This window comes from Solenopsis invicta, chromosome 1 (assembly GCF_016802725.1).
Source record: "Solenopsis invicta isolate M01_SB chromosome 1, UNIL_Sinv_3.0, whole genome shotgun sequence".
In the NCBI taxonomy this organism is placed as follows: Eukaryota; Metazoa; Arthropoda; class Insecta; order Hymenoptera; family Formicidae; genus Solenopsis; species Solenopsis invicta.
This window is the reverse complement of record NC_052664.1, coordinates 28,736,873-29,844,518: the sequence shown is the minus strand read 5'-3', so window position 1 is coordinate 29,844,518 and position 1,107,646 is coordinate 28,736,873. Positions and strand designations below refer to the sequence as shown.

Below are 1,107,646 nucleotides of genomic sequence, written 5' to 3'. Positions count from 1 at the left end.
GAGAGGACAACGCGTTCGTTGAAGCATCGAAGAAACCGATCGCAGGCAGACGAACGGGCGGAACATCATCCGATGTTCTAGCGAGCGCAGAATTTACCAGAGCAGAAGTAACGGCTGGCGTGGTTGTGACAGCAACCCTCTATCTCTTGGTTTAACCCCCTCGCCGCCTCCCTTCTCTTCTTTCCCGCGAATACCCCCTTTGCTTCGACCTAACGTTTTCACCGCAATTCACCCCCTCATTGCTGCTCAAACGTCTTAAGCGCTCCGCTGTACCTGACATTTGCAATCTTCTTGAACTCTCAGAAAATTATAATACGGAGAATCCTACTACATCGATCACGATTAGACGAGGTTTTTTTCTTTCTTTTTCGCAAAACAAAATCTCAGCGAGTTTAGACAAAGCTCTTGTTACAAGTTTATATTTAAATTATCAAAATGATTTCCTTTTAATAGTATTCATATATTAACACGCTGTGGAAAACAAATTAAGATTATGATATTAAGAAAATAAATATAATATCGTAACTTACTGACTGTAAGTTTAATACATATGCGCAGTCTCGTAACCGATAAGAGAATTTTGGTGGGCGGTACTTTATGATATCTGGTTATGAATGGAGCAACCATGGAGTGTGTTATTGGTCCGTTGAATCGAACCAACCCATAGCCTGGGGTTATCATATCTGTTGGATGATACGCCCTCGCTGTACGCTCCACCCCGAACAACAATAATTTAAGAGCACGAGGGGTAGCCTGCGCCGTTGTACGTCGAAAAAAGCAAAAAAATGAAGGGACGCGATTTTAACCGAGGAAATGGTTGAAGATATTTTTGAATGTTTTTGACGTATTTTTGAGGCATTTTTCATGATTCAATCTCTACTCACGATAGTAAAATAATGGATTAATTTTGATAAGACTTAATCGAAATTGATAACATTTCACTTTTTTAAGCTATTTATATTACTAAATATTATTAATTGCAGTTGTTCTTGTTAAACATTTTATCTCGAGAATCTGCATTATATACATTGTCCACGAAAATTACGTAAAAGCTCAAGAATACTATTGGTGTATTGTTAAAGAATCTCTCAATCATATAACGTCATACATGTTTTTTGCGAATTATTATAAATTTGTCATGCTTAAGAAAAACTAGATTCAGTATAAACATGTGCGTCGAGATTGAACGAAGACTCGTGGAAGATCAGAATCTTGACGTCACCAGAGAGAAATCTTTGGAAGTCTTGGAGGCCGCTAGGAATGCCAACCCTCCAGCCTCATTAACATCTTGCGTTTCCATCACCCTCAACCTTGTCCTCCTAAGACCATCTTCATCGTTACAACCGGCTTTAATATTCCAACGTAATGTAGTTTTGTTTCCTTTGTTAGTTTTTACATTAAAATATCGAAATATTATCATCGAACACAATTCTGTCAATAATGATGAATTGTGATACTCTTGGAAGTCAAACGTTAAGCAAAAATGTTATACATTAGCAACTTAGTATGTTAACTGCAAGAGATTTTGATAAGAAGTTCTTATTGTGCCAGTTAAAATAAGAGTGGCAACAGATGAGTCTTCAATCGGAGGACTCGTTATCAAATTCAGAGAAAGGACTTGAACATTTAAATTAGCTAAAAGACTGACGGATATTGAGGCAAAAGGAACATGAATTTTAATTACGCAAAGAGATCCGTATGAACAAATAAAATTGTAATTTAATATGAATTTTTATGATTATTAATTTATGTATTTATTCACGAAAGAGAAATTTATGTATTGTGATAATTACAATTTTATTGGAAAAAAATAATTTTTATACATAAATATTGAAATATTATCCGTATATTGAAAAATTAATAATGATTTAAAAAACATGTTGCTGAAGCAAAAATTGAAATTTTGATTAATTATCGATCGTCACTGAGATAAACGCATTAAATGCAGTTTTACGCGTGCTCTTTGATGGACGCGCAAAGCAAAGCTCATTCCGTGGGATTGAAAGAGTGTGGATGGGTAGGCCGAATCGAGTGGAATGGAGCGAGGTGAGTGGAGTGGTGTGCTGGAACCAGAGCCGGGATGTTTACGTTGGGGAAATCTTACTAAAGAATGGTGGTGCGGGGTGGAAAACAGTTGGGCAAGAAACCAGCTCGCATCTCATAACGAGGGACGTCTTCGTCTTCTTCTATTTTCCGGGGGCGTTATCGAGGAGCATGAAACGAGAGGGTGGCGGGGGTGGAAGAGGACGGTCGCGGGGAGTTGGAGGGGTGACGGTGGCCCGGGTGGCAATTATGCTACCGCTGTCTCCGGATAATATAAAGTGTCCCTCCCCGACCCGTGCTGCCTTCTTTGTAATCTTGCATAATTTATTTCTCGCTATTGTTCCCGCCATCGAATTTTTGCTCCGCCTTGTCGAGGGAGAAGAGGGTAGAGCAACGCGGCGCGGCGCAGCGGCGGCGACTCGCGGACCGCGTGATTCTGCTCTTCGTTGAAGAAAATTCCAATTGCGGAATTTCGTAGCCTCCTTGTTCTCGGCAATCCTCGAATTTATTGTGCGATGCTTTCCGGAATTTCACTGCACACTACTCGTTCTTTCTTTTAAAAGCGTACCTACGGCAGATTGCTTTCGTTCGTACATATTTATCTACGTTATACAAGTCGCAATTGAAAAATATTACCATTGGTTTTGATTTCAAAAATTATTTCGTGTCATACATACGTAATAATATATAACAGTAAGTCTACATAATAATAAATTATATTCTACTGTTTACGTAAAATTCTTTTTTATGCATAGAATCGTATTCTTTTTATATGTATCTTCAATATCAAATGATAATTTTTCAAGAAAATATGTTACGTCGATAGGAAAGAGTTAATTGGATTTCCACTCTGATACGTATCGATTACATTCGTATAATAAAATGATAAATATTTTTAGTAACGTCTTCATGTGAAGGCGTAAAAGTTGTATCGAGATCGGCTTCACTATCGGCGACGGTTAACCCGGACTCGATCAGCCAGGCGAAAAATATCGAAAAGCGGTCGGTTTATACAGAGCAGTAGAGTAGACAATGCACACGAGGCGAGCGACCGGTCGCTATCCGCCTATTTGATGTTAGTACAACAGCGGCGCCGTGTTTGCGTTGAGGCCCATATTGATTGCCACCCCTGTCGCCACCCTCTCGGTGGTACAGCCACACCATATCGTGCGATACCACCCCCGAAGCGTACACCATAGGAGAGTACGTAGCGGCAGGCTGCATACTCCACACGTACGCTCCCAGACTGTGTCGACGCAATGCAGTTTGGCCGGCAGGTATACTGGCAACTAGTTACTACTACGTCACCGGGCGATATTAACAGCGACAGCATCGTTGTCAGCCGCAGCGCCGCTAGCCGAGATTAACATAAAGCTAACGTTGGTCCCTGCCTCTTACACTGCGGCACGCTAAACCGATTCTCGTCAACGGTCCAATGACCGCTCGCTCTTATCATCCCTGTATGTACATACACACGTTTTATCTAACTACCGTCACGTAGATCTCGTACATTTCGTCTTTTGCTGCGATTCTTTAATCGAATAATAACATGATCTACATGGGAATAGTGAAATATAAATTACTTAATATAATTAATATGAAAATCGTAGAATTTAAAGTTTCCAGCTTTCCTTCCTTCTTTTTGCCTTTTATCTTTTTATAATCGATTTTTTTACTTGTAAAAAGAAAAATTTGTGTAACAATTAATATAACGCTGCTTTGGAAATAAATTCATTTATTTCTATCGCTCAGATATATAAACATAGACATATAAACGACTATTTTTAGCTTTTTTTCCTTCCACGTTTTAAGTAGAACGTATGTTATTAATAAAAGTGAAATACAATGCAAGAATACTTTTTTGCTGATGTGAAGCGGAAATAATGATAACGATCTAATGAAGGTACATAATACAGTTGACAGCTGAAGGGAATTGAGGCTCGGCGGTAATGGTAGTAATGTTCACGGCGGCGCGGAGGTGGAACGCAACCCCCTCTTCTCTCGTATCTTTTAATTATTTAGCTAAGCGGGATACGAGTTACGTTAGTTATAAATGCGTTTTCCTCTGCATGCTCGGGCAAGGTTTATGACCCTAAACCAGCTAAGTTGGGAACACCAGCGTTCGTCGTATAAACTGTAAAGGGATTTAACTTTCCTTTCAGAGCGAGCCCCGTTACCGGACTGGCATTTTCCCTCTGCCTGCCTGCAAAATTCTAGACCCTCCTAACGCACTAATCCTTCCGTGTTAAATTACCTGTTATTTTCTCTATGCTAATATCGCATTAGTAATTTTGTTTTTCGTATTCTGAGCGAGAGGCTTTGTTGCTAAAAAAAAAAAAAAAAAAAAAAATAGCGATTAAAGCCAAATCGAAGCGTAAGGCGAGTTGATTTAGCTACGTTAACAAAAAGTTTCGAAATATTTTTAATTATTTACTTGATCAATTATAAAATGTGTTTTACTTTCTTTTAAATATTGTAAATATCGTTATCATTATTGAATTGAATACGAAGCTTTTATTAAAATTCATAGATATGGAACATATACGAAGCTAGAATAAACTTTCGACGATTTGTTCGAGTGTTGCAAATAAAATAACATATAAATACAATTATTATATTTAATTGTGCAACGATATCAATGATAAATTGCGCAAAATCACACTGAAGTAAAATTAAACGTTTTACCACTAATGGAACGGCCACAAGGTTTGAACGCTCTCTACAGTAAGCTTCGAGAAATCCACCCTCCTTCGAAGAAAATGATGCGTGGGTGACAAATCAGTCGATTGAGCCGCGATACCCTCAGCCGGACCGGGCAGCGGCGGTTGTAGCGTTGTCGAGCTGGCGTATGGTGGAGAGGAACCAAGGGGACAAAGAGGGAAGGCGGCAGGGGGAGGCGGAATGGCTGGATGGGTAGCATCGGATTCTATCTTCACGTATTGATCAACGCCTCGCCACCCTCCTACGGCCGAGGGGGGAAAGCCCCGATCGCCACCCCCGCAGCTGCCGGCCGCAGCTACGGCCACTGGACCGACTACTGGACTTGCTTGCGCGTGTGCGTGCCTATATAAATGTGCCTCATCTCCAACGTTTCGGACTATAACCGTCAGCACACGATGTTCATCCATTCGTCTGAATACAGGATGAACGTTGTACATACAGCATTTGGGCACCTGTTATTTCGCGGCGTACATTGTGCAGGATTGATTGTTCTTTACGTATTACTGTTTACAACGAATCTTGCCTAATAATAGCTCGACTCTTAAAAGTTTTAGATGAGCCGATCTTTATTGGACATTTGATTATGTATTTTTAGACATCAGAAGATACATAATCTTGTGCAATATTGCTATATTATTATTTAAAGATTTTCTAAGTTTGATTTTCAGAATAAATATTACGACTAAATATACTTTTTGAAGTACTATCGAAACGTATATTAAATTATACGTGTGTGTAATGAAAATCAAGTTCATTTATTTTGTATTTTGTGGATAGATTGTTAATAGAAAAAGATCGAAAGAATATTTGATTATTCAATTTTCCTTGACACTATTTCTTCTTTATTTCAATTAATTATTACTTCCCCGATTCTATAGATTATTTTCCGTTTTAATTTGACTAATTATTGAAGATTACTTTGTCTGTTTAATATCATATTATATGTAGATTAGATTTAGTTTTAAAATAAATTTTTGTCACAGACTTAATAAAGTCTCATGATCATCAAAAAGAAGGTGCATAATATATAGTAAAATAAAAATATAATTAATTATAATAATAGATTTTTCAGTGAATAACACAGATAGATATTCGTAAGTTACATCACTAAATGTCATTAAATGTTTATTTTTTGCATTTCTTCAAAGAATTAGACACATCGTAATTACAAAGTTTATAACAAGATCGCTCTATGGATAAATTGAAAGAAAAAAATTTGTTAAATGTTATGTAAAATACTTGGTATTTTTACATTCATCATCTGTCGAAAGAGAATAAGGATACGAGGAATAGACAGACGAATGCATCCCCTTCCATTTCTTAATTCCTCCGTGTCCTCAATAACTTGGCTGGTTATGGCGGCGTCGAAGGTGGGAGTCCGAGGAGGCCAGTGGCCGGTGCGGGTTATTGGATGGCCGCCTCGCACTTGTCACGAGCGTGTGGCCGTCAGAGGAGATGGGGTCGGGTCCAGAGAGAAACAGAGATAGAGAGGGTGACTCGGGGAATCGGGGTGCTGGAGAGTGCTTGGAAGTTGAGGATGCACGGGCGTGCGGCGGGACGGAAGGGATGTCGGAGGAGCATTTTGGAGGGGTTGCGAGAAAGCATCATAGGCATTCCGTAAGACATACAGCCTTCTCCATGGACGCCCGAACGGAATAGAGGGGTGCTGGTCAGTGAGGGTTCTCTAGTTCTGCTAGTGACCACCGCGTCAATACATGGGGTCGCCGGAAAAAGGGGTTGCGCTTGCGCGAAGCCATATACATTCTGGCATACTTGCTGACCGGACAGTTTCACAAATCATCGGCGTGTTACTGACTGTATCTCTTTGTCAGACTGACCATAGGAGGAGAAACGCCGATCGATCTAACGGATGGAAACGCGACAGATGTCAGGAAGGTTTTAATGAATGCGAGAGAGAAAGATGGGACCGTTGAATGATCATAGCAACACCGTACACTGCCATGCATACGACAATATCACAGCATGACATTAGAAGCGATACGATGCGGAATATTTCACATTTCTCTATGATTTATTTCTATTTCAGATTTTTTGAATTACAAATAGACAAATAAACAATGAGACAATTACAAGTAAAAAGACAATTACAAGAAAATGCTTACGATGCTCTCTTAGAGTTTCGTTAAATACTATTACTTGTAATATACACGATTGTATTATCCGTATCGTATTTTGTTAATTGCATTAACGTACACTGCATATATATACTATATACTGTATGTATTATATTTGGTACATAAAATGTAATATTCTTAACTAATTCTTAAAACTATATTGCACTTATTTTCAAAATAATGACAAAATTATTCTATATTGCATTTGAAAGTACTTCAAAAAATTTGGCGGCGATTTTATACTTGAATACTTGGATCCAACATTAATAAAAAGTAGAAATGTGCTCAAATAGAAATTTAATTAAAAAATTTGGATTTTTTTATACAAGTACTTTAAGTATTCAAAATACGATTTATATAAAGTTTCATAGCGATGCAGAGGTTAGATATTCTATAAATAGATAAAATTTATTTATTTATTTGCAGAACAATTGAACTTGGAATCGCAATAAAACTTTGCATAAATTACTTAAAGTATTTGTAACAAAAACGAGCTCTTTATAATTATTTTTTAAAATAATTTAATTTATAATAACGATTGAAGTAAACTATAAAGATGTGATGGTAAATATAATAAAAATATTATGTTATTCACACAACTTTTATGTGTATATAGTTTATTCAAAGTATAAAATTAACACATTTGCAATTTCAATTTACTTCGCAGGGTTGTATGTGTGATATATTTTTAATACATACGTAATGTAAATATTTTAAAAAGTTTTTAATATGTTAATGTTAAAGTCGGTACGCGCGTTAACCCATTTGTTCGGATCGATCGATCCTTTTTATCTCCTCATCCATAAATGCAAGACAGTGTAGTGAATAAGGACGCAATATTGCCGAGGTAATGTTTCTTCATTAGCGCCAAGCAATTTTCTTTATGGCAACAAATCTTGCGCCTTTGGCGACGTTGTCTTTTTTTTTATATCTTGTCCACGATAGCCATCTTGTCCTTGGAATGAATGATTCGTCTATTGCTTACGCTCCTTCAGTCTTTTTCTCCCGTGTTTGCAATAGTATATGTTGCGAACGAACCAGTGTTTCCCTTCGTGCAAACATCTCCATTTTTCATCAAAACCCTCTCTATTTCTTACGGGCTGCTTTGGATCATTATCGCCCATGAAATTCTGTTGTCGTTAACGAGAGCATTGTATTATTTGTTAGGTGATTTTATTTATTTCATTGTTCTTTTTCAACAAATAAATTAACATTAAAAATATTTGAATTAAAAATATTCTCTCAATAATTGATAAAGTGCAATAATTCAAATAATTGTTAGTTTAAAAATATATTATATTATTATATATATGAATGGAAATTCATTTTAAGGCATAACTTTGTCTTTTCTCTTTTTAACAAATCTTTTTCTTTATTTTATTCATATTAATATTTTCACTTTTCTATTTTTATATCTATTTTTATATCTATACTTTTGTCAAATTAGTTCTATGTAGAATTAAGCACTTTTTTGTTATATTATATATTTTATTTATGTAATGTAGCTAACTGTATAAATTAAATTATATTTTATTAGGTTAAACTACGTTACACGAAGAATATATTTATAGTTTATCTCCGAATAAAATCATCAATGAATTAAAATTCATGATGTATCTATTTTCTTTCTATTCATCTTACAAATATTTTAAAAATTTTATCTTAAAATTATCTTAAAAATGTGTTAAATTTATTATCTTAAAACTTTCTGCTTAACTCTCTTAATTTGACAGACGAAGTTGTTACGCTTAATATTAATGCAAACAAGTGAGCATTACAAGGTAATGAACATAATGAGTAACAAAATGAAAGTTCATGGAACTTCTTTCTGCAACCTGCGCGCGTCCGCCACCTTTTCTTCTTTCAACCTTCGCCTAAGGTTAAGGTCTAATCGAATTATAGGTAGTAGCACATCTAATCTTGCTCGAGCGATCATTAACTATTGATCTGCGGCGATTCAATACGGGTATTCGTATCGACAATAATTGCTATTAATTTTTAATTGACACTGATTACAGTTTTTAACAAACTCGGAATTTTTTTTTTCATGTAAGGATAATTAACCGAAGAAATTGTATTCGAAGAAATCGAGCCAGATGCCAAATATGAGCAGCAACTACGTTCATTTTCGGGGTGTGGCTGGTGAACATAATTCGAGAGGGTAGCACCCTGACTAATATCCTGTCCCCTTATGTCTAATATTAACTACATTTATACGCGTTGTCTCAGATTAATTCAGTACTCTTTCTTTCATTCATTTTGTTCGCACCCCTAGCTCAGTTACTGTTTTAACAAAGATTGTCACTTCACGTCTACTGCGTATTACTACTATAATAAAATAAAATGTTAAATTTACTAAGTATAGAAACAGATCAAGGTGCAGTATAAGATTTTATTATTTGTAATAAAACTTCAAGTTGAGTAGCACAATGTTATTAAAAATTGCAAAGGTACAATATTAAAATTTAACAGCAGTATGCCATTATCTGTACAAAATTATTTAGACAATTATTTAGATAAAGAAGTAACTTTTTTTTATTATCATTTTTATCTTAAATAAAAGAAGTGTTATTGATTAACGATTTATTAATTTCTCGATGATAAAGATTGCAATAGATTTTATTATCAGTTGACAAATTTGAAAGTTTCTCCCTTTTGAAATAGATATCGTTTATTTCTGAAAAAAAATCGCTGGTCGTAAGTTGGCGAACTTCTTTACGTGACGTTGCTTCGCATTCTGCTGTCCTGACGTATATCGACCATGGTATTCGTGCCGAGGAGACAGAAGCGAGAAGCGCCTTCCTGTCGAGCTAATGTATTCAAATCGTATGCCTCCAGCCACTGCGCACCGTCGATATATTAAATGGAAAGATTGCAAATTTCCCGACATAAAGTGCCCGGCATAAGACTAATGGTGCGGAGGGCCGAGGGTGCCGCGGAAGGGAGGGCAAGGGTGCGTAGTCGCCGGCGCTATCCGCGCTGCCGCTGCGCGCGGCGGGTGCGGTTGCGCAGCATAAAGGAGCGCGCGGGGTGGAGGGAGGTGGATAACCGAGTAAAAAGGATCGTCTCGTGAGTGATTAGAGCCCCGCATGGTGCGGAGCGCGCATGGAAAGCGAGAGTGTAACGGGGATGGCTCGTGGGGTCAATCTGAGGCTAATCAAATCATGCAGGTTCCGACCGAGTCCGTAGTAGTCGGTAGTCGTCGTCGCCACGGGGGATTCTCCACCACGTTGATTCCGGGGTCTCCGGCTCCCCACTTTTCTATATACCGCCGCCGCCAACGCGCCGCTGGTATCCCCATCGTCGTCCAGCCTGGTGTGTACGAGCAGATTGCCCGGCCGCGCTTTATTAATTCCATCGACGGTGGGGTGTCAAATTGTGCCCGATCGCCGGCCAAGTGACTAATAGGACGCGTCTGCCGTCTGGCGACTGAATGAACGAGCGCGCGCCAGCAATCACGGCTGATACGCGCCGCGCTGCGCCGCACCCCGCCGCACCGCGCCGCCACTAATAGCTTCCGCTAATCGCAACTTTAACTCCTTAAGCTCGTTTCGTGTGATTTATAATTCACAATAGATTTTTATCGGAGAGCTTATTAAGCTCTCAGCAGCTTTCTAATTTTGATGAAAGAGCCTATACGAAGTTTATGTCAGATCATGTTACGTTTCTTTCACGAGTTAAACTCTGTCTTTCCATCGATTTTATGCACGGACGGATAAATGTTTATTTTTGACATGCAAACACATTTAGAGGAACATTTAGACGCGAAAAAAAGTTACTCGTTCGAATTGTACGCGATATGAATAGTTCAATATACTGCTATTAGCGACGTGTCGACTACCGATGGTAGATCTTATTAATTATATGTAATAGTTTTACCAATATTTAAAAGATCAAATAATTAATGATATTTAATCATCCATTTGTCATTTAATCATGTATTCGCAATAACTATCTCGACATTTTATTTAAAGCGTGATTTCAAGCATTTTGTTATTGAAAATCAATGTTGGAATCCGGTATATAAATCCAGTATATTATGTCTCGTGTATTCACTCGTGTGCTGTATCCTTCTTAATCGCATTAAAAATTTCCGTTTTAAGCTAACCGTATTAAAATTTAAAAAAAATTCAGCTATCAAACACGTTGTTCTTGATCGATCACATTAAACTTTCATGGAATTAGTGAATCTCAGAGTTGCATATTTCAAAGACGCGCTTGTCCGTCGTGCATCGAATTTACTCTATCGCCGTCCACGCTAATGGACTTGTCACCGTATTTAACCAACCAGTCGATCTCGTTTATCGCAGTGCGCAACGCTAATATCGAAACTGAGAGAGACGGTTCTAATGGGTTCTAATCGGTTCTGATCGGTCTCGTCATCGTATCGATCCACCCCGCGGACCATTATCGTCGCGAGATGCGGCATGAATCGAAAAAGATATTCGCGCGCGGGTCGGTCGGCGAATATATTCGCGTGGGTTAGAGAACTGCGGAAGATAAGCAAAGCGCGGTGTGGTGTTGCATATTGATTGACGCGCCTGCTGCCGGGATCAGGAGGCGAGGGCGGAGAAGAAGAAGAGGACGAGACGGAGAACCGAGGCGGAGACTGAGCAGGCGACAGGGCCGCGGGGGGGTGGGAAGGTGTAATGAAGCACCGTGCAGACACACCGCCATGAATATTCATAATCTAATACCTGAACTGAACTGAACTGAGGCGGGACGAAGTCTCATCATCTAGGCCTTCTGCTATATTAGACATTATTGGCGAGGCGAAGTCTCTTACTGCCGGAGGGAATGAGAGAAAGAGAGAGAGAGAAGACGATGCGCGTCTCTGAAGTATTCTTATGCCGAATTCGATTGCATTCACCCTTTTGTCAAACCGCACTTTGACGTGATATCTTAATATCCCATACAGGGTTTTTTTCAATTAAGGTCTGAAAGGATTTGGCATAGTTTGCCAAAGAAATTTTGATAATTTATATGCAGGCCCTTTTTTAAATATCCTAATCTTAATGTTAAACAGCACTTTTAATTCTTTCGCTCGTTTTTAATGGAAAGTATCACAGATATGACGATTGCAGAATACTAAAACTCGCAACAAATAACACTCATTCGGATTTTTTTCTAAGAAATAGAATTAATTTTCTTATTTTCTAAAACTACATACATGTATATATTTTCTCTCCTTTTCTATCTAAACTTCAAGAGGCGCGCGGTCGTTATAATTACACGAATGAAATATTACACATTTGCTGCCGATGATTATTATGATTACGATTGCGTAATGTTTTTGTTTCTTCTTATTTTCTTCACGTCACAGTAATAAAGCGAATAATGGAAGACACAGGATTCATCTGAAAAGTCCACATAGTTTTCAAAATTCCGATTTATTTCCCTCAGTTATTTGCATATGAAAAAGTTGTGAGCCACGTTCTAGATTACTTCTTAAGCTCAGTTCGACGGTAAGCAGCGGACGGCGTAGCGGGCGCGCTCCTCTGTCGAGTCAATATCCGCGCGATATTGCCGTTTTATGATAATGTTATCAGCGCCCGGCTCCCGATGAGCTAGCGCGATACCAACACCGACTTAGGTGCGTGCGTGTACGCGTAACCGTCGCGCGGTGACATACGTGTATGTACGCTTCCAGCCCAGAGTTTCATCAAACCCGGGATTTAGTAATCTATCGAGATTTATGAACGACGGTTCATCCCTCTCCGTTCGCTTGTGCCACCCGCCGCCCCCTCGCCGTTCCTACTGATTGTACCCATTTCCCCTTTCCACGCCCCGCGCGTCTCTTGCTCTTCCCTATGAAATGAACCTGCAGCTTTCTATCCTTTTGGATTTTTATCGTCCGCACACAGGGATTGAACCGCATCTCACCAAAGAGGTCGATTGAGCTGGCTCTAAGTCGATCTGATTAGAATCTTTCGCTGATCGACACGTGTTTTCCATTAGTCGAAGATAGAATTTTACCGATTTGCAAATTTTAACATTGACGTTTATTATCATCGGATATATTACGCGCATGTAAAGAACTCGAAGATTGCTGGATATTTTTTTTGACGATAGATATTACAATATATAGTCACCACTGAAGAAAGGCGACTATTTTAATGTCAAAACATTGTTTTACAATAACGAATTTAGTATTAGAGATTGAAAAAATGTTGACTAAATTTTTAAAGAAATAAATAAAGTTTTATTCGATTTATTTCACAAAGAAGATATCAGAAATTAAATCTGAAGTTTATCAAGATAGAATTAATGTTGAAAAATATTTGACAAAATTATAAGGAACGATCCGTGTATAACGTATGCAACGCAACACCCGTTGCTACTGCAGCATCCGTATCTTTTATTTCGGGGTCATAATTCGTTCAGTATGAGCTTGATTTAAAAAAACAAGAAACTTTTCGAAGGGGGAAGACTGTGCTTTTTTTTGCAGCGACTAAACATAAATAAAGAATAAAGTTTGAGCGGCATCGGGTCGCATCTTCTGGCTTATAAAGTATTCGTAAAGGAGTGAATCGCGGAACGATGGGGTTGAGCGCGGGACCGAACGGGGCGGTTTTCGTAGGTCGCGGAGTACGGGGAGCGCCGAGGGTTACTGAGGCGACGAGACGCGACAGGTCCTCGAAGAGGATGCCAAGCTACGGCGGCAGAAGGCGCGACGAAGTGGCGCGCTCTCGATGGGGATTTTAGTTTGTTCAAGTAAATTATATTCAGGATGGTAGACGTATATACATCCGTCTGCGTCCCACGCGCCCGCAACTTTTCTCACTGTCTCGCTTTTGCGCATTACTCGTGACGCAAATTACAAGCTTCCGCGACGACCGCCTCGCTGCATCCTCCCGACCAGGCGCTCCCTCCCAGCCCGATTCGCTCGCTCGCTCACTATCCGCCTGGCAAATTCTCCTTGCCTATCATGAATTATTAATTAATTGTTTCAATTAACGGCGCAATTTATTATTCAACTCGCGACGACATCCGCATCGCGGTCGGCGCGTTGATTCCGAGTGCGCGCCATCGTGGACGAACAATCGCGCGCGCGGGTCGAGTGCAAATGCAAATTGGAAATACGTTTATTTGTCTGTCGGAATATAACGTATATCTCTGTAGCCGGCGCCAGTTTAATATATTACGCGTGGAACAATTTTGTGTCTCGTAAATCACATATTTGTTTTTATTACAAAATCAATCCTTAACAAACGGACAGATCATTCTTTCGTGTATAACTTTTTTGAAATGTATTCTCTACAATTGTTTTGTTGAAGTATATAATTCTCTAAATCTTTTATACTAATATATAAATGGAAATTTAAAAATTAAAATAATATTATTATGATACTTATGTTAATACTATAGTAATTTTCCTTTGAATGTGAAAATAAGGAAAAATTTATTCAGATTCTAGTAATAAGTGCTTTTTTTTTTTAATAATAACATAGAAACGAAGAACGTCTACGTTTTTAAGAAAAAAGAAAGATTACCTGGCGTCAATTCCATCGTGAAATGAATATTTACTTTCGCCACCCTAATTCAACGAGTCAGCTATCTCTTGCTCGCTTATTAATGGGGATATCCCACCCCATCCGTCTATACCTCTTCCTCCCTTTTCGCCTATTTACCGCTCAGCTCGGCAGACACGCAAACCGCAAACTTTGATAACCAAGCGGCCAATTTCCGGTTGCGGTTCGGCGATTGGTAGAGTACTCGACTCAACGGCGTGTTAAGTCTGATCCAGATTGACGTACGCTAATTCGCATGGCGGAAGACGTGTTTCTCGTCATCGTGAATGCTGATTGATTGAATACATACATTGACTGCGACTTCAGAGAATTGCTGTTACTGTATCGTGCACACGTTATATATAGTATATGTATATCTTTACCTTTATACAAGCAAATACCAAAATTTTCAGAACATAGGAAAGAATTACACGTTTAATCTTATTTATTATGCTTTTAAAAATTATTAGTGATAATTATTCAGTTATTTTAATAACGGAATAATTATTACTAATATATATATATATATATAACTTTGTAGATCAATAAATAAGCAAGATATATTGTTTTTTTATACTAATGATTTTATTAATTTATTTTGCATTTCGTGGATAAATTTAAAATACGGAAGCAGATTTGGTCTTACACATTTATACTTTTATAGCTTTAATATGAAATCTTTTGAATATATTAGGACGCAAGTTGAGGCAAAAGATGGGTTCGCGTGACGGCCACCATCGGGTCGCTGATTGTTTGAACTAAGCAGTATGATGAGCGCCAACCTCGGTGTTACTGCTTGACGTGACGCCAACCATTACGTTGGGAACCACTTAATTATAATATCGCTCAGAATTAAACTCTATCCGGTGCGAGCACGTACTTGTACCGCAATTATTGCCTGTCTCTTATTATTACACGTAAAAACGAGCGTGAGATTAGCTTCTCCAATCGTTACTTTCTTAGCATTTCTGCAAATGGCATAATTTCACTTGGCAATATTGTTTTCAATAATTAAGAGCAAAGATCTAAAGAGATGTCTTATTGATTGATTTATTTTATATACAAAAAGTATATCTTAGCTCAATATATGTAATTATATGAATGCGATATATGCTACGAATTTTAAATTAATATTTAATTTTTTTCCTTTACAGGGTGTACAGTGTGGCCCCACTACTGATGGTGCTGTCGAGAGGACAATGAAAAGGCGACGGATCGAAGGGTAAGTCACAACAATCACAATTTTTAAAAATATGAACAGGAACGTAGAATAAAATGTTTTTATACGAGATTGCGTGTCTAAGAAAATTAATTCTAAAAATTGGTAAATGATACATCTTCCGTCATTCATGAACTCGAATAGCTTTTAATTGCATTGTGATGATATAGTTCGTTCGACATATGTGTCACTGCAGTGGATTTGAATTGATGATTTTGAGATCGCGTCATTGCTTATCAGTCTCATATTTATTTCGATGAGAATAGCTGAAATCCCACATTTTTTATGGGATATCGGTGTGTTGTGGCTCGGATGGAAGCCGGATCATCCACAGATAACAGGGTGACAGTGGGCATGAGAAAAATTAGCGATGTACGTGCGCTTGTAATCCCATTGAATGGCAGTAGAACGTATCAAATGGCCGATCCACGTGACAGGAAACGTGTCGAGAATTATGGTACATCCCCGCTGCATTTCGACAATAGATCATTAAGTTGTATTAAAGATATATTATGACAAGACAGCCGTTAGAAGGGATAAGCAGATAGCTCTTCTCACATTTGCGTGGCGGATTGCTCGTTTTTCTGCGTCGTTACACCATTGGAAACGTTCAGAATAAAGATTCTGAGGTACAATTAACTGTCGTGTATGTATTGTTCTTTTACATTTTATATTCTGGATAGATATATCGCTTAATTACCTTAATTATAGACGGAGCCAAAAGTTTCGGTCTTTTCATAAGAAAATCTAAACGGTTTGCGTGAAATAAATTTCACATATTTTTCAAAATAAAAATTCTCTCTGCAAGAGAAATAATTTTTTATCTCTCTACGATGAATCGTCATGTTCGATTGACCATTTGAGCGCTCTAAGGGGGGTGCATAGTCATCGGGGGATAACTGGCCACGCGTAAGGAAAAGGCGTATTATGTATATTAGGGGTGTCGAGGATCAGATAGCCAGGGCATTTAATAATGCTGTTCCTGTCAAAACATACAGTGAAACCAACTGAGGGTATAATGTAGATAAATTGCTCCATAGAGAGCGAATGAGGAAGAGAGAGAGATAGAAAGGGTGAAAAAGAGCGCGAACAGAAGAAAGAGAGGGTATCGGGTGTGAGCACAATCCCTCCCTTCGACCCTCGTCTCGGGTGTTACTTGTTACCGTCCCGATTGCATAGGGGTTGTTGTAATATGAAATCGATGTCTAGAACGAAGTTTTATGCGTAACTATATAAACAGTGTGTAATCTCTTTCGATATCATAAAATTGCTAGGTATGTTTACTAGCTCGGATTATAAAATTCAGGAAAATAATGTTGGCTCGTGAATTGACTTTTAATGGATAATTATGTTATAACATTTATACTTTGTAATTTCAAATTTATAAATATTTTCTACAAATATTTTGTATGTTATACTTAGAAACATTTCTGATTGTTCTAATAAAATTACAATTTTTGACTTGGCAAATTTTTTCTCTAAATCTTTCAATATTTTGTAAAATTGGAAAAGAAGAAAAAAAGAGAGCGAAAAGGGAGATAGAACAGAGAGAGAAAGAGACCACTCTATTGCCATTCACATGGCAAAGTTTGAGTCGACAGATAATGGCAAGCGCATTACTTCTTGAAATGCAGTCGTGACAAATATTAGAGAATATCTAATACCTCAGAATTATAACAAGAAACGATTATTAACTCGTTTATTAATTTATAAAATATTTGGTTTATATATAGTAATTATAGTAATTTACGTATTGTAATTATGCATCATAATGCATTATAATATTGTGTAATTCATGATACGACGAGATTAGTTAGATGATTAACAGTGAATTATTTCTTCACGTATTTAAGTTTTTTTTGGCGTAACGCAACGTGGTTTACACAAAGTCGCGTAACCATTTGTGCAAGACTGGAGCTGGCAGGTAGTGGCGAGAACCGCTTTGTGTGTCGCCACATTACCCATCAAGACGCAATCGCGTCAAGTATCAGATTGAATTTGATTATTTCCTACGAACAATTACTTATCGGTATGCGCGATTAATTAACTTTTGTGATAACGATTGTAATTGTACTAGTTATGAATTGCAGCAAATATTTCACTCGATTTATTAATTTTTAAAAATTAAAGCAATGGGAAATCCTAAATATAAATTGTTTTAGAAACAATAATTATATGCACGCAAATGATACATTAATAATTTTTTTAACGATATTTTGATTTAAATGTATCTCGCATTGCATCTTAAAATTTTCCCTGATTTAAACATTTTGCCCGACACTTTCGAATTAATTTGTAAGATTTGCAAGTCGCAAACGGGTATCATAGAAATTTATTTTTTTTTGCATTATTCTTTTATCACAATGTACAATAAGCATTGATTGATATTGGAAGTGCCATGTAAAATACCATGCAATTATCTTATTTTGATGATTGGTACGCGCTATCATAATTAATCTTGTTTTCGCGAATTGTGTTGCAAATGCCTGGAACAAATCTGAGAGAAGGAGGCGAAAGGCGTAGGCTTGGAAGGCATTGGACGATGTCGTTCTGGAGTGAGTAAATACAGCATTTCATAGAGACCTATTACCTAGCAATGAATGAACTAAAACAAATTAGCGCAAATATTTAATCTTGGAATTGGTACGAATTATAGTAGAGTCATTAATCGATTGACCATTTTATGTACAACTTGTCACTTTTCAAGACAATTGTTCAGATAATTAGTGAAATCAGGAAATAGGAAAGAGAGGGAAAAATGTGATGAATGAAGATGTAAATAATAAAACTATAACAAATAGAATACTGACATTTTTTAAATACATAATTTTTGCTTAAATTTCTTTATAAAATATATCTCGTGATAAAAATTGGAGAACGAGATATTTATATACAGGAAAAAATTATTGAGTGTTATTTTATTTTCCTAAAACTCCTTTTTTTAATATAATTTGATCTTGGTCTTTTTATATGGTTTCAAGATTAAATTAATTATGTAAGTTGGTACAAAAATGAGAAATTTTAAAGATCTTTTTTGCTATTTTAAAATGTGAAGAAATGATTTACAGTTTAATAGCATACTTTACTAAAATTATTTAATGAACATATGTATTAACAAATAATAATTAATTATTCTTATAAATAAATCAAAGATTTTATATTTTTAGCTTATTTATCCTTATTTTTGATTTTATAATTATTCAATATTTTAATATCATTTTTTATGAGAATAATTTTTCCACTTTTTACAATCAATCGAGTACTTTTAATTGATATCTAATAAAAATAGAACTATTGTTTATGTTTTTTAAGATATAAAACTTTATTATAAATATTTTATCTAATACTTTTTGATACGACAGTTATGTAACAAATATAAATACAGGTCTAAACTTCAAACGTTTTCAATTAATCAATCAATAACGTTCGGCAATTGTCATTTAAATTTTCAAAAGAATTGGATAGAGTTTGTTTGAATCTGACTATAGGAAATTGTTATTCGCTCTATTACCTATCTACAATATACGATAAAACAAAAAAGAGTTAGTAAATTACACAGCGCTGTCATTGTCACATGGCGATTCAATTCTTTCCAAGTTTTTCGAAATAGCAGCGAAACATTGTATCGATTCGAGCTAGTGTGGCGTGACGTTAGTTTTGACCAAATATTTGTCGATGGAAATGGAACCAGCTCGTATAGTCGGTGCTATTGATTGATTTTTTATTTCGTGCTAAAATCTAATCGTTCGATGTTCCTTTTTAAAATGTGCCGTTTTTTAGTCTTTTCTCTTGTAACATTACTAGACGAACTACGTCAGGACTTTTATCGTCACTGTAAAACTGTGAACTTTAGGAAATTTATTTATAAATAACTCTTACATTTTTTTTACCAGAAACAGAATAAGAGATTTATTTTATAAAAAATCTATTTTAAAATCATTTTGTTTGCTACTTTTATTTATCAGTTGTATTTCTTTATTTAATAAAATACAAGTAGAGATTAAAGAGTTTAGTAATGCTATTTAGCTACTTTTGGAATGTTATTATCATTTAGCTTTATAAAAGAAATTAAAATATTAATATTTATTTATATACATATGCGCGCATACATTTGAGATATAATCTAATTTAACAAAATTATTTATTAAAAAGCACGTACTTCTGTTCTTGACCTTCTGTGTCATTTATTAAATAATTTAAATCCTAAAAGATTTGGACAAAATTTTGTCAAGTCAAAATTTATATTATTATTAGAGAAATTAAATAGAAATTTATAAAGAATGATATAAATACATACATAAATGTTTTATATAAAATATTTAGTTTTAATAACATCTTTGTAAGATGTAAGAATTATTTGTGCCAACTCAGAAGGTATACACTTAACTTGTAAGGAATTGTAAAGCTTTATACGTTTCGTAGCTCTGTAAGTCCGGGATAGCCGAGCCGAATGTGTAATCAGGTCGCACAGCGTTAGTACAACTAATTAGTCGGGTACAATGCTTGGATAATATTATATTACTGCGGAGTAGCGAAGAATGGATGTAGCTACTGCGCTGGTTGAAGGCCGAACCGGATCTCGCTGGCGCTGGATGAGCAGAATTGAGCTACTAAGTTATTCACGTCGCACTCCAGTCATGCTCGACGCGCCCGACCAGACAGTTTCGCGAGAAAGCTTGCGCTATGGTTAACGCCAGATTGGCGGATAAGAGCGAATTGTCGAGTCGTTAAAGCTAGTTTCTTTGCAGACATTCTTCATTTCTTTTCAACTGCGATTACGTGTCTCTTCGCTAAACCTATTTTTATCGCTCGATGCATTTCTACTTGATTCTTGAATTTATTTATGATCATCTCGATTTTTATTCGCTTAAAATAGATTTTATTTTTTATGCATTTGTTATCTAATATTATCCCAATATTTGACTCTCTAAAATTACTTTGATCATTTGGGAAAAATAATACTAATCAAATAACTTTTATCATATAATCGCGATAAGAATTCATTATTTTTTTTGCATTTTAGAAAAATATGTAATTTATAGAATATAATTACATTTGATTTTTTTACATTATTAAATAATTAGAAAGTAAAGGAACAGAAGTATTTCGTGTTGACATATCATTACTGAGAAATTTATTTTTATATCTGTTGATATTTTTTCGGGTTTATACATATATCGTTCGCGTCGAATCGAACGTATTTCTCCGTCTTTTCCAATTTCGTTCTTAGAAATGGAGTTTCGATGGAGTTGATGAGGTTTCCTCTAGAAAATACACACTCGACGTGGGTACGCTGGATGGCGGGGTTGCCAGGGGTAAGGGGAGGACCAGTCTCAAAGTTTCTTTTTTTTTTCTTCGCGGGGGAATGTATCTCGGGGGCAAGAGTGGTACGAGTCAAGGGGTTTGGTCAGCAGCAGAGATGGACCACGCGATTCTATTGGTCAGATGTGATGCGCATGAGCCGTGGGGGGTGAATGAGAAACGACGGCAACCTGCAATATAACCTGAAGAAAGACTCGATCGGAGTCAGGTCACGTAATGTTCCTCCACCTCTTCGGGCTCTACTTTATAACTTCTATTAATCCTTTCGCATCGGGGCTTAGGTTGTCCTAATGAAAAATCCCTTTCTCACGACTAAATACGACTATTGTTTTGTCTTTTTGTATGTACGCGAGAGGATGAAAGCTCCAGTAGTCGCTTTACAAAGATTTATATCTAATAAATCGCGGTACGTGACGATTTTCCGAGTTGTCGTGAGTTGTCGAAACTGAAATTAGCTACCCGGCTGCTCGAACCATCTGAAAGGCTAATTAGTTTCGCTGATTAATAGCAATAATACCGCGGGATTACGTTTCTTCAAAGAGTTATCTTGTAGGATATTGTAGAGGTGGGTGGATTAATTGGGTCAACGATTGCTTAATGCTAGGAACTGAAAATCCGGGTAGTAGGAGGTAGGGCCGACGACCCCTTCTCGAGCCATTCTCGTGGAAAATGAACAGAGAAGTTGTAGCATGAACCATCGCCGCGACATCTGCGCTAATTTCACACCAAGCTGACTGCGTCCAGCGAGCTACCCACCTACCCGAATAGTCCGCTATCCTGATTGACTGCTTGCTTCGCCACGGTAGTAGCACTAATAATTAGGCAAGAGATCCGCTGCACGCAATGTCCATCTGGATTGGAAACCTTTGTTTCAAATTATTGACTTTACCGCAACGTTATTACGATTCTCGTTAAAACGATCGTCGAGACATGCTTTATTCCGCTAATTATATTCATCGTATTATCTTATATTAACAGATGATTTACTTGCGTTGCGTAATATTTATCGTGAAAAATTTAATTTGCATATGTCATCTCATATTCTCGTCGTTATTTGATTGTCACATAATTTCACGCAAAAATAAAACTTTCCGTATTTTTATTACTTCTAATTTTAATAAATTTCAATAGGAACCACAGATAAAAGATAAAAATATTCATTCTAATCATAATCATTAAAAATATTCATTCTAATCATAATCATAATTCATTAAATCATAATTCATTAAATATAAAATTATCGCTTTATATAGCTTTATAACAGTTTTTAATTTCAATGTGTAATCATAATATAACGTGGATTATTTGTAAATTGATTACGTAACAAGTATTTTTTATATATAAATTATTAGACAATTAAAATATATTTTTCTTTAATGTTTTTTTATATCTTTTCTCTCTCTCTCTCTCTCTCTCATTAAAGTATCTAACACAAATATTAGGCTTTGGTATTGCAAGATTACGACCTTACTTAATTCAAGTGAGATGACAAGTAATAATAATAATAATAATAATAATAATAAAGTAAAGATAAAATGTTATCGTATCAAGATTCTTCCTGATATCATGGACTATTATTTTGTGCAGCATCGATTCTTGTGTCTGATTGCGGGAAGTCGTTTTTTGTCGTAAACGAATCCGAGGTGGAGGATACGTTTCTTTCGTTATTGAAGAAAACACTGACAGCGCTATAAGTTACCGGCAAATATAAGAAAAGGACGAGGGGGAGGGAGTAAGGTGGCGGCGGAGTGGGACGTGCATCAAGGAGTTTGGGTCCTGACATATAATACAGAATCGACAGTCGATGGGTTCGTGAGTCTGACAAGGGGGAGCAAGAGCGCGGTCGGCGGGAGACGGGGGGGAAGGGGGGTAACAGGAGGATACGACGAGATGGCGCGGCGTAGAATCCGGCGGGGTGATGGTGAGGGGGGCGGGCGGGGGATCCTGGCCGGAGGTAGAGGAGGAGAGGGTGGTGGAACAGGAAGCCACCCCCTCGAGGTTCGCTCGTGCCGCGCAGCACAATATCGCGGCAACATAACTCTTCTCCCCTCGTTCATTCCCCGCAACCCAGCGGAACGGCAGAAACATCAACCCTCATCCTCCTCGCCGGGTCGCTTCCCCCTGCTCCCTCGTTCCACCCGCACGACCCCCTGCTCGCTCGCTCCCCCTGTCCTCACTCCTCCCTCACCCTTGCCGGAGAGCGCCCGACCGCCTCTCTTGTCCTCTTCCTGCCCCAACTTCATCCCTCGGTCCCCTCCTCACACGCGCGCGCCAGGCTTCATCCAGCTACACCTCCGTCCCGCCCGCTTTGTTTCAATAATACTGTTTATATTGGAACGCGAAGCATTGATCTGTTTGCGCGGCGACCGCCTCGTGTCCGTCGCGCTCGAAGATGGACATATCGTACGTATGGTCAGGGGGGTGGTTTTGTACTTTCGATATTTTCGGTACGGGCCGATACGACTGAGCAGGCCACAATAAAAATAGATATGTTCAATGACAGTTACCCTCCTGAACTTTACAGTAAGATATTAAATACAGTAAGATAAAAGTATTGATATGATCGGTACAAAAAAAGCTTAGAACATGATACGTAGACGTTTATGAAAAGTATGTATTTATTACGTGTTTTTATATAAACATAAGCTTTTCAAGAATGGCAATGTCATAAATAAACGATTAAGCAGTACACATTAGAATATTAAAAAAAATTGTTTTGTTTTACAGTTCAATATTGTGAACCTTTTGAAGATTACGAATAAAAGTGAGTGGAATTAATTTATCAATTTATCTATTGCAAATTTGAATTTAAATATGATAAAGTACTTTGCTGTTATTCGCGTTACAGTAAATTGAGTAAAATGATTACAACGTTAATATTGCATTTTTTTCTGCTTTGCAAAAAAATATTTTTAAAAAATAAGAAATACATTTTTTCTATGTGATGTTGCGAAGTAATTCGTACGTATACTTTACCAATAAGCATGGTTTGATAAAATAAATCTTGATAATGCCGGAAAGTGCTACATGGGGTGTCTCTGATTCATCGCTTTTCCTTTTAATGGGGATGCTAGAAGTTAAATTAAGAAGAATGGTGATTACTGTAATGTGAAGATACCCGCGATCTTCGAATTACAAATAATTGCATAACCAAGACTTTAATGACTAGTATTTCAAGAGCATCGACATATAAAAAACCTACGTCCTTAAATCAAATTATCTTTAATTAAAACATACTGTATTTAAAATATTTATTTAAGTAAAAAGTAAAATAATAAACGACAAAGAAAGTGAAAAATAAGAAACTAATTTTAGCGAAAATAGAAAAAGAAGTATAAATATGAAATTAACAAAGAATTTAAGTAAAATTTATGTCTTTCAAGTCTTTTAATGATGCAGCTATATTTTTCTTAATAACAAATGGTAGTCTGGCAAAGGAAGGAACTTTGTCCGCCATTGCGCAAAAAGTCATCTGCTTTTGAGCGGGCGATATCATTTTTCTTGATCATGTCTGTTAGGGTACCTTGCCGAAGGGTGAGTTGGAGGGATACTGAGGGTCCGACCCTCGATGCTGAGTCTTACATCTTCCCGACTCCGCCTTGGTTCCCGCTTTGATCAGCCCACAATCCCAAACACCCACTATTATGGACGATCAATCCAAAAAATGGACCTAGTAATTCATCCTAGGAAGCGATTACCGCAGCATGATTATCGAGCTCTTCCTTGCACACAATCTAGCGTCGCTGTTTCCCTTTTGAAGTAGCCTCGCTCATTCCTTGTGTAAATATTTTAGTATAAAATAAATCACAATGAAAGTATAGTTTATAAATTAATTCCTTTCGACCACGTAATTTTGCTGTGTCTAAAAGAATTCTTATTACATTTTTTATTAAATATTATTTTAGCACAGAATGTTGCTCCTTAATCTCGAGTCTTATTTCTTTGTGATTGCATTAACAAATAATAATATCTGCAAATGCCATTTGAATTTCATTGTTGTCAATGCTTGGGAAAGCTTGATAAGGTATTCACATTTTTTTTCGATAACTTTCATTGCTGAAGCGAAGCGAACTGTAACATGACAGTCTAAAGAGGGACTGTAACGAGGATGACCGCATTATTCAGGACGCGTTTGGAACAACATGGCAGCGGAGACCTAGGGGATGCTGTGGGTGGGGTAAGAAGGGGGAAAGCAGCAATCTTCTTGGCGCGTCTCTCCCGTGCAGCCAACAATCCGCGTCGATAAATAAAGGATTGGCTGCTCCTCGGTCAATATTGATTTTTAAATTGACCGCCGAGCGAATCCGCGCCTTCCCGTTCCCTCTCGCGGTAGGCAGAAAGAGAGAGAGAGAGAGAGAGAGGGGGGGGGAGAAAGAGAAAAAGCGAAAGAGTGAGGTGGAAGAATCCACCCTCGAACTCGCGCGCATTTATCTATGTATCCGTTCACCCGTATATGCATGCATACACGAGAGTGGAACGGGTGTGCGCGTGCGTGTGTATGTCGCCGTGCCTGCGCTCGCGCTTACCTCCTCGCGGAGTGTGTACACATTCGGATAGAAATTCAGACCGCCACCGCACCGGCTGCCGGTATACATGGAATTTGATTATAAATAAATGCGAGCGGGGGTGAAGCCCGGAGCCAGCCCAACCAACCATCTCGCGTGCTGCACACGGGGATGGAAAGAGGGTAGAGAGGACCGGAAAGAGAAGGCAAGCGAGGGGGAGGGGGCGGGAGATCAGGGGGAGAGGGGGTGCAGCTAGGGTGGCGGTCCACTCCGTTGCATCCATAATGCAGAGACACGGTGTGTTTGCGTTCCCCTAAACATCCCTTGTGTGTTTTCGGATACTCTTGATGCCCGGTTTGTCTGCCCGGAGTTTCTACTACGAAATTCCGTTATCGCTCTTATGTATGTATATCCGCGTCGTCCACGGAGATTTGCTTTTGAATTTTCGAGGGCAGCTATTCCGGCATGCGCTTTCGCACTCGTAGTCGGCGTGCGATCGTGCCGCGAATGTCACAAGTTGAAAATTGCACGAAGGCGAATAGATATTCAGCCAAATGTTCAGATTTTAACTAGAAATTACAGATTAAAGACTAGAACTGTCACAAAGGTAACTACATATGCGTTTGTCTCTTATCTGTATCTCATCTTGTCAACAAATCATAAAAAAGCTATAATTACATGAACGTAAAGATTTCTTGCTGCACGTGTATAAATATAAGAAAATCTGAAAAAATTGTAGATAAAACTAATATATTTTATAAAAGCTACCTATATTTTATAAAAACATTTATTGCATAAAAGTGAATGTGCGTTTAACATGCCCATTATGGCAATTGATGAAATGTATAATTTACTTACTCTAGGTATGTATAGCCTGACGGAGGGCAACCAGCTTATCGAGGATATTCACCGAGAGACGGCGCAAAGGGGATCGCACGCAGAACGATTAAAGATTCTTTGATGTTCTCCTAAAATGTTCCCGCTGAAAGGCTAACGTGTCCCGAGCAATTTCTGCAGGTGAGGAGGTTCTAGATTCTCGCACGCAGGGGGTCGTACGCTTCATTTAATTGTGGGAATTCGAACTTTACGGGGAAACTTCTGAACCCGCTTAATAACTTAAGGAATCCTTATGTATGCCTTAATGTCGAGGTAAATTGAAATCACGGTACCACGAACTAGGTGAAATTATCGTGAAAATTATTATATACATTTTTTTTATTGCTTGAAGAAATTCGTTTGCTAAGGAAAAAAAAAATATTTTGATAAGGTGACGACGAAGTAAAAATAAAATACAAAAACTTTTGTTTCTTTTATCAAAACAAAGTATAGTAGAATTTTTTTAAAAACATATTTAAGGATACGTACAATTGCTAATTAATGTTATAGTTATCAAATCTTGTAAAGTTGATTACTTAGGTTAGGTAATATTTCAACATACTCTTTATTATATATTTCTATCACTTATCACGACACGGTCAATTAAGCAGTACGTGCTCAGCTTTAGCCGAAAAAGAAATATTTGAGTGAACTAAAGAGAGGATAAGATCGTTGATCCGAATTCACAAGATTTGGAAGTGTCTCGTGTGGCGAATTCGAAAGATAGATAACCTTGCATTGTTACTGGTTTTGGTACGGGTCAGCTATGGAAAGACAAAGACAAAGGCAGAGGTGGAAACGGTAGATGTAAGAGCAGATAGAATAGAAGGAGCGGAGTGGAGCGGAGCGGAGCCCTCCTCCTCCCCTGCGTGCGAGACGAAAGGAGAGGACGATCGCGCGTGTGTGCATCAGGGAGGAGGAATGGCAGAGTAGAGAGTAAAACGGGGAGCGCGAGAATGGCACGGGTATATACACGCGCGCACACACAGAGAAATTCATCCCTGAGAATCGAGGCTGTGTGTCCACTAGTATGGCGGCTGGCCGCTCAATGCACTCTCCACCCCCCGAGCTGACCGACGCCGGGCGTCGCGGCGGCCAGCCCCTACACGCCCGTTGCCATAGAAACGCGCTGTCATTAAAGCATCGCCTTATCATAACCGACGCGCGTCCTTTCTCTCTCTCTCCCTCCTCGGCCGCCATCTTTACACCCCCCTTGGGCTATCCCGTTGGGGAACCAGAGGCTGCTACTACAACCCACTCTCCGTTTCTCACCGCGTTTTCCTCCCTTCCTCTCGCCTTCGCTCTCTCGCTCCCTGTCTCTTCCTCACGCTTCCCTACGCTTCCCTACGCTTTCCCGGCAGCGGGCACGCTGTCCACGTTTCTCGTTCTGTCTTACTTGCTTGCGGGTAGCGGTCGCGTGCGTGATGACGGAGATGGTGGGGACGCGCGGAGGGTGGAAGTTGGACGACGCGACGGCGGCGGCAACGGCGCGGCGGATCCTTTCGTCCTTCGGGCGACGTTCTCGCGCTCCAACTATCGCCGGACCGCGAGTTGCATGACTAGTTGGGTATATCCTAAATTGCGTCGAGAACACAATACGTACAACTTGCCAGAGAAACGCGCGCAATCTTTCTATTTTCATAGTATAGCTTTTACGCGTATATACTTTTGCGCATAGCTCGTTACAGCCAATATCAGTCTTTTAGAATACAAATGTAGGAAATTAATATGTATATATAATTTATTGATTACTATCATAAATCGATAACTACATATAAACAAGCAGGGCAATGCGTTAAAATGATAAGTCAAGTGATAAGGCCTATGAATAAAAGAGGAAAACGATTAAAATTTTAGTTTACAATAAATGATAAAATGCTCGAGACTAAAATGAAATAGGAATAAGACGATTAAAACAAAGATATTCTTTAATTCTTCGCAAATAGAGACGATTTTTTCCACTTGAAAATACATTTTTGATAAAGCACTTACAATAAAGACTAGAAGATTTTTCTAATGAAAAATAACGAAAAATATTGAAATAAATTAATAGATTTTGACGTTATGCTTTATAACATCGTACACTCATTGCAAAGATTAACATGTAATTAATGTTTATTAATTCTTTGAATTTATCTTACCAAAGCAAATTTTTATGGTAATTATATTTCTGTATGATCTGTAGACAGTTTGAAAGGTGTATTTATTTAATTTTGTTCCGAATCACGATCGCACACGTATGTAATTGGGAGTGTCTAATTCAGACTTGGAGCATTGAGCGATATGTACAGGTCTGGGTCTAAGGGAGAGCGTTCTGTTGGAACTACGAGATCGCGCGCGCCGCGCTGAGCCGGAACTGGAGTGTATTTCTGTGTATCTCATTAATTTTATTCCATATAATACGGCATTCAGAGTGCGGCCGCCCTTGACACGGCGGTACCGCTGATTAATGAAGTCGGCTTGCCATTTCAAAAGTGTATCCCTCCCGCGGAATTCGGGTTTGACGCGCAGCTTTTCTCAGAGAATCTTTGATTTATCGTTCCAATAACACGCGAATAATCGAAACCGGCGCGAGGCGCCGCGAACTTTGTGGAGGCATTAGGAATAATTAATTGTCGCTGAAGCCCTTAACGCGACGGTGCGGTGAGTCGAAACACGGAAGCGAGCGAGTTGGCGGGAAGCTTTTTAATACCAACGGTATATAATCCGTCTTATAAGATTTAATATTTACTTGGAGATAGATTGATGTCTTAATGATGTCGCATATAAGCAAATTGCATGTACTTCCACACGCTCTTTTTTATTCAAATTTTTATTAAATTACATATACCTTTTTTTATTATAAAATATTTATTAGTAATATATCTTTTTGGTTAAATCTTGATTAATTTTATAATCTTGTTTGATATAATGTATAACAAGAAACTTAAAATTCATTAATATTTTTTGCACATTCTTTTATGATAAATCAATCGTAATGATAATATTCAGTCAGTTTCTTGAAATCTTGAAAGCTTTTCAAAATAATGGGAATTTATATCGACGGAATTGTAGTGGACTTAAACCGAGAATTGATCGCGACGAAATTCTAAATTCTACGATTACGCCAGAAAATATTTCCGACGCGCACGCGATTTACACGCGCACGCGTGTGTCGCCGACGTGTCGGAACATATTTGTCCACGTGGCGGTCTTACCCTTTATTCCCTATTCTCATCCTTCGCCGTCGTGACCCTGCCGCCGGGTGACCCATCCCTCTTAACTCTCCTCTCGCCTACGACAGAGACTCCGGAGTGGGTCGCGAGTCACGGCCCTCCACGGAATAACGAGTCTCATTAATCCAATTAACCAGTAAATAATGGGATAGCATTTTCGTATTTACGAGAGAATACTTGGCCGGCCCTAATGGAGTTTTGAGCTGACTATCAATATATTCCTGCTGGCGCGGCGCGAGGGAACAAAGTACGGGTCACTCTCTCACTTAGTTAACCGGGCTTCGGAGCAGGGGAAGGTTAGCGTCCCCGGACTGGCTGGAGGACATCGATCTCGGTTCCTTCTTAGTTGAGGGAATCTGATTTTCAGAAACACGTTCTATTATTTTTTCCGTCGTCTCACTGCATTACTGCACACTTTAGCAGGAACGAATTAATAGAATTGTCACTGCAGTTTTATTGCGCTTTGAAAAATTTTTCTTACTTTTATTTGTTTTCAAATTTTATTCTGCTTTAGAAAAAGGAGGAATCGGTCGACGCGTCGTAATTTGTACGTAAGATAGAATAAGTTTTACAACTAGATTTGAAAACTGTGGATACTTGTTTCGCTGCTCCGTTTGCAGATATTTAGTAGCACTACGTATAGCGACGTTCTGTATGTGTTGAGGTACGCTTTCTACAACTTTTGCAATCGATCTCGCCACCCGCGAGAGTCGATACGTAAATACTAGACTACTCTTCGTAGACATGAAACTTCTCGTAACTGTAATTTGGAAAATTTCCGAATTTATCACGCCTTTAATGCAGTTCTGATTAATATTCGTAACTTAAGAGCATTTATATTTTTCTGTATATTCACTTGTCTAATCTTATTTAATTTTATTTAGTTTATATCTTGCATTTAATATCTAACAAAATAAATTTTAGACGACTTGTATTACGTGACGACTTGTATTACGTCATAGGATCTGAGGGAACATGATCATATTTATAATTTTATATGGATACACGATAGAAATATAACAGAGAGGAAATATTTTTCTCTTGCATTAGACTGCATCGTTCGTCAATATGAAAGAGAAATTCACTTCGAGCAACATACGAGCAGCGTAGAGTGTAAATTTTTTAACTTTGGCGCGCGCAGTCGATTTAGCTTGAAGTTTACTGATAAAGTCGAACAGCGCGTTGCGAATAGTGAGTACGCGATGCCGGCTTAATGAAAATTGTTTACACCCTTAATGGTAATCTTTGAGCAGAATTGCTTTCGCTCTTTCCCCGCCGCGTCCGCGGAAATTCTGGTACGTAGCTGATAGCGAGCGGTAGTGAGGGAAGTTGGATCGCGGAGCACATTCGGCGCACGTTTCTCCTTTAGATCTGGGGAGCGTTAAGGATATCTATTTGTGTCGCCCGCTAGGTGGAAGCAATAGAAATTACAGCGGACCACGTTCTGGGTTGGCTCATGATTTGCATATTCGTTTGAAACAATATCCTCGGGTGAGCGCGGCGGTAGGTCGTTTTAACGCGGCAGGGGCGCCAGCGGAGTGGAGGGAGAGTTTGTCGCCTTCTATATGGCACTGAGGGGCACGGGGGGTAAGGAAAACAGAGAAAGAGACATGGCAGGGGGCAAGGTGGTGGCGGTGTTCGACTGTTTCAATTAAAATAAGCATACGCCGCTAGCGAGCCAATACCGACCACTGTTTCTTTCTTTCAGCCACCCATCAGCGTTCTCTCTCTCTCTCTCTCTCTCTCGCTCTTAGGACGATCGAAAAAAAGTTATCCCTCCGTCTGGGTATATTACTCAGTGTCGTCGAGATCTGAATGCGAAAGCAGCCGTTGAAGCTTGATGACATTAATACACGTTTCTTTGCGATCGATAACACGATTTATTGAAAGACACGGAGCGATCGTCGTTTATCTCTTTCCCTTTTCTTGAAAATCAAGGAAATATATCGAGGCAAAATATTAATTCTGAATAAATTTCTATTAATATGTATTATTATATTATTATATATATTTTTTTTATTTAAAGTAATGCTATCGTTTTGAAATTTATGCGGGTAGCTGGGATGTCAGTAAAATAACGGCGAATAGGCTAATATTTTCAGACATCCGTTTCTCCTCCGTCTATTCTCGATGCTTCTGCGCATCCTTCCCCGAGAGAACGTGTACATATAAGATACTTTAAATGGGAAATCGAAACGCTTCGCAGATAACTCTCCTCGGGTGAGAATGTATTCAAAATGGCTGCCACAGGCGGGCGGGAGCGTTATGGATAGGAAGGAGACAGCGCTAAATCCCCTATGATGATACGAAACATATTCTACCTCTAAAGAACCCAACTCCCCTACATCAGCTATAAAATAAAGTTCATCGTTTTTATCCCTCCCCAGTTCTCTGGAATTTAATCGAAGATGGCGGATGCAGATGTGCACGTTAAGAAGATTTTCTATTACTGCTCTTGAAGTGTGACTAAGAGTCAATTTATATATTTTTTGCTGTAAATGATATTAAAATTTGAAAAACTTGTGTCAATAAGACATCGTACTGTATTTTTATAAAAAAAAAGAATTAGTTCACTAAATGACATTAAATAAACCTAGGCATATTTTATATTAAGAACTATTATAACAACAATATTAAAATGTCCGTTGTGAACATAAAAATAACAATCATGATAATTTTGTTTGTTACAGGTAAGTCTATGCCAATCGTATATTTGTTTATTCAAGTCTGCATCATCTTACCTTCACTATCGACATCTCGCAAAGCGTATGAAGTATCATCATGCGCCAGTGCGATCACGCGTGGATACATTTGCGGGTTTGTTTAAGATACCAATAAAAAGCGACGAGACAACATAAGGGTGTGAAATAGCAAGTTCACAGTCGGGATATTGACAGTAGGTGACATCCCCTTTTTCTCTTTTTTTACATTATACTGATGTTTATACCCTCCTGATTTACCGGATTGACTTAAATGTGCCTAATATCGCGCAACATTTTCAACATATTTGAAGGGGATCTGTAAAGTTGGTACCAACTTTGATAACAATTTAATACAATATATTATAACAAAAAAAAAAAAAATATATATATATACACGATATACCTACACATTGAAAAAATATGGTTTCAAACGTTAAAATGTCTAAAAATTTAGCTAGATACAGATCTGAAAATAATTATGTTAGACGCTCAAGCCGATTGCTAAAATGTTAAAATTTTTTGCAGCACTGCTCATCGTACTTGAATATCCTTTATAATTATTTTAATGAATCAACGAAATTATTTTTAGATTTGTTTTAAACTAAATTTTTAGATACTTTAGCAAATATTCTTTTTGTGTGAATGATATGTGTAATTCTGGGATTGATGGACTTTAATTTTTTTATTATAAGCTTTATATTAATGGTTTTCTAAAATTTTATTCTGCAGGACAAACAAACTTGATTGTTTATTGTAAATCTATAAAATTACGAAATAAAATATACGGCTGGAAAAACATTTATCTATCATATCATGGGTTATTTTACACATATGTATACAAAATATTTATAATTCTGTAAATAGAATAATATTAGATAGAAAATAGGAGAGACAAAAGAGATATTTTTATTTTCTATATTTTGATTTACAGCGTTACAGCAAAATGAAAACGACCCTTCAAATCTGTGAAGTAGGCACGACGTTCTATTATATAATATATTTATATAACATTTAAAAAATACATAGAGTTTCAATGGCATTTTTTATAATTCCGGAGTTTCTTATAAAAATAACGAAGAGTTCTGCAATTTTTATCCTAAAAAAACAAAAATGAAAAAATGTGCTAACTTTGCGAATCTAGCACGACACCTTTTCTAAAGTACAAGAAAATAATAAATATTGGTACATTTAACAAGTTCCAGTTAGTACTATTAGAGTTTGACCGATGATTGTATTGTAATTTAAAAAATATTCACACGATTAATATTTTTCTGCACTAAAACATTAAACATACCACGACACTTGGATAAAAAGGTCGTGCTATTTATCGCAGTTCCAGCGATAGTTTTCGTCAGTTCTGGCAGAGTTCTGTGCTACACAATCATTTTTAAAAATAATTCTGGCGATTGCATTTTTAAAAATAATTTTTTAACATACGAACTAGCACGACACTTGGACAAAAAGTATCGTGCTGTTTATTTATTGCAGTTCCAGCGACAGTTCTCGCCAGTTCTGGCAGAATTCTGCGCTATACAATTATTTTTAAAAATAGTTTTGTCGATTACATTTTTAAAAATACTTTTTTTAATATACGAATCGCCATACTTGGACACTGTGATAAATAGGCAGCACGACACTTTTTATCGAACTGTACCACTGGGAAAATAGGTATACACCGGACTACAAGACTTTAAGACTTCTGACTTCAAGGCTTCTTGCTTCAAAACTTCCGGCTCAAGACCTTCAACTTTAAGACTTCCGGCTTCAAGACTTTCGGTTTCAAGACTTCCGGCTTCAAGACTTGGTTTGAAGATTTCCGACTTTAGGATTTCCGGCTTTAGGACTTCCGGCTTTAAGCCTTCTAGCTTTGAGATTTCCGACTTTAGGACTTTCGATTTTAGACCTTCCGGCTTTAGGACTTCCAGCTTCAGGACTTCCGGCTTCAGGACTTCCGGTTTTAGGACTTCCGGCTTCAGGACTTTCGACTTTAGGACTTCCGGTTTTAGGATTTCCTACTTCAAGATTTCCGGCTTCAGGATTTCTGGCTTCAAGACTTTTGGTTTTAGGACTTCCGGTCTCAGGACTTCCGGTTTCAGGACTTCCGGTTTCAGGACTTCCGGCTTCAAGACTTCCGGTTTCAGGACTTTCGACTTTAGGACTTTCGGCTTCAGAATTTATGCCTTTAGAACTTCCGGTTTTAAGACTTCCGGCTTTAGGTCTTCCGACTTCAGGATTTTTTCAGGCTAAACTTTCCAGCATTTTTACTTTTCAGCATTTTTATTTTCCAGCATTTTGTTTGTAAGAAACTTTTAACATTTAATTTGATGGGATAACCACTCAAGAAATAGGTGTACACCGGAATTCTGATTTCAAGACTTCATCGCACTCCACAGATTATCATGGACTTCGTCGGACTTCATTGGATTTCATCGGATTTCACAGATTTCATGGACTACGCTAGACTTTATCGGACTATGTTGGACTTCATCAAACTTCATCAGATTTCACCGAAATTTACGGACTTTATGAACCACGCTGGACTTTATCGGATTTCACCAGACTTTATCGAATTTTGTCGCCTTCACGGACTGTCATTGGACTTTACTAGATTATAACTGTTATAAATTTTATTGGACTACGTTGGACTTCATGAATTACGCTGGATTTTATCAAATTTCACCGAACTTTATGGACCACGCTGAATTTGATCAAACTTTGTGGCTTTCACGGATTGTCATCTAACTTCACTAGATTACACGAACTATTATAAACTTGATCGAACTTCACCGGATTTCACAGACTTCATGGACTACGCTGGAGCTCATTAAATTTCACCGAATTTTACCGGATTTTATTGAACTTCATGGGCTTCATGGATTTCACGGATTGTCATCGGACTACGCCTTTTCACTGGATTTCAACGATGTATGCCGTTCAATATTTTAATATTGAATTATAATGGTAAATGTTTTCATATTAGGCAGCTTGACACTTGAACAGAAAGTGTCGTGCTGCCTAATATGAGATAATATGCTGGTTCGTATTAAAAAATTATTTTAAAATATGCAATTGCCAGAACTATTTTTAAAAATAATTGTGTAGCATAGATCTCTATTAGAACTGGCAAGAACTGTTGCTGGAACTGCGGTAAGTAGAAAAAAAAAATGTTAATCGTGTGAATTTTGTTTTGTGATTGCCATCAGCGATAGAATTCTTATAGTACTAACTAGAACTCTTGTTAAATATACTAATATTTATTGTTTTTTTTATTTTAAAGAAGGAAGTGTCGTACTAGATTCACGAAATTAGCACATTTTTATTTTTAATTTTTTGGGGGGTAAAAACTGCAGAACTTTTTGTCATTTTTAAAAGGAACTTCAGAATTATAAGAAATGGAACTCTATGTATTCTTTTCATATTAACCAAATGTCGTGTCAACTTCATAGATCCATATGAAAGGCCGTTTTCGTTTTGTTGTATCGAATGTCGCAGAATATCTTTTTTGTCTTTCTTATTAACTATCTAATATTATTTTATTTGCGGAATTATTGATAAATATTTTGTATGCATATGTGTAAAATAACTTATGATAGAGAAATGTTTTCCAAGTTGTATATTTATTATTTTATAGATACAAGGTAAACAGTCAAGTTTGTTTGTCCTGCAGAATAAGATTTAAAAAAATTGTTAATAAAGCTTATAATAAAGTAATTAAAGTCCATCAATCACAGAAATATCATTCATACAAAAGGAAGAATGGTTTTACTAAAGTATTTAAAAATGTATTTTGATTTGATACAGATTTGAAAATAATTTTGTTGAATTATTAAAATAATTGTGAAAGATTTTCGAGTACGATAAGCAGCTAGCTGCAAAAAGGTTTAAGCAATCGATTTAAGCGTCCAACATAATTATTTTCAGATCTGTATCTTGCAAAACTTTTAGACATTTTAATGTCTGAAACCATATTTTTTCACTGAATATATCGTATACATTACTATATTATATTGAATTTTTATCAGGGTTGGGTAAGTTAATTGCTTATGAAATTAATTTACATTTAAAGTTATATAAACAAAACAACTAACGCACTTGGAAGTTACATTAAAATTAAATTAAGTTAAATAAAAAGTTAATTTTGAAAAAATATTTAAATTAAATTAGAAAGCCAACATTTTTTAAAGTTACATTATTCAAAACAATTAATATAAATCATTAAATAAATTTAATATTTTATTTGTACATTAAGTTTACAAAATAACAAAGAAAAACTGTTTTTTATATGAAAATGTATTTTTTTATAATTGTTATCTTTATAATTTTTTTCTTTTTTATATAAATAATTTTTTAACTTTAAAAAATAAATTAATACGTTGAAGTTTTTTTTTAAAATAACGTATTTAAAAATTAAATTATTAAAAATTAACCAAGTTAAGTTAAAAGTTGTTAGTTTTTTAACTTTTATATTTAACTTTTAATTTTTTAATTAATTACTACCCAACTTTGACTATTATAACTATTATATTTCATCGGTGAGAGAACATTCAATTACTTAATATTTTTATGATACTTGCTAATGTAATTGTAGTATATAATATCTATAAAAGCAACGTATTTATTAGAAGTTTGGTACCGCGCATATAAAGATAACGCGCGTACCTTTTCACTCGTGTACGGTACGAATGTCTTTTTTCTTCACTCTCCTCGTTCGCTTTTAGCGCTTCGCAGTAACGGCATCGTTGAGCCGCGTAAAGGATAATCCTCGATAACGATGTCGTACATTCCGAAAACGGCGTCAGAGGGTGGATCGATATGTATTTTACCTAAGGGTGACCATTCGTTTCATATTTGCTTTTGTTAGAAACGTCGCGTTAACGCGTCGACGTACGTGCGAACTAATGCAAACGTCGTCGCGCACGTGTTAAGCGGATATCGACGCCGGACCGGAGATGTATCCGTCTATCCAGAAAATAATCCAGAGATAGCATCTTCTCGCGTAGCCGCATCCATAAACGACGAGGTAGCGTCATTTTAGGGTTGACAAGAACGGGGGGGTGCGCGCTTCACGGCGCGTTCGGAGATTAAAGATTATTTACGAGATGACGATAACGTTTTTAACGATAACATCTAACGATCGGTCTTCAAAGGGGAGAAACCCACCAACCGTTTTCACGACAGACTAAGCGGGAAATGCCGCTCGTCACGATGCATTCATTTGTCTATTGGCTGGTGCCTCTGACAGCCGTTCAACTCCGATGCTAGCGAAACGTTGCAACTACCCGACGGAGATAGTTATTAATTGTCACAACTACGGCGTATGCTGTAAGAAACGTATCCCTCCATGTCTGGTACCATCAGCAACTACTTTGACCGTAATTCAATTTATCTTGTACCTTTTACTTTGATTCTGCTTTCGGAAAGAGATAAAGAATCGTTTAAACTACGATTAAAGTTCACAAAGAGTCTTCAGTAATTTTATCGGCACTGCAAATTGCAAAATTTTTAATGATAGTTTTGAAAACAGGATGACTCTATTAATTAGAAACGTCGATAATGCATTCGTACTAACATGATGTAACGCCATTCGGGTAAGATTCCTTTACGCGACGAAGCGTTACAGGCTCGGCCGAGAGTACGAAAGGGGTTGATGCGTCACGAGACAAGGGAGGCGCGAAAAGGGATGATACATAGAGAGATGGTCGCAGGCCTTTTCTCCACAATGGTGGAGAAGAGAGAAGAGAGAAGAGAGGGTGGGTGTTGTTATTTACGGTATTTAGATAACCGGCTTACGTAGGGCTCTCACACCCTCTCCCTTCCCTCCCCCATTGGCCATGATCCCGCGCCCGAGATAGCGCCGGCACAGTGTCACCGGCAACCTGCAAGAGAGTGTGTAGCGAGGTTCCGTGCGCATTCGACTTGTAGATTATTATAACGAGCATCGCGTTGCATTAGCATACGTATCTGTTCTCCCGGGAAACCCACGGCGGGCGGCTGCGCCGCCGCTGTTGCTGTTGCCGCTGCTACTGCTGCTGACGCAGTATTATACCGGAGAATTACTTCTCTCCTATTCACTACCCTAACTGCATCTCCGACCGCGATGCACTCTTCCGCTCGTTCATGCCGCGTTCGTTTCTGTCTATTCATTCATTCGATCTGTCGCATATACTGCGATTTTCCAAATTAGCACATGGACTAGGGAATCTAATTACACAAGGTCATAAATTATTTAAATACAGTTTGATTGCCTTGAGAAATAAATGTACATTGTATGATTAATGAAACGATTTAATTGTTCCGTAAAGTTGTACAAATATTTTATCCTCGCTGAAATATTAAAGTTTACAATTTAACAATGTGTTGATAGATCGATTTTTACTTTCGTTTGCTTGATTCATTATAGATTTAGTATTGTTTAGTATTGGCCGATGAAATGTTAACCATTGCTTGAAATTTATAAATTTAATCAAATTATTTGACCAAACAATGTTGCGTTAACAATTGAGATGCTCGTTAAGATTACTTTTACTCAAATGTTGAAATATATGAAAGTCACATAAATTTTTAAGAAAAAATTTATTTACGAATACTATTCATTGGAGCTCTGCAAATAAGAGTTAAAATTCTATTAGCACCATGATATATCACGAAGTACAGCGCGTTCTACATATTCTATTTTTCTTCTGTGAGGATAAAAAAATAATGTTACAGTTGCACATTGTTTTAGTTTGTTTTGTAATTATTGCGTAGCCGTGTGCAAGCACGACTGAGAATAATGCTAAGCTTAACGATAACAAGCGGAAGTCAGTGTGAGAGTTGGATTTCGGGAAACGGCAGATTTTGCTTGATATTATCTAATTGAGCTAACAGAGAAAGGATGCGTCGTTCTGCTCTAACTTCATGGTCGGTCGCGCGTATCTTCCGGGAAGAGTAGATCCAATCTTCGTTATTTCTCGCGTGTTTGAAATAGATTTTGGAAAGTGAGTTTTGATGCTATCTAACGTTGCCAAGAAACTTGGAAACTTCCAAGTCGAAGATGTGTCGTCGAATAAATAAATAGTAACTTTTATCGTTACCATTGTTACGAGTGATAGATATTTAAAGTAAAAGACTATAATTTTGTAATATAAATATCTGAAAAGAGCAAAAGAAAGAAGAAAGAGAAATAAAAGGAAACCAGAGTAATTGATTTGGCACAGTTATAGAGAAAGGCAGGCTTAATAAACCTCAATAAAAGGTACAATCGACGGATGAAAGAATCCGTGTATAAATCCGCCTTTGAGTGCATAGCGAAACCATCGGGAGGAAAACGCTGTAGACACATACATACCGCTCTTTGTTTCCCTCGCGTGTTACTCTTTTGTTCATCCGTTAGCCCCGATAGCGATGTCGAACGAAGCGAACGATCTCTCGAGCCGCTCCGGCATGGTCGGCGGAGCGACTCGTTGTGATCCGATAAACGGATAGATATCCGTCCGCCTGCCTAACCGGTACCACTATAATTAACGCTGACCTCCTGGCGACCCACCGGCAATTTTAGTAAGCGAACGATACGAAACACGGACAATCATAATAATCGCGGGCAAATCTTTCGACTTGTCAATCAGCCGACTGACACACGATGGTGGGTTGTTACCCACCACGAGGCCTGGCCCCGGGTTTGCGTGTCTCGAAACGCGGTGTTGCACGCTAACTTTGCGAATGCTCGACCATTAGCCGTGCTTTTCTTACTTCCTCGTTCGAGCTCCTCCGTGTACATCCTTCTCGTTGCATCCTTTCGGCTTGTGTAGTCTGTGGTCTTGGTATTTACGGTAACACCGACAAGTACACCATTCTAACGTTGTCCGGGCACAATCCAGCGATAGCAGGTGGTTATGCGTTCGCGTCTAGTTTGATCTGCGCACTGCTGAGTTTGAATCTCGGAGAGAAGTAAAGTTTGCAAAAGTCACAGATAAACTGACTACTAGGTTTCTTTTTCTAATTATTCTTCTCTCCGTCTTCCTCTTTCCTTTGCTCTCTGTCTTTGGTATCAAATGTTGAAAAGTTTAGATATATGTACACACAGGAAATGCCCTGTGCATGATTCAGAGGCAGAAAATATTGCTTCGCTTTCGTTACGGTCCTTTGGTGATTCGTCGAAATGGTTCGTGGGTGAAATCACAATTATTGGATCGTGGCACGACACGGATTCACATACGACTACAATGGGATACTCGAGTGGGATACAATGTGTATGAGCTTTATTGTCCCCTTGAAAGCATCGGTCAGTTCGGTCCATCTGCTGACCCAGCGATAGTTGCTATACTGTACTACTGTAGTCGTCAATTGCATCGGTTGCAACAAATTTCTAGTGTGCCCGATACGCTATTCATGTCCAAAACTTTTATACTTTTACATAAACTTATTTCTATTATGACTCGCGATACATCCATCTTTTCCTATAAATTTATTTTCCATCTCCGATTTTTAAATCCGATATATTTTTCACAAAGATTATTTAAAGCAAATATTATAAGATTATTAATATAATTATAAAATCTGCCATTATGGCACAGCGTATTAGCAATTTACGTTAGTGACAATATAATAAAATCTGAATTCGCGCGCGAGCGATAGTAATCGAGACTATGCGCGAGAAATCTGTCTCCATGATTACAGAAGTCAATCAGCCTCTAGGGAGGATCATTAAATTGCAAATGCAAATGGTGAACGGAGAAGTTCAACGAGGGTGCACCAAGTGGGCGCTAATATGCGCCAGATCCATTAATCATAACCCGGGGGATTCTGCGAGCGAGCTCATTCGAATGTGTACGAGAATAGACACGCTGCGCTACGTACGCGTGCGAGCGTACGCAGCCTAAAACTGAAACAGGTTAACGTTAGACACTCCCCGTTGCACGTTGGGGGACATTCAGCATTGTTCGTGGCGCCGAGCTACCCTAAATATTAACAATGAGCGAACAGGGGTCAGTACAACCCTCGAAAACTTTCTCTAATTCCTCACCCCCGAACCCCATCTCCTTCTTGCCTCTTACCTCCCGCATTCCCCTTCGTATCCTTTAGTCTACAACCTTAACTGTTCGCTATAGCGTACGCGCATCGTCAAGTTGTATAATATCCGCACATGGGCCAGAAGATTACACGAGAACAGCGCTCGTATTTTAATATTTTTTGATATTATTTTATTACATACATGAAATTAATTGTTGACTGATTAATATATTCAGTAGTAACAATCCATGATATTATTTAATAGAAAAGTAATCATTGCATCGTGATTATGATTAAGGCCGATACACACAATTTCTCTAATGTGTCCTGCTCAAGGATTAATTATGATACTGATATTAATGTTGACGATTTATGTGATACAGTGACAATACAGATATAACATAAAATATTTAAAAGTATCAATGAAAAATAAATATTTTTTAATTATATCGAATTATAACAACTGATTGGAAAATTATTGCTGCACATATTGCAGCGAACGTGTGATTCTTAGTAGAACGGTCCAAATCACTTGGCTAAAGTGAGCAACCGGGCAGCCATCGTTAGGTGAGTGCTTAAACCGTGGCAATATGAAAGGCGACATCCCTAAATGGACCAGTTGTGAAGGCAATATGTACCGCTCACGTGGCACGCGATTGCGCTCACAATGCGTTCCCATATACGGTGGCATACATGTGTTCTGGCCCCAGTAGTTCTTCTCCTTCCGTTCCGTACTACCTTTTCCGGCTGTCGTGGATACTGCATTCCTTATCCGATCAGCCTCTGTTCACGTAGACGAGTCTTACCTGTCCAACGAAGAGAAATGTACATTGACGATAAAGTATCACCTATCTTTCGCGTATTTATTGCAACAGTAGTAGTTGCCGGTAACAATAACGGTTCTACGGTCTTACGTGAATTATTTCGATGCAAGAGAGGCCGATTGTCTAAAAGGCTTGGACTAAATTACACTGATTGATAATTTCTCTCTCCAAATATTATACATACACATAAAATAATATGAATAACGTATTGTTAAGGTACAATTTTCTAACGTTTTAAATATAAAATTTTTTAAAATATTTGTTGAAACGTATTGTATATTGAAAGAATAATGACTCACAGAATGTTTGACCGTAACTGAAACGTCTTGTACAATATTTGTCGTGTGACCAGACATACATTTATTCACCGCCTATGAATATACGTGATATTTACATTATAATACTGCTATTGTACGATACAATGTACCGGTCGTACAGTTTTTACACGCATTGCGATCAATTACGCAGATATTTCGTTTCCTGATCAGCCAAACGTAGAAAACATTATGTAAACATTATGGACATTTCGGTCGATAATATTAATGAAACAATTTTCTTCTTCCGCCGTCCCCATTATATACATGGGATTTCAAAAGTCACGATTTCAATTTCAACAATAGACTTTTAGAGTCAAACTTAAAGCGAGAAAATAAAAAAAAATTCATTGTGTAACACGTTTAAGTCTTAAACAATTAGTAATCAATTCCATTTTAATTAAAATAAAAGGCTTGTTATTATCCTGATAAATTTGACATAAATATTGTTCAAATTGCTCCATTTTTAATATTACTCCATAAAATAATATACTATTCAATAACGAGAAATCATATCTGTTCGAGGCGCAATTACACGATCACTTGGCACTGCTTTTTATTGCGCGATAGAACGGGAGCGACGATCGTTGAGCGTGCAGCAGCTGTCGGCGCGACGAAATAATCGTAATAGAATTGTCAAAATGTAGTCGCGCGTTGTTTTATGAGTGTGAATCGATGTGAATCGCGCCGGGAGATGGGGGAGGACTTCTTTAGCGAGAGGCGCAACGGATCCGTGGAGAATCGTTTCCCCGGAGAATTACCGGGGTATTATATCGAGCTGGCAGGGATAGGGGTCTGGTGCAAATGGAGTAGCCCGGCGGAATATGCTAGTGTCACGAGGATGCTTACTAATACCTCGGATTATACAGATATCTCGACGGTATATCTTATTCGCGCGATCGCTACGGTACACACGTATGCCGCGTCTTTGGGAAATTACCATATCGCGATAAAAGTCAGCAGCGCGAGGGTTATCGTTATTTCTCGCGTAAGAAAATTACTGGTACTCGTTATAGATACCAGTCACAGATACCAAGCAATGCCGCATGAATTCATAAAATCGCTGGGCTAGAAGAATTTGTGATTTCTTGTACTGTTGTCTTGGATATCGGTAAAATCAAGAACTGTTTTATTACTTTAAATTTTATACGGTACTCTATTTCAAAGAGAATACCATTGCTTCTTCCGTTTGCACGTTTTTATAAATTTAGAAAGTTGACTTGTTCTTTTGACCGGATTGCTACATATATAAATCTCGAGAAATTGCCCAAAATATTAAAATAAAATTTCGGTGGTTGAAAATAGGAAATTTCACTTGACGAAATGAATTATGTTGATTCGTACGATGAAAGAAATCGACTGTTCCCCGTACGTTTTATTCGCAAGGTGGGTCTCAAGATGAAAGTGGGGTTCATTACTCTATTACGCGGACCAATCTAAAAGGCGTCGCGTTATTTTCTCGATTCGATTCGATCGGATCGGTCGATTCGCTCGGACACGAATGTACATCACATCGTGCAGTGCGATGCTGGGGACACGGAGAGGTCGGATTGTAGACGTAGATGGGGTTACAGGGTTGCCAGATCGCGTAATGAAATATGCGTGACGAGAGGTCCCATGAGCCCCGGACTCGCTCTACTATTACTCAGTTCAGCTCAGCCCGGCGCGGTTCAGTTCTGCTCACGAAGGGTGGCACGTTATATTATTCAATTATGTCATTCGAGTTATACGCACGGGCCCGCGAAGGTGCGACGAGAACGGAGGGCAAATAGATCGAACGAACGGGGGAAAAGAGACAGGAAGAGACGGCGTCCCCCTTTCTCTTCCTCCTACGACCTGGCAACGCCGTATTTGTGAGTAAGTGTGGCTCTGTCTCCTGCTTTAAGGGCGCAGCCATTATGAAATTGTAGTTACTCGATTAATTTCACCCCGGGCGCGAATTATCATAAGATAATAGGCTCTCCCCCAAGTTCGTTCGTTCGCGCGCGGGGCCAAGTTAGCGGTTCAATGAAATGTTTTATTGCCAATTACGGTGCGCCATTGGCGTTCTACGCTGAAAGCACTTTGCTAATTATTCCGCATGGACAAGCCTTCCTTTAACTTATGTAAAAGATTTTAATTGCAATTAAAACGAGTGCCCCGGCGTGTCCTCAAGTTCCGATAATGTACGGAGCTGTAAAATTATAATTATAAATGCGCGCGCCGCAGAGTATCCATTTTCTTTCGCTGTTGCTGTGAAATTATTGCAAGACTTCCTGGAAAGAGAACATTCGTCCATAAATTATATCGCGACTATGACAACTTGTAGAAATTATTATTAACATTATTATCGAAAGAAATTTCGCCGTGTGGATCGCGCGAATACTTTACAATGAGGTGCGATCGGCCGAGAAAAGACGGGGCGGCCAATGGCAAAGATAATAAATCAGCGCGCAAGATTTCCCGTGCCGATGACAAACACAATAAGTCCCAATTTCGGTCATTTATATACGCTACGCCCGGGATAATATGACGGAGGATCCTTTGTGCACACACGAGGGGCACCACGCCGGGAGTACGGCGGACGCACACGAGTGACGTCACTTACAAGGACATAAATCAAAGCGACGGACGAAAGTCCCGGATACGGCAGCGATGTTCCCCGGGGAAACCGTCTAGCTCGAGTCCTCTTTTGACTCATTCAAGGCGAATTCGTGCGCGTTCGCTTCGTCCGACGTGCGCCAATTTCAAACCTACAACAATACGTATACGGAGTCCAAACCGCGCGGCGTGTTATGTGCGGACAAAGTTTCCGGGAGGGGGTTGACTGTCGGTTATTCCGCGATAAATTTCTCGCGAACTCGCAGACGGGCGAGAGAATCTCGTCGTAACAATGCCACGTTGAAGAGTGGCTGCGCCATATAACGATCGCAGCATTATTATACGACGTGGGAAATGAATTTTAATGATAAACGTGCGGATTCAGCTAAATGTCCACGAAAGGAAAGTCGGCAGGGGCTGTAGCGGTAGATCGTTCCGATTAGTTGGCACGAATCACGACTGCATTCGACTCCCCCAATGCACGCGTTGTTACGTTTCCGGTATAGACGCGGATATTATGATGCTGAGCTGTACTGGCTGTTTCCGGATAACGTCAACTTCTGGACCATTGATTCCACCAATCGTTTTTCACCCTGAGCATGGCTTCACGTTCGTTCGTTCGTTCGTTCATGTGATCTTTATTCAGTATTTTTTTTTAGAAATACACAACTGTTTTTCATGCGGTCAAAAATAGATAAATTTAAACGTATTTACTCATTAATAATATAAAATGATTAATATTATGCAAATTAGTTCAATTCGATGGAAAATTGCTTAAAGTAAAATATTTTTATATGAACGAAACATTTAGCGCATTTTTATTAAATTTCTTTTAACATTAAAGTTTCTAAACGCTCGTATCATTTCGTACAATTTGCGAAACGATAGGCACGTCACTCAATCTCGTTATTAAACCTATCTTGCCTATCCTCTGTCGAGCCACGCGCTCAAGAATTGAAATGGTTTGTTATGAAGATGCAGATGCGGTTATCATCGCGACGATCGTCCGACGAGGTGGGGATTAGCCTTTAAGTGAATCGTCAAATCGTTTCTGCCGCCCTTGGACTCAGTGCATGAACACATGTATCGCATGCTGTGCAAACAGATCGCGGGTGCACACCCTCTCTTCTCTCGGTAGCGTAAGCTGCATCTCCTTCTTTTCCTGTGGGACCCCTTTTTATTTCTTCCCCCTCCCCCGTCGCCCTTTCACTCCCCCGCGTGCTTTTTGTCCTTTCGATCTCTCTTTTCGATTCGCCGCTTCACCTTCGTCACTCGTCCGGGGGAGAGAAATAGTACCGTCGCGCTCTGTTTATCCAGCTGCCGTATTTAAATGTCGCTCTAACGCGCCGTAAAATTATATGCAAAAATCCCCATAAAATATGTAAGTCCCCTCTAATGCACCGGGAAATTGTCGCGTTATATCGTCGCGCCTACGGGACTGTTATATCGCCCGGCGTTTTCGTCTTCCACCATCGACCGCTGGTAGCGAAAAAGGGTGTATGCTTTTGGTCCCGCTTGAAATTTAATGCATCATTTTTCTTGATCTTATTCTCCATTAACTTCTTTATTTTTTATCGCACTTTGTTATCATTTTTCTTTTCCTATTACAACTTTTTCTTTCAATGGGAGAAAAAAGTAAAAATTATATGTATTATATAGCATAATATGTATATGATTATACACTGAAAAAAAAATATTTTAAAACAAAATTTTACGTAACACAAAAAAATATTTACTTGCAGTCAGCTAAAAATTTTTTAATTGAAATATTTATACAAATAAAATGAAGAAATAATTTTTAATCAAGTAATCTTTTCTTGCACTTTTAGAAAATATTTATTGTTAGAATAGTTTTATGTATATTTGAGATAATTAGATTTTTTAATCTAAGAAAACAATTTAATTAAGTTTAATAATAAGTATTATTAGCTTATTTATAAAATTATTTAAAAAATGTAAAAGATAAATAAATAAAAATTATATACGAGGTAATATGTCTACTTAAAAGTTAACATTTTTAATTAAACAAATGCTTGCATCCAAGTATAATATTTTTAAAAATTAAATTTTTTTATTTAAGAAAATTTTTCTCTTTATATATGTACATATTATGCTATATAATATACATGCAATGATTAAATAAACATATTTTTTAATTTACAATTTAATAATTGCAGCTTCTATTGCTATACAATCGTATCGTAAATATAATAATGCGTGTAAATATTCGACAAAAAATCGCACAGGCAGTGAGAACATGATAAATAGGCAATGGAAAGTGATAAGAATCTATTTAAGGTAAGAAGGTGGATAATTCGCCCATGGTAGCTAGCAAGTTGAATGGGATGCAAAGCAATTTGTTGGCAGCAGCTAACAGGTTGTCAGGTGTCGATGGGGGGCCTAATGTCAGCGGGGGTTCCGCTGCCTAGCGGTAGTAAGACCAGCAGCGCTTATTCGCCGGCTCCCCGTAACTCTACGTGTTATCCTTTTTTCGCTCCTTCCTTTTACCTTCTTTCGTTTCCCATTTAAATCAAAAATACATTAGTATCAGCTTTTATCTTCTTCCGCTTTGTATAATGTTTTATCGCAATTTTCTATATACAGATATTTATAAATTACTCCGCTCGTGTTATACATTTCATTTACTCTTTAAAAGTAAATAGATGCGTACCTTGCGCGACCGAGAAATCGAATACAAAACTAATAAATTGCATTGAGGAAAACATATTGTTATTCAAACTCGCTATGATTATGTAAATATGTAAATATCAGAAAGAGAATAAAGTACTGTATTAAAAAGAAAGATAATACGCGCGACCGCGAAAGAAATGGATTGTTAACGAATCCAAGTTGTTCGCTTTTTTAATTCCATTGTAATTTTATATATATATATATATATATATATATATATATATATATATAAAAGAACGATGTCGCATTATATATTTATCACCAAACACCGGATGCAGATCAATATTCATAAGGCAGTTTGGTAGGAGTCGCGTCACGCTCATTGACTATGGCGGCCCGGCATTATTATTTTAATCAGTTGGTATAATGTCTCTGCAAATTACATAGTAGATTGGATTTAATGACCGGAAGAACTAACGCGGTGTGTCAGCAACGGATGAGAAATCACTATGAAACTGAAAAGAGGTCTTCTTATATGTATAACCTTTATGCGCGTAATGCATAATTGGAGTGTAAATGTTCTTTTTATTTATTATCATGCTTTAGTAGATTTTTCTGGAGCACACTGTACATCCATTACTGTCTGCAATCATATATTTTATTGTACTTTATTCAAATGGATTTAAATTTTATTTAAAAATAAAATATCTAACACTTGATATTACCGTGTTGAACGTATACGAAAAAAGAGTAAATAATTGTCACACTTAATACGATTAAACGTAAAGATTGCGAGGACTTTTCTCAGTAATTGACATAATATTGTCAATAAACCGCTGTCATTTTTCACCATTTAAGTTAACGTAAGCCTCGAACGTCTCGGGCGACGATTTATATTCTTATCAACTTTCGCACACAAAAGCGGCGTTTAATTATCGACATATCACTGTCCGACTTAAGGCGACGCCAGGAATACCAACGCGAAACAAGGATCCCCTGCCCCTTGTTATTGATTGTTTCCTTGTTTATTGTATATATTAGATTTAATTCGAAGTTCCGGTAGATCAAGTCAGAGGGGTAGCTTGGATGTAGTGGTGTGCGTCGGCGAGGCTGCAATAACTGTCAAACGGTTTCCTCGTTTTTAAATCCCTCTTGTAAAGTAAAATGAGACAAGCCCAACGGCTTCTGTCTCTCTCTTTTTCCCTTCCTCCCTTTCTCTGTCTCGTTCTTCGTCTCTCCCTTTCTCTTTCCGCTTCTCCGTCCTTCGTTTCGCGGAGGTCGGTAAAGCCAATCCCGTGCTGAGGGTTGCACAACGTAGAATCATGGTGTACGAGGGTAAGCGAGCGGGGAACAGGAGGGAGTCATCCACCCCGATTCTCTCCCGGCGTTCTCTATCTCTGATAACTCACGTCAATACAACGCTACAACCTTCCAAGAGCCGGAGGTGCTCTCTCTCCTGAAGATTTACCGTTTGACAGTTTTATTGGCCGATGTCGATTGGATTTCGAAATCATGTCGTACCTCGCGATCTCTGGGCGATGAGGATTCTTCCGCTGGAATTAATATCAAATTTATTTAGATTCTTGCTTCATAAGCAAAAAGGAATATCAAGAATGATAAATTTAAGATTAATAAGACTAAGAAAACATCCTATAAATCACGATTATTCTTAAACAGGATGTATACGTTATTTTTAATAATTAATTTAAAAAATAAGGAACTGGGTTATGCTTTGAGGTTTCTGATCTTTAGCGACTTGTTTCGTATATTTCATAATGTGTCCGTATCAGAGATGAGAAGTAACGAGTTATAATAAATGACGTTTGTTACTTGTTACTTTTTTTAGACTTTGATAATTTTTATCATGATAATGATAACACCAGGGATGAAGAACAGTCACTTTTGACAAGCAACTCGTTGTCATTACTGATTGAAAAAAGTAACTCGTTAACTCGTTACGTAATAAGCAAAAATAACGCGTTGCGTAACGAGTAAATTTACAAGTTAATATTTTTCAATGAGTAACGCATAATGGAAACGAGTTAATTGTCGAAAGTGACTATTCCAATCCTAGTCTTACTATTATTATTTTGGAAAATTGTAACGTCATTATCAAATCATTATTATAAAAAAAAAAATAAATAAATAAAAAGTAATGACCTTTCATCTTTAGTCCATATGAAACACATTCAATATATTTCCACTGCGCCTTTACTAGGTTTCCAATAATTTTTTTTCAGCACACCTCCAGTTAACAACGTGATTATACGATAAATATGCAGAGGCACGCAGATGTGTATCCATAAAAGAAAGCCACATATCGTTCTCTCATTTCTTAAAGTAGTATGATATTTTTGTCCCGCTAATGATTATTCGGTTTTGAGCAATTATCAGTGCACTTTGATCTCGAAACTCGTTATTGATGATTCGATTTGCGATTACAAGTATAACGAATGATAAGTAATTGACGTATGTCGCGAAGTACACGCACATATACATACACACACGCACGTGCATACAATGTGCAACTCGTGCAAATATGTGATACACACATATACCGTATATATATATAGACTTATTTAATAATTTATATTATGCGCATGCACATAAATCGATGGATCGGTAAAGAAAGGCATGATATATGGGCTAATTTGACGTATCGCGAGCCTACCGATCGTCCATGTACGGCCGAATGACCGACTGTAAATTACTGGCACGTCGGTGTAAAAACATCGAGGGATCTGACTCCCTTGACGGACGTGAACGTTCATCGTCGTCGAAGCTTCATCGACGCTCGAATCCCCATTAGCTCTCATTCAATATAAACGTCTTTTCGAATCGTGCATACTCTTTATAAGCCCAAGAAAACCAAGAAACATCTTGGTTTATGCCTCTGCAAAATTTCATGTGTCGCACTGATCCACCTCATCAAATATATCTTATTGAACATTTCTGACGGAAAAATAAAAAAAAAAAATCGATAAATATGAAGAGATAAATGCTAATGGAAAATAATAATACGATTTTTCGGTTGATGTTAAATTTCTTTATTTACTGTAAAAATTAAAATTCGAATCTGCGACATACATATGTCATGCAAATTTGCATTTGATTAAAATAATGGAATTACGTTGTTTAAATTAACGGCAGTTATTTAATCCGATAGGAAAGAGTAAAAATTGGTATTGTTCATTATCAGATAAATATATTGTCTTGTGTTTTCGAAGATGTATATTATGGGCTACACGTTCTCTCTACCATAATAATGTTTTTGCTCCTCCATCGGGTGGACCACCGCGGAGATGAAGTCGTCCTTCCTCGTTCAACCTAGCATCTCTTGTGCGCGCTTCTGATCTCGACAGCAGCGATTTGTTTAGTCTCTTTCGTGCAATTCTAACGCGCGCTTTCAGCAGAATTCAGGCTGTTGCAGAAAGAAACTGTGTTGACGACGAGGCTGTCATCAAAAAACCAAATCTGGAATCATCTGAATTATAGGAATTGCAATAAAATTGATATAGTGACCAAATAAGAGATACCAGAATGAAGTTTTACTCAACGGCAGTTGTTATCGCAAAAAATTTATCGAGCTTCTAAGAACATTAATTTATGTAGTTAACGCAGTTCAAGCATCGTGTCGTCATACGCTAAACATTGAACTTAATATTACGTAAATATAAAGTAAATATTAAAAAATATAAAAAAAACACGTAACAATTAAAAACGAAAATTACACTAAATGTTAAATTGTATTTGTACGTAATAATGATTCATACGAGAAGAATCGTGATGTTTTTGCCATTTTATTATGCATGCCGATTGATTCATAATTGAATCGCATGCAACATTTTAGCAGTAAAGTTTATGTCACGCTCTAGATGGCGGCGCGATAAAAACTTTAGGGCCTCGTAGATTACGTCTTTCAACAATGAGCGCTCGCAAGGGCTCCCAGCTGTTCGAACACCCGAGCAGGAAAACGATGTGATTTCCACTTTGCCGGCTTGAACGCGCGCTTGAACGGCACGACGCGAACTGAAAGAACCACCCACGGAGCGGTGGTAGAACGGGTGAGGATTTCTCTTGATCATTTTGATCGCGCCGGCTCGCCTTTATGTGCATATTATGTATTTATTATGGCTGCCTACCAGGAATCGCGCGACAAAACCACAGGAGCCTCGAGAACTCCTCCTTTTGCTCCTCCGCGGGGCTCTCTTTGGAGACCGTTCCACATAACGTTCGAGGATCCTGGGCCCGGGTAGGGGGCTCATTAATTGACACCGTGATACTTGCCCCGCCGGTCTTGGTGGTCCGCTTGCCTTTAACGATACGCGCCAATCTCATCGATTTCGATCGTTGTCGTCGATGATCGCGATCGCTCATCTAACAAAAGCAAAAAAAGAAGCTCTCGCGTGATTGATCGAGATGATAATGAAGCGTAATTTCGTAGTTTATAATTTCACTTATGCGTTATATTAAACTTCGTGTCTGAGAATAAATAGCGTTTGTAATAATTATTAAATGTTTTATATATTTGCAATAATGGATTCGTATAATAGTTAAATTATAGAAAACGTCACAGATAAATCAAAACTTTTATTTTTTTTTCTAAAAATAATTTAAGATTATACTTCATTTAACACTAACATTTTAGATTTCTGTTTTATTTCATATTTCAAGTTTTTTCTCTATATATAATATTCTCACGTTATTAATTTAAAGTCAATATCTTCTGGACTTTTACTTGTTGCCATGCAAAGGTTTCCGGTTAAGTTATATATTTGGTACATTAACACGCGGCTCACGTGCTTGTTATATCTTCAATTTTGTACAAGCAAACAGTTGGCACATTTAGGAATGTTTGGATTGATTTTTTGAATTTTTATTGTCACGTATGAGTCTTTCTCCACAAAATTCGACTTGTCTGCACGTCACGTACGCATCTATAGTTCGTATCATGCGTTTTCTGGGACTACCATTCATTTATAGGGCAATCTGTAAGCCACAGGCGGACGCGTTGACGAATGCTTCGTGACACTGTAGAACTGGGCCGGTACTCATAACGCATTTACATTCCTTTCAATGTCGTGCCACGTTCAGTAGAGGCCACCTCACGAATTGATATTCCTCACTCGCGAGTTCTTCGATTTATCGACCGACCCTATAACAGCCATAAGTCTCATGTACAGAATAGTAGAGCGGATGTCGAACCTGGCTAAATATCTGTCTCAATTAACGAAGCATTATCACACATTATCAATTTTTTGGAAAATGTTAAAAAGTTTTACTGTTTAAGATTCATAAACAGCATAATTATTAGGTACCTCTTAATTTAATTTAAAAAAAAATCATTACTATTGCATTTTGATATTTATACATAAATTTGAAATGTTAATATTAAAGCACTTTGAAATGTACGTACATATTAATCGCGTATTTTGAAAATCGTTGTGGTGGATATTTAATAATTAATAATAAAGTAAAGATAATTATTATTGTAAATCTCTGAACTTTTCCTATCGAATTAACATTGATAAATTCGGACTGCACATAAATAAATTATAATTACAAATACTGTAATGCATGTACACTTGCTATTAATATTCCAAAGTTTCTTAATTTGCTATCTTAATTGCCTCAAAAATAATTCATATTATTTATAAAAAATACAAATGCTCTCTTTATTAGTTGTATGTTAACACGCGCGCGAAAGAACATGGGCATTTAAAGAGCAGCAAATTTTTTTTGTCTCTCGAAAAGAAAACTTCCATAATTAAATTTTGTCAGAGGGATGAAAAAAAACTTGACGATGACCGACGTACCGGATAACGAGTAGAGCGCGTAAGTATTCAAAGATCGATCGGGACTCGACCTGGTTCGTGAAGGAGTAAAGCGCGTGTATCAGCGATTACGCTTGTTATTCCGCGCGTATTCGTAGTAATAATAAATTATAATTCTCTTTTGAAATAGGCGGACGGCATGTAGATACCTCACGCGGGCAAGTGCGGCCCCATATTTACGATTATAATGTCCGCATAGCATTATTTCGATCTGGGAAACGCGAACATGACGGAATGCCGAAGAGGTCTCTATCATGCCGTCGCATAATAATACTTACATGCTCGTCAGTATGGTGATATTTATACAATACGTACGGTCAGATTGTGAATTGCTATTCGGATCAGATATGAATATGATTATAGCGCACGCACAATGCGAATGGCGCGGGAAAGGTTTTCGCGGCGTGCTCCGACGATGAAGATATAAAGTGATGTTAGACGCTGGCTGTCCCATCGGAATACTTGACTTTTAATGACGGGAATAAAATCGGCTCTTTACGATTATTACGTTTCGTATATTTGTGTTTATTACATTACAATATTATGATCATTGCGATAAGTGTTCTCTGTACGTACGAAATAGCTGAACTTTATACTAGACCGAACGCACTGACAACATAATGTTTCATAAATTTCAAAATTTCATGAAGTAAGAGAAAATACATTTCTAAATTATGATGTGGAATATAGACGTTATAATAGAAAAGAAAAGAATACTTTTTTAATAATATTTTCTTGGCAAACAAGTAAATTTCCAATCTCTCGAAATGATATAATTCACACTGCTTCGAAGAGCAAAATTAAGCTTTCACAGCGGTCGTTAAGATTGCGTTATAAGTAGCCTTGTTCGCCGTCTAATTGTTATTTCCGAAGAAACGTACGATGCATTAGAACATGATCACGTATGTGATACGTCACTTTGATGCGTGGTGTTCCGCATCGTGCGTGGGAACTGTCCAGGTCACGCGTCTACGCACCGCGTGCGGAATTATTAAGTGGCCTGAGGAAACATTAGTTTGCTTCGAACGATAGTACTCACGCAGAATTGCAAGGTCTATGATTTTGAGAACTACCGTATATAACTTGCAAACTAGATAATTACGGAAAGAGGGAGTTGCTTGGGCTTGAAGAAGAAAAAAAAGTAGTTAAATATTTGGAAAATGCATTTGAAAAAGTCGTACGCGTTAAATAGTTTTTAGCAAATAATTAGGACGAAATAAAATAAAAATGTTTTGTAGAGAAAGTGCATGAAAGAACTAGGAAAAACATTGGAAAGCTGCAAGTGTCTATGATTGTAAAACGCTCACGACTTTCTTCACGTTGCATAACTTCATGATTAACTTATTACGTGGTTTGGGGATGATCCTGGTATGCATGGAATTTTGTTGGGTTACAGATCTTTGCTTGTGCAAAGATCTTGATGGGCAACAAGCTTATTTCTCCAGCCGTATAATTCTATATAATTTCTCAATATGTACAAATTGTTACAAACCGTATCAACGGTAGATGTAGTGAAATTCCACCAATAATCCTAGTCTTTTTGTTTATATCAGTTTTTCAATTTTTTACTAATATACTTAGACATTAGATTTTATTCTACTAGATAATCATATGTTTGTATAGTAATATATTTATATGTATAACAAATTTTTTGTTATAAACAAAAATGGTATTAAAATCGAAAATTTTAACACCTTATTAAATTTTAAAATCTTACTCTCTAAAATTTTTGGAGTGGAATTTCATCTAAAAGAGTAAAATTCCACTTTAAAAGTGTGAAAATCCTGCCACTTTTTATCAAGACTGGCAGGATTTTCACACTTTTAGAGTGAGATTCCACTCCAAAGAATTTAGAGAGTAAGTTAATTTTAAGAAAAAGACAAAATTAAATTAGAAGCTGCGATGCAATAATTTTTTTGAGACAGATATTTCTTATTTTGCCATGCTCGAAGTATTTATTGCAAGTGCAATCTTTTGGGCATGCCCGTCCACATCAAGCGATATATCAGCGAACGATTTCGCGAATGATTTTGATATTGAACGTCATATCAAAATTATGATTGTTGCCCTGAGGATCATACAGATCTTCCGTTAAGAGTAAGTTTATTCTTGTGTCCTGAGGGATCGTTTTCTAACATCACCGTCACTGGGACGAAGAGAGGGCGGTGCGCGGGAGTTTTACACATAAATCTGGTCTACGTACGGGAGCGACTCCTCATGGGAGTTAGACCAGGATAGGATGGGAAAGGACTCGTGGAACTCTTCTCTTTAAAAGACCGTCGAGAATGTGAGAACCGACCGTCGTCCTTTTTAGTTTGCAAGGGAGCTTTACCTCTTTCTTGCGCGCGATTCTTTGAATTGAAACGATAGCGGTTGAATTATATGAATGAATCGCACGTTATATAATCCATATCACGTAGTTTCAAGAAATACGCTTACAATCGGCTTATGTTTATTAATCATATTTACTAATTACAAATGTATTACATATCAAAATTATATATTTCATTAATTTCAATCTCTCATATTTCATTATCTTCAATTTTGGTTCAGATAAAAATGCAATAATTTGATTTTTAATTCCGCTGTCTAATAATAAATTGATGTGTAATAAATATTAGCAAAGTGGACATGAATTAATTTTTTACATTTTCTATATGTATGGTTGTTAGTTAAAAAGATAGTTGAAAAGAAGCATAGTTTTTATTTTCAAATTAAGTTATTTTTACGCTAATATAAATTATTTATTTATTATACATAAAACGAGTGTGCTTGGAAAAGCGTTGAATTAAATTAGAATCAAACTAACGAGGGTAAACGAGAGTTTCATTTGAACTATTAAATAAAGCTCATCAGTTTTAAGAAATGCATAATTTGAAAATCGCGAAAGTATGTCACTTATCAGCCCGCGTTTCTCTGGTTATAAGTTGCATTCAATTGACGAGATTGCATTGACGACTTAGAGAAAACTTTTGCAATTCCCAAAGCGCCTTTTTTTGTACGAAATACGTAAAATCGTCAAAGAAGTCCTAAAACTCTCCGAGAGATGGCAGAGCATAGGCATTCCTCGTGAGATTCGCGAGATCCCGCCGGGATGACTGATCCGCACAGTTATTTGGATTTAGCGAATCTACGAATTCGAATTTGATACATTGGAGACACTTGTTTACACTTACACATTGCACATCCATCTGCTTAACTCGCACTTTTGTAAGCAATAGTGCAAGCATTTGCAGAAAATTGAAAGCAAGATACGATACGATTTAGGAATAATAAGAAGAATAAGAATGAAAAACTGAATTCACATGTTCTTGAGCATATAAATGAAACAAAATAGGGAAAGTTAAAAGTAATTTCTAATTTTTTTATTTATATCCTTTAATTAGGAAAAGATTAATTCCATAAAAGTCTCAGCAGGAACATCTATTATATTTCTATTATATTTCTAATCAGTTTTCGTTAATTCGGTTATTCGCTTTAATTGTGCAAATTCTGAAGAAAATACGGAATATATAAGCGAACTCGAAAGTCAAACTCAATTTCATGAAATGAAATTGATAAAGTTATAAATGCATTGATTAAAGAAAATCGATGAAGTCATAAGGTAATCATTTGCTCTGACGCTAAAATTAAGAAATTTGAATCTAAAAAATTATAAAAATTTCAGTGGAATTGATCAGTTAAACTTTTCCTGTATTCTCGTATATTTGTATTTAGACGACGGTTAGGCATGATCTTGGGAATTTATGTAATTAAACTGTTAGCTCATGTATCACGGTATAACTCGACATTTAAATCGTTTCGCAATACGATTAAATCTAGCATCCACTAATTGATCCATTGTCTTTTTTAATTTTAATTGATTATCTTTCGCGGTATTTAACGATAAATTTTTAATCAGCGTTATTCTGTGAGCTTACAAGCGAAGTATCATTTATGTAATGTAATTATCGTTTGAGTACTTGTGCACTTCCTTGATATTATCCGCCGGAAGATGGGTCATCTTTTGCGATTACACGGAATGAGGCAGTGAGCAGGACTAACGCTGATTTATGCACGCACGATAAATGACAGCGACGTAGTCAACATAGCGAACGACTTAAAATACGTGCTTTACTTGCTTATCTATGTAAGAAGTTACTTGTATCTTTGCCTCTCTTTCTCCCTCGGTTCACGTACGTGCATTGACTCACACGTTTGTTCTCCCATCTTCCTATTCCGTTCGCGCATTCGTGCGCCAGACGAATTAGCCGGATTAATTGAAGCACTACGAACAGTACGGATCGAAAAAGAATTTTTGAATGCGAGCAATAAATAATTTTGGAGCCTCCACTGATATATTGTTTAGCGAGGCTGAGAGTGACGAATCAGTTACTAGTTTTAATTGAAATGCCTAAAGCACGTTGAAATGCCTAGACAGGCCGAGAACGCGTTAGAACGAAGGAATTTCATCTTGACTGTGTAGTTGTGCGCTCAGCTCGTAATCGCAATGTGACGATAAATGGGGGGAAGTGCGTCTTCCGAAGTGTACGGACTACAGGAATATTCGTGAGTTATAATGCAGAGGACAGGGGAAAGTGGGGGGGGGGGGGGGACGAGAGTACGCCCTTATAAATGCTCGTGGTAGTTACGCAGATGACGCGCTCTAATAATTATAGCTTTGCACGGTACAGGCCAGAGCGACTGATCCGACTGATGCGGAGTTGAATGGCGGACGAGACAGCCTAACGATTATCGATAATCGCACCGACATGCGGTTCGCGAAACGGGGAAACACGTCGAAATAATAGCACATCTATAGTTTTCCCAGACGCGCTCGATACAAAAAGAAGAAGGAAGCGCGAAGGGGAAAGGGAAGAAAAAAATGGAATGCTTCCTCTTCGAGCGAAGGCTGTGAATGACCAGATAAAAATAATACGGATCCGCGAACGTTCTGCCAGGAGGAAATAGATGGAACGTAGCGAGGTATTTGGCACGATCAGCATGCATAAGATTTGGCAGACCATGGGATGAAATACGGCAGTAAGAAAGTAGAAATTTGATCGGTCCGCTATGGGCTTCCTATACTTTCTTAATTCACATTCCCTAACATGTAATATGATTCTTTTATCGGTGCGCGCAATTGGCGTTTGCGACTTTTTTTTAAAAATGCTCTAATTAGCTCTAATACGTGATACTTGCATTATATTTAATGTCGTCAATTTAATAAAAAAATGCGCGTGTCTTATAATATACATGTATGTGTAATACAGCCATCTAAATTTCTAAAATGTACATTTTGCTTTTGATACGTTCGATTGAAAGATGGTTAGTAATTTCATATTCAGATCAAGTATAGTATAACTGAGAAACATGTATCGTATAACAAAGCTGTAACATACATACTCAAAGTGAGAAAAAAGTCAATGGGATTACATCGTGAAGAGCATTATTTAGTTTATATACAATTTCTTAGGATATACAAAATACAGATATTTGTATAGAAATTTGATTAAAGGAGTGTAAAAAGAAAAAAAGTAAAGCGCGACGTTTGTTGGGCGAGAATTGATAGTCAGAATGGTTAAAAAAGCCTAAAAGGGGTGCGTATAAAACGCGCAACGTTATCTCGCAAATTCTATCCATGTTTGGTTTGGTTCAAAAGCTGCGAAAAACGGGTAGGCTTTCCGCGGCGTATATCGCGAGCTCCGATTGGCTAATTGGGAAACCCAATAGTTCTAAATTAATCGGTATCATTAATAGCACACACGCAGGGACAGACCCGAAAAGAGAGAGGGTGCCAGCTAGAAAGAGTAAGGGATCGAAGCCCGAGAGAAGAAACATTTAAAAAGTCGACCCGGCATACCGGCAGCCAGTCGCGCAGCTCTCTCTCTCTTTTTCTCTCGCTCTCTTTCTCTCTCTCTCTCTCTCTCTCTCTCTCTCTCACTTCGTCTGCCAGCTAAATTTATCCTAAACGATGGATGAACAATGGTTACATAAATAGAACAATATGCGTAGCAGCCGAGAAAAGAGAGAGAGAGAGAGAAAGAGAAAGAGACAGAGTGGAACTCGTTCAAAAGTCACAATCGCGTCTCTCGCTCCTTCCTGTCTTATTTCACGATGCTCCGAAGGCACCATCTCACTTTCTTGTCTTTCAACGCCTCTTCTCGTCGTCGCGCGCCGTCGAAAAGGGGAACCCTAAAACCGCTGCTTTGCTGCTTTCGGGAGAGAGAGACCCGCGTTCCGATAGACATTGCAATTCTACATTCAGCAACGCTTCTGTTTCATCGAAACTTTACTTACGAATACTTGCGTTCGAATATAAAGGCCATTCACTTTTTGTGTTTTCACTTTGGCACAACGTGCAATTAGAGTGTCAGCTTTTAATTATTAACTTCGATCGGCATCATCTGTAATGCAGATATGGCGTCGTGGATGAATGTATAATTACGTTGCGTCGATATAAATTACAGAAAAGGTACATTTTTGGAATGCTATACGGTTGTGAACCTGAGAGGTGAAACTAAGAAGGGAGCAAGACATACGATCATTGTCTGTTAATTAGGTATTCTAACTATTAATTAAGAAGCGAAGTTTAGCAGTGTTGCTAATGATGCAGAAATTTATTGAGTATTAATTAACAGACGAGCTTTGGTTTATTATACGTTTGCGTTTTAAGTTTTAACGCAGCGCTCGTTTTCACTAAGTGTAATGAAGTACAGAGCTCAAAGCGCCCATTAAATCCATTTTGGTGTTTGATGTTTTGCGTTGCCCTTGAATGCGGACAGTTTATTTTAGCTGAGATTTACGCTCGTTTGAGATAAATGGTTTTGGCGTAAAGTGTATTGAATACTAAGAAATTTTTAAGTAGATTCCAGACGGAAAACTAAAGCGGAGATACTTGGAAAAAAAGAAAACATGTAGAAAGACACATTTCACTAGATAGCAACATGGAGATAACGTTGGAACTGGTTGATCTCAAGTTTCCTCTACAAATGGAAAATTAAATGAATTAATTAAATGAATTTTTTCGTATTGATATAAATACAAATTCATTCTCTTTATTTCATTCTTTAAAATATTAAAATAAAATTTCGTATTTAATTAAATATTCTACACAACTATTTCATTTCAATAAAATAATTTATTCTCATATTTGTATGTTACAAACACTCATTTCAAGTGCGAATGAAAAACGTATCCAGTATTGTGGGAGTTAAAGTAAGTCAAGCCGCGCGTGGGCAGATACTCGCGGGATCAATAACTAGTTTCCCTTATTGTTATAGTTCCGACATAGACAGGGAGTCCTTTCTAGCAGCAAAAATGCACAGTCGGTCTCGGTACATAGGTACGTCGACAGACTGACGAGCGAGCGAGATGGGGCACCGATGATCGCATAAATTCGCGGCACGGTGATAGAGCTCGTTTAGGATGCGAGTGAAAGAGAAAGAGAAAGAGAGGGAGAGAGATAAAAGACGTATAAATACGTACCCGGGCGTGTTGTGATATTAATACAATCACGGATCATTCCCGAGTTAGCCGGCAGCCGTGCGCAGACACTAGATTGTCTGAATCGGGGTGAACGACTTTATATAGCTTAGCGGAGGTAGAGACCGAGAGAAAGAGGGTTCGTTCTTACTTCTCGCCTTGTTCGGGTTCGCTTGTTCGGATAGTTCGGAATCAAAAGATCTCTAGGGGCACGCGTTTGCGGATATATGCGTGTGTGAACGTCGCGTGTGTGAACGCGGCAGGATTCAGAGCGCAGCGAGGAATCGATGATGCGCGAAGAACGGAAGCGTTACCGCTGACACTTTTGGCACGGTATTTTTCTTCGCTAATTTCTTTTTCGTTTGTAATAAAGATCTCCTTTAACGTCCTTTCGCATAGCTTCTTCTTTCAAGTATCGCCTACACTTTTTCCTCGACTACGTATAACATCATAAATACCAGTATGATGAATCTGTTATTATATTTTTCATTGAAAATTCAGTTCAATGACGTACGATGTGTCTCCGTGAAACTATTAACGAAGGGATCGTAGGACCAGACGTACTACACAGTATTCTAGTATGCTCTGTGGAGCGGAAGTGATCTTCACTGTCTCCTTCCTACCAGTTTAGCGTGTCCCTTTTCTCCTACGTACCGGTTCCTGCCGTGCAATCGTGACCCTCTCCTCCTTGCCTCACCAACGCTCCCCTCCTCCCCCCCCCCCTCTTGGTAATCGGCAATCCGATCAACCGGAACCTCTCCAATCCACCGAGCCAGACCACAAGTATCTCGCTCGAGACCGCTCCTTCGACTACCAATCATGCATTTACTCAAACGTCCCTAATCCCTCGAGGACTCTTCTTCAAGATTGTCACGTCGTTATTATTCGGAAAACTCCGACTGACCGCACATATTTGCCGAATATACTCTAACAATCGGCCGTCGGTGTGTTTGCTTTCATCTAGAATGGATATTCTTGCAGAAAGAGCTGTAAGGTGCGAGAGAGTACGAGAAACGACAGTGTTACTAAAAGGATTCTTAAATACCGCGCGATTTATTATACGGAATAATATTTCAAGGTCTGGTAAAGAGTTGTTATATAAGAAAACTTTTTGTCAAAATTTAGCAAGTACGAGCCAAACCTAGAAAAAGCGTAGATAATTTGCCTAGGCAATTGGTAGATCAAGTTTCATCATATCGAGATGTTTCGTATTAAACAAGATCGCTCGTCAACATCCTGCGATATTTTACCGTCCGCAAAAAAGCGTATCAAAAACCTTTTGCACCGTGCAAATTCGACCTTTGAATAGTAAACTCGGCACACAGAAGTCGCGATATTAGTGCAGTAGCTTCTCTCGCGTTTGTTGTAACCGGAGCTTTAACCAGAGAGTGCGTGAAGTGTAATAAAGCGTAAAAACGAAGAAAAAAAGAGAGGCAGAGAGACAAAGAGAGCCGGCATGGCCGCAGTCGCGCGTTCACGCATCGCAATATTCCAGATTTATATATCCACTCTCCGAGCGCGCGCGCAAAGTGTTATGCGCGCGAGAACAATGGGATACAATCTAGATGCCATCTGGTACACGACGCAGCCCGTCGACGCAGTAGTGATGCGTATCGTTACCAAATTAGCATTATAATGGCGACGGTTGGTGTCGGCAGCAGGTAGCCGTCATTATTAAAATATTATGAACTTCTGATGCGTTGCGAGGATGAAGCCCACTTACATCATACCGGAGCGGTTTGGGTGACCAGCGGGCGAACCGGGGGAGGAGAGGGACCGGAAGTGACAGCGTGGGTATCATGGCGCGAGGCGACAGGCTTCGTCGCACTTGTTCAATGCTACACGATTCAATAACGCCGCGCTACCTAATACATTTGTATATCTATGGAAACCACGCGCTACCTCAATATTGTTATGCCAGTCGTGGGACTCTATTCACAAACCGCTTTGGCTTCGGTATTGAATTTAATAATTAAAAGCGTGCGTTTTAAATTTAATTGAAAGCATGAAAACACAATTTTTTTTTTCTTTATTTAGACTTCAAAACGCACATCAATTTATATCTTGAATTATCTTTTCTTTAAATTTAAGCGATATATTTAAATAGATTTTTAATCAGCCCATCTAAATATTCGTGTATTTAAATACTTATTTTTACATATAAATTTTAATAATCATATTTTAAAACAAACAATTTGCATACTCGGCCGTATTGAACTACCGTATCGACTCACTCAGCCGGATTGATTTCGAAAGAGAAATCGAAGTAATATTCAAATCTTAAATTGCACGCCATCGTTCAAGAGTTCTACTTTCTGGATAATATAACTGAACGAACGTTCACCGGACCATCAATGGCCGGCGGTGTGTGTCTAATCGGTTTTGGAACCGTCTTAACGGCCTGGCGCGGACAGCGCAGAACCGGATTGCAATGTGGTAAGGAAACAGAGTAGTGGAAGAAAGGGAAGAAGAAGATGAAGAAGAAACGCGACGAAGGGAGAATCAACGCTCGATGAGGAATCGATGATGACTATGCGCATATCCGTTGTTCGGCGTCCTTGAAAAGGACCATTCCCACCTCCAGGTGTTGGTCACGGGTAATCCAACCTACTGGCTCGATGTAACAAGCGGATCGAAATCGCAAAAGAAACCTATATTCGTGTCAAAACAACCACCGAAGTACGAACCTGACTCGTTTCTCCTTATCTTCCAACAGCTTTACTCAGCCTTCGTTAACATCTATCCATGACGCAATGACGTACTTATAAAAAATAAACAGGTAGAAGAGGCAATCTTGTCGAGCAATTTAGAATTACGTTGATATTTATGTACATATTTATAATTAAAATTGAGAGAGCGTGCAATAGATCAATTTTTAGTAATATTAAATGATATTGGAATCAAAAAAAAAGAAACGATTTATACCGTTAATTAACGTAATATATTGCATCGATGTATTGTAAATTTGCTTATATCGAGAAATTATACGTATATCGGTCTGTTGAATTTGAGAACCACTGCAGTTACAAGTAGCTCATATAAGTGTTTCTACTAAATTAAATCCTATTTCGATGATGGAGAGAGTCATGTGGGTATGTTAGTGTACAACGACGTTGAATGGACCGACCAGCATCAGGGACGGTGGAGGATGCGCCGAGGTGTTGAGATTCCGGGAGCAAGAAATACAAGAATAACTGCGGAGAATGCTAAACGTACCGTGACTTATTGGAGGAGTGGAAAATGAGATTTGGACATTGAGAGTGTGAACGATGATCTCATTTCTGAGAATACAATGCACGTCCATCTCGTCGGATCTTTGAAGGAAGGTGGTCGCTCATCGCTCTCACGCGAGCGTAAATCGTTATTTTTAAAAATTATCTATAACGCTGTTAGACGCCTAATTACTTACTATTTTAAACGGCTGCCTGTCGATGAGAAGGGATACACAATTTATTTAAGATCATTGCGAACGATGAAATTATTTTCTTGTCAAGAAAATGTAGTTCTGATGTTGCGTAAAATTAAAATATAAAAGGTCCTAATAACGAGTAATTTTAAATTGGCTTTCTATTAGAATTAATTTCTATTAGAAAGAAACTTTTTTTTTACTGATATAAGTTTTTTTTTATATTTTGAGAAATTTTGAAATATAATATAAGTTTTTGGCTGCATTGTAAATATTGTTTCTTATATTAAATTATAAGATTTCTTTGTAATGAGCAATATCATTTTGAATGCTAGGTCTTATTCATCGTATAGCTTCGAAATCGTCAGAAATAGACGCGTCACATAGGGAAAATGCAAAGCAAAGGTAGATCGAGGCAATGTAGATCCGCGTAAAGAGCCTAAACAAACATGCTCGCCTTTATTACTACACCTCTTTGCTTCCTACCATTCTACTACGTTTCGTACATTTGACATTTTGTCTCATCTGCATATAAAATTTTGTCTCGTCTACGCGTTGGCACATCGAGTATTCAGTCGCCAAAATAAAGCGCGCAAACTGACTTTTTCTCGAGAAGGCTGGTATTGCTTGTGAAAGAGTGAGGAATTACTTACTTGTGCACTACACAGAAAAAACAGTATCAAACAGTACATATTCTATTTAACAATCATTATTTTATACGTAAGCAAGAATATAATTTCTTGTTTATATATGAAGCAATGATATCTTGCTTATATAATTTAATATTTTTTTTTTTTAAGAATTTGCTAATCTTAAATTTCATCAAAATACTTCTATTTCAATATTATAATAATTATCTAACAAATACAATATTTTTGTTTTGATAACGAGTATTGAAAAATTCTTGAAGATATTGTTATTTTCTATTCGACATTTTTTTTGCTCTCAACTCGTGAAAATTATTTTTGAATAATGAGAATATATTTTTTTGTGTATATAGAAACGACATATATTCAAGCAAAACAACGAGTCACAATAATATCAAAATGACATTAAAGTGAATCGTGATTCGAAAAGTGACTTTTAATAGTCATTTTGATATCGTGATGACTCTTGTTCTGCCTGGATATATGACATTATTGAGATTGTTGTACTCTAAAGTTTTGAAAATAAATAGCAAAAATGTAAAACAGAAGTACATGTGCCTGTGTAGAATTTTACAGTAAATTTCAGTCTCTATTTGATGAAACTCGATCGAAGCCCATAGAGAACTGTCGATTCCTCATATAACCGTTGGGCGATTTTGAGAACAGACGTATGTACGCGAACGATTATTTCGAGGGCTGATCATCCCGTTAAATCCTGATTCGCAGTTGCCCAGAAGCACCGGGAAGTAATCAGAGCGATAGGGCAGTTAAATAGCATCGTAACCGCGACCGAATTGTTAACACGTGGAACACGCAACGTACATGTTGCTACGGGGCACAAAATCCGTTTGGTCGAATCTCCAAATCTGTATTACGCGCGTTTTCGAGATCGGTTGTGTTAGCAGCGCAAGAGTATAATTCAAATACCAGAAAATAACGATTTTCCACCTTAGAAAATTAACGCGTATATAAATCGCGTTAATTAAAGCGATTGACACTTGCATAAGAATAACAAATATTACATTGCATGTCTTGAAAAGAATATAACAATAAAAATCGTTAAAATGTTAAATTAATTTCATATTTAATATATTTTTAGTTATATATCGTTCATTACATATGACAGAGTATCCTGTACGAATATCCTGTACATGTAAACGTTTCTATATTACACGTGAAAAACGTGAGTGCGAAATGTTTTTTATCGAAGCGCGAAGTAAACGAACAATAGGAAGTTGCGTAGCTGTCGTTCCGTTTGGACGACTTCGCCGATGCAAACATAATTAGTTTGATTATTGCTGTTTGGACGTCGTGAAATACAGAAAGCTATATACGCTTCTTGTTTGTACTTGGCTAAATGTATTCCACTGCATCTGCAACTGCGTTCAACACAGGGAAATAGAGACGTGGTTAAAGGGGACGAGTGAGAGAGAACGCGCAATGTGCAAGCATGCGCTTGCAAGCTTTGTAAACGATAGCGAGATGCGCGGACGATCAATCGGTATCGGCGAATTGTAATAGCCGACTCTGATTAGATCTCCCATTGTTGACGTTATTCGATACTACGGACTTGCTCGGCTGCATCTAATTATTCTCGTATTCGGGTGAATTCCGGTTAACCAATCATTTTTGACGTGTAATTAAACCGTTCTCTGGTTTCGCAGTATTTTACAACAAATGCATTTTGTCCATCTCATTCACAAAACACTAATTGATTTTTCACACAATCGCAAAGAATTTTACACATTTCCTTTCATAAAGCGAATAAGCATCCATTATGATTCTTACTTTAATGAATATTATTATCATTTGTTTCCTTAATTCCTAGAAGCTACATTCTATTTCCGATCTTTTTTCGCTTGCATATATCTTGTAGGCGCACGTAGGTTTTCGCAAGAAGTTTCCCTCCGGAAATCGCTAATCAATTACATTCTTTCTGGAAAAGTGGGTAACGTCAATCAGCAAGTACGCTACGAGGGTAGCGTTCTTCTACTTCATTCGAGTGTCTAATAGTGCTTTATTGTACCAAAACGCCAAGATGACTGACAGGAACGATTAGCGATACGTTAGGGATACAATGATCAATCTTCGAATATACGAATCTAACTAGGGGAAACCATATAGTTGTTGGCCACTTGGGCTTATGGGGTTTCAATCAGGATGCAATCACAACGGTACATTTATGCCAATTTTTGTTTTATTTTTAATAGATAACAGATTCTAATTACTTCTCTAAAAAGAAATGATAATGGCTTTATTTACGTAATATTTTCACATAAGCAGCTAATAACGGGACACTGCCATTCTTATTTGACGAAGATTTTAATTCGTTTAATTATACTATTAACTAAATGGTTTACTACATGATTTATTTAAATCCTTTTTTTAGCATATCTGTGTCTATCTCTAAACAAATTGTTTTAGCAGACTAGTCATTCTTTTAAAACTTTCAAGCTTTGAATAATAACTATGGTTTTCTTATCAATTAGTATCAATTAGTACAAGAGAGTTACAATAAAGTGGAAAAGAAGAGTAAAAAGAAAAACATTATTTTAGGACAATGTGTACTAATGTAACAATTTTCAATATACAATTATAAAATTTCAATTATTTTAAATAAGATGCGTGCATATATAATATTATTTGAAAAATAATTTTTACTGTCGAAGTTGTAGCATTTGTTATGTACAATTTAATTTTCTCCATATATATATATGTGTGTGTGTGTGCGTGTGTGAGTGTGTGATCAGACGTTAAAATGCAGCGTAATCGTTTACGTTTTAAGTACCGCGCGAGCCCTTTTCCCGGTATCATGTCTTTTTCAGCTTTTATAGAAACGCGAAGGCACACGGCCATGCGCCAGGCGTAGCGAGAAAGGTGTAAAGCAAGCGAAGGTAGACAGATCTCGGCACTTATCGGTCTGCGAGATAGCCATTAACGAAACTAAAAGCCTCCCCATATATCTCACTCCGGCAACCCTCTCTTTCCTCTCACCACCAAACGTTCCAACCCTTCGCCTACGTCGTCGTCTCCCTCCCCGCTACACCCTCTCATTTCCCTTGCCGCCTCCATCCTTGAGGTAGACACATCACCGTTCGTTGTTTGTCCGAGGCTTTTGTTTTACTTGCTGATATATATTAGCCCTCTTCCCGACCGCCGCGGCGGAAAAAGAGAGTGAAGGAGGCAGACCCGTCCCCTCTTTTTCACATCTCCCTTTTCACTTCGAAGCGGTACAAGTCACGCCGAACTTTTCTCATCACTCGTTGTGATTATGAATTACCCCTTCTTCCTTCTTTTTCGTCTTATTTAATTAGTATTACATTTATCAGTTAATAATTTGCTGGCCGTTAATCTCAACGAAACGATGTTTGGTGACATATTTTGTGATGACATATTTTAACATTTTTAACATCTGATTTAAAACAAGTTGAAAAAACAGCACTGCTGTTTATATGTCGATTAATGTATTCGGCGCACGTTCTCGGGAAGTCTTTGACGTACCCGGGCGTGTGAGAAAAGAAAATCCACTGATTTTCATTCTTCGAAAAATAACGTACCGTCGAAGCGTTTCGGATGTTTCGATGAGCTTCACGAAAGGAAAACAAATATCGAAAACCAATAAACGATAAGCTGCTAATTGGAAGTCGAGACGGCGTCGGACGTACCGATGTGGCCGCACCCAGCGGCGACCCATCGATTCGACGCTCGCCATAAACCTCATGTAATAATTTAACAATCTGTGAAGAATTGACGCCCTTCCTTCGGTCAGTGATGTAAGCAGGTAGACGACCGGGTTATTTCTGTTCTTCGACACCTACCTTCGGCACACCGCGCGTGCCTGTTTATTCGACACTTCTATCCTATCCTATCTATGTTGACTCTTAGCACGTATTTTTCACATTTTTCTATGCTAGATACATTTCAGGCGAAACACGAGATGCTTTTTAAAAAGATTGTAGTGACGATATCGACATCTTTAATGTGCTTCTAAGTCAACATCTGTTGAGCTTTTTTAGAAAAATGTTACATTTACATCCAATTTTGTAATTAAAAATAGAAAATGTCTTAAAAAAAATAATAAACGTGAAAATTATACACAAACATTATTTACAGTTTCATATATGCACATTGTCACATGAATTTATGGCTTACATAGTGGTTTAACTTGGGATCTTAATCTGCTAAAAGTTTCAATTCTTTCCTCGAAACTTAGAAACTTAGAGTAAGCGATTGATTTTGTGCAGAAGACTGTAACAAAAATAAGTTTGCTGGCAAAGACGTGGAGTAGAATAGTTTCTCTTTTCAAATTATATTGTATTACGAAATACATTTTGCATCGCAAAATAGTAATATTGTGGAAATTGCTTTAAATAATTTTAAATGCCGAGTATTTGATACACTTGTTATTGAATACCGTTGAATTGAACTTTGTTTTAAAAATAATATTTATCTAAAATATTTCATATTTATTCTCCCGCGATATACAAGATGATAAAACTTCGAATACTTTTTAAGAGTGATTTTTTATATCAATTTAGACAAAAACTTCATATGACAATATGTCTAACAAACGACTTAGTTTCTAAGTTACAGGTCAAAGTTGAATAAAAAATTTTATTTATTTTTTTTCAAAATGTATGGCCCCGAAAGATGAGCCTTTATCTCTTTCAAACGTACACAAAATTTCATCAAAGTAGTGGTTTCCGAAATTTTTTGAAAAAATAAAATTTTTTTCTACAACTTTGGTACTCTATATCTTTAAAACTTGTAAACTATTTTGGATATATGATCATGTGAATGTTTTATCTTGAATTATTGTAAAAAATTATCCCTTAAAATATTTTAGAATACTTAACAATCATCCTGTATATTCTTGAGATTTTTACATAAACTTCAATAAAACAAATTTTGAAAAAAAAAAAATACAGAAACAATTCACGTTAAATATATAAAATTATGAAATTTTAATAAATCTAAATTTTAATAAAAATTCGAAGCAAAATAAATTTTTTCTTCAATGAATGCATCATTTATTTAATAATTGCTATTAATGTGAATCGAATTAAGAGACATGTTCGATAATAACGTGAAAACGATGTTCATCAATTGAAACACTCATGTTCATATGACAACGCGATATCGTAAGCGGATGTTCTTGGGTCAACAGTGATGGGTGGATACTGCAAGAACGCAAACTCGTAACAGCGATACACGACCGGACAGTGGGAGCGTGCGGCGTAACCCCGCTGATAACATCTCTAATCACACCGAGGCCGAACCAATCAGCACTAATCCTGGCCTCGGTACTCATCCAGGAAGGTTCTATAGCTCGAAGCTCCGGGATAACCACCCTCGCAACTCCCGCCCCCCTCCTCCCAACCCTCAGGAATCTCGTGAGCCTTGCGTATACAACATCACGTACAATTCACCATCGTACGCTATAGAACTCGATGCCTGCAGCTGTAGCATCATACACTGCCACGCCACCGATACCACTGATCGAAATTACATGTGTTCATGTGTATTGCTGACACGATACGCGCATTTCTCTTCCATTTATGTTTGATGGAAAGCGAATCGTTCCGATTAATCGAGGACCGATTAAACTGTTAATTTTCGAAAATGTACAAAAGAGAATACTGGTAGACGTGCATTATATCAAGTGCATAAATGGATATTAAGCGCTACACAAAGACATCACATTATAGCTGGACAACGGACAAAATAGCATACTCTGATAAGAATCGTAGTCCGTCCCTCGTTCATAACGTCATGCCGCCACGCTTGACTGTGTTGATAGATCGAGTACCATTTCAATCATTCGCTTTGAAAACGATTCTCGAGTACCTCTTCACGAGATAAAATTTCACGAAGGTACATACTTTACAGGCTAGCTGTCACATCGAACCGGCGCGGGCGCGACGACGTATAAAAGACGTAAAACTTAATGAAATGTAGGCTGGAACTCGATTATATCAGCATTCTTTGCAAGGAGAGCGCACAATCTCGAATCTGAATCTTTTTAATTTCACAGCACTGAATAATAGCAAAACCAATCTGATGCAATTAACGAAATTGATTTTCTGTCTTTCTCGAACCTAGAGTATCCTACATATTTTGCAGGGATAATCAGGGATCCGCACTGATTCCTCGTATCAATTTAGCGTTTCTAGCATTTCGAGTAGCTGCCGAAGTGCCATCGCCGACTGTGTAAATTCCCTCGTCTGTGCAACTGTGCCGTATTTACGACGTTATGTCCGAATTGATTTGTCAGAGGGACGGGTGGGACTGAAGAGTGGCACCTAGGCAAGAGAGTGTGTCGAAGGGTCGTCTATACGGTTAAATCTCCTATACGATAGGAGTTCCAAAGGGAGTTGGCGGTGGCGCACGGTCTGCGACTCCGAGAGGACTTCAAAATCGAGCAGCTTCCCGCGGGAGTTTGGCCCTCAGCCCCTCCATGTCCTCTCCTCTACACGTCGCTCACCCCTGCTGCGGGGTTTAGGCGGACGAGCGTGTACGCGAACATGTGGACTCATCATCATCAGCGTGATGCGATATTTCGAATGTACCGACCATCATACGCGGACCCCACACAGCCGCCATCCTTCCTTTTTGCTTTCATCAGGCTCTCGTTCCTCGATAGCTCAGCCGCCAATCATTTTCGTTCGTACCCTGGCCCGGCTGCCTCCACTAACTGAGTGTAGCCTAATTACGAATGTCCGGAGGGTTCGATTCATCTTTGATGGAGCGAAGGCAGCTACCCATCTTACCCTTTCCTTGTGCTATTATGTTACGATAAATACTTACATGAAACACGTTCCGGAATTCTGAATCATCTTTCGAAAACAATCGTTCGAGAACATTGCATTACACTCCAAAAATATAATATTTGTAATCTGACTCTTTAAATTAATTTATTTGTATGTATACAAATTATTGTATTTCTAGAAGAGGGAATAATGAATATCTGTATTTCCTACAATCTTATTTATTTATTCTTTGGCGATAAATGACTATAGAGATGTACAATATTTGTATATCGAAATTGAAAATCATAACTTTATAATTATAAGCAAGATATGGTACAGTTAAATGGGAAAACAGTAATAAAAAAAAATTGTGCACAAATGAGATACTCAATTCATCTAACGAGATATCTGAAAACTAATTATCTCTCGCGTCTCTAAGAAATCGAAACGAAGGCAAGGCATGCGCGTATATCGTTTTATTCCCTAAACATATCGTCGTCGTTTGGCAGCGGAAGGCCATCTGGCGATTCTCTAACACCCACGAGCGGCTCATCGAAACCCTCACGGGGTCTAATGATGTATAACGTGGCATTCGTTCACACTGACCATAGTTACATTTACTCGCTATATTCGTAAGCTGGGGTCAAGCGTACGGTATCGTTGACCCCGCGTATAGCAGAGCTCATTCGAACCCCGAAAATCGCCGACCCTCGCCCTTGATAATGCAATTATCGTTAGCGTTGGACTTTAGAGCATCACATATGTGCGTTTAATGATATTTTACCGTATTTGTCGCATTTTCTCAATAGCAGAAACGCTGCTTTTTCGGGAAAGGTTTGCGACATGCAGTATGGCTGTTCTACGTTTTATTTATAGGGTACAACTGTTATTAACAAAAAAGCAATTTTATAAAAACCAATATAATTCATATATATATTTAAATAATAAATCCAGAATATATATTCGTAAATTAATTTGTTTGTACTTATATAAAATTTAGATGCATTACATTTTTGTATGTGACACGATAAGTGGTGTTTAGGCGATAAATGTACGAAACAATTAACAATTTTTTCTTTGAATTTTAGAAATTCCGAAAAAAATATATAAAATTTCTCAATTCTTTATGCGAAAGCATTTAAAATCGATTTCTATAATATTGACGCTTACCAAAATAACTGTTTCTAAACGGTATTAATCTATCGTTTCCGAGTTTATATTTTTCCACAGGAAGAGTATTGTAAGCATTTTAAAGACGTTAAAATATTTATAAACGCGCTTCCCACTTATGTAGAACGATTCACATAGTAAAGTTACGTATCTACTTCTGTCTAACGTTTGGTTTTCTTTGTAAATCGCTTAGCCGCGATTTCAAGCTTCAACGAGTTAAGTCACGTGGAATTCATGTCATTAAAAACAACGATAGTACTCTTAGATTGGATTCATGGGAGTTGGCAATATGGAGTCGCGACAGAGATTCGTGGAATAAAACGGCGAGATGAGAGAGAAGCTTCAGTGTGTAACTCGGCCACGTGTTTTTAATAATTGATAATCTACGTAGACGTTTGTGAGAACTTGATGTAGGTCCTGGAACTGTGGCATAATCGTTCCATTCTTTTTCATGGCCGCGTTAAAACATTACGTCGAATCGGTACGTAATCTGAACTAATGTTGTATCAATATAATAATCTCAAATTAATGAAAAAAGAAATATGTTAATCTCTATGATCTGTAATAAATTTAGCCAGCAAACTACATTCTTTAATAATAATTAGAAAAATACATCAAAACATTTTAAAAATATATATCAAAATAGATTGTTAGACAGATATTTATATGAATTCTAGATGAAAATATAACAAAGCACATTTATTTTTAAATAAATGTAAATATTTTAAAAATATATAAGTACATTTGATTATATTTTTAAAAATTAGAAAAATTGTATAGATTTCGAAAGAAGAGAAGTTATGAGAAAAGAATTATAACAATAAAATTTTAAAGACTAAAATATAAAGAGTTATAAGAATAAAAGTTATTTATTGTAAAATATTTTAAAGACGCGAAAAAATTTTTATTTATCGCTAGGAATGAACTAAAATCGAAGGATTATGTAATTCGAAAAAAATTTATCCGCGGACAGTTAATGCGAAAAGTGAATAATCTTGTTTTTTGTAAACAGACATAAATCCTGTCGGATTAGCGTTACTCTTGAATTAGACAGCAACGGTGATCGGGTAAAAGTTACTGGACAGTACAATTGCGGTGACGGTGAGCTTAAGCTCTTTCCAGGACTGCTCGGTTGTCGTTAGTAATCGTTTTAATAGATGGACCATCGAGAGAGTTAAAACTGACTTCGCGGAAAGTGGTCGCCGTTAATCTCTTTTTCGAGCTTCTGTCATGGAATGAGATTTGTATCGATGAGCTAAGAGCTCGGGCGCAAAGTGGAACGCTAGTAGGTATGAGCATGGATCCATACATGCGTACACGCGTACGGAGTCACGTGTGCGTAGATACGAACTAACATACGCGCATCGATGACGTATAGCAGATATCGGTGTGCAGTTTATATGTGTCCATGCGAGTCGACGGTAGAGAGGTAGATTTAGGGTGGTAGACGGAACTTCTCCGCAGCCATTAGCCGCACACTCGCAAAGCCTCTATAACACGATTCATACATTTTCCTGGAGAATGAAAAACAGTATAGGTTTCGAAACACTAAATCCAATCCTGAAACAATGACGGCAGCGGCTGTCTGCTAAGTCACCAATCCTCTTACGTTTCTACCGGTAGAGACTTCCTTTTATGCTTTCGTGCTGTTTTATTGATAATATTTGTTATAATCTATTTAATTATATCAATTTCGATTAATTCGTCTTTTCGGAGTTTTTTTTTTTTTTAATTTGTACTCGCGTTGATTAAAAATACAATTAAATCGCATAGAGAAACTTCTGGTACCATTAGGTATCGAAAGTTTGCACATATTCAATATACTTTGCCGTAGAAAGTAATAATCCATATATCAAAGTTATAACTGTATCAAAAATACATATCACCCGGATCGCGTCGACGCGACGTTCCGCTAGAGATCAAGGCAGCATATTAAAAAAGTTTTTCCCATGCTGCAGACTGGCTGATGTCTCCATGCAACACGCTCGCAACGATAATTCGCACGTTCGTGTAACGGTAAGCGTACATACAGTAAGCGAGTGCGGTAGTACGGGGAACTAATTCCAAGAGTTTATCTGTCTGCCGCAGCTCCAAACATCCGAATCGCGAGCGTGCAGCAGCCCTTTGTAGGGATAGATTGTAGTAGCAACAGCGGCACAAGCTGTAACTGCACAACGGCTGTAACTCAACGAGGCGCACACGAAGATTTCAGGCCACTTTGCGTTCTTTCGCACACAGCTTCCGTCCTTTTCTGATGGTGGAGACATAGGAGGAGACTTCGGTTAACGGCCGTGCGGAGCAACGGAGAAAGCACGGAGTGTGAGAAATCGATGAATGCGATCGAGAGGTAGCCGCGAGAGGTAAAACAAAATCGCAGACAATTCCTTGGCCGTCTGTGTTGCGTTTCTCTCGCTCTCGCCATTTCTTCCTTTCGTTCTTTCTTTCCTTGGTCTCTCCCTCCCTCTCTCTCTCTCTCTCTCTTTCCTCTCGGCAGCTCCATCGAGTAATGGAGGTGGATAAGACTGTAGGAGAAAACGCGAGAGGAATTCTCTCGCCTTCACTCTCTCTTTCATTCTCTTACTCCTGCTCTCACATATACATGCTTATATATAGCTATAAGGACCTATACATAGAGATATTCGTATCCTTGCGCATCGCGAATCCCTCCATCTCCGCGCCTTCCCACTCGTACTCCCTCGCAAATCTCCCCCCTCCCCCCTCCTCCCTCCCCTAGCGTCCCTTTACGGATCCTGCCTTCGTTGGCTCCTAATTAAACATCCAGCTCGCTCGAATCCCAAGTCGACTGGGCCGTCGATGTTCCGATATTAGTGCCCCGCCGTCGTTTGCCCTCTCCTTCCACCGTCATGCATCTACCCGCGTTTACTTTTATCTCGCACCTTTCTCCACGTCCCTCGTCGTTTCTGAAACCCTTCCCCTCCACAAAATCCCTATCCGCGTGCAGCGTAAGCCACGCTGTGCGCCTTATAAACAGATTTCGACAAAGAAAAAGGAACAAATCGAGAATCGATAGCCGCTACCGACTCATATCGTTCGAAAGGATTCCAAAGTTCACCCGGGTTCATTGTGAAACGAAACTATAAAAAGGATAATACAGTCTTTATTGAAGGAAACCCTAATTTTTACATTTCTAAATTTTACGATCAAATAATTGTTGAAAAGTTTTATTTGCTTTACAAGAATAATAACAAATCGCACGATTGTGTTTGTGCGTTATATATTTTCACGTATAGTAATTACGTTTCTCTCTCTCTCTCTCTCTCTCTCTTTCTCTCTCTCTCTTTTTTACACAACAGATACGATAATGTAAACAAAATTAAACCAACTAAATTATTTTCAAGTCAGATTGGTTAGTCGTGAAAAATGTGAATTATCAAGGGACATTATCGTCATGTTTGCTAAATTTGTACTCATTTGCTGGCTCGTTAGTCCGCGTTATAACTCCGTCGACAAAACGAAACTTTCAGTTTTCTTCGTAAAGTCAAATACAAGCGTAGTTACCATGGTGCATACGTAAGATTCCTTACCGTCCCCCGTTCATTGCTGACTGCGCGCTACGCGGACGAAACATTCGGTGCATTATCAACGGTGCGAGGTAAGGATATATACGCGTGACAATACAACGGCGCGTACTCTGTAGCATTCGGTGTACGTATACACGATAATGTAAGGTATATCTCTGGGATACCTTGCTCGAAACTGTCCAGAGTCCGAATCCACACGCTATCCGGGGTTACCAGCAACAACGACCGCCAGCGATGGCAGCAATGGCAACAGCCACAGCAGCAGCAGCAGCAGCACCACGCCGAGCATCTCAAACACGATCTTGTATTCCAAGCTGGTCGCACTGCTGGCAGCGCCTACGAGCGAGAGAATAGTCATTAACTAAATAACAGCCTGATCTCTAGCATCCATGTTCTCTCTCCTCTCTCTTTCTCTCTCTCTCTCTCTCTTTCCTCTCTGTCTCCCCCGTCCCCACCCCATAGCCTTATTCTCATACCCATGCCATCCCTCTGATCTCGCGGAGGAGAAAGGAAAGGAAAGGAAAGGAAAGGAAAGGAAAGGAGAAACGCGATCCACCTAGTCAGCCAACCAGACAGGAAACCACCCACCACCGCCAACACCACCACCATCACCGCCGCCGCCACCACCACCTCCGCCGCCACCGACGGTCGTCCGTTCGCGAACCATCGGCTGGATGTTATCACCCGCCAAACGTTTTACAGCCAATACGGCGCTTTTGCAGTTCTCAAATGACTTTTTTATTGAGCTCAAATCGATATACCCGGCATTCTTCGTTTCGCCGCGCCATCGGGCATGGCAGTTGTAACGACAATTTCGCGATCACGATCATCACACGTATGTTAGTCGTATCTAATGTTTCTTCATCGTGTTCAAAGTCCCCGTGTTATCTTAATACGATCCCACGGGTAGCCAAGTACGAATTGGAGGATTGTATAATACCAAATTACTGTCGCATTTAATTTGATATGACGTTATTTTAGTACAGATATAAAACTTTAAAGCTAATTCAGTAGTATAAATCCAAAAGGAAACATTTTCAAAGTCCATGGCGTATTCGAAACGCATTTATAAATTCTTTATTAATCTTTTTTTAAAACAAAGTTTTGTTTTAAGTCGATAATAAATTTTTGTATTTTTAACAAATTTAATACATATAAACTTATTTTAGTGAGCCGTACTTCCGTTTTGTCAGAAAAAAAACTTGTAAATGTAGTTGTTATTCGTAAAACAGATAAGTATCGACTATAACGACGTCTCATAGGAAAATGGCAATGCATGACAAGCTCGCGTTTAAGTGCAACATCATATATGGCAATAGCTGGCTGAGTACTGCTCAGCATTATACCTTTACGTGTCGTATGTCTACGAGCGCTAAGCCCTCCGGAGTAACGTGAGAAGTAGCGTTGGACGTTGTCGAATGAGGTGGAGACGCAAAGAAAAAGTGCTAGAAGATATGGCCGGAGAAGAAAATACTAGCAGTCCGGCATGGTACAATGGCGGAGTTGCGCACGTTGACAATAAACACGTGCCAGTCATGTTTTTCTTCCATTTGCCTCCTCATAAATCCGACATAAAAGCCGGTAGATAAACAGAGTCAAAGTCTAGGCGCGCGCGGTGATCCCTCTTCCTTAATGCTGCAAAGTACGAATTTCAGGGCCGAAAATGGTCACTTTCGAAAATATAGTAAGAAATCTTTTCGCAATTTAAATGGCTTTTGTTTATTTTCTGACTGATTTCCATCGTTCTTAGACTAGGTTGTTATCAATTATACTTATCAATTATAAATGTATTGACGATTACATGTGTTCGACAGAAAGCTGGGACAAAAAGTGAAGCTAGTCTTACGCTATCAGTTAGCTGATAGCAAGCGTAATCCTTCGTGGTCACATCGAAGCAAAGTGACTCCAGCGCATTTAACCGGTTTCTGCAGTCACTGTTTTTGTTCTTTGAAATAAAAAAAAATACTGAATATACTTTAAACATTGTAGAATATATAGCGTCTTTATACAGATTTCAATTGTAACATATTTTTTAAAAAATTGCGAAAGTAAAAATTTTTGAGGAATGATTTTTTACTCACAAAATAATAAGTCCTTTATTTATAATTTTTTTTTAATAGCAATTTATAATAGCAAGTTATACTCTACAAATTTGACACTTAAAAAAAAATAGTGCAATAGTTTGTGTTCCAAAAAAAGTTATATAGTACAAAAATATTATTATAATATTTCTGGAATTTTTATTATAATTATGAAATAATATATAAACAAAAAAAATGAAATTTAAATGCAGTAGAACTTTAAACTTTTTTTGGAGTTCAGTGAGTTCTAGGTGATTGTGAAGGGTTAAGTTGTTGACTTATCTCTTACTTTGACTCCATTTCAAAGATTACATTTGTTACAAAAATATAATATAATTACATTTTATAATGACGTGCGTATCGAAGAGTTTGTCCCCAAAAAGCAGAATGCGATGAAACAAATAGCTTGCTGTTGAAAATGGGAGGTAAATCGAACAATTTCACGGCGGATAATCCAGGATGGATTCTCCCGGTTCAAATACACGTATCCCCGAGTGCACAAACGCGTACACAGACGCAAGTGCCGGGACGAGTCATTTGGGTGATGTAGGCAGATCGAATGTTCTTCAACTAGTCAGACTTCGAAAGAGCAGGAGAAGGAAGGAAGAGAGAAAAGCGAAAGAGAGAGATCGGACGGAGGGGGAAAGTGCGAGTGAAGAAGAAGCGGGCCGCGTGGGGTAGACAAGAGCCAGGGGATTCGCGGGGGTATTCCCGCAGTACGAATTCACGGAGCGTTATGATTTGTGCTCGCTTAGACTTCCGCCAATAATTTTACGGCAAATTTAATTCTAAACTTTCCGCCAGCGTGTTTCACCCCTCCTACTTACGTTGCTTCTTTACCTCCCCCGCTGTGCAACCCCGATAATTCTCCATGGACGGTCCTCAGCACTCGCGCGCCACGCAAAAACTTTCGATTCATCTGCTCCCCCTCGTCGCGTTTCCCCGCATGTTTATTCGTTCGGATAACTGAAATGTGATTGCTTCTAAGAATCTTGACAACTGTCGAGCTTCATGCCCGATTAATTACTATATACTTTTGTCGGCGCTTGTGAAATTGTTGACAATTAATAAGAAAATACATTTTGTATATAAAAAATGATATATTAAAGTACGTTGCGGTCTGCTCTATCTGGAAACAACTTTTAAATGGAATACTGTGTAAATATATGTTTGAAAGTGACATTTCGAGAAATGTTTTTCAATGCTATAAACATTTCAAAGGTTGACGTAGCGTACATCGCGAATATAGTTCGTGGACATGGTGATTTATAAAGACCGCGCTGAATGTTGTATTAAATATTTTCACGGAGCTATCGGATTATCGAGAGGCATTATTGATGCCTCTGCCAACAAACTTATCAATAGCATTAATTTATCTGAGCATTTATTGGAATGTCGTATGTAAAATCAAACATTAACAAATGGATAGTTGAAAATAACATAGGAAGAGTAATTTGCACGCTGAAAAGTCAAGTCTCTGTTAATAATTGATAACACACATAGTACCCCGATCTCGAAAACTAAAAATTCTAAAAATTCTCAAATGTGTTTACAGTCACATGGAAATAACTCGCATAAATTGTATAATAATGAAACATCACAATGTGTATATTAATTGAGTGAGAATTAATCATGCTTTATATAAAACATGTTTTTTTTACGTGGAAGGAACGATTTTGCTGAGATACAGATCTGAAAATAATTATATGTTGAAAAAAAATTATATTGAGTGTTTAAGAAAACGTTCTAGAGCGCGAAAAAGTTTACTTAATTGAGGAAACTTTTTTAAAGAAATCCGCTATGCACATATTCTTTTACTCTTTTACATATCTATTTATACATATTTAGTGAAAATTTACAAATTTTAGTATAATTAAATATTTATTAGTTTCTACGTTACATAAACTTAAAAACAAATACATTTTTCAAGTTGGTTAACAAGATTTCTCAAAAACTACTGAAGCTATTGACTTCTTTTGCGTATATGTCAAATTCGAACGAGGATTATTGCAATATCTATAAATTAACAATTTTTTCATGTATGTTAAATTCAATGAATGCGATTAAAAAGTCGATTTTTAAAAATTGTGCTATTTCAATATTTTTCATTATACATGAAGTGTTTCATAATTATATATTTTGATGGTCCAACACAAAATTGTTTTCTTATCTGTATTTAGCTAAATTTTTAGATACTACAGTAAAATTGTTTTTACCAGTATACAAATAATTCATAGATTAAGATAGTCATAGATAAAAAAAAACTGATACATCGAAATTCATTGTTAGAACTGGAAACATTAAAGGCATAGTTGTCTAGTGAGAAAACACAGGAGAGAAGAAAGATGTGCAACGACCGAGAGAAAAACGGAAAAGACAATACAGATGAAGAAATGGACCGACGACAGGAGAAGCGAGCGTTTATCGCGCGCTGACTGCGCTTACGCCGATCGTGCTTCGTCGCTATAGATAGACGCGTGCAACGCCGGCACGCATCACGTACGAGAACGATGAAGAACGGTGACAATCCAGTTATAGTCGTTTTCGGCATCGCGACGCGGATAGTGATAGCGCAATTACGCGCGTTGATCCCGAATCTCGAATTTATACCATTTGTCATAAGAAAAAGAAGATAAACGCGGTGAAAAAGGGCAGGAGAAAGAAGAAAAGCGGCAAGCACGAGCGAAATCGGGAACGAGTCGGCAGTGAACACGAGACTGCGACACGACGAAGGCACGGCAGGACGGGGAGGGAGCAGTGACACTTAACTCTGTCTGAATCCGGCCACGTGCATTGTTCGCCGCTAATTTTAGTGCTCGCTGTCGCTTTGTCCAACGCTTCTATAGGCGGATCGAGGAGATTCGAATGCTCTCTCTATATTTCCCTCTCCGTCTTCTTTACCTTCGCGGCTTTACTCTTTCCGCTTTCATCGAGACGCAATGAGGAAAAAAGTCTCTTGACGAGATCGAAAGGATCTCGTAGTGGAAGTTTCATCGACGAAGACATTGTGATTTACACGCAAACCACTTCTAGTTACTATTCTAATTACCACTTGTAACAATAATGCCTTTCTTCTCTAATGCAATACGTATTCTGTACACAAAACATTGTTTTCCGTGCGATGTATTATATTATTGATTCTGACAATGTCCACGATGCAAAGTTTAATACGACTTTTTACTACTTGCATTAATCACTGAGGATATAGCTCGTTCACCTTTGTTGGTCTATTTATCGCTAATTGTAAGTACTTGTCATCTTATGTTGACATTGGACACAGTCTTCATGTTAAGTAAATGTAGTTTAGACACTCTCATTTCATTCTCTGCGTGATACAAGAAATAGACTGAGCGTTTGACAGATGGAAACTATTAATTTCATTGCTAATTAGGAAAATACACAGGCTTAACTAAATTGTCAACGCGGACAAAGTGTGCAAAAAAAAAAATATATAAAAGGAGGATGTTGCTACTTTTAATAACATATTCGTGATCAGCGATTTTTAAAAACCTTTAAGTACCAATTATCATGAGAAACTCTTGCGATACATTCGATTCACGATAAGTTTTAACGTAGTGTACGAATATTCTCGATTTACAAAAAGAGACATGATATAACGTACATGATATAAAAAATCTACTTTCTCCGTATTTCTGGGATTTAAAACTATTTTCATTATTTCATATGAGTCACAAACAACAACTTTTTGTGGTTCCGCAGGGAGGCCAAAAATTGGACTTTAACATTCTCCTTTGATGAATTGTCTGACATATATTGAATTACATTGCATTCGGCATGCATTTGAGATTTGTTGAATAGTATCCAACATACCTTATATATCTCAGACATTAAGTACGAAGAGAATCCGCTAGAATTACATCAAACGGTCAAGGAAGATAGAGAAGAATCACCCTTATACCCATCGATCTTTCCCCTCTGGCCTCTTTACACTTCTGTTGCACATTGTTTTTCATCGACTCGATAGGCAATCACATAAATAAGTCAACGGCGAATGGGGCACCGGTGAGGCGACCGGGCAATTTCGTATTCACGGTCTGCAGGGAAAACGGAGAACGGAGAAACACACAGAGGCCGATTGCGCGGTGGCCCTATCAAACCATATTCAAACCCTCCCGGACAACGGAAATCTCCGCTGTCCGAGAATTCGAACGATAAAAAAGTCCCCCTCTCCTCCCCGGTTAGCTCGATTGCGGGGGAGAGAGAGAGAGAGAGAGAGAGAGAGAGAGAGAGAGAGAGAGAGTATTCGAGTGGAGAAATAACCAGCAACGTGAATTATCGGTCTTCGTTACATATTCCTTTTTATGTGTCCTTTGCCATAAACGGGGAAAAGGTGACGGTGGACGGTAGCTGGGCTAGGGGTCACCTAGGCGAAGAGCGGAGGGAGTCGGCCGCGACGTTTTTGCATGGGCCAGGGGGCTCCCCCGAGGGTCATCACTCGCACTTCAGGGACAGTCAGTGTCCAGTTGTCCCGGCAGCCCCGTGTCCACCCCATCGCCTCCGCCATTCGATCCGTTCGAGTCAGCCTGACAACTGATATTGCGTGATCTATGGCCTCGAGCATTGCACGCCTGGGACAAAACTGACCTGTTCTCGCGCTTTCTCCCTCCAGTACATCAGTTTATCCGAGCTACCTCTCCTTCTCTCTCCTTCGATCTCTCCTGCTCCCTCCTCCCTCCTCCACCTCCACCTTTCTTCCAGCGCGCGAATTCTCTCTCTTCGTCGTTCTTACTCTCTCCGTCCTTCCTCTATCCAAGTTTCTACCCTTCGCGAAGAAGGGTCGCGAAGCGGGGCCGGGCATGTGTGAGCGTGTGAGCGCGCTCATGTATTTGAGGTGTGCAGCGGCGAAAAAAGCAAGTAACAAAGTAATAGATGTCCTCGGACCCTTTGCGAGACCACAGTGTCCACTTCGTCAATAAAAAATCACGGTATAATAGAAAAAGAACTCGCGCAAACACCCTCGTCGTTGTAGGCCCCATGAGATACGTCGGCGACTCCCCTGGAATCTGCGTGCGCTTGTAAAATATTTATAAGATTATTCTGATGCAGCAAGAAAGCCGCGTTTGTAGCTTAGAAGCTTTGATTGAAGAATTGAATTTCTTTCATACCGTCTTTCATCCGTTAACCTTATATGCAGCAATTCGCTCTCGTTCTAGTAAAACATTCTTTAACAATCCATCAACGGTCATAAATATTATTTTCTTCACATTCTTCCGCGTGCAGATATTAAACAATAATTTATAATTTAAAAAGAGTATAATTTCATAAAGATCTCTTTAATTCAAAAGATTTATATTTTCTTTATTACAAGTTTAGGAAATTATTTTATACACGTTAAAAAATAAAATATTGAGCAAATTAAGCATTCAGGAAATTAAAACTTTAATAGATGAAATGGTAAATACATTAATAACTTTCATAAATTATCTTGTTATATATCTTCTATTTAATTCTTTTAATTATATATTCTCATCGTTCTATCTTTATTACGCAAAGATTATCTCTTGAAATCTAGAGATATAAATGTAATTTTTAGAAAAGTATGGAAAAAATGAAAATAAAAAGGAGAAACACGTTTTCTTTAAGAGTAGAAATGCGATAGTCGAGTTTGGCTTACAGTCGAAGAGTCGAGAAGATATGTGAACGGTCAGTATGCCGTAGGGAGCCACAGACTACGATATATCTTATAATATTACGTACGATAGGTCAGCAATGAAAATTAAGTGCATATGAGAATCCATGGGGTTATAAGATTGTGAAAGACGGCGGCGGCAAAAACTAGTTTCGCGTATTTGCGAAATCGAAAACGTAAAGTAAATGTCACGTGATCACAAAATCTCAATTTGCTCCAGTTTCACTTTTTATAAAAATAAGAAATAAAACTTTTTTAAAACAGGAATAGATGGAAAAAAAATTTGGATGGACAGAAAAGCGACAGTATGGAATGTATATTCGAAGGTCTTTCAAATGACGTTAGTCCATAAATTAATTAATGAGTGTCATTAGGAAAGTTGCAGGACCTGTTCCGCGGGACAGATGAAACGTTGAATTTTTCATGCACGATAAGATCTCGGGAGGTGCACTCTCATAAATGTCCTCAAGAATTTATGGTATTGGTAGAAGGGTGCGTAACACATATGCTTTTACGCATCAACAAAATGTCATCGCCTTATGGCTACGTCGCGATAAATATATAGATACCAAAATGCTCTTTCACTTTTATGGAAATTTTGTGTTGTACCATTGAAGTCGCAAAGTACCCTATATACATAATATCAGACAAATCGAAGGATATGGGCGGAACGAAAGAGAGATGCGTAAATTATATTAGCACATTCCGGAATTCAATCTTAATTGACTTTGACTCATGAATTTTTAATTTCATTTGCAGACCCTAGAGTTATTTCTAAATTGTTTTTTTTTTTTTTTTCAGATTACCTTAGTTATCGTATTTTTGCTTAAATATATACATCTATTACATCTTTGTATAAGTGCACATAATTAAACGATTATTATTTGATAAATATATATTTAAATTTTAATAAATTAAAAATAGAATAATGATTTCCGTTTTTGAAAAATTTTTTTAATGATTTTACGTGTATTAAATTTAAAATATTAGCTTTTTTGGTATCTTATGATATAAGATATAATTATCATAGAACTCGACGAGTATCTTTTGTACGACGGATTCGTGTTCGATTAAACCGGAAGCAATATTGTTCCGTAGTGTGGAATAGCAAAAAGATTTCCGACTGCAGAGAGGTAAAGGATCAAGGCGATAGCAGATGAGTAGGGGTGGCGGGGGTTAATTGAAGTATTTCTTATCTAAAAACTGGTGATCCCATACAGCCGCGAGCTGGAAGACCTTTGATCCGTTAAGGTCTGCCCGGGCGTGATTGCAGGGCTCTTGTCTTCTCTTATAATTGATATTGGCTCAGCGATGGTGGTGTAGTGGCGGTTGGCCCGTCCAAGAGCCACCCTGGACTATAGGATTCAGAAGTAAGGGATCGAGGATGGGGGAGCGAGGGGAAGGTGATTTCGATGGTCATGGAAAGGCGTACTTGGCGGAAGGGACGACGGGACCAGCCACCAGCAGCTCTAATCCCCGATGGCCCCGTCTTCGAGAATAGTTGGTAATCCTATGGGATAGTTGGAGATCACCGAGTTACACTGGACACACTTGAGCGTCGGGGGAGTCTGCTAGACCCTTTATTGGCAGACGCCGCTAAGGTGGATATCTAAAGAGAATTCGAACTTGAGGAACTCGATAGTTACACATCGAAGGAGTCGAACGCGAATTTCGAGTAAAGATGGATAAGAGAGGAGTGCAAGGCGAGGAGTACACCAGTTCGACGAAGGTGGAAACCGCTTAATGTTCCAAGTTCAAGCCGAATCTGACCCAAGACTTACAATCGTACGCTTAATGTGGGGAGCCTAAGGAATTAAGGGGAATGATAGTATTACAAGAGCCTGTATGGCTTAATACAGATTACTGTGATATACGGCTACATTGATTATTACTTAATTATTTTAATTATATATAATATTTAAATATATTGATATATAAAGATTTGTATAGGAATTTCACGTTTTCCTCGATCACACTCTCTTGAAAAATCAATAATTTTAACAATAGACAAATAAAAATAATAAATGACTTTAATATACATTGGACTTGATTAAAAAGTGCAACTAAATAATACATGCCTTAAATGTTAATTTACCTTTCAAACTTAATTTTCGTTTTAAAGGTTTTGTTAAAATTTATCTAAAATTTATGAATATAAAAGAAACAATAGTATTTATCCTCACTTTTGAGAGGTCTAATATTAAAATCTCTTTTATTATTATCATTATTTATTAAATCTCTTTTTTAATTATTATTATTATCAAAGTATTATTTTATTAACTCAAAGTATTTAATTTTTAAAATTAAGAAATCAGAATAGAACAATAGAATAGAACAATTGCATGTTTCTTCAAGTAATTAATTTCTCCAACGTCACGTACGAACCGATAAGATATTAACAGTATTTACAAATACGTGTCAACTTTTGTATCCTATTTACGTGATAGATTGTGTATTGTAAATATATTAAGCGTCTTTGTCAAGATTTACTAGCTTTCTTAGGATTTAGCTTTGTTAGGATTTACTAGCTTTGTTTCCTTGGTTGTACGCCAAACCACATTTCAGGTGCGGGCTATTTAAAAGTCACAGTAAATAACTTGGCATTCTATGTACAATGGAACGCTTAAGTATTGGTCTTAGAGCAATGGAACAGGGAACTTTTCATGGTACTGCATGCCAGGAAGCGGAATACTAAGTGCACCATGCGTGTCAGATATTGAACTCAAGCAACAAGCATTCCCTTTTTTCATTTAACATCAACATATCCGGTGAGCAGCTTGAAAACAGTTAGTCGTTTGTCTAAAGTATATAGTCGTCTATCTTTAAAGCGGCGAGGAGAGAAAGAGAGAAAAGCGTAGGTAATTTATTCACACTCCGAAGTATGTGTTTCCTGAAAAACACATGGAAAAAACGCAAGAACAAAAACTTAATGGATAAATGCCGATTACGAGCTGTAATAGTATTATCAAAGTTAGTATTAGCGCGTGTTTGGTATGTGACTTTAATATATTTAGCAAAGGAAGAACAAGAGAGGGAAGGGGGCGGGGGAAAAGGTAGAGGAAGAGACGCGCACAAGAGCGGTCGAGGGAGTCCTGTATCGAAGGTAGAAACTTGGTTAATGCGTCGTATATTACGGTAATGGTGACTCTAAGTAGGGATTACATATGCAACGCACTCGTCGCGTACCTTCACGTCACTGTAAACGGCATATTTTAGGCCGCAGACTCGGGCTAAGCTCATCGTTTCTACGTGCCTCGCTCCCAGATAGTATAACAAATAGAGCACTGTCACCGATAATTGAGGAATTTGGAATTCAATATTCACCGATCGGCTGTGCCGTGGCGGTGACGCGTGTCCTGGGTAGTCAATTCACAGGCTGCCATTTGCATTGTGATTCGTTAAGCCTTCACTATCGGCTATTGAGTGACCATCGACGCCGTGAGAGTATGACGAGTACCCGGTCTCGTATTGCAACCTCTCGTTTATTCTCACTGCAGACGAATCAATGTGACCAAAGGCGTCAACTACGGGCTCGTTCGAAAGCCCTGATAACCAATGAAATTTCTCTGCGGTGGGCTCACCTCCTGCTGGAATTTCAAATACTATTGATCTATTAATAACATTTCTGCACGCCTGAAAAAAACGTTTTATCGCCGCTGCACGTAATCTTAACATTTTCGCGCAACATTTATTTAGCCCCGTACATTTCTAGACTCATCCTTTACTAAAAATTCATATAAATAATTGATCAAATTAGATATATCAGTGTTCTATTTCTTTGAGAATTTTTTTTAATATAGATATGATTCGCAAACGCGTAACATTTTTAGAACGATTAATTTTCAGTGATTTTCGTTAGACTATTTTTGAAAGAGGACAGCTTTTTCGTTACTGAAATATTTATCCAATCCGTAATGATTACTCCCGAACACGCAGAAACGGCGTCATTTCCGGCTCCACGGTTCGTAAAGTTATGCCCAAAGGGGGAAGGGCTTTTCAATCGGCGTCCATAGCGCGCCAATCGACATGAATTTTGAAGCGTATCTGATAGCAGCACGGTGCTATGTAAATATTTAATGAAACATCCTGGCCGCAATATGGGTCCCCGCACTCCACCAGAGGCACCGCGAATCCCCGAATTCGGCGGCGGTAGCTATACCGATGGACCGCCATTACGTTGATACATAAGCTCGCATCTCTCTCTTCATATATTGATAGTGCGCGTGCATTATTGATGAGTCCGTTATATTTATGGCCCGTTTTAAAACTCGCCAATCATTTCTCGTGGCGGACGCTTCACGGGGCGATCGATCGAGCATTGAACTGGCGTGTATAAAACTTTGAACGTCGGCGCAAGATTTTAAAACAAGTACGTTTGAACTGATCGTCATATAAATTGTAAGCATTATTTATTCAGGGAAATGCTCCATGTCTCGTAAGACTAATTTACGATTTTGTTTGCTTAAAAATTTTTATATTTAATTGATGAAGGTTGTATTAACTCTGGAGTGCTATTCATATTTTTCTTGCATTAACACTCTGGATGAAAATTTACACGCATAATTAAAAATTTTTTTATATTTTTTTCTATCTCATAAGTTGTAAGTTATCAAAACAACAGAATTATTTTAACGTTAATATAAACAAAATCTTATTAAATGTTATTTTAAATTATCAAAATTTTAATAACGAAAGCTGTATTAAACTTAAATTAGAACTTGAAAATTCATCCACAGTAGCACTCCCAGAGTTAAATACGGTAACACTACAAGGTTAACATCATATTTTTATAAACATGGAATATTTTTCAAAAAACAATTATGAAAAATACCGAAGAGATATCGTTTCGAGAATACTATACGAAGGCAACAAATACGTTGGTACGAACTCGCGCGCACAATCCCCTCCGGCATGTCCGGACAAAGCTGATTTTTATGTTCGAATATCGAATCCTCTAGACGTAGATGGGGTACGTGGAGGTTGAAGGGACATGGCATAAAAAGGGTGTGGAAATAGGAACGATGTAAACGATACATTGCCCATGGAAATATACTCAAGAGATTCAAAAAATCGCAGCGCCAAATATCTACGTTATATCTCGCGGATGCTTAACAATGATAATATCATAAATTTTTGTCGCGCAAATTTTGCATAATAATTTCACGTGCACGATGAACGTCAATGCTATTCAACCTACGAATTATTTAACCAGTCATCGTTTTATTCTCTCTAACCGATCAATCGAATGTAAACGCGAGACTCATGCGGGCATTCGGAAAGTATATTAAAAATATCCTTATATAATCAAAGTAGCGTGTATATTTTTATAACAATGTATGAAAATATTTTGTAGTAATATTTCCTTCTACGGTTTGCTACGCACTCGTCAATTCTGAGAGGGAAACCTTGTATTCAGCACTTCCATGGACCAGTGACATCATATTACGATCTGTCTGCTTCGCGTATCCCCCATACAGAGTTATACCATAACTGTCTGATATGCCTTCTTTTCCTCCTTTACGCGCTACCCCCATAAAGTTATGGACGAGTATCGACGTTGTCGTCATCGATCGATCAAATTTCAAATGTTAACAGGTGTCATGAAGTCCGCCTTCTGACAAGAACAAGTTTTTCTACTTTACCATTTTTCGCTTCCTTTGCAATCGAGCATCTTATCGATCATCCGTAATAAAAAAAAACTCACAAAAATGCTGCACACTATTGAAGTTGGTACATCCGTCATATAAATTTCTTTGAATTTTTATGGCCATGTTGGACAACCTATATAAATATTGAAGCACTTGAGCGTTGAATTTTTTACACGACATCGCTAGTAGTCTCGATTCACTACACTTTTATTCGTTGTATACACGTTGACATACGTTCGTTCAATTTAGATATTTATTTTCAAAGAAATGTTGAAAAATATTCAAATACAATATTCAGTATTGTAATCTTTCTGCTCTCGCGCGTCGTTTGTCATACAGTCTCCTGTAAAGGGCAATTTTATATGCCGAGATACAATAATTCTTACAATAGTCACGCCATTCAATGCCAACGCTGCAACAGGACAAAACACCCTCGTGGCATGGTATTATTTTCCCTCAAATCTTGGCTGACAGCGACAAAGGAGACTTTCGCGTTCTTATCCAACGCTATCCAAGAGCTACGTCACCCTTACTGGCATACCGATTCTTTCAAATATAAGGAAAACAAGTCGCGACAAGATGAGATATATCTCTGTGGGTTACCCTCCAATAAGCGTGTCAAATTTTGAAACCAGTGTAACTTTATTATTAAAATTAGACTTGTAATTTTCGTTATAGAAATAAATGTCAATATTTTTATGAATTTAATATAAAATGTAGTATTTATTAAAAGTTTGTATTTTTCTCGTCAAGTTAAATAGCACATATATCGAACCAATGTCTCATACGTTTATGAAGTTGCGTCGTAAGTTTCGAATTCATATTGAATCCCCTCGTGTTGCGCGTATACTTGGAAACAAGCATGATGGCATGTGAGCATATGTAACAATTGCATCGTGCATCGACTGGATTAGAATCTAAATTCGCCGTAATTCCTTGATTCTTCGATTGGCGAAGAATCGCAATGACTTTAGGCGTATTTTTCACCTCCAGCCACAAACGGTATACTCATACATTATGCATCTTACGATTCGAATTCGTGGTTAAAAGTGCAATTAAAGACAGCGGACTCTTTGGTTGAATAACGACTAGCTAATTGTAGTATATAACAATCATACTATTTTTCTTGCGAAACGCTGCTCCTTTGCAAACTGTCACGTTTGAAAGATCGCATGCATTTTTGTCTTCCGATCGAAACTGCTGATTTCTTTTATCAGTTCTTTTTTTTTCGTTACTCTCACGCCGAATAACTTCGTTACAGTAATATTAACTTGCAATTTTTGCAAGTGAAGAAAATCATTTATTTCATATGTGCCAAATATTCCGTGTTGTGACGCAAGTATGGCTGACTTTAATGACCGCGCTTAGGGGATGAGATGTACGGACGGGTCATTCCGCGAGGACATTTATAAATGACAAGCCGGCGGGAGCAACACTATAACCGGTCGACTATACCCTGACTTGGCCGCCACACTGTTCCGGCTAAAGAGGATGTAGGGGGCCTCCAAAGGGGGTGCTACAAGAACGGGAGGGTTGGCGTGGGTTGGATCTCGATCGGAGAGGGAAACTCTGAGGATAGTGGTTTTAGACGCGCACACACACGTACACGTACACGCGCATATATGCACACAAACGTACGCGCATTCGCATATACTCATACATAGTTGCAATACATGGAGGGTCATGCACATTCAGAGGTTGCTTGGTAATGGCTTCGGTTTATTAATGACCGGTCAGCTGAGTTAGCAGCCAACGTGTATTCCACGCGAGGCGCTACTCTAAATACACACATACACGTACACCATACGTAGATATATTCGACGTACACATACTATCAACCGCACAAAAGGTATACCCGGAACAACATCTACTTCTTGATATGCTCTACTCGCGACGAAAAACTGCTTAAATCTGGAGTGTGAAAATACCCGGCTGTCTTTCTCCCTAACGACCTTCTTGAGTAAGATGTCAAGTATCATCAATTACGTACAAGTTATGTGTTAAGAACAATTATGATAAGTTAAGCAATTTTATTGTTACTGTTTATTTCATATAACTTTTCTCAACTTTTATATTAAAATTTCCTTTAAAAACGAGTCAGTCTACTTACGTTATCAAATTCTATATTTATTACACGGTTACTGTGAAACAGGACCAAACAGTTTTTTGTTTGTTTTATGCGTTTTCTGCGTAAAAACTTTTTGACTATGTAATTTTTATTAAATAATTTAATTTTTAAAAAATATAGAATCTTATAGACAAGGAGAGGTCTTAAGTACGCGCTCTGCGCGCAAAACAAAAAAAATTTGCTTCAAAGCCACCCTGTTTTACGGTATATACATAAATGTAGAGTAAATACTTTCTATACTTATTCCGGTAAAATTACATTTTTACGTTGCTGAAATTCAACTCGGCAGCACATGTATTTTGAAAGATGTGCACCGTATTCTACAAACGTTTTGCGGAGCAGTATCACCGTTATTTGACCATGAATAATAATATGCGCATTGCGCGCGATTCCAAAAACGAATGGTTGCAAGGGGAAACAGCTCTGCTTTTATTTAAGATTTTTTAAAATATGAAACACGTGAATTTTTCCTCACGTGAAAAGCATTTATTGCAATATATATATATTTCGATAAATAAATAAATAAAATTAGAGTAGAGATACATAATAGAGAATCCAATATTATTTTTCTAATTATTTTTGTTGTCACATCGAGTATGCAGACAGCTCTCGTATTTCAACATGTCCGTCTCGGACATTCGTCCGTAACGTGTCACTTAAACGCACGGGAGGTACTTAACGAGATTACTGGCATCAGGATGCGAGTAATGTTGGTGAAAGGTTTTACAAAGAAAATTGTCTGCGTGGATAAGCGACGAGATATGGCAACTTGATCAGCTTATGTATCGCGCATATTCATGGGACACGTCTTTCTAATGAAGCTGAAACACTCTCTTGAAAAAGGGGAGATTTCTATCGAACGATAGGATTGATGTCGCCGTAAGAATTTAAGATGAATAACCTTGCATTGTGGCGGCACAATGACACCACCGATCGTTTGCGAGCGGAGCCTTACCGTTATGCTGCTCCTGCGCGTCCTGCATAGCAATTCCATCTTCGCATACGAGCGCACTCTCATCAACGATTTGTGCGAGCCGTCTTGGTCGCGTATGCTATTCCGAAATTTAAATCACTAACTGCTTTACATAATGCCATTGTATACCGTTCGCACGCAAGTCCGTGGATTTTTTCCTTCATTTTCGCAGAAGTATTTGGAAACCGACAGGTTTCCCTCTATTTAATGCAATTGATGCGATTAATGATCAGCGATTGCAATTTGATTGACATAATTTTATTAATTTTGTCGATTTTATTTCTCAATACACTGAGAAATAATTAAAATAAAAATATCCATTTGCATAAATCGCAGTGAAGAAAATTTCGAAGCGTTATCATATGTTATAATTAATCTGAAATATCAAATTTTTGTTAAATTCTTTACGAAACATTAGAGATAGACGAGACAACATAATATCATTAGCACCCAGGGGAATAAGCTCGTTTATCTCACTTTGTTCTCGTGACTCGGGGCGTCGGGATTAATTTTCGAGTTATTAAGCGTGACCGCAAAGTGGCATGTGTAAATGTGCACGACGCACGTTCGTCAGTTAAGATTCGCGTTTTAATTCGAACACGGTCGGACGCAGGGCATGGGTTGGAATGAAAAGCGGAAGGAGCGTCAGACTGGGTATGCCGGAGACGCGCTGCCGTTCTATTCGTCTGTCCGTTGAATCACGTAGATATCTCTCTTTCTCGGTATCCATCGTAAATATAGAAGTGGCGCCAGATACAGTAAATTTCGCAGCGCCGCGTCAGTATTGTTGAGGCTTAAAATGGAACGCGGGTGCGCGTCGAAAAAGATACGTCTCCGACCTGACAAAGCGACAGGGTCTAAATGTTTGTTAACACGCGACGTTTATCTACTAGGCACTCGCGAGCCTCATAAACGTTAAGCATATGGCAAAATAAAATTCAAAAATCACGCGTTTATTTCGTACGCTTTGCGATAAACGCGAAATCAGTGCAAACGTACAAAATTCACCAGATTACAATACGTACATATTATAACTATCGTTATAGGGTCACTGCACCAGTCAATGAACAAATAAACAATTGAACTAGTCAATGAACATATAAATGAAACTTTAATGTAATTACATTTTTAAATAAAAAATGATATTTTAATAAAATGTTTATGAAAATTAGATCATAAAAAATACAATTGATTGGCAATTTATTATTTCAAAGTCTTATTATTTTAATACTTTTCTAAACATAGTCATTTACTGGTGACTGTTCAGTGACTGGTGCAGTGACCCTGTATACTGATAATTCATTAATGCTAGAATACAAAATTATTCTAGCATTTTTATTGTAAAAAATTTATACAAAGCGAAATTAATTTTATCTGACTTGAAATGTGTTCTTTAAAGGATCGATTACTCGCGAAATATCCGTCACACGCACAGTGAATGCATCCGTGTATGAATTAACATAAACGTACGCGTTTTTGTGCGATTAATTCCAAAACTGGTTGGAGCCAACGTGCGCGGAGAACGTCAGACGAGACATAAATAAAGCGAAATTTAAGGGCTACGGAGGCAGGCGGGGAAGACAGGTACAATGCGGGACCGGGGCTGGATGGAGTGTATAATTACCGTTGTGCAAGTTAGCGTAGTTCTGTTCAGTTTGGTTCCAGTCTGCGAGCTTGAATTATAAGTTGCGAAGGAAGACACGAATTAGGCTCGAGAACCGTGCGTCGTCGTAGACACCCGGCGCGTCGCGTCGCCTCGCGTCGCCTCGCGTCGCCTCGTGTCGGGCGAATATAAACGTTCCTGGATAATCTCCGGATTAATTTCACCTGTCGTGTTAGAGTTCATGACCCTGACCATAAGTTATTATCTAATTATCTCATCCAGATAAATTTTTCCGTCCACCGCAGTGAGATCACCTCGTTGTTATTTACTGCTATTATCAATGTAAATAAGTACAAACAAGAGCTTTCGAGCAAAATAGATTATGCGCAAAATATTTTTTTTTAGCCAATTAAAATCGATTTTTTTTCTTGATAAAAGTATCTGCTAATAGACAATCAATAATTTTCGATTAATAAATTATTATAAAAACGATTATCCGCGAAATAAACTTCAGGAAATTAAGTGTGGATATTAAAATTAACTCTGTAAAGCTAAATTCAAGTGGATTTTAAAATTCTAATTGAATATTCAATTATAAAGACACGTAGAAAGCTAAAGAAATTGGAAAATTGCAATAAATGATGATCTCTTGATATTTTTGTAAACAAAAATTAGCTCTACAGTGTTTGGAAAAAAAAGTGATATTAAATATGATCTTTTAAATTTTGTATATGTTATTCTTCTTTTATAATAAAAAAAATTATATATCAGTTTTATATCTGTAATTTATTTATTGGCTCTACAAAAATTAGCTTTACACTGTTTGAAGAATTGTTATTAAATAATATCTGATTTTTTTAAATTATTTTGTAAATTTAGACATTATTCTTCTATAATTAAAAAGGAAAGACAATTTTATCTGTAACCTATTTGTTCGCACGAAAACTATTTTTCCTTTTTAATATATTTTTCATAATTTTCCATAGTATTTAAAAATGTAGACTCTTTCTATCGATCTCAACCAGTGGGACCTTATCAAAGCATATCCGATTGTGAGAATTCTGCGAAAAATTTTAGGACCGTGCTAAAGAGGCCCGAGAGCTCTAAGTGACTAATTAATCGGTGATAGCCTTTCACCGCAGTGTTATTAATGTCTCTGAAACTAATACACGCGCGTGGTAGACCATTAAAACGCCACAGGTGAATTTACAAGTCGCGACGCACGATGTTTACGACGTTGTGCCCATGACGATACGCTAGGCTGGTGGTTCGAGACGTCCGGCCAGTCAGTCTGGGGCGTTGGCAACGATCCTGGTTACTTGTCGCACGTTCGTATGGTTGACACATTCGACCTGGGCCTGGAAGACAAGGTCGCAGTTCTAGCTTCCCTTTCCACACACTTTTCCCCGCTGGATGAGAATTCACTTGCGTTGACCCGTTTTTTATTTAACGACATGGACGTTGGTATCACGATACGCGCGTCCACTGATGATTTGATGAAGTATCATACACATTAATTATATATACCTATAATGTTATATATGAATTAAAATAAGAATGCGTGTAGGATAATGAGACGTCTCGTCAAATTTATTAAAAAAATATTTATTGAACAATTACGTAAATAAAGTATTTATTTCAAAGATGGCATAAGTTTAATTGTAAAATATAAGTTGCAATGAAATACGTCAATTGTGGAATTTCATAGACATTTAGAGAATAAAACTTGGAAAATACTCGAAATAAACGCTTATAATTAACGTGACGACGAGAATTGAAGGCGATTTAGCGATCCGAAAAGGTGAAGGGTTGTATATATTAAATATTTTGTTTAATGAATTGCGCAAGGTGGCTTTGGCCTATTGTTCGCCTGGGGAAATCTTATCTTACGTTAAAGGAAGTTTGATCCGGTCGTGGGTCGTGTACAGCCACGGGGAATTACCTAGCCGGTAACAGAGAGCGACATGTTAAACACATCGCGGCCAACTGGACATAAGCCATGTAAGTATGCACGCTACGTGGCTAAGAGCTAGAATGCTCGCACGCTCTAAGGAGATGATAGAAGTTTCAAGTAGGAAACAACAAAGAAAGAAGGACAAAGAGAGAAGGAAACAAAAATAGGATTAGAAAACTGTAATAGAGAAATGTCTGTAAAACAACAGAATATATTAAACAGAAAAAGTCGCCGAAAAAGGATAAAATTATAATTTTTAATCAAATAAAATTGTAATTTATAATACAATTTTGTTGATATGTTTTTTACACATGTGTATGTTGTTATATCATAATTTTTTTTTTAACTGATCAATAATTAAGTTATTACTGAAAATTGTTACGTGAAATTATTATAAACCAGTATAATAATTATATATACCTTTAAACGATCATACCTTTTGATTTTAAACACGAATCAGAATAATAGTCAGACGTGTCTTAAAATCTTACAGCGTGCGATCAATCGAACTGCCTGGATTACTCTCGTTCGACTGTCCACGTGAAAAAGTACGAATGACAAGAGGCGAATGCCTGGAAGACGGCACTCTCGACACACCTCGTACGATAGCCATAGAACCATGCAGCCACGGCGGGTCTTTCTGCCGGTCCGTGATGCATGATAGGTCTGCTGAGAATTTATGCCTGCGTCGTGCGCGCGGCAACGATCCATTTATTCGATATCAGAATATGGAAATATTACTCCGCTGATGTCTCGGGTTACTTCGTGAGACCTCTACTCACCTTGAATCCGTAATACTCCCATGGGTAAAGCCCGCATATCCACTCGTCGTTTCGTCCCTCCTCTCGCATCCTTCATCTTCCTTCTTCGCGCTCCCCATCTCCCACCCCGCCCCGTCCAAGCCCGGATATGTGTGTGCACCTCGTAATATTCGCTCTATCAACCGCGAACAAGTTTACGTTTCCAAACGGGAAGTGTCACTTTATAGTCCACCGTAGAAACAACCTCTCAAAGTTTTCCCCAAAAGACATCAATAAGAAAGCCGGTAGCTCAGCCGGTTCGGCTAACTCGCCTACCTATGCCTGCCGGATTTAGGAGGGGTAGCCGAATACGATACGAAACTGATTTTGGGTAAGCCGAGACGGGGTGCTCAATCGACGATGGTTCGGTAAGCGAAAACCGAGAAATATCGAAAGTGTGCAGAATGTAGAATGAGCCCAATGGGGCTCCGACATTACAAACGATTTGACCTAATCGAGCCGAGTGGAAACGTACACGGAAGTTCGCGCTCGCCATATTTCCTTGTCGCCTCGCGGATATGCTGCCCTATGTGCGCTATGCACGTCACCCAGCGAGAGCGTCGATCGCTCCCGACTTCGATTTAACGAGCAGTCGACTCGATTTAAGCGGAGCGTGCTGAAGTGGCGAGGTTCTGTCATCTAGCTCTTCAAAAGTGAAAGGTTGATACAGATTTCTTCTCAATTTCGATTTTTCCTTACGAACGCATTCTGGAATTATGATGTTATACCGCATTTTTCTATAATTTATTTATGTAAAGAGAAATGATCTCTCTCTCTCTCTCTTTCTTTCTCTTTCTGTTTCATTTTCCTTCCATTGACATGAAGAATCTTTAGGCCGAGAAAAAATTTCTTGAAAAACTAAAATATTTAGTCTGATGCGATTAAACATTGGGTTGATTCAACAATTATTTAGTACAAAGAAGGTATAGTTCATTCATGTCAATCATTCAAATTTTTTAATCAAGAATTAATTAAACGAACTCAATATTTAATTGAACGTATAATCGGGCTAAATATTTTAATTTTTCGACAATTTTTTTTTCCAGTGTAGAAACATGAAATATTAAATCTCTAAGTAATTATTACATGGACTTATCAAAATAATTAATAATTTTGTGTTACGTATAAGAGATTTTCTCTAACTTGACTTCCTCGTCGATGTTATTTATTCTTGTGTTATTACACAATACATCCGTGAAGTCTCTTGAAAAATATGACGAATCGTGGTAAGATTTGCGCACGCTTAGATGGCAAATAGGAAATCGCATATGGTACGTGAGCGCCTCTGGCGAAACAACCCGTCGTGGATGTAGCTTCCAAACTCGCACGTTCTATCCGGCACGGATCATGGCGCGGAGAAAGAACGCGATGCACACTCGGTGTGTGTCTGTGTGTGTCTCACGTGTGCCACGCACGTATGGAATCGGTGTTGGTGATAGTAGGTTGGGAGAATATGGCACGTGAAATATCGGATTCTGGGTTTATGCGCGCCAGTTCTCGAGGCGAGCGGAGAATATCAATTTTGACGTTTCTCCGTTCATGCGCGAGAAAGGGGCGGAGGGTAGGGGCAGCATTTCGTGCGACGACGATGGAATTTCTATAAAAGTCGATATGTTCCTATTTAAGTCGATACGAGGCTGAATGTACGATAAAATCACACGGAATACCGATCGATATCGAGTGGGTATTTGGGCCGCATGATTTACGCCGTCACTCGTCTCGCGATTTCTTGGATCACGATCTCGCTACGCTCGATCGTGAAGAAACGTAATATCATAAATTAAATTGCTAGTCAATTTAATAATTTTGATGCCTACAAGCATCTCTACAATTTCCCCTATTATTATTATTTTTTTTAATTAGTATACACTATGTGTTATAATAAATATTTTAGATTTATATGAATTCAAATATATGTATGTGTAAAAGGGGAAAAAAGGAAGAAAGAAGGAAAACATTATCCAAATATTGTATTAATAATTGGCCTATTATTTTAAAGCGTCATTTACTTTTAAAAGCAAAAGTTATGATCTGTAACAAAATCTATGAAACTATCTATAATAATTGGATAGTTCATTTTTAAAGCTACATGTATGTAGATTGAGATATAGATAGGTTTGGACGGACAAATCACCACAAAATATATGATTGAGATTCGAAATCCCCATAAAAATATAGAAGTTGGAAGGCGAAATCCCCCTTTGACGTCCGGGCCATAAATGAAATAAAATGATATTTCTTCGATAAGAAGCGTGCACGGGGAGAAGAAAGCCGCTCTATTCGGGGGCGAGCAAGTACGGCGGACGGTGGTCAGGCGGTGGTTCGGACGGGTTCTCGAGCGTTGAATCTAAGCGAATCTCCCCAAGTACTCCATCAAGTCTAGGGTGATATTGGCGTAGAGCCTACCATATGTCACTTCTCTGCGTCTCTCTAACTCATATCTTGCGAAAGATGTATCCGTGAGAAATGCAAGAGACAAAATATGTATTATTTCATAGTTATACTGGAACATTGAGTTTTATTTCGCATAACATCGCGGTTATTGAAAAGATTACTTTTTTTATATATTTGCGCACAAAGTTAACTGATAATTCTTTTCATTAGTTGAGTGATAAATTTAACTCGTTAACTAATTTGTTTAAAAAGTACTTACTATTATTATGAAGCAGACTCAATATTGCCAATTTTGTTATATCACCCTACATTTCCAAATAATCTGCAATTACAGCTCAGGCTTTGTTTCTTCATTTAATTATTATGTATATTAATCATTATGTAAATTGTGTGTCGTTATCAAATTTCTAGGGGCATATCCATTTTAATTTTCGCATCTGTCTTTTTTTTCTTACAACATAATGATATAAGTTATAGATAATTCCCGTATGCGCGCATTATTTTTAATTAATTATGCATCAAAAGAAACGAGTATAAACTAATCTTTCGGTGTCATCATGATGTTTTAAAATAAAAATCGTATGTATTAGTAGAACTGTCGCCGTGTCGCTTCAATTTAAAAATATTTGTGACTCATTTTTAGAGTACCGCTTTTAATTGGTTACCGCGATAGTGTTGATTCTTAATGCAAATATGTCTCCACTCAGACAATAATTATCATGCTGCCGTAAATACCGTCATGTTTAAAACAACAGATGCTCTCCTATTGCTTTTAAATGGATATGCTATTTATACTGTTTGTATAATTAAGGTAATTTTGAGCATGTTATATTATGAGATTACTAGATAAGAGCCACATATATATAAACTTTAATAAATAAAATTTAAGAAATGCAAATTTAATTATATTTAAAATGTATGTGTATAATATTTTTTTACGAAAACATATTATAAAACACATTATAAAATACATAATTAAATAAAACTGGATATCCCTGCTTTCATATTAATAAAAAATTCAGCAATATTTTCTTCGTATTAGTGAAGATCGATGCCGCTTCTGTTGTTTATCCAGCGGCGATAAAAATCTTTATTGCACCGACCGATCCTTCAATTTCGCAAACTCGCTAAGGTCGTACATTCTCGCGGCTCGGACGGTCCATTGGATTATTATTATCGTCATCCCCGCAAACTTCTCGCGGGAGTACCGGATATCATATTATCCACGCGGCGTGACCTATCCCCATCCATTATTCTTTATCTCGCAGAGATATAAAAGAAATGCATTACTTATATCAAGATTGCTGGCCATTCCTCGTACGCGATTCTTTTTACTGTTCTCCTTTTCGCGTGACCAATATCGGATGATACGTACGAAGTACTTTGTCAATTCCGGTCGTCCATACGCGTTTCATGCTCCCGCTCCCGTATACAGAGAAAACTGTCTTATTTATGGTTTTAATATCGCAGTAATATCATGTGTCATGCATCGCGGCAAGTCGACGCGTTGACCAAAAAACAAGAGCGATCGTCATCTCTCTTCATATAAAAATGTGACGTCTTCCGTTAAGACATAAACAATTTTTTTAACACATGCTTTCTTTTAATAAAATTTCAATATTTTCGAACAATATCTTCATATTTATAAATTAGCAATTTTAACGCTGTCATAAATTTTATCGCAAAGGAAAAAATGTAGATACAGGCGATTGGTGTTTATTGCAATATAATTGACATAGATACAAGATGATATCGATGCAGGTAGAATATTTCGATGTTGACTGCTCGATTTCACTTCCATAACTCGTTATTTATCAGAGAATAACGATTGAGTCGATGTTCTTCAAAGGAAACGGAACCGTTTCCGGTCCGTCTTATTGTCGTTAATGAAGAACATGTGGATCTAATGCATAAACCGTGTCGCAGTCATTGTACCTTTACCACTTGACTTTTTTAATGCGATGTTTCCTATGCCCCATCTATACTCTTTTATAGGACCGTACATCCGCGACACACCGGACATTCCGGACAAATCGAACACTATGAAGATTTATTTCAATAACGTCACGATCGAATTCTACGCTGTTCACATACGTTACGATTTTTCTCATCATAATTTGCTCCTTAATACTTGCTTTTTAGTATTTTCAAAGGCTATCAGAATACATTATGTCACAGTTAAGATGAAGACCTTTTATCCTTTCCTGAATATTCAATTGATTTTTTGTGTAGGTCGTATGTAAGGATTTCTTGATCCTAAGTAGTACATTTTCGTTTCCGACACGTACGCATTAGTACCGGTATGCAAACAACCTAAGGGTCACTTCCTGTTTAGCGCGTACAACTTCACCTGTCCGACCGTAAAGTTCTCTACGAGTCCGCTGCAAAATTCTCAAACAACTAAATTGTCGGCATAACCGTCGAGGTTATGCGCAGGAAGAAGTAAACAATGAACGAGGACAGGTTGAATAAGTGGCAATCGGTGTTCGAGGTATTCCGCATGATTATTAATTAGCCGGACATTTTTAACGTATTTCGAAAGTCAACAGCGTGAAATGCGACACGTCCGGAAATGGGAGTAGGCCGCTCTTCGCGTGCATCCGCATGTGTGTGTGTGTGTGTGTGTGTGTGTGAAGCGAATCTCTAAAATGCGATTTGTACTCGCCTATTAACCGCGCAGTGAGTTACTTCCGCGTATGCGGGGAAAGGGATTTTTCTGCAATCGTAAAAAACGCGAAATAAAGTTAATCTGCGGCATCATAATTGAACGGTGGTGGTGTTACACAACAAACAGCTGACACATCAGATAAATGCGCGTGAATTAAAACCGACCAATTATGCGCTTTAAAATGAGGCTCGCTTACCTTTACCCGGCAATTATTTGAAAAGAGATAGGGCATAACATTGCGAATTCTGCATTTCCCCCTTAAGCAACGTCGACAAATTTATTCCGAGCAAACGTCTGACGAATGCCGTAGGCCTTTGTTTCGATGCAGCTTTGCTGATCTCGTGTCACGATGATTGCAAGATTAATATCTACATTTGAGTTTCTACGTTTGAATTTTTTTTCGGCACATATTATACTATTGCTATCTTCTTAATTTATCCTAATTAACATTATGCTACAAAATGCGCCTTCTGTGGCCTGTGGGCTCTAAATTGTGATAATTTCTTGAAGGAAAGATGCGCAGCGAGTACGACAATTTTTGTTCCGTGTTGATCACGTAGACAGAAACACGTGTCTGCGGTAAGACACTGTCCGAATGTAGAGTCAAACCATCTGTACAGCACACTCGAATGACAACGGTATTAATAATATTCAAGGAGAAATTAGCGGCTCGCCTATAAACCCGAGGCAAAGGGCACGTGCCCCCGTGAAAAGAAAGAACCACGGCGGCGCAGGTGATGACCGCGGTGGCGCGGAGTCAGGGAGAGACCACTTGCCCGCGGGGGTGTTAAATGAGATCCGCAGGAGAATAAGAGGTCAGTCAGGTGCAGGAATATGAATTAGAGAGAGGATCGTGGCTCGATTTGTGCGAGCACGTGCAGTCTCGAATTTTATCGCGGCTCAAACGTTGCTCGCTGCCCTCGGTGCCCCAGAGGCGGCCCAGCTGCTTATTCGACTTTGGGCAACGTTTGTTACGTCTTTTCACGGCCCTTACTTAAATCCATTGAATTTCTTATCGCGCGGGAACAAGTAACAAGCAAATAACTGTTAGTGTCATGCCGATATGCACATTTATGTGTATTACGTTGTTATAACGTCTGTTTCCGCCATTTATATGTGAACACTTGGGGAATATACTACTCACTTTATTGATAAAATGCTGGCATCAATTGTCTTTACAGATTTTATCCTTATTTGAAAGAAGATCCTATAATGCTTAAGTAATCACCAGTACAATGTTCATATCATTCTTCTAGCAGAATATCTTTTAAGAGTTATTGCAGGATGCTTAAGCTTGTATTGACTATAGATAAAAATAGTGATAAGTTAATGAAATAAAATTTATTTCGGCGATACATTTTAGATATACGAATATACAATATATATTTATTTCTAAAACAATTTAGAAGTTTCTTTAAAAATTTTAAACGATTTTTTATGAATATTTGCGGAAATCCGCGGTATATGTATTAATATGTACCAAACTTAATCGCTAAAAAATGATTTAAAAAAATTATTACAAAGATGATAACTAAAAGCTAAACTGATGTAAAGTTCCAGGAATAGATAAGCATTGAAACATGCGGTAATCATTGAAACATCGCAAGTTAGCTGTCTAATTGTAATTTTTAATGGCGAAACTAAGAACGTGCACAAATAGTATGTTCAATTTTATTAACGGTTGTCGAAAACACTTCATTAGTTTAACTTTATGCAGTCAAAATCAATAATGAGTCTCGTGGAATCCAAATACGTATTAAAATTGCAAAAATTATGTTATATTCTCAATAATATAAGTTACATTTTGCTGAGATTATATATCCAATACATCCTCAAAAGATAACCGAGGAAAAAATCTGTTTATGATTCTGCCTTTCAAAACTGCTCACAATGATATTCGATGATATTTAAAGAGGTATTTTTCTGTATCGTGCTATATTTCTAGAAATCAATTTTTAGACATTTTTTTATACTTTCTAGGTGTCCACATTATTTTGTCCATCCCCTGTACTATTATCTGCGACAACTTAACGATACTCCATGATAGATAATTCTATATTAGTTATCGCAAGGAAATATTAAACTTGCACAGTGCGTCTCCATTGTAACGTATTTACGTTTGACTCGTCGAGAGGAAACATTTCGAGAGGAAACAGTTTTACGTGCTGCAGTCGGAGGATTAATCACTAACGTATGTAAATCGATTTGAAAATTGAGTTGCATGTCAGGTACACGTACAGCGACTAGATACGTAAAGGTGCAGCAGGTTCATAAACGTCGGCCCCACCTTATCCGCTGACCTGTCGCCTGTCCAAAGACTAAGCGGAAGCGAGCGATTTGACCGCTTTTACAGAATGTTTGCTTCGGCCTCGCTGCGCCATATAATACGTTCATGTGAGCGCATCGGGGAAGAACATTATTTTCACAATTACAAGATCTTATAGCGTTGTGTCCACGGCATTAACCATAATCATTATTCATATCACAGCGTGATCGATATCTCAGAGTACATAAAGTACAATAAAAAGAGGCAAAGGGTAATTTCAGCCGTAGTGAAATATTTTATTTATGTGCAACACATTTACAACGCTACTTAACAGCGTGAGCAAGAGCAAGAAAATCGTTCTCCGTCTTTAGCTTTCTTAAAGACTCGGTTAAACAAAATTTAGAATATCTTTTTTCTTTCTTTTTCCTTTTTAAGTAATCTTTATGAAATTAATACGTGATGATTATGATAGTCATAAAACTCACACGGAGATGTATGAATGCATTGTTTCTATGCTTCAACAGTCGGAGGCTATAACGCTAACAGCGCGTCAGCGAGCGGCGGCTATAATAAAATCGCGACACGTATCGTGCGTGCCTGCAAAAACATATTTTTCATCGCGTTCCAGGAAGTTCGCTTATTAAGGACTCGGTTCTCTCAGAGAAGCGCGATCGCCAGACGCCTCTCGAGCGTAACCGTCAAGTAAAACGTGCGACGAATGACCGACCCGATAAATGAGGCAATAAATTCTCTCGGATATAACCGAAAGTTATCGAGACCCTCATCTTCTTATCTGTATATTTCAATGCAATGAAATTTGGTTGTGCTGAAATTTTACGGGAAAGTACAACGTGGTGCTCGACTTATTCGTGCAAATAAGGGCAAAGCAAAAATCGATTAATAAAATTAACGCGACGCCATCCCACCTTCCCGGTGTGAAAAACCACTGATCAGATATCTTTATTAAAATGCGCACTGCAAATGAAGATAATTAAATAAGCATTGTAAATCACGCACGGTCTTTCGACGTTCTTTATCTCGCGCGAGCTTCTATCTCTTCTTTCGGGCATGAACTAGAAGTAATGCTCGCGCTTACGCGTATTAGCATAACGCTTCTAAATAATATATCACTGAGGTGCCTAGCATCGAGTAAAGTCGAGATAAGTAACTTCCTGCGCGCATACACGCGTCCTTAACCGCAACGCAACCGCGGCGTTAATAGCGTACGTGCTCTACGTATAGCCGCGCCGCCGCTGCGCCGATCGCATCAGGAACAGAATAAGACTGGACATAAGGCGGCGCTTGTTCCACCTCGAACACTCCACCTCCGCGACGATCGAGCAGCTTAGGATGCCGAACCACATCTTAAATTAATATATATATTTTTTTTAAGTGGAAATTTTGTGTTCGTACAAGACCGCAGAGGAAGCTAATAGGCTTCACGGGTTATAGTATAAATTTTATGACATATAAATTCTTTTCTTCGTAATTAGCGAAACGGAGTGAAAATCGAGAAGCTCGAGACGCACTTTGTCTCGCCAAATTTATCTGCGGGCCCCAACAATAATATTTTGATGTGTTTTATGCATTCACGTAAAACGCAGTAGTACTGCCGTATCTCGGCCTGACTGTCTGGTAACCAGAGCTGACCAATCAACTTGAGGATGCCGTAGATGACGCACTATAAACACAAGATCTATGTTCCGAGTGTCTCGGTATTATGATAGCTGCGGTGTGGACCCCTTTCCTGTCACGTCCTACCTCGGCGTTCCCATCAGAATATCAGTTTTATGAGAACGGGAAGAAGAATATCGTGTGTCCGACCGTGTTCAAACCGATATGCGTCATTTTCGCCGTAGATCCGCATCAGCTTTATGAATTATGAATCTTTCGTAATTCGAAATAAATCTTTTAGAAACGTATACGTAAACTCTTCACTCGACGGTGAATTTAGTTAGGCATTTCAGATTTCGTAATGCGTCATTTAACGCTTGTCGAGCACGTAGAAGTCTGGAAATGTTTAATTTTTCATTGAAGCTAATCTCTAAACGAGTGCGTCATCGCACGTGCGCGTCGTTCATCGCGTCTAATCTTTCCGCTTTCCTCAAAATCGGCAAACTTACGATGCTTATCTCGTTCGATTCGATTTGTACAGCGCGATTACCGCTACCGGACCGGCTTATGATAAAGCAACGCCTGAAACACTCATCCATTCGCATTACCATTCGCAGGCGAGTTGTTCGCTTCCGCGTGGCTTTCACCTTTTGCAACGGGCAGAGTGTATACGTGTGTGTGTAAGCAGGTTGTCGTAATGGCACCTGGAACAACAATGCCTCGGTTTGGCGCCATAGAGTTGTTCTGGCCGCGGGGATCTGCATGCGTTAGGTACAGTGAGAACTACCTAACTCAAGAGGTGGATGAGAGAGGATCGCTTTCGATGCTATCGGGCCGCGCCACCCGTGGCTTCTTTTCCGTTCTAGCCACGATCAGGCTTAAACCGACTCCTCTCCCCTCTGACGCAATATGTTCCATCGCCGTCGGCTAAATTGGCGCGGCTCGATGTTAATTGGCAAACAATTAAAAAAGAAGATAAATATCTAGAAAAATGCACAACGTTTACGAAAAGAAGGCGTGAATTAATTTACGTTTATTTTATTATAATTAAACTAATATTTCACACGCAAAATTAATTAAAAAATAATATCTTTTCACTTGCTTGCATTCTTGAAGCTTAATTTGCAAAATGTACTGTCTTTTACACTTTTTACGCCATGTATTGTGTACAACTAAAGCTGCTTCAGGCTTTCCCACGGCCTATCCTAACGAATGTAACTCACCTATTAACTTGCAATTAGCAAATATCCTAATTGCTTAAACCAATAAATTATTTACTGGCTTCTATCTGTAATCGCTACCATTAAAGTATCTCTATTCACCATTAATAACACTTACTGTCCGATAATGCGCTTAATAAAGTTTACGCTTCGTTGCACGCTCGTTCAATTATCTGTGGCCATCATAAGATAAGTTGGTTACGTTCGCTATTAAACTGCAGAACGAGGATTGACACATGCCGTACATGTGCAATGAGTATCAACAATTCTCCTGCAAGATTTTTCGAGAGATGCTCCGTATAATACTGACATTTATAACAGTGCGTATCTACCCTTGCGGTGTAACTACCGTAAGCTCTTATCGTATCACGAATGTATAATAAGCAGTAAGACGGCGTCAAGCCACACAAGGTGTGCGTTTAGGTGTTTGATCTATGATCTTCCGGCGATCTTATCGTTCCAGTGGACGTAAAGGATAGAGAACGGCAACGAAAATGCGAGACGAGCATCTCCAACTCCTTTATTCGATAGTTGGGCTTTTATCTAAACGTTATTAATAATAAATAGCCATGTATATTACTTATTTTGATAAAATATATCGAAATAACTAATGTGTATAGATATTTATTATTTAGGCATTTCTCGAGACTTTAACAACGATAAATACATATACAATACTAGAAACGTATATTACACAAAAATATTACGTGATACGTTAGAGAACAATTTTTTAATCAATTTGATGCTTTCCATCTAATTACGTCAAGTAAATGAGTTGTTGTTTTTTTTTTTTTTTTAATACGAGAAGCGTATTGCTTCTTATTCATTCTGATCGTAACAATGATATAATTGGTATTGCACAAACCCGCGCGCTTTCGTTTGTTTTCTTTTTCAAACGCGCAACACATAAAGATTATCTCCAATGCAGATTTAGAGCTAATTATAAATTGAGTTCCGACTTATCTGGCTTCCTTCATATGTTATTTTTCGAGCATTATAATTTACCGTTTTGCGTAAGCTACTTCATGATGGATAACCGGATATATGTATATGCTTAATTCTATATTTAACTAATCAAGGACGAAATGAAGTCCAACTCGCCTGGGTTTATTGCTCCAAGCAAATTTATTAAGTTAATAACGATCGTTTACTCAAGGTACGCCACCGTATGGCCGCGATTAATCAGATTTTACATCGTTTATAGAATGTCATAACATGACATGCTTGACAGATTAATGATCGCATTATCCGTTCCTTCCATTTCACGCAGACCACACACTACTGCGTTCACTATGAATGAAGATACGAATCTGTTGCGTATCATCACCTATTAAATTCGGGTTCTGAATTTCAATTTCTACGTGAAGATTCGGTTATATATTATTTACAACACTAGTTTAAAATAGATAATGAATTAATTATTTTATTAAAACTAGAAATCCGTATCGCGACTTAACAATTTTTCCAACATTTTTTTGTTATTAAGATTCATATCTTTTAATTTTTAATTTCCAAATTGTAATAACTAAAGTTTATAATAATTGAATTGATAATTGTGATATATATTTAATATAATTACACACTAAATGTGCAAAGATTAAGATAATTTTGATTTAGTTGAGAAACACTTTTTTTTATACATATGAAACGCATGATAGTTTTAATATTCACCGCTTTGTCTGTTATTCGCTGCAGCAGACAAGGTTCGGTCTGATCGGTATAACTATGGGTTATGAATCGCCAGATTGCTGACTATTGGACAAACCGATCGAACGTTCCCATTTTCATTTCATTTTAATATTCTAATTGCGGGCCTGTCCGTCCGATTGATCCGCAATTCATATAATGTTCTCGTCATTATATCTCGACAGCTTTAATTCCACGCTGTTACACGACACGTCGAGAGACGAGATTGCTTCTCTATTAATCGCTGGCAATTATGGCGAGAGTTGTTGCTGTTATTATGTAGTTTCTTTCATGTTCGAATGCTTTAACAAGCTCGAATTTTCGATAAATATGTCCAAAAAATAATTGGATCAAATTATCCGTTCTGCGTATAAACACGATATATTTCTATCATTTAAAATTATTAACAACGCCGCAACACGCACAAACACAAATTTTAATGTTAATCATAATAAATAATAACGCATAATTTTTTTTATTTGATTATTACAATATTTGATTATTCTTATATTTCTATATTACAATTAACTATTATAATTTTGAAAGAAGCTTTTAAAGTAAAGTCTTGTGTAAAAAAAGATTTACATTTTCCACTTTGTTTTTTATTGGAAATTATTCTATTTTTTCGATTGTATCATGAGTTTACGTAGACGATCTATATATTTAGAATCAATATTTTAATTTTCATAAAACTGCGTTGAGTTTGCGATCCCGTGATCTCAAAACAGTGTTGGTAAGCTTAAAATTACCACAGCAACGAAGTAACATTGCAAACACGCCACTTCGAGTTCTAGAATACAAAACGTCTCTTGCACGCGTTTGTGACGAGATACACGTTTTTCCTAAAAATACCTCGCACGCGCTCACGTATTTCTGTCCGGGTGTGTAGACGTCAGCTCAGAAGAAACCATACATGAGGACCGGTCAACCGGTAGGGTCAAAAGTGCACGAGGGTGGCTAGTCGTCCGAATGCGAAAGGGCGACGATGTCTCGCAGAGGAGCCGTCGGGAGATGGAAGAAAGTGGCGAAAGGTGGACGCGACGGCGGCGCGGGAGAGAAAGAGGAGGGCATCTGCCTTCTTACAATTAAACGAAGCCTCAGAAGCCCTCGAAAGCGAGCGGCCGTCGAGCAGTCAACAGCTGCGCATCTGAATACTAATTTGAAATGTTTACACACCCGCGTGCACTTACCGTGTGCTCTTCCACCCAGGCACCCACGCTCTTCGGCTCTAGTGACTCTCCAGTGTCGGTAACGGCAAAAAATCGCTGCGGAGACTTTTGACGCCTTTGGCCGCTCTAGCTTTTCGAGCGGGTAAAAGGATACTTTAGTAGTTTAGTAGATGCGACGCGCCATCAAACTAAAATCGAGAGAACAAAAAAATTATACGGATTATACATATTTTTTTATAATTAATTAATAATTGATTTATAATTAGTTTTAATGCGATTATTTCAATCAATAACCATTCATAAGCAGGCTAATTTATACATAGTAGAAAATATAGTAGAAAAAAAGTATCTATAAATAGAAAGACACTTTAAATATTTCCGTATATAAAGTTGACTACATATATCAGATTAATTCTGGAGCCATCGAATCAAAGTAATTTACATTTATAAATAGTAGCGGATGTCGGGGAGCTAATGAAATTTAAGTATCACAACCCAGAATGCTCAGAATGCCAACGGGAATTCTTTAGTAGATATATGCCGACACATATCGTTCTTTAAATTGTATTCTCAGTATACATTTCCTTGACTTTAAACTATAATATATATCATTTGTTAACTTTAATTTAAGTAAATTTTATGTTGAATATTCTTTGCGTCTGCTGGTGTGCGCACTCTATTATAATTATTCTTGAGGTAAATCTTTTAAATAGATATAATTATTAATAAATAATCAATAATAATAACGATAAATATCCATGTACAATTGTAAACCAAATTTTTTTACTGGCAGAATCATTCGGAAATATCAAATTGCAAATTTAGCATGAGCTTTTCTCTTTTTTTTTTCTGCGGAGCACTGAAATCTTAAAGTAGATCGCGCGATATATTATATCCACAGTTTGATTATCCAAAACTATCAAGACTATCATTGACTGCACGAACGATAGGAACGATGAAATATTTAGTAAACGAAATGTGTTCACGATTTGAAGCCCAATCTCTGCGTTTTTAAATTTTAATTCGCGCGGAGCAAATCTGTTCGAAATCTCTTGAATCCCCTCCTCCCCTCTGCTCGCTGATTTCCATACTGATCTGCCGACAGTCGCGGGCCTCCAATAAAACGAACGGTCAAATATTTATGAAGATGTAACCATTATTTTGATAAGAGGCTTCGAAGTTATACCGGTACCCTTTTCGAAACCCGTTTTAGAGTAGCAAGGGTGCTCGAGAGAGTGCGAATATAAACGCGTCCACGCTGTCCCCCGGGGCCCGCGCTAAGATCCGACTCCTGTTTCAATATTGGGGTAAGTATAGAGGGGCCGAGAGTGAGCGGATGGATGAAATATGTTCGGGGGCGTCTCGCTTACAGCCGCGATAAGGTATTCCAAATAAACTTATCGCACAATACTCATTTTTCATGAACGCTTTAGCCACACGATTCCACGCTGATACTAACTCTTTCGCTCGTGTTGTGAGACTATATAATACGCGATATTTTTATACTTAGTACGTTTTTTGATACGTGTATATCATTACCAGTAATATTGAATATTTTTATCAGAAAAGTAATTTAATTTATATCGCTATTTTTAAAAAGAGATATTTAATAAAAACATCTGTCGGTATCATGACGTGAATAATTGCAAATATACATAAAGATTTACTATTTATTTGTAAATATTTTACAAAATATTTTTTAAAATAAATCAACATGAATAATTTTAATATTCCGCAACACAAATATAAAATTTAAATTTATTTAAAAATTAGAATATTGAATAAATGTAGAATATTTAATAATATTTGAAAAATACTTGTATACTCTTAAAAAATATAACAGCAATTAATGGTTCACAATAATCTCAGTAATACATATATCCATCAATAACCAAATCTTTTTATACATTTCTTGCATCAATGATATTAGGCACACACGATTTCTCGCAATGAATTAAACGATAATTCTAATTTGAAAATAAATTTAAAACTTCATATTTGTATTCATATTTTTTCATGGAACACGCTCATAAAGCGAGATAAAGCGGCTAGAGAGAAAAGGGGTGTCAGAGACTTGGAAAAATTACGTGCATTTTCATAAATTTTCAACAGCTTAATACTTTATGCATGCAGGATCGCGGATTTGTCTCGGTAAGCTGAGAATGTCCACGTGCGAAGGCCCGTTATATGTATAGAGCAGTCCTCTGCATAGGATCGTGCGGGGGGCACCCTTTTCGAACCGCCCCTTCTGCTAAAGCTGCCCCCGCTCTGCCTTCACAGCCATCGTACCCGTCAGTGAAATAGAAATGGCACGCGTGGGGTAGCGGGCACGTGTACGCGTAGGGTGAGCCACCCTTGCATTCAAGCTCGTGTGCAAGGTGCCTTTACGGTTATTGTGCAGCGACATTCGCCACGGCATTTTATTAAAACCCATCGAAGCTCGGACGCGACCTCGCGACTTCGCTGGTATTCCGACGTTCTACGTGCAATATGATCTTAAATTTGTCGCGCTCGATACGTGAGCGGAGTCTCAATTAAAGGGGAGACTCGATAAGACTCGGCGTACTTACGATCATTTGCTTAAGTAACTGGGCGGAAAGTAATGGATATTCTCGGTCGTTTATCTAAATTTTAGGAATATTGATGTTCGCTTCAGCGCCGTTTACTAAACAACGAAGTACACAATTGTATAAATCTATCTACTTATATTTTGTGATATAAGATCATCGAAACAAAGTTACGCGGACAATTCTTCTGTGCGCATCGGGGAATATCTTCTGCATAAACCATAACACTCTCACCGCGCCCGCGTTCGACCAATCCACTTAACTCAACTTTTCTTTCATGTTGTCCATATGAGCTCTCAATGGTCCAGTGAAGCGCGGCATCTTTTTATCGTGGGCGTTATCGGTGATTGAAACGATATGGTCTATCGATGCTTTTTGCGAGACTCGCTTTGACGTGCCTCTACACGATACGTATTTTATGAATTCCACCCAGATATCGATGCGAGCAGCGCGAACGTGCAAGGGCACTCGCATTGAAAAATCTGACGTTTGAATTCTCAACCAGCGAACGCTGTATTTCATCGTACCGTAAACCGAAGTGCCGAATTCAGATCTGGAATTATACGTATATCTGAAAATCAAACAGCCGATAGCTGCTCGTAGTGAAACGTTCAAATTTACATCCGTTTGTGGCTGCACCTCTGTTAGCTTGGTCGAGAGAAGATATATTCCAAAAAAAAAGAGCAGTACTCATTTACTTCGTGTACATCTATGTACATGTACAAGAACAAAATTGCGATTTCAAAAATTGCGTAATCTAAGAAATAATGTTAAAATTGCCAAATCGCTACAGTATATCGAGATATTTATTAAAATATAATATTATATTTTAATATTTGTTATAATATTGTATTGATACTTGTTATTCTCTAAAATCATCCCTTCGTTTAATACGTATAAATAGTTGCCCTCAGTAATTAGATCACCTCTGCGTAACTTAAAAAGATCATCTTAAAACTTGAATAAAATTGTCAAAAATAACTAAAATGAATAATTCGTGTACAATGGCAGTATATTCCATTCATTTTCATAGCGCACTGTACGTACTCCGTATTAACTTCTACATATCTTACGCAACATCTCGCAATTGTCCGATTTCTCCATTTCGCTCTGCTCATGTAAACAGTTAATCTATATCCCGTGCAAGAGAGAGAGAAAGCAGCGATGTAATGTTATGCGGCTCACAAGTCTCATTATACTTGTAAACCGTCCGAGCTTCGACACGACTTAACATGCGTGTGTGCGGCGTGCGCCTAGGTGCACACGAAAACGTGCGAGCGGAGGTTCATTCGACAGCGCCCAAGTAGACATAGACGGAGAATTGTCGCTCATCGGTATTGGTGCTAATTGCGGAAAACAGACGTATCCCTCTCCACAGGATTGTTGCGCTATTTTCGCCGTTCCCGTCGCGCGAGTGCCCGGAGTGCCAATCGTGCGGCGAGTGCGCGCGTGGGCATCTGCGCGTGTCTTAGTCTCCACATATGCATTTGAATTTTTTACGGTACGTTTACATTTCCACGCCGTTTCCTCTTCCCTCCCATCTCTTCCCCCCCGTCGCTCCACGTAGCCGAGAACAATGCCCGAGATCCGACGCCGATAAATTGATTTTTACGCGACATATGTAACTTTCTTGCCGCTCGTCTTTCTCCGTGATCCTTTATCGCCCACTTCATATGCGCGCGGCCACCTCTTTCTCGCCGTAGCGCCGAGGCGCGAAACCACGGATGAAGTTATGTTACATTTACATCGGAATTAGCAAAGCTAATTCGGCCGTTCTTTAAGCGTACGAACAATGTAGCGAGCGTGTGATATAAAGTGTGCTCGAGGAAAACTGTCAGTTTAAAGAAAACAAATGACATGTAGCAATCTCGAGAGATTTGTTTAAAAAAAAAACTGGTATATCGAGAAGAAAGAAATTTTTTTTTTAATCTGAATGCCTATTTTCTCGTATCTTTGCAGAAAAGATAATTTTTAACACGTTTGCATAATCTATTTGATAGAAGTTCAGTGGTAAATTTATGAAAATGTATGGAAAAAATGTTAATTATGCATTTATATTTTACAATAGTACCGTCTAAGTAAATAATCATTCGAGTTTTCAATTTCAATAATAAATTGAATATTAGAATGTATGAATAGTACGAGAAATAAGAAGTGCCATTTTTCGATCAAAGCGGATCTTGGTGATTAATAAATTATTTATTAGTTTATAGAACTGAAAAATGTATTTAATAAACGAAGATTAAGTACCAAGACTTTTCGGTTTGGCCGAAAAATTCCGGCATTTCTTATTTTTCGTGTTTTTCAATTTCAGTTTCAAGTGTGAGCATTAATCAAAGTATAATTAAATGTAATGAAATAGCTATCGATAGCTTCGGACAGTGACGTAACTAAATTACAATGTAAACCATTGCGATATTGTTGCGCGTCGGGTCAAAATACATTATTTCAAAATCACATTTTATGCTAACCGAAATCGGCTACATCGCTCATGATTAGACCATTTATATTTATAAGATCTCTACGTCGCGCAGGATATCAGGTCTAACACCGATTTACTCTTTGACCTACGTGAATATATAATGCATCCGTTCAAAACTTATACGTTCTATTTTCATCATAGATAATATCGCAGTGTTTATAAAAACGAGTGACGATTCGAATGTATAATGCCTCGTGACGAGAGCGGAATGCAAAATATAAACGTCTCATGCTTATTAATAGGTTGTTATGCACAAGATAGATTCCTCTTTTCGAGAATGACGAATGAAAATCTTTTAAAATATTTATTGCAACAATTCAGCCGCCATTAAAATAACTGTTGCGACATTTGCAATCTCATTCGAATTTACATGAGATTAGCGAGCACTTAATAATCCCCCCGATTACCAATGAAATGGATATAAAATCTGATTCTACCTCACTCTGTTACGTGAGCAAGCATTACATACCTATCCCTAAAAAAGAAAAAGGATGGAAGCTGTTGACGTAGCTGGTCGGCTTTCAATCTCTTTTTTTACATCGGAGTCCGCCTTGTCGACATTCACATATTGCGATATTATGGATTCAACGCAATGCATATGGTTGTCACTCGCCCGCATCTTCTCATGGGGATGTATAATATCTACTCCTGAATACATACATACACGAATAGGCGGATACACATGCATTTGAATGCGTTAATATACAAGCACGTCAACGTACACGTGCGCATGTTTATGGGTACGTGAGCACTTATATAGGGGTCAGTATATATATTTTTACGTTTCCATCGACATGTGTGGGAGACACATTCAGCATTTTAATTCGCTGTAAATTTCGTTTTATTGGTTGCGAAATGATACAAAAATGGACAATATGATGCGGCGCGTCATACTAAAAATTAAATAATGATTGCATCATTTTTATCATTGTTCATTTATCATTTAATATTACGATGTTGCCTTTCTCGTTCAACTTTGAACTGTGTTTTAAGATCGAAAATTGATTCAGTGCGCAATTTGATGAAATATCTACTTGCAAGATCCAGATATAACCGAACGAGGCTCCCCTTCTTAAATATCTTTTGTTGTGTCGTTTCACGTATCAGTCTATGTTCTCTTCTTATGAATCTCAATTTATATACTTCTGGATAATAATTCTTATAATATACATGATACATTTACATATATCATTATTTATAATTAGACTGGTATGATTTATGAGACGAAATTGTCTAGGAATATGAATGCACAACTTCGTAAAAAATATTGTACCCATTTAAATATATCGTGGACGATTCTATCAATATTCCGACTCTTCTCTTCAGTCTGTCCTTCATGACTGAAGATCGTGGATCTCCATAAATATTCTATCTAGTTTCGAAATAATCATTCCAATGCATAATTAAATCTCGCCCGACTGCTTTTCCTTCGCGATGTCGAGTTAGTATCCTTTCAAAATTGTTAACTATCAGTATCCGCGTATTTGTCAGTCTCGCAGCCGCAGAAAGAATGTGCGAAATGCGTGAAAGAATGCCGACTAACTTCTAATGCCTCTCTAATACCTCGCAATGTCGTTGTCGTTGTCGTCGTCGTCTTCGGTAAACCAGATGTGAATTGTAAGTCAACGTCGCCCATCGCGTAACAGCTGTTGGCGTACCGCCGTTTCCACAGGACACTCGATATATTTCATGGACGACACGAATTAGGAAGCGGCGCACTAACGTGACCATCAATTACTATTAGCATTACGTATTTTTGGAAAGTCACATATGGTCGACAGAGGGTGACATCATCTTTTTTTTTCCTAACTCGCCCGCCGCTGTATTCTAATACACTTTTGCATCAAAGCAGATATGCCACGTATAATGCGAAGTATCGTTACGTTATTAGTCACGATACCCGTATCGTATTGCGATAATACTTCTCGACATACGTATGCACCGGCCGCTAACGCGTTGAAGTTTGTATATATCTATTTTTTAATTAACGTACAGATGTCACAACATATTTTATGCAGTTTATACACATTTATTTGATATAAATGCTAAACGGTTAAATAAGTTAAGTTTATTATCTTTGGTTCTGTTATTAACGGCGCAGTGCGCGCATATGTATTTACATTATTAGATGCATTACTAGACCTAGTTATTATGTGTTAATATTTTTAAATATTTTTCTCTCTCTTTTTATTATTTCCTTCTTTGTTTTTGTTTTCTTCCTCTCTTTATTTTATTTTTCCCAGTTGTAGGGTAAACTCGGGTAAGATGGCCATAGTTTTTCAAAATGCAAAAAACGCATTTTTATTTTTGTTATTTTTTTAATAATGTTTGACATATCACTTCACTGAATCTTAAAGTTAATAATACTATTGAATTTAAAGAGAAAACACTTATTAGAATTCAAATATTAACAAAATATTATAACATATGCATTGGCCATCTTGTCAAAATTTTAAGGAAAAAATGGCCATAGTATTATGAGACAGTTGGCTATATACGTTTCATGTTAAAAATGAATGTAATATTTTCTAAAGTGATAAAACTTATAATTTTATATATTTAGTATAAACACATATGTATATATCTTTTATATATAATTATATATATAATTATATGACTTAGTTATAATTATAATATTGCGATAGTAACATGAAAATTTTAAAATTTGATATTGCAATAATAACATAACAATTATAATTCTTTTAAAGTAAGGAAAAAAACAGATTTCTATAATTTAAAGAAAAACAGTGTATGAAAAAACAAAGTGGGCCATCTTGGCCGAATTGTAAGAAAAAGATGATCATAGTGCATTTAAATAAATAGTGAAAATAAAAGCACAAATTATAAGTCATGTTACAATTTAGGTTCCTTTATTATATACGTAACGTTGATTGTGATAGCTTAACAGTAATTTATTCGACGTTATAGCAACTTTTAGAGGACACATGCAAAACTTTGCAGGTAGTTAAAAGTAAAAGTATTATATAATATTAAAAATAAGATTGTTTCGAACAGTGTTTCGAACAATGTATATAAAATACTGTAAATATTATCTTTTAGAATGATTATAAAAATGCATTATTTAGCAATTACTGGAGAAATTACAGACTATGACCATCTTTTCCGTATGGCCATAATATCTCAATTTATCCTATTATTTTCTTATTATTATTTGATCTATATTTTTTTGTATTTTTTCTTAGAAAACTTGCCTTAGAATTGCAATAAATCAATCTCTCTCTCTCTCTCCCTCTCTCTCTCTTCGTTTCATCTTTCTTTTACAAGCATTTAAAAGTTCATAAAAGTTATTATCTAATTTAATTACTTTGTCATCTCTGTAATTTTGTTTCGGAATATATTGTAATAAAATCTTACACGTAAAATATTTATTCACATTGGGGCAATTTCTATTCCTTTAAATGCGGGACAGCAGACGACACCAAGACGGCGGCGATGCCGAAAGTTAGAGGCAGAGAGGAGAAGATTCAAATATCGCCCTGGCCAAGTTCACGACAATTATCGTCCCTCGCTCACGTGCCTGCGCGATAAATCTCTTCGGAAGTTGGCGCTTCCGTGCCGAAGGCGGAAACGTCGTGTCGACGTGCTGTCAAAATACGGAGGCAGCCCCGCCACGTGCAACCCCCCGACCTTCGCGCCCTTTCCTGCATTCATAACTGCACTCCACGGGCAGACCCACGTTGTGCCTTTATATACCACGCGTGCCACGATCATGCGAATGTTATACGGAGGACGATAATAGAAGGATCGTTCGAGCAAAGATATATTGTTTCTCTTACGCCGTGGTCTCAAAATTTTGCGTGATGAATTACCGACGTTCTCCGTAAGCAATTAAATTAATTGCGTGGCGCGACAATACGTCAGATCTTTTTGTCTTATCGATGACTAAATTTTTATCGTCAATTTCTTTGACAACATTTAGGAACTCGATCGTTCCGCTTTCGCAATTTTCTCTTCGGCAGCGGTGCGTGCACGTTGCAACTCAATAAGTTCTATTCTCATCGTCGATTCGTTTGGCACGGGTTCGTTTCTCTCGCAGGAAGTATTAGTGACATCCGCGACTAACGCTGCTCCCGGTTACTTTTTTCTTAATACGGCGTAAATCGCAGTTGACATCTGGGAACCTTTCCCTTAATTACCTCTTCGATCCGCGCACGGTCTGGTGAACCTGTCGGATCGATCTGAAAAATGTTCGATACTGCGTTTCGCGCTTTAATGGAGGTAAAAAACGGTCGCGCAGCGAAAAAAAAAAAGGAAAAATACACCGGGTGCGTGTACGTTCAGCCGCGGCGCCGCGCCGCGCAGCGTCGGGGCGGCGTAAATTCAATCCCGGAAAATTTCACGCTGCTAACTACGACAAAATGATCCAACAGTGACATCTGTGTCAATAAGGCGAATCCTCCCGGGGATTGCGCAAGGCCGGAGAATTCGAGGGTCCGCGAACGCGATTATCCTCATTCAATCATCGATTTTATTTGGTTAATAAAACGATTATCCCGCTTCCCGCACTCTACGAGTCTATCTCTCGCTGAAACCGTTGCATGGCGTACCCTCCGGGAGCGTTCGACCAAAAATGTAATTTACATCCCTTTATGTCGCGAGATTGAAATATTTGCGAATTAATCCGCGCGACAGGATTATCGCCGGCCATTATACGCGACCCCGCTCTTTGTCTCTCCAGTTGACGCTCGCCATATCTTTATCTCTATCCCCCCCCCCTCTTTCTCTCTCTCTCTCTCTCTCTCTCTCCCGCCTTTCGTTCCCTTCGCTCTCCAACGCCTTTTTTTCCTCTTTCTCTTCTTCCGCGAATCTTCCAGAGTTGCCGTCCGCCTTTCTCTTCCTCTCAACCTGCCGCCCGAGGCAGGCTTCTCATCCTAATGATTCCCCTTTATTCAATTCAAAAATATCAGTGCTACCCCATTTTACGGAAGATTGGATTCAATTATGACTGTCAAGCGCGGGTAGACCCTTTTACCGTTGCCCCAGCTTCTTCTTGTTCCCTTACATCGGTGACATAACGTACCAACATAAGTGCATCTAAATGATGATTATTCTGAAATTTATCAGGATATAAGGATTTATCATAGTATCCATAAATTCTCGGAGTATGTAAAATATTTCCATTATTCTCTTCGCCATAATCGGTTTTATCTTACACATAAATGATCAACGTTTTTCGAGACAGTTTTTATGACAAATATATCCACCCACTGCGACAAGAAGTTTAGTTCACACATAAATTTAATCCAGCGATTAGAATTAAATCCACGACGCGGCGAGATAGTTAAACGATCGCGGACCGGAACCTTCAGGAGGGGCGGGAGGGTGACAGTCCGAAAGAGGGATGACGATGACGATATAACTCCAAGGGTTGCTCAAGAAGAGCCGGGACATAATGTCGAGCCCCGGGCTGTTAAACCGGCATACAATAATCTGCGCAGCGCCAATCCCGACGGCAGCATTCAATTAATTCTCCGGCAAAATTTGTCGCTCGTATTAAATCTAGCTGGATTAAAGGCAATCTCGCTTCCGCCTTCTCTTCCTCGTCTCTCGCTCCCGCTTCGTCCTGTCTCCTTCATCCGGAATCTCTCCATCTCTCACCAGTCGATTCCGTCTTACGGAGTCGTCTCTCCTTCGCTCATACTTCTACCCATCATCCAGCCCCGTCCTATCTTGCAGAGTTTACGATATCTTTAAGGTCTCGCGTAGCCAGGATAGATTGTAGTTTCAATTAAGAAACTGGCGTCATTGGCTTTGTTTTTCCCGGAGTATTGGCGAGCGTGATAATAATTGGTGACTAAAATTCTTGCAGATACAACGTAAAAATCAAACAGTTTGTCTACAATGCTATCAAATATCAAAATATCAATTTTTAAAAATTTATTCTAGTTTTCTTATAAAAAAAAAAAGAAAATTTACACTAATCGATTTCATACTAATCTTTATTTGCTTTTCACATTCTTCAAAATTTTAATAAAAATTCAGAGCACAATAAACACACGAGCGATTACCAAAATTTCATCTTATAATAAAAAGTCGAAGGAAATTCATAAATAATTTTAGATATTTTGGAAATGTAAATTCGAGTGAAACGAAATCCATGCGCACTACAAATTTTGTAGAGGCGAACTGACATGTTCACTTATGGCGCGGGGTACGTTTAGTCAGCGATACGGGTGAGTGTAAATAAGGTAACTCGTGGTCGAGGGTTCATTACTCCACGCTGAACACGTCAGGGTCGCGACCCTGGGTTACTGGGGATCGACTGGTGGTACAAAGTACAGACACGGCGTAAGGGTGAGAGGTTTCGATGATAGTGAAAGATAGTTTATAACCCAGCGCGGAGAGATTCTAGTCAAATGACAGACAACTATTAATAATAATTTTGTGAGAGGGATACATCACGCTAATATAGTTTCTCAATCATTTTTATTGTTTACGTAGTGTAAACATTTAAAAGGAATATGAAAAATTTGTTATAAAATGTTTCTAACCGATGAAATGTAATGTATCGAAATTCGCGCTATAACGCAAATTTATTAGTTTTAATAAAATCAAACGAGTCATGCGAATATTCTTAGAGATGGACGGACGAAGAATTCAGGGGGAACGCACAGTCCATTAGCGAGATTGCTTGTACCGTATCCTCGTAGATGGTGCACGAATAATATCTTATGCCGGAGATTCCTGAAGAATGGATTTCATTTGGGGAAGAAATTAAATTTTAATTTATACGATAGAAGAGAGAGAGAGAGAGAGAGAGGGTGCCTGCCTCCCATTATTTTATCACTTTTTGCCATCTAATGTGTGTAGAGTACGCTCGAAGTAATTAATTAGAGTATAATTCAATATAATTTTTAACACCACCATTTCTTGTATATGTCACGAGCAAATGTGTGTTACAGAACATTTTGAATTTTGATAATATATAGATAAAATAAACATGCTTTTTTTATTGCAAATAATTAGCACTTTCTATGTTTTATTATATTATTATTCAATCATATCTTTTTTTGTATATCATCTCTAATGAAATGAGGTGGAAATGAAATACTCCATCAATTTCTTGTTAGTTTGAGAACCAAGGACCATCATTACGTAAATACAACAATGTGGGGCTTCAATGGAAGGTGATAATTAGACGGAGTAACAGGATGCTTTGATATTCGTCAAGAGAGTAATCTTATATCCCCAAAAACTAATAACAGGCTGCCCTACCACGTTTGTAGCTGTGGATCAATAACACATCGCAGTTTCTAAAATCACAGTTTTCATTCTAGTATTTAATGATTTATAAATAAATTATTATTTAAATGAACATCAGCTGGAAGAAAATGGCTGTACTTATTGTGCAAATAAATAAACACGCGAACATTTTAAATGAACAGATTTGACTTTGTTACCAAATTAATTAACTAACGAGCTAAGCAAATTTTATTAAGAATGCAAGTCATTCTTCTTTGTTACGCATCTACATACGTATGCACGTTTGCGTACAGTGCGTAACATAAGGCATCCACTTCCGTACTTACTTCGGAGTGGTTTCAAGATTGCATCGAGGGTTCGCATCTTATTACTCCCGTCATTTCCAATGTACACACACAGGTTATTGCCGGAGTATCGGATGAATGGAATTGCGATATCCTTTGCGCGGATTGGAGAGAGCCTAGGCACGAATCTAATTGGCAGGAGGATTACCGATCGATGTCGGTATCTCTCCTGAAATTGTATTCGGATCACCTGCATGTTTCAATGCTGCGTGCAGAGAAGATTGAGGGAGCTATTTGGAAGGGGAATTCTATGTACCGCAACACGGCGCTTTCGATATAGTTTTCTTCTCTCTCTCTCTCTCTCTCTCTTTTCCTTCAACCAGTGTGATTACAAGTTATTTTATTTCTCATCAAGTTGTCTCTTATAAATGACAAAACTGTTAAATTCGTAGTGTCGAATTGCGCCCAATTTGAGTTATTTTTAATCATTCCTACCGGTCGCCATTGTTCGTACTTAATATGTCGTCAATGTAACCAAAACAAGGAAGTTAAATAATTTTACTATTAAAAAAATGTTAAATTTGATTCAAATTTAATTTATCATTTACTAAATGCATACGTTAATACGGACGTTATTTCGAACATAATACATACGTGAAATTCCCTCCTAAAGTGTTCAGTAGGGTTTAGAAAATGATATATTTGTTCAATTGTAACTATTAAACTATTTCCACGTAATTACTTTCGATGTACGCCTCGTTAAGTGTTTTATTCCAGTAGTGCTCACAATATCGGTATTTAGTTACGTTTTAATTACGACGCCGTAATTTAAATTCACGTAGCAACGCGTTTGGTGTGAATTGGCGTAAATATTAATTTCACGGGCGGGTATAAATAAGTGCAAATCGTTTTTGCTCGCAGAAGTTATCGCAATAAACGTCGCGGGCCGAGCGCACAATGTGTAAAGTGTTGGGTGTAAAGTTAGCCTTGGCCGTGTCCATCCGTGAGGGGCACGCTGCAAAGTCCAGGAAGGTTATAACGGCGCCATAACCGTATACATTCGACGACAATAATCGTTTTATGGTGGTCGGCAATATCGGCGGGTCGCACTGCCGCGGAAATTGATATCCTCCACCTACAACAGTCGCCAAAGTTATAGCGAGTGCCAACCGGCGTGGCGCGGCGCAACGTGGCCGGAACCCAGTGTGTCCGATTGAAAAAAAGTTCAATTTGCTGCGTGCCTCCGCAACACGACTGAACGTACGGGATTTTTCCTTTGACGCGCTCAAATAATCATAATCCTAGACTCAGAATATAAAACGCGCCGGTTTAAACTTGCGTTTTATGCTATCTATTAAATTCTAACGTAAAATAATTTATATATATGCGTGTAAAAAATATATATATGATTTTACGTGTTTTCTTTTTATTTCTCTTTTTTTCTTTTTGGAAAATTGAATTATCATTTCTCCTCTTTATTTTTAATAATTTATCTTATCGAATAAAAAAAAAAAAAAAAAACACGAGCAGTCAATCGTTCACATCCATCAGGATATAATCGTTTTTATATTAAAGGAAAAGAGCAAGAGCAGAGAACTGTAGCAGAGTTTCACCCTGTTAAAATAACAACGAGTAAATCGCGATGGCAGAAGGCGGCAAGAACGCGGAAACGCAGGAACGCGGGAACGCTGATGGGAGGAAAGAAAGCAAACGGGTGCAGCTAGGCCGCGCGCACCTCATCGGAATTGGCCGTCCCTCTCCTATTAATTCTTAAACAATGCATCATCGGCAGCGTAGTCGCGATTGTGTCGAGCCCGGGGGTGGCGCGGCGCGCCGCGACCGCTCAGCACACCGGGCCGAAGCTTCGCCACCCCCGCCGTTGGTCCACCACCCTCGTCATTGCCCATTCAGTCCCACCCGGGGAAGCAGCCGCAACCCGCACTGGAAGGTCGAAATTGGAAATAAAACGGCAGCAATAGGGCGGCGGCGACCGCGTGGACGAATGCCCAATTCTATCCGCCAGAGCCGCTCTCTGTACCTCGTCACACAGGAACGCATATAGACCCGATGGACGATGTGTACGATTTTCCATCACGACCTGTGCGTCCGGTGGCTGGCAGAACTGAAGGTGAAGAGAGAGGTGAAGGGAGAGGAGTGCTGCGCGCGTGAAGGGGTTGAGAAGGGGAGGTGTGAGGAGGGGAGAGGGAGAGGGAGCATGTGGAGCGCGACTCGGCTGGCAGGCGAGAAACGAGCAAGTCACGAGGTCCACGCGTTCGAGTCTGACTGGGATTCGGACTGTGTGGACTGGTTACGCATAGCCTATTCGGCGGGGGGACGCGAAGCGAACGCGAGCGGTAGCGCGCGCGAGAGCGCGGCGGCCGAGGGGGTCGACCCCGGTTGTGTCGATGGATGCCGAAAAGAGTGCGAGAGCGAAGGGGGAGAGAGGGTGGTTTTTTTCCAATCAAGCAACCTGCTGAATTTGTTTTTTCCCCGAAACGTCGCTGCCGTTTCAAAGTTATTGATTGCCATCGGGAAGGTGGAACCGATGGGATGGGAGGGGAGGGGAGCCGGGGAGCCGAATTGAGCGGGGGAGGGAGGGAGGCTTGAAAGGGGACAGGCGGGTGGTACGAAGCGGCGGTGGTGTGAGGGGGCAGGACGTTTCGGTATATAGAGAAGATAGGTACGAGCAGCACTGTCGCTCGTTTCGTTCCGTTTCGTTTCGTTTCGCCTCGTCCCCGTTTCGGTACGTTACGTTACGTTTGCTCGGCCGTGCATCTCCTCGCGCAATATAGGGGCGGAATAATAATTACGAGAGGGAAAGAGAGAAAGAGAGGGAGATGGTGGCGGCCCAGTGTCAATGATTGCCGATGGTTTCGACCAGCGAAAGAATAAAACGTCGCTGGTATGGATGAAAGGGTGTGCCAGAATTGCAACGACAAATCAAATGTGACGATCGAAAGTTGAGCAAGTCGACCGATCTGGAAATAATTATTCCGTCGATTTATTTCAAAAATACATCAACCATTCGTTTTTTACAACATTACTTTCTCTTTTCCTTTCGTTCGCCAATTTGGAATTAGATATTTCTTCAACTATGTTACGAACGTCACAAATGTCATAACATTAGAATTTTATTCAATAAGATTTATTCATCTTCCTCTTTTACCACCTTTGTACAATACTGAATGATCGTTTTCTCGCGGAAGGTTCGTGTGCAAGCATGAATGCCGATCTCTCGTTCCGAAGGTGAGACAGTTTTTCTACGGGTTCTGTGCAAGGAAACAATTGAAAATTATCGACAGCCCCCTTTGCATCCATAACGAGAGCAGCCTCCTCATAAGGAGCCCAACATTAACGATCGTCGCCGTATGAGGTGCACGCGCTCTCTACCTGAGAAGAGAAGCTACCCGCTCTATAAATTTATCGCCATTCAACCATTTTTGTCATCCTCATTTATCGAGTCTTTACGAGATTCTTGACTTTTTAACAACAATATAATCCGACTACGCGCGCAACAATTATTTTATAGCAAAACGTGATACCCATCTGAGATCGTTCGAAAGACAAATGCAGTCCTCCGTGCAAACGGAGCAGCTCCAAAATGTCAAGTTAATACCATGAAAGCTTATGACCTTCCCGAAATTAACCAATTTGTACAAACTACTCGTTTCCCCATGATCGAACGCTGAATTCGAGATGAAGTGGACCATTCGGAACGCTTTGGATAATTAACTGTGTGTCACAGGTATATTTATGAGTTCGCAACATATACCCCATTTAAATTATAAACTGGGAATAATTTTCAATTTTAAATAAATGTTACGTCGATAAGAAAAAGATATACACGGTTGCCGCTGAATAAATTCGTATATTAATGACTTCCTTCTGGTTTCATCATAATTCGTAACGAATAACGGATTTAGGGAAAATGTGTAAAATTTTCAAGTTGTCGACGAGGCAAAGTTCTACGGGTCATTAACTTCCGTCGAAACTCCCCGAGGTCTGGCGATTTCAAGGTCAAATTCGCATCAGAGACCAACCAGAGGCAAAGAGGATACGTGGCATTCTTCTAGCGCGTTACGTTGCGACGTAATATACAGTCAGTCGGCTTTCTTCAACAAAGGCTCACCGGGAACTGACAAAGGCATATAGAGCGACCGACATATTAGAACGGTATGCCGAGCTCTCGGTGGCTCTCCCGTTCTTCTCGTATATAATAATGCAACAGAGCCGCAAAGGCGAACCTGAGCCCCCGGCTCAACCGGGTCCCTTCAGCCCTTGCGTCACCAGATGTCATCACGGGGACCCACGCTGATTTACATCGTACGGGCCCCGCGTAGGAATCTGCAAGCGGGAGCCCCACCGCTGCGACTTTATACATAAAATATACGGCCGTCATATCGTTATGCCTTCTCCTCAACGGCATAACTATGGCTATTTGTGCAGCACGTGAAACTTGACAAAGGAAGCCGCGAAACTTTGCTTTTTAGTTTTTCTTTTTTTTTTTTTCGTTACCGGATTGGTCCATCCTCTCTCCTCTTTGACATAGCGAACGTGAAAACTGCGAGTTAGGAGATAGAATTTGCGACCGACATGTCACAGATACAATAACACGTTTTTTTATTTTGTAACTTGCAGATGTGATAACAGAATATTTTTCCGTTTTTTTTTTTTTTAAGTACATAGTGAATGAGTAATCGTCTTAAATAATTTTACGAGAAATATTGGATTCATGATATAAAAAAAGCATGTTTATTTAAAACAATTATTTTGATTGACTAGATATTATTTATAAAGATTTGTACATTAGCTCGTACGACTTTCGATAAGAGAACTTGATTAGAAGACAGTCTCGATTGACGTTCCACTCGATGAGAATTCCATCGGTAATCGGTTTTTATTGGACCGAATTAATTTATTACGGTCTAATCGGCCAAGGTTACGGGTACAACGAACGCGGCGAGTTTCCAGCAATCGAGATAAACAATTGATTTATCGGTGAAAAAAGACAGGCGCTTGCACGCTACGTAATACCACGGAACACAATTTTGTTTTCCGTCGGCGCAAATAAAACTGTCATGGCGCGAGTGCTATGGCGATAAAGACACCTTCGTAATACTGAAAACCACTAATATCCTTTGTCGCGCTCGGCAGCCGCGTTATTTCACAGAGCGTTTCGATTTAACGCACAAATGGCTCTCTGTACGGCCACAGTGTGCCTACAGAGCCAGTCGGATCCGGTATCCCGGTCCTTTGATATCCATCGATGAAACGATTTATCTCTGTCCGCGCGTACTTTCAATCCGAGCGGGACACCTCTCCATCGGGACATCCAGGATGCGGGGTACACCTAACCATGAAGGGGAACCACTACCATGAGGCACTCGACATTTCTGCATCTAACCGAGCGTCGCGACTCGTTTTACGAATTGCTCGTTTCCGTTGATCAGTGGAATCGTTTCTGCCGAACTTGCACCGCCGAGTTTATCAATAATTCTTCCAACTTTCTGACATCAATTTTGTGCGTGCACTTTTTAGACAGCGAAGCTGTATATGTGCGCTGCAAATCTTTTTATAACTCTCCTTAAATTTTATATAATCCTATAATCCTTATCGATGGCTAATTAGCTATAATTTTAACAAACGGAAATTTTTCGAGTCACTACGAGCTGAGCGGAGATGCTCGTAAGATATTAAATAATCATTGTTATATAGTTGTTTCAAGATATTTATTAACGTTTTTGTGTATTCTTTTAAATATAGATTGCAATCCTTCCATGATTTTATTCAAAGATATTCTTTAAAAAAAAAAACGATCCAGATTGTTTCAATCAAAAACTCAAAGATCCCCTTTTTTTAATCTAAAGACTTTCGAGCTAAAAGAAAAAGAATGTAATGTAAATTTTTATTTGTGTATTCAAACACTTTTCCTCGCATAACAACCATCCTAAATTTTTGATGCACAAACGTTCGCCATTTAATTACGATACGGCGTTTCCTCCGATCACTGACGAGAGAACGTCAAAAGTTGCACATCAGAAGTCAATTTCTCGGTACAGCCTGCTTGTTATGGCGCTATATGCTCACAACAGAACCGGAGTGCCACGGTTGGCACGAGAAACAACATGCCATATTGGAGACACCTGTTACTGCTACAACGAGCCAACCTACTCAACCTATAAATGTATCACAACCTTATGAATTGAAAAGAGAAGGGGTCGATAGAGAGGAGGCAAGAGAGCTGCACACCGGGAATTAAAAGCGCGTTGTCATATTATAATCGTATTATGGCGAGCTCGAGCCAGCCGCCCCGGCGGTGACAAAAACGAGTGCCGTCATGCTATCTTCCACGTTGCATGAAGATCGCTTGCTGATGTGTACGGCGGAATAACGCAAGTATACGTGAACATCTATGTGATCCGTGTATACGAGAAAACGAATTTATTCGACTTTGGAATTTCAACTTCAACGAATTCAACATAAAATTGTGTGTGTAACGAATCTCTATGTTCATCTTTTAATCATACTTGTCTCTATTTTGTAAATCATAAATGTTTTCAAACTCTTCTGCAATTAAAAATCTTTTTCACGAAAATAAATAAAATTTATTAAATGGAAGATCTAATGAACAAACTTGAAAAAAAAAACGTAATGGAAAACTTTGCGAGATAAATGTTTATTGTTTAGGAAAAGATTTTTCTTCCGTTAAAAAGTAATCTGTTTTAAAAAGTAATCTGTTCCTAGGTTTCGAATCCTAGGTATTTAAATTTTTTTTGTCTACAATGATACGCTCCTGCTCTGTAGCTTGTTGTTGAGTCGCGCGCAGTGTAGAGTTCGAGACCAGATCGACAGGGTTTTCGATCACGTTGTAGAACGCATCGATTCGCTGTGCAATTAAGTCAGATTCATCATAAAATACAAAGTTTATTTTTAATCGTGAAGACTGAAGTGAGTGATGCAATTCCACTGCACCCGCAATTATCTTTCTTGTTAAATTTTATTATACAAATTTTTCCTTTTCTTACACAAATAATTCTGATCTGATGTCGAGATAATTTCTTAAGTAATGTTTGTAGCCGTCCGTAGATTCTTTAAAGAAATTATAAACTTATCGTAAGCGCATTATCAAATATTAAGCATTTACTAAATAAGTAATGCACGTAAAGATTTCGAATTGAGCATAAATGATAAGTAATAAAGTCCTTTAGCGAAATGCCGATAACAGCGACGTTCAGGCAGTAAGAAGAGAGAGAGAGAGGGAGAGAAACAGAGAAAAGACGCGTATCGATAGGACGAATGACGACAGTCCGAGAGCGCCTCGTAGATAATGAGGCTGACAAGGAAAGGTATAAGGGCGAATGAGATAGCGCGGAGAAGAGCGAAGAAGACACGATCGCGAGGACGGATTCCTAACTTGCGACAGAAGGAGGTACCAACGGCATCGCAGGCCGGGGATAGACGTCGTCGCGAAGTGCAAAGTGTAACAAATCCAGCTTTCACCCGAGGCAGACAGGGAGACAATTTATGTGGCTCGTGTTTCGTTTTGTTCTAAGGCCGATCTCGGGATGCTACTGCAACGAAGAGTCAGCCTGCTTGCCCGTGCCTATTCCTTGCCTGCTTATTTCTATGGAAGTGAAATCCCATACGGTGGCAATACGGTGAATATTCATCTCTCTCCTATGTACATATGGCCGCCGTACGTCATGAATAAAGGAAAACCAAATGATTTATGATAAGCCAAAATGATCTATGCATCGATTCATTCATTTTTCATACGTTATATGAAAGTAAAATAAGAAGAAGAAGGAGAGAACGTCTTCTCTTTCTTTCAAGAGAAACACTTGTGTATATTATAATAAGCATGTACTATGTCGTTAAAAGAAAAATGAATTATAATTTCTATTATTTTATATCTAGTGAACATATTTACGTCACACACGTATTCAGTATACAAGTATACAAATGACCTTAAATGATTCAAAATCGATTGAATTTTTAAAAAAGTTTGCAAGCAAAAACTGCTTGTCGGAAGACGAGCGAGTATTTTGAAAAATTGTAATAATGATAAAAATTCCATCAAAGCAATAATATTGTTACGGACGGAGGTAGCCGTCAACAAAGACGGATGCAGGCAGCGCAAACAGGTTTTCACGACGCGGTAATAGCGTCGTCGCCCCGTTAATTGGTATTTATTATAATTGGTGCTCATACTTGCTCGTAGCGTAAGATAAGACGGCAGGGATAGACAACGCCGAAGCCATCGACTTTGAGACAGAGACTTCGTTGATAATATTATAACGAGTTAGGGGGGTCTCCCATTAACATAGTAAATGCCCGGTCCTTGAAAGCGATGTCCAGTCGTGGGAACTCTTAAAGAAGCCCGGGAAAAAGATCTCAGGACGATTCTTCACGCCCAGGTAGACACCAACCCTCCGCGGAGGCTTAGCAAGGCGGTTGTCTTGGGATCTGAACTATGGCGCGGAAGGGCGTGATTTGACATTCTAGTCGAGGGTGCTATAACTCACTACGTTAACACGCCTAGAAAATCGACCGAAGCGCTAATAAGGGCGTCTAATATTCTATTTAAAATCATTAACTTGTTAACTGATGACCAGTTATTTTTTTCGATCCATTGCGTATTTTTTTTTATACACGAGCTATTTCGTTGTATTATATGACTGCATCGCTTAACATGTAAGGACAATTTGTGAAAAAAAGAGACAGCGAGAAAATTCTTTTACAATTACATTAGTACGTTCAATTACGAATCATAGAATTGGAAATAATAATTTTCCTTTCTTATGTTCTGACAAAACTGTTATGCACAAGTACTTTTTAATGTATAATTCATATTTTTATATATTAAGTCAATTTGCAGCGTATTGCAAAATATAAAATAAAATTGCAAGTACGTAATATGAATTAAAGAACTCTAAAAAAAATGAATTGAAAAAAGAGAAAGGGAGGAAATAGAGTAGAGAGAAAGGAGAAAGGAAAAGATATAGAAGAGACAAAAAAAGAGGAAAGAGAGAAAAAATAAAGAAAGAGAAGAAAAAAGATGGGAAACAATAAAAAATGAAAAAAATTAAAATTATAATGAATAAAGCAACTATTATCCTTTAGTTATTTATGAACTATTTTTGTCATATAGACGATATATGTATAAATTGGTTGTCAAAAGGATACGAAGAAAATTATCCAGCTGAGAAGAGAAAGTTCGTTTTTACTGAAAGATACTTATTTTGAAATATTGTATAGTATTTACGTACAAAAATAAATATTAATTACAATTTTTACCTTGACAAATTACAATATTGGCGACAAACAATAAATATAAATTAATTTTATCAATTACCGACTTATAATTCTGTTTGTAGACTCATACAACATTTTTTACTTATTTTTTTAATATAGAGGTTTATTTTCTAAAAAAAATATATATATATATATTTTTTGCTTTATATTTACATTTATGTTCAATTTGAAATAAAACGTACAATTTCATAAATTTTATCAATTAAAAGAATCATTGAAGAAAATTGTATAAAAAAAGATGAATATATTTGATATGACAGGTCAGTCGCGAATGGATTAAAATTGATAATTTTCGTGCAAGATGAAAATGAAGGTTTCAGTATGAAGAACGGCAGATAAATTAAAAAGTCTAGACGTTTACCGTGGTATTTGCAAGGAAATGCATGCTACTATGTAGCAGCATACTTTATTCAAAAGTACTCTCAGAGAAGAGCGGAGCACGAACTCTCGCAGCCGCTCGCCCATTCCACGGTCGGTGCGCGCCGAGCGCCGAGTCTTTTTCAATGAATACCGAAACTTTGCCTGAATATTCACCGCCACCGCTGTGTGATATTAGTTATACTTAATTCAGGCTACCGTGCCGATGTGAGAATCTCGAGGCGGAGGAGTATACCCGAGCCGGGCGGTAAATCAGCGAGAAATATATCTCTTCAAAAGAGGGTTCTCTCTCTCTCCCTCTCTCTCTCTCTCTCTCTCTCTCTCTCTCTCTCTCTCTCGGGTCCGGTGGCCGGCTTTGGCCAAACGGCGGCCTGACGGCGTGGCGGCTCACGATCCCACCGCACCGCGTTCGCGCAGCTTTTATTTGGAATCCATCGCGCGCGCAACTTATATTTTCATTAGGCTTTCAGGTTGGATGAGCCCTGTAAAACAGTTTCAGCTGTGCCTCGAGGCTCTCTTTACTTACCCGCGTTCTTCTCACGTTTTAACGCCCACGCGCGTGCAGCTGCTTCGCAGGTTCGCGTAACGATGTTGCACGTGCGAGCGAGCGAGCGAGCGAGCGAGTGAACATGCATGTGCCTACGAATTTTTTTATTCCGATTTGCACCTTTCTAAAGTCCGCGCGCTTCTGCACGCGATTAAGTGAAATACGTGCAACGCGAAAGCGAGAAAGAACCGACCCGATTTTCGCCGGATGGACTCGGTGGTTCATGACGCGTAAATCTAATTTGTAAGTGCACGCTTTGTGATCGCCAGGTATCCCCCTTTGAATCTGCCTCTTTCGATCTGACGGGTAGATATAGAGTAGCGCGGTTTGACGTAATATAATGCCGTGGCCTGCCATGTAATCGCCGCCCTGCGAATGTGTTGTGAAGGTTGCGGGAGGCTTGAGAGAGTTTCGTATAGATCACTGAACCAAGTTATAAACAGGTAAACGTTCAAGTTTGTGATACAATTGCACACACAAAATTGATAGATGATATTTTTAAAACTCCAATTAAGTATTGTGCTTTTTTAGGTTTTTTTTTTTTTTTTTAATTAAAATATAAGATATGATTTTCGAAATTAATGTACATTTGAAGGTATCGTGAACAGATTAAAATTAAATGTAGAGAAATTAATATTTTAATAATAACAATGGTACGTGTTCAAGAAGCCACAGATGGCAGGTGTTTTAATCGGTAGAAGTGATTTTTCTCATAACGTAAAACAAAATCATTTCCATAAAATACGTCTTACGTAACGTTTACATGATAACGCGAAGAGGTGATAAATGTAACGATAACGAGATAGAATAATCTTCACTGCGCTCTAATAATAGGATAGAAACTGGGCATGAGATCCGCATCAAGATAAATGATAATGCATGGTTTATACGGAAGTACAAACGCATGCATACGTATAGAGACTGTATAGAGTATGCATCTCCGCTTGTGTGTTATAAACTAACACCGAAGTTAAATGAATTCGAAATGATCGATAAACTTTATCATTGATCAATTAAACTTTGTACCGTGTGAGTGACGGGCGTTGAGATAGACGCAAGAGGGTGGTAGGTGGATGTGGAAGGGGTGGTTTATTTAATGAACGCTAAATGCGGTGTCCCTGCCAGTCGACGTCGTCGTTCCATAAGATGGCGACGCGACGACGACAAGAAGGTGTAGCACGTCTCGTGTGTCATCGTTTTTCTCCTGTCTCCGCATCTGTAAAGTTTAAACTACCGCGTGATTTGTATCCCGCGATTTGTATGCTCCACGTCACATGTTGAAGCGCCTAGGTGAATCCAATTATTGTAGCGAAACAAATTTGGGCTGTAATAAAAATGCACCTTGGTTTGTTCGACAATTTTCGAAAATTTTAAGAAAATTTGCGAAACATTCGAAACACCTTTATTGTGCAATGCAACACCCACGTGCTGTAATGAGCGTATAATTAAACGTGTGATCATGTTCTCGATCATTCTCCAGGTAACTAAACCAGCTATTCAATATACTCGCATGACAAGTCCCTCATTTACATCAACTACTGACGAAACACAATCGAAACGTTTCACAAACCTATAATAACATTTGGTTGGAATTTGATCAACGAGTGAGAATTTGCCTAATGGTTTTAATAGATTCGTAAGTCATACAAGTGCACGCAACTCGAAACAGCTAACGATAATACTACGAGTTCAAATTGTATTTACGTGAATGTGTATCAAAATGTACGATACGTATTTGTGAAATTATTTAATTATATTTCTCATCGATAATATTCAACATCGCTCTCTTTTAAAGGATTACTTTTTGCACATCTTATTGAGATGAAAATCATTATCATTGCCGTTGTATATTTTGAAGCACGTTTGTTAAATAGAAAGCAGTGTGATCGATACATCATTGTACATTGTATTAATACGCTTTACATGTATCAATCGTTTACGCTTTACGATATAGAACCGCAAACGCGGAAACACACCATTAAGAACATCAATTTGAGTTAGAAACGCTGCATATGCGATACACCTGCATAAATGTTCGCTAAACACGCGTGGATAGGCTGGGCAAATTCGCCACTTGTTTACTCGGGGCTGTCGTGGTAGGTCTTGGTAGGCCTCGATAGAGATGTAAACTCGAATTAGGCCTGACTACCAACGTGCGAGCTTTTCCCTCGCGTGCGCTCAAGCGATATTCCATGCCCTATCCAAACTTGCGGCGAAACCGCGCTTAACACGCGCACGTATCTCCTCTCTCTCTCTCTCTCTCTCTCTCTCTCTCTCTCTCTCTCTCTCTCTCTCTCTGCTGCTATCCTTTTACTTACATGCGTACGAGCGTAATGACAGTAACGATAATTTTAAATGAAAAGCGAGAGCCTATCGTGCCGTTAACAGAAAAATCGAAAATATTTTAAAGATGAAAGACGAACGTTGTTCTGCTTAATGTCAATATACAGGATGTCCGGAAAGATTGGGAGCAAACTTTTATAAGGTGTGAAATTACGATAATCTGCTCTCGAAACCTAAAAATTTTATTTTGCCTTTAACGATTGTAATATAATAAAATTTCTATAAAAAGTAACCGTTAAAAAATGTTGCTTCTTAAATCCAAGTCTGTACTGCTGTACTCGAACAATACTTAGAAGAGAATAGGGGAATAGAGAGAGAAACATTCATAAAAATGCAAATTTATGACGAAATCCCTTAAAGTTTTCATCGTACTCGGAGTTTATCGCAACAACCATTTCGCTTATTTACATGCTTCATTTATGTATGCAAATGCAAATATCGCGATCTGGGCTTACTAGCAATTTATGTCGCGGATAATAAATGGGAGTATACACGCGCCGAGAAAGGAAAACGCGAGGCCGGAGAAAAGGGATTTCTAATTGTCACACGACCGTCGAGCATTTTCGCGCCGCCCCCTTCGTACCCCGAAAATAAATGTCGACTGGATCGTATCTCCGCGACCGTACGATATTATTCCTGGCGTTTGAACGCATCCGCGCAATTATATGCATTTTATTGGAGGCGTTGGGGAGCACTTCGGTGCGCGTAATCGTTCGATCTGCTTCGCCACTCGGTCCGTCCGCGCGCCACGACCGCTTTGCATTCGCTGCAGAAAGAGAGAAAGAGAAAGAGGAGATAGGGGATCGCAGGGGAGAGAGCGTGACGAATAAATGAAACAGCACGAACACTGGAAAAATAGCGAACGAGTTGTAAATTCTGAAAAAACGAGGTAAAACTCTGGTAATCTAACGATCTGACGATGGACTGCAGGTAACGGTAGATCATGTCGTGAATAAAATCCCTTTCGCTTGCTATAATTGTTCATTAATTAAAGACACACCTCATTCTTCGAGATAAACGTTTTAAAATCCCAATTAACGGAGCTGCAGGCGAAATTTATTATCATAAACACCTCTTGTACATTTAAAACAATTTTAACAGCGATTATAAACGATAATATATTTTACAGAATTTATTCGAAATTATCATTATTATGCGCTTGGTTTTGTTTTAATCGCAAAGTCGTCTGTATGATTGCGTTTCTCAGCACGAAATAATTATATAAACTTCATGTTAACGCTATTATGTATCCACTTTGTTGTAAAGTTTTCATCAGTTCTCTGTCAGTATAATAAAAATAATAATAACTTTTAATAAAAGATTATAATAAAAACTATTGATCATTAAATACAACCGAGTAACATGTAGATATAAAATATATAGGGTGATACTGAAATAAGTGATATTGATAACGGTATGTCAGTGGTCGAGAGCGACCAAAAAACAAATTACCTTATTACACATAATTGCAGATTGATATTATAGGCAAAAATGTAGTTTTCAATATTTTGTAATATTTATAACAACATAAAACGCTCAAAATATTCAAACAAAAGACTAAATATCTAATTCTTTTCGCGAAATTAATGTAGACCACTGTGCGTCGTCCGTTTCAAGCTTATCGGAGAGACGTTTATATTTTCACAATTACACATCCGGATGTTCTCGCTAGCGGAATTCTGCGATCTCGAGGGGTGTTGAGTGGAGAGAGAGAGAGAGAGAGAGAGAGAAAGAGGGAGAAGAGTGAAGAGGACCATGGCACCTGTACAGGTGTGCGAGACCGCGTTTCCTCGGCTCGGTTCCGTGTGCACGTGCACGTGTAACAGCCACGGATGCGTGTCTGCGTGCGAACGGGGCCTCGTATAATATCCGAGGCGTTAGAGCGTCCGGTGGTACCAGTGCCGGTATGTCGCCCGGGCGTGGGCGTGCGTTTTATATTCATCGCGAAGGTATCATTTTCACGGGAAGTTTGAAAAAAACGCGCAAGCGCGCGCGTGCACACAGACGAATAAATAATGTCGCGGCGTTAAACTCTTATCCGAGGTCGCCGGCCGGTGCACATAAATAAGACTTGCGTGTAGGTACACTGTCTTTTCCCATTCTCCTTGTCTCCTCACGTTCGCCGGATTGATTCTCTCTGTCGCTCCGTCCGGCTCGCCTTCGTCTCGCCTTCGTATACCACCGCGTAGTCCACACCATGTAAAGATAGCTATTTGGAAGGTGTAAACAAAAAAATCATCGCTTCACGGCTCCCAAGTTGTAATAATACGCGAAGAATAAATATTCAGACAGCTACAAGATCTATACGAATCGAATCATAAGACACTTCGCAAAAATAATCTTGAAAACGTTTTACGTGCGTGATTTTGGATTTTTTGTGTCGTTTGGGCAGGTTCGGGTATTCACAAAATTCCGAAAAGTTCTAACAATCCAAAAAACTTTATAATAAAGAAACAATAACTCTTTTTTGCTTTTGTTTTTTTTTTCGTTACATTGAAGTTAAAATTGTTTTTTTTGCATCATTTTCAGTAGAATATAATTGGAAAAAGAAATTCCTCTCTATAAATTCTATATAAATACGTATAGTTTCCTTTCCTCTGCTCCTCTCGTTTGTATCCTTATCATATATATTTTACGGAAACTGGAAACTCGCATATGCTATAATTGGCATCTATTTCTGGTTCGAATGTCGGAGAAAATAATCTCCCGGAGAAATTATCCACCTTTCCGAATAAATATGCCAGAGCGAAAAGCCTCCTGGATCATCCATTGGACGAATACCTAACTCCTTACGGCTAAAATGCCAGGAGAATGTGTCCCTGTTTTTAGAGTGCAAGTCGGGTTTTCACTAGGGATATCCAGATTTATGACGGCCTACTCTCCCAACCTCGCCTTATTTTTAACCTTTCGCCCACTAACGAACCTTATCTCTCGGCTGCATTTCTCTGAGCAGTCGTGATAGACAAAAGAAAAACGTCTTGTTCGTAGACCCCATAACTTAAGGATCTGCCTGATCCCCGGCCGACCATTATGTCTGAAATTTTTACATTTTGTGTTATCTTTGCATGATACCGAAGAAAGTATGGCGTAAAAAAATAATAAAGAACATCGTTTCGTGTTGAATGATTAATTTCACCAGAGAACTCGTATAATTGACTTTTGCTTGAAAAATAAGTTGTATAAGATTAATTATGAGGTTGTTGTCGTAGGGAATGCAATTAAAATATGTAATAAATTTATATAACACATATAATATAATATAAAATAATATTAACTAAAGTAATTATGAAAAAGGTAAATTTGAAGCGTAACATACGTAGTACGCAAAAGTTAAGATACAAAATGTGACGTTGAAAATATATCTATAAATCTTATAAATAAATAAATAAAAAAGATTGAAAGTAGAAAGTACATTTGGTGGAAACTTAGAAATAATATAATTAATCATTGTAAAGTGATTCAAAATGATTGAATTTTTCATAAACATTTTTTTGGCTTTTTTTCTCATTATTTTATTTAAATATTAATAAAGCTTCCTCATGCATGCTGTTTCTCATGACGTTTTATATTTTTATATTTCAATTCTCGTGAGCAGGTACAATCATGTTTCTTTCATCTCTATCTTTTACATTTAAACTAACACTGACAATTTTTTCTTTTCTTTGTCCTCATTAGATCAATGCAATTTAAGACAAAAGGAATCAAACAAGAGCATGTACCGTGGGTTTATACGTACTATGAAAATTTGATAGTCAAATAGATACGACACACGTGGATAATTCAATAATAATACAATAGGGCAACTCAAAAGTTTATGTTAAAATATTCTATTTGTTCGATTTTGTTATTACTCGTCGATGCCGGACTGTATTGGTTAATGTATGTATCAACGTTAAGACATTCCAATAGAAGGGAAGCACCTCGGGATGTTGACATGTATAATGCAATTAGGAGACCGCGGTCTTGAGCACAGCCCTAAAGCTAAGGGAAGACGTTGTTTGAATTAGGATAAGGAGAAATCGATCGTACCCTCATTAGCCAATAATCGTAATTAGTAATCTACGCCATTATACGCTTCGGGCAGTCGGTTTCCTCTCGCCCGCATCATGATCACTCGATGGGAACTCTCTCTTTAAGACTTGGACAGAAATATTCTTCCGATATAATTCGGAGTCACCCAACGTCAGCATTATCAACGAAATAAACGTTCACTAAGGAATGAGATACAAATATACGCATAAATCATCGTAGGATTCATGTTATTAATTATAATATTTTGTGGATAATGCAAAAGAGAGACAGCTGAAAACTGAAAATCAGACATAAAAAATCTATTTTTAGTTTATTTTTAGATTATATACGAAGAGCTCACATACATTAATTAAATAAAAATATTAATTCTTTTATTTACAGTTAAAGAAAAATAAAGAACTAGGAGAAAAAAAAATTATACAGGATGCCTGTTCCCGCATTCTATATTTTTGAAACTGTTCAAAATTCGATACGAATTGCGAATTGTTCTATCTTCCCAAATCTCTTAAATAAACAATCCTTCGAACTGATGAAACATATATTTAACAGTTTTTCATAATTTTGAACCGTTTCCGAAATACAGGAGATGGGGATAGACTTTATATGCGCTCTGTATAATTTAACAGAAAAAAATTAACGTAATAATTATCATATAAGAATATCATTTAGGAATTTACCAAGCAGAAGAAAGATGGAGAAGGAGCTCTCTATATTTTATACGCGAGACATTTAGAATCTTTCTCGAGGGTCTGAAAATTTAAACTGGAATCCGCTCAGGAAAGTAAGATAATAACGTTGATATTAATATTAACCTTAAAAATATTTTAAGACTACAGCTATTTCACTTTTAATACGTAATACAATAAAACACTGTGTTCTCAATTTTTTTTTATCCGGTTTTATCTAGAAATTATAGCCGGATGGAACCGCTACGTATAAAAGATCGATTCATCGGAGCGGAACAATTTTAAGACAGTTATGCGTCCCCGAAACTAGTGTACCGTTACGAAAATTAATTATAAATTTACGGCAATAATGAAAGTTCTTTTCGCTATATATGCCACGTCATAGTACCTACTTTATGCTTCACTGCCGATGGGTACGAGAGATATGTCGATAATTAACACATCATAATAAAAATATTTTATAAATTATTCTTTCAAGATCTTGTGGAAGTATATAGACAAATCTGTGCTTTTGAGAATGTCGACAAATGCAAAATAATAGTACTAAAGTTATTTCATAGCTATTGATTGAACATCGGTATCAGTTTTATTGCTCAACGTATTGCGACAAGAACGTCGCAGTTTTCCACTCAGCCCACGTTTCCATCGTACCAATCTTCAACCCCCAACTTGCAAGGAAAACCCGCCATTCTCCACTCATCCTCGGAAACAAATGTTTAAATTCAAGAGAAGTTAATTAAAACTAAGCGTAATTATAGCGGCGCCGCTATGTAAACTGACGAGGTGGACGGGGAAGAATGACGATGAGGAGGGACCAGGAGGAGACGATTGCCCTCCACCAGCCGGAGATGAAAAGCTATTTTGCTGTGCTCTTGGATATCGTGTCCTTGTGAAAGACTCTATTGTAATAATGAGCGGGAAAGGAGCACGGGAAAAAAACTTCCCCGGAGGAAATTCATTCGTTCCTTAAAAATTGATTGTCATCGAGTCGCCATCAAACGTTCCATGTGTTCACGCAAAGTTGCAGGCCCGCCTTCGATGATAGTTTTATAATTTCCTGTTGTTCAAATCGTTGAACCTATTCAAATATCGATTTGAGAGAGAGAGAGAGAGAGAGAGAGAGAGAGAGAGAGAGAGAATTCTTCTACTATACAGAAAGAAAATATCATAAAGAAATCATTTAATAATTATTATGAGACAAATAATAATGCAATATAAAGAGATATAATTAAGATAATTAGTATAAGAATAAATTTTCAATAGAAGGATCTAAAGCATTACTCCCTTTGACAGCGGAAGGATTATTTTTGGCATTCGTTCTTGCACCAAATCGGCCATCCATATATTATGAGCATGCAAACAAAGGAATTGCAGAATGATATATAAGTTCATAGACAGAAATAATCACGATGAGTCAGGAACGTCGTAGTCCGAGAATACAATTCGCTTGGAAAAATCGTTCAACTAGTTATTATTGGTGTCCCTTGTATCTGGATTCAGCCGTTAATTTCCATCAAGTGACAACTTCTCTACCATTTAATCCGGGAGTTAACTCCGTCTAATTGCGAGCGTGTTATTAATATTCTTGGCACGTGCGTTCCGTGTGTCCGCAACGTCGTCTAATTATTCTCCGAAATTATCGTTCGCGCGCGAGCGCTCAGTGTCCAGTCATGACAAATTCGAGGCCGTCTCCATCCTGTAAGTCCGACGGTGTGCCATTATTTCGAAACCAACTAACTCGTCTGGCGTGGACTTAAATGGGCTCGGACAATCGGCGGACCATTAGGTTAGAGCCCGCGCCATTAAAATCAGACACCCTCGGACTGTAGCGGCCGTCCAGACCGAGCCAGACGTAATGCTAAACTCGTTACCAAAATTTTGGGAGCTAACACGTTCACCCACCCATGAGGAAGAAGTGCACTTACGTGCGAAGGGGACGTATGTTCGAATGTCAAGAAGAAAATCTGGCGATCGTTACAATTTCCCAGGGTAACATTTTTCAATAATATTTTCATAATTTCAAACAATAATATTGAAGAATAATAATAAACTGGAAAAAGAAACCATAAATATCTTTAGTTTTAAAATAAACAATTATTGTCTGTCTATCTGTGCAATGTCGTTTCAAACTTCGTATGAAAAAATTTGAGATAAAAATTCAAATCTTTTTTTTTTCTGTATATGTATATTGCATGTATGTTAAGCATGTGCAAATTTATTAGTGTATCGCCTTTTTCTATATGAATAAGCTGTTTAAGCTTTTAAATATTCACGAATAAATTATCATTGTTTCACGATGATAAGATTTTCTTCGTGCATACGTCCTCTTTGCTTTTCGAGTAATATTTGCACCGAACTACATCTAAGTTATCCGGAAAACCAACGTTTTACGTAGACGTTCGAGATGCGAGAGAAGTAACGCCGCAACTCGTAGCAACCGTAGAAAGAGACGTGAAAATACCGACAGCGCAAAGCTGGAAAGGAATAGCATAAGGGTGGGAGAGTGTATAGTGAGTATAGGAGCATTACAGACATTAGATTGGGACACGAGCGCAATAAACCTATCTGTATAATCTGCCCTGCAGGAATTAACAGCCCTCTGAAGGTAGCCACTAACGAAGTAATTCACTGGATGAACGTAGGGGTTGAAGGGGAGAAAGAGAGGAAGAAGAAGAAAGGGAGAGAAAAGCGTTCAAGAGCGAAAGAGAGAGAGAGAGAGACAGACGGGGTATAAGGACCGACCTCTACATATATAGGATGCTCCAAAATTGAGATTTAGATCGAATCACGGTAAGGCAGCTACCTTTGCGTTGCTGGAGCTGACAATGAACATATAAATAATTACCGAGGAGAAGAAAGAAGACACGACGAACGACACAAACGACTACGCATTGTCGAGCCATTCTTGTGTATAATTATTTATCATCAGAAATATGATATCAGATTTCTTGATCGAAAAATAACAAAATTGTTTCGATTGCATGTTCTTTTATACGTAATGTTTTTCATATGCACATATGAAGAAAAAAAAATAAAAACATGTAAATAGATATAAGACGACAATAGCGAAAACTGACTAATTATGTATTATAACATATCCATCTTTCCTATCAGAAAGATGAAAAAAAATTGATGTAATGGCTTTAAGTTCTAAAATCGCTATGTATGGATAAAATTTGCATAAATGTTGATACATACGTGTATATCTATAGTACATATTAACATAGTAGTGCAGGCTTCATACAATGTTTAAATATAATATTTGAAACACAGTGTATTATGTTGTCTATGTTGTAACAGGAGAGCGAGAACGTGGAAATAATAGCGGTGGGATGGTGGAAACGTGGATAATTGCTGACTTAGGGCCTGCCATTTCCCTCATAGACTTACATCCAAATCGATGCCTTGCCAGGCCCCCAGTGAGCCACAATTTATTTATGTCGATAGTTTCTTGATTTGTCGACTCCTGCCGCTCATTTATATCCTCGTAGGGCACTCGCAGATATTTCTCTACGCGGAACATGCGCTACACGAGCTATAGAGGGACTCGAACTTTCTTAGAGAAGTTGGGACAGCAAAGACAATGCGTCTTTTCCCCTTCTGTCTTTACCTTGGAAACATAATTTATACAAAAGACAAACTCTGAAGTATTAGCTGCTGATTGCGTGTCTAAAAATATTATTATAAGTCGACAGACTTTTTTCGTCAACTCCTAATTCCTAAATTATGATTATAGCGCGCATATATGATTAGGGTTACAACGCGCCTTTCAGTTTAATACTTTGTAAGCTTTTTACGACGCAATTAAACTGCATCTGATATTGAGCAACTGATTAATCTCGATATAATTTAGTAGAAAGGTACTGGTCTCTCTTAAAAAAGAATTAGATATAAGTTTTTTTTTTATTTCTCTCATTAAAACGGAATTTTTCGGAATAGGGCTTGGTGTGCTGCAACGAATACATATTTGTGAAAAGAGAAAGTCCTATAAAGTTGCCCTAAAGATAAGCAGTTAGGTTGTGAGTGTCAGTTATCTTCTCACGCGAGTATCCATCATCTTACACCGGCGTGAGCTGCGTGAGACCAAAAATAAATACAAGCGTGACAACGGAAGCTATAACAGTCAGTCAAGCATACTAACAACGATCAGCTGTAAGCTACATGATGAACAAGATGTATCAACACAAAATCGTAATTGATTATTATGACAGAACCAAGCCGAGGATTTTTAGCTTCACAGCCGTTAATAATCTTATCGAAGATGACATAACTGTCGACCAAATCACGCGTGGCATTAAAATTTTAAAAATATATATTTGCAGTCACATGTACCCACATTTGTTATTATTGTTGATTGCAGTATTAGCTGCTCTGAAAATTTAGATTAGATATTGACTTTTTTTTCGCTTCAGTTTTGTAATATATGAATCGTGTTTTCAAGATAAATGCTCGTGAAACAATTTTATCTGAAAAGTGTAATAATATCATTATTACATTATCATTATTCTATTCTGATAATTAATCTACTCAATCAGTCTATTGGCTCATTTGTCATATTAATTTGTCATATTAAGTTTTACTCGTTTAATGGTTCTTATCCTTATCTAATATTTATTTTCAAGCTTATCATGAAATATTGATCTAAATATAAGCATGCACCGCGTATCTCGAGCGATATAAACAAAGGGAACATGATACGATTTTGATCGTAGCGATAAAAGACACAGCTATGCGCTTCCAATTTAAATTTCATTGAGTTTACGGCCAGTTTCGTTTAGTTTTATTTACTATAATTAATTTTTCAATCGGGGAACGAAGCGGCCTTTTACGATGCCGTGGATTAGCGCCTCATCCGCGTTACGTCATTGCGAGGAGCATCGTGCAGCCAATAGAAAGAGGCTCAATGTCTGGGGCTACGTTAAAGGTTCGCATGAGTTTACGACCGACGCGACTTTGCTCTTATTGCCGGACCCTTCTCTGTACGCTCCTCGTAACACTTCAACTTTACAAATCGCGATAAAGGCGGACGTTACGCCTCGGTAATGTAAAGATCGGGTTTACGGACTTTGGTGATGCTTTACGGCCTCGCGGAATTGCGTGAAAAAGTATATATAGCGATATGAAAATATTACGTGCGTGGTGGCAGTGCCGTGATGGAAGTATCATAAAATCAGTGAAATATTCATAAATTTATTTACGAAGGTATTCCGTTGATGACCGAAGAAAACAAATATGGATAAAATGATTAAAATAAAAGAAACAGGATCTGCGCCTGCGCCAAGCGCTTTCGCAAACAACTAATTTGCTTCTTAACACTTTGGATTTTAATTCGAACTCTTCTTTTATTCTCCAAATGAGAAGTGATACGAAATAATAAGCGACGTTCAAAACAAGTTTCGAATATTTTAATAATAATATATGCATGATATTCATCATGCATGATATTGCATCATTATTATGGCATACATACATAAAAATTTGTGTAATATTTGCAGTATTAATATTAATATGTTATTTAATGTCAAATTAATTAATTATATTAATTAATAAATACGTATATGAGATATGGAAAAATAACAAGACATTGAAATAAAAAATTGAAATAAATAATTTAATTTTTTAGGAACTTTTTCCTTTCTTTCTTTTTCTTGAATACATCTTTATAAAATGTATTCATAATTCTGATGCTATTCTAATGTGTGTGTGTATGTGCGTGCGTGCGTGCGTCCGTGCGCGTGTGCGCGCGCGCGCGCGCGCGCGTGTGTGTGTGTAAGATAAAAATTCATATAACTACCTTATTAAAGCAATTAATTTTAAAATGTAATAAACAAATCGTTTATATAGTGGCAGCAGCAGAAGCAAACGATCATTGTATATCATCTCAAAGGACATAGCACTTCAACTTAAGAAACTTTAGAAAGATTACATTGTATGGATACGCATATAAGTTATAATTTATAAGAATATTATTTGCCGGCAAGGTGGTGGACTATAACATCCGGGTTTACGATCTAGAACTGAATGTAATTTATGACAGCTATATGCTTGTTTTTTACGCAACACACTTCCCGCCAGCACAATTTTTTTTAAAAGCGAGAGAAGAGAAACCATAATATTTCCTCTCTTCAAAATATAGACGTCCTAAAAGCTAATCGATTTGCTGGATGTTTGCAAGGTCGATTCTTATTTTTTTTTACTACGGGATACTTTCCTTAAAACCGGAAAGAGAGACTCGCCGAGAACTATAGTGGCAAGATGCAATAAAAAAATTTCACGTTTACACTTTCGAATCTGTAGTAATCTCTATGTTTCTTGTGATTAGTCGCTGACCTGCATGAGTTTCGTCACAAATAAGAAATCCCATCAACTTTCAAATTTAATTTTATCATAAATTTGTATAAAAAGCCACTATCGAATTGATTTAAAACTTTATAAACATATATTTATTGCTTGTTGCAATAAACATTCTATCAATCTCAACGATCTTTCTTTATATTAATTAGCTAAACGATTTGAAAATTCTAAACGTTCTCATGCACAACATTCTAATGATTTAAGATACTTAGATAAGAAACATTTGAATTTTAATATTGCAATCCTTAAATTGATTACTTCATAATTTTGCAATCGAAATCTACATTACATAATACATATCTTTGATCTACACATCTTCAAGAGAGAACGTTCGAATAAGAGAATATCATCTTTCTATTTATCTCAATTTTTATATAGAGTAACTGTCCCAATTACTATCACTTTAAGAACAATTGATATACATATTTGTTTTGTAGAGTTTTTCAAAATGTACAATAATAAACATTCTTTTTTATCATTATTCAAATAAAATATACACAAAATAAAAGTAACAAGTTTGAAAACCAATTATTTAAATATAATAATCTATTAACATCAATCTTGTCAGTCAATGTCGTGAACATTAACGTCCCCCCTTTTTCCCGCGATTACTACGATTACGTATCTAATATTTCCTAACGTTCTAGGATCTGTATAATCAAAGAGATGCCATTTCCTAATCAAGAGAGTCTACAGTAGAATCTACTGAAGACATAACGGCGCTTTCGACATATCGATTATGAAATGACGCCTCTTTGATTATCCACCAGGTGATGAAGTAAAGAAACAATATATGGCGCTATGATCGCCTAATTGATTAGAATGTTTAATGATGCGGCGTTTCTGATTATCTAGGACTTTAATATTGCCTCCCTATTTATAGTTTAAAATTAAACCATTTTTAATACACAATGCTCTCCATGCCTTTTATTCTAATACTACAATTGACAAAAGCGGCAGTAATTGAAGCAATTGTCCTAAAACAAAAGTGCCTACACTGTTTCACTTTCTCCGTAATGACATCCTCCCCGGCATTTCAAGGTGCTGAGGCGATGTTAGAAATGGAGGTACTATCGATCACTCGTTGCAGCTGAAAGACTTCATTGCACGTGCGACAGTTTCTTAGCGACCGGCCGCGTTTAATTAGAGAGAATATACATTTATTTACATAAAGTATATGCATCAGACCGTTGTCCCTACGGAAGATATAGCTAAAGTAGAGATATACAGTGGACAGCTATAATATAGGAACGGTTCGGCGGTATAGGGAGGTAGATGGAAAGATGTGAGGGGGGGGGAGGGGTACCATCGAGCGAACGAGAGAGAGGAAGAGGAAGAAAGATGGAGACAGATTCATCTTGAAATTGTATCGGCATCTGTATGGCCATTAGCATACTGGAACTGACGTATCTCCAAATGTTCTCATTAGCCGAAATTCATGGGCGGCTTCATCGCCCGGAGGCCGTGAGAGGTCTTTCCACATACTTACCGACCTACAGGCTTGTTCAAGACTGACCCGAACAGTTTTGTAAGGTTAACCTGGTAACTAACCTGACTTAACTCGGCGGGACAGGAATGTTAATAGCATTCGAGTTATTGACGAACCTACGCTGACCGAACTATCACGCTCGTCGCAATTATGTAAAGCCGGGTTACGGGCTCACGTAATATCGAAAGATCTCGACCGTCTGATACGGCGCAATAATTATCATAGATTTGTGAATGATTTCGTAAATTATATATTTTGTATGCTCGAAGCTTAAATTTAACTTTTATCATTAAATGCAACGAAGATCCTTATTAAATTTATTTAAAACTGTCAAACCGCTTGAAATTGAAAACACGCTGTATGTATCAACAATTTATTACAACTCATCGTACACCGGAAAAAAAAGATTTAGAAATTATTATCAGCTAAACTGAGAAAAAAGTCGAAATATTATCAATATAATTTTACTTCTGACTGTTTCTTTGACATTTACTTGTTATGAAAACATTTGATTTACATTTAAATATTTATTTTTGTGAAATACATCTCATTTTTATTTTGTTTATTTATTAGGAATAAGATTTTATTTCGTCGTATTTGAATAAAGATTTATTTCAATGAAATGAATTTTTAATAAATATTTTATTATATGAACCAAACATTTAATTTAAATGATTTCACCAATACCTAATTATTATTGTCGAACTCTTTTTTTTCAGTGTGGTATGAGTGACGATTGTGCTATCGAACGAAAAGATAGGACAGCGGTTATTTTTAATGTAAAATAGCCATAAATTAGATTCCATTAAAATTTTAGATATTCGTATCTTGCAACGCTCTAGCACGTATAACGCAATAAACAATACGGTGATATGAAAATTATACCGCTTGAAACCCGTTGATTTATTTTTCAAAGATATCATGTTTCCAGAAAGACCCTTATGCACACGTAAATACCTCATATGAATTGTTAGCGAGGTAAACATTATGAATTACGAGACAGAAAGATAATATATTCTCTGTTGTTTGTACCCACTTATTATTTATGCGACTGGCGTTATCTGTAGTCCGACTCGAACTACGCGCGACGAGAAGTCGTATCATAAATATGTAGCGTAGCATGTACATATCACAATATGATTTTTATAGAGACCTTTATATAAATCTTTACATGCGCTACGTAGAGAAAGAAAAAAAAAAAATTAAAGAGGACATTAATGTGTAGCAAATGCCTGTAGTCAAAGAATCGATAGAAAGTTATATTCCATGCGCATCGGCAAATCGTGACCGCCAGAATATTGGCAGGCTCTATCAACAAGGACTTACAGTTACGCGATTACGACGACCGCGAGAGTTCGTAAAGCGAAGGAATGCCTTTATATGCAAATAAGTGAAGCGGAGAAGGCTGCTGAAGATTGGATTCGCGGTGGACAAGAGTTTTAGGATTCGACTCCCAGATATGAACACTGCCGATTGTTACCCACTGCTACTGACAGTCCCGCTACTATTATTACGACAGCTACTGAGGATGATAATGACAGATGAATTATTAATGATCAGCAGGAAAGTCTAGAGAAAGATCCATCAATGACAGCTACCGATAAATAGGTGCTAGTCGCTAGCTAAGCGATATCGATGATGATGACGTGATGCAAAGTGTTATATCGCTGATGGTGCTATTGAGATGTCTGAAATTTAAATCGCCTGCGAACATTTGACACGCGACACGTGTTGTACACAATCATTTTTTTTTTAATTTCTGAAATTAACATTCTTTATTAATTCTTTTACCTTTCTGCACTGAAATTATAAAGTTTGAATTTATATATCATTGATAGTTTCTCCTCGATATTATATATTGAAAAAAGGAGTTTTAGTAATAATAGGTCTAAACAATAGTTACTCATTGTCAGCTTTTTTTCATGAAATAGTTTCCATTAAATATTCAATTAATATAACCAGATATTTAATAATATTTAATAATCGTTTGATAATCATTTAGTAAACCAATAATCGTTTGGTTATTTAATTATTATATGTTCCGTTACTATTAATACAATTACTAAATGTTACTAGATATTCCATTATATTAATCAAACATTTAATTAAGATTTGAAATTATTTCACCAAAGCTCGATTATTATTTCCAAACTCTTTTTACAGTATATAATTCTTTAATATAAATTTTATGTACGTTTAATTAATATCAAAAAATATAATCTTTCTTCAGTATAGTTCTTTAATAATTTGAGGAAAGTATAGGATTGTAACAGATTTATATCAAGATTTTCTATTCTACTCTACTAGAGAAAAAATTTTCATAATTCTCTAAAAAAATAAGTACCATACAAACTGCTTTTATTCTTCAAGCATAGATTCATTTGATACGGTTATCAACAAGCTGCTTTTAGCGCTAAATCCACTCATTTAAATAATAACGCTCCAGTTTTAAATTAACTTTAACGGCTGTGCGTGACAAGAAAACGATTCCATTTGAGTGCGAGCAGGAAGAGCGGGCATGTAAAAAGAGTTGAGAGAAAAAAAGAAGCGTGGAAGCCCTCAGGGCCTTAGGCATAAATGCAGAGAACGAGCTCGCGCGTGATCTCACGCACGTATAAGAGCCGTAGAGAGACTCGGAGTCACTCTGACTTAGGGCAGATCGGTGAGATGACTGCGAAACGACAACGGACTCGAGCCAGCAATGTGAGCGTGAAAGAGCATTCGTGCTCTCTGCACTATGAGGTGAAGTACGCATCAAGTGCGTTTGTCCGTCTCCTGCATTTGTTGCAGAATTTCGTACATAGTTTTTCTTGACCAACGGACGAAATCTCTCTCTCTCTCTCTCTCTCTCTCTCTCTCTCTCTCCCTCCAAAGAGTAGAATAAATTAAAGGAAATAATGATTGCATTTGTTCGATTTAAATGTAGATTTTTTTACTTCATTTTTTTTAATAGTCTGACAGGACGAACAGATTACCGAAAAAGAAGAATAGGTATCCAGAGATACGAAATGATACATTGTACTACACAAAAAATGCTGTCATCGTTCTCCTACTGTTAAATTTGTACTAGAAAAAGTCGCGTTCTTCCTCCGGTCGTCGCATGTCACGCATCATCAAGGATTCACTCCGCGCGATTTGATACGCATTAATGACGAGGCGCGGAGAAAGGAAGACCGGGCGGAGAAAAGGAAATCGAAGTTGAAGCAAGAGCGATGATGGCGAGGTTGCTGAACGGAAGGGCAGTCTGTCGATAGTCTACGTTGCTCCCTAATATTCCGCGTCTTTTGTAGGGTCTCATTGTTGTCCCTATAGCAATCCAACCTGACCCTTTCCGCCTAATCCGCGCGCGGCCAATCCGAATGGCAATCGCCGTGGAGAGATTGACAGTTTAAAATATGTATAATGGATCGGCGTATGGAAACCTCCCATACCCCATACAGGGGGCTGTGGACTCCCGTACGGAAGGCAGACGAGGGGCCCGCGATAACTACGATGCTTTTCCATCGGCCTTCCTCGTCGTCGATCGGGAGAACGGATTAAATTGGACGCCGTGAATTAATCGGCTTCTGTTTGAGTGAAATTGGGCGAGTGTTGTTAGGAAACGTGAGCGCGCCCATGCCTTCATTGTCCGCGTCATTTCGACCTATGGATCTCTTGAGATGTATGTGTATGTGCGTACGTGTGACTGCGTCAACCCCTGCGACCTGCATGTACGAATGTATTCATCGGTAATCGGCCGTACACAATATTGAGATAAAGAGTAAATTAAAAGTGTATGCCCACGACGAGTGCCATGTATAATCATTACAAAAAGGCACAACGATAAAAAAGCAATTTATTCTTATAACAAAATAAAGTACAAAAAGTTTTTGACCTCATACAAATATTTCTTGACTTTCTAATATAGACTAAAATTAAGATCCACCTAAATAAATTTTTGAATACATTTAAACATATTTAGAATATCTTTCTTCGAAATCAATGAAGGAAACGCATTTTACAGTCCGTTGAGGGATTTTATTAGAATCATTTATTCTCATCAGTTTAAAGTGTTTAACTCTGAGTATTTTTAGGACGTGTACAATCGTGTTGATCTCGAAAGAATTATCCATAGTCGAGCTAACCGCGCGCGGTTCTTAGGAACTGAAATGTTCACATATACATTGGCTACAGTCGACGGCCGATTATGCCCATAATCCCGCGCACGCCGTTCGTATTATATTCTCTTCACGTTCCCGTTGTCTCTCGCGGACGTGGTAACGGTCAAACGGTGAAGCGTCCATTGGGTTTTTTCGATTTCAGGAACGTGGGTGTCGTGCTACTATCTTACGGCCGCTGGAGATCGAAGATACATTCCTAATGTTTATGCAATGCCGTTGGCAGTAGCATAGCATACGCGTAGCAGGCGAATTTTTTCGTCAGGAATAGGTATGCGATATCCAATCGCATTCGCAGACAGATGCAGGGGGGAGGGAGGTTGTGAGCAATAACGCATAACTCTGACAATCATCAGATACGAATTCGCGAATGTCCACGATTACGAAAGAAATTTCATAACGTTATCTTAGCGAGGCGTACAAAGCCACTGCGAGCCTCAAAAATAGCTCCTGACGTGTGTTACACAAATAATATTCATGTTTTTCCAGTTTATGATAATATTCTTATGAGGCGCAAAATGTTAAAAGCAAATGTCAAACTTTTCTGTTTTTTTTTTTTTTTTTTTTTTTACCAGAAATACATTATTAAAATGTCCGTGTAATAAAGATAAGGCTTTAAGATAGTTCGGAGTAATGTCACACTTATAGAAACATAAATGTAGAGAAGGTTCGATGTAATTATTATAAGATTTTTTTTTCGTCTTAGGAAAGTATATTCAGTATTCGATATTTTTTCTAAATACCTGCATATTTTTATGCCTTTGGCGATAACTGACATTTACATATATGCATATATGAACTACATGTGAAAGTGTATTATAAAAATTTAATCGTTGAGTCCTAATTTACAAATACATACGGACGTACACATACGTACATGTATCTTCGCTCGCGGACAGCGTATAAATTATACGGCAGCGCGTCGTAACCGAAAATTGAATTCATACATATTTTAAGATAGGAAAAGTTAATGCCTAACGCGCTGAAAATGCCAAGCCAACGAAAATCCCGTGTAAATGTAAATGTAAATTCACGATTAAGAATACAGCGCGCCTTAAATTCGATCGGCGCGGCGCGGCGCGGCGCGGCGGACGGACACGCGTGGGTGGCAGCCTTATGTAAACTGCGCTGACAACATATCTAGTTTGCAGAACATTTTATAACCCCGGCGATCCCTTACATATCTACAAACACGCGCGTGTGGTGCCCGCGTGTACGTGTCGCAGTCAAATTCGACCCGCGGTATCCCTCGTATACAGGAGGGTGGAAATTTTATGATTGCCGCTCGTCCAATAACCTAGCGCTCTCTGCCAATCTCTCTTTCTCTCCATTTCTCGCTTATTCGACATTCCATTTTCGATCTCTTTCTCTCTCCTTCTCACTCTCTCTATTCCGCACCGCCCGCCCGATGAAACTGCATACGTTGTACCGTTTTTACGTCTCCTCTGGGTTTTCTGTTCCCGTACGGTGTCATTACACACCTCATAAAGCAGAACACTATCGACCAGCAATATTTTCACCAGAAACTCGATATCATTGACCACGCAAATCAATACCGTTCGAATCCGGCATCTCGCGCCCCTCGAGCCATCAGAGGTCCAGAGGGCGAAATGTTGCTCCACGATATTCTAACGCAATTTAAAAGTTCACTATACCAGATCAATTATTTACATAACAATTCTGTTACTCAACGATTATTCCGTAAATAAAAACATTCTAAAGGTTTTATAATATTGGATATACAATCAGTGCAGTTTGTACGTACCAAAAACAGATAAGCTGAATTCATATACAAACATATTAAATGTGGTTTTAAAAGAAATGGGATAAAGGCTAGTAATATATGAAATACCCTTTAAATTACTTCAATAGATGTATATAATTTATGCAAAATTCTTAGGAAATCTGTGTTAACCATAACGTTTAATTAATAAAAATTTTCGAAAATTTACATCCAACTTCAGTATTAACGATAATAAAGTAAAGGAAAAGTAAAGAGATCTAAAAAATAGGATACAATATGGAATATAAGTCGAATTTCACGTACAGTAATAAGTAACATACAAACTTATTTATTATATAAACTGAAGAAAGCGGTTGTCGCATAAAGTTCGTTGTTCGTTATAGCATGTTTTGCAACAATTGCAACAATTTCCAGCGTTTGCCACTTGCAGTGTTTCCTTTAAAAACAATTATTCCCTATTCCATAATAACCTATTTTCCATATTACCTGCCTTTACCCTATAACTTTTAAAATATAGCGCGATGAGTGAAAAAATTGTATGCTTGATAATTGTATATATTCGGTAGATATCTTCATCACAGTCACGCGCAAAGGGCAGGTGATTATAAGGTCTTCATTGCTAATATTACGTCGGTCGTGCACAACGCATTCTCCGCCAGTGGTTCTCCCCTTATAAATTTGTTAATTGTCATTTACAGTAAACCTACTGTACATTAATTTGTAAGTATTTAATCTAAAAATTAAAAATGCCAAACAAGAAATAAAACAGCAATGTGATAATTAAAGTAAACTACATTTCATAAGAATGCATTGACACTATGTGTTAAACGTAACAAAATATTTCATTATGTGAACAAAAAAGTTTTTTATGATTTACGGTATACATTTCTACATTTTATTACGCATCTCATTTTTCGAAGATTCACGCGCATATATTTAAAAAATTTAATTTTTATTGCAGAAAGTTTTCTAACATATTTATATGCTTTGTTTCGTACATCCATTGGTTTTAATATTAGCAAAGAGATGGAAACCAAAAGATTCAATCATTATACTTGAGAAAATGATCTGACACAATAAGTTAAGGCAGTCCCACAAAATGGGCTTTAATAGACGCATTTGTTGAAGCAGTCACTTTGACTAAAGTCAAAGTTAATCGAACGAAAGTCGAAGTTCATTTAAGGAGCTCGTATCCGCACGTGAGAACCAGTGGCGGAGAACCGTAACGACGTATGCACGTGTAGCGCAGATAGTTCTGCTCGTTAGAGGTCAGGTGGGGGTGAGTTAGCGGATTAATAACGCCTGGCACGAGCCTAATCAGCTGGTGTAGAGTTCACAGCACGGTTGGTGCTAGGTACCTGGTACCTCTCTCATTCTCTCGTTTTACCTCGACTTGTTCCTTCTCTCTGTCTCACTCATTCTCTCTCTCTCTCTTCCTCTTTCATGCCCGTGGCAGTGCGGACCCCCATAGACCCTGCAGACCCCATAACAATATCATATTCGCCAGTTGCACACGGGGCGGCCAACCTCCCCTGAGTTATTAACCTCTAAGGTTACCACAGCCACCCTCGTAGCGCCGACATAAGCCGCACTTAATTACCAGAAAAGCTTAACCACCGCTTCTTAAGCCGCTTTCACACTGAGAGCAACGGAGGGGCATAACTGCGATCGCGAAAATTGCAGAAATTTCTTTTAAAGCGGCAATCAATATATACAATTGTAGGAAATGAGTATTTGTACGGTAATAACCCCCCAATGCCATTGCTGAGAGTAGGAACTGAAATATTTTTCGATAAATAAATGAAGAATAACTTTCCTTACTAACAATTGATAGACTTGGCAGTATTTTCTATGCCATTAGCTTAGAAGTTAATTAATACCCATGGCACCGAAAGGTCACCGCAGGTTTACGTATACAGTAATGACGTTCGATAAAGCTTTGTGAGAAAGGGTCGAAAAGAAAAATGGTGATAGGACGTGTGTTTACACAAACACGAATTCCATGTACGGGTTTAGCGGGTATAGTGTTAGAGTATCCTGAGTGCGGCGGGGAGGTTCGCAACGTTGTTGAGTGCAATAAAGATACCCGTTTGGTCTGCAGCAGCATGAAAGTCAGGGCCGGCGAAAACTTTAAATTGGAAAAGTTTCGGCTCTCTCGGGCGTCTCCGTCCGATGTTTGACTCGAATAAAGGTGCAGAATGTTAAAAAATAACCGCGCCCATTCCTGACCGCCTGGCGAAATATCCGGGGAAACGCGGATGAAGATTTACGAATTTTTATAATTCCATCAAAGGGCTTAGTGGTTTAACAGTTTTCTTGTCATGCGAAAATAAGATATTAATTATGAACAATAAATCCCAAAGTTTTAAAACAATTTTTCTCAAAATTTTTGATTCTTTAGAATTTATGTCAATTCACAATTTAATATACTTTAGTTGTTTAATTATTGGTAAATTAAATTGACATAAAAATATACCAAATTACACTTATCTCTCGATTTACGCAGACAGATCAGTTTCCAACGTGTAAAATACTCTCATGCTGACTTGTGATACCAAATTAAGAAAATATAGTGAACAATTAAAATTAAACATATTAATATATTATATTAAAGCCATTAATTTACAAATGATGACTAAAAATAGAGTCACTATGAAAGATAGATCATCGTCTAAACTTTTATATTAAAAAATCTAAAACAAAAACTCTAAAGTAGCAATATATACTATATTGTCTTCTGATTATATGTTTTTAATATAAGCTGACAATAATTTATCGTGTAGAGAAATAAAAAATCCTTCCAGGAAATTCGCGGTGCACGTTTCTGAGTGGTATCTTATACGAAGATCTTGCTTTAGAGTTCTTACACTAAAGGCTAAGCCATGATAATCAACATTTATTTTTTATTATCTTCTCTTTTTTTAGACATCAATTTTCCTCAAATTATCGAATGATAAATAATTCTGAACAAGGCATGTTCCGGTAATATATTTCGACAAGTAATGTTCGTTCGCGAATACAGTTGTGCAAAGTAGGTACTGCAAAAATTTCTCAGACCTTTCATTTACAACGACGATTCCATTGTTGTATCATGACACGATATAATAATAAATAATTAGAGAACAATACAATCAATGAAGAGTATAGTGGAAAGATGAAAGGCACAAGTAGCACGGCTTCGTCTACCGATACGAGCTGCAGTAGTTTCGTAACAGTTTCAATACAAGCACGCGCAGTCTTGAACTATCGGTATATCGGGTAGGTGAAAGTAATAAACGTAATTCATACGCTGAACGATCATAAATATTCGATATTAACGTTGAGACATAGAAATTAGCATAACCGTTCACATGCTACCAGTTAACGTCTGACCGGGAGCCGCGGTATCCGCTTGCCGCGGCGAGGCAGATCGTTTATATCATTTTCTTGCATCGATCGTGCGGCGTGTATGTATGACTTCATGATTCTATAGGGGTTCGCAAATCAATCGTTGTATCACCGATACAAGTCACGGACTTTAAAGTTGGATTCACATCGCCTGAATTTCTACATGTATATTCCATTTAGTCGCGACAACGGCGCGAATGTCTAGCGTCACAATTATATTTATGTATATTAATAATAACAATATATAAGGGAGACATTTATGAAATATCTATAAAAAAAATAGAAGTGTGTACGACTTTAATTACCTCAAACATTTACGCAAACGTTTTATTGCTATCGTAGTTAAATAAATAATTAATATCGTTAGTCAATATCGTAATTATCTCTTTCGAATGCTGATGAAACAATTAACATCTTTAAGACGAGTTAAATATAAATATTCCTGATCGCTCTACTTGCAATTGCGTTTCCATCCTTCCTTCTTAATCGTTTCACACAAAAACTAATACAAGAAACGCACAATAAATATTAATTGTCAAAAAGAAAATCTAATTTCGAGGTCACTCGCATACGAGTCTAATACTGAGAATATTGCGAGCTTATAACAGATCATGTCTTTATTGGGTGTCTGCATCGACGACGCTAAATACAGCTTAATGAGACCGGCTTGATCTACGATTAGAAAAAAGAAGGCGCGCGCGCTCGTGTAACGTTACCTTCTCAACACAACATTATGAAATCAACGATACGATGATAAATGTGTTTTGCGTTAGTAGGATCGAAGTTTATGAAGGTGATAAACGTCCCGATGCTGATGGTACATGAATTGCAAATAGACAAAGGCCGTTAACAAACGCCGTATAAATCACTCCCGCGTACTGGCTGCCTATAAGGCAGTATATTAAAAATCGTAGTCTTTCCATAAACTGCGGAGCACGGTGAAGGAAATTGATATAAAACATCGGCGACGATTATTTTGATGGCATCGATAATACTGAATAATGTATAACGATCAACGAAGATTTATTTGTTTATGATTAATGAATCAATATAAATTAATTACAGTTATACATTTATTTATCATTTAATTATAACTCAATTCGCTCCATTAGTGTCGTAATAATTTCTTACCGCTTCGGTAATAATTAATTTCGCGTTACGTGAGTATCTCTACGAGGGACTTGCAATCTCGAATGATCAGTAGGAGCATCTATATTCATCGTAATCGTGAACATCGAAATCCACAAATCACGGCAGCATCGTATTTTCACATAAATTATGGAAATACCATGGGCGATGTTGTAAATCAAAGCGTGCGGTCGCATTAAAAATTACAATGCATACGAGAACGTGCGTGTATACGTGTAAATCAAAGTAGCATGCATTGCGGCTCCTCTTGCGGATGCCATTTATATAATTGATCTTTTACCAAGACCGAACGAAGATAGTGTTTTCTAAGGTCATCCTGAAAGCTTTCATTTCCGCAGCACAAGATTTAGGTCAGAGATACATTTATGTGATAAAAATGCAGAGATTATTCCTATACATTGCAGCGTGCAGCTGTATATTGAACACCTAAATCCTTTATTTAATCATTGAATGAGACTCGAAAGAAAACGTGAATTTTTTATCATTAGTATATTGTGTTTGCGATGCAAGGTCTTTGTAACATGCATTGTATACTCATATAAACTGTTACTATTCAAGTGGTCAAAATATATTCAAGATCAGATCTGATGCAATGTACCCTGCAGTCTGGATGAGGGTATTGTAAGAGGGAAGTTAGTCCTTAATTTATTCGTCTACTCTCGTCGTCCAATGGACCGATGCAACGGCAATGCAATTATTATTAGCTTATTATTATATAATTGAACAGACTGCAGTTAATGAGGCCTCTTGAGACAACTCACCGTGCAGGCAGTTGCATTCGAGAATCATCCATTTATTTGTCGAAGGTATAATTGACTAGAATTAACCGAGATTGGAGGTTCAGAATGCGATCTATGATGCACTCGTGATATAACTAATGGAGTTACGCGCCCCTTGCTGTAATATTTCTAATGAACGGAATTGAGAAATGTGAACTTGATACGATACGAATTAAAAAAAAAAAAAAAAAGAAAATTGCATGCATAAATATTATACTAATTCCATTTGATTGCTGTCGAATGAACTTACACTTATTTGCACGTACTTGGAAATCGACGTGCTTTTGTTAATAAAAGTGCAATTTATTTTAAGGAAAAAGAAATGCAATAGCGTATTTTCTCAAGTGGCGCGCATTGCGAAGAATGCACATTAGTTACTAACAAAAGAGCCGCCTGCAGGAAAATTTTTTTGCAGGTATAATAAAAACGGTCAGAGATTCCGTTTCTAAGGTCCAATTACTCGTGTCATTACACTTCTGGATTCCAGAGACAAGCGCGAGGTAAGAGTTGGTACGACCAATGTTTTTCACGAGGCGAGGCCTCTGCTTATGTAGAAGCGGTTTCAAATCTGGTTAGGCTTCGTTGCGAGATTTTGTAATCCATAAACGTCTCTCATATGGCGCGTGCTCCAGTTCCATTTATGGCGAAAAACTGCAACTGTCCTTGCAAGTGATATGTGCGCGAGCGCGTTGCGACAGGCGCGAGCACGAACGTTTCTCTCATATCTGTTATAAAGGACATATCAAGCGCGACCACTTAGAAAATGTAAAAATATCCGATCAGGTATTTTATCGGTAAGCATTATCGCACATTCTTATTACTGTAAAGGCTGCTCTTTCTTGCAGGAGATAATGGAATATTTCGAATGTGATGCGTTATTAAAATTATACGAAAGAAAAATGTAATGATTCATGCGAGTGCGCTCTTTGATGTCTATTTTGTTAGGTCCCAAAAAAGGGGCGTGTTTTCAAGAACTTTTTATAGAAAAATATTAAAGTAATTAAGATGCGACGTTTGTGGAAATATTTATTTTGATTTTTGTAGATTATGATGGAACTTTTTTATTATCGCAATTTATTCATTAAGTAAATATGTAGATGACGTTAAACTGGGGACTGTTTAAGATTATTTTAAATATTTTCATCTTATTTTAATCTTTAAAAGCCTATCAATTTTCAATTATTCATATTGATTCTAGTCGGTGCTTATATAAATGAAGATTTTTTTGCTTTCATGTTTCACAGATTAATAAATCACTTTCAATCATTTCCATAAAGGAACTTTACAGTTCCCAATTTAATGCCATTTACAATTTACGGTAATAAAAAATATCATCATAATCTACAAAAATCATTAAATATTTCTATAAAAATTGCATTTTAATCGCTCCAATACTTTTCTATAAAAAAAATTCTTAAAAACAAGACAGCTTTTAAATCCAAAAAAACTAGAATATCTTTTTATACATCGTGTACCACGTTACCAATTAATAAGCAATTTTTGTATGTATAAAGTGTTACCAAAATATTTGAAGGTAATTTATGAAAGAGTTATAAATCAAGGTGGTGAATGCAAGATAGATGTGATTTAGAATGTACTTGTGCACAGTCACGAGTAATCGTGTATAATCGTGACTCAATAGAAGACATGAAACATAAAGCGTGAAAATTCCGGTATGCTTAAGGCGAGGGAAGCCAACCTCGGATGGCGAAAGTATTTAGTTTGCGGGTAGAAAGGGTTAATGAGCATGGAGGCAGCAAAGATACACGTACGGTCGTTGGCAGATCCTTCCTCTCGTGTTCCCCTCGTGGGAGAGTGAGAGTCACGTGGAACGAAAAGGGGAAGAGGCTAGGTATATTGCTGAATTGAGGAAGGCGGTGTTACAAAGCGCCCCGTAAATCCGCGCCAGGTTCGACATCCGAACATTCTCTCCATTTTATTTCTCCTTTCCATCCCTTCTCTCTCGCTCTTTCGCTCTTTCGCTCTTTTCTTCCACCTTTCTTCTACCTCTTTCTTTCTCTCTCCAGGTACAACAATTCACGGTATACGTTAAAGCATTAAAAATAATAGGAGGCACACAACGAACAACTTCAGCTCCCGAGTTTGGGAAGGAAGATTTGGCCGGTGGACCGTTCGGGAAGGTTCGGAGTCGCGAAATTCCACGGAATCCTTCATGTTACGACGTCCTATGGTGAGCTATTATTTTAGAATCAAACAATATCCGCTTGCATCGGGCGGCTTCGAATAAAGAAGAAAGGGAATTCCATCGCGGCATCCGCGTGCTAGCCAGTTCAAAGCAATCTGCTAAGATGCACTGGATGATCGTGGGTAAAATCAGATTTATATGTATACCAATAGTAGATGTATATATTTATTATTTCGAACGAATTAATTCTTAAGAGTAGGAAGATTCTTAAGACATGGCCGATATTGCACGACAACGATTAAAAATTATTAGTACGAAATAAATTAAAACAAGTTTGCGCGAGTTCTTTAAAGCCACTATCCGTTTCTCCGTTCGGAACAATTTCTCCTTTTGTCATCGTTAAAGCCGTGGATATAAAGCCCGAGTGCTGCCGTTATGTACAAATTCGTCAAGACGCGATGTCGCGAACAATGGGCCGTTTAGGGCCGCGACATATACATAATACGTCATAGTATACCGTTCCTTTGCCCGACTGAGAAGAAGAAAAAGAGGAAGACAATATATCGGGGACAGGAGAATTATAACTGCTCGAATGCACTGAAATTTACGATCGTCACTGATACTAACGGTGCGCACAGTAAATGTCGTGGCTGCGCGACATGCAGGCATGCGGTACATCATCTTCCCGTTGCTTGCACTGGAAGGAACGGATTAACCTTCGCGCAACTAATCCATTTATTTATACGCACATTGAGAGCTTCGTTCTTGTGTATTCCTGTGTCTCGTTGTAATGGCTTACTTTCGACGGTTCGAACAAGCACGATTCATCATGTTGTAAAAAGTATGATAATATAATTTTAATGTGCGACTTTTTTATATTATGAATAAAGGTACGCAAAAGAGAAACATACTTATGTTGAGTTTTTGCCCGATAGTTTTTTTGCCCATTCTTCAGTTGATTAATTATTGGCCAGACAAGAGAAGCAGAATTTTATCTTTTAAATAAATGACGCTGGTAGAGAAAAATTTCGTAATTAATAGCCAAATTACGAAACAATAAATTAATAATGTATTTAAAAAAAAACAAGATATTTCACTTATTACTTTTGACTAAGAATCATAAACTAGAATATATTGTTAATTGTGTTTAGCAATGTCATTAATAATTTGCTTTCATCGATTATTTTAAGTGCTTGATCATCGATTAACTTCTAATTTATCATCGCGATTTCGAAGCACAACGAATCGCTTAGTTTCGACTCTCGCTGTGTATGAGAATTATAATATAGAGAAAACATCGTAAAAAAATTGTCGCGGTGGCTGGCGGTAGCCAACAGCTAATATGTCATCTCTTTAGCTGTTTCCCGCTGCTCGATGTCGGAAAGAACAACCCTCGGCCGCTTTAGCGGCACTGCGCGGACGGCGGACAGTGATAGCGAGTGCGGAGACAGAAAGCGCGGCAGAAAAGAAGAAGGAGGAGGAGGAGGAGGAGGAGAGATGAGGCAAAAGAAAGGTGTGAGAGCGACGGGGAGAAAGGAGGCAAAGAGAAGCGCGATAGAGCGAGAACGGATAAACTGGGCTGTCGTTGGATTGGCCGGGCGGCGAATCGGGGATACAAATGGGCAAAACACCGCTCTGTACGGATGCCGCGGAGCCGGTTGCAGGTGGCGCGGCCGCCGATAAATATGTCAGCCGGCAACACCACGGCGTGGCACACCGCGCCGCATCGCACCGAGCCGAGCCGCGCTGCGCCGCGCCGCGCCGCGCCGAGACCCGCAGGCCGGCGCAGGCCGGTACCCGCGTATGGCCTCGACGAAGAGCCACGGCATACCACGTCTGTACCGCACCGCACCTCCCAATTCCTCTTCGCCACTTCGTACCCCGATTCCCCCCCCCTCTCTCTCTCTCTCTCTCTCTCTCTCTCTCTCATTCTCTCTTCTGCTTGTTCTTTCACTTTTAAAGCTCTCTACTCATTTCTTCCTTTCCCTTGTCTTCTCTTTCGCGCTCTCCGTCGTCCTCTCCCTTTCTTCTTTCTTTCTGTTCCTACTGTCTTCTTCCTCCCTCTCTGTCTCTTCCTTTCCCTCTCTTCCTCCTTCCCTCCGTATGCCTCTGTCCTCGTCGTATCGACGAATCTCTTTTCTTCAGTAGGCGCTGTCTCTACCTTTTTCATTCTCCAACGGCTTCGGTCCCGCGCGCTTTTATACATTTGAATATTATGGAAATGTCGACGTTCGTGGACGCGGAATCGTATTGCCGCTGCTGCCTCCCTGCCATCTGACCGGTAGTCCCGCGAGAAGTCGCCGGGAGGAAGGAGCGCCGAGAAGGACCGTCCGCGCCGAACGGAGTTCGGACTGGAAATGGAAGGAGATGGTCCTCCTCCTTCCTCCCCGTTCTTCCGAGCCATTCCTCTCCGACGAATATATATTGTAGGAGGCATGCGGCTACTATCTGCCGCCGCATCTATCATATCCCCTAATGAGGACGCGCACCGGCATCCGAGAGCGTATCCAGAAGCGCGTTATTATATGCCACTCAGTCGGAGTCCGTGCCATTTTCGGCCGTCGGAATCGCTGCCGCCGCCACCGCACCGTGTCGACGTGCTGCTTTCTAGGGATCGCTACCTGGACTATTCGTGCAACAGGTGAAACACATCTCGGGCTTCTTAGCAGGCGGCAAACGGCACCAGAAAGACGTCACGACGAATTCTGGATGAATAAGAAAGATTCGCGTCTCAACATTTTCTAGAAATTTATATTTTCCTGTTGACTCATTCTCGAAATTTAAAATTCTTCACGACAAGAATTTTTGCTGTGTTATAAAAAATTTCTTATAACCGTCGTTTACCTTTGACAGTTCTCCTATACGTAGTTTCATAGATGCATCGTGAAGCTATTTGCGAAACAAAAATCAAATTATTTTTAGTTGGATTTTTAAGTAAGCAGATAGTTGGGTTTTTCAGAATACAAGATAGTCTAGCGACTATCACATTCCGAATTTCATATCACTCGTGCAAGATAGTAATGCTCGATCTAACGCGATTGGTCCATCGCCCTCGGCGAACACAAACGCGAAATAACATTGAGCTCGAAAAACCGCGGCGAATCGAATAATACGAGAGAGAGACGTCAAAATGCAAGCGAGGTGAGACTCGGATCGGTGTTGAATTCACGTAGCGATCCCGGCGCTATCTCGAGCTACGAAAACCTCGCCAGGGAGCACGGTTACATGATCGTTTGGTCCGTTGGTATAGCCTTTGGTTCCCGGTGGGTCGTTGTTTTCACTCTGTTATGCAGCAACTGAAGCACCGTTGCACCATAGTATGTAGTTGGTTTATACACTAGACACATCCCCGCCGCCCTCCGCGTTATATGCCCACACGCCAATCGGGGGATAGGTCCACGCAGGTTGGACCTGGCAGGACCGGCGCGATTCGACGTGGAGATGATTGTAGTTGCAAATGGGCAGTTTGCATCAAGAAGCGGTCTTCCCCCTAGTCGACAGAACATGCACGGCCAATGCAAACAAAGTTGACCCGAACGTCCCGCTACCGACGGCCCGTACCCACCCATCCTCCTCCCCTGGGTCTATAGAACTCGACTCACCAGCCACGGCAAGTACACACGGGCTAAAGTATACAAATACCCATCTTTGACGTACCGGAATCAGCGCACCCCTCGCCCGTACGGCGTTGCCCGTAGTAATTGTCGCTTGGCTATGGCCGGTTGCTCTGGAGGGGGTTTAACAAAAATTCGATTAAACGCGCGCTCGAATTAGTTGCGTGGCTGCCACTCTGCTTCTCTTCATCTTGTTTCAAAATTTCTTTCGACATTTTATAGCTTCGGAATAATTTGCATTAAAAGTATTTTTATTTTCTTTTTTTTTTTAAGTCAAGCCGACAAGGAAAAAAATATTTTAACTCGATTCTATAATAAATATGTAACTATTCAGTTTTATTCGATTCTACATTTGATGGTATAAAATCGAGTACCGTTATTGTAGATACGATATTTATCTGACAAATGGGCGATAACGCGTGTGAAAGCGAGACAGAGAATAAAGAGGAGAGAGAGAGAGAGAGAGACAGTTCTCTCTCTCTCTCTCTCTCTCTCTCTCTCTCTCTCTCTCTACCTTCGACGAGAACGAAGTTCAGCGAGCTCGATATTTACTCGGTAGATCGCCAGTAACTACCTCGGTTGCCCAACCTGGTTGGAACCATAGCGGTCGCTGCCGAATTGAAGTACGACGTATAAATAAAACGAACCTCGGCACGATACCAATGCACTCGCCTTCGACAGACGAAATTCCCCCCTGTCTGCTGCCTTTCGGCGGCGAGTGTACGCTCCGTACCGTGGAGAGGAGGGAACAAGGCCGGACGATACAGAGCTTTGGTCAGTTAAACATGCGCATATTGCATGAAACTGGTAGTAGGCGACTCCCAGAGATCGACCTCTGTATTAACACCTCTGCCGCGGCGTGGCGAGGCTGTCCGCTGTTCTCCTTGTTCCGCGCCGCCGTTTCTCCCCTTTACTTTCCCTCTCGCGGTGCCTCTGTCCTATCGAATAGTTAAACCATTATTTTCAGTCCGGACAGCCGGACAAAAGGAATCGAGCTGTTTGCGGTTGCTCGAGTGTGTCGTGCCCCGTCGACTCTCATGACTATGTTATCCAACTCGGACGCGGCTACAATTACGGTTACTCCGATGCTTTCAAAAGCCCAAAGCCGAAACACAAAAGACGTTTATGGAAAATTCTTTCACCGTCGTTCCATCTAGCATTTTTCAAAGCTGCAATCTTAAAGCATGCATACGCATGGAGGCCCGCGTATTATTTTACGCGATATCGCGTGAAATACAATATTCATATGACATCTTTGATATTTTAATGTCATACCAGTTATTTAAAAATTATGTCAACTGTATAAGAATTACGTCATCTCTTCTAAGAATGAGTATGACAGCTAACGCGACAGCTAGTGCAAACAATTTATTTTGATAGTAAGCTAGCATCTCTGCAATGTTGGCACATGCACGTAGAGAAATAATATTCCGTGTGTATACTTTTCTCTCTCACATACATCTTGGACGCGCTTTTGTTCACACTATTTTCACTCCATTTATACGTACGTTCTAAGGCTACAATATTAAAAGATTAGCGATGACTGCCAAATATATATTAATATTCTCTATTTCATTCCAATGGCACTGCAGTGGTGCAGACTATTAATAAGCACAGAGAAACGTTTTGTTTTATTTATATAAAATCATTTAATCGATCGGTGAAGAGGTCTGCAAGTGTAGCAAGCAAATTTGTACCCGTAATTCTTTTCCCGCTGAATACACGAACGGTATAGATTCGTATACATTTAAGCGTGGATACTCGGCGAGTGTACTCGACGCGTACTCCGGCCAACGTATATATTCGTGCATACCTACAAACACAGCGTTAGCTCATACCAATTGCGGGGACATGCCGCATCATTACGTCCCGCTAATTAATTGTGATTTATCGACTTTAAAATGCCCGATCAGGGGTACATCTAGATAATACAATGCTGGAGCCTACAACGACGCTAATAACACGTCTTATATGTCTTTTATGCATCTGATATAAACATTCCGCGAAACTTGCTTCGTCCTTCCGCTGTTTTGCAAAAATAATAAACAGCGGTTGATAAAAGATATGCAACATTTATGGTTGCACATTGCATTGTTTATTCGTCAATTTTATATAAAAACATTTACACTTGCTGTATTCTCTTTTTCATTTTGCGTGATTTTAATATCAATTTCAATATCGTGCACTCGTCACGTTGTTACAATCTCATTTAAAAGTATTAAAATCAGGGCTCTTTTGAGGTCAGAAAAATGAACGTATCGCAGGTAGTGCTTCGTCTACTTAAGATAATTTGTAGGAGAGTGTCCTCAATAAGAGGAGCACAATTCAATGAAGATGATCCCGTGTCGAAAGTAGTCCAGAACGACCGGATTTAGTTCTTTCAAGTGCAAGCTTTGACAAACGCGACAAATATTATGAGCGGTTCGCCGAACCGTGAATAAATGGTTTAAAGAACTTCGGGTTTTAGTGTGCCCGGGCGGTTCCCTGTGCCCCGCAATCTACCTCCGCGGTCTGCGCGCTAGACCCCGCGTGCTAAAGCGCAGCTTTGTGATGAGAGTTGCCGCGAGCGGGCAACTTGTTGCACGACAAAAATTCATGCCTGACGAAATTCGACGAATGACAAGCACGAAGATGTCCCGCATAATTGTCGTGGCCGTTGTCGCAACGGATCATCCGCAGCTGCCACGGGATAATAAGGACGCCTCTGTGATATTCCGCAAAATAATCCCTGGGCGAGACTCGGGGTGGCCCCTCCGACGTTCGCCTCCATGTTTCACGCTTCGAGGTTCACTTTCAGAAATAAATGCCAAAGAATTGGAATATGTCGCTCGCCCTGCCGCACCAAATGCACAATTTTCTATATGCTATTTAATATCGTCTTTTATGAAAAATAAAAACCGGATATGCGCGAGCTTAACCCTCGCATTTTTGTTCGTTTCAAGATCGATCCGGCGAGAGACGTTTTTATCTTGCTGAAGACTACTTGTCACTGGTTTGCAAACCAACTGGTGCCTTCGAATTCTGTTCGAGTTCTTCAGCGTCCGCTTCGCTGCACGCGTGCAAAGTACAAATATACCTTATCTACGAAAAGAAATTTACTGCACGGCACTGTATTTACTGTATTTTCTCCGTATCTGTATTTACTGTGATTCGCGTTACTTTCTATTTTTATCCCATAGAAGATTTAGAATGTAAATCCATACAACTCTATTGTTATGTTATCGTGATAAATATTCTGCTCTACACTTGATACATTTCTGTAATTCCGTGCTAAAATTTCCGAACAGTAGTGTAGATATATCCGTCCGACTTTTTCTTATCCCGTTACAATTATCAGAGCTACAGTCAATTCCCATTCTCTGGTAAATCGATATCCCTGAGCCGGCGCGCCTTATTTCTCGACGGAATGATTGTTATTGGTATTAATGGCCCGACTCGAGATTTAATGCGCACACACCCACAACGCAATGTATTAGGCGAGATAGTAAATTTTATTATAAAGCTAGACAGTATTAACAAACATATCGTTATAAAATTATTACAAGCATAAATATTCTTAAACATACACGGAAAGGCTAATTTTGCTGAAATACAGAGCTGAAAAAATAATTATATTGAACCATTAAAAAATTTATATTGGACGTTTAAGTTGGTTGTTGAAACGTCGAAACTTTTTGCAGCAATATCATCTTGCTTGAACGTCTTACACAATTATTTTCATAGTCCAACGTGAAATTATTTTCTGATCTGTATCTAGCTAAATTTTTAGATACTAAAATTGTCCTTTTCGGGTACAAATTGAGATTTTGTGACTCACGGCTGTTGCAAAATGATTTTATATTGAACTTTGCTACATTGCTCGTGTAAATTAAAAAGTCCTCGTTCAATAATTCATTCTTGTCATCGCGCGAGTGTTTGAAGGCGTCGCTCTTGGCAAGGCTAAGCCGATGCAATCAATCCTTCGCTTTAAAGAGTACGACGACGTCTAAACCCGCGAAATATGCGTTCCTCGCTATATAATCCAGAATACGCGTCGCGCGCGTGTATATATGTCGATCGTGCCAAGCATGTGTGCCTGAGCGGAACCAACATAGTCGCGGCCATCGAGTGGACTTGGCCGTTCGCCAAGATTCCCTAAACGGCGTTTGGATTTCTTCTGAAAAATCGTCACGAAGACTGAACTCGCGAACGGCCGTTGAATGGAGAGCTCCCGCGAAAGAACGGAACGGTGACGAGGCGAAAGAGAGAAAGAGAAAGCGAGAAAGACGGAAAGAGAAAGAGAGCAAAGGGGCAGAAAAGGGGAGAATGAGGGACGAGAGACGGTACGGCTCGAGCATAAGCGACGCTTCGCTTTTTGCGCTACCTCACCTTGTTCATCGGCATATATAACGTTATGGCAAGAGGATGAAGAGACGGAAAAAGGATAGAAGACGCCGAGGAAGAAATACGAGAGAGAAAGAGAGGCAAAGTGAGCGTCGTGCAAAAGGGGGCGAAAACGCCGCAGGTTGCCGTGAACTAAGCCGATCCAGACCCCATAGAGGAAAGCATTCCGCCAGTTTCTTTCCCTCTGTTTCCATCGAAAAGATTTTTCTACACTCTGTCTAGGGAAGAAACGGATATTCCCGATCGGCGACACGTGCGCGCGGTCAACGTTCGTGGTAAAATACGTTGCACCCGCGACGAGCGATTCTTTGAAGATCATCCAATCGGCCGGATAGATCTTGATTAGGAAAGTCATAAAAATCTAAAGATTCACATCTTTCTTTCAATTTTATTATTTCATTAAAAAAAAAAATAAAGAAACAAATTCATTGATCCATATAGAAATGAGGATACATATAAATTTTAATTATCGTAATAAATTGATGCGACATTTAATTTGTGAGAAACGTCGTCGAAGATTTAGAAACGTCCTTGCAATCTCGCAAACGTGGCTGAAAATGTTCACATTTGCAGAGAACTAATCTCACGAGATCTCGCCAACAACGTCCGGCGAAATCGATCGACGCCCGACGTCGAAGCCAAATTTGCGCGCGTTCGTACAATAGGCGATTGTGCAAGGGCGAGCAGCGAGGAAGCGAGGAAGCGACTCGTTCAGCCGAAGCCTGCCAGCGTTCTCCGACAATTCCAAATATTATGACGTGCAAAACGCACCAGACACGAGCGGCAGGCAGATACGCCACCGCGGCACGTAATATGCCTCCGATGTATCTTGTCTTATAACCGTCGGTCACTGCTTCCACGACCACGACGAAAACGAGCATCTTCCGGGCACGTATACTTGCCGATCGTTTGTCTGTTTGAACAACGCCCGGCGTATACACACGCACCGGTCCTTTTTACGTGTTATCTTTCAGGGAAGCGAGACGAGTTACGACAGAACGTCGCCGACGTTAATTCTCCGCCGTGCGAACGAGGCACAGATAATCCGTAATTCCGCGGTCCCTTCCCGATAAGATCGGTTAATATCGGCTCTCTCTCTCTCTCTCTCTCTCTCTCTCTCTCTCTCTCTCTCTCACGTTGCGGCGAATCAACTGCGCCTGACGCTTTTAATTGGTCAGCTGATATATGATCAATGATAGGCATTAGAGATTGACGTGGAGATATATATTTTCAAGTTATTATAGAGAGCGAGCTCAGAAATTAGAGAGAAACTTGATAGTGGACGTGGCGCGGACGTTGGGGTATTTTATGCTCGACAACGTGTAAATGCCTTAGATATCAAATTGCATTTTCCAGATATGTGCGAACAGATCGCTCCCGTGTTTAAACAGCTACGCGCAAGAATCACTGGATGCACTCGCGCAAATGCTCTCTGTTTATTATCTTTCGCTGGAAGGAATCTCCCAGTGATGACAGAGAATGGTTTACTGTCGAACTTAATGAATAATCTGCGGTTTCACGATCTTGTGTGTGCCTCATGGTAGCAACAATCTTTTAGTCTCTAAATGTTATCTTGGAAAGTTCATAATGTGACTTTATATTGCCTTATAACGAGCTATGTGGTAAAATATCCTCATTTTTTCTAGTCTTTCTTACTGCCCGTGCATTTTCTATATGTAAAAGAGGATCTTATATGTAAATAAAATATATAATATATTCATATCATTTAAATGACAAAATATCGACTTTTATACATTAAACTTTTCAAATCAAGTAATACGTGTGTGCCCAATGTATACGCAGTAAAAATTTTTCTATTACATTTTTAACGTGTCCAAATGTTAATTTAATGTAATGTGATTATGTTAAATAATATAAATATTTTGTGTATTAAATTGATATTCAACATTTCTTAGTCAAAATAATACAATTTATAGGTAAATTAGTAAATAATATAAAGATAACGTAATTTGGAAACGTTACTTCTAAGATAAATGAATAAAACGTACGTGCCCATATTATAAATGTTAATTTTACTAAAGAAATATGCTTTTACGATTTGTTTTCAAATTGCATCAAAGTGTTGTAATTTTGTACCCAATATTTGTACTATTTTCTAGCATATTTATCTTATGTTAAATTAACATGAAAATTTGAGTGTGAACCGTTTGGGATATCCGATGTATGTTAAACTTAACACAAATTTTCCAACTGTGTAGATAAAACAGGAAATGAAGATACGCGTAAAAATGTATGCTAACTAGCGCCGCTTGAAATTTTTCGAATTTTCATACTTACAAACTGGTTCATCATTGTCACGACTATAAAAGCCCATGAGCAATGTAGCAGGACCGGGGTCCATGACACCCTTTATGCTCTCGAACCTTTATCTTTATCGTTATGCGTCGTTGTTTCAAGCTCTTTATGCCTGACACGGGGTTCCCATTAACGTTTGATTTACAACTTTCTACAAATCTATAAAGGTGCCTTCACCTCCGCCGAGGTATAGATTTCCTTCTCGAGCGGATACGGCGCGACGCGTATATTGGTTCGTGAGTGACGCACACGCACACGCACACGCACACGCACGTACAACGCGCCTCGGTATTTTGCGTGCGTTTGTACCCGCCCGATCGTGCAAGTTTGAATGCGTTCGCTATACGCACACGCGAATCCCGCAGGCGTGCGGGAAGTCCGCATCCCCGTGCTCTCATCGTCGCCACCCCACCGTCTTATAAGGGAGAGAGAGAGAGAGAGAGAGAGAGACTCCGCCGTGCCCACGATGGGACAATTTTTGGCTCGGCGACGCGCGGCCAGATCGGCAGGCACGATAAAATTATACACTAGGCCCATAAACGGCCCCGAAACTCGGCCGTTAAAATTAAAATCTGCCGCGAGACGTTGTCCGCCGATGAATTACGATCGAGGCACGCCGAGTGCACCTTACGCGACGATCCCACTGCGACCGGGGGACCACCTCTGGTTTTCTTACTTCGTCACTTTATATACCACTCTGTGGTGGCTATATGTGCGGTTTAATATTAGCCGTTTGATGCTGCTTGCACCGGTAATTTCCCAGTCGTTCGCGGTCACAATGTAAAGACGCGGCGAGAGAATCGACCGGGCGTGTCCCGCCTGTTTGCACTGTCGTTAAAATACTTAAAATCGGATTATTATATGTAGATGCGTGTTTTCTTCGTTTGTATCTTCCTATTCAAATATGTACGCACAATTTGCCTAATTAACTTATATATAAACATAATTATTTATGTAAATAAATTTTAATAGCTATACTCTCTTTATTTTATAGCTTACTATATTTTATAGCTTATTATGCGTGCTGATTCGCCGACCACTACTTAGTTATGATACTCTGATTTTAAATTGATATAACATATATAATAAATATTCATAAGAAATAGCAAGCATGTTGGAAAATAATTTTGCAATTTTATGAATTATTTTTAATTTGCACAGGAATTGCATATTACGTAATGAGATAAATATGCATATTTCATAATATGATTTTACGATAAAGTTTTTGATTAAAATATTTTTATTTACTTGATTACTACATATCGCATTTAAATGTTCGCAATTTTAAACAATTTTAAACAAATAAGCAGGCAATTATCAAGTGTGAAGCTTGTGAGTATTTGCCGCATTTTATGTAACTGAAAACAAGTCAGCAAATATATGTGTGACTATACAAGAAATGATCCGCTACGTGGTAAATTCTACAATAATACTAGAAAAGCGCGCGAAAAACGATATTATACTTTTCCGTAACTATATATAGCTGTTAACCGATAGCCATGCTTCTTCGGAGATCGGGGATATCTGCGCACGTACATTGCATCGCTTATTTATTTCAGCAATAAATAATTCACTCTTTCTGAGAGATCCAATCTTGCACTACAAAGTAGTGGCGAGTGTAACAGCCCACTTTATCATGAAATACCGCTGAGGAAACGCCGCATACTATAAATGATAAACTTGACTCTATCTTATTTTTAACTCGCTATATTCTTTATCGGCCATAAAGCCGTAGAAAATGTCGGGCAGAGAGACGACGTTACGAATAAAGGCTTCATGTCTCAAGCCCATAAAATCAGCGCGGATGTATTGTAGCCTCGCTTGCATATAATATGGCAGCATGTAATAAACTCCCTGTGGCGTGTCTGCAAGACGATTGGGTATTACTTTTCGTTTTATTATCACTTTATTATTACCGCGCGTTGCCTTTATGGCCATATTAAGACGGCGGGGAAGATGTGCGGTCGCCGCGCGTACGTGTGCGTGCATAGAGAGTGATTCACCTCCGAGGGAGTTCTCCTCTCTTTGCCATTTTACCACTCTATCAATTATGAGTCGGGAGGATGGACTCGGGCGCATTTTCGAAGAACGGGAGTAATGGGACGGTAGCGTTTCCTACATTATAAAGTCGATTGTCGCAACTCGCGACCGGTATATACACCGGAATTCTAATAAAGGCTCGTTACGCCTGGCGAAAATTTTACGATCGGATATTAAACTAATCTTGAAATAGCTAGTTGCGCTAAACTTAATAACGTGATATCTTTAGAGCTGGGTATATACGCTGGCTTAATGATGTTTATAGCATACAAACTGTTTGATACCTGCATTATCTCTTAGTTATGAACATCGTGTTGTTATAAAACCATGCAAGCGCGAATATAGAATTATTACCTACGAATGAAAATACTTATCAAAAATTTATAAACATCGTTTGAAATCGGCCATCCTATTCTCGTTCTTTTTGCTATTTTACATTATTTAAACAAACACATTTATTAAAACTTTATATATGTAATTATTATTGCATTCATATATATTTCATACAAGTGATAATAAATAATTAAAAACATGAACATTATTAAGAATTTTAAAGAAAATAAAAACATTTTTTGTACTTCTTCCCAAAGTAAAAAATACAAAAAAAAACGCGCGAAAATATTAACAAAGATGAACGAAAGACAACGTAACAACGACAACGTAGGACTAACAGAAGAAGAACGAAGGGCTGGCAGAAGGGCAGGCGAAAGAAAAGAAGAGGAAGAACATGAGACTAAAGGGTCAAAGGTGAAACCCAGCCTCTCGCCCTTGCTGGGCGGAGAGATCCAATCGGAATCCTTGCTATACTCGGACTCCTTCATCCACCAACTCGACTCGCATCATGCCCTCATTATACTCCTATCGTGAAGTGCGATTAGAGGTGCAAATTTGTTGGAATCGTTGCTCGAGAGTTCAACAATGTGAATCTCGTTCCTTCTTACTTCCCAACGCTTAGCATGGCTTTCAAATTAGAAATCCTCTTATTCTAATATCTTGCCAAAAATTGAACTAAATGTATAAAAGTCACAACTAGCCAAGATGCAATAATTCAATAAAATTAATCAAAAAATTGATATCATAAATTGACAACATCCGATGTTATATATGTAAAAAAAGAATATTTGCGTTTAAAATAATAAAAATACATCTAATAGATACATTTTGAAAGAGCAATTTATTTAAAACGACGTGAAATTTGATATAGTTACTTATTATTGTATTTAATACATGGAAGATATGGAAAAAAGAGCATGTACCGATGAAAATGCAAGGACTCAAAAATATCTCGGCGACATTCTTTCAGAAAACTTTCCGAAACTACCTACAAGTGGTTGCTTATCGTCATCGAACTTTCGGGGTTTCAGGAAAAATAACCGATCGGATAAAGATCTTTATGTGAAACGGAGAGTTGAAATATTATACCCGTTAGAATTCAAATTGGGTTCTTTTAAAACGCCCTGCAAGCCGCAGGTATTTATAATTTCAGCCTGGTTTTGATGTACTGAATTTACATAGCGACTGTCCCCGTGTTCCTGTCGCTGGCGAACCGTACTTATAAATACTCTATTTTATTCCACGGACGAGATACGATTTTACGGACACCATGAATTTTTACAGATTCTAAAATGTGATAATTTAACCATATACTTAATGCTTCTTATTATATGCCATACCGATTCTAATGTGCATAAAAAAAACCCTAATGTTTTGTGCCACAATATGTATTCAATCAGAGATTTTTATATCACACGTATCTTTTAACAAAAATGAGAATTGTATAATATCACGGAGATATAGAGGAGATATGATCGCACGATACTATCTTGCCAAAAAGAACTCATATGCACCAACGAGCTTCGTTTTAACTCTGTATTACTGCGATTTGATTTAAGACAGATATATTACATGTCTGTATGCGCAATTGAAATAAAAACATTCTATATAATTATATTTAAAATAAAAATAAATAAATGAGAATACGACCCATATTTCAAATGTTACAACTAAGCAATTTTTTATACACTGAGAAAAAGAATTGTTAACTAAGTTGTTCAACTTGATTACATTTCTTCAATTCAAACATTTACATATTTAATTTAAATACAAAAATACTTGAATTGAAGAAATTTAATCAAGTTGAACAATTATATCAATTTAACAAATTTTTTTTTTCAATGTAAAAAACTTAACGCGCAATATAAAACCAACATGCTGTTAAAATAGGAAAATGCTAATATTTAATAAATATAATAGGACGCCGACATTAGCACGTGTTTATTACTGTCCGAGATTTTGCCCTCGAATCCATATTTCACTCCCCAGAATTGCTCTTTGTGGCGAAACATTTGAAAGTATTGTTCCGGTAGTCTTATCGATCGTTCAACAATAACGATCGATAGTCATCGTTGAAATACGGTCGAAACTTCCTAGGCTGGAGCAACCGCGGTCAACCCACAGGACCACCAGCATCGACGACGTCCACGAGCCAGTTGCATACGTTAAAGGGACGGGTGGACGGCTGTTGTTGTTTTTAATTATGTTTATAATCAACGCGTGGCGTGTCTATGGTAATCGGTACCCGCCTATTCGGTCGGCCAGGCGAGATTTACAGCCCAGTTAGTCTCGCTTGCAATGACTCTCAAATCACACCCAACGGATCGACATTAAGCGGGGACGAACCCGTTCGAAGATGTACGTTTACAAAATTATTAATAAATTTATCTATATCTTAATCTTTACGTGCATACGAGATAGGATTTTAGAAAATATATTATTAACAATTAATTATTGATAACAAATTATAATTTATAACATAATGTGTGATTCCATTATTTTTTAAACCAGAACTAAATTATTTTTTACATTTGTGCCAGTACTTTCTTCGAATTAAAATAGTATTTGTTTAAACTAAATAATTTGAACAAATAATTTATTTACATTGAAAAAGGCTAATAACGTTATTTCTTGAAATCAAATAAGTTTTTATTTTTCTCAAAGGTATTTTCACTTAAACTTAAAAAAATCAAATTAAAGAAATGATTTCATCAATTTATTTTTAATTGTAAAAGAAGTAACTTTTCATATTGCGTTCTAATATCACAGACAAATATCAAATGATATAACAGCTTAGGTAAAAAAAGTAAAATTTATCAAATAACATTTTATGATAGAATAACCCGTCTTCGTCTCAATATATAACGAGTTCACCCTACAAGCTATCGACGTTAATACGAACAAGAATAGAGAGTAGACGTAAATTGGAGGACGTCAGTTACACGACGAGGAGGGAGCCTTCGAAAAAAATGCATCATGCCCCGAGGTGACCCGGCACCTAAAGTGAGATTTGCTAAAGAGTCTTGATCATGCGAGGCTACATACACACTTGTATATACCAAACACAACACACAACTGCGCCTGCTAATGACGCGGAGAGATAGCGCCGATATCTCTAATTAATTCCTCCTATCTTCTCGATATACAAATGCTCGTTGGCCCACTGTAATACCGAGACTGTCGTATAGCGAGCGGCGTTCTTTCGGCGCCATTGAAAAAGATTTACTGAGCGTTCCGCACGACAGCGGAGAGTAGTTAGTAAAACCGTAAGAAAGGAAGTACACTATTGTCCGTAAAAGATCAATTACATTGCTAAAACGATAGCATGCCGAGGACACTGCTCGGTGTAGTACAAATAAAACTGATTGCAGCGTCGAATTGTCCGCTACTAAGGAGACTCAACGCTCGATTTACGCGGCACGGTTTTTTCTTTAGTTAGTCTTTGTAAGAGAAAAAAATCTGCAAAAATAAACGGAGGAATATATTTTGATTGCAAAGTCGACTCCGCAGGTGACGACTGATAAACTCAAGTACTCGTACAATTATTGCGATGCTACATTATAAACTGCGAGTGAATTCGCCTCCCAAAAAGCGAAAGCTTACAAGCTCGCATTGGACGTTAAAGGCAGAATACGACGTTATATAATATAATACAAAACGCGAGTGTTATAGCCCATTCGCGCGCATAACATTGAGCGACCGTAGCTGGTTTGATTGGTCTGAGGCATACCGAATGATATCCGCGTGTTCCAGCCGAGGGCTCGTCCGGACGCGCAAGCGACAACGTGTGCGGACATTAAAGCATAAAGTATCGCGGGACGGCCGTGTAAACGAGACATCGCTTTGATGCCCGTGACGAAGGGGGGGGGGAAGGGGGACAGAGACGCGTGGTGAAGGGACGCGTGAGAGAGCGAGAGACGGATGAACGAAGGGTGGAGGAAGGACGTACGACAACCTATGGAGCCAGCGATCCTCAACCGGTGGCTACCGCCGTGCGCCGAGGTAGGCACGGTCACGCTTTTGTCGGCACCGGCGGACAATTTAATCACGACGTTATTGGAGGGTGGGCGTGAACCGTTTGTTTGGCCGTCTATTAGGCAATAATAACCGGGGTGCGCCCGCTCGGCGGAGAGCCCACGAGATAATTTATTCCCAACGGAGGCGCCCTGCGGCCTTGCCACGCCCAGATACGCCACCAGCGCGCTCGCCACCGCTTTCGACGGTGTCGACTCGGGCCGGGGCTCGTGCCGTTGCCGCCGCCACCACCGCCGTCGTCGTCGTCGTCATCGTCGTCGACGTCGTTGTCGTCATCACCACCGCCGTCCGTCGCCGTGCGTCGCGAAGCTTCTTTATAATGTAACGTCTGCAAACAAGCACGTCATAAACACACCCCTAACGGTAAATACGGCCGTTTATTTTCGCGTCTCGCTCGACGGCCCGTTGCCAGCGGGCTGTGTTTATTAGTGCTCGGCTATGACCGGCTCCGATAACCACCAGCCGCGAGCGCGGACAGCATTCGTTAGACAATTTTTGTGTTAGTGCGTTGACTGGTTGCGACGAGCGCGGAGGGGGTTGGTCGTCGCGATGGACGCACGAATAGAATCACGACTCTAGCTTTGAGAATTAAGCGGCGTTGACGCTGATGAAGCATAAAGTGCTAAGTGTTTAATAACTGAACTTTGTCTCATTATAGAATAAAATTGTGAATTGATTAATATCCTTACAATATACATATGATATCATAGGAATATACGTACAGTATTACGATATTATACGAATATTCGTGCGATATCCTAGAATATTCGTACGATATCTTGTGCTGCTAGGGTATATAAAAGTACTAAATAGAAACCAATTGATATGTGGAATGCATTATACATTGGAAATGCAATGAGCTTGTTTCGCACCTATCAGTGCGCTGTAAGAGATCACGCGCGGGCACGACAGTCCGCGTCAAGAGAGCAGAAGATAATGCGCGCGCGGAGCCTGACTCGTTCGTATCCGGCGCGAAGGGAAATCTCCCGAGGGTAGGTTTATAAAAGAAGGAGGCTCGAAGAAGAGACGGGTGCCTCGTGAGGACTGACTCGGGTGCTTTGATTCGGCTTCGCCTCGGCAGCAATGCATCCAAGGCCGCCTCGAATCTGGACGCATAAACATGCCAGGATCGTGGGACGTCACTCCCCACATAATAACAATAAGAATCCGTCGGCTCGCCTCCGTCCCGCCGCGCGTCACATCATGTCCTCTCGCTCCCTCGGGAGAGACAGCGCCACGAGATCCCACGTGATTACAGCCGCGGGAGCGTCTTCACAAATCACTCGGCCGCTGCGGACTCCTCGGAGAGGAGTTGCGCGCTCCTTCCGCTCTCCTCCCCCTCGTCCTCGACGTCCATCGACCTTCCCTTCTTCTCCCTACCCTCCATCATTGGCTGTCTGCCTCATCCCTCCGCCGATATTCCCCCCGCGTTTCCACTCTACCGCGTTGGCCCCGCGTTGGCCCCACGTACCTCAACGTGCCCCCTTCCCAGGGGCGCACGTACTCGCCAGGTATACCGTTTGCGGTAGACTTCGATAGCCTTCCCGCATGTGTTCAACTTGCTAATAAGTTACATCCGGTAGTCTCCTTTCGCGTACACCGAAACGCGCAGCGCACCGGGACGTGTCGAAAACCGTGGGACCCCGTCCCGTTCACCAGTTCTCGCGGACGATAGCCACGACCGATGTTTTAAGCATCTTTCGAGTCAAGTACTTATCACCTATTACGAAAGCCGTTATATTCTTCTGTCAATTTTTAAATACAGGAAACATCGCTAAGCAGTTTCGTGGTGATTTTTTAGACCATAGCCATATAGAATGGTTATAATAAAAAGGTCGCACATTTGAGGTCTATATTTGCTGTGTAAATCTACAGCAAATATAGACCTCAATGGTGCGACTATCGATAACTGAGAAAAAATCTGATGTAAAATTAAGCGAGCTTATTGCGAATGCTAATATTTATAAATAAATTTATAATATATAATATACAATTTGATAAAGAAAATTATTAGACTGTCGAATGTTACATTGCGCAGTTGCCTCAATTACATCAGCAATAATAACGATTTTTCAGTGCGGCTCATAATCATTGAAATCCGTTAAATCCGCCCCTGCCCCTCCCCTCCCCTCGCAGCTCCTTCGCTTTAGCCGTCTTCGATCTTCAGCTCCATCAGACTCTTACACTCTCGTTCAGCGGTGAGGTAGCCCAACGCTCAACTATCCGTAACATAAATCTATATTATACCCGATAGTCCCTACATTCACCGCACGCACATAACGACGAGCATACTGACAATAAGTTGGCAATAAAAGAGAAATAAACTTAATAAAATTAGTTTTTCTTCCATTTTTTTTTGGTGATATATTCAAATATAATTGAAAAAGTATCAGGTACACATGGATAAAATAAAACTGAAAAGATGCCCTATAAATAAGACAGTGGAAAGAATGAATAAAAGAACGGTAAAAATAAATTTAAACTGAAAACAACATGGCAGAGAAACTTATCAATTGTACAATTTGACAGATTCGCGTCCAATTATTTTATCACAATACTTGCACTTTTTATACGTAATTAGACATCTTTTTTAATATAATATTCACAAATAATAAATATCTTTGTGAAAACACTACATAATTAATCTTGTTGACTGCTACATCTTACAATTAGTCAAATCGTTCGGCTAGAAATTTTTATAAGCTAGAAATTAGAATAAGCTTGAATAAAATATACGCGACTGACGTTTAACTATATAATATTCTATCGATAAGAATCTCACTTGATCAGAATCAAAATATTCTAAAAGCGTAATGACCTTCTATAAATCTATAGACTGCGTCAATCTATTTATGCGTTAAACTGCTAGACCGAGAATGTGTTGGTGCGTAATAACGAGTCCTTCACTCGCTCGACGCTCGCCTTGTCCTCCTCGAGGATCTTGGCCGGGGAGACTTTCTTCCGTGCACCACCAAGATCGCTCCCGCATAACACAGCGGCAGCGTTCGCCGGCGAGCAGAGCCAATTAAATAAATATTCGTTGACATCACGGTCGCGTCACTTCTACAAACTGCCCCCCTTGACATTCGGCCGAACGGCGGTAGTCACCCCCTACCTCCGTAGGAACGATTCTCCTCTTACCTTCTCCTCTTGCCTTCTCCTCATGGCCTGGCTGCCGCGGCCTGGAGAACGCAAGATGTACGATTTGGAATTTGCCACTGTTCACCGCAAGTGAACCGCGAGTAAACTGCGCGCGTTGCTCTTTCAATGCCAGAGCGCGGCGAAATGTGTATTACGCAATTACGTTGTCCTATTATATTCATGCATCTAATTTGAACATGATTGATCAATTGAAGAAAGCTCGCTGTAATTTATACAAACGTTACATCTTATGCAATATGTGTTGTTATAATAATAACGCAACAAAATTCATATTGAACGACCTAGACAGCACGCTCGTCCAAAATCGGGACGTGAGACGTCTAAAGACGTTTTCAGAATATTTTACGATACGATGTACAAAAGAGGGTCATCTTATGTTCCAATACTGAATATAGTGCTGTCTGAGAAATTCTTACATTGCGAACTTAATGAAAAATTTCTCGAAGAGTTAAACTAGATAGTACTGTAAAGAAAAATGTATAGTGATAAAAAAGCGATCATCATAAAATTGCACTCAAGTTCGATATACATCTTATTGCATCATAGTTAGCAGAAATTAACACAATGTTCCGTTCACGTATTTTATCATCCAAAGGCATTCAGAGCGTTGAAACGGAAGGAAAGCGGAAAGGTAGGAGGAGATTTTGAGGTAAAATAAAGCGTTAGAGAAAGGAAAGGAAGAAAGGAAAAGCACGACAAACGTGGGCGTGCATTCGCGTGTATGCGTCCTCTCATCCGCAGGCCTCTATGACACGTTATCCCGGAGGTGTCGAGGTATTTCCTCCGCCGTTTCAGCCGCGGTGGGGACCGAAAAGGGATCCAGCGAGAACAACCGAGATATATCGTCCCGCTGGCTGTTAATAAGACGAGACAATGCTCGGGGACCGTCTGCGACTGTGTGTTGCCGCCGGAAAGCTCTGGCGCGCGCGCGTGTGCGGACATAACGTTGTGTGCGCGGCCGGGATCTCACGGCCGTGTGCTCGGAGAGAAGGCACGGGCGTTCATATGTTTGGCACGGGCGTTCATATGTTTATTAGCCGGACCCAGCATAAATAACGCAGCTATAAGGTATAAGAACGAGAAGAAAGGGTGGTAGGAGTTCGGCGGGGTACGGGAAGGGTCCGGACTGGGCCGATCGAGGGGCTGGTGGGACAGCGCTCCGATGGAGAACGGGAGGAGGAGGAGGGAGGGGAAAGGCTGGCAACGCGCGAGGACAGGGCGGACGAGCTTCGGTCCCGAAGATCGCCCGAGTAAATTGTCACACGCTCTCTCTGTCTTGAGGAAACGGAGAATTGGGGTGGTGCTGCGGTGTCTTCAGGGAGGGGAGGGGGGGGAGGGCCGACGGGAGAGAGGGGCTGAAGACGACGATCGGTCCATAAGAAAGAGGTGACGGAGGAGGATCGCGGGTGGAAAGAGATCCTATCCTAAAGTAGACTATATAGAGAGACCGAGCGGAAACAGGAGTGTGCGTGAACGAGAGAGAGAGAGAGAGAGAGAGAGAGAGAGAGAGAGAAGTAGAGCGGATAGCACACACCACGCTCGTTCCTTTTTTTTCACCCGCGAAGTAGAGACGAGGAGAGATCGAGAGAGCGGAGGGATGGTGGAGGCGGGGGCGGCGATGCGGGGTAGCGCCTGGGGAGTAAGGTGGATGGAGGGAAAGATGGACCGAGAGCTGGACCTACCTAATTTACCTCCCAGATAATGCGGCATAATTAAAGCAAAATGTAACGTCGCTGGCAATTAAAACAAATTTATGCGGCCGAGATCCGCGATCGGCCGACCCGGGTCCCTTTCTGCCAACCTTGAACGCGTTCTTACCTTCTCTCTTCCACATTACGACGAGATGCATTATTATTGTTATTACGGCTCTGAATGTATCTTCGGCTCGATATTATCGAAGGCCGCTGCGAAATCTAAAGAGAACTTGAGTTCTGTAGAATTACTTTTAAGAATCTACAATATATTAAATTTATCAATAAGATATCTGTCCGAAGATTATTTGATGTCATATTTAAATTATTATATATATGTATATATAAAATTATATGTGCAATATATAAATTATTATATATTTTTTTTATAAAAAATATAAATGTAGTATTTTATAAACATAAATTGCATATAATAAATACAAAAAGAATAAAAAACTATTATAAAAAGCTTCGCAGCTTTTAATGGATTAAAAACAATTTAACTATTATTTATTTATTATTTACATCACCGTACTTTGATTTTAAAAGACATATGTCGTCTTGAAATATAATGTCTATAAATCAAGCGTTAATAAGAAGGTAAAATAATAAAGATCGCACAAAAAAATTAACACAGAATTATTGGATCGATTTATATCGATGACACTTGCTCGGCTGAATAATACAGTTCAGGACATGAATCTTCATTAACGACGCATGTTCTTTATCTTTGCTGCGCAAGATCCTCCAAGAGATACTTCCTTTCTTTGGTAGTATATAATGGAATTAAAATAAAACAACTGATCACAATGATAATATTTTAAACTGTGTATATACGATCAATAGTGATATAAAAAAAAAATCTGTAACTTGCATCATACAAAAAATTATATAATTAAATTGTTTATATAAAACACGTAAGATTTATAAACTCGAGAAAAATATTAATATGAATCTTAAGTAGCAAATAAATCAATTCAATTACGTAGTAATAAATTATGATCAACTATATCACACTATATGTATAAAGTATTATAATATGCTTCTTTAGCAATATCTCTAAATATTTCTATAAAGAAGCATTGTTATAATTATTCTACGGATAAAAGAAGTACGTCGATTGGCAAGGCACTAACGACAAGAAGTGTTTATTACGCGAAGAGAAAGGAAGATCCCTCGTAATGCCCTTTGGGGAATTGAAAAGTCGAAGTCTGTACGTAACTATCGATAAAGCTCACAAAAGAGGTGAACGAGCAAATCAAAGACGGGTGAGAAACTGCTCGGAATTGTTCGTTATGCTTTTATGACACCCAAGTTTTTCTTCTCTCTCTCTCTCTCTTATACGCGGACCTCACGACTATACTCGCTTATAATCGTCTTGTCAGTTTAATGTTTTGCTGCATATGACGATCTCGATCGACCTGGTTGCACCAGTCTCTCCATATACGCTGTTCGATAACCTCCTTATATACGAATATAGGTGTAAAGCTATATACGTTATGCCAATCACCGAGAAGAGTGCACTAGGGAGTTCGAACGGTTCACTTCTCGTTTTCTTGTAGCAAAATCGCATTTTCACAAGATCGCATGTTTATAATAAATACGATTCGCCGCGAATTATAATTCAATATTCATCGTGACACATTTTACCGATAATTTTTGCTTATTTTTTAATCTCTTTGATAAAATATTCTTGATATTATTATTCGAATTTCTGAAGATAAATAAATAGCAAAAGAATAAGATAACATTACACTTTTTGATAATCACAAACGGAACTGACTCAAATTTAATTGAAAAGTTTGTCCCAAAACGAGCATGCATAAATAATAGTATTAATACAAAAACAAAAATAGATTTGAAAGTTTAAAAATGTGCATTTTTTAAAGAGGTGAAAAGGTAAGTTCAATACGTATCATTTTTTAAATCACCCGTAACGAAGCTCGATTCTGTTCCTTGTACCTCCTAAAAATTCCGAATCGCACGCCCCGGGTTCATTATCAACCACTCTCATCTCGCTCGTCCACGTAATTTAAATGAATACGACTTTTCCGCCGAGAGAAGCGTGCAAGGTATCCCTTTTTGTCCTCCTCCTCATCGATCGGTTCGCGATACCGATGGTCAATCGGAAAGGGAAGGAGCCACTCAATATATAAATCCGGTCTTTAATATTATTTCCAAGAGACCCTAACAATATCTATTATTCCCACCGTCGCCTTATTAGTCGGAGCGGTAGAAGAGAAAAAGGTGATCGGTACTTTATAAATGAAATTCATGCGCAACGTGCCCTCGACGGTAACGCGAATGGAAGAAAAAAGAAAGAAGAAAGAAGGGCCGTCCTGGCGATGCCGCCGCGCTGACTGGATATATCCGTAGATAAATTGACGTCAAATCGGATTTTATTGCGAGGGGGAGGACGCAAGGGGGACAGAGGGGACACGCGGGGAGAACCGGGAATATCCTGGACACGGAGAGGCGAAGAAAGGTGATAGAAAACAGGTCCGGTCTCGCCTCGAGCGAGGCACAACTATTTCGTGTTTTTCTTCGGAGATCCGACGTGCCGCTATCGCTCCGCCATCTGCCTGACAAACCCGCGCCATCCTCATGAATACGTCATATCTATTCTTTTGCCACCGGAGCCATAAACCTGGACCATCCGCGAGTCTCCCGTTCCTCCATCTTCCGTTTATTTTCTACCGATGCGGAGTCCCCATTGGGACCTGGAGTATTTCGAGTATGCCAGTTGTGCCCCGAGACTCAACGTATGGAAGTCCAACCAAACTTGAGAGCTTGAATCGTCAATCTGTTTAGATTTATTTTGGGAAACGTCTCGTTTTCTTTGTATCCATTCCGATTGACCCCGATGAAAGTGTACTTGTCATGCAAATAAGAATACAGATCGAAATTTTCTATTGGGATACCACGAAAATAATTACGTACGTAATTATAAATTTTGTAAAGGAAAAAGAGCAATATTTTTATCCTTAAAAATTCATTTATAACCAATTTATTTTTAAAAACAACTTGGCTATTTGTGAATGAGTTTATAAATTTAACTATTCTTATGTTATGAACTCTAAAAAGGATAAATACATTTAATTCACAAATAAAATGTGTAAAAAAATTTGGGAAGCAACGAATTGAAGTACTACTTATCATTGATAAAAATCCGGACGTGAAGAAACTTATAAGCGAACAGAATACATTTAATAGTTAGATAAAAACATTAATGCAGTAATGCTAATAAGAGGATTGTGATACATTGCGAGTTAAAACGGTTCGACGATTTCGTTACCGCGAGCTCGGCGAAGTCGCTTCATTTCCATTGAAATTAAGAGACGGAAACTTTGCGCTGCGCTCCTTTGGAAGCGGTCCATCAGCGGACGGCACGTCGCAGAATGAACAAATCTAAATGAACGTGCCGGATGATAAAAGGACGTCAGCGAGTATACGCGCGTTTTTATCCGGTTGCGCCTCCGCAACCTAATTGAATGCAGCGCAATCTAAACGGCGTCAATTTGCTGATTCCCCTTCCGCTCTGAATAGCTTTAATGCCCAGAGAGAGAGAGAGAGAGAGAGAGAGAGAGAGAGAGAGAGAGAGAGAGAGATATCGCCACCTGCTGCGGCGGATTTTCTGCGGTCTTTTAATGCCGCGATCATCGGGATTCGGCTCGGTCAAGTGTACTGGGTACAAATCTATCGTATAGGATGAGGGCAGGTGTCGAAAAATGTACTACAAGTACAAAATCATTGTTCACGCGTATTCGTTATAGCATTACAATAATAAAATGTATTTCTTTAACACGAACATTCATTCGGATGTTCAGGCTTTTGTGACAAAGGCTCGTTTGGATTTTATCTATTACAAATAAGAATAATTTAAAAAATATATAAACATTTTCTTATTTTTTAAATTTTTATTTAATAGAATAATTGAAAAAAAGAACTACTATTACTATGTATATTCTCTTACACTCCGCAGAAATTGTCTATTTCTAGAACATATTGAAAATTGTATTATGGATATTACTTATGCTTGCGGCTAAAGGAATGATTTACACGTTCGTAAAACTACTCGGAAGTTTATATAGTTGTGACAAAGGAGACATTCGGTATTGCTTAGCATAGTTAACAATCGTTTATTACAATCTATTGTACGGTGCATTGTCGAGCAATCAACGTTGAACAGGTATAGAATGTGTATGAGAGAACGTGCAGGTATGTGTCCCGTGTTTGTGAAAGACGCGTGAGGCAGGTATCTACTAATCCTAGAAGGAAAAATGCTCACTGCAGGTGTCAGACCCGGCGCCGGCGCTTGTCCACGACGGACAAGCGACCACCCTTTTCTCGGGCCTCACCGCACATTATGGCCCCTAAGATCTTTACGCAAAAATTATGAGTCGGAGAGGACAATAAACCTACTCGAAACAGAAAAGAGAACGCACACTTTTACTTTAATGGCCCCCAAGAGAAACTGCGGTTATGCGGCTACAGTTTTGAAACGAACGCATACTGCATAGATGAAAAATAATGATGTGCAATAATGTATAAGGACTAATGAAATTTAATAGACACTCAAGCTAGACCAGTAAGCATCCTTGACAATTATACCACATTCATTTCATTATACTACGTTATTTAATTTATGAGAATGTTTCTTACACTTCTTTTTTTTTTACTTTAAAAAGAGATATAAACAAAAGAACGCAAGTAACAATCACATCTGTGGCATTTTTTGGTGTACTGATGCACGGAAAGAACAATTTTGTTGAAGTATCTAAATATTTAGCTGCATGCAGATCTAAAAATAATTTTGTTTTAAATCATCAAAATAATTATAATGGATGTTTAAGTATGATGAGCAATGCTGCAAAAAATTTTTGACATTCTAGCAATTAGTTTGAGAGTGCAGTAATAATTATTTTGATCGCCTAACAAAATTATTTTCTGACTTGTATTCAGTCAAATTTTCAGATGCTTTTTTTGGAATCCGAATCTCAATTCGAGTTCGAACTTAAATAATTTGGACATCCGGATTATCTGAATAAATCAAATAGTGCAGTTTTGAGTAGTCGGATCAGAACTGATTTCGCATATTCAAATATCTAAATATCTAGATCCGAATATTTAGAAGCTCTAGTATTCGCGTTTAAATATGTTTATTCGAAGGTACGATGAGCTACGATGCACGATGTAAAAGAAGTTCCGTTATAATTGAGAAAAATAAGTGATAATTAAAATATTTCAGCCGGAAGAATTCTACGCCGCTAGCTTATAGCTGTATTCGTGGAACAATGGAGGAACTCATGGCAGAGCCTATAGTCGACATCTTATTCATACGTAAGACCGAGGTACGAACCGTTGCGGCATACCCCATCCACTCAGTCCTTGGTCTTCTCGCCTTACCCCAATTTAACTCCCCACGCCCCCTCCGCTTTTCTACTTGCCGCTCTACCGCAAAGCCTTTACTGTAGTCCTTTCCTTCCGCCTCCAGTCTGAATCGTCCACGACCCACCTGTTCTCTCGTGTCTCTGTACGATGCGTGATATGACGAGATGTGACTAAGCGTATCGAGAGTTCAAGTAAAACGACGCGAATCGCGCGGAGACACTCGACGATATTTTCCAAAGTGACATTTCCCACTCGTGTATACTTACAGTGGTAATTATTATCAAATTTTTTAACTGCCAATAATAGATATGTAATTGGTTGATATATAGAAACAAATCAGTATCAAATCAACAAAAAATTCATTGTTTTATATATAAACAAGAATATAAAACCTTCTTGAAAGAAAGAACAGTTTTTTACGTTAGCAAATTATGTCTGTTTAAGATTATAAATTCTTTCAAGAGACTTTAATATTTTTGCTTATACTGAAACTATGAATTGGTTCGATACTAATTTTTTTCTGTATATTAATTCTAATTGATTGAGGTGTACAAAATGAGACAATATCAGATGCTGGAAGTTGCGCTTTACACTAATTTTTGTAACAGTGATGACAAAAGAATCTTAAATAATTGAACATTTCAGCTTCTTCTTTCTCTTTCTACATAGACATGTCTGTTAAACGTGCTAACGAGCGTAAACAATCGAGACATTTTGCTCGTTTGGATCGAACAACCGACCATTTTGAACGACCTGTAATCAGCGTCTTCGTTTAAGTACGCGTAATTAGCAATTACGTCACTGAGCGCTGAAATATCTGCCCGAGAGCCTGCAGAAAGTCTCGATTGACAAGTAATTCGCGGGGCGACACTGTAGAAATGTCAACGCACTTGTTACGATCTTTTCTGCGTTTCGCTCGTCGTCCTGCATACAATCACCAGAACAGCCGGATCGAGCGCAACGGTGGAACGAGAAAATAATTGGGCAGCATAAAACACACGATATCGTCGGCGCATCGGTGCGGTGCGGTGCGGTGCGGTGCGGTTCGTCGGCGGCGGTGGCGGCGGCGGCGGCGGTGGCGATAGTCGTGGTGGTGGTGGCGGTGGCGGTGGCGGTGGCGGCAATGGTGGTGGGGCGGCGGGAACGCGCCAAGAGCGCCGTAGAAGCGCGCTAGAATATTCACGCTGAAACGCGGCATATAAAATCATAGAGACACGAGTGGCTCGCTATAATAATGCATAAGGAGGCGGGACTCCTCCGGGACAGGCCACGCCTCGCGGTCCCGCGCCACTCGGTGGGGATATTGAGCATCCGCCGGAAGGGGAATAAGACAGAGAGAAAGACGGATCGCGCAGGTGGAAGAGGACGAGAAACGGAGCGATACCGGAGGCAAGCGGGGAAGCGAGCGAGCGAGCGAGCCGGCGACGATGACGACGACGACGACGGCGACGACGACGACGACGGCGACGACGGCGACGCGCGGAGAACCCGCGAAAGGATTCCTTTCTCGCGCGCGTCCCTTTCAGGATGCATTCGATCACGCTTCGCCGCGCGCGCTACCGAGCGACCCTTTATGATCCCAGCGGCGGAGTCGCGGTCGCGAAACCGGGGAGAGGTGCGCGTGACACAATCAGTCGAGATGTATCTTACCTTTTTTTTCTTTTTCTACTCATCTAGGTACAGGTCGGATCCAAAATTGAGCCCTCGTGACACCACGAACGCCCGCCGGAGCGCTATTCTGGCCGCGAGCTGTCAATCGGAATCCATCTTTCGGAGCAATATACACGCGGGAACGATCGCGCGGAAGATGCATGCGTGCGGCGACATTAGCCGGTGCGACGATACGCGTGGAGGTCGACTCGCTCTCATGCACCAAGGGTGGATCTCCCTGCATTTGCGACGCGACGGCGGCGGCGGCGGCGGCGGCGGTGGTGGTGGTGGCGGCGGTGGTGGCGGTGGCGGTGGCGGTGGCGGTGGTGGCGGTGGTGGCGGCGCATGGAGAAGGGCGCATCGCGAAGGAGGTTGCGCGCCCGACGTCGCCGCCGCCGCCGCAGGAGTGGGGCGCGCGCGGAGGGGCAGGGAGCGGCGGATGAACGGCCGACCACGGCGGGGCGGGAGGGTGGCGGTGATCGCGGCGGCGGTGGGGGCGGTGGTTGCGGCGGCGGTGGGGACGATATACCCTGCGCGCGCAGGGTATATCTCCTCCATCCCTACCAGCGATCGCGTCTCGACGGCGGCGGAGAGGGGCGTCTGGTTGTCAGGCCCAGAGCTGGTCCGTCCGTCGTCCGGCCGACTCGAGGCATCAGAGCAGCGGATTTCGCGCGAGATATAGACCCATAACACTCTCACGCGTACACGTACGCGCGATTACACACACACGTATACACACACAAATACATTGTGCATCCGCGGGAGTACGCGCGCGCGCGCGCGCCTGTCCGTCATCGTCAGTCGAGCCGCCGGTCACCGCACACGTGTGTATCGCGTACGGGCGAAGTATAATACAGTGGTGTAGGACACACATCGTGCACACGTACACCACGTATTTACCCGCGTAAGCTCTCCCGGTTACGCGTTACGGTCGTACACGGTCGAGCATCTCTACCTGTCTCTCGCGCGCGCGCACCGAGAATGCCGCCGGTCTCTCACGTCGCCATACGACCGCGACAAGCCGACCGCGTCGAGCCGGTGGTAGTCGAAATAGCGTGAGTAGTACTCGGGTGTGTGTTGTGAGCAAGCGTGGTCGCGATTCATCCGCGAGAGCTGCGAGAGTTCCACGCGGCCAGCCAGGCAGGCGGATAGCGGAGACAGCCGAGATCACGACAACCACGACAACCACGACAACCACGACGATCACGACAACTCGTTTCGGAGCAACGGCAACGGAGGACTTTCGGAGCAAAAAGAGGGAAGGAGAGAGGGAGAATAGGCGCGAGCCACGTGCGAGTCGCGCGGAAGAGCATCCACGACTCCGTCGTCAGTGAGAGAAAGAGAGAGAGAGAGAGAGAGAGAGAAAGAAGAGTCGGTTATCTCAGTGCGCGACAGACACGTCTCGGGAGTCTCCTATCTTCGGCGATTTCGCGGGGAAAGAGATCGTCCCGTCGCGAATCTGGTGGGGGATGGGTTAGGGGATCGGTGCGTTAGCCTCTATGGATTACTGGCCGAGTTGACACGCTCACCGGCCGGCGGGCGAGAGTAACGCTCCTTCGGCAAAACGAACTTCGCGAAGTGCGTCGCTGTACGGTTCGCGAGGGGAGATGAGTCTCCCCTAGAACAGTTGGTGCCGATGGTGAGGTACGCGAGCGGCGATCTCGTTGCATTTTCTCGGTTTCGGTTGTCGATCGCGAAAGATTGAGATAGAGACAACAGAACGGGACGGGAGGCGAGAGGCGAGAGGCGAGAGAGAGAAAGAGAGAGAGAGAGCGGGCGACAGAGGGAATAATGCGGTTCGCACCCTCGACGCTGCAGCGACGTCGTCAAGCGCCGTTGTCCCGTCGACGACGTCTAGACTGACCACGCATTCGTCGTCTGCTTTTCGTCGGGATCCCGAGAAGGAGGAGGAGGCGGAGGAGGCGGAGGAAGCGGCGGAGGAGGAGGAGGAGGAGGAAGAGCATCCGCGAGAACGAGTGCACCGGCGGCGACCGCGACGGTCGTTCCAACCGACCGACCCGATCCAAATCGTCGGCGGACGACGACTGCCTCTTCGACGCGAGAGTGCGAGAACGACGACGAGGAGAGTGCGGCGAACTTGATTCAACCGAGTCGGAGGGATGTCACGGAGAAAGCAGGCCCGACCGAGTCGTGCTCATCTCGAGGAGGATCTTGTCCAGAGGCCTCTGTTGACCAATCCCATTGGAACTGTCGCAGGCAATATCCGTAAGTGACGCACTCTTTCCCGAAGGATTAGTCTGGATAAGGGAGGTTGTTCTCGTTCGGAATGTTACGGTAGTTGCCCCCTGCCCCCCGGCTTGAATTCATTTCGAATGCATCGACCAGCGATGAAATCATTAGGCGCGACTTGTTAGGAGAAATATAAGAATTACACGAATTTTACGGTACAAAGAGATTTATCTTGAAAGAACGTAGTATGTTGATCGAATCTGCTCTACTTCGATCACGTGTACACTTTGTGAGCAAAACATTAAACCGAAACTTTATTATTATTACTGTGGCTTTATTGAGAAGTACGAAAATTTAGAAATTACGTACAATTGAGTTTTATCTTTCGAGTGACACTCCAAGGGCGAAGCGTCAGCACTAATGCTGTTTATGAGCCTAGACCTTTCACATATATAAATACGTACACTCAAGATAATTGGGAGGAAACAGAAGAATAGCAAATAGAGAATACAAAAAGAAACATAAAGTAAGTGTCATAGGCCAGTATTTATAACCGATTCTTATTTCAAGACTATCTTAAGTTATGTCTTAAGATGCTAATGCCGGCTCTCTGATTGGTTGATGACATCTTAAGATGATACTTAAGATGGTCTTAAATACAAGAATCGACTATGAATGCCGAGTTGTACAATGTAATCCAAAAAACAAAAGCGGGAAATATTATACACAGATTAAAAATGAGAAATAATACGCGGAGAAGCAGCTGCCTTGAAGGTGAAGAGAAATGAGCAGGCGCGTAATTACGAGACATATTATAAATATATACTATTCTAGCGGTTGGAAATAGGCACTACTGTATCCGTAAAATAATCCAAAATACAACGCATAAGAGAACGATATAATCTTTCTTATAAAATACAAAATAAAATTCTTCTTCCACAATAGTTCTTATAAAATATCTCCCGCAAAACATAAAGCGTTGTACGAGCGATAAAAACAAGGTCCGGAAGAGTGCACGATGCAACAATGCAATGAATTTCTTACAATCATAAAAGCTGCGTCTAGTCCGACGTTAACTAACGTAACGTCCTCCACCCGCAAAGTTACAGTTCTTACCTAAACCGCGTATACACAAGTTCAGAGAGAAAACTGTATCGAGTCAGAGTTACGCGACTTAGCCGGCAGTTCGGAGCGACAATAAGGCGATAGGAGAGCGCGTCGCGGAGATGCGATAACGGTTCACGGTGCACGGCGGCACACAGGCTGCTGGGATGCTGGAACTAGTCCGATACGTGAGAAAAAACGGAGCGACGATCGCTCGCGGCCGCGTCCGACGATTTATCGCGTTTGTCGACGACGTTTCGCGGCGGAATCGCAACAATCGCTTCTCACACGCGGCACGAGGATTAATACGCGGACGCGAGATCTGTAAAGGACGCGGCGGAAGGTAAATCTCACAAATTAACGCGATATGAGATGCGAAAATTTATCCCGAGATTAATCCCGGCGTTCCCCGTAATACAGTCGGCTCGCTAAATGCACTGGACTCCGCGATTCACAGGCACTTTCCGTCGGACTGAAACGCGCCTGCCTTCTCGGGGATTCACCTCGATAAACGGACCTGTCTCGGCGTAACATCAAAGCGAGCCTAAGAAACGGCCGATAAAACGCTTCCATCTTGCTACCCCCGGCGCCCCGACCGCGTAAGCTCTTCTCGCCGCGTTTTCGAGCACGCTTAAATCGTACGAGAATTACACGTTTACGCAAAGATCGCGCGCGCGGCTGCTGTTAATATAGTACACGCCGCTTCGCATTTCACGATTGGATCTTCAGTGATCTTTACATCACCTTAATCTTGCTAATAAACCCGCAGTGTTTTCAAACACGCTAATTTTAAGTTCCGCGTGTGTATCGTAATCTATATCATCATTTACGAAATTAATGTGCGTCATTACGTGTAGGTGTCACAACGTTAAACCAAGGTTTGTTAAGATTAGAAACGGTGTTTAGCTTTATGTGCGAGTAAACGCAATAGCCATTGCATTTTTGAATCGATGCATACGCTAGCAAACAAAAAGCAAACAAGAGTATAAATAAGAATTAACAAGTGTCAAGAACAATATTTAATTTTTGTGTGACATATAAGAAGTCATGAGAACTGCCTGCGTAAATCGCGCATATTTCCAAACGACGATATACATTCACCGTTAAGCGTAGAAAATTTAAGGCGCAACGATTTTTATCTGGAATCGTAAACTTTATTGGAAACATTTACATTTTTCCCATTAAACATAAGCAGAACTTCTCCAATCACGAGGGGGAGGGGGGAGGGAGGGGAGAAAGAGGAGAAGGGATAAGAACACGTTACTATAAACCGCTCGGTTTTACTGAATCCACGTACCTGACATCCATGTATCCATTTGGTACATGTACCATTCGCAGACATCACGTCTAAACAGGAAACGTTTAATGCTGGACACGCTTAACCTCGCCGATAAAAACGGATATTTCGTAGAGAAGCTCTGAGAAATATTTTTCAGAACGGTATCTCGTAGATACGTGGAAAATATATCGGTACTCGCGTGACGAATGAAATTTCAATAACGCTTCCATATCGGGTGGCGCCGAACGGATGGTCTTAATTTGCCCAACTTTTTCAATTGTAAGTTTCCGCACAGTTCCACAGGGAGAGCCCCGTGTTGTTGTACTCTCCGAATAGTTGGAACATCTCGAAAACAACATAAAGCGCTTCTCTCTCTCTCTCTCTCTCTCTCTCTCTCTCTCTCTCTCTCTTGCTCTCTCATTCCTGGCGCGTGTACGTGACAGGCCGGTTTCTTGCTGAGTCAGAAGCAAAATCGAAAATGTCTGTGGATACGGTGGTAACGATAAGTCTAGCCATGTACCAAAGTTTGTCTAAATAATCCGCTAATTCGTCAAATTCTCTGCGACGGATTCTTCTTCATTCGATAGAGAAGATTTGAAGATAAGAGATGTTGAAATAACGTATCATTAATTTCATTATTATCGTGCAATGTCGTGTTTATATAGGTGTGTACGTTTTTATATAGTTGTCTACGTTTCTATACAAATAAATTGAGTCAATACAATGTGACATTAATTGATAAAACATTGATAATTGATAATAAGTCGAGAGAAATATTCATCGTGCGTCATCGATTTCATTCCATTTACTCCATTTTTTAGCACAAGAAATAAAAAAGTGTCATTTCTTTCGATTAATGTGAATCTTGGTGCTTAATAACATTTCTATATCAATTGTTAAATACATTTTTCAGTTCTATAAACTGCATGATACAGGTTGTCAGACTTGAAAAGTACGCTGAAGCTAAAAATAATACCAAATTAAATGGATCGTCCATTTCAATAAAGATAGCCGCAAGCCTCTTAGAAAACAAATTTAAAAAAAAAAAAAAATTTTACATTACACATATAAAATTTTGGTTACGTTAAGTAGATTACGCTATTTGATTGGCAGGCTACTAAAATAATTACAATATGTTTGCTTGCAATTCTTTGATAGAGCTTGGCGAAAAAACTTTCTGGAGAGCAGAGGCGTAAAATTAGAGAATACGTATTTCTTTACTTTATATGAAAGGCATATTTACATTTTGTATTATTATGTCAAATAGAACGTGTTCTTATGTCTGTTTTTGCCAGTATTCGCACAAGTGTTTTTTTTATCTCATACATTATAAATCCAGTCACAAGTAAAGCAATGACGCTTTTTCTTTTTCTTAAAGGTGATTTAATGTATATATCGCATTTTATAATACATCATAGATATCATCGATACTGAAATTATGATCAATCAGTGCCTGACGTTTGACGATTGACAGTAATGTTACGTTCATGATATTGAATATCATTACGTATTATAACCAAGCATAGATAATTTCCTGATCAAGACTCGGAAATTACCGCTTCTTACGATCGGCCTTCGCGCTCAAAGAGACATAACGAACATTCATGAATCATAAGCATGAAACGCAGTATTCACAAATCAATTTACATTTCTTTCGCTGTTATCTTAATGTTATACATACTACGAAAATATGAGCAACCATCCACTGTATCAACGGACCGTTGTATCAAACAGATAAAGCGATTAATATATCGAGACAAAGTTTCAGTAGGTGTAAAAAGTAATTCTACAGTGATCAAATTTAATAAGAACTTTATGTTCTGTTTATTAATAAAATTTCACGAAATAAATAAGTCCACGTGTTCCTAGAGACATCTCTACGATAAATTTCACGTGGACAAGATGCCTGTTTTCAATTTTCACGAAAATATTAAGAATTCAGAGATCGATAGAAACAGATGCATAATAAAAATGCATTGTTCTCTTTTTCTCTCTACAAGATCTTATTTTAGTGTATGAGATTTGATCACAACAAGAAAACATGGAAATAAATTACGTCAGTTTCATTGAAAATATTATCGAGAGAAGAAATGCTCGAAAACATTATTAATCATTATTAATGATTACGACACGATGCAAAGATAATGAAAGTGAAATTATTTTAAATTGCGTTTACGAGTGTAAAGCACTCAATGAAATTTCTCGCATTGTTGATGGACAACAATTTACGATTTGTATATTTGTTAAATCATTCCCATTTATGCAAATATACCATTATACGTAACAAAATCATAGTTTCTTTGGCAAATGTGTGACGTTAAAAAGGCATAAAAATGTGTAAAAATGTTCTGATCCGCCACACACTTTTTCCAGTTGCGTAAGGGGAGGGGAGGGGAAATTATTAGAAATGATATTTTATTCGCAAAGTAATATCGAAGAAAGCGGAGATATTTGGCCGTAAGTTACGATCGTTTGGGAATTGGACGAAGCTTAAGGATATTGGAGTAACGCCAAAGCTCGCATTGGACAGATAGGATTATATATCGTTCACAGGTGTATAAAAATTACACGGATTACTCGGCGTGTTCGCGTGTACGACGTGTCATTTCTCACACAGGCCGGAGGGAATGTTCTAATATAGTGATCTGTCTTTTCGGGAATCGTCAAGGTGGTGCGTTTTGAAAGCCATTTTCCCTCTAAGCTGTCAGTGGACGGTGGAATATGCTGACGTGAAGGAGATCGTTGACAGACGAATAGAGAAGTCTCGTCGTGTGTGTCCGTCGACGACGGACGGGAAGTTGTCTGCCACGTCGGACGGCGGCTAATGTGTGACAAGTAACTAAGAACCGTCTGAGTTGCACCGACTGCATATTAATAGATCCTAATATGCGTGCTCGCGGCATTGCTCCTAAGCCCGGCGCATCATTGTGTCGCGTGCGTGCGGCCGTTTGTCCCCCGAAATTATAAAGAGCATCCGCGCGCGGAAATCACGCGGTGCATTCCGCGGCTGGGTCGAGACAACGCGGTACGACTCCGACAACGACGACAACGACGACAACGATTTGACACGCGCGAGTTAATTTCTCCAAAACATCAATAAGATACTAATGGAACGGTCCGCCGCGCGGATTTATCATCTCCGGGACAGCCGCCACTTACGGCTTGTCACGAACGTAAAACGAAAATATGTCCGCGTTGAAATACCGTGTCTCATATTCGAGATCCGCGTATAGATTTGACAAATTGCACCGAGAGCGGCGACCAAAGGGCGTCCTGCCGTCGGTTAATTATCTCAAATGTCGCGGGAACGCGCGGTTATCGGTTGCCGCCGCCGTTACTCTCTTTGTCCCATCGCGCTTTCTTAGTTGCGAGAACCGGATAATACGTAAACATCGAAACGGTATTTTGACATAGAAAAATTGGTTCATTGAAATAGCATTTATGACTATTTATTGCCGCGCTGCTTAACATGTACATCTTTGACGTTTATAGATAACATCGTGCTTGACAATGAGGACATATCTGTATACATTATCACGATAGCGCAAATACAAATAGATAAAATGTTTAAAATTGCGCGTTTCGTAGAAAACATTTTTTTTTTACATTTCCATGGATATGGAAACGCGCAACTGTTCATAATACATATGCGATTGTTATTAGCGTTGACTATATTTATTATTATTCTTGCAAATTGAGCCGTGTAAAATATTAGGCGGAGATGGAGCTTTCGACGGAGATGCAAAATAAGAGAAGAAAACCGGAGCACTACGATAGCACGATTGAGCACGAATCGAAGAAAAAAAAAGAAATACGTGAACGATATAAAAATGCCAAAGTCAAAAAAAAAGAAAAAAGAATATGAAGAAAGAATGTTTGGCGTGTTATCGCTTGACCGTTTGTCGTATGAATATTTAGACACGAATATCTCTACTACGTTACACAATGTATCAGTACAAGGAGACACGGTTATCATGCCTTAACAGTTTTGCTTATTATTAATCGCTTACTGTTTTTATTAACTTGTCTCCAAACTGATATCGCTAACTCATAAATTTATAACATGTTTATCGAAGTTTACAAGTAAATGTTCGTACGTGTCAAAAGTCATAGAATTGGGATTGTAATTGTTACGTACACATACCAAATATCGCTAATAAATATTTGTCCGTTTTGGTGAAAGCGCATTACGATTAACACGCCGTATTTTTGCAGCTAAATAAATAATTATTTATTGCCGAGCGTTGTTTGCACGGCGAGGTAAAAATCAAGAATTCGAGATTGATTTCCAGAGTGTGGCATAGAAAAGCGACGTGTAATGAGTTACCGTCTCTCTCTCTTTCTCTCTTCTGTTCCCACTATGAATATTTTCGGTCGGCATCCCGTGCATGCACGGAATTGCATGAGCGTCTGACATATCTGTTTAAACGCATTATTTTAAAAACAATGTTAATGACGGAAAACGTATAATAGCGTAGAAACGCACGGATCTTTGTCGCGCCTATCAAATTCCGATACTAATGATACTAATGATTAAGCCGCTCTGTATTCGAATTCATTTAAAACTGTTGCTGGATCGATCACGTTGAATGGCTCGATTATATAGTGAAAAAAATGAGACATGGCATGCCGAATAAAAAAAAAAGTCGGTAGAAATACCGCGATTGCACACGCGGGAATACAAAAGTGTAAAAATACTGACGCGCGCGATTTAAAATAAAAATCTTTCTCGTATATATTATGTGACTTTATATTAGAGAGCATATTGTACATCCTTGTGCACATGCGTACACACACACACACACACACACACACACACACACACACACACACACAAACGTCGAGGTCGATATTTCTTTCAGAAAATAACGAAGCAATTGGAGCAGAAAGAAGATGTATGACAAAACAACATGAATAGAAACACGTATCCCATTCTAATAAAATTATCTTTGCTACCATTGAGTTGAATCACTGTCATTCTCTCATTTCGTCTGCTACTATTTGCGTACTCGTAATATGATTAAGTAGTTTTGGCACAACTCTCTAAGTAACTCACCTAGCGAAACATGCACGAATTGAAAACTAAAATCTCGGAAACATCGCATGACTTTCACCCTTAAATAAAGTAAAACACGCATCCACGACATAGAATAAAATCGAGAGGAAAAAAAAGCAGATGGTTAGCTATTCTCTTCTCTTTTGTAAATACATTGAGTTAATCCAATATCTTTGATTTGAAGTAATTAACTGACGCGTGCGTCTCAATAAATTCGAAAGTGAGACGGAAAGTGAGACAGAATCGTAAAAGGCTTTGAAAAAGAATTCAGCCGTGGAGAATGGCGAGAAAGAGAGAGCGAGAGGGAAGAATCTGAAAAAAAGTATAGTTGCTGACTTACCGGTTTCTTGCCCTTTGTCGTGCGTGAATATTTTTGGTCGACATCGCGTGGATGCGGGGAAACGCGTGGGTGTCTGCGACTGTCCCGTCTGCCAACCCCAATCTATTAGACATCTTAGTGTACGTGCGCGTGTTTCTCACGCACACGTGATCCCACATGCACGCGTGCATTCGGCCCGGGCTCCCCTTTTTGCTCTCTTCGCCTTCTTCTGCCGCCGACGATCGGTAGAAAAAAAAAGAGGAGCGTCTCCGCGAGAGACAATGCCGATGCCCGTTCTCTCCGTAGAATCTCGTGAAGCGAATGACCGGGGTGTATCTGAAAAATTGATCGCAAGTTGGTCCGACACTGAACGTTCGAAATGTCGTCCTCTCATTCGCAGACGAGGCGAGGAAGATGGGTGAGAGGAAGAATAAAGGAGGGAACAAAATCTCACCGCGCGCGACATCGAGATTTCAGAATTGTCATTCACAATCTGCAGATTTTATGGAAATTGGAGTAACTCTGGTATTTATGCCGTGCGGGGATTTACGCCGCAGAAGTAAAAAACAAAAAGAAAACAATTTTTCATATGCCTTTACGTTATATTAGTATTGTGTTGTGTTATTATTACAACGAAATTAGTTTTGATATTGTATCCTGATATTAAATATCTCGAGTGTTAATCGACACCACAGAATCGACACACGTGCAAACAATAAAATATAAATGACAGAAAGGAAGATGAGAATCCAGTACGAACAACCTACGTGTACACACACATACAATAAAGCTGACCACGAAATGTCTTTTTTGCACTCGGAGCTTAAACCACAGAGTGATCATAAGCAAAGCAAAATTTGAACGTTGACATGTCGGCACATTGTTTTATGCCAATGGTTGTAGAGCCGATATCGCAGCTGACAAGGTACAGCGAGACTGGTCGCTGGAACGTACCTTGTCCCTGTCGCGGAGTGGAAGGTGAAACGCGCGGTGGTAAAGCCGCAATTCGAATTCCGCGCGGCAGTAAGGCGGCACCTTGCATGTTACCGACGATACCCTCGCCCTCGCGAGCTCGCGTTGAACAATTACCGCGCAATATTATTTATATTGATGCCCCGCATCGCGCGCGCGTTTCGTCATTCCATTTCTTCCATCGCAGCGTTATGTCACGGCTGGGTACGGCCGCGGCCGGGCCGTTCCCTTTCCCGGCGAGCAGCAGCGACTCTCTACGCGATCCGGTCCGGTTCGGTCCGGTCTGGTCTGCGCGCCCTTGCCGCACAATCGGGGGCTATGTAGCGGCGGGCGCGGAGGGCGTTTCTTTTGCGCGTCCTTCGCGCAAAACCTGGTGAGCATTCCTTCGCGGAAGAGGCGAAGGTCGCCAATTATCGAGTGGCGAGCCGCGAAGGCGGCTTAATGCGATCCCCTATGACGGGTCATATTCGTCCCCCTTTTTGCTCCCGTCAGTGGACGATGCCGGGCGACGATTCCACGTTGGCGTCAAAGAGCACCGACCGCTGCGTAAATCCCACTACCGACGCGTTCGTCTCTCCGTCTCTCATCTCGCCACATTTCCACCCGTCTCTCCGTTCTAACCGTATCTCTCTCTTCCCACCGGATCCTCCTCGGCTCCTTTCTTCTTCTCACCGGGATATCATCGTTCTTCTCTCACGGTTCGTGCACTACCGGACCTCGTGAGATCCGAAGAGATCGAGATCCAGGTGACCGACGCGTCGTAACCGTAATTCCTCAAAAAGATTCCGATGCTCTTTTCTCTCAACGCGGTTATCCTTCGTCCCCTTCCTTCTCCCGTCTCTTTCTCTCTTTCTGTCTCTCTCTCTCTCTCTCTCTCTCTCTCTCTCTCTCTCCTTTCGCGTTCTCATTACATTGATACGAACTGTCAGCCTGCGCGTCCAAGGGTTTCAGATGGACGGGTAGATTTTCACGAACAAATTGATCGGGATGAGACCGGAACAGTATCTGGCGTCACCATTAAGCAAGAGCGTCTACGATGAGGAGATGCAGACTCTCGAGAAATCCTCACTTTCTTGGACTTTCTCGCGCTCGTAACGATCGAAATCGAATTAGCGATCTCGTAACTGCGACACCAACGGAAACCTCGCATAATGTTACATAGCAGCTGCCGGTATATAAAGGTGACAAATATTTACTATGCATTTTAAATTCGTGCAAATTTATTGCGCACAACAAGGCAATAATGTTAAGACGAATCCACTTACTGCATTGTGTGTAGATGTGTACGTGTGTCTGCGCATTATTATTAATATATTAATGAAGATGGGTGTTTGTATTTTTATGATAAGCACTTGTATCAAGTATAGATTAATGCAATTCTTACTTGACATTTGTCCCACATAGTCGCAACGTGGTAACTAAATTTATATGGGAAGCGTCTCGGATGATTTCTCGGAACGGTCGCTATAAACCACGAAACTGAATTATTTCAACATTTTTCGGACTGTTACATCGTGTGACTGACCCTGAAGAACGATACATATATCGATTTCATTGATCCGAGCCAAAAAATTTCAAGGACAACGAACGGCGACTGGTGGTTATTAAGAATTACGGCTGGCTGTGATGTGAATTATTCATAAAATGCGACAAGTTTGAGACGGGTAGGGACGAAATTTTAGAACGACGCAGGTGACACCTCGCCTTGAACTTATGGAGAGGACGAATAATTTCGGCGTGACGTTATGCAATAATGCGTGCAAATCAAATTAACGAATATCAGTTATTGCCGCAAGAACAGTATTCGCGTTTAAAGCGTATCACCCACCGACGTGGTAATAAGAAACAGTATGTAATTTATGATAACGAGGTGTGAATTATTGATACTCAAAACTGTTTATCCTTGTAGAAAAGCGTATGATCGAGCGTTACGTTTTGCTGAATCTATAAAAGTTTAATGCGCGCTGCATTATCGAATAATCTGCGGTTTCTAATTAAATTATGGAGCGTAATACGAGAGAATGAGACGCGACGAGAAGTCGCATGAAGAAAAAGAAATTTCGTATTGAAGAATGGTAAAGAGAAAAATTTGAAATCGGAAACCAACGAAATATGAAGATGATCGATTATCGGAAAATTGATTCGATCCCTTCTGATTATTCATCGGGAATGGCACAGGTCATTCTGCAAGTTGGTGATAATTCCAGAATCTGGCTAATTACCTTCCTGCTATTTTACATTTTTCGTAAGCGATCATTTTAAAATATCCTCATATTGCATAACAAACCGACTTTACTGAACGTGATTACAGATAATTTCTTTTTTTTCTTTCACGGCAAGTCTCAAGGTACATTATTCTATCTATAGTAAAGAATTATTCAGACGCATTAATTTACAAGTGAAAGATGGGAAAATATTGTCCGATGCGCGCAAACGGAAACGTTCATTCTCAATCGCATGCGGGTCTGTCGTCCAAGCGAGCAAAAAAAAAACTCATCTACCTCCAAAAGGTAGGAATATCGAGATGGGGCGACGGACACGGGAGTGCGGTCAAGAATCCGATCAATATTTTAGACGGAGCACTCATATATGTTGGTACAAATCACATTTTTGCATCCCGATGCTCGACCGCGTCGCGTCGTCGCGTTTTCGCATACTATACGTCGATATCGTCGGCGAATCGGCGACTAGAATTTAACCTCGTCAACAAGTCACACCTTCGATTTTGCCTTTGCCTGACAGGTTTCGCTCAATTAATCAAGAACGAAAGAATTTATACGTATTACTAGAGATCTGAAATCGCTTAGTGAGTTCTATACCTTCTGATTTTCCCGGAGCGATTTTATCTGCGTCTTTTTTTACGATATCCTCATTTTCAAGGTAATAGTTACTTAAAACAGTTTCTTCCGAGAAAATAACGTAGCCTAATACATAATGTAGTGGACGATGTTATTAAAACGGTTGTTTACTCGGATGGAAACGGGCAATGATCTAGCGACCATCCGAATTTATAAGTTAAACGAGGCATTTTTATATTTTTTGTTTTTTTTAATACCTTGAAACTATTATGATATACAATAATTTATCTCTTTCGCCTGTTAGCGCAGAAATATCATGCAATTAGTGTATAATATTAGTATTATAATATTATTTGCATGTTTTTGATGCGTATTATCACAATAATTAAAAATTCGTAAATATCGCAGACGTGAAACTTGTAGAATATGCATAACGTCATAAATTACAGAAGTCGCTGCCGCTTCGCAGACTTAACATTACCTAACCTACCTCAACATAGTATCTTTGGATCTAGTCGCATCACATTACAGAGAAAATTACGTCACGCAAAATATTCTTGTATTTAATTGCTGCGTATCGCGTAACATCGAATCGTCCCGATGCGAGGTGCTGCGGTAATAAAATATACTTTACGAACAGGACGGGAATTATATATATACCGCGCGCGGCTGTCGCTAATTCCGAAACTCTGCGCTCGTACGTAACGAGAAACAGCATTCTCGGATCGAAGCTTGAATAGCCCGTGGAACAACTATTCCCGTAAATACCGTAAGTTAAATCAACGACTATAATTTAGTCATGCTTTTTACAGTTAGAGAATTGTTGGTGAATACTACAAATAATCTTCACAACAATTTGATTTCATCGTGCCTCTCATGTTAGACAGAGAATAAGAATATTCATTCTCTCATGCATTTCTCTGTTTCATTTGACATAACTCGTAGTAATTTCTAATAGTTACAAATGAATATTTGTTCAATTCCTACTTAATCTCATCGGCCTTTACCAATCGTTTTTCCTTTTTCATACAAATTGGAACGATTAGCCAATTGTGTTTTTTTTTTTTTTTTTTCATTAGCATAAATAGAACTAACAGAATAGACGCGATATCCAAAATTATATATGTATTATAAATTGCATAAAATTATTTAAACATAATATATATTTTTAAACAATGTCCAAAACTTGATCTACATACGACTTGTACAATGCTTGTACAAAATGCATTATCTTGGTTAAATCTGCTTACTGTGGTATTATATAGTATCGCGCGTAAGTTGATATGCCTGGGACTATGGAAGCTACGAACCGTTGTTCTAATCTAGCATTCTTTTTCATCAATCGCAACCCTTGCCCAGTGAGATTCTTCCCATCATAACTCTTATTCAAACATCGTACGGTAATTGTGTGCAAAATCTGATATCTGTATTTATAATTGCCCGCAATAGTCTAAAAATATAAAACTGTAAAGAGTTTCTTGCGAAAAATATTACCTCGGCCAAAGTATACATATATTTAATTTTTTTATTTTAATATTTTTTTATCATTTGTGTTTTACATTGAAACACAAAACATTTCTTTTTCTTTTTTTTATAAGTATATTAAAACATACATTTTTTTATAATTATTTTTATTATTATTATAAAAAACATAAAAAAATATATATGTAAATATACGTAATCCTCGTAAAGATATTTGACAAGATATTTGAATCTTTGATCAATCATAATTCTCAAATACGTTTCTTTATATATTATTAATTTATAATACATTACGCACAATAATATTTCACGCACATTAAACTAAAATTCTAAAGGTATAGAGCATCCAAGTTCGTACATTATTCATTGGCATAGATGAAAGGCAAGACGCCCAGTTGAATCACTGCCAAATTAAATCCTGATGGTTCAGAGATTAGAGATTTGAATTTTTACTTAATAACGAGGAACTTATAATTAGACATATTATCTGTGTAAGCACAATAAATAATTACGCAAATTTGATTTTCGTAAGTTATCAACTTTTATTATATCTCATTCTCTCTTCTAAAAAAGAATTTAATTTCATACATATTAAAAAAAAAACCGTAATGAAGGTTAATATTAAAACATTATATCAATTTACCAAGCCAGTTATCTACTAATTAATTTTTTATATGTAAGTGTATACTGCGATAATGTACATAAACTATTAATTATAAGATTGTAGCCATGTTGCATAATGCAATATAAAAAGTGACTAATTCTTGTGGTATAATATCTTCAGAATATAAAAATCTGTTACGTAATTTAACATGTAACACATATAATCGTTAAATGAAAATGATCAAGATTACATGGTTGACAAGATTTGATCGGAGTAACATGAAAGGCGCGAAATGGCGTGAAAGGCAGGGATAATGATTATGACGTCCGCCAGTTGGATTAATTCGGATGCGGAGAAGGTTGAGTGAATATCTTCGGGGGTAGGAACAGAGGGTAGATGTAGAAGAGACACGCACTCGGGGGTGTCGATTGCGGAGCGGGGGACTGAAATTGGCCGCGTAGACTGCTACCATTCGTAAAATGTGCGTCGAAGCGACGACACATCAAAAGCCGTCGTTTAAGAGGGTCATATTATTTGGCGCGTGGGGGTGAAAGGGTTATCAGCCGTCATCACCATCCTGAGCGGGCGACGCCACCGAAAATGCGAGGATACCCTATTTACTTAACAACCAGCAGCGAAACCAAGCCCGAGCGGCCCCCGCGGGCTTATTGCCAACCGACGCCTCCTCTCGTCACTTCTTCCATGTACACACTATGTGCCCATTATGTACAACCGCTATATGTATCTCCTTGGGTTCTCGTGAGAACTTAATCGCCAGCGGTGGCACGCGCCGCACCGTCGCCGCGTCGCGGCGTCGACATCACCGAAACCCCTCCCCCTCCCCCCCATCCGCCCTCTCCTTCTCTCAATATTTCACCGACGTGCTCGAAATGTTATCGTAACTTTCGAAGTTTGCGTCAAAATATTTTTCTTTCTTTGAAAACGCGGGGAAATATAGCATTATCACTTTTTTCGCAAAATTGCGAAACTGTCATTAGTCGCCTAGGAATATTAACACTCGTGTACAGGATCCAATAAGAAAATGTAACGACAAATGTTACCTTTTATTATTGTGTAAAATGAGTGGAACAATTTGTGATCAAATAATAGAGAAGTGAGAAAAATTTGATATTTTTTGCCGCTAGTTAAAATTCCTTAACATACTAACGTTGAAGTTTTATTGTAAAATTATGTAGCATTAAAATTTCTATCCCCCCCCCCACTCCCCTCCCCACTTTGATGCTGTATTTTGTATAAAAATCTCTACTTCCCCAATTCTAGGAGAACAATAAAAATGTTTCGTTTTCCGCTCGAGGCTCATAATCACCCATCACCACCGGAAGGCGCGGTACGAGACCGAACTGTGGGAATGATTCCATCGATCGTAACGCTGCCCAGCCCGTAATACGCGCATTAAAAAAGAGACACGCGAAACGAGAAGTAGGAAGCGAGGTAGATAGAGTGATAGAGAGAGAGAGAGAAAGAGAGGAGAGGAGAGCAGAACGGAACGTATATTGACACAATGCTCGTATTCCAATATGTCCAAATGTTTCCGCTCGGTCGCACCGCGAACGCTATGCGGGGAGGTCGGGAAGCGGATATCGCGAAATAATGACAATCGATGTCGCACACAATGGCGCGGAGAGACGCGACTGTGTTATAGCCGCCGCCGCCGCAACAGCGACAACGCCTGGAGGCTGATGAGCGGCTAATGGGGGACTTCCCCTCACCGGTGCGCCACCGATGCGATGTGCACGGTGTTTTGTCATCGGCAATGCCGTTACGTTATGATCGGCTCTACCGGATCACGTCGCGCAGGAGTATGTGCGCGTACACGAGAGAGAAGCAGAGGGGAGAGAGAGAGAGGAGGAAAAAGAGACGGGATACTCTTCTTGCACGAGATCGGGGCGGGTGTCCCGTTTTCCGGGTGACTTGGCTAAACGGGATCGCATTAGCACATAGTTGCCCCCTTCGACGCGCGGGGAGATTAGCATCTCCGATTTTTTCTCCCCCTCCTTTCTCTCTATCCCGCTTCACCTCGCCTACCTAAACGTATCCCTCTCTCGGTCGCTCTCTCTCGCAAACGCTCGCGAAAACGGTCTGCTCCTTTTTTTCCACGAGAGCCAGCAAACGCAGCGTGGCTCTCGTCTTGTAACAATGCTCGCTTGAATGCTGCGAGGCTCTGCGATGAGGAAAAACGAGGTGGCTCTTCTCTCTCGGGCAGCTCGCGACAAATCGCCATTCGTTCTGTATCTTATTTTAATATCGCGTGATTTTGACGAAAGATTACACAATTTTGAAACGTACCGTATGTTTTAATTAGATACAGACATAGATTCTTTAAATCTCAAGAGTCATAATAATGTCAATGAAAATCTGATAAAAATAAAACTTTGATTTTTTGTTTAACTTGATTGAAATATTTTATTAACAAACAATTAAGTAGTAGTTTTACAGGTTTTCGAATGTCGCTAAAAGGAATTTCGATTAGTTGAACTTCCGTGTTACAATTAAAATTTACCTTGACAAATTTTGCGATAGGAGCTAGAACAAATGACAATTTATCGAAGCATCACCAGAGTATCGTTCTACGATTTTCGAATATTCAGTATATTCCGTATGAGTCCTGTGTGTCGCTGAATTATACATTAGAGACTTACATAAACCATGTACAGGGCCTTTTCCGGTCCACACACATTGTACAAATATTCGGAAATTCGTCAGATGTTTCACGCTGGGCTTTTCATGCTACGCAAAACGGACGGAGAGCGCCGCGCTTTGTGCCGCGCCACGTTTCCCTCTGAATTTTCGGACACCGGTGGCGCGACGGCGTACGTCAGTTTTCGCCGGCGTTTTATCGTTGGCTTTTACCGAACAACTCCCGTTTCTATCGTTGATCTTCTTTAACGAATCAAAAGTTTTTGTCAGAGCATTAAGTCGGCGGGCCAATTATCGGGAACCGTCGAGTACCGCTGCGCTGCCTTACTAATTGAAGGCCGTCGAAACTATTTCGTGGGAACCTATAAAAACGCCGACTTCATCTCGAAAATTAAGTTTCTAATGTAACCGTTATATACTCGAGCACAGAGCGTTGCTCTTTAAACGCTTTTTACTGGGTAAAGGAAAATGTTCCCGGGAGGCTTGTCCATTCAATTCTGACTTTGCGAGTCAGCAATTCTGCCCGAAGAACTCGTCGGAAGTTGCGGAAACGCGACCAGGACTTTTCAGAGATAATATATTTCGATTCTGAGGCTATATCCCGAGAAGATACAGTCACTTATTGAAAAATTAAGTTTGCAAATTAAAAGACACAAAAAAATCGTCAATATACATTGAAATATAATCACGAAACTAATTGATACGACAGAAAGACAGAGATAAAATAGAATCAACGCTTTATTACAATTTTATGTAAACATCTTTCAATCTAATCTAGTTGATAACAGTAAATTTTTTCAGTTTTGAATGCAAGTTTGCTTTGGAAATTTATCACTGGCAAGAATTTTCACTTCCAATCGAGCTTTCTCTAAAAAAAATGATATTATTTGGTGAACTTGTAGCAAAGTAGTAATAAAATAAACTGTCAATATAGCCGAAGGAGTATTATTCCGGATAATTAGTTTCGTAAACTTTCGGTAACTCAATTCTAAAATGCTATAAAGATATAATTGTCTTTGGAGCAGTCTGAAGAAATGACAGGTCAACGTATTGTGAGACATTATTGATATACGCAACATGCACGTAATGACAATGAAAGGCGTACTATGGGAGACCATAGAAATGAAGCACCGAAACCCAACACTTTTGAGAATATCGCCGGTATCGTTGACGGTGAAAGAGGAACGTGCGGAGAGAATGCTGGCGCATAGAATTGGCGTGGGCCTGGAAGAAATCATTCGCGATAGGGCTTCCGCGGCATTAAGGCATCAAAGGATTAGATTTTGATACCTACACTCTTCGTGCGGATGGTCGGCCGGCTGGCCCTCCTCCTCCCCCCTCTTTTTCGTACAACAAGGAGTAGCCAGGCAGCAACCCCTACGCAGGGATCTCGTCCCTCGATGCGCGCACCGCTGATGTGCTCGTTAGCATATCATACGTGTAGCATACGTATCCGTGGTGGGGCAAAAGGTAGAGGGTTAAATCCTCGACCAATAACAATCCATCCAAGCCTGTCGCCCGGGTCGCGCCCTCGCCGCGAACCCTCTTCTCTCGCACCAACACGAGGACCTGGTATTATAATTCGGAATCTACCTCTCACCCTTTCCCTCTTCTCTCTCTCTCTCTCTCTCTCTCTCTCTCTCTCTCTTTCTCTTCCCGATGCTAACCACTTAGACCGTTTATTTGTCTATCCAGCGATCAGACAGCTCAAAGCAACTACGGTCCTTCTCGACGCCATATTTTTTTCTATCCTTCCGCCATATTGGCCGGTTGCTTCTCCGATTACGGAAATCCAGCCGTCGATCCTCGACATGGGATCGCGGGTGAGTGCATCTCGCCAACTCCCAATAATTACACCAAGATTTTCCCCCTCACGTATCCCATCGAGTGATTTGCTAAGTGTGTCTCGCGTTTCTATGTCTGTAGTCTTCGTGTCTGTCGCGGCAGATATCGATTTTGTTCAGGCGTGAGTCGAGATAATTCGTCCCGTAGGCGACGCCGAGCGCACGACATTTGTAATGAGAATTTACGCCAGTCTTTACGCCTCGCTGTAATGTTACGACCAGATAGATGTCACATTAAGGAATATTGTTTTCACCTACTTTTTTTGAAAAACGAAAGATTAATAATAATTTACTTGAAAGAATCACGCTCGCGTCTGCGCGAACATCATGAAAATGTAATCGAAACTGTAAAGTAAGTGTCTTAAGTGTCTCAGTAATTGGACGTGTAACAAAACAGAACCAAACTTGTTGAATTTTGGTACGGATTTACGATATATAAAACGTTATTATTAATATACAAAAATATGAAAAGTTTTTTAATTACTTCGAAAATAATAAGCTTGTAACTTAAGCTAAATGAATCTAAATGAATCAATATGTCTGTCAATCTAAAACGCATATCTTTAATGTCCTAAATATTTCTTGATTATAAAATAAATAAAATATCTTAGCAAATACGTAATTCTTAAAAAATGTTAAAAACATTACCATGCAAACTCTAATCTAATTGTGTAACAAATTAATTTTGATAATATCTAAAATAACTTGCTTTATAAATATCTTAAAATATTTAAAGATTATAATTAAATTTTAATATTACAAAAACACGTCTAAAATTAATCGTTTCCGGGCAAGTGCCCGGGTACAGGGGCATATTTTTGATCACTAGGACATTTACCTTACAAATAATAATCCGTCATATGCAATTTGTCGCGAGCAATTTGTCATACGAAATCTCGTATAGAGAAACTCGCATAGTTGACATCGCTGTAGACTTTAACGAAACACGGTACCTCTAAATTAGGGACGAGAGGCTGGCGTGTAGCCAAGGTCGGGCAAATACAGATATTTCCAGCGCTTGTATTATTATTAATCGTGTCTATAAATCGCGCTAAGCAATTAGCATTCGTTCCGCCGGCTTCGCGGTAGAACGATCATAACCGTTCGCGAGTCATCGTCATCGTCATCGTCATCGTCATCGTCGTCGCGCAACACGGTGAGCGCGTTCGCATCGATCGCGCGCGCGCGTGCTCACCGAACGCGTAAAATTTTTATCGATGTCCGTGAAACCATCCTCAAATTTAACGCCCCGACGGCTCTTGGCGATTTGGCGGCTTCACGAGCGTAACTTTATACTGGTAACTTATCCGACGCCGCTTGTGTAGATACCGTGGGTGTATTTCGAACCAAGATCGGTTTCTCTCTTTTTTGCCCTTTTTCAGCACGCGCCTAAGTGGAACCAAACTGGAAAGCTGTCACATACTCTATTAACCGGCGCATATTACTGCGTTAGCGAAAATTATGGATTCCTCCCCTGACACCCGCTGCCCGAGATTAACTCTTCATCGCTCTGTTTGCGACCCTTCAATGCGATCCATGGCGAATAAGAGCCATTACACATATCTGCTTCTTCAGGACGAGAAGTGCGAGTCTCTTTCCGAGGGAATATTACACTCGCTTCTTTATCGCGAAAAGTTCGTCTGCAAAATTGTCAGACTTTATTAGCGAAGCGTATTGCCGTATTTATTTGACTGTCGACTCGATTTGCTTTCTACACGTGTTTGTAGACTGTTCGCCTGTAAACGCGGCGGAATTTATTTTTTAAACACGGCCTACCGACTCCAGCGGAGTGATAACTAAACGATTAATTAATCTCAATGCACTCGAGCGCATCACGTATCGCGCCTTTCCATAATCATTCAACTATTTCCGTATTGACTTCGGAACCGAACGCGCGTATGACTTATCGGTCGCGCTATAAATAACCCACGCACAATAAGATACGAATGACATTTTTCCCAACATAGTAGCCAGCTACCTCGACCCACTTACCCGGCCATCGACGAGGGTATTTCAGCGAATGACGAGCGGAGAAGGACGAGAAGCCGCTGTAATTAAGCGAACTTCAAATCGGAGCCTCTCGATGATCTCGCGGATACCGATACTCTCGAAATTCGAATCGGCGAGAGAATCGCTGTGCACGTCGAATCTTTCGGACGCAACGACAGGACGCAAGAAGGACGTTAACCATCGCGATCAGATAACGTCGTCGATCTTCGGTAGCCGAGACTGACAGTCGGGCGAGTCGAGATTGACAGTACGTTCGCGGCGGATCGGCACGGTACCTTCGCGTTCGAGGACAACGGGAGCAGGAACGACAGGACGGCCTCTCGTGTTTACACGGCGATTTTCGGTAGAATGCATCGAGTACCCCCGTGTATATACACGCGCGTCCCCGGATTCGATATTGGATGCGCTCACGAGAGAGAAAGAGAAAGAGAGAAAAAGAATATAACGTGTATATACCCCATATTATCCCATAGACCAGCTCCATTATTAGGCCCGGTCTCCTTTTTGTCATTTTAAAATGTAATACGTTTTTGCCCTGGGGCTAGGACGCCCGCCACGACCGCCGTTTTCCATTCGAGGCTTCTGTGGCGGAAAATTTGTCCCAATGTCACCGCGTTGTTCCGTGCCGTGCCGTGCCGAAGGAGAGGAGGGGATTCTACGAGAACGAGGGTAAAAGATGACACAGAGATCGGCAGGACCAGGTCGGCGAGAGATTTTTTGGACTCGTTCCGCAGCGTCGTAGGTTTGCGTCATCTGTTTCTCTCTTTCTCTCTCTCTCTCTTTCTCTTCTCTCGTGCTCCGGTACAGGATTACCTCGGCAAACAACGGACAGGACAATGAAGTCCCGCGTTTTGAATGGATCTGATGTATAGAGGCGGCACGGGTGGGATGGGTTTGGTTAAGGTACCCGAACGAGAAAATTGTCATCCGCAGGATTTGTCGTTCTCCTCTCTGTCATACCGCGGGTATCGAATTTTATACATCCTGTCGCGCGGTTCTCATTGGCGAGCGGAAACCGGCTCCGAGTCTGCAGCTCCGGTCTCGGCATCGCCGGCATCGTCCGGCATATCGATAAAACGCGGACGCTGATGCGAATCTTATGTTGGACGTGCGAAATTATTACGCATATCGCCATATTCATGGGAACGCGGACAAGAGTTAATAGGAGCGATGTTTTGACTCCGTGTAACTCGATGATTATCGCATCAGATTAGACTATCAGGGATATCTCTGAGTGAATGAAAAATGCTAACCTCTATATCTACATACGAGTTAAATGAGCCATGATTAATGTCATGTTTTACGTTTAATAACTTAATTCCATATTTAATCGTGCAAGTATGAATCATGTTATTTATTTATACATGAAATAAAATAAATAGAAAAAGATGCAAATGTCAATTGGCGCACACAATCGCCACAAGACTTATTTTTTTTTAATTCTCTTAAATCTTATTTTGCCAAATATTTACATGTTGTAAAATACAAAGATCCGGGAAATAATAAAAATCAATAAAATAAATGTCCTAGTCCGAACAAGTTTTTATACTCGCATGCTTATACGGAAACTATTATTATAAATTTTAAATGTGTTTTTTTATAATATTAAAATTTGATTGTAATCTTTAAATACTTCAAAAAATTTATGAGACATTTATTTTATAGATGTTATAAAATTAATACTAAAAATTAATTTGTTATACAACTATTATAAATTAGTTTAAATTTTCATGACTTATGTACTTCTAAAGATAATATTTTTTGTATTTATTTCATAAACAATATTATTATTTAAGAAAAAGTATTTAGAACAAGTATTTAAGACATTAAACAAAAGCGTTTTAGATTGTTCGGATATTAGTTCATTCAGAACTAAATTTATATATATTTTGGAATAATTAAAAGATTCTTCGTATTTTTGCATCTTAATAATAAACGTTTAAGTTTCATATTTTAGTATTTAATTATATATGTAATTAGATTATTTTATATCGTAAATCCCCTTACAAAATTGACCAATCTTAGCTTTGCATCGTTACACGTCCGGTTAGTTGTTACGTTTACTTCGTTGGAGGTGGCAGAAAATTTAAATCCATGTTGTTTGCTGCTTAGCATTCTCAACACTGGATGATTCCGAACTTTCCAAAAGTGCAAGATTTTCTTTACTCGGATGCAAAGTTATTCTGATGCAATATAAATCCCTTTCCCCATCCCCTCATGAAGTCACTTCATTTCATCACAAGCTGTTCTTCTTTCCGCTCTCTTCACCAAATGCGAAAATGGAAAATTTCTTACTTCCAGAACACGCTTTCGCGTAGAATCAAATTAAATATGCGAAGCAATCGTAACGCTGTATGTAGATCAGGCTGGTATTTGCAATACAACAATATCACAATATTTACCTCTTACGCGCATTTCAGCAGTTTACCTGTTTCGCATAATAATAGTACCTTAGATTTCAACATATCCTATTGGTAATGGCTTCCGCGCAACTGCTTATGCAAATTAAGTCGGTATATTGCGATTTGTGTGCGAGCGGAAGCATTTATAGCGTGAAATTTTACGTACTCGCCATCCTTAACCGAGACGCGAAACGAAAGTTTACTGCGATTGGAAACGTTGGCTACGAGTCACGACATAGATTTCAAACTCAAACTCTTTACTCAAACTTACCGAGCACAGACAGTAAGTTCTGACGAGGTATAAAGCTAATATATATATAAGCTCCTTTATTACGAATAAAATTAAAACGTGAATATAATGGAATGTATGCATTGACTTATAACTCAATGACCTATAACCCGAGTAGCTTACGATTGAAGATCTTCAGACGCAAACACATTGGCAAAGCGCGAACGATGAATTATAAAGTGATAATAATGATATTAATGAAATCACTTATTAATGAAAATTTAAACAGCATGCAATTCGATGAGCATATAGTCTGACGCACATAATATAACGTGTGTATAAAAACAGCAATTTTTCTCTCTCATATTTGAATTTTGCTCGTAATGTAGCTCACGCGTGCCTTCGCGGCTCAACATTTGGCGTTAACGTGGCTTTATGCCGATCGTGCGTTTCCGCCTTCTGAGCGGCATTCACCGCCGCATCGCATCGCTCAGTCGCTCAGTCGCTCAGTCGCTCAGTCGCTCAGTCGCTCAGTCGCTCAGTCGGAGCGTTTATAAATCGCGTAATGGGAAAAATCGGTGCTTCGCCGGAGCACCGGCTCGCCGCCGTTCACCACCGCGTTCGTTAGTGCGGGCAGGTATCATTCCTTTTGAATTTATAATCTTTTACGAGGCGCATGCGAAACCGCGCAACGATTATTTATCTTCGCGTACGTCAGTTCGTTTAATTGAGTTGGCGTGCATTGGATCGGCGGAAAACCGTCTCCACGCCGGTTGCTATAATTTACGTGTCTCACGTCGATTGACGCATGCCAAGCTCCATAATCCATAATTGACCATTAACGATTGATCGATGCCCGTTTGATATTTACCGGATTTCGATATAGGAAATGTCGCTGCCAACGTCGATTGCAACACTGCGCGATTTGCAGCAATGTGTGGTCACAATGATAAATACAATATCGTGATAGCTATACCGTACAAGACAATATATACAACTGTGATTATATGTGATTGGTACAATCGAATGATTTTTATACGTATTTTATATCTTTCGATGTCATTAAATCTGATCTAGTTCTGTGTTGCACGAACTTTTCGATATCTTGTCGACATCTAATCCATTCAATCTCGCTAAAGTGAGATATGCGGGGATTGGATGTCCCAAAAGGGTTTCTCCGAACTACTGTACGATATCTCGTAATAAGATTCGAGCTCGAATATAGAAACTAATATGTTTGAAAATAACCTGCATTAAATATTAAAAAATTCCATTTAAATAACACGTTGTCCTTTTTAACTTCCATGTATGTGGAAATTTTTTATTTTATCACAAAACAATTAAAAAAATGATCACTCAACCCATTTCCATTTGAATTATTTGGGTTAGACGACACAACAGTGTTGTCTAAATCTGAATGTGAAATCTTACCGAGCGAATGTGATTTATAATTCTACACTAATAACAGTGAAATCTCACTGATCAGAATCAGTCTCTTATCACTGAAAGACTGTGTCTATTGACTGATATAGTTATAACACTGAAATCAGACTGTTCACCGTCTTTCAGTAAATAATGCACTGATTCTGATTTAGAGAGTGTAAATAAAGATATTTCGCACTTTTATATGAAATATCTTTAACTACATATAAAAATACGCACACACATAGATAGTAGGCACACAATAAAAAATAAAATCGCAGCAACTATAAATTTGTAAACAAATAGCACCTCAACTATATATTATAAAATTTAATGAAAACAATAAGCAATATGAACTAAAAAAAAATAATCATTTGTAGTAAATTATTAAATAAACTGTAAAAAATATAAATATAAATTTAGATGACGAAAAAATTAAACCGACTGACAATGAGAATCGAACTCAAAAGTCTTCGTTATCATTTCTGCATTAACAGTCTTACTACTCAACTGTTATCAAAGTTATTCTGTTCCAATCATTCAACTGGCCGTATCTAAACTGGAAGAATGTAATTGCTATAACTTATTTGTATGAAATTTATATAATTATCTAATTTTAGTTGAAGTGCTATTTTATTATAAATTAATAGTTGCACAAATATTGCCGTGATAACACAAATGATTTTATTTAACATTTCAATTTTAATAACTATAAAATGGTATAGAACTATGTGCATTAGTTCTAAATATAAAACTTGTATAGTTGACACATTTATGGTTACAATTATTATGAATTTTTCTCTAAGGGTAGGTAAGAATCTGCACAAAAAAACAACACTGAATTCATTATGCAAAAATAACGTTTGATGAAACAAATATTCCGTCACCGTTAAATATTTTCCTTTGTACGACGGCGAAAGAATCATCTCCGCGTTACGTGCGTGTAACGTAGAAATGTCATTCCGCCACGCGATGGGATTCGTCCTACTGTTATTGGTGTCAAGGGAATTAGATTTACACGCGCGTAAAGATCGGGCCAACATACTTTCCGCGCGCGCACGTGTTTATTATACGCGGGTACGACAGATGCGGTCGCTTGCGTGCCGCCACTGCGCGATACGACTGAAAGTGCGTGTCCGTGATAAAAAAAAACCGATGGTTTTGAATATTTTTAAAATTTAGCAGCGCACTTTGATCTCGCACGTAGATTAATCGCGTGTAACGAGGGTGCATGCGTTGCGGCGATTGATATCGTCCAGCATTTTACAAATTGTTCTCGATTATCGGCGAATGAGTACTTTAGACTCTTCAAGATATATCTACACACACACACACACATAACTGCAGTAGCACTTATATCTGAATTTAATATTGAAGCCCGCATAACAGCGACGCAACTCAGTACAGATATATGCACTTGATACATACGTGCTGCGCTTTTATTTTTTTATGGGCCATTTCTTATTTTATTAGATAGCCATAAAGTGGAAAAAAAAATGTTCTGATACCTTCGCGCGATATCGTTCCATCGTGGAAAGATAATCCGCTGCTTTAACTTTAACGATCGCACCCGAGGACATTGGTTCAGTGTCAGCAAAATTTGTTTAACGCTTGTAAGATCTGCAGGTGTCGACTATTCGCTGCTGATCCTACTTTTAGAAAATACAAATCGAACGCTTGTTTTATCTGGGAGCAGTTCCAGACACAATCGGGTCGCATGAAAAATCGATTGCACTCATTATCAATCAAATTACGAACTCTTGCATGATGAATAGAGGATTGTTCAATTATTACTCTATCATTAAATTCATTCAAGAATATACCTATTGTATTTATCAAATTGACTCTGCAGACGTCAAGTATCTCGCGTCGCACGCTGCTGCTGCTTTTTCCGGCCGACTATTGTATTTTTAGTTATCGAAAATACTTCAGTAACTTTTAGCAGGGTTAAAGATCGGAACGTAATGTAAACGACAAACAGATTCTTTAGCGAGCGCGCTGATGAAAATACGCGGACAACGGCTCGGCGTGTGTCCGCGCGATCCGCTTGCACGCGCGTGCGTACGCTCGTCGTCTAGCGCGTGGTAGAGTGGCGGCTCGCGCGAGTGTCCGGAGCGAAAGAGATACATCAGGGTTCGCGAGAGAAAAGAGAGAGAGAGAGAGAGAGAGAGAGGACCTCGGACCGGGGAGCGAAGGCGAAAGCGAAACGGAGCTTTTTGTTACGCGTGGCAATTAGCCACGGCTCGTCGTCTCGTGCTTTGGGCTTAGCTGCAACTGTCACGTCCGGGTGATCGACGGTCCTCTCGGTAGCGTCGCTTATGCTTGGCGAACGTATCATTAAAATGAAGAAAAAAAAAAGGAGAAAGAGCACAACGCCCGTATGTACTTGAAGCTCACGCTCGAGTCTATTGATACGAGCGTTAAACACGTCGGAATCTTGACTGCTATCCTATATTTCGTGTCAGTATATTTGAAAGTAAATGAACGAATTTATAGACATCGAACGAAGGTGATCGGGTTAATGACACTCTCCAAAGGATATCATACGCAAAGAAAAAATATTTATGTTCCATTTTATTACCTGTCTCAAGGTAATAAAATCAAGTATTTTTACAAGAGCAATTTATCCGATCGATAATGGACATTGTATGTATAATATGGATTATCATTTTTTTTTCTCACTCTCTCTCTCTTTCTTATTTGTGACAAGTAATTTAAGCGATGCTTGTTGTTTGTTATCTTAAGTGCAAAAGATATATTAATATGTGTGTTATCGAAATGTGCATACGAATTACTTAATTATTAGCACCGATTGCGAATGTTTCTTTTTTTCATGGCCATGTCGGTTGTAGAATATTCAATGCGCCGCTTTTTAAGCGACTCGCAAATATTTGTTGTGCTCTACTTGCGCAAACGGAACAATGCATATTTTCAAACTACATTGCATACATTGCAAATATGACAAATTACGTATTCATACTGATAAGAACTTAACAATTCTACATAATAAATGCGAAAATATTTAATCTTATCGTTGACCGTATCAACTTATAGAGTGTATATCGGTGCATTAGAGATTTCATTTCTCTCTTTACCGATAAATAGAAAATTTATATGTTTATTATTATTTATATATAATTTCTATATCATCTATATGTTCCTTTCCCCTTCCTATTTCTCTTTCTCTCATGCAATGTCACCTATTTTATTAACTTTTATTAGCTCAAATCTGCATTTATTACAAGATTTAAATTTTTTGTTAGTTGTTTTTTACGAATATTAAATAATTTAAAGATCTTGAAGAATTCTTTATTTTTAAAGGAAGAACAGGTTGGGTTTTTAATGAGATTTTTAATAAGGAATATTCCAGTCAAACGTATATCTTGTATATGTAATTTACCTTCGACTGACTGTCATATCGACAATTTTGCATATCGTAGATAGAATTACACGGGGACATTTAGTAATTCTTACAATCGATACCTTAAAGATCACGTTTATTCGTCACTATGTCGATTCCGCCTACGCTTTAGTATCTGGCGTTCTCTCGATACGACAACCAACTGGCGGCAACGACGACGGCGCGTTATGGAGGCCTGGCGCTTCCAGTCATTCCCCATGGGAAGTATAGAGTGCTATGAGAGAGAGGTTCTCCTAGCCGAATGAACCTCGTCTGCACTACAGCACGCGCCAGCGAAAGTAAGAAAAATAGACGAGCTAGAGAGAGAGAGAGAGAGAGAGAGAGAGAGAGAGAGAGAGAGAGAGAGAGATGGGAAGAGAAGAAAAGAGAAAGAGAGAAGGAGATGATGGGTGGAGACGAGGAGCGAGAGTATCTTTTATTTACATCCAAAATGTTGATGGACTCTTAAGATGTTTGCTCCCCACGTGTTTCAGGCGTTCTCGGATATGCCGAAAACTATCGTGTTACGTTTTCATCGATTTTCGCCCGGCACGTTACAGCCGGTGCAATTGATATCTCTCTAATGTGCAATTCTCACAATGTTATTATTGTTCATTGTTCATTACACATCGAGGTCTGCTTTTGAGATAAAGTTCCTGCTTTTACGTTTATTAATTTACGCGAATATCATCTTTTTTACATTTTATTGTTTCTTGTAACAAAAAAAAAAAAAGATTTAAACGCGCGATCTTCGATATAAAGACGAATATAAAGGAGGACAGGGTGAAAAGGTTACTGTCGAGAAAGTTATACGTCGAAAACAAAAAATCCAAGAGCTTCTTAGCGATCAGTGTCGCAGAACGAGATAATTCTCAGCTGTTCTACTCGTTGGGAGAGATGCGGCGCCGAAGGTCAGGCGCCAATTAGCGCAAGGTCCGCGGTCGTCGCCGTCGTTTGAAAGAACGCCCGGAAAGACGGTCGCGTACGATTTATTAAAAGTACGAGATATAAGTACACGGGGCTTGGATGACGAAGTGGTCACGAAGGTGACAGGTGGAAAAAAACAAAAGAAACTCGTGCGGTGCGAACGGGAGGGGTAAAATGCTGACTTCGTCTATATGAACGTACATGGTGTCGCGAAGCACTTCACACGGCCGATCTCTTAACGAGTTTTTGGAAATTTATGAAATTGAATTTAAACAGTGAGCAACGTTCGTAGTTTGTTAAATTAAAAAAAATCGTGTATTAAATTTTGATCGTTATAAAATTATTTTAACAACCAGACACTTTCCTCCGATTATACCGTCAAAGTTGAATTTTTGTCAAAAAATGTTCCCGATCTTTAAAATAAATAAACACCTCTCGCAATTCAATTCTACGACAACAGATTTTCGCTAGAGGAGTTTCCTCTTTCTGCGCGTACAACGACGAGTTTGTCGTCACGAATGGAAAGACGATGGCTTTAGGTTCACCCTGTATATGCGCGCGCGTGTTTCACGCGCAACTCTCGGGGCCTCATCTCGTGCTATTTTCGTTTCGGCGGTTTTCGAGACGCGAAATGAAAATAAAAGAGGCGAGTACGTCCCCGTGATCTACGCGCTCGTGGAGCACTGCAGCTCTCAGATTTATCGGCTACCCTCTGCGCACCCCTCCGCCCAGCGGCGCGTCACACAACGACGCACCACACCACGCTATCGCTACCGGAATGGACTACGCTTTCGTGTCTGCGGAGCCTCTATGCTGATCACTATTGTATGCTCGACTATCCGTCTGAAATGCACTTTTATAAATAGAATCCACCGCGGATATCTTTCTGCCCGCCAGAGGGAAGGGGGAGGAAAGACTATTTCGCCCTGAAAACGTCTCGACCTTCCACGTGAAAAGCGCAGTGACGCGTGCAATGCGAGAATTTGCATTCCACCATTCGCCGGTACTCTTTCTGAGGGAGAAAAAAATAGATAATGATCGAGACCACGAGAAAAATTTCTTATTGAAATAAATTGAAAGGAATTAGGCTCGGAAGAATTAAATCAGAAACACAATGAAATAACGCCGATACGAGCCGACCCTGGATGTCCGTGTGTACATAATAATTTTATTATTACAATTTCTAACTCGTGTAAACCTCGCGCCGAATATTTTATCATTATTTAATTTTCATTGTTCCGAAATGAAATGTAGCGAGGGTCTCATGGAAACGTTACGCGATCCATCTGTATTTATCATTAATACGTCAATAATTTATTATATATATATATATATATCGAGAATTGCTAGATCTTACTTGGTAGCTTTCCTTCAAATGAATAATTTCGAAAACTGATTATAATCTCCATTCGTAATCGAGTGTGCAGCGTGCCGCTAGTAAAAATTTATTTAGATTTATTTTACGATTCTGTCGCGCTGCAGTGTCTCCTGTAAAATAAATCTATACCGAAAGTACCGCGTGTCTTCTCTCTGCTACTACCGGTGACATCGATCGCGTCACTATCGCGCGCGCGACTATATCCCCGAATTGCACTTTTATAAATGGAATTCGTTACGATTTCCTTCTTGCTCCTCTTTCGCCTTACTTCTCCTCGTAGCTCGCTCTAAAGCGCATCTGGCATGTTTCGAGCAATAAACACACGAGCCACGTTCATATCGACGTTACAATGCTGATTGCATCGCGTATATTCGTTGATACAACATATAGAAACGTAATAAAGAACTATTTACTATTATTTCAACACGACACTGTGTTTCGATTACGCGTGCGCGGAGGAAGATATTACTTTCGACGTCGCGTCGGTCGTGTAATATCTTTTAGCCCGAAGGTGAAAAACATAGTGAAGGAGGAAGATTGAAAGGGAAGGGGAGTCGAGTGTTTGCGGAGTAACGCGAAGCCTCAACGACGCCTATCTGTTTGCCGCGGCACCCCTGATTTTTCAAACCCTTATTGATATAATGTAATATTAATGCTTGCAACGCCAGTCCCGGCACGCTTACGGTTGGTAAATATTGAAAGATATCGCGCAACCCGAGAATACCGGGTGACTTTCGGCCGAGTGCCGCAGGAATCTCTCGATGTGTTGGATACGCAAAACACGCGCTAGTATAAACCGATAGGCGAGACGAAGATTGTCCCGAATAAAAATGAATCTGATTCAGAGTCGATCTGATTCAGAATCTAGTGGCTATAATTAGATTGGATTCATTTTTCTAACTTGTCATTGGTTAGTTACCGACTACATATTCATAATCAGTTTTTGTACGTAATTGCCTAGTCATTAGACAGAAAAAAAATGATGGCAGATGGATGACACTGCGTTTTTCAAAATAGATAATTTGTCTAGTCACTACAATTTTGGATTGATCGGCAGATTCAGTTTGAAGTTATCTTGTTTCTTAAAAAATCTGAGTGAAAATTTATAATATGTATATTGGGACCTCTGTATACTGAACTCTTGATAAATAACAAAATACAATAAAAAGTTCAAACACAATAAGTAAGACAATTTTTCTATCTCTGACTAGATAGACATGAGATTCAATTTGTACTAGCATGCAAATTAATGATCCTTTTTTTTTATTTAGTTGAATAAAAGATGTCTGTCAAATACGATTGTACGAGCACTTTATGTATCTCTCGGAAGATAATTTATCTGTGAAAAAATGCAGTCGTTTAAACGACGTTTCGGCATCTCGTGATCGTATAAACACGCGCTCCAGTGTTAGATTTCACAGAGCCAGAAGGGCAAGAGCAGAAGCGCGACTCACCCCTTCGGTCTGGTAAGATTGTTTAGTTCCTTATGCAAAAGCAGATCGTGTTCACCCCCTCCGACTTAATGGTCTGGAAAATTATTATGATGAAATCTGCCGCCCCAACCCTCTCGTGTAACCGAACCTAACTTAACTTAACTTCCGACCCTACTTCGGGGCATCGCGGGGGTTGCTTTGGAGTCTAGACTTGATTTCGTTCTTACGCAGATTCTTCCAATAATTTACAAATGCGTGCAATTACGCAAATGCCTTTTATCGACCGAAAGCAGCATTTAATGGAGCTAACACTCTTCTTACTATAAAATTATTTCAGTTTTATAGTTTTAACAATAATAAAATACAAGTTTTCTCTCACAGATGAAATTCTATGATGTATAATACGGTTTACGAACGGCAGTCTATGATTTATCTCGTGCACCGCAATACTTTCGAACTCATGACAGGGAGGAAAGTATCGATCGACTTTTTCAATTTTTATCGAGCATGCCGATCGAAGGTCTTTCCGCAAAACTCACGTGAACTCTCCTGGTCGTCGTCGTCGTCGTCGTCGGTATACGCCAAGTTATACGTACATTTATATATATAGATATAGGGTGAGCCGCGGGTTGCGCGATGAATTACGACCGCTGGGCCGACCGACCTAGCTACAGCACTAAAATCCGGACTGATATATTATTACGTATTATTGCTCCTGTTCGGTTATTTATACCCATATAACATAATGCCTCGCGAGATTCCGAGAAGTCGGCGATACGTTACCGCGCAGGTCCCCCGGGATCGAGACCTTATTTTCCGTATCGGTCATAACTTAGGACGGTCTTGCTGTGTCGAATATTATCTATCGCCTCAACTCTTTCACGGCCCGTCGAAGATCTCTCATGCGTCATATCGGTAAATAGCTTTTCTCTATGCTCTATACAGGGTGTTTCGCAACTTGCAATTTTGATATACAATTTACGTTCTCTTTAAATCTTCGGAGCACTAATAGCTGTAGAAAAAAAAAACATAAACAATTATATGTTTTTTAATCTGTTATTTATTTTCCACGCTATTCATTTTACACGCATTTTTTTTTTACCAAGTTTTCTTCAACTTCAGCGTCAATCTTTGATCATTTATTATTTTCTCAGTTCTTGTATAACAGACGGGTGTTATATGTCGTCGTTTCTTTGGAATTTTGGAATGGATATTTCTTTGGAATATATTTTAATAATAAAATAAATGGCGGATGTGATGCTGTTTGCCTCTCGAGTAGTAAGAGAGCGAGAGAACAATACGTCACAGAGTACATCCGACTTTCTTGCAGCGAGAATAGACACGCTCGCAATTTGGCGGAGACCGCCGTGGAACGCACACGTTGATCCTACATCCCGCGGTTTTTATGAGGAGAGGATCTCCGGCGTTACGAGTCAAGATCTTCAAATATTTACTCGTAATGCGGACGTCCTTCCGTCGTCGAGTAGCGCGCCGATAAACGAGGAGGCCTGCTGCCTCCAGACGGTCCTGCACGACTTCTGGGTTTGTTTTGTGACTTCGTTTTAACCGCACGTGCTACGCACGAGAGAATTTCGTCATCTGGTGTCGGGGCGCTAAAGTTCGCCGTGACGAAGGGAATTAACCGGGCCAACCAAATTTCTGCACATTGTCGCGTTATATCAAATTGTAACATTTTATCAATATTATTGGCGCATATGAAAATAAAATAAAATAGAAACAAATATTTCAAAATCGAATTCGACAAAGGGTTTATAATGTTGCATTGTATCAATGTCCGTATAAATTTTTCTTATTTTTGAAATATTTATGATGAAACTTGGTTTTTTATTTTATAACATATTTGTACTGTGAAAACGACGAAATCTACAAATCTTAAAAATTTATCTAAATAAGCGTTATTAAAGAAATATTAATTCAAAGTAAAATTTGGTCCAACTATAACAATAATATAAATTTATAAAAAGAAATTCTCTATGAATATATGTAATTTATTAGTTTATATCACGATTGCGTCTACCGATTACTTGCAGAGAGACATATGTATACGCGTATTACATTATCGGTCACATAACTGTTACATGATATTCATCAATCACATGATGAACTTCTTCGCAACAAAGTTACGTTGCAATCATAAAATTGTACTGACAAACATGTCAGTCACATGGTAGTATGATAAGTAAATACACAAGACAAGCCAATAGGGTTATCGGTTATCTATTGATTTATCACCGTTATGATATTTCATAAAGCAAGCCAGAATTAGGCATTCCTTATATATCTTTAAAAAAAGTTTCCAGCAAATACTAAATTCACTTCTTCAATCATAAGCAGCGAATAAAGAAATTACGAACGTTCAACATTGTTATTAGATATAAATTGAAATTTAATCGAAAGATAATTCCATTAAATTTTTTAATCGACGATTTTACGTATGCAATGTGCGACTTTTAAATGGCAAAAGTGAGCTCCTTTTTTTTATATTTCAATTCAAACTTATTTTATTATTTATAGTACGTTATCTAGAATTAGTGGAATAACCTTAAATGAATATAAACATTTTAAATTTGAGATGTACTTTCAGCTTAGTTTATACTGTACTTCACAAAAAGTTCACTGTCCTCGTAAGAAATTTCGTCATCTGGCATCAGGATGTTAACGTAGATTCCTCGTATTCAGTTTGATCTTTAAACAGACAATTGAAACAAGCCGCGACGAAAGCTCTTCCAAATAAAATCGAATGTGCCGATCAATAATTTACTTTTCACTAAAATACTCGTAGCATAATCACATTTTTAAAGCAAATGTTCAAAAATACGCGATATGATCCGTAAATACGATCGCGAATATAAAAAAAAAAGATGATGCTTTTACGAGTTCGTCTATTTCTCGTATCTTTTCTCTCAAGAAGCAAGATGATAACGCCTTAATGACGTTTCTAATGTCATTTAATGTCACTGGCTACTTGGGCTTTTTAAATGCTTCCGCCCGCAATTTTCCTCTTTCATCTCCTCTCGCATCGGAAAACATTCGTCCGGGTGAAACGTGAAATACGCGATCGTAAAATATCTCGGCGTACATCGTAACAATAACGAACGCAACGAGGCGTCAATCACAAATCGCGCGTTAAACCTATTTTTCGATATCCGTGGCGCAGAGTAAATTCACGGTCGGGTTGAACTTATTTCTTTACAAAAACAAACAAAAGAAGAAACCCTCCCCCCCCCGTCAACATCCTCCCATAAGATGGCAAAGAGCGATTCTTCACGCTTCGGTAAATACATGGCGTGCCGCGCGAGAGATCGGGAGAGAAAATATACCATTGCATTTGGCCGAGGCATTTACGCAGGCGTCGAAAAAAGAAACGCGACGAGGATGGTCGCTACTTGCGATTTTTATCGTCGCCCTCCGTCATAAGTATCGGCGTGTAATTTTGCGACTTTTCGTTGAACCATCGGCCGTCGAGCTTTCGCGATCGTAAACTCCGCGGCGATTGTCACAACAAACGGGACAGCCGCACCGGGACTGGTGGCGTTATAATCGCAAATTGTACGATAATAAGCGATGGAGGAAAGTTTTTCGGTCGCGTTCGCGACGAGAGGTTTGGCCTTCCTTCCCGTTCTCCTCCGACGCCGTAATGCGACCGGGGATTTTCAGAAATGTCACGACGCGAGACTTGGCTCTTCTCGCTCGTTTAACGCATTTTTCTTCGAGCGCGACTCACCCTCAATATAATCTGCGGATGAATATTTACATCGGTATATTTAGTCTGACGCCCACACGTTCTCATAACGGTTTATGTCCGCTATCGCTGCGCTTTTGTCACCGCGGGCTGCGCGAGTGCGAACGAGGGGGAAACGGGAGGGTTAAAAAAGAAATGCAAGCGCATATGTGTAATCGGGGGAAAGAGAAAAGGAGAGAACGCGGCGCGGCGCGGCAGGTTCACGCCTCGGCGCTCCGACGATAAGATGAATTTCTATTCCTACGAATGGGGGTTTCACAATACGAAGGGGAGCTGGTTAAGCGCGTTATTTTGTTACACTCTGCGCGACATAAAACATGTATCGCAGAGGAAAAGCTTCGGAGGAAGACAATAGAGACGTATAAGCCAAGAAGGCGTATAAATGCAAATCGTGAGATAAAGATAAGGCAGCACGGTAATGGAAGCTAATAATTGTAATCACACGGGGGAAATGGTTAAATTTACCATTAAATTTAGCTATGTGCGCAATGATTATTTAAATTAAAAGTTTTCCTAACGAAGGAAACACGTGAAACGTTATCTTCCAAACAGAAGCGTAATTTTTGAATGTGAAAGTCGACAGTCGTACTTGCATAAAGAATCATTGTTGCCTCGGCTATTTCGCGATTCTAGTTATTGGCGTTGCTTGCCATTTTATTCCGCGGGAAACCTACACGTATCCGCTTAGAAAGTTCTCGGATAGTGCCGCGTAATAAAACTGAAAGTATCATTAGGCGCGACAATAAAACTATTCGTACCTCAAATACGGAGCCGCTGCGCGCTGGACCTACAACTAAAAGTTTCATTACGTGTGATTTATAAATAATAAAACGAAATTCTTGAGTGCGAGTTGAATAAAATCGCCGCGACAACGTTTAACTCCTGCAAGAGAGTCGTTTTCCCTTACTCTTTTCTTTCCTATTATATATTGCGGTAATTAAACCTCATCAGTACAGCATTATTAAGGATATACAGCTTTTATAGTATGCAGTAAATTTATATTTGCACTCTGTTATAGTAAGTAAATGATAAAAATAATGCAAGTAAATAAAACATAGTCCTATGGGTATAATGGCCGTGTGATATTTAATAACTATTATAAGCGCAGTTTATGGCATTCTCCGATTGTTTAGAATTTATTTTCGACCCGAAATACAATCGTCGATCTATCGATGCCTCAGACAGTGGTATAAATATATACGGATATAATGACTATCTAGGTATAAATATTCTATATTCTTCGTCAGTATATTTAGACTTTAGATATATGTATACCGGACGGATTTGCATCTCTCTCTTTCTCTCGCAACTCCCGAGGAATTTACAATGGCGCATCAATAAGATTAGTGACTTCCGTGAGAACATTTTTATCGGGCCACCGACAACACAATTACGTCGTGCTGGCAGCACTATATTCGCCATTTTTCCGGCGGCGAATCCAAATAGATCTTTACACCATCTTACCATTGAATGGAAATCGGGTTGCTCTCGAGAGCGATGTACACACACGCGCGCGACTAGATAGGCAGAATTAAATACACGGCGTGTCACGGATTTATCTGAAAAATCCGTCGGAGGAGTACTCAACGAGTACATTACGCATACAACGAGATTAAGTCACTCTCGGCGAAGTTACTCCTCTCCTTTTTTTTTTGTCGTTCTTCACACGTCACGTTTTAGTGACCGACGCTTTAGTGACCGACGCACGCCGGCTCCACGAAGTGCGTCACCGCGTTTATGGTAATACGCGCGAAACCAACGAGTCGCGCCGTGCAATTTAGATAAATAATCGGGATACGCTAGTCTTTACAGACTACGAAATTTCCGGGCCTTAATGGCTCATTCATACTTGTCGCCATATAACTTCGGCGTCACGAGTAAATCAAAGACCGGCTTTCACGCGCGCGGCTCACAAAGGGTGGGCTTCTGGGCGATATTGTAACACTTCGTAATCGCAGACTGGTTAGTACCTGAGACACAAATAACGCACGAGCGTGATCCCCCGATGTTAGATCCGTGTATTTGCCTCTATTTCTTTTCGTAACATAATTTTAATGTACAAACATGACCCGATACGATTCGGTTGGCTTAATAACGATAATTTAAATCATGATATTTGATATCATGTAGATAGATGCATACAAATGTTTTTAAAATCCTGAATCATATATTGCGGCATGTACTTTAGATTATAACTTAGTCTAAACTATTTATACTTTTGATTATGATATCTTATGACTTTTGATTGTGATATCTTTTATGACATTTGATCTACTACTTATTTTCATTGGCAAAAACACCGTCAGATATCTATAATTCATATGGTACTTTGTCCAAAGAACGTTCCGAGTATGCCCTCTGGTGGTCTTTATGACGTGAAGATTTGCACTTTATAGATTTCGTATTTATATTTTTGCATAATCATAAGATATGAAATTTAGAATGAACTATGCGTAAACATATAGTTGTAAAAAAAACATAAAATATTTATAATACTCATCCTTGAAAAATTTGCCAAATGTTTCGAATCGTTTCAGACTTTTTAGTGTTTTTAACTAAACTAAAAATAGTCTAACTGAAAAATTAATCGGTAATTTTCCGAACTAAAAAATCAAAAAATTTATTGTATATTTGTTAGCATTTATTAATGCACTGATCAATAAGAACTTTTCATACATTTTTAGGTTAAGAAAATCACTGATTTATCAGTTCCAAGTGTGCTACTGTAATCAGTGATTATCCACTGATTCAGATTTTAGAGAGTAAACATCGTGTATTACTAGAAGATAAGGAGACCCCTCAGAGACTTCTTCCTTCTAGATATGAAAAAAAAGAGATAAAAATAATTGCTCTCCATTCCATATATAAATGTACTTGCACTATTTTGTTTCTAGGATTAATTATGCGCAAAATTACGTTTTGTTATTTTAGAAGAAAATATAATTGATCAAAATTGCAAAATAAGTATTGACACGAGTGTCAAAGATCCTACATTCACATGCAGGATTGAAAAGATAATTCCGGAAATTCTAAAAAAAAACTTCTGTGCACTTCTTTCCATCTAGATGTAGTCCCGACTATGCTCAGTATTTAGTTATTTTGTCAAACCGGAAAGAGATTTCACAGATTTGGAGAGGCTTCATAACGAGAAGGACGAGTGAGTTTCCGCGTTTGCTATTGATAGAACCCCATAGACAAGAGGCATGTTTCTGGAAAAGCCGCTTTTTCCTAAAATATGTAAAAGTTCCACGCACCACCGACATCCTAAAAATACGAAACGATCGAGTCGAAACTGTACATATCGCGTACGTGTGTAAGAGTCTCTTTCTCTCTCTTTCTCGCTTTCTCTCGCTCACACTCTCCTCTCCACAGACGCATATGCTCACATTAATATCCGTGTCGGTGAGCGCGTCTGGAGGGCAGCATGGAATGGAACTGAAAACGGAAACCCTATTTATTTATGGGTGTTACGCCCCTGAAACTGAAGTAGGGTGTCGGGCACGCGCCACCTATCTTCCTCTCACTTTCTTTCTTCCACCCTCGGCCCCGTGCTCTCTTCCTCTCTTTCTCTCTCTCGTTCTGCCTATTCTACTTTTACACGACTTTATGGCAACACTGTTATACCGTTTGCGGGCATCGTATTTAAGCAAGGAGAAGCGTCTACGAATTGCACGCCACGTTTCCGATCCGCCTTTGCCCACGTAATCCACCTTTCATGCGGGTTCTTTTCAGAATACACTAATCCGACCTGCATTTCAATCGTGAGAATTCTCATTGTATCCAATGCACCATTCTATCCAGTCGAATATGTTCATGTACTTTTTATTGTTATGCAAAAATATACAAGTTTAAAATTTTTGCGATTATTCGTCAAACATCTTTCACGATTATCTGATTTCTTTTACGATTTAAAATCAATGCAAAAATTCCATTTCAATTTTCCCTTTTCAAGTCGGCACAACGTTAAACCCGTTGATAGCAACGTCTCCACTGCAGTTAACACGATCGATGCGATTTCTCGGCCTATTTGTCTTCTCGCCATAACGCATTACCCTTTCTTTGACGATCCACCCTTCTTCATAGGTGTAATTAATTCTTCGAACGCACGGACTTCCATGCACCACCCGTTCGAAAGGCTGCTAGACACGAATCCGCAGGCAAACTGCTCGATGCGATTGAGACGTACACGTTAAACTTGCGGTTAAAGCAAGTGATGCGAACGTGCTTGCCAGGTATTTGTACAAGGTGATTCTTCAAACGAAGAGATATCGCCTCGAGTTAAGAGTTAATTAACCTTGCGCATTGATGTTTTTCGCATTCGAACGCTAATTGCCCAACTTCTTCAACACTACGCGACTTATATTTCCATAACTCGATTTAATCGTAAAGTTATGGCCACACTCGAGCGAGCAACATGACTTTCTTAATTTAAATAAGATTTAAAAAAAGAAAATAAATGTTAATCTGCGAGAAATTTAATTCAATTCAGAATCAATTCTATTAACGATCGCTGCATTCGTTGTGCCACGTTGGACTGCCACTTTATCCGATCAAATATCGAAGGAGCGACTTTTTCGCCGGTGTCGATCCCCAAATACCGACAGCCAGATGATCGCGTTCAATCAGCGATGATTGCGAATGATTGCCCGAGGCGTGTTATGGCGCCTAATAGATGGCTCAAAGTCGGTAGCTCCTTGTCCCGAAGATTCCCGAACGATACGCTGCGTCCTGGAGTGATTGATCTCAGCAGCGGAGCGTAGGGGGAGAGCAGATAAGCAGCTGCTTTCCCTTGGCACGTGGGCGACATAATCTACCGGTGCTCCCTCGTCTCTTCCCCAAAATTCACGCACGCGTCGCACCCCCTGTGTCACAGCCGGAGACTCTCCGCTGTGACTTCCTTACGCGCGCATCGCACCCGCCACAGCCAAAATCCCTCCAGACGTGCAAACGTTTTGTTTTCCATCGCTAAGGGCGGCACGACGCTCCCGACACTCCCGACGCTCCTCGAACTCCGCTCCGACCGCGCGAAACGCCGCACCCGCATCCGATCGCTATTTATACTGCCCTAAGTATGCTTCCACGCGTTTCCGATCCGTCATTTCTCCGGTTGATTCTCCCCTTGAATATTAAAATCTTGATGTCGATCAAAGCGTAATGTTACGATTTTTCCAAGTATTAATATTTAACATTTGATGCACTTTTCCATTCTTTACGATATACAATGAATCCATTCGTGTCCATCATTAATTTTTATCATTTTTATAAAAATTATTTTAAAAATGACTCCTGCATACATTCTAACATCTCTAGAAAATATTTGTGTGTTTAATAATTAAAAAAAAATTGTTTTTAAATTTTATAATTAATTATAGTAACGAAATATTTTAAAGAAAAGAATGTGCGAGATGCAACGTCTTAAGGTGTGCATTATTTATTAAATGTGCAATGCATTTCCAACGGTCTTTACATTTACATCAATAAATTCTAATACATTTAAGCTTGACGAATCAGCTTATTGTTTTGTAAATGAAATTGATGCATTACGTAATTAATAATGGAAAGATAACAAAATCTAGACTGAGTTAATGTATTGCGTCCAGGAAAAATCTGTCACCATGACGAAGACCATTTGGGAAAGATATAGGTTTTTATGGTTTCCTGATGGATGCGTCATAAAAATCAGATAAGATGATGAAATTGAATTTCACTTATATACCGAATGCGAGATCTCGACTGACGACACGGAATGGCCGAGCGAATGTCGCGAGAACGACGCGCTGAACGGGCAGATAACCAATGCTCCAGTATTGTGTCGACCACAAGAGCGTGGGCGGCGGTCTGCTGGTCAGTTGGCCAAGAAGAGGGAAAGAGACGAAGGTAGGAATGTAAGAGAGAAACGGAAGGACCGACATCGGGAGACAGAGCGAGTAAGAGAAGGTGACGCGCAGCTGCGGGGGTGTCTGCACTTTTCAGGCAGCTGCATATGCGCGAGAGGCTCGCTGACCATCGAGGAAGAGAGAAACACTAAGACACCAAGCGTAACAACGACAAAGACAGAAAGAGTCGAAATGACCAGAACGCGAGAGAGAGAGAGAGAGAAACGATCGGCCGATTGACCATCGGCTCTTCTGGCGTATTGTCCAGCGTCGTCGGGGGCGTCTGTGTCCCATTAGAAGGACACACGGCCACCAATTCCCATTGATAAAGTCCTTCGGGCTTTTCACCATTACTCCCCATTATTCGACGCGTTCGTCCAGCTACCCCTGCGACGATCGTGCCACATCCTCCAGTACCTGCGGCAGCACGAGATCCACGCGCGAAATATTTTATAACCCTCAGGAAAATGGGATAAAATGCCCCCTCAGCTCGCCCCAATACTCGTGCTCTTTCCGTTCCACCCCCTCTTTTCTACAGCAATAATCAACGCCCACGCGTTCGTGTCTCTATTATATATACACCCAGGATGGAGTATTGTGCCGGCCAGCCAAACGTGCGCGCCTGACTACCTTTGGGGAATACCTCTATGTGTGTGTATATTCGTATATATATATGTATTCGTGTATATATGTATATATATGGTCATCAGAGAGATTTATCCCCGGTCCCAGCCAAGTTTTAAGCGCTCGTTTGGCGACGCACAATGAGCGACGATTAACGCTTCGGCTGGCTATATGTCAGTTAAGTTGGTTTTTCAGCCACTCTGCGCGCACTACTCTTCCGTGGAACATTTAATTCTTCCGTTTCGTCGTTATCGGTCCCTTATGAAAAGTAAATTATTTCCAACGTGCGCGTTCGGCGCATATGGCCGTTTTAATAATATATTTAGCATTATATTGTAGAATATAGCGCAACTGCACAATACAGTTAGCAAAATTTTGATGTACATTTATTATTGTAATATAATCATTTTGTTCAGCATCAGCATTTTGCACTGTTTTATAGAAAACTCTATAACAGTATAATACATATTAGCAATTGTTGTAGTAGCTTTTTTTTAATATTTTATTTATTTTATTTAATGCATAATCGTGCGTGCGTGTGTTAAATATATGTGAAAACATCTTCACACTCTTGCTTGCTCATTAAGTACTTTTATTTTTATAAACAAAATAAAAACCTAATGACGTAACAATCAAACGACATAAAAGCACGCTTGGGAAGCGTAAGTATTCGCTTGTGGAATGGAAATGAATATTAGATAACTCGTGCACTCTGAAAGTCCAATAGACGTGTTGTCATCGTAGAGATTTATTTCCAGCTCTAGCTAACTTTAAATAGTTCATTTGGCTGCGCGCACAATGTGAAACATTTATCGCGGCAGCCAGCTGTACGTTCTTATTATGAAGTTATGTATTTATGTACGTCGCGGCAAACTCGCAGTAATAATCCCAAGCGCGTTCGCTTTAACCGACCGTATTACGATTCGTTTCGAAATTGATGAAAGTAACCTAAGGCGAATCTAAATTATTTGAAATGGTATTTTTATTTCGTTCTCCTCTATTCCATTGTTATACCGTCATTATTACAGTTAAAATATCTTTATCCGTACGTACTCCTTCCCTCCCCTTTCCACCCATTACAAATTTTTAAGATAACGGTATAGCGTTCGGAGCTCATTTTAAATATATGTTATCACGTGAAATTGTGTTAGTTAAATGCACCGAGCTATGTCGCGAATTTAACTCATTCTAAAAGATCTAATCGTGTTTTTCACAACTACCTGATAAAACACTTGAAAAAGAAATATTGCACTTGTTTTGAAAGGAATGCATGAATAGGTTATACATTAGACAGATAATTAGACAGATTTATTTCTTTCTTCCCCCTTAGAAGTTCCAAGTGTTCTATTGATAATGTCCATGGCCGACGATTCATGTAGCTCACCTAAATAATTATCGCCCATACTACCAGACATATCTTTCCAGTCTGATATTTTTACATTATTTATACTAGTATAAAGTATATGTATAGCGTACTATACGTATAAATACGATATGTAAAAATGTCTCTGAAATATATCGTTGAACTTTAAGAATGTTCTAATTACGTGTTCTACTTAAAGATTGAAGAAGATCAAAGATAAATTTGTGAATTGATATAAAAGTTATCGGCATTTCAGTCCAATCGAGATCCCTGACCTACTGCATGAAAGTCACGCCGTTCTTATGAAGAAAAACAGCTTTCTTTGAAGTAATCATAGAATTTGTAGATGAGAGAGCAGCAGCATGTTTGGAATCTGTACACCCAAAGCGATAATTAAGATGTTTTGATGAGGACTTATATTACAAAAAGAGATAATTTTAAATGTCTTCGGAAATATACTATTTAATTCTCTAAAGACGAGAGGCAAGCAATCCTTATAAAAATAATAAAGCATTGACCATTGCCTATAGCCTGCGCACATTTAATTTCTCCTTCGCTGATCATCACAAACACTAACTAAAGCCGAACTTCTTTTTACGAGCATAACTCTGTACATAAACATATATGTAAAATGTTGCCATAAGGTCAACATATCTTATATGATTGAATCTGTTTTTTAATGAAATACATTACTATGTTAATGTAAAAATGCCATCCAATTAAAAAAAAACCTTGCTAAGATGATGTTAAATATACCATATATTGATGAGCTCGAAACCTCATAAAATAATAAGCACGAAAAAATGCTGCTAACTTAATAATATCTGCTTCTTCGAAACAAACAACTTTTTTTCAATATTTCTTGTCTCGTAAAAAAACAGCATTTTAAATAATCGAATGGCAGGAAATACTTTGTATACACACATACATACATATATATATAATTTTATCTATAATTTTATATATAAATACATAGTATATATAGTATAAAATATATAGTATAAAATTATGTATATAAGATATTTCCTAACGTGTAGAATTCACTTTGGTAGCGGATGGGAAACACTTATATAACAAACAAGTTCATATAAACATCCTTATTTTAGAGTTATAGTTGTTTTTATTAATATGCGGCTGTTTACCTTCACGGTGACGAGAAGATGTTTGAAATGGTCACTTTCGAATCGTTTACAAACTTGCAATTGTCGTGTCAAAGAACTTCTCAAGCTTTTAAAACGGTATGTGTCGAATCTGTCGGCAACCTTGTGCACGTTCACAAAAAATTTCACTGACTATGAATGTCGAATGGACAATTTGTTTTCAATTGCTGCCAGAAATAAAAATTTAATAAATTGTTGAACAAAAGTGACTATAACTCTGAAACAAGGTCAAATAAGATACATGTTTATTTCAACTTTCTTCATTATTTAGGTCCAACACGGTAGGAAACACCCTATAATTACATGTCCGTATACACACCCACACAGAATATACATCGCAGAATAATGGTTTTCTAAAATGAGTTGCGCGCGCGTCGATAACAATAAATTTCCAATCTCGGCGATCAGACGCGTTCGTCACATTTGTCAGATTGATTTTACGTCCGACAATGAAAACGCGACCAGCAATAATTCACGAGTCTCTTAGTGTTGTATACCCCGCTTCTCTCTCTCTCTCTCTCTCTCTTTTCTCTCGAGTAATAAAATTATCAAACCGGCTTTTTTAGCATCGCGAGTAGACCGCGTTTCTTAATTACCATACGTCGCAGTAAAATCGTGTATCACGACTGATGATTATTTCGAGGAACTGGAAGGAACGAGCGGAGGAACGAACGGACCGAAGGAGGAGAGAAAGAGAATCGTTCGCATGCATATACGTCTCGCAATCTTATCTATACAACTCGTAAATACCGAGCAATACTTAGCAATGGTCGATTTTCACGATGCTCTTACTTAGGTAGTCTATTATATAGTCATGAGGTTGGTAGTACATTAGTGACGCCAGATTGACCCGTTCGGTCAAACGCCGTTTAAATTGCGTCCAGAACAATGTTCTCATGCGTTACCATGCAATAGCAGGTACTCCTCGCAGCAGGTTCTTTTTTTTTCAGGATCTCGCCAGGTCGAATGAAGATTAGGTTAACTAAATGGTTCAGCATATGTATACCTGTAACATCCAGCGTGACCAATCGCCGCATAGTCAATACACTTACCGCCTGAGGTTCACCCTTGCCGTTAGGTTGCGGTTTGGACGCACCACGTTTTCGTTTCCAATAACGGAAAGTAAAGAAAACGGGAAAATGCCGTTTCTTTTACGAAGCGAATCGGTTTACAGTTAACCGATCCTCACGACGTTGTTGACGTCATCAATTTGTTTGACGAATTCGAGAAATACCTAAATAGCATCAACTGCTGATATGTATTGACAGGAGAAAATATACACGCTTTATGCTTATCGTAAATTCGGACGGATATATTTGACTGGATTTTCGCACGATATATTTAGCGTGATGGCTTCGAATCGATAATTACGCGTATGTTTGAATTCAATGAAAAGATAAATTTATATCGATAAGATTTCAATTGAGTTCTGGAAAAATAAAAATAGAAAGACGCGTATTTTCGTCTGTATTAAGTTGTAAAAGTTGATTGCTCGTCTGGCAAATCGATAATACATGCATCCAGTTTTTGTATAAGAAATAATTCATAACATATTTTTAAAACCTTTCAGACGTATTTCGTTGCATTAAACTAATTTAAATTTTTTTAATGGATGAAAAACATAAAATGTAAAATGATCGCGCTGTTATCGAATATTTATGATGATCTATTAATCATTTGCTTGTCGGTGAATAAAAAAAAAATATATATATAAAATAAGACACAGAGTAGGCACAAGGTTTTTTGCGTCATACGTTTACAATTTCATCATCCTATTTCGAGTTGCAAATTAAATTGACTACGTTCGGAACAGATCTTTAGAATAAATTAAATTGGCGACATAGTTCGGTGCACTTAATAAACACATTTACAACTTTATCACGCTGTCCCCGAGTTGCAAATTAAATTGACCACGTTCGGAGCTATTATAGTAAGTTGTGTAACTTTATCCGTTTGCCGATATAAATTCGACTGCAATACCTGGATATCGCAAGTTCAGTACTAGAGCGCGCAGCGCGACTACGTTCAATTATAACGAAATCCTCACGCCAATCGCGATTTCCACGGATAACATGACGTCCTTAAGTTTACAGCCTCACCGGAAGGAGATGAGGAACAGACGGGACGAGATGGAACGGGTCGGGACGGGCGAGCGCGTTACGAGATCCGCCCCGGAGCATTTAAATAATAATTCGTCGTAAAGAGCGAGCCCCGACACGGCTATAATGCTCGCACGCACGCCTGCACGCAAGCGCATCAGCCGGTGCAGTTAACACGCACGCCTTCGGCCTTCTTCCTCTCGCTCCCTCTCGCTCCCTCTCGCCTCTCCTTTCTCGTTTTTCCCCTCATCTCCTCCCCCGCCATCTCGAGTATCCTCGCGCTTCCTCATACCCTATCTCCTTTGCCCTTCTCCTCCTTGTTATTGCCGCGATGATTATTACGATTATTACGGCGCGGTTCGCGGTTGTCGTCATAAAAGCCGCGTCATAAAAAGGAATCGAGGCCCGCCAGGGGCCTCTCTTAATAAGCGCCGCTGCCGCGATGTTCTGCTTCAACGACAGCGTCGAACGTACGCGAGCCTCAATGACTTGGGACTTCTTTTATTAAGCATATAAGTAAGTGCAATTGAGCGTTAGCGCACGAGCTATCTTGCTCCTTGTAAAAAACACATTCCTGTCATCTCGATAGAAACATTGTTCAAAGTAGAATTTGTAATAGAAGCCCAATTGTTTGTTTACAAATATTTAAATAAAATAATATTAATACACTAAGAGAAGTGACTCCGAGATGCGCCGGACAATAATAGCAAAATTATCTTGAAGTTACGCTGTTATCCAATTTGTTCGTGAGATCGATAATAGCTTAGTTAGTAATTCGATTTGACACGGAACGTGACGGAACGTCGCGTTCCACGCAGGTAAAGAGCAAATTCTGATTCAAACGATGATATTTATGAATTTTATAAAGAATGGAAGGAGCGTTAAATGTTGCAGTGATTAAAAAGTCGACTTGATAAAAATGCAGGGACAAAGTGGCGCGAGAGGGCTCGCGCTCCAGACTCCAGAGCGTTAAGGAGCTCGAATGTCCAACGGGATCGGGATTACGAATAACGATAAATTTCTGGCGGGCGTCGATGCTTGGGCCCGGTAACATTAAAACCCTCTCACACGCAGCGTTGTAACCCGTGAATTGGTGTGCAGGGGTGTATCGCGCCGCGGCCAACTTCGCCGCGAGGAACGATCATGATTCCGCCTGGAGCGGAGATAAGGTCCCCGCGTATGACATGCCCACGGGCTCCTCTCTTCCTTCCTCGGTTTCCCCCTCCCCCTCCCCCTTCCTCTTTCGTCGCTGGACACTCGGGGATCTACCCGCGAGCGCCCTGCGAGAGCGAACGGGGTGCAAAAATACTTCTAGATTGGAATCCATACACGGCTTGTACCAAGGATCAGCTCGCGAGCATCGATCGCCCTTCTTTATTCATTTGCAAAAGAATAAATAAACGCAGCGGCGAGACGGTGTACGGTGCCCGGTCAGACGATAAGATAGGATCCTGTAAATCTGCAGGTTACTTAACAGGTCGCCGAACGATCTTGGAGTATCTTCCCTCATCCCTGCGCCACCCCACTCTCCCCGCCCCCTGCCGGCAAGTCACTCGTTCCCCGGCTCGGGTTCTCCAGCCATCCTCGCGCCGCTCGTTCCTTTGCACCGGCAGTTCTTTATTACTTCATGCTCGCCGAACAATCTTTCTTTTCGTCCTTTTTTCGCTTTCCAAGGGACGGCCGGTTCGGTCCCAACGAGCTCCGACTCCTTCCTGCCCAAAGATAACAAAGCTCGGACACGGTTAACGCGTTACCGATCACCTAACAAATACGCGCTAACTTTGCAATAATTCCCGCGTTGTAGATCGAAACTAAACTGTAGGATAGTCTTGCGATCGACGGTGATTTAAATTTAGTCGAATCTTACGGAACCAACAAAGTTAAACAAAGTTGAACGCAATAAATAAAGAAGTATAATAAATAAAATATTGCAATTCACAATTCATTAAGTTATATCATTAATTCTTTCGTGCCTGACTTTTTTCCAAGAATAATTAGCATCTACGTTTTATTAAAGATTTTTAGAGTCGCTGATTAGGCATATATAAACAAAATTTCAAAATTTTTAATGGCAGATCCCAAATTTAGCATTTTGATCCTCCATTTTTACTTTGGAAATTCTGGTATGTATGCCACACCTATGAAAACTATTTATCAAGCATTATTTATTCTATTTATAAGATAAATAAATTATACCAATAAATTTTATACTGTGTACTATTATTAACAAATTTTTTAACGAAACATTTATTATATTTGAAAAAGAAATTTTAGGAACCCTTGCATCTTTGCTGTATATTAAAAAGGGTGGATTATATGGCCACTTATGTACGAGACAATTAAACCGAACAAAGAATACAAGAGCTAAATACTCGTATCTTGGTATGTTCCTTATTTCACTATCCCTTTATGTCACGAAATAACTAAGCTTTCTACACTTCCTACAGAGAGAGAAAGAGAGAGAGAGAGAGAAATCATTTTACGTAGATTGTAATACATCGCTGCGGTTGATTCAACTCACGACGGTTTCGTTAATATTAATAGTAAAAAAAAAGCTCAAATTACAATACTCATATAAAATAAAGGCATATAACAAAGTAATTGCGAGCAAATTACCTTCACTCATTTTACTTTTTCTAACTTTTGCGGCGTAAATACCCTACTAAATGAACAAAGTGCCTCAAATTTAATCTCATAGTTATATCTTTAAAAAAATATGTACTTGTATGTAATTAGAAAAAAAAGGTGTTGCAACGTTTTGTCATAGTTGTACTCTATACACAAATATTGTAACAAAAAACGATGTTCCATCGATCGTTACATCGATTATATACAAAAATAGACAATTTGGACCGACAATCGATGCTAGAGCGCTCGATGCGCTCCCAGTTGCAAATATGGCAATCGCAATGGAAGGAGACTTCCATCTTGCGCTTTAGTGTCTACCCGGAGATAGATTAACCGTGTGTAACCGCGGCTATGCCTGCCTACCACCCTTTCCCTACGTCCTCCTCCCTCGTGCGCGCGTGCACAGTCTCTCTTTCTCTCTCTCTGTACAAAAGTATAATATATACCATCGTCCGTCCTTTCCTCACCCGCGCGACGAAGAGAACCTTCCGCCGCGACTCGCCCCCACTTAGTTCCGGCTCCCAAGCGACTCGACGAGCTTCTTCGGTGGTGGAGGGAGTAGGAGTAAAGCGGCGGTGGCGGCGGTGATGCCGATGGTGGTGTGGTGCTGACGGTGGTAGTGGTGGTTCATTACACGGCTCCGTAGCACGAACACCTTGCCGCACAATGCCCGTGCACCTGTGAGAAAGTGTGCGCCGTTGCATACACGCGTCTGATACGCCACGTACTATATGCAACGAGCAAGAAAGCGTATTATGTACGTAGGCACGTCTCGCGCGCGCGATCGGGGTTGAAGGAGGGCGGTCCGAGGAGACAGGTGCGAGCCAATCGCGAGGCGCCATGTGCAATTTCCCCTGGTTCGGCTTCTCTCGCTCTCCCCCTGCTCTTCCTCTCTGCCCCTTCTCTCTCTCTCTCTCTCTCTCTCTCTCTCTCTCTTTCCTTCTCAGTCCCTTTTCACTTTTCTCCCTCTCGCTCTCTCAGTATCCTCTCTTGTATTCGTCTCTCTCTCTCTCTCTCTCTCTCCTCTCTTTCTCATTCTCATCGGTCCGCGTCACTCGCCCTTTTCCTCATCGTCTCCCTTTCTCCACCCGCCGATCCGCTTCGTCTTCGCTCGCCACTGTTAACTTATTTAAACGAGACTCGACCCCGTCAATGCGAATACGGGAGATCCTTCCCGTATTCGACGCCGATGCGCCGTGAGTCGCCGGTAGTGATTCGCCACACGCGCGGCTCGAAATTGAGAGAAGAGCAACGACCCCCGCGCCGATTCTTCAGTCGTTGACACTCATCGACCGACCTCGTTCGCACAGCCCGACAGCCCCGACCTTGCACTCCACGAGGAAGATACGCAGCTAAGAATTCCTTTAATCCGTACGACACATGATCCGTACCTTTCATCGCGAACTCGAATCCAGATACAGGATGAGTAACGCTCACTTCGATGAGAGAGCGAAATCACGCGGGCGCAGTTGGCAATGTACAAGCAACATCTTCCACTCGCTACTTGCATTGAAAGAAATGGAAAGAACGATTTTACAGATATGAATACACATATGAAATAATTATCTCTGAAGCATTAAAATAATCACATTGGCTTGAAAAAAAACATTTGGTAACTATTGTTAAATTTGGTAATAGTTAGTAATTATTTTTATGACCCAACATAATTATTTTCATATCTATATTTGCAACAAAATCGTTTTTTTAGTGTGCGTTGTGCGAAATATATGTGCGCTATAATTAATGAGTGAGTAAATGAATAATAAGTGATGAAAATATCAATGAGAATATCAAGCATCTATAATGTTAAAAATAAAGTAATAAAATTCAATATATTTTTAAGTTATTGCACAAACACATTAAATTTGATGTTGTATCTATTACTGAAAAGTGCATGAAATTTAATGCATTTTTGACAACATTAAATTTTTTTAATACCCGCTTGAAATTTGCTTTTGTTACATTAATTATATTAAATTTTGCTGCGTTTCAACAGTATACTACATTACATCGTTCTAATATTTACAATAGCGTGATTTCGATATATTTAAAACATTTGTGTATAATATGAAGATATTGCCAAGTAAATAATATTACAAAAAGAGAATCGTCAAATGGCGTTCACTGTAAACTTTCACTTTCATTTGTAATAAATTTAGGTTTGCCATTAACATGATGAAATATTGCTTTTCTCATATTACTCAAATTTTGGTATACGGTTAATTTTTACAAATTTCTAAGGCTCGGTTTTTCATTATCTGATTAACTGATGGTTAAATTTTACCTGATGCTTTATTCAGTGGGCTTCATCCATGATGATGCCATAGGTGAAGCTTACTGGCTAAAACTTCAAGTTAAGTTTAACCATAAGTTAACCAGATAATGGAAAATCGGGCTTAAGAAAATACTTGAGGCGAAACGCTCTTTAAAATAGGCAGCTATTATTTTATGTCTACATAGAAAAGTTGAATTTTAAAATCTCATTACAATGTCAAATTTCTAATATTTTGTTGCCTAACGTTGCGTGTCGTGCAGCATGTAGCTGTCATTGAAAATCTAGCTGATTTCTATTTTGTATCTTCCTTGGGATTCATCCTGTTCATACCGCTATGTTGCTATTCGTTCTGGTCATCCTCGTCATCCATTATGCATGACATACTTATATTCTTATTTCGTTATCTATAAGTTATGGCAACATAGCTTCGTTCTTTAGTTATGTTTTTAAATCACATTTATCGTAAAGTCGTAAAATTCCTTTGCTCGTTTTGAAGAAAAATGTCACATGCCATTTTATATTTTGTCACGGGGAAAAGATCCGTTACGGACACTATATTAGGTAACGGTAAAAGATCAAACGAAGACATCTATGTCGGTCATAGTGTCTCGTGAAAAACATTTTCGCTGAAAAACTTGTTTCTAGAGCATTATATTCTACCCTCTCATCCCCATCCCTTCCTTAAAAAAGTCCCCCTTCGAAATGATTGTATTTCGTGGTTTTTTATTATTTCAAATTTTTTCTGAAATACAGATGCGAGACATTATAGTCATAATATATAATCTATGCACAGTATATTCAGAATTACTCCTTACACACCTATCTCTATATATAGTGTCTAAAAAAAATTATATGTTTATTCAAATAATTAAAGTATTATGCATTTATATCTATCGCCATATTGCATATCTTTGAATATCATTATATTACAGATGTTACGATATTTCTTTACAAAAAAAATAATAATAGAGAATTCTCCTAGTAAAGATTTGTATCACGCAGGCAGCACATTTTCCTTTTCAAACGAAACCCGAAAGAAAATTTTAGGTCAAGGCCAAAAAGGTGAATGCCCTCGTAATGTACCATAGTGTAGCGACGTATGGTCAATTCAATATTCGATGTTTTCAAGACACTCCAGGGTAAAAATTTTTGCTTTTTTTAGATCAATTAATTTTCATTACTTAGTTTTCATTGATAATATTATATTCTGTATTTAAATTAGAATTCTATATAACAAATTAATTAAAAAACGTAAACAAATTTGCAACAATATTATTTATTGCTTTATAAAAATATCAGACAAATATTCATTACAAATAATAATTTCTCTGCTATATTCTATATTATAATTTAAAACATTAAATTTAAGTTTTTTACTAGTAACTTGCCATATTGCACTTTTAAAATTAAAATTTAAAATTAAAAATTATAAACTTACTGTCGTTTCATTATAAACTATCAATTTAATTTTCAATGTTTAAATTTGCTTTTAAAACTTTATCAAATAATTTTTTTCTTAATTTTTTAATTCTTTCATAAGTTTATCGTATTTCTTTAACTCTTCAATACCATGCAATTTTTTCGTCTTTTCTTTTGCAATCCCTCCTTTTTACCGTATCCATATTGCAAACAAAATAGATCACAGATTCCATTTTTTTAATTTAAAAAAAAATAACGGGAATTCTAGGTCAATCCTGAAATTCCACGGTTTTTCCAGGAATTTTTCAGAATGCCTTAAATTTCAATTCCATGATTCAAGGACATTTAAGGATCGCTAGACACCATATGTACGTAATTTACACATAAAATCTATCAAAATGTAGTAATTGAATAATTTTATAATCTCATTTTAGTAAGCGAAATTCTGATTACACTATAAAATATAGACTATAAAACATATTAATTAGTGATAATCAAATTAAACATTTTTTTATTAATATGAAGGATAATGTTTTATTCAGCCTGTTTAGAAGCTCAAGCGACCACACAAGCGAGACACATCTTTTGTTCCGATAAAATATATGATGACTAGGACTCAGGTGGGCTGCGTCCCTTATACAATTTGACCTCACTTTAGAAAAGACCTTCTTCATAAAATTTGATATATGTAACTTTCGCCTCGTTTATCACATCTATTTATATTATATATTATTATCTACCTTTTTCTTTTTTTTCCCACTTCTAAATTGTTTATTTTCTACTTATAATAAAGAAATTCAATAATTCAATAACAATTTCACTTTAATAACGAGGTGACAAAAACAACGCTTTCCAAAACTCATCCATCTATTTTTTTTTTTTTTGTTATTACGAAAAGAACAATTTTGCTAAAACATCTAAAAATTCAGATGAAGATTTGAAAATAATTTTGTTTATCATGCTTATGCGTCCTATGTAATTATTTTGACAGTCTAATACTAATAAAATTATTGTCAGAACTGTATCTGGCAAAATTTTGAGATACTTTAGCAAATCTTTCTTTCCGTAAGATATATGAAGTCAGTTCTTCTTCGTGATATGCGAAGTCAAAAAGATTTTGGTGGTTGCAACTGCAATCTGGAGAACCGCGATCGTGTGGCCACGTAGCTATCTCACACGACGAAGGTCACGTGGAATCGATTATCGCGCAATTCCGTGTTATCTTTCGGAAATCGCGGAAGCGCAACGGCCGAATTTACTCGCGGGCCACAATTTATTGTTGGAATCGCGCGCGAAATGGCTGGAATCTAACGCGACGCGCGCTGCGGGCAAAATCGAGCGCAAATCGGCGCGGCGTGGTGCGGCGCGGCGCCGCGATTCCGGACCACCCGCTGGCGAACATCTGGGGGATAGGAGGGTTAAACGCGGCGGCGTAGGCGGTGGCGCGAGGCGGCTCGTCGACGGCAGGGTATCGCGCGCCCGGCGCACTGGATAATAATTAATAACTCGACGGTGAGTGGCTCGTGCAAGCGCCGCCCCCTTTCCCCCTGATTTATGAACCGCGCCGCCTTCCATGTCATAACCGAGGCACGGAGAGACCAGTGGTGGTGGAAGTTCACGCCGTGGTATATCCGGAGTGGTGGAACACAGAGGAAATCGCCGCTGCTGCCACCGTCGCCGTCGGTGATGGTGGGGTCTGTAGATGGTCGCTCGTATACTCAAGGGATTGGTTCTTTACAAGACACCAGTTGGTTTCCGTCCTTACTCGTACGATGACACGATCGACTAAATTTGTCATAATTAATCCAAATATTTCTAATACGTTATTCTACTCAAATAAGTAATCTTAGGTATTTTTTTTTTTTTTTCGTTTTTCTTTCTCTTTCATTTTTATCTTATAATACTAGCGTTCTGCCGATTTCCGGCAATATGCAAATTGTTATCATTATTTTTAATAATAAGTATCTTTGTATCAATCAGTGCTATATTTTATGTGTGAAATGTACGAGCAAGATGAAATCAAAAAACCTACTGGAAGCGATAAGTGTATGAAATGGCGAATAATGGATCCTTTGAAGCTGCGCACTCCCAGATTGAAGAAGAATCATAAGTTACTACGCGGACAAGTACCTAGTAGGCCTACTTATTTATTTGCTTAACATTGAAATCTTGAAATAATTACTTAAATTTTATACGACAAGAAAATTTGTAAAATAAGTATATATTTTTAGTTAAATAAATAATCCAACAGCGAATCGTTAGTTTTCATTATCTCGAAACGTTATGTGTTTTGGGAATATATTTAAATATTATTTTCAAGTCACCTGTTTTTAAATGATCTGTTTTTATTTGTTTACAAGAGATAGCTAAAACTATCTTTGTTAAAGTATTTTGTTTTTAAGAAAGTTCATTATTCTTATATCGCAGTGGTAATGTGCCGTCGATAGACCGTCAACATTTGCGCGATGATACGTAAAAAGTTTGGAAAATTAATCGTGGAAAAAAATATTGAATTGGTCAATCTTTTTTAGTTAAAAGTCAAATCTTCTTACTTTCTGTTAGAGGAAATTTAAAGGAAAATTTAATATGTAAATTTAACATTTTGCGGTCTGCCGACGATACAGTATCACCAATTTTAATGTTACAGTCTGTTGATGGCATGTTGCCGCTGAGAGTACAAGAATAAAAATAAAACATACAAAATACTGTGACTTTAATAATAATTTTACTTTCATATCGCGCGATACGTGTGTACGATAAAAAATATGGCTCAGTCCGTAGGCTTAGTTTGTTTCAGTCAAATGGTGCAACAGAATTAAATGCGTACAAAGTATTAAAAACTTGGATAACGTTTTGATCATTTTGTCCAATTATCTTTTCAATTATTACATGTTTTGTAAAAAACAGTTTTGTTGATATATCTACAAATTTAGTTAGATACAAAAATAATTTTTGTTTGTTAAACTCTCCGTTACAAAACAATTATATAGGACACTCAAACATGGTGAACAATATTGCAAGAAGTTTTGATATTCGAGCAATCAACTTAAACGCCCTACATAATTATTTTGACGGTTTCAACAAAATTATTTTCAGATCTACATCTAGCTAAATTTTTAGATACTTTAATGAAACTGTGTATTTTTCAGATAGCTTTACTATTCTTTTTCGAGAAAGTTCCTATTTTCTTCAACGAGAAAAATGAGATTTTCTCGGCATTTTCCAAATTCTCAGAATTAAGAAAAAATTTTTTAACATATTTATTAATTTCTTTAAGAGAATCCTGTAAAGATTACGAAGGATTTACGTCATAAGAACAATAGAGGAACACAAGGCAGGACACTTTTGTCAAGTTACAATTTTCTATAAAAGGTCGGAAGAAATATGAGGTCTGGCGCATTGTTCTAAATAGACTTTACTTCCTTATAAACAATGAACCGGATGTATGAAATTTTTAAGTGCTACCGTGCTAACATTCCGCCTCAAGAGCAACCGTAAACTGTAATTATTGATTATAATTATAACCGATTATTGATTATAATTATAATTTTATATATAATTTTATATAAGTTTTTCGTACAATCAGTCTATTTAGTATTCTAAAGTCGTAATAATAAATTTAACGTCAAAATTCAATGGGATAATTTACGAGATTCATTCGAACGCCCTTGCCTAAAATAGGCCTCCAACGAAACTTAAACCATGTAGACCTATGATACTTTTGGGATGAATGTGTCACATTTATTTTTTTTTTAATCGTTTATTGGGGATGATTTTTAGGCCACTTACATTTATGTGCATCAGTCGGCCTAAGTCAGGTCGTGGTACGAAAAAAAAATACCTGTCTCAAGTCAAGAAGAAGTCGCTTAACAACTCTTTACACAATCGCGACCTATTGTTTATGAGTTGAATATAACATATATAAATTATACAAAATATAAATCGATATAAATATTTAATGATATAAATATCAAATACAGTTTATAAATATTTGGCTGTTTGCTTCACAATACACGATTTTCCAACGCCATTTACACGTCTTTCCAACTCGATTAGTTGTACATTGTGAGTTTCTTCGAATAAAGGTCTTTGGATATCTTATGACATATTATCTAGAATTTTTCTGGCATCTTCTGTATGCATTTTGTTCGACATTGACGTCGATTTGTCATCCATTCTTCACCATCTTCACCATGACACAATTCGTATTAAAAATGGATCGTTTTTGTCAAGTTTAAACAGCAGATCGAGATTGATTGGACAAATCAAGTTCTTTTCAGTGATGTCATACAATACTTAAATATCATAATTAAGTTTAAGCAAATAATTCAACGGATTTCAATGGATTTCGATATAATAAATATGTCTTTATTCGCCCAAGTTGTTTAGTAGAAGTTCATTAATATTTCATCTAGAGAGACAGAATCGTTATTTTAACTAGCGTATTTCTAAATTCTGTCTGTTGTGGTATATTTCTAAGTATTTAAGTCCTTATTATTCGTTCTTTATCTAAATAAATTATCTCTATCTTTAACGAAGTGTTAAAGTATTGCAAGTGAAATTTTTTAACTGATTTACTTGCATGCATATTGAATCGAGGAATCCGCGTGTCACAAATTTGATTGACAATATAATTAAGCAATTAACAATAAGCTTTATTTTATATTCAAATAAAACTACAATATTTGGTTTCATAAGTTACTTTTTATTTTAATTGATATTATCATCTTAATCTTCTCTTGAAAGAAAAAAGTATTACACATATGTACATGCATATACATACATAATTTATTAATTTTTGTATTATTGCACTAGTTTCTAAAAAAAAATGTAAAAATGGATTATATTTTACAAAATAAATATATATTGTAATACATTAAGACGTCGCAGATCGTTTAAGAAATAGAAATTTATTCGTTAATTTTCTTTGTTCTTTTTTCTCTGTATAAAAATATACGATTTTTTTATTGTATATAAAGAATATATTTCAATATAAAGAACCGGAAACTTGCCTATATCATCATCATTAAGAATTCCGTTTTCGTTGTACATCCTGAGTGTAATATGTATATGGGATGTCAACTTATCTTTCATGTTAACCTTGGCGCTCATGTTAATCGTGCCGAGTGAAACTTTAAAAACACAGGTGCTGATGTATCTGCCCTCATTTTAATGTCGTATAGCTATCAGCTTACGCATATTCGCATGTAATGTGAAAAGTATATTAACTTTTGGTGGCACATGAAATCTATTAAACATGCATTTATAAAAGTAAATTTATGTAATCGTTGAAAATATTAATGAATATGTATATATAATTCAGATATTAGTAATAGATAGATAAAATAATATGAAAAATATTATTTATCAATTTTCATTATTTTCTTTTGCAGGAGAAGAAAATGACTTTACATCAGACGGTGAAGAGAGCGGTGGTGGAGGAGGAGGTGGCGAGGAAGCCGTGGATCTCACAGCGACGAGATCTCATCAGGGTGACGATGATCCTATGGAAGAGGATGAGGAAGAAGGTATCGATGAGCAAGACGAGCAGGACGAGGACGAGGAGGGTTCGCGCAAACAGATTCATCATCGACAGGACGCGGAGAACAATAATAACTTTGTGGAGAGCGGCCTACCTACTGCTATATTTCCACCTGCTGGAACTAGTCACGTCACCCTTGAAGCCCTTCAAAATACAAAAGTGGCGGTCGCCCAGTTCGCAGCCACTGCCCTCACCGGGGCAGACAGCGAAGCGGCGCTACAAGACCTGGCATTTCTGGAAAACACGCTGTGCACCCTTCAGAATCAACAGGTATTGCAATTACAGCTGATTCGACAACTTCAGCAACAATTATTGATTACTCACGGGCAATCGGTAATGCAATCGACGGCAACGGAGCCAACCGATAATAAAGAGGCTTCGTCGTCTCCGATTATTCATCCGAAACCATTGTCGAGTCTCGCGTCACCTCCTTCATCTCGTCCACCGAGTCATCATCAACAAACGTCACCGGCGCCATTGACGCCGAATCTGCTTCAGGAACGGCCAACCTCGACGAGCAGCGCTTCTCCTTTGAATCTACCCCTCTCTTCGACCGGCGCGACATCAACTGCCATCACAACTACCAGCAGTCAAATACCGATGCCGCATCAAATGCCGCCGCTTTGCTCGATAAGCGCTTCCCTCGCTTCGTCGATCATAACGAACACCGATCCGCCGCCGCTTCACGAGCCAAACACGCTGGACATTCTTCAGAAACGTACCCAGGAAGTATTGGATAACGCGAGTCAAGGACTAGCCAACAATTTGGCCGACGAGCTCGCGTTTAGAGGCAAGGGCTCGCGACTATCTCCTTACGATTCGAAATCAAGTGGTGGTCGCGGCGAGCCCTTCTTCAAGCATCGATGTCGCTTCTGTGGCAAAGTCTTCGGTAGCGATTCGGCGCTACAAATCCACATACGATCCCATACAGGTGAGCGACCCTTTAAGTGCAACGTATGTGGCAGTCGGTTCACGACCAAGGGCAACCTGAAGGTCCACTTCCAAAGGCACACAGCCAAATTTCCACACGTTAAGATGAATCCAAATCCCGTTCCAGAGCATTTAGATAAATACCACCCACCTCTCTTACAGCAAATCGCTTCTGGGCAGAGACCGATGCCGTCTCCGCCGCCGCCGCCACCACCACCATCCTCTCATCACCCTTCGTTTCACCCGGCAACAACGCACGGTTTCCTCCCGCCACAACCGCCCATACCTCTGAGTCTCACCTTATCCAACATGACACCTATTTATCGATCTCCAGTTATTAATCACCGGGACGATCAAGATGTGCCGGAGAATCTTAGTAAACCCATAACCACCGCTCCACAGACGTCTCCCACTTCTCCCGTTGCCGTATTGAATTCTCGCCATTCCTTTCACGACAATCTCCATCAACAACATCAAAAGCAGCAGCTTGAGCAGAGAGAGGAAATAAAACTCGAACAGAGATCACCCGGACAGGAACAATATCAACAACGACCGATGAGCCGGGAAGGCGCCGAGCGAATAACACCAAAAAGAGAACCCGAGGAGACGGAAGAAGTCGTTGAGGAAGAAAGCGAAGATTTTGAAGAGACCACGAGACGATATCTCAATTCACCCCAATCCGCGAATCCACCATCCCAGTCGCAAATATACGAGGATTGTAGTATGGACAGCAAGATCAGCGGACGTTTAGAGGGCGACGGAGAAATGGAAGTGGACGAAGAAACAGAGGAGCAACCTGAAAATCTCTCGAGCAGAGGTACAATCAATCGTTTACCCCAACAGATCGGAGCGTATCCGGGAGCATCGCCGGCCAGCAGTAGTGCAAGTAGCGGTAGTCTGCAAACATCTTTCGCTGGAATCTTGTTTCCTGGTCCTCCAGCCCATCACCAAATTCCTCACCTTCCTATTTCTACACAAGCAGGATCAATCACCACATCCGGAAATGAAATGATCGATCCAGCCAAAGATCCGGCGATTTATTCGACCTTATTACCGCGACCTGGCAGCAATGACAATTCCTGGGAGAGTTTGATCGAAATAACGAAAACTTCAGAGACATCCAAGCTGCAACAACTAGTCGACAATATCGAGCACAAGCTGAGCGATCCTAATCAGTGCATCGTTTGTCACAGAGTGCTTTCATGCAAGAGCGCGTTGTTGATGCATTATCGCACTCATACCGGCGAGCGTCCTTTCAAGTGTAAAATTTGCGGTCGCGCCTTCACGACAAAGGGCAATCTGAAAACTCACATGGGAGTTCACAGAGCTAAACCACCACTGAGAGTGTTGCATCAGTGTCCCGTGTGTCACAAAAAATTCACGAACGCTCTCGTATTGCAGCAGCACATACGTCTTCATACCGGAGAACCCACTGATCTCAGCCCGGAACAGATTCAAGCTGCAGAAGTAAATGAGTTCCCGCCCGGTTACCATCCGCTGGCGTCTTTCCTTCCGCAAGGATTTCCATCGATACATCCGACTAGCGCGAGCTTCTCCTTAGGCTTCCCTCCATCCAGGCAAACGGTCATTGAGCAACAATCACACGAAAGCGATATTGAAACGAAAGAGGAGTCTCACCGACAAAGATTTATGGAGGAGCATGGCGAAGAGATAGAAGATCAGGAGGATGAGGAGCAAGATCATAGAGAGGACGACGAGAGGTGCGAATTAAATCGTGAAAGGCGTAGCGTCGATGTCGAAGAAGAGCAGGACCATGAAAGCGAAGATACGTCCGAGCACAAGGATGTAACGCTTCCTATATTTTCGACTTCGTTGGCGGCGCTCGAGAACCAAGTAAGGACCATCACGACGACGGCCACGACGACAAATGTGGCCAGGTCGCCATCCTTTCATCGATACAACGGGAGCGAGAAGAGTACTAGCCCACCGACATCCGGAGCCCCGCTCGATCTAACACCCCGTGCTTCGTCTACGCCAGCGTCGGTGGCATCCGCATCGCCAACACCGCCACCTCAGACGGCGCCGCATCATCCACCAAATCCCTTTGGCATGTTCGCGGGACTACTGCAAGCGGTTTCGTCTGCTCCTACCACCAGCACGATAGGCACGTCGAACATAAACAGCGTCACCTCGATGAGTGCTATCAACCCGGCTAGCGGTCCCGGCAGCGGACCCTTAGCTTCGCTGACCACTTCAGCCGTACTAGCCGCATCATCGACCTACAATCCGCTCGGCCTAGCTGTCGGAGGCCCAGCAGGTAGGAACTGCTAGCATCAGGGCGGGCTGCGGTTCCTGCTACACCTTGTCCCTCGTCCAAACTGTGATCATGATTCTTTGCCGCGAATCACTAAGTCCAATATCGCCGAGTATACCTATTTCCATGACGTATCCGTCTTATCCAATCTCATATCAATGTCCTGTTTGTGGTGTAGCTGGATCTAGCACTCCCATTTTCCTGTTATACAATTTTCTTCTTTTTTTTTCGTTTTCTTGTTACCTTTGTTTCGATAATCATCTTGGTTTCTTTCTTTTTCTCTTTTTTATGTCTACATTATTATATATATATCTAAATTATTATTCTCCTTATCATTTAATTTTTCTGTATTCTTTAATGTTATGCGACAATGTCTGTTTCTCATTAAAATCGTGCTGTCTTTGCGATGCCGCGTCACGTTTGTATATGTGTAGAATGTCTGCGATTTTCGTCATGTTTACAACGTTACAATTTCGGTTTACTTATTTTAGTTTGATTATTTATTTTTTTTTTTATTTTTTTATTTAGAAGACTAAAAGTGAAGACTCGGCTTCAATATTAGAAAACATGACTGGAGGTTAATCATTCATCTTAATACAATAACGATTGATGTCTGCTCTCAATGGGAAAGATTCAAAAGCAAGACAAATAAATCTTATGAAGGCAAGTAGGTTTTGTCCGAAATATTAAAAAATGTCAAGAGACAATGATAGGAAATATTCTTCAAATCAACTTATCGTCTTAATAAATCTATTCAAATGAATACTAATTTCAATAAGAGCATTATAATTCATAAATTAATATTAATACACATAAATATTAGTTGTTTTCTCACTAAAGTAATTGTTTATTACTAGTATTGTTTTACTAGTATCGCTTTTTATTAATTTTTAGTTTAACAATATTTTATAAGATATTTTATACCTTGTTATATTTTGATATAAAATATAAAATATCTTGTAAAGTAATTAAAAATAAGCCTTATCAGATTCTTAGCTGATCGTGAGTCTTTATGCTGATATTTTGTTATACATACGTTTACAAATTCATTAAACTGTGCACCAAATAAATTTTTGGTTAATGACCATTGGGGCATTTTTTGTAAATTTAATTTTTTGTAAAAAAATTCATTGTTGGTTTAAAAAAAATTGTAGTTTATTTCGCGTAAAATTTAATTTTTCGTCTTAATTAAAGATTAATAATTTTAATACTCGTAGTAATAGTAGTTCTCATGGTAAAATCGATAGTTTACCATTGTCTTCCAAGAGGTAGCGATTGAATAAAATCAGATGTTTCTGATCAGTCGGATTTAAATCCGGGCCTTTGGAACGGAAAACAAACGACAATTCTTCGCGCCACGATCACTACAAAGTATATTAAATTAGACTGTTCGGAATCGATGTTTAAACTGTAGGTCTCGTATATCTGTATAAATTGTAAAAAAAAGCGAACACCACACACACACACACACACACACACACACACACACACACACACACACACACACACACACACACACACACACACATACACACACAACACCCAGAAATATGTCAAGGGATTACTATGCTCTAACAAGGGCTAAGATTTGGAGAAAGAGAATAGTAGTAGTAATAGTAGTAGTAATTGTAGTAATGGAAGCAAGTGGAATTATCAGATCCTATATGTCACGTAGATTTAAAGAGTTCCTTTGTAACTCCCGCTAAACATTACGAATTTAAAAATATATTTAAATAACGAGAGAGTTATACTGAAATGAGAAAATGATGTCAAAAGCAGATCGTGCTCAATAAGTTCACGTGATATTTTACACTTTATTATGTCATATTTTGATATAAAATATAAAATATCTCGTAAATTATTAATTTTTGTATTTTGATACTTATATGCACACAGTGAAATGAATTAGTTCCTTTTATACAAAAAAATGTTTAATTGCATATCCCAAATATCAAACTAGGTCATTTGTTATGTCAAAATGTCAACAAAAATGTTATGTTAACGTTAAAATAACGCCAAATAACATCATCTTATTACGTGGGAGTACAAATAAATGTTGTATAAACTACTACTTACGATATTTACAGTATATTACGATACAGATTGTATGCAAGATAAAGTTTAAAGTAAGTTAGAGTAGGCAGTATAATTGATAATAATGAGAGGGCATTCAATTTGTCATATAGGATTGTATTAAAAATGTAGATTTGTTCTTTTACTTTTAACGAATGCTGTGTAAGAAAAAAGAAAAAAGTAGTTTAATAAGATTACATTTATTTTATAATTAACTAACAGCTAAAGAGGATCTAAGATTCTATCTCTATTGAAATTAACAAATAAGAAAGTAATATAATCATATTTATGGAATACTATTTAAAAAGGTACAAAGTAATAGTATATAAAACGATTATCGTAATTGCAATCATGTACAATTGTTTAGCGAGGAGGTGTTTGCCTAAACTCGTCCATTGACAAGCTAACAACAACATTTATAAGATTTCCCCGTCCTCAAAAACTGTAAAGAATTTGTTGCCAAAAATTATCTTAGGTTTGAGCCTAAATCTCCCTACATTCCGTGCGAGTGTCTTAGTTATTTTAATTATCAAAGAACAATAATATTTATCGTAACAATTAATATTTATTGAGAGAATGTTATAGTTAGACCTACGTGTATTAGAATAGTAATTAAGGTCGCGATTTGTAAAACACAATTATTAATTGTTTTACTTAATTCTGAAATAAATGTGATAAAAATTTACCTTGTCATATCCTTCCCCAAAGTTAGTTTAATATACATCATCAAATTTACAATACTGAATACAATAATACAAATTTTAAATATCACTTATTATTAATTTCGAATTATTAGTAAAAAGAAATAATGTAAGATGTAAGACGTGAAAAAACAAAGAATATATAGCAAACATCTATTGTAATATGTAGCTTTTGTTAATAATTTAAAAGTCATTCATTGTTTATTAAATGCAAATATAGTAGAATTCAACTTATCTTAATATGTCAGAGAGCAAAACAATTCCGATAATTGTTTAAATAATAAAAGTTTATTAGCTCTTCTTTCCATATCCCCTCTATTACTTAATAATTTCGATAATAGAAATTAGTATTCAGAAAACTGAAGTCGAGCACGTCGTTCTTACTAACTTAATTTACACCACACAACCTCATCTGTCTTGACCTATACTTTGACCTGAAGTAAGCTACCAATGAGACATTTACAACGTTTAGACTATGGATACCTTTGGCCCTAATATAGGTAGTCTCCTAATATTGTGTGTGTGTGTGTGTGTGCGTGTGTGTGTGTGTGTGTGTGTGTGTCCTCATATAATGCCATCTACTAGGATACAGGTATACTTTGCATCACGTTCTTAGCCTATCTCCGTTTACACACGTTACATCATACAACCTAAGAGTATCTAAGATCAGGGATCGCGAAACAGATACCTGACTCAAATTCACAACAGTTATATCGTCGTGATATATCGTGTTTGGATAAAATATAGCGTATAGGTAATGGACTAATACACGATGCAAACTAGATCATATGTGAATTATGGTTATCGAATAATTCGAACAATAAAAGTTCAGTTATAAGTTCGTTTCGTATGGAACTGAATACGAATTTCTGTGTACAAATCGAGTGTGGCTAAACGGAGCTCTTTCTGTTTCTCTCTATCTATCTATCTATTTCTCTATTTATCTAGCTGTATGCTTCAGTTAGAGTAGTAAATGCGAGATGTAGAGAAAATTTCGTTTTGATTTTATAAAACAATTTTATATAAAATATTTAAAAATAACTCATGTAACAAGCTGACGTTATTTATCGTGTTATTTTAATATCAAAATAGGGGATTTTTTACGTAAATCAGGCATCGCATTCAAAGTACTAATACATTTTTGTGTGTTTGATATTATTGATAAAAACTAATAAAAAGACAGAATAAAAAACGAGAAGAAAATACAGAAATAAGCTTCACCGTAATAACAACTTTGGTACATGTACGTAACAATCACCAAAAATCACTTAAATATCATCAAGATTTGTTGTCATATTGATGAAAACGACAATAAAACAGCTTGCTACCTGGGGAATACGTGAAAAGGGGAAGGGGGGGGGAGACAGGCACAACCAATATCGCCAAAATGAAAACCTAACTTAGTCTTAAACAGTCTCTAATAAGACAATAAAAGGCTATAACACAAAAAAAGTTATGCAGACGTAAGCAGTAAAGAAATCAACAGTTTAGATTTGCTACCGCCTTAAACTTTTGACTGTGATTCGTTTACTGCCTAAGTTTTACTGTTTAAGTTTTTCTTTGTGCCGTAACATTGTACAATATCCCTCTGGACAATTCAAAATAAGTTCCAGTTCATGAATAATCCTCCTGATGATCTATATTGAAATATTACGCAATAATATAAAGTATTTAGGGACTGCTTTTAATTGGTAAAATTGGATTTTTCAGAACAAAATATAAGAGAAGTGGCAAACCTTTTTTTCCTCTACACATCCTACTTTTCATTTATCTATCTTTTATCTCTAGTCAAACCTGATTTAAAGTTTATTCATATTTGGTGAGATATTACTTAATTTTTATTTTACTTGACCAACTTTATTTACTTCATCTGTGATGAAGATAGAAATCGCTTATTGTTTATAAAAAAAGTTATAAACAATAAACGACGATTTCTATCTTCATCACAGTATTAAGGATAGTGATCTTGACAATATATGTCAATGGGAAAGAATACTGAAAAAATAAACTTTTATCATAAATTTTTTTGTAGTAACAATTTTTTCTTGCCACAATTCACTCTCATCTTCTCTATTATTCTGTTTCATTTTATTTAGATAAATTTTTTCATAGTTACTAGTGCTTGTTAAGATATAAAGAGTAATCATCATTCCTTGAAATTGCATAATTTTAATTGTTGAAATAAATAACATTGTTAAAATAAATGAAATGAAGGAAAAGCATGATCAGCATAATTTTTAAATTGCTTGTTATAAAATCGCGATAAAGTTATATTACTTATAATGCTCGATTACAATTAAATTTTAGATTACATCAATCAATGGTCCAATTGCTATCATTCGATATCTTCAAGATGTAATTTCTATCAAAGCATAATTTAGAAATAAAGATCGTTAAATATATCGATTTAATATAATGACACAATGATTCAGCAATACTTACATTTATAGCAGAGTTTCATTTTTTGAGAGCTCAGACATTTTTAATATCAAGCAACAGAAAACCTTAATTAAGAGCCCGTTTTTGACACTTTATTAGCAGTCTCTCTTACTGATAATCCTTATATTTTGGTAAATTGTAATAAATGAACATGGTAAACAAAGTTTCAGAAAAACTTTCATAATTTAAAAATAGTTATGTTGATTCATATATTTATTTCATCTGTGTAAAGAAAGTATCATAGTACGTAGCCAACATATTTGTTAAGAGCTCGTGACAATGAACGTTAAAAATAAAAATATTGTTTCTCTTAACAAGATATAGCCAATTAAATCTTGTTCTATGATGCATCATAAACTAAAATGTGTAAATTAAAATTTGGCTCATGCAGATTTTCTTCGCTAATGAGATTCACATAAAAGTTACGCCGGTCACGCTCTTCCTTCACAGGCTGTGTATTAGATTTTACGAATCGTAAAAAAATACACAATGCGAGGCTTTGATAGAGTAAAACAAAGCGTAATTCGAAATACGCATACGATGGATCGAATCGAAAATGTAAAGGGGTACAATTTGTTACAGTACGTGGCAACACCACATGTAAATTCTGCTACAAGACGTTTGCGTGCCAATCTGCATTGGAGATTCATTACCGGAGTCATACGAAGGAGCGACCTTTCAAATGCACCATATGCGATCGAGGTTTTTCTACGAAGGTAATTAAATCTACTTTACCTCGAATGCGAATACTGCGAATCGCTAATCTTTCTCTTTCTCGTTTGTATATCGTCTTTAATGTGATTCGTATCTCGATATCGAAATACCTTGTTGATTGCGGCATGTTTAATCCCGATACCTTGATGTCTGCATCCTGCAGAAATATTTTATTTAAATAATTTCCACACAGAAACAGGAACAGATTTATGCTGAAATTGATGACTTAAGCTCCAAAACTTCTCAAAACTATCAAGAGACACTGTAAAAGAATGTTGTATAGAAATATCTATACATCCTTTAATCATTACACGTATAATTATTGCACGTGTAACATCCGTTAAGAATTAGGAAATATTTGTTAGTTTCAGAAAAATCATCCTTCACTGTACTTCCAAAGAATATATTCTGAATACTCACAGCGTTAAACAAAAATATAAGAGAGAGGAAAATTCATACTAATTTTTTACTTGATAAAATGATTGATATAAAACATTTCATATATCACAATCAGCTGATATAGATATAAAGCACATTGCGCATATATTCATTTAAATCTTAAGCGCTAACTTAGGAAATGTTGACCACCACAAAATTTTCAAAAAATGTAAATAATACTGTTGCAAAATTTATTTTGACAAGTGTATGGTCGAATAATAAAAAAAGAGTAAAAAAGAAATAATATATTACATATATATTAGCATTACTGCTAGCGCTAACGACTTTATAAAAATATGCGCTATATTTATGGATTACTCGACAATTAAAAATCCATAATTAAATATTATAAATATTTTAGGCAAAGTTTCTCCCGATACATCTACTCACACCACTTCTATACTCTTCTCGTTGTTCTGCTGTACTTTCAGAACGATGATACCGGTCAGCAAGTATGTTCCTGCGCGGACCAACCCTTCGCCGCGAAGGGTCCGATCCTCCCACAACCCAATCCCCAATATCGCTCGCACCCGGCGAGATCGGCCGCCGGAAATAGTGAGAAACCGAAACGCAGGCGGCGGCGGCCTGAGGAGCGGAAGAACCGGGGGCGGACAGGAACAGGAGGGGGGCGAAGGCTGACGTCTGTTTTTCCTGCCGTCCGCCTGCCCCCGCTGATGCCACCCGCCCTCGGACTTCTACCCTCGGACCACGTCTTCCTGGTAAGAGCCTCCTCTACCAGCAAGCGTACACGCGTTCGTCCTACGATTTCGTGCAGTCGATAACGGTCAAGTCGCAATTATCTTTTTGTGTAAAAATATTATGTCCTTCCTTTTTGATTGAACTCAACGACCTTAACTCAATAAAGATAACTCATAATTATCGCGAGATTAAGCGAAATGTACACATCCGCGCAATGTACACGCGATAACCTTATAAAAAAATACAGGAACATAAATATTGAGTATAAGACGAATTGCTTCGATAAAACAAGAAATATCTTATTATGACAAAGTTAAAATTCTTACGTAAACTTAAAATAAATATGTAACCATAAGATGAATTTTTTCCCCATCTAAAAAAAAACCTACATGAAGCTCCTAACGTATCTGTACCATGACGTTCAATACAATATTCATAGATCGCTAATATATTGCACACAGATGTCACACATAAATAACAATGCTACGACTGTTCTTTTCTAGGAATCACAGTCAACGGCTTAATTAAATACAATAGAACGTGTTTTGATGCGCAGGGTAATATGAAGCAGCATATGTTGACTCACAAGATTCGCGATATGCCGCCACATCTGTTCAGCGACCCTAAGCATCAACAACAGCAGCAGCAGCAACAACAACAGCAGCAGCAACAACAGCAGCAGCAGCAGCAACAACAACAGCAACTGCAGCAGCAGCAGCAACAACAGCAGCAACAGCAAGATCGAGAGACTTCCCGAAGTCCAATGTGTGTCGATGATTCGAGCCTACCGCCTCCACCACCACCTCCACCACCCCCACCGATGCCACCGACATCCATCGAATCTACGATACCAGTAAAGAGATCACCGGAAGGAGATCTGCCGGCACCGAAAAGACCAGCTAGTAAGTATAATTTCGCTCGCGTTCGTTCGCTTTCATAAGGGAAAAAAAAAACAGAAGAAAGAACTCTCAATCTGCTTCTTCATCGAGCGCCACCCGTATCATCCGAATTCAGCTTCGCTCGGCAAATCAAATCTCATCGCTAACGCGTTTATCATATTTGGTGACCCACTTTGCTAACGAAATCTGTAGTTTGGAGTTTCTCGACGCTGCTGCTTCGCAACACGCTTCTTAGAGTTTTTATTCCTTCTGCTTCCTACCCATCGTTATTTCTACACGCTTTGGAATTTTCGTGTACTTTGGATTACTGGTGGCGGTTACGCACACTCTGTTCATTTTTTTTTTTTTTTTATTCATACAGGGCAAGTTGAATTTTTTGTAACTATGGTGGCATACTTCCATTACCAGTGCTATGTACAAATATTATTTCATTAGAAAAAAATTAATACTTTAAAAACATCACCGAGTCTACTTATGTCGCATTTTTATAATTTTCATAATGCACAGCCTCAGACTGAGACTTTTACGTGAGAAATAACGATCCTTTAATCATTACCATCGCATATCACTATCACGAAGTCAGGGGCAGTTTAGCGAAACCGTTATGTGTATTTGCAGGCCTGCCGAGCAAGCATTTGTGCCAGATTTGCAATAAGAATTTCTCCTCGTCTTCGGCGCTCCAGATTCATATGAGAACTCACACTGGCGACAAACCATTCCGATGCACCGTCTGCCAGAAAGCGTTCACCACCAAAGGCAACCTCAAGGTATAACACATTAATTTTCTAACTGTCGTCGAAAGTCTGAGTCCCTTCTACAAGTCCTCGAAAATCTTTACTAACATGAGCTAGCCGCTATCGCTTCTACTAATGCCAAAACGCGTAAGCGTCGCCAGTTGCTCAAGCTCGATGAAACATCAGCGCCTACCCGATAGAAGTTTTAACGCGCGAATACCACCTCTGATCGCCTCTCGTATTTTTTTTTACCATAGGTACACATGGGTACTCATATGTTCACCAACGGAACGTCGCGTCGAGGTCGACGGATGTCATTGGATATACCTCCCCTGCCAATCACGCCCAAGGACTCGGAGTTTCTGCAACGGCGACCGGATCTTTTTTACCCGTATCTTCCCGCGCCATTCCTTAACGGCGTCCAGCAGAAGGTAATACTTATATTACCTCCTACGCTCAAAGTGAAAGGCTATTCCACCAGCGTTCAATTAAAAAAAAAAAAACTAGCGTAATAAGTTTTACATACTTAAACTTGCTATAGAAACGTTGAATTCATATTACAATTAAGTTCGGAAATATTTTGCGGAAATATTTATTGTTATTTTATCTCAATTCCGCGCGGATTTTACGTAACAATTGTTATTCAATTTAAAATCGTTTGACGATAAACGATTAAGCAGGCGTCACGGAGAGCCGCATTAATCGTCATTTATTTACATTTTTCTAGGTAATTGTCCCCGAATAAACCTAACCAGACGGCGTGCATTACTTACAGCTGAACGAGATTTCGGTGATTCAAAGTAGCAACGGGTTACCGCCCCATTCCTTGAGCGCGGGCAAATACGCGGCAAGCCTATTCGGCTCGGTGTACGGTGCCAGCGGGGGAGGCTTCTCTCTGGATAAGCAACCGATCGGCCCGACTAGTAATGGACCTTTGGTAGACGCCAAATCCGCGATACCCTCAGGATCCATGCTCTTTCAAACACCGTCGCCCTCGCACTCGCCCGGCGCGTCGTCTAACGGTGGTAATCAGACGTCCGCCAGCGTGTCTTGGACCGGCGATACTCTTCAGCATCATTTCGACCGGGAAACACCGAGCAGAACCGAGAATGACGCCACACCACCCACGGCGCGGCTACCACCGCCACCAGCAAGAGGAGAAGGATTAGCCGCGTGAGACTTGACGGATACATATCTTTCTACCTAACCGCACGAAAGACGCGATCGTCCGTTCATAGCGGCCGAATCACGGCCGCGTAAGAGGCTGATAATATAATCGATACAACTCTCTCAGACTGAATTAGTTTAGAAGAAGAAAAGAAGAATCGTGACGAGTGAATGCTAATAGCGAGCGGTCTCGATCCCGCCAACCTTCCGTCCCAATCGGCAAAGGTTTACGACTCATCTGATTCGCGCGATCATCAGGAATGAAAGCTGAAGTTTTTAATCGCGCGATGATGCGTGGCATGAAGATGATTTCGCAAATCCCGATCGGAGCAATCACAATATATACGCCACGACTACCTTTTCCATGCTGTATCTGTGCATTTTAAAGGAAGACAATCTTTGGAATTGAAAACGATCGCCTAATCTCTCACGTCGGGAGAGCGGATCGATCGGAACGATCACCGGGACAATCGCGCGAACGCAGCTCGTTGGTGATCAAGTTGCTTTTGGCATTTCTCCATGTACGAGTGACGACATATCCTAACGCCTCTCTCTCGTCCCCTCCCTTCCTCCTCCCTTCCCACGCCCGATAGTGGTTTTCAATGTCTGCAAGCGAAGACACCATGTTCCTATTATCGCGCTAGTCTTAATATGCGTAAAAGGGGTCGGTAGATTCCATCGATTCGTCGACGGCTTCCGAGTAGGCTAAGACACCGAGAGTTTCGACCTCGATTCGGTAACTCTCGATACGCGATGGGGCTCGATCGCGCGTCACCGCCGCCGCTATTCGCGTTCATCGTTTATTCAAGTCGAGGCTTCGCGTCGCTCGCCGCGATGCGGGCGGCTGGTGACGAGACGTTCCGCTTAAATATTGATCCCGCGCGCGTGCTCGATCGAGCCTCGTATAACGTGCATATGTATTTCACATACGATTCGCGAATCCCTCGTACGGGATTCGTGGGAGTACCCGCGCTAGCCGCGACGCCTAGACTGAGCTCGGCTCGTGAGAGAAGGCGAGCGTAGGCATTTTGGAGCCGCAAGACACGTGGCGTCGCGTCCTTACGGGTGTCCCCGACACAGTTTGACCGTCCATTCGCGACAACAGCGGTGGTCACCTCTCCGGCTTATCTAAGGCTACGTTATAAATACTTATATACATAACAATATATAAATAAATATATATATGCATATATATACGAATATACATGGAAAAGTACATATATATATGCATATATATTATAAATATATAAATAAATGATTATATATAATGCGTATATATATATTATACATATGTATACATACGTTTATTATATTGATGCAATAGGGCGTCATATTGTGCGATTGTTGTATATACGCGCGACTGTATATGTGTTGCTTCCGTTTGTTTACGATGTGTATGCGTGCGATGTGTATGTGTGATAGAAAAACGGAATTAGAACGAGACAAATGCGCGGATGATAAAGTATAGGTGTAATTTAAAAGGCGGGCCCGGCAGCGCCCCTCGCTGTGATATGAGAGGAGCAGCCTGCAATCACTAAACCAATGTACTTATAACTTGTATCATAGTATTATAATAATAAATTTATTATCGTTTACACGCATGGATGGACGTATGCAAGAGATACAAGCATGCGATGTATTGCGAATGTCTGCGAATGCCTCGGAATCAGTGACTAATTAAAAAAAGAATAACACTTAGTACTAATTAAACGTCCATCCTCCATACATCATCGGCGATGTTTACGTTGTCGTTGTAAATATTAATTATTATGAAATTATAATATTAATTAAATTATAACAAAGAATATTATAACATTTATTATATTTGTCATAAATGTTATAATATTTATTATGATAATTATAACCATAATAATAAAGTATAGCAATTGTAATAAATATTATAATAATAAATTATATGACAGTAATTAAATTATTATAATATTTATTGTAATTTTTTTACTTGAAATTGTTTATATTCGTAGATGCATCGCTCATAGTAATTTATATTGATTATACAGCGTTACTCATTTATATGAGAAGAAAAAGAAATTACCATTTGGAGAAGTAATAGCGTCAGACGCTATTTAAAAATTTCGAAAATTTTCATAAGTTATTTTTTTTTTTCAATTTTACGGATGATTCGAAACGAATATTTGTTAATTTAGGCAAATATGAGAGAGACTATGACTATATCATTGGCTATGTTTTAATATATTTTTTTAAACGCGAATGTAATTATATTAGAAAGTTAATTACGCTCTAATAATAATTTATAGAAGAATTTTTAATATTAACTTTTTATCTGTGATTTTTTAGTAAATAACCTATGTCCATGTAAGTAAAATATTACTACGACATTCGACACATTTAAATGACATGACATATACGTAACAAAGCATCTTTTACATTATTGATTATGCGTAATTCAGATCTTTTATCAAACATCAATTGAAAATAGCCAGTAACTTGATACAGTAGTATTAATCATTATCACCTATATCGTTATGTATTTAATCAATTACTGAACGATCGAAGCATCGCCAATGAAACGTATACCACACATTTACAACATGTACTAATTTATGATTTATTTATTATTCGCTTTTTCCGCGAAGTTCCGATTCTGGTACCTATCATCTATGTACATCTACCGTATCCACATAAAGAATGTAATTCTTTACATAAATAATACCAAATATTTAATAAAATCGCATGTGTAACAAAACGGATATTTTTTTCTTAGAAAATACGACAATGTACATTATTAGATATCCAATATGGATATCGAAAACCGAGCGCGAAGATATTATTTGACTCAACAAATTCGTCGTAATTCTGAACTTGATATCCGCATTTGCAGAAGCAATACCGAAACTCTCGCATATAAATTTCACTTGTTATAAAATTTGTAAACAAAATATTTTGAAGACTTATGAGGTTTAGCGATAAAGAGTTGTATTATATAAATTATTGAAAACGAATGACTGGATTTATACCCGCAAAGGGTAAATTCGTCGAAAAGAATTATTTATTGCCACGGCTGTCGATTATTTTACTTCCGATAAATTTCTTTCATAAATGTAGCCACGGTACACTTAAACATTTTATAATCGTCTCTGAAATTCGTGAAAAGTCTGCGTGTTTGTCAAATGATATCGTAATCAGTATGGCTGACACGCGGTAAAACGCGGTTTTACGTGTAATCGATCCTACATGTATGTACATACTCAGAAATTAATACTCGTGTAACGGCTTCTATGTATCTTCTCCTTTTTAAGACGAAAGCCAATCTACACAGCGAATGTTACAGCGGTACACGACAACACAATTAGAAAAGTGCGCGTGAAGTCAGACAATATACGCACTTTCAGTGAACACTTTGACAAAGTAATTCATCCAACTTCTCGTTAAAGAGAACGAGAGAAAGATCGACAGAGTTAGGGAAAATTCCAAAAGAACTCATCGATGATTTTGGTATCGATCAAGCGTCTCTCTCGTCGTGTAACATTACTAAAAAAGACAGGAAAAAAAAACACAAAGAAGAAGAAAGCAAAATGTCACTCAAAGAAAAATATACAATCTGTCGCTTCTTCTAGGTATGTCGCGTCCGCCAAAAATCAAAATCGCTGATAGCTGCTTGCTATTTACATAGCGCACAGTGTGTTCGTCCATCTGCGGGAAATGTGCCGAGAAACTTGTGAGTTTCATTAATCGTCGAGGTAACTTGACTCGACCAAGAAGAAAGAACGATTAATGCATCGAAGCATATCGACGTTTTGTACTTATCAAATCAGATTATATTTTTACGTTCGAAAAAGAAAGAGACGTACTAGAAAGAATGAGAAATATATATCACCGGATAATATTCGTCTTCGATGTGTAAGAGTGATTTTAATAGCGACGATGTAAATTATTCGTATCGTGAAGAGAAGTGCAAGTTCGATGTGTGAACCGTTAAACATTTCACCGAACGATCCTATGGGTCCCGACCTTTAACTCTAGCTGATTACCAATTAATAGTGGTTTTACGTCATAGATAATTTTTTATGAACTTGTATATTTCGTAAAAATACACAAATACATTTCCCATAATAATTCCATACTGGCAAAACAATCTTTCGAGGATTAAAAAAATCTTCCGCTTATATTTCGTGATGATTACTGATATATAAACTTACAGATCTTTCTGTAGAAGAAAATGTAATATTTCTTTCTCTGTCTCGAGAAAGTATCAAATGATGACACCCTTTTACGAGTAAAGCGAGAAAAGAAACTGTATTGTAAATAGTGACGAATGTGTGGCGAATAAATGATCGATAAATATAGCAATGCGATTAGCAAACAGTCGATGTACATCATAAGTGTATTACCAAAATTTTCGTAATTTAACGATTGATACGCGTTTAAGAGGCGCGCGCGCACATGTACGCCGTATAAATACTTTACACGTGCGAATGAAACGTTATGTAACGCAGACAAAAATATCCTGACAGCCATTGATCTGGCGTAATGTCCTGTGAAATTGTCCAAGAAAAGTATTGCTTACGTAATCTTAAGTTACACTGTAAATATTGTATAATCCATGTATAAACACGACTGTATTAGATAAAAGACCTATCATTGTAGTTAAATACGTTATGAATCATTATAACTATATCACTTCAACAATAAACCATTATTATGATGATGAAACGGTGAAATTTCACGTTTATCAATGATTATCTATGAGCACAATACTTCTTTTTTTATATTTACAGAATATTCGATTAAAAAAATTATAATCTTGTAATGTTCTTTTTATTTCTTAATACAGAATCTCTTTAATATCCTTTTTAATTTAATATAATATTATAATCGTATGGATATTTATTATTAATAGTTACATAAACTGCTAACAGTTACATAAATTTTAATAGATGTTATTGTTTAATAGATGTTAGCCATTTATACTGATATTTCATTTTAAAAAATAATCAATGCAAAAAATAAAATTTATGCAAAGTTATTCGCAAGAACTTATTTATATTTAATTAATTTTTATTCACATAATATGTAAAAGAAGAGCTTACATTTCTTCTTTTCATTTTGATTTTAGCCTTTTTCAGTTTTTTTTTTATCAATTCTTTAAATAACATTTAATTATATACTATCTTTTTATCATTTTCTAAGTCAAGACTCTGTCAACCCTTATACAACAAAGAGAAACTGAGAAGAATGACCACGGGTATTTAACCGTGATTACTTAAGAGCGCCTCTATATCCATAAAATGTGGATATTGAACTACGTAGCCAATGTCTATAAAATTTGCAGGTAATGTCCATGATTTTGTGGTTTCCTTCCATACTATGACCAGGAAAGTGTATTGAAAATTTTTAAATTATGTCTACATGGACTATTTACGTATTATTTATGTTTTAAATAAACGAAACATTTTCATGTAAACAATACAAATAATAAATTATTATAAATTCGATAACTCAATATAGAAAAAGTAATTAAGTTATAAAATTGTTAATATATCTGCGACTTTAAAATTGATAAAATAAAATATACTATATTAAAAATGAAATACACAATTACCATTTTTCTGATAAAATAATTTTCTATGATTATTATTATTGTTTACAAAGATAATATATAAAATATAATTTGTGTATACATTGTGTATACATATATAGATTATTTACATATTTTAAACGTAAACACTCAAAATGCCTTGATCAAGAGTGAGATGGATTAGATAAACAAAGATAATCTGATAGCCATTTTTGTCTATTTAACCAATCTCACTCCTGGACTACCTATGGAAATTACTTACGGAATTTGTAGACATTGAGATTGTATAACAGAAACGCATATCTTCTACTCTAGATAGTTAATAGATTGTCAAATTGATTCACTCACCAATTGTTGTTGTTACTGCTGTTGTTGCTACTGCATTCCCTTTCCAAATTCTGAAAACATAATAAATATATTTATTCATAAATAGAATGTATATTATTTATTAATCTACCATTTTATTTAATTTATAAACGTGGGATTAATAATATATTTTATGTAATATAAATTTATTACATTGCCTTAGTCTTTAAATACAATACAACACATTAAATGATATTTTTTGATGTTAAAACGTATCAAAAACGTTATTACAACAGCAAAAATAAACATACTTAATGAAAATATTTCATATCATAATCATGTGCAAATTTTAATTAATCATAATCTCACTGTCATTTTTTTACACAAAAATATTACATATTGTATTTTATAAATTTGATCACACATAGGAATAAAATTTTATTTTTATTTTAAAGTCCATTTTACACGATCTATAATTTGTGACAGAATGCAAAACAGAATTCTATTTATATTTTTATATCAAATTATGGCTGTGTTCCAAAATTCCATTGACAGTACTGAAAATCTACACTTTATGTTACGTATACTATAGATTTTCAGTACTAGCAGTAAATTTCAGAACGCAGCCTAGGTATAGAATATTTATTTGTTTCCTTAACTCGGTTGGATTATTAAAAATAAAAATATGATACGATTAAACAAAAAATTAAACAATTATTATACCAATAAATAAATTGTGCTCAAATTTTACACAGATACTCAAATGTATAATAATAGAATATTATTATATTATACATTTTAATATATTCTATGAAATTGTCTTTTTGGTAATGTTTTGAGATATGACTCATTTAAGACACATCCTTAACCCTTTCGCGCCTGGTAGTACATATATGTATATGTGCAAAATCTTCAAAAATTCATATCTTCCACAAAAATGAAGATCGCAACTTTTTCCTGGATTCATTTTAAACATAAAGAATTAGACTTTTGAAAAAAATAAACATTTTTAAGGGTTTCCTCCCTCCCTGTATGTTTTGTCAAAAATTCATAAAGTAGAGTAAAAGTTAAAAATGGATATCTCTTCCACAAAAATTAAGATAGCAAGTCCTTTCTGGGCTCATTTTGAAGATCAACGTAAGGAGTATTTATAAAAAAAATTGCTATTGTAAAATGGCAGATCCAAAATGTAAAATTTTTTTAAATTTTAATAAACTCATATTCCAAAGCAGGTCTGGCAAACTGTGGCTCATGAGCCATTCTTCTCTAGTCCTTAGGCATCTTTTCTCAGTGTCCCCCAAATGTCATTTTAGCCTTATTAACATTTAGTAAATAACAACGATAAAATGATACCTAGAGCACTTCAAAGACAATCCAAACGTATTTCTGAAAAAGAATGGCTAGCGAGCCACAGTTTGTCAGACCTGTTCCAAAGATTTTTGGGGTTACTGAGTATACTATAATTTTCAGTATTGGCAATTAATTTCAGTACGCAGCCACGGTAGATTACGTTATTTACAATTTACGAGTTTACACACTGTGCATATTTTATGCATCTTGTTCGTTCACATGTTTTCTAAATGAAATTATAAATAGAATTCTATCTCGAATTCTGTTACAAATTATAGATCGTCTAAAGAGGAGAGCTTTACATTTAAATTACAAAATATATATATATATATATATATATATATATATATATATATACAAGAACGCAAAAATACAATTAATAAAATATTCACCAAGTTGCTCCACGTCTTCTAACAAATCTGCTGACATCTCGTTCAGTTATTCTCGAACCGTACACATGGTCGTCCATACTTTATTCGGTACTCTCGATATTATGCGGATAATCTATCCCAAGCGAACAGGAATAAAAGATGAAATACGCGCGAGAGTATCAACAAGTACTAATTGCTAGAAGAAACGAGTGGCCGATGCGTCACGTCATCCGAGACAGCGGCGAGAGTCGTTTGAATAGATGCACGCGTAAATAGAAACGAGACAAACTCACTCCCGATTGCAAATCTTATACCCGATATGATCGCACAGCGACAAGTAACACTTCACTTGACATTCGCGATATTTTACTGCGTGATGAAACATCTTATCCCAGCGAACACGTTTGCACGCGTAAACTTGGCGAAGCTACGCAACAACGGCAACAAGCACACGATACTCGCGATCACCTCTACGTGCGACACTGCGATTTACTGCATATCAGAATACTCGTTCGCAATCACATCGACATTCTCGAGACCGTATTTGTACACGATTCGAGTTTGGAACACGCGAGAAGCACGGTAACGCTTTGTTGTAATGTCCGACAACCGGCGAAACAGTGAACGAATATGGCGCAGTATGGCGACGATAACATTAGTATCAGTGGCGCTGCGACGTTGGACGTCGGAATCGCCGGAGTAGCGGCAGCTCAACGACGATTGCCGAACGGCGGCGGAGATGGCCGAGCTGCCGAGCCGCCGCGCGCCGAGCGTGAGGGCGTAGTGGGGGTAGTGGGAGAAGCGTCTGCTGCGTCTGGCTGACTAGACTAGACGGCACGTGACGAGTGCGTCGCGGCGTGGCCTTGTCGAACGTTGACCTTGCACCGCGATCAACAGCCTGTTTGTCGGTTAGCAGTGTGCGCCTCAACTAACGCAGTCTCAACTCAACGATTTCATACTGTTAGCGAGACTTACTTGCGTCGCATCGAATTCTCGTATCATTACGGACTCTTGTATCATTTGCTAAATCTGCTTATGCGTACCGATTCCGGTGAAAATAGTATATTTATTAAACATTTATTGCAGCATTTATGAGATGTTTTCGTTGATAAAATCTCGCGTTATCGTATCTTTTAGCTTCGGTTTCGAGAGTGTAGGGCAAAGTATCGTCATGATCTGCTTTCGCGAGTATTACATAAAAAAAAATATTGTGTATCTTTGATACTAAAAATCCGGACAATCTGACAATGAGAGGAGAAGGAGGCCTAGTAGAGGCATCGAGCATCGGCGGAGCAACATGTGGTACATATAATTTATTTATATATTATAGCTTACGCGCGGAAACGTTGATCATTTTTTAATTAAATATTCAGAATATAAAAATTAGAAAAAGAAATTCTACAAATAAAATTTGATTTTTTACTCACAGATCTGATACGCAACGGAGCGGAGTTATTCAGCCACAAAGCTGCAATGATACTGTAACATACAAATATATTTAAAATACGCTCAAAATAATCAATATTAAAAAAATTTATTTTTACACGCACGTCAAAATTTCAAAACTTGTCTTTTAATTAAATATTTAATAATGCAATCAGATCCAAAAAATACCTTTACAAAATTCAATTAATTTTATTTGAATTTTTTTTCTTTAAGTATTTATTTTTTTATTAAGATACAATTGGATAAAAGGAAAAAAAGGCTATTAATTTTAAATAAAAAGTTATATTTACCTCAAAGTTGCTCCGCTGGGGCTTGCTACTTCTCTCAGATCTCCTCCTCTTAAATCCAGGTTGTCGAGCTTTCTCGTCCCGTTGCACTCGCGGAACACTCGCGTTAAATACATTAAAATTGCGCCCGAGGACTAATTAAGTCCTATTACTTGAACGGCACTCCCGGAATAAACGCGCGACGCGACGAACCGGTTGCGGTTCGTTTATTTAAATCATTGACGAGTATACGTCAGCTTCATAAATGGAAAGAATAAGTTTGCTGAAGCAAATAAAAAATTAGTTTTAAGGTATGTATTTGAAAATAGATTTAAACCTGACCAAATCATTTCATCTGGCTGTATGTCAGAAACAAATAATTCGAGTAATGACAAATCGATTACAATTGAATTAAAAAAATAAAAAAATTTCTAATATGTTTTTTTTAACTTTCTCTCAAGGAGATGTGTGTATTCTAAAGAAAGAAAGTTACAAAAAATTATGATTAATAATATAATTAAAACAATAAATATAATTTTTAAAGATGATTACTTGTTTCCTCAGGTTTTTACGTTAGTTAATATAGGAATCTGCTTTTCTGAGTTCTATCTATTTGAGCTCATATCTGGAAATGTAACTAGGACAACTTATTCATATTTGTAGCCCAAAAAATGTGATGCATTAAAAATATAAATAAATAAAAGGTATTTACAAACTTTTATATTCTTGCTTACAATAAGTAAAATAATCTGATTATGTCTGATTATGATTAAATAATAGACGAATCAGAAATATTGTAGAAATTACAAGGATTATTTGCAAAGTTTATAATAAAATTTATCAAACGTTTTGATTATAAGATATCGAGTTTTATTATAATAATCAGAAATTTTGTTAATTTCACCAAAACGCACTCACACAAAAAATATTAGTATTAAATCAAACAATTCATTATTTTTTATATATGCAAGTATATAAAATCTTTTTGAAATAATTTATAAACAGACATAATTTGCTTACATGAAGAAAAAATATTCTTTATGTAAGCAAATTATGTCTGTTTAAGATTATAAAATCTTTTAAGAAAATTTATATTCTGGTTTACACTGAACAAATGATCTAATTATATTAACAAAACTTGTATGAAATATCTTATTGTGTATATACAGGTCCATTATAGTCTTTTACAAAAATTTCATATTAGTTGTATTTTTCTGTTTGCATATCTAATATATTCTAATAAGAAATATAAATAACCTGTTTGATTAGAATTTATATATTGCTTAGCATAAATCTTCTGTGGATAATTCATGTATTCACTAATATTTTTGAATGAAACAAGCAAACAAATTTTTAATATTATGGTTATTTAAAATGAACATAACAAATTGTATTTTTGCGTTAATTCTTTTATCTATGTTTCTGCAAAATACCTGTACTGTATATACTAAAACTTAATTTTTCTTTTAATTCAATATTATTCAATTCGTCATTAGTCATTGGCATACACATAATTTTTATTCATTAAATTATTATTATGTGTGAATCAAGATAAAAATTTGGATTTAGCATTGTTATAAAGTAATTATTATTCACGGAATTATTATAATGTCTCGACATAATTTTAATTCATAGAATTATTGTTATGTCACGACATAATTTTAATAAATGAAATCATTATTGTGTTATAACATAATTTTAATTCATCTAATTAAAATTACGTCTTAACAGAATTATTTTTATGGCTACAATAAAAATTACGAATTCTCATTATGTCTAGATATAATAATAATTCCACGAATTAAAATAATGGACGCGACGTAATAGAAATACAGAATTATTTTTATGTCAATTTTAATTTACGGAAACATTATTACATTGTGACATAGTTTTACTATAAATTTGTGAAATTATTATTATGCTTTGACATAATTTTAATTTACTTTTATTATGGCACAATATAATAATAATTCAATAAATTAAAATTATGTTGCGACGTAATAATAAATCCACGAATTAAAATTATAATAATACATTGACATAAAAATAATTCCGTATTTTTATTATGTCGCATCCATAATTTTAATTCATGGAATTACTATTACGTCCGAACATTATTTTATTTATTTAAACTCATAATTTTTTTAAACATTTTTATTAAAGAACATTTCTTTCATATTATTAAAAAGTAAAATGGCTTACTAGATTTCACAGTTTTGTTACCTCATTTATAAATTTTTTTATTACTCACCGATTGATGCGCAATAGTGGAGTTATCAGATCTACGTCGCTATGATGAATCTGTAACATATAAATATAAGATCTTTATTAAAGTAGCTCTCAAAATAATCAACGATTCAAAAGATAATTCTTACACGCATAGAATTTTTTAATTGTTTTAATTTTAAATAAAATTATACGTTTTCAAAAAGGATAATTTCATAAAAATAAATTTATAAAGTTTTCTATTAAAATATTTTTTCTTCTAATTATTATTTTTAACAAATTAAAATAAAATGACTAAAGAAACGGAAACAAACAATTAATTTTACGTATGTAAGCAATATAATGCTTACCGCAAAGTTCCACCAAAACCCGATATCTCCCTTAAGTCTAATTTGCTTCCGAGTTGTCAGATTTCCTTTTTAGATTATATTCCCACGATGTGTAATAATAGAATTGTAGTACATACAATCATACGATCTGTAACACAAAAAAGTATTCAAATACAAAAAAAAAACATTCAAATAGAAATAATATTGAAAATAAATATATGAGAAAATTATTTTTGCATGCAATTATCGTTTTTTATTTATAATTTCGATAGATGTGTAATAAAAGAATGAAGTTTTAATGAAAATATAATACTAAAATACAAGAATTACGCGTTATGTGGCAAACGAATATCGAATCTATGTTTTATGCGATAATTAGGAGTTTAATAATAAATGCATGTTTAATGTAAACTTTACTTACCAATTAGATAAATCGTAACGCTGTTCATTCCGAAGTTGATCCTTTTAGCGTACGCCGCATTCTATAAAAAGTAAATATAAAAAGTAAATATAATTAAAGAAACGAAACGATTTCATTTTCCGCGCGGACAACTTCATAGCGACGCTGCACTTGTGACGTAGTGACGCTACACATACCGCTCTTAACTTCACATACATGCACTGGTCCGCGTCTCAAGCAACAAATGTACGTTGCCTTTTATGACGATTATTATTTTGTATTGTACGTTAGAAGCATATTAATATTATAAGCTCGACATCCGCGCGCGTTACTTGCAATCTGATAATACATACGAATATATTGTCGTTGTCAACAAGTCTCGCGATATATCTTCGACCAAGTAATTATCGCGAAATACGCGTTTGTACGAATCATCGGTATGAGTACAGAATTTGTATTACGCGACGGTTAAACTAATAATATTGATGCGATCGAGATTGATGCGATCGAAATTGATTTCGTTTGCCTGTTAAACGAGTCGCGACGCCGCTCGCTCCGTCCTGCGTCCACCGCGTTCTGCAATCAGATACGTAAATGAGAATCAAGATGGCGAGCCGGGTTTGTTTCCGCGCGTATAGTCAACTTTACGCGTCAAGACCGACGCCGCGCTCGCGCCGCCGCCGCGTGCACATGAGCATCGAATCTACATTACGTGATGATTGTATTGGCAGTAAAATATATCACTGCAAAGTTGAAATAAATCTCACTCACCTGTTAAACAAGTCGCGATGACATCTCCGTTCTGGAGCCGGTTCGACCCGCGTCCTTCGCTTTCTGTAAATGAAACGTGAATGTAACTGAGAAGACGGCGAGAAGCGGTTTCGTCTCTCGCGCGGTCAACTTCACGCGACAAAATCGACGCCGCATCCGCGCCACCTTGCCGTGGCGACGCTACGTATTCCGTTGTTAATTTCTCGTTTGTGCATTTTTTAACAACATAGTCGAGTAAACGAATAGATGCGCTGTCTTTTATGATGATTATTTCGTATTTGCTAAAGTAAGCCTGTTAATTTTATAAGAAGATATTCGTGCGCGATACTTGCAACGCACGATAATATGCTAGTCGTTTTATCATTTATTCACGCGATACATTTTTTCGGTATTAATTATTGCGCTTTTTCACGATTTATCGTTATATAAGCACCGAATCTTTATTATGCAACGATTAATTCGGCGGTAAATATTATTGCGAGATTAATATAGATTTTGCTCATCTATTTAGTCGGTTTGCGACGCCACTCGTTCTCGCTCTCCGATCCGCATCGCCTCCCCAGTGTTCTGTAAACAGATGAAAATCCAAAGATTTTGGCGACTCGTGCTATGGCCGAGCTGCACACGAGCATCGAATTTACATTACACGATGATTTTACAGTAAATATTAATGCGATAAGTCTCGCTTACCTGTTAAATGAGCAGCGTTGACGCATCCGCTCTAGAGCCGATCCGCCCCGTGTCCCCCGTGGTGTGTAAAAGAAACATGAACATAGCTTGTTAGAATAACGAGAAGCGCGACCAACTTCACGCGTCAAGGTTGACTTTACGTATTCCGCTCTTCAACTTCGCGTTCATGCACTTTTCGGATTACATTGCTAATTATTATTATGTTCAAAACGTGTCTCAAATTATAATTTTAAAATAACTTAAATAATTATACTTTTAAAATAAAAAAAAAGTTTAAGCAAATTAAAATCCGAGTTAAATTGATCCTCCATTGATGACGACATATATCGAGTAGTCGAAAATAATCGATTACTTTTATCGTCAGATCTCTCCGATATGAGATGATATGACGTCATTATCGGAAATCATGTTACTAGTAGAAGCGAAAAAAGAATGTGACAATGTGCAATGATCAGAATCTCTTTCTCTTTTTTTTCTCCCATATGTACTTATATACTACACATGAACATCTACGTTTACGGAAGCTGCTCGAAATCATTTCACGCTTTTTTTCTCAGGTGAAACCTAACCTATTCGTGATTCCGTTCCAAATGTAAACAAGTTCACAATGCGTCCGCATAAATTCAATCTTCCATATGATGTGGACAGGTGAGAAATTACACGTAACATTATCCTTATAAAGTTTGCTTAAAAGAGATACTGTTTGGTATCCTTGTTTTGTTTCTTTAGTTTTTCGCAGACCGACAAAATGGTGGTAATCGTCTCTGTGCTCGGTAAGTCCTAATCAGTTCTAATGTCGAGCGAAAGGATGCAAGATGGACATTCTAAGTTCTATACTCTAGCTGAATCTCCTGGATGAATCGAAAATTGATCAGCAGTCTTGGGTAAGGTATTTTCTTCAGTTCTTTGTGATACTTCCTAAAAGTTTCTGTGAATAATATTTTGACTCTTTACACGTTTTAACAGTGTGAAATCGAGGAATATTACAGTCCCAAAGAAGACAGTTTACTTGCATCTGAGAGGATTCCTGGACGCTTACACCCTTCTGGCTGAGTACACCAAGTTTACAGAGAAGCAGGACTGCAAGGACTTCCTCAACATTTGCGGTACAACATGTGGTAAATATAATTTATTTATATGTTATATCTTATGCACAGTAGTACTGTTTATTTTTTATAGTTAAAAATTTGGAAAATGAAAATTAAAAAAAATTTTTTTAATCAAAATTACACTTTTTAAAATGAAATCCTACAGGAGCTTGTATTTAATAGATAAAATGTTCTAAACAATTACATGATTATTCTAATGATTAAACATTTACCTAAGGAACATGAAAATTATATATAGTAATTATTTCCTTTAATATTGGATAATTTTTCTATTTTGCATTAATTTGGATTTTATTTTTGTTACAAAATCATCATAGCAATGTGTTGCAGAATAACTCTGCTGTTGCGCATCAGTGAGTGATGAGCAAATTTTTATATCAAATATATAATATAAAAAAATAAATCTAATTTAAATTAATTTTTTTATATTATATATTTAATTTAAGACTAATAAATTTTTCGGTATTATTGTACCTATTTTTAACACTTTCTGGCATCAGTAAAATATCTAAATTGTAATAATGAACTTTAGTAATATATTTTATTTATATTGTATACTTTTCTGTTGTACACTTTTTGCTTTTTGATGTAAAACAAATTGTAATAAATAAATTGTAATGTTATATATTGCCATACATTGTAAATTTATTGTTATACATTATAAAATGATGATAAAAAAATAAAAAAAGTACACATCCAAAGAAAAGAGGTTTGATTAAATTTGATGGGAAAGGCAGAGGAAATCTACAGATTGAGCTGTTTTTATTATTATAAATAAAATTTTAGTTGAAACAAAAACAATAACATAACATACTCTACTTATGTTTTAGCATGGAAGAGAACCACAAAATCATGGATTACCTGCAATGATATAAAACGATATATAACTAGGATTCGTAAGAATTAGCTATTACATAGATCAATATCTACATTTTATGGACATAAGGACTTCAAAATAAAGTCAGCTAAATTATGGCCGTGGTTGCTCTCAGGCTTCTTTTTGGATATAACTAAAAGAGGTGACATTAATATGAAAATATACATGTGACTCCAAATGTACCTGCCAAGTTTGATCTACGCGAGGTAATATCCCTGTCGATATAAAATTTTACAAAAGCTGTCGTTTTTAAGATACGTTCGAAAGTATATAGTCTTAAAGATGTTCTTTTAAACATCTTAAAAACATCTAATCTGATTTTAGACTTCGCGTTTAGATTTTTTATTACCTTACTTTTCAATTGTCAACATTGTTGCTCATAGATTTATCAACTACTGATAAAAATATAGGGATTAATGTAACAGTATACGATTTATTTATGATAAATATTGGCTGGTATATGCAATTTTAAAACTTTAAAATTTTAAATATATATTATTATAAACTTTAAAATAATTTATATGATAAAATTAAGAATAATATTTTAATATATTTACAATTAGAACTTTAATAAAAATAAAGATATTAATTTATTGTACTTGTACATATAATATTGAAATATGCGCTTATGTAAAATTTTACTGAAATCATGATGCTTTTCGAAAATTTGAATGTTTTAATTAATGTCAATACAGAAAATAAATTTCTGTATATAAAACAATTAATTTTTCAAATCTTACATAAAGACTAATCTGCAATGTGCTTCCTGGTTTTTTGTTTTTTGCCTATTACCTTTTTGTTTCTTCGCACATTATTTTGTCAATAATCGTATTTCTTGTCATATGTTTCTTATCTCTTTGAGAGTTTATTAACTTTTATCTTGCCAATTTTGATAAAACATTGCTCAAAGAGACAAAAGACAATATACAAAAAGTAAAAAACAGAAAAAGAGAATATATAGATTAACTTCAAACGTTTTTCAGAAGTTAAAATAAACAGGTTTTGATAAAAAAAAGAAAAAGAAGGAAACTTAAGCCATTCCAGATCTAACGTTCTTAGAAATGTTTTTTAAATGTTTTAAGAAATATTTTAAAAATTCATTTGATAGACCAATTTACATATTAAAATTTTAAAAAGTTTTAATAAAAATCACTTATCTTTCTTTTTGAAAGGGTTGATCTAAGATCTATATTATCGAATTTTTATATAAAATGGCATTGTCTATTAATTTAGTTCTTTGAAAAATAGAAATTTTCTGATATATAATTGTTTCACATCTTAATCAGTTTTATCTCTTAACATAGAACTGCACCATTAGAATTCTTGCTCTACTTGCAATTAATATCAATGTTATCAAATCGCTCATTGGTCCGTTTATAATTGCAGCAGATTTATTAGTCGTAGTTAATACAATGATAACTTTTATGGATGCAATACTCGTAGTGACATTTATATACATGTACCTTTTGAGGCGATCAGTCATACACATAATTAACTTTTCGTTTTGTTGTTTTAACAATGGAGAAAGAATGAACCAAAAAAGTTAATGAAAAATATGCAATTATGTTTATAAGAAAGAAATACATATAATAATATTTAATAGTATAAATACAAAAATATATAATGATATTCAAAATACAAAATATAAATTAATATTTTCTATCATTTATTTTCTGTAATTGACAATTTTATTAAGATTCAATAATTATTTCAGATATTGCATCTTGTGGATTTTGCATAAAACAAATTTGGTTATAATTTACAAAAATTGTATCGTTCAACAATCATCGATAAATGACAACGAGTATGGAATAAATGATAAATTGGTACCAGAAGAAATGAGATGCAAACAAAGGTGATTGAATTTTCTCGGTACACAGTAACATTCAGAATTTAATAGTCAACTAATTCAAATCGTTCAAATTTCAAATATTACATTATTATTTAAAGTTTTCAGACCTATTCTAAATTCTTTTCCATTCAAAATTATTTTTAAAAAATATTAAAACTGTTGTTAATTAGTATTTACCTTCTATTTTTTTTTAAATATAATAGTTTTATAAGTATGATTTGAAAATAACAAAAGTGTCTATAAATGACCTTACATAATTTGTATACAAATTTTATTAACAAACGTATGGAATTCATATCAAATCCACATGTGTTCATCCCAGAAAATTCGGATATTATGAATTAATATCCGAAAACGTATAAAAGTAAATCGCGTAAATATAAAAGTAATATGTTGTGTCTAAAAGTGCAATTATTATATAAAAATTGCATATGTCTCATATCATAGATCATGTCATCTCAGTGACCCAAAATTTTGTCCCGTTTTGGTTTGCTTCTGGCAAACTGTACATTGTGCGCTGGTCTAGCCGTCTCTCGTCGCCGCACGCCGAAGAAACGCGCGTGCTCCGCTATCGACCAGGAACCCTGGTCCTCCTCCACGTCTCGTCACTTCTCGCCCAGTCTCAGCCCGTCGCGGCGTCCGCACACACTCTCGGTTAAATCCCAGCTCGTCGGGGCGCGGCAACGCCTGCCGAAGCATCCCCGAAGATCGGTCATCAAACGTGTACGCTTCCACTCCGCGTGCTCCGATGACAGACTGGACATCGGCGCGAAGATGACGAAGAGGAAAAGACCGATAGATCGGTAGCCAAACGTCGATCTATATATTTCTCCCGAAGAAGACAAAGCATCCTGCGGATGTTTGCATCTCGCATCTCTTCCAGAGTGAGGATTCCGTATGGAATAAGTTTGGCCGATGAATATATCATCTGTCGACGGTTTCAGTTAAGAAAACAAGATATTAGGAGCGTAACGATGCCTCGCCACTGCAACTTGAAATTAGGAGCGTAACGCTGCCTCGCCACTGCAACTTGAAATTATATTATAAGAAGAGAGATTTCAGAAATAATACATATGAGTGCTGTTACTAAGAAAAAGTATTCCTGAATATGCATTATGTTCAAACATTCCGCGCGTTATATCTGCGAAATCATAGTGGATATCTAAAAACAGCTGTTTGAGAGTTTCATCTCTTCAAGTTCACATGCGCAAGAACGCAAAATTCGACCGAATGTACGTATATCTTACTTCAGGTTCCGTTTGTTGATAATCTTAATGTTACTTATAGAGAGAATTTTTTTTTAGAATTTACCTTAAAAAGTCATAGTAATCGTGAGATTTATTTTATTTTAATTTATTTTATTATATCTTTTAATGTTTCTTAATCAAACGATCGCGAGGAAAAGTAATTTAAGTTTTGAATGTTTAATTTGAGAAAGTATGAAAAAGAAATAAATACAGAATATAACGATCTGTCCGTAGTACATTCTCTCTAGCTCACTGAAAATAGAAATGTGATTAAATACACACGGTAATTTAAAATGTCATTAATTTTTTTTATAAAAATTCACGAATTACAACAGAATACGTGAAGATGCCATACTTATATTGTTATAATTTTTTGCATTATCACAGAAATAATTTTGTCAAGATAGAATTTACATTTAAAAATAAAATTCCAAAAATTGTATTGAGCATAAAAATTCTATGAAAATAATATTTTTAGGGATAAAAAATATATTCTCTGAAAATTTTAGGTTTCTCCAGTTTTTCTCATTAGTAAACATTCTGATTAGTAAAATTTAATTAAAATATTTCATATTTTATTGTGATAAATATTAATAAATAAAAAAAAATATAAAATTCTTCGAAATGTCATATACGTCGTTTCACGATTATCATAATTTTAAGAGTAAATTCTAAGAGAAAATTCTCTCCGTACATGTTACTGTAATTATAAGATTAACAACAATTTCAATTACTCCAATATTTTCATTATTTACAAGGTTCTTTTATTTTTACCGGATCAACCGGAATGGAAAGAAATAAAAAAACAATTTACATAGATATGTAGGTATATTAATGGTTTAACTGTCAACAGTTAATACGTAAATGAGACATTAGAAGCGTAACAATGGAACGTTTCAAAAATCATTACGAAGATATTCTTCTATATTTATTTGTTTTTTTTTTAAGACTAAATTTTTATAATTAAACACATTTATAATAAGAAAAACATATAAAGTATTTATTTTACAATTAGATATAAATATCATATTTAAAAATTATAAATAAAATTTTAGGTCCGAATAATTTTAACAATATTAATTTTGCCTGAATGAAAATTTGCTGTTAATATAATTGTTTTTACATAAAATGATTATTTTTACTTTTTAGTTTAAAAAAAATAAAAAGAAATATAATTAATTTAAAATTAAAATCAAATAATAAAAATTGAATTAGAAATGTTTAAATAAAAAATAAATTAATTGAATTAAAATTTTCTGTTTAAATATATATAAAATTTTATGGAAATTATTAAATTTTTAAATTATTTGTTCACATGTGATTTTTGTTGAGAAAAAATTGTTTCTAAATTAATTAAAAAATTTGTAAATAAAATATCGTAAAGCATTGCTTATATCGAGAAATATCAATTTTCTATAAATTATCACAGAAGAGAAGAAATACGTCAACAGACCTATTTTGTAACTCTTGACGACAGTTTCGTTATCGTTATAACGTAGTTGCGCAGATATAATACGTGGTAAAAAAAGGTGCGCAACAACATTAAACAACAACGAAACTGTCGTTAAAAATTACAGAATAGGTTTGTTGGAGTATTAACGTAATTAACTGTGCTGATGATGTTTTAGGAATACAATCGATGGATACACTTTCTCTGAAGATGTATACGTCATTAAGCATAACATACAACCGAGTAAATCTAGAAAGAAAAAAATGAGCAAAACACTAAGTGGGACGGAGAAGAGACAAAAGAGATAGTGCTGAGGTTTCAGCACTATTAGATTGTCGCGTAGATGCGCCGCAATTATCATCATTGAAAATAGTTACAGCGGCGCAAGTAGTTACGGATGGAAGTAAGGAGCTCTTACTTGCTTGATGAACTCGAACAGTTCTGATTTCGGATTATCTGTGGCCAATAATTTTTTAATTACACATGTTGACGAACGGATAAAATGATATGCATACTCAACATATCTAGAAAAAATCGTTCACTAACGATCAAGAAATAAATACGAGGACCTAATACCGAAGAAGTGTTCCATCACATAGTACGTCGAGTATACACATTAATTGATTCGAACAATAAACAAGAGTCGACCAGTATCTCGGAAGTGCAGCTTCGCTGCCTGCGAAAAAGTTATCGCTTAAATATGCGTGCCGAATCGAGAAATAGGAACAAGTCGTGGCGATTAAACCGAAACGCCCCTTAAATAAATGTAGTGATATATTGTTATATATGCTATAGAATGGCAGCAACGCTTCGTAAACGTTCCAGAAGTCTTCCAGGTCCGTGCAACGGCCGTTAAATTAAACGCGAAACGTCAACCAAGAGCTAGATCGCATAGTGAATTATAATCGCGCTTACAATCTTATAAGTTCTCATAATCGTCATTACGAAATTCATGGACCATACGAACATATCACGTAGAAGAAACGTGAGTCTAATACCTGTTAGGGGAAAAAGAGAAACAACGAAAAGAGAGACACCTTTTGCCAATCCTTAGCTCACTTAGATAGACAATCATTGAGAAAAAAGAAACCTGCTTCGATACAGATTAGACATGTGTGCGCATTTTGAGTTCTGGTGTACATGCTGCGATACAATTAACTGCTATAAATATTGCGCTACGTTCAATGTATTTCATCATGCGCTTTTTTAATGCGAATTATGATGTTTGTGAGCTCGCAACGAGTAATCGTATTTATGGTACCAGATGAGAACGACATAAGGAAATAAACATAAATTCTTGATCGTTGCAAAGAGTGATGGATAATAGAAGGACCAAGACTGCTCAATTGAATTCTATCTCTTAAGCTGCCGTTCTTCGTGAGAGAAAATTTCGATGCAATAATGGCAAACAAAAATGTAGCATAATGATATATAATTAACAATATATATTTCTTTTATATTATATAAACAAGAGATACGCCCAAATTTTAATCCACGAGTTCCAATTTAGGCCAATTAGCGAGACAGATGTCTAGACCGCAAGTGATATCGGTGTTCTGTTATCGCTGCCACGGAAACAAACGCACTGGACATAATGTATATACTGATTGTGCAATTCTACCTTACATATATGAAAGTGTTTGATGCATGCAATCGCTCTGTTATGCGTGAACACCATTTTCTCGAAGAGGTAAAATAAATGTTTCGTTTGTTTGCTGCCCAAAAAGCATGTCAATTTTTCTAAAATATATTCATGTTGTGCATAATTTTTTTTTTAATCATGAACAGTAATTATTGGATTTTAACAGTACTCTTCTTTATGTATCTCGATTTAATAAGTTAAATTATATCATTTTAAGGCATTTTTCTTTAAAATACTGTAGGCTCAAGCCATTGATCGGAATATTAATTAATTTTTGCGTAAAACAAAGAAATATGGTTAATTTTTTTAAATATATTAAATAGATCGGTTTTTGCACATTTTAATAAAATATGATCATATAATTATAATAAATTAATGTTAAGTTTCATAAACGATTTTACTTTTTTGCAACGAAACTAATAATTACACGCGTTTACTAATTATAATAAACATAATCCACTTTAATCATGTTTACTGTTTCAAAGTTTATTTATTAAATAAAAATTTAAAAGAAAAAGACTTATTAACGATATTTACAATACTAGGAAAATTTTAATCGTTGTGCATGTTTAGAACCAATTATAATGTCTATGAATTTTATAATACTTTTCATCTTCTAATTGATCTTCTAATTAATCATTTACGAGAAAGAGCTTTTTGTAATTTTTAATTAAATTGTAATTATTTAAGAAAATTATCAAAAGGCGCAGTTGCGCGTTCGCCTTAAGTTCCTTGAAAAAAAAAAGTTGATAAACTTGTTTCAATAAACTGATCACTGATTAGTAATTTTTTTTTTTTTTAAATTAACTAATGAAATCTAATCAGTTACTGATCAGTAATCAGTTTATTGAAACAAGTTTATCAACTTTTTTTTCAAGGGGTGACGTGCGAAGCGAAGAGAGACCGAGCTTATTTTACGCGAATCAGCGAGTTAAACCAGACCATACAGCAAAATTTTCTTTTACAAAGTTTAAAAGTTGATTTAATCCTTAAATTTTAAGTATCAAAAGAAAAAAATCTAGTACCTCGCTTTCGTTTTTTCATATATTTAAAGTAATTCAAAAAATTTCCATGAATTTTCAGGTTTGTTGAACAAATATTTGTATTTAAATTCGGAAAATAAAATGTAGTATTTAATTAAAATTTCGAGAAACTGTGAATAGAATCAACCTTTCAAAATTCGCTTCTTTTCTTCAACAGGCACTGTTTCGCGGCGGCAAAAAAGCTGTTGACGATAAGTGTGTCTCTACCACGGCATTAATCAAAACTAAAATACAAAAAGGAGGTCTGCGGCTACGAAGATGGCTAATCGCACTGCTAATTTTTCTATTAACGTCGCTTTTCATTATCAACAGTTACAATATTGGTCAATTTCGAATTATCCGATTTGGTGTAATGGCTAAACCAACTGCTCAAGATGTAATAACACGTGAGTATTAGATTAATTTGCTTGATTTTTTCGTGAATTCAAACACAAACAAAATGTAGTGTCACTACAAAAGCAATCAGTTTCTAAGTATGTAACAGCATTAAGAATTAAATTTTAATATTTAAGAAAATATTTTATTTTTTTTAACACTGATATTAAAAATCTGGTTCATTAAAACGTTTTTTACATTTTTTATAAATAAAAATTCACATTTATTACTATAGTTTTAGTAAAATGTTTTTGTAACCGTTAAACAAACCAACATTTTACAATTGCGAAACCATTTAAAAAATAAAATGCTATTCAAGTTTTCTACATATGGAAGTAAAATTTTCTGCGGCGATCATAAAAACACAAAATCTAACACATAAAAACCACACATGAGATTATTTGCGCATAGATAATTACAGAATTATCATAAATTTTTATGAAACCAAGGTAAACTTTTTACAACGCTGATAATAATGCAATACTTTGAATTCATACAAAAATAATATTAAAACAAGAAAATAAGATATTTAGAGATATATTCTTTGATAAAAAAATGAATTTTGTTTCTTTACATAAATATTGAATATATTAAAAGTTTTTAAATTACAAATTATTGTAAATAAACAAAAAAATTCAATATCAAAGATGAAAATGAGCAACAAAACTTTATCTTTCATTTCAAATCGCTATTTTAATAAAAACTTATTTTAGTTGCTAAGATATTTAATGTTTTGATAGTTAAATCATAAATAAGTAAATAAGTTCATTAATGAAAAAAATAACGTGTGTGTGAAAAAATAAATTAATAATTTTTAAATAATATTATTTTATATTGCATAACCTTTTTTGATAAATCGTAACAACAAAAATGTTTATATTCAAATCATTCTCGCACATTTTCGTGTCTATTTTAATTATCAGTTCGTAAATTTTTCAGAGGAATATGTATCAACAGCGTCAAACGTATACATGCCAATAGGCAACGGTGGCTTTCTAGTTCGCAACAAAGGATGTCGATTACCAGCAATGGATCCTTTAGATCCTGCAGTTCGACGTTTCATAACAAAAGATACGTTCGAATGCGAGTATGGAAATTTTCCACCATTGATTGAATCGAACAATACTGCGCTATTCGTTAACCCATTGGCGTGGAATGAATTCTACAACGATCGGAGTGGCATGAATTGCTGCTGGCGACCATTTTGGCGAACGAAAGACAATGACAATGCTATTACGTTAGTATTATAAAAAAAATTTTAATTCAAATTTAATAAATATACATTACGTAATGTATGTATGTGCATATGTTATCTGGTAGGATATATTGTGTTTTACACGAAGAAAAACAATATTTGCTAAAATGCCTAAAAATTTGGTTGAAAACAGATTTGAAAATAATTTTGTTGGACCATCAAAATAATTATAAAGGATATTCAAGCAATGAACAATATTGCAAAAAGTTTTGCCATTCTAAGTACCAGCAACCTACATAATTATTTTGATAGTCTAAACTATTTTTAGATTCAATTAAATTTTTAGATACTTTAGTTTCTTGTATACAGATCTTTTACAGATTTTTTAATTAACTTTTAATAAAATTTTACAGGTATGACACACAGTGCTACCCTTTTCAAGATTCCTGCACTGTAAATGCTGAATTCGTAAAAGTTGAATGTTATCAAAACAACGAAGTAGTATACAAAGATTACTTCGCTTTCCTACCTCGTAAGCCTTCTGTAGAGACAAGATGCAAGCAGACGCTGGAAACGGACACTCTCATCGACGATCGTCTCAGTGTTCTCGTTGTTGGACTCGACTCGGTTTCCAGAATGAACTTTCACAGGATGATGCCAAAGACCGTAAAGTCGCTTCAGTCCCTCGGTGCCGTGGAGATGTTGGGCTACACCAAAGTCGCTGATAACACATACCCGAACCTCGTCCCGGTACTGAGTGGTCTGAATCAGGACGAGTTGCGAGATTTGTGTTGGCAAATGCCTAACAAAACATTCGACGAATGCCCGTTCTTGTGGAAGAAATTCAGTGCTGCTGGTTACCGCACAGTGTTCGGCGAGGACGCCTACAGCATGACCACGTTCAATTATCTGAAACCGGGATTCCGCGAACAACCGACGGATTACTATCTGAGACCGTACTGCGTTGGTGCCGAGAACGACATCGGCAACACTCACAAACTGAACGCCAATCTTTGCCTCGGCACTAAGAAGACGTTTGACTGTATGTTGGATTACACCCGCAAAACGGCGATCGAGTTCTCCTCGGAGTTTTACTTCGCCTTCATTTGGCAGGCGAGTCTCACTCACGATTATTTCACGTATCCCCAGTTGGGTGATGACTCCTACCATGAATTCTTCAAATATGCCTCGCGGGAGGGTTTGCTGAATCGCACAGCCTTGATTGTAATGAGTGACCATGGTATGCGATGGGGCGATTTCCGACAAACGTATCAGGGGAAAATCGAGGATAGTCTACCCTTCGCCTTCATCGTACTGCCGAGATGGTGGCGTGAGAAATTTCCGTTGGCTTGGGGGAATTTGCGAAGAAATAGCCATAGCCTCACGACGCCTTTCGATCTTCACGAAACGTTGTTGGATCTGCTGAGCCCGCACCTTCTGCGCGAGTCGTTTCTTAAGAGGCGCATTAAAACTCAGGCCGCATCGCCTATTCCACGTGGCATCAGTTGGTTCCTGCCGGTGCCGAACATTCGCACTTGCGACATGGCACACATTGCGAATCACTGGTGCCAATGCCACACCAGTAATACGGTCTCGTTGAACGACACCGGCTTGCAAGACAGCGTGTCGTTTCTCATGAGAAAGCTGAACGGTATGTTGGATAGGTATCCGATGTGCGCGACCTTGAACCTGAAAATGATCAAGGACGCGAAGGTATGGCAGGATAAGACGGATGGCGCGACGATGATGGATTACACGGTAACTATACAGACCTCGCCAGGTGACGCAATCTTCGAGGGTACGGTCCGCTACAAAGCGGATGACAAGAGTCGCAAATTAGCTGGATCGATCAGCAGGCTGAACACTTATGGCACCCAGAGTGCTTGCGTTGACGAGTTCAACATGCGTCTGTATTGTTACTGTCTTTAGGCATATCCGATGAACTGCTCGCGAGTGATCAACCTTTTGTATCTAATAAATATCTTTTGTATCTAAATCGAAGCTTGAAGCAACCTAGACAATATGCATATTTAAAAGACATTCTCGAGACATATATTTAAAACGTCTTTTAGACATGTGTTTTGTCTGACACTTGTGAGTAGAGATCTCCCCGCTGGAGTTCGGTTCAATTAGATTCGATTATTGTCCATTTCCACTAACAGTGATAAATAAAAGCTTTTTAATTTTTTTGATTTTTAAAAATTTAATTTAAAAAAAATTTTTTATCGCTGTTATAAAACTCTTCAAGCGATTTCATTCAGAACTTTCATTCAAAACATCTTTTGTATGTCTTATAATTTCGATAATATACGCTTCGAAAGAAAAAAACCGATTTCCTTTAAAGGGGTATTTCACTCCCTAAAAGTGAAAACGAGTATGTATAAAAAAAATATGTATCTCTTTGATTTGTACTACAACATGGTTTATCAAAATCGGAGAGGAGGGGGGGAGTGTTTCCGTTCTTTTTCTTGTGAGAAAGTTAATCTACATTAGTGGTAATGGACATAGATAGATGAAGAACCGTTACAATGATGAACTGTCTTGACAAGTTCCACATTCGATTTCGTAGGATGTTGTCGCTTCTATCTTATTTTCTGATAGAAAAGGACTTGCTTTTATATGTACAGTCAAACAAAACGGCTTGATGGTATCAAGCATCGCGCAAATCCATATTCTCGAGATTATTCTCATGTTTTTATGGAATTTTTATCATATATCTTGAACATAACTTAATATTTATTTATACATATATTCTTCCATATAGCTTATCAATTAATTTAATCAAGTACTAATAGAGATATATTACAAACATTAAGGGGCAGTCTATCTTGTGCATTTCAGATTTTTAAGATTTTTTAAAAGAGAGAACTATAAATATTATTACATGATTCCAAACTTTTACATATATATTTATTGATGTTTTAGGAGTTTGAATTTCTAAAGATTACGAAGATAATTATTTTTATTATTATACAATGTTATTGTACAATGTGACGCGTTGCAAAAAAATCTTGTCTTCCTAACGAAAGTGATATTCATCAGTCATTTAAAATACAAAATTCAAATCAATTTTTTTTACGCTCGTATCAATAAAATATGAATAATATAAGACCGGGAACGAGCTATTTTTTGGTTTTTCGAGTTACAATTTATTTTAATCTTGACAACCAAAATACAGTTAGTAGAACGTTTCGAACGTACTTATCCTTCAGCCGCATTAATTTCTAATGTCGAATTACTATACTTAAACATAAATCTCTACATGAGGGTAACTATGCTGATTTTTGTCCGTTATATAAAAATCAGCATAGTTTTATTCGTTAACTCAACGCGAGAACAGTTTGAATCCATGGTCCACTGTGAGGCAACGTCTCGATGTTCCAAATCTCTGAATAATATATCGCATGGATAAAGTACTGTGCTCGATTGTGTGTCTGTTTCATGCGGAGCTAACTACACGACTCAAGTCAGTCGTGTAGTTAGCTCCGCACTAAACAGACACACAACCAAGCAGAGTACTTTATCTATGCGATATACTATTCAAAGATTCGGAACATCGAGATGTTGCCTCACAGTGGACCATGGATTCAGACTATTCTCGCATTGTGTCGACGAATAAAACTATGCTGATTTTTATATAACGCTGACCAAAGAATAGCTCGTTCTCGGCCTTATATTATTCACACAAGATTCAAAATTTTAGTTTTTATTAGTTTGTCTATGGAGAGTAAATTAGAATAAAAATTGTTCAAAAAATCTATATTTTGAAAATGGTAGTGATTGAAAGTTAAAGAAAATATTTCTAAGTATAATCATTCAAGCAAGCTGTGACTTTAATAATATTTGATTCCGAAAATAAATGTTTGAAAGCAATTTATGCACAATGCTTGTAAATAATAGAAAAGTAGGACGATCGTTCGAGATACCTCCATCAGAGAAAAGGAACCGAATGTTTACTTGAGCTTCTCGAATATTTGCTCCAGCAAAAGAAAAAATAATTAACTTTTTAAATTAAAAAATTATGAACTTAATGTATATTTATAAATGCTTCTTTCTTTTAATACATGTTTGACAATTTTTAATCAAAATTTTACATTTTTTTCGAAAATAAGAAATAAAAAAAAAGAACAATTCCTTAACTGACATCATTATCATTACTCATTACATTCTATTATATTATCGAACAAAATAATTTGTAATAATGTGCCTAATTTTCCTAATATTTCCACTTTACAAAAATTATATTTTTATCTTTAGAAAGGCTTTATCTTCAATAGATAGAATTTGCAGAATACTTTATGATAGTAAAACTTATAAGAAAAATTATATCTATGCGCTGTAATTTTATTAACTTTTTAAATTTTGACTTAAAACTTTAGAAGTATATTTAAAAAATTTTAAAGTTTAAAATTATATTTGAAAAAATTGACTGTTTTATTTCTCTAAGATAGACTACCTCGTTGATGTAGAGTTGCTTAAGCGCTCGCTTTGCAACTCTTTCTTATTATGCATCTTTCAACTTCGTTCACTTGCTTGTCCTCTCGCGTGACATCACATTGAGTAAAACAGCTTTGCACATGATAAAATAACATATTTTATCCACTATAATTTATATAAAAATGACTTATACTTGCGGACTGTCTCGCCAGTTCTTAAAACTAAATCAATAAACTTTTAATACCTGTAAGCTTGATATGTAATGACATATTACGGCGATCAATTCAGTGACCAATCCGCCGACTCTCTATAAATAAAAAAATATTTTACTATTTTTTATGAGTGTATTTCATCATACCATTCTGTCATGATAGCGGCTGAATAAAATTAATCATTAGATCATATTAGATTTTCGTTTGTTAACTGCAATTACTTCGTGTGCATGTTTCTGCTTCATAAGAAGGAAAATGAGCAAAGTAGTCTACTTTCTGTGATAATATAAAACATTAAAATATATTCTACAGTTTGTACTCCTATTTCTGATTACTTTCTTGAATTTTTTATAAAGGTAAATATAATAACATCCTTTTTTCGTAATAATAGATTATAGTCATATTATAATAAATTACATACGTAAGATGTCACTTAAAATACACATGGGTATATTTTTAATTAAAAAATTGGCTACAAATGTATCATGTTTATTAATCTTATTTTATGATACTTATATTCATTATATATATTTCATGCTGCTCATGTTCAAAACTTTTTTGCAAAGGGATCGTGTATTTATGTAATGTAGGATATTTGCCAACTTTACATTATTAATAATAATATAAATGTGGTTCATCAGTACGATTTATTATTAATTTATTAATAATTTATTCATTTTTACGTGGTCTTATTTCACGATATTAAATGCAAAATCTGCCCACGTACATATAAATTTTTCCTATATTATGAATGTATTTCAATTGAACACAATATAATTTAAATTACTAAATAAATTGTTTAATTATATTGTTGACATTCAACAAATAATTGGCAACGAGAACCAAGTTATTAATTTAAATAACTGGCAACAAGAACTATGTTTAACCAGTCTTACATCTAAATAAAATTCATTTGATGAATTTGTGTAGAAACTTATATTAATCAATTTATGCATTCAATACGATCAACTGGATTTACTGATTCTCTTGGTATTCTTCAGTAAGGAAGCAAGAATATCGCTCTTAATACAAACACACAAAGACATACATACCAACCAAAGCACTCATTTCGCACTCATTACTTTGTACATATACTGAGCTTAAATATTCAATTGCCATGTATACCATTATATATTCGATTCACCGAAGTTTGTTGCAGTAATTTTCTTATATCTGAAATATAATGAGATTATTTTTAATAATATGCAATAGCATGTACAAAATTTCGCACATATACAACATTTTGATTTACCTTCTTTTTGTTCCTCTGTAAAGTCGTTATCAGGGAACGCAATATCAAAAGTAACGTACAAAGCACCATGGAGATTGTTGTTATCGTAATTAGGCATTCCTTCGCCCTTTTTTCGAATGCGGGCACCATGTTTAGTAATTTTGTCCCTTTGGATAGTTACTATGTGACCATCTAAATGTTTTATGTCTACTGTGAAACCTAATAGGGCATCTTGCAACGATATTGTGACATTTGTATATAAGTCGTCGCCTTTTCTTTCGAAGACAGGATGAGGTAAAGTTTGTATCCTACAATAAACAATTGTATTATAAATATATAACTATATTAAGCTTGTATACAGAGAATTGGACTGAAACATAAACTGAGAAAAGAGAGTAATTTTACATCTTATCTAAAAATAAAATAAAAATAATATGATAAAAATTTATGCTATCCTTTCAATTTACTTTGATATTTAAAATTGCCTCTGTCAACTAAACCTATTTGTATAAATAGAGAAAACTATTGTCTACTCACTTTATTATTAAATCTCCTGGTTCTCCATCAATATGTGGTTCTCCTTCTGCAGTAAATTTAGTTTCTTGATTATCTACCATTCCTGGCTCAACTTCTACCTCCAATATACGTTCCTCATTGACCAATTTCACATTTGGACATTCCGAACACACAGACTGTTGCATCATTTGGAATCTACCATTTCCTAAATTGCGAGTAACTAATTCCTGTCTACAATTACACTTTCTTGTTCCTTTTGCTGTCTTTATAACCGGTTTATTTCTCGTAATCTGAAATATGCAGAACCAAAGTTTAGTAATAGAAGATGTTACACTGTATCATTTGTAGCCAGAGAAAATTCTACCTCAATAAAATTTCCACTATATAATTCTTCTAAAGTGACATACAGGTCCACTACAACATTTGAACCTCTAGGAGTTTGATGTTGTTGATGTGATTCACCACCAAAATGGAAGTTAATGTCACCAAAGAAACTTGCGAAAGGATCCATATTACTATTCATCATGCCGTCCTTTTTCAAGCACTCCTCTCCACATCTGTCATACATTTCCCTTTTCTCGGAATCTGACAGTACCTCGTACGCCGCCCCCAAATCTTGAAACTTTTGAGAGGCATCTGGATCATCCTTATTCTTATCAGGATGTAGCTCCTTGGCTAATCGCCTATAAGCCTTCTTAATTGCATGTGTACTAGCGCTACGTGATAGACCTAATATGTTATAAAAATCTCTCCTGCAAACAAAAAGAAGGTAATAATTACAATAAATTTCATCACCTCTAATTAAGAAGTAACTAAAATTAAAAAATTCTATCTCAAATTAACATACATTATACAAGTTGAATCAATTTTCAAAATCAATAAATTTAAAAGGATAAGGAAACTTCTGGTGTATTCGCGTCTTTATGTTCAATTTAGGGAAATTGTTACACAAATTTTTAACAATAATTTAACTGACAAGTAGTCTGGGTGAGGTAACAGGTTAATGCTACTTGTCAATCACTGTAAATCACTTGAAGGAACGATCGCGCGAATTACACCACGTAAAGAAATACCATCGTCACTTACCCAGCTATCGATAATACAAAGCACATTATTAAATTTATGAAAAACAGCCAATTTAATTTTACTCCTGCCATCGTAGCAGACGTTACACGATCATCCACGATCATCTGAGAACGCCTGCATAGCTTAAATCGTGGTCGCTTTTCATTGGTTCAGCGAAAAGACCCAATCTGACACTTTACAAACACAAGTGTACATTAAAGTGCCGTCACAATTGGTCACAATACAGCGTGTTCTCACAGCTCCACTATAGTGATCAAAATATTGAAAAAACTGGCCAAAATAAAAAAAAAATGATATAATCAATTCAATTTTCTTATATTTAAGTTATTTAAATTTTTAAATTTTAATTTGTGCCTCAAATTTGAATAAATAAAAACGTTTTTCTTTAACATATTATTTTTTACAATTATTAAATTATATATATATGAACTTGAAATAAAGAAATTTTTAATAATTATTGCTAAAAATTTTACAATTATTATTAAGATATTACATAAATACTAAATATATAAAAACATCAAAAACAAAATTAAATATTATCTAATCTAAGGAGTTCATAAATCAATGTCGCTAAATTATTATACATGAAATCAAATATAATTAAATACGTTTAACATTTGTTGCAACTTATCGCAATTGAACATTTTTGCATTAAATATTTTACAATATTAAATAGATAATTAAAAATTTTTAAATTAAATTAATTGAATATGTATCAATCAAAATTGGTCCACTCTGTACGAGATGGCTTTATGTCTGTTTAGAAAAGACGTAATCACACAACACGAACACTCCAGGAAATCAACCAATCGCGTACTTAATATAAACCACTATAGTTTTGGAGTAATTGTAGTACGATTTTAGAACGCAGCTTGGCCGGTCTCTAACCTCTAACCTGCTCTAACTTATAATTCTATGTGTAAAGTATACCGTATACCGCGAGTTCAAGAGATTTTTTTAAAACCGCGAGAACAAAGTGTGTTAAATAACCTGGAAGAAGTTGAAGGCACTTTGAGCATCGCCATCCGGCGAGATACAGCAAAAAGAAAATAGAAATTGTGTCTTTGTATGTGTGCAACTCCGTTTTTAGGTTAAGTTATTTGATAACTTAAAAATAAATTTAGAAGAACAATTACAAGAAGAGACGCACTAATAATGACAACACTTCTAAAATCGGTTAATCGATTTCAACTTTTCCACAAATGCTTAAAACAAAGGTATGCCGCGATTTGCCGCATCTTTCTAAGATAAAGAATTGTTTCGCTTTACGTGTATGGAACTCTATTCTTTAGAAACGTATATCGAATATTTCATTGAAGTTTGTATGTTCCTGATTCTTTTAAAACATGAATATTATAATTTATATGACAAATTCTTACGAATATTTAAATAAGCGAAAATATGATTTTAAAGATACAACTTTGAGATTGATAATTTATTTTAAACTTGTAAAATTTATAAAAGCTTTACAATATGTTATAAAAGCTTCAAAGTATATTATAATACAACTAGAAAATTTATAATTAAGAAATACAAATTGAATATACAAGTTGTATAAAGAAAAAAGTAATGTACTTATTAAACTAGATGAAAATGGAAATATGGAATATATTGTACTTACAATTTAAATAAAGAGCCAGAACAAATTTGGATGATATAGTTTAATCATATAAAATATTTTTGATTCATATACAAAAGAAATTAACAAATAATATTACACTTTTTTATTTAAGTAAAATACTTGTTAACTTGAATGTTTTATTTGAATCATTATTTATATTAACGATCTTAATCTTTTATATTATTAATATATTTATATCAATATAAAAGATTATTATATTAATATATTACTTACACGAAATAAAGCAAATAATGATTGTAGATTTATACATGAATTTTCATGATTCTTATTTTTATGAACTTGCAGTATCAATGTAGCCATCCCAAAACGAGAAAAATATATACCTAGTTTAAGACCAAGATATCGTCCTCCAGAGTGGCTTCCAAAAACACAACGTATTGTATGTATATAATCACTATATAATTTAATTAAATAATTAGGTAATTTATTCTTATTTTAATATGATACTTAAGTACAAGAATATATGCATATAATTACCGCACTAGTCAATGAAATAAAAATAACTTAATATAATTATGTTTTCAAGTAAAAATATTTTAATCAAATCTATATGAAAATTAGATTTAAAAAATATCAATTAATTAATCATTAATATTTATTATTTGGAAGTCTTACGATATTTTAATGTTTTTCTTAAATATATATTTATTGGTAATTGTTCAACAATTTGACTATAGCACAGAAGATATATAAAAATGTGTTTTTGCAGTTATATGATGAACAACTAACAGAAGATAATAAACAATTTCTGAACGAAATAGTTGAAGACAAATATGATCCATCAAAACTTTCCCCTTTGAAAATTGATCTAATTGAGCCTACTGTAGAATGGAAACAAGGTATGAAACGTACTGGTTTAATTGCGAAGAAAATAGGGGTCTATCCATTGTGGTTGAAAAATGGAAAGAAGGTTACATCGACATTACTTCAGGTAAATGCAATAGCTTTGGTTTTTATCAAGCAACACGTAAATGATAGCAATGGTAATCTTAATATATTTGTATATTCTGTACTCTATTCTATATTCTATTAATTTAGATTGTTGATAATGAAGTAGTAAAATATATACCACCGGAGAAATATAATCCAGTAAAAAGTAAAAGACCTCCAATACAAGTAAAAAAGAGACGGGGATGTCTTGTAGTAGGAGCAGAAAATATAAATCCACAATTGGTACGTAATTAAGAAGTTACATCTGATAAATTTTTTTTATTTTTTAGTATACTGACATTTTTTTGTATAGATCACTAAAGAATATTATAGTATTTTTAATGATACTGGAGTTATGCCGAAACGTGTACTAAGAAGATTTGTAATATCTCCGGAAGCGGCGTTGCAACCAGGAACTCCTTTATTCGCCACACATTTTAAACCAGGAGAAGTTGTCGATATCCGCGGAAAAACGTAAATAATTTTGCCTCTTGTTATATGCTATTGCTTTATAAAAAGAAAAAATTGCATCTATTAATCGTTATTCGCGAAAAATTAAAACGTGTTAATTCCATTAGGGTCGATCGTGGATTTCAAGGCGTCATGAAACGATGGGGTTTCCATGGACAGCCTGCCTCTCACGGCCAAACCAAAACTCACAGAAGACCCGGAAATATCGGGTCAGGTGGTACAAAAGCTCGGGTCATGCCTGGCACTAAAATGCCTGGCCATATGGGTAATAGGTGGCGTATTCTTAGAGGCGTTCGAGTAAGTAAATTTGTATCTCTAATAAAAGAAATATTTAAAAGACCAGAAAAATCTTGTATCTAGCACGAAATTTAATATTTGTATTTTCCCATTTGCTTTATAAATTCACTTATTAATCATTCTTTTGATAACATTATTAATGCTTTATAGATTCTACGAATAAATACAAAATATAATGTGATCTGGGTCCTGGGACATAATCTACCTGGCGAAACTAATAATTATGTTTACATGTACGATACGTTACTTCCTCTGAGGCAATTTAAAACAAAGCCAAACTTTCCTACGTATTTACCAAGTATCACTGAAGAACCGCTTCCAGAGGAACTGTATGCTGATGACGTACATTCATTTGCAGATCCCACAATAGAATTTAAGGAATCTTAATTGTATATCTGTATAATATTAAATTAAAAAAATATATAATTGCATTACAGGCTCTTAGTCACAAAATTTACATTTTTCATATAATAGTTTATAAGGTTGGGAAGTTACTTGTATGTTGTCATCAATGTTATCTTTTCTCAATAACGAATTAGTATAACGATGTTATACTTTCTTACTAGTAATGATTCACACAGTTACTATCACAGTTTTGGGAAACTGTGAACATAATCATTACTTTTATAATACACAATTTTATACACGTACAATCCCAATCCTGATAGTTTATAAATAAAATTACACAGTAACTAAGAATTAGTACAGGCACATTTAACTTTTAATTTCATGCTAATAAATAAAAATAAAATTATCAAGTGATATTTGAAGCTGTGCCGAATTTCCATTTAAATTTTATTGGTTGTCTGCTCCTTACAGTGAAATATCCACACTTATCAATTATGCTAGCAAAGAGTAGTCAATTGATTCATTTATTTAGTAATCAATATTATAAATTTAACATGCCTAAAATATACACGAATTATTTTATAAAAGTAATATCGCTAACCAAGACTCGTCCTGAGTTAGAGCGGAGAGCAGCATGATCAAGCACGATAGAAAGATCTTTTTTTTTTTAACTTAATATCTTATTGTGAAGTTATTCGACTTCTAGAATAATTTATTCGTATATGTTATTGTAGCTAGCTGCGCTCAGCTAAAGACTGCTAATACGCATTATCATATATTATAAAAGAAGAAAGGTAACATACATGATAAGGGAAAGAAAAAAATCAAAGTCCACAGATGCTTAATTTGGTGGTTGTCAACTCCTTCATTCCACAACTAACTCTTTCCTTGTTTCATTCTAGCTTTCCGAATACGGAAAATCGATAAGATCACACTGTATGTTTGTAAAAACAAATGCGATAATTCTTGATTCAGCAGCAGTAAGTTCATATTGCTATGCTCTCATTGGAATAGGAAGGAGATGTAGAAATAGGAAAGAGAAAGTAAGATGGCTCCGCGTTGGAGTTTGTCGGGGGACGGCACGATCGGATAAGAAATAGAGACCCTCTCAGAATTTAAAACCTTCACTGGGAATACTTGTCGTCTGATCAAACTCAAAAGCCCCTTCGTGCGCTGTCAGCGGTGCATCATCCGCCTAAAAATCATGATATGATATTATATATATAGGAATGAAATCATATTAATGCCAATTAAGAGTTATTTAATGCTTCACCTCTTCTGAAAAGTATTGCTCGATGATGTCATATGCTAATTTGTAAATATCTACATTTTCATGGTTTTGTAATGCCTCGATCTTATCCAAACCTTTAAATGGAAAAAAAAAAATTACATATTAAACACGCATGTACATTTACTTTATTAAGTTTTTAGACTTCATATATATATAAAGAAAATAAATCCATTATATAAAATAATAAAGCATATTTACCAGAACATTCTTCGATCATGTTTGCCAAATGTTCAACTTGTGATCCAGCAAGTTTTAGCATGTTATGAATACCATCCAATACCACCTGTACAACTTGGGTATCTTTACAAGACAAAAGATCACAAAATGGAGCTATTACTCCTTCTTGTATAAGTTTAGCGACTTGTTCTCTATTGCCGCTTATCGTAAGATTACTAATAGCCCAAGCTGCCTCCTTTTGTGTTTGAAATTCACCCTATAAAGACAAAGTTTAAATAACATTACATATAACAATAATAAGTCTAATAATGTACATTTCATTTATATAAAACTATTATATATGTATATACCTTAGCTAAATTACGAATAATAAGTGGTAAAAGTCCTGCATCTATAACTGCTTGAACTTGGGACTGATTACCGGCAGTAATGTTGGAAAGAAACCAGACTGCTTCTTTACAAATTTTTTCTTTTGGATGAGTCAACAAATTTGGGAAATGCGAAAGTGCGTCACAATTTAAAACAGTTTGTGTTTGCTCATCCGTACCAGTCACAATGTTACCAACTGCTCTGAGAGCAGCAGTTTGAACTTTGACTTCTTTGTGCGAAAGAAGTGGTATTAAACGAGGTACAACACCACTGTCTATAACCATTTGAATTTGTTGATTACCACCATCAGTTAAATAACTCAAGGCCCATACAGTGTCAACAAGAATCTGTTAAAAAGATTGTTGAAATTTGTTATCAATCAAAGATGAAATAATTATAAAACAAAATTTAGTATAATTTATTTATATTTTAGTAAATGCAATGGAAAAACAGTTCTATGAAATGACAATTTTTATAAGTTTTTAAATTAAAAAAAAGTAAATTACTTCACTTAGCTCATTATTGGTAACAGAGATTATTACATTAGTTTTATTAGAATTTTTCTATATTCTTATTTCTCTACAATTACAAAATCATAATACTTACATTAACATCGTTATGATGAATAAGCATATTTAGAGCAGGCAAAATCTCCTTTATGGTTTGAACTGGCGGTGGTGGATCTTTATTTCTACATAAGTTTACAATAACCCAAGTTACATTACGTAGAAATGTAATTGGTATATCTGGTTTAATAAATGTTAGCAATGGCTTTACAACACCAAGATTAATAACATAATCTCTAGGTACTGGACCATCTCCAATAATGTTACCTATAATAAATAAAAAATATATATATATATATATATAATACATATATATATATTTGTGAATATTTTTAAACAATTGCTATTTACAATTTAAAAAAAAATCAATTTTATCATTATTAATATTTTATTATTCAATATTTTATTTATAAATTAAAGAAATAACATACTTTCAATATCATAATTCATAAAATTAATAATTTCAAAATTTATTTCAAAGCAATCTGATTTTTTAATTTTCTGAGATATAAACAGTATTTGGTAATACATTAAAAAAAAATCTATATCCTATAATTTAAGTAATACAATTAGATGTCATACCTAAGGCCCATACTGCTTGTTCACACACGTTTTGTTGACTTGAAAGCAACAAATGCAAAAATAGTGGCACTGCACCAGCAGTAACTACAGCTTGCGTCTGGGCGGATGTTCCACTTGCAATATTTGTTAAAGCCCAGGCTGCTTCAAATTGCAACGATGGACTAGAACATTATATTAATAAAATAATCTTAAAAACGTTCCAAAATCATACAGATAAAATATAGATTAACAATTTATAAAAAATATTTTCAAAATTATAACAAATGTTAACAAATATTAAAAATGTAGAAAAATAAAAAAACTGACATGTTTGCACAAAAAAATTTGTCTTACTTGTTATGTTGCTCAAGACAACGAACTAAAATTGGTAAAATACCACTTTCTATCAACGGATCAATAGGTGGATTACGATCTGATGATAATAATTTTCTTGCTGATTGTACAGCTTGTAATTGTACTGTTGGATCTAGGCTACCTGCCTTTGCTACCAATTCTTCCAAATTAATTTTTGAAAGCTGTTTATCAATGTCATCCTCATCTATTTGAAAAAAATTTATATGTATTAGTATTGTAATATTCTGATTTACATTTATATTCATTAAAGTAGTCATGCATGAAAATTTAAAACTGAGAAAAATTTTAGCTTTAAATATTACCTGTTGAATCCGTGATAGGTACATTCCTTCTTTTTTGTAAAGTTTCTTCTCGCTTATTTTTACGTAATTCTACAGTCACTTCATTACGTCTTCTTCTCATTTCCTATAAATATTAAAATGTACAAGATATTTTAATATATACAATAAGTTATTTTAAATTATACAATTATGACATCAAATTTCAGAAAAGAAATAACTGACAATACTTTACTCTTAATACTTTTCCAAGATATGAAATATACGACAACACAAATATTTTTTTTTTACTTACTCTATTAGATTTTGTAATAACTGATTATAAAACTTTTTACTAATCTTTTTTCAAATTTAAATAAAAATAAAAATAATCATATGAACAAAGGTCCTTAACAAACAAATTTTAGCTTTTATATTAAGAATGCATTAAGTTTATTCTATAGCCTTATTGTACAAAATCATGAATGTTCCAACTTCATTCTAAGTCCTTATCAGCACAAACAATCGAAAACAATGTCAATTAAACTTTAACATAATTGCAAAAAGGTTTTGAATTTCATATAGATCCATATTAAATTTTACAACATAAATTTCTATATAATAGTTAAAGTGTTTTTACAAAAAAATACATGGTCAAAAAGGAGATTTTATACATCTTTATGAGTAAGTTGCTATTTTTCCAAGAAGTGAATTTAATTGGTGTCCAATGCATCCAAATGAAACCAAAGCAATTGGACCTCTTCATTATTGTTAATTTAAGAAGAGATAAAGAACGAATTAAACTGACGTCAAAATATATAAACTGTTGAAAACTAATATTCTACAAAGATAAAGAAACATAAATGTCTATAGAATAACTTATATGAATTTTATATGTTAACTGGCCAGATGAAACAATAATAAGTCATATAAAATTTCATATATTTGTATTTTTTTTTCAAATTGTTTTATAATATAGAAACGTATGCGAATTATAGAAATACAGAATTATAAGAATGTTTCCAGCTATTGTTTCAAATTATGCATTTAATTCTTTTGATATATCGTAATAATATACATTTAATTATAAAATTGTTAACAAATTTTATAAATTGGCAAACATAAAAATCAAGTTTAGAAAACTGATAAGAAATAATTTGTAAATTATATATTTTGTGTAATTGGAACATATGGAAAAAACATTTATAGTTGAAGAATTCTTACATGTGTTTTACTTTACATATGTATGTCAAATATAGTCTCAAGATAAGTAAATATGAGAATGCAAATGTGTATAATAAGATTTTAATGAAAATGATACTGCAAAATTATCGTGATACGTAATTATAAAATAAATTAGACATAATTATACAGTGATTACAATACAATTGTGAAATGGCATACAACTCAATAAATTATAAAAGCAACAAGTAGAACAAGAGAGAAGAGACAAGAGACAATAGATTAAGAAAAAAAAAAGTAAAAAGGCAAAGAAAAGAAAAGTGAAGGTATAAGATGACAACGGGAGACGGAAAGTGTGGAAGACGGGAAAGGGAAAAAGAATAGATGCAAAAGGGATGAAAAGAGATAAGAGAGGAAGAGATACGGAAGGGAAAGGGACAGGGAGAAATCGGGAGGAAAGCGGAGCAGTCACACGATGAACGCATGCACGAGCACAGCGGGAGGAAAAATGGCATCGCACAGGGCGGCTCGCGTGAGAGCATGTCGATGCACCAGCGAATAATTTCTATCGCGTAAGAAATCTGGCTACCTCCCCGTGGGCAGGCGACGACGATTCACTCACCTCCTGATCCTTGCCTTTGTTCTTAAACACCATCATTCGGTTCTTATTTAGCATTGCCTCGGCCGCCATTTTTTCAATAACCAATTCCCGTGCTCGCGTAGATGAATGTGTGCCGGCACGCGGCTCGTGTCGTACGTTATCGCGAAATGCGTACCGCGTCGTCGCGTAGGCTCCCGACCGCTTTTCAATGCCTCGTTTCGCTGCGATAAGTGTTCCCACGACTTATTCCGACAACTGCATTCCGTCTCGACGAATCACTCACTGCAATGCACGTAGGTACATACGTCAATGTGCAGTATCATGTATAACGCTCGATCGCGTAATAATTGCCGCTGTTGCGTTATATAGCACTCGTTTTGACTGTCTCGTGGCTCACTGTGGCTCACGCGCTGTCCTCTCAGAGCTATTCCCTTTTTTTCCCACGATTGGGACCAACAGTAACTGACGAGACAGGCCGAACAGGAACAGACCACGAACGTCTCCCAGCGTTCCCAAAAGAGCGCGAAAGGACATCGGCGATCGTCATGAAACGAAAACGGAGCGCTCCGAAACTCTACCTTTATTTCTCAAAGCTCAAGTCTGTCCCACATGATCTTTGCAGAATTGTCCAGCTGTAAGTGTGTTCGCTTTGGCCAATCAAAATAAAAGGAGTTAAAATTTCCTTGTTTCGATTGGTCAAATTTCAATCTTTAATCTTCAATTTCAATCTTCAATGCGTAGTCTGAAGCCCATATCAGACTACGCATTGAAGATTGAGATTAAAGATTGAAATTTGACCAATCAAAACAAGGAAATTTTAACTCTTTTTATTTTGATTGGCCAAAGCTCAATCTTTAATCTTCAATCTTCAATTTTCAATGCTTAGTCTGATACGGGCTTGATACGGGCTTTATGGGTGCATTTAGATGTGCGACCACTCACTGAGAGCGGCTAAGTAGCATTTAAAAATGATTGGTTGAAAGGTAAGAACCAATCATCTTCAAATGTGTTACTTTGGATGCACCCATTGTTTGTTGTAATCGCGAAAGTGTTTCTTTGATTACATTGTAATTGACCACAGCCACTTACAACGCAACTTTTCTCTTGAAACAGATAATTAGAATACTTTATATTAAGTTAGTCAATTAGTGACGTGGGCAATCAAGTATTCAGTTATAACTAAAAAAATTGCAACACTTTTTTGATTTTAATTTTGGAACATAGGCCGGTATTCATAGTCGATTCTTATTTCAAGATCGTCTTAAGTAACGTTTTAAGATGCTAATACGGCTCTCTGATTGGTTGATGGCATCTTAAGATGATACTTAAGATGATCTTAAATATAAGAATCAATTATGAATACCGGCCATAGTCTGCTCATCAAATGATTGATTTAGACCTAACTAGAGCTTCTGTGACTGATATTCAAAATCGATTTTTATATTTAAGATCGTCTCAAGTACTATTTTAAGATGTTATCAACCAATCATAAAGCTGTATTAACATTTTAAAACATTACTCGAGAGCATCCCGTTTGCGATTGATGTTTGCACAGTCATTCACAGCATTCGGTGTTCAAAGTTTTTTCATTGGGATATCCAATGAGAAAATTTTAAACGATAATTAATAATTGAATCAACTTGTGAATATACAACTCGGTCCAAAATAATTGGACCGAGTTGTATATTCACAAGTTGATTTTTATTCCAAGATCATCTTAAGTTAATGTTTTAAAATACTACTTCAAATCCATGTAAATTCAAAGATAATATCAATTTAACATGATGAATAGACGTGTTTAATTATTTTATACATATTTCAATTTATTTGAATCTAAAAGTAGTATATAATGGGTTAGTCCTACCAAGCAGAACAACAAGTCAAAATGATTCACAATTGTGTCAAAATGACATTAAAATGAATCGTAATTGAAAAGTGACTTTTAATGATCATTTTGCAGCCACTTTGACATCATTTTGACGTCGTGATGACTCCCTGTTCTACTTGGGCCTTTTATATTATTTTTAGATTCAAATAAATTGAAATACGTACAAAATAATTAAACTATTCATGAATAATTTATCTGAATTCAAAATGATAAATAGCGCATTTCGTATTTCAATCCATTTAAGTTCATTTAAATCCAAAAATATTTTTGATTCAATATTAGACCGATATTCACAATCGATTCTTATCAATATCAAGTATTAAAGTATAATATGTATATGAAAATTGCAATTCATTTTAATTTATTCGAGTTTGCGCTTCAGAGTTCCGGAGTATTTTTGGATTCAGACTCAAATAGACTGAAATACGAAATGCGCTATTCATCGTTTTGAATTGATCGTTTATTTTCGATTGTTTTATTTATACTGTATATTTTCCGCGAGACCAATCTTGCATACAAGATCAGCGTGTGCGTAATTCTCGTGCCTGATTATTTCGATTATATCGATATCCAAATAAATTTTCAACTCAACAGTTAACATTCATTTCAGACACTATGTAGTTGGGTGTATTTTTCGTAAGAAAGTGCAATTAATAAATTAAAAATTTATATCATGAGTTTACAAGTTTGTCAATATATAATGTTTATCTTGTGATATTGAGTCTGTTTGAGCATATTTCAAAGATAGTCATAGAAAGTTTAGTCATAGAAGTTTATTTAAGTTATCCTCAAAGGTTACTTTATGTTAAAATGTATATTATAAGATAACTTTTATTACTTTATCGATAAGATAAATTCCAGGTAAATATCCTTCATTTCTGATTAGTTATTTCATATTATATCTTTAAGAATTGATTCGTGATGATTACTATTGTAAATTTAATTTATACTTACTATTATTAATAAATTCAACACTTCAATATTAATTCTAACGCATATTAAATTATATTACATTAATAAGATAGACTTGAATAAGCCATTTCTTTTTTTCTCTTAATAGAAGAAAAAAAATTTTTCAATACATTTCTAAAATAAATTTTATATATTGTAATAATAATGTTTTAAATTATTCCAAGATCTTTATCAAACATTTCTATAAAATGTTTACTACACATTTTTTTTTAATAAATTTTCAAAATTTTTATGAATGTTTATAATAAATGTGTTGTCTAAAGCAGCAGTTCGTTAAGACGCATGATATTTACATATATATATCGAAAGTATATCCTTTGAAATCTCGTAAGGACACGGGAACATCACATCCTTTTACGTTTTGTAGACCCCTCATAAAAAAGGCACTTTTCCTTGCTTTCGATTCCACGTAGTATTGTTTCGAGTTATAAGTTGTTCCAGTTGTTCCTCGTCATTTAAGAATCACCCATCTCGCGTGGAAACACAAACATCTCCGGTCTTCGTGCCCGCGCCGTTTTATTTTTTTAGACCAACCTCTTACGGCCGCCATCTGCATGCATACCGACTTTACGTCGGCTACCGAACGCAAGCGTCAATCCATAACGTTCGACGGGTGTAAACCCCCCTTCGAACATCTTACCCTCTTTTCGATACAATTTCAGACGACACCCTCTCCTGTACAGAAACAAAATTCTCACGTAAGTATTATTATAATACATCATTCTAAAATTCTTTTATAGATTTCGTCTCGTAGTAAAGTTCTGAAAAAGTTTATTTTAACACGGGAACAATGTCGCCAATTTTATTTTTCTTAGATGACTACTTGGACGTTTTTCTATCTCTTAATTAAAAATTACTATTATTAATTACACATATATTATTTATTATATTTATTTTACATTTTTTAAAAATTGCTGTAAAAGGAGAAATAAAAAAGTAGACACAAATTTTCGAGTTCGAATAAAGAAAACATGTGAGCTTCATTTTGCCACTGGGGTGCAAAAGTCATCCCAAGTTATTCGAGTTAAATTTAATTTAGAAATATATCTTAGATTGTCAAATTGTCTGAAATAATAAAACGAGATATTTTTGGATAATTGCATTAATCACACGAGGAAAAAATTGTACAAATTATCAAATGTGTTTCTTAGAAAATTTGTATTTAGCGCTAGAGTAAGAATTCCATTTTACTGTCACATAAATAATTGTCTCACTGGTTGCGATCATTATTGATGAGAAGAGGGTGTCACCCCCGCTGTTTTAAAACCGTTTGTCACTCGTAGAAAAGCCGCACAATTACCAAAATAACTATATTAATGTAGTAGGACAAAAATATAGGGCTTTAACTTTTGTCAAACACACACACATACAGGTCTGACGTACGGCACGAGAAAATTCTTCGGGGAAGAAGAAGAAGAAGAAGAAGAAGCGGCGCTATTCTTACGTCCAGGTGTGAGCTTGTAACGCCAATGTAAATATACAACACTTACGTTATTTCGACGGAGGCTCTTCGGAAACTCTTAACGTATCCCTCTACCCTGTCTCGCATTTCCCGCCTCACTTTTGTGTTTCGACTCATTTCTCGCTTACTCGGTACGTGTTTTGATCGTTAGAAACCACAAATCACTCGCTTTATTAACGACCCGCTGGACGCGCAACCCCGGTTGGATCCAGCGTTATCTCGATATCGGGATCACAAACGACATCAATCGTACGTTAATACCGAATGGCAATCCTTTCAAATTATTTCGGACTGGATCTCGCTGCGCCACTCACAGAAACGGTCTTTCATCGGCCGTCGCTATTCACAAGGGAGAAGAAATAAACTCCAGCTTGTGCGCTTCGCGGAACAAATTACAAATTAATGAATAAATTACAAAATGGAATATATAATCTAGTAGTTTTAAATTTCTCCTCTTTGCATTCGAATTACATTGACAGAACGAAGTATCGCGATAAAATACAGAGCAATTTGTTTTTTTAGTTTATTTGAAATTATTAATTAATAACCATTGTAATACGCAATTGTTTGTTGAGGGTGCAGACTTCTTCCCAATTGTTAGATCAAAATACGCGTTGTATTAAGCACGTTTTATTGACAAGTGATTTCTGACAAGTTTCGGTACGCATGTGTACTGTAGATCTGCAATGTGCGCATCCATCAGCACACGGACACACATCGAGAAATATATACATGGCTTCTGTATGGAACGTTCATGTTCTCGAGTCGACTTGTTTATCATGATTGAAAGCTGAAAAGTCGGGTTGTTCGCCAAGAGTAGGACGGAGTGGGAGATGGCAGTTCGTTAGGCAATAATGTATCAAGCTGATCACGATAGCGAATAATAAATTTTTTTTACTTATTACTCAAGTTAAGTAATATACAAACTGATAAGAAAAAAAAAACGCACTTTATTTTCAATGTCTTTTTAATTAAGATGTCCTATTGCAAAAGTCATTGTTATCAAGAATTAAAAACAAGAACGTAATAGTTAAAATAAAAATGGATTAAATAAATACAATAATTGAGATAAGTATATATAACGCATATATAACGTAATTAAAATCTGAAGAAGTTATAACTTATTTATATTAATTAACAGTTATAACTTACTGTTCAACAATATTTATTATATAATTTTATATATATATTTTTTAAACTGCGCTCTGTTAAGTACTTTCGGTCTTAAAACGCAATTCTTAAATTAAATCATATTAAGCATAATAATCACAATAATATTACAATATATTATTGTAATTGATAATTTGATAATATAGTTGCTAATAATAATATCATCTATTATGGTAATCATGCCAATAAAATTCCCTAATTAAATTAATATTATTTTGCGATTCAACTTAAGAATTGTTTCAAAACCAAAAATAACGGTTGGAGTTGATGAAGGACTCTCGAAATTTCAAATAATTGAATCTGAGTCAAGAGGGCTAATGAGAGTCAGCGCGGGTATAGGTGCGCAAATGTTTATTTCTTGTCCAAGACAAAATAACGGTATGTAATTTAAAGAACTATAAAAAATATATATATATAATCACATAAGAAATATTATTGAGCACTAAAACTCTGCTATATCCGTTTGTTGCCTTTCTCTAGATTTTAATTAAAGTAGATATAAAATTTTTAAATCATTATTTAATAATTCAACTTGCTGACGTAAGCAAATTGGAATGTTCCTCATCAGAACGTAATCGATATTTCGATTAGGATAGTTCTGATTATAAAACACGATTCAAACTCGCTTCATTCATTTGTCACGAGTGCGCTATATTTCGAACCTAGAAAAAAAAAATTACACGGAATATCTGTATGTTTCCATCAATTGCGAATAAATAAACGATAAGCAGTCGCGATAGCATGAGCTGTTACAGGCAATGCGCATTGATACGACGCGTGCGTCAACGCGCATGTATTCATCTACCCAGACGATTTAATTACCATCTCCATAAAATAATTCAGTATCTTTCAAGGAAAATCGCTATGTTGCAGCAACCAATAGTCAACAGTTTGATGCATTAGATTGCCTCGAATTACCATTTCTTCGATTATTGTCCGATAATAAGATTGCACGTTGACTTTTCAACCGGCTACCGAAACAACCTGTGTATCTTCACGACGTAAATTTCTGTCGCCGTTCGTTACGTCCGCAGTGATATTCACGCGAACGCGTAGGTGGATGGTCCGGAACGTATCAGGTGCCAGACGTGACGGGTGAAGACGCACCCTTTTTTCTTAAGAAATTCGGAGGCTTACGGCGAACCACCGTCGCGTCGCTTTCCGATAGCGTAGGTCGCACCGACAAGACGATGATGAGCTTCGAGTTGAAATCTCGCGTAAATCTCTATCGCGCGAGTGTACGTGCGCAACGCTGGCACGCACGCACGCACTCACACGTGCGCTCCGTGCGACTGTAGTGGTGGTCCGCGCGCGCGTAGCAAAGCGAGGGAGTCTCTTCAGTTTTGGTTAAGCGTTCATCGAAGAGGGAATACATCTCGTTCCGTCTCTCCCGGTCTCCACCTACGTCGTTCCCCCGTTGAGTCAGACCGGGTGTTACACGCCGAGATTTCGGCTTCCGACTTAAGTCTTTGGCACCCACCCACGCTGTCGTCGTATTTACGGGGAGCGCGTTGCTCAGAGGACTTCCGTTCTCCAACAATATGACCTGCCGTCACTTCGGGACCGATCTCGGTCAGGATCGTGGAGAAAACCGACGATTCTGGAAATTCGAGGATTCTAAAAACGGTGCGCGAATCTAAATCGAGGATAAAGGAAGAGAATGAAAATGCGGAATTCGTTCGGTGTTCTATTTTGTTTATGTATTACGTGATGGTGCGTATAATGCAAAACGAAGAAAAAAAGAGAAAGAAAGAGAGAGAGTGATGCTATGGTTTATCAGCGTCGCGACAATTATTCACGGCAATTTTTTGGGGTTTTTTATAAGATTTCGATTCATCAAGATTCAATGTGGCGTTTATAAGAGCGGTAATATCTTTCTCGCCAAAGTAATAGCGATGCAATTAGCGCGTCGATGATAATTGCCGCTTCGTAGCAAAGGAGAGAGTGCAAAGTGCGGTAAACGAGTGCGAAGAATTATTTTCTCTAACCGAAGAGGGTGGTTTCGTTTATTCGCTGTTTATTTGCATTGACGCACGATACACGGACAAAGGATGCCGAGAAAAAGAGGTCTTTCCTCTCCCGAAATTCGAACAGGTAAGATGCGCTTCGAATCTCAAAAATAACATCGTTTTTCTTGCGTTAACAAATAAGGAAAAAATTTTATTAATATAATACAATTAAGAAAATTAAATAAACTAAAAATATTCTTAAGCAAATAAATAAAAAATGATAAATTAATAGATATATACGCTTTACTAAGTCTTCCTCACCATGAAATAATCATCTTTAGAATGAAAAGTCGAGACAGAATCATAAAATTGATTAAAATATAAAATAAATCAAATAACAACATAATATGATGATATTATAAAGACTGATAAAAGAAATTGATATAAAAATAAATATAAAAATTATTGGGTCCATGATCAAGATCAAAAAACAAAGTCAGAAATGTCAATTACAATTATAAAGTAAAAAGTCCTCCAGAAAATTATGCAGTTAAAATGTGTAAAATTTAAACTATATAATTTTCTGTGATAACATTGTTTTTATCATTCTCATTTCTGATGATAACATCGGACTATCAGGGACCTAACGTATTTTCGCCTTCAAACGAGAATTATGTTACATAATATATTTTATTTGTTGGCTTATTTGCATATCTACACAGTCGACCAGATTTAAATTTTACCTACATTTACTTTATAGATAATCTTTTATGTCCTTGGTCATAACTTAAATTCTAAATTGATGAAAATAAAAATAAATATAAGATCTGTAAGAAGTTATATATGGCCAAGGACAGAAAACAATGTCAGTTTTATATATTTTGAATAATTTTCTGAAGGACATTGTTAATTTTCTTAATTGGATCGTATTATTTCTTTTCCTTATTTGTACGTGCATATATCAAGATTATTCATTATTAGTTAGTGTTAAATTTGGATATGTTTTTCTGTTTTAATATCGGTTTTTTCTCGATAATATTAGAAAGAGAGAGAGAGAAAGAGACATTAAAAGTGTAATCCACATTAAAGAAAGAAATTATAGTGGCATAGTTGTATCTAATGTGGAAAAAATTATATAGGTTTTTAAAAAAATATCTTTTATAAACAATTTCTATTGTTAATTTTCTTTTATGAACAATTAAAAGCTTGAAAGTTTGTTTTGACATACGCGTTTGCTTGCGTTGGAGAAATTCTGAAAGCTTCTTTTGAGAAATCTGAATACACACGGTAGCTTGTTCCGCGTCTCATTAGGTTAATAGATTCGTGGAACGAATAAGAGTCATCTAATACATATCAAATTCAATTAGGCATATTACGTAAAGTACCATACAAGAATCTACCATAATCAGTGAAAATGATATGCATAATTACTTTACAAATTGTATTCGTTGATTATAAGAAATCGTTAAACAAATAAAGATTAACGTTTCGCAAAATAATGCTACTTTATTTGAATTTTTGTTGAAATATTTTTCTACATTTATATTGCACTTTTATTTTATCACAAATTTTTGCTTGTATAATACATTTTTAATGTTTAAATGTTTTAGATAACGTTTATGTTTAGATAATGTTTATATTAGATAAGTAATAAAGTGACCGTATAGCGATATTCCAGGAAAAAATAAAGTGATTCAACGATGAATCGGTGATCATATCTGTGTGCAGCGACTTAGAAAATTTTATTTCTATTCGATTTTCTATGAGAATTTAAAGAAGTTACAAAATTAAATAATAAAGTGTGTTTTATACATATTTGTAACTTATCCAGTAAACAATATGACAAATAACGTTTTAATATTATTATTTTATTGAGACGTCATTAAAAGTTATTTTTAACTTGTTTGGTTATTACAGGCTTAAATATCAATATCCGAAAACTGTACAATGAACAATTAACGGTGCAATTAAAAATTTGTTTGCGATATATTGTCTTACATTGCTTATTAACAATCTTGTGCTAATTTAAATGTAATTATGTGTTTAGCATATCGCCCGCTAAAAACACTGTTCAAAATGCGTGCTGTTTAAGTATATACATATTCTGCTTTATGTAAATATAAATTCATTATTATGTAAATATAAATTTAATATTAAAAAAAAGAAACGTATGAAGAATCTAGTTCTGAGAGAACACGATTAGATTTACTTTATTTATCTGATCTATTTATTTATATTTTATACTTAGTTTATATGTCTATTTTATATTTAGATTATATTTATCTATTTATTTGATTAAATTTATCTATATTTCCTTCGACAAGTGTCCAACGTTCTTCTGAGAATCAGAAATCAGTTCTGTTTTTGCCCTCTCCCGTTATCTTTAATATCGGGCACTTTTGACCTCTCGATAAGTTTGGTTCAAGATAATAACTACATTTGTCATATGTTAAAGATAATGTAGCACTAAAATCGATAAATTTTTAAAATTACATTATGTAATATTGTGAGAAAAATTATGAAACATAAACATTCTTTATTTTTTTTATAAAGTTGTCCCTACATTCCGTGTATCTTATTTCAACTTACTCCTTTTTATTCTAATTTTTAGAACTAGAAAAGAACACAGAGTAAATTGAAATAAAAATTAATTTCATTAAACGTTAATGAAAATAATGGACATTGGCTTGTCTCAGAGAGAAATAATAACAAATAATAGACATCTAATAGACGACTATTAGATGCCATCGATGTCTGCAATCGACAATTTGATTTGTGCGTTCTCTCTGGTATTTGACCACCGAGATACTTGGCAATATTTTTTAAGGTAAATTTTATATAAACGAATTTTATATTAAAATCTATATAAATACTTCTATTTAATACAAACATAATATGTATTAAAACTTTAAATCGATTTAACAATAAAATTCTACGTTACATGTTATTTATGTAGATGTCGATCAATTTGTTTTACGAAGTTCACGTAAAATGTACAAACTGCACATATAGATGTCTGATTTCATTAATTAATATTATTTTATCAAGATATTTTGCAAAGATTACAAGTAAATGTAGAAAATTTAAAATTTTCGATCTTTCTTGATATTTTATAGATAACTCAGATTTAAATAAGGAATCTATCATTTTATGTACCAATTTCACAGATTTTATTCTGCATATATATATTTATGTGTATCTATATATTGTTTTACGAGAACCTTACGATATTCACCGATCTCTTTCGGTCCCTTCATGAATCGTACGTTTAGACAGGATGAGGCGTTCGCACATATAATGCGTCTATTGTCTGTGCAGCTAAAGCTTGGATTTGCAAATAAACGCGTCTCACCACACGTGGGTGCATTGAAATTTCCAAATTTATCGTTAACCATAACAGTTAAAAGACAATATATAGGTTTAATTAGGATCGAATATCATTACCATCTGTTGTTGCTTTTATTGAGACAAAAACACCCGTCAGCTTTGCTACTAATTATTTCCTAACATAGTCGACAATTCGAATTAAATATATGTATACAGAATGATGTTCAGTTGAATTTTAAAGAGTTTCTTTCCAATTTTAAAACATTTATTACTTAAGCAAACTTTCAAGTCTATTCGGCTCTATAAATTATAAAATAAAATACTTGTTTTTGCATATTAAATTTTTGGAGTATGTAAATAGCTTCTAGCAAAATAAAAATGAATTGAAATGGATAGAAATAAATTTATTTTGACATTTTCAAATTTGCGCTTCAGATTTTTCGAATTTATTTGTATCCAAAAGTAATATGAATTTAACATGATGAATAGTTTATTTCGCATTTCAATTCATTTGAGTCCATTAAAATCCAAAAATACTAAGAAACTCTAAAGAGCGAACTCAGATAAATTAAAATAAATTGCAATTCTCAATTTATTTGAATTTATTTTTATTTGCAGAGTTAAATTTATATAAATCCCTTTTTCTTAGAAATTTTATTTCAAAGCTCGTTTGTCAAAGTATTTATCGCACATAATTAATAGCAGTTTTTTAAGAAGTTTCCTTCAAGAATAACTAAATCTCGTATACTCATGGAGGAAGTATCATTTAGATTAGTAGTTGGTAAACAAATTAATCGAGTTCGGGTTCTTAAAAACTAACGAACTATGCGGATGATTTTGCATTATATCATAATCACTGGAGTACGAGGCGTAAACTAAAATTATTCTCCGCGAGCTTTACTACGCGTTACTCGTGCTATCGAGGGTCAGCTGGCGTAGCCAATAGTGATTTCTATGTCGCGTATATGGCAAAGAGCAGAGGTCATGAATAATGTAGCGTAAATGCGAAAATCACGATGTCCGCAGCGGCATAATTGATTGTGGCTGGATGGTATCGAAGCGAGCATTAATCCTCGATAAATTGCAAATGCGACCGCGGAATCCTAAGAGAGCTGCAACGGGGGCCCTTCTCTCGAGATGGTCAAACGAGATGGTCGTTCGTCAAACGCGGTCGCGTCGCTTTCGCGACGAAGGAGAGATCGTCTCTCCCTTCCTCCTCGTATCTCTGTCACAAGACTGCCGACGAATCGTTCCGCGTTAACTCGTTATATCTCACGCTATTCACTACATGGCGAGTTACGTCGCCGAGTAACGGCTCCGCAGTTTCTTGGCGATCGATCTCGCCGAGAAACGGTCGATCTCGTAAATGCGGGAAATCTCGTAATGGAGACGCGGGCACGGAATACGGGGCGATAATAGGTACACATAGCGAGACTCGTTGTCGGGGAGCGCTGACCGCAGAGATAACGCTTTGACCCGTTACAAGCTCCAAGAGTACCAAATGAATGCCTTCACTGTCTCTATCTTTCTGTGCCCAATCCAAATATGCGGCCCTTTTTCTTCCCTGGCCGCCCTTTACAGGCCGTTTGCGACGATCCCGCGAATCTGCGCCGGCGATCTCCCTTTGCTTCCCGGCAAAGACCAGCGGCGCGGCGACGGTAACGTTTCTTCCCGTCGCTATTCCCGTGGCACGTAGTAAGAACATTGTCAATTTTAATTCTCTATCCTTTGGCATCACACTTTATCTCAATGCTATTTTGAAATCATTCAAAGCTGGCAAACTACGCACATTCAATTTTTGGCCAGCGTTCGATTTTTCCAAAACGTTACGGCTATTTTTTTTTTATATAAACAGACTGTAGAAAAATGCTGTATTTTGGTAATAATTAAAACAAGTTAGCTTTAACTAGACTCTTATTTGTCATCTTTTATCGTTTGTATTTTAACAATTGACTAATTATACGTTTCTTTGCTTCGCAACGTATAATATGGAATTATCTTCTCAATGCAATTAAATTAATTTTATACAAATGAAACAAAAGTGATAAAGCCCATTAAACTTTGTTACAAATAAATAGAAACAAGAAGCAACGCATTACATGTAACGAGCCCATTATTTTTATCTTTTTTTTTGTTTACAGTAATAATTTAGTAATAACGTTACAGTTGGATAAGTAACTTGTGGTAATTATCATTACTTATTGAAAAAAACTAATTCGTTGGTTGACTTGTTACGTAACAAGTAAAGTTACAAGTTATTATTATTTTGCAATGAGTAACGCATAATAGTAACGAGTTAGTTGTCAAAAGTGACCCTGCGTATTTTAAGTTTGCCCTTACCAAATTATAAAAAAGTATTATAAAAAACGACGGTTACTTATTGTAACTCAATATTTCCCATTCTTGCAAATAAATAGATAAATTAATTAATTAATTAATAAACTAAGGTTCCTTTAGAAAAGAAATATTATTCGGACTTATGAAAATGTAGATCCGCCACTACCGAAGGTTACATGAGTAAGCTGTAGAAAATATAAATGATCTTATTCCAGATTTATCAGTAAGTGCATCCAATCAACATCAGCTAGATATAGTGCAATTGCCCCCAAACGGGAGAACCGAAATCAAAGCATGCAAGAACCACCCGCAGATTTGCGGAAAGGAAGCGGCCTGCCGCAGCTTCCCGGACAACACGTCGAAATGCGTGTGTCCTCACGATTCGTCTCCGCCAACGTCAGATTTAAGATGCCCGAATCGTCTAATCGGTAAAGCCACTCCTCGTCTATCTTTTCACAAAAAAACGTTACTATAAAAGAGTAATTTTAAATAAAAATAATTTGACACAGTGTGTTTATTTTTGGCGATTGAAAGAGAATGACTTGAAGATAATTAATTCAATAAAGTTCTAATCAATTGTAAAAATTATTGTGACAAAAGTAAAATTGATATTGCGATTAATGAGTGATGTAATATAAAGAATAATTTTTTTTTTTTTTTTTAGTTCCTCTAACTCCTCGTCCTATACCTAACATCATTCCTCCAAGCGCCAACAACATCACAAATAATACGAGCGCGCTTCCGGAAGCTGAGCAGGTATTTTTACTGTTTGACAGAATTTATTGTTTTGTATAAAATTTGATATTTAGATAATAAGCACTATTGTTAACAAGTGTAACAAATTATTAAAAAATTAATGCAGGTGGAAGGATTTTTGAAATACAAGGTACCTGAAATCGTAGGAGTAACTGTAGCTTTCGTCGCGGTAATTGTATTCTTACTGAGCGTCATATATTGCGTAAAAAGACGGAGTTACAGCATCAAGTCGCAAAGAAGTCCTCTAGATGTAAGTTGCCGTATCTTTCATCGAAACAATCCTGAGATGCATAAGCAGTGATATATTCTCGTATTTGTACTTGCATATTTTCTTCTAGAAAATTTTGTTTTTTTTTAAATAATTAATAGATTTTCTAAATAATTTATAGATTATACTTTAACGATAAATTTATCTTTAACTCATTTTTATTATTTTAAATTTTGCATTTCATTCGTTAACAGATTGTGCAACCCAGGGATATTTTTAATTACATACTTTTAATTATTCTTAGTAATTATCTCACTGATCATACACTATTTTATCAGGGAACGCCGATAAATCTGAAGAAAGGATTATTATTAGCGCATAAGTACACGTCTAATCCTCAATATTTCACCTGTACTTCTCCGGAGGTTCCGATAATACAACGTGAACACCTTGTATTTTTTCATGACATCGGCGAAGGTTGCTTCGGAAAGGTTTATAAAGGTAACATCACTTTGTATAGGTAAAAATAAAAAGAATTAAGAAAGATTCTTCTACTTCAGAAGAATTAATTCAACAAGATAAGAAATTATAAAATATTATAAAATAAAAATTTGTTTAAATATTTTTTAATTTACTCGTTTTTCACAACGTCACTTTAGCTTCACAGAGTCATAACGATCGATCTCTCGTAATAAAAATTTTATAGGTGAGTGGCACAATGGCGACACGAAGGAAATTGTCGCTATAAAAGTCCTAAAGGACACCGCCACGCCCGAAACCGAGCAGGACTTTATGCGCGAAGTGGATATCATGTCCACGTTCGGCCATTCTAACATTTTGTCCTTGAAGGGCATGGTACTTCGAGACGCGAGCAACAACCCATGGATGGTTTTCGAGTACATGCCGTACGGTGACCTCGCTGAGGTATTACGAGCGAACTCCCCTCAATTCAGATCGTCAAAACCTGGACTACAGCCTTTAACAAAGGTATAGAGTTGTTCTTTGATTATATGGCTTCAAGCTCTCTAACAGAGCTTCAAATTGGCTAGAATCTTGTTCATATTATTGTTTTTGTAAGAGGTATACAAAGATTACTCTGGTAAAAATTTTTCTCTGAATATTTCACATATTTGTTTAGAAGTTTTTAAAATTTTGTAATAACGGTTCAGTGATGATGATTATGCGGAAGTTTCGCGTTCAATTGCGAGTCGTCATAGCAATTCTCGTATCTTACATTATGATTCATTGTACATGCGAGTAGAGTGACATTAACGGTTTCTTCTATTAAAAAACTCGCCGTCGCGTCTTTATTATCATATGTGCAACGCAATTCTAGCGAAATTTTTTATCAGAAGAAATAACTGGAGACTGGCGTGTCATTGTTTATAGGACTCATTACACTGGATCTCGATTCAAATTGCAGCCGGCATGACGTATCTGTCGGCGCAAAGATTTGTGCATCGTGACCTCGCGTGTCGAAACTGTCTGGTAGGCTCAGGTTTATCAGTGAAAATAGCTGATTTCGGCATGTCGCGAGATATTTACACCTGCGACTATTACAAGGTAAATTTTTTTTTTTTAATAATAAATTTGTAACATTTAAAGATTTTCTGTTTAAATAACTTTGAGGAGGGATACTCTACGGAGCATGCTACCTCTTCTCTTTTTTTTTACGTAGGTAAATGTTATTAGTGGAAAATTATTGTATAATTCTTTAAGCGTATATAATTATAATTAACATCTTCAGATTGGAGGATCACGTCTGTTGCCAGTACGGTGGATGTCACCGGAAAGTGTAGTGTATGGACGTTTCACTTTAGAGACCGATGTGTGGAGCTTCGGAGTTGTTCTCTGGGAAGTCTACTCATTTGGAAAGCAACCATACTACGGATTTAGTAACGAAGAGGTCAGACGCGCAAGAATATGATAAAAATTTTGTCTCATCGGCTCTACCAAAGATTCGAATGTGTTTTCTCGACTATTGTTTCAGGTCGTGAAACTCATACTTCAAGGAACGATGCTCATCCCGCCGGACGAATGTCCGCCCATCGTCTGTCAAATAATGTACGATTGCTGGAAGACCGAGCCGCGGGAACGAATCAAGTTTCCCGACATTTTGGAGAGGCTGGAAAAGGCGCAAAATGAAATAACCCGACAAGGAACACTGCCGAGACCGCCGCAAGGCCCGGTACTGCTACGTACCCCGGACGTTTTGGATCCGGACGGCTACTTGCTTCCGGCTCCTGCGATCCCTCGCGAGTATCTGCAGGCCCTACCAGCTCTATCTGACTGATACATTTCGTGACAGTGACAGAATCTCTGAACTTCAATTCTCGAAAAGTTGCTTTGAACGAGTAAAGTGGTATGCGCCCGATGTGCATGAAAGATGAATAGAAAAAATGTGAATCAAACTTGTGTAGTGTAAGGAGAATTAAGATTAATATAAGAATATACTGATTGTGAAGTGCACAGCTACTATACCATTGAAAACAACAAGTTAAAAATAAAAAGCGTATAATCCTCATCATTTTATCATCTGACTGTCTGATAGAATAATAACATAATTAAATAGCACAATTTGCTAAGCATCTACATATATATAAATAATATATAGATATAAATAATGGACAAAATTTTTATGGCAGATGCTTTGACAAGTTTGGAATCGATTTTTGCAGCTTCACAAATTTTATATTGTATATTTTTGTAATTAAATATAATTAAAATTGTCTATTAAATTTTTTAGTCAATTTTTTTATTTGATTTTTCCAACATTTTTATTAAGATTAATAGCAAATCAGTTAAAACATTTTTCATAGCAATTTTATTTGAGACACCATGCACAAATCAAATTTTTCCAATAAAAAATTTAGGTCAATATTTATTTAACATTTACGATCCTGCATTACAGTATAAAAAAATAAAAAATATTTATTACTGTTATAAAATACTTTTAAAACCATTCAACTTTCATTTAGAACAATTTTTTTATCTCTTGTTTTTTTTATCTCTTCGATAATATTCACTTCCAAAGAAAAAAAATCGATTTTTTTAAAGGAATGATTCATCTCTTTAACATGCGACTCAAAACTTAGAAAAAATTGCGTGTTTCTTATTTTTTGTCTATATTCAAAAATGATTAAAATCGGAAGGGAAGACTTAGTTTTGTTTCCTTAAGGTGTAAAATTGATTTTGCATTTTTATCGGTTAATCAACTACTTGTGAATAAAATAAAAGCTCTCTTTCTCTAATTCATGATACAAATAAATAATTATAAACCTTAATAATAATCATTAAATGTAAAAAAATGTTAATATAAATAAATGTTATATATGTTATGTAATGATAAATGTATAAAAGCTTAAAATATTAAAGTTTTCGAATGTACGTCCATAAAATAGTATTAATGTTCAGTAATTTTTATATTAGAGCTATTTGATTAATGTTTTTAAAGTGTATTATTATTAGAAATAATAAATAGGTGATAGATAATCGGTAATCGTTAAGATAAAATTAATGAAATCAATTTATAAATATTACATTTATTGAGCACAATAATATATATAAAATTTTTTACTCAGGATTTTATCTGTATATATAGAATTTTTTTTAGAATTTATCTTCAAAATCATGGCAATCGAATAACATTATATTACAAATTCAATAAAATTTAATCAGTTTATTATAATAGATATTAATAGACAGAGAAAATCACATAAAATTTTTCGAAATACTATAAGTGCGTTCCACTTAATTAATGCTAGCAAAAATAATTTATTTTTTATTTTATCTTTTAATGTTTGATAAATAATTCTAAGAGCATGTTGTCTCATGATTATCATGATTTTGAGAGAATGCAAATTCTAAGAGAAAATTCTCTCCATGTGTTTTCACTCTTGTGAAGTCTATGAAGTGTTTATATAAATTAAGAAATGTAAATAGAATGTATTTTCATAATTAATGCAAATATTATTTTCAGTGTATAATAATTAAATATAAATAATACAATAATAGTATTGTAACATTTTTTATTAAAAAAAACTTATTATCACGACAATTAATGCTTTTCTTTCTTTTCTTTGTTCGACTCATAATTCGTAAAAAGATTTATAACAGAAGCAAAGAAAGATAGCGAATAAAACAACATATAAACAATGCATTTAAGTACATTTTCAATTATATATATAAGTATATATACAAATATTCCTCTTATTTAAACCGATATGTGCGATCGCAAGTTTTACTTTTTAATCATTTGTTAAAGTTAATTTATATTTAAATAAAATATCAAATTTGTAAAACTAAATATTTTTCGTATTTTTTAAATTGAAATCTACAATCATTTCTAATAATAAAATGGTTATAAATAAAATTATAAATAAATAAATAAAATTATAAATAAATAAAGTAGTTTTGCATAATGTCTTATTTATAAGAAATAATATCACTAATGTCAAATTAAACGATAAATGCATTGAACGCACTTAACATTATTTTATTCGTCTTACAATCAATTCGACAAAATCTTAATTTCGAACGTGATCTCGTCATGTAAATAGAGGGATTTTTATCTATATACTATTCAAATTTGCATTATGGTCCGAATTCAAAGACATTTCTCTGATCTCAGATCTCAAATCTGTCTATGGCAAAACGTAGTACATAAGACAAAAATAGCGACTAATTTTGAAATCATGAGGAACGACTATAATGAATTCGGACCTGTATATGCAATGTGAAGATAAATTACGCAATTTATATCTTCTTTCTCATAGTTTAATAAAAGTGTAACAGTCTGTCATGTTAACAGAAGCCAACTCTGCAGAACATAGAATAAATTGATCTTTACAGTAAGTCGGAGGGGATAGAATAAAACGCTTGAAGAAACGTGGAAAACAGTTGTAGAAGAACAGCATGATACCGAGATCTCGGCTATTGTTTAATGTTCAGAATAGATTCCGATTGGAATTATTCCGTTCTTCTTAGAAAACACAATAGAAATTTAGAGAATAATTGACTAATTCTGATCAGAATTTATTCCGAAGAGTCTCATAATACGTACCGCTGAGGAAAGAGATCACAAATCCCTGTTGTCATTCAAGTCTCCGATCTCAAAATGACATCAAAGTGAATCATGATTGATCGAAAAGTAACTTTAATAATCATTTTGCAGTCACTTTGACATTAATTTTTACGTCGTGATACCTGTGTTGTACTTGGGACCGATGCGATTCGTCCGTTTTCCGGGTGCCGCCTTGATTGCCATGATTCGAGAGTCATTTGTTTCGAAGGGGAAGAAGAACGAGACAAGACACGGACGGGACGGGAAACGTTCGAAACGCGCCGTTCGATCAACCGTTCCCAACGACGACGTACGCGATGATGTACGAGGACTGCGTGCTGCAGTCGATGCGGTTCCCGCAGAAGCTCTGGCAGATAGTGAACGAGTGCAAGACCGGGGCGATCCGGTGGAGCGTGAGCGGTGACACCATACTGGTCGACTATAAGAAGTTCCAGACGGAGTATCTGGACGCGCACCGGCCCATCTTCAAGACGAGCAACATCACGAGCTTCATCAGGCAGCTGAACCTCTATGGTTTTCGCAAGATCACGTGCCACGGCCGTGACCCGGCCTGCAATTCCTGCAATCCGCACGTACACGAGTTCCTGCACGATAATTTCCGCGTCGATCGGGTGGACCTGCTGTCCAAGGTGTGCCGAAAGGCCAGCGGAAAAGTTCGGTGCTCGCAGCACGAGACTGCGAAAAACGCAGAGGAGAGTCCGCGATCGGAGACGAATCACATGTCTCGTTTGAAACAGTGTCAGGTAAATTTGTTGAATGAGAGTTAATTTTTTTTTTACTCATTGTATAGTATAAGACAAAAGGAACGATTTATACGATTTTTTACTTTGTAATTGATTTGCATTATAAATCAGTGACCAAAAAACTTTATTATTATTATTATTTATTAATTTTTTGCTTATTATATAATAATTAATATTAATATTAACTGGGATAGATTTGTGTTTCAAAATATTTTATGACTTTTTGATAATAAAATTAATTTATATGCATATATCATGATAATATAATTATTGCAATATGCAATAGCTGGCTCTGACTAAAGCTTTGGAGGAAATTAGTCAAGAATATCGACGAAAACGCGATCAAGAAAAAACACCAATTATAAAAAAGGAAAATACTCCAAAACGAATAAGAAACTCTCAGGGAGACACAGGTATAATAAATACTAAAATACTGAAATATACTTGATTATTTATCATAATATATTGAATTGTTTACAAAATTCTCAGTTTTACTTCTACGGATACACGAGTTGCTAAAAATGATTTTGATAACAATGCTAAATTTTAAATGTTTAAAGTACTTATTAACAATTATGTATGTTTTAGTTCCTGTTTTGTACGAGATTGAATTCAGCAGTGTTCCAAATCGGAAACCTGCTATAGAACAGAGTGTAGAATATTTGATGTTTCTTCCTTTGAAAGACCAATGCAGCGTCTGAACACAAATCATCAATTTGATGCATTGCTACAAGGGATGATCGTACACTTTAACATTGAAAATATTAATTGAAATTAGTGTAGAATCTGTTGATTTTTATTTTCTCTTGGGCAGTATTTATATTACAATGTAAAGTTACTGTGATATGTTTGTTAAATTATAAATTATATTAAATTTAAACCTCTGTCCATATATTAGTTTTTGGCTTGAGCCATTTGCATTAGAATTATAATTTTCATTATTTATACAAGCATAACAAAATTTTTTATTGACTTTAATATATTTAACATGTAACTTTAATTTCTGGAAAGTATTTGTATAGTTATTAATTGTAAAAAATTGTATTGAAATGTTTTAACTAATTATAGACAAAATCAGAGAAATACACGTTTTTATATAAAAATTTATAATTTTGAAATGAAAATGACTAAAGGCAAAATATTTTCGTACCTTAAAGTTAACATTTTAAAATACAAAAAAAAATTCAAATGTTGACTGCTTAAAAAATTGTGTTATTCAGTAACTTGAAATTGAATATATTGTATTTACATGTTAAATAATGAATTTTATTACTTAGTATTACAAAACTTAATATTATAAGAAAATTTTTTAATATTATAACATTTAATGTGCAAATGCGATGTTTCTCATATGTTAACTTTTAAATTAAAGCTCTAAAATTATCACTTAAAGTTTAAATAAATTGTTCATATGATGGGAAATAAAGTAAGCATTCTTTTAAATCAAAATATTTTATTGAGATCAAAACATTTTTCGTTAATTTGCGAGATTTATAAAAAATTGTATAATTATATTAATTTTTACTCGTATTAGGTTCGGATTCTTGATTATTCCTTCGTTTAGTTTGTTCCTTTTTATGTCTCTCTAAGAAATTTCTAAATGACTCTTCAACATTCTTTTCTTCGCCTTCATTTTTTTCAAAATTATTTTCTGTTCCGTCTTCATCTTCGCTTGATTCATTGCATGCATGTTTCAAATAGATTTCTGAAATGTCACGACCACTGTTAACCGTTGTTACAAAAGGTACAGCTTCTCCCATTGCTTTTTTACTAGCTTTATCTAATTGTTCTTTCTCTGTCTTTTTTCTTTGAGCTTCTCTCTCCATCTTAACTTTTTCCCAATCTTTTTTGTAGGTCCTATAAAGATAAAATATGGATAATAATATGTAATAATATGCAAGGTGTTACTTCGTATGAAAGCAGTCAACTTGATATTTTTAATTTTAGTATTATTCTATCGTTTGGAATAATTCCTTAAATTTTCTCCCATCTGTTGCTGAATATCTTGTATAATTATGTAGTTATCACTAATATAGCAATTTATATATTTTCAATATGGCAGTTCTCTTACATTTCATATTCCTTCACAGCAGCTTCAACTAGTTCTAAAAATTCGTCAAATCCGGCACCTGTTACGGCAGAAACGCCGCAGCATTTCAAATGATTGTAAAACTCATCTAATGCAAGTGCCATGCTACGTGCAAGATTGTTGATGTAACCGCTTTCTTGGTCGAGTGCTTCTTGGAAGGATTCAAAATCATGCATCCAGTCAATTGCATAACTATGTTCAACAATATCAATCTAAAATATATTTAATGCATTTAAATGATTTAAATTGTATCAAAATTGTTAGAACATTTATATGTAAATTATAAGAGATCTAGGTACCTTATTCATGACTACAATAAAAGGTAATTTAGTTTTATAAAGTATAGAACAAGCATATAACATGTTAGACATGAACGTAACAGGATTAACACTTCTCACAGTGTCTACCACATACACAATAATTGTTGGAAATTGAGATGCTAATGATTCTGTTATAATCGAGCCACTCGCTGACCACGTAAACACCTCAATTTGTCCTGGTGTGTCAAAAATCACATAATTGTGTTCTTTATTAGCTTTGTTAACAAGTTCAATAACCTGATGAAACTTTGTGGTAAAAAGATTTAAACTCGTAACTATACCACCGTTTGGGCCTAAATTGTATTGTTTCATCACTTCTTTATAATTTACAGTATCTCTTATATCTGAAAGGAGATATAACTTTGCTTAAAACAGTAATAATAATAATAATAATGCTTATCATAATTACTTGTATATTTGTGTTTAAATTGTATGAGTAACTTAGGATTTATTTTATTAAATGAGTTTATTTTTACCTATGTTAGCAGGAAAGGGAACTTCTTTACAAGCAGGATCTAAATTAATGCCATATGGCTTTCCCATATCATACAATTTAGAAACAAGTCTAGAAACAAATGATGTTTTTCCAGCACCAGCCATTCCAAGCACAATGATACATGGTATCTTTCTTTCATCTGTAGACTGGTTTTCTTTTGGAGATGTGGTATCCGTAACACCGTTTGTCGTTTGAGCAGTATCTGAATTATCCTTGGTATCTGCCATTTCAAAATCTGTAAATTTTATATATAACTTAACATTGTGTTTACTCGCTGTAAACAAAAAATGTATTATATTAAAAACAAAACATGGTTCTTCTACTTGTTAGATTTAACAGTGAATAAGAGATGTTGTAATTATATAAAGCATTAATCACACAATGAGCAATACATAATTATGCCTCCAGATTATATACATATACATATTTTTATTATATATTTACTATCTTTCCTTTTTTACGTATATTTGCAAAGTTAACCAAACGTATAAAAATTTTTTGTTTATTTCCATGGAACTTACAATATATTTAAATACTTATCGAAGTAAACAATTATTATTCTTTTATATACACTGTCTTTTTATCCGACGCGATTCAAAGGTCCGAATTGCCCTCGAAGTTTAATGTTCATTAAAGTCGTTTTTGCGTAAAAACGCGTAGAAAGCTTCTAGGTCCTTTCATTTATACACATGATGCAAAGCGTACTAGTATATCTATTGCGTTGCGTGCACTCTTTGCACTCATCATCTTTGTTTTCTCTCTTTCCAACGCCTGAATATATATTTATCTCGTTTCAAGTGCACAAATTTTGGGGATTTCACGCGACTAACCTATCAATATTTTACTCCATACGCATGCGTGATGTCGAAAATTTCGATCAGAGATTTGGGATTACTGCAAATTACTGGAAGCACGTGGAAATTGCAAAGATTTGTGCTTATAAATATAATACTTAAGTATTAATAATTTGATAAAGCAAAGATTATAGGTAAGAGAAACAAAGTTTATTGATAAAATAATATACAAATTTTTAATTGTAATTTAAAGATGAGGTTATGAACGTTTGTATTGTATTTTCCATTCATTCTTTAAATTTTCAACACTCGCAGTCTACAAAACTATTTCCAGATTATTCAAGTCAGTCGTAAAACTTATCGTCAAAATGAAGGTGAAAAAGAAAGGCCAGAAGCCTCTTAATTTATTAAGGAAGAAAAAATTGGAGATTGTTAAAAAAAAGAAAAAAGAGTTGAGCAAGTTGACTACAGAAGAGTTCTTTGAACAAAATTTTGAAACAGACAATGATACACATGATGATGATGAAGATAACAATATAGGTGATTTAAAACATTCAATTGTCTTTCTATTTTTAGTTACATATCATTTTTTATTATCTTTACCCAGATGACTCTAATGAACATATGGATAGCGACAGCAGTGAAGATAATTTGGATCCTGAAGAGCACAAAAAGTCATTGATGAAACTGAAAGACACTGATCCTGAATTTTACAAATATCTGAAGGAAAATGACAAAAATCTTCTGGACTTTAGAGTGTCTGACGATGAAGATGATGAGGATGATAATGAATCTGATAATAGACATATTCCCAATGAAAATTTGGAGGTATGAGTTCATATATAAACAATTTTAATTGTTTTTATTTATTTAATTTTTGTATTTTTAAGTAGTTTATTTTTTGTAGGTTGCTAGCGACGATAGTGATTTTCAGGCGGAAGAAACTGAAGGTGGTTCAAAAAAGAAGATCACTATGCAATTATTGAAAACTTGGCAACAACAAATACAAACAGATAAGTAAGTTATATAGACTATTTTTTGTTGAATGAATGACAAAATAGCAACTCTACATTATATATGCTTACAGTTCAATAATCACTATTAAATGTGCTGTAGAAGCGTTTCATGCAGCTTTAGAAAGTGTTGCAGAATTACCCAATACAAATACAGAATATAAAGTAGAAGGAAGTGCAGGTAAACTTTAGCTTCCATTATTAAGTTTCTTATTTTTCAATTATATTAATACTTTATAAAAAATTTTAGCTTTTAATGGTGTAATGCAACTATGTATAATGTATCTGCCTGATGCATTTAAAAATTTTTTGAAACTGGAATCGGAATCACAAGAAGCACATAAATCTAGAAAATTTGGAAAAATACGATGGCTCTTAAAATTATACTTGTCTGATTTAATCAAAGTAAGTATTTATATTAAATGTTATCTTGTTTAAGTAAATGTGTAACTAATAAATGTATCTTTTCTTTTTATAGTTATTACAAAGTGTAGCATCGGCCAGTATTCTTACAGTGCTTTTAAAGCATCTACGCCAAATGTTGCCTTATACCCGCTCGTTCTCGTCTTTAACGAAACCATTGCTAAGGAGTTTGATAAAGTTTTGGTCAATGGAAGAAGAGACTGTTCGAGTTACAGCCTTCTTAAATATATTACATATTGCAACTAGCCAAGAATCTGTATTAGAGAAGCTGTTAAAGGTGAGACTTACATGTTGAAAGAAATATTTGCTGATTCTATAATCAGTGTATTATTAAAAATTTCTATCTTTCAGACCATGTATGTGAAATATGTTCAGAATACAAAATTCGTTTCACCTAACACGTTACCAGGAATAAATTTTATGAAACATTCTTTGGTTGAGATTTATTTGCTCGATCATAATATTTCATATAATCATGCATTTTTATATATTAGACAATTAGCGATTAATTTAAGAAACGCCATAACATTGAAGAAAAAGGTAATTTTTTTAAATGACAATTGTTGTAACCTGTTTTAAGATTTTAATCTTTTTTTTCTTTTCTCAGGAAAACTTTCAAGCTGTATATAATTGGCAGTACATAAATTCTTTGTGCTTCTGGACAGACTTGATAACTAAATCAAAGGAGAAATCGATGTTACGGTCGCTATTATATCCGTTAGTCCAGGTATCAGTTAATTTATTAAGTAAATAATATAAGTATTATTATAATTGAATAGAACAACTATATATACATTAAATTATTTACAGATTATTGTTGGCACAATAAAAGTCATTCCAACGGCACAATACTATCCATTACGATTTCACTGTATAGAAATGTTAATAACCATTTCTAAGGAGACAGGAACGTTTATACCCATTTTGCCATTTCTTTTGGAGGTATCAATTATTCTCGATTCTTAAATAATGTTTATAATTATCTAGGATATGTAAATTTTCTAAATCAAATTTTTTGTTTTAGATATTGGACTCTTATGATTTTAATAAAAAGCATAAAACAGTTACAATGAAACCTATACCGCTTATTTGCATATTAAGAATGTCAAAATCACAATTAGCAGAACATGGTTTCAAGAATAGCATTATCGAAACAGTTTATCAATATATCTTGGAAAATGCAGCGAACGAAAGTCATAAGATATATTTTCCAGATGTGTACATACCTTGCATAATACAGGTATTTTGAAAGAAGTATTAAGATGAAAATTGTTGCAAAGTATAATTTTTATTAAATATCCTGTAAATATTGATGCGTTTTGTCTTGTAGTTAAAAGCGTTTCTGAAGAAATGCCACGTGGCAACTTACTGTAAGAAGATAAAACAACTTCTAAATATGATTGAGGAAAATAGAAAATACATTGAAACGGAACGTGTTAAAATAACGATAGATTTGAAGAATACAACAGAAATCACAAATTGGGAAAATAGAATAAAAACGGATGGTACAGAAATAGCCAAATTCTATGCCTCGTGGATTAAGATTCATAAGTCTCAGATGCTTAAACTTCTTACGAAGAACGAGGAAGAACTCAATGTACCAGCGAGGATGCCGAAGAAGCAGAAACTAGATGAGCACAGTGCAGAGGACAGCGAAGAAGAAAGTGAACTTGAATTTCGGTTGAAAGGAACGGTATCTGAAACAGAAACGAAAAAGTCATTAAATAAGACGAAAAAGCGCAAGAAAAACAAGGAAAAGAAGAAAACTAACAATATCGAGGATGAAGATTTGCCGAGAGAGGACACAGATATTGTGCAAGATATAAATAGTGATGATTGGAGTTAAGAAAATTTAACAATATTAAAATGATACTTGATATAAAATGACCAAGATTTACCAGATATTTATTGACGTTTTTTGTTTCTACAGTTTTAACAAGTAATACGACACCTGTTCTTTAATTAGATTTAAAAGGATTCAATTAGTCATATTCTGCAAAATCATTCGGCTTTGTTTAACATTTCCAGTCTTGCTGGAATTATTAACGTCATTAGTAAATCTCACATTTTTTTATTTTTAATATTATATGTTATATATTATTACTTTAATGCTAAAATCAGGTATATTTACGATTTTATAACTTAGTTACATTTTTTTTCTGTATTGTGTTATCAAATTTATAATTTACATTGCTTGTATTATCTACATGAAAAAGATTTGTTAATATAAACATAAATAATATGTAAATAATCTAGATATAATTTTGTTTATAGTAAAACATCGATCTAAATGTTTGAAAAATCTGGCAGTATCCTGACCTGAAAAAATGAGTTCCTATGTTGGGAATAAAATCGTATTTGGTTTTAACATGACCGGTGTCCCTCTGCTCGAAACTGGTCTCCACAGAGAAATGCGTCTTTCGCGCATCCTTGTACATGATCTATCACTGGCAGCAGCCAGTGATAACTCTTATCACGGCACCTTCAAAGTGATCATAATAATGTTGTCTATTAAAAAAATAGCATGTTAAATTATAAATAAGCGAGTGAGTGATGAAAATTTTTCTTGTAATTTGTACACAAATTGGAACATTTTTCAAAAATACTTCTTACAATTTTTCATACATGTGAATTTTAAAATATTCTGAGATTTTCCATAATTAAAAAAAATACTTTTAATTTTTTTAGATTTTATAACATTTTATCACAAATTATAGAACAAAAAATCTTAGACATCTTATGATAATTAATATAAAAAATTATGAGAAAAAATTTATGGCGATAAATAGCATCTGAAATATTAAATTTCAATTATTTTTAATTATGTTTCATTGGAATAACATAGGCAATATCACAAAATGAGCTGAATCCCTTTTGAATCGCTGTAACAAGTGTATTGAAGCAAAAGGAGTTTATTTTGAATAAAACAACATTTTGTGTATTTTGTTTCTATCGTGTTTTATTGATCCAGTATTAAAAATTAATTGTCGCACCGTGTACGTCAAAAGTGAAAAGCGCTATGAAATGTAAAGTATAAATGAGATTAAAAACTCTGTTAAATATATTACAAGGACTTTTATTCCTTTTATTTTACACTGGTGAGAAATTGATTTTAAAAAATTTAATTATATTTGTAACAAACCGCCTTTCCGCTCCCCCCTCGGACCGTCCATCGTTCCGGGCTGTCCGGCCGAACAACCGCCGGACAGCAGAAACCTGGCGCCACAGATATCTATCTAACAACTAGATCGCTACCTTCGGCTGAATAGCTGTGTCCGGCAGGATATCCGGATTCGGCCATCTTACCCAACAAGAAAATGGCGTCTACGCGTAGATTAGGTTAGTGCGTATGTGTTTGACAGGTTTGACAACTAAACCGGTTAACCGCTGAGCACCGTTGAGCATATTAATTGCGATTATCGAGTGTGTTTTTTCGATATCGTGCCATAATAACAAGCAAGAGCGGCATTAGAGCGGCATTAGAGCTGCCATTTTGTTGTAGGTAACATGGCTGAAACCGGATATCCTTCCTGCCTCAGTACTGTCATATGCTAATGCCACAGGTTAGCGATCTAGTTTAGTATAGATATCTGTGCCTGGCGCATAGCGCCGAAAAGACACGCGAATACCGACGTAGCGCGCGTTGACGCGCATCCGCACGTGAGAACTGAGAGCTGCGTGGCAGATCTCCGCGCGCACGCGCTCGACCGGAGTGGCGACCACCGGACCGATCTCGAGCGGCGGGGAGACCCCCCACCGATTCCGTACCGTTCCGTACCCCCGCACCGTCCCTGCTCTCGAGATTCGGGTATACAGGGTGTCAGGTAACTACCGCCCGTGGTTTCGTGAATTGATAGATCAAGTAAAACTGAGCGGAAAAGTCCTGTACCATTTTTTAATATTTGCCATAGTTAACAGTAGCTGTTTTTCCCTCCTCACCGCACAGCGCCGCGTCTACAGTCGCGGCTGCCTACGTCTCGGCGACCGGCAGGCGGTCCTTGCGCGCGGTGATACGCGCTTATTCGCAGACTTTATTAATTTTTTTTTCGTTAACTATGGCAAATATTAAAAAATGGCACAGGACTTTTCCGCTCAGTTTTACTTGATCTATCAATTCACGAAACCACGGGCGGTAGTTACCTGACACCCTGTATAAGCGCCGCCGCTCCGAGAGTCGAGCGGTCTGCCGTGGAAGAAGCCCTCCTAGCGCTCACCAGGGAGTTAAGCGCCTTAGCTTCCGCCAAGAAGTCTTGGCAAGAGCCTTCCTGACACCGCCGATAAAAACGGGCTCAAGTCCACCTTGGGCTCCACCAGGGGATCCTGGTCGGCAATTCCCGATCCGCCGTCCCCGCTTGGGTATCGACTCACGACCTGGGGTGTGGAGTTCCGCGCCTCTACCAAGAGCTCTTGGCGTGAGTCGATCACCACCGCCGAACATCGCGGTATTAACCGCTTCGCGTCGGGAATCGCGATCCGCGTACAGTCGCATCGCGCGCGTCATTCACGGCCGTGGCCACGGCCTTCGGCAAGGCCACGGTCTGCGCGCGTCAACACCGATTCCGAGTTCTCGGAAAACTCGAGGCCGGAATTCCGCGAACCGAGCCGTGTCAATAGCTCTATCCGATACCGCGGCAAACACATTCTGTATATACCGTTCGTCCGTCCGCGCGTTCCGTTTCTCGTCTGTCCGTCCGCGCGTATTCTGTAAGCTCTGTTGCGTCCGTCCGAGCGTCACCGCCATCCGCGCGTCGTGGCCAAGCCACTCCGTTACTCGTCATCTGTACATATCTTACGCGAAATAAACTCACTGTCGTTATACCACCTAAATCGGAAAAAGTCTAGTTCTCTTGGCGACCTCACTCCGCGTCCTAGTCCGTCGCGCTCGCACCGCCCCGTGCGCGGAAAAAGACGGGTCGTTACATATTCAAGTAAGCAGTTTTTGAAATTTTTACCTTGTTAAATTGTTTATATGTACATACGCATATAGGTGATCCTTTAATTTTGCTGTTGAACGCTTATTTAATTTTTGCTGAAATCAATATTTGGACTTTGTAGAAAAAAAATTGAGGTTTTTCCCCGTAGGCCTAATCCTTATTTTTAAAAATAAATTCAATTAACCTTAGTAGCACAAAATATTGGTTCAATATTGGGAAATAATGTAAATCCAATATTCTATATTGGGTGTGAATTGATTTTCAGTATTGGTCCAATATTGCAAAGTATGATATCGACCCTTATTTAACCAATATTGAAAAAAAAAAAAAAATACGATATTATATATTGGTTGTGCATTGGGTTTTCAACATTGGTCCAATATTAGAAGGTTGACACTTTAACCAATATTAGTCCAATTTTTTTTGTAACCCAAGCGGTCCCGATAGCTAGCTACAGCTCGATTGTCTTTTATCAGATTCGCAAGCCTCCTCCCGCGTTAAAATAAATGCGAATCTGATAAAAGACGATCGAGCTGTAGCTAGCTATCGGTCGGAGAAAAGTCGTGTAGCGATAGCTTTCAGTAGTCAAGTAACAATGGCTCTACGATATACAAACCAAGAATTAGCGGATATGCTGCTAATTTATGGCGAATGTCATAAGAATGCGAGAAGAGCTGCAGCTCTGTACGCAGTTCATTATCCGGATAGGCGGCACCCGGCGTATTCGCGAGTGTATATCGTAGACTTTGCCAATCTGGAACTGCACGAATCAACACGTCCTCGAAATGTTCGAGAACGCGACGAACAAGTCATCCAACAAGTACGAGAAGCCGTGTCAGCGAATCCACACACGAGCACTAGGTGTGTTGGACGTGAACTTAATTTACATAATGTCAGGGTGCACAGGATAATTAAGAAAAACCTACAGCATCTATTCAAACGATATACGACGCAACAATTATTGCCGCAAGATTTACCTCGCCGAGAACAATTTTGCGATTGGATCACAGATCAAGTAAGTTTAATACTTTAATAATTTATTATTTTTATATCGTCCAAGTCGTGTCTTGTAAAGCCTGGCTGATAAAAGCATTTACGTAGAGAATACATAGAAAAATGATAATTCGTATAACTTGAAAAAATAATTATAATTTAAAAACATAAAAAATTCAATTGTATTATTATACATATATTTTCACTGTATGTGCAGGTTGACATAGAAAATATCGCAAATGATAATTTTCTACGAAAAATTTTATGGACGGACGAATGCACGTTTCGGAGCGATGGTCGCATCAATCTTCTTCTTCTTCTTTCGTTGAATTGGCACCCGTCCCCAGTAACTAGTAGGGCAGGGACGATTTGGCCATTAACCAGAATAATTTTTCGGGTAACAGAAAGGTATAGATGGTGGGGTGAGAGATGTAACGGGTAGACAGTGATTATGATGATAGAAAGAATTGGTGATGGCGGAGCAACCGGAGCTCCGGGAGCACGCGCGCGCGCTTCGAACAGCTACGGAGCTACTTGAAGTTAGAGTCCCTAGAAGTAGAGAGTCTGGACATTTACACCCAAAATGGCGGCGATATATATATGCGTGTGATCATGATGTAAAAAACAAGGTGAAACAACGCGCATCGTTGGCGGCTCGATGCGCGGTAAGAGGCGTGGCTCGATGTGATGAGCCAATGAAATTTGGGTCCAAATATATCCGCGCAATTTAAATACGAAACAATCATATGTAGTCACACATACTTAAAATGTAGATGCTGTTAAAAAAAATAAATATAAAAATGTAAAAATACTTGAAATTTATTATCTTTAACAAAAATCATTGTTGCAATAAACACTGTTGTTATAAACATGAAATACAACAATTTAGCCATACACATAAGCTCATTCTTATAACTTTCCAAATTTCTTCTAATTCAAGTTTACAAAATTTGAAATAACAATTATCACAATTTTTATTAATGTACAAAGTCTCAACCTTACCTTCACATTCTTCTTTTTTTAAGTAGCTTTGAATTTCTTCGATTCACCGATTATCTCCGATTCACGTATAAATGCAAGTATAAATACGTCCCAGTACCGGAGCCGTAGCCATATTGAATCTCAAAATTTGGACCCAGTTCTGATTGGTCTAGAGTATGGTCTACTGCGCATCTGGTTACTTGTTTCACCTTTCTTCTTACATCATGTGTGATCATAATTTCTTCCACCATGCGTGTGATGTGTAGTAATAATCTCTTTGGTGATGTGCGCACGTTTATTTATTCGCTGTTTTCTGATATCAGTAACTGGTAAATGTTACTGAATGTTACGTGTGATGAGTAACGATACACAAGATCCTTACTGTTTGATTAAAAAAGTAAAAAGGTAATATTTTGATCAGTTTATGATAACTACTACTATAACTATTTTCTAACCTTATTTTTTAAAGTAATGAGAATATTAATAACAATTTATTAATAATAAAAACATTAACGACTAAATTCAACAATTGTAAAGAGAGCTAATGAACCGCGATAGGTGTTGTTGTCAAAAATATGTTAGATAAATTTCTGTACTTTAAATATATTAGGACATAATAACAAACGTTTCGATCTCGTACAAACGGTCCTCTTCAGTGTCTAAATCTTCTAACAGTTCTGTGTGGAATTACATATTTTGTATCCAAGTAGTGTTTGCAATCATGTTGTTAATTGTTATTCTTTAAAACGACTATGTTTTTTTGGGGCATTTAGAACGTCTTAGTTGACTGGGTTGCTATTTTGCAACACCATTCTAATTAAGTATCTTATAATCTATATCTGAGGAAGGTGCTTTGTCGTTCAGAGACAAAGACATCTGTCGCGACTCATAAGCTCTTCTTTACAATTCTCGAATTTATTCAAATAGAGCCTATTGATTTCATTTTCGTTTAATTAACGAGTAATATTTATTTTCAAATATTGTAATGTGTATAAATATGAAAAATAGATAAAATAACATTAAAGTATTTTTCTAGCCAAACATGCCAACTTGTTGCATACTTGGATGCGGTAATCGCAACATAAAAGGTTCCAAAATTTTCATGGCTCGTTTTCCAAGTGATCCGGAAAAAAAGAAATTATGGATTTCTAATATAGGCAGAACTAATTGGGAACCAAAAATTAATTCAGCTGTATGTGAGGTAATTTAACTTGTTTTTTTTGTGTTATAAAAATAAAAACTGATATTGAAAATTTTTATAGAAACATTTTGCAAGTGAAATGTGGGAAAAAATACGAGTTGACGGAAAGAAAAAATTGAAGTTAAACGCTATATCTACAATTTTTTCTCCTCGGGAAAAAAGTGGAACATATATTACTACAACGGTGAGTTTTCTTTTTTAATGTATCTTTGTTAAAAAGATTGAGCAATGCATGCACAGTACTTTGTAAAAGAATGTTATTATTTTATTATAAATATCAGTATTTCTCTGAAACAAAGTTTATTGCAACAATTTGATAAATACGTAAAAAGTGTATTCTAACTTATCACTACTAATGAAAAATAGTACTGATTTGAAGGCTGCGATCAATATAGAATTTTCAATTTTCATTGAACTTAATTACATCTGTATTCTTATTTATAAAGTAAATATAAATACTTTTACTTGGTAAAAGTCTTAAAATTTAATTATTTAATATATTTAAATAATTACAACACTTTAACTATTAAAGACAAAATAAAATTTTCATGAATATAATAAACCTTTTTAGGATCAAACTAATAAATCTTTGCAAACACAACCTATATTTGGAACATTCCATACAGACAATAATGAGGAAAAAAATAATGAGTCTCTTGGATCAGTTACTTCAAATAATTTGAAAGAATCAATTACTTTTCACTCACCGGAACGATCGAATTCTTATGGTAACACTATGCTTTATAATATATTATTAAGTTATTTATTATTATTTATTATTACTGTACTTTTATGACACATTGTATTATTTTGTAGATTATTTTACTTATACTTCAGAAAAAAAGTACAACGATGTATTTAATAAAGTTAAATGTTTAGAGGAACAACTACGAGAAATAAATAAAAAACTTGATTTAGCCAACAAAATTATTTTGAAAAGTAATAAATCTAATAATGTGTTAAAAAAACACAATAAAAGATTAACTATAATGAAGAACAACTTAAAACATCACGTAAGCTTGGAATCAGCATTAAAGAAGATATTCAATGATGACCAACTAGAAGCTCTCACGCGTCGATCCACACAACGCCACATGTGGTCTAACGACACTATTAAAAAAGCGCTCCGATTAAAGTTTTCCTGCGGTTCTAATGGTTATCAATAACTACTGAAGGAAAAAATGCCTCTACCGTCCGAACGTACACTTCGAAGAAAATTGGAAGGTATCAACTTTGAAGAAGGGATTTCCAACGATGTTTTTAAATTGTTAGAAGACAAAGTTGCTTTATTTAAAGATAGTAGGGAAAGAGATTGTATGCTTGCATTAGACGAAATGAGCATTACACCGGGAGAACAATTAGACTCAGCAACACAGTCATATTGTGGAATTGCGTCTTTTTGCACACGTACTGGTAATAATACTTCTCCACGTTTTTTCTCTTCTTTTTGTGACAAATTTTAAAAACTACTATACTAATTGTCTTATATTTCAAGTTGTTTCAAAATTTCTTTTTTTTTTTATCTTATTCTTTTCAAGGTAGAAAAACTTTTTGTTTGTCTAACTTTTAATGTAAATCTTTTAGACTAAATCAAGTTAAAATTATTAGCTTGTTAACTTTATCTAACTTTTAATTGTTTAATTAATTTAAGTTATTATACAACCTTGATTCTTTTGGTTTTTTCTATATAATTTTTCCTCTTTCTGTTTCTTGCTTTATATAGGAGAAAGTGCGGATGCTACGCATGCTTTAATTTTTATATTAGCTGGTATTTTTTCACGTTGAAAACAAATTATTGCTTTTTATTTAACACCTGATAGTTACGATGGAGCATTGTTACACTCTATCGTACTTGAAATTATTCATAAAGCTGAAAACATTGGACTTTATGTACATAGTGTTACAAACGACATGGGTTCGAATAATTTAGCGATATGGCATCAGTTTCTTGTTGGTTTTGTTGGACGCAATTCAACAATAACAAACTCAATAACTCATCCTGTTGACAAAAATCGTAAGCTTTGGTTTATCGCTGACTCTGGTCATCTATTGAAAAATTTAAAATTCTGCTTGCTTAATAACAAAACTATTACCTTGCCTTCAAAATTCATTAATGAAAATAAACTATTATCCTCTGTAGTTAATAGTTTGCATTTAAAAGAACTTGCTGAATTTCAAAACAATTTGCAATTAAAATTAGCACCGAAAATAAAAGTAGACGATTTCTCAAGTGGTACTTTTAATAAAATGAAAGTCAACAAAGCTAAAAATTTTTTATCTCGCGATGTTAGTGCTAGTCTAAATTTTCTCGGGATCCAAAAATCTAAAAAAGAATATTGGACGACAGCCTTGTTCATTGAACACATTTCAAAGTGGTTTACGTTAGTAACCTCAGGAACTCAAAAAATCGCATTGGGGCAAACTCCAGGTGATAAATTTTCGAAAAAAAAATTTGAACAATCTGTTGCATTTTTAGAGTCTATTATACAATTTTTCCAAGAAATGATAATTGGTAAAGGTACGCAATTTAAACCCGTGCAACGTGGAGTTATTATTAGTACTAAATCTATCATCGAAATGTCGATGTATTTAATTAATGAAAAAGGCGATCTGTATGTATTAGCAGGTCGATTAACATCCGATTGTGTCGAAAATATATTTTGCTCTGTTAGAGCTAAACAACCTAGCCCAAACGCCTTACAATTTAAACAAAGTTTGAAAATCATCGCGGTATCAGAATATTTAAAGCCAGTAGGTAACTCTAGTTATGAAGAAGATGACAGAATAATTGCTGGTAATTTGTTGATTAAACCCAAAGTAAAAGAAATGAAAAAAGTTGTGCTACCTGTTCCTCATGTTTTAGCAAAAGAAATAAATTTAGGAGTCATTGAACTTAATATATTATACAATATTGCCGGATATATTCTTTCTCGGATTTCAAAATATAATATTTCATGTGAAGTGTGTTTAAATTCCGCTGGATCTCTCACATACAATCTAACTTTTAAATATGCACAATTTGTTCAATTAAAATGTTTTCGACGTAATACGCTGTTTTTTGTTAATAAAGCAACATTTAAATATTTTCACCAAATGGAAATTGTTATCAGACAATACCTTCCATGTTTGAAAGGAAAATTTGATGCAAATAAATATGATTTAGTTAATTTTTTTAAGGAGAAAATAATGTGCATTCCATGCAATACATTGAAGAATTGCCATAACATAAAATATAAAATAATGACACGTTTTATTAAATTTTGACTTCAAATAGAAAATCGCAAAAGCCAATTACCAAACAAAGTATACAATAGCAAAACTATGGCAATGCATGCAATGATACGATAGTTAAATTTGATAGTTCAACTATTATAATCAAATGTCATCGCGTTTGATTATAACAGATGAACTACCAAATTGAATAATAAATATTGTATAAGTACACATAAAATCTTTTTTGTCGTCATTAAGCTTAAACTACATGGTTTGGTAAATTACATTTATTTAATTTGATAAAAAATATATCGTTGATTTAATTTTAAACAAAACAAGAGATTGTAGAAAATTAAAAAAGAAAAAAAACTTTTGAAAATATATTTGTCTATAATTTTATAACTTTTGTAATTTTTTATAATTATCTGTAATATGATTTTTATTTTTTTACGAATAAATATATATTTTCTAGAAAATAATTATTTTGTTTTAATGATGACACTCCCGTTCTTCCTTTCCATTTATCCGTTTTTTGTATATTTTTGTATTTATTGTACATTACCAATGTCTATTCTTTTTAGTCTTTGAACTTCCTGTATGGTTAAGTCATTTTTTCATTTTTTTCCAACATGAAAAAAAATAGTGGAAAAATAAATCATGCAGAAAATTTGATCATATAAAACAGGTCTCATATCACATACATTGCATCGTATATCGTATCATTGCTAAAAATACATTTTCTAATTTTGTAGGAGATTTATTATACATCATTACTTCTGCGATATTACTATAAACCCAAAAGTACAATGTATTTTAATCTTGATTTCCCGCCCGTTAGAGATGGGAGGGAGAGAGTTCTGTATTGGTGCCATTTTAGGTGCACAGTCACGTGCATCCAATCACGTGGAATCCACAAATGTCCAGACTCTCTACTTCTAGGCAAGGTCCGTGGATTGGCGTTGGAGGAGAAGGAAGGTCGTTGCATAGCCGCCATTTTCGAGACAGCGAGTCAGTGTTAGTGTATGTACGTAGATAGTAAGGTACTACAGCTATTAGTTGTGTGAGTGAGCGAGTGTGCAGTAAAAGTATGGCCGCCGCCATTTTCGTTCTACATCGTTGAAGTGGATGCAACGACCTTCCTTCCCCTCCAACGCCAATCCATGGACCTTGCTTCTAGGGACTCTACTTGAAGTGAGTATTGAGCGCCCTCCCCTTAAATCGTGTCAGAGACATGAACTCGTGCTTATACACGAGGCGGGAGGGTTCAAATGTTGAGTTCACACGACTTGAAATACGAAAGGATGAGGCGACATAATTTAGTAGTAGGGTAGCCAAGAATGGAAAAGATGTTGATTTGGAATGAAGGGAATTTGTCTTTAAGGTATTGTCTGAGATTAGATGATTTAGGAGTGGTAATAGGACAATAAAAAATGATATGGTTGGCGTCCTGCCGACCTTCCTCACAGGGGCAATTTGGTGAGTCTGACATGTTTTTTCTGAATAAGCTGTATTTCAAGTTGTAATGGTTGCTTCTGAGCCGGTTGATTATTACTATTTCTTCTCTGTCAAGAGGTTTGCGGTGAAACAATACGCCCCTCCACCGTGAAACCAAGGGCGTTTATGAAGAGTGTGTTGGTATAAGAAAGCATGTTGGATGCCATTAACTAGTGCCGCTTCTTCCAGATAAGCTCTGAATTTATTGGTAGTATTACAGTTGACCTCAGCAAAATAGTCCGCGTATGGAATGCGGAACGGGGGAATGAATCCTTGACGGGACACGATTTTGGCAGCTTGATCTGCGTTTTCATTTCCAGGAATTCCTTTGTGTGCCGGGACCCAGCATAGAGTCAGGTTGAAGTTTAATTTATCTAGAAGAAAGAGCTTATGTTTAAGTCTGTATATGATGTGATTGTCAGCCTTGTGATTGTATTGTGAGATAGCTTGAAGCACACTTAGTGAGTCGGTGAAAATGACGGAATTGATCCAGTGGAGTTCCTCGATGATTCCTATGGCTTCAAGCAACGTCCAAGATTCGGCAGAGAAGATGGATGTTTCTGCAGGAAGTTTATGCATTATGGCTTTATTTAGATAAGGGATGTATACGCTCCGACAGCCAGAGAGAGTTCAGATTTTGAGCCGTCCGTGTAAAGGTGAGTGTGTTCTTTGAAGAGTTTATCAGTCATGTGCCGGAAACTTTGGTTGACAAATTATTTCCAATATTGTATCTAAAGATATCCTTGAAATTAAAAACATAGGTAGAGGCAAGGTCATGGTGGAATTTAATTCAGCCTGTTCCGCTAATGATTTAATCTCTTCTCAGACATTAAACGCACATGGCTTACGCACCTTTATTCCCACTTTTCGCACTATGCGCACAGGCATCATTAGAAACATTCCACCCAGCAGTGTAGAAGCTATCACTAAGTCAATTGAAGCTCATCCCTCACAAATCATCGAAGTCAAAAGATTGCAAAAAAGAGCCACTGTTGATGGCACCACCAAACTTGTTCCTTCTTCTCTAATTATTGTTAAATTCAAGGGCCAAATTCTTCCTAAATTTGTTTACATTTTCAAAACTAGACAAGAGGTTAATCCCTTCATTCCCAATCCCCGCACGTGTTACAAATGCTATAGAATCGGGCATATCAAACCTGTTTGTAGAGGATCCGAAAGATATCCAAACTGCGGCTGTGACAAACACAAAGACGAAGAGAACTGCCCCATGGCAGACAAACCTCCTACATGTATAAATTGCAAAGGCAACCACATTGCCACCTCTCCCGACTGTCCAATCTTCTTCAGACACAAACAAATCCTCTCTCTAGCAGCATCCGAAAATATACCTCTCTTTAAGGCAAGAAAAATTATTCGTTCTAACACTCCGACCAGTGTTTCCCACTCTCGCTCCTCGGACCTCTCTAGCGACCCTAAAGTGGACTATAGAGACTTTCCTCGCCTAAACAACAAGCAACCTGAAAATTCCTACAATCATCATTCTTACACTGACCCTCTCCCGTCGTCTTTCTATAGCAACAACAAATACGATGCCTTAAATAACATAAATTCTTATGGCTTTTTCGAGTCGCCACGTCATTCTTCCTCGGATTCTTACGCAAATGCTGTATCTAACCAAAAACACACTTGCTTGAATTCTAATGAGTATGCTCCTTCTCATCTTCCTACAAGCAATAATGGCTCTAACCAAGGCCGCGGTGGCCCTTCGCTACCACGCGGTCCCGCCCAGACCAGATAACAAACAGACTTTCACAAAGAATTCCTCCTTTACCCAAACGGTCGCTCCTCTTTTCCTTCCAGGAATGGTGTTATATTCGAACAATATAACACTAATCCGACCTCCTCTCGTAGAAGCCCCTTTAACTCCATAGACTCATCAGTTAACTCTGTTAACCCCAATAACTTTATGGATAATCTAAGTAAATTTTTTATAAATGATCTCTTACCTTTATTACTCAAAAAAGATTTTACAGCAATTATTGATGCCTCACTTAACTTTCTGTCTGCTCATATCAACACAAATAATATTATCTGCTTAATAAAAAACCTTTTTAACTGTAAATTTAATGACACTGACACTTCTAATACTGATGACCCCTCAAATCAATATTCGGAAAGCTTGCCAACTTCCCAGTCGAACAGAAATAGCCCAGGCCGTTCATCTCCTAATTTAACCCTTCCTAAACTCGTTAACACTAATTTTTCCTCTTAAATTTATCAACTTTTCTTAATTTAAACTTTACTTACACATATTATTAACTATTCACTCTTAAACACCCCTGATTATTCTCAATTTAATAACACTATGAATTCCAACTCCCCCTCCCTCTCTTCTCACAAAAATAACTCTCGTAATCCCTCAAATAAAACATTCAACATATTACAATGGAACTGCCAAGGCTTCCGCAGTAAAATTCCCACTTTACAATCTGTAGCTTGTAATTACGAAATCATTTGCATCCAAGAATCCATTTTATATGAAAACAATTCCATCCATTTGAAAGGATTTCAAATCATAAGAAAAGACATTGACACTCACAACAAACGCGGATTGTGCACACTCGTGCGCAATGACATTTCATATTCCAACGTCAATCTCGAACACATCGCGGATCCTTCTATTGAAATTCTAGGTATTAAAATTAACGTCAACAACACCCAATGCTTTATTGTTAATTTGTATCGCCATCCTGGCAGACGTACACCTTTCTCAGTATTTTACAAGATACTAGAACTCCAGGACAAATTTTAACTAGTACTATTAGTGGGCGATATCAACTGTCATCATTCCTATTGGAATAATTCATATGACGATGGTCCAGGCAAATTACTGGCTAAGGCTATTGATCAACATAATTACGTCATACTTAATGACAAAAATCCCACGCTTTTGCTTCCTTCCGGTTACAGAGACTCGACCACTGATCTTTCTCTCTCTTCTCATAAATTAGCCTCTTTATGCCTTTCCAAGACCTTGAACGACTCTTGGAGCAGTGACCATTTTCCTGTAATTACTCAAATTAACGGCACGTTATCAAAGCAGAAAAAATTCATTTATAAATGATCCCTCTCTCGCGATCAATTGAACGCCTTTGGAGCCCTTTGTCTTAACAACCCAGTTTCCTATGAGAACCTCTGCGGTGCCAACACTTGTGAAAAATATGACAGCTTTATCACACATATCACGAATCTAATATTCAATTTTATCCCAGAGCATCGAAGATTTCCTAAATCCGCCACATCTAAACCTTCTAAAGGTGCTCCCCCTTGGTGGAATGTTGATTGCCAGAAAGCTGTTGATTCTAGAAGAGAGGCCACTGCCATATACAAACGCTTTCCTACATTTGAAAATTACAGACTTTTTATTCGTGCCAAAAGATTGTGTTCTAAAATTCTTAAAAAACAAAAAAGAAACAGCTGGAAGAACCTCTGTAAATCTTTCAACTCCAAGACCCCTTCGGCAGAACTTTGGTCACTGATAAAACTTTTAAAAAAACGCAATCTTGCTCAATCTTTACATCAACAAGACCCGTCAGTAGTGGCCAGCTCACAGCTGGAATGTATTAACAAACTATGTCCACTCTCGTGCTTACTCGACCTTCAAGCACTACGCACCATATTCTCTTATTTTACAAAACATCATCCTAATACTAATTCAGACGAAAATCACACCGAAAGGTACAAATTGTTGAACTCTGATATTTCTACCTTAGACATCGCTTTTGTATTACAAAACATGAAGTCTCATTCCGCTCCGGGCCTTGACCAATTTACATACAACATGATCAAAGCTCTTCCTGACTCCTTCCTTTCCACTCTGACGGATCTCTACAACGCTATTATATTGGAAGGTTCCTTCCCAGAAAGGTGGTCTCACTCACTGATAGTCTTAATCCCTAAGCCTCAAGGTGGTGTGAGACCTATTTCACTCATCAAGTTTCCTTAAAATTCTGGAAAAGATATTTTACTACAGACTCAGATGGATTGTTGAGGGTGACTGATTTGTTCCAGATTTTCAGGCTGGCTTCAGATCAAACAGATCCTGTGTTGACAATCTCGTCTCTCTCTCTAGTTTCGTACATTCTGCTTTCATTAGGGGGGAAATTGTTGCTTGTGTGTTTTTAGACATCGAGGGTGCATTTGACAACGTTGTTCCTTATATATTGATTCAGGATCTGGTGGACATGGGACTGCCCCCTAATTTTTGTAAATTTATTGCCAACCTCATTATGGAAAGAAAACTCTTTTTTATTACAGACGAGGAACACAAAGGCCCACTTCTTACACGCAAGGGTACCCCTCAGGGATCCATATTAAGTCCTACCCTTTTTAATATATACCTCAGGCATATCGGCAAACACTTAACCAAAGAAGGCCAGATTCTGCAGTACGCAGATGACATCGCACTGTTTGTGTCCGCTGAAAACGTCAGCAGCGCGCTTGGCTCCCTTCAGCATAACTTGGACCGAGTTTCCAATTTTCTTAAAAATAGAGGCCTGACTTTGTCTCCCGCCAAATCTCAATTTTTGATTTTTTCCCGGAAACGCTCCTCTTCACAAAATATGCACGGTCTTTCGGATATCTTCATAAATGGTGCTCTAGTTCCCAGAGTTCCTAGCGCCCGTTTCTTGGGCATCTGGTTTGATGAAAAACTCAAAGGAGACACACACTTAAAATATCTGATTCATAAGGGCAGGAAATTAGCGGACATTATCTCATCTCTCTCCGGTGTTTGGTGGGGGGCTCATCCCCGTCTACTTCTGCAAATCTTTCGAGATATCTTCAGAAGCTCTGTTGAATACGGAGGTCAGATCTTTCAATTTCGCAACAATTCTTCAAACTTTTTGAAACTTAAAAGACTCATTTATAGATGCATCAGAGTTGCCTTCGGCTATAGGATTTCCACTCCTATCAACATAATGCTATACGAATCTAAAGAACCTCCATTAGAAGTCAGAATTTCCCATATTTCTTTTAAATACATTTACAAAGCCCTTGCCAACAAAAGTAATTCTGCCACTTCTTTCCTTAAATCTCTCAGGGATCTGGTGGTGTCATCACAGGACAAAATCAATCTCATTAAAAAATTCCCAATCTTTGGAATTTATATCCAAGCTTCAGGAGACTTAATAAAAATACTTCGCAGCACTATTCCTCCGAAATTCCAATATCCTTATTCTGCCTACTCATTCTCCCCACATATCAACAATTCTCTCATGAAATTGGACAAAGATGCTCCTCAGGACCTTCCCAGCAAACGAAAAAAGATTAAAAGATATTAAAATTTTTTAATACCTTTGTATCCCTTTTTTGGCGGAATTAAATGAAATTAGATGGAATTCGAAATGAGATGGTCCAATCCCATGGAATCCAAAAGAGAAATTTTCAATTCCATCCAATCCTATGGAATCCGTAAAGGTTATGGAATTGCATGGCATTAGATGGTTTAGGAAATTGTTTTAAATGCCTCCCGATCAAACACATACACACGCACACGCACGCACACACACGCGCACACACACACACACACACACACACACACACACACACACACACACACACACACATATAGGAAAGGAAAGGAAAATAGGAAAGGATAATAAATTTTAAAGCTTGTAGATAAACGTTTATTTTTTATTTACTATATAATTAATATACTTTATAGTATCTTAATACATAAGTATTAATAAAGAACTTTCGGTTAAAAATAATAATCAAACAAAAAATAAAAAATCAAATTTAAACAAAAGAAATTTGTAAAAATAAGAAATCTAAAAATAAAATGTTAAATAAAAACACTTAATATTTATAAGAAATAGATATAAACATTTTTATTTTATATTAAAATGTCCAAAAACCTTCACCTTTAATCAGAATCTGGAAAAAAGAAATTGTGATGAGTATGAGCGATTTCGAAAAATAAGTATTATATTTATTTGTACCCACCATTACTTGATGGCTCGGGTAGGAAAAGGACATTGAAGTCCGGATCGCTGTTATTTTCATTCAACGAAGATGTTTCCTCATTAGGCACTTGTGCTGCTTCTTCCATTCTTAACGGGTCGATCGAGAAGTCGATGTTCGATTCAGTGTCCCGTTCAATATTCGATTCAATATTTTGTTCAATATCAATCATGTCATCATCAATATTTGGTTCGATGTCCGGTTCTTCTGAATTAAGAACCTCCTCATCTATTGCATCGGTTTCTTTTTCTGCAGTACATGTATGCGCTGAAAAATGTTTATATTTTAAATATGTCGGTATGAATATCTCAATAAAGAAGTTGTAACTATAGTCGCATTTTGAAACAAAATTGCTTACAATTTTTTAAGGAAGATATAAGTTTAGCTAAAATGTTTCTAGTTTTTTCCACCAATTTGTCCGCCTGTGCTGGTGGGATTTTTTTTTCAACTGTTAAGTAATGATAGTATATTGCTAAAGAAAAAAAAGAGTTTAATAGTATATTATCAAAGAGAATTACAAAATAAAATGTTATTGTATTGTTAGGCAAAGAATAAAATTTACTCCTAAACAATCAGCCCTTTACTTTTTTTACAACAATAACATTGAAATTTCAATGTTTTATTGAAGTTGCAATCGGTATTGTACAAAGTGTCCATATATATCTGTGTAAATAATTTTGATTCTCTTGAATATTAATTAGAAATTGCTTTCAAATGTTTGCTTCATTACGGCAATTTGCCAAAAATAAAAGATACACTGAATATTTTTTAATTTTTGTTGGAGACATTTGTTTTAGAACGAAGGGCCCCGTCAACACAACTAAAGCTGCAACTCAACTCAACTGAACTCTAACTGTCTCAAAAAGTAAAAACGTAGGTACATACTACAAACGTTTACTAATTTTATTATTGTGTATTTTGCAATATTTTACAAATTATATGGAAATTTTAATTGTTTGTTTAAATTGCTATTGGTCTTCAAAAAACATGTCTTATGTTACCCTTAAACAATGACATGTTATTTTGAAGACTAATAGCGACTTCAACAAACAAAACTTCTAAATAAATTGTAAAATAATGCAAAATATGCAATGATAAAATTAGAAAACTTTGTATGTTTTCATTTTTTTAAGTTGCAGCCTTTGCTTTAGAACAATTGTCTCCAGTAGAAATGTTTAGACCGGTGTTTTTTTTTTATTATCGCAAATATAATTAGACAGATATATTTAAAAGCATTGATATAGTTTTTAACGTTAAAGAGAATTACATTTATCTTCGTACATATGAATATGACTACTTTGTACAACACCGGTTGCAATTTTAGCAAAAAATTAAAATCTCTATCGTTGTGGTTGTAAAAAATGTTAAGGGTTGACTGTTTTATGATATATTTTATTCGTCGTCTAATAATAAGAAAAGCAATGATAAAAGAGGAAGACATCATTGATGAGATAATATGAAATTATACATGGATTACCTTTAATTGCTAAAATTTTGTTGCAATTTAAGGCATTTTTCGGCTGTTTAGAATTCTTGTTTCGGTTGCTTCCTTTGCCTGTTCCCAAGGAACATAACATAGTCAAAATGACGTCATTTTGACGTCAAAATTACATCACAGCAGAAAACATCAATATGATGATTTTTGGTTACAAAATTTGACTATTTGTTGACGTCAAGAGATCGTTTTTGTAACATGGCGATCTAATGGCAAATTTTATTTAATTATAAGAATTTTATTTAATTATAAGAATAAAATTAAAAACATGATAATTCTTCAATAAAATATGTAAAATTTATTGGAATATGTGATATCATTATAATTCATATATGTATATAAGTACAATAAGTATAATATATATGCTAGCTTTAAATATTAATGGCTCTACAACAGTGTAAAAAAATAATATACTCGCAATTTTTTAAAAATTAAAAAAATTAAAAAATGAAAAATTAAAGAAACTAAAACTATAATATTAATTATTTATCCATACAGCATACATATCCAAAAGACGTTCAAAAGACATTTCGAAGATCTCTAAAAGATATCTTCAGAATGTCCTCTAAACATGTTTTGGATATACATGTTACACTGTGGGTAAATATTAAATAACCAATCGAAATATATCGTAGATTATGCTTGCTTATATATTTATTTTATATATAGTTAAATTGCACATTATATAAATTGCTGCGTAAAACAAGTACTAATAATATATATGTATATATATCACATTTTAGCAATATCTATTTTTATGAAACGCATTTACACCACTCGCTGAGCACTTGTGCTAAACCAGCGCTTCACGTAATTTTCGGATTTATCTAGATCAGCTGTATTACCAAACTTCAGCAAAATAGTGGCTGGAAAGAAACATATTATTCGATCAATTATAAAATATCAATCAATTACAAAAAAATAATTAATAGAAAAAATCACTTTAAAAGACCAATTCAAATAAATAAAGAAAATAAAGAATAATTAGTGTTAATACAGAATAAACAATTTCAAATAAAGTAATATAATTTTATTCAAATTTAGAAGATATTAAAATTTTTGTTAAAGTTAAATGATATATAAAATAAATTATAAATTAAAAATCAAATATAATCTAAAATAATTTTAAAAGTTAATAATTTAAGATAAAATAATGATAAAAGTTAATTATTTAAGTTAATAATTTAATCGGATTATAAAAATTACCCTTAAAATTAATTTATGTCAATTGTATGATTCTTTGGATTCTTTCAAAACGTGAAATATCATTTTAGATTTTATTTATCAGTTGTAATAAAATAATGATGCAAAACTAAATTACTCACCTTGAATAGCCTCATATGTTTTGCTGCTATTAAAAGCAATTTTGGTCTTCTGAGTGCCTGCCCAGCTAATACATCTGGCAAGGGAATTTGTAATTATTTTAGGGAGTACAGACTGTACAGCAGCAACCTCTGATTCCAGGTTTTTAATTTTTGCCGCGAAGACATTTACCCTGTACAATATTTCACAGATTTAATTTACACATATAAATTAATTGTGCCAAAATACATAGTAAAAGATGCAAATAGAAAATGTGTAATTTTAGATAATTAAAAATAGAACAAACTGCTGAAATATTTACTACATATGTAAATGTATTGTCATCTGCGAGAATATTTTCCAAAGTATTCCACTCTTGTTCAGTTCGTAAAGGAAATGCAGGAATTCCGCGTGGTCGCTTCAATTTTACTTCTTCTGGAAAGAGCTTCCTTAAGATACGATCTAATTTAACTTCCATATGGTCAAGCTTGACGCGTATTTCTTCTTGAACTTGAACATTGTTGATAATACAATTGTCAATAATATCCGATGTGATATTATTATTGTCAATGTTATCATTTCTTTTTTCCTTCTTGTGGAAAAAGACGCCAGAATCTGAAAAAAAACTGAATTATAGTTGAAAACAAATTAAATAGTTTACAAATTAAATAACACGTTCTCACTTTCCAAAGATGATTTTACAAAGATGATTTTTATTTTCTTTACACTATTCGCTAACTGCATATTTCTTACAAATTATGTATCACAAATCGCGAATACGCGTAGTCTGGCGCTAACATAATATATAATCTAAAACCATCACGAATAAAAATGAAAAATGCCTTGAAAACAAGACGGAACACGTTGAGTCGGCTGTTGCACGTTATGGGTTATGGTTATGATCTGCACAAAGACTGGCCGGTCCGCGGCTCGACGCCCGACCAATGCGCCCGTCATATGACGTCGCTTGATCAACACGCGGTAAATTCAAATGTGATAACCTTATCAGTGTATATACACTTTGTATTTTTTATACGGAGTTTTACATTTATTATAATACACTCCTGTTTTGAATAATGATAGATACAACTTAAAATTATAAGACAAGGAAGGTAAAAGAATTTTGAAAATCTGCTGGTAGAGCGTTAAAGCTCGATCTTCAAGCTTCAAAATGCTTTTTTTATTTTTTATCTACGATGATTTTTCACCGAGTTACAGTCATTTGAAAATAGCTTAATTTTTGGTGTCTGGAAAGTGTTCCCTATTTTTTTTTTTAGTAGTGTATTTAATGACTAGAACTATAGTTTAAACTTATTGGGAACTCTAGAACTCTTCGAGAACTATAGAATTCCATTGTCAAACTTAATTTTTTCAAAACTTGAGGTGCTGCGCAAAGTTGGCACCTCATATTTTCAAATTTTTAATATTATTTCGGCGGAACTATTGTTATAAACTATCAGGAACTCTAGAACTATTGAGGGTGCAAATAAAACTTGCATAAAAACTTGCGGTGCAGAAAAATGAGGTGCTAACTTCACAGAGACGATTTTTTTTAGATAGGAAAGGAGGATTAAGTAATTCCGTTGAGTTTTTAGTTTTTTTTTATTCGATTTATTTGTTATGTAACAATATTATAATTATTGCAAACAGTAATAACAGTTTAAATGCAGTCTCGAATAAAAAACGCCGATAAAATCTACATTTTTTACGATAATTACAAAATCAAAACATACTTTAAATCTAAAGTTTTATATCTAATTTTGTAACGATGCACCTCCGCATCGTTCCCCCTGGGGCCACGAACCGCTCCCCTGTCCGGCCGAACACCCGCCGGACAGACGAACAGGCGCTACGCGCCGATAATCGCCTCACACGCGCGCACGAACGGTCCGACAAGCGCGCCGTTAAACGCCCGAAGTCCGCGCGCACGCGCACGGATTCGCATGCTCCTGGCGTTGGAGCGACAAAGAGGCGTACGCTCAAGCGAGAGCGCGATACCGGACCGATCTCGGAGCAGCGGGGATGCTGTATTCCGAGAAGAACCGAACTCCACTCGAACATCCCCGACTCTCCGAGATCGGGGTATAAAAGGCGGACGATCCCGCAGAGAGATCGACTCCTCTCCGGTCCAGCCTCCGAGCCAGACCCAGGAAATCCGCGTGGTAGAGCGAGCTCTGTCACCGCCGAGAGATCTCGGCGATTTCCGATCCCGCTTTCCCGGCACCTAGGGAATCCGAGTGGTAGAGCGAGCTCTGCCACCGTTGAGAGATCTCAACGATTCCCTCAACCCATCTCCGTCCAAGCGTCCACGGTAACGACTGCCACCAAGGGGGTAGAGATATCTCTGCCTCCATCGAGAGCTCTCGAGGCAGCCGACACCGACTCACATCGGGGATTCCCTACTAAGGGAATCCCGCCGCGCACCTGTCGCGGATTCGCGGAACACCGACGCGGCTTCTAGCGTAGGGCGTCCCGGCCCGCGCGCGCCGCGGACCGACAAGGCCGGCGACGACATAAACATCGTGGAATCCTCGCGACGATACCGAACCAAGCGTGAGCGAGACCGCGCTATCGTGCGCTCTCTCGCACCGACCGCGAGCCGAGTGCGAGCGACCGAACGCATGTAAATAGCTCCCCGGTCTGTAAATACCGCGTCTTCTTACTGTAAATATCGCGTCTTCTTATTGTAATACCGCGTCTTCTTATTGTAAAACCGCGTCACCGTACCGTCGCGGATGCACCGCGTGTATCCGCGAACTACGGGCACGTATTGTCAGTATTAGATCGTAAATAAAGTCATTTCTCATTAAAACGCACGTCCGATCTCGGAATTGATTAACCCGGTAACCTTCCTTCGAGCCCTGGCTTCCCTGAGCTCGTCCGCGCTCGGACAAAACACAGGTTGTTACAATTTTCGTGTACCAAAAATATTTAGTAAATAAATAAAGAAAATAGATATCTTAGGCCGGTATTCAGTCGATTCTTATATTTAAGATCATCTTAAGTATTATCTTAAGATGCCATCAACCAATCAGAGAGCCGTATTAGCATCTTAAGACGATCTTGAAATAAGAATCGACTATGAATACCGGCCTTTAGAAGCCATTATTATAAATCTATATTAGTCGTGACACTGATAACTATAGAAACGTTGATATAAAATAAATGTAATTATATTACGAAGTTTAACAAATATATTTAAATGTCCATAATAATTTTGTTATTAGAATGGTGCTAGTACTGTTAATATTAATGAGAATCTCGGTAACATTATTTATTCTTATGTAATGTATATGGAATATTATATTTCTCATACATACAGTAATGGAATTAATTTATATATTTTCAATATTAATCTGCATACTGTTATTTGTAATCTTTCCGACGAAACGAATATTAACAAAGGATTATTCTTACATAATATAATTATTCTGTATATAAAAGTGTATTAAAATACAGTTATTAAAAGGTCAACAATTTACTAAATATTTTATATTTTATACTGACATATTTTGGTAGAAATATAAACTATCTCAAACTAATCATTTTTGAAGTAACTATATCTTTTATGTGCAGAATAATAAGATGAATTAATTGGTGTAAAGAAAAGACATGTTTTTTTTTTTTCAAAAAAAGATATGCAATTGCATATTTACAATTGTATAATTTATTAGTTTTTAGTATTTATATATAAATATTTATATATACATATATACAATTAAATTGATTATTTACTTAAATAAAAAAAATTTTTTCTTTTTTCTTAAAATTTTTTAGAAACAATTTTTAAAAATTTAGTAAAATCTTTTGTCGGTTCCAAATTCAATAACTGACAAGATAGATTCCATAATTTGTTGATATAATTAAAATTATTTGCTTTAGGCGATGTCCTGGCAACTCCGCAGTTACTATGTATAATACATACAAGAAAAAGTTAAAAATCGACAATGTAGTATTATATTATTATATACTTCGTATATAAAATTAACCCTTATCCAAGCAGAACTGGACAGCTGCTTTTTTCTTATGTAATGAACAAAATTTATGATTTGTGAAATTTGATGATTGCCTATTTTAACATCACGTTTATTAAAAAATGTTTAACACAATTGTTCTATCAAGACAACTTTTTCCACTCGACTGACTGCTGTGTAAAGTATTATACGTATATGGAAATTTTCTGTTGACAGCTATTCATGCTCGTGTTGCAAAAAACTTGTTCAGTGTTATATATATGTTTGTGTTATATAATAAGACAATAATAAGACTTATTGTATGAGATAAAATGTCTAAATAATAAAGACATGCAAGAGTAATTGTTTTATTCTGATTTAATTGATTTTAATTTTACTATCATTATTATTGTTTTTTTATTAATTGTATAGAAGCAATGATAGCACTTTAAAACGTGTTTTATTTATAGTAGTAATATTTAAAAAATATATAAAATTTAAAATTAAATAAAATACGCGTTGACTATACAAATTTATTAATTGCATGAATTTAAAATATATTATAATAATTCGAGATCTAACAGAGCGTTTTGTTTATTCTACAAATATAGTTTGCCTGAGTAAGGGTTAATTTTGTATAGTATATAACGTGTACTTACTAATAATGTAGTCCGCTCTCATTAGATAGTTTTTCATCTACTGAGCAATATATAGTTGTCTGTGCTCCTTGTTCCACAGTATTACAAAATAATCGTGTAATATACCAACCAATAAATATACCAACAAAAATCTGTACCGGGAAATATTGTATTGTTGGTATAACGGGTTATTCTGGTCGGTACGAGACCAGGATGTACGGAATATACGGTTATCCTATGAATATTTGCTTCTGAAAATAAAAATCCTTGTGTAAGAGTATATTTTGTACACTTTTTCATTATCTAACAAATTAATCAATTAAAGATTGTTAAGTATTAATTAATATACATGTATATCAAATCAGGTCTGTCCAAAACTTTGATCGCAGTCTAAAACGCTTCTATTTCTCCGTGATTGACCAGTTTGATAACTTTGGCATATAAATCAGATTGTGTAAACGTAATAATTGTTATAGGCTTCACAGGCAGAGGATAATAGGTAAAATTTAGTCATATTATGATTGTAGAATTAAGATGCTATCAGTGCCTTTGTTTTATAAACTTAAACAAGTTTGAATTCAAGCAAAGATATTCTTTTTGATATTTTTTGTTTGATAATATCGAGGCGACAGAGAAGTAAAAAAGTTTCAAATCGCGAGCAAAGTTTTGGACAGACATTTGTACTAAATAACTGATCTATCCTCCAAATATATGTTATTTTTTTACATACTTTTTAATCGATGAGCAAGTGCTTTAGTAAATAAAATGTTTGCTAATTTACTTTGGTAGTAACACTTCATTGGCGATCTTTTTCCATTGATATCATTAAAATAAATATCACCGTCTATAACAAAATATTTTTATTATAACAGTAATTTAAAAAAGAAAATTCTGAAGGTATATAAAAAAACATTTTAATTTTAAAAAAGTCACCACAATATTGTTTTACATACAAATGTGTCCTATTGATGAGAGATTAATTATTCTGCAATTAGAAGACAATTTCATTTTCGGTAAAAGTAAAATGGTCAATAGAAAATGACCTAAATAATTGACTTGCAACGTTAATTCATTTCCATCTATCGTTTTTTCGTACGGATGTGCACAGATGCCGGCATTATTTATAAGAATATCAACAGTACTTTCATTTGTTAATATTTCCTTTGCACATTCTTTTACCGTTTGCAAATTGCATAAATCCAATTTATATATTACTAATTCCCCTACACTTGTTCTATACTCATTTTTTGTGATCCTAGAAATAGCCATAAATTTATATATATCACATTTTCTTCATCACGAAAATTTAATTACGATAGATATAGTTTTATAAAAAAGGGAAAATTAAAATAAATTTATTTAACTAATTTTAGAAGAATTTATATCTTAAAAATTAACTTACCATGAAGGCGGTTTGTTTTTTATATTTTCAATCGCTTTATTGGCTTTTTCTATGTCTCTACACGCCAGAATTACTCGAGCTCCTAAATACACATGTAATTTAAACAAATGTTAAGAGTACTTTTTATTTATAAAATTGTAAAAAAGTAGAGTTTATGTAGAGTTCTGTATAAATAAATCAAAAATCAAGAAAGTTTTACTATTTCAGTAAAGAACAAATTATTATTTTAGTAAAAATTACCTCTTGCGTACAAATCTCTGGCAGTTTCCTTGCCAATACCATCGCTAGCTCCCGTTATAACGACAGTTTTGCCGTCTAGACGTGCTCTGCTCGTACACATTTGATTGGAGAACCACATTATACGAGATACTTTTTTATCCACCTGCCAATATGCAATTGACTATTTTTATTAGAATTCATCGGTGCTGGGCAAAATAGTTAGTTGAAATAAAATATAAAAACAAAAGTATTTATTTAAAGAAGATGTCTATAAACAATACTATTTAAAATAAATATTTTGTGTAATATTTCTAAAATAAGCAAATCGTATTTAACGTTTATATTTACATTTACTTGAAATAAGATTTTTATTTTATTTTGAGACTTTATATGTAAATAAATTTCCTCTATTTTCTATTGTTTCTATTTTATTTATTATTTTATTTTCTATTTTATCACAGATGAAAATAAAAGGAGCTAATGGATCTTTCGGTACTTATGTTTATTTCGGTTTGGAAAAAGTTCTTAAATTGATGGTAAATTCCGAAATATATATGGAAGACTTTATTGAAATTTTGGTTAATATTGACGGCGTACAAATTTATAAAAGTTCAAAACAACAATTTTGGCCTATATTAATCATGTTACATAATAAAAAGTATATTGTCAAACCTCAAGTTGTGGCTATATATCATGGTGACTCTAAACCAAAATCACCAACGGAATTTCTAGATGATTTTATAACAGAATTATTAAGTTTAATGGCCAATAAAATTACAATAGAAAATAAATTATACAGTATTAAAGTATTAGGTTTTGTATGTGATACACCGGCTAGAGCGTTTATAAAATGTGTAAAGTCTCACGTTGGTTTTTACGCATGCAAACGTTGTACAGTAAAAGGCCAAACCGTTTTTAAGAATAAACGCATTTATGCAAGCATTACTTGTAAAAAACGCAGTAAACAATCATTTGAAACCCGTAAACAACCTGAGCATCATCTGAATAATGAAATCTCTCCATTATTGAAAATTCCAGAATTTGATCCGATAAAATCAGTTGTTTTAGATTCAATGCATCTTTTATTTCTAGGAGTTACAAAAACTTTATTAAACAATATTGTATATGGTGGTCGCAAGATGGGTGGAATTGGTCCACGAAATCGTTTGGTATTATGTAAATTACTTCGCAGTTTTTCTAGTTAAATTCCTGTAGAATTTCAAAGAAAAGTTTATGATATTATGGATTTAAAAAATTGGAAAGCTACACAATTTCGTTTTTTTTTTTTGTATGGTAGTGCATTAGTACTTCGTCATGTTCTGCCTAATGATAAATATAAGCATTTTTGTCTACTGTACGTAGCATGTCGACTATTATGCAATGATAATTTAGTGGTATCAAACGTAGAAAATATAAAAAAGTTGTTAATATTATTTTTTCGTTTATTGCCGAGATTTTATGGTTCCAATGCACAAAGTATTAATTTCCATAACTTGATTCATATAGCAGATAATGTAACTCACATGGGTTGTTCACTGACTTCAATTTCGGCGTTTCCATTCGAAAATTTTTTGATGACTTTAAAAAAACTAGTTCGTACTTCAAACAATCCTTTAAGTCAAGTTGCAAATCGTTTAAGAGAAATTAATTTTAATACTGATATTAAAATTCAACGAATTGTACCAGTAACAGATTATGTAAAAACCAAAATTGTTGATTTAGAAAATCATATATTAAAAAATACATTTACAAGTGTCACATGGAAGGGAATAATTATTACTAATACTTTACCTAATAATATTGTACAACTTAAAAATGGTGAAATTATTCAAATTAATAAAATTTTTTCATATAATTTTTCAAATAAAGAAAATATTGAATTAAAAGGATATTTGTACTATCATAAAAGAAATGTTTTTATGTATCCTTATAAATCATCTGATATCGGCTTATGGCAAGTAGTTTTAAGCAAACATCATCGTACTTTTCAAATTAAAAAAATTAAACATAAGTGCGTACTTTTACAAGTTAAAAATAATACGTATTGCGTACAATTATTACATACTTAATATTAATGCATAAAAATATTGTAATAATTATATTATCATAATAAAAATATTATAATAATTATATTTACTACGATATATCTTTATACTTTATGTAAAAGGTGTCTCAAAAAGCTCGGATCCTCTCTTAAGAGCGGATTCTTTAAAACATTCTGTAAGAAAAAAATTCTAATACAAAAATGTCGAAAGCATAATGGTTTTCAAATTATTCGCGATTAAAGTTTACGAATTACAGAACTGACATTTCGCGCGCTCAGGCATGGTGACATGACAAGGACCACAAGAAACCGCTATACACGTAAGAGATGATTTCACCTCTTGATACTGTATAATGGACACAACTGATATTTTCTAAAATTATCTATTTATATTACCTAAATGTATGTAAAGTTTCATTAAAATCGGGATGTGACATTTCGAGAGGTTCCCTTATTAGTTTAATTTTAAATAGATTTTAATTGAAACGTTTCTTAAATAATTCTAAAAAATTTTGTGTCATATGGGCAGTGGAAAAAAATTTAATGGCAGCAAAAATCAATAAATTTAAATGACAGTCGAGCCTTATCAACGAGCTATCGTTACGAAAACAGATGATATAGAGTAAATATTCCGAAAGTGAGAAGAAAAAATATTTATTTGTGATATTTACGAGTTAAATATTTTGTGTAGAAATAATAATGAACAGTTCTTCATATTTGTAAGTACATTTATATTTGGTTACTGTGTTTTTATAAATGACTTTAGTAATGCAAGAAACGATCAATTCATATGGAGTTTGTTTCGTAAAAAATATGCAAATAATAGTTGATACAAATTACCCACCTTTTACAATAATTTTATGAATTGGTTGTTTCTTGCGTGGCCAAATAAAGGTTAATTATTAAGTAATTAATAACTTATATAGAACCGAATTAGATGACAATGCTACGCATATTATCGTGTGGTTTTATAATATTCGGCGTAAAGATGAAAAATCGTGTATAGATCTAGTACCAAGAGAGTGGGTAATAAAAATTAAACGTTCATGGTACTGCAAATATCCGTCAAAATCTGAATATGACAAAGTACAGGAGTGGAGTAAAGAACGAAAAGTTCCTGAATCAACGTGGAAATATTATCCAATTAAATTAATAAAGGAAGCTAGTAAGTATAGAGGCTAGTGCAGAATTAATACAACTTTAATTAATATAACTTTTTTAATATTTTACTTTTTACCACTATAAAAAAATAATATGTATGTGTGTGTATATTTTGTGTGCATATGTCCATCTATATTTATATATTAAGTAATTTTGACGAAGGACAACGCCGTGTAGCACGCTTCTCAGAAGGGAATGTTATATTATCAAGTGAACTATCCGATGAAAGCGATGAAAGTACTGAAGAATGTGAAAATGACACGGAAGATAGAACAGATGTATTATTATTTAGATATATCTAAATAATAATTATAAAGTTTAAAAGGTAAATTAAAAGATAAATTACAATACCTTAAATTGTCTTTAGAAACTCGTTTTGTCACTCGATCGTAGAGCACGTTAAATCAATTCGCAAAATTGCTCGATGAGCAACAAAACTGTTTAATAAGAACTTAGCCGCGGGACTCGTTTGCTCCGAACTCCGAAAACTACAACCATGTTCGCTCTGGATCGCAATTCTTTTATATACAGATCTACAAAGTTGGCTAATCAGAAGCGTTACGCGTTACGCGTTTATCATTACGTCTGCATATAGTTTTGTGTATGCGTGTGTGTGAAAGAGAAACCTCGTGTTCATCATGGAGAATGTACCATGAGGTAATGTACCATGATTATACAATATAAAATTTATGGCCACTTTTTGGAGATACACCGTTCATATATTACAAACTGACTATGAAATCGTGAATTTATTTCGTTGTTGAAACTACGCTTTTCTTTTCCTATAAATACGACATCACCCGCAGGGATTCGATTAAATTAACGATATAACCCCCCCCCCCATCTAGCTGAAATAACGAATTGCAATACGACGAACACCCATACAGCATAGAGAGATTGCAGGAACATTGCAGAATGATTTCATTGAAACATTGTAATATTGCATTTTGATTGCGAAACATTGCTGCAACATTGCTGGAAGATTGCAGTAACATTAAGATGTCCGCTTTTTGAAATATTGCATTAAAATATCCCATTTTTTAAAAAATATTTACATAAATATTATTACACCACATAATTCCAATGAACAAAACAATATTTGTGTAACATTTTAAAAAACATTTTTTACAAAAAACAAAAAAAAATTTTGGGAATATTTTTTCGGAAATTTCCAAGCGATCACCCATCCAAGTCGCGACTCCGATGAACGTTGCTTGACCTCCGTGATCGCTGCGAACTGATCCCTCATGATGATCTGTGAACACCTTTATGCTGATATATGTATATAACTTGTAAATCAGGTCAATATACGTTTTCGAAAAAATGAAATATGTATAAATAAAGCAAAACATTTATATAAACAAATATAAAATTATAGTTTTTTTTACTAATTTTGCAAATGCAGAATAGCATCTGGAATAATTTTTTTGTTATTTGTTTAAATAAAATGCAATTAAAAAACATATATCAATATAATACAATAATTAAATTGAATATAAACAAATTTTTATTAAAAAAACAATTAAAAAATATTGTTTGTTCATTGGGCTGTAGATCGAGGTTTCTTCATATATGAACCTATTTTGTCTATTGATATAAATATTTATGTTTCTTAACAATACTATGATGCATACAGCACCACGGGACCGCATGCCTCTTTCTAGACGTCTTAGAGTCAACATTTAAAGGATGTCTGTAGACGTCTATGCAAAGTCGATTTGCAGTCAACTTTGAAAGCTTGACTCAGATGAGTCGACTTACAGTCGATATACAGTTGTCGATATACAGTCGATGGACGGTTATACTGTTAGAGAATGTAGAGATTCAGCGGAAAATTTAGTAATGTCGCCCGACATTAGTTTGCTAAATGCGGATGAATAATTATGGATGAATTAAATTAATATATTATTATACGCGAATATTTTGTTTTGGCTCTTTATTGCCACTACTTTATTAAAAAATTATGATATTGCAATGTTTCCGGAATATTATTGACATATGCAATGTGATGTTGCAGGTATATTGTTAATTTATGTTTCTGCAATGTCTCCGTAATATTGCATTGCAATCTGCAACATTGCAACATTGCTGCTATGTTGCTGGAATTTTCTGTGCTGTATGGGCAGATATACGTTTCAGAAACTTCTTCTACAATAGTTTTATAAGTTTGGATTTGTAAAGTATTTTTCGCCATCTGTTTGTAAACCTTTTTTGGTCTATGGACGTGTTACGTCCAGAATTCTTGAAGTAGGTCTCTTGGGTCGATTGGCAGGTAAAGACTTAGGGAAATAATTTGAGCGAGGTAGGAAGAACGAAACAGGCCTAATCTCTCGCACACATGTTTCCGGGCGAGTGCAACGAGTCGAATGCGTCAGGTGAGTCAGAATGTAGGTCAGGTGTCGAGAATGACGACCTATGACTCTCATTCAAATTCTTGCATTCGTGTAGTCCTTATTTTGCGTAAACGAATTGAATCGCTTTTACGCGGGATCGGACCAAGTGCAATTTTATCGGAGCGGGAATTAGAGGTTACTGAAATAAACGAAAATGATTGAAATTAAGAATTACAATTTATTTTAACATAATAAAAGAAATAACCAATTACAATGATAGGTGATGACTAAAATAATAATTATTAATTTGCAAAAAACATTTTTGTTAGTAGAGAACATGTATGATAAAAAGAAGAAAAATCTTATGATCTTAACAAGAATGCGATTATAACTTAAATTCTAATGGGTTACATTTGTGCTTAACGAGATATAAGTGTGCGTGTGTAGGTGTATATTGTGATCAGGGGATTTTTAGCTATCCAGATAGGCTTTGGAGCGAGTCGAAGATTTCTTCCAATTCATTGAGTACTCTTCGATTCGCTTCGATATTTTCATTTACTATATTCTCTATTTGTTCGGGAGTAAATAATGAATCGGAATGCGGGTTTTCTTGGGGAAACTCTAACGCGGGGGAATATGGATGTTCCGGGGGTCTTCGAACAGGTGAATCGGGATTACGATGAAAAAAATCGGGGGAAGGTGTAGGAGGAAAATCTGTAGGAGAAAAGGTTGAATCCCGAGAAGATGCTAAAGGCTCTGCAAAAGGATCGAAGGTAGAAGAAGGTGACTCTGGCGATTGTCTAAAATCTGTTTCTACATGAGATCCAGGGGAGTAAGAGGGGGAGGGATAACGACAGGGGGAAAGAGAGAGTGATTCGGGGGACGGATTTAAGACTGGTGGAGATGAATCGGTCGGTTCATCGGAAGTACTTAAATTAATTAGAGCGTTAGGCAAAACAGAAATTTTTCCTCGCTGATTGTGTAATTTTCCGCAGAGCGATAACGATGCGCCAAGCTTCCGGAGCTTCTTATTTCGACGATTCCGACAGTTCTTAATGGCTCTTCGAAATTTATGGTCAGGGACTCGCTTACGCACTAAAATGAATTTGAGAATTAAGGCTACGTTCTCTCTTTCTCATAAAGGAAAATAAAATTTATATTGTAACTTCTTGAAAGAAGAAAAGAGAAAAACAAAAGGAAAAGGTTTGAATTAAAGGAACGGAATTCTTCGTTTCCGCTGGAAGCAAAGAATTCTGCGAATTCAATCGAACGAGAGCTCGATTGTATCCTGCGGGAAATAAAGAGAGTCGCGGACTCAATCGAAAGAGCTCGATTGTATCCAGCGGGAAATAAACAGAGTCGCGGACCCAATCGAAAGAGCTCGACTGTATCCTGCGAGAAATAAAGAGAATCGCGGACCCAATCGAAAGAGCTCGACTGTATCCTGCGGGAAATAAAGAGAGAAAGAGTAATAGAGGGAGAAAAGGAAGGGTGGTGAAATAATACGGGGTATGTGAGTGTTTTGAAAAGTATAATAAATATCTTTTATGAGAGAGAGAAGGTAGTCTTATAAGGAGAAGAAAAAATAATGGACGGCTAAGACTTACTGTTGGGTGAGATTTCTAAAGGTGCGAATGATTTGGTGTTTGGCGGAGCGGATTCACCTTACAGCTGCGGGCGGCTGGTCGACGGTTGGCACTCAGAGTGTTCGGAGGTTGCAAGGAATTTGTTGATTAATTCCCACAATGCCGCGTCAAGTTTAAGGGGTAACACCACTGTAGACGGCCCAAATAAAGCGTTTTTTTGTGAATTTTTTTTGCATGGAAGGAAAAGTAAGAAGAAAATAATATTTAAGGATGTTATTAAACATGTTTTTAAGTGTTTGTAAAAATTTTTTTATTAAAAAATATTAAAAAATGGCGACGCTATAGCCACTGTCGTGAGACGTGTTTATTTTTTAGGGGTTTGCGGCACGCAGCAGAACCATCGTAGAGATTTATCTGGAACAAAACAAAAAATTTTTTCTTAATCTACATGAGTATAGCTAGAGAAACACGTACGGAATTTGAGAAATATTTATTTTTGAGTAATTGGCACGCATTTAAAAAAAAATTTCAATTTTTGACGGAAAAAACGGTCACATATTTGTCAATAAATAATGTTCTAATCAACTTATCGAAAATTCCGTACGTGTTTCTCTTCGAAATGTTATTTTAAAGAAGTGGTTAAAATTTGGAGTGGAAAGAATGAAAATTGTTTGAGTTATGCTGCGTGCCGTTTTAAAAAACCATGTTTTGAGAAAAACGCGTTTAAAGCTTAGAGACGTGTTTTAGACGGGACAAAATGAAAAATGTGACTGTTTGAAATTTTTTACCATTAGTCTGCTATCCCAGGACCGTAAAGCATCCCTTCTTTGCTCAAGTATTGTTCCTCATTTTCTTTCCGCGACGATTTTGTGCTGGTGCGTGCCTTCTTTGCTGCATCTGTCAAAGCCCGCTCGGAGTGCTCGATCCTTGTCGCATTGGCTTCAAGGCAAAAATTGTATGCTTGGTAGCCGATATCCATCTCCAAAACTTGCATAATTCGTAAAATGTTAGTCAAACCGTCATTGAAGGTGCACACAGCAATATCAGTTGCTGCACATAATACTTTTTTGCCGCTTGAGTAAGATTTTGGCGCCAAGTTCCATACAGCAGCATTGAAACTTTCGTTGCTATTTTGAGTGTAGCCTCCCAAGCAACGATTTAGCAAATCATCACGGCTCAGCTCCTCGTAAATAGGTTTGATAGCTTCAAAAATTTCCTTCGGTAGTGGCGGCTTATGATGGTAAGTAGCCAAGGAATTTGCTGCTTGTGCCTTTTTCCAGTCGCACCAAGACTCCGAGCACTTCTCGTGTTGCGGATTTTCATCGGTTGACATTTTATGAAATAAGGTTGCCCAAATATCATTTTTCATATTTTTCACGGAGTTTGGATTCCGCCGTATCGCTAAACCATAATATATTGTAAGCTCGTCAATTAATTTAGCAGTTAATTTACCTTTTCCTCCGAGGCCTTTTACATTTTTTTTTAAATTTCGCAAACGAGTGCCCATTCTCTTTTGCACGTGATCAATGCACTCTTTCTTTTTCACTTCAAAATTTTCGTATGGATGTTTCTCCAGTATACCCTTGAAGGTTTTGCTATCACCGTCGCCGACATAGTTTGCATATTTCATGCCATGTAAAGTTTCGGAACGTTGAAACATTTCGACGACGGCGTCTACCTCCATCTTACCAGACGAACCTTCATGATTTGCTTGACATTCATCAACGTGTGTTTTGAGCCATTCTTCATACTCAACTGTTTCTAATTTACTCTTCCAATGCTCGCAAGATTTGCAATATTTGGACTTCACCTCAACGTCGACGATTTTGCCAGTGAACCATCCAATCAATGACGTGATTCCGAAAAGCGACGAATATCCACGTTTCCTACTACTAGAGTAGTTAGAAATCAGAAGGTAAGTCATTAGGCTGTACCCTTCGAGCAGGTATCGATGTGCCGTAGGTAGTCGTTTTGGAGCAGCCCGACACGCTTAAGAAAGAGCGCGAAATTTCACACAAAAAATTTTGTAACAGACATAAGACTTTTTTTAACTCATTCTAGAAGGTTCAAAGTATTTTTTAAAGCAATAAAAAAAAAATCGATTTTTCAAAAATTCTACAGTGGTGTTACCCCTTAAGTACGATAAATACGGATCCGAACGTCACAAACTCGGACATATAATGCCACGGAATGTGCGACGGATCGAACTGAAGTGAATCGCGAACGAAAATGAGCAATGAAAAAAAAAGGGTGCGGTAAGTGACTGTAAATGACTGCAAGTAAGTGCTCGCGGGCTCCGGAGCTCCTTCCTTTTATACTTGATTCTGCCTATGATTTCTATGGGATTTTAATCTGCAGGTGTACTGCCTCTTATTATTGCCCGCGCACTACCTACACAGTAAAAAAATTTGTATTTGTGTTAAAATGAATCCTAGTTAAAACTTTTATGTTGAATTTGTAACATATTCAAGTGTTCTTTTAACATAATATGATTATGTTATTTAAAAATTTTGTGTTAAATTGATGTTCAACATTTCTTGGTGTTTAAATAACACAATTTATAGGTAAATGAATAAATAACATAAAAATAATGTAGTTTTAAAACAAATTTTTTTTAAATAATTGAAAAACATGTACGTGTTATTTTAAGATATTAGTAATGTTAATTTTACTGAAAAAATATGTTCCGTGCCATTAATTACACATTTTATATATTAAACTATACAAATAATTTGTGTTATTTTCTTTCTGCAGCAGTTGCCATCTGTTAAATAGACATACACTTTAAAAATAGATGTGTTATTAAGTGTATTATATTAAATTGAACGCATATAATATGTGTATAATTATTCACGAATCGTAGAATAACACATTTAGAAAAAAACAACACATCACTAAGATTACACACTTATAGAAATTACACATGAAGCTTCTCAACATTGAAAAAAATGAATAAGTAGTTGTTGTTGGTGAAAGTATATTTTTATATTTATTCTGCTAAGAATTTCTTGTTCTTCCAATCGATTGGCGTAATCAGTTTTCCTCCACAGTCAATTTTTAACAATTTGTTTATAACAATTAATTGCAAAGTCGATTTTTGCAACGTGCTTTTTACAATAATGTTTTTTTATGCTCCGGTACTATTTCCGGTAAATGTTATTTTTTGACTATCTTTATTGGTCTGGTCATAGGCAGCAGCAGGTTTTAATTATTTATATAATTCATATTAAAAATATCTAACGAGAAGACTAAATAATCAAAGGGCTAGAAATAGTGTTCGCGCGGTATTGAAGACGCAAGTTTCTTCTTATTCAAATCAATTTTACTTCAAATATAACTTTTTATTAACAGTATCACAAGCGTATGATTAGCTCAGTGTTAGCGTATTAGGTTATTGTTCCAAAGATCTTAGGTTCGAATCCGGCCGTGCCGATGCGTTTTTAAAAATTGTAAAACAATGCGTAATTGTAATTAGTAAAATAAAAGAATCTTATATGCGAAACAGTGAATACAGATATAAGCTATAAGCATAATAAGATCTCTAAAAAAAATTTTTTTTATTATTTTTGATTTACCTATACGTTTCTTGAAAATCTAAACACTTTATGTGTGAAAATGTGCATTTACACGCATGTAGATGTGTAAAAAGTGACTACAAGGGATTCTTATGTTAAATGTCATTAAGATCTACAACATATTATTTCAGTTAAATTTAACATTATAAATGTGTCTATGTGACATTAAATATGTTTACAGAATTATGTGATAATGTTACATTTTTTGTGTTAATTTATTACATAATATTTATGTAATTGACTAACATATTTGCCTTGTGTAAAATTAACTTAAAAATGGGTGGACCGTTTGGGACATGCAAAATGTGTTAAATTTAACACAAATTTTTTTACTGTGTATTAATTGCGCGACAAGTGTTTCGTGTCGATGGGGTCAATCATCCACCAAAATCGGCACGTGTCAAGAGTGGACCAGCCGTATTGACTCGACTTTAGCGTACCTACGCGGTTAAGATAGATCATCTTTTCGAAATTTTCGGTTGCTTGGCTGCATCGTTTTCGAAAGAAAAGAATTGTTACTCCGCAGGACGTAACAGACGTATCATTTTAGGTAAAAAATTACGTTTTCGAAAGGAAACGTTGATGTACACCATAAAGGCCCGCAAAATTAACTTTACAACATGTCTTAAAGAGTGAACGTTAAATGTAACATATTTTGATCCATATAAAATTTCGAAACAACCTACAAAGTTAGTGAGATCTGACTCGCATTTATTTAACTCTTCTGCGCTTATACGTGTTTTAAGTAAAGTGTATATGTATACTATTCGATAGTAACGCTAAATGTAAAAGCGCGTCATTTCGTAATATTTCTTTGAAACAAGGAATGGCTTAAAACAACAGTAAAGATCGCCACTCAGATGCTTTCTATTTGCATTTTTCGCTTTTGATAGGTCTTATTAATCTATGGATCTCTCGTAGAAGAATCATTTTCAGTAATCGATTATTTATTTTTTCGATATCAATTTTAGTCAAGCAAATAAGACTACGCGGATAATTCCATATCGACTATAAATGCGACATGATGCCCAATAGATCAGCGTGTATGTAATCTCTAACAAATGACCATACCATGTCGATTGTACGTAATTTTGATAAGATGGAAAACCCTTTGATATTCATACTTTTTTTTCCCGTACACGTTTCATGTTTTTTACTGGCTTCTTTCATATCTTACATTTGCTTGTCGTAAGTTCTATCATCGAGATCATTCTCCTTCATTAAGAATCGCATACATCTTATATCATGTTTTTCTTTGTCAGCACTAAGAACACCCGTAATAATCATTAAATTGTATTTTATTCTATAAAATAGAACGAGAAACTGTATCAGCACTGCACAGCAAAGGCTTGTCTAAAATTTTTTTCAATTTTCCATTTTGCTGTAAACAAACTTATACTTTATCAACGGTTTCACCAAATTATCTTGTATCAATTGATTTAAAATATCAACTTTACATACCGTTTGAAACGGAGATTGTACAGAATAGCTTAAAAAATCTAACCAAGATTAAATTAGACAGAACAGACGGTTATATCTGTAATATTTTTGATAGACAATTGTATCAACAGATGATAGGTTATATGAAAAATCCAAACGTGATAGTACTAACTTATACTTTCAATACCGATCTGTATTTCAAAATTCAAAACAAGCTATTTGGTTAATTTTTATTATTTTAAATGTGTTACCCTCCAAATTACGATTTAAATACACATTAGTAGCGGGTTTGTGGTTGGGAAAAAATGAACCTTTAGCTGCTATGATGAATACATATTTACAATCACTTGTTAATCAAGCAAAGAAATTAAGCAACGTTAAATTTCAATTATTTAACTGTTCTGATGAAAAATTGGGTGTTCTTGGTGCTATGACAAAGGAAAACATGAACATACTTTATTGTGTTTCTTAAATGCATTTTTTGTTATATTATCCGTTAGCTGTACATGACACTTTGTGCAGTAAAAGGTATATCTAATAACTTCTTCAGGTATATCAAAAATTTTCAAAAAATGGTAGTCACTGAAACTCCAATTTTAAAATTCAGGACCTGCCAACAATTTACTCATGTTAGGTAGCTTTTTTTTACTCTTGTAGCTTAATAAAAATTGTGTTGAAAATCCACAGATCATAAGAAGAACTTTCTTCTTCTTCAACCCAGATTCTTTGAAAGTAACTGTGTCTTCTGTTAAGTAATTCTTCCAATATCTCCTAGTCAGCATTTCTACATCATTATCGTTATCACTTTGTTTTAGTTCATCCAAAAAATAAGAAGTAAAACTTTTTAACAAGCTATTCTGTACAATCTCCGTCTCAAGCAATATTTGAAGTTGATATTTTAAATCGATTGACATAAAATAGTTTGGTGAAACCATTGATAAAGTATAAGTTTGTTCACAGTCTGAACACACTTTATTGTGTTTCTTAAACGCACCTTATTTTTGTTACATTATCCGCTAGCTACATATGATAAAAAGTATATTTATGCAATAAAAAATATATTTATTATTTTAAATATCCTCACTATATGTACATGGACTGTGAGTATCCTAAGTAGCAAACAATATTTAAAAAATTTAGAAAACATTTTTAGAAACGTTACAGATAATGTTAAGTCCCCTTTATTTAATTAAAAAAACATTTGTTTTAATACAAGAATAATTTTTTTAACATTTAGTAAACGTTTCTTTCAACATTAAAAAAATATAAATATTAAATATATGTATTAAAAACATTTTTAAAATATTTATTTAATATTAAAAAACATTTTTTTAAATGTAAAGCAAACGTTTTTTAATGAAATAAAGGGAACTTATCCCATTTTTTTAAACGTTTTTAAAATGTTTCAAAAATCTTTTTAACAATGTTGTTTGCTGCTTGGGTATTAATATAGGGTCATTACTCGGTGAAATTTTTTGTGAGACAGCATCAATTGTCGTGGATGTACTTGCACAGATTGTGTTTTTTTTTTACCATGTATTAAAATTTTGCTTTTCTGTTTATAATTAACCGTTATTTAGTATGATGGAAAACAATTGTTATTTTTATAATTTTTCTTATTTTATTTTGTATAAACATTTATTAAAAATATTTAAAAATTTTTCTAGCTTAGTCTAGGGACTCTAGCAATATGCTCTCACAACGCCGTAGTGCGATTTTTGTATGTACTATCTCCGTCACCATAAATCCTTGAAATTTTTCTACACATGAAAAATATTTAATATTTATTTTGTAACAAAACATTTGTGTGCTAATAAATTTATAATATAATAAAATATATTATACAAAATGTCAAAAAGTGTTGCAAACTTTAATATTTAATAATAGAGATTTAATAAAATTACTTTTTAGCAATTTTGCTTTGTCAAAGATATGATAAAGTTATTTTCGAAAGAATTACAAACAAATTAACTTTATATGTCATTTAAAAGACATTTTGAAATAACAAAATACTTTTTATACTTACAATTGTAGCCAATTTTCTTTTGAGAACAAAATTATTAAAACAGATAATCAAGGTTTAATCACCGATTCCGACAATAAATATTAATCGCATGAGAAGTAAAACTTGTAACACTTTTAATTTTATACTTTGTATAATCATAAAATATATACAGATATAACTATACAAATACACGTATCATTTAATGTACACGAGTCCAAATTTTCTTTATTACTTTCAACATTTTCCTCACCATTATCTTTTTTCATTCTTTTATTTTTTACATTAATTTCTGTTATTATATCTCTTTTTTTATTCTTTGATACAGTTATAGACATATGAGTGTCTGTCAACATATTATATGACTGGGATGATAACGATGATGATGATGATGCCGAATGATCATGTACATATTGTGAATTTTTGCATTTACTATCACTCGTTTTCGTATTCTGAGCAACTTTATGCAAATTAATTTTTGGAAATGGTTTTATCACAGATTCTACAATTTGTGTATCAAAAACTGTATCACTATTAAATTTTTTAGCAGCTCTTATTTTTCTTTTTTTTTATTTTTCTTCACTAACATCGATATTTAAATCTGAGGTAATTTCTGCTAATTTTAATTTTTTTTTCCAGATTCAAAAGTTTCTAAAATAATAAAATAGATTATTTTTTATAGGTTCACCAACGATACTAATAACTCTAATATCACTATACAAAAAAATTACATAAGGATATCTGAACATATATTTAAAAGAATAAATTTTTTACTTACGAGCACTACCTAATATTGTTGTAACGTCGTACAAAGTCCAATTCTTTCTAACAGAATACCTGTTTTTCACAGCTTTGTCATATTTCGATATGTCTGTGAAATTAGGTCAGTATGCCTTAGTTTTAGCTGTAGTAGTGAACCAAGTGTACGGTATAAGTTGAATTCCATCACCAAATTCAATAATATAGTAGGGACTTTCTTCTTTGCTCATGTTTATTATTTTTACCTACAATGCGACACAACATAATATAATATAATAATACACACAAATAAAAATATTAGTATTATACACTAAAATATTTACAATGATATAATATCCCGTTGTCTTGATATACGAGTACATTAGCTTTAGTTTGTTAGAAAAAAGCATTTTTAAACATCATAAATCTGTTTCAATTATTTTATTGTGCAGAAGAGGAATAATAATAAATTTATCATTGTTATATGAATATCTTGTATATTTTTTAATAACAAAACGTAGGGGCCATATTTTAAGATCAGATAATTGTAATACCATATATATATGTATATCAAGAACAGATGAATCACATGGTATGTCATAATAATTATCTTTTTGCTGAAACTTTTGACCTATAATTACTAATTCTTTGTTTTCAGAACTGTATGCAATATTACGAAATAATATTATTGTATTATCTTCTAATCCACAGCAATTGTTTGCAGGACTATTTGCGTCTAATTTAAAAAAAGTACATTCAGCTGATTTGTATTGTGGATTACTTGATAGAAGTAATAACGGACTATTGCAATGACATGTAGATATTATTGAATACAATTGTTTTTTTGTTCTTTTTATTTTAGTCGTTATATTTTGTGCTTCGTGATATCTTCGAAATAATTGTTGTAAAGATTTGTCACTTTTTCTTAAAATTTTTTTTAGTTTCTGCATAAAGTTCTCAAATTTAAAAGCACTAAAATTATCTAGAATACCAAAATTTTTGACATTGTTAGTAATATGACTCAAGTTGTATACGTTATGTGATACATGATGTTTGCTATATAATTTTCCAAATAATTCAATAAAATGTTGCAATAATGTTTCGGCATAATCCCTATAAGCAATTGTATTGTTTCCATTACATAATATTCTAATTGCTACATGCAAACTAATAAAATTATTGTAATTATTGTAATTATCTTGTGGTAATACTGGTTTTAAAATTATTGGACCAGTATACAAAAGTATTTGACAAAATTCTGTAGTTTTTCACAATTTTACATATTTTATTGAGCGTGGTTTATGTGCAAATTCTTTTGGTATAAAACTTTTTATATTTTCCAATGCAACAGAAATTCTCTGTATATCATAATATTGTAAACGGCATCTTACATTTTCGTATATCCATAAATAAAGTAATTTACGCATAACACCTAACATATTAATAAGTATAACACCATAAACATATTAAATGCATGTAATCAAGTACAAAATCTTTTACAAAATCAAGGTTAGGAATTTCTTTAAGTGAAGTATGTGATATATATATGATAGGATTTGTTTGTATGCATTCTAAAATCTTTATCTGTACGTTTAGGAGCATTAATTTCAGGAAAACATATTTGGTTTTGTTTATAAACATCTTCAACTGCACATTTTGTACAACTATAATATCCAGTATGCCCTCTACATTGCAAAATACAAGATTTAGCTGGACAATCACATACAAAATACTTAATTTTAAATAGAAACTGAAAATTATTGATTAAAATTTCATTTGCATACAGGTCTTTAGTCTCAGACAAAAAATCATGTAAAAAATCATTAACATTTTTCGGTTTCTCTTCACCACAATAAACTCCAATAATAAAAACTTTTCCATGTGGTACAATAGATCTTAAAATTGGCCGAAATGAATTGCCGGAAGATTTACTAATTGGAAGGCCGTCTATATTAATTGCTATTTTAATAATAGTATTAAAGTTTGCTGTCAAAGTTTTTTCTTCAAATGTATGTTTTATACTGTTACTTAAGCCAAAATGCACGTATTCTCCAGATTCAATCGTTTTTACAACATATTGTGTTGGCGTATTAAGCAATGTTCTTGCATCCTGAGATAACGTAGAAAAACATTGATAACTTCTTAATTCTTGCAATAATGTAGACAGTGCGGTATGCGTAATATGATTTTGTAAAGTCCATTGGGTCAAAAATTTTTTTTATTTTATAGTATCATTAAATAATTCATATTTTTTAACTGATCAAATTGTACATTTAAATTTATATTTTTCTCAAACTGGGCAAATGAGCTTTCATCAGTATGCAACATGTATAGAATATCGCTGAAATAATTTGTCTACTTTGACTGATTGAATTGTTCAATTGGATTTATACTTTTATTTAACTAAGAAAATAACAGTCGTTAACTTCAGTATGCAATATGTTTTGTAATTCACATGGTTCTGTAAATATTGTTACTTCTTGTTCAAAATCTTTGTTATTAGAATGATTTGTTACTATTAATTTATCATTGTATAACAATGACTTCTCTTCATCGATATAATTATTATCTTTAGTTACACATTTTTCAGAAGATAAAAATATTTCATTGTAAATTTTATTGCTTTCAATTTGTATAAGTTTTCTTTTATGTCTGTCTGTAATAGAATTTAAGTTTTTCTTTGCTTTCTTTGTTTTTATTTTATTCTCTTTTCTACTTTTACTATTCATATTTATACTTCTGTAAAAATTAAAGTATTTTTAATACATATTACGGATATTTAAATAAAGCTTGGTTGCACTAACGTTGTTTTGGATTTAAATAAGACTTAAACGTGTATCTATCTTTTTTTCTTTTTAAATAAAAAAAGACACATTTAAATTTTACTTAAAACTAAAATAACGTTCATGCAATCGTGCCTAAGTAGTATAAATATATCTGTACAGATAATATATATTATATATTATAATTATGGCTAACTTTGTCTTGCACGCTTTTGTATTGAAAATATTGTTCTATTTCCCTTGAAAAAAAAGTTGATAAACTTGTTCACTCATAATGATGCTATAGGTGAAGCTCATTGGTTAAAACATCAGGTTAAGTTTAACTACAAGTTAACCAGATAATGAAAAACCGGGCCTAAGATGTACTGAACATATTCACTTTTAAAGGATAAGTTATTCCCTGAATATCTTATACGGGAATGATTTTATAATTTACTTATAATATTATAATATACTGGCGATATCTTCAGGAAATTGAAATATATTTCGTATATCCGCGATAATTTTAGTCCGATATCCTACAGATCTTCATTGCTGTGTAGGACACGTGTTTACAGTGTTTAAAGTAAATTTTTAATATCACCAGCCGCTGTGATTGTCTGTGTGCAATAGTACTGTGCGCTATCGGTACCTTCTCGGATAACATATGTATGATAAACTGCTACATAATATACAACAATAGCGCTCCAACAAGTTTACACAAATCCAAATCTTTCGCTGCATTCATGAATCGTCTTGAGTAGATTTGTATGGAGTTTATCATACGTCTCGTGCACTGGCAGATCCAGTAAATTGAAACTGCAATTAGAAAATACAATTTTAGCTCCGTAATTTTATATTGATTTAATTTCAGCTTATACACGTAAGAATATTAAAAAAATTTCTTTCCTCATATATTTACCAAGCATGTGCAAATGGAAGCCTGTCTGTTGACTTATCTTCTTTGAGATAATTGAAACTTTTGTACGCCGTTCATGTCTTCTAACAGCAAAACCTTGTAACGGCAAAACCTTGTAACGGACGACGGATTTGTTACCACAGTAACAAATTGTAAGTACTTCGCACGATCCGCTTGATCAAAATCTCGTAATGCACCAGAACTATTGAATCTGTGAGTGAGAAAAAAAATAAAATATGGTATAATTCAATTCTTTCAAATTTGAAATAATACAAAATGTGCCTGAAAAGACGTAGCAGTGTGTTTATGATGCTCACAAAAAAGGTTTGCAAACCCGCAAATTCAAAAAATTCTGAAATTTTGTATACACATACAGGGTGACCCTCGTGCGATTTTAACTTAGGTAGCCAAATAACTCGAAAAATAAGCACACTACGAAAAAATGTTTAGAATCAAAATTTCGTCATTTTGAGGGGGACGTACAATGACGTTAAAATCAGCCCTCCCACTCCTCCCACTGAGTGGTGAGGGGGTCAAGTTTAAAATCTTAAACGAGAACCCCTATTTTTTATTGCATATTCGGAATCTTTGGCTAAAAACACATACAATTTGTCTGAAACATTTTCTCGATTCATGATAGATGGCGCTGTAATCGACAACATTCAATTTCTTTGATTTCTCTTACTGAGAACCCATGCTTACGATTCTGCAATAAATTAACAATAAAAATACCACGTTTTTATTGTTAATACTCAAAATTAGTCTTAAAACAAACTTCTCATTATTTTTTATTACTCATTAATTATTTCTCAAGAAACTGCTTTTAGCGTAACCCAGGAACAATGACGAGGACGTAGCAGTTTTCTGTTCCAAATTGTGAGAGGTGAGGGGACTCACGTTAATCAAGCACCCTAAAAGGAACATATAAGTAAAATAAATAAAATAAAGAATAAGGATGAAATTATAGACAAATTAAAGAATTTAAATAAATAAATGAGAGGAATAAATAAGATAATTTCAAAATCAAAAATTAAAAAAATTAATCTAATTAAAAAAAATTGAATTCTGAAGAGAATCCGATTATTTGAAATTGGATTAAATCCACATTCAAATGGAATTGTTTTTACACGATCTTGGAATAATTTTTTAAAAATTAATAAAAAGCTTAGCAAAAAAGAATGGTGAAAGTACTCCCACGGCTTTTCAAGGCGGCCTTTTATCTATATGAAGACGTATCCAAGATAGAGTGAAAAAACCATTTTTTTACATTTTTACGATTTTCTTAGTAACAAATCAAATAAAATTTTGAAAACTTCTGAAAAATCAATTACATTTAGATATTAATAAAAATATTTTTTACATCTACGAATATCGACACGTGTCCGGAGCAACGGTCTTGATTTCGCGGTTCTCACGCGAAACCGTATTATCTTATATCTCTACCGTAACCTCTACCACAGTTGGTCATGAGGTCGCTAAAAAAATTTTTTTTAATTAGATGTTATCAAGACTTATCAAAATAAGTCTTTAAATCTTGGTATTATAAAATAAATAAATATTTGATATTAAATTCTGCATGCAGTGATAAAGTAATAAAGTTGTATTACAAATGTAAGCGTTATAATTCAAACGTCTAATATTAGTTGACGCGTTATTGAGAAGATAGCGCTGCCGCGGAAAGAAAAGCAGGAGACGAGAGTCGTGCATAGGCGTTACTACAGACAAGTCGTCACCGGCAAGTATAGATCGCCCAAGCATTACCATATCGGAAATAAACGGAATAGTTTTGAAGTCGGAATACGACTGATTATTGTGATTTTGTAAAATCCCCGCCTCCCCCGTCTTAAAATTTATCAGAAGTGGGACCAGCGATCTGGAGCATTTTTCGGAATCTTGACGAGAGAAAAAGGATCGGGACGGGCGATCGAAGCGAGGATCGTGGGGCGAGGAGCGAGAGGAGCGCAATTGTGACGCGGCACTCAGGAATTTAGCTGCGAAAGACGGTTGAGACAGGCTGTTTACGAGAATATTTTCGTACTTTCGAGAACATTTGGAAGTGATGCAGATTGATTTTTGGAACATTTGGTGATTAATTGCATCAGGGAATTGGTGAATCGAAATTTTGTTAGTGGCCTGTAGACCGGAGTATTGCAGAATTGGAGCACCTCATGAGTTCTTTAAAGGAGTGCACGACTGTTCAACTGAAGGAAATCCTGAGGAAATTCGGATTGTCGGCTACCGGAAACAAAGCGGAGCTCGTCGCTAGAGTGTTGCATGCGGACCCGGAGGAAAAGAGATGGCGAGATGCGATGGGAGGCGCGCAGACGGAGGAGGCTGGAGCATCGCTGACGTTGGATAATTCGTTGGATGACACCGACAGGTTGGAGCAAGCGGGTAATGCTAATATGCGGCAACACGAGGTAAGCGACCAGAATCATTCTTGGGAGCTGGAATTAGTGCAAAGAGAGCGTCGCCTCGTTGAAAGAGAGAGAGCGTTATTGAGACGTGAGAGGGAAATCGTCGAAAATTCCCCTTCCACGGTAAGCGCCCGAAGCGCGGGAACAAATGCTAATATTAAAGTTATCGGTGCCTTACTCAATGATTTTAATGGTGTCCATCAACCCTTTTCAAAGTGGGAGCGGCAAGTACGCTTATTGCGCGGCTCGTATGAATTAGATGACAAAACGGCTAAAATTCTCGTGGCCTCTCACCTTAAAGGAAAAGCGCAGGCTTGGTTCTACTCTAAACCGGAGATTTTAGAATGTGATTGTGATGAGATTTTAAGACAATTGAAAGACATGTTCGACTTCCGGCCCAATCAATTTGAGCTTCGTAAGCAGTTCGAAGCGAGAACGTGGCGGGCAAACGAGACTTTTTGTGATTATTACCACGATAAAATCATTAAAGCTAACGAAATTTCGGTGTCGGGTAGTGAATTGATAGACTATGTAATCGACGGTATTCCGGATCAGCAGTTGCGAAACCATGCTAGAATGCAGCAATTTTCTTCAATGTCTATGTTTTTGCAGGCATTTAAGCAAATCTCGTTGCGATTGGAGCGGAAAGACTATCATAACCGTTACGCGGAGAGATTTGGATTCGACAGGAGGAAAGCGCGGAAAGAAAACCAAAATATTGTCGGTCGTGATCTTCGTTGCTACAATTGTGGCATGGTGGGCCATACATCGAGGGACTGTAAGCAGCGCAGGCGAGAGTGGGGATCCTGTTTTGAATGAGGTGAAATGGGACACAGAGTGAAGGACTGCCCGAAGAAAGAAAGTAGGAAGGAGGAAGAAGTACACAACATCGACAGGTTAGCTGACGAAGACGAATTCCGAAAGAATGTTACTTTGCGTTATTCGGGCGATGATTCGGTTGCTTATGTCGTGTCCTTGAACGCTTTGTTGGATACAGGGAGTCCAATAAGTCTGGTTAAGAATAGTTTCATAGCAAATCCTTCACGGAAAGACGTGCAATATTACACTGATAAATTTAGCGGAATAAATAATTCAAAATTAGTTGTATTGGGTACAGTAGAAGCTAGCGTCACCTTAGATAATATTACAAAGAACAATATTGTTCTGATCGTCGTGCCCGACAATACCATGGCGTCAGACATTGTGTTAGGACGCAATGCGTTGAGAAAATTTAACTTAGCTCTTGCGGATAAAGGAGTGACGGAGGAAAACGAAGCTATTAGCGCGATTATGAATATTGATACTAGCTCACAGGAACAGAACATTACGGAGTCCTTGGAAGTTGACGAAACGGTGTCGGTAAAAAATAAACTAATATTGAGCGAACTATTTACAAATCATTATGTCAATCCGGTGCGACCTGAGTCGCCAGAAGTTATGGCGGAGTTAAAGTTGAATGTTAAAGATTCGTAGCCTTTTTATTTCCAGCCTAGGCGATTGTCTTTTGCGGAGAAAGAAAAATTGCGGTTAATTTTGAACGAATTAGAGGCGGGAAAAATTATACGACCCAGTTACTCGGAATATGCGTCTCCAATAGTTTTAGTAAAGAAAAAGAATGGAGAGATGCGCATGTGCGTTGATTTTCGCGCTCTGAATAAAGTGATGGTGCGAGATAATCATCCCATACCGCTCATAGAAGACCAATTAATGTTATTATATAATAAAAGAATTTTCAGTCGTTTGGACTTGAGAAATGGATTCTTTCATATTCGGATGTCGGAAGAGTCTATAAAATATACTGCTTTTATTACGCCCTTAGGGCAATATGAATTCCTTAGAATGCCTTTCGGCCTAAAAGTCGACCCAGCAAGATTTCAGCGCTTTATTTATGAAGTATTTAAAGAATTAATAGAGAAAGGCGACCTTGCGGTGTACTTGGATGATATTCTCGTAGTATCCGAAACTTTAGAGCATCACTTAGACGTATTAAAGCAGGTATTTTGTCTGTTAGTAAAAAATCGGATGGAATTGAGGCTGGATAAATGCCAATTTTTGAGCACAAAAATTGAATATTTAGGATATAGTGTTACTCCCGAAGGAATAAGACCATCGGAGGACGGATTAGCTGCAATTAAGCGTTTTCCAGTTCCAAAAAATGCACGAGAAGTGCATAGTTTCGTTGGATTAAGTTCCTATTTTAGGAAATTTATCGAAGATTTTGCAATTCTGGCAAAACCATTGTATGATTTAACAAAAGAAAACGTACCTTTTGTTTTTGGTCAGAAGGAATGGAAAGCGTTCGAAGAAATTAAGAGCAGGCTAATTTCTAGTCCGATATTAGCAATTTACAGTCATAGAGATGATACCGAGTTGCACTGCGACGCTAGTGCGTTGGGATTCGGTGCGATCTTAATGCAGCGTAAAGCAGATCTTAAGTTCCATCCTATTTTTTATTTTTTCAAGCGAACCACGGAAACCGAAAGTCGTTATCACAGCTTTGAGCTGGAGACACTCGCTATAATATATGCCTTGCGTCGATTTAGGATTTATTTGTACGGGATACATTTTAAAATTGTTACCGATTGCGAATCGTTGAAACTTACGCTTAGTAAAAAAGAAATAAATCCAAGAATAGCGCGCTGGGCTTTGGAGTTGCAGGACTATGATTATGCAGTAGAGCACAGACCCGGTTTGCGTATGCGTCATGTAGATGCGCTTAGTCGTGCGACGAACATTTTAATTATTGAGGATAATCCGCTTGAATATAATTTAGCGATTGCTCAAAGCCAAGATCCGATAATTAAAGAATTGCGAGATCAGTTGGAAAAATCCGAAAGTTCGAAATTTGAAATGCGAAACGGTATAATATATCGAAAATAACCTGATCAGATATTGTTTTATGTACCGTCGGCTATGGAGCGCAATGTGCTGTATAAGTATCACGATAAAATGGGGCATTTTGGGGTGAAAAAAACTGTTCACGTTATCAAACAGAATTATTGGTTTCCTAAATTAAAAGAGAAGGTCGAATCTCATGTCAGAAATTGCTTGAAGTGTATCGCCTATTCTCCGGTGTCGGGACGTAAGGAGGGATATCTGCATAGTATTCCAAAGGGGAATGTACCGTTTAATACTTTGCACATTGATTATTATGGCCCGGTAGATAGAGCGCGGTTGGTTAAGCAATATGTATTTCTGATAGTGGATGCCTTCACTAAATATGTCAAATTATATCCGACAAAACATGCCTCGACTTCGGAAGCGATACGATGTCTAGATGATTATTTTGTCAATTATAGCCGACCTGGGGTAATAATATCAGATCGCGGTGCTTCATTTACTTCGCGAGAATTCTGTGATTTTGTTAACGGAAATGATGTTAAGCACATTCTGATAGCGACAGGCTCACCGCAAGCGAACGGACAAGTCGAACGTATTAACAGAATACTTACTCCTATGTTAGCCAAGCTGGTCGATAACGAAAATGGAAAATATTGGTATAAAGTGTTGAGAAACGTAGAGTACTCATTAAATAATACATTAAATAAGAGCATTGGTACTACCCCCAGTGAAGCTTTATTTGGTATCAGCCAGCGGGGTAAAGTGCGAGATGAAATAGCGACCTATTTGCAGAATAATCGATGTGAGAGTGATAGAAATATAAATCGACTCAGATCAAACATTGTAAAAAACACCGAACTATCTCAGAAACGGAACGAATCTATTGTAAATCGGAAGCGAAAAAAACCTTATCATTATGAAAAGGGAGATTTAATCATGATTCGAAATTTTGATAACACTGCAGGAGCTTCGAGAAAATTAATACCGCAATTTAAAGGACCTTATAAAATTGTAAAATGTCTGCGACATGATCACTATGTCGTTGCTGACGAGGATGGTTATCAAAATACTCAGCGACCGTACCGTGGTGTTTGGCAAGCATGTAATATGCGACCGTGGAGAAACATTGACTGACTCCAGAGTTGCTCTAGTATTGTTATAGATTTCTTTTATTGTACATAGCGCTGGGACACGTATTTGTCAATATATTAATAGCATGTAAGTTTGAGAATTCTAATTTAAATTTTATATGTCCGAGGACGGACAACGGTCAGGCTGGCCGAATTGTAAGCGTTATAATTCAAACGTCTAATATTAGTTGACGCGTTATTGAGAAGATAGCGCTGCCGCAGAAAGAAAAGCAAGAGACGAGAGTCGTGCATAGGCGTTACTACAGACAAGTCGTCGCATGATGTAAAAAACAAGGTGAAACAACGCGCATCGTTGGCGGCTCGATGCGCGGTAAGAGGCGTGGCTCGATGTGATGAGCCAATGAAATTTGGGTCCAAATATATCCGCGCAATTTAAATACGAAACAATCATATGTAGTCACACATACTTAAAATGTAGATGCTGTTAAAAAAAATAAATATAAAAATGTAAAAATACTTGAAATTTATTATCTTTAACAAAAATCATTGTTGCAATAAACACTGTTGTTATAAACATGAAATACAACAATTTAGCCATACACATAAGCTCATTCTTATAACTTTCCAAATTTCTTCTAATTCAAGTTTACAAAATTTGAAATAACAATTATCACAATTTTTATTAATGTACAAAGTCTCAACCTTACCTTCACATTCTTCTTTTTTTAAGTAGCTTTGAATTTCTTCGATTCACCGATTATCTCCGATTCACGTATAAATGCAAGTATAAATACGTCCCAGTACCGGAGCCGTAGCCATATTGAATCTCAAAATTTGGACCCAGTTCTGATTGGTCTAGAGTATGGTCTACTGCGCATCTGGTTACTTGTTTCACCTTTCTTCTTACATCATGAGTCGTCGTAGGGACACCGGCAAGTATAGATCGCCCAAGCATTACCATGTCGGAAATAAACGGAATAGTTTTGAAGTCGGAATACGACTGATTATTGTGATTTTGTAAAATCCCCGCCTCCCCCGTCTTAAACAAATTAATAGAAAAATACAAAATATGATGAATTGCTTAATTATAAATATTAAATTTAATGATCGTGAAATTGCAAATCGTGAAATTTAAAATTCGAAACTCTCAAAAATCCTCATTTATTATTGCATATTCTCACTTTGAGAACTTTCGAAAATGTTAAAATAAAGTTTTTTTATTGAGGACATTCAAATTACAAAACTTGAAAGTTACGAGTTTATTCTTTATACTGTGAATTGGTAATTTTAACGGTTTCTGAATAACGAAATTACGTTTAAAAATATTAATTTGCATCCCAAATGTAGACGTATATCATTTAACATGTCGACCAAGATACCCGTTTTAAATTTATTCTATACAATAAATAAGATTCGCGTCGGCGGCAACGCAGTCGCTGGAAACGTACAACCAAATTAATCCAACACGCGCGAGGCGACACGCACCGATAGGCTCCTCAGGCGGCCGTAGGACCACGGACGTAACACGACTCGCGCACGTGCGTGAGGGCTTTGCGGCTTCCCAGGAAGCCGGTCGTCCGCGAGCTTCTACGGCGGGACAGCTAAAGTACACGCGGCAGCCGACAACTGGGTGCGCCAACAAGATCTCGGGCTTGAGGTGGAGAGTCAACCAAACACTAAGAAGGTGCGTTCAATCGCCACGCGGCGGACGCACTCGCACACTAATCTAATGGCTCCACCTCAGAGCGCGAGCCGGTCGACACCGACAGCTCGTGGCTTCACACAGTTTCAGAGGGTCACCTCGACGACGACTCCAGTCTTCCTCCTGGTTCCTCGGGAGGATCCCTCTGAGATCCTCTGCCGGACACACTCGCTAGGGCCGGGCACTCTCGCCGATATCCCTCGCTCGCTCTCTCTAACGCACCATGTACGCCGAACGCCGGGTCGCACGCAAAAGTCGCGAGGATCGCGCTCGATGCGCGATCGATGGGCGCTACCCCTCCTACAGGGTACGCGATATCCTTGCGCCTCGCGGCGCGGCCTATCAGCGGCCGCCCTTATCTAGTCGTGACGTCACGGCAGCGCAGTGTCGAGTCTCTGCAGGTGTCGTGCGGTCCCCGTCGGCATCCGATATCCATGCCGCTCTCGCCGTCCTCGCGGACAACAGCAGCTTCCTTCCGAGGCGACGATCCTCCGTCGCTATTATTCCGGGTGAACAGCTGGCATCCGACGACCTTGCTCTGACCGTTCGTCCGCTCTAGCCTGTCCATCCTTGACCGCGAGCCCTCCGCGCGCAGCGCTTACTCGTCGCCACGTCGCCTCGTCCTCCTCTCCGTCGGCGGTTTCTCGTGCACCGGCCCTGAACGATCGTCCGCTCCCTTTCTGGCCGCCGTCAACATCCCTCGTCGTTGTTGCTCCTTCGGCGACGTGTGTCGAGGCGCCCAAGTTTACATAGAAATCAAGCCGCGAATAAATAAAAGAAATTAATAACGCTATAGCCTAGTTAGATAACGCTAGCCTGTTTTAGCTGTTTATTTTGTGTTAAATCTTGAGAGTTTTTGAATATTTTGTCTAAATGTATTTTTTCAAAAAAAATGTACAAAATCTTTAAAATGCGCCAGTTATAAAAATATTTTCACTTATAAAGTTAAACAGTGGAAAAACTCTAGGAATCGGTCGCTCTAAATGACTGTGGTCAATCACAACGTGGTCAAACTGGACACCTCGATGAGCAGTAAATTATGTGACAGATAAAATGGGCAAAATCTCTAGCAGCAGCGTACTTGGCGGGCCCGTTTTATTGGTAAAAGTTTAGAAATGAATATCTTTTCAATTGAGACATAAAATGATGGTCGTTTTATTTTTCTTGTTATTTAAGGAGAAGCAATAGTAAAATGAACTGTGTGTGTATGGGTACGTATATGTTAACTTACATCACATGTGCACAAACATGTACCATGTACATATATACATATGAATTGAAAATATAGCCTACACTTTAATCATTACTTACAAGACTTGTTAAATAATGATTAAATCAATTTTCAATACTGACATTGAATATAGTCTTAATAATGATATTAATATTTAACAAAATTAATTCAAATTCGGGTAAAAATGATGCTATAATGTACAGTATGCTAAAAAATAAAGAATTAGAAAAATTATTACGTGAATTTAACATAAAGATAAGCTTGTTGAATGTACAGAATTGTTTAGTTTGAATATTTACAATATTTATTATTACATTTAATATTAATCATCTGTTCGCGCGCAGACTTGAAACTTGAGATACTGTGTGACAGCGAAACAAAGTATTGAGACGGAGACGGTTTAGGCGACTGCCCGGCAAAGAAAACGTGAGTCAAAAAGGCGTTTTCTTTTTAAGGACCCGAATATTACCGCGCTCGAAGTATAACTCGCCCACTGCACTCTGAACGGACACAATGGTCATGCACGCATCGACGCCTATCGATAGCGGTACCAATCCGATCAAAGTCCGACAAGGGAAGCAAGCCATTTCAAAATTCGCTCACTCTAACTTTCGCGTACTACTTATCTCGAAATTCAATTGCGACTGCGACGCGCGTCTCGCTCTCGCGCCTTATAAAGACTGTGATCCTTCTAGAAAGATTCCGGCGGGAAAACGAGAGATCGTCAACAACATTCCGCTCTTCGGATCTTTCCAGAAAGATCGTCGAATACCGAAGGCATCAATATTTGTCGCTACGTTTGCAATCTAATACGGCCCGAGCGCACGCTCCCGCTCGCCGTTTGCCACGCTCAAGCGCATGTTCACACTCGCGGCCGTGCCATCGCCTGACGATGGTCGGCCCTCGCTTCCCGCTCGCGAACGTCGGTCTCCCGCGAAATCGGGAAGAGAGATAACGCCTCGCACCCCGTCCCCATCTCTCGCTCCATCCCGAACATCATCAAATAATGTAATTTTAAAATCTTGTGATTTACTTATAGCATATTACAAAAAATAATGAAAAAGTACATGTTAATTTCAAAGTAATTATTATTGTTATGAAAGTTATAACGTTATCCGCTAAATCGCTAAATCGTTGTAAAAGATAATTTTAACAGTATTAGTTATATTTAAAAAAATAATGGGCGCGTCAAGTAAGCTGCTGCTAGAAATTGTATGTATCATTTGTATGTATGTTTAAATGTATTTGATTCATGCAGGTTTTGTTGATGGTTTCTTGTTCGAAAAATATTTGATATTCAAATTTGTCCATTTTACATATGCACTATGTATGTTGGCTTTTTAAGGAATGGATTTTGTTTACTTCAATAATAATGAACTTAATCGACAATTATATCTGGAGAGGCAATTGTGAAAGCGGTAAGACAATATTCAATGGTAAAACGATAAAATAAAATACTTTTTTACTTATGCATAAAAAAGAATTTTTGATTCTAGTTTAATTAAAAAATGTAACAGTAATCGCTCTTTAGCTAGAGCACTAAAGGTATTCCAACGGTCTGCCAACGGTCCTTCCCCCTCTCCCGCTTCCTCACTACTTGCCTACGTCACGAGGCAGCGTATAAGCAAGGAGTGAGGAGACGGGGGAGAAAGGACTAAAATGGCGGACCATAGGAATACTCACATCTTTAGTGCTTTAGTTTGGCAAGGATCAAAGTTCAAGACTATGCTTTCATCCATTCAATTTTACTCAGAACTTGATCGGTTCAGCCGTTACTGAGATCTGAAAATCTCTTGCGCTTGGAAGTCGTCTATCGTACTCACGTAAAGAGACACGGTTTCTCACTTCTCCTTCGGAACGAATTAACATCTCCCATCCTTTATGACACGACATCCGACAGCGACACATGACGCATTGTAGAACCGGCCTAAGGCCGGTGCATTTGGCCAGTTTTTGCATGTGATCCGGAGAAACACTGTGAAATGTATGTGATTTATATTGATTCTCATAAAAACTGTAAACACCAAAACTGTATATAAGGGTAAACTTATTCTTTACTGTGTCACTCAAAAAGCAAGTAATAAAGTCGTAACAATACCTCGTTTGAATGAAATTCAATGTGCGCAAATCAATGCTCTTTTGGAAGAAAGATTGAATCAAAGTTATGTTACAAGGCAAACAGGTATTCATTCTTCATCTCTCAAGTTTGGGCTCGTTATCAAGAAAAAGGCGGATTTCGTCGAATTTTATGTAACGTCAGCTAAAGAAGATTGCCTCATCATCAATGAGACAAATCGAAATCCAGGTAATGCTGGCGGTAACTGACAAAAATGCATACATAACTTTGATACATTCTAACTCCTCAAAAAAATCGTAAAAACTTGATTTTTTTTTAATTTGCAGGGAAAACTCCAAATTTTACGATGGCTATTGTGACATTTGCGAAAAAAATTTATTCTACTCCACTGCCGTGGAGTGCGTCAAACTATGCAAATGTTTGGAAACAAAACACGTCTTTACTTTTAAAGAAACGGCGGAAGGAGGAAAGCAGAAATTCAAAATTGGTCAAATGCACCTTAAGAGACTTTAAGCTTTAATATAATAAAAATTTCAAGTACGATAATTCTTAACAAAATTATGATAATTTGAAATTGTGCAAAATTTTAGTATAAATGAGTGTTGCGATAATTTTATTGCCTAATGTATAATATTTTTTAGCAACATTACATCTTGGATCTTTGGCTTAAAAAACAATTTAGAAAATATTAAAGGATTAGAGAGAGATTAAAATAATATTGGAATACTAAAATATTGTGAACCATTAAAAGAGTATTTTCTAAAACGTTTCCACGATTGTTTTTATAATATAATTGAATTAAATGATGATGCTAAATATTTTATTATTGCTACCGTATGTCCCCCAAAATAGAAGCTTTGTTGGATACTTCCAAATTTAAGAGATATTAAATTACAATTTAATAAAGACACAGTAATCGATGTGATTGAAACAATAAACAATAGAAGTTCACTTACTTCGACGATTAATAATAAAGTGTACATTAATGAAAAGGAGCAACAGTTTTTCAATTTTATGAACATTTTATTATCTACTTCCTTATCTCAAAATAGTGTATATTTGGTTGAAATGGAATTTCTGCAATATGTAAACCATAATGATATTTCGCTGCAAAGTCTTAATAAATACTCAACAATTAGAATTAACGTTTGTTTAGTTTTGCTGGATTGATATTCTCACCTCGTTAAAAAATGATATATTTGGAAAATGTATATTGAAAACGAGTAAATAAATTATATAAATATTATGCTGTTATGAATATATTAATAACTAGCAATAGAAAATATAAAAAAATTAAAGTAGTAGAGAGATATTTTGACCGTTACTATATCAAATTGAACAAAAATGCTTTCAAGGCAGCTAAATCTACGTGCTTGTATTATTTGTGTGATTTTATATACTTCCTTCAAATTCAATGAACTACGTGCCAAATTAATTTTCAGTCATAACACAGTTTTAAATTAAACAAGATTAAGTAATATTACGTATTATTAAATTAAAATTAATATTAATTTTTTCCCCCCCCTCAAAAAACTGTAAAGAAATTATTGCGAAATTTCTTTACAGTTATTCTTTACAGATTATTTCTAGGATCACAAAGGATGAGTATAAAATGAGTGTAGATGAGTTTGTAACTTATTATTTGGATCTATGCAGTTTGAAGAGCGTAAGAAAATGTACAAAACACTTTATACTGACGAATAAAACAACTATTAACATAATTATAAATAATGCCGGCGTGTATGCGCATCCGTACGAGAAGACGATGGTCGGAAATGAATTGAGTCGGGAATGATTACAAGTCAACCATCTTTTGACCCTTCTACTTTTGCCTAAAATAAAATTGTCTCCCAATTGCAGAATAGTCAATCTCCCGTCAATTGCGCATATTTGTAAGTAAAATAATATTATGGTGTCTTTTTAAAAATTAAAATGTTTTTTTACATACGTTCATTAAAACGATTTTCTCGTTTAAAGTATTATTATAATAATAAAAATACTTATAAAAAAAATATTCTGTTATAGTTGGCGATACTAATTTTGATGACATTAATTTAAAGAGATCTTATTCGCCAATGATGAGCTACGCACAAAGTAAATTGGCAAACATTTTATTTACCAAAGCACTTGCTCATCGATTAAAAGATATGTAAAAGAATAACATGTATTTGGAGGATAAATCAGTTATTTAATACAGGTGTCTATCCAAAACTTTGCTCGCAATTTAAAACGCTTTTACTTCTCGCTTTGATATTGTCACACAAAAAGTAACAAAAAAAAGATCTTTGCTTGAATCCAAACTTGTTTATGCTTATAAAACAAAGACACTGACGGCATCTAATTCTGCAATCATAATATGATTAATTTATCTATCATCGTCTGCCTGTGAAGCCTATAACAATTATAACGTTTACACGATCCGATTTATGTGCCAAAGTTATCAAACTTGTCAATCACGGAAAAATAGAAGCGTTTTAAATAGCGAGCAAAGTTTTGGACTGATTTGGACAAACCTCATTTGATATATGTTAATTAATACTAAACAATCTTTAATTGATTAATTTGTTAGATAATGAAAAAGTGTACAAAAGATACTCTTGCACAAAGATTTTAATTTTTAGAAGCAAGTTTTTTTTTATTTTTAATTAAATAATTGATTTCATTGTGTATATGTATATATAGATATTTTATACTAAAAACTAATAAATAATAATAAATCATGCAATTGTCAATGTGCAATTATATATATATTTTTTAATCCATGTCTTTTCTTTAGAGCAATTAATTCATCTTATTATTCTGTACATAAAAAATATAGTTGCCCCAAAAATTATTAGTTTGAGATTTTATACTTCTTACCAAAATACATCCGTATAAAATATAAAATATTTAATAAATTGTTGACTTTTTAATAACTCTATTTTAATATTTTTACAGAATAAGTTATATTAAAAAAATTATGTTATTTAAGAAAAATCTATATATAATTTTATTTTAAAAAACAAGGAAAAAATTTTCTAATTAAAACTTTATGTAAGAAAGAAGCAAAATACAAGATCACTTCTGTGTCATGTAATTTCTATTTGATAAATTTTTCTTTTATTCTCATAATTTTAAAGATATTCAGAGTGGTAGTAGTTATATTGCCTCATTCTATATATTTGGTAGCATATGATATGATATAATTAATGCTTTTCTAATATTTAAAGGGGAAAATTATATTTAACAGATAGTTAAAAACTACAAAAATATAATACATTTTGCCATTCCGGGTGTAAATTTCAGCACTCTTTTATTATTTTTCTTCTCTGATTATTGAACATGAATAAATTTTAAACTATTATGTTTAATTTTCTTTTGCTTCTTGAAATTAGGACCTATATTGCAGTAATCAACCACTTTTCATCCACATGTTCTTGTATGGAATAGTTTTACATAATATTTAATATAGTATAATAATAAATAAATAAAATGCAGTGAGTTAAATCTCTCGAAAAAAATGATTACATTAGTACATAAATTTGGAAAATACATGTGTGAGCGGAGAATTCAGTTTTGATAAAGGTCCGTATACTAAATTATTCAATATTTTTTAATTAAACAAAGTTAAATTTAATGACTAATGAAATTAATTTACTTTAAAATTTGCATAAATATAAAACTAAATTAAAGTTATTTTTGAAAAACATTGTATTAAATTACAATGTAATTTTTAGAATTAGATTATTACATAATAAAATAGTTGTTACAATACTCGTATATGGATCATCAAAAATAAATGTAATATATATTATATTTGTAAAATAAGTTTATGCAATATAACTAAGAAATATTGCTATTTATTTATGAATATATTTTTTTACAATTTCTTTTTTTATAATTAAATTTTTACAGTAAAAATTATACTATAAAAGCAGGTAGAAACCTTTTTCACGACCGCTTAATAGCGATGACAGATTCGAGCCTCTAAAGGCTGAATTTTGGAACGCAACCTAAACTTCCGTGCATTATTCATACATAATCGCTGTGCGTGAAAAGATTCACGTGAACTCTCTATGAGTGAAAAATGAAAAAATGAAAAGTGAAAAGTGAAACGTGAAAAGTTCCACGTGAAATTACATGATTGACCCCCAGAGCTGAGCGGGAGAAGAGGCAGAGTCGAGACGCTGTGCAAGGTAATCATTTCTGGCTTTGTCCAGTAAGGTGTTTATCTTGTTACGCAGTATACGAAAAGTGATTAAAATAGAGGAGGAAGAACGCCTGCGAAAGGCTCTTCTGGCCGAGTTTCTTTCGCGCATAACTAAGCGCAGTTCCTGCCGAATCCATGGGGTGGGCGTAGGGTTGCCAACCGTCCGGTTTTGACCCAGACTGTCAGGTTTTTAAGAGTATTGTCCGGTGTCCGGTTGATAAGTTAAACCGGACATCATATGTCCGGTTTTTACGTATATTTAAATAATAAAATGGTATTTAGAGCGTAAGGAACTATTTAACAGATTTCCCGCTAATTTTCGTGGCACTTAGAATTTGAAATGGAGAGACCATTACTAAAACTGCGTTCGGAAATCTCACCCGATTGTTTGTATGTATCCTTTTTAAACAATATGGAGAAAATCGGCCACTCGGATGATTCGGGTGATGTTTCCGAACGCAGTTTAAGATCTGAACTCTAGTAGCAGACTAGTTTTAGGACAACAGATCTAAAAGAAAACAGTCTTCGATAATAGTTGCTCAATGGTTGCATAATTATTGTTTTGTTACATAAATATTGTAAAGTCTATTGAGCAGTTCATATAATTTATCAGTTTATTTTAATTCGTGACTCAGTGTTTTGATTATTTTACAGTGAAAGGTAATTAAGTATTATTTACATTCAGAGACACATTGATGACTTTGCCCAGTTAAAAATAATAATAAAATCAATGTCGATTCCATTATTATTATGGATATATAACAATGGATAGCTATATTCAAGAAATGTAATATTACTACAAATAACTTATTAAAAATAGTACAGGCTGTACTTTCAATACCAACAAGTAATGCTTTCCTAGAAAGAGTGTTCAGTTCAATGGGACAAATATGGACAAAGTCAAGAAACAGAATGGAAGTTGAATTAGTTAAAGCTGAATTATTTACTCTTATTAATTTTGATATGTCATGTAATGACTTCGCAAATTATACTAAATCTAAACCTAATCTATTAAAAGCTGTAAGAAATATAGAAAAATATGACTTTAAGTAATCGAATGAGCTTTAATATCCAAAAAATTTTTGAATATTTTGTTTTTACTCAAATATTTTTATTACTAAATATTTTTTTATTTTTGTTCAAAAAATCTTTTAAGTTTTAATAAATAAACATATTTTATTTTAATGTTAAACGTGTTAAATGTTTTAACAAAATGTTTATAACAAAATATTAGAAATTAAATATATGCGTATAAGATATAATAATATTTAATTTTAAGTTTAATAATAAAATTGATCTTCTATTAAATAATAATAATAAATTATTTATTTTATTGATCCAACTTATTTTTTAAATTGTTTAAAAAACAATATTATAAGTAATTTCTTATAAAATTTTGTGTTTACTCTAATTTTATGATTATTACTTATGATTCTTATAATTATTGTTTATGTTCGGTTTTGTCCGGTTCAATTTTGTTTCCGAAGACAAAATATCCGGTAATTTAATCTTTTTGAGTTGGCAACCCTAGGTGGGCGGCCTTCTAGCAGAGAAAGTGCGACGAGGAACTAGAGCGTCAAGAGTAGGAACTAGAGCGTCAAGAGTTCAATGCAGAAGGTTAGTAAAGCGATCTTATCGTCAAGCAAGACGGAGTACGGTGATCCAATCGAGAGTGGCTAGATGATTATGTAATGTCTCGAGGTTATATTTAGAGAAATCGCGAGCGGAGATGATACGAGGCGGAAGGCGATTAAAGCGACTATTAAGAGTGACCTCGATAAGATCGCTTGATGAGAGAAAGGATAGAGCACATTGACGATGGGATAGCACGAAGGCACTATTACTGACCAAGGAATGATCAAGAGAGAGAGAGAGAGAGAGAGAGAGAGAGAGAGAGAGAGAGAGAGAGAGAGAGAGAGAGAGAACTGGAACCAGATTCGTAAATAGAAGTTTATTATATTGCCATTTAAACATATGTACATATGTACAAGTATTTAATAAGAACTATTAATGTGAAAAATTATTAAAACTATTTGCTATAAAAAGTATTGAAATTCAGTAGCAAACATTTCGTAGCAAATATTAACATATTACTTTTACTTGTGAAATTTTATAAATCGTATTATTTAATTTTATTATTCGTTTCTGCTATCTACAATAAAACGTCTTGAATCTATATCATATCATATTATTTATAATAAAAGTAAAGCTATACAAAATTATTAGAAAACGTATTTAGTTTAATAGTTAGATAGATATATTAAATATAAATTAAAAGATATTGTAATATAAAAAAATATATTTATATATAATATAGATTAAACGAATATTTATTGTTGTAAGAATTGATTTTTTTTGTTACGCCATGTATTGGATTTGTTCTTAAGTAATATTTTTATATATAACACTACGACTTTTTCTTAAAAATAAAAACTGTTTTTCTGTAAAAAAAAATTAATAAAAGTGTCTGTAATTTTCTAAAACATTATCAATTCTCTATACAATTTTATTTCTCTTTCCTAAAAATAAAAATATTAATTAAATATAAATTTGTCTGTTTTTTCTATTTTCGTTTACATGCTTATTTTATAGTTTTATTTTATAATAATGGATATATTATATTCCTTTGCTCTAGAACTCTAAAGATAAAAGATGCACAAATCGTAACGCATTTGAGATATGCATTTATCCCACTATTATATTAAATAAAATACAGTAAAACTAAGGTATGATATTTAAAAATTTAGGGGCAATAAATTATGTATAAATTCAGTATTTCAGTGTTTGCCTCATTGTCAGTATAGTTGAATCCTATTTTTATCAGTCAAGTACTAGATCAGATAATAAAGTGGCGTTATAAAACCTTGTACATCTGCTGCTCGACGTTATTCAGTGGAGATACTAAATTATGCATATTAACAATATTGATTATTAAGTAAGTAAGTTTATTATAAGAAAATAGAAATTTAGTTAAAAAATAATTACGGAATTTTCTCGATTAAAAATTTTGAAAACTTTAATTAACCATGCATATTTAAGAAAAATAAAAACGTTTTTGTGTATTAATAGAAAAAGAGAAAAAGGATATCATTTTAAGTAAAATATATAAATGTATATCTAAAGTAACATGCATGTGTACATTGCATACTATTTTAATAGAATACATAAATATGTTATTGTTTCGTATTTATATTCTACTAATAACATTAATTTACGAAATACTTTTTAATTTATTTGGATCAGGCAAAGTGTTTCTTATAGATTTTTGAGTGCTGAAAATGAGTAAACCACATTTCATCAGTACATTAAATTTTTGAAATAACTGAAAGTAAAAGTAAAAAAATGATGTTTAGTTATATTTTAAACATTATATTAAAAATTTTCTAAATGAAAAAGATCATCTTAAAACTCTGATTATAAGTTATGAATGTATTATTTAACTTTAATAAGATGTATTTTTTTATTTTAAATATTCTTTCTTTATATCTGTGTTATGAAAAATTTTTCAATGTAGAGTTTTGCCAAAATTTTTCTTTTATGAGAATGAAGTTATTTATACTAGCAATTTATAATTTAAAATTATAAATACATATACACAGTGTAATTTATATACACTGCCAAGGCTCTGTTCCATCAGATAAATGGCAGGTAAAGCTTTGTTCAAATTTCACGATGTAAACTAATAGAAAACAAAAATTTCAGCCTTAAGTTTTTCTATCAACCGACTTAATTTTTTTCACATGTTCATATAAGTAGCAGTAGTATGCTATTCTACAAGTAAGGTGGCAAGACATCATTTTTCATCATTTTGTGAGGTCCATAGTTAGCACAAAAAGGTTTCAACTTTAAGCATTTATATTATTGATACTACTTTTTTTACATAATTGAAACGCTATTGTCAAGCAATGTCCCGCTGGCGCGCTCGCGGACAAGGAGTTGATTTTATGAATACGTAGCACTAATAGGGTAGGAAAAATGTAAATTAACTTTAAGCAAATTTGTAAAAAGAAAAAGTGTTGCTGGCTCTCGGACTATTGCATATTTCTCGAAAATTGGAACTTTTACCATTGGTATTTCACAGTCATTTATCACAATATAAATAGGAGAATCGCGCAAATAAAAGCGAAAGCAAATCAACGAAAAGGAAAGTATAATTTTGCGTAATCTAGGCTACGTTCCGTTTCCGCATAATGCGCATGGCATTGAGAAATTCCTCAAATTCCTTAAACAAGGATAAAATGATGCGCATTACGCGTGAAGCGGAACGTAGGTTACGCAACAAATTTATGATGTGCACTGAAAGAAAGCAGTGTGCTCCACAAAAAAAAAGAATGGTAAGAGGAACATTTACCTTGGCATTTATCGACACGCAAACATCTTGTTCGCCGTTTTACAAACTGAAGTTCGAGATGTGCACTGAAAGAAAAAAATGATTGCAATTATTATAATATATTAGTTTGCTGTATATTGCATTAGAAAGTAAAACCATCTAGAAAACATATCATAAAAAAATGTATACAAATTTTAAAAAACATTATTCAAAATTGTTATATTGTTAAATTGTTAAATTAAAGAATATCGTACTTTCCATTAATTAAGATTTATTACTCTAAATAACAAAACAATTACAAATAAAATAAATTTAATCTTTTATTTGGAAGTTTATATGAAATAACGATGAAGAATGTTTCGTGTCTGAAATATATTTTTTTCTTTTCTATGTAAACTTTGGAAAAATAAGTTAATAACTTAATAAATTAAAATCAAATAGCTACTATAAAAAATAAAAAGTATTGGATAAAACTAGTTGAAGTTAAAAATTAAATTATTTTAAATTAATTAAGTTAAGTCAAATTATTACTTTTTACTTATAGTATTCATTTTATTAAATTAATTTTATTAAATTAAATTATAATTAAACTTGTCTGAATAAAATTTAGTTAACTCATTTAACTTTTAATTTTCTAATTAGTTAGTTAAGAACTCAACATTATTTATGAATATATATTCAAATATATATTCAACAAACATCTCCACAATTTGGGCCAAAAAGTTGATAATTCATCTTTTCTTCCGTTTCAATATTTTCGTGCGTAATCTTCAATTTTGTCTGAACAATTAATAAAATTTTATTTGAATAATTGGATACAGAAACATCAAAGTTTTTATTCTCATTTATATAATCTTTTGGAGGAAACGAAGATAATCTTTCAATATTTTTGTCTATAAAATATATTAAAACAAATAAAAATAATAAATTAAATAATAAGTATAACAAAATATAAATAATAAAATAATAAGTAAAATACTAACTTGTAACATTTGTTTGTTTTGTATTTGTTTCCTTTTGTGACATTTTTTTCTGAAGATCTTGAATTAATTGCTTTAATTCCTTTTTTGTTGGGCTTTGGTTTCCTGATTTAGAAAATAAACTACTCGATGAAATTGACGAACTAGAATGTTCGTCCGTGTTACTTAAATCACAAGGAAATATTTTAGGTACTGTTGATCTTAAAGTTTTAATGGATCTTTTTTTATAATTGATCTTTTTTATAATCTGCAGAATTGTTTATGGAGAAACTATGGTGATCTCACAAATCCTCGGAAGATTCACTTTCTCCTTCGTTCTTCAAATTTAACAGACTTGATAATGTCTTATTATCTTTTAATCCCCATGATGATTTTTTTTTCTATAAAATTTTTAATAATTAGTATAATAATGTTTTTAATAAATTTCTTAACGAGTTTAAATACAAAGTGAGTTTTTAGTAAATTATTAAAATAAACTTAACAATTTTTTAAATATTTTAATACTCTGTTATATTTGATAAGTTGCTATCGATATAACAATATTTGTGAAATGTAACCTTTATTTTCTTTTTTGACGGCATATTATTGTCAGAAATATCTGTGTTGGATTTTTTCTTCTAAGTTAATTTTCTATTTATTCTTGTATTTTCTTCAGTAGATAAATTATGATCGGTTTTATGACTCTTTATAGACTGTTTACTTATCTTCATGTTTTTCTTTAACTTTTCAAATTGTTCATCAATCAAAGTGTTATCATCTGTAATAAAATTTATGTATTAATAGACAATTTATCAATTATTAATTAAGTTTTACTATCAATTATTTAATCTTAGCTGTGCTACTTCCATTTTTTGCCAAACAAATTATAATTTAATTTAATTTTTATATTACCTGAGTATATTATAACTTCTCCTTCATATTTTTTTTGTTGTTGTAAAAGAACGTCGCTTTATCAGCTCGATTAGCACCTACTCTATTTAAATCCTTAAAGTAAGCTGAATGTTGTTGTCTCTAACGTCTTTCCCTCACAGTATAATCTTCTTCACGATCTAAATAATTCGGAGGACAGTAGCGTCTTTCATATTCAGGTTCATATCCTTTCATATCCTTCTTTACCAGTCATTATAAAATTGTGGAGACATACGAGTGTTTTGAATAACATTTTACAATTTTCCAAAAACATACAAAGAGATTTTTGTAAGATCTGCCGTAACAAGCAGTAAAAATGCCAAAAGCATTTTCAATTGTTCGACGACAACGTGATAATCTATAATTAAATATGCGTATATTCTCTATCAGACCACCTCTAGTTTTGTATGAATATGGACGCATAAGATAGGTGTTTAAAGGAAACGCTTCGTCTCCTACAAATACACAAGGAAAAGGGATGTCTTTCCCAGAAAGTGGCCATGTAAATTTGTAGTTAGCGTCGCATGTTGCAAGCAGCACTATACTAAAAAATTGCTTATAATTATAAAAAGCAGATCCTGAGTTGGGAGTAGATTGGATACCTATATGATGTCCATCTAATGCTCCTACGCAGTTCGGGAATTGCCATTTTGTCATAAATTCTTCACTAATCTGTTCCCAGCTAATACGATCTTTGGGTTTCAATACAATTTGATCTAACGCAAACCATAATGCTTGGCATGTTTCATTAATAATTTTATGTACGGTAGATTCTTCAAGCCAATATTCAAAATGTTTTGATCTGGCACTATCACCTTGGGCAAGATACCTTAAGCAGCAGATTAAGATAATTAATATTAACAATATGAGAAAATAAAACTTATGTTAATTTATATTACTTAATTTATATTAGGTATAGCACTTACTTTACTTATCTTCTTTACTACTTACGTTAATGTAACGGCAAGCCGTAATTCTGTCGGAAGTGGTGTTTGAGTACTTTACTTTATTAAGTATGGTTGAACAAGATTGACCAAAATATCAAAATGTTCTGGCCACATCTGAAATAATGAAAAAAATTCTTCATAATCCGTTTGTTTCAATTCCTTTACAAGATTAGCATAAAAACTTTTTGTGTTCTTTTTTCGATTAATAGATCGTACCCACCATCGTCGACGAAAACATTTCTTTTTTCTTTTTAATATATGATACTGTAGACATAAGTTTTGATGCCATAATAATAAAAAAAAAGTTATATTGGCCAATTCAATTAAAGTTAACATAATTTAATATCAACTTATAACAACTAATAATCACTGCGTCTGATTGCTTTGATAAATACTATTTGTACTTCTTGTTTGACAGTTTGTCAAATGTGGCGGGGACATGCAGGTGAACTGCTTGCTTATTGATTGGCTGATTATTACTTCTGCCATTGTAGACAGGAACGAAGTGAATACTTATGTCCGTCTATACTCTACTGCTTACATATTACTACTTACTTTCAATGTAGACGGATCTATTCCATGCCGTGGAGCTTTGCAAAGTTCGTAAAAAAAAATCCGACAAATGTCAAAATCTTATTCAAATTTTGCCAAGTTGTACAGCGTGAAATAAAAATCGCACACAAATGCAGTTTACAATATTTGAAAGCGTGAATCTTTACCTTTAATTTGCGTATTTGTTGAGCATTGTACGATTTTTTTCACTAAGTTATTCAGCACTAAAGCAAAAATGGTTCCTTTTTTCATGTTGAATAAATCGGTGAATAAAAATCGTACAACGCTCAACAAGTACTTAAATTAAAGATAAAGATTTATGCTTTTAAACGCTGTAAACTGCATTTGTGTGCGATTTTTAATTCATGTCAAATAAACTCACAAAATTTGTAATAAATTTTGTCAAACTTTATTTTTATCTATATAGCTTCGTAAAAAATCAATATATGTTTTCAAAGTCAATATTAAAATTGTATGTGGAAACATTAAGCTGTAAAATGTGTTTTGAAACATTTAAATTATTATTTTTGTTGATTTATCATGTTATACTCTTTTTTGGAGAGTAACTGTAGGTGATCCTTTAATTTTACTGTTGAACGTTCACTTAATCTTTGCTAAAGTCGATATTTGAACTTCGTAAAAAAATATTATAAAACAATCTTCTAGGGCTCATTCTAAAGGACGAAATCTTTTGATTATTTAAGTTGATTTTTCTCGAAGATTCTTTTACATTAAGAAGTGAAGGAAGAAATTCAAGACAGATTTTTTAAAATAAAAAATTTTTCAAAACGTTATTGGATCTTTATTGGATTGATGGTATAGAAATCTCGTAGTTTTAATCCCACTTCACGAATTAAAGTAGATTCTTAAACTTTAATTAGATTGAAATGGATTTTAAAAAATCAAGAATTTTAGTTTGGCAATAACCATACAAATTCATCAATTTAACATGGACTTTTTTAGAAAATGAATAGAAAAATCATTCTAAGATTAATGGTCATGTAAGATAACAATATATATATGCATATTTTATATTTTAAAATGCATTAAATAAATCTTTTTATATTAAATAAATCTTTTATTATCCTTATAATTACATTTAGTATACAATAATTATTGATTATTATAATATACATGTATAATTAATTTAATAATATATAATAATAACAATAAGATTATAATGAGAGTATAATGGCGCGATTATAAAAATGCGTAAATTAAAATGTAAAAACTCATATTTTATTAAATATAAAATGTTATAAATATTAATTTGTAATTTTATATGTATTTTGATACCTATAATAATTAATTGAATGTGTACTTTGGTGTGATTGATGATCGTATATTTCATCCATATAAGAAGTGCTCTGTAATTTGAGTTTGCCGTTAACTGGTCACTGCGCAGTGCGCATGCGTCAGAAAATACCGGGATTATTGGGACCTGACAGATGCGGCAGATTTATGTTGTATTAATTTGTATATCTGTGATTGCTACAAATACAAACTTTGTTGCGATTGTTTTCTAATATATTATACATATACAGGTTTTTGATAAATAGTCCGAATTCAACACAGATACAAGTCTAAATTAAATATAAATTTCCAATTTATGGAACCAATTTTTTTTTAGGTTAAGATGATCAGAGAATCAAGTTTTAAAGTCTACAAAGTTTGAAAAACCGATCTTAAGTTTTAATGTTTGATGATTAATCACATCTTATAGTGCAACTTGTTGGAAGTTTATACTTGATTGGTACTGATAAAGAAAATTTATACAAAATGACATCTATAATAAAGCTTCATGCTATCTCTGGAGCGATGAACGAATCTCCACCTTGCTACATATTGCAAGTGGACGAGTTAAGGATACTCTTGGACTGTGGATGGGATGAAAATTTTGATCAAGACTTCATAAAAGAATTAAAGAGGTATACACAATTATATAAGTTATTTTAACAATGTCTATATTTACTTATTTTACTTGTTATATTTCTAGACATGTACATCAAATAGATGCAGTATTACTTTCATATCCAGATCCATTACATTTAGGTGCATTACCATATCTAGTAGGTAAATGTGGCATGAATTGTCCCATATATGCTACCATACCTGTCTATAAAATGGGTCAAATGTTTATGTACGATATATACCAGGTACATTCCTTTAATACGAATAGAAATATGAAAAAAAAATATTGTCCTAAATCATTACTGACATTTAAATTGCTTATATTGATTTTAGTCTCGTCATAATATGGAAGATTTTGATTTATTTACCTTAGACGACGTTGATGCTGCATTTGATAAAATTGTTCAGTTAAAATACAACCAAAGCATATCAATGAAAGGTAAAGGGTATGGTGTTACGTTGACGCCTCTACCAGCAGGACACATGATTGGTGGAACAATTTGGAAGATTGTAAAAGTTGGGGAAGAGGATATAATATATGCGGTTGATTTTAATCATAAAAAGGAACGCCACTTGAATGGTTGTGAATTGGAAAGATTGCAAAGGCCATCTTTATTGATAACAGATGCGTTCAATGCGACGTATCAACAAGCCAGACGAAGAACAAGAGATGAGAAGTTGATGAGTAAATTTTAAATTATTTTAATTAGAAACAAAAAAGATAACTGAAAGATATACTTAAAATATGTATTTTTCATTTTTGTTATTTAGCTAATATCTTACAAACATTACGTGGGGGTGGAAATGTACTGGTCAGTGTAGATACAGCTGGCCGTGTACTGGAGTTAGCACACATGTTGGACCAGCTGTGGCGTAATAAGGAATCCGGATTACTTGCCTATTCACTAGCTCTTCTCAATAATGTCAGCTATAATGTTGTAGAATTTGCAAAATCGCAAATTGAATGGATGAGTGATAAATTAATGAGAAGTTTTGAAGGTGCACGCAATAATCCGTTTCAATTTAAACACTTGCAACTTTGTCACAGTATGGCTGAATTAAATCAAGTTCCAAGTCCAAAGGTAAATGAAGAAAATTAAAATTTTTACAGATCTTATAGATTATTTTATTTGATGATAAATCTCAAATTGTTTTATTTTAGGTGGTTCTTGCAAGCACTCCCGATATGGAATGTGGATTTTCCCGAGAATTATTTCTGCAATGGTGCAGTAATACGCAAAATAGTATTATATTAACGAGTAGAACATCTCCCGGGACACTTGCTAGAGATTTGGTAGAGAAAGGTGGTAATCGAAATATTACTTTAGATGTAAAAAGACGAGTAAAACTGGAAGGTATTGAATTAGAAGAATACCAAAAAAGAGAGAAGTTGAAGCAGGAACAGATGAAACAGGAACAGATGTAATTTATATTTATCTATTATTCGGTTATAACTTATGCTTTACTAATTATGCTTGTGACGCGTTTCATTAGGGAAACTGCGGATGTGAGCTCCGAATCGGAAGATGAAATAGAAGTTGGAAGTGGCAGGGGAAAACATGATTTATTGGTGAAACAAGAAAGTAAACCTGGCTTTTTTAAACAAAGCAAGAAGCAACATCCTATGTTTCCATTTGTAGAGGAAAAGATTAAAATTGATGAATACGGAGAAATAATAAAGTAAGGATATTTCTATATATTATAAACTACATTTAAATATACAACAAAAGTTTGTAATAAGATTTTAGTTCTAATATAAAAGAATTACATCATTTAATTTGTTTCGAAAGTTTGCATATCTCTATACAAACATTTAAAAGATGTTAGATATATGTTTAAAAATTTATTTACATTTGTTTATATTTTAACAATATTTGATAATTTTTTATTTATTTTTATGAATAAATGTATTTTTAATTATGTTATGTATTGTAAATAAATTTTTGTTTTTATTATTTGTTGCAGACCAGAAGATTATAAAATAGCAGAGACTGTACCCGAAATAGAAGATAATAAGGAAAATGTGGAAATGAAACAGGAGGAGACTAATTATCATCCAGAAGTAGCCATGGATATTCCAACGAAATGTGTACAAGTTTCACGCACGATGACTGTTAACGCGGCGGTAACATATATAGATTTTGAAGGCAGATCCGATGGTGAATCTCTACAGAAAATTTTGGCGCAACTAAGGCCGAGAAGAGTTGTTTTGGTTAGAGGTTCGCCTAAAGATACAGAAATATTAGCTCAGCAAGCGCAAAGTACTGGTGCAAGAGTATTTGTTCCAGGCAGAGGAGAAACATTAGATGCTACAACAGAAACGCACATTTATCAAGTAATTCATAATTACGTTTCTATCAATATTAAATATAATTATCCTTTTATTTTCTTTTCTATTTGTATTAAGAAACCGGTTTCATGCTGTTACATAAAATATATTTTTTAAATAATAGGTACGTTTGACTGATGCTCTCGTGAGTGGATTGAATTTCTCGAAAGGTAAAGGCGACTCCGAAGTGGCATGGATAGACGCGATGATAACGGCACGTGACCAGATTTGTCGAGATGCTATCGCCGATACCGAATCCGAGAACGCAATTGACGAAAGTGATAAAATATTGACTTTGGAACCTCTGCCAATAAACGAAGTGAGTATAGCCTACAAGTATATTAGAAAACATGCAATTTAATTAATATTATAAATTGTATTTCTACAGGTTCCTGGTCATCAAACAACGTTCATAAATGAATTGAAATTATCGGATTTCAAACAAGTTTTAAATAAAAGTAACATTCCATCAGAATTTAGTGGGGGAGTACTGTGGTGTTGCAATAATACCATCGCTGTTAGAAGGGTTTGTTTATTATTTTAGTAAAAATGAATTTTCTTCATCTGTACGTTTTGTACTCTTATATTTCTCTTATATTTCTGCACAAAATTAACCGCGCTGCACTCTCATTAGTCTTACGCATTATATTTTTATATTTTCTTATATTTCTGTCATTTCTTGTGTTTTAAGTACAAGTTGATTTTTAAATAAGTACAAAAAATTTAAGGAGATATTTTAAAGTAAAAAATAAAATCGAGGGTAGTAAAAAAATTAAAGTAAAAATTTAAGTTAAAACTGTAAAATAGTTCCTTAAAATTTTATGTACTTAGAAATCATACATATATGAAGTGCAAAATGTGTGACAATTTCGATATAAAATATAGCCGGACAAATAATCGTTGTGTTTATTTTAGCACGAAGCTGGGAAAGTAATATTGGAAGGCTGCATTTCTGAGGATTATTACAAAGTGCGGGAGTTGTTATACGAACAATATGCAATTGTATAGATTATATAAGAATAATGCATTTGTAATTGTAATATATAATAATTAAAAGAATTCAGTACATTATTTATTTTTTCTTACACTTTTTCGACTGCTTTTTTGTAAAAAAAAACAATTTGTTACATAAATTTGTTTTTTTTATATTTGACGTTTTTACGAAAGGAATTCTCGGGACTTGAAATTCACTATTCGCTAGCCAATCGGCGCGAGAAACCTATGCGCATGAAATATTAACCCACGTTAACCTATCTGTGTATGCTGGTGTATGCTTGTATGTGTGTATGCACGGTATGCACTCACATTTTTGTCTTGTGTATTGCAATTAAGTAAATTGTTAAAAAATAAATTATAAGAATTCATTTGAAGTAATGCAATAATCTTGATTTACACATTGATTCACGTCCGTATCGAAGGTCGAGGAAATTTTGTGTCAAATCGGGTGATTGGTTATGAGATAGTCGACGAGAAATAGCACACGCTTACAGTCGAAATGATATGAGATAGAAACGGAAAGTAAAGGGACATTCGTAATTGCGTGCATGTTACAACAGTTACAAATATTATGGAGTTACGTAACATTTGTTTATTTTCTTTCAGAATGTTCTCTGAGCATGATTCCGCAACGAGGATTATGAAGTGCAGTATTTTACATAACAAATTTGTCTTTAGAAACGTTATATGAGATTTAAGCTAAAACCACCGACAATATGAGAAAATATTATCAAGCTGCTTTGGCTATTACAGCGGTAGTAAGCCTCATATCTTTGCTCATCTATCGACATGAATACAACAAGCTGAGGTATGTCTTGGAGGTTTTCAATTATTTTGGGAAGCCTGGACCAAGATCAGATGTAAACTTTGCGAACCTCAATACAACTTTTACCACGTTCAACCCAAAATTTGATGAACCAATTCCCTCTTGGCAACGCCTGGAGGACGATCTGTATATATATTCTGCGCACAGCATCAATGACAAGGAAATACGAGCAGTCGGACTTGGGACCATAAACAGTGTCTCGAATATGCAATGTCTTGTCTTCTTCGAGAATGAAAGTAAACCTATATTGGGGAGTTTTAGGTTTATTCCCATTGGCAATGCAATTGCTTCGAGTCTAAGAGAAAACCCAAGATATGGAGGATATCATTTCATTTGTACATACACCAGCGACGAAACGCCCACTGGAATAACATTTGTCACAAAATCCAACAAATACCTTAATTATGCACCTATTTTTCCCATAAAAATATACACTCGAAGCTCAAGCCACAATAAGATAGGGGTGTGCGTTACACAATCATCAATGAAGCCAGTAAAGTCCATAGATATGATAAGTTTCATCAGTTTCCATATGTTGTTTGGAATGGATAACTTCATCATATACGATTCCGGAATTTCAAACGAGTTCAATAATAGACTAAAAAAAATGGCGAATGATCCAACTTCCTCTTGGAAATTTACATATACCATTATACCATGGAACTTTCCTTTTACAGAGATTGATCAAAATGTCATAAGAGAAATCGTCGAAACAGATTGTTTCTATCGTACGTACAATAGTGTCGCTTACGCGATTACACTTTCATGGAACGAGTATGTAAATTTGAAGTTTCATAATGCAACAATTAAGCTTTTAATGGATTTTGAGAAAATGAAAATGACTGCCGATTGCTACAAGTTGAAAACTATGATTTTTTGCACGCAACAAGCAGACAATAAACTATACGCCAATTCTACACTGACGATATTGAAGAAGACGAAGACCAATACAAACGTTTTGGAAGAACGTTCTATTTACATATGCAAGCCATACATTGCAGAAACACTGCAGAATCCTCGTTTGCGCGGCAGAGAGGTAGGAAAAGATTTGATCGCTATAAATTATTATAAGTATTGTGATAATTATAGGAAAAGTCGAGAAGTAGAAGATCTTACAATTTTGAAATTTGCCCAAAATATACAAAGCTCATCAATTCTTAGGAAATATCTTGCACTTTACAATGTTCTCGGTGCAGTTATAAAGTGATATGGAGTTTTGCATGAATAACGCTAAATTAATATTTGCACAAGCTAGAATAATACTCTACTTGCATATTCATTCACATATAGATATTTTATAAATATGCCGTCTTTCATACTAGGTGCCTTAATCATCACGTCACAGTTGTGTAATTAATCATGACATGATCAGCTATTTTAATATTTTGTACATATTTCAAAGTTGAAACTTAAGCTATAATAAAATATTTCTACTTGTTACTTTCAATTGTTCCACATCTTCATATTATACTGTGATAGCAGCGAGGTGTTATATACAATATACACGAGAACGGCAGTTTTATTACAAATATTCTTAAAAAATTTAAACATGTTATGATTATTAAATTTAAGTATCATGTAAATTTTGGCTAAAGATGACTAAGTAAAGTCGAAATGTCCCACATATAAATTGCGAAGATTACCAATAAATGATTAAATTGTTATCCAAAAAATATCTATTATTTGCTTGTCATTAACCTTTCTTAAATATTTGTCATGCTTTAGTACATTCAAGCAGGGAAAAGAAAATTTTTATAGTGTTAATTAAAAAAAATGAAATTAATCCTTAAAATTAAAAACGTTATGTTTGCTCTTTAGACTTGTAGTAACTTTAAACATTGTTGAACTTGAAATTAATTAATGTATATGACCATAGGAAATAGGTGATATAAAAGAAAAGAACATAGTAAGAAAAAAAGGTGTATTCCTAATAAAAATACATAGAAATTTTATTTTCAAGCGATTTAACATATATTTGGTGTCTAATCGTTACATATATTCAATCTATGAATTTAGAAAAAGTTTACTTCAGTCGTTGCATTATAGCCGAATTTTGTAAACCAGCCTCCTCGATCGTTTTGTCTTCTGCAAGTTCCTTCGTTGGATATACAGTTAATAAAATGAAATCCCTTAGAGCATACTGAGGTCTCATACTAAGAATATATTGTTAAGAAAAAATTCTGATTTCTTTCTCTCTATGAGGTCCATTTGCATCAATGTAAATTAACTTTAATCTCAGTTTAATTATTTTTTTCTAATTGTTAGAACTAAATGAAGATGAAAGTAAGTTAAACCAAGATTAAAGTTATCCACATTGGTGCAAACGGCTTAGATAACTAATTTTAAGAAAAACATATATATATATATATATATATATATATATATATATATATATAAAGTACAATTAAAAGCACTTTGGGATCAAAGGATACGTTATTATATATCGTCTAAGATCAGCGACTGTATGCGACAGGTTGAATTGAGCCTTTACAACACTACCGTCTGCAAGACGGATTTGTAATGTCGTGGTTGGCTGCGAGGTATCTATATCCAATTCCTTCTTCGCTTGCGCTTCATTGGCAGCTTGATCAGCAGGATCCGTTGGAACCGTCATGCCCACGGTAGCGGGCGATGGACTGAAAATATTTGTTAAGTCACAGAAACAAAGTTTAGACAATACAAAAATCGAAATTTGTAGAATCAAATTAATAACAGAGCAAGATGAATCTCTAATCTACCTTCCAAGCATGTGCCCCTTTCCAGAAAAGGCTTTTACTTTAGTTTTTGGTGGAACGTAAGACTCGTGACGATGATCCTCCATGTCGAGTCGCACTTCTGCACCCTGTACCTGTTGACGAATCTCCGCCGGGATCTCGCCTCGTTTAATGGCATCTAGAAAGTCTCTGTTCTCTGCCTCCTCGTACGATCGTATTTCGCTATCATTTATTGTAAATCCATCCTTCCACAACTTCAATATGATAAGACCGCTCGAAGATTGTTGATCTGCATTTGCTCCCATCACTACTATTGTTACAGACAGAATGTAATAAACGCTTGTCATTTGCATCCTCTTGCAAACAATAATAAACACTTGAAAGTACCTTCGCTATCTGAGCTGGTTTGACCTAATTTATATCCCGTGCCTCTGAATGTGTTCGGCCTTTGTTGACCTCCCATTTTAGGGGAATCTGTAGCGATAGATTGCTCCTGGCACGACTTGAACATATCGCTGATGATGTCTTTTTTCTTCTTTCCTGGTCCTAGAACCTGCTGCCCACTACCATGTTCGGAACCGCCAGCGTAAAACGCTTGTCCCTCCTCCTCTTCGGAACTGCTATCGCTACTCTGAAGATCATTTAATGTCCCGAACTTGGATTTTGGTTTGGCACCCTTTGACTTCGTCGAGTCCGACTTGGTTTGCTTGTTCGACATTGCGCCCGTGTCCTCCGATCCCTCCGCCTGTTGTACAGTGTCAAGATTCTCGGCCGCTAGTTCAGCTGGCTCGTCGTTTTCGTAGAAACTGGTGAGAGCAACCTAGAAAGGTTACTACGTATCAACGCGTGTGATAAGATTGTCGAAGGAAGTTCCGACATTCTTACTACACGAAGAAACCTTACAGCGTACGGGTCGAGAACTTCGACAAACTCGTAATCTTAAATCTCGCCGGTAATTTATTTTACTGTCACCACAAATTTATCGTGAGTTTTAGAAACTACGAGAGCTACATGAAAGAGCGAATGCGTCGGGGTGCGACAAGCGTGAATGGCAGGGAAAACGAAGTAGCGAACGGGCAGCCGCAGAATGATAAGCGTTACGACGGGCGTGACAAGAGGTTATAAAAACTGGTGCCGAGATTATTGGCGACGAGACGCACGAGACGTGAGCTTTTGCGGTGCGCGTTGCGCGTACGGACGAGGGGAGAGTCTCGGTCAGTCTCTCCGGAGCGTTTCGTAAAATATGCTGTCTCACCTCGAGCTGCCAAGCGGATGACTCAAGGTAAAATAGCGCTCTCTCGGCGTCGACACCAGTTACGTCCGCGAATTGCGAGACCAACTCGTCGTGGCTCGCCATTCTCTGCAAATGTTAAAAAACTCACGATGTCTATTCACTGCTTTTTTCTTTCTTTTTCTCTCTCTCTCTCTCTCTCTCTCTCTCTCTCTCTCTCTCCCTTTACTACCCCGGTCACGACGAATCCACCCTGCGTGGCCGATTCTACGAAGCTAACGCACCTCACGTCAATTTTCTTGATCTGTCATTCCCCTCGGTTGTGCGTGGAATTGAACCGGATGTTCGCACATTTTCAGGGAAGTCCGTACGAAGTGTACTCTCGCGCGCGTTTTGCAAGTGTGCTGTTAAATTCATTTCTATAATAAATAATTAAGTAAATTTAATAAAAGTTTTATGTAAAATAAATTCATAAAACTTTCATAGTTCGAAACAATTAGAATTTGTATGTAAAATTACACGAAAAAAACATTATTTCAGCAATAAGATCTTGCTATTACTGTATACTGGCCTTTCTCGATTTTGTATACAAATGGTGATCTTGGTTCTAATATTAATTATTACAAAACTTTGCTCTTTTTTATCGAATTATACAATTTTTTGGCATTCATCCAAGATTAATCCTTTTGCGAACTTTTCTACGAATAATTAGTATCTAATTTATATCTTATTCAAGATTTTTAAGATCGTTGATTATGAATCTATAACTTGGATCCGTTATCCAAATAGCAAACATTGTTTTTAAAAATGTTTTTAAACATTTTTAAACTATCTTTAAAAACGTTAAAAATAATAAATTAAATTCTTTTATTTCATTAAAAAATGTTATTTTAATGAAAGAATAATTTTTAAAGTTTGGAAAACATTTATTTCAATACTTAAAAAAAACATGCCTTTTAATATCAAATAAATGTTTTACTACAACAGAAAGAGAGAGAGAGAGAGAGAGAGAGAGAGAGAAGAGATTACATAAGATTAACGAAATATTCAAATATTATTGTTTATTTGTAAGAAATAACTGAGCGCAAGCAATTATAAATTAGATAATTTATTATTTTATCTACAAAATTTAGCTAAAGAGGGACTTGGTTTACATCTGATCCTTAACTTACACATTCATAATTTCTACCTAAAGCCTATATCTACTACCACAAAGTGGACTTCTAAATAGAGCTTTTTATCTTTATTCTAATTATACAATTTGCAATCCGCGCTTTTATTACATTTATTATATATGACATTTTTTATATTCCTTTGCACATTCACACGCTCCAATCTTCTTCTTTTTTTATTTCCTTAATCTTTTTCTTCTCTACAACTAGATATTCATCTTTTAATTTACTTTTTATTCCTTTCTCTTGTCACTACCTAAACTTTCAAATCAATTCATTCTATGACAGTTTCCTAAATAATGTCCTTATATAATCTTTTTCTTTTCCGCAAAATATACGCAATGCCTTTTATATTTTTCTCTAAGCAGTACTTATATTCTCCTCTTCTAAATTTCTGCATCTTGCAAGAAATTGTAAATTATTTCTCAATTTGGCAGAATAATGCTGTGCCACGTTTTATCCAATATACACGCGACTTATCAGTTTCCAAGGGCACGCTCGTAACATAATTCTTCATCTTCATACTCGCATCCTCAGTATCCTCTCCGTTGCGTTGTGTCGGTGAAATGTATACAGGGCACTCGTATACATTATCAATAATTCTCTCTTCTCTTCCAAATGTAAGACGTATCGGTGGCATGTCGTACCAAAATACGTTGATTACGCTTTCCGTTAGCACACGTCTCTGCGTGTCCCATCGGGCGCCAGATAAATGTAAATCGTAAATGTAGTAAGTATCCTTATCTTCCTTGCTGTACGTAAAATTGCCGTTTGTCACTTCAAAATTTAATGTGACTTGTTCGACGGATACGCTATGACGTCGCGAAAACGCGAGGAGAGCTGCGGATAGAAATCTCTTGCAGCAAGACAGCGCGTCCAAGTGAATCACGCGAGGGAGATCATTGTCACGCCAACATCGCACAAAGTTTACGCGCTTCAGGAGTAGATCGATGTAACTCGATAGACGTTCGGTTGAAATGCCAACATCGATCAGTCTCCAGACGCACGGGACTTCATTATTGCATATTTCTTTCGACAGATCTTCCAAAGATTCTGTTAAAATTACCTCACCGTTTAACGCTGATTTTAAATTGTTCAAGGAGTTTGCGATCACTGACAAAATCTTGTTGATCAATTCAGCCTCGTGGATGAGAATCGCGTTCAGTGGATCGTTAGGATATTTATCTTGTATTTCGTTGATGTTAAATAACGCGGGTAATCTAGTGCTAATGTCATCAATTGCTTGCAGTGTCCGATCCTGCGTAGCTTCACGATCCGATGACCTGATTTCGTCTAGACGAGATATCGATTCTAAAAATTCTCTAGCGACGGCTGTGTCTTTTATGATAAGAGCATTTTCATCGCAAGCAAAAGCTTCTGCCGATGCATCTAGTTGCATACTGCTAATGTGCATGATAATATCGCGGTACTCGCATCTTTGCGGTACTGAATGCTCCTCGCAGTTAGAAAATGAATATTCAGCATTCTTGATCACGCGGGTGTCGCAGAAGAAGTCTAGCAGGTGTCGCAGGCATCTTTGATCAAGGCGATCCGTAATTTTCCCACCGTAATTACAATCCCCGATCAGATAAAGCAGCGTGTCGAACGGTACATCTTCGATTTCATTGATTAAACTCTGCAGTTGTCGAATGGATATTTCGAAGTCCACGTGACCGAAATCGTACGGAACGTTCCAGCCTTGCGGCCCAAAGTGCCTTCTCTCTCTGACGATTCCGTGGAAGAAGCAGAGTCCGTACAGGAGTTTGGAGAACTCCTTGTCTTTCCCGGGACATCCCTCGAAAAACTCTTGGCTTCTTATGGGTTCCGATCGGTACGCTCTGAGTAAGCTCTGTTTCAGCCGAAGCGGATAGTCGTACGCGATCTTCACGCTGTTTTGCAAGATGCTGATCGGGAAGTCCGGAGTGGAATAGCTGGAAAGCCACAGTCGAAAATCCAAGGATGTACCGGACAGGCTCAGGTTCTCGTAGATTCGCTCGAGTCGCGGTATCCACGATACGGTGTGATGGCAATTTTGCAAAAATATCCATCCTCCTTCTCTTCGTGCCCACTCGATGAGATTCTCGGCGTTGGTCTGCTGTCCATCACCCATAGACAGAGAGACGAACTTCGAGGTGTATCCTCTCGCGCTCGCATACGTAGAGACAAGCGACAGAGGCGAGATGTAACTCGGCAAAATAAATATAATTGGCGTGAGACAGCTGGATTCTGCGTAAGATTCGGATATCTGAAGATGAGGGTAGGAATTGAATACGTTCTCCATGGTATCCTCTATCAGCTGCATTATTTCCACGATGATCTTGTCGTATCTTATAATTTTGATGAGCATTAGTTTCTGAAATCGAGTCAAATTGTCGGCCCACGAACTCGGTATCAGATGGCTTTGGAACGGTATCGCGTTGCAAAATTTTTTCCAAGCTGCGCTATTGGCACAAAAGTCATTTGCGAGTTCGTGTAAATTGGGTATCATGCTACTCAATCTGCAAATTTGTCTCCATTTGTCTATCGGCAACCAATCCGGCGCTGGCTCCAGCACCGCATCACAATCCTCCGAGTCCGAAGAGACGAAAAATTTTACTTCTTCCTGCGTAGTCTGCCCAGCGTCTATCAAAATTTTTACGCACAACAGAAAGGAATATAAAAGCTTGTGCTTTTCAAAGAGCGACCTGCAGACGCTGGAATGAAGGTTTCTCGTAAACGAAGACTTGAGGAATTGCAATCGTTTTTCAAGAACAATGCTCCTGTTTGAGGTATCGATCGAGGTAATGTACAACTGAATGAACCAGCAAAACGAAAATCGGTACATGTGATTCAAATTGGATAGAGTGGTTAGCGTGCAAAATAGACCTGCGCAATGATCAGCGAACTGCAGGTATGCGTTTCTGAATTTATTAATGTTCTCTGTCATCGCTCTGGCTGCTTCTTGCTTCTTCATGATGTCCACGGTAAGATTCTTGGAAGAATCTAAAATCCGTATTGCCTTCTCATCCTCCAGGATATTCATGGTGGTCGATGAAAGAGTGCTCAAGATGTTATCTTCTTGCTGTTGAAGAACTTTTTTGTTAGCGGCATCTTGAATGCGGAGCGCCTCGAATTTCTCTTGTAACTCTGGTTTCTCTTTTGAGACGACGATATCTAAAAGCTTATCCCGAAGAGTTCCATCTGGCATCGAGAAGTCGATTATTGTAAGTTTCTCAAAAACATCGACCGTATAATTTGGGTTTGACAATCTTGTGGTGATGTAAAATCGAAAATTTTGCGAATATCTAACAGATTTAGTTCTGATATCAATGTACCAGTCTTCATCTTTATAAATATTCTTCAATAGAATTGGTTCCAGTGCAATTTCAAGCCTTTCTCCCACATCTTCTAGCAGAACTGGAATACCAGTTTCGATGTTTTGTTCGATGACTGTCATATAATCGAAATCTGTTAATTTAACGATTTTTAAGTCATTTTTCTGTTCCATTCTCTTGATCCATTGATTTATTTGATTCTGCGAGTCAATGAAAAGGCACCATTGTTTCGAATTATTCAAAATGATGGCGTTCTCCGTCGCGAAGCGATTTTTTGATAAGCCGCAGAGTTGCCAATGATTAATTTCGATTTCCACACCGAGAACATTTACAAAGTCGTATGTTTTAGTGTACAATAATTTAGAAGTCTCCATAAATTCTTTCCACTTGATCAACATTTCATTACGAAAGGAAGTATTGTAAGACGCCATATAGGCCACTATTCCGCACGAGAGTAGCATGTCGCCTACAAGACTGTCGTAATTTATTTGAAGATTACGAGCGCACTGCATCCAGTGGCTCTTCTCGCCTCCTAGACTGGCGATCAGCTTCTCTGCCTTGACCAGTTTGGCGGTGCACGTCGCCACTTCCATCTCTAGATTCAGTTTCTTCTGCAGTGTTTGCCGCAGACTATCGTTCAGAGCAGCTAGTTTCGCGTTCAAAGCAGCCAAAGTCTGTCGTTTCTCGTTCAAAAACGCCTCGGCCTCGTCACACTCTGTTTGTGCCTCCGCCAGTTTCTTCTTCTTGGGCGCGACCACCTTTGCCACCTCGTCGTAAGACACCATGGCGCGAACCCATTTGCAAAGACCCTCGGCGGCGCTTGATGCCTTCGCCACTATATGAGGCATGAAACTGTTATCCGTCATATATGTCTTTTTGATGATCTGCATCACCGCGGGTGCTATGTTATCTTTGTCGTAGTCCTTCAGGTTCTGCAGAAAGTTCATGTCACCCAGAATGCGTTTGCTCGGGCCCCAATAGTCCGTAAATTTCTTCCCTGTGACCGGATCGATACTGCGATCTGGAGGGACGCCTAGCATCACGCAAACGGCAGCCATCACAAGCTTGATGGTATCGGGAGGATTTTTCATCGCTTTCACCAATGTAATATCGGTCGGCTTCAACGTATTCAGCGCAATTACCGCGTCTTCCAGGATCGGTATTGCAACGGCAAGGTCAGCCTCGCATTCAATTTTTAGAGTACCTGCGATCTCCGCCTTCTTATTCGCAATTTCCTCTTCCCGCTTCACGAGGACCGTAGCTCGCTCCACGGTAATATTTTCATTCTCCACTTCTTTCATAGTGATCACGGTTTGTTGAGCGGACAGTTCTAATTGAGGTTTCAAGATCGTCAGAGTGGTCTTCATCTGCTCGACTTGCTCGGCCGCTAATTCTAACTTTTCCAATCCTGCTATGTATCTGTTTCGCGTCGCGATGATTTCTTCCTGTTTCTTCGATATTAGTTGCGTATACAGCTTGAGCATGTGCAAAAAGGCCGACGTCGTCACATGAATGGTTCTACCGAACATTTCGCGATACTTCAAACTCATTTCCTTTGCATTGTTATGAAATTGCACACAAACTCTCGCTGCATCAGTTTTAACTTCTTCTTGCACGTTAACGTCCTTCATATGCTTCACGGCGATTTCTAAAAGCGCCTGATCGGGCCAAACCTGATAGTAATTTACCGTGCAGTGTTTCGCTAAGTTAGGATGCGAGCATAAATATGTTCTGAACGCGGCACTAGTAGGACTGAAACAGAGCACAAAATGTAACCTGTTCTTGCATTGATCTACGAAATAGGACATCACCGAACGCGCGCTGAGTTCCGCGTTTGGATCACCACTCTGGGCATGCAGCCGCGTCATCTCAATTATATTCTGTCTGTCTTCGTTAGAGAACAAGTCAGGTAGCTCTCCAGTACTTAACAGACAGCTAATGTCACTTAAGAACGCTTCCTTCATCTGTCTTTCGCTCATAAAGTATGTAACATCTTTTCGCAACGTTCCGCATTCCCGTAGAACTTTTCTCAATTCATCTTTCCACGCGTCCATGTCGTAATAGGACTCGATAGTGGTTTCAAACAAGGTTTGCTGCTGCATAAAGGCAGCAAGAGCGGTTGTGGTCCTTCTACCGGAACCCGCAGTAGATATCATTAACACGTTTTCTCCCGGAGTGCTCAGAATTCTCGATACTTTGATCAAAGATTCCAACATGTAACGACATACGACGACGTTGATTTTCTTCTTAAAGCTAGTGTTGTATTCGTCTAAGTAAGCAAGGACCTTATTCCTCAGGGCTTCCATAGTGCCGATTTCCTCGTACCGCCTACATTTGCCGCTCTTCTCTGTATCCATGAAATTCCCAAACATCAGATTGTTGAAGCTGTCTTTAGTAATCTGATTTTCGAATTTAGGCAAGTAATCAAAAGCGATCTCGAAAGAGTCTTTAAAGTTGCTCTTTACCGCGTCGCGGATTTTTAGAAAAAGCCATTCCTTGTCATCTTCGTCTAGCATGCGATCGCTGAACACACGTAAGATCTCGTGCACCCATAGCCGAATGAATGTTATCTTTGTCTCCACCGATTCCTTCTGGATCAGACTGCAACCATTGATCACCTTGGATATATCTCTCATATCGAAATAATAGTACAGTTTACTGGGCATAGGACGCAATGTCTTTATTACGGACTTGTAAACGTCAATTGTCGCGTTCACTATGCTGGTCACGCTTCCCGTGACATCCGCCGCAAACAGATTCTTCTTTAAATTAGCAAGTAGCACGTTAAAATACGTTCTGAATATGTTATCCGTTGTAGGAGCGGGAATCGTGTAGGTGTTGAAGTGTCTCAAAAGTCTAGAAGGTATGTCCTTCTGTCCGTCGGTCCTTCCTGTAGTAACCGCGAGCGTGAACATAATGTCCTGCACGAGTACTTTGTTTAATTCATTTGTGTCATAGCAGTAATCGTAACTAAGTAGTTGACGTAAAAGATCAAATACTGACTGTGCCTCTGGTTTGTGCGCGATGGTTTTATTCACGTCGTCCACGAAGTTTACACAAAATTGATTTCTTCCTGGCCCATAGGCGGTGCGTCGTATTTTATTTAACTTGGAGAGCAATAACCTTTGCGTTCTGGCTGTCGTAATCATCGAAGTAAAACTAAAGAAGTTGGAGACGCAATTTTCTGGCAATTTGTTTCTTAAGAGATTGTTCATGATACTCGTCTTTCCAACAGCAACATCGCCATACAAGAGGAAGGACTTCCGATATTTAATATGCTTCAAAAAAATATGATTGTACTTCATACTATTGATAGTTGGAATGAAAATTTGATTGAAGTTACATATTTCAGGGATTTTTTCATTTTTTAACAGTTCGCCCCAGTACTTCCAGTTTCCGTTACCTTTAAAGATATAAAAGTTGTCTTGGATTAAACCCTCGTTAGGTAATGCCACGTCGAAATGTTTAATTGTGACGGGTTTTGGATATTCTTTTTCCGCGCCATTCCAGAGTGATGCGCAGAAAGCGTTGAATCGAGTTTGCGAATCCTCGATCAAGTTTCCGCCCAGCCCCCAAACAGTAGATAAGATTAAAGTAGCCTGCGCCCATGTAACAAAGTGATTGTCCACATCGTCCTTGGCACCTTCACAGGCGTCTCTTAATAAAATTTCAAATAAATTTAAAGTAGACATAATAAGATGTAATTCCTGACCTATCGGTATATCGCCATTTTCCCTTAAATATTTAAGACACGGATCTATCGCCCAATCAAACAGAGTATGCAGTATTTTGCTATATCCATCGTAAAATGGTTTGGCGATGTGAGACAGTACGTAAGGTCTCCAACCGACAGAGTTTGTATCAATGTAGACTATTCCGCATCGCGATATTATGCTGGGTGAAATTTCTGTCGTGCTAATTGTTTCAAAGACGATAGACATTGATTCTGGTGTGGGAAATCGTTCTCCAGACGTCAAATACAGCATTTTGTTGTCGTCGAGAATTGTATACAAGTTTTCGATCCACGTGCCGCTTAAGTCACCATCGAACACCAACCATTTGCGGTCTGTCAAAGTATCTTCTGCAAAGCGTCGAAATATAGTGGTGCACAAACCGTCTTTCCAAACTCCAGACTTATCGCACAAATATCCAAAAAGCGCGTCGCTATCCACCACTCCTGGCATGACTGTTTCGAGTTTCACTGTGGCGCCAATTTTACTTTTTTCATCATGCAATAACGATAACGTTTCGGCAAGTGTATGTAAAATTTCCGTCTTTCCACCGAAAGGGTTGCTAACGAGTATAAGGCCACGACGAACGTACATCAGTTCAATGATCTGTATGGCTTTCAGTTTGAAGACTGTATGCAACGTTAGGAGTCTCTTTGCGCACACTCTTTCCAGAGCGTTCAGAATCGCTGAGCAATCGAAAGGAAGCACGATGGATTCCGGAAACAAATCTTTCATAATACTCTGGAAGATCGGTACATCGGGATTACATAGCTGCGGGATATTTATATGTATCATTGAACGCAGCAGCAGAGTGTACTCGCTTTTATCTGGGATATTTCGCTTCAGGTTAACTGCAGTCGCAACGACAGTTTTCAGTGACGACGTACTAAAATCGTAATGACGCTTCCCTCTCAGATGTTCGGATAATAATTTATAACTGACAGCTAGCCTCGCCGCGAGATTTTTCGCGTGAACAAATCCTCCAGCGAAGAGTTCGATTTCAGCAATTTTGTCAATATCCGGCACCATCATTGACACGGGACGAAAGAGGGCCTTCAAGTTATCCGGTAGATCAGAGTATCCGGATTGCTCCGAATTAATGTTAGCGCATACGTTTCCGGAGACATTCAAGCTCAATTTGCAACCTTCGAAGCTTATGATTTTCAAATTGGACGACACCGCTTGCTTTATCTGCGTAAGATTTTGAGCAATGGTCGACAACAATCCTAGTTTCAATCTGTTGAAGTTTTCAAAGCAAATCCACGCACCGGAAGAGATCACTCCTTTAAATGTCCGTACCACGCAATCATAAGAGATGCTATCGCTGCAATTAATGACATAAGATAGCTTCGCGATAGCTCTCGTCAGGTTTTTGATTGTTTCCGTTTTCCCGGTACTTGTTGGACCTACAATACCGCTGTAGAAATGATAATGATAAGCTTGCAGTATAGTACGAAAGCATCTATCAGTTAAGGGAGTGTTAACAATATTCTGCTGATAACAGTTGTATTCGTATCCGTATATAATTGTTGTATTGAACACCGATACTTCAATATTTTTATTGTTACAGTAATATCTTAATTGCGCGACCCATTCAAAGTCTGTGTGTTTAACTGCATTTTTTTCTAGTAGCAATCTTATGATTTCTTTATGAGTCGACATGACAATGATCAATGACATTAACAGACTCCTACGCCTTCGCGTTAGATCATTTTTTAATTCGTCAATTATCGAAGTTATAGCGTCGGTGTATGCCGTGAGTAAAGGATTCAACCTTGTAATATTTAACGGCGTAAGACATTTTTCGACCGAGTGAGTCCAATAAAGTTGCAAACTACAAATAATCGCCATGCTTGGAAAATTGTCAACGGGAATAAGTGTCAAATTTTCATTGATCAATGAATGATGTTGCAGAATACTTTGGTGAACTGCGTCTTTCATTTCTTCTTCAAGCTGAATTAACCATTGCTCTTCGTACTTAGTGTCAGTGGATAAGGAAATGCTACTATTTAAATATAAAATTTCCCCGTAATGCCCAATGATGCCTCGAATGCAATTAGATCTATTAAATTTTAATCGTTCTATACCATCGAAACATTTTTTCACAAGCGTGCACGATTTCCCCGTATTAATCGATTCGAACAATATTTTCTGTACTTCTGAATCTTCGAGGAAGAACAATCTTGTGAATGCCAGTCTTTTGATATCTAAGTAATCCTTTACTCCTCTGATCGCTTTCTCCAATTTCTCATTAGCTTCATTTAAGATCTGTAGCAAGTCCGAGGATCTTTTAATTTTATAAAAGCTTGGATTCTTCGCGAATCTGTTATTAATGTCCAACAAAACGCTTGTCGCTTCTAAATATAATGAAGTTTCTTGGCTTAAACGTGTTTCTATTCCTCGATAAGAAAATATTGGTTCTAGGTGGAGTTTGCGATATTGTACTCGCGTCCACTGATCAAGAATTTCTCGAATTCTTGTGAGAACAGCTGAAAAGTCAATTAAATCTAACAATATTGGCTTCACGAAATGCGACGCTCTCATCTCCTCGATTTTGATGAGATGTTCGCTAAGAAGTGTTTCGATATCATTCAGATGTTTAAAAGATATTATACCGGATTCTGCATCAGTTGACATCTCGAACGATCTCGGCTCCCACTCCTTGATCATCTTAGCCAGTTCCCGCTGAAGACAAAGCTCCTTGCTGGCGCCCAAGCTTATCGCGTTGTACTTGTCAATGTTGTCCATGAGGTTCATATTGATCATTTTTTTCAAAGTTGTTCCCGCGTTCGGCGTGAGATCGAAATTGCATATCGCCGACATCTCTTTCCAGTGGCGCGTATTCAAAGCCGGATTACACATGCAAACCGCGAGCGGCACGTAAACTTTAAACTCATTAACGTTATTAAGTGTTTGCCAACATAGTTTCAGCGGTGCTGGTTGCTGCATTGGGTCAGGATCATCAGCTATACCGGAGAATTTATATGATTTGTTTGCTGTCGCGTCCATCTTAATACGCGACTTCATCGTTTTGTGGATATCCGTGATCTCGTTGAAGTAATTCATGGTCTTCTTCTCGATAACAGAGGCGTCCAGGCATTCAAATGGGCCATTCAGCCACACGGAGTTGTCCCTTTGCCATTGATGAATACTGCATATAAGCTTGTAGAACGGCAAGATCGTTTCCTTCAGTTCGATTATTTTTGGAAATTCCGTTTCGGGAAACTTAAAAAGCTTTTCTTCCGTATTAATAACTTGCATCTCCTCGTCTATACGTTTGTACTTCTTTATCAAATCCTTATAATGCTCCGCGTATTCACCAACCTTGCTCACGTCGTCCATGTTGTCTAGGATGATAAGCTGCGGGAACATTGCGTCAACCTCTGAGTTCAAAGTATTTATCCTTCGTTGAAGATCCTCCTCCAGCTCGCTCTTCATAGCCTCGCACAGCGTATTATTCTGCGCGAACACCGGTTGGATATCGTGCAGCCAATTGATGGTGGTCTTGTTTAAATCGATGTGCTCGTCAGTTAATATAGTAATCTCCAACAATTTACTCAGCATATAGATCGATTCTCGTACTTTCTGCTCCTGCTCCTTTATCAGTACTTTCGAAGCTCGCGACATATGTTCAGTTAATTGTATCAAGGAATTTGCATCCTTCGGAATGTCAAGCGCCGTAGACTTCAGATTCTCAAAGTCTGTACAGATCGAACGATTGAAGTCTTGATGATAATTCACGAGTTCTGTCGTGAGGACGTTTATAATGTTGCAGCAGATCTGCCTCAAGGATTCCTTGGCGCTGCTCTGTTTTAATTTTCCCACGTTGTAATACAAATTGGAGAGCATGGAGTTTGTTTTGCCCAGGTACTCGTTGTACTGGCATATGTGCTCGAAGTAAACGTCAAAATTTGGCTGTTTAGAAATCAAAGATAATATTCGATTTTTGGTACTCGACGCGCATATACCGCTAAACTCCACGAAGATGAATGCTACGTGCTCGATCATAGGCTGAAACAGTGCGTCTAATATCTCCTGTAAATTACGATGAGACTTCTCGACGAACCAGTCGGGAAGCGCTATCTTTATGTATCTTTCCTTTGCTCTGACGTTCAACCATTCTTCCAACGGCATCAGATCCTGCGCGATGCCTTCAATATTTCGGATAATATTGTGATACGTCGAGAAGACCTCCTTTATGTCTGGTTTAGTTAGAAGCTGATCGCTTTCGCATACCAAGTGAAATTCAATTTGAGGACAGAAACAGCCGTCCTTCATCGTGTCTATTATGTGATCGATCGATCTCATCATTACGTTGAGAATTTGCTGAACGAATACGTTTGTGAGGCACCGCATTAATTGGGACAAGCGTTTTGCAGAGATGCCTCTTAACAGTTTCGATCTCTGTATGGCTTTAAACGTCTTGGTGTAAAATTGATTGGTGATTACTAAAGAACCTTTCTTAATGTCTTTAAGGATCATGTCTTGAAAACAAGACAGTGTCAGCATTCCCAATTCATGGTAACGTCTGAAATCACAAATGACCGTGGGTAGAATACGGTACGCCGTATTAATAATATGTCTGATTATCGGATAGGAGAGAAAGTATTTCTCGGCAAACAAATTACGACGCTGTAAAAATATTGCGTGATCATACATCTTATTTTTCTCGACGACGTTTCGCTTCAAGTCAGCGGAAACGTTGCACTCCTCACAAGCTACGTGTTCTTTCTTATACATTTTGCAAGACAGTATGGATTTCAATACAAAGTCTTTCATATTTTCAATGTACATATCTCTTACTTCGTTCAGTACTGAGTTTATAAATGAAGAATGTTTTTGTCTATCCGCGTGAGGTATCAAGTTCAATATATTTTCTCTCCATTCTGCAGAAAATTCAGGGACATAAATGTTTCTTAAGTAATCTTTTAATTGAATTCGATTTGCTTCATTGGAATTTGAACATTGAGACACCGCAAATGTTGATTCCGCAACATCCATGTTGGCAAACGGGTTTCTGTTAGATAAACCGTTAGATAAACCGTTTACCACCCCGCAGAAATTGTTTAATCGATTATTTCACAATAATTTTTAAATATAACAATGATAAATGTCTATCTTGTATAAACAATTTTTATAAATTAATCACTAAATAAATTTAAAACACAGTTAAATTATTATAGAGCAGTTTCTTCTGTATTTAAGAACAAGCTCACAGAACTGAGTTTCTTGGAGACTATGCATGTTTTATCAATACAGCGAGCTTTCGACCTACTGACGCACGTGCGAAGCAGATCTCTGGATGCGATCTTTATGTTAAAATTTATATTTATAATTATATTTATGTTAAATTTATTTGTTAAAGACAATAAGAAGATAAATTTGTGTAATAATTATATGTAATGTATTGTATTTTCCCCGATTTTGCGAAGAAATATGATGAAAGCTATTGCACACAATATTTATAATAGATTTACAAAATATTTTTAATAATTTGTATAATATATTTGTAATAATAACTTCACAAATATTTTTGTAATCTTAGATTGAACAAATCATATTTATTATATAAATTCTCTAAAAATATATATAATTATATATTATTTATATATGATTATATATAGATATGTATTTATTTATATATATTTATATATGAACATATTTCATATATAATTGTAATATATAAAAATTTTTTTCCTAGACACATTGCTTCCGACATTGTTTTAAAATAGTGTCAATCACAGCTGATTGGAAACATCCGCCATCTACTGGTAACTTGAATAGTTACGGATGTTTATATTGAACCCAGTCGATCCGCTCCAGTCCGCTCGTCTTTATGCGTGTTTATGCTTCTCTGAGAGCAGTTGTAATCAGTTGTAATAAGAGGTTATAAATATGAGTAATATTTACATACAAGAACCGCCTACAACGGGCAAAGTAAGTTATTTTATACATAAATAAAAAGAATATGGCAGAGTCATAAGATAATCTATAACTTTTTTGCAAATGTAGAGCTGATTTAGTTAAGAATAACAATATAGTATAACTTCTTTATAATTTGTTATATCTCTTGTTATTATTATGATTATTATGTTACATATGAAGTAGCTAAATACAATCTTTATTTTTAATATACTTTTGTGTTTTGCCAAACAGGTGGTAATGAAAACAACGGTTGGTGATATAGATCTGGAATTATGGACCAAAGAAGCCCCCAAGGCTTGCAAAAATTTTATACAGCTTTGCATGGAGGGTTATTATAATGGTACAATATTTCATAGAATTGTAAAAGGCTTCATAGCACAAGGTGGAGATCCAACGGGAACAGGAGAAGGTGGTGAGAGCATTTATGGGCATCCCTTTAAGGTACAATTGTTAATAAACTTGGCTGGCTATGCTTCTTTGCTTATATTCTTTGATTGATGATTATTGTTTATATTATCTATTTGCAGGATGAATTTCACACGAGATTACGTTTTTGTCGGAGAGGATTGCTTGCTATGGCCAACGCTGGCAAAGATGACAATGGTTCCCAATTTTTCTTTACGCTCGGTGCAACACCCGAATTACAAAATAAGCATACTATATTTGGTAAAGTCACTGGTGAAACAATTTACAATATGCTCAAATTGGAAGATGCACTTGTAGATCAAGTAAATATTTAATATGTGTATATATTTTACACTTTTTTACATAAAAAGATTAATGTATGATTTTATGATAAAAAATATTTTGATTTTAGAATGACAGACCTCAGTATCCACAAAAAATTTTAAAAACAGAGGTTTTAAGTAATCCATTTCAAGATATTGTTCCAAGAGTAGTATCTGAAAAGAAAGAGGACAACAAAGAAAAGAAGAAGAACAAAAAGGCTGGTGTAAAGTAAGACAATTATATATTTGTTTTTATATATAAATAATTATGTCGGTCGTTTTTTATATATTTGTAAATATATTAGGAATTTCAAGTTACTATCATTTGGGGAAGAAGCTGAGGAAGATGAAGAGGAGTCGTCAGTTTTAAATAAACAATATAGTGGCAAAGGAAAATCAGCGCATGACTGTTTATCTGATCCAAAGTTAAGCTCGCAACCTGTGGTCGAACCTGCTGGACCACCAAGTAAAAAAATCAAAGAGGATCGCAGTAGCGATTGGGAGAGTGATGATGAAACACGAACCCCAGAAGAATTGGCTGCTTTAAAAGAAGAAAAAGAGTAAGTTATTTAAAATTTTTATTTGAAAATCAAATATGTATTAAAACAGATGTTATATTATGTATTATAATAATAGAGCTATGAAAGAGAGAATCAAGAATAAGTTGAAGGATTCTAAAATAATTTCCCAATCAAAATTGAAAACCGAGAATGATAAAATCAAAGATGAAAATATAAACGAAGATGATGAGGAATTTTCTTTGGAAAACTATCGACATGAAGAACGGAAGGAAAAAGCGTATGTATCATTATTTTATTATATAGACTTTAAGAGATATGTGAAATAAATTTTTATCTTTAGAAAGAAAATTATAAGTTTATATTGTTTTATATTATTTATATTGTTTGAAATTTAATTTGTAGCGAAGCAATAAGGAAAGAAATACGCGATTTAAAGCGCAGCATACAAAACGAGAAGAAAGCGAAGGAGGTAGATCAGAAGCAACAAATTGAGAAGAAAGAAAGTAAGTCTGAAGTAATGAAAGAATATATAGAAGCACAAGAAAAATATAAAAAAGCGAAGGAAAAGTTGCCTAAGAAGGGCAAAACGCGCGAAGATTTCACAATGGAGCTGTTCAATCAATTCAAAAATAAACTTGCAAACGCTAAGGAACACACGAAAGATGCCACGAGTTTCGATAAGAAAATTTCGAACGACACTGAGGAGGACGATCCCCATGATGAATCTTGGTTGGCACATGCTTTGCATTGTGAGGAGAAAGCACCAGTGCTCGCTAAGGACGCCAGCACAAAAGACGATGATTGGTTCGAGATTTACGATCCTCGGAATCCGTTGAATAAACGACGAAGAGGAGAGAAATCTCAAAGGTCTAAGGATGACAAAGGTGGTAGGAGTTATTCTCGGCACAAAAATGATTTATAATTATTATGTAATATAACTGATTATTTCAGTTCACTTAATTAAATAGAACACAATATATAAGTAATTAAATAATTTAGTACACAATATATAACGGATGCCCAACGTTTGGCTCGTACAGCTTGTTAATTCGGCTCACAATTGCACTTCAAAATAGGAGATTACAATAGAATCTCGTAATAATGTTACAAAATCCTTTAAATATTGCTTATATAATGTAGATATCGAAACACCTAGGTTGTGAGTTAAAGTGCTTCCGCGTCTTCGTTAGAGCGTTTCTCGATAAAACAAAATAGAGAGTGAATAAAAAAGGATAAACACAGAGTCTTAGGCTGCGTTTCAATATGCACTGCTAGTATTAGAAAATCTATAGTTCACGTATACTATAGATTTTCAGTATTTACAGTGAATTTTGGAACAGCCTTAGTCTGGCTTATGATAGAAAAGTTTGAAATCTGGCCCTTCAGAGAAACTAGTTGGGCATCCAAGTGTATATAAGAAGTTATAAATCATGTATAAATTATTCGATAAAATATACTTCCCGAATATCTTTATTTTTTAATTTATACACATAGAAACATAGTATCATAGTTTTTTTTTATTTTAATGAAATATCCCATTTTCTTTCTCATTTAATCAATTACAATCGAATAGTGTTACCAAAATACGCTATTTTCTATTATATTTTTGTGCGTTGTGTTTCAACCGGATTTGCGACTTACTCATTGTCAATAATGCATTTGCTAAAAATAGTGAGAGAAAGAGAAAGAGGAAGCTGACGTGTAAGATTACGCTCTTTATTTCGAAAAACAGGCAAATTACTCTGACAGCTATGCCTCATTACGTCTCACATGCTTACAATAGTATTAGATGCGCGTGGTAAATTCTGTGCAAATAAACCGTCAATCGGGATTTTAATTCGCATGTATCAAAGCGCCGATAAGACGTTGATACAAAGCATAGCGTGTTCGTTCGCAGATTCAGTCGATCTGACGGCGGCGACCAATACACATCGTGCATTTTATTTGATTTCACGATAACGAATCGAGCGCAATTAACATATCTCATCGCGATGAGAATATCTTGTATAGATAAATAAGTTCCGTGAAAGACGATGTTTTTAAAAACAAAAAAAAATTTTTTTATCGAAATAAGTGTAAATTAGTTTGAGTGTAGATTAATACGAAGTTAAATTAGTAAAGAGACTATTTCAACAAAATTGAAAATTATTGTGTACGTTAATTCCGCGTGTGTATCTCTGACATTGTGTCACAAGCGCGAGAGTGAAGTTGCAATTAACATTTTTTATTTGTATATGATAATAATATTATATAACGAACGCAAAAAGTAAATATCGGAGTAGTGTGTGCGCGCTTCCTATTGTTAGAGGAGATCTATTCGTGTGTTCCATCTTGAGAAGAAAACGTGGCTGCGACTTCCTGTGTCTTGTATCTTGAGTCTTAAGCGAGCAGGTCTATGCTGCGATTGTTCAAGGAAGATGTCAACGACACCTTTAAGAATAGGTACATATCCCCTCGCGGGGGTTTTCACCGATGATTTGTCATTGCTTTTCATATCAACGTGCATTAATACGTTATCAATACGGATGATACTGCATTACAAAAACAATGTAAAGGCATTTGCTACTGCGCATAAATGCGTAATGCGTTGCTCTATCAATTTTGCGATGCACCTTGAACGATGATGATATTTTCATTTGTACTTTGCATTGTAATATGATACTCATCTTTTTTTTGAGCTAGGAACTGTAAATGTATATGTTTCTATTTTTATTTAATTGTAAAAAAATGTACGTTTTTTGTTCGATTACAAAATGTAAATAATAAAAAAGATATTAATATTTAAAATTATAAAATAAAACAATGGAGATTTGCGAGTATATTGTGTAGCGTTATTGAATGACTTATATATGAATTTTTACAGTGTACGTTGCGTTTATTAATCATTAGTCGCACTGTGTAGCAATGAGAGAAAACGTTGCTGTTAAAAAGGCGGCACATTCACTCTATAATCGCGCATTCTTCTTTAATGTAGTTCATTTAATCGTAATAGTACAGATGCGTGTGTGCCGCCCTCGCGAGACGCGTACACATTGGTTTTATTTTTAAGTTTCTCAGCTTGGCTGGTCACTATACGATTTTAGCAGCACGTGTTCTACGTTCGAACGACTTTCCGCAAACACAAGACGCACAATGCGATATAAGCGAGCGATGAGATTATATTTCTTTCGATAAATTTATTTTAAAGCGAGAGGGAAGCGCGAAAATATCTCAACTAAATACAAATTTTACACAAATTTTTAACACGTTTAGAGTAGTAAATTCATCATAACGGACAGTTCAAAGAATTAAGGTTTAATTATCTACTAAAATTATCTATTAAAATTATTTCACTTGTATAACGTTCACGATAAAATAGAAATGGATCATTGAAGTCGATTTAATTAGTCGATATTAGAAAACTTGCGTTTCTTTGCTCTAAATCATTAAATATATCTCCCATATCGTATAATTCTCGATATGGAATGAAAAGAATTGTTTCATTGTAAACCGTTTAATTTTTCACGGTACTTTGTTTGCCCGAGCCGTCTGAGTAAATAATGATCTCCCTATATACAACAACACCATTCCACAAAAAAAAGAGTTATCAATGTGATACGTGATAAGTTATCGTGGAGAGCATCATTCTGTAGAATGTCGGGTCATCGTTTCGTCGAAAGAAAGGTGAGACTGATGACCTCTCGAGCATCAAATCTGGCATCGTGCGAGATTCTTGTAACGCCCGTCCGTGTTTTCCCATGAAATCAAAGTGTGTAATCTGCGTTGTTCTTGCTTACACGTGTTTCCCTTTAACAAAAGTATAGTCCGCTGTAGTGGTTCTCAAACTTTGTAACGATTTGCCCGATATTACGAAATGTTATAAACAAATCGCGCAACATGTGCCACGCATTCACAACGCAGTGCTAAAACTTTTGAATTGCTTTTCGATCGACGTAGATAGATAAATAAAATATTTGTATGATTTATTTAACGAGTTCTACGACTCTAGCAAATCGGAAAATAAGATAATTAAAGTTTTTATCATGTAAAACTTTAATTTAAAGAGACATAAATATATATTTTTGTTTTAAAACTATGTATACTTATTAAAAATAGTAAAGCATAAAATTACATTTAAAAAATGTTAAACTGAGCACAGTTTTTTCAAAACATTATTCTTCATAGTATATTCAAATATGGTTTATCAGAAATTATAAATTTTAGATATTTTTAATAATATTCAGCATTGGATCATGGGAGACTTTCTAATTTCTAATTTTTTTCTTACATTATAAAAAAAAAAAAATTTAGAAAAATACAATCTTTAATTTCAAATGTGTATAGTTTTACAAAAAAAAAAAATAAAATAAAAATTTGCTTCCAAATGTCAAATGTAAAAAAATTGCTTACTTTTTAATTTCAGATAATTTATTATATATGGCTATTATGTAAGTACGCGTATTTATTTAGATTAAATTGCTGTTATTATTCATTTATTTGTATATTTATTCTAATTTTGCATTTTACTTTTTTAACAGAAGTACATATTTTCATAACAATAACACATTATTTAACTTGTTAAATAAAAGTTTTATATAGTGTTGAAAAATAATATTTTTTTTATTTACTAGGATTTTATAATCCTTTAAATAATCTAGTTTAAATTATTATATATTGTTTAAACGTTATTTTTATATTTTGATATAAGGAAAATGCGTAAAATTAGATACAATTATTCCATTGCGAAAATGTACGTGCATCTTTAACGCGTAGAGATTCAAGAGCCGTCTTCGTTCTAACTGGGTTTTCTTATAGATAAGATTGATTTATAGTATTATCGAATACAGTCATTAAGTTGCAGACAGATGTTTTATTACGTGCTATTAATGCGTGCGATAAGATGTTTTTGAATTTAAAAATTTGTGTCGAAGTAAGATAGAAAGTCCATAAAACAGAACTCACGTTTTAGCGTGATATTTTAGCGAATCTGTAGAAGATTCATGGAAACTTCCACTGCTTTTTTGTCTACGTAAGCGCACGTTTGCAAACGAGTATCTTACGGTCTCTCATTGCAGATAATAAACGATAAAGAACTGTATCTCCTACATACGTAACATTCCATATCGAGAAAATTGATACGTTTAATTAGGTTTATTTTTAATTATCAATCTCGACATCAATAATTGCAAGCTTAACGTAAGAATAACTATATATGTACTCTCACATCTTTCAATTCGTCAACTTAAAAATATAACTAATAGATTTTTTTTATTTTATTTAATCATTTTATTTAGTTCACATACCTAAATTAAAACTGATTGTCTACCCTCTTTTTTAAATTCATAGTCTCTTTAAACTGCTTAAGAAACATTAAAAACTTAAAAAAATAAATTTAAAATTTACATTAAAAAAATTTTTTTATATATAAATTTTGCAATATTCTAAAATTTCTAAGATTTCTCATTCTACAATTTTGAAGAAAACTTATAAAATCTGAAGAGATTTAAAGTTTTTTTCAAAAATCTTTCTGAACTTAAAATATAAACAATTTTTTTTAAATATTATAAGATATGAGAATGGGTAAAAAGTCAGTTTTAATTTAGGTATATAAACTAAGTGAAGTAGCAAATAGAAAGTGATCAGTTATGTTTTTAAGTTAATAGACATTAAGCAAATAAACTTTTAACGTTATTAATGCACGAAACAAAATTAATTATTGAAAATAATTGAGTTTGATCTCAGATTGATGTTCGGAAAACTGAGTTAGTCTGGTGCATATTTTTTGCAGAGGATGGTATTCGCCCTCGAGATTGGCAACCGCGAAAATCGAGTTATAAAGTACCTTTGAGATTGATGCGATTATGTTTGCTGGGAATGCTTTTGCCGTTTGCATTCATTGCCGGACCGCTGTATCTGCGATACCGCGTGTACTCCGAACAGTTATACGCTTTAGCAATATCGGATCAGAGATTGATCGATAACAGAGTATCCACCATTTGGTGCCAAGTAAGGCTTTTTACTATTGATATTTTATTTCTAACAGTCTTTATTTTGCACTTTAATTTTTAAAAATTCTACGTAAATTTAATTTTTAAAAATGCTTACGTAAATTAATTTTCAGCAATTACTGAAAATTTTATCAAAATTCCGTAAATATTTTAAAAGATTAATATAGATACATAAAATTGACTATAGAGAATTTATAATTTTATAGATTAAAGATAAATCTCTGTTGTTACAAGATACTTCATCGTGGTGATTTTGCTCTTATTATTATATGTTCTGTCATTAATATGAATTAAATATAATTCTTTTGCTTTTACAACCATGTTATGAAAATTATATTTCTAATGTGTGCAAACGATCAAATAAATCTTTTTGTTTTTATTACAAGTAATTTTATTTGAATTACATTAAAGTTCTTTGTTCTTCTTCTTTTTCGTTTTTCTTAAAAAAAGCTAAAATTGATAAAATTGATGGTAAATCAATTACTGTCTGTAGAGCCAAGTGATCAAAGTTAACACCACGTTCAATGCGTACCTGATGAGTAACGAGCCAGTAGTTGAAAAGGAAGCAATACCCATTTCGATGACGAGACACCTCGTCATGGAGGACGACATGAAGGAGTATTGGGGATTTTATCTCTTGCATGGCAGTAGTGTCACTGTTTCAGCTTGTGTAAGGTAGAATTACAGAAATGGGGGCTCGTTATTAAACGCCAATAGTAAATTCCAAAAGGAAAAGAAATTCTTTTTATTTGAATATTTAAGCAGTAAATATTGCTTATATAATTCCCCTATTTCTCAACTAAAGTTTATTTTAACCCGTTCAAAGTATTGTATTTAATTATTTTACTATGACTAAGTTGCTCCCATATTTTTAGATGGCCAGGTGCTTCTTTAACAATAATTCGTGGATACAAGAATCTGCACGAGTGCGCTTTTATCGGAGATGACAGTAGCGAGGAACTCGAGGAACTCGTTGAAATCGCTAAAGAAGAAGGTCTTCTTGAAGTAAAGAGCACTACGAAGGTGTAATATTGTTTTTTTAAAAACAGATTTTTTTTTCTACAAACATATAAAACATTTTATGCATTTTACGACATATTTTTTATTATAGGCTGCACGTCTTAGCAATATACCTGACAAAATGAGACGAGCAGACCAGAATGTACATTTTTATCAGCAAGACAGAACTCTTCGTGTGAACATTTCTAAATCATCTAGACATCAGGCAGGCAGTCACGAGTTAGACGCTGAGACGATGCGGAATATACTCACCCAAATTTTAGCCAAAACCAATTACACAAAAAAAAAGCAGAAAAAGAATCTGCATCATCATTACGAAGCAGTCTTCAGAGATATTACTAATATTGATAAACCAGCGACAAAGCACCCTGTAAATTTACAAGATCAGCTTCAGGAAAAGTTAAAAAATAAATTTGACAATAATAAAAAGATATCGGAAAATACTACAAAGTGCGTTACTTTCTTTATTAATATATTTTTCATTAGTTAATAGCGTAATAACTATGTTCTAATACACAACTTTTTCTAAAAAAAAAAAAGAAAAGAAAATTAACATTAAACATACAGATAATTAATTGAATAATTTTGCAGATTGTAAACATGTATCATTTATATTTAATATTAATTTTCTTTTTCTAATTTTTATATAATTCAAAATTGTACAATAATAAGATTAGGACCGATGAGAATGAAGATGAGAGAATCAAATATTGGTTTTGTAGTGGTCCGTGCCATCTGCGGCGCCTGATCTTGGTGCCTAATAATAACTGTGTGGAAATCATGTGCTCATTTGTTTCAGATTCACGCCATTATCTTCAAAAATACTCTCTCTTCCAGAAGAACAGCACAACCACAAAGAATCTGAGATCCAACAGAATTTCACGTTGTCTCCTAGTCTTCATTCGAATATTACAATGTCGAGCGGGCAAATGGAGACTAGTACGGCACGGGAAATCGCGAAAGAGCAAGAGAAATTGAAAATCGAACAGACGAATTCTGAGGAGGTGTTTCAAGAGGTCCTGCGAAAAATTAATTCCTTGGGTGACCGCGGTAAACATATGTTGCGTAAATTAATGGAAACAATTGACGCGCAAGCCGGCACTAAAGGCGCCACGCTGAAGCAATTGGTGAACGACACGATGAACGACAAGACATTGTCGAGCGAAGCTAAGCGAAAAAGAAAAAGAGATTTGATCCTTTCGTCACCGCTTTATAAGGAATTAACAGAGGCGGATGAAGATGGCGACGCAGCGTTAGAAGAGGTAAAAGTTCATTTTACTCATGTATTTCTTGTTTTAAAATGTAATATATATTAATCTTTGTATTAAGCTTTAGATTTTTATACTTATGGTTAACAATAATATGTTTATTGGGAGCACAGTGTAGTGATCGTGGCGCAGAGAGTCGTGTGTCTACTCTCTGTGTAAAGTAAAATGCGAATGATAAATATCTCAAATGATGAAATATACATTTTACCAATGTAATATAGTATATTGTACAATATATTTCACGGTTTTTAATTTGTTTATACACGTATTAAATATTTTTACGTCGATTTGTATACGACGGATTAATGTGCACTAGTGCGCTTAATTTAAATAATAAATTTGCTGTAATTTTCGTCCAGTAATGATTTGAAATTTGTGTTTAGCTTTAAATTAAATAAATTTATATTATTGTTTACTGAAGAAAATATGTTATAATTTTGGATACAAAAAAATTGAAGAACTGAAGACATTTTTGGAAGGATTGCCACATTTATTAACAGTTGATGTAACGTAAAGAATATTGAGATATGTAAATTTGTTATGTCTTTTCCTTAGGGTATGTTGCATCCAGATGGCATTGCGGAGGATCGAGGTACTGTAAACGAAACAACCTTGAACGACAGAAGTAACTCCGAGTTCTGGAGCTCGTTCAGCAGTTCCGAAGAACGCCTATTGGAATGCAAAGGCCTTATCCTTAATTTACCTTTAACACCACATCGGTTTTGTACACCTAAACACGAAAATGATCATTCTACAGCTTCTTTCGCCAATACAGTGACATATAGGTAAGTAACAAATAAGTGCTTGCGTTATTTCTTTCTTTATAAAAATAAGGGAAAATTTATATTCATTTATTAATTCCATTTTTTCTTAATTATCGATCTTAATTAAAATCTTGTAGATTTTTTAAAATAATTTAAATTAAATAAATATATTTATATATTTATACAAAAGTATACTAACTGTATATTCAAAAACAATTTTTTACAATATATTTTGCATTATATTTGATTGTAGAGTACCTCTAAATGGATATTACTTCTTTGTTTTCAATTCGGAAAACGAAGTTCAACCTAATTATGTGAGAGTGAAATTTGATCTTTTAAAAACCGTCTACAATACTTCGAATCCCGTGCACGAATGTAAAAACAGCACGACAGAGTGCTCGTTACCATTTCAAATATTCAGCAATGAAAGAACGGTATTAGAACTGCCATTAAGTGGAAATGATTCGCAATGGAATGAAGAATATATTGGTGTGTCTGAATGTGAACCAAGAACAATGGTTTATACCATTTGTGTTATCATGGTGCCTTTGCTAATTCTTTGCTTCGCTTTTCACTAGCAGATTGTGTTATTGACACTATTGACAGTATTCGCGTACATAATACACATATCAATTGACGTGATTAATAATATTGTTATTGTATCAAAGTCATTTGAAAAAGGAAGGATAATAACATAGGCACACAAAAATAGTGTCATGTTCGAGAGACTACACCTATGTATTTCTATTTTGACGCCCTGAAACCGAATATGATCTCAGAATTTCTCCATCAGATCAACATTTTTTTTACACTCAAAAATTTGCTAAACGTTCCTTAAACTTACACACTATTCAGCCCGGTAAAAAAAAATTTTTTTTTTACCGGGCTGAAAAAAAGTCTCTTGGACATGACACCTTTTTTGTGTGCTTGTGTAATAATTTAATAATTTTTTGCAACATTATTAATTAAATTGATAATTAAAAATGTTAATACTGTCCTTACTTTGTTGTAAGATAAAGGTAATTTAAAAAGAAACATTTTAATAACGTACATGTTTGAACAATATGTTTAAAAGTAAATTGTAAAATAATGTACATATCACTATAATAAGGATGAATATTTTTGAGAATGTAAATAATAGTATTGTGCAATATACACGTAATTCAATATTGATTGTTAATTTATTCAAAATTTCATTTTCTATTTTTTTTTAAACTAAGATTTTCAAAATACATATTTCATTTATTGACATAATCTTACAAAAATTTTAATTATGTTATATTTTACGCTAATTTTATTCGCATATTAGTGAAAATTTAAAATCCTTCCTCAATTTAAATATAATAAATAATATACATATACATTTTTAATTTCTCATTTAATTGCCTTGTAAAATTTGGCTCGACCTAGTTTGTAACATTTATGAATCCTTCGACATGCTGTGATTGTTTTTTTAATGTAACCGTGTGTACAGATTTTAGTTCAATATTTCTGTTATATAATTCTATTATAGTGTTGTGTCCATTTTGCCTGGCCGACAACGTCAAAATGGGTACAACAATATATACATGTTTATAAGTAAAACTGTATATTTTGGAAATAAGCGGGTTTCCAGAATCAATTATTCGATATTCAAACCAATTTTGTTAACATCGAATAATTAATCATATGATTTAAGTAAAAATATTTGATAAAATTATTGTGTTACTCAACATCAAATATTTTTATTTATATAAAGCTCAAAAACACAAAATAGGTTTAACTATTTTTGTAAGAATAATTAATACGTCTTCATGACATGCCGAATTAATTTTATATACTCAGGAATCTGTAGAATTATTCGAATTTATCGAATAATTGACCTCACTTGGTAACTGACGAGGAAACTTGCATACGACGCGATATGTATTATACGTTGCGAATACTCGCACGGTTTAGAAATTTTATAGTATTTTGCATAGTCATAAAATTCTATCTTTTATATAAGTCATGAAATTTGAATTCTGCTGTAAACATAGTTGTTTGTATAAAATCCTTTTCACTTTTCAAATTAGCGAAAAAAGCTGTGATCAAAATTCGATGGTTCTGCGACTTAACTGAATCAATTAACTGACAAATTGCTGAATTATATGTATTAAAAATTCGCAGTTAATCTCATCGAGACACCATGATTAGAAGACGAAACTCTAATTGTAAAGAGTAGATTTAAAAATTATACTTTTATTACTAGAGTTATCAGGTCGATGTAGTATAAGTACTGAGATTACACGTCGCATAATCGCTACTGGGCTGTTGCAAATACTCTAGATTATTTGCGATTCATATACGTGCTTCGAGTGATACAAGGTCGTGATATGTTGAGTGAGATATCGATATCGTGAAGTTTATTGTTTAAGGCTAATGAACGATACAATTAAATTGAAATGTATTGTTGGACAATAAAATTATTTGTTAAATTGTAAATAAAATGATTCATCGAACAATTGTATTTAAATATCAAATTTATTTAAATCTTATCAAATCAACAAATATCTTGATGTATTCAGAAGCTAATGATAAAGCACATAAAGAATAATTATAATTATATATATATATATATATATATATATATATACCAATATTATACCGAATAATACTAAACATTGATATTGTTAAAAATTAATTTAATATTAAAATCTTTATTTAATAAAGATTGAAATTTGTGCAGTAAAATTTGACAGTAAAAATGGTACTTGTATCAAAAAAACTTGGCTTGTCTATAAAGGGTTAATTGAACATTTAATTAAAATTATTTTACCAAAGCTTAATTACTATCATTTAGACTTGATTATTTTCAGTAAACTCTATTTTTAGTGTGCGCAATAAAGTGCAGTGCTATAATATATGCTTTGTGACATTAATTTAACATTATGATCAATTATCTTAAAATAATATTTTTCCATTTTGAGACTTTATCTTGAGAGTCACGGTGCAGGGATAACTCGCGACTTATTTGTAACATCGCGTATAACTCTCAACGCAAAGAGTTAATGTTCGTTCTAAATGTCGTACGTATAATGCGCGTTTCGATGATCGATATGTCAGCGGGCGCGAGTGCCACACGTGGAAAACAAACACTAATAATGGGATTAGCGTGGGGCGGCTGGTTGACGGCGATAACGAAAATTGATTTCACCCTTCGCGTCCCCCTCGACCACCCCACGGCACGGGGATGCTCCATTCGAGCGCGTTGACGTTCATGGGACGCTGCGCAAAACCAGCGACACGCCTCTCTCCCACCGACACACCCGGGGCGAGACCCCAATACCCACACGTGCCCGGCGGAACACCGGTTTAACCCATTCAAAAAGTGATTTAACTCCGCGCGTTAGTGGAAATCAATTGCACTCTTGCATTCCGCTACAAAAGTTACATAGGGATACCGGGTCGTTGGACAATTGTGGCACGAATTTATGAAAATAAATTGAATGAATGTGCAGATGGTCAAATGAAAATGTTAGCCAGGCGAGAATCTTGACCTCTAAAAAGATCAAGAAAAGATTTCACAAAAGTCTAAAAAAATTTACGAAGAAAGATAGAACGTTTTTTGAACATTTCAACAATGACTTTCAAGTTCCTGCGTTGTCAAGGACGCGAATTGTTTATACAATTATGAAAATTATTAAAACAATTTGTGAATTATTTTAGTAAAAATATGCTTTGAGATCTAGCTTGAATTAATAGCAGCGATGTTGCCGAGCAATGAAATATTAGAGAGATAGAACTTAAAAAGAAACGGTGCAAAAATGTTTTGCTTTAATTTAATTAAAATTCTAAACCTCTCATTACGCTTCGTAACATCTCGTCATTTTCGTGGTGCTCGAATGATCATTGAAAAAGAATGAATAATATTTTTTATTCAATAGCTTAATATTTAGTTGTAACAAGAAGACAATATTTTAAGATGACTATCTAACGGTGACACTCATATACAAGTGAAAGTGCCGCTGAGATTTCGAGCAGAACGCTATTGAAACGAGGAGATGGAGGCTGCGCGAGTGTTCGCCGCTGATAAGGGATGCCCCGCCCTGCAGCCCTCTCGCGGTAGTAACCCTCCCGCGTCCTCGCGATCATAGAATCGCAGGGTCAAGTTGTTGAAGGACTCGGCAACGGCGTGAGATATTAATCTTGGGGATTAAACGAACAAATCGACGGGAGATTAATTTTTAAGGTGCCGTAAAGTGGAAAGGATTACCTCGACGCTTAATTAACAGTTACGCTACGTTATTCTGTAATTAATCTTTGCATTTTTATGAAGTCTGTCGTGTTTCGCTACGCTCTCGAATGAGTTTGAAAATATAATAAACACGCTAAGAAATCGCGTTGTCGGAATATTTATAATCGTATCAATGTGAACGAACGTGTTTATAATAAAATCGATTCCGCGATATCGCTAAATTTGTAATACATTTATTACGGATATAAATTTTCCGACTGGATCCCGTCGACGTTAACGATTTTCTAGATTTTTATCTGAAAATCGGCATAGTGCCAAAGACCTCGATAAGAGTCGCGTGAGTCAATCTCGTGAGGCGATATTAATACCTTATTCTTATTCATTGACACGCACAAATTGACCGCGAGTTACCCAGCCTGTGGGAAACCGCTACCAAATATCCCCTATTAAATTCTATGGAGCACCCTGAGGGTGCCTTTCTGTCGATTTCTGTAATGGGGCTTTCGTTGCAATGACTATTTTTCAAATATTCTTTATACATACGCTATCGTAATTTTTTATATACCTGTGAAAGAAATAAAATTGCACTTAAATTGATTCCAGCTAAATATGTACAATAAACAACGTAATAATAAAAAAAATATTAAAAAATTAATAGTTCTAATTAATTAATTAAATAATCTTATAAAAATTTGACAATACGATATAAAAATAATATCCAACAGAAAAAAAGTTGCATAATTAATGTATCACGACAGGATTGCATAATGGATGACGCATTCACGATTTTTCCCAAACAATCAACTTTCGATTAGTCGGATCTTCGCGATTTGATGGGCATAAAAAAAAACGAAAATCCTGCTTAGTATACATTAAGGGTGAGAAGAGCGGCGCTACCCCCCGTCGTCAAGTGGCCACCAGCTACGAACTGTTTTATTGTGACACTTCGGGAGGGTGCTACAGATTTTCCAGCAGGATGCACCGGGGTGTCATCGTTGGAGCTTGATTAGATGATATCATTCATGATGCTCATTCAAGCGCCATTACGAGCCAATCTGCGTGGGACCTAGGCTGGTTTTGGGTAAGCGCGATGACTATCTGCAGAAAATCAATAGTAAATAATTATTAATCAATTTAAGTTATAAAAATTTATCTCTTTTTCCTGATATATTTTAAATTTTCTAACGTGTTTATCTGTAAGAGAAAAAAAAATAGTAACTTATCCGATGATAATTTGAAGGAAATCCATTATAGATAAATATAGTAAATTATTAATAAATTATTTATGAGTGATCATTGGGTAACTAGTTAAAAATAATAAATTATTTAGTCAGTCAATTATTTTTAAATAATTGTAATGTTTATGGCATCATTTAAAAATAACTGTTGTAATTATTAAATGCTTCAAAAATTATCTCAAAATGTGTTAAGAATAAATAATCATTTAAAACTTTGCAATGTGATATTTTTGACCGAGAGAACGTGTTTGTCGCTTTTCTGAAAAAATATAGCTGTCTGTTTATACATCATCCGTTTTATCAGTAACGAAAAATGTCTGACAATAACTAGATAATGTAACGATAAGATATAAACGAAACTTGACACGTATTATTCTTTAGTGTTGTAGACAGCATATTTGAAACACATGGCATGAATCGAAACAGGAAGAGGGTGGAACAGATTTGTTTGCAATATGTTAAACCTACACACTTATGCATTTTACATATTTAATAAAAAAAAATTTTTTTATGTTTTTAAGTCACGTACAATGAATGATCAATCAATTATAATTTTCGTAAATATTTGATAGTATATATGCTATCTTGTTTAATCACACTTGCAGTATTGACATATTCGTATTCAACGAACGTAAAAAATTATAGTGGTATTTTTTATTTTTAAAAATACATTGTTTGGCTGATGTCAGATCCTTTCAAATATATCGGAACCTTAATCTCGGAATAAACGGCTCACAAAGGACACGTGCCCTCGACGGTACCTACGCGTGTCCTGCGTCATACAGCGGCTAACTTTTTTTATATCGTCAATTTTGTGTGTGTGTGTGTGTGTGTGTGTGTGTGTGTGTGTGTGTGTGTGTGTGTGTGTGACCCATCATAAATATAAAAATTGCAATTTAATACAAATCTCAGAAATTTATTTTTTTAATTACTATTATTATCATTAATTCTTTGTGGTTACACATAATCAATTTGACCCCCAAAATGTTTGAGGTTATATATTTCTAATATTTCTTTATAGTTCAAGTTTTTTATATAAAAAAATTAAAAATTTTAAAAATTATGATTTTTTAAATAAAACTTGTTTTTAAAAAATGTTTTTTCACAATTAAAAAAAAAAAAAAAAATTACAACTAAGATCTTTATAAAACCGCTGTATTTCTCCACCATTGTATGGTGTACAATGTTAAACTACGTTCAATAATTCTTTTGCTTCAATTTGAATTAAGATTTCAGATTTTATCTTAGATAATTTTTTTTTAATCAGCGAAATCAAAAATATAAGTTTATATTAAAATCAAGTTTTAATTTCTCAAAATTCAAGTTTTAATTTTATTTAAGACTCTTGCCCGATTTTTCATTATCCGGTTAACTTGTGATTAAACTTAACCTGATGTTTTATCCAATGAGCTTCACTCATGATAATGCCATAAGTGAAGCTCATTGGTTGAAACAGCAAGTTAAGTTTAACTACAAGTTAACCAGATAATGAAAAACCGGGCCTATGTCTAACAAGTAAAGCTTGAAAAGTAAAATTGACGTTAGCATATGTCGTATCTGTATCGCAAAATCTTTCGAATAATGATATTAAACAGATCGAGGATTGATGTACGATGAGGCGGAAGTAGTCGTCTTTTCGCTAAATGTATGAAGATGTGATCCGCCGCGAGAAGCGTCGATACAGGGATGCTGGATGGGACGGACCTGACACGAGCTCCACCCATAAGCCTGCGCTCCGCCCTCGTGAAATTCATTTAACCCAGAGGGACACCTCGGACTCGCGACTAGTTAGATCGACTCTTTCGACATTGGTGTTACTCTCCATCACAATCGCGATGCAAGCTGGAATTGTTCTTCAAGTTATTTGTTCCCCAAGTCAATCTGTCATTTAATCTCGCGGTAGTGTCGGATTACTTTTTCACGTGCAACATGGTGAGTCCTGATCATTTCACTCGTGTGTGATCGTGTTGAAACATATTCTTCAACCCTTTTTGCATGTGGACTCTGCGATTTTTACATGTTCGCGAAAATGTGAATTTGAAGTGATGTCGTGATTTATTGTAAAATTTAAGTTCTTATAAAACTCACCATTTAAACGTGAAAAAATTTAGTGGAGCTCACACTCGCTTTAATCTTCCAATGAAATATGAGAAATTGTAAAAAGAAAATGTAGCGCTCATGTGAGAGCTATGGTGCCATCATGATAAAACGGATGACTAGGTGATATGGATATTTTTAAAATAAATTTTAAAATATTTTCAGTATGCAGTTTTGTCTTGCCAGTATTAAAAAAAAAAAAAAAAATATATATATATATATATATATATATTAAAATACAATTGCCGCAATGATAAATAACACTTAAATTTGCCGACTAACAGGGAATCCATCATCCGTATTAAGGATCAATTTTTTTAATGCCGGACAAATTTAAGAGTATGAAATTGTGACTAAGAGAAGACGCAAATGTATAGACGGAAACGCTTCCTTTTTCATATAAATAAAACTGATATGCAGACGATGAGTGCATACATGACTAATGTATAAAGATAAATCAAGTGGCATACATATCTATCGAATGTCAGGGACAGTTGAAGAGAACGCATTATCAACTTCCTGTTGGCGCTAGATGGTTAATTATATATACATGATATCTGAGAACACATGTACATATCCTTAACCGGCTTGTTTTATTGCCAGTGAATCGTCATTGATTCCGTTCATAAATTTCGATAATAATTAATCACGATAGCGAATCATTAATCAATAGATTAATAAATTAGATTCATTAAATAAATTTATATATCAATAATTTAATTGGATTTCAAAATAATATAGACAAAAGAATTTTTATATTTATTCACGAAAATTGGAACGCGATGACGGGCGTTGAGAAATGGTGGCAACGCTTATTACGCGTACGTTCGTCGTATTTCTTCACCATACTTATCAATCGTTACAGCCGATGTTAACGTATAGTGGCTGCGGTATAGGAGCTGCAGAGGCCGAAAATGGTTCCCCAGCAGGATCGTTACTGTCCGGCGAAGGAGAGCTCGCGGAAGAAGCCGGCGATTCGCCCGGAACATCGAGGGATACTGAGGAGGAAGCCACGCTTTCCGACGAATTTTACTCCCACGACACAGATGAGGATGAAGAACAAAGTAGACGACGGCGGGACCGTTCCGGTTCTGTAAGCAAAATTTAAAATCCCTATCTTTTATTTATACTGAAAGAACGGTTTTGAAAAGAATCTAAAAACTTAGCTAGATACAGATCTGAAAATAATTTTATTAGATCATCAAAATAATTATGTACAACGATCAAACTGGTTGCTCAGAATGTCACGAATTTTTGCAGCATTGCTCATTACGTTTAAATTTCCTTTATAATTACTTCGATGATTCAAAAATTATTTTTAGATCATATCCAGTTAAATTTTTAAATACTTTAATCGTTCTTTCCATGTAATTATATTCTTAGAAATTTCAATTGTCGTTAAATATAACGAGATTTTATATTTTTAAATATTGCTAATCTTATCTGGAAATCGAATGAATTTGAACGGCGATTTAATGAAATGCGTGATAATCTCGTAGCTAGACGGCATCTCATCTTCTGGCGGTCATTTAGGATCGCCCACGCCGCGTGTAGGCACCTTAGGAGTTAGAAAATTATTCACTAACAGTCGTGAACGATGGAGGCAGCAGAACGTGAGCGGTGCTTTCGCCGAACTTCGCAAGTTAGTGCCGACTCATCCACCTGACAAGAAATTGTCGAAAAACGAGATTTTAAGGATGGCAATAAGGTAATTCTCTAGTTGCGAAACCATATGTTTTAATTTAAGCAAGAAAGAGGTAGTTCTTTTCTATTTTCACTTATTCTTTCTTATAGATAATTTCTTTCAAATAATAAGAAAATGCGAAGGCATTTTCTTTATTCTGAAAACAATTAAGTGTATTAATTTGCAAATAAATTCAATTTTATTAACAATTAGATTAAAAAGTGTAAATTAAAATACAATATTTAATAGAAATTTTTGGGCAATGCTAGAGAATTTTTTTCAAATAATAATGCGAAGACATTTCCTTCATTGAAAACAATTTAAGAATATTAAGATTTGTGAAAAAATGTATTTCTATTAATAATAAAATGTAAAGTAAATGTGTTTGTATTAATAATAATAAAAATGTAATATTACAATACAATATTTAATAAAAATTTTTAAATAATAATATAAATTATGTTAAAAGAAGAATTGATTGCCAGACATTTGAAATTGAAGTAATAAATCTTATTGCATAGGTACATAAGATTATTAAGCAATGTTCTGGAATGGCAAAAGAGTCAAGATCGTAATGGGATGCAGCAACACGACATCCGTATCAAATGCGAGTCGCATTTGAACAACCAAATCTCCGCCACATATCACGTGAAGCCTACCGTGACGTTTCTGAAACAGGAGAAGCTGAGTAACGAAAATTCTCATGTTTTTCGTGTTAATTATGCTGCGCAGAGGCATAGTTCGCTCACGTGCGACAAAAATGGCAGTAATTTGCTGATGATCGCCCCGAATGGACTCAACGCAGCTATTTCCGCCGGCAAACGCTGCGTCACACCCTCCATCGTCGTTACTCAAAACAACTTCCACAGGTAGTTAAATTTTTATTTTGTGTCTGCAAAAGGATACGTGAATTAATAAAATTGACATAGGCATCTGATTTATAAAAATTCGTAAATTCTTCAGCTTTTTGGACAGTCAGATTGTTCAATTGCTTTTTCTCTTTCTTAATAGATAAACGTCCTTGATAAAATAAAACATATTTATTTATTTCAAATATATTATTTAAACTAACAATAAGATATTTTTTTTTTCAGTACAATTAAAGCCTAATTTTAATTTAGGTTTTCTTCAGATAAAAACTATCTGAACTATCGATTAACTAAAAACTAAGTATAGTTTTGGAGTAATATAGTTTAAATTTACGTTTTTTACAGCAACAGCAATGGAAATCTTATACGTTCTCCATCGAACGGACGGTCCTCGAGTTTTCCAAAATCACCGCAAATCTCATCGAACACTAGCATAGTAGCTAATGGCTCTTCTTCATCTTTGACGGGTAATACATCAGTTGCAAACGGAATAGGATCGACTGGCTCGAACTGTGCCCAAAAAAGATTTAAGATCGAGCGAGAAGAGGAAGACCAGGCACCGAGGGACTGTAGAGTTCCGCCACCGCCTGTTCATAATGTCCCGGTCAGAAAAAGAGTCAAAGTCGCCTTTGTAAAAGATTCAAGCTCAGGATTTCGCGGCGATTTGTGTGGCGCAGATCGCAAATAAAACGTTAACGAGAGTTATCTGTTTGTCAAACGATTGACTGATCATTTTGTTTTAAGTATACGCACATAGTGTAAATATTTCTTTTAAGCTATTATTTGATAATAATTGATGTCGTACAATACGAAATTAACTAAATAATTGTTTAAATCTCTCGCGCGTTAATATCTTGAGTTAATATATCAAAGATTTATTTTAAATTACTTAAATACCAAAGATATTTTATTCTATAGCTAAATTATTATATTATGTATATACATATTTAATTTTGTAATTCATTTGAATATTAATAAAAATCCCTTCTTGTTATAAAAAGATATTTTCTTTTTAAAAACAAGATATTTTGAATGATTGATATTAAATTTGAATTTAGATTGATTTTTATAAATTGAATATATTGAATATTTTAATTAGAAAACGTTACGTCAATCAATATTTTGTAAAAAACATAGGTTTTTTTAAAAAAATATTAAAAAAAAATTGTCTTTTAATTAGTAAAAGAACTGCAATTAGAAAGATAAATTGACTCTAGAATACGCAGGAACAGCTGGACAAAAAAGGAAACATTCTTCAAAGAATATTTTATTATTTTTTGTATTACATCGTTTGTACACTATTAATATCGCAGTTACGTCTTAAACATCGACATGAAAAACACGAATAGGACACTTCCAATTATGTAACTCGTTATAAACCTTCTACAAATATGTTTATGTATTAAACTTTCCGGGTCCGGGCAGGTGCCATTTGTTGAATATATTCTGTAACAGAATATACTCGAATTTCGTACATCCATTCACTTACACATCGCATTATTCTACAATGAACACAATAAACACCTGAATGCTTGCTTAACAGCTATTTATAGACAACAACTCCATCGTATTTATCGCAGATTGCTTATATCTTACACTTATTCATTTTCGTAAATATTTAAAATTTCGTTTTTTTTTTTATTCGACAAAAGTGACGGACATCGCCCAACACAAAGTTAACACTGTATAACGAGTTTAATTTTGCGACATACCAGTATTGACACTTATAACTTTTGTGAAGATCGCATCGAGGTTCTCTTCGTACAAATGTTTCTCCATCCACGTCGAACTTGTTCTTTCTCATTGTCGAGACGTTAAATGTTAATCTAAAACCCTGCGAAAGCGGCATTCGTTTCGCGAAATGCCAGCTCTCGCAGGCATTTCCTATGTGAGGTACACTTTATATCTAGTGCTCGAGGGTTCCGATAACTTCTTGGGGACGTACCGTTCGTCGTTGAACTCGATCGGCGGCACCGGGGTGGCCGGTCGCTCCTCGCCTTGGCTGAAAGCTCTTCTCGGTGGGACATCGAGGATCCTCTGGCTCTTGCTCTCGACACTACCCCTCTTGCTCATGTTCACGCTGACGTAACTGGCGTCGCTGGTACGCGAATCCCTCTTCGCGAAATCTATCTCTACATAGCTGACCGTGGAATCGCGTGGTCTCATGCTCACATCCGAATTCCGTTTGTTCTCCTTGTCCACCAGTCTCCTAATAGCCGGTGCTTCCGGTCGGTCTCTCTTGAACGTCACTAGTTCCGGCCGGGTCGAACGAGAATCCCGTCGGACCTTCTCGTCGTAGTCGTCCGAGTAAGTGCGCCCTCGTTCGCGACCGCGAACTCGCGCCGCTCTGAGATCCTCGCTGAATCGCAATTTCTCGTTGAACTTTTGTAGACGTTCGTCTTGCTCGTCCGGAAACACCTCGCTGGCCTTGTGAGTACTGCGCTTCGGTCTTCGTCTGTCCTCCTCTTCCTCCTCCTCAGTCTTGGACTAAAAAAAAGGGTAAAGACAAAAAAACGAGATGAACTGACTTTTCTAAACATCAGATCTCAACTGATTTTGTAAGATCTCAACATTGATACCTTGAAGATATCGATTCTATCGTTAAATTCTAAATCTTGACTGTTCCTGCGAACCGGCTGATAGTTGGGTCTCTCTTCCTCGCTGCTGCTCTTGCTGATCCAAGTGTTATCTCGGGAGGTCCCCGCCCTCTTCGGCCACTCGTTCTCCGTCTTGAAATCGTACAAGTCTCGCATACGTTCGCTGAGCTTGTTCGCTCGCTCGTTAGCCTCGGCGAAGCTCGAGGAACGATCTTTCATTCGCTCGTGACTGACGACAAAGCTCGAGGAACGATCTTTCACTCGTTCGTTGGCATCGACATAGCTCAACGAGCGATCTTTCACTCGCTCGTTAGTATCGACGTAGCTCAAGGAGCGATCTTTTATTCGCTCGTTAGTGTCGACGTAGCTCAAGGAGCGATCTTTCACTCGCTCGTTAGTGTTGACGTAGCTCGAGGAGCGATCTTTCACTCGCTCGTTGGTATCGACACAGCTTGAGGAACGGTCTCTGCCAACATCTAATTCATCTGCAATCAAATATCATTCGTTATTGAAATAGCCTGCGTAAATCAAAGTCGTGTGATAAGAATTATCGTTTTGCACACCTTGCCTTTGCAAGCGCCCTTTCTCGGTCTTCGCCGGGGAGAACTTTCTAGGAGGTTGCCATTTGGGAATGTCCGCGTCTTTACGCGGCCCTTCGTTCTGTCTGTCGTGTTCCATTGTGGAATCTTTACTGTCGGGATTTATTCTTGTTGCAGGATTGGGCGACGGACTTTTAGCGAATGTTATCCACCGCGTAGCCGTGCTCTTCGTGGTTTCACAGCCGACTCTTGCAAGGGGGGACGCCTCTCGGTGAAATTTCGCATCGTTAATTTGTGGTAGCCATCTGAGTAAATCACATGTTCAAGATCGAGCTTTTGCCTCAACTCTCTATTTATTATTTTAATTATATATTCATGCGAGAACATACATGTGCAAGGCAACAATTTTCGAGAATTTGATAAAGGCATTCTATTCACGATTAAAACTGCAATAAATTACTTCAACATATACGCAACTTCAACGGAAATTAATGAGCTTTATCTATTTCTTTTAAAGATAACAAATATATTTGTTTCCGTCATCATAGCAAACTCATTGATCTTTATTGAAGTTATTTGTTGAAGTAGTTTATTGCATAATAATTTTTTATTTATACATATACCGACAAGTTAAGTTTGTTTCTTATAACTATAAAAGAAAAATGCTAAATTATTAATTATTTATAATTAAAATGTACGACATAAAATGTACGAGAAAAATTGCAAAATCATATTAATTATCCATGCATATTTTTAAAGAGTTTCTATTATAAAACTATATTTTTGTTCTTCTAAATAACGTATGAAAATAATTATCTCACGTAGACAAAGGAAGAGAGAGAGAGAGAGAGAAAGAAGGAGTATATTTGAACACTGACAAGACGAGCTTCTACAAACTTTGAAAATTCTCGTTATAACGGCTATTTTTATGAAACTGCATTTGACCAACATGTAAACTACAAGTTTATGATGAACGTTACAACGTGAAAAGATATTAGCGACTAATTCCGGTCGATGGAGCAAACTAGGCACCACTGTGTTTTCACGTAATTCGGCACGAGCAATATGAATTTTCATTAGTAAATCGCCAAAACTAGTTCGGCCACATAGAAGGAAAAAGCGAACGAAAGATGCAGAGAAATCTGACCGAAACTAGACGCCACTACACATTGAAGGCTCCATAACGACTACCATGATTAATCGCGCAAATCTCAACTACAATCCCGATTATGACATTTCTCGCTTTTGAACGTGGAAAATGTGCGTGATCAACCTCGTAGCGATAGTTCGTGGGTCACTGATGCAGTCCGTGTGCCTTCGTTGCTCAGTGATGCTCTTCTCCGGCTTCTTAAGGATAGTCACGTCGGTGCTGTGACTCCTGATGTTGGGCGGATGTCGACGTACAACTTCGGGCTCGATTCTGGATCGATTCTCAGCCGACGAGGATAAGATAGATCTCGCCGGCCATTTCTCGCCACTTGCCGCCGACTCATCGACGCTCTCCTGCCGCTCATCCCTCGAGAATCTCTTTGTCGCCCCCGATTGTTGACCCCGAGGCATGTTCTTCGGTAGAGGCATCCACTTCGAGGTGTCCACTTTGCTGGGGTCGCTGATCTCCGTGTGCCGGCGTTCCTCCACGCGACGCTCCGTGTACTTCTTCAGACAATCCACGTCCGCACTGCGGCTACGCTGACTGCGAGGTGATCGAGATGGTCTTCGTAATTGCCCGTTGTTGTCCGCCGGGCCGGCCCTTTCCTAAAGTTTGAGCGAACGCATTCGTCGGGAGGTTCTGATCGCATTTGGGATGGTGTTCTTTCAAACAGCATTTTAAAATTAATATTTTTCATAATGACTCTGAGTGAACTTACTGCCCTGTACTTTTTAATCCAATGTACTGTATCTTTTAATCCAAATGTCTTCATGCCTTGTAGCTTCTATATTTTTGTATTGTTCTAATTGTAATATCTAATGTTTGAACTTTTTATATACTTTATACTTTTTTAAATAGTATTATGTAATCCTTCGAAAACCATTTTCATGTTTATTCCGTATCGAAAATAGATTGAAAGTTATTAAAAAAAAATGTAAAGAGCAATATGAGATTATTATTGCTCATATTACTCTAATATTGTTCATTAATTTTATGAGCAATATAAGATATAATTAATTGTTGATTAATTTTTATTAATTGAATTAATTAAGCTAATTAATTCTTATAATACAGAGGAAGATAAGGAGGGGAGGAAAGACGGGATAAATCATTTAATATTTCGATAATCGAATGTTTTCTGATAAGTACATGCAATATATTATTGATATTTTTCTATTATTTTCGTTAATGAATACAAAGATAAGAAAAAAAGAGATTATCTCTCAATTAAGTCAAGGTGTGTTGCCGCATTGATAATCCAAAGGCAACATCATTCATAGTTCCACATGTGGATCGCAAAATCGAACTTCGTTCAGCAAGGAAGACCAGCGTCGATAAGGAAGCGCTTATCGGGGGGTTACCTAAGTAAGGTGGAGCTTCGCGTAATCCGATATGTGCAGGATTCCATGCTCCGCGGAAGCAACGTGCAAGCTGGAGCCGCACGCGCGTGGATTGATCTTGGGATTATGCAGCTCGGTTATTTGAGTGCTGCATGCGGCCGCTGGATCGCCGCTGGTGTCTAGACTTCCAACCCAGAATTCATTTCCTGCAGAAAAAAGAATCGCGTTGTTTTGAAGATATTAATAAAGAGATGTATTTTAGAATTTGTCCTCTTGTCAGTAACGTTGGAATAAAAAACATATTGAATAAAAGACATTGGAATTTATATCAGCGTTAACATCGCATAAACCAACATTTAAATAAATAAATAATGAAATGAATAATGTTTAAACCTGGTAACGCATTTCCATCCCAGGCGTAAGTTACAATGAGAAGTTTATTCGCGTCATTGGCTCGGAACAGTTTGCTATGTGGTTCTCTCAGGGCAAAGTGTATCTTTATATCTAAAAATAATATCATTATTGTACAAGTTGTAAGGATATTTATATTTATCCGTTTATTTTTTACTAACCACCCAGGTAATCGCCGTTACCCGCACCGCCGCAATTCTGTTGCCGGAAATAAGCGAACATGATGTCAGAAACATATTTGAGTTTCTTGTTCATTTTTTTGAGGGCAATCTCGAATGTTTTCAGAAAGTAGACTTCCTGATCTTGAATTAATTTCCAGACACCTGCCAATCATTGTTTAATTAATAAATATCGAAAGAGGAAAGTGTAAGAAGTAATTTCAATAATTTGTTGTAACATTTATGATTAATCGCTTAAGCTCAAGTAACGTTCAAACTCGAGCTTATAAGCTCAACAATGAAATAGCGTTTCGCACTAACCGAGGCCAAAACCAACCACGTGCAAGAAAGCGGTCGTGTTTTGCTTCTCGGCTCGGCTGTTCGCCTCGAGCAGTATTATTTCTACGGTGAGGAGGGTTCTTTTCATATAATTCTCGATATCGAAGATGACATGATTGCCCAACGATATATATCGCTTGTTCTCTTTCGACTTCATGCGTTTTGTAGTTTCTTCGTAGAGCGGATGGTGATTCTCGCCATAAAACTTGGCCCATAAAACTCGTAGACCGCGTTTTGCCTCGAATGTACCGTCTATCCCCGATCCGTACCTATCTCGCATAGATTGATTCTTTCAAACAAAATTTCAATTGTATATTGCAAAAGGAACTGAAGAGTGTACATTATAATATAGTTTAAGCTATTATTCCAAAGAAAGAAACACTGTATTTGATTCTATAAATAAATCGTATTGTCATGTCATGTCAAGCTATTATTCTATTATTTCAAGTAACATGCAACTTTGCGTGTCATTTAACGCGAGTAGCGACCGCGCCTCTTGATAGTATTTTAAGTTACATGCAATAATACAAGTGGTGCGCTAATCTTATTAATCTTATCTTTATTATTATTATTATCATTTTTATTATTATCACTTTACCCTACTGCTTACCCATTATCCATATTGTTTTGTTGTGACGTGATGACAATGTCCTGATACTCCATATATCGGGGTCTTTCAAATCTACATGACAAATCAATATTCATTTTATCAATTCTCTAAATCTAAATCAATGGAATTTTATTGATTTGCAGTGCTATACTTATAACTGTATCAATAGTGTCTATTCACTATTTTTCAGTGATTCTGATTAAGAAGGGGATATTTTCATTGATCGAATCAGTGTATTGTCACCGAAAAACGGTGCATATATCACTGAACAAGATTATATACCACTAAAAACAGACTATTCATGGAAAGACAATGAACAGCCTGATTTCAGTGGTATATTTATAACTATATCAATCAGTGATACATGCACTGCCTTTCAGTGATAATACACTGGTTTCGATTAGTGAGAGCAGTAATAACACACTGTTTTCAATCAGTGAGAGTACCCCCCTCTTAAGCGGAATCATTGAAAGACAGTGAATAGCCACTGATTGATCACAGTTATAAGTATAGCACTGTAAATCAATAAGATTTCACTGATTCAATTTTAGAGAGTGGAGTCTATAAAAAAAAATAATTAAATAAAAGATAAAGAAACATAGTTTATTAAAAAGGGCTACTATTATATTTATGTAATAATTTAAATAATTTTTAATCACGAAAATTTTTGCGGTTATAAATAACTGTACACAAAAGGGATAAAAATAGAATACGCATCTGCAGACGCGACGGCAAAGTTACGAGGGAAGAAGAGAGGGCGGGCTCGCACGTATAAAAATATTCCTGAAGAAAGCAGGGTTAAATAAATGCATAGAACCTTGTGCCTATGACACCCATAATAACCCCTCTAGGTTGGACGACGTCTGGGTCACTGCTCACGATACCTCTATTATTTCGCGAGCCGTCGTTTATGAACTCCGTATGAGACGACACCACCATCATTGCCGACAATTTAATTTCGTCATAGCTCAAGCATTTCGTTAGGACCTATTCATCAGATTTTAAAAAATGTTTATTAAGGCATCGCGACGGTGATACACGAGAGAAGGTGATATAAAACTTTATCTTGTTTTTAATATCCTATAAACTTCCAATATCGGTAAATGTAACGTTACATTAATCCATAGGCAATTTAATGTCCTATAATAAAGTGTAATAAAAAAAAGAAGAATAAGGGTAGAAATAACAATTTTTATGAAAACATATTATTTACGAGAAAATTGCGGGAACAGTACTTCAAGGTTCGTTATAGCTACTTCTGTGATAGTACAGAGAGAGCAATTATATTTTTACCTTGCTTGAAATTGTTTATTTATTCAAAGTTTTTATTTAGAACCAATTTATTTCGGTATTACTTGTATTATTGTACAAAGAAATTTGAAAATTAAAAAATAAACTAATACATATATTAAAACAATTTTATTCCGTATCACCTATATTAAATTTTATTCTTAATTTTATTACTATCCTAAATTATTTTTTATTTTACTTGAATAATCCAATCATTATAGTTGTTTTTTATGATTAGCAAAATGACGTCAAGTACTTACCAAAGGTTCCTTCTCGTGATCAGTACCGACACTTTCCCATCCATCGAAACCACTCTTGTTATCAAGTAATTTCCATCGATCGTTGGGACCACAGAAGGAAGCCGCCCTCTTATCTAATAAGCGATGGATGAATTGAATGAGATCCATCTCCGCGTACATAACTTTCTCAATAGCGCTACCATATAACCGTTTATGTTTTAGCCATCGAGCAATCAAGGGCAACATCGCTTCGTGTATCAGCGGATATACCGAGTTTGCGTTTAACTGGAAGATGTTAGAGATTATCACAAATTGATCAAATTAGTTAAAATGTCATAAAAAAAGATAAAGAACTACGTCAGACTTGAGTAAAAATTTATGTTTTAAGCTATATAGAATGAGTTAAAAAACAGACAAATTTCAATAATTGAATTTTCAACTATTACCTCGATCCCTCTATTTTTTAAATATTTGATTAAATATTTCTTAAATATTTAAGCGAATTATTAAAAGAAATATTACATATTTAATATCAAGAGAAAAAGTAAATTTTATAAATATTAAAAAAAATTGCATTATTAAAAATGAAAATATTAGTATTATAATTAAGTATTATAATTAGTATTATAATTAAAGAACAGACAGGGGACAGACAATTAAATGCCCCTTTTGTTGGACTATATTTACTCATCGCAAACAACTCGCTTATGCAAACCTCGATAGTATCCGAGCTGATTCCCCTGTCCTTCAAAGCGGTGCATCTTACGGTATTAATTGGAAACTTCACGGGGAACGCATTACTTCGTTTGATTAACTCCGCCACGCTGGTTGGTGGCGGCACGGAGACGTCGAGGCACTTCCTTAGCAGCTCCTTTGTGTCATCGTCGAAGGGCACGCCGTTGGGCGAGCCCAGTGTGTTCTCCCATGAGATCTCCGGAGGATCTCTCGCTAGCATCTGCTGATGTGCCTCTTCCGCAGCTCTTCGATTATTCTGTGAAAGGACGCGAAGATATGCGAACTGACTCTCGAAATAGAAAAAGAAAAAATCACCGTTTTCTGAATTTTCAAATTTACAAATTTCTCGAAAAAAAAATGTATTATTTTGGAATTGAATAGAAGATCCAATTTCCATTGAGACAAATTGCGTAGTAAACATAGTATTTCCTTAAGAGTATTATTGCAAAAATAAACTTTACTTCCTGCATGTGTTATTCACGGAAATTTTGATGAGTACATTGAAAAAATAAATGAGGAAGTAAGTAGTTGCGTATATTGCATAATCAAGAACTTTTGCTAAAAGATATAAAAAATACAAGTGAGTAAACTGCCAGTCGGTTTTGCGATGATATTTAACAACTTCGTGGCTCGCGCACGTATACGGACACAACGGTGAAGTAAAGGGCTACGAAATCGATTCTAAGAAAAATTTTGCAAAACAGTGAATCGCTGTTCTATTAATACAACCCCCCGCTGATTACAGCAAGGCCGCCAGTCGCTTTGACACTTGAGCATGAAAGCCGTTAAATAGCGTAAAATGTATCTGTTCATCCTAGCGAGCGGCTTGACGTTCACTCTCTTCGTGAGCGCGAGCACATATTGCCTATACATATGGTTACACACATGCATATGAATACACATGCAACACGCACGCACGTGCATTGGTGCCTGTGGCAGCTCTACAGTTTACTTCATTTTTCTATTTACCGATTTTGCCACCTGAACGATAGGGGTGAGCGAGGAGAATTCAGACTATTTTGCATTGTAAAACAATTTCAATGCTATTGTTTTTACTGGCAACAGTTAGCATTTTTATACAAAAAAAAATATGATAACGTCTTGTGCGTATATTAATAAGCTTGCGTAATGTATTTATATGTAATCTACATTTTCCGTCGTTTATGTCGGTTAATAATTTTACACAAATATATACATATTGGTAAAGTTCATTGTCTATTTAAAAAATTTATATGTTAATTAATTTACAATTTTTTTCTAATTAAAAACTATGTAATAAATTACATCACACACTAACATATTCAGAAAATGCTTTAATCGATTGACGATTATCCGACTGACAGAATTTAAAAAAAAAAAGTATTACCAACGTCATTAAAATATAAATACATTTTAAAAATATTTAAAAAATTAATAAATTAAAATTTTGAAATAAAAAGTAATCACTATTATTTTTATAGACAATTATTTGTTTAGATACTAGTGCTATAAAGTATTTCATATATATTTACAAAAAAATAAAATTAAAAAAATGAATTATATATTAGTTATAAAAAAAACATACAAAAAAGTTCAATAGATAATATAAAAACGGTAAAACGAAACAAAAGTAAAATAAAATAAATTATAGTAAAAGTGCAAAATTACTTTTTTTAGTCAAGAATGCAAATTTTGTATAAATAATAAAATCATTAAATACATGAGTAAATAGTAATAAATAATAAATAATAAAAGCAAAATTATTTGTCTATAATTGTTATATATTATTTTACAATAAAACTGTTATTAAAAACAGAAAATATTAACTTAGTAAACTCGTAGGCGTTGTGTGATTAGCATGCGCGCGATCGCGACTGACAAATCGCGCGCAATTGAAAAGTTCTGTCTATTATGTCGAACAGGAAAACAATTATTTGAATTTGTGCATATTTTTACCATAATAGTGTTGATAAACAATGACTCACCTGACGGACGCAACAGGCAAACAATGACATGTTCAAGGTTTAATTGGCAACAAATTGTGCAAAAAATTCCCTTTATCTTCTTCCTTTTTTTCTTTTTTCCTTCTTGTCTATCCGTTACGAGATATAATATTACACTTTCTTTCTACTTAAAACTGCAAAGACACATGTAAATGCACACGAATTATGCGATTATATACGTAAGTGAAAAGGAAGTCTACGAATCGAACTTATTTGATGCAACCGGTCGCGATTTGGCGTAATAGCGACTAGTGAGTCACGTTTTGCGATTTTTTACTCTGAAACGGCCACGTCGGCGAACACAGGTAATATCTTCTACATGTATTATTCTCGCACTAAACGATACATCTAAGAGAGAACCTGGTCCGCCGCTCTTTAGACGCACATGCGCGCCCGCGGCGTAGTGCACGCGCAGATTCACGAGATTCCTTCGCGCATTCTTTCGCGAAAAGACGGAAGAGATCGAAAAAGAAGTAGGCTATTTGTGGCAGTAGTCAAAGTTCCTTTAGTAATATTTTTAGATCGTTGCTCGGCTGATCTGTTTGATATCAGCCGTCAAATTATTTTTCAAAACGTTTTGCTCGCAGAATCCAAACAATTTTTTTTTTTAATATTTTATTTGCGGGTTCCAGAAATTAAAATTTTAGACAATGCACAGTGTGTACCAATCTAGACGGTGTTCATCAATCAATTTGAATAATAACTATTAGACATATGAAAAGATCTTAATAATTCCTTTTCATACGGGATAATTCAATATGTTAAATAAGAAACGTTCCGTACGTGTCGTTTTACGTAAGATGCAGAACGCAAATCTCAGATTGCAAACGCGAGTCAAACAAAACCGCAACAATAACATTAACGACTTTCGATACCGTTATCGCGTCCGCACTTATGACCTGCGGTCTGCATTCTGCGTTTCATATAGGACACGTCTTTTAATTAAATTATATTAAATTATATTAAATTATATTAAATCTTATTTCCTAATCTTTGTTCCCTTTATTTCATTTATTGTATGCAGCTCCCAATGGTTTACTTGCATTTCCTATTTCTGATGGTAATGCAACATACTTTTCATACGGCACTGTGAACACATGACATACATATACGCATGCGTAAATGCAGTTGCACACGTGTACATATTATTATTAAAAAAATGTAATACATACCATTATTTAAAAAATTTAACTCCAGAAAATATTTCAACTCCAGAAATTATTTTCGTACGTTCGCGACGCCAATATGTTTTACGCACGCTGATGCTACAGTGGACAACTGGTGACTGGAGAACGGGAAAACAGGTTAGTATCACTCATATCGATCCAAGCCACCAGGGCCGTGATCGAAACGTTTGGCATTCGGAATAAATATCTAACTTTAGCATTAACTAAAAGATACATGTATTATTTATAATAATAATATTAAATAATAAAATTTAAATATACAGAAAAAATATAACATATCACATTTATGAATAAATTTTGTTTCTATTTTGACATTGTCTGTGGGATGTACTTTTTGAAATCCATTACCTTAATACATCCATGTTCCTCATTCATTGATTGTGAGTCATTTATTTGAAAACAACCTGATGCAACATTTTGCAATGTTCTGGATTTTCCCCAATTTTTACGAATCAACAATTGCAAAATCAAAGATATTCTTACAAAAGTTTTAATTTCTCTTCCTTTGGAAAATAAACATTTAACATAAAATATATTATAATTCATCGCAAAGAATAAAAATATATTGTTGTACGAAAGAATAAGTAACAAGTTTGCATAATTTTTAAATGATAAAATTTAATAGATAAATGAATGGATAAAAATGTAAAATGCTGGGAAGTGAAGAATTGTGTAAATAGTCGACCTCTGTAGAACATCGCAAGAACTGTGGACTGGAGGAGCAAACGGTAATTTCTTTGTGCAAAGATAAAGAAATCACGGATAACAATAGAGCAGCGTAATAATTTTATCATTTTTTCCATAAAAAATTAATCAATCACACAAAAGTCGTTTGAAAATCACATTTGAATATATTTGTTAAATTATATTTAAAGACTAATTATAAATTTCATAAAAATATGGATTGTTTGAAAATAAGTTCAATGTACTATAAAAAAATAATAAATAAATAATGAGCAACATTAATTGTCAAAGAATCGTATGTTAAGAACAATAAAAATTAATAACAAAAAAGAATATTTTTGCACAGATAGTAATACATTGAGATAAACAGATTTTTAAAAGATTGTTATGAACACATCTTTTACGGACGGATATTAATTAAAGGACGAGATAAAAGTTTGTAAGTTTGACGTTTGCTAATTTAGTGACGAAGGGTCGATAAAGTAATGCCTAACCGCGATACGCAGGTAGGTAAGCGGTACATCTTGGAGCGTAACACTAGCCGGGAGAACCGGTTTTATCAATTTACATCGTTCGGTAAAAGTAAACCGCATACCTGCACAAAGTGCACGGGATATTCTCTAATCGTCTCGTTAAGCGCATTAGCAATTTCTCTCCGCGGCATCCCAATCGCGTTAAGGAGTCCCTCGTTAAGCCGCGCGATCTTTTTCGCGCGCGCTTAAATCTCCCGGCCGCGAATTAATATACGCGTTGAGAAAGCACATTTTAAAGCTCAACTTTATCTCGCGTCACGCCGCTGAGGAAAATCAAGAATTAAATGTTGTGCACGTTATACTTTCGTGACACTAATACAAGACTTCATTTACCGTTCATTTACGATGTAAAGCACGCACTAACGCGAAGTATGTTTATCCGGGATGACGATCACGACGCAGATAAATCGTATACATATAATATGATAAAAGAAACTATTGAAACTATCAATTATTCAATTTTGTAAATATTATTGAGTAAGTTTAAGAGGAAAAATAATTTATACTCAACATTCCGCTAATAATTCAAGAAATCGATGCGCCAATATTGTTTAAGTATTTTGTTTTTCTTTACACATGTGGTCGACAAGTGTAGAGACATTGGCCGTGTACAAGAGAGATAGATAGAGAGAGAGAGAGAGAGAGAGAGAGAATGCAAGAGAGATGGAAAATACGTATTGATAAAACTGAGATGAACGACGAATGGTGAACGTACGGTACGCCGCGTCGTACCGTTTTGGTGGCATAGTCGTTAGTCCCTCTCTCTTGACACGATTCAGTGCCGGCTTAAAGCAGGTGTTTAAAACAAGACTGGGATGAATAACGTTGGACAAAAAAAAAACATTTCAATAATTCTTATAGAAGTTCGAAATAAAAACGGAAAATCTATGACTAAAAAACAGCATCATGTAATTATATGACGAACGACATAAACAATTTTAAGTATACGTAGAAAATTAATAGAATAAAGAAATTGTTTGTGCATCAGAAAAAAAAAATTATTAAATTTTAATGACCATTTGTTTGAATATTTCAATGCAATATTTATTTAGTATAAGAATCACCAATGTAATTTAATTATCTTTTTTTTTAAATAAACATTTATGTACCGTAATTAAATATTTCATTGCAAGTATTTAAATAAATATTTATTACAATTTTTTAAATCGTTGTTTTTCTCAATGTAAAAAAGTATAGATTATTAAAATATTTCAATCAGTATGAGACACCTATGAGTAACAGACATTCATGCAATATAATATTTATAGGTTGTAATATATAATTTAAAGATGTTATATTTGTAGTGTATTCTTTTATTCAGAGAATACATAGAATCTCTTATTTAATTCTTTTACTGCTAAATGTTGATTAATTTATATGCACATACATAATCTACATAAGAATATCTAGCTCAAGACCCGGTGGTTTTTTAACCAGCTATTTCTGTATTTGGAACACAATAAAATAATATACTCTCAGGCATCGAAGGGTAAAGAACAAAGTTGCAAGGAAACACAAAGAATGCAAACAGAATCTTATTAATTAATCAGTATTCCAGAGATATCCATCTCTTTGATAGTTATAAATACATACCTATCAAAGCGAAAAAGAGAAACCGGTACGTCTTTAATAACAAAAAAAGCTTTACAAAATACAATAAATTATTTCTAGAGAAGCTCTTTCCTCTTCCTACGAGTGGTATATTTGTCTTTGCAGCGTCTCTCTCACGAAGATTGCTAAATATTCTCGGTGCAAGACGCCAATAAGCGCGCGTCTCTTTCGATCGGTTTATGCTTACGTAGCACTCGAGTGCTTTGGTCGAGCAGCGTGGATCGCCGATGTCTACTACCAGCGTGTAACTACGGACCTGAGCTGGTCTCACGGCCGAGGGCCTTTCAACTCGGTCCGTATTTCTCGTACAGTCTCTCGCAAGGTGTGGTTCTCGACGCTGTCAACGGAAGTATGCCGCTGCGGGATCAACAAGTGCCGCGCGAGAACCACGTTCGGCGAACGATCGAGCCCAGCTCGTCGCTAGTCCTCGCCTAGACTCCTCTTGGTTGCGCGCAATTCAAAAACGGCGAAAACAGGTGCGCGTTTTTCGGAGCGTCTCTCTCTCTCTTTCTCTCTCGACCGCGAGGCGTACAGGACAGGTTCGGAGTCCGCTCTTGAGCGGAAGGACGCGTCCGCGGTAGCGTCGGAGGACTACGATCGAGGGAGACACCGATCGATGGACGCCGTCTTGACGTGGACCGTGAATTAGTGCGCGTGTGTTATCGTACCGCCCGGCGCGGCGGCACACGTGAGCCCCCTACGAATTTGTTTGGCGCGCGTGTTACATCGTGGTGAACGTTGTCCGGTGGAGGATCTGCATCCCGCGACGGAGATGAGGACCGGTGAGTGCTTGCGCGACAGTCGCAGACACGCGGATTTGAGTCTGAGCAGGTACCGTGAATCTCGGTACCACGATAGACTCCGTAAAACAATAATTAACTCGTAGGCAATCATATTTTTACTTACCCCGTAGGCATTCTAAGTCTCTTTCGTTATCTAAATTTTAGTATTCTAGATTTTTTAAAAATTTAGGGTTATTTTTTAACATCTCTGCTACATTAATAAATAATTGTTTAATTAAAATGCTAAAATGTTTAATTAAGACAAATTTAATTAAAATTTGAGAATGAAATTGCGCTCGTGCAAAAAAAAAACACAGATTGCTTGCGGAGGATTAAAATTATAAGATGAGCCCTATATAGCTGAATCTCAGCGCTGTTTCTTGTAGGATTTTGTAAACATTTTTTTAAGTTTACCAAACTTTAATTCTAACGTAGCGGATATGTAGAACTGCTATTTAATAATTTCAAAGCTATATTACGAAAAGATACATTACGAGCGAACGGATATCGTAAACATGTGCTTGGTTCTTCCTGGGTAATTGACCGATAGAAATCGAAGAAAAAGCAGGTATGTAACCCAGCTGTTTAACAAGTTATGCCGTCGGATACTATCTTTCCTAAAAGCAAGCTATTGTGCTATCAATAACTTTTTCGTAATATATTCCAAAATCGGTAAACAATTGGGTCACATACCATTTTTGTTTAGCCATATAAGACTAGCTTTGAAACTCTCAGCTCTTCTACATCACTCGCTCGTCATTCTATTCTTCACAATTGAATGGCATTCCATTGACTGATAATCATCTAAGAATTAATAGAGAAGAATAGAATAATAATGACTCTTGAAATTAAAATAAAAAGATAATAAATAAAACAGAGCTAACAAGAGTCCAAAACGCGGATGAAAGAGCGTAAGATTACAATAATTGATAGCGTTTATTTTTCATGTATCTATAATTTTCAACGAACGTTTCAACTCTTTTTAGAGTCATCATCAGCATTACAAGTTATCGTAGAAAAACGTCCTTGGAATCCGCAAGACAGTTACTAAACTTCGAAGAGTAAGCATGTTAAATTCTGACGACATTTATTTTTTTCTTAATTTATCCTAAAACACGTTGCAGCTGATTAGACTACTGACTGACATTTTTATCTAATGTTCACGTTTACATCCTTGCCCTTGAGCTTGAATGTTAATCAACGGAATAATACTACGGATTTGACAACCGGTTAGTGACCTTATGGCAGGTTCCAGAGATGCTTTTTTACGATAATTTGAAAATGGGTCAAAATATTCATTGAAAGTTATGGATATATGAAGAATAAACGCTATTAATTATTGTAATCGTGCGTTTTTTCATTTGCGTTTTGGACTTTTATTAGCTTTGTTTTATTTATTCCTTTTTCAGATTAATAAATAATTTTCCTATTAAAAATTTTTCTCTGCTTTTCCACCAGTGGCAAATAAAAAAAATAAACAAGATTCAACAGATTGTAGTTTAGATGATAAAAGAATCACGTCTTGATGGTTAAAATATTAAATTTATATTAAATGTGGGATTTAAGTTTATATAGGAAATATTTAAATATTTTGTATCTTTATATACTCGTACATCTAAATATAAAAATTTCTTTGAAACATAACAATACTGTCTAGTGACAACTAATAATGTAATTGAAACACAACAATACTGTCTAGTGCTAACTGATAATGTAATTGATGTCTAAATTGGAACACCGTTTTCTCAGCTCAGTGGCTATTAGGAAATGAATGTATATCGACTGCATTAATAATAAAAACTATAGTAAGTGTACTATAGTGTATTTTTAGGCCATGGTATTTTGCGCGATAATCTTTCATTTAAACTGCATAAGATGCAACGTAATCTAAAATTAGGCGATTTGTATGTGTATAAAAGTAAACATAAATTTATTTTAACATTTTTAGAATATCGTTAAGAAAAGAGTTAGGTAAATATTCATAAGAAGTTCAGCTGCTTCCTGCCTGTTTTAGAATTCTGAGAATAAACGTGACGGTGATTCAAATCTTCTTTCCGCTAGGTATTATACAGATTAATTTTGTGATTACAAACAGTTCATAACATTACTGTTACTACTATTTATTCTCTTTATTCTTTACTAATATATAAATTGCTTACTTTAATGACTCTTATGAATTTTTTAATTTTAGATAAATTTGATATGTAAAAATTACTCTTCCCAAACAAAAATAGGTTACTAGTCGAAACATACTTATTATATTTTTAATATTTTCTTAATAAAAAATATATAAACTATAAAATATTAAATATTAAAGTGTTATTCATAGATATTTATATCTGGACGAAAGCTTATTATTCCATAATATTAAAATTTAATTATAATCTAAAACATTTAAAAATTAGAACTTTAATAACATAATAAAGAAATATTTGAAATTAATAATAATCATTTCTGGATATAAGTAAGTGTTCAGTCACTGGGACGTTAACCTTGTATTCCGTTTTGTGAAAGAAACGTGACAGATTTCGATGAATTTAACATTTCACTGAAGATGACGTTGAAATGTGTTAAATCTGTTTTCTTTTACTACCTAAAACGAACGTGGAAGAATTTACCAGTCAGCTTTTCTTTAATCCGGGTCATTGTATGTTGTGTGTGGACGATGGGAGCGCGATTCTCCGCAACGATAAGCGGAAGATCGAGTGGATCCGTTGGATCCCTTCGATCACTCTAGGGTTGATTTCTCCGATGTCGATTAACTTTAATCATGGGACAATGGTCTCTCTGTGTCTTCTCCTATATATAGAGATAAAATCCCGAAAGAGGTACAAAGACGATTGAATTACGGTTAAAGTTAATCGACTTTGGAGAAATCGTCCCATTCTTTTTGATGTTTCGTTATGCGGATACACTATTTCTTATTTTAGTGCAACACGCACAGACACAGACACAGACAAATAATTCGTACGATGATTCACTGCTGGGTTTTACCGTCCATAAGAACAAGTCATCGTCATTAATTAACTGAATTATTTCTCAAAAACGCAAAGTGATATCAATAGTGCGCCTCGGTTATTTTTAATTATAATTTCAAATAATCGTAGACAGCTCATTGTGCAGACATGCAAGAATTATTCCGTGACAATTCCTCCCGCATTATTAATTTCCTTTTTCTTGTGTAACTTTTTAGTGGAATGTGAAAATGAATCTTGACACGAAACTTTGTCTTATTATTACATAAATAAGTAAGACGTTATTAACAATTCCAATTTCTCTCTTGTCCAACTTTTAAACAAGCTGCAGTTAATTAAAAATGAATTGTTTACAAATTGGCCTATTTCTATAACTTTTCCTATATATTTTTTCAAGAATATTTTTGAAAAATATAAATTTAAATTTGTTTGAAAGAAGAGTTTTTCGTTTGTGGAGATATCGTGAGATGCAGACACGAGCGCAATGTATGTCACGTCCGTATTCATCTTTAGACATCGGTTGCTCTATAACTAGTTGATTCAACTTGTGCGTAAGACAAGGTGAAACAATCGGAGCAAGATCGATGAGCTGAGAGGAGCGCTGTGCTCATTAAAGAGGAGGCCGTTAGGTATAATTGCGGCGGCGATGAATGACGTTTCCCTGAATTCTTGCTCGGTGGTCCCTGGCTTACGTAACCGATAAAATAATTTGCGGTTCGGCGTAGAGACGCGAGAGTAATGCTCGACGTGGAAATTCTAGGACAACGGGGCGACGTAACCATGGCGATGCGTTCACCAAACACGGAAGACACGAGGGCACGATACTTTGTTTGCCTGATGACATTCGAAGCAGTAGAAACTTGCAAGTTGCACGAATACAATTAAATGTATCTCATTCGAAGGAACATGTCATGAATACCTAGTTACTCGACGGCGCGATATGCTTCCAACTTAAAAGAACTCGGAACTGCATTAGGAAAATGCCATGTTTTATCACGACTTGCAAATGCTAGTTTATTACGCGAAAAGTTGATATAGCTTATTTTAAAATAAACGCAAAGAAAATAACCTTGATAATAATGAAATAAATAAAATAGATAAATAAACAAGATATATAAAGAGCTTAAGTATGTGTGTGTGTGTGTGTGTGTGTGTTCGTGCGTGCGCGCGCGCGCGCGTGTGTGTGATATCTTTCAATATATTTAAAATGTTCGATTTTATATTAAATTGATACGTCGTTTAATACAATTTTCAATTTTTTTAAAAATACCTAATATTATACAAATTAAAATGCAATTAAATTAAAAGGTACTTAAATACTAGGGTGTGTCTGATTGCCCCCTTAGTTCACATTTATAATGGTTAATTATCTCATTAAGTTATCGTACAATTTTATAGCTGTCTCATATTATTCCTACACTTGTTATATAATATTATTTATTTGCGTGCTAGTCGGTTTTGTGTTCCAAAAAACATAACGCAATCTTGATATCGACCTGACAAATTAGTAAGAACTTGCCGAGCAAACTAAACGCACGACTACGCGAAATGAAAGTGCATCGTGTGAAGATCACATTACATAACAAAAGAGAAATACGCTACTGAGAAGATCGCACTCTGAATATATTCCCAGGGCGTGTCGAATAACTTTTTCATTGCAAACGTAACTGCGGCGACGATAAAGGCAAATAAATATTAAACGACTACCAAGAAATGACTGAAACTATCATTTCTGTCATCTAATATAGATTTTCGCAATACTTTATTTGAACGCGCAGTTATCATAGTTAATTCCTACTTTGTTGATAAAAATAAAATTTAATTTTTATTTTAACTACAAAAATTTGCAAATATTTATCTAAACAATTTTAGTTAAACAGTAAATAAAGTTAGAAATAATTTCTTTGTTTTTTGATTAAAATTTTGTTAAAAAGAGTTTTAAAAAATCAATATTCAAGCACGGGCATTAACTTTTTTTGCAAATAACTTGAGAACTTTAATATACTTTTTTTTAGTTAACACGATATTGATTGAGTGTAGTGTTTTAAGTTGAACATATTAACATTGACGTTAATATGATAAAATTTTTTAAATCCTTTAAAAAAATTGCAATCCGAAAAACAAAAAATTATTTATTATTTTGTTTATTGTTTAATTATAATAATTAACGTATTAAAATGTCGATAATGGAAAAATCAACAACGTCATTAACAATAAAAAAAAAACATCTGCACGATGACCTTTTTCGTATGCAATAAATTGTTATCGAATCAACGTTTGAAGTCATCGCGTACACATCGCGTTGGGAATTTCCTGTGCGCTCACAAAGGACCACGCAGGAAGAAGATACAACCTGTGGTAGATCTACGTACATGTGAGTCCTGTGTATGTACGTGTCAACGAGCTGTGCACACGTGTATGTATGCGTATGACGCCGCGAATGAGTCACATGCGCGCGTTGTAAACCGCAAAACGTGAAGCCTTGTGCTCGTTCTCTTCTGTACAATGGAATAATGATATATGATAATGCTAGGCACGCAGGTGATTATCGCGATCTTAATTCCTCCTCGAACTGTCACATAAAAACGAGAATCCAACGACTAGATTTTTATCCGCGGTACACACGGTCACAGTTTTTACAGCTGAAAAAACCAATCGTCCCGATTTCTCGTTGTATATACGTGTAACCGATGTGTCACGTCGCGTAGGTATACATGTCTCGCGGCAATCGTAGCTGTTTGTAAATTGAGGCCTTCGTTTGAGAGAAATAAATTCACCCGCAATATTGATCTTGGACAAAACCGATTCGCCTTATTCACGATTGCTGCATTGTCGAGATAATTCCTTGCAAACGCCTTTTTCAATTATCGATTATTCCGTCCAGATGTCGTTTATTCTAACGTGAACACGGAATACAGACGTAGAAGTGAAAAATGAGTAACGGAAAGCCAATATAACGTACATGCAGTCGATTTTTTTACTCGTGTTTAGATTAAAAAATTTGTTTGAATCAATAACATTGTGTAGCGTAAAGGTACAGAATATATTATTAACTCTCCGTGGCCCAACTTGGGATTCGAAGACTCAGGAGAATTTTTTCAGTTTTTGAATTATTCTGCCTGAAATTCGGACGCGTACAAAAAAAAAAGTGAAAAACGTTTCAGGTCAAACAATTGTGAAATCGCATCCTAGAATGGAAGAGTGTATCAGATTTTTTTCAGATTTTTTTTAAAGCTCGAAAACCCCTTTAAAAACACTATCAGGAATCAGTAAACTGATTGGACTGGAAGAGCAGCGAAAAAAAAAAACGTTAAACTACGAAGGGTTAATTTACATCAATTTAGTAATTTCTTTTATACACATTTTTGTGTAAGTAATAATATTCTAATAACGGTGTTGCGTAAAAAATTGGATATCATTTTCGCTATGTAACATCATGTTATTATGTAAATACATGCTTATTTTTAGATGTAGCATTATAGAAGAATTATGCGCGAAAGCTTGCTGGGAAGACACGCCGTGTGCAAATTATATTTTAAAGTCGTCTCCGTTATTATAATAGCTACTGCGTCATTACGTAACTATGCTAGAGCAAGCCGATTAATTGGGATTCTCCAATCTTCGTTAAGAATCTTCTTCTTGAGTTATCTTGAGAATCTCTATCTCAGTTATTCATCGTTTTAAATCGTCGTTGAAAAGTCGCCGCCAAATTCCTTTATGAATGAACCAAGCTATGCCCCTCCACGCGACAGGCCAATCATCCACAATTTCTTGCGATGAATTTACAACAACACGTATTGCGGACAGTCTAATCCTAATTGACTAATTCGGAATACGTGTGAGTGTGCGCGTGTGTGCGCATTTGCGTGTGTGTATGTCGTGGCCTGCTGTGAAAGTGCAATACAGCGCAGTTAACAGTTATCGCAAGTGATCGACCTTGCCTCGAATGTGCACATTTTGCAATAACAGTGATTTGCGGACGCCACGAAAGGAACGCGCTTTTATTGCTGACTAAGGTACTACTTAACTTCCTAGTAAGATGCGATCTTGCAGAAATATGTACAAAAATATTCGCGGTAATAATACTTTGCTGTATTAATGCAAAAAAGATTTATTTCTTTTTTAAATAACGTTTGAAATGAATTGCTTAATTGTAACCGAATGGATCTTCTATTTAACCTGAGATATCCTAATTCAGTTTTAAATTTAATGAATTACTATATATAAATGGCTATAGTTATACAAGAGACGACCGGCTCACGTGAAGTCGAGAAAAATGCAAGTAATATTTAATGTGATTTAAAAATGTAAAAACTGTTTCTTAAATAATTTTAAACATGTATTAAGCTTGGATACTTTTTCTAATGTAAAACAATGTACGGATTACTCATTAATTACAATAATTTAAAAATAATAATGTTGTGAAGTTGGACGTTTCTCACACAACTATGGCCATATATATTCTTCTTCGTTTCTTGTTTGCTCTTTAGAGGAAAAAAGCTTACAAAGAGAAAAGATTATATATCGAATTTGTGCAAAATTGAAGTAGTCTCGCCAGGAAAATGTAATATAAGATAGTAACGAGACAGCGAGTTTTAACAGCGAATACGTAACGTATAAAAACCTGATTTTAATACGATTATGCTTCGACTGCGAGACGCAAGACAAGAAACCGTTGCTGCAGCGGGCATCGCCGTGGCTACGTGGCATTTCAATGGCGAGGGTCAGTTGGCGTTACATAATGGCAGGCAATGGGGAATATTTCAGTAGTGGCGGGGCGTTTAGGAATGCGCGAGCTAAGAAACACGTAAGGAGTTAAACTCCTAAAGGGTGAAAGTCAGTTCTTTCAGGCGTGGGCCGTGCAACACAAGCGAGCGCGCTCGTTTCTTCAAGTCATTCACTTCTCGCGCCTCACTTGGTCGCTCATTAGTGTCTCAATAGAGAGACTCCTATTATCTCGATCCATTCTAATACAATACTTCACATGATTGAGCAATTAACAATTAACTTGCACTCTAACGTATCGTAAAAAAATTGTCAACGGTTTATCGCCAATAATGCTCTCCAGTTTATCTGGATCAATTATCGTTACAAAGCTATATATATATCGGAAATAAGTAATTTCGTCGAGATACATGGAGTTTTTCCATACTTTAGATATAAAATCAACGCATCACCTTTTGTACGATTAGGGGCGCAATGTGAAAAGAATTAAATATCTACACTTTAAAAAAAAAGAATTACAATTGGTTACTGATAATTAGAATCTAGATCAATTATCACTATCTCGTGATTGGATATCAAAAGGATTGTTAAAAAATATATGTATTCTTAGCTCAGACGTCTTCGCAGTTCGCGACTTGATTAATCGAAATGAAATCAGACGAGTCATTACATGTATATCATCGCAATTTCTGCGTGAGCAATTACTAATGCAAATGCATTGTTGAAATTGAAATTTACATACGAGACTATGTACAGGCAAGGGAATAAGACGTGCATTATACATAAGCGACAGCGAATTGCTGCCAGATGCACATTTCTGTTTACGTTATATCGGATAAATTCAACATCGACGTGACCGGAGAACATTAAACACAAACGCGTATTGTCTGCTGTTCGTTTAAACAAGTGCGCTGTTCTATTTAGATATTTCCCGATTTTGTCTCGTTATTTCCCGTGAGGGAATAATCGTGAATACGTAATTCGCTTTTTCATGATTGTTACAGCCGTGCGTCACAGTTAATTGCAAATCTGATGCTAAAAGCAATTTAAACAGTTAAATCGAACAACGTAAAAAGTTTTGATGCAAAAATATTAAGCAAGTTCTAAAAAAAGACTACCTATTTTCTTAATGACATATATTTTTTTTAGTCAATTTAAACTTAATTTTTTATCAGCAAAATATCATATTTGCATACGAAGAATACTACATTATTCATATATGCTTCTTTTCTAATTACATTACGGGACTCGTTTCGTTATAGAGATGCCTAAGACGTTGCTGTTTCTGGTCATCGGCTTGCTTGTAAAGGTTCTGGGATTACCCAATGGGGCACCGTCGCAAGCGTGCTTCGATCTGACGCCACGTCATGCCGGCAGCTCCGGGATACAATCGTCGTATCCACCTTATCAGGTACTACCCGCAGCAGGTCAAGGCAGGGTCCGTCTGATTCTGGGAAGTCCCGAAGGTCTCGCATACGAGGGTTTCATGATCGTTGCTAGGGACATCGACACCGGCGAATACGTGGGAGAATTCGTAAACTTGCCCGATTCCGCGAAAATCGTGGAATGCGCCAGAGGTGTAAAGGTACTTTCTGCACCATATATAGTATTTTAATCTCCCTTTTTTTTCCATGAAGTTACATTTTAAATACCAAAATCAAAGATAATTTAGTGAACATCGAAATGTTTATAAACTTGGAATAATCAAGGAGTAAAATATAAAAATATTTTGATTTGCATTTTACAAGGAGAGAGGGTATGAATCTCGTTTTAAAAAATTTATTTATTTAAGAAAAATAAATAAACAGACTGTTACAAATTTTTTTAATTATATTTGTTTTGTAGAATCATAAAACTAATATAAAAAGCATAGAAAAATAATATATACATGTACATACACAATATATATTTAAAAAAATATCAGTCGGTCTCGAATAGCAAAGAAGAGAAAAATTTTATAACTTCAATCTTTTGGCTTATTGATACTTTAATGTCACACGTTACTTTTACGACGTTCAATTCTCAATCATCAAACTTTTCAAAATCCGCGACTTTTCAAAATACGTACTTAGATCTCTCCTTGTCAGAATTAACATTTCACTTTACAAGTTTGGATGAATCTTTTCAAGTTCCTTAAAGAAGAAAATAAAGTGCATTAAATTTTTCAAATTTTTGATATCTAAATATTACAATAATTATTTTCATCTATATTCCATTAATTTTATGACTGTGATTTCCTGAAATCTGATTCATTGAAGCGCTCTATTTTTATATAACAGGCCTATTTGTATCATATTTTAACGATTTCTTCAAGGCTTAATCATTTATCGAGTCTCTTTTGTAAACGTGAATGACATGCAATTTCTTATCGTAAAAAAAAACTTTTCCTGTTTCTTGTGTCTAGAATTCCGTGACTCATACGAACACGAACAAGAAGCACAATCTTGAATTCGATTGGGAGGCTCCAGTCGATTACGAAGGTACCATTATCTTCAAGTAAGTATCGTTGCGTAATAATAATGATACTTAAATGATAAAATCACGCGACATAACAAACTATTTCTTTGAATTAAAAGAATTTTAAATGAGCCTTACCGCGAAGAATTCTTGCACTTCCGTGTAATACGTAAAGAACAAGTTTATTGAAGGTTTTATTTAAGAAATTTCTTATTTCTCAGATATTCGAAGAATTAATGTATTTAAAATTTATATGCTAAATATCTGTCTCAACCTATATTCCGTAAAAACAATATTTTTTTTCATTATATAATTAATATCTCACAAATTCGAAAATACACGTACAATTTATTGTATATTTTCGATTTGATCAATTTCATGAAATAAAACATTTACATCGCAATTTTAAATTACGAATAATGCAGAAAACAATATTTTTCCAAGAGTTTCTTTTTACTTCGTTGCGTATAATTAACATAAATATAGGATAACAAATTATTTATCAGATTTGAATATTGCCGCGCCATGAGCCGCGTCAAGACCGCAAGAATTATTTCCGCAAGCTTGCGAAGTTGCTGAATACCTATAAAATTTAGAACGAGAAACATCAGCGTCTGGAAACGGCTTAATTGTTGAGTCATGACTCCAGCGTCTAATATTAACCTCTGTATGCATGCATATGTACACGTAAATCCGCACTCATACTCGTGGAGTTGCAACGCGTATCACACTTATGAATCACAATTAGGTATTACCGTACGCGTGGATGCGGCTCGTGCTTGGAATTCAACGCGCTCGTGCGGGCATAACGGTGCGAGGAACGCGCGAAACATTCCTTATAAACTTTTCCTTGTAATAATCGATGTGGAGTTACTAATGCATGTTTAATAGTAGGTGCAGCTGCGACCCTCTGTTAAAACTTCGTAACTTATTTCGAGAGAGTTTTGTTTTGTTTTTACGGTACCATTTGGGAATTTCTCTCACTACTTTTGTATTCTGATATTTATATTTCACCACAACCAGTATTAACAAAAAAATCAAAAAAAAAAACGATAAAAAGCGTCTACGTGAAAATACTTTTAATACATTTAACGTCACTTGCACTCAGCAAATTTCAATGTGTTCTAAGAGTTCTGCGTGAATAGACTCTCACTATTAATAAACGTCAAGAGTTTTATAATCTCATTGTACGTCGTTAGCAGGTTCTAAGAGAAACAAGATTAAAAAAACCGATTAAAAATTAATTTTATAACGTTACATATTTTTAATTTTCGAACTCGAAGAGTGGCTTCGTAATTGTTAACTCTGTTTTCATATATTATTATTTCTGGTTATCCATTTTAATTTTCACGAGAGACAATTAAAAATGAGAAAAAAACAAGTCGCTTACTAAGATATAAGATGTGAAACTTTTATTAAGATATATTACCGGGTATATTTTATATCATATGGAACATTTAATATGCATTTACATTATACTCCAGCATGTATGCAAATAAACGAGAGCGCAGAAAATTAAATATTTTTTGAAAGTTAGTTGTTCATTTTCAGAAAAATTTCTCCTAATTCTTTTGAATTATGTGTAATTAACTCTTCTATGTAATTAACCTATTTTCACCTAAAGCTACAAAAACACATGTATTTCATACCCAAATAATTCTTTTTATCTTTAATAATTTTATAAATATACTGATATACATTAATTAGAAATGTTCTATTTACATGTAACTTCTTGATCTGTAAATTAACGTAAATTAGTTTTAAACGGTTTTCAGTATTTCAAAGTCTTTGACATTAAGAAAAAAATGAAATAAGATTTAATTTATAAATATGTATAATTAACTTATAAAAATTAAAAACTTCAATTTATAAATTTATTTACAAATTTAATTATAATATTTGGGACAGTCGTCACATATAAATACAAGTATACTTTTTTACATATAATAATGACCTTATTAAAATGTTACTACAATATTGGTTTTGTACGTACTAAAATACTATTCTCTTATTTTTGTTAAATCTTGTTTCACCGCTTGATCATTGACCTCTGTTTCTTCCGTAGCTCTACCTTCGCTCAGGATTACAGCACGTACTGGGTTGGCGTGGAATCTCCCAGAGTCTTTGTTGACAAGCGGTCCATCGGGGTATCGACCCTACCTACACCCATTACTACCTTCAGGACCACCACGCCACCCTACTACAGCCGCACCGTCAGTTATGCGGTGAGTATTATATTTCCTGTCGCGCGCGCCGTCACCATTATAAGGTAAATGCGTGTAGTGGTATTACATCGTGTTAAATGATGTAAGCGGCCTGTAAGTCCCGATAGGTGTGGCTTTGCGAATATTGCTCGTGGGATGCATGGCAGCTGATCTAGACACCGAGTACAGAGGATTCTCGTTAATCGCATTCAATGAACTTACTCTGTTTGTGTTTGTTGCGTACGGAATATTCCAAAATCCATCGAGAACACGTCATTCTCGCTATTTTTTTCTTTCGCCAACTTACTCGGTATCAATTGTCTCTCTTTATGAAAAAAAACGGAGCACTTGTTATTTTGGAGTTGTCCAAAAATAAAAGATTTCTGAAAAACTGTACTTCATAGGAAAAAAAAAACGCAAACATCTTTAATTAATTTAATTAAGTAATTTTTTCAATTAATATCAAATAAACTTTTATTTTAATTTAAAGATTAAAAAAAGAATAGCTAGTAAAAATAGCAAAATGTTGAGTGAAACAATGCCAATTACATATTTGATTAATATAATAAAAAATAATTTTTTTTAAATATTTAGCAAATATTATCAAATTTAGTAATATTTACAAAATATTTAGAAAAACAAATTATTTTTAATTATATTAATCAAACATTTAATTGGCATTATTTCACTCAACATTTGGTAGCTATTACCAAACTCTTTTTTCAGTGTGCCTGACTCGCATCTGTTGTCTTACATTTACTTTAATTTCTTTTGTTAATTTCGCGAGTCCTACTGTATGCCGTTACATTATGTTATTTGCACAGATTAAAACGGACGGTTGAATTAAAATATTTCAATTCTCATTCGCATGGATGGATTGTAATGATATTCCAATTAATGAAAGCTGTCAGCTCCAAGTGTATTATATGCAAGATAAATAAGTAATTACATCCATTGTTAATATCAAATGAGAAATAAAATAGCGCACTCATAAATCTGTATTATAGTTTCGCGAAATTTAAATTCAATTAAAACATGCTTATATTCTCACAGCTATCTCGATGAACATCACTTGTATCATAAAATGGATAATTAGTTGAAATACGACGTGCTGTAAAATACAAATTCTATTAAAAGTCGAGAGTAAAACTACACATTAAACGATTCTACAACGTTTTCTCTTTTCGTTTTTGCCATTTATGTGACTAAAAATTTCAAAAGTTTTGATTAAAACGATAAAAAAATATCTCTTCTCGTTAATCTCCGGCTTTTCGTATCATATACCTATAATACGCTATCGTCGTCTATGTTATCGTAGAAAGTAAAAAATTCGAGAGGCGAATATAGCGGCGCGTGACGCATGGATGCATGAATTATGCATCTCTACGTATGTACCGTGCACGGCCCTTAACCGTGTACAACAAACGTATAACACGCGACCGCAGCCAACGTTCTGGAATTTATGCTTTATGTACTTTCACCGTTCACTTCCGCGGTCGTTCGCGATTTCGTGTCGCGGATTTTTTATGACTCGCGATTCGGTTCCCACGAATTTGATCTCTATCGCATGAGGATCGCCAAGTGGAATGATCGAGAAATTATGTCGAATATTGTTGATAAAACAAAAAGAAAATCTAGATTTTAGAAAGAGAGAGAGAAAGAAACAGAGGAATGCTAAATTACGACAGGCATTTTAAGCAACTCGTTTAATGCATTACATTTTCGAAATTCTTCTCTAGCAGCAAAACTTTTATGAATTCTGCGTTATTTGCGCACAGTACAATAGATATTCATTGCTGATTTTTTTCCATTGTATTTTTCAATTTTGAAAATTACATATTTTTTATTTTATAAAAAATAAAATAATAAATATAAAAAATATATATATTTCTATATTTATTCTATATTTATAAATATAAAGGCATGTTATATATACACAGAGAAAAAGAATTATCAATGTAAACAAAAATACAAAATCTTGAAAAAATTTGATAATTTTAAACAGATAGATATTTAATTTGCTTACTTAAAGAAACCAAATTTTTATGTCATTTTTTGTCTGTTTAAAATTATATTGGTTGTGAAGATGTTTATATGTATGTGTGTGTATATATATATATATATATATATATATATATATATATACAGGGGTGCGAGAAAAGTTCCGGGACGGCGAAATATCTCGAAAACTAAGCATTTTAGGAAAAAGTGTTTCAGACAAAAGTTGTAGGGTTTAAAAAGATCTATTTACTGATCTTATCAGTTTGACCTTGGATGGCGTCGCCAAGGTCAGATCGAAATTACATTAACTTTTTTAAATGGAACACCTAACTTTTTATTGCATATTCTTGTAGCTTATCTCGAGACCTTTCCAAAACATTACAAGAAAGTTTATTCTCGTTGAGTACTTTCCGAGTTGTGAGGCTTGAAAGCTATAGTGTACTGTAGTGTGGGTCCAGCCACTCTTGCCTTAACTGGCCGGACACACGCCACACTTGCCTTAACTGGCCGGACACACGCCACACTTGCCTTAACTGGCCGGACCCACACGCCACTCTTGCCTTAACTGGCTGGACCCACACTACAGTACACTGTAGCTTTCAAGCCTCACAACTCGGAAAGTACTCAACGAAAATAAACTTTCTTGTAATGTTTTGGAAAGGTCTCGAGATAAGCTACAAGAATATGCAATAAAAAGTTAGGTGTTCCATTTAAAAAATTATTAATGTAATTTCGATCTGACCTTGGCGACGCCATCCAAGGTCAAACTGATAAGATCAGTAAATAAATCTTTTTAAACCCTACAACTTTTGTCTGAAACACTTTTTCCTAAAATGCTTAGTTTTCGAGATATTTCGCCGTCCCGGAACTTTTCTCGCACCCTGTATATATATATATATACACACACGTACATATAAACATCTTCACAACCAATATAATTTTAAACATATATATATATATATATATATATATATATATATATATAAAGGCAAACCAGCTTTAAATATTTATTTTGTAAGTTTTTTGCATAGAAGATGCTTCATTATATTAAGAAAAAATGAATAAAATATTGCAGTACTTAGAAGGTGCGATCAATGCAGGGTTAATCCCTAATGTATGAAATAGGAATTTATTAAAAGTCTCAGAGAAATCCGAGAGAAACTTGAGAGAAATCTTAGCAGAGTCCATGCGGTAACTTTAAAAATATATAAGAATACCAAATCTTCAAATTATATCTGAATCTCCGAATTTAAGTCATTGCTATTATTATCAATCTTCTTTTTATATTCTATTTTTTACAAATTTATTTAAACCTGTTAATCGCAAATTCCGCATACAATTCTTAATACATTTATATATTACACCAACTTTCTATTATACATTATGCAGATATCAAAATACGCAGAATCCATTTGCAGTTTACAAAGATCTTTGAGAATGAGATGATCAGATGAAAGGACGTATCGATCGCTTGTGCAATTTCTATAAATTATCAGGCTTCTCGACATAACTTCGCGATTCGATATCTTTTAAGCGCTGCTGCGAAAACACTTTTCTGTGGAAAATGAATTGGGAATACTTTTCCGTTGAAAGAAAATTGCTTTTTGACTTAGTTAAACAATACGTACGACAGCTTTATTGAATAATTACATCCTGCCGTGCGGACGAGTGGCCTTTCCTTGAAAACGGCGCTCGATCGTTCGCGATAAAAAGCGTAAAAGTACACCAAAGAGCGGTAATAGCGAACGAGGCCGCCGGAGCGTGAACGCACGATTTCGCGAAGCGTATCTAAGTTGAAGGCTGGTCGTCAAACTTCTCTTTCTCTCGCCGCAGATTTCCTTTTCGTTCGATTCTGAGCTAAGCTCCTGCGGATTGTTGCGCATGATTTGCTCCACAAGGTCTTCTTTATTAGGATTTCGTGCTGATTCATACATACTTCAACTTTATTAGAGACAATTGTATTGAATAGTTATTTTAATTTTAAATATTTATTTAAATTATTATTTATGCGTTATTTAAACAACAATATTTAATTTGAGATATTAAAATTTTGTACAAATTTATACAGTATTTGTATATAATATTTAATCAAAGTACTTTCTAAACATCTAATGTCTCAAAATCTTGCCGAACGTAAAAATCTTGAATTTTATTTCATATAGAATATCGGTACATATAGAAATTTCTATTTTATTGTAAAAATTGAATAAAAAATCATATATACAGATTATATTAATTGCATAATATAATTATTATACAATAAGATAATTGTACAACAATTATAAATGACATACTCACTCTATGTATAATTACACGATTCTTGTTCAAAAATATTTAAAGTTTTATTGTTTTTGGTTATTTTATGTGTATATTTTTATTAATAATATCTAGATTTACAAAAATTAATCTCAATACATTGTTATATTATATTATAAAGATACTCAAAAATTAAATCTTGCTAAATTTTGTTAGACTTTAAAGATGTATGTGTCACAAACCATTATTAAAAATATAAAAATTTTATAGAATAGATTGCTCTATTGTCACGTTTGAGTATCTGTGTAAAAATTAAGTACAGTTTTTTTATTGGTTTAAAAATTATTTAATATTTTGTTTACTCTTGGTTCTTACGTAAAATCGCATTTTGTAGTACGATATTTATTTGCAAATATGACGAGAAAGTAGGATTACGAGTTTAACAAAATTTTTTCACATATATCTATTAAAACGTTAATAAAAATCCGTTCAAAACTTTCCTTGGATTTATGCGTTTAAAAGCTATTTATTTAGAGCTGCGGCAAAATAATCTTTTCCGCTGCATAAACCTTTATAAGCCAAATTTTTCATTGTTTTCTTCTTTGCAGTTCCAATAAATTGTATAATCTTTAACAATAATTTTGTTGTTGTAACAGATATTTATTGCGCGTACAGATATAATATATGGTAAAAAAACTACGCAACGACGTTGTAACGAAACTGTCGTTAAAAGTTAGAATAGACCTGCTGCAGCTGCATAACATGATAAGATAGTATTATTATATTGTTGTTGCGCATTTTTTTTACTATATACAAGAAGGTCTAAAACAGTCGGAACCTAACTTATACACGTTAATGAAAGTGAATAGTTGAAAAAACTTCATACGTCTGAAAATGTTTTTTTGAAAAGTTTAAAAATTTTTATCAATTGTTATAATAATTATAATAAATGTAATTATAACAAATTCGTGATATTCAAAAGAGTTCGACAAGAGTCATTAAATTTCACAAATAGAAGCCTGTATTCTTCTTGTAGAAGGAAAAATTTTTCTTTAATTAATTATAATTATAACATAATTGATAAAAATCATTAAAAGTTTGCAACTTTTATAAAGAATTTTTGGACATAAGTTTATACGGATTCTTTTTACCTGCTCGATCTCATTAATATGTTGTATAAGTTTTTTCTCGATCTTTCCAAACATCCTGTATGTGATAAAAAAGCTGCGCAACGGCGGTATGACGATATCGAATTGTTTCATCGAGTTACATAATGCAACTATGGAATAAAAATTCGGGCGTTCACGGGCAAAATTTTTTGTTCTTGACTAGGAAAAGAAAAACCTAAGAGACCTGTAGTTTTTAAATGTCTATAATTTTTAGCTGGCATTGCTACATCTAAAAAATCCTTAATTATAATATTTATGTCAGAGATAGCTTAGCTCGATACCTTTGTGTTCAATTGCATTATGAAATAAGTATGTCTTCTTGATCTTACGACAATAGTAATCCTACGCGCGAACGCTTAATATTCGCATCGTTGATATAACCGTGGGCATCCTTGCGTCACAGACAAGTGTTAATGCAACGTTAACTATCTTAATTCTATATCATCATACAATACCGTTTCTTTTGTGCTTGTGATAATACAAAGCTCAATATTTCTCTCTTATCAAAAGTTACATAAACGTTTGTAATCACCAGAATAATATTACTTTTAATTTCTCAATATACATCCGATCATCAAATATATACTTTTTACTACACTGCAAATTATTTTATATTTATAATAAGGTTCAGTCTCTCTTTAGAAATTTTAATTATTTAAAAATGAGAATGTAGTTTTTTTCTCTGGTACATTTTTCAGTGTTATGATTTAATATATTGTATTTTCTCACTAGACTCTTATTATCTTCTTACATATCCAACGCGAGAAACTATTTCAAGCTACACTTTAAATAACCTTCCCTGTATTATACGGCTTGTTTGTAATAGCGAGGGAGAATGTCTCCTTCCCTTCACCCCTTCTGCCCGATATATCGAAGTTGAACGTTTGTAAGATAATGCGTAAGAGACTCCCGAGCGTCTCCCGATGATCGACAAGCGTCCAAAACGCCTTTACCCGTGCCTCGCTCATTTTCGTGTCGTCGCACGATTTCGAATCAAACGACGGAAGGAACGTTGCGCAATCTCCGCAATCGCGTCGTTCCGCACGAGATACTATCTCGCGGATGGCATTCCCGCCTGTAAATTCCCCACGTCATCCCCAGGTGTGTGTTCTCGTTGCAGGCGAAGGATGAGGTAGACCCGTTCTACACGGGCTGCCACACCACGAAGAACTGCTTCGGCACGCCCGCAGGCTGCATAAAAACCAAGAACTGCGACGCCGTGGTGGCCGTGATCGTGCAGGGCGACGAATATCATTTCGAGATGCAGGCGCGGAAGGGTGCCAAATACGTCGCCGTCGGTCTGTCGGACGATAAGAATATGGTAATTGCGCGACGCTGCGCACGCAAAGTATCCCGCGCAGCTTCTTTTCAAACTCTCGTACGATTTAAGCGGGAACTTGCATAATCTCTGCGAAAGTATTTTATATTAAGTATGTGAAGTTGCTTCTCGCTGCCATTTCGGTCCTCTCCGGAGATTTCTATTATCTTGCTGCAATATTTGTCCGCGCCTTTCAAAGTACTTCCTTTCGGCGTAATTGCTTTTGGAAAAAAAAAGAAACTCGCTAAAATTTTTATGGATTTCATGGACTGTTATATACTTTTCTTCAACAAATATTAATTGTAAAATATTACAAACGCAACGTCAGCGCGCACAATTAGTATATTTTATTAATTAGCTAATTTGTATGTGGAATCGTATTTCACTTTTTAATTTATTAATGCGCGTTTGAATAGTTATTACGCAGACGCGATTGGATTTCTTTGTTGCTCAGGCTGGTTTATTTAACGTTGTCGAACGTGTAATATTTACTTGGCAATTAACGTTGTCATTGCTGTCAAAATTAATGCGACGTATTTGCAATTAATTAAGCGCATAATTTACCGGATCAACAATTAAGTGGTAATGGTTAAGTAATAATACGGGAAATGGTACGCAGGGTGAAGACAGCGTAGTCGAGTGCACGAATGAGGGTAACGAAATTATGTTACACACGTCTTGGAATTCCGGCAGGCGCAATACACGCTACACGATGGTGAGTATCGTTTACTATGCTCCGCACCGCCCTCCGACTAGGTGCACTGTTGCATTAATTAATTCGCCCTGCGCTCTGTCGCGCGCGGGCAACGAGTCTGGCCCATTAAATCCCAATTATTGTGCTAGCCGCATAGCTGGCAGTGTCGCTCCCACTACGATAATGCAGTGAATCTTTAAGCCCTACAAATAATTACGAAACTCGTGTAAGGGTATTTCCGCCGCTCGCTATTAACAGTATTAACCCACCCGTTAAATACCCAGGCCTCAAAATTTTACCACACATCATTCACTGAAAGTAATATATTAAACATCAAACATTTAACGAGATTTATGTGTCAATATCCAGAATTTTCATGCTACAATGCTCTAGAGTACCTCCCGAGAGATTTTTTGCATGCGACAATTCGAAAAACGATTCTCTATTATTCTCTACTTTTCACACAAGCTCACCTTCAGACTTATTCTAACTTGTAATAGCCTGTCGACTTTTTTTACGATTTGCAAAGCACCTATTATTGTAGTTAAAATGTAGTTGAAGAGAAAAGTTAAAATGAGTGCTTGGGTGTTGACACGAGGTTACCGTAAAATTTCTATATTTCAAAATTCATCGTATTCTAAAGTTTAAATGTGTTCAATCAAGTTTCTTGCCGGCAGGCAAAGTCGATTGTAAATTGGTTGAGGAATATCTCTGCAAAATACGGTGATTCATTTTAGAATCATTTTGTGCGCGTATCGCATGATCAATTAAAATTATTCCGACTTTCTTCGCGTCGCCTAATTGTTGACCTTGCTCCATTCGCAATTTATTCACAGCCGGAAGGCATGGTCGAACTGGAGGGCCGCGCGATCAAAGACGACATGATATACTGTAAGTTTCGACGGGATAAGCTCACCTACGTTCAGGGACGTACGTACGACCTTGTCAACAATCCGTACCATCTCCTCTTGGCCGCCGGCTCGGACTTAAAATGTACGTATAAGTCGAATACACAATTTCCAACGTAATTAAAATTTAATCAGGGAAATTGCGATAACTGTTGCTAACTACTAAACCAGGGTGACAGGTTGTTATACGGCTTAACGAACGCGGTAATGCCAGATTTATAACGTAACAATTTGCTGTCGCACTTCTTCAAATAAAGAGAGAAGAAAACGTTGGCGGGACTTGGTGAAGTTAACTCTTCCCGTGTATTTTTGTTGAGAGCAAAGTGTGCAAGAACTTTACGACTTTCTCGTCGCAGGTTGCGATAACTGCAAATTTGATAGCTTCCTTATGTTTCTGCTCGAATGAGCAGGAACATGAATGAAGCGCGATTCAGGCAGATTGATTTCTGGAATTCTTATTGGCGCGACTATTGGATATTGATTAAAAGTAACGTTATACAACACGTCTGCGAGATACGGGAAGTTTGTTTTCCAGTTTAATGCAAATGGTTCGCGAATAGATCATTTCTCTACTTTTTTTAGCAAATGGCGTTGACTTTCACAATCTCGCCTATGTCGGGACCAGCACCTCAAAGAGATTGTCTGACGTCGGGGAATGGACCGCAGCCAGTGACCTACTGATTCGCCTTCATGGCGCGCTTATGCTGGCATCGTGGATCGGCACAGCCTCCATCGGGATGTTACTCGCGAGATATTATAGACAGACCTGGGTCAGCTCACAGTTATGTGGAAAGGATCATTGGTTCGCTGTAAGTGCAGATATTCCATTTCACGTTACTTCCCATACCCTTTCAAAATTGCACAATGCTCTTCGATCCATTCTCCTTCATTATCGGCAATGAATGATTACATTGAAATAAAGGTGCCATTAATATTAACCTCTGATGATGGCTAAATTACTCACAAAACGATAGACATTCATTAGTTTTTGAAGATTACTCGTGCATTTTATTTTCACCGCAAGAGTATAAAAAATCAAATTCGAAAACTGTTTCTTTACAGCTGTTTTATGTACTATGTTCATATGCGGAACAATTATCCAATAGAATAGATTACGGGTCAAGAATGACTTAGCCGCAGTGCTATGTGAAGTATTTTCCGAGGGTTAATGAACTCACTTAATTTATCTGTGCTTTTATCACGTTATTCTTGCATTCATTAATTTTGCAATAATTTCGTAACATTAATCATTTTTTAGACAAATTTTTCGTATGAATTTTTTAAGTTTATTCTATAAGTGAATTTAAACTTCTTTAAATTTTAATATATAATATTTTTAAATGTACTAAATTATCTAATTTATTTTTGGTATGTGCACTACTTCTTTGTTAAAATTGTACACACGATTAGTTTGCCTATCTTGCTATTATTATCAGTTACTAATAGATTGGAGATCTCATTAGTTAATTTATTTATTCTCTAGAGACAGAAAAGCTACTTTCAGGCAAATTAAATCAATAATAGATATAAAAATTAAATAATTAAAAATATTAATTAAAAAATAAAATTATTTATACATATATTATTATTACCTATAAATTTTAAAAGTTAATTTTTTTATGTTATATTTTACTGATACATGAGGAAAAAAGTATCGGATCAATAAAATATCTCGAAACCACGGCATTAAAATTATATGTATCTTTTTTTATATAACTTGATTCTTCTAATTATTCTGCATATAAAAGTATTAAGCTAGAGTTACAAAAAAATCAATAGTAACGAGATATTTTATATTTTATATTGAAATATACATACAAGAATAAAATAATGAATATCTCGTAAACTACTAATTTTTTAATTTATTCATCTTGTATAAGTAAAATATAACATAAAGAAATTCACATTCAAGATTTATTATATTCAATGTATTATAAAAAAATTATATAATTTTATTAAAAAAAATTATTTTATTTTTATATTCCTACTATAAGTATATTTTATTTCAACGTTCTGCATGGCATCATTAATTTTTTATTATTCGAATGCTTTATATTCATAATATTCCTCACTCTTATGTTCGTACATCATTAACATTCAAATCACGCAAAAGTGTCCTACATCATTTTTCTCGTGCTTTTTTCTTTATAATAAAGGTTTATCGATATTTTTCCCCAAGTGGCACAGATTCTTTATGGTGCTCACGTGGTCGATGACGCTGGCAGCCTTCGTGATAATATTCGTAGAATTGGGCACGTGGAGTTCCGAGACGATACACGCTTCCGTCGGCCTGGCTACCACGATTTTGTGCTTTATCCAGCCTTTCATGGCAGCTATGAGACCACATCCTGGCGCACCACGAAGAGCTCTTTTCAATTGGGCTCACTGGTTCGTCGGTAACGTGGCAAAAATATGCGCTTGTAAGTTTATAAATATAGCAAACCAACTTTTATTTTTAATTTTGTGTTTATCGATATTACATTTTCCCCGCTTATTGCTATTTAAAGAATTTTATTTATAGCATTGCACTCTTGTAGCTTTTCCACAGAAAAAGATTATTTTGCAACAAGTAAATGGAATTTTTCTGTTTATATTAATCTCATCTTGTTTGATATGGTGATAAAGAATAACATTAAATATCATATTTATAAAATATGTAATAAATTTGTGTAATAAATGTATTGTAAGATTAATTTCTCTTGAAATTCCAACTAGTAATCGCGCTTTTCTTCGCGGTACGACTGAACAAGGCAAAACTTCCGGATTGGGTCGACTGGATCCTCACAGCATATGTGGTCTTCCATGTTCTAACTCATCTCATTCTCACAGTAAGAATTTTTTATTTCTCATTCACGCAAAAAAATTCTGAAAATCTCGAAAAGTCCGAGAGAAAATCACGAAAGAATGTAATCAAGTAATTTATTAATGCAAATGTGCAACCATCACAATTTTGGTTGCGCTAGATTTGAAAGAATCAATAAAACAAAATTCTTTTAGATTATTGCGTATTTACGTGAAAAATGGAAATCACGTAAAAACTGAATTTTAAGCAATGTCTTGGTAATGAATAAGTAATCTGATATTTAATGAAATTTATGTCAATGTCCAATAACAGTCACCTTACTCGAGACTTAATTCCGATTGTAGTATTTGTGACATTTTTGCTTTTATTGCAGTTCCTTGGATGTGCCTCTGACAGACAAGCTAGTCAGAGAGTGAATTCATTCCCAATGAAAGACATGCATTCTCGTGGATCAATGGTGCATCCAGATGCGAGACGAGACGCTCCCGTAAGATTTTCTAAAATAAGAGTGACGTGATCGAGCTGTCTTCTAACGCGTGTCGATCCACCGTGAGACGTTAATAAAATTGCAATGAGACATAGATAGACGAGAGAAGTGATATTGTTAACTGTACTCTTTTTTAACGCATTTCTTGTGAATAAAGTCTAACAGTAATAATGGCAAAATTTAATCGCATTCTATAACTTAATGAGAAGCATATTTTACGCGTTAAAAGACAGCTGCTCGATATTTTACAATTTTATACATAAAACAGATATATTCATGTTTATAAATCAAATTAATCGAGTAATATTAAAGAATTTGATTTGCTTTGACTGAAATTAGTAAAACAAATTGGAGACATTTGTAGAATATAAATATCTTATTTGGCACACGTGCAAATTTGCGTATATAAATTATAGAGATCATTCAACAGTTCCTGATATCGATATTGAAGAGCAGTATCGCGCCGAAAAATAATTCAGTGCACAAACAAATATCAGTATGCAAACAAAATCTCATTTTGAATATTTTCCCGACAGCACTCCGGTATGCGGAAGTTCATTTTCGGTGTGTACTTTGTGGTTATCGTCGTGTTCGCCGCAGTCCTCATAGTGATCACCGTGTTGGCACCCATCGAGGATACATGGGCCACCTTCACCAACACTATCTCGAATTACTAAGACCGCTAATCAACGCCATGGAAATATTCGTCACCACCGCGATACTCGCGCGGATCCGACCGGATGGGGAGACGTCGCAGTGACGATATATTCCCAGCGCGACTTTCTGTATGCAAATTAACGCGAGGGAAACGCATAAATCCTGCTCGTGTAAAGATGCAAATCGCGCCACGTGTGCAATGCGCAAAGGCAAGGATATCGCTGACGTGATCGTTTTTATACCATTTTTCTAGATTCTCTAGAAGATTCACTCATTTTGATTACGTATGTCGATACGTCATAATGGAGAAATACGGTTCTGTATATATAACATTCGTAATTTACTTGGATAACATTAACATTTACATTATACTCATTCTTGCTTCATCATTATTATAAGAATATTCTGCGATTATATAAAGTTTTTATTATTATACTGTTGATATATATTTTTCTGATAAATCTGTTTTTCTAACATAGTTTAGAAAACTGCCATTAGTCTAAATTGAAGCGAAAATTGTGTTTTTCAAGATTTTATTACACAAAGATATTTTTAAACGTCAATTGTCTGGTATCATATCTTTCTATGAACAATGCTAATGCCTTCAGCAATAAACCTAATTGATACTACTATTCATAAATGCGTAACTAATATTATAATATAATACTTTTACGATGAACATATCAAAACTTTTAAAAATGTTTGTATAGTAATTGCTACGATATTGACATTCGCGATTTTTAAACATGCTCAGAAAAACTTAAATTATTTGCGTCGTTTCGTATTTTGCATTTACAAGACATGTGAATATTCTCTTTTGCATGTAGTACAATGATGTAATCTTCATTAACTTGCGATTACACACGATGATAACATTATGAATTGAAAGATATAAATTTGTTTCACAACATTGCACATTCATAAACTCGTCAGTTTACGAAAATAGTTAACAATATGTATTAAGAAAAAATAAATTACTTTTGAACTGTTTTTGAAAATTCAGAAAAATATAGTAAATTTATATTTATATTTAGCGTACTATTAAATTAATATTACCCGTTAAAGAGTAAAAATGATAACGATTTTTCTGTGCGATTATTGTTCATCAAAATCTAGCAGCGCAATCTTTTTTTTTGTTTGTTTTAAATAGCGTTGATTGTTCCGAGAAAGTATTTTGATGTTATTCTAATCTTAATGCAAATTTAATTTTTGTTTTCTTTTCAACTGAAAAATTTGAGGAATATCGTTGGGAACGTCGAGTTCTTGTAAACACGAGATTCATACTAGATAAAGCTATGAAGTTTCGACAATTTCATATGCGTGAATGCGGTATTTTTCTACTCTCTTATACAATACTTATTTATAATGTAATTTACAGTATTAGTTTTTTTCAAGTGCTTTGGAACTTTGCAAACTTTTATACTTATTGCGTCACGTCGCCTGTGTGACCGATTGCGATCGGCATTGCCAATAGTACATAACATTGTTAGCCTTATTGATTGTTAATAAATATATACATATACATACGTATATAGACTTTGGATTTAATGGCCATAAGATGGATTACGGTCAAGTTTATCATGTTACCGAAGTAAATTGATAGCCTTAGCAACCTACAGAGTGTTCATGAAAAGCGTGTAACATAATGGAGTTGCAAAGTGTGCAAAATTTGTTTTTATAATTACTGAAAAAAGTTTGCGACTTTTCGTAGTTTATTAGTGCAGCTTATTAATACAGCTAAAATTATTTTTAGACATACTAATTGTATACGTTAAACCTTTTCTAACATATAACAATTTTTTGTATCGTAATAAAATACAAATGTAGTGTATTTCTTAATACATATGTATATGTATCGAATAATACATTATATTGTTATCAAGATCGAGTTATGGTAATACATACTCGCGGAATAAAATAAAAATAACATCTACGTTAAAGAAATAAACGTGAAATCAATAACACGCAACAAACGAGCTCGCAATACATTTGCGTATGATAAGGCTCGAGACGGATTCCTTCTTCCCGTGTTGTTTATACGTTACCTCAGAAATATTTATTTGCTACTTTAAGGATGATTGACTAGTGAAACTATGAGTTTTCTCGTTATTGAGTTTTAGCGTTGATACAACGATATGGTACATTGCGAATATCATAAAAGTCCACCTTTCACACTGTATCAGAATGCAACTGCAATGCAATCTTGCAAATTGTAGAATTTTTTGTAGAATTGCAGAATTTTAACAGGATGGCAGTACTATTGAAATAATGTTCATAAACTTGTATAAAAATAAAATAATTAAAAAATATAATATAATATTGGACCATGCGCGCTAAGAGCGGCAAAGTAAGGAAATATCGTAAATACAGATGTTCCAACGTAAACCTACAGTAATGTTGTAGCAGAATTGCGCAATGTACTTGCAATCTGGCAAGAATATTTCTGTGCCAAATAGAACGAGATGAAGATACATCGGTAATTTAATATTTTAACTACTGAATAAAATATTGTTATCTCAACGAGTGAGTCCCGTTGTAAGATTTCCGCGAGAATTACCCCTTCTTTATTATTCCCTCGGGATCATCCGTTTATCGTCAGGATCCTGCAGAATAGGTCACCGGTTGAACACGATTAAGTATGAGGTGCTGCTGTTAACTGGATTACGTGGAACTTGAGTTTTCTAAAGTAATAAAGGGGAGCTCTACGGCAAACTGATGAAATTCATAGCGCTATCTACTGGGTGTAGCAAATAAACCGGACAACTAGAAAGCATAATCGATATTAATGTTCGCAGCACAAAAATAACCGTCTTCAAGTACATAATAAATCTCTCATAATGTCTTCGCGAAGCTTTTTTCCAAGTAAGAATCCGATACCGGATTATCGATAGTATACTGAGACGTAACTGTTTTCATTATTGTATTTTATTTTTAAATTAATTTCTTAACCCATTGTTAACATATAATTGCGAATTGATTTAAAAAGCTAAATCAAAATAAAACTTTAATAAATTAGTAAATTCATTGCCGATCGCTACACATGCGATAAAAATTTGTAAATATCAGTATATTAATTTTTCTGCATGTAAATGTTTTATATAAATTAAACTTATTTATTTAAAGAAGATTAATATATACACAAATCGCTCAGCATATATTGCTGGAATTTGTTTCTTCGTTAAACTCTATGTTTATTTTGTAGTTTCATTATACGATAAGATGCACCAATTTTTTCTTGTTTGTTTACAATATGTGCGACATAACAAACTGTGTTGAGATAGCAAATTAATGAACGTGCAAAGCAAAAGCAAACAGTGCGCTGATAAGATACAATCTATGGCAATAAATGCTCTCGTTCTATTGATTTTTGGCTATAGGCCAACTTTGCAGCTAGCTGTGACGGACAATTCAGTGATAACATTCCGGTAATAGTCAGACTCACTTGGCACGTTAACCAATCAACAAAGCCTGAGGCTGTCATGCAGGATTGTACGCGTGTTTACTCGGAACCCTGATAAATACCAAGTATTTATAGGTATTAATAACATTAAAAAGTATATAAATAAATTGAAAAAATGGAAATATGTGGAAACTTTTCTTAAATATCTTATAATAATAATTTACGCAAAAGCGTGAAATAAATAAAAGAGTGTAAGTGCTCCTATAATATTTTTATATTTTATATTTTAATATAATTTTTCCAATTATTTCTAATTACTGGAGAATTTTCAACATTAAAAAAAAATTAGTAATGTTGTACATGTTCACAATTTTTATAACATTGTACGTAACGTTTAAATAGAAAGAAAAAATCATATGTTATTTGTGTGTGTTGTAAAATAAGGAGAATAACATTTTATCAAAATCTCTCTTTTCTTTTTCATGTATATAATATCGTATTATGAAATATCAAATTATATTCAATTCGTAGTAAAGATTTATTAATATTGTTTAGTATAACAAGTTTAATATAATAAACTTCAAGAAACTATGTAACTCAGCCTGAGCTGTGGACTAAAAGTATTATCTTCAAGTGTTTCTTCTCACGAAAGGTTTAATGTATCATCGTAGTATACTCACGAAAATAAAAACTGGAACTGTAACAACAGCATTAAATTCTAACCAATTTAATAAATATATGTTAAAAAATCGTTAAAAATTAAATATTTAATCTTAGTATGAATAAGAATTGAAAGCTAGTTTTTTTGTCATTTTGGTTTATTGTACCATGCAATTAAAGGAAAATTTGTGAAATTTATTCGAAATTGTTAATGTTAGAAATTTACGTTCCAAAATCACTACTACGTATATTTAAACTCTGAAATAGCTTTAAATCTTTGTAAGGCTATTCTGTTAAAAAGTGATTAACTCAACGTGTTTTCATTGTGTGTTTTGAATCTTTTGTTTTACATTGCTCTGCAGAGCTACCATTGAATTTTCAACCACTCTCTATCTAGGCAATTGGGTATTCTTGTTGAATCCTCTCCATGTAATGGTCAATTTAACCCTTAACTGGAGTGGTGAAGACATCTCGCGTAACTGGAGCGTACGGGTTCATAGACCCATATATCATCCATATATCACCCATTTTAATATTGAAAGTAACAAATTTGCTAAGCAGAAATTTATAAAATTATATATTTTTACATGACGAATTTAAAAAGAACAAATAGGAACATTTAAAATACGAAAAAAGTTAAATGTACTGAATACAAAGAGAATAAAATTATCAAATAAAAGTTTCTAATAATTTTTTTTTAGTTACAGCTCAAGAGAACTCTTAGGCACAAAAAGAGAATTTTTTAATTTAAGACATTAATAATAATGTCGTAGAAACTTTCAGTTCTTTTTCTCAGCCCCCCGCACTATTCCAATTAAATGTTAATAATCATTATCCATTAGAGGATTAAACCTGTATTAGATTACGCATTAGAAATTAAGATTAAAATGGCTTTGAAGAGATTAAAGGTTGTTCAATCATTCGCTAAAAATTGGCGTTAAAGATTGAAATTGCTTTAAAGAGATTAAAAATTGTTCATTTAAAAGTTGATGAGTCATTGATTAATGTAATAATAACGTGATTTTAAATTTCGATCTTCAATCTCAATTATTGCCCGTTTTAACTTTAATCAATCAAATCTCTATCTCCGAGATACGAGTCCAATACAGTTTGCAGCTTCAATGCACAATCTGATATAAATTTTAGTTAGTTTTAATTGTCTTATCGTTCCAGATTTATGTAATACCTTCTCTTTTCACTTTGACCAAGTGAAAAGAGCTAAATGTGGGATGCGCGCGTCAAACGCGCGATATGCTCTCGCGTGCTAGTTTCGCACCCCCGGCGCTACATCCCTGGCCTCTCGCGCACCCTCGATCGGAAGGCACGCATTTCCAGGCGGAATGTTTTCGGGGGGTTAGTAACGCGGTGGTTCGGGCAAAAAAATGGCGGCGGCCGATCGAAGGCGGTGGTAGTGGCACGGCGTTATGACGCATGCTGTGCGGCGGCGACGGCGGCAGCGGCGGCGGCGGCGGCGATGGGGTGGTGGTGGTGGTGGTGGTGGTGGTGGCGGCGGCGGCGGCGGTGGAGGCGGTGGCGGTGGAGGTGGTGGTGGTGGTGGTGGCGGCGGCGGCGGCGTCCCTCGGCGGCGCCACCGTCGAACTACCCCCGCAGTTCGATTGGAGACACCGGCCGGCATCGACGGCCGTCGCGACGCTCCGCGACGCGTGTGTTGCGTTCGTTCGTGCCTCCTTCGTTCGCGCATAGAGATGGAGAAGTAAAAAAGGCGTGTAAAGAGCAGAGAGAGTCCGCCTGCAACGAGAGCGAGAGGAAGCCGCGTTGTGCGACAGGTACGGGGAAAGCGTACGTCGTTGAGCTTCCGCCGCGGCCGGTGCGACGACGCGGGGCGACGACGCGAGGCGACGCGAAACGATGGACGGGGGTTGACGGTGGTGCGGTCGGCGAGGGGGTTGCGCCGTGAATCCTACGGGAAAACCGGGAGTTCCGTGGCATCTCGGCGACGCTTGCGACGACCGCTCCGATTCGCGTCGAATACGACGCACAGCAGTGACCTTACCTCGAAGGGCAGCCTCGCGGAAGCGAGGACGCTTTTTCTCTTATTGATTCAGCAACCCTTCGGTTCGCGGCCCGTGGCGCGATCGCTCGATAAGCTGCGTGTTCGCACGCACGCACCGCCAGACGCGTATTTTCGGCGCCGAGTCTCTCGCTCGCTCGCTCGCGCGCGACAGACTTTAGCCTCTTATCGATTAAAAAATTACTTCTTACGTTTGATTATCGTGACAAATTAATCCTCTCTCCCTGCGAGGGCGTAGATTATTGCTGCTTTCGAGGTCGGTCGCTTGCTTGTTGCTCGCACGCCACGGACTGCTGCGTCCAACGGCCGAGCTTTCTTGAGGAACGAATTTCACGCTTAGCCATGTAGATTATTCGGTAATTGTTGAAGATGTTACGGTACTGATGCAACATTAATGCGCGAAAAAGTAACGTTTCAGTTAAATAAATATTCCACACATATGAATTTCGATGCTTTCTCTGTCGACGACTTTTATCCGTGATGATACGTATCATTATTACTAGGAAAAAAAAAATCTTTAATATGTTTTATTTTTTTGCGACAGATCGGAGCATTTCTGCGAATAGGCTAGATAAAATATTTGTTTAACACATCAATCGGCATTATTTTTATAAGTTTAATGCGATTTTGATAGCCACTCCGAATAGTCCACGTTACTCGTCAATCTTGATCGAAAAATTAAGTATTCCTTGATTCGAACGGCGATTAATGCGAGATTAATATTCCATCGTAATAGACGCGTTATTTTTACATTAAACAGTACAAACAGTAGAAAAGTTTGAGTGGAGTTTGTGAATAAGTACTTGCTTCAATCGAACTGTGACACGGAACGGCTCTAAGCCGTTACGTATCGAATGACGTTGAACGTCAGTCTGTTAAGAGTTCAAATCTGTTTGTTATCGAGCCGCCGGGTTAATGGCACAATAGTGCAATTCGACTCTCCCTTTGTCACACTGCATTTTGTAGCAACCTGAATTGTGTCGCGTAAAAAAGCAGCTTCTTCTTAAATTCTCGACGAGCTGCGTTGCGCAAATACTGAATTATTACGAGCTGCAGCAAAGCTGTAATCTGCTTCCATATTTTGTATGTAATTATTGCACTTATGGATTAAATAGCAGTATATTAATATATTTTGAAACGTTAATTTATACTTAATACTAAAAATATGTCGCACTAAAATGTGAATACTATTAATACGTACGTAGGAAAAATCGTGCAAAACCGAATGTGAAAAGCAATATAATTAAAGGATAACTGATTAAAGGATAACAGATAAAAAAACAAGATTAAAACGATAATTGATGTGTTAATCAAATTTTTTAATGTAGTTTATATTCAAAGAAATTCCAGTTTATGCGTTGCATATAAGCGCATCGCATATCTTTTCCATGGAAACAAATGTTAATTTGTACCGGCAAACACTCTTTAATTATTGATTATAAAATTTAATTACCGTGACGACTTTGTCATATTTCATATTTAAACCTACAATATTTGATATTTAATTACAATATAAATATAATATTAGTTTGTGGCAGAAAATTGTTAATTTAATTTTGTGCACATTATTTCGTAGTTTATATGAAATCTACATGCGTATATAGCCAGTACATTCAATCACATATAAATTTTGTGATTGTTAATTTAGCTTGTCATAATTCGTCTTACGCAAATAAAGATACGCACCGGTAACGCAAACTATCAATAAATTTTCATCAATCAATAAATGTAATGTAATAACAAAAGTCGTCGAGAAAAACAATTTACATATACCCCGCAAGATATAATTTGTCTAATGCATAAATGATAGATACTAATTAGGATTATTAAAAACAAATAGGAAGAAGTAATCGGTTCCAAAATACACAAATAAATTAAATTATATTATTATGCTGAATTAAGCATGTTATATTTCAACTTTGTTAAAAAAAAAACAGTTTGTAAATTTCATCAAATCACTCTATGCAGGCGATGTATTTGAATTAATTTCTAGATGATAGATATTTTTATAAATTAATTTTTTATTGCTCGCATCGATAGTTTTAAAAAACGATTGATTTAATAATCAAGATCGTATTTTTCTAAATATTTATATTAACATTTCCAACATTTAATAGTTTTGCACTTCACGTACTTTTGTAATTTCGCAATTATATAAATTTAGCTTGCTTTTATATAATAAAATTTAAATTGTATAGTAAAATTTAAATTAAAATGTTAATACACTTCCCGGTCATATCAGGATATCGTTAACATAATAAAATTTATTTTTTCTTGTTGTTTACGTTTCATCTTTATGAAATAATTGATTTAGTTGAAAAAAATTGATCAAACAAACTCAGAAAATAAGTCGCAATCTTTTTCCGCGTATCTAATTCTTCACAAAGAATTGAATATTCTTTCACAAGCAGTTCTCGAAAGAAGATTCGACGAGCAATTTTTGATTTCGCGGATACAATAGTTAAAAAATTCAATTCTCAACGATACGCAAGAGGATATGATATTTTATCGCACTTGATAAGACACCGGAGCGTAATGCGATGGATGTAAACTCGATGCGTTTTATTCACCGACTGCTGCAGCTTATATCGCGCGACCCGGGGATGGAAATTTCGGCCACGAGGCTCTCTACCAGGGTAATCTTATCTGCCGCAACTTCGTGACACCAGCCGGTGACTTAAGCTGAAACGTCAACTATCGGCTACGACAGTCGATATCGAGCCCCGCGTCTACTTCGATCCTCGTCGAAATCTAATGGCAGCGGATGCGATGTAGCTTGGTCTGATATAATCGACAAACCGATTACTTAACCTCTCGAATTTTATGAGCCTGCCAAGGGGTTTTTATACGTTTCACGTCTTTCAGTTTTAATTTCAATTATTTCGCGAAAATAATATGGATTTCTTGCAGCATACATAATAGATTTGTTTTCCCTTTAATTATTTAATTACGAGAGAAAGAAAGAAAGAGAGAGAGAGAGAGAGAGAGAGAGAGAGAGAGAGAGAGAGAGTTCCGTTTTTTTAATCTAGATAAAACGTCTTAAAATAGCAGGAGCATAAGAAATTAAAGGGGTGCATATAAATAACGATAAGGACTATTCCGTTTCACGTTTGGAAAATTTATCGCTTAAATTAACTATCTAAATCGACATGGCCAATGAAATGAGATTTGCGCGTGATATTAACTTATCTCGTACACTGTTTCGCATAACGAAGTCACGTGCTCCGACAATACCCCGAAAATTTAATTTTAACCACAATATATACGGCTAACTTTTTTTTCTGCAGCTGCGTACTTGGACGCGGCGTCTTGCATATTCACGTAACGCTCGCGTCTGGTGACACCGCGACTCGCTGCAACGGAAAAGTGCAACGCGAGCCTGGCAATAAGCGAAAAACCTAATTCCAAGGGCGTTAATACTCGCGAGTTCGCGCGTTAATCCGGCCGTTGCAGCAATTCGCCTTACATTTTCCGCCATGCAAACATCCAGCCTGGCTGTTCTCGGCAAGAGGATGCCTGCGTCTCGGGAGTTCTCGCGGCAGAATGCGCGATTATATCTCCTATCTCTCCGTGCTCCGCGAATTTTGAAAAAAAAGAACGAAAGAAAAAGAGCGAGTCGGAGATAGAAACCGAGAGCGAGGCGAAAACAACCCCTTTGTGCGAGCCCGCGGGAAATATGCATGCCCGCATTGATATGCATACGGTGTCAAGTAAATTTGCATCGGGTATCGTGCGAAAATAGAGACCTATCATTTGCCATGATATAACGAGAATAGTAAACGCCGCCGATACTTTGTTACGTACACGCCATTTGCAACTGAATCGATCTCGACTTGTGTCAATTCACTTTTGCAAAACTATGAATGATATTTACGATTATCGCGATAGCTGACTTAACTCGTCTCTCACAACGCGCCACCATTGAGAGTTTCTACAATTTCTTCAGTGACGATTGCTCCTCTTTGTTGTTTTTTGTTAATATACAAAATTAAAGAACGTTTACATTGGGTTACATTCGGTGTAGCGTTCGATCAGCAAAACATTTTTTTGGGAATTTCTATAAAAATTTTGTAAATAGTAATCGCATTGTGCATGATCATTTCGTAAAATGTTTGAAACGTGGCATCGATTTTATAATAAATTAATGAAAATTATTTCGAGGAAACGTATATTCTTTTCTTTCGCTGTAATCTAAATTATTCTGTTTTACTTATTAGTTCTTTTGTTTATTTTAGTCCACAGATAGTCTCGATGATACTCGCGTGATCGGTTGTCGCAGCATCGATTGTCGTACTTCACCGTGTAGTGACGAGTGTCTCGGACTGGTGCATCTCGAATCGTCTGGTGCTAGTACTCGCGAGTAATTAGTGATTCGACAGATTAAGGGAGAGAAAGAAAGAGAGAGAGAGAGAGAGGGAGAGAGTGTGTCTCGCGTGTGCCGCGTAGTGATCGACGGGATTCGCTGGAGCATGCGACAGTAAGGACTTATCGACCCCAGCGACGTGCATGTTTATCGCTGGACAATGGCTGGACTACGCTACGTTTGCCGGCTCTTCATCATCCTGGGATACCTGTCGGTCGTTCCGGTGCTCGCCCAGAACCCCGTGGAGGAGAAGACCACCTTCGAGGCTGCTTTCCAAGGTGAGTCGTTTTTATTTGCCCCCCCTCACCCCCTCCTGCCCCTCGAATTTATGGACTCCCCGGTAACTACCATTACGTAAGTGGTATGATATACCGAACTGACTTCTGTTTTACGGCCAGTATTACTGCAAAAAGAAGCTGCGGATCATCTCGTGGGCACAAGATTGATGCACAACATTCTTACTCCGAAAAACTTTTAATGTACGATTGCTCCGTTATTTTAACAATAGTAAAGTTTACGTTTATGAATTAAATTGATGATCTGCTACTCTATCCATACATATCTTACAATTAGTGTCGCGTAATAAAAGTTATTTATTTTACAACGGCTGAGTAAACTGTATAACTTGCATCGCGCAATGCAGTGAAAGAACTTTATGGACGCACGTACGTACTTAAAAAAAATGGTCCTTTAAATTTTTGCAACTACAATTTTTGGTTGTTAAAAATTAACTAAGGTAGATAAATAATTAGCAAATATTGTGATATCGTATACGTTTGGCACCAAATTAAATAACGGAAACAGAATTTACATCCAAACTGTGAAAGAACATTTTTCTGTGCCTATTGGTAAGACAAATCATAATTGTTATAAAATTTAACTGTGTAATTGGCAATAAAACTTAAATTTTTTTAAGTATTGTTAAAACTTTATTGCTGCTAAATTTTATATGTAACAAACAATATTTTGGCAAAAACAAAAAATAGCGATAAATATTTGTTGTAACACCCAGAAATTTATCTACATCAGCAAAATTTTTTTTTTAAGTGATTAATGCTTATAAAAACTCGTAAATTATATTTATTTAAAAAAATTCTTATTTTTATCAATTACATTTTAATGCATAGATAAATACAAATTTTCTTTGATCTCTCATTCTACTCCATTTCTAAATAATCTTGCTGACTGTTGTAGTTATATATTTACAATTAATGTTACATTTTCATGTACAGTGACACGTATAATAACGGCTGCAGAAAGGATTTTACTTATTTTTTACAAATTAAAGATAATTTACTGCTCGGATAGAAACGCATGTTTCTTCAAAATGAATAAATTTTAAATACCTTTTGTTTGAGAAATACATATTATACAACAGAAAATTATTAAACTTTCTGTATTCAAAATGCAAAGTTTCAATATACAAGACAATATACGCAGCCGTTAATTATGAATACTACAGAATTAAAAATACAAGCAATCAAAGAATTTTTATATGCATTCATTGTTAGCTAACAATGAGCTTATGAGCTTTAAAGCTAAATGCATAATAGAAATTATTCAGTTTATAATATGATTGGTTCAACGTGACGTTGATAGACTATATAAAAGTGAAAAATATTTCAGAATTATGTAATATTAATGAAAATAATCAAGAAAATTTTGCTTTTTGTTTCTATAGCTTCATTCATAAAATCCTCATTTTTAATGGTTACTTTTTCATGCATATTATTGTTGTTCCAATTCAATCTTTTTTTCATGTGAAAATAGTCTAGACGTAATTACATTAAAGGATAAAAAAATAAAAAGATATTTCACGGTATATTGCGTTGAACTATTTTTTAACAAATTTAAATTCAATTATCCAATATATTTAAAAAAGTATTAAAAATCAGTAATTTTTAAATTACAGAATAATCTATAAAATTCAAACGTTTTTAGTTAATTAAACTTTGCTGGAGAGAACAGATAACATAATCTTAAAATGAGAAAAGGAATTAAAAAAACAATATATATATATTTTTTTGTAATATATATTTAAAAATATAATATATAATAAAATATATAATAAAAAAAATATATTTTTTTTTCTTTTGAAAAAATGATTTAAAAATTATTAATATAAAATGTGTATTTGTCTATTTTGTATGTTAATTTAATTTAATAATTGGATTAATATAAAGATGAAATATAATGTAACAAAAAATATAAAAGAATTAAAAAATGAAAAAATTCAAGTTGCTTTTAGCTTATAAATGAAAAAATGTAAAAATTATATTTTTTTTATAGCGAATCAAAAGTTGGATGTATCTTGGATGTATCTCAAGGATTTCAGTAAATCTTGAATAAAGATTGAAATGAAAAAGTTTCAATTAAAAGAGAATAAAGGAAGTTAAGTTCATCTTATAGGGAACAAAACAGCTTATAATGTACTTTTGTTTGTAGCCTGGGGCTTATGAAAGTTTGGTGACAATTCGTCGTTTATATGGATCATAGATTCAACTTTTTATTACTTTTTCTCTCTTTATCGTTGCGTGTTTATCTTTATCTTTAAGATCTAGACGTATGTTCTATTATATTTTCAAAGAATCCTACTGTAAGATAGAAAAATTCGTATTCGTCATTTTCACGTCTACCTTTTGATTAGCTTAAATCATCGACCTCGAGAAGTACCACTTTAAATAATTGAATTCGTTTTTAAAATACATTTCATATCGAAAATCCATATCCATTCGGCAAAAAGTTAACGACAACGTCTCTCGACAGCTCTCGACGTGAAAAGTTTGTACGCGGAATAGAAGAACCTGCACCGGCGTTTTTTCCGTTATTTCGAAAAAAAATTTCCGCGGGTTTACGCCCATTTGCGGCGCTGGTTGTTCTTAATGAAGCAGGCGGATAATTTTTGAAAAATTACCTCGCGGTAGCTGAATTCCACCGAGCGACGAGCTGAAAATTCGTGCGAACGGGAGACATGAGGGGAAAAAAAAAGAGTCGAGCCAGCGAAATATTTTGCGCCAGTCAGTGAAATATCTGTCGGTTGCCGGCGCGACTGTATCCAGTTAATTGTAGCCTTCGTATCGATCCTCTCGAGAATGCGAGAGTGCCGTGGGATCGAGCCGCGCGATAATGTTCGCAATTTCCAAGCTGCCGTGTGCAAACACTTTTGACCGCTCAAACGACGACCAGCTTTTGCTTTCGCAACGTCCACGTATTTGAATATTCAAAACATTCCGAGAATGTGGTAATGCCTTTCGACTGTGCGTCAATATGTATGCGCCTACTTGTTAGTCAGCCAAATCGTAATAACGCTAATTGCGTTAGCGCGCGATATTAATGGTACACGCTTAATACGCTTGCGCTTTCAATTAAGCGACTTGATGTCTGCTTTGTTGTACGGCACAAATATTGCCGCTTATTTTATCATACATATAGCAATAAATGGGAAATAAGGGAGATAACAGCGATTTAATTACAATGAATCGCGATTGCGTTGCCGCATTATATTTAAGGTAAGATAATCCACGTACGAACGCGTTTAATATCATGCACCCAAGCTTTTAAGAAGCCGCGATCACGCAGGCATGTAATTAAAAGATTAATTAATTCATTAATGAAAAACAATAATTGAAACGCGATCGCCTTTGTACGGGGGATAAAGAACGTGTCAGTTGTGCGATGCATTCTACGATATCGTCGCGACGCGAAACGTGTTGATTCGACGGTAAAAATAACACCGTTGGCCTATGCGCGTTAAATTGAATTATACGTGACCTGTTGAAATGAATTGAATTCCAGCAAGGCCAACGTTATTCCGCGCGGAACTATTTGGCGGATTCGTAGCGGTCGTGCAAGTATTTATGCAACATTTACGATCGATTAATGCGCGGAGCCACACGAGAATCGATACGGCAGTCCCGCCAAAAGCCATTAGAGCTTTATATTTCCGCCATTTTCTCCGACCGACATTGGCCGGCACGCCGTATTGTGAGCTCGCTCTCCATCTCGACTGCCAATATTCCAATGGCAATAACGCGAATAATGTCGACCGATTTTTCATCGCGAATGAATGGCGAGCACGTCAGTGCTATTGCGTGAAACAAGATGACTTTCATTTATTTCTCATGACAATCAGCAGGCGTATTTCATACTGGATGAAACTGATAATTACAATGGCGCGAGTTTATATGGCTGACCTCTCGAGGCAATAAGTAAAACAATTTGCAACATAAATAAACATACATGTATATGATTTTGCATGCCCTGGTATTTCTCAACTATTCAACTTTTGGAATTTTCAATTTTTCATTTTATTTGCTAAAAATATAAAAATTTCATGTAATACTCTAGTATTACGTTTGAGTATTTGTGTAAAATTTGAACACACTTCTCTTATTGGTTTAAAAGTTATTTAATTTTTTGTTTACTCTTGTGATTCTTGTGTAAAGTCGCATTTGGCAGTACTTATTTACAAATTTGATGGAGAAGTACAACATTATTAATTAAATAAAAAATTTTACATATACTAATAAAACTAATAAATATTCGTGCAAAATTTTATTTAGATCTACTTATTATACTCATTTAAAAGTTATTTATTTAAAACTGTAGCAAAATGCAGTAATTTTCGCTGCACAAATAATTATAAATTAACTTTTTTATGTTTTCTTCTTTGAAATAAGTTTCAAGACTAAAATTTGGGCGTTTGCAAAATTTTTTATTGTTGATTAGGAAAAATAAATACATCTAGAAAAGTCTTCAGTTTTTATATTTTAACTTATATTGTGTAGCCAGAACATCTTTGAGATATTTTGTAATTTTAGAAAAATTTTCGAAATAATACAAGTCAAAAGATGAATATACTTTGTATTTCTTAAATCGTTATTATTTATCAAACTATTAGAAGTTTTTGTCAAAACATAATTAATACATTAATTCTTATACAATTATTGAAATCTCTATTGCAAGAATTGTGTGTACACTGTTTATATTTAACTATTTAATTACCGTTAAACATTTTGCAATTAGAAACTTCCGTCAATTTAAATAAAACTAATAATGAGTTTTCAAGGAAAATAGTCCGTGTTTATTATGTAAATTTGCCACACTATATTATTAAATTATTAAATTATTAAATTTTCTAAATTTACATGCGGAATATGAATATCATATATCGTAGCTCTAATAACTTGCATAATACAGGACTAATAGCAATGCGTATTTACACCGCAAAACGCTATAGCCGCGTTTTCATCCCCAGTCGTTAAACAAAGTCCGTATACATTTTACATGGATATTCGCGCATAATTTCCTCGTGTATAGCCGCTATTCTCAGAAAGCTCGGCCCGCTATTCGCTCGCGACCTAAAGGGCATCAAACGCCTACGATATTAATCGCTCACTACCCATTAGCAAATGGGCCCTGCGCGGGTTTCACTCGCACAGAGGGAGCGGTGCGCACGCGAGTTATTAACATTAATGCGCCCTTTCTACGTTACGCAGTGGCGCAATTCTCCACGCGTAAACTGTTACGCGCGTGCTATTGTTTAACGCATTTCCGAGACATTAAAAGTCATGCCGGGGGATTTAAGTGTGCGATAACGCTACCGCCGACGTTGATTAAAAGCGCGCGTTGATGCGCGCGCGTACGACGAAAAAGCGATAGATAATAATAAAGTGGACCAATTTTCCCATAACTCAAAGATTGGCCGATTAAAAAGCGATTCGTGCTCCCAACGACTGATGGCGATTAAAGCTCTAGAGAGAATAATCGAACTTTGCGTCGGATGGGAAAATTATGATTGCGAATGTTGGTTTATTAAAATTTACGTGGCTTTCGCGTTCAATGACATTTCTAGAACACAAACCTCGTTTGACGGAATATAAGCAGTTAAATCTATCATGTCAATTATTGTTAACTAAGCAATGAAATATTAGTAGTATTTAGTATTTCCTCGCATCGTGTTTGTACACGCAATAAATTTCTGCACTGAATTACAGCAAAATTATTTTTTTGTTGCTAACATTTGAAAATATTCATTTCGCATGTTTAATTTTGCCTTGAAAAAAACGGTTCTGCTGAAAGATCTAAAAATTTCACAACATACTGATTTGAAAATTATTTTTTATTAAACTCCTAAAATAATAACGAAGAAGCATAATGAACAATGCCGCGAAAAAGTTTTGATATTTCAGTAACCAGCTTGAACATTCTTATTAATTGTTGATGGTCTAATAAAAAAAAGTTATTTTCATATTTGCCAAATAGGAGCTCTTGAGTACTTTAGAAAACCGTTCTTTCTGTATAATTATTAATTGATTTCGAGATTTATTAATTTTTACTTGTTAATCAAACATAACATGTGTTGTGTGAATTTATTCGCTTATTAAGTATTCATTAATTCTGTCGTGGAAGGGGATGCACTAAAGTACTTTATCAACTTTCCGTGAATATCGATTGATAATACATTTATATATATATATGTGTGTATATATAGTGATAAATTATGGAAATCTATGAGTTGAGCATACTTATCTTATCTGTTTTGAAAATCAGTTTATCTGAAATCAGTTTATTCTTATTAAGAGAGAAAATTCTATTTCTTCATTAAAGAATAATTTACGGAGCAAGATCAAAACATTTTCAAGTTTACATTTTCTTTTACATCATGATATGCGTCAATTCCGTTTAGATAAGGACATATTTTGCATCTTTATAATTGTTGTAAAATTATGAGATACATATTTTGCATAGGAAATTCATCGTCGTTTATTTACAAAACATGTTTTCCTTTCTATATTATTTTATCGCATGGCATAGTGTATAACGATCAATACAAAAAAGGGAAAAGTCTCTCTCAATAAACGTACATTTAATTTATTATACTTAAAATGTATTATTCGACCGAGATTTAAATAATTCATTCGCTGAGAGACTTATGGTATTGTTTATCGCTATTTTACGGTGTCGTATGACATACTTTTTATTTTTCCTGGCTGTACATTTTGTAACTGGCTATTCATTCCAGGTCACGCGCACCGGTTAACCAACACGTGATATAAACATTATTGTTTCACATAATATTCCGATGGTAATAAAAAGTAAAATAATAACAAATAAAATAGAAAATAAGGAACAATAATATTTGCAAAGAAATAATATTGGAACGAATAGTCTTGATTTTGAAATATCTGAACATAATATGCTCTCTTGACAACTGCCCATGACACAAACCGTGTTTATGGCTGTTATAATGGCCACTCTACTGTACTTGGAGTTACCGATTATACCTGTCTACAAGTGTTGGAGTATCGCGGCATACGAACGATTATACATGTCATGGCATTGCAGGCAATGTAGCAACGTCGCTTTGCGCCGCGTCGCGTTGCGTCGCGTCGTGTCGCGTCGCCTCGAATCAAACCAAGACCTATATTGTACTTAAGGCCATACACAGCATAGTTTGCGTAGCTCTATGTGTAGTAGAATCATAGCCTGCATATATCAGCCTAGGTGCACATGTGCCATGCAATCAGTTCATTCGCCCGCACCTTCATAAGGGGATGCAAACACTAACATGAATTCCGTTTTATGGAGAGGGACCCAATCTAAACTGGCTCATTTTATCCCGATATTTCAGTTTCCGGATGTCTGCCTTATAAAGAGGAAATCGCTTTACGGCTTTTATTCAGTATAATAGTATTTACGTTGACAGACTTACGTAAACGTGAACAGATGCTGCATTATATATTTTAGCATGACTCGTCAAAGAGTTTGCTAAAATAGAATGTAACAAAAGGACGAAGCGATCCGTGTAGTGACCGTTTTAAAATATAATATATTCATTTTTGTATTTTACGTCTGTATTTATCCCGTGTATACCACATCCGTTATTTAATTTCATCCGATTGCGAATTATTTGCAACTATTTTCGCCTGTTTCCTCCATGTGTCAACATTCATATGCTCTAACCACATATCGCGTGTGCTTTGAATTCCGCGTTTCATGTGAAAATGTATCCGCGTAATGAGAACTTGAGTATTCCCCGAAAGTCGAGTAATTACCCGGATGTGCGGTGTATATCCGAGTAACCGGATATCAATATCTCGAGTCTGAACTCATTGCTCTTTCGCCAAAAGTAGAGCTTAAACGCCCTTTAATGTTGTAAAGACCCTTTGCAAGAGAATATACTGCACAATAGAAAATTATTATAAAATGCGAAATGAAAGAGTAAAGATAGAGATATAAAAGAGATGAGAAAATACATCCACGTGTTCCAAAAGTGCATATAAGATTTCGTGCGATCGAACAGCGGGGGGTCGAGATTACTTAAGAAATAAATAAATGTATTGAAAATAAGAGCACAATTTCCAAGTATTGACGATCATGGGTATCTAAACAACCGCCGAAAACATAATTTTTATCGCGTTCGACGGAGCATAGGTTTTATTACGCGTGGCCGGTGCATCGACAAGTCAAGTGCAATGCGATATATATTTCCCGGTAGCGTATCGCCATGAAAATAATGCTGGTTTTTTCCCACGCGGCCAGTTTTTCGTAAAGAGTAGAGTACACACGACCGAGCCGGATATTGGAATTTTCAATGTCCTGTGTCGGCGGCAGGGGGTGGGTAACTATGGAAGAACATAGTGCACCGGGGTGCAACGAGCCGCGTGATTCATCGCAGAACGCAGCGCAATGCAAGTTCGGCATGCATGCGTCGTTGCACATCCAACAGTGGATTTTTCTTCTTCCAGTATTATTTCTCGCTTCGTGTTTTATTAATTGTTTCGTTATGCGAACACTTAGTTTTATGTCCGCCAATTCCCGTTTTTTTTTTTTAAGCTCGTCCTTTTCTACGTAGAAAACGTAATGCAGGTACTATATTTGATTACTATATTTGAAGCAACCGTAAGATCCTGTACCTAACTCATCCATTATGTAAATGCGAGCTTCCGTATATATATATATATAAGCTGTAGTATAACCCTGGCGTACAAGCATATGATAAACATGCTTGTTTGCTGTTCAATTAGGGCTTCTATCTCAACGTGGTAAACACGTAAGAAGCTAAATATTAAAAAAATTTAAGGTTGCTCTCGTAGCTTTGAATATAAGATAGGTACAAAATATTTATTCTGCTCGTTTTTTATAGTGCTATATAAAATACATGAGAAGTTTACGCACCGTTTTATATTAAGAGGAAAATATTTGGTACAGGAAAAACGCGCGAGTCACTCTGTGTAACATAGAGTCACTGCACCGATCGCTGAACAATCACTAGTGAATGACTATTTTAGAAAAGTAATAAAATAATAAATTGTGAATTAATTGTATTTGTTATGATCTAATCGTCATAAAGATTTTATAAAAATAACACTTTTTATTTAAAAATGTAATTATGTTAAAATGTCATTTATATGTTCGTTGATTGGTGCAGTAATCTTACATTCGCTTTTAGTACAATATTTTAGTAACTTTAATTTGTTAATTATATTGTAGAAAAAAAAGTAATGTCTATAGAATATGTGTATATTTATACATTCATGTAAAGTATATAGGCTTTATTTGAATTTATTCGTATAAATGGCAGAAACATGTTGGCTGAAAAAAGCCTAAAAATATATTCATTAAAATTGAAAATCAGAAATGAAACCTAGTTGATTAAAACGTTTTCATAAATAGAGCGACAATATAGAAATGTTTTAATTGTATGTATCGTTGTGCGGTCGGCTGGCTTTATATGAGGTCCACTTAGCGAGCACTTTCGTTAAACTAAAATTAAGTGTGAAATATACGCATTAGGTATGCATATGTGCAAATTGAAAAGTCCGCATACAAATTGAATGCGCTTTATTTTCATTCGCGATGTCTGTCCGAAAAATAAGCTCGCTTGAAATAAAAGCGCCATAAAAGTTTACTACATTCAATGTAATGCATTTTTATATTAAATCTTTTCGGTTTTCTTTCTGTTCCCATCCAATCGTGCTTTATGTAAGCGTTTCGCAATATGTCGCTATTTTGACTACTTTACGAAATCGAGAAAACATGTTATTATTGTGAATATTTAATATTGACATTACTAAAATGAAATCGCTATTCGCCTGCAGTTCTTTTCACAATAGTATATTACAATTGTCTTTTTAAACATTATTCGTGAATACTTTATCATTATCATTGTTACATATGAATTTTTAACGAATTAAACTGTTAGTTTTTTAAACATGTAGTAAAAAAACATGCTTAATTAATGTATTGTTTTTATTCATTATTATTATTATTTTTTGTACATACACTTCTTTTTGAATTATTAAAAATATTATTTTATGAGTGTACAATTTAACTAAAGCAATTTAAAAAAAAGGAATTTTAGAAATATCGTATTTAATATTTTAATACATTCCGCAAATTAGTTTAAATAAAAAATTCTCATTAATAATGTTGAAAACAGTGTTTTTGAATTATAAAGTGATTAAAGTTAATTAATGCTATTGCGCAATTATTGGTTCTCACAATTCAAATAATATAATATTTTACAGTTTAATTAACTTTTAAATTTCTTGTAAATAGGCACTGCTTACGCTATTTAAATCAATAAAATATAGTATTGCTGTTAATGGATCTGTGAAACGTTATATTTATTCATAATACTTTTATTTGGAGTTTTTATTCAAATTTGTCGTATATATGACATATCTCACAGACCTTTATTGCTACAAATTAAAATACAAAATTTGTGTATTTCACAGTAAAATAATTTAACACGCGTCGATATGATGCAGTGGAGTTAATAATATAGCACAATAACATAGCCTACCTTTGTTTGTAAAATACGAATGTATTCAAACCTTTAGAGAATATTTAAAATAATTATTTTTAAAAAATAGTTATTATATAAAAGTATAACATAGAAATAACTCATAAAAATATCATGATAATTTGTAATTTCCATATCCTGTTACTTTAAATTTCTATTACAAATAATTAAATCGGACAAAATATCTGCTTTTCATTAAATTGCCTCTTGGCAATCTTTGGCAACATCTTTGTTGATAGATTTACAAAAATTGTGTATATTTTTAATAGCGTGTACATTTTTAAATCTTACTTTTTCGACGAATATCGCATTGTAACGTATTATGTGTAGTGATTTGGTACATCCATGAAAAGGATTGCAAGCGTGCGTTGTAACAGTGAAACTGATTAATTTATTGCTAGTCGTAAAACGTTTGCAGTAAATTGCACCGTTGCAACAACTGTTACATGACATAAAATGTCAGCACTGAAATTTTTAATCGTATCGGACGGATGCATTGAACGAACGTTAATTGTTGAACTGTTTTTACATTCAACTAAATAAATGTACTTTAACAGCTGCTCGTACATTTATGAATATATTAAATATAGATGCAAATAAGATAGAGAGAAATAAACGGAGAAAAAGAAAGAAAGAGAGAGAGCAATGATATAAAAAATATTAAAATATTGTAAATTTTAATATTTTAGATTTTGCATCAGACATCATAAGATAAAATTATTTAGATTTGTTGTAGTCGTTGACACTTTGACTATGTCATGAGTCACATTTATACTCAACATTTATTTCAAAAGAATTCTTACGTTATATACAAGATTTTTTTCTTTACCTTACCAAGCGTATAATAAAAAATTACTTATTGAACAAAAATTGTATTATTTGTGTGATTTTATATACTTTCCTCAAGTTCATAAGTTCAACAATACAAGCACGAAGATCTAACTGCAACCGTAAAAGGTATTCTTGTTCAATTTCTATTGATACAGCAACGGTCAAAATTCTCTCTCTACTATTTAAAAAAATTACTTATTGCGCTGTTATTCCGCTGTTATTACGTACGTCTATGGCACGGTTTAGTACGCCATTATATTTTTCGTAAATTTGTTATTAGATTAAATATCAAAATAAAATCGTGACGGAGAAAACATTTTTACGTTGCGATCAATGGCATTTAGTTGCCTGTGTGTTGCAACATTGTACTTTTTTCTCACCATAAATTTCATACTTTTCTTTATGCTTCACAAGTCAGTATTAAAGAGATATGTTGTTTAAAAAAAAAGTATCTAAAGGCAGCAGCTGTAATAGTAAAATGTTACACAGCGGCTAATCCTACAATTTGTAAAATATCCTTAAAGACCAACGACAAATATAATTAATATACTTTAGTTTTCTTTTCTTACACAGAATTTTCATTTGCTTGTGAAAAATTTATAAAAATAGTCGGTTGCGGAAAAATATACCGTATCTCTCATGTGAGAGATATAAAAGATATAAAAAGATTTTTGCTGGAAGACAACATGAAAGAATAACGTCGTCTTAATTTAACCGGAGACTGTCATCGAACTGTGTGATAACTAACTTATATCGTAATAATTAACTTATCTTAAAGTCAATTTAATGCGACAAAAATCACCTTTTCTCGCAAAAATTTGAAACGAAAATGTGAGATGGGCACGAATTTATCTCACAAATTGGCTTTAGACTTATACGCGATCCAAATTACATTTGCAGAAAGACAGAATGTAAGTACATCTGTGGTTAAGTATAAATTATATATCTCAAAATTTTCGTTACTGCAAATTTACTATCGGTACGATGTGTACGGATTTCACCAAGATGTATTCTCCAGATAAAAACGAAATCGCGCAGGAACACGCAAGACTACGTTGTACCCTAGAATTTTTGTACGGATCGATCTTATGGAGTATGTTCAAAGGTAGTGTTGTGTAAATACGCTATTAGGGGTGAGAACGGAGAACGCGCGAACAGTTGCGTTTGCAACTCATCGCCGCCGTCTATTCCGATGCTTCTCCCCTTTGTTCGCCACTTCGCGCCACCTCGAATTCCCTCGGCACGCATAACTTACTCACGTCCCCGTTTCCCTACCGTGTTTCAGGAAGATGCGGGCACGGATCGCCCTGCGAGCAGCTCTGCTACGAACTTCATGACGGCATGTACGAGTGCGACTGCAGGGACGGCTACATACTTCATAAAAATGGATACAGCTGCGCCGGTGAGTGTGTGACTCCGATTCGATCTTTATCCCGCTTTGCAATTCGCATTCATGGCGGGCAACATCTTTGATTTCCCTAATAAAATTTTGCGTCGCGCCATGCACGCCGGTGAAACTTTTTGATGCTATGCGACCGTATTGTTTCCCAAGCGTCGCTGCTCCTGTCTACCGCTGCTGTTGAATCTCTCGCTTGATTCCCGGAGAGTTTTGTTCCAAGAGTATCCTTCAAGCGCGGGCTGTTATTATCTCTGAACTGCTGGTAATATTTTTTTGATAACACCATTGCAGTTTCACTAGGTTGGAAATCCATCGGGAGTTAGAAAGTTTTGGAAATACGTTTTGAGAGTTTTTTTATAGTTTTTTTAGTTCGCGATTATCTCCCACTTTAACTTTTCGAGAACATATCTCAACTTAAAAGCCTCCCAGCAATAATTACTTGTTAAATGAAATTACGCTTTCAATCAGCTTTTTTTTTTAAATAATTTTCATTTACTAAAACTATTTTCTTCTTGCAATATCTAGATTAAATTTCTAGGAATTTTCTTTTATTTTGGTTTGTGCATTTCGCTATTGTAAAACCACATTGTTAATTATAAGCTCAAAATTATTGTTCCTTTAGTGCAGTTATATAAAATTGTAGAAAGCAAGAATGAGATAAATTCTTTTCCAACTAATTGAAATCAATTAGTTTTTTCATATATTATTATTTACATCCGATTATAATAGACTGATAAAAAAAAATATATCAAAAATATGTCTTTTTTTATTTTCTATTTACCTTTTTATTAATAAATATAGTATAATCTGTTTGTTTATATTCAACATTTTTCACAGTTGGCTGATATTAATCAAAATTTATAACTATAATATTTATTAATTTGCAAATCGAAAAAGTTTTTGATATATTTTTCAATTTATAATCTATTTTATCGAATATGTATGATGGCATTCGAAAGGCTAACTCATTTTCAGACAAAAAAATGAATTATTAATTCACGTATATTTTTATTCTTCAATGCTATTTGTTTTCATTTAAGTATGAAATGCTCCCTTCAATTACAACTGTTCAGTTGTATCAATAATAAATATATCTGTGCAAAGTATATTTCATATTCTAAGATCGTATTATTGCTTCTAATATTATTGTTCTCACGACAAGCTCAATCACATTATTTGAAAGCTATTTATTCTTGGATTAAGAATTACATATTTAAAAGTGCGCTCGACTTATACTCGAAGCTCACTTGTTTCACGTTCACGGGCAATAGTGGGCATGACAACCCAAAGAATCTCAGTGTTAAGCAAGATGATTCACCTTCTGTTCGAAAATAAGTTTGGTGATTACTAGTAAAAATAATGCAGTGGGAAGAAGTAAAAATTACTGGCGTTGCATGCTTTCGTTTCTTCCAGTAATAAAACCAGTAGACGATCCCAAATAGTCCGAAACGTCATAAAGATTTTCAGGTTTAAAATTACAGACATTTCAACGTTACCGCAAGCTTGTAGTAACATTGCAGAAATCTTTTGTAATTTTCATATAATATTACAATGTTTCAATGTAAGGTTTATGCAATGCTTCTTTCAATGCTGGGTTATGATTCTAACCTTCACTTTTTATAACAAATGTTACATTAATAATTAATATTATTAAAATATGAATTTTTTTTATTTTAAACTCTTCCCATTCTTGTTTTTCTTTCTTCTCTTCATCATTTTTGTTCCGTATTTAAAAACTTCTCTTCTTTCATTTGTTATTATTTTACATCTTTTCTTTTTTATATCCAACGTTTTATAATATCTATTTAACTTTTAATTTTTTAATTAACCAAATAAGTTACGACAATTTATAACGCAGTACGATGCAAGATCTTTCTAAAAATCATTGTAATAGTTTTGAGCAACGAGAGCGACTCCGCTTATTCGAGACGCGCCGAGTGCACGTCGTCTCTGTTAAGGCGATGCTGAACCGGTCTGTATACGTGCATATTTTTGGACAGGCATTTCTCTTAATTGGCTTTATAGATCGTAAAATCCTTCTCCACAATTAAAGTAGTAACAAAAACATACACGGGAAACTATAATTTAGTACGAAAAACGAAAGTAAATTAAAAAATTATAGTTTAATTATCGGCTTCTGCAGCCGACTCGTGACAACATGTGCCCTATATAAAAGTTTTAGACTTTGTATGTATGAAATAAGTAGTTTACTGCGTATGAATTAAATAAAAGAACAATACGACGCTTGCAGAATGGTCCTAGAAGCTCTAGTATGAGAGAAATGGATGTCTGAAAATTGTTTATGTAATTTGCACGTGTATTGGTGCAAAGAGCAGAAATTGGGTTCATTGTAGTTCAGAGATCTTGCATTAGAGGCGCTAAAGTAAAAAAAACAAGGACAGATGAGTGCGTTTGACAAAGTGCGCTAGTCTATTCCCCTTACTCTTCGCCTCACGCGCGACCCGCAGTTCGCCAAAAAAAAATCTACAGCAATCTGCAGTATCGACGTTAAGTGAGTTCCACCGTCAGTTCAGCATCGCCTTAAAGCCCCACTCGGGTCGTTGACCACACGCGGTCCCGTCAGACAAGCGCACGTGCGTACCATCTGGGCCGCCTCCCCACCTTCCTCGGCAGACTGAGAGTGGGGAGGCGGCCCAGACGGTACGCACGTGCGCCTGTCTGAAAGGACTGCGTGTGGTCAACGACCCGAGTGGGGCTTTAACAGAGACGGCGTGCACGCGCAAGGCCTTGAATGAGTCTCGCTGCGCGAGACTATCGCAACGGCTTTTAGGAAGATCTTGCATCGAATCGCGATACAAACTCTTGTAACTCATTTGCAGAGTTGGGTAATTAAAAAATTAAAAGTTGAATAATAGAGTTAATAACTTTTAACTTAACTTAGTTAATTTTTAACAATTTAATTTTTAATTTTAAGTAATAGTTATTTTTCAAACATATAAACTTTAATTTATTAACTTTTTACCAAAGTTAAAAATTTATTTGTATAAATAAAAAAGTTGTAACAAAGTTTTTAAAGAAGGAAATATAAAGGAAAGAAAGAATTTCGGACTATTTGGGATCGTCTACTGGTTTTACTGGTGGAAGAGACGAAACGCAACGCCAGTAATTTTTACTTCTTCTAACCGCATTATTTTTACTAGTAATAATCAAACCCATTTTCGAACAGATTATCAATGATTATGAAATAAGTGAGGATAGTTTCGTAAATGTTATATACACAGAGCATGACTCCAAAATGTGATTCAAACTTTCAAAGATAAATAAAATGTTCAGTTTGTCCTACCTAACCTATGTCTACAATTAACAAATAGCCGACTTTGTCACAGCGATAGATGAACGCCGGTTGCCGGTACATACATACAAGCGGATCTGTCGCAGCGGATCTGCTACTCACAAACAACATGAGTGCAATGTGCAATGAATCCGCCGCAGCAGATCCGCCCGCATTGAAAAAAAAAATAATCCTAATACAAGCATATTTAATGTTAAACGGACGCAATTCTATTCTTTAAATAAAGTAAAATTTGTTTTCAATTAAGAATAAATTTTTGTTTTGTTTTAAGAATAATTTATTTTTAATCAAAGATTATTTATTCTTGGTGCTATTCTAAGAATAAAATCTTTTTAGATTAAATTCTTTAAGAATTTATTTTTTTGTGTATTGATGTAAATTACAAGAAACGAATTATGATTTTTCACTTTTTACATCATATTACAATTCAATCATGATTACTATTAAAAAATAAATGGATATGTAAATTTCTAGTGGTTCTCTACGAGAAAAGAAAAAAACGTTTCTTTAATCATTAAAAAATAGTAAAAAAAGTAAATAGAAATATTGCAGCTCTTTTATACAGATATTTTCAATTATTTGATAATATCTGTAGAAGCAACGTAATTTGTACTACGTGTAAAATTTATTTATCGCGTCATCGAAAAATTACGAGGTAAAAAGCTTGCGCACTGGTTGCAAATTTATCTCGACAATCTCAAGTTCAAGCTGTTTACAGTGCCATGCTCGTATTAAAGGTAATATCTCATTTCGCGTGGAATTGTGCGGAATACATTTCGCGTCGGGCTTATGAAATACGGAGAGAAGGCATTGTGAAAGAAAAATATGGTAAAATTATCCATAAATCACAAAGAATTTTGGGGACAGTTATGATTTATCGTTAGTTTAATCTTATGTAAAGGTTTTTGTGTGTCATAATAAGAGTGTTTCGAACTAAGCGTCACGTTATCATAAATATGACGCGTATAATCAATGCGTAGCATTCAAGCAAAATAAATTGCGTAATAATCATTTTTTATTTTAATACTGATACTTTCTCAGAATACGGAAAGAGTAGTGTTAACATTTTTATTTTCTACTTTATTTTCGAACATTTTTGCTTTAAATAGAGAAATAAAACAATTATATTTGAGAGAAAATAAAATGTAAAAATAATGCACACGTTTCAATTGCATTCGCAACATTTTAATCGCTCCGTGTGCGCGGCGTCATCAAATTGACCAATGCATTACTCGATGCAACTGTTGCAACAAAATTACGCGGTTCCGTTTACCCAATAGACGTTTTTCTCACGAGCGAACGCGACAGGAAATTTGGTGGGAAGTTCGCCGACGATCGCCTCCGTTAATTGCTTTCCGATTGATTGTTCGTGGAATTCCATTATTACAGTCTGTCCACGATCGGAATGCTTATCTTGGTACACTCGCGCCCAAAGTTTTTTCTCTCATATATATATATATATATATATATATCAACCATCTCATTTCTTTAAAAAGAATTTAAGAAAAAAGATAAAAAAGTTTAAGGAAAAAAGAATACTTTTAAAATCCACCACATTTCGGCTTATCTGTCAAAAGTGTCCGTTATTTTTAAGAGCAGAATTTGCACAGGATTGCAACAATCGATGAAAAATTACGCGAGAACAAGAAACCTGCAAAATTATAACGATCATTAATTGCTACAATTGGAATACGAGAAAGGAATGAAAAAAGAAAAAAGAAATTATATTACTCGTAACGCGTTTATTTTTTACTTATCATGTTTCGCAAAGCATAACTCGTAGTTAATGAAGGATAACGGATTCGATCGACGTTTCTTTAGTAGAGAATATTGCACAATTAATGCAGCTTAAAAAAAAACTCGTGTCCATTTCGATCTTAATTGTTATGAAACATTCACTATTAGAAAATGTGTTTGATTCTGTTATATTCTACATGCAAATAAAGCATAAATGTGTCTCTTGTTTTAGTTTGATTATCGAACGAAACTATTACGAATTTGATTGTCATTTTTAGCTTTATCAAGAATGTCCGTTAAGAACGTTTGTTAAGAACATATCTATTAAGAACGTCTATTCACGTAAGACGATAAATTAAACCCCGTCGAAATTTTAATACGTGATTTTCCGTTGTTGTGCTAAACCTAATCGTGCAATCTAACTAACATGAATGTTGCGCCCTCGTCCTTTTGCTTGGATCTCTCCTCTGAATTTAATTTCGCGGCTGGTAAAACTCCAACATCTTTTATTTTTACTTTGTTCAGCTCTTGCGCGCTGAATCTGATGGTACCGCCATTGTGAATACTTCCTTCCCCGCTGCCACGAATCCAAATCGATCCGCTGTCTTGCACTAATTGTGCTCCCTCCAATACGGCAGAGCCTGTGATTCTGATTCTTATATTTGATTCTATCCCTGATTTTGATTCTCAATCTACGACCTGCGCCCGTGGTAAATCGGATAAGTCGATTTCTTCCTGTACCTAGCTCCAGATCCCTCCTCTGAAATCCGCTAATTCCGGGGATGATAGAATCTCAACATCTCCACAGGGGTTCGATAATTTTGATTACACTGACTTTGTTATCAACTTTAATGTCTAATTTGACAAGCTCTTTTGCACAAATGTATTCAGCTTTCTTTCATTGAATGGAATGGTAACATGAACATGGGTGTTTCCTCCTTCGAGTTGTCACCATTTTAAAATTGAAATTATTTCTCTATATTGCACTAATTCTGCTTCATTTTTCTTCTATGCTGTAAATTCTGCAAACTTGATTGTTCCATCGATTTTACCACTAAAGTCCGGTTGTTCCACCATTTGGTAAGTATCAAGTAGATTTAACTGTTAAGTAAACCCTTGCGATTGCAAGGGTTTACTTGACATTTACTAAATGGTGGAATAACCGAGCCTAAGTGTAATTCTTAACTTCGTGAGAGTTTTACCGGAAGTAAACCAGTTAGGTCGATTTCTTGAGACCTACCTCGGCATTGTGTTCTACGAACACAAATTTCGGCAATTTTGCTAATAACTTTTGCTAGATCGGCATTTTGACTTGCTCCGTCAACGACTTCGTGAGAATAGCTATCTACAATGATTTAACGTTGAAATTAATTGGACGTCTTGCAACTGAACTATTACCTTCAGTCTTCGTTTTACTTTAGTTTTTACTTTTGTACCTTTTTTTATTAATCTTTCTTTAATACATTCCATTAAAAATATATATTTCATAGCATAATTAATCGGAGTGTTAAAATATAATGTTAAATATAAGATCGAGATTGAATAATTTTATCAAAACAGTATATTAATTAACTATTCTTTTTAATAAAAAAGGAAAATGTCATTCTGAACAAGAATTATCAACAATAATTGATTTTAACTTTGTATTATGCTTACAACGCAGCAATTTTTCGTCTTTGAGCGACAAGGTCATCACTCTGCTGCGATGGTCAAGAATATCACAAACTTTATCTTGTTGCTTGGAAACGATCGATTGTTTCCTCAAATACAATAAGCCATAGATTCACGAAGAAATAATTATAGACCATCATAATAATAATAATCAATGTCATTACTCACGTCAACATAATATTATTTTTAAGACATTAATGTTATTATTATTTAGATATTAATCGATTCACTTATTGCAAATAATAAAATAAATATTTAAATAAATAAAAATAAGTAAGTAATGATGATATAATAGTAGATATTCCTGAGCATTTGTTAAATGATATTATTAATAAAGAAATTATATTTAGAATCGATAAGTGATTGCTAATGGCTTATCGGATTATCCGCTAAAAGCGTTGAAAGATAAATACTGATTGATTGACAATTAATTTCCTTTCTCTCTTTCTTCCTCCTTTTCTATTTTTTCTCCCTCTCCCTCCTTTCTTTCTCTGTTTCCTCCCTATTTCTTTCATTAAAAAATACGTAGATGGAATAATTATCAGAAAGTTACAAACAGGTATATTTAAAAATAAAGTACGCTATTACATGTTGAAACTTGTTACGTGTAAATACAAATAAATATATTTGTACATTTTAATGATATTTATTTTATTTATTTAATTATATTTATGCAATTCGTCAATAAAAAATAAAGTTATTTTTTTTATAAATTTGCACATACATTTTATAAGAAACTATAAATAATTTAAAAATTAATTGATATCCTGAGCTAGCAAAATTTGTATGTCCAAAAACAGTTGTCTATAAAAAATAAAACAATTAAAGACTAAAATATACTCATTTATGTTTACATTATTTGTCCAAATAATATTAAATATTTTTTTCTTTTTTCCTTTAATTTTTCTATTATCTATTTTATGAGCAATTCTGTTGTTTATTTTAGGAGCAGTTATTGTACCCATCTTTTCTCAGCTATTTTTACATTAAATAGGACAAAACTAATTTTAGAATTAATGGCAAAACATTTATTAAGGAAAATTCTTCTCTCATAATTAATTTCACAGTTCTTTAAACATTGTGTGATGAGTGTTGCCGGTTTATGTCAAAAACATTGTTTCCGAGAATTCGAGTTTAATTTAAGAAAATCCAAATTTAATTCTGTTTTTGTATAACGGAAACCTTTACATTTTTATTAAATAAACTTTTTATTAATATTAAATATGATTAAATCATTAAAGTTACTGATTTTTAAATTAATAATTTTACACACTTATTTATCAACGTTAAAAATAAAAGCTGCAATAAATCGTATAATAAAAACGCGAATTGATATATTAATTTTCTAGCCATCAATCGATTCTAGTCTATTTATTTTAGAACAATAAATCTTTCAAAATATTTGTCATATTTGTCAATTCTTACGTACTCTCATTTAGGTTTTAATAAATAAGTATTCCTCTTACATACATTTCACAGATTCATTACTGCAATATAAAAAATTCATCACTCACCATTTCGATGCGTAGGCAGGCGTCACGCAGCTACGATGATTCTGTAACACAAACACATAATTTAAAATTAAAGCAGCGCAGAAATTGATAAGTGTTTCAAAAGATAATTCTTACGCGAGTCGAATTTTTTATTTGTCTTTCAATTAGATTATTAAAATAATTGTATATTTTATGCAAAAAATCTTCGCGAGAAAATCAACTTTTACAAGGTCTTCGCGATTATTGTTCCTTAATTATTATTTTTCAAATTTTCTTAACAGAACTATCCAAATAAATGGAAAAGAAGGCGTAATTTTACACGGATAAGAAATTATATCACCGTTAGGTATCTGCGCCGGTGCCAATACCGCTTCAAAGCTCTTTGCTGCTTTCAAAATGTCTCGCTTGTCGGGCCTCACATTGCACTCACTCGTGAATAACTACAATCGCAGACCATGGTTATGAATAGGTTTTTCGCGCGACACTACGACACTCCTATTTATGAAGCTCGTGATAAGATATTATGTTCTGTCAGACAAGTTGGCACATTGAGTCAATGAGTCAATAGAGCTGATAATTCCGAGCAAGATTATGAGCCTCCAAGCGAAAAAAGATAGATTCGATCGAATTGAATTTGACGGGTTTAATCTCGTGTAAAAATTACATTTCGAATTGACTCGATTTTACAGGTTACTCACAATCCACATAAGACACTAAAGTGATATATTACAGGCAATACCATAAATCAGATTAGATGTAACGAGAGAAGATATCCATTGCTAATACCTAACAAGGCAATCCAGGAAATGCGATTCAACTTCTCGTCAATGCGCTAAACTGCCAGTTAATCTAGTCGAGCCAGCTTAAATGTAATTCATCTGGCGATAACAATCGAATGATTAACAGACAAGAAGAGCGACGAGAATTCAAATCAATCGATCCTACTAATTAATATCGAATTGTTGGCGAAGACATAGCGTGTTCTGATTTGTGAGCGACTTATTGAAGTCGCTTAAGCCACGCAAATACGCATATTACGAACATTGTGTGGCCGGTAACACCTCGTGCCACGATGCATTTGCTGTAAGGATATTATTCGAGCAACGCCTCAATGATCTATTTCGTTAAACACATCGGAAGTACAATCGCCAAACAGTAAACCAAAATCTGAATTTTAACAAAATCAAGCCTTTCAAGTTTTCGAAAAAGTATTAAAATTGTATATGTATATTATTATAAGATATTAAATTGTAAATGTTATTTTAACTATGTAACATTATACCTAATAATAGTTAATTAATTTCTGATTAAGTTCTGTTAAAAATATTTTTCAAAATTTCATACACGCGTTCTGTAGCATTTTCTAAGTAAAATTTTGCGTTTGTTTAAATAACAGTAATATGTTATAAATGTTTCTACTGTACGTTGGTATCAACTAATTGTAAGATAACCATTAAAGGCCTTAAGAAAAATTCTTTAATTCGATTAATGGTATGTACTTCCAAAGCTAACGCGTGACGCGATGAACCAGTTGCATTTAGTTAATTAATATCTATAGTAAGTAGATCGACGGCGGTGAGTACTTAGTTTCCGTGTCGTTAGGTTTTTGCACCCTCAGAAAAAATACTGCCCCTCCCAGCTCGTCAAGATCATACTCAGGGGAAGGAAAGTATCTTCAGCCAAAAGTAATTATCGGTTTTAAAAATGTGTAGGTACCGAGCACACTGGCCAGTTCGTCACCCTTGCAAAAAATTTAATGCAATGAAATGCGAAGCCAATTTCGCGTCGTTGCAAAATATTCAGTACACAAAACGAATGCCGAATATTTGATTCGTTAAATTATAAAAATGATTATTAATAAATTGCCGATACATGGCTGGTTAGTAGATTATTTAATTCAAGGATTACATTATGCACACGATCAGAAAATAGAAAATTATATTTTAACACACGAGAAGATCAATACATTGTACGGGCAAAATTACAATCTAAACAATGACACATAAAAAAAATGTTCAAGCATGATAAGTAATATTTTAAAAAGTTTTAACATTTTAGCAAACAGTTTGAGCGTCTCACATAATTATTTCTATCTAAAATTATTTTCAGATTTATATTTAGAAAAATGTTTAAATGCTTTAACAAAATCATTCTTTCTATGTATAAAAAAAAAATAATTAGTACCTATAGATTCCTATCAAAGGAATAAATCGCAAGAAATACATCAAAGAACTATTAATAAATCATAAATTATGCAGGCTAATAATCACTCAATCATTGTAATAATCGTAAGGTGCAGCGTTTATTACTCATTGTAATGTCGCAATTGCATCTCGAGGAGTAATACAATGATACATGAAGCGATACGCATCGTTACCTGCTCGTTCGAATGTCAATAAGTGAATGGTGGTGAATGGTAATGCGGTGACTTGTGATCCGGTGCAATGGCGCGCTGTAAAAGCAAACGCCAAGTGCCAACCGTCTTGTTACCATTTCAAAACGTTATTTTCATTTTAATGATTTAAATTCACTTTTCATGTTGATTATTACAACACTTTATTCTCCATACCACACTAAATAGTGTGATTTATAAAATTAAATTCATAAATAATTATAACTCAGTGGATCGTATGAAAATAAATTATTGAAATTCAAACACTATGCGCACAATACAAATCAAATGCATAAATTTTGCAAAACATATTATTAATAGAAGAAATATATATGATTTCTATCACTTGTATTGGCGTAAATTTAATATACTCTATAAAATAATTACACGTTCAATAATTGATTATGTTCAATCATTACTATTTATAGGTAATACAAGAAATAGATAAATATATTAGCTCCTTGCATTACAAATCAGTTTCGGTATTAGGGCTATATAGAATGTTTAACGTTTACTTAAAAACTAAACTTTATCTTCTTTTCACCAAGGAAAAACTTACGTAGCATACAAAACTTGGTCGTCGTTTCTGAGAAAGTGCCTAAGGCTCCTCCTCGACCTTTAATCTAACATTCTTAAACAATTTTTAACCCTTTAGTTACAAAATCCGTATATAAATATATATGATTGAAGAACCGATAATTCCAAAGAGAAGTGAAATTTTAAGTAAATAATTAAGTTTTTCTCATTATTAATTTATGATATTGCTTTTCTCTATAATTAAACAGAAATTCTTTAGCAATTAGAAATTTGTAATTTCATTATTTTAGGCAGTACAAAATTATGACTCATTTGTTAACAAATTTTTAAAAAATGTAGTTATATGCTACAACCAAAAATGAATGGGCATTTTTTTGTAATCATTTTTTAATTAATTTTCTAATTAATTTATTAAACTTTGTTTGTAGAAATTACAATATTACATATGTAAGATGAATTAGTTTTCGCTGCAAATTAAGTCGACAATAATTAATTAAGATAATCAGTATAAGTTTTATCAAATATAGATATATGATTAATCGATATTAGTTTCATTATAGATATTCGATACCATTTACTTTGATAGATTGACTGTATAATTAGTCAATAGGCAATCTATCTAACACAGTAAATAGCTTGGTAGTAATGCAAATATTCGATAATATTTTCTTTTCAAGCATATTATATTATTACTTAACACTATTATAAATCTTTTCTTAAAATTTTTAAATTAAGTAATAACTTTTCATTTTAACACAATTTAATTATTAATAACTAATAACGTATATTTTTTTCTTGCTTTATGTTTTAACAAAGAAAACGAATATTATTTTATAGATCATAGCAAAACAGGCGCGCGCTACGCGTTTTTGATATTATAAATTACAAATTAACTCGATACACACATAATTCTTGATAAGTGTCAAAATGCGACCTCTACGATGACAGTAGCTCACAAAGAAAGCACGGCGTGAGAGCCAATCAGCATTACGAAAAAGCATCAACAATAAATTTCGATTATCGATTTAACATGAAAGTTTCCAGATAGGATTATATTAGTAATTTTCTGTACGTTCCAAACTAATATGTTTAAAATGCCATATTGAGCAATTTTTTCAAGCGACCATATATCTTCATACGAGCATATCCCTCTACTTACAGCAGGATTACGTTTCGTGACTTTGGTCGTAAATCGAATTGATCGTGAGAAAGAAGGTGGGAGCGAGAGAAAGAGTGCCGTACAGCATTTACATTTCATAAACATTATTTATGCAAGAAAAATAAAAATGTTATTATTAAAATCGATTATAAAGAAATTTCTCTATTTAAAAAATAATAAAACAAAGATTTTTTAAAGATTGTAATTCTTAATATTTGCTATTTTAAATTGTATACTTAGCTTAAACACAAATAACTTTATCAAGGAATTAAAGAACAATATCATTTTTTCATAAAAATATAACTCTTGATATAATATTTGGTATTATAAAATTATACAATATTTAATTTGAATTACAGGTTAACAAGTGCTTAATCAGTTTCGTTATAATTTACTTAAGATATCGCATGATGACTGAAAAATAAACAAGTTTTTTTTAATAGAAAAGTGGAAAGAAATATAAAATGTAGCATTTCATAAACTTTCTGAAAGTTTTCTTAATCAGAGCGTGAAGTGATCAAAAGTTCGAATATTAATAGTTTTTTTCGAAAACTTAAGTCATGAAAATCCACGTATGACAGATCGCTAGGAGTATTGCCGGGATTAACACAATTTTCCAGAGATTTCCCATGAAACATGAGGAATATTTGCGAAATAGACATTGATGTAGTATACTATTATATTACTCCGCTAGAACTAGAAATGTTTATTAATCGACAACAGCGAAGTGGATATAAATACTTATTACAGAATTTAACAGCTCTTCAATTAACGGCTCTCACAGAATATTTGCGCTTGATTTCATTTAAAAAATAATATTTTAAATTAAGATTAAATTAAATTAAATTTTGTTTAATATAATCCAGTTTTTATTTTTTTAGAATTTTCAAAATTTTGGTTAAATTGTATTATAGATAATTAAATTGATCTATTTTAGTTATGTCAGAAAATGACATTTATATAGCGCACACACATTTATAGCTTTAATATTTAAGTTAATATAAATTGACATGATGCGCTAATATATGCAATTACTGACCAAAATTGATCAATATTGATCAAAATTGACATTAAAATAATATCTTAATTTTATTCTATAATAATTGCAATATATAAAGAATTATTAAATGTTTTCTTGCTTTGATGATGTTTCCATCATTGCCTATTTATCTATTTATTTATATGAAGCATGATGAACTATATGATTGAATTAATACTCATTGTTATGCCAATTCAAACATGTATCCTAATATTAGCTTTCCATTGCGCGCGGTATGTATGCAATTCATTTGCGATATTATTGTGTAACAAATGCGGTTCAATTGCGGCATTGTTTAAACAGGTAACAAATATTTGTAAATCTTAGATCACAACACATAATCAAAATTAACGATTTCGTCGAAGACTAAAAATTGATTACTTATAGCAAAATAATAATGAAATAAGCTTATTTAAATTTACAAAATACAAAAGAAACTTGAGTTTAATTAATACTTCCATGCATACGCCTTTATGTTTAACATTAAATAAACAAATTTTGACAAAATTTAAATATTAATTAAAAGAAAACCTTGTTCATTTTATGCTTCTCGCAATGAATCACACTGATCGATAGACGAATGATAAATTGAGTATTTGATACCCATTACCGAAAAAAAGTTGCTAGAATCTGTAAATCGGATAAAAAAATATCATTTAGTACATTTTTTCCAACGTTTTAAAGAGTATATCTTTCAACAACATTGACTTGCAGGATTGGAACATTTTGGTCTTCTACAATAATAGCAATATTTTTGTATTTTAATCAAGATACAAATATACTCTTTGAAATATTTAAAAAATACTAAATAATATTTTTTTATTTGGTTCATGGATTCTGGAGACTCTTTTCAGCAATGGATCAGATTTATAATCTATATGTCATTTATTATACTAAACATAATTATTAGACCCAAAATTCCCTGTAAAAACGATTCTTTGTTAAATTTTTCTGATTAATTCTGAACAGAAAGAAAATACAGAGATGTATTTCATAAGGCACTCGACATTTAACTCAAGTTAAAAAATTAAAATATGAATATATTTTTTATAACTTTTTTTCTTAAATCTCGAACATACTGTTAAACTTTACATTTGTTGACGAAGATGTGCAATATGAACATAACAAACGGAACGTAATAATAATTAATATTGATTTCTAATAGTTCGTTCATTTATTCGTTCGTTTGTGCGTTCGTTTGCCGTAATGTCGACCGTCTCTCGATCGTTTTGATCGTCATTTTTTTAATAACGCTATTACGGCCAGCCTTGGAACGCGCGCCACTATGAGCATCCTTTCTAAATCGACTCTGCAAACGCGTTCCGATCGGAATTGTCGAAGTTTCAGGAATATTCCAACGATTGGTGCCTGGGACTCTTAAGGCTTTTTAAATATGGTGGATACCAGCACTGCACTCCGTGAGCAGCTATGTGCAATTTGCTTTCGCCTCCTTCCGCGTTGCGAGACGTAATGCTCGAAATGCATTTCGAGCTTCATTTTGAATTCAAGGGTCGTTTCAACCTTAATTCGCGAAAATCAACATTTCGCCGACAATTTTTGCACTGCGCAAATCCAAGATTGTAATTTTTGATTGGACTAACATTCTCGCAGAAATCAGATCTGGCTGAGATATAAGTTTCGTTAACGAAACCACGATCTAACAAATGCAATTAATTCTAATAATTTAATTGTAGTCTCTTTTACGTGAATGTTTTACCAAGAATACATGTTTCCTTCATTTTTAATTTGGAGTTTTTAATTATCAAGTAGAGCAACGTAACAAACTACTTTACACTGTTAATCTGGCCATTTGTTTGTCCGTCTGCAAGATTTTTCAAAAACGGTTGAACTTTCAAACTATGTTTTCAATAATAAATACCCAAAAACTTTCCAAACAAGAGATGAAGCAAATTAGCCGATCATAAAGAAATCAATAAACTTTTAATAAAGTTCTTTCAATCATAATAGTTTTACTCTGCTTACTTATTTATATAGCAGAGTTGCAAAAAGTTTATTAAAAATTAATCTGTTTTGATCTATCTTGTCTGCCCAATTCGAATCTATTTCCAATTATCAAATTATTACGGAAAGTAAAAATTTTATCAATTTGAACTGCAATACAGTATATATATATATATATATATATATATATAATAAAATACTATTTCTAAATTTACCTTAAATAGTTATTACTATTAACGGATTGATATGACTTAATATAATTTGAAACATATAGCTACGATGTAGCAGAATCTTGCTTATCACGACTATTAAAGTGGGTTCCCGCAATAGATTCTATTTTAGTACTATATCGTAAGGCGCGCGTGTGGGTATATGTAGGTCATCCATATATCGCGTTCTAACATTTTAATATTTCAGATTCTATCATTGTAATATATTTCTAAGTAACTATTTTCGATTAGTTTTTATTTATTACACATATTTAATTTGTAGAAAAAAAGTATTACTGATACTATTTTATCAGATTATAAAAAAACTTATATTTCATCTTATCGGAAATAATCTTATCGCGAAAAATGCAGGATTTCTGTCATAATTCTCAATTTAAATTTTGTGTTTTAATTTTAACTAAAATTACAGAGATGGAGTTAGAATATACTTGATTACAAAAAAAACCTAATTTAATATTAAAAAATATATCAAAATTTAATATAAATTATACGTATTTAAGACAAAATCTTTATCCAAGTTATCCAATTTCTCATATTGCCGCAAAGTATTGTACCTCTGCGTTGAGCGCCGTCTACATTTTAGGAACACCATTTTATGAATTGGTAAAATTGAGATTAGCATCAATTAAGGTCTATCAGGCGTCATTTGAATAAAAATGGATGGCGTCAAAGGCCTTTGAATTCGAGCAAGTTCAAGAGGCATCCACCTGGCAGGGGAAGCTTCGTATACGACAGGCCCATTAAATTTTAAATGCTCGGGGATTAAATGCCGGCGCTTGCCCGCCACTCGATTCACTGGCAGGTATCGTGGCAGAAGCCTTGGCACACAAGAAAACCTCGTTGAAAAGAAATGGTCGAGTGTCCTCTCAAAAGTCGGTAGCTTTCGGACGAAGTAACTATTATTGAGTGTAATTACTACAATTGTTTGCAAACATCATTATTTGTGTTTACACGAATAACAAACCTTTATCTAATCTGACCTACTTATCCATAATTTATATAATGGATGTTTCTATATTGTAAATAATTGATTATTATTATTTTCAATATTATCTTCAGGTCCACAATTGTTCAAAAAGAATTAAGAAAAAAAATGTTTCATATCAAAGCAATAACATTAAAAATAATATATATTTCGAAATATTGTCAAAAACGTGTTGCCAAAAGCTGTACGTGACTCGAAATTTTTCTATACGCATTTGTATACATAATAGTGACTGTTCAAAAAATTTGGAAAAAGACATCTCTTTCATACGAGTGTCGATGGGTCGCAAACTTTCGACCAGTTCGCGAACCGGCAATGGCGGCGGCGAACTCGTCGGTTTTATTCATGAAGAATATTATGTTACATATTCAGGAAGTTACTGACCGACTGTTTCAAGTTTCGACGAAATCCACCGATCGCTTTTTGCTTCGAAAACATGGTGTACGGAGCGCAACACAGTTCGCCGCGGTCGGCGCAAATAAATTCCCCCCAAAAACGAAATCCAATACGGAATTCGAAAACCAACGTTATCCCGGTGGCATCGATCCCCGTGCGCTATGCATCTCCCGTTTCGACGGTGACTTTCGATACTGCCGCCACCGCCCTCGCGCTGGTCGTGCTCGCTGGCCAGGCGTTATTATTCCGCAAGCCCGGTAATAACCAAATTAACGCTATACACGAATTTCCGATGCGGCGCACGTAGTTGTGCGCGGCTTACACCGACAGGACGACCTGCAAGCATAAGCGCCCCGAAGTTCGGTATCGCGAGCTTGCCTCGAGCGATCCAATGCTGGGCTTTGGTCCTCGTCGTCGCTCTCACCCTCTCCCTTTCTCTCCTGTTCTCTTCTACCCTCCTCCCCCCCCCCTCTCTCTCTCTCTTTCTCTCTGCTTCCCTCTAGTTTCTCCGCTTCCATCTATGGCAATATAGACGGTATAAGCGAGTTTCGGTCAGCGTTCAAGGAACTCGAGAAGCGCTATCCACTACTCTGCCGACATAACTACTCGTGTGTGCTGTACACGTGGAAACTCATGTGTGACCAACGGATAAGTTCTTAACGACCCTTCACCTCGGTTCCGCCGTCCCCGCTATCATCACCGCTGTCGCGCCAGTTGCACGTGCAGTGAACTGGTCGCGTTATGCAACAGCTAGTTCGTGGATTCTTAGCGAATACGTAACAATCGCGCATTCGTATAAAGATTGAAATTAGTAGAAGACACGATGTAATATTTGAAGAAAATCAGTTTTATTTTTTACGAGATTCCAATTTCGCTAAATATATTAGAGAAAAATCAATGTCTCTTAAAACAATCTCCTTCTCCCCCTCATTTCTGAGAAACTAAATGGTTCACTTTGTTAATTCTGATACGTACGATTTGTTTAAGTAATTAAAGAAATAAAAACCTATAGTTTATACATTTATGGCATTTTCTGAATAAAATATATTAAAAACGAATTATTCAAGAGCAAGATTACAATTTACACAATTCTCTTTTGCAAATTGTATAGTTTAAATAATAGTGAGTATATTATGGGTAATATTTGATCATTTTGTACACTCGCTATTGTTTAAACTATGCAATTTTCAAAGAAAAATTGTGTAAATTGCATTCCTGCTTTTAAATAGTTTGTTTTTAATAGATTTTGTATAGAAACCCATTTTTGTATTACTTTTAATATTGGATTATTTTATAAAACTTGCTTTATAAAACTATTTATATTTTCTTCTTTCTTATTTTTTTCATATTGTAGTTTTAAACATAATATTGTCTTTCTCATTATTTTTTTGTAACTATACTTAATTTTTGAAATTGTGAATACTCGAAAATAAAACTGTTGCGTTTCGTTTATTTGCACAAATAAACACAACGGTCGCGAATAAAATCGAATCGGAATTCAGCGAAATTATATCAATTTCAATTAATGGTTCACCGCCATATTAAGTTATTTTACATTATTAATACAAGATGATGGATGCCATGTTCCATTAGTATTCTATTTTTTTTAATTAATACAAAGCAATTTGTTATCAAATGAGGTGGAAAAACTGCACTTTCATGAAGGACTGTAATGAATAATTAATTGCGTCTGGCTTTGATAGCTAGATAAAGTGATTTGAAGATTGGAGTCGAGATGGCGTAAAAATTGATAACCGTCTTTTGTTGAGTTCATTATTATTTTAAAGAATAATTTATTTCTTATTTAATATGTTTAATAATCTTTTTATACATATTTGCTCTATTTGAATTTTATTTTAGGATCGCAAACATGTTATCTTAATAATTATTTATTAAATAGAAAGAACGTTTGATTTTATATTTTTTGATAAATTTAGAAACGATAATTGATGCTGTATAACACAATGCCAGTCATTTGTTTGTAATAAATTTTTCAATATTTAAGAGAAAATTATGGTATATTAACAAAAATAATATTATGTTACACAATTACTATAAATACATAAGCCATGCGGCGTAAAACTGTCAGAAAATATAATAACCGCGATAACAAGCACACAGAATAAAAATTAATTGGAATGGCAAAAAGAATGCAACAATAAAAAAAATCTTGAAATTCGATAATTTGTCGATGTCAATTTTCTATAAAAACGATTCTGACTGACAACAGTGTTATCCCGCGGCTTATTCGATATTCTACGCTCGTTCCCGACAGTTTTTCTAACAAAATGAACGGCTATTCCGTTACAGAACTCAACTCGACATCGCCATCAACGAGCGAGCTCGGCGACTTCGTGGACGAGGCCGAGAGCGACGAGGCGAACGCGGACAACGCGGATGACGAGGATGCGGTCGAAGACATCCTTTATATGCGCGGTGCCACCTTTACGATACATCTGGATGCCCCAGCCGAGAATTCCACCGTGAACGCGACGAAGATAAACGAGGCGAATGGCGCGGATCGGATCGAGCTGCGCGCCACGTCTCAGGTAACATTATTCGCAATATTTTCCGGGTTAGCTTGTTGTATTGTTTCGTAAGTGTTTGCATGTTGTACCGCAACCATTTGTTATGTGGAATTTCAGAGGAGTGTTCGCTGAAAAATCCAAGACCTTTGATGTATAATAAAAATACGATGAGACGGTGTCAGGGAAGTTACTATTTTATTGCGCAAAGTGAATCCGCTATAATGCTAATACGAACGCGATAATAACGAGCTTTAAATTTCAATAATCCTACTACTTTCCTGCGCAATGTATATTTTTTTAAAAATTTGATTACTCATATTATCAATCTTTCTTCAAACAAAATGAGAGATAAAATAAAATTTAAATGCAATTGTTCGAAGTGGTACACATACAGGGTGTTTTAAAAGTCGCGAAATACCGTAACAAGAAAAAATTCATTCTTCAAAAATTAAGTATAAAAAAATATAACTATTTACAGATTTTTATTTTTAGAAGTAGTTTCGAGATATAAAAAACTTAAAGCTGGTCAATCAGAGGTTACAAACGGTCGCTCGTCATGCGGTCACCGACTACTGCTGGCGCGGTAGTATTAGTAACTCACGAGCATGCGACTGTCTAAACGTAGTTTGTGATTGATCAGCTTTAAACCTTTATCTCAAAAACTTGTTCTTAAAATAAATATCTACAAATAATTACTTTTTACTTAATTCTTCCAGAACTTTCTTGCTGTAGCATTTGATTCGCGAATTTCGGAACATTCCGTGTGTGCACGTGTCGATTTGTGTGCTTTAAGATTTGACTAACTGACATGTGAATACAAATGCAAACTTAATTCTATTGATTTAGAGCAAATATTCGATACTGTGTGTAGGAATAGTCAATATCGCAAGAATTCACACTAACGGCAAAGATTTAATCGATGTGTTCACATGCCGTCATCGTTCGCACTAAATGGAGAGGATCGATCGAACATTGTCTTTGGGTTAAGCACTCCAGAATAGAACATTCCGTAAAGGGACGTAAATGGGTATACGTATCTGTGTGCAAGGTATAGAAATAGCGTTTAGGTGAAATCGAGCACAAGCCGGAATGTTCTCAACTGAGGAATCTTCCTTTGAACTAGAATTAATATTCTCGGTACACCCGAAGGACGTAAAGTTTTGCACAGTGACATTAAGGATCTGACCGATTGTTGATGTGTAAAGGACCCAACGTAAAACTTTGTCGCCTTGCGGTTGTGCGCAGTGACGTTCCATGCACGTTTTGAACATTAGAAAGTTTTTTCTGCCGTGACGGTAACAAAATTAAAAGTGAAACAAAGATAAACACATCAATGTAAGTTAATTTTACAATTTTACTCAAATGTAAAATGTATATCGAATGATAGAAATTAATCGAAATTATTGCAAATGAATATTAACATTGTGATTGATTACATGGGGCATCATTAAAATTTAATAAAATTGAATTCACACGGAAATTTCGATGACATCAAATTAACACGCTGTTTGATAAAATTAATTTAACGTGAACGCGGTCTACTCACGAATGATTCTACTTTTCGAATAGATAAATAAATTTAATATTTCGCAAGTCTCAGCATTAAGAATGAGGTTCGCAGCATCTAGGCCAATCTTTATTCAAAAGCCTCCTCAAATAAAAAACATGAGTCGCGCAACAGGTACTTCACATCCGCTGCAGCTTTCTTAACATGCAGCAGGCTATCCCATTATTTCTGAAAATTTCTTGGCTCCGAATCGACAACAGTGAACGGAGGGATCAATAAGTGATGAGGTGGATGTCAGAAAGCGGGTCAAGCCATAAATAATATTCTCTCCTCTTTGGTTGCTTACTAAACTCGTGTACCTTCTTTACATTGTTATACTCAAAACTATGCGAAAAACACGCTTTCACAGAACTTGGTTTAACTTGGTGCTTTCTATCCAAGCATATCTTAACTTTACTTAAAATTATTCTTATGTAAGGTATGTTGACGTTTATGTTTCATTACGCAATTTCTTTAAAGTTTGCAGAGAGAGAGAGAGAGAGAGAGAGAGAGAGAGAGAAAGAGAGAGTTTCCTAATTCAACAATGTTTTTTTAAATAAAAAAATATACTAATTTTTTAACACACATATATTATTTAGTTTCCAATCATTTTTCTTCTCTTTAAGAAAAGCTAACCTTCTAAGAAAAGTAAGCTTCTGCTTTCTTTCAACTATCCACTGCATTATCGCTCATAAATGCCCGGGTGAGAGTGTGTCGGATGTAGATGTTAATGTATATGAATGTCCGCAGTGTATTGAGCTCGGATTCGTGGGTTTGCTAAGCCCAAATGACTGTGCGGATCAGTCATCCCTGCGGGAAAATTACGCTTGTTAATGCAGATAGGTTAATTATGATAAATGTGATACTTGACACTGTTAAATGCGATACTGTGAATATTTTCGAATGATTTAATTAAGAGGCACAACTCCACATTCTAATGAAGCGTGTTAGAGGGTAATTAGAAATAAATAGTTAAAACTTCGGAATTACTTTGTCTAATTTTAAATGCACATAACGCGCAAACGCGCCTATTTACGCGTTATGTGCATTTACAACGGAATTATAATTTTAGAATAATTTTCTCTACGCATAAATAGACGTATGGAAAATTGGCTTTCTTTTTTTTTTATAGTTTCTTCTCAACGTTAAATCCTAATTTTTGTACGCGCAAACCGATACGGAGCAATCCAATATGAAATCAGTGATGATATTTCTTGTTCGTGGATATTCAGGGCCCAAATCTGGAGCAAAAACTGCCATCCACGATGGAGAGTATTGTGAGCACTGAGCCAGCGTGTTCCTTGGACTGCGGCCCGGCTGGAAATTGTTATATCGAGCAATCTCGCGGAGATGAAGTCGATGTGGTGATCGAAGACGACGAGGACGGTATCGTGGATCTCGAGGGTAATACCGTAAACATCAGACGAAAGCAAGGCACATTCAGACAGAGATGCCAGTGTCCTCTCGGAAGAGGTGGAGATCGTTGCCAGTTCGGTAAGTGATATTCTTTTGTCTTATCTCTCAATTTCTTTTTTTCATCTATTTCATCAATAATATTTTTCAAGATCTTTGCCTTGGTTAAATAACGAATTTGTCTTTACGATGTGCTCGAGAAAAGAAAAATCACACACGTGTCTACACTGATTTTATCATAATTTTTTGCTTCGAAATTTCTTCCCCCAAAATCGATAATTCCAGTAAAAAGCGGGAAGTAATAATATCAAATTCGCGCGCAATCTTTTATCCGTCATTCCCTCGGGCAACGTTAGGTAGAAAGAAACGCATTTAGAAACGCGAAGTTAAACTCAGTAAACAAGTGAAGATCGACATAAGATGTCGATGTAAAAGTAAACTTAAGATCAAGAGGCGATTGAAGAATTGCAACCGGCGAGGGTCGAAGAATTGAAAACTTGCTCATCATCGGTCGCCCTCCCTCTTTTGTTCCGCTCCGTGCAAAACTTACGGCATCCAAGTCGAAAGAGTACTGTTTTCGCCTCGAGGTCCCGGGAGTTCCGTGCATTCGAGGCGATCAGATCTGTTTGCACCTGGTTGCTTTGCGGAAACTCCCAGGAAACTCGATGTGCGGGACGCTCTTGGTAATCTCAAACTTTTAACCCTTTGAGATGCCCTCTGCGGTGCGCGCGCGCGGCTGTCCGGCGAATAACGTTAAACGCTCTCGAGGATCTTTGGAGACCCGTCGTCACGTCACGGAAATGTAAATCGCTGATGGCGTACACATGAGTAGAAGTTCACCATCGTGTCATCAGCCATCCTGAATTATCGCATCGAAGCTTATGCGAATATTACCAATTTAAGTTTACGCAAAATGACCTTCTATTAATAAAACCGTTCATTGTCGTTAAAATACAAACGGTGTGATGCAAACGGTGTTGCGCTGTGTTGCCGGTTCGACGTATCATGTAGAAACAAATAATAATTAAACATAAATATGAGATTGCCTACATCGATCACGGCGGATCTTAGTGACAAATAATAATTTTAAAATCTATTTTTTACAACTTTTTTTACAATCTCTGGCTTATGCAAACTGCGCGTCGAATAGTCCAGTCCCTTAAAACACAAGTATTGCATGATGCTGAAATACGATTTAATAATTTTGATGCTCGGAAGCATCTACATTAAAATCGCCCCCTCTCAGAAAAACTATAAGAAATTTTATTGCGAAAAAATAACGCCTCAGCCAGGATTCAAAATTAAATTCCCTTGCATTTCATGTGGGCATCCTAGCAATTCGATGACCGAGACATGTGGTGTTACTTTCTTGCAATAAAAAGAATAATTAATATAATAGAACGGTTAGAATAATTCATAGCTCAGAAGAGATAAAATAATTTCGGCTGAACAATACAGGCAAAATAATACAGGCTGAAAAACTTCATGTCGTTTACTATCATAAAAAAATCGGAAATACAAAATATTTATTTTTTTATATTTGAAAAAAAAAATTTTTAAGCCTTGCATGTTTATACAAATAGGGATGCCTCATTGAATTTTCGCGAGCATAAGATACAAAAATTGTATCACGTTATTCCATTCCCTTTTGTCGTAACTCGATATGGCTGACATGTTGCAACCTTCAAGACAACGCTTTGGGTAACGATAATCTTCCAATCAATATCACTTCCGATACTTGCGATTTCCAAGCGAACCAAACACAAATTTTTATTTGAAAAAAAAGTCGATATCCACTTTGGCATTATCAATACCACAAACCAATAACCGGGACTGATACACCAATATTGACATTTTATGGATAACAAAGCTTAAGAGAGACAATACGTAGTCAGGAACTAGGATATCTGGATATCAATTTCAGAAATTTCGTGTGTTTAACTAGCATGTGATAAATAAAGATTATCTCCGTAACCCAGTAACGAACGAAACGTATCTTCTTTGTCTTATCGATCATATATCGGTCTTTGCACCGACTATGAGCGGTCGAAATATACAGATTTAGCTACTCGATATTCGGTTTAATCTTGTAGAGTGGTTTATATTGCATCATGGGATTGCATAGGATTAAAGTGGCAGAAAAATTGTGAGAGGAAATCGATGGTTTCATGGTTTGAAGTATGTTTTACGCCTCAATATTTGAGTGTTTTATCGTGCAGTTTCAGTACATGACGGCAGATCGATGCAAGAATTACGATATAGCGAATATTAATCTAGTTCACAAAAAGCTGTACAATGCAATCGCTTGTACCTGAAATGATGAAACTGAGCCATACCTCACGCACTAATTGTCAATTAACGGCAGCCATGTTAAATTTCTTCTAGGTTGATTTTTTCATTCGGAATTATGGCAATTAAAAGGAAAATGTGATGTGAAACATATTTGAACTTTTTGCGAATCACGATGAAATATTTTCAAACGTTATGCGTATAAAATGCAGTCATTATACAATAATTAAAAAGATTTGATTTATAAAGCGAATATATCAATAGCGTTTTGCTTATTTTTGAAGTTAATTTATTTCTACGTGATTGAAGAATTATAGTAAATTCTGTGAAAATACGTGAATGGCAAAGAGTATGATTTGTATATTGTAATCCTGTGTAAGCTATGTGGCTGCGTTATTGATGCTAGTTCCAAGAATGATGGTGCTTACAAGTACACAACAGAAAGCAAATGCTTTGTAGTAAAAGCAAAAGATTATTCATACGAAATGTCGGATATCCTTTCGCTTTATGCGCTCGCTTCTGCCTCTGTTAAGAGCGCTTGTTCCGCTTTTATTTACACGAGTCAATAATGCTTCTGTGTACAAGCAAAGTTAGAAATTCAGCTGACACAGTGGAAATAAAATTATGTAATAAGAAAATTAGAAAATTAATTATTAATATATTAATAATTAACATATTAACATATTAATAATTAACATATATTAATAATTAAATTAAAATGTTGGACAACTATGAACTAGTAATTAATAACATCACGTTTGTACGTGAAAGTGTTCTATTTACAAAACGTGTGTTATAATTTTGATTGAACTGGTTTGCTAAGTATTTTGAATAGCACGCAGAGAAAACGATTTCTTTAAACTTAATAAATTTTATTGTATCCAAACAAATTTGTTATTTGGAATGGTCCAAACAAACCAATGTTTAAATCAATAAGTACGATTATTTGAATTGAAAACAATATACATGTTCGTCTTAAATAAATCATTTGTTTGAAACGAAAGATGTATTCTCAATATATTTTGCCATATAAATTTTCATATAAATAAATTGTTTGTTTCATTGTTCGTATACTTATTGTATTCAAATAATATATTATTTGATTGAAAGATATTACTTCAAATAATAGTGTTCTTTCTGTCAAATAATAGAGATTTTTTTAACAAAATAACGAAACTTTTGTTCAAATAAATAATGTTTCGTACAAGCATATGTTATTTCAATGAAACAAATTTCAGTCAAATAAATAAAAATACTGAATCTAAATAAACCTTTTTCTCCGTGCACTTTACATTGGCTAAATAAATAATTTTTGTGAAAACACAATTTACAAAAACCCTTGAAGTTATGTATACAGAGTATTTAATCATTGACACAATCATCGTGTGAGTAGGTCGAGCGCACTAAACCAAACAGATTACATGTAGTTCCGTGCCATTTTGATTTTCAAAATAATTAATAAAGGTATATAAATCAGAGTGCGTTCGCGTGATTTTGCGACAAGAGACTTTAAGTGTTTATAGTTGTTAGGCGCGTGGAGTGGCAGTGGGAGGCGTGCTCAGTAAACAACAACGTGTCGCTCGTGCATAGCCATTGTTGTTCATACAGCGCGCCTCCCATTGCCTCGTGCCGCGCACCGAGAAACCATGAATGCTGCTGGGCTGTCTTTTGTCGCCGAATCACGCGGACGCACGCTCGTTCGTAAGTCTCATAAATTAATTCCTCGTTAATTATTGCGAAAATGGCATACGACTTTTCTATTCCGTTTGGTTCGCTCTATACTCACTATAATTATATCGGACACTTATCCGCTACGACAAGAAACAATTCAACAGTAACACGGTAGTGTTGCTTTTATTTCTGCCGTTTTGTCACGTGGATAACAGTTATATTAGTTTTTTCGCGACTACGTGCAAATCAAACGTTCTCAACTTGCACGACAGGCATTTTGATTGCGGACGATACACTCTACATTGCACACTGAATGCATCGTGTTACAAGAGGCTTGTTTTATATTGACCTAGTACAGGATTATTCGCCACCTTGTTATTCGGCGTGGCCAAATTAAGCCTCGCTGAGCGGCTTGGGGTAAAACCACGAGATGGGCGTTGCCTGCCAGTTAATTCCGCTTGCGAAGGTTTAAAGCAAACGCGACCTGCAAACCGAGTCGTCCTCGTTGATTCTCTGAGCAAGATCTAACGAGCTTAATTTATTTTATCAACGACGCCCACTGCACACCGCGCGCGCCTCTCGGTTCCTATTTATACATATAAATATTTATTCTTCCAAATGCGAATACGTCCGTTTTCGACAAGAAATCCGAGCTACCAATATTTTATGCGTCAGAAATGTTGATCATCAGCCTGGTGCAAAAAAGAAGGCGCGACTGCACTGTGCAGATGCGATATAATCAGCATAACAAATAAACTCCAAAGTGTGTCAGTTACGAACTTGTTTTTATAAATTGAGTCAATTAGAATTAACTGTTAGACCTTTAACTGGCGTACCCAATTGAATTTTATGACTTACTGTAGTCTGTACGTAAGAATATATAAAAAATATATATATTCTACAGCGAAAAGTATACATATACTTGCAAGATACATTATGATATTTCAAAGTGGTCGCAGAAAAGAATTATAGCAAGATTAAATTATACATCCTTTTCCTAGCTTTTAGCCAGAAGAAAATCACAAATGAATTAAATGTCAAGCTTAAGTAATAATAATTACGTCTGTAAATATATACCGCAATTAATTACGTCGGAAATATTCGCTCGTAATAAATCACACATTTCAGAATTAAGATCGGCAAAACAATGGTCTGGCAGAACGAATGTTTAATAATGATAAATTTCGCGCGCTCCAGTCAAAAATTTATATGAAAGCGTATAATGTATAAAGGATAAACTGCAATTCCTTCTACTATTTAAACGCGAAAATAGTATCTCCGACGGCTTAGCGCAGAAACAAAAATTTACTAGCAGCTGCCGTCGAGACGTAACTTCAGGCTGCTACATTTTAATAGTGATACATTATCCGGACTTTTAATATTACAAAGTGCAGCTCGGTAATTCCGCATCATCCGTCCGCCTCATCGCGAGGTGTGAGAGACGGCGGCTTTGCTGTGATTTATGTCACGGTTGAAGCTGCGCACGTGGCGCGATGAGCGGAAGAATTATTTTTTCGCAGCTGCCGCCCCTCCCTCTTCCTCGTTACAACCGGACATAAATCAAGGGAACTTCCGTGCCATTTCAGCCAAAACCGGAATCCGCCGTCCGGACAATAGTGTGATATTATCTACTTTCCTTGTAATGTTTTGAGTGGCGATGGAGTACGCCAAGAGAGCGCGCAATTGCGTTAATTATTTCACGCTGGACACGCGAAGAGAAAGATTCTTGTTGTCGCAGCAAAACTACATTGCAGCTGCACCAGCGAGTTTCGCTGGTGTCATAACGTCGCCCTTTATCACACACAAAAATGAAGAGATCTACATTAATAACTGTGGAACTCGTAATTGCCGTATGTGCGTAAAATGGAAATTACAGTAATCCGAGCGTTGTCGGTAGAAGCTGAAACTTTGTATCACGGTCTTATCTTTCCGTTAGAGCACGCGCGCGCGCTCTCAGGAAGGTATGTACAACATACGTACTGGACTATCGAGGGAGGCACCGACCCAAAGAACTGGCAATCATCGCCTCTTTCAGAAGCAATCGTCGGACAATTGCCGACCATTCTCCGCGATGCGGTGCTATTATACTACGGTTACGATGATCTTCGACCACTGGAGAACCTGGTCGGCCGGGCTCGAAATCCGGCGAGATTGGCGCATCGCCAAAATGGCGCTCCACACGCTAGATTAAGCAGATTAACCGCGCGCGTCTCCAGTGGGCATTGTAACACCGGACAGAGAGCCCGGCCCAAATGTCGTTAAATTCTTGCTGTTTGCGGATAAATCGCGCCTTCCTAATTGTGCGATCCCTATTCCATTAAACCGGAGGGAAAACACGAACGTTGAACGTACGATAGGATAATTATAGTATCAATCCGTCAGGACAGGACGATTGAGATGCACTGCAAAATAGAGTTAACTCGACTTTCTGTCAAAAGGGTGTATAATCTAACTGAAAACATTTATTTTGATTACTTTCGCAATTTCTTTTTTTTTTCATTAGTTTTTTTAGACTACGTAAAATTGCTACGCATCACTGGTTTTCAAAACCACGCGGATAGCAATAAAAGAGACAGTTAACAAGTTACGGCATAAATTGGTACAATTTTTCGATATCACAGAAACCATGATAGCTGGTGGATTATTATTTACAAAATAAAAGTGGTTGCAGATTTGATTTTTTTTCTATATGACGCAGGTGCATCAAACTGTTTGAAACTTTATTTATTCGCCATTTGGTCTGCCAATAAGCTACATAAAAAATTTGCAAACGCTTTCAAGTAAAAAATCGATAAAAAGTAGAGTCTAACGCTGTCTCGTTGAAAGTGAATGTTAGACGAGCAGCCTGTTGCATTTTTAATACAATGTAATGTGTTTCGAGGCGTTAAATTCTCTTTCCCTCTTTCCTAAAAGGAACGGAACCTCCGTTCTGAAGCATTTGATTGAGTGGCCTGTTGCAATCTGGTCGAAAACAATTGAATAATCTAGTAACGCGAGCAGATCGAAATTTCCACAACTTCAGTGAAATTGACAAATCTATTCTTACAATGAACTTGTTTCTAAAATTGTAAATATGATTAATTATATCTTTCTATCAAGTGAAAAGCTTTGTGATGAACGATGGCAAAAGTGAATTTATGTATAGATTTTTCCATGATTTTATTACGATAGATTTAAATTAAATAGTTATACAATAAGTAGAATTGGGAACGATCATTTTAGGGTTACAAAACCATTATAAATCTAATTTTTCATTGTTTTCTTCTTTGCAGCTAATTTCAAAGCCAAAATTCGATTATTCGTGATTAAAATTTTGTACCATTGACTCGAAAGGAAAAGAATAAACCTCCAAGAAGCCTCCAGTTTTTAAATTTCGATAACTTTTAACTGATTTTATAGAATCAAAACATTCTTAAAGCTGAGATTTCTTTCGTTGTTTCTCGCATACTGTTTCTCACAAATTAAGTTTGATCACGTTAAATACGAGTACGTCAAAATTGAATATTTCTCGTTGCTTTGGAAAATACTATAGAATAGCAAATCTAATTGTGTTACACCATGCTTTCAGTATCGACCGGATATTCCGTATACTCAGGCATCCGACTACATGCTCGTTAATCGAATTCATGAATAATTTCCAGCTAGTTAAAGTCGCGAACTACAATATAATCAATTTTGATAAAGTGTATTATTGATTCAAAATAATAAAGAGAGGAAAATGTAGAATAACAAGTAAAGAAAATTAATAATGGATAAGTGAATAAAATGGGTGAAATAAAGTCACTTTAATTGACTGACAACATTATCGATTTAGATTTCATTTATTGACGCTGTCGCTCTTCGCGACAGTCGGTGTTATACCTTTGACGTTGATGTGTTTATCAATGCAAACGATCTTATATAAATAATCAGGATGCGTCGAAATCAATTTATTATGTGTATTTTATAAATAGCGTGCTCCCCGGTTATTTTTCAAATAATAAAGTATAACTGAAATATATTTCCGGCCATACGTGTGTTACAATTAAAACATGTTCGTTTTACCTGCGCGATTAACTTGAACTTGTATCGAGATGTTTGCTGAATTTCACGTAAGGCAGCTCATTTAAATGTAAAACGTGACGACGTGATAGTATTAGCGCACAACCGCGAGTTCGTCGCATTTCAGGCGTGCACATTTAAGCATACATACGTAACGGTCGCGCAAACGTAGAGTTGCGACGCGTTACTATCGCGCACGTTACTACCGAAGTGCATCTACCTACTCCAAGACGCGCACAGTTGCAAGATATAATTCGGTTACCGCATTATCGGCTCATAAAGCGCCCATTATCGTCGCTCGCGCGGCACGATTTCTCCAGTTGAAAGGCTTCATTGATAATTTGATATATTTTGAACGCGCGAGCCGTCTGTCGCATCTCGAAGCGACGGAAATCTCGCGCGCTGTTCCGATCATCCGCGTGGATGAATTATGAAACGCGATCAGAATTCGCGTCCGATAATCCATTTCGTTAACGAGGTGGTGCGATACGCGTCCTTATCGAGTTGTAAAATTCAAGCGGATATCTCTCGCAAGGATCTCGAATTAAGTTGGAATTTCTATATCGAATATTTAGTTCCTTTTTTCCTCCCCTCATTTTTCCAACTTGAAATATTCGTTACGACGGATTTATGATATCCGTTCAGTATACAAGTATATAAAATATTCCATGACAAGTTGTAATACGTGGCGTAATATATGGAATAAAATAGATGAACGGATAAATAAAATGAAAATAAAATAAAATTCTCGCTCTCTCTCTCTCTCTCTCTCTTTCTCCTTCCGCAAGACATTCTAAATGTTAAAAAAGACCGTTGAGATATATTTTCATGAAAACAACAGATTTCCCGTTTCTTTACAGAAGGAATAAATGGATGGCTGTATCTTTTCACGTGAACTAGAAGGTGTCATGAATTATCGTAACATTCCAACGCTTTCCGTCAAGTTCTACAATTTTTATCCTGCCCATTTTCTTTCTCTCGCACATCTTCCAAGAGTTACTGTTCTTAAGATACTTCGTGTGCGGTACCCACGAGATTACGAAGTGCGAATACTTTAAGCTGAATCTAGAATGTACCAAGAAATAAATAACGCAAACGGGTCACGATGCGAGTAGAAATGATTGTATTATGAAGAGTAAAATTCAAGAGTAATGTCAGGTATTATTAAGAAACAGTTATTATTAACTTCTTATTATTCCGAGTTTTCCATCAATGAACAATACATAAAAATTGAAAGAAATATGCAAAAAACATTATTTTACATCATTATATGTGCAATGTGTGTATGTATTATGTATTATAATGTGAGATATTTTATTTGATAATTGTAAATATAGGATAATAATACATATATAGGATGTCCCAGATCGCCTGTACATCTTTTTCAAAATAAAGGCAAGTAATTTTTATAAAAAAAGTTCCTAAAAGTTTTGACAAATAAATCGAATACAATCTATCAAACAATGACATTTTCAACTTCTTGTACCTGTCGGAAATGGACTATTCAAACCAGATATTGAATTTTTTAAAAAGTTACCTATGTTTTTTTATTGCAGATTTGAATTACATGCAAAAAAGTACTTGTTTTTTTTTCAAACATTTTTTCTAGAAATTACTTCGTAAACTTTAAAATGATCTTAAAGTAAAGGCAATAAAAAATAAATAAAAGATTAATAGAGATACATATATATATTAAAAAAAAATTTTTAACAAAAGTTTCTTGTTTTTTTACGTGTAATCTAAATCTTCAATGAAAAGTATTATGTTCTCTTTATTTAAAAAAAATGGGATATCCTTTATTTTAATGAAATTTTATAACATTTTTTATATTTATAATATAATATATAATGTTCTCTCTCTCTTTCATCCTAATTTTATTACTTTTGTCTCAAATCATAACCATATGAACGCACATTAATAAAAAATGAGTTTCATTATAATGATTGTACATGCATAATGCTTGATACAATTTTTCCACGATCCTTCTGGTGTATCATACGTTCGTACTACTGAGAATGGCGTATAATTGTTTTGAGGACCACCACCGAATAGCAGCGATTTTAGGAACAAAGGAGCTGCTGGTGGTCTGAGGTAGGTCGTTGATCTCGCTGGTCTCTCGCTTGTTTTCCAGCATCTCGAAAGCGTCTCCATTAAGTCCTTTCTTTCGAGGTGCGAGACGAAAAATTGCGAGCCGAGAGAAAGGAAGTAACAATTCTCCACTGCGAGATTCACGCGCAGTAGACAGCTGAATTTTGTTTTGGATTTTTCTAGAAATTATTTCCTTGCTTAAGCTCTTTTTTTCAATGTTTATAGTGGAAACAACAATAGTTTATCTCTAAATGCAATGAAACAGCGAAAGCTGATTTTTCTCTATGAAATTATGTTCTTAAGCTGTAGTTATAGCCGGACATCTTGAATTATAATGTTAAGAGAGGTAGAAATAGGAATAATTTTCTCACAAGAAAAATCATGTTTACATCAATAAATTTTTTTAGTAAAAATATAAAAATGCATGTAAAACATTTTAAACATTCTGCTATCAATTTAACAAACTACATAAAAAAGATTGATTAAATAAATGTACTATATTTTCAATGCAGATAACAATAAATGACAATTTAAATATGTTTAAAATTATTTCACGTTTCAACGAGATATACCTGATAAATGGATTGAGCAGAGCTTGTACATATTTCAAAAGTCCGCCTTATCGAACTAAAGTGGATTCATTGATGGAAAGTCGGTTATACGGTTATAAGAGCCGTTCGTGTGCATCAATTCGTGATTTCTTCGCATATGACGTCGTAATCCAAAATGATTCTGACAGGAAGTAATCGCTGGTTCATAAATTTTCCTTTAATATATAAAACTTCCTTAATCTGTAACTTTTATATCATTTTACCTATGTGTACATACACCACATACGCATGCATGCGCATACTCGTAGCACGTGCGTGCGTGTGTATATAAAACCATGCTATTTAAATGTGATAATTTATGTAATAATTTTTATCATTAAAGCTCATTGTGATAATTATTATTATATGTACAATCTACACATGTGTACACATTATTTATTTATATCTTCCCTTTTTTCTGTCAGTGTTTTTGCAGTTATCTTTATAATTGGACTCGAGCAAATAAGAATTGTTCATCATGACACGTCGCGTCGTCCCGCCAGACTCGCGCCATAATAAACTACTGGCTCTTTATTTTTCCCACTTTACGATATATCATAAAAGTCTGGCGAATCTCCGAGTTGCACTCGGAAAATATACACTAATAAAGTATGCAAAAACAGCAAGTGAGAGAGAAGCAGATAGGGTGCGAGGTAAAGGAAAACGAATCGTTAAAGACGACTGTAGTTTTTTTTTTTTCACTGCGGTATGACGTATTGTTGCTTACACTGTCAGAAGTTCTTCAAAGCTGCTTCCTCGCAATAACGATGACGAATATCCCAAAGACGAGAAAATAAGGCAAGAGTCAAGCGAACAATCTCAAAGCTTTTTATCCTCTTATACTGTTTTCTTTCTCAAAGAAATCTGTCTTGAAACTTTGGCTCAAAATAGTTATTTATAATTAATGTCAAATTGACAATATGTATAATATACATATATAATGTTAATTAAATTATATTAAGTACCTCGGCACTATTTTTTCAAGCAGATTTCAATTAAATTCGCAAACTTTCACCAATATGGGACATATTTTACGATTGTTTCCACGTGCTCTAATTGAAAATTACAGAATATATATTGATTAAAGAGTAAAAACCTAAGCGGATTAATTATCCTCAATCCTAATATCCTCATGTATTAATTAATGGAAAAACGAGACGGCCGCGCCCGTTAATTAATGAATCGATTGCACCACAACATAATTATTATCTGCGAAATTAATTGCTGTTAAACAAATGAAATACGAAGTATAATTTAATTAATAAGATTAATAATTAAATTTTACAAACAATATGCTAACATGTACATTCAATTTTAAACCAAGAAAGATCTGCTTTTTCAATAACCGATTCTTATATATTACAACGCCATTAATATTAGAGATTAATATTTTTAGAACATCAAATCTTTTTCAGCATATTCAAACTGCAATGTTCAATGTCGTAAAAAAATGTTTTTAAAACTTTTATAAATTATTTATTTATATATGGTCTCGTTTTTACATTCGTTTGAATACTAGAGTAAACTTAAATCATTTAACAACAAAAAAACGTCGTTAAATAATTTACTGTAATATTCAATACCGCAATATCGTTTACAAATCATTTTGCCCGTCCGCAATTAATTCAAATCAAGTTAGCAAACAAATAACATGGACCGATATGCGAAAACACTAATTAAAGAGGAGCCGAAAATCAGTAATGTTTATATATATGTCGAAATAATAAATACGAGATTTAATCTTCCAGTAATATGATTTCTACGCCAGATTGCTTTTACTTCAGCCAATCTTGGTGATGACAAACGCGACGATTTTTACATCCGGTTGCATCGAGAAATGGCACGAACGTCGTTTGTTGAGAGAGTAAACATTCCGCGAATATCGTTCCGTATCGAGTCTCCAAGTGATAGCGATAGACGTGAGGCGCGAAGTACCCTGCGTCTTCCGCAGCGTTGCGAGCCGCATATACCGTACGACCACGTACAATACATGGATACACGTGCGGCCGCGGTATGCATGAGCCACCGTATATGTGTGTACATATATACATCGTACATGTACCTACATGGAGAGGGGAGAGCACATGCACATGCACATGCATTCAGGGCCGCAGCTCAGTATGCCGCGAGCAAACATTTACGCGGTCGCGATAAATCAATTTGGTTGTCTTTGATAAAATAATTTGTACATCTGGACTGTGTGTTATTGTGCACGGAGAATCGTCCTGCATTAATTCGCAAACCAATATTTAAGCTTGGCTTTACGTGTGCAAGAAACCATAAATTCATGTCACGAAGTTATATATCGATACCGCATGAGGAGAATACTATTAAATTTATTTAAAAAAAAAAGAGATCGTTAAAAACGCTAATTTTATTTTCAATCTGTGTATCTACTGTTAAGTTTTTAGAATATCTATATTTAATGATAAATATATGATTTGATTTAATGATTTAATGATAAAAATATTTTTTATTTTAAAAAGTGTAAATTTTAATTTAATTTAAAGACGTTTTGACTACAATACGAGCTAAAAGTTATCGAAATTTAAAAACTTTATTCTTTTTTTTTTTATAATCAACGATAAAAAAACCAGCTGCAAAGAAGAAAACAACGAAAAATTTGATTTATAATGGCAGCAAAAATGATCATATTTTGCGGCAGTTTTAAATAAATAACTCGTAAACGAGTAAATAGAGCTAAACAAACTTTTGTACGAATATTTATTAGAGAGTTTTATTAGTATATGTAAAAACTTTGATTTAATTCATAATACTTTCTCATCAAATTTGAAAATAAATACTGCAAAACGTGATTACATATAAAAATCAAGAGTAAATAAAAAATTAAATAACTTAAACAAATAAAAGAATTGTGTACAAATTTATTTAAACATAATAATAAAATGATCTATATAATTTTTTAATTTTTAATTATGTTTTAGACAACACATCTTTAATTGTTGCTACAACAATTTAATTTCTATAATATTTCCGTAAAGCATGTTTCTTTCACTGCGTATCAAAGTTCTTATAAAGAATAAATATTTATCTTGCTTTTTATTTATATATTCTTTATTTTCAGTGAGGGAAAATGCAATTTCCAGTTAACCAGTTGTTTTCTTTGTTACATTATCTTTTATCTGCATTAAATATATACTTCTTCGGTGACCTTTTTACACAACAATGAAAAAGCATTTGCAATTATATGTTATATATAAAATTATTAAATAATGGAGAAAATCACGCTGCGCGATAAAAGTACTAGAATTTATCTTAATTCGATCTGTAACGCAGAGTAAACTTAAAGCGGCCCTGCATAGGTACATTGTGCATGCGAATGGAGTGGGTTTCAATGTTCTTCTGACCGTTGCAGCGAGCCGTATTGTTTTCTCTAGAGTAGGGCTTTTCGGCGGGGCTATTGTTAGGTCTCCATCGCGTTCTTCGTCGCGTGGAGCGCTTGATCTTTCGCTTTGTCTTTTCTTCTAACACACGGGACAGGTTGAAAAGCCGACCCTGATACGAGCTTTCTTATTACGCAAACCTATCGTTAACTCGCCGATCGCGTTTTATCAAAATTCCATAGATTACCATCAGATTCCACGAAAGATTTTCGAAGCAACGTTTTCGACTTTACGTAATTTAAAAGAAATAATGCACACATGGAAAATGTTTTCTATCGTATACTTCTAGCATTATATCATGCTTTCATCAGGATGTTATTGCGAACTTATTTGTCGCGCGTGTCACGTTATTCTGGCTGCATATCTTTATTTATTAAGAAAAAAAAGATGTAAGATTTTCATGAGTTGTTTCTATAAATTTTTATTGCAACGAGAATTTATTTTATTTCTCTTACGTACTTGCGAAATCTTCTCTAGTGGATTTCCGCGATAACCAATTCAAATATCACGAATTTTGAATTTATCAATCACAAATGTCGAATTTGGCATGCGAAACACGTGGCGGAAGGCTGAAGCGGAAGGTCGTACTTTTCCGTCGATCGTATAACGGCACGACCCTTAGTTTTCGCCTCTCGATCTCGATCTTTTTCGTTTCTCGCTCACGGAAAGCTCTCGATCTTAACGACTCCGTAAATTTTCGGGTGAGCGGCGTGTGTACAGGGGCCCGGGAAGCCGCGTGCGTCGCTCGTACAAAGGCGCCATTCCGAAGCTGGATGGAATTACGTGCATAGAATTACGAAGGCGGAAAAGGGGACCGGCGCGTAGCGACACGGCGCGTCGCGGCGTTTCGATCGAAGGGCCACGAATGCCGTGACTGAAGGGAATCCTCCGCTAGCTCGCGTGTTCACCCGGAATGTCTGACTCGCTAGCTTATTATCATTTATATCAAACTCCACGATAGAGCACGCAAGCTGTTCGCCAAAGTCTTATCAGCGTCTCGGACTTTTTGTGGACGGCGTAAAAAAAATTATACGCTTATATTCTCCCCTGTACATTAGCGAATGAGAGAGAGAGAGAGAGAGAGAAAGAGAACGATTCAGTTACATTACTTCCGAACTATTGAGCTGATGTTAATATTCAATCTAGACTCCAATATTGAGACACATTTTGCGTTATTACTCGAAATTCTGCGAATAGTAGATATTGAATTAAATTAAAGAAATTAATATAAAAAATTTTATGCGTAAAGTTTAGAAAAATGCCGTCTTTATAACGTGTTTATCTACAAATGGTCAAAGTGACATCCTCTTAAACTTTGCAGATAAATTTAAAAGGTGGTGTCCAATCCTTCCAACTGCCCGAGGGTCTCCACCCACCCCTATAACATCGGTTGGCAATTGATCTCGGATTCTGATTTGTCGTTCAAAGATAATATGTAATAGATCTTGTAATGTCGAACACACTTGACTATTTTTTATTTATTGACTACGAAAATTTACCGCATAACCGATCATTAACGATTCGACAACTTTTTACCGTATACCTATAATTTTATGGAAGTTTGTGCCGAAGAGAAAACAAATATATGTTTACGCTTAAATTTTATCATGCGTCCTAGCATTTTAAAGAAATGCCTTTTTTCAATTAATTAAATATCAGCGGAGGCTCTAAGAGTATTTTAAACTTATTTATACTATTGATTTATTCATAAGAGCTGTAATTTACTTCGATTTCAATTAATTAAAATCACTGAAATTGCAAACGAAAATTTCCAGCGCCGATATGCTTTTTATATTCATTTGTTTAATTCAAAGCTTAAAATAGATATCGATTTAATCTGGATACCACTCTGGTTAAAATTGTTTCAGTTGAAGTTCTTTTATTCCTTAAGTCTGAATCCCATCTAAAAAACTATGTCAACAGTTTAAAACTCAAAAGAAAAGTACTTATATAATGCTAATCGTCAGTACCACGATTTCTCCTCCTTACTCTCCTTTCCTCCAACAATTTTGTTTCCACAGAAACTTTCCAAAATTACCGATGAGATCTCGCAAAACTTTTGCTCACGTATGTTATATAATATGATGAATGTCGAGAAAGTCTCAAAAATTGATGTGGAACAGCGTGGAACGACATTCTCGTTAACATGTTTAAACCCGCTTGTCACGTGAGCTTGGCAAGCATGGCGTAATCTTGGAACGTTAAAACACGTGTGTTGCGCCCTATTAAAGGTATTTCGGGGCAACATCCGTTCGCGTGTATCCAGTCAACCAGCCAGCCGGTGTTCCCAGCTTCCCGGAGACGTTTTCCCTCCTCGTGTAACGACGTAACTTCGCGGCAAGGCCCCGCGCACGTGCTTAACGAGCGTTGAACTTTCGTGCCGCTCGTTTCGGATGTTACTGCAGGGATAATTTAGCGGATAACTTGGTGAGCGTGCATGGCCCGACGACGTAATTGCGCTGTAACGTTTTTCCACGCCTTCGCTGTATTCTTTCTCAGCCCGACGGCCAGGACCATTGCGTCGCGACGGATATTGTTAAAACAACACATTATTCAGTCTGATGGTTATCTATTTTACGAGTTTTCTTCTAGATTAATTAGCACACCGGCAAATAATTACTTGCGAATCTCAATGGTTCATGTTGAGAGAAGAAGGTTGTATTGTGATCCTCGTAATCACTCATAGTATCGCCTATTCGTAATTTAATAATTATTAGATAACGAATTTTAACGATTACACAGGCACACAAAAAAGTGTCATGTTTGAGAGATTAAACCTATGTATTCCTATAAATTTTGAGGCTCTGAAACCGAATATAACCTCAGAATTGCGCCATCAGATCAGAATTTTTTTTACCGGGCTGAATAGTGTAATTTTAAGGAATATTTGGCAATTTTTTGAGTGTAAAAAAAATCCTGACTTGATGGAGCAATTCTGAGGTCATATTCGGTTTCAGGGCGTCAAAATACATACATAGGGATACATAGGTGTAGTCTCTCGGATATAACACTTTTTTTGTGTGTCCTTGTATTATTTGTAGAATAATTTGTTTAGTAGCCATTATGCAATGGTGTTAATAAGACGGTACGTAATAGTCGACATTTGTTACGAGGCACTTTTACCTTGAAGCATTTCGAATCTTTTGCAAGATACATTTTAATAGTTAAAAAAGAACGCTTTTTTTAAGTGGGTAGAAAAAAATTTTTCAAGCTTTGTTTGAAATTATTTTATGCTGACAATTAGGAGACTGTACAAGCAAATTTTCGTTAAAATAGCTCAACTCCAAATGATACTCCTGAAGTATAATATATCTACGAAGTTAACCTACTTTAAAATCGACCTATCTTTCCCATACACTTTCGAGTAGTGCAACTCAAGCATTGTTCAAGAATAAAAGAGTATCTTTTCGTATTCTGCAACATGTGCGGCCCTGCTGCTCGGTCCGCTCTTGGCGTAACCGTAAAGCGTATTGAACGCAAATGAATAGCTCAGTAGCTCCAGAATGAGACAAATATTATTTGAAAAGAAAGCGAACGCACGTTAGGTGAGCGGGCTGCATTACAACCCGCGCGTAATGGAGTGCGTGCTTCGTTAAAAGTTATACTGCCGTTCCTGCCGCGACTTGAAGCTATACTCCGTGTACTTCGTTAAGCTCATTCAATAAGAATAGTGAGCTTATTCTATGTCCACCTATCCCTCCCCCCCCCGAGGAAAATAATGAACTGCCGGCAACTTGTATACATTCTACGTTCTTCCGCGATAAACGGAAAGGGTAAGAGAAAATCCTTTCGCGGGGGCCACAAAATGTTTCTGTTGTCAAGTAAATCATTTTGTAAGTATGCCTTTTTTTTACAACTCATACAAGTAGCGAATGCTTTCAAGAAGAGGGATTATCAAAATTACTTTGCACGAGGCTATTAGCGAAATATATCATGTCGCATTAAGGTTATTATAAAGTTGTCTTTTTCAACTTTTCCAAAATGTAATTCCTCTTACAATCTAATACCATTATGGACTGAGATAACTTCGGATTAAGCCGTTAAATGACTTTTATGAGATACGTTAGGAAAAGAGATTTTACTTCATACCACTAGTTGTTATATCGTTAAATGGACTGTGCGATATAATAGGATCGTTTACGATCGCGAGCTTGTGCAAACAAAATAGCCTTAGATAGCGATTTTTAAAATTCTTAGTTGCAAAGTGCTTTTTTAACAGCAGAGTTAATAATTCTCCTAACAACTAAAACATAAATTACATTTATTCTTGAATCTTTCTCTTTAACGTCTCACGAAAGTACTCAAAATTTTCCTAAGATTCCTTTGCTCACATTTGAACTGATGCGTCAGCAAGAATTTTCTGCTTAAAGTCGCAAGTCTCCATAATATAAAGTCTTACTTTGTAATAATGTCAAAAAGTTCGCGAGATGTCACGTCATCGAAGCGATATGAAGCGTTTCGTTATATATAGCAAACCTTAACCAAAGAGAAAATATATAAAGTAAACATTTGAACTCCAGTTAAACAGTTGATATAATGGAACGCTAATTTATATTCATAATTTTATCAATTTTATTATGTACGTATATATATTAATTTTATCAATATTATATATATACATAATAAGATTTATAAAATTATGAATATAAATTAGCATCCCATCATAGCAAATGTTTAACTGAAGGTTAAAGTGCTTACTTTCTATATTTTCTTTTTCATTAAAAAGTTTTTGCAATGGGACATTTCACATCGTTTTAATGATAAGAGACAGAAGAAATTTTTGACATTATTTTGATAGTAAGACTTTATATTATAATACGGAAACATGAGATTTTTCGAAGCAAAAAATTGTTATTTACGTATTAGTATAAGTATGGACAAAAAAAATTTGAAAAACTGTACACACGTACACATACTTATTTCCAAAATATCTTACTCCCTTAATATCGTTTAGTGTAATAAAAATAAAAAAAATCTAAATTTTATTAAGTCATTTTGTATTTAAATACGTAAAAAAATTACTGTGAAAAAAAACAGTGTTACAAAGAAATTTGGAAATTCGCAAAAGTCTGATAAGATAACGAAATAAATCTACTTTTTTTTATAATGTCTGTTACTAAGTGATCTATTTTACTCATATATAATTTGAGGATAAATATTGTGTTAAACATAATATTATTATATATAGTACTTACTATATAGTATTATATAATACTATACAGTACTTACAAACAAGATTACTTTTTAAATGTAGGATTTTCCAGAAATAAGTATTTTAAAACGTTGCTGATAACGCGTCTGTTATTATAACACTAGAATTTCACGAAGCATATTTTGAGAACTGTTGAGATGTAATAGAGAATATATTACTAAAAAAAAATAGCACTTTCTAAAATTAGGATGACTTGTTGAAAAAATACCTGTCTATTTTGCACTAAAGTCAATTACGTCTTATTCTCTCTCTGAATTAGCTCACACTAGTCATATTTTTAACACGTTCGTTACTGATTATACGTTATCTCGAAATGTGTTATCTCAAGTGTAATACAATGCTCGACAAATTATTTCGTGATATATTTATTATTTTACGTGGTTAGCATGATGTAAAAGGAATAAAATTCGAATATTATGTTAACTTTCTTTTACAAATAAATGTTAAACAATTTTTTTTAATGTGTGCGTGGAAGTATACATGTCTCAGTGAACGTATTAAGTCGACTTTTGCAATCATATATTATCTTTACCGTTATTTTTTATTACGTTAATCTATATTCAGGAAAGCACCATGGTACAATGATTTTTTTACGTTTAGAGTTATAAAAAAAAAATAGAAATATATATGGGGAACGATCGATCATTTCTTTGTTTTTAATACTACGCTTACGATACTGCGCAACGAGCTACGTTCGGTCAATATTTACGAAAGGACAAAAGCTGCAGCTCGCTGCACTTACCGAAGTTAGAACTGGAGCTATCGATCCTCGCCATTCGTGGCATACTTTGCCTTTGCTACATTGCATTGGTACTCACAATATTAGGATGAGTGCTAGAACGCTTGTTTTTAAGATATTAAAATTTAATTTGTTTATATATATATATATACACATATATATATCTTTCTCATTAATTTAGTATATATATTTTTTAAATTAAAAAAAAATTGAAAAAATCAACTTTAAAAAAAATCAAATGTAGCTATATATCTAATATCGATCGAATTATCAGTTGATAATAAGTCTAAATCTGATCTGAATTGAAAAATAGTAGATTGATACAAGAGCCTTATTGATATCTTTCTTATATTCTGTTCTAAGTTACACAAAATCGATCAAAACAATCAAGAACTTCTAAATTCTAAAAGAAAGTGTAACTTTGTTCTCATTAAATACGACATTCGTCTTCAAACTAGCACTAGACATTAATCCAGCACGACTCAAATCGTAACGAAATATAAGTCATTCGAAATGCAGAGACTCAATGATTCATGTAATACATGAAGAATACGGCGTTCAGCAATGCGGTGCGAATGTAAAGACGAAATGAAATGAAAGACGAGTACGAAAACAGGGTGAGATTACCGTAGCTGCCGCGCAAAAAGCGAAGGGCGCCAATTTTGCTCAGACGTCTCGATACATCGCTGATGTTTACCGGTTTCGCGAATGTCTTCCTACAGGGAGTGGTAAAGCGCGACGATCCACCCAGCAATTATTGCCAACAGCTGCCCAGAGTGTAACAGCTCACGTAAGAAACGCGCACATAGATACAGAGAAACGCATATACATGAACCCACACGAGTGACGATAATCGTTTTGTCGATACTGCCGACTACTCGAAAGACTATTCTGGTCACGCGAATTCGCGGAGTTCTCGCTTACTCATATCAGGAACGAAACATTTCGGGTGCTTCCTGGTACTTTGTCTTCTGGCGCAATGCACAAATAAGAACAAAACGATTCCGCATATCGATATGTTTAAGAAATATTTCCGAAAGTGTTAATTTATCTGTGCTTCGTAATTGATCTAGAAAATTTGTTCTGATTTATAAATGTTGCTATAATATTTTTAGCTGCAATTTTTAGATTAAACATCAGGAATATTTGAATATCTTCTTTATAAATATTTTTAAAAATTCAGGATTTTGTTTGCATAAAAGCATTGCTCCGCTCTGTTTACGTAATCTCGATATGATTAATCGTACACGAAATGCAAAAGAATATTTAGATTTGTGTTTTGTGTACGAGCGCGTTTTCTCTGTTTTTCTATCTCTCTGTTTCTTTCTCTTTCGTAAAGCTCGGCTTGTCAAAATAACTCCTCCGGCAAATTTATGTTAGGCGGCTGCTTCGACAACATTTTAATTACGTCGTAATTCAAATTTGCAACGAAAAATGATTTCCGTGCTACAGTTGTTTAGAAAAACTCGTTTTAATTTAAAAAACAAGATATTCCCTTTAGAGACAGAAGCACGTTTCGTAAAAGCTCTAAGTTATATAATAGATATATATTATTACTATTATTATTATATATGTGATGAAAAATACGCAATTTTTTATTTTCACTAAATTTTAATGTAGGTTTCTTTGAAATAGCACGTTTTTTATACATCAAGTCACACGCTCTTAACAGTTTTCAAAGAAACTTAATTATTTGACTTTGACGGTAAGTTAACTCGACATGCCTGTTACTAGAGTATTCTCAAAGGACGACTTAACTCGTTCCTCCGCTAATCGATGTCTTTTGCTGCCGTTACCTCGCAAAATATGTATTTTAGTATACAATTTTTTGTGTATCTATCTGATGCACATTTACAATGCATATTTAAATACAAACAATTTGTTTCTTACGCTGGCATTGACTACTATGTGTTAAATAAAAAATTTAATCTGATAAATAAATAAATAAATAAATAAATGAATATATATATATATATATATATATATATATAAATATATATATCATTTATATAGTAAATGGTTGCTAATATCACTTTTTTGATTTTAGATTGTATTTTTAAACAAGAGTTAAAAGGAAAACTCTGTAAGCATAAATATAAACTAAAAAGTGCCTTCTCTGAGGTGATAGAGCAGTTTTTATATTATTGTTTTGAACTCTTTCCAACAATTAAGTTTTTTTAATGCTGTGCCTTTTACTTTATCCTATATGATTTTTAATATCTAATAATCTGGTCTTGTTGACACGTGTCTCAGTTTATGTTACACCTCAATTTTATGTTTAAATCGCATTATAAATAAAACAGTTTCAGGATGTTATAATCATATAAAATGATCTAACATGTATTATTATAAATAATATACTATTCTTTAAGCTATGCAATTTGCAAAGAAAAATTGTGTAAATTTTATTCTCGTTTGTAAAGAATTCATTTTTACTAGATTTATATAGAAAAAAAACATGAATGTCTAAAATATGAATTTTTACTTCTTCAGTTATGTAAGCGGATCATGTTTTTATCAGTATTAATAAAGTGCACGATTTAGTTTTCGAGAAATAAAAAAAAATTTAACTTTAAAAGATCTATGTCAATTACTTTCCTTAGAATTATTTTTAGATATCGATAAGATATGCAACTTTAAAAAGCTATTCATCAAAAGTTGTATTCAGCAATTATAATGCAAATTCTTCAGTCGGATAGTTTTGCAAAATCAATCAATGTTGCGCTGCATTCGACGTGTTTACCAACGGAGTTTATTATTTTGGTAATGATGGTGTCCGCGCAAAATATCGTACAAGGGAAACCACGATCCAGTTTTTCGCGAGAGAGTAAAACTTCATTCACGTTCATCGATGCGTTCACCGATGCTCGTGAGAAAAAAAAGGCGACCCGGTCACACGGCAACCTTCACTCGATTGCCGGCGAAAGGGTTATGGCGATGAAAGCAAAAAAGGTACGGGGCACGTGGACGTGGCCATTGTGTCGGCCATAATGCAAGAGGGACAAACGCAATTTGTCGCGTCACAGCGGATAGTCAATCGATTAGATACGGGATACGCCACAACAGGTGCATGTGCGAGCACATGCACGACGACTGCCGGATTACGCGTGTAGGGATTCCCATAATTCCACGTGAATGCGACGAGTAGCCGCTCCAATTATGCAGATCGCGCCGTCGCGCGTGTACAACGATACAATTAATTTTAGAATTTATTTGCGCGTTCACGCAACGTTATTCGTTAATGGCGAACGCGGTAACAGGCTCATCTCTGATCGCAGGTTGAGTAAGCGCGTGGAAATACTGTTATGGTTTATGCGGTCGGAACAACTGGCCAACTTTGCACACTTCAATTATACAATCCGAGATTGTAAGAATTATAACAATTAGCGATTGTAATAGATGTCGAAAATTATTCGATACACGTTAAATTCATACGTGTAACATCTTATTTCTATTCGCTTCAAGTTCAAAGAAACTTTTCAGTTTCTATTGTTAAAAATTAATAAGCAGATTTCGAAACATCGTTTTATTTATATAACTTGATCATTTGGTATTTATTTAAAAAATATTTGAAGTTAAAGATGAGAGAGTGCAGAGTATTGATTACAGCGAATCTTTGATGTCTAATAATTTTTTTGTAAATTTTTATAATCTCAAGCTTACGTGAACTGCGTGCTGCATGTTCATCAAACACATGTTTAAACACATGTTCTTAACTAAAGCCGGAATCCATGCATAATTTTCAAATTAAATTGAGAACAACTTAATACTACTGATACTCATGAACATTTTAGAATATGTGTAAAAAATGCATTACAAAAAATAATATGTAAATGATTAACTTGATTAAGTTTTCCAACTTGGTTAAATTTGTTCAATTCAAGTATTTATGTATTTCCGTTAATTTAAATTGCTTCAGTTCAAACATTTATGTGTTTAACTTGAATACATAGATACTTGGATTGAACAAATTTAAACAAGTTGAAAAATTTAGTCAAGTTAACAATGTTTTTCTCCGTACAAGAGCCGCATTATTTAATAGGTAAGCTAATCAAGATCAGTAAAGTATTTTATATTTATTCCCAATCTTAAAAAAAAACTGAGTCTTATAATATACTTTTGGAGTCGCTAATAAATACGAAATAAATAAATAGAACGCTTAATATAGTATCTATTAAACATTTATTGGTGTCTGAACGATTTCTAACCATAGAAGTTTCTTGAAATAGAAATGAAATTATACTACATTTTACCGTTTTACCAAATGAAAAGACAAATAAAATAACGCGACAAATTTTATTCTAGAAACTTAAAAATATGCTCGTGAACTTTTAGAGACCTTTTTGCACCACTTTAAAATAGATGAAAAAGTGACACGAGATAGCCGCGATAGTATTACAAGAAGGTAATATATAGTACAGGCTTTCTTCACATGGTACCTTAAGGATTACCGAAGGGAGAACGTTATTCCAAAATCGCCAGAGTGAAATATTTCTCAACTATTAGACATTTTTGTGTACACCGCGAGGTATGTCAGGATCGTGACGTCCGGGATATAAGTTCGCGTGGTGTCAGGGACGGCTCCGCGGGTGGTGAAACGAGAGCACGCGGTTCACTGCCTCTGCCTTGATTATAAAATCGATAGCGCACGGCAACATGTACGAGTCGTGCTCTGCATACTGTTCTTCGTTGACTTATGACACACCGTTCGGCACGCGCCAACATACGTCCTTTTGATTGCTCTTTGATACTGACATCGCGAGTTAACTTTTTTCCAATTAAATTGTACTCTCCGCGGATCTCTCCAACCCTCGGCGAGTTCCGCCGAGATGATATTTGTTCGCCAGTGTCGACCAAATTGAAGTGTACGCTTGTGTAAATAGTGGATGAAGCGAAAATTGATGAAACAGACGTGAACAACGAAGATAGGAAGCGTAATGGAAAATCACGTGATTGTTGAATCTTGTTGTCATTTTTCTTTTTTTTTACCGTTAGTGTTGACAAATTATTGTAATCAGACAACATGTTATCTTAACGCACAACACCATTTAAAACAATTTTTTACAAACTTAGTGAAAAGAAACACATATTTGAAGAAAAAATATTACTAGAAATTGCTACATTCTGGAAATCAGTTTTCCAATAAAAATAAACTAAGACTTTGTTATCAAAATCACGAGCAAAATATTATTTATGAACAGATTGATGCCCGGCATAGATGGAATTTTTCTGTACCTTTCTTAATAAATATCATTAAGGAAAATATTTTCTAGAGATAAGCTTTTGCTAGTACTTAGAGTCTTTCCTATGTCAATTTAATGCCTTATTTAATTATGGATATTTGAAGCAACTTTCGTAATTTTTTATCTCAGATTATACCGTATTCATGATCATATTTGACTTTTAAGCAGTATTATGTTGGCTGCTCGGTCTTTAAAATCAGAATGTCGGAGAAATTATGGACTCTCACTACTTAGGATTAGTTTAAATGTCTTATCCCTAATAAATAAACAGATTTTCTTTAAATACATAGTTTTTCAATGTTAAACGTTATTATTTAAATCTGTAACAACAAATATTAATATACAAAACATGTGCCATTATAAATATACAGAAATCTATACATCGTTCGCGCGCGCGTAAAATACAACGTATCGAAATGTTATTATTTCATATACATCGAAAAATATAAAAATGTTACAATCTGTTATTGCAACAATTAACGATTGATTTTATTTACAACTGCATGCACCGCGATTATTACCGACATCTATTACAATATCGACATTGTGTGTGCATCGCGCGTGTTATAATTGTAGCGCGTCATAATTTCCTGTATAATCACGAAAGCTACGATACACGACATTTCTCTTTGTCTCATATTGATAACAGCGCGAGTATGGGGATGGGACATGGACATTAACGATGATACGATCCGTATTTTGGTCGGTAATGTCCCGGAGAAAATGGCTGGCATGGCTGGTACATGTTTGTAACGTACCATTGATCTGTCACACGATTATTACGGGATGTCTGTGTCACAGCCATCGAGTCTGTTAATTGTCAGAATCACACGGAACTAATTATGAAACATTCGCGGATACGAAATGTTCGGACCTTACGTCATCGACATGTAATAATTGCTGTAAGCGAGGTAGCCATTACACAAGTGCACGTCATATAATCGATAGATTTCTGCACATTACATGTATGCATTTACGATCGTTACATAAATCTTGCATCAAAGGATCATATCAGACCAAATGAAATATTTAATATTAATTCTTATATATTTTGGAACAAGAATGGCTCACACTTTGATCAGAGATCAAGCTGAGCCAAGCGTGCATTTATTTGACTGTGGAAAAACTAGAAATTGTACTTGAGAATTTCTTATACACTGAAAAAAAAGACTGGTAATAACTACCAAATGTATAGCGAAATAGTATCAATTAAATATTTGGCTAATATAACAAAAAATAATTTTACTTTTCTAAATATTCAGTAACTTACACCAGATTTGATAATACTTACTAAACATTTAAAAACACAAAATTATTTTTGGTTATATTGACAAAATATTTAATTGATATTATTTCACTATACATTTGGTAGTTACAACTAGACTTTTTTTCAGTATAGTTATATCAAGTCCAAAATTAAATATTCGTAATTATCTTTTCTAATTTATTCATTTCAAAATAATAAATCTGTATGAGATACTATATGTTACATTTACATAGTCTAAAACTCTTAATTATATATATATATATGTATATATATATATATATGTATTGTGCATATAGAATAATAATATACGAGTATTTGACATAACTCTCATGCAGATTAATATCCATTAATAAAATAAATAATAATTTACACATGTTTGCCGCACCATCGTTCGATGTATCTCTCAAATTTTTTCTCCTTTCGCCATTACTTCTTTTCTTTCAAATTTGCTCTTTGCATACACAATACAATATTTGCGTAAACACAGCTAATTGCGATCGCGTGATCTAATCTCCAAAATAAAATAACCGCACAGTACTTTGAACGGCACTCACAATGTTGCACGCGAAGCGTACCTTACTATATTGTATCGCGATCGTGACAGAATAATAATATGAAAACTGAATTTCTCTTGATGCAAATATCACAAATAAATCTCAAATTCTAAAGACAGTTTTAAGAAATCACAAATTATATAAATAAATTCAGATTTATATTCCGTACGAATATTCAATTGCAGATGAATGTCCAAATACTGGCTTAAATACGATAATTATTAATTAAATACATTAAACGCTGTCAACCTGAAATCGATCTGTTTCACATCGTGTTCTACTTATAATCAAAAAATTTGAAAATAATATTGATATTATAATGCGCAAGATTAATAAAATCTAGATTTTAATTGTATTTGTTTAACGGTATTTAGTTAACGTTTGTTAATTGTAAAAAATAATTGTGTGTTGACAAATAGTACGATGACACACGTAGCGATTTGCTCCGTTGTCTCTTGTCGTGTGAATGCTAACACGATGGAAAGTGGCCTTGAGTACATGCTGTAGAGAGATGTACACAAAACAAACACCAAGGCCACATGCCAGATAGCCTCGTGTCCTTGTAACGTTTGTTACGAGATAAACTTTAAATTCCATTTTTTCCATCTTTGTTAATTATCAATATATAATCAATATATTATTTTTTTTACTCGAATAACTTAATTCAGCAAATAACTTGCCAAGTTATTTAAATCGCAAATTTAAAACGTGATACAATATCTCTATATATATATACTCGAATTCAACCAGCGTCGAAGAAATAATGATTATTTGTATGTAGATATCGTAAAATAATTTAAATTTATATAATCCCTATTTCGCATTATTCCGATTCTTAATCCAAATAAACGCGATATATTTGATTCATAAATAGAGGTAACAAAACTCGTACACATTGTAACACTATCCCCCACGTAGTACAAATTTAACGTTTACGTATTGTGTTTATAATTCATGAAAATCTTTGTTCGAAAACTCATTCTTTCTTCGAATTACTAAATCACGCAAAATATCTGCTTCAATAAGCAATTGTCGCTTTGATGCGTCGATAAATCCTTACTAACATGAGCTAATAATTGCTCGCTGTAATAACTATGACTGCACGATTCCATTTAATATCTAGTACATGCCGCGCAATTCAATGATTAATATGACGACACGGAGTAGCACGTGCCGTTACCTGCTGGCTCGAGTTACGTCGCGAAAATGATAACACGACGGGAGGTAGCCTTGAGTACGCAGCGGTAGAGTGTACACCATAAACAAACACCAGGGTACACAGTCAGTTATGAAATATTTAACGTATTATAAATGTACGAGGTGTCTCATAACTCGGTTCATCTCAAACATCTACATTATTTAAAGTGGAAAACAGAAAAAAAAGTCGTTATGTCATGTTAAAGTTATATTTTGAGAGGGAAATATAACACGGCAGTTTCTTTGTAGGTCAAGGTGTAGCGGAGATCTTAAGGTCAACCTAATTCTTTTTAATAAAAAAACGTTTTCAGTTTCTATGGTTGAATTCGGTAGAGCGACAAATTTTGAAAAAAATCGTTTTGAAAACAATATTGCTTTATTTTGTTCATTAACGTTGCTACAATTAAGGTAACCATTAAATTGGTTCGATTGAGAGAGCGCGTTGTGGAATAGAAATATTACAACTTGAATATTAATTGACGAGATGATTCGTTTCAATTTGATTGATATGTATGTAAATGTATATTATTAATTAACAACAAATTTTAACTGTTACATGTAAAGTTATTTAATTCATTCTTTTAATAACAATTTGAGTAGTTGGATAAATATGCCAAAAGAATTATTAAATACTACGTAGAATACCGTAATAAAAGAATTATTGTATTAAATATTATGTGAAAAGTAAAATTTATTTTATTTTTAATAATCAATTATTTATATAAATTTATATAAATTAATTTATTAAATTATATAAATGATTATTACTTTCAGATTTTTGTAAAAAGAAATGAACTTGTTTGAGTTTAGTAAATCGAGAAAATTAAATTAAATTTCTGCAAAAATGTCGCGACATGTAGTATTTTTTTTTTTTTTACTGTACATCTCTGCAGACTAATTAGGACCGTTCAAGACTCAAATAATTTTCCTAATAATTTTGCCGATTCTGTCTCAAATTCGAACATGTACAAAAAAATATAAAACGTAAAAAAATTTAGGTCATATAATTCTGCAATCATATTTCTAAATGTGCCAGAATTTTTTCAGATTTGTTTGACGTTGATTTGATTAAGCAATGAAAAATAAATTGATCTGCGAAAGATTAAAATCACTCTACTATATCTAGAATAAAAAATAAGAGAGAAAGGGAGAATAATAGCAAGTAACAATTTCCATAAATACTTTTCCAATAAATATTTTTCCGAGCAAAATAAAAATAAACTTTACTTCTCGAATAAACATTAAATTTATTATTGCTGACATATCTTTAACAAAATTTGCAATGAGTCAATTGTACGTCTTATTCCCTTACTAAATTATTCTGCTAGAAAATTATCAGACATGATTTTTTAGAACACAGAATATTGAAATAATAAAAAATGTTTTATTATGTTTAGGTTTAATGCATTCTTGGACTTTGAATCAGACTTTTTTTCTATAAGAAATTGTTTTTTCTTTAAGTTATAATATTAAACAAAAATATTAAAAAATTTTAAAATTATTAACTTATACACAATATAGCTCGCATTTAAAATACATTTATAAAGATGTTAGTGCGCTTCTTTGTCATTCCTTGTTTTACGTCTAATGAAAAAGATGGAATGATGAAAAGCGCGCCAACACCTTTATAAGCGCATTCTAAATATACTGTTTATATTTATATACATTAGTTATATATTACATTATTAACGAGTACATTATATTACATTATTAACATATAATCTTTTTCTACGAATAAATCAGTGAACCATGAGAAATAAAAGACTGATTTTGACATAAATTTAATATGAATTCCCAATTAAATGTGACAACAAATATCAAATTGACTTTCGAGATTTATTTAAATTATCTCAAGATTGGTTTTAGATAATTTTTTTTTTATACGCAAAAACGCAATAAATAAGAATTTATATTTTATATAACTTTGTAACGCTGGTACTTTTCGGTGCGGTTTCGGGATTGCGTTCGGGATCGGTTGCTCGGATGTGCTCGCCGGATGTCCGGGTTCGTGTAAATAATAACGCCGTAGTATGGTTGTGATAACGAAACAGCTTAAATGTATTCTTGAAGCGTGAGTTGCGTACAAAAATAATAACGTCGTGGTTTAGATACAAAAGTATAAACGTATAAAATAACTTTGTCGACTGTGGTTTAAATAATAACAATAATCATAATCCACCGGAGTGCTCGGTTAGGCAACGGTCGGCTGTTTAGGCGGTTTAACCAAAGAACGGACTCGGGTAACTCAGGAAACCAAACGGACGGTCTCGCGCAGGCTAAGTGAACGGTGATTGGTCGGGACGGACAAAATATAAGTCTCTACGCAACCGAATATTTATACAACAGAATGACTTCGAACAAACTAAAGAAGCTAAACGGATTTCGTCTTACGCGTTATGCGCTCGTAATGAATAATCGGAGTTGTTCGGTTAGACAGTATCACTCGGACAACGAACAGACGGATTCGGATTACGCGCTGGGCGTGCGGAATTAATGCTCAGAGTTGCCGCACTGCGGCGAACTCCGAGTGCCGTGAAACGGGCCGTGATTGGCTCGTGCAGTCGACCGGTTGCGGTCGTGGTATCGACGGCTCGCGGCGCGGCGGACAGTTCCGCGTTGCGTGAGGGTCGACGACGGTGTCGGCCTGAGTGGCCTCATCTCGAGGGGTGAACACTCCGTGTGGTACGAAGTGCCGGACACGGGAGCGGTGTCGGCGGGATCGGTCCCCGAGAATGCCGGGAGACACATGGAACGGACGGATCGGATTGGCCGGACGCACGAGAATGCCTGTCGTGCGGCGGAACGGAACGGATAAGCCGTGCGGCGAGAATGGCCACCGCACGGCTGAGCGGATCGGACGGCCGGACGCACGAAAATGCCCGTCGTCCGGCAGATCGGATTGGCCGGACGGGGAGAATGCCCGTCGTCCGGCGGAACGGAACGGATAAGCCGTGCGGCGAGAATGGCCACCGCACGGCTGAGCGGATCGGATGGCCAGACGCACGAGAATGCCCGTCGTCCGGCGGATCGGATTGGCCGGACGGCGAGAAAGGCCGTCGTCCGGCGGAACGGAACGGATAAGCCGTGCGGCGAGAATAGCCACCGCATGGCTAAGCGGATCGGATGGCCGGACGCACGAGAATGCCCGTCGTCCGGCAGATTGGATTGGCCGGACGGGGAGAATGCCCGTCGTCCGGCGGAACGGAACGGATAAGCTGTACGGCGAGAATGGCCACCGCACGGCTGAGCGGATCGGATGGCCGGACGCACGAGAATGCCCGTCGTTTGGTGGATCGGATTGGCCGGACGGCGAGAATGGGCGTCGTCCGGCGGAACGGAACGGATAGGCCGTGCGGCGAGATAGCCACCGCACGGTTGAGCGCATCGGATGGCCAGACGCACGAGAATGCTCGTCGTTCGGCGGATCGGATTGGCCGGACGGCGAGAAAGACCGTCGTCCGGCGGAACGGAACGGATAAGCCGTGCGGCGAGAGTAGCCACCGCACGGCTGAGCGGATCGGAAGGCCGGACGCACGAGAATGCCCGTCGTCCGGCAGATCGGATTGGCCGGACGGCGAGAATGCCCGTCGTCCGGCGGAACGGAACGGATAAGCTGTACGGCGAGAATGGCCACCGCACGGCTGAGCGGATCGGATGGCCGGACGCACGAGAATGCCCGTCGTCCGGCGGATCGGATTGGCTGGACGGCAAGAAAGGCCGTCGTCCGGCGGAACGGAACGGATAAGCCGTGCGGCGAGAATGGCCACCGCACGGCTGAGCGGATCGGATGGCCAGACGCACGAGAATGCCCGTCGTCCGGCGGATCGGATTGGCCGGACGGCGAGAAAGGCCGTCGTCCGGCGGAACGGAACGGATAAGCTGTACGGCGAGAATGGCCACCGCACGGCTGAGCGGATCGGATGGCCGGACGCACGAGAATGCCCGTCGTCCGGCGGATCGGATTGGCCGGATGGCGAGAATGCCCGTCGTCCGGCGGAACGGAACGGATAAGCCGTGTGGCGAGAATGGCCACCGCACGGCTGAGCGGATCGGATGGCCGGACGCACGAGAATGCCCGTCGTTCGGTGGATCGGATTGGCCGGACGGCGAGAAAGGCCGTCGTCCGGCGGAACGGAACGGATAAGCCGTGCGGCGAGAATAGCCACCGCACGGCTGAGCGGATCGGATGGCCGGACGCACGAGAATGCCCGTCGTCCGGCGGATCGGATTGGCCGGACGGCGAGAATGCCCGTCGTCCGGCGGAACGGAACGGATAAGCCGTGCGGCGAGAATGGCCACCGCACGGCTGAGCGGATCGGATGGCCAGACGCACGAGAATGCCCGTCGTCCGGCGGATCGGATTGGCCGGACGGCGAGAAAGGCCGTCGTCCGGCGGAACGGAACGGATAAGCCGTGCGGCGAGAATGGCCACCGCACGGTTGAGCGCATCGGATGGCCAGACGCACGAGAATGCTCGTCGTTCGGCGGATCGGATTGGTCGGACGGCGAGAAAGACCGCCGTCCGGCGGAACGGAACGGATAAGCCGTGCGGCGAGAGTAGCCACCGCACGGCTGAGCGGATCGGATGGCCGGACGCACGAGAATGCCCGTCGTCCGGCAGATCGAATTGGCCGGACGGCGAGAATGCCCGTCGTCCGGCGGAACGGAACGGATAAGCTGAACGGCGAGAATGGCCACCGCACGGCTGAGCGGATCGGATGGCCGGACGCACGAGAATGCCCGTCGTCCGGCGGATCGGATTGGCTGGACGGCAAGAAAGGCCGTCGTCCGGCGGAACGGAACGGATAAGCCGTGCGGCGAGAATGGCCACCGCACGGCTGAGCGGATCGGATGGCCAGACGCACGAGAATGCCCGTCGTCCGGCGGATCGGATTGGCCGGACGGCGAGAAAGGCCGTCGTCCGGCGGAACGGAACGGATAAGCCGTGCGGCGAGAATGGCCACCGCACGGCTGAGCGGATCGGATGGCCGGACGCACGAGAATGCCCGTCGTCCGGCAGATCGGATTGGCCGGACGGCGAGAATGCCCGTCGTCCGGCGGAACGGAACGGATAAGCTGTGCGGCGAGAATGGCCACCGCACGGCTGAGCGGATCGGATGGCCGGACGCACGAGAATGCCCGTCGTCCGGCGGATCGGATTGGCCGGACGGCGAGAATGCCCGTCGTCCGGCGGAACGGAACGGATAAGCCGTGCGGCGAGAATGGCCACCGCACGGCTGAGCGGATCGGATGGCCGGACGCACGAGAATGCCCGTCGTTCGGTGGATCGGATTGGCCGGACGGCGAGAAAGGCCGTCGTCCGGCGGAACGGAACGGATAAGCCGTGCGGCGAGAGTAGCCACCGCACGGCTGAGCGGATCGGATGGCCGGACGCACGAGAATGCCCGTCGTTCGGTGGATCGGATTGGCCAGACGGCGAGAATGGGCGTCGTCCGGCGGAACGGAACGGATAGGCCGTGCGGCGAGGATGCCCGTCGTCCGGCGGAACGAAACGGATAAGCCGTGCGGCGAGAATGGCCACCGCACGGTTGAGCGCATCGGATGGCCAGACGCACGAGAATGCTCGTCGTTCGGCGGATCGGATTGGCCGGACGGCGAGAAAGGCCGTCGTCCGGCGGAACGGAACGGATAAGCCGTGCGGCGAGAGTAGCCACCGCACGGCTGAGCGGATCGGATGGCCGGACGCACGAGAATGCCCGTCGTCCGGCAGATCGGATTGGCCGGACGGCGAGAATGCCCGTCGTCCGGCGGAACGGAACGGATAAGCTGTACGGCGAGAATGGCCACCGCACGGCTGAGCGGATCGGATGGCCGGACGCACGAGAATGCCCGTCGTCCGGCGGATCGGATTGGCCGGACGGCGAGAATGCCCGTCGTCCGGCGGAACGGAACGGATAAGCCGTGCGGCGAGAATGGCCACCGCACGGCTGAGCGGATCGGATGGCCGGACGCACGAGAATGCCCGTCGTCCGGCGGATCGGATTGGCCGGACGGCGAGAAAGGCCGTCGTCCGGCGGAACGGAACGGATAAGCCGTGCGGCGAGAATAGCCACCGCACGGCTGAGCGGATCGGATGGCCGGACGCACGAGAATGCCCGTCGTCCGGCAGATCGGATTGGCCGGACGGCGAGAATGCCCGTCGTCCGGCGGAACGGAACGGATAAGCTCGTCGGCGAGAATGGCCACCGGATTGGCCGAGCATACCCGGTCTCGGGAACGACGAGTACCCCCATCGTATTGAGATGGTAGCTGGACTACGGGTACTCTACGAGGAGCTCAAGGATGCCCGAGCTAGGAGGCGCCGAGTGGCTCGGCGCTGGACAAGATCCGGTGAGATCGGATGGTCTGGGAGATCTCTCGTTCGGTCGCCCACCGCCGTCTTATATGTATATGATTCCGCGCGGCTGGACGCTCCAATCAGCGCGATCGGGCCGGCCGGAGTGGGAACGCTTGCCGAACGCGGCGCGTGGCGTGTCAGTCGCGCGTGGTATCACGTGGTCGTGCTATAGTTTTGCCGAACGTACGCACGTGCGGTTGGTCGGTCTTAAGTGGCGACACGGTAGAGGGGCGTAATGTTACAACTTTACGTAGAGTCTACGTCGTAGACCATAGCTATGGCCTTTTATTCAAATCAGCATAAATTATTATGACAACAAAAATACATATTCATATTTCATGTATTATATATTGTTTTATGTTGTAAATAATGTAAATACATTTACTCATGCGCTATTATTTATACGGCAAAATATGTTGGAAAATTCCCCGATAAAAGATTAGTTTTTAGTGTTAAACGTGAAATGCTAAGATTTTGCATTTTTTCAACATAAATTATCCCTCGGTTATTATGCTTTAGCGAATAGTCAGACGATGAAATGCCGCTTTATCAGTCAGCATAAGTAATGTCGGTAAGTGAAATTTTAAAATTCTCAGAGAGGAAGATGAATATAATGAAAAAAAAATGAAAGTACGACATTTGAAAAAGAGCAGTATTTGGTTTATATAATGGCTCAAAAAATAATTCACACGACGTTTAAAAATGTATTTTGGAATTATGCTAATGACTGTAATCTTCGTTTTCTATTATTTCTTTTACGCCACTCCTCTCTTCCTATAATAAAGATTCTACTGTAAAATTTTCACGAAATATTTTTACATAATTTTAATTGTGTAAATTTCTATTGAGATTTAATATTTAACAACTGACACTTAATAATTAGCAGCAGTTTTAAACGGTAAAATGACGTTCATTAACATTCACGTAGAATAGTACGTCGGAGAGACCAATGCTAGTTATGTCCAGCCCTCAAAGCTCGGGTAGAAACTGCGGGAATCTTTTGATCCGCTTAATTTACATAAAGGCCCGCTTTGAATGACGAAACGATCAATCAAGTCGCCACGGAAAACGAGTTACCATCGCTGTTCTTTTCGAACGGCCACCGCCGCTTCGATCGGTTCGATAGTTTACACGCCTCGCTAGACCGCGAACGGCGGAAACGTTGTTTCTCTCGTTCCAAAAGTTCGTTTCTCGCGTTAAGTCGAGCGCGATGCGAACATCAGACGATAACTTCGAAATCGATCTTAATCAATGAGCGCTTCCTCCTTTTCCCCTTGTATCTTCCGGCAATGAAGCAACTTGTTTACTCGTTATGCACTTTAAACGCAAAAAAAAGATTTATGAAAGATGGGATAATATTGATAGTGCAAGATATCAGTGTATTTGTGCTGCAATTTAAAAATCAACGTTATTTAATTCATTTGATAATGATCGTGTCATTATAGATATCACTTATTTTCTATTAAAGATGTATGTGTCATATTTCAAAGCACTATCAAAAATTTAAAAATTTTACTGATTGTTCTATTATTACGTTCAAATATTTGTGTAAAATTTGAGCACAATTCTTTTATTAATTTAAAGCTTTTTAATTTTTGTTTCAATGATTCCAATGTAAAATCACGTTTGATGGTACTTGCAAATTTGATGAAGAATTTGCGAATCAAACCAAATTTTTACATATATTAATAAAACTCTAATAAATATTTGTGCAAAAGTTTGAATCCACTTATTCGTTTAAAAGTTAATTACTTAAACTGCAGCAAATTAGGGCCATTTCCGTTGCAAAAGCCTTTATGAACCAAATTTTTTTCTTCTTTGCAGCTAGTTTCAGAGCGAACATTCAGATAGAAGCGGTCAAAATTTTTTGTCGTTCAGTTCAGGAGAGAGGAGAATAAAAAACTTGCAATTTTTGAAACCGACAACTTTTCAGCTAGTAAAACATATCTATATAAAAATGTACTTGGCGCAAGACGCCTTCGCGTCCGTTGATACATGTATAAAATTAAAATTAAAGTTTAATTCTGAAATCTGATGTGTAGGCAGTATTTTGTATCAGCTTTCTAAAATAAGTTTTAGAAAAGTGTTACCATTTTTATTACGACTACTGGCGTGACAAAGTACAGTAGCTTTCTTTCTCTTTACTAATTTTTTCGGATAAATCGTTATTTATTTAATTTAAAAATGAAATATCAGGAGAATACAGTTACATGCAGTCCTACGGCTGCAATGCAGTTAATTCTAAGCTTATTGAAAACACATGAGTGTGTAATCGAAAAGAGAATTGCATTGGTTCAAATATAATGTACTTGTTCTACTGGTAGAGGAAGAAATATACGGTCCGACTATAATTTACTTATTCTACTGTGAGAGTTGAATCTATGGTCTGCCCGCGATGTACTTGTTCTACTGCAAAGAGAGAATATATGGTCTGAGTATAACTTAGTTATTCAACTGCGGATAGAGAAATTTATAGAATATTAGTATTTCGATTGCGTTTTCCTATATTTTATAACGTATGGGCTATATGTTATAAGTTCTCCAATCAATATTTTACATGACTCTGCTACCTTACATTAATATTCAGCTTGTGTTTTGTTGATGATTACTAAATTATAACAATTACTAAACTATTATTTATATGAAGTTAATTAAAATTAAATTATAATTTGGGACACCGCGCTCGCAACAATAACCATCGAAATTTTTAATGTATTATTATCTTAAAAAGGAAATAATTATATAAATTTTAACGTGCTGATTGGTTTTTTTTTGTATGATAAAACCAATATCGCTGCAACGTATCGTGCGTCTAAGTTCGATATTTGGATGAAAATCGAACTCACGGCGCGCAATAAAGAAAAATCGACCGAAAATATTTTCTCGCGCTAACACAACGTGTCAGTATACGATAAATTCTCCCCGTCTTTCCGATATCACCCGTTGTAATTGCGCGTACGATTGTGCCAGCCGAACGACGCTTTGTTACACGATAGCGTCGAGGATTCCCGGCGCTATCAAGAACTGGAATTCCATTTCCAGGCCCCACGGGCGCAACTTTTTCTATTCTTCTGGTCCGGCCTGATTTATCGTCACCTTTACGTTCACGTGTTCCACGTGCTCGGGGTCTTTTTACGGGTACACCCTGCGGTACACTCACGTGATTGATACGAGGTTGTAGATCGTGGGGGTAAAGGGACGTTCCATAAGCCTCGCGTGCGGCCGGAATTCCCGATTTTCCGCTCTTTTCCCTTCCAGTCGATGTATCCCTCGAAAGTGGCCGACGATACCAGCATGTTAACCATTCGCACGTATCCTGGCTGCAAATTGCAACAGATACGTATCCTTCAAGATTCCTTCGTGATACTTTTTAAAAAATGTATTTATTGAGATACTGCTTCTCTTTACAATAAACGTTATACAAAAATTCCATTATAACATTTTTTTATCAACATGCTGGTATTGGTACGTGAGCACAATTACTAAGAACATTGCCAACAATAATGTAATAACATAAAATTCTTTCTAAATATAATGTATCTAAAATTGTTCTATAAGTTCAAAATATATATATAATAAAATTCTGTTAAAAAGAAAAACTCTTTCGTGCGAGGATTTACAAGTAGTGCGTAACATAGCATATCATTTTCACGTACATACGTATTAATACATCAATTTTGCATGACAATACAAGAATAATGAATTTTTTGCAAATTTTTTAATTCAATATTAGTTAATATAGGTATGTCGTTAATAGCATAGTTCAAAAACAAATCAATGATTATTGACAGATTGAAATCTATTGATAAAAATTCCATTGAATCTGTGAAAAAACTTTATGTAATATTGTATTTCAGAGGCTGAAGTGAGATCGCCACGTTTCACTGGATCGGGCTGGTTAGCTTTTCCCGCCTTAAGAGCCGCTTACAAACACGTCCAATTAGAATTGGAATTTCGGCCAGAAGCATGGGACGGAGTGCTTCTTTTGGCAGGAGAACGAGACGATCTTCAGGGAGACTTCATGGCCTTGATACTGCATCATGGTTTTATCGAATTCAGGTATTTGAATTTTATATTTTACATTACTTGAACTATCAGTTAAACGCTAATAATGATAATTTGTATATTATAAAATGTTGATAGCAATATGTAATAGTGATAGATGTAAAATTATTTATGTAAAAAGTAACATTTGTTTTGATTGGAAAAATATTTATGGAAATTAATTTATTATTACTTTTCTAATTTTTCTAATTTTTTACGTTTTGAGAGCAGTGTAATTGTATGAAAGTCAAGTAAAAACTGAATAATTTAGTTTTTTTATCTATGCAAATAGATATTCAACACAGTACATTTACAGTGCAAAATTGTTTAATTAAACCGATGAAATCAAAGAATATCCCGTATAAAATTTATAACTAGAAATATTAGCAAACAATTTTATAAAAGAAACACTTGTAGCAAACTCTTAATAGGATTAAGTTCACAGACGACAAATAACATCGGAATATTTAGTTAGAAATCAAGAGATCGTAAATGTCGTCAAAGTGATGAAAGTCGATGAAGATTCTACGAGAACGTAAACTTCTTAAACAGTATCAAGAATGAGGTTCATCGATTTTTTTTACTCCGCAAGGAGGAGCAAGCTGTATTGAATATAAAGTTATACGAGACACTTTATAGGACACTTCGGCGTCATAATTTCGGAGACTTTGTCGTGAGTTTGACGTGGTCATTAATTAAGCATTCCGTGCCGGGACTAATTTTTCGTTTACAGCTTAATAAGCCGTGACTTAATGGAGCCCACGTACGATTTATGAGCGCCGTGCAAAAACTAAAAGTTTACCTTTTGCAATATAAGTCTGATCCCGTTCCACCTCTTTTACGGCGTTTTGCGCCACCCAGTCGAGCATCGATAGAAAACTTTTTCCCCGTGAAAACGATGCCGTAGGATTTATTTTACAACGCACTACGTAAAAGTTTTGCCTACAAGTACATCGCGAAGTGTTATATCACCACATGACACTTCTAATATTACGATGATACTTTTCTTGATATTGCGACATACATAACAGGAGAGCACTCAAACATTAAGATACATTATTCGTATTTATAAACGTTTTTGTTGAAAAACTTTTTAGATATGATTATGTCAGCAATATAGCAATATTTGCTGTTAGTGAAACTAAATGTAATGTTCATTTGAGAAATAATATTTCTTTAGATGAGAAAAGTATTTATGGAAATAAATTTATTACTTATTATTTTTTTAATTTTTTACATTCCAAAAGCAATGTAATTGCATAACTTTAATAAGTCAAGAAAAATATCGAAAAAAAAATTGTACAAATTTTTTCTGATATTTTTTAATTTATTAAAAACATACAATATTTTCTCTCTAATATAAAAACTAAAATTAATAATAATACATATACATAAATATTTTTTATCAAAATTAAGATAAATTACATTCTTTAAAAAGTAAATTTAAGAATTTTTTATATTGAAATAATTAATATAATATCTATTTTTTAAATTGTCATGAAATCAATTATCTATAATCTTAAGAAACACAAAGTTTATAAAACAAATTGTACAATTGCATAGTTTGGAATGAATTTAAAATGGCTAGAATATTCTTTGTATATTTATTTTAAGACGTTGAATATTTCGTGAGCCTAATGTTTGCTTTTTATGTGCTGTATACTGTGCGAAACAAGATGCCGTGCACGATACTATATATTTGCGCAATAAAGTTGATCCGGCAGATAATGGTGATAGCCGTTCTATTTATCGTCGCATTAAACCTTCGAAAAACAGTTGCGACAATATGAGAGGAGATACTAAATATTATCGTATCTCATAATCGTTTATTACAATATGCAATTATTAACATGCTCTAATAAGGACTCACAAACAGCAATAATTACTTATCCAACTTGATATTTTATGCGATTTATCGACTTGCAGCCGCAAATTTCGCAAATAAGCAAAACGAACAAATTCTCTTCAATGGCGGAAGGTTTTCATAAATCACAAAAGATATGTACATATATAAACGCAGAATGTATATTACCCTCCACAAGTGACAGTATTAAAGTAAGAGCTTTATTACGACTATACTTATGAATTAATTACATCGATCATTTGGAGCAGAAATCGGAACGATAGAGAATTGGGATTACAAACTATTGTTTCATGATATATGCAGGTGATAATTATCTCTTCAACGACGCTTGGATTCGAATATGTATTATATCGCGCTTTGAACTTTTGGTTTAAATGCAATTTGCCTAATATTTCGATATTGATAACGTGAAATAATGAAACGGCGGGTCGAGTTATTCAAATAACGGAAAGCCGCGATTTTATCGAATATATATTGACAATTAATTTAAAATTAAAAGAAACAAAATGTTTAAAGTTTATTTCATGATATGTAAAATATCTCGATGAAGGCTGACTAACGGCGCGGCCTCGATGTTTTTTGTTGGGTATCTCGTTACTACACAAATCCTCGTCGTTTTGTCATTCACGTGACGAGATTCGAGCCAGTAAATTGCGTCGTTACATTATCTGTTGAAACACAATTATTTTTTTACGAACAATTAACAATCTGTGCGGTTAATTAACTCTCATGATTGACTAAAGTTTGATTGTATATTTTCGCATAATTATGTCTCAATTAGTTACTGTATATATATATATAAAATTAGATTTTATTAATTACAGTATTAAAAAACTAATCGATCCCCCCTCTCTCTCTCTCTCTCTCTCTCTCTCTCTCTCAAGTCGATGTTTCATGACTGAAGATCATAGTTTGTATTTGACGTATGCTCACGCGTGTTCTGTGGTGTTTTGTTAAAGATATTCTCGGTGGTTTGCCATCGCTTTCCGAAAGAAAAACTAATATTATTCTCGAATTTCTTGGTCATAAACAGATCATCGCATATACAAAGCGAATCTACTTTAAATCAAATTGATATTATAGTGTTTAACGTGATAACATTATAGTGTTTAACGAATAAGTATTGTAATCAAACTTGCATTTTAACATTCGTTGTATATATATATATATATATATATATATATATATATATATATATATAAACGTTCATGATTTCATAAACTCCGCCGTTTGAGATTATATTTATTATGTTTATTTGCGAGATTTGCGGGTGTCGAGAGGATTATAAAGCTTCGTACTTTTTTCGCGTTCTTCTTCCAATGCGATGTACGTACAATAATAAAGTGCGCGTCGGGTGAGATTAACATCGGGAGTAGCGCGTAAAGTGCAGTGAAATAATCTTATTCTGGTGATTAGTATGTGTAGTTGTAATTAATCGTATTTTCAAATGTTGTGAATGTAATAAACGAATTTGACAATGAAACGAGAAGGAGAAAGTAATGGTAAAATAACTATGGATTAAGTATAAATCTAACGTATATAACATTTCGTAGAGATTTTATTATCTTAGAACAGGTGACTAAAATAAAGTGATATAAATATATATTTTACGTATTAAGATAAGTAATATATAAGTAACATAATTATATTAATTTCTTGAATATTTTATACAGAAATTGCACAAGTGTTTCTTCGGAAAAATTATGATTTAAAACATTATAAAAATATGATACTTTAATAAGAGAATAATCATCTAGTTTTTTTGCGTAAACAATCACCTATTCTATAATTTTTTTGAGATCATTACGTACATGAATTTATATTCAATATTTTTTTAAGTAGGAAGAAATGATAAAACATAAATTCTTGATCAGTAACATTACTGTACTTCATTTTCAAATCCCTGGTTAATAATTTTACTTTGTTAAAAATTATTTATCATTAAATAGATTATAATGCATTAAATTATATTTATTGTTTAGATAATTATTAATGAAAAACAAAATAAAAAAAATATAGATCTGTGACAAATGTATAGAATACTGTCAATTTTGAAATATAAATTTTCAATTAAATTTCTTCACAATGTTTGTGTCTCTCAGATAAAGATTGAAACGAGATGTTTATGTTTATACTATACATATTTAAATACGTATAGAATACATAATAAATAAACTAATTTTATTTTTAATAATTATTGTAAATATTGATAAATATAAAAAATTTAATAAATAAGAATATAATAGGTTATAATTATCGTTTTATCAAAAAAGGAACCGTACATTCTCGAAGGTGGATTTCTACAATAACTTGTATTTTATTTTGCATTGAGATTGCAGGATAAAGGGACTGAAATCATAGATCAAATACCGCAAATCCATAGACATATTCATCAAACGTGTCACGTAATTTATTCATTGATATCCGTGGTTGTCTATTGTTTCCCGAGTTTGTTTCCACAATTCATTAATTGAAAGCTAAATGCTTAGCCGTATGAATTTATTGTTCTATTAACTAAGCAGAAGGTATTATTGTACGCGCTTACATATTAGTGGATTACTTTCGCAATAATTGCGAATAGATTATTGCCATTGATGATGATTTCCATATTGATTGAGGCAAACAATGCCAACAGTAATATACCAAACCGCTAATGTTGTTAAATGTTGGTCATATTTTTCTCAATATTAATGAAAGTTTATTATCCTTTACGATATCAAGAGTTATTTGTTATTATACTTATAATAAATTGCAATTCTATAATTTTTAATTGACTAATTGTAAGATTTCGTTAATAGATAAAACTGAAATCATAATATAATATTAATAAAAGCACGTAATAAAGTGGTCGCGTGTAAATTATCATTACTCTTTCTATTTTTTTTTCCGACTTCTGCGGTGTAAATCTGGGGTAAATTCGGAGTTACCCTAGATTATGGGTAGTTCCGGTTTTATATATTAAAGAACATTATTATGGATTCCGTACCGACAACGGCCGATATTCCGCGACGTGTCTAACATTCCCAATTGATTAACATTATCTTTGTACCTTTCTGCGATAAGGTTCGATTGCGGCAGCGGTGTGGGCACAGTGAGGAGCACGGAAACGGTGAAGCTGAATGAGTGGAATACCCTGAGTGTCTACAGACATCGATGGGACGCCTGGATCCAGCTGAATCAGGAGAAGAGGGTGGAGGGACGATCGAAGGTAAGGGCACTTCATTTTATTTCCATCAAGGCCAGACGCCAGATATTATTTACCCGCATATACCCGCGGATTCAAGGAGAGAATCGATATTCCGCAGCGAAGCGGGTCGTATTATTGGGATTACCAGTGAGTTTATTCGAATTCTCGAGATTCTTATGGTGACGTCCACGCGCTCGGTCGATCGCCTCCCCCGGGACTTTGCGTTCGTGTTTTACGTAAAAATAGGATGAGAAAACGAAATTCAATTGATCGCGATAATTCACTGTCATTCGTAGATAAATAAGCCTTTCATTTCAATATCCTAAATATCGAAAATTCGATTTTAAACGTTTTTTTTTTCCTTTCTTTGAATGTACAATATAAATTAAATTATTGCACAATTACAGTTACGTGTTTAATTTTACTTGAATTCTGATGGAGATTCTTAAAATCGACTTATTTCACGAAAACTAAAACTTTGCTCTTCTAATTAAAACAACATACGTTTGAAAAAACAATTGTACACACGATTGTGCATACAAGAAATGAGTTTACGCGTGTGTTTTTCATAAATTAATTAAATATACATATTATAATAACAAGTAAATAGGTTACTCACTCCCCGCCGCCCCACGATCGTCCGACATCAGCCAGGTCGGCTCCTCCTCGCGAAATTCTACGCGGCTGCTTGAGCTGCTTCCCCATGGCACTCATACACACACACACACGCGCGCGCGCGCGCGCGCACACACATGCACGCACGCACGCACGCACGCACGCACACGCGCGCGAAAACGTGATTTCACGAACAAGCGCGCGCGCGTACGCTAATTACCGAAACGCAACGAGTACCGGACTAATTGCGCGGACCGATATTTCCCGATTACACGTATCAATTCAGGATTGCCTTGCTCTTGTCGCGTTTTCGTGGCGTTTCGTTGACCATGGTCGAAAATTTCGATGGAGGACAATATCTGTACTCCGATTTACCGCGCGCGACACGCTAGGGTTAGGAATGTCGAATCGAGGAATGCCGGTCGACCCTCATGCATGCGCTATTTAGCGCAAACGCGCGTCTTTGTTGATTACTCCACTCAAACGCGTGTTTTGTTCAAACGCGCCCGTGTAAACAGACCAGAGATTGAGATTCTGTTTTGCGCTGGTTAAACGCGCGGCAACGCGCGCATGGAAAGCAAGGTTAACTGTATGACGCGACGCGAGACGCGATGATTCGTTCGGAAATACAGAGAGGCAAAGGAGAATGATACAGGATTAAGCACAATAATAGTACACTTTTCGATCGCGCAAAATCCGCGAAACGTATGTTTACTAACAAAAGATTGATCGCGATTTGCTGTTACGCGAGCATGTATGTACCCCATGGAATTTGATTCTGTCCATGGGGAAATTTTCTAAACTGAGAAGTCACCATTTTCTACATACTCGCAGTTCATGATTAATGAAACGAGTAGAGCTTATTGGTCGTTGCGTTAATCATAAACTCTAAGTATGTAGAAAGATAACGACTTCTCAGTTTGGAAAATTTCCCCATGGACAGAATCAAAGTCCTTGGGTGTACATACATGCATACGCGACTCGCGACACGCCTCGCGTTTTTCAACGATCTGAAGTTGGCGGAAGAACTGCGGGCGCTTCAATCGGTGCGCGGTGAAAAAATGAAAGTTCAAATCGTTCAACGCGCGCGCGATGTATCTTACGTACGTAGGTATATGTGTACATACAAGTACGTAATAATTATATACTTTAAACCAAGCTTGGTTAATAAGTCTGCAGCTAAAAGTTAATAAGGATACATGTATATTGTAGTTGCGAAGATTAATTTATAGTCCGATCCACCTCGGTGAAACGCATACTCCCACCGTTTTTGCTAACTGAGAGTTGGCAGCGGTCGGTCGTAATTAGGTAAACGTTAATTTAAAATATTAACTATTAAAATTTCTCATTGTTTTAATATTGTTTTCGTTATAATAAAGTAATGATGAAAGATACACGAATTAACGATAATAGAAAATAAATTTATAATTTGTGTAAGAGAAAAAAACAAATGCAAATAGAACCCAAATATACTAATAATACTTATTATTTTTATTTGAATGCTATAGTTGTTTATGGTCAGCACTGCAATAAAATAAAACCATTTTTATTCGACGAAATCCACTCGCGAAAAGTTTAATAGCACCAAGGCGGAACCAACATTAAACGCTGTTGTATCTCATGGAAACTTCCTGGAAACTTTAATGAGAGAATGTAGTCCGGAAATTGAAGAAATGTTCTTACATTTCGAAACTTCTTTCCGGGGTATTCCATGTGAGCTGCGCAAAATTTTTGACTTTCCTTTTTTTATTTTGCGCGTAAAGTTGAAACTTGGTTGCGAGTTATATCGATATGTGCTAAAACACATTATACAACATTGCCGCAACAAAACTTCGACTTTTTCTAGAAAATTTTCATTTTGCTATAGAAGCCGCAAAAGCTTCGCACGAGAACTTCTCCGTATTTTCACTGTCCTAGATATCACAAGAAATAAGATGCAGATCTTTGAAAAGATTGCAATTCTCGTCGGCAACAACGGTAATAAATTTTATGTTTTATTTTGCATAAGAAAGCATAGAAAACACAATATTCTCAAAGTAATTTCAAGTAGAATTTAATTTGAAAAAGTTTTAATTTAAAGTGTGTACAAGAAAAGAATGAATAATTAGACTATCAAAATAATTATGTAGAGTGCTCAAGCTACTAGAGTGTCAAAACTTTTTGCAGCCTTACTCATTATGTCTGAGTATCCTAATTATTTTGATAGTGCAATAAAATTATGTTTAACCCTTCGTGGTCACACCTCCGGAAATTTTGTAATGGTCACACCGGGATCAAAATGACCTCGATGCATTTAACCGGTTGCTATATTCGCAGTTTTCGTTCTCTGAAGTAACAAAAGTTACTGCGTATACTTAAATATTGTAGAATCTATAATAGCGGTTTTATAAAGATTTTAATTGCAACATATTTAAAAAATCACAAAAGTAAACATTTTTGAAAGATAAGTTTTACTCAAAAAATCATTATTTTTCTAATCCTTTGTTTTTTTATTTTTATTAAAAAATTGAGCTTGAGATATAAAGCCCCAAAGTTTTTTGGAATTAAATTGACTCCATGTGACCATGAAAGATTAAAATGTGTATTTCGTCAAATTTTTAAACACTTTAACAAAACCATTTCTTTTGTGTATATGTATACATGTTATATTCGATACTTAAAATATTTAATATAATAACATTTGAAAAATGTAATTAATTGTGAGCTTTTGCGATATTATTGCTTAAAATAAAAATAAAAAGAAATTAACCGGAGAATTGAATATGAATAAAAAAAAAAAGTTAGAGATACAGGTAAAGAACAGTTCTAAAAATTTAGCTATACACAGATTTAAAAATAATTTTGGTAGACCATCAAAATAATGTAGGGCACTCAAATTGATTGCTAGAATGTCAAAACTTTTTGCAACATTGCTCGCCGTACTTGATCGTTTTTCGCAATTATTATGATGATTCAACAAAATTATTTTTAAAAATCTGTATCTAACTTAATTTTTAGATATTTTAGCAAAATCGGTTTTTTTTGGTAGTTACAAAAGAATAATATATGGAAAATTTTAAAAAACTGCGCAAAAACACTAAAGAAAAAAGGTAAAAAAATATAAATGGTTGGATATGTCGAGATAGAGGTGGAGGTTAAAAGCAAAGAACCACACCCTGGAACGAGACCGCACCTTCTCGATCAATCTAATCAGAAAAAAGTGCTACTGCCCACAAAACATGCCTGAATAAGGTACTTCCAGCCAAGTAATCGTCTATCGATTTCGCTCTTTCCCATATTATCTGTTTGAACCTCCGATTGCCCTCGTGATCGTTTGGAGTTCATTAAAATAGCGTAAGTCGAAGACCGCATAATAAAGGGAATCCGCATAATAAAGGAAAATTCGACGGGATGCATTTAAATAGCTATTGCGGAAATGTATTGTTACCATCATGTCAATTTACATAATTGTCGTCTAATAGTCGACTGGAGATAGAAACAGAAGTTTGGGGAAAATGCTTCAGAATATTTCTATAGATATCTTGAAGACGGAATAACAAACGAAATCACTTTAATTTTGCTTATTGTAAATTTTGACATTTTATTTATACCTCTGTCACATTTAAAAATATGGCACAGAATTATAAAATCCATATGTCATAAGTGTGAAAGAAATATTTATTATCAATATTAACAGCAATAACAATTTAAATACATGCACAAAAATAAAAAGCTTATATTTTTTTTCAAGTTGTATAATTTACGCAGTTGTATCAGTTACATATTGGCAGCATTAATATATAAATGATATCATCGCTCATTAAACAGGAATAATTATTTTATAATTATGGGAAGAAAGAGAGACAATCAGAGAGAAACAATAATCATTATAACAATCGCTATCGATTCAATTATTTCGTATTATCAAACTCAATTCATAGGCCACAAGATTTTGATATTCAATTAGATTTAAATACGATTAGATGCAAATCCTTTTTTTATCGTTAAAAAAATGATAGACGATATATGAGAGATATATCAATATTTTTGCAGTGCGTGTCGCATGACGTATCAATAAATTTTAGTTTACAATATTCATATCAAAATTAATTTATCATCATCAATTAATAAATTTAATCTCCCGAACCGTATGTTGTACAAGTATATTGTAATAATTTAATTTGTTTCAATAAGTTAAAATAAAATTAGATCGGTTGTGTGCACTCTGGTTACGAACTTCCGTATCTTTAAAGTCTGAAAATCACGCTTAATTAAGAGTCAGTGATTTAATTTACGATGTATCAGCGTGCCGCAGAATAATGCAACTCCTTTCTGATGCAAAACTCGTGTAATGTTCTTTGACGCATGCAACTTTTGTAGTCGTTTTGCAAACGAATCTTATTGTTAACTAACCTGTACCTCGCTTTAATCGTATTCGGCTTCTTGTCCTTTTTTTCTTCATTTGGTTTGCATCGCTTCTTCTGCGACACCCATTTGCCTTGTTATTTTGCAAATGAGATGCGGCACCGAGGACGAAGGATCAGGAGTGTAACCGAGACTTACAAAATGTTTTTACACTGACGATAACGGATAACCTTTCAGAAATACTTGTACGGGACTAAATTACTAATTTACAAAGTTTTTATTAATTTGACAACGCTTTAAACGATACTATTATATTACTTTCAGGATATTATTATATTATGATACTTTGACACATTATTACTGATCTTTCGTTGCATAATTTCTGATCAATTTTATGAAATAGATTTAGACATTAAGGTTTTTTCAGAAAATTGTAGTATAAATGTAAATACGATAGACATAACTGACGAACTGAACGGATTCGATAATCAACGTTCGAACACTGAATATTAAAAGAACAAGTGCCGTCGATAAATGTCTCATCTACTTTTTTCTACCAATCGTTCTTCAACGAGTCTCAGGCGTCCAGAGTAGCGGTATGATAACGAGGAATTATCGGTTGGTTCTCAACCCATCTGTTTTTCCCAGGCTAGGTTTAATTACCTTTAAAATCGGGCAGCATCGCCAGCAAATGGCTTCGCGTTTCAAGCCCACTTTATCCTAGAGTGCCATTAAGCACTCGGTGTCCTAACGACAGCGTCGTAATTAGAGAAGCCATCCCTGACCTCTCTCCGTTGTCTTCTTCTGTTCACGTCGACTCTTTCTCTTTTTCTCGCGCCCACCCTCTTTTTTCCCATCGCCACATTCTCTTTTTGGCGCAAAAAAGGACGAGAAGCTAAAGCGAAACTGGTTATCAAAGCGCGCGATTTTCTCATCTGATTTGAGGAATTTCCTTTAAGAATGGAATTCGACGATAGCGTATATGATCACGCGTTCGAATATAAAATGCACGATAAAATGATGTCATGTATGACAATGAGATAGTTTGTCGTCCGATAAAAGATAGGAAACGCGAGAAATGCTCAATGTAAAAATAACACGGGTTTCCAAAAGATTCGAACAAATTTCCTATTACACGTCACTTATCGGGTTTCTTTTGCAATTGCTGTAGTTGCCAATTTTTCATTTAATCGCTTTATAATTGGCGTTTTTTGATTTAAGATTATTTGATTAACAAGATATTAACATTTGTTCACTAAAGTTCAAGTAAAATAAATTATTGAAAGTAAATAAATCAAGGAAAAACTAAATATTTTTCATTAGAATAAAAGAGATAATAGATGAAAAAGTTGAGAAGTTTCAAAATTCTATTTTTTGCATAAAAAATACGATATTAATCTAAAAAATAGTATCAGTCAATAATGACCGTTCGGCATTTCTAATGTTAAAGATTTTTTTTGCAACAAACATCTCGATATTTTTAATATTCTATTATCAACAAAAAATTAAATTTTTTCAAACACAAAATCTCTAAAATGTCGAAAACAAAATTTATAATCAAACTATTTTATATCTATTTCATTTATATATATATATATATATATATAAAATTTAATATATATTAAATATAATTAAAATATTTGGCAGAAGAGATCTCCATCCTATTGTCCTTGTTGTCATGAATACAAAGTTGTCGTGTATTCACAAAGAAATAGGAAATGGTGCTGGGCTTGTACGGCAAATGGAATAATTTCATGCATTAATCAGGCAACCGTGCAATTGCGCAAGTTCGTACGTTACACTGCAACTACATATGTATAACTAGAGAATTCCGACTTCAATTGCAGGGCTTGTTCTCGAGAATTACGTTCCGCGAGCCGCTCTTCGTCGGCGGGCCCGGAAACACGACCGGTTTGGAGCGACTTCCGGTGAGGACCGGATTTAAGGGCTGCATCCGGCATTTGGAGGCGAACGAGCACCATTATCGCTTCCCATTGGCCCCACAGGGCGACGCCGCGAATGGATTCGACATCGGTGAGTACAGCATCACGGCGTAGCATCCGGTTTCGGCATTTCACCGAGCTCAAGTTTCCTAATCGTCGAACTCTCTCGTGATTGGTTTCGAACACGGACTAAAGTAGTTTCAATGACAGTTCTATACCTATATCATATTTATTTATTTTTTTACCAATAATATCACAATGCTAAAATACCGTTAATTATTCTGACGCCTATTACATGTAACAAAGTCGTGATAATTTGATCATCATTATTTACGATTATGCCACTGGTCCAAAGATGGAGCGGTTACAATTATTTCAATTCAGTAATACGTTAATGTTATAAGTAACTCACTACTCATGAATTGAAGAGGACTCAATATGTGAATTGAAACGTCTGCGGTTTACATGTACTTAGCGTTCGAGAAACGTTCTTATCACTCAACAAAGTCAATTAATTAGCACACGCGAATCCGGATCTTATTGACAATTCTTTGTATGCATATTGAGCAAATTTTTAAGTTTCACATTTATTGCAACTGGCAATGTAACATTTTGCAACGTGATAGTTTAACTGTTACAATTATCAAACGTAAAGATAAGAGAGTCAGCATCGCTCTTACAGTGGATCCTGAAGCCTAATAATAATTTTTGTGCAAGTTTGTACGATGCTCAGCTCACGTAAATTGCACACCGCATATACAAGCTGAGGATTATAAAAACTCACAAAAATATTATTATCAGGCACCGCCGCAAATCATTGCAAGGCCAACATCGATTTTCTCATTTTTATGTTTGAAATTTTCACTCACACCGGTTGTAATCTTATTATTGTTATAATTATATTGGTCAACCAGTGCAACCGTCGATATACGCGTTTGGAAGGTTTGAGCTACTTGGAAAATCTGTTTCCACAGCAACGGAAAAAAAGGAAGAATATATTCGGAGTTAAATCGAGCGGGCGTCGGAGGATTTGCCAACTAAATTCATGTGACACCTGTTGTCCGTTTGCCGATATAGCTGTTAATTCGGTCATCCGGTAACGCTCCGTCGCATTCCGACTGATCATGTCGTAGATGCGACGTAGCTAATTAGAGTTCATAATTATTAATTGTTTCGAATATTTTAGCTCTGGTCCTACGACAACTTTACAGCTGTCGCGCGACGGAGAATAAATAATAATAATAAATCTCTACACACGGACACGCGAGCTACCTTTATTATTTCGTTGTTTGCACGATAATAAACGATGTACCAGTCTCGCATTAAATGTCGCTTTCTCCTTTTTATAACTAGTAATTTATTAGGAGGAAATTCGTTTCACTGCTATGTGAGTTGTACGTTTGTTTCTGTCAATTGTTTATGAGAAATGCACGAACGAGCTTTTTCATTCTGAAGATGATTATATATTCAATTTAAATGAATTCAATGTACGATGGTTGAATAGCATATGAATAGTATACTCATAACGCATAACAGTATATTAGTATTTTTTATTAAACCCAAAACAACATTTATATAAACATCCATTTAGACAATTTAAATAATTTCAACACTCTTACATAATAATAATTATGTAAATTATATAACAGTAATATTATATAACATTATACGGAAGCAATAAAATGAATTAAAACCGTAGTAACAATTAACTAAAAAAGTGACAACAAAAATAAAAAAACTAACTAAAAGCAGTAAAATAAAATAAAACAAATTTTTCTATTCATATAGTATTCGACATACGGTAGTCATATATTGAATCCATTTAACGCATGAGTAAATTGAAATATAAAATTTAATATTGATAAAAATGCAGAGAAATGGCGCAGTCTCTGACGACCTTGACCTCGACATATGTAATCAAGAAAAAAGTTCTGAGTGACTTACAAAAGGTTTTAAGTAATGCTCACTCCTTATTAAAAAAATATTTACGAATAAAGTTTTGCCATTTTCCACACAAAGCGAGATCTATCCCACCTCCCCTGCCTCGGGGGCGAAACAAGGTCTACAGATGTACTGTTCCATATGGGTTTGCGACTTTCCACGCGAAGCGAGGTCCACCCCACCGTGGAAAATCGCAAACCCTTGTGGAACAGTTCATCTGTAGATCTCGTTTCGCCCCCGAGGTAGGGAGGGAAGGCGGACTTTGCTTTGTGCCATTTACTGCAAGCGTGGAAAGTCTATTAATTAAATGTAACCTGTAATGTACAAAAGTATTAAAGTAGTTATAAAATTTTATTCGTAAATATTTTTTTTAATAACGAGTGAGCATTACTTAAAACCTTTTGTAAATCACACAGAACCCTTAATATTTTTCAAATGCACGATCGTTCAATTCTAACATATTTTTAATTAAATAGTAATTTTAAAAGGTAACAAATATCATGCAAGTTAAATTAATTCTTTGTTTTTTTTAAATATTTTTAATATATATAACATAGGCATTGTCTATAGGCTTCCTTCCTTGGAGTAAATTTTAGTGATTCCATTTGTACGTAACGCACAATGTCATACGGATGTAGTATATTAAAATCGGATGAAATGCATCCGCGATATATGTACACATATATATCGTTAAATACAAAAATATTTTGTTTACAAAAAGTTAAAATAGACCTTTTTCAAATAGCTATTACATATTGTTTTACAAGTCATCAAAAAATGGTAATACTATTTATTTAATTCTTTTTAATATCTTTAATAACTCGAAAATAAGAGAAAAGATTCGAACAATCGTTCTGTATTTGAATGGTTGTTATGTCCGTTTTTTATCCTCAATGAAAAATAATTCTCGGGCAGACTCGGGCAGAACTACCTCTGCATTCGCGTAGTTTCCATTTTTTTATAGATTTATAGATTATCGAATTTCTCTTGCTAACAAAAAAAAAGAAAAAAAGAATTACGAAACTGCGATATTTGAGCAATAGGCGTTTCTTGTTTAATTGCACGGAAATACGATCGTGGGACGATCTCTTTCGTCGGCGAAAAACAAAGGAGAAATCGCTGCGTCAGCCAAGACAATGATTATCGCAAGTAATTATCGTTATCGTTACCGGAGTGTCGGTAATTAATTGTCAACATTTCGGGAGAAGTTGTGTAGGATCGACTGTGCAACAGCTGCTTTGTATGTCGCATTAATTATCTCTGAGTAATGGACATCTGCCTCGTATTTATATCACGACGTAACCAACCAAACGTTATCTCTATTTTGTAATATCGAGCGTGCCATTGTTTGTAATATGTGCGGAACATAATTTAGACATATGTAGTCGGGCATATCCGAACTAACCCAATCGTGCGACAGATACCGATATTAATGTCAGTAAACATTTGCAATAACAGAATATAAATAACAGTAAAGCTCAAATGCTCTTAGCGCAGAACGCAACAGCAAAAGCTTTTGTTTTAAAATAAAGGAATAAAAGAGCATTTTATATTTTGCATGAATAATATCATTTAATCTTGTAATAATGTGCACGCAAAGAGATTGTATTTAATGCTCGGTCTGTAAAAGTTTTATATATTGATACGGGCATTGTCTGTAGGCTTTCTTCCTTGGAGCAAAATTTAGTGATTCCGTTTGTACATAATGCACAATTCGGATGTAGTACATTAAAATCGGATGAAATGCATCCGCGAGCATAATCGGTTATGTACGGTTAATCAAATATATCGCACGTATGGAGTACGGTCTTTATCGGCATAACATTAATTATCAAGGATTAATTGATATCAATCGAGGCATTATTATGCAAATGTATGAAATATCAATTCCCGAATTGAACTCGTTTTTATTTACAATTCATATGTTAATGTGTAAATATTGTACATAATTAATACGGATATTTAAATCAAGTGAATATGATTTATATCTGTTCATATAAGATATACTTGTAATTTATTATTACCGTTATGGCGGTTATTACATCTTAAAAAATAATAAAAAAAAAAATACCAGACTGTAGTCCACAAAAATTGTTAAAAATTATTCCGAAAATGAGTTTATCATTTCTACAATATAAATTGAAGAGTGTACAAAATATTAAATTTGTCAAATTTAATATATGCACGATAATCTATAATCTCTTTAATAACATCAATTGATGAAATGGATATTATCCCGTTATTATTGTGCTTCGTTATTTTCGATCTTCAACTATCGATTTATTACAATGGTACCTCGCATGAGATAAATGAGACGGGTTAAATCGAAAGTTCCGCGTTACTTTCCGATTGAGTCTACGTTTGGCGTATAGGGAGACCCATGAAAAGATAACACCATTTAGATTGGAAAACTTCGGTCTGCAGAGTTCAAGCACTTTGGCACTCGTGGAAACGAATAACCGGCAGAAAGTAAAAATCGTCCGAGTCGTTCGTTATTGCGAGATCGATACCAGTACGATCTTTTCTCAGGCGTTCCGATTCGGATCTTTATCTTTCTAAGAATGACTTTTTCTTTGTTAATCTGTCCTCCAATTTATCAAACTTCTTTCTCTCCGCAAAATTAATAACAAATAAACACAAAAAGAATTAATTATAATAATACAATGTAATAAACAACTACAAATAAAAATAGAAAATTTTATAAACGTAATGAAAATGTATGATTTCTGTACAAATAAAATATAAATAAATAACTTGAACAAAAAATGTAATAAAAAGCGCACATTCGTTAAAAACTTAAAGATGACTTATTGGTTTTTTTGCTATTAAAATTGTAAATGATAATCAATACTTTTTTAATTATTATTTATGAAATGTGCAATTGAAAGATTAGAAATCTAATTAATAAATTTTTTAAATCTAATTTTGTAAGCTATTTGTCGTGTAAAATGTATAATATTAGATTGATGCAAATAAAATTTTTGTATATTAAACTTTCCGTCTTTGTAGCTCATTTTTTTATGCACAGCGCTGATTGTATACCATGTGAAAAGTACATGTCCCGCACGTGAATTTGTGTATATAACTTTATTTATTTACTGTGATATTGTTGAAATTCTCGTTTAAATCAATATGGATAATAAAGAAATTCATTTAATTTATTTACACGAGTTTAAACTCAATCATAGTGCTGCCAAGGCAACGTGAAACATTAATACTGCTTCCGGCGAAGATTTCGCCAGTGAAAGGGCGACAAGGCGCTGGTTCGAAAAGTTTCGATCTGGAGACACAAATCTCGATAATTTAGCTCGCGGGCCTGCATTGACGACGCCGTTTTAATTTTTTAGAAGAAAGAACGGCATTGACGCACTTGCATCACGTTGGCAGAAGTGCATTAAAGTAGATGGATATAACATTTGATTAGTAAGACAAGTGTTAAGCTTGTCTAAAATTAAAATTCAAAAAGGTCCATTTTACTTGCATCAACCTTAATACTTAGAATCCCATTATAAGCAATAATCTGTTTTGTGGTAGAACAAATACGCGGAAATATCAGTCGCGGAAATCTCTAGTGACATGAAAGACATAACGTTAAATACATATATATATCTCTCAACGGGGTCGCGGAATCGCGTATTTCCGGCCGGTTGTCCCATCACGTCGTAAAGCTCAACATCGAGTGTTATATCACGATTGTCGACGTCGCGGACGCGCGCAAAAAAATTCCCCGTCAATGCTCGCGCACGCTAAATGATATCGTCGAAAATACGATGAGGCGGAAGAGATTGATACTTCTCCACTCCGATAAATCGGACGCGACGGCCTGTCGAGGCGCGAGTGATTTTATTGGTTTTATCTCGCGCGCAGTCGAATCTCTCGCGTCGAGTCGAGTCAAGTCGAGTCGAGTCGAATCGAGTCGGCCTCGATCCGATTCTCACTCGTGTAACTCTTGATTTCGCACTCCGCCGGAACTTTTATTAAATCGCCTGATTTATTGTCGTTCCAGAGGAGTGCACGGCCGACAGGTGCAGTAAGGTGCCGTGTTCCCACGGTGGAAAATGCCTGACAACCGGAGGCGACACGGCTGTCTGTCTTTGCCCGCTCGGATACACTGGTGATCTCTGCGAAACCCGAGTGGACCTACAGGTAACCAAATCTATTTCGAAGGAATTATAAGCAAAAACAATCGCTAAGCTTAAATGAGAATGACGTTACGAAATTTGCTGACGCAAAGCTCCAAAGCTCTCTCCCGCAGTTTCTGCTAAAGCCTTATACTGCAATTTAGTATTGTCAATCTAATGAAACCATTAAAAAATCACTTGTCAGGAGCACCAAATTAGTTGATTACAAATAACTGAATCATACGGTTTCATTTCTCAATTATTTTCTGACCATTTTTATATTTCTACGTACCGCGCTGATTGTGAGTGACGAAACAGTAATAATTTGACAATTCTGACATTTAAATAATAATTGTCTGAATTCTATCTTTGCAGTGTGTTTCAAAAAAATTTATAATAAATTAGTTATTGATGAAAGGTTAAACATTGTGGTAATAGGTACCTGAACCTATCAAGCTACAAACTTTTTAGTATTTTTTTCGTACAAATCAATACCAAATGTAAATATAATAAAAAAATAACTTAGTAGGTTACGTATTCGGTAACTTTCTTTTACTCATTTATATTAACATGTTTAAATAAAAGATTTTCACCTTCGTAATGCGACGTTTCGACTAAAAATATGATTGTTATAGGAGTAATTATAGAGAGATAAGGAAACGGATAAGAAAGTTACTAAATGGATTCCTTCTCATTACATTGCAAATGGAAAATAATTGCATAACAAATTGCTAGGGTTCACCCGTTAAACTTACTAAGACGTAAATGTAGTTTGTGATCTCAAGTCCTATTTTAGCAACTTTCGGGTGCGCCGAACGATATTGCAAGGCGCCGTTCGCATGCTAATAATGTTCATTGCAATGTATTCCTAGTCGACGAGAAAGTAGAAACGTTTTCATGTGACACGCTTCATGCTTTCAACAACTTAATACATATATATTTCTTTCGCAATAATGTTAATGCTTCTTAAAGTGACGTTTGCCGCAACAAAATACTGGTGAAGATAAATAGAAGATTGAAAGATAATCATTTTAAAAACGAAAAAGACCTTTATTTAGATATTTCTATTTTATTAGATATTTAATATAACCCTTGAAGCCACTTGAAAAGACAACAAGTTATGAATTGTGCCACTTCACGAAAATCCACCCAGATAATTTTAATGCGACAATTATAGCAACATTGTGTATTTTTAGTAACATTGTGACATATCCTCATTTTAGTATCACATAATATGTCATATATACATCGAATATTCAATATATACGCGAATATCCAATATATATATATCGAATATCCAATATATACGCGGTCTACAAATTCAATAAAAGTTCACTGATATATGAATCTACTTAGGAGTTCATCAATCATACGTATAATAATTAAATTCGCAGACGGACATTAATTTTTCTAAATGTCAAATTACCTTCCGTCTCTCTCTCTCTCTCTCTCTCTCTCTCTCTCTCTCTCTCTTTCTCGGATCAATAAATTAACATTGTCTTTAAATTGTTCACACCCGCGCGACTAATTAAGAGCATTTTAATATAACTTTAACTTTTAAAATATCTATCTTTCGAAAAACACGTGTTTGCAGACGAGAATTGCTATGTGCAACTTATAGATTGTCTCCCGCGGTATACGCATACATAGGAACGGTATTACATTTACACTTGCAAATGCGTAGGCAGCGAACATGTTTACATCATATCAGATATGACGTTGTGCCGTCACGTTACGAGATTTGACGGATTATACGCGGCTTACTTTAATCTAAGACCCGATTGCATCAACAGCATAAATCGAATAAGTTTGATTGAAGCATCAGTTGTTTCTAGATTAAATTCGTATCTAACGTGTACGAAGAAACAGTGTTTAATTCTTTCACAACGTCTCGCCAGACCTTTTCGATCTAGCGTGTATTTTCTGCTTCTAGAAAAGGCGTACCACGTAATTTTCAACTGCTTACAAGAAATTAGATTTGAGTTTCACAGAGAATTTTTATAAAAAATTTACAGCAGTGCGACGATTCATAATACATTATTAGAATAGTTCGCATTATTATAATTTATTCGGGTTGTTTCGTTATTCTCGCATAAAATATCGTGGCCACTTTATTCCGTTTAGTATTAAAAAGCGGCCCTTGGATATGCATTATTCCGCTGCGTTAATGCATTGTCGCAAAATGTGACGCGGCATACGAGAATCGATCGCGTCCACCCGCTTCGCAAATGACGCGTTTATCCGCGCAATGAGCGAGCGGCTACGAGTAATTAACATCCGCGCCGCTAACGAGGTGGCTTAAACGAATAGAAAGACATAATTCGCGCATCGATATACATACGCGCATACATATACATATATATATACATACATAATTATACAATACATATACAGCGTACTTTTTTCAAGAGACTTCTTGCATCCTTAGAACGTCCGAACGTCCTTAGGACGCTCTGATCATTTTTTATGAGAGACGTCCCTTGGAGGTCTGCGATGTATGAGTACATAAAAATATTGTATACATCAAACGATGTGTATTTTGAAATTCTTGGGATTTATATCAGTCGACTTAATGGAGCGAACGCGGCCGCATTTGCCGGAAGTCACCGTATGCGGTTCGCCCGCGCGTGTGCACGATTTCTCGCGGATTATGCGCGGTTATATATACGGTATCGATTATGGCAATGGCGGAAAGCAGAGGGGTATATTCGCTCCAATATGATGAAATTGGTATCGGCATTCGACCGATATTACTTCCGGCACGAAGCGGAATGACACCAAGTACCAAGCTATAAAGATTCATTCACATGCATCAGTGACGGCTTGGTACTTCATCTTCAATATCACTGTACGTGTGACGGTTGTGCTAATATTAATTTTCTTGGAACAAATCAGACTTTTCCAGTGAATATAAAGGATCCTTTACAAATTAAAAATCAGCACTTGTGCCGTTTGATATTTCAATTCGAAATTGGGCATATTAGCTTTGCGTACTTTGATAATTCAATTGCAGTTAATTTTTGCAAGCGGTGACCCAAATTGAAATTGCTTATTGACGTTAAACAACCATTACCGGTTAATGTTTTTGTGATGGCAATACCAAATTTGAAGCAGCACGTTAAAAACTGATGCACTTGTATTCTTTGTATTACGTTATATGCGTTTTGTATGCAAGCGCCGATAGAGGGATGTATCCTTCGCAGGATTACCGCGTTTCCGATCTCGAAATCAGAACATAAACTAGCTCGAGGAACGACCATAAAGGGCTCGAGTTAACGAGTATCACTTCAAACTCGAAACTCGTTCTCGAACTTTGGTCTCGCCCGACCGTTCCCGAGTTTAATTCCATTAACGTACAAGCGGAAGAGATATAGCCGCAATAACCAAATGTCGTCGGAATATCGTTGTAATTTACGACGACCACCATTTTTGCAACATCCGCCAAAAGACGATCGCTACCGGATGTCGAAATAAAACGCTAATGTCGAAGTAAAGCTAAACGGCTCGAACAGCTTCTCTGCTTTTACAGGCAAGGAATGCGCGAAACGAAGAAGATATCGTTTCTTCTAGTTAAGCGTAAATAAATAATTGACGAATTACATTATCAAAATGTAAAAGATAAAATTAAACATGCATTTCGCTTATTAAATATTGTGAATTGAGATAAACAAATTGTAAGTACGTAGAATTTATTTAAAATTTGTCCATTGCATTTTAAACAAACATTAAAAAATTCAATAATTCCGTTTTATGCAGTTGTGACAAGTGAAAAAAATATGATTTATAAATATTTGCAGTACCTCTCATTAAAAATGCTGAAAAAGTGAATTTAAAATTTAAAATTTATAGTTGCAATTTTGTGAAAATTATAACCTTTTTTCCTATTCATATGCTATTTGAATAAAGTGGTTTCTGCACTAAAACGAGGGAACGTGAAAAGCTTTTCTGGAAATTGCATGCTCAAGAGAAGGATACATTACATTTCGTAAGCATAAAATTATATCGGTCGAAAAAAGAAATATGAGTAACTGTTCCTATATTTAAAAAATGTACCGTACAATTATCGTAAAATATTGCACTGTCGATTTTTCAAAGCTTCGTAGTTATAGCTGATCCATACCCCTTACGTCTTTGTTTACTAATTCTTTTTATGACATTTAGATATTAAATTCATTCTTTAATAATAAAATAAATTGAAATACATTTGACTTTATTTTAATATTAAAGCATAAATTTAATAATAATAAATAAAAAATAATATTAACATATATATAATTTTAATATTAATGTGTATGTAACAAAACGTAATCTCTGCATTACATTTTTAATCGCATTATTGAAAGCATACAATTCTTTGGTTATTGTAACTACATAAATTAAAAGTATTATTATTAATTAAATATTGTTTATATTGTACAAAAAAGTTAATACACTGCAACATTATTTATCATCACCCAAGGTATATTATTTATCATAAAATAAATTTAAAACGTATATCTATGAAAAATACAAATATAAATTTATAATTACGATTTTCATGCGCGCGACACAAACGTAATGCAAAAGCATTTTCCACAACACGACAAAATCAACAGACTCGGCGCAACGTCCCCTCAAAGATCAAACGATCGCTCGGTGGTAATATTTAGTTTCAATGGCATATGTAATAACTGGCACGTGAGGCCACACGTACTCGATAATGCAACAGGGAACATTTCGGAAGTTCAAAACTGTCTCGTTAAAAATTTGTGAACCTATCAGTGGTTTTTGCGCGCCACAGACTGCCGCGAACATCAGGAGGACATAAGCCGAACAGAAGGACGATGTCGTAAGCGATGAGAAAGGGTGTTCCCCCGAGGTATCTTACGAGAGACGTTGCTGGTCTTTCGCATAATACAAGGTTACTTTTCTCCTGGCTCTCCCGCGGGAGCTCCTTATCACCGGGACGTAGCTTTTACGTAGCGGGAAAAGGAAAAGGGGGCCAACGAGCACGTAGGCGTCGTACGGGATAGCTGGAAATTTCTTAAAGGAGCATATCCCGCCCGACTTAACGGCGCTGCCAGGATTCCTTCCGTTTTGTCGTAATTAATTTACGGCGCTTTCGCGCGCCGTACTTTGAAGGGGCCGTTCGCGCTTTCGTGTTCCTTTGATTTTTCGAATTTTTCATCCTCTTCCCCTCGACGACTCGAAGAAAAAGTAACACTAAAGGATCTTTGAGCGCCCGAGCGAGGAAATCGAATAAGTGTCAAGCAAAATGGAAAGGCAGACAGAAAATGATATTTGTAATGTGATTTGTATGCATAACAAATATTTTTTTTTATAATTAAGAAAGTCTTTTGATATAAATATAAACAAAAAATAGTTTTCCACCGAGCAAGAGATTTTGATGAATTTTTAATAGTAAAACCTATTTTTTAATTAATTTGAAGTTTTAAATTATGTTTTAATAGAAAATTACGTTTTTTTCGAAGAAGTCAAATAAAATTACGTTCTTTTTGAAGAAGTCAAATAAAATTCTCATTTTGAGAAAAAACAGACAGATTTCCCTATTCGCAAAAAATATAAAAGTCTTATTATACCACAAAACATAATCTTTGCGATATTTATTTATATCGCAATGTTTTATATCAAATATATTTACGAATATATTTATAATTGAAAACTTCTTAAGAAATAAACGTGCGTCAAACTTTTTTATTTACCGTTCTAATTCAATATTTAATTGAAAACTTATCGCTCCAGCTCAATATTCAAGAGCATGGAAAAGAATAATCGATATTTCCCGACTTTATTTCTTTTTTAAACATGACTTGATGTACTTTTCATATGTTTATTTCTTATCGATCGGATAAATGGGAATATAAGAATTGAACTAGTTTAACGGTTTGCGAAATTTTTATAAGAGGAAATCTTATATGTCTAATGAATGAAGATAAAAAGATGAAATAAGGTAAAACTGTAGCGCAAAATTCATAGCGTACACATTAATGTTTCCCCGTTTGAGTTTTGTCGAGACACCGTAATGTCATTCGTCCAAAGATTGCGCGAGCGCGTTTATGTTTTACATTTTATCTTGAGCGAGGTAACTGACGTACAAACGATTATCAGTCAGACTCATTAAGACGGAAGCAGCCCGTTTCGACCTCTTACTGCTCTTAAGGCACTTGGTGAATGCAGCTATATTAAGGATTATCCGAGACAGTGACATACAACGTATTTGCATTCCGATTTACGAAAAGCGCAAAATCCCGTGTCGGCCGTAAATTAAATAACAACAGCTGTTTCGGGAGTTTCTCTACTTTATGCTTGACGACGAGAAGAGTTATTACAGTTGTCACAAGAGAAACGCGTATGCGTATTTGTGAGAGAGAGAGAGAGGGAACAAACATGTACGTTTGTAATAACGAGAATAATATTGTTTAAATTTATTATGATTATTGTTACGAATGAAGGGACAAGTATCTGCAATAAACGAGAAAAACGATTTTAAATACAACAAAAGAAGAAAACAAACACTTAATAATACAAACTGTTTTCGTACAAAATGTATTTTTAGTTAATATAATAAAAATATAATAATCAATACGGGTAAAATAAAAATACAGTTAAAATCAATATAGTTAAAAACATAAGAATAAAACTTCAATTTCCTGAAAGAAAACGTATATCGAATTAATTGAACAAATCATATATTAATATAACAGAAAAGTAATTAATACGATAATAATCAATTGTATCGATGCTATTTATTCACATTGTTGATATTTGTTTAAGAACGTTTGGGCTATACAATACGAGTTAAAAGTTATCAAAATTTATAAACTGAAGGCTTCTTTGGGTTTATTCTTTTTTTTCCTAATTAATAACAAAAAATTTTAATTTATAATACTTTTGCAACAAAAATTACTATATTTTGCTGCAGTTTTAAATAAATAACTTATAATCGAGTAAGTTAATCTAAATATATTTTAGCACAAATATTTATTAGAGTTTTATTAGTATATGTAACAATTTTCATTGAATTGGTAATGATACTTCCCCATCAAATTTGTAAAGAAATAAAACGCGATTTTACATAAGAATCAAGTAAACCAAAAATTAAAGAACTTATTTAAACCAATAGGTAAATTGTGCTCAAATTTTACGCAGATATTCAAACGAGTATTCTACGAAATTTTTATGTATTTAGTAATATTTAGAGACATGATCTATATATCCTCTTAAATGCTTATATTTTGCTCATACAAATAAAAACATTTCTTCTAAATAAAATATTCATATATACATAAGAAATCAAAATAAAATTATTTTTTGAATTTGCTGAAATCTTTCTAAACTAGTTTCTAAAATGTTTCTTCTTACTTTCTATAATGCATATTTAGTTCATAGTTCTGCTATTATAATATAATAGTCCCTTTTGGAATATCATACTTAGGAATACGATAAACGTTAAAGTCTCGCGTTCTCGCGAGGAGGGAAGCAGTTATGAATTATCACGGCAATTTCCTCCTTAAACTTACATTATCATTTACAGTAGGTACACGCGAGTTGGTATGATATTAACGTTTCGTATCCGAAACATTATCACAAGAAATCTCTATTAACATCATATCTCCAAATTTAGTTAAGAAAATACATATCGAAGATTATACATATCAATAATATCTATATCATCTTTTACGATTATCTATTCTTCCATATGTATATAAAATATATCCTGAGTTTACTTTACATTTTATATTCTTTTCTCCGCTACTTTTTAAATTAAACGTTATTTAATCTAAAATTTAATTTTCTGAACAAAGTCGGCCGCACTTTTGCATGTGAGAAAGAAATTCTTCATTAATAATTCTGTCGATATATAAGATATTTTGAACATATCAAGCAATTTTTTAAATTCTTGGTTAATTTAATTTATTTTATTTTAAATCCACGAAACAAATTGTTCTTCAATTATAAATTATTGTAAACGAATGGTTTTTTGGAAGTTGTATACTTCAAAGGAAGCTTAATTTAATTTTGGATGGATTTTAATTTTGCGATTTATTAATTTTAATAATGAATAAGGCAAATATTTTATGTTAAATTCTGAAAACTTGTAACAATTGATCGTCTGTATCTCTCTCTCTCTCTCTCTCTCTCTCTCTCTCTCTCTCTCTCTCTCTCGATTTATCGGTGACAAAAAATCAAACACGGATTGGTCAAAGATAGATAAAGCTTGCTAGACACAGAGAACATACATCCTGTATTTTTTTATGCCAGTCTACTACCACTTAAAAGGCACGAAACGTAACAAATACGAGGCGTTCGCCAGTCTCCCCAATGCAATGGCAGGCGATTAAGGGTGGGCGGCAAAAACGGGAATGCATTTGCCCGGTAACGACATTTCCATGCAATCTCAGACCGCAACGGTGTTTTATTCCCGCAGGTTCCATCCTTCAACGGATCCTCTTACCTACGTTATCCGGGATTGGCGGACACGTCGCTGTCGTGGCTGGAATTGTCCGTCACGTTAAAACCGACCGCGCCGGACGGCGTGATACTCTACAACGGCCATCACAGCGACGCCACCGGTGACTTTATTGCTCTCTATCTCTCCTCGGGCCACGTGCAGTTCACCTTCGACCTCGGAACAGGACCTGCCACTTTGAGGTAAGCCGATGGCCCTCGACAAAGTTTCTGCAAACGGTTCCGCCGAGCGCAACGAACAGCTAGCTCGAGGTGACAATCCACCCTTGGAGCTGTTCGCTTCGCGATAGATGTTACTCACACTGTGCGATGTAGCATCGGCGACGGGGCGCTAATTGCATCGTTTGCGTATGCATCGTCAGATAATTAAACCGACACGTGTGCCGATATCGCGAACGCGATACGCGAAACGATCAGGCTTTCTTTTTTTTTTATATATATATTGCTTTGCAAAGGGAGTTTTTAATACGATTTAATGCTGATATTCGAGTTAATTTAATTCGTTGCACTAATTAACGACAAATGAGATAATTGTTAAGCAAAATTGTTCCAAAGCTGTGACTGCTCTCTTGGATAAACGTCGGAAATATTTAACAAGCGATTGCATTCAGGATATTGTATTTTTTAATATCGATTATCATTTTTGAGATTATTTTACGATAAGCAGAACGTTGATAAGCGCTAATGCTAATCGGATTGTTTGATTTAATTTCGTCGTAATAATGAACAACAGAATTATCAAGTAGAATCGATCGAAGCCAACAATTACATATACTTGTGTGGATAATTACTGTAAAAATTAATTAAATAATTTTAATTATTTACATTAAGTTATTCTGTATAAATTCTCTTTAATATTTTTTCTCGTGTAAAGGAATATTATTCAGAAAACTAGTATTTTAAAAAACTTGTGTTTTTATTACTTAAAACTCTTTATCTCAAATTTTGAATTCAAAGAAAATAATGAAATTATTTTAACGAATGTAACACACTACCTTTTGTATCATATTAATATAAAGTTATTCAAAAATATACTCTTGAAAATAAATTTACAAAATGCTTCGCATTCGCATTCTGATAGCTTGACTATCAGACTGCTTTCAATTCCATTGAATAAAATCTGAATATTGGAATATCTATCTATACATCACAATTGAATAAAATTTCAAACAAATCGATAATTCAAAAAAAGATAAATAATGCGTTAGATTTATTGCAATATATGTGCTATTCAACAAATTTTATAATATATATATATACATTATCTACACATATATATTGGATACATATTGTTATGTAATTTATATTATTTAACGAACTTTTAATCGATTTTCTTGTGAGAGTATCAGAAGAGATTATGTTACAAGTTTTCAATTTGCAAGATTATAAATTTTAGCAACTAAGCAACACCTTATTAAATCTTAACAACATACTAGCTTCTACTTTCAAATTGCAAGTTTGCTAGAGAAAGTAGAGATTTCTTAAAATTAAATAAAAAATAATAATTAAACGAGAGAAAATAATAAACATTTAAAGAGATAATAACTATTTATACCTCGATATTTTTAATAAAATAAATCGCTTTTGAAAATATGAGAATACGTTGTTAAATTATTATGTCACAGTGTAAAAATATTTTTATAAACGTAATGTAATTCATCATTTTTGCTGCGTGTTGTTAATAAATTCATAACGTGCGTGTATATGAACGCTCTTTTGAATAATATCAAATTTATTTACATTTTTAGTCACAATTTTCTAGCCATGCAGAAATCATTAATATGCTATTTACAATTCAGTAAGCTTAGACAAGGGATAAATCTTACGCGAATATACGTCTCCTTTCCGTTAAATAAAAATTGACCGCTACAATAATCCGGGCTTAAAAAAAAAAAAAAAAAACGCGAATGAATTATTACGCGCGCTATTAAACAAGGATATTTAAAGCCCGTGTCTGGAAAAAAAAGAAGCAGTTAACAAGCGAACCTCGAAGTTCCAAGCGCGCCGTATCTTTTATCATAATAGCGTCTGGCGAAAAGTCCAATATGAAAATTTCCGACTTCATCCCGTTCCTTTATTAATTAGCAATTTACTTCCCGCTTACGATCCCACGAACCTCCTCCTTTCCGCCACCCTCCCGCACCTGTTCCTGTCCTTTCCTACCGATTCGACATTAATTATGCAAGAATTTCTTCTGTCGAATCCTCTCGGGAAAGGAGTGCCGGTCCCCGGAGGAAGAATCCATTGTCTACGGAACACGCGCCCCGACTTCCCTTTGCGGAATTCAAATTGAATGATCCGACTTTGTGGCCGCGCGCGTAAAGTTTCCGCGGTACGTGCGCGAATTTTCGTTCTGCTGTGTCCGCTTGGAGGAAAACTCCACCTGGTTCTGACTGGCGGCTGGCGCGGCCTCCCGGGCGTCGTTGCGAAATCAAATCGATGGAGCGTCCGTCAATATCGAGTTAACGTCGATTATAATTGTAGACGTGGCTAGGAGAGCTGCCCGCGTTAATTGCTTCGCGCGAACGCCGCGACGAAAGGTGCCGCTCCAATTTTTCAATGCGAGAGTACCGTTCTACTTTTTTGGCGCTAACGTGTTTTTGCGAGAGCTTCATTTCGCGGAGAGTGCAGTTGCTCCGGGCGGAATGTTTTCCAACATTAGATTTTCCGCGGAAGAGGTGCGATGTAAAAATACGATAGATACATATATCCTCTATAAATTTAGCGTAAAATCGTCGACAGATTGATTTTTCGTGAGAGCATAAATAGAAGACATTTTTGCACGAGATTTTATTTTCAAAAGTATTAAACTGTTCAAAAAATCCATAAAAAAAGTAATATCGTCTCTCTTTTCCAACATCGGATATTCTTCAAGAACCTTACGTCATACTTCGCTAAGTTAGAAGGATCATATCGTCCTTCATGCTATACTTCATTTTCCTGTTCAGGGTTCTTATAACGAAGACGATAAGGAAAGATTAGAATAAAATACGTTTAGTGAAAATAGTAACAAAGAAATTAATTTGCAAAAAATGTATCGCAAATAAATAAAGCTACAGTTACAATTTCAATTCCAATAAAATAACTAAATTATTTCTTTTCATTTGAAACACACAGTCTTTTATTGAAAAAGTATTAAAAGCACATCCGTACTCAGTTTCCCAAAAAGCACGAAAAAAACAATATTTAAACAAATTTTTCATACAGTTTTTTATACATTACTCATTTTTATACATTGCAATAATGATAAATATAACTATTTAAAAAAAATTGTTATTTCAAATTTTTCTGTAAACAAAAAGAGAATTTTGATGAGAATTCAATATACTGACAATGAGTGAAAGTGCTAATGATACTTTTATTACTCTACAATCAATAGATCAAATGGTTTTATTAAAATTGCAATTAAAATTATATTATAAAATTTTAATAAATCAAACTGGAAAACTTTGATTTTTGAGCTATGTCACGGTAGCAAATGAACTGTATAATTTTCAATTAAAGTAAAAAAACTAATACTTTTATGCTCTTTTAACATCGCTTTATCACAATTATATGATTACCTGAATTAATTTTTAAATTTGAAATGATTACACACAACAAATGTTATTCCCCTGCTAAGAAAAGCGACTGTTCAATTTTTAGTTTTCTTTTCTCAAGTAACGGTTATCAAATTGCGAAAAATATTTTTATAACAATAATCTCAAAATACACTTATTATTTACTTGAAATAAATAATATTTACTTAAAATAAACTTTCTCTGTGTACACACACAGAAAAATATACGTTTGAATTAAGTAAATATTAGATACTTATTTATTTCAAATATTTCACAAGTTCATATATCCGCAAATCTGTTGTAAGTTTATTATAAGCATCAAATTTATTGAAAATACAATATCTTCTGAATCGTAGTAATTTATTACTTTAATCAAGAATATTAAATTAAAACAAAAATTCAATTTTCTTATAATGTATTTTTACATTTATTAGTCAAGGTAATCATGTACGTTTCGACTCTACAGAGTCTTTTTCAGTGTGATATTATAGCTTTACATTAGCAACGTATTCTAACACTAGTGTTTGTTTAAATCAAACGCAATTAATTTATGATATTATAACTTTACATCAGCAACACATTCTAAACAATAGTGTTCGTTTAAAACAAATGCAATCAATTTACAATAATAATAAACGAAGAAGTTGAGTAAATTGATTGCGTTTGTTTTAAACGAACACTATCGTTTAGAACACGTTGCTGATGTAAAGCTATAATATCATAAATTGATTGCGTTTGATTTAAACAAACACTAGTGTTAGAATGCGTTGCTAATGTAAAGCTATAATATCACACTGAAAAAGACTCTGTAGAGTCAAAACGTATGTAATCATCTTGACTAATAAATGTAAAAATATATTATAACAACACCTTAATTTTTGCTCGTCTTATTGGCCTTTTTTGTACTATTTGTTTGACTTATACGAGCTACTTTTATATTAATTCAATTTGCTTATTATTCTGATTTTTCTTTAATACAATTTTATAATTTCTTCGAAAGAGTATAAATTCTTATTTTCAGTATAAAGTAATGCATTTTTTTCTTAATTTTGTGATGAGTATATCTTAGAACAATTATCAAGAAAATATTCTTTGTTAAAGATAATCGTTACTTACGGGAAGAAAAAAGCAAATTCAGTAAACGCTTTTCTCTAGCGTTCTGGAATTGGTACTATTTCTGTTAATTCTGTTAGCAAGGAAGACGTCACCACCAGAGTAAGATGATAACTTTACGACAAAATGTATAATTCATACATATAGATTCGTATCCACTAATTAAGAAACTTTCTTCTCTTTGTCTGATAAAGTTCTCAGGTTTCCATATGAAAATATCCCCCGGCCCTTCGAAAGTTAATGATGTTGCATTTTCAGTGTGGTATCTGCATTATCGTTTCAGAAGCGAAAATCCGGTTCGTCTTGGCGAGTGGGTCGAAGTTCGGGTCTCCAGGACAGGTCGTTTAGCATCCCTAGAAGTTGAGGACGATCCAGGCCAGGAAATCCTGGCGCCCGGAGCGTTCACGCAATTATCCTTACCGCTGAACCTCTATTTGGGCGGCGCGCCGTCCTCCGACATGTACTCGCCGAAGATGAAAACTACGGCCAGCTTCGTCGGCTGCATTCAGACGATCGTGCTGAATAATCGCGAGGTAAGAACACCGGGATTATACAGGCTGCTCCGAAGTTGCGCGATAGATAATGCTACCGTCGGAATGCCTCGGAGTTCGAGCCTCGCTGCAGGTCTGGCAGATAAGATATTGAAACTCCCACTTGACTCGCTTGGATTTACATTTCTATCGTTTTTGCAATGGCATTTCATAAAAATAGGTCGAGATGAAGTGAGAACGTAAAGTAAACGTGATGTATAATTACAACTTAACAGAATGACCAGTAACAGGGAGAAGCGAATACATGTAGCAACGATTTAATATAAGATTCATATCAAATAAAGTCCGCTTAAAATTAAATCAAGCGCTTCGAAATTAAACTCGTAAAAAGCCCTTCAATTTGGTTTTTCACAAGAAATATTGAGATCCCAATATCTCTAATAAAACTGGTTGAAAACTGGTTACACAATACACGAATATCTCGATTTTTTTATCCCTTTAAAGCCAGCCCGTTGCACGCGAGAGAATAAGAGAATCAATCGAAAGTGACGACCACGTTTTGAATTGTGTGAAGATTGAATCTTTGTTTTGATAGAAATATTTTTGTCGATACAAGCAGATTCGCTTCGTTTTATTATTACTTGGACCGAATTTTCTCTATTATTTTGAGTATTATTATTGCCATTTATATTATCGTTACTCATGTTATCACGATTCTTGTCATAGATGGGCATCCTAGCCGAGGCACTAGGCGGGGTAAACGTAGGAAATTGTGGGCACGCCTGCGAGGCCAGACCGTGCGGCGATGCGGAATGCCGGCCTCTCCGCGAGCGATTTACCTGTCGGTGCCGTCCAGGTGTACCGCACCCTTGTCCAGCACCGGACGATTATACGCCGTTGGTCTCGCCACCGGCAAGAGCGAGCAGCAACGCCGTTACGTCCGTGAGATATGACAGAGCTGTGCCCAGTTTCACCGGCAGCGAAAGCTATCTACATTATAACGACGCCGACACGATGAAAAGGTGCTCTTACAAAAATAATGAGTAACAAACATCGATAACAATAAATTCCGAACGCTGCACTTCGAATATGTTAACCGATTGAATATTTCAAGTACAAAATCAAGAATTATATTACAATTATAATAATTCTTTCCAGAAATATCGAAAAAATATTGAAATAGAATATAAATAGGTTTTTTTCCCTCCCAAATAGCTAAAAATTATCTCTATTTTTGCGGCATTTGCCATTGTGTTTTAAATTATTTATGATACGCGACGCTCTCTGGACGAGAATACTCGTCAACTGACACAATTCCACCCTCGTGATTTCGTAAAGTGTGTTGACGATCCGTTTTTGTAATTTAAAAAAATTCTGTTGATCCGTCTATTAACGCTTTATTTATGCGAGCGTGAAATAATCGGCAGCACGCAAAAGTTCGGTAAATGTCAAAGCGACATGTCGTCGGTGTTTGAAAGGCGAGTGGGGCGGTAAACAGCGTTACACGTTGCACTACACAATCGCTCCTTGACCTGATTTAATAGCGCTGCGTTAGTTTATCGAACGTTCGCGTCCACGCACAAGTAGCAAGTGAGCGATCTGAGGAAAAACAATTTTTATTTCGTTAAATAACTTTAATTCATGCATAATGGGTTGTCTAATTATATTTGACGAAACGATTATATAAACTTTCCAACACGGTGCTTTAATTTTCGCGTCTCTTGCTCGTATGACGTTATTCGTGATAAAGAGTTTGTGCCACTCTACGCTCTCTCTGTGATTATACAGAATAAGTTAAATGTAATAGATTATATAAAACAGTTGCTGATAGTTAAAATTGATATTGCAAAGCTGAATTATTTCTCCGTAGATTGATCTTTCCTCGCATTTCCGCGTCGTCGCGTTCATTGAGATTCCCTTTTTTGCTCTTTCTCCCATTAAAACGCCTTTGTCATTGTTCGCAGGATAATTAGCTATAGGGTAGATATCAATATGAGATTCCGCGCGAGCAGCAGCAGCGGCCTGTTGCTGTGGAGCGGCCGCCAGTCGGATCCTCAGGAACAAAGGGACGAGAACGACGATTTCCTCGCCCTTGGCCTGGATCACGGTTATCTCACTCTCGCGTATAATTTGGGTTCCGGGGAAGCCGTACTACGGTATAATCTCACGCGATTGGATGACGATCTATGGCATCGTATCAGGGCTGTTAGGTAAGAACAAACGCTTTCTGCGCTTCGTTATCCAATCCTCCCTTCCGCTTGCGCGCCTATTTTTAGAATATTTATGTATTTAATTTACTGATCAATGTATAAAGAGAAGAGGCATTGAGAGACGTGTTACAATATCCTATTAAATCTATGAGAAAATAATTATAATTTTCACGATTTTTTACGATCATTGCATGTTTTGTTGATAAATGCAATACACACATTTAGATGGATTAAATTAATTTTTAACACTTTGATTATTAGAAAGCAATTAATAAATAAAGCGGTAAATTAAAAAGCTACAACAATCTAGAACAATTCTATTTTAATTAAACAAAAATGAATCTAAATTCGTTAAAAAATTGTTAGTTAGAAAATACATAGTTTCTACATATGTATATGCAACTAGAATATTGTGTGCAAATGTTGTTCTATTTCCAATTTTCCACATAGCCGAGTGGCTTGCGGTTATCATTTAAAATGGTACTATTTCCATGAAATTTTATGAAAGAAGAATATTTTTATAAACATTCATGTATTAATCTGCACCGTCCTTTTATATTTCGCCGAAAGCGATAAAAAATATTTGTGTCTACCTCTTTCCAAAGCAAATCGCTTTTTATTAAAACCGGAGAAAAGAAAAATGTTTATGTTCGAAATGGGTCATGGAGCAATGAATAACATTGACTTTTTCTAGAAACGAGCAATGGGCATCTCTCGTGGTAGATAGCGGTACCGGTGTCTCAGCATCTTCTCCGGGACAATTGAGACAACTGAACACCGATACCGGTCTTTACATTGGTGAGTAATCAAATTTGGTATCATTACTACTTATCACAGATTTAAATTTACTCTTAATCTTAAAACATAAACTGCCGCTGATACTTCTTCCTAAAAAAAACTTTGCAAATTTGTCCCCATAAAGTATAAAAATATTGATAAAATTAATTAATGTTTCATTGTCTTAAAAAATTCTTTATTTAAGAATCTTTAATAGAGAACAACGGAAAAAATAAGTGAATTTATGCTTTCAGAATGACAAGTTTAAAAATGGTATGCTTTTTAAATTGCTGAAAATGATTCTGACTTTTAAAAAAATTTTAATCAAATTTTGTGTCATTACTACTTATCACAGATTTAAATTTACTCTTAATCTTAAAACATAAACTGTCGCTGATAATACTTTTCTCTGAAAAGATTTTACAAATTTATCCCTATAAATTATGAAAATATTGATAAAATTAATTAAAGTTAAACTGTTTTAAAAAATTCTTAATTAAAGAATCTTTAATAAAGAACGACGGGAAAAATGAGTGAATTTATGCTTTCAGAATGATGAGTTTAAAAATGGTATGCTTTTTTGTAGTTTTAAAGCTGCTAAAACTGATTCTGACTTTTCAAAAAATTGTATTTTTCGAGAGTATTAAAATAAGCATATAAAATTATTAAATATATAAAAAGCTATTAATATGAGAACGATATGTTAATAGAAATGTAAAATTGTAGTAAATGTGTGAACGACACAAATTAATAATTGAAGATCTTATTCGGTCAAAGTGGATCTTGGTGCTTAAAAATATTTTTTATCCGAATCTTACAATTTTTAGTAAAATACAAATACTCTGAAAATCCCTGAAAGATTTAATGAATACCAATGCTCTCAAGTGCCGTACAATTAATAATTTTCAGCAACAATATCTTTATTTTTATATATCAATCATTTTTGCTTTTTTCAAACAAAGCATAAATTAAAGATAAAAGCATTATCATGTTTTATTAGCAGATAAACAAGTTGTAAATACAACGATTTAATAACGTTGGCAAAGCTCAACAATAATAATTTATAATATTTACAATATTTTATTGTTTAATAGCTTTACATGCTAAGTTTAATGAACTTTCCCAATAAATTAAAATGTTTTGAAGATTAGAATGAAATTCAGTAGCTCAAAATCTACAAAATAAAAACATACCGAACCAAAATCAGCCTTTTTACTCATCGTCCTTACACTTTAATAATTGTACTTTTACAAAAAGAATAAAAAGTTGTGCTTGCATTTTTCGGATTAAACTCATTTTCATATACAGAAAAAGAAAATAAATTTTATCATGGAAACTCAATTTGTTTCGAAGGTGGTGCACCGGATATCGTGAGGACAACCGGGGGCAGGTACGCGAAGGGCATCGTAGGTTGCATCAGCGACCTCGTGCTGGACTCGGACTTCTCCGTCGCTTTGTCCTCGCCAGCACAGGCGACCAACACACACTCGTGCATCCCCTGAAAGAGAGATGTCCGTGCCGTCCGACGTCAGGTGGTGTTGTCGGGTCCATCCCGAAGCTAGGATATGAAAATTTAAGGATAACGTATCACACCGCGGTGAGATAACCGCGGCAGATAGTGCTCCGCGAAAGTGCATCTGTGTCTCTCGTGCATCCACACGTGCGGCCGCGTGTAATATCCTACATGCGGCTCATCATTTTTGTACAGACTCATCCTTCCACAGGTGGAACTCTCGAGAAGATGAAGATCGAGTGGGTCGGCTACTCGACACACTCGTCGTGCGCGGCCATCGACTACTGGTAGGCGGCTTTGTAAATATTAGGGCGATCCAAGATACTGCGGAGATATCTATCACTTGCCTCGCGGCATTGATCCTTGGCGCTGCGACTTCCTGTCGAGCCCTATGCTCGGCCAGTCTTACAATTAGAATAAGGTTCGATCGAAAGCCTTGTGCTAAAACGAGATAACGATTATGATATCTCGGCAAAGTTGAGGCAAAAAATCATAAAAAATGAGGTTCGCTTCCTCGTAAGTCGTTAAATACAATTAATTGCAACCGTTCGTCATTGAAAGCTCGTTGCACTGTCTTATTTATCCGCAAGTTATAGTTACTCCACTTTATCGTGTTTCTTGAGAATTGAGATAATTCAGAAAGAAATTCATTTTAAACGCAACCGTTTATATGATTTATAAAAATTTTTTTTCCATACAAAGAAAATAATAATAAAAAATTACAAGTATAACTAGGAAATACCAAACATACAGTGGAAATATATCGAAGTAACATATCTATTTTTCACATGAGTGTTGCTGCTAATAAGAGTTGAAAAATTTAACGCGATTGTGCACGGTGAAATAATACTCTGATGTACAATTACTAACTAAACAAGTACGACAGCTTTTCTACTTTCATTCTTCGTAAGTAATTATCATTAAGTAATTCTTCATTGAGTTAAAAGGATAAAAATTTTCGCTCTACAGTCGTTGCTACTTTTCAACTTATTTCTTTGTCTAATTAAATACTAAAGACGTTATTAAAATTCGAATGGGAGAGTGCGAAGCAAACGTACAATAAATTATACGAAAAGATAAGGGAACTTGTTCGTTATATACAACTTCTAATATAATTTATTAATTCAGCGAAATTAATCAATTATTGTTGTCCGCCATTTTACGTGCAAAAATTACGAAAGAAACTTTTTATCGCTAAATTCACGGTATTTCCCATTTTTACGGAATTACAGCAAAATGATGATAACTGCACCATCTTTCAAGCAAGTTAAACGAAAATTATTTAAATTAAATGAAAATTCGCTGCAATTTTTGCAATCTTTTTTTTTTAATCAACGTTCGTGCTAAATTATAGCCTTTCACTCATATCTAAATTTGGTCGAAGGATAATTTAAAATGGAATAGATTAAAATTGGCAGCAATTACGTTTCACTTTCGCTCGAACTGGGAAAAGTGAAACGCAAATCAAACTAAAACTTTCGTCCGGCACTCACGATTAGACCACCGTGCTATTAATAATTTTAACTTTACTTATATCTGAGTATTAATGGATGCCTCTCTCGAAAATAATTTTATAACTAAATTCACATGAATCGGATTTCTGCTTGTAATAAAATTTATAGTAATAACAATGTTTATCACAACGATAGTGGAGTCAATGAAGCGGCAAGAGTGCATTAATTTAACACTCTACAAAGCAGAACTTCATTCAAGAGCCCGGTAACGACGCTTAATTTACGTAAGCGTGATACGAGAGGATCGGGACTCGTGCGAGAATATTGCGTAGAGCATCCGAAAGGAAATGGAAGTCGTTGCACCAGGATAATGCCCGGCAGGATATAAAATTTGACGGAGCGCGTCTCGATGACGGCTTTCGGCCTAATAAGATAAAAGTATATAGAAAAAGCAACCCCTCCGCGTCAATTTTGATTATTCCCTCCGACCGGATGTTATCTTCGACACGAGGTGTCATTATCTTCGATCTTTACGAATTCAAAGCATTCAATGCTACCGAAAAATTCGGAGCGCGTCTGGATCGGCGCTTGATAAGACCTCAATTGAAGAAGAATTCAAACAGAGAATTCGAAAAGAAAAATGCGAAAGAGAAATTAATGTTTCTCAAGAAAAAGGGAAATAAAAATTTTGTTTCGTGAAATTAATTACGTTGATAATTCCGTTCTATATTTTTATTACTGCTGTATGCTTTTTTAATTCTTTTTAAATAATTTTTACTTTTATATTTCTCTTTTAAATTAAATTTTTTAAAATAATGCAATGATAATTTAATTCATTTTTTAAATAAAAAATATGTAAAATATATTCTATCTAATATTTTTTTGAAAAATTGTATTCTTGATAAATATGCCCTTATGAAAAAATATTACTGCCCAAAAAATTATACATAAAAAATTACACACATGAGAGATAAATATTCTGCTTAAACAAAAGTCTGCTACTACTAAAACGATATAATACCACTATTATAATGTAAGAAAAACTATATCTAGCACCGATCCAGACAGTGAGTGCTCGCTGCTCCTACGAATCATTGCGTACCGCAACTTTTCTAATGATCTTAGGATTTATCACGATCTTTTTCTAGCAGCTAAGTCACAAGCGCAGCTACGAGCACGAGTTTAGTTCCACGACGATATCGAAGTTAATATTGTGATCAATACGCGTAACTACTAATAAAAATAAGAGAAAGAGGGGGAGAGAGAGAACGAGAGCTATGTCATGGACCAAACACCAACACTTGTATCGCCATCTATTCCAACGAGAATATATAATACGTAAAATGCAACTTCAGAATGCAAAGTGCATATCCTGATGATAATGCAGAAGTCGCGTCCTTCATAAATGATCTCATCCGGTGTTGGGCAAACTTTGCAAATGATTTGTGCAATATATGGATCCTTAACCGTTTCGTCCATAAACGCCATATCTTAATATTTTAAGATTACAACAATATTCTTAAGCAAGAATTTGCCGTTTGTGTTAATAATAATGCAATTTTTAACTTCATTACATAGTAAAGACACCTAAAATCATTGTGTGTTGGTAAATTGAGACAAATATGTATTTAAATCGCGAGTTTCTGAAATTATTTAAATGACAAAAATGTAAAACAAATAAGTTGCTTAATTAATGTTATAATATACTATAGGTATACGAAATATTTGTATTTCATGGCTTTGTGTGGTAAAAGTAAGAAATTATTATTTTAAACAAATATGTTACAAAGTGACGTAGCTAATATCAATTTTCTCTCTGCAATGATGATTAATTTGAAATTAAATGACATTTTGTTCAACGAAGGAAAGCGAGGAAACGAGAGGATAACAATGACACTTTTACATATACGTATAAAAAAAAAACAAATGATATCTTTATTATGCAGATCGTCGCATATTTTTTTATCTTCATAGAGCGTTTCACTCAATCCTATGAACACATTTAGCACTACCGGTCGGAAAATCCCAGGTCAATACGTATACACATCCCACGAGGAAAGAGACAGGGAAAGAGCAAAAAAAAAAAGGGAAGTGCGACAAAAATGAGCGAGAAGAAATGAGGTGAAATAACATAAGGCGTAGAGTAATCGATGAACTTCACTTTGTCATCGCACGAAAATGATTTTAAAATGACCTACTCAAACACACACATCATAAAAGCAATCGGCTGTAGTCAATTTTGTACGGATGTTATTTTTTCGGGACTAAATATAATATATCAAAGATGGGTGGTAGTCGATAGTAGAAAATGTAATAATATACGATTTAACTGATTGTACGTCGAGAATTAGCAGAGTAATTATCGTTCTCATTAATCCTCTCACGTTTCAACGTAAAGAAAAATCAAAGCATCTTTATTTAACGAGGGGAGAATGATCCTTTGGGTAAAGAAATTTATATTGTTTTCTAGTGTAAAACAATTTGGTTTTTCTTAGTAATTTATGATTATTTTTATTATTATGTATTAATGAAGAGATTTAATGTGTTTCAGCTTTAAATAGAAATTATAGTCAAATTATTTACAAACTGCGCGATTTAATATACGTTGAATGTTTTTATTTAAAATATATTTTTTTCGCGCGTGGTATATTATACATGTATAACGCGTGGGAGGATTAAAGGCACTTTTCTAGGGTAATTCAATGTACAATATTTCGCGTAAGTATATATTAAGTGACTTGAGGCACTTTTGTGTTTGTACGTTAACTCGTTTTGGTTAGCATGTACTCTGTTTCTTCGAGCTAGCAAGTAAACACGCAGGAATCCACGGACGCGGAGAATTTCTCGGGAAGTCCAAGTATGTTCTGCTGGTTTTGTAATTGCAACGCATTCAACTCGGAAATATGGTTCCTGGACGCATTCCACCCAGTACTGTCGAAATTACTCGAAGTGTGCAACTGTATAATTCGAATATTCAATAATAATATTCCAGCAGTGGTAATTATTCCAAATGGGATTTCCCCGAGTATCTGCGTGCTTGAATTGAGCATATTCGGATCGATAATTATTCCATTACTCCAAACAGCAAACTCTTACAATAACAATCAGTTACCTGGCGTACGAATTTTGAAAGCAGTAATAAATTACGTCTAAATCAAGTTGCGGCAACTTGTGATTAAATATCCGATCTAGTTTCCTCAGATTGATATTAAGTATTCCAAAAAAAAAAAAAAAAATGTTTAACTTTGCTGATACTTGATAATTATTTCCATTGCAAATATTTGGAATTTTCTTATAAAGCGTGAAAATAACAATTATGCAGTTGCCCTTTGAGTATTCGACGGCAAATCTAATTTTAACACCAACGTGCGATAGTATACCGAAGCTTTAATTAAATTAGCACTTGCCTTCGCGCTTGTCGTTTCGAACTTTTAATCGTGCGTTTTTCATTCAAAGATCAAAAAGAGAAGAGGAAAGTTTCATATCCATTATATGTAAGAGCGGGCGACATCCCTCGATAAGGCATGAATGAGAGTCCTTACGAGAAAACGAATGTGATCAGGATTCTTCTTTTTAATGTTTAAACGTGCTATATCGAACTAAAACAAGAAACTGTCACTTTGTAAATTGTAACAGTTTCATTTGCGAATCGGAGCAATTTCTACAGAGATGGAATCGATCGATAAATCAAATACTTTAAATTGTTTCCTTCCTGCAGAACTTGATCTAGATTTATTACAATGCGTCAAATTAAGAGTTCTCGAACTCTTTGAAAATCTTTAAGGAATATTTATAATTTTAAATATACAAAAGCAATATATGTTGAATATTTAACGTAAAAAAAATGTTTATATCTAAATATAATAAGCAAAAAATAGTACATATTATTCTTAATAATGTGGACTTATTGCTTATGATTGCTGCCTAAGTAATTATATCTTATTCCTTTATTCAATAAAGTATATAATACAGTTGCATTGAGGCAACCGATTTTAAAACGCGTGACAGAATCAGTTTAAAATGTTCTAAAAATATTCCATTAAAAATTACTATTAATAGAATATGGCGGTTTTTCATTGAAAGAATTGACTCCAAGTCGATTAGAAAAACGGCGTTACTTTCCCATACAGCACAGAAATTGCAGCAACATTGTTACAACGTAGCAACAATGTTGCAACAATATTTCTGCAAACAGAAGATTGCAGAAATATTGTTTCAACGTTGTAACAATGTTGCTGCAAGTTCTATGCTGTATGGGTTTCATCGATAGAATTATCTGACGATAATGAAGCATAGTAATTTTTGCTTAACTCTCAGATAATCTGATTTGATCTGATTGAATGTAACTATGAAGCATTTAAAAAAAAATGTTGCTATTATTTCATCAAATTTCAACTTTTTGATCAATTCTGCCAAAATATTTTTAATTATTTAAAAATATTTTTAAACAAAATTTATTAATATTTTCTCAACGATAAAAATTGTAAAAACATAAAAAATATGTGGAAGAGTTATAATTAAAAATGAATTGATGTCAGTGGTAATCAAAAAATATTTAAAAAGCAGATAAAATTTTTGGCAAATGTAATAAAATAATTTCTCTGCGTTATTAATTAATTTTATAAATACAGTTTTTTATTAAATTACTAATTGTTAGTTTTTTATTAAATAAATTGTTTGATCTGTGATGAAAGATACAACAGAAATATATGATAATTAAATAACATCAAATCTGTCGTTTTGAAGCTTCTTTAATTAAATAAACTGTCAAACAAAAAATTGACGTATCTTATATCTATATACGTAAAGAAACGCCGTTTTTCTATATGCGTCTTTTTTAATTTTCAAATTTAACTCGAGTCGGTGTACCTATAGTAGAAAAAGACAGGCACGTAAAAATCGGTCTCGAATTCGCTTTTAGAACGTCACAATCGACAAAGAGCTATTCCTGTCGATTTGATTGTAAAGGAGAAAGATAAATGCAATCAGACGTTCGCATTTGATTTCGAGCACCGTACAAGCACCTATACATCGAAGTTGTTTCTTATTATTTTGAGTATATATACAGGATGAGCTGTTTAAACAAGAATATGGAGACCAAATAGAAATATTATGAACAAAATAGAGAATTAAGAAATTCGTGGAATATATTCAAAACTAATTGATAAAGAAGTAAGGCTTGTCCATGTTCTTGTGAAAATAACTTGTCTTGCGCGTTTCTCGATGTAATCCTGCGCGAAAATAGTTTACCTGAAATTCTACGAATTTCAACCCTTTCGCCAATTTTGTTTGTCGAAGGCATTCAAGATTGAATGACAAGTAAATTTCCATGCTCTGCAAATTTACGCAGTTTACACAAGATTACAATTTGCACAATTTACTTGTATTTAGAATATACGTCGTTAAAACGGAAGGTTTTCAAGGCGATTTCTAAAATCTCTTAGAAAAAAAATGGTGGTAAATTAATTGCGAATTTTCGCAAATTATCTGTAAGTCACGAATAACGTAATTTTGATCTATTATTTACATAAATGTGCAAAGCACTTTAATTAACAAATCTTAAATCCCACTCTTCATTTTGTACATTGATACTTATTAATTCGGACACGCAAATAATCGCTTACTTGCTAAGGTTTAGCGAAAGGGTTGAGGCGCGATCACAAACGTTAAGGAGAGAGAGAAAGAGAGAGAGAGAGAGAGAGAGAGAGAGATTTTTAAGCGGCTCGGAATGATATTCGACGATTAAGCACGTGTAATAAGGCTGATACGCGTATATGTACTTTTTACATCATATCCATTTAAACCTAAAGCAAATCGCTGGATATCACACCTCAAGAGACAAAAAAAAAGAGAGAGAAGAAAAAAGCAGGAAGAAGCACTATATTGAAAAGGAAAAAAAATATCAATACATATTAATATATAATAGATATTATATTATTACTGAATATTATATTAATATATGATGCTATATATATATTAACTATTTCTATTATGTCCGTCTGCAAAGTCTATTAGAAGAGTCTATCCTGTCAACCTATTCTTACGTCCCGTGTGGATCTCCTCGGATATCTATGTACATACACAGTGTGCGTGCGCGTGTATCAACGAGCGCGTAATGTCGCGAGGACGAAGACGATCCCCATCAAAACACTGTGCTCCCGGGGATCCGTGGCGACGACGACGACGCGAATCTTACGTGCGAATTTCAACGATACGCGTGTACGCGCACTCGTACTTGAGACTCGTCGGGCGACCGCCGCAGCAGCAGGTCGGCCCGAGAATCTCCCGTCCTCGTTTCAGACGATCAATGTGTAAAGATCTTCATCGTTAAATGTTCGTGAGACGATCGTGGCAATAAAGATAAGGACGCTACGTTCGCGACCGTTTGCGATTTCTCGCTTCAATCCTCTCCGGCGTTGTCGGGCGCGTCGACGCTCGCGCACGAATTATGGAAACATTGTGGACATTAATCTTGGACAGATGATGCAATGAGCGTGTCGCGAGGATCAATTTCTTCGTCGATTCCGACCGACGCCCATCGGAAGTTGCGTACTTACGAAAAATGCTGTTATTTTATTGACCCAAATAGTCGCTGATTAACTGAACTTAGAATTGTATTATTTAATTATTTGTGAAAATAAAATAATAGCGCATCTACAAAAATATTAAAATTCTTTTCGATCAAATTAATTATATGAATAAGCTCACACGCTCACTGCAGTAAGGAATTTATCGCAATTTATCTTGCAAATTTTCTGCAAAGTGTTCGCGATTAAATAATGATAAAATAAATAATATGGAAAGAATAATAATATTCTCTTTTCAAACAGAATGAAGATAATTAAATGGCTGTACTGAAATTTCAGAAATATCGATTGGTGTCGCGAGGTCACAATGATATGGAGATAATTTAAAAAAGTTGGATACGTGACTTTTGAAAATGACTGCCCTTTATCTCTATAAAAATTATTGAGAAATAGTTGCAAGCGCTTTCATACCTTTATATCGCTTTTCTACGCATCCGTTACGTATTAAAAATAACAAATTAAGATTGTTATTAAGTAATTAATAATAATCGCGCATTGTACGCACGCACGAATTTTGCCGCAATTTCGATTAGAATTGCCGGACGTCCAGGATTAATAGAGCAATTTTTCTGATGGTTCAGAACGATTGTTATTGCTCATGCGATATATCAAAGTGTAACGATTGCACGACCTTATCAATCTGCGTGTGCCGAAGTGCGTTATCGCGCGTGAACGTCGACGTTTGCCGACGCGGCCCGTATATGGCGTGATACGACTCCGTATGATTTATTTCGAGGGTGTTCGGTTAGTGCATACGCCCCTGGCTCTGCGATTCGACGGAAAATTGCGGACCGCGTGCCGTTTACGAGCGACCGATTCGCATCGACATTTTATACGTGTGTGATTTACATAAACCCGAAATTGAGTTGACACGATGGCGCACATCGGTCGACGCGGCACGATTATTTAATGGATTGTGTACGTATACGTTTGAACACGCAGTGGTTAAATTCATATGAACTATGAGCAAATGTGTGTGTCTCAGCCCATGTTGTCAAAGCATCAATAAAAAAAAAACAGAGATTTTATAAATCGTGCGATGTGGCGAATCGTTTTTTCTCCTATTTCCCATCCACGCGCTCATATTTCTACCTTATCTTTGATTTATTACAGAATGCGGTGGTGCAATAATTTATAATGATAGAACTCTGCTGAATGATATAAATAATCTTTTAATGCTCACCGATGCAACCGCGCGACAGCGAGGCTGCAGTACTATGTAGATTTCTGTGCAACATTTAAATATTTCGGCTTCGAAAAGCGCGCTATCAATTATTCTTTAATCTTGATTTTACGTTTAATAAATGACAAAGATAAAATAATGCAATAGAGTTAATAACATATTTTCTGAGCAGTTACACCGAGAATAAAAATTGTTAATTAAATTGATTGTTGATTTGACTAAATTTTTTAACTTGAATTTCTTCAATTTAAGTATTTATATATTTAGCCTAAATACATAAATATTTGAATTAAAAAAAATTTAATCAAATTAAAAAATGTAGTCAAATCGACAATCAATTTAATTAACAATTTTTTTTCTCAGTGTAGCTGCGTTCAAAATAACATATATATATGCATGTTCAAATAAAGTAGTACTCAAAAGAATTAATATTTTAAGAAATAATTATTCCGCGTGTTGAATATTTTAATTATCTTTTAAACAGTTACTATAAAAAACAATTCAGTTAATTAAATGATTAGATTGTGATAGTCAATTTAAAAATATTTAAATGCAGAAAATAATCGCCATTACTACTAATTAATTCGTACATTAAAAAAAAAGTTTAGTAATAGCTACCAAATGTTGAGTAAAATGTTAATTAAATATTTTGTTAATATAATAAAAAACAATTTAACTTTTCTGAATATCTACTAAGTATACTCCATTTAGTTATATTTTATAATTAGTAATATTTATAATTAGTAATATTTACAAAATATTTAGAAAAGTAAAATTATTTTCATACATAAATTTTGAAATTTAAATATTAAAATTATAAACAAATAATATTGTTAGCATTTATATCTAGTTGACTTTGTCGCTTGGTTAGTTTCTATTTTTGTTTTTTTCAGATCGTCTTTAGGATGATGTCCTTTGATGGAGGTATGTGCTACGTGATATCTAACACGTATTTCGTGGTTTTTAATAATTTTAAACTTTTTCCACTTTTGAAATATAGACTGAGAAAAAGAAATCAAATTGACTAAATTTTTCAACTTGATTAAATTTCTTTAATTGAAGTACTTACATATTTAACTCAAATACATAAAATATTTGAACATTAATTTAAGCATTTATGTATTTAATTTAAACATCTATATATTTAGCTTAAATAAATACGTAAATACTTGAAATAAAGAAACTTAATCGTGTTGAAAATTTTCATCAAGTTACCTGTTTTTCTCAGTGCAAGGAATGAAGACAGACTGTTTAGACACCCTGTATATACACGCGGAATATAAAACAGACATATTACAAATACTGATTTCATTATTATAGAAGTGAATCAAGTTCGCGCCAATAGTTGGCGCCTAGAGACATTAGTGACCTCTGTAAGTAACAAGCAGAGTTACGTCGTAAATGCTCAATCCTGATAACATGATAACAAGAAACAATAAATCACTCACCTTCGCGGTTACTCGCCGTTGTCTGATGCCTCCTGTGTGGAGTTCCTCCTCATTCTCTCCTTCTCTCTCATGCTCTGTTACTGTAGCTCCTTCGTGGCACTCACACAATAATCACACGCGAGAACTGTTGATTTTACAAACGCGCGGCATTTATTTACACGGCATGTGTTCCGATCGCGCCCTTCATCATATTACAACGGAAGAATAATACACGGAAACACGACCGCGCGCGCAAAAGCAATTTTCCGCCTAGCGACATTAGTGACGATAACCTCGATCTGTAAACAACAAGCAGAGTTATATGCCGTAATTAAATGCTCAATCCTGATAACAAGAAATAATAAATCACTTACCCTCGCGGTTGCTCACCGTCGTCTGATGCCTCCTAGAGTTCCTTCTTCTCTCCTCCTCCTCTCTTATGTACTGTTACTGCAGCTCCTTCGTGACATTCACACAATAATCACTCGCGAGAACTGTTGATTTGACAAACGCGCGGCACTTGTTTACACGACGACACTCCGATCGCGTCTCTCATCACATTGTAACGGAAGAATAATACGCTGAAAGTACGACCGGAAAGTACGACGCGTAAAAGCAATTACCTACGACGATTCGCTTGACATCCGCGACGTCAAATCATCATCGGACGACGCCAACGGCAAAAGGAATTCGAAGCTGCGCGGCAGACTTCACGCGGTAGAGACGACTGTCGCCCACTGTCGTCGCGACACTGCGTTTACTGCCGCACTTTAGTGAGAAATGATAATCAAATCGATATCGAATCGATAACAAATCGACATCAAAATGTTGATTTCGACGTCGAATCGATGTCAAAATCGTCGTTTTGATGTCGATTCGATATCGATTCCATTATCGTTTCTCACTGGGTTGTGTTCATTTTCGCGGAACTTTAAATGAATGTAATAAGCATAAATAAATATGACGAAGCACGTGTTTTAGAACATTTATACTTGTATCGCGACGAGATAAATGCATAAATGAATACGAGTTAAAGATCAAGATTAAATGTTCGCGGAATGTAATAGCCGAAAATGTGACTGTCTCTTTGCCGATTACTCGTGAGACAGATTTTGACCAAATAAATTGAATGAAACAAGCGTTTAGATAAATAATCGATACAAACTTTGATGTCATGAATTTCAGACTCAGTACAATCAAACACGGGATCGATAATAACTGCACTTACTAACTGAACGCACAAAAGTCTCTCTAAGGCCAGTTTCACAACCTTCAGTTAATTTAATCGGCTGATTATTTTATCGGAATTGATCAATTGTATTTGTCGTTAATTGACTAGAAACCAATCACGATTAACACTTAACCGGTCAGTTAAGTTAATCGGTAGTTGTGAAACTGGTCTCTAGAAGCTCACAATAGATCTGTTCGTTCTACTTGCACTTTATTACGCACTTTGGCTGTGCTCCATTTTCCACCCTAATTTGAACTATTTACAAATTTACGTCCTTTCGTAACGGTTTGTTGACAGTCAATCATAATTAAAAATAAAGGCGCGAACCCATGAAGCGGAATAGCGGAACGCGAAACGAGAGCATCGCGGACTTTGCACAGCCAATCACAAGAGATTATTTCAAAGAGGTTAAAGCACATTAAAACAAATTTCATAGATTTTTCTACTTTTAATCAATATTTTCAATGAAAAACGCATTTTATTCAGTATAAAGATGCGACAAAATTTATTACAAACTTTGCGAGTTTATTTAATGTGAATTAAAAATCGCACACAAATGCAGTTTACAGCATTTGAAAGTGTGAATCTTTATCTTTAATTTACGTACTTGTTGAGCGTTGTACAATTTTTATTCACCAATTTATTCAACATTTGAGAAAGAAACCATTTTTACTTCAATGCTGAATAACTCAGTAAAAAAAAATCGTACAAAGCTCAACAAGTACGCAAATTAAAGATAAAAATTCACGCTTTAAAATACTATAAATTGCATTTGTGTGCGATTTTTATTTTACGTTGTACAATTTGGCAAAATTTTTGTAAGATTTTGACATTTGTTGGATTTTGTTTTACAAACTTTGTAAAACTCCACGGCATGAAATAAAAATTCCACAAAAATGTGGTTTACAGCATTCAAAATCGTAAATCTTTACCTTTAATTTGCGTTTTTGTTGAACGTTGTACGATTTTTATTCACTGAATTATTCAACGTTGAAGCAAAAAAGGCCATTTTTGCTTCAGTGTTGCCTAACTTAGTGAAAAAAATTGTACAACGCTCAACAAAAACGCAAATTAAAGGTAAAGATTCACGTTTTTGAAAGCTGTAAACCGCATTTGCGTGCAATTTTTATTTTGCGTCGTACTGCTTTACAAAGTTTGTAAAAAATTTTGAGATTTGATGCATCCCCATTTGAATCCGCGTAACTTTGTAAACAATCTGTAAATCGTTTAATGACTTGTCAATTTCAAAACTAGAAATTTTAAACTTTAAAATGCTTTTTTTAAAATTTTTTTACCATCATTTTTGACAAAATTACACTCTCTTGAATTACTCCTATTTTTTGGAGTCAGAATAGGTAATCTCTTAATTTTGCTCCCGAGTGTATATATTTACAAAATTACATTTCTTTTTGTTCAATTATTATCTCTAATTAGATAATCAAACTTGGACAATAACATTAAAATTGTATTTTTTAATCAAAATCAAATATTATTGAGTTCTAAATATAGATACATATATATATGTACGAAATATCAGGATAATAACAAAATCATAAAATCGATTCTCTGGTTTAAAAATCCATCGCACTATGCTTATTGCTCATGCGCATCGCTTTTTTTCTCCGCCAATCGCGGCGCATCTATGCTACCAGTGGCTCCCACTGCGAACAGCGACCTGCAGCGACAGAATTTTGCTGCAATTGGCAGCGATGGATGCTTGAGTCAGTTCCGCCCCTGGCGATGCGATTTCTCGCGATCCTTTTGTGCAATTGCGAGCGGACATTCACGCGTGAGGTGTCATGACGCGACGGCGACGACGCTCCGACATCCTCGTGTCTCCAAAGTGACGGTTATCCTGTCCACCGCGGGTCATCACCCGTCTACGGCCGTTGAGTCGTGGGACCTCCGATGAACGCTGACAATCCTCGTTCGTGAAAGTGAATCAAGACGGTGATACCTCACTTAAATGGTAAGCTCGCCAGTCCCCCCTTTGTTTCTCTCCGTCATGTGTCATTGATATCGGCCGTCAGCGATCACGGGCGATACTGTACTTTAATTACGGGGCGATTATCGCAACCATCTGATACGCGTTACGATGACACAAGTGTCAAAGTGTCCGGGAGAAATTTGCGATCCATCCTAAATAGCCCCTCGCGACTTATCATCGAGCTACAAAACCGTTTTACAAATTTTTCATGGCAGATTTTCCGTGTTTCACGTGGGTATGTTTCATGCAGATCAGGTTGTCAAATTTCCAGGAATACATATATATGGATTTTTCAAAGATGTTAATGATTGATGAGGAATACAATCACTCTGACAATATTTCTTTGTATCAAAACAATGTTTCTTTTTCAATTTATGAATTGTTGTGCGAGTTAGTTCCTGATAATAATTGTGTTTAATATAGTGTTCAAAAATATATACAAATAATATTGTAATTCTTTTATCATAAATTGATGTCTTTACATTGTATATTTTTTTCTGTTATCTCTGCATATGGGTCTTTTATATATGTTTATATGTAGATATTTATAAAATATAATTTTTCTGTTTTGTCCATTAAATAGTAAACATTTCTACTTTTCACATTTCTACCCTAGAGAAAAAATTATATGACTGATATCCAAGTTTGAACTTTGACTGGGATGATATTTTTCACAATAAGTTTACAGTTTTGTAAAAGATACTAATAATTATTTAAAATTATATAATAAATCACTAAAATAAGTTTGATAATATGTCTAACAATTACTGTAAAAGAGTTTTAATACAAATTTTTTGTAAATTGTAATATTAATACAGTTATCTATATTAATAAAAAAAGGTGGCTTGGAAAATATAAAGATTCTTCTTTAAATTGTTGATTTTGATCTGTTTCTAAATATGTTATTTGTTTTAGGCTTTGCGTATTATGTCAGCGATAGTGCCGAATACACATAATGTAGTAGATCACGAGGCTGAGAAGGAAAAATTACTGGAGGACCTATTGGTGTCTAAAAAAGAATGCCAAGTCAGATTTGGTGGACCGAAGACAGAATTAGCTACAGAATCGGAAGCATGTGTAGCAAAACTCTGCCATATATTCGAATTGATTTTTAGTCATGGGTTAAAGACAAATTATAAAGAAAAAATCAATTCAGCATTCAGGTAATGTTTATTCAAGTTTAGATAGTAACTAGTTCAAAAGTTTAAGGTTAAATAATAAAGTTAAAAATTAGTAACTTTTAACTTACATTTATTTAATTTTTAATCTTACTTAGTTACTTTTAAAACACAAATTTAATAAAATGTGATCCATATTATAATTGTTTTGAATAATTTAATTTTAAAAAATTACAAATTCATAATATAAATAATGCTTTTTAAAATTAAATTTTAATTTAACTTAAATTGGATCTGAAGGTAACTTTCAATTGAGTTAATCTTTTTATTTATATAACTTTTAATTAATTTTATAAGCTATTTTAACTTAATTAAAAAAAATATATTTGTTTACCTTGATAATATCTTAATGCAGCTTATTTAGCTTTTTTCTACCATATTTCCTGTATGAACATGCAAGGTCATAAAACAGATCACATGTTTTATCTACAATATGACTCAGGAAGATGATAAATGCATTGATATTTTTCTTCTGATAAATTTCTAACATAATTTAGGCATAAGTGATTGCATTTATTTTAAATTACAATATATGATAAAGAAATATGTTGTATTAAGATAAAAATGTTTTTGTTTATATTTGTTTTACAGACATGTATCTGATTTGGTTTCTGGTGGTAATACAAGACCTGGCAATGCAGCAGATGTAGCATTTTGGCCATGTATAAAGGATCAACTTACTTGGCATGAACAGGAACGTTTTAGTATGTTGAGGAAAGTTCAAACGGATTATGGTCGAGGCAGAGCATGGCTGAGAGCTGCCTTGAATGAAAAATCTCTAGAACGGCACTTACATGCTATCATAAATCCTAACACACTGTCTCCTTTTTATGAAGAATGGGCCTTTTTACTTGACCAGGAAAAAAGTTCCGTGTTACCCAATGTAGCTGCAGGTATTTATTCTTAAATCGCTTTAATAGATCTCTATCAAAAAATAATATTTAATTAATAATTTACACATATGCATACATATTAGGTCTTGGTACAATTTTATTTGCAATAAGAACAGATAATGAGGAACTTGATGACCTAAATGGAAAAGAAATAGACAGAAATAAGTACGCGCAATCAGAGCCAATTATTTCTACAGTAATACCAGGTATATACTATAAATAGATATTAAATTAAAGCGAAATATTTCTTATATCTTTTGATTACGAATTATATTGTTACAGATTTCATAAAGTTACAAAATTAGATTATATATTATTTGGAAATAATTGTTATCAAAAAATTAAAATAGTCACTGCTCTTTGATTCTTCATTTCCTATTTAGAAAGAAACTTTTCAATCTCAAAATTTTTGTAATAAACTTAGATTTATAATTTTTTCAAACTTAAATAAAAAACTTAGCTTTTTATATCTAACAAAAATTAAAGCTATTGCAATTAGTATTAAGCTATTAATTATATATTATACTAATTGTTATTAAACAGAATCTCTTCCATCTGAACAAGAAAAGCGGAAGAAAAAAGTACAAACTCGCATAATTTCTTTTGATGACAATGAGGAAGAAGAACGAAAGGAAACTGCAACTTCTATTAGTGCGCCACCAACATGCCCCAGTTCTCCGGTGGTAACGCCAACTAAAGATTCTACTTCTCCTTGTTTATCAGATTGTCAACCTCAATTAGATTCTAATAATAGTACAGCTATCAATACAAAACTTCCAGAGTGGGAACAATGGTAAATATTTTGAACAATACCTAATATAATAATAGATACTAGATAGTTTTAATAAAATCTTATATTTATAGTGAGTCTTTTGAAGAAGAAAAAATATTGACTCCTGTAATGGATACTGAAAATTTAGGCGGCCTTGTACCTGTTTCATCACTTGATCAAACATTAGATGATATGTTAGTTACTCTGCCAAATTATCTAGACGTAAGTTTACATTTTAATTGATTTTAACAAATATAAAATTTAACACACGTGCGTGCGCGCGCGCGCGCGCACACATACACACACATTTTATAATAATAAAATATAGATATCTATTTTAATATTATAAACATTTGAAGGTTTAAATATTTGTTAATATTATAAATATTTTAAATATTTGATGTTTATCAAAGTTTACAGCAAGAACAAGATAGTCAAAACAAAACTTGCAAAAGTAAATATTTTTTAAAATTTTATTTCCACTTGCAGGATTCATCAGAAGTAACAGAACCTGCACTGGAGGCAACAGAACCATTAGTTGGTTTAGATTTTCATGTAGATCCAGAGACTTTAGATGTAGATACATTACGCGTAAGACTTTTAGCTATGACGGAAATGCTGGAACAAGCTAGAGAGGATGCTATAACAAGTAGATTGCAATTAGCTCGTTTCCAGAGGCAACATCAACATTATTTGGAAAGGCATGAATTACAGTTGCAAACATTGAACAGGTAATTATGTTCATGTGATTGTTTTATAAACAATTATTTTGTAAATATATACATGCAGAGCGAATTATATAATTTTGTTTTATTTTCCATAATAAAAATAATAACATTTTTACAAAAAAAGCGAAAACACAATTTATATAATTTATTTCAATTAAATTATTAATCTGAATTATCAAAAAATATGTAATTAGGATCAAATCATGTAACTTTTTTAATAATACTTGTTAATAAATATTGATACGTCAGATAGTATAATTTGTAATTCATAGCATAGTTTGATATATTAATAGTAATTATTGATATTGATTAAATAGTGTCTTCCATTTATATATTATTAATAGTAATTGTAGATGTTATAATTTTTTTGATTTGTTTGTAATTATGCAGAGAGAATGAACTCTTACGACAGCAATTGCGTAAGTATGTCACTGCTGTTCAGATGTTAAGACGAGATTCCAATTCTACGACGATGTCCGAGGAAGATCCATCATTGGACTATCACAATGAAGCGCGACAATACGAAGAGAAGTTAGTACAAGTTGCAGATATGCATGCTGAGTTAATGGAATTTAATGCTAGATTGACAATGCAGTTGACAAACAGGTGTGTATTAATGTAAGATCGTGTAAGTAATATCGTAATAACGTTTCTCTATACTGTTCAAATATTTGTTGTATAGGGATAGATTAATAAAGATGCTGCAAACAGAACTGGAATGTCTCCGAGGACCGTTGAACGAAGATGATTTACCTGCGGAACCACCATGTCTTATTCACATATGGATTCCATCAGCGTTTCTCACAGGACAATCATCTGACATCCATCACGTTTATCAAGTAAACACAATCATCTTTTGTGTTCGTACTAAAATCTTTTTATCAAGATAGTTTCTATATTAATTTGTATATTTCATTGTTACATATAGATTTACGTACGCATAAGGGACATAGAATGGAACATTTATCGGCGATATGCTCAATTTTATGCGCTTTATAGAGAGCTAAAGAAACACGACACTATTGTTACAACTTTCGAATTTCCACCGAAGAAAACGATAGGAAATAAGGTAAGCTATAGGTATATTAAGGCATATTCATAATATAATAGTGTAAAAAATATTTAATACAACAAACAAGGATATTAATAATTTTTAGGATGCAAAATTTGTGGAAGAACGACGGCAAAAACTGCAGCAGTGGTTACGACGTATCGTCGGACGTGTAGCACAGTGTTCACCTGTATTTGCGTGTAGGCCGAGCAGGCAGACACTTGTGTCTCTGATGCCTTTCTTTGGGTAATTCATTTAGCCTACAAGAATCATTTTCAATAAATCAGTGCTGTCCAGTAATGGCACGAATAATTCTTACTACTGGACAACACTATAAATTTAGAAATTCCTTATTTATGTAACTATACATATCCACTCAAATTTATAGCGCTAAGTATAATTAAGTACGATTTTTACGCGTTTATCTGAAGAATGATATATATCAGAATTTGTCACTTTTAACGTAAAAACGAAGCATTAATTCGTATTATCAAAAATTCTGTCCTTAAAATTATTTTTTAAATATATTTTTTTGTATTTTTGTCAAAATATCATCATCAGTTTCTATTTTCAGTGATAGTCCTAATGCTGAGGAATCGAGGAAAAATAATTCTGCAAGAAATACTTTTTCTTCCTCCCCTCAATATATGGGTTTATAATCATGACAATTTTTATAGACAATTTGTACATAATGAAAAAGAAATCTTAATTTAATTGCGTCAGACAAGTATCTTGTTATATACAATATACACTGTTGATAATTAAGCAAATAATGAACGTTACATGTATTTATGTAAATAAGAAAATATCTATGCACATGTGTGCGATTATATATGATGCCAGCATATGTAAAATTAATGTGTAGCAAAAAAATGATTAAAAGCTGGTCTTTTTTATGCAAGTAAGATTTATATTTTTTAATGTTTTACTACCAAAAGAAATTATTATCCCAATCTGAAATCCTTTATCAATTTGTATTTATAGAAGAAAGTTTAAAAATATAATAAATCATTATTTTTATTAAATCCAATATTAGTAATGTATTTGATCTCTGAAACCCAATAAATAATTGAATATAGATGTAAAATAATAGTAATAAATTATGTTTGCTCAAATATAAATTTATAAATACATATATAAAACAATTTAAAAATAATTAAACACATATACACACTAAGTGATTAAAGTATGAATTTATTCAGATATATATCATAATCTTTTTTTTAATCAGAATGACGGAATTGACTAATAAATAATATAAACTTTTTTATTTGTATAATTAAAATATTAAATGAATTGTCATGCGTATCGAACTAGATGTTTGTCTTGTTTTTTAAAAAGTTTATTTACGTAAGGCGTCTTAATAGTAATATAAAAAGGTACATTTTTCCATTTATCCTTTATGACAAAAATAAAGGTGCATATTGTTATCGGAATAAGTACGTATAATATTATGCCGGTAAATCAATATAACTAATCGCGCATGTAAAAACTATAAATTTTAATAACTTACATAAAATATTCTCACTATGGAGAGGTAAGATAATAAGAGGACTCATATGAGATCAAAGATATCAATAAGTATATCTCGAAATAAATCTGCGCAAAACGCAAGTAGCACTTTTGGCTCATTTAAACAACAATTCATTTTTTTACAATATATTTGTACTAGGCAACACTTTGGCTGTGCTCACCTTTCCATATTGAGAGAAGTTCTTTCTTCCTTAATGGCATGGTACGCTTTGAATTACAAATATACTTATTATTAACGTTTCTTTTTTTTCCTATGATCGACGAATGAAGATCAGTAGTAATTATATCATTTTTTGAAGCCATCATGCAACAGTCGATGTGTTCATCTTAATGGCCGAACGAAATATTATGAGCTTAAATTACATTACATCACAATCGCAGTATTATAATAATTATATTCATTGTAAGCATTTTTAAACCATCCATGTCTTTTTCAAATAGCTATTAAAAAAATGATTCTTCTTCGCGTGCCATACGCTTGTCAGCGCGTAGGCGATCTCTTCTGCGTATATCCATAGATGTGGTGATGTGGCAAGAGTTGCGAGTTTGCTCTCCATGCTAAAGATTCGGGTTCAAATTCACTCAGAACAATATAACTCTAAATCGGTTTTTAATCAATTTTAGAAGCAATCGCCACCTCTCGGAAAGCAAAAAGACAAACCACCGAGAGTAACTCTGCCTAGGAAAGTCTCTTCTAAAAAATGATAAAATAAAAAAAAATTAGATTGAAATTAATCGTGTAGAATATCAAGATATTCAATATATTAAAAAGCACAAAATTTTGTATCTAATATTCTCATAATGCTAACTTTGTTTTATATATTTTTATATAATTCCTGAATACATTTGTGATAATTGATCGAGAATATATTAAAATGTTATTAAAACTGCGAAAAGAGACATTTAATCATTATAATCGTATATTATATTCAGATGAAATAGTATCGTAATATTAAAATTTATTTGCAAAACTATAAGCCAATAAATCGTGATAACGAACAAGAATATATAAAGTTGTTCCAGAATGATATATATCATGATTATTGTTGAAAAATTAAAAATAAAAATATAAAGCAAAATTTACCTATTTCAAAAATGTTCTGTATATAACAATCTTAGAATATCTTATAAGCGAAAAGAATGAGTTAATAAGTCATAAGTAATTATTGCGAAAATATGAGCACAAAATTAATTTTGTATATGTACACAGTAATATATATATGTACATTGACCAACGCGCTGTTGCTTTATCAATAAACTTTCATTTAATTTTGTGAAAATATGCATCACTATGTTCTGTATCGGAAGTAGTACAAGAAGCGTAACTTATTATTTACATGCTCTATTTCTCTTCTCTGACTAATTTTGATTTAGCCCTAGGACCAGCTAGAAATTAAATAAATTCTAACACCGTTCAATCAACAAGATAGAATAAAAAGCAATATTGTAAGTAGCATTGTAAGATACTCTTCTAGAATATTCAGAATGTCGCAATTAATTGTAACGATTATGTTTGTTATTCTAAAAACTCAAATATATCCAGTATTATAAGGCCAAGTTGGCGATTTATACAAATCAAAATATAGAATTTTCAATTTTGTTTATCAATTTGTGTGCGAACAACTGTTTTATCAATATTTCACATGTGCCAGTATAATATAAATGTGTTAAAGAATAAAGTAAAATACTTATTTGCGTAAGTTTTGTTATTTTCAACTGAATTTAAAATGTCAAAATTTGATTATTTTAGCAAATATATATGCATTTGAATAGCAGTAATACATTGCTCGGTACATAAGATATTTTAGAAAATACATTACGTGTAGTACAAGCAGTACTAAATTCTAGAAAGTGGGTCGACAGTAGCCCTCATAGAGTAAAAAAAAACAATAAATAATGTTTTATATATTTATTATAAAACAGTGAATAAAAGTTGCATTTAATTTCAGCAGGTATATAAAATTTTTTTTAAGATATTTTATACAACATACATGTTTTACGTACTGAAAAGTTTGTATAATTCTGAGCATCTTACAAATTACAATATACAATCAACAATCGTTTTTCTCTGTGCAAGATACTGCAACAATACATCTAGACTGTCCTAGGGTTAAATGAACTTTTAATTGACATAATCATTTTGCCGTTTCTGAAGCCTGCTCAGATTTAGATATGTAGAGAGAATGTACCGAACAATAGTGACGTAAAGAGATTATTTAATAAATTACAAGAGTATAATTATACTCATTCATAGGTAATCGGTATGATTTGAGCCTAATTTATTTATCGTTAGATTCTTTTTTTAGGTATATCCAAATAACAGGTAATATTTTCAGTTCCAGCAGTCTTCATACGCGTTACTCTGCTGAAGGAATTGACAACAAAAGCTAACAATAATGATAACACATTATGCAAGTACACGAAGGTTAAAAAGTGGAGCCTTTTGACAGAGTGCGGCGAAAATAACAAGGCTAGCTGAAATCACTTCTGTTTCATCTACTGCTCATTATTAAAAGTACGAAAACCTATTTTTTTATTTCATTCATTAATGTTAATTATACATTGTCGTCATGTCATGTCGGAATCATTCTCCGTTTAAAGTGCAAAGCACAGACTGAAGTACGTAGTTGAATACGCTTTTTTTTCAAAAGCTGCTTCACACTCAGATAATACGACAAAGATGGTACAAAGTTGTTAGATCTGTAGCAAAATAAATAAAAACAAAGTTTTCTTAAACTAGTAAATACTACAGTATCTTTGTATACACTTTAACTAGCCAGTGTATCTTTTTGTGTGTATCCTGACTCTCTGATTAACCTTCCTGTCTATATAGCACACCTTACCACGCATTCTAAGGCATGAACTTCCTAGTGAGCTGGATAAGAGAGAGCATAGACCAGTGTGCCAGGTACTTATGTGTTAACATTCTTTTTTTTCCTTCACTGTTGTAGCTAGATATACATTACATTATTAGAAAGTATATTACTATCGTATTTAAAAAACCGTTTCTTCTGCTCTTGACTTTACACTCTATCAAGATTCTTATTTTCCACAGACAGTAACTATAAAACTATAAAAACCGTTTGCAAAAACTTTTCGTATTAGAAAGCAAAAAATAAACTTGAACTTTTTGAGTGGCTCTATGTCTGCGTATACTAAACAATAATTTAACCCACTCCACGAATAACTTTCTTTTCTCTCACCTTCGTACTGTTAAATAATAAAAATTTATTATTTTTTAAATTTTTATTAACGCGGTAAACACCTTCAATAAAATTTGTAATGACTTTATCTGAATCACTAATTGTTTGACCTAGTGTGATATAAAGATTGATAAAATCGGATTTTATTTGAGCAAATATCTTATGCGCTGAAATTGATTTTACTTTAGATTCCTTTTCAAAGTTATTCGTGTAAATGGCTTAATCGGGATTCTGATATTACAACACATGCATACTGTCGCTTGTATAAGACGCAGATTATGTTTTCAGCATAATTATCCACGTTTATACAAATACACGCATACCTGTCTTCCATGCCAGATTAGGGAACCGTTTTTACTCAAATCTGATACCTTATTGGTGAAAGCACATGTCATCAATCAATATTTAGTATTATCACTAATTGTTTCTGTACTCAATACATACTCCGCATTCTCATGTCTCGTTGAACTCATTCTATCATATATTCATCAATCTGTCACTGTATGTTGCATTGTGGATTGTACATACTCAGATTGCAATTTAATATAAGATAAACCAAACATTATAATCTTATAGTATTGTCGCAAGATAGAACAGAGAAAAATGAGACATTAATTCTTTGAATAAGTATCAAGTACTTCAAAATATTGAATTCAATTTCGATGATGTTTTAAAATTTGTTTATTTTACTCTGCTTGTCAAAATTAAGCTTCCATAAACTTTATTCATATGTAGCTTCAAATAAATTTTTACGACAAACGATCACCCGTATCTGTCTTGTATAAAAAAATCGACATTCTTGTAAAACCATTTTTGTAAAACAAAGACACGCGTGCGCACGCATACATACACACAGAAGGATACATTATTTTTTAGCTCCTTGTACAATAAGTTTGAGAATATTTTTAGCATACAAGTAATAATACAAAACGATACAAAATTCTAACAAGTGATTCATCTCTGTCACTATATAAACGAGTTACTTCAAGCAATAAAGATTCTAATAAAACACCATAGAGACAAGCAGCAATGTATATATACATATGCGTACATATGCATATATATATTGTGAACACGTGCTCTCTTCTTTGTATCCGTAGAATTTTGTTTATTTCAACAATGAAATTTAATACCTTTTCTCATCTTGAATATTTATTCGTGTATACAAAACTAAAGTCGTTTAGCACATTTAGCACTAAATTTAGAATACACAATTTCATTAGTCTTTTTTCCCTGTAGAACACAATGTTCATTCCTAAACCTTTTGTCGTTTCTTTTCTTTTTGTTTTTTTTTCTCTTAGTTATCACAAATTATTGTTCCTCGTATTTATTATTGTTTCTCGATCATTATAACGGAGCTCTCAAATACCTTCCAAAATTTGTTTTTTATCGATGCAATTGCAACTTCTTTTTAACATTACACAATTCACGATGCCCGCACGGAGCGCACTGGGAACAGGCTGTTCTTTTCCTTTTGTTCGGTAACTTTTCTTTGTCGTTATATGCTTTTATCTCGAAGTAAATCACTTTCTACCCACAAGGTCGTTAAAAAAAAATATATATATGTATATATACTAATCGAGCTTATAAGTGTAACACCGCAAGGTAAAGAGTGGGACTATGGATTTGGAGGAGGTGTAGTCGGTGTTGTATGCGCGGGTGATACACTGGCGACCATTGTCGGACTGGCCGGCTGTTGCAATGGCAGGAACGCTGATCCCAAGCTGGGTTTCAACTGGAATGCTGGAACGCACGGCTTTGGACAATACTCTAGTTTGCTCAAATCTATCATGGGCCGCCTACACACATGGGAATGAGAAAAAAAAAACAATTAAATCACAGTATGTTTAAATTAATGTAGAAAATAATATTGTAAGATAGAGTAATCTTTACCTCGCATCTTCCACAAATTTGAGGTTGACTTTCTCACAGCCATCGGGTGGTTCTCTCGCAAGGAACCTGTTAATGTGAGGAGAAGTGCCGAGACGTCCTTCTCTATCTTGTTCAGGTGTTGAACCACGGCTTCCACCTATAAATCAAAAAAGAATGTTAAAGTCATATTATCACAGAAAAAATGTAACGCATAGAGCATGTTGTTCTTTATGTCGTTCGAAATATGTAATAGGAATTCATGCCACTCACTATTTTAGTAATGGTTGATCATTTATGTATATATACAAACAGTAGATATAGATTTATGCAAAACAGAAACATCTTTGCACACTTATTTTATAATAACAATAAATAGATAAATGTGTAAATAAATTATCTCTTTACATGCTACACATAATATTACAAATATAGAGAGAGAATATGTATATATATACATATATATATATATATATATATATATATATATATATCACATCAGATATTAATATTCTTGCTTTTTCATGATGCTAAAAAAAATAAAATAAAATGAATATTAATATTTGTTCTGAAATATATTAAATTAAAATCGCAAGTATCATGCATTTGTGTAATGTTATTTTTTATGTATGTTATTCCTTATATATGCATGTAGTGCATATGTATGTTTCAATATAATAATTGATGACAATATGTTTACAACTACAAAAGAAATACCTGATTTTAATGGAGTAAACAAAACATTCATAGATAATAGCAAATCATGCAACAGATTTAGGTATATGTACATGATTTTGTTAAGAATATCTGGTTTACCTATTGTGTATTATTATAGACTGTATACCATCTAATGATATGCATGTTATTAATGGCAAAAAATTGATAACATCTTGAATATAAATTGGATCGTAATCGAAATAATATGATTGTAAATATTGTGATCACAAATTTGTCTGTAAATAAAATGCGTTGTTCTTTTACAAGATAAAGTTTAATACACATATATCTTGATGATAGTCTTTTAAAAATCCCATGCATATAAAATGAATATCTCAATAAATTTTAATGAAAAAATAACTGTATACATTTATGCATAAATATATACACACACACATGTATATATATATATATATATATATATATATATATATATATATATATATATATATATAGACACGTACAAGTCATTCAATGTGTATTGGATGTGTATACCAACAGTAACAAATCGAGAAATTAAAGACAAACAAATTTGTTAAATGAGATCTGTGAAAACGAAAAATCAAATCTTTCCGCAAATATGCTCCAACCTTGTAAGAGATCGCTAGGCGGACGGGACGCATCCATAACACCAGGAATCAGCGGAGACTCAGAATTCCTAGATGGAGGGCCTGTCTCAACAGGCACACACCTTTAGTTACTGTGTTATTTATATTGTTGCGTTTAGCCAAAAAAAATACATGTATGTGTATATAATAGCTGGCTATAATCGATTGACTTATGATAATCAGAAGGATATCATCAGACACAAAAAATAAATTAAAAACAATTTTTTTTATACGAATATAATTTTATACCTTTTTAGAAACAATTTTCGCATAAAGAAATTTTATTCTTATTTATGTCCCACTTATTGTTTTTATGTAGAATCATTACTTTTCCAATTATCATTTAAAAAATTCACTATGTATAGAGTAAATATAATCTTAAAATAACTTAATTTTCTTGACTGTTACTCAAGTATCTTTTATGAAGAGCTCATTATGTTATTAACTCCAAATCTTTTATTTGTGTAACAATCATCGTAATTGTAATTATATCATCGCAATTATATATAATCATCGTGTATTCCTGGAAATAAATTAAGCACAAAGACGTCATCGTATAATTTACCTGAAGAATAAGAACTGGAGGGAAGGTCGGTAGCCGGTGTTTGTGTGTTGACACTCCGAGTAGCCCGTAATAAGTCTGCTAGAGGGGCGTGATGTCCTTCAGGTGTGATATGCTCGCGATATCGTGCGTACTAAAGAAAGAAAAATTTCACATTTTATCATCAAAAACTCATATAAAACAAAAGCTGAAAAGAACACGTGAATAAAAATCGTTTTACAAAAATTAATGTTTATTCTTATTAAAATATTAAATATTATTAATATTGAAAATTTTGTATATTATTACCTTGTCTTCTACAGGATGGTCTGCATCACTGTTATTGGCTGTATTTTTGAGCACAAGTCCTTCAATTTCTTGATTGAGTCCTTCGATAGACGAACGCATTGGAGGCCTTATTGGTTTCACTGGGATATTCATGGGACTTGCTTTTGTACTCAAGCTAAATTGATTGTCTATAAAGGTAACAGACATTAAATACATGTTGCTTAACTAAATCTTGCGAATGGAACAAAGGATTTTCCTAAGTTACTCACGCATGGATGTCTGTGAAGCAATACTGGGCAGAAGAACTGAATGATCTCCGGGAAGTGCGGGTGGTGGACCACCTGGTATTATTAGTCCAAAAGCCGCTGTCCGTTCTCTACTGCTAGTACCTTCTTTATTTGTACGTTGTAATCTGTGATTAAAAAAAATATATAAAATAAAAATACTGAAGAAACATACAGAAAATGCAGACAGCAATGTGAACACTTACCGATGCCTGAAGTAATTCTTTTCCATTTTCTCATCAGTGACAGTTTGTTCTGTGGGATGACGAGTATGCATCTTTCTTGGCTCATTAGAACATTCTTCCGTCTATAATAAAAATAAGGGATACATGTAAATTAAATTCAATAAATGTTTCATATGAAATAACATTAGATTTATTTTTTAACTGAACTTGCACAATTTACTTTTCTGTTTTTCTCTCTAATGTGAAAAAAAAAAAGAAAAGATGAACCAAAAAGAAAAGATACAACAAATTCAGCTAATAAACAAAATAAACCTATTGTTTAAGTTTTTATATAATATGTATGTTTTAGGAAAGAAACAAGGTCTCACCTGAGTAGATTTGTCTACCAGAAGACTGGAATGCATATAATAGGAGTCACGTGGCCATTGTCCTTTCAAATAGATAGTATCTAGAGATGCTGTCCGTCGAATGCTCTGGTTTCCACTTAAGCTATCACTACAGCGGCCGCTCAATGTTTTTGATTTGGCTGTAAAATATAATATTCAATTAATTAAAAAGGAGATAACATAATTAGATCTAATCTGAAATTCATAAAATACAGAATTAAGTATAGGATATGCACATACACCAGACCGAACTATAAGCATTGTTTTCGGTTGCTGGACCAACTAAAAAATGTATATATGAAATAAAATAATAAGAAAATACAGATACAAAAATAACAAATACAATGTAACCGAACTAAAAATGTCTCTTCGGTTACTGTAATTGTGATGCATATATAACATTACAAGAGTAAAGATAAATTGCTTGAGTTTCCCAAAAATAATTTTTAATTTTTCAAACAACTAAAAGGTGTGTAGTATAATCAAAGTAACCGGGAATAAGAGACGAATTGTAAAAACAAAGTCATAAATATACGTTATGATACAGTATAAAGACACATTAATGAAAATAAAAATCAGATACTTACCAAACAAAAATAAACAAATTTGGAACAAGCAATTTAGTTGTATTAAAAAAGAGCATTTTCTTCATTCTTAACTAAATAATAAAAAAAATATAGAAAATTTTTGATATGAAGTCAAAAACAATGAACACAGCTTACGCACTTAGTCATTCTTTTCTCTTCTGTTTCTTTTCTATTCTGCAATGCAAATAATAAAAAAAAGTAAACAATTTAAGAATTCAAAAAGTATTTTAATTAGGCAAAACATCTCTCATTTGTAGTAAATGCAACAAATTCTCTTGTTTACGTACCTTGGACTGAAGTAACGGACGACGTATCATGAAAAAATACTTGTTTAACAAATATTAACTTTGCATAGATCACTCTATGATTTACGTACCTTTTAATTGGGCCGAACTCTCCAGGAATCACATACTTTTTCATGACAAGTGATAGTGCTGATAGTCCCTTCAAACTCCGGAGTCATCATCACTGAGACAGATAGATACTCATTCCCAATGACAACTCCGATGCTCAAGGGGTCACGCGCGCGAATATATGTTCCTCGATCAAAACTCCACGAGTACAAAGAACAAGTCCGCAAGGGGGAAGGGGGAGGGAAACGGATAAGAAGGAAAGAGGGAGGCATCGACGTACCTTTGTAGGACAGGGATCCGGGGCTCCGCTGTCCCGAGGAAGACGACGTCTCCGGCGAGATGCGCGCCCGCCAGGCGGCCGCGTTCGTCGGCGACACGGTAGGACTGTTGCTGTTGCTCTTGCGGAGGCTGCTGCTCTGCCGGCCCTGCCTCATCAGAGAGCTCACGGGCAGGGTGGCGCGCATCGGGCCTTGCTTCGAGCATGGCGAGGACTTTCGCATACGCTGCGAGCTCGACATCTTTCTTTCATTTTGCGGCTGCGGTAGCGGCAGCGGCAGCGGCAGCGGCGGCGGCGGCGGCGGCGGCGGTGGCGGCGGTGGCGGCGGTGGTGGCGATGGCGGTGGCGGCGGCGGAGTCAACGACGACGACGACGACTGCGGCGACGATTCGCGAATCCGCGCACGCGGACCGATGTGGCCACGCACCTGGCGGTTTCCTCCTTCACTGGCGGCCGCTCTTTCTCTCAGGGCGCGGGAGCTCCTGACGAGTCGCGCGCGCAACCGACTACGACTACGGATCGCTTCAGGGACGCCTGGCGTCTCAACGTGGAGATACCTGGCGCTAAGCGCTACCACCGGGAGAACGAGTTTCCGCGCGACGGCCGGAGGTACTCCCGAGCGACAGGTCGACGCAGGTCGACGGCGACGGCGACGACGACGACGACGACGGTAGCGGCGGCGGCAGCGCGACGACAATGCCCTACGCGTCTTGTCATTTGCAATGTTCTGCTGCTGCTGGCTTGGCACGCGCGTCACGTGACCGCCCGTACTCGCTGGCCATTGGCGGCGCGGCACCCGCGGAGCGTTGTACTACGCGAGGACGTGCGGCATACCGCGTTCCATTCACTACCACCGTAACAGCCAGCACCGTAGCGAGTGTGCTACAGTGTGCTAGCTAGCGTCCTATCGGCGTCTCGGTTCCGCGCGCGCGGACGGTCCGTCTCTCTCGCGCGTTCAGGGACGTCTACTCCTACGCGCCGCGCGACCGCGTGATACTCGTGATAGTCGGAGGCAGTCTAAGGCAGTCTTTACGAGACGACGTAGCGTGACGGTATGACAATCACGTATACACTTTGGCTTGAGAGGATTCTAAATACCGACCAAAATATAGAATAAAATTAATTAATTAATTAATTAATTTTTGAATTTGACAGATTACAAAAATGCTTTCGTAGAATAAACATACGCACCAAAAGAACTTGGATAGGATAGATTTAACGAGAAAATCGAAAGAATGAAAAGAAGAAGCCTGAGAATGGTCGTGCCCACGATTTAGATTTTAAGTTGATTTTTCGAAACGCCATCTCTACAATGTAAACGTACACTACGATGCAGACCTCGAAAAACACGCAACTGTTGGCACACCTGGCAAAGGCAGCGCCGAACGCGAATACACGAACTTCAAATCATTAGGTTTGTTCTAGTTGCTTGAAATCTCCAAAAATTTTTGCACTCGAGATGAGATAAATATATATTCGATCGTAAGAAAGAGAGAGACGACAAAGAAATTAATTCAAAAAGGGCAGCAACACGAACAGGCCTAGTAGATACAATACAAATTGACTCACCGTTCGCCGTTGGTCGCTTCGTCCAGCTCCGTTTCGACCGCAGCTTCCAAACATTTGAGATCCAAGATCCTCCTCACGACGATTCTCCTCTTCTTGATTCACCCTTGGCATAAACGCGCGACACCTCGTTTGTTTTCGGCACTCTCTGTACTCACGCTCGTCGGAAACTCGGGATACGAGGCAACGGAGAAGATGCGAAACACGATTGAACACGACTTCGCACCCATACATCGTATCCGACACGATGGATGTTGGCACGAACGCTCGACACACTCTCGAAACACTCGTTCGTGTTAAAAACTCGTACGAAACAACGAAGATGCGAGTTGAAATGCGCTACGACGCGCCGCAATGTTCCTACCAGACCATACCAGACTGACCAAGACCGACCGACTGCTGCCACTGCTTAGCGGCGTGAGGCCGCGCCTGCGCACCAGTGCACCAGCCGCCGCTATGCAGTGATAATAGTCGGTTGGTCTGACAGGAAGGTCGCGGCGCGTCGCAGCGCATTTCGTCGTCCCGTATAAGTTTTTGAGCGAATGTTTCGAGAGTGCCGTGGAATGCCGAGAGCAGTGAAGTGTCGGACGTTCATATCAATTGCGTGTCGCGTTCGCGTGGCCGTCGTGTTGCTTCAACCATCGCGCCGGACACAATGACGTACGTGAAGTCGCATCGCATTCAATCGTGTTTTGCATTTTCTCCGTTGCCTCATATTCTGAATTTCCGACGCGCGTGAGTACCAGGAGTGTCGAAAACGAAGTGTCGTTCGTTCTGTAAATCAAGATGAATCGTCATGTCGCTCAGAAGTGAAGTATTATGTTTGTGCTAAGTGTGAATCAAGAGGAGGAGAATCGTCGTAAGGAGGATTGAGGATCTTTTGTATGTCGAAAGTTTGAGAGCTGCGGCCGAAACGGAGCGGATGAGCGGATGATGGATGAAGGAGTGACGGTGGACCAGCGGCAAACGGTGAGTCAATTGCATCTACTTTAGTTTATTCGCTCTCATATAACGGTATTCGCGCTTCATCCCGATTGCGTTTGCATAAATCGGGACAAAACGACTCAATGAATCGCGCGAAAACCGTTAGGATAGAAAAAATTTGAAGCTCATGTACGCGCGCTCAGCGCTCCATTCGCCAGGTGTGCCAACAATCGCGTGTGATGTATGTATTATGTGCATCGTAGTGTATGTCCACGTTGTAGAGATGGCGTTGTATCAGCTAAAGCGTGGGCATGAGCCATTCTCAGATTTATTCTTTATTTCAATTTTCTCGTCAAATCTATTCTATCCAAGTTTTTTTGGTGCGTACTTTTATTGTACAAAAAGATTTTGTGATCTATTTACCAATTAATTTTAAACATTAATTTATTCTGTGATGCGATTGGTATTTTGGATCTCTCAACTGCTCTTAAATCCCATTAACTTGATCGCCGATTAATTCAGGATTTCGGATTTGGATTGCTCGCAGTAAAATTTCTTTACAATAATTTTTAATTTTTTTTTTTATTAAACAAGAAATTAAAATATTACGGATATTATTTAATAAAGTTAAATTGCTCTTGTACATTCCTAACAATACAGTTTTAATCTCAATTTGACTTACCCTTCACCTTTTACTAATTTTTTGAAAAAATTTAAGAATAAGTTAAATTAAGATTGAAGTTGATCTACATTAGTAAAAATTGACGTCAAGATCGTTCATTTTTCCAATGTAGTTCAACTTTAATCACGGTTTAACTTATTATACGTATTTTTCTTTTGTTTAATTCTTATAACAAAAGAATATCCATTTTTACTATGTAATATTTTTACTCTAATATAGTTTTATTTTAATCTCACTTTTTAACTTTTTATCTTTTTCTTGTTCTAAAAATTAAAAAATGATAATAAATTACAGTTGATCCTTCAATTGAGGATCTGAAAATCCAGGCTTTCAATTTTTAATTATTCTGCCCTAAATTCAGACACATACGAAAAAAGTGAAAAAAAGCATTTCAAATTTTCAAACAATTACAAAATTCTGGAATATTGGAAAAGTATACTAGATTTTTTTTTAATTTTTTATTTCAAGAATACTACCAGACACTAGTGATCCAGTTGAATTAAAAAGCGGTAAAAAAAAACATTGGACCATGTAACACTACTAGTGCTATTTCATTAACTTGATAGGGAAATAAATATGATTTTCAAGCATTTTGCATTTAATTAAAACCTCAGTAAATCAAGCTTATATATTTATTTACAATGTATTGTATATTACAGCATGAGAGTCATGATATATAAGTGTTACAGTTATAGCTGATGTATGACTAGATTAAACAATATCAAAAAATACAAACAAGAGATATATATCAGTCTGACGTTTACAATGGGTGGCTGCACGATTCGTATATGAAGAAAAAAAAAGCTATTTTGAGTTAATCAGTATGCTACTTACAGTAGACACTTAGGCAACAATAGGATATTGACAGTAAATCAGGCTTAGCTTTCAGGATCAGACTTTGAATAAAATTACACATCTTCAACGCATTTGTGATCTCGATGACTCTAGATAAACATCGAATAACAAACAGGACCAGAAATTTTTGAATATAGGTCTATATAAATATATAAATATATATATATATATATATATATATATATATATATATATATATATATATATATATATACATATATATATTTGATACAGATTACAGCGACGAAAGTTCTGATTTGATTCTCGATCTGCAACCGCGTTTCACTATTTTAACACTTTGACACGTTACATCGCAAAAGAAGAATTTTTTCTTAGAATTTACCATCAAAATCATGGTAGTCGTGGAACAACATGGATTTCAAAGAATTTTCTAAAATTTGCAGTGTGAAAACTAAATGAAAAATTATCGTCATAATAAAAGTTTCGTAATTTCTAAGAAAACATATTTTTTGTATACATAAATATATTTTTTCTTGGAAATTATGAAATTTGTATATTGAGGATAGTTTGAATTTTTTTTTTTTTTTTTAGTTTTCACACTGGCACTCATATGTAGTCATAATGACTAAGTGAAGAGTACCTTTTTTTTTTATCAAAATGCTATAGTTTCCAAAAATATATAAAAATGATTCAGATCACGATCAAAGTGTTAATACACAAATTGATTTGAACGAAAGAAATATCTATTTATGTATATCAATTAATCGCGTCGTAAGATATAAACCGTATGGTGGCATCTTTTCAATAAAGGCACTGTTATGCTTTTCGCTAAAGACTAACGTGTTTTATAGTGACTCGTATTCGTACATACAAGCAATATGCGACTGTTTATATTAAATGTAGCCTATGATGGACTACGTTTACACGTCAAATGTTAATCGAATTTAGTAACATCTGTAGTTGTAACTTCTTAAACGCGTGCTTATTTACACGAACAAATGTTATTTTATTCTCGTTATGTTTACCTGCGTGATAACTTCTAAGTGCAGTAAATTAAATACACGATGATGTTATATGTATATATATATATATATTTTTTTTTTTTTTTCATAATTTTAAGTTGGCAATATAAGCCATAACAACTTACTTAGCGTTACACAGTTTTTCTTTACAACCGGATTTATAAATCTATAACTTTTCATTAACAGGTGTAAAGTAATAACAATTGATATTATAAAACCGGATTTAATTAACATACGACAATTTACTCATTATAACTTATACATGTTATTAAACTCGATTAGGGACATGTAAACGTAGTCACAGATCACTCTGCAAAGCAGTTCATAAGGAATGTTGTATCTCTGATACAGTAAAAAAAAGAAAATTACTAATAAAACAAAAATATTTTGCATTTGCTGCAAAAACACAAACCGCAAAACACATCGTTACTCATTATTTTCACTAAATTTACAATGTAAGGTTACGTGTCCTACAAAAAGATTTTTACGATTATACCAAAGGTTTCTCGTCAATATTAACATGGCAAATGGTTCTAAAAAAAAAAACGCAACTCTCGCATAAGTCACTCGTAAAACATAAAATGGCGTAAAAATGTTAAAGCTAATTATTTTAAGAATTGATTCTATGTGTGGATACAAGTATGTTACGTGAAAAAATATTCTCCTGCCTTAAGGAAACAGAGACTGTAAGCCGTACGTATGTAAGTTTATCACTCTCAGTGTTGAGAAGTAAGTATCGAAGAATAAGTAGATATGCATCATGGTGATATTTTGCTAACACTTCATGATCATAATCGTGGTCTTAACAGACGGGCGTTAAATATTTTCGGATAACGAAAAAGAGAGTAATCACGCCTTATAATAAATCCTTGCTGTTTAAATTTTCATGTCAGTTCCTTGTACTTTATCTAAAAGTAACTTAGGCAATGTACATGTCTCACCAATGAAGTCATTTTGAGCACGGTGAAATTTATAAAAATTGGGATTGTCCTTTTAACAACAAATACAATTACGATGAATGATACTGTAAGCCCTCAAAAAAATACATTAATGTTGAGAGAATCACGTCTTTCACAAAAGTTAGAAAATATTTCTAAATAAACAAATCTATGTCGCCAATTCTATCAAAATGTATAATAATACTGAAAAAATATATGTACAATTCCTATCATATTTCTAGTTATTTGCATAGCTATCTTACACTAATTGTAATTTATATTTTTAATTAATTAAAAAATCACATAATGCCGAACTGAATTTTTTGTTTCTTAGGAACATAAGAAACTTTTACGGGTAATAATTATTGCAAAGTTTGAAAATAAAACAAAAAGGAAAAAATATAAAAAAAAGATTTACCAAGTCACAAAGAGCATAAATTTATAAGTATAATGTAAGAAATGTGATATACAAGTGATAATGTGAATTAAAAAATATGAAATAATTCAAAAACGTCGATAATTTCAAATTTAAAAAATATTTATAATTTTGATTGATAAAAATGTTCACATGTTCATATTTTAAAGAAATTGTTTATCTCAACAGTATGGTATTTAAACAATCATATATGATTGATTTTATGTAATGCAAAGCTCTGTACTCTAACTGTGAAAGAGATATATTATAAACTAATATGGAACGGCAGTGTGTGTCTGTCTGTCTCTCTCTGTGTGTGTGTGTGTGTGTGTGTGTGTGTGTGTGTGTGTGTGTGTGCGCGCGCGCGCGCGCGTGTGTATAATACTTCTGTATAACATTATACACCTGTGAATAATGATACCTTCCTTTTTGGTACAAATTAAGACTAGAAGTTGTTCAGATTATCTTGATAATTTAGTGTACAATGCAATCTCTTTTTATAATTATAGAAATTATATTACGATGGATTAAAAAAAAAAATTAATTCTGTCGTTATAATAAATTCAGTCAAAAAATGTTTAAGTATTAAATCAGCCAACTGTAAAATATAAATATTATTATAGATGAGCTATAAATCGGAAACATTAGATATGAATACAGATAATTTAAAAAAAAATGGTTAGTGCAATAAAAATACAATACAATAATGCAATAATGATACAAAAAAAGATAATCTTTCAATTGAAGATTCTATGATACTTAAATCATTATAAACTTGAAAATCATTAGATTTACTTATTTTTTGCGTATCTTTGACTATATAAGGATAGACCGTTAGTTGCTGATTCACGCTTGTTATCAATAAGTGGCGACTAATAATTAAAAATCAAGTATATTTTGTATACACATGATATTTGATTATTTCTTTCTGATTAAAATTATAACTGATTACGCTTAAAAAAAAACGCTTCGGAAATATATGATCGATTGCGAGGAAATGCATGTTTGACACAAAAAACAAGATAAACAACTTTTAAACTTAATTTGACAAAATCAGAAAAGGATTATCACCCATCAATGTATCATCTAGATTAATCAGTAACAACAAAGTTGTTTTATGCATTCAAACGATTAAATATTAATCGTAATGACTTAAGAAATTATCAAATACAAAAAGTATATATACAGTAAGTACTGAGCATTTCGAGTGACTTTGTTTTAAAAATGGTAAGAATCTTTGTCTCACAGATATACAGAAAATGAAAAAAAAAAACACAATATCGAACACAAGAGAAATTAAATAAATTTTATAAATGAGGGCAAAATATGAATTGTAATATATGGTGCTATAATGCAAACCAAAGTTATAACAGTAATGTCAAGGTTTCTTGACATTACTATCTCATTTCACGTCTTATACTAATTTATAAACTATATATAAAAATTTATAAAAACATAGGTATTACATTCATGATATAATATGTGATGTTACAATTCCACAAAAACTTGAATAAATAATTCTAAATTAGATTGACTTTTGGTACTTTTGCAATGAGTTTTCTTCCCGCTTGCAATTTGAATTTTGATGCTTAAACAAATAATGACTTTTTACCAATACCTGTACTTTTTTATACAATCATTGCCCAAATCCACTACCACCAAATGGTTATCAGGCAGCACGGCTACGCCTGAAGGACGTCGCAATTTCGAGGTGTGTGAGTCGATTTCGGTTAAGATATTACCTCCGCCTAACTTTAGTACTTGTATTATGCTACGACCCTTGTCCGTACGTGTACCGATTATTTTGCCGTCTGTGTCTACGGCTATTCCTCCGTAGATACCTTTTCCTGTTATACATAGCAATAGTATTATATTTCTCAAGTCTTCTTCAATTGAATATTTTAAACAAATATGTAGCTATATATGTAAATTACCTTTGCCCTCGGGATATATTTCTTCGGAAAAATCTCCTTTCGCAGAAAACACTTGAATTCTGCTATCAGCAACTAAAATCTCACCAGCCGGACCAACAGTTACAGAACTGATTAGCTTGAACGTGCTTCTCTTACCAACCTGTTAACGTTTCGTGATGACTATACGAGGACCATACCAAGCAATTTGCAGTGAAAGTTCATATATTTATATAAACAAAAATTAACCTGGAATAGTATCTTGCCATCTGAATCAAATACGAATACACAGCTTTGACCGTTGTCAGCGACAAGTATGTGCCCGTAACTCTTGTCCACTGCAATGTCTATGGGTTCCTAGAACACGAAAACGGCGCCGTAATTAACAAGAACTTGTGCGAAATTTTTTTGCAATAAAAATTACTAACTTGAAATGCGTTATGCGTGAAAGATCGGATTGTATCGCCCAGCGAAGTCATTTCTGTAATCTTTCGCGTCCGCCAATTTACAACTACGAGACCTTGTTGAGAAATACCTATTCCCGTACAGCTGCGACCTTCTAAGCCTTCATTGTTTATGTGCCTTTGAAACTCCAAATCACAATTGATTACCTAAAACAAGATAAAAATTGAAAGAATTAAGTTTTTCGCCATGCAAAATATTACGTTCTCAATATTGTTCCAAACAAACCTTAATACGAGAATTTCCAGTATCTAAAATATAGATCATCCCTTCGTCGTCCACTGCGACTGAAACTGGCTGATGAAATTCATCTTTCCCATTACCACGTCTTCCATATATTTTAATAGGTTCATTGTGCTCAGTCGCATCAAAAAATAGCGGATAATCTTTTATAGGTCGTTCGAATACCGACACCTTTAAAACATATCGATTCGCAGTCGGAGGCCGGAAGTAAATTTCGTAAATTCCATTCTCTAGATCTTTCACTTCTGTCTCAATAGGAGCGTCCGCATGTATATTATCCGCGAATGTTAATTCAGCGGTAATAAGATCACCGCCGACATTTCGGGGATGACCGTGATAATCTACCGTTTCGACTATGACGACTGTTTGTAACTTCACTATCGCTAGGTCTTTCAATCTGGCTCTGCACAAACCTGACGTAAAAGGTATATAAATATAGAAAATACGTCGCAATGCAATGCCTTGAAAACAACTGATTCATATTAGACTATGACGCTATCTGATATGACATCAGAAAAAAATGCGCGATGTATTATCATCATGAACGTATCCAAGTTGCATAATTTAATTTTATAAATTTTATTGAATGCTTCTATTTGCATTTTCAGAAATTCTTTCTTATTTTTAATTTTATTATATTTGTAATAATATTTAGTAATGTTTGTAAAGCTTAAGAAAGCTTTCTATATTTTTTCTTTTTTGAATTTTTTTTTTGAATTTTTTTCCCTGGGAAAATAATTAATTTTTTGTATGTAATAATAACAGAAAAATTAAAGATCTACACATTTCGTTTTTAACTGTATTTTGCCTATATTTTCTTTAGGAAAAAAAAGAAAAGTTGTGATTTAAAAAACCTTATATTTTTTCTCATTTAAAATCAGCGATGAGAAGATATTCTAAATTCTAAATTCATTAAAATATCGAAAAAAGCAATTCATTAACGCAAACAATTATTATTTACATATTAACAGAATTAATATCCCACTCCCTACCCCAAAAAATTTTCGATACGCCCATAATTATAATAAACGAGTAATTCTTATTATACTGTTTTATTATATTATTAATCCTTAAGATACCTGGTAATGTTGTACTAGAACGTACTCGTCCCAAATTATTCAGTGCTTGTTCTAAGTGGAAGAGAGCGTCGTTGTGATTAAACTCGAACGTGATAAAGGCATTCTCTTTAGGTTCGCTAAGAGCAGTCGCTGCATCAAGCTGATCTGACAGGCTGTTAATACGTTGGGTAATATTCCGGACTTCGACCTGTAAGATTGTATCTCACTGTGAAAATGATACGTGTGAGAAGTAACGTTATATCAATATATTCTTCATTACTTTCTACCTGATATTGCAATCCTTCGCATTCTCTCTCCACTTTGGTTTTCTCCGCCTCAATAAGAGAATGTTGCTCTTCAAGTACGTGTTTTTTATCACGAGCGGCAGCGGTTACAGCAGCTTGCAATTCCGTTCGACGTTTCTCTATCTTTGCGATGATTTCAGCGAATTCCGTGTCTACCGCGCTTAGACATTTTTCTGTAGAAGCTTCCAAACGTTGCAATTCCGTGCTCACAGAATCTTGTGCCTGTGTTAACTAAAAAACGTAACTCTTAACTCAGTAAGGATCGAGCTACATTACATATTACAATTCAATAATGCTATTACAACAATTATTATAGAATATACTTTTATAAACAATTTAAAAATGAAACAATTTTATACACGTAAAGCCTTTTGAATATAAATTATATATTACATATGTGTTTGCATTAACAGATGTAGTCTAAAATACATGAAAATAAATGTAATAATAAAAAATAAATATAAAGTTAAATTTTAAAAAATATATTAATTTCTTAAAGCATGCTATAAGACACAGATATCATGGTTAAAAGTTAAAAGAAAAACTAGTTTTCACCTTGGATATACACTCGTTAGCTTTGTAAAGTAATATTTCAGACATTCTTTTTATCGCAATACTGAAGGGGATGATTGTGTGTTCTGTGCATCCAGGTGATGTCCCTGCATGTGTCCCACCAGTACACACGGTACAGAACACTGTATCACATGTTTCGCAAAATAATAATTCCTGATTTATATGAACTGAACACTTTGGAATGACCTACGAATAAATAAATATTGAGACAAACAATATTGAGGCTATTCAAGAGAAAAAGATTTAAGTGACAATTCTGCTCAAACCTACCTCTCGTCTTTGCCGAGACATAAGGTCCAGCAGTTGGTTTACGAGAAAACTCGGGGGCAGTGCAGGTACCCCTCCACGAGGAATAGTTATTAATTCTCTACAAATGGGACATCTAAACGCTCCTGTCTCTCGTGTCTGAGACGCAGCAATTCTTGTTAAACAATGTAAACATACCTATAATAAACAAATATCAAAGATAAAAGAGCTTAACAAGATATACAAGATCAAAATACATTGCATACATATATGTAATGTACATAGAAATTATTCATATAAACTGTGTTTTACATATATAAATATAAATCATACCGTGTGTGAACATGGTAGTAATTTAGGTGTATGCTCACTGCCATCGTAAACGCAGAGACAGGTACCACACGTTAGAAAACTTTCATTAAAATCTTCATAATTTATACTGACTGTCTCTACGAGCATGGAGCTCATGCTGACCATCCTCTCCCCAAGCCGCGTCCTAAAAAAAAACACAAGAAAAATTGCTAAAGTCAATATAATTTAAATATTGTCATAAAGTATTTAAAAATAATATTAAATAAATATAATATATTCAACTTATACAAAAAGTATTTTATAAAAAAACAAATTAAGGTATATAATTCATACATAATTCGTACAAAATATAAGATAATTTATTTATAGCTTCTTGTCTATAAGATTCAAGAAAATTCTTGTGTGAAGATAAAAATTTCTGTAAAAAATTTTAGATATAAATTTACAATTATTTATTAAGATAAATAATAAATTTAAAAATTACATTCTTTGTTATATAAAATTTCAAGACACTCGCTAGAAATAAGCTAAAACAAAAAAATACTTGGACAACTATACTGATTATACAGAAATCATTTCTCTCAATGCCTGTCTACGATCAATAGCATTTTGAGTAAGCGTGACAAAAACAATTTATCATGGGGTGAAAAAGGAGCACTCACTGTATAGCTAAACGCAACGCTTCCATAATGATTATTTTCTGATTATATTTGCCGCTCTATCTAAAGCACGCTCCTGGCTCCACCATCCGCACCAACGCACGCGATTCTGTTACTCGAGCTTCCTCGCAAATCCAGAAGAATCCAACGATCGCGGTGCATGTCGCGTCACCCTCGCTGTCGTCGGGCACGAAAGAAAGAGAGAGACAGACAATTCACGGAGAGGAAAACGCAATCGCGTCATAGAATTGCGACGGACAGGGATGAGCGTGATGCGCCGGATCGATGTTACGAGGATCCCTCGGATGAAGCGCGGATGAAGTCCGGGTGAACGAGCGACGCGTCTCCTACGGTAGCGGATGCATATAAATAAATACGCCGGGACGCTCGACGATCACGGCCGTCTGCAACGACCACCCGCGTGTGTATGCGCGCGCGCGCGCGTGTATGTCGGCCCGTCAGCAGCCCTTTGTCTACCTCTGCTCCTCAGGATCCATCATCCGAACGAACGGAGAGAACGAATTCACGCACACCGCGTCGAATTCCGCGCGCCGCATCTGATGATTTCTGTTGACGATCTCTCTCGCGACAAGGAGGGGGATCCTCTGACGAATTTTCTTCCGGGTGCTCCGACCCCACGGTTCGAAACTTGTCGCGCACGCACACACACACACACATACACGAGTGCCGATCGCGAGATCGACGATGGGATCAACGGACACGACGTCGAGCTCGTCGGATCTTGACGCGACGCATCTTTCCCTTAGACAGAGCACCGAAAACACAGACGCACGAGACAACGACAGCGAATGGCGCAGCGAGCCGCATCAGCTGCAGAGCGCAGCGGCCAGCGACTCACGCTCGTCGGCTCGTGCTACAGCTGCGCGCGTTCGTCGCCCGCGGCTGACCATGGCCATGCCGGCATCACCGTGATGGCATACGCGGGTGCCGAGCACACACGGGTTTCCTATAATTCCCATACGCAATTTATGCCCATTTTCATCATTGCTGAGATAAAAATTTTTTTCTCAATTTTTTTATGTATTTTTCAGACTTTTTTAAATATATATTTCTAAATTTTTCATAATTTCTGTGTGTATGATTTTATAGCTTTTTAGAAAATCTCTCAGATTTTTTTATACGAATGAGAACACTTTTCAGAAATGTTCAGAAAAAGTCTGCATCTTTTCTAAATTTTTTCATGTATATTATGAACTCTGAAATATTCCATTCTTATTTTATAATTTCTGGAAATTATAGAACGAGAAATCTTACAAAATTTGGGAAAGTTTAAGATATTTTTTAAAAATTGTAGGATAGGAAATCTTGTGAGAGTTTTATGAATATTTAAAAGAAAAATTCACTTATATGAAAAATTTTAAGAAATGTAGACTTTCTTAGTTTGTACAAGCGTTCCAATATTCGTATAAAAATTCTGAGAAAAGAGATCTATATCTTTTCATCAGATATAGATTAATTTTAGTCTCGGTTCAACCTATTTGTTATCTTTTTTTAATTCTACCTACATAGCATAGACCTTCTAAGAACGTCCATGGAACGTTCATGGGACATGGATAAAGTGTGTTGTGTCGATAAGAATTAGAAAAAGATGAAGGTAAGTTTAATTGACAATGAGATTAAAGTTAATCTACATTGGCAGAAATGAACATTCTCTTTAAGAAATTGTTTAATTCTCGGATGTTAAAATGATGTAGACACGAAATCTAAAAGATGTCTTGTATGTCCACTTTCCCATGCAGCAACACGAAACATTTTAGCAATATTTTAATAATATTGCAAAAATATAGATCTTTATCAACGTAAATAACTTTTAATCTCGGTTTAACTTACTCTTCAGCTTTTTTGAGCTACAAAAAAGCAAAAAATAAATAAAACTAAACTTAAAGTTAATCTGTGTAAATTTTTTAAGTAGACACAAGACATTTTACATCTTGATTTTACACATGCTTACTGCTGATTGTCTTTGAAGCAATTCGAATTATCTCAGATTACGGTAACTCTTAAATCTTAACGAGTTATTGTCATTTATATTGCAAAATAATCGGCAGCTTTGAAGTTCGAAAGAGAGTGGAAATCAAAGCGGACTAAAACGGAAGTAATGCTCAATTAAAAGTGTAATACAGATTTCTTGTTTTAATCTTCCGTGGTCCAATTGGGGATTTAAAGAATCAAGTGAATTTTCAATTTTAAATTACTTTGTCTCAAATTGTTTTGGGTCAAACAACTGTGAAATCGTATTCTAGAATATTGAAAGAGCGTAACAGATTTTTTTCCACGGATTTCTTAGAGTCTAAAAACTTTTTCAAAAACACTATTAGGCATCAGTGACTCGGTTGAACCAGAAAAGTAGCGAAAAAATGTTGGACTACTGGGAATGTTAAAATTGGGAGGTACATGTTTTAACAGCAACCACAGAAAAACGTACGTATAATTTTGAAGTTTATATGGAAGAAGTTTGGAAACAAATTCCTCGTGGCGGGGAAATTCGTACGGTCCTGGAGATCGGTCGCGATACTGCGGCGCCGGCGGCAGCGCGAGAGGGATACTCGCCGCGACGAGGCTGATTCGCGCGGAAAAGAGCGTGGGAGAGATGGGCAACGCGCCGTGTATATCGCGGCATAAAGAAACACGCGTGTGCACGATCGTGTAGACCCGTGAACTCTCTACCGCGCTGCGCAGTCGTTCCGAAAGGTGCAGCGACCGGCGTGTTTGCGTCTGCACTTGTGGCGGTGCGGCTGCACGTGCGTGTGTGCGTGTTGCGTGCTGTCGCATGCAAACGATCTCTCGAATTCGACGTTAGATTAATCGTCAAGATACAAAACGAGTGTTTTGAAATTCTCTGCACGGTCTTTATTTTTTTAATAGAGGAGAAGATGGTATTAATCATTTACATTTTATTCAATAACTTTATTACTAATAAATGTTTTATATTAAATCTTAACGATTATATTTGTCAAAATTTTGTTTAATAGATTCTAGATTCAAAGTTGTGAAATATTTGTTACTTAGGACGTGATTTATAAAAATATGTTAACATTGCATGTGTTGAAGAGGAACAGAGATGATAATATAGCTCAAAAATAAATTTAAAAATTGATTTTGATTTAAAAAAACACAGTAGTTTGTTACAAAATTTTATATATTTTTAAAATAAATTGTTAGAAAACTACAATATAACCATGAAGTTAGATAGAAATAAATGTTGACTTACTTCAATTAGAAGATAGATTACAAAATGCAAAAGGATAGTTTTTACAAAACAAATTTTTAGACTTTTAATTATAGAAAAAAATTAAATATTGCAAATTGCATATATGTAAACATAATCTTTTCGGCATTACAAATCTATCCCAAGTCATGACGATATCAAAATGACTATAAAATGATTATTAAAAGTCTCTTTTTGATCAATCACGATTCCGCTGTACTGTCATTTTCACGTTATTGTGACTCATTATTCTACTTGGATATGGTATCACGTGAAGTATAGATTAGCAGGGCTGTGGTGTGCAGAAACACCGCGCAGGTGCATTCAGGTGCACTCGAATGCATTTTATCCTTGTTTAACATTCTTCAAACAAAGATAAAATGATATCTCTAATGTTTCTGAACACAGCCATTTCTCTAGACGATCGATTTCTCGAAGAAACATTTCAACATAAAAATCTCATTAATAGCTCTATTAACAAAATACTATGCTGTTGCATAATGATTTTGTATAACTCGGAATGCATATAGCCAAATAAAAAGTTAAATAAAAAAAAACATTTGAATGTACATACGTTTCATATCATAATATCCTCAAATTTAAAAACAATGAGAAAGCATGTGTAATTAAATGGTAAAATGTACCTTGAAAAAGTTTCGAAATGCCTTATAATAATTGCCAATTATTGTGTATTGGCATATTAGCGCTATACTACATAACGGCAGGCTACTAAACAAATAATTCCATAAGTAATTACTAGCAATTCGTCACCTAATAACGGAGATAACAGAGATGACCATTGTTAAAGGTCTTATTGTTAGTTGGAAGGCGATATGTATAGTGAAGGGAAGAAATATTTTTTCTTACAAGAATTAACTGTAGCTTTATTCTGACTTCGATCTTGTCACGGTCGTGGCTATGTTCGCACTAGCTTTCGGGGAGCATAATATTTTGGAGTAAGCCAACGACTGAGTCGCGGTACAAACAGAGAGCGCACATTTCGAAACAGAGAACACTGTTTTAATATCGTATTCCGATATCTCTACAACCATAATACCATCTTCTCTATTCGAAAAACTTTTTCTTAATTCTCATTCTGAAAACTTATTTTGAAAATTCTTATTTCGGAGACATCTTACGATAGTTATGATACTTTGATACTTTTTTATATCATTGAAAATATAATAATTATTAATAAATAATGATGAAGCGAATAATAAATATATATAAAATAAATGTATATAAAAAGAATACAAATATAAATACATATATCTAGTTTTAAAAATTTATGTACACGTATATGTCATAACTTTTTTAATTACAAATAATATTTTTTTAGAATAGTAAAATATTATATATTTATATTATACATTTTACTTTTTCAAAAGTATATTACTTGTAATTAAAAAATTTTATACACATGACATATACGTAAATTTTTAAAACTAGATTTATATTTATATTCTTTTTTTACATTTATTTATTGTATATTTATTAATATTTACACTTATATTACGTTTATGAAAATATATATCGCGCGCAAAAAAAATAATAAAAAATACTCACATGAAGGGACAGCAGCTCATGAAGCTTTCTTTGATAACCGTAAATCTCTGATTACGGTTCCGCAGGTACGATTCGATCCTTGTTGCCAGCCAAAAATGACCTCACGCACTCATAACGTTTTTTTTCACTCCCTCTTTATAGATAAAGCTCGCACCATAGTGATCCCTCGGTACGTAAAAATATCCGTTGCGGCCACCTGCCTGATGCATAAGATAAATTTTTTGTCGCACTTGTCAAAACGATACTGCTTGCGTGCAATTAGCTAACGTGACATTATCCGTTTTTATATCCACGACGCTCGCGCGAAGGTATCTCGATAAGAGCCGTAAAAATAACCTGGAGTACTTTTAACGCGCTTTTATCATTTTAACAAGCCTCCGTCGCTGTTTGAACGGTTAATAAAGCAACGCGACGGTGACGGATGAACTGCAATTTCTTTCTCTTCTTACGGCCGCGCGCACAACTCTACTGCTGCGCCCGGTCAATTCATTGAAGGGATCTCTCCGAGAGAGGCTCCCATTCGAGATCGATACCGCGTATACCTGCTCTCACGTGCGCAGAAGAAACGTAAACAGTGTCGCGAGCGCCGTATAAACACGGCGAGCTTGAGCGCGGACGGAAGCAGCGCGTTCGCGTCGTCGTGTCCGCGGACTGACAATGAGACGAATCGCGCGTATCGGCGCGGTATCTCAAAGAGCTGTCTCGCTGACGACGCGTCCGTCGTCGGTGCGTTAACCCCTCGCCACTCGAAATCGATGATGACCGTTGACGAGCGGAAATTCCGCGAGCACTTCGACAACCAAGCGAACACCCGACGCCCGTTTTGAATTTCGATTCCACTTGCAGTCGTTTGCACCTTTCGTTCTCGCGCACCTTAATTGTATCGCAAAATCTCTGTCAACGCAAAACGCGCGAGGAACTACGGAGGAAACGGAGAGAAGCTGGCAAAAAGAGTATACACACTTGCACAGCGCGGTGTACCTTCTTTGTACTGTAAAACGAAGACAAACGCGAGAATCAACGTTCCTCAACGTACATTCTTTCGTCAGCTTCAACCACTAGCTTCCGAAGATATTTAATTCGACGCACGCGTTTCGTCGCGAGCTGCGCGCATTTCGTTCCGTCGGGAGAGATCCGGACGTCCTTTCCTATAGCGACGAGACGCGAGAGTGGAACCATCGCACGCGACACTTTATCGGCGAGCCTGCCAAGAGGACGCCGCCGGGGCGGTGGATACTCACTGATGGAACCCGAGTGAATGGTCTTCCTCGCGGTGCTACATCACCCGGCAACGCGGCGCGACGCGGCGGTCCACGACGGGGATGGCGAGGTCGGCGAGAAAATCACAGGAAGCGCCTGTCCGACCGGGACATGATCGCGAGCCCTTCCGCGATCACCTTCCGCGTTTCGCTCCGGACGGCGCAAGGACGAAGCGGATATCGATCTCGCGCGCTGCAGCAGGTGTCACACGGCACCAGCTGTCGTGTTTCGCACTGCAAGGCGGCGACCACGACGACGGACGATGACGACGGCGATGACGACAGGGTAGGAGCGTGAGAGAAAGAGGGAGAGAGAGAGAGAGAGAGACTCTCCGCGCACACGGGGAAAATGAAGCGGGGATGAAAACACACCCTCAGGAGCGCAGATCGCACGCGCGTGCGCGCGCGTCGTGATATTTGGGTCACGCGGTGCGCGGGCGCGACGCGCGATTTATTCGACTACAGCTCGACGAAACGGTTCCGCGACGACTTGGTCGGTGAGGATAATCCACGGCGCACGAGTACTTCCGCGTCTTGAACGCTGATCGTGAAATTTCGAATGGAACTCTTTATTTTCCGCTCATTTCGGATTCCGCGTCAACTTTGCACTAATCACGGGATGATTAACACCTTCATTGCTGACAACGCAATTTTGTCGCATCTTGGCTTATCTTTATAAGAGATAATTGATGCGATTGTGTCAGTACAATGTGAAAAACAATCTTAACCATAGTACTGTAGTAAGCAAGGGTACTTTCGTGTCCGACCACTTGTTCTGTTAAAATCGAAAAATTTGTAAAAGTTCATAAAATATAAGGCGAGTTTTTTAATTCATCGATTAACCAATTGTATTATGTGCAAATGCAGGTCTTGTGCAGAGCAAAGTTACACTTGAGAATCGATAGATTAAGAAACTCACCTAAACCAAATGTATTTCAGTTCGGAAAAAATAAAATATAGCTAAATTTAATTATCTTTGAAATGTTGAAAAACTTCCCTGAATAAAAAAAACGATTGGACACAAAATATCCATATTTGTACTGTAAGAATTAAAATACATTAAACTTATAATTAAATTTATTTCCCATTTAAATTATTTCCCATATTAAATTATTTTCCATTAGTGACTTCTGACGATCTCACCGAAAATGTCAGCGATGAATATGTTAATTATATGAGTGTATGAAATGTCGAGTTTACGAGAAACTTTTCACTTTTAGGAAATATTATACAATCACTGCCCTGATTAGTTTTTCAGGATTTTTTCGAGTGAATATAATAGGATCTAAAAGTTTTTATAAGAAAGAGAGAGGTTTTATGAAAGAAAATGGGGACAAGAAGTCTCCGCGAGAAATTAAACGAATCGAAAAGCTCACAAGTTTTAATGAGAACATTTATAATCTAATTTAATATTGTATAACTTTCTGTCTGCAATTTAAATCTTTTTTGCCCAGCTCAATTTTTTTTTACTATTCCAGACTTTTAAAACATTTGAAAAAATTTAGAATTACTTTTCAACATCTTTATATCTTATTAACACTTTCAAATCTTACATTAACAAATATATTTTTTAACTTAAATGTTAAAACCTTTATTTAATAAAATTTTGAAAAATTTAATAAAGCAATTCGAGAGTGAAATTTTACTTATAACAAAAAAAAATCCATATTGCGGAAAGTTAAAATTATCTTGAGAATGAAATACTACACAATCATTCCAATATGGAAATCGTAGCGCAAATTATTTATGCAATTTTTGAGCATTAAATACGTTCGACATCATTTAAATTGCGCATTAACCCAAAAACCAAAAAACATGTTTTAGCAAAATTATGATGTAAATTCGTACTTTCTCATGATGCTGGCAACTTGCCGTTATATTTGTTTTCAACAATTTGGAATTGAAACTATGTGCAAACAATATATACATTGCCAGCAGTTTAACAGCAACATAGCAGCATCAAAGTTGTCAGCAATATGGCAATACACACATTGTATGGTACTATTGTTACTTTAACATAACGTAATAGCATGAACTTTGATGATGACGATTTCAAAGTTACCGACAAGTTGTTGGCAAGTTGCTACCCAAAGCTGTCATATCGTGATGGCATTAATTTGCCAACGAGTGCGAACTCAAAGTCTGTAATTCTAGTAGCAATACATATTATGACGGATGCAATAATACATATTGCTATCAGGGAACTTCTGCGCTGACTCACAGAACTTCCCGATCAATAGACAATATTTTTTAAACGTAATAATGAAAAATATTTTAATAAAAATAAAATAAATTAAATAAATATTTTAAAAGCATTTAAAAAACATTGTCTCATGCCCACGTAAACAGCGTTATATTAAAGATTCTGCGGAAATATTTGCGTTATAAAATACGTACCAGAATCTTCTCAATTCTTCGAAGGAAGTTCCACCACAGATCCTCTTCTAAATTTCGAGACTGAACACTGGCGCGTTTCAATCCGATCATTTTTAGCACTGGGAGAGTGCTAAAATCGGTGACAATAGATTACGATGCGCGCGATGTTCGATCGAAGTGTTATTGCGAAACGCATCCTTGGCCTAGATCCTGAAGAGATCTCGACGGAGATATTCCGGAAGTCTAATCGCGCATCGATCTTCTCTACTGTTCGCTACCCTCGGATTATCCGATCTCGCGCTCTCTTCTCTTCACCCTTTATTCAACTTTATTCGACGCGCGAAAGCCACCACTTGCCGGTGTGGCTACGTGCCACGATGTTTTTACCCTTAAAGTGAGCAGTTAGAAACACGTTTGGGCATGCGCCACTGGAAGTGGGTCATTAGGAGCCTGACCGACATCTTCGTCCAGGATTTCGCGCTAGTTCCTTAAACTTGCCGATCGTTAATCGGCGAGAAGCGACGGTATGACTTGCGCATCGTGCGCGATAAGACGCAAGATCCTCGCAATTCTTTTCATCAAATGAGAAGGACTTAGGCTGTGTTTGCTTTGGCGCTTACAGCATTTTTAAACATTATTTGTCTTTGATTGCGTGATTCAGCAAAAAAGCAGTTTTGCAACTGTTACACGATTTTTTAATATAGGGTAACTCTGGTATACACATATGCCGTATCTGTTGAAAATCCAATTTATTCAGCATTATTTACTATGTTTAAGATAAATAAAAACTTTATATTATTTACCACTAATAAAAAAATTAAAAAGATAAAATATTAATTTTCTTATATGAAAATTATTTTCCTATTTGAAAAAACAAATTTTAAGAAACCCTTGCATTTTTGTCGTATATCAAAAGAAGTGAGTTATGTTGTATGGTTATTTATCAGTGGAACAATTAAACTGAACAAAGAATACAAGACTAAGCACTTGTCTTTTAATATATTCCCTTTATATTCTGCATTTATGTATCACGGAACAATTAAGTCTTTTATATTCCTTAAAGAGAGAATCATTTTGCGTAAATTGGAATACATTGTTACGCTACTGAAAATTTTCACAATTTTATTTAACTCATAATGGTTTCGTTAATATTAACAGTAAAAAAATTGAAACCATAAATACTAAGATACAGCATAAAGATTATAATAAAGTGGCTGTGAAACACATATCTCAAATGTGTGTTCTGTTTACGCGCATTTGTCACTAAACCATCATTGCATTCACATAACAAAAGAAAAAATAATTCAACAATAATTTATAGATAATGAATTGCAGTGTTTATATTATGAATTTTTTTTTTATTTTATTTTGCTTTTAATTAATAAAATATATTAACACAAATACTTTATTATATTTATTACAAAATGTTATTAGCATTGCAGATTTCCTAAGTTTATTGTTGAAAAAAGCGCAAATATTGTACGTGCTTTTTTCGACAATCTCTTCAATTATCGATTATTAAATTTTTAATTGTCAAATGGGAAGTCATGGCGATTTCATGTTAAAAGTCTTAAAAAAAAATGATTTGGCAAAACACAAGCGGTGCAACACGTTTGTTTAGTCTCAGTAGGCAGCTGAAGAGTTTAAATCAGCTTTGCTTGAAAACTTTGCCTCAGTTGATTGAGTTGAATATTATTTAAACGAATGTTTAATTATTTCTTATTTGAAATAAAAATTTTATTTGTCGTTTGCTTATATTATTTGTTATTCCGATTGTTTACATAACGCATCACATATTTCACAAATCTGTTACTGCAGGAAATGGAAATTAGAGAGGATTTAAATAACGCGAAGAAAATTATCCTTAAATTTATTTATTATATATGTCCGACACAAACATGCATAATTACACGAATTACTTTCAAAAGATCTTAAATGTTATATGGAAAGTGAATTTACGATAGAAATAAAATTGCCATTAATTCTACTATTTGGTAATTATCTTCTTATTGCTGAGAATTAATTTTTAACACAATATGTATTTATCGTTATCCGGTAAATTTCCGGTAAATAACTATAAGGAGTATTCGATTCGTTATCATTTATGAACAATTATTATCTTGTGTATATTTATTGATCCAGTTCATATAGGCGTAGACTCGTGTAAATACATCCGGATTTCCTTTAGCGCAGGGTGTTCCCCAGGATACCACGCCGATCTGTACATTATCGGCTACCAGAGGACCGCCAGAATCACCCTGCACATATCCCGCATAATATAAATTCTCTTTTTAAAGTGTTCTGACTTTTTGTAACGGACACAATTACATTGCAAACTTGTATTATTAAATTGTGTGCGATTACTTGTTTTATGATTAAACTATATTCAATGCATGTTTTATCTAAAAAGTGTTTTAAAAAATGTAATGGTATCTGTTTCCAGATTTTTTCTTTAGCTTTGTATAGTTTTGTAATGCAATTATAGCAACTTTAGAAATACCAAAATAATTTAGATATTATAATTTAAAGTAATTTAGATAAGTTTTCCAATTAAGCATTTAATATCTTGCTAAATACTATCACTGTTCCTAAATGTACATATTAAGTTCGTATTTCCTTATGATGCGAAATAGCTCTTTTTCAAGATATTCAATCAGACTAGAATGTACTTACGTGACAGGCACCCTCGCCCTTTTTGTTAAGTGTGCAGATATTGTTGTTGGTGTTCCGATAACTAGTGCTCAAGCATTGTTTTTGATTGATGACTGTGAGTTGGATGTGCTGCAGATCGTTCGGCGCATTCCCCGGATACTGTAATAATCCATACGAAACAATTATTTAAATTAATCCAAAAATAGTAATTAAAATTATTTTAATGATTTTAATTATTTAAATTTTCAAATTAATACAAAGTATTTTAAATTCGTGGATAAATAATATATTATATACACTAATTTATAAATACACATAATATTGAAAATTTATATTTTTTAAAACGTAATGATTAACGAGTTTTTATTTATTTACACTGGTAGTGCCCCAGCCGGACAACGTTGCTGGATAATCGGATTTCTCAAAGTTTTGGCTGGGCATTGCAATCGGTTTCACTTTATCTCCAAAAACGATTTCTTTTTTTAACTTAATTAATCCAATGTCATGTCTGATAAGGGCGGGATTATAAAAAGGATGCACCCATCTCCTGATCGAGGGATATTCATCACCACCTGCATCCAAAGTATTCGTGCCCAATACAACAGTGACGGCCGTGTCGTTAAAACTATTAAACAAAAATTATGAAATTTAAATTTTCAAATTAATACAAAGTGTTTCAAATTCGTGGACAAAGAATATACTGTACACACCAATAAATATACATAATATTGAAAATTTATATTTTTTAAAACGTAATGATTAACAAGTTTTTATTTATTTACACTGGTTTTATATAAAATAATTATTTACTGTTAAAACTCTCCCATAAATAAAAATTTTTTAATTTGTTTTTGATTAGTTTTGGCAAGATACGACAATGCAAAGCAAAATTAATTATAAATTATTTTTAATATAAAATAAACATATAATTAATTACAGGCTTGTTAGAAAATTGTCGAATATGTAGTTTAACCATTATTAATGTAAAAATATTGTATTGTACATAAAACAATTTTATTTCAATAGTCCTTGTGACGCATACCTGGACAAGCAGTGAGCTGCTGTAAGGATCCAACATTTATTTATTATAGATCCTCCACAGAAATGACGACCGTTATAACGAAGAGATGCTTGATAAGGATACTGCCCTTCGTCGGCAGGATTACCTCCCACGATTTTCGTAATATGTTCGATTGACTCGGCTGTGTAATTATAAAAATATTTTTCATATAAAATAAATCTGCAATATCTTTATTATTTACAATACGCAGAATTATTTTTAACGTTGATTCGTTTAGCATTTATTTTTTGGACAGTTTCGATCTTTAAATTATAGTTTAATCTAGTAAATTGGGACAAAAAAATTGCTGTAATATACAAATTGTGTCACAAGCGCAATAAACTAATAAATTTAAATTAATGATAATTACAATAATATAAATTAGAAATGATATAAAATAAGATATCCAGCAAACAAGGCGACGTTTTAATGATGTTTTATTGACATTAGAGTCCCTTATCAGGAAACAATATTTTTTAAATGTTTTTTAAATATTTAAAAAACGTTATAATGAAGAATAAATATTTGAAAAACATTTAAAAAACATTGTCTGTTGATAGGGTCATTAAAACATTATTATTATTTGACATCATCTGTCTCTTTTTGCTGAGTAATGATAATAATATATTAATGCATTTAAGTTTCCTCCTTGCAAACATAAATTATGATGATAAATGGTATTTACAATGTGAGTCATGTAAATAATTTATTCAAATAAATATTTTTCTCGCATTGTATTGTACATCAAATTCAATTAGTATTTTATTTGTACTACTTGCATATAATATATTTGTAATATAAATTAACAAAATTGATTGAATTACTGAAAGTTATCTATTTTATCTTTATTTATTATTTATATATGTACGTATATATTTTATTGAAACATTTTTAAAGAATATGGATTTTACAGTAATCGATCAAATTATAACTATTATTAATTGATGAAATAAAACGAAGTTACAATATATTTTATTAATTCATATTTTTTCAATATATGTTCTGACATGTAAGAAAGCTGCAGAGTGAGGAAACAGTAGTTTTAATATTCTTACCTGGTAGTCCATGAATTGTAGCAATACCTAAGATGAAAAGTATCAACAACATTTTTACTAGACAACGATATCAATTAGCAGACTCTTTACGAACTTGTTTTATACAATAAACTATTGTTGTGGACAGCAATTAAATTATTGTTTTCCACAATGTTTGGTTAGTTTTCTTCAAAGTTTAATGCCAATCTTCGCGCTCGTCCACCACTGGCTGTTATATATACAGTGAACGATGATGATTAAGGAAGCGTTGGACATTTAAATTTAGGTCAGACACCGGCCATAAAAAGAAAAATACATGATCCGGATGTATCTCACGTGCGATGAGATAAGTAGTGTGACACGCCGGTAGCTACAAAAATTTATGGCCGGATGTAGTTGTTATCATTGCTGTAGAAAAGAGTGTTGAGATATTTAAATATCAATTAATTGTGATTTGTATGGGTTACATAGATATGCGATAAAAATAGTTAATAATCAATGATTAATAACAATTTAAGAAAATGTAAAAATATTGAATTATTAAAATTTATTTGAAAAAATTTACTTATACATATATTTTTATTTTTATATGATTAAGATTAAATTAATAAGTAAAATCATTTGCATATAATTTATTCTCTTCGATATATTTAAGTATTACTATTGTGATTTTGCACATTCAAATTTCTAATAAAAATTGTGAAATTATTTTACTAAAAATTTTTTTCACTACATGTTAATTATCTTATCATTTTCAGATATGTTAAAAATATATTAAAAAATTGTGATCTAAGATAAAATATGATTATCATTAATTATATAAAAGATACAATTAACAGAATATATAAAAGCATAAATGTGATTGTGATAAAAATACAAATAACGAATTTGTTAAAGAAATACATGATACACATGTTTAGATTACACGTATTCATTAACACCTATAATAAAATGTAAAAAAACAAATGAGTATTATATGACATGCAATAAAACAATATTTTTGAAGATTGCGTTTTGTTTATACAAAAAAAACTTGCGCGATGACATTATTCGGGATCGCGAATTTATGATAAGTGAAATGTGTTATATCTCTCGCGATAATTTTATATTTTGTATAATCACGTCGCGACATCGACTATTCAATCGGCAAACGATATGCAGCATGCCAGATATATGTAAAATTCACTTTGCACTCGCGCTCGTATCTCTCTTGATACATTTCGGTCGGCCGAGTTCGGTGACTTGATAATGCGTGTGCTTCTCCGATATCTACGCATTTTCTTAAAAATGTTAGCGAACTACTAAATCGAAAAAAAGATGAAAGAAAATAAAATGGAAAATTCTTGGAAAATAATATTGAAAAATCTTTTTTTTATTTTTATGAATAATGTCGTTTGAGCGATTTTATATTTTATGTAATTTTCGTTCTCTTGCGATTAAAATAAACATAAATTTAAACTACAGATTTACAACAGATATATTCTTATAAATTTCGTTTATTATAGGTGTTTAAATGAGAAATTGAAAAATGTTACATTCTTCTTGCATGAAATGTATAAATATATCAACATATTCTTAATTAATACAAGAAAATAAATTGGGGATAGGTCGCACAATCAATAGACGCAACAATGTTGCATTTCAAGTTTTTTTCTATTTTATTGAAATAAATCGGAAGTAACGCGTGCTGCGCGTTGCCATAAAGTCAAAGCCGCCTAGGTCGCGCTGAAACTGAAACATTTTCGCGTCGATATCCGACGCATTGTTATTTCAAGCGCGTTTCTGCGTTTGATCTCGACCTCGACGTTGACCCGTGAACGGTGTTTCGCAACGCCGCGTATTCCCGTCTAAACGAAGTCCGTATAAAATATAGGTACTCACAACCAGAAATTAAAAATAAAAACACCATTTCGCTTATGTTGTAATGATAAAAATAAATAAAAAATAGAAACACTCGGCAGAGCCTTGATCGAGCGCTGGATGCTATATCGCTTCATCTCTCTCCCACATTTCCTTTCTCTTTTTTCTTACACAACGTAAGCAATCTTAGTGAATATTCTATGTTCCGCAAATACAAAAGCTACATTGTTTCAATTTATCACCTGTGAACTCCCCCACCCATATGCGACAAATGTCCTTTAAGTATCTGTAAAAAGTAAAATCGTAACTCGCGCGTGACAATCCTGTGTCACACAGCTAGCAATGGATGGTGTGCTTCATGACATACATACATACACGTCATGAAATATACATATATACATGCACATATGTATATGTGTGTATATATACATATATACATACATATATATAAATATACATATATATGTACATATAATATATACATATAATAATTAATCTCGTGTGCCATATTGAGAAGTGGCATTAAAACTTTATGATTGTCTAGTATATGTCTCTCGAGTAATTACATATATATTTATATACTATATTTCTCAATGAAAAAAAGCTCCACGCCAGTGGCTGGTTCTGACGGGAATAATCGAGTATTATTTTCGAAACATTTTGTCGCCTGATATTCCACGTGTATATTACACAGAGATCGAGAAGTTTCACCAACTGTGAATTCAAATTTCGATGCCACAGACACACGAAGATCTCTAACTTTCATTTATAACAATAAAAATGTGACAACTGACATGAGATCTTCTTTCACACGCGTGTGTCTGTAGCAAACAAAATTCAATATACTGTAATTATACCGTTTTTGATCCTTAATTTAACAGTACTAAAAATAGAATTTCTCAGGACGTTAAATTATAATTACTTATCCATCAAGGATTACAACATCGAATGTCAGCACCTTATTTCAATTACTTATAACACGATAGGTGTATATTTGTTTAATACGCTTGACACGCTTCTTACTTGTTTAATGTGCTTGTCAACTTTTGTCATATAAACTATAATAGGTAATTATATTCTTTTTATAATTTTGTTCAATTAAAAACAGACTGCTCTTAATACATGTATTGTATCTATATAAAAATCATATGCGTTACAGTAAATCAATACTCATATTGCATTTTAGTAAAGGCGACAGCATCAATGATAAATATATAACTGAAAAACTAAAATTTTCAAAGTAATTGTCTTCCTGAAAGGTTCTTTTTAAATTACAACAAAATTAAATTGTATTATGAATTAGTACATAACTCTTTTTAGAAATATGTTACTGATAATATAACACTGAAAAATAATTATAATAAAAGATTGTTACAATATTTTTAATTTCTGCTGTCAAAAATAATGTAAAAATGATATGGATCAATATAAAACTATGACTTTCGTCGCACTATGTTATATAAAACTAGAACAATATATTAAATGCAATTGAACACGGATACACACACATAAACACATGCGCGCGCGTACAAACGCACTCTCTTTCGTTCACAAAAATCTGCAAATGCACTTTAATTAAACAATTAAAACATGTACGCAATAAAGGCACAGAAGAGAAATTTATGCAGAATGATTCTTGGTTGTACATCAAAATTTTAGGACATCAATTTACAGCAATAAAATAAAAAAAAGTGACATAAACATTAGTTATTCAAGCTTTCAAAACGTTTGTTTTCAAAATCAATTCAAAGAAAGTATTGCAAGTGTCCTTGCACAATATATCCAGATTAAAAAATTAACATTTATTAATACTGTTCTCTTCTGCTTTTATTAAAACAAAACTTTAGATGTATTCCCTGTATATATATGAACACTATAAATATATAGACATTTTAAATGTATTCCCTGTAAATATATGGACACTGTGAGGCTTTTCAATTTGTTAGTTTAGAAAAAAAAACCTGGATAATTTGTCATAACAAGTTTTTTGTACTTTAAAATTTGGCATTCAAAATATTAAAAATAAAGAATTCTGTATAATATCATACGGTGCTGCCATTTAACATTGTCGATTCAAGTGCATATGTAAACGCGACATTCAAATACTAGCTCACAGAGCTCCGTCACTTATTGGCTATGAAATATTTAAGTATATTGTTTGGTTTTGGTTTGCTGGTTGTGGGCCAAGAACGAGTAACCTCTCTCCTCTCAACGGACAAAGTTTTGAAAACTGTAGGGTCTACCGTAGGTGATAATTGCATTGGTGATGAAGGGCTTAGTCTTAGACCAGCCATTTCGTTACTCGGCGATTCTCGAGGACCTCTCAGCCACACTTCCAATTTAGTTTTCTTCGGTAGTGGTTCTGTCTCGTTTTGCAAGTCGTCCTCTGCATTCTGACTTGTCACGCACAATTTCGAGATTGGTGAGCACGAAAGACTCGACGCAGCAGTACTCGTCAAGCTCATCGCCGATTGATCTGAGCTGTCGTTGCTGTCTTGATTAATACTCATCGGCGATCCCTGATTTGCTTCGGAAATACCTTCTTCGGAGCTGATGTCTAAAACGGAATGGACGGCGACCTGTTTGCACAAGAAAGGTGCGATACTACTCCTGCCATATGATCTCTCCTCGAACTTCGTGAATGCAACTCCCAAAAGTGTCAAGTGAAACGGTTTGGAGACGTCGACTATTCGATGGAATAGCTTCATGGCGAGTGTCAACATTTTACTGTGATCGTACATGCCGTTTCTCGTGGACGGTAAGAGATGTTTCGGCAACGCGCATTGTCTAGTTTCCCTCTTACCCGAAGTGGGTTTGTTCAAGTCATGCTTTCTCACTGTTATTCTCATAGCAATGGGAATTCTACCATCCTCCATTGCTAATTCGGTTAATCTTCTTAATAGTGCACCTAATCGCGATTCTACCTCAGCTACCAGCGAAACGCTTTTGAATCCATCTTCCAGACCTATGGATTGTTTCTTTCCAGATGGTTTTACTACTGTGTCATCAATTCCTTCAGCATTGTCCTTCAATCTTCTCGCTAGATCCACGCCAATTTTTAATTCCAGATTTTCTAAAGGTAATCTGCGTAAATCGTCAACTGTCCTTATATTATTCGATAACAATAATTCTGTAGTCTTTTGTCCAACACCAGGTATCTTTGACACTGAACCTATCGTGGAGAGTAACATTGGACCACTGCATGGAAAGATTAATGTCTGTTGATTTGGCTTGTTTAATGATCCTGCCAATTTGGCCAGAAGTTTATTATGTGCTATTCCAGCGCTGCAAGTAAGGTGCAATTCTTCGTATATGCGATTCCTTATCTCAGCTGCTATTTTCGAGCCGATCATCAGGCGTGTATGACAGCCACATGGACACTCCTCTTCCAAGGGGCCAAATATTTTGCTCACTTCTTTTAAATCTTCAAATTCTATACTCGAGTTACTCATGTCAAGTTCCGTATCATTTTGAGATTTAAGCTGTTTTTCCACTATTGACGTAACATCGAGAAAATTGTCGTCAAAACCTAATCTTTCCACTAATGGCGTAAACTGGTGCAGAATTTCAGTTATCTTGGTCGAATAGTTACGATAGTTTGTTAAATCTTCTCCATTTACCAATGCCAGCTCCGGACATAACCGCAAAGCTTCTTGCACCGACATACATTTTTTTATTCCATATTCTCTCGCCAGATAGTTGCTGGTGACCACTATGTTTTTTTGCTGAACCCCTAACGGCTTTCCCTCCAATTCGGGATGATTAATCATTTCCACTTGAGCGTAGAAACAGTCAACATCCAAATGAATGATGGTTTTTGGATGACGCATAATGGTATCAAAACATGCAGTATCCATGGATGTTTGTTACAGAGCAGTATCTTCATAAATGATACAGATCACACATAAAATTCTCACGTTCCACTTCTCAGAGCTTCCTTAATTGCATCTGTAATAAAGATACATATATATATACATGTATACATATATAGTTGATAAGCGATTTTGGAGCGGTTAGACTAAGAATGTTTTACTTTTGGGAGAATTTCTATACAAATTTGCAATGCACTTCGGTTTCGCAGCAAGAGGAGAATATTTCCAGATAATAGAATGAAGGCCACAGATATCAGTCGCTCGTGGGAAACAAAATCTGCTGTGCTACTGTCAGTTCGCGTAGGGGCTTTCACTCCCGAAAGTTGTTTTGGCGCTTTCGGTGGACTCTCGATCTAGCTTCAGGATATGGGGCACGTTTCTGTCAATTGGCGATTCGTGCAATCGGCAACGCAAAACAGTGCTCTCATGACAAACTAGAGAGATAGAAACTTGTTTACAGCGTGCAAACCAACCAATTAATCTTCACATGGTAGCCATGTTTTTAAATTGTCATAGATACAGATGATGTATACGAGAAATTCCAGGATTTTTGCGCGGACCAACCAAGTGTTGGAGATATAAGATGGTCGTATTCATTTAGTAATGGAGATTGTGATAAAAGATACCATCAGAGACTTCTCGTGGAGAATCACGAAGAATTTACTCTTATGTCCGATGTTTAGTATTATGGCGTTCCGGTAAGGTTACAGCGAACCAATAGAAAAGCATTTTTCATAGGGAATAATTTTATCCCTATGAAACTATGTCTTCTTATTGGATGTATTCAGTACTACAATTGCTTACTGAACGGCTAAGTAGCAGTTGAATGTGATTGGTTTTTATCTTTAAATCCAACCAATCATCTTCAATTGCTACTTAGCCGTTTAATAAGCGGTCGCGCATCTGAATGCACCCATTAATACAATAAAAGAGATTTGCATTTGTTTCAGCAAAAAAATAATTTAAATTTGCTAATAAAAATATTAAAATATAAAGTTTTTTTCATTGAAAAATAATTTTATATATTACAATATTTTTTTATTTATTAGCTATTTTTTATATAAATTTATATAAAAAAATATCACAGAAATTGCAGCAACATTGTTACAACGTTGCAATGTTGGAACAATATTTCTGCAAATAAAAGATTACAGAAATGTTATTGCAATGTTGTAACAATGTTGCTGCAAGTTCTGTGCTGTATGAAAAAATATAATTTATAAGATATTTTACATATATTTTTGAAAACAAGAAAGTATACAATACATATATATTGTATATATATTTGCCGAAATTTATTTTATAAATAAAGTATTATCTGTTTTTATACGATAACTTGATTGTATCAAAATTGTATTAAATCTAAAATTCATCAAATTAAGAAATTCTTATCTCCAGTTCTTAACCGTAAAGCCTTTTTTAATAATAATAATAATTAATTGATAAAACGGATAAAATTAAATAATGTTTTTATGTAATAACAAAAATTTGAACTTTTATTCCTTTTTGTTTTTTTTTCAATAAAAGAAACAAGGAAAAACAATTAAGGATTTAAATAAGCCTGATATGTATGCCTGTGTGTGTTTCGTACGTATTAGTAAATTATTATATTAAATAAAATTTAGAAAACGCGTTTAACAATAAATAAATTTGTAGTTTTTACAGTAAAAGCAACACAGCTACTAATAAAAATTAAAAATTAATACAATCTAAACTTCTATTTACATTAAACATATTGCTATACAAATTATAAGCAAAAAAAAAACAAAAAATGTATTATAATTTAAAAAGAATTAAGTAATAATACAAATAAGCTTTTTAAATCTAAAAAGAATTTAAATATATAAAAAATAATTTTTTGAAATGTCTAATAAATTTTGTCAATAAATTAAATTATTGTTAATTATCTTATTAAATAGAATATGGGGTATTTGTTAATGATGTGTTGACAATTGTTGTTAAAATGATTTTGATGGCGTAATGACATTATATTATTAAAAAAAATCATTAAAATTTGAAAAATTAAATGTATAATCTCATAATTTTTTAAGCCATTTTTTTTTTAAATAAATTTTAAAATAATTTGTATAGAAATATATTTAATGTAAATAAAAGTTTATTATTTGTTCCTATTTTTATAATTTTTATTAGTACTGTATTGGTTTTATTGTAAAAACTACTTATTAATATTTTATTAAGCATATTTTTATATAAATAAATTTTTATTTTTATTTTTGCATGTAATTATAGCTTTCATAATTACATCATTAATTTCAGAACAATTTTTATAACATCACCGAATTTGTCGCATGTGTACCTTTGATCTATTGTACTTGATCAAAGAACACAGTCGTACGTCAATTGATTGTATAGATATACGATAGAAATTGAACTTTGTGCTAAAACGAGATTCAAATATCGATTATGAGATACGGAAAAACATTAGCAGCGATTATAGGTATAAGATACTGAAGATTAAGGTCAATACTATTCATAGTCATTTTTATAGTTAAGTCCGTTTCAAGTATACTACTATCTTATTATTAGATATAAATAGAATTATCAGTTCCAGAGGAATGTATTATAGAGAACGTATTTAGAGAAAGAAGAGAAATAAACTAAATACAAAGATCTTTTCTGTATAAATTTTACATGTTAAACCTGGATTAGTTTGAAATCCTAATCAGTGGTTTTCGATATGCAATTTGACTCCGGCTTGTTGAAAATCTATGGTATCCTTCGGTTCTATGCAAACAAAAGCTGTAATCTTTGAACTCTGCATATTTAGGAAAATAAAAGAAAACGAAAAAAAATGAATTAATTATGATTAATCATGATTATCTAGAGGCGCGGTCGCGACTCGCGCCTATGTAAGAGAAGCGAGTCGCAGACCGACCCTCTTTTTATTAACGCGGTTCAGAATCCTATCACGATTAATTCATGTGAAGAGCACAATGTAAATTAAAGGAACAAAACTTAAATAATAATAGCTTTGTAATAATAATTACAATGGTTGTTGAACAAATACGGTAAAAGTTTGCTGCAATGTAGAATCTAATGTAACAATAAATGATCTAGTAAAAAATATTACAGTGGAATAAAAGTTTTAAAACAGAGATTGTATTTTATTTTCTTAACTAATTCTAAAGCAATAAACTTTTTAAGCAATTAATTCTTTAAATTTTTTGATATCGTATATTGTATCAATGCGAATTATATATTTCAATAATGCAAACATTGACCAATTGAGATAACGCCGGTCTTAAAATTTCAAGGTTTTAATTGATAAGATTATATCCAAAATCAACCGGACCTAGCACCGTTATTCATATATAAATTTGATAAAAAGTTATTTATGGTGGTAATAATTTTATTTTTGTAATTTCATTCATAAAAAGCGCGGTGCTTGTTTCAAGATGCTACTTTTATCTCCACCATATCAGAATAAAAGTAAATAAATAGCTAAATTAAAAATTACTTACAAGCTTACATTTACGTTAAAAAGTTTTGTGATATAAATCATGATTGTACCTATACAATGCTATTAATCTTCCTGTTTTAACAAACCTCTCGGTGCACCGATTAAATTACGAGTTACTCCACGTTATGTGTTTCTTGCGTTTGCTTGTACCGCAAAAAGATAAAATATTTTAATAAAAAATTATTTTGTTGAATTGTTATCTAATCGAGAATTATAATCCATTTTTTATTCGCATATTCAAAAATTATTTTTTTTATCTATAATAAATGTAAGTCATGTCTCGTGATGCAATAAAATTTATTTATCAGTACTTTAAATTTTTAAAAAATATTTTAATTTGACGGGCCAGATAAAGATCAATTTGTTTAACATATTTTGCAATCTTTATACTATTAAGAATAAGCTTGTAAAACGATTTAATAGAAATCGAACAATTTTCACGAAGAACGCAGAGTATTTATGAATCAAACTATGGGCTATTTTATGCAGTGTTATTGACACGTGTGAAATAATGCGCAAAGTCTTTATTAATTTGTTTGTAATTAAAACCGATCTTTTTCTTCATTTCTTTCCTACAAAATATATCGAAAGAGAAAGAGGAAAATGTATTTTATGAGGGGACTTATAAGAAAAAGGACAGAAGTGTTCCCTTCCGATTTTAACGAACCTTTAATATGTTATAGTACAGATCAAAATAAGGGACATATGTTTTTTTTTTTTTTTATACGTGCCCATACTCACTTTTAGGGGGCAAACACCCCTTTAAAAAGATCGATGTTTTTCTTTTGAAGTGTATATCGTCAAAACTATAGGAGATAGAAAAAAATGTTCTAATTAAAATTAATCTAGTTAAATGATTTGAAGAGTACTTTATAACAGTGATAAAAAATGATAAATAATTTTTTTTAATTTTTTCACACTATTTCCCCTTACTTACTTTTTTTTTTAAATTTTTTATTTTTTTATAAGCAAAATAAAGCTTATTTTATTGCAAATTTAATGATGTATGAGAAAGTTATGTTTCGACGTTCCTATTTTCCAAAAATAATTAAAAACGTCTTTACACGCATGGTATGCGTGCATTCGTCCATGCGCTACGAAAGTGTTTTCCTTCGATTTTGACGATCCTTTAATATGTTATAGTACAGATAAAAATAAGGGAGACGTATTTTTTTTTATACGTGCCCAATGCCACTTTTAGAAGATGAAACATTCCTTTAAAGAAAACCGGTTTTCTTTTTTCGAAGCGTATATCGTCGAAACTACAGGTAATAGAGAAAATGTTCTAGTGGAAAAATTTTGCTTATAAAAAAAAAATAAAAATTTTCAATAAAAAAGGATAAGTAGTGGAGGAAAATATAAAAAAAATTAATAGTGATAAAAAAATTATTTTTTTATTTTTTTTACACTTTTCCTTACTACTTAAAATTTATTAATTTACAACTAATTATTTTTACAGAAATTTTTCATTATATATGGCTAAATATAAATGCAGATGCAAGTTCTTTTCTCTGATAATTGTAACTCTTTCTCTCTTTTTCTCTCTGTCCCTCTCTTTCGGTCTTCACAGAAAAATATATCTTTCCAAGACTGTAACAATTATATGTATTTTCTGGACATTAATAGCCTCATAGATTCACAAGTTTTTAACAAACTGTACAAAAATTATAGTGAATTTTATTATTTAAAACACACTAATATTGATGTGTATAGTGATGTGTAGGAATATAAATGGAAAATATGATATAAAATATTAAAATAATTTTATTTTCTTTTAATAAAATAATAATAATTTTACAAAACTAAAAGAATACAACAATAAATTTGTAAATGTTATAAGCACATGTATATCTATTGTAAAAGAGGAAGCGATATTATGGCCAGCCATTTACATTTTACACTTTGTTAAAAATTAATATCTTAAATTGAAAACTCAACTATCATTTTTATCAAAAGATTCTAAACTCGAAGTATGATATATTTATTATATTTTTGTATGTGTTACATTAATTATTATAACTGGATAATAAATATTTTTGTATGTAATAATAATAATATGATGACTTTTTTTGATGATTTTTACAATAATTTATTCTGTCTTTTTCAAATTTTACACAATTAACTAAAAGCCACTGTTGAAATAAACGATGTCCTAATATAAAAACATTAAATTTATCATGATTAAATTATACTCACACATTAATCCTTGATACACGTGATTGTCAAAACGCGATCTCCGCGATGACAGTAACTCAAGAAGGAAGCACAGCGGGGGAACCACTCAGTATTAGGGAAAATAATAAATTTTGAGAGATACGATTATTGATTAAATATGCACTTTTTTCAGATAAATACAGAATTTTTGATGTGATAACCTGTCTTGTCCTGTGATAAGGCTATTATAAAAGCCGACGCGCTTTAATTTACTCAGTTATGTATTTAACTGACTAATTAGGAAGGTGTAAAGAATATTTTCATATATCTTACAAAATTTGTCTTCTCTTCAAGTACGAATAGAACAGGCGATAGACGATGAAGGGTAAGCATTTAAACATTTTTATGATAAAAATACCGTAGCAATAAATTATTGGGAGATCTTTTATCATAACGGGATTATATGTAAATAGTTTCGTAAATCCGAATTTATATACAGAGTGTCCTATTTTAAAAAACGCATCTCGATAATTCTTTAACGAAGCATTTTTAGTAAAAATGTTTCAGACAAAAGTTGCATGGTTTCAAGGGGGTCATAAGATTGTGTTATTAATTTGACCTTAAATAGTTGTTTGAAGGTTACGTGAAGAACACTTTTAATTTTTTAAATAGGACTGCTATTTTTTATTACATATTCTTGTAGCTTATCTTGAGATCTTTCCAAAACACTATAAGAAAGTTTATTTTCGTTGAGTACTTTCCGAGTTGTGAGGCTTGAAAGCTACGGTGTACTGTAACTTTCAAGCGTCACAACTCGGAAAGTACTCAACAAAAATAAACTTTCTTGTAGTGTTTTGGAAAAGTCTCAAAATAAGCTACAATAATATGCAATAAAAGATACAATATCAGAGTATCGGTATATCCCTAATTAAAGGGTATTGATACTTCTCTAACATTCTATATTTTTTATTGCATTTTCTTGTAGTCAATTTTGAGAGTTTTTCAAAACACTATAAATAAGTTTATTTTTGTTAAGGAGTTTCCGAGTTATGACGCTTGAAGTTATAGTACATTGTAGCTTTCAAGCCTCACAACTTGGAAAGTACTCAACGAAAATAAACTTATTTATAGTGTTTTGAAAACTCTCAAAATCGACTACAAGAAAATGCAATAAAAAATATAGAATGTTAGAGAAGTACCAATACCCTTTAATTAGGGATATACCGATACTCTGATATTGTATCTTTTATTGCATATTATTGTAGCTTATTTTGAGACTTTTCCAAAACAAGAAAATTTATTTTTGTTGAGTACTTTCCGAGTAGTGTTTTGGAAAGGTCTCGAGATAAGCTACAAGAATATGTAATAAAAAGTAGGTAGTCCCATTTAAAAAGTTGAAAGTGTTTTTCATGTGACTTCCTTCAAGCAACTATTCAAGGTTAAATTAACGACACTATCTTATGCCCCCCTTGAAACCATGCAACTTTTGTCTGAAACATTTTTACTGAAAATGCTTGAAGAAATTGAAGAATTATCGAGGTTTTTCAAAATGAGACACCTTGTATATATAATTGATTTTTCAACAGTTGCAATGATAACTAAATTTTGATCGGGATATTTTTTGTTCGATACAGGAATACACCTAGTCGCCTTCTTGGCATCTTGGACCGTGATCACCGCAAGTGAATTACCGGATCTTTTTGAGGCTCAGAGTGAATGTCCTGCGAAAGACACTTCGCCGCCGACATTATTATCCCACGAATCGGATTGCTCGAAGTACTACGAGTGTAAATACGGTCAGAAGATATTGCGAACTTGTTTTGTCGGCCTGTATTTTAGCAAAAGTTGGCGTGGCTGCGTCAACAAGGATATTTCGGATTGCATACAACAAGCAGATTGTCCCGGGCCAGACTATCCGTCTGAGTGCCAATGCAAGCCAGATGGTACTCGAGTAGAACATGAATGTCAATGCGACAAATTCTACGAGTGCAAAGGTGGCCAGAAAGCTCTGCATGAATGCCCGGCCGGCGAAATCTTTATTCCTAAGGAATCTCGTTGCAAACCGGGCATAAAGAAGCCAAATAAGGACGAATGTGAGCCAAACCCATGTATATGCACGGAAAATGACAAAAAACCTCATGAATGTTGTTGCCGAAAATTCTACCAATGTTGTGATAATAAATGGATTGAGCGTGATTGCGGTAAAGGATGGCATTTCAGTAATGAGACAAACGGCTGCGTATGCGGCGAATGCCAACCGGTTTGCAAAGAAAACGAAACAAAGGATCATGACTGTTGTTGTGACAAATATTTTATATGCAAAGATCAAAAGTGGATCCAAAAAGATTGCGAGGCCGGTACACAATTTATCGACGGTAGGTGCGTGAAACCAACAGATGATGGTTGCCATTGCAAATGCAAAACTCCGGGTATGAAAATTTGTACTACAAAATGGAGACACGAGTGTGACCCTAACTTGTATTGGGAATGCAAAAATTGTAACAAGATAATACATCAGTGCGGTTGCAATAACTGCTTCAGCAAAGCTAAGCTGTTTTCAAGCAGTGAACCTTGTACCTCTTGCCAAGCAAGAGTGTAAACGTAGCTGGATTTTTATGTAGATAACCATAGATTTCGAAAAAGATATAAAGAAGTTGAGAGTAACGAAGAGTCAAGGAACAAATTGTATACTTGCTAAAACTATGCTGTTGTATTCGTAGAAGTTTAGACAATTTTGCTTTGAGATATTTTAATTTGGTAATTTAAAAAATTGTTAAAACTTTCTCAATATTTCTTAATATTTCTGATTTTTAATGTTTCTAATATATGATTATTATTTCCAATTTAAATAAAAGACTTGGGTATAGAAATAAAAAATCTCTCTCTCTTTTTTTGTTTTTTTCTCTCTCTCTTTTTCCCTTTCCTCTATTATATATTATTTGTTTTTCTTATTTAATAATTTGCAGCAAAGTAAAGATATGTCATGTACCACACACGAACCATTTTCTGTATAATTACTCTCAATATCAGCAAATTATGATGAATTATATCACTAGAGATTGAATCTATTTTGAGAAATAAGTAAAAACATGTTATCAATCAAAATTTTCTCTCTCCTCTTTATGGCCACCATTATCTTTATTAATTCTTAGATATACCTACCAGATTTAAATATATGTATATATATTTTATAATATGCAAATATCTGAGAAAAAAATAAAAAATGGAAAAGCATTTAAAGGAGGATTTTAATATCGTTTATATAGTCTCAAATAAAATAATTAATCTTTTAAAATCAAAAAACAATTTACTTTCTTGATTTAAAAAAAATTCTTTTTCTAATTTATTTAAAATGAACTAAACAAGATTTTTTTCCCGATAGCTAGCAAGTTAAACAAGAATTTCATAAAAATATATCTATTGACTTTTTTTGACAATAATTAAGTTAATTAAAGTTGCATTAATGATACAGTTCGCATTTAGTAACGATAAAATGTGTAAGTATAATTAAAAACAATTTTGTTTTTGAAATGTTTAGATATGATAATCTGTCCTTGTATCATGCGATAAGGTGATTATAAAAGCCGATGCGCTTTAATTTCGTCAGTTACTTATCTGACTATTTAGTAAGGTGTAAAGGATATTTTCATATACATATATCTCACGAAATTTGTCTTCTCTTCAACGAATAGAATAGGTGATAGATGATGAAAGGTGAGTATTTATAAATTTTTATAATAAGAGTACTGTTGCGGTAAACTATCGAGAGATACTTACCATAACGAGATTATATGTAAATAACTTAGCAAATTCGAATTTATATATAATACAATTTATATACAAATATTCAAGGTTGGGTAAGTTAATAATTTTTTTTAAACTAAATTACGTTAAAGTTGATGGCACAAAAAATTAATTTAGTTACGTTAAAAGTTATGTGAATAAAAAATTAACTAAGTTAAAGTTACGTTAAGATTAAATTAATTTAAATTAAAATAAAAGTTAATTTTGAAAATCATTATTTATATAAAATTCGAATATTGTAATTTTTGAAAATTACATTATTCTAAATAACAAAACAATTATAGTATAAATTATCAAATAAATTTTAGTTTTATTTATAATTTAAGTTTATATGAAGTAAGAAAAAAATATTGTTTTTTATATAAACATGTATTATTTTACAATTTTTATATTTTACGATTAAATTATTAAAAATATGACTTTACGTAAAATAATGTAAAATATAATCTTATATGATATAACGATAAAATATAATCCTATTAAAAAAATGTATCAGTATTAAAGTAATTATTAAACTTTAATAAGCGCATTATTTTAAAATAATCAGTTAACTTTCTTCGTAAGTCATTGACTAATATTCGTACCAATAGTAAACCACTTGCACTAAACATTCGTTTTACATATGCAGAGGGTGGGTGGTACCGATGTATGATACTGTCATTTATACAGATAAACAAATCAACGTAGAAAAAAGTTAATGTTTAAAAATAACTACTTAAAGTTAAAAAGTAACGCATTTAAAATTAACTAAATTCAGTTAAAAGTTATTAACTTTTTAACTCTTTGTTTAACCTTTAATTTTTTTAATTAGTTACTACCCAAGCCTGCAAATATTTATATAGAAATAATTGATATTTTAACAGTTGCAATCATAACTGACCAAATTTTGATTAGGATATTTTTTATTCGATACAGGAATACACCTAGTCGCCTTCTTGGCATCTTGGACCGTGATCACCGCAAGTGAATTACCGGAAATTTTTGCGGTTCAGGAAGAATGTCCTACGAAGGATACTTGCCCGCCAAAATTATTACCTCACGAATCGGATTGCGCGAAGTACTACGAGTGTAAAGGCGGCCAGAAGCAGTTGCGTTCTTGTGCGGCCGGCCTGTACTTTAGCGCATATTGGCGTGGTTGCGTCAACTGGGACATTTCGGATTGCGAGAAACCGGATCCTACCACAACTACCACAACCACCACAACCACCACAACTACCCCCGATCCTGGGCCAAACCCTTCGTCTGATTGCGCTGGCAAGCCAGATGGCACTCTAGTAAAACATGAATGTCAATGTGACAAATTCTACGAGTGCAAAAATGGCCAGAAAGCTCTGCGTGAATGCCCGAATGGCGAAGTCTTTGTTCCTGGGGAGTCTCGTTGCAAACCGGGCGATAAGAATGATCCGAATTGTAAGCCATATCCTGACCCAGATTGCTATGGTAGGGAAAGAAAACCTCATCACTGTCATTGCGAAGAATACTACGAATGTGATAACGGTCAATGGATCTGGCACACTTGCGGTGAGGGATCGCACTTCAGTAATGAAACAAATGGCTGCGTGCCAGGTAAATGCAACCCGGAATGTGTCGACGGCGATACAAAAAACCATGATTGCTGTTGCGACAAATATTTTGTATGCATAAATGAAGACTGGATCGAACGAAATTGCGAAGATGGTCAACATTATAGCAACAGTACGAAAACGTGCATGAATCCAAGAGATGCTCACTGCACAGATTACACACCTTGCGGTTGCAAAAGAACTTGTAACAAAATATGGAGGCACCAGTGCGATTGTAGCTTGTATTACGAGTGTGTAAATGATGTAAGGGAAATACGCAATTGCAATTGCGGATACTACTTCAATAAAGCTACTCTTACATGCGATGTCGCGACAAACGTAAGAGACTGCAAAAATCCCTGGGACTAACATTATGTAGATAACCATAGATTTAAAAAAAGATATAAAGAAGTTGAGAGTAACGAGGAGTATAAGGAACAAAATGTATACTTGCTAAAACCATGCTGTTGTATTCGTAGAAGTTTAGACAATTTTGCGTTGAGATATTTAATAAATTGGATAATTTAAAAAATCGTTTAAACTTTCTTAATATTTCTAATTCTTAATATTTCTAATATTTCTTAATATTTCTAATATATCATATCATTGTTATTTCAAATTGAAATAAAAGACTTAGATATAGAGATAAAAAAGTTCTTTCTCTCTCTTTTTTTCTCTCTCTTTTCCTGTCTTTTCCTCTCTTTCTCTCTTTCTGTTTCTCTCTTATATACTATTTATTTTTCTTACTTAATAATTTGCAGCAAAGTAAAGATATGTTATATACCACATACAAACTATTTTCTGTATAATTATTCTCAATATCAGCAAATTTTGATGAATCACTAGAGATTGAATATATTTCAAGAAATAAGTAAAAACATATAACCAATAAAAATTTCCTTTTTCTTTTTTATGATAATCACAAATCATCCATTCATCCTCTCTTAAATATATCCAGATTTAAATATTATATATTTATTTTATAATATGCAAATATCTGGGAAAAAAATTAAAAAAATGGAAAAACGTTTAAAAGATGAGCATTTTAATATCGGTAATATAGTCTCAAATAACATAATTAATTCTTTTGAATTAAAAAAGAATTCACATTTTTTAGTTTTTTTAGAATTTTTTTTTTTTAATTTATTTAAAATGAACTAAAAAAGAATTTCTTTCCGGTAGTTAAAAGTTAAAAAAGGATTTTATAAAAATATATTTTTTGACTTCTTTTTTAACAATAATTAATTTAATTGAAGTTGCATAAACGATATAGTTTGCATTTAATAGCAATAAAATGTGTATATTTAAATATAATTAAAAATAATTTTGTTCTTTAGATGTTTAATACTTGTAATGCTTAGAAAAAGTTATGAAAAGTTTATATAAAAATAAAATTATAAGCATTACTGACAATTAAGTTGATACTATAGTCCTACATTACTAATTGATTCTGCAAATTTTTCTTTGACAAATAACAATTTTATGGGAATATACATTTATTGTACACATATAAGAGTATTGATGCAATTTAGACATATTCTCAAAACGTTTACAACTGTAGATAATTATTTTATCTTTCAATTGACGTAAATCATATTTTTTGATAATGTTGTTTTTTATCCGTATAACTTTTTGAATGAGAAAGTGATGCATCGAGTCGATAAAATTCCATACTGATTCGATAATTTCAACATCGAATCAACGTCTATTTCGTTATCATTTTTCACTGGGCTGTTAATGCGAATTACGTTATCATGTGACATACAAAAGCATTATTCGATCTAGGATTAAAATTAAAATCTATGTCCTGGAGAAATTAAAATCAAAGAAATATATATGCAAATTGTATATGTATAATAAAATTCATATATAACTAAAAACACATTGTCGTTGACGTCGAAACTCCAGCCAGAACGGAATATTAAGCTGAATTTATTTCACTTCTTTCAAGAAAGTAAAATTATTTACTCAGCATTAGATTGAAAAGTGACTCTCGCTTGAAGTGACTCTTCACTTCCTAAAAATGAAAAATTCTAATTACGGGGGGAATGCTTTTCGAAGGAAATACTTCTTCTTTGACCTTAAAACTCATTCTTACCGGACTAGCGCAACTTTCATGATCGCTAGAAGTGACATTTCACTCCTAAAAATTTAGAGTATTTGTACAGACACACACACACACACACGCACACACGCACACGCATATATATATATATATATATATATATATATATATATATATATACTATGAAAATTCGCGAACTGTTGCATCTAAGATGCCAAAAGATTTTTAATACATAATAGATTTCATAGATATGGCAATCTGCATTCTACACTTTTAGTAGTAAAAATTTCATTCCAAACAAGAGTGAGTGAAAAATCACTGCTTTAAGAATGAATGACATGTCAAAAGGACATATCTTTGTATCATGCGATAAGGTGATTATAAAAGCCGATGCGCTCTAATTTAGTCAGTTATTTAAGCTGACTATTTAATAAGGTGTAAAGAATATTTTCATATACATATATCTCACGAAATTTGTCTTCTCTTCAACGAACAGAATAAGTGATAGGCAATGAAAGGTGAGAATTTATAAATTTTTATCATAAAAATACTGTTGCAATAAATTATTGAGAGATATTTATCATAACAAGATTATATGTAAATAACTTCATAAATCCGAATTTATATATAAATAATTGATTTTTTAACAACTGCAATAACTAAATTTTGATCGGGAAAGTTTGTGTTCGATACAGGAATAATCTTAGTCGCCTTCTTGGCATCATGGACCGTGATCAACGCAAATAAATTACCGGATACTCTTGCTCAGAATGAATGTCCTGCGAAAGACACTTGCCCGCCGACATTATTAGCCCACGAAACGAATTGCGCGCAGTACTACGAGTGTGTAAATGGTCAGAAGCAATTGCGAGCTTGTGCGTCTGGCTTGTACTTTAGCAAAAATTGGCGTGGTTGCGTCAACTGGAGTATTTCGGATTGCTCAATCAATCCGACTGGCACAACTCCAACTCCTCCCTGGACACGGCCCACCTCTGCTCCTCCTGGTGATTGCATTAGAAACGGCGATCTTGTAAAACATGAATGTCAATGCGACAAATACTACGAGTGCATAAATGGTTTCAAGGCTCTGCGTGAGTGCCCGTACGGCCAGATTTTCGACGCTGCATCAAGGTCTTGCAGAAATGGCAATAAAGTTACTTGTTAGCTTTATCCTAGATTGCTTGGATTGCTAGATTGTTTGGATCATAATAGAAGGCCTCATGAGTGCAAATGCGACACATACTACGAGTGCAAAAATGATATGTGGATCATAGAATGGTGCGATCAGGGATGACATTTTGACAGTCAGACTCATCTGCGTTCCAGGCGGATGCAGTAAGTCCCAAATTGCAACGGAAACAATAAAAGGAAACATGTTGTTGCAAGAAATATTATGTAAGAAATTGAGACAGAGTCCCCAAAAATTGCCACGACGGTCAACATTTTAGCGAGAATTGCAGAACGTGCTTGAATCTGAAAGAAACTGACTGCACAACATTTGTATCTGGCGATTCCTCATGTAATTGTTTCACAAAATGGGATTACGAGTGCGACTGTAGATTATATTATTAGTGCGTAAATAGAAATAGGGAAATATATGCCGGTAGTTGGGAAGAATTCTACTTCAATAAAGCTACTCTGGTATGCGATGTCGCGGCAAACGTAAAAGAGTGTAAAAATAACTGAGACTTTTATGTAGATAACCATCGATTTCAAAAAAGATATAATGAAGTTAACAGTAACGAGGAGCACAAGAAACAAATTGCATATTTGCTAAAACTATACTGCTATATTCGTAAAAGTTTAGACAATTTCGGATGTTTTAATAAATCTAGTAATTTAAAACATTGTCCAAACTTTCTTAATATTTCTGATTCTTAAAATTTGTAATACATGATTGTTATTTTCAATTTAAATAAAAGACTTAGGTATAGAGATAAAAAATCTCTCTCTTTCTTCTTGTTTGTTTCTTTCTCTCTTTTCCTTTCTTTATTATATACTATTTATTTTTTTTTACTTAATAATTTGCAGCAAAATAAAGATATGTCATATAAAACACACAAACCATTTTCTGTATAATTATTCTCAATATCAGCAAATTTTGATAAATTATATCACTAGAGATTGAACATATTTCAAGAAATAAGTAAAAACATATTACCAATAAAAATTTCTTCTTTTTTTTTATGATCGTTACGCATCTTTCATTCATCCTTTTTTAAATACATCCAGATTTAAATATTTTATATTTATTTTATAATATGCAAATATCTGAGAAAAAAATAAAAAAGTGGAAAAACGTTTAAAAGATGAGAATTTTAATATCGGTAATATAATCTCAAATAACATAAGTAATTTTTTTGAATTAAAAAAGTATTCACATTTTTGAGTTCTTTTAGAATTTTCTTTTTTAATTTATTCAAAATGAACTAAAAAAGAATTTCTTTCCGATAGCTAAAAGTTGAAAAAGGATTTTATAAAAATATATTTTTTGACATTTTTTTTATAATAATTAATTTAATTAAAATTGCATAAATAATATAATTCGCATTCAGTGACGACAAATTGTGTATATTTAAGTATAATTAAAAATAATTTTCTTCTCAAGATGTTTAATGCTTGTAATGTTTAGAAAAAATTATGAAAAGTCTATATAAAAATAAAATTATAAGCATTACTAACAATTAAGTCGATACTAGAGTCCTACATAAGCACGATCAGTATAACAATCACTAATTAAATCTGCTAATTTTTCTTTGACAAATATCACTTTTATTGGAATACACATTTATCGTACACGTGTCAAGGTTACTGATACAACTTATACATATTCTCAACTAATATTCAAACGTTTACAATTATTTTTTCTTTCAAGTGATGTAATTCATATTTTTTTATAATATTGCTCTTCATATTCATGATTTTCTAAATGAGAAAGTGGTACATCAAATCGATGTAACATTCGATATTTTAATTGATTCGATGATTTTAACGTCGAATCAATGTCGATTTCGTTATCAATGTTATCATTTCTGACTAAGCTATTAATATGAATTTTGTTATCATGTGATATACAAAAAGTATTATTCGATCTGTGATTAAAATTAAAATCTAAAAACTCGAAAGATTGAAATCAAAGAAAGATATATTCAAATATTTGTACAAAAAAATTTATATATAACTAAAAACATATTGTTATCGACGACGCAATTCCTTTACTCCAACCAGAACGGAATATTTGCTTAAATTTATTTTACTCCTTACAGGAGAGTAAAATTATTCACTCAGCATTAGATTAAAGTGTCTCTCGCTTGGAGTGATTCTTCATTCCTTAAGAGTGGAAAATTCTCTCTAATTACGGAGTAAATGCTTTACACTTTCCTTAAATAAAGTGAAAATTCACTCTTACCATTTATATGTATGTATACATGACTGTTGTATCTGAGATGCCAAAAAAAAAAAATCAAAACGGCACTATTCTTTAATAGATAATAGATTTAATAGATATGGTAATCTGTCCTTGTAGCGTGCGATAAGGTGACTATAAAAGCCGACGCGCTCTAATTTAGTCAGTTATTTAAGCTGACTATTTTGTAAGGTGCACAGGATATTTTCATATATATTTCACGAAATTTGTCTTCTCTTCAACGAATCCAATAGGTGATCGACGATGAAGGGTGAGCATTTATAAGTTTTTATAATAAAAATACTGTTGCAATAAACTGTCGAGAGATATTTACCATAACGGGATTATATGTAAATAACTTGGTAAATTCAAATTTATATATAATATAATTTCTATATAAATATTTATATAGAAATAATTGATATTTTAACAATTGCAATGGCAACTGATGAAATTTTGATCAAAATATGTTTTGTTTGATACAGGAATAATCTTAGTCGCCTTTTTGGCATCTTGGACCGTGATCAACGCAAGTAAATTACCGGATACTCTTGCTCAGAATGAATGTCCTGCGAAAGACACTTGCCCGCCGACATTATTAGCCCACGAAACGAATTGCGCGCAGTACTACGAGTGTGTAAATGGTCAGAAGCAATTGCGAGCTTGTGCGTCTGGCCTGTACTTTAGCAAACATTGGCGTGGTTGCGTCAATTGGGATATTTCGGATTGCTCAATAACTACGACTACCACAAGTCCAACTCCCCCCTGGACACCGCCGCCCACCCTCCCTCCCAGGGATTGCTCCAGGAACGGCGATTTACTAGCACATGAATGTCAATGCGACAAATACTACGAGTGCATGAATGGTTTCAAGGCTCTGCGTGAGTGCCCGACGGGCCAGATTTTCGACGCTGCATCACGGTCTTGCAGAAATGGCAATAAAGTTACTTGCAAATTTGATGAACAGCCTGGAGTTTGCTTGGGTAATGAAAGAAAAGCTCACGACTGGGAATGCCAGAAATACCTCGAGTGCGTAAACGGTAATTGGGACTTGCGTGATTGCGGTGTAGGATGGCATTTCGACAATTGGTCACGCGCCTGCGTTCCAGGTGCATGCCAAAGTAAGTTCAAACTTTCAACAAAAACGATAAAAAGAAACGAAAATGTTGTTGCGTCGAATATTATGTAAAAATGGAGACTGGGTCCCCGAAATTTGCCAGGGCGGTTAACATTTTAGCGAGAATCACAGAACGTGCTTGAATCCAAAAGAAGCTGGTTGCACAACATAGTATCTGGCGATTGATCATGTAATTGTCTCACAAAATAGAATTACGAGTGCGACTGTAGATCATATTATCAGTGAGTAAAAGGAAATATATTCGCCTACAGTTGGGGATCCTACTCCAATAAAACTACTCTGATATGCAATGTCGGCAAACGTGAAAGACTATAAAAATAGCTGGGATCTTACGTAAATAATAAAGCACGAGAAACGAGTTTCATATTTGTTAAAACTACGCTGCTGTATTTATAAAAGTTTAGACAATTTGGTTAAGATATTTTAATAAATCAGATAATTTAAAAAATTGTCCAAACTTTTTTAATATTTCTAATATATAATTGTTATTTTCAATTTAAATAAAAAGACTTAGATATAGAAATAAAAAAAAACTCTCTTTTCTTCTTTTTCCTCTCTCTTTCCTTTTCTTCATTTATATATAACTTGTCTTTTTCTTATTTAATAATTTGTAGCAAAGTAAATATATATCATATACTATACACAAATTATTTTCTGTATAATTAGTCTTAATATCAACAAGTTATGATAAATTAATTATATCACTAGAGATTAAATGTATTTGAAGAAATAAGTAAACACGTATTAATAAAAATTTTCTTTCTCCTCTTCACGACTACCAAACCTTTTCACATCTTTAGATACATCTGCTAGATTTAAATACGAGTATATGTATATTTATTTTACAATATCTGCAAAAAAAAATAAAAAAACATTTAAAAAAACATTTTAACATCGTTAATATATTCCCAAATAACATAATTGATCTTTTTAAATTAAAAAAGAATTTAATTTTTTAAGTTCGTTTTGAATTGGCGTAATTTGTTCAAAATGAGCTAAAAAAGAATTTCTTTCCGATAGTTGAAAAAGGATTTATAGAAGTATACCTTTTGACTTCTTTTGACGATAATTAATTAAATTAAAATTATGTAAATAATATAGTTTGCATACAGTAACAACAAAGTGTGTATACTTTAAGTATAATTAAATTTAATTTTGTTCTTGAGATGTTTAATGCCTGTAATGTTTAGAAAAAATTAGCTATATAGTCACTCATTTGTTACTCAATGATATCACAATGGTGTCAAATATTCATTGACTTATAAGCGACAATTAAAGCCATAATTATGGACGTCATTACGGTGTTTTTATGATTTTGTATTGTACCTAGAATTCGATGCATCATAAGTTAGCTGTCGTCTTTATATTCTATTGCCTGAATTTAATAAATATTATATTATTAACGATAAGTAACAATTATATATACTTTTACTTATCATAAAGTTATATCACTTCTCGTAGATACTTCATCTCTCGTAAAATCGTTTATATAATAAGCTTGACATGAAAAATATTCATTGTCGCGGATGGATCTAATCGCGCGGGAGAAGTATTTTGATAAGAACATATTTATCTTATGATAAGTTCGTACGAAAATTTCGATAATAAAACTCTAACAAAGTGAGAATAAAACATGTCGATGTATAATAGATTTATTAATTTATAAACGCACGACGAATTTTGTTTTAAAATTTGTGTGAATGAAGACTACGTTCAAAATAATAAAAATAATAAACTAAAATACGAATTATCTTAAGAAAAGAGTAATCAAACTCCAATTAATCTAAATTATTTAAATTTAAATAAAAAAATCATAATTTTTTAAAATTTAAGATAATACACAAAGGCGATTTAAGTGTGAAATTAATATATCATATATCGTTATAGGTTTGATTTACAAATGACAGAATGCTTTTCATTTATGTAGATATGAAGACCATACATAGAACGAGATATATTGGTATATCTGGACAACAAATAGGTCACTGTGACGCTCCCTAAAGCGTCATTATCGGCATGTAAAATATTCCACTGGCTAAAACGTCTCCGGTGTCTTGAGTGAATGGAAGATAAGTGCGAGATAACACAAAATACAAGATGTAAATGGAAAGATTCAAATCGGATACAATAAAAAACAATTAATGATTTCATAACAATTTTAAAAGACCGCAGATAAGATTTATATGTTTAAAACTCCAATATCCAACATGTAAAAAAGAACTGATATAAAAAGAACAAATAAAAAAGAGAAAGAAAAAGAGAAAAAAAAATTGAAAATAATTTATATAGATAAGTGTTGAACTGTTTGAAATAATTATAAAATTGTTCTAATCAGCAAGTACTATTTTTTAAAATATTTTGTTATAAATATTTTTAAAAACCTTAAGGATAATGCGTCAAGTTTTTTTTTTCATTAAAATAACCCGTTTATTTTAACGTTTGAAAAAACATTTAATTAATGTTCGAAAAATGTTTATTTTAAATTTTGAAGAATGTTTTTTTTTATATTGTAATATAAGTACATGCTTGTAATATTTTAAAGAATAATTATATATGTTACAAATAAATTTTAATTAATATCATATTTAAAAATATACATACTAATATTTATACTTAAAATATGTCATGAAAGATATCTTTAGATATTTTTAGAAATTGTCTAAAAGACATGTCTACAAAATTTTTCTTAAAGTATAAAATTTTTTAAAAATCTATCTATAGACATCTGAAAGATATTTTAGAAAATATTTGTCATATAAAATTTTAGATTTTATGCGATATTAATTGTAGTTGGTCGAAATGGCTTTGAGATTAGATTGTAATTTATGTCTAATCAAAGTAAATTAAACTTGAGATTGCGGCTTTCTTTCTTCTGATTAATCAAATTCTAATCTAATTTCAATCTTAATCTTTACGAAAAATATACTGAAATTTTTAGATGCAACTGTCAACTTCATTCGAATTTTATTAAAGTTTTACTATCAAACTTATTGTTATTCGAGTATTACCCTCAAATAATTGACGGTAACTTTTATTTTGAATGTCTATTTTTAGTGTTATGATCAAATAATTGGGTCAATTGGTCATTAATAAAGTCAGTAAATCCCGATAAAAAGTTTTTCATATAGAGGGTGTTTGATAATTACTGACACAATGCTTGCATCGAGAATATTAGATATTAGAAATGAGAATTTGAGTTTTAGAATCAATTTCCGCAATAAACAATTGTAGATCAATTATGTTGTGCTTTGTATAATATATTTATGTTATACCTATTATTAATATCTATTATGTGTTACATAATTTAATATCGCCGGTATTACAGACTTATGCATAACGCATGAAAGAATTTACCAATATCAGAGTTTTTTATTTCTATCATGAGAAAAAACGTAAGATTTTAATAAATTCTTTTATACGTTATACAAGAATTTGTACTACGGCCTTAACTTTCACAATCTCTGATTAATTTAATCGTAATTGGTTATTTCTGGTCAATTCGACTTAACGACAAATGCAATTGGTCAATTCCAACAGACAAATCAGCCGATTAAGTTAAGACAGGTTGTGAAATTGGTCTTATGTAGCAATTAAATAACGTTTTTGACTGCAGTGGGTTTTAACTCAGGTTCATCGTCATTTGCCGGAATCGTCCAACTAGAACGGACGATCGTCCGTTCTAATCGGACGACTCCTGCACATGACGATGAACCTGAGTTAAAACCCACTACTGGCAGTCAAAAACGCTAAAAGATAAGTCCCAGTCTATAATTAATGTTGTAAGCCTTAAGCCGTAAGAAATTGATCAATCATGATTGAATATAAGGACAATAATCGATCATGATTGGTCAATTTTTTACGGTTTAAGGCTTATAACACTTATAGAACGACAATCGTCCGTTCTAATTGAACGATTCCGACAAATGGCGATAAACCTGGGTTAAAACCCACTACAGTCGAAAACACTATTGTAGATCAGGACTAATTAGATCCAAAGGTAAGATTCAATGGAAAAAAGTTTTTTTGGGGGGAAGATGTAGCTTTAATTGGTTACAATTATCACTATAATTAATATTAATTAAGCACATCTATATAGTAAAATATTATCCACACTTTGCCCAGAGCCTATGACAAAACCCTCGCCTTGCATGTTAATTTAACAGTTCATCATGTTTCCTTTTTTGCAGATTTATTTTGTTACTAGAAACGCTTAAATTTTTTTTATAAAAAACAGATGTGCTGAACTTTTGACAATAATTTAAACGTTAAAAAAAATCGTATTTTCTAAAATATTAAAATTAAGCTACGAAATTATTGAAACTATTAAAAATCTCGAGGAGAGCTACAGCCCCTAGCTATAGCCTCTCTTCTTCCTGGCTACGCCACTGGTCGATGGCATAAGTTGTAAGCTATAAGAATTGACTAATTACAATCGAATGTGAAGAGAATATTTGATTGTGATTAATCAATTTTTATGGCTTACGACTTACAACATCGACTAATAGCTTAGGGCCTTTTAAAAGTCTCGCATATGAAATGCTTAATTTAACATAAGCACAACATAAAACCGATGGGCCAATGAGCATCCAGCATAAAGACGCCATATTGATTTACATAAGATTCCCATTGGTCCAGAGGCCTTATGCTACGCTTATGCTCTGTTGTGCATTTCATGTGCAAGGCCCTTAAAGCTTTAGCACACACTTTGCATAGCTGCTTAACCATATGCATAAAGAAGTTGATTGGTCCATTTTCTTATGCATGTGCTAATAGACCAATAAAATTTTTTATGCACAAAGTTATGCAACTATGCAAAAGTATGTGCTTCCGTCTTTATATTATAAATAGCATATTAGGGAGGGTCCCAGTTGCGCACAGGCCCAATTGGGCACCACCAATCATAGCAGCCGATGCCTAGAGTATTTCTGTTGGGTTAGATTGGGGTGCGCACGATTGGACACCGCACGATTGGACACCACCACTCACAGCAACCGATGCCTAGAGTTTTTCCGTTGGTTTGGTTAGATAAGTCAAGATGATTGGTTGGTGTCCAATCGTGCTGTGTCCAAAAAAGTGTCACCCGGTTAGATTAGATGGGAGGGTCCCAGATGCGCACAGACTCAATTGGACACCACCAATTATAGCGGCCGATGCCTAGAGTATTTCCGTTGGTTGGGTTAGATTAGATTACGTGATTAGTGGTGTCCGATCGGGTCTGTGCGCAACTTGGGTTCACCCAATTTCTTACGATTGCGACCTTCATAAACCCTGGCTTCATTCAACTGTTGAAGGCCAGTTTCACAACCTCCGCTCAACTTAACTGACCAGTTAAGTGCCAACCATAATTGGTTATTTTTAGTCAATTTTATTTAAGACAAATGCAATTAGTTAATTTCGATAGAAAAATCAACCGATTAAGTTAACCGAAAATTATGAAACTGACCCTGAGTCCGCTAAACGCAACCAATGCACCCACTGGCTTCAGTCTGTTCTTCTTTATGCTTAAGGCATGGTTTACAATAGCTAAAAATAGTCGTCATTGTAAGAAATTGGCCAATCACAGTCAATTTATAGAAGAATAATCGACTATGATTAGTCAATTTCTTACTGTTACGTAGAGTCCTATATAAAGAGAGAAGCGACATTGATGTCCGAAGCTCTGATTGGTAATCTGATTGATACTTGATTGGCTAAGCGAGCAGCCATATTGTGACCACAGCTGTTTGTAGAATGATACGAATGGTGTTTGATGACGTTAGAGCGGCCCCAAAATGGTGGTGGAGGACTCAATTGGATACTGAAGGTTGTGGTGGGGGTTCGACGTCGCTTCTCTCTTTATATAGGACTCTACTGTTACGGCTATTCTCAGCTGTTATAAATCAACCTTAATGGACAATAAAGGGTGCTTTCCAGCTACGCGACATAGGGGTGAGTTCAGAATGAACATCTGGATGCGCCCTGATGTCGTTTTATCTTTATTGTTTACCGAATGTTAAACAAGGATAGAATGATATCTGGGTGCACCTAGATTCTGAACGCAGCCCAGACGACACTGTGTAGCACAGTGAATTATTTTATCCTTGTTTAATATTGAAAAACAACAAGGATAAAATAATTCATTGTATTACACAGTATCGACTCGTGTCGTAACTGGAAAGCACCCATAGATAAAAATGCCAATGGCGCTTTAAACTTGAACGGACAGTCACCATTGAAAATTGGAACTGGAACTGGAATTTTAAACTTGAACCGGACCGCGGCCATTGTATGATGTGAAACGTATTTTTGGATATTTGTAGAAAGAGAAGCATGGACACGATTTTACTTGTACCAGTCCATATTTGTCAATACTTAAAAGGTGGCTCTACGCAGAATAGATTTCTAGGTTAGATTCTAAAATGTTTTCTGAAAATTTTACTCAATATAGTATACGTTGTGTATTATATATTTTGGTAGTATTTTCCTCGTAAAGGATATTTTAGAACCTAACTTAAGAATGGGAAATTAATTAAAATTTTAGAATCAATTTATTTTCTCAGTGAATACTATAAATAATAAATCATATCATATATAACACTCATGTTTTGTCTTATTCGTATCCATCGTGCGTTATGTTTATTATAGATTAAGAAAATGATTCTAAAATTTTAATTCCTATTCCTTATCTAATATTCCTCTATTGTGTGCAGGGCCTAGCTTAACCTGATGTTTTATCCAACGAGCTTTACCTATGATATCATCATGGGCGAAGCCCATTGGATAAAGCATTACGTTAAATTTAATCATAAGTTGACCTGATAATAAAAAATCGGATTTTAATGTTACAAATACTTTGGGGAATTTTTTGATTGATTAATTAGTAAAATTCTTCATTCCAATAGATCGATCAAACGTATCGAGATATTTGTAGCGTGAAGTGAACCGTAAGCCAAAAAGAAAGAGACAGCGTGAAAGTGCGAGTGAGCAAGAGTGCACAAACGGGCGGAAGGTGGACGTGAGGAGAGACCGGTGAGCGCCACAGCGGCGGTCGAGTGTTTTTCCATAGTCCCGTGAATTTCGAAATAATCGTCGGCAAAACGGCTGCAAGTAAAAAGGCGGCCAAGAAGATGGCGGATACTGAAGTTCTGGAGGTGAGTGGGTGCGTGTTGTAAAGAGAGCAGGTGCACTGGAGAAACACGACGCGCACAGTTTTTCCGTTGCGGGAATCCGCGTCACGTCGCCTGACATCGCGCATCGATTTCCGGGACTATTCGTGGGGGAACGCCGATTGATCTTCAGCAGCCAATTCCCTGGGCTCGTGTCGCTGAATGGATCATTTCGTCCTGTGCTGTCCAATCCGTTCGACTTAATTCGAACAGAGTTGACCAAGTCCCTTCATTTTGTGTTGCGGCCCCCGTATTATGCACGCCCCCGATGCGTGGCCGGCCAATATTTATTTCCTCAACGCGCGCTCTTCGTGTCTCCTATGGCTGGTGCCTATTAACGATTACTCGGAATCAGGCTACTGCGGATACGCCTCGTGCTGAATTACAGGGGTTGGTGAATTGCAGCGACGATCACGATCCTGTGAATGCAAAAGATTCGTGGCTCCGGTTCTTCACCACGCGTTCGCGCGAAAACATATCATGGGTAACCTCTCTCTGTTCACAGTTTGTTGTGTTCCCGTCAATTGACCATCATCTTCTACGCGACACTGATTATTGAGCTATTTGTATGCCATCGTGTCACGGTTTGTGACATGAGTAATTATTTTTGTAAATACGGAAATAAATTGAACGTTTCCATACAGAATACAATATAACATTTTAGCAATATTGCACACACATTGCTGCAGCATTGCTGGAATATTCTGTGTTGTATGGATGTATTATAGATACTTTTTGTGATTGGTCTCTTAAAAATATTAGAAAAATTTCATACATATTGTGATAATTTTTGTTGAAGAAATGTTTGTTGATTTATATAATAATGTTTTCAATACAATTTGTTATAATCATTTGTGAAGAATTATACTAAATGATTTAAAGAGAAATGGGATGTTCTGATTACAGAATATGATATTAAGTTTTCGAGTGTCTGAGCTCCAGATGCTTCTTGGTTTCGCTGGTAGAAATAAGTCTGGCAGAAAGAACGAGTTGCAAGCACGTGCATTGGAATTATTGCGCTTAAGAGCACACCCAGCCATCCGGCTCAAAATACGTGAATTATACAAAACAATACAGTAAGTGAAAAATTGCAAGTGCAAAATTTCAGTGTCAATATGAAACAATAGAGAAAAAAGTGGTATTATGGTCTGCATTCCAACCAGAAGTAATAGTGGTGTTATGGTTCATATTCCAACCAGAAATAATAATAAAATCAACATTGAGTCAACATTAATTTTATTTCTGATAAAATGATACATGAGAGCACTCAAGTGACATTTCTGAATAAGGAATAAATATTATGACTCAACTATTATTAGGTCTATTATTACATGATAAAATTTAGTAATTACTTCTGGAATTATTTGTTTAATAATTTATCGTTATATATGTAGTGGTGATACATTAATATTTCAATACACAATAGCCAACATTTATTATAAAGTATTTTTACTTTCAAGCATTTTTAAACTTTCAAGGTAACATTTTAACATTTAATTACAATTACACATACTTAATTTTTTTTAAAATTGAGCATATTATGAATGTACATACATGCATATAACACGTTCTATAATGAATATCAGAAATAGTTAACTTCAAGTAGGAAAGTATCAATTATTACAATTTAATTTATGCCAAAGTTATAAGATTCCAAAGTTGTATTTTTCAGAATACTTATGATTGGCCAGTTGTATAACATTGATATTATACCTGTGATGTAAATGTTTTGAATGTTTTTTTTATTATTCACAGTGTTTTATTGGCAAAACTGAAGTGTATTCAGTATACTTTAAGTGCAAAAATTTGACATGCTGTGAATAAGAAAAGAAATACTTAAGTATACACTAGGCTTTATTGTTTTTTCACTTGAAGTTAACTACTTCCAATATTTGTTATAAGATACTTTACATACACCATAGAAAACTCAGAACTTCAAGGAGAAGACATCAATGATATTTAGTGTACATACATTTGTGTGCAAATATGTTCAAGTTAAAAACAATGAGAAAGTGTGTGTAATTGTAATTAAATGTTAAAATTTACCTCGAAAGTTTTAAAATGCTGCAATCAAACAGTGTTAGTTTTAGCACAAAATACACTGAGAGTGCTTCAGTACTGACTATTGAAAAGCGCTTATTTTTCATTTAACTGTACACAATTCGAGCAAAGTTTATATCAGATTAAAGATCGAGATTAAAATTAGGTTGGAATATAATTAATCTGAAATTTAGTGAGTTTTGCTTAAATTGCTCAAATTCTAATCCAATCTCAATCTTAATCCTTTTTTTACTATCCTGAGTATTTCGTGTTCAACCAATTCTTATTCATATAAGTTTCTCATGAGTTAGATGGATTATTAAATTATATACATTTTATTATTTTCTGAAGTGAAGTTTCATCATTTGTCCTAAAAAGCTGAAAGTATGTTTCTGAATTTTAAAGAACTTTTGAACCGTTTTAAATAAGTAAAGAAATGAACAGATTTAAGATAGCCAGGATAGTAGGAATAAGAAATCATTTTGAGCATGGTATTGTAAGGGTTAATCTTTATTCTGATTATGGAATAGGGATATTCTTTTATGCAATGTTAAACAATAGCATCGCATGTTGGATGCGTTTCATTTAACGCTCGTAACGTTCTCGGAATTTTATTTTTGTTCTTTATCAAATACACAAGGGTTTTTTTTAACTTTTTCCCTAGGGTAGAAAGGTGAAAAGTGAAATTTTTGCCATTGAAGTTAATGGCGAAATTTTTCACTTTTCGTGTTTCCGCCCTAGGGAAAAAGTTTCATGATCGACCTCAAGGACAAATGACGCTCGCGAGTGTCAAGTGGAACACACTTTTTATTAATACGATTATTTAAACGTGTGCTGGTAATATGTTACCATTGAGATTTTCATATCAAAATAATTTTTTGATAAACCAATTATTACTCTATAGAACTGTATTAACATTAGAGATATCATTTTTGTTGTTTACTGAATGTTAAACAAGGATAAAATAATATTTGGGTACACGAGGTTTCTGAACGCAGCTCTGCTAACCTATAATTCACGTGGTACAATCGCTTTTTAATATCGACGGTTGAGAGAGTATGTATGAATGTATTTGTAATATTTTTTTTTAAATTAGCACTTTATATTGCAATATATTATATTACTTTTTGTAATAATTGATGCCAAAACAACAACATACTTAAAAAAAACAAAAAAAAAACAAAGGAAGACGTGGGACATAGTCATACAATAACAATTAACAATGTAAGAATAAAAAAATTAATCTACAGAATAGTAGCAAATGTGTTTGAAATTCCTAGAAGTACTCTTCAAAATTTGGTTGCGAAAGATTTACCATTAAAGCAATGTGTAAATATGAGGTTAGAATGAAAGCCACTAATGTCTCCAAAAAATGGAAGAACTGTTAGTAGATTATTTACTGATAATGAAAAATTGATAAAAATATATAATTTTAAAGTAAAATACTTAATTCTTTTTTAAACAAAACTAATTTCTTAATTTTATTTTTTTGATGAATTATATCATTCTTGCTTCTCTTCGAATGATTACGCTGTATCACTATTTTTATAAATAATATTCAATATAATAAATAACTCATGACTTTGAGTCTAGAATATATTAAACAACACTTTGATGAATATAATAGTTAAGTTTCAATATAAAATATTGATTATTAACAAAGTTATTGTATAAAATGTAAATGACTATGATACTATGTCCTTTTTTTTATAAATTATATTCGTACTTATGGTTACTTCAAGGTTTTAAAATTAGTAATAAGTAAAGAGGAAGCTTTCTAGCATGAGACAAATTAATGCAAGAGTCATTCTAGCTTTGTTACTCATTAAATGTTAAAAAAGATAGAACAATGCTTGTATCGACTTGTGTCACTAAAAAGTACTTGTGTTGCTAGAAAATACCCATAAAGAATTGTTTACTATACTGAAAAACTGTGATATAAGGTAGCTTCTGTTCATTCAAAATACTGAAAATTTATAGTATATGTAACTATGTAATATGAACTATAGATTTTCAGAACACTCAGTGAATTTCGGAACGTAGCTACAGTAAAACCTTTCTTTTTTGCATAAGTAAAAGGAAAATTTTTCCAGGGCAGATCAAATGGCAACACATCAAATGTATGGGCAAACTGGTAGTACTACTGAGCCACAAATTGATCAAAACATGCATAATAGAAACTATTATTCAACAAGGTATTATTTTTTAATGATACATATATATGATGGGCTGAGAAGTTTTGTCCCTATTAGAAATGCTGGAATTCAATATGTTCTGTTAACTTTCGAGAGAGAGATCGAGACTGAGTACATATAATGAGATATCTGGATATTCGTATTACTCAGTTGCTTATATTACCCGCGTTTGTAAACACACATGTACTCATATTATCTGTGACTTTTACATGTATTATGAAACATGTTGTTTTGTATCATATATAAGGCGAATTTTTTAATTTTTTCCTTGATCAACCGTTTTATGTGCAAATGCAACTTTGCTTGTAAAATATATAAATTTTAAATACATATTTTAGCTGTATAAAATGCGCGCTGATTAATATTGGATTTAAAATCATAAATTGAAATTGGAAATAATATCTCTAATTAAATTAAGTGTCAATTTTAATAATAATTGTACAAATATCTTAAACGTCGTACAAAAAAATTTTAAAAATTATATATACATACATACATACAAACATACATACACACACACGTGTGTAGGCGCGTGCGTGCAAGTGCATGTGTATATGCATCTATAAAACTGTTTTTTAAAGTGGGGCCAAAATTTTTTAATCCGCCTTTGTATTTAAAAAATGAAAATATCTCTAATAAAAATATATATTTGAAGGCAAGCGATTAGTCAACAACAACAGCAACAAGCATCAGTTTCTGCTGGGAAGGAATTGACTCCAGCGCATCAAGCATCTTTACCTCAGGCACCTAAGACTAATCCAGTATATCAGTCGGCTGGTTATACTAGTGTAGCACCGCAGGTGATTTGCATTTTTCTTTTAATAGAGAATATTACATATTTTGAGAATAGATAGTATTCATCAAAACATAAGAAAAACATTAGTGAAGATTATAACACAAAAAAATACGTGTTGAGGTATAGGCTTTATCATCGCTATAGAAAATAGTCTGAAAATGAAAAAATTATGTCTGCCCGTGTAGAATCATACTTCTATTAGATTGTTTACTCCTGTTTTGAGTAAAAATAAGATTTAATCTTCCCTCCCCCCCTGGACGTGACAATAAATAATACAAAAATAAAATTTTGTAATGTATATACATGCATATGCACATACATTACTATGTTATGTATCTCAAATTATTCATTGTTGTTTATTAATTATAGAATATTATTTTAAATCTTTTCAGCGTACTACAAATACAGCATATAATCCGTATCAGCCATCCGTATATCCAACCAAAGTTCTACCAAGTCCATTACAAATACAACCTACAAGTCAATATCCAGTTCATCCAGATGTTAGGCTGAAGAAACTTCCGTTTTTCGATTTATTAGGTGAATTATTGAAGCCTTCTAGTTTAATGCCACAGGGATCGATGAGACTGCAAGAAAACACATTTTTGTTTCATTTGACACCGCAACAAGCGACAGATGTTGCCAGCTCTCGTGACTGTCGAGCTGGTAGTAAAATGGATTACGTTGTACAGGTATGTTGAAATTTCATATGCAATTTTATGATGTATGAATTTTAAACCTTTGTAATAAAATTAAACATGTAAAGAAATGATGAAAATATATCTCATGTCATTAATGTTGTTTATAAATCTCATATAATTTATTATTTAGATACAAATGCGATTCTGTTTACAAGAAACGTCATGTGAGCAAGAAGATTATTTTCCTCCAAATATTGGAGTAAAAGTTAATGGGAAAATATGTCCTTTACCGGTAAGTCAAATTAAATTTATAGAATATTTCTTTTTCCAATACATATAAGTACAAGTTTTACACTTTGAAGCAATAAGGTGAATATTTGATTATTTTTACAAATATAAATAAAACCTTGAATTTCTCTATTCAGTTTATATGTAAATGATCTTGTAAATATTTAAATAGAAGATAATAAATATTAGAAATTTTATTTGTACGATGCAACAAACCTAATGACATGTTTTGCCTTAAGCGGGAGAGGAGCGTTGCGAAAGTTCTAGGCTTCTTTAAAACATTTCTTTAATAACTATATATTTCACCTAATATTACACAGTTTTACATTTAAATTTAATTTTTATAATCTCTACATTTGCAATTGGTGATGGTTTGGTTTTATGTTAGGTTTCACGATTTCTAACAGAGATTTGTAATGACTTATAAAAAATCAATAATGGAATTTCTTACCTAAATAACAATGTTTCTGTACTGTTATTGATAGCGTTAAGTGGTAACTAATTAACTCTCCATTGTTCTCGTATGAGACAAATGCTTGGGTCATATTTAATTTTTATAATTGCATACATTTAGCAAGTTGCTTCTGAAACTTTTTGACTTTTTGCTTATAATCTTCTAGATTATATTTATATGCTTATTTTCTCAGTTTTGTTTAATAAAATTTTTATTAAAGGTTTTGGAAGCTAACGTATGATACATCTGATCACGACGCTCATGGGAGAGCAAATATGTACAGTCGACACGACTCGTGTTGTTGTCTAATCTCAATTTATATGATAAAGCAACGAATCAAGCGTTTTATCCTTTTGCTTTTATAAAACTGTATTGATGCAACACAGATAGACTGTTTACTATTTTTCTTTTATTAATTTTTTTTTTCTTTAATCATCACATGGATTGTTTCTATGTGAAACTTTCCAGAAATGTAATGTGTCAGAAATTTATTCTTATTGCTTGTTTCATGTTTATTTTTTATATATACATGATGTTTTGTAAGTTGAAACCTAAATATTGTTATTTCATTTTTCTATTGCCTTTTTATTGTGCAATATTATGCTTAAACTGTAACAGCTATTCGGCTACAATAATTATAATAAATATTTTTTCAGAATCCTATACCTACCAATAAACCAAGTGTAGAACCGAAGAGACCACCACGGCCTATCAATATTAGTCCGTTAGTAAAATTGTCACCTACTGTGGGAAACGAAATTCGTGTTACCTGGTCGGCTGATTATGGTAGACGATATGCAATCGCAGTATACCTCGTCAGAAAGCTGTCTAGCGCTGAATTACTTAGTAGATTAAAAAATAGAGGTGTGAGGCATTCCGATTACACTAGAGGATTAAGTAAGTACTTTTTTATAGCAAACAGTATTACAATAGCAACATAATTTTTACTATAGAAATATTATGAATTAATTTACAGTTAAGGAGAAATTAAACGAAGATGCAGATAGTGAAATAGCTACTACGTCCCTGAGGGTATCGTTAGCTTGTCCTCTAGGAAAGATGAGGATGTGTACTCCGTGTCGCGCATCGACGTGTTCTCATTTGCAATGTTTTGACGCATCTTTGTTCCTTCAAATGAATGAGCGAAAACCTACCTGGAATTGTCCAGTTTGTGACAAGGCAGCGCTTTATGATAATCTCGTCATTGATGGTTACTTTCAAGAAGTTCTTAATTCAAATAAGCTATTGCCAGAAGTGAATGAGATTCAGTTATTACAAGACGGTTCCTGGGAAAATTTAGTGTTAAAAAAAGAAAAAGATAAGGATAAAGATAAGGAAAAAAGCGAAACAAAACCGACTGAATCACGGGAAAATAAAATTGATGTGGATACTGTAGATTTAGGTAAGAGGAAAATGCTTGATAGAATATTGCAAAAGCTTAAAAGATCTATCAAATACTCTGTAATATATAGTAATACCTAGTAGTACTTTGAATAAAAAAGGATAAATTTTTAAGATTTATTCTTTAATTCAAGACATGTACCATTGAGTTAAGGGTTATTAATAAAAATAATAAATTTTTTAGAAAGTATAAGAGAAAGAAAGCATAAAAATCAATATAAAATAAAAACAATTTTTTAAATTGACTTAACTGATATTACATTTTATAGATTCTATTTGTCTAAAAAATTGGCATTCATACTTTGAGTTCAGTTTTTTTTTTATTATTGACTTATTTTATCTTGTATTAGACAATAAATGCTACAAATAATAACATTTTGTTTATTTGTTCAGACGAAAGCAACCCTCCGGCACCAAAGGAGAAGAAACGTGCTGTCGTTATCGATTTGATATCGGATAGTGACGATGACGACGAAGATAATACACCGACCCAAAGTACAAAGAAATCAGCTAGTGGCATTTCATCGCCAAAGAAATCACAGACCAGTTCCATTAGTAGTACAAGCGAATCACCGGAATTGATGATAATCGATTTAGAATAAAGGATTCTTTGATATTAAACATAATCCTGAATTTTTATAAAAATAATCACTTTCTTTGCGATGAATTCTCGATGATCTTTTTTCCCTTGTCCACAAACTTAGAAAGTTTTGTATTTTACAATCTTAATTTTGTAGTTTAATTGCTTTCGAGGCAATTTAAAATAAAGACTTATTGTAATTTTAATAACACTGCATTCCCATATACAATTCATATATTTGGTTTAATCTCGCTTGACAAGCATTATAGTGCCAAAGTCAAGTTTGAGACTGCGATAACAGTAATTTAATAGAATTTTTATTTAAATTGATTATGTAATACGATCGCTGTGTGTGGTGTATGATCATGTAAATGTAAATAAAGTTACCTGCATTTTTTGTAACATAAATTTATTAATTTGGATAAAAGAGTTTATGTATGGAAACTGATAAATTCGTATTTTACTTATTTTTGTTACATTTATTATGTAATTTCAGTGCATGATGTATTTTTAATAATAGTTAAAATAACTTGATCTCATATTGCAGTTGAATTATGGCATCGAAACAAAAAATAAGAATTCTTGTAGTATATGTTAAAATAAATTTTTTATGTACATTATTATTTGCGACAATATATACTCTATTCACTGAGAGAAACCGAATCTGTTTGCGCATAGTAGGGAGAACGAAGCACTTAGTATCGTACACGTAAATACGGCACGTTAATGTGCGAGCTTAGATTATTATAAAGCATTTACTCATGATTATTTTATTTATTAAATTTTAACATTTTTTTTGTAGTAAACATACTAAAAAGAATACTTGAAACTTAAAAATTTAAAATCTTCGAAGCTAGAAACAAATTATTAATTTTTATTCATTATTATTTATCTGACCTCTTTTTGTTTTTTTATTCACAAGAGGTATTTTGACATCTAATTTTTCTATTATAACAGTTTACACTTCTCTCAAAAATATAGAAGAAGATCGACGGTATTATTTTGTCAATAAGGTTGTAATGCTTCCATACACTTGAACCCGCTGGCATTATGAGCTTATAACTGGCTGTGTAAGCAGAGAAGGGAACTTCCTAGCCATCGTACAAGCGAAACCTGTCTGCGCAAAGCGGATGAGTTTTCGTCCGAGTAGTTCGGTTTTTCTCAGTGAATAGAGTATAGTAAAGTATATCAAAAATGTTTTAAATAGTTTGTATTATTAGGCAAATTAATTTTATTTTGTATTATTTTATCTGTATTACTAAATAAACTAATTAACTTTATTTCTGTCTCATATTAATAAAAATAAATTATAATTAAGATTTACAACTACTTATTAAAGCAATATTTTATAAATTTTATAATCAAGAAAATTGACCTTTAAATATAGGGTAACTGCAGTATTTACGCTGCACGACGAGTTACGCTGAGAAAGTCAGAAAAATAGTAGAAGTAAAAATAATTTACTCGCAATCACTTTGTTATAATACATATAGACACTGTGCTTTTATGTTATATAGATTAGTGTTGTGTATGATTTCAGTTTTTACTATTAATATTAACGAAATGATCATGAGTTGAATCAATTTGCCAATGTTTTGAACAGTGCAGCGATGTATTACAATTTACGAAAAATGATTACTCCCTCTATAGAGAGTGTAAAAGGTTTATGACCAATTTCTTCACATCTCGATAGCTATTTTTCAGATAAAGATATCCTTCAAAACACTAAAAATTCGTTTTCTTCACTAAAACCTCTGGTTACGTATTTAATGGATAATCTTTATACTAATTTTTGATACAAAATGTACTAGAATTTTATTAGAAATTATTAGTCTCTGGAAAATGTTTTATGAATATAGTTATCTAGAAGTGAAGAAATTGGACATCAGTGATTATACTTGAGTATCATACATAAAGAGATAATAAACGGAGAAGTAAATGGGAAATGAAGTATATCAAAGTACAAGTACTTAGCTTTTGTATTTTTTATTTAGCTTGAATGTCTCATGAGTGACCATACATTCTATCCCTTTTGATGTATAGCAAAAATGCAAGGTTTTCTAAAAATGTTTTTTTTTTCAAATATAAGAAAATAAATATTTTGTTTAAAAAATTTTTTTGATAGTAAACAGTATAAAGTTTTATTGGTACATTATTTACTATGTTTATTTTAAACACAATAAATAATATTTGATAAATTAATATATGCCAAAGTTACCTTAATGTGAGGAAAAATTTGCACAATTTTAATGTATTATAATGCAACATACCGCTAAGGGATTGCAAGCTTTAGTAAATAGATCCTTTATCGTCGAGCTTTCTATATTTTTATCTTTTATTTTTTTAACACTTAACTCTAGACATATATTGCATTTAAAAATTGTAACATAATGTATATACTAAAAACAGAAGTTGCATAAACTATGATGTGATCTTTAACTTTTGTAATATTTAATATTTTAAACGAAAAAAATAGACATAATTATTGAGTGGTTACTCTAGAAAGATCCTGCATATTTCAATTAGTTATTATTAATTCTTTCTTGTGTTGATTGAGTACCCTGATATCTGACAATATATTACAACTATGTTTCCTCAGTAAGATCAAATGTTTTGAAAAATTGAAAAATTATGTTTGTAGATAAATTACATGAAAAAGTATAGATGGATTTTTTGAGAGGAGAAATGTAGAGGGAAGGTGTGTCGAACGTGATTAATAGAACATGTACAACATAGTATGTCATTGTACCTTACACGCAAATCACACGTATAAATTATGCGTAAATTATGCGTGCCATGATAATTAATCGTCCTCAAAAGTCCCGTTCACGTTCGGTGGATACATATACTTGCGGAATGTTATACTAGAAAGTTGTCGATCCACAGGTACTCGTGTGTCATAAAGAGTAGGTGCTTGACCTATTATACCCGCTGTGCCACCGATAACTGCGATTGTAAATATCCAAAGAAAGAATCTGTCCAAAACCATAGCTACGAATTTCCAATCTTCTATGACCTATGAGTATGGATAAACATTTGTAATATTATTGACAAAATTCAATATTTTGAAGATTAATTGTCAATATCTACGGTGATACTTGACAGACGATAATTATTTTTTACAAAAAAGTTTAGAAAAATGTGAAAGTGAATATTAAACAGTGATTTATTTACCTCATTATCTTTATCTGCATCTTTTATATGTTGAGCAATGAAACGCACACCTTTGAGAGCCGATATGACATCTGGAGATAAGTGTTTTGGAATCGTATTTTCGCTGTCAGTAACTAAAATGATAATTAATATGTTTTAATTTTTTTTCACGTTAACAGCGTGCTTAATCGATTTATGATTTTCGAGATATTATACGAGTATTTTTACCCATGCAGATTATTATATGTCGATTACACGCACATGCATCTATTCCTTTTTCGATTATATTGCAATAATGCATAATTGTGCATAATAGTCGAATTAAATTCTTATAAATAAAAGATTTTTTTATTACGAATTATCATTTGAATAATCATCAAAGAGATAAGAATAAAGAATAAGTTCACGTATTAAAAGATAGAAGTCATTTTCTGACAATTGACAGAGAAGTATTACCTGACGCATGCGGTACGTGTCGTGCATCGTCGTCTCTAATACTTTTATATGTTGAAGTAACACTTTCGAACGCGTCTGGACTTCCTTTCAGTTCCAAAGGAAAGTCACTTACACTGTTGTAAAAAATTTTATATGTTAGATTTAATTTAGTTAATTAATATGTTACATGTCTAACAAATATTTAAAAAACTCGTTTTACCTGTAATCTATCTCGTTAGTGTATGCACTATCCATGTAAGCATCATCGTATTCTGGTGTAGAATACGGTGTGCGACGCATCATCAACATTCTTGGCATCCAATTCAGAAAGAAGCATTTTATCCATGTCGACATCGTATGCGTGGAAGGAGATCTACGACAAGAACGATTCAATACCATTTTATTCATTAAACTTATAATGAATTTTAATTAATTTAATTAATTTGTGCAATTTTTAATTTTTGATAGCAAAATCATTACATTGTAAATTCGAATTAGAAAGCTTAATTCTGATAAAAAAATTACAAGAAAATCGTATATTTCATGAAAGTCGTTTCTTATTTTTAATAAAATTTGTGTTTCAAACTGAGATATTAACTTTTATAAATTAATACATCTTATTTTAATTATATATATTTTTTCATTTATTTAGAAATAAATATTTTCCACTTACTATACCTGCAAAACGTTCATTTCCATAAATTAAATTATTTATATTCATATTTGACAGACGCAAGTCTCAGTTGATGTTCCGATATAAAAGATGTAAGATATATTATGACCTACCGGAAGTGTACGTTTAAGACGCAGACAGTCATACAAATGGACAGAGTAACTAAAATCATGGTGAACAACAAGTATTTTCCAAGCAAAGGTATAGCTAACGATGTTGGTGGAATAATCTCAGCTAAGAGTAAGAAGAACACCGTCAATGAAAGAAGAATGGAAGAACATAATGATACCTGTACAAAAAACACAAAGCATAAAAAATACATCCGCGATAGTTAAAATATAATTAAGTCTTTTTCTATATCGTCGAATTTATGATTATTTCAGTCAGATATAAACAATGTACCTACTTTTTCACCAGAATCGCTGGGCAGATAAAAAACTAGTACAGTTAAACACGTGATGCCAACGCAGGGGATAATAAGATTGACAGTATAAAATAGAGTTTTTCTTCTCATCGTAATATTGAATGTGATATCTGAAATTAAAACAAATAATTGATGATTTGGATTAAATTAAGCTCAAGACAAAATAGTTTTAAATTGCTGCATTAATGACAAATAGCTAGAACGAGCAAGCAAAAGTTTCATTTTTTTTTTTATAAAACTTAAAATTGTAATAAAATTTACCCGAATAAGGTTCTGTACAGCATGGATAATATTCTTCGTTGCGTGTTGCTGGTACTTCTAGAATATCCCATTCCACAGATAGATAAAAATCGGTAAGATCTATGCCAATCGCAACAAGATTGCTACCAGGTTCCTGCTTCATATGCTTCAAATCTATCTGCGGAAAAAATTTTTTAAATCAAAAAGGGAAAATCATATTTTTAAATCAAAACTACACCGTGTAAAATTAAAAAAAAATTACAAAGTATTTAAATTTTTACTCTTTTTAATATTTTATTATTATTTTATTAAATTATTATTTATTTGTTCAATATTTTATAATATTTATCATATTATTTTATCATTAAAATTTTATTTCATTTATTTATTACAATTTTATTGTATTTATATCATAAAAATCACGAAAGGAAATAAAATTAAAATTGGTAAAACAAGATCCAACAACTAATTGTATGGAAAATTGGGTCCCAATAAATTGAGTTGGTTATCTTATTTTATATATAGCTTTTGTGTGAAACCAAATATATTGGAAAAGCGTCCACGAACTAAATCGAAGTACAGATGATCTTCAATAGTGTTCCTTTACCACATCCATCATTGATTTTGGATGATGCCAAGAGTCGAAACATCAAAATCAATATCGTTCTCTTTTAAATTAATTGAAAAATGATGGGACTAAATAAGATTCACGTTTCGAAGAATTTAAAATTGACCTACATTTATCGCAAAGTTTAAAATTTCCATACTATAAATTTAATCATTTGTAATCTAAATATGTTCTTTTTTTTTAAATTTGAGAAAATAGTTGGTTTCTTTCTAAAGGAAAGAAACAAACTATTTTCAAGTCAAGCTTTTTCAAGTCCTCATTCAATAATGTTTAATTTTAGTTCTGCTACAGTAAACTCTATTTAGGATCAGTAGATAGATAGATAGAGAGAAAGAGAGAGAGAGAGAGAGAGAGAGAGGGGGGGGAGGGAGATTATTATCACCTGAGCGCCATTGTAAGTCCACGAGCCGAATTTCATAATACACGATTGCTCATCGAACGGGAAATATTCTACATTGATTTCACAGGACGATTTATAAATGGCTGGTGGTTTCCAGAATACCTCACCAGTATATTTCAAAGTAGCCTTCGTCATTAACGTTACTTCGTAATTTCCATCTGCGCTGTACAACAAAAAAGAGAACATTTACATGAAAATTGCTTTCTGCAGCGTTTTAATTTTTAATGTATCAAATAAATATTTATTTTCTTCAATTTCCTTAGAATTTCGACGATTGCGAATAAATTTTTCTACTATTACTTGTTGCAACATTGAAATTTTATTTATTTTGTAAAAAATTGTTTGCACTTATATTTACTTGTTATATAGAACGATATCTGGAAGCCATATGTTCTCAGAAGGCACATATAACATATCTATACCACCATACTCCTGTGGATCCCACGTTAATTTATAGTCAAACCATTTCTGCAAGAAACGAATAAATATCAATTTATTGCTTGCCTGACTATAACGCTTGATTATTATTTTGAAAGTGAAATATATGACCGACCTGCTCTACCCAGACATTGGTCGTCATTACTTGGTTCTTTAGATTCTGCAAAATCAAGCTTTAATTATTAACTTTAACAAATTCCTTAAATATAATAAAAACCAAAAATGTGTACGTATGTGTTTATGCATACACACAATATATATATATATATATATATATATATATATATATATATATATTTATTATATACATTTGTTATTATATATATAATTTATATAATTTTATAATATATAAAAATGATGAAATATAATAAAAAACGTGTGTGTGTGTATTTGTTTATATTTATATTATATTATAAATTATATTATAATATAAATACAAACTAATTGTAAGTAATAATATGAATGAAATTAAAGTAAAATATAATGTCAAATTTCAAAAAAATATTGAAATAACATTTACATCAATCTATATACCATTTCTATTAATTGTGACAGCTTTAAACTCAACCAAACTGTTAAAGTCTCTGTATTATTAATAACGGGACGTATCAATCTATTATAATTGGACAGTAAATCATCGTAGAGTCTCTTCGTATCAGGATTCGCTTCGAATACTCTGTTTCCTGTAAAAGAATATTTATTGATATATATTTCAAAGAATCGTTTTAACATACATTCTCTTCATTTTTTGAAATATTTATATTATTGTAAATAATAAACTTTTTTTTATAAAATTCAGTATTTATTATCAAAACATACCTATATAATTTAATGATGAAAGTAATTCCCCCACATACATTATTTTTCAATACTTTACTTGCCACGCGTTATAGATTTTGATATAAAGACAGATACTTTTTACAAGGAATTCATCAAGCAATTTTCTTACTTCCTCAACATTTCTAAATATTTTTGTCAAACAAAGTATACTGTATCAAACGAAACAAATTATAATTTAAATTTATTAAAAAATATATAAAAATTAAAAAAACAAGAAAATTGGCTTGATAAATTTATCGCAAAAAAAGATCAATCTTTCTATTGAACTGATGCTTGCCTAAAACGTGGAGAACAATATTGAAAAATAATAGAATTACTTTCATGATTAAATTGCCTTGGTATTTTTTGATAATAAATAATAAATTTTTATTCATAAAGAATAATAAATTATTTATTTGTTCATCTAATAATTATGTAGAAAAATAATATTCAACGTTAATTAAGACTAAATGTTACACGTAAAAAAAGTCTTACATTTATATTATTGTGTCAAAAATAAACAGATTGTTATACTGAATTGTGAAATAAGATGTAAAATAATTTAGATCCTTTATCTAGATAAAATAGAATCTAATGCATTTTTTAAAAATACTATTACATATTCATAGATGTAACAAGCTCTTTATCCCAAAAATTTGTCTTTTGCATTACGTATGAGAAAAAGATAATAAAATCATATATAGAGTAAAAGCATATAGCAATAGAAAAAGTAACGAAAGAATCAAATGGCGGTAGAATGCGTTTTCACAATAGAATTAATTAATTACGTTATTGAAGATTTTTAATGTTTTCAAGAAATAAAAATTTTGGAGTAATTTCTTCCAAAATGACTGGTTCTAATTAAAACTTAGGTTTATGTGCTTAAAAAATATTCTTTCCTTTTAATAATTTAACAAAATATGTTTAAAACAAAATATGTATCTAAATACGCTGATTTTTTCTCAATAATAAAATTCCAAATTCCTTCGATAAAATACTATAAAAAAAGATACATCAAAATTAATTCTTAACTTAATATAATTCCTCCACATTTTGTCTCATATTAAGTCACTTTAATAATTACTACCACAGTTAACGGAACAAACGATGATTTCACTCGATATATTTATTTATTATTGCTTATTCGTTTTTTCGATGGGTCGTTTTATTTGATAGCAGATGAGCGAGCTTACCATAAGCGATACTGAAGACATTGAGCAAAATTGTAAGCGCCGTCGTCCGCATTTTCGGCGCTGTTTACAAATGCGTGCAAAGGTAAGACACTCGCGAGCACTACCTGCGGTAGGGTTTCACCCTTTGGCACATGTACCTTGGCAATAATTTTACAAGTAAGACGTGTAAAAAAGCCTAGAAGGCAGGATAACAAAACACTTTACGTACTGAATAGTGGCGCACGATCGGCGAAACGTCGGGCGGCCAGCATCCCACTGGTCCACGATCGATATTCCAAGTCGTCGCCATGACGCTCGCGCTGCCTGTTCAGGGCGCGACTTGTTCCAGTGGTGTGCAGGGGTGGTTCGCGCCTGCCTGCATCTGCGCGCTTTGTACAAAGACGAAAAGGTGGAAATCGACGAGATCGCGAGCCCAAAATGCATTCAGGTCATTGTAATGAGTGAGTGAGTGAGTGAGTGAGAGAGAGAGAGAGAGAGAGAGAGAGAGAGAGAGAGAGCTTTTATGCCAAGGATTGAAGCCCGCATAATTTCGGCGAGTTCGATTTCCGATGCTATGAGTTTGTGAAAAAGAATTTTACATCAATCGCCGTTTTTCTATCGTCATAAATAAATATTGGGTCTTATTTATGGCGTGTTTATAGCAATGAAGGGTGATAAAATGATATTACACTTTACACGTCTACTTTTTGTACGATTTCGTATATTGATTCGTGAAATGAAAGATGACATCTTTACAGATGATACCTTTTCAAAAGAACTTACTTTACGTTTTTTAGAAAAATATTTAAATATAATTAAAAACTTGAATTTAAAATATATCAAAATTATTTACTTATTTAAATATTTTTATAAAAAAGAAATAAATATTAATAACAAAATAATAATGTTAGTAATGTAATTTAATATATCAATTTTTATAACAAAATAAAAAGAAAAAATTTTGTAAAAAACAAATTTTAATGATATAAACAATTATTTTAAAATTGTATTTGTCATCAAATTTCAAAATAGTAGAGTTTGTAAACAGACTTGCATTTAAAGATATTTAAAAATTCTTTAATAGTTGCAGAGTTTATATAAAACTTGACAATTTTACGAAAAACGGAATTTCAAAATAATAAATGTAATGGATATAAAATGGATGAAAATTCTTTTGATAAGTATAAAACATTGAATATGTATATTTAATTGTTACTGAACAAAATAATGTTCATATCGATTCTCAAATGAAACCAGCTTAACGATGAAATACCGATACATATGGAGTAAGTGATGCTTTGCGGTTGTATCCCTCTCTTCGTACCCCTATTTGCGCGCCATACTGCTTGCACTAAATTCTAATATGGAAATATGCCACAAAATGTAAATGTCCGCAAACCGACGATTAGTGTGAAATAAATCGACTTTTGGCATCGGGGTAACATCGCCAAATCGCGCCGAAAGTCGCACGCCAAGTGAATCGGACACGGGAAATCCATTTGGATTTATCAAGATCTGCGCCGTTTAATGTGCGGCTGGATAAATTCCTTAAAAGCTACCTGTCGAGGAACGTTCCCATTCGTCGAGGAACCGCGGGGCAAATCGTTCCCGAAAACGAGGATCTCTTGAGTTGAGATGCGACTTTCGCTTAACATTCCACAGAGTCGACGCAGATTTGTGTTCATAATACCGCCGAATAACGCGTCGTATTTCCTCCAAAGGAGGGTGCAATTATGGTGCAACATCTATCTTAAGTGGTGCGTAATGTAGTGGTGTCCTCGGACGCCATGCTGTCTAAAAGGCACTTGTCTAAAAGGCACTTTATGTATCCAAAACTGACCGTTCAACGGATACGTTTCACCTTACAGGGACAAGAGACTCTTAGAGTCTCTGCAACACTGATTATAATAAATTTACCTAAACATTTAAATTATGTACATATAATATTTGTTAAAATTGTGTTTTTTTGGTGGCAATAAAGAGAGATACCAAATTTCGCCCAAATTTTTCAACCAAAAAATAAAATTTGAAAAAATACTCAAAATAAAGCTCTTGACAAACTGATTCCAAGTATGTAGGTGTCAAAGTGGACTCAGGTAAGGATCCAGAAATTTTCAGCTAAAATGATATTAAAGAACAACAGCTGACCTCAGCGTTATTTTGCCGATTTTAAGCCCCAAATCTCTGGACCTGAGTTTACTTTGACACTTACACATTTGGAATCAGTGCATCAAGAGCTTTATTTTAAGTATTCTTTTTCAAATATTTATTTTTTGGATATTGAAAAATTTGGGCGGGCCGCCTGTGGCTTGTTGGCGTCTCTCTGTGCATGTGTATTTTTATAGTTTTTAAAAAGAGGGAGAAAAAGGGAGAAGAGGGTGGACATATCATACTGAGATAGGATGAAAGTACTTAAGTGCCTCGGGTACTTGCTCATCTACTTACGTCATTGTTAAAACGAGCAAGGAAGGTTCTTCCTCACTTCTGCAAGTACACGTACACACGTGCATACATGCATAATACACTCATTAGTTTCTGCATTATCTCCAGCTTTAGTCGTAATTTATTGACAAACGATATATCCTCTAATAAATATGCTTGACCAATGGCTGGTTCCTATGATACTTCGTCCAAGTTTAGTGAAGATGCTTATCTCACAAAGAAAAAAAAATGATATTAAAAAAAAAAGATTTTATTTAAATATTTCTTAAAACTTTTATACACATTTTAATTTTTTTAAAATCATTTTATTTGCGTGAATATTTTATACAAAACAGAACGCTATTATTCCAGTACATTACAGCTTATTCGTGTTAGTATATCAATGAGGTATTTTGCCGCGCCATTTATGCAAAAGTGTATATGATAAAAGACAGTAGCATAAGTGTATTTCTTTTTAAAATTATATCCTTTGTGTATAAATATTTACTAGAAATAATATCTTTTAATTAATTTCAAGTGAATTTTGCTGGAAAAAAATGGCGATAAATGATGATCTCTCTTCTTTTGAAGGCTTCTCTAATTTATTCTTTTTTACTATTCCTAATCAACAACAAAAAATTTTGATCGCAAATACCCGAATTTCGACTCTGAAATTAGCTGCAAAGAAGAAAATAATGAAGAATTTGATTTACATTGATTTTTGCAGCAAAAATTATTATACTTTGCTGTAGTTTTAAATATAAATAACTTTTAAACGAGTAAGTGGATTTGATGAATTTTTATATGAATATTTATTAAAGTTTTATTAGTATACTTGTATGTAAAAATTTTGATTTAATTCTTAATGCTACTTCCCCATCAAATTTACAAATAAATATTGCAAGAGACGATTTTATATTCATAAGAATTAAAAGTAAAAAATTAATTAACTTTTAAACCAACAAGTGAATTGTGCTCCAATTTTACACAGATACACGTAATACTAAAATATTCTATGAAATTTTAATATTTTTTTTGTAATGTTCTGAGATACGACTCGTACATCCTTAATCGCGCGTATCGAATGACGTCGTGTGTGAAATATTAACTCGATCGTCGAGAAAATTTGCGACCAAGATCTTATATGAGACAACGACGCGAAAAAAAGTGACGTTCCACAAAGTCACGATGGTCATGGCGGGGACGTGCGATCGACGGGCGCGATTATCGATCAAGAGTACGTAAACACACACGTACGTCGGCTCGGGGCACTTAGCGTATGTTTGTTTAGTGCCTTTTACGACTATATCCGTGTGACGTCGCCTGTATTAGGCAGGGGCCAGTGTCTGGCACGTAGTTGAGAGTCCTGCGGCGCCGTGCTTCGAGAGGGTCATTTATAACTGTTATCGTGAAACTTACTAGCCCACTTACTACCCTCCACTGTCTGTACCCTTCTCTGTCGCGCATGGGAAGTATAGTCGCAGTAGAAGCGGTAGCAGCAGCAGCAGCAGCAGCTATTCCATCACGGTTTCTTTTATCTATCGATCGTGTATCGCGACCAACGGACACCGCCACTCTGAGTAATGACACTCCTGGATGCGATCGATGAATCGCGTGCTCTCCCGTCCGCTTTTATAATTTCTGCATTTTGTCAGATCCAAATATTTAATAGTCGCGGTGATTCAGAATATTTAATGTTAACTTTTCGTCTGTATGCGTTTTTTCAGCACCCATAGTCTGTACAAATAGATCTGTCATGTCGAACGCTACTATAAGTATTCAAAAAAATCTGAAAAAGTTCATGAAACATTTATCAACGTTGTAGTTTAGGATTTTACAATTATACTAATAAGAATTGTTTAATAAATATATTTTTTTAATAAACTTTGAACAAGAATGAAGGAAAAAGATAGGAGTTGTTTTATGGACATTTCAGACTCACATGTACAGATGAAGGGTTAATCTACGGTCGACGCGAATAGCATTGTTCGTTGGCGTTGCTAGGATTAATTGTTTATTTCAAGCAACAAATTTTGCCGACACGTGTGTTCTACGAAATAATTTACACGAAAAAAGAGTTTTGTGCGATAATAATTGATGTAGCTAACATATAATAAAAATAATAAAATCTATTAGAATATATATATCAAAAGTAATAATTAATTGCATTGTAATGAAATAAATTAACTACGTTAATCTATCGTGAATGTGCAGCGCCGTTAATGGATAATAAATCCGTTGATCGAAAAATAAAAGCTTGTTTGCTCACAATTTCCATAATTTTCCGCAGCTTGTCTCTAAAGAGCCAATAACCAACTAAAGTATATGTGTACTTTAATTACTAAAGATAATTACGTCATCATAAGGGCTGTTGAGGAACAGTGGTTTACTATGATAATAGAGTATACCCAATATCTTGCTGAGTTATGCAGCGTGCGCGATACTGCTATTGTATACCTCTCTTATATACCACGCAGATATATCGCGTAGATATATATATGCGGATTGTTATTCCTAAGTTTATGAGCTGAATTATTTTTTTAGATATTACAGTGAAAATATAGAAATAGAAATAAAATTAACACTACAGTAATGACATTTAAATTAATATGTGCAATGAAATTGTTTCATCATACATTTTCATCGCAATGTAAAATATTTAGGGAAAAGTCGCCAATACTGACATACGTTTTCTAAAGTTACATCTCATTGTTTTTCAGAATCTAAACATTATACTTTACTATTGAGAAAAATGTGACTTTTTTTTTTAGATAATTAAAGAAGTATGAATCCATAATTTATAATTTATATCTGTAGCTTCTTTCTATACAAAATCAGTTAAAAGTAAATTCTTCAAATGCAATAATATCTTTATGACAATAATATTTTTTTGCAAATTATATAATCAAACAATAATTATATTATATAATTTTTTTAATCAAAACCACACAAAGTGTGGTACTTTTAAGATTGTCAAAAATTAAATTTATGTGAGTTAATAAGAGTAAACCGCGATTGTTGTTGCGTAAGTTTTAAATTTTACTTCCTTTACATAATTTTTTATTATTTAATTTAAAAAAATTGAAGAACTAAAAAAATAAAAAACAAACTGAGAGTGGGGATTATTTTATATACTATCCGAACATTTAATTTTTGAAAACGCGAGCAATTGCCGATTCGCTCATTACACATCTAGACAATTCTCTCTCGCTCGTAACTTTTATCTCATTCGTGGGTATCCTTCGCGATTGAACATTTCGCCACATATAATAGATCAGTACAAACAATCATTTCAACGAACGCGCGTTATTTCGCGCACAATACATTAGCAATTTTCACAGTCGGCGCGAATGTTCCGATCGACGAGCGCCTAGCTCTTCTATCCGCTGCTGTGGGGGACAACCGACTCGCAACACCTCGCACGCGCGTGTAGGTGCACACAAAAGCCCGGGCGGAATAATTTATTTAGCTGGAGCAATGCAATAATGGCGGGCTCGCGCCGAGTGCAAACTGCAGAACGCGTTCATTACCGCGATCTGGGCGAGAGTGCACCATGCCGTGGACAAGGGTGGAGAAGCTTGTGAGGGCTGTTGTGTGGGGCGCATGCCGACGGATGGACGATTCTTTGAAAAGAACGAAAGGCCCGAACAATTTATAATCCTTAACAGTAACACGCACCCAAGTGCAAACGACATAAACAAGTCTTCTTTTTCGCGACCTTGCGCGGAATCTCTCTCTCCGCGCGCGTTTATCATTAATTATCTTCTCTCTAACCGAGCTGATTTTATTTCGCTTCGGAGAATATTGCCGGTCCATCGACGATCCCTCGAATCGAAGGAGAAACAGAACAGTAAGTATTTTAAACAAACGGTGGAAACATTTAACGTTGCGGCTGACCGGTCAGAATTACGACGTGAAGTTTACCGTTAGATTTAATCGATGATATTATATAGTATTAGATTCACCAGTACCTCTCTATAATTGCATATTGTAATATTCTTCTAATTAATTGTTTTTCTCCAATGTATACATGAATGTACTCTTTGCTGAAGAATCAAGAAACAAAATTTTTATTATTTATACATACGTGTGATATATGTCCACGATATATTGTAAGAGATATGAAGAGGATAGAACTACGTTATACAATTTAAATATTTCAAGAATTACATTGTAAAATGTGAGAAAGACATTGTAAAATTTTTATTATTTATACATACGTGTGATATATGTCCGAGATATATTGTAAGAGATATGAAGAGGATAGAACTACGTTATACAATTTAAATATTTCAAGAATTACATTGTAAAATGTGAAAAAAACATTGTAAAATTTTTATTAACTCTGAGAGGTACCTCGCTCTATCCGATTGCATAGAAATATATTTTTTTAAATATTTTAGTTTATAAAAATGAAAAAATATAAGTGTACATTAATCTGAGGTTCAGATTCGTATGACCGGTATCCAAGAGGTACGTAAGATACGTGAATAGAAAACGAAAAAATATATCAAATATAAAAATAAATCAGAGATCCTTTTCTTTTAAATAAATATCGAGACACTAACCGATTTTTGAATTAGAAGTAATTAAAAATATATATAATAGTTTTAACGAATTAAGTTTCAGAATAACAGAACTTTATTCTTCATTTAACTTCAGGCGAACTTTACTTTAATAGGATTGTAATTTAAAAGTTAATTACAAAGCTCTTCAAAGTTAAACGTTAAAAAGTTGTAATTTTTGCTTGAGAAAATAAGAAAAATCGAATCCAAGCCGTACAAAGAATTTCCAAACGAGAGCGAACGCGATATAGCAGCTCTTATAATATTTAATAGATGTTGAAAAGAATATTAAATTTTCTTAAGAGATAACGCTTCATGACAAAAGATAAAATTATTATAAAGTAATAAAGTTTAGACAATAATTTTGTCCTTACCGTTGCATATCTCGATTGTCGCGATCATTATCATTACGGGGTTGCGTTTTCGCAGTGCTTTTGTTAAAATTATATAGATACGTATCTTTGTGACATTTGCGAGGACGCGTACGTTGATTCATGGATTTTCGGAATTAACGGAGCGAAGATCGTTTAAATCACATTCGATTGTATTTTTGGATATTACGTGAATAACAACGCGCGCGAATAGGCGTCCCGAATGCGAAAGGTTTTATCCGGTGCATTCAATTTCCCATTCTCTCTGCACTCTCGTTTCTTACCCCTTTATACCGCTATCGAGCGGGAAACGCGTCGCATTCGATAATTGCTATTAATGAAATGTCGTATTTTTAAGCTTATAACTTGCTGATGTATCAGCTAATGGAAAGATAAATAATTATTACTGTTTAACGCAACGATATTGATAACAAATCTAGCTCGTACGATATAAAATTAATAATATTGTTTTAAATATGTTCCTCGACGTATTGTATTGCATAAACAATAACAGAAAGAGCGTGGAGTAAAATTCTGGGTACGAGTACAATAACCTTTTTAAAATACATATTTTATTTTCGCTCGTTTTCGAGATATACGTACGCATAAATATAAAATTCTTACATATATGAAACAGACATTCGTTTTACGTTCGTTTTATGTCTAAACGGCTATCAAAATAAATGAAACGATCGATAAGTTCAATACAGTTAATTAAAATAATTTGATTAAAAATCTGACGCAATCATTTTGAGCCAGGAATTTTTCCGGTAAAAATAATTGAGGATTAAATGGCCGCTTGCATAAATTGGATATTGAATGGATCTTCGCAAAAGAGTATTCAACTTCGAAATCGTTACGTAAAGTCGGTTCGAGTAATCGTTACATCAAAGAGACTGACTTCGAAATCGATATGTGAATCGACCGAAGCAATCATAGAAAGAACGGAGTACGTAAAAGAACTGATTCTGATATTGCAATTCGAATCGTAATACTTTAAAGAGTCAATATTCCGGAGTCAGCGTATGTATGCATCGTTTTATATATTGATTGTATTGTATAAAAAAAAAGTAAATTAAGAAATTGATATAGAACCTGGATAGGACGCACATGCGCAGTGTTATAAGCTATCTGACTACAAGTATCAAATTACTGTATCCAGATACTTTTTATGTATCTGCTAGTGTAACTAGTTACACTATATTTTGTATCTTACCTAAAATAACATTTTAGATACATAAAGGTACTTTCAGTTCTACAATAAAAAACAAAAATCATGTCGATAATAATATCTAAATGAATAACAAAGAGAGTCATCTTCATCTACATGTATAATATTATACAATTATTGACATACTTAAGTGACAAATAATGTAATACTTGAAATATTTAAATTGTATAACATGGTTCTATCCTCTTCATATCTCTTACAATATATCTCGGACATACATCACACGTATGTATAAATAATAAAAATTTTGCTTTTAAAAATTAATTGTTTATACATTGGTTTATGAACTTTCGGTCAACGATTTAAAAAGAATGAGCACGTTTGCTCGATCATTTCTGATTGCGTGTGAGTACCACTTATGAAAGAATCCTGATTGCGGAGTTGTCGCACAATTACCTCCACAGAGTTCAAACAATCGAGCAACAACGAGAGCGCGGGTATGTAGAGCCGCGGGAACTTCTTAGCCATAAATCCGTTTGCTCGTTCCTTTATACGTATACCGCACGGCGTACCCTCACACACGCAGGAAAACGCAATAAAACTTTCGGCAAAAACAATTATTTATCCGGATCCCGCTGTTCCGCGCAATGAGGGAAAATGAGTCGAAGTTATAAATACCACGCTGCGGGAAAGTCGCGCCGCGTTTCGGAACCGCGCATGCTACGCTGGATAAAAGGGAAAGATCTATGGCGGGCGGGGAGGAGACCGCTGGAAGAAAAATAAATCTGTTTCGCCCTTTTTGCGGCCCAACCTCGCCCTTTTGTCTCGCTAGCGCGGCGAAGAATCGTCCCGGAGGCTAAAATTGCGGGATACGATTAGAGCGAGCGTGACACCATCTTTACTAGCTTTTATCTTTCTTTCTTTCATCAGCAATAATTTGTTTATCGTTTTCATTGCTTAAGTATATTAGTAACAAGAAAAATTCACCATTACTCTGGCGAAAATAATATGTTTACACGATATTTGTGTAAGTGCTGAGTAGATGTTTAATTGGAGTTCTAAAACATTTATTGAAGCATTTATAAGGTGAAAATTTAAATATGGAATTGCTTATAAAATGTTTACGATTGTTTGGTAAACGTGCGAAAAGTGTTGTATGTTTTCAGAATGCTGGAAATGTTGAAAGGGTGTTCTACAAAACTCTTTAAACATTTGCAATATTCTGAAAATATAGAATGCTTTCAATAAAACATTTCCTGAAACAGTCATGAACATCTCACAAATAATTCCATGTTTAAATTTTCATCTCATAAACACTTCAATAAATATTTAATAAACATTATTTTGGCCAGAATAAAAACAGCTAATTAATACCGTTAACGATTATCGATAGTTAATAAAAATGCTTAAGTATGATAAATAAAAATAAATGATATAAAAAAGCGAAATTAAATTGAATAATTACAATTTTTATTAAATTTAGTATTTTTATTTATATTTAAGAGATTAAGATTAATTTTTATTTAAATATCACGGTAATCCAAAAATATTGATTCCAGTTGCAAGACCTTTATACCATGAATAACTCATTGTAACCATGTTCTCATATTTATATACAATAATAACTAGATAATAATAATTATTCGTGATTAAATACCATTAATATCGTTGATTGTTATAGAAATTACTATTAAATGTGACGGAAAATTGATTATTGCAAAATTAAATTCAAATAAAATAATTTTTAAATACCAGTGATAAATTTACTTATTTAATATTTTTAAGATATAACCACATGCTTTTTAACTTTTTCAGAATACACCAAAATCAATTGTTATCAATTGATTAGCAGAATTACATGCTGCGAAGAAAGTAAATTGTTTTTGTAACAATCTAAAATTATTAGATAAATTGTGATCGGGTTACATATAACGGAGAATTAATTGTATGAAACAGAACTGATTACGATCACGGATAAAGGTGGGTTAAGTAATGATCCCGGAGAGAATGGCGATTAGGCTGCGATATAAGAGCGACTATGATCGCGACGTAAAGCTGGAGCCTTGCTAGTTGGCTTACGTGATCAGAATTAATCATGGTTATTTAGTGGTTGAATAAATTTCTCTCCGTGCCGATCGCGTTGAATTCTATGGCGACAGGGGGGATAGGGGTGAATCCAACGTGATGATACACCTGCGCCACTAAAAATCCAATAAATCGCTCTATTATAGCTTCATATTTATGTAATGACAAAATTGCTTTCTAATATCTTGTAATTAAATAAGCGAGAAAGTTCCTTTCGACAGATTTTTCTCATATTTGCGCATGGAAAATGAAGATCGGGACTGCTTGTCAAGTTTCAGAAACGATCACATTTGTTTCACAGCCGAGTCGTCATTGCTATCTCGTTACGACCAAAAACGTTTCTATTCGACGATGACGGCAGCGATAAAGCGATGGGCTGCTGTAACGATAAGCCGAGAAATCGATTAGAAGTTTGCTTAATGGATAGTTGGGAAGGAGAAATTTGAGTCAGAAATGTGACTCTTCTCTCTCTCTCTCTCTCTCTCTCTCCGTTCTATCAGAAACTCTAAAATTTGTGCGAAGTTCACCGTTTGGATTGTATGTTACGTATTTCAGAAAGTCCATTGAATGCAACTTTGATTTCGCACTATTTGGCACATGTTGCATCTCGTAAGATAAAGTATAAAAAGATAATAGTATTTTCTCTCTCTCTCTTTTTATTTTTCTCCCCTCTCTATCTATCTACTTGTATAAAACCAGTTAATAGTTTGTAATTTTTTATTTTCAGTAAATTTCTTTTTTTTTTTCTAATCGGAAATGTCGAGTTTACAAACTGATAACGATTTCTTGTCTCTCTAATAGACTAGGTTGTTCTATTTTCGCCACAGTGTTCGACATCGTTTCTCCTGTCTAACATAAATCCTACTTATGCCAGCGGATTTGCTGGATTTCACCTTGAGAAGATTTAAACTTTATATACTTGAGGGTTTGGACATTCTTTATAACTGCTTCCATCATTGGTTTTAGTATTAGTAGAGTCAGCACAGTTTCACCAATGCTACCTACTGCATTAAGTCTTTTGCGATTATGCAAAAGTTTACATTCGCTCATTCGCATGGTATATACAGAATCCAACATGCATTAATTAAGCGAATGATGCAACAATTATAAGCATACGTAATAAAATCATAATTTATTTTTGTAAATACACATCACACGGCCGCTAGATGCTCGATGTCATTGCACAACATTTTAATATTGCATAATATTATTGATCATTTGAAAGCTTTTGAGTTTTGTTTGAATTGTTTATAGGAATATTATACAGCATCTATATTATGGAGCATCTACCGCCGAGAAACTGCTTTAAAGTGTTAAGTTGTTAAATTTTAGATATGCATAATCGATATTAATAACATAAATTAAATAGAATTAAAAAATATGACAAGAAAAATTTTATAATAAATAAGAATAATTTAATATATTTATATCCCAATTTTTAGAAACTGAAGAATTTAAAAAAAGCATCTTGGATTCTATGCATGTAAGAAAGCTCTAATATATCACAAATTAAATTATACATATAATTGTAATTTATAACTAAAAAAATGAGCACATTTAAAACAAATTTACAAATGTTTTTATTTTTCAATTGCAATAAATAAAATTAGAATTGATATCATACATTGATGTATAGATTGTATACTGCATTGTTTATACGTACATCCAAGAAAAATGCATTTAACTTATATGCAAATTTTGGAAAAACCACTTAACGCAAATAATTTAAGCTGCAAATCTATTTCCGCTGCATTGTACTATGTCAGCTGTATTTTAACACCATCTAATTTAACTTTACAAAAGGTGGCTAAATCAATATGGAAAGATCAATAAAGAGTAATCATTTGGTTCTCGACCATTTGCCTAATCGCTAGTGAAAGCCGTCAATGATGAACCCAGTCAAACATTCTGCATCGAGCGAGGCCTTTGTGTTAACCATCAAAAGCGAACTTTGTTCGGTGCTGACAGCCCTCGTTATGTTGCTTCTTTATCCGCCAGTAGTTCTCAATTTTCTAGCATACATGAAACGCTGTCTATCCTTTATTATTCGTGAGATCAAACGCGTATCTTAATAAAGAAATTATATTTTATCGTAATATTAAAGGCTGTATAGAAGGCTAACATTCATATATAGCTGAATAATGTGTCTGTAGTGTGCAAATGTTAACTCTAAATTTTCTTTTGCGAACACATTGAGAACTACTGGATTCAACTATTTAGACAGAATGTTTGAAGGTATTTGAACTAGTGGTTGCAGCATGAATGTACACAAGAGAAAATAGAAGTGATAATGATAGTGACGTGATATCGAGTCTTGATGGTACTAGTAATTGCAAGAATGTTCAACGAAATTTGCCAACTTATAATAGATTGATTTTTATTTTTGATTGGTGCATAAAATATAAATCATCGTTTGTTCAATCGTCAGCTTTTAACGTAATTTCTCAATTTAGGATAACATCTGATGAATTATCGTGTTAATTTCTACAGTTATTATTTTAGAAGAAAAGAGATAAAAAAATTTTATTTTCTTAAATTATACTATTTTTTCTAACAGCACAATAAAAGTAAAATAATTTTGTAAACTTTATTTAACATGAAAATTATTAAATATAGAAATTATTTATTTATAAAGAAAATAGAAAAAAAATATTTTTCTCATCTTTTGATTAGAAATTTCATAAATTAATGTCACGAGATAAATAAAAAATCAATCGCTTAAACAATTACGTATTTTTTTCAGTGCCGATATTGTTGTTACTTTCAGCTTTGTCGCGTAAATAAAACTTGTATGCAATTAGTGACCGCGTCACGCACGTTTCTTTTGCTCGCAGCCTTTACTTTTAATGAATGCTGCGGAAGAACCGAAGCAGTCATAGAGGAAGCAAAACTTCACAATAACCAGGCGGGTCGTTCCGGGAGAAATGTTACGCGCTTTGGTCTGTCAGAAGTATTCAGTTACAATAAGTTTTACGTAAAACAAACGTCCAGCTGCCGTGCTGTCGCCTGTCTGACACAGCTCAGTTCTCTTCTGGATATTAATGATACCGGATGTATAATGTAACAATGATTGATTGTTAAGAAAGATGAAATGTTTTGGAATATTTTGGATAACATATATGTCATGTAATAAGAGTACAATTATCTATCATTAAAGATCTTAGTCTCTATTTCCAGATTAGAGTAAAAATTTAATAGACAACTTTTTTTCGATTGAAAACTCTTTACTGATTGTGCAATTATATTAAAATATATGTATTAGATATATTTAAAAATCTGATTTCTAAATAAAAAAATTTTATAATTTAATTTCATAGATTAAATAAATAAGAGATATATTTTTTTTATTTATATCGACTTGTATATACAAAATTTAATTCGTAACGTAAATAAAATTTATATAAGATATACGCAAATATACTCGTGTGTTATATGCGATACGCTTTAGTTAAATTCGAGTTAATTTTTCCTTGAATATCATATTTTTATAAAGCTTGAAAAGTTCAAACATCAAATAATATTGAGTATTTTAATAATTCATATGCGAATGCAAATATTTAATTTTTAAAATTAATATTCTGTCTGAATGAAATACATAAAAAATGAATTAAAGAATAAGATTCTGAAGTAAATTGAACTTATAATTGCGGCGAATAAAAGTTATAACTTAAGAAACCGTTCATTAACTTCAAATTAGCCAAGAAATCTTACTTTACAAATAATATACAAATTCGAGGGCACCTTACGTGCGTTGAAAACTTAATATTTATTAATATAATTCAATGTTGTTTATTGAGTTATTATGACAAATTGTGCGGAATGTATAAATAATATTTTCACAGAAGGGCACATGAAAATACGCGTATATGAGACGTGTTATGTTTATAAAATATTGCATTTGTTGCATATATATCAATTTCCATAGATGGCCGTGCCATGCAAACGAGATGGCAGAGGAGATGTAACGCGGCCGGATCATCCAAATTTAATTTATTCATACAGCAGTCGATAAATCTTTAGTGTATTAGCATACTGGATCGATGGCAGGCTAAATTATTAATCATACTATCGGTTTCATCAACGGACGCTTTCATCACTCTTCGGACGAATTACAGGCGGCTCGCGCGTTACGTGGATCATGAAATAAAGCTGATACCTTGTTTGCTCGCTCGTAAAATAATTTGCAGTCATGAAAAGACATTTGCATCGAATATAATCTGCGTTATCTGCATTATAGTGACCGTTCAATATTAATCACAACAAATATATCATCGACAACGCAAATTAATGCCTAGAGTTCTATATATGTATTAGTGAAATGTCAGATTATACCGATTGAGTGTTTGAGCCGTATACCCTGAAAAATTGTTTACCGAAGCTTATGTAATACAAAAAATATAATATATTTGATAGCTATAAAAATCCGTGATTTTTATATTGTTTTACCGATCACTCCATCACGCGGTTTCAAGTACCGTTACGTTCAGCACGCCACTACATTCCGCTGATATAAATGAAGTTATTTTGTTTAGTTTGGAAATACAATAGAGATCCTTGTACTACTCTCGGAGTTTCGTGAATATCTAAATAATCGAGGTACTTGTGTGATTAGGGAGCACACAAGTGTAATCGAGTGGCGAATTAGTCTTTCGTGCAGTTGTGGTGCGTATCCGGCCCGAACAAAGGTAAATGTCCGAGTAGTAAATATACTTGTGTGGTCAGACTTCCAGACGTTCAAACACTACGAATCGTTTGAGGTGAATAGTTCTACGACTACGATAGTAAAGACCAAATTATATTTACCTGATGCAATGATAATTATTATTAAATTCGTTACTTCAAAAAAAACTTTTCTTTGACAGGAATTTTGTCGTGCAGAGTCTTCGCCGTTTCCGAACTTTTAATCTCAAATATTTCGATAGAAGGTCTCAAGAGGCACGTAAGATGCGTCTCTTGTACCGAGGAATATACTTCGGAAGCTATAGAATTTTAATTTTATCGCTGAGAGCGTTACATTCGTGTGAAAAGCTTTCAAGCGATGTAACGATGGTGAGAATTCTATATAGAAAAAGAAAGGAGAGAGAGAGAGAGAGAAATTGCCATATAAACGAGGAATATCGTAAATTACACGTTGAGATACGAGTGTCGAGGAATTTCAAGCTTGTAACGTCTTTGCAGTTGTGTAACGAGGGAGAGCACTTGCAGTGCGTCGAAGCCGTCCCTCGTTGCAACCGGCGTGGCGCGGCAGGATGGCGACTTGTAGTGCGCCGCTCGCTCCGTATTCAATGGAGAGAACCGCACCGGCGATAAATTTCTACCTCGCGACGTGGTCGCGGCGATGGGGTGTCGGTTTCGCAGCCGCTGACGCCGCTCGTTAATTGCGATCTTTTTATTCTGCGTCTTCCCGCCCGTGAGCTCCAACGTATCCGACGTTGATACTTTTTGTTACGGGCAAACAGCAGCGGTATTAGAGTCGGTCCTTTCGCGGCAAGTGGAGACGCGGAGAGTTACATTCGTGAGAAAAACGACCGTGGCTCGTCAGAGATTCCGCACGTACACGAGCGTACAACCGCGTTCCTATGTTTATTAAAGGGACTTTTCTGCGAGAAAGGAGCCTATCGCGTATCCTGGCTATTAGAAGAATTTGTTTACCAGACAACAACGTTTACTTTTTACTTCGAGATACCATGTAAAATATAAATTATTATTGCTCCGCTACTGCGAGTCTTTTAATGCCTACGCGATACGCGATGAATCGATAAAAAATTTTCTCACACTTTGTTCTCATCTCGTATATTAACGTTTTTCTTTTCTTTTTTATTGAAAAAAAATACCGTCACAGAGCTCCGTGAAAATTTTTTGGTACAGTGACTTCGCCACATTTCTCTGAGGAATTAATACATTTTTTACAACATGCTAAATATCGTGGGCAAACAGTAATAAAACATATTTCCAGGATTCCGTTTAAGTTAAAGTAATAAAAAATGAAACTCGCAATAAATCATATGGAAATGATTTAGATATAATTTTTTTCCGGCATATATTCCAGAGATTAATATCTCTCCAGTGAATGCAAATATTTAAGAGTAGATATTTCGGAACGTCAATCAACATAAAAGTAATGACTAATAAGATTTGTAATTATATCTAACAAAATATTTAATCCCCAATTCCGCACTGTTAGCCGCTGCTTCGCTTTCAAAACTTGAATAAAACTAATTTAATAAACAACAGTATAAATAGCATCTTTCTAAAATAAATAAATCTTTTGAGATGCAAGTACTCCAATACGTGTGTGTTTTAATCTTAAGTATTTTACTATAAATTTTTTTAAGTTCTTTGCTAACGCGTCCATCATTCATGATAAATTATAATACTGTAGCTTATGAGAAAAGTTACTGTTACTAGAAAAAAAAAATCGATATTTGTGCGCCACCTCGAGTGTGAATGTAAGATTTCCGTACACGAAATATCATGTAAATTGCATCAGACGTCACGGAGAAATTAATAAAGCGCACTGTATACGTACACCGATCGATAGATCGATAAATCAGCGGCCAAACAGGAATCGGAATCGACAGACGGATCATTCCTTCGAGGTGGCGCAAGCCAGCATGTACATAATCGCCGCATGGCGCAGTACATAGGCAATATCCCACGCTGTATATCTCGCAGCTATACGTTTTGGTGAAAGAGCAAGAGATGCAAAAGCGAAGGGGCAGAGGGAGAAAGAATGAGTGGGACGAAGCGAGAGAATGGCCAGTGAAAAAACGAGTTCATCGGCGCTGACGAGCGATAGCTTTTAATCTCGAGTCGCGCTACACTCGCGCCCGTTTTTCTGCCAGTTCGATGTAATATCCGTTGTAAATGCACTCCCGGGGAAATGTTACTCAATGCGCACGCCGGAACGTATACACGACTCCTGTGTACGGTGTAATTTACTACCCGTGGTATGAATCCCACGCAGTAGTAGTCACTGACTACGGGGCGACGCGATGAGCTGTAGGCGAGCCCCAGCGGTGCAGTCCGGCGCTCTCTGCAACTTTTTGGACGCAACCCCGGAGCCAAATTTCCGCATCCCAAACGCTCCCTGTCGCGATACGCTCATTAACTGAAAAGATAAGACGCTTGCAAACAATCGCGGAAGTTACTGATCGCTGATTTTATCATAATTTCTCGATTTCATGAATCGGCAATTGACCGACAGTTCCGTATAAAAATCTCTCAATAAAAAAACTTTATGGCGTTTTCAGTGTAATTACGTGAGACATTTTTAAGTTCAATGTGAATAAATCACTCGATAGAAATGGTTTTATATTTATACACATATTATATTGATATAACAAATATATCATTTTGTATTTTTCTGTTAATAAAAGAATAATCCAGTGAAATAGCATTTTGCTATATTATTCGGCGTTTTATATTTACAACATCATTTGCTTTTCAAAACGGGAAAAGTATGATTTACACTTTATTGTCTCCGTAATACAAAATAACTTCGTAATACAAATATATTAAGCTCTGCGTTATACATGTAATAAAAACATAAAGATTATGACGGTATCTCTATTTTAATGTACGACCGTTGTGTTTTAATTCTTTTTGCACACTGAAGAAGGGTCAGTAAGGTTTGTAACGTATATTAATATTGGAGAAAACTTTTGTGGACTTTTCAATATTTTCCGTGTAATAAAAAGATTTATTGTTCCACTTAAAATACAAGGTTTATTTGTTTGGATTATTTTCTATTTTGTTAATTATTTTTGCACATTAGAACTTAAAAAAATTTTCAAACAAAAGTATAAATTAAGAATGTTATTCTAATTGAATAAAGATTTATGTGTCCTATACTGCTCTACATATTTTTATTTATTTCTGTGAAATTATTAATAAAAAAATATACGATACTTTCAATTAGCTTAGGCACTATTTCTTTACTACTGTTTATTCTTTAGTATTATTATCAATTTATTAATTATATATATTAATTAACCTATTTACTTTTTATTGTTTAATTTCGATTTCAGTGCGAGTAAGTTTTTTTACGCATGTTTTTAAAAATCTTAAAAAATACATATAGTCTTGCAGACCAGTGTTATTAAATGGTTTCGCATTACGGTCGCATACTTTAAAGCAACGTTAATTATTGTACCACGGAGATCGTTTCAGAGGTCCATGCAATACGTTCCTGGTACCAAATAGAGGGAACCGGAGGGTAGTCGAGGTGCATACAGTGCAGCATCGATTGGTGGGTGCAGTATAGCCATTGGGTAACCGAGTCGGTAGTAGGGCGTAGCGTAGGAGGCTACTGTTCAGGGTTTGATCAACTGGTCTGCAGACCCTATTTCCTCCTACTATCAGGAGGAAATTGCCACTTCATCAGCTGGGAAGGACGAGAGATTAATGCCCGTCGCTCTCTTGTCATTTACGCGTTTTGCACGCTCGCGAAGAAATGTGCGTAACGAGTCGCGTTTCAACGTGCATTGCGAGACTACACCGTGTTTGCATCACGCGACGAAATTGCGAAATGTATGCGCATAGAAAGTAATATGCAAATAGAAGCTTCGATTAGTCATAAATCTTATCAAAAGATTTTGAGTTAATGGAATTATCGATCAATCGATAATACCTTTAAAGTGCAGTAAAATTATAAAATTAACATACTTAAATTAAACTTAAAGATTTTTTTGTGTATTATTTTATGCATATTATATGTCGATGCTTCGGGATTTGAGTCTAAATACAAGCGACATTGCTTAATATTTTTTCATTTATAAATGTAGAAACAAAATTGCTCTCCACACATAATTTTCTAGATTTCACCGGTAAAACAATCTCTTGCAATGAGTAAATTTTATCTTTTGAAAAAAAAAACAAATAAATACTTTAATCCAGCTGATTATCGAGATATTCGTTATCGAGTTGTTACGAGTGATAGATTATCAAAGATAAAATTGATTCCATAGCAAAAGTCACGTTCGTTTTGTTTTTGTTATCTGTTTCTACTTTTTTTTTAGAGATAACTGTGACGTTTACACGTTTACTACATGCAAAATTTCATCGTAATCGATGTGGTTTTGTCATCGCAATTTATTCCGGCCGCAACATGGAAATACCTCCTTCTCGGTAAGCTCGCGCTGTTTCGCGGTGTGTTGCAGCAGTTTGCTGCAGGCGCAAATAGAAATCGCACCTCGGTCCCGGGATGGCTTTTTACAGCTCTTCGAAGGCCGCAAAAGCGCGCGCAGACAGGCCGGAGGAATTTCATCGTCTCGCGAGACTGGCTGTAAAACCTTGTTGCTGGTTTGGCGAAACACGCGTTGCCCACAAACCGGGCAAATGGTTATTACGCCGTGAAACGAGAAACACCGTGGACTTATCATGCCAAAGGGAAACGCGGGATACGATCAAAGTGGGAACACTGAAGTGCTCCGCGCGTAGAAATACGATTTCTTAACCGTTCTTTGCACCCCTTTCTCCTTTTCTTTTAATTAGAAATTATCGAAGAAGCGTCTCGTGATTTATGTCACGGCTTATATTATACGTTTCCGTCACGATATCTGCTTCGAATTTGTTCCTTTATTTTCACACAATGTATTGTTTAAAAATACGAGACGGCGATTATGACAAACTCTGTCCAAAATGCTAACGGTATACCAGCAATATGCTGCTAGAAATTCGATCGTGATTGTTAGAGCAAACTCTTATTCAAGGGAATCCTAAACTGACGAAATTATCAACATGACACGATGTAAAATTCTCCAAATTGGCTTTACAAATTTAAAAGCTCTTTTACAGGTAAAAAGTACATATAAAAATCAATGATGATGTACACGAAAAAAAATTATGTATAATGTCGGTAATTTTTAATTCTTTTTTCTTTTTAAACTCAAGTTAAGTGTCCCATTATTTATTCTCGTTTGTACTTTAAAAGGTGTAAAAGGTCCAATTTTGTAAAGCCAATGCGGAGAATTTTGTACCCCGTAATGTTGGTAATTCCGTCAGTTTAAGGTCCTCTTAAGCTTAGTTCCTGCCATTATAATTTGTTAGTCGTAACATAACAACAGAAATGCAGGAGGAATACAACACAGCTTGCCATTTTATGATGTCATGATGCGGGATTTTCTCATTTTCTGATACATTTCTATCGATATTAAAGAGTAGCTTGTGCTTCGCTGTAGAATTCTACTAATATGTAACATAAATTTGCAATACGTGCTTTTGGCAGGTTTAGCTATCTGGATTATTTACGTTTGCTGTCATATTTATAAGCTAAAGCGATTTAACGACATTTGCTATCATATTTATACGTTAAAGCGATAGGTTACGGTTACACAACGTGCTTAAATCAAGGATCCCATCTCCATCCTCGGGGAGAAGGCTCAGTCAGTACCTTTCTCATCCCGTCCTACGAGGAGGCTGTGACACGGAGTCACCCACAGATAGAATGCTTGGTCTATGTACATACATGTATATGTCGTTACAATCCATTAAGCTTCTTACATAGATTCATATCCTGAGTTCCTTAATCCTACCGCAACGAACGTGTTACTGTTAAACGTTTAAGATTTATTTATAGAACGTCAATATTTTTGTAATTTACTAGGCTGAACTGATTACGAAGTATGCGTTGTATCAAAAGAAGTGTTTATTGTGTTACATTGTAATTTGGTAAAGATACAATGCAAATGCAAAAACTATAATTAGGTGCATATAAACAACGCTTTTTTTCATGGATTGATTTTGTAGAACATCGATTTCGTGCAACATCGTTTAGATGTATCGTGCAGAATAAACGCGCTATATTATGACAAAAAGAATGTGATTTAATTTTAGAAGGTAAAAGAAACGGGAAAATAGTACCGCCGATATGGGATGGAAGGATGCTTTGTTTTCTGTTTACAGAGTATTAAGTTCATTTGCAACACTTGAATTGGCACGCTACAACCACGTTGCAGGTTTCGACAGGTTGGATTGATGGTATATTATAGATACGTTTTGTATTTGTGCTTTCAGCATCGTTGATTCAAAAAAACCGTTGCAATATTTTGCCATAACACGGCAAAATGGTTGACGCACGGTAAAGATTAGGAAGAAATTGAAGTTTATAAAGAAGCATATTGCGAAATTTGTCCCATGCTAATTTTTAGCCGTCGCCGATCTCGACTTCAATTTTCGTTTCGAGAGAAAACAATTTATCACATCTGTACCTGCCACGACGAAAGTCACGACGAACACGAGTGATTAGTGGACGATCGGTCAATCGCAACCGTCGATTTTTCTCATTCTACGCCGTACAGAATTCTCTTTGTCAGCTGGAGCAGTTCAAAGAAAAGTTTTCAAACAGCGTAAGCTGCCGAGGAATGCGATCGTGCAGACACTAAGCAACAAAAGCAGAACCCCAGAACCTTGTTAAGCTAGAACATCAAAGTACGGTAAACTTAATTTGGACTGCGAGAGGACAACGAGGGTGAATACAGGCACGGAATATATACGGATGGAGATGTCCCAATCGCAAAATAGTGCTATTGAGAATTGTTTCCCGGTGACATTACAATTTTTCACTGCAAAATTACTGAAATTAATAGGATCAAACTTTCGCTATCGTATTTCGTAGAGATAAGAATCTCCCATTATTAAAGTAGACCCTCTCCTTCGTTGTACATCAATCTCAAGAATGAGAACGTTTTATTCAGAAGCTATAAATTTAAAAGATAATTAAGAAGCAATTCGAATGCAATTTGCAATGAAATTGTTACTTGATTTAATTCTAGTGAAAACTACAACTCTGTAACTCCTCCGGTTTAACTTTAGGTTGTTAATATTCACGCTGTCAGCAAATTATTAATTTAACAACAATATTAAAGCCATTTAAAGTTGCATTGCATTTCGTTAATGTATTAAATAACTTTGATTATTTGCAATTCCGCGTATATCAATGTATTACATAAAATCTTCTAATTTCGTAACATTTTTAAAATTATCAAAGATGCATACCTATAAAAGATTAATATTTTACTCAATAATTCTATAGAAATAATAACATCAATAGAACAAAATGAACCGCGAAAATATAAAAAAATTCAACAAGTAATAATTACACAAAGGTAATCGAAATCCTATGCTTGCAAACACATTTTCTTTTATTCATACAATCTAATGCTTTCATTGAAATTAATCTATAATAGGGGGGTAGCCTCTCCTGAGATCTTTAAATTTCAGATCCCCGAGATAAATTCCGGGATTCAGGAGCGGATTCTCCCAGATCCACTCGGGTTTCGAGAACTCGAAAATCTCAGTGGGCCCCGTCGTCGCGTCATCGGCGCAAGGAATCCTCGAATTTCATTATTCAGATGAGCATCGTTCCGTGACTGATCGATCGCGAGGCAAAGTGAGTGCAGAATTACATGAATAATCTATGTCGCCTTGAGTGCTGGATCCTCCTCTTTGAGGCTTTCAGGCCATATCGCCTTTGAGCCAATTCATCCACTTCCGGTGGAGCAGGGCGCTTCCTTACGTATCATTCTCTTCGATTTTCTCGCGCTACTTTTCGGTTCTCTGTTTGGCGCGACGCAACGCTTGAATACATATATAGGATGTTCCGTCTAATGCAAAGACGAATGTTCATTGTTACTTTGCAATTGTGTCTTCGTAATCGTAAATATCGTTCCTTTCATTTCGCCGTAACGCGTTTCAAAACTCATTAATATGTTTTTAAAAAATAATAAAATTATTGACATTTATATAATAATATATATGTATTTTTATTAATCATTTAAAACTATTAGTAGATAATTAAAGTTTGATCAAAAGCTTTCGATTATCGATATAAAGAAAATGTTTCCGCATCTCCTTAATTTCATGACAACTTATAGTTCATTATCGTATAATTTCACGGATGATTCGTTCTAATACACTAGTTTAGCAATTATCTTTCAATTGTTGAATATGTTACATATATTTGAATTATTGAATATATTATCAATTGCATATGTATATGAATTGTATATTTAATATTTATATGTTTATTAGTTTAATTATTATGGCCGTTATTATAATATTGGCAATAACAAACTTTACTGCGTACTAGCTTAAAAGTTATGTCATTGTTTGCATAGAATTTTTATTTCATATTACTTTATCTTTATATCGTTTAATATTTTAATTTTTATTATTGTTTTATACCGTATACGTTTTCTTCATTTATAGTAACAATTGTGTTATAATCAGAAAATTATGATATTTTGATGCCAAGTGGCACATTTCTTATATATGTCTGTGGAAAAAAATGTATATATAAAATACAATACGCACAATATGCCAAAAATATCAGCTAGAGAATCGTCAAAGTTTTCGCTCGCGATTGTTCGCGTTCGCTCCATAATCCAGGATCACCGTGATTGTCGAGTAGAAATTCCGTGTGAACGATCGAGAAGATTTGGCGCAGAGACTCTATTGTATGTTCCTTGCATGCGGGTATAATCTATCGATGCCGTGCATATACCATGGACAACTTTTCTAGGAAAAATAAATTCCGCGGTCGAAATTTTCAAGGAAGTCGCGCAACAATTTCCGGAGACGACGCAAACAACAAAACGTACAGGTGATATTTGAATAAAGCAGCAGTAACGGCAAGAGCGAAAAGAATTCTTTGTGTTCTTCCGGACATTTAAATCTTTTATTATAATTTTATAATTTTTAGTTTCAAGGGAAAACACATTTCGCTCGTGCCGGGATGGAATTAATTTCATTATTTTAAGAGAAGAAATACAATACCGTTAAATGATGTAAAAAATGCGTTGTTTGAAGTTAATCCGAGGGGAAATTCACAGCCGGCATTGGTGTACAAAATTTCGGCAGTGGACTGCCGAAAAAAGTAAGCAGTGACCTATAATATTGACGGCATTGTCGTCAGTGGTTGGGGAGTGGTGAGCTCACTTCAGAGTCGGTTTTGCGATCATGGGGTTGAGCACAAAAATTTTTGAATACTTCGGGAAAGCTTTAGAATTCTTGTGCAGGCATTGGCGTATGATAATGGGCACGCGGTAGTGTTCATAATTGCATGGCATTGCCTTAATTTTAATATAGGATTGACGGCATTGTAGGCATTGACTAACAATAAGCATTGTCGGCAGTGTACAAAAATGTCGGCAGTGTTTTACAGCAATGCCAAAAATCGGCATTGGTGTACAAAATTTTGGGTTGTGAATTCCCCCTCGAGTTAATCCATATTTTAGTAGTGAGCGTTATAAACAACGCATTATTTGGAAACAGTTAATTCATCACGTTGCTCTTGGAATTCTGTTAATAAAAGATCCATTCGCGTACACGTGTTTCTCTGAAAGGTTCTTTGTATATATCATTTATACACGTTTCATAAAATGTACAGCGGCGCGCTGATTTATATAACATCATTTCAGTAGACTCGCGCGGAATGGTATTTTTCCTTAAAGATGGGGTCGGACGTTACCGAACGACCGTGCAAACGCATTAATTTCGTTCAACCGGTTGAAAGCAGTCTGCACTTGAGGAATGCGTCTTTTTCTCTTCGCGTGTCGTTTACATTCCGCTTGATATGAATGACTTCATAGTAGTCACTATTACATCCGCTCCGGATGCTAAATCGTGAGCGAAAAGTAATTCGAGCTAAAAGCGAATGGTAATTAATATATCCACATTCGATTTGGGTTAATAAACTTATTGCAATCGTAACGCGCGCTTTTAGGTTAATAGGGACAATTTTATGCTAGTCTGAATCCCAACATTTTTCTAGCGAAAATTCTTCTATAGACTTTCCTAGAAGATTTTCTGCATAAATGTGCGGAAAACTTATCATTATGTATCACTATTTAGAAAAAGTATAACTTTTTCTCATGCAGCGTTATATTTGGAGCTCAGCATCACAACGGCGCTCGCCATTCATATCCATGTATATGCACCTGCACGATAGCTTTAAAGAATTTCTCCCTCTTTATTCCTTCACGTTCTATTTAATATGCGAGCATCTTCGAAGAAAGCTTTTTTCCCTCACGATTCGGTGGCAACTTTCAAGGTGTAGTATATAGCGTTTTAAATAATAAATTCAATTGTACTTTATTTCGCACGTAAATATTTTCGATTGAACAAGAGCGTGTGTGTGTACGTGTGTGAATGTCAGCATCATGAATATACGTATCTCGCTATCATCGTTACACAGATATTCGCGGAAAGCGTTGCGTATGATCTGTCAATTTTAAATATGTGCACGCGCGTTTTACACGTACGGCTGCGAACGCTTCCGGCGGTAGGAACAATCAATAAAGATTAGTTGAGTGTAATAAATAAATTGTTTTAGCGATCAACGAAAGGTGTAACAAAAAATTATCTGGCGGTACACGCGCGATATAAAATAAATTGACATTTATTATTATAGAGCGAATCGTATTTGACAATTAAACGAACAATGACGCCAGACAATAAGGATCGCGAGATAGATATGGCTGTATTAGCGGCTGTCAATCGTTCAATATGAATTAACTGATAACGCGACTGGCGCGCATCCTGCCTTCGCGGGAGTTGTAACGGGGAGTAGAGAGCGCAAAATATCGAGAAACAATTGCAATTCGACAATGAGAAGCGGCAGCGGTGCCGGGTCCAGCCACGCGTGCACGTTTCGCCGCGGCGCGCCGCGACGCTGATTTACTTATAAACGTTAACACGAGTTTTCGTTGTACGCTGAATATTTATTGTCGCGAGGCGGGGGAAACCGTAGAGATTGAATTATAACGCAGCACGACCTTAGCCCGTATTTTCCATTTGCCGTGGCGCCCTCGAGAAAAAGGCCAGGGCATTTGGCCGATCCGGATTAGTCCCTCCGTAAAGTAACGTCGGCGGCCGGGGCGCGTCGACGGTTAAATTGTGAAAACAATAAAAAGTAGCGGTAGGTACGATTAAACTTCACGATTTTAATTGTTTCAAGCGCATTTTACATATTTAAATAAGTGGACTTTTACGGTGGCCTTAAATAAAAGAAATTATTTACTTAAAGGGATAAGTTGGTTTAAAAAATCCCCCCCTTTTTTTAAATATATATTTTTAATCTTTAAAGTCTTTAAACTACATTTAAAATACTTAAGCGTTTTTTATCGATATTTAATGCATGAAAAGGTGCACTTGAAACTTTAAAATCGTTTTTTTTTCTTTTCGAAACTGTGTTTTCTGATGGAATTAATTTCTTGGGAACTTTCTTTGTTCAACTATATTTGTTATTGTCTTTACTTTTACTCTCTTTGTTTCATTAATACCGCTATTAAATTAACAAAGTATTTCCAATTGGACTGATGCTGTTGATTCAACAGCAATTTTTTTCTGTGTATGCAATATAAATGTCATTTATTATTTTAAATATATAGAATGTTTATGTATAATGATATATATTAAAAAAACAAAGTTTGTAATTTTGGTTTTAGATCAATTGAACTGAATTACAGATATTGACAAATAATATGTTTTTAGTTGCACACAACCGCCTGATAACTACACTTTTTCAGAGAAAAGTAGAGAGTAATAACATATACAATAACAAAAGGCACGAAAGCACTGAAAATATTTGTTAAGCTCGTATTAGATATTTTCCAAAGTGGTTTTCCTAACTTTGGAAAATATTATCGTCTATTGCCGTCATTAATCTCAACTCATGTATATTTTATTAGATAGATACAAGAATATAGAATCGGGTTGAGGGATGATACTATGCGTCTCCCAACTTATCCTACGTCACGATATACTTTACGACACGTCTATGCCTGCAACCATTTGTCTCCTACAGTTCCGCGGGGCATTAAAGCAAGAAGTAAGAATAAACCTGGCGCGACTTTCCAATAAAATCCTGTTTACAGCGCGACGCGGCAAAGAAACGGGGCGCGTGACACACGCAATAGCAATCTTGATCCATCTTCATCATTTACCATTCCGCCGGCACGCCGGCTTCTTAGCATAAAGAGCAGAAGGGGATGATTTATTGGTCGCGGACAAGCGGTTTAAAAACTTATCCTAATAGTCCCCATTCTCTCGCGGCATTATTTATTAAATTTTAATAAAGAAGCTGCTGCTCGCACGCGTCATAATAACGTCTCCCTTAACGTCTCGCGGGTCTCCTAAAAACAATAAGGAATCTTGTATAGAGCTATCTCCGCCACTCCTGCCGGCAGTTTCATTTCCAGGGCAACTTGTGTACGCGTCTTTATTAGTCTAAGAGCGCAAAGAGACGAGCAAAGAGACGCGTCGAGTTCTTCCTGTCAGACACAAGCTCTCAAAGGTTGCGACAACATTGGTGCTGAGGAAAGCAATGACGAAAGATACTCGCTGTTTTTGGAGCTGAACTGGCTCATCCTTCATTTTGCCAGGCTTAATATTTTTCCTCGCTTTGCCGTTCAACGTATTTTAATGTTATTATAAAGCAGCACGTGATGTTTAAGAAAGTATTAAAAATATTTTGTTATTTTTAATTTATCATCATTAAATAACTAAATGCCATGGAAAAATATTTGTTTATCGGTATTTGAGAATAATTACAAGAATTGCCAATTAGCTATTAAATTGTCTAAAGAAAAATATTAAATTCTTTACATGTTTTTTATGTTAATTCTTGTTTAATTAAAAAATCATGTAAAACAATTTTTAAAAAAGTCTATAAAGAAATGAATATTTCTGGCAATTGCGATAAAGAATTTTGTATATGCTACTTGTTACGAGACAGCTTAAAAATATTTTCTTAAAAGAGATACAACATTTTCCTTGAGAAGATACAATTTATTTAAATGAGGAAAAATATTCTAGCAAAGCGACGTTATTTTCCAACTTTTTAAATATATTTTTATGTGAAGCGTGACTGAAAGTATGCCGCAGTCTAGATTTTAAATATAAAATTAACAAAACGATATTACGTGTAAAAAGATTGCCGCTTGAAGGTTTAATATAATTGAAAAAACCAGAAGCTGAAAATAATACGTGATAAAAACGTAATAAAATCGAAGTTACATGATACATTTGAATTAAATTATTAAAATTTCATTTTTATTAATCATCGCTGCAACATCGTTGCAACATAAATTTTCAAGAGCAATTAAAATCTTCTCCGTCAATCGTTTTTGCTTAGAAATAAAGATAATGAAAAAGACTATTATTTCCTAAAATTATATAATTTTATAAGTTTTTCATTTTCAACTTTAATTGATTTGATATCCAATTACATTTTGCCAATTTTATAACAACTCGATCAAAACAATTTTATGGAAATTTATGCTTGCTTAAATGAAACAAAGTATAAAAGAATAGCTTGTAACATCGATAAATTCTTACTTGAGTATCGTTTTACATAAAAATAAGTCATGAACAAATGCCGCGTTTTGTTCAGCCAGTAACATCCAAGTCCTTTGCGCTCATTAAAGTCAGCCCCAGAGCTTCGCGACGCGTCCGCCCAGAAAAAGCTTAGCGAGAACACATTTGCCGCGCGGCCGTTACTTTTGCGCGTGAAATTTTCACTCTCATAGGACTCTTATGAAATTTACGAATTTCCGTGAACACGGCGAAGCGCGCGCGCGATTTTCCGACTAGAGCTCTCCTGTGTTGCATCGAGCGTAGATTTTTTCGCGTAACGATCAACGTAGATACACGTTTGCTTCGTATGTTATCGCGAGGATATCGAAACTTGAGGTATACGGGAAGGAAAATGTACGCGGATCGGTCACACCGCGACCCTACCGCGGCGGACGAATGCTCGGGAATAATATCGGCGTAAATTGCGGAAGTTGGCGCCGCGGCGAATTGGCTCTGGTTACATCGTGAACGATGCCCGATGTAAAATACGCTAGCTTCGCCGTGCAATTTCCGAAGAGTGCTGGAAAACACGTCGTCGAATCCTTCCCCCTTCGAGTCGGAAAATCCCGGGCTATCGTGTTCGCGGGATTTAAGGCGCGCCGCAATCGCCGGGATTTCCCGGGCGAGCCACTGTAAATTTTCGCGGTTACGGTTTTCGGAATTACGCAAGAAAGAAGAACACGCCGCTCCTCTCGGCTTCGCACTGTCGCGCATTTAAGTCGCGCGCGATCGCTTCGCAAGTATATGTATCTTGATTGCTAGGGTAGCTACCCTACAGGCAAAAATTATACGGAAGAATTCATACCGCTATTAAGTTATAATATTCAGAAATTATTTTACGAGTGACGTGTGAGTAACTGTATCGTTAAGTTTTTATTTTTAAATTTATTATTTTAATCATAAATAAAATTGTCACATAAGAATGTGATATTGTATAAATAATTAAATTTTAATAAATAATATTTATTCGTATAATAAATTAAATATTTACTAAATGTAAATATATATTTATTTAGTACAAGAACCATGAATGTTTTATTTCTTCTTAATTAATTTAATTTATTTATTATGTCAGTAAAATATGCATAATTTACTGACATTAATATTTAAATAGGTAGAGTAGGTTTACTTGCATATTATGTTGTAATTAAATTTACATGAGTTATAGCCTTGTGAAATAGAAGAATGTAAAAATAATAATCTTCTTAAGACTTATTTCAACGATGAGAAAGAAATATTTAAAGAAACTATGTCTGAAGTTTTGTGGCCATCCCGTCTAGAGATGTCACAATATTTAATTGATATCTATTTCATGTTACTTTTTCAAAGTGGATGTCTAGAACGTGGAATTTAATTTGACAATAAAAGTAATCAGTAATATATGGTAATAAACTTATCAAAAGCTCACAATTTTAGCTGTACTATTGCTTGATTGCGAGATTGTAGGAGATACAGATAGCCGGGAGCTATCCAATTCCAATGCGTCGTAATAATCTCCTTTGTGTTATATTAGGACCACTGAATCCATATTGCAAAGCAATAACAATCTTCTATCTATGCACCATTCGTCATATTTAATAGAATAATTAAGATATCGTAAAAACATTCAGATTGTATATTAAAGTTGAGATTGTATATAAAAAGTTGTATCCACTATTAGTTAAACTTAATTTTTCCCTTTTAACAATTTTCTATAAATGTGCACAAAAAACGCATAATTTATATTTCGCTTCATTTATATCTTATTGAAAAGTATGTTTTTAAATAACTGCACAATCTATCACAAGTTATGCATACGTAATCTATTTTACTTCCTTTTTTTATTTATTTAAAGTGCTTGTATTAAACATTAAAAATTTGTTATATATATAAAATTTTTTTTATCATTGTAAATAAAAAGGATAAAAACCTGTCGCAAAAATGGCACGCAAAAAAATTTCGGAAACTTACTTCAATTTTCGATGGAGAATACCACTCTATAACTCGTATGCGCGCAAAGTGAATCAGCAGCCTCCATATGCCATTTTCTAGTTTCTATTCTCTTAAATAATTTCACTCGCTTTTCCCTTTTATTCTGCAAAAATCATAGTGCAACAATGCATTTTGCGCAAAATTAAGAGAACGAAAAAGATTAAATGAAAGAAAAAAAAGTCTAAGCCGTACCAAAAATCGCATTATTATTCTGGTGTATTTCATCGTAATCTCGAGTTATTAGTAGCTATTTGCGTTTTTGTACAATGAGAAAATATCTCTGCAATTGCCGGTGGAAGAAGGAAATCATTTATGTCAATATTTCCTTCCTGGAAGAGGGGTCTCTTTTTCGGCAACGCTCGCGGAAACACGCGTAGGAAGAAGCGTATTATTTCGCGTTAACCCAGTTTCCGTTCTCTCTTTTTTTCCCCGCCTCAACGTAGCCAGACACCGAGATTTCAGAGAGGTGGAGATGTGCGGATGATATATCGATGGTATACATTAAGGCCGTGTTTGTGTTTTCTATTAGGCTAATCAGGACCGTGACTGAGAATACGCTGGGCGGATGTGTGCTCGGCGCTTCGTAAGGAACCCGACCATACGGCTAGGATATACACGCATGCACGCGAACGTATGCGTGTGCGAAGGTGAGGCGAATCACTACTGTCTGGATTCAGGATTATGGAGATTGCGCGCGGAAGTTAGCAAAGCTTCACGTCTCTTAGAGAAATTTTTCCTCCGATTGAAAACGCCGATTGAACTGCGTAGCACTTTACTCACTAAACGTTTATTTATATTGTTGTATAAAATGCGATCGAAGAAGAGCGTTCGTTAATCCTTCGAAACTTTCTTAATCCGCTAAATCGTTGCAATCGGTTCGTTTGTTCCGTTTAGTATTTTATTTTGTAATACACATTGCCAGTTTTGCGTTCTAAATAATTTAAACGGAAAAATAAAATAAACATAATACAATATATAAAATGGAAAGACAAGTCTTTCGTTAAAAAGTTATTCAAAATATCAGTCGCAAGTTCATGAAATGTTTGTAAAACACAATATTATTACTGGTATAGTCAAAGAGATTAATTTTATTAATTAGATTGAATTCTTCGTATACATTGTAATATAAAAATGTTCAAAAATGTTAAAAAAATATTTCAATTACCTAACATTAAAGAATTAACTGCGATTAATTTTCTGTCAAATTAAAATCATCAATTACTGCAGACCAATTTAATTCATTGCAGCGGAGGAAAATGTCCCTTAAACTCTTAAACGACTCAAGGCGAAATAATTATTTACAAAGGGTGCGCGTGCGAGAAAGTAATACACAAAGAGGGAAGAGAGAGAGAAAGAGAGAGAGAGAAGGGGCTTTTCAAATTCATAATCAAATTCATGATAAAATTGGTAACGTAGAACACAATTCGCAACAGCATGCAAATATTTAACCAACGATGTAATCGGCATTTATATCCGTTATGACAGTAGCTCCTTGGGGGCAGTGTTTACGAGATTGCCCGATAACCGGACACGGCTATCGCCGACGCAACCTTTAAGCTCTCCATCATAGGCACTATTTTGTAGCCGGCGCCATGGAGAGAGGTAAATTGTTACAAAGCTGCACATTATACCGCTGGGATTATTATATTCCAGCGCGTTCGGACTTCTTTCGCGAGATTTTTTTTTCCCCCGTGCCCATTCTTTGTTACCGGTCTCCGCCATTGTTTCGGCACAATGCGAGATATATTCGCGAATGCGTAATGAACTTTCCGTCGGCGTCGTCGCTCGCGCGAGAAGAGAGAATATTTAAGACGGAAGCGCTTTTAATATATCCCTCGCGCGCGCCAGCTTAATTAATCGCGCGTATCGCGTGAACACGAGATTTTCTTTTCTTTTCGATTAATCGATCTATCATCAATGCTGAAATATATAGAAGCGATAGAAGCTCAAATAAGATGAGATTAGAATAATTTTACATGTTAGTTCTTAATGTTTATCTTCTATTACATTTCTGTAAGAAAATGCTCTTTTTAGCGGGACGAATAATCGACTTTTGCAAGCAGCATATCTAAAAGTATCCGTATCAAGTCGGTACGCAATCAAAGAGCGTGAAGAAATAAGTAACTAAAGTTGGTGATATGATTAAGGAGCAGCGGGTTTCTTGATTTATTTGAATGGCGCCGCCCTCGCGCGGCACAAAGAGAACGGTATGATAATAATCACGCTGTGAGGCTTGATGACTGGATGCAACTGTTACGGGGAAGTCAGAACTTGGGAAAAAAAACAAACTGCAGTAAGAAATAAAGCAGGGCAGCCTGCATAAACATCGTAGCGGAATAATAATCCAGATGGATATAACCGCCGCGATACCAGAAGAAAGGAATCCATCTTTTTATATAATACACGAAAAATTACGGGCGGAGAGTAAAAATGTTTGTGCTTTTAGGCTTTTTCGCGTTCCTTTTACGCATATTGAGTTCATCTTTCTTCATCAGGTTCACGTCTAATGCAGTGCTTCGTTGCAAAAGAATCGGAAAAAGAATTCTATTATTTCAATATATAACATTCGAATATATTTTGTTATGTAGATAATAATAAAAATTTGTTAATAAAATGATGCACATTTTGTTGGTGCAGAATCCGTTGTAAAGTCTGTTTTTAAAAGAGATTACTGCTTAGGTCGTAATTAATTAAAATTTTTGTCAGTTTTGTCCAATACGGAGTCGACCGTGTAAACGTCATGGATTTAAAAGCACTTACATCGCGCGCTTCGCAGCTCGGAAATTTATTCCCCGACGGAATGTCTAAAATTTAGTAAGAGACCATCTAAAGGGTGCGGTGAGACAATCGGAACGAACTCGCGCGCATCGGGAGTGCTTGGCGGGAATGGAACTTCGTCACGAGGTAAATTAGCGGAGCCTGGCAAAGAGCTAAATGTACCCCATCGGGGTAATTTTATATTCATGGCCCGTTGCCAATAAAAACTAGGCAGTTCAGAAAGACGGGAAGCAAGAGAGAAGGAGGAGGGGAGGAGAATAGAATAAGATAGAGAGGTAGAGTAAGGTAGTGGTCTGATGAAATAGTGCGGACTACTAAAAAAAACTTTGTCATTCTCTCTCTTTTTTTTTGCAACGTGTGGGTATGCTCATGTTTTCCGAGTGGTACGAAACGTTTGCGTATGCCAGGACAAAAACACGCGAGTCTCGTCCCGAATGCGAAACCTGCCCGCCGCCTCCTCTCCCGATGTTATCGACTTTTTAAATAATTCACGAGACTCACCCCGATCCCGGATAATTCGGCGAACGCGCGCCGGAGATTGCGGGAGTGTCAGGATTAATTTTCTTGTTAGATAACACACACAAAGTGCCGCCGAAAGCGGTATGCTGTGAATCTTAACTGGAGTTAAAAAACTAATTTGACAAACGAATATTCCATGAAAAAGTATAGTACAGCAAAATTTGTGTCAAAAACACGTTTTAAAAACGATGCAAGCCCGACTAAAAAAAATAAATAAAAGAATGACAATATAATTTAACAGATCCAATGATTCAGATATTTGCGTTAACTTTCTTGTTATATGAATAATAGACACTCAGTAAAACTTGACGCAATAATAATATTATTAAATAAAAATACTATCGTAGAATTTTTATTTATAGTAACATTATTACTGTTTCTCTTACATAACAATTTTTGAAAGTTTTACAGAAGTATTACGTTGTATGTAAATGAATCAAATTGCAATAATAATAGTAAAGTAGAAATAATTATTTGACAGTAGTAAAGTAGAAATAATTATTTATCTTTCATAAAAAAATATATATTTTTTTTTATGAGAAAGAGCAAATAAATATTAAATAGTTTTTAAAGTAAAACATTGCTATTGTGTTTTGCTTAACTAATGAGTTATAAAGTTCGTAATTATTTGTGTAATTCAAATTGTAAAATATATTACTTCTTACTCTAAATTATTTCTTTCTCCATGAATATATTATAAGCACGCATAATACAATTGTTTTAAAAAATATTTACGTACGAATATGTATTTAAAATATTTTAGTATACTTGCATTCACGTTATTTGCGACACTCATGTATGCAACAAGAATATGATTTTTGATAACTTAAATAACATTTTCTCGTTATTTGTATTTGTTCGTAATAATTCACCTTTTGTTTCGTTTTTCGCATTTGTTCATTAAATAAATATATGAATACATAGATCTTTGTAAAAGACGAAATAAAATTATACGTAATCGAGATATTGAAATATTATTTTGTTCCATAAAAATTTCAACACAATGTTTCAACGAGTGAATATATTCTAAAATCGCATTTAACTGAGGATACAACACGTTGCCGTATCAAAATATCATCTGACATCAAGCTCTTAATCCTTTTAATCCTTGAACTCCTAATCTTCTTAGTACCTTCAGTCCGAAGTGTTAATGTATGTAGATCTTTCGATTACGGAATTCTCTGCCGTTGAATTGGTCGCTATTGTTTAATACATGCTACATTTCCTTTGATAATATTACACGTATTAAGAAAAGCTTATGCAGAAATTAAAAAAATATTAAAACATATCAATAATAGAAATAGGGACGTTAATTATAAAGACTTGATTTTTTAGAAATAAGGAATGAGTACATATTTGTACACTGCTGTGCAAATTAATTCGCTAGGTTATTTATAACCTGAGTACTACGACTAGCATTCGTAATTGATTCTTATTTTAAGAACCGTTTTAAGTAATATCTTAAAATGTACGACTAAGAGGTTGACGAAGAAAAATTTTCGTTATATTTTACCGCGAAGTTCACTACAAATTTTACTATGTAATGAAAACCTTGGAACAACTTGGCAACTTATCAGAATTATGAATGACGATAGAAATTTTTGAAATATACAAAAGATATTTCATAAACTGCTTAATGAAAATTACAATGCAGCATTGTAAAACGTTCTAAGACAAACTTTTTACAATTCAAGACAAAATTTTGTTGTACGATACATAATCTACAAAATTTGTCTCTATATAACTATGTATTTAATGTTAAATATATATTATCTTTTGAAAAAAGATAATATATATTTAATGTACTTAGACGGTATTAAATATAAGAATTGACTATGAGTACCGGTCTGTGATCCAATTAATGTACAAAAGTGTACGACAAATATAAATATGTTTGCATTAGTAATAAACTTATTACATGGTTACAATACATATCATTATTATTCTTGCTATTATCATTATTGTATTAGCTCGAATATCTTTCCATTTCTTTTAAAGGATTTAAAATAGATTTTTCTCTAGCAACAATCTGATGGATGACCTACAAAGGACACATTCGACATTAAGAGTGAAATGATTCAAAGCTTTGAAAAGGGTCGCAAAAACTCATTTATAAAACATGTTAATTATAAAAAAAATTTATTTGTAATTTAATTGTCAAGATATTTAACATAAAAAATTAAAAAGTTAAGATTTACAATGGCCCAATTTTTTTGCTACAAGAAAACAGAGTAAACTTTTTAAAAGATTTTAAAAAAGAAATGTTGAAATTGAGACACTCAGCGTGTGGTTGCATAATGATACACAAGACATTCGCATTATATACGAGAAATGTGTTCTTAAAGATCTCGTATAATTCAAAACTTATATAATTTAAAACTAACTTTTTTCTTCGAGAATAATTTGTCTAGAGTTATTTAAAATTCGCATAAAATGCGATCATATTTATCTCTGAAATAATGGTTACGATCCGCGGCACAGCTCTCGTATTAATATATAAATTCAATACCGTTATTATATTTATAATACGTATGATTGAATGGCAGAACTGCACAAAGCGTATAATTAAAAATTAATTCTATTTTATCTCTACATCATACATTTAACAATCTGCCAAAATAATTATTCGAAATAATAAATACTTGTTTTATTATATAAATAATTAATTATTTATTGTAGTAACATTTTTACATAAGTATTATCTATTTATAAATAATAAATGTGTAGATATAATGAAATAAATCTAATAATGTGTTGTACAGTATTTACAAAACATGTTTGCATGCATCCAATATATTTTATTTTATAATATTATAGAGCTTTTATAATATTTCAAAATTTATTATAAAATATTGTTCGCCAATTTAATTAGCAACGGAATAAATGAATAAATTATAAAAGAAACATTCTTTTTTTTTTTTCAACAATTTGAATCAACACGCACGTTAAGTTTCAAGAGAATATTCATGCGGACAATAGAAATACACATTTTACAAACGTATTCAGTTTCCCGATGTTTAATTTCGAATCGATGGTAAAAGATCCTGCAATAATTTCCGAACGTGACATTATGAAAGCCGGGCTTGTAGATACACGATGAATAGAGGGAATATGGTGCACACTCATACCGGAAGTGCCCGAATATGTTCCGTTCCGATGACTGGCGCGCGAAATCCGAAAGAATGAAAGGATCGAAACGTGCGCGCCAGTCATTTTCCGCGACGGCGCGCAAAATAAATCGTCTCGGTGATGAACGCCTCGTCTTCTCGGCGTTTGCGTTCGCAGAACAAAGCGGCCGAGGCGTGCGCGGCCACCAGGATGCCTCTACGTATTCTGCGCGAGTACTTCCGATAAATTCGTCCTGCGTCGTCGTCGTCGTCGTGTCGCTGGGGTTTTCGCTCTTATGTCGGCAGCGACGACGAGGGCGCAGATAACAAGGAGGCGGAGAGATGCACCGGGGGACGTGCCGGGGATACCGACCATTAATTCGAGTGGTCCCGCTGGCGATGTGATTATTTTCATGACGTTTCGATTCAAATCAAACGCATTGTTAAAGCGTGCCTCATTGTGTGCCAGTTCCAATTTGCAGCGATATTTTACAGCGCGTCCCGCGATCGCGCGCTTGCATGCGCACGTGATCCCCAACAATTCCATGACATCCGGCTAATATCTACATCCTGTCCCTTCCCCTTCGTTTCCCACGCCCACCCTCGCGACCGAGGCTTTTTATCAAGGTTCGATAGGCAAAATTATGGCCTTTCGGCGAGGATGCCCATGGAATATGCCCGCGGTGCGTACTGCTTTTGATTTTATTTTCGATTCAATTCGCTGTGATTTTGTCGATTGCATTTTACTGGCTGTCGATTGGTTATACAGTATTCCTCATTTAAGTGAAATAATCTTGAAAGTCCATTGTGCATAAGTTGCGGTGCATTGATTGGAAATAAAGTTTTCTCATCGCGTTTTAAAATTTTTCTCAAAAGTTTTAAATGGCGATACACTTATATAAGGTAAGCTTTCGTTCAAACTGTGAAAGTTGCCGCTTCCTAAAGGAGAGGTTAAAAGGAAAATATTTTGCTGCATAATAATAAGTACAGTCTGTATTCACATTATTGTCTTAAAGCGCTAATGCTAGACGAGCGTAAATTGTGCGCTAATCTCAAATAGTGTGTATCGAAGCATGTTAATACGAACGTTGTTCAAAGGAATCTGAAGATAAGAAGCGTGAAAATGCAATATAGATAACGAATGGAAGCGATAATGAGATTACGAATTAAATTACAGGCAAAAATATATACCGATCGATCGTGCATTAAAAATGCATTATGCGATTAGCTGCATGCCACTGCATTCGGCTGGCGTCGGTGCGCTACCAGCCGCCACGTAACTTCGATGAAGACAAATTAAAGCGCAAATTTAATTACAAATTGAATTATAAATTCGAATCGCGCATTAAAACTGTACCGCGTGTGCTATCGCGGGTTAAAGCAACGTGAATAATTCAGCAAAGTCGAATTACAGATGAAGAACGACGCCTCGAGCGATTAAAAGGACGACACACGATACGCTTGCACGCACTTTAAAAGTCTACCATTAATTAATGTAACTTAGGCTCGATGGATTATCGCCTTTGATATCCCGTCATTGATGAAAGCGCGAGGACAGTAAAATTTCTCGCTCGAGTTATTCAGAACTCGAAGTCGCCCCGTAATGAGTCCCGAGGGACGGATACTTCAAGGAACCAACCTAGCAAGGAGTAATCGAGTTTGCTTCGGGCATGAAGTCGTTTGTCGTCGTGCGAAAAGAAAGGAAGGTGAAATGAGGAATAGGAAGAGACGGAGACGAAGACGAAGAACGAGATCCTTCGATCGTCACGATCGATGATCTTTAAGAAAAAAAAGGACTCTACCAGCTGGGACAAATAATTGGATTTGGACGCGATAAGTGGCTTCGAAGACTTGTATAATGATCAGAGAGCATGAGCTCGCGACAAAAAATGATGAAATATATACAGCAGCACGAACAAAAATCTTTTATGCGATACCTGTCGTATCGCATTGTTACGTTATTAACGTTCTTATAAAAATATAACTGTACAGAATATTTAGTAATTATTGCATTTATATTACCAAATATATTGGCAATCATCGTTAAAAAGTAAAATAATTTTTTGTCAATTAAAATTTTATCAAAAACGCGTTGTATTCTTTCGCAATTTGCAAAAATTTGATATTAAATTTACAAATAATTGTCGAAAATAATTATTAAGAAGAAGTAATTATTAAATTAATAAAGTAGCAAATAAGCAATTAAAAAAGTCAATATCGATTCATTTAAAGCAATATCCTAAACATTGTAAATTCCATCACTTAAAATAGCTGACTTTCCGCGAAACGTAATGAGAATTTTATGGATTTTCAGTAGGGATCTGCTCTTTAAGATCATACTTCAAAAGGAAGAAGCACGAATAATCAGATTTAACCATGACGAGATTTTAAGTCGAGTGGGATCAGTAATAGTCTTTTGTAAGTAGCTTGAACTTTTATTCCTGTTCTGCTTTTATCGTTTTATCTCCTCGCACATTAGGCAAACAATTTATCGATTTATTGTTTTTCTACGAATAAGTAATCCTCTTTTCTCACAATCCGCGTGACAAAAGAGACATCTTTTAAATTGCAAATATAAGTATCCGAGAGAGCTCTATTGTAATAATTAGCGACAGTAATCGCTTAAATCGTAAAATAATAAATAGCAATGTTTAATATATAAATATAAACTCTTGTAAATTTCATGTTTGTACAGTCAATATTAAAATCTTGAAATATTGGAGTTATACGAATTGAATCAACGATATGAATAAAAATCGATATTGTTACTATCATTTACATCAATTTTCGTGTAAATTGTAAAAAATAAAAAAATGACAGTGCTAAATTATCGATCAACAAAAACTAAAATTACTGAATTTGTAAAAAAAAATAAAATTTATTTATTTATTTTTTAACAGCCGTTGTATCGTCTATTAAAAGGTTTCATATCGCGCTAACAAGTTGAAAAATCTGTAATGCTCATGAATTATCGTGGAAAAACATGGGTTCAAGTAAACACTTAAAGCTTGGAGTAACCGTGTACATTGTATGCTGTATCTTTCGCAACTTTCGGAATTTTTCAACACTCACGATTTAAAATACGCTCGGACGAGATAACATTTGAATGACGCGACTTTAATATTACATAGTAAATTGAAATCTTTAGAAAAGAGGAGAGAATTAAGGCAAATAGTCCAATAACCAACGGTGTCCCAAATACTAGAAATTCGATCGATCTTAAATGCTTTTTTGGATTTATTAATTGTATTATTATATGATTGTATTTAATTTTACTTGAATTCTCTTAAGAGTCCATTTATTGTAATAGCGTTTCATTAAAATTATAATTTTAATCTTGTAATTAAAAAAAGAAAAGCATTTAAGAGAAAACTTCTAGTACTTGGTCACTAATAAACAAACGATTCACATTTTTCAGGTAATATTCCGTAGATAAACTTGGATTATATATGGAGCTTGGAACTATCAAGTCTCCAACAATAAACAGTGTACTGTATGTTAATCTGTTTATTCTGTATCATAAGTCTCGAAGGATAATTGGATAGACGCGTTGGGTACTCACATCCAACAAGTCTAATCCTTCCATGACATCCTTCAGAAACGCTCGTACCCTCCCTTGTGCATAATCTCTGAAGATTGCTTTTCCCTCGCCGGGAGAAAAAAAACTAGCCATAAAGTAAAAGAAGAAAGCGAGAAATAATAGCATTTAGCTCAAGACGTACCCTAGCGTGTCGTGGCGTGTATAGCATTATAATAATCAAAAAAAGTAGAAGTAGCTCTGGTAGCCGGTCTTGATTTCAGGTCGTTAGCGGGAGACGAGTCGCGCGAGATGCAACGAGAAGGACGGAGACAGGAAGCTGAGAATTGCCCAGGAGCGAGATGCGAGTCGGTTGATCTCTTTCTTTCTCATCGCGCTCCGACTTTTTTCTCTTTTCTCTGGCGCTCTCCGTTCTTTTATTCGACGTGTCGGAGCGAGACACGCGGTAAACCTCGCGTTCCCCGACCGTTCGAATTAGTCGATTTTTCTCAGAGCCCCGAGAGTCGATGACGACGCGTCGTGGAAATCGTTCCATTACCATCTCATCCCGGCCCCATCGCACTCTGCGGTTTCGAATACTTCTTCTCCTACCGAGACGCGTTATGCGAGACACCCGGTGTCGAGTGCATGCCCAGGCGATACTCGAATTATACCCGACCTCGTGCATTTTTATTTTCTTCCTATGGAATTTACAGCGCACTGCTTGTACCGGATCGTCGGCGAGCTAAGTGCGTGATTTATATTGAAAGTCGCGCGTTTTCAGGGAAAAATCACGTTTACCGTTTCGACTAACTTCGCATAACAAGCATAAATGAGATTATGCTTGTTCCGAAGGCAAGTTACCTTTCTCATAAATCTCCAATTAGAGTGACGTAGCAATAACATTTCACATCTGGAGAGTTATATAGAATATGTGAAAACAAAGTTTTATGTATAAGTAAAAAAAAAGTATTTACACATATTAACATGTTTGAAATCATTTTTATATAAGCAAAAGTTTACAAAGTATTTTTATTAGAACGGAAATTTATTTCTGCGTTTGTACCATGTTAAATAAAACATATTGTATAACAACATGGTTCTCTCTTAATGTAAAATTATATCAGAAGAGATAACGGGTTGCAAATATTCTTTTTTTTACAGATCAATTTTTTAATAAAGACTGATAAATTTCTGCAACTAAAATACTTAATGAAATTAGTGGTAGAAAACAAATTTGTTGAAAAACTGAAATATTTAATTTGATAAGTTCAACTAAACATTGGATTGATTCAACAATTATTAATTTGCATATAATTCATTAACAGTTTAATCAGCCGTTAAAATTTTTTAATCAAAAATTAATTAAACTGACTGAATAATTTAGTTGAGTGTATCGAGCTAAACATTTTAGTTTTTCGACAAATTCTTTAGCGTATTTATTAATATCATTTGATACTGTTTTTCCAGTAAACATACCAAAACGGAAATTAATTATACATGGCGACATCATAATCTTATTACATATCTGTAGATATAAATATATTATGCTATATTTCATTATTTTGGCCCTGAAGGACTGAAAAGCATTCCAATTGCGGCGCTTATTTTAGATTACATCAGTTAATCTCAAAGGACGTCCAAAGAGGTAACCACAGGGAATAGAATTTCGCAAGCTGCCATGCGCGTAATGTGTGATGGAACGCAGAGAGCGTCCAGAAGGAATTGTTCATTAGTTGCAGCGGGATAATTCGTGGCCGAAGGCTGTGTAAAAAAAGAACCGGAAGGTCGGGAGAAAAAAAGGGTGGATCAGTTATTCCATTATGCGTGGCTCATTAGGCCGGGCGGACATAACTCATCGACCGGTCGAAAATTACGGCCCTCCCGCAGGATGAAAAGTCGTCGTCGATATTTGTCGGTGGCGAATGAATATTTCATGGACAAAACTAACGACGCGCTTCTTGAGTTCCGGACGCGACTACGTCCGACTGCGGGTGTGCTATGAGGGATGTGATGTAATTAAGCACTTTGTTTAATGCCACGTCGGAATCGAATTACAATGAAGTAGAGGAAAAGTACAACTTTCATGTTGCTCTTAATCCTTCAATGGAACAATGCGAATTCAGAGAGCCCAAACAATCTCGAATAAATTCCATAATCATTATCAATGTTTAAAACCAAATCATCATTAATTATTCAATAGAATAAAAAATGTAATTGAACAAATCTCAAGCAAAAAAAAATTAAAGAAAATAATTTCAAATTATTCATCGTACAAAGTTTAATCATTTTAACATACATACATATTTATTAACGCAAATCTTACGTATCTATTATCTAATATATCTTACGTTATAAATTTGTTTTCTTAAATATTATAAAATTGTGTACTTAAAATTTATTTTACTCTTTTAAATTTTTATTTGTTCGTCCGGCTCATATTCATTTATTAACAGGTTTAACACGCGTACGCTTAATCGATTTTTTAATAAGAAGAAAGATTGAATATTTGGCTTATCGTTCGAATCTTTTCTCGTCTAATTTATATGCGACATTGTGACAACGATTTACTGTGACACCTTACGAGTATTTATTATAACCATCATGATGTTGCGATAAACGTGTTCCACAATTTTAATTACTACCTAATTAGTATCTCCACAAATAAAGCGTATAAAATACTGTATTATAGAATTAATTATTATCTCCGCAGATAAGTATTAAATTGGTTGCATAAAGTATGTAGAGATTTAATCAACAAATGAGTCTAATTGATTGACATTTTTATCATGAGATGTATCTTCTTGTGCTTTAAATTAATTAACAGAAGATACATACTCTTATGCTACATAAACAAGTCATTAGAATATTTGATCAACATTTAATACAGTGAGTATGAAGAATTGGGGAATTTATAAATTTCGGTTTACGAATAAATACAATTTCGAAAGTAAGTCAGCCCAAATTGTATCGATATCTGTTAGCGAGGGCAATTGTGTTCGTCGATAATGTTCTCCGAAAGCGTTAGGAACCGCAAAAGAACAAAGAAATGATTGAGCATAACTGTAACATACGGACAAACAAAAGGTCTAACGGATGCCAGCGCATCGAGCGCGGCCCTTTATTTGAACAAGTTACCATAGAAATTGCGATAACGAGAATGTTATCGCTGTTCGTGCGTTTCGTGCACGTGAGTTTAATGTCTATAGGGTCGCAAATGCCATTACTCGCTCGTTAAAAACGTAATTCTTTGAATTAAATCAATGATTTTATACAGCCAATTTAATTTACTGAAATAATAAATTCAGATTGCATAATATCACACGCATTACTCGCAAACCTTTATCCTTTGCAAAATACGTTAAAGTAAAAATTTTTATTTGGCATATAAAATAATAAACTCTTCTGTACATACAAATGCATTCGGCGTGATAAGAAATTATTTATTTATATTATAATATTACTCGGTTTATATTATGATGTCGCTTTTATGAAACATTTACAATTCAATCTAATGAATAAATTGGACCGTGCCGGATTTACTGCATAGTAAATTGGGAGCGTTCACTCATCTGTGGAAGATTTGCAGTATTTCACATTGAGAAAATTATAATTGTACAATAAAATTAAATGACGTATTTATGCTTAAATAATTTTAAATTGTTATGATTCTATTGACTTTTGATGTCGATAATTATGTCGCGCGTATTAATCCAGTAATAACGCTTATTAAATGTCAGTCAAGGAAATACAACGTAGCCGCTTTTATATTATTAATTATTTAATAATTCTCTAATGTCAAGCAGGGATCTGTGAAAAATGACAATTGCGGTTAATTCAAATTCTTTATAATATGTTATTTCAATTAAAATTACGACTCGTAATTAAGATTTCATTTGAGATGAATTAGATGTCTCGGATTGACCATAGATAATACTAGCGTTATTTTGGGCGCAATATCCATGTATATAAGCGCTACGATTAACTCTTCGCGATAATAATCCGCATTAGAAATCCGGTACAGTCGTGCAATCCATTGTCAGTGAATTGTTTAACCATATTGCTCCGCTCGCTCATGTTGTTCCTAAGCCTGCATTACGCTGGCGGCCATTTCGCATGGTTGATGGATGAGAGCGTTCAAACTTGGGATTTTTAAGTACCCGTTTTACATAAGTGCTATGAAAAAAACTTCAAATCTTCAAAGATATCAGATAATAATTTAAATAATTAATAAAACTTGAATAAATAACAAAATCGATGTTCTACAATTCGTTGCGTCTAGTTTGGCACATAAAAGTAATGTATTGAAAAATTTATTTTGAAATAATTTTAAAAACATATCTTTGACAAATGGATGACTGCTACAATATTATTTTAATTTTTAAACTTTGGTACTCGGGAAAAAATTTTTATATATGATTATATACAATTACGTGTAAAATATGTTTATAATTATAAATATATTTTAATATATATGGACATATTTTATATACAATCACGTATAATTATATATAAACAAATACAAAAATTATATGATAATTATTTATAATTATACGTAAAGTTTTTTCCCGGGTAAGAGTACACATATAAAAAATATACGATCTCCTTTATTACATTGATCATTTTATTTAGCAAGCGTATTAATAGTAATCAAAATCAGATCGCCGATGTAGTTTCAATCTATCGCCATCCCTTGTCCATCATTGGCCGATGTGCATAAAGCTTAACCGTCTCATCTTCATCGGCTGTATTCGTCGCTCGTAACGACGAGTGCATTTACACACTGCGCCGCAGTGCGTTTAATCTCAACCTGCTAGCCTCATTATAATCCAGCAACTGACCAATAACGATGCTATGTTAAATGATCATCGGCGTGTGTATCGAGAGACGGTCGATCGCCTCCGCCGTCGCCGTCGTGACGCGACGCGACGCGACGCGGCGCGACGCGACGCCACACGCTGCGCTCTATCGCGCCCGGCGTTGCGCATTGATTCGGGATTACACCTCGATAGTAAGTGTTGTGTGCGCACGATATACTCCACGCAAGAGCTCGGAATTATCTTCGTTAAGCCCTTAAGTGCTGCCGACCGCGTTCGTTGTTCGGCGCGATGAATTCGCGCGTTTATCTCTCCTCCCGCTGATCCCGAATCCGCGTATATCTCTACTACCGTCCCCGTCGGACGGTCTCGAATCCGAGATTCGACGGACGACGTCCGCGCGAGAGACCCTTCGGCTCTCGATATTCCCTTTCGCTTGGCGGCGCGGCCTTTTTTGAGTATGCGTGGAATAAAGCGGCATTTTCCAAGCTCTTTTTGACTATGGAACGAACGCGCGCATTTTGACTTGGAATATATATACGTATATAATACATGGACATACGGATGAAACGCATATCATATTCAAAGTGGAACGAAGTGGCCGGTCTTTGCGCGTGTCCCCGATATTGACAATTCTTTTTTCTTTGTGAAAATAAATGCATGTATAAATAACTTGTGACCAGATAAAGCAAGAATATTGTCGTGTGTAGTATTATTCAGTTTAATAGTCACAATAGTTTCCACAACAATTGCCTTTTATTAATTTTCAAACAATCATTAAGTAAACATGTATTTTTCAGCTGTTTTATGTGACAATCTCCACATCTTCAGTCACTTTCTTATTTTTTTTCTCCTTTATTTTATATCTTTACGAAATGTCATTCTTAAAAAATGTGTCATTTCAAAGGTGAAACGATTAAAGATTTATTTGATTCCCAAGAAATCCGAACGCGACACGTAAAAAGAAAAATGCGACAGTCATGGAGATTTGATGTTCAGATATGCTGGAAGATCGAACCTGTATAATGGCCTCGGCAAATATGCATACGTGCTATTCTTATCTTCATCTCAATGAAGTCTCGCTAGTAAAAGAACTCATTTTCTCGATAAAGCAAATGCCCGTCAAATGAGACATTTCCTTCATTTAATGCGCTCGTAAATAACAAGACAGCTGATCCACTTATGATATCGCCGTCAAGATGGTCCGTTCTTAATTCGATCTACGTCTTGATCGATGAACCGGCTCGCCTCCGTCGCGCGTTACAGCGCGAGAATTTAAAATGTTAAGTTGGAGCAAAGTTGGCCGATTGCCGATTCCATTTATTGGTAATTTTATCAGGAGAATATTATTGAAAGGGATTATTTAAATAACTATTTAACAGAGATCAGTTATTATAATTGTTTCATATAATGTTATTATAATCGATGTAAATGGATTTATTTGTATTAATTTAATGGAATTGTGCTTGATTATATCGGAAGAAGTATCATTAATCGTTTTAATAGCTAATTTTTTTATGTAAATTATGAACAAAAAATTATATATATATATATATATATATATATGTTTATATCTTTGTATACTTTTTCATTTAATTCTTATGTATTATTAAATATTATCATCCGCAGACATTGCTGAATTTCATTGCTTAGTTAGCGTCATGGGTCGCTGAAAAAATGTTATATTTTTCAAAGAGTTTTCAAGCTCAAAAAAATTCGAAAAAATTCTGGAATACTCTTCCAATATTTAGAGAAATATGATTTTGCAGTTACACGATTCAAAACGATGTCAGTGGAGGATTAATGTTATCATTGTTACTTTTAAAAATAAAAACATTTTTTATTTATTTGAAATACAAAATACCTTTTACGTTTATCGATAATTAAATTTTCATGACAATAATTACGTCACATAATTCTATTACGCTGGTTATTTAACCTTATTAACGAATTGAAATCATCATTTATACGATTAATTATGTTAATTACTACGCAGTGAATTGCCTACATGTCGTCTTTCATTTTAATATCTGAGGTACATTATCAATATTTTATGAACCAGCTGCAGTAACGGCTGACAATGAATATAAACAAGTCTATAGCACCAGTTTATCGGAAAATACAAGTGAAATTAGTTGGACTTTTATTTATCGTCAATAAATCGCTCATAAATCGCTTCCTAGGCTTTAATGCATCGTTATCTACGAACGATATGGTGCAATATAAACCACACGCACGTTTTAAATATGAAGAGGTCAAAGATAAAATAATTATTTATTACCTGCGCAAAAAAACAGTTCAACATAAATTTACAATTCTGTCCATCATATTGAAAATAACAGAAAAATATATTTGTGAGAATATGAAGTAAAAGCCGTAAAATGCAAAACAGCATTAATCTCATATTAATTACAATTTTGGCTTATGCTTGTTACATGTAATAACATTTATGTTATATTAATAAATTAGATACAATTAATTCTATTAAAACAATTTATATAAATATATATAAATCATCCTAAATACGACACAAAGAAGCAATAATATCAGTAATGATTATTCATATATTTGGAAAAAAAAAAGATTGAAGAGGTTTACTGTTTTGTATTACGCCAATTATATTACGAGAGCATACCTACATAGTGGAAAATATTCGGTGAAAATAGGTCAAGAAATGACAGTGTGTTATTGCGAGTATCGATTTCGTTCGATGGTTCGTATACCGGATGTGATTAAGAATGAGATGTCAGAGATCTACGGCAGCTGGATTAATTGAAACGAAACGAAATGGTTCCACATCCGCGGATGAGATTACACTTCTCGGATGGCACATCGGTATTCGAGTCCAGCGAGCCGAACGTTTCGTTGCGTTCTCGGCGGTGCATACCATAGCTAGAATCGATATTATGTCCGGAGGGTTCCACGAATGTTCAAAACGCTTTTCCAACCGGATTTTACAACGATAACAATGTCGTTTAATCAATGATTAATTTTATGAATGTATTACATTGACCCGCAACATTTTCGATAGTTCAATTGTATTAGTTGGATTTAAGTAAGATTGAAGAATATTATATAAATTAATAATTAAAGGCATGGTTACGCGTAACAAAAAGTAAGAAAAATAACAATATATACATACAATATTGTACTTTAAAAGAAGAAAAGATAAAGATGTAATAGTCATTCAATGTAATAGTCATTTGCTATTTTTTTTCTGTTATTTGATCTTTGTTATTCTAAAATAAATTATCCACAGAGAGAGAGAGAGAGAGAGAGAGAGAGAGAGCAATTTTGTAAAATCGTAAAATAACAGTGTGAAGCAAAAACATAGTATTTTGTCGAGAAATTTATTTGTTTAGCTAAAAATTCAATACTTGTTTAAAATTCTGCAACTAAAACAACACCGATATTCATTGTTTGTTGTTTATAAACATTTATCATACATATATAACATGTCATGATCGTTAATATCCACTACAGTAAACATTACCAATTATTGAATAAAAAATATAGCGTACTCATTTAAATCTGTACAGAAAAGAGATAAGTGTATAAGATGAAAAAAAACAAAGCGTGCAAAATAAATATGTTCAATGTCGAAGTCCACTACGATGAAGAATAATTCTTTAATCTTTTATCTCACTTATACCGGCAGTTTGACAATTTCCATTTAAATCACGTTTAAATGAACGCGCTCTAATTACCAGGCTTTTCCAGTAAAATTAGGTACATGCTTATACGTACAAGTATACCCGGGTGGCATGTGAGCGCGAACGTGAATATACGACCGTTTCCAAAAATCTGCATACTAGTAGTGAAACTTTATTTTCCAGAAAATTTCAAATTAACTTCTTTATTGCCGCATTATAATGTAACAATTATATTGTATTCGTAACATTTGCATATCACAAATTTCTAATTTGACCGTTATAAATGTCTCCAAATAAAATTTTCATTAGTAAAATTTGTAAAAATTTTTATTAAGAGGAATTTAACAAAACAGCAAGATAAAGAAAAAAAGAAAAAGGGAAAAAGAGAGAGAAATAGAAATTTTAATGCTTTATTAAAAAATAATTCCGCATAATTGTATTAATTTGTTAACTTCAAAATTCATTATGTAAAAATATTTTAGATTTTAAGAATACAAATAATTTATGGTTGTTAAATAACACATATAGAAAATGAAACATTCATAATGTATACATTTCTGGGCATCCGATATAATCTGATGGTCGAAAAGTCGGTGGAATCTATTGCCGCTACGGACTGATGCAAAAAATGGAGCAAAAGGACATAAAAGTAAAAGAAAATAGGTCAGCTGCAAACTGCGTTTATATAACATACGCCTCCATACGTCCACCGTGTATTATAGCATTACATCTCTTTTTATTAAAATAATGTAATGTTTAAAATGCAGCTGAAACTTTTTAGAATGTTGCTACAACTATCATTATTGTGTTTCTAAAACAACGACTGTTCTGAAGTAATGATTTATATTATAGGTATTGCATGAAAAATCATAATAAACTTATATTAAAATCAAATTTATAAACTATTATAATAATTCTCTTTCTTTTTCTCTTTCTTTCTCCCTCTCCTCCATTTATTTAAACATTTTTATGTACGTAGATCTTGATTTTGCTGATTTTACTTACAACAAACTGACAATTAATTCTTTTTTAAACTATATTTATAAATATTTTTGAAACTGTATTAAATTATTAACAATTTTATATTTGACACAAGTAATCTTGTTTGTCAAGAAAACTGCCGTTTTATTTTATCTCAGCTTATTACGGCGTACAGTTTTTTAAAAAAATAATTCTTCAAAATTTTTACGAACAGTACGCAAATTTTCTGTTGTAATTAACATGTTAATGCATTTTTCAACGTGCGCCGTATTTTCCGGTTTATTTCACGCGCATTTTATTGCAAAACTTTTTTCTTCCGGCTGTCGAGGAGGTCTTAACCCTTCGAGACTCGCCATGTACATACATGTAATTTACAAGAAACGCGAAATAGTTTTTATTCCGGCCGATGTACCATACCACCGTTGTCTCGGTCAAACCTTTTCCTGACACTGAGGGATTTTTCCGTCGTGTACAGCTACAATCATTGTCTGCCATTGACGAGCGGATTTTTGCTCGCTTCTTGGCTTTCTGGGACGCCTTTACCATTCCAAATAGAGAACGGCTGCCCCAGAAAATATGACGTCTGTGCGCCGCAAAACTTCGGTGCAATGTAAACGAGCGCTTTTCATTCTCCAGCGGGATTTAACCGCCTCCGCCTTCACTATTTAATAGCAAACGAGTAGAATATCTCACACAGCTACACTGTCGTAAAACTAATTTTATGTCTCGATCGTTATTAAACATTACCACCATACAATATACATAACTAGAATAAACAACAATAATCCATTGTATTTCACTATTACATCTCGCGTTCCTCGTTGTAATTTAGTTTCTTTGCAAGCCTTAACAAACTATACATCATTTTCCAAATAAAACAATACAAAATTATATAAAATTTGTTTATAAAACTTTGTTGAAGAGGCATTCATTAGGGTGATAGTGACGCAAGAGTTATACGCGTCTACTTTCTGTGCCAAGGACCCAGATTCAAATCCACCCAGAATAATATCAAATTTTAAGTGATCACCTCTCGGAAGGCAATGTCAACCACCGAGAGTACCTTTGCCAAGACAGTCACCATGGAGCATGCATAAGCACACAGCAAATGGAGAGATTACTTCAGTCATAGAGGGCCGACGTGAGCGAAATTAAAGAGGCAAATCTAATTTTACTTCCATACATTTATTATGTAAATAATTAATCAATTATAATTATGCAGACAGTCATTTAAAACGTCAATTTCTGAGAAAAAGATCTGATAAAGTGTTTTAATAAACTGATTACTATGTATATCAATAATAAATTTATCTTCCCTCAAGGAAGAGAATTGATAAAGTGTTTCAATAACTGATGACATTTCATAGAAATTAATTTATTGAAATTAGTTTATCAATTATTTTTCTTAAGGAAAGATAAATCCTATTACGAAAGATCATTGCCAAGAATAATCGACGTTTGAAATTCAACTCATATTCCTTGAAAGAATAAATAAAAACCACCGCCGAAATGAGAACACATTCAACACATGTCCAATTCTGAACATCAATCTGTATATGTAGAGTATAACCAACACATACCTTACACTGTACCTAATGAGTGTGATGCGGATCTACACACGAGGAGAAAGCTCTAAAGAGGACTCGAATCATGAGTCGAAACGTTTGCGTATTAATGTAAATTTACGTCAATTAGCGTCGGATGAATGCCATTATAACGCACTAACGTATTTAATTGTTAATAAATTACTATGTACATATAAACACCTCGTGCTGACTATTATTGGTCAAATTTCGTCTTGAAAATTGTTTTATTGAGAATTTGTATACAGAGTCTTTAGATTTGACAATTGTTTAATTTAAATTCTATTAGTATTAAAGCAATAATCATCCAACACAAAATACTATTATTATTATTATTATTATTATTATTATTAATGCGCTAGATAAGCCGACGAAATTCTAGATAATGTTCAGAAATAGCCTCCAGCATTGCTCAATAATCGATCGCCTCATCAATACATTACCATTCGCTATTTACTTCTCTAAACAAGACTTTATTCCGCAAATAATCTTGTCCCTATTAAGACATAATACGTTGGAATTTATCGGGTGCCGAGAAGAAGAGAAAAATGCCCGAAGATCGATAGGAAGGTTTGATCTTGCAGCGGCTCGGAGGTTACTAGTGACCCGGGGGTATTTTAATTAAGTAATTATCTACAAAATCACATGCTCACATGTTATCTCGATCGAAGCGTCCACGCCGACTCATACGTTTCCTTGTCCTTTGGGCAATAAAGCCTCTGAACATCGTACGGCGCTCACAGTTAATGCATTCACCTTTTAATAGAAACCACTAACCGAAACGACCTAAGAAAGTACAGCAACGTAGTAAAACCTAATTGTTATGGAAAGCCAATTCGTCGTTGATATGATTATATCATTAACTTTTTATCAAGAATGAAGACCCTGAAAGTATCTTTATTTTCACAACACATAAAAACTGTATTTGTCATCTAATTAAAAATATGATTTTATTTTTTGTTTCACGTACTTGAATTATAATATAAATTATTTAAATTGGGATTATTCAAGTAAAATATAACAAAATGCAAATTACGAAATTTTTTTAAATAAAAGAAACTACCAATTGTAAGTAATCTATTCTATAATAGTTAATAAAAAAATATAAAACTACAGAGTTAAGTCATTGAAACATAATTTAAACAGATTAAATTTTTCCTATAGTATAAATGACATAAAACATAAAAACATAAACATTATTAAGCTAATATAAATATAAACTAAACTAAAAAATATTTTTAATTTATAAATTTTCTTATTACATAAAAACGTATGTAAAATATATTTCTTTTACCACTATATAAAAAACTAAATTAAAATATCAGTATTATTTAATTTATGAGCTGTGATATTTATTAGATGTTTAAAAAGAATAATAACGAATTGTATCACGTTATATTACAAAACCTATTTTTGTATTAATAATGAAAATGGCTAATTAGTACAATACAAATTTCAGCTAACTAAAACAATTCTGTTTTAGTATGAAAAATGCAGAGACTAGCTATAAAGAGAAGAGCTAATAGCCTAATTAATCGCTCATTTCCGCTCATTCAGTGCGTAGTATTCAAATTTGCTTTTAAAGCCGTTAGAGTTTTAAAAGCAACTTGAATGGCAAATTGAATGTGCTATAGAATTAATTTGCTGACAATTTTAACGAATATATCAAGTATCAATTCATTTTTATTTTATACATTATTAATGCGTATCGCGTAACATCTGCTGCTGGTCTGAAAACATTAGTGCTATATTTTAACTATCGTATTTCTGTCGTAGGCAATAAATTAAACAGTTTTGCTGCCTATAATTGTTTCTTTGTTAATAATGATGAATGTGGCTAGAATACATGGTTATATTGTTTTATTTTATTCTAGTGTTACTTATGTATTTATTATACAAGATGCCCATAATGTGTGATATGAAATTAGAAAATAAAAATTAATCAGTTAGATAATATTTATTTAGAACCCAGAATCATTATTTTAATTAATACAAATGATAAAATTAATGTGTAATGTTACTTCGTAAGTTCAGATGGAGCTGGACGGAAACTTAATAAATGATCAGCAAAAATATTAAAATATCCATATGATTTTATTAGATAAAAACTTTTATTTAAAATTTAATTTAATACTTGATTTGGTTTAATACTAATTGTTAAAACTGATTACAAGTGATAAAAGTTTATTATTAGCGTTTATATAAACAGTTCAAAATTTTTTCTTATTTTAATTTTAATTAACTTTTTGAAGAAATTACTAGAACAACGCAAACAATTATCTCAAAAATGTTGACATGGTACTCACAGTTTAAAGAAAATAAAAGTTGCAAATAGTGTAAAATAGAAGATTTCAGTTTTATCGAAATGACTACAGAAATTTCTTGCTATCAGGAAAAGCGAATATTATCATTTCAAGTCATAATCATGATCTTTTCTGTGATATATTTCTGATTGTGCAAAATGTATCTCTCAGAAAAGCTGCGATTATTGAAAAGAGGTAGATTAAAATTATTATTTATAAGAATTTTATAATTGCGATTTTAATACGTTCAGGTAATAGCTCAATTCTTTCTAATTATTTCCTCGAATTACCTCATCAAAACTAGTCGATTCGTAATAAAAAACGACTACCAAAAAATATATTTTAAATATGTGTAATAGTAAAGAGTAATTAACTAATTAATATATCCGTGAAATTCGCGCGCACACGAAATTCATTTAAATTATAGCGTTTATATAAGCAATACGTTGCATCATTTATTTTATATGGTCTATTTTACGTGACGGACGATTGCACACGTAAAACGAAAAAAATAAAAAAGAATGCACGGATGCTATCTCACCAGAGAACCGATATTTCGTTACGCGCCGCGAAGGAAATTGTACGAAATAAAAGTGTGCTCTCTTCTCGAGCCCGTGTAATTTTAATCCGTGCAATTTTCCGGTGACTTTTTTCTCACCACCAGGTGATGATCGGGTCGATAAACTAACCACCACCGTTTTATCGGGTCACGCTCGTCAGGTTCCTCGTTCCCGTAATAACAGCCTGCGTACAGAAGTCCGATATTTACTAATAAACAGCCATTGAAAGTGTTTCCAATACCTGACCGATTATCGCTCGTAAAACGTATATCCTGCCAAATGGACCAGGACGATGCGACGCCTTTGACCGGCGACAGCGCGCATTGTGACATAAAGCAATGAAATATCGATGTATGGTGGCTTATTGCGAGCTATTTCACTGCGAATGCCCTAATGCTTTTACCATACCTTGTTTTTATACCCAGAAATCATAACGCAAAAAGATTTACGCAGAGCAATAATTTATTCTGCCATACGTCCATTGAAATTCGCCTGCGATTTTATTTTCTCTGCACGATTCGATAATGTTAGATTAGATGTACACAGAAATAAATTACAATATTTAAAATATTAATACTTTGTCTCCAAGATTACACTAATTTATAGTAATCAATTTATATGGAATTAACATATGCTATAAATATAAAAATTTATATTTTTTAATCTTTGTTGAATTTTTCAAAGAAAATATTCTTTTTACAAAAGTGTTACTAAATTTATATAAAAAAATATTGTTTAAGAATTTGTTTCAGAATAAATAAATTCTTATCTAAAATTCTACATTAAAATTGTAAAACTTTTAAATCATTTGCGATGATTTAAAGAATCTCTTTTTTTTTTAATGCGCGCACATATATCGATACATCACGTGAACAATATTTTTTTCACATATGCGTTAAACAATTAATTAAAAGATAATTAATTAAAAGTTGTCAATTCATGAACATTGGTATGTATAATAAAAAATCTATATAAATAACTTTTAATTTTATATGTGGGACAACTGCAATCAAATAAAAAAAATGCTACACGTATTTTATACCAAATTTACAAAAAAACTTTTTTTAAATTTTTTCTTAGCTTTTCTAAGAAAATATTCTTTTTACAAAAATATTACTAAATTTATATAAAAATTATTGTTTAAGAATTCGTTTTAGAATAAATAAATTCTTATCTACAATTCTACATTAAAATTGTAAAACTTTTAAATCATTTGCGATGATTTAAAAAATCTCTTTTTTTAAATGCGCACATATATCGATACATCATGTGAACAATATTTTTTTCACGTATGCGTTGAACAATTAATTAAAGGATAATTAATTAAAAGTTGTCAATTCATAAATATTGGCACGCATAATAAAAAAAATCTATATAAGTACAATAACTTTCAATCTCAAATGTGAGACAACTGCAATCAAATAAAAAAAAAAGTTATTTTATAGCAAGTTTGCAGAGAAACTTCATCGTACAATCGTAAGTTTTATATAGCGATTACAATTTTGGCTTACTAGTTCATCATAAACTGCCCTGCCATAGATTGAACTCTCTCGTACGGGACATAGAGTTAGTCCTCGTAAACTCGACACGTAATTGGATCCTTCGTAGCGAACATACAGCAAGTAATATGTATAGTGTGATTACATTATGAGTTCTAATCACTTTTACCGCTAAAGCAATCCCGCTATATCGTGTCACGCGTGCCATCTGACCGCGCGAGAAAAGCCACATGGAAATACTCGAAAATAGTTACCACGATGTAACTAATGACATTTACCGAAAGCGACGTGTGCCAACATTCGCGATGAGCAATAACGAAAGAGCAGCAGTATATACATAATAATTTTAGAGTAAACACACTTGCTAATTACACTGTTGATGTAACGCAAAAGCTTTTAGCAATATAGATCGCGTAGTGCGAAGTTATTAAAAAGATCGTTAACAGGATACCTTCGTTTAATTGTAAGAAAAAAAAAATTGATGCATCGCGCTATTAAAAACGTCATTATTGCCACTCTATAATCTAGAGGAAGATGAGAGGTACTATGTGTAAAATCTTATAAAAAAAGCTGATATATATTTATTAAGAATTATACTTATAGAATATACTTATGAGAAGTTTATGGGATAATGTACATTTATGAGGTCATGCTTATACAGACATTTTGACATACATAATACATGATAAAAAGTTAAAGTTTATAATGAAGAAGAGACTCTCGTTAAGATGCTTAACGCGACAAGGTTTTGCTAGATAAAATCCTCGGGTGAGAATGAAGATTCCGCGGCGTGCATCTCGTTAAAATGCGCGAAAATACACGCGTTAACGTGTTAACAGCCGGAACCTGAAATCCGAAGCGTTAAACTGTCGAGCATAAAACGGTTGGTGGCTTCCGTTTAGCGCTTTTCCGCTCGACGCGGCCGCGCATTACTGCCGCAACACTTTTAATTGCAAACTTAAAAGGCTTCTCGCGGATAAAGAGGTTGCTCAAGCAAGAGGTAAACCCGTTCCGTCGCTTTTCGCAAAGAATTAGCCGCGGGCAGAAGCGCGCGCAGATACAAAGCGCGCGTAACTTTATTAATGTTAAATTTGGTTTTATGATACCGGGCCGAAGGAACTTAAATTCGCTCGCGCCTCAAATGCGCACGGCTGGACTACTTACTCTCGTCGGGCTTTCTGACAAAAGACGGCGCGCGGCGCGGAGAGAGAGATTGTGTAAAGTGGCTCGTTTACGTCCCGGAGCAGAATAAAATAGAACGCGAGGGCGCTTGCCCGGTTTCGTAAAACGGTTATTATCACTGCGAATCGCGTGCGATAAGAATCAACGATAAGTGGATCGCATTTATCGATCGGGATTTATTCCGCGATATTTTCTATAAGAGCGGATTTTAACGAAGAATAGATGTTCTTTCTCTCCGGTGGATAACGATCTTGCAATAGACCCTCTCGAATATAGACCTCTCTTCTTCTTCTTCTTCTTCTTCGTTGGAAGCAACAACGTAAATGTGATTCCGATATTCGCGTCGATGTTTCTCTGTGCATACGCACGAGATACATTTCTCTGACAATCCTTGCCTTATCAACTGTTCGCAACTCGGCCTTATCGCTCGACGGACGACCGACTACGACGGCGCGTCGCGATTTCACCGCGCGGGTCACTTTATGTACGCGCATTTCCGAACTTACTTGGCATTCGCGTTACAGATAGCATGGAAACAGAGGGCAACCGCGAGTTTTGCGCGTTGAATGCACCTAGGGGTTTGCCGAGGTATCAGGTGCTGCCGTTTCCATTGTGGGCCGCGTCGAAACTTTTGCGAATTAAGCGACGTACCGCGTCCCGCGAGATTAATCGCGCTTTCGACCTAAACGCTGACGTATTAATTTAGCGCAAGTCGATAAACGGAACGAATTCGTATTTTTCATTTCTTGCATTTCTCGCGCATTTTTACTCAACGCATACTCATTGGTGTTTAAACGTACATTACAGAATTACGAATAACTTGTTAATTTTTTATTTATAATTTTTAGACAATTTTCTGAAAAAACAAAATCTATGTGGTGAAAAGTAATCTTCAATTTTCGTATTTCTATTAACTCTAGAGTGCTACTTGTATACTTTTTCTGACGTTAATATTACGCTGAGTGAGAATTCTCACATAAAAACTTTTTAACGCTTTTTTTTATGTCTATTTTATGGATTGCGAGGTGGTAGAATAACTGAATTAACATTACTTGAATATAAAGTAAATGAATTTTAACAATCTTATTAAACATTATTACAATTTATAATCGTAATCATTCCTAGGAAACGTTTATGAGCTTTTCTGTTTTAGATCTTTGTAACTCGAGTCCTAATCCAAATTAGATCGCAATTGGTATCTAAGAGTACAAAGAGTTGTTCTTTCCAAAAATCTAGTCAGCGATTGAATGGGATATATAAAAAAAGATATAAAGTTGAAAGTAAAATAAAAAAAAACGTCGTTTTACTAATAAGTATTCAATTAACAAATAATTTTAATAAATTAATAATTATTATATAGATTTATTTTATTCAAAAAGCAAACCAAATCATTTATTAATTGAATATAATTATTTAAATTCTATATAATAATTATACATCGTTTTATTTTATTGGAAATTGTATTCTGATGAATTTTCGCTGTCACAGCCAGAAAAATTATTGCAAGATTTATTTAAAACTACAAGAATAGTTTTTGTGTATTTTTTTATCCATATTAAATATTAGTTATAATAGTTATTAATTTATAAAAATAAACCTACTTGCAAACAAAATATAATTGTATATTGCAAAATATTGCGAATAGAAAAAAGTTACATTAAAACACTTTGGATAAATATTCGATAAACAAGATTGAAATCATAGGTGATAAAGAATGTAATACAGATCCGATATTATCTGTAAGTGATATATTAAAAAAGAAAATAAATGAACCAAGCTCTTGGTTAGTGTTGTTATTTAATAGCAAATAGTTGAATTAGTCCCTGAGTGAAAATTCACCTTCAGCACAGCACTCTAAATTTAATCTAAGTTAATCTAAAATGTCAAGACTTTTCTAAAACCCCCTTTTAATTAAGAAGTTTAAAAGAATAAAGACAATTAAAAAATAAAATAAAAAATGTGTTTCTAATCTCATATTTGAGATGCTAACTTTTGTACATTAATGTCAATCTTTCTCACGGCAATTTAAATGGCGCAAACTCTCTCTATTAATATCACATTTATATTTAAAATCGTGATGTTACATAAAATTTTCCAGTCGCGTAAATATTTCTAAAAAGTAAATAATTTTCACGTTTAATTGTTTAACAATCAAGATGATTGCCTTTGAGACACTTTACAGCAATATTCGACAGTAAAGGGCGAATGGGCATTTAATAATGCCTCGGAGCGTAGTACAGTAGGTCACAGTGCGGCTGGAAATGTAATGTCGATCGATGAGTTTCATCGAATCATTTTGCAGCGCAATATCCGCTATTGGACAATCTAATTTGCTCGCTCCAATGACTCATGGTCACTGGCCAAATCATTTGTTTCATAAATTTCTGCCATTCGCACGAGATACCATTTCACTTATTCATGTGGCGTAAATATTTGATTCTTTTATGTTTTCTGGGGGAGGGGAAGGGAAAAAATAATTAAAATATTCATTTGATCTAATTTATATCTAATTACTTAATCCTATTAAATTTTATTTTATATCCAATTGAAATAACTTAAGGTATTTTAAACTATGAATTTTTTAATAACAATTTATTTTTTAGATTTTAAACTACTCTTTCATTTTTTATTTTTAAAAATTGTAAAAAATAAAATATTGTAAAGAAATTTATATTAAAACATAAAGATAAATAAGAATCTACATAATAAAATAATTATCAGCTCAATTGATTTTCGTAATCGTTAAATACGCTTTTTCAAGAATTTAATTTCTGGATTTTTATTCGATAGAGATCGATTTATTTTAAAAATAACGTCACTAATCACAGCTTAATTAAAATTTCGCAATAACGAAGCTTTTTCCGTTAATCTATTAATGACAGCTGATCTATTAATGAGTGCATTCAGTATTGCAACGTTCAATGAATAAGTAGCAATTGAATAGTTGGATTTACAGGTAAAAAGCAATCGTATTCGATTTCAACTTAGCTGCTCACTGCTCAATGAGCAGTACTGGAAGCACACGATGTCAAATTAATGCATGTTTAATATGTAAACAATATGATGTGTAATTATTTTCCAACTGTTTAAGATAATGACTAACATAAATACAGTGATAATTATAACTAACTTACTAAATTGTCTTGACTTTAAATGTAGTTTCTACACTATCAATGTAATAAATTAGAAAAGATATCTATACCCTTGTGTTTTTATAGATGTTCTATTAGCATATAAGATAAGTAAATTAAAGTATTGCGCTGTTATCTAACATGATGGCTATCCCTTGTCAGTATTAAGAACCGGTTTATCAAACATTAGTAGGTACTTTGAAAATTAAAGGTTTTAATTAAATTAGACAGAACTAAATATTACAAGAAGAGAAAGTGTGCTGTAGAAATAATTAAATTTCTCAAACTAGAATGAGAATATAAATAATATATCGTAAAACCAGTAACATATAAGGTGTCCAAGCATTTTGTCGTAGTATTTGTCTAGAGTCAGTCCTTTAATTTAAAATCGATCCTTTTTTTTTGAAAACATTTAGGTAAATCATTATTTATAGCAATACTCAAAATTGTTTAATACTTAACATTGTATAATCCATTAATGTTATACAATTCATGTAACAATATTTAAGTATTACTTTTGTATTACATCTATTTTTTTTTTTAATTTAAAACTCGATTATTCAAAATTTTTGGGGATAACTTCAGATATTCAAAAACTAGTAAGACGCTTTTAAATTGATCAAAGAATCTGTATTTTTAAAAAATAATGAGATGAAGTGAGATAAAGAGCACCCAGTATACTTTAATATTATATTCTGATGACGCTGCGATAATGGAGATTCCTGAAAGTAATTTGGGATCGTTTTCAGCCGCGTAATCGTACCGTAATACACAAAGTTAATGACGTATTAACATCTCCACCTCATTTAATAGAAGTGCGCTTACTGGTAGGCTGCAAACTCGCAGGTGCTAAGTCTTGAATTAACGAAGTATGTATGATCCGTGCATTGTATTAAAATTATCTTATTAAAATTACTCAAAAATTGCGAAAAATTAGAAATTTGATTTATATTGTTGGTTTAATCAAGTCCTACTTATATTAAAACAAAATAAAGTATTGTGCTATTTATGCCACAAAATTAATAATTTCTATTTTTTAAATTTATTATAAATTAATACTATTTTGTTTAAAGCATTTACTAATATGAAATCAATCGGAGTATCGTAGAGTTTTGTAACAATATTATACAATTTAAACAATATGCAAAGTTTTCAATGCTTGACACGTGTTAATATTGATCTATTTTTATAAAAAAAAATGTAGGTCATAAATAAAGTAAACGATGATATAACGAAGTATGCAAATACGAAGAGTGGAAAGTAATAAATCCTTTCGATCAATCCTTTCCAATACTTCTCTAATACCCTGACGACAATTTATAACTATCAACCTCAATCTCCAGGATTCGCAATAAAAAAAGACTGTTATGGGAGTAGATAGTCGATTGATTTACTATTCTAGATTGATCGGCAATTCATCTGGCATTGTTTGTTAATCGTAACCGGAAACCACGAGCCGTCACGAATCAATATGGATTCGAAGAGTGTCGATGAGCTCCATTAGTGTCCGGTAGAGGCACAGACGATAATCGATAAACGATAATCGATGTTCACCGCTGTTGGTTACGCGGTAATCGATATCCGCGAGTAATAATCTATCACGGACATCAACGTATCGGGTTTTAATGGAGAAATTTTGAGGGCATCGCTTGAGTGCCGGCAAGAGAGCCGACAACAAAGAAACCGATTTCGGCGATTATAACAAGCCGTTATGGCCGTTTCTATTTATATTTTGATATGTCGGGACCAAGCAAATTGAGTCGTCGGAATGGTCAATAAATTTTCAAATTTATGGTGATCGAGCTATTAAATTCAAAACGGCCTGTTTAGCGGAATTAATATTCATCGTTTCCTACATTGGCATTCAGTATCCAATAATGAGCTCAACGACTCATTAGTTAAAGAAACCCATGGAATATCGTTAACTGTTATGGGTTTGGGCACCTCGAGCGGACGACTGGTCATTCGAGCGATGATACATGAATACGCGCGGCGAAATCAAACGGAATCCACAGTAACAAGGACGCTGCTGAATGAGAGCGATAATGGGATAGACACACGTGAATAAAGATATGGTAATTGGGGAGGATACGACAGATTGATGAGACTTTATGATTATTCGATGACGCGAGCGATGGAGATGTCACTGTCACGATTTGTGGCGTTCGTTATATACAGGAATATTCGTAATTTTATCCGAAATGAGCGTAACATTGCTTTCGCGCGTCTAGAACCGTGTTTAAAAAAAGATACACTTGATTTACCGCTATTACGTTCACGATCACCATAACGGTTTGTTAATTAGTTACTCGACAGTTCCGCGGATCTCATATATATATGTGATATTTTTTCGTGATAAATAAACATCACATGTTAGTAATAATTTTTTGTAAATAATTATTCTGCATAATTAGAAAAGATATTTTATAATGAATAAAGATATCTAAGGTTATTTAAATAATTACTTCTGTCGCCACTACAATTTCCAGAAAATATTTTTCATTCCAAAGCCAGTATATACAATTAAACTTAATTGCATTTTATTGCTTTGCCGCTAGAAATAGAAGTTTTTTATTAAGTAAATTATTTACATTAGATATTAACAATAGTTGGTAGATATTAACGACACTTTGTCACTATTTGGCGTAAAATAGTATGTATATAATTAATTATATATAAACTATTTCAGGTCGGACGTTATCCCGTTCCTTTCCGAGACAGAACACATTTCTTCTTATCAAGTTTTCCATCGGACCTCTTTTCTCACTCTTAAAGTAGCGGTAAAGAATGACCAAGCCGCCACTTTACGTTCCATCGGGAAAGAAAATCGCGTGTCTGCTTGACAAAGCGACGGCGACGGTGTTCGATCGCGAAATTGCGACGCTATCATTTGTCCGCGCGTTGATTGCAGATTGGCTGAAATCGCGCCAGAAAAGGGGCCAGAGGAGGCGGGAAAGCCGTAATTATGACGGTCAGCGCCATTCGGGCGTAAGAGAGAGTTCAACTAATCGGAAAAAGATGGGAGAGAAGGAGAGAGAGAGAGAGAGAAGGGGAGGGGGAGAAGTATACCGCGCGAGTGGAATTACATCGACCACGCGTTGCAACAGCAACAGCGCTACAAAATATCCGCACTGTTTGATCTGTTCCCCCATTTACTCAAATGGCGTGAAATTCAACAAAGCTGCCTGAGTGGCACCGGCTACTCGGTATCGAATATGCTATGTACGAGCCTACCCCCCGTTCTCTTTCTCTCTGCTCGACCTGTTCCCCCTCGAGCGCCCTTTTAAAGCGCCACGAAATTCCATTTGGGCACCAGCTGATTAAATGCTTCTGCGGGAGATGTAAATTTCTACCCGCGGGTAAAACGTGATGCGATCGGATACTCCCTCTCGTACACCCCCTCTTGCTCCCATTTCGTTCATGTTCTCGCAAAATTGTGGATATGTATGCCAGTTCTTAAAGATATGACTCAATAAAATAAAGAAGTTTGTCCACGAAGATTAATGAGATCATAAAGAAGTATTTTAACCTTTTAATATTTTCGCGGAAAATTTGATTTTTAAAATTGTTAAAGCAGTAAATGAGATTAATTTTCTAATTTTTTAATACTAAGATTTTATGAATTCATATATCTCGGCATTTTGGTTCATTAAAAATAATTATATGTTATTGTCCTTTAAACAGAAATTGATTGGTGTTTTAATAAACTGATATAGTAATCAGTTTATTGAAAAACACTTATCAGTTTCTTTTTAAAAGTTTACAGAACAAGTGACACAATAATCCATTATTTAAAATAATCAAAAAATAAAAATGTTTTTGGAAATAAATTGATAAAATAATTGTTGTTAATGTTCTGTATTTGTAATTTAAATTTATGCATTTGTTTATCATAATAAAAACTTAAATATAAAATAATTAAATTTGAACTAATAAGAAAGTTGAATATTTATAGGATAAAAATTCTAATAAAAAATTGGAAAAAATTTTGCTTAAAAAAATTAAAAAATATATATAAAAATAAAAAAAAAATTAATATAATTTAAATTCTTCCGAGATACACTAATTTCTAATCTAATAAAATCGTACTGCCTTTACAATTGTCGAAATTCTTTGGAAGCCTCTAACTCTCACGATATTTACTATTACATATATTTCCAACTAATTGTTTGGCGCGTTTGATCAATTATCTGAGAAAAATTAAAATACTTCTGCTGTCACATTAAATAGGAAAGCGCAGTACGATGGAAATTGTAAGATTCGACGGAAATTCACAGATTTTTTCAGATACGTCGACACGGTCCCATCGACAATTAACGATAACTACCGATCATTTAATCGTACATCGTCGTAGATTTTCTTGAATGGTTGGGCTGTTTCCATCGTTAATGAGAAAGAGAGAGAGACAAAGTAAAAGGGAGAAAGAAAGAGAGAGAAAGAACAACTTCATAGTGATGAGGAGGTTTGTGGTGCTGTATTTATTGTCTAGAGGTTTCGTGGTAACCGGCGCGGATGTCCCTCCTCTCGTTGAGGGCAAAGGATTCGCCCTCGAGCGATGTGCAGCGATGTAGCACCAATACCTGCGTTCGTCGGTAGGAATAGATGGTAGGTGATGATTACGGGTTCGAGAGGAGCGTATAACGACGACGCGCCGGCATCGACACGCGTGTAGTTATAAAATATATACTGGGCGACCTGTTATTTGTGACGAGCGCGCTGTGGAAAGAAGAGAAGAAAAGAATGCCAGAGCTAGTTGAGAGCGGCCAGCGCCGCAGAACATCTCTCTGACATTCCGTAACGTTATTTGAATAAATGCGTGCATGCATATACAGCATTGTATAACAGCTTGCACATATGGAAAGTGATTTGCAACTGTATGTCGCATAAAGAATAGTCCAATAGAGAAATGGCAATCAAAAAAAAAAAATTTTTTAATATTTTAAAGTATACACAATTTAAATTTTTAACTCAACGTCATACCAAAATTACGAATAATTCATGCATTTCAATGTCAATGATTTAAAAATGTGCGTTTCTATATATCATTTTATTGTACATAAATTTTGGAAACGTAATTCCTTGATCTCATAAAATTTTAAATTACAGATATTAAACAACTAAAAATGATTTTTTCTAAATTTCTGTAATTGAAATATTTACAAATTTTTATTCAAAGTTTCGCAATATAGTTCAAAATTTTCAAGTTAATTGTAAATTCTTAGAAATTAAAAATAATACTAGCATCGATAATTGCATAGTTTTATTCTCAAATCGGATAATATTTATCATTTATAAAAAGAAACGGATTGAAAAAAATATTTGAAATAATACTATCTTTGCGTATCGGTTTTATTTATATTTCCATGTTTTTGGTAACATGGAAACGTATCGTAAACTCGTCTATCGAATACTCGATCAAACTGTCCCTGATTCGAGTCTGTGGGATCCGAAAGCTGCCGGCCATTATCCTCCGTAACGAGTTTAACGCAAAGCCGACGAAATTTACGCTCTATCGATTTTAGTTCAAGAACTATGACAAGTTATAACTGAAACATTCGGTGGCTGGTATCCGACGCCACTTGACGCAAGTTTCACGATCGCCTAGCCATCCATTTTATGCCTACGACATCAATTAGCTGCGATGGAATTGATTTGAGTTCCCAGTTGTAACAATCGTGAACTCCATTTCTTTATCGTTATAATGGTGATAGATTTGGCTCCCAAATCTATTTCTTCTTTTTAATTTTATTGATCTAGGTTAAAAGAACTTTTTTTCTTCTGGTTTACTTGGTAAAAAAAGTTTCCTTCTTTTCGTTTTCTCTACCTTTATTCTCTTCTTTTTTTCTTTCCATTCTTTTCTATTAAGATCCCATTAAGATAGCACCAAAAGAATATTAACAACCTAGTTTCAAAGTTTTAAAAAAATTATCATTTTGCAAATATTTGTATTAATTCAGTTATGTCTAATTTTTGTTCAACTTATCTATAAAGAATATTTCACATTTTTCTTTTATAATAAAATACATTTTTTTCTTTTATTGTTGTTATATATAACGTTAATTTTGATATAAATATATAGATATGTTGAATTATAATTTTTCTCTGAAATTAGTGACCTTACAGCTTGATGCGACACGAAAATCTAATATAGAGAATTGTACTGCGATGTATTCTCTGCGAGATATATGACGGTTATTCGTTATGATGGTATCGTGCGTGGTAGTAGCGACAAGTGCGTATCTATGCATCGTATAAATTGAATAAGGGCTTCCAATCCGTGGAGCGAGAGGAATGCTTGCTTGTACAACTAGATGAGAAAGAAGGGAGAGAGAGAGGGGAGGGGGAGAGGGAAAGGGAGAAAAGAAAAGAGAGAGAAGAGAAAGATCGAACCTTCAGGTTTCATGTTATCTTATCAATTTCATAAGATAGCCATAAACAGGTTTAAGAGAATTCTAATTAGCATATTACCACCTGTCTCTCCGTGAACACTGCTCCAGCTAAGGAAAATTTATTAACGCCATATACCCCCGTCTGGTTAACGAAGTGCTTTCGCGCGAGCGCATTGCCTGCCATGAAGAATGCCATTAATTACGCGCATCCTGCGACTTCTGCGAGTTTTGTTGTGGAATCCCACAAAGAAAACAGCTACACATAAATATATATTTTAAGTATACTCCTTATTTATCACTGACAATTTTTATATTTCATTCATCTTTAATTTAAAGATAACAAATTCCTAAATTGTGTGAAGAGAAGTTTTCCGTATATTATATTACGATGTATCTCGTATAACTTTTATTTGTGAAATTTGCAGAATAATCGTATAAATTATTAAATTTTCATCACTACATTTTACTTACTGCATTGTCATATTATTTTATTTGAGTTGTTAAAAATTTTAGAACCATTAAAACTGGAACGTTGTAAAATATCAAAATTTCAATATTTAAAAAAATTATAGCGGAAAAATACGTTATTTTTATATTTTGAAGTGTAAACAATTGTGCGCTACCTTTTTTTACAAATAGAAAGAATAATAAATAAAAAACCTTAAAAATATAAAAATAAGTTATGATCTCCTATTAAGAGAGGATTTGGATATTAAAATATTCTATTAAATTATATTTCAAATTATATTTCATTATTATTCACATTATTATATTATTCAATTATATTGCATATTAAAATGCAATTACTTAATTATTTTTGTAAAAATTTCATATTATAAAAATGTAATAATGGTATCGTGACATTTAAATCTTTCGTAGCAACTGCTTAAAATGATTCCCATGTCACTAAATATGTGCGTTACTTATATTTGCCGTGATATCAAATTCCACCTGTCGGCGGCAAGCGTACTCGACGCTTTCCTCGCGTCACAAAACAATAAAGGCCGAATAATCATTTCATCGCAGATACGGCTGTTTACCTGTGGACAGATATATTCCTGGCGACGAATCATAAAGTGGCGGAAAAAAGGAGCAGCGACCGAGGAGCGCTCGAGGAGTGCGCTCGATGCGATAGAATTTTGATTAAGCGGCCCCGGCATGCCGGCACCGCGATGCATCCCGCGCGAAGTCTCTTGATTATTAAACAAGCACTCTGCATATAGAGCCCGGGCTCAAGCATACCCTCCACGATAAGCGAAAGTAAGCATTCTGGAATAATTCTTCCTGCAGAGTCGAGAAGCGATCCTTTCACCTCGAGGACCCGTCTCACGCTTCAGTTGGAGTTTTAACCGAGAATAGCAATTTAGATAATAATACATTATAGACTATTTCTCGTGAAATATTTGCCGTCATTTTGTTTCATTGTCTAAAGTATCCTTCACTCTAAAATTTTTCTTGAGAACTCTATTGTTATCGGATATCGAATATACAGAAAATCAAAAAGTTGTTAGTCTCCCTGATTTTTGTAACTATTTTAACAATTAAAATTGTTATGTAGGAAAGAATTTTTCAACTAACTATTTTATTATTTCATCATTCGGCAGAGCACTTCTCGATCTACGTACCAACTATTTTATTAGCCAACTTTGACTCGTCGACTTCTCTTTAAAGTTCGTTTCAACGACTGTTAATACGTATTTCGAGAATACGCTTGAACGATCGAAGTTGCAAAAGACATTGCCTTTTCAACTTGGAGGAATCCCGACGCGCGTCGTCGGAGATAGAGAAAGCGTAGTATCTTCTCCCACTCTTGTTAGAGAATTCGATTCTTCATACTAAAGCGGTTAAAGACGATTCCTCAAAGGCACCGACCGAACTGCGGAATTACGAAAGGACCCGAAGGAAGACAGCCGTCGGTTACTTTCCGGACAGACGATTCACGAAAGCGAAAAAAACAGGATGCACCCGGTCGTGTCTGACGGTCGATCTTTCCACGGCACGGCAGATCAATCTCTCGATAACGCGGCTCTTAGTAATGTAGCTGTCAATCCCTTTAATTAAGGAGCCTCAAGAGTATTGCTCGTAATGTCCGATTGGGATGATAGGGTGATGCCGCGAGCTTTGAACGTATAAAAAGGTGGAAGATCATGAAATGGATGGACAAGGGGGAGAATTATATCCAATTCTCTTCGGTCGATCATTACCATGCATTGCAAAAGAACCGTAATTGTTGCTGTTTTGCATATAAGACTTAAAATGATGGAATTTTATCTCGAAATAAATTTAAATTGCAATATAATTTCGTTAAAGCTGTCAATTTTAATTAGAAAAAAAAGTGATCATTGTATCTTCTGATCATCTAATGTATCGCGGCATCGTTTCTAAATGAAAAAACGCCGGGACGCGGTTGATTGTTTCATATATTGAGGGAGACTTCAGCGTCAATAGCGAATTGAGAGATTAACAAGAATCTCTAGTTCTGTAGGTCGAAATAAATCCAGTTAAGATCCATGTCAGTTTAGCACGACGTGTAATGCATCACGGATGGCACACGTATACCTTCCTTCCTTCTCTCTCTCTCTCTCTCTTTCTCTCTCTTTTTGTTGTTAAACAGTTTCGTGAAAATCGTCGGTGCAAATATCGTACGACGGCGGGTCCCTGGCTCAAGATTGAGATTCTGCTTTAGCGACATGGGTTCTCTTCGGCTTTGGACGGCTGGAAATACGAAGGCGACTGTTATTGGAGGGTCTTTCTCCATCCTGCTCTGTCTCTCTTCTTTGCGTTCTGCGTTTCCTCCTTGTACCGCTTCCTAACGTTCTCCTTCTTCCATCTATCGCTTCCACCTCGACCCTTCTACGAGCTGTTTCGCGCCGCTTCTGGGTACTTCTGAGCAAGTATATATCTCTTACTTGCCCAGAATATCTCGTGCGGTTGGATATTGTGAGAATTTTGTTTGGACAATGCGACCAGTTTAGTTACATTGATCTTTACGAGAGCGTATCTAATGCTTCTTTTTCTTCCTCCTAGCACATTTTTCCTTTTTACTCTTATATATTCCATTCATTTTCATTTCATGGTATTCTTCTATTTTCCTCTATCTATATGACAACTATTATTTATAATTAGAAATTTCTGTACTTTCTAGTTTGCGTAGTACGTTGGAATTAAATTTTTAGGATTGCCAGCTAGTATTTTTAAATTGCATAGTAATAAGTGTGTTTAATAAATATTTCGCAAATTTATCTTATTTAATTTCAAAATTACAGTTACATTAAGTCTAATTGAATTAAAATTGCTTTACTTTCTTTCCTCTAAGTTTAAAGATTTATTTTATAAACATTTATTTCATTTTAAGCGCGGGAAAATACGTCGATCAGATAGAATCGTTTTAAGTAGTATTTTAATTTTATTCGACTATGTAAATATTTTAATATACAAATCTGTTGACATTCTTTGAAATCTGGATTCATCTCATATTATACCTGTAGAGTGTTCAAATTCCTGAATCACGATTCGGCCTTTCACTTTCAAGGTTAAATGCACGCTACAAAATTATATAGAATTCGTGATGCGCCAACGAGCAGTTCGGCGAGATTGACTTTGTTTTTTTTTCATGTACGGCTTGTTAAATTAACACGTTTGTTCGAGTGCTTCTTTTTTATTTCAAAGAGAATTCTCAGTTACGCTATAACTTTGGTGAAGAAAAAAAATATCACGGCCGTTATACGATGGAAATTATCGTATGTTATCGTGTCGCGTTGTAATCTCCAAGTGAGAAGGGTTTTATATTACTGCGAACGTTATGACGCCATTAACTACTTGTTGCGAATTAGCGATTTATCACAGCAAATACAGTATTACGATAGTAGCTTACTTTTTATGTACATACTAATTTCTTTCTTTAATGTGCGTTATAACATTATTTATACTGTTATATATAATTATTTTCTTTACTTAAAAATCTAATATCTTAAATTTATCTTTAATATAAATTTAAACTTTTTCCATTAAACTTTCTTTAATTATTAACAAATATTAACAGAAATATCAAAATTTTTTAAATATTCACGATTATTCATTTAAATTGAATTAATCAAACAGTTTTTAAATCTTAACAAATAAATCATATAGATAATCTCGCTAAATATTCTTACTTTTTCTTTCCTCTTGCAGCCATAACAATTCTATGTAGCACTGACTGACATTTAGCAAATCGTGTGATTGTATTTCTTTTGACAAAAATACGAATCACTATCGTTACCTAAACAAACCCTTGACTATGCGATAAATATGCACGCCCACCTTTTCGCTGGACCAACAACGCACGAACGGGGGGCACCTCGGTCAAACCCGCAGGCGTGTTCGATCCAGGGTACCCGATAAAATAACAGAATAATCTCCTCCCCCCTCAATATATATATATATATATATATATATATATATATCTCGTTGATACTGTACCGCCGCCGGTGGCACATTCAATTCTACGGAATCTCGTATCATCTGATATACACTTAATCCCTGGAGTGGAACAGTGACTGAGGCTGCGATTCCACGCAGTGAGAGGGATTTGCCACCAGCGAAGGACGGGAGGGAAAGGGCAGTAGTCAATGCGAGCAAGAGAAAGAGAGAGCGAAGGTGGAAACGCGAATAAAGGACCGAATAAAAGCGAGATAAAGCGGCTGACGGTAGCCGGATTGTCCAATAACGTTAGCTACCGGAGCTTTTTTTTCGACTAATGAACCACCAGCTTCATTATCACGCGGCAAATAGCGTACCGCTCGCGGAAAAGATTTGCCAATGCTCGATCTTCGACTTTTCCCGGATTCCCCGCGCCATTCTCGTATAGAGAAAAACGCGCACAATACTTTCTTTTAACGTCAGTATTTTAATTAACCTTCCATCTTCTTTACGCTATCTTAAGATTAAGATGCTCCATTCACACAATTATTTTTAATTAGAAAATACGAAATTAATTTTTTCACATTGCTATAATAGTAATAATATTGAGCTATGTAAAATATTTTTATAAGGAAAGCTAATTGTCACTTATTTTTAGCATTTATAATTTTTTTTATTTATTACTAATAATCATTCCTAATAATCTTCAATTTATAACAGCCTTTTTTTAAATTTATAGTCTTACATGTATAATAGTCTATTTTTACTTTTACTAGATAACATAGACGCACGCCAAGCAATATTTATTTTTTGATCCTGATTCTAAAATTGGAAGCACCTCTCGTAACACACAAAAAAACCGTACAATATATATAAAAATTATATATAACTTTATAAAAAATTATATATAACTTTATAAAAAAATTTATTATATATAGAATTTATAAAAAATATTACTTTAATTGTTAAAGTGCAGGATGGCTTACGCTATTCAATTCTAAATAATTCATTGGTAATAAAGGCGTAACAGAAACAACATTAATTGAATTTATTCAATCGATTTAACATGATTTTTTTCATATAACATTTGATTACACAACACTAGAAAATCGATTATATCGATAGCGTGTATAAAAATTTATCTAGAAAGTTAACGCTCCTAACTTTACGCTCCTACCTAATTTTATTTTATTGTACAATAATCACAAATATAATTTTTGTACTATTAATATTATTGTATTCAAATGGTAAAATGTTTAAAATGTAACTTCTCTTTAAATATATAGAATTATAATTAAAGGATATATTATTTTAAAATATGCATATTTAATAAGCAAAAGAGTAACTTTTTTTTATCAATTATAAACATTAATTATATTATATCATTCTAATCAGAAAAACAAACTTCATACATTATATATATATATATATATATATATATATATATATATATATATATATAAATTCAGTTAATGTTATCGTGTGACTATTTCATATATTTGTGATATATTTTTTTCACGTTTGCTTTGCTAAAATCTAATATTGTTACTAGAAAAAAAATACCACGAATTCGAGCGAGGGATTGAATTGAACTTCAAGTGTCGCGAATCTGTTTTCTTGTAAAACTAGCTGGTTCGGCAGATGCGTTATAACAGAGTGGGTCGAGCATGGCTGATAAGGAACGTGCTTCGATTTAATGCTCTTGAAATTTCGTGGAAACTGGCAAAACTAGGAGGCACATTCATCGGCATCGCGAGTCATAACGGCGTTACGTTAGAAGTTTCAATCACGCGATTAGAAAATTTTTCGAAGAGATAACTCTTCATAACTCTTCGTATTATTAATAGCGCTTAACTTTCCAACATATGTTTTCGCGGCAATAATAGAAAGCAGCTTTTAGAAGATCATTTTTATTAATAATCAAATTACGCGATTAAAATTTTTACGATTAAAATTACAAATAGATATTGTTATTACAAATACTTTTAGGAGGTTTCATTTACGTCGGATGTTAGCAGTTGACAGGATATTGTATTATTGCATATTGAACGTGGGAAAAGAGTTCGTATTACGTAATGATAAAAAGCGCGCCCCTAAATTAGGGAACTTCAAATAGGTTCTCATAGAGCTCAATCATTTTGAAAGAAATTGGTGGATTTTTGCCCGCTCTACCGCGAGAGCACTCGACTTTTCATTCCATTCTATTCGGAAGAGCAAACAAATTAATACTTTTTCTCACAGAGACGAGTTACGGTTACGCTTCCCGGCGATTGGCATTGAGCCTTCGCACAATGCCGAGCGCGTTGATGTGTGGATGGTTCTCGCGACGCGCTTCTCGAGTGTCAATTAAAATATGCGATGGAAAATATCGAAACAATGAATCTGCCCGTCAGCAGATCGATGTATCGAAATCGATGCGTGCTCGAGCGAGTTTTGCTTTGTTCCCGCACATATTTTGTTTTCCCCTCTTTTTTTTTTCAAAACTAACGTGCATTGTTTAGATCTCGTTCAAGCCTCGCGCGTAGGTTAAAATGAATTTTTACGACGTGTCCCTGGTTTGTAAGCGGAGCAACCGCGATAAAGCGAAATTCCAACCGCTTGTCGATTGCTTTTGTAAATTCGGCTCTTCACACTCGCGTATCATTATCGGCGCAACGTAACGAGGGTTATCGATTAAATGTCCTATTAAGTCCCCTCAGTATATTTAAATGGTACTTTAAACGAATATTTGTATCCGACTATCGTATCACGGTTTTATAATAAAATTACGTAGAAATCTACAAAATTTATTTAAGTTTATAGTAAATATTGTAACTAATACATTTCTGATAATTATAACATTTTAATAAAAGCGTATTTAAATGCATTATATTATAAATTCATACAAAAATGCAAGAAATCACATGTACATAACACATTACATGGAAAAAACGATTTTGTTCTAAACTATCTGAAAGAAGAAACTAAATACAGGTCTGAAAATAATTTCATTAAACCATCAAAATAATTAGGTAGAATAATCAAGTTGACTGCTATGAATGTTAAAACTTTTCATGACATTACTCGCCATGCTCGAGCATCCCGCTTAATTATTTTTATATTTTAATGATCCAACAAAAATATTTTCAGATCTGTATCTAGTTAAAATTCCTAGATATTTCAGCAAAACCGTTCTTTCCGTGTAGCGGACTTACGTATAAAAACATTTGTATGTAAAAACAATTCGTTGTTTCTGTATTAAAAATAATCCCACGTCCAAACAAGTCGATAGAATTTGATATCGCATAACGTGTGCGCAAAGTTTTTATATTTTCAGGAGGGATACACGGTTCTTAAGCCACTTTTCTTTTACATTCGCACGTAAACCTTTTTACGTTGTCACAATTTCCCTTTCCCATCATCATTGCAGTCGCGCGGACTTCTGCCTTATTCCCCGCTGACGCTCGTTTAATATTTCCCGAAAAGCGGCGCGGGATTAGCACCTTTCGCTCGGCTGCTTTTTTCTCACGAGTATATCACCGTGATCCGACTTTTCCCGTCGTTGCTCCGTGCCCATCAACCCGTCTATATCGCCATAGCCGCTAAATATTTACGAAATGCGTTGGTCGACGGCGCCGCGTCGACCGCTCGATGTCTTTGGACACTTTCCTTCGTCTACGTTAAAGGGGGCATACTCGAGACTCTCGAGTACGTTCTCCGACGTTTACGTCTCTTAACGTTAAGCGCCCGGATAATAGCCGACTCCCGAGATTCCGAGCTAATCTTGCAATTCGTGTGACCGCTGTCGTTTGATCGGCTGTTTAAACCTCGCTCGTTTCGGACGCGGTTTTATCATCCGTTCTCGCGACGTATGTACCTAAATCCATAGCTACGTAGTCGTCATCGTTTATTAAAGCCGTAAACGACGAGATATACTCGACTTTTGTTACGATTACAACATTGGCTTTTTTTAATGAACATTCAAGAATGTTCTGCCTCAAATTGTTACAACGATTTCACGGGAAGAACAGTTTTGCTGAAATACAGATCTGATAATAATTATGTGGAACAATTTAAAAAAAAATGGTACCAGATGCGTAACTTTGTTGCTAGAATGTTAAATTGTTTGCAACGTTATTGTCATACTTGGGCGCTATGCATAATTATTTTGATGGTCCATAAAATTATTTTCTGATCTGAAGCTAGCTAAATTTTTAGATGCTGCAGTAAAATTGTTCTTTCTGTGCGGTAATCGGTAAACCAAAAGGCAGGGGGATACAAACTGACAACCCGCGAAACTTTCCAATCTGGCACGCGACATTCAAGCTTGACCAGTAGAAAAAATGAAAAATAAACTGAATTATTAGCGCGCATAGCGTCGAATTGTTTTTTTACGTTTTTGAATTATAAGTTTTTCAAATGAGAGAAAATTCTTTTCTTCGAAAAGACCCGTGGTACAACTTCAAATCTCCAATCTCGTCCGCCAGTAAATCTAGTTGTATTTTTCTACCGTAAAAAGTTGATCCATTCATTATTGTTTTGTTATCAAGCTTTGTATGTCGTTACATAGAACGACGTAAACAGATTTCCAGTGAAGTTTCAATTTTATCATGAATAGAAACTAATATCATGTATGACCATAACACGCGTTATATTTCTACGTTCTATGTTTCGCATAAATTTCAGTCTATTTGTCGCGATATGATTGAAATTTCGATCATTATACAGTAGAAATTTAATGAGAGCTAATTTTGCGAGCCGGGTCAGATAAAATAAGCTAAATCTTGTTTTCTGTATGAGCATTTATCTCCACAATTTCTTGAATAAAATATATTTTCTACAAGTTTCAAGATTGAAGCATATTATTCCTTTCTCCCGACTGTTGCCAAGATGGCTACAATCTAAATTTTTTTTTATCTTTTTGAAAAATAAACAACAAGTTGTGATCAAAAAGTTTTGCAAGGCCCTTAACAAATTATACAATTGAGATCGTACAATATCTGACAAAATATCATTGCACAAAAAGTCGACAATATATTTATTCAACAAAACGCAATTTGCGAAGTATGTTTGAATAGTTCCATTTCAATAACTTCGCCTGTGTGAAAACGTAGCCCGTGAATTAAAATAAACAACATCTCACTTCCGCCTGATCGTTTCTACAGATCTATAAAAGATACCTGGAGGGGAAAAAAGTTAGAACGTTTGTTCGAACTCGCGTATTTCCTCTTTCGAGAAGTTTTTATCGTGTCTCTATACGAGTACATTGTTTCCGTAAAGGCCGAAGCACGGAAGCGAACTAAAATTAAAACGAATTACATCAAAAGGGATATCGAAAAAGATTTAATTTTGGACGGATCGCCGTTCGCGCACGTCACGCGCGAAAGGATCCATATATTGAGATTTTCATCCAACGTTCGAGGCGGCAGAGTGAAATAAAGCACCTAGTCACACAAATTCAAACGAACTCGATAATAAATTCGCGACAAGCCGGCCGTGAGTTCTTCTTGTTGTAGGCATTTATTCGATATCTTTCAAAGATCGTCGAATAGTAATCTATCTATAGATTACTGGCGTTTAATTCCATCTGCTCGTCGGTGCAAATATTGGCGTCCACGGTAATCGATAACTCTTCCATTGTTGAATTATTGCAAGATAATAGCACAAAGTAATTTTCAGAAGAAATCAATAAATTCTGCAATTGTATTCTACGACTGGATTGAAATGAATCTTTTTTTTTTTCAACAAAAAGTTAATTGATTAAGCGACATGTCTTTTCAAACGTGCGACTTTCAAATTATTAATAATAAATATTTTATAGCAAAACGTCTTGCGAGCGAGATATAACTCGCGTCTTTTAGAACGTATTAAAGCTGGGGTAATAATTTTGTTGGAAATCTGAGTGGCGTGACGCGCACTACTTCCCTCAAATTGGCATAATCGAGAGACATTAAGTGGTTGATCGACTATTTAAAGCGACACGTTTAAGTCTCGAGACGTCGTACTGCGGTTCTTCTCGCCGCAAGGTGCCTGTCGGGGGCCATTAACCTTATTACGCACGCTTAACCCGTTCATGTCAGAGCATATTGCTAAAGGATACTATAATGACAGTAAGGTTTTTTCAACAACTTTTGTAAAGTATTAAGAAAGTTACTCTCTTTATATTTTGACATACTTTAAATCACCTTTCAATTCATTGTTGATAACATCGATGATTAGATAATGTATGAGATCTAATTATAATCGATAATAGAGCATTCAGATGAATGTGTACTTAATAATTATTTCACATTATTGAGAAATATTTATGATCATGTTCATGAAAATTGCATGACTGCAATTTTTGGTCTGTAAAATACATTAAAAAAGTGTTTGATAATATTATTCAATCTTTGTTGAAATAATTTCAATTAAATGTTTCATTGATATAATAAGATATTTAGTAATATTTAACAATTATGTAATACTACTATATAACAGTAATCAAATAGTCAGCAGCCAAACAGTTACTAAATATTAAATACTAAATATTTGGTTACATTAACCGACTATTTAATGAAAATTATTTCACTACACAAAGCTTAATAACTATCACTTAGACTTGGTTATTATTACCAAACTGTTTTTTCAACGTACAGAATTTTAACTTAATTTTGTTCTAAAATTTATAGAAATGCAAATAAACGTATAATACATAACTGCATTACACTCAAAGTAACAGAGACGCGGTCCTTTTAATATGTTAATTTCTAACGATATAACATTTCCCGCGCAATGATCTCGCCAGATGATGTCTGAAGCGTTCTACAGAGCGAAAATAAAAGTCTTTCGCGTACCTGCTGTTGAAGTGCTTAAAATGAACAATAATGGGATATCATGTGTGGAGAATTTCCTTGCTTTCTTACGAGCAGCTCGAAAAGGGTCTTTTTCGTGTCTGCTCTCGCCGGGGTCCATAAGCCGCACAATAGGGCCAATGACATGCATTCTCATAAAATTCTCCGACGAGGCCGCGGGACACTGCGCTTAGCTCTCTGCATGTTGTCAAAATTTATTCCGAGAAAACCGATGAAAAGAATGGTGATCGCAGGTTGAGAGGATGTGAAAGGGAACGAGAGAGAGCAGAATGGGAAATTATGTCTGATCGATGTCTTACTTAATCAACTCCCCTGATTTTTCGTTTAGTACGTATGGAAAAGAAAATATGATTCGGTTGATCGATGATCAATATTATTGTTTGCATATCGCTTAATGGGCATACATGTAAAACTATCTATTTGTAAGTGGAAATTATATAAAATCTTTGATCTCGGAATACAAATCGTTATTCATAATTTTTAAGAGGCAACTTCATTCAAACAGTCTAAATATAATAAATTTAATTTTTAATTTCACATTTTGCACATATATTTCAATAATTCTCGATTCCCAAAGTTTCATATAATCTTTTAACTCTATAATAATCAACTTCAAATTCTATAATTCTTGAAACCAAACGTACTTAAAATTAGATGAAAAACATAGGTATTTGCATTGCTAATGCAACTTATTATTGAATCTTTATTTTTAATCACTTAAAATGTGAAAGACTGTAATGATCGATATGTTAATTTTTCTGTTAAAGAAAGATCGACCTTTGATAAATATTGACTTTCATCAAACTATCTGCAGAAAGTTTAACGGCACAGTTTGCACAAGTCGCTCTGTATATTAGATGTATATTGTAATCCCTGTATATCGTAGTATCTACAGTAATATCTACATAATTTTACTCGCAGTCTCAATTTATTTTTTAGTGCAAAGAAAAACTCATACAGCTTCCAAGATAAAAAGAAAAAAAATATATCATGTCGTGAACAAATCTACAATATTATGATTTTTAGCAAAATTGAACGACTGACGCGATAATACTCGCTAAAAATAATTACAGATGTTTTCCGGAACATGTGATTCACGTCAATGCCCATTGTTACCTCGAAACAGTCGTTCGACATTCCAAAGTAATTAAGAAAAACGTCAGCTTAGCGAGCATTTGCCCGTGATTATTTGCGGGTGTATGCGCGTGCACGCTTTGAAATGATGACAGAAAACGCGAGGTTGTTTAGATAGTCTTCGTGCTGGGGCACTCGTAATTTCTTGCGTTATTCTTTTGAAACGAACTCCTCCTCTCTCCCGTCATCGCGCATCCAGAACGAAAAAGGTGCGCTCGCATCGCCGACGACAAGAAGATCCCGGCGAATAACGACCGCTCGTTCGTCGGTGCCTTTTATATGTATACAAACGACATCGCGTCGCTCCAGATCGACTTAACTGTCTCTCGCTTGCTTATGTATTTATTCGATCATATTTGAATAATTGGCCACCCGATAGGGCCACTGCTTAATAAGTGGCTTGCCTCGCGTGATTTATATCGTGTGATTTATATGAGAAAGAGAAAAGAAAAAAAAACGGATTTCGTCAAAAAATAGAAAATTGTACTAAATAGTTTGTAATATCACAAATAAAATAACAAATAATTGATATTTTGTATGATTTAAATAACATTTAAATTCTTACACAATTTTTTTTATTTCCAAAGATTTTATTTTTAGATATTTTTTTTCCAAAGATTACTTCCATAATTGTGTTTTTTATTTGTAAATATAAATTTAAAGACTTTTTAAAATATTAGAATATATGTATTATTACTTTTTTTATACTATTTTAAGTTGTTAAATATTAATTCCTAGAATACATTTAGTTATCCTGTATATTCAAGATTTTAGATTTTAGTAGTAATAAACCTATTTTAATAAACATTTCCCCCTTAATTGCGTCTTATAAATGAAATCACGAAGTATCAAGTATATATATTAATAAATATTCTATTAATAAACGTTCCATTAATGAATAAAGAAACATTTACAAGAGAATATTATGGCACACACACGCACACACACACACACACACACACACACACACACACACACACACACACACACACACACACACGCACACACACACACACACACACACACACACACACACACACACACACACGTAACCCGTTAATTTTAAAGGTAGTATAGATCCAGTTGTAAAATCTTGGTAAGATAAATATGCCGAAACAGTTTGCATACTCATCTCATTAAAATTCATGATGTTACAAAATTCAACTTGCGCTACTTCGAAAATAAGCTATGTTTATATTATTTTCTCATCTTTAAAATAAATTCATAAAAAATTACATATATAACATAAAAACCATCTTATTGGATAATAAGCAGGTCGTTACTAAAACTGTCTTATCTAACTTAAAGCAGGTCGTTACGGCATAAATGGATCGGTACAATACAATTCTATAGGAAATAATGAAAAGAATTGATTTGTGATGCAAAAAATACTTATTACTTGCTTCGACGCTATTCTTATCTTTGTCGCATTAGGCTATTAGTGAGAGAGAAACCCTTACAGAAATGTAATATTGACAGGTTTAAATTGGTGAGTAATTTAAGTAACATATTACTTAAATTACTCGTCAATTTATTGCCGTCAGTACTTCAGTTCTATAAGGAAGGGATGGCGTACTGCCATTATCTCTATCAATATGACATTATAGCGGCCAGTCTTTTTGCGATGAGTCGGAGCATGTACTCTCATCAACCGAGACAAGCAAATCATGTGAGTGCACCTGCTGGGTAAACGTTAGAAGAGCGGGGATTTTCTTTTGAGCGCGCAAGCTATTGCTCGAAATGCCTTGCTGCATTTTAAATATATGTGCATACAGATGTAATTTTTTGTTATTTCTTTTCGGACGAGTGTTTGCCTAATATATGTATAATATATTTTGACGCGACACTTGCAAAAAGAGAACATTTATTTTACGCGACAAGTGGAAAAATATAATTATAAAAATATAATGGAGAAATTTTTACATTTCTGTTATTGGAATATGGATAGTTTGGCAATTATAATTCTTAACGATTTTCATTTTTACCTCGGTTTTCACAATTTCATTATAAAATAAAATATCTCTTTCCTCTGAACTTTAAAATATCATTCTTTATTTTTTTTTTTATATTGAGAATGCTTGAAAGAAAATATCAAAAAATATCTTTTCCTCTGTGTGCGCCATGGCATGTTTAAATGTTGATCCTTCAAATTCTTTACGTTATTATTTACGCTTATCCTAGCTTTATTCCATATTTCACAATGATTTTACGCTTTCATCATTACTATTCAGAATGTACTGATGGTCATTTTCTTCATTTATCTTGTTTACACTAAGGATAAATAATTATTATACAACTTCTTTTTTCACAGGTATAACGCAAAATTGAGATACGGATCAAGGAGCGTAACCAGTATATCCGCTTGTGGCAGCTTATAAAAATGCATGCGTACCTTGGTGAGTGCATCAAGAGGAAATGCCGAGATACACACACCCCTGCCCCTGCGCTTCACCCTCCCTCTTCCTGCCTCCCGTGTTTGTGTACATATCGACAACTCGTGGGAGTACATGCTCCCTCAACACACTCAACGCAGATACTCAACTCAGACCGCAAACAGTGCAGCGCCACGCTCCGCAAAATAAAACGACGCCGTATATATACGACACCATCGTAACTCGCAAAAAATGCATGGAGTACGGCGCATAATGCGTTCGATCCAAAAAATCTCTAGGGCGAATGTTCCAATTACTTTCAGGTAGACTGGGATTTTCCATGTTTTACATAATCGCGCAGTCTCCCCCGTATTGGACGGTCACATTTTTTCGACATGAGCGAAATGTCATTTCATAAACCATAGATACGTTGCGTCCAGATTAAATCCTGCCTTTCGCGCGAAAATAGCTTCTTCCCTAACGAATAAATATACGAGCAGTTCGTGTCTCTCTAATCCTATTCGCGTCTTCCTCGGAATATTTTGCAGAGACGGGATTTCTCTATGTGCGCCACATAAATGGAACATCGTGCGACGTACGTTGATATTTATGAATAATTATTATCGTATAATTAAAAGGCTTTATAACAAATTACATAAAAATATGATGAAATAGAGTATTTTAAAATTATTTTATCTGAAAATATAGACTACGTACAAAAACCTTTTAATCCCGTTAATGATTCTGATGAATAATGTATTGCGAAATAAATTCAGACGTATTCATTTTCCGATAGCACGGGACGCAACTTTTACATTCTTCTATGGGTTTTTAAACTCTTTTAAATTCAAGAAAATTCAATATAATTGATGTTATGCTTATCAAGCAATTGCCTTCAAAAATTTCATTGCTCATATAAACTATAACGTTTTCTTTTTTAAAACGTAAGGAAGAAATCATTAAGATCATCAAACATTTTTTTATACTTTTTATAGCACAAAAAGAAAAATCGTGGTATAATTGTATCTTTGAATTAACTTTTCGTGGTCCAAACGAGAATTTGAAGACCTAGATGTTTAACTTTGAATTATTTTACTTCAATTCGGATACATATAAAAAAAATGAAAAACGTTTCTAGTCAAACAATTCTGAAAACGTATTGTAAAATGTTGGAAAAGTAGCGGAAAGTTGTTGAATGGGTGCCGGTTTTCTAATACGTACTTGTTCAATACTTTACATTGTTACTTCATATAATTAACATTTAGTGATAAAAATAAAAAGTAAAAATAAAAAGTAAGAAATATGACAAAAATTCAACAAGTTTTATTCGTGTTATCAACATTTTAAAAAATCAGATACATCTGACGTTTTTCATCAACTTATGATAACGTAGTTATGCAATTTTATTTTAAATTGTTATATTTTCATAAAAGAAGGCTTATTATAAAATACTTGAAATTATTTGTATATACATATATATTTACAATTATTACAAAAATTAAATTAATATTTTTATAAACTCTAAGTTTTCTAACTTATACCACCATAAATTTTATTATAAAGAAATAATACTAATGTAAGATTGATAAGTGATAACAGTAAAATTAGTAATTACTATGAATAAAAATATGTCAATACAAAAATAAATTCAAGCCAGTTTTCTATGTTCTTATCTCTTCATTATTGTTATTTATCGAATATTTGATTGTTTTTCCAATAAATTATTAATAATACTTAAAATGAACATTAGTTAATAGCTTCTTATTTTTTTAATTACGTTAATTCGTAAATTCAATATTTTCGAAAACAATTTAAGAGATCAAAAGTACGCTTTAGATGACCGGTTTTTTAAATCAAATTTTTCGCAGCACGTTACAGAAAAGCTTATGACAAATTAAGTCGTTATTACTGAAAGGTTTAACATGTAATAACAGATGACCAAAACATCGAGCAACAATTTTGAACTTTGATTTGCTTTCAAAACAGCACCAAATGGGAAATATAATAAAAAATAGCTTAGGTGATACGCATACTTTGGCAACTCGCCCTTACCAGCATTTTTCAGATTTTTTTTAGAATTTAAAAATCCTTTCAAAACACAATCAGATACCAATGATCCGGATACAAAGAAAGCTGCGAAAAAAAAACGTTGGACCACGAAGGTTTAAATTCTTTTCAAAGATATGATTTTGAGATTGGATTGTCAACAGTTATATAGAAAGTATTTCGAAAATTTCAGAACTGTGTTAGTCGTGTATCAATTATTAATTATGCGTGTGTTAATTATTAATTATAACTTCTAATAACTTACTTGGTACATGTCGATGGTACGTGTACTGCTACGAAGTTACTCCACGCAGAATCGGCTGGGTTTCCCTGAAAGCAAAAGGAAAAAGTAAAATAATCATAGCCGTGTAAGATACGTTAGAATTTTCAATTATTCGCAGTTATTTGCTCGTTAGGAAACTGATGCAAAGAATTTCTCTGTGCAACACCAATACGAAATTAGAAGTCGCTACATATTGTCTCATTATTCAGTTGATGTTAATATTTGTTACCATATGTTGTCGTTACAGCATAATTTTTATATTATATTAAAGTGTTTTCACGTTGCTGTTTACATTACATTATAATTATGACATCGAGCGAGGGTCACACACGCGCGCACCGCATGCGTGTGTGGTACAATTTCGCACATACACACACACATACACGCTCATTTGCTGATTTATGAACTAAATATTCATGAAAATGTTAATATACATTTACGACGCGGAGTGCAAAAGCTCTCGAGGGTTCCGCTATTTTTGTTCTCGACAATTACATACGTACCCGACACTTTCTACGTCCGAGTCATTTCGTTCGATGCCTATCGTCCATCGATGGCAAAATAAGGACCATCGCACACAGACAAACTTAAGCGGTAAAACATATAAAGTAAAATCAACACGTTGGATTTGCTACTGTTGTTAGGTTAGGTTATGGCCTTACATTCTCGACTGCCCAAGTTTCACTGCTTAAGTTTTTTCTTTTTTTTGAGGTGCGCCGTGGCCTTAAACGCTCGTATAGGCTTGAGTCCGGAGTGTGAAGCTGCCGTGTCTCAGTAACCATTATCAGAAGTCCGGCATCAACAATGATCGAAGGTCGTCGTCCATCGTCGGTTAGCAAAGAGTGGTCGGACGAGTGTTTATCATCGGCGAGCGAGGGTCGTCGCGTAAAAGACGTTAGAAATATCACTGTCGCAATATCGAACGAGTTACGCGACATTACCCGGCAAATATCGAATAACTTACGCGACATTAAACGCGCGACGTACGTACGTACGTCGCGTTGGTGTCACGGGGAGGCAAAGACGCCGCCGACTCACATATCGTTGCACTACCGGGAGCCAGGAAGTCGTCGGAGTAAGGCACTAAGCGATCTCGCTCCTCGGAGAGCGCCCTCCAAAGTGTATTTATCATCGTTGTAAATTTCGCCCTTCGTAAAACGGAAACACGATTCGCGCGCACCGTCACGGTCATCGGTGTTGATAAAAAAAAAAAAAAAAAAAGGGAGAAGAATGTATCAGCGCGGAAGCCGTTTATACTCGCTCGCGCGCGGGGCACACTTCGCGGACGCCTCGGCCGCCTCGGCGATCTTCGGCCGGGCTCGGGCGGGCGACCGGCGCGCGCCCCATGCCCCACTCGGCGCTCACTTCGCTCAGTGCTCGTCGTGCAGTCGTCGCGTCTTTATCCCTTCCACGGTCGGTCGAGCGAAAAGTCACCCTCGGCTACCGGTCGCGCGCGCGTTACTGACCGCTACGAAGTTGTCTGCGCGATTCGCGCGGGGCGACGAGCCGCCGCGAGGAAAGCGGAGCGAGCTGCGACCGCTCGGATTTGAATTTGTGACACTTGTTCTATCGACGGATCTCTTGGCGTGAAATTCCGCACGGTGGTGAAAGTGATTGCGACGATTCTCCCGAACTCGGCGAGTCACGCGAAAACAATGTTGGCCCGAATGTTGTAGAGGTGGCCAACTCGCGCGCTCCGTATTCGCAACAAGTTGCCAGGAGTGTGTACTTCTTTTCCCTACGAGGGATTTATTTCTCCGTCTCCGTGTTTCCTCTTGTTCCGCGAGTGTGTGCGTGGTTTCGTGTGTGTCCGTGAGGATCGAGAGGATTAATACGGTGGCCGGACCTGTGAGAAGCTGAACCGAGGCACCGACGCGATGGTAATCGAATCTTCAAACATGGAACGTACTGTAGTGACGGGCGATCGCATTCAAAGGGAATGTCGTGTGCTGTGATTGTTATCTCCAAGGATCTCGTACACGGTAAGAGCGCGCGTTAATCTCCGTTTTGTTATTCTGCTCTTTTTCGCCAAGATTACACGCGTACGCACATCGCAAAACGACGAACGATCGCGAGGGACGATCGATGAGATATGTTCACGTGAAATTAACGATTTGACGTGGACACCACCGTCGACGGACGGCGAATTCGGCCAAATGATCAATATGGTTAATGTCTCTCGCACAAATAAGTGAGGGCCCCTTTCGTAAATGTTGATCATCAGTTGGCCATGCCATTTAGCCGAATCCATAATCGTGTATTACTTGGGAATATATATACTTCAAATGACAATATTGGAGAATACGGTATTTCGGAGCAACGCTGAAGGTTTGCGCTTTCTGGAGCTGCGCGATATTGGCGATTTTAATCTTTCTTAAATTACATTTCACGAAAATAACTTTTTGTACAACACTGGCGTCTACCAGTTCTATTTAGCATTTCGTTGAATATTTCTGGAGCTAAATTTGAAAATTTAAGAAAGATTGAATACTTGAAAAGATTGAATACTTCTTGAGTCTTCTAAAATAGAAATGAAAAATTAAATTGATCTATCTTGTTATAAATTTAAACGTAATTTTCATGATATTACTAATTGTAAATACATAATATTAAAATATACATGTGTGTAAAATATGCATGCACAAATGTATATTTTAATATTTGTAAATTTAAATATAGGGACATGTAAAATTTTATTATAAGAAAATGAAATTCTATTTATTTCTCAATTTTTACTTTACGAAAACTGCTTTTGAAAGAATTCGAATTTGTTTATAGATACATATTTTATTCATTTTTCTTCTAAAATATTGTAGCAATATTTTACTATTTCGACTGTATGCGAATTTAAACATGTTTTTAAAAAATATTATGCAAATAATTGTATTTTTGCAAACGTAATAAATATTTTGGACTTAACGAATTATAAAATATACTATAAACAAATTTCGTTTTGATACACAGTAGAAAACATTTTGTATTTATGTTAAAATCTTTATGCTAAATTTGTAACCATATCCATGTGTTAATTTAACATGTGATTACGTCATTTAAATATTATGCGTTAAATTGATATTCAACATTTCTTATTAATGTTAAAATAACACGATTAACATTAATAAACAAATAACATAAAAATAATGTATCTTTAAAACAAATTCTGGGGTATATTGATGAAGAAAGGTGTTCCTTATATTTTGTTTCCAAATTGCATTGAAGTTACTTTTTTTATGTTAATTTTTTATATAATATATATTATTATATAATATTTATGTTACATTATAATATTCATCTCTTACTAAATTAACATAAAAATTTGAGTGGGCCATGCGATATATGTTAAATTTAACATAAATTTTGCTCTCCCGTGTATTTTTACTTATATAAAAATAATCGAAATATCACTTGAATATTTCTTAATTATGCAGCAGCGATGTAACGCTAAGTGCATTTCTCGTACGCATATCGTATGCACTTCTCTTTCATTATTTCATCATTAAAATCTCTCCATTTTCACTCATGATTCTACGTGCTTATTTGGTTTCCGTCTATGAAAAATGAAGATGGTACATGTCCGTAATTTTTAATTGCGGTACTCCAAATTAAAAATTGCGCAGGAATTTTTTTCTCGTAAAACACCGCGTTCGGCTTTGTTACGCTCATTAACACTACTCCTCACTTTGCAACCCTTTTCTCTTAATTTTCGTGACAGTTTCGCGATGAGCCAATTTAAAAATTTTTAATTATAACGACAACAACGAACCTTCCATTGATCACAGTTCATGCATGATCGGGATGGCGAGTAATGAAACTGTTAAAAAAATATTTTGATATTAACAAATTAATACATAATAAGTTTCATGACTATTTATTCGCGATTAATCGACATTGGGTTCGTGGAGGCGTAGATGTACAAATAAAATAACATTATTAGATACAATTAAATTCATTTGGCGCAGCATTGTTATGTCGTTATAATGAGATATTATTTACTATCTTAAAGCGGACCATATTGCTCTGAATACGTGAATACGGAATATATTGGAAATATTGTGTTACCGTGTACGGAAATATCGAGCCATATTTCCTGCTTTGCCGTATAGAGCGGCGCAGTTCTCTAACCACTAAAGTATTTACGAGCAGCAATAAAATTGTATTACAATATTCACGTCATTACACGTACAAAGCGAAATTCTAATATCGCAAGACTTTTCGTACGATATAGCTTTAAATTAATTTTAATCGTGTCACATTGTTTCTTGACGCTTGCCGCCTCTCGTTTCCATGTATCATAAATCATATGCGTTTTCGAGAATAAATATGCATCTCGTCCATCACGGCGTTGCATGCGAGCATCCGCTGGAGCAACTTCGCAGCGTGGCGCGCGGCGTATTCGCGCTCTGCTGCGAAGAATTTTAATCTTTGTGAAATTGTGAAATCTGCACGTTCACAGGCATCTCTCTTCTCGCAGGAGGCGTTCTTTTCGGGAGCGACGGGTAATTCACATACGATGGTAACGATCAATCGAACGCGATAATACCGGGAACAGTCTCACAGACGTATTACACGGGATTTAAATTGGGTGCTTGTCACTCGTTGACTGGCAATTTTCTCGAAAAAAGGCGCGCGCGTTGCCAGTCACGAAAACAATTTATGCCTTTGTGATCGGGAAGATGAAAGAAATTCTCCTATAAAAAGCCGGCGCGTCATGTTAGAAATTATACCTGTTGGGGATACGAAGATTTTGAATGAAAACGCTGATCCGTCCCTTTTCTTCGTCCTATTATTTTTTAAATCTAATTCGTTTCCCAATGTATCAATATCGGCGTGCCTTGATGTTTAATATGATTTGCCAGAATACGATATACTGTTAAATTCAAATGTACATTTTTACATTTTTACAATATTTACATTTTTCTTTCAAGGATTTAAAATGCAAATTTTTAATTAAAAAATAAAGTTGCTAAACTACTAAAATCAAATCTATCAAGTGAGGCAAATGTGATTTTTTTTACTTGTATATTTATTATTGCATATGACTGAACTTTTAGTGTTACTTAGAAATGAAAATGACCGAAAAAATAATTAGAAACTTTGAATAAAAAAGAAACTCAGTAAATAGTTTTTTATTCTGGTTTTGAAGAATTTTTTTTACTCGAATGTGTATCTTTCTCGACATTTAATTTCATTGTATTATTATTCTAGAATTCAATTCTTGCATTCATCCAAAAAATGATTTCTGTTGTATAAAAATAAGTGTAAACAATCAGAATATAGTACAACAATTAAATGATGATGGATACTTTCGACGTTGAAGATTATTGTCGGTAGGAAGCAGAAAATAAATTCAAAGTTCATGTTGTTGGAACGAACACATCTCTTTTGTGTTTATTTAATCATTAAAGATATAAAAATATTAAATACTATTGAAACATTATATCAAACGTACATCAAACATTTTAACAATAAATATAAAGAAAAATAAATTCTATGTCTTTCTTTAGTATTTTGACAAAAAATTAACTTTTTTACTCGGTTATTTACTCCGAATTCAAAAATACTTTTTCTCTGGTACTAGTACTAGTTTCAGTTATAAAATCGATAATTTTCATTATTTCAAGAAAGAAGTCATTTTATTAAAACAGCAGATAGCCCATCTATGTTGTTGATTCGATTAAATAAAATGAATTAAATTTGATTAAATTAAATTATAAATTTATTCTGCATATTGGATTGTAGATTAAATGAAGCGAATAAATTCTCTTATTCATGAAACCAGGCTTCGAAAAGTATAAATGTGACACTGAAACATTTATTTATATGTATTTCAAGTTTGCCTCCGCTGACGTGACGTTTCAGAAAATATGAAAGAACATAAAAAGTTGAATGCTGGAAAACATGAATTCTAATTCTTTACATATTGGCAGGAAAGTTAATATCTGTATTTTTTTAATACATACATTCAGAAATATTCAAGATATATAACCAACTTTTTGTAATAAAATTCGAGGATTATTGATATGCAAGATACAGAATTTATTTTTATTTCAAGTTTTAAATAAATATATTTTTGCTTATTTGAAATATCTGTTAGAAACATTTCCATAATATTTTTGTTAATTTAATTCACTGATTCATATTTGTACGTTTCACATCGTGTGTCACGAATCTTCTGAAAAACTCGCCCAGTAATAATCTCATATTCAATACTGCATTGGATTATTGAATCTGCATTTTTCAACGAAATCGGTTTAAATAGAATATTAAGAAAAAAAGATAAGTATGGTTCGATGTGGTACGGAATGGAAATTGTAATGACAACGTATCGTATCGTACGAGATATATCGCATATACGCAGCGAGATGGAATTCTCGCGATCATTAAGTTCACCTATTGTCAGTCTGGTACGTTTATAAGCGTGTAGAGATCATATCAGAGAAGATGGTTAGGACTCGACCCTCGATTCCCCTCGACTGTGGGTGACCACCGAATAATTCTACTGGTAGGTCGATGTGCATTTACATAGAAATCTCTGATGACTGGGTAGGCGATTACGTTTCCGGACATTATACTGTTTTATCGAGGGATTTTAGTCGCTATCTGTCCTAAGAATCCCTGGCATTTTGCATCGTGATGCGTCTAATTCACGATGTGATTTCGACGAATCGATTACGCCATTAGTTATGAATGCCCCTGGCTGAGAAAATATAATCCGCACATTACTTCCGACGCGACATTTATCATATTAAACGTAGACAAATGTAATCGTTGAATATTTTAACGCTGAGTGTTTAATTAGATATATAGTAGATACAATATACAAAGGTGAAATTGTTAGGTTCGGCATAATGAATTAAATTAAATTAAAATTATCAAAATGTCTTCAGAGCCACTCGCTGAGTTCTTGCGGATTATACGAAATTTTTATATTTTTAAAATGTGAGATTTTATGTTTTGAGATGTGAGACCCATACATCCTTAAATTGAGAATTTTGTAATCATCATGACACTATAAGTGCAAGGTGTGATTTTATGTAATAATATTGACATCTAATTAGTTGTAATAAAATCTGATCAGCAAATGGTTCTCGAAGCAATTTTGATATTTTAATTTAATAATGTGATATAATGTAAATATATGGATAATAATATAAAGCTAATTGAAATAAATATAAACTAAAGGAAGTATAACTGAAAACATTTCATATTGTAATAATGGAATACTGCTTTACTATTACGACATGAAATGTTTCCGTTTCTATTTGTATTACAGAGGTGTTTACAAGTTCTATACTATATTTGACTACTAAACTATTATGTGCATAACACACATTTCTGAATTGGTTTTTCTGTTTGTATATAAATATCTTGAATTTTTTAGCGAGATATTGTTAGTGTTCTTATTTTGAGACTAAGAAGTGTGTGTGAAGCTGGCATATCATTTGGTGGAAAATTACTAAACATTGACAGTTCTGGGTTTATTTTCAATAGTTCTACAGTTTCTGATAGATAAAACAAATAGTTCTGGCCTTTAAAGCGAAAAAAACGCATAGGACAAAGTGAGATGCCAGGTTCACGCAAATCTCAGTTTGTCCTAAGTCATTTTCCAGACTCAATTCTTGTAGGATTTTAAAAGATCTATAGTTTTAGATGAGTTCTAGAAAGAGTTCTAGCGTTTAACATAGTTTATTTAATTAAAAAAAAAAATTATTATAAAATATATGTTTTATAATATTACATAATAGAGTTCCGTGAACAAAAAAATATTTTTTTTACAGTTCTCAACATATTAAAGCGTTTTCCGAAAAGCGCTCGGAAAGACTTTGCCCTATGCGTTTTTTTCGCTTTAAAGGCCAGAACTATTTGTTTTATCTATCAGAAATTGTAGAACTATTGAAAATAAACCCAGAACTGTCAATGTTTAGTGATTTTCCACCAAATGATATGCTAGCTTCACACACACGACTAAAAATAATTCTTTTTCTATTCAGCCATGATAGATTAATGTACGTGAATTAACACGCAAACTTAGTCTGTGTAATGATTATTATTTTAACTTTGAAATGTTCCAAATTTCAATATCTAAATGCGCGCAAAACACAACACTTGTCAATTATAATTATAATTTTATACAGATCATTTTATTGTTTTTAAAGAGCTAAATAAAACAGCAATAAATAATTTTGCTGTTTGCCTTACTACTTTTAACAATTTTTAGCTAAATTAAATTTTCATATAGAGATTTTTATATCTATCTCTATTTTATTTAACCTACATTAAGTTACAAGAAATTAATGTGTCATTATATATTTAACATACTGGAATCTCATATATTATATAATGTTGAAAATAAAATTAAATCCTAATTTAAACCATTGTTTCTGTTATTAGTGGAAATGTTCGGACACTGCAAAATTAGTACACACATTTTCAGTTAGCGGTTTAACTCCCGAATGGAACTGTTCGGACATTTCTTTTATTATGGAGTATGTACGATGTGGAATAATGAATCGTAATTTACCAGGTCCCTCGCGATATCTGCGCGTGGGATGTGATTGAACCGTTAATTAGTCTCGAATTAAACGGTCCCGATACTGCCCGCGTGCGATTTTACAATTTTACATCGTAATTTCTCGGGTGAAGCACATCCTTCGATACGCGCACTTCTGGTTCGCTCGTTTGTTTACTCGTTCATCGTGAAAATTGATGCTATTTTTTGCTTCGTTGGATATTCAAGCGGACGGAATAGTGAAATTAATTATTTATATTTCTTTAAGTCTCACCAGCGAAAAGTAATTAAAGGCGCAGTTGTTTGTCGATATTGAGTTGCATCGAATTAAACCGTTCGGTTTAAAGTATTTAATTCTTTCCCGCTAACTGCATCGTGACATTTTAAATGTCATTGTTTGCTTATAATTATTATAAAATGTCACTTTTGACTTTACAGAGGAATTGTGCTAAATTAATGACAATCTGATACATTATTTTTTTTCAAGTTAATGTAGCTCGGATAACAATTTAAAAATATTGCAACTACATAATTCTTGTATCTAGCATATTTGAAAAAAATTTGTTAAAAAATAAAAATATTTAGTCAATGCGTTCAACTAAATGTTAAGTTGATTTAATTAACTTTTTATTAAAAAGTATTAATGGTTGATATTAGTAAAGTATACAAAACATAGATTGTATGATAAAATATACGAATTCACTAACTGCTATTTGTTAGTAAACGAGCAACACTTTCGATATTATTTCCTCACTCTCGGCATTTTGTAATTCTTTCGTATTTGTTAACTTGCTAACACAACATGACATACCCGCAGCACAACTGTAAAAAAATACAATTACAACTTCGACAGGTTCATTTGCAAAGTGCGGCAATTTCAAAACAGTCTTGCGTTTTACGTCCGATTTTCACATTTTTAAAGTGTTTGTAATTTCTCGAGGAACCGTGCTATAGATGATATTGTAGTAGCTGCGAAATGTGTTCCCCGATAATTTACTTCAATTGGTATTGAAAAACTTTCATTACTTTTTAAGACAGTCCTTTATGAATACCGTTGAGACTTGCAAGTTTTAATGCGTTCGAATGCTTTCTCCTTAGAACTCCTGTAACATCTTCGAAACCAGAAATAGTACACGAGAGAAAAATCTTTATTTAAATCAATTCTTTTTTTCCTATGAAAATATACTTTATTCCTGAAAATATCTGTTATTACTTGAAAAAATGTCTGTTATTTTTTCTTCTAAGAAAAACAATGAAAAGCATATACATAGAGTTAAATCGTCAATACTGGCCTACTCCTCCTAAAGTGATACCCCCGTATTTCTCGAAAATTGAACTGCACTGTATTAATACTGATAAAAACACGATTTGTTTAGGTAATTAAAAAAAAGGAATAGTTCATAAGTTAGTGAGATAAAAGCCACTAAGAGCCAACACAAATTCTTAGTGTATAATAACATAATTATTAATTAATGACAAGCTTTAATTCAAACGTTTCGACCCTTGGTTTGGACACAACAGAAAACTGTAGATGCAGAAATTAAGATTAAGAGCAGGAAACCGTCGCAGTCAAGTAAATTAAAAAGTTTCATCAAGATGTTACAATGCTTGAGACCAATGACTACTATAACTAAACTGTATAAATTATAAAAAAAAAGTATTTTAATAATTGTAGAGTCAGCAAAAAATTTTTTAAAATTGTAAAAAGAACTTACTCGTAAAAAGCGGTCAAGAATGAGATGTTTCAACTGTGACAAGCGACAAATTTGTGAGAACAATGCGCTAACAAAGTCTAGCAACGTTAAATTCATTGTGTACTTAAATAGAAAGAAGAGGAAGCATCAAGATTTCATAAACAGTTGTGTATATCTTGGGTCAACGAACTCCGTGTCCCGTTGTAAATTCAAGCCTAACTTTTCATTCAAGCCCAACTTTTGCTTGCGTATGTGATTATCTCGGAGATTAATTGTTTCCACAGTTCGTACATTCACAGCTTTTTTTCTGTATAAAATCTGCTAAAAACAATTTCTTCTGAAAAATGAAAATAATATTTGTACGATTCTCTCTTGCAAATTGAATAGTTGAAACAATATGAGACAGTATATTATTGATCATATTAGATCATTTTACATTTGTAGCTTCCTATTTTGTTTACATTTTTCTCTTTCATATTTTCCTCGTAATGCGGTTTGAAACATAAAAACGCTATGCATCGTAAAGTGGATTACCTCTCTACAAAAGTAGACAATAACTACAAAATCTTCAACTACAATGTTGATAGATGTTTCATAAATTTTTTCATATTTTCTTTAATACCTTAAAGTAAAAAAAGTAACGTTGAACGTGACATATTTACTAATAAGATTCCAAAAACACGTATAAAGTGAGAGGATTAAATTCTAGCCTTTCAATTGTATAAACTTTGTCTATTACATACAAATATATTTTATCAACATATATTTTATCAATTTCTTTTACAGTTAACTCTCTCTATTATCTAGACGTATCTGCATTCTGTTATTTTTGCTTAGGGTGCTAGTTTTGATCTCGATTTCTCAGATGCTCTTTTTGAATGTTGTAAAAATATTAATAATTACGAAAGATGAAAGAGTATTATAAAAAGTGCTGTACTATCTGATAGAAAATATTTCCTGGTTTATATGTGTTTTGCTTTTAAAGCAATATTTTTAGCTTTTGTTTAAGAAATATTTTTCAAAAATAAAATCGGTTCTAATATTGATGACTTTCCTCTATCGCGCTGTAGATACATTACTTTGATACTTTTTCTCTTAAGACGCAATGTGTCGATCGACGAACGCGTTCTTATATCGAAGTTAATGGAATCGTACGATGCGATATATCACGATACGAACGCACGAGTCACGATATAACAAGCGTGGTAAATGCGGAGGCTACGGTGCGGCGCAAGTATCCGGAAATAAACTTGTTGCACGACCGATCGGTAAATAAAATAATAACTGGGGCACGTAACTCGATTAAACGACAATCGCGATATTTAAGCGCCGCTGCGCTGTGTCATTCTGCCGTGTCACAATCGACGAGGCCTGTCGCGCGTGCATCAAAAACTCGAACAAGAAGCACGCTTTTGTCACCGTGACGAATACAAGCTTGCGCTAGGTGCTGTGCATATTTTTGTTTTCCTCCTCCCGAATTTTTGTTGGTCGAATTATCCGCGACGGAAGCAACTGCGTCACTGGATGAAATATTTTGCACTTTCCCCCCCTCTCTCTTTCTCTCTCTCTCTCTCTCTTTTATTCCTGGGAGAACAGATGCAAAAAATATTTTGCAAAAACGAGGAAGTAGAGGCTAGAGACGGCTCTCTCTCTTTCTATGGATGCGCAAATTTTTTTTTTTTTTTTAAAGGTAGAAGAGAGAGAGAAGGAAACAGAAGCGTGATTACGCTGAATGTTCTCTGTCAGCTATCGAGAGAGTTTGAGCGGCAGGAGCAACTGCCATTGGAATTGCGTGCGTTTCGCTACAGGTGAGAAAGGAAAATCAGCAGAATAGAATTCGAGAGGGAGAGCCGTAAGGGCGTTACGCGAAATGGGTAACGCGAACTTGCACGTTACATTTGCAATGGTCGCAATTTTCCGAAATCGCGGTGTCAAGCGTTACGCTGCTCGCGAGCAAATTCTATAGATATTACGCAATAAATTATGTTACCTTGATAAATTTGAGCTTAGCGTTAATTATTTGCCACACAGTTAAGGATGTATGAGACATTTCTCAAAGCATTAAGAAAATAATGAAAAAAGTCTATTGTTTTATATTGCATTTAAAAGTAGTAGAAAAAATTTGGCTGTTATTTTCTCTCTGGATAAAAAATTATTTCAATAAAAAGTAGACATGTGTTTTAATAAAAATACAATTAATAATAAAATAATAAAATAAGAAATAATGGAAAAAAATCTGAATTTTTTTATTTAAATACTTTAAATATTCAAGATGATTTGTGTAAAATTTTATTACCATACAGAAATCAGTTTTGTAAAATAAACAAAATTATTTATTTCTTCACAAAATAACTAGACAGACAATCACTATAAAACTTCATATAAATCATCTTGAATGTTTAAAATATTTACATAAAAAAATTGAGATTTTTCTTAATGCTGTAAAAAATAATTTAATTTTAAATAACAAATAAAATATAAAAATATGTTGTTAAATAAAAATATAATCTTATTCTCACAACTTTTATATGTATATAATTCATTTAAAGTGTTGTTATTAAATATATTAATCAAAATTTAATTTACTTTGTAGGGATTGTATGTCCGATACATCCTAAATGCGATAAGTATTTTTCGCAATGATCTGAAAAGTTTAATTTCCATAAAAGTTGGTTTGTTTCGACGTGATCTCGACGAATTTAAGAGAAATCAACTTTTTCTTTAAGTTATAAAATTTTATTTATTTGTTTTACTCTAAAAAACAAAGCAATGCATCTACAGACCAATCTAATTCTAGTTTGAGATACGCTTTTAAAGCCAGGTTGCACGGTCTGGATTATCCAAAGACTGGATTACACCTCCAAGTTAGCGATTTGTTGTCTCCCTTTAACTTACATTTCTCCGCTCGTAAATAAAGAGAGAGAATATGATAAGAATAGATTACTTCCCTGATGTTTTCGAAAAAAACTCGAAGAAAAAGATACCGTAAGATACGATTTATTTTTTATTTTATATTCGCCAGCACGTATAAATATAAGATAAATCTGCCATTCGAACACTGTTGAATACGTAATCTTTTTCTGTATAATGTTTTTTTCATATCTCATTCCTACTTAAAATTTATTTAAGGCTTCTCCGTATTCAATGTCTCAATTTTTTCTGCAAAAGGTACACTGCAAATCTACGTGTACTCTTTGCATTTTTATGCATTAAATTAAATTTATACGTGTACTTATTTTTTGTACTTGTTAAACGCTTAGACGTGTATCAATATTAAATTACACGTCTAAGCATGTAAAAAAATTACACGCATATAAATGCGTAAAAAGTGACTACATAATTTTATACACAAAAATACTTGGATTTGCAATGTAGTATCGTCCCTGAGATCGAGTCGTGCGCTACTAGGAAATGATTATGATGTGTAAGAAACGACAGTAGGCATGAATATCGATACATTTTAATTGCAAGCTTGAAGGTGCTTTCCAGCTACACAAGTCGACACTGTGTAATACAGTGTCTATTAGTGTAAGAGAGAAAATTTTAGTTGTCTTGCTCACACTAATCAACACTGTGTTACACAGTGTCGACTTGTGTCGTAGCTGGAAAGCATCTTAAAACCACAAATCTTGAACAGCGGTAATATGAAACGATCGATGAGACACGCGACGCAAGTGCGTCGCGAACGATTAATACCGCGCGAGTAAATAAACAAACGATAGGTTACTTACCCCTCTCTCCGGCCTCTCACGCTATCCGGCACCGATCAACGCCGACCAAGCCATTGCTGCTCCTCGCGCGCTACGAGACAATGATTACGATATGGTTAAGAAACGGCAATAGGCATGAGCGTTGATACATATCAATTGCAAGCTCAAAACCACAGACCTCGGACAGCGGTGATGTAATACGATCGACGAGACAAGCCGTCCGCGAGCGCGTCGCGGACGATTAGTACCGCGAGAGTAAATAAACAAATGATAGGTTAGGTTTCTCTCCGGCGTCGAGCGACACGCGACATCGATCAAGCTGCTCGTTCCCTCGGAATCCTTCGCAGCTGCTTCTCCGTAGCACTTACACATGATCTCACACGCACGCACTCGTTACCAAAACGCGACGCGAATATATAATTAAATGCGATTCGAGGGCGCTTCCGCTGCGCTGCGTCCGCTCCGTGGCGTTCCGTTGGCGGCAAAGAGCTTCGGTAGTGGACGGCGATCAACTTCACTCCGAGTTACCACGCGCATCAAACGAGGGTTAAGAGGTCGACATCGAGACGGCACTTTCTGTGCACGCACAGGATGTTTGACGCGTGCTGTAACGCGTGCTAATATGCATACATAGAAAGCGAATATTAAACGCGTCGATTCGCAGCATTTTAACCCTAGCTTGACTCGCGTCGTGTCGCGGCGGTAAATCGGAGTGAAGTTGCCGAGGTGACGCTGACGTCATCCGCCTCTCTCTCCCGCCAACGGAACGCCGCGGAGCGAACGCAGCGCAGCGTAAGCGCTCTCAAAATCACGTTTAATCGGGAATTACATACGGCCTCCGCAATTAGTTCTGTACTCGTTGCGTGTCGGCAATAAACGCGCGTGCGAAGGCTATGGGGAAGCAGTGCTGCGAAGGAATCCGAGAGAAGGAGCAGCGGAAGCTTGGCCGGTGTCGCGCGTCGGTCGGCGCCGGCGAGAAAGGTAACCTATCATTTGTTTATTTACTCGCGCGATACTAATCGTTCGCGACGCACTCGCCTCGCGTGTCTCGTCGATCGTTTTACATCACCGCTTTCCAAGATCTGCGGTTTTGAGCTTGCAATTGAAATGCTTGAGTCTAAATGTTCTTGCCGTTTCCTAATCATTATCTCGTAGCGCGCGACTCGGTCTCAGGTTTACGACATTACGTTGCAAATCCAAGTTGTATTTTTGTGCATAAAATTATGAAGTCACTTTTCACGCATTTATGTGTAACTTTTTTGTACGCGCAGACGTGTAAGTTAATATTGATACACGCCTAAGCGTTCAACGAGTACAAAAATTACACGCACAAGTTTAATTAAATGCACAAAAAATGCAAATGCGTAAAAAATAACTACGCATTTCGTACACTTGAATTTGCAGTGCAGGCACGTAGTCTTTGAAGTGAGAGATAAAGAAAAAAGAAAGTTGGCGCGTGTAACCATGGCTCTCGTGATTTATTGATGATTTCAGTGTATTGATGGTTCTGTTTGAAGGTTTGACGAGGAAAAATCCGCGGACGAATGAGAAGAATTTGTGGAGGGAAAGTTCGACGATGAGAGTTTGAGTCGCGGAAAGTGCTTCCGAGAGTGCCTGGTCTCCTGGTCCGCGCTTTTCGTCGACGACGAGGGGGCAGAAGACGACGGGGTGTTTGTAAAAAGGAAGCGAAGAGCGGGGCAAGTGTGTCGCTGACACGAGTTGACGCTGCGCGACGTGACGTGACGTGACGTGACGTGACGTGACGTCGGAGCGTCGAGATGCTTCGAGATGAGATGGCCACTCCCCTTGGATCCCTCACGCCCCTTCTCACGCTTCTACTCTACGCTTGCAGCAGCTGCCATGCCAGGATAACCAATCAGGAAATCGGTGAGTGCTAGTTCAAGTAATCTGTAGCCGATTGAGCATGGGACAAAGGATGTTTAATGCTCCTTAAAGTTGGACAGAATATTGGACAGAATGTATCTTGTAAAAAGGACGTCAAACGTTGGAGTAAAAGGACAAACAAAATTCAAGTTACGTTTTAAAACGGAATATAATGGAATATTTATAAAAATTTGTATATATTTAATGTGTATTGATCAAAACGACGTTTCAGTTAGCTGAAACGATATAGTACGTTTATTTGATATCAATGTATGTACATTAGATAAAAAAAATCGAATGGTTGACAACAATAGAAACAAATGAACTTAATTGATATTGCTGTGTCAGCACTTCGTGGCTAAATGAAACTAAACTAATTGCGCTAAAGTGGAGTCATGTTAAACCGTCTACGGCTGATTCATTTTGAATAATTGGCTTGATTAGTCCAACATTTTCGAGACCAATAAATATCCAACAAATTCTTTGCTCGATCATTCTTGAGGAAAGTAGAAAAATTGTAGTTTTCTCTGTTTAATACTATTGTTACGGTAGAAGAGAGTGTGTGTCCGCGTGATGCGTGCGCATCCGCAACGAAATAGATCTTGGCGTACAATTTGGAAAATAAACGAACACGAATACACACTTTTTCCAATATGTTTCGGTAATATAAATACGATCGGTTGTTACGTCATATCGACGTAGCCAGATACGAGATTGAATTCATGGTACGGCTACATGCATTTCCGAAGAGTTAAATAACGGAGAATATCTTTCATATATTTATATTGATTGACACTTCTCGTTAGGCATTTAAAATGTTATAGCTTTTACTAAAGGCGACCGTAATCATACAATCATATATAATAATATTAGTAGAGGAGAAGGTGCTATAGCCATTTACATTTTATGCAATAATTTAGTTGATATTTATTATTTTATTTTACAACTTAACGATTATTCATTAAAATATTATTTAATAGATGCTAAAGTTATGAAACATTTATTACGTTGAATATTTATAAAAATATAACGACGTAACATAATGGATCGAAGTGGAATAAGAGTGGAAATATAGGCCACTATAATAATAAATTTAATAATTGATTTTGTTTAAAAAAAGATACACTATTTTATTACAAAATTATATATTTTTAATTTAGAGGTAATAATTTTCAAACAAATTTTTCTCTTTCTTTAAGATGGGACATTTTGTTAATATTTATTATTTTATTTCACAACTTAACGATTATTCATTAAAATATTATTTAATAGATTCTAAAGTTATGAAATATTTATTACATTGAATATTATTTATAAAAGTATAGCGACGACATAGCATAATGGATCGAAGTAGAATAAGGGTGGAAATATAGGCTACCATAATAATAAATTTAATAATTGATTTTGTTTAAAAAAAGTACACTACTTTATTATAAAATTATATATTTTTAATTTGGATTTTTTTTAATAACATTTTGTGAACAAATTTTTCTCTTTCTCCAGGGTGGGGAATTTTGAAATGTTTAAAAATAAAAATACCTTATAACAAGTTACAGACCATATTAACTTCACTACAGCCCTACAAAACAGCAGGCTACTAAATGATTTCATACAAGTAATTATTAAAATTCATCACCTAATAATGAAGATAATACGAGTGATCATAATACCTATACGGCTCATAATATCACCTTCTCCTCTATATTATAAAAACTCAGTTACAGTGAATCGATAATTGAGCGTTCAAGTTAAAATTACGTAAGATGTAAATCTGTCAATCATTACGTGATTGATATCATTACGTAACTTATATCGCGAGATAGAATTTCGAGGATACGAGTTATCGTGCTTTAAAGGGGTAAATATCGATCGCTGAATACGTGATCGCTTTAACACAATTGAGTTTCGCTGTGTATCGTGTGCATTGAGTAAATCTATCAGTCTTGTTAATAGATAGTACTGATGGAGAATTATTACTCCGCTGGTTGTTACGCGCAGTTCGAAAACAGTATTACAGAACTTAATCTGTCTATCGTTTCCGACACTTGTACTACCACTCTCTTGATAGTGCTGGACTAATTCGCAATTTAAATATCTGTGAGTTTACGACGAGATACGCGCGCCTGCGCGCGTATGTATTAAACAATACATTAATTACTTTTTTTTCCTTTTGTATTTTTTACGAGAAATAATTGAGAAATATTAAAATATGTTTAATTAGGTATATTGAAGCCGTATGAATAAGGCAATTTATGTTAAATTTTAAAATAGCAGCTTTGCAAACTTTGAAACAATACACTCGACATTGTACAGCCGAGCATACATAAAGTTGCTGGATTAAATTCTGATATTGCGGCTGAGTTCTTTTTTTGCTATTGTTACGAAAAGACTTCTACGAGAATCTTTGATAAAGATTTCCGATAGGACAGTGGATTTTTAAACATAAACATTGATACAGATCTCATTCGGAAAATTGTCTTTACCTTAAAATAATAGAATTGTATTGGATGTGCTCAGCGGCGAGACCTTATATCACTTTTTTTCATCTTTAATGAGTTTTACTCCGTGCGACCGTGGAAATTGAAACTGAATGAAACTTAGAAATGTGCTTGAGCGAGGGTCGAAAAGGGATTATTAAGAAGTATCTGCATACATATTTCATAATAATTCCTACTTCCTTTACACGGATGAGTAAGAAGGCACGTGTCCGGGCTCTTTGCGAGTCGGACATTATTTCAATTTTCGCGAGGTAACGTCGCTTTGTGTACACGCGGACAAAGCGACGTATACTTTTGTTGGTAACGTGGCAATTGAATCACCCGGTGACAAAAGCCACCGGGTATTCCGGCCGCGTAATTTCGTCCCTCGGGCGTGAAAATGAGGGGTTTTTAACCCATTTTACACACCGCGGCTTTAACGAGATCGCCATGTCGCCGTTATTTCGTGGACCATCAAGGCCGGGTGCCAGGCTGCATGCGAAAAGAAAATGCGCAACGGACTGCTTTATCCCCCTCCCCCCTTCACCTTCTTTTCCAGCGAAATTACATCGTCACCGCTCGAGACGTAGCCCCGTACTTCTTGCTAATAAATCACTGTCGAAATTGGGATTATTATAGATAGATATAGATAGATTGAGTTTATCATAGATTGAATATAATCGAGAAAAAATTAATTGTGTATAACTATTTTTGATTGCTATCTTAACTGGTAGTTGACATGAACGAATTAATTATATATAACTATTTTTGGATGTTGTCTTAACTGGAAGCTCACATAATGCGAATGTATATACTTTTCACAAAATCGGATGTTTTATAATTTGTAATAGTAATAATAATTTCTGTTTATTTAACAAAATTTAATAACAATTTTCCTACAAATTTAAATATACTTTGACTTAAAATATATCACTATATAAAACTGCAGAGTTTCATAATAATTATAATTTACAGCAGATGATTTATTTTAATTAAATATTTCAATATTTTATTTAACATAATTTCCAGCAGTAATAAAATTATCAATTTTATGAATTAACGTTGTCCTAATAGTTGAATTGCTCTAAATCACCGCAAGTTAATTTCTCAGGCGACCTCGCCTTTAAAGCTCAACGTGATTGCAATGTCAGTAAACGACTTGGTCGCAGTCAGATTCGTTTCGCGTTTAAATATTTACCGTCCGTTCAGGCATCTTTATCAAAGACTTGTAGTAGTAGTCCTCGCGACAACAAAAATAGCAACAACAAGAAAACAACTTAAACGAAATCAGAGTATAATCAAGTAATTTTACTCATACTTGACCGTGCTACTAAACGACGTCAAGTGTGTTTTATTTAATGTTAAGCGCGAAACGGAAGTAATTACGGCTACTCGAAACGTAAAGTAAGAGAACGTCGTGACGGTTTGCAAAGCTCCGACAGCTAATTAAACGAGTAAGCCACTTGCCTTCAAACATTTTGATAATTGATTAAAATCGTGAAGAACAGGGCAAAATGTGGTTGCCAAATGTGACTTGACTTTATTACGAAAATGTTGACAATGTAGTAAGAGTTAAGTGAGTGCAGTGAGTTTGTCTTTTTTTAGGAGGATTAATGAAATGAAAAATGCGGAAAGAATTAGCTTTTATTTGGTAAATTATGAGAAATGTAACTTTTATACACATTTCTTTTATAAATTTGAAGTTGGACATTTTATTAACTTTCTACATTTATTATTATTGTTGGCAATTATCAAAATTAGAAAAATTCTTATGTCGTTTTAATTCCTGTTGTTGCAAGGATTTGCAAGAAAGATTGCAAAGTATCATGCTGCAGTTTGCGACGTTAAAATGATTTATTCATACTTTTCTAAAACTGCAAGAAGTCTTTCCGCATTTCATCAAAGTTTCCTCTTTTGTCACGCACGCGTATTATCTTATGCTTGGAGGAGTATTCTGGTTCGTAAATTACTTGACTGGCGAATATGTTGGTGGCAAAGTGGCATCATTTTTAATAAAAATCTTTTAATTATGGGATAAAAATTTGTACACGTAAAAACAGGTTATAATAAATATGACGAATTTTTAAAATCATTGCCAAATAATCCTGGAAAATTAAACCGTGTAATATTAGTCTAAATATTCAAATTCTGAAATATTACTGGATGCCCCAATTTTATCGTGATACTCGTTAATAGTATTTAGATTCCTAAAATTATTTTGAAATAAAATTTCTAGTACCAAAATATCAAGACTACAATAATTTTTAAATGAGGAAAGTTTAAATTTGGCAAATTAAACCGTTGGAATCAAATTAAATTACTCGCGTGTTCATGTATGGCATATCGCTGTATCACATTAATGTCGTACATTAATGAAGATATTCCCAAGTACGATTCATATTTTTCACATTAATTTTTTATACATCTTCGTTATGCGATGTGCCATATCTGAAACGTGCGAATTTCGGATAGTCTGATTTGACGACTTTTTTAAACTCTTCTCATTTAAAAATTGTTGTTTCGACATTTTGGGATCAGAAATTTTTGTCTCGAAATGATGTCAGGAATCTCTCATTAACGGGTGTAAGTCTGAAAAATTAAAAGATTTTAAAGGTATACAGTAAAAAAGTTTATAAATGTTTGAATTTATAAAAATGTTAACTCAATTATTTGTTTCAATGAATGATAAGATGTTTCCAAGATCTTTTCTATTGTTTTCGACGCTGACATTAGTAATTCGTTATTTACATAACGGGTACATAAAAGGTATGTAGAACAAAAGAAACTTGAAAAATTGACTCTCGTGTAATCTCGATAAGGACATTGTTATTTGCCAATCTGACTTTTTGTCACGCTCTCGCCGCCTGAAGGTTGAATTTGTCGACATTCAGTGCTTGCGCAGTTTTTCCGCATTTTCCTCGTGAAACGCGCGTCAAGATGCATTAGACGTCGCTACGTCGGATTCTTCGGGAAAGTTTTCGAGCGAGGCGTTTCCGTGGGGAATGCGAGGACGCGTCAACCAAATGAGATACGTCGTCTCCGCGTTTTTCTTTTTAAATTGAGGCAGCTGAGTTAATTTGTATACCGGCATCACGGTACTTTTAATACATATTTCATGAACCGGAAGAGCAGACCAGTAGAAATATGAACGGATTATTTCAAATAGGATTTAAGTAAAGGATTTCCGATAAGAGATAAACGAATAGGTGAAAGATGAGTTAGAGAGAAATTCTCAGATTTTTTAGGAATTAAAAACTCCAAAGTTTTAGATGCGAATTTGAATTTTATTTTTGGAAATTTAGTCTTTCAAATTTGTAACAATGCTACAAATAATGTCAGTAGCTCTAAGGCTTAGACATTTAAAATAAAAAAAATTATATAAAATAAGAATAGCAATTTAAATTGAATTCGAATATTTGCAAAGCTTTTTTTTATAGTATTTATAAAATAAATTTAAAGAAATTTTGCTCATTTATATATTTATTATATGTATAATGTAACAACAAATATAAATAGTATATTTACATTTGTTGTTACATTATATATTTTTTTAAATATTGAAACATTTCTTTAAAGATAACAAGCTGAAATAACAAAGTTTTAAAACTTTCTGCAACATTTTACGTGTTTTTAGCAAATAGTCTTCTCTGCGAGGTAAATTATACGAGCAATGTACATGAAGAATTACAGACACGAAATGAGATCTCGCCGGCACAGCAGATTTAATTAATTCTTAAATTAGTAGGTCAGCTTACGAAAGTAAAATACATGTCGCATTGGCAAAAACTTATTGTTTAAATGTGACTTTGCTTGTTGGCAATCGTGCAATTTGGCATTATGCGCTGTATAATATATTTTCCATTATGCGCACATTTTTCTATATAGAAAAGCTATTATGCATTTCGACATAAATTGTCACGTTAAAATTTTAAATACATAAATATATTGTAACTATTATTAATTTATTACATAACATTCATTAAAATATTTTGAATGAATATTATGTAAAATATATAAAAATTGAAAGGAAATAAAAAGGAAATTGTATGAACTCTATCTCCTTTCAATCTTTTTGAGTTTCAAATATATTATAGAATAAGCGAAAATAAGAGATACTTTTACATACGCTCCTTTGCAAATTCAATGAATAAAAATGAATAAAACGCTGTTTCAAAACTTACTGAAATTTTCCGAATAAAAGTTTTACATTATTAAAACCGTTATATATATATCGAATTATACGAGATATCTCCAATATTATTTTAATATTAAAATTTTTTTAAGCACCTTTTCTTGTATTACATGGTTTTGATGATATTCGATCAAAGGAAATCATTTCGAGTTAAAAAAAAAGGTTTTAAAAGAAATGCATTTTTCTCTTATTTTGAACTGATTCATAACATATTGAAGCCCATAAAATCAGAGAGGAACAATCGAGATGGGTTTCTGATTAAAAAGGAGGAAACTGGAATCGTTTGAATAACATGATATTTGATGCGTGCATCAAGACTGCGATTATACACGGATATCAATCATTCGCGAACGACTTGATTTGCACGATGTAACATAAGGAAAATCGTGCTGGTACACGGTTCGTTGATTCGGGCCAATGAGACCGTTGGGAACGATGAAAAGTCGCGAGAAAATCGAAGTGCATGGGGTGCCAACGTGTCGGTGAAAAGAGCAGAGAGGAAAGTTAGGATAGGAGCATCAACTCGATGCGGCTAACGTTTGTTTACGCGCGACGGCGTTCGCGACAGAACGAGCTTTTTGCCGTTTGCTAGGTGTACCGAGTGTGAGCATCGATGTTGCGTTCAATCTCGAAGAGAAACGAATTAGTGGAGAGATTACCTCTGAGATTCCGGACGTGTATCGTGGTTCATAGGACCCTTCTATTTTTAATTAGGTTTATTGTAAGTTGATCTGTAGGAACAAAAAAAGATAAATGATAGTATTAAAAAAAAAAAAATCGAAGCATTTGATTAAAAAAATGGTACATAATTGAAAAGAAAATTATTTTTAGTTGAAAGAAAAATTACTTAGGGATCACCCTGTATATTTTTGCGACTTATATTTAAATTGAGAATTCTGCTCGAAATGTGCAGATAAAATGTGCTTAGAAATTTTCTTTTCATTGCGTGCTTGTATAAATCGCATGAAAGCGAAGCAAAATTGCCATTTTACAAACCAGTAGTTTATAAAATTTGGAAAATTATATCGTGATATCAATAAAAAAGGGTGATACGGGAAAAGTTATGGTTCGAATGTAACTTGCGATGTAAACGAGGATATGGCTTCATGCGCCTAGTTTCAACGTGCCGTTCGAGCGGTTAATGTCGTAGACTGTACATCGCAAAAGCGAGACCACCAATCATGGTTGCAGTTTATACAAGGCGTAGTTTTATAACTCGTAAACCGTTTCCCTTGACTGCTTGCCAACTCGTGACTGATAGAAAGACATTTCCGATCTGTCCGACCAGCACGCTACACAACGCTTCGATTACGTGTATCATCTTATTTTTAACGTGTTGTAAAATAACGCCGTAAATCTACATTATCTATCATCAAATTGCAAATTAAAAATAGTAAAGATATGTCGATATTTTAGTCGCGGAGCAGTTATATATCGATATAGAAATGTCGTTCTTTTTTTAACTCGCGATGAAATTCGCGATTTGAAATATTTTATTAAAACGAACAAAGGAAAATATAAACTTCTTTAAAAATGTCTGCTTATCTTTATCGTTCATGTTGATAAAGAAACTCATGGTTTTACATGTTAATATGATGGATCTAGCAGAAAATTTAGACTTGGGAGGAACAATAATTTCAATACCGTTATAATCCGAAAATACACGCATAAATTGCTTTGATCGCATTATGTAGTTTATTAATGGTGTCACGTGACGACTAATTATGGTATTTCGATCTTCGTAATATCCCATGATAAATCTCATGCGACTATAAATTCTCTAATTTGTCCACTTGATGCATCCATGAGTAATCATTGAATAGGTTAATGAGTTTCTCCATGCAGCAATTGTCAAATGAAATGATAATAATGCTACGCAACTTTATGCAATATCAGCATGCTTCGTATATTCGTATCACTTTTATGTAAAAAAAAATTATTACGCGCATTCGGAGATTTTTAGTTCGTTTTTCTGGAGAAGAAAGGAGAGAAAGAATGAAACGTGTGAGAGATATATCTAACGTTTCGCGAAATAGTGGCTAAAATTCACGGTGCACGCGCAACTGCGAACTGAATAATTTACGGACATAATAATTTTCATTAAAAAAATGGTCAAACGTATTTCAGAGTTTTGGAAATGTTACGAGTCTTTCAAGTATCGACTTTTATTTAGCTTTTATTGCAAAAAAAATTGAATGGTTACGCGTGTCGCGCGCGAGTAAGCGACAAGAATTTTGGCGCCGCACCGTATCGCCGCGCCGCGCCACGCCGTCGTTGCCACCAATGTCGCGCAGCATTCCACAAAATAAAACCAAAAATAACATTTAGAATGCAAATAAAATGTTTTTAATTACCGCGAATGCGCGACGGCGGTGGCGGCGCCGCCGATCAATTATTTCGCGTTGCAGTTTTACTGCAAAACAAGCATTGCGTCGCGCATATCGCCGTTAAAGCACGCTGTCGTCGCGCGCATTCCGATCGATCATAAAGATTTCAATTCGCGGGTTGTATATACCTTCTCTCAATTACAATTAGCCGACATTTGTAATAACAATACGCCGCGTTTATCGAATTCCTCTCGCCGGTATGCCGAGCCGCATCGAAAGAGTTTTTTCCTTTTCAGAGGTCTGCACTTCAGGCTATTCTAGGAGGAAATTATTTCGTGTCGCGCATGTATATTCACCGACGATGCTCTCTCGTTCTCTCTTTCTCGTCTCTCTTCTTCCCTCGAGTTGTAATGGAATCTTCATTCGACGTCGCAGCTTTTTAGTGGCACTAATTTTCCACGTAAGCGTATCCGAGCTTTTGCGCGCGAGATTGCTTAACATTTCATAAAGGAACGTCATAAACTCGAGTTGCTTGTCTCTGAATAAACCTGAGTAATGCGATGTCATTAATCGTATAATCGTATAACTGCGCAATCAAAATGATTATACAATTATCTATATTACGTATTTTTTTAAAACATTTAAACTGGATATATTGCAAATTCTAAATGTCACAACATATTTTTTTTCTAGATATTGAATTTTTATTAAATATTGATTGACGGAACACAACATTCAATCATACAAACAGTTTCATTCCAAATTGGAAATTCTATCTCTCTTGGTGTGTGTACTATTATATCCGATATTATTAAAAAATGACAAAACGAATGAAAAGCAAACACGAATTAAAAGCAGATGATAATCCAAATAAAACTATTAGGATTTATAATTATTCTCACTCGCTATTTACGTTTAATTTTGGAACACTTTTATTTTTTATTTTGTAAATATTGGAATTTTTTGATATATTATTATTATATATAGACCGATATTCATAGTTGATTTTTATATTTACAATTATCGTAAGATATCAATCAAAGAATCGTAGCAACATTTTAAGACATTACTTAAGACGATCTTGAATAAGAATCAATTATGAATACTGTCTATTTTACAATCAGTATAACTGATATTTCTGTGTTAGTCTGTACGTGTATTATTATTTATATTTAATAGATGATGTTTTTATTTGTTTATCGCTTGGGCTTAATAATTAACGATCGAATCGTCCACTTCAAAATTGTCTCAAGTACATTTGAAGATTCTTTGTACGCATCACAATGATAAAAATATCGTTGAATACTACTCATCCACATGTACAAAAGAGTTTTCTCCTTTCGATGACGCGTCACAAAAGGAGTCGCCAAAGATTGCAGGTGCATCCGCGTTCTACTTCTTTTGATCTTTCGTATCTCCTTGTTGCAGCCACTACGGCATCCGTTTCGCGGTCTTCTAAAATCCAATCGATTTTAAACACTAGATGTCTCTCTCTCCCTTTCACTCTCGCTCGCTCGCTCGCTCGCTCGTTCGCTTGCAATTAGCAAAGGCTTGCCAGGAACAATGGAATGGCTTCAAGGGGTTTCTCTCGATGCTTTAATTCGACCTCGAAAAGATTTTAAACATCGCCACCTCTTGAAGCGAACATCGCATAGAGATAACGGCTTAATCACACATGATTGAAAATCGAAATGTGAAATTTTTTATTCCACTCTTTTTAATATAATGTGCGAAGTCGTACGACGGCGCGGATTGCGAACGGCTTTTCCGCGCATTTCCAAGGATAAAATTCGAAGTTACCTCCGTTTCTTTATTAGAAGAGATTAATTTTGGAGCGTGGAAAGGGATAAGTACCAGTCGGAAATGGAATTGGGATTTATCCAGAATTACAGCAAGTATTATTTTATGATGTAGTAATGTTCGCGGAGTTTCGCGCGAAATTGATTTTCATTAATGGTACAAATGCCAACGTCAAAGCCCGATACATCATGCCGCAAAATGATACGAAGTGAAATTGTTGATGATTGACAATTAAAACTTTCTGCCTCATTAACTGTTAATGACAGATACTAATGACTTGAATATCGAGTCGACTTTTCTATAGCGAAAATTTAGTACGAAAATGTATGAGTTAATATCAATATAAAATATTAAAATTAATGTTTCTCCGATATGTGTATATTTTTAATATCACAGAGGGGTTTGTTATTTATTCTTTTATCACAATTTGCAATTATTGTGTAAGTTTTAATAGGTTATTTTGTATCTTTACGCGGTAACAGAACGTGTGAAAATAAGCTGATGATAAATATCTTTTCGATCATAGTAGAATCGTAAGGAATAATTTCGGATCCGAGTATTTCGGAATGCGGACAATGTCGTTTAATGCAATTTACAGCCCCTTTCTTTGAGTTCAACCTCTACATTAACCCTTGGACGCCGGACATACTTGCCATAGTTCGCAAATGGCAGAAATAGGTCAGATGCGGTCCAATACGTCTGACGAGCTATCATTTCGGTTTTGTAATTGAATTTCCTCTGCTCTTTTTGCCAACTAGAATTTTCTTGTCGCAACAAAAAGTATTGTCGCGAAACTAAAGAACGTATTTTGTTTTTTTTATCATTTTTTAAATAAAAAAAATATATATATTTTAATATCTTAGAGAGGAAATATTCTCTAACAATAGAAAAATGATTAAGAAAAGAACACTGACACTTCATTAAAATTATCCATTGAAAATAATATTTTAATTAATACATAATTTTAATGAGAAAAGTATTTTATTTCTTGTAATAAGAAATATAATTTAAACGTAAAAGACAACGGTCATCTTGTTAAAATTGCATGTTTTCTGGTAAAATTTTTTTTTTATTAAATTATTTGTTACGCAATTATTATGTTTGTTATATTTTCTTTGTAAATTGGATTTTACATATTATAATGAGATTTTCATAATGGGATATACTTATTGTACTTATTCCCGTTTCGCGTATTTGTGCTAATGTACCAAGACGAAATTTCGCACCATGTGTGGAAACTGCACCACAAAATTTAAAACCAAATTATTTTACAATCTTTTTGTCGTACCTTTTAACAGTTTTTATCATTTAACTTTTTAACAGCGCAACGCTTCATAATGTTTTACCGTTTAATTTACGAACTATCTCGTTGATTTTAAATATTTTATCTGTAAAATGCAGACTTAAAAGGACGACCTGTCTAATTGTTATAAAAAAAAAACGATAAAAACGCGTCGATATTTTACCGAAGATTCTTCGCTCTCAAAAATATATTACTTGGTCTTAAGCCCAACTTTGCAATTAGCCGCGGTTCTCAGCAACAATAGAGTGCGTTTATTGGATTCCTTTCGAGCGCAATCATTCGGTCTCAAAAAGATTTCAAGCCCCCAGCTTCCTTCCTGCGAACATTCCAAAGAATCGAAAGAACTATTGCGAGGCGGAAAGGATGGTGGGGGAAGAGGATAGAGAGTTTATTGTTCGGTTCGACGATAGGAGGGTTTAATTAACTAATTAAATGTGTAGACATCAAAAGGAACAATGTGTTTCAGTGTACATAATTGAAGAAAAAAAAAAGGGTATTCGTCCGTACCGGCTGCAGAGATTGCAATATTATGAATTCGAAATTAAATAATCACATGCATGTGCACAAAATTCAAGCGGAAAAGAAATGTAATGCGATCGCGCGGTGATTTAAAATTATCTTTCGACAAAATGCAAACCGAAGACGTTCCCACTCCCGTGGGGACGTACGCCCGACACTTGGTGAAACCGAATCTCACGGGCGTCTCTAATTTAGTCAGAGCCCAACATTTTCCGCTCTGTATAAGGATTTTCTCCCGACGCCCGCGATGCCAGCCAGCGTCGCACTGGATTATTGTGCGGACGGAACGAGTATTGCACTGCAAATGACAATTTGTTAGAGTTCTCTGGGGCTTCCGTTCCCCGTCTTCTCTCTCTCTCTCTTTCTCTCTTCCTCCCTCCATTCCTCGCTCCCTCCCTTTCTCTTCTTCATATATCTCTCTCTCTCTCTCTCTCTCTCTCTCTCTCTCTCTCTCTCTCTCTCTCTCTCTCTCTCTACCCACCCCCGAGATCCAGCATGCGCGCTGCCACTACCGCCGTTAGCTACCCTACAACTCCCACCCTCGGTAGTAGTGGAAATATTTCAGGAACAGCACTCGGCTCTTGGCACCGTACGTTTCGCGAAAAGAGGAAAATCGCGGGATAGTACGACCGCCGGCGTTGGAATTGCATTCTTTTGTCTCGTTTCTGCATGTAGAACCGCCGCGTGAAAGATTCGTGGGTGGGTGAATGGGAAGATTGTAAGTCGAAGACAAGGGGAGAAGACAGAGGGACAGCGGGCTGGGGGGTGGGGCATTAATACAGGATGGGGCAATATGATAAGGGCGTATTTTAAGGTTCGATGAGCATCGCTTTTCCTTGTTCGCCTTGTAACACCCGTATATGCCGCATTCCTCCTTTGCCCTCTCAATATCGTCGGATGCAATTGATCGTGAGCCATTTTATATGTCAGAGCGGTAAAAATGTCGCGTTTCCTTCCTTCTTCCCCTCTGCCCTTCTTCCCCGCACGGGTGAGCCGTCGCGACTTGATTCGGCTGGAGCAAAGCGATTTTTCGTGTTGAGAATGGGGTTACAACTTATTACAAGTCGATTTAACGTACAACGCTTACATCCGCGATTCAACGAAGTGAGCGTCCGTTTTGTGACTTTATTTTTTACAACTTTTTAAAATAGCAAATTTCACTTTTGGATAATTTATATTATAATGGGTGAATTTTTACACACACATACACTTAGCTAGGCACAAATATGAAAATAAGTTGGATCATCGAAATAATTATGTAGAATACTTAAATTGGTAGAATATCGAAATTTTTGCAACCTTGCTCATTAGGCTTGAACGTATAATTATTTTGATGGTCTAACAAAATTATTTTTAAATCTTTACCTAGCAGAATTTTTAGATACTTTAACAAAAAACGATATCTTCGCGCGCGCGCGCGCGCGCGTGTGTGTGTGTGTGTGTGTGTGTGTGTATAATGGAATGTATAATGAATTCATATACACAATGTTACAAACCATCCGTATACCTCTTTTAAAATGACCCAATCAGTAAATAATGTTTTTAAAAATATTTTTAAAAATATTTGGAAAACATTTTTAAAGCGTTAAAAATAATAGATTACGTTACCTTTTTGTTAAAAAGAAATGTTTATTTTAAAATTAAAAAAAACATTTTTTTAATGTTTGAAAAACGTTTATTTTAACGTTAAAAAAACATTTGTTAACGTTCGAAAAACATTAGTTTTGTAGAAGTTAAGAAAAATTAATGCAATTGATTTGCGAGATTTGAACTCAGGATTCTTGATTCTCACTCCTAGTTCCTACTTAATATGCTTTATTACAACTGTTCTATTTATAACAATTTCAGTCAACTATAATTTTTCCTTATATGATTTTTTCTATTTTCTTATATACAATTTTAACGAAAAATGTACGTTTTAATATTAAACAAATGTTTTCTAATATTTTAAAGAATAATTACATTGTTAAATAAATTGTATTGTTTAGCATTATACACATTTCAAATTACATAATTATAATAACGTTAAATTTGATCATATTGCTTGACATTCTCAAAAAGAAAACAGTCAATATAATAATTATGTATAAAGAATTTTTGATCGGATTGTTTCAAATCATCAATATATTATTAAAAACAATTATTATAAAATACAAATAGTGAATTAATATTGAATACATATTAAATATTTTTTTAAATCATTATTTAATTACTTATAATAAATTATTATTTTAATTAAATAAATAATGTAAAATAAATATTAATGTTGAATACATATTTTTTTAAATTATTGTAAATTAATAATATAAAATAAATATTGAATTAACACTGAATAAATGTTAAATAAAGGTTTTTTTTTGAAGGTATACCGAGTAGTTTGGAACATTCTGAGTGTATGTGAGATTTGTATTTTTTCCTCTCCCTTTTTTTATTTCTATCTCTCTGTTTTTCTTATTTTAATATTTTGAAGAAAAAATATTTTTGGATACATATTTTTATTTCACACTTTTGACTAACAAATCTCACACTTCCGATAATTACAAACGTAATAATTATCACGTACTTTTGTCATAAAACACACGTAATTTGATCATCCCAGTTTAATAAACTCCATTTCGCTGAATAATTCGCATTAACTGAATATGTTTTTTGCTTTGTTTCGTTGTTCATATTTCGGCATTTTTATATTAGCGATACACTTTTTATCTAAACATCCTCATTTATTATTTTTGTTTTATCCCGATTACGAAGGTCTGTGATTAATGCGTAGTGACGCTATCAACAAATAAATTCTTTCTCAAATAAATTCTCACTCCCTCGCCGACTTTATCTACCCCGACTTCATTCGTTACGCGTGAAATCGAGCATAAGGATTCTTAATGTACTACCTTGACCAGCCGTTTCGTTTGCCGGATTAACCGAAGGTAACGCTCCTAGACAGCCGCCGGGATAGAATCGTACATTTTCGAACTTTAGCTCGTTCCTGCTCTTACAAAGTCAATAAATTGCGAAATAAGACTAGAAGAATTTTCTAGAAGAATTATCATTTTTTTCACACACTTTTCACATTTTTTTACATCATATATTTTTTTTATTTAAAAATTTTTTTATGTTATTAATATAAAATTAATAAGTAAATCATAGGTTTTGATTTTTCGTATAACGCAAAGTAGTATTAAACTATTCCTATATATGCTTATTAAAAATACGTTTAACAAACAATATAAAAATAGTAGATAGCAATTTATGTCTAATATTATTATCACAGCATAAATACGAAGTTTTTAATTCTTTGCATTCACGATTCGACATGAATAACCTAGTGCATTTTTTTTCTTTGAAAACTGAGCATTGTAATAATAATTATGACATTCGAAATGGTTATAACATTTATATATAATTTGTTTAAATAAACGATCGTACAAATACCGTAATTTCTAGAGATATTAAAATAAGGTGGTATTGAAGAATTTTTTTTATGCTTGTAAAGAGAATAATAGAAGAGAATAGTAAATTTATTCTCAAAAGTCTTTTGGTATTTTAACTCAGAAGTAACGTGTGTAAAGAAGGTGCTTTGTGCAAAGCATCGTGTGCACAAAGGGTTAAAAATATTCTTGTTCTAAAACTATTCTCGTTTCTATTGATTCCATTACACGGCGTCCAAGTTATAATTATTCGATGATTATTTTTTATTTAACGGAATATATTTGAATTACGAATTTGAAATAAAAATGGAAGAAGGGGAAAGCGTTGTGGCATGAAAATATATATTATGCTTTTCAACATCAATCATTTGTCGCTGCGACGATTAAATTTCAGACCCGCGTATCTCCAAATTTGAGAATTTGCTACCGTTACTTATCTAAAGTAAGAGAGTAATATCGTTTCAACCGAAAATCAAGTTTTGCTAGTAAATTAGGAACCGCAGTATCGTCTAGCGCATTAACAAGCGTGAGATGGTAGGAGTAAACATGTTCATGCATGTGAGTTACGTACATATGAGCGTGTTCGTGTATCCGCAACCGTGTAAGCGCATATCCGGCGCATAGGATGCGGAGTACATAAAGAGCAGAGGCATGATAATACATAGTATCTTAGAGAAGGGAGTCGCTGAGCTGCGCATACGAGCGAAGCTGACCCCTTGTTGCAAACCGCGATTCCCGTTTCACCCTTCGACCTGTGCGCGCGCTAAGGTGTAATAATCTGAAAGGCCTTTCGCGGTACGTTACCCACGCAGATAGGGACGAATCGGCGAACCCCAAGAATTTTATTCCGCCTTCATTCTTTGATTGCGCCATTTTCTACAAAGATTAATGTCCTCGTGAGTCTTTAGGTTCATAAATGTCATGCTCGATCGCGATTCTGAATGAGATAACGACTCTGGGGTAAAATTGCAGGCTCTAAAATTGTTAAAAAATGGTCCCATTATTTTTTTTAAACAAGACATTTACCGGAAGACTAGTTATTGTATTTACGAGCAATTAGCAAAACATTGATATTATAAATGAAGAACAAATTGTTATGAATTTATTAGATTTATATTTTTTAAAGATTTTTAAATATTTTCCTTTCTTCCTCTTTTTCTCTTTTACAAAGCAAACTGCTACTTGTTATGGCTATGTTTCGTTTAAATTATTGCTGCGTTCTATTTGAATTTATATATTTTTTCTACTGAACAAATAACATAGAATAAAAATAAGAACAGAACGTTATTATTAACAGTTTGAAATATTGTTTTACTAAATCAAATTAAATTATAAATTATTATTCAACAATTTGTTCATTTAAAACTATTTAAAAAAAGCTACTAGCAGTTTTAATGTTTATTCGTTCTTAAAATTAAATTTACGAAAGTGCTTTTTAAAACAACGGACATCTACGTATGTGTTATATGTTTTTCCGTTAAATCAGCAGATAAGGATAAAATCCGTAATATAGTATATACTGCGTCAATACCATTCTCGAGAGAATACGTGCGATTAAAAAGGTTCCGCAATTTCTCAAAGAACGTTCCGTTCATACTGTTCACATCCGCAGAGTTGTAGATGCTCCCGAGTGTAATTTTACTAACTGCCGACGAGATACAATACGGTAGATCGATTCGTTGGTTGAAATGCGCTCCGTGGATGCTTGTTCCCGGTCCTTTGTGTGGTTCGCAATCATATAGCTTCGCTGCGCAAATAATTATTACATATTGCAACCATTACAATAGGTTGGACGAATGCGAAGCCCTGACACATACGTTGAAATAAAATTTCGGTGGTCGTAAACTACGTTCTGCAGCAACACAGATAATGGCGCCGATCGATTCGTACACGCATTTAATTCTTTAATTAACTGCTGCGAACGACTTTTTATTTATTGAGAGTATTACAACGTGCCCATGAATTTCGAACAACGAGTATCGAATGTCTAAAAAAAATATGCGTGTGGATGTAACAAATAAAGAAAAAGTAAAGAGTGTTGAATTAACGCGTGTTTCAAATCTCGCTCAAAATAACGTCAAAAAAGCTCAAATTTCGTGTTTCCACATGTATTTTTCGTTCTGCTATTAAATGATGATGATGAATTTTTATTTAATAGTTTCAACACGAAAGATCTACGAGTTGATGTTATGCGACTGTTTAGAGTGCTTATCCCTGCGCGCGAGTTGGCGAATCGAGGATATTACGATCTAGATTAAATTGTATCGTAAATGACATTTTTTGCTGTTGTCAACAACAATCCACTGCAGCTACAACGCGCGGCACGAATGTAAAAAAAAATTATTGAACGACTAAATGGCTTTACATCCGGATTTCGGGATGAAAGCGATTTGAAACTATTCGGTATTAAAAATGTATCATAAGTTTTCCTATTTTTATCTTTTTTTTATCTATCTCTTGCCATCATCAGACTCTTTTTGATGTATATCGCGATTCTATGTCCGCGTAATGTCCTTTTATTTGTATTTCGATTTCCTCAGAATTAGACATTTTGATGGCTCCTTTATTATAGTTATTGTTAGAATTTACTATGTCACTTTATCTTATTAAAGGAATTAATAAAGATATTGTTCCATTTTCATAGTGTTACAGCTACCATACATTACAGTTGCAAACACCAGATATGCTTATTACGTGACTGGTTCTTGCAATCAAAAGTTAAAGCAATAAATTCATTACCCTATTTTCATCGAATATGATTTAAACACTTTATACATACACATTATTCTCTGGATACTAAGTTATGTAGGTTTAATTTGTTAACTTGAACTGTTTCTCATATCCAAAGTTTTAATTAATCTTGGTTATCTGCGGAAATCGATTAATATTAAAAGGATTGCGGTTGACGTTTTAATTTAAAAAAAACTTTGACCTATCATTTTGATGAGTACCGTAAAAGATCTGAATTTGTAATATACTAAGTTCTCTAATTTTACTAGAAATTACAGAATATTAAACTTTTATGATTTCTGTTAGAGAAAAATTACGACCACAATCTTTTCTTCAATGTTTTAATACTAAATCGATAAGTTTTTATATCATTTTCTTATCGAAAAGATCTTTTAATTTTTAATTTATTCTTAAGCGGATGCAACTATATAAAATTATATGAAAAAAGTTGTTATTCGCAGCCAAACGAGTCAAGGACGTTATCGAAAACAATTTCTTTTGGCGAATATCGGCGGTATAATGAGCGACCGCTTATGGTCTGGTCATCATTACGGAGATTGAATGCAACAACATCCCAGATTTAATTTGAGCGAGCACGAACTTTCACCGAGCACTGCGGATCTTTCTTCCGCGAAATTGAAAAGTCAGCCAACCAATGCGGTTCGGAACTTTGGTGGATTCGGCGGTTCTCTAATTATAGTGGTCGTTAGTCTCAGCGAATCCGACGTTGATTTCATTTCTAACTTTTGTCGCCGTACTTTTTCGTATCTGACCTTATCCCCGGCCGCCCTTCAATCTTTCTCGTCGTGTCTTCATTTCAACTCCTCAGATCTTCGCAATATTCGTCGTGCCAGCACGTATAAACCATATTTTTCTATTTCTCGAGAATTTCTCGCAAGTCATTACAAAGATTTAGCTCTTAAATCTTTACCACATAGTTTTCTTAATGAAGAAACGTTCTTTACTACGTTACATCATTAGCAACTTGCGATTATTAATAATTAAAGTTTTTTTAATTAGTAATTTCCTTGTTATGCACATATATACATATATAATTTGTTTATGATATGTAGTACAACTTTGAATTATATTTAAAATGCTTGAAAAAAATATTTTATGCAAAAAAATATATATAGTTTCAATGCTTTTATAATAAAAATAAAGAAATTGAGAGATAATATTGTCGCTCTTTTAATTAAATTGCAATCATAATTAATCTAAATTATTTAATATATTATAAAATAAATAAAATATGACTGAAAAAGCTTCAATTTTAAGAGAGAGAAAAATAAAATAAAAGCGATATATTTATATAAATAATTAGGTCACTACTTTAATTAACCGTTATTCTACAAAGATAGACATTTTGTGTTTGATTGATTGTTATCCATAGAAGTTTTTTAAAAGGCAATTAAATTATACTTACATTTGTTTTCTGTAATAAAGTACAGACATTTGTCACTTTTCTAGAAACTTGAAAATATGTTCATGAATATTTAGAGATTTTTTTTAATCACCTCCAGTAGATAAAAAAATGGTCGAACTCGATAAATGTTTGTTGGGATAAAGTACCGTTCTTCACATTGTAAGGGTTAAAGTATTCGATTATAGTTAAACAATTGTGAAACTAGTAATTTAGCCAATAAAATATAGCTAAAGTTATAAAAATAAAAGTTAAATATAAAATACCAAAGCGGCTTGCAAAATTGCTTTTAATTAGCTCACGTAATGGCGGTTAGATTAAATTCTCGAACATTTTTTTTTATCGATAGCACAGGTGCTGAAACAATAGCGTGCGAGATAGGAGAGCGTTCGTCGAAGCGCGTAGGTTCTAATTATCGTGACAGTGATACTTTAAACAAAAAAGAAAAAGAAGATTCGTTTATTCGGCACGCCGCCGTTTCCGTTCCGTAGACAGACGCGTCACACTCGACGCGCGATAAATCCACATTTAATTTAAATATAGATTGAAGTAATTTCCAGCGGTTGCCACGATCAGAGCGAGGTATCGACATTGGCGAACGGATATTTTTCGACAGTAAACGCACGCGCAAGGTAGCAACGGGGCCAGGGAAGTTGGAATTCGACGTCCCCGTACGGCAAGTTTCGGCAACGAGTTAAATACACTTTCGCGATAGTTTACCATGCGCCACCGCCGCCGTTGGCTGCAGCGCGCTCGCGATGCACCGCTGCTATGCATGCAACGCGCGATGCATCGCGGCGTTCCCGTGTAGCGCGAATAAGCCGAAAACTTCCACCGCCCAAAGATTTCCAGGGGGAGGCCTCCGGGCGAACTTTATCCTTCAAGCGCCTTCGTGGCAGCCAAACCTCGATTCTATCCGCTGATGTTAACCACACGCCCTAGTATCGCGCAGCTTCCTTTCTCATTTCGCGATCAGAGAGTTCTCTTGATGTCTTCTCTCGGTCGCCTCCTTGACAGTCGCGTCAATGTCCCTGGTGAACAGACGTGTCGAGAAAACCAAAACCTAAAATCCAATTCACGATATATTTTTATCATTTTAAATTGAATATCACAAATTGAAAATTATTATATGTTATACAAACTGTGTGATGGTAAATACTCGACAGTTTTATATAAATAATTATCTGCGAAATAGAAATATATTAATATTTTGCCTGACTTTTTGCGTATACTTATGCAATTTAGAAGGGAGAGATCTTCGAAACTTTTAGCAATTGGCAGCGAGAAACGGATCGAAATCCTATATCGAAATCCTGTATAGAAACGAAGTCGATGTAATGAAAATGAGTTGCCTCAGCAAACCGCAAAGCCAGGATTACGTCCGCGTAAAGTTTTGTTAAGTGTTTGGCGAGATTATCGAGAAATCTTTTATCAGGAACTACATCCAACTAACAAAACAGCAAATTCGAACAAACATATTGCCTAATTAGAAAAGAATTGAACGAAAACGATCAACACTAATTAGGATTAAGCAAATGGGTTATTTTCCGCCGTAGTCCACTTGATACAAGCTCCAGAGGAGAAAGAAAAATAGTAGAGGAATGAATATAAATCGATAAAATTCTAGGACTGTGTACAAGAGCGTTTTAGAATATTTTTATTAAAAATTCAAAGTTACTAATTAAGGAATTTTTTAATGAAAATGTAGAAAATAATTAATAAATATTGTTCACAAAAATAATTATAAATATTGTTCAAAGCAACTGTCATATTTTTACTTTAAATTAAAAATTGCATTACTTTTAAAATGACTTTTTAAATTACTTGAAAAATTTTTCATTTATAAACTTTAAATGTAAAATACTTTTACATTTATAAAAATGGGGATCTTCAAATTGTGTAAATTGTGTAATGTGTGGCTCAATAACATAAAGCAAAAATTGCCTATAGATTTGAGTAATCGGAAATTCGATGATAAAGTTGTCATTATGCTGAAAGCATTCAACTGAGCAAAGCATTACGTATAAAGCCAATTAATTCCGGACGCAGAATGTCGATTTTCATGCGGGAGTTTCTCCATGTTGCAAAACACGTCAGTGTTAATTGCGGCAATAAATTAATTTCTGGTAGTTTGCTGTTCATTTGAAACGAGAAACTCGTCAATGAACGCGACGAAGTTGGGATACGAAGGAACGCTCTCGAAGCTTAACCTGCACTTTACAGTTTCTATGAGGCTGACGTATACATTTTTTAATTGTACTAATCATTGTCAACAATAATATGTGTGCTCTGCCATTTTTATAGTAATAGACATGATAAAAAAAAATATCGGGTGATATATTTTGTCGCATCTTTCATGCTTTATATAAATAATTATTGATTTTATGAATTATAAAAGACACAATAAATTTATATGATACTTTAGTTTTCAATTGACGAAAAGATTAATAGCTTTTCAATTTCGATCTGTTCAAAATGACAAGATGACTCAAACATGAAGGACGGACGACAAATTGTTCTTCGACTGCTCTATGACGTGATATAATTGTCTCTGCTGTAAGAAGGTGACATCGATTTAAAAACAATTGGAAATGTCAGACGTCGAGGAATAAAAAAGAAGAATCAAGATAATGCTCGACAGCGCCACTTTATCGATCCTTAGTGTCATTATCCACTAGCAAGCGTGGAACAAGAAACATTAAAGGCATTATGACAAAAATAATAGTCTATTGAATCCCACATGTTTATCAGGATGGACATTTTATAATAAATAAAAGGCATCGCGTGGACATGTTAAATTGCAGTTTAGCAGCTATTTGTAATAAAGTCGATATTTAATTTAATAAATATTTAGTGTGACAACTTTATGCAAAAGCGACATGTTTCCTTTATGTTAATCTACACACACGTGCACACACACAGAATAAAGTAAAATTATAATTCTCTATAAAAATTTAACGTAGCCAAAAAATGTTACAGCGAATATACAGCACTATTTCTTGAACTTTTAAAAATATTTTTAATAATAATAATTAATTCTATATTTTATTTTATGATAAAATCAGACATTAATTAGAATCAATCGGAATATCGTTCTTTATATTTTTGAAATGCTGCTAGCGCGAATTATATTTGAAATAAGTTTTTGTTGTTTCATTTAACTCTAAATGTAATTGTAAATGTACACGCGTGTCTAACCAATGTTTATAAAAACTCTAAAAAATGTCCGATACGAGAAAAAAACGTTCACGAATCAGATCGAACAAACAAATATTCCCGTGTATCATAAATGTTATTTTTAAAACAACACAATTTTTCGTTCGTTAGCGGACGTAATTTGTTCTCGTCACAATCAAGAATTCCGAGAATTTCGTGGTGCGTAGTTTGCCATGCAGTTTCGACCATTGTTATGATGATCCGAGCTGGCAACTACAGAGAACCACTACGGAGAGCGAATTGCAAGAAAAAGAAATACACGATGAGAAGTTATTGGCGAATATAACCAGTTGAGCGGTTTTATCAGGTCCTCCATCGATCTTGGTACCGCATCAATGACCGCAATGAAGAAATCGAAACAAAAGGAAAAAAGAGTGGGCAAATATTTAAGTTCAAGAAATTTCCGATATCTGATCTGTCGATAGAAATTATTGACCGCGCAGTTTATCGATGGATTGATTCATAATAATTATAAAATAGTAAATAAATTTTATAGTATGTTGCAAATGTTACTTGTAAAATTCTAAATAGGATTTATTTCATAAACTGTTCCTTCAACATATCAGACTTTCTCGGAATAATATTATAAGAATTTTCAAAGTTTTACAAATTTACTGTAATTTAGAAAGTTGCACAAACGTTTCTTAAAATTAAAGTACACTTTTATAAAAGAATCATGTCGCTTTAATGTATAATATTTAACTGTCAAGAAACATCTACTTTATGAGTAGCTTCGTAAAACTGAAACTTTCCGAATACGGTATTTCATATGCATTGATCTAATACAAGCACCAGTTTTCTTGCTTGCCAATATTTATCGATGTAAAAGTAGAAGATTTTATTGCAAAAAGAATAATTAATTTCAATACAATTTGTACTTTTATATTCGCACAAAAAGTTGCATATTTTAATTTAATAACATTGGAAAGAACAATTTTACTGCGGTATTGAAAAATTTAGCTAGATACTGATTAATAAATAACTTTATGTTAAATTATTAAGATAATTATATAGGACGCTCAAGCATGATAATGTTGCTGTGAATTTTTGGTATCCTGTAATTAGCTTAAATATCCAATATAATTTTTTGTATGGTTCAACATAATTATTTTCAAATTTATATTTCAGTAAAATCGTACATTCCGTGTGCCGATGTGGAATTAAAATTATAAATAATTAATCTTTTTTTTTCTCTCATTTTTTAAGAGAAATAATTTGGAATATGACAGGTCTTATGTCGCTCTTCCTCTCAGTTAATTTCATATTTTAGTTTACCACTGTGTAGCGCTTAATCGTTTATAACTTGAAAAACCGTCTGTTGCGATTATAAATCGCATTCTGGATTGGACATGGATGGTCGAGGAGATGCATTGGTGCCTGTAACGTCGATATCGAGGCTGTTGTAAGCGGTGATATAGTGTTGTTACATCGACCGCAGAACCACATCGAACCCCATAATGGACGTCTAATCGCATTGCTATATGCTAATGAACTCTTGTATTTCGCGATAAAAAGAATTCAGTGAAAATCCTACGAGAAATTCGTCGTACAGGACGTGTATAGAGGATTTGTCTATAAATTGATATACGCGCGCGTTTCTTTTTTATCTAGACATAATAATATATACAGACTGTAAAAATATAATTTTATTGAGAATGAAAATGATTGATAAGACATTGACATAATATTATGATTGATATATTGAATCAAACTGATACAATAAATATATAAATGTGTAAGTTATAACAGACAAACATCTACGGCGCAGTATCATACGAATAAATTAACCTAGCGAAAGTTTTGGTATTTAAAATGAAGACTTTAAATACATTTTTTTAGCTTTTTAATTCAGCAAACATTTTACACCATTTTGTATTTATTTAGAAAAAAAAAATTAATCTGCTATCTGAACAACTTGTCAGTGATAATAGCTTCGGTAATTGAACGAAAACGATGGTATTGAACGTTGGCAGCATAATATTACTTTGTACATGCAGTTTCAGCAGGCGCCGTTATGCAATAAATTTTCTATAAATTTTTTTGCATTAATTTAAGTACAGTTCAACGCGATAACATAGGTTTTTTTATTGAAAACGTTAAGATTTAATCCAAAAATGAAAAGGTTTTATTATCGGAACGCGGCAAAAACGCACTTTGGTTTTTCCGTGACACGTCGCGAAAAAAAAAGAACGATTCTTCAAAAGCGGATCGTTCGTTGCTGTTGCAACGTTTTACAATAAACTCGTAAAAAATTTCCGAGCAACGCTACGATTTTATGTTTTTTTTTCTACTACGAGGGATAGAGATCGATATTCCTATCTTTTTTATGTATATTCTTGTTTCGGGGGTCGGATCTCACCGACTTTTTAAATGCCGGAACTGTAGGTTTACGAAGAAAGCGAGAAATGGCCAACAAAATATTTATATTGAAAATATGGAAAATATCGGTGTGTTGTCGGAAAACGGAGGGAAAACGGGAATGCGAGGATTACTCGGTGCTGCTTTACGGGGTAAATATCTACATAATAACTTTATTACTGGAAAGATCGATTTAAATCACGCTTTGCATGACAAATATTTTTCAAGCCGTTTGCCCGTTAAATATTCTGGTTATCAAAGATCGGATTTATCCCGCTCGAGTATTCTTGCGAAAATGCACCGGTAAATATTCGCATGCGCGAGCAGGTAAGAAAACAGCGCGGAAAGAGGACAGGGACGCGGGAGGGGGGAGGAGGCCGGGAATTCTGCTTTGCATTCATAATTTTCCTGAAATTAAGACCACGTCGCGACAGTCGCGTCTCAAATTGTCAAGATTCTTCTACGTGCTGCTCTTTAATCACGCCTGAGCGGAGATGCTAGCGGGAATCCTATTGCGCTGCTGTAACAATGGCGCAGAGTGATAATAATAAATATTCCGGGAGATATCGCGCGCTCGCGCGCGTTATCCACCGAGTTACGAAGCGCAATTTTTTATTTTAATTACGGGAACAAGCGTTACCGCCCGCTGGGTTTCATTAGAAATTCGCTCCATTAAACCGACTGCGCGCGCTTCCTTTCTACAGCCAAGTTGCAGTTGTACACGCTCGATCGTTCTGTAAATTACTAATAATTGCTTGCCTAGTACACAACTACACACAAACACACATCTATATTCAATTATTTATGACATTTATGTATCATTTAACAGCAATAATTTTTTTTTTTTTAGGAAGTTTTATAATTAAAATCAGTTTAATAATTTAAAAAATCTCTCGGAATTTATCTTAATCGTAACATTATGCAGAATATTTTTTTTGTGCGATAAAAATATGCAAGAAACAATTTGTTATTAAATGAAATTTCTACGATTTTATGTAGAAATTGCGACAGAATGGATTACATCGAACGTCGTTTGAATGCAAGAAATTAGAGATAATGCAGCTTGGAATCCGCGCATTTTAATTCTGTGCAAACATCATGGCCTTTCCGCCGTTACATACCGCGTAACCCATTTATATCGCGCCGACGTTCGCTCGACGTGGCCGAAACAATTCGTTACACTTGAAATCAATTAGCGCGAAGTGCTGGTAAGTGGGTGAAAGGTCTTACGGCTCCAAAGCGGCAGAGAGAAAGAGAGAGAGAGAGAGAGAGAGAGAGAGAGAGAAAGAGAAAGAAAGCAGAGTCGCTCCAGTTTGAGAAATGACTCTACCATTGCGTGGTCCATCTTCCTTTCTCTGTCTCTTTCTTTTTCTGTCACGCGCATCGCTCTCTTTCCCCCTTTTCCTATTTCCGCTATTCGCTATATCTCAGCTTCTGTATCCATTTTTGTTTCTACGTTTCACCCTGTCTTCCCTTCGTCCGTTTCTCTTTGTCTTTCCGCCGCATGCCTATGGTATGTTTGTCTCCTCTCTCCTCTGTCCTTTTCAACTAATGGAAGCTCACGCGAGAAGATTAAACGCGGTTAGAAGATGTAACCTTACGGCACTTTTGCGGTGGTGAGAGACCGCAACTAAATCGCAGTAACTACATTTGCGAGCACTTATTGTGTTTTTCGGTTCTCACTCGCGCCTTTCCTTGCTGTTTGCGCAGCTCGAGAAATGGACAAGACTGTCTTCGTTGGATTTTATGGCGCTCCGACGATCCCATTTTGCTCGACCTCGCGGCTCGCTCATTTTCAACATTCTCATTTAATGTTATATATTTTCTGTCTTACCAAATTAAACAAATACAGTAAAGAATTTAAGTTTCTTTGAAGTCCTGTTTGTTAAAAATTTAAGTTTCTGTTTGAATAAATGAAATTTAATATAAAAATGTATTTATTCTATTATCTGAAAATTCCCTTATCCAAACGATTTTGTCTCCCTATTATTTCGAATATGGGAGGCTCCACTGTATTAAAAACAAATTAAAGTTAACTTTGTATCATATAACAGAAATTTTAATTCTTTGTTAGAAATTTAAATTTTTATATAACAAATAAGAAAGAGTGGGGCAAAAAATCGAACCTTTTGAACGTAAATAAATACAGATTTGCTTATCATGATAATGTAAAGTCATTATAAGAAACCGAACGTGTGGCAGCAGTTTGACAGTTGTCCAAATTGGACCTCTTGCTTTTGGATGACTGTCCACGTCACTGATTCGATAATTTAATATAAAATTTTCTGATTGGTACCTTACTAGAAAATTTCTAGGCTGATGTGAGTGGATGTGCTCTTGAAAAAACAAAAAACTCTGATTATATTACATTGGAATCACAACCTAGTCATAATGGCGATTGACCGACCAGATTTAATCCTAGAATTATTTTAGTGAACTTATTATGAGTTATCAGACTCAAAATAAATTGATTTTATTATTTGATTTTCAATTAAATTATTTGAATTTTTATTAATTTTTTCTGAATAAAATTTGTATTTTTGATTCAACTGCTTGTGTTTTTTTAATACTAAAAAAATCCTATTAAAAATCGAAAACAACAGGGAAGTCTGATTTGAAACAGGAGACAATCCGATTTGGAATCGGTGGTTCCAAATCGAAACAAAAACAGCTTATTTCTATTTTCCGATATATTTCCAAATCGGTGATAGATATGTCAAAATAATTTGCAACAGAAATAAAAGGAATTTAATTAGCTTTCCACCATTTATTTTTATTTTAACAATCAGACTTCATTCACGTCTTATAAAGAGCAAAAATTGCAAATTGATCCGATTTACTCTACTCTTCCTTATAATAAATTCCAGAATAATAATATTAAAAATAAGTCTCTAAACAGACAATCGTAAAATAATAATAATATAAGAAAAACATTTATAAGAAGTAGACAGACAGTATATCCTTTCTCTTATACAATTTATTTAGTTTGAAAGTTTTTCAGCTGTAATCAAAATTTTTCAAAATATTAAATGAAAACATTCTCTGAAACATTTGTTTTCCAAAGTTGTAGCAAATTGAAACTGGTAGAGAGCAATACAAAAAATTAAATTATATGGCATTTAACACGAGTTTTTTTTATATATACAGTTTTTGCAAAATTTACATTATATTCGGAAATTGATGTTTTTGCAACGTCGAAAATGGATTAATGTTGACGAAGCGGAAATCAAACCCGTATCGATGCATGCATTCGCCAATGTGGGGACGAGAAAATTTGGGTATACGCGCGTAGAGGCATAAACACGCCCTAAGAGTGGAATCCGCGAGTATCCTCTGTGCGCGTTTTCGGAAGTTAAACAACGCTTGGAATTACGGCGCGGAATGCGATATCCGGGGTAGCGCAGCCTCATTAGCGCATTACTGCAATTAGATGTCTATTACAGATCAACGCGATCAACGGCCACGCTCTCGCAATACACACACACGCGCGCACACACGCGTACACTGACGATTGTACGGCCGTATGCGCGATCGATGACTTCGCGAAGGGAAATATTTCGCGGCATGCGTCCGTTGGTATGCGCGAATATGCGTCAATATGGGTGCGATATACGTCGGTATGCTCTGGCATAATATGTCGACAAATGCTCGCGAATATATATGCTGACACAAGCGGTCGGTGACAAGCGCGACGAAACGGCTCTCCGACCCTTTGAGAATGTTTTTATGGTCAAGCCTTAGTGCGAAGGGCGAGAAATGGACATGAATTTGTTATGTATTCTGGGGCACGTATCTCCCGAGAATACTAAACCAATGTGCGTGATGTTAAGCGGATCGAATGGTTTAAGAATTCAGCGGTTCTAATGTGAGTTGAGCGACAGATTTGCCTTGTGCACCGTTCGTGATAATTATTTATAACATCGTGGAAACAAATTAGTATCGATTTTATTGAAACATTACATTTAAGGGATGCTAGACTAAATTTTACACCGAAACTTTTGGTAATAATTGCCAGTAAAAAATATTAAGTAGACAAAATGTTAGTTAACAATTGAAATTTTGATTATTAATAATTATTTTAGTTAAACGCATGTCAATAATTGTTAATGATTGTTGAAAGAATTTAATATTCTATTTAATAGCTAATTTAATAGTAACACAATTACTTTTCATTGCAAAAATAAAGTACATCATACTCTATACATCTTTAATGACAATCCTGCTTTCTGAAGACACGCAGTAACGATGTTCTTCATTTTTCTAAGTTAAAAATTCTAACGAACTTTAGGTTTCCGCTAAGTTAAGGCAAGAGTACGTAAAAGCTCGACTCAACTCCACGAGTTTCATTCTTGCCATGTATTTTTAAGGCTACAACACACGGTGAAACATTTGCAACTTTCATGTATTATGTACCTTTTCGATACTACGTACTAAATTGGAAATTTAGCGCAACAGAATTTTTTTTAAATAAAAATATAATTTAAGATTATAAACATTGATGCAACTAAAATACTTGCAGCGTAGTCGAATAAAAAATGCAAAAATAGCCTGATTTTGCAAATTTGCATTTATAAGCAGGTTTTTAATTCATTGTTTGATCAATCACATATGCACAAATGCAGCTTTTACAGAGCAAAATTGCATTTGCGCGTAATGCGATTAGTCAATCGATGAATTAAAAGATTCACTTTACGTTATATCGAGAGGAGTGTGAATAATTCGAACCGAACTGTCACAGTGTATTTGATTCGATTCGTTTTCGAATCTAAAAGATTTGTATGATTTTATTTTATATAACAAAATTTTTTTAATTTTAAGAAAATGTAAAACAAAAAATTTTTAATTGCTTTATTATATTTTTCTAATGAAAAGCGCTAAAACACTATCATTTCGATAGTAAAATTGTAATTTGTGAAATATATATTTAATGCTTATTTATTAATATATCTTCAAACTTATTGTCTATAGTGACTATTACAAATTTTTACTTAGCATATCATTTTTTTGTAATTATAATACTTCTTAAAATTCTCGCAATTAATTTTCTCGTCTATTAAAAGAAATTTGCAACATTATTTAAAATATTTTAATATGTTTAAATTAGCATATAATGCAAATCCGAGAAAATTTAATTCGATTTCGATTCAACCTCACTTGATTTGCACACCTCTAATTATAACGTAATTTTTTTTCAGACGAACGAATTTATTAAATCCATGTTTTTTTTTATTAATTTGCAATAATTAGATAATTAACAAATAACTTGACACGAATCGGATAAAAATAATCGTTGTTATTATTTAAATAAATTTACAATAACGGATTTTTATTAAGCTTCAAGAATACTACACGTTTTTACAGGATTATAATAATTATTTTCCTTCTTCTGGCTTACACGTGGAATAAAAATCACATAAACGTGTAGTGGAATTTGATAGGACGGCATTAACCATTATCTGCCACTAGTTGTGACACGCAGCTTGGCGTTTTAAACGAGCAAATTGTTTGCGCGTTTCGTAATAAAGTTTGCACGCGAAATAGCCTCGCAAATTTTCCGTTAGCGCCGTTTTCGAGACTGCCGGGAACGGAACGATACTTTTAGGCATTACGATATGGGACAATCGTGCTGGCAGGTTGACAGCAAATAAATCGACGTCGAAATGTTTTCAATATGTAACGGAGAACACGAAACATTTTAAGCGAGAGAGGAGGCGACGTTGGCGCTGCATTCTAGCGTGAGCATGCGCCCGCGTTTTGACGAATTTATGTCGCAATCAATTAAATTGATGTTTCGCATCTTGCGTAATCTCGTAACACTGCGACAGAACATTTAACTTGCCGCGAGGCATCAACGTCACTTTAGTTGCCGCTCGCCCCGGTCTGTTTTTTTAATTATTCTGTTAGACACGCGGATTTTGAAACTCAATTTTGGATAAACGTCGATGAAAATTCGTTTTATGCCCCCTGCGATATTCCTGTTTTACAGAAACACGCGCTCAATCGCGTTTTACTTTTGATAAAATAGATTCGTTTCGTCCGTGTACTGCATCCATTTTTGCACGATATCTGCACTAGAAAGCAAAATAAATTTTTTATTTTTTTTTCAAATAAATATCAAATTACTAAAAAATAAACAAGTCATTTCGGAGTCCATCTTACAGTAATAAACTTTTATAAAAAATGGCTAGAGACCGTATCAACCGTTCTTATGCCAATTATTCATCATTTAATTTACTCAAACTTGAAACGCTTAACAGTTCGTGTATCACGATTCCGTGGTAAGAAATAATTAACTTGATCCTCAGCAGGGAAGTCTGCCTCGTACGACAGAAGATATTCTTCTTCGCAGCTTTTTCGACCGCTTTAATAGCGCGACATATTGTCACCTTTATAGCGCGTCGAGACAAGCTTAGCCGCGAGCAAGCCGCGAAAATCTAATCGATCTACGACAGCTGCCGCCCGTAAAAAGGCGAGAGATCGTCTCGAAAAGAAGAACGGAAGTTTTCGGCGTTTTCTTTCGGTCGGGACGATCGTTAAGCTCGGAGGCGGCGCTAATGCCGACGCCGGCCGTGCCGGGAAAGGAAAACTGCATTCCCGCGCGCCGCGCTTAATTTGCACCGTTTACCTCTCGGGCTGCTCGTTTTTTTCGCCGTCCCGCACGGACGCCTCTTGTTCTCCCTCTTTTTCTCTCTTTCTCTCTCTTTCGCCTCTTCCCATCTCCCCTTCTTTCTCTTTCTCTCTCTTTATGTTGGCTCGGCTCGTGAACTTAGGCACCCGGAAAACTTAATCCTCCTCGCCCTTTTCGCATCACGCGGCTTCTCCCCGCCGTTCATCAGCGGCCTTCCTCTGGATTTATTCCAGGTAAACTTGTTGGCCGATAAATATTTTCTTGTACCAAATTACCTCCGTCGCAGCCACGACGTCGTATAATGCAGAATGGTGCGTTAATAGCCCCGTAACCCTGTGTTTTCTTTATACTTTAGTTAAATCTGGATGCACTTTCGGTCGCGCTATAATTAGACGAAATTTTGAATTTTGAGATAATACGCGAACGCGGAAGACGTCTATTAAGTTTTCATTTGCGAAACGCAAGCAGAATATTTTGAAGCGTGTCGAGTATGTTGCTATAAATTCCACTTTTTAGATGCGTCTACGCTGCACCAATGATATATTTGCAATTAAAAGATAATTTGCTAAACTTTCAAGACTTAAAAAGATCCAGTTTTACAGCAGCGGAATTATAATTATTTAAAGATCAAGGAAAGATCTTTAAGTAACGAAAGAATATCAAATTATCATAACAGAGGTATATTATTCATAAATTGATAAATTACACATCGCGTATTTTAAAAATTAGAATCAGTGTATCTATTCACTAAGAGACAGTGAACAGCCTGATTTTGGTAATATGTTTATAACTATATCAATCAATTGTACATGCACTGCCTTTCAGTAATTCCAATCAGTGAGCAACCCTTTCTCTCTTAAGCGAAATCACTGAAAGAATGAATAATCATTGATCACAATTATAAGCATAGCACTGTAAATCAGTAAGATTACACTGATTCAGATATAGAGGGTACTTTTTCTTATGCCAACTCTGCACGCGTACGCATCATCGCGATGCGAAAGCTGCGTGGCCAAGAGGTCGTTGCACGAGACATGTTAAATCAAACGGTGGAACAATTCGAAGTTAGCCCTTACGGTACACACATTGCGCGGTCCATTTATTAGTGCTTTCACGAGGTGTAAAATGCGCATTTCGTGGTGGATACGTGTCGTGGTATATTCATTCAAAGCTGGCTGCGAAGCTGGCTGTTCAACGGACGCGTTTGCTTCGACATGGTGTTAATTGCCGCATAGGGTATATGGATATATAGGTTGCCAGTGCGATCATGTGATGCGCTTAGACTTCACCTTCAATTATCGAGGCGCAGAATTCGCGAGGTAGCTCCAATGGGCGAACGCTCGGTGTGTCGGAAACGCCACTATCTTCAGTCGCTCTTGCGCGTTATGACGTCGTCGTTGCTGCGTCGTAACTGTCGTTATAGTAACGGTGATTTGCCTTGAACGGCTCAAACTTGATAGCGCCGCGATTTTAGGTTCAACGAGCTCTTATAGTGAATGCAAAATCGGTTATGGAAGCGCTATTAATTGGAAACGAAATTCTATGAAGAGAGAAATGTAGTGGCGTTACGTTCCTTTTATAGAAATCTGAGCACTTGATTTTTTTTTTTTTTTTTTTTTTTTTTTGACAAACATATCGAGACTCAATCAAGATTTCAAAAACACAAAATTTATTTAAAAATATAAGACATTATATTTACGAAAAGAATATTAAATTTTATGTATTGTATTATATAATAATATACGCATCCATATTTATATAACATACATATTGCATACTCTCTAAATTTCGTAGAATAATAAAAATCACTCAGAAAGATGGACAGGTTCAATTTTCACTTTTTAGAGTGACATTTTATTCTGCGAGATTTGGAGAATAGTAATATAAAAATATGTAACATGTCACATATTTAATGTCTTTTTTTTATATGACTTAACATTGTAATTAACTGATATTCTTGGCCAAATAAAAGTCGACAAGGTAATATTATGACAGTGACAAAACTCTCTCATGGAAAAAAGGTTTTCCCAATGGCGCCATTTTCATGAAAGGAGCAAATATCTCCAGAATATCAAACAGAAAGCAGACAAGAGGCATTTCTATAGGGCTATTAAACGTCTATCACATATTCGACATGTATGTTCATTGCGCGGTCATAAATTATCGGGGTAATTTCTGAATAATCGCTTATTTCACGCGGCCATTTTCAGAGCACGAGAAGCGTGCAGCGGCTCACTTAATTTACATAATTCACTTACAGCTTGCGAAACATGAATCCCCAGTAATTACGTCAATATGGCTTACATAATTTTAACATATGTTTGCATTCTTTGCGCAGATTAGTATCACCAGTTGCATAATCGGAATGTAAAATAGAATTTAATACTATGAACAAATTAGAACGTCATAATTTTCATATATGTATATGAGGAACAATTAATTGAGACAATTATTTTTATAAAATCTTGCATATAGTTTACAGTGTTTACACACTACAGTATTAAGGCTGCCATTACTTATTTTTTTCTTCTCATCACAGGAGTCTGTGGAATCCTGTAACTTTGTCACGCTATATTTCTAAACTAAAAGCATATTTTTTAGTTCAAAATATATGAAATACTTCAAAGTAAAACAGATAAATAAGAATCGAACCAAAAATTTTTACATTAAGTAATTACAATTGTTTAAAGAAATTGTATTGCAAAATTGTGCAAATAAATAAAAAATATTAAATTTTTTAATTTAAACTTTGAGCAAAATGAAACAATGGGTTCTTTTAGTTGATTTTATGACCTAGCAAGAAAAATAGTCTGACATAAATCGCTCTAAGAAGTTTAATTATGTACATTTTTGAAAAATCAACAAATCATGATTTTACACCCAATGAATAAAATGTTATTATTTGAACAACATGAAATGATGAAAAAAGGTTGTAATTAATAAATATTATTGTATTAATTGTATATATAATTAAGAAGCACACGGATCTCGAAGTAAGTCTCAGAAGAAGAAATTATATTATAAAAAAGTTACAATGAAAAAAATTGCACATCTTACTCCAATATGGCGACCTAAGGTTAAGTTACACGATTAAAGCAAAATAAAGCTAAAACTTTAATGACATTAAAAACAATTATTTGAAAAATTAATTGAAATAAAAGTTTTAACTTTTAATTGGAATCAATGTACTATTACAATACAATTGATAATACTATCATTTTACTTATCGCGTTAACATTTTCACGCAATAAAACAAAGTGATAAATGTCGGCATTTTAGAAAAATCTGTCAGTATGTTTAAACACGGGAGTTTTGAGACATTTTCGTGAAAATCCGGATGGCACAGATTTGTCGCTCGGATAGTGCAAAGAGAAATTTTACTCGTTTCTGAGTGTCAACTTAGCTCTCGTCCTTTTCATGCTGCCGGGTCAAGGCGTTTCGCGATTAAGACCGCGGGACTTTTGACTCGCAGAAAAACGGTAAGAAAATGGCAGATCTGTGCCTCTCAAAACGGGAACGGGTGGACTTTCCACCTGTTTACATTTCCAAAATATTTGACACTTGATTCGCGGGTGCGCTACCTCCTTTCGGGTGACTCTCAAAAGTTTACGACAAAAGAATCGAAGCGATGAAGAGAAAGGAAAGGATGGAAGCTCGCTCACTGACGCATCGGAAGTTCGCGACGTTGACGAGACGCCGTTGCGGAAAAACACATAAAAAGGGGACGCCGAAAAATCGGCGACGGCCGAAATGGTGAGGAGTATAAGCCAGAACTGGAAGAAACTGGATGACAGATAACAAAGTTCGCCCACTTTTTTTGTATTGCTTTTCTTCGACCACGAGTCATCACGTTTATTAAATCCTAAAGAGAAAATAAACTCTCTTATACAATGCTATAATGAGAATAAAGATGATACCAAAGTATATGTTTAAATGTGGTGCATATTACCTAATTTCAGAAATTATAGTTTTTAAAAGTATGAAAATAAAAGAAAACAGGATAACATAAAATACGTTGAATTTAGAAAAAAATTCAGAAAAATTTTTTTATTTCCAAAATATCTATTAATATTGGAGCAAATGCTTTAATTACAACCATTATAATATTTTTAATTTTATATTATTTAACGAAATGATTCAATACAAAGGATTTATAGAAATTATATAAAATGAATTAGATGTGCGTTTATGCATATAAATTTAAACCCGATAATGCACAAAAGTTATAATTCATAGTGCATTTTACACCTATATAATTTACGGAATTAGCTGTACTTCTAAGAATTTATTTGATTGCGATTCTTGCTAAATTATATAATAATTCGAATGAAAAATAAATTTTGAATAATGCATTACATACAAATGGAGATTATTACAAAAAAGGATATTAATAATATTAATGTTTTATTTATTATATGTGGAATATAGCAGTGCTTTGGTAACTGGTGGACTTTGCATATACACCACGTTATAAAGCAACTTTGAATCGAGTTTCGGAAGGGTGAACGTCGATTCAACGTGCCTTTTCATCTTGCGAAAAGTTTCGTGCTTAATGGCGCCCTTTGGCATTCGCCACCGCTTCTGGATTATCGGCCGCTTTTGAGTATCTACATAATTCTGTGTCAGCATTTGTTACGGATAAAATAACAGAATCGTTTTCACAACATAGTTAAAAACGACTCGAAATAATAAAATGTTTGCGAGTATGATTGTATAAAAATATATTTTCTGTATAACGAAATATAACACACACACACGTACACACACACACACACACACACACACACACACACGCACGCACGCACGCACGCACGCACGCACGCACGCACGCACGCACGCACGCACGCACGCGCACGCACGCGCGCGCACACACACACACACACATACACTCACGCACGCACGCACGCACGCATGCACACACACACACACACACACACACACACATCTCTTCCCGTTGTATTAAAAAATGATTTAATTTATTTTTCGAGGAATAATTTGAATACAATTTTTAAACATTTCACGACATTATCATTTTTGGAACATACTGAATTCTGGTCTTTTTTAGAGTGTGCGTAACTATGTGTTCAACTAAAATTAACACAGCATATTACACAGCATATATTTTTCTGTAAATTTTGAAACATTGAAATTGCAAAGTTTCTAATTTTCCAGTTCACCGCTGGCATTAGCTTTAACTCAAAGTGTACCACATGAAAGTCGCTTGGTCGAATTTATATTCTGTTTGTAAGAGTATACTATATGCATTTACGTTTGAGTACGCGTTTGTGTGACTTACTTTTTTTTTTTTTTCTTATGAAAGACGCTCGAGTTTCTCCCTGCGAGCAGTCTAGCAGTAAACAGATCTTAATTAAAAGAAACGCTAACATTTTGCAGCATTTGTATATGCATGAAATTTCTTTTCTCCGCGTAACTCCATAGTTATGAAATTTTTTTCTCTGTGGTACTATTTGTAGAAATACCGAAGCTTATTTGATTATTATACTTATACAACACTTATTTTGCATTGTTAATGCCGGTGGAACTTAGTATTAAAGAAGAGCAAAGCATTTATTTACCGTCTCTAAAGAAATTGCATCTTCCGATGCTAATACTGTGAAACATGCAGAAAAAGAGTTGCGTCTACTTGCGACCTGCTATAAAAATTATTTGTAATCACAACGATTATAATTTCAACGTATGAAAAATACAAGTCTCATCCGAGCTCGTTACCGTCGCAGATAGGATATATAATTATTACGATTTTCCATTATTGCTACAATTTGTAAGCGTCGGCGGTGGTATCAAGTCAGCAGAATTTCCAAGATTATTCCGTGGGTAAACAGACTCGCTTTGGCAACGTTTCGAATGTGTTTTCCGACTGCGTGGCGGTATCAGAATCGTCTACTCGAGCGTGTCGCGCACGCTCGCAAATGAATTATTTTACGTCTCAGGATACCTGCAGGTATTTCGAAAGCGAACTACGAGGAGGGCAGGAGGAAACGCGGCAGTCGTACAATTATTCGAGGTTAAAGGACGACGTGATATATTGGGGTGAGGTCTCCCGAGGAAACTGTCATCCACAGCTAGGCAACAGTCACGAGAGAGAGAGAGAGAGAGAGAGGGAGGAAGAGAAGAGAGAAAGAGCTCTTAGTGTCCTCGAGGTTCTCGCTCGAGTTGCCTCACCAACCGACAATCGGTGCAGTTTGAGTAATTGGATGCGATTCATTTTTTCTTTTTCTTTTTTTTTCGTTTTCGAATGACGTCATGAGACGCAGTAATTTTCAAGTTGAATACGTCAACGAGGGAAAAAAATTCCGTGTACTAATGGAGAAATTACTAGAGCTAGTTTATTCATTTGTCCGCGATTGTTACGGAATCATAGTTCCATTTATGGTAAGCAGTTTATAAATTAGATAGTGGCAACGCCAACACAAAGGATAATATTCTCGAAACAATTATGTAAAATAATTTTCTATTACCTTATCGACATAAATTAAATTAACTCTTAAAATTATTTAAATATGTCTATTGGAAACATTTTGTAACTATAATAATAACACTTAAACCAATTTTTTGAATCTATTCGTTACGACAAAAATTCAAGTGTGATAAATTTACATTTTTAATTAAACATAATTTTATTTGTAAATGTCACAATATTATTTTATTTCTTTGAAATATGTTAATCGTATTTTCGTAATTGTTTTCAAGTCAATTTATTTTGTTTTATTTCGACGCTACGTTGTATATCAAACGATATTTTTTTATTTTGAATTTTATAATATTTTATCTACATTTGTCAGTTATGACGTCAAAAGGTCTGTTATCATGACAATAACATTTACATTTATAGATTGCGTTTTGACAACAGTGCGGCAATAACGAGTAACGTGACAGGATTTTGCTATTAACGATTACAATAGTGTCGGGATTACAGGGACGATCATAAATCTCACTATCGTCGGTATCATATAGAAAGTCTCTTCATAAAAAAAAAGTTAGTTGGCGTATTTATACGAGGAAATTGTAGCTTTAAAGGAAGAAGTATAATTAGCTGATAAGAAAAACAAGTCAAAGATAACGTGCAAATTGCTGAAGGTCTAAAATCAATATATGCAATACTAGTAAAAGTCGCTGCGTCTCAGAGAGATGCCAAATATTCGAACTCGCAATTGGCAGTGAAACTTTTTGCAAATCATCTAATTGCAGCGGTAAATGTTAAATTAAACGTAAATTTTTCTCCTCTCGTTATATATTTTGAGATCTGAGACTTGCCAATTAAAACCGAGGGTGTATAGGCCATGCCAGCCATTTATGAATCTTGAGAATTTTACCTGGAGAATGCCTGGAGAAATGAAGCTCTTCGTTTGCGAGAAATCTTTGACGATTTATGCGCGCCGATTGAAAGTCATCCATTAAATTTGCATTTCCTCCATTACACGTTGATTCCCGGGCAAAAACTCTTGTTCTGGCAGGAATTCTTTGTGTAACATAGTTGCATATCACCGACCATTATCCGACCATGATCCCGGGGATATTCACGGGGTGGCGGCCGAGTGCATGCAAAATAATTCTGAAATGGCCGTCGAAGTTGGTACGGCCATTAAAACCAAAAATATCGAGTCTCTCTCGAGCGCTTCGTGGAGTCGTGAGCTTTTTTTCCTGAAACAACTAATGACTAATGACAGTGCGGGCATTAGGATAAGTACTGGGAACAGGAAAAACTAGATTGCGACTCTTTATTCCCTTCGAAATAAGTCTGGAATATCTTCTAACACTATGCGCCTCAGAATATTCGCGAATAATTTATTTCACGGATATTGCAGAGTATATTTCCTTAATGCATTATTCAAGAATATATTAAAACAGAAAAATATAATCTCTCATGATTAACGCGAGCGAAGCTTTGTTGTTAGCTCCGTTATTTACTCACAGTTTTTACAAACGGTAAGTTTGTAAATTGTATTTTTTTATCCCGTAAAATAAACAAATTAATACAATTAATTCTATGAAAGGAGAGATTAAATCGCGTTATTTCGTTAAATTATTTATCGTAACAGGCTACGCTAAAAAATTCGTATCAAATTGAATTACATTTCTATTTTTAAATAAATACGCTTTTCAAATGTATCCATTTTAAAAATATTTAACTAACTTTTGCGCTTAGTTCTTATATCTATTTGATATATTGTCCATTTTTTAATTTGGATAATTGTAAAGATACATGAAACTATACAGAATCTAATTTTGAAGGATGATTATATATCATTTAATTACATAAATAATTTCCATTATTTTTCTGAGGCATCTGTTGCGTTTTATTTATAATAAAAGCGCAGACTCTCTAATTGGAACGCTTTGAGTGTCCTAATATCAAAAAGCCTGAAACGAACATTCCTAAGTGGGTGTTTGGTGGTTAATGTCCTCTCGCGTATTGTGCGCGCGTCGTATAACGAGCCGCTGGCGATATAATTATGAACAACACGAGTAAATGTGTCGAGATAAATTACCGTCTATTGTGCTGCCATCGTGGCAATTGCTTTATGTATCGTAGTAATTTACCTGAAGTTTATCAGTCGCGTAAAGGAGCAAAAGTCAAGCAATGAAATACGCAATATGTTGATCGTTACCCCTTTTAACATCGTTGCACGACTTATCTTACATTTATCGGAGCCTTTAGTCCCATATCAATTTTATAATTAACTGTAAATTAATTATTTCGACATTCGGTGTATTGAACGCCAATAGCGCAAACATCACTGTGCGAACATTGAATTTTCTACGGTAGATTATTGAACTATAGACAATTAAATTATTATTTAATAGTAAATAGATAGTTATTTAATTAAATAATTATTCATGGGTCACAGCGTTTTGTTTGAAAAGCCACACGCGAACATTTATATCCACATTTTAGTGAACGATTTTATTGCTGAGATGAAATGAATGAAGTTTCATTAAAAAAATTCCATGTGTAACTACGTGAGCATTTGCAAACGCAGCATTTCAATGTTTAAAAGCAGGGCTTTAGCCAGAGCCACGGGGTAACAAAGTGGTCTACACCTTGGACTGAGAATACGCGTGCGATTCTCGCGTACGTGTGTTTCCAGAATAAAAATACGTTCTTTCGTAAATCATGGTTTCTCGCCTGCTTGCTCTGACATTTTGTTACCTCGAAAGTTTTACGTTACCGTTTAACATTTTTTTTCATCCAAGTTCACTTGGGTTAAGGTACTCAGCACTATATGCATTATGGTTGTACATATTTATTAGAAATATAAATTACCAACGGTACATGAATACAGTTAGTGTAGTTTATCTAATGTTATAACTCAGAATAGGTTTTTGTATAATTTTAGAGGGAGAGAGAAATTTATTGAATGAAGGATGTAACTTTCGAAAGTTCCAAAAATGAAATGAAATAAGAGTAAAATTGGCCGATCCGATACTGTTCTGTTACCGCTTTTTAATTCATTTTTATAAGAATTTCTCAACGGATCATTTAACATTTTTATTTCTAAATTTATCAGCCTGATTTCTCTCTCTCTCTCTCTCTCTCTCTCTCTCTCTCTCTCTCTTTCTCTCTATGTTGTTTGATAGGTCTTGTAACGTTATGTAAGGTCTTATAAAAATTCTGATTGAGCACTCTCTTTCTCTCGATAGTCATTTAGAAAAGTCTGGGGATAATTCCGACTCGTTCCGGGAACATCTGGCTCACGTTCATTACGAAGTTTCGTACACCACGATCGTCGACGTTTTTGCGGTTTTGTAGATCGGTGCGCGAGTCGTCGGTGAAGTGGAAGAGAGATTTTGCGGTGAATTTCGAGCGAATTAAATCTCTCTTCCGGTTTTAATCACAGCGCAACGAGTCACGCTAACACACAACTTCGCAATTCGGTCGGACCAGTTAGTTTCATTTTTGCTGATGGAAGTAGTGAGTTGGGATATGTGCAACGTGTGCATATTCGTCTATATTACAAAGATGATTAATTTTCATCTCGCCACGAATAATTGTTATCGGGTTACAGTTACCGATGATGGGAGCGTGTAGTTACATCACGTTGCCTGCCGTTTGGAAATTTAATTTAATTACGGCGTTTTTTTGCAAAAACCATTATGAAAATGAATTAAATTTTTTGCTTCTGTAATAACGATTCATTGTAAATAAAATTGCGTTTTAGTTTATACAATTCTATTTTTTTTAATTTATTCTATTACATTTAATGTTTTCGATTTAATGCGATTTAATAGTTTACTATATCTTCTGTACTTTGGATATTTTTTTGGTAGTTTCTACATTTGTAAGCTTTACGTAAAAGTTCAGCTTTTTAATAACATATTTTTACGCGAGGCGCAAATATAACGCGGAAGATATTGCAGATTGAAATTATATTTTCATAATGTGTTTTAATTTCTTCTTAAATTTGTTCTGCTTGCAATCTGTTTAAAATAAATTTTTACATTATCCACGAAAAATTAATTTTCTCTTGGTTTCTCGACAAAAGATATTTATTCTATAATAGATTCACGTTTTTATTGAATTTTAACGTTTCTCTTCGCTGTACGAGGGAAAAAAACCTCTCCTACGGCTCTTTAAGAACATATTTTTTTCCAGCAAGGTCCGCCTCGTCAAGTCTGCATTAAAGCTTCGCGTCAAAGCGATCGTTCGGTAGAATTACACGAAGTCTGTCGATAAAACGGAGAGACGATGGAGCAGCGCTGCGAAGGAAGAAGCTTTCTATGAAAGGGGCAGAGAAGAAAGACTGTCGCGCGAAATTCTCCACGGTAATCGGGAAATTTCCATAGAAGCTAGGGACGAGTGATTTCGGTAGCGGAGAACACTTACCTACGATCAGATCAGTTCTGATCCAACTTTTGAGAATTCGCGCGACGATGATCGGGGAAAGTGCTCCGCGAGTTAGGGAATCGGATCGCATTATTTGTTCGTAGAAAGTCCGCGGTTTCCGGGCAAAACGAGTTTTCCACGAGTCCTTCTTAAATGATGACGTCCATTGCGACCGCGGCGCGATTACAGTCGCACTGGATCAATTCGATTAAGGAAAGTCCTTTCTGCTACCTCATGATTGAAACAACGCTATGAAAGTACAATTGTTAAACGGAACATTTTGTAACAATTCAGGCGTGATACAGAAATAAAGTTTCGTACAAACTTTGCACCGCTATATTTAACTACAATGTCTTATTTGGATACATTCTTAAGACGCCCGTCACGAAAAGCAGGGAGGTTTAAACCTCCCGATCAAAGTAATATTTTTCTTTGCAGTAATTTCTTTACAGCTTTTTAAAGTATTTATTAACATCAATATGATTAGAGATGCGTAGCATTGGTATTAATAAATTTATCATTTTATGATATTATTACATTATTATTTTGGTTCTGTATTTTAAAACTGAACGTAACGGTGCGCAATTTAAAGAAAATGTATATAAAATCACATAAGAAATATTATTGAGCACAATGATCCTGCTATAACCGTTTATTGGTTTTTTTTTAGATTTAATTGTGCCATAAATATATTTTTTAAGTTTTGTAATAACATATTTTTTTTACTTTTCTGAAAAAAATCTTTAATTAATCAAAGTCATATTAAGTAATGACAATAAAGGGAGAGGCAAAATAAAATTTGGAGAAATATGCACGCGTGCGTTTAAAGTTCTTAATTTCTTTTATAATATGTTTGCGAAAGGAAGAAGCTGCTAAGTTCTCTACGTAGAGTTGTAATTGGCTTTAACTTTGCGCATTAAGAAATAACTTGAAAACAAGATTCTTATTTACGTGTCCATTAGCCCGTTTCTGTTTCAATACAAAATGCCATTTAGTTCTCTCTATTCCTCGATTGTTATTATATTTCAATGTTTCGAAATTAATATTACAAATACCGTGAGCATGGAAAGAACAGGAAGGAGCTTGTAGATCTTCGACAAACGGAATGGTTAAAAATTCTCCGACTATTTCCAATAATTGTTTACCAAGACGTGACAAATTCCAATTGATCGAGAGCTGCTGGTGCAATGCCTCGGAGCACTTCCTTCCTTTTTCCTATTTTTCCCGGGCTTTGCCGCACCCGATCGATTCGTTTTGTGTTATTAAATTATCTAATTAGAACTCATCCTTCTCGATGGGCGTCGCGGAGTCTTATTAACTTAATACTGGCTTTCATCCACCCAACGCTGTCAGACCGTGTCGTCTCCGTCTCTCCATTTCCTCTTTCGTAGAGATCGCTTTCTGCATCCGTCGGCTGCCTCCTTGATTTGGTTTTTTTTTTTTTTTTTTTTTCTTTATCGTTCGTCGTGGCATATCGTGGGAAATCGGAGCGAGTCTCAAGATTCTATTGATTTTGGAGGGGCGCGCGCAGTCCTGTACAATTTCCGGATATCACTTCGTTTAGAGCCTTAAAACATAAAATTTTCCTGAGAATTTTTCGACATTACAAATTTATGAATGATTTTAGAAGCAGCTGTTTTGGACGTGCGATCGTAAACCGTAAAATAAAAATAAACGAAAGATGGAAAATCAACGTCAATTATTTGTACAAACAAAGCACAAGAAAGAATGATAAACACTAATTCTAAAATCTTCTCGATTGAATCTTCATCTCATCGCAGAATTTTATGTAACAGCGCTATCTGATAAAACCTTATAACAATTTTACGATGACACTTACGGAACAAGCCTCCCATACGTTTATCGGCCAATTCCATTATGTGAAAAGCTGTAGCGAAAATCGAGCTGCGCGTAGCGCGTAGACGCGTGCGTTTGCACGAGAATACTGCTTTTCGGATCGCGTACCTTTGGGAAATTGGTTCCGCGCCTCTCTTAACTTTTATTCTCTCCTAGGGACTGACGACAAGAAAATAGCGCAAACTGAGAACCAGTCAGTCTTTCTTATCTTGCTACACTTGCTTCCGTCCTTTCATCTTCTCCTTTTTTTTCTTGCTGTCTTCCTCTCCCTTTGCCCCTTCCTTCCAATCACGTGTTCTTCTTCCAGCTCTTTCTTTCTCCGCTTTTCTTTACTTTTCTCCATTTTTCGATTCCTTTTCACCTTCGTTCGCGCGATGCTCACTTCGCTAGTCTTTTACCTTCTCATCGACGGATCTCGCGTAAATCCTCCAGAGTCGGGTTAGGTCTGCCGACTTGAACCGCTTGAAAAGATTCCCCCGATCCGATCGCGGTAAGTGTTCCCCATTTCCCCTCATACGCCTGCCACCTTTTCTACCAGCATCTCCCTTTTAGCTTTTCGTGAAATCACTTTGACTCGATCCCGCAGCTTCTGTTGCCCGTCAGTTCTTCTGATTGCCGTGAAATCGTGGACGATCGTTTATTGCCGTTTGGCTGATCCCCTTTCAGAGCACTTGGAATGAATAATTAAACTAAGACGTAGTCAACGCGTACATTTATACGTGGACACGTATACGTATACCTGTCGATGGTGGTAACTCACGTTTCCTAAATAGATAATGGAAGCGGTAATAAGTAACAAATAGTTGACGTTGTAAACAAATTAAGGATGTGTGTTGTGAGATAATAGCGGTATCAGTACTAAAATACCATTTGCTCACGTGCGTAACTATAGTCACGCAACGGAAGTGACACAGAGCAAATTAATTGTAAACAATCGGGAGGTGCTTTCCGAGGTGCAGTATATACACAGCTGCAGCGAGGCACGTACGTTCGTCGTTAACAACTCGTCGTAAATTGACGATTGTCGCCGTCACGAAGCGACGGCCATCTTCTTTGGTATATTTATCCCGTATTTATAGAAGAAAGGACAATATTAGAGTCTGCCGGTAACATGAAACACCAATTTCTTCTGTATTGTGTGTGCAATTTAACGACAGTTAGCAAAATTGTTATCACCATTTGTAGAGTCCAGTAAGTCTCATCAGTTTGTCACGAATGGTTGTTAAATACCTAATTCAATAATGCCCAAAGTTTCGTTATCTCGGCACTTACCTGACACTACACGTCTTCCGATAAATTTTTGATGTATTAAATAATAAATATCTCGCGTTAAATCTTTATTAATATTCTGCTGGGATAGTGACGTCTGAGATTAACTAAACAAGGTTTCGTTATTTATTACGATCAAGTTCACGGAAGATATTTCATTTTCACATGGCAAACAAATTTCGTGTCTCGAGTAAGTACATTTTCTTTTAATTAATTTATTAATGGGAAGAAATAATTTATTTGTAACAATAATTTTTTGTTCCAATGAAATGTTATCTTCGTCAAAAAAATTATTGTTACAAGTAATTATTTATTTGAATTAATAAATTATGATTCAAGAAAATGTTTACTTGAGACAAGAAATTTTTTTGACGCGTGTAATTCGTAGAATTCAACAGTTATTGAAAACGTGACTTTCCTTTTTTCTTTTTTTTTAAATCGATTCCAATTTTGTCAGAAGATCTACAGATAAAAAGAATGACAATAGTCCTGTAAACTCATATATATGGCATCTCAATGTATCGACTACCACAGAACCTCAGCCTTTTTCTCCTTTATCTATTTAGGTTTTATAAACTTTCTCGAAAAATTGAAAACTTGGGATATGAAGGGGATCTCTCTATCGATATCATCTCTGATGAAATAATAGTATATATTGGGTTTATGACATATATTCACATTCGATTTCTAAGATTAGAAGTGACTTAAGCTCGAAAAAGAAATGATAAACGAGGATGTTAAATGCGATAAAAGTAACAATATAACTCGAATTCACTTTGTCAGAATATATTTAATTTGATTTCGGAAAATTCTCTACTTTATATTATCGTGTATTTTGTATAGAAAGCACAATCGTATAATGCGTGACGCTATTATTAGAAGTCAAAGCATTTACCGAACAAGTTGTTGCGAGTTAAACGAATGGGCGGTTTCACCAACCAAGCTGATTTCCATCAGAAGATTTGCGGTGTGGCAATACCATATCGACTGCCACATTATACATTTGCCGGAAAATGGTGGTCGCAGCTTGCAAACGATTGCGCGGTCGAAAATCTCCATGGTCCCGCTAATCGCCGACCTAATTACGTCGGTTAATTACACGAAGATCGCGGCAGCCCGCGCCTCGCTTCTTACCCGTCAATCGACGCATAATTGTGCCACAATATCGAGGCTGATGTGCGCATTGGCAGAATTAAATTGGAACTAACGTGTGTACGCAGTAGTTATCGCAGTGGCTCGATCAGGTTGATTGGATGTAATGTGTGTACCCGGTCGTTACCGTCGTCGAATCAACGCTCCCGGGGCGTTACGGCGAGAGTTCGAAGGAAAAGCTAGTTCGAGCGCGAAAAGTACGAGCAAAAAAGAAAAGAAAAAGGAAGAAGGTAATGCGAGGAAGAGGGAAAGAAAGAGAGAGAAGGAAGGAGTTGTATTGAACTCCACGTTTGTTTCCTTCCTTCACGTGGCGCAACAGTTTCTTTCTCGTTTCTTACCTCGCCTCATTTCTCGTTGCCCGTCTGTTATTTCATGGCTACAAACCTGCGCGCGGTTGACGTTGGAAATTTCACATTTAATGTTCCTCCCCATGAATACCAAATCGGGACAGGCACGGGAGGTCGATAGCGCGCTTTTTACGGTACACAGCGCGTAACTGTTCGTAGCACGAACACGTGTCGCCGTTCCGTTATTCGTGAAATTATTTTTTCACGACGCGTGTCGACATCCCTCAACGATCCACATTCTCGTCGACGATCCGCCCTCACGAACGTCTCGCGCTGCCGCATGCCGGCGCGGCGCGGCGCACGGAGATCGGGGTGCGAAAAGTTCTATCGTATTCCTACAAATCCCGCGCAGACTGCGAAGTGAATTCGGGAATAGATTCAGAAAGATATGGGATGAAGGACGTGGGGAATCAAAGGATATACCATGTAAGAACGTATGAATCAGGCAGTCTGCGGAGTTCTGGTTTCACGAAATCGGATGAACGTATTCGATTCGTTTGGAAGCTCGAGATATTGTAGATTCATGTCGGTTGATTAACATTTTAAACGAACGTGTGTCTTTTAAAATTGAAAAAGCTTTCCATCTCTAATCGTTTATATAAATTAACTTCAGTTTTAAAGTATCTTCGTATAAAACGATTCGTCTGCTCTCTAAATTGGAATCAGTGTATTATTCACTGAAAGGCAATGAACAGTGATATACTTATAACTACATCAGTCAGTGATACATGCACTGCCTTTCAGTGATAAGATACTGATTCCGATCAGTCAGAGCACTATTCTTAAGCGGAATCGCTGAAAGACAGTGAATAATCACCAATATCACCGTTATAAGTATATCTCTATAAATCAGTGAGATTTCACTGTAAATCAATTCAGATTTAGAAATTGAGATGTCGTATGATATATTATGGTGTATTGTGAATGATGCGTAATCCAATTTATTTTAAAAGTGCAAAGAATTGTACCCTTTCGTGAATTCAAGAAGATATGAAGGCAGAGCTGCTCCGTGATCCGTGAAATACAAATCGAGGAGCTGAAACTTTGCGCAATAAAATATCGCCGTTATAAATAAATATCTCTTTGCCCGTTTTTTTTTTTTTTTTAACCGATCAAATCGCTATGCTATTGCGTTCTCGTTCACGCGCGGAAGCATTTACGTCACGTTTTTTCCAACAAGTTAATATTTTATCCGGGAGTTAACGCCACGCGCTAAAAGAGCGTTTATCCTCACGCAATATTTCACGAACTTCCGGCCTAGATCTGACGTAACAATTCCCAAAGCACACCGGTGGCTCCGACATCCTGCCTGTGATTTTTTTACACGTCCAGTGAACGTCCGGCGACTATAAAATACATAGAGCAACGAGTACCAGTTTCAAATAATACCACAACCTTTATTCCTTGTCATATTCATTCCGTCGTATGCTTATATTTTAACTTTTTATGGAATTGAAATGAAATTTTCAAACGTGGATCGTCGCGAGTGAGGTGACATGAAAATTAATGCACGAGTACTGAAACGTGCAATGCTAGTTATACCCAATTTGGCTCAAGTGATTTGTATGGTCTGTCCATAACAATGACGATTTGTGGTAATCTCCAAAACGTTTAAGAAAATTTTATAAAAATCAAAATAATTTGCATTAAAAACGTCATTTTTATATATATAAGATATTAATTATTGATTTACTATTAACGAAAAATTTTATCAGTGTCTTAAAATCTGAACTAGTACATTGTATAGAGTATGTTCATGTTCGCGTCTATTTTTCCTTATTTTGAAAAATAGACAAAACGTCAACGTTTGAACTTTAATAACGTTCCATGTCGCGTACACGATAGTAAAATATATTGCTTGCAGCGCTTGACAGCGCTTGATGTGCTCGGCATATATGTTCCTTCTCCCTTTTTTTCTTTCTTTTGACATAGTAATTTTGAATTTCTTTTTCTTTTGCCAAAAATTGTCATAACGTTTTATCATTTGTATAGGCTATATAATACATTATTGGTTTTATTAATTTTATGATTTATCTTACAATCAAGACGAGTACGGAACGATGCGCGGTTGCCAAAAAGATATCTAATATAATTTAAGTTGTACATATTAGTTAAAGTTCTGTAACGCATTGTTAGGCCAGCTTATGTAATAACATCAATCGTTTCACGCTTATATTATTAAAACAGTGAATAATTGAAGGCCATAAGTTAATTATTTATAACAAAAAATGGTAATGAGATGTAAGAACTTGATATCTCAAAGCTGCTTCAAATTTTTAATTGCACTTTGACAGAAGTGTTTTTGTTTTATTACAATAGAGTAGAGTCGTTATTTAACTTTTGAGCACAGTCTGGTTATTACAGTTTCAATAGTTCCGTATTGTGAACTAAATGTGAGTTTGACAATATTTCGTTTACTGTACTTCGGCGAGATATACGAGACACGCAAACCTTTTGGACTGCTGACTTTCCTAGTATTGCAACGTTTTTTTTTTTTTTTTTAGATAATCACTTGGTTGATTTCTCAAACGATTAATATAATTATCGGAATTGGCTAGTTTGAAAAGTGTCTGCATCGCGGTTAGCCAAGATAGAAGGCAGTTCCTCTGAGATTTCCGCTAGATTTTTCGAAGACGATCGACATCTTCTTATTTTCACGCTGCAACTGTACCATCAATTTCTCAGCCAGTAACTTTTCCTCGTAAGAGGAAAGAGCCCAGACACCGTGAAATTTTCGCGAAGAGAGCCTTTTAGATACACGCACATCCTCTTGGGAGAAAATCAGCGCTTGAAGCACTCTTCCTCCCTTTGCATTAAACGGCTTTTATTCGGGAAAGTGTCACATATTGGCCGCTCATACATACTAGTTATACGTGATATTAGATTAATTTTGAGACGTTTACGATTTTTTTTATTTAAACTTGAAAATACGTTTCTATTGAAGTTAATTGAACTTTAGAATTAATTTTTAATTAATACTAAAAGAATGCGAGGAAAAATAAAATTTGTATTTTTGAAAATTCGCAAAAATCTGAATAAACATGCGGATCAATAAAATTGTAATATATTTTATTTTATCTTGAAAATATTTTGATTAACGAGCATTTTTATTTAAAATAAATTAAACTATTTTGTACTTAAAAACACTTTTTTGAATAAAATATTAAAAAAAAACGTATATATGTTTTAGCTCTCATTAAATTTGTGTAAGCTGCGTTTTTATTAATTTTTTTAATGTCTCTGTGGCAAGAGATAAAAAAGTCGATACATACTTTGTCATGTTAAGTTATTTATCGAGTACTTTTTTTATTTCCTATACTTTACCGCGAGTTTCCTCGTTGATGACTCCGGCAACTGCACAAATTAACAATTTGCGTATTACGCCTTCCGCTCATCATCGCCGGCTGCTGCGCTGTTTTTGGAAGATTTGCGAGTCCGCGAAACTTTTCCAATTGCAACTTGTTCCGCATATCTAACGCAATTTCCCGTGGTCCACGAACTCTTGGCCTCTGTAGCGACGGGTTAGCTCGTTCTTAATTTTCCTTTTTTTTGCGTTGTAGTATAGAAAACTTTTATGAAAATCGTGATAATAAGAGGTCAATCATATAATTTTTAATCGCATAAAATGTTTTTTAATGGAAAGAAGAGTACACACGCGTGCACAAATACAAATAATTTATTATTTAAAATATTATTTTGCACGTTTTATTATTATTTTATTAATTTTCTTTTATAATATTACTTTTGAAGAAATTTATTTCTCGTTACTTGTACATATCGAGTAATAAATACTCCGATTCGTTTCTCATTTAGATAGTAGTCTGCATGTATATATGGAAACTGTCGAGTTTCTTATCCTGTACTAGACACTTCTGCATATCGCGTTGCGATAATAAAATGCGAAGTTCATGGAAATTGCATCGCACTTTATTCCGCCGTATCTTCCCTCGCTGATACATCTCGTTGCTCATTATCCGACTTTTTGAACGCGATGGCGAATGTTTATTATTTCTTACCTTGAGCGATATTATTCAGCGCGAAGTGCATCGCAAGTTATAATTGCCGCGACCGGTGGTAGCTTGCATTACCCAGCAAGTTTGTTATTTTAGGTCGTTTGATAAACTCGGAAGATATCCTGGGCATTTGCACTCATCCAGATAGATTAAAGCGAGCGTCGTTGCCATTTTCGAAACTGCAACCGCGTTTTATTTGGCGTGGCGGGTAATTAAGTCTCTTGCAGGGTCGTCGACGTAATTTGCGCTAACGCGAATTACGTTGTTTTAAGGCGCTTAGTGAAGCGCAAAGAAACATCCTGCAGGATCCATCCAACTGTTAAAAGGGCGGACATTCTAAAATTAAACTAAATAAACTCACTTAGAACTAAAATGTAGTAAAACTACTGGGGTTTGTCGGGCAAGAAACGCTTGGTCGATGGGATCGTGATTTTAAAGATAATGCCGTTTGAAATACTTACATGACGTATAGCAAACTTTAGTTTTAGCCGTTCAAAAGGTTGAAAAGCTTATCACACTTCTATTGTATGTTTAAACTTTCTTTTATTCTTTGGTTTATATTTAAGTATTCTACTATCCCGTGTGAAGATATAGTATGTGTGCAAAGAAGGAGATTACATAGAAATTTATTTATATGCGTTGTTTTTGCATTACATATATAGAATTTGGTAGATTCGACATTCATAAGGAAACGAGTAGAATTTAATAAATGGTCGTTTAAAAGGATCCAGAAACTTATTTACAATGAAACTGGAGAAGCACTAGAAGTTGTGTGTATACAAGGCGACATCAAACATACGCGTAAAACTTAGAGTTAGTATTTCCATATTTAACTCTTGACCACACACCGTACGTTATATATGAAGTATTTCAGGAAATAGACGAGCGAGACACCGTGAAACATTTACATTCGCAAAAGTTGCAATTCGCGTAAAAAAAGAAATCAAACAAAGCATAGTTATTATTATTTTACATAAACGAGCTTATTCGTACAAGTTGGCAATAATAACAGATGCTCATGTTTTCTTACCCTTTGTAAAAATTCGTTATTAAAATATGACGCAGACAAGAGAAAAGGAAATAATTTAAAACTAACCACATCAAGCATTATAGCCCTTAATTAAACTTTACTTTAAGACAAAAGTTGTACTTAAACTGAAAAGAAAAATTACATATATCAAATTACAATACATGTTTCAACCTTGATCTTGAGATATAAAAAAAATTAAGGATTAATTGATTAATTGTGTCGACTAATATGACTGACTGTTCGTTGTCGCTAGGAAGAAAAAAATCACTAATTTTATGGGAGATATTTCAAATTCATATATTATATAAATAAATTAGATACGTATCGATATTTATTGTTATGCTAAACTGACATACCGCTATAATTGCATTCGAGACTTTTCTTATACGTCTCAAGACAGTCCCGGGCATGCCTCGAGTTATGTTGCTCGTTAGACGTGTCTCGAAATCGGATTCGATACCTCCTTGCGAGGTATATCCTCCCGCCCGATGTCGATCCGAGCGCAGAATCGTTTAGACTAATTAGGAGATATCGTGTACTATAACGAGGGCCCGTTTTCTTTACCTCAATAAAGGAAATTAATTACCTCGACTTTATCTTATCTCTAGCACGAGATCTGTCGTTTCGAAAAGACGATCTGCCATTAACAACAAGCTTTGTTGGAAAAAAAGCTCTTTTAGTACACTTTCTCAGAATTGTGATTGTATATCATTTATATCTTTTCAGGTAACAATAGCTGTAATTGTTATTTTTATTAAGAGTACTGTACATACACTACTAGAGAATCGTTGAATTTGGATTTTATTATTATGCAGTAGGACAAAAAGTATATTAAATAAATTTTTTTTTATGGAATGAACGTTGTGGTATTTGAAAAAAGCATACTATACAATTTTTGTTAACTGTATTTTATTGTCGAGACAAAGAATTCCTTGGTAGTTTATGCGCAATTTTCGCGGCGATCTCCATTTCTATAAATGTAGAACGTCGATGGGAACAATGCGATTCGTAGACACGATTTTATTCTAGTGGAATAATGGAAACCATTCGTGTGTGTAACTATCGGAAGGGCAGTTTCCGCGAAACTTTGTGTCTACTTGCGGTTGGATATCTTTAGAGAAATTACTTGCTACATACGCGAATAAATCGAATTAATTCTCCGTGTATATGAAAAATACTAAAAACATGAGGTAAAGGTATAATGGATGTAAATTGATGGGATTTTAACTTCTCGTGAGAAATAGAATACATGTGATACGTATAGTTACATTGACTTTTTAACTTGCGTAATTGTATTTGCATTCTTTTGTTTCTCGGCAGTGCACTTTTTTACGCGTCTCTGAAAGAAATATGAAATTTAATTTAAACCAATCTCACTGATCTTATTGATATGCCAGACGTGTTATAAATGCACGATTGTATACACTGAGATATCGTTCGTAATGTTGATGAGAAATTCATATTTTGCTCAACAAAATGAATCGAAGCAAATCGATAAGCTGCAAAAAGGACGGATATTTTTTGTTCCAACCTAACATTGCGATATTTTGATAAAGTCGGACGAATAGAAAAAGCATTAATATTGCTGAACAATGTATTGCAAAAATATTTTTGAGAATGACAATTGAAGCAACGTATCGTATGCCGCGCGCTTAGATAGCATTTCGACCGGAGAAGACAAAAAGTTCCAACGCGGATGGAACATTTTTAAATTAGATTTATAAAATAGTTGGAAGTTCGCGCGTGGATATGGGAAATTTGAAAAGTCCATTCCTCCGAATGTCGCGAGAAGTCAAGAAATTCTCCAAGGCGCTGTAAAATTTTATCATGTATCTTACTATATTTCACTAGAGATTTCACTCTACCGTTCATGGGGAGGTAAATGACAAAAATGCTGCACTTTCGTGACAACAATGTAGCTGCGTGCCGTACACTATAGAATTCCGAGCGTACCCAAAGCTTAACTCTGACGTTATATGTAAACCTATATCGCTTCTCCCACTATACATACACGTACGTTCTGTATTCCCGTATTAACCGACATGCATACAGTTCTCAGTGTACTAACTGCTAAATACCTTGTTTATTAAAGTCGGCGTATAATACCCATTTCCTTTGGCTTAGCTAAAATATGTGCATATTAGATACATTGCGTAACGTAAAATGTCGCAAGTTTCAGTTTTTATGGAATTCCCTTGTAAAACAGACTTTCGAGAGTGAACTTTTAAAAGTTATCTTTTGGCAATTGAGTACGTTTTTTCTTCCCTCCCCCAATTATTTATTACACCTCAAGTTAAAGCGGCATGACTCTCTCGTAAATGTATGGTAGAACTTTTATGGACGCGCAGGTGCACGTCTCTCAGAACTCAGCAAATCAGAAAAAATTCAACGAGATTCATTCTTTCCGCGAAAGTGACACCGGGATGCGCCTAAATGTAAGAATGTCTGGAATTACTTCGGGTTTTACCACGGAAACTTGCGCGTTTCAAGTTGCGCGCATTTAACGACTTACAAAAGCTAGCCCGACGGTACCAACGTGGCGTTCAAATGGCGCGCACGTTGAGGTAAATAAATTCTCTCCTGCACCTTACCTCTCTAACTCTGCGTATATCCCTTCGCCCTCCATATATCGAGCGAATGGGCACCGCCACCGTCGGTGGCGGCGGTGGCGGCGGCGGCGGCGGCGATGGTGACGGGGTTTTAAAAAAAAGTTACGAGCCCCCGGTCAGGGGTAGATGGCCGCTCCATGAGCAACGATCCGATTCGTGCCGCGACGACGCGAGTTATGTGCGTCGAGGGACGACGAACTACCGGCGGACGATGGTGCGCGGCGATTTCTCGGTTACGAATGTATTTTCGTTTCGATAATTCGATTTCAGCCCCGGCAGTCCGATCTCTCCAAGTTCGCGATTTCGACCGGGAAAAATAATCCGCGCCGCCTCCGTCGTGTTTCGTCGACGCTTCATCGGGCTGCACAGAACAAAAAAGAAAGGGGAGAGAGAGAGAGAAAGAGAGACAAAGGAAGGGAGAAGAAAAAAGAGAAACAAAGGATTAACGGCGTTTCACCGACCGCCCTGATACCCGTTTATCTATGCGTCAAACGCACGCGCGCATCCAGTGGCGCGCGGAATAATGCACTTTCTAACGATGTAAAAAATGGAAAAAATTTTCAAACCAGCGGAATCGAGGGCAGCGCGGCCGTTTTGAATGGAACTCGCGTGATTCCCTCTCACGTCCAAAAGAGTTAATTCACAGTCGGTCCCTCTGAGTGAGATTTACAGCGACAGTGTATAGGGCCAGTAAATGTACGGTACAACTAGTGAAGAGGCCGGGGTGGAGAAAGGGATAAAAAAAAAAAGAAAATAGAGCTGGTGGCTATACAATAAATTTTTTTTATTCGTCGCGTAATTTTTGAGAAAACGTATGCATTTATCATGGATATTCGAAAAATACTCGACACGACCGGCGAAGACGGTCGACGATATTCTTTCCTCGAGCGACTCCGGGAAATGATTTTTGCCTCGGTGCAGGTGTAAGTACGGGAGTCTTCTGGTTCGAAAAGTCTTCTCAGTCAATATACACGTGGGAGAAATCAAACGCCTTTTTTCGCATTTCGTCGTTGCCATCTCATTTCTGCGCGAAGAGTCTTATCCGATTCCCTTCGTACCGCGCGTTTTATCATCATGAGTGAAAGGAAGACGAGTAGGAAACAGAGGAAAGAAAGGCGGGAGAGCTCGCTGTAAACCAGGAGTTTGTTTTCTTTTCATCGTCTTGCGAAAGTGCACGCCGTATACGCAAATAAAGTTCGTGCCTGGCGTGCGGTTTGCCTGCGCCATGAACTTCACCGGCGAAGACGCGGCGGTCTTTTACGGCTCTCTCCGCGCAAGATCTACCTGCACCGGGTCCGTCGGCCGCGGTGGTTTTCGCTCTTTTCCCTTCGTCCAATTTTTCGTAAAAATGTAAACGCACCTTTTATAGGTCGGTTAATAGGTGGATGGGTAGTAACCTTTGTTGTAAGGTTCTCACGATACGCGTTAAATTAAGAAAAAAAGTTTAGGGCAGGTCAGAGACGCGCGCGAGAGCCGCAAAAAGAGCACCGAACACGTTTAGTTACGAGATATACATATGTATGTATATAAAAGCGATGTAAATTTACAACAAACATCGGGGGACAAATACGGAAATGAGCGGAATGTATAAATTAAAATATTTAAAGCGTATAACGTAATAATAATAATAATAATGACGATAATAAATATAATTTAATAACACACAACAGCAACGACAACATATTAGCTCTTGCTCATAATTCCATTAAATTCTCAAAGTTTCGTAGTTACAAAACAGTCCATATGAAATTAATACTTTGCATATTACAATTAACATTTTATACGACAGCATCTTAAACGTGGCGAAAAGTAACAAGTTAATTTACATCAAAGAAGTACGATCAATATTTTAGATTTACAATTGTTAACGTCAACTTGGTTCCAACACTAATTTTACGTTATTAAAATTTATCGTCGCGTACCGCTACATCGATTACATCGTGTTGCCATTCCGTGTCGCAAATCCGAGGAGCTTGTTTCACAAATGTAACATTTACTCGTTCGTCGTGGCGACGTAATCAAGAAGAACAACAAGAGAAATTAATCGCGTTCGTACAGAGGGCGAGAGAGAAAGAGAGGGAGAGGGAGAGGGAGAGACGGCCGCTCGACGAAACCGGCGTCCGAGTAATAAAAGCACTTGTCTCGTATTAATCCGTTTACGCTCGCGAGCGTCGGTCCAAAATGAAATTTTCCCCGACCGGCGGCGTCCGTCGCACTTGTGGCCGCGCTTTTATTTTCCGAATGCGCGACCCGACAACGGCGGCAACCCGACGTTACGTGTCTCTCTTCCTCCTCCCTCCCATATTTTCGTATAACAACTTTCGCCCCCCATGGTAGCGACGTGAACTTCTCGTTTGCGCTCCCTTAACTCGCGGTAACTCCGTTTCTCCGTTTCCGGTAAAAGGTTTATGTAAATCATTCTTCTTGCTGAGGAAAATCGGATTTTCGTGGATTACATTGCCGCGTCTCCAGCTACTTGCTTCGTCTTCGCCATCGTTTCGCGAACGGCACGACGCGGCGGTGCTCAGAACCGTTTAATTATCGCGAATCGCCTTAAACTCTTTCTCTCTCTCTCTCTCTCTCTCTCTCTCTCTCTCTCTCTCTCCCTCTTTGGATCTTTGCAGACATATCGTCGGGCGTAAATCATAAACGACGTGTAAACTAAAACTCACATCCTTGTGTCAAATTGATCTTAAGGAAGAAAATGATGGTAACGAATAAAAACAAGATTTGAAAAATGAATAAGATTTTGCACTGAATGATTAGAAAATGCTTGAGCAAAATGATACGCAAAATATATTACAATGAATCCTCATGCGCAGTGATTAATTTATAAAACATCGGATTAGTTTTTCGACAATGTCCAAAAATCGAAATCAAACCTCGAGCAGTGTCGAACAATGAGCTCTGCCGATACCGTGCCGTGCGCGTTCGAGTACGAGGTAAAAAGTATTCACAAAGAAATCAAATTCCGCTGTAAAAACCGTGCAATAATTACGCGCGGAATCACGCGATATGTACGCTCGCACGATATTCTCGCTAGAAGAAAGTTTTTTTTGAATTTTTTATCTTTCCCCATTGACGTTGAAATCAAAACGTCCTCTCGTTAACGCATTCGTACGGGATTTCTAGTATCACGCTTAATTTATCAAATTCTCTACTTAGTGAAAGGATAGTTGTAATATATGATGCCCAAAGTGATAATTGAAACCGTTGAATAAACGGGAGTGCGTATTAATTATTGACAATTTTTTACGCATAATTTTTATAAAATAATGAGTACTTCTATATATTTATCCATCGCGACTAGTTTTTATCATCAAAAATTTCTTGTTCTATGCTCGTAGTCTTAACTCTTTCAATTATTCCATTCGTTTCTTTGCACAAAATCGAAAATGAAATTATCGAAACGCGTTGAACGACACGCAGAGTTAAAAGTTCTCCAGACATTTTTAAATTGCTCTAAAAAAATATAGATCGTACAAAGTTAACAGATAAAAAAGTCACTGATCAAAAAGTTTGTGAATCGAAATGTTCACGAGTTGAGAGTTTTTGTTTTACAAATATCGTACAGCTTTACGACGTCGAGTGTTATCAACCGAGTTGCGAGACAATTCAAATTTACAATTGCGCGATGGCGTCGAGTGTTAGTAGATATAAATGATTCTCCAAACTCCATACCATTGTTAAGATCTACAGCACCTCGCGGGGATTCTCAATGCTTCTGCAAACACTTCGAAGAAGATGTCCTCGAGTCCGTCTTCGAGTGCCGGAATCGTACGCTGCCGTTTCGCGAGAAATGATATTTTGATCACATTTTTTTTCGTGCCATTTCCACCGGCTTGCGGCGAGAGATTATTATCTCGCAGGTCGCACAACGCTATTTTCTGCCGCGCACCGTCCTTTTTGCAGATCTTTTTTTTTCATATTTTCCATCCTGGAACGAATCGCATTCTATGTTTGCCGTGCACACCTACAGCCGCCGTCGATTACGTGTGCCGAATGCACAACGCTACCGCCCGATCTCGTACCGCAATTTTTAGCAAACGATTCCGTAATCAGTGTCTTGAGAGCGTGGGTTACGCGCACGGAATGCCATGCTCGATATACATTCGTAAGCAACCGGCTAAATTAAATTGTTAGAGAAAAGCCGAAAGATCGGAATCGGGAGTTGAATGCTGCTTTTTCTCCAGATAAAAATACACGAAGATAAGAATCGGGTGAGCAAATCAGATTTTTTTTTTAAAGCTGTAGAAATGTTAAAGATATGGTTAATACGCGCGAAACTTAATCCTTTTTTTTTTTACTTTTGCTTTTTTATCGTAAAAAATCTGGGTCAAATTCTTAAAGATGTACGTACCACTCGTATGTTTTGTAAAAAGCTATGAAGTATTTTGAATGAAGTAAAACATATTCTTTTCAAAATTAAAATTTGTAATAAAATAAAACGAAATAAAATTTACATTTTAATAATCGAAAAATATTTGCTGTAATAAAAAAAATTAATGTATTGAAATTACTATTGAATATTATCGGTATAGAACTTTAATCGCGATTAATATTTAATGTGCTCTTAAACTACGGATAAATATGAAGATGCCAACAATAATTTGATGTTAAGTAAATTAATATGATCGTAAATAACATAATGACGATAATAAATTATCGTTTTTGCACATATTTGTCTAGATATGATAGTTTTGCTGGTATTCAGCATAATCAGAGCGGATAATAACTAATATCAACACACGAACTTGCGAACGGGCGACGGTGAGATCGGCGGAACTGCCAATTAGCAGCGTGATCTACCTACGAGAACCTTCCTGTCGAAAATACTGTAACGAGGGCCGATTTGACGCGCGGAGTAATGCGCGAAGTTTTGGAGTAAGGTATCGCCGTCGGTGACAAGTTATTAATTGAAAACTTTGATCCAGTTAGTTATCGAGCACGACGAGAGAGTCCTATTAGCATAATCTGAGGAACTCTCGTGCCGTCGCTTGCATTCGACGTTTCAGAGCGCGAACTTCATAACTACTACGATGGCGTCGATGCCGCAATTCGCCCCTCCCCTACCAAAAAAAATCGGCTACCAATATGCGAAATTCCTGATAAAAATCTTTCTTTGATAATTGCTTTTTTTATTTTTTAGTTTTGCAAAGATGTGTTTATTTATTTATTATTTATTTGTTTTTTTATTTTTTTTTATTTTTTTTATTTTTTTACCAAAAATTTTCTTACTTTTCAAGAACTTTTTAAATAGGTGATACTTGAATTATTTGTTCGATGTTTAAAAAAATATTAAAAAATTGTTAAACTTTGGATATACAACATATATCACGTCACTGCTCATCGAGCAGAAGAATAAGAAAACAGCAAATATATGGAAGCAGTTATAAAATAAACTACATCTTATAAAAACACTTCGATTTGTTATAACGGATGTTTGAAGAGATAATCTAATTAAGTACTTGCTGGAGAGCACTTTACTGAACACATACGTGCTGATGAACAAAGTTGCACGCGTAATCTATATGACTAAAGTCAATTTATAATACAAGTACAAGTTAACGAGTACACAATATAACGCATAAGTTTGCGCTCCAATCTTTTAGCAGTATAAACTTCGTTATTACGATGTTAAACCGGAAGAAAAAGAAATAGTAAATCTGTTTATCCGCGAAGAATGGCATCTCGGAAAAACGGCATCTGTGCAGAACGACGCCTGCGAAGGATGGCGGCCCTAAAAAAAAAAAAAAACGAGGAGTAGATTTCGATATTTGCCAACTTTGCGAATCCTTCGTGCGACAAGTGCAACCGGGACAAGTTTCACGCGTGCGCAAAATAATACTTCGGGTAGATTAGCTTGCATAAACAGGAAATTCGACCGAGGGTCGCGCATCGTTCGTCCGATATCGACTTCGCGTTTTCGCCGAAGTTTCCTCGTTTCAATGCTTCGACGATGGCAATGCAGCCTGCAAAACAAGATTCGTTATGAGCAATTAGAAGCGCGCGGTGCCACCGCCGTAACAATTCGATGAATGTCTCTCGAGCTATTTGCAAGTTAACACAATGCAAACACGGTAACATTCTAAAAGTCTGACTGCGAAATTACGTGACGCCCGCTTGTGTGGAAAATTTGGCACAAAATAACGTTCCGTCTTCTGTCATATTAAATCGCTTTAAATTATATTGTAGGCTTCCACATATTAAATTTAGCGGTAATCTTGCGCCGTGGTTGTTCGCCCATACATTATTTATTTTACGAAAATCCACTATTTTTTTCCCCCGAGTTAAAAGTTGCGTTAAGCAAATCCTTTAATTTATTTTTAAATAATCCAATTTTTTAACAATCTTTCTAATTATTCCTACTATTCATTTACGTTTCTAATGCAATTTAATTAATTTGTATAGTTATTAAAAAAAATTTACTCGGATATAAATAATATTAACTTTACCAACCGTCGCTTACAAATGACTAAAGTCGCTGCCTGAAAAAAAAATGTTCAATTACTCTGCCGTTACGTTACCGCGATTTAAATTTGATTGGAATTAATCCCGGCTGTTTAAAAAATCGTATTGTATTTTGATTAAACTCTCCACGAACGAACGTGACGCAGAATAAGAAGAAAATCGGATTTATTCCTTTTCTTGCGCGTTTCTTGAAGCTGGTGCCGTAAAGCCTTAAGCGACTGTCACTTGGCTAAGGACGGAAAGGAAAGGATGGGTGAGAAAATCGAGAAAAAGCGGACGGGTGGTATATACAGGTATATACCACCAGGTAACCCGACTTTGTAGGGCCAAGATCGATGGGAAGCAATTACCAGATTGAATTAATTGAATTAATCGACTTCCCCGGACTGATGAAGCGGCCCTGGTTCGTGACCCGAGACGGTATTGTTGGGATTTTCGTGAAAACTTTGGCAACCTATGAGGGCTCAAGGGCTTTAGACAGTTTGTCGTCATTTTTATAATGTATTTCATTTTATATTTACATTTTGTGTTATTTAACTAATTAAATGCTAAATACACAAGTAAATACATTCTATAATTCACATTTAATCAAAGTAAAACATAAATGCATATATTACAATATGATACCTGTATTTTTTGCATTGTATAAAAATTCGAGAAAAAATTAAACATTTAATAACGTAATAAAAACAATATTATATAAATTAACAAATAACTGAATAACTTAATACGTTTTTATATTAAATTTTGTGTTACAACATACTATAATTGAGAGCAAAAGTTTTTTATGTATTTAAATACATTTTATTTTTTAAATTTTATTTTTTAAATTTTATTAACAAAATGCAAAAACATTAAAGTAGATTAACTGAAATAGTCAACTTTTTTTTTGTTATTAATTTTATTTACATTAAAAACCGAATGAAAAGGTTGATTCTCGTTTTTACCTACATAACATTTACATAGTATCGCGTATATAATAATAATTGAAATTGATATTACGTTACATGCTTATTAAAATAACACAATTCGCGAAAATTCTTGCACTCTTGGTCACAATAATTTCCGCTTAAATTTACTTTTAGTGTTTTATTTATTCGCATAATTTTCCAAACACAAGAAATCGTTGAAAGATCTTGACGTTCGAAATCTCATAAGAAGTACCAAAGAAGTTACCGAGCCCGAAGTATATTGATAACGTTAACGTGTCTTTGCAAATGAAAGTTCCTCGAGTAAGGTCGTGGCCCGTACCGCCGGGTCGCTTAATTGACAACGGAGGCGCGAAACGTAAAGTGCGCTGCTTAATTGCCAACATCGGTAATTACGCCATTCTCGAGTGAGTGGAAGTCGTGAGGCATTTGCCGAGCCCCCGCATCGGCTTTTATTCCCTCGGGAATCGAGGGGGTGTGGCGACGGGGAACCGATGATAGCGCAGCGACGGCGGTTCGAAACGACTGCACAACTCGACCGACAGTCAAGCTAGTCGAGTGTTAACCCAGATTTCAATAAAGCTCGCTTTAAAACATTTCCCGCTCTTCTTCCCATTCCCCGCGTACCCCTTGATTCAACGCGGCCTGGGCTTCGTAACTGACGTTTGCACCGTGGCACGTCTAATTGCTCGGATTTCCGACAACGACGACGTGGCCTCCCATGGGAGCGGCAGTTCCTGAATCCTGGTCCTTTTTTTTCTAGGTAAACCGACCGACTCACGTCATCTCTTATTAAGCTCGCTCGATTCCATGCCGTGTACCGATGGGCTCTTAGGAATACTTAAGAGCTGATCTTATCTCTCGTGCCGAGATCAGAACTTCTATTCAAAATCTTAGGATTCTTTAAATATAACGCGAGCTAGAAGGAAGATCCAGAGAATGTTGCATTGATATATTTACGATCTATTCGCAAAGTACATAAATCAATAAAATAAACTATTTAAAATAAAGATATATGAATCGTATAAAAAAATGCAGATAATTGCAAAGAATGATAGATGTAAAAATGCAGAGCAGAGAATAATAAGATAGATAAATTGACAAATAATTTTGTGATAAAGCATTAAATATTTTAACACTTTTTAAAAGTATTTTTGAGAATCTTAGATTATATTTTTCATCATTTTAAAGTTGCGTTTTAGATCGAAAAAAAAAAATGTATTTTTTTTTTGGATGGAGCAATCTTAAAATAGAGAAAACAAATTTGAAGACGAGCAATATCTTATTTTATAAAATAAATAGTACAAAAAGAAAAACATTTTCATACTTGCCTCTGATTTAGTTGGACAAGTTTTATTTTTGCGAGAGGACTCGCAAGATCGACTTTACCGCACTCGAATAAATTTTTCTTACGGTTATTTCGCGCAGCATTCAGGAAGGAAGTGCCTTGAATACTAGCTCCGGCAATTACATTGAATTATGGCGTCGCCGTTCGAGGATGAAAAACCGCGTACGACCGCATTTAGCCGCAGAATGAACCCCGAATGAACTCGTTATTCCGTCATTTCGGCTGATTAAGTGTAATTAAGCTGGCGTTGCGAGGTCGCCGCTTCTTTGGGTTAAAGTTGTTTAATCCGTATACCGCGTGATATCACTTTCATGTCTCATTGACACTATATAAGTGAACATAATGGATTCCATTAGACTTTTTTATTTTAACAAAATTTTAGATTAAAACTTATTGTTTGTTGCAGAGAGATGTATGCAAGATATGTCTCGCAACTATCGTATAATACTTTATTAATATGTAATAAACTGAAAAAAATGAGATGAATTTTATATTTTTGATTCGTTACAATTACATAATCTTGCTATTTTTACAATGTGAGAAAGTAATAATAGATACAATTTAAATAATTGGGTTTTTCAAAACAAAAATAAATTTAATTCTCCAAATAAATATTACATTTAACGACTATTTTTAAAAGAATTAAATAATAAAATAGTGCTCAGAATTTAAATAACGATATTTATATTAAAATTCGATAAAGTTTTTTAGTCGAGCGAAATTAACCTCAGTCTTAATCAACTTTAATGGCAATTCACAAAACAAAATAATAATGCAGCGCGTTTGTCGAGATTGAAAATAGAATATTCAACGAACAATTTTATGGTACGCAAATATTTCGTTGTAACGAGGGCGGGTTAGCTGTTACAGCCTTTGATATTTGTTTCGATAACGTATGCCGCATGCTATTATACGCAAGACTACCGTGCATCGTGTTGTCACTCGCGTGGCCGAAGCTCGAGCGAGCGGGTAACGGTGCGTGCCGTTGCGTATGTCCGTAGCGTTATTCTCTCGCGGAACGTGGTCGCGGCAGGTATCAAGAGACCGGACGAGCGATATTTCGTAAGCACGATATGATTATCAGTATCACGCATACGACTGATTAACTCCCGCAATTAATGATTCAAGATACCCATTATTTCAGAAAGGCAGATAGAGTTATCTTGCGTAACTTATTCACTCTGAATCGGGACGACAGGAATTAGAAATAATAAATGACTCTCTCGTAATTATAGTGTAGCTTTAATATTTATAGATACGTATTTTATAATCCGAGACTGGCCATCTAAATAATCTAGTACGCTCGTTCGTCCAAAGAAGATAGGTCAACGACGAATTAAAGGGTGGAAAGAACATATTTGATTAAAAAAATATATATTTGAACAATACGTACGTACGTTTTGACTTGACTTAGTCATCTTCAGCCTAATTATGATATATCGATTTAATAAAATATTAATATTAAATTTAATATTTAGTAAAAATAAAACGAAGTATAAGAAGATAATAATGAACATTGCAACGGTCGAACGTATGTCGGGTATGTATATTAATGTGTAATGCGATACATTAATTTTTGAAGCATTATCGTTATCCTATAAATCGGTTTAATATTGATCAAAATCAATAAACATTTACTTTCTTTCGCGTAAACGAAAAACTGTTCTATAATTTATTTAAGATCATTACGTATATAAATTTACTCAATATATTTTTTTAAAGTAAAAAAAAAATGAAAACGATAGGATTTTGATTAAAACGAAAAAACTATTATACTGAACTTTATTTGCTTGTTGCTGAGGTATAAAAAACACCACAGATAACTACTCCCGGACTAACGGCATTTGGATTCGAATATATATATATATATATATATATATATATATATATATATATATATATATCGCGGCATGTTTTCAATTTTTCGCCAATTAAATCGTAATTTGTTTATTATTTTCGAATAGTGAGCGCGAAAAGATATACTGATCGTTAAATTTTAATAATGATGAGGCACGATATATCAATTTGTTTGTTAATAGAGCGTGTTTTTTTTTGCAAAATTTTTTATTTAATGCATTTTTAAATAATTTAATTGTGTTTTCGAGTTACTGAGGCATTACTTTCGAATTTTGTAATTATTAATGGAACATCGCGGATTCGAAATATGTATCGCCATCGAGACAAACGATGTTGCAACACATTTAATTAATAAATACAGTTATAACTGAACCAATATTTCAATATTTTCAATATAAATATATTAATCCTTTAGCACAAACTTGGTATTCATACTTCGATTCGTTAACACTTTCCACCATTGGAAATGTTCCTAATTTGCGAGAGATATTGCCTCGAATATCCAATGAAACGTAACTCACGCGATTATATTTCCTTTTCTTATTCTGCTATCGCAATAAAATAAAGTACATGTTGTGCTGATTAAAGTCGAGAACATCGTACAAACGGCATTCATAATTAACGGTATTTTCACGAATGAATATTTGTGAGTGCCATGAAGAATCAGAAACGAAGGAACAAGTTACGATAGAAAGGAAGCCTGTGCGAAACATTAGGGGCAATTCACGACGCATCGTGAATATAGATTTATCTGCTTTTACGTTTAAAATATCGAAAATTGTATTAAACTTGTGTGATGATCTCGAAAAAAGTGTTGAAAATTTGAGGAAAAAATACGATTTTTTTCGTTTTTTTTCTTACCATATTTTTGGGATTCTTTTTTTTTTAAGATAATGTTACTCTTAGTATACTCAATTGTTTTAAAATTTTTTTCACATTTAAGAGTTTTAATAAATAATTCATCAATAAAATCCACTATTAGTAACTACTATCATATTTTGTCTGTATTTAAAAAAAGGTAAAAAATAAAAAAGAAAGAAACAGAGTTTTTTTCTTTAATTATATTTTTTCGGAAAATTAAGCTAGTACTTTATTTACAGACAATTTTCTTTTGTATTTGAAAAGAAAACAGAAAAAAATCTGATTTTTTTTCCTTGATTTTATTTTACTGAAAAAACACTTATTGAAAGGACACTTGACACACATAAAATAGATCTATAGTATGTCAACCTGATCAAAATCTTTTCTTGAAATAAACTTAATAGTTTTATAATCTTAACATTTTTGGGGGGGCTGGATGTACGCTGTGTTAGCGCATTAATGTATGTATAAAAAAGGATGGAAAAGTCATTTTATAATATAAACAATATGATAATAGATGTAACTAAAAATCGATTCAAAAGTTTTTTTGAAACTTAAATACACTTTCTATATCAGTAAAAAGATACTTAAAGTTGTTTTTAAGTAGAATACAGCATATATTTCAATTCATCATGAGGATAATGAATATTTGTTGTACAGAAATTTGTTCAATATCAATGTGAAAATCAATAATAGACAGTAGATTGCGACATGTATATGTAGTTAGGGGTTCGAGTTCACAAACTTTACTCAATATATGCAACAACTTTGATCGCATATAACTCTGAAACTGTTACGATCTCGAAATAGATTTCGTATCAGGATTTTCAACTCTAATTAATTTTCAAAACACGATGGTTAAGTGGTATATGATTATAAATATATATATATTTTTAAACATGTTGCCCACGTTACACGTAGTTATTAATGACTTCTCCCTTTAATAAGAAAAACTTGAGTCCAAGTCTTCCAAAAGATAAATTATTAAAATTAAAAGCGTGTTGCAGCCTATTAACTGACGAACATCAGATCATCAGAATCTACTGAACTATTTTATTGTATCTAGGCGATAAAGCGCAGCGCGTAATAATGAACGAAATTTCTGCAGGGCGATAGCCGCGATAGTACTTTTACCCGCTCGATTCACTTTATAATCCCGTTTGATTATATTATTTCGTAGTTTATTATGCTGCAATATATGGAACACCCTCGTGTCATCGCTTTTCCGGCTATCATTTTAATTAATGAAAGTTACATTGATTAAAATAATTTTATGTCCATTGTGAGATATTAAATTATCTGCAAATAACGTAATTCAATATTTTATTTTATTATTTATAACACTCGTGCTTTAATTATCAGTCAAAATAAATTTAATTTTTTGCTGCACGAGAATTTCAATGGAATGTGAGTGTCACTGTAAAAAGCTCATTCATACTATGGAAGTATACGTAAGGGACATTTTATACAAACATTATTTTGCATTATTTTTTATCTCTCGCGGTTTTTTTTTGTATGTTTGCTTGCCGTGGAATAATCGTGTCTTCTCATTGTCGGTAAAAAAATTACACCGAGTGAATGATGTCCATTCAGAAAGTCAGAATAAAAATCCGTTTCTTGCATCCGTCGTCAGTAACGAGAGTGAGTAATCTAACAACGGGAATACTTGGCAGGATAAATTTACCAGTGTTAACCTAGATTTCAATGAACTGCTGCTTAAAGCAGCTCTTTCGTGTTCCATTCAGCAAAAGCGGCTTCGTAACTAACGGCTACCTCTAATTGCTCTGGATTTGTCGCCTTCGACGAAAAACTCTCGCGAGCTTTAGAAAAACTTTGATCTCGCGCGATTCTCGGTCAAGTGTCATCGAAATTACTGCTGCCGCCCTCGTTTTTGCGTACGTGTATGCCACGAAAAATTAAACAAAGAAATACATTTATTTCTAGCCCTTTATTTTATTTTATTAAACATTTCATTTCTGTTCGTCACAATTCGAGTGACAAAACAAATTACGCGGCATATCAGAGTTTATTTTTTGCTTACATCATTAATTTGTTGTTATTAATTTTTATCATCGTCATTATGAAAGCTTATTTAAAAGTGCGTGTGAATAAGAGTTATACACAAAAGAGTTATTACAAAAAATTAAATTAATAAAATATAAACAAAAATATTCGTCACGTTGTCGAGAGCATAAATACATTTCGCTTCAAATGCCGTGTTTCTCGAGTGAAGAGTGAAAAGACCGTAAAGTGGTAGCCACGGCGGCGACAGTATAATCCCAAAAGTCGCAACGTACAAGTTCGAAATGCAAATGCATTCGGCACGACCGTACACGCGGACGCTAAACGAGCCCAATTGGAATAAAGGCGAGTTCGATCAGAGGGTACAAGCGTGAATCGATAGACGTGTCTCGATCCTTGATCTCAATTTTAGATCAGACTGCGAATTGCGGGGCAGTCGACCGGGCAATTCGGTGAAGTGTTAACGTCGTTTGACCCTCGCGGTGACCGTGCGGAGGACAAGGTGCAGAAGTGCGAGGTACGCGTTCGTATTCGCGGAGATCCCCAATACAATACGAGGTAAAAGAACATCATCCGAACCTTATTGCAATCCTTTTGTAAACGTGGACGTCTTCCTCGACTCGATTTTGCTCATCTTCACGTTGCTAACGTAAAAGACACATCGCGTATATTTTCACAGTGGCAAGAATAGTACGAGATTGTACGAATCAAATAAAATTAGAATAGTGTTGACACTCGAGATCACTCGAGCGCGTTTACGTGCAAAATGATTAAATTCGTTTGAAAGGCGGGAAAAAAATTTTTGCTAATTTTGCGCAGTCTAATTAATTAAAAGAAATATTATTATTATTTAAAGAATTATCAAAATAGAGGATATATACAATGAATGGCGGATCGCGGATTGAAGAAAATTTAATTAAAATTTTCGCTGACGGAAGAATAAAATAGGCTGAGGTTTTATTATTTAATATTCTTTTTGAGAGTGGAAATGACAAAAGAGTGAAAATCGCATGATGGAAAAGAATGCATGATGTCGACAAGGGAATTTAATACAAAATTAAATCTCTAAAGCTGAATGTGAATGAAAATATTTTCACGAGAGTGCTGGTCTTTTGAAAACCGTGAATGTTAACCGTATTCACATACGGGCAGCCTTGACTGCGTGTCCCTTGACCGTCGAGCTTAATTGCGTGCAATTACTGCGAATGGCGAAATAACAAGTGCACTTACGTCGTGAAATGTCTCGCGGTTTTTCATCCTTGGACGAAGGCGACAAATCCAGAACGATTACGAGAGATCATTAATTGCAAGACTGCAGCGTAATTGAGCGGAAACAAGATCCTTATTTATCGAGAGTACAGCTGCAGTTGGCATTATACAACACATTAAAAAAAAAAAAATAAATAAATAGCTGGATCAAAAATAACAATTACACAAATTTGCCTTGAAAATAATTTAATGATCAAAATATATACATTATATTAATATTGCAAAACAAATTTTTGTATATAACCGATTCAATATTATTGAATTATATGTATAATTCCAGAATTCTTCCAACAAACTCATTTTTTTTTCTTTTCTAAATATCTAAAATTAAAAAATTTTAATAACATGGATTTGGTTTTAATGATTATGCCACAAAATATTATTTAATTGATTTGATTTTATAAATTATTTTCCATTTATATGAAATTCTTCAATATTTTCTGGCATAAAAATATTACTGCTTTATTAAAAAAATAATGATGTAAATAGAATATTTATTATAAATGCAATATCTTTTATGTAAACATCTCTTTTACCTAGAATGTACAACGTTTCATCTTTTAACTAACTAAACGATTAATTGCTTTATCGTTAAATTAAAAAAAAAAAAACAAAAAGACAACGAACGCCTTCTCATGAAAACTCTCGGGAATTCGTTTAACGCAAAAGAAATATATTGGATAAAGTGTTACTCGACTAAAGCATAAATCTTTTTTCTGAATTAATGCAAATTAGCTGCAGTTTTGCTCGTCCAATCTTAACGAAAGCGGTGGGGAGGAAATGTCTTGAAGAGATACGTTGGTGAGTTTGCGAAAAAGCGAGTGGCATGCCACGTCGTCGGTCGCCGGACATAGCATGGTGAGTATACCCGGTCGTTACTTCGCCATTTCGAGTAATTGCGCGCAATTAAGCGCGGTTAACGCAAGTTGCACTTGCAAGCCGCAGCGTTAACACTTCGTCGAATTGTCTCCGCGCGCGGGGCGTTTGTTCCGCTCACGAGAGAAACGCGAATACTCCGAGAAGTAGAGCCAGGAAGGTGTATATCCCGCGAAGATTAAACCATCCCCGCTTAAAACACGCCGGAGCGCACCACTGACGGATCCCGAGTAAAAGTTCATCGTCGCTGTGACGCGATCGGAGAGTCAATTAGCGAAGCGAGCGAGCGTTTCTTTTTTCCCCCCAGCGACGACTATATCAGTTAGATCCAGTTAGGGTTATTAGTTGTTTACGAGCCCCGATACGCCGCTTCGCTTCTGGTTCGCCAGTCCTGAAAAATTGCGAAAATTTCTCTGCTCGACGCGAACCAGATCCCAAAGTTTGTTAATACACGGAACGTAGCGAGGCAAATAGAGCGTTTGCGTGCACAAATGCCTTCGATGTGAAAGTTTTCTTTTTCTTGGGGTATTGGCTCAGACTTTATTTTTCCTCTATTGACCCGTGAAAAATGGATCGGCAGTTTGATCGATTCAATCGTCGGATATTATCTGAGGCGCGGAACTAGGCTAACAAAAGTTTAAAGGAAAACAAATCCATGGACGATCTCTATGAATATTTAAACGTGCGTCGAAAACCAAGTACTTCCTGTTATCGTGATATTTTCTCTCTCTCTCTCTCTTTTTCTTTTTATTGTTTTCTGACGTTATTTTTTTGCTATTTTATCCCGTGCGTTAATTTGCATTAACTTTCTCTCAGATGAAACGTAATCCTTTTGCATTTATATTCATTGCGCCTGCTAATTCACTTTTTCACATAATGTGGCACGTTTTGAAAGATAAGTTTAAAATCCTTTGTATTTTTTTTTGGTGTAATGCTTTATTACATACAAAATTTAATTTTTTTCAAGTATTGACAAGTTACGGATATTAATTAAATGTTAAAAACGCGTTCTGAAACTACCTTCATTATGATTAACAAATTTCTTAAATCTTTTTGTTCTCGACGATCAGTTTAAATTACATTGGTACTGCATTGTAATTGCGGAAAAGGATTCTTAAATCTGTTAGTGCAATCAGAAAATTAACGCACTGAAAAGAATTGCGTTTGATTGCTAAATAGGACAACTTTAGCGTTTCTTTAACTTATTATTCAAGTTTATTTCTTCGTCATTCTTACTTTCAAAATCATTTTAAAGTTTTACTTGAAGCATTTTCGGAGAAGAATCTTTCAGACATAAATTTGTATTTTTTGCGTGTAATCCAAATCTGCGACAAAAAGTATCTTGTTTCATTTAAATAATTCAGCGTCCGGTCTGTTTAATCCATTTTCGATGAAAACCGAAAGATGAAAATATCACCATTCGAACGTACACGATTCATTTATAAAAAACTTTTGATATTTTTTACAAAATATCATTTCCTTTTATTTCAAAATGGACGTACAGGTGATTTCAGACGCTTTTGTATATATGTACCATCGTTACAATATCGTCTTAAAACAATACGAAATTTTCTGAAGTTTATTTTCGTAAGGGAAAAGATACAGAAGCAACTTTTCGCGTGCATTCGATTGAATAAACCGCGCGAAACTTTCTCGTGATTTCATTTAATAATTATGTTTGCATTCTCTCGACCGCGCCGCGTTTTCTCAAGAACTCTCCGACCGAGCGGCGAGAACTCATTGCAGCTTTCGGAATATTCATCTATCTGCGAGTCTCGTCTTAGGAATTTGTTGCCTTCCGGTCCGAATTTTCCCTCGATTGCCAACGGTATAGCAGACGGCGAGAAATTCTTGCTTAAAAGCGTTTCCGATATCGAATTCGAGAAATAGACCGCCTCGCGCCACCACCGCTTCGTTCTACGACGAGTCGAGCTTTAATCCACATGCATCTGAACTCTAATATAACTTTACCCGAAGTAATAAACATGCGAGTTTATGCGGAAAGCACCTGACGTGTACGAGCAAAAGTTACATTAATAATCACGCTTGGGTCGTACGCATTAAAGATCAACGATCAAGTTTCAGAACGCAAGATGTGCAACGAATGTTACGTTGCAGAAACGCACAATAACCCGAATTCATTCGCGACTCTGCGAGTTGGAAAATCCACTTCTTTAACTACGAAGTCATAGGAATAACGTTAAATAAATTACTCAATTTTCTATACATTCCCACGCAAGAGTTCATTGCAATTTAAAAGGCTGCAAACGTTTTGCAAAAAAAAAACCAAAGCGTACTTAAAAAAAAGACACACATTTCTCACAGGCGGTACACTTAATTTGCACAGACTTGTTCCTAAAAGCGAACGCGATATTTTGTTCGCAATAAACATTTATTTATCTTTGCGATTTGTAAAATCGAAGTATACGATTCATTCGTTGAGACGTTTGTCCGGTAACGCGACGTACAGTATCTTTTCGCTCGCTAATGCTCAAAGATACACTCGAACTTCCTCGATTGAGTGGAACGAGAGTGCATCGTTAGGTACGGGACAAATACGGGGCATTAATCCGGAAGGGTCACTGGGAAGCTGCACCGGCGGCTATCGTAACAGAGAGTGACCCGCGCTTTCTTTCACCCTTAATCCCCAATTAAGACGTCTTCGTTCTGCGGATTACAGACAAGCGGCGGGAAAGAGAATCTCCTCCGCCAAGAAACGCGCGCTTGAGCCATCTCTCCGTCTTGCCCTTCTCCGCCGATCCTTTTTTCCCACCCCTTACTTCCTGTCTCTTTGATTTTATCTTCCGAGTTAGCTCGCGGAGTCGATGGTGGAGCTTCGCAAGTTTCGTGGTAACGGAAGCCAAAGAGCTCCGGCCGGAAAGAAGTTTCTTAGACGACGACAGATACGAATGAATATTCCGATCGAAGCGAGTCCTCTGTAAAACACCAGAGGTGGTTTCACTAATGAAAATGTGATTGTTAAATGGAGTTTTGTTGATATCTCGACGCATTGATATCCAAGAATTCATTAATATGGAAAGTAAACGAATCTAAATTAAATCAGAAATCAGCGCGTCTTCGTCTGGATCAATACGAAGTTTTTCGAAAGTTTGGAAAATGATCGATGGTAGTTTAAAAAAAAAACACATTAATAATAAAAAAAACGCAAATTCGTATACATAAATATTTACATGGAAAGGGTAATCTTTTGATCAAAAGATTATCGAATCTTCAAAAGATTTAAAATGTGAGTATAATAGAAAGAAATTTTTAAAGCAAATATATAATAAAAGTACAAATTGAGATTATAACATTTTTATGTTAATATCTTATTTTGTATTGCTTAAATCTTATCTACTGTTTACTAATTAAGAGAAATTTATAATTTACTTTAATTACCATCACGTTTATATTAGCATTTTGTCCTTCAATCATTCATAATATTAAGAATTTTTTCGTATTGCTAAAAGTTTCTCTTTCTAGAAGATTTTAATAAAAATATACGCTTCCTGAATAGTACACTAAATTCTCAAGTTTGTAAATTATTAGGGAGATTGGAGGGTAAATATCGTTTTTATAAATCATGTAAACAGTGTGTAATTTTGTTGATTTAACTTATTATTTATTCAATAATATAATCGCCGTCATTTTCTGTGATCGTCCACTTAGTAGTTTTTTTTAATTCCTTTCTCCCAGAAGCTAACCGGTTTCGAAAAATGTGGCTAAGGCGTTTCGAACATCACTTGCCGTTACGCTTTTTCTTTGTAAGAAGTGCTCGAATGATGAGAAAAGATAATAGTCATGGGATGAATAAGATCGATGAGGGAGTACTTCCCGTCTCCTAATTCTCTAAATTTTTTGTTACGTCTGTTTCGCTATGTGCGATTAAGCATTGTCACGTCGCAGAATTCTAGCACTGTCATGTTACAGAATTAAAGTCGGTTCGCTTTTTTGAGAAAAGAAAACTTAATAACAAAGTAGAAGATTATCAAAGAAAATGATGAGGATTGTATTATTAAAATAAATAATGTTAACATAATTATTATGTACTATTTTTAAAAAAACGACATTACTTTCCGGTTTTCCTAATCCGTACATACGTTTCTCGGAATCAATCATCTTAACAAGATTTTCAGGTGTTTAAAAAAAAATATATTTGGATTATAATAAAATTGCTAAAACACATTTTAAACTTAACATCTTTCTTTTCAAATTCGTATTAAAATAAGTAGTATAAACAAAGTTATAACTTTGTTGTCAATATATTTTTCAACGCCACAGATATTTTGTAATAGAAATATCGTGGTGGATCGCGGTGCTTAAGGATTGCATGTTTGAATCCCCGGTGCTGGATCCGGAGGATAACAATGCGCACCATTCATTCGTTGAATGCAACTCTGATCCTTCGTGTAGTTCCCTTTTTTTCGAGAAGGAGAGAGGGAAGATTTATTATTCCTCCACGTACCTTTGTACGTGCCGATCACGTAGCGCTCGCGGCGTTTTTTACGTTGTTGCGTGAACCAGTGTGCGTATATAGCGGTGCGTGTCTTATGCATGCCGTGTGTGTATGTGTGTGTGCGCACACATCTCTCATCCCTTCCTCTTGCCGCTTTGTCACCCGTTCCTTTGAGCCATTGCCACTTTGCGGTGGCAGCCACCTTGCACTGTTTAAAGAGATTTTGATGGCGCTGGATGGGATATTACGTCCGAATTTCGCGGTTGGAAACTTCACGGAAAGTGGAAATTCGTCGTCGCGCATAGCGCACTTCCTCTCTTCGCAATCCTCTCCGCTGAGTCTATTAATAAATGGTCTGACACGAGAAGTAAGTTGAGTTTACCGTTGCGCTAAATGAATTTTAAATAAACACAAATCCTCTCTCTCTCTCTCTCTCTGTGAAGCGCATCAACATTTTATCGCGTTCTAGCACACTAAACGGCGATTAATTGCCAACTTATTATGCCCAACAGTTTAACGCACCATTTATGGCCCGAATTTTAGATATTACAATATTATCGAATATTACAACACTAGACTCCGTGCTTATATATAATTACGTGTGCGTACATTTATTATTTATTATTTAACGTATAAAATCGTAAATAGAATTCTATATTCACGTTCAGGATTTGATCGATATGAATCGTATAAAACAGACCTTAATTTAAATTGACTAAATGAAATTATCCACGTTATCCGTGATTGCAACATTTAAAATGGTAATATTAATTAGTTATCGATTTTCGAATAATTTAGTAGTAGTGCACCGAGTATTGAAAACTTGCATGAAATATTTATCACTTTTGCTACGATTAACCGATTGATAAGATTAGAACAAAAATAGCAGCCGTCCGTTCAATTATTACTATTTCGTTGCGCTTTCGATGTTCGAAACCTCAAGCATCACGCATCGGAAAGCAAGTATGCTTTGCAATGATTTACGTGTAATACATGGCGCACTATACACATGTATAATAAAATGTATAGAGATATATATTAAAGACTATTTCATTCCGATAAAGTTATTCTCCTTTGTGTGTTCGCTGATGTAAAACTGGAAGAGAGAGAATTTTTATTGAATTTCAGATTCGGCTTCTGTTATGTAATCGTGAACTTTGCGGCATCTCGTAGAATAAAATAAGTTTGTTCGGAGATCGTTTAAGTATGTTGTTGAAAATTGTTTTAAGCAATATACACAGGCAAGAAACTACGAATCTTTGATTGCGACTCTGTTAAAGTACAAAGTAACGGGATGCAGAATGTCTTTAATCTTGCCGTAGTCAAACTATTTGTAGAAATGTTTTACCGACCTCAGAAACGCAAATAACAAATACTATTTAAAAAACAAATCAAAACTACGAAGAATTACGGTGAATTCTCTTAAAAGAATATAACTGCTTTATGTCCTCGAATGAATCCCAGAATACTAACTATATTTCAATAAAATGAATGTATATATAATGTATAATGTTAATTAAAAATTGTTTAATATAAATCACGTAATATTTTTAATATAAATGAGATTCTCATTTTTATTATTTATAAAAGCGTCATATATTCTTCACTGTTATGTAGATTTCTTTTCGAAAAATGTGGAGAAGTAGACGATAAAGTAAGAAAAACAGAAACAATCTTTTCAACAGGATAGAGCGAGAGAATAAAATGAAACAGGGAGATTAACTTAGATGGCATTTGTCTTTGAAGAAGAAAATTATTATTAACTGAGGAAAAATGACACAACACGTAATATAAAGTCTGCAAATGTTTCTGCAACTTTTTCTTCATCTTTGTGAAAAGACTGGCTAAATACATTTTTCTTTTCATATATTTTACTTTGTATGCAATGTAAATTTGATTATAGCATCTAAAGACATGGAAAAAGAATTATTTTTTAATTACTTTATTTGATTGTACGTAAAAATTAATGTAGAAATCATTTTAAAAACTTAGCACGCTCCAGAGACAAAAACATTTAAATTAATGTGTTAAAAAGTATATAGGCCAATTTATTTCGTATTTCGAATAGAATTGAGAAAATGAATTTTGTTACAATATTCTTTTATAATTGTAAAATTACATTAGATCGCAGTCATTTTCAATATTACTACTATAACGACTTTTCAATTAAGTTACATCACCTATATAAACAAACTTTTCTGCTATATTGACTAGCTCGCACCAGCGGGTGACTCTGATACGTATGAATAAACATTTATGCAGTACAAACTTTCACGTCGTTAAATGACGAATCCTCGCGTTGACGCGCTTCTGAACATTCGACATGCAACATTAATTTGAACGACGTCAATTACAAACGACACTGACACATACACACATCTCACCATGAATATAAAACGTTGCATTACGGTCTTCGATCGAAAGATTCAGAAATACGGAAAGATTTGAAAAATGTCCTTGTCCTCATCGTTGTGAAGTTAATAAAAGATTTTTTACGATATGGGAGAACCGTAGAGATGCTTGTCAGTATTATTAAATTGATCGTCAATTTAATTCCATTTTATTACTTTCCTGTTTCAGTTAAGAGTACTCAAAATCGAACGTAATGGCATACATTGTAGTTCGAAAGAATTAGAAATGCTATGCAAGATTACATAAGAAACATTATTTCAGTACAAAGATTTAACTGTGATTGTTACAACTCGTCAGTTATTTGCGTTTAAATAAAAGAATCGTGCGAATCATTAGTTAAATGACAGGTTGTCGAATTTTGAAAACGAGCGTGCGAATTTACGGCACCCGCCGAAATTCAACTCGGCAGATGTCCAAAAATGAAGCGAGATTCTAATAGAGATTGAGAGAATGTCGGTCGCATCCATAACGACGCGAGGGAAGCGAGAACACGCCGATAGGAAGTACTTTGCGGCAGGTTCTTTAATCCACTAGCTTATCCACGGCTATTGTTTCTAAAAGAGAAATATGTTCGCGCGATAGCGACGCTATTACGTTAACAATAAGATAGCGATAAGTTTTTTGAGATTTGCGCACGGCAGCGCGGCTGAGCGCTATACATGATTAATCTCCATAAGATCATAAAGCCCATTCAGTACATAAATATTGAATGATTCTAATTATTGTGAAATCCTGAAGTTATTGTAGCGAATTAGCGATAGCAATCAATTTATTGAGGTCAATATAAATACGTAAACATTGTTAGGTTTCAATAAAGTACTAATTATGATATAACAAATACGAGTACAGCAATATCATGCTATCAGCAACACGATAGGTTTATAAAATTTTAATTAATTGCATATTAAAGAACCTTGTCAATATTATAATGTAATTAAGAAATTTCATTTGTGTATCTCGAATATTCATTTTATAAAGCTAATTTCGCTATCGATCAAGAAGTGTAACATAAATCTAATTTCTTTTTTTCGAAATCTTTGATTAAAATTTTTATATAAAGATTTAATTTAACATTCCAGAATTTTTTTTTTTTTTAATTAACTTTTTTACGTTTGTAGTTTTACCGACAGTAAAAATTCTCTCTGTTTCTCAAATCGAGAAATTAAAATTGCCATTGGAATAAAAATTAAACAGAATTTTGAACGATGCTTTGGATAGGCAGTCGAGGATGTTGACGCGTAGATCGGAACACTTTTGATGATAATTTTATAATAACGTTATTAAAAAGTAACTTCGTAACGATCGGAATCAAGCACGATGGCGCGCGAACATTGTCAATAGAAAGTACTTTGCGGCAGGTTCTTTAAAGCCGCGCTTATCACGAAGACCGCCTGTGCATTCGTGGTACACGATGTACCGTTGATCCGCGGATTAGTCGCTAATTATGACTTTAATGTGCGCCCACATTAGCGGCACCGCAGGCTGCGGCCGGGATTTAACCCCCGCTAAGACACGGAGCGAATTTGCGAAGTTATGGCATCGGTTACGCCGCCGCTTTGACAATCCACTTTGTCAATGGGCGGGATTAAACCGACGCGGTTCGCAATGAGATTATGCTTTTGAATGTATGCGCGTACTTGCGAATGATGTGAATGATTAATTAGCAAAGGCTCGGTATACAAGTGGCTTCGAATATATAATATATCTATGTATATATGTGTACATATATATGTATATAGGTATATCTACCTGTATATATACATACCTAAACTCTCTTATCTTTAACTCGTGATGTACGAACTCTTTATTGTACGTGCGTGCGTGTTTTGAATAGTTATATTTGATATAAAAACCTCGCGTTGAAGCTAAATCACGAAGTATATTTTTCTTAAGAAAAATTCGTTTTTATATGGAAAATATAAATAAAATATCGTGAATATGCAAATTTAACTGCAACAGAATTCAATGCTTTCAAAAACTGCATTCAAATAGCAACAATTTTTTTTTCAGCAATCAATAACAAAATTTTGTAGGTATACATAATATGCGGAACATTTTAAGGTATATCCGCGTGAACATCAATATTGCAACAATAACTAATGAATATTAACATTTTTTGCAATCTGAATATGGATATGCGAAGCGTAGATTAATGAACAAAAAAAGCTTGCGCGTATCTTTTGCCAAATTTACAATAATATATAAAAAAATTTGATTGACTTTCTCACGACTTTCATATCATCTATCTTATCAGCCTATTGTTTCAATTTAAAATAAAATGAATTATTGCTGATCGAATGATCTCAATTCATCAAAATCTACCATTGACACTACAATAAGAGAAATTTCCAAAATAAATACTAAATAACGAAATCGGTAGAGCGATATTTTATTATAAACCAGAATGAATGTGTGTCTTGCATGAATAGGATTACATTCCGTTTCAATTATAATTATCTCCTATGACATTTAATCTCAAATGATAGTAGTAATTTCGTTAATTGATTTAACTGAAGTCACATTCAATTCAAAAAGTAATTCATACGCGATCAGCTAGGTAACTTTGGCACTCCAATTTTAATCACGTCAGTGCGAGTAAAATTTACTGAATGCGCTGCATCGCTAGACATTTAATTAAACAATTTATGGTAAATTTCCAAATCAAAATGTAGATGCTGCTTTTGTTCGTAATTACGCAATAATTGCAGGTATTAATTTATTTTTAATTTAACGAATTAAAAAGTCATCCAAAGTCAAATCGATTATTTAAAATTTGATGAAGAATTTGACGAAAGATACTTTCCGCCGATCCTGAATACATTTCTGTCGCGACGCCAGTTTTACCAGGCTCTAACAATAAGAGATATCTGTACATAAATGCAGAAAATTCAAAATGTAAATTTAATTGAAGCGTATACGCGTCCGGGGGGCGCGTATCCCACCGGGAGTTATCGTCTCGTCCGAGGCATTGTTCTCGATTTTAATCCATCGTGAATAACAGGCGCCCGTAAGTGCCGCATGATTTACGATCGACCCGATCTGATCGGATCGCGCGCGCAAATCGGCGCGCGGTATCCTCCCGAAAATTACAGCGTCTCGGTATCCGCCATTCGTCACGCGATTAAGACAACGGCGGCACACAGATTTGATCTTTTCAATTAATAAACCCCACGTTTTTCAAACTCGCTCGAGGATGAAACGAGGGGAGGTGGAGAGACGAGGCGGGGGGAGGGGGAGAGGGCGAGGGTGTTGCATTATCTGACCGAGACATTCCTGAAACAGCCGCAGGCTAGGTACGTACGCTATGCATGTCCGATAAACGTTTAAGACATTCCCTCCCATTGCTTTAGAATCCCTCTCCATTCTCTCCTCTGCTTCAAATCTATGAACACAGTTTTTGCACAGCCTTCTCTCCATCGTCTCTCTTTCACTATCGGATCGTATTATGCGCCGTCACGTCTTAATAAATTTACGACCAGGATCTGATTGCCCTTAGCCAGTCATTGCCAATTTTAATATTAACCGGCGAGACGCTCGATGAGAAAGAGCGTGTCAAAAGTGGCGATATCTTGGCGGGGAATTACGCGACATCATAAATTTATGACGCTTATTATCGGTAAAGATACATGTATAATGCAGATTCCAGGGAAATTAATCATACAAGATATAATAAATGCCTCGAAATTATATAATGAACAAATTATGGAGTTTATTTAAGATTATAAATTTCCGAAGAAGAAAAATCTCTACTGTCGAACGTCATCTTCCTTTTCTTTTGGCATAAGCTTAATTTTATTGCTGTACGTTACACTTAAAGATTATTATTTTTACGCTCTCAAGATTTACGTTTGAAAGTTTTTCAATTTATAACACTGGCATTAAATTTATATCTGACATTAGAGATCATAAATAAACTTTCGTTTCCACATTCTATTTGGCGACAGTAAATTTACATTAATACGGCTTAATAACGCTTATAAATAAATTAACAGCGGCAATCCCTTGGTGGCGATACGTTTAAACGTTTATTCTCGGATTGTCACGTATTCTTGAATGTTGTTTTTAAATCGAGGTGGAAAATTGATGGTTTACTGTGGGAATTGATAGCAACGACAAAATACGCATGGATAAAGTTATTAATAAAATTACCCTTGCGTGTGCCCGCATGTTCGATGCTATTCGCGTATATTTCCACGTAGGTAGATACAATACATGCAAAAACACACACACATACACATGTATATATATATATATATATATATATATATATATATATATATAGTACATACGCGCGCGCGCGCACGTAAAACCCACGTAACCAACCTACCTCGTGACGACCCGCTTTTTATGCGCTAATCCACGGGGATCGATCGTTTAATCTGGATTAGAGTCGCGGGTGACGCGAGCTGAATAAGTAATCGGGCGCCAACTCTGCCGGATGTAATTTAATTCGTACGTACTCGTCTTCCTGCCATGGCTTCTCGTTCTCTCGCTTCGCCGTCCTGTGAATGTTCTTCTCCATTCTCCCTTGAAGCATCTCGAACTTAATTGGCCCAACGATAATTTGCCACGGTCCTTCTACTGACTTACCGTCATAGCAAAATCCGGCAAACATAATTACTGTACTATCGGGAAGTAACCTTGCTGCATAAAATATTATAGTCTCGGAAATTACGTCCATCAGTTAACAACGGTCTTAAACTGCCGTATCAACGCATCAGGGAAAAGTTAACCCTTCCGTAGCATGCAATACCAACTTTAATTTTAATAATCATTTTACTTTTTATTATTCATCACTCTCTCCACAATACCAATGTTTTAAGCGTTCATTCAACTATAGATTTAATATTATTTATCAGTTTTAAACGAAATAATAGAGATAAATTAAAAAAGATTGCGAGACAAGTAAGAGTTTATCTGGTCATTTTATCATCAATCGACAATAATTCAGATCTCCAAGTCGATTATTGCACAAAGGTGTTAAAAATCTGCGAAGATTTATTTTTTTATACAAAAAAAAATCCCAGTAGACCGTATTTTAAAAGAATTAACGAAGACGATGTAATGGTTGCTAGATAGACTTACTTTTTTCTTATGTACGGATATATCCTTTGGCATATCGAAGATATTGATCCGCAGGATCAAAGCAAAGATGCACACGCACACGTGTATCTTTGCTCGAATGTAACGAAATGCATACACACACAGATATATATATATATATATATATATATATATATATATATATATATATATATATATATATATATATATATATATATATCTTTACTCGAATAACAAAATGACGATGAAAAGACAACGTCTGCAGGCGTAAGATAAATTTATTCTTGCCCGATGTGTTAAAACGAGATCCCTTTGACCGGATGACGTTGCACAACGCGATAGCTCACAGTGTCGAGACGAGTGGCGGCGAAAAAAAAAAACGGAATTGCTGATCGATACACAGTGACGGACGCGCGTCACCGTGTCGCAGCATCATTCGTCAGATCGCTTTTATTAACGAGCACCACAATACGAGCCGATCAGAGCTCACGATTGCACGCGCGCGTTAATGAAGCTCGAATTGCATCAAATTATATGTAATCGACGCAGGAGCGTGCATCTCATCGACGCGATGTCGTTAGATTCCTCGCAATTAATATAATACGCGGTGATGAACGCTGCGCATTCGTAATCGTGTTACACTAACGTAATCAGCGCGGATGCGACGGATTAGGCGGCGTCGACTAATGCGAGTTTATCGGCGACGTTACACAGCAGCGATGGTGCGTTTCAGAAATGTTATGTGTGTTAAGCGTTACAAATGCCTTGCATTTGTCGGTATATCATGTAGACGCATTTTTATGTACCTTACGTGTATTTAGGTTATTGCAAATGAAAACAGAATAGTCAACGTTGCACAATTGCGCCACAACCAACAATAAATAAGTAGAATTTAATAATACATAGCATATTTAAAAAACGAAGCTGAAGATTAAATGAAAAAAATTTATAATTGAGATAAGACCGTGATATAATTAAATCCAGAGAAAGTCAACGAATGGTGAAATCTTACAATTAGTGTTCGATAGTATTTGTGATTTTTATATTAATTTTTTAGTTCTTCAAACTGCACGCCATTACTTTTAATTTTGAAACAATTTTAAAATCAAAATAATTAAATTATCGTATTGAATTGATAATTAATTTAATAATATTGATGCTAATAAGCATCTATTATGGCAATAATAGATATTTGTTACCATTAATATTGTTAAATTGATTATTAATGCATGTATTATTATATTACTATTCTGCAATTTAATTTAAGAACTGCGTTTCAAGACCCAAAGTAACGGCTCGCAGTTTGAAAACTAGAAAATGTATATAAAATCTTATTGAACTAAGATCCTGCTTTGATTGTTCGTTGGTTCTTTTCTTTAGATTTTGAAAAAAAATTTTAATTTCCAGTAAATTTATTTATTTTACTGCCAGTAGATCGAATATTATTTAAAACAGTTACTGGTAAATATATTACAACAATAAAAGTTTAATTACATTATCTTGTCTCACAAATATTCTTCAAGATATTCTACATTTTTTACTAGTGGAATACTCAGATATATCGTGATTTCTTAGAGCAAATTCTCTGGACAAGACTGCTAAAGATTGGCATTCGTAAAATACCGAATGTACACGGAAAGAACGGTTTTGCTGAAATATCTAAAACTTTAGCTAGATACAGATCTGAAAATAATTTTGTCGGCACGTCAAAATATTTATGGGAAGGACTTTCAGTGTAATGAGCAACGCTGCAAAATATTTTGACGTTCTAGAAACCAGTTGAGCGTCCTACATAATTATTTTCATGGTCTAACTAAATTATTTTCAGATCTGTATCCAGCAAAATTAGATACTTCGGCAAAAAACCCGATCTTTTTATATAAATCTTACTTTCTATTTTAATACGTTGAAAGAAATAAATCGCGTAGGAGAGGATAATGGAAAAACATCATTATTAATTTCTCGTGAGATATTTGAAAAGCGGTGTAAGCGACTGGTTTCTAGTGCAATTTTTAACTCGATCCACTTCCGGATGTTTCTTAACGCGAGCATGAATTATGAATGCCGTTCTGTCCCCCGTAGTATGACAATGCGGATTTCGGGATGGTCAACTACCAACAAAGGCGACCGAATCGCCGCGCCGCGCTCCGTTCTCGCCTTCGTTTATCGTCGTCGACAATAAGTTCGCACTGCCGGAACGCGTCTGGACGTAGGCCAACTACTTTTATGGGTTCGTACTGGCAACAACGTGTTTCTAGTAAAAGGAGTGTTCGCATCGACATGATTTGCCCGCGTTCGACCGTCAAAGATATACGAGGTGACTCGCGAAACCGATCCAACTTGCGCGTCCCACAAACTATTAGAGATACGGGAAACTGCTGGGGAATTGATCGACGCGCACGGCAGCAAAACTAGTGTGTATATATCATGTATTGCACGGAATCCGAATAAACGCAAAAAATAAATTGCGAACAAGAATGAACTTAAAAAAAGAACTGAAAATTCTATTTGATTAGATAAGTAATTTCTTTATTCTAACAATTCTCAAAAAATGTCATAATATGACAATGCTTTGATTCTCTAAAGTTATTAAGCTTAACTGTTAAAATTGGCAGCAGAATTTAATTTAATGTAATGGAAACAAATTTCAAGCAGGCACATTAAAAATATTTAATGCACTTTTAATGTAAATTTAATGTTTCTAAAAGTGCACTAAATTTCACGCAAATGCTTTTCAGTCAGAGATACATTAAATTTAATGTGTAAAGTAAAAACATTAAATTTCATGACATTTTTAACAGTGTACTAAGCTAGTTTAAGTGTTAGTTTAAATCTCTCTCATAGTAAAATAATAACAATTTTTTTATTTTAAATTTTCTAAAAGTAAGATGTTAGCAAAGATATGATAACATTAATAAGCCGAAATATTTTATAGAAGACAATCTAATAATTAGTTGATGATCTATATCAGTCTGTGTAATATTTTAAATTTCTATAGCCAGTTCACAAATTCAATATTCTAAAGATTGCGCGCAAGAAATGGTAAAGAGAAATTTTACAAAGTTATGTTACATTCACTGCGATTCTTCGTAATGCATTACGTATCAATATAGAGAAGAAAACATCGTTTGTACGATTTTATCTGGTGAGTTTTTGGTGAAAGCGCGTCGTGACGATTCTCTAGACGATATGGCCTTATCACGTTTCTCAGTACCCAAATCTCAATGCGACTCGAATCGAAACGAAATTCACTTATCACCGAGTCACGTTCACGGGAAAATCTCAATGCAAGCGGCGGCGCGCATTCGGACAAAGCAAAATCGAGACGGGGCACCGCGTACTCGCGCGCCCGTTCGCCTGCTTGTCGAATCAAAGCGCAACAAACGAGCAACACGAGCTCGCATGCAAAACAACACGCCGAGGCGTGCCCGCTCGTTCTCCGCGTCGTAATCCCTCACCGTGCAAATCGACGAATCGATCCACTTTGGGCTCACATACGAGTCCTCGCGTTCGCGCGCGGAATCCCGCCGAGAGGTTCAACTCTACCGCGCGCCGGGCAGAGTCGAGGGAAACCAGAGAGAGAGTCGAGGGAAACCAGAGAGAGAGAGAGAGAGAAAAACGAAAAGAAGGAAAGAGAGAGAGAGAGAGAGAGAGGAGGGGTCGATGAGGAAGAGCGACCGAGTAGTGTCACTGAGAGTACGATCAAGCGGCACTTCCGCTCTGGGAATTCTCGATATCTGAAGTTGAGATCGCAAATATCGAATGCGGAAAATCGCTGCTGAGAGAAGGTGCCGCGTGAGGAGGCGGATAGCGACGCGAAGGGGGTGGCCGGGAGGTTGGAGAAACGGACGATCGGAGAAAAATTGTGGCGAACGATGGGGAGGTAAAAGCGGCGAGTTCTTCCTTTTCGCTTCCTGCCTTCGTGCTACTGGGTGTCCCGACGACGGCACAGGGGAGATACGAGTATCGCGTCGACGACGACGGCGACGGCGACGCGACGGTGCGCCGCGAAGGGAAACGTTGACACGAAAAATGTTTCGTTCTGTTGAGAGAGAGCTTTTGAAAAAAGTCGATAAAAAATAAGGAAAATAGCAACGGTAAAAGACTGACAAATAAACGAGCCCCTTTATATTATACCCTACATTATAATCAATATAACGAGTGAAAAATGCTATTTTTTCCTTTCTATGAATTAAGAAAATCGTTAACTTTGCGTTTTTATCGCAAAATAAATGTAAATTCGTACTAATGACCAAATAACTTTGCACCATAAAATTTATATAACGTTAAAATCAAACCGTACGGTTTAATTAAAAATATTATATACTTATATATTTTTTGTAAAAGGAGATTTATAACACTCTGCATGTTGGTACAGTAGACAGTTAGTGTTCTACAACTCGCGGACTTAATTTTAATGACAGGTTCTCCGATAATTGGTGTAGACAAATAGTCACGACGGTGGGCAGTGAAATCGTCATTGGTTGTTAACACGACGCCTGGCTTCCGGAACACCCCGTGTATGTACCCGTATGTGGTGACCGTAGCAGCGCGGCGTCACGAGGATGACAGAGAGAAAGGGGGCGAACGTAGCGCGCGGGGGTTCGGTAGGAAACGGAGGAAATATCAGCGAGATAGGTACAAATACGGTGCTATATATGACAGTTTGATGTATAGTTGAATTTTTATGCCGGCGAGAGATGTTATTGCCGCGTCACAGGATGAATCTCCGATACGTCGGGCCGAGGCTGCGAGGAAAGTTGGCAGTGGAATCGATATCCCATGATTTATGCCTAGATTGAGTTTTTCCGGCGTTACGACGGCTACTTCAATCGGTCTCTCTCTCTCTCTCTCTCTCTCTCTCTCTGCTCTTCTTTCTTCTTTCCATCTTCGCGATCGAAATCGCTGTGGAAGATCCTTAGTACGTCTCATTTGCGAAGTCATTGCAAGTCGTGAAAACGTTCATTGAAGTAACAACTCGCGAACTGTGTTTTTTTTTTCTTTTTAATAATACTTGCGAAAAGATCTGCTGCAGGGGTATATCTATTTGTGAAGAGATATTTTCAAAATCGTCGCATGTTAGAAATGCTTTCATAAAAAGAACTCATTGATATGTATCCATCGTTCGTGTATCAACCAGAGATATTCAAGCAAAAAGGTTGATGTAATATAAATGTTCGTATAAACGCTATCTCGTCTTGTTTATTTCAGGTCATAAAATTCTTTTATTTAATTCTGAATAAAATACCGCTTTAGCATTTACAACACAGGAAAAAAAATTTATGTTAAATTTAAGACTTTTTACGGGTCTCAAACGACCCGCTCGAATTTTTCTATTGATTTCACGCAAGATGAATACCTTAGAAAGTAACACAAATATTATGCAAAAAATCAACATAACAGAAAATGTAACTCTGATGTATGTATTTTGGAAAGAAATTGTAAAAGCATATTTCTTCAAACTCTTATAATATATATCGATGCATATATTTTACTTTTAGTTTAGAATTTGCGTTTCAAACTGCAACATTATTTTTTGCTCATTTATCCTTAAATTATACGTTATTCTGTTTGAAGAAATGTTGAATATCAATTTAATACAAATTATTTAAATAACACGTATATCGCGTTATGCTATTGAATATTTTGAATATATTGAAAATATAATACAAAAGTTTTAACAAGGATCAATTTTAATACAAATATAAAGTGTTTTTGCTGTAAACGGTTTATACAATATTTATACGGATGTCGATTTACGCGGTTCGTCTATCTCTAATAGAAAGCGTTCTCTGATATCGCATCAACTAATTTCGGAACGTCGATTACGTTTCACGTCGCGATTATTGACGGGGGATAGAAGGCGAGATAGTTCTCGCCCGATTCGCAGTTTATTCTGAAACGGCTGATGTATCAATTATCGGCGAAATGGTTTCGCGAAGTGTCTTGTTTAGCGCACTGCAATAAATAGACCTTTTTGTAAATAGCCTGGGAAAGCAGAGCCGAACAATCGATAGTGCTTGGACAGCATAAATCCCGCCTTATCGCGATGTATACTTTTCGCTCGCGGGCTACAACCAGGTTGTACATCGTCGCGGCAGGTGGTGGAGGAGAGACTGGGGAGGGACTTTATCAAGCGGCACTTTCGATATCCGAAATCGAGGATCGGCGTATGTAGATTTATGAAAAAAGAAAGCCTCCAGCGCGCTTCGTCTGCGCGCCGCGTTGCGACTTATCTCGCATACGAAAAATACGTGCTCGATCAACGGCCATCGACAAGGTTTGCATGCATATATCTCGCGCGAAGGTAGAGAAAGATTGAAAACCGTTTACTCGTTGATAATAGATCGTTTAACATGTTAACTGTAGCGACGAAATGGCTTACGGAAGCACTGGCTCCGCGTGAAGATTAATACGAAGCTATAAATCGTTCTGTATCGTTTCCATTTTTTTGAAAAATTACGTGTAAATTATTGCTATCGTTTCAAATAACAATCTAGAACGCTAGATAGATTATGTAATTTTTATATTTTTTTATTTTCTGCTTGAAACCTTTCTAAGTTTTTTCCAAATCATTGGGAATTAAAAAATTAAAAAATAATTATTATTTAAATATTTATAATAATTTATTATTAATAACCTTTAACAGTATTGAAGAAAGTTATTACAACCTTAAAATTTAATTATTTTATATCTAATTAAAGTTGAGAATGGAACAGAAAGAATAAGTTGAAAAGGATAAAGATGAGCAGAAATAATATGAATTTAGAGTTTACGTAAGATTATTTATATATGAATACATAAACATATGTCTAAACGAATTACCAAAAGCTTGTTTAAAAATTTTAAAACCTTCCACAAATTTATTGTTAATCGCCTATAGCTTTAACATCCTTCTATCGCGCAATTCAGATTATCAGAATAGTTGAATCTTTGAAAAGTGATAACATAATTTTGTCTTTTTTTTTTATAATAACCTGAAATCTATTTAGACCAAGATACTAAGGTATATTTTGAAGAAGTAAGGCGCAATAAATGTAGAAACATTTCGAAGCTCCGAGGTGAGTGAATTGTCGTTATTTTCTCTCTTTACCGCGTGATATTTGTAATCTCGGCTTGATACATTACGTGGAATTTCTCTGGGTTGAAAAGCAGCTCGATGGTGGCAGCCAACACGATACTCCAGGCGCGTCTGCCTCTTTTTCTGTTTTCCTTCTCTCCGCCACCTTGCTCACAACTCGTCCGCAGTCTTCTTCGATAAACAGAACCATTTCGACTTACCACAGCATCCACATCTTGGTATTTTCTAATTGAAATGGAAGCTAGAGTTCATCACTTAAATAAAATCATAATATTGCAAAATGCTTTTTCTCTCTAACGAGTTTGATGTTGTATTTATTAAGTAGCATTGCTTGTTATTTTATGATTAAAAGCGAAGATTAATAGCAAATTCTTTTACCTCTTAAATACTAAATATACAATAATAACTTGTTTTTTATTTTTGTGAAATTTTTCGAAGCTAGAAATCATTACACAATTACAGAAAGTATTATACGTGTTTATCTCCTTATTTAACTCACGTATATCTTTAAAATTAATTAAGACCAAATTGTGTATTTTTACGTAACTTTAATATTTTTTTCATCTCGTCTTTTTTTAAAAAATACTGAGGTTAAATTTATATATGTAAACTCCCTACCCAATCCGCAGACAATATTTTTTTATGTTTTCAAATATTTAAATATTAATAAATTTTAAAACATTCAATAATATCCAACATGTAATTAATAACAATGACTTTTAATTACGGTATAAAAATCATCCCTGATGATCGTTTACGCAAAAAAAAAAGAGAGATGGAGTGGAACCATTTCCAGGTTAATACTTTTATTTGTCGAGCGTCGAGCAGTTTGAAATATTTTCTAACGAGCTACATTGGCGCCATTATTTGCAAAATACGATGGATTCGTTTCGCTGTAGCATGCTTCATATTCGGGACGCGACGCAACGCCGGAGGCTTTGTAATCTTTCGAAAGCGGATCGCTCGATCGATTCCCTCCCCGGAACGTATGAATCGCCCGTTCGCATCTTGGAACAGTTTTACTCCGGCTGGAAGAAAGATGCAACGGCTGTACGGGACGAAGAAAGAGCTGAAAAAGGAAGAACACAAGAGGCAGCCACGACGGATACGCGAAAGTGTCGCCATTCCTGCTGCACTCCAGCTCGGGGAATTTCACGTAATGCATCGAGAGTCGAGATTGCATGCGTCGAATGGAAAGCGGGGAAAAATAACTTTGCCGTTTTGCCGACTAGACTCGCGCTACTCATGGCGTTTGTATTTGTTGTTGCTATTTATTTATGTTTATTAAGAAAATTGTCGGAGCCGTATCGTCACATTTCCAGTAAATTGTATACCGTTTTCCTTGATGCTTTCATTTATTCCTCTTAAAAGTAACTGGAGCATCTCATAACGTAAATTTTTATTCGTGAGATATTGACAGAACCCAGTGCTCGGTGCTTCAAATGCGAATGTGTTATTATTATCTATTATTGCACTATTACTGCACAGAAATATGCGACTAAAACGGACTATCGGACAGTACGATATAATACAATAGGAATAACGTAGAACAAGAAGATTCCCCTGGGTATATACGCAATATTTTACTTAGAACATTGCGCGATACTTAAATGGAAGATAAACGTAATTTGATGGAGATAATAATAATAATGATATTGGCTAATATACAATACACGCTGCTTGAGGATTACATGCATCACTGACAAGGATACATGGTTCCTCGATATGCTCTAAAGTGAGGTAATAACACTCGAACCATAAATACGACCCAAGATTTCGCTCTACAGATTCATAAATCTCATTCTTGTCCCAATATATTTTTCCCGGGGGAATAAGCCGCGAGAGAAAGATAACAGCTACTGGTGAGAAGAGGAGTTCGCGAAAAATGAAGAAGACGGAATAAGGAAGGGAGTGGGGGGGGGGAGATAATAAATTTGTGTGTGTGTGTGTGTGTGTGTGTGTGTGTGTGTGTGTGTGTGTGTGTATGTACGGAGGGTTGAACGAGCGCTTTGGACCGAATTCGATGTCGAAAGTATCGCATGCAAAAAACAAAAAAACAAATCGTAAATCATTTGCTCGCGCGCTTCTTACACGCGCAAAAAGTTGGCGACGCGACGAGAGCAAAGCGCGATGGCGATATTCCGGCGCAATCACGCCGAAATTATAACTATTTTACCGCGAAAGCGCGTCGCAAAAAGCGATCAGCGGGTGCCATAAAATTTTCAGAGCTTAGAGTGCGTATCGCCGCTCCATTTGATTAGTTACCACTATTATTATTATCATGGCCGCACTTTATGCGAAAAATATGAATGTGATATTTATTATTTATTATTTGTCAGTTCTTTGGTCATTTATAATTTATGATTTTAATATGCTGCCAACATTTCAGTTTACATTATGAAACAGCACGCGGTCATAATTCATGAAAGCTGTCGTATTTTGTCATTATAAATTCATGCTTCATGATATTACTTTGAAATTTATGGAATAATTATAGAAATAAATATATAGAAAATTTTCTGAAGAAAGAAACTGCGATATTTAACGTAGCTCGTGCCAATAGCAACATCTCAGTGGTACAAAGATTCGCTCGTTAAGCGTAATACAATTATAACACCGCGTGATTGGGAAATGTCCGTCGAAAGCACATTTTGTCGCGATTAAAAGATACGAGTAATCGAGCAAATGCTCGTTCCGTTTCGTGGAAAGAGCAAAACTAGTGCAACGCGAAAACTTAGTAAAATCGAAACCGCGCGCGCACACGCGAAATGGAAACTCTCTCTCTCTCGCGACTCGCGAGGAAAACTATGGAGGACTTGCCTTTCCTCTACAGTGTGACATAATCGAATGAGCGGACGGGGTTACCACGCACAAAGTTACGTAAGTTGCCGGCTTGATTTAGTTCTCGCGGATAATTCGGGCGACTTCTCCGTTCTCTCTCTCTCTCTCTCTCTCTCTCTCTCTCTCTCTCTCTCTCTCTCTCTCTCTCCTGCTTCCTTGTTCCCTTTTCTACTCTGGGTCTCGCTCGGATGATGGAACCAATTCCGGCTCGTTCGCCACCAGCTGGCCACGCCGTTTCCTCGTTTACTGTATGTGGCGCGGATACTCCGTAAGTACATCGGAATGTTCTCTGGAAATTAAATGGGCCCGTTCGCGAAGAAATGTGCGCTCGCGCTTGCGCCTTTAGGTACCTTTATGTTATCGGCATACTTGGACTTTATTGATATTGCCAATTTCATTTTCTTGGAAAGGTATACGCGGGGGTGAGCGGTGGCACTCCCGATAGCGTTGTACAGAGATTCAAGCGGATATAATGGGTGATCGACCGTCGAATGATACTCCCTCGAACAGACAGCTGGAAAATCGCCGCATAAATGCAACCGGCGTGAAAGCTCCTCGTCCGAAACGTGTAGCAACACTGGCAACACTATTGAAATAAGCAGGGGGAGGGGAAAGATAGAATAGATAATTAGATCAATCGAATGTACAATATTTTATATGGAACTTTTGTCTTGTTTTTAATATTTCCACTGATTTCTGCACCGCGTAGCGTATAATGTTCTATTTAGCGTGGAATTGGGCGTATTATTTATTTTTCGTCGGATAATTATGAACGATCTATCTCCATGCTACACGATATTCGCGAGCTAATGCGTCATGACGCTGAGATGATTGGTTATCATGGAGTTAATCACTTAACTTTATAAAAGGACGGTTTCTTCCCGGAAGAAAGAGGAACAGTTAATAAAAGGATATGTTCATTAACCTTAGAGACTATCATAAATCATAAATATCGTGACTGCGACTCTTGATTTTGCGTGCTAAAAACGCGTAATTGCATAAACGTTATTTCCAAGTTTTGCTTCAAGCGAATAACTCGATTAAAATATTTACTATACTATGGCCAGATATACGGGGAAGAAAAAAATAATAGGTGACATATTTTTGTATTATCGCGCAAAAAACGATCGGTTCGTAATCTGTCATTATCGCGCTTTGATAATGCCGAGAAGAAGAGAAAAGTTAATGATGGAGCACATTCATCAATCTCGAAAGATATCGCGAATCACGGCTGCGATCTTATGAAAATGATTTCGCATTAAAGATTCAGAACGTGACATTTTGCCTGCATTTTGCGAGCCGTATTTATCGCCAAAATATATTGCTCGCGCTATCAGCATACATTATTATCAGCATCGCGCGTGTAGCATACGAAAGGAGATCGACCTTCTTATCGTCGTGTTCTCATCGTCTCCAGCAGCGACGCCGTGCCCACGCGTGCGTTTTCACGTAGGTAAATTTCCACCTTTATATCTCTTTTTTTATCCTGTGTTCCAGCGCCAAGCGATCCTTATCCGCGACTTATCATTTTTCAAACGTAATACTTGCTGCGTCAGGTTCGATATATTTTACCGGCAACGTTATCGATACGAATTGTTGTATTAAATGCTGCTGCCGCGAATGCATTACGATAATCTCACATTAATTTTCAACATTGTCAAATACTTAGGAAGGATAAAGAAAAGGGCGTATAAGGAATTTACCTCGAGAACATAGTTTTTTAAATTTCATCATCAAGGGCGTAACAATGTTTCAGATATTTGGATATCGTGAAAACGTGAATTGCAACATAGTTCAGGAATTTTAACGAGATGAAACTTTTCACACTATTTCTACCACACGCATGCATGTCCTGCAGCTTGATTGAAAGTGCAGAAAAAGTATTTTATATTGTTTTTGGATTCTCAATAGCTGCAAGCGTTTATTTTGTTATGATAATTCGTATAATAATTAAGTACGTCAAATATAAAGCTTTACAGTGTGGGAGAACTCAAACAAAACTTTTTTATGTATAATTGCATTTGTGATAAATACGTTACACATATTACATGATTATTTATTAATAGAATTTTACAGTCTGCAAATGCTGTGTGCCGTGATAATACCTGTTGTACTGTAGTAAAATATTTCTGTTTTCACAGAAATATTGTGTTAGTCTCGATCATGTCCTAGTTAGTAGTACAATTTCATATCGCGAATTTATTTCCGGAAAAAATAATATTTTACTGCTAACAGAATCAAAGAACAATTTAACGAGTATCAAATATGTATATACTCGATAAAACTCGATGTGTGTGAATGAAGGGTTAATTTGAGATACATAGAGAATCGGACATGAATAAAAACAGTTTTGCGCATCGTTATCGCAAATTCTTCATTAATTAGTAACAGAATAACCATGGTGCAATATGAATTTCTCACAAATTTTAGTTATTATCTGTTGACTACATTTTATCGCAGACTCGGATTCTTAAACCATATTCGTAAACCATATATACTTTTTAATAAGATAACGCCTATTGGAAATAAACGTTAAAATCTGCTAGAGTAATTATTGCCCTAATTTTCATGCATAATTTACAGCTATCAGCAGTGATGCACGTTTTTGCATAATTGCGCAATATTATCCCGGATTATTACGTCAAATTGCAATTTATCAACTAGTATGCAAACAAGCACGTCCTTCACGCATAACATTTACAACCACTTCCGCCATTCCGCTAACACATTTGTAGAAAATTTTAATTATGCCGCTTCTTGTTTAAGCAAAAAAAAATTAACATTACTTAATTTTAAATCGGTAATTAAACGGTTATTTTATTATAAAAATTTAATTGTGATAATTTATTTCACAATATTTTATACTAATAAGATTTTGTCTTCATTATTATTTTGTATTTCAATTTTTTATCAAATTTCTCTCTCTCTCTCTTTCTGTCTTTGTAATAGATACGTAGATGTTTTAAAAGTATTTCAATTTTATATTTTATAACATTTTTTTTAAATACTATTAACTATCTATCAAAAAGATTTATGTAATTTAAAAAATAGCCGTACTGTCAATAAATTGTGTATTTAATATTAAGAGAGAAATTTTTTTGTGAGGATACTACGTCATTATGTGAGTACTATCCATTTAATAATACAAGTCGACACAAATACCGTTCTACTTTTTTTTCGTATTCAATAAATAAAAAAGATAGAACGACGTTTGCGTCGACTTGTGTTACTAAATGGAAAGCACCCATAGATTTTCTCGTAGAGTGATCTCATATTTTATGAATCTCATAAAATGCTCTTTCTACTACATGTATATAAAATATTGAATTATATTCCTTGTTGTAATATTGTCACTTGATTCATTTATTTTACATTTAATTTTATTATAAAAAAAAACTAAAAATTGAAAACGAAAAGAATTAAAGTTATTTTATTCGAGTGAATTAAAATGTAACATATGTCATTTACGTTATTGATAGAAGCGTTTTGGGACAACTAAATTCTATTACGAATATTAAAGATTTACTAATCCGTGATGACGATTCGCGGATATAATGCTGAAAATTTCATGGAACATGCGGAATTCCGGAATGCCTTGTATTTCATGGTTCTCTTCTCTCGCTTGCCTGGGAATTATAGACTGTATTTCCAACATGCGGCATGCACATGCGTTCGTAATGTTATTACCGATTACGCTGAAACTGCTTTTGCGTATGGATAGTATTTTCGCGTTTACTAGTTTTTAAGCAATTTGCAATGTTATGCGAAGTTAGTTTTTAAGCAATTTGCAATGTTATATCAGTTACGCTAATTTAAACAACACATTCCGCTCGTGCCAGATTCGCATAAAAATGAGCTCTGATGTATTATTGTTTAAAATGATTACTGCTTTTATTCACAAAGTTGTCTTTCCTACCTTTGTAAAAAAAATATAAATATTTTTTATGCACCGAGTTCTCTCGTGTACTTTCTATTAAAATTTTTAGTAAGTGAAACGTAAAACACTGCACATTAGATGTTTTACGAATTAAGCAAGGTGTGTAAAAAATATATTCTGTAAATTTTTATAGCTTTCAATAAAATTTTTATTTTTTTTTCTTTCTTTTTTTGCTTGACAAACGGTTGTCATTGTTACTTTGACAATATATCATAGTTACATCTGCCTTGAAACTGTCACGATTTCATCCGAAACAATTTATCGAGCCTTGCTTGTTTTGAAATACTCGATTGCCTTATTTGAAATGGAACACGCTCCCTCGTCTGTATACACATACAAATTGGAATAACTGTTATCAAACTGCATTGCAATATAATGTATGCAATGTTTGTTTTATTCCGAGTTGAAACGCTACCACCGAAATATTAGCAGTTGTCCGTTGTTACAACATCAATCCCCTTAATCATCTGATACGTCACTGTGAGCAAATCCAATGGTCAGTAGCACGAGAGGCTACCATTTATTTTGCGGTACTTTTTTAAATATCGATAATTTTATCTAATACTTGAGCTATAAGTTCAAACAGTCAATATTTTTGGCTGTTTTATTTTAAGTAATTAATGTAAACTGCATTTTATTTTCTGCCTGTCGGGACAGAAGTAGTTCAAATTGTTTGATTATCGAAAAATTTCGTGCATTAAACGAGAAGCAAAAAGGTCGTTACGCATCAAAATGGAACTTTAATTGGATAATTTAACGTGCAGACAATTAACGTGCAGATCCCAACAAAAATACTTCGCTTATTTATCCATTTGCAAGGCTATATCTTGAATTCTGCTCGGATCTTACTACCTATACGTATTTTTTTGTTTAACTACGCTCCGTAAACATCAGCAATAGCCTATTTTTCACAAATAAATTAGGCAAATGAGATCGTGACGTAGTACTCGGTGTGCGTGCAGTTTACAAATATAACATGTTTTAATTAAGCACTACAATCGAATTTCAGTTGCATTTGGAGCCATCTTCTCTCGATTGCCTAATTTGTTTGCGAGTTTTATTATATAACGAGAATTTTTTATTGTCTTTTTTCAGTTGTTTATTTGTTTTCCCTTGCCATTAAATCGACGTCAATTTTCTCGTGAGCGCACGAGAAGATGAAATTCTGAAAAGTTTTTTATTTATCGCAATCATTGAAAACAAAAACAAATATACCAAACTCTTAACGTTCTCGGGAAAGCTATGACTTTTAAATGATCGCGTATGTGTATCGCGAATAACACGGAAAATGTTTCTGTTTGAATATCTCGCAACTTTTTAGGCTCCCGCGTATTATGTATGTATCGGAAACTGTATATGTATACAAGAGACGTCCCGAGATATATCGAACTAAAGTTGGCAAACGTATTCTATTTCGCCTTTTGTGAAAAATTGACATGTAGCGTTAAGAGTTTCATAGCTCGCGCGCGACGGCGGCGTCGACGGTTTGCGCGGAAAAGAGCAGAAAATCGACGACTGAGGATTTCAAGTTGACAAGCGCGGAACGTAGACTCCTTCGGCATTGGCGACTCGAAAGAGCGCCGTGTTTCATCGCGATGAGATCTTACACACGCAACACGCAACCTACCACTCGACACACCGTCCCCAATATATCACGCGCTCGTGTACACTGCCCATGTATTCGCGTGTAACTCCATTACCGGGATCGTACGCCGCAGAATATCAAAAACATACTTCGCGCGATGCGTACGATTTATCAGGGGCACTGGAAACGAGAATTTATCGCCGCCATAAAATCATCCCGAAAAGGCCGAACTATTCCCTCAGACGAGAGGGGGTGGGCAGGGGGGCGAGAGGGAGACGGCCGTAACTCATTAAAATTTTTATGCCGACAGCTTTTACGTGGCACGCCCTCGGCAATACGCTGAAAATATATTCGCGCATTGTCGCCGATATTACTCGAAATTACTGCGCGTCGCTGCCGATGAAAATCAGGTAACGAGCCGAGACACACGTGGGAGATACTATTTTTTTACACGTCCCCAATCTCTCGGCGGTGTAGCCGTGCCGTTTAATGCTTTCGAATGTTTTCCTTTCTTGCCAATGGCTATATTTCGTTTCGTTCCGCGAAACTTTGCGCGGAACTGGAACGTGATTTTTATGAACGCACGCTTTCGAATCTTGCCTGGCGAAAAAAAAGGGCTGATCAATTATCGACATCCAGTTGGCGAAATCGTCCGTTCCATAACGGAAATTGTGCTCAATCGGATAAACGGAGCTATGTAAATTTGAACATAAAAATGGAAATTATTAATTTACCGTTTATCGGATTTAAAGTCTATATTCGTACACGGCTGATTACTACATAACGGATTGAAATGAGTTAACACTCTTAGTAATTCTGGAATAGCTACGTATGCTATAAGTGCAACAAGAGATGACATTTGAACAAAATTTATCTATTTTTGGAATTTTAAAGAAACTACTGCGCACATTCTTCCACGTTTCTACACATTTAGATATTTAATAAACATTTATAAATTTTGATACAATTAAACGTTTATTAAGCAAAATATAAAAAAGAGAAACAGCCAATTACGAGCAACTAGAATTATTTTGCTATATTCATAAATTAATTATTTCTTATATAATTAAAATGCAACATTAAATCAATGTTGTTAAAAAATCGATATTTGATTTTTAAAACTGCGCCATTTTAATCATTCGCAATACTTTTTATCTATCCTAGTTCATGCGATAAACAGACACGTATTTTACATATATGCAGAAGTTGAAGTCGACAGTTTTCAGTAGTTTTTGAAAAATTGTGTCAGCCGACTTGAAAAATATATATGTTCTAGAATTCAGATGACATGAAAACTAATAAACATTTAGTCATACGAAGATTTATAAATATTTACTATATATATATATAAGTAGATGTATAAAAACAGAAAAGAATATGTGCAGTAGTTTTTTTTTTTAGATTTACAAGAATAGGCCACTTTTTCGCATTCTCGACTAGAATGCCTTTTTAAATCGAGGATGATTTATGTATATTCGTTTTTAACACACAATACTGACGTTTCGTAAACGTGAATGCCGTTTGAAAAGATTAAACGTAAAGAAGATCTTGCGTTGGCAACAAGGGTGTACAAGAACCGCGCCAGGCGCAGTAGAACGAATCGTGTATCGGTCGGACATCTAGAAAACGGCCAAAGTGGAACAAATCAAGCCTAGCCGATACGAAGAACGTGGACGGCGTTGGCGGATCGAAGCGAAATAAAAACTAAATTAAACGTGACTTTCTCAAATGCAGCGTGTCCAGGTATACCAGAATGATGAAAAAGTTTGTTTCTTCTTCCATTAACGTAAAAGCCTCACACACAGGAGAAAATCAAGGAATTTTTAATATTTCAAAAGTAAATCGTCTTCTAAAAAGTCTTAGGTGAGTGCAAAAGTTTCGATGGGTTTTCAATGGAATAGTTGTAACAAACTTTTCTTTATTGCTACTGACAGATTAATATGTTATATATCACCAAGACAATGCTATCAGCTATCGTTTAGAAAGGGAATTGGATTCGAGTAAGTTATGGTATTTTTAAACGCCAAAATGAAAATGAGCGAAGAAAGACTTTATCTACGCGTAATAATGACGTATGAATTTCGAAGAGAAACAATTCGAAGTTATAAAAAATATCATAAAAAATATTTAAAAATATTCGAAGTAACGCAAGAAATATTTGTAATTTATTCGAAGAGAATACTGTATCAATTATAATCTGTAAACGATGATTCATTAAATTTAAAAGAAGCAATTTTAACTTCAAAGACAAATCACGCTCTGGACAATCCTCTGATTTTGACGATGATAACGGAATTTAATAAATATAAACTCGAATTTCGACGAAAGAAGTTACTCATAAATTAAACGTTGACAAATCGATCGACTTTTAATAAAATTGATAAAATGTGTTAATTATAACATGACTATCTATTAAAACTTTTGCAATTACCCAACATTTTATAAAAAAATACAATACATCATATTTCTATCAATTAAAAAGAAAAAGAATTTGATGACGCAACTGTTTGATTTCAAAAAAATGTTTTTTTAATATAATAAAATTTCTTTCTAAACGTTTCAATTGTACTTGCAACAATTGCAACCATCTTCAGTGTACAAATTAAGACGTTGATCCACAGGAAAGGAAAGATTTTTATAATACGTGACACGTATCTTGATACAAATGCACGAAACGTCTGACTCAGAAAAATCAGAGAGAAATAGCTCCGATCTTGTTCATCATCTTGCTGAACCATTTTCTTGCGAATCCACGTGCATGCACGGGCGTGATGAGATCTCCGCTTGTCAGATTCGCGGTACATGAAATATCGGTCGGCGAACGCGCGGCGGTGTAGCTGTCGGTGACGCCACGCAACGGCACGATTTACGATCTGCACGCACAATGTATCGAATTATTTTGTTGATTCAACAAAACGGCCCTCTCTTTCTCCCTCTCGCACATTTGCCCTCCTCGCATTCGAGTATCGACATTTCCGTCATTTTATACGCTATCTGATAGACAAGATAGTCTCTTCGTGACCGCATGCTTTACGCGATTAATTGATGCGAGCGCGTACCGAACGACAGAAATATAAAAATATCATTATAACGACGCTGATACGTGACATTTCGCTACTCGTCGCGCGAATCATGCGGCCTTTGGCCGGCGAAAGGCTCGCGTTTTTTTTTCACATCGCGTGCTAAGTCCATTTCGCGTTTTCACGGGTAAGCTGTCCCGTCGCTACATATTCCTGACGGTATTGTTATTCATCGTCCGGATTTTTACGCGTCGTTAGTACGTTTTACTCGGCAAGCGCGAACGCAAGTCGGCCGTTTAATATTTCGTGTCGTTGTTTGGTGGTGCTGGTTGATGCGTTAAGCCCCGCCGAGTGTCGAATATACAACGCGCTGTATATTGGCTCGTATCGCTTTGGGTTACAAAGCGTGTTTTTACATTTTTACGCATGTGCTCGTCGGCATTGTTGCTCCAGTAACGCGGTTTATGCATATTTTTTTTTCTTTTTTTTTTTTTTTAAAGGATTTTTAACGCAACTGTCCATCGAAATTTTAATAGTGCGATTTACGGTTGCTCGGTAAAAAAAATTGGTTGCTTGATTGAAATGTTTTTATATCTCTCTTTGCATTTATCATTGATTATTATAGGAATAATTTTGCTCAGTGATGGAACATTTATAAATTTGTAAAATATAGAATCGTGGAAATTCCGCATCACCTGTTTTTTTTTATCGTGACTTTTTTTTATTTCACTGCTTTGAGGTTTCACATTTTGCGCGTTATTATTTCTATGTGCCTTTACGCGCATTTTGCAATATTTGCTATAAAAGGGTGTTCAATCGATTAAAAAGTAGTATTTATATCGTAATAAATATTTTTTTATTTATAAATTTACAAAATGTGTGCAGCGAATGATGACAGAATAAATTAATACTTTTACGTAAGTTTGGTACAAAAGTTATTTAAATTTTAATATGCAAAACAAAAAAGTTCCTACAGATAATGAGCGCGAATCGACTATGCTAATAGATTATCTTTTACCCGTGTGATTCTGACTTTCTAAGAAAACTCACCGATGAAGGGTTATAAAAATATCTTCGCCAAGTGCACGCTTGAACGTGTAGGTAAAGTACATGCAACTCGGAAATTTTGAAAAATGAGCGGTTTGTGAAATATTGATCCGCCGGGCCGATTAATAAATCACGACGACAAATAGTGCGGCGGATGACGCGAGTGCTAAATCGTAAGACTTCTGCGATTTTCCGTGCAGCAGGGCGCAGCAAAGAGAGAAAAAGAGAGAGAGAGCGAGAGAGCGAGAAAACCGCGAAAATCGGGCGTGTCTCGATGCGAAAAATCGGTGCCAGAATTTATGATAGAAATTACAAGGGCGGAAAGCAGCACACAACTCGCCGTATTCGCATGAAAAATTGCGCTCGCGTCGTATCAGGTTCAATAAGTCAAAGATACGTGCGCGCGTGAGTCACGATGCGTAAATCGACGCGAAACGTATCGGACACCCATCATCCGCAAAAATCCTATCTTGTATACGGTGCAAAATTGGCGATTCTTTTTTCATTAGAGCCTCGCTCGGTCGGAAAATAGCGGAAGCCCGCGCGGGCGACGAGATCTCGAGATTCGCGCGCGAAAAGAAATTCGCCGCACGCGCTGAATTACCTTTCATTCGTGCGAGCGGCGTAATAAAAATGTGACTTCGTAAAAATCCATGAAGAGGAGACTGCGTTGCACATAAATTATGACGCCGCGGAAATATAATTTAAATCATACTGAAAGGTGAAACGAAAATATAATGAGTACGCCGGGGCGAGTTGAATTAGATTTTAATGCCAGCTGGATAGGAGCGCCGAATGCTAAGCATTGAGTTTTCTCTTTGCATACCTGTATGTATTAGTTATTAAGTTATTTCTATGTATTAACTTATATACATATATACGTACGTATGTACCTCTTTGTAGGGAACGCCGCGTCTTATTCAGAGTTTAATTAACTTTGACAGACTTTTTCATTTATAAAATCAATTTCTTTTAGTGATATGTTTAAAATTTCCGCTTGAAATATCTTTGTGTAATTTTTTCAACCTCTAATATTTGTATAGTTTAAATTATGATTATGATAGAAGCCTGTTTGTACCGTAAATATTTTTCGTGTTGCTGAGTATACAACTCGATCGCGAATGACGCTATTAAATATTTTCAAAGAATGTGTCTCAACGTTACACTTTCTACATTTTATAATTTCAGGAATTGCTTTTTGTTAGAAAGAGTACTTATTTTCTTAATCGCACCAAAAAAGCCGAAAAAGAAACATCGCAGAGTTTTATTAGTTATTTTTTATAAAATAAATAAATGCATTTTTAGCAAAGCACATGTTTCCCGTATAGCCTAATCTGTCTCGCAAATTATAATAGTAACTGAATTACAAAGTGTTTTAAAATATTAAATAATCTAGAATTTTGAAATAGTAATAATGATCTAGTAATAGTACTAATCTTTAGATCATTACTATTTTTTTCTTATTTTTAAGGCTCACAGATCTTCGAAACATGCAGATTTAATTTATATAAGAGAATAATTGATTTTGGCAGAATAGCTTACATGCATATCTTAGTGCATCGATATTCGATTCGAATTAATTCTTCAATACCATATAATAGATAATGAAATTGAAAATAGCCACAAACACGCGGCAGTTTACTTCTCTAGGTCGCAGTAAAATTCGAGCTCCGAGCTGAAGTAATGATAAAATATTATCTCAAGTATTATATAGAATTTTGATAAATGGTTCAGTAGATGAACTCTAGATGAAAGCAATTATTTATCCTATTTTCAATCTTGTCAGAATTGCAAAATTGAAATTTTGAGATATATATCGCTTCGTAGTAATGTTCTTTAATCTTCGATCAAGCGATTGTTAAATAAGACGTTTTTAATTAAGCCAATAAAGTTTGTAATAACGCCGGTATAAAAATACTAGTTGTAAAATACAAGCGTCCGACTAAATACTCTTCACACTCTTACAAATTTCGCAACACACTTTTATTTGATCCGTGTACGACCCATTCGTCTTAAGCGCGATTCCCACAGGTTTAATGCAACGTCTAGAATCTTCTTTTTAAGACTTTCCACCACAGACGTAAACACCATCTTGTGTCACTCAAACCGTAATCTTGGAGACTCGGTTACAGCGACGCGGTTTCTATGCACCGCAACGTGTTGGTTTATGTTCGCTTTCTCCTTCTCCGTTTCCCTTCTATTCCTACGATCGAATCGAGAGAAATCTTTGAGTTGGAAAAATCTTTCCGCCCTGGAAAATTCAAACATTTAACTATCCATCTCATTTTACATTTAAGTGAATAATATTAGAAGCCAGGTGCGGTTTTTAACACAAAATTATATTTGTATATGTTATAAAAAACATATGCGAATATAATCGCTTGCTTATTTCAATTGCATAATATGTTTTTAAAATTTACTTTGAGTATAACTTTTGTTCATATATGATGAAGAATTTTCAGAGAAATTAAAATTAACGTTTTCATTCATTTCTGTTGCGGATGATAAAGGAATTTTTAATTAGAACCTATATAAAAACCTTGGAGGGCATTAAAAATATAAGCTTCTTAATTAATTGCGCAAAAACCATATTGAAGCAAATTTTTTATATAGCCACGCTTATGAAATATTTTTGTGTACTATTGAATAGATAGGAAAATAATAAAAGAAAAGTCTCCAATACCGACACAGGTATCTTTATTTCTTGGAAATTAAATTTTACACTTTATTTTTATTAATACTAATAAAAACATAATCTATTTAGATAATTAAAGACCCATAATTTATATATTCGTGATTTTTTCTATATAAAATCTGTTAAAAATAAATTCTTTAAATGGGAGAACAAAATATTTGCATAATTTTCTTTTGCATATTATAGTTCAATAATATTAAATTTTGCATACTTGTAGCTAAATATTTTAAATAAATTATTTTATTTATATTTTCCTTATATAATTTATATGATATACAATTTTATAATAAACGATATCAAACTTTTGCGCAAATAATTCAGTGAAAAATTCGCGTTCCGAAATGTTCCTCGAGAGTGAAGAGGGGAGAACCGAGCGATTTACTTACGTCACTGTAGATCTCTTAAAATCCGTGATTCCGAAATCAAGGTGAGTACGCGGCCGGTATCAATTAAATTATGATGTGCGTAACTTTTGCAATTACATCGTCGGCCGCAGGCAGGCGGATTCGATAGTAGCGCAGCTCGCCGAACTAATTGCAATCCTCCCGCTTCCGTTCCCTGCGCGCGGCGCGGCGGCGCGCGGCGTCGCGTACGTGCGCCGCTTCCGCATTAATCCAGTCTATTACTACCGTTGAAATTAACATCTAAATCTAAGCATTATGTTCTGATTCTAGAAAACAACGTCGTCTAATTAGTCGCCCGAAATGAATCATTTTACGATCACTTTCGCAACTTCTGATTTAAGCGACATTAGTTAACAACGGAGAAAACTATTAATGCAGATATCGCGCATATGCTTAGATGACTGTATACGTAATATTAATTTATAGATTATATGATGATATAATACTAAATCAGAGAACTTTTTGTAAATAATTAAAGTTGATCAAATCGTTACACCAAGAGCGTATAACCAAATTTTAATGATTTAAACTGGAAAACTTTAGTTTCTTTTTTGTCACGTCGTTATTGTAACAGATGAGCTTTAAATAAATTACTTGATTCGCGCTTCATTAAATTTCCGTTTTAAATCTTTAAACGCTAAATCTAAGTTTGTTCTTCGCTCGAATTGCCGCCTGCTGAAAATTTCGCATTGCTTTAACATGTAATCCGCAGTGAAATGCGGACACGGTGAAATGGACAAATGGATATCTTACATATTTAGAGGTGCGCTCTTAATTATTCGCCACATTCCAGCAACGCGTAACATATATGCCACAGGAGATTGCATATGTACAGTTGGATGCATTAATGGTTTCTGGCAATGCCGGCACGTTTACATTTACAAAGGTCGCATTCCGTAATATGAGAGTCAAACGATCGCTTCTGTGTTCTTTGTAAATGCAATTCAACCATGTAATTAATTATATTATCGAAAAGATCTACGAGTTTTAAGTATCACACAGGGGACTCCTTGATGCACCGAGCAATGTTAATGCGCCCGCGATTATACAACCGCACAAAACAGATGGCATTGTTGTAACCGTTGCAGCAGTGTTACAGGAAGTTCGGCGAATTCATAGAAATGGAATTCCAGTTTGTCCGCGTAGCCGGCTGTGCGATTTTCTAAACGACACCGCTTAACTTTCAGGTCGGCGGATGACTCGCGAATTATGGATATTCGCCAAAAGTGTTTTGCATCACGCGCAAGCGAATACACGTAACGGTTGAGCGAGCGCAATGTATTCGCGATATATCGGCTCGCGCTACGTTACCGTTGCCATTGCAATTTTTTAGGATGCGCCAGAAGATCGTAATCGTTATAGGTGCTCGCGGCTCGCCGAGCAGAGAATTTGCGATAACTTACCGATAACGTTCGGAAATTCGGAGGATGCAACGAACGTGCAAGATGATGAAAGGTTAGCAGGCTGCGCAGACTTATCGGCAGGAATTTTAATAATTGAAAGATGTGTAGAGTGAAACAATCATATATTTCTTAATGCGCAAATTATTAATAATTGAACTTAGTGAGCTCGGTCAGCCGATTCTCTAGAAAAGATTGAAAACCTATGTAATTTGTACATAATGTAACTTTTCAAGTACAATTTAACAAATGACAAATATTGAAACATTGAGTCAACGTGTAGTAACGTGGAAAAAAATTTTTTTTTAATAACAATTTATAATTTGACAGTATGAATTAAACGTATATTAAGTTATAAAGCAAAAGGTAAAAAATGCAGTGAAAGGAAGCGTTCTTTATATTGTGAATATGACCATTGGAAAACCTGTAGAAAAGTAAAGACTGCGATCCGAAATGCATTGCCAGTAAAAATCTGTGATAGCATACGTAATGTGAACTATAGATTTTTATAAAGTAGTAGCAGTGTATACCGAAACGCAGTCATCCTAAACGCGAGAAAATGTTGTAAACTATCAAACGAGATAAATGCGGACGTGGCTTGACGTTTAACGTTGCTTACGTCGCGGAGGATAGCGAAATACCGTCCAGTAATCGGCGACATAAAATCAAGGAAGATTACGATCGTGGTGACCGCGAGCGGTAATTTACGTACTGTGAAAGTTTCACCTTTAGGCAAGGCGAAAATTTACGGAACGGCCCGGCCGAACGTAGATCGAGAGAGCCGTGTTTTCCGAACCAAGCTGTTGCATTATCGTGCAATTTGGCCGCGCGATGTTTAAGGTGAAAAACGCTTTGGAAAATCGCCCCGCGCGCGCACGTCTATAAAACCGAGACGTACGCTATGCACGTCGCGCCATGGATGCCGTTATTAAAGCCGGCCGGCAAAAGCGCGTTTTCACGATGCCAAATTAACGTTACGTCGGCCGCCATTGCTAAAAGAAACACGTATCTAATATCCGGGGTTTTATTATCCATCGATACACAGCGCGAGATCGCCGGTTTCACGAACGTGCGAAGGGGCCGGCGGCATTAAGCTCGTATTCGCGATCTCGCGTTGTTACTTGGGAACAAACGTAAAATTTCTGATCGCTTTTTTACAAGTGATGATACGCGGCTTGCGTAACAGTGGAAAGCAACAATTTTTAATTGGTTCAAACAACTAAACTAGGACACGCTCGTTTACAACGTATTATTCATGCAATTATGAATTCTTAAAAATTTTAATTATATTTCTTTCTACATTTATTTAACAATATTTTTGCATTCAAAGACAATTAATCTTTACTCTTTGATCTATATTTTAAATTAAACAAACTTTAATTAAACTTTTTAATTAAAATCATATTTTTAAATCCACGTATTATTTAAATTTTACATATTTGCAAAAAGAGCTTTTTCCGATAAGAAAGAAGATGAGATAATTTTCATATTAAATAAAAATGTATCTACAAGAACAGCTATTTTTTTCGATATCATTATCGAATCCGCGAATAAAATCATGAAACTCTCATATACGTTTCAACATAATCCAGATTGCAGTATTCGCGTTTCACATTAACGTTAACAGAGCTAATGTTACAGCTTATCCGTACGTAAATCCATTTAATTCCCGTTTGATTGGTGCATTAGCAATGCTATTAGAGTTTAGAATCAATCATCGTTGCAAGACTATCGCATTTGTATCTGTTATGCGGTCTCACGCGGTTTTGACAGTTTGAAAAACAAAATAAGGCGATTAATGCGGTCGAGAATGCGCAACTAATCCATTTTAGTGTAATGTTACCAAGCACCGCGAAAACACGAGATTAGTGCTCTACAAGCTTATTGCAGGGAAAGAAACGTGGCACTAACAAACGGTGTTAAAAACAATATTTCACCTTGTTTTATTTTTTTTTATGCAACCACGTTAAACAAATTGTGAAAAATGTACGAACGATGATTAATAAATAAATATATTAAGAGTTAACATAGTTTTCAAAGTATCTCATAACACAAATTATAAATATACGACAAGAAATGGAAGATTCTCTTCAAACAATTTTTCATAAGAATGCGTATCGTTAACAAGATCGTAATTTTTATTAAATTTTTAATTTATATTTTGGCAATATTTTAATTTCAGGTTTATTTGTCGACATATTTAATATTGAAAATTAAGATAATATATAAAACAAAAGGATTTTAATTAACTTTTGTTTTAAGAACACGCACACACACACATACATTGATAACGAATGTATACATGAAATCCATCAAAATATTTTATTTGCATATAATGGGATATGAGCACAAGTATACGTCCAGTTTCATTATCCTTTTTTATGGAAAATGATAATATTATATGAATCTGTCAAAAATATTACAAGTTTATATCAGGAACGTGCATATTTTGTGTAACAAATACAAAACTGTCCCATAAACAACATATAATAAATGGAAATGGAATATAATATACGTCACGTTATAATTAAATGAAATAATAAAATCAATACGCGATTCTCTTTTAAAAAATACGTATTCAAAGAAAAATTCTATTATTTAACGTAGCATACATATTTAGTTTTATAAAACACAGAGAATTAAGATTAACAAAGTTCATAAAATTTAAGTAAGGATCGTTAGTCTCCGTCGTGGTGTTTAACGTTAATCTTGCACCGTAGGTGTTATCCGCTTCCATTTTCATTATCGCAGAATCCTCTTTCTTTCTCTTTCTCTCCCTTTCTTATTGGTGCAAGAAAGTGAAATAAATCGTACATAGGTATACGCAGGATGGCGTGAGAACTGCAAGTTCCGTAGTCGAAATATTCGTAGTCGCTCGTGCAAAACAGACAACGAGCGAGCGGAGAAATCTGTCGCTGGATTCGGGCGCGCCAGTTCATAAAAGCGGACTGCCGGTCGGTCGATCGGTCGGGCGGTCGATCGGCCGATCGGTCGGATTGAATTATGCGACGTGACGCGACGAATATACTCGACGCTTTTTCCACGGTGGAAACGATACGGCGCGGGCGGCGCGACAATTTATTAAATTTCACACGCGCCCTCGACAAGGCGTGTCATCGGCAGATACGGCCTTCCCTGGTCACTCGCGTGTGTAAATCCGTCGAAGATTATGCGCGGAACACGCGTGACGTTTTTCACGGGCCGACTGCCGAAAATTGCGACTCGGTCATCGCTCCCCGTTCAACCGAAAATAATTTCCTGGTTAGGGAGAATGGCTTGGAAATTGGGGATGATCGGATTTATCCAGTCTCTCCTACCGTCAAGTCTCACGAACTATATTTTCGGTGTACTCTTCTCTTCTTTTTTTTTACATGAACAAGAAATGTTACGTGTGCTGTCGTAAATGTAAAAGAAGAATAATAATAATCTCGTGCTTACAAAGTGATGAATCATAGAAGCCCAGACCAAATTAAAATGAGCGTAATATTTTGGATCTCAATTTAATAACGATCTAATATTTAATAAATCGACCTAACTTGGCGTTCTTCAGCCATCTATTGCTTTATTACATAAATAATGAATCTTACTTTATAATTAAAAATTCTTAATTAATACGGAATTGAGACATTTGCAAAATAAATATGTTCGCATCCTTTAATTACATTGTAGATTATACGTTATTTACGTGATAGAGCAGACGACAAAAGAGGACCAAATTAAGTCGAAACGTCTTGTTAAACTGTACAAATTGTTATTAACTTGCAATCCAAAATATTATGCTCGTTTTAATTTGGTCTAGGTTTTTAGGGATTCATTACTTTGTAAAAGAATAATCTGTATTCTTGAAAAATGTAATAAATATCAAAAAATAATCAACTCGATATTGGGACATTCTGCAAATTATGTATGCCCATGTCGCTCTGAAAAAATATATCTGACGTAAAGGGGAGCACGTTTTAAAGCGGCGAACAAAGATTTGTCCGATCCCAGCAGGCGTTCCTCATCCGTCGTATGAGCAACGTTCTTTGGACAGACAGGAGAAAACTTGGAGGACGAAGGCGTTCCGTGCGTACGTGGCGTCCGTGAAAGAAGTGGCACGTATGATAACTTTTCCAGTTATCACCAGATGCTGGCAGTAATTTATTTCCCATGCGCTCTCTTTCTCTCTGTCTCTGTCTCACTTTCGCTTGCATCATCTTGCACGTTTTCCGGGATAGTCTACCGGAGTCTGTCTACGAGGAAGGCATAACTGCAAGTTGTATGCTTTATATAAATATATATAGAACTACTTTATATATATATATATATATATATATACACACACACCCACATATACACATTGAGAGCACAACATAAGAGTCATTCTTTATATCGCTTTTATGTACCTTCGTGCCACGCCGAAAAATCCTAGCGTACGCGAAATGCACTGAATATGTCATCGTTATCGCGATCTTCAATTTTGTTTTATTCTGCATTGAGAACGAAAATAAAGCTGCAATTGTGATGATTCCAAATATTTTGTATAATCATAATTCTATAATACTAATTCTCGCCGGAGGCTCAATGATTCCTGCACCCTTCTTCTCTGTTTAGAAATTTTCAGATTCTAATAACTTAATAGCAACAACGATAATACCGCAAAAGTTTTTTGATGTAGCAATTTATTATCAAAACATATTTTCCGTCAATATTGTTTCCGATAATCGTGCGTCATCACGCTTTTGAAATGTGAAAACTGGTGAATCGTTGAGTGCACAAGCTGTTTATATTTACCGATCTTGAAATACGATCCTTAAAAAATAAAAAAAAAAAAAAAACGGTATATGATAATATATTCCATTGCGCGTAAAAATTGCACGAATGTACAATGTGTATAGTGATCGAGTTCAAAATTGTTAGAGCTGAAAACTCGCAAGAGTGGCATGTGCATTGTTCATTCGTTACATTAATGTACACATCATGTACATATGCGATGACATTAATTTGGACATTTCTATCATGTCGCAATATTGACCGTTAGGATATAGAACGTAAAATCACTATGAACATTGAATCGTATCATGATCGTTGTGCAGAATCGCCAATGAATATAGCGAGACTGCATTATAATATTAAAGTTATCTCAATCATAATTGTGTGATTACGAATTAACAATCATCTTTTGTTTTACAATACAAAGTTCAACAAATTATTTATTGATTTATTTATTATAATAAATTAAAGTAAATTTAATTAAAAGATATAATATTTCGTGTTAAGAGAAAATCTTAAAAAGAAAGAAAAATATGTATGTACATATTTTTTAAGAATTAGAACTGTTTGCATTTTCTAGCAAAATATGCATGTTTTCCTAACTCATCTAGTTACTGTCTACTAGGATCTATTATTATCTATCATTGTGACAATATTGCGTACAAAATAAACAAAAACTTGATAGAATTTTATTGAAACAATGTTCCTGATAAAAAATATAGTCTCTTTATTGTTTTATTTTTATTTAGTAAATGAATCATATTTTGCACTTTACTTGCACGCAGTGCTGCAGGTAAAACATTACGTCTTGATTGAAATCCAAAATAGTTTTACTTTTATCAAACAGCAGTCAATATAACTGTTTAGTAAGTGCTCAAAAATAATGGAAATATCTATCAGGATAAAATTAATGATGTTACACTTTACAATATTGCTTTTATTATTAGCATCTCTCATTGAGATGCGTCGTATATTATTTCGTTACATTGTGTTAACAGTGTACGATAAATATAAACACAAACAACAAAATACAATATGTTTATTGAATTTCGCGACGTTGTCGCCGACGAATGTCGCAGTGTAGAGCTAACGTACCCCACGATCGTGCAAATTACAAAATTCGCAAATTAATGATCCGGCATTTGATTATATCACTACCACGATTATATCGCGATTACTTGCCACCTGAGTGACGTTTGACGCGGGCGACGCGCCGCGATAAAATCCGTGGACAGTGCACGTTTAATTAAATATCCCAGTACGATCGACGTGTGACGCTGCGCGTTTTCCGTTGTTGTCAAATTATGTCGCCATTTAATATCCCAATTTTAATTCTGATTCCGCTAATATCATTACGATCGCATGAAATTTCCTCTTATTGGACAATAATGAAAATACTATAAATCATGACAAATTATAACGTATATAATAAACCACAATTGTAAAACATGACAAATGTGATTTGAACATACAAAATGATGTAAGATCGAAAACAATATTTGTGCTGTTATATTTCTCTCTCTCTCTCTCTCTCTCTAACTTTTACTTTTTTATCTTTTTGTAATTTTAATTATTCTACTAGTATTTGTCATCTTATTCTATCTGTCGTACATGGTATTTACAATAGTGTATCACCGCAATAAAGGAATAATTTGTCAGGCGAGTAATTCTTACCGTAGAAGTGGAGGACTCCCTTATTATCCTCTTTATAGAACGATTTTCTTTTCATCCAGGGAATTCGACTTTGTGTTAATCCTTGCGGAAAGGTTCCATGAACTTTTCTCGTATCTAACCAGTCGACATTAGTCATAAGGCTGGAGAGAATGGCAGGGGAATCGGACAAATCTCCGTCGAATTGGAGTTGCAGGAACGAGGGAAAAGTACACGTAAAGGGTCCATACTGATTCGATCATAATGTTGTAAAAAGATCGAAGAAAGGGGCAGATATCGAAATCTGCGGATGATTATTTTATGGAATTTACGAGAACCATTATGTCGGAATTTTTCGTTCCACAATTGTTTGCGTTAGTTATTAGTTAATTGTATTAATCTGAATTAATTGCAAAAATCTACGATAAATGCTTTTTTATAATTGAAATTGACTTATATATTTTATTTCCTTTTTTTTATACACACAAACGATTTAAATAATCAGTTCTATACACACATATTATTAATGCACATATATTATTAAGATTTTATTATCTATAACCTTTAGCAGAATATATACATATATATACATACATACATATGTGTGTGTGTGTGTGTGTGTGTGTGTGTGTGTGTATATGATTATGAATATTAAAAGAAAATTAATATCTCAAAACGTTATTATCTTCTTACGTTTCTTCTATCGATTAATTATTCTTCTAATTTATTATTTTGAACTCATTATCTTATTATTTTAGTAAAATTAATAGTCAGAAATAATAAAAATATAAAAAGTTTTTAAATTTTATTACATCGTTTAATCAAAGAGCATTATACATAATAAAAAGGAATTATGTATAAATAAGTGAAATTACTTTCCTTATTATTGATATTAATTCTTTTTAATGTATAATTGCAAGCTAAACGAGAGAGATTTGTCAGATTTAATTGTGAAGCAGAAGTTATAAACTTAAATCTGAAAAGGAGTTTATTGAAACGTCAGATTTTTTTATATTGTTTAACAAAAGAAAAATAAGCTGTCATAATTATACTCATAAATTTAATTTAATTGGACTGGCAGACGATTTATCATTAACAACGTAATTACGGCAACCATTTAACCATTTGCTTTCAGTTTACAGTCGGTCTTTGTTGGTCGATTGCAACGTCTGAATATAGCGAAAAAAAAAAAACATTGAATCGCACAGAACTTGTTTACAAATGTCAAATGAGACTAAATTATTCGTTGAATACATATCAAGTAGTTAATGTAATGAAGTGAAAATGGACGCGAATGTCGTGAAATTTACAAAATAGCCAAAGTGATCGATTTTTTCACCGGTTCAGGTTAAATTTTCCTGAAGAATATCTTTATAAACTGCATATTGGTCAGCGATAAAATGATTAAAGAGAAGAGGAAAGAGAAATAAAAGTAAAATTATCAAAAGTTCAGGCAAATGATTCAATAATTACTAGGTAAATGCAATTGCACTTGATTTAATCTTACAGAGTAAATGAAAAAATTTGCTGTTTCCGACGACGCAGTTTGAAATAATAATTAAGTTATTTTAGTAATATTTTACTTAACTTAATTTATCGCGTGTTTCTCGACGGTAATTATTTCTTCATGGTTTACACTTTGTGGTTCTCGACACCAATAAAGTTTATTTAATTATCGAATTAGAGAATTCCAGAGAAGCGGCGGGCGGCCGAAATCGTGTATTGGCAGGTTCGATAGTTGGCAAGCTATAGAAAAACTATATGTACCAAATGAGAAATGCCTCGCGTTTTTCGTTCCGTTTATTCTTTGTCTCTATAGTTCTATTACTTCTGTCGAGAGTGTAAAGCTTCAGCGAACACGAACACGAAAGAGAGAAACAGAGAACGTTGGGTGGAAACAGAAGGAAAAGTTTATGGCTGTAGCCGTAAGCGCCGCCGGTTAGGTCGCAGAGAGACGGAATCATAATTGATGATGCCCAGGTGTCAATGGGGAACCATTCGTAAAGAGTATAATGCGAATGACATGACACGAGAATCCAGTGCCGTTTTACGTGCTTTTTGATCACATTTTTTTCCTATTCATCTCTCTTCTTTTACCATTTATACCAATTCTTTTATTTTTATTATGTCCTCATTATTGAAATAAGTGAATAAATGTATAATATTTTACATTAACATATTTTATGTTAGAATCACGTAGATACATGGAGCTATTTAAATTTATTTAAATTTATTTTTTTTGATTGTTTGATAACATGTTGGTTTGATCTTTTAATTTTTTTATTTCGTTACGTATATGTAATGTATATTTGTATTAACGAACGGTTATTCGGAACAATACAAAGTACGTATCCATCCATCAATCAATCTATCTATTCATCTGTCTATGTATCTATTTATCTACGTATCGATCTCGCACCTTCATCAATTTTACTCTTTTTTCCCTATTTCTATCCGTTTGTCCACTTCTTTTTTTTGGTCGTTTTGACTTTTAATGTTATCCACTTTTATATTAAAATCAAATAAAATGTTCGATTTACAATGTTAGACTTACGTTTGATTCATTTGATTTTATATCATAAATTGGTGTACGTAAGATTAATCCTTAATAGTAAATTTAAAATAACATTAAGTAATAATCTTTTTATTTTTTTTTGTATTACAACGTTTATTTTAATTTGCTTATCTATATAAATATCTAACTGCAGGGTCGAAATGTTTACTTGAATATTCAGTTGACAAATAAAAAATTTTGTTTTCACACGTATTGAATCAATATCGGTTCTTATTGGTATTATTATTATTATCATTAGATTATTATTAGATAAATTTATGTAACTTTATGTAAACATTTTTATACAACTCTAAAATCAGTATCTTTTAAATCTGTATAAAGTACATATTTTTTTCTTATATTCTCTCTCTCTCTCTCTCTCTCTCTCTCTCTCTAGCTTTATTTGGATATTTTTTTTTATTATGTTTTTTTATGTTTCTCCAGTGCATAAATATCGCACGTTTGTCATGTTCTCTCCATCTGTTTTGTATTCCTTTCTCAAATGTGATAGCAAGAAAGCTCTTAAGATTATAGGATCTTTTTCATCAAGTCAAGTTCCAAACATTAATTTCCTTTCCATTGGGAGAGTAGCTTGGCCAAAGCAATTTGTGATAAATGGCCCGTTTTTTAAACTAATTCAATACAGAAGGATTGGCTTCTTCCCTCACTACTTCCTTTTTATTAGCAACATCGTACACGTGTCATTTCTATATAGATTTTACACGCTTAGTACGTATATCTTACTTATCCGAAAGAATAATATTAAAAGGCCCGTTTTTGCTGTACTCAGTGAAAATAAAATAGATATTATTTTTTTAGTTTTTGCGATGAGCAATTCAATGCTAGTTAAATTATGTCGCATGATGGGAACGTATAAAAAAATCGAGTTTAAATCCGAAAAATACAGATGCGAGACATCACAGTTATTCAGAGAACGGGTGGCTACGCTATATATGATGGTATAGTGTGATATATCATATCTGTTATACATTAAAAATATAAAATAAAAATACTACGTTTGATAGTGAAAATACCAAGCATCAACTAAAAGTTTTTTCTGTAGTTGCACGCGGTGGGTGCAGGAAGCCATCTTGAACATGTTTGTACAAACGCACGACCGTTGCGTTTAATATTTTTGGTAAATATAACATTTTGATAAAATATTCCGTATTTTTTATATCAAAACGTACATCACACTGTGTATCATCAATGCGTACAGTGTAGCGACTCGTCTCGTGTATGACTGATACGCTACACTTTTCTCTGATTTAAATTGAATTTTTTACGTCTGATTACATGTGACGTAATTTTAATCAGCATCATCAAATCGCTCTTATCAACAATTACAAGCAATAATAAAATAATTAACAAATGATCGATGAATCAATTTATTGAAAAATTAATTGATCTAAAGAAAATCGTGTAAAAACTACGATCTTTGCCATGTTTCTATTAATTTTACAAAAAATTTTTTTTTATATTAGAGCAGTGCGGTTTGTTTCAAGCAGCCGCTTTTCGACGGCAGCTGCATACAAATCGCGTCATTGTCGGCACTTGAATATTTTCATCCCGGAAATATGCCGCACGATCGAAAGGATTTTCTCCCGTGGTCTGCAACGGCTCGGTTTAATTTTAGTTTCCATGAATTGTTCCGACTACGAAGTCAGGTGATACGTGACATACAAGCGTTTTTTGCTACTGACGCACGTAGAAAGTTGTATTGACTGTATTTCGTGCATCCAAAAATTTTGAAGTTCGCAGAAAAATGTCACTAAACTGTACATAAAAGTTATTTGTGTCTCTTTTTTTCTTACTGTTTCTTCTTCTTCGTACGCGAAGCATATAACAATTACAAAAAAACGTTACGTGTCACGCAGAATTTTACAGACGGAATTATTCTTTTTTATTTAGAAACTATGAAAGACTTAGTCGTTCTACGGTACGATTTATTTGAATTTATAGTATTTATATGAATTTTGGAAAATAATTTAACAGTTTAATCGCGAAATTGATACAAATTGAATAAAAGTTTCGTTGTCAAACACACGTTCTACTTTTAACGCATAGAGCTTGTAATTTTGTTACAAAGATTGGAAGCTCTTCGAACAAATGTTTTATTAAATTCTGAGAGAAGTGCTTTATTCTTCCGATTATTTTATTGAAAAAACGTCACAACGACATTTTTGTTGGATAGACAGCGAGATTAATTTTATTTTAGAACATGAAGGATGATTCGAAAGAGTACCGTGAAGGAAGATTTATGAGGAGCAAGCGTTTTCACAACTGAAACACACCACATTGCCCCTTTTTTTTATTTTCTCTCCCTCTTTCTCACTATCTTCTTTATCTAGCGGCGCAAAGAGAAAAGCTCTGCGGCGAGAAACTCCTTTCTAGCTGCAGCTGCATCTCCAGAGTTAATCTCGGTTTTGGATAGGCGAAAATTTTTCCAAGTGCTAAAAGTTTTTTCCTTCTCTATCATCGCTTATCTTTTTCGAGAAAGCGAAGAGATGGAAAGGAAGAAGAGGGAAAGAAAGAGAGAGAGGGAGAGAGAGAGAGAGAAAACAAATAAATGATTGAAGCGTTCATTCGAAATCCTAGGGCAAGCTCTCTAAGACATACAAAAGCATAGGCGAGAAATACACAATTAGAAACAATTAAACAGGGAAACGCAACTATACTTTTTGGCGGGCAAATATGGAAGTTATACTGTGGACTGCAGCAGCTCAATGTAAAACTCATAAATATATTAAAATTATATTATATTAGAACTATATTAAAACCAACATACAATATATATTTATTTTGTATTGTTCTATGTTATATATTAAAGCAATTCGATGCTGTGTGTTAATAATTCAACTTATTTTTTTTTTTCCTGCGAATCTAGCTTGAACATCACGAGCTGGATTGGAAAACCTCGCAGGCCGGATCAAGCCCGCGGGCCGTATTCCTGCGATAGAATCACATAGAAATGAGTATATCGGAGAGAGAGAGAGAGAGAGAGAGAGAGAGAGAGAGAGAGAGAGAGAGAGAGAAGTGTGAAGGAGGGGAAGGGAAGGGAGAATGAAACGACTAGTGCGGTATATAATTGTTTGTCACGAAACACATTCGTTTGAATGGTGAAGTCAATAGCGTAAATAAAATTATAACAATCCGATCTGTGGAACATGCGTGTCCAATTAAACTAACGACTTTGTTATGATTCTGAACAAAACTATGTTACATCAGTTATGTGAAAGGCGTTAAACAAGCCGCTCCGATTTCAACAGTTCAATTTGACCAACGGTTCGGTTGTTAATGATTGCCAGTTCAATAAAATTCTCGAAAATTAAAAAGTAATAACGAGAAGAAAAAACAGTCGAAATATTGACAAAAAAAATTTTATCATATCACCAGTGAGACTGCGTCGTGTGCGTCATCACGACAAGATTTATAGTCGCAGCTCTTGTTTTTTTCTGCGAAGAGAGAAAGCCTGCCATCTTTAGTTTTTTCCCGATGTAACGGGTGTCGATGCGTCGATTTATAAGGCGCGGACGTTCTCCGCAACTGACGCACAAGGAGCACCATTTGTCTCGGGCTTTATTTTCTTCTACATTTTTCCCCTCCATTTGTCGACTCCTCCTCCCCGTCTCCGGGCGCGAAGCGCGAAAAAACCTCTTACGATTATAGGTACTTTTTCAATCTGGATCGACAGAGTTAATTTCACTCCTCGCGTGGTAGATCTTTCCACCGCACCGCTCTTTTCCCGCTTTTTTTTCCGCGCTTTTGCGCCGGACAGTGAAATATTCTGACCGAAACGGAAGCCCTAAGTATATATCTCATAAAGGATTTTCTTAAGCTATTCAAATATGGAACTGCGGGGATCATGCGATATCGCCGTGCGCGAAACGTATTTCGAAATATAATATTTTGTTTTTAATATTTTTATAATGGAGCACTTTCATCAGACTTGCATTTTTTTCACTGTTATTACAGAACCACGATAGCACTATTATACGCATGATTATTAATTTAGAACTACACACTTGGGAACGCGCAGTTGTAGACGTTTAATTATAAAACGGTAACTGTAAGTGTCTCTACAAGTGTGAAAGTACTAAGCTAGTTTAGTTTTTTGTAAGAAAGATAATATTACTAATTATAAGAAAGAAATACGAACCTGGAATTTTTTTCTTCAGTAGCTTCAGTAGAACGTACAAAGAAGCGCGATAAAAACTACGATTACTAAAAGATCGTCCGCGTGTAATTGTAACAATCTGTAGCAACTCTCTAGAAAGATTTTTTTTTAACTCTTTCTTTTCATGTGGATAATTTTCTTCCGTTGCTAAGAGTTTGTCATTAAACGATTTCAAATATTGACTTTCTTGCTTTTTATATATGTATACGTAAGCGTCTTCTCCTTTCGCTGTCTTCCGAGATTCTTACTTGGTTTATCAAATTAAATAAAATCAATCGATTTCTTAATTTTTAAAAATTACATTTTTACTTTCCATGTTGTACAAAATTTGTTCACGTATTGCATCGCTTTTCCATTTACTCCTCGCGCTCTGCGAGTAAGAAAATCCTGATAAATGATTTTGTTAGATGCATCGGCCTTTACATGCCTACAAAATGTACTCCGGGGATTCTGCAGTGTGCTTCCGGCAAACGTTATTTATTCGCCATTGCAGGACGCGTTTCGACCGTGGACTGACTCTTCCGTGCAAATTGACAGTTTCGACCGATAGTTCGGAATAGTTGCATCCGTGCGAGACCGCCAAACGAATGCCGGCACTATTGCTGCGTGCTCCTCCAGAAATGCACTTCCGACACGTCTATCCGATTAATCCGACAATTTCGGAATCCGATGGAAATAGTTATTCAAGAGTTAGCGTGTGTTTCAAACTTCTCAAGGACATAAAAATAAGGAAGGGAGATCGCGTTTCTCCTTCCCTTTAAGTAGTTTTTAAGTCGATTAGGAGATACGTAATGAAATCTACCTCGAAATCAGAATGATGAAGTTAAATACCGTTGACGAAGTGAGCAAAGGGTCGAGAATCAACCCCACTGTCTGGGGTATTAAAATTCACGGCGGCAATTTTCGCAACTCTGATTGAATGCGCGTAAAATGGCACGATTCGTAAATTGAAATTATCGGTGATAGCAGTAATAATGGCAGTAACAACGCAGCGAACGCCAAACAATCTACGCTAGTTAACATGCTCTGTTCACGATTGATTTTATTAATAACGACGAATGTAAAATTTTTTTTATACGTATTCATCCGATATATTAATAAAAAGGCGCAGGAATATTTTAATCGAAAGACGTGTGTGTCCTGTATAAATTCGCTTTGGACGCTTATTTCCAATTTCGATGCAAACCGGTTTGACCCGTATATCGCCGATTGCGCTTTATAAAAATACAATTTAATTTGATTGCTATATGGAATACGCATACACACACACGACACGTGTGTTTTCCATTTCTTTTTTCCCCGTAAAACATAGTTACGTTTTTGCGAAACGCGACACTTACGCCACACCTCTCGGCCTTCGTTGAGAGGAAATAAAAATAAGAAACGTATCGTGGCGCCGCGGCATCGTCGGGTAGCGCGGTCGTAAGCAACGATCGTTAGATCCTCGTATCAATTACCGTGCATCGCCGTGCGCTAGGTAAAGTCAACATCCATAAATTTGCGCGTGGCAAAAAGCGATCGCGCGCACGATTTTGCGGCCGCCGGCCGAATGGATGCTCCGTGCTATTACGAGGGGCTTAATTAGAAACCGGGAACACGGTTTCTACCTGCGGAGTAACAAGTGCTAGCGCCGTATTTCCGGCGGCGGACTCAATTACACCGGCTTACACCTTTATTTAGTACGTGTAAGTCGTACGCCGGCTCGCTTCGAACCGACGCTAATCGTCAGTTTGTTCGAACTAATCTCCCGGTCTAGCGGTGTTTTTATCGGTAAACGATCGCTGGTAAAAAGTGTTTAAAAAAAAAAACTGTTGAGCGCTGACATATGAAGTGTCAGATTGCAAAAGTTGTAGTTTTATCGAAACGCATTTTATAAAGAGAATGCTTTTCAATAATAACGCATTGCGCGTCAAGGTAGCATTTTGTTTGTTTTTAATAAGATTGCGCTTCAGTTTTAATAAAATGTTTGTAATTTTTCAAATTACATTAAATTCCATAGGAAATAGAAAAATAACGTAGAAAATAAGAAAACATCTGTAATGCAATATTCTATAATTTAAAAAAATAGTTTGTAACATAATTTTAAAAATTATACTTTATAACAATAATGTGAAAAAGATAAGTTATGGCTTGCAAAATTTCATATCTAGAATATGAAAATAAAATGCATGTTTTTTATTAACGTTCTATCATAATAAAAATAAAATTAATATTAAAGAATAAAGGCGCAAAGATATTAAAATTAATTCTTTCTCTCTCTTTGCGGTGCATGTAAAAAATATTTTTTAAATCTGTTAATATTTTACGTGCTGCTTAATATTTTACACGTGCTGCTTTATACCGTGATTTTGTGAAACTGTATTAATAGACCAAATTCGCTGATTGTCGTCTAATGAAAGATCGTCAGTGAATTTCCTGTGTCACCAGAATACCTTAGCTTACCCTATTTGTCCGGTACTGTGTTTCGCTGGTTGAACGGATCCGGCCCGGGATTCGGAATAATTCGATTTCGCCGTTCGTACGATTCGGTCGTCGCGTGTGTAATTCACATGTACGCGAACGCATAATCGCACGCGATTAGAATCGAAAGGACGATCGTAGTAAAGCACGACGATCGGAGGGTAGTTGCACCGCTCCGCTAGTTGCACCTGTGGAGCACTGCAACGAAATGCACTGGAGAATGAAATGAGGAAATATCGGACTGTCGTTTGGAAATCCTGCATATATACCGTTGGTAAATTTAATTAGACAGCTGAAACGGGAATTGCACATTCAGTTCACGGGTGGAGCTCTTGGCAATGTGACATGTTGTACTTTCGCTACAGCAAAATGACCGATTCCATCATACTTCCGTGATTTCTCTTTTGCAAATATCATTTTTTTAAAGATTATATCGATGATTTTAAATATTTAGATTGGAAGATTTAATGCAAATATCGAAACTAATTATAAAATCACAAAGTGCATCTCCTACTTTAGACAATTACTGATTTTAATGTTGTATTATCAAAATCCGATTATACGATTAATTATTAAAGCCAGCGTCTGGCTTAGAATTAAATTAAGAATTAAAGTAAATTGTGTTTCGATATTACTTATCAATATTGCCAATTTGTAAATTTGTCAACACTAAGAAATAATATTGAACAAAAATATACGTAGTTCAATATTATATAGATTGGATAACAGTTTTTCCCGCGGGAAGAAAACAAGATATTTTTGTCGGGGGTTTAACGCAGATTTCAAATCTATTTTTGTCTCTTTTCACACATTTTATTTTTCCGTGAGACTCAATTTTATTAGTCGACAACGTATATTAAAACGTATCGCAATTAATTTATTAACATCGTGCATTAAATAAAATTTTACATGATAAAAAAGATAATTGACGATAATGTAATGATACTTTTTAATTGCACATAGAAATTATTACGCTAAAATTTTTACGCTAAACGTCTTCTTTTAGCAAATTTTATTTGAACGTTAAAAAACGTAATTTTTGCCTGTTTTATGTATCCATATATACTAATAACTTTGTTTTCTTATTAACTTTAAATTTTCTTGATTATGTTTGAATATTCGAGAATACTTTTAAAACATTTCATATAAAAGCACCATCATTTTTCTAAAATTATTTATAATATTATATTACTTTTAAATGCAAAGAGAGAGAGAGAGAGAGACAGAGAGAGAGAGAGAGAGAGAGAGAGAGAGAGAAATGAAAAAATCTTTATTTAATTTATATTTTAAAAACACAACAAAAAGATTTGTTATATTTAAATTTTTATATTTATAAAACATGAAATTAAACATACATATAAAATTTGTATTAAAATTAACGTTTTGCACATGCATAAACTAATGCTAAAATAATTACAATTAGATATATGTATTTACATAAACGTGATTATCACATTTGAGAAAAACTACAATTTTTTCCAATTTTCGGAAGAAAAGCAGCATACAAAATTTTTTATACATTTCCTCAGATAAACAGATTTTTCTTGCTTCCTTTAAAATTTAGTTTCACAATATGTGTGTTACCTTTCGGAAACAAACGATCCAATTGTATTTCACGACTGAAAAAAAAGGAAAGATTGAAAAATGTTGCTTGTTGTAATGGCAGAATAGCATTTTCCTGATCGAATAGCGATCACGCTCGTAAAACAACAAACACAGAACGCTCCTCCTTTCATTGGGAGAAACACAAAACAAGAACGCCGAATTCTCGATAAATATCGGGCCGAACGGCATACCTAATACCGCCGCGTCAGCAAAGTGCGGTATAAACGTTTGTTCCATTAGCGGGACTCTTTTTTTAATTGGCCGCGATTAGAGTTCTTTCTCGTGTTTATATCGTCGTTATTCGCACAAACGCAACCGAAAAACCGGATTCGTATTCGGAAGGCCGGCTCAATCCCCTGTTCAATACAGTTTTGTGTGAATATTCCTCTCTTGCGCTCGTTAAATTAATGTATTCTTGTAGATTGACAATTATTTGTTACACATATGTGATGAGAGAGCTTAGTATTTATACGACTAAATTTGAAAAAGAGAAGGAAACCAAAAATTGGGAAATTGAGAGTTTATGATTTCCGAAAGCTTTGCGTTATAAAAATAAATTATAAAAATAGATTGTTGTAAAACTAAATTATAAAAAAGGGATCTGGATACGCGTTTAAGTGCACATATAAACATTCGATCGAGTGTATGAATTGATTATTATGTAATATTGTCTAGTAAATTATTTTTCATACTTTACATGATTAATAGGCACAATATTTCATATGACGTACATTATTATTTCAAATTAAATAGGATTTTTTACCATATATATGAATAAAACCTTTTTGTTATACATTCGATGCATGGATAAATTATTGTATAGCTTTATGTAAAATAATAACGCATCTCTCGGTTATTGTTATCATTGTCGCGCTATGTCATTTCGCGAATAACGAATGCAGAATATTAAATATTTTTCATCATCATTTTATGGGAACAATCTCGCGTGTATTCAGTACGCGGAGTCACAGAGATTTAGATTCTCCGGTTTGATCTCTATATGATATATATGGACGCGGATTTATTAAGTGGCTTAACGTGCTTGTCGAGTTTCCATGAAATTCACCACAGACGGTGTTTTCGTCTTTTGGACTCGCAATATTAATTGGAGAGTCAACTTTGGGTTAATACGAAAAAATTAAATCAATACACTCGATTTAATATCCTGAAATACCTTTGTCTTTAATTCAATTTGTAAAACATCTCGAATGTAGAGTATTTATTTTCTTTGCATCTAACAATAAATCACGCACTAAATTCTGATTGAATTTTAAGCATAAAAAAATGGCGATTTTGCTTTTAAGATATTCTTTTATTTTCCAATCAATTATTAATTATTATGTGATATAATAAGCAATTTTATATTATTGTGCAAATACGCACAAACATACGAACCGTATATCCCAATCAACTCATAATGTTTTTCAAATGTTTTTTAAAATATCTATTTTTAATTTAACATATTTTAAATATGTAAAAAATATTTAAAAACACTGCTGATTGGGATAATAAAACAAATGCTTAAATAATTTTTTATATGAAATAAGCATTATAATTATAAATTATTATAGTCTAAAAATATCTGCATTTCATCTAATTTTTGCGATTTTTGAAATATCTTAGCATTTCTGAGATCCAACCATCTCGCCGACACAGCTTCCAGCGAGGCACCAGAGCATCGTTACGGTTGACTGATCTTCAATATCATACATAGCACCGCAAACACGCCACCACGGAAGTTACGCCGCATTTAATTAAACGGCGCCAATAACGCAGACAATTCCAAACAGAAATTGCCACGTACAAAAGATTTTATTTGCTCTTTACATATTTATATCTCCATTTACATCTCCAACAATTGGTATAAAAAAAACTTTTGATAAAATTATAATAATATACTACGTGCAGAATGTTTCGGAATTAAAAAATGTACATTTTGCTCTTTCAAAATTTGTAATTAATTTTTCATTAACGAATTATTAAAAAGGATAATAATTTTTTACGGTATTTTAAACTTTACATATTTAACTTTACATATTCTACTCAGCTTTAATTAAAAATTATATTATACATATTGAAACAAAATTTACTTTTAATTGTATGGTTTTATCTTTTAATTTTATTTGTGAAATTCAATTTATTAACTAATTGTGGACAAAAATAGACTCTAAATACGAGAAATATTCACTATTTATTAATTTTTCATCAAAATTTTTATACTTTTAATATAATTTTAACATTTTTGATATCTAATATAAAAAATACTAAAATATTATTTTTATAGTACGTGAAAAAAATCTGAAACATTCAAATGCTATAAATCTGGATATTATTAAGTAATCAAACGGTGGCAATGTCAATACGTCAATTTTATGATAGGCGGCTTTCATATGACAATTTATCTTAAATTTAAAAAATCCGATTTATGTCAGCAGCATCAAATGTCAAAGATAACGCAATGTAGTTGTAAAAAGCTGACTTTATTCCCCGTATCAAGTGAAAAAAATTGTCAATCTTTTCTTCTTTGGAGTATCAATTCGACGGTGAATAATATACGGGATGTTCCATTCGATCGATACTTAACAGGTCTTTGAATTTTATGCAATTTATACTTGGTCTCTTCTTAGCGAAAATTTAATAGGGAACTTAATGGGCGAGATTACCATAATTATAATATTAAAGTTACCATTAAAGTTGAAGGATTTTAGCGAACCAAGCTTGAAAAGTACCAATAAGTAATAGAACGATATTATCAAAGCCATTCACAAAGAATTTTACTTTAAAAAAGTTTTAAAATTTAGAATTTTATTACTAATATATTTTGTGTGTGTGTGTGTGTGTGTGTGTGTGTGTGTGTGTGTGTGTGTGTGTGTGTGTGTATGTGTATAAAAGCTCAACGAGAGTTAAAAATTTTCTGAACTACAAGTTACGAAATAAGTTTCTCAAAGAGATTCTTTTAAAGCTCTTTCAAGTTCCGCTACTGATCACACGCTATTTCTGCGCGCGAAATAAGGAGTAAAATATAAACATTATTGAATCGCAATCTAAATTATCTTAAGATAGAGTATCCGTTAATAAGATAATACGATTTGTAACTAGATTCCTTTTGTTTCTTTACCATTTTGACTGCACTTTGTACGCATCTCTCTATTCTGCTTATTCTTCTCTTTAACTTAAAACATTTTTTAAAATATACAGGAAATTGAATTTGATACCTATCATTAAAACGAAAGTATCTATATATGCAGAAACTATAGTCATTGTTACAGTTAACATTGTTCTCAGTATTAAACGTTTTGAATTGCTTCTATGATTCACGATGATGTTACTAATGAATGCGTTTTTTTTGTGTGTTTTAGGTAAGTCTGCTGTAAAAATCAATTTTCCAGAGCCGTGATTATTCGGTAAGACAAATTATAATTTTTCTAACAAACGTCGCGAAGACACGAAACGAGAATGGCTGCGTGTGCGAAATACAATTCGAGGCACGTAAGAGGAAACACATCAAAGTACAATCTCGATCGTTTCGCGGCGAGATCGAGACTTTGAATTTCGACGACGTGACCGTGCGGAATTTCAAAATGTAACTATTAAGTAAATAAAACCGCAACGAGATCTTCGTCGTTAAGTTTTGAGAGAAAGAAGAACAAAGAAGCGAGCAACACGCGTATACTTTACGACGTACACGTACATAAAGAAGGCGATAAATCGTTGAAACGCGCCCCGAAATCACGTTTATATAACCACGTTTCACGGAATTTGAATTAAATATTAGAATGATCAATCCTAACCGCCGATCCTAAATGTCGTAGAGTTAATTGGAAGTTTTTCTCGGTATAAACTTCGTGAAGATTAACGGACAGAAAACTCCGAAATTCGAATCACGTAAAAATGGAGTATTTTCTCAGCAGACTACTAGCAATTTCCGAAACGATGCTATGGACTTTCAAAATTAAAGCGTTTACCATGCTAATTAGACTTCGTTACGAATCGGGCTCATTTCCTTGCGACTGAAATTTTCCAATAAAAACATCAAGATTGAAGCAAATTGCCATTTCTTGAACTTTGACATTATATTATTCATAATGTCTACATTTAAATTTAATATCTGTATGTTTTTACAAGCATTTTACAAGAAATTGACCTATCTAATTAAATTGTGGATCAATAAGTTTAATGGATATTAATAATTCAAAATAAATCATTAAAATTTTTCCATGTATTTGGACAGATATTAACTTCAATTTTGCATCAAAATACAACAAATGCATTTGTTAAATGTTTTGTAAAACGAACACTCGCTACGTTTATCATTTCTGCAATTGTAATTTTTAATATTAAATGGTTAACTAAGCTTAAGGATTAGCCTTTATCCAAGGAAAAGAAATATGTAAATTTTTGAAGAAACGAGCTTCTGCCGGGCGTGTTTTTCACAGTTTGTACAGTTTTCTTGGGAAACTCATATAATCGTAACGTCGCGGCGCAATATGGAAAGAAGAAAAAAAATGAGGACTCTAGATAAATGTTACTCTAGGAGCCGAGTGCGCTATTAAAGCTCGCGACGAACGAACGCGATTAAAGCGCGATTTTTCCTTGACGTTCGCTAAGTTATTCCAACTCTATATTCGTCGTGTCGAGCCTTCCGACGCGTTTTGATATTCTGACGGCGATACAGTCCGTTCTAGTTGTGTGATTTATGGTCGCTGGTTCCTTAATTTACGTCCCTCCGCGATAAGCAAACATCGCCCATTGAGCGAATCGGCGTGTATCCGCGTGCACACGCACGCGTGACAGAATTAGAGATTAAAAAAAAAAGCCCCCTTCTGATTTCTCAGGGATCTCGCCCCCTTCCCCTCCGTATCTTCCGAAAGCTCGACATGGTGCAAAACGTAAGAGCAGAAACGTAGCATGACGTTGAATTGTGGTTGCGTGATTTGAAAATAAGCAATCGCTTGATAGCAGGAAACCTGCCATTCGAATAAAAGTAAATCTTGATAAGACTATAATATGAAGGACTTTTTCAAAATTATCCTTTTCTTCCTTTTCTCATAAGCCCTTCAAACGTGTTTCGGAGATGTAGGCAGATAGTGGAAATATATTTTTTGTGTAATTACAAGTTTTATAATGAAACAATTAATTTATCATTAGCAAGCTATTTAATATTGAACATTTGATTTTTCTGGATATTTACATCAAGAAAAAGAAACGGTTTTAAATTGAGCCTTAAAGAGTCCGTGCATGAAAGATTATTTATCAAGTCCACCTTGGGTTTCTGTACATTGAAAAAAGAATTTTGTAATAACAATCAAGCCTAAATGATAATTAGCCAGCTTAAGGAATTTTAATTAAATATACGTTTAATGTAATTAAATATTTAGTAATATTTAGTAACCAATTTGTAATCAATTAGGTAGTATTATGTTTAGTTACTGTTAATACTAAATATATGTTAATATATTAATTACTAAACATTACTAAACATTTGGTTGTATTAAATATTCCATCGAAATTATTTCATCAAATTTGATTGCTATTATCAGATTCTTTTCTTCAATGTGTAGTATAAATTATAATCATTTATAATTCCGATTAATGAATGCCGTAGTATCGACACGTGCGGACGCATTCGGACTTTGAGCGATTCGGGAAGAACCAACAACGCAAATCAGTTTCGTAGTGCAACGCGACAAGCGCTATAATTCATCGCGATACGCGCTCGCTACTCGAACGTAACTCGCGCCACAGGCGAACGACGAGCGATAAGGACGCATAATTAATCGCCATCGTGTAAAATCCGCGTTGCACGCGAGGCATATTGAAATTAAGGGAATTAACGAGAATTAACGCCGTCGCTGACGACGACGTTATAGCGGGTGGGCTTGCGTTGCGCGTGGTCCATTAAAAAGAAAACCAGATGCATCGAGTCGACGATAATTGCCAGCCATTATCGTAAGCGCGAAACGCGAATAAATTAGATGCCTTCGGCGACTCATCGGAGCCGCTCGATAAGAGAGGCTGTGCACAGCGATGCACTCGGCCGCGTTGCGAGAGCCGAAGAGTGTGAGTCGACAAAATCTAAGCGACGTTGCTTGATTCTTAACCGGATTATTCGAAAGTCAAGCGTTCACCGATCCAACACTTTGACCGATCCATGATAAATCGTTCCAAGATGACTGAGAGAATTGCAAAATAACTTTTGTTTGATCTTATCGAGAGTAATTAAAATATCACCTGACTTCTCGAGCGACTTATTAAAGCGTTATAAACTTAACGTTAGTATACCTGGAAAAGGGAATCAATTATTATTAATTCAGTGTGACTTCTCTACGCTACGAAAGAGACTATTAAATACACAATTATTATTTTATATCGTAATTAATTTCACACGAGAAAATAAAAATTTTGTTTCCCAAAACATGACGAATTTCTTTTTTTTTTTTGCACAATTAAATGTTGATTGCTTCAAAAAGAATTCATAGCATATTTCAATTATAAATTTATACAATTTATAAAAACAATTATAAACAAATAATAAATTTTAGATATCTACGTTTTGCGGGTGAAGAGACAATCGCTCTTTTCGTTAGAAAGACAAAATGTACAATTAGAAATTCTCAAGATGCGATAATTGGTCGTTGTGAATTCGAGAAAGGGTTGTTATCGTTGGTGCTCGTCGTTGTCGAGCAGATGGCGATAAAAGATTTACCGCTTTTGCACGACGATTGCATTCAGCAAGAGCGTGTTGCATTCGCATCGCGCGCGCGGTAGCTCAGAAGAATAAATTGAGGAAGTTCTCCTATCGTACGTACCGTATTTTGAAATATCACGCTTATCGCGTACGCGTATTTCTGAAGATCTTTTTGCGCTTCGATATGTGCGCAAACCGTCCGTTTAATACCGCACATTTTGTCGGAAATAATTTCTGCGTTTGACGATCGCTCTTCACTCGTGCGCTCGCGCGAAAATGTACGCGTCGAAAACGCGGCGAACAATGCCGAAGGGATCCTTTTTTAATACACTCGTTGATAACTCGAAATTTTCAATACATACAGCGATATCAGACTGCTCTGAATTATGCAAAAATCATTTGCATTCAAAATTCTTTAAAATTATTGAATGCAACTGTTTTTCATTACTTTCGCCATAAAAATGCTGTACGAATTAATTTCGCATACCTACTTGTCAAATATCAAATACGTGATAACTTATGAAATATGAATAATTGAAATACGTGAGATCGGAAATGTCAAAAATTTTTTATAATTCACTATTTAATTTTTATTATTATTTAAAATACATAATTTGTGCAAAGAGGGCGCTAGAAATATAAATTCTCGTGTCTTTTAATTAAGTCACTTCTTGGACTAGAATATAAATTGTCAGTGAACGATCGTACAATACATATGAGCTGAATTAAAACGCGAATTTTCATTGGAAAGAATCTCGTTGTTTAGAACTTTACGTGATCGTTGTTGCGGTACATTTACGGTTAATTAATTACTACGGTTAAATCGCTCATTTTTAGAGGCAGAAATCACCGCGTTTCCGGGAACACCGTGCACACAAGTCGTATCACTAGTTTCGTGTGCGTTTAATAGCGAATGCAGTCGCAATGTACTCCAATGCGAACTAAATTGAGAAACTTCTTGCATTAGGTATAACACAGGCATGTACAGGAATCTTGGTGTTTGAGGGAGAGATCGAGCCGTACGCGAGTGTTTCGCAATCATAATCGATTCGAGCGTACATATACCTATGTACCAATCATCGCAGTCGAGTGCATGCAATCAAGGGATCTACGGATTGAACGAAATCAGGACTTTTCGAGGATCGAAGGCTCAAACCTAATGGCTTTCAAGGGGGACCGTATAAGTAGGGTAATCGAGAAACACACGTAAATGGAATATAAATTATTGAGCCCGCTGAAAAATGAAAAAACTTTTAATCGGTTGCTTTCATGCGCCTATCGATCGTGATTTTTGTTTCGATAATTGTCTAGCGGAGTGTTCCCCTTGTATCGACGTATTGGTTCGTTAATTAATAGTGCGTTACAAGTAGCGTATCATACCGTTACAATCATGCCTCATGTAATCGTAATTATTAATTATCTCTGCCGTTTACTGCGACGCATTATTAATCGACGTTAATAACGGAATTCACGCGCGATTGCCCGTAGGTTACGCGCAAATGATTTTTCATCAGTGGCTGTGAATTATCTATGCGTCGGAAATTGCATATTCAAAAAAAAAAAAACAAAACAATTGCGCGTTTCGGGATGATAATATTTTTTCAAGTCGTTCTCGTGTTCTGTCCTGCGCACATCGCGTGCTGCGAATATGTTAATTTTTGACAATTATTTTTGTCAAAAATAATTGTCATTAAAAGTGCCAATTATAAACGCCGCGTATTAATTGCTGACCACTCGACTCGCGATAATTTTTATCATTCAAGCCTAAAGTGCGCCGGACACGCGAAGCGCGTCCAAACGTTAATTATTAGTGTCGCGTCGGGAACGACGGACACTAGACGTGACGTACGCACGCACGTCGCGGGCAACGTCGACATCGACGACGGATTCCGAGGGGTGCCATTAAGGCTTCAGGGCTCAGTGAAAATGATGGTTGACCGTATAAATTACACCTTCGATTTTCGTAACGCCAGCCGGCTGAATTCACGAGGACGACCATAAATTTCCAACGTTAGAACGCGCGGTTTCGTAACGGGGGCCAGGAGGGAACGAGGAGGGCAAAGGGGCAAGGGCCGCCGCGCCGGTGCGGTGGTCGCAGTTTGCCCCGTAATTTGTAATCGTCGAATTCTACGATCCGCCGTGTGCCATCTTGCGGAACCCACCAATCTGTGACCTTCTTCTTGACATTAATTTAAAACCTTGTCGTCGCCAATCTCGATCGAAAAAGCTCCCGGTATTATTAACAAGCTGACACGAAATGGTCAAGCGGCGATTAATAACGTTGGAGAATTTCTCTCCCAAAATTCATACGAGAGCGCCTACGCGCAGAAATTCATTAAACATTATTTATTGTTACACGGTAAATTAAATTATACGCAGGCTTTTTTATGCACGTAAGATGAATCGCAATTGCAATTTTTCATGCTTCTTTAATTAAGCTTTGAAGTTAATTTTATTCTTTTAATGTTATTTATAATAAAGGGAGAATATAATCTGATGTTATTAATTCCCATATTTTAAAAAACAATGATTTCATTACAGAATGCTTTTAATTATAATTGTATTGTCCCGAGGTATTTTATTAACACACAATAAAATAATTAATTATATAAAAATATTGCGAGATGATCAAACAATTGTCGAATGTAGAATTACAAAGGGAATAATAAACAAGCAATTATTATCGCAATTATTAGTAAAAAACGAAAAGACTCACGCGGAATAAACCACTTTGTTGCAAACGGTAGCACTTGCTTTAATAAAGGTTTAATAAAGATGAGCTTATGAAAATTTATGGCGCGCGATCCTATTGGCCACGGTAATTTAAATGTGACGATTTGTTTTATTCATGAGCGATCGTTTAAAATACTTCTGACGTACGGTGCCCGGTTAAATAAGAAGTGGAATATTTCATGCCGCTGCGGGCTGTGCGGCATAAATTGAAAATTAACGAAGAAACGTAAGAGCCATAGAGAAAGCAAATTCATGAAACAGGTCGTTCGCTATGAGAATTATACTCAACATCTCGCAGATCTATGTTGTGTACTGTTCAAACTATATTTTCACATATATATATGTTTATTTACTTTATACACGTACATATGTCGCTTTTTTGCAGACTAACATAATATATAAAATAATAATGGACAATTTGGAAAGTTGATTAAGTAAAATTTTATTTATTGTAATAGAGTATAAAATGTTTGGCACAATTAAAAATTATTTTGTAATTTAGTATCGAAGTTAGAATATTTATCATTTACTTAGATAGAACATTAGGAAAGAGATCTCATGGAGCAAATACAATCAAACATATAAATAATCACTTGTTATCACATAATAAAATAATTAAGAATATAAAAAGAATATATTCTATTTAATGCTGTAAACATTTTTGGAAATAAAAATAATTGTACTCTTCTCAAAGGATAAACTATTGAGAACAGAATCCTAATAATAAATTATTAGAGAAAAATTGTAAAATTATCCTCTAAATCTCGTAGACTGAAACGTCAGTCTAAAACAGTGGCAATTTTTCGAGTGATTTTTCATTCTACGAAATTTAGAGAGTACTAAATGCTGATAAATACAGCCGTGCCAAACGTTAATGCAATTGCGATAATATATTTTTTTCATTGTATTCACTTGATTATACAATTGAAAACAATCTTTCGACGAGGTACATCGAACCCGTTGTAATGGAAACAATTTTAATTAAACACGACCTGTGTACGGGTTTTATTCAATGCGCACGTATAGTGGAGTTTCGATTTTTTTTAGTAGCCACTATTGAGGCAACGCGTGGAAAAGCGCTTACATGCGCTCGTTACGATCCGACGTTATCAGTTCAACGATAATGCCTGGTTATTCCGCCTTTTAATTGGGTCATCAAGACCAAGTGTTTCCCTCGGGAGAAACGTGGAAATCCATTAACGCAACGCCAATGAAATTTTCGCACTTCCTCTTTGCAACGATGGAAAACCCTTGCATTATTCTCATCCATGACTCATCATATTCAATTTCATTTGTGAAACGATCCGAAAGCATTAATCATTCGTTATTTTATTTTTATAAAATAGGCTTCAATAGTAGAATATTCTTTTTTTTTTTCTTATTTTCTGTGATGGATTAAAAAAATATTTTTTATTAACTCTATCTTTTTTTTATTGTTATACAATTGTATTCAACTAATTGCATGTTTATACGTAGGTGGACGTTAAAGGTGGTGGAATTAATTCTGAAGCAACTTGAGACATTTTTTTAAAACTCACGTATTCATCACTTAAATCGTATCTGCATATTCACGTCAATATTTTTATTGTACCGTTACAAATAAGCATTTTATAAAATCAGATTTAAGTTTTAAGTAAATACATTATGTTCACAAAATAAATACCTGGCAACACGCACATTATATGTATAAATCAAATGTAAATCTATAATTTTCAAGTAACCCAATTATATTTTCATTGAAGTATTTGTTGTTACAAATAGCAAATATCTTTTTTATTTACACATTTCCATAGCATTTGTTGATTTTGTATTTATGCGCAGAAAAATAATATTTTTATTTGAAGTGGAAAGATATTGATAGCATTTTTTATATTATTTTCGTGTCTCTCAAAATTTTATTTATACAACTTAATATTTTGAATTGTTAAACTGATTTTTTTATTATCTTAATCGGCATGAGATTTTGACAAATGATAATCAATAATTCAGTTAACAGATCGAGTGATTCAATTAACTAGAATTAAATTCATGAATGGCAACAACTATATAAATCAGTTTGAATTTAGCATACGTACATTTAACTTACGAAGTATTGGAAATTTTTGTGATATGTAAATAAAAAACTATGTACGGATTATATTTTATATAAAAGTAAATCACGACATTTATTTGTAGTATATTTTTTTATGTATTTACAAAATAATGTTAGTAAAACGTACATTTTTCCATTGTGCATAATTGTGAAGTAACGATACGATGTAAGATTTATTAAAATATCCGATATATTTTTTTGTAAATCCAAATATAATAACTTCGAATCTTGATTTGATATATTTTTTTCTCGAAAAGTCGGTCGGAAACTGATTTTGCCAACTCGATCTTTTAAAATAAACTACTTAGATAAACTAAATTTAGAAACATGCGGCGTCTTTCCGCTGCCTCGTTCACCGTGATATGTGATCGCTATCCCGGTCAAATATCCGGAGAGCTTCCGCATCGGGAGTGAAAGAAACAGATTCCGATCCACCTAATGAAAGTCCGCGTACTAAAGCACGAAAGAGAGAGAGGCAAGCGATCGGTCATCAAAGTGCTCGGAGATTCTCGACCGGAGAGTATCTTTCTCTCTATTTCCTGAACGGCGTGTACAGTTCCTTTCACAAAAGATAGAAAGCATTTCCTTTGACAGGCGTAATTACGTTTGCAGCCGAAACGAGTACGATCGATTACCGAAGGGCGAGTATTATGCGCTCGGCCGACCTCGTCTCGTACGAAGTGAGTTCAAGCACGCTGACGTGCATTTAAGCCACGTTCCACCGCGCGTGTCGAGCTTGCGATGCATATGTCACGTGTCATTACTAGTTAATGGTTATTATTAATTTTCTAAATGGAACGACGTCGCCGCACGATAAAAAGAAAATAGTGCTACGTCATTCTTCATTCATCGCGACGATAATGTATGATGTACAAAATATTCCAAAAAAAATAATGGCCCTTTTAATGATAAATTTCTCTTCAATTTTGACTCGTCTCCCTTTCTCTCTCCCTTAGCGCTTGAAAGGATGTCATCCTAGAGAGCTCGATAAATAGCGATATCTATCTATCTTCTCTGTCATAACAAAATGTGACATGTTCTTTAAATTACAAAATTCTATTCAACAAGCTTTTTTACATTTATTTCATTTTTTTTCCATATGCATATTTAAATTATGAATTCTCTTTTGTAAAATTCAGTTTTGAAATTTCTGTTCGCTCACTATGATCTCAGTAACGTCAGAAGCGAAAAAGTGCATAATAAAAATTGCAACATACATTAAAATGGAAATATGCTTTAATAGAACAACACTTACAACCGATAGAAGCAAATTGTAAAATTTGCCAAAATCTCTCCTTTTGTTTCGTTAATTAACAAATAATCATGTATCTGAAAATGAATTATGTATAGCCAAAAATTAACGTTTACAATTATGATAACTGTCAAGTGAAAAATATAGAAATAAGTACACACATAATTTAATTTGCCTCCAAACAAAAAGACTGTGTCAATTGCAAATTATTCTTTTATTAAAAAAATATTTTTATTTGGATATATTTTGCAAAGATTTTTTAATATACTTTCTCGCTTCTGATATCGCAATGTGGAAGTATGATGCTGAATGAACAGGAATTTTAACAGTGACACGAAGGCAATGAATTTGTTAAATCTCTCTGGCTTGTAATGTCAAGTTGAAATGTTTCCAGCTACATATTGTTCTCGGATACTTGAGAAAAATGGTAATTCGTTGAAAATATCTGAAGAATGTGATGAATGAAGCAGAATTTCCCAATCTAACTTTGCAATCGTCTGTCACATGATCTATAGTAGGGTCTTCCGTTATCCTGTAATAACAGAGTCTTTTCGATTGATGGGAAAGGTTGCTATTCCCGGAGTTTTTCGTAAGTTCGTTATAACACGAAATAATAAATCTCTGCCGTGACAGTTTGGCTTACGTTAATAGCTTAAAATGAATTATTTTTTTGCCGTTCGAAATACAGTAGGACGGATTTTCTTAGGATGAAAATAAGCTTTAAAGCTTATTCAAATCTGAAAAGTTGCTAAAAATAGCGGCGTCTAATTAAAAACTTCGAGGGAGGGAAAAGGAGGGTATTTTTTATTTACCAATATTATTATTAGTTTTATTTCTAATTATATTATATACTTAAATAACACTATCAGTTTTTTACATTTAAATATGAAATAACATATTTACAATATGTTATAATCTAATATGATATTCTCTTTGTGCAATAGAATATTTTTATGTGTGAACTTTGAAGAAAATTACGAAACGTAATACTAACATTTCCAAGTAGTTTTATTGAGTACAATTCCGCGCGAGGTGTAATTTCGTGTAAAAGGGCCCGACAGAAATAAACACCATGTGAAGATACGGCAAAAGAAAGTCAGAAGTTAGAAGATAAGATGTGAGAACGAGCGACGCAGATGTAGAGAGGGTAAAGAGGAGTATATGTAAGGTGAGAAAGGGATCGTTTGAACATCTGGCAAGGTACCGTATGAAAAGGACGTGTGCAGAGTGCGAGGGAAGGAAAATAAAAATAGCAGAGTAGATTGAAGGGTGGGGATAATAAAGGCGAGATAGACTGGATGAGAGAAGGGCGCGCACGGGATGAGTAAAAAGCAAAGCCGTGAGCATAGAGAGGGATGGTAGGATAAGTATAATGAGAAAAATTGCCGAACCTGTCTAAGCCGTGAGCAACGACCGTAAAGTAAAAGTGCCAGTAACTTCTCACCAGAACGCTCGATTATCTCTATCCGTTATTCGACTGATGAAATTAATGTTTAAAGTGCATTAGCAACGTGTTTCGTCTCGAGTTTCGAGGTAGCTCATCTTCAACAGTCTTGACGACAGTGACAAATACTAATACGATAAACAGAATTTCTATCTAAAGAAGAGCTAATTCGATCGTACAGGATATCTGGTTTTTACCAGCGTTATTTTTTTAACGATGTTTTATTTTTTACAAAGAAAAATATCAGAAATATCGTCCATTGTAGCAAATGGAAATGAAAAACTTTCGCATACAAGCCTGAGAAGAGAAGATAGATAACAAAACTGTATTCTTATGCAGTGAATTTCAGCTAAATTTTATTTTAATTTGAAATTTATCCTAATTGAAGTGAAAGTCGAGCTAAATTATGATATCTTTAATTTCTTTATAATGATGCTAATTTTAAGAAAAAAATTGACTTGAAATTGATAAAAAAAAATTAGATGTTGACGAACAGTAATATTATTTGTTTTACATTATGTATTCAATTCTTATACATACTTTCAAGAAATAATGCACTGAATATATTGAGATATAGTTGATGAAGTAATCACGTTAAATCAATTAAATCTAAAATAATATTTAGTCACGTGTGATTCTTTAAACTTTCTGCGCGCATCAGTAAAATTAACCCTTGGCTGGTAGACTATTTTTTGGCACCAAATTTTGACTGCTCATACAGAAGCTGTTCGCACAATAAACCATCGGCATTTGGGGAGCTAGTAGTATACTAGTATATAATTTTTTTCAGCATAATTTTGCCCGTCCCTTACCCCTCTCCCCCCCCCACCCTCTCCCGAGCTAGCAAAGGAAGAAAGTTTCGACAAGGCACGAACGACCCATGTCTACCAGCCAAAGGTTAATATTGTTACGATTCAAAATATATAACAACGTCAAAGCTTCAATCTCGTACAAGTACGAGAGAACAGTTTCATAATTTCTATATTATCTAATAAAAGGCAGAAATTTACGCCTCGCGTTTGACGCATACCGTCCGATTTGTTCAACTGCATTATCAAACGAATGTTAAGTAGCATAATTCACCCGCTAATTCACTGCAATTATGCAATTATATCTGATTCAACGCAGATTTACGCGAGCCGGACGGAGCCGCTCGCTGGAATAGTTTCGAAAACCCGATTTTGCGGTTTGCCGCTCCGAAATTCGCGTTAAACTGACACGTCGGATCATCGGAAGTAACACGGTGAGTTCTCACCGATTTTTCCACGTTTTTGCGGTAACGGGATCGTCGGATTGAACGATCTGTCCGCGCACCGGCCACGTTTGATCTGTTAATGTAATAACGTGATGCCGAAACCACACACTCGCTCCGATATCGACCATATTCGAATGTTATAATGATAGTGCTTTGTATATTATCCGCAAATCCGTCAGTAATATCATTTATCTCTTTGATCTCAAGATTTCTTAAATGTTATCGCGCACGGTAATGCGTTTCGTTTCCTCGGCTCAGTTGCGCTGAAACAACGCAAATGTCGGTTATGTGTCTTGAAGGAAATATAAAATTTACGCGGCGTATAATGTGCATCAATATCATCTCGCGATAACCTAGTAATATTGAATTTCAATTCATCGATTACATCGCGCAATTAATTAAAGCACGCAATTATGATTGCAGTATATAATAGGGATATCCGATCTCCTAATTAGGGAAATTGGCTTCGTAACAGTTCAAGCGTCTTTCTCTTTTTACGGTTAAAAAAATTTGAAATTCGAGTATCGCGAAATCTGAGACGAAGCTACCGTGATGCTCTGATGCTCAAATTGCAAACTTCTATCAGGAAAAACATCCACGTGAACGCGTCGTTACAAGCGACGATGTTATTACGATTCTTCGCGTGCGGCCATTGGTCGTCGTGCTCTGCTCTTGGCGGTCGCTTTTTTTTCCCTCTCTTTCCGGCAATACGAGGAGAGACGAGCTGAAATTGGATAAGAGAGAGAGGGGCAGGACAGGAGTAGAGAATCCCGGGGAGATGGACCAGAGAAGAACGCGTCTCGAGGGCCTATCGACTCTCTTTTATTTCTACTCGAGTCTCTACTCGATGGCCGCTCCGTTGGTGGGCCGCACGTTGCCGTATATAAGTGGTTTAAGTAGACGATTGCGCCAACAGGTCGCCGTGTAGTCGAGCTTTTCACTGAGCTCGGCAACAAAGTCCGAGCTGTATCGGACGGCCGAGTTCGCTCCGATAGGTTAATCATTTTCGTGATAGGAGTATGGAAACCAAGCCAGCTGTACGCCGGACTCAATGAAAAGAGGATTAAACCTTTATCGTTATGGGACCAAATCCATACACAACAAGAAAGCTTTGTTGGGTACCGAAAAAAAAACAAAACAAAAAAAAATCACGTGATCTTCAATTTGTCACTCTTACACCTTTTTTCTGCGTTAATAAAAAAACTACAGTTTTTTTTTTTCCTTTTACTCGTGTCGTGCAGTGGCATTAATTTCGTTAACCGCATACGATATCCCAGTGAAACGAGATCGATTACAAATTCTTGCCTGCGCTTCCCGTTTCGAGGAATTGTAATATATTATTATGTACCGCCGATTCTCATCTCAAAGGTCGGGCATATAAATTCGTGGTCGCGCGGACATAATTGCGGCGAATGAACTAACCAGCAAATTAGTCGACTGACAAGCGGCGGGTAATAGATGCACGAGGAAACCGAAACCGGATGATTCATGCCTGATTGGACAGTGCGAGACGCTTCGTTGCATAGCTGCAACAATAGACTGCATAATTCTGTCAAATGAGATGCACTATGGCTGAATGGATCCGATGCTCTCGTTTTGACAAAGTGCGCGTCATGTCGCTGCCGGTGTTCTTGGCAAGATATTAGCGATCGATCGTGAGGTCATTTGATACTGACAGAGTATCTTGGTCCATTTATGCTAAATAAAATTCGGAGGATTAATGCAACGTTCGTTATAACGAACGATCGATCTGAAAGCGAAGTCTCGATTGTCCACAATCGAAACATAAAAAATAATACAGATTCCCAGATAGCACAGAACGTTCTATGAACATTCGAATATTCATAGAACATTTATAGACATCCATAGAATGTTCTGTGTTGTCTGGCTTGTTTCTCTTTACGATATACAATTCTGATAATTAGAAGGCCTTTAATAAGCTTCGACCAATTACCCAACTAGTGATGTCGAATGTTTACGAAATTTATTTGCGTGGCGGTAAAATTACGAAAATGTGCCAACTCTTTCGTACATTAATGATATTCGCAACAGCATCCTCGCGAAACGCGCAAAAATTCATCAACGTGGAATTACTTTGTGACGGATGCGACGGAAAATCCAGCGCGGAAGGCGTGCCGCTCCGGCGAGCCGGAGCAAAAACAACGGGATAGTCCGGATAGAATGCAGGCAAGTGCGGAAACTGCGAACCGCGAAGAATGCCGAGAAATCGAAGAAACCGGGAAACCGTGGAGAATGGCTTGGAGGATGGTTGGAACGGTGCGGGAGGATAAGCGGCGTGCTACGAGAAGTTATTCTGGAGGGTAGTTAGGTATGTATAAAGCGCCGTCTCTCCCGGGACGAGCAGGCCACGTTAAGCACCATCCACAACGACTTATTGTAACCCGTTCTGGCGCTCCGCGTGTTTACGAGAAACATCGGACTGATGTAACTCATTCGCGCGAATACCACGCCCTAGAAGAGCACATTGCACCCTAGTTCGCCTCTACGCATTGCGCTTTTAAAGCATTCCAGAACGCACCGATACCTTCGTGTGTGAATAAAATTGCGACACGAAAATTTCAACTCACTCGATGAGAGAACATTTGTCATTTTCCGGAAGCAGAGAGCGGATAATTAATAATGTTAGTTCCGTTATTTTATTTCCTCAATTTTGTGCAAAGCTTGTGACATAATATACAGGATGTCCGTAAAGTCTGTCTCCATCCCATATACATAGTATATCGGAAGTAGTTCCAAATTAAAGCCGTGAAATACGATATTTGAACATTTTCGAAATGATCGAACACGTATTTAGTTAATCATAATTTTGAATCTTTTTCGAAATATAGAAGGTGAGGACTTTATAGACACCTTGTGTATTACGTAATATTTTTTGAACTCCTCAAGGAATAATATGCATATGACGTTTCTGGAATTTTTCGTAATAAGAAATCTCTTATTATTATTATTGCCATTATGATCTTATTACTGTTTTTCATAAAATAGCGCGTGCACATTCACGTACATAAAATTATAAAATAAAATGATATTCATATTTTTTTATAACATAGATTTGGAAAGATAACCCATTCTGTTCTCGCACTGTATATACATATATAACTACATGTAAAATTCATACGTCATGTTCTTTGAGGAAATTCAGCTCTCGCACGCAGTCGCCAAAGTAAAGTTATTAATACGTCGCACACCGTACAAATTATGATATAATTAAGTTTGCCAAGATCCAACTGAAGATTGTACGCTCAACGATACCAATGCTATGGTAAATATGGTATTTAATATTATGCTTGCGCTTAAAGGGAGGGTCAACGCTTCGTTATCTTTAGTGTAACTAAATGTCATAGCAGGTATTTCAATATTTATCTCGCTGGAACACGCTGAAATCATTAATGTAATTACGCAGAAAAGTTTGCCGTACGCCAAAGAGGACGAGGCTCTTTAATCTTTTTCATTTTTCTTGCGTACGTATCTCCATTTTCAAGAATTCTTTGTACCCGCACCGCTTTCTATATATTTCCCTCTGTCCCGGTCTTCTGGTCTTCTCTCCCCGGTATCTTTCTCTACGTCAGTACTTCTTGTTGCACAACCTCTTTTTAGATTTTTTATATTCGCAAAACCAGCCGTTTCGTTAGACCTTCGTTATATCTTCATTCCTTTTCGCGATGTGCATTCTTTTTTCTTCTTTTTCATACGTCATACATTTCTATCGTAATTACTTGTTATTTTGTGATGCATTACGTAAATCACGTCTGTAATAACTGGAATAAAGGTGAGAGGATATTCAGGCCGACGACGAGATGTTAGAGTTTTGTGTACAAAAATTCATACATATATTAATTTTTAAATTTCGTAATTCTGCATATATGCAATTTTTTAATGTTAAAATGTAACTTGTACATCTCTGAAGCACAGATACGAGTACATCTCGTTACCTTTTTGGCATGACGAAATACTTATCTTTAATAAGAATATTTTAACATGTGTTGCTACATAAAATATGAACATTGAGGAACATTAAAAATTTAATATGATTAAATATATTATTAAAGTATTCTTTTATCGTGCGATGTTTAAGAGGCTATTTCATTTTGGAGCACAAAAAACTTATTTGCCTACTTTTAGAAATTTTTTAAAGAAGACCGTTGCACGTATTTTTCTACACTTTTACATATTTACTTGTACCTGGTAAATACAAATTTGGAGATAGCTAAACGTTAATTACTTTTTATGATACGTAAATTTAAAAACAAATGCATTTCTCAAGACGGCTGACATGATTTCCCAAAAACTACTGAAGTTATCAATGTCGACTTTTACATATATGTAACATCCAATGTCTATTTATCGCTCGAACTAGGATTATTGAAATGTTTATAAATTAACTATTTTTTTCATACATATTACATTCAATCATGTTTTTTTTAAAACTGGGTTATTTTAATAATTTGTAATATTTTTCATTTAGCCTAATTATAAACACATATATATATATATATATATATATATATATATATATATATATATAATGTATTTGCAAAAGTTGAAGCTTTAGTAATTTCTGAGGAATCATGTTAACCGACTTGAAAAAGTGTATTTAAATTTACCTAAAAATAAAATTTATATAAAAACTAATAAACATTCAGCTCTACCAAAATTTGTAGATATTTACTAAATATTATTTATTAAAATACAGACGTGTAAAAGAAAACATGTATAATAGAAAAATATATGCAGTAATTTTCTTTAACAATTTCCCCAAAATATACTATTTTATCGCACTCTATGCTAAAGTATACCTTTAAGAGCACTTTCAATTAGCATCATTATTGTGCGTTATTGTAATACGAGTAGTTTATAAATTGCCCTAGTGAACATATGTGTATATATACATATATATATCAGCCTGAAGGGCTGCTGTAGAAAGTAAAATGTTCAATTACTGCTTTTCAGCATTATCTCATCGATTTATTAAATAACGGATTGATACCGCTGGCAATTCCTATTAAGCCAAAGCTGCATTGGTACAAAACGGAAAAAATAACACCGTGACTGTCGTTAATGCACATTAATAAATGTTTACTCGCGGTGCGGGCCAAAGGGGGAAGCCGTGAGCTTTGCGAGCCGTAGCTTATGCACTGTTACGAGATAGTTAAGCTGCGCACGTACACACACGCACGGCATGCTTGCTCTATACTCTCGTGTTTACGCAATTATTAATGCTCTCGTGCTTATGCTCTGTGATACAAAACGGAACCGACAAAGTGGGACAGGCAGGTGCGAAGGGAGGAGTAAAGGACAAAAGCAGATTAGGGCCACGTGACGCGCCGGAAAGAAATTCATCCGCGATTAGCAAGGGTCCGACATGCGATGGCTCAAGCGATTAAAGAGGTATGACTAACCGAAATGACAGGAGCACAACTTGAGTTAAATTCGTGGGAAACGCCGGGTTGAGCAAGATAAATAATGTAACGATTATTACGTGCGATATTATTTCCCCTAAAATAGATACAACGCGTGTATGATAAGGCATAATTGGATTGAGGACGTAAAGGAAAAAAAAAGCGCACCAAGTTTTCGCTGAAAAAAATGCACATTGCTAGCCACGCTACCTCATCCCTTCAACAATCCTTTCAACGTGATCTACTCACAAATGTCACAAGATGCGTGGCCCCTGCTGCAGTATGTTGTGGATCTAATCCGAAGCCGAGTTAGCTGACAGCATTAATTAACATAAATTTGCAACGCTATGACGTGAAAATTCAAGATGCATAATATTGCGAAAGCATACGTATAATTTGATTTGATAACTGTCTGGGTTTATCGCAAATAACAGTTGTATCCTTTTCCCGCCTCCGAGTGACGGATTCTTTTCAATTTATTCTTTTCAAATTTGAAGATATCACATCAATAGTTCATAATTATCGTCCCGATATAGCAGTTAAAATTATTCTGATAAACGTAAAAGAAATGTAAACGTTCCGTACTTGAAAAAAATAAAATAAAATTATATAAGGCTGCGATGTGCATAACACGACTAAAAACGAGAAGAGAACAATCAATTTAATAATACTGATGCTAACAAGCATCTGTAAGATCCACCCTTCTCCAAATGCGGCAAAGAGTTTGCTGCGGAAAATACACCAAGATTTGAACCTGGAGTCTTCTGTATTCCACGTGCGAGCGTCTCAGCCCGCATAAAAATATGTATTTTTCAAAAGTCCGCGCGAATGCCCCAAGTTCTTCGCGTTGTTCCGCTCGCTTGGAAAACGGTCACCTTATGCTTAATCGAGTACAATGCGATAACGATAAAAGTGTGAATTGGAACGAGTACGGTGTAGCAGCGAGAAAGTCTCGGATTAAAGCGAGCAAAAACGCGAAGGTTTCCCCCCGGGAGGAAGTTATGTCGGCGGGTTAGTTAGGCATGCACGCAGCGCAGCGTTCCAGCTGCATACATCGCGCGTTTACGCCGGGGGCCAGATAAGCCTCGCACGATGCACGTTGCACCTATGCTTTGTGTCTACTAGAAACGACACTAATATCGCACAAAGGGGACGAGAGGAAAGAGAAAAAAAAAGAGGAGGAGGAGGCGCGCACGCCACCGATGCGTCGCGTGAAACGAGACTTTTGCGGAAATGAGCAGCTTGTCGGCGGGGAAATATGATAAACGTCGAAAGAGACAATAATGGAAATGAGGTAACGGTAACCGAGAAATTGCAGTACGCCGCGTAATACAATAAACATATAGAGAGCGCGGCGCGGCGTTTCCAGTTTAATTTTCAACTGCGCAAGTTTATCCCGTCGTCTATTTGCGACTGCTCGCGGATCTGCAATACGTATCTTGGGCTATCAGGTAAATTATGTATAAAACAGCATGATGAAAAAGAGATGACTTATTGAATACGAACTGCGCTTTGGTATTCGTTTACCTCAAAAATTACATATTCCAAGTTAATAATTGAGAGTTTATTGACTGTTGACGTGGAGCAAATATGTAATTAATATCGTGCTTTAAGTGAGTTATTTGAATTCGTTGGAATAAATATTGTATTAGAACGAAAGTTCGTAGCGCCGCACAACACACGTGTGGTTGAATAAATCTACGTACAAATATCTAAACATTTGTCTCTGAATTTCACTTAAAAAACTGCGAACTTTTGTTTTCGGAATGGATCCACGTTCCGTTATACGGGATGCGACGAGATGGGGGCTCGCTCCACCCGACGAGTACGTCATATACGTAGAGCGTTCTATGCGCGCGGTTTTTGACATGTACAAATAATGGCGACTCATCACCATTAACCAAAGATTTTGAATGTGCTATAAATTTAGCGAGCGTAGCGGCTTAGTCGTGCCAATAAATATCCCTGCTAGCGATGACATCGCCACGAAGTACCGAAGCCTGCATTATGGATGACGTTCATAGCTCACGTGTCATCTGAATCTCGCTTAGACCTCGCAGTCAGTGCTTGATGGTCCCGCGGTCGCTTTTGTGCTGCGACGTTTGCCGTCATGCTGTCACCGTTTCTAGCGAACGTCGCGCGTCGTCGGCGTCGTCGGCGTCGTCGGCGTCGTCGTCGCAATGGCATTACTGTAGCATGATTACGAATTGTCCGATATTAATGTGATCGACGGTCACGATCAACATCGATTCGGCGTTCTAGAAAAGGAGTGTCCTCCACGAAGGAACGTTTGAAAGGGCGAAAATACGCGTACGTGTCGCTGTACCGGTCAATAAGGGACAAAGATCGATGCCGTGGCACTCGGTATCGGGCGGCCTTTTTACCTTCCTCGCTCCGCGTTTCTCCGTGTATTTTGCCGATTCTTCATACGCTTGCTCGCCCCGCGCCGCGTCGTTACCAACGTTACCAGCGTTTCCAGCCTTCCTTTTACGTCGCGTTTTACGAGCTGGCTCTACGCTCGCGATCTCGCTTACGCGCGCGCGTATTCCTTTTTATTCACTCCCTTATGCGATATTAGTAATGCCCTTCATAAACACGGGAGCTGTCGTTAACGGATACCACCCTCTTTGTAAGCGGACTGAGTTTAACGGGAATATTCGCGATACTTAACGGCACACTGCGGGTATCCAAGTATCCATTCCCAGCGTGACCTGTCTCCATATCGGAACAATCTCTATTTCTTCTCGCGTTCTACTTGCCTTTTATTACGACTCGCCTACACTTACGCCAATGTTCTCATATATTTTTTGTCTGATATAAAGACAATTGGCGATGGTATTAACGAACACTATTCAACGGAATGACGCATGTGTCAGGCACTTGGATATATCTAATTGAGCATGATGTTGGACACTTGAACTATTTTTTATCATATTACACATTTGCTGTTTTAGATGTAAATCAACGTTTGAAATTGTAGCTCGATGTTTTAGCCATCTATTATTATATGTTAAATCTATTATTATATGTTAAATCTTTTAGTAATAATAGATTAATTTGTTATAAGTTTTTCTGTAACGTGCTATAAAAGTGTGATTTAAAAAACCGGTCTCTTAAAGCGTATATAGCCTCTTAAATCATATCGTCTTCAAAAATATTGAATTTATATATTAGCAATTATATAAAGCAATTAAAAATATAAAAAACCATTAACTAATATTTATTTTATTAATAATTTATTGAAAGAGCGTTCAAATATTTAATAATTAGTTTATAACAATAATGAAAATGTAAGAACCTCAAAATAAAACTTGCTTAAGTTTACTTTTGTGTTGACATATTTTTATTCATAGCAATTACTAGTTTTACTATTATCAATCTTACATTAATAGTTACTATCATTAGCTTACATTAATAATTACTATCATTTCTCCATAGTAAAATTTTTGGTGAAAAAAAATTAGAAAACTTGATAGAGTTTATAAAAATATTGTTTTAATTTTCATAATAATTTTAAATATATGTATACAATAGGTGTCAAAAAATTATGTAACAAGCCTTTTTTATGAAATATAACAATTCAAAATAAAATCTCACAATTACGTTATTATCATCTGTATAAGTTGATGGAAAATTTCCATCAAATAGCAGGCACAAAACAAAATAAAACTTGTTAAATTTTTGTCTACATTAATGATTTCTTATTTACTTTTTAATTTTGTATTAAATATTGCTTATATGAAATAAAAATGTAAAATATTGAATAGATACGCTTTAGAACGGTATGAATACAGCAACTTTCCTCTACATTCGATTTCTCGTGTTAAAATAACGTATCGTGACAGACAGGGGCATGTATTTTGAGCACTGTGAAGACAGAGAAACTCCTGCTTTAATGGTTCGCATCGGGAGACATTATCGGATTACCAATAAATCACGTTGACTCGATTTCAAAGAAGAACGCGCATCGTCGGCATTATTTATCCCGTTTCTTTGGTATAACAGCCGTTTCCTCGTCTCTTTTACATGTAAAAGGCGCGTAGTAAAGCTCATTTCCCGTTATTCGACCTACGCGGCACCGCATCTCTCTGCCTCTCCCGCGCCCGCCTTCATTATTTTTCCCGACTTCGTGCCACCGCCGCAGCCGCCGCCGCCGCGCCTTCCACTTCCACTTCCAACTCCTCTCTACCTTTTTCCACACCCCGCCTCGTCCTTGTACTGTCCATCTCTTTTCTCTATCTTGTCGTATGTGATGTTTTATTTTGTTCCTCTTTCGCTCCTTCGCGCCTCCGCGCTTCTCTTTCCCCGCGCGCGTATACCCGCCGCTTCCGGTGGCCGTGCGGCAGGAGGGGAAGGGAGAATATTATTCAAAGCAAGATTTACATTTTTACGACGCCGCCATTTTCTACCGAAGGCACCGACGAGAATAGGAATTAGATTCATTTACATATATATATATATATATATATATATATATATATATATATATATATATATGTGTATATATGTGTATATGTATATGTATATACGTGCACACGCCTCTACTTCCCCTCTCCCCCGCCCTCCCGCCTCTCTCTGCGGCGAGTCCGCCCGCCTGGTAAAGGAGATTAATGCCTTGATTAGTTCGTTTTCTGCGACTTATCGCCTGCGCGCTCACGATCACCCTCTTTCTCCTACCCATAGCCCACCCCTTTCTCCGCGCGCTTTCGCGAACTGCGGTCGGAGACTTTTATCAGGTCACCACCGAAGTTTCGCTACGGCGGTCTCGTGGTTACGGTATTATGCTAAGAATCTGTCAGCAAGGGTCGCCGGCTTCCGAGACTCTACGTATTACAGACCTTCATCGCTCTCCGATAATAAAATTGAGAATAATTAAAGTGACAGGAATAATTGGCGATACTGGAGCTAGAATGTTTTAACGTAGTTTTCTTCGCGCTCTCTCTCTCTCTCTCTCTCTCTCTCTCTCTCTCTCTCTCTCTCTCTCTTTTTAATGAAAATAATTTAGGATCATGCAATGCTCAAAAGAATCTTTGATATAAAAATACGAAATGTTTTAATAGTTATTCCGAATTATTTTCATATATCATATGCAATATGAAATGGATTTATGAAGAAATTTACATTCCAAATTATGTTAGGCACTATGTTTTTTTTTATTTATTATTATTTATAAAAATGTGGTAACTAAAAAAATATTTTGTATTTTTAAAAAAATCTAGAGTTATATTAAAAATTGAAGCGATAAATAAAGAACAAATTGCATATTAAATAATAAAATTTTTTTTCTAGTAATCGCAATTTTATAGCACAATTTGTAATTTACGCACACATCATTGATTATTTCCAAATTATCACAATGATTTGCATTTTTACTTCTAAGATACAATATAGAGCACCCTACAGAAATTATAAATACATTATTGGTACCAGTTCTAACTAATCCGATTATTCAGAAACTCACGCAAGTTCTAATTACTTAGAGAGGAATTATTATCTTAACTCAACAACGTAATGACGGAAAACTAAATAACGACAGCTGTCGTTTTCCTCGCCTCTCTTTTCCATTTTTATGCAGATGCTCTAGACATAAACAGACTGAGCGCACGTTTCTACGAATGAAGATATCGATAACGCGCTGGTCTTAATGCGACGCGCGAGAATTCGATTGAGTGCCCCTGATCACCTTAAGACACTGCCGATCTGAAATAATGCGCGCGGATGATACTTCCGGACTCGTAATCAGCATGCGCCTCGCACTCGCGCGCGGTCATTAAGATCGCCAATTGCGAGTATTAACGTCGCACAGGCCGGATATTACGGTCATATTGCGCGGATCGTTGCGCGCGAATTAACGCCGAACACTCGTGACCATCGTAAATACGGCACTTTATTTGCTGTCAGCTCTATTAACACGATTCTTGACTACATCTGCCTGAGTTAGGGATCGAAATAGCGATGAACGACTGCGGATGAGTGTCGCGTATATACGGTTAAGATTAAATTGCGGTCATCAAGAGATTAAAGAGCCTCGAGTAGTGCGTAGCGAGAGCTCACTTTAATAACGTGGCTGACGCAAAATAAAAAATTAATTCAGACTTTAATAAAGAAGATGAGGAAAAGTAAATAGAAATGCTTTTACTGATTGAACATTTTCTACTTCCTTGTGAATCGTAAGCACAATTCAGAATAATTCTGTAATCTATCTACTATCTACAGATACTACTCTATAAATTATTCAAAGACAGTGAACAGTCCGATTTCAGTAGTATACTTATAATTATATCATTTAATAATATATGCGCCATTTTTCGGTGATAATACACTAATTCCTGTGAGTGAAAGTATTCTCTTCTTAATCGGAATCACTGAAGGACAGTGAATAGTCACTGATGATCACAGTTATAAGTATAGCACTGCAAATCAGTAAGATTGTACAAAATTCAAATTTAGAGAGTGACAGAAAAGTAACTTTTAATGCATAAAATATACATATAAATATAATGTATAAATATTTATCAGTATATAAGAATTAGTAGAAATTAGAATGTCCAAATTCGTTGATCTCCGTTTATAAGCTTTTATCACGTTAATGGAGACGGCGAAAACGGAATATATTTAAGTTTAATTTGAACGCGTCACATTATGCCCTGACATATACGCACACGTACATTCACACAGTCGGCATTTCTGTTTCCTTTTTATTAGCTGGAATAAAACACGCCTTTGTACATTTTCACGATGCGACGATAAAAGAATAATCGAGCGCTTTCTTTTAAGCTCCACCGGTGCAGAAGGATAGAAGGTAAACGTTTTAGGAATTTCTTGCCTCTGCCCTTCCTCTGCAGGCGCATTCTTTTTGCTTGCTCTCTCCACGAGAGGAAACATAAATTTTACCAACCAAAGATTTCCTTTCGCCTCGAAGCGCCGGCTGACCAAAGCGTGGCTTAACCCCTTAATCCACATTATTATTCCGGTGTTAATGCCTTAAGGCAAGTGAAAATTTTTTCACCTCAACTACGCGTTATCATAGTTTTAAAAAAATAGGAAGATTGTGCATTTTTATAAATTATATTTTTTCTTTATAAAAAATGTAACGAGAAATTAATGTATGCAAAATTTGATTCATACATTACGTAAGCATAATTAGATTAATTATCTAATTATCGTGAACATATTCTTGAATCGATTTGCTTTTTTTTTAATAACTATCTGCTTAATCATTATTTTCTTTTTTTCTATTGTTTTTCAATTATTAAGTATTTTCTAAGTAAACATGAAATTAATTCCTACAAAATTAAAATTCATATAAAATTAAGTAAAGAACAATGTTTTACTTCAATCTACTTCAATTTATATTCCGCCAACTCATTAGTTTTATTCTCAATCGCCTATAATCAAAAGAGTTTTATTCCAAGTCAGTCTTTGTCGGAGTCTTCACTGTTACTGAATCCGTAATGTACAGTTTCAAAATCGTTTTTGGTCACAAAGTACATTAAATACGTTACAAGGTGTACTTTGCACGTTATTAAATTTATAGGCTTTGCTGATGCTGTTATAAAATCCTTTCTCGGTGCTTATACATACCGCGGGAAAATTCAAAATTCTGTTTTAATACAATGAAACATCGAAACCGTCGTAAATGGGATCCATGAAGTAGGAAGTCGTGTAAAATTTCCAACAGAAACATTTACTCTTCTTCGTTCCTGCGACTTCCCGAGGATCAGCCATGGAAGAACGATTGTTTTTATCTGAGGGGGATTACCGGTCCCCGATTGTTTTTTTATCTAGTTAGTAGACTGTATTGAGCGACTGTATTTCACTCGTGAGTACGCACAGTTTACGAGTGTAATAGTAATGGATTGCACCAACTTCCTCGGACTTAGTATTTATCCAATAATTTATTTTTATAACAGGAAAACTTTTATAGGTACTCGTATCGTTGTCCGTTTGAGACAAAATGCTTGTGTTTTTAATTCATAGTATATATTGTTGGAAATATTAACTTAAACTATCTATGTTTATCACTTCATCTATCTACTTTTAAAATAATTTATGTTTTATTTTGTTTCTTCTCTTTCTTTACTTTCTTTCATTTTTCTGATTCTCTCTCGAGGCTCGTGTCGTATTATTTCTTAAACTCACTGAAAAAAATGGTTGCAATTATCATAATTGAATTATAATTCATAATTTTTTGCTAACTATTATATATATTTGAAGTTGTTTTAATCGTGCAAATTATAACTGTTAGTTACTATTACTATGGTAAACAAATCTTTAAAGAATACTTATATTTACTAAGATTGTAATTGCATGTACTACATAGAAACTTTTGTTTAAATTTTTATTGTCCACATCTTAATATTTTATTATAGCAATATTTGAGATGGTTATAATTTATAGTAAAACTTTTTCATAGTTGACAAAACTGTAATCATAAGGTTATTATTACTAACATTAAAGCAATAATAACTATAAAATTGGAACTTTTAACTATAATTATTGTAGTATGCAATTACAGTCACAAATATTTTTCTCTCATTGTCAATGTTGTTTGCGTGATAAATAGAGATTAAATTCATATTTAATTTTAGTTGATATTATTAGTTCGTAAACGTGTTGACTGCAATTGGCAAAAATTAAGTAAGAAGCTGTTTAAAATAGTCATACGGTTAGCGAGAGGTCCAATTTACTTAAAGTTTAAATAAGTAAATTCATTTATCTTTCCCATCTTTTCTTAAACTGGCGCCGTGGAATTTTCCTTGTTAGACGTAGACGGAGCGGATGTTTCAGGAGGAAATTAATTTAACCGCGGCTCTTGATCGTTCTCGTTGTTTAACTATACTCTATATTGCTTGCCTTTGTCGGCAATACCAATCATTTTACGTTTTATAACGTAGAGTGGCATTTTATAATATTACAACATACAGTAAAAAAAGAAGCATTTTAAGATTAAGAGCAGTCTTCTTCAAAGTCTTAATAATTTATCAAACAATTAATGCCTAAATAATTTCCCATTATAAGACAATGAATATTTAACAATTTCAAGTATTCAGAAAATCTAAAATATTGCATTGAAAATATTTCAAATTGATATGAATGTCTAAAATAAAGTAAAACTGTTGACTTTTGTGTTATTATTAAAAATAATTCGATAGAACGTGAGAAAAACGTGTGTACACTCACACATAAATCTCTGTAGGAATTCCCCTTGCTTTCTGATGTAAGCAAACGATTAAGTTCGCCACCGATTCGATATCGGTGGGGCGCAAGCCTCAATGCCGAACGAATCCGTGCAGGATTTCCGATAAAAAAAAGCAAAGAAGTAAAAAGTGGGAAGGAGAGACAGACAAGTTTGCGTATCTTATTTTTCAGTAGTTCGTCGAAGAGTAGGAAAGGGAAGATGGAAAGGATAAAGCGAGCAGTCGAGAAACGCGCCGCGCTTGACTTGAAGTTTCCACGAACAACGTTTACTTTATCCATCCTAGGCTTCTGACTTCTCTCTCTCTCTCTCTCTCTCTCTCTCTCTCTCTCTTGCTTTTTCCTTCCCCTCCCTCTCGCGACCTCTATCCCTTTCGCCCGCAATGGCCGATCGTAAAAGAGGTAGCGTAGTTCTTCCCCTTTCTTTTTTTACGCGGCAAGTCGCCACTCGTGTATCTGTTCATCGCCGTAGTAGAGCAAACGAAAGTAAGGGGCGACTCGGACAGACATTGAAACTGCACTTCTACTATTCGATCTCGTCGGAAAGTCGATGATCACCGATGCTATCTCAATTTCGCGATAAGTATACATATATACGCGACGTTCCACAGATCGCACGATGTTCGGTACAATAAGCGTCGTAATAGTGTGAACGTTAATATATATAATAATTACGACTATAATGAAAATTATTATAATTGATATTTTAATCGTAATTAATTTAATATTAACACAACGAGAATAAATGTTGAAATTAAAATTATAAACTGTATTCGCGTAATAATAATAATAGAAATAATGATAATAACAATTATAATGGATATGAATAATAATTGCGTTATAGCGTATATACGTATTTATACCGAGCATGATAAAAGTCGTAAAAACGTTGGAAATTATTATCTTTCGGTCATTGAAATAATTGATTGGAGCTCTTCAAATCTACGTTACAACATTTCAGAATAAATTTTCAAAATAACAAGCCTTTTTTTATTAATTTTAATATTTTGAATTCTTTCGATTAAATATCGATAAACAAAGAGGCAGATTAGCTAAATTTAATGTTACTCGTGTGTATCGTTTACTTGACGATTAACTTCTGAATGATTATCGCGATAGAACGAAAATGCGCATTTGCGGAAGAAATCGAAAATTTATGTTCCCGCTGCGATAGTGGACGAGAGTGGCCGCAGAGATCGGACAGAAGGAAGAAAGCCCTGGGAGATATCTAAGAAGAATTTGTAGCTGTACCTAACCGCTCTTTTTCGACGCGACGTGTTTTTTCGTGGCAAAGTCGAGATTTATCTGAAAATATTTTTTGATTATACGCGAGGTATATTTTATTTTCTTGTATTTATTAATCTTTGCATTGTTATTTCTCTGTAGAATTAAAATCAAATATTTATATACTTTTAATTGAAAGTTATATTCGATTATGAAACTAGTTTTTCATCTTAGAAAATAAAAAGAAAAATATTGAACTTTTTCAATTATATTCGTTTTTTTAACTTGAAAAATTACATTTACAATTTTAGTCTTTCGTTCTCTTGGAAAAACAAAAAAAAAGGAGAATTCTCTTATTTGCGTTTTTTAGCTTGTCAAGTACAGAAGTATCGAAAAAGATTTGCGGTTATAATTACAGACCGATCGCGACAAGAAAGTAATTAGGATTTAATTCGGCGTGGAGATCCGACGATTTAAGAATCAAGAAGGTCTTGAGAACTTATAGAGATCCAGAAATCTGAAGTTTCGAAAGTTCGAGGATTTACGAATTCTATGATTCGATGATCTCTCTAAGCACTCGAGAACACACCTCACGATCCAAAGAACTCAATAATCTCTCGAATCTAATAATCTCAAGGAATCACGATTCGTAAATTCGACAATTCAAAATGACTGTCGTTTCAAAATGAGTTCGCGGTACGCTTGCGATTAGTTCCTGATATTTCTCATATCTTTCAGCGCCACTGTTAAAATATCCCGAGGCCAAGACAAATATCTCTTTTGTCATAATGGTTCCCTGAACTTCAAACGGTCGGAAAATAATTGCTCGGTTCTCAGCGGTTTTCGCTCAGGATGACTATGATACTCCAGAGTACCTCTGACATCTCCCATGGGTGCCACGCAAATTTTCTTAGTAGCTTCTCACGACTCTGAATTTAGATGAATTAATGCAGCGTCCGTTCTCGGAACGATTATGTTAATGCTTTTCTCTTTATGGGGGTAATTAGTTCTTATCATCAGGCGACGATTGAATCAACGATCTTTTCACTTTTAAATTATTATAATTACTATTAAATTAATATAATATTTATTATATTAGCACTATTATATTAATTATTATTTCTGTTTTTTTTTTCTTTGTCATTAAACTTTTCTTAACAGAGTTATTGCGCGAAACAGCGATGATACGATAAAAATGTAAGATGATTAGGAAATTGATTATTGTTGCAATAAAAGGAAAGAAAACATACGCTAAGAGAAAATATTCCTAAATTTTGATAAATATTTATTTGAATAGTACCAATGAAATATTTACTTACGATACATAAATATTTACTCTATAAGAAAAAAATGAAACTTAAATTAATGGTTCTTGTACTAATAAATATATATTTAAATTTAGTAAATATTTTATTAGTAGTATTCGAAAAAATATTTCTTAAAATTTAATAAATTTTCTCTCAGTGTAGCGATTATTGATTTTTTAATTTAAAAGGAAGAAAATACAAAAAATAAGTCTAAAATAAGATATAAAATAAACATCGATCTCTCGCAAACATCGCTGTTGCAATTTATCACTTGTTCACTTCACTGACAATCTTTTCCGCGTAAAATGCGATAATGTTATTTTCAAGTAGACGATAAAATTGTTACCTTGGTTACTCCATAAAACTAGAGACTATATAAAAAATTAATCATCCATTGTCTCGCGTGTTACATATACCGGCTGATTCCCTTTTCCGGCACTCTCTCGCGACGCTATTCTTCCTTCTTCCCCTTGATCGTCGTAAAAACCAAGCCGGATTTTACGGCGCAGTTTTGCGAAAGCTGCGTTTATCCATCGAGCGCGGTAGTGTATGACACTTTGGGTACCGCGCGGTATCACGATGGCAACGCTCCATAAAATGCTCAAATTGCATCGCAGCAATAAAAGATGAGGTTTGGGAATAAATCCTCCCGAATTTTATCGACGCGGGTCGACGCCACCGCGCCGTCACGGCCGCGTTTTAATCCCCCCTCGAGAATTAAACCTTTAAGCGTCATTTATCACCTTATAACTTTTCGGTCGCGTTTATCGGCCTTAAAACAATAAAGGGCAGTTATCAACTTTTCGCTAATACCCACCCTCGCGCATCCCCGCGCAACTCTTGACAAATTGCTGAAGAGCCTCTCGTTCCTCTCCTTCCTGCCCGATGAATTCTTTCCGTCGCCCGGCGGTTTATGCTCGCGCTGACGTTTTCGATGCTGTACCAAAAAAAAAGAAGAGAAAAAAAGGAGAAAGAAAAACGATCGGGGCAGGCAGAACGGCCGCGGCGTAAATTGTCGAACGGATCGAGGCTGACGAGTCAATACAGCGTCGACGAGAGAGCCACGTTGCGCCCTCAAAAAAAAAGAAAAGCAAGGGAGAGAAAAAGATATATATATATATATATATATATATATATATATATATATATAGAGAGAGAGAGAGAGAGAGAGAGAGAGAGAAGCAAGAGAGCGTGATAGAAGAATTATTGACGGTGGACTCGATTCCGCTGTTTCGACGCGGTGATTGATCGCGAGAACGAATTTGCACGACGAGAGGCGGGTATGGAGCCCTTAGATGAGCAGAACGCGCTTTTCACGGGCAGCTTCGCGGCTTTCAAAAACGCGCACGTGGGATGCGCGGACTGTGCAAATGTTGATTCGCTTCCGCTCGCCGGAACAAACTTTCATTCGTTCATATCGATACAAACGCGCGATGTTTTCCTCTCCTGTTTGATATTAATCTATATGTGGCATGAAACATAGTCGTATTAATTGTACTTTTTTTCAATTATATTTCGCGCAGAAGGTAAACAGAAAAAATTGTCGCTGTTATAGCCTGAGATAATTTGTTTTTTTTTTGTTTTTCAAATATAATCGTCGATAATTACGATATTTTTATGTATATTTTATGATTTTACTAGAAACTGTTAAAATCAGTGGCAAATGTATTTATTGTATAACGTTTATTACGAGTTAATTTTTCTCGCCATTTATTGTAATAAAAATATCGTTTAATCCAATAACTACTCGAAAAATAATTTGCCCTATAGGGAGGATAAAGGACCTAATGATCAGAGACAAGTAATGAAGACGTACTATGTAAAAGAAAAAGAACATTCGTCGTCATCTCGAAAAGCTACTGTATACGTTCTTATATCGCGGCGAAACACTCGTTAAGCCGCATTAAAATTGCAAGCCACGCACGCACGCACGCACGCACACGCGCGTCCCACTCAGCACCCGTGCCAAGATTTTCTTTTGTTCGATGTTAAAACCGCACGTGCCCGCACTGCAGACACGCGAACGCACGCATGCGCCCGAAAATGTTCGCGGAAAATGGCGAAGCTTGAACAATGCAGGAAAAGCCTCACTGGGCGCCTCACATGCGACCGGCATCTGCAGTTACATGAGTAAAACAAGCATACATATATCACCGTAAACTACTGCGGATAACTCCCTGGATCTCGCAATATATCACGCTGCTATTGAGAAACTTTAATCTTTTCCCACTCATCTAATTTCTGAACGTTTTGTCTTATCGTGCCAGTCTAATCTCAAATGCGTATTGAGATGGACATATAATTTTATGTCTCTCTAAATATTATATTTTATATATATATATATACACACAATGTTCTATCACACCCGCACGCATACGTGACAAATACATTTTCATAACATAAATTTCGCAAAATAAATCGGCATCGTAAATCACATCTTCGTATTTTACATAGATTTCCCCCCACGATTTACGAGATAACCACTTCGATATGCTACTTTGCGTTTCACAAAAGTCCCTCGCAGAAGAACGGCACTCTTGCTATACTATATCAAATTCTAGTCGACAAAACGATCTGTAAAGAGGAACTACACACGTGTATCGTCTACTTGCTTGCATCTGTACGTATGCGCACATCCACACACGCGTGTCCTTCTTTCGGGATCTCGCCGGAAAGTGGAGGATACGCTAGAATGAAATATGTCAGCGATCCGGTTTGAAACTGGAAAAAGAAGGTATTCTGCCTTTCGGGGAAATCAACGATAAATCATAGCATTAGTTTTATACATTTTCATGTTGCCTGCTTTGTTACGGGATTGACTGATATGACTGAAACAAATGCATCATCTGTCACGTTGACATATCCAACGGATACCTACGAAACATCTCGAACATGTAGATTAATCTCTAATTTATTTAGAACCTTCAAAAAATTATTTTTTAAATAAGAATAACATTAATCAAAATAAAAAGTTTACATTAATCATAGTTGTTGTATAGAGAGTTATATATTAATCAATTCTTGCAATGCGATTGAATTTTTCATATCAAAATTCTAAAATAGAAGTCTTAATTATAAAAAACGTATCTTATTGATTTAAATTTCAAGTTTATTCTATATTTAATGAAGTATAACGATAAAGTAAACTTTTTGAAAATATACTATTTTTCAAAATATATTATTGTTATTCCTATTGGCGCGAGACTCTCTACTGCGTCTCTTGATTTTTTGTGGACTAAAAAACGAAAGCTTACATCCGCGTAAACAAAAAAATTTTTAATAAAATTCTGCTATGTATCTTTTTTTGAATACTCTATAAATAACGCAAGATTGAATTAAGCTTCGAAAAGCGTGATGAAGTTAATTTTTCTCGCGAGTTCAACTTTTATTCGTTAATTTCCGTAATAGTAGTGTAGTGTAGGAACCGATAGCAGTTGCTAAAAGAATTAATTACGGCTATTATGCGATTAAAATTACAATGGCCATAATTTTATATAGAAATATTAATTAACTACTCAGCACTATTTTTGCGTGAACAGACGTAGCAGACATCTCGAGCGACGTGTGTTGCGTGAGTTTGTGTATGTATAGTACGTGCGCGAGCATATCACAGTAATGCAGTCATTCGCTTTCCTTCCTCTTTCCGTTCCTGCAAGCCGCAGCTTTTGCATGCAAATTTCCTTAAGAATTACGATTTTACTTCATAGACTCCCTGCCCTCCGCTCTGAACGCCATAAAACAGAGAACGTTCCCGAGAGTACCTAACAAATACACGAGCAATTCTTAGAGCATCGCATTGTCCGCGTTAAATCTATGTGAAATCTTTGAGGAGTTTCTTTTCTAATGTGTTTCTCGTTCCTATTCCCCTAAAATCTTGATTTCCGTAACTAACAGTATTGCATTGAGATAAAATTGTTGTAGCGTTCGTGAGATAGATTAGAGGGATTGTAAAAGGAATTTTATTTAAAACATTTACAAGATTATTAATGCATTATTAAATAATTTATTATATCATATGTGAAAGTTAGAGACAAAAGAATATTTTTCAATTGATATTTATTAGACTCGACTCAATGTAATTTACTGGCTTTTCGCGGACTTAAGTTTCCTTAAATTTATACGTTACTATATATAACAAAATATAATAAAAGTACAATGTAAGTAACGTAGAATTCATTTCCTTTCATCATTACAAGTAGAAAATGGTTAAGTGATGATACAGCCCTTTTCTCGAACGTGAGTAATCTCACCCGAGAAAAACTCTTCATCCTCAATGGGATACAAGCAGGGCGCGGATTTTGATCTCCTGTCATCCCTTTTTGTTATATCACAAATAGTGTGTCGATGGAATTCTGTTCATTTTTCGACATGACAAGAATACTCAAAGATGATATTTTCCAATACATAGATGTCAGAGGCAAATCTGATTGAAGAGATACGTAATGCAAGCTTCGAGCAAACTTTAAAAATTAACAACTCTACGTTTTCCATTTTGGAATCAAAATTTAATAATTAATTATATACATATATGTATATATTATAATAAAATAAACTTGTCCTTTTATTTTTGTATTAACCCTTAAACACACCGATTCCGTAAAATACGTAAACATATTTTTGGGTCTGGGAGACTTTTTCAACTTTGAGAAGTTATTGCTTTGGTTCCAATCAAGACTTTTCAACAATTTTTTTTTCACATACAAATTCAGAATCTCAGAAATGTGACTGTATAATCGGCATCGCCAAAAAATAATTTATTGTTAAGTTACAAAAGAAAAACCATTAAGCAAAAATTAGAAATTATTAAAAAAATACATTTTTTGTTTAAAAAAACCATATCTCTGCAACAAAAAATTTTTAAGAACTTTCTAATACGGCGTTTTAAAGCTAAAGAGTCATACTTTCAAAAAAAAAAATTATGTTACTGCCATTTTTATTAAAAAATATACTTACACTACAAGGCAAATATGAGATATTTTTGATAAACTCAAAGTGTCTGAAAATTGAAAATTGATGTGTTTCATAATATATTTCGGACCCTACGCAGAAGTTCTCTTTTTTACGACGTTATAGTATTTTAACTTTAAACAGAGTAACATACGTGAACGGACTTGTTTGAACGTGTTTTGTCCAATTTTTTTTACATAAGATTACTTACAAAAAAGTTTCACTCACATACTACATGAGTCGCTTTGACCCTAACAAAACTTTGTTGCCGTACCGTTCGAATTCAAGTTGACCAAAAAAGTTGATCAACCATATCACATCGAAAAAGGAGATTTCAAACTTTTTTTACGTCCTAGTCCGAACCTCCTATCTCATTCCGTCTTCACACAGCAAGCGTTTGAAACTTTATATGAGGTCTCTCAAACTCACTTATGTGTTTAAAAGTTACACAAATTAATTCGAGTCTGTTATTGCTGCTAGTGTCTTAATATATTTTTCCACATATTTTTAACTAATTTAAAAATTTTTAATATTGTGATGTATAAATCTGAGAATCTTCCTCTAAAATTTTACAGATTGTGTTTTGGCAACTTCTCAAATTCCAAATAATGTCATGGAAATTTGGAAATGCTATTAAAAAAATTGTTGGAAATATTGATGTATTATGCGATACTTTGTATTCCGGTGCGACGATCCGAGCGTAGAAGTGATTTCTACGCGTCCAATGAACGAGGACGTGATAATTGGCGTACGGTTTACTTTCTTACACGATATTGCGCTGAAGTAAATCCCTATCCAGTGAAATTACATCGGCTTGGATGTGTGCGTGAAAGGTCTCGTGTAGAATCACCGTGTTAGTCATTCAGAGCTGGATGTTCTCTGCCGCGTAAGCTTGTCGACGTTCCACGATGTTCCCCGCCGTTCGTGAGGAACGAATCGACTGAGCTTGTCCGTACAAACGGGAATGCGCGTTCCGCAGGCTCGCTGACGCGCGACGCCACTCCAATTAGGTTTCCGACGCACCGACGGCTTCTGCGTCGGATCGGGATGCGAGTTACACGTCTACAATTACAGATTGCTATTGGTCACGAGGCGCTCAACCTCTCTCTCTCTCTCTCTCTCTCTCTCTCTCTCTCTCTCTCTCTCTCTCTCTCTCTCTCTCTCTCTCTCTCTCTCAACCATTTACCGGAATCGCGCGTACATAATATTCCCGGTCTTTGTTGGAGCAATTCGCGCGAGGCAGAGGGCAAAGCTGAGCGCGGCGCGGCGCCCGCGGCTTGCAAGCAGCTCGTGTTACAAAGCGCTTCTCAATAATTGCGCATTGACCAAATAATTTTATTCTAGATGCTATAGCGCGCGCGTATGTACATCGACCACGTTGGCCTTCCATTGTGTTACGAACGCTGCCGTGGGGAATGGTGGTTCCGCCACCTCTGACCTCCGACTCGATCACGCTCGACCGGCGATTAATTAATCGCTTAAGGAGCGAAAACTGCTGCCTCGGCGCTAATTCCGTCCCCGAGGCGTCGCGACGCGCGAAACGTCCCGCCTTGAACGTTTCACGTGCGAATTAGAACGAGGCGATGCGACGTTGGTAGTCGCGGCGAACGATGGTCGATGGGAAACGAACGGTTGATGTACAGCGGTGTTAATGACAGTTATGCGGGATTACGGAAGTGAATAATTCGTTTTAATGATTAGAACGTGAGCCGTTGCGATTGGCGCCCTCGTCGTTAACAGGGCTCACGGGAGTTCATTGGATTTAATGGGGATGTGATGGGATTATAACGTGATGTTAATTCTCTGGATATTATAACGTTACAACCTCGCGTGACAAACAAAATTTAATTCTAATAATAGGGGCATTTAGATGAGTTGATTTGAGATAAGTTCCTTGCACAAGACATCTCACCGTCACAACTCTTACGGAAACGTAATACTGACAGTATTAAATTGGCGAGTAATTTATGAAATGTATTACTTAAATTACTCGCCAATTTGTTACTGTCAACCCATACAGCACCGTAACCTTTCAGAGATGTCTCGGAAATATTTCACCTGAAAAAATGAAAAGTATCAAAGAGGTTTCTGAAATGTTTCAGAGACGTCTCTGGGATATCGAAATGTTTGCTTTTGAAACCTTGCAGAAATATTGCTGAAAGATTACCGAAATCTTTCTGAAATATTACTATATCAAAAAGTCACTGAAAACTTTTTGAAATATTGTTGATTGTTGTAATTTTCTGGTGTGTGTGAAGCTGGCGTATCATTTCGTGGAAACTCACGAAATGTTGAGAATTCTGGCTTTATTTACAATAGTTCTATAGTTTCTGATAGATAAAACAAATAGTTCTGGCCTTTAAAGCGAAAAAAACGTATAGGACAAAGTGAGACGCCAGGTTCACGTCTCAGTTTGTCCTGCGTCATTTTCCAGACCCAATTCTTGTAGGATTTTAAAAGATCTATAGTTCTAGATGAGTTCTAGAAAGAGTTCTAGCGTTTAACATAGTTTATTTAATAAAAAAAAAAAATTATTATAAAATATTTATTTTATAATATTACATAATAGAGTTCCGTGTACAAAAAAATATTTTTCCTCCAGTTCTGAATGTATATAAACGCCTTCCGAAGAGTTCCGGTCGATTGCATAATTTATTAGTTAATAATAAATTGTTAACTCCCGTCAAACACGTATTTTGTCATATATGGGTGAGACGCTGGTCTTTATTCGAGAGTTCTGTGTACCAAAAAATATTTTTCCAATAGTTCTTAACGTAACAAAGCGCCTTCCGAAGAGTTCCGGTCGATTCCGTTATTTAATATTTAATAAAAAATTATTAACTCCCGCCAAACACGTATTTTTCCATACATAATTTACCATACATAATTTATTAGTTGACGCTGCAGCGTCTCACCCATATATGACAAAATACGTGTTTGGCGGGAGTTAACAATTTATTATTAATTAATAAATTATGCAATCGACCGGAACTCTTCGGAAGGCGTTTATATACATTCAGAACTGGAGGAAAAATATTTTTTTGTACACGGAACTCTATTATGTAATATTATAAAATAAATATTTTATAATAATTTTTTTTTTTTTTTTATTAAATAAACTATGTTAAACGCTAGAACTCTTTCTAGAACTCATCTAGAACTATAGATCTTTTAAAATCCTACAAGAATTGGGTCTGGAAAATGACGCAGGACAAACTGAGACGCTGCGTGAACCTGGCGTCTCACTTTGTCCTATACGTTTTTTTCGCTTTAAAGGCCAGAACTATTTGTTTTATCTATCAGGAACTATAGAACTATTGTAAATAAAGCCAGAACTCTCAACATTTCGTGAGTTTCCACGAAATGATATGCCAGCTTCACACACACAATTTTCTGCATATGATTTAAATATTATTTCTGGAGTAGTTTAAAACCAAATTATACTTAATTTTAAAGTACATTTTAAATTTAAAGTATTTCAGAAATATTATTTAAATTTGTTATATTTAGAGGATAGCAATATTTCAGAGAGATTTCAGTAACATTTTAAATAAAGTTATTTTAAATTTAAAATACTTCGGAAATAATATTTAAATTTATTGTATTCAAAGTATTAAAAAATAATAATAAAAATTTATATATAAAAAATTAAATATAAATTCTCAATTTGAAAATTTTAAAAAGTCCAATTTTAAAATTTATTGCACATGATAGATTTCAGAAACATTTGTATTGCAACATTTCATATCACAAGATTTTGGAAACATTTCTGTTGCAACATTTCATATATGACACGTTGCAGAAACCTTTCAGAAGTATTGCACGTGAAATATAAAAGGTTAAAACCTTTCTGAAAAAGCTCTCTGCAACAATTGATGCTGTATAGGAGTATTACATTTCCATTGGGGTTTTTTTTCGATCGTTCTATTTGATTAGTGAACTGTAGCTGAAAAAATTAATATTATAAAAAAATATATATTTCTTTTTAAACATCTTACGTGAATTTTTTTTTACGAGTCTGTAAACGAAAACGCGAAAGAAATTTGTCGAATCTTCCCGTAAATTTTGAAAAACGTAAGAATGTGAGTTTTGCCTCCGTAGCACGTAACGAATCTAAAAACAATGAATGGCACTGCTCACAAGAAATTCAATTATCGCTGTTAATTTCCTCCCGAAGTCCTATCGGCCATACGTCAGCCGAAATTTCACCGAATCTCTCCTACTCTTTCAATCTGCTCTTTTCTCTCAACCCTCTCCCCTCCCCCTCCGCCAGCCCTGCCGCACATTTCACCGAGGCACCACTGCCTCATTTCGCAAACAACCGTCACACTGCAAAACCCGTCGACCCCCAATTGACGTTCGCGTCAACGAGCGGCGTCCACGTCAACAGAGAGTAACAGAACCAGGGGACAAGCGTTTTACGTCCCGTCGCCCCTTGCCCAGTCCCGGTGACCGCCCTCTCGAGTTCCGAGGGTGGCTTTGGCTGTCTACCGCGAATGAGTGCGCAACCGGCAGCGCATTTTGATCTACAACACGAGCGAGAGGCTATTGTCGATGGGTGAAGCAACACCTGGACCCGGCCGGAAAGCGTGCTGAGGGCTTTTCATTTTGGACCGCGTTGTCCGGAAGAGGGGTGCCGTATGGGGGAAAGCTGGCGACACTCGAGTGTAGAGGGTGACGGCAATACCCCATTTTATCAAAAAATCTGCGCGCAATATCCACGTGATAATAGTAAGAATTTTTTATTTATGAATTAATAATTTTATTACGAATATTAATTAATAAATAAATTTATTATAAATATTCGATCTTATAAATATTAATGTTATAAATGCAATGATTATTTATAACGTGAATAATAATGTAAACAAACTTACAGAAAGAATCACTATTGTATGAAAAAAAAGATCTTCCGAAATCTTTTATCGATTTAATATTTTAATCGATAAGAAATCTTTAATCGATCATTTATTGCTATAGAGTTTTTGCTTTATAAAAATTATCGTGAAGGTAGAATAACTAAAATAGAAATAATAATAAGAAGCGGAAAATTTTTACAAGAATAACATGTAAAATAAGAATAATTTTTTTAGATGTGATATTCTTTTATAGAATTTTTAAAGAAAGGCTTTATTACCTCTCTGAATAATCAATATATCTTTCTATTTTTATTTTATAAATGCTTCTCTCAAACGACCTCATGCCTACAGGTACAGCTAATAATATCGTGAACAATATATTAATATCAGAATATGCCCTGCTTTTAGCATCGTATCAATATTGTACCTTCGATCGCAGAATTGCACATTCCACAGTCGCATTTTTTTTCAAAAATTTTTAATAGGAGGTAATGACGGGGAAACGATAAGTTGACCACACTATAGTATACTCATACATTACAAATATTTTTCAAGTGATAATATAATTAATTGAAAATATGAAATATAAAATAATATAAATTTATTTTTGTTACTATTATTATACAAATTATGTAAAAAAAATTTTTTTTTTAAATTCTTTAAATAACTTACTAATATAAGGAATAAAAAATGTTATATTTACATCGTTTACATGTAGAAAATTTATTTCGGGAGCAAATCTATGAAAATGGTTACGTTTGAAAAATTTGGACTACCAGACACAGTTGTCCTGAATCTCACGAGTTTAATAACTGCTTTTTAATAACGTTTAATAACGTTTCTTTCTTAATATGATACTTTTTGTAGATTTAGTTAAAATAGGACAATGTACGACGCACTTTTTACATCCCGCTTAAAGCCGGCCGTGGGTAGTGAAAAGGGTCGCGAGAGGACTGGAAACGTACCAGAAGGACCAAAACGTGCACATGCGGTCAGATCGTTGCGCCTTTGTGCACGCGCGAAAGGGGTGTTAAGTGTTCACCGAAAGTGCCAATTTCGAACCGCCGCCATAGTAAATGCCGAGGCATGTGCGCCCGTCTTTTCTCTCTCCACTTCTTTTCAGCCACGACACGAGGATAAGATCAGCATTTGCCGTAGTGGCGGTTGTCCTCGTCCAAAGTAAGAGAGATAAAAATTTCATATTTGTGCAATATTAGCGATAGCATTAAAAAGTAACGAGAATTTTATGTTTATGATATGAGCAATAGCACGGCGCGTTTTGCAAATATTAACGAAAATATTTTTCATATTTGCGAATTTATAATCGGACCTCCTGACATTAATTATTCGACGATTTAATGTTCCTTTGCTACGTTCTACATATTTTGAAAATTATAATAAAAGTACAATAATTATTCAGTGTTTTGATCGATACTGCTTCGACATGTAATATACGAGAATAATTTTGTGAATGTCATAATAAATTATGCAGCGTATGTTATCTCCGCTTAAAACGAATGATTAAATTTTCCCTTAGCTGTTGACAGTACGACAAAAACATATCGTTGTATTGTGTTATTCTATACACACTACGGGATATTTAACGTCAAACATTTTATACTATTTTAACATTTACGCTCGAAGTACAAAATCATAAAATTTCATGTATTTTTGTAAAGCGGAATTGTATCGAAATAAAAGTTCAGAGAGCGTTTGGTGATTGACGTAAATATCGCCGTGTCGAGTCGCCAGTACGATGGAATTTCCAATCGATCACGTTTCGATGGCGAAAAGCTACAACTTTGATGTGCCTTATTGCCGTGAGCTTGTTATCGCCGCCAGCGATCCGCCAACGATCGACGGCAGATACCACAACCAAGGCAGGACATAATGCAGAAGTCCGTGTTGCACGCACTAGTCGATGGTCCCTCTCGATAGGTTTCCACGAAACCGCAGAGGCGGGTACAATGAAATTATTTGGCGGCCGGACAATTAATTGCACCGCCGACCAGTTAATCGACGAAGAAATATTTCACCGTGCCGCAGCTTTAGAAATCCGGTTCTAAATTTTCAATTACACTCCATTCAAGTACTTGAAAAGTCATTTTGTTCGTTTTGCGTACTCGTTGAATCGATAGAATAAATTGTTGATTAATATAAATGGAAATATCATTTGGCAATTTTACGTGTCAGTTAATAGAATTAATTTTACAAATAACGATAATATATGAAAATCTCACACATTATTAAAATGCATTAATTACGATTTATTATGCTAATGGTGCACTGTTTTTATATTTAACATATTTTGATGTAATACTGTAATTAACGATACGAATCTCGCTCTTCTCTCGTAAAGTGAAACGATCTCACTCTAAAGGAGTGAAAATTGAGCCTGTGCAATTTTTCAAGCGATTTGCCACTCTAATAAGAGTCAAAATTCATCTCCTGTAAAGTGAAATTTAAGCTTGTGCAATTTTCGAGTAATTTTTTACTGTAAGATTTAGAGAGCACGTATATTTATAAATAAAATATTAATTATGTTAGAAAAATTAATTATGTATTGAACGATACATAATTAATTTTTCTAACATAATTAATACTTTATTTATAAATATTAATTAGATTAGTATTTATAAGTATTAAAAGAAAAATTCATTTTTCTAAAGATAAAATAATTCAATATTGGATAATAGACAATAGTTAAATAATCTGTTCAAAGGGTTTTCATTAAAAAAAATATAAGCATTATAGATGACAATATACATTTTTCGTTCGGCATTAATCACTATAATCTAGTCGCCTCTCTTATTTCATCGATCGCGTAGCATGCGCATGCACTCACGTATCCCCGGAACGCGCAACAATCGTGTCAGTCGGGCGAAGAAGACTAAATTTTAGACGTCTGAAGTTATCTAGTAGATTGCTGGTACTTTGCTCGCCGATTGCTCCGCGAAATGACGAAGAAAAAAAAAATAACGACCGTCATTTCGTTTACTTGCGAAATGTATGCGCGTCGGACAATGATTGGCATTAATTTTAGCAGCGTAGAGAACGAGGAAGCCATAATCTAAAGCCAATCAATGGAACGAGCACATTTTACTGCGCGTTAACGATGCACACAACGAAGATATGAATAAATTGTTACTCAATTCATTTTTCGATGGATTGTTCGCGTTATTTGTATAGCGTAGGGTACTTCCCGTGCGCGCAAATGTACAATATCACCGAAATTGGGCATTTAATTCCCGTTATAATTATGAAATTTTCCTTCATATTGCAGCACGTTGAGCTCAACCGAATTGGATCAACGTTTAATCTATTTTCATATCTTCATAACATGATATGACAGATCTTAATAACACTATAATTCCTTGTACGTTTTGTGGCAATACGAGAGCATATCCTGTAACATACACGTGGATAGAAACTAAATTGTGGTATTACGTTCTCAGTAGAGAAATGTCGCCGACATATCACTTTGTTTTTAGATTAGATTTCTCAAAGCAAAAAAAAAACTAAAGGTAAAACTTTGAAAACATAAATGCAAATTGGAAAGCATCTTCTGTCAAATGATATAGACATTTCTATAACGTGAAAAACTTAATTGTTGCAAAATTAGAATTTTGCAACAATTAAGTTTTTCATAAAATAAACGAAAATGAGCGAGATAACAAAATAAGTCTCAAAATTGACATAGTAGGCAGTAACGCTACATTTTTCTTCTCTTTTCCTTTCACATGAGGCATCTGTACTTACAAGTTAATGTATATGAGCCCATACAATACCGAAATTTTTCAGAGGTATCTCAGAAATGTTTCAACTGAAAAATGAAACATTTCATAAAAGTTGCCCGCAATATTTCTGAGACAGCACTGGAATAGCAAAATGTTTACGATTATTGCACTTGAAATCTTGTAGAAAAGTTATTAAAAGGTTACATTTTTTTACTGAAAACATTTTGCAATTTTTCTAAAATATAGTAATATTATTATCAAAAAATTATTGAAATGGCTTCTTGAAATATTGCTGACCATAATTCTTCGAATATAATAAATTTATATAATATTTTTGAAATATACTTAATGAAGAAAGAATACATTACGTATCTTATTATATAAAATAAACATTTAGTCTATATTTAGTCTATATTTGGATAATATTCATCAACTTTTCTTTAAACAACTTAAAATGAACTTTTCTAAATTAAAAAAAGATGTAAAATCGAAACATTACGGCAAATGCTATTTGCTATTTACTATACTACCTAATTCATTAATGTAATTACTGTCCCATAGTTCAATTATATAATACAAAGCACATAATTGTATTCAATCTGTTACACTGATATTATTACAAGCTATATCCAAATAGAACGACAAATCGATAATGCAAAACAACGTATTATAAAAATAAATAGTGATTAATCAAAAATTGTCTCTTAATTATCATTTTAGAACTATTTTGACGTAATTTTAATATCATAATGACTTTTTGTTTTGCTTTGGTATTTTTTCAAGTTTGCTGCGATTGATTTTAAAAACATTTTTGTTGCAAAATTTTATATTATATGTATTTCGCTGAATACTTTCAGCATTTTTACACATTACGCGCGAAAGGTTCAACCTTTTTGAAAACTTTCCGCATCGGTTCGCAATCGGTGCTTAGTTCAATATCTTCATTTTATGAACATAGTGGCGCTCCAAATTAAAATCACATCTAAATCGTAACCGTAGCTCTCAGGTTTTTCTCTGCTATAGACAGGTCATCCTGCTTGAATGATCGTAGAAATGCGACATTAGATTATGAGTAGGGTTGGAAAGTAACATGTTACTTGTAATGCCGTTACCGTTGTTTTTTTTAACAATCGTTACTTTTCTCTGTCTGTAACAGTAATACTGTTACATTCGTACAGCAGTAATCAATTTTATCGTTACTTTTATTGTTATTTTACAAACGTACAATACATGCATATTGACCACATTAATAAAAACCACTATAAATTTTATATTATACTGCTCAAAGCGGCTTAAACAATTGAATTAAAAAAAAAATAATTAAAATTAAACTTTAAAAAAAGTTCATTGAAATTTCGTGAAAAAAAAGTAACAAAAAAGTAATGGGTCATTACTCTTTAAGTAACGACGATATTGTGTTAAATTGCGAATTATTTTGTATTTTAATAGCATTTTAGCCGTTTTCTTGTTTTATGTTATTATGATAAATTAAAAATGATACTGTGCAAATTAAACCATATAATATTTGTGTGTGTGTGTGTGTGTGTGTGTGTGTGTGTGTGTGTGTGTGTGTGTATTATTATATATATCTATATTTTTTATTATATTGTAAAAGAAATGAGATAATATATGTATATATATATATATATATATATATATATATATATATATATATATATTACATATATTATCTCATTTCTTTTACAATATAATAAAAAATATAGAAATCCATTTAACAAGCTTTAAAAAATGCATTAATTGTGTGTTTCTTTCTAACATATGATACTTAAGATATAAATTAATAGTATGAAAATAAATTCATAAAAGAGAATAAGAAATATTCATGTCTTTAGGATAAGAGTCTTTTGACCACGTTGCGATTGACCACCACTCACAAAGCTAGAGCAGAAAAAAAACTCTAAGCATCGGCCACTATAAGTGTCTATGTTCAATCGCAATAAGGTCAAACGGAACACTCCTATATCTTTAGTAATGAATATTAAATCACAGAAGCAATTTGGCCATAAACAAAATATCTAACTTTAATATACCGCGCATGCATATTTTATGAATAACAAAATTTATATATTAAATAATTTTGTATAATTTATACTTAACAAATAACTCATAAAAATTTATTTTATATGTTAACACATTTTAACTTATATTAAAACGTTCCCTATGACTTCATGTGATAATTGAAAAGTAAAGTCAGGTGTACGTAGCAAAAATCGCTGAAATTAATGTTATTTTACGAGATACATAACCAAATTTAAATTTAAAAAATTCAAAGTTTAATTAAAAACAATGATTGTACATATAATGAACTTTACTAGATGTTTCGTTTTATTGATAATTTAAATTTGATATTGTATATTTTTATACACTATATAAAAAAAATATAATAATGAGATTAAAGTCAGAATCAGAAATAATAATTTGCTTGTAAATCTTATTATTATATGCATTTATTACGACAAATTCTATTTGTTATTCGTTGCACTGCACTACTATCTAATCCATTAATACGGCTGTTGTTTATACTCCAATTATATAAAATACAAGAGAATTGTATCAATATGTTGCTCAAATATTATTATAAGCAATTATCGGATGCAAGTAGAATAACAAGTCACAATATGTCACAATGGCATAAAAATAAATCGTTGTGATTGGTCAAAAAGTAACTTTTGATTATCATTTTGCAATCACTTTGACGTCATTTTAATGTCATGATGATTTTTTAATTTGCTTGGATCTATTTCCAATTTTATTGCATAAATTTTAGGAACATTTTTGTTGCAACATTTTATATAACATTCTATAAAATTTTTTTAAAATTTTTGCATATAAAATGCGAAAGATTGAAACATTTCTGAAAACTTTCTGCAATAATTGGTACTATATAGAAGGATTCCTGGAAGCCTTTCACTTCAATGTAAAAAGTATTTTGTCGATTTATACAAATACTTTATATTTTATATAAAATGCAACATCGGTTTTTATTTTTTTAATTATGTAAGCAGATATGATTTTATTGGTTTTTAATATCTTAATAAAGTGCAATGTTAAGTGCAAGTGTTTTTCGGGAATGTCGTTTTAGGAAACCTCTCGTCGATCTTATCGACTTTTCTCAATCGAAAAATTAACAAAATAATGACTCAATTGCATTAAAAAATATATTCAATTTGAAATTTATAAATCGTCATACATTCGATACATGTAGTTGTTCAATTTTTCTTTTGTTGTACTAATATACAAATAAATGTAAGGGCAATATTAAATAAAAGAAAAAAAAATGACGATCACAAAGATTATGAATATGTGGGGCGCGTACGAAATTGGATACCTGGTTCTTAAAACACTATGCAAGCGGGCTTTCTCTCGGTCATACCATCCGGTAGGCGAGCAAAGGCTTAATTCGACGGGGCGGAGCCGTGTCCTCGAATCGTCGACAGACGAGAAACGTTTACTAGAGTATCGTACTTTGGAAATCCAGAGTTAAAGCCAGTACCGGACTAGAGTCCGGTACAAAGGCATTTCCTCTTTGTAGGAGTTTAGTGCCAGACACTAAATAAAATTCCTCATGTTTCTACGCAAGAGAAGGTCGAAAATCTCTCGAGGCTAGGAATGTGCGCTTCCCCGACGATATCGTAACAGCGCATTGCGTGTCGTATTTGAAGGGACATGCCAAAAAGATAAATAAGAACGGTGAATCAATCAACATTCTGTAAATAAGGTTAAAATTCGTTCAAAGTCATATTTGATTTGCGAAGATTCTATATTGCTCGATTTCGTTTACTATCGATTTCCAGCTTAGATGATATGATATTGATTTTTAGGACTTTGCTGATTTTTTTTTTTTTTAGTTTCTCGTATCTAAGCCCTATTCATACACCGTTGCAATTAACTAATACCAATAAATTGAATAACATTTTAAATAATCTTCAAATTATTTAACATTTTTTAAAAATAAATGTATGCATGATTAATTAGTTAATTTAATTTAAGTCTAATGTTAAATATAAATTTTTGAATAATGTTATTTATTTATATTTTGATTAGAAAATGAAAATTATAATATATTATTGTTTTTTTTTACATTTTTATATCCAGAGAGAAATAAAATTGAGTAATTTTCTGAAATAAATCGAGGAAAAAAATTGCTGCGGTTTTTATAGCTTTATTTCATTTTCTTGATTTATTAAAGTTAGGAGAAATATTCTTGATTTATTAAAATCACATAATTTTATACCTCTTGAAATGTGAAAATAGAAGTAATAAAGCTGATGAATTCATTTACGTAATTGTGTACTTTTTCAATAAAAAGAAGATAACTTTTTTATTCTTCAAATAAACGTTTGATTTAAGTATAACAATAGTCCATTTGTTAAAGTTGATTTAAAATAGAAAAACAGAAATGTAAAAAACAGAATATTCGACATTTATTTAACGGTGCGTTATGGATTTCGTACTGCGACGAAATGAAACTTGCGTTCTGTATCATTTTTTACGGTCCGTTTTTTACAGCCTACAACATACCATTGTTATACATATATACATGGTACTATTACTGCTATCTATGAAGCGACCAGATATAGGTAACAAGAGATCGAGAAAAATATCATTTCAAGAGAAAATCGCAATCATTCTCTGTAAACAATTAACAATTATTATTTTTTGTGATTAATTAATTTCCATATTTAATGTTTCGCGAGCATAACGTGAAATGATGATTATTTAATCGCAAAACTGATATTTCGTAATTTATTTATTTGAAGTGAAAGCATCAAAATCATAGGAAATTATACATTTTTTTTATATTTATCTATAACAATTATTTTTTTTTAATGTTTGGCTTTGACTATATTTCGGTTTAAATTTTTTGCCAATTTAAATGTGACTTGGTCCATCTTCGGATTTCAATAAAGAGTAATACACAAATCGCAAGGGGAAGTAATTGCAATCGCGAAAAACCGCGATCGTTTATCAATAGCCCGTGCATTTCACGAGATTTTTATGCGTTTGAGTGAGTTTTATTGCGCGTGCAATACTGAGTTTTGATTATATGGTATTTCCGAACGGTTCCTGTCATATATCTTTCTTATTGTTAGCATTTAGCTCGATTTTATTAATCGTATTGTATTGCACTCGTATATATAACATATTATAAAAAATATTTTATACATATTTTTATAAATATGTATGCTCGTGTGTTTCACAATTTTTTATACTGTATACATTGGGTCCTAAAATAAATTGTAATCGAATTGTAACAGCTTCTTTGATCCATTTGGAGTTTGTCGAAACAAAAATATCAAGGTACGAATTGTCTTTGTGTAGTGACTGTCAATGGCAAAAGGGCTTTTCACGAACCACGTTTCAAAGGACGAAAACGAATATGTATATTAAAATACTTTTTTTACAATAGAATATTTTAAAAATTACATTATATGTTATAGATCATATAATATTATATTATATTTTACAATAGGATATATATCGTAAAAATTATACTCGATATTTTCATTGGGAAAAAATGAAATTCAAAGTTATTAAAATGTGTTATTAAAGTCTGCCTCCATTATTTCGCGACCATGATTGTGTACATCGCAAGATATCTGATCGAAAAAGATTTTAATGGCGAAGATTATTTTTAAGCGGATTTTAATATAGGACCTTTATGGCAGAGAGATTCATTGATTACTTTTAAGCGGATTCTAATATCGGATTCAATTGCCTTTCTTGTGGTTTAACAGAAATTTCCATGATGTGGCCATTTTCGTCGCTCCGAGGCCGTACCGCCTTCTTAAATTTATCTTTCCGCTTCTCCGCGAGAATGCTAGATAGATTTATCTTTCCATATTTACCACTCACCATCTTATCGTCGCTTATCCCGCCAACGCTCGTGTGTCCATCTTCATCGCCATCCTCGCCGACAGGCGAGCGATCGATTCGAGCAGTTCTTAATCCCTCGCGCGGATCTATAATACATCCTCGCAAGAGGATCGTGCATCTTCCTTTTCTCCTTTCCGACGAGGGCGCGACAGATTTGCGCAAGTTTGGCTGTCACGCGCCGAAACGTCGAGATTTATGCACGAATAGATATATATAGACCAGATAGAAAGAGGAGAAGAAGATGAGACAGAGAGAGAGAGAGAAACGTAGTGAGCAGGACAGAAAATATCCGAGATTTCTCCTTATGGAACCTCATCCATAATGGGCTCTCGTTTCCTTGCACTTTGATGATTGATGAGCCCTTGTTTACGCGCTCCAACTGATCTTCTAACCCTCCCTGAACTCCCGCTCCGCGTCGCCTCCCTTCACCCTTCCTCGCCGACATTTGGTCGCTCTTACGGTTTCCTGCGTCTCATTCGCCGAGGTGTCTACGGGGTGGTTTAAGCTCGTAAGAAATTACTATGGTAAATACGGCGGTTCCGCCCAAACTCGATTAATTAATTGACGAAATTAATTCGACCAGTCACCGTCAAGAGATACGGAATCCATAATTTATTTACAGATTAAATTGTTTATTATAATTGTAAAGCCCTATTATCCGTTTGGTACATTAAGCGATGAAGTTATCGGTTAATTAATCGACGCTCGATTCAATCTTCCCCGATTTTAATTGCGCTCTCGTTAAGTAGGCTATGCGCGCAAAATCTACAGTGTTTAATTAAAAGATTTAATCAGCGCGTGGCCGCATGGTCGAAGAGAAACGCTTAAACAATGTCCAACTAACAATCTAAATGACATTCAAAAATTATCGTACTCATCTAGATAAAGTGGACACCAAAATTTATTTCGCGTGAATTAATTTTATTTAGGACAGCTGCACTTTTGTGTAATCAATTTTAAGTTGAAATTAAATTGTTTGGATTTTAACTAATCTCATAATTATACAGTCGCATTATAAAGTCATAATTATCCAAAAAATGCAAAATTTGTTTACGGTATGAAGCACAAAATTATTTATTATAATTATTTTATTTTAATAATGAATTTGAATAATATAATTAACTTAATGACTTTTGCGCACAATCGAATAACATTTCGTGATATCTGTATAATTTATCGTCAATACAGTTTATCTTCGATTTTAAACTGATGTTACAAGCACGAGTACAGATACGCACGCAAATTTCGTTGAGCGCGAAACGGTCATTTGCGCGCCCATTTGTATCGGTTCAGAGTGTTTCAGCTATATCGTTATATTATCAATTATATTATCGCGTGCAGTTTCTCGGGAATGTCGACAATTAACCACAATTTATCTCGTCTTATCTCGCGGGTTAAGTTCAGCTTAGAGTCAACGTCTATCTTATAATCCCCGAAAATCTTTCAAGCTTTATTCGCGGTCACCCTGTAGATAGCCGCGTGGAAAAGACTCTCAGAGAGTCTTCCTCATCCCCCATCGTGGTCGTCCTTTTTCTCATCCCGTTCTTTGATTTTTTTCCCATTCTCATCTCCTCCTTTCATTCTTTCTCAGCGAATAGCACTTTTCATCGAGCAACGAGCACAAGTGGATCTTAGGGACTCTTTCTCCTTCTCTTTCTCTCGCTCGATGCATTCTCTCCTTCTCTCTTTTCTTTTATTCCTGTGTTTTTGCAATGTTCTCACTGCTCCGAATGCATAATGAATTTTTCCTGTTTTCCTTATCTCTTCTTTTAATTTTTCATGTTCCGCGTCTCAATTCAAATGATGACCAATAATCGATGCCGCGGCTTATTTTGCTGCGGCCACATTTAATTGCTACTCGCTGCTCACTGCATTGAAACGCGCGTTGCTGCAGTGGTGGCTGCGATTCTTACCGTGCGGCTCTGAATAACGCGCATTAATTGCGGTCGTCGAGAGGCCACAATTGTTTTCCTGCTTTTTGGTGCACTCGCTCTTTTCCAGTCGGCTATTATGGAATTTTTCATTCAAGGACCAATGTTCCATGCAAAAGAGTATTCGCATCTTTGTTGGAAAGAAGCTTCTGAATGCATCTTCTCTAGAATATTCACAAGCGACGGCGACGATGCAAAAAATGTACGGAATAAAAATTGGAATATTAAACAAAATATTTCGCAAACATAGTTATACGAATCTGAGTAATTAAATAATTTCCTCGCCATTCTCAAAGATAAACGTCGCACTTTAGAAAAGTTTTAGCGTTTATTTAAAAAAGTTACAAATGCTCAGTGATTAGAAAATTGTTTGAAGATATTACGTAAAAATAACGTGAGAGGGAAAACATTTTCTATGTATTGCTAGAAGTTAGAGAATTAAGAAATAAGGTAGAACCCGCTTCGTGGGCAACCAAGTCGACGCCAACAGCATCAAGTTTTCATTTACTTCCGAAAATGTGCGAAGCGCCAGCATGTAACTTCGCAAAATGAAGTGCGAACAGATGCAAAGAGGAGGCAACGTGAAATTACCAAAGTTGCGTAGTGCTGCTTGAAATGAAGCAATTAAGCTTCGAATAATTTTCCAGCCAATAGAGTCTCTCCACGCCCAAATACAGATAATACGGATAATAAATCTGCTTCATTGATTTTATCTTTCCGCTCTTATTGCGTAATGAAAATATATCTCACCTTCGGCTTGGATTTTCCAGATAATCAAGCCCTTTCGAGATTGTTTCGCTTTTTCGCGAGCTACACGAGAATAACAGTTTCGATCTTAATTTATGAGTAATCAAAAGTTCCGTTTTGTCGACACGGAGAAGGGGCCCCTCCGGGGTTCTTGTAAATTCACGTAAAATTGGACAAGGTATAATGCCCTCTCAACGCCCGTGGTAATCTACTTACTCTTATCGCGGTGATTTCGTGAAAAGGACCGTGCTTGACACCCGGCTTGAAAAATTAATTATGCATTCCATCAACTGGCGCGCACAGAAGGAAAGAACAAGCGGACGACGAATATCGCGTCTTCTTCTTTTCTCGTGCTCTCGCAGGTAAAGAAGCGAAGAGTGAGAAAGAGAGAGAGAGAGAAAATTGCGCCGTCAAGTAGACAACTTTGACTACCACTTCCTAATTGCTCCAATTAAATTAGATGAGCTCCCACGTTACACTGTTAAAAAAATTCAAGTCAATCTCTAACGCTTGAAACTGGAAACGCGCACGTTGCATTTACATGAGTTTGCCAAAATTCTAAACGTGCTTGCGTGTAGTTACATGTTTTTAGTTCCGTGAAATATTTCATAATGTATTTTTCTTTTAGACAAAAAGAGAAAAATATACTTGATAGCAAAATTATTTGAATCACACCTTCTCTTTTGTACTTGGAGAAACCGACAATATCATTTTTGTAAGTAATGTACATAGTTTAATATAATTAATTATTAACTAATATAATTGCCATCATTTTCTATAGTTGTCTACTTATTTATTAATATTTTAATTCCGTTCTCGAAGAAGCTAACCGACTTAGAGCCAACAAATGTGGGTATATTATTTGCTCTTTCAAAGCTTTTTCTTCGTAAAAGGTGCTCCAAAAGTGATTGTAAAAGATGATAGTCCGATAGGTTGAATAAGAATAAAGAGAGTACTTTCCATCTTAATTTTCTAATTTTTTTTTTGTATCTGTTTTGCTATATATGGTTGAGCATTGTTATGTTATATCATAAGGATCTAAACCGGTTAGTTTCTTTGAGAAAAAAATTAAAAGATTAATAAGCGTATTACCTTTGTAAAAAAATGTTGACAATTATATTATTGAAATAAATAAATCATGTTAACAAAACATACTGTTCACATTATTTATAAAAACATTGCTTTACGATCCTTCTAATATTTCTTTTCTTAATCTATTTTAAAAATCAAATTGCATCATTTTACATCTGCATTTGTAAGATATTCTTTTAGGGATGTATACTTTATCTAATTGAAAGCTTCTGATTACGTATCTTGTCCTGCTCCTTTCTTCTTCTTTTCAAAGTTAAACGCGTCGCGATCAAGAATATCGTGCTACACGATCGAATCCGCTTGATGAGATTATTTCATTATTAAAGATTGCATGGAATGTATTTAACTTCCAATTCAAGTTGCTTCAATGTTTTTGGTACAATAATAAAAAAAAGCAACGCCGCGCCGATGCGAATGGAGTTTGATAAATTATATACCGGAAATCCGACTTTCTCTAGAGTTTAATGAATTAAATATACTTTCTCGTCGTTATATCCGGTTAACTTATAATAAGTGCGATCTAGCTGCCGGGATACGAGAATTTCGCGTCCGCGAGCAGAAGAAAAATTCGCAGATAATTACGAGAAACGTTTGCGCAACTTTACAGGAGGAATAACGGCGAAGCGAAATGTTGGATAAAAAGGGAGTTATCCGCTGTAATCCGCGAATCTATGCATTATACCGAATGCTAATTACTGGAATATTTAGATTCAATTCACTTTGAACCGATTACGAAGCCAAGCTATGAATTAATTAACTATATAGTTACGCTACGCATTTCTATGTTCAATTTGGAGGATCATATTGAGGCCTGTCAATTTAATGTATGGCCAGAGTTAATAAATGACAAAGAAATGTGAAATAATGTAAAATTAAAAAAAAAAGAGTTTAGCTTTTAACCAGTCGACAATTGTATGAAATTATTTAATATTAATATATTTTAATTAATTTTGTCAACAATTCGATGATCGTTTATGTATATTTGTTATAAATAATGTATTACAGAAGACTATTGTGTAATTCAGATAGGAATTTTGGAATATGTCTTCGATTCTTTCGAGTTTATTCGTAACGAAACATAATCCTATAAAATGTATCGATTACTAAAGCACTTTTCACGCATTTACTCTAATCAGGAATACAGTCACGTATCATTGTAAATAAAGGCGAGTCGGAGAATCCAATCGTGCACGGACTCATTCGGAAAGTGTATAAGTTACGATCGCATTATGGAAATTGCGCTAACAAGTCTCGTCGTAGCCGGCTTTGAAGTCGCATTCGTCGTATGTTCCCGTTGAATGGATACTCTTCAACATTAATTTCTTTACTCGCTTCTGCGCCCACACAATTGATCAGTGATTTATTTGATTTCGCAATTATTTCTCTGCACAGTTTGCAGGTCGAATGCTTTTTATAATTTTTTCATTGGCAGCGTCAATCAGTATGTTTTATTCACATCGAAAGTCGTACAATGAAAACGTTAAATTGGACGTGGACGTCTCGTGAATGTTTCATTACAATGAAACGTCGTTCTCTCATGAGCAAGATTGTCAGTTCAATTACGACCGGCTATATTTCGAGTCGCGTTAGCGGCAACGATTTATCGCCAGACGAACTCGATCGACTCGTTAATCCTCAAACAATGAGCCCGGACGAAAAGGGCGACGTTTTCGCAACGGAGCACCGATGAAAAATTCAGATTACGTCGGGACTACCGCTGCGGCTGCGGCTGACGCGCGGCGGCGGCGGCCAGAGTTTAATTCCAAGATAATCGACGCATGAAAATTTATAAATTTCATCCAGTTAACCCCGCCGGTAAACAGCGCGGTCGATGAAAAATTCAGGGCATTTACTTTTCCTACGGAAAGACCGGTTTTGATTTTGCGCGCGCGGCAGCTACGTAAAAATTGATGTCTTTCCGGGAAGAAGTTTGTTGGCGATCGTCGCCATAAATCTTCTCCGCAATGTATACCGTCGCTATCGCTTTGCAGAAATTTCTCAAAACGAAACGCAAACATGCGTTAACATCACATTTAATAATGTCCGCCTGTAAGGTATTATATATATCTATACTTTTACCACTTATATTTTTAAGTCCTTGTACTATTAAAACGTACTTTCAAACCCCTAATACTGCATTAAAAATGATTGAAATGATTATGCTCCTCGGTTATCATTAATTCTGTTTTCTTGTGTGCTGTATTATTATTATTATTTCCTCGAAATTAATACAAAAGTTTTGACGCACAAGAAATAAATTTTTTTGATCAAAGCAAATCTCAACGCTTAAAGGATTACATCTAGCTTAACGCCCAAAAACATGGGAATTTCTTATAGTTAAATAATAAATTAAGTGGAAGTTTGGTTTAAAGGCTTTTACGTATTTTAAGCAAAACAGCATAAATTTTTTTTATTTATTTATTTTGCGCTTTAATTTTATGACAAAAAAATATTTTTCAATTTTTTTAAAGTTTCAGCTGTATGTATTTTAATATATTTCCGTAATAATTATGAATGCATTTTTCAGCTCTGTAAAAATTTAGATATTTTTTGCTCGAAGAAACGATATTGACTGTACACTTTACGACGGACATTCGAGTTTAATCGCGCACGTATTTAGGTGCGCGAACGGCAGTTATTCCGTAGCGTTCTAAAGACGCGGGTACTCGATTTTTCCCAGCGTATTCGTGCATATCCGCGTGAATGCCCGCGACAATTCCGACGTCTCGCCCCGTTCAAGGTTTTAATTTAATGCGCCGCGAGCGCAATTTCCCCGGCTGCATCCAGACTAGACGCACGGCGCCGGGACAATACGATGCACTTGTGCGACGTGGAGGACGCGCGTTGAGCGCCTCGCCGCGTCGCCCGGTGCCTCGATACTCGTGTATTCCCTCCCGGCGCAACTTACTTACGAGTGCTCATACATATGTATCTCATCAACATGCATATAACATCCGAGTAATTAATGTATGACTCCCTGCATATCGTTCCGCTACCACGTGCCGCGCGTTTCCTCACCCGTTCCCTTCCCGCCGTTCTTCCCCTCTTTCACCCTCTCGCTCAACACCCACTTTGTCACCGTTGAGGAGCGGAACGCCACCCCCCCCCCACTCCCCCTCCTCCGCGATTGTCTTTCCTCGTCGTTTCACCCCTTTGTTTTACGACGCTGCTTGTTTCGTTAATAACAGCGATAGCAGTCGTTCAGAAATTTTTATGCACTCGCGCGCGCACGCGCGCGCGCGCGCCCTTTCTGCGTGCAATCGCACTGGCTGGTACTGCAAATAAATCGCACCGCGAACAATGTTGTCAGGCATATTGTAACGGTGGTTGAATGCGAGTCACAGTTACTGGATTCGATCAGAGATATATATTCGTGCTTTATAAAAAAAGAAAAAAACATCGCTGAAAAAATATGGTGAATTTTTAACAGTGTTCCATTACAACTAACCGCTAAATAATACACTGTTTTGCGTTACTTAAACTGGCGATCTTTTTGAAAATATATTGTTGAATTATCTATACAAATAAAATCTATACAAATTTTATTACATACTTTTTCAAATGTATCATATAATTATTCTTTGCTTCAAAGTTTATCATATAAAAATCTTATTTCTCACTTAATATTAATCATATTTTAATTCAAAAAGTTGAATTTTATGTGTAATTACGAGAATAATGTCAAATGTCAAACAGACTTTTGCAACGCGCGATGACTTTGCGCAAAGTCTTTATCAAAAGGATATCAACTTTAGATTTATCATACAGAGTCGCGCGAAAGAAGTGACTGGGAAAGGTATTTGAAGGTTCTGATGTGCCCTCTGCATAAATATCCCATTTGTCCGACACAGCTATTACATTCAAAACGTACAAAGGGCTCGGCCATTCACATAAATTAAATAGCAACGATAACTCACGAAGGACCGACGCGCATCAGAGGGCCGACCGACACGGTAACGACTCCAACGTATCGGCTAAATCACGAAGGGTAGAATCCTCTCACAGCAAGGGAATCGATCGAGCGAGATCGCGATCGATTGCCCTCGAAGAGAGCACAATCGTCTTATCGATCGATCCCAGCGTTACGAGCGGGTAAACAAACAAACGACCACCGGGCTCCTGTGAAGGAAGCACTCGAGATTCCGCCCTTGGAGGATCAATTCCGGTGGTGGCGAGGGTCCCTCCTCAATTTATCGCGGGACCCATCTCTAGCCCCTCATCGGCCATAACCGAGCCTCCGTTTCCGCCACCGTTGCGGAGGGATCGCATCCGGTGGCAGTATTACCACGGCGTCTTTCTCTTCTCTCTCTCCCCCCCTCCCCCTCTCTCTTTCTTCCCTTTTCGTCGCCGCTGAGACGATGAATTCCACTCTGGCCTCCTTGAACCGTCGCGGTAGCATATCTACTCGCTTTAATTGGGATCAGCTTCCCAAGCGCTCGGCGCGAGACAGATGAAAGAAGGAGAGCGAGGTGAGCGAGCGGAGTCGGAGGGTCGTGAGTGCCTCGCGAGGAACAACTCGCGCGCCCTCCGCCCTCCGCCCTCCGCCCTCTCCACGATCCCTTTTCCACCCCGCTTACCCCTTTCTTTCTCCCTTTCGCGTCCGCGTCGTCGTCGAAGCGTGCGTATATACTGTTCCTCTCCTCTCCTCTCCTCTCCTCTCCTCTCCTCTCCCGCTTCTCGTTCCCGAGGCGTTTCCACGCGGATCCTCGTTAACACTGCGGGCTTCTCTTTTCATGTCGGAGTTCGAATGCTCCTCGAGGATATAACAACTGGTTTGGCCTGTCTCACACGCTTTGATGCCACGTCCCTGTTCTGTTTCGCTTCGCACTCGCTCGCTCGTCCCGGCCTTTCTTGCAATAACGCGCACTCCCGCGACTTCCGTTCTGCATCTACTACTGGAACTTTGCGCTCGAAACTGCTACTCTCGTCGCGACTGAGAGAGCTTGTGCATTTTATTTGTCTTCTCGCTCGAACCAAACATTCTATTTAAGATCTTTGCGCCGGTAGCATTTGCGCGCTAATATCGTATGTAAAGGAATGAACTGATTCTTAGTGCTGACCGAATTGAAAACAAAAAATTTAATCAAAGAAATTGAAAATTACACGTTATTTACGTCTTCCTGTAGTACGGCAATATTTATGAAACACGTCCAGGGGGGAAAAAGAAATGAAATGGCACCGGGAGCGAGAGCCTCTTAATATCTAGTTCGTTGCTGACCGAACATTCAGGCGGACTGTGCAAACTCAGCGCGAGCTCAAAAACGCGAAACGGAGAAACGAACGAATCGAGCAACCGCAAATTAACAGCGCCAATTGCGATGCCGGTCAGTTGAAACGAGCAAAAAGATCTACGCGGCGGATTCCACGGGGGCCGTAAACATACACTGTAAGTGTGATTTTGCTCCCCTCGCACTGTAAAACGTGCACGTGGCCGTCTCACAAAAAAGGAGCCCACATAATTGTTGTGCCGGGTACCCACTCCTTCGCATATTGAATGACGGACCCCAATGCATGTGAACGCAAACACGTTCGTTATTCAGTCGGTCCCAATCAACCGAGATCTCCGAGCCGTGCGCTCTTGCAAATATCGCTAATAATATACGTCATAATCTCTCGACATTTTTTCTTTTTTTCTTTTTTTTTGAGGCAATTTTCAGCATAGAAAGATTATTTAGACTATTAGATACTTTACTGTGCACATTCAACTAAATGCATTGCGCCATTGAAAGTTTTTTTCGATCAATTGTTTGATTGATTATTTCGTTTATTTATTGTGACAGTTGATACTTGATTCTATTTTCAATATTTATTAAAGGATCAATGTGTCTTAATGGAATGAAATTCAAGAACTTTAGGAGATCCTGCGTTCTTTTAATAATTTCTTGATCACGGCACCAGCATCATTCTCAGATTTCGCGGTCTAGTTTTCATACTGATTACTTTCTCATGTTACTTTAAATAAAAGAGTCGCAGACGACATGCAGCTATTATTCCGATATATGAATCTTTCTGTAGGATGAATAATGCATTCTCAGAATGCTCTCAACACGCGCGATAAATCTGAAATATACATTAATACTTAAATATTAAACATAAAGATAACAAAGCCTATATCGATCTGCAGCGAATCTTGGTGTCTAAATAATAATTTTTGCGTTAATTTTTACAATCTCCAGCCTGCAATATTAAATTAAGGAGCAGTTTAATAGTATTAATGCTAAAAGGTCTATAATATTAAAAAATCTATAAGATGTCCTCCCCCCCCCCCAAATAAATAATTTATTGCAAAAAATAATATTTTAAGATTCGAATCTGAATCTCTCTATATTTCACGAACGTTCTATCAATTTGAGTCACACAGTGATATTTCCACTAATTAATATACTATATGTTAGAGAACATCTTTTTTCAGGTTAGCAGCGTAGTATCAACAATAAATGAATGAATGAAAATATTATTTGAAATATTTTAAAAATTGCTCTCGGTATTTTTCGAAATTTGTAATAACGGGAGAGCACAGAAACGACTACTCTTTCTCAAAATTTGCAACCGTCTGGATTACGATATGCAGTACGACATACTGCAACAGGAAGCACAAAACGTTACGCAGTCGGTATAGAGACTTGCTCGTAGATTAAATTCATAATCTACGTAGATTTATATGCGGCGACGCCAAATCTCGTCTCGCAAGGGGTTCCGGAGTGCCTCGAACCGACCCTGTTAGGTAACGCCGTTTATCTAGTCGCCGATGTCGTCGTCGCGCTGAAATACACAAGACATTCCCGGATTACCCCCGAGCGGTGGGGCGGCGCGTTGTCTCTTTTACGAGGATAATATTTCAGCAGGACGTCAGTCGTCTTTCTGTTTCGCACGAGAGAGAAGCAGTTACGCGGCATTCACACACGTAGCTACGAGAGATTTCTGGAGGAGGATTCCTGGTTTCTATCCCTTCCTACCCCTTTCCCTTCTCCTCCCCCTCCCCGCGATGCTGACTCAACGTTTCGGCTCTTCATCGAGAGTAACTGGTTTATCAAGACGACAAATCTTGTAATCTCACCGCTAACTCAAGATTAAATCTGCATGTGTAAGAAGGGTGTAGTGGTAAAGGATGTAGCGGACGAAGTTACCTGATCGCGTACGTATGCGTAATTAACGGATCATATATCACAGTGTACGCGCTCGCTTGTCAAAATTAACTCGAGAGAATTGCTTTTTACGCCCACACACACACGCGCGCGCGCGCGCGCACGAACACTCGTAAATTACGTCACCTTTCATTAATTATGCATAGCACATAAAATCGTTACAATTTATTTCGTATCAATTTTGTTGTAGATTAGGTTCGTTAGGAAAACAATGGAGGAACTGAGGAGAGCACGTTATATCAAATATCAGTTTATTATTATGAAAAGTCTCTAACAGAACATGGTAACGTATGAATATTCTAGAATATTCTAGAATATTTGTACTTATACATCGCCGTGCGATGCGACTATTAAAATTTATTACTAACAATATATTCTGTAAAGTAGTTATAAACAGTTTGGATCACAACATAATTTAATGGACATTTTTCTTTATTAAGCAAACTATTTGCGATACACATTTCAAATGTTAACGCAGAAATGTCTTTTTCAGCCACTGATAAATGTGAAATGCGTTATTTCATTATTCTGTAATATTCTGTGACATATTTACAATTAATTTTACGTAATGAATCTTCCCTTTCTTTTTTAATCTATTGACATCTCTCTTTTATTGAACATCAATTACAGTAGCTTGTTTAACTCGTTACTGTACGGTGTAGCTCGGAGAATTACACCTATCCAAGTTTATTTTTATCAAAAAATCAATTGTTTTACGTATTCCTTTAGCATGTTTGATGTTGCTGGATTACTAAAAGTTTCCTTTAACTAATAAATCAACTTTTAAAATCATATTTTAAATAAATAATTTGTTATTAATAAATATATTATATATACTGAAAAATTGACGTTTTAGTCAATTACATTTTTTTGCATAAAATTTTGATTAATAAACTTATACTTTAAAGTCACTATCTGGAGATTTTTTAGATCGCTGATTATAAATCCAAAGTCAAAAATTCAAAATTCAAAATGGCCAAAACAATATGACAGACAAAATTGTCAGAATCGACCGGATTTGCTACTCAGCTACCCCAAAAACCTTTGAGTAACAAGTTTCATAAAATTATATTCACTAGAAAAGAAAAGCACAACAAAAAGATAAAGCCTCAATTGTAAATACTATCTATGATAATTTTATCGTTCGTAATATCAGCAACGAATATGCAGAGAATATCAATCTTGAAGCCTATACACAAGAAAATAATATGAATGTCTGTTGTAATTAATTATTTATGATCGTATTGAGCCCCCTTTTTAATTTTCTGCGGAACTCCGTCGGCGTTGTAAAAAAAAAATTTACGCGTTATTTTTCTCTCAGCGCGAGTTATTATTTTTTTTCAGACTTCGCACTAAAAGGAAGGAGCAGCCGTAATAATGCAACGAGCAATCTTTAGTTGTCTCGCGCGACCGGTGCACGGCATTGCCGCTTATATAGACTACCAGGCCAGATTAAAAGCCCTTTGGGTCGTAGCCTCTCCAGAAACGGCCTTGATATTAATTAAGACCGAGTCGTGCGTGGTATCCCGATAAGGGAGGATCCTCGTTTGCATTAATTAGGCACATACGCGCCCGCGACGAAATATAATAGATATTTCTTCCGCTCGACATGGAGGTTCGTAAGGAAACCCGGAAGCAATCATCACTTACTTGCCTCTCTACTTAATTAACACCTTCAATTTGAAGATTTTAATTACTTTAACCTTTCTACTATCAAGGGAACTAAATAAATTGTCACAGACTAGTTTTTTACGGCGTATATCGAGTTTATCTTTTCAGAACTGGCAGCTGCTATTGTGCACATTATATTTTTTAATTTAATCACATTCCATCAGTATAAACATCAGCATTTCTTCTACTTGCTATCTTTCGCCGCTTTCACATAAAATCCTTTTCTCGCAAAACAATGTTCGTCCTAGAAATTCAAGTTGTATGCCAAAATATGTATTATTAAGATATTCGCTGTTAAAACTCAAATGTTTCAACGAAGATAGCGTTCGGTCGAACTTCAGAAGATCTAAAGCTAAAGTTCAATGCAGAACACGTTTTGCGTTATCACTGCGTATATTTTTCGGAACGCACTATCCGCTGCGAATTTAACTGACGGCAAAAATAGCGGAAAGTCGCGGAGACAATGCGAACGTGGCCCGTTTATTTTGTCGAGGAGCGGGAAATGCGTCGTTGCGCGGGAGCGCGGTATCAAGATCGGCGCATCGAAACAGCGTCGATCGCGGACGGGGCGGAAACAAGGCGATTTGCGATCGCGGATATCTCGTTCTTTATTCCCCGGCATAATTCACGGCGAAATCGCGAGCTGAATGGAAGTATCTCCCGTATCGCGCGAAGCTGCCTTAAAGCTCCGCATATGCATGCAGCTTCCGTAAATATGAATTCATTTCACCTCACACCAGCCGAGTTTCACGTATCTCTCGACGGCACTCCCTGTTTCTCCAGGCTGCGTCTGGAGGACTCGGCAGCAGCTGAGAGTGCGTACTCGTGCACTCGCGTATCCGCGCGTGCACGCACGCACGTGTTATAATCAGCGCGTAGGTTTCCACGGATAACATATACGGTGTACGTACGAAGGAGGGTGCCATGTTCATATTACGTTAACCGTCAATGACTCTCGGTGTGCAGAACGCTTCCTGAGACCGGCTTAACCCTTTCGCTACAGACGCTCGCAAGGTCTTAGATACGCGACACGTATACCGTTCGTTATATTCTATTACAGTTCATGCGAATTCCGTTGCGTCGAAATGTGTGAGACCGCGATTCCCAGTTTTATTCAATTATATCCGAGCTGCTGCGGTGCAATTAACTCTATCGTCTTTGCCATTTCTAGAATTACAGACATTTATTTTTAAAGATATTTAATTTCGCGCGTGCTGCTATCGAAATCATCCGCGCGTATATTCATCGATCAATAATGCAACGCCCGGCGATGAGAAGCTACAAATTGATTTCGTGAAGGGAAGAAATCCAATTCGCTTCTAACGCTACAATTAATGCGGATTTACCGTAGAACTCCGCTGTCGTTTCGACGCGCAATCTCATCGCGCATTCCCCATCAGTTAACGTAGTCGCCTCGTTCTCATCAAGTATTACACGGATCATTCTGCGTTACGTAATTATATAGCAAGGAATGAGACTATCGATGTGAGGCTACGTGAGGAGAAAAACACTCCAGACAGAAGGAAGGGAAAAGAAAGGCAAACGCTAAATGTTAAGTGGATAATGATGTGACGACGTGACCCCCGCGGAGTGCGGTGCACGGTGCATTTGGAGGACGGACACACCTGGAGTGACGGCGATGAATGCTGTCGGTTAATGACATATGGCACGCTGCATATTCGCCCGAAGAAACTTTCGGAGGGGGCGAGCTGCGGGTGAAAGGGTTCGAGGTGACGGGGAGTTCAGCCCAATCAGCCCAACAAGGTTCTTTTTTTTTCTTTCTTTCTTTTTTTTTTTTTCATTTTCCGACACAACCATATGCACGCGCCTGGATGTCGGGACAATCGAATGCGAGAGACAATGAGACCATTTTGCGCGAGCATGGAACGGGGACGAGTTGGAGACGGAAGGGTGCCCGGTTATATCAGCGTTTACCCCTTGCTGTCTTTATCGCGCCGCAATCCGAGTTGCGAGATGCGCCGCGTTGTAATTGGAGTGCATATCGAGTTGTGTAACGGCGCGCTTTTTGCGCGCACAAGGATTCTTTTCAGCGTAGGCGAAGCGACAAATGAAAACGACGGATTCCGCGATAAAAGAATAGTTGGAATCGCGAATGCGCCAGTAATGGTTATTGGGTCGGACGGAAAGTAATGCCCGCATTTTTTTCAATACAAACGAGCGAAGAACTCACGATAGAGGAGCATGGAAGATTTATTTAATTAAATTATTATAATAGGCAATTATAATACGTAAATTTCTATACGCATGTAACAATTTGGCAGATCCGAAAATTCTCGTTTCTACTTAAAATGAATTATTAATACAAATATACTTAAGTAAGACTCTCGAGATTTAAACGATTAAAAATAAGTAGCTAGTAACAAAGGCTAATGAGAGTTAGCGCGATTAACCATACGCACAACAGAACATCAAAACTAGATAAAAATTCTTTGTTTATTTAATACAAGCTCGAACGTTTCGACTCTTCTTTAAAGTCATCATCAGCTTAATAATAAGTACCAACAGCAAAATTCATATTTATAGAGAAATCAAACCGTCTTCTCTCATAATATACACGGTAAGAAATTAGCACTTCGGGTTCGGCAAAGCGTGAGTGACTCGTCCGCACACCGAACCGACGATGACCTGATATTTTAATTGAATTTTATTGTTGGAACTTATTATTAAGCTGATGAGGACTTCAAAGAAGAGTCGGAACGTTTAAACTTGTATTGAATAAACAAAAACTTTTTGTCTATCTTTGATGTTGTGCGTATTGTTAATTGCGCTGACTCTCATTAGTCTTTGTACTTATTTTTAATTGAATTATCAATAATTACGAGTAAATATTAATCTTGAATAATTTAATTAATCACGAGGAGTGGTTGATTGAAATCAAACGCTTTAATTTTCAAATTCTTATCGCACATTCAATGAGGTCGGTGATACGAAATGCGTATTCTGTATTTAAAGACGAAAATTTCTACGTTTAACGGAGTTTCGTGGAAATCCCGGGACACGCATTATATTTTCGGTCAAACATCGCTCGTGGCGATGTTGAACTTGCTTTACCAGGGCGCGCAAAACCATCGAGTACACTCGGCATTTACATTGCATCTATCTACACGTGTACTTGCAACAAACTCTTCGCCAAATATACGCCCTTCCGTCCGCCCCTCTCGCGCATCAGGTCTAATAATACACAGGCGAAAGCGCTCTTATTATTACGACGGCAATAACCGCGGGAAAATATTTTGCCGCCGATGGCAATAATTAATGTCTAGTTTTTTTTTCTGCGGAATTATGCGGCCGCGACGATACACACAAGTGCTCTTCTTTTCCTTTTTATCTTTCTCTTTTTCGCAAACGCGTCGGATCGGCCGGCGGATTTCATGAAAAGCAGGGATTAAATTCACCCGGACTTTATAACAGGACTCGCGAGCTCGAACGTACGTATGAAGAGAAACGGAAGAAAGGCGTCCAGCAAAATTCACTTAGCGTCGCGGGAAAGCTAAATGAAAACGGTTGTTTGCGGCGCGGTAAAAGCCTCTGCGCGAAAGTTGCATCATTGCGTCGCGTTTCCCCGTATTCACGGAACGAAACATTCCTACTCACAGCGCGCTGAAAAGACCATGGTCTAATTTGAAACTGGCGTGTCGTGAAAAATTTGCGACGAAGCAGAATGTTATGTAATAATTCCTAATATTCCGCGAATTAACGATTTTTCGCGGGAGAAAAATTTGTGGCTCTCGTATTCTGTGATTCTCATATTTTGTTACAACAGTAATGATATATAAAAATATTTTTTGTCAGATTCATATCGTATCGATAACATATTTATAACGTATTAAATTGTACTAAATTTAAATTTTTATCTTTATTGTACTTATACAATGTGCGTGCTATCGAATTCAAAAATTTCGACAACTAAAGTTTACTGACAACTGCAAATTTCATATAACGTTTCCAAATAAAATTTAATATCTGAATTTGAACAGCGATCATATATTGTAGTAGTAAACAATAACGGTAAACATTAGTGTAAAACACACTAATATACTTTAAATACGTATACTAAATCTATCACGATGTACATCATAAATATTCCCTTACGTTTAGTTTTTAACTATTTTAGTTTTCAACGTTTAACAATATTGATATTTTTCAAAAGTTATTTGTTTTCTGACGCTTTACGATAGCAAAATTATTTGAAATGATTTTATATTGTACACATTAATTCTGGGGTTTCCCGAAAACAATTCTGTAAAGCATAAAAGAAGTTGTTTGGGAAAGCTGTATATGTATATGTTTTATTTCAAAGGTACAGAGATTTTTTGATATAGGTACGTTCATTCTATATGCCCAGTGATCAATACTTACAAAGAGAGACGGGTAAAGAAATAAAAGATGCGACGAGATGCTACAAGTGCATATCAATATCGGTATTTTCATTAATGTTCCAGAGCGGTTTTATATTCGCGTGTCGCTTTTCTCATTTTAAACCGGAATTAATTCTCGTTTTATCGGTCGGCGGGCCGGAAGAAAATACGCAAACATAAGACATAAAGCGAAGAGATGGTCAGATCAAACGGGACGAACGGAAAAAAGCTGCCAATTATATATTCAAATGTGACCGCGTCCCACTATTGGGACCCGGTAGGAAAAAAAAAGGGATAAAAATTCAATTAAAAAAGTATCTCCGGCGTCGGAAATGTCGCGAGCGCGCCACAGCCGCGACCGCAGCATCGATTTTATTAATATAGCCGTCCTCAAAATTGATCGGTCAAATTTCATCTTCCGGCTTGATTACAGTTACCATTATCGATACCACGCGGCCGCGGTCGTATACTTTTGCGGGATTACATTTAAAATGGAGATCGCGATCCTGCGAGTTTGGCCCAGCGTTTGCAATAAATAGCCTGGCGATGTCGTTACCTCGAAATGTCGTCCTAGATACCGTGTTTAAAAAATCAAGCTTTGAATAACAACAATACAGAGAGAGAGAGAGAGAGAGAGAGAGAGAGAGAGAGAAAGAGAGTTTGCTTGGCACGCAGACTGAATATTTTAAGAGCAAAAACTGGAATAGTTTATTAGTTTTCAATCTCGCATATAAATTTGTCAATTTTTTTTCTCCTTTTCTGTAAAAATGGAGTTCATCTTTCTAATTTATAATTTATATTATATCTAGCAAATTTTAATATATCATAACTGAACGCATTGAAATCTAATAACAAAAGGATAAACTTATAAAATTTTTCTTTTACTCTCTTACTCTATAATAAAGCATCACGAATAGTAAAGAGTGTAATTTGATGCAAGGTTAGAAAAAAAGGAATAAAAGCGTGACCCGAATGCACCGCGCATTAGCAGCCGTCCGTTGTGGCGCTCATTTTATACTCATTCCGATATGTGCGTTTAATGCGTTCTCCATGTTCGATAAATAAAGCTCAAAAACAGAAAGGGTGGCAACATTTAGCGCTGAATACGTAACGAAAACATGGGTATTAAACTTCGCCCGCACGCGTTCCATTTTAGGAAGAAACTCTGTCATGACCATAATATATTCGAACACGTGATTATACTCGCCCAACGAGACTCGTGAGCTCCAATTATCGCTGCGATTTCGTTCGCGTCATATCGGCTACCAATTACGGAAGCACCAAATAGATTCGCGTGCACTCGGCTTTACGGGCGTACTATAAAACGCGTAAATTCGCCGGCCACACGACGATGATCCGGTAAATTTGTCGTTGACGGCGTAAAACAAGGGACGAAATTAATTGATCGTGCATTAATTATAACCAGATGCCAGGGTCACTATTCAAAAGGTACTGAGCACCCGCTCTACTGAACATCCGGATCATTAAGCATTTTCGGCGGAAATGCAGCGATAATCGTCCTATGTACGCAAAATAGCAGAACGTTTTGAAGTTGATCTGTTTAAAAATTAAGATTGTTCAGAACGCAGGAGATGCATACACTTTAAGAAATCAAAACGTAAAACGTTAATCTAAAAATGTTAATCCAAAAATGCAACAGCATTGGCTAGGTAAGAGAATAACTAATTATGTCGTTCGTAGAACACACCTCCAAACATCTTGTTCTGAATGCGTGCAAAAACTTGGTTGTCTCTTATCGTTGAATCGCCCGGACGTACACTGAGAGAGAGAGAGATTTGCGGAATCTTTATTAATTAATTTTTCAATAATTATTGGAATTTGCAAAACGGATAAAAACTTTTTTTATTTAACTTCTACCTGCCCACGACAGATGTGATTATTATCGGACACCTTATATATATATACGATATGTAAAACACTAAAAGTTTATAAAATATTGTACAACGACATGACAATGCTTTAACAATTGAAACAAAATATCGTGAGATACCATACAACTAGGTTACTAAAAGGCGAATCTGCTGTAACATCGAGCACGGTATCCGTTTTCTGTTTGAATTTAATTATTGACTAAAATTATACATTCAGATCACATCTTGAGCCAACTTGGCTGTTAAAATATCATGATTAATTGGTATAATTACATTTGATTAATGATCTTAATTACATTATCTTTCTCAGTCCTCGAGCACGATCTGCATTTCCGTAGAAATTATTGTCCCATTGTTATTATAATCGATGCTATTATAGCTGGCGGAAGTTATATAGTCTTTTGTTCAACGACCACAGCATGATCGTCAATATGTTACGGTTAAATAGAGACACGTTGACTGTCAAATTTGTATCTTCTGCTGATAGCATTCCACACACGTACCTTCAAAATTAACTCTGGAATGTTACTCATATTACGCTCATATTTTTACATCAGCACTACTCTGAATAAAAATTCACTCACATAATTAAGAATTTTTCAAATGCATTTTTATATTTACTTTATACTTTTATATTTACTTTATTTTGATATTTACGATAGAAATATATTCATTTCAAAGAATACTTAACTAAGCTAACACTATTTAAAAAAATTTTTTTTAATGTTATTTCAAGCTAACAATATTTTAACAATAAAAACTAGAAATAAAACTTTGTAAATATATAATAAATACAAACTAGAAAGTATTTTCTCTATCAGACAATAGCGGTATTTTTATAACGTTGAATTTTGCAATAATTACATTTTTCATAAGACAAGCAAAAATAAGCGTCTGACAAAATAAAAATCGACATAGCAGGCAGTAATGTTATTACATTTTCCTTTTCTTTTTCTTCCACATGAGTCGTCTGTACAAAATACAGGTTAACGTATATGAAGATTCCTAGAAGTTTTTCACTTAAAACGCTTTTTATCAATTTATTTATACGAATAAAAATTAGATCACTTTTGTTGAAAGCACGTTTCAACGTGACAAATGGTAAAGTTTATATTTTATTGTGAAATAAAGAATTGTTCAGGCAGTAAACTTGAAGAAACTTGGAAGGAATGTTTTGTCTTTTTAAACCGTTTATCAGCGAAACAAGGAAATATGTATCTTATATTTTTGCACGTTCTACAGATATATGCCGATTTGAAGTGAAAAGAAATGTTCACTCTCGGGATGCTCCCTTGTGAATCGCGAGCAGAGAATACAGTCGGGAAAAATATCGGAGAAACCTTTCGAGAAGATCCGCGGCTTAGAAGGAAATCGCGCACGAGTGATCTCGTGAACTCGAGGACGCGACATCGCCGTCGCCGTCGCCGTCGCCGTCGCCGTTGCCGTCGCCGTCGTCGTTGTCGTCGTCGCGGATTAAACCCCGTCGTGCGGGAGTGAAATCACCGGGCGCGAATCGAGCCATTAATACGGGGCAGATTAGTCGCGCTCTGCGAAGCCCGCGTGTATTCCGACCACGTTTTTCCGGTTATATGATCTTGGTCTGACTCTCGACCCGACTTTGTCATTACAGTGACAATGACAGATGCGGAAGCAGTGGCAGGCGGAATTGCTCAGCTACCATGCGACGTGAAACCACCGCTCTCAGGGGACAAGCTGCACCTAGTTATTTGGTATAAGGAAGAGGCAGATGCACCGATATACAGGTAAATTCTTCTTCCATTTCTCTACCTTTCTCCCTCTCCTTCTTATGTTGATCGCGTGCAATATCGTTCCCGCTTTTCGAATACAAAACCGCCAAGTCGCGTGCTCATTATTATTACAACAGCGTTTGACGCTGTAAGTTATTTGCAGATTCCATATTTTGATATCTAACTTTTGGTGAAATTTGCATAAAGGATTTAAGTTTCCCATTTCTACATACTTTTATTGCATCGGTTATTTCAAAAGTCTATTAATATCCTGTTGATTTTTTTTTAACCCACGTAAAGAAAAAATGTCCATTGTTTCGATTTGTAACAAAAAGCATTCGATATTTTTGCTGACAAAAGCCGATCCCAGTTTTTTATTAAATAAAAGCTACGTTCACTTTTTGTCAACTTTTATAGCACGCATTTATATGTACAATGCGCTTACCACTGATTTAGATATCTCACACCGTAATTCTCCCGCTCATATTTAACATCGCAATGATGTGTAGAACAGTGCATGGTATGTAGAATGATAACATCACGCATGACATGTACATGTATAATATATGAAAGACTTTATACATAGGAACATGAGAGATATTACGACATTCGTATAATTATGATAATTGTGAATGACAAAACTTCATTTTTTTTTTTTCGTTTATTACGTGTGCAAACTGTAGTATACAATTTTACGATACTATTCCCTCATGCTGCCAAATTTGTTAAATTGTGTAACAAATAACTAGATATAAATGGAAATAGCTTCCTCGAAACTTACTTTCGATAAAATTAGTTACGTATTACTCTCAAATTTGTAAATATATGTTATGTAAATATCCTGTATAAACTAATTTATTTAACGAAGCATGGAAATATTCTTTGCCGTTTGAACTATAAAGTTATTACGACAAAATTATTTTATGATAAACAATTTAATGCCTGAAGAATGGCACAAATAATATTTCTGGCAAGATAATTGCAAGCGGTAATTATTGTGGAATAAGATTTATCCATTTCTTGAGACGCGAGGCTCTGATTATGCGCGGGATATACTCGAGTCAGCTGAGAAAACGAACTTCTTCCGTTTGTTCCACGTTGGACTTAATTCGCGCAAATGGAAATGCCTCTCAAACAGAAAGACAGGCATAATTTACATTCCGCGCCACGAAAGTGACATATCAGAGAACTGCAGGAAAATCGCTCGATGTTCTAGTTAGGACCCTTCGACGTTCATTAAATCAGAGTGAATTGCATCTCAGAGATATGTTAATTGGCCGCTAATGTGCTCGTCGATCAAACGAACGACGTAAACGATTCTGGCAATGTGGCAATATAATCATTGTTATTAGCACTACTATCAAGTCATATTTACAGACGGTCTAATTAGACGGTCTAATCACACGTGCCACTCACGTGTGACACATTGCGTGTGCAATTTTATATAAAGAAAATTTTAAGCCGCTGTTAACGATGCTACTGCGAACTTTGTAAATGTTGCGTTTCAACTATATTGTTGCTGCGTCCATTATTATAATATTTATTTTATATGTATAAATAACGTCTTCGATTACAATAATTCGATAGTTTTAAATCATTCGATATGCATGCAGAATTTATTTTCATATTTGTAAAAATTTTTCTGCCGTATAATACAATATTTTTATAAAATTTTGCATATCGCCTCTCCGCGACGATTTATTATACAAATTTTGACGTTTTGTATAATTTAAAAAAAAAATCTCAAAAATTCTCCCTTTGAAATGCATTTCATGATATTCTTTTAATTACAAAAGCATGTTATCATTTCTCTACGTCGGTTCTGTTTTATAACAATATTTGAATTAAAATTTATACGGTACATTATTCTCTTGACTTAAACGTACCCAATCCTTTTTAAAGACTCTTTTTATTATAACGCTTGCCACGGAGAAACGTTTAACAAAATTAATTTGTCATAAATTTATTAAATAGTCCAAATAAGATGAGAACGATAACGATAACGCGATGAAAATGGATATCCTATAGATGTTTAATCCACTTTCACCGTGTTGAACCTCTCTTCTGGAGAACTACTGGCGTATTACGGGAGATTGTTTTCATTGAAATGAAAAAACTTTCCCGTTAAGCGTCTTACGTCTGTAATTCGCTAAAGAGTTCACCGCCGACAGCTCGATATTAGTTTGCCGAGGTACGTCAAAGGAAAAAATTAATGTATGACAATTGTACTCCAAGGATTAATTAATCCGCGACGCCGTCGCGCGGCTGCAATTTGAGCTGCGATTCGATCATCATCGGGGGAGGATTTAAGTGCCGCCGCGTATTCGTAACGAAGCGCGATTGCCGTAGGAAATACAATGACTGCGGATACTCGCGTCTGAATTTTTCAAGCCGGCTCAACCGGGCGATTAACTTAAGCAGAAATTCGCTCGGTGGATGCACGACTAAAGAGAGAGAGAGAGAGAGAGAGTTCGCGAGTTCGCTCGCATGCATGTGTACGCGAACTCTTCCCGCGAGCACAGACGAGGCAAATTGCTTGACGCATGCGTGTTTTGCGATGACTGACACAATTAATTTGTAAATTACACGGGCCAGAAACGTAATCAGCCGGCACTGCTAACTTCGCCGACGGATTGTCGGCTTATTATATTTGCCGGCGGATTTACGCATCGCGTTTGAAGTTTGCGAACCGGATGTGCCCGCGTATTTTCGGAGGAAATTGCACGCGGCTCGTTTGCCCCGTTGCGTTGCTTTAGTTCAGTTATTAACTAAATGGCAGAGTAATGCATTAAGCATGCTAGATAGCCAAAATTATCCCGTTATAGCACGCATACAACGGCCGATCTTGATAATGTATTCGTTGCTTGGCAACCGATGCGTACAATCGATGCGTCTGCACAAAATCACGCGCACGAGAATTAATACCCGGCGAAGAAGGGAGCACAATTATTACGTAATTTGATTAAATCGCTGCGTTGATTGCTCGGGCAAAGTAATAAATCCGTGGGGGTCGAACGGTAATAAATAAATTAATTTAAGTCTCTAAGCGTATCGAGCCACACGTCGTTTGAGCTGCAGTTTAATGTGTGCTCTAACTCTGAAATTGAAAGAGAGGGAACGGGGAAAAGAGTTAATCTCGTTGCCTCGGATCGAGGCGGCTTCTCGATCGCAGGGAAAACCCCACGGATTAAGGTGCACACGCATTCTCTCAGCCCTCCACTTCCTCCTCTTCCTCCTCCTCCTCCTCCTCCTCCTCTTTCTCTTCCTCATCCTCCTTCACCTTTTCCTTCCTACGAGCGGAAGCGTCCGCTCGATTCTCTTATTCCGCCAGTTGATATCGCGGTTTATGCATAGAAACGAGGCGATGCCAGGAATCCCATATTTTCCTCGCGCTCGCAACCCAACCCCGTGACACACTTACATTAGTGTATATCTATTCGCGCGTCGGAGTGTTCCCCCTAGGGTGGTCCATATAGCGAATTGGCTGCTACCCTTTATTTCTTCCTGTCTTCCTCTGCGTCGTCCCTTCCTCCCTCTTTTCCTTCTGCGCCACGTCTTCTCCCCTCCCCCCCCTCTCTCTCTCTCTCTCTCTTTCTTTCTCAGTCGCCTTTTCCTCTCGCGAGCACGTCGCTTCTCCCGACGACTCTGATATATGAATTGAAGCGCTTAAAGGTATCCCAGGGCGAAATTATGGATACGATATTATTTCTTCTGACACGCGCATGAAGACGCGCGTGGAGACGCGCGTATCTATCCCGTTATCCCGCCGGCACTTTGCGGTTTTATTAAGTTGAAAGTCTTTCCCGACCTCCGTGACGAAGTACTTCGTCGCGCCGCGGTGGCCTTGTTTTTTGATACGCTCGCCGCTCGTTCGATTCTCGCGCCAATTGATTTATCTTCGTCCGTTTCTTCGGCTTCGGGTTGCCACGACTCGAAACTCATCGCCATCGGATTTCCGACGAACGAAAATAAATGTAAGCCATAATGTATTTGTATACAAATATACGAGCATATATCTTAAATTATTGACTGTCATCCTTTTATATAAATTATCCGAAGTGTGAATGTTTGATAGATTATCTCTTTCGACGATTTTCTCTTCGCTTAATATTAAATGAAGGGTTAAATCTTAAAAGGATATTCCGGTTTATATTTATTGGATCTAAGAAAGGCTTACTTTCAAGAATTTTTTTCATAGAAAAGCATTGAAACAGTTTGGATACATTTTTTGCAGAAATATTTATTGATTTTTGTAAATTATGACGATATTTTTTATTACATTGACTCGAAACGTAAAAACAAAAAAATTTTTGTAATTTATACGAGGTTATGCATCGATGAACTAGAGAATCGATGTTAAAAAATAAAAATTAACAAAATGGTGATTTTTTAAAAATTATACTTAGAAGATTTTTATTTTATTTTAACGCTTCTGCAACCAAAAAAATAAAAAATAAAAAATATCACCATAATCTGTAAAAATTAATAAATATTTCTTCAAAAGTTACATCTCAATTGCTTTAATATTTTTTTATTAAAAACATGTTCTTCTTTAGATTAAATAAAGTAGAATAAACCCTTAAATTGCAACTCTTAATATTAGAACGACTGCAATTATTTAAAAAACATTTTGTATGATGATTCTTGAAAATCAAACGAGTCACGTCTAAATTAGTCGACGAATCAGCAAATGAGAAGATTCCGGCAATTTTAAGACGCTCTGTAATATAATGCTCGCGAAAAGTCGTATGTCGTAATGAGATTCTCGTCTCAAAGTGTGTGATTGTGGTCGACTTCCTTTTGGCAAATAATTAAGGAAGATTACCGATAATAGTTCGGAAGCTAGTCAAAGCGATGCTGCAACGTCGACAAAGGAAATGCAAAAGCGTGACACGTTCTGCACGTGATGTGCATCTCTCATCTGTTTGCAGTGCAGTAATCCTTTGTACTTGCATGTCCAACATGCGATTACTCTATTCGTTGCTGTTGAAATGTCTATGGGAGATATAAACGCGTTTGTAAACGATGCCGAATAATAATGTTCGTAATTAATTATATTTGTAACAGATTGCAATTACAAATTATATTTTATATTAAGCGATTCACATTTTACGTCTATTATATTGCATTACATAAAACGATATTTATATGACATGCGATAAATTCGATTTAGTAGGCTTTAAATAGGCAATAAAACTAAAAATATTTATGGCTCCTTTGAAATATATTGTATCATTTTTTTTTTCTTTTATCGCACCGCAATTGGTCTTCGAAATTCGATAAAAGAAGTTCTGAAGGAAGTAGCAATAATTCGAGAAATAATAGTCAGAATGAAATTGACGCGGCTTGAAATGCGTTTCAAATTAATGACAAAAACGATGATAACATACACTTCATTAAGGAACCTTGTATATATCCCCTGTGTATGCTGTCTCATCACGACACCCGGTGTCCTTTTTGATTAACGTAATTTATCGCTCGACCGTTTAGCAAAAGACCGGAGCAAGGCGCTCCAGAAAATCGAAGACGCAGAAAATCGTTCGGACAAGCGAGAGCGTTCACACGCTCGGCTGACGCTGTAACCCGCCTTGGCGAACCAGCGCGAGTCATATAAAAGTATGAACGTCCTCCAAGGACCGGTTTCAGGAAACTACCTCGCACATATATCGCTCCGTACGGCGAACCTTTCTCCGGCCTCGAGATGCACCCGCACCTGAGCAGGTGCAACGCGAACGAGAGCAACATTCGTCACACCTCGAATGAAATCAATCCTCCAATTTCCTTTCAGTACAACTTTGAAATCTGGAACTATATTTTTGCTACGCCGATTCTTCTTTTCAAAGTGAAAAATATGTGCAGAAGCATTAATAAATATCGTTTTATTTGCTCAAGAGAACGTAGTTAAAATTTCTTAAAATTCTTATAAAAGTTGATCTTTCCAAAAAAAAATAGCTCTATAGTAACTGACTTTCTTAAATGCATAATTTATTAAATTTAACGTTAAAAACACGATAAAAATTGTTGATTTTGTCTTCTCCCTTTCAATATGTTCTGTGATAACAATAGATTTTGCTTGCCGAGGTCAATGGAGTTCTCTCTAGCAGTTTTCATCGATGTAAAGATCAACGGATGTTTAATTATGCAATTTTTTAATTTTGTCTTAATAATTCACGATTATATTTTATATGAAAATGGCGACTACAAATGATTCTTTTCTTACATTATTTTTTTTTATTTTTTTATTATGATATAGATTTTTACTTTACGACTTAATGTTTATTTATTTTGAATTATTTATTATTTCCATCTAATATTATTGCTCTAATATTATTGGCCGATCTTCATATATCTTTATTTTGTTTGTAATAATAATATCTAGTATTATATTGATATAAAAAAGCTTGTATAATATTATTAATATAGAAAATATTTTCTTTGCGATATTCTGTTAATTATTTGGCTTATAAATAGGTCCAGTTTTTTTTCGGTTTTTTTTTTTGGGAGTTAATTAGATATTACACAAAACTCTCATGCACGTTCACAAAGTCGACTGCTCCAAATCCCAAGGAAAATATGAGCGCCGATATGCAGACACAATGTCTACCACAGCACGCTTAAAAGTTCCGCGATAACGGAATGCCGTGGCGTACAGCTGACGCCATGGTATAATAACGCTGACAGAATCGCAGAAACTGCTATGAGATGCACCCAGGACTGTACTGCACATTAGAAGCGTATACGTTCGAAGAGATAAGGAAATTATGGCGGTTAATTATTACCTCGAGTACATATCGCATTCGCTTTAGATCTCCTTGCGGTGCGAATCTAATTCAGGAGAATTAAAGGAATAAATTAACAACAATTAACTTAGCTGTTTCAAATTAAAACCGTTCCAAACTATTTTTGAAATTTCATGTACCGCATTTATGAAACACTGAGCTCGATTTTGCTAAAGGGTTTGACGAATTTCTCTTAAAGAAAACACTAAATAATTATAATAATAATTGACATTAAATGTGTTGGCACCTTTAAATCTTGAATTAAAATTAAAAAAAATAAAAACTATCTAACTTTAAGTACACATTAAAGTTTTGCTATTTAATTGGGCTCTGAAAACTTTGTTCATAACTTGATCACTTAATTCAAGCTCCAATGAAGCTCAAAAATCATTGATAATATTTTATCAAAGAGATTTGAAAATCTTTAATTAAAATTAAAATCCGGGATATTGTATACATGCTCAGTGTACAGGCAATAATAATGCGTAAACGTTATGCGAAGAAAAATTACCGTTTTAATGTAAAATATATGCCGGGTCTAAGCTTCATCGAAAATTTCGCTCAAGCACAATAATGAGTTCGGAAAAGTTACCGAGGAATTTCATTATGACCCCGATCCGTCGCAAATTTCTTTGGAAAATTTCTTTGTAACAACGACGCCGCATAAATTCAGTTAGCTTCGTTTCTGTTCGCCGCTCGCCGATAGAAATTCTGCGAGGGCAGCGCGCTAACGTAAAAGGGCCGATATTAGAGGGCAAAGTGCTACGAGAATCCTGCGTGACTCTGTACTTTTCTTCGGTAACTACGCCACGTCGGGGCATTTTTCTCGATTGACCGTCTCGTGAGAGTTTAATAGGGGCAATATAAAAGTTTCTCTCTATACGTTCGCCTGTCCGAGAAACACGATGACGCGCATTAGTGAGTATTGAAGAAAAAAGAGGGGAAAATAATAGGCGCGGGAGCTTTTCTTATTTACGGCTTTTTATAGATAAACTTCCGATGGTTTTTTTAACGCGAAATCATAAATACAATATATTGTGGTACGTGAGCTAGTCACCGTTACTGCATGATAATCCTGCGTTTTGTCGTATCTCCAGGAAGAGAACGGTTTTACCAAAGTCCCTTAGTCTTTTACCGAAAACCTGTATTTATCTAAAAATTTAGATACAGGTCTTCGGTAAAATAATTTCGTTAGATCATCAAAATAATTATGTAGAGCGCTCAAACTAGTTACTAGAATGCCAAAATTTTTTCTTGCATTGCTCATCATCCTTTATAATTATTTTGATAATTACGATTATGTAGTTTAACAAAATTATTTTTAGGTCTGTATCCAACTAAATTTTCAGATACTTTAGCAAAGCCGTTCTTTTTGTGTGTATAATACATTGTCTTATCACGGTAGCTTCAAGAATTTTAATAAGCTCCAATAATTTGTATTCTCCATCTATATTAATATTAAAATATTAAAACCGAATTATGTGCTGTTGACTTTAAGTGATTTATCAAATTTGTGTTTCATAATAAACGCATCGTCTAATAAAATTTAATTTGATTTTTGTTGTAGCTACGACGCAAGATCGAGGGACGGCCCGGATCAAGGGAATCACTGGCAGGATCCCAGCCTAGAAGGGCGAGCGTTCTTTAAGCACTCCGAAACCCCCGCGAAACTCACTTTGGAAAAGGTTCGCGAGAGCGACGCAGCTGTTTACCGATGCAGAGTCGACTTCAAGCAGTCGCCGACGCGCAACAGCAAAGTCAATCTAACGGTCATCAGTGAGTTCCTAAACGATATTCCGCATTGACCTGAATATAAGATGCGCTCGACAATAAAGGGAAGCGAGGCACGTTCCTTTGTAACTTTCTTAGGACCGCGGCGCGTTTCTTTGAATACGTATTACTTCTATACACCTTATTTACAAACGAATCTGATAATTCTGATAACGAACATCGAAATAAGCAATCTAAAAACATTCGGAAACACTTTCGATACGTGTTCTTGATTTTTCTCATAAACGCACTAGCTGTATACTGCGCACAGACGGTACTGATCTAAACTTTCGGAACGTTTATCCTGAAAGGTTTCGTACAATGGCAATAAAACATATTAAATATATAAAATATACATTTTCGAATCACTCTCATATTGCTAGAATCTTATAGTATTTAGAGCATGCGAGGCATGAAAATATATAATATCCATCATCAAATCTTTTAAATAGAGCTCAAGATAATAGAATTATGATTATTATTATTATTATTAATTAGGAGATCACATCTCTTGATTATTAAATTCAGTGTAATCATGCTGTGCAATTATTAGATTTAGCAATCGACTTTATGAACGGGTAATTGAGGATGGGATTCAAATAGCAGACATCTTTATGATGAGTTTTAGGCTGTTTTACTTATTAACATACCCCGAGAGTTATAAAATATGAGTTTTAGCATTGTAATTTTAAAAGTTCTCAACTTTCAACGTTCTTTTCTGCAAGCTAAATTACCTATAGTGCCTAGAGAGTTTTGTTTATTGACATTTTTTATTGGCGTTACGTAAACTACAAAATTACAAAAAGTGAACGAAATTCACCGGGAGCCAATTTCTTACGTGGTTGTATGCGAGGTCCTTTATCAGTCAATAAATCGAACGAACTTCCGGAAGTTTTATGACAGAAAGAACGATTTTACTACAGCATGCAAAATTTGCATAGTCCAATAAAAATTTTTTGTCAAACACAGAAAATATTTTATTTGGACTATCAAAATTGTCTACAATGTGGGAAAAATCATTAAAGTTCAATAAATATTTATTCGAATAGTACTGATGAAATATTTATTGAATGTAAATATATATTTAGTACAAAAACCACTAATAAAGTATTATTTTTTTTCTTATAAAGTAAATATTTATGTACTATAAGTAAATATTTTATTAGTATCATTTGAATAAATATTTATTAAAATTTAGGAATTTTTTTCTCTCAACTGTTGCAAAAGTGCTCTTTCTGTGTATAATCAAAATTGTTCAAACATATCATCGGGATCATCAAAAATTTTCAATAATTGAATTCCGAAGCACGAGATAGTACGATACACCTCGGGATTACGTTGATCAATTTGATATTTCCACTCGTCATTCCGTTATCTAATATAATCGACATCGTTATTGTCAAATAGTCGATATCCGCGCACCTGCGCGCACTTTCAAAATAGTTCACCGGCTGCATTTAACTTTTTCTTTTGCATCGCGTTAGAGTAACGTTTCCCTTAATGGAAGAACGGTTACGTGACCGTGGCCGATAATACCAAGCGGATAGACACAGAGCCCCTCCGCTCCATACCGTTACATTAAAATTTATTTTTTATCTTAGAAATAACACCCCCTTAATGGTAAAGGCGGTACGTGACGACGCAGACTGATACATCGTGATGCAAATTGATTTACCTCGCATTTCGGGCTGGCAGTTACACACCGAAACGAATATTAACGTTATTAGTGGTATCGCGAATTTTTATACGCGTGTGAAATGAAAATCCAACTTGAGGTATTAATCGGGAAAAATAAACATAATTGTTTGGAAAAAAAATTAATTTTTTATACGCAAATAATTCATTTCTCATATCAATCTTTAAAAATAATTGATATCCGCGACGTTTTCATGTCTGTTTTATTGTTCATGTTTTTTTTCTTGTTCTTTTATATGTAAAATCTTTTTATATAGAAGAGAAATGTGCCGTTTTATCTAAATTCTTTTCTGTGGAATACGTGTGGCACCATTACAAAGATGAGGTCGGAATTAAATTGATAACAATAATTACTGCCATTCTCTCGACTTCATTAACACTTTGCGTGCTGCTAAGGTATCTGTACGGCGCATACTTGCAATTTCGTGCAGTGGACGTACATTTCTGTTAGAATTTTTCACGTTCTTTATTTAATTCCGTCAGATTAAAATTACCATTTTGAATTCAGAGATTTTTGTTTTAGATTCAAATTTAGCAGTTTAAAAATCTCAATGGAGCAGTTTTCGTGTCAGTTTAATATCTTAACTGAAAGCATTTGTATGAAAAAAAAAAAAATTTTTTTTTTCAAAATACTAATTTTCTAATAATACTTAAAAAATGTTACGTTTTCAAAGATTTCTCTCATTCTCATTGCGAATTTTATTTGCACTATATGGAGATTTATTAACATTATAATATCAGTCGCAGCAGCGTTTCATCTTCTTAGGTGACATTATAGGATTGACACGTCGTTGCGCAAGTTGGTTTACTCCTCACCTTCGCCCAGTCCCCTTATACGCGTTTCCGTAGACACCTCGAATAAGAGAAAAAAATGAAGAGCTTCTTATCTATATACTGTGAAAATTATTACAGTACCGCCGGAGCAGCTTAGCATATTGGACGAAGACGGAAGGTCTCATATTCCCCATTACATCCTTGGCCCGTACAGCGAAGGAGCGTCTCTCAATATCACGTGTGTCGCCGCCGGTGGTAAGTGCATGACGCGTCGATGCACTTTCGGTGCATTCGCCTTCTATAACGCTCAGGCGCCATGTCGTTGGCACGACTTGCAGTACTTGAGTTACGCAAAATAAATGCACGGCTCTATTTCTTTGACACTTTAGGCGAACGTATTACACGTAATCTCGCGTCTTGAATATCGAACGACAAAGATAATGCCTTCGGAGGTAAAACAACGTATAAATATCGAATATAGCGGTGAAATAAAAATAAAGCAAGGTATCTTGGTGATGCAAGAAGCTCCAACGTTTCTTGAACGTTTTTTAATTTGGTTGAACACTGAATATCGATAGAATTTTAAGAAGTTTCAAAATAATTTATAACACTACTTGTTGTTTCATCTATTAATGAACTCTTTTATCTTAGTCTCATTTTGTTACGTATTTTTTATTTTTTAAATATATTTTCTTTGCATAAAAAAATTATTGTAGCATTATTTGTTAGCAAAATATTTTTTTTTGTAAAAAATACCAGTTTTCAAAATTTTTTTTCTTCTGAGAAACATAATTTACATAAATTTGTTACATTTCTAATTATTATTATTGAAAAATTTAATTTTTTATAATAAACTTAAAATTTTACAAAATAAATTTCGACAACGAGTTTTTGCAATAATTACAACAAAAGAGACGATAGAGATATATAGAGGCATATAGTTTATACGTTGTCAAAGAAAAATAAAATAATTTCTATTTTTTTTTTACATTTAAAGAGATTAAAATACGTAATTTCTTTATATTAAATAATAAAAATAATATCTTTTTGATTCATAAACACTAATGATACATGAATGTATGTGTGTATTTTTTTTTAATTACGATAAATAGTTGTTTTTTATTACAACAAATGGCAATTAAAAATTCTTCTCCTAATACAAAAGAGATGCTATAAAAAAGTACGTTTAATAGATGGTTAGTTAAGGAAAGATTAATGTGTAACCACGTTGTGTTCATTGCACATACTATTTTGAAATTAAAAATTACGAATCTACAAACTTCGCTAATGATTTTAACGTCATTATAAAGATTTTAATTTTCATATTTCTGCTTGTATAACGGAGCGTTAAGTCGAGATGTGATTATACGCCGAGCGAGTGCCATTAGCGCTGTTGCGTAACGTAGCACCGACGTATATTCACCACTCCGAACCCTTATGTTTCTTCAGGGCGACCGCAACCACGAGTGACATGGTGGCAGGGGACTGCTCTACTGGACAACAGCTACGAGACCGTTGATGCTAAAAGGGTCCGGAACGTGCTGCAATTGGAAAAGTTAGGCCGCGAACATTTGCGTGCGTTTCTGACCTGTCAAGCCACGAATAACAATATGGTAGCACCGATATCAAGTTCGGTGTCACTCGATATGAATTGTGAGTATCAACAAAGAGATATTTTGCTGTTGCAATCTAAAGAATAAATGAAAAAAAGTAACAATTTTATTTAATAGATTTTATTCTGTTTTATATGGAAAAGAAAATATAAATGAAGCAATTACTTTTTATTTAAAAAAAAATTAAAAAAATAAAAAATCAATAGAATGTAAGTTTTTTTTAATAGAATAACCGCAAATCACGATAGTATTCTATTATTCTATGCATTAAAATTCTATCCTACAACAATTATATTTTGAATTAAAAATTGTGCTTTAATAATTCGATTTGATTCAGCATTAAAAAATTTTGATTCGCGTAGCAAAAATCTCTAATAGCAAAAATAGTTATAGAAAAAGAAAAGAGGCATATAATTTATTGCTTCATTATAAAATGAAGAAACGACTTGTGGAGGAAAGTTGACGTTTTCATAATTATTAATTTAATTCAATTATCACATTTCAAATCGATGCTTAAAAATCATCGCGAATCGATTGTTACAATTTATCCGAGAAGCATCAGTGGATTAAGTCTTTAACAGAGAAATTTCTATTAGCTTCACAACCCGTGCACGGATCGATGGGTGCTTAAATCCGAGTGTGACACACTCTTTTACAGTGAAACCGCTCTGGGTCCGGATTCAAGGAGAGAACCGTCCACTTAGCGCCGGCAAGACCTACGAGATAGGTTGCGAGGTTGTCGGAGCCAGACCAAACCCGACGATCATATGGTCCAAAGGGAACGTGATACTGCGAAATGCACGGGAGACGGTACGATTTAAAATAGATTGTCGGCGATTTAATGCACTCCCATAAATCACACGTGGCACATGTCCCGAAAACCCTTCTATATAACGTTTCCGTCATTATTTTTTAATTTATTCTCTCACTCTTTGAAAATTAATAAAATCAATTTAACGTTAATATATGCACGAAGAATTGTTTCAAACAACAAACTAATTATTCACAAATATCGCATTTTCGTGATAAACTGCCTGATATAAAACCAGTTATTTGTCAATATTTACAAAACTATAAAAAATAAAGAAATTTTTATATCATTATTATCTTCATTAGAGAGAGAGAGAGAGAGAGAGAGAGAAGAAGAATTTTTTTACACAATTTGTTTGTCAATGTCGTCATTATAATTAATATACTGTTTTATGTGTTCCTCTAAAATAGATATTTCAGAAGTATAACACAATTTATTTTTCACGTTACTTCAATTTATATCCAATGTGACAGTTATAATCCTTTAGAGGTACGAATATTGGCGCCGTAATTGGCCAATATAGGTCCAATATCGGCGTAATCACTGTCATCTAGTGGTTCTAATCTGATCACGACGGCGGTTCGGAATGTGTATACATACCGCGATTATTAAATTATTCAGTAAACTGTTTTAAATTCATGAAATCTCGCCAACAGACGAGTCCCGACGGCAACGTAACAACCAGCATCCTCACATTCGTGCCGAGTATCGAAGACGCCGGAAAGTTCCTCTACTGTCGCGCCAGCGTGCCAGATATTCCGGACTCGGAGATGGAGGAAGGATGGAAGCTCGATATACTCCGTGAGTGTTTTCATAGAAACGCACCAGGGGTGTCCTCGCAATTTCACGTCGCGTATGCGACCGCACAGTAGAAACTTCCATCAATGTAATATTTTTATAGGCACATTGCGCATGCATACCGTCGTACGTATGCTGCATAAAGTCAACATTAAAATTTCAATCGAGAATCTACTTCTCTAAATCGTTCTTTGTACTTTGGATCTCGTCGCTATCGGCGGATTGTTTGCGTAAAACGCAACAACATTTACCGTTGGGATCAAGTCTATCTACATCGTAGCGGTTACGTACTTCATTTCAAAGATCGTAACGCTGAAGCCCTTGTAGCAATAGATTTCTTGCTTGAGCTGCTTTTTCCTCTAGAAAAATTCTATAACACATTTTAATATCGAGGATCAAAGAAAACTCGTAATTTAAAACTCGAAAGCATAAGCAAATAATTTTTTTTTAATTTGACATTAATTTTGAGTTAAGGGGACTTTCGCTTTTGGCACCATTTTTGTACGCCCTTTTTTGGAAATTTTTTTTAAGAAAAAGCTAAAAACTTAGTATATTTATTCTTTGATATTTGAATGTTCTTTACACATTTTTTCAAACATTACGAAAAATAATTTGCCATTTATTATTGCCATTCAAGCTTTATCAATTATATTTGATATATATTTGAAATAAAAAATTAAAACATGTTTGATCTATATAAATGCAGTTTTTGTACCTACCACCACATTAAAAAATTGATTTCTGTGCAAAAGCAGCAAGGTTTAAAAAAATTTTTAATTTTTTTGTTTCTTTTTTTCGAGATATTTTCTTATCGGAAAAGTCGAAAGTTAGAATTTTTATTTGATCATAAGTCGGACGAAAGAAAAACATGTTATAAGTATCTTTTAAAAATTTTGAGTCAATTGGATTAAAACTAAATAAGTTATCGTGACAATGTTTTAAAAAATATTATTTAACAAGGACACGTTTAAAATTTTGTAAACAGTTGTAGAAACGTTTACTGACCCCTCGCCTCCCCTCAAGTTTTAAATAAATAAATTTACGTTATGTATTACAAAAACAGAGTTTTACAACTATTTCCAAATGTTTACTAGTTATTCGGAGAAATGATCAGAAAAGTACACAAATTTTTTTGTTTTAATATTAAAATAATCTTTTACATAATTTTTTAAAATATTTAATAAAAATGTTAGAAAGAAAAAGGAGAGAATTTATACATGCCGCGGGGCGTTAATGAGCTGTCAATAGAAAATCTTTAATCATCTTTGATAAAAAAACAAAAGAAAAAAACAATATTTCCAATCAATATCACGGCTGTTGTTCGCAATTGAAAATTTCTTTCAATCCCACTGCACGTTCCGACTTTCCTCGATTCATCGCCGTTATCGATAACCGAAAGGGCGTACATTCGACAGTTTTCTGTGTTGAATACATTCTTTCAAATTTATTGGTGCGCGGGGGAGATTGGTGTGGGCCCAACGGTCATGTCGTCCGTCGAATGTCGATGCCGTCCGCGCCGTAGTCCAAATTGCACCCTCGGCGCAACTTTCTAACGCCATTAATACGCAAAGTTGCAGGACGAATCGCCGCGAAGCGTCGCAGTCGGACGTTGCAGCCGGCCGGGATTAACGCCGTGATTTCACTGTCCAATATAAAAGTTTTCCCCTAACCGGTCCGAGCGAAAGAGAACGAGATACAGAGAGCGGGAGAGCGAGAGAAGGTCCGCGTGGAAATTAATGGCACATGCCGATCCACCGCGCTGAAGATTCAGTCCGATTACGCGCCGCGTTTCCACCACCTCGACTACCTTGGCAGTCCCATTTTCTCGTCTTTCCACGGTTTTTTCCATTAGTCGCGTTCGCCAGTAATTCCACGGGGCGGGCGGTGCTGGGAACGGGGGGTGAGGAAATTTACTTTTACTGCGTTTATTGTGAGCGCGAATCCGCGAATCGGTATTATCGGATTCGCGGCGGCGCTACCGCGAAAGGAATCATAAGTAACATTCGAAACGATCTTTTTTTTTTTTATTTCCATGAAGATAATACCGCGGAACGGACATCGAACGACGATCTCTCAATGGAAAAATGCGCCGGCACTCTCGATGCGGTAGACCATTTATTTACGAGAATGTCGAAAAATGTATTCGCGCCGAGAATTGTACTTGCTGAGAGAGAAAAAAAATTGGTTGCAATTACCATAATTTTAATTACCATAATGTTATAAATTTAGTATAAAATTTATATGTACACGGAGAGAACGGTTTTACTGAAATATCTAAAAAAATTTGGCTAGATCTCTCGAGGTCTGGAAGTAATTTTGTTAGACCATCACCATAATAATGTAGGACGCTTAAACTAGCTGCTAGAATGTCAGAACGTTCTGCAATCTTGCTCATTACACTTGAACATTTTTCATAACCGTTTTAATGATGATTATTTTCAGATTTGTATTTAGCTAAATTGTTTAACTTCACAAGTAGAATCGCGTTCTTTTCGCGTAAGATAAATTAAATAGATAAAGTTTGTCGCAATTGGTTAGCATGAAAATGCGCGAAAAGAAAAGTTTTAATTTCCCTCCCTTATCTAAACGTCCACTCTTCGTGTTTTTTCCTTTCTTCTTCTTTAGATCGATATCTAGGCACTAATAATGTCAATTACTGTAATTAAAGCGACGTCTTTCATTCTGCCACATTTCACGCGCTTTAGCTTTGATGTGTCGATTCTGTTTTCAGACGAGCCTGTGGTTACCCTCGAGCTTGGCAGCAATTTGAATTCGAGCGCTATTCGGGAGGGTATCGACGTTTACTTCGAGTGCAACATCAAGTCCAATCCCTGGGTTTACAAGGTTTCCTGGCGCCATAACGTGAGTCCGCACAGCATGCGCATCGTACGGAGCGCAGATAACGAATCCCGTTCAGAAATCGATAATATAAGCCGACGAAGCTTAATCGCGTCGAGATAAGGGAACGACGGCGCGCACCTGCGTCACAAACTTCCGTCCGAAAACTCGCGCGTTTGATCTCGGATTCGTATCGCCGAGACACGCATATAAAGCGAACCCTTCCTTGTGCGGTAATTAATTTTCGGAGAGCAGTCAGCTTCTTGAAATTTTCTCACCATCGGAACCTTCTCCACGATCACTTTGCATTAAAAGAAAATCGTAATTCTCTCTATTTCGAATTGGATTTCCGTCAAAACAACATGACTTTTAATGATTTAATGTACGTGCAATTCTCGAGTATCAATGATCTTTAGGTTTATCTATTATTATTTTTTTTTTTACATTTGCTCTTCTTTTTTATTTTGTAAAGTAGGAGATAATATTAGAGATGTCAGTTGTTATCGGTTCTTTAAAAATCAATTAATAAGCGAGCTTTAAAAATTAATTAATAAGCAATTTAGCGCTCGTGATTTAAAAACGATTTACCTTTATTAATATCAGAATAATCCGCGTGTTTGATTCCCAATGCGAATCGCGCGACGCGAATATTGGAATGTCCACACGAGTGGTAATTCATCGGCATCACGCTTTGTCCGAATTTATTCTAAGCCGCTTGAGTATGCAATGTTTTTCTTCGCTATTAGAATGATTCGTGTGATTGATGTGGAACAGAAATAACTGCGTAGATCGAACTACAGATATAAATCGGGGCATTTTATCAGCGATTAATAAGAATGCCATTCGTCAATGCCCGAATGTGTTTTAATCCTTTCATTCGTTTTCAACGTTTTGTCTTTATCCACGATAAAGTCATAGGCGCGATTGATTTGGAACTGATGGCACAACATAAATCATAGGTATAAATCAAGATATCTCGTGTCGCAATTAAATAGCCGGGAAGCAATTGCATTCAATCATTCTAAATTTATTTTTAATCCTACGATACATAGCATGGCTTTTACTGCTGTTGAAATACATATTCACAGCGTTTAATAGTTATTAAATTTAAAATGAAAATTTTTTTCAAACAAATTTTTAACCTCTTTTTTTTAAACTTTATTTTTAATATTTCCTAATTTTGAACATTATGTACATAGACAACAATCTAAAAACAGAAAGTTCTGTTAAACTAAATATTTTGTTTAACATAAATAAATAATAGATAATAACGAGCAAACAGTGCAGTGACGAATATATTACGCGTTTAATTATTAAAAATTTATAATTTGGGAGCTACTAATTGATATTACCCGTCAAGCGTAGAAAAATTAACTAAGAGACAACGAATCTAAAAATATTTGTAATAGTTACAAATTTTAATTTATCGCTGACAAATATAGTTCCGAGGTAAATCTAAGATAAAAAGATAATGTTTCGAAGGAATATATATATGTCATAACATTAAAGTTATTGCAGTGCTCTCCGAACTTTGATATCCGTTCCGAGCCAATTTCGATGGCTCTTATCGCGAACGAACGTCGTATACGCGGAAACACCGCAAAACGCAAATCCCAATCAATTCCCTCGATTCAAAGACTCGAAATTTGTTTCGCGAAAACTCAAAGCCGCTTTCGCAGTCTCGAAAGTCACACATGCGACGAGGGAACGCGAGGGATCGAAAAACTGTCAGCGTTCCTCGTCGCGAATTTCTCATGCGGGATTTATAATAGCTTAGCCTGTGTGGAAAAAAAATATAAAAACCCGCACTCGCATTTTTTTTGCAGCATTAATATCGCGCGAAGCAAATCTATAATTCAGCTATCCATATTTTTTAATAATATTTAGTTATTTGTTATTTTACATTGCGTTGTTAATTATTACAATTTTTTTTATCAGAAAAGGAAGATTGCCGTGATCCGTTTTTTTTTCTTTTTTCAAATTTTTCAATTTGTGGTTTGCCAAATATCTCTTGCAAGCTCAAGTAGTCTATTATTTGCACTCTGAGCTGTGTTCGCGCGTTTGCTCATATAATATCCGAGTAAACACAATGTGGCCTCGTTTGATTTCGCATTCGCAGGGCAATCCGCTGTATCACAACACAGCCACCGGAACGATAATAAGTAATCAGAGCCTGGTACTGCAAAGTGTCACTCGCAGTAGAGCTGGGATTTACACGTGCATCGGCAATAATCAAGAGGGCGACGGCGAGAGCAATCCACTGAACTTGGACATAAAGTGTGAGTATCTGTTACATGAACACACACAATTTCCCGCATTTCCCGCCATTCGCCATTATCTACATTGGCGCTCTAATTAAGTTAAACTATTCACGGATTATTATTCATGGCAATCCACCGCCATCAGCATTCATAAAATACATAATATACTTTTTTAATCGATACTTAATCAATTACTTTTACTTGAAATATATATCAGCTAGCTATAATATATAAAATTTTTGTATCGTATTTTGTAAACGTTTCGATATGTTTGCGCTCAAATTTTTACAGTATACACTGAGAAAAAATTTTTAAATTTTTGAACTTGATGAAATTCGTTCAATTCAAGTGTCTTGTATTTAAATTAAATAGGGTTAGGTTGCACCAGTCGTTGAACAGTCATCAATAAATGATTGTTTAGCAAAATTATTAAAATAATAAAACTTCAAAATAATAAACTGCAAAATTAATTGATATTGTTGAAATCTAATTTTCATGAAAATTTGATTAAAATGTAATTTTTTATTTGAAAATGTAATTGTATTAAGTTATTTTATGTTTGTTTATTGACTGGTTCAATTTCTTTTTTGTTTATTGTCTGGTGCAGTAACCCTATATAAATGTTCGAACTGAAGAAATTTTATTAAGTTGAAAAATTTAGTCAAATCAGCAATCAATTTAATCAAGTTAATATTTTTTTTCTCAGTATATAAATTCACAAAGGATCGTACAGTCACTTGTGAAAACTTTTTGGAATTCACGTTTTAATTAGAAAAAGAATGTGTTACATTCTTTTTAAAATTTCCAGCATAAATTTTAAAATTTATATACAAAATTTCTTAGCGCTCTATATCGACTGAGAAACGACGGTTTTAGTCGAAATAGGAACGAGAGGATGCGGTATACATATATGTACATAGTCTTCCGAATCTAGAGTCTCTCCGGACCAGACGCTAGAGTTAATTTCTGTGTCACTGCATTCACCACACTCTGGCACGTAACTGATACTGACACACCGGTATGTGCGGATCGACGTTAAATCAGCTTAGGGACGCGCTTTGTTTACGAGGGGACATAAATCCCGCGCGTAGAAGGAAATGTCCGCGTATTCGGGGTGGGCGCGACGAGATCTTCATATTGACGTTTAATATCTCGGTATCGCGCACTATAAAAGAAAACAAGGTTTCATAAAGGTTGCGAGGCGGAGAGCCGGGCGACCGTAAGGCAATTTCGTATGCACGCGTTAACTTAAACACCATAAGCAAGTTTCGACAGCTTTTTCAACGCGTTATAAAAAGGATTACAAACCCGATATTAGTTTCAAACGTTATGAGTTATAAAACTCGAGATGCTACGGATATAACAGCGAAATTTATTGCGCAATTAATCGACAGGTTTTACGAAGAAACGAATAAATGTAGATTGGACAAAAATAATATTTTAATGATGTTGAATCTTAATCCTTTCGGTCTGATGGAATATTTAGAATGTCCATAAAGTCTGTCTCCTATCCGTTATATTTTGGAAACGTCGAAAGTTATAAAAATCGTGAAATACGTGTTCGATCATTTCGAGGGGCTGTTCTACCTTTAATCTTGTTTTATTTGCAGTACATATTTCAAGATCCATAATCAACGAACCTAAAAACCCTTAGTAAGAATTAGATGCTAATTATTTCTAGAAAACAGTCAGGCACAAGAGGGTTAAATTGAAGATTTTGTACTGTTTTACTTTTATCTCATCTAAAAGTTGTAATTGCCCGTTGATATAAGAAAGTCATCGATATAAGCCTTTATATACCCCGAATTCTCACATCAAATATTTATATATTAGACAGTATACTTCATTCGTTAACAAAACAGTACAAAATTCTTGCTAGATTTTAACGAGAAATATTGCCGCCTTCGCTACACTAGGAATTTATTACGGTGATATATACGGGTTGGTCCGTTTTTGCATTTTCTAAGTAAAATGCCTTTTGCCATGTAGAGTTCAGCGAGTACTAAATCACTCCAAATGCTTTACATACGTAGAAACATATGCACGTACGCGCATAACCGAACAGCCCTACCTTAAGTCTGTGTGTAACTTACGACTGACTGACATACGCCACCGTTTATATAGCAGGTGCGCTCATCAGTATTTAATGGCTTTAATGCACATAAATTACCCATGTTTAATCCGTGCACAGATTAATAGTTGATCAGTACTCTATCCTTTTCTCTCTCTCTCTCTCTCTCTTCCTCTTAATCATAATATATGTACATATATGCACACGTAATAGGGCTTATTTGATAAATAATTCAACAAACAATGTTGACAAACCTAGTTTGGATACATAAACTTAATTAAATTTTAGCAAGAAAACAAGATTATTTTTAAAAATTAAAAAAAAACACTGAAAAAAATATATATATATGCTGAGAAAAAATATATATATCTTGCCTTTGATCCTATGTAGGATATTTGCAAGGTATTGAAATATAATAAAAAAATTAATTTCTGACTTACCGACTCGATGTACAACGAGCGAAAGTAATCAGTCACAATGCTACGGTGATTACTGTAACACAAACATGAGATTTAAAAATTATAACTGCATTCAAAATAATCAATATTTTAAAAGTAAATTCTTATACACCCAGAGAAAAGTTTTTGTGAGTCAAAAAATATTTGTTTGATTAAAAGTAATTTGTACATTGCCATGCGGTTAAAAAAAAGCTTCTTTGACTCAAAAACATTTTTTGATTATTTCTTTATTAGAATTAAAGTAACGATTTGGTTGTGCAACACAAATTTTTTTTAATAAAAGAAATATATTTTTAAAACCAGAACAACTAAATTATTTTTTACATTTCTATCAATATTTTCTTTGAATTAAATAATTATGTGTTTAAATTAAACAAATAATTTATTTACTCTTAAAAATGCTAATAACGTCATTTCTTGAAATCAAATAAATTTTCATTTTCCTCAAATGTATTTTTACTTAAACTTAAAAAAAAATCAAGTTAAAGAAACGATTTCATCAATAAACATGATTTTTCTCTGGGTGTGTATAAAATTTTATATAAATTTCCTTTTTTAAGTACCTTTTTTAATTTATTGCGATAAGATAGAATGAAAAAGAGAAAGATTATTGAATTTATATAAATAAAGAATAGTATTTACTCCAAGGTTGCTCCGCTGGGACCCGATGCCTCTCCCAGACCTCCACCTCCTCCCAAAGTCCTTCAGGTTGTCCAAGCCTTTTCTTCTCGTTGCACACGCGGGACACTTGCGAAAAATATACTAAATTTGCGCATGTGAACTAATTATTTGTAAAGTCTTTCGCGCGACACTTTGAGTTTATAAAACCAATGATATGAATTCCCATTCGGAGGGAGTCCCATAGATTCAGCACCCCGAGTCGACGAGTAGGACGCACGCGTACTCGCCCCCGAACAAGGTTAACCCTTTCGTGCCTAACTCTTTTTTAAAAATAATTAGCATCTAACTCACGTCTTTACTAAAGGATTTAAGGTTCTTGATTATGAATTTGTAATCCAAATTTTAAAATTTTAAATGACGGATTCAATATGGCGGACTAAAATCCAATAAAACTTAACATTTTGATCCGCCATATTAAATCCGGTATTTTTAATTTTAGAATTTTTATCGCAGATTTGTCATAAGCCTAAAAAATTAATTACATGTGAATACACAAAATATAATATATATGGTATTTTGACCTGCCACATTGAATTGGCCATTTTTAAATTAAATAGCGATTTTTTTAATAATATTACGTTGACTTTCAAAATGAGTTTAGAAAGAACTTGCTAACTTAATTTATGTTCCACCAGGCACGAAAGGATTAAGCCCCACGCGAAAAAAAATGAAATCTATGGCATTGAATCCGACGCCTCTTGTCTCGCAAAAATCACGTTTAAAATTGACTTAGTCATACGCCCAGCCAGCGGCCCAGGTGATCCATTAGGGTGTTAAACCACGAGCGATGTCGACAAGGCACTTAAACGTGACGAGAGAAGAAGGTACTCATTGCCGACGTCTAACATCCTAGACGAATCAAGAAATGAGAGCCAGCCTCTCGACACAAGCGGGACCGCCAAGATTGAGTTTTGATCAAAAGTTAGATTAAACGTGATTCACTACTAGTAGCTTTGACCTCAAATCCAAAGAATCCAAAAAGGATACCAAAGACCTAAGAGAGCTTGACTCCCCGAGAGTCATAGTTACTCCCACCTTAGGATGGTGAACGGCGGTGAACGAGAGCAAGAAAAACGGGCGAATCCAAAGCAACCAATCCGAATTCTTATCACTTAAGACCGAACCGATCGCCAGAGACAGAGCGTGTAACCCTCACAGCAACCAAACAGTCGCGCAACATGCACACGGGGGAAACATGCCATAACGCGGCCCGGCATTATCACGGGCACTCGGAATGAGACATCGCGGTGCGTCGTAGCCATCATGCGCAACGACCCAATGAGGAAATGTTTATTGCCAAATAGCTGGGGTGCGATTCCCGGTCTTTAAATTAGGATTCTATCGAAGTTATGAAATAGTCCAGTAACTTTAAATGGAACTCCCGGAATAAACGCACGACGCGACGAACCGGCTGCGGCTCGTTAATTTTATTATAAGTCGACGACGACGGGTGTTGTTCTCTTCTCGTCGCTTTCCAGCTCGAGGAAAATCTGTAACGCATCATTGAGATTGGTTAGATAAACGTTATACACCCTGTATATATTGCAGATATTACTTACCCAGTTACCCTAAGGTTGCCTCGCAGGCCTCCTTCTCTTCTTCTCAGATGCTCTCAAGATTCTTTGTACTCACTCACTCACGAAAATATGGTTACGATCGCGCGATGATGCTTTATACGGCACTCCTGGACCGATCGCGCGCGATTGGATACTTGGTTTCCCCTTCGAAGAATTGTTTAGGTCCAGTGAAGAAAAAAAGTTTGTAATAGCTACCAAATGTTGAATGAAATAATGTCAACTAAACATTTGATTAATGTTACCAAAAATAATTTTACTTTCTTAAACATTTAGTAAGTATTATCCAATTTAGTAATGTTTGCAAAAAATTTAGAAAAGTAAAATCATTTTTTATTATATTAATCAAATACGTAATAATTTAAATTTATTTCATTCAACATTTAATAGCTATTACCAAGCTCTTTCTTTCATTGTCCTTTTTCGTCCTGCGCAGGATATTTAAGCATGAAAATAAGAAAATAAGAATTGTTTTTTGACTCACCGACTCGATGCGCAACGAGCGGAGTTACTCAGCCACAAAGCTGCGATAATACTGTAACACACAAGCATAGGATTTAAAAACTAAAATTGCATTCAAAATGATCACTATTTTAAAAGTTAATTCTAACAGGCACATCAAACTTTGAAAATTTAACTTTTAATTAGATATTCAGTAAAGAACGAGAATAGAAGACTTATTTATATCAGTCACGACGGTTCTTGGTACCAAATAATAATTTTTAATTTTTACAATTTCTCAAAAACTCAAACTACGCGCTGCATATTTGTCGGACTTAAAACACAAGTTATAAAGCCGGAATTATTTTCAAATTTATTAAAAATTATATCTGTGTTATTTATTATGTAAAATTGCTTAACCTCAGAAAAATATATTAAAGAATTTCCACTTGAATTGTGTACTGATTTGAATTACAATGAAAAGTTCATCACAGTTAACGGAATTTTTTATCATTTCATCGCTTTATGAATTGCAATATGAACAAAATCAGCCTTATTATTTAACTGTCGTTGCAGAATGTCTCCGGCTAAGCTTCAACTAAAAATGCCGCGCCGTTATGCTAATCTTCTCTATTCCTTTCTGTTGAAACAGCATTAAATTAAAATAAATTTTATTTTTTTTCAAGGAGTAGGTACATGTCAGTAAGGATGTCGCGCATCATCAAAACGTATTTCATGAAAAATTCATTGTAGATTCATGTGCGCAACTTTTTGTCGAGATACCCGGTGAAAACTACACCAAATTTCGCGTAATTATACTCATGATTATATTGGTTTTAATAACCTTTTTGGCAGGGTAAACGAACGAGTCTCGTGAACGTCGAATGTTCCCATATAATCCCTATTTTCTTTGTTCCCCCGAGCTGCAGCCTCGCTATTTTACAGCTAACTAAGCGGCTTAAGATCCCGGATACGGCAGAGCCTGAAGGAGGAGCTTCTTGCTGCGCGCATAATTATACGTGCTGAAACTGAATTAAAATCTTAAGCTACGTTACCCGTTCGCATACACAAGTTTGCAGATTTTCACGGACAACCTACATTTGCCAAAATTTAAGCTAAAGTTTGATCTAAAATATTCGTGTGGGTGTGTGTAAAATTTTAGAGAGAGAGAATATTTTCTCTATTATCTTTGAGAAGAGAAATAATAATTCGAAAAGAATTCAATGTTCGATCTAGAGAAAAATTAATTTAGTGTTGAAAAATATCCCTGTGTAAATCCAAATCGGTTAAATGGGTCAGAAATGTTATTACAAGACAATGCCATTGAGCAGATGCAAATTTGTGATGTTAATTACTGTCGAAGCGATGCGCATTAAGGAAACGATGTAACGATTATAACTTGGTAGATAACATTAACAGCGAAATTGAATAATGCGAAATGTTCGCGAGAAATTCTTGAAAAATATTTCACCTCCGTTTGCCGGACACACGACGCGCGCTTAAAAATTCACCGATCCGCAATGCGTCTCTCTAACGCGATCTCACGTGTAACCTTCTCGAGGTACGCTACTTTAGACGAATCGATATCAACTTACAAAGCGAAGATTGTCGACGACCGGAGTCTTTGCTCGATTTTTATGTAATTGCATTTTGCACGGGGAGTTCGAGCTTCCGTCAGTAACGCGCAAATTATAAGGCAAGCATCGCCCGTAACAACCTGCAATTAATGCACCGAGCCTAAAAATTCTGCCGCTCGTTGAAGTTAACGCCGCACTTAATCGGAGGGTTTTTAAAGTGGAACGCAGCGATTAAAACCGATAACAGTAATTAGCCAGGAGCGACTGGTCGACAACTGGCTTTACATATGTAAGCTGAATATCACTCTAGATTAAGATTAAAAGGAAAAAAAAGAGGAAAATTAGATATGCGCTGTTGCACGGCATTACGCAGCGAGACGACGCATTACGCGGCATTAAAATTTAGCACAACGTGAAAATAACGCGACGAAAAATGCACCGCTCTCTTCTTCTCGCGAACTTGGAAGGGAGCCCTTAAAATATTCAAGAGACGTATGAATATTATTATTGTTGTGACAGCGATATTGTATTATCCAATAATAGATGGCACAACATTTCAGTCGAAAGGACACGTTGACCTGTATGTCAGATAACTTATCTCAGTTAATAAAAAGACGTGAATTATTACTTTACATTACTGTCAAAATTGTACATCGATCAATGTCGTATGAATAAGGTACACCAGGAAAGTAGAATTTGCCATTCGAGTACAAAGTCACAGTGTTTATCTCTTTTCTCGCCGGTGTCGGAGGATGCACAGGAGAAAAAAAAAAGCAGATTGTCGCAATATTATTTTCGTCTTTTGCCGGTCATCAAAATACATTTTCTATTAGAATTATCATAATATTCCTTATGAAACGGGCATGCGAAGTTTCCTTCGAACGATCTCATTTTCTCTCGACGTACAATGCGGTTTCTCGAAACGAACATGGCATAAACATGCGACCCCTCAGCCGACGCGACGTAGCCGCGAGCAAAATAATCCAGGTCGCGCAAATAGAAATTGCGCGATTAATACTTAATTACACGTCGCGGCAATTTCGCGCGCTTATAAAACCGGCCGCACTTTTGTCACGTGAACCCCCACGCGAGGGACCCTAATGCGAATGAAATATTAAACTCTTTTATTTAGCGCGAATATAAATCGAACGATAAGAGGGAAAGTAGCGGCGAGATTTCGTCCTTATTAGACGATTTTTCTCTCTCGACTCAGGGCTCCTCTCTCCAGAATCTCTTTGTTTTCGCTGATTCATTATTCTGACATGATATACAGGAGGCGTCAAAAATTATAATACAAGCATGCGGAAGATGGCGTCTCTCGCAAAAGGATTGGGATAGGTTCAGAATGGATTGAAATTCTTCAAAGTGTCGTTTTTCGAGAGAAACAAGAGTAATCTCTTGTGTTTCGCAATTTATCACTTTTAATACATTTTATAGAATTATCATCTAAAATTTTTATGAAAAATTTTAGATGATAATTCTATAAAATGTATTAAACTTTATGAAAAATGTATTAAACTTTATGAAAAGTCTCTTGTTCAATGATGAAGACCTGTCTATTACCATACGTCAAACGTGATTACATGATTTCGATAGGATTTACGTATAAATACACAGTGGGAAACAATTTGTATTTGGGTTAAAACCGATTCTGATTAAAATTTTGAATTGAATTTATACGAATTTATACATACCCTATGCAATCTTTTACATTACTTTTGGAAACTCAAAAATTTTCCAAGATAAATGAATAAAATGTGCAACATATTATAAAATAAATTTTGCTAAAAAAAATATTGTATGTTTTCAAATTGTGTCAAAGTGTTGCATTTTTTCGTGTTAATTTTTTACATAATACTTGTGTTACTTTCTGACATGGTCTGACATCGTCTCGTGTTAAACGAACAAGAGAAAAATTTGAATGGACCGCTCGGGGACATGCGATTTGCGTTAAATTTAACACAAATTTTCCAACTGTGTGTGAGCATACGCCGGGATTAAAAGTTCCGCGTGGTGTGTTACACGCGCGGCGAATTAACTGGCGACTGGTATCGCGATATGATAAAAGGTTGGCGTTTTATTTCTCTCGCGACAACAAAATCGTGCCGATTTATAACTGGCTCGATCCGAGCGCGGCCGTCTCTATCCCCGGCGGAAGTAGATACGTACGTCATCGGTCAGCCAGCTTGTTATCGGCACAATACGTGCGCTCTCGCGAAATTCGTTTCGCTAACTTTAGATTCCGCTCGCTGTAATTTAATTACACGACGGACGGCGCAAACTAGAATGCAGCAGCAGCAGCAGCAGCCACCGCCGCCGTCGCTACCCCGGATGAAATATGTCAATGAATTTATCGCAGCCGCCGGGGCCGGACATTTATTCGCGCTGCAAAAGTGAATTCGATTTCTCGCCGGGCGTTTTGATTTATTCGCCGTGATAGATTGGATAGATTATGTAGTCGCGCGAAAAAAGCCGAGCCAAGACGTCGCCCGGATGGCGATCGATCGATACGTGTAACGTCACCCATCTGTAATCCTTAACAATACGCCGCCTCTCTCCGCTGGGCGTTCTACTAGGTGGTTTGCGGCGAAATTCCTTTGAGCGATTCTTCGGTCCCCTGGGATCAGCGGCGCGGCAGCGGCGACGACGACGACGGCGGCGGCGGCGGCGGAGGGATCCTCGACGGAATGCGGGACGAATTAATTACTCACTGTATTAATATCTCAAGGGAAAGCCATTGTGTGTTGGATGCACAGCCGCGCGGCACACGTCGACCGATAATTACTCTGACGGCCGTCGAAGATACCGTTGCCGCGTCGCTCGATAGCTACGGCGCGATTGCGTGCGACCGGCTTCATTAACGCCAATTAATCGAGGTGTGTTCGATTAAGATAAAATTCTCCACGAAATTCTTCAAGGTACTGAATATTTGGGGAATTTTCTAGCCGCGAGCCTTACCGCGAGTCTCATCGCCCCCCCACGTCACACAGATACAACGCTCGATAACGCTCCGTCGAAGATCCATGCATCGATCGCTATGCCGCGCGCGGCCGCGCATCTAACTGGGTCCATTAACGCCAGCTAATTAATGTATCTGATTAAGCAAGGCATCGACACACATGTATCATCTCAAGTCCCGGCCACGCTCGATCCATATAATATCTGGTATCTCGATATAGTTGTGCCCGTCGTGCCCGGCCCGTATAAGCTATGCGAGCGTGCATCGTTGGCACCACCACGGCACGGGCATAAATCTTCGTTATTTGACGTAATGGCCACTCGCGCGGGCATACCCCGCACGCACGTACCACGCACGCCATAGATTATTATTATTATAAATTCCCCGTGACGTATACGCACCCCGCGCGACGTTCTTACGAATTTCACCGGCGGGTACGGTCAGCGCGCGGCGCGACGGCGATGATGTACATATATATATATATATATATATATGTATATGCTCGACGGCCGCGCTCGTGGCAACTCGCGATCGACGAAGATTCATGACGCAAATACCGCAAACATAGAATAATACGCGCCGAGTTTGGTACCCCATCGTCCTGTATAGAATATCCCGGAGAGCTAATGTACCATTAAATTTCCTAAGGAATCTGTCAACGGCAGGATATCCGATAACTCTTGGTCGACGTTCCCCGCGCCTGTTCTACAAACGCACTCGCTGTCAGACATTTGGAAAGACTTTAACAGACTACATACATACATACATATATATATATATATATATATATATATATATAGTTGAATGTAATTTTACTCTCCTAAGAGCAAGAGAAGTTTGTTAAGCGTTCACGTAATAACAAGACGTCCTGCTTCCAGTTAAATAAATAGCACGCGTATACATTACATTCGCATGAAGGTGTTTTTGGGTGTTAAACTCTTATTTGAAATTAAATCTACTCTATGCACATAGAGAAGATATTCTTCGTTCCCTATATTATTAAGTACCTTAACTGTTTCGAAACTATAATTATCGTTACACACGTGAACTGTAGTAAATTAAACTTTCTCCAAAATCTGAAGACTGAAATTAGAAATAACTGAACGAAGAATCATAATGTGCATACACTTAAAATGTCATTTTCTTTTAAGGCTTCAACCTAAAATTGTCAACATTTTTCGTTAGAATTTTATTGACTCTCGGTGAACTAGGTGAGGTGTGACATATACCCCAGCAACAGGATTTAACTCCTATGACTTGTTCTTTCTCGTTTTCTCGTTTTAAAAGATTAAAGAGTTTATTCTATTTATTTTATTTTTATTTTTATTCTTAAGGAAGAAGAATCGATATTATAACAGTGGAATTACTGTTGTATTAAATTAGTATTGTATATGTTTCACCATAATTACAATTAATTTCGTACAACAGTAATTCCACTGTCAAAAGATCAACATGGTTTGCCATCTTGATTTTTTCTATCTGACTTGCAGAAGGTCAAAGAAAAACAAAACATGAAAGAGATGAGATTATATATTGTATAGGAAAAGAATTATTTGGTAGATAAATTATATGTACGGCAAGATTACATATCGCGCAGTGAGAAAAGAATGATTAAAAGAAACAAATCAATTCCGAATCAGAGTTTTTGCGTATAAACTACAAGCTACAAGAATCTTCCAATCAGACATGTTTGGGATGAAAATATCTCTACCGACGCGAAATGTTTAGGATACGTTGTACCTCACGTTGATTCGCTCTCGTAGATAATCGAGATGGACCGTCCGAATCCTCCCAAATAGAACACAAAAAGCAAACCTCCCTTCCTCCCCTTCTCTACACACTTCGCTTCAACGCGTATGTCCATGCGACCCACGCGCGACAGATCGACGTGCATTTTTCACGACGCGGCCGATATTGCGGCCCGTTGAATTATGCATACACGGTGCAGATATCATTTCGATAGCTGGCACGGACGCTTGGCATGAGCGATCTGTCACTGATGCTTAATGACCGGCATTAATTGGTTATTGTCAATGCCTCGACCTCATCGATCGCGATACACGTTCTGTGTTTCCGCGACGTACTCGTCCTCGACGCACGCTTTCATCAGAAAGTAGACAGAAGCATTCTGTTTCACACCGAGACAATAGAATTATTGAAGTAAGTCTTCTCTCCTAGCCCGGAAGGTCAATGCATTTCTTAAAAACAGCAGGAATATACGACAATCGCGTGTATGCGTCGAGTGTAACCACCATCGAGAATTTGGATGTAAAAATCTGCACTTTGCATTCGCAGCGTTATGTTATGTAAGTCCATTTCGCCGATGTATTCCGTAAGTTCTTCGTGATCCTGAACATTCGAAATTTTTCGCGACAAACTTTTATATTAATTTATTTCCAAGTTCATACATATTTTCGAGTGTTACAGTGCGGAGTGCAACATATACTCGAAATGGCTCGTTCTTTCTTAACATTTTCATGTTAGTCGGAGCGGATGAAAGAGTTCCAAGTGAGAGACGTTATGATAAGTGATTGATACACACAGTGTTCGATCAATCATTTATAAAGCCCATTATTGCTTATTAATTTTAGCAAATACATTCCAGATGAATATGCACATTCCTTCTTATATCTTTTAAATAAGAAAAACAGATATCTATCTGTTCCAACTTATTATTAATTTTATGCACATTATTTCTAACGGACAATGATTATAATGCGGCATCTCCATCAGGGCGTTTTAGGAAAATGCCCTTTGAATTTATTATACAATAAATTTCATTTTACTAATATATTTCTATTTTGTAAATTTTAATCCCTCTTCTTATCGAATACATGAAGAGTCTATGTATAATAAAATAAATGATTCCGATTTGAAAGATTCTGATACATTAACGTTCCAATGAATTGCAGGGCGCACATACGTGCCGCACGATATCTGCATAGACGGAGAAATACGAAATCGCGTTTGTCACAAAAGGCGAATACGCTTTCCTATCACATAATCGCGTAACGCTCCAACTCATGACCTTTATTGCAACCTTATAACATCCTTAAGATATTTTTCAACGATCGCCGTAAGACGACAAAGGTCTCCGTCTTTCGTATAACCTCGTGCAACGTACGGACAGGAAGACGCTATCCAGAACATTCCAAGCATCCCCAAGATCGGACTTCTTTCGACAACTGTGCAAAGTACAAAGGGGATGCAATACGCAGGCAGCGGATACCGTCCGGAATTTTATGACTGATCTAATCAATGAAGGGTCTAGTCTCTATATGTGCGCCGGATATCCCGCATGCTCTACGGCTCTCCACTTCCACGTCCAAAGTATTATTGAATTTTCAGACGAGACGGACTAGACTTCCGTCCTGAGTCGAGGTCGCAGGGGATCCTTTGTCAGCTTACACCGAATATCTTCTTTCGTTCGTGGAAGTGAATGTCAATTGCAGATACTACCGGAGATAACGATCGATCGCACGCTCCGAGTCGTTGATGAACGCCCTCGAATGCATCCGGTTGCGTAATAACCTAAGCAAAGAACTGTAACTTGATTTTAACGACAGTTTTACGAGACAAATCATGGATCGTGGACCTTGCGGAGCATTCTCATATTATACGTAAATCTTTCTTTTCTAATACATAACCCAAGTATAAAGCATAAAGTTCATTTCGATAGAAGATGTAAAACTTCATCATCACTTCTATCACTTATTTTCATATTGCGATAGAGAAAGGTGTATGCGCTCTAGTAGGAGTATCTTAAACGTACTTATGCAGTTTCTTTATTTGCGAACCACTGCGCGAATAGTTCGCAAAGTACTCGAGAATGCGTTCCCTCTTCTTTTTTTCCTGCGGCGTGCTGCCGGAAGCTTATTTTCTTACAGAGTGAGTAACAATGTACTTTCAGTTGCCGTGAATTGTGAAACGACGTTGGTAACCGTTTCCCGATGGGGAATATAACGGTGGAAAACAGCGAAGAACATGTACGCGAATGCCCCCCAGCCTGCCCCCCGAACAATGAAGACATGCTCTACTAATGGCGCACTATTGCAATATGTAGATTACAGGATATATACATGTATATTGCGTATTATGTATATTACGGCGATATCAGATACCGTGTCGACTGAGGTTGACACGAAACTCGGGAATGGTGCAGGAACATGAATTCCATCGTTAATGCTTAATTACGGGTAGTGCTTAATAATCGTATTAAACTTCGACGTATACTAGAATCTACGTGTCGATCATTCCTCAATACAGACCACCGATGAAAAGATCTAATCATGTTACTGGATGCATCCAACGTTAGATGGAGAACACTCAGCGTGAAGCAGACGCCAACTGCTCGTTCAACTTTAAAGATCGTTAATTAATTCAGCAATTAATCAAGTATTACGTTATTCAAATATGATAATAGATTCTTCTCAGATAAATGAAGAATATCTGGACTCTGCTGTATTTCATTTTTTTAATTCATTCTAAATAATTTTTATTGATTGATAGTTTGATATAAAATTCGCAATTTTCATTATTATTATCTTTGATGATTGGACAACAGCAGCAAGGATCGTTGCATTGATCACACATGTCCTCTTTTAGCCACGTACTTGCTCAAAGTTATTAAAATTCAATAATCGACGCTTGTCGCATAATCGAAACACATATCGCGTTCTCGTGCCATCAAATAACGTTTATCGTGGCGACGATGCTTTCGCACACGATAAACTCGCGCGAAGCGAAGCTCACATTCTCACGGCACGAACCAACATTTACATTTTCAGTCGTGCCGGTATGTCAGCCTGGCCAGACGAAGGTATTCGGCGTGGCGCGACAGGAGACCACGAGAATCCCCTGCGAACTGGAGGCGAACCCGCCGGAAGTATCGTTCACCTGGAAATTCAATAATACAATGGAAGCGGTGGACATAGCTCAGGCGCACGTCACGAGTGACCGTACTCGCTCGACAGCCTCCTACACACCGATGACCGAGCTGGACTATGGCACTCTCCTTTGCTGGGGCAGCAATGACCAGGGCACTCAGCTCGAGCCGTGCGTCTACCATATCGTGCCAGCTGGTAAGTGCTCGACCTCATTGAGCTTCTGAAAAATTGCTTTGGATCTAGCCCACATACGTCTCCCGATGTCCTCGCAATTCGCGCGCTCCTCTTCACTACAATCGATTTGACAAGAAATATTTACGCAGCGATCTTTTAGACTCATTTACGCGCTCCTCATATAAGCGATTTATCTCCGCGTCGCGTCACGTCGCGTCGCGTCGGTACCGAAAGTAAAGAGTTATTAAAACGTAGACGCGCTAAAATTTTCACGCTTGAATATACCGTAATGAAATGTGTCATTTTATATTGTAATTGCTGCACAACGTGTTTTGAAACCAATAATATTACGATGTAATTAATAATTTCCGCAAAACTATATCATATGCAAATGTCTAAAGTGGCATAATTAAATAACACAATAAACGGAACGTATTTTCTGAAATTGAATCGTAATCGAGTCTTGTGCATTTGAATTTTTTGAAGCGCGATTGAGTCGAAACGTAAACATGCAAATTACATAAATTACATGTACATAAATGATGTAACGTTTGATATTTTTGATATGACTCTGCAATCGCTGATATTAACATCGTCGTCGTCGTGTAAGTGAATAAATCAAATAGAACGAAGACAGATAAATCTTTCGATGACATCGCAGCTGCGACACGACTTTTTAGAGTACAGCAATCGATTTTAGTAGACGAATGTTGTGCCGTTCCGAAACTCTTGAAAAGCGCATTCGCGATAGATTCGATACATTTACTCTTCTTATCGTCGAAACACTACCATCCGACGTCCGGTGAATTATAAATGCAACGCGTTCTGCAATTCACTGCGTTTTCATCGAATTATCGGCATCTCGATAAACCGGAAGAAGAACTCGATGTAACTTGAATAAATCTCAACGTGCTCGTCGAATTTTTTGCTGGTTATACTTTATTTTCAAAATATTGAAGAATGGATCAGTAGTTGTTAATATAAAGGTACAGAGAACTAAAAGGATTATTTAAAATAAGAAAAAAAAACATGCCTGAACAAATTCAGAGGCATGAACCAACCAGCCGGGTTAAAACAATACACCTGTACCTGCATGTTACCGTTATTATTATTTTACATTTACATTTGTTTGTTATCACATGATGACAAGAGAATTGCGATGTTTTGTAAGCATTGAACATATGTATTTATAAATTTTTTATTAATATTATCAGCTCTTTAACAAACTTGTTACGATCGCAGTTCGTATTGAGCTATATCATATTATTAATGCACCGATGTAGCTTTGTACTCGACAAAAGAACTGCCTTCAGATACGCTCGTGAAATATTGGAAAAGTCGCAAGTCATCGTAACTTTTATTATGATTTTTTCATATCAACATTTTCTATAAGTAAACGTCCCGCGAGTGCGATTCAAAAATTATGCATCTCGAATTATTAGCATGTATCAGTGCGCGGTTTTGCATCCAGAAAATCAATTTAGTATAGCGTAATGCAGTTTATCAGGAAAATTCGTGCTCGAAATTCGCGCAAAACATTGAAAAGAAATATCGCTACATTTTTATCGCCGTAGTGAGCATAAAGATTCACGTGCAAATGGGTTAAGGGAGCATGCAAGCATTTTTGCACACATCGCGGAAGAAGATCTCCGCCATAGGAGATCTTCCTGGTTCGTAAAAGTCGAGGTAGATCGTAGACGAGCGCATCAATACGTGACAAACGTATTTTAGTACTTCGCTTGGCACTAAACTACTGGACCGTGCAATAAAAAACCGTCATTAAAGTGAACATTGCGTAAAAGGGACATGTCAATTTGAGTACCGCTCGAACAAAAACGAAAATTCAAACTGAACTCGTATATCGGCCGATGAGAGGCGATTAATCTAGAAGCGCGCATGAGACAGTTGCTCTGTCAGCAGCTTTTTTGAAAGCTTCATTGTCATCTAAAATAGACAATTGTTTTGCGGAGAACGCTTTTAAAGTGATCTTTAAACGTATACAGCCCCGCTCGTATAAATAAAAAGAGCGTTGTGATAGTAAGTGGATATATAATAACGTTCTTTCTCTCGATCGTTTAAAGTCAATTCTGTCATATCAAATTTTCTTTTCTAAATGTACGCACAACACAGAGGTAAAATAAATATTGTAAAAGTAGATAAAAACATTGCCTCTCGATTGATCAATTTTAATCTAATCAAATTACATTTCTAAACCAGATATAATTACGTATTTAATTTAATTAGCACGGTTCTCACCACAAACAATTTCCGCCATCATGTTCGTTTGCGGGATCACTTCCATCTCGGGCCAGATATTCTCTCTGCGGTAACATAGGATACCTTTCAAATTCGCCAATTAAGCATTCATTCATGTTCGCTAATTACGTCGCTAATCGGCACGTAGAATCGTGTCCGGCACTGACGCTGATCGCGCGCGAAATCCAACAGGCCGCCCGGACACGCCGCACAACTGCTCCTTGTTAAATCAAACCACCGACTCGATCTACGTGGAATGCATAGAGGGCTTTGACGGCGGCCTGCCGCAAAAGTTCACCATGCAGGTGGACCGTGAGCCCGGCAAGAACGGCGGCGGCGGCGGCGGCGGCGGCAGTGGCCCCACGACCGTCTACAACCAGACGAGCAAGGTGCCCGTTTTCTCCGTCAGCAATCTGGATCCTGGCAGCAACTACGAGGTTTCCATTTACTCCACTAACGCCAAAGGTCGCAGCGAAACCGTGCATTTTCGCGCCACCACCCTGAATCTCCCTGAGAGGCGAACAGGTGAGTCGTCCGGCCGCGAACAACCGAACTGAGAGAATGATCGATCGTGAGTCGATCCGCGATTAAATCGTTCACCATGTGTTTGCCAGACGATTCATAAGTAAGCTTCGAACAACGCGAAGCATTCCGAAGTGGTGCGGTATCGTTAGAGGTAGAGACTCGAACGGAATGTTCTGCGGAGTTTTAAGGAGCTTTGCGCTTCGAGTGAAATTCTGATTATATGTAGATAGAGCTGCAATAAATATTAACGCTAACAATAACAATGATAATACTAATAATACAAAAATATTAACGATAGATTATTTAAAAATTTGAATATTTCTTGAATATTTTGTCCACTGTTTCAAAAATATTTTTCTACTTTTCTATGCATATGCTATTTTTGTGAATCTCTAATATTTATGGAAAAAAAATATATTAAAGATAACTTTAACTTCACACACGTTTGATTTAGATTTGTACTATGTCAGGGACATTTTTAAACATCGCCCAAGTAATTTTCTAATTATACTTCCCTCCCCATCGGTGAGAGATTTTCTCAATCTCAACGTAGTAGACTCATTGTCAGTAGTTTATCGAGTAGTCGCTCGTTCTCGTATCTACCGATCGCGCCAATACCGTAACAATACCGCCCGTATACTTCGCCACCGCGCTGTGTAAAACGACGAATGTGTCGTAAATGCATGCGGGAATATGAACGGAAAGTGGAATATAAAGGAAGCATCGTAGACGGATATTGCTTATGAATCGATCTAATATTTTGAGCACTGTTCGCTACGCTGCACGGCCTTGCATCGTAGAGCTCGTGTGAACATGTTGATCCTCTCTCGTGCAATAACATCGTAACTCGATTTCAGCGGCTTTTTGAGTGGCCGCATGAAAGTTCACGAGTATATTACGCGCTCACGGCCCATATTATCGTGCATTTGTGTTGATTCGCGCGAGATCATCCAGACAGTTTGTACTAGATATTCCTCATTACCGCCCGGAGTTAGACAAACAACTACAGGATATATACGGAAAAGTTTGAATCAGTAACAAGTTTATAATGGAATTCGATTCTCCCCCTTCCCGCGATAGAAACGTAATTCATAATTTAATATAGATGAAGAACAATTAAGCAAGGTTGTTCGATATAAGGATAGACGTAGAATATTCATTAATTTTAATGACGAACTCATGTTCACAGCGACAAGTTATAAAGCACAACTGTTTTAGTTGATCTTCTATTATCCTGCCAACGTATGTCTTACAACTTCCTCGTAGAGCGACTCGCTACGCTCAAGATCTATTTGAGGACAAGTAAATATAAGCTTTGTAACTAAAACTAATCATAATGAATTTTATACAATAATAGATATATATATATTTTTTTTTTTTTCAAAGAAAGTATAGTATTTATTAAATTACGTATGATTATATAATATTTTGACGTAATTTTATTATTCCTCTTAGAAAGAAATTCATGTAATATTTCTGTTTCAAGATACTAACAGATCGAATAAGCCGCAGTTCAATTGTAAAGATATACTTGGAAATGTCCTAACAAATTTTAATGGAAACTGCTTGAAGAAAGCATTTTTTTCTTTCTAAATTTTGTAATAATCCGACACTTTTTTAATGCATCTCAGTATTCGACAGGGCTCTATATTTTTAACATTCGTTCAGCGTCGCAAAAAATCTGATTACAAAATATTTCAACAACGGTGTTTATTAGCTTTTCGTGTACGAATGTTGTGCAGAAGCAAATGGAATCATGTTTCAGTAATATAGTACATTCCCAGAATATATGCATTATGTATATGAAACTTTTTCGCCATGTATAACGTAGTCGTCTGAAAAATATACATTTTTTGCGAGTTACGATGATATTGGATCCGTCCGAAACCGCGTTTATTCGGCATTATGGCGGTGTATTATCTCTTTACTTCAATCAAAGCACACGTATGTCATGTGAAGCTGTAAGCGTATTAGAGTTACGTGTAGAGAATTGCATCGAGATCGTAGCAGACCGTACAATATTTATGAAATGTACGCAATTAGATGTATACCGACACCGGCGCATGATCGCTCGTCATCAATGACCGTTTCGTACCTTTCTATTTCTATCGATGATAATTGATATTGATGATTCAAAGGCGAAATAACCAAGATAGTAATAATTGCACGCATCAATATTATACACAAGCTGTCTCGAAAAGGTAAATCTACTTTGTTGTTTCTTTCCCCTGAAGAAAATCTCGTTATAAATCTTTTATTTATCAGAGCTCGTTGATAATTATTTATCAGCACAAACATCTATTTCACACGAATCCGACGTAAATTAATGAAAAGATAAACTCTTTTTAAGCATATGTAGAGGAGAGCAGCCGAATGCGTACTCCATTAAATTATTTTTTATTATATTTTCCATTTGGCAATGATTTGTTTATTTTTATATAAACACAAATAAACATTGAAACTTGATGTCTCAGATACTTGTTAACGATGTTTAACCTTTCATCAATAACAAATTAATTTATTATTTTATTATGTGATATGCTGCAAATATACGATGTAAATAATCGATTGTGTAAATTGCACTTTAGAAAGTATCGAATTTATAGATTAAAATAATTAAAAATATGAAGAAATTAATTAACTAACACTTATTTTATTAATAATTGATCTAAAAAAATCTAATATTTAAATTAATAAATAACAGTAATGAAAAATAAGGACGTCGAAATCAAATTAGCTTGAATTTATTTTTTTAATTGACTTATTTTTATTCATATCAATTATTAGTTTTACTAGTATCATTTATCACTCTTTCATTAGTATTTATTTATTGTAATAAAATTTGTGGTGGTACGATAAAGAAAACTTGATGAATTTTATAAAAATGTTGATTTAATCTTTATAATAAATAAAAATATACCACAATAAACAATAAAATAATCTACAATAAATCTTTTATAAAAATATAAAAATTTAGTATAAAATTACATTATATTATTACCAACTTAAAATTATTAAAAATTAATATCAGCTGTATTTAATTTTTTAAAATTTTCTGCGTGAAGCGTAAAATAGGATGTGACCTGTTAAATTTTTCTCTATCGTCCTTCATTTCTCATTTATTTCATATTTTTATTACTAAACGTTGCTTATATTAATTGTTAGTATTAAAAATGTAAAATATTGATGAGAGAATTTTTAAATGAGCGATACGCATTCAGCAACTTTTCCCTATTTCCATTTAATGCATCCTATTCTTCAATACTAAGTGTTTTAGTTAAAATAAAATCGAAGTGCAAATTACAAACCTTTTAATCGGATCGCTCGAAGGAAGGCACAAGAATTTTGTTAGGGTGCACTTTAGCCTGTGCTTCGAAATTCATCCGCGTCACGGGAGCTGCATTTTCGGCGGTAACTTTACGCTGTAACCTCATTAAACAAATTTCTCGGCCTAATTTAAGCGTCGGCGACCCCGGTCCGCTCCGCCACATTCTTCTAACTAATTGCTCACGATTAACCCGTGGATGGCACGTAGACAGACGTTAAGCGGTGTTACGCGCGTTAATAATGCGCGGCTAATAGGCGGCTGCGGAACCCGTCGGCTTCGTCGTTTATCCGCTCCACTGCGGCCTGGGCTGCAGCGGATCCGAGATAGGGGTAAACCAGACTATAAAAGGCTTTCCGTATTTCGCGTCAGCTGACCCTCCTTCGTTACAAATCGCCGTTCCTTACGCTACTCTCGCCCGATTTATATCCGATCCCGCCGCCCGCCGCCTGAACTAACAAGACCTGGCCGATACGCGCTGCCCTTATGAAAAGAGATAAAGGAAGGAAAGAAAGAAAGCACGAAAGCGCCATACACAATTTTGGTTTTGTTTTCGATTCCTATATATTAGGTGTGTAAGCTTCTAAAATATTTAATCAAACTCTGTTCCACGAACCGTGTCGACGGGAAGGAAGCGAGCGCAAACGCGAGTCCGGAATTTTTCTTGTGCTACGAAGACGGAGAGCTGTACATTAATGAAAAGCGAACGTGTGGATTTTTCATGTATCGTTGAAATTTGAATTCGATTTGGACATTTGAAGGAGATACACTTTGCTCGTACAATATAAAAGCTGTAGGCTGCGTTAAACGACTGCACGCCATCGAATGGCAGCTTTCGAGGCGATAAAAATGACAAAAATACGCGCACGAATACGGTTCGTCTCGTTTGATGACTGGCAGGTATCGATTGCATTTTGACGTTTTGCATTAAAATACGTCGGTGTGCAGCGTGACGAACGATTGGCACATTTCATGGAAATCCGTCGGCGTGATCGAGCTCTCTCGAAGAGATCGCGCGCCATCGAGCTCGCGGAAACGCGAGGACGCATTATGGCGGGCAATATTATGACTGATTAAGCTCCGTTCATTCAGGTGTACATATCTTGACGATTCCTCGATGGTATTGCCGTAATTTACGACGAGCGAAAAATTCCAATTATTTTCACGGTCCATCAATCTTCGAAAATAAATTTAAGACCCGTCTATAAAATTTAAAATTAATTGATCCATTATAAGTATAAATTGTGGACAAATGTTTTTGACAACCGCAACGGATAGAGACATTAACGAACGCGTGGATATTTTCGAATACGAGCTGTTCCGTTCAATCGTTATGTCGATTATCTTTAATAATTATTTTTACAGATGATTTGATATGTTCTAATATAAAAATACGTCGATCTTGTAACTATTTTATTTTTATCGCTTTGATTAAGAGAGTTTGATCGTTTTAATTGGAAAATGTTCAAGAAATATTATATAACCGTGTGCAAAATATAATTGACGAAATTTATGACAATGTTTGAAGGAAAGGAATGATTATGTATGCTAAGAGAAACTCTGTTCTTTGTGATTTTATATAAAAATATGTTCTTCAGTTTCGAGATATTTGAATATCGATAATCTTGATGCGTATCTCTTATTGGGAAATTCATGAAAAGAAGACATCGCCTGCGATTGAATTTTTTCTTTATGACAAAATCTTAAGTGCTAATTTCCAAAAAAATAAACCCTTCAGTTTCTCAGATCTACAAATGAGAACACTTCTAATTGCTTGTTCGTTCAGTTTCTCTTTACTTGTAACATGACACGAGCTCGCCGATTATCCCAAAGTTTATTGCTCAATACAAGCTTACCAGGCATCGCTATTATCCAATCGTAAATCTTCATAACTATTTATTCATTGTACGTCACGTCATTGTTCCCTACTCGTAAAACGACTCTCGACCTCGCGTTACCGTCGGAGCCACCTTCGACTCCCCTCCCCTCCGGAAACCATCCCCCGCGCTCTCGAGTTAGACGAAGGCTGAGGCTGGTGTGTTGTGCCACTTCCGGTAGCAGGTGAAAAGCTGGCGCAACCACCCTCGCCGGAGAATTGCACGATCCGGGAGGAGAGTCGGACGACCGTGCGAGTGAGCTGTGCCGAGAGCGAGTACGTCGATGCGAACACGGCCATCTACGTACTCCAAGTCTTCGACGCCGACACCAGACATCTGCTGGCGTCCGCATCAAGTCTGACGCCGAGAATGCTCGAGGTGACGAATCTGCCGGCCGATAGGAGCCATTCCGGCCTCATGCTGTCCCTCAGAATCATGACGGAGCAAGCCATGAGCGACGCCACGGTCCTCTTCAGTCACTTTGTTCAGGAGGGTAATACCAATAAGGAGCACCAACGTTACCCAGGTAGGGCTCTGATACACAATGGATCGTCCTACCAATCCGCCCGCACCCCTGCCCCACCCCCACCCCCGTTATTCTCCCACGAGTTGGTGCTTTTTGCACAGAAGCCCGTTGCAGCAGCGATGAGCGACGTCGTCGTTATGGTCGAGCGAGCTACGAAAATCGATTGCATCGATTCCTTATCGCTTGTACAATTCAAATTCTTCTCTCGGCCGGTGACATCTTGGAAAAGAGTACTATCGCATCGCGGTCGCGAGATTCCCGAACAAACGACTCGAACTCACGAGTGGTATGTTCATCCGTGTTCCGAGTATACCGTCGAGTATACTCCATTCTATTCTATTATCCGTTTGAATTTACATTTTTCGAATACTTCCCGTTCCCGAACTACCGTTCCCGAATTCGTACGAATTGTACCCAAGGCTATGAGTAGTAAATATGAAAATCGTAACGCAGTAAAATATAAGAATGAAATGCACAAAGAAGGAAGACCAAGCGGATATTGAGTCGTTTGCGATTTTTATATTTAATTTCTGGTCATGTGTGAAAAACCCAAGTAGTCCATTCGTTTCTTTTGATCACGTCCGCTTGTAATAGCAATCCATACGTGATTGCTACTTGCGATTTCACGTTGTAAATACAACAGTAACAATCCTTATGTACTTTGCTTTTATTCCCTTAGTTTTAACCATACAGGACTGATATTATTTTGGGGAGTCATGACGTAGCAAAAAAACGCGTGAAAAAAAAACGGTTTAAACTAACCAATTCTCCTATTATATGAATTTCTTTACAATATTTGGAGCTCTTGTTTCGAACAAGAAACTCGGAATTGCTCCGGGATCAGCTCCACCTTTCTGTGCCTTTCCTTTGAATAGATTGTAAAATTTTCTTCCTATTAATCAATATTGGTCTCATACGTCTGTACTGTCGGTGGAAGCTGTTGCGACGAACGCTTCGCATAGAAAAACATTTCATCCGAATCGTGCAACGTGTCCTGAAACAGACTCACATTCTACACAACAATTCGTTCGCGATGAAAATGTTCAGTCAGTGGAAACCACTCGGCAGGTCAGCACTTCGGCGAATTCATCACGAAGTATCTCGAAATTTGCATATTTGTTTTGCGCACGTACCACAAGTTCTTTTTTTCCTCCCCACGTCCATCGAGGAGTTTGAACCATCGAATTAAAAGCAATCACCAGGGAATCCCGCGATTGACTCGTGAAATATTGTTACACTGTTTGTACGATACGGTCAGATCTTGCATGCGCCAGATCCGTGTTAACATGAAGCGCGTTACGCTACGTAGCCGCCCCGCCGTAGAAAGATTCTTGTCTGTTTCCTTGATTAAACTGCTAGATGTGTGCCTTGTTATCGTCTGCATTAATTGTAATTATACCACTTGGAATGTCCTTATACTCAAACTTCCGTTTGCAAATTTCTCTTGCACGCACATGTGAATGTATATTTGTTCATTTTCCCGTATTATATATGTATAACAGTAGAATGCAAACAGCAAAGGTCTATGTTGTGTGAATTAAAAAGTACTGCTGATGCTTTTGCATGTTAATTAATTATGAATTTTTCTCTTTTTTTTAATATAAGGTTTAGGCGAGCAGAAAAAAGTTACAGTCCGTTGATGCGATGTCACCGTCGTACATTTAATTAAAAATGTTCAAAGGAACGACTCTTTATTCATATTTAAATACGACAAATACTTATGCTGTAATATTTAGAACATCAAAGAAATAATTTATACATTAAATTCAATTTTATTTAATAAAGCATGTTAACATGTTCGTGTGTGCGGACATGATGATCGTTTTCTCTTTATTTTTCGCTACATATTAATCACATTTAATGTGTGACATAATGAGAGAAACATGATGAAAAAAATTTAATTTTACTAGACGTTTCGGCAGCGCGCGCGTACCAAGTATTAAAAAATATTACACAATACCAATTAGTTGTATCCAAGTAACTGTAATTTATAATCGACCGTATTATAAATACTTTCCTTGTCACTTGAAAACGTTTTATCGATTTCACATCTATCTCATATCCATGCATAAGTGAAAACTGGAATGAGAAATAAATGAGAAATATTCATTAACTTTATTAAAAATCCGCATAAATATAAAATTCATATTAACGTTAAATCAACATGGTCGCTGTTTCAATAAAATTACTTTGCTAGGTTGTAATAAATTTCAAATAATTTATCAGGTGGCATATTTTCATGTCTTATTATGCGAAACGTTCTTATAAGTTCAAGCGGTGCCTCCACGTAATAATCAGTGACGGGTCACAGGCATAAATGAACGTAATATAATCCATTATCTTCTTCGTTTGTTAATTTTCGCGATGACACCCCCACGGCAAATCGTCTATGGAAACAGTTTGTCTCTCGACTACGCTAACAAGTATTTCGCGGCCGGTGGCGCGTGCAGTCGATCTTAAATGCACTTGTGCTACTGCATCGCAGTTTCATTGCCAGTCATGGATAGCGATATTTCAAGCAAACAATTATCGCAAAGATAACCGGCGCAGATATGTTAATCGAAGATTTCATCGCACTTTTGGCGGAAGTCGGTTTAGCCTGGCGTATTCCGTGAACAATTAACACGCGCAGGAGAGAGAGCAAAGTCGGAAGAACTTGTTTCCAAGGGGTATACCACTAAGGCGACCGCTTGTACATGTAAATCCTGTCTCGACAGGATTCGAAGCATTCATCCAAAATTGCTCTGTGGCCAAGCCTGATCTTCCGGTTTGATCGTCAGTGGCGATGTACGTAAACTTCTCTCAAGTATCACGAGAAATGTTATCGAGAGAAACGGAAATGTATGTCAATAACCTCAATGTCGAAACTTCAATGTGCAGTCGGTCATTTGGCCACATTGACATATTTAAATATAAAATTTAAACTCGCCAACATATTCCACAAAATGCATCGAGGCATTTCGCTGCGTTAGACTTTGCCATCATTTTAAGCGCACTTGCGAATAATTATTAATGTTTTATTTATGTATACAATGTTTCTGCCACGGTCGCTACAACAGGCTCCTACGTTCAAACAATCTTAAGCTTCCTGAATGAAGTAGATTCCGCGAGGCAACGTTAACGTGCAGCACGAGGTAGTTTCAGGAACAGCGCTTTCAATTAATCTTTCGCAAATTAATAGATAAGGTCACCGAAAGCGGCTTAAGTTCGAAGACAATGAAGCTGCACGCATAGCGCACAAGTGACGCGCAGAACGGAACGCGGCGTTATTGCACGAAGAGCTCGAGTCATGCACCAGAGATTTGTTCACATCCATCTATTGTATCAAGGGGTGTTTTGTAAGACAAGTCCAGGATAAATCTGGAAGATCTAATTTAAATTAATCCGATATTCAAAGACGGCTACGTTTAGCCGTCTTGCCTCATCTATCATTATAATTTTACAGATATTCATTGAATATTAACACAGATTCTATACGTACTTCTTTATTTAATAGAGCAGTCTAGCAAACTACTTAATAATTTTACAGTATTGATCTAGTCGTTTGTTTATTTTTGTCCGTCCGTCCGTCTGTAAAATTTTTCAAAAATGACTTAACTTTTTTAAATTTTGTTTTCACCAATAAATATCTAAAAATCTTAGTTCCACCGAAACAAATAGTCAACTCACAAGTCAACTCACAATCAGTTGATTATAAATGGGTCAAAAGTCAAGATCAATAAAATCTTTGAATAAAATTTTTTCAACACTTTTTCATTGCACTATTTGCAAAGAATTTATTTATATCTGTTTTCTGCAAATTTCAATTTGTACAAATGTTACGCCGTACAATATTTGAATTTTGAAATAATAATACAGATTTATGCAATTATTTATCAAGAAAATTGTCTCTATCTATTTTGTAATTAATACGAAAACATTCAATTGCGACAAGCTGCGACAAACGTTAAATTTTGCACACTATGTGACATTATGTAATATAACTTTGTGGAGACATCTTTTTAGATTAGATATTATTTGATTTTAGTTTTGTGTTTATATATCTAGTATTTATATAATTTTTTAATGATTTGTAAAATTTTTAATTTATTAAAAATTTCTATCCCAACTCTATATTTAAAAATTTTTTCAACAAAAATTATCTTGCATAATAATAATATACACTTATAAAGAAAAATGTTTGTATCTATTCAAATTGGTGACATAAATTAAAATTTAAAAACCTAAAAAATTTTATCTTTCTGGTCAGCTTTTCAAAATTTTGACTATGCCACAAAGCGTAAAAATTAATTAAAGACTAAAGCAAAGATAATTATGATTAAGAGTAAAATAAATCCTATTTTCAATTTGGGTTTCATTAGCATATAATAAAGCCTAATGTCTTTAAAAAAATTATTTTTGGTTTAATTATAAATATTCTATATGAAAGGTATATTTTATGTTTGTGATTGAAATAAAAGTTTTATTTTCACTTCATTTATTTTAATATCCCCGTAAACAGAGTTTTTAAAATAAATCCAATGGACCTTATTCAGATATCTCTTATATGATTATCTGATTAATTACTAACGGATCATTAATTTTTTTTATTACTTTCATTACCTTTTATTATATTTGTTATTAAAAAAGATGGCGCTCCACAAGTTCAATTAAAAAAACTCGATACAGTTTCTTCGCAAACAATAAAATTTTTTAACGGGTCTGCTGTCTTCTTCGTATTATTTTAATACTATTGAAATATGTTCTCTTATATTATTTATATATATGTAAACTCGCAAAGAACTTCCGCTGATCACTTGAGAATGATCACTTGTCAGTACTGTTCTTCGAATAAAAAAGTATCATCTGAAGATTCGCAAATCTGACAAAATAGATTTTCCGTACACGTACAGAGGCATGAATTCAAATCATCATTAGCTTAGTTTGATGGTCGCAAATGTTGACGCATCCTTGGCTTTAATATCACCTTAGGAGGAAGGGGTGAGGAAAGGAACGGGGCCGGAACAAGGACGAGAGCCAGCGGAGAGGCATTCATTTAACAGAGTTCGCGGATATAAGTGGGTTTTGATTAGCCTCGAACTTGAGTATACCGCAGGAGTTCAGAATGGAGTGCATTTGAATCCCAAATTCATTGCTAATGCGGTTGTATGATCTATGATCTGCGCAAACACTCGACGACTCGCGCATTTGAGAGGGATTATTTTTCCACGAATCTCGAGTTTGCCTCTTACGAAAATGATACGAAACGTACGCGGATTTGGCATTTGCCGAAAAAAAAGTGGCGAAACTATTACTCAAATTTCTACTAATATCTAATCGCGAAAACGAGTTTCGTCGAGTTTCAATTTTACGATGATCACGCGTTTCAAGCGAAAATAACTGCAAGTGTCTGCAAACGGGAGAATGAAGCTTTAACAGGAGCTACACTCTAGATAAAAACCGGGGTAGAATGCAGAGAATTTTAATTTGCCGTTTTAATTTTTTTTTACGAGTGAACAATTCGGATTTTTAGCGATACTTGAACGGATATTAACAGCCGGGAAGCAACAATGCCGGCGTAATATAATTAGATTATTTCTAAGATATGAGCAAGAGAGAGAAGGCGGGGGAGGGGGGAGTCGTTATAAATTCTCATTGCATTCCGTAAATCGAGCAGGTCGTGATAAACCCCAAGAATGCTACCGCGTAGGTAGATTCCAACGCGAAGCTGCCTTTACTATCGCGTCGCTGCTAAGAGAAACCTTATACGTGCGCATTTTTTACGACCACATTTTTTACGGTCCATACCGCACATTCTACACACATACGCACACACACGTACACACCCACACCTATCGCGCGTACTCCCAACGTATCAGAAGCGCACAGGATGCTTCTAGGATGCTACGCTTGCGGCATGGCGTTTCTGCTTCCGAGTTAGATTTATGTTGCGAGCTACACTTTCCACGGACTTTAATCGCACGTGAATAAAAAGACTATCCGTAAGATCCCCGCGGTTGAAAACGTGGATACATTCACCCCGTCGTCGCTCGTTTTTTATCAAAGAAATGTTGTCTTCTTCAAGCAACCCTCGAGCTTTCCTCTTGTCGATCGAGTTACGCCTTAAGGTAAACATCCAGTGACCGGACATGCGTCGATATCCAAGCACTCGCAAAAACTTATTATTAATTTTAAATGCCTTCATTATTGCAATATTAAAGTCCAATTGTAATCTTAAATATTTAAACATTATAATCAAATTTTAGTACTGTATTATAATAAAGAAAAGTCGGATATAAGTGCATGTTCAATCATTGAGACGATTACCTTAAAGCTTTGTCAGACTAATCAAAAGGGAGATTGAAGATTGCAAATTAAAGAATTCTACCAATTGGATAATTTTAGTTAGTTTCGTTGAAACTGACTGGTCGGATTCTAATCTTCGATTCACAATCCTCTCAATTTCAAATGTATAGTCTAATAGTGGCTTAAGGCGAGTACGTGCATTAACTCACGCGATCGTCACAATCTGTCATAATTTGCATTTATAAATTTCCGCGCGACACTTGCCTATGAATATTTCCGACACGCGAGACGAGCATATTTTTTTTTCCTTCTTGCGTCACGAGCTCGTGTCGTATTTTTTCCTAGCATACATAATAAAAAAAAAAAAGGTTATTTGTGTGATAAACCAACGATGAATAATTATCGCCCGCTATTGTCAACAAAATTATTGTGATAATTATCGATGGCAGGAAGAGAAAAAGATTACGTGAAAAGGACATGGCGAGTGCTCTGGGAAGATCAAACACGATGCACTTGATTCCTCGCAAATCCGATCTGGCAACGCGATTGTCTTGATTCGGTCAGTCGCGATAAAAGTAATCGATTTGTAAACAAAACTCGGAGCTTTCTCCATAAGGATTACGTACCGTTATCATACAAAAGAGACAGTAAAGCCGCTTTTGTATCGAAAATGCTTTATCCATAATCGAATCGTCATTCATGAGGAAATTCGCGACGTAGCGAAACAGTTCTTTTTATCACCGTTTTATCGCGTTTTCCATCCGATGTTATTTTGTTAACATATTTCTCTTAAAAATATGCAAGACAAGAAATCACGTTTCCAATATTCGATAAGACGCGAAACGGCGCCGAGCGCCGCGTTTCGTTTATTTAAAAGGAACAGACGAATCATTTGCGGCCATTTTGGTAAAAATACGAAAGTACCTTTAACCATTAATATTTCATTTTATTTTATTTAATCTAAATTTAAATAGAATATTTTCTGCGAGAGAACTCTCTTTCGTTAGAAAGAAAGAGGTATATTATTATAATGTTTCCTGCTCTCTCTCTCTCTCTCTCTCTCTCTCTCTCTCTCTCTCTCTCTCTCTCTCTCTCTCTCTTCGTTGAACGACAATGAGAGCATTTCTAGTTACTGTAAAATTCAAGGAAGCGTTATTGCAGCTACTTTACTTTCCTTCGCAAAATTCGACCACTCTTCGCTATTGTCCTCCCCCTTTCTTCGTATTCGCCCCGAAACAATTGGACACAATTTGCAGCCCTCACGCCAGTTATGCTGTCGCTATCGGGTCCACTATTGGGCGCCGTGGTGGGAGCCGCAGCGGGGTTGCTTCTGGTGATCTTCGTGATCGTGTTGGCTGTCAAGCTGCGCTATCGACCCCGATCTCAGGAGGACTCTCACGACGACGGCGGCATGGCGAATCTGGCGGCGTCGGGGACCGGCGCCTCGTCCCCGCATGACAAATCGTCGACCTTGCCCCTCAGTACCGATAGCATCGAGAGCTTCGAGAAGAATCCCGATATAATACCGCACGCGAACGGTAGGCGAGAGTACCTGTCACTCCGCTTCGCAGCATGCTCCTCGATCTGGTTTATCCGATGATTGCATGATAAACGTACACACGCTCCCCTTTTCCCCATCGTGTAAGACAAATCGTTCTCGTTATCATCGTTATTAACCGCTAGATTGCTTTTGTAGAGATCAGCTCAATAGATTATTTTCGAACAATAAGAAAATACAACGCTAGTATATTTCCGATAAAACTGCAACGGCGATTTATAAAAAAGAACGTTTATGATCAAAACGAATTTTTGGCTTTGATTAATTTTGCCTCCTATAATTATGCTTAACTTAATTAAATGTCACAAAAAGAATTAACCGATGCTTCAAAATTCAATCGCCATGAAGATCGTTTTCACAAAATATTTTTTTTCCTATATTTTAAAATTGATTTAATGCTAATTATGATTTATTAAGTATCTGCCTTATTTTTCTTTATATTTCTGCGATACATACTTATGAAGGCTATCAATAAATCGCGTTTTAAACAAAAATGTTTCTTTTTATTTGAATTAAATCGCGAAAATAATCTTTCGATCAAAGTGTCCTTTAAAAAAAGAAATTTGCAATATTACTTCGTAATCAGCTGTGACGCATGCATAACATATATAATTTTAATAATGTAAAGGAGTAATAATGATCCCGGTACTTTATTGTAGAAAATTCATATGCGGAACTATGCAAAAGTGCATCACCGCGATATGTACTGCAACAGCAACGTCCGGAAGTGAATACTTTCGCACCAACGAACAACGTAAGTTTAGCTTGTTATTACGTACTTAAGATAATAGGACATTCAACACCTAGAGAGTAATTGCAAGTCACAATTAATTTCTGATTATGTGTAAATATGTGTCTGCTTATACACGTAACTGACAAGTCTCATTGAAAGTAAATACAGAGCGATATAATAAAATTTGCATTTAATTGAAAAACAAGTTGCATGTATTAAGTAACTTTTTAGATTAGATATCTTATTATAATATTAGACAATCTCATTTGGAAAAAATTGAGCAAACCGTAATTTAAATTATTTTAAAAACATTATATCGATTTTGTAATATCTGCGCGTCAAATTTATTGTCGTACGAAATTTTTGTCTTCCGACTTTAAATACTTTTTTAATTACACATTTTACTTTTCACAATTATGACTCTATTTTCTTTTTCTCAGATGTAATAAATCCACTAATCAATTAATAATACATGCAATTCTATATTGAGTACCTAAATCGAATTCTTAATCGTCAAAATCATACGGTTCAAATTCTGGGAACAATATTGTTGTTTAGCACGGGTCCGAATTAACATACGTCGAATTAGCACTAAGGGGAAACCGACGAATACCTCCGAATTGCTACCAGCCTGTGCAAATCTCCAGCATTCAACGGCCCCAGCTGCTGCCCATGTCGACTTTGACGCGCAGACAGCCGATCCAGGAGCCGACGATTTACGCGCAAGTCGCCAGTCATTCTAAACCGATTTACGTGCCACCGCCACACCCGTACATGAATCGTTCAAGCGACGAAACTACGGCGGAGACACCATTGATCGGACACGACAATAAGGTAATAGTCATGCAAAGGTGACGAACTGTTTTGTTACGTTTATGATTACTTTTCATCAGAGTTCTAGAAACCTAGACGAAATCTGGTAGTATATAAATTGGATATCTGATAAATTCGAAATTACCAGATAAATATGATAAATTCTTTCCAGTTAAATATATCAAAAATTTTTGCTAATGATACTAAATTTATTTTAGGCCGGCCATAATTTTTTATGAAAAAAACATTCAATGAATAATATAACTATAAATTTTAGTTTCAACTGGAAAATGTTAATATAATCTTTATAGTTAATGATTAAAAGCTATTATTAAACGTTCTAACTATCGGCTGTCGGATTCAATCGTAATAACCAGAAATTTCGTTTGAAGTCACAATTATTAAAAAAATGCATGTCTTATTGATATAATCAAAACATTTTTTTCAATAGATTTTCTAAAAAGACTAACTGAAAAAATCATTTTAACTTAAATACCGAATAATTAAAGTTTAAATATTTTTCGAGAATTTAGTTGCTCCTCGACAAAATTAAAAAACCACTTCAAATAGACAAAATAACGAAATAAAAATTTGGCTAATTTCGTGAAGAATAATTGTAGAGCCACTTTCGAGTAAATGTTTTTAAGTCTCAGTTTTCGAACGTCATTAAACTAGTTTCGAGAAGAAAAACACTCGAAAATTAATGCAACATTATGGCAAAATTGATGATGTTGAGTTGCACAGCTAATTACAATGGAGCCGTAATTCTAATTCAATTTTGAGACAAGCCGATGTTGTCGCTCGCAGCAACGTTACTCATCAACCGGAGATAACTAGTCTTTAATTATGATCTATCTACTTCTTCTAGATCACTACGATCAGCCACTCGGGCAGCTCAATCTGGCGCACCGACACGCCGCCTTCCTCGAACGCGCCAACGACATGATTCCAGCAAGCTGCGTCGTAATTCACGATTCCATTTCGCTCCTAAACGTCTCTTAATGTTCTCCTCCCCTCCCACCGTCGGAAAGATAAAGAAAATAAGAGTGCACATCGATCCACGTATGTGTTAAGTGAGGCGTTTTTTGAAGGAGGCGCCGCGGCCCCTCCACCGATAGAGATTGTTAGACCTTTACTACGAGTGTTATAAATAGAGGATTCGTTCGACGATGAAAGTAATTAATGAAATCGCGCGGAGTATATATATATAAACATATAGATTATGCGCTTTACCGAATGATTTGTGATAGTGGTTGGTGTTGGAGCCGGGGAAAGGATCGAACTGTTTTTTCAGCCGTCCGTAAAATTTGAGGCGGGGCGAACGCGCTATTTTGATCCCGTTCACTTCGTTCTGTCCGACCGATCGAGAATTCGTTGTTCGATGAATGTTATCGGAGAGCCTGGCAATAATTACGTGTAAAAAAAGCGCGCCGCTGTTCCGGCGCGGGAAAAACGCGGTGTGAGTTCCTCTACTACTTTTAATTCATACCTACAACATCCGTGAATATTTCTTATTTGATTTTTCGTGTAGAAAACTTCAACTCTAGCTCGATCAAAAAGTTTACAATTTAATGAAGATCCGGACATCCTTTACAATAAAAAGAAATCGTATCAATTTGCTTTCTTGTCATTTCTCTGAATATTAATACAGAATTTAATTCCAATGCTTTTCGCAACTATACTTTCTAAATAATTTCGTAGAATTAAAAATCATATAAAATCACTCTAATTCACTCTATAGAGTAGATTTCGATTCTAGAGTGGTAAATCGTTTGAGAAATTGCACAATCTCAATTTTCGATCCTTTAGAATAACGTTTTGCTCTATAAGAGTAAAAATTGAGCTTATACATTTTCTCTGAAATTTAGAGAATAAACCTTTAATTAAGGGTTTATCCTACTGTGGTAGAAAAAAACTATTTTCGTGAATTTTTTCACGAAAATTAATAATTACATAAACTATTATTGTTGTATATTAAAAGTATATACAATGAATATATGAATGTTGAAAAAGTTATTTAAAAAATTATTAAAAATATCATTGTTTATGACTTTAATGTTTAATGAAGTGCTCTTCCAAAAAAAATCACTCAAGGATGCTCGCGCTGTATCTGCACAGGATCTTTGAAATTAAAAATTCTTTTTTCATTTTAAAGTACATGAGCGTAGTTTCAATTAAACGTAAGGATTTTTTGAAATGTTAATTTTTTACAAAGTGCCGCTATTTGGAAAAAAAGAAATCCGTTAATTTTATTAAAAAATGTCGTTGCTTTTTAGATTTTTTTTTTTATAAATAATCCAAGTAAAAAAATTCTATGTTTAACTGAAAACAATTTTGTTGTGAGCGTTCTGTCCAAAAATGAAGCCATGCGTATAAAAATTGGCCGAAATATGAGAGCGCCTATCTACAAAAAGTGTAGTTTCGAAAAAAAGCTATTAAAGATATTAAATTACGTATTTATTATATTTCCGATGCTAATCTGAACATTTCAATATTTTAGGGGTATATTTTTAAGATTTTTCAAGCAGTACAAAAAATGGCAAAAAACATCGATTTTTTTTTTAAACTCATGGAATCACAGTAGGATGACTCCGTAAAAAATTACAACATTAATTTTTAATATTAATCGATATTGAAAATAATTTTAATGCCAACATTTCTCCAAAATTCCAAAAAAGAGGAATTGAATTCTGGTTGTTGGAAATATTTGATACATTGATTTTGACGAGTGCTCGTAGGTACGAGTTAAAAATCGAAATAGCACTTCGCCCGCCTTGGCGTGTAAATCAAACAACGCCGGTGGAAATAGATTGCGAACGCAACGATTTAGTGTGATTGGTAGGATAAAGTTAGTCGCGCAAAATTGTTTTGATCATATAACCCAGCGTCTTCTTGTATCCTCCCGTACAAATTTTCGTTCAATATTCCTTTACGAGACTTCATTTATACATATGCTATTAAAATTCTAATTATTAAAACTTTAGGTGTCGTAATCATCATTACATTATCATTGACTACAATACTTCCAATTAAGCAATTTACAGATTTTTAAGAAATATTTATATAATCCTATTTTTTATTTTTGAAAATATTAAAGTATATTACGAAATAAAAATCAAACAATTACACTGCCCTGAAATTTAATTATGACAATTTTCAAAACTGATTATTAATATTAAAAATATGAGCGTGTAAAAGATAGATGGATTAGATGAAAAAGAATTAAAATTTATTACGAATTTCAAACGTAAAAATAAAAAATTGTTTTTACGATAATGTTTTTGTATATATAATATATTTTATATTTCGTTTATTTATTTCACATTCCTACGAAAAAAAATAACAATTAGAAATTATAAAATAAATCCTTAATTGAAAATTAAACTGCTTTAAAATCAATTTTTATCAGTTTCATGTGGTAATATTTGCATAAAGTCAAAATAAAATTGAAGCCCAAATCACAAATTCTAAAATTGTCGAACTTTGGAAATAAAACGTTAACATTATGACGGATTTGAATTTCCTTCCATTTTTAATCCATCTATTTTTACAAAGTACTACATACGTTTTTAAAGAGGTAGCAATGAAATACGTTGAGATACAGGCTTTAACATTATGACAACGGAAGGAACGTCTTCTTTTCTTTTCAGTTTTGTAGTTACCCGCTAGCTATGTAGTATCCATTTAGCGTAGGCCGTTTTATTCAGAACGAGCATTATAGACTTGCCGATAGAACAGAATAGAAATTCGAAGAAGGCGAATGAAACGAGGAAGCGCGATTCCGAGGTTCGCGATCGATCATCGACGCAACGAATCCTTGCGAGCTTCTCGTCAGAATAAAAGACTTAAAAAGTCGGACAAAACGCTACGACGATCTTGTCCGATAATGATGATGATGATGATGATGATGATAATGATGATGATGATCATCATCGTAAAGAATCCTCGCGATAGCTTCACACACGACACTTTGAGAAGACTGAGCGCAGGATTTATAATAAGCAAAGGTGCCATGTAACAGAGACGGGCTTGTTTTTTATTTACGTTAACTCGATCGAATAAATCAAGCTCACGATTTTTATGAAAATTGTACTGCTAAGCTTGTGTTCAAGATTGCTGTACGTTAGCGTTGTTGAGAATTGACAATTTTCTAATGATGAAGAAATGATTTTATGCCTTGTTGGATGATACATTTGAATGGAAAGCGAGTTTTCGTGCATAAGCATAGAAATAACTCAGATATTCCGTTTTAATGTTTCACCCTGTTTATGAAAGAAAGTAACAATTGTGTTCGAAACAATAAAGAGAGTAGAGTTTTCTCTTGCAAACTGTTTTATTGATATTAATTAAGAGTTTATGAAATATGAGCTTTATAGTTGATTAAAGCAATATTTAACAATTAAAATAATCATACTAACGTTATTGGATTTAATTGAGAATAAAATAATGATTTTGCATGATTAACTGTTAGAATTTGACGATTGAATAGTAATACCTCATCTATTCATTAGATTGTTCTAAGAATTTAGATGAAATTCATGAAATCATAAATTGATTGAGAATGTAATATCGCGCCCGTCTCTGACATATGAGTTTACAATGGGAGTGATGTAAAAGAAGCATTTTAAAGAAAAGAAATTAAAATTATTACCTTCACTCAACTAATTTGTTAGCAAGAGAGTGTTAAGATAAGGATAGTTTACATCACTCTCATTCTGATTGACTCATAAGATCGTAGCGCGAAAGCAACTGTTGTTCGAACGAATTCGATATTGTTGTTGTATAGTGTAATCACCATGACTCGTCTCATCGAAGGTGAGACGTGGCTAAAAGCCGGCGTCGATTGTAATAAAGAGCAACGTGTTCGCATTAATTAACTACTCGTATCCTTTTTCTTTACTTTAAGGATAACAATTTAACAATGTTCGCAAGTTTAGTAGCCGATTGATATTTACCTCCATTAAAAAAAAATGAAGAGTGCCGAATAATGCAGACGTTGCAGAAACTTGTAAAAAGAAACTACGTTAAGCTTTCAAACATCATTTGTAAGTTATCTTGATCTTCTTTATATGTTGTCCTACAAACTGCAGACAGCACTAATCTGCATACAATTTTTATAAAGTTCTTATACTATTTCTTATACTATTTTTTTTTTTTTAATCAGGAAAAACGCAGAGACTCTGTTTGCATTTAAACTTTAATCTTTGTCTTTGAGAACCACTTTTTCCGAAATAGTAAGTAATATAATGCACTATCGATTAACAGATTCCGCTGTATTCGCTCAATGTCTCAAACTATACGATGTAGATATTAGAGGAATCAGAGATCTCACATTCACCAGAATGCAGCATTTAAGAGTAAATGATGCGTTTACGCGCGCGCGTAGAAAATCAATTCTTGCCTCCCCATTAGCGATAGGCCAATACTTGACGTCACAATTATGAAAGAACGAGAGTACATAAAGTGTAGAGGTTTTTCAGAGATGGAAAGTAATGCGTTATAAATAACTGTTAATTTAATTTTTTTTTAATAACGGTTTAGTAATGACGTTACAATTTTTCATAACGATAACGCTAAGGTTGTAATAGAGTCACTTTTGATAAATAACTCTTTACCATTACGCATTACTTATTGAAGAAAGTAACTCGTTAGTTGACTCGTTACATGATGATCAAAAGTAACACATTAGTAATTCGTTAAGTACTTTGACTCATTACGTAACGAGTAAAGTTACAAGTTTCTATTTTTCAATAAATACGCGTAATGGTAACGAGTTGTCCAAAGTGATTATTCCAATTCTGATTTTGCCATTATTGTTATGGAAAATTATATCATCATTACCAAATCGTTATTATAAAAAAGTAACGGTAACGGCGTTATTTGTAACTCGTTACATCGGTCTTTCTCTGGATATTTTTTATAATATTGTATATTTATTTGTAGTTTTTTCATACTCTTTCGATCGTACGTTTAGCATCAGACATAGCAATCTAGTTTTAAGTTGTACGAAGAAAGTAATCTATATATATTACATAAAAGTAAAAAAAATGTTTAAAATGCGACAGAAACCACGGTGACGAATAAGCGAACGAAAATGTGAAATATCGATGTGTTCTGACGTATGCGAGCTTTCTGGTTCACTTTAAACGATGAGATTATTGTCCCCTTTGATAAAAATCAACGATTAAATATGTTCGAACGACTCGACGAAAGTCGGAGTGCTCTATTTGTAATCTAAATTTTAAAATACTTCGTAAAGTAATAATAGCGAGGGAAGTTCGCGATTCTCGCGTACGTGAATAATAAATAATAATAATAATAAAAAGAATAAGAGGGAATAAACGACAGTGGCGGTAGCTGTGCGCCAAAATCAGAGATTCCGTATTTTGTCAGATAACTATAATTATTATTGCGCCAGTGTAACATAAGACTTTGATATGTATTGTTAGTATGCATCGTGTGGGTATTACAGAGAATAAATTTAAATATAAAACATACATCAAATATACGAGCATACGCATATGTACACGTGTGTTTGTGTGTGTAAAGAATAAACTTAAGACACTATGTAAACACAATTTCAAAAACAACTTTTAATATAGATTTACTTGTGTAAAATATAAGGAGAACTAATTGTGCTCAATAAATTTCAATAAATAACGATTTTGCCTATGCCAATAATTATTATTACTGCAGTTATTTTTGTAGAATGTATATGTTATAAGGATATACAGGCTGACAATCGAAAAGTTGCTGAAATTACAAGGATTATTTTTTATATATATATATATATATATATATATATATATAGAGAGAGAGAGAGAGAGAGAGAGAGAGAGAAATTATTAAGTAACATTTGTTTTATGGAATTAAATTAAAATTATACTATCGTAAAATAGTAGCTTTTTAATTCCAGCAACTATTTTACAGATATCTAATAAAAATATTTAATCCAATACGTTAAATAATATTTAAATCATTTTTTAATTTTAAGAAATAATCAGAGCAATTATTACAATAGCAAAATTAATATTTAATATTTTATATAGCTGCATGCTAATTCCAAATAATAGTAACCTCGTCATGATCATTTTTACATATAAATGTTACATATTATATTTTATATAAATTTTATCCAAAATAGAAATAATGTGTCTTTATATTCAAGTTGCAAAATGCAAAGACATGCAAAGCTACGTTAATATAATAATATACTTACGGAGTTACTTTGACGAACGCCATTTTCTCGCTGGAATTCTGCTGGCATCTCGTTCGGCTGCTTTCCTCAAACCACACATTAACAACGATCGCCCGATACTTTATTCGAAACTCGCGATATTATACGGATAATACATAACACATCGAGCGCGAGTAATAAAATGTAAAAACAGATAAAAACGTAATCTTCTATCTAACGTGATCGCACGACAACCAATCGTGTACCATTCGACACTTTCGCGATCTTGACGCATCTATTCAAACGAGTACACGGGCGCGAGAATTTCATGCGACGATCACATGAAGCCGAGCTTTATGAGCTAGCACGATCATTTCCACGCACGACACTTATTCACGTATCACAAAAATCGTTTGATATAATATTTGGCACTTTTGCCAGTGTATTTTCGCACAATTCGAATTCGGTACGTTACACGCGCGAATCCGTGCGAAAAATGGAGTATCCGACTAGCGCGGAGCAAAAACGAACATAGAAACGGCAGCGAATAGCACGGGCAACGGACGGGATCCGATAGCGCACGGTGCGATAGCCCACCAACCAATCATCTTGACTTATCTAACCCAACGGAAAAACTCTAGGCATCAGTCGCTGTGAGTAATGGTGTGCTATCGAGATCCACCCTGTTGTGTGTGGAAAAAGAACTCTCATTGCGTTCAGTATGCGATAGCTAAAGGCGGAATATCGGAACACAGGCAGAAAAAAGAATATCTTCAAATTAAAACCCCGATTCAAGGCCTCTTTCACCAATCTTGGTTAGAGCTAACCGAAAAGTTAATTTATTGGAATTGACCAATCGCATTGCCTATTGTGTGAAATAATAAATGCAATTGGTCAATGGACCTCTTGATTAAGCCCGTATCAAACTACGCATTAAAAATTGATTATTGAAGATTAAAGATTGAGCTATGGCCAATCAAAATAAAAGAAGTTAAAATTTCCTTGTTTTGATTGGTCAAATTTCAATCTTTAATCTTCAATCTCAATCTTCAATGCGTAGTCTGATACGAGCTTTAGTTTTAACCGAGATTGATGAAAGAGGCCCTTAGGAAAAAATTGATTCAACAATTAATCGCAATTTGAAAAATTGGGAAATAATCGATTTATTTTCGCCCAAAATAATCGATTCTCGATGAATCGATTAAAAATCCACCATCACTAGTGTGCACTCGCCGCTGGCAATTGGACGTTTCGGTTCGCGCGATGACTGTGCCAACGGAAACGCCCAATTACCTGTGGCGAGTGCACACTCAGTACTGCTCAGTGCACACTTGTTCTCCCAAGAAAAAACGCTATCTCAGGTTCCTGTCTGATCTTGATATTGTACGATTTTTTTTATAGGTTAATCCAATCTTTGTTTAGAAATTTAATATATAAACTCATTCATAATTTTAATTAAAAAGGAATTTAATTCTAATATAAGTTTAAGAAGTTTTATGCCAAATTAATAATCTAATGGATGATAAAAGCATTCAAATGAATCTAACCTAAATCTCTCTGAAGAAGAAAGGGATTCAAAATTAAAAGAATTATCACATACGAGATAACTGAAAAATAAAATAAGAAAGAATGAAAGCTTCTTGTATAACGCGTAAGTTGATCCATGGTTGCAAACGTTTCGTAAATACCGAGGCAAAATGTCAAGACAGGCCGAAGTGGATAAAGCCAGTGGGATATCAGACCGAGGTGTCTATATATAATCCGATAACAAAATGCAAGGTGCCACTTATTTTAAAGACAAAGAATATTTTGAACTGGTATATTTGCGGACCTACAGTCTACGACTCGGCACATATTGGACATGCAACGTAATAAAAATATATAAATTCACTGCTTTTTTTTTCAGTTGAATCATTGAGTTTTAGTCTCAATTAACAGCTGATATTTAAATTATCTAATAAAAGTAATGTTAAATATTTTCTCGATTAAAAGTATTACAAGAATTTTTGTTTATTGCTACTATGTTTGACCTGTTATTAATTATTCAATTAATATATAATTTTAATGTAATGTACAGCAATGGAATGCTTTGCAATTATCAGGATTATAATTTATTATAATTCTGCAAATTTATTATTTATTTTGGTTGTAATAAATCAACAAAGATAACTGCTTACAGTTTTAAATGCTTGTTATATAAACTAATTTACTTTCTTATATCATTTGTTGTAGCACTTACATAAAATCTGATATTATTCGTCGAATTCTATCAGATTATTTTAATATAGATGTATTATTGATTATGGGTATAACTGATATTGATGACAAGATAATAAGACGTTCCATTGAAAGTGGAAAAGATTTCGAGGCTTTGTCAAGACATTTCGAGACTGAATTTTTTGCGGATATGAATAAGTTAAATATTCGCGAGCCCTATTTACGCTGTAGAGTTACAAACTATATACCACAAATTATTCAGTTTATTAAGAGGCTTATAGCTAAGGATGATGGTTACGTTACAAAAGATGGTATTTATTAATATTTGAATCTTATCACTATAAAAAATTGACTTCTTTTTACTCACAAATCATTTTTTATAGGATCTGTTTATTTTAATACCAGCAAATATAACAGATATGGTAAATTGTCAACTCCTTTAACTGATGATGCTCCTTTAACTGCAAAAGATCAGAATATAGGAAGAAAGTCAGTATTAGATTTTGCATTATGGAAAGCAGCAAAAGAAAATGAACCATCTTGGAAATCTCCATGGGGCCAAGGTAGACCAGGATGGCACATAGAATGCAGTGCAATTGCAAGGTAATTTTAAAAATCAATTCTCTTTTTGTGTTGTATATGAAAATTTTTGTGTGTGAACATTTTAGATTTTATGTGTTAATTTATGGTGTCCAAAAAGGTAGGACCAAATTTAAACAATGTGTTAATAAGATCAAGTAGGTTAAAAAAGTTCATATAAGCTCATGTCCAAAAATCTTTGAACGTTTATAGCTTTCAATAAAGTATTTTAAATATAAGTTTATATGAATTTTTTTTACCTGTTCGACCTGAATAGCACATATAAGTTTTGCCCAAACTTTACTGGATATCCTATATATTTGTTCAGAATATTGTACATATTTTTTTTATTATTTCTATATAACAAGTTATTAAATATTAATGATCATATCCATATGACAATACTGATCTATATAGTAGTATGTGTTTTTATCAGCACAGTCTTTGGAAATTCTGTAGATATGCACAGTGGTGGAATAGATTTAGCTTTTCCACATCATGAGAATGAAGAGGCACAATCTTGCTGTTATCATGATGTCGACCAATGGGTTAATTATTGGGTTCATTGCGGCCATTTAAACGTGAAAGGGGATGTTAAAATGTCGAAGAGTCTAAAAAATACCATAAGCATACAAAATTATCTCGAAAATTATTCAGCAAATCATCTTAGAATACTTTGCCTACTTTCTCATTATCGAACAGGTACATACAGTAATGTTCAATAATTAATTTTACATAATTTAGTCCATGTGTAATAGACTGAATTCCATTGCAGGTATTGAATTCTCAGATGAAGTCATGCAAAATGCAGTGGGAATAACAAAAAAACTTGATAACTTCATAAATGATTGCGATAACTATGTTGCTGGAAGATTTAAAGCTGGTGAAATTGATGAAAATCTTTTGTTTACAGTAAGTTATCAATTTAGTTACTGCGTATATAAATTTTGTTTTTTTAAATATTAAATTATTGTTCTATACAAATATACAAAAATTTATAAAGTATATAAATTTTTTATGGCCAACATTAAATTTCTTCTTAATACATATGAATAGTAAAAAAACTGATATCGCATTACTAATATTTGTTAAACTAATTTAAATCTTTTTTTAGACTTTACATGACACAAGAAGTCAGGTTCACTCAGCATTGGCAGATGATTTTGATACTTCAAAAGCAATGCGTGCGATTATAAATCTTGTTGCGATAGGAAATAAGATGCTTCATCAAAATACCGTAAGTCAATTGCATAAAAAATATTAATATCTCTATATCTCAAAATTTGTATTATAATCATATTACTTTCTAAGTATTTGCTTATGTTTATTTTTTAAATTACAGACATCCAACAGTAATAATGTAAGCGCTGTCGCCACTGTTTCGAATTATCTTTCAAATACTCTCTCAAAATTTGGCATTTCACAATCCACAAAATCAACAACAGAAGATAAACAAATTGCAGACATTATTGATCATTTTCTGAACTTCAGAAAAGCAATCAGAACCAGAGCACTTGAGCAAAATCCAAAAGATACAACTTTATTGAAAGAATGCGACAAAGTGCGAGAATGCTTGGCTACATGCGGAATAATTGTAAAGGTAAAATTTTACAATATTTTAAAATGTTAATAAAGAATATATGAGCGCTATATACATATATATTATATATCATTGATTGCAGGATCAGCAAAATATTAGCAGTTGGAGTTGGAAATGATAATCATATCTTGAATAAAAGTATATTAAAATTACATTCTTTTCACTTAATTATAAACATCCCAATCAAATCTTTCAATTTGCAGTTTCTTTTAATTTCTTTGCGCTGTCATTATTATCGTTAGTAATTTTCCTCTTTTGAGCACTCTTCTTTTCTGCTATGGTTTTCTTTAAGCCTTTCATCTTCCTTGTTTGAATTTTCCCAATATGTTGTGCTCCAACATGTATTCGGCCATATGTTGTTCCAAATGTATCCTTGGAGATATTCTTTTTCGTCTTCACCTATAAAGTCACATTTATTGAATAAAACATCGCCCTCTTTGCTGATTAATTTATAAAAATCTGAAATAATTATCGATACAATACCTTGAGTGCCTTAGGCCTCTTACAAGCTTGCTTGAACAAATCTTCAGAGGCAAACTTGTTGCGCCTACAAACTAAATCAGCACGTGGACCTATTTCTTCAAGTTCTATCCTAGGTGTTTTTGTGTTGGATTTTTTCAAAAGTATCCTATAAACATTGATGAATACATACAATCCTAAATTAAAATTACAAGCATATTCCTCAATATGTTCACATTCTTGCAATATTCAATTTTCATTGATATTTTTAAAGAGTCGATAAAAAAATTTAGAAATTTGTTAACATTTATTTTTGTCTCACCTGTAACTGCGCAAGAGTATTTTATTCTCAACAGCTGTAAAACTTAAAACGTGTTCAAGACCTTGTAATCTGATCTTCTGAACCTCTTCTCTTAGGAACATATCAATGAACAAATTTTTGATCCTGCCATATTCATAATTATTTTCAAACAGTTCACCATTAAAGACTAACAATGGTTTTATTCCTGAGGTGATCTTTTCGACCTTAAAGTCCTTCAATCCTTTATAATTTTCTACTCCAAATTCTATCATGTCCAGTAATGTATGCTCATACGTTCGACCCATCACAAGATTGTGCGGGCGTTTTTTATTGTGTAAAGCTATCATGAAAAGAGATGCGTTATATTTGGATGAGAATTTTTCGACAAGTGTAATGTCCTCAAATGGCAGTATATCATTTCTCTGTTTCATCATTTGCGCGTTAGGTTTCTTCAGATCATACTGGAAAATATATTTCACTTTTAATTTAAAAACTATTGACTTACCTTAAAAGTTTAAGCAACATTAATAAAAGTTATTCCATGTCTACTTACCAAATCCTTCATAAAATCGGTAACGATCTGTGACGTGCGGTTACCTTTCAGGCATAAAGCTTCCTTTGCATTTTCTATCAGTTTAGGCTCCTTCTTCAATATAGCTTTCTTGCCCTTATGTGTAATGGGCTTTCTATAAAAGCACAAAATTATAATGCATAATATCCACACATATGATTCTACGTATATTAAAGAATAATGTACAATATTTTATATATTTTAAATACATTAAAATACAGAACAAATAACTTACGTGATTCTGTTTACAGTAGGCATGACGAAATACTGAATTACACTAAATTAAGATCACAATTTAATATTCTTCAACGAAACGGATAACCTACGTACACAATACATCGCTCGATTTGGATTGATTTAGATTGCACGTGTGCGGTATGCGGTATCAGCGCCCCAGCGGTATATCCGAAAACCATTGCCCGTCCTTTGCGCATGCGCAACACGAGCGACGTCAGTGAAGTATTCATTTAAAAAAAAAAAGATTCTATTTATAAAGTAGTAGAGAGATACTTTGATGTATCAATACAAATTGAACAAGAATGACTTCTACGGTCGCTAGGTCTTCGTGTTTGTATTGTTTGTGTGATTTTATATACTTTCCTGAAGTTCAATGAACTGCGCGCCGAATTAATTTTTAGTTTTAATTCTAAATTGAAGCTGCGACAAGAAAGCATTCTTGTTCAATTTGTATAGATTCTATTTATATTATTTTTACAAAACTTTTCTGTGTTTCAAAGTTGTAAGCACTATTTAAATAGTGCTTACTATATAAATATATTAACTTGTTTGTTCTTTTAATTATTTTAATTTATCATTTTTGTTATCCACAAAAACTTTTTTCACATTCCTTAAATTTGTAAGAAAAATTATTTAATTATAATATTAAATCACGGAAAAAAATTTGTTGTATATATAATTTCATATATATTATACGTATTATACGAGTATATACATATATCATGTATGATATAAGAACATTATATTTCAAATATGGGTTCTTTAAATTTAAAATAAAAATTTTTTTTCATTATTTTCTAAGAAAACAAAAAAGAATTATAAATGTATCTGCTTGTCTAAAAAAAAATAAAAAAAAATTGAGGCCAACATCACACGGTGTTCCCAAGCGGTCACCCATCCAAGTACTAACCGTGCTCAACGCTGCTTGACTTCAGTGATCGGACGAGAACTGGTTTTCTCAGCGTGATATGGAAGTTGGCTAATCTCTTGTGTTATTGTATCTGCTTTTATACTTGTTACTTCCAAAATTTTGTTTCTTTTTTATATAAAATAAATATCATAAGAATTAATCAATCATATTACATTAATTAGCTAATTAATAATTAGACATTAGTCTTTAGCTCCAAGTTACCATTTATCCTAACAAATTTTTTCAAGATTGCCAAATTTATTGCCAGTACTGAAAATCTATAAATATGTAATATTAACTATAGATTTTTACTGGTAATATATATCAAAACGCAGTTCAGATTAACAGTAGTGCAATATAAAAATTTTCCCAAAACTATAAATTCGAAAACTTTTCCAAAAAATTTATAGTTATATTATAATGTGATTTATATTTATATATCTTTATCCTATTTTCAATTTTTATTTTTATTTGCGTAATAATTAAAAACAAAAAATAATTGTTCTCAGTATAATTATTTGAAGAATTTTTGTTTTTAAAAATATTATTTAAAAATAAAAATATAAACATATTTCATATTTTAAATTGTTTTTTGCTCAATAACGATATTATTTGAAAATTATCTAGATAAACCTATGAGTTTTTTAATCTTTTATCTAAATAAATAAAAATTAAATAATCTTTATCTTATCTAAGATACATTTATACGTAATTTATTTTATCTGTATTTAAATAAATTTTTAAGTTATCTAAGCGCTACACTGATTATATATAAATAAAATATAATATTACATATATAGTTTTTTCTTCGGAATATTTAATGGACGTTTGTAATTAAAAAACAAACTTAAATAAGGAACAAACGTACATTAATTTATCCAATCTTTTTTTCATTTAATATAAGACACGATTCATAAACGCAATTAACAAGCAAAATATCGACAAAAATTCAGATTTCGACAAATCACTTGGATTACTTTAATCATGATTTTAATTCAATGGACAAAATTGTTTGGAGCAACATTTCTAATTGCACAACTTGTTATAAACAAATCTAAATTTCTTTTCATGTAATCAAACAATAAATAAATAATATTATATTCATGTTAATAACGCAGGCGAGAAAATTAACTGAAATTTAGTCCAAGTCGCCCAAAATCAGTAGGAATTGTAGAGAAAAATATAGCGTGAGATAAAAGGGTAATTAAGGAACAGCCAGCTTGTAGCACATACATTGATTTATTATACGTAGATTGTTCATAGCTTATTGTTTCTCTATTTTTTATAGCAACAGCAAATATACTAGTTTGGTCAAATTAACAAACGTTTTTCTCCAATCTGCCGTCGATGTGATTATCCACATCGCTACACCGGATATAACATGAATAATCGAGCCCAAGTTTACATCGTTGGCAGGTTGTGATACCGGAGGCCGGATCAATCATCCGGACATGATGGCCTCCGCTCGAAATTTGGTTGCTCAAAATGTGGTTGATTAGTTTCTTTTTCTTTTTTGATAATCATTTTCATAATCGAAGACATCCACAAGAGAGGTCTAGTTAGATAATTAACTAAGTTCACACAGCGCGTACTAAAAGCGTACTAAGAAGTCCTATCCTCCTCCCATGGTTACTTCCCACGTATCAAAGGTACGCGCTGTATTCCACGCTTTTTTTTTCTTTTTTTCTGTTTTGTTAAACGTTTACACGAAACAACGCAATGTGTACGTAATTCAAAAGAGTTCCCACCCATCCCCTTTTTCCGAAGAATACTCTTAACGTTAAGAAAGTACTCCTTTCGCGCACTACTTTCTCTCGTCCGGCGCATTAAATGCCATCGCGATTAACTGAATCCGCTCTTATATATAGTCCCTACTTTTATAATATTATATACAATTGTTTGGCACCGAATTGGTTATATCTTGTCTTTTACATTATCTTTTTCTTTTTCCTCCAAATCGCACGATGCCAGCGAAGATCCAACGTGAACGTGCGCCCGTGTGTCCGAGAGCGACATCAGGTAAAAGGTATTTCGTCGTTCGCCTTGTCGGCGATCGCTCGGTGATCATTGATAACACTCGATGATTCGTGTGTCGGTCCACCAAGGATCGAAACCTTGGAAGCTCGAGAAACAGTATTGCCTCCGATTCGCGTGGTCCGGTCCCCGGCCGTCGCCCGTTACGAACGTTCCAGCTACGTACGACGCGTGCCAACGAATCTTTAAGTACGTTAGCGTGATTGCAAGCCCTCTCTCTTCTTCTCATTTGGCATAGTTAATAAATATACATATCTCTTCGCGTCCACCACCCCCTCCTCCACCACCCCCTTCGTGTTACAGTGGAATGTGTGTCGCCGGTGGCACCGCCGAGCTTTCGTCGTTACAGGAGCCTGTCAGAGCCAATAAGGTGGTCAGTACATTGCCAATCCGACTCTCATTGCATCATGTATGTATGTTACACATCGCGATTTTTATCCGCTATACATTCTTTTCGCCGCGGAGACGGATCGGCAAAGCGCTTAGCCCGCAATGCGGTCTTATCGTTATGAAAGTTACATTAATCTTTTGTTTTTTTTTTACCTTCTTCTTAACCGTATCCTAGAAAAAAACTGACTGCCACTGGTTCTCAGCGAATTCCAGACTGCCCAGCAGTCAGACATACATAACAATTATCACAACTTAATATCGTAATACTAATACAATATTATGTAAATATATTAATATTTTAATCATAAATATTCTCTATATATATATATGTAATATATTATTAACAACTGACCTGTTTGCGTATTTTTTATATCGTTCGATACACGTTTCGTATCGTAATACTGCATAGATCGGTAGAATACCATACGAAACGTAATACATCACGACCTCCTTCCTTCTTCCTTGACTACCAAGCTTGGAACGTAAATGGAAATCAACATCGTCGTAAGCACGCATGAGCGTGTTAACTTCCTTTGATACTGGTTAATATGTGTGTACGTGTATGTGTGGTAACGTGTGTTACTGTTAAAATCTATTATAATTTTACTAAAAAAATATTGATCGATAAGAGCTACGTACGGTGCTAGAATTATTAACATTTAAAAATGAGATCTATTTTCATTTTCTATTAATGTAAGAACAAACATTAAGAATCATTGAGTCGATAATGGATTTTATGCTGTATATATGTGTGTCCGTGTATCTGAAAATCTTATCTACCCGTCCCTTCTTGTTTCCACGAGTGTTTTTTGTTTCGCCTTGTAAGTAAGTACTTATGTTAAGTTCGTACAGCGCGAACGCCGTCGGACGATTTCGAGGCCTTTTGTTTTGTTACGTACGCTAGTCGATCAAGTTCTCTACGTGGCTACGTGCCTTGCGTTACCGCAACGTGTTCGATCACTTTCACATAATGTTTGTTCACTCAGAAGATGTCTTCGTCCGGATCGCTCGACGGTGCAGCCTGAAGCGCCAACTGCATGCTGGATTCTGTGTTACGCCGCTTCATTTTACCCTTAGTCTTCTTCAGCATCGTAGCCTAGGAAGGGACAGGATCAGGGAGCGCACAAAGGAGCAATCGATAAAAATGTCAGTCAATGCCGCTGACAAAATAGAAGTATAATAAGTGTAAGAAGTAGAAATAGAAAAAATGGAAATTACAAACTCATGGTCAACTTATACGTAGAAAAAGAAGGAAGAGAAGAAACATTTTGTAAAGCTAACACTACTATCCGATATAATGCGTCTAATCCACACATTACAAGCTCGAGCTAGCTGCATTGGAACGAGGAATCGAGAATGTATCACGGAAGTTGATTGGTTTTACATGCATCAACGGAGGGGTCGGGGGAGTTTTGCGTTCTTTCCTTTTTTTTTTGTTTGGATAGGTGGAATTGTTCTAGACGGCACGTTTGTCACACCGAGACTCCTCTCTCGCGCGTGCATTCTGCTCGTGCGCGTTGAGGAGTCTAGGCTGTGATGTCGCGCATCTTACGAGAGATACGACTAAACAATCGAGCGGTTGTAAGTTGTGGTATAGTTGAATTACTCGTCCGTGCTCTTGCCCCCCTCCCCATTAGCAGGTAGAATCGACGGTTCGGTATTGCGACGCTTGATCTTACTTTTCTTCAACATGGTAGCCTGAAGTGAACAAAGGAACAAGGAGATATTAGTCGAGTGCAATTAGGGGAGGAAAGCATGCGCTGATAGGTATCAGCAATCAGAGGTTACGCTTTTACGGTGAATACGTAGAGTATTGTAATATGAAACAAAAAGTGCTATAAACTAATACATAGGGATGCGCTTGTTAAAGAGATTTACGTGCCACAAAAGAATGTACGCCCCATTATTCTACTTAAACTCGAACAGTAAAGGATGCAGTGGTTCTGGTCATTTATCACATTTCAAGAATATAAAAACACGTCACTGTACTACATTCGATATAATACGATATTATTGTATCAGCAAATAATTTTACGTTACAATTCTGTCCGTTATTTTTGTGGAATTATGGGGAAGTTTTGTAAGAACTCTTACATCAAAGTATTACCTTGAGTGCTGATTTCAAGACCACGATGTCTCCGGGACTTTGAACCCACGGTTCACCGTCTACTTGTACAGGTATGTCTGAGTTTAAGTGAATTTTTATGTGCCCACCCTATCGAAATGCGACGACGAATAAATTGGCACATGTTACATTATGAAAAAAAGACGGAATCATCTACATGTATTATTAATTAATTTTAATTTACCTGGGCTATCCTCATAGCCGTACGTAAACCTGACTGTATTTGTCCAAGATGCATAACGCCTGTGACTCCAACAACTTCCAGCATGCCGTCCCAATGATTCGGTGTATAAAATTGATCTTCTTTGGTATCTGGTCCCCAAGGATTAGCACCAGAACCCCAACTAAATGAGAAAGAAAAGCGTTTAAAAACGGTGTGTAAAACATTCTCCTTTGTAATGACAAATATTCCATAATGGTTACCTTAAAATGTTCAAAATTATTATTCCTTCCACTTGCGGTAATTCAACCAATTTACCGTCTACTTCTAATCGAATTTCTTTATGTAAATCTTTGCACGGTTTACGTCTGACCATTTTACGCAAACCCATTGTCACATACACGCCTTTATTTCGTAATCTGCTTTTGAATTTGTTAGGATTTTCTTCTCTCGCGTTATGAAAGTCTAGACACAAATCTGCATCGACGCCAATGCCAAAGTAATTATTCATTACATATATTTGCGTATTGTCTTCGCTAGTTGTACCACCAGATCCTGTAATATGCAAATGGCGCGATGCTATATGCTGGGAAGCTGCAACACATTTTCATCATTAAAATTCTCTCATTTAAATTACGAAACAAAGTCTTGGGGTATTGTTAAAAAATGTATCTCTTACCTGCAGCGGCGTTACAAACTACTGGAGTTTGTTCCTTTTCATCTGGATGAAAAACTACTGTCCACCTGTCTAATATTATTTCTTCCGCGTCGATAACGTCTCGCAATAAGTTTAGTGGATCTTCATCACCTGTGTAGCCTGAACCCCAACATAGTACACGAGCAAGATCGTTTCCCGTTCCCAAAGGTACAATAGCGCAAGCGGGAGAAGAACATTGACTATCCTGACCCACATTATCTAAACATTGTAATACCCAACCTATTGTTCCATCGCCACCACAAACTAATATCTTGTAGTCCTTTATGTGACGAAAAACGTAAAGTCTGTAATACAAAAAGAACATTCTTACTTATAATATAATATTGTGTATAATTATAAAATAATATTGTTCCGAAATATATGATTCATGTTATTTAAGGTTTCAACACATTACAATTTACTTACCCGGGAAGAGGTCCGCCATTATCAAGATCGAACACTTGAAAAGGATTTAGTAGTTTACGAAAACTAGAAATTAGCTGGAGTCCTTGACAACCACCAGATTTTACATTTACAAACACGAGCAGAGGTTGAACACCCCTTGGTACCATACTTGGCTCGATACTCGGTAAGATCATTACTTGAAAAAAAAAGAAGAAAAGATATAATATTTCAAAACATACTTCATTAAAGTTACAAAGCTAAATTGATAAAAAGAAAAATAAAACATGCATGTAATTATACTATACTACAAATCTGTCTTGATATTAAGCAATTTTTTTTTCAATCAAATTAAGTATACAAAAAACATATATCATAAAAAAATATATATCATAAAAATACCTAAAAGAAGTTTGTCTTCACATCTTGTCTCTCGTAACGTATATAATGCTCTAATTGCTGCATCCAAATCTTCATATATAATAACCACTGAACCATATTCGTAATAAAATGGACCGATCGATGAGAACCTATTTTCTAAAAAATAAAAAAAAAATATATAAATAAACAGATATTTTTACAATCCTGTAGATAATAAATACATTCATTTTCCTTTGAATCACCAACCTTTTCCTACATATTCTACTAGCATGTTTTCATAACTTCTTTCAGAAAGATTTTGCGGTAGATTGCCCACGAATAAAGCCAAATTAGGTCCATGGGGATCTTGCTTTAATTGTAAATAAAACCGCATCAGTTCCATTTGTCTAATAGAATCTTTTCCCAACTTTTTGACGATATCCCAGGGTCTCGCATCATAGGACAAAACTTTTTCCGTTACTAATAAAGAAATAAAATTTTATATTTTTTGAGTGCAACATACAAAACAACAGAATTTTAAAAAATATTCGAATAAATTGCTAATGTCAAATTGGACAAAAACTTGAAACATACCGCCACGATCCAAAAGAATTTCACTGCACCTAAAGTCATCACAATTAAAATTTTGTAAACCAAACTTCTCCAGTGCTTCGTTTATTAAGTCTGTGACGGTTGTTGTTTCAGTGACAGGTACTATACAGAATGACTCTGATACCTGTAATTTGCCGGGATAAACCCGTACCTCTCCGCTGTCATGATCTCTGAAATTATTGTAATTACATATTAAATCAAAATTATTTTTAATATAGATATTCAATATTATCTTCTATAATATCCATCTTCTAGCGCACTTTTTTTAATATTAAAAATAACAAAGAAATAAAACATCCGAAATAGTTTCTCATTTTAGATAAATGTAGTGTAAACTTACTTAAATCGCAAGAACACAGCCGGACGTTTGCCTTCTTTGCGATTTAAATTTAAAACAGGCGTTGGGTCACATAATTCAGTTTCCTCCGCGGCATACAGATCAGTTAAGTAAAAGTTACCTAAATTTTTCCAAAAAAAATTGATTAAAGAATTAATTGAATTAGTAAATTTATCTAATCTATATTTATTATATTAAATAAATTAGTTGAAATGCACATACTAGGATCTTTCGTGATGTGAAATGCGCGCAGTGCCAATGTGAGAACCTGCTCTGTCGTAGCCTGCCTAGGTACCGAAATTACCCGAAATATTCTTCGCCTCAAGGAACTGTTGCCATCGTACACCTTAATCATCTCTGTATGAAAAATTCACAGATTAAAGAAACGAAAATCCCGAAACTATTAATCGGAAATTATATTGAAATACCTTCGTCACCTCTATCTTTATCTTCTTTCTCTTTAGGAGAACGCGGATCACGGCTATGCGTTGCACTCTGTGTCGGTTCTCCATTGTCACGAGACCTTGAATCCGCGCTACCAAATTCTTCTGATATGCTCCGCGCTGTTAACACAACGAAAGATCATACTTCGAATGTTAGAATATTATTAATATAGTCTACAAGAATACCTAAATATAACAAAATATTAATATGAAATACAATAATACTTAAATAAAACATAAAATTGATATATAATACATCTTCTTCCGCTGAGTATCCAAATTGAGAAAATGTTTCACTTTTTCACTCAGATAACATTAATGGTGTCTCTCTTGAAGAGCGTTATAAAATATTTTATACTATAAACAACAAAATTTAATATAATCTCGAAAATATTATCCTGTAAGCAACATTTTTATTATTAAATTATTGTATAATTTATTTATAATCTATTAATATTTCAATTAATTATGGAAATTATCAATGGCATATAAATCACCAGTTTGTGTACAAAAATATTCGAGAAAAAGATACTTTAAGGAAAGTAATGAATAAATTTAAAAACAATTTATAAATACAAAGAGCGTAACAACTCTGTTTATCATTCGAGAATAAATTACATCTCTTACCATCGATTATTTACGATGGGTTTGTAGAACAGACACGATAGGAAGAATTAGTCAGTAGTATTCTTGAACTTCATTTCACTGCATAGTAGAGTGATAAGCGTCATGGAATCTCATAGCATCCAGTGGGCTGAATGACAGTGCATGCACTGAAGCGAGACATACATACATGCTAAAACGTAAACAGTAACAAAATAACATCTATAAAAAAAGGTTGGTGCACTATGATATTTATGTAAATGCATGTCATGTGGCAATTTATTATTGATATGCAATTTAAACGATTTATCTATATTTTGACAAATATGTCATTGTTTCCTACTTTCTGATTTAATCTCACATTTACATTTTGCTGTCATGTCCGAGTAAAAGAAATTCGTAAGCGATAAAGAATAATCTTATATATGTATAAGAAATCTTCTGTCAAGAAAATAATTCAACCATAACTTTTTTTTACTTTTTTATTAAGTGTGCTTATTTATTTGCATTTATTTCTCCACATATGATTTAAATATAAATTATTAAATACAATTAAAGATTTATATATGTTGCGTTACATTTGTTTTGCACTTACATATAAAATATGTGTGTATTATTAATGTGGTAGTAAAATGTCATTCGTTAATGTCAAAAAATATGATGAAAGCAAGCTAAAATTTGCATTGCTGTTATGCAAAATAAAAAAATGTATAAATAAATATGATTACATCTTTTAATATAGCGATTTCTCAATCCTAACTGCAAATGTTGAGTAAGTATAATTACATGTAAAGATAATAGCAATAACGATCACTACAGCGTATTTCAAGTTATTTTCAGTCTTGTACGATAAGTACATCTTAGAATTGAGTACATTCACACAGATGAATGTCTGACGATGATAATATTCTAGATACCTCGAACATAAGGAGGGGAAGCATGACAATTTCCATGGCAGCTACGTGGCAAAACTAGCGAAAGGCGCCTCAAAGCTTCGGCTAGGCGGCCTGCAGCCCCATTTTGTTCACTCTCAGCGAAATCGAATTGCTCTCCGACGTTATCTTCACATAGAAGCAAAGATAGACCGAATATTTTAACGGTTACCACAATTTCAAAGCTATACATTTTACCTCTCTATTTAGGTATTTCGTAATGTTCTGTTGTGACTTGTGTTTACTTTCTCCTCCTTTCTCTCTCTCTCGCACTTTCTCTGTTAAATTTACTTAATTTTATAAAAATACTTGCTTTCTTTGATATCGAATAGTATAATGATATCCAAGATTTGTATTGTAATTACTAAAATAAATGTTATTATACTTTCAACTTTTATTTCGTAAGCTATATATTGTATAATTTCGTAAACGCCATTCTAACTACTAATTATAAAGCTTTATAAAATAGATGCCGTATCTATTAAAATGTTATGCCTATTAAAGCACATTGAAAGTAGCAATTAATAAGAGCAACCAGCCACAAAAGCCATAATTTACGAATATATTGTGAACAAAATACCCATAATAATTAACATGTATAACAGACGTTTTAACGTTGCTTAAGAAGATTCATGTAATTATAAATTACAAAAAATTTTATTTTTATAGTTTAATTTTCACGTAGAATGCGTACGTCACGATCCTAATAAAATTCTCACACAATAAACGATTTTGGAAATCTTTACCTATTATCGCAACTGGCAATATGAGTCTCGGTATATTCTCACAGCATATTTAATGATATAAATGATTGAATCATGAGTGTATTATAATGATTAGACAGCAATCACACTTTCTATAATTCAAAAATTTATTTCTAATTTATTTATCCCTAGCATTTAGCACACACATTTTGCTATGTAAAGATTGCATTGTAAATCATAGAAGTATCTTGCAATATTTTTTCACATTATTAACTTTATTCACTGTCTGTCTCTTTTCATTCTATACCAAAAATCAGTGTTTATAATTTAATAGCGTCTTTAACAAAAGGCCATATTTGCAGAAATGTATGGAAAGCTGAGAGTGTAAGAAACTGCAAGTAGCAAATATAAATACATATATATATATATATTTATATTAAAATTAAGTATCAAGTTGACTACAAAAGTTTGGCTACTGATAATGTTCGGTAACAAACGTAGTTTTTCAGTTCATGATATAACGAAACAATGAGGTGATAATCTTTCAAAATATAAATAGGGTTTTTCTCGTTTCTTATCGAAGAAAGTCAACGTTGCATGCTCTGAAAAGAAGGAAGAACATGTATATGTTTACAAACCGACGGTTTTATACACGCGTGAGTGAATGCTAAAATAATGTGTCATGCAAAAAATTTATGTTCCAAAAATTAGTTATATCTTTTACAAGTACTTCTCTACTAACGTATAAGGAAAGTATTTCGTATATTATACATTCTTCTTTCAAACTTTACATAGTACGGTGTACAATATTTTCTGCTACCAATCATCAGTGCATATTTGCATACGTGTACATGTGCGCTATGCATAGTAAAAATAGAAAATCTCATACATATATGAGAGACACAGTGTGAAAATAATCAATTGTGTCAATAGGTAATACGGAAATGCTGAATGATGGATTGAAAAAACTTTATAAAGCGCTAATCAACAAGGAAATTCACAGTGCACACATGGAAAACGCGATATAAGTTATACGATGTCCAATTGTATAAACGGAACGGCTTGAGCAAGACTCAACGTGGTATTTTTGCCATTACTTGTTATCTGAGTTTAATGTATCGGTGTCATTTGTTTAGACATATATAAATCTCGCGAAATTTAATAGTAATGTATTTATCGCGAGTGTGTATACACAAAACTATAGTTATGCTATATATTTATAGATAACTGCGTGCATTAGTAATTATCAACGCGAGCATGTGTTTTATCGATTGCAGTTAGAGTTTAATTTAGAGCTGCACTATACAATTTTATTTTATTCGATAAGAATCTCTATCTCGATTTAAATCTTACTCCTTTCTCTTCGTTGTAAAAAACAAAGTTGGTTTAACATCCAAATCATATTCCCGGTGAGACTAATTAATAAAATATTAAAATGCTTCGCGGCACGTGACAAAGCGCAATTCCTCATTCTATTATTCTAATTACCTGTTAACACGCACATCGTAATTACACGGCAGACACTTACGGCAAGAATACTCACGCGCCAGCACTTCTTTACGACGCACTTCTACTCCAATGATGGCTTCCATGGGAACTTCGGATCGCGGAATACTAACTGCATGTGGCGGCAGGTAAATTGGTTCCAAGTTACCAAAGGTGCATTCTTGGGGAATATTCTTGTAACAATACGCGTGCAACTGAGAGACGAAATCAAATTTGTCATTAAATATCATTTTAACGGAGGGGAAGGGGAAGGGGGAGTTTTAATCATGCTAACGAAATATGCTCTCTCTCTCTCTCTCTCTCTCTCTCTCTCTCTCTCTCTCTCTCTCTCTCTCTCTCTATTCGTAAGAGCCATATTACGTATTACGCTTGACTTGAGATGAGTAAATATAGCAATGCAATATAATATTTAATTCTAATTCTAATTTCCGCCGACGGAACGGAACGTATAGCCGCAAAAACCAAGGTAAAAGCGATCTAATAACGAATCTTTCTTTTACCGTCATGCCGCACCACTCGCAACGAAACCCGGCAAGGCACTCGGCAGTAAAACAACTCTTCTTGCATACGGCACATTTCGAGCTGCTCGGAAGATTGCCTTCCCGCCAATGATGAGTGTGCTTCACTGCTGACAGATCCTTCCCAGGTAGGTATGTGGCATTCTCCTTGCAGTCTGCCACAGCGAAGTCTTGGCATTCTATGTGCACGAAGTACTCGCATACTATGGCAAACGTAGAGCGCGATTAACATTTTGCAAAAACCCAAATACGCTAATGCGTCTTGAAGCCTCAAATCTCTTATTTGGATAGAAACTTGGGCTTACATTCACAGTGTATGGATAGATTATCATCCAATCGTTTCCGACAGACGTTGCAGAATTTCCTTTTGCGATGTACTTGTTCGGACCAACAGTGTGCAACCGGGTTCTGCAACACGTCCAATGAAGAAGCTCTGTTATGATCTTATACAGTAATACTAAAGGTGGGTTCTCTAAGATGCCAAAGGGTTTCGACGCGCCAACACATGGCAACGAGCAACGTAACTTCTTGACATCATGGTTTTTCTCGTAACTTCTTATCTATCTAAAATCTACTTATTTTATTGTAACGCCTAGTTATTTTACGATATCCCTGGAAAGATTGCTTTCCTATATTCTAAGTATAGACGTTATATTTATGCATAGGCGGTTAATCCTTGCGGCGTGGAGACAGATCCGTTGTCTTACCTTAATCAGGCTTGCCGCGATGCTGGAGCAGGGAGAGACGACGGCCTTGAGACAGCGGTCGTGCACCACGAAGTTACACACTGCAACAAGAAGGGAAAATAATGAGGGAGAGAAAATTGTAGAAACGCCGGAAAATCCGCGCGAGATTAATTGCGTTAAATCGAAGATTTAACATTATCGGCTAAGCAGTGTACACTTTAGCATAAATCAATACGAGCCGCTCATGTCGTAATTTATAACAAGATCTTCTGACCTTTCGCGGTGTAAGTAAAAAACGTCGAGAATCATACGCGGTTGGTGTTATTTAATACTTGTACCATTAACCGTAGACGTGCGAGCGGTGGTCCACTAAACTTTTATAGAAACAAAAAAAAATATATATATATATATCTTATACTTGTTTGGAAAATCATGTTTCATTAATTGTCGTGATATTCTTTTTGCCTAAATGTTTTCTAGAAATAGGTGGCCCGGGCTTTATCTCGCATCTAAAATAATACTCGACACATTATAGTAAGCCGAAACTACAAGCCTGCTAATGTTATCGATTATGAATTTAGGATCAATAACGAGTGTTATTTCGCGAGAGTGATCCCGGATTGTTGCGTGCGGAAGGTGAAGAATCGTTCGGCAATTTCAGAATTGATATTTCAGGGTCGGCAGAGGTGACGATCGGAGACAGCGTCATCCGCGTATCCGTCATCCACGCGATACAAGGTGACGGGTGTCGCACGTTCCCCCGCCTCGCGGGAGCGGTAATGATCGCGTTCTATCGCGCTCTTGCGACGCTAATCAGGCAAGATGTGGGAAATTTGTCGCATCGGCGCGCAGGTGCGGCCCGAAATAGTACTGTGCATCCGCTTCGTTAAGAAGGCGCCATCAGCCGCCATCGACGATCGACCGTCGTTCCACGAATGCCGAGTTAACTTTAACTCGCCGAGTGGGCAGCTCAAATCGAAAAGAAGAGGTACTCGTCATCGCCGTAGAGTAGGAGGATCCGTCCGTTTACTCGTGCCTTTTGCTCGAACGAGCTTTCCAAGCAAATCGTAAAAGATACCACGCGTTACAAGGAACACGTTCGTTTACCAACATTTAAGGTCTCTTCTAGGCAACGTTTAAGACTCGTTCCGGGTGTTTGCAACGCTTAACATCTGTCCGAGATATTTACAATGTTTAAGGTCTATTCCAGATTTCTGCAATGATTAGATCTATACCAAACATTTGGAATGATTAAGATCTGTTCCACGGGCATTTGGGAAGTTTAAAGTCCGTTCCAGACATTTGTAACGTTTAACGAGAATAATCGCCTAATTCTTTTAACGTAAACGACCAGTCTATAATTTATTTGAGATCATTATACATATCAATTTTTGTTCAATATTAAAAAAGAGAAATTAAAGAAAAAATAAGCATGAATCAATAATAAAAACTTTCACTAAATGTAAGCTCCATTTTCTCGTTGGTGGACTGTAAAAAACTCCTCAGATAACTACTCCTGGATTAAGATCTGTTCTAGACATTTGCAATGTTTAAAATCTATTTCAGACATTTGCAATAATCAAAGTCTATTCCAAGCATTCGTAACGTCTGTTTAAGACCTGTTTCAGACAGACATTTGCAATGTTCAACCCAAAAATAGTCTGATCTAGTTTCTTTATCTTCGCGTAAATAATTAATCGTTATATTATTTATTTGAAATTATTATGTATATAAAGTTTTACTCAATACTTTGTTTTCAAATAAGAATAAAAAAAATAAGTACGGATTCTTGATTAGTAATAAAACCTACTGCACTGAACTTTATTTTTCCTCTACTAGGATGTAAAAAAACATCCCAAGTGATTACTCCCGATCTGTTCTAGACATTTGCAATGTTTCAGATTTATTCCAGACATGTGCAACAATTAGTCTGTTTCAAGCTGTGTGCGAAGTCTGTTCCAAGCACTTGTAACATTTATGTCCCTTTCCACCAATGCAGATTACCTCTGATCTCGATTCAACTTGCTTTTTATCTTTTTTTTTTCTAATTCTTAGAACTAAAAAAAGATAAAGAGCAAGTTAAACCGAAATCAAAGTTAATTTACGTTGATGGAAATAAACATTAAAATCTATTCCGGGTATTTGCAACGTTTAAGGTCTTTATCCGGATTCCTTGACGCACTCGCAGTTATACATGTGATCGGTCGGTTTCGCTGTGCACACGGATATGCAAAGCTATCCTAATAGGCCTTTAATGTATGTACATAGAGCCGTGAATTTTGCCATGCTTATCGTACATCGACCAACGCAGGCGCCATTCGACTGCTCGAATACATAATCATGAGCGACAAAGCTGAAGCGTCGAGAGACCAGATAAGATGGGAAACAATTCTTGGGAGATAACAGAGAGAAGAAAGGAAATTAATGCGACATATACCGTGATTTAGAAAGATACTTCTGGAACACTCTTCCAGAAAGGTTGCTGTGTTCGAGTTTCCGGATCTGGAATCTGTTTGTTTCTTTAGCTGTTTCTAGACACCCTTTTCCTTTCTCTGTAGGAAACGAGTACGCTTTTACTCTAAACGCGAGGAATGTAAGAAAAGAGGAAAAGAAAAATTTACCTCTCACAAATCTCTGTTGATGTCGATCGTGTCTACGTCGGGTTCGAGAATCGTTGACAAATTAGACTTGAAGACTACTAAACTAAAGTTAGAAAGTAAACCACATAAACCAAGTTCAAAGTTAAACTACATTGTAGTCTCTCAAACAGGTTTTAAAAAAATAAATGCAGGCGCGTGTGTTAAATTGTGCATCCCCGAAAAAAGGCAAAAAGTGAGAGAGCCTCTTTACATTTCACTCATTTTTCTGTAATCATGTAATAATCTCGAGTACAGAGGGTATTGGTTTTCAATATACAGTATTAGGCGATCACTTTGGGACTCTCTGCATGCTTTTATTACTCGATTAGCTTTCGGAGCAGGTGGTCGTCCTATTTATAACGATCCTGATCGATCAGTAGCAGCACGAGTTAACCAAAATTGCCTTGGCTAAGATTGCTCATGCTTTCAGGAATCGGCTTTCGATGCTGCAAAGAACGTCGTTGCGACCACCTCTTGAATCTAGACGTTTCCTGTCAATTTGGCAATATTCCTATAATATCGTCTTGTCTATTGTAATATTGATCATCTACATTTTCTTCACAATATTTTACTTATATAAAAGAAAGAATATAGAAAATCCAAACATCACGTAGCAAATGCATGTAGTGCGTTAATTAGTGACCTCTCCAGTCTCGACACAGTTACGTGTTCACTGTATAATAATCACAAGTTTCAGTATCACGTTTTATATAACATGAAAGTTACAGCAATGTTACAGTTATAATTTCATCCTCTTTCAAAAATAACTACTTTTTTGTGACATCTATATAGTCCCATTGTTTAAATTCTATTTATCAAAGCATCACGTACTTGTATGTAATATTTATATTACACATTTATGTTACATAAAAGAAAGCGTAGAAGAAAATAGATACAAGTAATTATGATATAAATATCACAAAATATTTGTTATATATAATATTATTCCCAAATTATATAACAAATTGTTTCGACTGGATTAGTTTACACCGATCATTTGATATGCATATCAATATCAAACATATGTATTAAATCAGCTTAGTTCAAATGGTGTAAACGGTATAAACGTACTAGCTTGATACGTGTATCAAAACGACGAAGAGTATCACATCAAATTAGTATGTTCAGCACATTTATAGCACTGTAAACACTTCCGAGACAACACTGAGTCTCAAATCGGGTCACAAGACGTCTTTAAGATGTCATTTAGACGTCTTTAACACTATTTTTGGAAATGTGTCTTTAAGTCTATGACGCTACAAATGCTTCGAGGCGTTTGATTGATCAGTGGGAACAAAGAATTTTATGAATTGACCGATCAAAGAATGCTTTGAAGTATTTGTAGCGTCAAGTAAACTGTAACTTAAGACATCTTTAAGATGTTTTATGACCCAATTTAAGACTTTGTGTTGTACGAATTGCATATCAATTAAATAATGATCGATTTAAGAGAGTTTTCTTCAGTTGTCTAGACTGACAGTAAATACATGTGAATCTGTGATTCTTTATTGAAACTTTATCTGTATCTACCAACTCGATTTACTTGGTGTAAACGTACTCAGATTAAACCTTTATCGCGTACCATTTTGATTCGCGTGTTAAAAAGGCGTACGGTGTAAACTAGGGCAATGTGTATCACAGAATTCTTCCCTACCTTGCGAGATATTCCCGCAGAATAAATATACGTGATCTATAAAACGACGCAGTGAAACTGTAACGCGACACTTCAGATTTTCATGTATTCAATATATACGATATTGTTGTGAATATATACGATATATACAATATATACAATATTGTTGTGATACGCGATATATATATATATATATATATATATATATATATATATATATATATATATATATATATATATATCTTTAATGGACGATCCTTTTCATTAGCAGCGCACTAGCCATGCTTTAACAATCAATTTTCGTTGTTTAGAGAAAGCTTATCCCAAAAGAGTAAAATAAAAAGTAACCTACTTTTTTTTGCACGGATGCAAAGGAAAGCGTATATCGATAATCTGTCTAGTATAAACGCGAACATAGCTATATATATTATCAACGAAGAACATCAAACAATTAATCTGTTGGAAGGAAAGCCGAATATAATGATAATATAATCAATATTAGCTAAGATCGATTTCTTAAGTATGTAGCATCATTTTCTAAATTGATTACAAATTATTGATCAGAGTGCATGTCAAACTTATTTTTTATACCTCTGAATTCGATCAATTTTTCGAGTTGATTACCCTACTTTCTTATATTTCCTTGGACAAAGAGCACGTGATATCAAATTAATATCTTTAAAATATATTCAATTTTTCATTTAAAAATGTCGTTTATCACAGTAATTCGATAAAAATAGAGATTATTCATAATTCAGTTTTGTCATAGGAATATATAATTTATCTCTTCTTTATTCTTAAATTCGAATGAATTATGAATGATTCGAATATTACTTTTCAGTTTTAATAAACTTTTGAGCTTGACATAGTATCTTTGTAATTTAATTAGCAGTTGTGTGGATAATAAATTCATATGTCATTTCAAACTCCGTTATTTAAGATGCAAGATGAATTGTGGAAAATATAACAAGTTGCGGGAAAAATAAAAATAAATAAAATAAAAATTGCTTTTATTTGCTCTCCATGTGAATCACATATGTGTGTTAATATATTATTTTTAGATTAGAATCATATATCTGAAGAATCATAATGGATACCGTTTAGTTTGAAAGATATTCACGTTTCTCTTCCTTTACTGTTTATACCGTCTCTTTAATCTTACTGTCCAAGTTTTTATCTCATATGTGCATGTTTATTGTTTCCCTTGTGTGTTTTAAAAAAAAAGATTAATGAGAAACATAATTACAATTTCAATTCGTTAATATGATACACAATGCATACGTTTAGCAGACAAAGCAAATCAGTAAGCGCTCAGTGATTCTTTAGTAGATTGGTTCTTGCCTTTGGTTCTTCACTGAATGTAGGTGTAAAAATCAATGACATAATAAAGAATCACTGATCTGCTTTGTCTGTTGAACGCAGGCAATATTACTCAATATTGAAATTAAATATGATTCACTGTTACTGTGGTTGCTGTATAAAATAACAGTTGAAGCTAATGCACAATCAAAAAGAAAGGAATTTATTATCGCACGTGACATCGTATGCGATCGTTGCGTTGAGACTGGCAGATTTGGGAGGATAAATATCAATTTTCAAATTACATTTGCATTACTCTATCACTATTATTATGTCGCGTATTACTTTGGAAAAAAGATAGTCGCAAGCAAGGGATTACTTCGCTCTACATTTGTTTAAAGTGACATAAGAAATTAGTTATTCATTATTCTCATTTCTAGCATGTTGCACAAGTTTTAACGTTCATTGCCATTATATAACGTTGTTATAAATGATTTGCTCCGCGAATCGGGATGTCACACATATGTGACGTTATACGGTAACGGATGTGTCAACTGAGACCTTTATCTCATTTCATATGAAAACTAGAACTTTTCCATATACAATGCAGTATGTAAATGAGTGCATTGTGTGCGTTCAGCCATAAATAATTATTATCTAAATTTAAATAGTACGGTTTTAGATTATTTAATACATTTCTGTGCAATCTTATTTCACAAAAATAAAATATTGAAAAATTAATCTTTTAAACCAATCAGCATATGCATAAGACGATTATTCTAATGATCATGATCACTAGTGTTGTGTGTGCGTATTAACAATCATATAAAATTTAGTAAATTGGCATTTTTTTATCAAAGACTCCAGTATATTGCGATTGTGCAGTATAAATAAATATACCGCGCAATAATGCACAGTCAACATTCGAAAAATAACAAAGCTCGAGTAAAAAATAAGCATGAAAATCGAATCGTCTCAAAGGAGTTTGTAAACAGCTATTAGAATTTTATATCACGGATTGGATTTAAACTGACAATGCTAAGTATAATTTGCAGACATAAAAACAACTTTATTTAAAGCAGCCGACGGTAAAGCGATCAATACATTGTAGCAAGGTTTTAACAATGGCTTTAGAAATATAACGCTTTATCTTCACCCTTTGTGAAGTTAGCATCCCATTTCAGGGATTTCGATATAATTGATAGAGTTCTGGCTCTCATCAAACAATTCTGGAGTTCCTGATACGTCTTAAAACCAAGCTCGGACGATTAAATGCAAAAAATAGTAGTCTAAAGATACGCCAACTTTACATTTACCAAGAATATATATATATATATATATATATATATATATATATATATAAAATATGAAGTAAATGACTGCTTTATTAAAAGAAATTTTCAAACTTTTTACGAGTTAAGAGATTTCTTTTAGATATTTAGTTTTTTAGAGGATTCTGATGAAAACAAAAAAGTTGTCAATTTTCGTATCATACAAACATGAAATTGGCATCCCATATCTTCGAAACCTTATTCTTCACATTTAAAAACCTTTAAAAACAATTGATAAGTTTCGGTTTTCAATAGATGCAGTAAGCCTTAAGTTGTAAAAAATTGGCCAATCACAGTTCAATATGAGAAGAATAATCCATCATGATTGGTCAATTTCTTACAGCTTAAGGCTTACAACATCTATTGTAGATCGGATCTAATGGCATCTATAGTTTTGCATGTTTTGAATAAAGTTTTATGTGACATAATTATAAATGCGTAATATCATAAAGACATTTGAAAAATGATATATTCATTTCCGGATGTTGTAATGGTCGTTATCCGTTTTGAATGAAATAACGACTTCAGGGACCTTCTGGTTTGAACCGTATCCAAATATTGCCAACCGGCTTAAAAAGTTGCCCATCTTTATAGTGGCTCCCTAATGGCTTGCGTTACGGCTTTAACGACTTGTTTAACGACGGTAGATTCTTAACGAGCGTTTTTTTTACAGCTCATACCGTCTTCCCTTTTTTTTTTTAGACGTTAAACATATTCAGCGCTAATTTCCATACACGTTCTCGCCGTCATAGTCGAGTTTACTCGAAAGGCTCGTAACGCGAATCGGAGTCCGCCTGCCGAAGCAGTGCGTGGGGCTCGTCATATCTGCGGCGACTCTCCTGATCGAACGTTCCGACGTATTCGAAAGAGCGTGCGAGAGCACCACGGCGGCAGGCACCACGGCACCTCGTTCCGCTCGCGTTACAACGAAGGTCCTTTACGCCTCTTTACCCGTCAGCGAGCTCTCACGCTCTTGCCCCCACCTCGAGACAACCCTCTTTGCCGCCACCGCCGCCGTCGCCGAGCGCCCGCGCATCATCCCTTCCGACCCCTTCCACTTCGTCAACCTTATCCATGGTCTTTCAGCCATACTACCCCACCCCGCGCGATCAATGCTCGTGAAAAGGTGGGCGCGCGTTCGCGCTCGCGCCCTCTGCATACGCCGTCACCTCCCTCCCACCCTCCAGCTCCGATTTCCTTCTCTTTTCCTCCCTGCCTTCCTCCCACTTTTTCTGGTCTCTCTCTCTCTCTCTTTCTATTTTCCTCGACGGATCACTTCACTTCCCTCTTTGCCTCTCGCGCGTGCTGTTGCACTGATTCGCGCGGCTGGCGCTAAAATGCCCGAGACTCGACGGGACACTCGGAACGCGGCACCCCGACCCGACTGAACCGACACACGACGAGAGCCGTGTGTCACCTCGTCATGCGTCCGGCGGTGCATCGGTGCATCTCTGCGGGTCGATCGTGCGATGTCAGTCGAGATCGCGACCCGCATCTCGCGGGAAAATGTTAGGAGCGAGTTACCGAGCCGCGTTACCGAGCGCGGTCGACTATCGATCGGACTCGTCGAGAGCGGCCGCTTGAAACTTTAAAGACCCAGCACCCTCGCGAGAACCGCGTGCTTCCTCTTTGCTCTCGTTTTCCTTTCTCTTTTTTTCTTGCATCTCGCTCCGAGATCGGGTCGCGGAGCTGCCAATTTGAGCGCGAACGTGTCGCGAGGAGACGTAAGGATGGATATGGAATATCCCGAGAGTCCGGGATCGCGCGAGTATTAAAGATGCGCGCGTACCCGCGCAGCTGTGCGCATCCTCCGGCGTGGACAAGATCGAGAGATGCGTACTCCCCCCCCCCTCTCTCTCTCTCTCTCTCTCTCTCTCTCTCTTTCTGCTCTTTCCCGTGGGAAACGTGTTTAAAGGACCTCACAGGCCTCGCTGCCTGCTCCTTTCTAATCCTCACGCTCTTGTCTCGTATTTTCTTTTTTTGTCGTCTACGTACGTGAGAGAAGAATAAATATGATTTAATAAAGTTTGATTGGAGAATATTGAGTGGACGAAAGAGAAAAAGAAAAAAAGCAAAAACGCAGAACACGCTCCGCTCTGGCGAAGGTGGTCGTTGGGGCGCGCGCGATCGGGGTGACAGGGGCTTACCTTCGCAGATGTACCCCTGCTGTATGAGGCCCCAGAGCATGTCCGTGCAGCTATGGCAGTACGTCGGCTTGTGAAACGTCTTCTTACTGAAGCTGTGCCCATGGCTGGCTGGAGTCTCGGCCGAGACCGACGCCATATTCCCCGTTCCACCGCGGAACCGTTCACGCCAGATTTTCACCGTGAAGCTACGCAGGGCGCGCCGCGCGACGATGACAACATAATTACACGCCCGACACTACGTGATCTCGGAACCGTACGCGTACATAACTGCGCTGCTGCTGCGGTGGTGGTAGTAGTAGTAACGGTAGTAATCGTCGTCGCTGGCCGCACGCTGGCCCACTCGTCGTACCGTCGTCGTCGTACCGTCGTCGTCGTCGTCTCGTACGTACGCGCCTCGTCGTAACGTCGTCGCGCCTAACACGCATTATTCCACGAGCCGCGCCACGGAACGACCGACGCGCCGGCAGCCACGATCGCGCGCGCCAGATGCGTCGTCGTCACCGTCGTAGATCGCCACCAATTCGCCACCGATCGCCTGCACCGCTCCGATCTCGCGATCGCCGCCGAGCATCACCGTCGTCGTCGTCGTCGTCGTCGTAGCCGTTGTTGTTGCTGCTGCTGCTGCTGCTGCTGCTGCTGCTGCTGCTGTTGCTGCTGCTGCTGCTGCTGCTGCTGCTGCTGCTGCTGTTGCTGCTGCCCGAGTGCTGCTCGTCGTCGTCGTCGTCGTTGCCGGGTCGAGTCGTCTCGCTCGCCTCGTTCGCGATACGATGCGCGATAGAAAGTCGTCGCGTTCGCGCATCCGACGAGTTGCTGCTGCTGCTTCTGCCTCCACCGCCACTGCCGTACGCCGCTGCCGTGTGACTGTGGCCGCACTGACATCAGCCCCTTTTCGTCACCGCCACCGGCCAGTGGCGGATGCGCTGCCCTAGCGGCCTAAGTGGGGCGTCATGTGGGGGCCAAGCCGAGCCGAGCCGAGCGTGCGAGCGAGCGAGCGAGCGAACGAACGAGCGAACGAGCGAACGAGCGAGCGGCGAACCGCCCTCTTCCGACCTCTCGTGCTCCCTTTCTTCACCCCCGCTCTCTCCTGCCACCCGATTTAATCCTCTTGAAGAATTCTCCTTCCCATGCCAGACGATTTCTTCCTTCCGCGATCGACGGACGGGGTGCAGTACCTTTAAAGTTTGCTCCACGTGGAGAACAAGTGTGCAGCTCCGCGGAGCAGCTTCGCGAGGAGAACGACGGCGACGGCGCGGGGAGACGGTGGTTTCGTTCTCCAGCACTGTCGCGACGGTGACGGCGCGGGAGTGGAGCGCGTCGTACTTCCCTCGATCCCTCGCGATGCAACCTCGTCGTCGTTGTCGTCGTCGACGTCGTCGTCGTCGTCGTCGTCGTCGTCGTCGTCGTCGTCGTCGTTGTCGTTGTCGTCGTCGTCGTCGTCGTCGTCGTCGTCGTCGTCGTCGTCGACGTCGTCGTCGTTGTTGTCCCTTCGCTCTGCTCTCGCTTCTAGTTCTCGCCGTCTATTTCCGATCGGTCTCTCTCTCCCTCTCTCTCGCGCGTTTCAAGAACAGCATCTTGGAAACCGCGAATGTCCACGAATGTTCCTCGCGCGTCGCCAAGAAGCGCGCGATGAGCTCGTCCGCGCGCGGATCTGAGCAGACACCCTCTCTCTCTCTCTCTCTCTCCCTCTGTTCCTCTGTTTCACGCTTCGAGACTCTCACGATAGCGGTAGTCTCTCCGATTAATCCTCGACGACGAGCATCCCTCTCTTTACTCCATTTCGGAAGAGGTAGGAATCGCCACCGGTGACGACACGATACGAGAGCGACTTTGCGATCGAGCAGCTACGCACGTACGGGCCGCGTGTCTCTCGTCTCGTTGCGAAACTAAGAACGCACGAAACGCGCGGGACGGGCGACCTCACCGATCGCAAACGGCGATCGGGCGATGATCGAGATGACGCCCGACGTCGACGAGGGATACGGCGACGGCGATGGCGTCGACGTCAGTGACGGTGCAACGTCGACGTCGTTTTTCGTAGCGCGCCGACGCGACTCCCGCCGCCGCCGCGCTGTCGAGAGAAAGAGAGAGTCCGCTGTTCCTCTACCACGCGCGCGACGCGCCTCGTGTCACGCATCCGCCGCGCACCCTGCGTTGGTGGTATGTGTGTGCCACCGTGGACTCCACCGAGTGATACAGAGCGGCGCGAAATCTCGCGCGCGCCCTCTCCCTTGCCCCCACGCCGCCCTCCGATCCCTCGCGAAAATCCTCACCTGTCCTCACCCTGCAGTTGCCGATTTGCGGCCGCGTTCGTTATTCGCGGGCGAACCGCGCGCCGTGTCGGATGCCCTCCCCCTCTCCCTCCGCACCCCCCCAATTCTTCTCCGAGCGCGATCCGATCTTAGCGCGCGCGCGCGCGCGCGCGCAACCATGAATAAGGACGGCAAAAGGCGGCGACAGAAAGCGGCAACGCGTTCCATTTAATCGTCGCCTCTCGATAATGAATGCAACCTATTATCATCGCGACGCCCGTCGTCGCATTGTACGGAGCGCGCGCGCGCTCGTGTTCGCTCGCTCGCTGGCTCGCGATACACGCGTGCGGGATATACGCGATTGTACATGCACGCACACACATACATATATGAGCACAATGAGCCGCGTGAATCGGGGGAGTTGCGGACGCCTCGCGCTGGATTTTTCAATAACGGAAGCACGAGGGGGTGGCACGCATTTTCACATCCCTGTCACGTCCGTTGTATTCATTAAACCGTCTGCTGCACATGCCTACATTGACGAACATTATAAAGTTATATCTCGCCGCGCTTTCTCCCTCTCTCTCTCTTTTTCTCTTCTCTTTCTCTCTCTCTTCCCTCTCACTAACTCTCTCTCTCTTCTCTCTACCTCTTTCTCCTTTTCTCTATTGTGCGATCAAATGTGAATGAAACAGGTTTAAATTTCAATACGAGAGAAAGAGAGGCATGCTAAATGCATCAACTTATTACAAACTACTGGTATAATCAGGTACATATTCTTCCAAGCGGTGCATTAGAAATATGTAATTAAATTCGATGATAGTTTCCGCGTTAAAACGGAAATTTAAGAAAACGATCGGCAGCAGATTTCCCCGTTCTCTCGCCCTTTATGAAAATTTCGCGAAAAAGTAATGTCTTCTTTTATTCGACATAAAGCTGCAACATATGATACAATTGCATTATTCTTTGGCAAATGTTTGGCATAAAATTATAGCCCCTCTGGCTCGTCTAATTAGTTTGCTGACAGTCTAATATTCAGGAATATTCACGAAACAATTACTAGCGATCGATCGCTACTTAAAAATACACGCAGATATTAATATTCCGTGCTAATGTTGTTTAAATGCATAAATCACTCGGCATGTTCAAAAACGTTCATATACGATTCAATATTTATGTTAGATCAATATTTTACTATATATAGTTTCGTCATTGCGTTGTTAAATATTTTCAATTTTCGACGTCTAAATTTAATGTAAAAGAAAACTGTTTTCCTGTAAAAGAAAATTAGAACTTTATATGGATAAATGCTTTAAACGATATCATCAGAGTTAGGTAAGTTAATATAATTTTTTTAACTAAATTAAAGTTAATAGCTTATAAAATTAAGTTACATTCAAAATTACATGAACAAAAAACTAACTAGTTAAAAGTTATGTTAAGATTAAGTTAAATTAAAAGTTAATTTTGAAAAGCATTATTCATAAATTAGAAATTCATAAGTTTCTAAAGTTAGATTATACAAAACAATTATAACATGGATCATCAGACAAATTTAATATTTTATTTGCAAATTAAGTTTACCTGAAATAACAAAGAAATATTGTGTTTTTTATGGAAATATACTTTTTTCTTTTACAAATAAAATACAAATGTAATTTCTAAAGTTAGATCAAGTTTTAACTTCGGGTAAAAGTTAATAAATCAAAGTTTATGTATTTCACAAATAACTACTTAATGTTAAAAATTAAATCATTTAAAATTAAGTCAAAAGTTATTAACTTTTTAACTTTGTTGTTTAACTTTTTAAATAATTACTCAACCCTGTATATCATACATTATTAAATTTTAAAACAAAATAACAAATTATTTTTTAATACACATCAATAATCATGAAATATTCAAAATATATTCTTTACTTTCTATATCAAGAAGTGTCTAAAACTTTTTATTTCTTTATTTCAGAATCCTTTCATTTTCCTTTGGAGTTGATGGAGCAAAATGTCGGATTTGTTGCGGAGCACAAAGGATTGAGACAGCTCCGAAGTATTATTTGGTGCAATAATAACATAAAAAACATCATCTGGTTTTATTTATTTGCTTTATTTTTGGACGGAGCACAAAGCATCGTCTTTTGTCAATGCAACATTCGGTCTTAACATAATACATATTTCATTCTTAACATTGATAAAGTCTTATCCTACAGTCCAGTCGCTTTCGTCAAACATCAGTACCAGCAGTAGCAACAAAAAAAAAAAATAACTTATCAACTATTTTGATTCGTTTATGACAAGGTATGTATACTACGCTGTTTTGTATAGTTTAACGTAATATAAAACGCGACTTTTACGATTGTATCTGCGTGTCGCAGACCAATCGTGTTTTTAAGTGCAAGGATAAGAATATTACGTGCCTTGTTAGATAATAAACGAATGTTAAGATTATTTGTTTAAGGTATAAGTATACTTTGCAATAAAATGCAATATAAGTGGAATAAAAAAAAACTAAAGTGTTAAATGCATTAATGCTTAACTAAAATGACATTACGCAGGTAATGACATTACACGAAATATAAATCGAATTTTAACAGACAGAGACAAATAAATCTTGTCGCGCTCCATCTTTCATAATATATCGTGTAACAATATCATGCCTCCAGTTTTTAAAGTCTTATCAATTTTTAAGCGATATTTATCTAACAAAAAGACTGTTTAGACACAAAAAATCGAACAAAAAAGCTATATATGTATATAATTTAGATAAATATTAGGGGTGTGCGGGTATCCGAGATTTCGGGTTCAGGTCGGGTCGGAAATTTTTTTCGCGATTGGATCGGAACCCGAAACTTTGTAAAATTCGGGTATCCGAAACTTACGGGTACCAAAATTGGGTCGGGACCCAAAATCGAAACAAAACCCCAAAATTTTGTAAATTTTGAGTGCTCGGGTCTAAAGTCGAGTTAAGTAGCGGTCAGAGATCTAGATACTTTATACACTAATGTGAGAAAAAAATTACTAAATTTACGTAAGGCATTTTGTTTATATTGAATTACTAAATTTAAATACTGCCAATAAAATATTTACTTACAGTACATAAGTATTTAATCAATAAAAAATAATAATTAAATTAGTGGTCGCTCCTTGTACTGAATAAATATACATTTACGTTCGGAAAAAATTTTATTGTGGCAATATTCAAACAAATAATTATTAAAATTTAGTAATTTTTTTCTCACACCAATGTATAAGGTATTTAGATCTATGACCGCTTCTTAACCTAATTTTAGATCCAAGTATTCAAAATTTACAAAATTTTGGGATTTTGTCTCGATTTCGGGTTCCAACAGGATTTCGGGACCCGACTCGATTTCGGGTCTCGACTCAATTTCGGGTCCCGGACTCGATTTCGGGTACCCAACATTTTTTGGATACCTGAATTTTACAAACTTTCGGGTCCCGACCCAATCCCGAAAAAAAAAATCCCGACCCGATCCCGAAAAAAAAATCCCGAAGCTCGGGTACCCGTAATTTCGGGTACCCGCACACCCCTAGTAAATATATCTTTCATCCTCTAAAATCTTCAAAGAGGAGTAACTGCATGTTAAACACTTCAAACAAGCACACTATTTATTGGACACAAATATCCTCTCAGGATACGAATCAGATTCAATTACATTTATTATTATTAGATATGTGTACAACGCGTGTGTATACATCGTAATATCGTAACGTATAAATGTTACAAGCAAATATTTAGGAATGTAGGTACTTAACTTATTGTCTGATCTTTAACATGAATAGTACAAATCGAGATTTCTAACACATGTCGGTATACTTCGATTGCACGTCTCAACGGTGTACATTTATGTAACAAAATATCTCGATTTATTTCAACAATTGCATTAGACACGAAAATCGATAACTTTTATATTTCGCTACAATACGTATGCACGCTTTAAGCTTCATAAAAATACACGGTACGATGCAACTCTTTAACAAGAATACAGAGGCATATATATGTATATCGTATTAAACATTTCTAATAATCTATTGCCAAAAAACTAAATTTAAATTCAACTTGTGTCGTCCAAATGCGATCATCATAATAAGGTAAATACTAAAATAATTAAAATATTCTTTAACTCTTAACTGTATTTATGACGAGGAATGAAGTGAAAGTATTTACTATTATATTTACTACTAAATCACGAAAGTAATATATAGAGAACTGAACGAATAAAATATACTCAGTCATTGGCCAGATCATTGGCCTAATACTAACATAAACTTTTGATATTGGACATTTTTATTAAACGCTCTATAATTATTAAACTGTATATTAATATATTATATAAAATAATAATAGAATAAAATATTAATATAATTTTTGTGAATAATGACAGGATAAAATATGAAATAAAAATATAATAGATTAAAATACAATATTAAAACTTGTGATTCTCAATTCAAATAAACTCAAATAAATATAGCATAAATTTGAACTACTACTTTCTATCTAGTTTATGATTTCGCAGGTGTTTCCGCTTATTTAATGAGAGATTTTAAAAATTGGAGAGTAAACGATTTGTAAAAATGATAGTCTCTCAAAATGCAAATTTATATCTGTTAAGAGTTAAAGAAAACTATATTGTTATAATTATTCTAAAAAAATACTAATATTTCTTAAATTATTCTCTGGATCCATCTCAAAAAACAAGAATCGATAGTAAAGATGTAAACTTCGATATGTTCGATCTTTTTTAAATAAAATTACAAGTAGCAGCGCAACTACTAATTTTATTTCATATAACTAATTTTATAAACTACAATTTTAACAATTTGTAAAATTACTGTTCGATGACTTGCTATTCATATGTAACTCATATTTAGCAAATATATATCAATCTGGTATATTAATATTATCCTTTTAATGACCTTAATTATAATTATAAATACCAAAAATATCATTACTAATTAAACTTGATCAACTTTGACCTTAATGAAAAACCTTTCAAGTTTCGTCAAAGAATACATAATTATTACCGATTCACCAATCAGTCTGTATATTTTTTAACATTCCAATCAGAGAATAGTCTTATTATTATAGATTGTAACGGTTTTGCTAATAATGATTGAAAGTGTGCGGACACTTGTTATTGTATATCCAAGATCAGAGGAAGATCCGGAATTTCATTGATGCTATATTATGTAATGCAGAATACGATATTTAATTAACAATACATCACATCTCATGAGTGATTGTGTATAAATAACTTATGTTTCAAATTTCATGTGAATGCTATATTTGATATGCATTCACTTCACTCGATTGTATTTCGTAATATGTAAGTAAAATTTCCGTAAAGAAAAAGTCTAATTTAAGAAATCGCATTTTTTCATTTCTTGTACTATGTAAGAAACGCGGAAATTTAATCTCTCATTGATAATTTTCGATAATTTTCAAGTATTCTATGTCATTTCTTCGCTCAATAAACAAATAACGAAATAACCAAGAAATGTTAAACTTGCACAACTTCGCTTTAAATAAAATAAAATGTATCTAAAATTTATATCCGTTTTTTTTGTTTTTTTTTCTTTTTAAATTTTTGAAATTCAAATAATAATATAAGAATTGCATGAGACACTAATAGAAACGTGGAATGGTAAAACAGTTATGGGAATGTAGACTTACGAAAAAGTATTCATATCGTTTTAAAGAATATTATCCCAATCCGTGATCTTCGAAAAATCCCTGAGGAGTCTCCTCCTGCAACATACAAGAGTACAAATTTATCGATACCATTATTCGGAATATCTTATAATAATATGAACAGGGATCAATTACTTTGACGCTGCACTTCATAAACACACATTACGAAAAGTATGAAAAAAATATATAATATATATGTATATAAACGTACACGTACCTACTTCATAATAAAATTCCCTTCTTGATGCAGCTTCAAATGGTGAACTGAACCCTTTTCATATAACCGAGTAACTTTTACTTGTTTGGGTACACAAAGCGCATGTTCATGTATTGCCTCGATTGAAATCTTAAGCGCCAATAAAAAAATTGCTTGTTGTACATGCAACGTGTTGAATTGTGAAAATCCTCCAGATGGGATCAGAATGAATACGATTCGGCTCAATATACTTGCACCGCGCGATAGCTTGTAATAAGAGATATGCAACTAACATATTATTTCGTTGTCTTTGCGAATCTCTTATATTATTTAATAATAATTTACTAAATTAATTTTCAACAAAAAGTTGAGATGTGTGTCACTTTTACCTGAGACTAACATAACGCTAACAAGGTATTATATGTGCTAATTTTCAATTACAATATAAAGATTTCGTACGATATATTTATTACTAATACACTTAATTTATGACATTAAAAATTGACAATGCTTATATATCACATGAGTATGTACATATATAAAGAGTATAAAGAGATATATAAGTTTCCAATTATTTATATAATAAAGATAGATTCCTTTCTTTTCTCTTTTAAGTAGATACATAGATGGATAAGAAGTATACGTTCTATACCATAGTCACATTAATACTGACGCTTTTCAGTAGTATACAATATACAACGCTTTCATAAAAATAGCTTACAAATACAAATAATTTTATTGCCATAGTTGAAGAGTAAAATATGTAGAGGGTAACTATATATATCACTTACTCGTTAATACGTATGTTAAAAGTTATGATTAAGAACCATAGTTCAGCCTTTGGTTAGTAACATGACAATTTTTTCTATATGTAAGAATTTTTTTCAATATAAAAATATATTGTAACATACACAGAGAGTGCTCCAGGCACCGTGCACTTTCTGTCAATTGCAATTATTAAAAACTAATATTAAAAAGAATATTTTTACATTTATTTCGAAAGCAACAAGTTTATGAATTATAAGCAAATAATCAATTTTCATAAAGACATTTGTCAAATATATAAAAAACTTTTCATATTTTCTTTAATTTAATAAGCAGCAATGCTTGTTGACAGAATTTTAAATTGCCACGTTACATTCTATTAAAAATTAAAAAAGAAAAAACATTGATGTACAATTGAATATTCTTATCAATTAATCTTCTAGTCATCATTGAAAAAAAAATGCACGACACCTCAAACATCTCGTATATGACTAGTAAAGTTGACTTGAAAATTTATGTATTTATATAGTAGAGTTGTAATGGCATCATGCAGCGGGTAAGCCTTTTCTTGTTTTTCGGTCGATCATGTGGGTCGATACTCTGTCCGTGAAGCTCATGCAAACAATAGGGTACCTATAAAAGCCCTATCTCCCGCAGAGCACCTTCCACAGCTTCATCCTTCCACAACAAACAAAGAAAAACTAACTAGTCTTCGCTAAACTTCTACTTTATCCCTATTTACCGTGGGCTTAACACGATGTTATACTGTGCAATATCAACATTTAAATATTATATTATCAATTCTTTACGTATATACAAAAATAGTATTCTTTTTAAGCCACGTTTATTTTAAATGTTTTCAAAATTTCAGCAATGTTATTATAAATATAATTATGTATTATAAAAATAATATTCCGTTGTCATTTTTGTCTTATTTTGTTTAGACAAAATTGTGCATATAAAATGATTTTTCTCGACAGATACAAGTTATTAATTACAATGACAATGCATCTAATTGCAACAACTTTAAATTTTATAGCTTTTACTTATAACATTTTTTTTCCAAGAATCAATATTTAAAAAAAAATCAATTATTATAAAATTACAGCCACAGTTTAAATGCCTTATCCTGTGTAAAAGAATTAATAATATTATTAATAAAATTGCGTAAAATTTTTTTTGAAATTTGATATTTCCGTGAAAAGTAAAACTAAGTGATACATTATTTAGAAAACAAAATATACGAGACAAATGTTACAAAATGAATACAATTGTTTAAAAATATTTATTAGATTTTGAAGGCATACATGTACACATATCAACATTCTATTTATAAACGGCAAACATATACGTAATACACTTCTCATTTATCCTAATTCTATTATCTCACTATCGTAATCTATGAAATAACTGATTAATCTATAATAAATTTGAATAAAAAAAATTTATAATATATTGATATGGCAATACGTTAATGCGTTTTTTTTACCTATATGAAAAATGGTACAAGTGCATAAATCATTGCATTGGTGTCATGCTTTCGTACGAATCTGATAAACATATAGTCATATGGCAGTTAATAGCAGTTTGCGAATTAGCTCGTCTGATTTAATCGCTTGGTTTTCAACAGCCGATATGCCCGGCAATACCTTTCTCTTTACTGCATCCACACTTCTTATACTTCCCGCTTTCACATTTTGCCGCGCACAATGACTGTCGTCAATACCTTAGCGAACCGATTGAGCAAATCCGCAATCTAATTATTAGTAACACTTCTTAATTCGGTTTTAGAATATTTAATCATCATTCTGTCAACATCACATGCACATGGTTTTCTTTAAACCAATACATATACAGTTTCAACAATTCAAACGCAATTTTAATATTGAAAATAACTTATATAATACAATGGGATATTATGCACTATTTTATAAGCTCGTCCTACAGAAACTTCTGTTTTATCGTTTAAATAACGTATCTTACAAAGAATTTATTATATGTTGTATTCAGATTATGCCTGATTTCTTTCTTAAATTTGTATGTAATAATTAATATTTGTATTTGTATGTAATATTTAATATTTGTATTTGTATGCAATATTTAAGTACGTATTATTCATAAATACAGTATGTATTAATACTTTTATTTAATTAATATTTCTCAATTGTTCATGACTTTAGTTAAATTATATACTTTAAAAACTTAATAAATTATGACAAAACTTTTTGTCATAATTTATTAACCATTAATAAGAATGGTGAAAAAATACCTTAACAATCTATCAAATTTTTAAAAAATGTTAATATTTAAATTTGTAATATACATACAGAACAATATAACGACAAATAAGGCAAAAAGTATTTACTTTTTAAATTAAATTATAGATTATATTTTTTTAATTAGAAAAATTTTTTAATATAAAGCATGACTCTTATTTCTTTTAGTAATTTTTTATTTAAAAAAGCTAATAATAGACTAGAATGAATAATGATACTCTATATTATTCTAATCAAATCAATGGCATATATACTGAAAACAATATATATATTCTTAATATACAAATTAATCAATTGAGCTATTCAAATGGCAAAATGAATGAAATAACAGTGAAGAATATTTTTCACTCATTACATTTAAAAAAATTTCGAATAACGTGCATACTTTAAATAAAATTTAAATTATCTTCAACTTTCATTTTATATATTTGCTTATATCACCAATTTAGAACATCTCGTTTTGATCTATCAATTTTTTTTGCAGTATATTTTACATAAGATCTTTGTACAAAATTTGAAATATCATATATCAAGAAACACAGTAGAGTCTCGCGCCAAGTAAATGCGCAGCGAGAGAGACCGCGTCTCTTTTTGCGAGTCAACAATTTCTAAGCACCCGAGACACACAATTACCTGAGCATAAAAATATATACAGAAAAATTTCATAGCACATAGGTTAAAAAATTTAGCATCATCAATAAATAGAATTGACTGTAAACTCTTTACATTCTACTGAGTTGAATAAAAATTATCTTTCAGCAGATATTAAATATTTTCTTTTGTACTATATGTATATTCCTTGATTTAAATTACACTTATCAAAATTACAATTATCAAAAACCTAAAAGTGGTCAACGTTTCTTATACGTTTATAAGAAAAATAATGTAAACTTCAAAAAATATCTTTTCAGGTCATATAAATTACGCAACAATATTACCAAATAGTATTCGCTAGTATAAATACTGCATAAACACTTAATATTGTCAATAATTAAAATGTTAACAATAAAGTACTATACAAACTCATTTATAAAGATCAAACGAGAAGCGTATATAAGCGTTTACGCACGCAAGATTGCCTATAACAACTTTTAATATTTAATATTTAAACTTGTTATCTTACAATTTTCTATCATCGATATATGACATTACAATGCAGACGATATATTTGCTCATGCTTAAAAAAAAAAAACAGTTAAAATGTATAGAAAAGTTGAGTGCTATATTTATAACAGAGGCCCTTGGACAAGGAAAGAGAGATCAAAAACTTGACATAAGAAAGTTATTGCTTTTGAAAATATATCCCAATGTCTGTAGTAATATTTATAATATGTAACGTAAAAAACAATATTACGGAATATTAAAAGTTATCAGGTTTCGTCATATTCTGTTATATAAAACAGCACATGTGAAATAACTTGTAAACGCATAGCGCTAAATTGTGAATATATATATCATACGAGCAATATTTTTTATATGTACGGAGTAGTATCAATGCGAATGCAAAAGCTAGATATCGTTCGATCACAACGTGCAACATCAAATATTACAACACAAACTATCAACAAAGAAGAAAGCTCATCTATTTATAGATAGATATAATATGTACATTGTGATTATGCAAGAAGACAGGCAATACTAAAGCTAGGAAATTCGAATTGCTTCACGTAAAGAAACAATTATTAATATCTTTAAATGCCTTCATGCATCTTGTAAGTATTCATTTATGTATTCGTATAAATCTATTATCACTAGATGTTAAATGAAAATGTTCAAGATAATGGTTAAAGCCGATTATATGTAAAAAAAATGTTTCAATATTGTATATTTTACATGCTGATTGTTATAAAAACAAAATATTAAATTAATGCAAAAAATTAAAATTAGAAAATGAAAAGCAATTTCATTGTATAATTTCATCTAGTTTAAATAGATTTTATACAAGATGGACTCCTGCGATATTATGTTCGTTTAGTCAAAACGACACATGACTGGCAAGAAGGAGTAATAGCGTATAGATCGTTTTAACGTAATTGGTAAACGTTGACTAAATATTATGCAAATGCAAATATAACATTTTCATTTGTACTTTCTATCTATGGATAGTTTTGCTAGGTAGCTGATTAAATATGCATTAAATGTAAACAATAGCAAAATAAAACGATCTAAAAATACTTTTATAGTCAAAAAACTGACTATAAAAGAAAACAACATGTGTACAACCTTTGTGTGCTATTAATAAATTAAGACATGTTACAATTCAAGGGGTACATCCCCGTAACTAACCTCCTGTAACAGGTCCTGGGCAGCAATGGCTTTCAATACATTTTTTTTGCTAGTTTCTTGAATCTCCCCACCGACAAGCAATTCGTCTAAGATAAAGTATGCCTTTTCAAAATTGAAAATTATATCCAACTCGCATACCTATAAATATATTATCAATAATAAATTATAATATATTTTAAACGACAAATTTAAAAAAATACCTTATAAATATATTATTTCAATAATATAATACTCACGCTGCCAAAATACTTATCCAATAATTCAACATATCGATGTATAATCTCCAGTGTCAGCAATTCATTGTCATTTTGCTCAATTGCACAGCAAAAATATAAGCTTGCGTATCTGTAAGCATAAATCCAAAGAGTTTTTTTACAGGCATAAAGAAAAATCTTTTACAATCGCATTGTAAAACGCGACATTACAAATCAGGACAACTTTGACAAAACTGATTGATAATTTAATAGAAATAAAGTTTTACTGGGTATTTATATCTATGTTAATTAATCGTTAATTATTTTATCCATGTGACACAACAAAATTGTCAAAAGAGAGAGCAAAGCACTTCCATATAATTCTTTATCCCTAATATTTTCTTCCATATGTTAAATAACAATGATTTAATATTTTTATCTATGTTAAAATGATACATTCAATACTCGATAAGTTAATCACAGATTAAGTTAGTTAAAGTTTAGTCAAAATTACTTTTGGGACTAGTCTTACTAACTCCAATTAACTTGAAAATTGTCCAAATTTATAAATTATCAATAAGACTTAAAATTAATGATTATTTTGTCTATTTTCTATATAATTTATGTAAAACATAATATTGGAATTATACAATTTTATTATTAAATAATAATCATTTAATTAAAATAAATAAAAAAACTAGGTTATGGATGTTTCAAGTTTTACAGTTGGTAATTAAATTTAATCGGCTAATTTTTTTCTAAACTAATCGGAATTAACAAAAGACTAGTCCTCAGCGAATTATTATATCATTGATCAGCTCCGTACCTTTTGTAAACAACCTTAACATCCTTCCATTCCAAGAAACTCGACATTTTTGGTTTTCGTGCGAGTATCGTGGTAATTAATTCACGCGTGATCTTCTTTTTCAGCTTGTCCGGATGCGCGACGTACCATTTCTGTAAACGAAGCTTCCCTTGGCGGCTGAATAGTAGCATAAATTGCATCTGTAGACAAAACAAAAGAGAACAGTGATAATCAAGCCATTGCTACGGCATCACGCGTGTCGTTAATTCGTAGCACAGTATGAAGATTCACCATATCGCGATCCTCGTCTCGTTGTCTCTCGTCTCGCACAAATTATCTGTTTCTCACAAGTAACACTACGCGTTATCAGATGACCGATGACACACCCGCACAAATCCTACACGTACACACGAATCACCGAACCAAATCGGAAAATTCGGAAAGAAGGCGAAGACTCTCTATACAGGTAGACACGTCCGGTTCTTTCGCGCATGCGCGTCAAATGCGGCTTCAGTAACGTGCCTGTTAGTAATAAAATAGGATTCATTTCGTTAATCGCCAATACTACTAAAATTTTGAAAAATTTTAATAGATTTTATATATGTTTTTTATTCTTAATTACTTCTTTTCGGTAGGGTCACCAGAAAATCAATAAATGAAATATTTTATTCTTATATCTTATTTTGACTGCTAACATATATTTCGACATAAAATATTTCGTAAATTATCAATTTCTTTATAACTTTGTCTTAATTTATACATGCAAAATAATTAGAAAAACTGTAAAAGAAAACAATTTAATTTAAAAAAATGGCCATAACTTTCATATGACTTTAAAACATCAATTTTTTCGAAAGTTAATTTTTCATTATTTGTTTCCCTTCAGAGCATGCAACTTTGAAATATATTTTTCTGAAACCCTAAATAGCCAATCTTTTCTTAAATGAGACACTAATGTTTATTAAAATCGTGATTGTTACATATCATTCTAACGCATTTCGAAAGTATAGACCCCAAAGTGTCGAACTCGTTTAATATATCGCAGATTGATTGGCTCATTTAAAAAATTAATTTGGTTACATCATTACATTTGCATCAGACATGATCGACATTTCGTCGCTGATCACGAACGACGCACGTGAAGATATCGTTTGTGCAACTTAAACGTGTCGCATTTAGTTACGAAAATGTTTTTCACAACTTTACGGCGCGATTTTCTTTGTCGTAAAAATGTGAGAGGCTCACATGAGAAAATAAGTATAATTTCGTAGAATCATGCACAATTGTTATCCGTCACAATTGTTATTGTTGTAAAATTTTTAAATTACTCTCTAATATTCTCAAAATTATACTTTCAGATGATTTTTTGGCAACTGGCTGAATATCATATATTTTTACAATTCGTATAATATTAAATCTTTTATTACAATAGCTATTCACGTTACTTTAAAGATAAAAAAATGTTTTCTTAATTTTTTTCTCGAAATCATTCGTATAACTATATATATGATTAAACTTACTCCTATTTAATGGATCTCTTTCTCACAACTGCTCTTTCTGACATTCTGACCCAATTCTCTTAATCTGTTTTTTATAATGCGAGTGTCCCATTTTAATGAGAATAGTGAAATAATCTTGAATAGAAAGCATTAAAAAAAAATGTTTCAAACAAAAGTTGTAAGATCTGAAAAAGAACAATTGTGAAATCAATTTTGAAAAAAATTGATTT

At 35.2% G+C, this 1,107,646-nt stretch overlaps 42 protein-coding genes, 3 long non-coding RNA genes, 1 other non-coding gene and 1 pseudogene across 92 annotated transcripts; 23 read left to right on the top strand and 24 right to left on the bottom strand.

Moving 5' to 3' along the window:
• Positions 1–34,043: 34,043 nt before the first annotated feature.
• On the bottom strand, positions 34,044–41,290 carry LOC113003693 (PLASMODESMATA CALLOSE-BINDING PROTEIN 4-like). Its single transcript, XM_026134151.2, has 2 exons — positions 41,221–41,290; positions 34,044–34,414 (listed from the first exon to the last, which is right to left on the bottom strand). The coding sequence occupies exons 1-2, from the start codon at positions 41,288–41,290 to the stop codon at positions 34,044–34,046; spliced, it is 441 nt and encodes a 146-aa protein (XP_025989936.2).
• Positions 41,291–190,494: 149,204 nt separating this feature from the next.
• Positions 190,495–267,950, top strand: LOC105208108 (homeotic protein spalt-major). Of its 6 annotated transcripts, XM_026134195.2 has the most exons (9): positions 190,499–192,156; positions 250,038–250,456; positions 250,685–253,394; positions 259,187–259,320; positions 260,188–260,475; positions 261,012–261,357; positions 261,973–262,121; positions 262,346–262,519; positions 262,864–267,950. In XM_026134195.2, exons 1-9 carry the CDS (start codon positions 192,051–192,053, stop codon positions 263,263–263,265), a joined length of 4,728 nt encoding a protein of 1,575 aa, XP_025989980.2. In that variant the 5' UTR covers positions 190,499–192,050; the 3' UTR covers positions 263,266–267,950. The 6 variants fall into 6 exon arrangements, with proteins under 6 accessions (XP_039308145.1, XP_039308137.1, XP_025989982.2 ...); XM_026134197.2 differs by having other exon boundaries at positions 190,498–192,156; positions 250,038–253,394; positions 262,816–262,934; XM_026134194.2 differs by having other exon boundaries at positions 190,500–192,156; positions 250,038–253,394.
• Positions 267,951–274,754: 6,804 nt separating this feature from the next.
• On the bottom strand, positions 274,755–275,685 carry LOC120358862. The gene is made up of 3 exons (XR_005575745.1): positions 275,528–275,685; positions 275,128–275,254; positions 274,755–274,852 (listed from the first exon to the last, which is right to left on the bottom strand). It is a non-coding gene; the product is annotated as an uncharacterized LOC120358862 (long non-coding RNA).
• Positions 275,686–281,304: 5,619 nt separating this feature from the next.
• LOC105206440 lies at positions 281,305–292,598 on the top strand. The gene is made up of 5 exons (XM_026134139.2): positions 281,305–282,037; positions 283,681–285,192; positions 286,345–286,573; positions 287,502–287,799; positions 288,171–292,598. The coding sequence occupies exons 2-5, from the start codon at positions 285,097–285,099 to the stop codon at positions 289,684–289,686; spliced, it is 2,139 nt and encodes a 712-aa protein (XP_025989924.1). The 5' UTR covers positions 281,305–282,037; positions 283,681–285,096; the 3' UTR covers positions 289,687–292,598.
• A 237-nt stretch (positions 292,599–292,835) lies between these two features.
• LOC105208073 (dnaJ homolog shv) lies at positions 292,836–295,390 on the bottom strand. The gene is made up of 5 exons (XM_026134140.2): positions 295,240–295,390; positions 294,518–294,905; positions 294,175–294,443; positions 293,659–293,945; positions 292,836–293,579 (listed from the first exon to the last, which is right to left on the bottom strand). The coding sequence occupies exons 1-5, from the start codon at positions 295,341–295,343 to the stop codon at positions 293,515–293,517; spliced, it is 1,113 nt and encodes a 370-aa protein (XP_025989925.1). The 5' UTR covers positions 295,344–295,390; the 3' UTR covers positions 292,836–293,514.
• Positions 295,391–296,090: 700 nt separating this feature from the next.
• Positions 296,091–299,027, top strand: LOC105208072 (39S ribosomal protein L3, mitochondrial). Its single transcript, XM_011177827.3, has 7 exons — positions 296,091–296,456; positions 297,167–297,260; positions 297,591–297,812; positions 297,920–298,054; positions 298,125–298,285; positions 298,390–298,579; positions 298,730–299,027. Exons 1-7 carry the CDS (start codon positions 296,395–296,397, stop codon positions 298,964–298,966), a joined length of 1,101 nt encoding a protein of 366 aa, XP_011176129.1. The 5' UTR covers positions 296,091–296,394; the 3' UTR covers positions 298,967–299,027.
• Positions 299,028–299,419: 392 nt separating this feature from the next.
• Positions 299,420–304,834, bottom strand: LOC105208071 (importin subunit alpha-3). The gene is made up of 9 exons (XM_011177825.3): positions 304,328–304,834; positions 302,569–302,671; positions 302,246–302,450; positions 301,913–302,073; positions 301,371–301,597; positions 300,746–301,111; positions 300,417–300,651; positions 300,201–300,292; positions 299,420–300,122 (listed from the first exon to the last, which is right to left on the bottom strand). The coding sequence occupies exons 1-9, from the start codon at positions 304,394–304,396 to the stop codon at positions 300,036–300,038; spliced, it is 1,545 nt and encodes a 514-aa protein (XP_011176127.1). The 5' UTR covers positions 304,397–304,834; the 3' UTR covers positions 299,420–300,035.
• A 6,263-nt stretch (positions 304,835–311,097) lies between these two features.
• On the top strand, positions 311,098–321,626 carry LOC105208070 (high affinity nerve growth factor receptor). The gene is made up of 9 exons (XM_011177824.3): positions 311,098–311,892; positions 317,627–317,839; positions 318,076–318,167; positions 318,274–318,417; positions 318,714–318,876; positions 319,082–319,362; positions 319,765–319,938; positions 320,123–320,281; positions 320,366–321,626. The coding sequence occupies exons 1-9, from the start codon at positions 311,850–311,852 to the stop codon at positions 320,666–320,668; spliced, it is 1,572 nt and encodes a 523-aa protein (XP_011176126.1). The 5' UTR covers positions 311,098–311,849; the 3' UTR covers positions 320,669–321,626.
• A 1,344-nt stretch (positions 321,627–322,970) lies between these two features.
• Positions 322,971–325,557, top strand: LOC105208069 (heat shock factor protein). The gene is made up of 3 exons (XM_011177823.3): positions 322,971–324,201; positions 324,488–324,614; positions 324,790–325,557. Exons 1-3 carry the CDS (start codon positions 323,755–323,757, stop codon positions 324,900–324,902), a joined length of 687 nt encoding a protein of 228 aa, XP_011176125.1. The 5' UTR covers positions 322,971–323,754; the 3' UTR covers positions 324,903–325,557.
• Positions 325,558–325,671: 114 nt separating this feature from the next.
• Positions 325,672–331,026, bottom strand: LOC105208067 (GPN-loop GTPase 1). 2 transcript variants are annotated; one of them, XM_011177820.3, is made up of 5 exons: positions 327,628–327,905; positions 327,087–327,341; positions 326,590–326,954; positions 326,273–326,502; positions 325,672–326,058 (listed from the first exon to the last, which is right to left on the bottom strand). In XM_011177820.3, exons 2-5 carry the CDS (start codon positions 327,331–327,333, stop codon positions 325,716–325,718), a joined length of 1,185 nt encoding a protein of 394 aa, XP_011176122.1. In that variant the 5' UTR covers positions 327,334–327,341; positions 327,628–327,905; the 3' UTR covers positions 325,672–325,715. The 2 variants fall into 2 exon arrangements, with proteins under 2 accessions (XP_011176122.1, XP_025989933.1); XM_026134148.2 differs by lacking the exon at positions 327,628–327,905 and adding an exon at positions 330,938–331,026 and having other exon boundaries at positions 325,716–326,058.
• On the top strand, positions 327,937–331,854 carry LOC105208065 (nucleolar complex protein 2 homolog). 2 transcript variants are annotated; one of them, XM_011177818.3, is made up of 13 exons: positions 327,937–328,094; positions 328,235–328,440; positions 328,508–328,728; positions 328,808–328,917; positions 328,988–329,094; positions 329,164–329,318; positions 329,392–329,613; positions 329,688–329,876; positions 329,944–330,063; positions 330,147–330,278; positions 330,361–330,576; positions 330,667–331,275; positions 331,611–331,854. In XM_011177818.3, exons 2-12 carry the CDS (start codon positions 328,269–328,271, stop codon positions 331,180–331,182), a joined length of 2,160 nt encoding a protein of 719 aa, XP_011176120.1. In that variant the 5' UTR covers positions 327,937–328,094; positions 328,235–328,268; the 3' UTR covers positions 331,183–331,275; positions 331,611–331,854. The 2 variants fall into 2 exon arrangements, with proteins under 2 accessions (XP_011176120.1, XP_011176121.1); XM_011177819.3 differs by lacking the exons at positions 329,688–329,876; positions 331,611–331,854 and having other exon boundaries at positions 330,667–331,238.
• A 2,747-nt stretch (positions 331,855–334,601) lies between these two features.
• Positions 334,602–335,811, top strand: LOC105206480. Its single transcript, XM_011175974.3, has 2 exons — positions 334,602–335,285; positions 335,481–335,811. Exons 1-2 carry the CDS (start codon positions 334,866–334,868, stop codon positions 335,703–335,705), a joined length of 645 nt encoding a protein of 214 aa, XP_011174276.1. The 5' UTR covers positions 334,602–334,865; the 3' UTR covers positions 335,706–335,811.
• A 559-nt stretch (positions 335,812–336,370) lies between these two features.
• On the top strand, positions 336,371–340,424 carry LOC113003698 (THAP domain-containing protein 2-like). Its single transcript, XM_039448894.1, is given in 5 exon segments — positions 336,371–336,649; positions 337,281–337,445; positions 337,507–337,629; positions 338,017–338,173; positions 338,262–340,424. Coding segments are annotated over 4 exon segments (1,086 nt in total). The 5' UTR covers positions 336,371–336,649; positions 337,281–337,286; the 3' UTR covers positions 338,909–340,424.
• A 2,602-nt stretch (positions 340,425–343,026) lies between these two features.
• Positions 343,027–343,911, top strand: LOC105208105. The gene has a single exon (XM_011177867.1). It carries the CDS (start codon positions 343,027–343,029, stop codon positions 343,909–343,911), a length of 885 nt encoding a protein of 294 aa, XP_011176169.1.
• Positions 343,912–350,272: 6,361 nt separating this feature from the next.
• LOC113002703 lies at positions 350,273–351,906 on the bottom strand. Of its 2 annotated transcripts, none has more exons than XM_039451283.1 (4): positions 351,777–351,906; positions 351,255–351,549; positions 350,958–351,127; positions 350,273–350,498 (listed from the first exon to the last, which is right to left on the bottom strand). In XM_039451283.1, the coding sequence occupies exons 1-4, from the start codon at positions 351,889–351,891 to the stop codon at positions 350,401–350,403; spliced, it is 678 nt and encodes a 225-aa protein (XP_039307217.1). In that variant the 5' UTR covers positions 351,892–351,906; the 3' UTR covers positions 350,273–350,400. The 2 variants fall into 2 exon arrangements, with proteins under 2 accessions (XP_039307217.1, XP_039307220.1); XM_039451286.1 differs by having other exon boundaries at positions 351,618–351,856.
• Positions 351,907–354,168: 2,262 nt separating this feature from the next.
• LOC105197932 lies at positions 354,169–357,285 on the bottom strand (annotated as a pseudogene).
• A 7,270-nt stretch (positions 357,286–364,555) lies between these two features.
• Positions 364,556–366,226, bottom strand: LOC105206889. The gene is made up of 2 exons (XM_011176345.3): positions 365,059–366,226; positions 364,556–364,684 (listed from the first exon to the last, which is right to left on the bottom strand). The coding sequence occupies exon 1, from the start codon at positions 366,192–366,194 to the stop codon at positions 365,061–365,063; it is 1,134 nt and encodes a 377-aa protein (XP_011174647.2). The 5' UTR covers positions 366,195–366,226; the 3' UTR covers positions 364,556–364,684; positions 365,059–365,060.
• A 5,371-nt stretch (positions 366,227–371,597) lies between these two features.
• Positions 371,598–384,042, bottom strand: LOC120357449. The gene is made up of 5 exons (XR_005574457.1): positions 383,856–384,042; positions 375,710–375,917; positions 375,440–375,606; positions 372,066–372,291; positions 371,598–371,938 (listed from the first exon to the last, which is right to left on the bottom strand). It is a non-coding gene; the product is annotated as an uncharacterized LOC120357449 (long non-coding RNA).
• LOC120357448 lies at positions 377,408–379,730 on the top strand. The gene is made up of 2 exons (XM_039447708.1): positions 377,408–378,126; positions 378,736–379,730. Exons 1-2 carry the CDS (start codon positions 377,875–377,877, stop codon positions 378,940–378,942), a joined length of 459 nt encoding a protein of 152 aa, XP_039303642.1. The 5' UTR covers positions 377,408–377,874; the 3' UTR covers positions 378,943–379,730.
• Positions 384,043–392,680: 8,638 nt separating the features above from the next.
• Positions 392,681–393,181, top strand: LOC113002882. The gene is made up of 2 exons (XR_005574922.1): positions 392,681–392,871; positions 392,967–393,181. It is a non-coding gene; the product is annotated as an uncharacterized LOC113002882 (long non-coding RNA).
• Positions 393,182–400,376: 7,195 nt separating this feature from the next.
• On the top strand, positions 400,377–404,283 carry LOC105203668 (probable cleavage and polyadenylation specificity factor subunit 2). The gene is made up of 10 exons (XM_026134142.2): positions 400,377–400,900; positions 400,969–401,128; positions 401,217–401,568; positions 401,655–401,965; positions 402,046–402,305; positions 402,378–402,563; positions 402,849–403,218; positions 403,337–403,531; positions 403,601–403,738; positions 404,128–404,283. Exons 1-10 carry the CDS (start codon positions 400,752–400,754, stop codon positions 404,218–404,220), a joined length of 2,214 nt encoding a protein of 737 aa, XP_025989927.1. The 5' UTR covers positions 400,377–400,751; the 3' UTR covers positions 404,221–404,283.
• A 105-nt stretch (positions 404,284–404,388) lies between these two features.
• LOC105203666 lies at positions 404,389–406,707 on the top strand. Of its 2 annotated transcripts, none has more exons than XM_011172544.3 (2): positions 404,389–404,505; positions 404,815–406,707. In XM_011172544.3, the coding sequence occupies exon 2, from the start codon at positions 404,925–404,927 to the stop codon at positions 406,239–406,241; it is 1,317 nt and encodes a 438-aa protein (XP_011170846.1). In that variant the 5' UTR covers positions 404,389–404,505; positions 404,815–404,924; the 3' UTR covers positions 406,242–406,707. The 2 variants fall into 2 exon arrangements, with proteins under 2 accessions (XP_011170846.1, XP_011170844.1); XM_011172542.3 differs by having other exon boundaries at positions 404,389–404,730.
• Positions 406,708–406,938: 231 nt separating this feature from the next.
• On the bottom strand, positions 406,939–409,286 carry LOC105203665 (NSFL1 cofactor p47). 5 transcript variants are annotated; one of them, XM_011172538.3, is made up of 6 exons: positions 409,264–409,282; positions 409,004–409,108; positions 408,136–408,568; positions 407,773–408,058; positions 407,467–407,670; positions 406,939–407,187 (listed from the first exon to the last, which is right to left on the bottom strand). In XM_011172538.3, the coding sequence occupies exons 2-6, from the start codon at positions 409,103–409,105 to the stop codon at positions 407,058–407,060; spliced, it is 1,155 nt and encodes a 384-aa protein (XP_011170840.1). In that variant the 5' UTR covers positions 409,106–409,108; positions 409,264–409,282; the 3' UTR covers positions 406,939–407,057. The 5 variants fall into 5 exon arrangements, with proteins under 5 accessions (XP_011170840.1, XP_011170839.1, XP_039306741.1 ...); XM_011172537.3 differs by lacking the exon at positions 409,264–409,282 and adding an exon at positions 409,212–409,230; XM_039450807.1 differs by lacking the exon at positions 409,004–409,108 and having other exon boundaries at positions 409,264–409,286.
• Positions 409,287–410,023: 737 nt separating this feature from the next.
• Positions 410,024–422,233, bottom strand: LOC105203678 (dynein heavy chain 7, axonemal). The gene has a single exon (XM_039450781.1). The coding sequence runs from the start codon at positions 422,195–422,197 to the stop codon at positions 410,570–410,572; it is 11,628 nt and encodes a 3,875-aa protein (XP_039306715.1). The 5' UTR covers positions 422,198–422,233; the 3' UTR covers positions 410,024–410,569.
• Positions 422,234–422,909: 676 nt separating this feature from the next.
• On the top strand, positions 422,910–427,170 carry LOC105203663 (spliceosome-associated protein CWC27 homolog). Its single transcript, XM_011172535.3, has 7 exons — positions 422,910–423,133; positions 423,353–423,562; positions 423,649–423,849; positions 423,939–424,078; positions 424,155–424,409; positions 424,486–424,647; positions 424,773–427,170. Exons 1-7 carry the CDS (start codon positions 423,092–423,094, stop codon positions 425,290–425,292), a joined length of 1,530 nt encoding a protein of 509 aa, XP_011170837.1. The 5' UTR covers positions 422,910–423,091; the 3' UTR covers positions 425,293–427,170.
• On the top strand, positions 426,788–435,895 carry LOC105203664. The gene is made up of 8 exons (XM_011172536.3): positions 426,788–426,812; positions 430,138–430,355; positions 430,851–431,032; positions 431,233–431,380; positions 431,469–431,827; positions 432,177–432,639; positions 433,201–433,430; positions 433,663–435,895. The coding sequence occupies exons 1-8, from the start codon at positions 426,788–426,790 to the stop codon at positions 433,988–433,990; spliced, it is 1,953 nt and encodes a 650-aa protein (XP_011170838.2). The 3' UTR covers positions 433,991–435,895.
• A 4,471-nt stretch (positions 435,896–440,366) lies between these two features.
• Positions 440,367–444,506, top strand: LOC105203662. Its single transcript, XM_026134191.2, has 5 exons — positions 440,367–440,798; positions 441,829–442,056; positions 442,463–442,671; positions 443,169–443,516; positions 443,862–444,506. Exons 1-5 carry the CDS (start codon positions 440,796–440,798, stop codon positions 444,202–444,204), a joined length of 1,131 nt encoding a protein of 376 aa, XP_025989976.1. The 5' UTR covers positions 440,367–440,795; the 3' UTR covers positions 444,205–444,506.
• Positions 444,507–444,767: 261 nt separating this feature from the next.
• LOC105203661 lies at positions 444,768–448,574 on the bottom strand. The gene is made up of 5 exons (XM_026134150.2): positions 448,521–448,574; positions 447,926–448,407; positions 446,677–446,957; positions 446,096–446,598; positions 444,768–446,003 (listed from the first exon to the last, which is right to left on the bottom strand). The coding sequence occupies exons 1-5, from the start codon at positions 448,572–448,574 to the stop codon at positions 445,401–445,403; spliced, it is 1,923 nt and encodes a 640-aa protein (XP_025989935.2). The 3' UTR covers positions 444,768–445,400.
• On the bottom strand, positions 448,172–616,471 carry LOC105203657. 6 transcript variants are annotated; one of them, XM_011172523.3, is made up of 11 exons: positions 616,124–616,471; positions 615,771–616,048; positions 516,088–516,128; positions 452,905–453,180; positions 452,211–452,474; positions 451,478–451,647; positions 450,661–450,732; positions 450,033–450,319; positions 449,715–449,876; positions 449,536–449,646; positions 448,932–449,348 (listed from the first exon to the last, which is right to left on the bottom strand). In XM_011172523.3, exons 3-11 carry the CDS (start codon positions 516,088–516,090, stop codon positions 449,164–449,166), a joined length of 1,530 nt encoding a protein of 509 aa, XP_011170825.2. In that variant the 5' UTR covers positions 516,091–516,128; positions 615,771–616,048; positions 616,124–616,471; the 3' UTR covers positions 448,932–449,163. The 6 variants fall into 6 exon arrangements, with proteins under 6 accessions (XP_025989974.2, XP_011170825.2, XP_011170828.2 ...); XM_026134189.2 differs by lacking the exons at positions 516,088–516,128; positions 615,771–616,048; positions 616,124–616,471 and adding exons at positions 448,172–448,407; positions 454,889–454,918 and having other exon boundaries at positions 449,164–449,348; XM_011172526.3 differs by lacking the exons at positions 615,771–616,048; positions 616,124–616,471 and adding an exon at positions 516,407–516,795.
• Positions 459,208–486,877, top strand: LOC105203658 (putative ferric-chelate reductase 1 homolog). 2 transcript variants are annotated; one of them, XM_011172527.3, is made up of 12 exons: positions 459,208–459,703; positions 468,666–468,988; positions 469,808–469,899; positions 471,926–472,085; positions 478,611–478,811; positions 479,428–479,523; positions 480,339–480,495; positions 480,993–481,219; positions 482,590–482,830; positions 483,126–483,238; positions 483,587–483,700; positions 484,237–486,877. In XM_011172527.3, exons 1-12 carry the CDS (start codon positions 459,694–459,696, stop codon positions 484,375–484,377), a joined length of 1,875 nt encoding a protein of 624 aa, XP_011170829.1. In that variant the 5' UTR covers positions 459,208–459,693; the 3' UTR covers positions 484,378–486,877. The 2 variants fall into 2 exon arrangements, with proteins under 2 accessions (XP_011170829.1, XP_025989973.1); XM_026134188.2 differs by lacking the exon at positions 459,208–459,703 and adding an exon at positions 466,508–466,694 and having other exon boundaries at positions 484,237–484,436.
• On the top strand, positions 490,009–608,662 carry LOC105203659 (pikachurin). The gene is made up of 15 exons (XM_026134187.2): positions 490,009–490,204; positions 494,685–495,090; positions 507,739–507,855; positions 527,077–527,315; positions 530,073–530,334; positions 568,764–568,965; positions 573,878–574,022; positions 580,808–580,994; positions 586,851–586,990; positions 595,394–595,617; positions 600,391–600,640; positions 601,325–601,620; positions 602,563–602,808; positions 603,503–603,606; positions 604,939–608,662. The coding sequence occupies exons 2-15, from the start codon at positions 494,973–494,975 to the stop codon at positions 605,085–605,087; spliced, it is 2,679 nt and encodes an 892-aa protein (XP_025989972.1). The 5' UTR covers positions 490,009–490,204; positions 494,685–494,972; the 3' UTR covers positions 605,088–608,662.
• A 2,198-nt stretch (positions 616,472–618,669) lies between the features above and the next one.
• LOC105203656 (sorting nexin-29) lies at positions 618,670–624,494 on the top strand. The gene is made up of 12 exons (XM_011172521.3): positions 618,670–618,949; positions 619,883–620,130; positions 620,737–621,038; positions 621,122–621,244; positions 621,582–621,831; positions 621,903–622,032; positions 622,300–622,541; positions 622,929–623,144; positions 623,221–623,377; positions 623,467–623,607; positions 623,696–623,835; positions 624,164–624,494. The coding sequence occupies exons 1-12, from the start codon at positions 618,947–618,949 to the stop codon at positions 624,246–624,248; spliced, it is 2,037 nt and encodes a 678-aa protein (XP_011170823.1). The 5' UTR covers positions 618,670–618,946; the 3' UTR covers positions 624,249–624,494.
• A 421-nt stretch (positions 624,495–624,915) lies between these two features.
• On the bottom strand, positions 624,916–635,047 carry LOC105203655 (glucocorticoid-induced transcript 1 protein). 2 transcript variants are annotated; one of them, XM_011172518.3, is made up of 9 exons: positions 634,424–635,047; positions 633,186–633,343; positions 632,839–632,939; positions 632,618–632,760; positions 632,370–632,536; positions 632,085–632,214; positions 631,502–631,582; positions 630,219–630,354; positions 624,916–630,124 (listed from the first exon to the last, which is right to left on the bottom strand). In XM_011172518.3, the coding sequence occupies exons 1-9, from the start codon at positions 634,659–634,661 to the stop codon at positions 629,944–629,946; spliced, it is 1,335 nt and encodes a 444-aa protein (XP_011170820.1). In that variant the 5' UTR covers positions 634,662–635,047; the 3' UTR covers positions 624,916–629,943. The 2 variants fall into 2 exon arrangements, with proteins under 2 accessions (XP_011170820.1, XP_011170822.1); XM_011172520.3 differs by lacking the exon at positions 631,502–631,582 and having other exon boundaries at positions 634,424–635,041.
• A 299-nt stretch (positions 635,048–635,346) lies between these two features.
• LOC120356906 lies at positions 635,347–636,379 on the bottom strand. Its single transcript, XM_039445789.1, has 2 exons — positions 635,990–636,379; positions 635,347–635,510 (listed from the first exon to the last, which is right to left on the bottom strand). The coding sequence occupies exons 1-2, from the start codon at positions 636,218–636,220 to the stop codon at positions 635,376–635,378; spliced, it is 366 nt and encodes a 121-aa protein (XP_039301723.1). The 5' UTR covers positions 636,221–636,379; the 3' UTR covers positions 635,347–635,375.
• A 1,827-nt stretch (positions 636,380–638,206) lies between these two features.
• On the bottom strand, positions 638,207–655,348 carry LOC105203653 (tripartite motif-containing protein 2). Of its 6 annotated transcripts, none has more exons than XM_026134145.2 (12): positions 655,003–655,348; positions 651,347–651,546; positions 645,914–646,076; positions 645,605–645,778; positions 645,317–645,520; positions 644,744–644,992; positions 644,478–644,664; positions 643,384–643,811; positions 643,122–643,304; positions 642,943–643,050; positions 642,718–642,856; positions 638,207–642,630 (listed from the first exon to the last, which is right to left on the bottom strand). In XM_026134145.2, the coding sequence occupies exons 2-12, from the start codon at positions 651,364–651,366 to the stop codon at positions 642,392–642,394; spliced, it is 2,094 nt and encodes a 697-aa protein (XP_025989930.1). In that variant the 5' UTR covers positions 651,367–651,546; positions 655,003–655,348; the 3' UTR covers positions 638,207–642,391. The 6 variants fall into 6 exon arrangements, with proteins under 6 accessions (XP_025989930.1, XP_011170818.1, XP_039301704.1 ...); XM_011172516.3 differs by lacking the exon at positions 655,003–655,348 and adding an exon at positions 652,588–652,891; XM_039445770.1 differs by lacking the exon at positions 651,347–651,546.
• Positions 655,349–656,788: 1,440 nt separating this feature from the next.
• LOC105203652 (chymotrypsin-1-like) lies at positions 656,789–660,219 on the bottom strand. The gene is made up of 5 exons (XM_011172514.3): positions 659,749–660,219; positions 658,676–658,835; positions 658,009–658,258; positions 657,655–657,792; positions 656,789–657,239 (listed from the first exon to the last, which is right to left on the bottom strand). Exons 1-5 carry the CDS (start codon positions 659,798–659,800, stop codon positions 657,084–657,086), a joined length of 756 nt encoding a protein of 251 aa, XP_011170816.1. The 5' UTR covers positions 659,801–660,219; the 3' UTR covers positions 656,789–657,083.
• Positions 660,220–661,361: 1,142 nt separating this feature from the next.
• On the bottom strand, positions 661,362–666,012 carry LOC105203651 (DNA polymerase iota). Its single transcript, XM_011172513.3, has 2 exons — positions 665,621–666,012; positions 661,362–665,535 (listed from the first exon to the last, which is right to left on the bottom strand). Exon 2 carries the CDS (start codon positions 665,442–665,444, stop codon positions 663,711–663,713), a length of 1,734 nt encoding a protein of 577 aa, XP_011170815.1. The 5' UTR covers positions 665,445–665,535; positions 665,621–666,012; the 3' UTR covers positions 661,362–663,710.
• Positions 666,013–671,276: 5,264 nt separating this feature from the next.
• Positions 671,277–683,601, top strand: LOC105203677. Its single transcript, XM_039452936.1, has 7 exons — positions 671,277–671,479; positions 672,729–673,689; positions 675,527–675,591; positions 675,814–676,824; positions 679,221–679,678; positions 679,800–679,860; positions 682,417–683,601. The coding sequence occupies exons 1-7, from the start codon at positions 671,473–671,475 to the stop codon at positions 683,118–683,120; spliced, it is 3,267 nt and encodes a 1,088-aa protein (XP_039308870.1). The 5' UTR covers positions 671,277–671,472; the 3' UTR covers positions 683,121–683,601.
• A 5,589-nt stretch (positions 683,602–689,190) lies between these two features.
• On the top strand, positions 689,191–699,229 carry LOC105203650 (E3 SUMO-protein ligase PIAS3). 7 transcript variants are annotated; one of them, XM_011172511.3, is made up of 10 exons: positions 689,191–689,334; positions 689,951–690,199; positions 691,121–691,290; positions 694,348–694,449; positions 695,105–695,249; positions 695,638–695,937; positions 696,077–696,178; positions 697,285–697,525; positions 697,605–698,030; positions 698,423–699,229. In XM_011172511.3, the coding sequence occupies exons 2-10, from the start codon at positions 690,176–690,178 to the stop codon at positions 698,629–698,631; spliced, it is 1,719 nt and encodes a 572-aa protein (XP_011170813.1). In that variant the 5' UTR covers positions 689,191–689,334; positions 689,951–690,175; the 3' UTR covers positions 698,632–699,229. The 7 variants fall into 7 exon arrangements, with proteins under 7 accessions (XP_011170813.1, XP_039309286.1, XP_039309288.1 ...); XM_039453352.1 differs by having other exon boundaries at positions 689,315–689,454; positions 691,097–691,290; XM_039453341.1 differs by having other exon boundaries at positions 689,322–689,454.
• An 826-nt stretch (positions 699,230–700,055) lies between these two features.
• Positions 700,056–707,365, bottom strand: LOC105203675 (acetylcholine receptor subunit beta-like 2). Its single transcript, XM_026134216.2, has 13 exons — positions 707,221–707,365; positions 707,013–707,149; positions 705,535–705,683; positions 705,116–705,160; positions 704,921–705,030; positions 704,545–704,725; positions 703,556–703,712; positions 703,277–703,404; positions 702,984–703,159; positions 702,418–702,570; positions 702,219–702,331; positions 701,784–701,896; positions 700,056–701,625 (listed from the first exon to the last, which is right to left on the bottom strand). The coding sequence occupies exons 2-13, from the start codon at positions 707,062–707,064 to the stop codon at positions 701,413–701,415; spliced, it is 1,590 nt and encodes a 529-aa protein (XP_025990001.1). The 5' UTR covers positions 707,065–707,149; positions 707,221–707,365; the 3' UTR covers positions 700,056–701,412.
• Positions 707,254–792,225, bottom strand: LOC105203649. 2 transcript variants are annotated; one of them, XM_039453367.1, is made up of 3 exons: positions 791,683–792,225; positions 791,003–791,067; positions 707,254–707,380 (listed from the first exon to the last, which is right to left on the bottom strand). In XM_039453367.1, the coding sequence occupies exons 1-3, from the start codon at positions 791,989–791,991 to the stop codon at positions 707,320–707,322; spliced, it is 435 nt and encodes a 144-aa protein (XP_039309301.1). In that variant the 5' UTR covers positions 791,992–792,225; the 3' UTR covers positions 707,254–707,319. The 2 variants fall into 2 exon arrangements, with proteins under 2 accessions (XP_039309301.1, XP_039309307.1); XM_039453373.1 differs by lacking the exon at positions 707,254–707,380 and adding an exon at positions 791,524–791,606.
• A 145-nt stretch (positions 792,226–792,370) lies between these two features.
• LOC105203674 (nephrin) lies at positions 792,371–1,062,124 on the top strand. Of its 5 annotated transcripts, none has more exons than XM_026134212.2 (17): positions 792,371–793,002; positions 806,451–806,820; positions 1,003,653–1,003,785; positions 1,012,117–1,012,325; positions 1,014,927–1,015,043; positions 1,016,238–1,016,441; positions 1,017,060–1,017,211; positions 1,017,869–1,018,013; positions 1,020,742–1,020,872; positions 1,022,968–1,023,127; positions 1,037,658–1,037,951; positions 1,040,379–1,040,711; positions 1,046,098–1,046,439; positions 1,053,981–1,054,262; positions 1,054,942–1,055,036; positions 1,055,574–1,055,849; positions 1,056,697–1,062,124. In XM_026134212.2, the coding sequence occupies exons 2-17, from the start codon at positions 806,712–806,714 to the stop codon at positions 1,056,772–1,056,774; spliced, it is 3,060 nt and encodes a 1,019-aa protein (XP_025989997.1). In that variant the 5' UTR covers positions 792,371–793,002; positions 806,451–806,711; the 3' UTR covers positions 1,056,775–1,062,124. The 5 variants fall into 5 exon arrangements, with proteins under 5 accessions (XP_025989997.1, XP_025989998.1, XP_025989996.1 ...); XM_026134213.2 differs by having other exon boundaries at positions 1,046,095–1,046,439; positions 1,053,993–1,054,262; XM_026134211.2 differs by having other exon boundaries at positions 792,372–793,002; positions 1,046,095–1,046,439.
• Positions 1,062,125–1,064,332: 2,208 nt separating this feature from the next.
• Positions 1,064,333–1,067,553, top strand: LOC105203647 (probable cysteine--tRNA ligase, mitochondrial). Of its 2 annotated transcripts, none has more exons than XM_011172506.3 (8): positions 1,064,333–1,064,873; positions 1,065,238–1,065,533; positions 1,065,606–1,065,825; positions 1,066,238–1,066,503; positions 1,066,577–1,066,713; positions 1,066,916–1,067,038; positions 1,067,144–1,067,401; positions 1,067,484–1,067,553. In XM_011172506.3, exons 1-8 carry the CDS (start codon positions 1,064,635–1,064,637, stop codon positions 1,067,517–1,067,519), a joined length of 1,575 nt encoding a protein of 524 aa, XP_011170808.1. In that variant the 5' UTR covers positions 1,064,333–1,064,634; the 3' UTR covers positions 1,067,520–1,067,553. The 2 variants fall into 2 exon arrangements, with proteins under 2 accessions (XP_011170808.1, XP_025989969.1); XM_026134184.2 differs by having other exon boundaries at positions 1,064,635–1,064,873; positions 1,065,294–1,065,533.
• LOC105203648 (ribosome production factor 2 homolog) lies at positions 1,067,316–1,069,133 on the bottom strand. Its single transcript, XM_011172507.3, has 5 exons — positions 1,068,968–1,069,133; positions 1,068,715–1,068,847; positions 1,068,183–1,068,622; positions 1,067,885–1,068,029; positions 1,067,316–1,067,800 (listed from the first exon to the last, which is right to left on the bottom strand). Exons 1-5 carry the CDS (start codon positions 1,068,988–1,068,990, stop codon positions 1,067,594–1,067,596), a joined length of 948 nt encoding a protein of 315 aa, XP_011170809.1. The 5' UTR covers positions 1,068,991–1,069,133; the 3' UTR covers positions 1,067,316–1,067,593.
• A 697-nt stretch (positions 1,069,134–1,069,830) lies between these two features.
• Positions 1,069,831–1,069,949, bottom strand: LOC113003703. Its single transcript, XR_003268629.1, has one exon. It is a non-coding gene; the product is annotated as a 5S ribosomal RNA (ribosomal RNA).
• A 1,150-nt stretch (positions 1,069,950–1,071,099) lies between these two features.
• Positions 1,071,100–1,091,964, bottom strand: LOC105203645 (diacylglycerol kinase theta). Of its 9 annotated transcripts, none has more exons than XM_026134178.2 (18): positions 1,091,438–1,091,964; positions 1,082,410–1,082,489; positions 1,082,008–1,082,110; positions 1,081,685–1,081,905; positions 1,081,207–1,081,378; positions 1,078,960–1,079,103; positions 1,077,425–1,077,559; positions 1,077,219–1,077,353; positions 1,077,000–1,077,117; positions 1,076,642–1,076,829; positions 1,076,315–1,076,527; positions 1,076,090–1,076,224; positions 1,075,712–1,075,886; positions 1,075,268–1,075,590; positions 1,074,852–1,075,182; positions 1,074,613–1,074,772; positions 1,074,411–1,074,518; positions 1,071,100–1,074,001 (listed from the first exon to the last, which is right to left on the bottom strand). In XM_026134178.2, the coding sequence occupies exons 1-18, from the start codon at positions 1,091,571–1,091,573 to the stop codon at positions 1,073,906–1,073,908; spliced, it is 2,973 nt and encodes a 990-aa protein (XP_025989963.1). In that variant the 5' UTR covers positions 1,091,574–1,091,964; the 3' UTR covers positions 1,071,100–1,073,905. The 9 variants fall into 9 exon arrangements, with proteins under 9 accessions (XP_025989963.1, XP_025989961.1, XP_025989960.1 ...); XM_026134176.2 differs by having other exon boundaries at positions 1,071,100–1,073,399; positions 1,077,434–1,077,559; XM_026134175.2 differs by having other exon boundaries at positions 1,071,100–1,073,399; positions 1,091,438–1,091,963.
• A 3,804-nt stretch (positions 1,091,965–1,095,768) lies between these two features.
• On the bottom strand, positions 1,095,769–1,106,421 carry LOC105203644 (AP-1 complex subunit sigma-2). Of its 2 annotated transcripts, none has more exons than XM_011172498.3 (5): positions 1,106,209–1,106,421; positions 1,105,939–1,106,117; positions 1,105,155–1,105,263; positions 1,104,919–1,105,056; positions 1,095,769–1,099,452 (listed from the first exon to the last, which is right to left on the bottom strand). In XM_011172498.3, exons 1-5 carry the CDS (start codon positions 1,106,209–1,106,211, stop codon positions 1,099,408–1,099,410), a joined length of 474 nt encoding a protein of 157 aa, XP_011170800.1. In that variant the 5' UTR covers positions 1,106,212–1,106,421; the 3' UTR covers positions 1,095,769–1,099,407. The 2 variants fall into 2 exon arrangements, with proteins under 2 accessions (XP_011170800.1, XP_011170801.1); XM_011172499.3 differs by lacking the exon at positions 1,095,769–1,099,452 and adding an exon at positions 1,100,037–1,101,034.
• Positions 1,106,422–1,107,646: the final 1,225 nt, after the last annotated feature.

Bases quoted from the DNA above. Each gene is read 5' to 3' on its own strand.
- LOC113003693 (XM_026134151.2), bottom strand. From the start codon at position 41,290: ATGCGGGAGGTAAGAGGCAAGAAGGAGATGGGGTTCGGGGGTGAGGAA. The intron at 34,415-41,220 runs GTACTGACCCCT...TAAATTCTGAAG, and splicing joins AGAGAAAGTTTTCGAGGGTT to CCGAAAGTCCTAAAGTCGAA.
- LOC105208108 (XM_026134194.2), top strand. From the start codon at position 192,051: ATGTCACGGAGAAAGCAGGCCCGACCGAGTCGTGCTCATCTCGAGGAG. The intron at 259,321-260,187 runs GTAATTAAATCT...CTGTACTTTCAG, and splicing joins ATCGAGGTTTTTCTACGAAG to AACGATGATACCGGTCAGCA. The intron at 260,476-261,011 runs GTAAGAGCCTCC...TTTGATGCGCAG, and splicing joins CCTCGGACCACGTCTTCCTG to GGTAATATGAAGCAGCATAT.
- LOC105206440 (XM_026134139.2), top strand. From the start codon at position 285,097: ATGTATATACTGATTGTGCAATTCTACCTTACATATATGAAAGTGTTT. The intron at 285,193-286,344 runs GTAAAATAAATG...TTTCTTCAACAG, and splicing joins AACACCATTTTCTCGAAGAG to GCACTGTTTCGCGGCGGCAA. The intron at 286,574-287,501 runs GTGAGTATTAGA...TAAATTTTTCAG, and splicing joins TGCTCAAGATGTAATAACAC to AGGAATATGTATCAACAGCG.
- LOC105208073 (XM_026134140.2), bottom strand. From the start codon at position 295,343: ATGATCGTGGATGATCGTGTAACGTCTGCTACGATGGCAGGAGTAAAA. The intron at 294,444-294,517 runs GTAGAATTTTCT...TGCATATTTCAG, and splicing joins ATAGTGGAAATTTTATTGAG to ATTACGAGAAATAAACCGGT. The intron at 293,946-294,174 runs GTGAGTAGACAA...TGTTTATTGTAG, and splicing joins CCAGGAGATTTAATAATAAA to GATACAAACTTTACCTCATC.
- LOC105208072 (XM_011177827.3), top strand. From the start codon at position 296,395: ATGACAACACTTCTAAAATCGGTTAATCGATTTCAACTTTTCCACAAA. The intron at 297,813-297,919 runs GTAAATGCAATA...CTATTAATTTAG, and splicing joins TTACATCGACATTACTTCAG to ATTGTTGATAATGAAGTAGT. The intron at 298,055-298,124 runs GTACGTAATTAA...TTTTTTGTATAG, and splicing joins AAAATATAAATCCACAATTG to ATCACTAAAGAATATTATAG.
- LOC105208071 (XM_011177825.3), bottom strand. From the start codon at position 304,396: ATGGCGGCCGAGGCAATGCTAAATAAGAACCGAATGATGGTGTTTAAG. The intron at 302,074-302,245 runs GTAAGACAAATT...ATAATGTTCTAG, and splicing joins TGTCTTGAGCAACATAACAA to TCCATCGTTGCAATTTGAAG. The intron at 301,598-301,912 runs GTATGACATCTA...TATTTATTATAG, and splicing joins ACAAGCAGTATGGGCCTTAG to GTAACATTATTGGAGATGGT.
- LOC105208070 (XM_011177824.3), top strand. From the start codon at position 311,850: ATGCCGAGAAAAAGAGGTCTTTCCTCTCCCGAAATTCGAACAG. The intron at 311,893-317,626 runs GTAAGATGCGCT...ATCTTATTCCAG, and splicing joins CTCTCCCGAAATTCGAACAG to ATTTATCAGTAAGTGCATCC. The intron at 319,939-320,122 runs GTAAATTTTTTT...TAACATCTTCAG, and splicing joins ACACCTGCGACTATTACAAG to ATTGGAGGATCACGTCTGTT.
- LOC105208069 (XM_011177823.3), top strand. From the start codon at position 323,755: ATGATGTACGAGGACTGCGTGCTGCAGTCGATGCGGTTCCCGCAGAAG. The intron at 324,202-324,487 runs GTAAATTTGTTG...AATATGCAATAG, and splicing joins CTCGTTTGAAACAGTGTCAG to CTGGCTCTGACTAAAGCTTT. The intron at 324,615-324,789 runs GTATAATAAATA...TGTATGTTTTAG, and splicing joins AAACTCTCAGGGAGACACAG to TTCCTGTTTTGTACGAGATT.
- LOC105208067 (XM_026134148.2), bottom strand. From the start codon at position 327,333: ATGGCAGATACCAAGGATAATTCAGATACTGCTCAAACGACAAACGGT. The intron at 326,503-326,589 runs GTACCTAGATCT...AATATATTTTAG, and splicing joins TTATTGTAGTCATGAATAAG to ATTGATATTGTTGAACATAG. The intron at 326,059-326,272 runs GTAAGAGAACTG...TTATCTTTATAG, and splicing joins GCTGTGAAGGAATATGAAAT to GACCTACAAAAAAGATTGGG.
- LOC105208065 (XM_011177818.3), top strand. From the start codon at position 328,269: ATGAAGGTGAAAAAGAAAGGCCAGAAGCCTCTTAATTTATTAAGGAAG. The intron at 330,064-330,146 runs GTATCAGTTAAT...AATTATTTACAG, and splicing joins TATTATATCCGTTAGTCCAG to ATTATTGTTGGCACAATAAA. The intron at 330,279-330,360 runs GTATCAATTATT...TTTTTGTTTTAG, and splicing joins TTTTGCCATTTCTTTTGGAG to ATATTGGACTCTTATGATTT.
- LOC105206480 (XM_011175974.3), top strand. From the start codon at position 334,866: ATGGCTCTACGATATACAAACCAAGAATTAGCGGATATGCTGCTAATT. The intron at 335,286-335,480 runs GTAAGTTTAATA...CTGTATGTGCAG, and splicing joins GCGATTGGATCACAGATCAA to GTTGACATAGAAAATATCGC.
- LOC105208105 (XM_011177867.1), top strand. From the start codon at position 343,027: ATGCGCACAGGCATCATTAGAAACATTCCACCCAGCAGTGTAGAAGCT.
- LOC113002703 (XM_039451283.1), bottom strand. From the start codon at position 351,891: ATGACGGGCGCATTGGTCGGGCGTCGAGCCGCGGACCGGCCAGTCTTT. The intron at 351,128-351,254 runs AAATATTTCAGC...AATATTGTACAG, and splicing joins AATACATTTACATATGTAGT to GGTAAATGTCTTCGCGGCAA. The intron at 350,499-350,957 runs GTGAGTAATTTA...GTTTCTTTCCAG, and splicing joins AACATATGAGGCTATTCAAG to CCACTATTTTGCTGAAGTTT.
- LOC105206889 (XM_011176345.3), bottom strand. From the start codon at position 366,194: ATGACTTACCTTCTGATTTCTAACTACTCTAGTAGTAGGAAACGTGGA.
- LOC120357448 (XM_039447708.1), top strand. From the start codon at position 377,875: ATGAGTTCTTTAAAGGAGTGCACGACTGTTCAACTGAAGGAAATCCTG. The intron at 378,127-378,735 runs GTAAGCGACCAG...ATGTTTTTGCAG, and splicing joins CTAATATGCGGCAACACGAG to GCATTTAAGCAAATCTCGTT.
- LOC105203668 (XM_026134142.2), top strand. From the start codon at position 400,752: ATGACATCTATAATAAAGCTTCATGCTATCTCTGGAGCGATGAACGAA. The intron at 401,129-401,216 runs GTACATTCCTTT...TATTGATTTTAG, and splicing joins TTATGTACGATATATACCAG to TCTCGTCATAATATGGAAGA. The intron at 402,564-402,848 runs GTAAGGATATTT...TATTTGTTGCAG, and splicing joins GAATACGGAGAAATAATAAA to ACCAGAAGATTATAAAATAG.
- LOC105203666 (XM_011172544.3), top strand. From the start codon at position 404,925: ATGAGAAAATATTATCAAGCTGCTTTGGCTATTACAGCGGTAGTAAGC.
- LOC105203665 (XM_011172538.3), bottom strand. From the start codon at position 409,105: ATGGCGAGCCACGACGAGTTGGTCTCGCAATTCGCGGACGTAACTGGT. The intron at 408,569-409,003 runs GTGAGACAGCAT...TAACCTTTCTAG, and splicing joins CATCCGCTTGGCAGCTCGAG to GTTGCTCTCACCAGTTTCTA. The intron at 408,059-408,135 runs GTACTTTCAAGT...CTGTAACAATAG, and splicing joins AACCAGCTCAGATAGCGAAG to TAGTGATGGGAGCAAATGCA.
- LOC105203678 (XM_039450781.1), bottom strand. From the start codon at position 422,197: ATGGATGTTGCGGAATCAACATTTGCGGTGTCTCAATGTTCAAATTCC.
- LOC105203663 (XM_011172535.3), top strand. From the start codon at position 423,092: ATGAGTAATATTTACATACAAGAACCGCCTACAACGGGCAAA. The intron at 423,563-423,648 runs GTACAATTGTTA...ATCTATTTGCAG, and splicing joins TTTATGGGCATCCCTTTAAG to GATGAATTTCACACGAGATT. The intron at 424,410-424,485 runs GTAAGTTATTTA...TTATAATAATAG, and splicing joins GCTTTAAAAGAAGAAAAAGA to AGCTATGAAAGAGAGAATCA.
- LOC105203664 (XM_011172536.3), top strand. From the start codon at position 426,788: ATGTCAACGACACCTTTAAGAATAG. The intron at 431,381-431,468 runs GTGTAATATTGT...TTTTTATTATAG, and splicing joins AAGTAAAGAGCACTACGAAG to GCTGCACGTCTTAGCAATAT. The intron at 432,640-433,200 runs GTAAAAGTTCAT...TCTTTTCCTTAG, and splicing joins GCGACGCAGCGTTAGAAGAG to GGTATGTTGCATCCAGATGG.
- LOC105203662 (XM_026134191.2), top strand. The intron at 442,057-442,462 runs GTAAGCAAAATT...ATAATCTCGTAG, and splicing joins GGCGGGACCGTTCCGGTTCT to CTAGACGGCATCTCATCTTC. The intron at 443,517-443,861 runs GTAGTTAAATTT...CGTTTTTTACAG, and splicing joins ACTCAAAACAACTTCCACAG to CAACAGCAATGGAAATCTTA.
- LOC105203661 (XM_026134150.2), bottom strand. From the start codon at position 448,574: ATGAAGACATTTGGATTAAAAGATACAGTACATTGGATTAAAAAGTAC. The intron at 446,958-447,925 runs GTTGATCACGCA...TGATTTACTCAG, and splicing joins CCACGAACTATCGCTACGAG to ATGGCTACCACAAATTAACG. The intron at 446,004-446,095 runs GTATCAATGTTG...CCTTTTTTTTAG, and splicing joins ATAGAATCGATATCTTCAAG to TCCAAGACTGAGGAGGAGGA.
- LOC105203657 (XM_039450758.1), bottom strand. From the start codon at position 454,918: ATGTCATTGTTTGCCTGTTGCGTCCGTCAG. The intron at 449,877-450,032 runs GTTAGTGCGAAA...AATGATTGGCAG, and splicing joins CGTGGTTGGTTTTGGCCTCG to GTGTCTGGAAATTAATTCAA. The intron at 449,349-449,535 runs GTTTAAACATTA...TTTTTTCTGCAG, and splicing joins GGATGGAAATGCGTTACCAG to GAAATGAATTCTGGGTTGGA.
- LOC105203658 (XM_011172527.3), top strand. The intron at 480,496-480,992 runs GTACGTATAAGT...TACTTTTTTTAG, and splicing joins CGCCGGCTCGGACTTAAAAT to CAAATGGCGTTGACTTTCAC. The intron at 483,701-484,236 runs GTAAGATTTTCT...TTTTCCCGACAG, and splicing joins ATGCGAGACGAGACGCTCCC to CACTCCGGTATGCGGAAGTT.
- LOC105203659 (XM_026134187.2), top strand. From the start codon at position 494,973: ATGGCTGGACTACGCTACGTTTGCCGGCTCTTCATCATCCTGGGATAC. The intron at 495,091-507,738 runs GTGAGTCGTTTT...ACCGTGTTTCAG, and splicing joins CTTCGAGGCTGCTTTCCAAG to GAAGATGCGGGCACGGATCG. The intron at 601,621-602,562 runs GTGCTCTTACAA...CATTGTTCGCAG, and splicing joins GACGCCGACACGATGAAAAG to GATAATTAGCTATAGGGTAG.
- LOC105203656 (XM_011172521.3), top strand. The intron at 621,832-621,902 runs GTAAATATTTTG...TTATATTTATAG, and splicing joins CTTCCAGAGTGGGAACAATG to TGAGTCTTTTGAAGAAGAAA. The intron at 623,836-624,163 runs GTAATTCATTTA...TTCTATTTTCAG, and splicing joins TCTCTGATGCCTTTCTTTGG to TGATAGTCCTAATGCTGAGG.
- LOC105203655 (XM_011172518.3), bottom strand. From the start codon at position 634,661: ATGTCGAGCTCGCAGCGTATGCGAAAGTCCTCGCCATGCTCGAAGCAA. The intron at 632,537-632,617 runs GTGAGTAACTTA...TTACCTTTATAG, and splicing joins TGCTTCACAGACATCCATGC to ACAATCAATTTAGCTTGAGT. The intron at 631,583-632,084 runs GTAAATTATACG...CTGTTGAGACAG, and splicing joins CTCCAGTTCTTATTCTTCAG to GCCCTCCATCTAGGAATTCT.
- LOC120356906 (XM_039445789.1), bottom strand. From the start codon at position 636,220: ATGTATGGGTGCGAAGTCGTGTTCAATCGTGTTTCGCATCTTCTCCGT. The intron at 635,511-635,989 runs GTGAGTCAATTT...GTCGGTATTTAG, and splicing joins GAAGCGACCAACGGCGAACG to AATCCTCTCAAGCCAAAGTG.
- LOC105203653 (XM_011172515.3), bottom strand. From the start codon at position 646,580: ATGGAAGCGTTGCGTTTAGCTATACA. The intron at 643,812-644,477 runs GTATCTTAAGGA...CTTTTACGTCAG, and splicing joins TTCTAGTACAACATTACCAG to GTTTGTGCAGAGCCAGATTG. The intron at 643,051-643,121 runs GTTAGTAATTTT...TTCGTGTTCTAG, and splicing joins TCACGCATAACGCATTTCAA to GAACCCATAGACATTGCAGT.
- LOC105203652 (XM_011172514.3), bottom strand. From the start codon at position 659,800: ATGTTGTTGATACTTTTCATCTTAGGTATTGCTACAATTCATGGACTA. The intron at 658,259-658,675 runs GTATGCGTCACA...TTTGTTTAATAG, and splicing joins GCAGCTCACTGCTTGTCCAG to TTTTAACGACACGGCCGTCA. The intron at 657,793-658,008 runs GTAAATAAATAA...GGATTATTACAG, and splicing joins CCGGCTGGGGCACTACCAGT to TATCCGGGGAATGCGCCGAA.
- LOC105203651 (XM_011172513.3), bottom strand. From the start codon at position 665,444: ATGGATACTGCATGTTTTGATACCATTATGCGTCATCCAAAAACCATC.
- LOC105203677 (XM_039452936.1), top strand. The intron at 675,592-675,813 runs GTTAATGTTTAA...TATTCGATACAG, and splicing joins ACAAATCAACGTAGAAAAAA to GAATACACCTAGTCGCCTTC. The intron at 676,825-679,220 runs ACTAACATTATG...TGTTCGATACAG, and splicing joins AGACTGCAAAAATCCCTGGG to GAATAATCTTAGTCGCCTTC.
- LOC105203650 (XM_011172509.3), top strand. From the start codon at position 690,483: ATGCGTGGCCGGCCAATATTTATTTCCTCAACGCGCGCTCTTCGTGTC. The intron at 696,179-697,284 runs GTAAGTCAAATT...ATATTTTTTCAG, and splicing joins GGAAAATATGTCCTTTACCG to AATCCTATACCTACCAATAA. The intron at 698,031-698,422 runs GTAAGAGGAAAA...TTATTTGTTCAG, and splicing joins TGTGGATACTGTAGATTTAG to ACGAAAGCAACCCTCCGGCA.
- LOC105203675 (XM_026134216.2), bottom strand. From the start codon at position 707,064: ATGCGGACGACGGCGCTTACAATTTTGCTCAATGTCTTCAGTATCGCT. The intron at 705,031-705,115 runs GTCGGTCATATA...CGTTTCTTGCAG, and splicing joins CCAATGTCTGGGTAGAGCAG to AAATGGTTTGACTATAAATT. The intron at 703,405-703,555 runs GTAAATTTTATT...TTTTAATTTCAG, and splicing joins CTGTACAGAACCTTATTCGG to ATATCACATTCAATATTACG.
- LOC105203649 (XM_039453367.1), bottom strand. From the start codon at position 791,991: ATGTCGCGTAAGTTATTCGATATTTGCCGGGTAATGTCGCGTAACTCG. The intron at 791,068-791,682 runs GTAAGGCCATAA...TTTTGCTTTCAG, and splicing joins AAACTTGGGCAGTCGAGAAT to GGAAACCCAGCCGATTCTGC. The intron at 707,381-791,002 runs GTAAGTTATTAG...CTTTGTACAAAG, and splicing joins GTACCATCGACATGTACCAA to CGCGCAGATGCAGGCAGGCG.
- LOC105203674 (XM_026134211.2), top strand. From the start codon at position 806,712: ATGCTTCGAGATGAGATGGCCACTCCCCTTGGATCCCTCACGCCCCTT. The intron at 1,003,786-1,012,116 runs GTAAATTCTTCT...TTTTTGTTGTAG, and splicing joins GCAGATGCACCGATATACAG to CTACGACGCAAGATCGAGGG. The intron at 1,055,850-1,056,696 runs GTAATAGTCATG...TACTTCTTCTAG, and splicing joins TGATCGGACACGACAATAAG to ATCACTACGATCAGCCACTC.
- LOC105203647 (XM_011172506.3), top strand. From the start codon at position 1,064,635: ATGAAAGCTTCTTGTATAACGCGTAAGTTGATCCATGGTTGCAAACGT. The intron at 1,065,826-1,066,237 runs GTAATTTTAAAA...TGTTTTTATCAG, and splicing joins GAATGCAGTGCAATTGCAAG to CACAGTCTTTGGAAATTCTG. The intron at 1,066,714-1,066,915 runs GTAAGTTATCAA...ATCTTTTTTTAG, and splicing joins ATGAAAATCTTTTGTTTACA to ACTTTACATGACACAAGAAG.
- LOC105203648 (XM_011172507.3), bottom strand. From the start codon at position 1,068,990: ATGCCTACTGTAAACAGAATCAC. The intron at 1,068,848-1,068,967 runs GTAAGTTATTTG...GTGCTTTTATAG, and splicing joins CCTACTGTAAACAGAATCAC to AAAGCCCATTACACATAAGG. The intron at 1,068,623-1,068,714 runs GTAAGTAGACAT...TATATTTTCCAG, and splicing joins CCGATTTTATGAAGGATTTG to TATGATCTGAAGAAACCTAA.
- LOC105203645 (XM_026134175.2), bottom strand. From the start codon at position 1,091,573: ATGGCGTCGGTCTCGGCCGAGACTCCAGCCAGCCATGGGCACAGCTTC. The intron at 1,076,528-1,076,641 runs GTATGTTTCAAG...TTTCTTTATTAG, and splicing joins AATTCTTTTGGATCGTGGCG to TAACGGAAAAAGTTTTGTCC. The intron at 1,075,183-1,075,267 runs GTAAGAGATACA...AATGTGTTGCAG, and splicing joins AGTTTGTAACGCCGCTGCAG to CTTCCCAGCATATAGCATCG.
- LOC105203644 (XM_011172498.3), bottom strand. The intron at 1,105,057-1,105,154 runs GTGAGTATTATA...ATATATTTATAG, and splicing joins TGGATAAGTATTTTGGCAGC to GTATGCGAGTTGGATATAAT. The intron at 1,099,453-1,104,918 runs GTTAGTTACGGG...TGTATGTTGCAG, and splicing joins CCCAGGACCTGTTACAGGAG to GAGGAGACTCCTCAGGGATT.